The sequence below is a fragment of the Hemicordylus capensis genome, chromosome 1 (assembly GCF_027244095.1).
Source record: "Hemicordylus capensis ecotype Gifberg chromosome 1, rHemCap1.1.pri, whole genome shotgun sequence".
NCBI classification, from domain to species: Eukaryota; Metazoa; Chordata; class Lepidosauria; order Squamata; family Cordylidae; genus Hemicordylus; species Hemicordylus capensis.
The window spans coordinates 303,864,643-304,986,673 of NC_069657.1; the positions used below are offsets into that span (position 1 = coordinate 303,864,643).

At 43.6% G+C, this 1,122,031-nt stretch overlaps 6 protein-coding genes and 1 long non-coding RNA gene across 51 annotated transcripts; 4 read left to right on the plus strand and 3 right to left on the minus strand.

Annotated features, from left to right (window-relative positions):
* Window positions 1-10,714: 10,714 nt before the first annotated feature.
* COL19A1 (collagen type XIX alpha 1 chain) lies at window positions 10,715-414,751 on the plus strand. 14 transcript variants are annotated; one of them, XM_053286724.1, is made up of 51 exons: window positions 20,232-20,312; window positions 21,440-21,526; window positions 29,789-29,915; window positions 48,195-48,269; window positions 48,771-48,870; window positions 110,175-110,298; window positions 111,881-112,156; window positions 115,850-115,930; window positions 117,643-117,768; window positions 120,949-121,002; window positions 140,292-140,345; window positions 158,105-158,158; window positions 167,301-167,345; window positions 193,320-193,373; window positions 204,188-204,241; window positions 205,077-205,112; window positions 223,465-223,518; window positions 264,622-264,675; window positions 297,072-297,125; window positions 307,275-307,319; window positions 307,549-307,584; window positions 308,666-308,719; window positions 311,384-311,428; window positions 319,728-319,781; window positions 322,029-322,118; window positions 322,986-323,030; window positions 323,137-323,214; window positions 325,368-325,403; window positions 325,518-325,571; window positions 326,848-326,901; window positions 335,906-335,947; window positions 337,225-337,329; window positions 337,425-337,478; window positions 338,591-338,644; window positions 345,211-345,264; window positions 347,465-347,518; window positions 350,563-350,607; window positions 351,081-351,131; window positions 351,213-351,257; window positions 353,543-353,569; window positions 356,666-356,719; window positions 358,908-358,952; window positions 370,506-370,550; window positions 370,652-370,714; window positions 372,709-372,744; window positions 372,881-372,925; window positions 393,182-393,352; window positions 393,602-393,668; window positions 395,333-395,461; window positions 402,881-402,958; window positions 403,171-414,751. In XM_053286724.1, exons 3-51 carry the CDS (start codon window positions 29,825-29,827, stop codon window positions 403,284-403,286), a joined length of 3,357 nt encoding a protein of 1,118 aa, XP_053142699.1. In that variant the 5' UTR covers window positions 20,232-20,312; window positions 21,440-21,526; window positions 29,789-29,824; the 3' UTR covers window positions 403,287-414,751. The 14 variants fall into 14 exon arrangements, 13 of the variants coding, with proteins under 13 accessions (XP_053142702.1, XP_053142701.1, XP_053142699.1 ...); XM_053286725.1 differs by lacking the exon at window positions 20,232-20,312 and adding an exon at window positions 20,897-20,938; XM_053286727.1 differs by lacking the exons at window positions 20,232-20,312; window positions 21,440-21,526 and adding an exon at window positions 10,715-11,031.
* Window positions 414,752-416,682: 1,931 nt separating this feature from the next.
* Window positions 416,683-621,714, minus strand: COL9A1 (collagen type IX alpha 1 chain). 14 transcript variants are annotated; one of them, XM_053286750.1, is made up of 41 exons: window positions 621,679-621,705; window positions 620,413-620,447; window positions 618,406-618,551; window positions 618,113-618,326; window positions 533,470-533,543; window positions 531,630-531,707; window positions 530,027-530,159; window positions 521,646-522,042; window positions 509,491-509,574; window positions 508,813-508,833; window positions 505,745-505,819; window positions 503,875-503,910; window positions 503,685-503,747; window positions 494,992-495,045; window positions 494,712-494,747; window positions 489,243-489,266; window positions 488,851-488,904; window positions 485,960-486,013; window positions 484,707-484,739; window positions 484,556-484,612; window positions 483,628-483,681; window positions 483,180-483,233; window positions 482,184-482,237; window positions 477,018-477,071; window positions 474,990-475,043; window positions 474,481-474,534; window positions 470,229-470,282; window positions 468,056-468,109; window positions 465,642-465,686; window positions 463,213-463,266; window positions 463,061-463,114; window positions 450,763-450,816; window positions 449,921-449,992; window positions 440,627-440,662; window positions 440,492-440,536; window positions 439,450-439,482; window positions 435,286-435,432; window positions 433,227-433,281; window positions 431,195-431,383; window positions 426,369-426,446; window positions 416,683-417,689 (listed from the first exon to the last, which is right to left on the minus strand). In XM_053286750.1, the coding sequence occupies exons 4-41, from the start codon at window positions 618,265-618,267 to the stop codon at window positions 417,505-417,507; spliced, it is 2,907 nt and encodes a 968-aa protein (XP_053142725.1). In that variant the 5' UTR covers window positions 618,268-618,326; window positions 618,406-618,551; window positions 620,413-620,447; window positions 621,679-621,705; the 3' UTR covers window positions 416,683-417,504. The 14 variants fall into 14 exon arrangements, 12 of the variants coding, with proteins under 12 accessions (XP_053142725.1, XP_053142722.1, XP_053142724.1 ...); XM_053286747.1 differs by lacking the exon at window positions 618,406-618,551 and having other exon boundaries at window positions 621,451-621,714; XM_053286749.1 differs by lacking the exon at window positions 621,679-621,705 and having other exon boundaries at window positions 620,413-621,313.
* Window positions 619,629-718,148, plus strand: FAM135A (family with sequence similarity 135 member A). 10 transcript variants are annotated; one of them, XM_053286739.1, is made up of 22 exons: window positions 619,629-619,789; window positions 631,390-631,475; window positions 632,918-633,043; window positions 636,966-637,045; window positions 638,228-638,367; window positions 641,624-641,694; window positions 644,927-645,100; window positions 663,672-663,798; window positions 664,402-664,555; window positions 672,163-672,240; window positions 677,601-677,656; window positions 678,666-678,821; window positions 682,442-682,515; window positions 684,445-684,599; window positions 685,808-688,043; window positions 694,411-694,571; window positions 698,507-698,598; window positions 699,449-699,546; window positions 702,364-702,515; window positions 705,151-705,261; window positions 707,177-707,290; window positions 716,759-718,148. In XM_053286739.1, exons 3-22 carry the CDS (start codon window positions 632,967-632,969, stop codon window positions 716,962-716,964), a joined length of 4,512 nt encoding a protein of 1,503 aa, XP_053142714.1. In that variant the 5' UTR covers window positions 619,629-619,789; window positions 631,390-631,475; window positions 632,918-632,966; the 3' UTR covers window positions 716,965-718,148. The 10 variants fall into 10 exon arrangements, 9 of the variants coding, with proteins under 9 accessions (XP_053142714.1, XP_053142712.1, XP_053142715.1 ...); XR_008314078.1 differs by lacking the exon at window positions 619,629-619,789 and adding an exon at window positions 621,792-621,912 and having other exon boundaries at window positions 705,168-705,261; window positions 716,759-716,780; XM_053286737.1 differs by lacking the exon at window positions 619,629-619,789 and adding an exon at window positions 621,792-621,912.
* Window positions 712,801-741,668, minus strand: LOC128340913 (translation initiation factor IF-2-like). Of its 6 annotated transcripts, none has more exons than XR_008314082.1 (4): window positions 741,392-741,668; window positions 735,665-735,852; window positions 727,477-727,521; window positions 712,801-713,065 (listed from the first exon to the last, which is right to left on the minus strand). XR_008314082.1 is itself a non-coding variant. In XM_053286768.1 (3 exons), the coding sequence occupies exons 1-3, from the start codon at window positions 740,670-740,672 to the stop codon at window positions 712,981-712,983; spliced, it is 372 nt and encodes a 123-aa protein (XP_053142743.1). In that variant the 5' UTR covers window positions 740,673-740,791; the 3' UTR covers window positions 712,801-712,980. The 6 variants fall into 6 exon arrangements, 1 of the variants encoding a protein (XP_053142743.1); XR_008314083.1 differs by lacking the exon at window positions 741,392-741,668 and adding an exon at window positions 741,124-741,286; XR_008314085.1 differs by lacking the exon at window positions 741,392-741,668 and adding an exon at window positions 740,431-740,779.
* Window positions 739,456-909,158, plus strand: SMAP1 (small ArfGAP 1). Of its 5 annotated transcripts, none has more exons than XM_053286762.1 (12): window positions 739,456-739,606; window positions 745,588-745,740; window positions 839,954-840,087; window positions 842,029-842,114; window positions 847,193-847,268; window positions 850,344-850,421; window positions 852,309-852,389; window positions 881,306-881,390; window positions 888,870-889,000; window positions 902,818-902,983; window positions 905,032-905,360; window positions 908,166-909,158. In XM_053286762.1, the coding sequence occupies exons 1-12, from the start codon at window positions 739,489-739,491 to the stop codon at window positions 908,298-908,300; spliced, it is 1,572 nt and encodes a 523-aa protein (XP_053142737.1). In that variant the 5' UTR covers window positions 739,456-739,488; the 3' UTR covers window positions 908,301-909,158. The 5 variants fall into 5 exon arrangements, with proteins under 5 accessions (XP_053142737.1, XP_053142736.1, XP_053142738.1 ...); XM_053286761.1 differs by having other exon boundaries at window positions 739,493-739,630; XM_053286763.1 differs by lacking the exon at window positions 850,344-850,421 and having other exon boundaries at window positions 739,493-739,630.
* B3GAT2 (beta-1,3-glucuronyltransferase 2) lies at window positions 902,106-948,465 on the minus strand. Its single transcript, XM_053286766.1, has 4 exons — window positions 947,025-948,465; window positions 922,538-922,682; window positions 909,808-909,956; window positions 902,106-909,722 (listed from the first exon to the last, which is right to left on the minus strand). The coding sequence occupies exons 1-4, from the start codon at window positions 947,577-947,579 to the stop codon at window positions 909,636-909,638; spliced, it is 936 nt and encodes a 311-aa protein (XP_053142741.1). The 5' UTR covers window positions 947,580-948,465; the 3' UTR covers window positions 902,106-909,635.
* LOC128340914 (uncharacterized) lies at window positions 943,207-971,452 on the plus strand. The gene is made up of 2 exons (XR_008314086.1): window positions 943,207-943,406; window positions 970,986-971,452. It is a non-coding gene; the product is annotated as an uncharacterized LOC128340914 (long non-coding RNA).
* Window positions 971,453-1,122,031: the final 150,579 nt, after the last annotated feature.

Below are 1,122,031 nucleotides of genomic sequence, written 5' to 3' on the forward strand. Positions count from 1 at the left end.
GTAGGAGCATCTGCATAGGCTCCAACTGTCCCTATCTGTCAAGGGCAGTCCCTATTTTCTGGAATCAGTTTTTGGTAATTCACTGTCCCTGTTTTTGCGTCTTCTTCAGTTTTTTTCATGTAAGTTGCTAGAGTTGTCATTGTTTGAGATTCAGCTCCTTCCCCATAGTCTCTAGAAATTAAATCTCCAAGTGAGTGGGTGGATGCATCTGCCCACTAGAGTGGTCTAGTGCACCTTCATGCAAATGGGTGCACAGCACTAAGACACAATGTGGACACATCAGAGGTGGCGGTGGAGGCTCCTCCTACACCTTCCCCCCGCCCCCCCAAATGACAGTCCAGGCTGGTTGCAGCCTGGTTTGGGCCTCTGTGCATGCGCAGATTCTAATCTAAGGGCCTCTACATGTGTGAAGAGGCCTGAATCAGGCCGCAGCAGGCCCAGTCATTTAGGAGGCTGGCGGGTGTGTGTGTGTTTGTTGGTTGGGGGAGCCCCTGCCCCCAATGTGTCTGCTGCTACGGCCACTTCCACTGCTTCTGCAACCACCTCCACCATCCCTGGCACCTCCTTTTCAAGGCAAAATATTCCCTCCCCCCCGCCCCACTTTAGGCTAGGGAATCTCCTGTACTTGTAAAGGTGAATCCTAGCCAGATTTCCCTTTACTTCCTGAGCTAGCCTGTGCATCCCTTCAGACATCTCCTAAGTGAGAGGACCACCTTTTGACATTAACAACTAAAATTATTTTCTGTTTCCAAATCTTCTGAACAACCTCATAACAGTAGGTTATGTGTGCTGCTGGGAGTGAAAAAATATATTTCTGTCACAATTTTTCCTGCTTCTTTCTAAAATATGGAGCAAATTAAAGTGATATGTATGCTAGAGTAAATGATTTAATGAAAGTTGAGGGATTCCAACTTGAAAACTGTTCTCAGTACAATACAGCCCCTTCTAGAAATGTATGTCTTAGTTGCACTTCCTACAGTCTAATGTTGTGTATTTTAATCATGCGGAAAGTGGCTCAAACAATCACATTTACTGCAAAGGTGTCATGTAATATACGCGACTGTCACAGGATACTAGTATACACATTCCTGAGCTCCTCAAAATAGCCATACAAACAGCTTTACTTGTATCATTGAACTATCGTGGGTGTAGGCCAGTAGGTCAGTTTACAGCGCATGAACTCAGCAATGTCCTGATTTTCTTGCACGTGGAGATTTTAACTCCCTTGTAATTGAAGACCAAGGATACTACTGAAATTGGTTCTTCCATTCCAGACTGACATTGCCATATAATACAGTGTTAGATCCTGCCATCACTCTGGCCCTGTTCAAAGACAAGACCTTTCAAATATTAGAATGATGAATGGCAATTCAAAACATATATCCTACACATTACAAACTCGATTTCACTCTACCCAACCTGCAATGGTTGACTTGTATAATTAATGAATTGCGCAGATTGATGAGCGGGAAGTCTATATTTACTTAATTAGATGTAACAGGATTGTTAAGATATTGTAAAAACCAATAAAAAATTTACAAAGCAAAAGAATGATGAATGGCTCAGATACCAGTTAGCTTGGTTGGTGGTTCTTCTCAGAATGATAAAGGGTCAATTATAGCTTAATATAGAATGTAACTACTATTTTAGATTCCCCCTTTACTGAAAATTCAAAAAAAAATGTGTGGAACTTGGGTTTGTTACACAGGAGAGATGTGTTTGTAACATGATGAAAGCACTACAGCCCAGGCTATGGTCTGCAGTTATGTACTGGAACTTTAATGATTCCAGGCAACATCATGTTGAGGGTAAATGAGCCTTAATTTGCAGAAAGACATTGCGCTAGCACAAAACTCTTAATCACACTAGGTCTGTACCTTGTGCTTCAAACTAGTGTTGTGCTATGGCAGGCCTGCTTGCACTTACACAACAGTTGCACAGGTGTACCATGCCTCATTTGTTTTAATGAGGACATTTGTGCAAGAGGTATAGCACAATTCTACAAATCACATTTTTTTAGTACAAGTTAGCGGACTTTCTGAACTAGCTAGTCCAAATGTGCTCACTTCACAAGATATTAGTTGCCCTCATGTAAACAAAAAACCAAACTCCCTGCATTTGTTTAACCTAGCACATCAGAGAGAAAGGTTCTAGCCCAGCATGCTTCCTGTTGCAATAGTCTTCTGTTTGCAGATAGTTTCATACATACAGGAGTTCATACATACAGTAACAGAGGCGTATCTAGGGAACAGAGCACCTAGGGCAAGCACTGAAATTTCGCCCCTGTCCAAACATTTGACACCCATCTTTCAGATAACTTTACCATAATATCAGCTCAAAAATACAAGTCAAGCTCGTTAATCTTTTAATATTTCAAAAACTATTTAGCAGTGGACGTAGCCAGACCAAGAAATGCTCGAAAACTACAAATTTCAGTATGCTGGGGCTCATGAAATACCCAAATACTATGTGGAGGTGTACTTGGAAAACTAAACAGAAGTGCTTGTCTAATTCTCTACTATGCATTGTAGCATCACTATTAAATAAGTTTTAAAAATAAATGGAGAATTTACTTTCCCCAGATACTAGGGCCTTGCAGAGGCCATTTGAGCATGCGTGGTGGCCGTTTTGTTTTCGGTGGCCTTTTTTTTTTTTTCATTTTAAAAAATGGCGCCCCCTTCAAGTGGTGCCTGGGGCACATGCCCTGCCTGCCCTACCCTAGATACGCCCCTGACAGTACAGTTCAAAACTGGTATTCCACCACAGCAGTCTGACATGGTACAGTCTATCCTACCACCTCAGAACTCTACCACCTCATTCTGCGGCATATACAGCAGGCCAAAGTTATAGCTAGTATACATTATTCTGCATTCAGCAGCTGATTTTGCATAGTGCCCATAGCAGTTTCTTCTGTACAACAGACACGCTGTCTTGTTTGCTATAACCAGAACATGAAATTTTGTACTGAAGGGTTCTGCGCATGGCGTAAGCCTAACCTACGCCATTTTGCTTCTGTAACCATGCTTGCATGAAACTGTTAGAATAGTTTATTGCACCCAAAAGCAGGCTGTGGGGCTGAGTCTGAGCTATGTAGGTCACAAGAAGGGGATTTCTGTGCAAACCACAGGCGAACAGTTAGCTGCTGACAGGTGCTATTGCTTCAGCCAGAAAACTGCAAGGAGAGGAAAGAAAGGTTGGGGCCCTTGCAAAAGGGTGAATCTATGAAATGTATATGATAATGTATAGGAAAACAGAGCAAGCTTGAAACAGCCAATAAAGTCACTTTGCTGGGGGGGGAGGGGAATAGCCTTATATGGGAAGGGGGGGAATTGTGTGAGCTTGTTTACTCAGGGGTATAAGAGTGTACGTGACCCCTTTGTCGTCGCGCTACTCCCTGCCTGCATGCATAGAGTAAGCTGCCCTGTTGCTTTGCTCAGCTGAATAAAGGAACTGAAAAGGATCTCCCTCTTGTCTCCTGTTAATTGGCAAGTATCTTGCGGGGGGCAGGAGTTCTCCTTACCCAGACTAGCTGGGAAAAGGGACCCCAACAGTACACTATCAGAACTATTCTCTTTCTGGGATGAGTAGTGAAATGATATACAATACTGCAAGTTATGAGACTTTGGAATGCTCTCCCAGTGGCCATTCACTCCTCGGACTCCATCACAGATTTTAGAAAGCTTGTTAAATCTTGGCTTTTTATCCAGGCTTTTACATAATTGTTTTTATTGCTGCTTCTATGTGTTTTTACCTGTTGTATCATTTTTATGCTTGTATTTTATAGATTTTAAATTTGGTTTGTTTTTATATTTTTAGCTTAATACTTTTATTGTCATTTTATTATATTTTTTTAACTTTTGTAAACTGCCTTGCGATTGTTTTTAATGAAAGGCGGTATATAAATGCAACAAAAAATAAAATAAAATAATAATAAAATAAATAAAATAAATAAAATACTATAATAAAATAAAATAAAAATAAAATAAAAAAAATTCTGGTACCTGTGTGTAATTGCTTTCAAAATGTCATTATATTTCACACAAAATGAAGCCCTGAATACAATCAGTTGGGTTGAAACCTCATGTATTTAATCTTTAGGGGATTATATCAAGGATGGGCATACTTCAGGCTTGCAGGTTACTAGAACCCAAGATCCCTTAGGTGCAACATCCTGGCCAAGGGAACATAGACAAATTCTTATCTCACCCCATGAGCTAAACACTGGCATAACCTGCATATGCAAGTACAAATCTGTATCTGACTTACTATAAATGAACCAATTTACATACTATAAAATCAAACCAATTCCTAAAACTGGTCAGCAAGGCTGCACACAGTTCTGATCAGAGGTAACAAATGATTACTCATAGTTTATAGATGTAGAACATCAGGCTAGAGACAAGTGATTTTTTTCAAGTCTAACTTTGCAATAAAATTTAATTTTACTTGCGATTTGTGGTGTTTTGGTTTAATCTATCCATTAGTCCAGGGCAGCTTTGATTGGGGCTTTAGTTATTTGTATTCCAATCCTGGAGTAGAGGTAGGGCTAACAGCCAGCAACAAGATCACTAAAAAGGAGTCTGCACTTGCCTCTCTGTACATAATATCTATTTCGTCAAACTATTAATATTCCTGATTCCACTCCATTGCCTTGGCCTTGCATACCACAACTCTTCCCCTTGAATTCTGCAATGGTGACAAGAGTGGCTAACAACCCCTCCATAAACCAACCAACCAACAAAACTCCATTCTCAATAACAGAAAGCAACAGAGAGAGGAAAAGGCCTACAAGACACAGAGAGGACAAAAGGAAGACAAAGGGCAGAAACAAAGACACACCAGTCTTCTAACCAGTTATTTCTGTTTCTCCCTCACTTGGAATTCTGAGTTTTTCTTCATAGAGTTAACAGACTGTGTAACACAGGCTTTTTGTAGTAGCCTGCCTTTGAATGCAGCAGACATCTTCTCTACTGTATAGTTTCTTAGCTCTGCCTGAGTGGAGTGGCAGCCATTTTGAGAATTTCTTTTATTCAGTGGCACGGCATACTTTTCCAACAGTGACAGGGTCCTCTTCCAATTTAATGAGCTTCCGTCTTTGTTGTGAATTTGCTATTCATGACTCCCACTCTGCATTGGGACCTAGATGGGACCACTGGCTTGAAAGACTGGAAAATCTATTTCTTGTGATAAAAGAAAATGACCCCACCACCAAGTGGGCAATGCTGTTACATTTTGCAGGCAGTGAAGTTCACCAGATTTTCAAAACATTATCTGATACTGGAAATAGTGATGATTATGAAAAGGCAAAGCTAGCACACAACAAGTATTTTGAGTTCTGCAAAAACATAGACTGAGCAGTATATGTTCTGGCAAGCACATCAAAAGGAAGGAGAAAATACTGATGCATATCACACCTGTCTTTTTCAGATTACACAGTCCTGTGCATTCACAAACACAGACAATGAGATAAGGACACAGATAATACAAAGATGTTCTTTGGCCAAGCTTCGACCACAAATTCTACGTGATTCCCAAATGACCCTCACCAAAATACTGGACACTGCTTGAGCAAATGAAGTAGTGAACAACATGCCCAACTGATTGAGCAAGGCAGTCTTGCCCCACAAATGGAAACCGTACAAAAGCTTCAGAGACATCCCAGTTGCAAGCAGCCAATACTTTCTTGAGCTACATCCACCTTTAACCATGCAATATGTGTCTGAGCAAAAGGCCTAACGAATTTGTTACAACTGTGGTGGATATTATCCCCACAAGGATGTTTGCCTTGCCAGGGGCAGAACTTGCCATGGCTGTGAGCAAAAGAAGCACTATGCAAGAGTCTGCAGATCCTCACAGATTATCTCATGTCCTCGCCAACAGGGGCAGGCAAATGCTTTTCAGGCTGATCTTCCTAAGGAAGATAACTCATATATCTATATTGAGACCCATTTCAGACTGGCTTTCGGGCAAGTTATGTGGTGGAGACTGCGCTGACCGGCCTGACAGATGATCTCCAATTGGGGATCAACAGAGGGAGTGTGTTGGTCCTTTTGGATCTCTCTGTAACTTTCAATACTATCGACCATAGTATCCTTCTGGAGTGTCTGAGGGGGTTGAGGGTGGGAGGCACTGCTTTGCGGAGGTTCCGCTCCTACCTCTCAGGCAGATTCCAGATTGTGCCCCTTGGTTGCTATTCAAAATCTGAACTTTCATATGGTGTCCCCCAGGGCTCCATATTATCTCTGATGTTGTTTAACATCCATATGAAACTGCTGAGAGAGATCATCAGGGGATTTGGTGCAGGGTGCTTTCTGTATGCTGATAGCACCTAATCTATTTCTCCATGTCAACAACATCAGAAGAAGGCTTAACCACCCTAAATGCCTGCCTGGAGACAATAATGGGCTGGATAAAGGATAACAGAGGCTTAATGCAGATAAGATAGAGGTATTTATTGTGCCCCCCCCAGTCCCGCTATGCTGCCTCATTGTGGTGTGTGGCGGGGTGTTCCTGGGAGGGATGAGCAAAATACGCTGGGAAGTACACTCCCAGTAGGGTCACCCAAAGCACGAAGGTCATCCCAGCTGCCCAGCTAAAGCAATCAGGCACCTATATTGGGCAGCAGTGATATAGGAAGGTACTGGAGGTGAACAATCACTTCAGTGACAATAATAAAGGCATCATTTCATACTGTGCGGGAGAAGGCAATGGTAAACCACCCCTGTATTTTACCAAGAAAACCACATGGATAGACAAAATGGAATGATTGTCGATGTAGTGCCGGATGATGGGCCCCTCAGTTCGGATGGGATTCAACGTGCTACTGAGGAAGAGCTGAGGATCTCTCAGATTACCAATGGTGTTTATGATGCGGTTAGACTAAAGCTTTTTGGATGTTTAGCAGCTGATGTTGCCATACAGGAAAAGAAAATCCAAAGCTGCAAAGACAGAATTACAATGGGAACGTGGAATGTAAGAAGCATGAATATAGGAAAGCTCGAAACAGTGAAAGATGAAATGAATTGACTACAGACTGACATCTTCAGCATTAGTGAATTAAAATGGACTGGAATGGGACACTTTCAGTCAGAAAATCATACCGTTTACTACTCAGGACACGAAAAACAAAGAAGGAATGGCATTGCTTTCATAGTCAGGAAGGATATAGCAATGACAGTACTTGGGTACAATGAGGTCAGTGACCACTTAAAATATCAATTAGATTTTAACATGATAACCCTTTAACATGATAGTTCTTCAAGCCTATGCCCCAACAACTGATGCAGAAGAAGAGAAAGTTGATTAGTTTTATGCTCACGTTCAGTCTGAAACTGACAGAACATGCAAGCAAGATGTGATGCTGGTAGTTGGAGACTGGAATGCCAAAGTTGGAAAAAGTTAGGAGGAAAACACAGTCAGCCTATATGGCATAGGAAACAGAAGCAAAGCAGGAGAACGACTTATTAGTTTCTGCTGACTAAGCCAATGATCTCTTCATTGCTAACACATTCTTCAAACAACCTAAGCAGCGCCTATACACATGGACATCACCAGATGGAGTACACAGAAATCAAATTGATTACATTATTGGTGCAACAAGGTGGAAGAGCTCAGTTATGACAGCAAAGACATGGCCAAGGCCCGATTGCGGAACAGATCATGAACTGTTCATGTGCAAGTTCCAAATCAAGCTAAAGCGGAAAAACAAAGCTACCCAGCTTCCACAATACGATCTAGAGAATATACCTAACATTTTCAAGGAGAACATAAGGAACTGCGTTGAAGTTCTGAACCTCATTGATTGGGAACCAGAGGAACTGTGGAATGAAATCAAAGAAGTTGTTAAGGATGAAAGTGAAAAGAGACTGCCAAAGAACAAGAAACAGAAGAAAGCAAAATAGATGTCAGAACAGATGGTGGAAATTGCCCAGAAGAGGAGACAAGCCAAGGTCAAGAAAGATAAAGACCTCAGGAAGGAACTTAATAGGGAATTTCAGAAAGCTGTTAGAAGAGTCAAGGAGCAATACTACATCTGTAAAGACCTTGAGGATGGAAATAGACATAGAAAAACAAGGCAAGTTTTCAAAAAGATTTCTGAACTCAGAAGGAGGTTCCAACCTCGAATTGGTATGTTAAGGGATGCCAAAAAACAGATAGTAATTGACTCAGAGAAGATCAGAGATGGAAGGAGTATACTGAAAATCTGCACAGCAGGGACGTCAACATACAAAATACTCTAGAAGATATTCCCTGAGCCAGCGTGGTGTAGTGGTTAGAGTGCTGGACTAGGACCGGGGAGACCTGAGTTCAAATCCCCATTCAGCCATGATACTAGCTGTGTGATTCTGGGCCAGTCACTTCTCTCTCAGCCTAACCTACATCACAGGGTTGTTGTGAGGAGAAACTCAAGTGGAGGAAGAGCAGGATATAAATGTAAAATAATGATGATGATGATGATGATGATGTAGCCAAAAATTGGTGGGACCATAAAATTGAAAAAAATTGAAAAAAATGAAGATGTAAAAATATTATGGGACTTCCAACTACAAACAGACAAACATCTGCCACACAATATACCAGATATAACTGTAGTCGAGAAGAAAGAAAAACAAGTTAAAATAATCGACATAACAATACCAGGGGACAGCAGAATAGAAGATAAAGAAATAGAAAAAAATCACAAAATACAAAGATTTACAAATTGAAATGGAAAGGCTGTGGCAGAGAAAGACCAAAATAATCCCAGTGGTAATTGGTGCCCTGGGTGCAGTTCCAAAAGACCTTGAAGAGCACCTCAACACCATAGGGGCCACAGAAATCACCATCAGCCAATTACAAAAAGCACCTTTACTGGGAACAGCCTATATTCTGTGATGATATCTATAACAACAGCAACAACATTGACAATAAAATTCAGCCATCCCAGGTCCTTGGGAAGGACTCGATGTCTGGATAAAACAAACCAGTCAATAACACCTGTCTCACTGTGTAAATAAATAAATAAATAAATAATAATAATAATAATAATAATAATAGTAGTAGTAGTAGTAGTAGTAGTAGGAGTAGTAGTAGTAGTAGTAGTACGGGAAGATGAAGTTAGATCAGCACTCCGGTCATTACCAAGTTGGAAGGCTACAGGAATTGATGGAATAGCTACAGAAATATGGCAAGCAACAGAAGAAGAATCAGTCAAGGCTCTAACTAAACTATATCAGCAAATTTGGAGAATGACACAGTGGCCAACAGATTGGGTGGAATGTGGTGTTTCTGGTTAATCTATTCCTTGACCCAGGCCAGCTCTTGAATGGTGCTTCAGTTACTTTTTGGTACAGTCTGGAACTGGAGGCAGGGCTAACAAACAACCAGCAGCAAGAGCATAGAAAGCAGTCTGCACTTGCCTTTCTGTAAATAATATCTGTTTCATTAAACTATTAATATTCTTGATTCTACTCCACTGCGTGGTCTTTGTGTGCCACAGCCTTTTCCCCTCTGGATTCTACACTGTGTTAATCCAGAATGTTGCATTAGTGCTCCATTGGGAACAATGGCACTGCCTTAGTCTGCATGTCAGGAAACGTTTATGTAGAGAATAGAAGTAATCTCAATGAATGTCAATAGTTAAATGAGGCAATTTTCCACTGAGAATCAGGTTTAAAAGACCAAAATCATTCTAAAACGCACATATGGGAAAGGCATTTCCAAAAGTTCTTCTGTTGGGTGCCTATTCTCTCTCCTGCCCCCACTTCTTTTTCTACCAGTTGTTGGATAGTGGACATAACTGCTCCTAGCTCATGTACACTGTATTTTTCTGATGGGTTTCTGGCAGTTTCCCTCTCATGGTGAATAATGTTTCTTTCTTTCTTTCCAGTAAAGCAACCTAATGTGTCTGGATAGGTGAATAAATAACTTTTGTAGCCAAAGAAATGCATTTGAGTGTTGTATGTTAGATTCCAAACTTGCAGTAAAAGGCAGCAAATGGAAGCCAAAGCTAAAAGCTTGAGTGCAGCTTAACTGGTCTAAAATGTCACAATATTTAAAATGATGTGTATTTTATCTTTCTCCCTGTTATTTTTGAATCCAAAGTCATAAAGGGATTCTCAAGTATTCTAAATAAGAAATAACCAAACATTTTTCAACTTTCCTTTGGCTGCATGTGGAAATAATGACACACAGAATTTGTAGCTTTGTTTACTTATTCGAGTTGGATGTTGCGTGTTTGAAGGAACTTCTGGGGAAATAACTGGGTGGAAAAAATTAGTTTTACGTTTTCTTTTGAAAACTTCCTTCTGTAAAAATGCTGATCTTTTCCCAGAGGCTGTGTCTCCACTGTGTTGGGTTTTTTTAAATGTTGTCCGGTAGATAAATGCACATTGCATATAAAAAGGACACACAAAAATCAATGTAGATTATTACCTGCAAAATTACTCCAATGTAATTTGTTAACATTTGATAGCAATTGTTCTCAGATTGTAATTTGTTAATGTAATAAAAAGTACCCGATTTATGTTTTGTCTTTTACTTTTAGAGAGTAAATAAGCAAAAATTTCTTTATTAGTGAAACATGGAGTATTGAGCCATACCTAACTTTTTTGTGCTTGGTAAAACAAATCACATGTTGCTACTTATTAATGTTATGATTATCTGTGCTAGGCAAGAGAGAGATCTCATTTCATTGCCATTTGTAACTATTGTAGGAGGGGTCATCTATAATTTCCTGCAGTAAGTTTGTCATGTGCCTTTGTTGATGTTGAACATAGAAACAGTTGCTTAAAAGGTAGAAGTAATATAAGCAGCATCTGTGAGAATGCGGTCACATTCGACATTCCAGTTGGTCAAACCATACTAATCAAGGAGACTGGTCTGCTCTGGAAACTGTGGAAGAGCAATGTTAGAGACTGATGGATTTCTCACTTGGCAAAGCTGTATTCAACTTTATCCCACTTATGGAACATACTGAAATGAATGATGGAGAATGGCCATTGAAATTCACTGATACCTTCTGAGTGGCCACAGAGGGTCACATCATTGAATGTAAGTTCTCCCTGATTTTGTTTTAAATGACCACAAGCAGTCACAGGTGTCAGGCAGTTATAAGAAAGAACAACAGCTTAAGGGAATTGCTGCTTAACCCATTCTGCCTGTCTATTTTCCCACTCAGAAACAGCCTCCCCCGCACTTGATTTTATCCATGTTGGGGAAAGACATGTATTTTTCCCTCACAGAGGGAAAGGGTTGAGCACTACTTCCACCACCCTGCTGTTCCTCCTCTTTCTTAAAATCTTTTGAGACCACTTGTGGTTTACTTTCTGTGTGTCGGGACTGCTGGCTGCAGAGAATCTCAACTAGACATTTGGGGATCTGGGTGGGAAGACTGCTGCCTGGCCACCATCTCCTCTTGACAAACTGTGGGCCTCTTGGGCTGCAGCAGGCCAGCAGCCTCATTGTTAGGCCCATAGGTGTAACTGGGGGGGGCAGGGGGGGCACGTGCCCCGGGCACCATTGAGGTGGGGGTGCCATACCAGTCCCTGCCACTCCCACCCCATTGCCCACCTGCCCAGCCCCAGGGCCCCTCAGCCACTTGCCTCCAGCTCCGGCCTAGGATTGGCAAAGAGGCCTAGGATGGGCAAGGCCTGCAAACTGCAGAGCTCTTCTTCTCTCCCTGGCACCTCTCAGCTGATTGGTGGGTGGGCGGGGCTTCTGGAGAGGCCTCCGAGTAGGCCTCCCTGAAGCCTGAACTCGAGTAGGCCCCAAGCCAGGAAGGAAGGAAGGAAGGAGGAAGCAGGCAGAGTTCTCTGCAGCAGCAGCAGCAGCAGCAGCAGACCCTCTGCACAGACCAGACCATCCAGAACAGTTATTGCGAGGTAGGCTGTGAATTCCTTTTTGTGGTCCTCCCCACCCCTATAGGAATCTGCTTGCCATAGGGCTTTGATATGGGGGGCGGGGAGAGACTGAGAAGTCTCTGAATACCGTATTTTATGGACTATAAGACTCACTTTTTTCCTCGAAAAATATCCGCCAAAATTCAGGAGCGTCTTATATGTTTTAACAGTTTAATATGTTAAAACTCTGAAAAACTGGATTAAAATTCAGGTGCGTCTTATAGTCCGTAGCGTCTTATAGTCCGTAAAATACGGTATTTAATTTAAAACAGACTGGAAAATGTGCTGGCTTTAAAAACAAAAACTATCTTAAAAGGCCTATAAGTTTCAGGTCAGAAAATTACAAACACTTCTGGAACAAGTATATTTTATTTATTTTCATTCATAAATGCACTTATGTTCAAGTTGTTTTGCAACCCAGAAGGTCTGAGTGAGAACTGTGAAGCATGTGTTGTGATTTTATTTTATTTTATTTTTCTTGTGTGTGAACTGCTCCCCAATAACTTGCAGGGACTTCAGGGTAAATCTGGCCAACATGTGAATGCAGCACCTCTATTCCAGAGGAGATGTGTGTTCAAGGGCTTTAAAAGCCTGGTGTGAAACACCTCCTGGAATCAAACTTTACTGAATTTGTTCAGAATTCTGAGAAAACAAACATAGGCTCACCCTGCATGGTTGAAAGTCTCCTTTGCTAATCTGCAGCGAGGGGGCCATTTTAATAATTAGCGTTGCTAGTGTGTTCTAGGCATTAAAAGTAGCACAAATATATAGTACTCAATGTATATCACTATATACTGTGAAGTGTGCATGTGTGTATCCAGTGAAATGTATTTCCAGGCAGCATACTTATTTTGAAATATCAGACTTAAATCCTTGGGGGCCTGGGGTGTGTGGAGGCCCTGGACTTTGAGGGTCTGGGGGCCCATTTTGAAATCCTGTCTCTGGACCCATTCCAACCTTGCTATGCCCCTGGCGGAATAGTTACATATGTATTGATCACTACACATGGGTTTCTGCACAGCACCTGCACAGAAGAAACTTCCATGTAGAAAATGTAAACTGACCCTGAATTTTCCATCCATGACTGGGATATCTGAGAGTTAGAGTCAATAATAAAAGAACAGCACACTGCTTGTGACAGGAAGGGGCAAATTACAATGATTTCTAGGGGTGTGCACCGGACGGCGGACCTGCGGTTCGGCACTGGGGTGGGGGGTTCCATTAAGGGCGGGGGGGCTTTACTCACCCCTCCCGCGCTTTGCAAGTTTGGTGCCATAATTCATTTAAAAAATGCGCCGCAGAATCGCCCTCCACTCCTATGGCTCCGGACCGGGGCTCCTTCCTGTCTTCAAAATCGGGCGGCAGGATACTTCCCTGCCGCCCCCGAAGCCCCCTCAAGCCATTTTAGCCCTTTAAATCTCGCCCCGGACCGAGTCCTATGGCGCTCGGGTGGGCGGCGGGGAGATGTCCGTCCGCCCGCCCGCCCCCTTCCCTGCCTTCTGCGAAGTGCAGGGAGCCTTCTGCGTGCGCGTGCGCAGAAGACTCAAGTGCAGGGAGCCTTCTGCGCACGCAGTTCTGGCATCATCTGTCCAAAGTGCAAGATCCAGCAACTGAACAGCCATCGTTTCAAGTCCTCCCTCAGTTTGCAAAATATTGCTAATCATTCCACACAGTACTGCTTTCTGGGAAGGCATCTTTCTCATGCTTAACAAGAATACAGCTGATGTTAGAAGTTCCTTAGGAAAGTCTGTAGAAGGACAGGCTTCAAATGGAGCATATGCAGAACAAACAGGTATGAGAAACAGTCTCTGTGCAGTGATGACATCTAAAATCAATATCTTCAAGAACTGTAGCTGTACTGATTGGTCACCAACCACAGTCCTAATTCAGACAGCAAAATCTGCTACATATAAAAACTTGCAGACAAGGAAAGAAGCCCCTTCTTAAATTGCACTGGTCAATGACAAGCTCTGCTCAAGCCCCTATTAGCTGTCACTCATTATTTGGATGTACTTTTTTGTGAGGGCTTGTAAGGTGACTAGCCTTTCAGTTCCAAACACTGCTTCTATCCCATGCATTGTTTTGTTGGACCGATATAAAGATTACCTCTTTTGAGCTCGAATCATAGACTCTCATGATTTGGAAGGGAGCACAGAGATAATCAAATCCAACCCGGCCAGTTCAGGAATCTACAAGCCTGCAGTCCCTGTTATTCTCAGATGGCCTCCTGAGTAACAATCAGGTCTTGACTCTCCTTAGCTTCTGAGATCAGTTGGTTGCTTTGGCTTGTTGCCATCTGCTACCAATGCACAGAATGCCAGCCCAGAGATCGGGGGGGGGGGCAAATTTTGTGAACCGTTGTTCCATTTTACCATTCTGAAATGTTGGTGGTTATGCATACTTCACCTCACAGAGTGGGTGTGAGAATACATCGAGATAAGGATATTTCTTCTGTGTCCTTAACCACATAAAAACATACATAAGAAAGTAAACATTGGAAATTTTTTAGTGTTCTCTAATAATGAGGGTGGGCATTTTATAAGGTTGGTCTGTGGACCTCTAGAGGTGTTCCGGAACAGTCTAATTTGTCTAGTTTGATCTATGGGTCTGCATGCAGACATACACTGAAGTGCTTCACATGCTCCGTGTGAAGTGCCAGATGGGGTTCGGTTGGGAGAGTTTTCCCAAGCCTGTTTTCCCCTCAGACAAGCAGTTGCTCATTGCTGGGTTGACGGATCGGCCACCCAGATGAGCGGCTGCTCTGGTCGGGTGCTCCTGAGCTTGGCCACAGCTCCGTCAGGAGTTTCAGGGATTGGGGAAAGGGGAGCACCGCCATGCGGCATCCTGGCCCCCTGAACCCCAGGAAGGCATGTGGCGCCCTGGCTCCCTGAACCCCAGGAAGGTGCCGCGCGAGTGCACGGCACCTTCCTGGGGTCCCCTCTCCCTCTCACCCTGAGTCCACGCAATCCATAAAAAAGGGTTAATGGAGTGCTCGCTCTGTTAACCTCATTTAAGGGGAGGGGTTGTTAGGCAGGCTAGCCACCAGAGAACCGTTAGTCTGGTTTTGATCAATTTTGAGAATAGCTTCACTGTCAAACATAACTATTGTACAAGTGTATGTAATGGTATTATATGTATATTACTTGTCCCCTTCCTTGGCACTTTTCTCCACTGACTATGACACACGTTGTAACATGAGAAGATAAATTTCATTGTAACATGAAAACAGAAATTCCATTTATCCATCTTAACTATTAGCTGTTGATACACCTATCTTCCATACATTCCTCTAAACGTTTTTAAAAGCTAGCAAACCTAGGAACCATTGTCACATGCTGTGGCAGTGATTCCACATTATTGCATTGTTTGAAGGAGCACTTTCTTTTGTTTGTTCTGAATCTACTGCTAATCCATTTCATCAGGCCACCTCTAATTCTGATATTATGAGAAAAGGCAAGACACCACTCTGTAGCCACTCTCCATATCATTCACAGTTTTATACATCTCCTATTGTGTTGCAACATTCATTTTCTAATGGTGGATTTTAACTAATTTCAAGCTTGCTGAAAGGCTTTGATCCTTCTTTCAGATTTTAACTAATCCTGCCATTTTTGAGAAATTTCTCCCTTTGAAATTAGCTGTATTAGATTATTTCCAAGGCTTTTTTGGCTCACATATATGCTGAATTTGATAATACTGTGGTCTGTTTCCATTTCCAAGAGATTAGACAGCAGATCTTACATCATATTCTGGGCACTGCTTAAGAGTAAATCAATAATCAACTCCCCTTATGAGTTCCGTGATAAACTGTTCCATACACAATAATGTGTTCTATTTCAATTGGGCAGCAGGAGCTACCGGAGGCTTTCCATCTGTTGCACTACTATTTCCTATCATCCCACAATTTATTGTGGGTGGGGATGATGGGAGTTGTAGTCAGCTGGGGACTATGGGAGTTGTATTCAACAACGTCTGGGGATCCCTGTTAGAAGGAACACTGGTCCTGATCCAGATCCACCCGTGGCACAGTTGCTATTTGTCCTGGATACTGAAAGTGCCATTGGCACTGGAATTGGGAGCAGGGTTGCATTGCATATCCAGCATTTGACGGAGGGGATTCAGTAGATTGCTCAGGTCTGTGCTTTTCAAGAAAAAAACATTTCAAGCAGGAAAATATACAAAAATCAGCAAATAATATGAATAAAACAAGTTTGGCAAGAAGACAAAATAGGTGTAGATCAAAATAGGTTAGATCTAAAAGTGCCCTTCCACAAGTGGAAGGTACGTTCTACTCATGGAAGGGCTGTTTTATATCTTGCCTTAGAGCGCTACATGAGAAAAGTGAAACTAAATCCAGAGATAGTAGACGGCTTGTGCAACCTTGGGTGCAAGAATGAGAATGCTATGGAATCTACCTATTATACCACTGTATGAATTGTTATGCATCCTCTTACGGACCAGTGCTAGCAGCTGTTTTTCTTCTAGTTCTTTGGATCCAGCTCAGTATAATCTTGGCACAGAATTTGGGTTACTACTAGCAAGAGTAAGCAGGGGGGAAAGTTGCTAACATTTCTGATTTCTGCTACCCATCACATGTATACTCTTGCCCATTAACTGTCCCTGCAGTGTACAGTCCTCAAAAGTTACTAGTATAATAGAAATAGATGGACTTTGCTAGTCTGTAAGAACTAGAGTTCTTGAATTGAACTTGAGTTCTAGAATTTGCTAGAGGTAAAACAGAGTGATTTTGCAGATAGCAGGTTTTTGGAGTTTATATAGCAATAGCAATAGCAATAGCACTTACATTTATATACCGCTTTATAGCCGGAGCTCTCTAAGCGGTTTACAATGATTTAGCATATTGCCCCCAACATTCTGGGTACTCATTTTACCGACCTCGGAAGGATGGAAGGCTGAGTCAACCTTGAGCCCCTGGTCAGGATCGAACTTGTAACCTTCTGGTTACAGGGCGGCAGTTTTACCACTGCGCCACCAGCATTTATATAGCATTTAAAAATATATTGTGGCAAGAAGATGAATGGTGGTATTGGAAAGACTGGTACAAAAATGCAAATGACTCTTATTTATTTGTAGATATAGGACAAATATGACTCCTGGAGCTTTTACACACATGGCGTTTCACTTGCATCCCCTCCGGAATGGAGGCTGCGAGTTCACATATCAGCAAGTTTTAACCAGAATTCCCTGCAAGCTTTCAGGGACCAGTACACACCCATAAGAAAAGCCCTGCTGGATCAGGCCCAAGGCCCATCTAGTCCAGCATCCTGTTTCGCACAGTGGCCCACCAGATGCCGCTGGAAGCCACAGGCAAGAGGTATGTGCGTGCCCTCTCTCCTGCTGTTGCTCCTGACTCTGCTTTTCTCCGAATTACTGTTAACAATTACTGCACATTCTAGCTTGGCCTGAATTATGTCTGGGGTAAAAACATCCTCTATTTGCGGCAGCTATTTGTTGTTGTTGTTGTTCTTGTTGTTGTTGAAAAAATGAGCTTTCTGGAATGCCATGGGGCTTCTCCATTGATGTGTGGAATGGCCATTGCCAGTAATTTGGAGTTTTTCAAACCCACCGCCATCTGACCCGAAGTGGGCTCCTGACCCTTTGGGATCCACCACCATGTCAGCTAAGTCTTCTGGTCCGCCTTCACCATGCTACTTGTGCAGCACAATCCTGCCCATGCTTCCTTAGTGTGCCCAGGACTGCAGCCTCAGTCCCCTAGAACAGGGATCCTCAACGTTGGGGCCCCCAGATGTTAGTGGACTTCAACTCCCATAATCCCAAGCCCCAGTGGCCTTTGGTTGGGGATTATGGGAGCTGAAGTCCAATAACATCTGGGGGCCCAACGTTGAGGATCCCTGCCCTAGAAATCCAACTAGTCTGGCTTTGCAGGTTGACAGCTCTCAGGCTGTCCTACGGAGCAGCTGGTGCTCAAGGGCCACTTCAAATGAGAAAGCGGGGCGTAGAGCAAGTGGAAGAAAAAGTGACAAACCTGGACACCTGCCCCACGCAGCAAACACTCTCGCCAACTCCAGTGGGAGCGTGTGCTGGCAGGGGCGGGTGGGCTGGAACTGCTCCTGGCCAGGCTTCCTCCATGGGATGGGCATGCCTGATGTGGGGGGGGGGAGGCGCTTGGAAGCCCCTTCAGGCCATTCGCTCAGAGCCAAGTTATCTTAGTCCTTGTAGCACTCCCACACCGCCACCTCCCTACATGCAGCTGCTGAGGGAAACATCGCTCTGCCCCCTCCAGCTGACCTGCAGGGTTTGGGGCTGGTAAGGGACCGGGAGCTGTTTGGCTGCCCTCCCTCTCACCGCCTCCTGCTCCCCGCCCCCTGTGCCTGCCATTGGCTTTCTTGCTCTTGCTCCCACTCCCACCTGCCTGGCCTTGGGAAAGTGATGGCCTGAGGCAGACTATCTTGGCGAGTTGCCTGACTGGCCCTTCCCTTCCCCTCTCCTGGTTTCCAGGTGAGTCCACAGCCCTAAGAAACCTACGGGTCCACTGGGAAGCCTTTGCACAGATGTGCTGGCCCACAAGGGAGAGCTTGAGGAGCAACTCCTCACTGAAACTGAAATACACTTGAGGGGGGGAGAAAGATGGTTTGTGGATCGAAAACATGGTGTTAGGTTTGGCGGGGGGAGTGCAATAATGTTAGGGGAGACTCCTCAAATGCTTGTGGGGGGAATCTGAGCCCCTGGTTATTTTTCCTGGTCCAGGCTTTTTCACCCGCCCCTTCAGTTCCCCCGGCTGCAAAACCCAGCGGGCATTGCTGCTGCTGCTGCTGTATGCTGTTTCAAGCATACACCAACTGTCAAACCACCCAGAGATGTGAGTTTTGGGTGGTATAGAAATATGTTATAAAAATAATAAAAATTAAAACTGACCACGGGTGGGGGGAGGAGAAAGAAAAGGTCTTTCCCACCTCCTCCTCTTGTATGTGATTGGTTGGAGGGGGAAATGGAGCAAGCAGTGGGAATGCACAAGGAGAAAGATGGCAGGGAGTTTGGGGAGGAGCCCATGGCTATGTGAACTGTCCATCTAATTCCCCGAATTAAAACTGCCTTGAATCAGCTGCAAAGTACATTTGCTCCTTGGATACCCCGAGGCATAAAGCCATGTGTGAATAACTTCCTGGCAGTGGAAGGGAATAGATAGGAGCCAGGATGTATTTTTGTCCCTACTCTATTAATTATACTAGGTGCAATCTTGCCAGAGTTGAAGTCCTATTTATTTTAATGGAAGAGAATGAAGCATGTGCTTAACTCCCCCTTTGTGTTAATGATGTGGAAGTTTCGCATTTGGAATGTTTGGTCTCCAGTGAACCTGCAATTCAGAAGAGTTACCAAATAAGATCATAAAAGTTTTTAATAGCAAATGTATAGGGCAGTGGTTCCCAAACAGGGAGCCTCCAGATGTTGCTGAACTACAACTCCCATCAGTCCCAGCTACAATTTATTGTGTCTGGGGATGATGGGATCTGTAGTTCAGCAACATCTGAAGGCTCCCCATTTGGGAACCACTGGTATCGGACATTTACATCATCTCCATTTAAAGTGCTGTGCTTTATTTCCATAAAAGACAATTGCAATCCATTGTATTAATATCCCCAGCCACAGTGGCCATTAGCCAGGATGATGGGAGTTGTAGTCCAAAAACAGCTGGAGGACCAAGGTTGTGCAGCTGTGGTCTACCCTGGCTGGCAGTGGCTTTCTAGGGGTCTGAAAAAAGGTTGAAATAAGTTTTTTCCAATTCTCGCAGTAGGGCGCCTCGTGTGAGTGTAACTCTCCTGACATTCAGGGAAGGAACTTCTGACAATGAAGCACCACTGCAACAAAAGTTTAGACAGAACTTATTTTTATAGCATAAAATAATTACTTAGCAAATGTTTATATAGTTGTCAAGGTATGAGGGAGGGAATCCTTACTTTTATTATTTACTTAGGAACATAGGTAGCTGCCGTATACTGAGAGACCATAGGTCCATCTAGCTCAGTATTGTCTGCACAGACTGGCAGCGGCTTCTCCGAGGTTGCAGGCAGGAGTCTCTCTCAGCCCTATCTTGGAGAAGCCATGGAGGGAACCTGGAACCTTCTGCTCTTCCCAGAGTGGCTCCATCCCCTAAGGGGAATACCTTACAGTGCTCACACTTCAAGTCTCCCATTCATATGGAACCAGGGTGGACCCTGCTTAGCTAAGGGGACAAGTCATGCTTGCTACCACAAGACCAGACATATATTGGTATTGGTGTGATTGTATTTACCCAAGTAAAAGATGACTGTGAATTTAAGATGCCCCCCCCCAAATTACATTTTAAATATAGGTTATACTCTATTTACTTAAAAGGAAGAGGACTCTGAATTTAAGATGATCCCCTAATTTCTAACATCAAGGAACTTGGAAAAAGCCTTATCTTGGATTCAGGTAAATACAGTATATGTTTCTTCACAAAGGAAGATAAATAACAGTAACTTATAGACAGATCCCTGACCGGAGGAGCTTACTGTGCAAGGTACTTAACCAACAAAGATAGAACTGTTGCCATTTTTTTGTGGAGAAGGGTTGTTAGAAGAGCATCGGATATAGGATAGTGAAAGTGTTGGGGTGGAGAGAAAATATTACTTAAATGTGTTTAAATGCAGGGGTTCTCAAACTTGGCTCCCTAATTATTGTTGGACTACAGCTCCCATCATCCCTGGCCACAAAGCCTTTCCATTGTGTCTGGGGATGATGGGAGTTGTAGTCCATCAACATCTGGGGATGCAAGCTTGAGAACCCCTGCATTTAAATGACATGTGTTACTGCTCTCTCTTCCATCCTGCCCTCTCTCTCTTCCATCCTGCCCTCTTGTCTTTCCGAGTCTGTGCTTGCAGTCATTTTCTTTTTCTCGCTGTGCTTTTATCCTCTAGTTAAATGCTTAAAAGCAGAATCGGAAGCTGTCATGAGAACACTCTGAGGGCCCAAGCAAGCACAGTTTAGCATATTCAAGGGAGAATTAGCAGGAAGGCTGAGTGTCACACAGTTTTATCACAGACAGCTGATGTTGCAATGTAAGAACACCCTGGCTTTATATGATGGGTTTTAAAAAGGCAAACCAAATACCACACATCCCCTGTTCTCTGCAGCATTGGATGCCATAAATAGGTGCATTCCCATGGCTGGTGGGTTTTAAATTTATGATAAAGTATATAAAATTAATGAGATGTGGCTACACTTAATGTGCGGCCGGGGCGGGGGGGACTCTACTCCCCTGCTGTTGTGCTGGTATCATGTACAGTACTTCAGAGTCAGCGCGCTGAAACCAGACACCCTTTCATTCATGCAGTCAAACTCAGGCAGTCTTATCTGTGACACAGCTTTATACAATCCATACCTAACCCCTTTCATATTCTTGCCAGATTTGCAACCTATTAGTGGGGGCTTTCTGCAAAAAGAAGGGCTTGAGCTGGGGGCTGTCCTGTCTTACAGTTGTATTCTGTGCTCGCTGGGTGGGAGGGTCACACTGTGAGACTAATAAGGACAGAGCTGCATCCCCTTCTCCCACTCTTTAGAGACTCCAGCAACTCCTCAGCAACTACAGCAGCTTTGGGCAGGCATTGACTGTGCTTCTGAGGGAACTGAATAGATACAAATTGAAGGTAAGAGAGTGGCTTGTTTGCGGTCAGGTCTTTTACACCCAACATACGGCACGGAATTGGGTGCTGCTCTGCTAGGAGGTTTCCTCTGGTTTTGCCAGTGTTTACTGAACCCCTGTCATTTGTGTTCTATATTTATTGCATGTTGATCTATAGACTGCAAGGATTCTGTGCTTATTCTGTTGTACAGCTTGTGTAGCTATGTGATGGGAGGACAGGTACTGGTTTTGCAAATATGTTTGTTTTAAATAAACATGCTGTTCCTAGTGCGCAGAGAATAGTTCAAAAACCAGGGATCAAACATGTACAAACTGATAACAGTGCTAATAATGCCTGTCGAGATAGATAGATATTTTCAGAGTTAATATATAAAGGAAATACCCATGGGGTGTGTGTGTGTGTGTGTGTGTGTGTGTGTGTGTATGTTGCTCTCTTTGCCTAGGGGCCATTGCACTGAAATGTATGTGGGAACATGGATATGTGGTTTTAAAAAAAAAAGTCTTACTGGCATGCTGGGAAATCTAAAGGGTTGATGCTCCCATGAGGGATTACATTGTTTCTGCTTTTTGCTGGGTAAAACTCTTTCTCTTTCTCTTCCTTTCTCTCTCGGGAGTATTTTGTACTGTTGTATTACTGGAGTGCATATATTTTGGGCCAAGATAATGATTTCCCCTGCCTGCCAGGCACACACCTAAGTGAGCAGGATGGGAGAACATTACACTTTGTAAATGAATTTTTCCACACCCTGAATGATTATGCTGCTAGAATCCCCCTTTTTGTTTTAGTTGGAGTGGAAACAGTGTCTTTGCATATCTACACTATTTATGAATGCTTAAATATTTTGTTAAACCATGGTAATGCATAATTATGTTGAGATAGTGGGCATGTTCCAGCCAAAGTTAACCACTTTTAAGAGCCTCTAATTTGTATGGAAAAGATTTTAAACTCTTTTAAAAACTCTGTATGGAAATGATTTACAGCATGCTAAACTGCTGTATTAAAATAAATAGGACCTGAAGATGCTTATTTTTGGTTATACCACGAGTCTTTATTTTATTAGCTAAGTTTTTTAAAAAAAAATTTAAAAGGCATGATTAAGAGGCACTCGGTTTGTTACATGATGAAGTATCCTCAGTCTTCTGCTTTCCACCACATCTGATTACTTCCAAAAAGGTAACCCATATTGATGTACCTCTCTGCTGACAAAGTACATGGGCTCCAGTTCGGCTACTATGAGGTGTGGCAGAACGCAGAAGACCGAGTACCTACATGCTTCTGATAGTGTAGGCACCTCCCATAATGGGCAAACCCCTACCCCGATTTCATTTAATTAAAAAGTATATAAACTTTTGAAGGCAAGCGCAATCTCTCCCTTCTTTCTGTCTCTTTCTCCTTTCCCCCACAGTCTGCCTCAAGTTGAAATCCAGTCTGTGAACTGTGTGCTTTTGAGGGTGTGTGTGTGAAATGGTGTTCCCCTTCTCACCTTGCCTTCTTTCCTTAACCCTGAGGTATTTCCCCAAGAGTGCATTTTCTTAAGTTTTAGCCAAAGACATGCACTCACTGTTTCATGGACTATTTTTTTCAGTTACTTCCCACTGTATACCTAAAAACAAACCTGTGAATCACATGCTTTTGTGGGTTTCTCATTAAGTATCACCATTGCCTTGGTGTGTTTCTGGAATTTGCTATTAGCACATGCTTCACATTTGCTCCTGGATTTATAGTGGCACTGCATATACCACCCATACAAAAAAATCATGGCTTCTGATATGGTAAGTGTATGTTTGAAGCCACCCTGAATTTGGGCCATTTGCTCATTTTGTGACATTCAAATGGCCCTAGCCCTGGTGGTAAGGGCATTGGAGGATGTAGTTCCCAATGGAAAAGGTGTTGGATGTTAATCAGGATGTGGAAGGCTTAAAATAGAAATAGCAAGGTCCTATGCTCTTTGTGAGCAAGGGAGCAGCCATCGCAAGTGGAACAGCCTTAAGGCTCTGCCATGAGGTAGGTCAGTGAGGGTGGCTATCTTTTTACTGGACCTCCTCCTGCTCTTCTACCAACAAGCTGAAACATTTTCCTGACATGGAGAAGATTTTCCTGACATGGAGATAAATGGTGGGAAAAGTTTCTTTAGCTAGATATTTGCAGTGCCAATGCACAGTATACAGGAGTGGGATGGCAGCCTTACTTGCTGTTTGTTGAAGAGCCAGAGGCAATTGTACTGGGTTGGGCCAATCAGGCTATCAGTGTTTTTTTTAAAAAACGGTGCATATTACATCTACAAGACCTGGTTTGCATATGCAGCAAAATGAAATGGTAGAATCCAGAGATAATAGTGGATGGTACCACTCCAGACTGCTAGTGAAGGATGCCTTTTAAAAATCTTCCCTTAGTAAAAACTCCATGCAATAAAAAGTTAGCACATGAAAGAGACACTGATTCTAGCCCAGTCTGCTTCCAAAGATTTTGGTTTTCTACTTGCAGTGATATGTTGTTTTTACCTAGAAAAACATACAAAACTGTTATTTTCTCCATCCCACATTCAGTCTGAAGTAAAACTATCCATTTTGCTATCTTAAAACTATCCTCATAAACAAGGCTCAGTCAGTTCCATGAAGCTTACTCCCAGCAAAGTATGGTTGTCTGGGAGTACCCACTGCACTTACTTCCAAAAATATGAGGTACACTTTTGAGAATATAGTATTTGGGATGCCTCCCTATCCTAATTTGAGCTTCACGGGATACCTTTCGCATATGCTGTATCAAGTACTGTGCTTTTATGTCCATGTACACAATTCCAACTCTTACAGCTACCACACTGTTTGTAGACTGGGCCTAATGAAAACACCTGTGGTACATATATATTAAAGAAAAGTTTGTATCTGAAGTTCCCATATCTTTAGGTAATTCCTTTGTTTATCCCAGGGACAAGTGCTTCTGAGACTGTAGTACTACACACATGGGGTATGTGTGTGTGCTAGGCATCTCAAATCACTTTGGAGTGAGTAAGCTTCTTGTGAAGGCTGAGCAGGTAAGCATCCAGTGTATGTGCTTAGACGTGTGTGTGTGTGTGTGTGTGTGTGAGAGAGAGAGAGAGAGAGAGAGAGAGAGAGCTATTTCATTTTTTAAAAAGAATGAAAGAAAATCAGTAACAAAGCTTCCCCGCCCTCCCTTGGTACTGGCTGACATCATGGTTGCAGCAGAAAACCACCCTGAGCCATTTTGGAAGGGCGGTATACAAATCAAATAAATAAATAATAATAAATGAATAAAATGTGTCTGTGCTGCAGGAAGCTTCTGCATGAGTGCGGCACCCACGTGCACAGAAGTGAAAATATGTCCTTGAGGTCTGAGCCACTCTCAGGGACTTATTTTCAGTTGACACAGGACACTTCTGGAGTCCGCGCAAATTGTTGAAATTTGCTCCTCCATCTGCATCTGATGCTGTGCGGCTAGGCAAGCTTCCCACAGTGCAGACACATTTTCCTGGTATGTTTGTGGTGCCTTGCTCTGGTATGTCAGCTACTGACATTGGGCCAATTCAGATAGGTTGTTCAAGTGGCAATTACTAATTAATCCCCCAGCCGAAATCAACAGGAAAGCAGTAAAGTAAGCTGAACTTGCAGCAACACACTTTTATTTGTTGTTCTCAGAGCCTTTGCTGAATGAAACCTATTTGTGAGTAGGCCTTACGGAAGGATTCTATGTCCCAGTGCATTGCTATGTAATACAGTGCTATATTAAATGCTGTGCGGAACATCTGTGTTAATTCCATTTTCAAATTGTTTTAAAATTGTAAAATAAAATAATAATAATAATGCTAAAGAGCTCTAGTGAGGACAACCTGAGAGAGTGTGTGTGAGAGAGGCGGGGATTGGGGGAGAAGAGGAAGATGCAGGGCCAAACTACCTACATGTTACCTTAAACATGTAGCTGGCCTTAATTTTGCTTTACTAAATAGCAGCTGTGGGACAGGGCAGTCAGGATTGGGGCCATGGTGTTAGGGAAGAGGAGTTTTAACCCTTTGATGTCTCTGTGGTACTGATAGAGATTCTCGCCAATCGACAGTTGATATTTGTCCCAGGAGGAAAGCTCTTCTTGGCACCAAATGCAGCTGTTGGGGGGAGGGGTGCCATTCCTGACTAGGACTGTGTCAGGGGGAAAGGATTACAACCCTCCATGGTCCTGATCCCCATGGCACTTTTCCATGGCTACTATTTGGTAAAGGAAAGTTAAGCACATCAGGGCCAATGACACCTTTAATATAATGTGAAGTTTGGCCCTGAATGACTGACTCCCCTCCAGTAACATAGGGATCACCACACATTACAGATGCAGGTGATGGGTCTGTTATATGAGAGGCATGGGTGTGCGCATGGACTGCGTAAAATGGCTCACTCTTTCATTCGGCTGCCTTCTCGGCTGCTGGCCTCTTTATTGGCTTCATGGGTGCCTGCTTGTCCTCTCCATACAGTTGCAGAGCAGGTGAGACTTTTTTCCAATCCAGCTTTGGTCATGGGATGCCTGAGAGCTCTGAGGGGAAGGAAAAAATGCTGACGAGTCCTGGAGCCGGAGTTGGGCGACATGTAAACAGAATGCAGGAAATCAGCAGGCGCCATCTGCATGTAGAGCCTCAACTCACTAAGAGCAGAGCGGGTGTACTTCAAGGTTCAATAGAAGCTAGTCAGAGCATTGCCTCAAAACCTGTGTTCAGGGGCGGAACTCAGCCCTGGAACAAGGAAAATAACCCTAAAGAATAGGAGAGGCAACTCGTTTTTCAATCTGCCAGAACTCTATTTTTAACAGCTGGGTGACATGGAAACAGAAATTCAACAGGAGAGGTTCCCACCTCCCCTGGCATGGGGATGCAGTAATGAAAAAAGCATCTCCTACTTGACATGCAACTACTGAATATGTAGGAGTCCTGCCTGGAGAAACGTGACAGCCCTTTCAGAGGATACCTGTGTGCACTCAGTGTTACTTTGCTCTCACATGTGAGTAACCATAACTATGTGATTACTCCAAGTATTAGGTGGCAGGACTTCTGGGCTGCATGTTGCAACTCTCTGTCAGCTTTGAGTTCAAGCTCCTTTCATATTAGAAATGAAGCAAGTGGCAGTGTGCCAGTGCATTGTGACTTCTGCCCACACCTCTCTTAGGCGATATTTCTGATCAGATAATGACTTGAGCATACCTCCCTTTACCACCCATTTGCCTGTCGAAATGCATGATAGCCCTCTCTGTTTCAAGCCAGTCTAAATAATCTGCTCCTACAAGTGAATTTTCCAGGCAGGTGACACACTTTTGTTGCCATCTTCAAATCCAGTTACTTGCTGTGAACAAAGATGAAGCCACAAAGATTTGTCTCTCACTTTCTTCAGCTATCCAGAGGACGTTGCAGCCGCCCAGTAATGCATATCCACATGGAACTTGGTTTTGTCAGTGGGTTTAATAGGTCAATACCAACCCCCTCAGTGTCAGCACATGCTTGGCAGTTCTGAATGTTCACGCTTGCGGGAATGGGATGGCAGAGATTATCTGAAGCCATGCATGCACGAGGTGCAGTGTGAACTTCCCAATGTAAGATGACTTCAAAAAGACACTGCACAATGGGTGAAGGTTACAATGCAATTCCACTCTGATGGCTGTGTTATTCTTTATTTTTTAAAGATATTTATATCCCTCTTTTTTATTTTTAAAAAATATCCCAAGCATCAGATGTGATGGCCAGAAATTAAAGGTGGAAAACCAGCACAGAGAAGTAAGGTTTAGAGATTCACAGAGTTAAGGTTGAGGAGATTTTTCAAGGCTTTGAGGTGCCTTGCCTCATTAGGCCAAAACTCCAGAAGATTCATGATTGATCTCTTGACTCTTTTCCTCCCTAACTAATATGCAGCCATGAAGGATGCGACATTTTGCTGACAGCAGCAATGTCAGATGAGGTGATGTTTTATTCTTTGCTCCCCATGCTGTTTTCCCAGTCAGAATCACTCCCCTCAGCTGAATTTGTTCTCCATGGGGAAATACTGGCTTGTGGAGTTGATTGGGAGGTAAAAAGTGCATTTTGGGGAGAGCAAGATTTGTGGAGGGTGGTCTACAGGCTCTCTTCCAGCTCCAACCAGTTCTGGCACCCACAGACAGAAGTGAGCCCATAGGGAACTGCTGCTTTTATATATTTATTTATTATAACCAAGAAAAGCATTCTGAGTACGTGAAAAGTCCCGTCAAGTAACCACAGGGGTCCAGCAATGGAGGGGGCAAACTCTCTGACATGACCTAAGGGTTAAATGCTCCCCACTCACCCCACTATTGTCCTGGACAAATTGGCTGCTTCCAGTAGCCGTAAACAAAGTCAGAAGATTGATATGGTTCTCCTGATGTAATATGTAGTTTGGCCCTTTGCATCCCAATGAAGCCAGCTCCTAAGGCCAGTGTAGAAATGTAAAGTAGGATCTCCATCTAACACATACACTTAAGTTAAAATAGTGACAGATTTATTTCCTGAACTTAAAAAAAGAAAAGAAATTACACAAATCTAAATTCATTTTCAGGCATGATACTTAGGTTGCAACCCTAAACACACTTTCCTGGGAGTTAGCCTCACCAAACACGGTGGCTGACATCCAGAGTCACAGTTTGGGGGTGCAGCAGAGCTCTGCCCCTGTGCAGAAAGCTTGCTTTTAATTCCGACAGAGTTGCTGAGCAGCAAAGTGTGCATCAAGGGGGAGGAAGAGTGACGCGGCTCTCTCCTGCCTCTATAAGTGCGTTTTGCATTCCCAAAATATGTTCCTGAGGGCTGCACGGCACAACATATTTTTGGAAGGCAAAGAGCACTGGAGGCAGGGGACCGCAGTGAACCCCCCCCCCCCAACACACACGTGCACTCTCTCTTTAAGAAGACTCTGACTGAGTTAAGAGAAGCCTCTCTGCACACAGTCACAACTCTGCTACGTCCCCAGATTTGCTGCTCTGGATGTCAGCCAGTGAGACTTACTTTGGGGGAAACATGCATAGAATTGCAATGTTTCCATTTCTCAAATCAAATGTAATGCTTTGGCAAGAATATACATCCAGTTTAAAATGTCTGTCTTTCACCTTCTGTGCTTCATTGACAACATTCACTCATTTTACTATGTTTTGACTACGTCTTATTTTCCTATTCATATATTCATATAGTTACCTTAGAAGAGATCCTTGGTTTGCTCAGAGCACAAAGATATATTGTTGAATACATTCAGCACTTTTTTTCCTGCACTTCAAGATGGAACAGGCTGTCCCACCCATTTGCACATTTTGTGAGGCATACCAAGGTGTTCTTTTTGTTAATAAATACATTAAAAAGTCTAGATACAGAAATGATACATTTCTTGGTTTGATAGGGTGACTATTCCAGTCATTTTGTACACAATGATTGCATCTTTTCAAATCTCAAAGTATGAAAGGCAAAAAATAAAAATGTAAATCAGTTACTATGAATAAATTATAATTTAATGGCTTGTTGACTGATATATGTGACTAAGTGGGACTGAAAAACTATTACTCATCAGTCTAAAAAAAGTAGCAGAGAAATACTTTTCATTGCCTTCTTATATGTTTAAAATTAGCCCGTAAATGCTCCCCCACCCCAACCCTGGTGGCTTTTCCACACTGATAAATGATACACATTGTATGTGTGACTGATGACTCTCTCTCTTTCTCCTTCACAACCTCTTGTGATTTGGGAGGAGTGGGAGGTTCAGCTTAAGGATGGAAGAAGAAAAAACAAGTTCAGTTTTACTGCTAGCAGCCATAGGTCCTTGCAAAACAAGTTACCAAAACCTTACAAAATTAAAAAGAGAGTCAATACCTACCTTTTTAAAAACATTCATGACAGTCATTTGGTAACACAACACCTATATAAAATTACTTTCCTCTTCCAAACAGATAAAGTAAAATCTCAGTAAGATAGAAATTATATATATATATATATATATATATATATATATATATATATATATATATATAAAAACAAAATAATGTCTGAGGAAACTGTTCCGGTATGGACTACAAAAGGTGCTTCTAGGTAAATTACTCCTCCATCCTTCCCATTCTAAAAGTTACTGAGTTTGCAGTCCTATCCAGAGACAGTTACACCTAACCCTATTGATTTCCATGAATTTAGACATGCCATTATTAACAGGATAGAGCTGCATGTTTTTGAATGTCCAAAAGAAACCTCTTACCTGATGAAAGCATGTTTCTCACTGTGAATACTTCTCATTTCAGATTTCTGGCCATTTGTTCACATGTGTCCAAGAGGAGATGAAGGCAATTGGATCCTACATAATTTGGCTTTGGTTGGCAATCCTCCTTTCTCCTGTATCTCACGCAATGGCAGTCACTGACAAATCAGGTATTTCCTCCCCTGCTTCTTCTAGTCAGACACAGAATGTTTGTCAAGATGATATTGATGCTGTTGAACAAATAATACAATTATCTGGAAAGCACCTAGGCACAGAAGACTTGTCCAGATAGTCAAACAGTAATGCAGTTACAGAGCAAGTGTATTCTTTTAGTTCACATGGAATAATAATATCACAATGTAGAAATTACTTGTACTCTGAAATGTATGGAAATGGAGCTGTGGAAGCGAAAAGTTTCTAATCTGAGCAGTATTTAATTCAACTTACTATTAAAAGATGTTTCCACCCAAGGTAGCTGAGAGCAATATTTCCATTTCCTGTCCACACAGAAGAGTCTACATTTGGAACAAGCATCAAGTCATTTACAGTTATGTTGTGCTGCCACTGATACTTCCTCATTTTCTTAAGTTACATATTAAAAAAAAATCCAACCCTAGGTTTGGAAACGGAGCACAGTTATGAGTACAGTTGTATTTCATTGGCTCTGTATGCCTGGCACCACAATCCTAACAATACTCACGTGGAAGTAAGTACTATTGATTTTAATGGGACTTGCTTCGGAATAACTGCATAAGATTGCAGCCTTAAACTGAGATCATAAGCACACTTATTTGGAAGGAAGTTCAGTTGGGATGAATGGAACTGATAAGCAAGTGCTCCTAGAAGCATAGTTAGTACATCAGCCAAGCCATGATAAGTGGCTTGTGGTACCCTGTGAAGCACAAATTAAGGAAGAGAGGCATTTCTACCATTCTTGGAAGTAAGCCTCACTGAATTCAGTTGAGCTTACTCCCAGTCAAGTGAATAGACCGGGAGGAAGCCCCATTGAATTCTGTGAAACTTGCTTCCAAGAATATAAAAAAAAATTCTCCCTATTTTAATTTGGGCTTCATAGGATACTCTTTATATATGTTTTTATTACACAGTGCATGGGGTTTTTTTTGTTTGTTTGTTTTGCTAATCTGCTATGTTATCACACTTGCTCACACCTCTGTCCACTGTCCACATATGTATGTATCTATGCCTTTGCACTAACTTGGGGAAAATATACTCAAAACTGAGTTTGCAAGCATGAATAACAAATGGCCCACAGTTTTGACAGAGGCAAGACATCATTAGGGTACCCCAGAGGAGCAACAGGTTCAGGGGCAAGTCTTTGGAAAGTAAGAGACAATGTTTATTTTTGTAAAATGCAGAGGTACAATGTAAAATGTGCTAACTGGCAACCTCAGTACAATTGTGTATTTGCACAGGAAATGAAGGGAACTCCCAGGGAGCAATAAGGGGAGGGAGAGAGAGAGAGGGCTGGTTGAGATTACCTTTGCTCAGCACACACAATAAGGCAGGAGACACACTGAGAGCGTGCCCATCCTGACATCACAGCTATTCCCCTTAGGGGATAGGGCTGCTCTGGGAGGCATGCAGAAGGTTCCAAGTTCCCTCCCTGGCATATCCAAGATAGGGTTGAAAGAGGTTCCTGCTGGCAACTTTGGAGAAGCCACTGCCAGTCTGTAAAGACAATACTGAGCTAGATGGACCAAGGGCCGACTCAGTATATGGCAGCTTCCTATGATCCTAAAACCCTATTTAAATAGGAGCATGTAGAGCGAGCATTCAGATGAATACTCCTCTCAAGAGATTAAAGGATGTCCCAACAGTGTGTCAGGGCATCTTGCAGTGACATCGGAACAGGGCACATCCCAGTTCTTATCAGTTGTGCTGGACTATGTTCATCTGAACCAGCCCAGAGAGAGAATGAAGGTTCTAAGCACCTGGAACTTGGCGGCCACTGGAATGCAGACAGAAGGCGGTGGGCGGGGGGGGGGGAGAGGAGGAGGAGAATGAATAAAAAACTAATCCAGAGCAATGTTAACACCTGACCTCACTCTGCTGTTTTAGGTGTGATACCAAAATGGGTGACTCTAGAGGTGCACCTAGGTGATTTTGGAGCCTGGATCTAAAGGCCTTTGGAGTCCCCACCCCCCGCGCTGCAAATTAAGCATCATCATGCTTGGCCAGGTGACCACACCACTTGGGACAGACCAGAGAATTTGGGGGGCCCCAGGGGCTGTTGAGGTCCCAAAGTCCAGGGGTAAGAGCACATCTGGGTGACTCCAATTGGGGGAGATTCAGGGGTTTCAACCACAGAGGTTTTGCGAAAGTGACAGGCAAAGAGAAACAGCAAGATACTGGCTTGGCACCAAGCTCAAAGGGTTATTATGGTGCTCCATATGCCCACAGCTAACAAAAAGAACACTGGATTTTCCAAGGCAGTCAGGCTCAGGGGTTAGCCCACAGCAAGCCTGCACAGGGAAAGGCCTAACATCATAAGAACATAAGAAGAGCCCTGCTGGATCAGGCCCAAGGCCCATCTAGTACATCATCCTGTTTCACACAGTGGCCTACCAAATGCTGCTGGAAGCCACAGGCAGGAGTTGAGGGCATGCCCTCACTCCTGCTGTTACTTCCCTGCAACTGGTACTCAGAGGCATCCCACCTTTGAAGCTGGAGATGGCCCACAGCCCTCCGACTAGTAGCCATTGATAAACCTCTCCTCCATGAAGTTATCCAAACCCCTCTTAAAGCCATCCAGGTTGTTGGCTGACACCACATCTTGTGGCAGAGAATTCCACAAGTTGATTATGCGTTGTGTGAAAAAGTACTTCCTTTTGTTGGTCCTAGATTTCCTGGCAATCAATTTCATGGGATGACCCCTGGTTCTAGTGTTATGTGAGAGGGAGAAGAATTTCTCTCTATCCACTTTCTCCACACCATGCATGATTTTATAGATTTCTATCATGTCTCCCCTCAGTCATCTTTTTTCTCAACTAAAAAGCCCCAGGTGTTGTAGCTTTGCCTCATAAGAAAGGTGCTCTAGGCCCCTGATCATCTTGTTTGCCCTCTTCTGTACCTTCTCCAGTTCAACAATGTCCTTTTTAAGATGTGGTGGCCAGAATTGTATGCAGTACTCCAGGTGTGGCCGCACCATAGTTTTGTATAAGGGCATTATAATATTAGCTGTTTTATTTTCAGTCCCCTTCCTAATGATCCCTAGCATGGAATTGGCCGTTTTCACAGGTGCCGCACATTGAGTTGACACTTTCAACGAGCTGTCCACCACGACCCCAAGATCTTTCTCCTGGTCAGTCACCGACAGCTCAAATCCCATCAGCGTATACTTGAAGTTGGGGTTTTTCGTCCCAGTGTGCATCACTTTACACTTGCCAACACTGAACTGCATTTGCCACTTTGTCGCCCACTCCCCCAGTTTGGAGAGATCTTTTGGAGCTCCTCACAATCTGTTTTGGATTTTACTACCCGAAATAATTTGGTATCATCTGCAAATTTGGCCGCCTCGCTGCTTACCCCTGCTTCTAGATCATTTATGAATATATTAAAAAGCACCAGTCCCAGTACAGATCCTCGGGGAACCCCACTTCTTACTTCTCTCCATTGCGAAAACTCTCCATTTATACCTACCCTCTGTTTCCTGTCTTTCAACCAGTTAGCAATCCACACATGTACTTGTCCACTTATCCCATGACTGCTAAGTTTCCTCAGGAGTCTTTGATGAGGAACATTGTCAAAAGCTTTTTGGAAGTCCAGGTATACTATGTCAACTGGATCACTTTGATCCACACACTTGTTGACATTCTCAAAGAACTTTAAAAGGTTTGTGGGGCAAGATTTACCTTTGCAGAACCCATGCTGGTTCACTCCCAGCAGGGCCTGTTTTTCTATGTGCTTTACAATTTTATCCTTGAGGATGCCTTCCATCAATTTGCCTGGAATGTACATTAAGCTAACCAGCCTGTAGTTTCAGTGGTTCTCTTCCAAGGAAAAGGAGTTTTACTCCAAAGTTCTGGGTTTCTCAGGCAGTGAAATACAGGGAGTGATCTATAGCAAGCCCATGCAGAAAGCAACCCAAGGAACCTTAGTTCCAAGAATTTCCAGGGCAGTGTTGTGCAAGTCTCCCCACAGCAAGCTCAGACAAGGAACCCTCAAGAATGGTGATTTTCAGTCCCGCTTCATTGGTTCTGGACCCCGCAGTCCAGTGTTCCAACTTCTGGACTCAGCATTCAGGCTTCTGTCAGTAATTGGTGGCTTAAGCTGCCAGTTAAAGGCAGTCTGTGTCACTAATCTTCCAGGGGGGTGGGGTGAGAGCTTTTGCACTGCTGTTCAAGAGCACAGGCTATTTAACAACATCCTCCCCCCACCGACACACACACGCTTGCAAAGTTCTAAAGGTGGGAAAACTTAGAAATACAATGGAGACAGAGGAGAATGTTCCAGCACTGGATCTAGAGGAGATCGGCAACTAGAGTAGCCATTATTTAGATGGATTGCCAGAATAAAAGGACTCTCCTGTGCTGAATCTAAGTAACTGCCTGGATAACGTGTCCTGATTATACTATAGGGTGGGGCTCCTCAAGTTCCCAGGAATGATTGTTCAAGATCCCTGGTTAGCATTGCTTGGAACTCTGACTTCATTAGGAATACAAGGAATTCTTGACAGGTCTGTTACGTCTCCAGATGCAGCTTACACCAGTTCTTAGCCTTTTGGCTAAGGTTGTGTCGTGTAGCTTACACCTGTTCAGATTTGCATGATGCAGCAGTTTTGTCCCATCTAGGGGCTAGCTTTTCCCGCTTGGTATCAAATGCTCATCTATGTGTGGAGTTTAGCCTTGCTGAGGTCAAAGGGCCTAAGATGGGAGGGAAGCTGTCCCTCAACAGCTGCACTAGCTAGTCTTTCTCTGGACTAAAATACACCTGGCAATTAGTATCTGTAGTAACAGGTAACATGTGAGTCCTATGAAGACAAAGGGTATTTGAAAGAAATATATGGCTTGCCACACATGCTTTATACCTGGGATCCCTTAGCTGTTTTTTGTTTCCTTTCTGTTTGTTGCTGCGTTGTCAGTCTCTGTCTTTCGAGCGCATTGCCCTTCCACATCTTTCTCCAGCTTTGGGCCATCTGCTTCTCAGATCTGTCATGATAGCTGCCATCAACACAGAAATAAGCAGGATGTTTAAACATGTGCAACCAGACCCGAAACAAGCAGTTAAAAGTGCAAAAGGGGGTGGGGGTAGGGAGCAAGAAAGAAATGTGCAGCTTTAAAAGAACATTTGTACAGTTCAAAAATTCAGGTCATGCAAATGCTGCATTATGTTAAGATAATGTAAAACGTGACTGATAATGAGAAAAGTAAGAAGAGTAGTCTAGAATACAGACCCTGATCGATTGTGTCCATTTCTCCACCCCCTGCCAAAGACGCTTCCTGCAGACTCCACTCCTACTCATTGCAGTCTTCACCAATGAAACTGTGTTGTCAAATTCCTAGTTTTGTAGATTTTCCTCATTCTATGTAGGCTTCTAAATGTCATGGAATATGACTCTATGCAAAAACGTATGTGTGTGCATACAAGGAAAATGCACAGCTGTATGTTGTAAGTAGTGCACACTACACATATGAATTAATTCATCTATGTGCAGTTCTGAATTTTCCTTTTTAAAGGCCCTGGAAATGTCTCTTTAGTGACTGCAGAAATTATGACATTGGTGGTATTTCATCAAATATTGATCTAACACTATCTTGGGACTGGTCATAGATTGCATTCATAACTAAAGTTCTGAAGATTGTTTAGTTTGGTAATGCTCACTATGTGGCACTAAGAGAGCTGTTTTTGAACAATCCTACAGGCTGCACAGGCTGTTCTTTGGTTTGACATCAGACACTGTAGAAGAGCATCTTACTCATACACATGTGGAAGTAGTAGTAGTAGTAACTGACAATAATGAAATGAAGTTGATATATAGATACTACTGTTCACCTCATGCCCACATGGAGTAGATGGAAGCTATGCATTATTACATCTAAATATTATTAGATCAATTTTAGACCAACAAGACCCCAACGTTGAATAGGACTTCTAAGCAATCCTGCAATACCAATAATAAGTATCAAATGATAATGATTTTGCTGTAGCGTAGTAAGAGCTGTGGATAAGCAGACCTTGCATTACAGATTCTTTCCTAAATCCTTAAGGCAGCAAAAATTCCAGAAGACTTGCTGATCTCAGCTCCTGAGAGAAAGAAGGTAAACTACCCAGTGAACCTATAATATCCTTCCCTTGCCCTTTGAAGTGTGAAGTTTTACAGCTCTGGAAGACGCCTCTCCTTAGCTGGATGGTATAATATGTAGAGCTGAAAACATAACAGAATATTTTCTGTTAAGGATTCCAGATGGTCAGCACTACACATGTATATTTGACCATTAAAGTGACAAATGAAGAATGTCAACATTCACCAGAGTATGTTAACAATTTCTTTGTGAGTGATACTGGTGATAGTCAACATTCACCAGAAAAAATTATAAAAGCTGTATTGACATTCTCCTATTTCTATCCTCCTCAATAACACATGCTTTAGAATTTACATAAGTTTTAAAGCCAAACTGCAGAGGGTGCAGCTTTGAAAGGCCAAAAAAAAAAAAATTAAGTTCAGCATAAAAAAGTGAGAGATATCAACGTTATTTATGCCACAAGAAATAGCTGAGGTAGACGTATCAAAGCAGAGCCAAATCTCCAAGCACCTAGTTCTTTTAAAATTCTCCTCTGCTTCATTATTGCTGAATATCACCCCATTCTAGATTGTCTTTTTATGTTGCTTCTGTTTCTTCCCATCAAATGGTCCCTATATTCCTGTCTGTCTCTCTGCTTCTTCCCTGCCGCTTCCTCATTCCTTAAATGATTCTATTTTGCTGAGTTTGCTTCTCTGGGGGTCTAAAACGGTTTTGGATTGAGACCTTTACAGATTGCTCACAATAGTCTAACTGCATTGAAATTATTCTAGGAACACTTGGAATGTCACAGAAGGCTCCTAATTAACCTTGATTTCTAAAGTGTTATATACTGATATATGGATGCAATGAGAGAGAGAGAGAGAGAGAGAGAGAGAGAGCGCATATTGATTACATGTGTGGGTTATTATGAAGAAAAAAGTAAGGTTTACTTTCGGCTCAGTATCTTGAATAAGCCTGGGGAATGACTTCATTTAATTAGCTAATATGGTATTAATTAAGGAAATGGCAAGGCTGAAAAAAGATGTTGCAGAATGGCAAATTATGCTGGTTCTGCCTGCAGCAGCCTGCCTGAGCATATGCTGATAGCTCTTTGGTTCATACAGTACACAGCAATGCTCCCTTTCAGTTTTCACTTGTGCAGAACTGCTTGTAGAACAGCCATTGACTGGAGGGAAGTGATTACTTCTAAAAATAAAATATAACAAATCTAGGAGAGAGGATTGGGTTACAATGCTGAAGCTCATGGAGTTGTCAACAGCCATGTGTTAAAGCCTAAATAGACTAAAGATAACTTGTTTCTCCTAATTGTTTTATTCCCTGACTTTTCGGGGATTAAGCTTGTTTAAGAACGTATATTTCACAGTGCTGACAGGACCTTTTGTTTGACATGGTCATAAAGTGATAATTTATACATTTTAGTTTAACATGAATCATTCATTTGAGTTATTTCCTAGTGATTAGTGCTCTGCCTCCCAAATTCCTATTACAAGCATAATTCTATATATATATCAGCCCCAATCCAGTTACAGTTCATCTTGACTGAGCCTGCAATCCAATGCATGCTTTTTTGACAGCAAGGCTGCAACCTTGTGCACTCCTCCTTGGCAATAAGTCCCACTGAACTTAGCTGAACTTCCAAGTAAACATTAATTGGATCAGAATCCAAATATCTCATTGAAACCAATTGCTTTGAATATTTTATTCATTCATTCATTCATTGAATTTTTATACTGCCCTTCCAAAACGGCTCAGGGTGGTTTACTATTAAAAACAGAAATCATTAAAACCAATACCAATTAAAACAGAAATACAAATATGAACAACAATTTAAAAACATCTTAAAAAACAATTAAACAGTCAGAACAATTAAAACCCTGAAAACCAGGTTAGCATTAGAACAATTAAAACTAATTAAAAACCCTGAAAGGCCAGGCCGAACAGATGGGTTTTAAGGGCTCTCTTGAAGGTCGGTAAGGAATTAAGATTACAAATTTCTGCTTGGAGTGCATTCCACAGCCCGGGAGCAGCTACAGAGAAGGCCCGCCTCTGAGTCGCCACCAAACGAACCGGTGGTAACTGCAGACAGACCTCCTCAGATGACCTCAATGTGCAGTGGGGATCATGTAAAAGAAGGCACTCTCTAAAATATCTCAGACCCAAGCCATTCAGAGCTTTAAAGGTAATAACCAGCACTTTGTATTTTGCCTGGAAACATATCGGCAGCCAGTGTAACTGTTTCAAAACAGGAAAAATATGGTCTCTCCGGGTTGCCCCAGAGTCCAATCTGGCTGCCGCATTCTGAACTAAATGAAGTTTCTGGACTACGTACAAAGGCAGCCCCACGTAGAGCACATTGCAATAGTCAAGCTGGGAGGTTACCAGCTGATGTGCCACTGTTTTGAGCTCATCCTCTTCAAGGAATGGGTGCAGCTGTCGAATCAGCCGAAGCTGATAGAAAGCACTCCTGGCCATGGCCTCCACCTGAGATACCAGGGTGAGGCTGGGTCCAAGTTGTACTCCCAAGTTGGGCACCTGCTCCTTCTGGGGGAGTGTAATCCCATCAAGCACAGGAAGATCTAACTCACCCCTCAGATTCTGAGCCCCCACAATGAGCACCTCCATCTTGCTTGGATTCAGCTTCAATTTGTTATCACTCATCCAGCCCATTACTGCCTGTAGGTAGGCATTCAGAGAATGAGTGCCATTTCCTGAAGATGAAAAGGAGAAGGAGATTTGGGTGTCATCAGCATACTGATAACACCCTGCAACAAATCTCCTGATCACCTCACCCAGCGGTTTCATGGAGATGTTAAAAAGCATTGGTGACAGAATGGAGCCCTGAGGAACTCCATATAACAGCTCCTGTTTTGAGGAACAACTGTCCCCAAGCTCCACCATCTGGAATCTACCCAAGAGATAGGAACGGAACCACAGCAAGGCAGTGCCCCCTATCCCCAACTCCCCCAGGTGATCCAGAAGGATACCATGGTTGATGGTATCGAACGCTGCCGAGAGATCCAGAAGAACCAGCAGAATCACACTCCCTCTGTCAATTCCCCGGTAAAGGTCATCCATCAGGCCGACCAAAGCTGTCTCAACCCCATAGCCCACTCTAAAGCCTGTTTGAAATGGGTCTAGATAATCAGTTTTCTCCAAGACTGCCTGGAGCTGGTTGGCCACCACCCTCTCAATCACCTTGCCCAACCAAGGGAGTTTGGAGATTGGCCTGTAGCTGTTCATCGCTAAGGGGTCTAAGGAATTGCTAAGGAATAGCGATAAGTTGTGATAAACTTCATCTGGTTCATGGTCATGAATTCTGTTGTGCAATTGTATTCAGTCTGTACACGTTCAGAAGTTATCAAAACCGATAGAGAACATTTGTGACACATTTGACACACAGCATATTACTCATGGTGCAAATGTTAGGTCAGAATTTGGGGGGGATGAGTGTTGGTGCAAGGATCCCAAAAGTTTGTAAGAATGCTCTGTAATTCAATGGTCTTCAGCTGGTGGTTTGGGAGTTACAAGTGGGTCATGCCCTGAACTAAGATGGGTCTTATCAGTGACTCCATCATCACAATTTTCTTGTTGTCATTTAGGGTTATTTTTAAAAGAAACAGAAAAACAGAGCTACAGAAGCCCTATTCAGACATCATGTTGTACATGCACTCAGGTCCATATTATACATGTGTTTCAAGCCATATTCCACATTATATTTGATGCATGTACAATCTGTATATGCACACATGTATAGTTATCCATACCTTATGCATAGTTATTCATACATTATGCGCAACGCATGTCAATAGTTCACTTCCTATCTGTACACTGCATTTGAGGGGGTCTATACCCAAGTTTACTTTTGAAGTGAACACATGTTCAGTCATTCACACATAAAGAAGTACATGTGCACAGACATCTGTATGCACATACAACATAACGCCTGAATTGAGCTTGTGTGAATGACTTAACATTCATTCATTTTAAAAGTAAACATGGGTACAGGACTCCTCAGATGCATCATATTGATAGGAAGTGTACTGCTGTTTGTACATGGAACATAATATATGAATAACCATACATGCATGGAGATCTGTACATGCGTACACTGTACACAGATTTTATGTGTTTTCAACACAACATGTGAAAAGGACTAGAGAGAGAATAAAAGAGAAGACAGAGGACAAACGCAGAGGAAACCAGACACAAAGCTCTTTTACAGGTGCAATGTCTAGAATGAAAATGCTGCTTTCAGCTGCTTGAAAATATTATTTTCAAAATATCATTGGTTTAATCTCCAAACATCACATTCAAAAACACTTAAAATCGCACAAATTAGTACAATACCATATTGTATTAAATTTCCATGTAAAATTAAAATAGGTCTGCATTACTAAAACTGTACAATGAATAGTTCCTCCAGTGGAACTGTTTATGAATAAGTGTGGTTGCTACACACGGGGTATTACTCAGACACTGACTGTACACAAGTTGAACTCTGACCATTGTGTGTCATTTAAAAGTTGACTTTCAGTCACAGTTCACATTCTATTTATGGCTCAGTGTCATACAGCATTTAGTTTGCATAGATGTATAATATCACATGTGATATTGCTATTTTAAATATTTTGCTTTTCAGGTGAAATTAATAGAATGCCTGAATGTCAAAAATGGGTATATTTCCCTCCCATGCTATTGGCACATGGTTTCTCCCTCCCATTTTTATTGGCTATTGTGCCATGTTTTATACCATATTATCAATTGTAGGCCTATGTTGGCTATAATCATGGAATGCTGATTGTGGGACACACACACAGAAGGTTTAGAATTCTGGCTGAAAATAATCAAGATGGAGGTTGAAAGAAGGTAATGGTTCTATAATAATAGTCTATCCTTCTGAGTATTACTCAGTAACACACCCTGGTGTGGACCGTCTACACAAATTGAACTTTGCACATAGTGTGTCATTTAACATTTGCATACCCGGTGCCAAAACTTGCATTAGATCCAAGTTCTATTTATGGCTCACTGTTCTATATTACATGTAGTAAACTGTTCACATTTTTGTAGTCTTGCAGAATCTCTTCCAGGTCACTATCAACAAAGACTTTCAAATAGTAGTCCATGTTCTGCAGCAGTGTTGGGAGGCTGTCTTCTATTGGCTCTAATTCCCATTTGTACTATGATTGCTATGTTTTTTCTGGATTTCTAAATACCCACTGAGGGCTACTTGTTGAAGGCCAAGAGGCAGTAGAAAGAGGGAGAGAAAAAGGTCATTTGACAATGAATGTACTGATACAGAGATACAAAAAGAGTCTTGTGCCACCTTAAAAGAGTAAGTCGTTTATTGTAGCAAAATATAAACATGTTAGTAGTCTGTAAAGTGCCACAAACCTCTTCATTGTATTTTCTGCAATAGGTGAATACAAATATCCCTCTGGAAACAGATAAAAGTAATGGAACATCATCTTTCTTTAATTGAAAGTCCTTTTAAAAAACTGTGAGCTCAGGAAGGCAAATATTTTTATGCTTATGTTGTGTTTGGTTTTGGAAAATATTTCTACCAAAAAGAAAAATCCTTTCTGTAAATGGAAGCAGAGAAGTTGTTGCACAATAAACTGAACAGATGGTGGCCTTGTAACGTGTGAATTGGTTACAAAATTACAGTCCATCCATGACAATGAAATAATAGAAATAATCTATTAATTCTGGATCTTCATTTGGGGAAAACTGCCTTTTGTGTGAAAGATGTTCTCTATTATTATGTGAAAACAATGAGAAAAAACAGTATTTCTTTTCACCCTGTGAATCTCATAATCAATATATAGGATGTAAATTGGTTTATTACATATACTAATAGTGAACTTAGGTATCAGTCTGGAAATTACATAGGGCCATCCAAAAAAAGGTAATGATTTCTGCTTACTCAGGGGATTCCGTAGGTACACAGAACAATATCTATTTGTAAGTTAAAAAGAAAAACAATATTTAAAATCTCCCAGAATCACCCCGTGAGGACCTTACAGGCTGCCCATTTGTTTCTAGGGGCCATGTTGCTATCACCCAATCACAGATATGCTAACAGTTTGGACTTTTCTACTGATATTTATGGGCAGCTCAGGGTGGAACTGGGTTTACAGAAAGCAGACCGGCTGATTGAGTCTTTAGTCCATATCAGCCATAGATTTAACTGAGAGTTCATACAGCCTGTCTAACTTCTGGTTTCTTTAAATCCTCCACCCATCCCACCCCATCACTGGGGCAGAAGCAAAACTTCTAATAAATACCCATGAAAAAAATCTGATTTTAATGTAGCTGTGATAGGGAACTATTGGCATGCTCCCTACAAAGAAAAGGTAGCACCAAAGACTGGGGCTGTCCAAGATATTGTAGTGTCTGAAAGCAAGGCACCAGATTCTCACAAACAACCCCTGGAAGCTTTGGAAGTTGCGGTGGGGCTGGGCAGGAAGGAGGGAAGATTACCAACAGCCTCCTTTCCTCTCCTTGTACTACAGCAAGCTTTGCAAGGAGTGTGAGGAGAGGCACTCCTTGCAAAGCTTAAAAGGGCCAGATCGGTCCCAAAGAGCTGTGCCAATGGTGGTAGGGGGCATCTTGTCATTCTGCTGGCATCCCAATATTCTGACACCTGAGGCAGTCACCTCCCCTCCGCTCATGAAAAGACCACCCTGCCAAAGATAGAAGTTCCCCCTCTCTAGTCCATGAGATGAATGTTAGTATTTCTTGTCTCTGTGTCTCCAGCATTCTGTAAGGTCCTGCAGTCTTGAAGGTGTCAGTGGGGAGGGAGAGAAAGAAAGTTGAGGATGGGAAGAGAGAGGGGGAACTGCCTATTCAAGCCCCTAACAGCTTGTAGTAAGTATTCAGGAGAGGAGGATTATGGGTTGTGTGGGATGCATGCAATGAGGTTTAAAAAACAAACAAACCGCTGCCCCCTCCTGCACTACAGAATTTCAACAGGGAGGAAAGGAAAAACATACTTTCCCTTCAACCCCCTGTCCAGGACCTCCCCACCCACCAATAACAAACAGATCTTGGGTTAGAAGCCAGCCCCAAATCTGAACCTTTAATGCTACATAGGGAAGCCCTCGAGGGATTAAGGAATGAGAAAAGGTGCTCCTTTCCCTTCCCTTTGAGTGAGGCCTGAACATCACTACAAGGCACCTATTGCAGGCAGGGCAGGGGTGTAACTATAATTGAGCGAACGAGTTCGAAGAACCCAGGCCCTTCAGTTCTTGAGGGCCCCCCAGCTCCACCTCTCCCTATTTTCTTCATTATCTCCCTCATTCTGAGGGGGGGGGCAGGGAGAGGGTGAACATGGCCCCCCTCTCTTCTAGCTATGCCCCTGAGGCAGGGTGAAGAATCTTATGGATACATTGCAACATTTTGCTGTAGGTCTCCCTTATGCATTACTTTAGTCCCAAGTGTGGGCAGCTTTCTAAAGGAAGAGATAGTTCTGGTGTAAATTGATAATTCTTAGATATGTTTCATCTTTGATTAAACACTTACTGCTTTCAGATAGAACTGGCTTCATTAATCACCTCATAAGAAAAGAATGCTTTATTTAAATGAGTTCTTTTCAGCATAAAATTGCTGGGGGTTTTCCAAGTTAGCAGTGTATATTATATTAATGTTGAAGTTGGGATACTTGTATGTATTTGTAGAGGTAAGTATACAGCTTACATGTTTGCAGCGATTGGTAGTGAACTGGAAACATTTCCAATATTGACATTTTCTGTGTTACTTTTTCTTCTCTGTGGTCTTGGAACTCCTTCAATATGTTTCCCGGCTGGTGCTCTGCAATGCCTTCTCCCTTTTCACCTTATGACGCACTGGAAAGCCCCTGTTGGTTTGTTTTGACCATCTTTCTTAGGGACTTTACATTTTAAATTCAAGACAGATTCCATCTGAAATTAAATGACCCAGCCAGCACTTGACTCAAATGGCTCACACATGGTTACTCCTTTAAGCAATATTTTGGTACCAAAAATTGCCGCCTGTATGTAATTTCAGCCTGTAAGGCTTGGCTCATGGACATACTAGCCGTGGAATCCTATGCTGAATTAAATGATTAGAAGTCTATTCACATGCTACTGAGCCACTTCTTTTGGTCATAAGAGCATGTGACAGCTATATGATTTGTGAGTGCTTAGCTCTTGATGCTACGTTGGAAACCACTGCAGCTGAACCACATATGGCTCTTACAAATTCCATATGTGATTCAACAACTCCTCTATGGGGAAAAAAAGAAACACTTCTTCATGTGGCCCTAGCAAAACCTATGAGCTACCTGTAAGGCTCTAACTAGGTCATCATCAAAATTTGGGTAGGTCCTCCAATCCTGGAACCCCAGCCTGGACTTTGTAATTGTACTCCAAATAGATAAATATTGGAGTTAAAGTCTTGAAGGTTAATTAGTGCACTATTCAGAAATGAAAATAAAGTTTATTTGGGTAGAATTTTGCTAATTAGATTCAGTGGCTTGAGCCTTAATATCAAGATTAACCTTCTGCAGATGTGCCAGGGTTTTTTTCCTCTGTGAGAGGAAAAGGGGGGGCAAATCTCCCTCTGCAGACACTTGTACCTCCTGAAGTTATGCCTTCCTATTCATTTTTGTTTGTTTGTTTATATAGTTATATCCTGCTCTTCCTCCAAGGAGCCCAGAATGGTGTACATTGTTATGTTATCCCTAGAACAACCTTGTGAAGTAGGTTAGGCTAAAAGATAAGTGAGTGCCTCAGAGTCATCCCAGGGAGTTTCATGGCCGAACAGAGATTTGAATTCAAGCCTTCTCAGGCATAGTCTAACATTCAGGGGAGATAGATTTAGGACACAGGCTACTGCAGAGGGAAGTGAAGATAGCCAAAAAAATGCCCTTCCCTTCTTGCACAACAGAAATACTGGCACATCCACGGAAGGTTATTCGGGATGTCAGTTATTCAATCCTTCCATATAAATTTAGTGTAGCATGAGTTTAGATTAACTGTTAAATAAAGTCAGTTCAGACTGCATTCTGAATGAATGTAATTAAGAAATGTTGGAATACTTTGCTTAAGAAAAATGTTAACATACTTTTAAAAATCCCTGTAGTAGAGCTGCTTTCTTGTGGACATTTTAGGAAAAGAACATTTATCTCATTATTTAACATTGTTCAGAAAGTGCATTGTGACAAAAAGGACTGTCTTCTGAGTAAATAACATCTGGCTGTTAACCTTGTAATCCAATTATATGCTTTCATTCTTGCTTTGCTGTCATTCATGCTTTGTTGTTGAAAACTTTAATCTAACCCCCCACCCACATTTTACAGCTTACAGAAAGAAAAATGCACAAAAACATATAATACTGTGTGGTGTTTTATATATAAACAGTTTTGAGATTGTATTCTAAATCATTATACCGTGAATGGAGCATAAAGTTAATATGTGCTTACACTAACCACAAATAATTGAAATACATAATATATCAACTCTTTATTGCAACATTAGGAATATATATTGAATATTATCATTTAATAAAAGGTTTAGTGAAATTGTTATCTTTAATGTAAAGGAAAATGAGAAACTTTGATGTTTTAATGAATATCTCAAAGGTTCTCAAAGACTTTGGTTCAAATACCACCATAGCTTTGGACTCACTTAAAAGCTATTCACACGAGCAGCCCAACCCCGGTTAGGGTAGTCTAGCCTGGGTTGGGCTGCTCGTGTGGAGTGCCAGGATCACTCCTGATCCCAGTGCTTCTGCTCCCGCTAGCCCAACTTCTTGACCCGGCCCTTAACTGGTGTTAGAGGACGTGAGCATGCCCTCAACCTCAGATCCAGGGGTGTGTGTGTGCTAGTGCTGCATGCAGCCCGAGTGTATACAGAGTTGAGTGCTTAGCGCACCTGATGCATGGAGGAAACCCCCAGTGCACCACACTGCTTGAGTGGTGCATTTTGGGATTCCTGGAGACCAGTGGTGATGTGCAGAGAACTGGAAAAGCTGGTTCGGCTCAAATCCAAACCAAGTTTGAGACGACCCGGCTCGGTTCAGTTACATGCACACTTGAACTGGATCCAGTTCAGGTTAGTGGTGTGCACGGACCGGTCTGGGGCCATACAAAAGGCCTCCGGACTGGTCCAGAATTCTGGCAAGGGGGGGTGTGTCTTTAAGGAGGGGCGGTAGTACTTACCCCCACACACACACACCGCTCTTCCCCCTCCGGCGCTGGCGCTCTTTCTACTTTAACTCTTTGAAGACAACGATGGGGGCAGGGGCGGCAGGGAGGAACTCTGCCACCCCAAGAATGTTTTTGGAAAGTCCAGTGCCGGAGGGGGAAGAGCGGTGGGGCAGGGGTAAAGTACTACCGCCCCCCCTTAAAGACACACTCCCCCCAGTGCCGGGCCACGCCTCCGTGGTTCCATGCATATCCCTAGTTCAGGTTTGAACCAAGCCATTTTGAAAGGCTGTGAGGCTTACTGGTAAAAGGGAATCTAGTAAGGATTCCCCTTTACCAATAAAGGGCAGGGGAGCTTCTGTAAAAGTAAGTAGGCGGGAGGAGAGTAAAAATGTACCTTTAGAAGTGTCACCGCTGCTGCTGGCACCAGAGGCCACAGTGGAGAGGCTGGTGGGGGCAGTGGGGGGAGAGGGGGGTACAAAAAGATGACTGACAACAGATAATTAGAGCAAACCAATTTTTTGTTGAACATTTCAGCTTACTCCATCAGCAACAGTTGGATTTTTTTAAAAGGTTGTATGAGCACACGCAGGTCAGAAGGTGGCAGTTAAAAATGTAGTGTTAGCAAAGTTCAAGAAAAGATTGATGGACAGATGTTGCAGATGAATCTAAGGTGGTTTTATGTATTATCTTCCAAGTTCAATCCCTGAGGTGTGAGGGTCTTGCATTTACATATCCAAGAGTTTTGTCATTTGTCCAGCACTTCACAATGTTTATGTTGCTCCATAGGAAATATATCCAATAATTGGTAAGACTATGGTGGCCCAGGTTGAAAAGTGTGTGTGTACATACACATGATATACATATTCATAATGAAAGAGAGGGAGAGGTATTAAATCTAGTATGTATGTATGTATGTATACTGCATTTCATCCTAAGGCCCCAGGATGGTTACAACATGATAACAAACAATAATAAAATTTCAATTAAAACAACTTGAAAATAAAACACAACTGTATCCTTAAAAAGAGAGGTGTGAGCCACTTATTAGCCAATAGCCTGGATAAAAAGAGCAGTCTTCAATTTCCTTCAAAAGTCTGGGCGAGAAGAGCCATGTGGATCTCAACCACGAGTGAGTTTCACATGCTAGAGGCAATCACTGAGAAGGCCCTGTCTCGTGTGCTTGACAAGTAAGCCACAGTAGGTGTTGACACATGGAGCAGAGCCCTCCTAGCCTACCCCCGCATCTACCTAGTCAGGTGGGTAGATTAACTCATATGAAATCCTACTTGCAATCTGTTTTATCACCACATTGCTCTTTCTTTAGATGAGGCCTCCGTTCCATTCTTGTAAAATGTGAATTATCATGATCCATTTCACAGGATCTTTGTGCATGAAAAAGTGCTATGTAAATAATATATAGCTATTTATATGTGACATATACATACACTCCAGTGTAAATTCCCACACTGGCTTCCTGATAGCTCCTGGATCCAGCACAGACTCCTTGTTTTCAAAATTTCCATGGCCTTGCTACTCATTCCTCTTTTCTCTCCATGATACATCCCAACCTGTGCTCCTTCAGCTCACACCTTGATGGTGCTGCCTTTCTCTCTCAAAATCCTTCCTCTTCACTTTTTCTGTGAAAACCTTCACATTTCTATGAAATCTTTGGCACAATCCTTTAATCTTTCCCCCCTGCTGAAACTAAACCTAAGTTTAGTTAGGTTTACAGAATTCCTATTTCCCCCTTTATATCTTCAATACCATTTGCCTACCCTGTGCCAAACTTTAGGTTGCAAGTTTCTTGATACATAGAGTTATCTTGTTGTTACTCTGTAAAGCACTATGAACATAGATGATACAGTACTACCTAATTATCAATAACAATGCTACATTTGTACATTTAGTCATTTAAAAAATAATTCTAAACTTAGTTGTATTGTAGTGAACAATGCTGCCATTTGTTTGTTTTTCTAAAAGTTTAGGCATTTTGTTTTTGTTTTTTGTTTTTGTAGCTACTGCATGCCCGGTATTGAAAACAGAAGGACATCCGTTTAGCCGTATCTACAAAGAAAACTTTGAAGTTTCAGGTGGGTTGCCCTTGCAGGGAGAGAATCCAAAATTATTTCAACACAAAATAGAGATTTTAAAAATTACATGTGCCTTGAATTTTTAGAAATGTTTTTTTGATTAAAGTGGAGTATCTTACTCTCAAGAGTTATAGCTAAAACACTTATATTCATCTTTGTTTTATTTTTCCATTCATGCTTGTTATAATTAGCATGGAATTAGCATTCATTTCTGGAGAGTGACATTTTTATCCTTATTTATTCAGATGTCAAGAAGGAAACAGTAAGTGCTATCTTCAGAGGTTGCAAAGTCAAGTGCTTGGGGAATTTCATGCTAACACTTTCTAAAGAGAAAATGAGACCTGGACATTTCTGTGACCAAAATCGTAGGATTTGAAATGGCCTGTCAGCAGTTAGTATAGAAAAACCAACCACCATATGGCACAAATCAATAATTTCTCTCAACCTTGTTGAATTGCATTAAATGAACAATAAATGATCTCACTCTATCATGTTTTGTAGGTTTTGATTTAGCAGAAAGCTTTTATTTGAGGCAGACTTCATGTGGAGTTGGAAACCCCTGCTTTAAGTTGGGGAATGCACCTCTTATCAGAGATTCTCAGTAAGTAATACAACACATTATCTTTGAATAACCATTTAGTATCCCTGAATGTTGTTTTGGTATTTTTCTTGGGTTCTCTCTAATACACATTCTTTACTCTTTTTTCTATTGGTCTCTTCATTCCACATACAGTATTTCTGGCTTGAATTTCCACTCTTTGTTTTCCACGATGTCTGGTTGTCTCTTCTGCAGATTTTACTTTAAACTTCAGCTTTAAATGACAGCTTCTATGGGAACCAGCTTCAGATCTTATTCCATTCAACCTACTGAAACTAAAAGCAAATTGTGATTGAAATAAAATGGCATTATTAACTACTTGGAATATTCCAAAATTAGATTCCTTTTTAAAAACAATCCTGGTAGAACTCTAATACAAAGATTAGAATGACTACTCAAAGGCAGAGAGATACTTATATATGGTAAAAGAGAATGGAGACTTAGAGTAGAAAAAGTAATGAACTGGTTTTTTGAAAAAAATATTCTTGCCTTGTACTGCTAAAGTTTTAGAAACATCTGTTTTAGTCCCCTTCTCCCCCAGTGAATGAAGGCATTAATGGTATACAGCCGTAGCCTCACTCCAGATGGGTGCAAATGCACACATCCAAATGCTTTGAAGATTTTCTTATTCAGAAGATGCCCCCCACCGCCAGAATACCTAAAGTGTCCTTTACCAGCCCTGAAAACAAAAATGTTGTTTGGTACAAGTACAATTTAACTGGCGCTGGTCTGCATGGAGCTCCCCGCCACCCTGCCTTTCTCTTCATGCTTCTCTTATGCCAAATTCATAAACCACATTTGGAACTCTGATGGGGGTAGTGTTGGAACAGGAAATTCTGCCAAACATGCAAATGTGCACACATAATGTGTGTTCATTGCATCTTTTTGGAATGATGCCATCATAACTGAATAGGGCTAGATTACAAAGAAAGAAGTCTAGGAATTCTAATGATTCCCATCAGAACACTTCTACTTTGGTTGCCCAGGTACCGTCCATTCGGTTCATCTTCCTTTTATACATTGTCTGTGTCAGATCATGAAGTTTTAGACATGGCAATGTAGCCAGAGGTAACATGACTTGTATGTTTGTCTCTTTGCTTCGTATATGTAAATAGACGCTGGGTATACTGTGAGTAGCAGAACATTGGTCTCGCCACTACAGGAAACGAAAGGGTATCTGATTAAGCTGACTAGAAAGTGTCAAGTAGCTTGACAAGTATCCCCTTACATTTCACTCATTCAGCCATAGCATGAGTGATTGTGAACTATGCTGTGCCTCTTCCCTTGTGTGATGCTATTTTACTTTTCAATGGGACTTGTGGCAGCTATTATGTATTTGTAAATATTTCCTCAAAGTCAATATGAGGAAGCAGATTTTTAATGAATGTATGGACATAGACTTTGGTCAGGTTTTTCTGCTTCTGTGTTTTCCTTTTGGGGCTTTTATTGAGATTTGAGGTTTTACCCTATGGTAAGTGGTTGTCTGCATACAGTTTCCTTATTATATTGTCTAAAAAAGAGCTTGATTGCACAGGCATGGTGATGGTGTGACATACCTATGAGTAGGAACAATTAATGTCATGACAGTCAGTCAGTCAGTCTTTATTACTGTCTTTGACCAATACCACTACACCTAAAGCAATTATATAATTTAAACACAGCCATACTAATAACATATGTTTTTAACATACCAATAACAATGTTTCAAATTTTTTTATTACTGTTTAGATTTTTTAATTGCCGTAATTTCTGAATGTGTTAGATGTTTTAATTATTGTTTTAATAGCTGGTCTTGTTTGTCTTTGTTTTTGTGAACCGCCTGGTGCCTCTGGATTCAGGCGATATATAAATCAAATAAATAAATAAAATATCTGGACAGTGGTTCTAACCATTAGCAAGCAGAATACATTGAACGCATACTGCAGAATTACAAAATTTCACAACTGAGTGTGTGATTGTCAAATTAGTATCTGATAGCATATATTTGACATAAAATCCTTCTGATCGTCCTGTGAAATATTGTAAAACAGGATTGATTAATATTTGCCTAAAGGCTAAATAAAAAGCACACCACAAAAGCACATGTGCAACCAACTCGATCTCATCTGAGTTACCGGGGCACTCTCTCTACTCAGTCAGAATTCTACTATATCTGGCAGCTAATAATTCCAAGGGAAGGGCTATCATCCACACCCTCAGGAAAGACCATCTATATTTAGGGAGGGAAAGGAGGAACAGATAATCTGCTGGGCGAATTCTCAATGCACCACTAAGTAGGTGGAATGTACTGGAGCGTTAGTCCCGGTCTGGACAATTCAGAGGAGCTGTGCCGCCACCGTGCCATGCCTCTAACAAGTGCCCTCTGGCCACCCCATTAGGGTCTTTTTAAAGGTAGGCAGGGGTCCCCCCTTTGCCAGTTCTGAACTGGTTCATTATTATTGGTGCAATGGAAACAAAGTTCCCAAGGCAGCCAACACATTTTTATTTTAAAAACCAAGTACAAATTAAAACACTAAAAAATATGCAACAACATCATAATGAAAGCAGCAGAAACACAGCAGAACATCAAAGCAACAATGATAGCAGTATACCAATAAGCATCATTGACACTAAACACATCATTTCGGCTTGCCTTTTTAATTCTTCCCTGAATCAGAATACTAACAGGAGATCAGGATCATATTATGATATGTGGGGGTGGGGTGGGGGGTAAACCCTTTTTCCTTCATGCCATGATCCCAACACCACTGTCCCTCACAAGCTCCTAAAAGGCCCAGGTGGGAAGCTTTCATAGGCATCAATGGAATCCCTCCCAGGGCCTATAGGAACTGTTTTTGTGGGGACGATGGCATGAGGGGAACTAGTAAAATACTTCTCCCTGTGCATCATGGTCCTAATATTGATTGGTCCTCTTTGCCACTGCTATTTTGATTTGAAAAAAGAGAAAAGACCAAATGATGTGTTTAGCATCACAGATGATTTTATCATAAACGCTGATGGCCAGATAGCATGAAATGTCTACGGTCTTTGTTAGGCACCTAAAAAAACTTCAGGGGAAAAGTGATGAAGACTTCTTTAGGGAGGATGTTTCATAATCTTAGTGCCACTGTTGAGAAGACCCAGCCATCAGGCTACTTCAAGGGCATATGGGGCAGAGCAAAGAAGACAAAGAAGCCTTTAATGTGCTGATTGTTTTGTAGAGGAGAAGGTCATTAAATTGTGTCTTTGAAATCACGTTTGGTGTGTAGAGCAGATAGGATAATGATTTCAGTGGTTTAATCTGGCAGATAGGAGAGACTTATTGAGAAGATCTGGGAGGTATAGCTTATAAGCTATTTAAAAATTCAATGGACAGGATCTAACTTTGTTTCATAAAAATATTAATTAAAATATTGTTTTCCATTATAATGTTTAATAATGTTTTGAAATATCTATTTTTAGATGGATTATTTCTGTAAAACAGATTAAAATTCTCCTTCTTGGAGAATTAATTAATTCCTGTCTTTTAATTTTTTATCTTTTGCAGTTATACAATAGCTCACAAGTCTTGTCTTAAGTGACTCTTGAGAAGCCATTTTCATGGGTTCTGCGCTCAGTACTGTGGTTCTTAGTTCTTGTACTGAACAGATCAACTGCCCATTAATCTCAGTTCATAAAAATACTTAATAGGTCCACCTTAATTTTCAGTGGGAATTTTTTCCTACATTTCAGGATTCATTGTGTTGCCAACTTGTACTCATACAATGCCTACTCATACAATATCTATTTGAAAAAAGAAAGAAAGAAAAGAATCAGTGCTCTAGCTGTTATAGTTTTCCTTAAAAGGTACTTTAAATTTAGCTGAAAACTGCAATCCTGGAAAGAGATTGAAAATGCACCTCATTGGCTGATGCAATTATGACATCACTTTCCTTGATGTCAACTACGGGGCGGCAGGGTAGGATTCTTTCAACTTTGCTAACAAATAATGAGGAGGTTGCTGCAGATCTGATTTGGGTGTGATACTGCTGAGGCAGGGCAAGTGAAGAACTCTCTATTTCTCTGATACTGCAGGCCTTTGGTATATCAGTAGTTAGCAAAGTTGGAATAATTTCCCACCTTCCACCCCCACCCCCCCATGTAGTTTACTGACCTTAATAATTTTGGGGCCTGTTTGTTCAGTTGGCAGCAAATTTGGAAGAAAAAAAGCAAAGCCAAGCCATACAGCAGAATAAACTGCAGTATCTTTGCCCCAGAGAAGCCCAGGAAAGTGATGTCATAATAGCACCAGCCAATGAGGTGTGATTTCAGTCTCCACTGTTGCTAGGCTAACTTTGAAGTATATTTTCTTGGAAACCATAAAAGTTAAACAAAAGTTCTTGTTTTTCTACCAACTGATTATGTGACTGGATGCAGTGATGGGAATGGTACAGAATGTAGCATGCCTAACAAATTTCATAATATTGCCTTCTTCAGTGACACTAAAAATGAAGGTGCCAATAACTATATTAAGAGTATTAAATATTAAAATAATAACAATCTCACATTCAAGACAAACAAATTACATGAAATGTATAAACAAACTATGTATTGCAAGCACTATCTCAAAAACAGAGAAGGAATCAATAGAATTCTGAATAAGGACAATTATAAGGACACTTCTGTATAAAGATTTTATTTATTTATTTATTTATTTATTTATTTATTTATTTATTTATTTGTTGTTCAATTTTTATACCGCCTTCTATAATGCATTTAAAACCTTAAAATCAGTGAAACAGTAAAAACCATAAAACACACACACACACACACACACACACGCACGCACACACAAACCCCAACTATTAAAAAAACAAACAGAAACAGGAAAGCTGAGAAATCTGGCAGCCCCTAAGGGGTAAAAGCCTGAACAAATAGAAGGGTCTTTAGTTTTTTTAAAATTTAAAAAAACAAAACAAAACAGCCACAGATGTCAAGGAGTGGACATTCACTGGGAGAGCATTCATTGTTTTAAATTGTTTTAATGTTTTAACTTTGTTTTGAATTGGTGTTGTTTTATCGTAAACCACCCCGAGAGGTGGGTTTTGGATGGAATACAAATATGAGAAATAATTAACTAATAGTGTAACGCCCCACATGTGACAATAGCAACTGTATTTGCAGAATTCCTCATGTTTGTGCCAGAGCACTCTTGCACAACTATGCACACGTCCGATTACAAGGTGGATGGACCATTGCACAGTATGTCAGCCACTGAGGCTTTTCTCACAAGCAGCCAAGACCAGGCTAGGGCAGCTAAGCCTGGGCTTGGTTGCCTGTGGCAAGCCCGACTAAGGAGCCCGCCTCTTAGAGTTGAGGAAGCATGTGCCAACAGGATGGTTGTCTGCAGGCGAGATAAGCTTTCCAGGGTTTCCTCCCCACCCACCCGGCTGCACGATCATGAGAAAGGCCCCATTGTCTTTCATGGCAGTACCATAGCATTGATGTGGACCAGAGTATGACACTTTTCCTTTAACCACATGATTTTCCCTGAACTTCCTTAAACTGATTAGTTTGGCAGGTGAATACTGGATGTATATGAAGCTTTCTACCAGAGCTGTTATTTTGAAACAACATGCTCTAACTGAACTGCTACAACAAGGCAATAGAATAAGATCTTCTCTAAGTAAAAAGGAATGTCCCCCCCTCTTTTCCCCCCCAGCAAAAATGTACTTTTATCACTGTTCTTCCCCCTATACATATAATGAAGTGGTAGAAGAGCAAGCAATGGGTTTTGTTTTTTTTTAAATTAGTGACAGTCTCATTTTAGCTTGTGGCAATATAGTAAGGTCTGCCATTGTATGGCTTCTGTCTTTGCAGACAGTTACCTGCGACTTTTATCATGTTCAATTAGATATTTTCTTTATAATAGAATTTGCAAAATGAGAACTATAAACCTCTCCATACCACCACAACCCCTTTCAAGAATAAAGAATTCATTGCTTTGGTAAAATCACTATGATGTAACAAACAAGATTATTCTAGTTTTCCCCTGAAGAGACTGAATCATTTGTCCTTGAAGAAGAGTCATGACTTGAAACATGTTGGGCCTTAATAGATTGCTATTTGTGGAAATGTGAGGTCTCCCATCTCTTTTTGTTTTATCCCCTTCAAGTCAGCAAAGAAAAAAAACCAATGCCAGATTGGCCTTGTAGCTCAGCAGGGGCTTACAAGACGTGGTAGAGACAGCGTGGTAGTGACCCACCATGGTTGAACTGCTTTCATAGTATCCCTATGAACTGAAATAGTATCCTTTTGAACTGAAAAAATATTGGCTGGCATCCAGACTAGTGTCGCACTAGCATAACAAGAGAAGTTGTATACACTTAAAAGGTTTACAGAAATGGTGGTACTCTGTGATGTTGTGTAACCACTGGTGGAATACCTTCTCCAGGACAGGTTGCACTACAAAGTTGTGCAACCTAATGTCAACCAATCAATGAGGCGGGTCTCACGATCAGTGAGACCTGCCTCCAGAGGGTTTGCGGGGAGAGCAGGCTAAGCCAGCTCTCCCCGCAGACGATCATTGAGTCCTGCCTGGGCAGCCGGATCGGCCACCCATACAACTGCCAGATTTGTCACGGAGCCGGCAGGGGCTGCAGGGATCGGGGGCCACACGGCCCCTGGAAGTTCCAGCATGTTAGAGAGACCCCTGAGCTGGGAGGCTGCTTTTTAGCCTCCTGGTCGGGGGTCTCCTCGTGAGTTGCCATGGTGCGGAGCGGTGCCATGGCAACACATGATCGTAGTGCCCAGGCTAGCAGAGTGCTCGCTCCATTAACCTGGGCTTAGGGGAGGGCTCTGTAAGCGGGTAACCCGCTTGAGAGATTCTTAGTCCGTTTTTGGCGACCTTGAGAATCGCCTCAATATCTTTATTATAGTCTTTGACCAGCATAAGGCAAACAGAAAACTGTCATCAAAAGTGAAAAATTAAAACTATAAAACTATAGTTTAAAAACTCAGTGCCTATGAGGGCTGTGAAGACAGTGACTATAACATACTAAAATCATAGTGCTATAAAACTAAATACTATTAAAATTATGAAATTGGATAAAAATTTAAAAATTTAAAATGTGATAAGCATTTTAAAACATAGAAGCTATATTATTAAAAACAGCCCATGTCTATGAAGACAGTTTGTATGTGATATCATAAAAGCCAGAGTATTGCTGTAAAGTAAGATCTATTATAAAAACTATTAAATTAGTTAAGATTAGGATTAAATTTTAAGTTAGAATTAAGATAAGAATTGTAGGACTGGGAGCAGGAGATGAGAGGCATCAGTACAGGCATGAGCTGTGTCAGGCCTGATTAACTATTGTCGGCAGTCAGGTCCCTGTGAATTTTGCACGCTGCCCTGCGGAACTTGACAACGTTCTGTGTTATGAGGGGATTGCAGTCAGTAGTAATGAGACAGAATTGGCCTGTGTGGCCTGGCAACCTGGTAAGTAGTGGGAGGATGATGGTATTGCTGATGTCTCTATTAAAAAGGCATCAAAAGAGGATGTGCTTAGAAGTTGCCCAGCGTCACAGGGGCACAAGTGTTCAGGAAGGGGATCTTTCTACATCTTCTGTCTAACACGGCCAAAGGGAGGGCACTGCAATGGGCCAGGATGAAAGCTCTTCTGTGGTTAGGGACCTCCAGCTACATAAGATATGCAGTGGGTGACACTATGTACCCAGAGGTGTTCTTACCCCAGAACCTTGGGGCCCCAGTCTGTGGCCTCCCAGGTCTGGGGGGCCTCCAAATGGTGGTGGGGGCCTCCTGCCACCACCCTGCACCTGTCCCGCCGCTGCCCTGTCACGCCGAATCTCCAATTATTTTTTCATAATTTCAGCCCTCATGTGAGCAGCTGAGGGGTAGCGGCTGGGGGTGTGTGTGAGGTGCCTACACAGTTGAAATAGATTGTCACAAGCCCATGACATCATGGGCTTGCGACAGTCTATTTAAACTTCATAGGCATGTTGGAGTACCTCGCAGTTCTCAAGAACCACTGGGTTGGACGGACATGCCCAGCAGTTTCTCCATCCACCACCACCATGGGGTGGGAAAGACCTGCTTGGCTCACTCCATGGCCGCCGCCCCTCGGCCGCGCACATGGCAGTTGAAATTATGGGGGGAAATGGAGGTTTGGCGTGGCATGGCTGCGGCGTGGTGGCAGGAGGCTTCCAAAAGAGGTTCTGGTGGGCCTCGCAGTGGGAGGGGGGCCTTGTGGTGGGAGCGGTCCAGGCACCAAAATTGCCTAGATGCTGCACTGCATGTACCTTACGCTTTCAGTGATGAGGGGGTTTGGGACCCTGCCTATGCCAGTTTGGCACTGTGTGTCCATTATATGCTGTTTAGGAAGTGTCCTGGCCTGCCCGCATCCCAGGGAAAGTATGTGGGGCAGGGAGAACCCGAGTTATGATAGTTTTGCCAACAAAGTTCACTTCCATGTGGATTGGTATTCTTTCTCCAATGTTAGGAGGCTAGGCCCATTGGGAAGGAGGGTAGTCTTGGCCAGAAATTGAATATTGACAGCCATACTTTGGCCTCCAATTTCACTAGGTCTGCCTCCAGTCGTAGAATGACATTGGAGACACAGCAGTGTACCTAGAATTCTGCTCTTAGGAATTTAGACTAGACAGGCTCCAGAGGGGTGATGGAGAAGGGGACCAGTTGGCCTCCATAGAGGAGCTGTGCCAGAAACGTGGCCTCAAATAGTTTAAGGGCTGCAGGTATGTAGTAGCCTCCTTCTGATTTTAGGATGGCCACAGTGCTCTTCTGGGCATTTTCGGCAGCATAGCTGCCATGGGCCTTCCTAGTGCCAAATGCATGAAAGACCACCCCTAGGTACTTAAAGCATGAGACCTGCTTGATTGTATTCCTGTTTATGCACTAGGAGAGTGTGTCTTTGGTCTCTTGGCAAAGGCCATGATTTTGGTTTTGTGGTAGTTTATTTCCAACCAGGCCTCCTTTCAGTAAAATGCAAGGCCTCACTACAGCTCTTCTAAGTCCTATGGGGGTCCAGGAGACAATTGCCTCATTGTCTGTGTAAAGCAGAATGGAGATGTGTTCCTCAGCCAATTTTTGGTGTGTGTGTGTGTGTGTGTGTGTGTGTGTGTGTGTGTGTGTGTGTGTGAAAGTCCAGATTATTTATGTAACCCACCATGGTGTGTATATAGAAGTTGAAGAGGAGTGGGGGCAAGTATGCAGCCTTGTTTGATGCCCTTACAGGTATGGACGGTGCTTAACAGATGACTTTGGGGATTGCACCTGACTTTAACCCTGGCTTTGGGAATTGCACCTGACAGAGACATCATAAATACCTTCATCCTCCCACTACTTACAAGGTTGCCAGACTACACAGGCCAATAGAGGGTAAGAATGAGAACAGGTAAGAATGAGAGCACTGTGTTCTAAGTGGAATATTTCTCAATTAGATTGTCGTAAATCTGTCAGGCTAGCCAGACGAAGCATAACAGAGGCAGAAGCAGAACTGCGAAGTCTAACAGGAATAAATTATCCAAACCAAGACCAGTCCAGGTCAATCCAATAAATCCAAACAGAGACCAAAGTGAAATGCATGGGCAAGGTCAACACAGTCCAGGGTCCAAACACAGTCAAGGTAATATACAAATACAGCCGATTAGCTCACAGGAAATTGATGTTGCTATCAGCAGGGTAGCTATGTTACAGGCTTCTTAAATAGGCTGACCCCTGGTGCTGTTAATCAAGAGTTGCTGAATCAGCAGCTTTGCCTGTTGTACTACGCATGCGGCTCCTTAACTCTTGCTGTCTCTTGGACCGGCGCCTCTCCACAGCTGAGACCTGTCGCGCCTCCTCCACAAGAGCTGCCTCACCCGGTTCTAACACATCTTCGATTCCCTGTGTGTTGGACCCACTCTCCTTTGCAACTTCTGATCCTTGCCCACCCTCCTCTGCTGTCAGCTCTGTCTCCGCCTCCAACTCCTCCTCGGAGTCTTCCAGCATGCCCATGACACAGATGTTGAAGAACTAGGCACCAGTGTTCCCTCTAACAGGGATTCCCAGATGTTGTTGACTACAACTCTCATAATCCCTAGCCAAAGGCCATTGCAGCTGGGGATGCTGGGAATTGTAGTGAACAACATCTGGGAATCTCTGTTAGAGGGAACAGTGCTAGGCACTGGTCAATGGTGGGTCGTTCCTCCCTGAAACCAGCCTGCTCCTCTGCAAGAAGGTTTTCTTGATCCAGACAGTCTCTTAAATTTCCAATATAGGTGTCTGGTGGAGAGCTTGCTTATAGTACTGAACAGGCTGATGGGTATATACCATATTTTCACACCAAGAACCCACCCATGGCAAGTGTCCTCACCTGTTTAGAGCCCACAGTTTTAAGTGGCTCTATTTAAAAATAAATTAGAAACCACACACCCAGCTGCTCTCCACACCCTTGCTGCCTCCTCTAAATAATGTTTCAGTACCTTCTATTTCTGTACCTTTTACATGCTCACTGTAAGGAGACTGGCCTGTCAGGCAAACTCCGCCACCCACCCCCACTACTTAGTATCCAACACCAAAAGGCAAGCAGAACTCCCTGTCAGGCAAACTCCACCATCACCCCCCACCCCATGCTCAGTATTCAGCACTGTCGTAAATCTTTTAGCTCAGCCAACCCAGCAGGATTTACAACCCCCTTCAGCACTCCCCCTGTGAGTTAACAGAAAGTAGCAGCAAAGCTGCACGAAGGAAAACAAAAAGGCTCACAAAGAAAATAGTAAATGAATCAAGTCCCCTGAACTGAACTAGGTACCCCCCTCTAACAATAACTGAGTAATAACTGAAAACAAAACAAAAGAGCAAGCAATGAAAAAGAACAAAGGATACCAGAGCAAGGAATTAACAAAACAAGAACACAGAGTAGGAAAGAACAGAACAAGGGCAAACTGGAACTCGGAAAAATTGAGAATTCAAAATAGACCACGGTCCACAGTCAGCGAAAGTTACTAACAGCATCAGTGGAAATCACAGACTGCTTGATATATGGCTCAAGAGAACCAGCAGCCAATCAGGCTTCCCTGAGTCAACACTTCTGCTTCCTCTCTTGTAATCTCCTGTACCTGCGTGTCTCCCACTGAGCTTTCCTCTTGAGACGTCTTCTCAAGACAGGTGAAATCCCAGCCTCCTCCTGATCAGCCTGCTCCTGATCAGGATTCATGTCTGACAGCTGTTCCGATTCCTCAGCTCCAGAGTCTGGTCTCCCTGCCAAATCCTGTTGCTGTGCCTCTGAGCCCTCACTAGCAGGCAAATCCTCCCGTTCCTCCTCTGACTCAGAAGTCAGAAGTCTGAGCCATGACAAGCACTACGGGTAATATCCAACACTTGCCAGGGCCAGGTGGCATCCATCCAAGAGTCCTTAAAGAACTCAAATGTGAAATTGTGGACCTCCTGCAAAAATGTATAACTTATCCCTACAATCAGGCTCTGTACTGGATGACTGGAAAGTAGCCAATGTAACACTGATTTTCAAAAAGCGATCCAAGGGCAATCCAGGAAATTACAGTCTGGTTAGCTTAATGTCTGTTCCAGGCATATTGATGGAAAGCATTCTCAAGGATAAAATTGTAAAGCACATAGAAGAACAGGCCCTGCTGGGGTAGGTTGGGGGGACTAGTATGGCTTCTGCAAAGGTAAATCTTGCCTCACCAATCTTTTGGAGTTCTTTGAGAGTGTCAACAGGTGTGTGTATAAAGGTGAGCTTGTTGACATAGTATATCTGGACTTCCAAAAGGCTTTTGACAGAGTTCCTCATCAAAGACTCATGAGAAAACTTAGCAGTCATGGGATAGGGGGACAAGTAATTTGTGATTGGTAAATGTTTGAAGGCTAGGAAACAGAGAGTAGGTATAAATGAAGAATTTTCACAATGGAGGGAAGTAAGAAGTGTCATGGGCATGCTATCGGACTCTGAGGATGAGGAGGAGACAGGCAGTGTGACAGTGGAGGACGGAGTGCAGCAACCTCAAAGGCAAGAAGTTGCAGAGGCAAGCAGAACCTACACACAGGATGTTGAAAAAGAAACAGACCCTAGTACGACAGCTCCTGTGGCGGCGGTGCAGCCGATCTCAGCTGTAGAAAGGCATCAGTCAAAGAGACATGAGGAGATAAGAAGACGCACATGCAGAACAGCTCGACTAACAAGAAGAGCTGCTGAGTCAGGGACACATGATTGAAAACACATGGCTTCAGCATATTTAAGGCAGCTTCACAGAGCCCCTGGTGGTGCAGTGGTAAAACTGCCGCCCTGTAACCAGAAGGTTACAAGTTCGATCCTGACCAGGGGCTCAAGGTTGATTCAGCCTTCCATCCTTCTGAGGTCGGTAAAATGAGTACCCAGAATGTTGGGGGCAATCTATATATATAATTCTCCTGGGTGTGCCCAGGAGAAATGCGTCCCGGCAGCCCAGCTGATTGGCTGGACTGCAGGGGGCGCCTGATTGGCTGGCAGCACACCCAGGAGAACGGCAGTGGCGGCCATGGCCGGGGAGCCAGGCGGGCCCGGGCGCGGAGGCGAGGCGGCGGGCCTGGCTGGGCCCGGCCGCAGCAGCACTCTCGGGCCCAGTGGCGGCGGCGGCGCTCTCGGGCCCGGCCGCGGAGGTAAGGCGGCGGGCCCGGCCGCAGCGCAGGCGGTGGTGGGCCCGGCCGCACTAGAGGCACAGATGCTCTGTGCCCGGGCCCACTAGTATGCTAAAATCATTGTAAACTGCTTAGAGAGCTTCGGCTATAGAGCGGTATATAAATGTAAGTGCTATTGCTATTCACCTCAGCTGCATTGCTTGTAGCAACATTCTGCTTTGGTGAGCTACCCAGCTGTGTTCCTGCTTGTTTTTGCTGTGCTTTGACTCCGGACCATTTGGACTCTGTTTGTGGAATTGGACTTGGTTTGACTGACTGGATATTGTAATGACTTAAACTGGCTTTGGTTTGGAAATTGCTTACTGCTTGGCTCTGACATTCTCCTTTTGACCCTTTGCCTACTTCACATTCCATCTGCTGATATATAGCTCTAGATTAGCCTGACAGGCTTACGACACATGGATCTGTACTCGGATCGGTGCTCTTTAATTTATTCATAAATGTTCTAGAAGTCAAGGTAAGCAGAGAGGTGGCCAAATTTGCAGATGACACCAAACTATTTAGGGTAGTGAAATCCAAAACAGATTGTGTGGAGCTCCAAAAGGATTTCTATTTTCTCCAAACTGGGGGAGTGGGCGATAAAATGGCAAATGCGGTTCAGTGTTGGCAAGTGTAAAGTGATGCATATTGGGACCAAAAAAAACCCAAATTCATATATAGCTGATGGGATCTGAGCTGTTGGTGACTGACCAGGAGCAGGATCTTGGGGTCATGGTGGACATACATTGAAAGTGACAACTCAATATGAGAAAGGCCAATTCCATGCTAGAGATTATTAGGAAGGGGATTGAACATTCAATTTCTAATATTATAATGCCCTTATACAGAACTATGATGCAGCCACGCTTGGAGTACTGCATACAATTCTAGTCACCATACTTAAAGAATGACAGTGTAGAACTGGAAAAGGTGCAGAAGAGGGCAACCAAAATGATCAGGGGCTTAGAGCACCTTCCTTATGAGGCAAGGCTACAACACCTGGGGCTTTTTAGTTTAGAAAAAAGACAACTGCAGGGAGACATGATAGAGGTCTATAAAATCATGCATGGTGTGGAGAAAGTGGATAGAGAGAAATTCTTCTCCCTCTCACATAACACTAGAACCAGGGGTTATCCCATGAAATTGATTGTCAAGAAATTTAGGACCAACAAAAGGAAGTACTTTTTCACACAACGCATAATCAACTTGTGGAATTCCCTGTCACAAGATGTGGTGACAGCCAACAACCTGGATGGGTTTAAGAGGGGTTTGGATAACTTCATGGAGGAGAGGTCTTTCAATGGCTACTACTCTGAGGGCTATAGGCCATCTCCAGCAGGATGCCTCTGAGTACAAGTTGCAGGAGAGTAACAGCAGGAGTGAGGGCATGCTCTCAGCTTCTGCCTGTGGACCTCCCAGCGGTATTTGGTGGGTCACTGTGTGAAACAGGATGCTGGACTGGATGGGCCTTGGGCCTGATCCAGCAGGGCTGTTCTTATGTTCTAAGAGGTGACCGAACTTCCAAGTGCTAGCTGGATACTAAATGAGGAGCACTGCTGTGCACCTGTGCCCAGATTAGGCATTGGGCACAGGTGCACCTCTCATTTAGTATTCAGCAAGGCGCAAGGAGGTCTGGTCATCTCTTAGTGTTGGATACAAAATAGTGGGGGTCAGGAGTGGCACTGGAGTGTGGCTACACAGCCTGTACCCTTTCAAATTCCCACACCCTCATTTTCTTTTGGTAAAAAACTTTACAACCTGTGGTTCTTGGTGCAAAAATATGATAGTTTGCTGGGTCATCCCTCCTAACATTTTGGAAGATGGGCATAATGACTTCTAGCCCCTAGGGTTGTATCCCCTAGAGATAAGGCCGTGCTTGTCAAACAGTGAGGCCAGAATGAGCCCCAATGCAGAGTTGTTTTTTATTAGCTGGGGGGGATGGGGATTACTTTGTCACCAAGGGCCTTCCCAGATCTTAGTTGAGAGATCAGATCCATTACCTCTACTGAACTTACTGGCGGCCAGGCAGGCAGGCAGACCCTCTATGTCTTGTCAGGGGTATCTGAGGTCCCCTAATTCGTCTCTGTACAATTCACAGAAGTGCCTTTCCCAGACCTCTGGTGGAATACAGCTGTACGGATGTGTCAGATCATAGCTGGGGTGACTCACAGTGACATGCCAGAATAAGGAAGAGTAATTGGTTCTTACTGCTTGGATGAGACATGACCAGGGATCTTTCATGGCATCTCTTTTCTTGTGTTTGAGTAATTGTTTGTATTGCCTCTTTTAGCCTATTGTCAGATGTTCCTTTGTGCAATGTCCTGGTGGTACATCCTTGCACTAGTGCAACAACATTAAGCTAGTGTGATTCTAGTCTGGATGTAGGCCATTGATTTCTTTCTTCACGTGCTCCATTTTGACAGAAGAATTTTTGTACATACCGTATCACTTGGACAAGTCAGTGGTGACAGGCCAATGAAAAGAGGTGAAAAGAAATTGTCGTAGTCAAATTTTTAAGAATCAGGAGTCTATATCAGATTGCTAATGGAGAACAACATATTTATGTGGATTTTGAATCAAGTGACTTGTTTAAGTTAAGTGGTTTGTTATTATTTTTATAAATGGTTGTTTTGATTTTGATGTTGCTAAGTGTTTATTACTTCTGTTACAACGGCAAATGCTAACCCACAAAACATAGGCCAGCTTTACGTATAACAGCGGCAAGTAAGTATGGAAGAGGCATCAGTTCTCCTGCTTCTGCCACCATTTCTATAATGTCTGAACCCACCAGTGTCAGGTGGAGAATGCAGTAACCCACCTCAGTAAGACTTTGTGAATCCAACTTCAAATGTCTGGTTCTGAATGTCAGGTTGAGGAGGGTTACCGACATCCTCCACCCGACATTGGTGGGTTCAGACATCACAGAAGCAGCGGGAGTAGTGGGAGCACACACTCAGCAGGAATCAGCAGTATTCTCCTACTTACCTGCCACCATTACATGTGAAGCTGCTCATAATCTGAAGCTGAATACAGTATTTTTATTTACTTGAACCAATACAGAAGTCTTGTTTTTGTTCCCTTCCTCTCAACAAGAGCCTGCAGCAGAACAGAGAAATATAAAGATTTCTAACAAATCTACCTACCTTCTAGGGATGTGCCCAAATTGTTTCAGCGAGGCAGGGAGTGGTACCTGTAAGCATGAGTAAAGCCAGTCCTTACCTGTTCCTCCACCACCCCACTGCATTTCCTGGTGCAGTGCTGCGCTGCTCAGAAGTCCACACATAGCTGCATCCATGTGCATCCCACCACCATGTGCCGGCTGCTGGGTGCAGTGCCACAACCGCACGCAGATTTCTGAGCATCTCAGTGTCACACCAGGAAATGTGGCGGGGCGGCAGAGGAGTAGGTAAGGAACAGCTTTACTCAGGCTTAAAGATGCCGCTCCCTGTCCCGCCAGAATGATTTGGCAGGCCCTACTGGATCCACCGAATCAATTCATGCACATCCCTACTACTTTCCCCTACAGAAAACACTCTCCTTTTTTAAAATGAGGAGCTGTATAAATTTTCCTCCAACAAAATAATGGATGATAATTTACATTTACAAGAATGTTTATGGTGCATAGACTGCTTAGCATATGTATTACATGCAGAGAGCTAATTCTGTATGGTTGTAGTTCTTATATGAGTTGAAATGAAAACTGTGGCTAGAATCTAGACAGTTACTTTAGGGCTCACCTGTGTTTAAAGGATTCCTAGTTATATTTTTCTTGAAATATAGACCCTCAGTGCCATATCAAAAACTACTTTTCAAACTATCCTGTTTCAAAAACAGTTTGCCATGCGGAGTGGAAGAACAGCTGCTTGAGAAGCACAAATTTAGATCTTGCTGTGTTTCTTGGTTTGTGAACTGTAGCTTCAGAAATGTATATTTTGCATTCCTCCTTTCCATGAGAAAGTGGACATAAGCACAAGCTGCAGGAGTCCTCTAAGCCCCATGTGCTTTTGCTGAGGTAGTTGTGAATATGACATGGCCTAGAGGTCACATTGAGTTGAAATGGATCCATGTAAAACTCAGATTAATTTCAGACATCCTCCAGTTATTCCAATTTAAATCCATCCTGAATCAAGTGCAAGGAATATTATCTGTGCATCTCTAACTGTAACTCATGGCAGACTCTTTGTATTTGGAAAGGAGTGATAGACTTATCAAGACTGCCCAACCTATTTTAACAATAGAGTTATGGAAGGGGGAACCCCAAATGTTTCAAGTTATTTTCACAGAAACCCTTGAACCAATCTGTCTGCAATTTGGCAGGTTTCACTCCCTTCCCATCCCTGCAATCCTTGTCCCATTTTGCCAAGAAATGAAAAAGTTATAGGCATTTAAGCATTTCTTGTTATGGCTTGGAGTATCATTTTAACACTATATTCACACCCCTCCCCAGTTATGGCAAAGCATCAATTAAACAAATTTAAATAAGGAGGAAATCATGATATATACTATATTTGTGGGGCTTACTGCCATAAACATTTGTATAGGACTGCAGCCAAGTCATTAAGGGAGAAATTTCTGGGAGCAAACCTTTCCAGGAACTGATTAATTAACAAACAGCAACCATGGCATAGAAGCAGGAGATACTAAAAACCACACCAAACATTTGCTTCTTTTGTTTGTTTCTTCTTTGAAGCTGCAGCTCATCTAATCAGCACAGTTGTGTTAAACTACCCTCTGTCCCCATTCCAAGCTCCAGAGGGATCAGAGAAGGCTTGGTAGAAGAGGGGAATACTGTGGAAGCCGTGGTGTAGCCAGGGTCCAGGCGGCCTGGGTCAAAATCCATAACACCCCTCCCCGCCACTCACTACTCTTCCTCCTTTGCTCACTGCTCGCAGTTTTGTTGTTTTCCTGCCACGCCACACTGCCTTGTTTTCCTGTCTCTGCTTAGCATCTTATGCGGCTGGCCCCCACTGCGGCCCACTCTTCAGCTGTTCAAAGCACACATGTGGTGTGGGGGTCAGCACAGCAAAAACTTACTGAGCCTTTCAATTGGGGTCTTGTCTGCTGACCCCTCAAATTACTCTCCATGTGCGCATTTGTTAGCTGGTGTGGAGTTGGGGTGAGCAGGGTGGCCACAAAGGAGGTGAGCACTGTAAAGGGCAGGGGTGATGGCAAGGATGGCTCTCTGTGGCCCTGGGTGGCCCATGTTCAATGCAGGCAACTACCCAATTGTGGTGATGCCCCTGGATGGAAGTCTGACATTGTGGAAGTGTGTGACAATATAATTTGGGTTTTTTTAAGCCAGACTCTGCCTTTTTAGCCTGCTTTCCTTAAGGAAAGTAAGCTCATGAGATCACCCAGCTCTCTGTGTGTGTGTGTGTGTGTGTATATGCCCGTCTCCCTATAAACTTTGCAATGCATGGACTGATTTGAAGCAATTTTGGTACTGTTGTAGGGATACATAGGGACACCTCAGTGGCATAGTTTGTAATGTTGTTGTCCATCCCAAATCAAGATGGAGGACATGTAACCATTTGAGGTGCAAGTGGGCTAACTTGTGGACCGCCTAACCTATCTGAATCAAATTTGGTACAGTTGTAGTGAGCGACACATAGGGGCACCTCAGCGGCATAGTTTGTGATGATGTCATCCACCCCAATTCAAGATGGCGGATGCATGAACATTTGAGGTGCAAGCTGGATGTGATCTGGACAAAATTTGGTACAGTTGTAGTGAGTGTCACATAGGGACACCTCAGTGATGTAGTTTGTGATGATGTCATCTACTCCAATTAAAGGTGGTGGGTGTGTGAATGTTTGAGGATGAAGTTGGTAATTATCAATTAAGATTATAGTAAAAGGAAAGTACACAGATTAGTTCTTACCAGAACTTCCTGTCTAGTTTTCTTTCTGTACATGCCACAATAACATTGTGGGGTGACTTGTGGGGTGATGTAAACAGTAGGAGGGAGAGGGGAGGGACGGACAACCAACTGGCAACACTCTGTCCTCTAGCGTAGATGGAATATAGATGTTTGAGTATATAAATACCCTGCTATAACTGCTGTATCTTTAAGTGCCATTTCTCTTCCACATACAGTTCAATGCAGAAATCCACAGAAGTATATCTGCCTGGAAGTACCCATGTGTGTCTTTACCAAATGAAACAACAAACTGCATATTTTCCTAAAGAGGTTCAGAAGCAGAATATGAATTTATAAGAAGTTGTTTTTGTTTTAGTTTTATCAAATGTAACTTAACAGGGGTGTGAAAGTTGGCACTTTTTGTAGCAAAGTCAATCAACCACTTAACTTATGCTAAGCACCGTGCTAGACATTAAGGCTTGGTCAATTAGTAAAGCTTCTAGGCTGCCCCCTTAACACTGCTCTGTGGTTCACTCTTTGCAAGTTTTATCATTCTGCCACAAAGTATTTTTCACGGTTGAAGGAGATAAAATTTATGAACACCTCTTTAGAAGCAAGTTTCTTTAATTTTGTATAATCAAAATTGGTTCGTGCTCTCCATTTTCCCGCTTAGGATGTCTGGGCTCCAAAATGGCTCAGGGCGTGGCACTTTCTGAATCCTGTCCTCTGGTGAATGTTTGCCACATCACAAAATCCTTTTGCAGTTCAGAGTGAGTTAACATAGATCAGCATGAATGAAAGCCTCTCCTCTGCAGAGATGGAAGACTAGAATAGAATGAGCAATATATATATTGAATCAAGAGAGTGTTGATGGGATGTGTGCAGAAGGATTTGTACCATTTTTGTTTGCTCTCATTCAGTTCAGCTTGTAATCACAGTTGTCAGTCTATCTCACCTTTTTGAATTCTTGATTGATTTAATTTTTTTAACATTTCAAATAAATAAGTCATTGGAATGAATATAGGCTTCTTCTCACAGAGAAATGTAGAAGGCACTGTGCATCTGGATAAGCAATTTCTGCCTTCATCTTACCTCTTTTAGATGGCCGCTCTCTACTGCCTTCTGAATTTTTTATAGGCTCAGCATACTGAAATTGCTTTGGTTAAGAATTTAGAGCACTCAGCATATGATCTGACTTTTTTTATTGGAACTATTAGTCTTAGGGGCTACTCATCATGCCAGGGTTATGGAATACAGGGCTTTTTACAAATGAAAATATCACATATTTGTAAACTCCAGTAGTCACTAATCACTAGGGAAAGATCCTGCCCCCTTGGGTAAATCTCATACCTGTGTCCTTTATGTCCTCATGTTGCTTTTAGCACAGATTTTGAGAAAAATATCTTTTCAAAATTGTTGTTTTCAAATTTGTTTAGGGGAGGGGTTGTAGCAGTGGCAGCTGGTGAGGTCTGCACAGGTGGGCTATGAGAGGTAGCTTTAAAAATTTATTACTGGCGGTACCACCAGCACCTGCAAGCCACCACAAGCAGCAGCACCTTACATGTCATCCTGTGCAGCAGCTGCCATGACTCTGGCACTCAGCTGGCCTCTGCACATGCGTGGAGTCCATTTGCATGGTCAGCATGGTGTTGCTGACCACGCGTGTGACCTCCACACACACAAAGGCCAAATGAGTGTTGAAGATGAAGCAGCCAGCAAGCAAGGCACTGATGCTTGCAGCAGTTGATTCCAAGATGCCGGTGGTACCGCCGGTAATCACTTTTTAAAGGTACCTCTCACAGCCCCACCAGTGCAGCCCTCACTAGCTGCTATTGGGCTGTAGCTTGATTATAGAGTATATTCTTTACATCCAGAAGATCTGTTTCAATCCCTGGCATCTCCAGGGTGTTTTCCGGACTACGATATTTACAGCACTTAAAGTGTTGCAAAGTGCAGCGGAATTAGGCAGGAGTTTGAAACCGCAAGTGCAGTGGCTTTGATGCAGTTTTCTATGCAATGTAACAGGGTTTGGGCCATATGGATTGCCCGCCGCTGGAACGGATTTTCCAGGAAGGAAGTGTCCATATCCACCTGGATCCCATTCACTGCCCCCCCTCCTCCTGCATTTCCAGCCAATAGGGCCGGTGTGGGGGACCACTGACGTGATGAACTCTTTTTAAAAAAACACACACATTTCTTGGTGCTTTTGTGCAAAGGTGCAACAAGTTTCTCTTTTGCACAAGCAGAAGCACCAAACATGTGGGGCGTGAGACCAATGGGATCAAAAGCCAAGGACAAAAGTGGAAATAAAATGGAGAGGAAATATATTAGATATATATTTTTAAAATGAAAAAAAAGACTTTATGTATCAAATTGCAGAGACAAATGTGACCGAAACCTAGGGCTGAAGGAAGAAATAAAAAACCAAGAGGCGACAATATATTAAGAAAAATATATTGTGTGGCTTTACATATCAACAGATCCTCGATCTGCTGAATGAGCCAGCAAATCTACAGCGTGAATGTGTCAAACAAAAAAAGGCTTAAATTAAAACATGAGCAGTGGAAATCAAAAACCAAAAATGAGATGAGAAATGAGTTGCACCCTTGCACCATTGTGGGTTGCACCCTTGCAAAAGAACTCGTGTAAACATGATTTCAGGAATGGGCGGAAAGGGACTGTACAGAATCCAAGTGAACTGTCCAGACCACACCGCTTCAATGCATCAAACACGGGGCAAGCCTCCATACAGCAGGAAAACAAAGCACTTTCCTGCAACAGCTTTACAATGTTATAGGGCCAAAACACATCAATAAAACCCAAATAAAAACATTGGAAATATGGACAGCACCCTGGTGACAGCACAGTGATCGTGATGTCAAAACATGAGAACTGTGGAGGGGCGCTTAATGGACATGTTGCGAAACTGTTGCAGCATGTATTCTGGAAAACACCCAGACAAGGCTGGAAAGAACACTGCCTGAAAACCTGGAGAGTTTCAGGCAGGGGTCAGTGTACTGTCTTCCCTGTATTGTCAGTATAGACAATACAGGACTCCATCAAGGGTCAGACCAGGGGCGTAGCAAGGTTGGAGTGGGCCCAGAGACAAGATTTTAAAATGCCCCCCCCCGCAAAGTCCAGGGCCTCCGCACACCCCAGGCCCCCAAGGATTTAAGTCTGATATTCCAAAATAAGTATGCTGCCTGCAAATACATTTCACTGAATACACACACACACACGTCACAATATATAGTGATATACATTGAGTACTATACATTTGTATTACTTTTAATGCCTAGAACACACTAGAAAGATGAATTATTAAAATGGGCCCCTCGCTGCAGATTAGCAAAGGAGACTTTCAACCATGCAGGGTGAGCGTGTTTGTTTTCTCAGAATTCTGAACAAATTCAGTCAAGTTTGATTGCAGGAGGTTTTTCACAGGAGGCTTTTAAAGCCCTTTAAGACACATCTCCTCTGGAATGGAGGTGCTGCATTCACATGTTGGCCAGATTTACCCTGAAGTCCCTGCAAGTTATTGGGGAGCAGTTCACACACAAGAAAAATAAAATAAAAGCACCACACATGCTTCACAGTTCTCACTCAGACCTTCTGGGTTGCAAAACAACTTGAACATAAGTGCATTTCTAAATGAATGAATGAATAAATAAAATTAATAAAATACTGTTCCAGAAGTTTTTGTAATTTTTGCCATGAAACAAGCCACTTATAGGACTTTTTAGATAGTTTTTAAAAGTCAGCAAATTTTCCAAGCTGTTTCAAAATAAATATTCAGAGACTTCTCGGCCCCTCCCACCCCCCGCCCATCCAAGCCCTATGGCAAGCAGATTCCTATATATGGGGCGGGGGGCGGGAAAGGTAACCACAAAAAGGAGTTCACACTCTACCTGGCAGCAAGGGGTCTTCTGCTGCAGAGAACACTCTGGCTGCCTCCTCCTTCCTGGCTTGCTTGGGCCCTACTCAAGTTCAGGCTTCACTGCGGCCTACACGGAGGCCTCCGTGGAAGCCCCGCCCACCCGCCGATCAGCTGAGAGGCGGGAGAAAAGGAGCTCTTGGCAGCTTGTCTGCTGCTTCGATTGCGGGCCAGCAGAACAAGCAGGAGAGACAGCGAAGAGGGCAAGTGGCTGAGAGGCTATGGGGCTGGGCAGGGGGCAATGGGGAGTCACATGAGGTGCCTCTGGGGTGCCCCTCCAGGCAGTGGGGCCCCCAGACAACTGTCTCCCCTTGCCCTATCATTGTTACGCGCCTGGGTCAGACATAGAATAAAGCATTTTCATATGGTCTAGTACTGCCATTCCTCAGATTTTAGCCATTCTTCAGAGTCTCTGAAAGTAAAGTCACTGGCTGACATCCTGACTAATGAATCATTTGTAGAAGGACGTTTCGTTACAGCAAAGCTGTTGCACTAGCAACTTGCTCTCACTCTGGAGCTTGTGTTCCAGACTAGTGTTGCACAGCCATAAGCATGCTCGCACTTTGCATAACCTGTGGCATGCCTCATATATTTTAAAAGGAACTCTAACGCAAGAATGCAATTCCACAAATCCCCATTTTCTAGTGAAATTATCTATGTGATCTTGTGCTAACACAACTTTGTTGAGCAAGCACTTTGTTACTGTGAGGGGACCATGGGGGATGGCACAAGAGTGGTGGCGACTGTGGCAAGAATGCCTGAGGAGCCCTACCCCTTTAATACAGTGCTGGGGCAGGGAGACTCTCAGGTTGGGGGGAATCTGCACACCCACCCCATCCGATTCTCTCAGCTGGCCTGCGAGGAGGTTGAGAGCTTGTCCTTAGAAGATGAGATCTCGCAAAGTGTCAGCGAGCTCTCATGAGATCGCAGAACCAACTCCCAAGGTTGGTTGAGATCTCGCAAGACTTGTTGGGAATGTTGGGGCTTATTTAAAGAAGTGCTGGCCAATGATGAAGGGCCAGTACACAAGGAGGGCTCAAGCTGTCAAGAGCTCTGGGATACGTGAGGGGAGGAAAGAGTGGCAGCAATCCCAATAGGGCTATGAAGTAAACAGGCCATGGGCCTTCTTTTACCTCTCTCTCTCCAAGTATTCTGCAGCCTGCCTCTATAGGAGCCACCCACTGTGGTGGTTCTTTGCAGGGGATGGTGGATCTCCTCTCTCTGAGGAAGGAGATCCACGGTTACTCAGGATGTTAGTCACTGTATGTGCATGTGAATAAGTTCTATTATATGTTCTTATGTTTTAAAAAGAAAAACTGCTATGTTCTAGTTTACTAACACACTACTTCAGAACTAGTGAAAGACAGGCATTGCAGAGGAAATCAATACGACATGTGTAAGTGGAGAAGTACCTTCTTCATGGTATGATGGTGGAGTATTTCAGACGAGCTGTGATTCTTGATCTGATAATAGGGCATTACAAGCACAAAAGAATATCCCTATTTTCACCTGAGTTGCCAGAAGCAGTTTATAACTGTTGTTCAATCAATCAATCAATAAATTTTATTACAGCCATAGGCCATACAGAGAACATACAGGAAAGATTAAAACAAGATTAAAAATATAATGTGCCACAGTAATATAATACATAATAAACAAGATAAAACAGTAAGCTCCAATGAATTAGACCTTAGACAAGATCTTAATCTGATAGGGACATAAAAGAATTTCATCACCACCTTAGTAACCTCATTATTTTGATCCTCAGGACAGAAATTCAAATAAAAGGGGCCAGCTCTTCCTGGAAATTGCTCTAACAGAGGCAATATGAGTTCTTTCCTAGTATCATAGTAAAGAGAGCAATATAACTACACATGCGAAACCATTTCAGGGAGGCCTGCACCACAAAGGCATAAGCCAAAGTCTGGCAATCCCTTATCAAATCTTTTTTCCAAAAGGGCTGAGGGCAAAACATTCATACAGGCCCTAGTAAATGCTATCCTAAACTTTAAAAAGTGTAGGGAAGCTAGATATTCAGCACCTCTGTTCCCCAAAGGGGGCATAATACCAAAGAATAGAGGAGAGCACGTCCTATTTCCCCTAGTAACAAGATTCTGATGCTCAGTGTCATGAAGACGTTGTGTGAGTATATCCTTCACCTTCTCAGTTCCCATGAGTAGAATTTCAGAAGGAGATAGATGCATTTGCAGTATTTTATCGTTGACAGATGACAGCCAAGGGCTAGGAAAAGAGTCCCTCCATAAATACCAGAAATAGGAGGGCTCCTGAATTTCCAAGCAAAGTTTGATCCATCTGATAAAAGTAAGCTCCCATGCTTTAAAGAAAATAGTAAGGGATCCAGATCCCAAACATAACGCTGAAGAAGGTACACTTCTAGGTACCCCCCAAATAGCCCTAAGGAATATTGATTGAATCCTTTCCATCTCAGATGTTACTCCCTGAATCCAAAGTGGGACCCCATAAAATAAATGAGCTACAATCTTTGCTTGAAAAACCTGGAGAGCCATAGGTATATATTGGCCTCCTTTAGAGTAGTAATATAGTAAGAGAGCATTTAGAGTTTTACGTGCGATGGAGATAGAATACAATCTTTGAAATTTCCAGTTAAGATTATATTGGAAATGTATACCAAGATATTTAAATTTATAAACCTGCTCGATATTTTCCTTATTTACCACCCACTTATAAAGTTTCCTAGCTTTTGTGAAAACCAGGACCTTAGATTTATCATAGTTAATAGATAAGTTATTGTCATTACAGTAACGGGCAAAGGCTCCCAGCAATCTAAGGAGACCAAGACGGGTCTGGGACAATACCACTGCATCATCCACATATAGGAACACTGGCACACGAATGTCGGCCAGTTTCGGGGCATGTGAATCCACCATTGCTAAATACTGCGCTAAATCATTAATAAAAAGATTAAACAATGAAGGGGCCAAAACACAACCCTGCCTGACCCCACGAGTGGCAGGGATTAAATCAGTTAGAGCCCCATTAGGAGCATATCTGACTCGGATGGAAGAATTGACATGGAGCTGCATAATCAGGAACAACAATCTTTTGTCCATCGAGGATTTCCCAAGTTTGGACCACAATAATTCCCTAGGAATAAGATCAAATGCAGCTTTTAAATCCATAAAAGCAGCAAAAAGTCTACCTTTGGGAGCACTAGAGTATTTACATGCTAGATGGTTCAGAATCATACAGTGGTCAAGTGTGGAACGACCTACTCTAAAGCCTGCCTGCTTGGTCCCTAGGATCTGCTGATCGGAAATCCACGTTTCAAGTTTGGATAACAAATAAAGGGCATATACTTTGCCCACCACCGAAAGCAGGTTAATGGGGCTATAGTTAGATGGGTCAAGATGGGAACCCCGTTTGAAAACCGGGACCACTATTGCTATTCTTCATTTTGCAGGGAAGATACCTGTACTGTTTATCAAAGTTAACAGATTAGCTAAGACTGGGGCCTGCCAATCCACGTTGGCTATCAAAACCTCTGGAAGAATAAAATCAGGACCAGGAGCTTTACCAGTTTTGAGACAACTAAGTAAATCAGCTATTTCGCCAGACAGAACCGGAGGCCATAGAGGTAACACCTCAAATGAAGGTGGCACAGAGAGTTGCGTGGGTTGAGCATCATTATAGAGAGCATAAAAGTGGGATTTCCTCGTTCTAGCTGGAATCCTGCATAACATATTAGAATGATTTGCCACCAAAACGATTTTCCAAAAAGCACGACTGTATTTTTGGTTCAAAGCCAGTATTAACTTGTCCCAGGTGTTTTTTAACGCCTGAGTCTTGGCAAATCTAAGGCTCCTTTTGTAGACCTTATTTATCAGAAAATATGCTGGTGGAAGGTTGTGATCTAAACTCAATTGATAATCTCTATATATGCCTTTCAACTGATCATGCAGCCTCCTGCAACGCAAGTCGAACCAGTTATTAGATCGTTTCCCATTATACCCACAAAGAGAGTGTGGATAACTAAAGTGCAAAATCTTTTGAGACAACACACCTTCTAGGTCCTCATATGCAGTAATTGCTTGTGGACCCGGTTGATCTAAGATAATTAAGTTATACAAATTACTATAACTGTTGTTGTTTTTGAAATGTATAAGATTTTTCTTTTTTTAACAAACATGAAAAGTTGACAATATCATAGTATCTTGAATTTATAGAAATTAAACTAATGGAGCTGTATATGATGAGATAAAAAGCACTCCTGTTTAACCTTGTAAATATAGCCCCTTCCCTCATGATGCCACAGAGTGGGGGTGTGCACAAAACTAGTTTGCTCGGTTCGGTTTGAGTCAACCCCTGCTGGCTCGGCTCAAATTTGAGCTGGTTTGGGGGTTCTAAAGCATTTTTTTTTTTAAGATTAACCCTCATCACCAGGTCTGGCGGCCGGGGGGGGGGGGCGTTGGTGGTGCTGCAGCGGCTGCAGGGTGTGTGTGTCTCCGCCATTTCACTCTCCCCCTGCTGGCCTCCCCCCAGTCTTCTCAGGGCCATTTCAGCCCTTTCTCCAGTGGCAGCAGCCATTTTGGAGGCTGCCACACATGCGCCCTGGCCATTTGCATGGCCTGACCTTGAGGCGAAAAGGGTCCGATTTGATGGCAAACAGGCTTGACCTTGAGTGAGTTCGCACATCCCTACCACAGAGAAATAATTTTGGGCCCAGGCGTTAGTTGTAAGGTATATGGGGAAGAGAAGTGAAACTGAGAAGCTAAAAGAGTTGAGACAATACATTGTACATGCATACAGGCATCTGTACATATGCATATGTGTGTGTGTGTGCGTGGCTGTACATGCGTTCATATTAAAAATGAACCTAGGTACAGGCCCCTTCAAAAGCAGGGTACAGACAGGAAATGTACTATTATGTTATGCTGAATATAATGTGTGAATAACCATACAATGTTGAATGCATACAATAAATTCAGTTGCATACAATGAACGCAGACTGGACATGTGTGGAACATAATGTGCAAGGAAAACATTCTGATCTGATATAGCAGGTATCTTGGCCTGAGCAGACAGAGGCTGACCTGGAAGAGCACGGCTGTTGTATTCTATAGTGATTTTGCCTCCTAACCTCAGGCAGCACTGATTCTAGGATGGTCCTTTCATGAAGTGAGGTTTGAGGTGGTCATCTCATCTCTGGTGGTGGTTTATTGAGGCACCAGCAGGGCATCAAGATGTCGTCCCCCCCCCCCACCGCCTCATTGCTGCAATTCGAGCAGCTCTTCAGTACAGATCTAACCTTGCAAGCTTTGTAAGGAGTAGCTTTCCTTATGCTCCTTGCAAAGCTAGGAAAGAAAAGGAGGAAAGAAAAGGTGGCTGCTGGTGGCAACCCGCCTTTCTCTCCACCCCATTTTCAAAGCTTGCAAAGTCAGTTTTGAAAGGAGGCTGGCCTTCACCACAGCCATTAAACAAGGCAGCAGTTGGTGCCTCAGTACCTTGGGCTGCCTGAGTAACCACAGGCATATCCGTTGTGCAAATGCATATCCACATTTAATCTAGTTGCTAAAAATTTGAGCCTTTCCCATTCCACTTCTCCAGCGGTACTGCCAGATGGAAACAGCTCACCATTCACCTGCAGACAAAGTGCAGACAAAGAGGAGTATGCTTCCCTACACGGCTGCTTCTCCAGGGAAGAAAATCATTGAATACAACCCCTGGTTGGGGCAGCAACAGCACTAGAGCACAGGAAACCCATCCCCTTATCAGCCATCCAGGAGGACACTCTTATACATGTTTTGGCCTATAATGATGGGCCATGCATGACTGGAGCCTGTTATACAGGTTCATCCAGTGAGAATTGGTTGCAGCTGGCCAGGATGAGTGTGTGGTTCAAGCAGGTATCACAAGGAGATAGGGGCAGATAGCAAGAAGGGAACATAGGAACATAGGAAACTGCCATATACTGAGTCAGACCATAGGTCCATCTAGCTCAGTATTGTCTTCACAGACTGGCAGTGGCTTCTCCAAGGTTGCAGGCAGGAATCTCTCTCAGCCCTATCTTGGCTAAGCCAGGGAGGGAACTTGGAACCTTCTGCTCATCCCAAAGCAGCTCCATCCCCTGAGGGGAATGTCTTACAGTGCTCACACTTCTAGTCTCCCTTTCATATGCAACCAGGGTGGACCCTGCTTAGCTAAGGGGACAAGTCATGCTTGCTACCAGAAGGAACTTAAGGCAAGAACTGAGTAACATGGCTGGGAGAACACAGAAAGAATTGTGGCACCGGCAACAGCTGGCCTCAACTGTGGCACATAAAAAGGGTTCAGGAAGGCCTCCACTCTCTTCCTGGTGCTATTCAGACTCATCTCCCATAGCCAGGGGCGTAGCAGGGTTGGAGTGGGCCCAGAGACAAGATTTTAAAATGGGCTCCCCCCTCACTGAAGCTCTGCTCATGAAGTAAAGAAATCTTAAATGAGGCTGAATAGTGGTAACAAAAAGCATAGTAAGATATATATAGGGAGAGGGAGAGATGTGTGTGTGTGTGTGTGTGTGTGTGTGTGTCTGTCTGTCTGTCTATCAACCTATGTGCCACAATAGAACATCATTCTAAGTTATTTTTAAAAAGGTTTTGTAAATTGTGGACAATGCAAGTCATTTAATGGTACTAGAGTAAGACATGCTGTTCTGGTTGCTCCTGGTCTTAACATTCACATCAATTTTGGAGGATTTATGCAACTGAAGGAAGCCCTGGTGGGTGCACAGCTGGGGGAGTCAGTCATGTGACTTGCCTCTGGGGGCCCCCCCAAGGCAGTGAGCCCCCAGACAACTGTCACCCCTTGCCCTGTTATAGTTATGCCCCTGCCCACAGCTGTGAGCCCTCCTGTCTCCTCCTCTTGAAGAGATCCCTCTTCCTCACAAGGAGATCCCTCTGGACCAGTCTGTGGGCTACAAGCTTAACACTCTGCCACTGCAGCATCTGAACTCTGGTTCAACAATGACGATGTTCCTTGGGATCTGATAAAGACAATGGAGATTTCCCTGTGAGGGCTAGGCCTGGGATTTCCAGAATATAGTCTTCCATGGGTATAGCCTTTTCCCGGTGTTGTCTAGAGCTGTGTGAGGGATAGGACTGAGTAGATGAGAGATCTCTCATTCTGGACAGGAGGTTCTGCTGGTCACAGACTCCTCCTCTGAAGAGTCCTGAGTCCCAGTTGAAGCAGTCTCTGACAGTCACAGGTTTGTTTTTTTAAAATGTAAATGGCAGCCACATGGGGTACTGATCCAGACCATGGTGGGGAGGAGGATAACCCCCATTAGGACTGTTTGTTTGGCACAGAAGGAAAGGTTCCATTGGCACCTGTGGGAGCAGGGGTGTGTCTTTACCGGTGTTCAAAGGTGTCCAGTGTCTTGCCCCCTTCTCCCTCCCCATTGTTTGTTGTCATGTCTTGCCTCCTGCCCCACCACCCCTTGCCCCCACCATTTGCCTCCTGCCCGGCTGCTCCTCACTGCCACTGTTCCTCACTCCTCCCACTTGACAGCCAGTTTTTGCAGTGGTGTTGGGGTGTTGGGGTGTTCCATGGCTTCACTTCAAAGTGGAGAGAAGCCATAGAACTCCTCAGCACTGTGTGAGCTAGTGAAAAAATGGAAGGCATGTAAGCGCCCTGATGCCTAATCTGGGGGCATGCATGCCCTACATCATGTAGCTGGTTGCATAGCGGTAAATGGCTTCTCTCTTGTTCAAATGAGAAGCCATAGAACATCCTCCCACCACTGTGTGAACTAGCTAACAAGCAGTGGGGGCAAGGACAGTGGGGGCAAGGAGTGCAAGGGGCAGGAGGCAAGCAGCAGCAGGAGGAGCAGCAGTGATGATGGTGGCGGCATAGATTAAACAAAAAATTCTGGCACCAGAGGTGCAGTGAGAGAAAAAATTAAAGGCAGGGGGGCTGTTAATCACACAACCCTGCTGACCTTGCTGCGCCCCTGCAGTCACAGGGGAGATCTGAATTGGGACTGTGGCGGGGCAGAAGATTAACTTCCCTACTGTGGTCCCGATCCAGATCAAGCGTCATGGAACTGCTATTTAAACACACACACACAGGCCCCAATCAAGCCATCTGTTCAGTTCAGTTGTTTATTTACGGTCGTTGACCAAAAGTAAAGCCGGAAATTACAAAGGTTGCAATAGAAAAAACCAAATATCAGACAAACAAACAATATCACAATAGCTGTTAGACAAACCTTCATCTCAGCAATCTCATGAAGATCAAGCCATCTGTTTATCATATACTTTGGCCACTACCTGAATTAGAAACTCCTATTGTGCTGCCCTCCCTAAAACATTTGGTACTAAAGTTGGTGCTGTTTTGAACAAGCCCTAGTTCTCATATAATGTGTATGTGGAGGCCCTGGATTCTCTCACACACACACACACGGGATTTTTTGCATGTCTGACAACACTGACTTCAGCTGCAATCCAGAGAACCATGAAGGTAGTTCTGTGTGTGCGATGAGGCTTTTGACTCACATTTTCTGAACAGAAGCTCCCTGACCTACTTGATGAACCACTTTGGAAACTTGGGAGTCTCAAAAGCAGTTTGCTAATGCATGAGGGGTAGTGCTGCACTGCTACTGAGTGTTTATGCACTTATGTGCTAGCCCTTCTGTGTGTTGATGAGCTCATGTCTCTCGGGAGATTTGTCATGGAGTCTAGAGGGGTCTTCTAGCTTCTGGTGATTGACCAGCATAATTATGTTAGTTATGAAAGGATCTGTAGGTAAGATATACTCCAAATTAATGGCACACTTCTCTGTTCATGAATCTGGTGCGGTTTACCTCTGCTGTTGTGACTCTGGATACTGATTTCAGGAAAGGAAGGTCAGGATTCTTTACAGTCTTACATTCTTAAATGATCTGAATGTTTAAGTGAAATTAAAAGCACTGATTCAGTTGAAATACTTATTAATAGTCCACATCTCTCACTGGATTTAAAATAAAATGCTTCAGGCGGCTCATACTAAACGATGGTATACAGACAGCTGTACTGGGTCAAACCAATGGCTCAAATAGCTAAAAATTATTTACTGGATTGCAGACAGAATAATAAATTCTTTAGAACAGATTCCACTAGTTTGCTATATCAGGGTCATGGTTAGGATGGACACTCTGAGTTCATAGCTCATACCTAATCATTGGATGCAGACAGAGGCCTAGAGATATTTGGAAAGATCCAAGATCAGTTGATAAGTATGCGCATATTAACTCTGAACAATTCTTCCACCAAGACCTCTTTATTACGCAAAAGATAAAATACCATCCACCAGATGTTACAATTTAAAACAAAACCAGTTTCAGTGTTAAGACACCACCCTCAGTTGCTTACACAAACTAAATATCTCAGCAGTGCTTAAATTCCTTTCTCATGAGGTAAACAGTAGATGGGGAGAAAGGAAGGGTGGGAGGACAACCTAACATTTGCAACAATTAACACGCAAACAATTAACACAGCTTCTACTAATCCAAAACTAATGAATTTCATAGCTGAAATGATTTCCTCCTTAACATTAATATCTAACAACAATTATATAAGAAGTGTGAGTTTAAAGATTGTGTTTTTTGTAAAAGGAGACGGGTATAATTTAAAGGGGGTAATTTATAAGATAGTATGTTTGGAATGTTACTTTTTCTATAAAGGGGAAATGGGGAGACCATTAAGAGGTAGATATAGTGAGCATTTGTTGGATATGCAATATAATGGAAGCTTTACTAAGCTGTGGTCTATACATATGTAGGAGGGGCATGCTAGTTGAGTGGTGGGAACTAATAACTGTATTGACGGTGGAAAGAAATTTGCAGAAGCATAAAATGAAGGAGGCAATGTATATAGAGAAAATGAAACCAGATATTAATGCTAAGGACGAAGAGTCCTCAAGGCTCCTGAAACAACCAACTGACCTCGTTCATGAGGGACAGCTTGGTCAAAAGCAGAGGTGAGAAGGTTGGAGGGGTTAGTTGACAGAGGTTAATCCATGAGGGTGCTTCCTCCATGGAACCAGCTTCCTATGTTAGTGAGGAAGACTGGGCAGATCAGGCTAGTCTAGAAAGCCAATCTGGGGAGTGGGACAAAGAACTGAACACAGCCTGGCATGGTGGCCTGTGAACAGTAAACAGTCCAGGCAGCTGGTGATTCCAAAATAAATGGTACTCAAAGAACACATTGGATCATGAAACTGGGGCTTGTTATACCCAAAACATGCCCTAGCAGAACATTCCAATTGACCCTTTTTGTTGAATAGGTATGTTGGGTGGAGCTGGCAAGGATTCCATTGTTGCAGATCACTCATACTGAGTGTAACAATGTGGGAATTGACATGGCACGCCAAGGCTGTTTGGCAAGAAAATAGAGTGAATAGATGTGAGAAGAGGAAATCTGCATGGATGGAGAGTCCAATAATCCAATCAGTACTTTTAATGGGTGAGGTCATTATCGCGTACTGAACCTCTTTTGTGATGGAGGAGATTTACCTCCATGAGCCTTATCTGCGTTCTTCCTGCTGAATTAGTTGGCACATTAGCTTACTGCTATCCTTTGGGAAAGGAGGGGCGGAGCCGATGCAGGTTCACTCCAAGTGCAGAGTGGCCTTGTCTGGAAATTAACTTCTGGGGTCTACTTAGGGTTTCCTAGATGGGGGGGGCGTGCATCTGCTCCCCTTTCCAATTTGCTTGTAAGGAACCAAATCAAGGGGCGACTGGCCAACTCTCAACTAAGTAACCTATCCCCATGTACCACAAAGGGAGAGCTCACAATGCTTTGAGGCTCCTGAGCATGTCAAGATTGAGATCTCCAAGCCTGGAGACCCAAACACAAACTAGGAGGCTCCTGGTTGCTGGCAGGAAAGCATTGCTGTTAACACTGGGTACAAATCTCTGCTCAAATATGAAGAATCTTGGGTGACCATGGGCCAGTCTGACCTACTTCACGAGGCTGTGAGGATAAAATTTTGAATTGTGGGGAGACCTAAGTATGCTGCACAAGCTTCTCAGAGGAAGTGCAAAATTATTTTGTAATTAAATAAATGTAGTTCATTTCATTAAATAATTAATGGAATACTTCCAGTGTGAGTGCAATCCCAATTGGTGTAAGAGTTTTGTAGGCTTCATGTCTGAATATTATCTTTCAAGTAACCAGCGTTCAAGAGTGGAGTTTGGAAGTCTATAACAATCTTCCTGAAGTTCCGTCAGTATATTCTTGCTACAGGCTTCAAGGAACAAAACTGCTCCGTGCTGTTCCATTGCCCTATCATGCTCATCACAAGACTAGATTTGAGTGACGAAGCTTTCAAAGCAGTTTTCTAGGTCACATAGAAAGCATTTAATCAATTCCAGCCACTCTCTGAAGGATAACGGCATGCATGGTATCTGATTTCCCTAATTGTATTTCACTGGGACAGTGGGTGGGGGAGTTTCCAGATTTGGGAATCATATGAAGTATTTTTTCAAAGTTCTTTCAATTTGGAGTTTTGCCTACAAGCTAAAATCCATTAGCACCACTGCAGAAGAGTTTTTAACCTCTTTGAGTCCCAGAGGCTATGGAGCTGAAGCTTATCACGTTAGTGAGGCTTAAAATGTGGAGCTCAGCTCAGTTACAGATTCTGAAGGCTAAACCAGTAAGGCTCATAACTCCCATTATTTTTGGTATATCACTCTGTTCATGCAGAACTGGGAGTTGCAAATCATCTGAAAACTGCATTTGGGGCTTCACTGAGTTTATAAGCAAAGACAGTACTGCTTCTTGACTCTGTTAACAGCTCTTACTCACTTTATTTATTTATTGTTAAATTTTTATACCACCTTTCATTAAAATAATTTCAAGGCAGTTTACACAATATTTAAAACAATATAAGAGTATAAAACAGCCACACAATAAAAATATTAAATTGGAATATAAAAATACAAATCTAATTAAAAGTTTTAAAAACATATGCAATAGGACCATAAAATACAGAAGTTTTCCCAGACAGCAGGCTTTACCGAGGGTTTACTGAGAAGCTTTACCGCAAGTTTGAAGTTGCCCCAAAAAACCAAAGCAAAAAGTGGATTTTTTTGAAACTATGGATATAAATTGGGCTGCACTAACACCAAATAAAAAACCCAAATTGTGTGTGAAGTGCTCCCTGATAGCCTGCAGGGACTTTGGGGTAAATTTGGTCGTTATGTGAACACACACCTCCATTCCAGAGGAGATGCGAAATAACAGCTAGATGTGAAAAACTTCCAGAGCACCAGCAACAATAAAAACACTTGTATAAAAGACTGGGTAAAAAGCCAAGATTTCACAAAACTGGGATGTGAAGTTGACAGAGAGTTTCTTGCATACAGTTACCTGGAATGTACATTTGGAATGTTGGCTGTCCAGTGTTCCAAATCACAGGAAGACACTCTGCCCATCTTCAGCACTTGCCTCTGTGGACAAGCACTAATCATAGGGACATTAAGAGGCATGGCCATGTAATACTTTGGCACTGTGCAGAGTGTTGCTAGCTATGCACGCCTGTTCCTTCTGTAACTGGGTACACAGAACATTTTTTGTTGTTTCTTAGCAGAGTGGTCTAGAAGCTTACTTCAAAAAAAAGAAAGAAAGCTGTAAGTTTAGGGAGGGTCTGAAAGAATTGGAGGGGGACAGATCTCCACAGGCTCCCCTGTGGCTACCACCCTTCGTACAATAGAGCAGTACGTTTATGTATCATGAGATGAAGAATACATACGACAACATGCTTATTTGGAAGCATAGATTTAGAAAGTATGTGTCTTTAAGGGAGTGCTTTTGGACTTTGCTAGATAGCAGGAGCTTGTTTTGAATCCATCCCTGTTTCTGAACCTCAAATATACAGGTGCCTTTAAACACTGAATAGAGCCTATCCACTGCCAGTATCAGTATGCACCTCATTACTGTACCCCCATGTAGCCTGGCAAGTGTGGATATAGATTCCTTTTAAAGTTTATAGAGTTAAATAGTACCATTCCTGCTAGTAATAGTGCTGCATAGAATTACATTCTTACAAGTGGGAACCTGCAACAAAATGTTGCAGTATGTCCCTGGTGTCCATGTGTTACTTGAGACTGTGCCTGTGTTCTAATATGGACTTTTCAGCAAGGTCTGAAATATAGTAATAACAGCAGGTTGGGTTGGGTAATATCGAGTAGTAATGTAGAGTATCTATGTTTTTAATTATTATAGCAATGGTTTATATGTATAGTTAATGTGAACCGCGCAGATAGGTAGGCGGGAAGTCAATATTTACTTAATTAAATAAATGAATGTAATTTGAATGTAAAGCTATTGTAAAAGCCAATAAAAATTTAAAATGCAAGAGAGACTGTGCCTGTGTGTGGTGAAAAAAAAATCAAAAGTTAGCAACAAAGTTGAGTCCCTGCTCTAACTTCAATCATATGCAAATTTTAATTTTTCTATTTTCATGTTTTTTAATGGGAGGTGTTAGGAATAAACCCCTCCCCCTTTCTCCTCTTTACAATCCTTTACAATTAAATTCAATGTTGCTAAATGTTGTTATATTTGTGGTGTTATTCGGAATGAAGTTGTTAATTCTAAATGATTTTATTATTGTAATTCTAGCCATTGGTTGTACTAGCTCACCCCCAAATCTATATATATAATTCTCTTATGGCCAACCCAAAAGAGAACTGCGTCCAGATGCGTCCAGAGCGTCTGGATGCCTGGAACCATTGCATGGGGAGGGAGCGGCTGCAAGGGAGAAAGGCAGAAATCAGCAGAATTGGGGGGCGGAGGATGGAGGAAGAAAAAAGGAAAGGCAGATTGGAAAGGAGAAACCAGACACAGAGAGCAGCGAAATGATGGAGAGAGAGAAATGATGGAGAGAGAGAGGGAGGGGTAGTTTGTTCAGGAGGTTGAGGCCTGTGGGAGCCCGCGAGAGAAGCTGTTGCTGTTTTGAGGAGAGAGGGAAAGCGGCCGAGAGAAAACTTGGGGCGGGCGGTTAGGAGGCAGTGGTGGAGGCACCAGCAGTCCAGGCCGCGGCAAGGAGGGAAGGAGGAAGAAAGGAGGACAGGCAGAGTGGGGGGGGGGGGAAGGAGGAAGAAAGGAGGACAGCCGGGGGGGAGAGAGAGGAAGAAAGGAGGACAGCCAGAGTCGGGCGAGTGGTGGTGGGGGAGGGAGAGAGTGAGAGAGTGGTGGGGAGAGAGTGAGAGAGTGGGGGAGCGCAAGCGAGAGAGCGAGCGAGAGAGTGGGGGAAGAGTGAGAGAGTGGTGGGGGGAGAGCACGAGTGAGAGAGCGAGTGAGAGTGGTGGGGAGAGGGGGGATGCCACAGGCTCAGAGCACTGCTGCACAGATGCTCTGTGCGGGGTCAGCAAAACCCCAAAAAGTAACTACTGCACAGATGCTCTGGGAGGGTTCAGCTAGTAGATCACTAATTCACAGCACCAAAAAAGGTCCTCTTGAGTTTTGTTCCAAAATGCTTGGTCGTCAGAGTATAAAAAACCCCTCTTAGAATTAGTACTTTGAACAGTTCTACCCACAAGAACAGTATCATGGATTAAACAGTTTCACCGATCTTCATGTCACTGTTTCTGGGGATTGAGACCACCCTGATTCTTATCATAGACCATCCACCACATTGAAAGCCCAGATAGAGTGTGCTAGAGATTCCCAAGTCTGAGAATCTCTGAGCTGAAATAACTGTTTTGGGGTCCCTCGATCTCCCATCACAATTTCAGTCTAGCTGTCCAGAATTCCCCTTGCCACATGGATCTCCAGCTTCATTTTTCCAGCCCAGGCAAGCTTCAAGTAGGGATGTGCACAAGCCGGTTCTGTACCTCCTTTGGGAACCATTAAACTGGTTCAGGGGCCCACAGCTGAACCAGTTCATCAGGGCAGGGAGCAGTTCCCTTAAAAAGCAGAGAAGCAGGTCCTCCTTACCTGCTCTGCTGCTGCCCTGCTGCTTTGTTCCCTGCAGCCTGTGTGTGGTGTCGGCATCCAAATGGCCACTGCATATTGTGGTTATCTGAACCGCCACATGAATCTGGGGGGTTGTTAGGAATTTCCCTCAAAACTTGCCCACCAGCACCTGGGAGGGCAGTGCTTCATAACAATGAGAGATTGACTGTGTCAAACTCCTTCCCCTTCAGAAACAGAACAGGGTTACCTGACTAATGCCACTAGGGATAGTATGCCACTAGGGATGTGCATGAGCCATTCATGCACCTGCCATCAGGGTGGGGAGTGGTTCCCTTAAAATACAGGTAAGGAGCATGCCGATGTCATGTGGAGGCTGCAGGGAACAGTGCCTCAGCCCTGTGCGGCCGTTTGGAGCCCCACGGGCACTACCGGTGGAAAAGTGGCACAGCCGGGACAAGCAGGTAAGGAACTCCTTACTTGCTTTTTAAAGGAATTGCTCCCCACCCCACTGAGCCAGTTTGAACAACGGTGCCAAACCAGTCCACCACTTCCCAGAGAACGCACTAAACCAGCTCGTGCACATCCTTAGTAGCCTCAGAGGTCTTTCACATAATCAAAAACTGTGTTCTACCCTGGTTTGGGAGCTCTGTGTGCTCCCAATTTTTGGTTGTGTGGAAGCAAGGTAAGAGGAAAACCTGGGTAGAAGTGATTGTTTGAAAGTGAGGTAGGGGGAAAAGCTAACCAAGTTTCCCCCCCTACCTTGCTTCCACATAATCACTTCTACCCGGAATTTCCTCTTACCTTGCTTCTAAATAACAAAAAACTGGGAGCACACACAGCTCCCAAACCTAGGTAGAACCCAGGTTTTTTAATATTATTATTGTGTGAATGACCTCACAGAGTTTCAGCATTTAAGCATTTTCTTCTGTGAAGACTATTTGACAACTTTCTCCATCAGAAGCAGAAGAACTTGTGACAGTCTTGAGGGGGTATTCTTCAAGCTGAGAAAGAATACCACTCTCTTTGCTCAGGGCCTCCTTTCCCCCCCTCACCATAGAGTTTCATTAGCTCTGCCCATTTGTTAACTTCATTCTATGTATGGACATTCAGCCCCATCGACCAATATTGGGGCAGTTGTGGATATTTTTGCCCCCCTTAGGTTTTTTCTTCAGATTTTTTTGATCACTATCAGCAGGTCACCCCACATCTGCCAGTAACTTTCACTTGTTTGGGTCTCCATCCTTAAGGATCCTAAACTTCAGCACTTTTGGAAATAATCAGCTGGTTCTCATGACAAACCAAAGGACATTTGTCCGATCCAAGTTTGAGAGCTGTGTGTGCTCCCATTTTGTGATCGTGTGCAGGCCTGTAGCCAGCCTCAAAATTTGGGTGGCGGGATTGCAGAAGTCAAGGGAGGCCGATTATAAAATGTTCAGTGAAAACAGTTTTTAGGAGGAAAGAGATTTTTTTTTTTTCATTTGGCAGGTACACACCATGCCACCAGCTGGCTATGGGCCTGATCGTGTGTTCATAAAAACCAAGGTAGGTGGTGAGGGAAGTGATCATCTGCGAGGTTCCTGCTGGGTAGGAGAGCTTCATCCTACCAGCAGCTGTACTCAGCTGCTTAATGAGGTAGGAGGAAAAGCCCTCTTACCCAGTAGAAGCCTCACAGGTGATCATTTCCCTCTCCTCCTCCCTTGCTAGTTTTTATGAGCACACAATCAAAAAATGGGAGCATGCACAGCTCCCAAACTTGGGTAGGACGCTTGTCCTGCCCGAATAACAATTGTGTGAACTAGCCTAGTATATAGATTTGTGCTGTCACCCAATTAAAGAAGTATTAGTATATTATAATTGTAAGAGTTTCAGTAAATTCATTGATCCATTAAGCAATTAAATTTGCTTAGGATTAAGAACAATAGTTTTAAACCAAATAATATTTCTATTTGTTTTTAGATGCTGCATGTATGTGTTTGCAGGCATCCTTTTAGAAAAGGCATTCCCTCCAGTGGGAAAGAGAAAGGTGAATGCCTTCAAGACACAGCTTGCCATCTTAAAGTTTTATAAGTACTTGTATTCTGACTTTGAATGTGCTGCCCAATTGATTGGGGTACCTTGTTAGTGAAACTTTTTTTTAAAAAATCAATTAAATTAATTGAATAATTGATTAAAAGTTGCAGCCCTAAACATTATAATTAGAACGCAACATACTGAGCCCTTTCTCAGGATCAGTGAGAAAGGGCTCGAGGGAGAGTGGGGAGGAAGGCTGCTAGCACTTACCTCCCCAGAGACTGAGGCTATTCTCACGACCAGCAAAAATTGGGCTAGGAGAGCCTAGCCCGATTTTTTCTGGTCGTGTAAACCACCGGGCGAGCCTGGTGGTTTACAAGCAGCTAACCCACTTGCAAAGCCCTCCTCTTAGCCCAGGTTAGCGGAGCGAGTGGTCCGCTAACCGGGGTTTCCGGATCATGTGTTACCATGGCGCAGCTCCGTGCCATGGCAACTCACGAGAAGACCCCTCCAACCGGGAGGCTAGAAAGCAGCATCCTGGCTCAGGGGTCTCTCCAGCATGCTGGAACTCCTGGGGGCTGTGCGGCCCCCAAACTCCCAAGCCCCCACCGGCTCCGTGATGGAGCTGGCAGTTGTGTGGGCCGCTGACCCAGCCGCTCGGGAGGGCTTAATGATCGTCTGTGGGGAGAGCGGGCTTAGCCCGCTCTCCCCGCAAACCCTCTGGAGGTGGGTCTCACCAATCGTGAGATCTGCCTCAATATTTCTCTGTCTTTGATGGGTAGGCAGCCAGACAATTGCTGGCTGCACCCAGCAGTGTGGAGGGTCGGGGGCTGTGAAGCGTCGCTCCACCATAAACTCCCATAATGTATTGTGCAAGTGCACAATGCATTGTGGGGATTTCTCCAATGCCGGCCAGGAGCCGGCTGCAAGCATCCAGGGCTGGCAAACAAGCAGAAGAACAGGGCTAAGGGTATGCTTGCTCTCTTAAATTCATTTTGGAGGTGGGCTCCAGAGGTGGGTTTGTGCTGTTTTTTTACTAATCACCTTAAATGGCCTGGGGTTTGTGTACCTTAGGGAACATTTTCTCTCAGATGAACTTCCTTCAATGAGAGAGAGAGAGAGAGAGAGAGAGAGAGAGAGAGAGAGAGACTGTTCACAACTTTTACCTCAAATTGTTCAGTGTCTTCAACTTGTAGATGGTGGTGATGCAGATATAGGATGCTCTCCCTATAGAAGCCTGCCTTCTTACAAACCACCATTTAATTTTGGGAGTGTGGTATCCCAAAATTAAGCATTTAGTGGCACCTAAGTATAGGATTTGTTGCTTTTTAAATGCTGGATTTTTATTCATAAACTGAATATTTGATTTTTAAGATGGCTCAGTGGGGTATGATGTGTTTTTATATGTTGTACATTGCTTTGAGAACTTTGTTGTGGTGTAGCAGTTGTTCCATTGTGACTAAATTAAGTTTTAAAAATGGACCAAGTTGTATGGTATAATAGTTTCTTACAGATTTATCCTTATTTGGGGTAGCAGACAGCATGTCCTTCATCTTATTTGAATGAGCATGCAAATATCCTGTGTTGGCATAGACTTGCTGCTGGATTTTGTTAGTTGTTCTTTTGTTGTTCTTCCCCAAGACACTTGTTTGTTGTCTGAAAAATTTTCGACATTGTAAATTCTATGTCTAATGTGTTGCTATTGACAATGACAGCAAGAAGGATTAGTCTTTGGGGCCCTATCAGCTTTGTTTTTCCATGAATAACCTACCCCTGTTTGTTGAATCCTCTCGGCAAACACAAAAGGCTAAGATTTCAGAGTCTTGGTTTAAGGTGGCATTAAATACATCATCACCCACCATAAAACAGAGGTTGTTCACGCCAACCTCACGACCACTGATCATCAAATTATTTGTAATGTGACAGGTGATGGTAGGTGTCAGCTGGAAGAAGAAATGTCTTGCCATAAATGCCAAACATCTCTCACTTCACTCTCAGGAAATGTAACTTGGATCATCTTTCTCTTCCTGGAAGACATTCAGCAAACTAGAGGCCCCATTGATACTTGTAAATACGGAAGTTAATCACAAATTCTAATTTGGTCTCATTCAGTGTGGAAGAATTAGTGTTCATAAGATTTAAAAATAGCAGCTTTTTCCCATCAGTGCTTTTTAAAGCAAAACCAAAAAGGTAAATAAAGATTGCCTTACTAAATTTGATATGGGTACCTCTTACTACTGCTTCTCAAAAATAGCACTGCAACTGAGTCTGCCTATAGTTCAATGATTACTATGTCCAGTTTATTGATAGCTAGGTATGAAAGTACTGTATACTCCAGAAAGTGGGAAGAACTCTGCTAGAAGTGGGAGGTCCAATAAATTCTTCACCTGCCTTGCTGACACTTCATCTTTCAGGAGGTAGAAGAAAGAACAAGCAAGTCAGCTATCCTGGACTTACCAACCAACAAGGAACAACTGGTTGATGAAGTCAAAATGGGAGGGGGTTGGAAACACTGGGGAAAAGTGACCACACCATCATGGAATTCAGGGGAGGGAAAGCTGCAGGAAGACAGATGTGTACCCTCAGTTTCAGAAAAGCTGGTTTTAATGAGCTCAGAGAAAAATTAGGTAGAAATCCATCGCTAGAAATCCTAAAGGAGAAAAGGGTCCAAGAAGAATGGGAAATTCTGAAAAGCAAGGTCCTGAAGGCACAATCACAAATAATTCCCATGAGAATGAAAAATCTGCAGGTGCCACAAAGCTGTGGAAGGGTTAGTTAACACTTTAATAATAATAATAATAATAATAATAACACTTACATTTATATACCGCTCTATAGCCGGAGCTCTCTAAGCGGTTTACAATGATTTAGCATATTGCCCCCAACATTCTGGGTACTCATTTTACCGACCTCGGAAGGATGGAAGGCTGAGTCAACCTTGAGCCCCTGGTCAGGATCGAACTTGTAACCTTCTGGTTACAGGGCGGCAGTTTTACCACTGCGCCACCAGGGGCTCTTTAGAAGATAGAATCAAGATTCAAACTCATCTGGACAAGCTTGAACACTGGGTCAAAGCCGGCAAGATGCAGCCCAACAGAGACAATGTTGTGCATCTGATTTTTCTTGTCCAAATGCAGAACAAGTACAGGATGGGGGAGACCTGGACCGCAACCTGAACATGAGCTAGCAGTGTAATATAGCTGCTAAAAAAGCTAATGCAATCTTAGGCAGCATTAACAGAGGCATAGTGTCCAGTTCACAATACTTCTACTCTGTTCTGTGCTGGTTAGGCCTCACTTGGAATACTGGCTGACATCCAGAGCAGTGGTCCATGGGCACTCCTAACATCTGCTGACACACAGCATAGACCCCACATTGGTGCTCTACTGCGTGTGGGCACTTATGCACTGTTGTGCAAGAGTGCACCTACTTTTCAGAGCGCGTTCATATTCTGGAAGTATTCTGTTAGAGCAGAAGCACATTACCAAAAGGAGCTTGGTGTTTTTAGCCCAGAGAAAATATGACTAAGGGAAGATATGACAGGCTCCTTCAAATACCTGAAGGGTTGTCCCTTCATAGAAGAAAGAGTGGACTGCCTTTTTCCTGAGGGCAGAACTAGAACCAACTGACTGAAATTACAAGAAAGCAGATTTAGGCTAGACAGGAGCTGTTTGACAGTGGAGCTGTCCGCCTCATGCAGTGGTGGGCCCTTCTTTGCTAGTGGCTTTGAAACAGAGGCCAGATGGCCATCTGTCAGGAATGCTGAAGCAGTTTCCTGTACTGAACTGGGGACTGAAGACCTTCAAGTTGCCTTCCAAACTTAAAATTCAATGATAAGACAGAGTCATAGGGCTGGCAAGGATCGCAGAAGTCACCATGGCTTAATACAGTGACCCACATGATGCACAGTGTTAGTCCTCCATAATGGTGTGTCCCAGGGCTGCTGCAGACTCCTAAGCAGCCGACAGTGTTCTAAATGAACAGTTGCAAAAGCAGTGCTACCACCATTTCCCTCATTTGTGACAACGGAGACAGTGGCAATAGCGCTGCTTGTACAACTGCTCATTCAGAGCACAGTCTGGGCTGCATAGGAGTTCAGAGCAGTCCTGGGGCACAGCGTTAAGGAGGCATAATACTGTATATCATGTGGGCCACTGCTCTGAAGCAGGAATCTCTAAGGTTCAGCCACATAATTCAGGCTGCAGTGTGTGTGATAGGCCATTCTCACTTGGGCATGGGAGTAGATGCTCTTTTTACAACCTAAATGTGAACCAGTTGAACTCATCCACTCATTGCTATATTTCTAAAAAGGAATATTTTGTAGTGTTGCATATCAATCCCCACCCTCACTTACCTTCCTTTCTTTAGCTCTTGTTGCTTCTGATGAATAAGTGTGGATCAGTGGTCAGACTAAGATCAGGGAGACCTGAATTTAAATCCTCTCTTAGTTATGAAGTTTACTGAGTGACCTTAGGCCAGTCACTATCTCTCAACCTAAACTACCTCATAGGGTGCTTGTGAGCATAAAATAAGGGAGGAGAACCATGTGTACCATCCTGAGCTCCTTGGTGGAAGAACACGATTGATTGATTGATTGATTGATTAAGTGCTGTCAAGTTGGTGTTGACTCTTAGTGACCACATCGATAGATTCTCTCCAGGATGATCTGTCTTCAATTTGGCCTTTAAAGTCTCTCAGTGGTGCATTCATTGCTGTTTTAATCAAGTCCATCCACCTTGCTGCTGGTTGTCCTCTTCTTCTCTTTCCTTCAACGTTTCCTAGCATTATGGACTTCTCAAGGGAGCTGGGTTTTCACACACTGTGTCCAAAGTATGATAGTTTGAGTCTGGTCATTTGCGCCTTGAGTGAAAATTCTGGATTGATTTGTTCTATGATCGTCGACGCAATTAAAGGCTTTTCTGTAGTCAATAAAGCAATACAAATCTAATAAATAAATGATGCTCTGATTTATACTGTATGCAACTGAGAATAAGATCTTCACCATGCTGCAACTTATCTTAATTTTAGAGAATTGTTTTAGAGAACCTGTAACTTCTGTTCCGTGTTCTTTTTTGGAACCTTGGTGTAACCTTTGACCTTTCATTTCATTTCATTGCTTCCTGCTTGAGAGTACTATAAAGACCAGCTCCAAAGTTCCCACTGGCAACCTCTATAATGAAAGTGTGGTTCTCTAAAGCTTAAGGCAAAGAAGCAGCTCCCTTATTGATATCTGTAACAAAACTCTGATTTTCTTGGCACTGAGCACAGAATGACAAATCTAATAATATACCACACAGAAATGTGCTCAAATCGGCTCTTTTAAGCTTCAGTGACATTGCGGTGCATGCTCAGCACCTACCTTATATTTTGAAGTTGAGTACATATTTGTTCTAAAGGAAAGTGGTTACTCTAAACTCTTTAGGGAAGGTGATCCCTTAGAAAAATATGCTATCTTCATCCTGTTCTTTCAGAGTCTCAAAGCTTAGAAGTGTCATGAAGGGTAGGGTAGATAATAAATTCACGGAGGACACATTAGCCATCATAATAAAGAATGGAACTTCTGTGTTCAGGGACAGCATACCTCTGATTACTTTTATTGTTTATCACAATTTTGCTTTGCTTGCAAAGTCATCAAGGGCATCTGTTGCAAACAGAGCACTGCCCTCAGTGGTCATCCAGATATTCTGGTATACCGTAAACTGACAAACAACAATATCTGGTGGAAAGCATGGCCCTATTCAGACATGAAACTAAAAGACACTGTACTTGCATTCAGCGTCTAAAATGGGGCTGGAAGTCCCCCGCCCCCCACTGTCCAGCCCTGCCACTCACATCTGCAGCTTACTGCTCATGATTACAGTGGCAGTTGTCTTACAAGTTGAAAATCGTAGCCATGATGGAGGGTGCTTCTGCGATTGGAAGGCTGGGGTGCCCCATCTCCTGATCATGAAAGTCTCTGCCATCACGGATACTGCATTCACCTCTTCAGATGAATGCTGCTGTAACTGTGATTGGTGGGCTGAGGGGGTGAGTGATGGGCCCGGGGCTGGACTTCCGACCCTGTTTTAGATACTACATGAATATAGTGTCTTTAGTTTAGTGTCTGAATAGGGCTCATATCAAAATGGATTCCTGTGCAGAGTTCCCCCTAAGCATCACAATGGCAATATGAGATCCAGGTGCAATACTTCCCTTCCAAACATGATTACTTGGAAGTATGTATTCCATTGAAGTTTAATAGTAGTAAGTATAGTTAGCTCATGGCCTAAAGTACTATACAAAATGCTTTTAAAAAAGAAAAAGGATGATACACAAACTCGATTTTTATTTTTAAACTTTACCCCCACAAGCAGGGGCACACCAAGATGACTTGGGTGCCCAAACCAGCCGGATCCCCCAGCCTCGAGCCCCTCCCCCCCACGTGCAAGGGCTCTGAAACCTCCTTTGGGTTTCGTCCCACCAAACCTCTGTTTTTTTAAAAAACTCAACCCTTACCATGGCTGAGAGGTGCCTGCGGGAGGGAGCAGAGCAGTCCTCCTCCCCCACCGATGGAGAGACCGGAGGGATGCTGACCATGTCCATTCAGGCCAGTGTCTTTAACAAAGGGTGAGGTTTAGAGATCGTAGCAAGCTTTGGGGAGGGGGGAGAAGGGAGAAGGACTGCTCCGCTCCCCACCCAGGCACCCCTCGGCTGCAGTAAGGGGGAAAAGGTATTTTAAAAATCAGGAGGTTTGGCAGGGCGGGTGTGGGGTGGCTGCCGAGGCCCCCCACCCCCGAACCTTGGAGGACCAGAGTGGGTCCCCTAGGTCCGGGGGTTTGTGTGCCTCTACCCACAAGTCTAAACCTTTACTTTGCCCCTTTCACAAACTCATCGGAACATAGGGAGCTGCCATATACTGAGTCAGACCATTGGTCTATCTAGCTCAATATTGTCTTCACAGACTGGCAGCGGCTTCTCTTATTTTTCTTCTTCACCATTCTCTCCCTCTTTCACCCTCACTGCTTATTTTTGTTGCCCAGCTTTATTTATTTAAGATACTTTTATTTCCCTTTCAGGTAAACCTCACAGAGCAGAGTACATTAAACAAAATTATTAAAACAAACTTCAATAAAAAGCCAGAGTGGAAAGATAAGTAAATATTAAAAATGCACAAAAATGCTTAGGGAAGTAGAAAGGCCATCACCTTGCGCCAGAAACAAAGCAGAGTTGACCCCAGGCAAGCCTCCTGGTGAAGAGCATTCCATGGACACGGCCCATAACAGAGAAGGCCCCATCTCAGATTACTACACACCTCACCTCAAGTGACGGGGGGGGGGGCTACAGGAAGGCCTCCAATGAGGCTCTTAGAACTCAGGCAGGTTTGTGTGGGAACAGGCAGTCCTTGAGGTATCCTGATCTCAAAAGATATAGGGTGTAAAGGGCAGAACCAGGATCCTGGGCCTGGAAATGGTCTTGAAGCCGGTGTAGTCAGGCCTGACCTAAAGCCCCCTATTGCCAATGGTGGCACAGTGCGCCACAGCCCTCGACCCCCTTTCTTTCTGATTGCCACCTGATTGCCACCACCATGCACCCCACTAACCCGTGGCCTGCTGGTTCCCTTAGTCTCCTCCAACCCCACCCTGGCCATGCCCCTACTCCTTTTCTCACCCCACAGCAAGAGCTGCCACTCTTGTTTTCAAAAGACAGATGTGGGAGAATGGAGGAAGAGGAGGTGGTTGTGGCAGCAGCTGGTGTGTGTACCACCCCTGGGTGAAATGTGGAGTGGTGGCAGTCCAGTGGGATGTGTCCAGCAGGCATCCTACCACCTTCACCAATGTGCTGCATGTGGTGGCTGCCTCACCCAGACTTATTAGTAGAGGGACCATTCATATAATTCTTTTAGAACCAACCTGATGTTTTCTGTACAACATCCCACTTCGTACTCTTGATGCTTTATTTTGTACTAACTGAAGTCTCCAAACTGTCTTCAAGGGCAGCCCCATATACACCACATTGCAGTAGTCAAATGGGTTGTTTGTTGGCTCTGCTTTTACTTGCTGGCTCTGCTTTTATAACAATGGTAGGGGTGATCATGGACACTGTTGCCTTGGTTCCCGTTGCTCATGCTTGCTGAACTGAGGTTTTCTAGAAAGGCAGCTGTTTTGTTTTCTTGTGTGAATCAGACTGCGCTAAGGAGGTAATTTGCTTTAATAGTTATTTTAGCACAAAAAGGAAATATTTTCCATCTCTTTAGAAAATCTGGGGTTGGGGAAAACTGTTCCTCCTGTCCTTATGTTCATGGCCAAATCCATGGGCTGGCCCACCAAATCAACAGACCTGAAAGCATACATTGATCTTTTGATTTATCACATTAAAAAAAGCAATTACAAAAGAGCAACAGCAAAAAAAAATTCTATTCGCTGCTAATTACTTAATTGAAGGGCAGACCAGTATAAAATTCTGTTTAATATCTGAGAGTATTATGCCAACATGTGGCATAGCTGCTGTATGCCAAAGACCTAATCAGTGTAGGTGAACTGTTTGGTCTCTAAGGAGAGAGTGTGTGCCAAGGTTTTGTAAATTTTCAGCCAAGGCAAAGGTAAATTTTCAGCCAATTAATTGGTGTCCAGTTAAGCAAAAGCCATTTATTATTGTCTCGGCAGAGATGCTTTGTATTTCATCCTCCCAGCCAGATGGTGACTGCTAGAGCAACAGCATCTAGGGCATGGGTAACTGGGAAATTGGCATGCTTCAGAATGATTAGCTCATTTGTTTCATTAAATCTTAGTCCAAGGAGAGGATTGAAGGCTACTGTGCCATGCCTCTATACCCAAAGACCTCAATAAACCATCTCATACTGTGCTTTCTAGGACTGTGCCAAAAGCAGCTCAAATTACACGATGAGAAAGGTATTTGCAGGACAGGGAATACACTTAACTAAGAAGTCATGTAATTTTTCATTACTGCTGTGAGCATCCATGAGCTTGTGGAGAGACAGGATACAAATGAAACAAATAAATCCAACAAAAATGAAATTAATGCATCCAGACCGCTCTAGTCAGTGATCAGTGCCATGCCATACAGAGGAGTATTGAAAATTCTTCAGGTTCCCATCAGTGTAACCTAATGCAAAACCTACCCCAAAGAAACATTCCACAGCATCCAAGCCTAATTCACCTCCTCCAAATGGTCCTCTGAGTAGGAGTGTGCATGGTTTTGGTCCGGCATAATAGAACAGACCGCCGGACTGGTCCGGAGGTCCAGCTGGGCGGGGGACTGTGACTTTAAGCGGGGTGGTGGTGGTACTTACCCCCACCCCCAATGCTCTTCCCCCTCTGGTGCTGGTCCTTGGAAAAATCTTCTTGGGGCGGCAGAGCTCCTCTCTGCCGCCCCTGCCCCCATCGTTGTTCGTCAAGCCTTAACAGAAACGAGCACTAGTGGCATGCATGTGCCCTGCGCGGTGCGCGTTCATCTCACGCACGCCGCGCAGGGCACATGCACACTGCTAGCGCTCGTTTCTGTTAAGGCTTGATGAACAACGATGGGGGCAGGGGCGGCAGAGAGGAGCTCTGCCGCCCCAAGAAGATTTTTCCAAGGACCAGCACCGGAGGGGGAAGAGCGGTGGGGGGGGTAAGTACCACCCCCCGCTTAAAGTCACAATCCCCCCCTGCCAGACCGGGGGGGACTCCGAGCCATGCACACCCCTACCTTTGAGACCTGCCTTTGAGACCTGGTCCTTTGAAACCTGCCTGGTCTCAAAGAACCAGGGAGAACAGAGGCGTAACTAGGGAGAACGGTGCCCGGGGCAAGCACTGAAATGGCACCCCCCCACCGCACCCCACCACACCCCCCCAACATACTACATTATACTTAGGTTTTTCCTCACAAGCGCCCGCCGCCGCCGCCAAGCCAGGCCACTGACTGGCCGCCAGGCACCAGCAAAGCAATGGGGGGGCGCAGGGGGCGCGGAAGGGACCGCTCGTGGGGAAGGGGGCACCGACGTGCTCCCTTGACTGCTGCAGTGCTGCTGCACTGAGCAGGAAACATTTGTATTAACAAAAAATTAAAAAAAATTAAAAAAATAATTTGGTCATGGCGGCGCCCCCCACGTGACCAGAAAAGATGGCGCCCGGGGCACGTGCCCCCCCGCCCCCCCTATAGTTACGCCTCTGAGGGAGAAAGAAACTCAACTCAGAGTATGCATCCTGAAGACATGCCTCCTCAGTGACCAATCACTTTAGGCCTTTTCCTTCCAGCCAAGCACAAACTTCCATGATGGAATTGGGGGAGGGGCCTTCAGCAGATGAATACACTTTGCCCATCTCCTAAGCCCATATCAATGACTTTGTGGGAGGTAGGGAACAAGTTCAGACACCTTACGGTGGTCTTTCTTAAGACATAGAAGTCTTAGGAGCTTGCAAACAGGAAATACAGTAGCTAACAGGAATAAGGGAGTTTTGCATGGGAGCTGATGAAGAGAGAAGAGAAAAGGTGCTTTTATAGGCTGCTGTGGGAAATTGCTGGTGTATTGAGGCTTTTTCTGTGAGATAGTGCTATTCCTGGGCTGTTTCAGTTTCTGCTTGGAGAGAGGTTGTGAAGCTTGCTGCAAAGGTGAGTTCCTAGGGAGTAAAAGCACATCCCTTAGCATGGTGAGGTTCAGTGTAGGCCGGATATTTCTTAAGATACACACAAAAGTCTGGGAATTTGTGATTAGGAGATTAACAGCAATAAGGGGTGTTTGCTGTGGAGCTGAGCAGGGGAGGAATACTAAACATTCTGGAGCTTCAAACAACTTGGACATTGAGACAAGTGTTGTGGTGACCTGTAGGGAATGTGATATGTCTGTTTTCTACTTGAAGAGAACATGAATTATAATTGCACAAGATGCAAGCCCGTCATCCTGAGGAAGAAAAGGTGGAGGGTTAGGAAGAGAGAATGAAGAGGTTTGAGGCACATCTTTCTACCCTAAAACTTGTCAAGGAAAGTAAGGAGTTTTTCTTCTTCTTCTTGTAGAAGGTAATGGTGTACCAGGACCATAAGGTCCCACAAACGCCACCTACTGGAAGTCCAAAAAAGAGCACAAATGTCCAGAAAAAGAGATGGTTTTACAAATATCCAAGTAAGGAGTTCCTTGATAGGATAGAAGAAGCTCTTCAGGAATGACCACAGAAGTAGGAGGCTTCCACAGAGGATGAAGTAGTTCCACTGAAAGAGGTGAGTACATGGACCACAGGATACACAGGAGCATGAGAATCAGGAAACATCCATTGCCACTGATGCTGAACAACTGGTACAAGGTTGCCTATGGTACATACAGCCTATGGAGGAAGATCTGCTGCTACCTGGACAAGGATTGCCACCCTAGGCTGCCCAGAAGAGGGAGGAAGACACTTAACCCTCCATGATGGGGAGCAACCTAACTACTACCCTGATGAGATGTATGGAGTTGGTGGTTTACTCCGTACTGAGAGGGACAGAGCCACATACGTGCACCTGACAGATCAAGGGAGTTGTGCTTTCTTCCTTGTGTGTACACAGAGAGATTGCTGACACTCATGAAACTCAACCACCATAACATCTTGCTGATCATTTGGGGATGAATGATGCTGCTGGAAGAAACCTTTAACAAACCTATGAGCACTGTGAGGTACTTTATAGGAAAATGAAGGTATTAGGAGCACAAGTGGTGTGTTTATCAAAGTCAAAATGCTTGAGAAGAATGCAGCCACTTACTTAAGAAAGTAAGTGGCTATGAAGATGGTGTCGCTGAGAAAGGTTTGGATTCTTGGACCACAGCCTATGCTGACTATATGAAGAACTCCTGGAATTAGAATGGGTGCACTTCACCAAGAGTGGTAATAATGTATGGGCCTTGCAAACCTTCTCAGAAAGGCTTTTAAACTAAACCCAGTTGGAGAAGATGGCAAAAAGCCAGTACTAAGTATAAAACCAGGTACTAGGGAGGAGGAAAAGAACACGTGTCAAAGGTGGAAGCAAAATGGGGGAGGGGCACTCAGTAATTTGCAAGTTGTAATATAGCAAGGAAGCCAGAAAACAAGATGAAATTCTCAACAAGCTGAACATGAACCAGCAATGTGATGCAGCTGCTAAAAAAGTGAATGCAGCCTTAGATTGTATTAACAGAGGCATAGTGTCCAGATTACAAGAAGTACCTGATCCACTGTATTCTGCTTTGGTCAAAGCTCACTTGGAATACTATGTCCCATTCTGAGCCTTGCATTTTAAGAAAGACATTTAAAAACTGAGAGGGGTTGAGGAGAGCAACAAAGATGGCGAGAGGTCTGGAAACCAGGCCTTATGAGGAATGACTGAAGGAGCCTGGAGGAGAGAAAATGAAGCAGGGCTATGACAGTTTTCTTCAAATATCTGAAGGTCCATCACATAAGAAGAGGAATGGACTTGTTCTGTATTGCTCTTAAGAACAGGACTGGAACCAGGGGGTTGAAAGAAATTTCTGACAACTTTTAGAAGATCTTTAAAGACACATTTATTCACACAAGCTTTTTAACTAGACTTGTGGTTTCAAATCGCTTTCAAGTTTTAATTTCTGTTTCAATTTGTTTTATGTTGCTGCAAACTGCCCAGAGACAGAGGTCTGGGCTGGTGTACAGATATAATAAATAAACAAAACAACGAAGCAGATTTAGGCCAAAAAGCAGGAAGAATTTCCTAACAAGTTGCTGTTTGACAGTGGAAACATCTGCCTCGTGTAGGGGGTTTCTCTTTCTCTAGAGGTTTTCAAATCAAGGCTGGCTGGCCATCTGTCAGGGATGCTGTAGCAGTTTCCTGCACTGAGCATGGGGTTGGACTGGAAGACCTCCAGGTAGGGGCGGAGCCACCATTGGGCGAACGAGTTCAAAGAACCTGGGCCGCCACCGATCAGGGGCCGTGAGCGCGGTCCCAGACACACACACCCCACTTCTGATGTCAGATGCGGGGGTGATATTTTGGTCCCAAATGGGGCCCCGTGGCCCCATTTGGAGCTGAAATCGGCCCATGCTGCATTGGCAGTATGGCCGGAGTGACTCTTCCTGCCTTAAAGGCAGGGAGAGCCGCTCCTGGTCTTGCTGCCAACGCAGTGGGGCCAATTGATCTCCCACCCAAATGGGGCCGCATGGCCCCATTTAGGAGAGAGATCGGCCCATGCTGCATTAGCAGTGCGGCCGGAACAGCTCTCCCTGCCTTTAAGGCAGGGAGAGTTGCTCCGGCCCGTGCTGCCCAATGCAGCACGGGCCAATCTCCCTTCCAAACAGGGCCACGCAGCCCTGTTTGGGAGGCAGACCACGTCCCCTGCATCTGATGTCAGATCCAGGGGCGTGGCTAGCCAAGCCCTGTGTCTGATGTCAGATGCAGGGGGCGGGGCTAGGGGGCCGCAGCGGCAGCTGCACACGGGCCGCAGCCAGCCTCCCTACGTTCCTGCCTCCAGGCTCCCTTCCAACTCTAAAATTCTGTGGCTGGAATCCTGATTAACAAAGTGGCAGTGTTCCTCATGGAGCGCTGGCATTTCTGTGCAGCAGACTAGCAGCACTTTGCTAGCCATGCAGTGGGGTGATTTTTACCAATCTACCCCATCTCTGGAAGTTTTCCCTGTGAAGCGGGTCCCTGAGGGCAGCATGACCCAGAGGGGCCCACTTCCAGGTTTCAGGAAGCACTTCCAAGGATATAGGAGAGTGGCAAAAGTCCCCCTCCCCCCCACACACATGTACTGGTCTTGTGGTAGCAAGCATGACGTCCTCTTAGCTAAGCAGGTCCAGCCCTGGTTGCATTCAAATGGGGGACTAGAAGTGTGAGCACTGCAAGATATTCCCCTCAGGGGATGGAGCCGCTCTGGGAAGAACAGAAGGTTCCAAGTTCCCTCCTTGGCTTCTCCTAGGGCTGAGAGAGAGATTCCTGCCTGCAACCTTGGAGAAGCCGCTGCCAGTCTGTGAAGACACTACTGAGCTAGATAGACCAATGGTCTGATTCAGTATATGGCAGCTTCCTAGGTTCCTATGACTGCACAATTTTTTAAGGTGGCAACAGTAGCAGCAAGTGCAAAGTGTGAAACATTCATTATTTAGGATGTCAGCTTATGATTCTGTGATTCTGTGTGGACAATCTGAGCTAGGTGCTTCCCAACTGGAACATCAGGGTAGCTGTGGTGGCAGCACTCACTGGAGCTGAATTTAGGAAGCCCCAATGTAGTGCATCTGTTTGAATGACAAGCTTCCTGACTTGAGCAAAGGGGCAGCTGCAGCCGTCCCCAGAGCCAGCTCCATGGTAGTATGGGTCAAGGCTAATGAGGGAAGGTAACGGCACAGTGGGGAAGTAACTTGCCTAAGGAGCAAGAGGTTGCCCGTTCGAATCCCCGCTGCTATGTTTCCCAGACTATGGGGAACACCTATATCAGGCAGCAGCGATATAGGAAGATGCTGAAAGGCATCATCTCATACAGCCCAGGAGATGGCAATGGTAAACCCCTCCTGTACTCTGCCAAAGAAAAGGAGTCAACACCGACTCAATGGCACACTTTACTTTACAAAAGAAAACCACTCCTCTTTACCCTGCTCCCTTTGTCCCTCTGCATTTTTTTTCTAGGCAGCTCCCCACTTTTTTGCATGTTATACATAGGAAAAAAGTGTTTGATTTTATGTTTTATTGGAATTTGGGTTTTTTTGGAGCAAATCTACTTATTAAAATCTACTTGAATTCAATGGTCTTCTTACAAAGAAGAATGCACTTGTCATGCTGGGCTGTTCAGATGATCAGTTAAAGTGAAAACTATGGAAAATTACTTCTGTGCTTCCTTGTCTTTTTGTGGATATTTGCTGATATTCACTGAGCTGCGTGAGAATGAGATCTTTACTGCAACATAACTCCTAAAGCTTGTTGTTCACCTTTATTCATGTGAATGTATCCCTTGATAGATGATTGTTGGTTGCTAGGAAATGTGAAAAGAGTGATTAGAGGTAACCCTATGGGTGTTTATTGTTGGCTTGTTTTATAAATAACTTGTTGGAAAGTGTGCCTGTCTATCTTGAATGAAAAGGTACATTTCTTTTCAAATTGCATTCAAAGATCATTTGGGGTGAAATTCATCCCTAGGCAGAAGGCCAGCTAATGGCCTATATATCAAATAGCGCTTAAGCAGTGCGTAGCTCTTGTGCTATTGCACTAGACTGAACATTAACGTCTGCTCATAAATGTGCTGCGCATGTGGGCAGTTTGCCCAAATATTTGCCCAGTGAAAGATAAGAGCCCCTCTCTGCAGAGCGTGGTGTAGAAGCAACAGACAGGAACTGCTGCCAGCAGACATGACTGAGTATGTAAGCTTCCTGCTCTTGGCCTTCAGTGAACATTTCACAAGCCCTCCTCTCAACTGCAAGAGTGGGGGAAAGCAGCACCATATATCATTTTGGCACCTCTGGAATAGGCCTTGCTTCGTGCAAATAGCCCTGGGTACATTCAGAACCATCAGGTCATTAGAGAGTGCTGAGGAGTGGAGCTCTCCTTGCAAGGGGCTACCCAGTACCACAAGGCTGTAGCCCTCTTCAGGTGTTCATTTGGCTGTTCAAGGAAGGTTGTGTCCACTGGCCCCCTCACATTTTCATATTGCCCAAGGACTCACCTTGACTCCTGTGCATGGGAACTGAGACCCTAGTCTATTTCCCAGGGTGCATATCGCACATATAAGGAGCCTGTGTGCACTCCAGGGTATGCATAGGAGCTGTGTGCAAATATGACCCTTGAATGAGTGGGACCAGCAGGTGCACAGCCCTCTTCTTCTCATTCTTTTCCCATGTGAACTGCTTTGAGTACTTTTTTCATTGAAAAGTGGTATGTGAATAATAATAATAACAACCCCCATCACCCTGCCTCATGTGTTCATTTGTATCCAAATGAATATCCAGACAAGACTCATAGGAAGGCAAGCAGGGAATTGGAAGATATGGATAGCAGAGTGGCTGGGAGTTCCTTGTTTGAGAGGGTGAGGGTGTATTTAAACATGTCATTTTACTAACAGCTCCCTTGTCCTGATTTGGAAGGAAATAATGAATGGGATTCCTGGAACATTGGTAGCAATGAAACAAGAACATACTGCTACAATGAGCGGAGGGCGACAAGTTTCTCACTCTTGTCATTGGAAGTGCTTTGTGAACACACTTCTGCTTCAGATACCACCATAAGTTTTCATAGGCAATTCTGCTTTCACATAGTGAGGCTTCTGAGGTCCTCCAAAAGCAGCACAACAAAGCACAAGGAGCTGTGGTCAGGGAAGAAAGGGCTAGCTCCAGTGTCTTAATGTGTGCCTGTGGGGCTCTATGAGCTGTGAAGCAATTTGTGGTAAAGCCATTGGACTATTTGGGGGGAAACAAAGCAGGGCAATACCACCAACTGAATATTGAATTTATAGTTTGGTGCAGGGTGGGGAATGGTGTTGTGGTCCCTTCCCATGTTTCAATTTTTGCTTCATGGGCAGTCGGAATGTTCAAAAGAGAAACTGCTAAGAGAGCAAAAGCAAAATACTATTGCTAATTATTTGCAAGGACTTCTTTGATCAAATAGATACAGTAGGTGTTGTAGTGTGCCACTTATTCTGCTGGCACTGTTCTGTCAGTAGATGAAGAGAAATGAGAAGCACCAAATACAGATGCAAATGAAGAGACAAAAGTCCCATGGTGCTGTAAACTTGTTTATTTAAGCCCAACATGTATCTCCCGAAGCCTTCTTCAGGGGCAAACTAGGACACAAAGTGTCTTACAAAGTGTCCTACAGAAGGTCCTAGTTTGACCCTGAAGAAGGCTTTGGCCGATACATGTTGGGCTTAAATAAACAAGTTTACAGCACCATGGGACTTTTGTCTCTTCATCTGCAACTGTTCTGTCAGTGCCTGGGGGGGTGCTGAATCAAAGCTGTCCATTCTGCACTTCTCACCCCAACAGGTGATTCTTTAGAAGCTGAATGTGCTGTTTGGCAGGTATATAGACAGATCAGTACTCACAGACACATGTGTTTGAGACATTATTGTGTTACAGCATCTATTTCAAGTGAAGAACTAGTGTTGCTGACCAGCAGAGCCAGCTGTCCCTATCTCCAAGGACTGAGTGGTGAGGCGGTCCGAGGAAGTAGGGACAGGCGGCAGTCGGGGAGAAGTGAAGGAAGGACCACCAATGGGCGGGGACTTGGCTCCAGCTTGGCTGCGGAGCCGACAGAGGATGGGCGGAGCCCTGAAAGGGCCGAAGGGGTGGCACGCATGGATAACATCAGCAACGTGTCTCCCAAAGGGAGGGAGCCTGAGCGGGAGGAGAGGGAGAGGCACTGGCAGCAGCTCTAAAGGATAAACAATTACAGGGAATAAAGGGGGGCTTTGGCCCCATAATTGGGGGTGGGCGATGCATAGCCTGTGAAGAGGACCATAAGGAGCCTGTCAGGGATGAGAGGCTGGCTGGTGGCGAGTGCCAGGGGCCCCCAGAGAGGAGCAGACACAAGGAACAAGCAGCCTGGGATGAAAGAGGCACAGGGTGACGCTCAACCTGCCCCCCCATCTGAGGCCAGACCCATTAAGCCTAACCAGGCTGGGTAAAGTAGACAAAGGGATTTGTAGCCGGACAGGGACGTGTAGCCAGACAGTTGCTTTCATGAAGTACTTTCTCTGCTTTGATGAAATTTTTTATATATATATTTCAAAAGTGTGTCTATGACTTGTCTTTTTTTAAAAAAATCTATGAGTATTATATTATAACTTACTTTGCTTTACATTAAACCTGGAAAAGAATATTTGCCGATGTATTAATCAAAACTGAAGATAATATTCTGGAGAATTATTCTATCCATTCTATTACATGAAATGGAGTATTCTGTCAAGTCCCTTTATTTTTGCTAAAGATCTAAACAAAAGTCTGAAATACTGACAGTTGGTTAAATAAAGGCATTGGCCAACATCCTGCTTAATGGTGTGCTTGTGCAAGGATGCTGCACTAATGCAAAGCTGTTGCACCAGAAGCAACCAGTGAGGATGTTTTTTAAAAAGTCATTACTGGCGAGACTGTCGGCACCTGCAAGCCACTGGGCACTTGCAGGTGTGGCAGCTGCCATGGCTACAGCACTCACCTAGCCTCTGCGCATATGTGTTGCAACACCATGCTGCCCATGCAAATGGCCGCTGTGCATACACAGAGGCCAGGTGAGTGCTGTAGCTGGGGCAGCTGCCATGTGGGATGCCAGGTGGGGTGCTGCTGTTCCCTGCGGCTTGCAAGTGCTAGAAGTATTGCTGATCATGACTTGTAAATCTTTAAATACCTCTCATCACCACCACCACCCCAGCACCTCCCTAACTGGCCACCTCTGTGTTGCACTAGCTACTTGTGCTAAGTCTGGAGCTTGTATCCCAGATGAGTGTTGTGCTGCAGAAATATTTTTGTGACTGCACAACAAGGTGTGCAACCTATGGCACTATCACTGGAGTTCAGAGGAAGGCAGCCAAGAGGAGAAAAAAAAAGCTCCTTTTATTGTGTTACAGGAAGAGACAAGTTCAACAAGAGGTACAGGCAGGAGGCAGGAAAGGACTGCCTCTAATTAGGATCACTATTAGCAAATGCTTGTGCTACCTACTGGCTGGACGTATTACAATAAGTATAATATTATTATTATTTATTATTTTAACAGCACATCTAAACAATCAGAAAATTTTAGGTCTGTTACTCATCTTGAAATCTCAAGGGTTTCTGGATAATTCAACCAGAACAAGTAGTGAGCTGAGTACTGGTATCATTATCATTTTTGGTGGCTGGCCCGGTACAGTCTCTAAAGAGGAATTTGGGGTTGCAGGTACTGTTTCCACATCAGAAGGTTGTTCTTTCTCAGGTATGACAAGAAGATTTCTGTGATTTCTGTTAAGTGTTCTACTATATTCTGTTAAGCATTCCACTAATTAAAGGCTCTTTTCATTGAGTTGGTCTATTCTTTTTCCAATAATCACAAGATGAGACTTTGGTCTTGAAGTCATTTCCAATATTGGGCCACCATACCATCTGCCTGTCACGCTCGTGGCATTTGGGTAAGCCCTGATGGCCTTGGTGAATAAGGTCTAGGATTTCTTTCCTCATCATTTGTGGCACTACAAAATGATTCTCTTTTGTTATTAATCCATCTGATTCACTAAGTTGGCCATGTTCTCAAAGGTATTGCTTAGATAGCTCTGAAGTGTTATTGATAAATTCAGGCCACCCATTACTGATATAGTATAGGACTTCTTGAAGTTCTGGATCATGTTGAGTAGCTGTTCTGATCTGAAGAAGCTGCTTGTCAGATGTTTCTGTGAAGGTGTGTACTGCATCAATATAAGCTTGTACTTCCTCTTCTAGGTCATAGAAGTCGTCCTGCTGTATGGAACTATGTGAGAAGGTGTCTGCAAATACCAGCTTTTTCTCTAGAACTTATTCAGCTATTGTGTTGAACCTGATCATTCTTTTCAAAAGTTGTTGACATTGTAGTGGTGCTTTCCCCTTTATTAGGGTCACCAAAGGTTTGTGGTCAGTGAGCAGTCTGAAGGATGGTAGACCACACAATTATCTGTAGGTTTTGTGTTCCCAAACACTGGCTAAGCATTCTTTCTCTATTTTTGCATAATGCTTATCTGTTTCTGTAAGGGTCCTAGAGCAGAATGTAATTGGCATCCACTCCGACCCGTGTAATTGGAGTGGAACACCATCTAGTCCATAACTGCTTGCATCAGCACTAACCATTGGCCTGTTAGCATCATAGGGGTGCAAAACTGGGGCATTTGAGATCATGTCCTTTATTTTTGTAAAGGCGGCTTCTTGATCTGGCCCCCAGCTCCAGGATGTATTGAATCACAGTAGCAGGCTGTGTCATTGTGGAGAAATCCTGCAAGTATTGATTGAAATAATTCACCATTCCTATAAAGCATCTCAATTCAGTGATGTTTGTAGGTGCTTTTAGGTTTCTAATGGCTTTTTATTTCTCAGGGCATGACCTTGTTCTGTAATCACTTGTCCTAAGAACTCTATTTCAGATTGGCGGAAAATTCATTTTTCGTTGTTTAGTTTAAGACCAGATTCCTGGAATAGATTTATGACGAGGGTTAGAGTTCTATCATGCTCTTCTAGTGATGTGCCATGTACTAAAATGTCAACCATGAAAACGATGATCCCCTTTATGTCCCTAAGGTGTTCTGTCATCTTCTCAGGATCATTCCCAGTTCTATCTCAATGAGTTCTGTCATTCTTCTCAGAAGATCTTGAGAGCACTGGGATAACAGAAATATCAACACCTGAATCTATTTTGAAATTCACAGGCTTGCCATTAATCATTAAATCAATCCTCCATGCGGGTTCAGAGTCTTTGAAAAAAGCAGAGCCTAAGAAAAATTGGTCCTCCACTTCTGTGGTAACTTCTTGTACCATCCATGTACATGTCATACATGCAATTGCAAAGTGTCCTATTTTAAAACATTTATTGCACGGAGCTCCTCTAGCTTGACAACTACCTCTAGTGTTATGCATCCTCAGAGTTGCCAGAACCTAAGGGGTATACTTGTGGGTCAAATGGTCCTTAAGCCTGAATTTGGCTTTTTAAAAGCCAAATCTGGCCACCTAGCCTCCTGTACATGCTGACTGGGACTGTATGCCTTTTTGCTGTGGGGTGCTTTTGAAATGGCTGGGCTGCTTGACTTGGGGTTTCTACAGACTTAAATTTTGCGTTCCCACAGGAGCTGCTCTTGCTGCTGTTAGTCCTTTGTGGAGAAAAGGCTATTTCATCCAAACTAGTTTCAGATTCCCTGATTGCCTTGCCATTTCAATGGCTATATGAAGAGTTAGATTTTCTGTGAGTTGCATTTACTCTGATAGTCCTTTATCTAGAATCCCAAAAACAAGCCTGTCTCTGAGATGTTCTTCCTTCCTGTCTGTAAAATCACTGTGCTCAGCAAGCTCATACAGCCCTCTAACAAATGATTCAACGTTTTCTCCAGGCTGCTGTTTCCTTTGATAGAAGCAAGCCCTTTCATAGAACACATTCCCTTTTGTAATGAAATGGGCATCAAATTAGGCATAACAGTCTTAGTCATTCTTATGACCCTCATCAGCAAAAGTAAAGGATTTATAAATGGTGGGTTTTTGTTTTTTGTTGTTGTTGTTTTTGCTTCCTTTCCCATATCATAAAGAAAGGAACTTGCTTGTGCAGTGTCTTCTTCTTTGTGGAGCTTTGTGGCTACTCTGAAGCAGGTAAACCTTTATTTCCATTCTGGCCAGGCACCAGGATTGTCAAAGCTGAAGGCTTCTGGTGTAGAGAAATAAGCCATTTCCTAAGTTTGTGGATTTAAAACTCAGACTTCTGACTGTGTCATGGGAGTTCAGAGGAAGGCAGTCATTAGAAAACAAGACTTCTTTTATTGTGTTACAGGAAAAGGCACAGGTAGGAAGCAGGAAAGGACTCTGCCTATAATTAGGATCATTATTAGCAAATGCTAGTGCCACCTACTGGCTGGATATATTACAATAACATTTCCACAAAGGCACATCTAAAGTTTTGCAAGGACATTTTATGCAATAGCACAGTCCCCAAAATCTCCATGATTTAATGCAGCTATGTGATCTTCTTACAATAGCACAGTGTTAGGATAATGGCCATCACATTTGCATCATTTAGTCTTAATTTGCACCACATGACTGTGAACCATTTCATTTTTCTTGGTGTAAATGTTAGCTTTCATGGTAGCAGAACATGAGTGTGTGGGTGTAATTTTACCAGTCCGGTCCTGGAAATTTCATGAATACTTCACTGGCTTCAGGAAATGGTGCAGTCTCTTCAAGAGAGTACAGTTGGAAGAAAATACATGAGGCCAAAATTGGGTGCCCTGCATTTTAACATATGTTTGTTTTCATCCTGTACATCAATTAGCAGTGTCAAGCTCATTAAAGCATTCCCCCCTTCATTTAGGCAAGTGTTTCCAAATGGGCTTCCAGAGGAATATTCCTTAACAGCCACATTCCGTGTTAGAAGAAACAGCAAAAGAGAACGATGGTATTTACTGCAAATTTTAGATCAACAGAACATGCCACAGGTTAGAACTAATTGTCTTTCCCCATTGATTTTCTTTTTGTTTACTTGTTTCCCTCCACCTCTGGTGGGGATGATATTTTGCTGTCTTGAAACAGTGATTTTTATAATTTATATTTATATTTTATATTTTAATATTTTGTATTTTATAGGGGGGCATGAAGTCCGGTTCTGGAGTGTGTGCTCCCAGTGGGCATGTCATGCAAACTCACCAAAGTCCAGCTCCCAAAGCATTTGCCTACATTCTCTGCCCAGCTTCAAATGTCAGCCAAATGTCAGGTGGAAGGCATTTCACCTGACATTTAGTGGGAACCAGACTCTGGTGAGTTTGCATGACATACCTAATGCAAGTACACAAGTCGACTTTTGCACCAATTGTGTGAACCCTCCACTAATTTGTAACATTTAAAAAGCACTAGAGTGGTAGATGTGTAAGCTACTTCACATGACTGCTGTGAGTTTAAAACATGATTCTGAGTAGGTACATACGAATTGGCTTGAGCTGGTCCAACATTGAACCGGCCCAGGTCGAGACAAACCACCTGAACCAGCTCGGGGTTGATTCGGGGGCAAACCAGCAAAAAACCCCTACATATATATATTTTAAAACTTACGAACTTGGCAGCCCCGGGGGTTACTGCTGTGGCCACTGGGGCTCTAGCAGTCCCCCCCCCTCCTGACAGCCTCCCCTGACAACTCCAAAGGGTTGGTTTGACCTGTTTGGGGCTGTTTTGGCCCTCTCACAACAGCCATTTTGGAGGCTGCCACACATATGCCCTGGCCATTTGTGTGGCCGGGTTGTGATGGTCAGAGCAAATGGCCAGAGCGCATGTTTAGTGGCCCCCCAAATGGCTGCTGTGCACACTCAAAGGGCTGAAATGCCTCCAGAATGGGCTGAAAGAGTCCTTTGGAGACCAGTGGGAGGCCAGAGACACCCCCCCCCCACACACACACGGCCTCCCAAATCACCACCACAGACATTGAAAGGGCCGAAACTGCCCTCAAATGGGCTGAACCAGCCCTTTAGAGAGGGGGAGGCTGGTGGGGGGAGGGGAACCGCCGGAGACCCTGCCCACCAACACAGGGGCCCTGCTTGCCATGCACACAAGTGGACTGGACCTGGTTCAGCTTGAGTTTGGTTCGATTCAAGCCAAACTGGGTGTTCCAGTTTTGTGCACATTTTGAACTCTGAGCCCCTTGGAGATAGTGGGATACAGATGTAACAAGTGAAAATTAAACCAGACAATAGGGGTATATAATATGTAATGATAAAACTGAGTGGATACTGTTTAACGCCAGTGGGTTGGATCCAAAGAAACCTTTATGCAGGCAGAAGGCATTTCCACACCACATCCGGTGTAATTCTAGAGGGTCCCACAGCCCTCAGTAGTAGCTTTTCAGGGGTCCTAATGGGAAGGAGGCAATGGGGGAGCCCTGATATGCAAGGGGAACTCTGCTTCCATTCTCTGGATCCTGCCCAATGTGCTGGGATGCTGGTTTGTTGTTGATTCTGTTCTCTTCTTAGCTATACTGTACTGCATTTTGTGTTGTTTGAAAGTGTCTAATTCTCAAACTTTCCCCCCCAGGTTTACATCACAGTTGATGGTTCAAAAAAAGTTGTAGAATATGTTGCACAATCTACCCAAGGGACTTCATTGCACTACACTTTTAAAAGCCGTGAAATCCATACTGTGTTTGACCGGCAATGGCATAAGCTTGGCATCAGTGTTCAGTCAAGAATAATTTCTCTGTATGTGGACTGCCGCTTAATTGAACAACGGCATACTAATGAAAAAGCCACTACTAACCTGCAAGGAAAGATTCTTATTGCTACTCATTCTTTAGATGGCAAGCCTATAGATGTAAGTGGCATTGACTATGGAAGCATATTTTGATAATGTGGGGATTTATATGTTTAGATATATTTGTGTCTACAAAGCAAATGTTTGCAAAGCAACGTATTATTTCCTGGTGTACAGGGTCCTTTAGAAGTAATTCTTGATGCTTAAGAGACCAAAGAGACTGTAGAATTTAATGCCTCAGGTACCATGCAAGCATGGAGCAAAGCACACCTCAATCTAGAGTGCCCTTTGACCTACCAGTCCATATAAAGGCAGAGATGGAGTTACGAGCACATGGCCCAAATCATTCTGAAACACTGGCTAGGAACAACAAACTGAGTCATACAAATGCTATTACACAACCCAGAATGCAACATTTAAAACTAGGGCTGCAATTTAATGGGTTATTTGATTTATAACTTTTTTGATTGATAAAAAAGGCACGCCCTATTAATTGGGCAACATTTTTTTAAAAAGTGAATTATTTTAATATGTATTTATAAAATCTTTAGATGATTGGCACAATATTAGAAGAGGCACTGCCCCTTTACTCTCACAGAGAAGGGAATGACGCTTCCATGATGGTGCCTGCTGCAATATATATCTTTATGTTTGTATATGAGTATGCCTTTTTTAGCCAAAGTATTGTTTCAGTCATATGCAAATATATGCCGATTTCATTAAAAAAAATTCACTGATTAAATCTAGCTTGATGATAACTAAGATTTCTTTATTATTTTCATACTTAAAGTACTATATTTGTATTTACGGAATATCTCAGATATTTGCAAAGAGGTTTTAGCAATTCTCTTCTAAACTAGATCTTAAATTCTACTTTCTTCTATAAATGAAAGCAAGGTGAACTCCTGGTTTTCATTTTTCTTAATTTCTTCATTCTTGTCTAGAAAAAGAAACAGATAGGTATGGTTAATGTGTCATAAAATATTTCTGTTCAGATACCCTTTAGGGTAACATTAATTTCTCCCCATATATAAAAGATATGTCCACAGGGAGTATAAATGCAGGAAACTTGTATTAGGGCATTTTCCCTCCTCACAGTAAGCATGCATTTAAGCCTCGCTATATGTGCACAAATGTCAATGTAGAATAGAAAGTGTTTGAACTGGACTTTCTAGCGAATGTAGGTTTGACGCTTGCATCCACTGTAGGATACACAAAAAGCTTTTGGTGTCAGTCGTGTAAGTCTCCTCAGAGTGAGATGGGGTGTGTGTGTTTTCTCTTAGTAAACAAACAGCTGCAAGCACTTGAAGCAGTTGCTTCATAAATATGATGGGTGTTTGGGCACTTTCTGTTTAATACCACACATTCTGGATCATATACTCATTTCCTATCTTGTGCAGTCTCTCTGCATTTGAACAGATTTCAGTCAAGGTACTTCATAGAAGGAAAAATATAGTAATGACTGCCTTATGCTCCTATACAAGTGATTCTCCCCTAAATTTCTCATTTTCTCCTGTTGTCATTCCCACCCACTACTTGTGGCTATTTTTATTTCTTTATTCCCTTTTCTCCTTCAGTCCTTTTTCTTTGTCCACAACTCATCACTGATTCCATCTGGTTCCTTTTTCTTGAGAACATAAATGTCTCACGAAACAATGTTCTCTTCTGCAGCATGCACATTCTTGCGTAATATGCCACTGGTGCTTTTTTTAAAAAAGTGGGGGGAACTCTCACCAAATATTTTTTTGTAAGAGAATAAAAGCAGCTAATTCATAATTCAGTAATTTCCCAGTAAATTAGCCTCAACGTACAACATTTCTCTGCCATGTGCTGTACAGATTATTCAGTACAAGAGTGAAGCAAATATCTGTTTATATATTTTCATAAAGAATGCATAAAATATTCTACTCTTTCCATTTCTAAGCCAAAGCTCCTATTTGGGGGAATAGAAATTCCCCTATCCCTGTATAATATTCATCTTTTTAAAATCCAGTTTGCTGCCATTGTTTCTCCATTGGCTCCATCACTGTGAATTTTTCTCATTACTGCTTCTTTCTTTTCCTGGACCAGCTGCATGTATGATCCTAACTACCTGGAGATCATGCAGTGATCAAAATGATATCACGATGTAGTCATCAGATTTGGGTATATGATGGCGTCACTGAAAGCAAAATGAAATAAATCGGTTACATATGAGAGCCATGCTTCCTAAATCAATCACATAGGATGGTGATTCCATTCAACTGGAGATTATGGAGTGAATAGCAGAACATCACAGCTATGTAGTGATCAGATTTGCCTATATGGTTGTTGGAGATGCAGCTCCAGATGGCATCGACCTTTTGCACCAGTAACCCTAATGACAACTAGGGGTATTGGGAGTAGAGATAGATAGGGTCTGTTTATATCTATTTCCTGTTTATCTCTGCCTCTGTGGCCCCTCTATTGATATAAGGTACTCAGGAACTTGATGGGAGTGACTTCCTCCTCCTCCTCCCAGAATGCTTCTAGCTCTCTCTCTCTCTCTCTCTCTCTCTCTGAGTACCATGCTTCTATAGCTCTTTCTCTCTGACCAACATGTACCCAGAAGTTAAATATAGGTCTTTTCCTGTCATCATGTACTTCTGAATAAAGTAGATTAGTTTAACCTCACATGAATCTCCGTGCTTATTATTTACAAGCTGTTGTCTCTGAGACTCTGTTAACTTCTGTTGTCATGGGAGTGAGCTTGTTCCTGAAATACTCTGCTATATAAGTAATTACACCCCCCCCCACAACAATGGGTGACTCACTGAAAGCAAATAATGAAGCCAAGAGATTCACCCTATTTACATGTTATGTTCAACAGTTGTACAACAAATATAGTGTAAACAGGTACAGTTATTCATACATTATGTTTAACACAAGAACAGAAGTGTACTTCCTATTTGTACCATACATTTGAGGGACTTGTACCCAGGCTCACTTTTAAAATGAGCACAAGTACACCCATTCATACAAAAATATGTACAAGTGTACAGACCTATGCTTATACAAGTGTACATTATGTTGTACAATACATTTTTCTCTCTATCCTCATTAAGGCTAGAGAGAGAATCATAAATGGAAAGGCAAACATTTTGCAAGCAGAAAAAGGAAGTTAACTGTAGTATCTCAATATTTATTTATTTTATGTATTTATGTATTTATTTATTTATCAAATTTGTACACCTTCCCAAACCTTCATCTCTGGGCAGTTAACAAAAGCATAAAACAAGTTAAAATATATACAAAAACTTAAAACGATTTAACAATTTAAAAATCACCTAAAAACCTTAAAAATTTTTTTATCTGCTGCAGCAAATAAATCCAAATATTTAATCATCATCATCATCATCATCATCATTAATAAATAAAGAGAATAACCACATTAAAAGGTGCCTCTTTGCCAAGTTAGCAGGGGTGACTTATAAAGTGCTATAAGTGCTGTTTGGCTCAAAATACTTGTGAAACTTGAATTGTCAGATTAGAATCTGGGGGCTGCTTCAGTATTCAGTATAATGTATGCCAATTTGGTTTTTAAAAAAATGTCAGATTGCAATGCACCTTTCAAGTTTGTGGCTGCAATCCAACACACAGGCATATGTAAACCCATTCATTTCAATGAGCTTCAGTGGTTTAACTCTGTGCTGGATTGTGGCTATAGAGTTTACACACATGTCAAAATCTGTTGCTGTATAACTTCTGATAAAGATTCCTGTGTTTACTAAACAGATTGAACTTCGGCGCATGATATTATATTGCAGTCCAAAAATTGCTGCTCAGGAGATTTGTTGTGAATTATCGGAAAACATGGTAAGATATGGAAATAAGAATGCAAGTAATCCCCACCCACCCAGTAGTGAATTCCTAAGGGATGAGGGTGGGGGTTAAAGGAAGGAAGGGCACAGTCAGAGTAGTAGTAAGGGTGGGAAAATAGCATGGCTTTAATAGTGCAGGGGCAAGTGGGGTGGGTGAGAAACTTACTTAGGAGGGGATTTCACAATGTACCTGTATGTTACTTATATGATTTTAGTGTGGGTAGCCTTTGGTTGTGAACACTAAAGTGCATTTGTTTTGTACTTACAGTATATATTTAAAGTATATATCCTATATTTCCTATATATATATCCTATATTTATTATTTCCTATATATATATATCCTATATTTAAAGATATTAATGACTACTTTAAAATGACAACAATAATGATCATACATTTTTATACCATAAACAATGTAAGTAAGTATGGTATCAATGGAATGGTTTGTCCTTCAGAATGGACCCATCTATTGGATTAGATTTCATGCTGGAAGGCATGAGATGAAAATTGGAACAACCAGATTTCAGCCTGAAAAGAAATCATTAAAGGGATTTGCTCCAAAAAGGGAATGAGATCTTTTTGTCAGTTATTGCAGTAACATGTCTACTTCATACTATTTTGTGTCATCACTGAACTTGATTAGTGCAATTGTTGATGAATATTGGTGTGTGTGTGTGTGTGTGTGTGTGTGTGTGTATTAAGACAATTATGGTGAGAGCGATACTTGGACACAAATGAAATCTTGAAGCTATGACCCCATGAGGGTCCATAATTAATGGATCCATAGCTCAGTGCTGAGGGCCCATAACTCAGTGGAAAGGTTCAATCTGAAGCACCTCTGGGTGTGGCTGGGAAACACCTTTCTGAAACCCTGGAGAACTGCTGCCTGTCACTGCAGACTGCACTGAGCTTGATGGGCCATTAGTCTGACTCGGTATAAGGCAGCTTCCTATTTACATGTGAAAGATTTCAAGGGCAAAATTCTTGATTATGAGCCTAGTGCTCTCTCCACCCCCATATTAGTTTTCATTCTCCTTTTCTCTTTCTATCTTTTTTCCTGTTGTTTCTGCATTTTGAGCATGGTTAATGAAGGTGCAGGTTTGGCCTCTGACCGAGGAGTTATAAACATGAAATTGAATCATATTTAAAGCTGAATTTGTTTTAAGAGCCCCTAACACTATTTCATTAAAACGTTGGTATGATGGTTTACTTACATCTTTGAAATTAGACTTGCCACATGAACAACAGATCATAGCACACAGTTGGGAAAGTGGAACAACAATGTGTTTAAGATAGTGATACAACACAGTTTTCCAGCATGAAAAGGCAAAATATATGTATAGATTATCAGAGAGTATTGGAGTGTGTGAGAAAAAGATCGGTTGTTGGACAAGATTGGACATTTTCCTTTCCAGGCATGTCTCTACACTACAATATCTCTCGGTCACCATCTCCTTTAAATAAAGGTGGATTGTGAAAAAGATTTAATCTCTAACATTGTTTTATGTATAAACAAATCACTCTTGCCCTGATTTTGAGTTCAGTTCACTATTTTCATAATGGTTGCATCAACACAGAGTCATTTTAATTTAAAATTTCCCCCACAAAGTGTAATCTCCACAGATGTGGAAAGCACGGCAGGAAATATATTTTGATCCTTGTTGATGAAGTAGACTTAAAGCAGAATATTATATTTATAATTTCAGTGTCCTTTGGAAGAAAACTTGAAAACTACTGCAGCATCACCATCAACTGTTCATGTTGGTGAAATACATGCACTTCCAATAATGGAAAAAAAACCTGAAGGAAAATGTTTTTGCTATTCAAACAAAGTATGAGACTCTTTTTTAAATCATGCATTATTTGATCAATATAAAGTTTGTGCATTTGTTGTTTTGCTTGGACTTTTGTTTATCAGCTATATGAATATGCCAAGTGGCAAAGAGTGCTTTTGCTCCCCATATCTCAACTAAGATTAATTTTGGAGGGAGTTATGTTATATAGACTACACATTTAGACATGCTGAATGAACAGTCATAAACTTTAGTTATATAGGGCCATGAACGACACTGCAAAGGTTGTGGCAGTTGTGTTAAAGATGGCATACTCAATTCAGATTCATAGCCTCAGTGAAACAAATGTTACGGTAAAATCTCACAGGGTTATGTTATCAACCATCTGACTAGCATGGATGACACTGATTGTTCAGTGTTAAAACAGATCAGCGGAATCTACAGGACAGACAAATACTATAATAAAGGGTGATTTCAAGTTGACTGGATAAATGTCACTTCAAGGTATGCTGCAGAGATGAAATTTCCTAACAGTATGAATGATTGCTTCCTGGAGCAGATAGTTGGAGACCCCACACAGTCTTTGTGTGGCAGTCCTTGACTTGTTCCTAAGTGGAGCACAGGAGGAACTAAAGAAAATATAGCTGGGCCAGTGAGGAAGAAATTCTGCTGACACCCTGAATAACATTGCATTTGCATAATAAGCAAAGTTGTGCTAGCACAAGAAGATCATGTAGCTGTGCGAAGGAACAGGGATTCTCAAAATTGCACATGGATTTTCAAAGTTCCCTTTGAAATATATATATGAGGCATGCCACTGGTTGTGCACCTTTTGCAGAAATGCAGACATGCTTGTGCTAGTTCCACATTTGTCTGGACTGGAAGCTCCAGGCCTAGTGCGAGAAGCTAGTACAAATGTCAGAATGTTGGCCACTGTCAGAGTCCACAAGCGAGGGGAATTTATAGCAATCTTCCATTTAAAAGGGGAATGAGACAAAAATGAGTGAACTAAGCACAAATAACCAGTGTAGGTACATTAGAAGCAAGAAAGCCATTCATGCCTGTGTGTGCACCACTAAGAGGAAGGACTTGTGAATGACGGACATGCTGCATAGAAACAGAGTTCATGGCATCACTCTTCACAAAGAGGATATCAGTCAGAGACCCTTGAACCAGCCTGTTGGGTGATTATTTTGCATAAACTATTGCCAATGAAAAGTAATATAATTTGCATGTAACTTGCACAACCTTGGCAGATGTCATACTGCAGCAGAAGTTTTGCAGTTAGAATACATCTTCTTAACTAATTCTTAGAATATTCTTATTTTGTAATTGACACTCTGAAATGTGCAAAATATGAGTCAACTAGTTAATCCAACTGTTGGATTTTTCAGCTAATTTTCTGTTTGTAATTTGACAGACGTGAAACAATTTCTTTTTTAAAAATATGAAAGTTGGAATGTTTAGGGTTCCAAAAGTAATTTGCGGACCGTACAAGTGCTCTGTGTGTGTGTGTGTGTGTGTGTGTGTTTGTGTGTGTACACGCACACATCCAGCAGTAATAATGTATCAGCTCAATTTATTGCAGCAACCAAAAATGCAAGCAGGATAATAGGCAATATTAGAAAGGCACTTGGAAAATATTACAAAAATAGTGATGCTCTGGTTATCAGTGGCTGACATCCTCACTAAAAGTGCAGAGGTGCTGTGTGAATAACACCTCTGCAGAGTTTAGTAACTCAATGTCCCACTGCACATATGGAGGGATGGGCAATTTATACCAGCTTATCCTTCTCCCAGAAGCACTGGCATAGCCAGGGGAACAAAGCCCATTCACACCCACCCCCCTGGCCCTGACGGGGGCATGCTGCATGCACGCACCAGTGATACCCCTTGCATGTTACTTCACATGCAATGGGGTGTGATCAGAGCCCCAGATGGCTCGTGCAAGCCTTCTGGTGCGCATTTTCAGCCGGCATTTGCTGGCTGGTACATCCCCCCCCACCTTTTTCTCTCTCTCCTGTGAGGGAGAGAAAGGAAAACAGATGCACCCAGCCTGCAAACGCCAGCTGGGAAATGTGTACTGACTGGGGGGAGGGAGTGGCAGAAGCCAAGGCAGGCAGCTCTCAAGAGCTGGCCAGCCTGAATCTTTGAACTAGCCTGCTCTATTATAGCTCTGCCCAGAAGCACTCTTTAATGTGCAAAAATCTATCCCTGAGGGCTGTGTGATCTTCAGGGCATATTTATGGGTGTAAAGAAGTGCTTCTGGGGGAAGGAGAGATCGGTGAAATGTGCCCCCCATTTGTGCAGCAGACTCTGGATTACTACTGGAGGTGCACCTGCAGCACCTCTGCACCATTACTAAGGATGTTGTGCAATCATTATTTCATTCAGATCTGTCCTCCTTCTCAGCCACTTTCTGGCAGAGCAAGCCAAAAGTGGGGAAGGTAACGGATTGTATTTGGGTAACCTGTGATCTTTCAGCACAGAGAGAGCCTCCTGAATAGCTCAGTACCCAAGAACCTGTGTAGAGAATAAAACTGATATCTCCTGCATTGGGAAGAAAACTTTTGTTGGTTTTGTGACATCAGCAGCCATTACAAGAATCCCAGCCTTTACACCTCACTACATTGCACAACAAGCAATCAGTATCCTTAAGGGAAAGCCATCTAATGGTGCAGCAGGGAAATGCTTGAGTAACAAGGAGAAGGTTGCCAGCTCGAATCTCTGCTGGTACCATATTGGATAGCAGCGATATAGGAAGATGCTGAAAGGCATCATCTCATACTGCGCAGGAGGAGGCAATGGTAAACCCCTCTTGTATTCTGCCAAAAGAAAACCACAGGGCTCTGTGGGTGCCAGGAGTTGAAATTGACTCGATGGCACACTTTGCCTTTACCTTTACCCTTAAGGGAAGGGGCAAAAAAGGTATGAGAAAACAATGGGGATTGTTGTCACAACTGCTGATGTCACAAAGGCACTGCCTTCCCCCTCCATAAGATAGCCATAGGGATGGGCTACAGCTGAGTAGGACTGAAGGGAAGAGGACTGAAAAGGGGAGTTTTGTGTTTCTGTAAACATCCTCAAGAATAACTGCCAAAATTAGGCTGTGTTTAGATACTATGTGTTTAGCCCACAGGACGGTTTTGCTTATAATTCTTTTTTTTTTTAATTAAAGCAAGATTTGAGCACAGAAAATTCTGACTTTATTTTAAACAGGGAGAAGCAGGTTTTCCAGGAGCAGCTGGTTTGCCAGGCCAGAAGGGAGAAAAGGTAAGCCCAATCCTATTTCAAGTTCCACTGCCAACTTTCATACATGTATTTTATGTTGCCCTTTGGTTCTCCATTTGTAATTCATGTTGAAGGAACTGAAGGAGAAACATCCTTTTGCTTATCCTGAACCTTTTAAAAAGCTGTTGTTTCATATGTACTATTTATAAATGGTCTAAGTGTTTTCTCTATAGCATTTTATATGTGAAGTGTTATGCACCTATAAAACTCTAAAGAGCCTGGGACCTAGATACCTGCAGGATGGCCTTCTCCCAAATGAAACTGCCTGTTGAGATCATTAGTGGATGTCCTAATTTCAGAAATTGGGTGGGACATGCCTTTTTTGTGGTGATGCTGTCCTGACTGCAAATGTCTCCACACTTCCCCCCCCCTGGAATCAACTTTAATTTCTTGTAGGCTCCTGCTGAAAACTGCTTTTTATAGTAAGGTTCTTGGTTAGTTTTAATTATGAGGCTTTTGGATGCCTTAGTGCTACCATGTGGATTTGTATCTGTATTTTTAGTGCCATCTTAATGCACCAATTTTTCACTTCTGTAAGCTGCTTTGAGCAATTGTGAGAAAAAGGCAGGTTAAATTTTTCCCCAAGTAAAAATAAATTTTGAAACAATTGGCTATGAAGCAAACAAGTGTGTTTAATGTTTCATGTTAAGGGAGATGGTCCCCAATTTCTATTATTCCAAATTGTATATACTAGTTAGACAGTGTTGCTCTATTTGGTTGGTGAAAATACACTTCATATTTGAAATAATGTTAGAATAATAATAATTCATTGCTATGAATTAGGATTTGGGAGCTTAAAGGAACTCCTTTTGTCTCAACCTGTCCATTCTCTGCGGTCATCAGAGGGCCTTACCTGGATGCCCTGCTCAGATGGAGCAGTTGGTGAAAGAAGAAAAAGTCATTTCAGTTGTGGTATCCCAACTGCGAACTGTCTCCCTCTTGAGAGGCTTGCTTGGTCTACAGTAATGTCCATTTGGTGCCAGCCAAATATGGTGTACCTATACCTAGCAAGGCAGCAGATAGAGCAAGAGCATGAAAAAGGAGCTGTTGAACCAGCTAAGGCCAGCTGCACATTGAGGAGTTAGCCAGGAGCCCCACTCCTTCCTAAAAAGCTCCGGTTTGCCCTTAAACCTGACTCTGGATAGTTTTTTCCTGACTGATGCTTTATTACAGGCCCAGAGTCAGACATTAATTTTTTAAAATTAGTTCCTGATTAACTAATTTATGTCTGGTATTTTTCCCACTTTCCCCCATCTTGTCACAACTTTCTTTTTTTGATCAATGTCAGATCAAAAAGGGTTTGATAGGGTGAGCTGTTGTTCCAACCTTGTGCTGTTTGACTATTTCAGCATTTGGGCCTGACTGAGTTTCAGTGTGGAGAGTGAAGGGTGAGATAGGAGATTTGGTCTGACTGCATCTTAATGATGGGTTTAATCTGTAAAGCCTCGTTAGGGGTCTGCTCCACACTGTCAGACCAGAGTGGGGCAGAGATAGGGCATGGTCAAGGTCTAGCTCAAGAGGAGGGCAATCAGAGTCCATGAGGGCATGGGTCATTAAGCTGAACTCCACAAGAGGCAGGTCAGGGTTAGAGGGGCCAGAGGTAGGGAGGGGCATGGCTGAGATTATGTAAGAATCAAGATCTGAGGAAGCGATCAGTGGTGCTCTTGGACCAGACTTCTGGGCAGAGGTCCAGTTTCCTTCAGGCCTGGGGTGGGGGAGGGGGGCTCCAAATGCTGAGCAGCCTGCTAATTCAAGTGGCAGGATTGTCCATGCAAAATGTGCGTGCTCTCTCTCTCTCTGCAAGTCAGTATCCTATTCAGAATCTCTTCTAAAAATACAAGCAAAAATGTTTCCAGCTTTCCCTGGGTATGTTCTGGTGTAAAAAATAGTGCATTGCAGTTTATCTGGCAGCAGAAAGGATGGGTCCCCCAAAAGGCCTTTAGGTCTAGGCTGCAAAATTACCTAGGTGCACCTCTGGCAGCAATACTGTGGTGAAAGGGCCAGAGGCAGGCACAAGGTCAAGTCAAGTAGGGGTCATAATCCAAGGAAAGCAGATACAAAAGCAGAGTACTTTACCTACAAGAAGAGTTGCTCAGGTTGAAGAATAAGCTCAAGCCATTGCTGTATAGTGCTTGGAGAACAAAGATTGGCCCTTAAGGTCAGCTGACAATGTTAACACTGGCTGGCACTACAGCCTTGATGGCAGCCTTGAATCACAGAGCTTAATCTGTCTGGTGGTGGGGGTTGTAAAGTGCTGGAGCGACCCCTCTGACCCTGTCCTTTGTTACCAGCTGTTTAATAAAATTGTGGTCTCTTTAAATTCAATTGTTGTTGCCATTATGGTCATTATGAAAAACTCTAATCTCAACCTCTAGTGATGGGGATTAAACAAAAAATGTAGCAAAGTGTGGGGTGCTTTACTTTTGCTGCTCTAGAAGTTTAAAACTGCCTTGAAGTCTTTATGAAGGCCCCCTTGGTCTAGAACTGTAGTGATTTGGACAGATGCCTCTGAGATTTGGTAGTCCAGGCTTAGTTGCCTAATGTGACTGCAGCAGAAAGGGTTCAAGCAGGCATTCTGGGACTCATCTTCCGAATTAGCAGTCAGGGTGAAGTTTCTCTGTAAAAAAGCACTCTGGGAAGCTACAGGCTTATATCTGTGCATCAGTGTTATTCTGCTAGTGGTGTTGGGGCACTGACTCATTCAGGATTTGCCTCAATCCTGTGGCTGGCATCCTGATTATAAACATGTGAATGCTATGTGCCTGCAGGGGAGGGGTGAATTTTGATGACGTCCTCATCCCCCGGAAGCATTCTGTGCCATCTGAAAATAGATCCTTGGTGGTTGTGCAGCTGCATTAAGCTGGAACTCAGCAGTTGCACCAGCAATTCTCACGTAGCACCCATGCTTTTAGTCAAGATGTCAGCCTATGTGTCTTTCCAGCTTCCTTCTGTATTCTGTTCTGCAAAGTATCCTTCCAACTCCTTAGGGCTATTCTCATGATCGATGGAAACCGGGCTTAGGGAGCCCAGCCCAGTTTCCATCAATTGTGAGAACCACCAGGCTCGTGGGCAAGCCCGGTGGTTCAATGGCAGCTAGCCCACATAAATACCCAACCACCTAAATGAGGTTAATGAAGCAAGCGCTCCGTTAACCTTGTTTTTGTAATCATGTGTCAGCCACACTCGGAGCCGGCAGGGGCTACGGAGATCAGGGGTGTCGCAGCAACACATGAGCAAAGAAATGAGGTTAACGGAGTGCTCGCTCCATTAAACTCATTTAAGGGGAGGGTGTTCTAGGAGGGCTAGCTGCCTTGGGAGCACCAGGCTTGCCCGCGAGCCTGGTGATTCCCACGATTGACGGAAAGTGGGCTAATAGGCTCCCTTAGCCAGCTTTCTGTTGATCGTGGGAATAGCCTTACTGATCGTGTGGAAAGCTTCATAGTGGTAGATTTCCTGAGCCCTCTTCCCAAGTTTGATCTCACTTCTTGCCTCCTTTGCCCCTATTTCCAGCTTTCCATCTCCAAGCAGGTTCTGATCCTGTCCTGAAGTTGGTCTTCTACTCCTGGTACTAAGGCCATCCTGATCCTGATTCCTCTAAACTTCATTGTTTTGGGGGGGGGGGGGGTTGTATCAGCTTTCCCTGTTCTTTTTAAAGTTCTGCCTCTTTTTAGCATTCCTGCATTTCTCATTCTCCCTCATATTCATGGGTTACAATAATATTCACTCAGCCTCTATCTTGCGAACTAAAAAAAAAAGCAATGTGCTTTTGATTTTCTGTGATGACAGCTTCTTTAATCCTGGGAAGAGTTCCACATATACTCTATACACCAAAATTCATTGTTTTGGGGGATCATATTGGTGGCCCATTATAATTTCATCATTTATTAAGCTTCTCTTTCTTCTTCATTTCCAGTTCATAATTTCTAAGCACATTTATTAATGGTATCAAAAGCAGATGACTATGTACAATAATTACATCTCATCTTATTTCTGGTACTTCCATATATGGCCTTCATTTGTGTTAATGATGTCTCATAATTTTGCTAGCATATTCCAGCTGTGCATTGGATTTCATCAACATCCTCCAATCTCTTCCAATGACCAAAGCTACAAATGAAAATCACTTTTACAGAGCTGATCTTTTTGATGTATCAACTGCATATCAGTGTGCAGCCTGAAAAATTGACTTTCCATATAGCCCTTTGTGTATTGTTTTAGCTGATTCCTATCTATCCATCTACAATACACCCCATGATTTCCAATTTAAGTAGTAATCTCCCATATGGCAATGTATCAGATGCTTTGCTGAAATCCAAACAGACCAAACTGACTTTATTTCCCTTGTCCAGAAAACCAATTATCTTTTCCAGATTATTTTGACATATTCTACCTTTCATGGACCTATGCTGTGTTCCTTCTTGTTTGACCCTTTCTTCCTGTCTTATATCATCCATTCCTCCACTGTTTCCTCTGGGACTTTAGTTGCATTGATCTGAACAAGTAAAACAAAGCAAAACAGTACAGTTAAAACTCTGGCACCTTGTTGCCAAACATATTTACTTGGAATGGAGTCTCATTGCTTTGAATGCAATACATGCTTATAGAATTGCAGCCATATTGCATGGGGAAAGACTGAGGCCTGCTCCACTTGTGCAGCAGAATGAGGTGGTAGACTGCTGGGATGATACAAAGGAGTTCACCCAGGCTGCATCTGGGGATCACATGTAAGAATATTCCCCATGTTAAAAACTCCTTGCAAACAGAAAGAGAGCACAGCACACGCAAAACCTAGGAGAGAACTTTTCTTCCTGATGCATCAGCTTCCTGCTGACAGTAGATTTATTACAAAAGAGAACATTCAAAAGTTGTGTTCTCCAACTGTAGTCTGAAGTGATGCAATTAATTCTACCACCTCAGAACTCCACCACCTTATTCACACGTAATTACCTGAATGTGTAGATCAGGCCTAAGACTGAAGGTCAAACTAGATGTGATGAGGCAGCCATGTTGTTTATTAACATGCCTCTCCTAATCAGATATAAAGTGGGGAGTGAAAGCCTGGTGAGTAGGTAAAGAGCATCTTTCCTTCCCCACCATACCTTCTTGTCATTTCAAGCTCTTTCCTCCCAGCTTGACCCCAGAAGTCAGCTTGGCTGGAGAGAAAAGTTATTGAAGTAGTAGAGCATGAGGTAAGGAGAGGGAAGAGGAAGCAGAGGCTGAGTTACAATAGAACAAGGGGGGGGGACATTGTCCCAGGGCCACCCGAGAAAGGGGGTGCTGGCTGTGTTTCAGCTTATTCTTTGCTTCCCACCTCCCACCTCCTTGGCATACTGGCGCACTGGGCTGCTGATACCAGGACTCATCTTGGCTTTAAGCTTTCAAGGAGGGGAGGAAGGAGGAGTGTCAGGCAGCATCCCCTCCCCTTTCTCTCCTCATGACTGGCTAGCTGGATGTTCAGGCTCAACCCACCCTTCCCTTAGTCTGACTGCAGGCTCAGCATCCAGGGGAAAGTTTCTGAGCACCAATCAGCATTTTCCAGACTGCTAAGCCTCTTAGCCAGATTGAAGGATACTGGAGTGAGCCTGAACACCTAACAACCCAGTCATGAGGAGGGAGGGAAAGGCCAGGGTCAGGTTGAGGGAGGAGTAGGCTGAGAATGAGCACCTAATCAGCTATTCACAAGGAGAAGAGGAGGGCTGGGCCGGCCTGGGCCGGCCCAGCCCAGCCCAGAGGTATGCTGTGGAGTCCTGGTCACAAGACTCCAGAACATGGGAGGAATCCATGGGATATAGATGTGAGGCACTCCAGCCTAACTTTTTGGGCTAAGGTGGGGAATCAGCGAATCTAGAGGGAGCAGTTCATTACAGTGTTCAATTTGTGCAAAGTTTTGGTCTAGAAATAAATGACAGAGATTGGGATAAAGTGACAGATTTATTAAGGGTAATGAGGTACAGGAATGCAGAAAGACTGATTAATCAAAGTAAGCAATACAATATTAACTAATAAGACTAATAAGACTAATTTGAATCTCATGAAGAGGCGTTTTAGCTTGAGGTCTGAATTAAAATCAACTCAAGGCTGACCGGAGAAAAGGTCTTAGAGAGCAGCTTTAGACTTTAAAAAGAGTAAAGAAGAAGTTTGAAACATAGGCTGGTTAGTATACCAGAATCCTTCTAGTGGGGTGTCTGTCATCCCTGATGCTCAGTGGGTGCTTAGGGATGTCTCCGCAGGAAGAAACAGGAACGCAGTGCGTGCCACTCATGGGCCAGGAAGCCAGAAAAAGTCTAAAGGTGGTCTGGTCTCAAAATGCCAGCTGAAAATGGGTCCAAACTGGAGGCTGGAAGTGGAATGGGCACCAAAGCCAAGGCAGAGGCTGATGGAATGGCTGATATCAAGACTCAAATGCCAAGACCATACATACAGGAGGTGGTTCTAGGGAAGAAGCACGCTGCTTAATGGGATTTGGCATACAAATAGGCAGAAACCTGCTCTCAGACCATATACGGACCACACTTCTTTCCTGATGAGGGTGACATCTGGGATGAACAAAATAATACATGTTATCTTGTTCAGTCCTGGGTGGGTGTGTTCTAGATGCATAATGAAGGTGATGGTTTGAGCAAATTGTATGGGCTAGGGTAAATGAACAGACTTAAAATTCATCTGTTCACAGGGAAGATCCTCCAGGTAGAAGATAAGAATTTATTTAGATTCTAGGTTGGACTCACAGTCACACCCCACCTGGTAGGGGCGAGGGACCTATTAGGATGGTCTGCCCGAGAAGGTTATTGGATCCCATAGGATTTCAAGAAGTCTTGGAGGGATTTAGTGTTGGCTCTGCCAGTGATCCTGTTGATGCTTTGGTGGGAACCTAGAACAGCAAACTCACCGTAGACATGGCAGTAGACATGATAGCTCCTAAGGATCCTCTCTGACCCGCTTCAAAACTGGCCCCTTGGTATACAGAAGAACTATGGGGGCTGAAGTGGCAAGGTAGACGACTGGAGTGCAAATGGAGAAAGATTTGGCTTGAATCCAACAGATTGCAACATAGAGCTCATTTGAAGACCTATGCTCAGGCGATATGTGAGACAAAGGAGTGATTCTTTTCTACCTGTATTGTTTCCGCAAGTTCATGTCCGGTGGAGTTGTTCAGGGTTCTGAGAGGGTTAGTATGTGCCCCTCCTCCCTTGAATCAGAATCTGGAACCATCAATTACCCGCTGTGATGTGTTTAATGATTTATTTGTGGGGGAAATATCTCGTATTCGGGCCAACTTAGATTCCATCTCCACAATTACTTCAGTGTCTGATGTGGAGCTGTCTAGCGACTCCTCTTATGTGGTTAGGTTGGATCAGTTCCAGTTTGTGACTCCTGAGAATGTGGACAAGCTGATTGGAACGGTGTGGCCTACCACCTGTTCTCTTGACCCTTGCCCAACATGGCTTATACTTTCTGGCAGAGGGGTTGATCTATAATCTGGTAGAGATTATAAATGTGTCTCTGAGGGAAGGTAGGATGCCTCCGTGTCTTAAGGAGGTGATTATTAGATCCCTTCTGAAGAAGCCTACCTTGGATCCCTCAGAGCTGAGTAACTACAGGCCTGTCTCCAACCTTCCATGGCTGGGCAAAGTAATTGAGAGGGTGGTGGCCTCCCAGCTCCAGACAGTCTTGGAGGAAACTGATTATCTTGACCCATTTCAAACTGGCTTTTGGGCTGGCTATGGGGTGGAGACTGCCTTGGTCGGCCTGATGGATGATCTCCAGTTGGGAATTGGCAATGGAAGTATGACTCTGTTGGTCCTTTTGTACCTCTCTACGGCTTTAGATACTATCGACCATAGTATCCTTCTGGAACGTCTGAGGGTGTTGGGGGGTGGGAGGCACTGCTTTGCAGTGGTTCTGCTCCTACCTCTTGGGCAGGTTCCAGATAGTGTCCCTTGGAGACTGTTCTTCAAAATCTGAACTTTCATATGGTGTCCCTCAGGGCTCCGTATTGTCTCCGGTGTTGTTTAACATCTACATGAAACTGCTGGGAGAGATCATCAGGAGATTTGGTGCTATCAGTATGCTGATGACATCCAAATCTATTTCTCCTTGTCAGCATCATCAGGAGAGAGCATAACCTCCCTAAATGCCTGCCTGGAATCAGTGATGGGCTGGATGAAGGATAACAAATTGAGACTGAATCCAGATAAGATGGAGGTACTCATTGTATGGGGTTGAAACTCAAGAGACAATTTTGATCTGCCTGTTCTGGATGGAGTCACACTTCCCCAGAAGGAACAGGTACACAGTCTAGGGGTGCTTCTGGATCCAAGCCTCTCCCTGGTGTCCCAGGTTGAGGCAGTGGCCAGAGGTGCCTTCTATCAGCTTCGACTGATATGCCAGCTGCGTCCTTTTCTTGAGATAGATGACCTCAAAACAGTGGTACATCTGCTGGTAACCTCCAGACTGGATTATTGCAATGTGCTCTATGTGAGGCTGCCCTTGTATGTAGTCCGGAAACTATAGTTGGTCCAGAATGCGGCAGCCAGATTGGTCGCTGGGTCATCTAGGAGGGACCATATTACTTCCATATTTAAGGAGCTGCACTAGCTGCCGATAAGTTTCCGGGCAAAATGCAAGGTGTTGGTTATAACCTGTAAATCCCTAAAGAGCTTAGGCCCTGGGTATTTAAGAGAATGTCTTCTTCGTCATGAACCCCACCACCCACTGAGATCATCAGGAGAGGTCCGTTTGCATTTGCCACAGGCTCATCTGGTGGCTACTCAGGGACGGGCCTTCTCTGTTGCTGCCCTGAGGCTTTGGAATGTGCTCCCTAGTGAAATAAGAGCCTCCCCATCTCTGACAGTTTTTTTTAAAAGTCTTTAAAGATGCATCTGTTCACCTAGGCTAGTAATTAATATTGTTTTAATTTTTTTTAGAATATTGTTTTAAAAAATTTAAATTGTTGTGTTTTAAATTTCTTCTTTGTGTTTTTAACTAATGTTTTACTTTCTGTTTTTATCTTGTTATAAACTGCCCAGAGACGTGAGTTTTGGGCGGTATAAAAATATGTTAAATAATTAAAAATAATAATGCGCATGACCTGTTCCTGCCAACCCACGTCAGCCCATTAGCGCTGGTGACTGCAGGGTGGGAAAGCTTAATCTGTGATTCTGCAGAGGCAATTAACATTGCTAATTCCAAGAATGGAGGTTTAAACTATTCCTTAGGAAATAGTTATCTTAACTCACGTCTGCTCAAGAGCTGGTCTTGTGGTAGCAAGCATGACTTGTCCCCAGAGCTAAGCAGGGTCTGCTCTGGTTGCATATGAATGGGAGACTTGATCTGTGAGCACTGCAAGATATTCCCCTCAGGGGATGAAGCTGCTCTGGGAAGAGCAGAAGGTTTCAAGTTTGCTCCCTGGCTTCTCCAAGATAGGGCTGAGAGAGATTCCTGCCTGCAACCTTGGAGAAGCCGCTGCCAGTCTGTGAAGACAATACTGAGCTAGATAGACCAATGGTCTGACTCAGTATATGGCAGTTTCCTATGTTCCTATGTTCCTGTGCTCAGCCAGGTAACCTCTTTTGTGTATTTACACAAAGAGGAGCTATGAGGAGCACCGTCCAGCTGTGCCTTTGTACTTTTGACCTGGAGATTGCTACCTCTTGCTGCTTGTGCCAAGCAACTGACTCTAGAGTTTGCCATATATGGGCAGTTGAAGGGAAGTCAACTGCCCATAAGTCCCATAAGTCCCAACCAAGATGGAGTTCATTAAGATTGTCAACAAGTGTGTGGATAAGGGTGATCCAGTTAACATAGTATACCTGGACTTCCAAAAAGCTTTTGACAAAGTTCCTCATCAAAGACTCCTGAGGAAACTTAGCGGTCATGGGATAAGGGGGCAAGTACATGTGTGAATTGCTAACTGGTTGAAAGACAGGAAACAGAGGGTAGGTATAAATGAAGAGTTTTCACAATGGAGGGAAGTAAGAAGTGGGGTCCCCCAGGGATCTGTTCTGGGACAGGTGCTTTTTAATTTATTCATAAATGATCTAGAAGTAAGGGTAAGCAGCAAGGTGACCAAATTTGCAGATGATACCAAATTCTTTTGGGTAATGAAATCCAAAACAGATTGTAAGGAGCTTCAAAAGGATCTCTCCAAACTGGGGGAGTGGGCGACAAAATGGCAAATGTGCTTCAATGTTGGCAAGTGTAAAGTGATGTACATTGGGACAAAAAAACCCAACTTCAAGTATACACTGATGGGATCTGAACTGTCGGTGACTTACCAGGATTGGTATCTTGGGGTTGTGGTGGACAGCTCGTTGAAAGTGTCAACTCAGTGTGCGGCAGCTGTGAAAAAGGCCAATTCCATGTTAGGGATCATTAGGAAGGGGACTGAAAATAAAACAGCTAATATTATAATGCCCTTATACAAAACTATGGTGCGGCCACACCTGGAGTACTGTGTACAATTCTGGTCACCACATCTAAAGAAGGACATTGTAGAACTGGAAAAGGTGCAGAAGAGAGCAACCAAGATGATCAGGGGCCTAGAGCACTTTTCTTATGAGGCAAGGCTACAATACCTGGGGCTATTTAGTTTCGAAAAAAGACAACTGCGGGGAGACATGCTAGAGGTCCATAAAATCATGCATGGTGTGGAGAAAGTGGATAGAGAGAAATTCTTCTCTCTCTCCCATAACACTAGAACCAGGGGTCATCCCATGAAATTGATTGCCGGTAAATTTAGGACCAGCAAATGGAAGTATTTTTTCACACAATGCATAATCAACTTGTGGAATTCTTTTCCACAAGATGTGGTCATAGCCAACAACCTGGATGGCTTTAAGAGGGGCTTGGATAATTTCATGGAGGAGAGGTCTATCAATGGCTACTAGTTGGAGGGCCACCTCCAGCCTCAAAGGCAGGATGCTTCTGAGTACCAGTTGCAGGGTAGTAACAGCAGGAGAGAGGGCATGCTCTCAGCTCCTGCCTGTGGGCCTCCCAGCAGCATCTGGTGAGCCACTGTGTGAAACAGGATGCTGGAGTATATGGGCCTTGGGCCTGATCCAGCAGGACTGTTCTTATGTTCTTATGGAGTCTGCAATACAGCCGATCCAAAATACATAAAGGGGTGCTTCTTGTAGCCCCCAAACAGGCTGTTCTTTTATCAGTACACACATACTTTGTTGCCTAAAGTCACATTCCATGACATTTAGAAGTCTAAATGGAGTGGGCAAAAATCCTCAGAACTAAGAATTTGACAGCTCTGTTGCAGAAGAGCATTATATTCCTCTGTGAGGAGTGTGTATGCTTAATTAGGGTCTGGGTTCTAGAAGAGCCTGCACTTTACTTTTCTCATTGTTATCAGTCACTTTTTACATTATACAACTTTTGCACACCTTGAATTTTTGAACAGTACATATCTTATTTTGTGTCTGGTTACACACAAAAAACCAACCCTGCTTTTTCTTACATTGAAGTGCTTTTTTGCTTAGGAAATAAACACTTGAAGCAGCCTTCAAAATGGTCATCCAACTTGAGCAGCACAGTGTTCTTAAGTGAATTTATGAAAGAGTAGATGCAGCATTGTGTCATTCGAGATGACCCAGTTGATGTGCCCTATCCTTTGTTTTTACTCATGACTGTATGTATGGACTGACGACATTAAAATAATGTCATGGGGACAACAAGGCAGAAATCAACATGAAAAGAACTTTAGCAGAGAGGGTCTTGTGCAGAATATCATAATCAGGTACTTCACCATACCAGCTCAATGACGGGTATATAGGTTTTGTGTATAGAACATTATGCCACTTCTTTGGGGACTTTGGTAGTAGTTCTCCATATGTTCATGAAACTCAGAGATACAAACATCATGGCCTTTGTAGACTGCCTGCATTTGCTATACAAATGTTAAAAGAACAACAAAAGTTAAACAGAACAAATGTTCTGTATCTGTACAGCTTCTTTTGTAGCCTTGAGGTCATTTTGATGGAAGGACTTTAGACAAACATTTTTAAAATAATGTATATGTGGATTATGTTATGAGACTTTCTGAGGGGACCAGTTTCCTTGATACAAGATGATAAATTGGCTGACCAGTTATGGCAACATCTGAAAAGGCAAGCTTTTTAAGCCATATGTAGACCCATAAATTAAGAGATTTACTTGAATTCAAAAAACTGAAAGATGTGCTTTTTACTCATTATTTCTAAAATGATGAAAAATGTCTATCTGCCATTCAAGACATATTGATAACCAAGGGAACATAATTTTCTGTTCACTATACCCAAAGACCACTGATCATCCTGTGCATGTAGATGTGAATATGTTATTTCCCTATCCATATACAACATCCATCAAGTCATCAACTTGGATTACTTACATATAAACATGCATAGAACTGGGCAGCTAAGTCTCTATTTGGACTCGGTTAGGATGCTGTCATGATCTGGAAATATTTCTTATATTGTTTTTAAAAGGATCAGTATGACTCATGGCTCTTTAGTTGCTTTCTCTTGAAAAACCTAGGATAAACAGGAAGACTAGCTTACATGCACACATTCCTCCCTGAGAAGAGAGAAGCGTTATTACTCTAGCAAGAATGGATAATATCTGAGTAAGCACAGGACATAAGTAAACATTATGGCCAGCTACTTCCTGATGTCTAAAATAGTTGGCTAATTTCAAGGCATGCTACAAGACTTCTGTATCGCACTGTGTAGAATGAGTGTCATTTTGTTAGATGGTCCTAGTGTAAGCTTCTGGATTTAGAAGAATTTAGGTTTGGGTGTGCTTTATAAGAGGTATAGTGCCTAGTTTATACATAGTGTTGTCCTTGTCCAGATTTAATACAATTCACTGTCTTAACTCAGGATTCTGTCAATGAGTGTTCCTTGGAATATGTAGGTTTGGAAGCACAGGCTTATTACTCTGGGATTTAGGTATCCCTTTTTCATTGTGCCTAAAGGTACTCTGGGGATTGTGCTCAGTGCTGCTGAAAAGAAACTTTTATGTATAAAGAATAATGACTGTGACTGATGATCTATACAACATACTAGGACGATGGAAGCCCCCGAGCTCTGAGAGGAGGCTGTTTGTGTCTAGCATTGGGAAATAAAAAGGGAAATAAAAGCTCTTAAGACCTGATATTTGCCCTCCTCGGCTCTCCGGAGAAGCAAAGCATACACAAATCATCAGTTCAATGTTGCGGGGAAATCCTCTGGAACCTTGCCCTCCTATTTAATTCAGCCCCTTGAGTTCATCCTTCCATCAGATTTGACAGAGAATGGGGTGTCTTACTGAACTAAAGAAGATTAGACAAGGTTCATGCAATAAAGCTTGTTGTCTGACAAAATTGAATCAAATTCAACAGGGGTGTATGGTCAAATAAGCTTTTTATTCATGATGATCATGAAGGCACAGTTCAAGTCAAAATGTCTGACAAGCACTGCACCCCAAAGGTACGCAGTGGCTAGTTTATATAGATTTTAAAAAGCAAGCAAATCAGTAAATCCTTTAATACATGTCTTTTTAATTAAACAATGTTTTCATGTGGTGCCAATTAGCCTTGGACATGAGTTACTATTTGGCCTTTCTGCCCTCCCTACACTTTATCGGTTTCTTCTGGTGCTAGCTATGTTTTTTTCCCTTGCCGAGTGGGGAATTTGTCTCATGACCTTGGCTACATACATTGTCTCCTGTCAGGCTCTGGTATTTGTTACCTTTTGGCCGATGAGCCTCACATCCTTCACTCGAACAATTTTTGTTCAGGCCTACTGGCCCTATATTCTCTTCAGGAGCCTGAACCAAACTTTTATACACTTTATTTGTGAGCCTGAATTAAACATTTCTTTATCATCAAAACATACAAATCAAAATCAAAGCATACAAATAACCATCAGTTACACCTTTGGAAGAGGTGGTTTGCAATTAAAGAGGGATTCTTTAGAAGGATATCAAGGTTTTGCTTCTATTTTTCAAATACTCATTAAATGTGAAGAACTGGAATTGTTTCCCCCCAGCTTTTTATCTTCTAAAATTTAAGTCTCAGGTTATTACGCAGGCTTTAATTCTGCAGTCCTATAGCTATGAGAGCCTTGATTTTATGGTTGAAGATGTACAACAGTTTACACTGTTGCCTGGAGAAATACTCAATAGTGCAAGCTATCTGTTCTGGCCCTGCCGATTGCTAGTTGTATGTATTATGCTGTTAGTTAGCTACTTAGTTAGTTGTAGTCATCTGGATGTGCATGACAGTAACCCAGATGAGAATGTGTATCCTTATCTGCATAAAAGGACTCCTCCAGTCATGGGGCCTGAACAAGCCTTGTGATGTGGATGGTAGCTGTGGTGTTTTTTTTGTTAATCCATTCCTTGATTACCCCTACTAACTGGGCAAAGGGGCACCTTTTAAATGTGGTGATTCTCTTTATTTAGCAGAGGAGGAGTATGGTCCTATCCACCCCCAGCACAGTGCTTCCAGTGACTATTGCTGGTGTCTATCTTATGTTTCTTTTTAGATTGTGAGCCCTTTGGGGACAGAGAGCCATCTTATTGATTGATTGATTGATTGATTGATTGATTGATTGATTCTCTATGTAAACCGCTTTGGAAACTTTTGTTGAAAAGCAGTATATAAATGTTTGTTTGTTGTTGTTGTTAATCCAGGCCAGCTTTTGCATGGGGCATTAGTTACTAGGGATGCGCACAGACCAGTCCAGAGGCCATTCTAAAGGCCTCCAGACCGGTTTGGACATGGGGTTGGTTCAGAAGTTTGGCGCCAGGGGGGGGGCCTTTAAGGGTGTGGGAGGGTGTACTTACCCCTCCCGCCACTTTCCACCCACCACCTGTTTTGTAAAGCATTTGGGGTGGCAGGGTACCTCCCTGCTGCCCCTTCCCCCATTCCTCACCAAAAGGCTTCAGAAAGCCTGACTGTGCGTGCGCACGTCGCACGCGCACATCACACCTGCACATCACGCGTGTGTGCACACGTCTGACCTACATACACACGTACGCAATGCACAGACGCGACATGCGCATGCGCAGTCAGGCTTTCTGAAGTCTTTTGGTGAGGAACGGGGGAAGAGGTGGCAGGGAGGTACCCTGCTGCCCAAAATGCTTTACAAAACAGGCGCGCCAGTGGGGGGAAAGTGGCAGGAGGGGTAAGTACATCCTCCCCCACCCTTAAAGAGCCCCCCTCCCCAGTACTGGACTGTGGAGGTGCGGCTCAGTGCACACCTTATTAGTTACTTGTATTTGGGATTCAGTCCTGGGGTAGAGGCAGGGCTAACAGCCGACACTGAAAAGCAGTCTGCACTTGCCTCTCTATACATGTTATGTACTACATAAGATCTATTTCATTTAAACCATTAATATTCCTGATTCCACTCCACTGCCTTGTATACCACAACTCTTTCCTTTGGATTTGCATGCCATTTTACACGCCATTCTACCGTGGCATGCAACTAGCTGTGCACTGCACCCATTCCTCATTTGTTAGGCACGTGTGTGGATCTTCCTTGCTCCTTTGATTATTATAAATTCTTATGTCATGATTGTGGTAGCAGTCAATCAAATGAATACTATGTTCATTTTCCATGTTTTTAATGCTTTTAGTTTTAGTAATACTGTAATCATTAATGCTATCATTAGTCTTTATCCCTGTGGCAGGGTAGTAGGGAGCAACCTATTCAGCACCAGCAGACATCCTGAACACAAGGAATGCACTCAAGCTGGCCACAGCTGCTGGCATGCATATTTAATGCACGCAAAGGGTCATGAAACTTTCTGCAGTTTCTAAGTGTGCAAAGTAGAGGAGAGGGGTGTGGGATAAAAAAGACCGAATAAGCTGTAAAAGCTCTTGAAGAAGTTTAACTATTTATCATACACTGTTACATGGTTTATGGGAAATGTAATAAAATATCAACTAAAGAGGGAGGGAAAATAAAAGAAAATGTTCAGGCAGGATATACAACCCATACAACACATAAAGTGCCCCATGGGCCAAATATTGCCTGTTGCAAACATAGATTAGCTACCTGTCAATTGAATAGCTTGCTGGATTGTCCCCTCTACCTATTAAAGTCACAGTTGCATGGCATAGGCATAACTTCATAATCTAATTTGCTGTAGTGTATAGTTATCTTAAAGGCTTAAGGAGGAGAGCTGATTCACTATTGTTATGAAGCAGCTGTGTATATTTAGCAAGGATTCGAGTTAGTAAGTTAGACATACTTAGGATTTGTTTTTTAATATGAGTAGCAGACATTGAACAGCATGAATTCAGAGTATGCAGCATGTAAAAATACACCGCTGGAGACGACAAAATGGTTTGGAGCTTTCTTAAAATAGTTGGAAGTATTTTGCACAGGAGGCAAAATATGATGTAATGCTCCTTCTGTGGGCAGTTGCAGAAGGTGATATGAGTCATTTCTGCTCACAACCATCTCCATCTCTTAAATGCTGGTAGCCACTTGCTAATAACATACTCAGGTTTTCATCCTGCTTCTGGTGACTGAACCAACTTAACATGCCTGTATTCAAGACCATTTCAATGGGAAACACTAAACATCATTACTTCAATTCACTGGGTTTGAATTTCTGGATGGAGTGCAGCTGCTCATCCATGTGGAGCCCATTTTACTTGATTTGCTCATCCCCCTGCTCACATGCTATTAAATAAGTGTTGCCAGCTGGATTTTCCAGGTGCAGCCATTTGCATTTCTGCGAATGAATGCTGTGATTTGACGGAGACAGGTATAAAAGCTGCAGGATATAGCTAGCAGAAGCAATTTTGTGTGTATAAAGGAGTAGTGACTTGCAGAAATATCTTATTTTTAGAAAATGATGACTTAAAAACCTGAACTTTGTCCTTCAGCTAATTACTTCCCATCATTTAAACTGCTTCTGTTGCTAGTATGAGAAACCATGTTGCCCTGAGACCACTCTTAAAGACAACAATTTCCTTCAGACAACCAACTAGTTTTTTTTTCATTTTACTTAACTCTCCTAACATTACATCTTTGGGGGAATGTGGGATCAATATTTCTATTTTTCTTATCCATGACAACACTTGCCTAAGGAGAGTTGGAGCAATGTAACTTTTTAGCAGGTATAAGCAGTATTCACTGATAAAAGTGTCCTTAAAGAATCATGGAATTTGAGGGCTATCTGTGTGTGTTGGGATGACCTGGATGTTCAAAAGAAGCGGATGTTTGAGAAATAGAAGTCATTTTTCTGAGATTTCACTTCAAGTTTAACAGCAGATCATGCTGCAGTTGTGATTCATGAATTCTCATTAAATGGCTGAAGGAGGGAATCAAATTAATTAATACTCAAATGTAATTAATACTCTTGAAATCCCATTTTTCCTTTAAGCACTCAAATCTAATTCAGTATTCTGAAATTCCACTTTACCCAAACATTCTTAGCAGATCAAATCCTATGTTAGAAGAACGCAATATGTTATGCCCTTCCTAATTATGTCAAACAATGTAGAGAAGAGATATCAAGAAAGAAGTGCTTGCAGAATCAAATTAGTTTCCTAATGCTAGCTGTTGTATTCTATCTAGCAAGCTATGTTTTGTTAATTAGATGTTTGTCCCTGTGAGAATCCTGTAGACAGAGTGTGTGTGTGTGTAGGGAGGGGTGAAGTTCTTTGAACTTCAAAGATGGAGAAAAAGTTTCTGAATAAAGCTTAGCTAAACAAACATAAGATTGCTTTGTGTTTAAGAAGGAAGCTGCTATAAAACACTAGCAAAATGAGTTCATTTATTTATGCACTAGAAAGCAAAGCATATATGTTTAATCATTATTATTCTGTACTGGAGTATTGTTTTGCTGTTTTGTTTTGATCTTCAGATCTTTAATGTTTTATTAACTGACATGTATTGTTCATTGGTTGTAGACCAGATCCTCTGGCTGAATAATTCCTGAATTTTATAGAGCTTTGACTATCTGCATACAGTTGAAGTTCCTTCAGAATCCTAGACATGTATAATCTGAAATTGTGAATGGGTTTTTACACTCTTCTCTTCCAAGTTACCATGAGCAGAAGGCTTGCTGGTTTACATGTGGGCCTCATTTTCAATGACAAAAGTGACATATGATAAGCTCATATAGTTGGATGATTATTCATACACAATTAGAAATAGGGATCAGGACTGCGAGTTTTACATGCTATTTCAGTGGCAATATTTTGCGATGTTGTACTGGCATGAAATGCTTTTAAAATTGGATAAATAATAGCCTCTAGTATTCAACACTGAGCAGCATGCTGCAGAGATTGTAAAATAACACTGAAACTCCTGGACTCTGTAAATAAAAAATTACAGGTAGAAAATATTGATTAATGCCTCCTCTCCTTTCCTCCAGTATGCCCTAGTCAATGATATTTGATACTGACATTTGTATGTGGGCTGCCAAGTGATAATGAATTCTGTGTTGTGCTATATTAAATAGTGAATTTCAAATGTTTCATTATCATTTGGCATGAAAACCAGTTTAGACTTTCAATGTCAAGCTTGAATGTGTTCTTAAATTCACAGTCCTGCCATCCTGTAGAATCGGGATGTGCACAAAGATTTTCGGTGCTGACGGGGGGGGGTAGCACTTTAAGGGTGGGGGAGGGTGTACTCACCCCTCCCGCCGCATTTCCCCCACCAGCGTGCTGTCATTTTGAAGCCCCTCGGGGCGGCAGCATTCCTCCCTTCTGCCCCGTTTCCCCTGTCGGCCGGAAGTGGCCAGAAGTCGCGAGCGTGCACGCACTCGTCGTGCGCGCGTGCGCACCCTTCCACCATGTGCGCACGCACGCACAACGGGCGCATGCGCGCTTGCGACTTCTGGCCACTTCCGGCCACTTCTGGCTGACGGGGGAAACAGGGCGGCAGGGAGGAACGCTGCCGCCCTGAGGGGCTTCAAAATGACAGCGCGCCGGTGGGGGAAATGCGGCGGGAGGGGTGGGCACACCCTCCCCTGCCCTTAAAGTGCTACCCCCGTTGGCGTTTCGGCGCCAAAACTGCCCCAGTGCCGAAACATTTTGGAGGCCTTCATAATGGCCTCCGAAACGTTTCGGGCACAAGCCTACTGTAGAATACTTTCTCCATGTGCTCAGTTCGTCTTTCTCCCTTTCTGGTTATAGTACTGTTATGTTGTTTGTGTTTTAGCAGAAATTTTAGGATAAAAGCCTGACAGAAAGTAGAACCAAACCTTTGGAGGCTAAATGATTTATTAAATGACTTATGAATTTACAAATGTATATACAATTTATTTTACAGGGTGAAGAAGGGGCTAAAGGAGAAGATGGCATCCCTGGTTTTCCTGGACAGAAGGTAAAAATTCTACTAGTCTTATGAACTGGAGTGATATAATTCAGTTGGTATCCTTAAACAGTACAGGTCAATGGAGAACATCTGGAAAAAGGAGAATCTTTGACATCTTCATCTTTAAAACGAAGAAAAGAAAAAATTAAGTATATTAACCAATGTTGATGTCTGTGTCTATTTTTCAAACATTTAAATATTCAGCATTTGTTAAAGTTAATCTGTTTAAGTTTGAGAAGGTATTCAAGCCATTTGTACTGTTAATTAGCGATGTATGAATCTATTTGGGCACAAATCAATTTGTACCCAAATCTAGCTGATTCGGGTGATTTGGAGACAGAACAAATCACTTCTGTAGTCTGTTGGCTAGATTTGGGTCCAAATTGCATCGCGCCTGATTTGAATCGATTTGAGATTTGGATACCTCTTATTAAACCCCCCAGATTCCCAGCATTCATTTTTTTTAAAAAGCTAAGCTCTAGCCCTTGTAGAAATGGAATTATGGAGCAAAATGTGTGGTCACTATTTTTCAAGTGTTTGGATTCTTTGGTGTACAATAACTTTTCTTCAATGAATCCCTGAGGATTCATTACACACCTTCATTTCTTTTATTCATTTTGACTGTCTTTGGACAGTGCCAATTGTCAACTGCCATGTGCCATCTACACCCCCCTCCCACCCACAAGGCAATGGAGTATTACTCAGTTTATGTTACAGGAATTTTTTCAAGTGTTTAGACTCTTTGGTGTCTAATAACCTTTCCTCATAATGAATCCCTATTAGGATTCATTACACACCAGAATCTAAACACCTCAAAAATTCCTAAAATATAAATGGAGTACCCAAAGGCTTGCAGGTTGTGGGGCAGTTGGCATATAGGATGCCACTAATTCCCCACCCACAAAGCAGTGGGCTCAAAATGAAAAGAAGAAGTGAAGAAATGACACCAAAAAATCTAAACACTTCAAAAAATCCTTTAAAAAATAAACTGAGTACTCCAGTGTGTGTGTATGTGTAGCTGACACATGGCAGTTGAGAGTTAGCACTGTCCAATCATAGGGATTCATTATGAGGAGAAGTTACTATTCACCAAAGAATCCAAAATTTGAAAAATAGTGTCCGCACATTTTGCTCCATAACTCTGCTTCTACAGGGGCTAGAGCTTAGCTTAAAAAAGAAGAAGAAATAAATCTGGGGATTCATGTTAGGGTTAGGATGGACGACTTCGAATCCGCATTGTTTCCTATGGTAGAAATATACAAAATCAGTAAAAACTAACAGAAAATAATTAAATATCAACTAAGTGCACCACTGCCTTGAAATCTGGGTGGTAGGTGGCACCAATGAAGACCTACCCACCACCCATATTTGGTGCCCCTAGAACCTTTATAAGTGGTCCAATCGATCCGAATTCAAATCAAATCCAAATCAAATCTGAGGTGATTTGGGGGGACAAATTCAGACACAAAACAAATCAAGGGTGATTTGATTCGGGAATAAACAGAATTGAAAAAAATGATTCATGCACATCCCTACTGTTAATACTTCCCCTTCACCTCTGTGTGTGCTGAGATCAGGAGAGAGTCTTGGGCTCTCTTTGTGCTGAGATCAGGAGATCTTTGGTTCATGGACTCTTAAACTGCTTCTCATGTACAGAATATAACTGTACTTGGATAGTCTATGTTCAGATGAATATCAGATTTTCCAGTGTTGGCATTATGTTCTACATGTACTCTGTGTATGTGTGTGGAGTACTGCAAATCCTCAATCTGTTTTCAGTCTCACCGTGCAAAGAGGTGAGTCAGGAAGCAGTTCGTAGTAGAATGAGAGTGATCCTCAGAATTTGATATCTTATTGGCTTTTATTAACTGGAAAGATTATTTGTGAGTTTTGAACGCTGCATTTAATAACTTGCTTTACATAGCTCAGTTGGATTTCCTGTTTGTTTGTTATGAAATTGAGCATTCCATTAGACTAAGGAGGCTGGTGCACAACTTCTGAGGAAACTGAAGGGATTTCTTTTTTGAATATCATTTTAAACATCCGTCGCAACTTTGTATGGAATTAAATTAGGTTTTTCTCCCCCCCCCCCAATATTAAAGAAGCCATCTGTATTTGACTTAGCCAGCAATTTAAAGGGGGTTTAGAAGGAGCCAAGTCCTTCTCAGCTGGTGAAATATTTATAGGTAAATTAATTACACCTTGAATTTCTCAGCCCTTTGCCAGTTGTGGCATGCTTTAAATAGTGATCCAGTTCGGGGACACTATGACTCTGGAGGATGGTGTTGGAATGAAAAGCCTTTCCCCTCTCCTACTGAATCAGAATCATCTTTTTTACAGTCTCTGGCTGGTGGGGGGCGGGGACAACAAAGGCACTGCTCATGCTACTAAATTCTTCCTAAACATTGCTGTAACACTAATCTCCACTTTTTGCTGTTGCCACCAGCTTATGTAGGTTGTGCACTGAAGCACGGACGTCCTTGCCAAACTGTGTTTGCATAGTTATGATTTTGTAGGCCACTACCATATCTCAGGCTTGACATCAGATCTCATGTCCTCATGGTGCGAACATTATGTCACCTATAAAGCCCTTAATGACTTGGTTTCAGCGTATTTAAGAGAGTACCTTCTTTGTCATGAACCCCACTGCTTACTGAGATCACATGGAGTGTTTTGGTTATAGCTGCCACTAGCTTGTTTGGTGGTGATGTGGGACCAGGCCTTCTCTGTGGCTGCCCCAGGGCTTTGGAATGTGCTACCTGTCAATATAAGAGCTTCTTCATCTTTGACTGCCTTAAAAAAAAAATCACTCAAGACACATCTGTTTTCTCAGGCCTTTTGCTAAAACTATTTTTAAAAATTGTTGCTAAAACTATTTCTAAAATTTTATTATTTTAAAATTGTTATAATTATATGAACAGGCCTGCTGGATCAGGCCCAAGGCCCCATCCAGTCCAGCACCCTGTAAAACACTCTGGCCCACCAGATGCTTCTGAGAAGCCCATAGATAAGAGGTGAGGGCATGCCCTCTCTCTTGCTCCTGCTCCCCTGCAACTGGTATTTAGAGGCATCTTGCCTTTGAGACTGGAGGTGGCCTGCAACCACCAGACTAGTAGTCATTGATGGACCTGGCCTCCATGAATTTTTATAAGCCTCTTTTAAAGCCATCCAAGCTAGTGGCCATCACCATATCCTGCGGCAGAGATCCCATGGTTCTAGTGCTGTGAGAGAGGGAGAAAAATTTATCTCTGTCCACTCTCTCTACTCCACTCTCTATAATTTTATACACCTCAATCATGTCTCCCTGTAGTTGCCTCTTTTCCAAACAAAAAAACCCCCAGATGGAATAGGCTTGCCTCATAAGGAAGGTGCTCCAGGCCCCTGATCATCTTGGACCATGGTCCGCAAACCAGTTTGCTCAAATTGACTGGCTGGTCCAGTCTGCCTGACTGAACTGGTTTGAGCGCCTGTCAAGGGGAATCCAGTGAGGATCCCCCTTGCTTCCAAAGGTTAAGGTAATAAAAGGTGGGGCGGAAGTGGGGAGAGAGAGATGCCTTTAAAACTGAAAGAGAAGGAGCTTAGTGGCAGGCCTGTGCCATGTTCCCCCCCACCCTGGTCCCCATCTCAGTGATGGCGGCGACATGCCAATGGCCTCTGCACATGCTTTTACTCCTCAAGACGTAGCAATTTCCCCACAGATCTGATTAACAAAACTTGACACACTTGTTCAGCAGGCCATTCTGAGCGTAAAGATGCCCCTTCTAGCATGAATAGTGCAATCAGAAAGCTTTAGGAAGCCACAGAAGATTGGGCAGCATGGTGGTGGCTGGGGGTAAATAACATGATGGGATGCTGTTCTACCTCCCATGCCTGTGTAATAAGATTCAGTTTGGTGAATTAACCAAGACACTGGGTAGTATTCAAGGCAAGTTAGTCATAACTAATTATATGGAAATCAATGAGAAAAGTTAATTATAACTGACTCAACACCCATTGATTAATTTAATTAATTTATTTTATTTATTTTTACATTTATATCCTGCTCTTCCTCCAAGGAGCCCAGAGCGGTGTACATGGTTATGTTTATCCTCACAACAACCCTGTGAGGTAGGTTAGATACATGACTGAGAGATACATGAGAGATACACGACTGGCCCAAAGTCACCCAGTGAGTTTGATGGTTGAATGGGAATTCAAACTTGGGTCTTCCTGGTCCTAGTCCAACACTCTAACCACTATGCTCTGCTGGCTCAATGGGAATTAGTCATGACTACTTTTCTTTGGATTCAACCCACTGAATTTGTTCAGGAGTAAAGAGCTCATGGTTACTGGTGGGGGGAGAGATTACTGAGAGGAGATCTGGTCTTGTGGTAGCAAGCATGACTTGTCCCGTTAGTTAAGCAGGGTCTGCCCTGGTTGCATATGAAAGGGAGACTAGAAGTGTGAGCATTGTAAGATATTCCCCTCAGGGGATGGAGCTGCTCTGGGAAGAGCAGAAGGTTCCAAGTTCCCTCCCTGGCTTCTCCAAGATTGGGCTGAGAGAGATTCCTGCCTGCAACCTTGGAGAAGCTGCTGCCTGTCTGTGTAGGCAACAGTGAGCTAGATGACCCAATGGTCTGACTCAGTATATGGTAGCTTCCTATGTTCCTACATATAGGTCACTTTCTTATGCAGTGGGAACTGCATAAGCTGATTTTTAACATTCTAAGACATGCTTTCCAACTGTTCTTATTTATCACCCTGTTTTTAGCCTACTTTCTAGTAGGTTTATAAGATCACCCAGCATTCTGTGTGTGTGTCCATGTGTGTGTTCGTCTGTGTGCCCTCCCCCATCAACTTTGCAATGCCTGGACCAATATGAACCAAATCAGGTATAGTTGTAGGGACACATAGGGATACTTCAATGGCTTTGTTTGTGATGATGTCATCCACCCCAATCCAAGATGGCGGGTGTGTAAACCTTTGAGGTGCAAATGGGCTAACTTGTGAACCAGCTAACCAATTTGAACCAAATTTGCTAGAACTTTAGGGACACATAGGGATGCCCTAATGGCATGGTATGTGAAGATGTCATCCACTCCAGTTCAAGATGATGGCTGCATGAATATCTGAGGCGCAAGCAGGCCAATTAGTGGACTGTTTAACTGATTTGAACCAAATTAGCTACTGTTGCAGTGTGTAGCACACAGGGACACCTCAATGGCATAGTTTGTGATGATGTTATCCACCCTGATTCAAGATGGTAGAACCATAAACTTCTGAGGTGCAAGTGAGCTAACTTGTGAACCGCTTAACTGATTTGAATCAAATTTGCTACAGCTGTAGGGACACATAGGGACACCTCAACGGTGAAGATTGTGATGATGACATCTAGCCCAGTTCAAGATGGCTGACATGTAAATTTTTGAGGTGCAAGTTCACTGACTTGTGGACAGTCTAACCAATTTGAACCAAATTTGCTACAGCTGAATGGACACATAGGGATGCCTCAATGGTGTAGTTTGTGATGCCACCCACCCTGATCCAAGATGGCAGGTGCATAAACGTTTGAGGTGCAAGTGCACTAATTTATGGAGTATCTAACCGATTTGAACCAAATTTGGAACAGCTGTAATGAGTGATCCACAGGGAGACCTCAGTGGTGTAGTTTGTAAAGATGACATCCACCCCAATCCAAGATGGTGTGCACATGAACATTTGAGGCACAAGAGATGTAACTTGTGGACCTTGATTTGCACCAAATTTAGTCCAGATGCAGAGATAGTGAAAGGAAAGTAGGCTGATTAGTTCTTACTAGCATAATTTGTCTGGTATCTGAATCTGGTAAATTGCTCTCTGAATTTTGCCTTTAAGGAGACGTTTGGTCTTTGAAAATTAACTCTCCTACTTGGATCCTGATTTATCGCTCCATTCATGTTAGCTCCTTCGACACAAGTTGCATGAGCAAAAGCACAGCTTTCTTTATATTTGTGGAAGGAGTTCTCGTAAGAGAGACAGGAAGCTGGGATCCAAACCTCTGAATGAGAAGCAGACCTATCTTGTCTTGATTGCACAGACATGTAAATGAACAGACAAGAAGGCCAGTGCACTGCTTCCCTGCCCCCCCCCCAACAAATGCTTACTTGCATTAAGGATGTGCACGGACTTGGTCCAGGTGGATTCGGCAGCAGGGGGTTACCTTTAAGGGAGTGGGGAGGGTGCTCACCCCCCGCTGGATGTTCCCTGATGGCACTGTCATGAAAAACACTGGTGCGGGATGGCAGCATACCTTCTTGCCGCCCTGGTCAGTGTCAGACCGGAAGTGGCTGGTGCTCATACACACGTCACAGAATTATGTTCCTGAGGACACTCAGGGACATATTTTTGTAAGGCAAAGAGCACTTCTAAGACAGGGGAGTACAGTGAAAATCATTCCTCCCCCTGAGAGCATATTCTGCTGCTTGAGAAAACTCCGGCCAAGTTGAGAGCAGCATCTCTGCGCGGATTGCTACTCACACTGACTGGAATCTAATCTTAATTCCAGTTTGAAATTCTAGTTCTATTTTATAGAACAGCTATCCATGCTAGAGTTGTCTAACTTGGTTTATCTGACATAGTAATTCATTTTGCAATATGCATCATTATAATTGTACAGGAGAACCTCGTTACTCGCGAGGTTCCTTTCCTCACTTACTACCAGGAGTAACAGAACCGTGAGTAATGAAGTATTACAGCTATGGGAAAGGGGGAAGGTTATGTTCCAGGGTGGAGGGAAAACAGCAAAAAATGGCAAAAATCAGCAAAAAAGCCCCCCAAAAACCCTTATAGTGCCTTGTTCTGTGGGGGTCTGCATATGTCCAGGAATCTCTCCATGTGCCCAGGAATGCCCCCCAAAGGATGAAATACCCCCAAAACTGTGGAAAAGGTACTCCCCCAGCCACAAAATGGTCCCTTTTGACAAAATGGCGGGCAGAAGTGACCTCGGCAGTCACTTCTGACCCTCTATGAACTACAGATACATGGGTTTTAATCCTTTCATATTGACTGATACTGGAAATGTTTGTCAGACACCCCATGGATATACAAAACTGCAAATAACGGTTCTGCGAATAATGAGGTTTTTCTGTATCTAGAATTTTGCACTCGGTTTCCTGGGACTGTGGTGCTTGTTGTAGTTCTTAGTGAACGGCTTAGGCCCTGGGTTTTTAAGAGAGCACCTTCTTCGCTATGAGCTCCACCGCACATTGAGGTCACTTGAGGAAGTCCGTCTCCAGTTGCCGCCAACCCGTTTGGTAGCTACACAGAGATTGGCCTTCTCGGTCACTGCCCTGAGATTGCGGAATGCGCTCCCTGATGGAATATGAGCCTCCCCATCTCTGGCAATTTTTTAAAAAACACCTGGAAACCCAGCTCTTCACCCAAGCTTTCTCGGCTTTTAAAAACTAGTTTTTTAAATGATGATTTAATTGTTAATTATTGTTCTATGCTGTTTTATAATTTCTGTTTTAATTAATTGATTTTAATGGTGTTTTAATGTAAACTACCCTGAGCCTTTTGGAAGGGTGGTATAAATTTTTTAATAATACATCCATAGCATGCATACATACTCTCCTGATACTGTCTTTCAGTGTCTCAAAGGAAATGATTACGTCTCAATGATTAGATCATATTCAATGTAAAGACTGTCTGCTTTGCCTGAAAATGGTGGGCCCTCTGTATTTCATAATAAGTGAGAGGCAAATTGTCTTCCTATTAACTCAATGAATGATACAATCTGGAATTGGTGCAGTAAAAGCATCAAGCCAATTGATGTAAAAGGGGAAAGTGGTGGGGAAGGGAACCTGAATTAAATATGCAAGGCATAAATAACTTGTATAATAGAGTGCATTGAGTAAGAAGATTAGTCAAAATAAGTATTAAAAAACAATAGAAGTAGAAAATTAACTACCGTCTGAGGCCGTATCTAATGTGATGCTGCAGGAAACTAAAGGATTAACAAGCTTACTTATCTGATCTTTAGATCTGCCTTTTTAAGTTCTGCCATGTGAAGGAGGTTAAAAAACATCAACCCCAATTAGACAGCTGGTTTGGTTGTCACTGGGAAAGACTTGTGTTGAAACAAAGGGAAAATAGAATTAATATTTCAAATTCATTTTATGCACATAGCTTCTTAGTATACAAAGTGTATGACAACCTTTCTCTTTGAACTTCAGAATAACTCTGTTATGGTTCATTATTAGTCTTGATTTTCCATGTGCAATAGGGAATACACAAACGTGATTTAGTGAAAGCTACTCAGTGTGTCACCTAAGTTGTGGTGTGACTACTCAGTGTGTCACCTAAGCTGTGATCTGGAATTTTAGCCTCCTGATCTTCTTGGGTTCTTTGTCCTATGCCCACAAATCAGGCTATGTCACAGTTTTGCAGACTTTTGGTTGTCGTGTAGGGAGAGGAGAGCTGGTCTTACGGTAGCAAGCATGACTTGTCCCCTTAAGCTAAGCAGGGTCCACCCTGGTTGCATATGAAGGGGAGACTAGAAGTGTGAGCACTGTAAGATATTCCCCTCAGGGGATGGAGCTGCTCTGGGAAGAGCAGAAGGTTTCAAGTTCGCTCCCTGGCTTCTCCAAGATAGGGCTGAGAGAGATTCCTGCCTGCAACCTTGGAGAAGCCGCTGCCAGTCTGTGAAGACAATACTGAGCTAGATAGACCAATGGTCTGACTCAGTATATGGCAGCTTCCTATGTTCCTATGTTCCTGTGTCAGTGTTGATAGAATACTGACATCCTTCATATCTTGCATTTGGTTTCTTTGAGATCCTGACATCCACCATTCATCTCTTATACCTCTAGCCCACCTTGTATTATTCTTTTCTGATTGCCTTGGAACATCGATAGTTGCAATATTAAATTTACTATTAAGTTAAATGTAATATGAAATTTCAGTGATGTATACATTTGGAAGAAAGAAAGAATGGTTTTAGGAGAAAAACACTGATTCTTCTCCATGGCATTTTCCAGATCACACACTGCAACATACTCGCAATGTATCCACTAAGTGCTCCTCCGAGTTGCCTGTGTTTCCACATCAGTGTTGCTGCGTTGTCAGCAGGGTTTTGTTTATATTTCCCGTCCCTTGATTTGAATTTTAATGATGTGTTTTTGCCCTAGAACATTGTAAATGCGCTACAGGAAAGTAGCTGCATTTTCCTGTGGTAGGGAGCCTTGCAACAGAGTTTATGCATTGTAGCATGTTGCAATATGGACAGTTCTCCCCGCACAGGCCTGTACTTTCTTCCTCCTCCCCCTTGCCACGGGGAGAGAAACAGGCAGGGAGAAACCTCAGCTTTCCCCTCCTTTCCTCCCCACAGATCCCAAACCACATACCTACCCACCCCTCTTCCTTCCAATATAACTTGAGTTTGTCAACACAGAAGGGGAGGGGAGAGCAGCTGAACAGATTTCTGAATCCAACCCTTTCTCATGCACTTTTTATTGAAGAGGAAACTAAATCATGTCCTTCTGTGCAAATCCCACTTGCTCAGGGGTGTATCTAGGGGTAGGGCAGGCAGGGCACGTGCCCCGGGTGCCACTTAAAGGGGGCGCACCATTTTTTAAAATTAAATTTTTAAAAATAAAATGGCCACCAAAAAAAAAATGACCACCATACATGCTCAAATGGCCTCTCTGAGGCCTTAGGCCATGGCCATTTTGTTTTTGGTGGCCATTTAAAATATATATATATATTTTTAAAAATGGCCACCGCACATGTTCAAATGGTCCCTGTGAGGCCCTAGACCTCGCCAGGCCTCAAAGAGGCCATTTGAGCATGCCTGGCAGCCTCCAAAATGGCCATCACACTGATCTTTGCAGGCCCAAAGAGCTCCAAAAATCAGCCTGGGACCTTTTCAGACCCCCCCATAGCCTTTAGGAAGCCCCCCAAAGGGGCTACAGGTAATTTTTTTTATTTAACATAATATGTCACTGTACACATATTCAGTTTGGCACTATTTACAGAGAATCAGAGCTTGTGAATACTGAGCTGAAGCTTATGAGCTAGGATTGTATTCATTTGCTCTTACTTTGCTTTTTGTGATAAGTGAGTTAAATGTGATGTCTTAATAATATGGCTATTAATGGTGAGTTTGTCTTTGAATCAGTGTGAAATCCTTAGTATTTAGGCCCACTGGGAGTTTCTTGCTCTCTTTCTCTCATTTTAACTGTCTTTCTGAAATACTAGAATATATTCCAAGCAGTGACACAGTTTACTCTGCATATCCTTTAATGATTTTCAGAGTATCTGGGAAAAGTCTAGTTCTCCATTGATTTTTAAAACTTGTGTAATAGTGATGCTACAATGCATAGTAGAGAATTAGACAGGCACTTCTGTTTAGTTTTCCAAGTACACCTCCACATAGTATTTGGGTATTTCATGAGCCCCATCATACTGAAATTTGTAGTTTTCCAGCATTTTTTGGTCTGGCTACTTCCACTGCTAAATAGTTTTTGAAATATTAAAAGATTAATGAGCTTGACTTGTATTTTTCAGCTGATATTATGGCAAAGTTATCTGAAAGATGGGTGTCAGATGTTTGGACAGGGGGCGCAATTTCAGTGTTTGCCCTAGGCGCTATTTTCCCTAGATACGCCTCTGGAGAAACCTCCGATCTTCATTTGGAAGCTGTGTGCACTTCCCTTTACTGACCACTTGTCTATTAAAACCAAGGTTGGAAGCGCCAATTGTGCCTGTGTGATAAGGAAATCTGAAAGATGGGTGTCGGATGTCTGGACGGGGGCGCAATTTCAGTGCTTGCCCTAGGTGCTATTTCCCCTAGATACGCCTCTGCACTTGCTTACTACAAGCCAAAGGGCATGGAGAGAGAGCAGTCACTTACTTAAAAGGAAGCCGATTGAACTGAATCATGATTCATTTACTTCTGTGCAATCCCACAGCTCTCCCTGGAGGAGCACTCCCCTACCCTCCACCTCTTCCCTCCTATTTATTTATTTATCTGGAGGCACGCTGACGCCATCCTCCCTCCTCTGGAGAAGGCCCGGCAGGAGGGAAGCAGCGTGGGTGATCATGGAGAGGAGAAAGTTACCCCACCACGAGGTTCTGCCTGGGGCACTAAATGAGGAGGCGTGGCGGAGGCTGCTGCTGCTATGGTTGCCCTCAGCAGCCCCGGTGAGAGAGCTGAGGAGCTACTGGCCACCGTCGCCATAGAAGAGAGTGCCCACCCGGGTGCACCAGTTCCTCTCTTTCTCACTCACCACAAGATTCCCTTTCACTCCCCCATTTACAAAATATTTTTCTAAATATATATATATTCCTGGGGTCCCTTGCGCAAGGATGCAGTGACGAATGGTCTTGTATTGGAATGGTACTTCCCCCTGCTGGCGGATTAGTGCAACGCAGCCGAAATTTTTTTATCTATCTCTACCTTATTTATTTATTTATTTATTTATTTATTTAAAGGGTTGTCACGTCAAACACACTACACAACTCCATTGGCTCAAACGGAGCAAGAGGAGCAGATAAATGTGTGTTAATAAGAATATGGACACTTCTGTCTGGAAAATACATTGCAGAGGATGGAAAATATGAATGGCCACCAGTTTGCAAAAAAGCATTAAACAATCTTTTACTCCTGTTTTGAACCGTTGCACTATTCCATCACAGTTTGCAACACATTAAGTGTTGCAAATCTCATAGTCCAGAAAACACCCATGGGAACCAGACTGCATCAATCAGGCTAGAAGGATTGCTAGGAGTATAGTCGCTGAACTACCAACAGCTTCAATATATACAAGATACTTCTTTTCATTTTGGTTCAGTGATTTAGGGACTTAGTGACTGAGGTTGCTCTTCATAATATGTCAGGGTGGATGTAAGTAAATGAAAAGAGGAAGCCAATGGAAGTCTTTTTCATTCACTGTCTGACATCCAGACTAAAGAAGCACTGGTGCTATGGGAGGAGGAATGCTGTGGCATTGGTGCTTCTGGATCCAGACTAATGCTCCACTAGTGCTTGAATGGGATCAGAGGGTGAATTTTGACAACTACTCTTTTCCCTGGAAGTCCTCTGTGCCACATGAAAGTATATCCCTGAGAGCAGTGTAACCTTCGGGGATATATTTTGGGTGGTTTAGAGTGCTTCCAGGGGAAAGGGATGGTCATTGAGATTTGCCGCCACCACCACCCTGCTGCATGAGCAGCAGAGCAGAGGTAGGTGCTTCAGAAACACTGGTGCTTCTCCCATAGCACTAGTGTTTTATTAGTCTGGATGTCAGCTACTGTCTACAATCTTGTCCAGCTGCCATATTTTTGACTATTTTTATGATGTGTTCAGAAAGCAGCTTTTTAATCTCTAAGAAGCATTTGTAGCCTTCTAATATTCTGTGGAGTTATCCGCTGGGAGTTATCCTCTAATATTCTGTGGAGTTATCCGCTGGGCCATATTATTTTCTCCATATTAGGTAGGCAGGTGTTCATTGGGGAGGATTGTGATGCACAGATTCATGGACAGAATTCCATGTAATATTATTTTTCAGTTCAAGAACCTTAGCTTTCACAAATTCAGCAGGCTGCAACTTCTGCTGCTTGTAAACCCAATCAGAAAGTGCATTTCCATAACTTCCTGTGTTCACTGTAGTCTCTTGGAATCCCTCTGCACCCTGTTGGGTGTGCTAAAATGGAAATCTAAATAAACAGCATTGACATATCCCCCACTGGGGAAGCTGTTACAATCTGGGTTATGACAGGTTCCTAAATATCTGCAGTAATTTATCAGCTTCCAACATTAGTGTAATACTCTATGCAATGTTGTGACCAATCATGTTGCACAGCAATTTTTCTCACTGATTTGCTGGTGCAACGAGTCCTAGGATTTTAGAGCTATAGAATAAAATACTTAGTGGCTGACATCCAAACTAAGTTACTCAATGGAAGTCCTGTTGAAATTAAGCAGTCCTTCAGAATATCTCCTACATAGTCCAATTAAGTAACTTAGTCTGGATGCCATCCATTGTGTGTAAATATATGTGATTTTATCCTGTGAAATTCAAAACTGCATGCTTATAATCAAGGAGTACTCTAATACCCATGATATGAAATGCACTTTTTATTTCAATATCATCAGGCCTTTTTAAAAGTGGAGAGCTAAACGAGGTAGGAAACGATCCACCACTGTAGAGTCCAGTGTGAATTTGGTGAATTTGGCATTATGCAATGCTAAAGATAAGACTGAGCACAATAAATAATGGCAACAGCATAGTAGCCCTTTGTCTTCTAAGTGGTAATGTGTACCCAAGATCTTCTTTGGTAACTGGACCAAGAATATAATTGTGCCTGTGAGCTATTTTTATTTCAGGAATTTCTTGTGTAGGCAACAAAATGAGACCACAGGAATTCTCTCAAAATGTGGACAATGACAGTGTCTTTTTAATGGTGCTTTACAGAATCAGAGGGTATAATGCTAGTAATACTATCAATGCCATTTTTGTTAAATCAAGTGATAAGAAATAGAATCCTCTCCCATAAGGAGGTTTTAAAATAAATCAAGTTCTAAAATATGGTCATTGTGTGCACACATGTATGCATATGCATACCCCTTATAAACAGGGAGCCCTGCTTTCCCCTTGGCCTAGTTGCTTCCAGATTCCTCAATTGAACTAGCAGTTCACTTCTCTGATGATTTGACATTTGGAATGTGGAAAGCATATTCATGGCAGTTCAGAAGCATCCACACCTTGGAATTATGGACATACACATATATTATCTCCTAGTCATCAAAACGTACAGGAAGAGTGCACCCCTTTCCCCTGATAAGACAGCATCTGTTGCTGAATATCTGTCTTTGAAATAGCAGGGATTGTGTGGGGAAAGGGTTTTATTTTGAAGGACCTCTGCACACAAAGGCACATTAACCCCGCATAGGCTCCCAATGTCAAGAGGTAGCAGGTGTTTTCCCCCCACTGCAATGTTGTTTCCAACTTAATGCAGTACTTTTCTTTAACCCTGAACTCGTAAACCATGCACATGTATGGGAGAAGGTAAAGAGTTGCATACATGAACACTGTTCGGTTGGAGGTTAAGCCTCCCACTGCTGACCATTTCTCAACTATATCCCAGAGTGCAACCTGTTTACTTGGTCCAATAGCACTCAGAGGGAACTACTGGGAATTGAATCAGCCCTTTCTATGTAGCCCTATATAGTTTTATTTCTCGGTTTGACCCTAAAGTGTGATGGAACCTGGGAATTGCAATACAGATGGATAGAGGAAATGGCTGAAAAGATGTTGAGGACATTGCACTTGCAAACATCTCAACCTCTGTTCCAGTAGGATGACTGAAAGGAAAAGGTTATTTGCTGTTACATAACATCATAAATGCATGAAGGACAGGTCTATCAGTGGGTAATAGTCTGGTGGCTATAAGCCACCTCCAGCCTCGGAGGCAAGATGCCTCTAACTACCAGATGCCTCTGAGAAGATGGTGCTGTTATAATAAATTCTTGGAGGACAGGTCTATCATATGACTAGCTAACAGTCCGGTGGCTATAGGCCACTTCCAGCCTCAGAGGCAAGATGCCTCTAAATACCAGATGCCTCTGAGAAGCCTACTGGCAAGAGGCGAGGGCATGCCCTCTCTCCTGCTGTGGCTCACCTTCAATTGGTATTTAGAGGCATCGTGCCTCTGAAGCTGGAGGTAGCCTATAGCCACCAGACTAGTAGCCATTGATAGACAAATTCATGGAGGACAGGTCTAAGCCCCTTTTAAAGCCCTACAAGCTAGTGCCCATTACCACATCGCATGGTAGAGAATTCCATAGATTAATTATGCGCTGTATGAAAACGTACTTCCTTCTGTTGGTCCTAAAACTCTGACCTTCAGTTTCATGGGATGACCCCTGGTTCTAGTGTTGTGAGAGACAGAGAACAGTTTCTCTCTGTCCACTCTATGTACTCCATGCATACTTTTATACACCTCTATCATGCCCCCCGCAAGTCACCTCTTTTCCAAACAAAAGTCATGCAGTGTCAATAAGTCTTTGCTAAATTAGCTACAGTTACATATCTTATATAGTGTATATATGAAGCTTTATGTTTGCTTGAACATATGACTTGGCACAGAATGTATGAAGTACATGAGAATATGTCTATATTGAATGATATAGTTGTAATCAGTGTTTGACATCCTAACTAATATTGTGTGTGTGTGCAGCAAAAGCATGGTGTGGGTGGGACATGGAGAGCTACAACTTTACACCTCTGCTGAGGGGCTTATGACTTACTGTGCCACTTCAGCAGCATGGGCAGGATGCTGATTTTTTTTACTGATTTCCCCTTCCCCCAGAATCAGTGCACAAATGTGTGCCTGAGGTTCATACAACCCTTAGGGACATAACTGTGCATTGCTCAGAGCACTTTCAGGGAAGGGGAGGTTGGCGATAACACGTATGACTGCCCATGCTGCTGAAGCGGGATTGCACAATGGCAGCTGTGCATTCTGTGGCTGCATCTGTGCAGCACTAATTAAGATATCAGCTGGTAGAACATTCAATGTGCTTAAATTTAAGCATATGGCTGTATCCCTTGCTCAATAACACTTCAACTCTGCACAACAATTTTTTCATTCCTGGTCTAATTTCAGTAAAGTCAACTGAGACACACAGAATGTTGTGCTCTGCATATGAAGAAATATTTTATGATGATATTATGGTTAGATTAACAACAAATAAGCAAGATGGTGTGAATGAGACTTGAAGAGCTACAATCTTCCACATGAGTGGAGGGGCTTCTCATTCCCACTGCAGCACTTTAGATCCCACAAAAACCTAGGGGACTCTTTTGAATGGCAGCACAAATTATTGCAGTGAGAACTGGAAATCCAAAGAGCCCTCAGTGCACACATGGAAGTGCTCTGGAACACACATCAGGGGTGTAGCTATAAAGGAGCTCCTGAGGGGCCCCCAAGCTCCACCCCTCCCTATTTTCTTCATTATCTCCCTCACTCAGAGGGGCCACTGAGGAGAGGGGAGAACACGGGCCCCCTCTCCCCCTGTTACACCCCTGGCACACATGATTGGACTCTTTGGATCCTCAACAATATCTCTTAGGCTATACATCTTTTGACAGCTACATTTTAAGAGAGCAGCCATGTTTTGGAAATTGGTTTTGCCCAAGATTGTAATATCCCTGGAAAACCTTTTCTGCTGTACTGTTAAAGATGATAGAAATATACAGCTGACTAGGCTTTATTTTCTAAATTGCTTGACCATGAGAAGTTATTTGTCTCTTAGAATATTTTGCAAAACAAAAGAAGTGACAAGCAGACTTGCTGATAAGTAATTTCATGCTTTCCTATTTGCATGCCTTTATAGTTTGTGGATTTCTTGGATGTTTGCTCCAAAAAAAGTTTAAAGAATTACAAAGCTAAATTTTGAAGCAAATAAATGTGAAAATCCAGGAATAACATTGTGACATTTTTGAGTACTGTTTTTTCGTTGGTGGTCTCGGTGTATGTAATTTAGCTTAAAAGTCTTACAAGTTGTTCCAGCAAGCAGACGGGCACTCAGTTGACAAAGGAAAAGTTCTGAAAAAGCCTGTGACCACAAGGGGCTCTTTCAGACTTAATATGCAGATAAACCCAGTCTTACCACAGAGTGTACACTGGAGTCAAACCTTGTTGTCTGTGCAATCTATATGTGTGCCTTTTAAAAGTGGTTTTGCATTTATATGTAAAACTTTAGATATACTTCTTAAAAAGTAATCCATGTATTGGCCACAGAGGGACACTGATCTTGAATAAAGAAGAATATTCTCTTGTGAAATTCCTTTGCATTGAGGGGCTATCATGTCTACCTCTGGATGTCACTGTGAAATGCATCAAAGCAATTTTACAAGTTCAATCTGGTTTGAATTACATTCTTCCAACATCTTGGTTCTAGTCTAGGATTAGGCATCCTTGGCTCTCCAGCTGCTGTTAAACTACAAATCCCATCATTCCCAGCCACAATTTATTGTGGAGAGTTCTGGAGAGTTGAAGTTCAACAACAGCTGGAGAGTCAAGGTAGCCTACCCCTGATGGTAGCATCCTGCACTGCTGGTTGAATTTAGAATGCTAGTTGCATTTGCGTTGTTTAATCTTCTCTTACAGTTCTTTCAAATAATGCCCAAATGTTTCAGAGGCATTTTACCCGGGAGCACTATCCTAATATCCTTTATTGTGTGTATATATTAACAAACATTGCACAGTTTTTTAATATGAACATGTAGGCTAGAAAGACTTAAATCCTTAGGATGCTTCCAAGCTGCCGTATTATGTCAAGTATTCTGGACATCATGGCTATGCAGGTTTTTGGGGCCCCTTGTTAAGGCCTTTTTGTGATACTTTAGGGTGGTATTAAATTAGGGCTGTGATACTTGTAACTGATTGTCACTATCTTTTGAAAACCTGCATCTGTTCTTCATCATTCTTTGTGAAGTGTGGTCAAGTATATCAAACATGGTGAACTCCATAGGAAACTTCATGACCTAAACACAGGAATCACATTATATACTATGCATTAGACAATGATATTCTTCTCACCTCCATGCAATTTCTTTAACTCTCGGCATGATGATTTGCTTAGAAAAAAAAAATGTCCTACCCAAATAAGGAAGATGTGATACAGTGGAGCTTCTTTTTACAGTGGTTATTATTTCTTCATAATTTCACTTAAAATAATTGGGGGGGGGGGGGGGCGGGTGCTAATGAATGGCAGATAATCACCCATTACATTTTTTTTCCAGGGAGAAGATGGCCTAATAGGTGCTCCTGGTGTTCCTGGTGGCTTCGGTGAAAAGGTAGAGCCAATTTATGTTCCTGTAGTATGTTTCTGTTTGTAAATTTTCTTGTTTCTCCTTTCCCTTTCCTTTGTGTTCTCATGTAGTGTCATCTGTGGGTGCAGAAACGCACTGCCACATCCCACTAGCTGTTAAACTCTCTGGGTGATCCTGTCTATGTCTCCATCTTTCAACCTAACTCACAGAGGAGTTGTTAGGATAGAAAGAAACAAATCCTTTGGGGAAAGGAACCATCTTTTTATTCTGCATAAAACACTGTGCACACAGATGGCAATAAACAAATTAAATAATAGGTTCCTTCATGGAAGAGTAAAAAATGATAAAGCAGGTTTATAAACTCCAGCTGTGATCCACAGCTTGATGGCTAGAAAGAAAATGTGCCATTGAGGCCATGGAGCCCATTGTTTGATGCTAAGGGATAAAACAATACACTTCTTGCTTTGAAGGAACACCAAAAAATGACAATGTATTGGACACAGACAAAAAATTGATGTAAATCAAAAAGACCCATCTCTGGGAAAGCAAGACATCTCTACTTGCTCTGATATGATACTCATAGCACTGTGCAAATGGATTCTTGCTTTCTCAGAGATCTAACACTGGGAAAGTTAAAATGCATATGTCTGAATATTAAGGTGAATGTCTAAGAAGTCAAGTTCGAGCAAGATGAACTCAAAGCAAGTCAGCTTCAATCTGTGGTTTCAAGCAGAGTTTTAAGAGGCAATATCAGAATGCATCTTATGCAGGTCACAAAAGGGGAAGAATGATGATCTACTACATCAGAGACTGGTGAAGTTGACTCTGTCAATGTGCTGACTAATATTAAGTTACTGCACAATCATTATAATGCACTCAGATATGCATTATAGCAGATATGCACAAAATGTACTAAGCATCAGGATAACCCAAATTCTGATCCATCAAAAATATGAATACCACAACCCATATATGTTATGAAAATCAAGCATATTTGCACTATAGTCTCTTACTTGATATAAGTGTAATCCTAGTAATAAGGAGGATCAATGAATAATGTAGGGCAGACCCTGAAGGCCTCTTGCTTAGTCACCGGAAATATTACTGCCCCCTCTTGCTTCCGAATTTTCATTGCCCACATACTGTATATTAAAGCTTACCTTCACAAGGCTTACCTCTTATGTTCAAGAGAAAGTTAGAAACATGCTCTTGAATTTAACATAGACCAGGTGATACCTTTGGTCCATCTAGCACAATATTGTCTGCTCTGTCTGACAACAAGTTTCTAGGGTCTTGGGCAAGATCTTTCCCTGCATCTTCTACTGACCCTTTCTTTGTACTGAAGATGCCAGGATTGGACCTGGGACCTTCTGCATTTATTATTTATTTATTTATTAGATTTATATACCGCCCTTCCAAGATGGCTCAGGGCAGTTCACAGCATGATAAAAACAATTAAAACAAATTAACAATGAAAATCAAACTATTAAAACACAATAAAACCAATAAAACAGCTAAAAGACCTGAAAATCAGGGCAACAATTTAAAACAATTTAAAACAGTTAATCGTTTAAAAGGCCAAATAGGTAGGTTTTAAGGGCTCTCCTGAAAGACAGCAATGATCTCAAATTATGAATTTCTGCCAGAAGTGCATTCCATAGCCCAGGAGCAGCTACAGAGAAGGCCCGCCTCTGCATTGCCACCAGATGAACTGGTGGCAACTGGAGACAGACCTCCTCAGATGATCTTAACATCCAGTGGGGATCATGTAAAAGAAGGTGCTCTATTAGATAACTCGGACCTAAGCCGTTCAGGGCTTTAAAGGTAATAACCAGCACTTTGTATTTTCCTCGGAAACATATTGGCAGCCGATGTAGCTGTTTCAAAACAGGCATAATATGGTCTCTCCAGGTTGCCCCAGAGACCAATCTGGCTGTCACATTCTGAACTAACTGAAGTTTCCGGACTATGTACAAGGGTAGCCCCACATAGAGCACATTGCAATAGTCAAGCTGGGAGGTTACCAGTTGATGGACTACTGTTTTGAGGTCATCCTCTTCAAGTAATGGGCGCAGCTGTCAAATCAGCCGAAGTTGATAGAAAGCACTCCTGGCCATGCCCTCCACCTGAGATACCAGGGTGAGGCCTGGGTCCAGGAGTACTCCCAAGCGGCGCACCTGCTCCTTCTGGGGGAGTGTAACCCCATCCAGCACAGGAAGATTCTGAGCCCCCACAATGATCACCTCTGTCTTGCTTGGATTCAGCTTCAATTTGTTATCCCTCATCCAGCTCATTACTGCTTGTAAGCAGGCATTTAGAGAATGAGTGCCATTTCCTGAAGATGAAAAGGAGAAGTAGATTTGGGTGTCATCAGCATACTGATAACACCCAGCACCAAATCTCCTGATGCCCTCACCCAGCGGTTTCATGTAGATATTAAAAAGCATTGGTGACAGAATGGAGCCCTGGGGGACTCCATATAGCAGCTCCCATTCTGAGGAGCAACTGTCACCATACTCCACCATCTGGAATGTACCCGAGAGATAGGAGCGGAACCACTGCAAAGCAGTGCCCCCTATCCCCAAATTCCCCAGGCGATCCAGAAGGATACCATGGTCGATGGTATCGAACGCTGCCGAGAGATCCAGAAGAACCAGCAGAGTCACACTCCCTCTGTCGATTCCCCAGTAAAGGTCATCTATCAGGCCGACCAAGGCTGTCTCAATCCCATAGCCAGCCCTAAAGCCAGTTTGAAATGGATCTAGATAATCAGTTTCCTCCAAGACTGCCTGGAGCTGGTTGGCCACCGCCTTCTCAATCACCTTGCCCAACCAAGGGAGATTGGAGATTGGCCTGTAACTGTCCATCACTAAGGGATCCAGAGAAGGCTTCTTTAAGAGTGGTCTAATCGATGCCTCCTTCAAACAAGGGGGCACCCTACCCTCCCTCAGTGATGCGTTTATGATATTAACTCAGCCATCTCCAACAATCTCCTTGCTAGATAGAAGCAGCCAAGTCGGGCAAGGATCCAGAGAACAGGTGGTAGGCCTCACCACCCCAAGCAACTTGTTCACATCCTCAGGAGTCACAGATTGAAACTGATCCAATCTAATACTGCAAGAGGGATTGCTTGTCACCTCCTCCATAGATCCTGCAAAAACAGTGGAGTCCAAGTCAGCCCGAATACAGGAGATCTTGTTTGCAAAAAACCCATTAAAGGCATCACAGCAGAATGACCCCGGGGACTGATCTGAAGTAGAAGGAGCAGAAATCAAACTCCTCACAACCCAGGATAGCTCCGCTGAGCACGAACCTGCAGCCGCAATGCGCGCAGACCAAAAGTTCTTTTTTGCCGCACGCACCGCAACTGCATAACTCTTCAAATGGGTCACATGCTGTATCCTGTCAGATTCGAACAGAGTTCACCTGCACTTGCACTCTAGTCGCCTACCCAACCGCTTCAGCTCCCGCAACTCCTCAGTATACCAAGGGGCAATTTCTGCAGCAGGTCGGAAGGGACGCTTAGGAGCAATCATGTCTACTGCCCTGATGAGTTCCCTATTCCAGGTTCTCACCAGGGCATCGACAGAATCACCGGCCGCACCAACGTCAAAATCCTCCAAAGCCTTTTGAAATCCCACTGGGTTCAGCAGCCTTTTTGGGCAGACCATCCTAATAAGTCCACCACCCCTGCAGGGGTGGATTGCAGCTGTGAGACCAACCTTAACCAGGTAGTGGTCCATCCATAACAATGGGGAAACGACAGGATCCCCCACCCATGGAAAACCCCGCTGATCCGAACAAAAGACCAAATCAAGTGTGTGGCCGGCAACGTGAGTTGGTTCAGAAACTAATTGGGATAGGCCCATAGTTGCCATGGCCGCTATGAACTCCTGAGCCGCACCAGACAAGCCAGTCCCAAAGTGGATATTAAAGTCCCGCAGCACTGAAAGTCTAGGAGACCCCAACACCAACTCTGCAACCAGCTCTGTCAGCTCATTGAGGGAGTTGGTTGGGCAGCGGGTTGGATGGTACACCTACAGAATCCCCAATCTATCCCTACTTCCCAGCCACAAAAATATGCACTCGATATAAGTCTCACAGGGGCCCTGGTAAGGGAAATGGTATTCTTATGGACCACAGCCACTCCACCCCCCCCCCATCCTCTAGCCTGCTCCACGACAGAATAACCTGTTGGGAGAAGCTGAGCCCATACAAGACCACTCGCCTCCCTCAACCAGGTCTCAGTTATACATGCCAGGTCATCTCCCTCATCCATGATCAGATCGTGGACAATTTCGGTCTTATTCTGAACTAACCTGGCATTACAGAGGAGCAAGACCAGACTCTGTGGGTCGTTGGGGCTTCTCCCTGAGGCCTGAGAGTTGACAGAGCAGTTGGAAGTGGAAACAGTTACTAAATTACTAATTTCTCTTCCCCTGTAACAGCCAGCTGCTCTGCCAGCGCCAATTCTTCTATTCCCCACCACAACAGTAATAGCTGCCCCAGAAATTCTGGGCATACTCCCAGCACCATCCCCCTCAAGAGAGCCCAAACACATATTTGAAAGAGGCCTGGCACAAGCCAACCCCCTAGCCCTCAGTCCCACCCTCGAAGACCCATCCCCCTTTGGCGGCTGGCTTCAGCGTCCACCTACAGGCGGGCCGATGGCTGCACCTTTGGTGAGCCTCCCTGCTTTTAAGCCAATAAGCCCTGAAAGCCACACCTCTCACGTGTAGCTCCCAGAACAAGCAGCAGGTGGTTCTCCTCAACAGTCTGGGGGCTGGCAACCAGCCATCTAGAACTTGGCAGCAGACAAGCAGGCTGCTCCCCATCTTGGCAGGAAGCTCCACAGGAGGCAAAGGGACCAGTTGGTAAGTCCCTGCAGGCAGATGGAATGGCCTTGCAGCTACTTGTCCCTGCAGGCAGATGGAATGGTCTTACAGCTCCTTGTCAAATCCCAGTTCTTGTTTCAAAGTCACCTTTCTTCTGCATGTATTCTACCACTGAACTATGGCCCATCCTTTCCCCCACTTTTAAAATAAAATATCACATGAGACGTTCCGTGCACATCAGAGGGAAAGAGATGAATGAAAATTGCCCCTCCCCTACTGCATGTGCAATGCATTTGTTGCACCAGTACTCTGTTAATCTGGATAGCAGCCTATATGCTTTTTCTGCAATTACATGGAATCATGGAATACACACACAGGCTTGATTATTTATATTTTTATTATTTATTTATTTATCATATTTATATGCCGCCTGATATGTGTATCTCTAGGCAGTGTACACAAGGGTGTAGCTATAATTGAGTGGATGGGTTCAAATAACCCAGGCCCTCCAGCTCCTGAGAGGCCCCCAACTCCACCCCTTACTATTTTCTTCATTATCTCCCTCACTCTGAAGGGCCTCCGGGGAGAGGGGTGAACACAGGCCCCCTCTCTCCTAGTGAGACTCCTGGGAGTACATAATCCAAAACATGACAAATATACAACAGAATAAAAACAATTAAAAGAGTGGAATAGCCTGAGAAAATAGGTGCATCTTAAGGGTCTTTTAAAAAGCAATCAGAGATCCAGAAGATCTTATTTGACAGGGTTTGTATTCCAAAGCCCTCGGGCAGCCACAGAGAAGGCCTGTTCATGAGTCGCCACCAAACGGGTCAGTGCATCTGTAACCGGACCTTCCTAGATGATCTCAATAAGCGGCAGCGTTCATGACAAAGGAGGCCAGAACCACCAGGACCATTGAGTTATGCACCCTTGATATAGTCCCATTTAACTTGTGGATGTAGGGTATGTTGAGTAAGCACTCTGAACACTTAGAAACCATTCATTTGGAGGTTCTGCTAGACTATCTAACATGGAAAAATATTATTAAACTTTCCTCTCAATATTTTGAGGAAAGATGAAGTGTTTTCTCATGTCTAACAAAAACTTTTATAATATATACTGTATGGATATGACGAATATTTATATATCACTTTTCAACAAAAAATTCCCAGTTTACATAGATAGAAATAAATGCATATATAAATGGCTCCCTTTCCCCAAAAGGCTCACAGTCTAAAAAAGAAACATAAGATAGACACCAGCAGCAGCCACTGGAGGGATGTTGTTCTGGGGTTGGATAGGGCCAGTTGCTCCCCTCTTTTAAAAGGTTACTTTTAAAATACCACTTTTAAAAGGTTCCTCTTTGTTCAGTTAGCAGGGGACCGATATATGTATGCATTCTTGTTTCAAAGTAAGTGTGTGTGTTTGCGTGCATCTTTGTTGCTTTCATAAAAGCATCTGCATTTATCCTCTGTCTTTTTTGAACTATCAGTGCATTGTTTTACAGGAAATAGAGCTTGGGTGGCCTCTTTGCCCATTTTCAAGCACAAGGGGAATAAAATGCCTGCTTCTCAGCGACTCTATTGCTAATTAAAAAGGGCTGCTGGTAGAAACAGTAGTCAATGGTTTATTTGCCATGAATACTCTAACAGTGATTTCAGCTGTTAATTTGAGATGTTTCTCTGCTTAATATTATTGTGACTTTTGGAAATACACCAAAAAGTACTATAGCCAATGAGCAGTGAGCTACTGAGACGCCAAAGACCATTAAACAAGGCATTGTCTCTCTGAATCTAAAATGTGTACACTCATTTTAAAAGTGTGACTGTATGCAGATCTCATTTCGGTTTGTTACATGCAAAGTTAGTCCAAGCTGTTCAAATAGAATATGCTGTCTTCTGAAGATTGTCTCCTGAAGATACCTGAATGTTTTCTTTGAAATGGCAGGTTTTTCTTTTCAAAGTTTTATGCTTAAAGGAGGCAGCCTTTGGTTGCATTTTCAATTGGTTTGTTTTGTGTTGTTTTAGAATGTTAATAATTATATCAGTAATAAAGGCACCAAAAACACTAGAAATAAATGCCTTCCAAACCTTCTTTTTGTGTATACTTATGAGCCCTACCCAGTGGCGTAACTAGGGAAAACGGCACCCAGGGCAAGCACTGAAATTGTGCCCCCCTGCCACACCCCCAACTACATCTGACTGACACACATGTTTCAGAAAACTTTCATTTTAAAAATTTTAAAAATTACAAAAATTACCAATATCATACATGTGGTCAAGCTCCTATCTACCACTTCAGATTTATTTTTTAAAACTATCCAAATTGTGGGGCTATCATTAATTTGTTTGGATAGCTCAGGTTAAAATGCTGGAAAATGACAAATTTCAGTATGCTGGGCTCATGAAATACCCAAATATTATGCGGAGTTGTACTTGGAAAAACTAAAAGAAGTGCCTGTCTAATTCTCTGCTATGCATTGTAGCATCACGATTACATAAGTTTTAAAAATAAATGGAGAATTTGACTTTTCCCAGATACTCTGAAAATAATTAAAGGATATGCAGAGTAAACTGTGTCACTGCTTGGAATATATTCTAGTATTTCAGAAAGACAGTAAAAATGAGAGAAAGAGCAAGAAACTCCCAGTGGGCCTCAATACTAAGGATTTCACATTGATTCAAAGACAAACTGACCATTAATAGCCATATTATTAAGACATCACATTTAACTCACTTATCACAAGAAGCAAAGTAAGAGCAAATGGATACAATCTTAGCTCATAAACTTCAGCTCAATATTCACAAGCCCTTATTCTCTGTACATAGTGCCAATCTGAATATGTGTACAGTGACATATTATATTAATTTAAAAAAAATACCTGTAGCCCCTTTGGGGGACATCTTAAAGGCTGTGGGGGGGGGTCTGCAAAGTTTCCCCCTCCTCCCACTGGCCTCTAGGGCCTCACAGGCACCATTTGAGCATGTGCAGTGGTCATTTTTTAAAATATTTTTTTTTTAAAAAATGGCCGCTGAAAACAAAATGGCCACTGTGCATGCTCAAATGGCCTCTGCGAGGCGTGGCATGCCCTAGGGCCTCACAGAGGCCATTTGAGCATGCCCAGTGGCCATTTTGGTTTTGGTGGCCATTTTAAAAAATTATTTAATTTTAAGAAATTGCGCCCCCCCCTTCAAGTGGCGCCCGGGGCACGTGCCCCCCCTGCCCCCCATAGATACGCCCCTGGCCCTACCTTTATTGTTATTGTGGGTCAAGATACATATTCAGTGTCTGACATCCTACCTAGTGAAATGCTTGTGGAAGAACATTGGGCTAACACAAAGCTGTTGTGCTAGCTCCTTATGTTAAGTCTGGAGCTTGCATTCCAGACTAGTGTTGCACAACTGCAAGCAACAGTTACACTATCTGTGCACCTCATTTGTTCTAAAAGGAACTTTTGTACAAGAGCACTATAGCTCAAGAGCACAATTTCACAAATCCCCATGTTTTTAGAGCAATTATGTAATTTTTTTTTGGGGGGGGGGGTACTTGCACAACTTTATTGCACAAGTTTTTGTTAGGATAACAGCCAGTGATTTTAAATGGAAACGTTAAAACAGTTTGTGCAAATGATAGGTAGCCCAGTTCTGCAAAATGGTCTTCTCCAGCAATTTAGTCGCAGTCTTTGTCTTACATGACTTATTTGCACAGATGCTAGTGTTTAGGTCTGGAAGTTTTACATAGCAAATGGTAATGCCTAAGAAAGCGAAAGTGAGAGACTGGTAGTTTTTGTATTCATTCATTTAAGCCAAATGGTGGAAGCTTCTTGTTTCTAACAGAGCTTATAGGTAGTAGCTAAAGGGTACATGGAGATTTAGTGGGGGGCAGGGGAATGAATAAAGTGGTATAAATTATGTGAATGAGTCTTTTAGTTGACACTTTTTATGAAGATGGATTTTAAATATCATACTTGGAGAACTGAATAGTTATGAAATTAATGAGAAAATGGAATTTGTAGAAGTTGGGAAACTAACATAAATATGTAATAAATCATGTACATAAAGAACAAAAAATATCTACATGTAGGAAATTTCCCATGAAGCAGATTACTTAATTTTAGCAAGATATTTCAAACTTTCTATTTTAGTATTAAATCTTACAGGATAGAATATATAGCATGCAAAGTATGTAAGTGTGATGTGGGGTTTGTTCTGGTATGAAAGCATAAAGCAAAAACATAAACATGTGAAGGAGCATGCTTTGCTTTAGTATGTTGTAATTGTTTTTTGAAATCCTTTATGCTATTGACTTTTTTCAATTTCTCTCAAATACAGGGCGAACATGGCTTTAAGGGGGATAAAGGTGAAGCAGGTGAAAAGGTAAATAATATTGAATTTTGAAAGCTGATTTTGTTTGATGGTGTTAAATGCTAGTCTAATAACTCCCAACTTCACAAGAGAGCCAGCCCTCATTATTTCATATACAAAACTTCTGCTTTTTGAAAAGATAGCAACAGAGAATTTCACTGCAAAGCATGTGGTGTTCAGGATAGTCAAAAATGTGAGAATTACAGTTTTTATTGGATTTATGTACACTGATAATATTTCATCTTAAGTCTAGCTGGGGGGTGGGGGGAGAGATACTGACAACCAGTATTAGAGGATGTGGACTTTGCTGTATATTTGCAAACAGGGTTGCCAACTGACCGTATTATATTTATTTTATTTATTTATAAAGAAATTTATATCCTCCTGCCCTTCAACAAGGGTGTCCAAGACACGCACAAGAATGAAATGCAGATACAGTATATATTTTAACTGGCCCAGCTGATTTTCAAAGTTTAGAGCCAGATGTCAGATTGAGGGGTCCAAAAGAGGAGGCCAATTTTTCTCTTTGTGTCTGCTCCCACCACCTCTATTTGCACAGTACAGAAACCAAAACTATATAAAGATTTACTCTTGTTAATGGCTTCATCTCATGAATGATCACACTGTCAAATAAGTGAACAATATCTGGACTAGTGCTCAATTGGTGTAAGCTCTTTCATTCACAGAAGGAGTTTCCACCACCAGTATTGTGCTTGACAAAATATCTGGAAACTGCCCATTGGGTAGAGTTGAGAGCACAGGCTGCTGGTGAAACATCACGGCCCGAGCCAGAATCGCAGCCTCATCCTGGCAAATGCATGAATTATGCCTATGGGTGATTTGGATGATTAGGCCAATTGCTCATGAAATATTTGGTTTATTGAGCCATTGGCACATGGGCCAATGCTGTGGAAGCAATTGCAGCTGCAATCATCAGGAGACAGATTCCCATTACCAGTTGAGATGCTTGTTGGGTCCCACTCCCATGTGATATCTTGTTTCAAAAGGGGCCTATGTTTCAAAAGGGGCCTATGACACCAGTTGGCACCCATGATCAGCTGCAGTTGAATTTGTGCCCCTGTATTGGGCTACAAGCTTGCTAGCAGCAACTTCATGCACTCCTGCAGATGAACATGTGATGCTTGTGGAGTGACTCTTTACTCTCTTTACAGGAGTAACATGCCAAATTATTATGCTCAGCAGAAATAGCTAGGAGAGGGAGTGATTTTGGTGTAAGACATGGGAGTCAGACAGTTTTTTAAAATAAAATTACAAGTTTTATTTTAAAGACCTTTTGATGACCAAAAAACAGCTGTGTTGGCTTTGATTGATGTGGTTAATGAATTGTGCGAAGCAGTTATGGCAATGAAAGGGCTGGTAGCATAACAGTCCAAGATCTATTTCAATTGTTTCACATTTACTGTAGATATGACAGTTCAAGCCAATCTGAACTATTGAAGACTGACTTGTACTGACATATTGACATGCATCATTAGAATCAGGGAGTTGGCTACTATGCTTACCAGAGTGCAAACTGTAGCTTATGCAAAATGTACTTTTGCTGATATTCTATGTTATTGGGATCAGCATGTGCAATTGTCTAATGTTTTGCAGTTACTGGTCTAAAGTCAAAATAATTGCCTTTAGGACCCTTAATTAGTATACTTGCAGATTTAAGGCTTCTCACTGACAGTCTGTTTGCCTTTCTCATACTTTCTTGTTCATTGACTATAGGGAGGACTTAGTTTAGATTTGTATCATCTAAGAACACATCATTTTAAGCATTAGTGCCCCTGCCCCTCCCCCAGTAAAATAATATATATGGGAAGATGATCTGTATCAGGACACTGGTGGAACAGGCAGTTTTCACATATATGGAATACAGCATACAATAGATCAGAATCTGTTTATTTAGGAATACAAATAATGCAATAGAAAAGGAAAATTAAGAGACAACATCTGTTTTGGTGATAGTTGTAAGATGAGTGAAAGCTCTGTTTCTGGAAAACATACTTTTATTTTTAAATAATACTGTGTTAAACATATTTTTATTGTCAAATAATTCTCTGTTATCCTTTTAATAATTTTAAGTACTTCCTCAGCAGCTGTGCCAGAATGTCCCTATGTCTTACAACTGTATTTTATTTGAACTTTGGGTCATGACTTCAGCTGCTCCTGCCACTCTGGCTGCACTATTTATGTTCAGTTTTCCTTCACTCTAAGGCAGACTTTGAAAAATGTGCAACCACTAATACTAATAGTTTTCTGGTTTCAGAAACAAAATCAACACGTCTCTTGTGTTTTGTCCAAAGCATTGTAAAAAATCATTGACTGGCGTTAGCATTCAGTGCTTCTTATAATGTTTGGCTCTGTCAAAGATTGCCCCTGACAGATGGAACAAAGCTGAAAGCAGAATTGGCTGAAGTGTATCTGGATGTGAAAAGAAATCAACAAACGAAAATAGGTGACAAACCTGATCACCTGAGGGAGTTTGAACATCCCCTTAACACTTCCAAGTTCGGACTAAAAATCTCATGCTCTGTATGTTTCTTTGCAGTACCAAACTCCTATAGATTGCTCCTGCTCCAAAGCAGGGTTTGCTTGTAGAGAGATTGTGTAGAAGGGTATGCCCTAAGTGCAGCTAATGATACCACACTATGTATGGGGGTCTTTCCAGGTTAATATTAATAGTTAATATTTCTTAAGGATCTACAATCCAATGTTGGAGCATTGCAAATGAGTTTGCAGAACCATATATAGCATTTGAGAGAGCATTTGAAGGTATTTTTAAAATGATAGCTTTAAAGAGGTAAAAGCATCAGTAGATATAGGCAACTTGGAAACATAACCAAAAGAGAAGTATAATTCTTATTTTTCTACTCTGGTTCTGTGTTGTTGGTAGTTTGCTGAGCCAGTACTAAGATTTGGAAAGTCTTAGAAAATCAGCTGCCATCACATTTCAGTATGAAATATGTGAGTGACAGCCTTTCCTCAGGATGGATGATGCCAGCCCCCGCCAACCCACCCATAGCAAAAGCCCTCCCCCCCCAGAATGTTTTAGGAAGCAGAATATTATTTGGGGATTCCTGACAATTACGTTTTGGGGTCTCATTTGCAAATTTGGAACTAGCTGATAGGAGTTAGCTTTGACCCTAATTCTGGATATTTAGGCCTGGTTCACACATACAGTTTAATTGCAGTTAAAGCTACCAGAGTTTATAACTGTAGTATGCCCGAATGCACAAAACTGTGGTTAAGCCTCAAAAGTAAACTCCAGTTTGCCCCGACAAACTCCAATTGAGATCTGAGGTTTTCCCCAAGGTTCGCTGCCGATAACTACAGTTTTGCCACCGATGCATTATGCCCCCAAACAGACTCATTCCTAACCTCAGTTAAGTACCCATTTCCATTCATAGAGGTAGTGGCGCAGACCCACCTGAGGACATGGCCGCTCCATGCTTTTGGCACTTGTTGCTGGCAGCCGCTCGGAAAACCAGCTGCACACCTATGGAGTTGCCAGGCTACAGGGAATTCAGCACACCCCATCCTGGACCCGCCATCCCGTCAAGCCACTTGGGCGCAGTCATGGGTGTCCACAAGCACAAACACCCCAATTTGAAGCACTAGTAGGGGAACGAGGGGGAAGCCTAGAGACAGACCCAAGCAGGGAAATTCTATTGTTCACAAAGAAAGGGTGGGATGTTTGCTCCTTAAGTCTTACTCTTGAGAAGAACCATCTGTTGGGCACTAATTGAAAATTTACATGATGCTATTTGTGTTGTACAAGCGGGTGCTCTCATTGCATGCTGCAACTTTAGCCCATAACCCCATGGACCACTCTCTCATGAGAGTGGCAGACTAAGGGGAGTGAAGGAGGATGCTCCATGTGGGAAAGCTGCAGGGACTGGCACTTGGGCAAGTGCTGTCCTGGTCTTGGTGACCGCCGCCAAACTGCTGTCAAACCCTGCACCCAGCCAACCCACCCACTAATGTGGAGATGTGTACTCCTACCTGTGGCCCTCAATGTGCAACGTAACTGTCCCAAGGTGGCTGGAAATTGGGGCGCTCTACTCCCAGGAAGCTCCACACCTCTAGAACTACATTCGCCACAATGCCGGCCCTGGCCCAGGAATTTCAAATGACTGGAAGGGTCCGCTCCACTGACCACACAGTCCTTCCGATTAGTTTTTGTGGGGGTGCTATGGGCAGGCTCTGAAAGGCAGACCCCCCCCCGAAGGGATTCCAGAGCAGCCAAATTCTTTTTTTCATACTTAAAGGGTGTGGAAGGGAGCCCCAGTCCCTTCCCTGTTGCGGGTTAGATGCCCCTGGAGGCTAGCTTATGAGCTGGACAAGTCACTGAGGACTATCGTGGGTCAGCTAAGATCCTTTTTCAAGGAAACCATCATCCAGGGTCCAGTGACCAGGCATGAAAGTGATGGGGAAACCCTCGGACAGCTCATGAGATGGACCATCAGAGTGGAGAACAGTATTGCCTGGAAACAGCAGAACTGATAGCGTGAGGATGGTTTCTGGCTTGCTGCAGATACTGCTATCCCAAGGAACACATTCCTAGTCTTGGGTACCATGGGCAAGTTGCTGTGATACCATGCCCCTTTCCTGCCTGCATGTCCATGTGCACAGGTGCACCCTTTTCAGCACCCTGGAAGGGAATCCCTGCTCTCCAGGGGTTGTCCAGAGAGCAGGGGAGTTCCCCTCTTCTGTCCATTGCTGCGCCTGCAGACCTGCATACGGCCTAACAGCTGACACAGTGATGCTCTGCCCGCAGTCTGGCTGGGATCGGACTGGGAGACTGAGCGGCAGAGAAGGGCTCCCCTCTCCCTCTACTCCAGTTAGGCTAATGGCGGTTCGTTGTATGTCTGCGGCATGTAAGGAGTTTGTAGTTTTAACTCTGGTTAGTGTTAACTGCTGTTAATGTGTATGTCTGAAGCTGGCCTTAGTCTGTTAACTAAATATCTAGAGTGCTAAAGGCAAATGGTGGAGGAAAGGAATAATAATCAGGTCACTGGTGGTCCTTCAAAATTGTGAATTAGCTGGATGTGGTCAGAAATGCCTTGTGTTTTAAGAGACTGGCTGACAATTGATGCACAACTGCACTGACAACATTGCCCATCACCCAGCACTGCTGCACATGTGACAGGCAGCCCTGGCAATGTCTCTCATATGAGCAGTTGCACAGCCACCTAAAACTGCATCCCTGCAGTGGCACCACACTACTTCCATTGTTTCTGATGGTGTTGCATTGTGCATTATGTCAGCCACTGTTTATTAATTAAAATATCTATATCTCAACTTCCTGTTCCACAGAGTGAGATACCTTCCTTGCAGGAGCTCACAACAATTAAAGTTGAAACAACTATTTATACAATTTTAAAACGGCATCCGCAACAAAAAGAGAACATTCACTGTGAATTGCTCTCTGGGCCACTGCTGTGTACTGGATGGTGACTTGGGGTCAGTTGCTAGAAAGACACTGTATCAAAATGTATCCAAAAGGGGGGGTTCTCTATCGCAATTGAGTATACTGTGATATAGGTTTACAATGGAAGATGCAAAGCAGTGCAATAGTAATGTTAACAGTCTGTGATAAAAAATTGATCCCCACCCCCAGAGCGTTGCAGTCACAGTGTCTTTGCTTTTGTTGTCAGAGCAAATGGTGAAAACCTGTCACTATGCATTTTCTGTATTAGTCTCCAGATGAATTTGCTGAAGCACGTTCTAATCTTCCCTCTTTTAACATATAGACTAATTCTAAATGGTGACAAAATAATGAAGACAGATGAAATAGATAGAAACAAGGGGGAAATTCCTTTTCCTGTAGTTATGGAATAGGGCTTACAATTGAAACCTGGGATTCCTGAGTGTCAATACAGACTCACCAATCCCCCTACATAAAAATTTGTGGAAAAAATATTTTGAATTTGTGGCGACATTCATACCTTTAAAACTATTATGACTTTCACATCTTTTTTACCATTGGTGGATATCAAATAATTATTTATTGTAAAAAGCAATAATTATTTCTGCATTTAATTGCATTTCCCCCCACAAAACCAGTCCATTCTCTTTAATCAGTGGATGTTCCATGCTACTCTTGAAAATTGTATTTGTTGCATTAGATAAGCATAATCGAATGCACTCTAATGTGGAATAACTTAATTTGCATTGGCCAGTAGCCTAAACACTACTACTTGGACATACAAAGGTTGTATTTAATTGAGTTTAATGACTGAGTTTGACTGAGTGTTAAAACAGTAAAATAACTGTTTAACAACTGTTGTAAAAACTGAAATGAACAGATGGGGCAAAGTTTGGGTTGCTAGTGTTTCAGGCTCTCAGTTCCCTCTATGGCTAAGTGGTGAAAGTCAATTTCTGTGGAGGTAATGAATATTGAGGCCAGTTGAGCTGTCCTAGGTATCAGTGTCTAGCCTCCCCACCATTTGTTGAAGGTTAAATTGGTATTTTTAGCCAGCGATGGGTTTTTGCATGCTGAGATCTATAATGCTATGTTTTCATCATTGTGCTCATTGCCACATATGTAACATTTGGGTTGATATCATTCAGGAATGAAACCGTTTTTTCTTATTTAAGTACATTGAGGCATATCCTATTGACTTCACAGAGCAGATCACAAAAACTATTGCATTCTAGGAGATTGACTGGAAGATATACTTATTTGCTGTCAATCAAGTTGTGCAGACAAATCAACATTACTATTATTTTCATAGAACTTGAATGGCATAGTGCAATGTTCCAACTGTTGTAATATACAACAATCTAATGTGCAGCTTGCAGAGCACTTGCTTTTCTCCATCTTTGCAGTATCAGGCGATATTGGCATGTAATAGGGTAAACCGGAGATGGAAAGGAGGACCTGCCCTATTTCATTTGCCCCCCTAAATTCAGATGCAAAGGGAAAGAGGAGGAAGATACATTATTAACACAAGGCAAGTTGGGACTGTGGATAGAATGGGAAAACCATCCTGGATGTGATCCCACACACTGCAATTTCTGTATGCAATTTTCCTATTACCATCTGCTTTGTTTGAACAGATGTCTGAGGCTGGTTATTAATGTGAGTTAACATCTGTGTGGAACATCTCTCAGAGTAAGGTTATTGTGAATGGCCATGTGGTGACAGCTCTTTTTAAAATATCAGTTTGTCCCCCATCTTTTCTGAGTAATAGCTCTCATTTTTGCAATATTCAGAAGTAGTCTTCTTGAAGGTATTATTCTGTTGGATGTCTATCTTGGCAACAAGACGGCTTGAAGCATTGATGCTTACTTTTAACTTTGCCCTGGGTGTTGCCTGTAATTGAATTAGGTGGAGGGAATCTTATTGTTAACAGCTACTTTACATGGTGAAATGAGTAAACATCATTATTACAGAGATGGCTCACTAACTCCCACAAGCTTGGTGTTCTATCCAGTATCTTTTATGTTTTGTTATTTAGAGGTTTGTCCCAGTGGGGATCCTGTAGAGAGTGTGCAGGATGGAGTCGGAAAGGAGAAGGAGAAAATGGAGTTGTTTATGAATAAACTCTTAGTTAAATAAGTTGATATGTCAGCGATGCAATGCACATTTTAACTCCAAACTCTCAACAAAAAGACCTTTTATTGCACAAAGAAAAACTAGAAGTTGGTAAACATAAAACCATAAGAGGTTTCAATGTTACACACCATCCTCAGTTAAGTAAAAACAAATGCGCACAGATGAAAACCGCAGTTCCCCAGCTTTTAAATTCCTTAGAACTAATTACACACACAGTTCCTTAGCTGGAGGAGAGATGATGAGCAGGGAAAGAACACCTGATTTGGCTAAATCTTCTTTATATCTATCTTTCAATGACCTGCCAGATTCCCCAATATAGAATGAAGTGCAACCTAAGCATTGAATTTTATATATTGTACCTTTCTTTCCACACTTTCCTTCCCCCATTCACAAATTTCACAATCTTGTGCATCACATCTCCTAGCATACAATCTAGCAGATATGAGGCATTGTGCAAAGAGAACGAAACCCTGGTCATTGCATATGAGGATTAAGCATGAAGGCCAAGTGGTGCCCACTAAAATATCTTTTTGGGGGATTGAAAGGAACCTACAAAGAAAGAAAATCAAGGAAGCATTATTTATCGAGAAATTGAGACCTGACATTAATACTTGGGAGGCACTGGCTGATGCCATGAAGTTTATTAGCCTCTGAAAAGAATCAGGTGTTCCCCCTTCTCTTCCCCTGCCCCCCCCATTATTTCTCTGCCCCCCAGGGCATTGTGTGTGATCATGTCTAAGGAATTTAACAGCTGGGGAAACAAGGTTTTCATCTGTGCTCATTTGTTTTTACTTAACTGAGGATGGTGTGTCAAACCAAAATGTCTAATGGTTTTATCTTTACCAATGTTTAGTTTTTCTTTGTGCAATAGAAGGTCTTTTTGTTGAGACTCTTAGTTAAATCTATGTAAGATTATTTTGTGTTTGTGAGGGAAGCAGCTATAAAACACTTGGTGATGTCCTTCTCCCCTGTTCATCCAGTGATTCCTACTCACCTCTATTTATTTCCTACACAAGCCTAATATTTAGTGGTTCTGGTTGCCTTCACCCATACATCCACCTTCATCCTGTCCTAAATCATTAAAGATAAAGCAGGCAGCAGCAGGAATCTCCTACTGCCAAGTTGCACCTGTTGTCACGACATTTTGGTATTTGTCTCCTTTCATCAATGAGCAGCAATGTCAATAACAAATGATCTTGGCCAACAATGTCAATGGTAAACTTGAAAGTGGAGAATAGAAATCATAAGTACCCCAAATAACAATAACTATAGTTTTACAAGCAGGCACTTCTGCATACCACTTCTCAGGAGCACAGGAATACCCTGCAAAAGCAGCAGGCCCATTGTCTTTCACAAAATTGCAACAGGGAGAATGAAGCAAAGCAAAGATGTTGGAGGGAATGGTTATGGAAATGGAATTAGTCAGGGTTCATGTGTGTAGACTCCTTTCTGTCATTCTCTGAAGGCAAAGAGTCAGCCATCACCAATGCTGCTATATTAGATATCCAGTAAAGCAGGATAATTCTTACACTGACAGTGGCATGTAACTTTACTATGGTCATTAGCCATCGCAGACATGTTTCCCACAGCCAAGCCAGTGTCATATCAATTTTTTTGGTGGTAAACCTGTAAAATGAAGAAAAGTGTGTCTCTGTGTGTCATGCCATGCAAGCCATAACCAGAAGTGTATCCCAAGGAAGTATACATCACGTGTCTTTCAAATGTTTGGAGATTATGTCTCTCTTTTACAGTTTACATATTACTGTAACCAATAGCAATGTAAGATCAGTGTAGCTGTGACAACATGATTGCTCTGTGAAGTGGATGTTTTAAGTGCAGTAGTAAAATTTTGCAAAGGTAGGAGCATTGCTATAGTGCAATGCATGCACGAAGGGTTTTTCTGCACAAGAAGGCTCTAAAAGAGATGAAATAGTAGAATATTCTTGTTAACCAAAAGTTAGAGTAGCATTCAGGAGGAGTCTGGCAGCACATACAAATTACTATTTGTATATAATCAATACATTTCTTCAAAATGAGAGTACAATTATTAACTTGCACCACTTCATTTTTGTTCTGAGAATGATAAAAAGTTGAGTTTTTATCAGCTTGCAGGAATTGATTTCAGCTACAGTAGCAAATATCCAGACTCAAATAGTCTATTGGAGGGGGTGGGATGGAATCCAACCTGTATAAAATCAATGATATCTTTCTAGTAAAGAACTTGGCCTCTAGTGTGCCTGTTTTAAAGTGGACTATTGATTTTTTTCAGTGTTTAATAATGGTATGTGTAACATCATAAGAACATAAAAGTTGAAACAAAATATAAAAGGAAAAACTGCATTAACTCCTTGCTTTCAGGGCACACTGGATGTGAATATGTTGTGTGTTTTGTTAGAGGAAGGAAAGAAGGCATTTGTCTTAAATGAAAAGGTAAAAATTTAAAATAATGATTTGATTTCTAGTTGAGAAAATAGACGTATGTATCACAATTTCCTTCATGCTTACTTGGAAGCAAATCCTCCTGTGTTCAATGGGCTCACTCCCAAGTACGTGTGTCTAGGATTCTAGCCTTAGAAACGTATCAGCTAGATATTTAACTAAAAGTGTGCCGTCAAGTCGATTTCGACTCCTGGTGCCCATAGAGCCCTGTGGTTTTCTTTGGTAGAATACAGGAGGGGTTTGCCATTGCCTTCTGGCATGCAGTTTGAGATGATGCCTTTCAGCATCTTCCTATATCGCTGCTGCCCAATATAGGTGTTTCCCATAGTCTGGGGAAACATACCAGCAGGGATTTGTACCAGCAACCTTCTGCTTGTTAGTTAAGTATTTCCCCGCTGCGCCACTTAAGGTGGTAGATATTTAACTACAAGAACTGATCCCCCCCCCACACACACCACAAAAGAAGATAGTAAAACCTAAGCAGGTAATATATAAATCTTTACATCCTAACAGATGTTAGGAACAACACTGCATCCTTGCTGCCTAGACAATCAGTTTTCTTACTAGGCTGAAGGCAATGTTTTCTTTCATCTCCTTTCCAATAGATCTCTTGTTGAAGTTTTCAGTTTCAGAGATTACTGATGCATTCAGCCTATTTTTTAATCTGTGCATACACTTTTATAGAGCTCTACAACCATTTAAACCAAAATGAATGGTTTGGTTTTCTAATGAACTCATTGGTAGATTGCTGCAGTTATGAGTATTTGAAACAAATCAGAAGTGAGATTTGCTATGACCCTCTCAGATTTCCTTACACAATGACTAGTTTCACACATTGCTAGTTAGCTCAGATTGCTAGTTAGCTCACACATCACATAAAGGCCTGCTCACAAATCACATTGCTAGTTAGCTCACACATCACATAAAGGCCTGCTCTAGGCCATGCAAAAGCAGTTGACCTTTGACAAATGTAAGCCAACAGGTACACCCAACATGGGTGATGTGTGGATCTTTACCTTATTTTAATGACTAATGTTTTGTTCCTTTTCATCAAGAAGCAATGTCTTTCAAATATAATAAACACAACCCAGGAAACCCCCATTAAAGATTATTGTCAGCCAGTGTGGTGTCATGGCTAATATACTAAACTGAGACTGAAGTTCAAACCCCGATTCTACCATGAAGCTCACTGGATAACATTGGGCCAGTCACTATCTCCTAGGATAGTCTAACCCACAGGTTTAGTGTTAGTATAAAAGGGTAGCAAGGGAGAGCCATGCATGCAGCCATGAATTTTTTGGAGGAAGTGCAGGATAACATGTAATAAATAAAACCATTGAAAATATTAACGGAGACTCACAGTGGTAGAACAGTGTTTTTGGCAATTATATTAGGGAGGAGGAGATTGTGAAACTACACATGATTTACCTGCATGCTCACCAGTCCATCACACACCTGACATTGTTGTAATCTTGCACAGCATCTGCTGCTCTCTAAATAACAATAGTAACTGTCTGCCAAAGCCACAGAAAATGTTGATGTCTTTAAAATGCATCCTGTGAAAGTATGCCATTTGTCAAATGCTGACAGAAGAGACTGTTTCTGTACTTGCCTTTAAAAAGAAAAGGGAATGGGTTGGTTTCTCTTTTTGTAAGGTGCTCCAAATTCTTCTGCTACAGAAATATCAGATTGGAAATTGAACTTCAAATATGATTAAAAATTGACCTAATTTCCTGAACATTAAGGGCACCTTCACCTTTTCTTCTCTTGTTTTCTTTGGTTGATATCCACTAAGGCTGATTCTATCAAATCATTCTGGTGATCCATGGGCCCTCCAGAATCTAAATTCTGCACAGAGACCCAACCTTATGTTGGTATCAATGTTAAAGAAAAGTAAAGTGGAAAAGGAGGAAGGATTGAGAGGTTAAGTCAGATATGCAGACTTAAGCTAGATGATGCAAGGGAAGATACATACAACTCAATTTTTCTTTTGTTATCCTAGTTTCATTTTGAAGTGCGGTGTTCCCCACCCACCCCCATCTTACTATGAGAGGCAATGGCACATGCTTTCAGTAATTCTGGAAGCAGTCTGGTTCAGTCAACATGAATGCAACAAGGGAATGCCTACAAGCTGGATAGCCTTCATACCAGACCTCTGTCTGCAACCAGAACAAAGGCCTAAAGCCCTGTGCCTTCAGCTCACTGTTCCAATTTGCTAAATTCAAACATCTGGAAGGGAAATGACTGAGCATTACTGTTATCTGGATCCAATTTATATAGTGTTGTAAACTGGTACCCATCAAAATACAAGGATAATTATAGAATTTAGACCTAGAAGTGTCCTTAATTGCCATGTTGTCTATCCACTGGTCCTGAATGAGAACTAAAGCAGGTGCTTATCTAACTGTCTTTAAAATCTTCCACTTATATGGAGACTCAGGGTGTCCTTTCACACCTGATGCATAGAGTTAACAGACTGTGTAAAACAGGCTTTTTGTAGTACCTTGCTTTTGCGTGTAGCAGCCATCTTCTCTACTGTATAGTCCCTTAGCTCTGCCTGAAGGAGAGGAGTGGCAGTCATTTTGAGAGCTGCTTTTATTTAGTGGCACAGCATACTTTCCCATCAATGACTGGTTCCTCTTCCTGTTTTATGAGTGTCTGCCTTTGTTGTTATCAATACAGGAGAACCCTGTTATATGCAGGGGTTCCATTCTATGTGGGGTGGAGATAGTGAATCTGTGAATAACAGGGCATTAAAGTGAATGAAAATTGGGGGGTTAGGTTCCTGCACTGCCCCAAATCATCCCCCAAATGGCCCAAATAAAGTGTCCTACCATGCTCCATGCTGCAAGGAGTCTGAAGATGCACCCTAAGAGTAGAAAATCAGCTGAAAATAGCTTTTTGCCCCCTTTTCTGAAGAAATGAGCCATAAAATGGCCCATGCAGTTGAAATTGCATTTCCGGCCACCCCCCGGTTTGCCGATACATGGGTTTAACCTTTTTTTGCTGCCCTCCGCATATACTGAGGTCAGGTGTCCATTACCCAACCATGGATACGCCAAGCTGCGGGTGCTGGACCCGTGATTAATGAGGTTCTCTTGTATGCTTCCTGCTTTTCCTGAATTTGCTGTTCATGACTCCCACACTACATTGGGACCTAGATGGGACCAATGACTTGAAAGACTGGAAAATCTATTTCTTGTGATAAAGGAAAATGACCCCACCACCCAAGCAGGCAATGCTGTTACATTTTGCAGGCAGTTAAATTCACCAGATTTTCAAAACATTACCTGATCCTGAAGATGATGATGAAGAAAAAGCAAAGCTAGCACTCACCAAGTATTTTGAGTTCTGCAGAAACATAGACTTTGAGCAGTACATGTTCTGGCAAGCACATCAGAAGGAAGGAGAAAATACTGATGCGTATCACACCTGTCTTCATCATCTTGCACTGTCCTGTGCATTCACAAACACACACAATGAGATAAGGACACAGATAATATAAGCTTGATCCTCAAGCTTTGGCAACAAATTCTGCATGAACCCCAGATGACCCGCACCATAAAATTGGACACTGCTCAAGCAAATGAAGTATCTGAACCAACATGCCCCTCTGTTCAAGGCAGCCATGCCCCACATATGGAAATGGTACAAAAGCTTCAGAGAAACCCCAGTTGCAAGCAGCTAACACTTTCCTGAGCTACCCATCCATCTTGGACCAAGAAGCGTGTGCCTGAGCAGATGGCCCAACAATGTTCTTACTACTGTGGTTGATCTTACCCCACAAAGATGTTTGCCCTGCCAGGGGCACAGCTTGCCATGCCTTTGGGAAAAAGAACCACTATGCAAGAGTATGCAGGTCCTAACAGATTACCTCGTGTCCTCACAGGCAGGGTCATGGGCACATAAATGCTTTTATTATTTATTTGATTGATTGATTGATTTCTATACCACCCTTCCAAAAATGGCTCAGGGAGGTTTACACAGAGAAATAACAAACAAATAAGATGGAACCCTGACCCCAAAGTTCTCACAATCTAAAAAGAAACATAAGATATACACCAGCAACAGTCACTGGAGGGATGCTGTGCTGGGGGTGGATAGGGCCAGTTACTCTCCCCCTGCTAAATAAAGAGAATCGCCATGTTAAAAGGTGCCTCTTTGCCAAGTTAGCAGGAGTTAACTTTTCAGGCTGATCTTCCAGAGGAAGGTAACTTATACATTTATACTGTCTGTTCTCCAGCCCCACCTGCTTCTGGCCATAAGGGTCATCACTATGTTTTAATAGAAGGAGACAAGTTTGTGTTTTAATTGATACAGGTGTAACTATAAATGTGATGACCCAGTGTGGGCCATCATAAATTGATGGAAATCATTATCAAGGATAAAATTATAAAGCACATAGAAGAACAGGCCCTGCCAGGGAAGAACCAGCATGGCTTTTGCAAAGGTAAATCTTGCCTCACTAACCTTTTGGAGTTATTTGAGAGTGTCAATAGGTGTGTGGATAAAGGTGATCCAGTTGACAGAGTATACCAAAAAGCTTTCGACAAAGTTCCTCATCAAATACTCTTGAGAAAACTTAGCAGTCATGGGATAAGGGAGCAAGTACATGGTAGATTGGTAACTGGTTGAAGGACAGGAAACAGAGGGTAGGTATAAATGGAGAATTTTCACAGTGGAGGGAATTGGGGTCCCCCAGGGATCTGTACTGGGACCAGTTTTTTTCCCCTCATTTATTCATAAATGATCTAGAAGTTGGGGTAAGCAGTGAAGTGGCCAAATTTGCAGATGACACCAAGCTATTTAGTGTAGTGAAATCCAAAAGAGATTGTGAGGGGCTCCAAAAGGATCTGTCCAAACTGGGGGAGTGGGTGACACATAATGGCAAATGCAGTTCAGTGTTAGCAAGTGTAAGGTTTTGCATATTGGGGCAAAAAAACCCAGCTTATATGCTGCTGGGATCTGAGCTGTCAGTGACTGACTTAGGAGATGGATCTTGGGGTTGTGGTGGACAGCTCATTGAAAGTGTCAACTCAATGTGCAGCAGCTGTGAAAAAGGCCAATTCTATGCTAGGGATCATTAGGAAGGGGACTGAAAATAAAACAGCTAATATTATAATGCTCTTATACAAAACTATGGTGCAGCCACACCTGGTGTACTGCATACAATTCTGGTCACAACACCTAAAGAAGGACATTGTAGAACTGGAAAAGTTGCAGAAGAGGGCAATCAAGATGATCAGGGGCCTAGAGCACCTTCCTTATGAGGCAAGGCTACAACACCTGGGACTTTTTAGTTTAGAAAAAAGACAACTGCAGGGAGACATGATAGAGGTCTGTAAAATCATGCATGGAGTGGAGAAAGTGGATAGAGAGAATTTTTTCTCCCTCTCACATAACACTATAACAAGGAGTTATCCCATGAAATTGATTGCCAAGAAACTAGGACCAGCAAAAGGAAGTACTTTTTCACACAGTGCATGATTAATCTATGGAATTCTCTGCCATGGGATGTGGTGATGGCCACTAGCTTGCATCACTTTAAAAGAGGCTTAGACAAATTCATGGAGGACAGGTCTATAAATGGCTACTAGTCTGGTGGCTATAGGCCACCTCCAGCTTCAGAGGCAAGATGCTTCTGAATACCATTTGCAGGGGAGTAACAGCAGGAGAGAGGGCATACCCTTAGCTCCTGCCTGTGGGCTTCTAATGGCATCTGGTGGACCACTGGGCAAAACAGGATGTTGGATTAGTTGGGCTTTGGGCCTCATCCAGCATTGGTGGTGTTATTTGACTATGATGCACTTCCTCAGAAATTGCTGCTGTTGCACTCAACCATGAAAATGTACCCCTATGCAACTCCAGTTCCATTGCCTCTGGGTGGCATGTTCCATGCACATTTGATCTTCCAGGACACATCTGTTATACATCCCATGTATGTTACGCTTAGTGGTGTTAGCTTGATCACAAATGACATGGCCAACGTCTTGGGACTCATCACAATGCTCCAGACTATACTCCCTGATTCACTTTCTTTAAACCTCCACCAGTATGAGCACATGTTTCAAGGTATCGGAAAGTTGAAAAGGAAGCAAATAAAACTTCACATTGATGAAACTGTTCAACCAGTTGCCCTGCCACTCAGACATATTCCTTTCCATTAGGAAAATGGTTGAAGAAGAGTTGAGACACGTAGAGGAACTTGGTATCATTGAGTGCTTGGATGGCCCTACCCCACGGGTCTCCCCCATAGTTGTTGCCCCCAAACTGAAACAGCTGGGCCAAATCAGGATATGTGTGGATATGCACCTCCCCAATCTAGCTATCAAGTACAAGAGACACATTACTCCCACTGTGGATGACATCACTGCTGATCTTAATGGAACCAATTATTTGGTCATTGATGGTAAATAAATGAGTTAATGGAACCAAGTTTTTCTCCAAGCTTGATCTTACTGCAGGTTACCATCAACCTGAAATCCACCCCAATTCCAGATATACCATGACATTTTCAACTCATGTGGGCTTTCACCACTACAAATGCCTCAGGTTTGGTATTTGTTCTTCTGCTGAAATATTTCAGAATACCATTCGTATTCTAGCTGGACTCCCAGGTGTGCTCAATGTCAGTGATGATGTTTTGGTGTTTGGCACCACAGAAGAGGTGCATGACTCTCATCTTACTGTAATCTTACAGTGACTGTAGGAGGAGAATCTGACTCTTAACCAGAGCAAATGTGATTTTTTTTTAAAAAAAACCCACTTTGGAGTGCTTTGGATATTCTGTATGTTTTCAAAAGACTGTATCTTTGCTGATCCCCAAAAAGTAATGGCAATACACAATGCTGATGAACCCACTACTCCCACTGAAATTTATAGCCTTTGGGGCCTTTCAATTTATTGTGGCAGATTCATTCTGCGGCTTGCCACATTTTCCTAGCCTCTCAGGGATCTTAACCATAAAAATCAACCATGGGAATGGCTGGCTGAACATCAAACTGCTTTCACAGAGCTCAAGAATGCCTTTGCAAGTGATTTTATCATGTCATACTTTGACCCCAACAAATGGACTGAACTTTTGGTGGACACTAGCCCTGATGGCCTGGGTGCAGTCCTCACACAAGTAGATCAACATGGCCATATTTCTACCATAGTGTGTGCGAGTAAAGCTCATTCACTCACAGAACAACCGAATTCTCAAGCAGGAGCCACTTGCAATTGTCTGGGCATGTTCTCATTTTCACTTCTACATTTATGGCTGTGCCTTCACAATCATAACTGATCACAAGCCTCTGGAACCTCTGGAAAATTGATTGCCAAGAAATTAGGACCAACAAAGGGAAGTACTTTTTCACACAGTGCATGATTAATCTATGGAATTCTCTGCCATGGATGTGGTGAGTGATGGCCACTAGCTTGGATCGCTTGCAGCGTTGATTTTTGTGATCTCCCCAATGGTGGGCATCTGTTGGTTATCACTGATAATTATAGCCATTTTCCAGAGGTGGAAATGCTTACCAGCACTCTAGCTAATACTGCAAACCCCCAATTGGATAAGATTTTCTCTTCCTATGGCATACCAGCTGTTTTCAAAAGTGACAATGGACTGCCTTTTCAGAGCTCCCAGTTTGCTCCATTTGCAGGCTATCTAGGCTTCAAACATCGAAAAATTCACACTGTACTGGCCACAGGCCAACGGTGAAGTTGAGAGGTTCACAAGGACCTCAAGAAAGTGATCTAGATTGCCACAGCAGAGGGTGCCAATCTGAAACAAGAATTATTTCATTTCCTCCACAGCTACAGGTCCACTCCCCACTGCTCTGCTGGTGTAGCACCAGCTACCATTATGTTTGGCAGACAGGTTCAGGCAAAACTGACTCGACACTCCATGGCACTTTTCAAATTAGACCCTGCAACGGGGTCACGTCTGATCTCAGAAGTGTCCTTTCACACTTCCTGCATTGTGACACCGCAGTCCCTACACAGACAGCAGAGTGCCATTCACATTGCCAATACCTTGTCTTGAATTAAATCACTGCGATATAGAGCTAGGACATTGTATATCTGGTGTAAGGAAGTTGCTGTTTTTTCGGGTTGTTAGTTGCTGCTTTTTACGTTTTCAATGTGACTTGCCTGAATGGAGGCATTTTGCTGCTGTTGAGCAGCTAGTCTGGAAAGCGCCATTATCGGGACACTGTTTTACATCAATGTGATAAACATGCAAAGAGAATGATGAAACAGTACACTGATCAATGCAGGTGAGCCACTGTACTACCATTGAAAGTTGGTGACATGGTTCTAATGAAAATCATTCAGCCTTGGAACAAACTGTCACTGCCCTTTTATCCTGCAGCATATCAAATAGTGCAGATAAAAGGTAACATGATTACAGCCCAGCAGGGTAATCATAAAGTCACAAGAAATGTATTTCACTTCAAACCAGTGCAGAGCACACACCAGGCTTCACTCTCACATGACAATGACTCCATGCCCAGTGACAATGTCATCCCATCCAGCTCTCCTGATCCACCAGTGTCTGCAGCCCTATGTGATCCTAAGCTGTGCTATTCACGTTACCCAAAAAGGATCAATTGTTGAGCTCCAAACCATTTACAGGACTATACTACATAGCAGTAGCTGGTCACGAATCTGTGGACCAACTTTTGATCCGTGCTCTTGTTTTATGTGTATAATTTTATGTTGCAAATTTTGTTAGTATTTTGACGTGACTATTATTTTATTTGGGGGTGGCGGAGGAGGGATGTGGTGTTTTTGGTTAATCTATTCCTTGATCCAGGCCAGCTTTTGAATGGTGCTTTAGTTACTTTTATTTCATCCCTGGAGTAGAGGCAGGAGTAACAAACAAACAGCAGCAAGAGTACTGAAGGCAGACTGCACTTGCCTCTCTGTAAATAATATTTGTTTGTTTTATTTTAATATATTAGTACCTATTTATATAATAATATATCATAATATCTATTTCAATAAACCATTAATATTCCTGGTTCTACTCCACTGCTTTGTCCTTGCATACCACAATTCTTTCGTCTGAATTCTACAGAAGCATGTTACCATTTGCTGGACCTTTCATGGGTCTATTGAACTTGCCTTCTCTTTGCACCAATTTGCCAACTGGGCCTGATTTATTAATGTATTGAGAATATTTATATCCAACCTTTCTAGTTCAAAATTTTATCACTCATTTAACATCTCTGAGGGATAATTTGCATAACTCTTGCTTTTTCTTTTCAACCACTGCAGCTCCCTGCTCAAAGCAAACAAGTTATTTGCCTTGAGAAGAGCTTGCGGCTTTGTAAAGCATGGCAAACCAACTTAATGAGGGTTGAGCAGCATTATATAAAATTATAGCTTCAGTTCATGGTGAATATGTCAGATGATCCATTCAACATGGCCACATCAGCAAAAAAAAAAAAAAAGGCCATTTCTGTGAGTCAGCTGATTGTTACCACCAGCCATTATTTCAAATGTTTGATAACAGTATTGGAATGTAATGGTAAAGGATAAAAAGGCACACTGCTCTTTGAAGTATTAACTGTGGTATGGAGAAGGTGAAGAACAGGCTGGTTTTGTTTGCGGAGTTAAGGAAGCCATGAAGACTTCAAGGGAAGAATGCATTGCATTCACTGGGCTTCTAAAGATTGCTTCCTTATTCTTTGTTCTTTGCTTTTTCTTTCTCCCTTCTTGTCCCATGTGAATCTTTCTCTTTCTCTTTCCTCTAGCACACTGGTATCACTTCCCTGTGAGTTCCTAAGTGGCAGGCCTTTCCCTCAGCATCAGAGCTAAGGGGAAATCCCAAAATAACTGTGATTCCACAACATTTCTGAAACATGACTTTGAATGCTTCAGAGCTAGACAAAGAGCTGCTAGTAACATTTAATAAACTTCCAGCTCACACAAAATGGAGCTTATTATAGTGGTTGGTGCAAAATCTGAAGGAAAATTGCCCAGCCATCTAGGCAAAGCAACATATTACACAGAGAAGTGGGATGGTAACAGATCCACCTGCATTTCTGCAGAGATTTAAAAAAAAACCAAACACCTGTGGTGCTGCGAAGGTGGGTCTGTTCTGCTCCTACCAACTCCTGTGCAATTGCAAGTTGCAATGATACTTCCTTTTGGAATAATGGAAGTATTGTCATAATCTGTGAATGTGCAGTAGTAGAAGCAGGACAAATTTGCCCCTGCAGCAGCATGGGTATGTTTTGGGGTTTCTTTAAATCCCCACTGCAGTGCTGGTGGTCTGTTACTGTCCTAATTTCTTTATGTCTTGGTATGTAAGTCAGGTTTTCCCAGTATTGAGAATTCATAGAATAGATTGTAAGGTATTCATGCATTCCAATACTACTAGCTGGGCCGGGCACAGAGCATCTGCATCTCTGCCACCCGGCCCGCTTCTCCCGGCCTGCTTCTCCCCCCCCCACCGGCTTGCGTTTTCGGGCTGGCAGGCCAGCCGGAAAGCCGGCCTGCTTCCTCCTGCCCACCCACCAATTTCCAGCAGCCAGCCAGCCGCCTGCTCCCAGCCCACCCACCCGACGTTGCCTTTTTCTCCTTACTCTGCTGCTTTCTGGCCAGCTGGCCACTTCACTCCCCCCACATGCCGCTTTCTGGCTTATTCTCTCCCCACCCACCCACCTGGCCAACTGGGCTTTCTGCTTTCCGGCCGGCCGCTTCTCACCCGCCTGCCCAGCTGGTGGCCCCTCAATCTCCCACCAGCCACCCCTGCCTTCTCCACCTGCCAGTGGCTTTGTTTTCCCAGCCAGCCAGCCATTGGCCAGCCTCCACTAACTCCTGGCCTGCTGGTTGGCTGCTGCCATTTTCTCCCCCCTCCCGTCCCCATCACTATTCAGTAGCTCTCCAAACTCTCACAAGAGCTGCCATACATGGAATTAGCTATGGGTATGTTTAAGAGTATTAATTATATAGATATTGGTAGACTGTATCTTGGTTTATCCCTCCTAATTGGGCAAAGAGGAAAAAAAGTTGACTCTCATAATTAGCAGGGGGGCCTTGACTATCCCCATTCAAGCCATCATTGCATCCTTACCAGTAGATGTTGCTCATTTCGTGTATGTGTATGTTTTAGATTAGTCCCTTTAGGATAGGAAATCATCTTTTCATTTCTTTGCTATGTAAACTTGTTTGAGAATGTGGTATTGTTGAAAAGGTGTATAAAATATTCTAAATAAATAAATATCCTGGCTGATGCAACTGGGATCCGGTAGGCTGTACTATGGTACAGACCAAGTGCAATTCCACTGAAACACACATATGATGAATCTTTATATACCACTTTTCAACAAAAGTTCCCAAAGCAGTTTGCATAGATATAAACAAATAAACAAAATGTCTCCCTGTCCTCAAAGGGTTCACAATCTAAAAAAGAAACGTAAGACAGACACCAGCAACAGCCACTGGAGGGGTGCTGTGCTGGGGTTGGTAAGGGCCAGTTTCTCTCCCCCTGGTAAATAAAGAGAATTGCCACTTTTAAAAAGTGCCTTTTTGCTCAGGTAGCAGGCCACTATATAGTTTGATGGCTCTCTGATGACTAAAATGCTTTTAGGATTCTAAATAGAGGAGTTCTCCTGTCTCTTGGGTTTATTTACACAGTCCTGAAAAAACCACAGGGAATAATGTTGAAGTTGTTATCTTGAGATGATAGCCTTTGGAGCCATTCACATGACCTACCGGGTGGGCAGAGGGAAGGCTTTCTAAACCTTGCCTTTCCCTCTAGACGATAGTTAGTTACTCAGTGGGAGAGCGAAGTACACTCCCACACAATCAGCTCTGCTCTGTGCAACGTGGAGCAGGGCAGATTGATATGAGGTCAGACTTGTCCCAGCCTCCGTGAATCTCACAATGCAGTGTGCAACAAGTGTGATGTATTGGGGGATTCCCCCAGGAGACAGGTGATCTAGGTGCCTGACTTGTTCTGCTGAGGCTAAACATAGCTCCAGTGAACACATGAGCAAGTTAGCTCAGGTTAAGGGAGCGCTCACTCCCTTAACCTCAGCTAACACCCAAGCTTGAAAGCAGGGCTAGGCAGCGTTGCCCCGCCAGGATCGGGCCCAGTTCCAGCAGTTCTCATGTGCAGCCTAACCCGGGCTGGGCGTCCCTAGCTGGGTCAGTCTGCATGTAAGAACAGTCTCTTTCTCTACAAGAATGAAGGATTTCAAGATGGTTTCCAGCCACAACTCCTTGTTTGACTGCCTTGAGTCTCTCATGAAATATTTGTTTTCCTATGAAAGCCCCACAGAGACAACATCAGCATGGTGAGCCAAGAGCCCTTAAATCTTTCCACATCAAGCTCTCTGATTTGAACTCATTACAGAATGAGGATAGCCCTTGTATAATGTCAACAAATCAAATACTGAAGAACATTGAAGGGCTGTGGACTCACAGCAAGACTGAGTGTAAACAAGCCCCTCCCCCTCCTGCTAGTTCTCTATCCTTTTAGGTGCTCAGAATGGCTTCTCTGGTGGTGTTGTGATGCATTTGCCTCATAGTTCTGCTCTTTCAAATAAGTTAAGCAGAAGTGCCTCCCCATGTGTGTGCGCGCACGCACACACACACTCTCACACAGAATTTACCACCAAGATTAAATGATGATTATTAATATTTCTTCATATTAAGATAATATGAAAGAAACATAGAATATCGGTTTGAATTATTTGTTTTGGGGTTGGTTGGTTTGGTCATCTGTAAAAGACGATGGGTGGCTTCACGCACAATGCAGCAAGTAAGATTTTTGTGAACTGCTAGTTCCTGGAGTCCATATGCAAGCCTGACTTCCAGTGTTGGGAAGGCTATGCCGACATCAGACATGTCATCTGATCCCATCAGTGTCGGCATATTCTATCCTATTTGTGATTCCAAACCCAACGCCTGTAACAAACTTAAAATCTAGGTTATAGATGCGGTGTTCCAGTCCACAAGTTGGGTTGAATATTCCAACATTGGTGGGTTTAGATGACATGCCCAGTGTTGGCATAAGCCCTCTGACACCAGAAATCAGGCTTGCACATGTGGTTCGCAGGAACCTTATTTGCCATATTATGTGTGAAGCCACCCAATTATTATCCTTGATGAAGAATTCCATGATTGTCTGTAATGTATGATACCATTTAACATGCATCTCTGTGATTCTTAGTTTATTTGTCTTCAGGAAGCTTTAATAAATTCATTTTTCAAAACTTAACATTTTATTGCTAGATCAAACATCTATACTGTTATCACTGGAGGAAGCTTTGAATCAGGATTGTGTATCACAAATTATTTTACTTGACTGCTTTGTAGGAAACAGAATTAAATAGATGAAATAACGAATAGGCTCAGCTCTGTCAACTGCCTGTCAGACAAGTTTCGGCGGAGAGCTGTTTTTGTTCTCTAGTAGATATGAAAGGTTAGTTTTTAGTACACCGTGTTCCCCTTTCTTTGCAGGAATGACATTTACTCTCACTACCTAGCAGACCTAAATTTTTAGCTCCATGTCTGCCCTTAATTTGACCTACATAGAGCAAGCCATATATTATTGTGTATAGAAAGCACCACTTCTGGAATGCCAGTGGCATTACAAGGACCACCTGTATATAAGTCAAATTGCCACTTCAAATGTGGCTTGGTAGAAAGTAAACTCTCAGTAATTGCTAGAGGCTTCTCATTTACACACGACAATGTCCACAATGAAGAACGGGAATAATCAACAACATGGCTATTAATAATGCATAATGTTCTCCTTGGGCATATGTTTTTACATAGCTGAGGAAACATCAGTTTTTCCCCAAACCATTATAAAATAGTGAAGGCTTAAGAACATGCCAGGGCTGATGTGCACTTGGTTGGTTAGCTAGCTGTATTCCTGCTATTGATGAAGGGGTTGTTTGTAATCTAAAGATACGGACTCACATGATGCGCAGGGCAATGCTGGTGTTCCTGATTGGCTGGCACTGTTGGATTGTTGTAGTTTTTAAGGGAGGTGCAAATAATTTCACTGCAGGGGCTTAGTCACAACATGGCAATAACTGCTTTAAAATATCAAGGGGTCAAGCCAGCCCCAACAGTGTTGCACAAAAGCACAGTTGCACAGCTACTTAAAACAACATGCCCACACTTGTGCAGCCCACACTTGTGCAGCTTTAATGGAAACAATGTAAGTAGTGCTGTGCAAGTGCGGACATACTTTAAGTACTTGTGTAACACCACAGGGGCTGGCTTTCCTCTGCACAGCAACGCCAGCCAATCAAGAACACCAGCACTGACTTGCACATCATGTGAGCTGATAATCTCAGAGTCTAATTTACAGTTACATGCAAACGTGTGCAATGAAGGCTGACAGTCCATTTCTTTGCTGCAAAGCAATTTGGAGAGGGGGCCATTTGAAATGGAGAAGCAGAAGGAAGGATGGGCTTCGTGTGCACACCACTAGTTCTCTGAAAATCCCACTCACAATTTCCAGTCACTGCTCAGAAGAACTCTGAACCTGGAACGGGTAAAGGATAATTAGGGAGCAGAAGCTTAATTAATAATCACACAATTAATTAATTAAGAAGCTTAATTAATAATCACACAATTAATAAATGCATGCTTCAGCTGCTTCTTAGCCTCTTCACAATACTTCAAAGAATTTCCATTCAAATACTATAGTGCAAAAAGGAGTCCACAGACCACAGAGTTTTGTGGTCTTTGTTTTTCAGAGAGGTGCAAATAATTTCACTGCGGGGGTGGGGGGTTAGCCATAATATGGGAATGACCTCTTTTAAGAAACCAAGGCAGATTTGTATTTCCATGGCGGGAGAAAGGATGATTTCAAATAATGAATTAAAATGGAACTGAAATTGTTCACAAAATGGTAGATTTTCAGAGCAATTGGAAACAGAACCAAATAGGGTGATTCCCGTTCTGTTTTTCCATTCAGGGGTGAAACTTCAGTTGAATGGGGGGAGGGCACAAATGTCCCTAGGCCCCTGAGGGAGGTGGTCTGACTGGTTGGGTCACAGGTTACTCTTTCATGCCTCTCTCAAAAAGAAAATGGTGGTGGTGGTGGTGAGGTTTCACCTTTTGTCTCAGGGGCTGCTCCAGCCTTGCTATGCCTCTGTTTCCATTTGTTCCTTAGGAACCCAATGCTGAAAAAATGGGTATGAATGAAGTTTGTTTTCCGAAGCTCATTTGTTACCTATTCATTCTCAGGGGAGTTGAATTTAAAAAATATTTCTTTTTCTGTTATTTGCCACTGTCTGTTTCAGTGACAGCAAGAGCTGAAATATACAGCTGCTTCACGATGTGCATCATCTTGAATATTCAAAGCTGCCCCAGGATGTAACTTCATCCCCAGGCATTTTGGGTTAATATTTCTTTTTCATTACAATGGCTTTTTTTAACCCACACTGTAGCAGATGGCACTGTGTTATAGGTATTCAAGATGGTGCCATGAGGAGATGACTGTGCACTATAGCTCATGCCACCACTGACACAAGTGAGAGTGAAATTAAAATGAATTAGGCTTCCTAAATGAACTGAGACCCTCCAAATTGGTCTCCAAGGGTTGGCACAGTGCAAAGCAAGACATAGAAGCTCTGAAAACAAATGGTGCTCCAAATTGATTTATAAACACTCTTAATAATATGAGCAGAAACTGCTGGGGTAACGAGGTCATGAAGGAGGCGAACAATTACATATAAATATATATGTAAATATATAAATGATAGAAAAGCAAGGATGTATGTCAGCTATAATTCTTTTGCTCCTGAAATTTTATCTATCCACAGCTGTGAAACTACCACCCACCAAGCAAATTTGGGTGTACATGTGGTGTCACTGGATGTTGACCACAGTAGTTTATCTGTGCAAGTACAGATTATACTGGAAATGGATGTTAATATTTTAGATGTTTTCATATATTTTTTCTCCATTTAGATGTGTTTCCCCAGAAAGTTAAAACAAATGCTGGTTTTTCCTAGGGTGAAAATGGAGACAAAGGAGAACAAGGAACAGATGGCATACCTGGAAGAGATGTGAGTTGATTATTAGTTGTCTGTTCTCTGATGTATAATGTAACTACTACTTGTGTTATAAAACAGGTGATGATACTTGGGAGTGCTAGTTGTAAACTGCAATCCAGTACTTGCACAGCTTGATCAGTATCTTGGGGAAGTGCCAGGAAAGATGCAATACTTCATTGGCTCTTTGACCATGGCGGCATCTTCTCCAGAAAGAAACACATTATCCTTAACCTGGATTCTGTTAGGTTCTCAAGCCCAAATCCTAGACAAAGACACAACATATCTCCCCCATATGTGCTAGAATTTCCTACCTTCCTTCCTGTTGATATCCCACCAAATAAAAGATATTTGTAGCAGCTTAAAGACAGAATGCTTTTATTTAGATAGATTAGAAAGAAAGGTGGATAAATCTGGTTGAAAGCTAAGCGATATAGTTTATCAAGGCACCTTTGGCAGCTTAAAAAGGTGTAAAGAGAAAACAATTATAAGCAGTCATGGAGAGTTATTTTTCTCCATGACTGCTTATTGTCGTGTCTTCTCTTTACTCATTTTTAGTCTGTCCTAGGTGCCTTGGTAAGCTTAGGTTTCATTCAGATTTATTTGGATTATTACAGTCTTACAGTTATGACAATGTATTAATATACATTAATAAGCACTGTTTTTTTAAAAAAATGTTGAGCTTCTGGTAAAGATATAAATACTGATTCATGCTTTACCAAAAGGACAAATTAGAGGTAAGATCCATATTAAACTGTAAATAATTATACCATGAGATAGCGGAGTAAAACTTGGGCAGCTGATGTGAAAAAACTGAACTTTTTGAGACTAGTGAAGGGAGCCATGAAAGATGATAACTGAAGCAGCAACTTTTATATTTGAGATGGAAAACATGGTTCCTGATGGTTTGGCACATCAAAGAATATGATGGAAGCAGAAGTTTCTGTTTAAAATTGTAGGTTCTCATGCTGCATTTCATATTTGGGCTCTGAGTACAAAACAGAAGTGTGCTCCCTTGAGTTGAGAAGAGTGCACACAAATAAAAACAATGTATTTCTTTCTAAACTCCATGGCAGCAGAAGCCTACTGCTGTCCTGTGTTTTAAATAGCCATGTATTTAAATATTCCTATCTTTATACATGTGCATCCTTCTCAAATGATGCACTAGGTGTGCATTTTGTACTCACATATCTGCCCAAGCACAAAATATAAAACCACCTTAAATGTTACTATTTCACTTAGTCTTCAAGCACCTGCTGGGCACACAAAAAAGAGTTCCGTGGATGAGCTGCGTTGTTCTAAGAGCTTTTCTGACACAAAAAACCCCTCAGTTATTTTATGATGTGAGGCATTATCAAGTCTGAAATCCCAACTAGGGCAAAGATGCCTGGAATTTAAGGGGAATGTGATCATGTCCATTAACATCTGTCTCCGACCTACTTTTAACATTAGTTTTTTTGTTTTTTTTACACATCCAATGCTAGTTTCATGACTCTGGGCTGATCTTAGAAAGTCTCTACACAAGGAGATGGACTGCCTGGGATAGCAGCCTTGTTAATTTTTTTCTTTTATCACATCAAGAATGGTCTCCCCCGCCCGCTTCTATTCTTTAAAATGCTATCCCTTCATTCCTATACAAGTATATTAAGATGGTTGTTCAATTTATAGTGAAAGGTGGGAGATATGCTCATTTCTTGGAGAAAATAGTGCAAAGGCTAACTGGGGCATAAAGGAGGTCTAAGAAAAGTGCCTTTTAAAGAGGTGCTTTAGCACTAAGTGAGGAAAGACTGCAACAGCAACAAAGGTAAAGCCAAGCGGGAAATGACAATCTTTCTGCACAGAAAAATATAATCTGCTGAGTTAAGAACATCAATGCAACCAGGATGTACACTTGAACTGAGAGCATACCTAGCCATTTCCCCATTCCTTTCTATTTACATCTAAGTATATAGCCCACTGTTCCGCCATACATCTCTCAAAGTGTATTACCAAAAAAAAAAAAAAATCCCCCAAAATATATAGAACATTATATGACAATTTTAAAAGGGGGAAAAAAGATTAAAACAACATCTAAGAAACTTACTTCAGTTTCCACCTTACACAAAGATCAACCCTCAAGAATTCAAAAGACCTTTGGGGTGAGAAACTGGTCTTGTTGCGACCATGAATTGTCCCCTTTGCTAAGCAGGGTTCACCTTGGTTTTCATTTGGATGGGTGACTACATGTGAGCTGTACAATTCAGTATAATACAGTACAAGTGGTGCCACCACTTGGAAATACCTCAATTGAATGGTATTGTAGCAAGACTGATACAATACAGTGGTACACAATTCAAGTGCCACCTGTGGAAAAACACTTCTTTGTAGTGGCAGGTAGCAGAAAAGTGTCTCTCTACAAATCTAGCTGTTAGCTCACACAAATGCTATGTAAGAAGCAACCTTATGGTTTCAACTGTGATTGCTATTGATTACATTGATTTTATTAGAAATGGTTAAGAAACAAATTGATATTTCTCAGCATTAGCAATGGGACTGATAAGAGTCTGGCACACACATACCTCCAAAGTACTATAGAATGTCATTGATCAGAATACTCTCTTGAGTCACAATTCAGTTTGTATCAATATGGATAGTTTCAAGTTCTTAAGGTATCTTGCAGGAGCAGATTCAAAAGTATTAATATTGCAAATTTGCCCTCAGTTCAGATGGGATGCAAATATAATTTGCAGATATGAGTGTATCTGTTGCCATAGCATGTGCACACATGCACACACAAACACAAGCTTTGTAATTTAGACTTCATCTAGACCAGCAGAACTGCCACATGAGCTCCAAAGCTTGCGCTTAGTAGGTCGACCTCCATTTTGGGGAAGTGAGGCTGTCACATAGGCAGAGGCTTGTGCTTTGAGTTTTGAGCCTGGGAAAAGCAGAGACTACACACAGCACTACTGCCAGCCTGGCAAGTAAGGGGCAGTCGGAGATTCCAATGGATCATACCTGGCAGTGCTGACTCGCCCATTCCGTTTCTCTGACCCCCAATAAGAAGTTAATAATATACCTACTAATAATATACCTCTCCTTTCTCTCAGAACAAACCCAAACCACCTTGCTGCTACCCAGTTATTGTATTACAGTATACTCTTTTATACTCTTTTGCTGCTGGAAGCAGTATGGGCTGGATGAGGGAAAATAAACTGAAGCTGAATCCAGATAAGACAGAGGTACTAGATCTGCCTGTTCTAGATGGGGTCATACTTCCCCAAAAGGAACAGGTTCGCAGTCTGGGAGTACTTCTGGATTCACACCTCTTCCTGGTTTCTCAGGTTGAGGCGGTGGCCAGGGGTGCTTTCTGTCAGCTCCAGCTGATACGCCAGCTGCGCCTGTTTCTCGAGATCAACCACCTCAAAACAGTGGTACATTTGTTGGTAACCTCCAGACTTGACTATTGTAATGCGCTCTACGTGGGGCTGCCTTTGTATGTAGTCTGGAAACTTCAGTTGGTTCAGAACGCGGCAGCCAGGTTGGTCTCTGGGTCATCTCAGAGAGACCATGTTACTCCTTTACTGATGGAACATAGGAACATAGGAAACTGCCATATACTGAGTCAGACCATTGGTCTATCTAGCTCAGTATTGTCTTCACAGACTGGCAGCAGCTTCTCCAAGGTTGCAGGCAGTAATCACTCTCAGCCCTATCTTGGAGAAGCCAGGGAGGGAACTTGAAACCTTCTGCTCTTCCCAGAGCGGATTCATCCCCTGAGGGGAATATCTTGCAGAGTTCCACTGGCTGCAAATAGGTTTCTGGACAAAATACAAAGTGCTAGTATAACTTACAAAGCCCTAAATGGCTTAGCCCCTGGGTATTTAAGAGAGCATCTTCTTAATTACAAACCCCAACGCCCATTGAGGTCATCTGAGGAGGTCCGTCTCCAGTTACCACCAACTCGTTTGGTGGCTACACAGAGACGGGCCTTCTCAGTCGCTGCCCCAAGATTGTGGAATGCGCTCCCTGCTGAGATACGATCCTCCCCATCTCTGGCAATTTTCAAAAAACACCTGAAAACCCATCTTTTCACCCAAGCTTTCTCAGTTTCCTAATATTTTGGGGTTTTAATTTCTGGTTATTTTTAAATTGTTAAATTGTTTTTAAGTTTTTGTATATGTTTTTAACTGGTTTTATGTTATTGTAAACCACCCAGAGATAAAAGTTTGGGGCGGTATAAAAATTTGATTGATAAATAAATAAATAAATAATCTTCTTTCTTTTGAAAAGTTCTGGCCTCTCAACTCTTTGCCACTCTGGGTACTCTATGGTGAGATTTCACTATTTGAACCTGATCACTCTTGCTGGTTTGGTGCCCTATCCAACCTTAGCACAGTACCTCCAGTGACTGTTGCTGGTGTCTACCTTATGTTTCTTTTTAGTTTGTGAGCCCTTTGGGGACAGGGATCCATCTTATTTATTTATTATTTCCCTGTGTAAACTGCCCTGAGCCATTTTTGGAAGGGTGGTATAGAAATCAATCAATCAATCAATCAAATTAATAAATCTGGGCCTGCTTTGCTGGATGGATACAACCGATTGAAGTTGACTGCAGAAGCGAAGAGTTCTCCTAGCAGCTGAGTGATTCCCCACAAATCAGTTTTGGTATCCCACCCCCAGACATGCAACTACGTGCACATGTAACAGGCATGGACCCAAGCAAGCATGGTAACATATCAGGATCAGTTGCTTCCATTTTTCAGGGCTTTCAGGGGGCCTATGCAGGCTCCTTTCCTCCTGTGGGGGAAAAATAGTATTATTAATATCAGGGATTTCTATAAATGGCTTGAGAGATAATGCTTTGATGCACTATTAAAAAAAACTTCCCTGTTTCTGTTAAATATAGGAATAGTTATTTTCAAAAGCATACATTAAAATGTTTATTTTTAAAAACCTAGAAAAATGGTAACATTAATTAGATGTCACCTGAACAAGTTAAAAAAAATGGGAGCAGCAACACAAGTGGTATTCATAATAAATATTTATGAAGTTGGTTTAATTTAAAATGATAGCTCCTGACTGATGTGGCATGTGTCTCCAGTGTACTGAATGATAAAGTGGAAAGATGCGCATGGGGAGTGAACAGACAGACTCTTATAAACAAACCTAGTTCCAAATGAAACTAACTAAATTATACAGCAAATGCAATCCATCTGAGACCAGAGTAAACTTCTGAGGATGAACTCTCATTATGCCTGGATGATGACCCCAGATTAATTCTTTCATGTAGCATGGATGAAAAGTTTCTACAGTCACAAAGCATGATGGGCAGCAGAAGATGATAGTCAAAGCAAGATCTTGATTATAGCCTGAAATCCATGAGTACGCCCAAAATGCATATAATTTATAGATTTGGAAACCTGCTGAATCTGATTTGACAATTTGGGACAGCACAGATGCATTCTTAGCTATTTTATAATCAAACTAGTGTAGCGTAGGAGGCTTAGTAGTTCTGAGATTATGCAGATTTGATGAGCACACGTTGTTTACAAACTGGAGCCAATATAACGCTTTCTGATTGCTTGGTCATGTGCTTCAACCTATATTTATATACAGAAAGGGCTTGGAGGAAACCAACAAAAAGCAAGTGTGTGTAGCTAGAGTTGATCAGGAATGAAGGCCTTGCAGTTCTATCCAAGTGGAGTATGGAAATGGAACACAGTTTGTACTTTTTCTCATCTGAAGAGTGTCTGCAAACTACCATGTAGCCTCCACCCTGCTTCCTAGAGTTGAACCAGACTCTGTTCTGAAGAGAAGAATTCACAAGTAGCCATTGGCGGATTAATGGAGAGGCAGTAGAGGCGACTGCCTATGGCGGCAAAATTCCCCCAGCGTCCAATTTTTTTCATTGAAAAAAACTTTTAAAAATGTTTAAAACTGCCACCACGTGTGTGCAGAAAGGCCCAAAACAGGGCAACTGCAGTCATTTGGGAGGTGGGCAGGCTTGGGTTAGGAGGGGTATCGCCGCTCTCTCCATGCTGCGTGCCCACAAATCTGTCTTGCCTACCCCAGCCTGCCGCCATAATTTGGGAGGAGGGCTGGCGGGTACGAGGGAGCTCTCGCCCTGTGCTTTTGCATGGCAGTTTTAAACACTTAAAAATTGATATAAACTCTTCTCTCCTTCCTCCCTTGCTGGTGGGGCAGCAAATCTTTGGCTGCTGCTGCTATACTTCATGGTGGTATTTAGAGAGCTGAGCAAGAAGGTTCTTACCCCAGTGTCTACACACAGATGAAAAACTGAGCTGAAGGGAGGGGGCTGAAAAACCACTTCTTTTTACCTAGAATTCTAGATGTTTCTGTGCTGAATAGAAGCAAAAAGGACCAGGAACATACTTGTTTTCATAAATACAAAACATCTTCTGCCTTTCATCTGAATTTGCTTGGTTTAAGGGTATGTAGTGATAACAGAAAGAATAGATTCGAGTGCTAACAAAAGGTAATGGTTTAGAAAATGCACTGTTTATTATATCTACTTAAGACATTTATAACTTGCCTCTCCATAGTCTGAGTTAGTATGGAACAATGTTTAAAACAATAACATTCCAAAACAAGAAAATGCAATAAAACGTAAACATAAGGACAGTTCACATTATCAAAATTAAAGTAGGAGAAGCCTCCTACCCTAATTTGGTAGCTGTGCAGACTCCCATTTGCCAATCACCTTGTATTCTATCTAGTAATATTTTACGCTTTGTTAATTTGTTACATTTTGTTTGGGAAATTTGTCCCGGGGGGATCCTGGAGAGAATATGGGAGGTGGTGTCAGAAAGAGAAGGGAAGGAGAAGGAGAAAATGGAGATGTTTCTGAATAAAGTCTTAGTTAGAACAGCATAAGACTACTTCATATTTACAAGGGAAGCAGTCCTAAAACACACTGGTCCATTAAAACCAAGACTCCCTCCTACCCAGTATCTATTCTTAGATGCTGAAAGAGATAGGAGGAAAAGTCCTCTGACCTAGCTGCTGCTCCTTATCACACAGGCACAATTGGCGCTTCCAACCTTGGTTTTAATAGACAAGTGGTCAGTAAAGGGAAGTGCACACAGCTTCCAAATGAAGATCGGAGGTTTCTCCAGAGGCGTATCTAGGGAAAATAGCGCCTAGGGCAAACACTGAAATTGCGCCCCCTGTCCAAACATCTGACACCCATCTTTCAGATAACTTTGCCATAATATCAACTGAAAAATACAAGTCAAGCTCATTAATCTTTTAATATTTCAAAAACTATTTAGCAGTGGAAGTAGCCAGACCAAAAAATGCTGGAAAACTACAAATTTCAGTATGATGGGGCTCCTGAAATACCCAAATACTATGTGGAGGTGTACTTGGAAAACTAAACAGAAGTGCCTGTCTAATTCTCTACTATGCATTGTAGCATCACTATTACATAAGTTTTAAAATTAAATGGAGAACTAGACTTTTCCCAGATACTCTGAAAATCATTAAAGGATATGCAGAGTAAACTGTGTCACTGCTTGGAATATATTCTAGTATTTCAGAAAGACAGTTAAAATGAGAGAGAGCAAGAAACTCCCAGTGGGCCTTAATACTAAGGATTTCACACTGATTCAAAGACAAACTCACCATTAATAGCCATATTATTAAGACATCACATTTAACTCACTTATCACAAGAGCAAAGTAAGAGCAAATGAATACAATCCTAGCTCATAAGCTTCAGCTCAGTATTCACAAGCCCTGATTCTTTGTACATAGTGCCAATCTGAATATGTGTACAGTGTCTTAGATTATATTAATTTTTTTAAAAAAAAATACCTGTAGCCCCTTCAGGGGGCTTTCTAAAGGCCCCAGGGGGGTCTGCAAAGGTTCCCCCTCCCTCCGCTGGCCTCTAGGGCCTTGCAGGGACCATTTGAGCATGTGTTGTGGCTATTTTTACAAATAATCTTTTTTTAAAAAAAAAAGGTAGCTGAAAACACAATGGCCACCGCGCATGCTCAAATGGCCACTGCAAGGCCTTGCATGGCCCAGGGCCTCACAGAGGCCATTTGAGCATGCATGGTGGCCATTTTGTTTTCAGTAGCCTTTTTTAAAAAATCTTTTAATTTTACAAAATGACGCCCCACCTTCAAGTGGCGCCCAGGGAACGTGCCCTGCCTGCCCCACCCTACATATGCCCCTGGGTTTCTCCTACCCTGGTTATGATCATGTGAACTGTCCCATTATGTTTTATATTATATGCTCTCTATGTAATCTCATGAGATTTGAAATGGAGACGTATGATAGTTACCTTAGAAGGGGGAAGGCTTCATAGAGTTCTAAAATTATCTTAATGAATAGCTGGAATGATTCCAGCATTTTGTGAGGCACAATGTTTGCTTGTCATTACTGATAAGGACAGACCTCTCATTTGGAAGGCATCCTGTTTGAAAAATTTCTCCACTTTCATGCTTTTGGGGAATCTAAATCTGGAAGTATACACATGTAGATTCAAATGAGGGAAAATTCTAGAGTTTAGCGACAGAAGCAGCCAAATATTAGAGTTCTGGCCCTGCTGGCTGGTTCAGATAATGCACCAGAGACTGGTTCTTGGTTCTTAATCCTAACCACCACAATTGCACCAGAAGCTCCTGGCTCTTTCTTTGAAAGTTGCTTGGCAGAGGCCCTCACATTTTTGGCTGGTTGGCAAGAAGGCCACACGGATTATTTTGTTCAAGTGCCCTTATCAGTATTTCTCTCCCTTTGTGGGTTGAAGAACATACCATACTCCCACACAAGAGAGGAAAGACCCCTTCTTCTCTCCAGTCCAGTCTCTGAAGGCCTTGAACATGATCTCTGATGTTAAGCAGATTACTTTTATCTCAGACTGCAAAGCTCAGGGTGATTCTTTCAGCAAGGAACTGCACTAAGAGGCAATGGCAGTGCCCTGCCTTCCCATCCACGAACTTCATCTGCCCCGAAGCTGCAGACTGGTTTTATTATTGCTGCTATGCCTTAGCATTATCCCTGCTGCTATGAAAATGAGTGGGACTCATGATCAACAGTATTGTATCTTGCCATTTCAGAGGCACAGCGTGGTGATGTATTGCCCTAAATGCAGATTGCAAGATAGGCTATGGTCCCCACTACCGTTGCAGAGCCTCATACTAGGCCCAGTGTCCATCAGGCTTCAAATAGCTAAAGCTCCTGCACTGCTGTATTACCAGCAGTGATATCCTTGACATCAAGGGAGCTTATCCACTTGGAGTTCTTGCCGCAGAGGAGAATGAGCTGTCAATTTTGACTCAGCGTTGAAGGAGTCTTCCAACTTTGCTAAGAAAGAACTGCCACAGTAGGCCACCAAAAATCCACCCACCCTGACCAGAAGATCTTCTCTTTTATTTTAAGCAGCTGCTGAGGTTGTTAAGCTCATGAGGCTTCTTCCATAGAGTCAGACTCCATATACCAGATTATTGACTCCTCTGCTGCCACTGTATGAAAGGGCTCCTAGGAAATGCCAGCTCAGTTCAAGCGACTTCTAAGCAACAGCAGGCAATGGGCTTTAAAGTAAAGTGGCCTTAGTTTTCAGCATCGTTCAGCCTCTCATTCTACAAACAAAGCACCGGTAGCACTAAAGCAATGGTTTGATATTCTGAACATTCAGCAAATATTACTATTCATTTTTATTGCTTCAAAAATAACATCAATAAGCTATAGGGGGAAAAATCTTCCCCCATCCTTTCTTTTTCTCCTTTGCTTGGTCTGCCCCTTTTTGATCGAGCAAAGACTACTTTAGATTTCACCCTTATATTTTTGGCAAGCATAATAAAGGCCAAATCAAAGCTAAATCAGAAGTATTTACAACATCCACCATTTAATCCAAAGTGGATACTTAAATGCTCATATAGCTCTAAATGATTTTTCTTCCAGATGGTGAATTAATGTAATTTTTGCAGGAAGTGAAGTTGCACAAATATGAGTATTTTGAACACTTGCTGATTTAATGTTTCTGTGCCCACCAAAGCACAGATGTTGCTTATCATTTTAGTGCCAGATTTTTCTGTCTTTCCTGTTATGGAAAACCAAGTATTAGGAAAACCTGAAGGTGCAGGAAGGAGGATTTGTAGTTATAAATTCTGATTCTTATATATAATAACACATACAGCTTTTAATGGTGCCATTTACCTAAGCTGATACCACAGTGGAGATATATTTATTTGTTATTTACTACTTATTCTAAAATATATACCCAGCCAGACTAGATAATCTAGACACAGTGTCCTGTGTCTTGTTGCATGTATTAATTTGCCAAAAACTATTTTTGTCATTGTTATATCACTCCTTTAATATACAAATTGCTTTACAACTCTTGATGACTGTCACCTGTTCACTAATTATGAAAATGCTAACTCAGTAAGTGTGGTCTTGAATCTCACTCAAATTCTGTTGATTCCAGAAACTTCATCTCTTCTCTAAATCTCTGACAATGTGTTGTATGCCTGCAAAGGGCAGTGGTCTTTTTTCAGGCAAAGAGTTAAAGTATATTTATAGGAGGGAATGAGCTAACCACAATTTCTCTCCATGTGTTTGCTTGATAAAAGAGAGAGTAATCCAGAGGGGAAATTATGCAAGTGAAAGGGGTGAGTTAGTATTTTAGAGTTGCAAAATTCCCAGATGTGTTCAATAATTTATGGCAGGTAATTCATACAACCTGCTATAGCTATTCTCTGATGCTTCACTACTCTAGTTGCAATTTTAAAGAAGCCTCAAGGCTTTATTTTGGTGGTGCATACATTAATGCACTGCTAATTTAATGGCATGTTTATTGTGCCTATTTTGCTTTTCCCACAGGGTTTAAAGGGTGATGCCGGTGATCCCGGAATGACTGGTCCAAAGGGAGAAAAGGTATTTGTGTCTGGATACATAAACAATTGAATCTAAATAATTTGTCAGAAAATCCAAGCAAGGCTTTTTAAATGAGAAAAATGATCCAAAAATCTTTTCAGACTCATCCCTTTTCATAAAGGTGACATATGCATAATTGCACAGTTCAAGGTCTCAATGTAATCACTCATGGATCACTGAGAGACTATTGAAAAACAAACTAGCCTGCTATGGTTGCTTAGTAGTACCTTAGTAGTACCTTAGTAGATCTTCTTACATGAAGATCACACTCTCCCAGCACTCAAAACACAATTTGCTTTGCTTGAAAAGTGTAATTGTCTTGTCTTTCCCCAGCTTGCCTCCTTCTGCAAACAATCAAGTAAATACCTTGTAATGCTGGGTGATGTGTGTGATAAGTCAGTCAAGTATGTCTATCCCACCCTTACCAACAGCATTTAGAAATATTGTAATTCTTTAGTAATTGTCTTACTTTACACTGTACATATTGCTAGGCATTTTCATCTCCAGTGGTCTCTAATTGAGAATAGGTCACACCAAGATTGAGTCTTGTATTCATTTCTGTTCTATATAGTAATGCCACATGAAACACCTGATGCATTGCTTGGTCTTTTGCTTTTGTTTTATATTTCAACAAAATCCATTTATTTCTTCGCCTTTCGTGTGTGTGTGTGTGTGTGTGTGTGTGTGTGATCACTTTACACATCCGTGTATACCACTCTGAGCTCATTAAAGGAAGAGCAAGGTAAAAATGTAATCAGATTAAAAAAGAACATACATAGTTTCCTTGCTGACTTGAAAAATAATTCAGATGTTCTGTTTCTTCCTAATTTTATAGGGAGAAATGGGGCCTCCAGGACCAGCTGCCCTTAGTGTAAGTATATTAAGTAACAAATAAGCAAAGAAGTCTCTCAGGATTTATTTTTAAATGTGTTGATTGTTTCTACTAGATAATGTGCTTAATCTTACAGTTCTTAGCGGATAATTAATTAGATAGCTAAATGAGCAAAATGCATACCCGGCAAAATGTACCACTATTATTTTATTTTCTGTCTTACATATCTGGCAATGATTGGAGTGGGACAATTTTGGTAGTGATTTTTGGATTTCAGCGTCAGCCATGAAGATATGTTTTATTTTGTACAATGCTTCATTAAAGATAATTAATGGTGATGTTACTGAGCCTCATAATTACAAAGATCAGAATACAAATTTGACATGCTTCTAATGTATATTCCAATTCTTCCTATATTCCAGACTAGGTCCAACTCCCTCCACCCTTTCACATGGCTCTTTTCCATCTTGGAGGACAATGTTTTCTGAAGAAGAACTATGGAGGGAATAATTTCTCCTCCCACTTTCATCTACTTCCTTGGCTCTGGCTGTTGCTGTGGTGGCAGTGATCATCTCCCCTGTTTCCTCTCTCTTTCTCAAAACTGCCCCCTTTCCCTTTCCCTTTCCCTCCCGCTTTCCTCCCCTGGTGCTTGAAATGCTACCACCAGAAAGGCTGGGAAATGTAGTTTTCCCAAAGCACCCAATGCTGCCATAATAGCATTCCAAGTGCCAGGGAGGGAAAGAGTGGGACAGGGAGGGGTGGGGAGAGAGAAACCTCCCGCCCATTTTCTGTCATTTAAGTCTAGAATCAGCTGAGTCCAGAACTAACATCCCCCAACTAAAGAGGTATTAGAGCTGATGGGGGGGGGTTAGGAAGATGGGGACCAGCAATTATGAGAATATTTAGAAATTGTTTGGGTGGGGGTGGCATAGCTTCTCAAATATTGTTCATAATTATCAGTCTAAATCTGAATTGAGCCCAGTGGGTTCCCCCCACTTTACTAATTATGGAAAGCATAATATGCAAATGCAATAATGTAGCGTAGTACCATAAAATAGTACTACTATTTTATTATGTTTTTATAGCAACAGTTGTGTGCTAGTTGTAAAGAATGCAGGAGTATCCTGGCCCCTGCACAGGGCTTTCAGCCTAACACTCTGATCCGATCTGGGCTTCTGTCTCTGCTCATAACATCACCCTACTGTCAGGGTGTGTCACATAATTAGCAAACAAGTTGTTCTGGTAAGAACTAATCTGCCTACTTTCCTTTCAGTGTTATCTTAATTGATAATTACCACCCTCACATTAGTCCACTTCAGCCTTAAACGTTCATATGTCTGTCATCTTGAATTGGGGTATATAACATCATCACAAACTACTCCATTGAGGCATCCCTATGTGTCCTTATAACTTTAGCAAACTTGGTTCAAATTGGTTAGGCGGTTCACAAGTTAGCCCACTTGTGCCTCAAATGTTTGTGCATCTGCCATCTTGAATCGGCGTGGATGACATTGTAACAAACTACGCCGTTGAGGTTTCCCTATGTGTCCCTACAACTATATCCAATTTGATTTATATTGGTCTAAGCATTGCAAAGTTGATGGGTGGTGACACACGGATACATAGAAAGAATGCCGGCTGATCTTATAAGCTTGCTTTCCTTAAGGAAAGTAGGCTAAAAAAGGAAGCCAGGATTTCTAGATTAGGCCCACTATGTATTTAAGAAAAATATGGTTTGTGACTATATATTTAAATGAAAGGAAGAGCACCAAGTACAAATTTCAGTGGAATTCCAATAAAAATATTTAGAATTGGGATAAAGATGATGGAGAATATACCGTATTTTACGGACTATAAGACGCTACGGACTATAAGACGCACCTTAATTTTAATCCAGTTTTTCAGAGTTTTAACATATTAAACTGTTAAAACATATAAGACGCTCCTGAATTTTGGCGGATATCTTTCGAGGAAAAAAGTGAGTCTTATAGTCCATAAAATACAGTATACATTTTTAATATAAAAATAATTGGACTGAAAAAAATTACATTAGGTATAAAGTTTTATTTTGGTGTTTTATTAAAAATTTTAACTTCATGTATGGATTTTTAATCTCCTGAGTTGTGGAAGCTTATTATTTTCCCCAGCCTTAAAATTATTTATTTGATTAATGGGAGCACATACACTGGAGGTATATATTATGTAGTGTTTTGAAGTCCTGATATCCTTAATGCGTGTCACTTAGACCATCCACGGATTGAACACCAGGGATGACAGCATTATCTTCACAGTTTTGTCAAGGTGCTGAATTAAGGCGAAAGGAGTCAGGGACTTTTCTCTGAAATGACACAGTTGGCTAAGCTCCTCTCTCCTTTCTGGCATCCAGAGCTTAAGACTGTGCATGCCATGTCAGAAGAGTGACAGGTGAAGGAAGGTAGTATAGTGATCTCTCTTGTAAAGTATATGAAAACTATTCCTCTTGACACTTGATCCACGGCTTTTAGTTCCCCAGGAAAATGAGCGTCCGTCTCTACGTTCCTGTGGGCCTATCCCTTTGGCGAGTTATAAAATACTCATCCAGATGGCACCAAATGTTTACACAGAAGCCAAGGGTTAAGTCAGTCACAAGCAGAAGCACCTAAGATTTGCTTACTAAACAGATACTTGGAATGCTGGCTTCTTACTCCTTGGGGCCTAGTCAAATGAGGCATCAGATAACAGGTTCAGGGCAAAGCAAACAGAATGAGGAAGCTGATCTCTCAGGCCTAGACAAGTTCTCTAGTCACTTTCGGAAACAAATTCAGTAAACAAGTGACATACCAATAATACACTATGCAACTCTAAGATGTTGCAGACCATAACTATAGATGGGGATATCATAACTATATCAGGATTATATAAGTCTTCAAGAAATGTAAAAACATAGTATGTATTGAAAAGGGTTATGCTTGAATCATGATTTGCTGTAGAGACTAACTGAAAAAACTGTACATCACACTATGACGTGATAAAATCTGTTGTGTAATACATATTACACTTTTTGAAGTCTGAGCAGGGGGAATAACTTGATAGGACTGCAGTCCTAATGAACAGCTAATTACACTTATTTGGAAACAAACACCAGTGTAATGAGTGGGACTTAACTTCTGTAAATGGGTTAGAAATCAAGTGAAAGGACACTAGGGATGTGCATGAAATGTGATTTGGTGTCCAAATTGCAGCAAAATCCCTTTAAAACTGAGAGGTTCCACAGTCCCTTTAACATGGAGGAGAGCAGGCCCATACCTGCTCCTCCTCCACTCACTGCCACTTCCGTTATCGCGGTGCTCCCCCCAGCTATGATCACATGGTCAACCATGCACATAGCTGCCGCACATGTGCAGAGGCCATGTGCATGCTGGCATCATGCAGGGGCAGCTGGGAGACGCCCTGCTGGTGTGCGATAGTAGGTGGGGGAAGTGCTGCAATAACGGAAGTGGCGGCGAGTGGAGGAGGAGCAGGCATGGGCCTGCTCTCCTCTGTGCTAAAGGGGCTGTGGAAGCCCTCAGTTTTAAAGGAATTGTGCTGCGATTCAGATGCTGAATCACATTTCAAGCACATCCCTAAAGGACACACAATTCTCTAAAAGACTTTTTTATATCAGGCCTTAAAGAGAAAGAACAAACCCATTAATATGAACATAGTTCTTTCTTTTTAAAAGGTAAGAAAAATATGCAGTAAGGTTGCTTTACAGTCCACAATTATGCATACTTAATCTCAATAGTCAGTTTCAAGTGTGGGTTTGACAGCAGCCTATGTTTTAGGAGCCAACTTGCTAATACATTATTATTTGGTAAGTAAAATTAAACTGGGTTCCCCCCCCAAAATATGTGTTAGCAGAAAATTAATTATTAAACACATTTTATTTAATAAGATATTCAAGTTCATTGCCATTTCCACTACAGAAATGATCACAGATAATATTTAACGTTCTCAACAGAAAGGTGCTCTTAGATTTTAGATCTTGAATCATTTTATTTGCATGCAGTGGGAGTATCCTGTCAAGGTAAACCTGGTTAGAGAATCAGAAATCCTGCTGTCATTTTGGGCTATTTTTATCTCCTCTGTACAGCAGGGCAGGAAAGCTCCAAAGATTTATGTTTTCCAGCCTCTGAGAAGATTTATGCTTTGTAAAAACCTGCAGCCTGTGCAATTGACACCAAAGAGATGTATGTATTTTTCATTAAGAAAAATGTGAGAATAGTTCCCTTTCCTTTCTACTACTAATGTGCTTCAGTGTAAAATAGCTTCTCAAAAGATGCCCCCACACCATTTAAATTATGTATGTGGGATTGTTTTATTTACTAAATTATCATCCCTTAACAATGCCAGTCTTTTAAATGTTGAACAGAAACACCTGTATTTTTAAAGTGAAATTGTCCCCCCTTGAGAATAAAACATATGTCATCACAACCAACAGGTGTAGGAATTAACACACAAGTAGCTAAATGAAAATACTTGAATGTATAACTTTAATTTGTCGTGTTGTGGTTATCTTCCTCCTTAAATACACAATCCCCCTGTTCCTTGGGTTGTCTTAAGATATCATCAAACCAGATCACATGATATAGCTCCCACAAGTAGAAAACTATGGAGGGGGAATCAGGCTAGGTCAGAAACATTCTCCCTGATGTTACTTGCAGTGAGGTTTTTAGTTTAGTTTTTGTTTTATAGAGGGGGGACATTCAAAAATAGCATTCTTCCCCCCACCTGCAGTCTGACATGGTGAGGGCAAAGCATGGGGACTTGTCCAGTGAGGATAAGAGCATGGCTATATCTGCTACCTCAGGGTAGAGCCTGATGACTAGTCATGTATCTCTCAGCCTAACCTTCACAGGGTTGTTGTGAGGATAAAAATAACCATGTACACTGCTCTGAGCTCCTCGGAGGAAGAGCGGGATATAAATGTAATAAATGTAATTAATTAATTAATAAATGAATGAATGAATGAATGAATGAATGAATGGACATGGTTTGGGGAAGCAAACAGTAATAGCTCTCAAGTCAAGCAGCAAATTGCCTGCCACCTTGATTGCCCCCAGACCCTAAAGAAGACAGGACACATGTAAATGGGTTAAACTACTGAACAAATTTGGGGGAGAAATGCAGTGAGATAAACCCAAACTAGAGTGCAGGCTACTCCAACCCCTAACAGGGGCCTACAGCCTCCTATTGAGCACTGTCAGCCCCTGCATACTGTTGGGTAAAGCAACCGGGCCAGGAGGAGACCAGCAGCTTCAGCTGCCTAGCCTACTCCCCGCCACACAGTTTACTGTGCCGAGGAGGTGGCTGCCCAGGTCATACCCGACTCAAGCCACACAGCTCTGAATGGATGAGCCAAATGTCCATCTGAAAGTAGTCCATTCCCAACTTGCCCAGGCCGTGAAACTCTCAGGGGCTGTTCTATGGAACTACCTTTCACCCAACAAAAGTGCCTCCGGTTGAACACTGATATTCCTTACCTGACCCTGCCCGCACTCACCAGACAGTGTGACTGCCTATATACCAAAAGAAATTTTAAGAAATTTCCCATTTTCATTTAAGTAAGGAGTAGGTGGAAAAAACCTCCAACCAACACCAATCAGGTTGAAAGCAAAACATTCCTCCTCGGCCCAAGAGCAACCAGCTGTTCTCTCACTGAATACATGGGAGGGTGGGTGGGAGCTGCAATCTGGTCGAGTTGTAAGTGGGTGGGGAGGAGATGCACTATACTAATGAGCAGCGCTGCTGTCCTCCCTGAATGGCTGGCAGACCCAAGGCTGCACGAGGCAAGGTGGATGGACAAACATCTGTCCTGCCTCCTTTTGAGCCGGGCACAAACCCCAACCTGCCCAACAGCTGGCCATTGGGCAGAACAGCATTTTGGCGCATCAACCTGAGATTTTATTTCTTCTCCTGAAGACTCTGAGGAAAAGACTTAAAACTCTGAAATTTCATGTCAGATCCTTCCTGACACCTGCCAACTTTATTTGCATATGTGCAGACCTTTCTTCAGAACTGTTTGACTTGGGCCCAGTGAGGCCAGAAGCAAATGGTGCAGTCAGAGGAGACAGATTGTACCAAATGGGCAGAGGCAGATGATATGGCCTAAGATGGGTTTGTAATCAGGTTTTGGCACAGGCAAACAAGGATCCAAAAGATAGAGTTAACAGGTTTTTGTAGCATGTGCAGAGGGATTATTCAGAAGAACACCCCTCACATGTGATTAAAGGATGTGCCTAGATTGCATTGGCATGTCTTTTAGTGATGTCGGGGCAGGCACATTCCCACCACGATCTTGATGTGATCATATGTAGGGGCCTTTGTTCATCTGAACCAGCCCAAGAAGAGAGCACATCTCAAGATGCTTATAAATATTTATGGAGGTTTTATTTGTTTGTTTGTTTCTGATATTTATATAATGCCTGATATGTGTCTCTCTAGGTGGTGTACACAATTTAAAACAACAAATATAAAACTAAGTAAAAACAATTAAAACAATTTCACTGAATAAAAAAGTTAAAACAATTTCATGGGAGAAAAACAAAAAGTTTAAAATTAATTTCAGTTAAAAGCCTGAGAGAACAGGTGTGTCTTGGGGGGGGGGGGTCTTCCTAAAAGCAAAAATAGATGGAAATGCTCTTATTTTGACAGGGAGCATATTCCAAAGCCCCGGGGCAGCCGCAGAGAAGGCCCGGTCCTGAGTCGCCAAATGAACTGCTCTGAAGCTGCTCTGACTGTAAAGCTGTACTCAGCAACTGTAACGAGACCTCTCCAGTTGATCTCAGTAGGTGACAGGGTTCATGACAAAGAAGGCATTCTCTTATGTACCTGGAACAAGGCCATCAAGGGCTTTATAGGTAATAACCAAAACTTTGTATTTCGCTTTGAAACATATTGGCAGCCAGTACAATTCTTTTAAAATTGGTTTGTTAAGGTCCTCTCAGATAATATGGACAAGTCTGGCTGTCACATTCTGTACCAATGTTAGTTTCCAGACAATTTTCTTAGAAGCCCAGTGCAACTTGGCCAAAAATGCCTTCTTCAGGGACAACTATTTTACTTTAAAACTTTACAAGAGAGTTCTGATTTTAAAAAATACTGTTTACTAGCTTGAATCCAACTTGAGTTGGATTTTTGGCCTTTACTCTAGTGTGACCCAAAACCATAATCCAAAGCAGGGCTATGCTTGGTTTCCAGTGCCTCCAGTGAGTTCTGTGGCCAGAATGGAAGCTATAGAAGTCTTTAGAGAGTGTGACTGGGGAAAGGAATGGAACACTTCATTCCTCCCATTCCCTCTACATCAAATCTGACAGGACTTTAACTAGCAAAAAGTGACAGGGAAGCATGGCCACATCTCATAAAATCTATCAGAGCAGCTTCATGATTGTCAAAGACTAGAATTATCCAACCTGCCATGACTTTGTGAAGCCTGAAAGTATTTGGTGGGCTTAATCTATCAAATAAATGGGGCCCCTGTGTTACCATGGATATGATATTTGAGATCTAAAGTATCTAGATTCTAATCAGCTTTGACAGATACTACAGCTCTGTCCATTTCTTGAAGAGAAAGACATCAAAAGACCGGTTCTGGTAACCTCCAGGTTGGACTGCTGCAATGTGCTCAATGTAGGACTGCCTTTGTATGTAGTCTGAAAACCTCAGTTAGTCCAAAATGTGGCAGCCTGATTGGTCTCTGGGGTAGTACGGAGAGATCATATTATGCCTGCTCTTTAAAAGCTGCACTGGCTACCAGTATGTTTACAGGCAAAATATAAATCACATTTATTACCTTTAAAGTCCTGATCAGCTTAGACCTGGGTTACCTTAGAGAGCGCCTGTCTCTGCAAGATCCTCACAGCTAATTAAGATCATCAGGAGAGGTCTGTCTTAAGGTGCCACCAGTTCATCTGGTGGTAACTTGGGATCGGGCCTTCTAAGTAGCTGCCCCTAGGTTGTGGAACATGCTCCCTGTGAGTATTAGAGGGTAGAGCTGTTTAGGAAACCAGTTTTGCTGGTTTGGTTTGAATCTGGAACAGATTTGAACTGACTCAGCCCAGTTTGGCATCAGGCTCAGACGAACCGGGTCAGGTCTGGTTCGGCCATCGAACCTTTCCAAACTGGTTCACGGGCCGGTTCGGGGGTATACTTGTCGAGGGGAATCCAGAGAGGGTTCCCTTTTACAAGTTCAGAGGGACTCACTAACATAAGGCGGTGGGGGGAGCAAAAGAGTCTTTACTACCTTTTAACTTCTGGTGGTGGAGAGTCTCCGGAGGTGGCGGAGAGACTCCAGATTTGGAGGCAGCGGTGCGGACTTCTCTGGTGATCTGGTTTTGGTCATAAAAATGGCCTCTGCACATGTGCAAAGGCTTGAACCAAGCTGCAGCTGTCCCGGGCTGTAATTTGGGAGGACAGCGGTGGGATTGGAGGAGCTCCCATCATCTCTGGAGACTCTCTGCCATCTCTGGAGACCTCTGCCACTGCCTGGAATTAAAAGGTAATAAAGACTCTTCCCACCACCACCCGCATAAGTCCTGCTATGCTGCCTCATTGTGGTGGTGGGTGTTCCTGGGAGGGATGAGCAAAGTACACCAGGAGGTATACTCACAGTGGGGTCACCCAAAGTACAAAGATTATCCCAGCTGCCCAGCTAAAGTAAGCAGGCACCTATATTGGGCAGCAGCGATATAGGAGGGTGCTGGAGGCAGATGATCACTTCAGTGACAACGACAAAGGCATCATTTCATACTGCACAGGAAAAGGCAATAGTAAACCACTCCTGTATTTTACCAAGAAAACCACATGGATAGACAAGATAGAATGATTGTCGATGTAGTGCTGCATGATGGGCCCCTCAGGTTGGATGGCAGTCAACATGCTATTGAGGAAGAACTGAGGATCTCTCAGAGTACCGATGGTGTTTATGACATGGTTAGATTAAAGCTTTTTGGACATCTAGCGGCTGATGTGGCCATGTGGAAAAGAAATCTGAAGCTACAAAGACAGAATTATAGTGGGAACATGGGATGTAAGAAGCATGAATATGGGAAAGCGTGACACAGTGAAAGATGAAATGAATCAACTACAGATAGATATCTTGGGCATCAGTGAATTAAAATGGACTGGAATATGACACACCCAGTCAGAAAATCATACCGTTTACTACTCAGGACACGAAAACAAAAGAAGGAACGGTGTTGCTTTCATAGTCAGGAATGATATTGCAATGACAGTACTTGGGTACGATACAGTCAGTGACTGAATAATATGTGGTCAGTGAACCTCATTGATTGGGAACCAGAGGAACTGTGGAATAAAATCAAAGAAGCTGTTAAGGATGAATGTGAAAAGAGACTGCCAAAGACCAAGAAACAGAAGAAAGCAAAATGGATGTCAGAACAGACTATGGAAATTGCCAAGAAGAAGAGAGAAGCCAAAATCAAGAAAGATAAAGACCTCCGGAAGGAACTTAATAGGGAATTTCAGAAAGAAGAGACAAGGAGAAGTATTACAATGACATCTGTAAAGACCTTGAGGATGGAAATAGACACGGAAAAACAAGCGAAGTTTTCCAAAAGATCTCTGAACTCAGAAGGAGGTACAGATAGTAACTGACTCAGAGAAGATCAAACTGAGATGGAAGGAGTATACTGCAAATCTGTACAGCAGGGACGTCAACATCCAAGATACTCTAGAAGATATTCCCTACTTGCAAGAACCTCTAGTACGGGAATATGAAGTTAGATCAGCACTCTAGTCATTACCAAGCCGGAAGGCTACAGGAATTGATGGAATAGCTACAGAAATATGGCAAGCAACAGAAGAATCAGTCAAGGAAATATGACCAAACTATGCCAGCAAATTTGGAGAATGACACAGTGGCCAACAGATTGGAGGAGGACAGTCTACATACCCATACCAAAGAATGGAGACTTAACAGATTACACAAATCATTGCACAATATTCTTAATTTCACATGCTAGCAAAAGAATGCTCAGGATCATCCAACACAGATTAGAGCCCTACGTGGAAAGGGAAATGCTGGATGTTCGAGATGGTTTCAGAAGAGGAACAAGAGAAATCATTGCTGATGCATGCTGGATAATTAAGAAAGCCAAAGAATACCAGAAAGAAGTCAATATGTGCTTTATTGACTACAGAAAAGCCTTCAGTTGTGTCGACCATGTAAAGTTGTGGAATATCCTTAGGAAAATGGGCATCCCAGAACATGTCATTGTTCTCATGCGAAACCTATACACAGGACAGGAAGCCACAGTCCAGATGGAACATGGTGAAACAGACTGGCTCCAGATCAGCAAAGGAGTAAGATGAGGCTGTATACTTTCTCCTTCTTTATTCAATTTATATGCTGAACATATACTGAGAGAAGCTGGATTGGAAGAAGATGAGCGTGGTTTTAAAGTTGGAGGCAGAAACATCAATAACCTGCGCTACGCTGATGACACCACTCTGATAGCTGAGAATGCGATGATCTGTAAGCTCTAGTAATGAAAGTCAAGGATAACGGTGAGAAAATGCGACTATGACTAAACTAATGACAACGGGCATAGCAACCAGCCTCAGCATTGATAATGAAGACACTGAAGTAGTGGATAGCTTGTGCCTTTTAGGATCGACCATCATCAGTAAAGGATCCAGCAGTCAAGAAATATGCCGCAGGCTAACACTTGGTAAGATTGCAATGAAGGCCTTGGAAAGGGTATTTAGATGCTGTGATATGTTTATACGTACAAAGATGAGAATTGTTCGGACAGTGGTTTTCCCCGTGACACTCTATGGATGTGAAAGCTGGACTTTGAAGAAGCAAGATAGAAAAAGTATTGATGCTTTTGAACTTTGTTGCTGGAGAAGACCTTTGAGGATACTATGGACAGTCAGGATAACAAACCAATGGATCATAGAACAAGTCAAACCAGAATTTTCCCTTGAGGCATAAATGACCAGGCTCAAACTATCATACTTTGGACACATTATGCAAAGACCAAGCTCCCTTAAGGAATCCATAATGCTAGGAAAAGTTGAAAGAAAGAGAAGAAGAGGACAACCAGCAGAAAGGTGGATGGACTCGATTACGACAACAATCAATGCACCACTGAGAGACCTTAAAGGCCAAGTTGATAGAGAGAATCTATCAATGTGGTCGCTAAGAGTTGACACTGACTTGATGCAACTTAATCAATCAATCAAAGACTCTTTTGCTCTCCCCCCCCCCCGCCACTATGTTAGGGAATCCCCCTATACTTGTAAAGGGGAATCCTCACTGGATTCCCCTTTACAAGTATATTCCTGAACCGACCCACAAACCAGTTTTGAGAACTAGGGCCAGTACAGTTCAAACTCAGACCGGCTGGCCCCTTTGCTGGGCCAATATGGTTCAAACTCAGACTGGCTCAATTTCAAATCAAACCAGTTCGCACATCTATTAGATGGTTGCCATCCCTGGAGGTTTCAAGAGAGCCATAAAGACCCACCTCTTCAGCCTGGCTTTTAATAATGTTAAATGGTTCTAATGGTTTAAAATGAGGTTTATGTTAATATTTTAAATGGTTTTATTTCTGCCCTGAGTTATTTGTGAATGAGTGGTACATAAATGAAATAAAGAATAATAAATAAATAAATAACCCTGTTTTGAACATGAGACTCTCTGAATGGTCAAGGGCAATGTTTCGGATTATGTCTTAGATTAACCTACCTTGCAGGACTGTTGTGAGTATAAAGATGAGGGTTTTTAAAAAAGAAAATTACTTTGTATACTGAATAAAGGAAAGAGATATAACAATTTTGTTATATTAATGCTTACTGCTTCTGTTATGTAGAATAATCAAAATGTATATTGGCTTGACCTAATCCTTTATCCCTCTAAAATATATTATACAATATATATCATACGTTAAAGTTGTCCGTTTCGCCTGTAGAAATGTGATAATAGCAGCAGCAATGGTTTAGAAATGTCTTTTTGACCACAGCTTCTTAACATTTCACATAAATGAAAAAAAAAGAAAAGAAATACTTTTTGATGAATTAATAAAATAGGAGGAATATTCCCAGGTCATTTGAGTTTGGGAGGAAGAATTATTTTTAAAAGGGGAGTGCAGGAACTCCCTGTAATGATTTATTTTAATATAAAACAATTCACATTATTAATTTAATCAAGCAATACCATTACTTTGAGACATATAATCTGGCAATTTTAGTATCTTTCATATTCTTCTCAAATTTTATCACTTTCACTGCTGAACATGATTTTTATTCATGTTCTGAAACATGGTGATATATTTTTAAATGACTGAGCACAATTTGGAGAAAGTTCATTGCATGTAAATCCCTCTGAAATCAGTGAGCCTTAAGTTGGTCATGAATAAAGCTGCCATTCTTTGTTCATTTGCTTAGGAATGTGTCTCACTGAACTCCCTTGGCTTTCCTTCTGGGTTCCTCTGGACAACATTGGGCTGCATGTCCCCTTCTGTTGCTTTCAATGGGATTTAGTCATGACACATGTGTGAGCTTGAGGGCCAGACTTCACCTTACAGTGGATAAGATAACAGCAGTGCCTCTCTGTCTTCTTATTTATGTCTCTCCCAAATACTACACAAGTTTGTTTTTCCTACCAGGGCAAATATTAGCGTTCAGGGCAGTGGGGTGATTTTTATCAGAAAAATGGCATAGCGGGAAGTTTACCCTCTGCCACTTGCCTACCAGTCCATGATCTTAAAGCAGGTTGTGGCGGGATAGTTTTTTACTAGCATTTGTCACCCTGCCTCAGGCGCACAGAGGTCTTGAGCCACCGACTGACAGCAATTCATTCATGCATCTCTCTTGCTTGTAATATCTAGTTTGGCCCCAAGTAGAGGACCCGAGCTACAGCGTTAGGAACTGCCTAGGCCAGGGTTTCTCGGACTTTTTAATACTGTGACACCCCCCCCCCAATTAGATATAAAGTTATGTGAAATTCCCCCGCCCCATGATTAAAGTTACTGATCTGATTAACTAGAGATAAATAAGGCACATTTGCATTTTCAATGAGAAGGATGAGCTTGCTTGCTCCTGCTTTGTTTTTCAAACCTGGGCTTTATCCTAATCTAATTTGGGGCACAGTGTTTGTTTTCAGTCATGGTTTGCTCTTTATAGTTGCAACTTCTGAAAACTCTGATTCACACAGTATGGTGTCGTGAAGGGAATGAGTATTTTTATAGCTTTCTCACTTAATGCTTTGTACTCAGTTTGCACACTAATCCAAAACTTGGGAAGAAACATTGTTGGGAACTTAACATGGTACCAAAAGAGCTGCTCTGGTGTCTCTGAGGTGCAGGGAGGTGGACAAGGAGACAGGTTCCAACAACCACCCGGCTCCTCCATCACTCACAGAGCCAAGGGCCTGCACAGTAGCAATGCGTGTTTGGTTAACTGCTTGAAAGAGAGCCCCTCACTAGCTCTCAGTTTTGATTGGTGGAGGAGCCTGGTGATTTTCAGCTGCTGTCTCCCTCCAATTGCCCCTGACCATCCTCATACTTGGAGATATCAGGTAAGGCCTCTGCCTCCTGAAAACTCTACCCTGACTCAATTTAATGTTGCTTGTAACCCCCACACACAAACATGGTGGTCCCGCCTACAGTATGAGATCCCCTGACCTAGGTTAAGCTGGGAGCCTTCGGTTCTGTGAGCAGCTGCCCCATGTGGCAAACCACCAGAACAGCAGCAGCTTTACTAGAATAAAGGGTTATGAGGCTCTAGACTGGCTCCACCCAGCCAGGCTGGCTATTGGTTCATTCTGAAACAGCAAGGACTATAAAAGACTTTCTGTTTGGCACAGAGTTGTCTGAGAAATGAGGTTGCCTTGGCTCTGATCTGTTACTGTCTTTGATTCCTAGCTTGACTCCTCAGCTCTTATTCTGGCTTTGGTCCTAATGCTTGGCTTAGAGTCTTGGGCTCTGAGTTTTGGCTTGCCCTCAGCTTTTGACTCCCAACTCTCCTATGGTTTCTGAAAACGAATGCTCTCAGTGAAAGGGCAACTGCTTTGCATGCAGTAAGATCCCAGGTTCAGTCCTTGGTTTCCTATCCACAAATGCCTGTGGCCCATCTCTGATCTACAGTAAAGAAAGACAGAATTAAATAAGCAAGATTCATATTCTGTATAAATAACTCAGTCTAGTCTCTCTGACATGTACATAAGGGTTTGTTTCTGCAATGACTGCCCTACTTGTTTCAGTTTTGGGAAATGGTGCACATGTTCAATTCCTAACATTGAAGTAAATGAGATAGCCCCTTCTCTTGTGAAGCTCCCCTGGAGCCACACAAAGTTTTTGATCTCATTTATAGTATGTGAGGGGTGGATTTTTAGTTGGAAGTAGAAATCTAGGAATTTGAAATATTGGGATAATCAATTTTGCCAGGCATAGCCTTGTTAGTTTCTATGATGAATAAACTAAACTTCACTTCTTGCTTTCATGTGTGAGAAATTTGAGTGTAGTACACATTGATGATTTTGTTTTAAAAAATTGTTTGGTGATTTAGCTGTAAAGATGACAGATCAGCTCTGTTGTTATGAATACAATGATCACCTTGTCATGTTTTTTGTTATAATGACTTTGTGAGTATATGTCAGCTAGGCTGTGAAGCTATTTTAGTGGGAACAAATGCTAGTCTTCATGCATCCTGTGCACAAGATGTTCTGCCATTTGTCTGACCTTCACTAAAATGTGAAGACCAAATAGTTAGACCCTCTTAATCAAACAAGACCATGAGCATAATCTCATTTCCTCCAGAGTCATATCACTGACCTAAAATCAATGTAAAACCATGTTACAAGAAGCACCTGATCAGCACTTGTTTCTTTTAATGTGAATCTATAGCAGCTATTGGAGAGGTGATCCACATCAGGACCATGGAGGGGGCAGAGGATCAAGTCCCCTCCTCTCCATACTGTGGTGGGAATTGGACTAGTCCCACTCATAGCTACCACAGACACTGAAAAAAACTAAAGCACTGAAGGCAAATCATGAGCTCCTTGTAATGTGTAGTTTGACTTTAAGGATACTGGTTTGATATTAGCTCTATAACAGGTGAACTGGAAGGGCCTATGTTTATTTGAATGAGAGATCAACATTGCCCATCTACGTATCATAAGAACATACGAATGGCCCTGCTGGATTAGGCCCAAGGCCCATCCAATCCAGCATCCTGTTTTACACAGTGGCCCACCAGATGCCTCTGGGAAGCCCACAGGCAAGAGGTGAGTTCATGCCCTATCTCTTGCTGTTGCTCCCCTGCAAATGGTGTTTGAAGGCATCTTGCCTCTGAGATTGGAGGTGGCCCATAACCACCAGATTAGTAGCCATTGATAGGCCTGTCTGTGAATTTGTCTAATCCCCTTTTAAAGCCATCCAAGCCAATGGCCATCACCACATCCCATGGGAGAGAATTCCATAGATTAATTACACATTGTGTGAAAAAGTACTTCCTTTTGTCAGTCCTAAAATTCCTTGTCTTCAGTTTCATGGGATGACTCCTGGTTTTAGTGTTGTGAGAGAGGAAGAAAATGTCTCTCTGTCCACTCTCTGTACTCCATGCATAATTGTATACTCTTCTATCATGTCTCCCCATAGTCACCTCTTTTCCAAACTAAAAAGCTCCAGATGCTGGAGCCTTGCCTCATAAGGAAGGTGCTCCAGGCCCCTGATCATCTTGGTTTCCCTCTCCTGCACCTTTTCCAGTTCTACAGTGTCCTATTTAAGATACGGTGACCAGAACTTCACACAGTACTCCAAATGTGGCCTCACCATAGATATGTATAAGGGCATTATAATATTAGCATTTTTATTTTCAATCCCCTTGATAATGATGCCTAGCATGGAATTTGCCTTTTTCACAGCTGCCATGCACTGAGTTGACACTTTTGATGCGCTAGCTGTCCACCACGACCCCAAGATACCTCTCCTGGTCAGGCTCTGACAGCTCAGACCTCAACAGTGTATATGTGAAAATGAGGGCGGGGGGGGTTGCCCTAAATATGCATCACTTTACACTTGCTTACATTGAACTGCATTTGCCATTTTGTCAACTACTCACCCAGTTTGGAGATATCTTTTTGGAGCTCCTCACAATCTGTTTTGGATTTCACTATCCTAATTTGGCTACTTCACTGCTTCTAGATCATATATTTGAGCCATTTTTGGAAGGGTGGTATTTAAATCAAATAAATAAATAAATATGAACATGTTGACGATCACTGGTCCCAGGACAGATCCTTGGGGACCCCATTTCTTACTTTCCTCCATTGTGAAAACTGTCCATTTATTCCTACCCTCTGTTTCCTGTCCTTCAACCAGTAACCAATCCACAAATGAACTTGGTCCCTTATCAAGGGATCTTATCTCTTATCAAGAGCCTTTGGTGGGGAACTTTGTCAAATGCTTTTTAGAAGTCCAAGTATACTATGTCAACCAGATCACCTTTGTCCACATGCCTATTGACACTCTCAAAGAACTCTAAGAGGTTAGTGTGGCAAGACTTGCCCTTACAGAAGCCATGCTGGTTCTCCTTCAGCAAAGCCTGTTCGTCTATATGTTTACCAATGTTGTCCTTAAGTATGATTTCCATCAATTTACCAGGCACATAAGTTAAGTTAACTGGCCTGTAGATTCTCAGATGCCCCCAGGATCTCTTTTTGAAAGTCAGAGTTACATTAGCTACTTTCCAGTCCTTGGGTCCAGAGCTTGATTGTAGGGACAGGTTACTTATTTTTGCTAGGAGATCAGTAAAATCACATGTGAGTTCCTTCAGAACTCTTGGGTGGATGCTGTCTGGTTCTGGTGATTTGTTAATTTTTAGTTTTAGAAGAATAGGGAAGGAGTAATAGAAAGTACACAAACTGCTTCGGATCTCACTATGCAAAATGCTATTTGGGGGAAGAAATAGTGTCCAAATAGGCCTAGAAGCTGTGCTTTGCCTATTCAACTGCTGAGCCCTACCTCAGGGCCCCTTTGTATGTCACATTTTCTGGTATTATGTTGATGTTGGCAATAGAATGTAAAACAATGTGGGAATATCTCTATCTAGTGGAACAAGTGCTTAGGAAACTATCAATTTCCACCATGTGAGGAACTCAAAGACCCATTGAGCCCTTCTCATGTTGCGCTTCACATGCATTTGTAGCATAGATTTAGCATTGTTTTGAGTTTGGCCATCTTAATAACTGAATAGATCTAAGACTAAAGAGCCACCTAATGGGATCAGGGATTTGACAAAAACACTATAAATGATCCCTAATGGGCCTCCCCTTCCAAATGTGCCACCCATCAACATTTTAGAGGAGATAAAAAGCCTTTTTCAGACTTCACTGTGAAGAGGGGATGAGGAATGGGATCTCAGTAGAAAGTCCTATCCTTGATCAGTGTTCCCTCTAACAGAGATTCCCAGATCTTGATGACTTCAACTGATTTGATGTTAATTAATTTGATGTTTTAAATGATTTTTATTGTAAACTGCCCAGAGACGCAAGTTTGGGGCAATATAGAAATATTTTAAATAAATAAATACAACTCCCAGAATCCCCAGCTGCAATGGCTTTTGCTTGGGGCTTATAGTCAACAACATCTGAGAATCCCTGTTAGGGGGAACACTGTCCCTGATGTATATGTGTTCAGTGTACTACTGTCCCTGATGTATATGTGTTCAGTGTACTATCCGCAAAGACCTGATGTGTACACAAACTGTACACATAAAAACTCTCTACATAAGAGCATTTCTTGGTCTAAGTAGACAAAGACTTGTACAACTTTGAACATCCCCTCAGCTACGTAACCTCCTTACATATGTGCATCTTTATTTGTTGCACTAGTGCATCGTTGATCTAGATGTCAGCCACTATTATAAAGACACCATAGATATCCTAGTGATTTTTCATTCAAAGGAAACCAAGCCTGTAATGTCCTGACCTATCCCCACTTCTGGAAGTGGAGAGTGCATAACAGTATCTATGCCCAAAAGGTAATATGTGAAGTGATCCTCAAATATTTTAGTAAAAAATGCCGTTCAGTAGTAAAATAAGATAATTTGCTTTTTTAAAAACGTGTGCAGGGTTGTAACAAAAATGTTTCCTTGTTCAGGAAACACTGAATAAGAACTGCAGTTTTGACCCAGCAGCCTCCCAGATTTATACACTAGCGTGTGTCTGTTTGCCTTTCTACAAATATTCCAACTGTATCCATCAGTAGATATGGACCGATCAGTGGATACTGGGCATAGAGAGGTAGAGATTAAACTAAATGTTACTGGAGGCTTGTTCACTAGCTCTTGAGTAGTACAAGGCAACCACACCTCAGCAATACTCATGCGAAATTTTTTATATTTACAGGCTCTGTCAGAAATAGAAGGTCCTCAAGGCCCACCTGGGAAAGAAGGCCAGAGGGTGAGTAACTACATGAACTACTGGCATGTGCTAGCTTGCCTCAACATGCTGTTTCTGAACATGAACTAAGAAACTTTGACAAACTGCAGCTGAGCGACAAGGCAGATTTTATTTTGCTGAGCTTTTGTAATAGTGAACTCATTGCAGAAGCTTGTTTAGGATCATTTTGTTTTCATAACAATATTTGTGATAGACAATAATGGCTAGTTTACTGTGCACATTTTAAGTTTTGTGGCACGTCAGAATTGGGGGGTTCATACTTTCCCCTTATAAAAAGGCAAAAGCCATCTCAAAGAGAAAATGACGAGCCAAATGTTCATTACACTGCTATTTTAAAGGGGATTGTGCTGAATATTCATGATTTTGTTGCATATTTCTAAGGCCCAATTTATGTGTTAGTTACCTGGTGTGATTATCACCAAAGAATCTCTCACTTGACCAGGGGCATATCTAGGGTAGGGCAGGCAGGGCACGTGCCCTGGGCGCCACTTGAAGGGGGGCGCAAATCCTTAAAATTATTTTTTAAAAAAAGAATGGCCACCAAAACCAAAATGGCCACTGCATATGCTCAAATGGCCTCTGTGAGGCCCTAGGCCATGCCAGGCCTTGCAGAGGCCATTTGAGCATGTGCGGTGGCCATTTTGTTTTCAGCGGCCATTTGAAAAAAACCACAATTATTTTTAAAAATGGTCACTGCACATGCTCAAATGGTCTCTGCGAGGCCCTAGAGGCCAGCGGTGGGAGGGGTAACCTTTGCAAAAAAAACAACACCCCACAGCCTATAGGAAGTGCCCTGAGGGGGCTACAGGTTAAAAAAATTAATTTAATATAATATAAGTCACTGTACACATATTCAGTTTGGCACTATGTATAGAGAATCAGGGCTTGTGAATACTGAGCCGAAGCTTATGAGCTAGGATTGTATTCATTTGCTCTTTCTTTGCTTTTTTATGATAAGTGAGTTAAATGTGGTGTCTTAATAATATGGCTATTAATTGTGAGTTTGTCTTTGAATCAGTGTGAAATCCTTAGTATTAAGGCCCACTGGGAGTTTCTTGCTCTCTTTCTCTCATTTTAACTGTCTTTCTGAAATACTAGAATATATTCCAAGCAGTGACACAGTTTACTCTGAATATCCTTTAATTATTGTCAGAGTATCTGGGAAAAGTCAAATTCTCCATTTATTTTTAATACTTATGTAATAGTGATGCTACAATGCATAGTAGGGATTTAGACAGGCACTTCTGTTTAGTTTTCCAAGTACACCTCCACATAGTATTTGGGTATTTCATGAGCCCCAGCATACTGAAATTTGTAATTTTCCAGCATTTTTTGGTCTGGTTACGTCCACTGCTAAATAGTTTTTGAAATTTTACAAGATTAACGAGCTTGACTTATATTTTTCAGCTGATATTATAGTAAAGTTATCTGAAAGACGGGTGTCAGATGTTTGGACGGGGGCGCAATTTCAGTGCTTGCCCTCGGTGCTATTTTCCCTAGATATGCCTCTGCACTTGACTGGGACTCATATTGCAGGAGCACAATTCACACATTGAGTACAATTGATGTATAGTGTATGCACGCACAGACCTGTGGTGCATCTCCTGCTGTTAAACCTCTTTCTCTATCCATCTATGTTGCAGGGAATGATGCAAAGTTATCCACTATCTTTCCCGTGCCATTCCTTTATGTTCAATGCTCATACAATCTGTGTATAGTGCACACAAATCTTTTAACAGAGTTATTCACATGTGACATTCAGCGCATGTACAGTAATACACTTCCTATCTGTACCCTACATTTGAGGGGACCTGCACCCAGGTTGCTATTTAAAATTAATGCATGCACACTCATTCACACAAAAACATGTACATGTTTCCAGACATCTCGGGATGTGCATGAAATGTGATTTGGAGGCCATGTGATTTGGAGGCCATGATCATAGCTGGGGGGAGCACCACAATTACAGAAGTGGCGGTGAGAGGAGTATGTATGGACCTGCTCTCCTCTGTGTTAAAGTGGATGTATGATCCCTCTGTTTTAAAGGGATGTGGCACAATTCGGTTTCCGAATCACTTTTCGTGCACATCCCTAATCTGTACTTGTGTGCAATTTAATGTCTAAATAGGGCTATGGATGCTTCCCAAATACCGCTCCCTCTGTTGAGCCTACTATTGCTATTTCACATGGAATTTGCATTGTAAGTTGTACTTGCCTGTTACTGCTGCAATGTGGGCTTCTAAACATATGAATGTTTTAGTGGCAGCCACACCACAGTTAGTAATGTAAAACCTAAGTTGTAAGACCTAAGTTGTGCTGCATTCTTTTGGTGTGCTTGTTTCTGTTCAGTACAAGTATATTCTTCAGAAAGAATGGGGATAAGAGGTGAAGGAAGGAACAATCTGGAGCAGGAGAGAGAGAAGAAAGGCAGGAACCAAAGGTCTAAAAGGGACAAAATCCCTTGGAGTAGGGAAGAAAGGGGAAGACAGGCAAGAACACTGCTAGACATCTTGGAGAGGGCTTCAAGGTTGGTAATGATTGAACTCTTCCCTGTTATTTATTGAGGGGAGATGAAGACACACAAAAACAAAATGTTTCTCTTTCATGGGGTACCACCTTGAATCTTTCAAGTAGCGTATTGTTGCACCTCCTCATTAGGGGTGTGCACGGAACCACAGCCGGGAGGGACGGAAGCAGTGGGCTTGACACTTTAAGGGCGGGGGGAGGGTGCACTTACCCCTCCCACCACATTTCTCCCTCTGGCGTCGTTTATTTCCAAAAACCTTTGGGATGGCAGCGTACCTCCCTGCTGCCCCGTTGCCCTCATTGGCCGGAAGTACTGGACATGCATGCACCCATCTGCTATGCACGCACACACACGCAATGGGAGCATGCGTGCCCATACCGGCCACTTCCAGCTGATGAAGGCAACGGGGCGGCAGGGAGGTATGCTGCCGCCCCAAAGGTTTTTGGAAATAAACGATGCCAGAGGGAGAAATGTGGTGGGAGGGGTAAGTGCACCCTTCCCCTGCCCTTAAAGTGCCAAGCCCGGGGCCTTTGAACTGGCCCCGGCATTCCAACCGGTTTGGAAGTCTCTAAAATGGCTTCTGAACCGGTTTTTGCACATCCCTTCTCCTCATAACATGATCTGTTTTGAATCCTTATAGGCTCACCTAAACTACAACTGTTTACATGTCCTTTCCTCTGTCTAGCTAATTTTGTGAACTGTAGTTCTAAGAGGAGGGCTAGGAATCTCTAGCAAAACATTCTCAGCAGTCTCATTAAAGTTAAGATTGTTGGGAGAAAGCTGTGACAGCCATACTGTATAGAACAAATATAAGTTCCCAGATTACTGGGGTGTAGCTATAGTTGTCATTTTTTAAAAAAATGAATAGAAATGATCCTGCTAGTTACAGACCTATAAGTCTTTTTAACGTAATTAGCCAATTATATGTGAAACATTTGTGATGGAAGCTCTGTGACTGGCTTGTTCAAGAGAACATACTTGAGGATGAGCAAACAGGCTTCTGGTCTGGAAGATCTACAATTGATCATTGTCTGGTATTACAGCATTTACCAGAGAAATATACATGGAGTTCCAATTCTTCATTATTTGCTGTGTTGGTGGATTTCAGAGTGGCCTTTGCCTCAATTTCAAGATTTTTCTTATGGGCTAAACTTATGAATTCAATGGTTGATAAATGTTTGCTGTTGCCTATATATAAATGTTATGAAAATTCGAGAGAGAGGCCACCTTCAGATATAATGTGAAACTGCGGGTCCAATGGACCTGCGGTTCCATTCCCCCTCCCTTCACTCTTGCGTCTACATTTGGATGAAATAGAGAGCTACCTCTCTGCAGTCTCACAAAGAGAGGGAACTGCTGAGGGGGGAGCAGGCTATGCAGGCCTCCTTCATGAAGATCAGTCCGCACAGCCAATAGGAGCCAGAGTGAGGAAGGAGCTTTCTCCCTCAACTCTGGTTTCAGAGGGGTGAAACTGTGGTGCCAGTGTTCGGATGTAATGCTGGCAAGAGTTGAAGGCAGAGTTGAAGGTGGCAAAACTGCACTCTGAACTGAAGGTACAGATAGGAGTTCGGGGAGGGAAACATCAGGTCCATTTTCTTGCATAACTCCGGTTGTCCACATTTTGATGTATGGCTACCGAAACCAGATGTGAAGGGATTTCTGGTTTTGTATTACTTGAGTATGTGGCCTTAGGGTTAGATGTAGCCGTGCCAACTCTTTAATCCAATTATGACTTTTACGGGGGTCAAACAAGGTTGTATATTGGCTCCTTTTTTGTTCAATATTTATATACATTCATTAACTGAATGTCTGCAGAAGTGTTACTAGTGTGGCTTTGAGATTGGAAGCTGGGCTACTTAGAACTGAACTAAAGTTTGACTAGTTATTCTGACTGCATGGCTGAGGCTAAATCTAGTTGTGATTGGGCTGATCTCTTTAATACAGTTCGATAATTACATGTCAAATTGGTGGAAGAGCATTATATGTAAGCTGATGACCTCTCACCTGAGCATTTATTATCCTCTGGATTTGATAAGGCCAAGGACATTATTAAATGGTGAATCTGGGACATGTAGTTTCAGAACGATTTAAGTTGAATGTCAAGTATATTAGTCCAGTCCCTGGCCATAGGACCTGTAGGAATTTCAGAGTGGATGAGGTTTCTCACTAGATCCTGTAAGGACATGCCTAAATGAAGTGAAAAAATCTGGGTAGACATCTGGCAATTGGTGTGAAAGTTTGCTACGATGCCTTTGGGTTTTGACCAACGGGTATTGGACCACACTGCAGTTTTTATTTTTTTATTTTTTATTTTATTTCCCATTAGGGTGATACCAAATATAATGTGTTCATTGAATTGCTTATAACATCTTCTATCAATAGGAATTAGTTTCATTCTTTTATCTGAATCTTTGGCTGAGTAATGCAATTTTCTTCTGTAAAACAGAGTTTTAAGTAATAAAGTATGTACTAAATATGATACAAGCTGTAAGTGGTTTGAGTGAACAAAATTCTTTAACCTGGTCAACAACACATGCCATGTCTCGAAAGCTGATGTTCCTCTCCAACAGGTTGGTTTTCTTCCAGTATTGCCATATCCAGTTACTTCCTATGATAGTGTCTACTCAGCTATGAAAAACTTCCAAAGCCTTCAGCAACCAGCGCTACCTGTTACCTGTGATGGAGTGTACCACATTGCAGCAGAAATACAGATACCCATTGGTGAATTTACCAACATTGTGCTGTTAATGAGTTCCTTCCACCTAACAAAGATACTTCTAGCATGCACAGGGAAGTATATTGAAAACAGTGGACTAGAAAGTATTTTTATTGAGATCTCTGTGTTTCGACCAAAAGTGGTTGAAAGTGTCCTAAGAGGAAGTAATTACGTACAATCAGTTGAGGTCATGTTTATGCTGGCTGAGGTTATAGAAAGTGGAAGGCATTCATCACTGAAGCTGAAAATATCTCTAGTGTGACTGATCAAGTATAGCATTTAGCTGGTAATGTGCGCAGCAGACAGAGAGAAGGCTCACAGTAACATTTTGGAGAACTCTGCAAAAAATCAGAAGACATGATCAGAGAACCTGACAAATTCATAGAAAAAAAGTTGAGCGGTCAGAGCAGTGCAGATATCTGGAGGGTTTCCTTTATCTAGTTTATCTCCTGAAGTGGCTTATCAGAACTGATAGAGGGGGAAACAGGGTGCTTCATCTAAAAACTGTGCAGCAGCTCCTACCACTTTTTCAGGTGTTTGACAGGATTAACTACTTGAGGTGGTGCTCTTTGTATCTTGAACAAATGAGAGGTCTAGAGACAAGGTAACCTCAAATTTATGAAAAATTCATGGCTGGCCATTTTGTGGTTCAGAGAACATTGGAAAAGTTCTCCAGAGAAGTAGTAGACTTGGCTCTTAAACAGACAATAAATAGATCTAAGAAGGCACCTGGTGGCATCATAGGCCAAACAAACAGGGAAGAGTTCATTACTGAGTAGGAACTGGTATATCATGATGTTCTTGCCATTCAGAATGTTTTCCGAGCTTTGCTGAACATCACACAAGTAGATTACAATCTTAGAATACACCATGAGCTGAATAGATCATTCAGAAATTAAATGGAGATGAATATCAAACAGCTGTTTGTGTATGTACAAGCCAGAGAGAACCCTTATTTCTGTGGAGGTGAAGTCAGGCTTCACAACCTACTTATTAATGAATGTGCTCCACCATCTGTATCCCAAAGACTGCTTGGATTTTGTATAGAAGGGGATGAAGAGTACAGAAAGTTTAGAGAGGAAAGATATCTGATATGATCAAAACCACTATCAGCTCCAATTAAGAAGCAGAAGCTCCCCAGTTTCAAAACTTTTGGATATTTCAACAAACATCCATATGAATCATCCCATGCTGGCTCATCAAATCACATCAAAAAACTAGCCCATGCTCAAAAGATCCTCGACATAACTAGAGAAAAAGAAGTGATGTCAGAAATATTACACTATGATCTAACTTTACTGCCTTCCCTGCTGGATCATTGTAGTGCTACTATCAAACCTGTCAAGTATGAACTTAGTTTAGAATTAATTAAGAAGCTTGAAAGCACCGAATTCAACTTTGATTAAAAACACACCCTGTCAACTTGTGTCGTTGTTGATGTGATGAATCTAATATGGAGAATCCCAACAAAAGACATTTTCAGATTTAGAGATGTGTTTGATGTAATACTTAGTCATGTAAAGTGTCTGCATATTCAGCCATGTCAACTACATGTTTGATAGTTACCTGACCATATAAGTTAAAAATGCAGAACAAGAGAGAAGAGCCACAGTAAAACCTCTGCCAGTGGCATAAATAACTCCAAGCACAAAACTTCCGGTACAGATGGATCGATTTTGGGCATCCATTGATAATAAGATTGCTACCAGAAGCTCTAAAACACTTTGTCCAGGAGCAGTCTGTAAACATGGCTAGTGAAATGTACTTGAGTGGCCTCCTCCACGAAAATGGACCTTCTCCAGCTCTGAAAGTCTATGGTGGACAGGCAAGCAATGTTGAAAATGACTTACAAGTGCCCATTGAAGAAGTGACCTACACTTGATTCCACACATCATTCACTCACTGAAGCATGGAATGAGATGTGTCGTTCTCCTGTCTAATGACAGTGATGTTCTAATACTGTCGATCCATTTCAAATTCTTTCATGAAAATGGACTTGTCAAGCTGTGGTTAAGAAAGTCCACTTCAGATGTCATCCCTATTCATACACTATCAAGAAAAATGGGCTTATCTCTGCGAAGTCATTCTTGCTTCTCACTTCCTCACAGGATCTGATTTTACAAGCAAAAGCAGTACAAAAGCAGCTTCTTTAAAAGCTAACCCAGAAAAGTATCTGCAGCATTTAGGTCAACTTCTTCCACCAAGCACTCATTCATTTCAGCAGGCTGAAGAATACCTGATTCATGTTCTTAAACGAGGAACAAAGTGCACAACATTTGACTGCTAAGGTTTGAAATAATGACCCAAGGAAAAGCACCAAACTTATTAAATATCCCATGTGCAAGTTCAGCATTATATGGACATCTAAGATGATCCTTTTACATCGTATTCACATGTGCATCAGTTCTCACTATGGCATCCTTTTTAGTTCCAAAGGAGTACGGATGGGTCATGAATGAAGAAGATTCTCTGATACCAGATCCCTGTGCTAATGAACTTCCAGACGATTTTCTCACAACTTGTGGATGTAAAAAGTGTGTTGGAGGATGGTGCCAATGTCATAGACAAGGCTTCAACTGTGTGTCTTTTTGTAAATGTGGAGCAGGTTGTCAAAACAGTAAAGAAACAGAGTTAATTTCAGTGACAAGTTAGTGAGATATCTTTATATAAAATTAAGTAAATTTTTTGAGAATTGATTAAAAAAATTGTTCTAGCACTTTTTAAAGTATACAAATATAACACAAACTACTAATTTTTGTATTAATAAATAGAATTTGAAAGAGATACTTTTGTATCAGGGTCCCCGACCCTGGCTTACTCACTCAATTCCAGTATAGAAAATCACATTACTCGGCCAAAGATTCAGATGAAAGAATGAAACTAGTTCCTGTTGATAGAAGATTTTATGAGGAATTCATTGTAACACTTTATATTTGGTATCACTTTTATGGGAAAAATTAAAACCGCAATATGGTTCAATATGCATTGGTCAAATCCAATATGGCATTGTAGCAAATTTTCTCACCAGTTGCCAGATGTCTATCCAATTTCCCCCCCTTCATTTAGGGAAAAATGAAGTCTTTACTTCATGTCCTTACAGGATCCAGGGAGAAACCTCATCCACTCTGAAATTCCTACAGGTCCTATGGTCAGGGACTGGACTATATACCGAACTCTTAGAAAATTCTTAAGATCTCTTCCAGCAGCTTACCTATTCTCTCTCACTTTATCAATGGGCCTTCTCTAGAGCCCATCTTAATACTCTCTCCTCGGCATTTTTAGGGTAGGTACTACAAAATCCCAGTGGTTATGGTCATGTGGCTCTGGTGACATTGAGACAATTCATGTCTTTTCACTATGCATATTCTATTCTGATTCTCCATTAAGGCAGTTTCAACTCTTATTAAAAAAATTTCCAGGCCATCCAGCTGAATTTTATGTCATGTATCTTTTAGCCAATAAATATCCCAATGTTACATATCAAGTAGCAAAATTTTGTTTCTTAGCCAGAAGGGCTTGCTAAGTATTAGTCTTGGAATTTTCAGAAGTAGTATGTATGTATTTGTTATTTTAGTATTTTTATTCTTGCTGTTGATTACCTTGCTTATATTGTAAATTGTATCTCTGCTTGTCTGGTCTATGACAGTAATAAAGTAAGTAATATAAGTTAGTGTAACTATGTCTAAATCCTTTGATACAGACTAGCTTCTTATGGTAAGTTTAGATTACACACACATACACAGCTGGGACCCTGAGGTTATTTCATAACCTATCTGGGAAAGCATATAATGAAGTTGCATAGAGATCTGGTTGGTTATAGTGTGCATTTTGCAGAATGCTGTAGACAGCTGAAGTACAATTTACAGGTTAATTCAGTGTTAGGATCCTAAATGAAAAGACGTTATTAATACTTTTAAAATTTAAGGAGGTTAAAAGGGTTGACGAAATGCAAACAGTAAAGGTATGCTGAACAAACATTTCTTTCAAAAAAATTGTTTCTACTAGATTACAGTTAAGACACATTCACTCAATTATTACTTTCCTGGTTGTGATCTGAGTAATTTTCTCTGTCACATTCTGCTCTGAGGTAAATGCATAGAATCAAAGGCAGTGGGAATGAGCAGTCAAACTTTATTTCACAGAAAACCTTTAGCTCTCCTCACAGTTTTGACCCTTTATTTTTAAGTAAAAGTATTTACAAAATAAAGAAATGTAAACCCGCAGGGATTTGCAAACAAGAACTGTGAAATTAAAATTGGCATAAAGGTGAAAGGAGTATTAGGTGACAAAACCCTTTGCCTTATCAATATATGAAATGACAATATAGGGAATGATTTAATATCATGCTGGGCAGCTTAAAAATGATAATGTCTGCTAGTCTCTGTAGTCATTGTAATGTATGAACAAATGTAAGGGATTTGTACAATTTGGCCTAACCTAAGATATTTATTTATTTAGTATTTCTATACTGCCTGATATAGAAATCTCCAAGCAGTGTACAAGTTAAAATATAAAAGAGCTAAAATTCATAAAACAGATAAAAACAAGAAGTAAAAACATATTAAAATTTACATTTCAGTTAAAAGCCTGGGAAAACAGGTACATCTTGAGGTTCTTCCTAAAAGCAAATAGAGGAAATGATCTTATTTCAGCAGGGAGCACATTCCAAAACCCCAGGGCAGCCACAGAGAAGGCCTGGTCCTGAGTCGCCACCAAACAAGTCTGTGGCAACCGTAACTGGACCTCTCCAGATAATCTTAATAGGCGACAGGGTTCACAATAGAGAAGGTGCTCTCTTAGATACCCTGGACCCAAGCTGTTGAGGGTTTTATAGGTAAAAACCAGCACTCTGTATTTCGTTCGGAAACATATCGGCAGCCAGTGCTGTTCTTTAAAAATCAGTGTTTTATGGTCCCTTCAGGTAAACCCAGAGACCAATCTGGCTGCCGCGTTCTGTACCAATTGTAGTTTCCTAACTACGTACAAAGGCAGCCCCACGTAGAGCGCATTACAGCAGTCAAGTCTAGAGCTTACCAGCATATGTACATTTTAAGAAAGAGCGTACCTTTGTTTCAGAGGTATTAATCTCTGAGGTGATTCAAGTTTGCATAAAAAGAGCCTATTCAAATGCTCCTCTTGCATTTAGAGGGAGGTTTTGATACGGAGGTACTTTCAAACATGTAATCTTCTGTATGCATTCTCAGGTGCATGAAAGGAATGTACCCTGTGAGTGCCTGGACATTTGCAGTGAAAGTGTACTTGAGAGCCATACACCAATTTTTAGGTTCCTGAATACTTAAAGCCTACATTTCTGTGCATTTGTCCTTGGTCCTGAAGAGTTGTTCTTGTTTAAGACATTCAGGGTATTCACATGACTGAAGGTGGGGCAGGGAGGAAGCCTGCAAAAAACCCAACTCCCCCTCAGGCGGTCATTGAACGTTGGTGGGAGCATGGACTGTGCTCCCACATGATCCATGCTTCTCCCAGCAGTGCAGATCTCCAGAGGCCAGGACAATGTGTCCTGGCTTTGGGAATACCATAATGCACCTCATGATGAGCACAATCCATTGGGGGATTCCCTCAGGAGACGGGCATCTCTGTGTCCACTCAGGCTGCAAGCAGCTCAAGTATTCACACAGACCCTGGCGCCGGGGTTAAGGGTGCACTTGTACCCTTAATCTTGGCTAAAGACCAGGGTAAAAAGCAGAGTTTGTAGGGAGGGCAGTGCCAGGAGCGGCTTCACTCCTGACACTGCACACGAGCAGCCTTAGCCTGGGCTAGGCTGCTCATGTGAATAGTCTTATTGTGTTGTACATTCATTAACTTGCTTGAAAGAGGCATTTTCTCAGTTTATCCAAATTGTAGTTGTTATGTTACAGTTACATTCACTTTCAGTTGCCTAAGCAGATGCCCTAACAATGGTGAAATTGTAAAAGCACCATCATAACACAAATAGCCTGAGACCACACGTAGCTAGTGTGAAGCCATTCAAACGCTCCATCTCTGAGGTGCTGCAGACCCCACAAGTGACTATATTACTGTGCATTCAAGATGGGGAGCTGCTTGCAGGCTGGATACTTCCCCCTGAAACTTGTCCTGCTATTATTATTACTGGTACCGCTACTATTCCCCATTTGTGTCCCTAATAATGAACAGTAAAATTTCTGCGAAGTTTCATGCCCCCCCCCGGCATCAACCTTTGAACTGGCCCCATGTTCGAACCTGTGTTCAAACCTGTTTGGAGGCCCGTAAAGGGGCCTCCAAACAGGTTTGTGCACATCCCTAATGCACAAAGTCCAGAATGGAAGGTTGGTCTACTTCTAGTACCCAGAATGTTGGGGGCAATATGCTAAATCATTGTAAACCGCTTAGAGAGCTCCGGCTATAGAGCGGTATATAAATGTAAGTGCTATTGCTATTGCTACTTGCTGATCCCAATTGGTAGACCAGCTTTCCTGGTTTTCCAGGGAGAGCAGGTCTACCAATTGGGTTCAGTGGGTAAACCAATCCTCCGCTCCAGACTTAGCACATCAGCCTGCCTCGGAGAGCTGGTCTACCTGCTGATCCCAATTGGTAGACCAGCTCTCTCTGGAAGGAAGTGCCATTTTGAGGCCCGTTTTTCCAGCAAAACAGGCATCAAAATGGCACTCTAATCACCCAAATAGATTTGGGCTGTATCGGGGTGATTTGTCAAGGTGGATGGCCAAGCAAACTACCGAATTCATACCTCATTATTATTTGGGTTATGAAAAGGCAGAGGGTGTTAAAGAAAACCAACTCAAATACTATACCAGATTATGAGGACATTTGTTTTCTTTAGTATCATACAGAAGTTTCTGATTAAAGCGCTGAAGAGAGTTGGTAGTTTTATTGCTCTTTGCAGTGCTCTCATTTTTATACCTTTGTGAAAGCATTTAATGTACATTGACAATTTCCCCGAGTGTTACAACATGACTGAAAAGATACTAAAAACAGAGGTCAAAATTTTGCCCTAGGTTTGGTAGCAGGCATCTTATACAAGGTCGCCTACAGTTTAAACTACCACACACCATAAACACACGCTCCCCTTCCTCCTGCCAAATAAGCTGACCTTGACCTAGAAACGACTGTTTGTTTTGCAGATAAATCTAGAATAGGGTTGTTGACTAAAGCGATTCCTGGATATATATATTTCCACTACTTTCCCCAATGTTTTTTCACTACATCAACCCATAAAAATTTCCAGGGTTGCTTCCAGTGGTCACCAGGAAGTTTTACGCACAGCAGTTTTACCACGAGGTTTTTACTTTTAGCTTCCATCTTCTCCAGAATGGAGGGTGGAGGAGAGCTGCTCTTGTGGTAGCAAGCATGACTTGTCCTCCATAGCTAAGCAGGGTCTGCCCTGGTTGCATCTGAATGGGAGACTTGATGTGTGAGCACTGCAAGATATTCCCCTCAGGGGATGAAGCCACTCTGGGAAGAGCAGAAGGTTTCAAGTTCCCTCCCTGGCTTCTTCAAGATAGGGCTGAGAGAGATTCCTGCCTGCAACCTTGGAGAAGCCGCTGCCAGTCTGTGAAGACAATACTGAGCTAGATAGACCAATGGTCTGACTCGGTATATGGCAGTTTCCTATGTTCCTAGGGTGTAAGGACACATATCAGCCAGATTTTCCCCGAAGGCCCTGTGAGTTATTGGGGAGCAGTCCACATGTGCAATTTGGGTTTTCCACTGCGCCCGAGTGTAGCCTGACTTATTGCCGGGTTAAAAACTCCACTATTTTCAGCGGTTTTTGGAGACAACTTTAAGTTCACAGTGGAGACTCCCAGTAAGCCCGTGGTAAAATCTGCTGTGTGTAAAACCTCCTGGAGGTTGATGCCAATTCCTGGAGACTCCACACTAATCCTGGCTGGTTGGCAGCCCTAAATTTGAAATGAGTGCTTACTTTGTAGAAGAAGATGTAACAAGTGTTTGATCTGTAGAAACATTGCATGTGGACCTTGTCCATTGCAAAAAAGATACTTCCTTATTAGAAAAGAAATAATGCTTTGTTTTTATAGAAGACTCAGGACGATGCATTGCTTAGTTTCAGATGGTCCATCTGAATTCTGTATCAGTTACTAGCAATTTGCTTTGTCAACCCACTACTAGAACAAATACACAGAAAAATGTGTTCCTCCATGTCCTGCTGGTAGCTTTGCAGGAGGCGCCACCAGACTTACTGCGTCCAACCAAACTGCGGCAGAAACGAGGGGAGCTGTGGCTAGACAAGGCAATCACAGAAGGGCCAGCACCAGTGGCTGCCTTCCCAGGGAGCTCAGAGTGCAGGAGGCCTCCAACAAGCAGCTGCCTGGGCTGGGCATGGAGGAGGTGCCTCCCGATTATGGTGGAGAGGCACCACAGGGAGAAGGGTGGAGCCAGGCGAGGAGCAAGGGAGCAGAGGAATTGAAGACAACGGTATGTAATCAGTGAAGAAAGGGGTTAATAAAGGATGGTGGGGGTCAGAAGAGCAGGGGCTGCTTGATTTGCCAACAGCTATTTAAGACGTGAGCTGCCTGTGATGAGGAGGCAAGTGGGGAAAGTGGAGGACTCAGTGGAAATGTGAGAGTCAGCCACCATGACCCCACACAGCCTGGAGGAGGAGGAGGAGGAGGAGGAAGTGGTTGATAGCGAGGCTCCTCCCCTCTGCACTCTGAGGGGTCGCAACAAGGGAGCAAGTTGTGCTGAAACCCCATCATGACACCCCTCCCCAAAGACTGGAGATGTGCAGTTCAATTTGTCCACAAATTGATTCAGGTTTAATTGGGGGGGGGGAGATTAGATGATTCTACCCCAAATTGAATCACCCTGAAAACAAAGGGCTAGATTTGGGGTAGAATAGTAAAAAAAACAAAAAACCATTTGACCCATATTGATTTGTGTGATTCAGTCACCATTTTGAGGCTCATTTTTCTGGGAAAACGGGGCTCAAAATGGTGCTTCTTTCCAGGGAGAGCTGGTCTACCAATTGAGATCACTTAGATAGACCAGCTCTCCAAAGCGGTTTGGTGCACAAGAGGGATGTGCACGGAACCGTGGCTGGGTGGTTCGAAGGTGGCGGGGGTGCTGCTTTAAAGGCAGGGGAGGGTGCACTTACTCCTCCCACTGCTTTTCCCCTGCTGGCACTCATTACTGGTAAAAACCTTCAGGGTGGCAGCGGACCTCCCATTCGACCCTTTCTAGGGATGTGCATGGAACCACGGAGGCATGGTCCGGCACTGGGGGAAGTGTCACTTTAAGGACGGGGGGGTAGTACTTACCCCTCCCGCAGCTCTTCCCCCTCCAGCGCTCGTCTTTAAACAAACGTTTTTGGGGTGGCAGGGTTCCTCCCTGCTGCCCTGGCCCCATCGTTGGCTGCAAAGCTCTAAAGTAAGTAGAAGCTGGCACTACGCATGCGCCAAGCGCAGCACGCACACACCCATTGTTGCCGCTGGTGCACGCGTGTGACATACACAGCGCGCGCTGGCAGCAACACCGGGTGTGCACGCACCATGCCAGGCGCATGCGTAGCACCAGCTTCTACTTACTTTAGAGCTTTGCAGCCAACGATGGGGGCAGGGGCGGCAGGGAGGAACCCTGCTGCCCCAAAAATGTTTGTTTAAAGACGAGTGCCATAGGGGGAAGAGCGGCGGGAGGGGTAAGTACTACCCCCCACCGCCCTTAAAGTGACACACACACCCCGCTGCCGGACCGCCAGACCGGCCAGATTCCGGACCAGTCCAGAGGCCTTTTCCGTGATTTATCAAGGTGGATGGCCAAGCAAACTACTTTCAGCAAGTCAGTTAGGGGGTCTGCGACATCGAATTGCAGACATTGATTTGTGCACACTCCTATCAAAAACTTTGTAGAAGAAAATCCTTTTGCATCACCTTTCTGAGTAGGAATTTGAACTAAGCATACATTCTCTTCAACCACTGACAAGATATTTTTATTACTATTCATTTTTAGATTACTTGTATTATTCCAGATCGTTTACAAGTTACCATAGAAACAAGTCCTTAAAGTTTCAAAGTGTAAGCATTACTGATTACAGAAGATTATATAGTTGTATATTGCTACAAATTGTGTAATGAAAAGTGTTGCCTCATTCCATTTTGCTTCTGAAATCTCACTCCCATGATTTCCTATCAAGTCCCCAGGTTAGCCTATGATATGATCTGAAGGATCTTTTTGCTATTATGCACCTTACACATTTTCTTCTAAGCTGAGTCACAAATAAAGAGCTTTTTAATCTCCTTCCATTCATGCAAAAAGATACTGAGGAGGTTCTACTATAATTCTCCTCTTGTGAACATCACCTGTTCGCTGAGATGCAGGAAATGGGGACCCCTGAAACACATAAGGAGAAAATGCTGACAAGATTGCTGTTACTGTTTATTCAGAGGGAGAAGGGGTTAAATGGATCCTAACCCTGTATCTTAGTCAAACTAGTTGAGTCAGGGGAGATCTATGATAGTCTCCAGATGTTTTCTTTTTTTCTTCAAAACAGCCACCAGGGAGGTGAATTGGATTAGGACCATGGCTCTAAGGAAGGGGGTGGTTTCCCATTCTAAATCCCACCCCAAGTATCTGTTTTGCCCCGCAGGGCAAATAGCTGCTTTAGGAAAGGGGCTAATATAGATTGGGAAAATGGTGTCGCAGAAAACATTTAAACTCTCCTGCCCAAGGGTCATGATCTCATTCCAATTTGCAGGTTCCCACAGCTGTTTTGAAAAGAAAAAAGAAACGATAAGGGGCCCTAGTTTGCATGTGGAGGGTTTGGCTAGCTGGCATGCTTCCATCTCCCCATCATATATTATCCATTATATGGATGGGAATAACTTTTGAATACGGCTCATGTCTTGTCTAGTTTGCATGTTAGCTCACATGGGAATCAGCCAGTGACCAGAGGCAGTCTTGCTGGCCCTTCAGCCATTGCTCAATGCAAACTATGAACTTTGAACTCATGTGTTCCTGACCAGAGATTGTGTTGGAGGGTGAAATTTACCCATGATGGGTTTTGTGATTAATTAGCAGAGCACTAAAGAAGCTAGCCACTCCAGTTACTAGAGAAGATACATGGAGATACTTGTAGAATCTAAATACTAAGTAGATTTATTGGTGAAGTACACTTTGGATAGGAAAGACCTAATCCTATCTATAGGCTACATAATGAATAGGTAGGGAGAGTGAGAGATGTTTCCATCTGCTCTCCAAGAGGAAAGGAAGGGATTCTGACTCATCACAGGAAATGTCTGAGAAGTCAAGGCAGGGGTCATAGAGTAGAGGTAAAGCAGGGACAAGTAAGGAAACCCTCACTAGCTACCTCTACTCTCAATGCCCCTAGTGAGCATCAGGATAGTTGGTGCAAAAGTTTGATACACTGGAACTCTTATCTTCAACAGATTGGGGCGGGGGGGGAGCTTTCCCCCTTTAAACGAAAAAATTACCTAGAGTGCATTTCTGTGGTAAACAAGAATATTTTCTGTATCTTTTTTCACTTTGCCATGCCATTTTTAGTAATTAGTCGTCTCCCTCACCCCACTACATTTTTAATGCTAATTTCTATAAAAATGAACATGAAGGCCATTTTCAATTGAGCAATTTCTTCCTTTGCATTTGTAGTGGAAACCACATTCCTTTTTATTTGAATTCCGTGTAATATAAATTGGTTACTGCAGTGGACCATCAAGCCACATTACAGCTGTTCTGTTTCATTTTGACACAGCTGAAGTAAAGTTCAGAATGTACAAACCCAAATCAGCCAGAAATGATTCAAAGCTTACCAGTACTTGACCACTGTAAGAGAAAGAAGCCAGTGAATAGGCCTCCCAATGCAAAGGAGGCGTCTCTAATCAAACATCCACCTGCTCCAGAAAGCCTGAGAATAAAATGTTTTTTAAAAGCACGACCATGTTTGTAACAAATGTTTGTCAGCATGAATCAAGTGCATATTTTTGTACCAATTAATCTCTTTCCTTTTTATTCTCCATTAAATTAAACACAAGAGATAATTGAGGTAGGCTATATAGTGATTCTGCCAACAGGCATGTTCTTCACAGCTCTCATTCTTTCATTCATTCATTCATTAATCAATCAATCAATCAATCAAATTTTTATACCACCTGATACGTATATCTCTAGGTGGTGTACAAAATTTAAAATATTTAAAAGTCACAAATTAAAATACAAGACAATAAAAACAATAGAATAAAATTATTAGGGTTATTATTATTATTATTATTATTATTATTAATAATAATAATTAAAATTAATTCTAATTAAAAGCCTGAGAGAACAGGAGGGTCTTGAGGTTCTTCCTGAAAACAAACAGAGAAGGAGATGCTCTTGTTTCAGCAGGAAGCTTATTCCAGAGCCCTGGGGCAGCCACAAAAAAAGCCTGGTCCTGGGTCGCCACCAAACAAGCCAGTAGCAACCGTAACCGGACTTCACCAGAAGATCATAGCAGGTGACAGGGATTATGACAAAAGAGGCACTCTCTCAAATAGCCTGGACCCAAACCATTAAGGGCTTTATAGATAATAACCAGCACTTTGTATTTCACTCAGAAACATATGTGCAGCCAGTGCAGTTCCCTCAAAATCATTGTTATGTGGTCTCTTCGTGTTGTCCCAGAGACTAATCTGGCTGCCGCATTCTGTACCAATTATAGTTTCCAGACTACATACAAAGGCAGCCCCACATAGAGCACATTACAGTGGTCAAGCCAGGCGGTTACCAGCATATGTACCACTGTTTTAAGGTCATTCACCTCTAGAAATGGACGTACCTGACATATCAACCAAAGCTGATAAAAAGCTTTGTTTTTGACCACCGCCTCCATCTGAGAAACCAGGAGAGCTTTGGGTCCAGGAGCACTCCCAAGCTACGTACCTGCTCTTTCAGGGGGAGTGTAACCCCATCCAGAACAGGCAGATCTAAACCATCTCACATGTCCTGTCGCCCCACAGTCCATACCTCCATCTTATTTTGATTCAACTTCAGTTTGTTATCCCTCATCCAGCCCATTACTACCTCCAGGCAGGCATTTAGGGAAGATATGCAATTTCCTGATGAGGTCGGCATGGAAAAGTAAATCTAGGTGCCATCATCATATTGATAACACCCAGCACCAAACCTCCTGATGATCTCTCCCAGCGGTTTCATGTAGATGTTAAAAAGCATTGGAGACAGTATGGAGCCCTGTGGGACGCCACACTTCAATTCTCGCTTAGTGAAACAGCAGTCTCCAAGCGACACCATCTGGAATCTGCCAGAGAGGTAGGAGCAGAACCACTGTAAGATAGTGTCAACCAATCCCACTTTCCACAGGCAGTCTAGAAGAATACCATGGCTGATGGTATCAAAAGCCGCCGAGAGACCCAAAAGGACCAGCAAAATCACACTCCCTCTGTCAATAGCCAGTTGGAGATCAGGCCGACCAAGGCCATCTCGACCCCATAGCCCACACAAAAGCCAGTTTGAAATGGGTCTCGATAATCTGCATCATCCAAAACTGCCTGGAGCTGAGAGGCCAACACCTGCTCAACCACCTTGCCCAACCATGGAAGATTAGAAACAGGTCTGTAATTAGCTAACTCTGAGGGATCCAGCGTAGCTTTCTTCAAGAGTGGTCTAATAATAGCCCCCTTAAGACAAGGAGGCATCCTGCCCTCTCTCAGAGAAGCATTAATAATATTAACCGACCCGCCCTGATAATATGATTATCCAATGCGAGTTTTGTTTCTGTTATGGGTCATTGACTGTAATAAAGATTCATTCAATGCGATAAGCCAAGTTGAACAGGTTGTAGGGCGCACAGTCCGAAGCAGTTTGTCCACTTCCTCAAGAGTCACAAACTGAAAGAGGAGTTGCTGGACACCTCCACAGTAAACTCTGCAGTAACTGTGAAATCCAGCTTGGCCCGAATCTGAGAGATTTTTTCCGCAAAAACGTTGTTAAAGATGTCACAGGAAGTGACTGATGGTTCCAAGTTTAAATTTAAGGGGGAGGGATTACATACTAACCCCCTCACAACCCTAGACAACTCATCTGGATGTGAATTTGTGGAAGCAATGCAGGCAGAATATAACTGCTTCTTTTCTGGCCATAATGCCAGAGCATAGGCCTTCAAATGTGCTCTGTGTTATATCAGCTAATGAAATACTATTTTACGAGACTCTGTTTTATGAGACTCTTTGGCACTCTGTAGGGAATGGGAGTCTGTAGGGAAAGCTGCCTTATTATTGCAACACACTTCCCGTGTTTCATGTCCCAGCTTGTCTGTATTTTATCTTTCCCCACTCCCCATGCTCCTTTTGTTGGATCTTGCAGCTATGCACAGGACTGACCAAACATATTTTTGGTTCCTCAGGCAGAACATCTAAATTAAAATTGCCCACTGACTCCCCGGTGGGGGGGGGGATATGTTGCTTTTTAATGACACGTTAGATCCATCAACTGAGATGACACTTGCTTTGCCTAGTGACAGGGGAAAGAGAAAGTAGCATTAATCAGGCTTTTGCATGATAGAGCATCCAAGTGAAGTACCTGTGTCATATATGAGGTTGTTTGTGTGCTGGAGGGCAGGTGTATGCTCACTCTTCTTCCATGTGAAATTGCTCAGTTGCTGGGTAAATGTGTGGATTGAGCCAAAGATGAGGTGACAGTTATTTTCTATGGGGAGGCTTGAAGGGGGATTCCAAGTTTTTGATGAGAGTCTGAGACCTGGTCTAGAAAATAGCCCATAGTGTGGTAAAAGTGTTCCTGGACTGTACCATTTCAGTAATTGGGAATATTTGCATAATCTGTAGATGTGCCACAGACACTGTGTCCAGTTATATTTCACTGAGTGCAGTCTGAGGATGTGGAGCAGATTCTTGGAAGCGTGAGGTCATCCACCTGCACTCTTGACTTTTGCTCGTCTTAGCTGGTAAAAGCTACCAGGTGGTTTCCTGTATAGGACACATTTGATCTGGAGATCTATGCATGTGCCGAGAAGATATACTTTATTTTGACTCTTAAACTCTTCCTCTCTCAGAAAAATGAAAGCCTGTGGTATTAGGCTAGGATAATTCAAGGATAGTCCAGACAAGTAAAAAAAGAAGATGGGATTCGTTATGCTTCTAATGTATCTTTATTTTTCAGTTAACAAAAATCAGAACTCAAACACTGATGTCAAGTTACATAGCTTTATTAGAGGTTTTCAGTTTCAAAAAGCAGTAGCAGTGCCAATAACAAAAAGACAAAAACTGAAAGATGTTAAGGATGCAAAATGCAAGCTGAAAATTACAAAGCTATTGCACTCGTTCTCTCTCACTCTCGCTCTTGCTCTCTCAAGAGAAACTTGCACAGTTGACTTTTCCATCCCAAATATATCCAAAACTATTTCAGGGTCCTCTCCAGATCTTTCCCTTCTGCCATGATACACTGTGAGGCCATTCCCATGATCCACGGAAAGCGAGCTAGGGGAGCTTAGCCCGCTTTCCACGGATCGTGGGAACCATCAGGCTCGCGGGCAAGCCCAGTGCTCCCAAGGTGGCTAGCTCACATAAAACACCCTCCCCTTAAATGAAGTTAATGGAGCGGGTGCTCCATTAACCTCATTTCGTTGCTCATGTGTCACCGCAGCGTGCAGCGACACATGAGTAGACCCCCGACTGGGAGGCTACTGCCATACGGGGCATCCTGGAACTTCTGGTGGTTGTGCGGCCTCTGAACCCCGCAGCCCCCGCGATGGAGCTGGCAGCTGTGTAGGCGGCCAATCCAGCCACCCAGCTACGAGCAGCTGTTTGTCTGCAGGGAGAGTGGGCTACATAAGAGCTCGTCCGCAGGGAGAGCTCTGCTCTGCAGGGAGAGCTCGTCTGCTCGTCTGCAGGGAGAGCAGGCTACACAGGAGCGGCTACACCCGCTCTCCCTGCAGACCCGGAAGAAGCTCTTCTCACGGATTGTGAGAAGAGTTTCTGTTTCAGGCCTTACTTAAAGGGCTTCACTCTCTCTTTCTGTCCTCCCAATTCAAAACAAAAGGCAGGTGTGGATGACCTCATTGTTTTGCCTAAGATGGCACAAGTGAAGACCGTGCACTGAGTGCAAAACAGCAAGTGCTCCTCTCAGCAAAACAAAGGCTCACATAAAGAATACACAAAATGCCTTTTCTCAGGGTTCACTTTTAACTTCTGGTAGTCATTTGAGAGCAAACCTACCAACACTTAATAAAACTGTCACAATATGTAACAATGGGGGACAACCAAGTGGACGGAGCAGTAATAAATGCCTTACTCCAAGAGGGAAGGATATATTTATTGAAGGAAACAATGGTGAGTTCGCTTCTCAGGAAGTCCTCCCTGGATCTCTCCATCTCAGACAATTAGTGTCTAGTTTCTAATCTCCCCCTTTGGGGCAAAGTGATTGAGTATGTGGTAACAGCTCAGCTTCAGAAGGTTCTGGAGGAAACCAATTATCTTGTCCTATTTGAATATAGCTTCTGTCCTGGTTTTGAGCACCTTGGTTGATGACCTATGTGTTTTTGCCAGATCTCTTAGTAACACTTGATACCATCAACCATGATATCCTTTTGGACTGCCTATCCAGATTAGGGCTGGGTGGCACTGAGTTGTGTTGGTTCCAGTGGTGCGGGTCCAGAAGTGTTTGTAGGAGACTACTGCTCAGCCTGTTGGTCTCTGGCCTTTAGAGTTTCACAGGGTTCAGTCTTCTCCCCCATGTTGTTTGACATCTACATGAACCTCCTGGGAGAGATCATTAGGAGATATGTGCTGTGGTGTCATTAAGGTGGATGATACCCAGCTCTGTCTCTCTGTGTCATCTGATCCTAGAGTGTTGGTGAACATTCTGAACTTGCTTTTGGAGGCAGTGATGGTGCAGGATGCGGACTAACAAACTAAAGCTTAATCTTGACAAGATGGTGAATGTTGGTGGTCAGTATAGGAGAGCTGATTAAAGCAGGGTTCACTCTGTTCTTGATGAGGTTGCATTTCCTCTGAAGGAGCAGGTATGCAGCTTGGGAGTAGCAATAGCAATAGCAATATCAATAGCACTTACATTTATATACCGCTCTATAGCCGGAGCTCTCTAAGCGGTTTACAATGATTTAGCATATTGCCCCCAACATTCTGGGTACTCATTTTACCGACCTCAGGAGGATGGAAGGCTGAGTCAACCTTGAGCCCCTGGTCAGGGGTACTCCTGGACCTGACCTTACTCCTGGAAAACCAGGTGGCTAGGAGTGTCTTTGCACAACTTCAGCTTGTGTGCCATTGTGTGCCCTTCCTTGAGAAAGCCAATCTGGCAATTGTCACCCATGCTTTGGTCATATCGCACTGGAGTATTCCAGCATGCTTTAAGCGGGTCTGAACTTGAAGAATTGAAAGATACAACTGGTTTAAATTGCTGAAGCCAGATTGTTGATGAGGGCCTTGCAATTGGAGCATGCTACTCCAATCTTTATTTATTTCTTTATTTGTTTATTAAAAGATTTAATATACCGCCCAACCAACATACTCAGGGTAGTGTACAAAGCAAGAACAGTATCCAAGACAAAACAACAACAACAACAACAACAACAACAACAACATTAAATTAAAGGGGAAATGCCTGGCGGAAAGGAAATGTCTTCAATAAGGATTTAAAGACTGAAAGGGAGGAGGGAGTTCTAGAGTAGGGGGCAGCAACAGAGAAAGCCCTTCCACAGGCCCTAGTACCTAGTACCTCTCTGAGACTAGGGGTGTGCACAGAACTGCAGAGCTGCAGTCCGGCACTGTGGGGTGGGTTCCTTTAAGGGCAGGGGAGGGTTTACCTACCCTCGTCAGGGAGACGTGAAGCTCGCGCGCGACGTGCGCATGCGCAAGAGGCTTGCCAGAGCCTTTTGCATTGAAGAGGGAGAAGGGGCAGCAGTGAGGTATCCTGCCGCCCCAATTACTACGAGAAATACAAGCGCTGGAGAGGGGAAAGCGGTGGGAGGGGTAAGTAAACCCTCCCCCACCCTTAAAGGAACCCCCATCATCCGAACCGGCCAGGTCTGGACAGTCTGGAGGCCTTTAGAATGGCCTCCGGACTGGTCCAGACCCATCCCTATCTGAGACCAGAGACTGAAAGAAGGGCAACCTGAGAATACCTCACAGGGCAGGACAGGACTGGCCAGGAGAGGCAGTCCTGAGGGTAAACAGGTGCTAAGCCCTGAGGGTTTTAAAGGTGAGAACCAGCACTTTGAATTGGAACCAGAAGCAGATAGGTAACCAGTGCAGCAACCTCAAAAGAGGTGTCACAATATAATATCTTCTAGCGCCCATAAGCAGGCGGGCCACTGCATTCTGGACCAACTGAAGTTTCTGGGTCATCTTCAAAGGCAACCCCAGGTAGTGCGCATTACAGTAATCCAAACAACGAGAGATGACAAGGACATAGTTACCACTGCCAGGGCCTGCCAGCTGAGATAGGGCCACAACTGGCAGACCAACCAAAGCTGGGCAGAGGCAGCTCTGGCCACAGCCTCCATCTGCTGCTCGAGCAGGAGCTACGAATCCAAGAGGACCCCCAGGTTGCGGACCACCTCCTCCAGGGGCAGGAGCAACCCCATCCAGAGAAAGACTCGGCAATTGGCCAGGTTGAGAAGTAAGCAAAAGCAACTCAGTCTTGGTGGGATTTAGTCTTAGCTTGTTTTGGCCCATCCAGATCCTAACAGCCTCCAGGCACTGGGCAAGCACAGAAACAGAATCTCTGGAGTAGCTTGGGGTGGCAATATACAACTGGGTATCATCGGCATATTGATGGACTCTCACCCCATACCGATGGATTATCTGTCCCAGCGGTTTCATGTAGATGTTAAAAAGAATGGGTACGAGAACCGAGCCCTGAGGGGACCCCATAGAGTGGCCACAGGGCAAAGCACTCGCTACCAATGCACATTGACTGAAAGCACCTGCTAAGGAAGGAACAGAACCACTACAAAACAGTGCCCCCAATACCCAACCCGCGCAGGTGCTCCAGAAGGATATCATGGCCGATGGTATCAAAAACCGCTGAGAGAACCAAGAGAAGGATGCTACCCTCATCAAGGTCACGATACAAGTCATCAGCCAGAGTGACCAGTGCCATTTCCGTGCTATGCTGTGGCCTGAAACCCAACTGGCAAAATCTAGGAAATCCTTGCATAAGGATTTTTATCTTGCATAAACAGATGGCTTCCCATCTGTTTCTGGGTCCAATTCAAAGTGCCGATAATTATCTTTAAAGCCCCTGTTGTCTGGGTCCCAGATACCTCAAGGACTTCAGCCACATGATTCTATCCACCCTTTGTGATCTGCTTGTCAGGTTCTGCTTCATGTACTACCATTTGTTGAGGTTCAACAGACATGCATGGAGTACAGGGCCTTCTCAGTGTTGACTCCCAGAATTTGGCTCTGCCTTCCACAGAACCTTCAGGATATTCCTTCTTCCCAGTCTTCAGGAGGGTCTTAAAGTTCCATTTGTTCCTCCAGGGCATTAGTGCTGTTCCTACTCTTTTTGATTGTTTTGTTATGTTTCCTCTATCTCTTTGATCTTCATTTTTTAAAAAAAAATCTTTTAAAATCTTAAAATGTTTTTAATTTGCTTTATTAGTTCCATGGGGCCAATTGGCAAAATGGAAGATATGAACTGAACAATAAACAAATAAACCCATTCTTCCACATGTTTCAGCCTCAAGATGAATTGCACCCCACCCCCAAGCTGCTAATAACTGTGGAGGAGAAAACTTATAGAGACAAAAATTATGCCCTATACATTTTCCTTGTGGCATCAATAGCAGCATCAGAGAGGGTGATTTAAGCTGGGTGATTTGTGTAGTAGGGGAGAAAGAGTTGGCCCCCCTTTCCTCATGTTGTCTCCTTGATCTGAATCAGAGGCTTCTGTGGTTGCTTTTACAAGAAAAAAATTACGTTGAGAGTTCCAGTCACAGAGCTGCAACATAACTTGTAGTTTGGCCCTGGTGCACAGATTGAGATGGGGGAAATAGGAACATCACATGTTTTGTTATGTTGGAGCTCTATTATTGGAGTTATCTCCCCATCCCCACTGAATCTCCCCTCAATTCCCATGTTCTGTCTCCAAATTGCCTGAATCAGCTAGATTCAGGTAAAAATTTATTTGTACCCAAATCGATTTGCACATCCCTACCAAAGACACATTTTGGAAAGGCAGGGCAGGACACGTAGGAGGTAGGAGGAGGGCAAGTTGGCAGCTGACACATACCTTGCTGCTGCTTTCTCCAAGTAAGGTGGCAAGTCCCTGAGGCTGCCAGAAGTGATAGGTCAGAAGGGGTGGCCAATATGTCGCTGCCACCAATCCATCATCAGAGGTGGCCACTCCACCCAGCCTCGTTAGCAGGCCAGCCATGTATCCAAATGAGGCTTTTTGTTGGAATCGGTAGCTGAGAGTGGATGAGTCTGAGAAATGTAGTGGAGAGAGAAATGGCACACTTTGGCTCTGAACTGATAAAGAGTAACAGTAGAATCAGATGTTGAGAAAAAAGAATGTGAAAATAAAGGTTTCAAAGGAAATACATGCCATTGTCTTCTTATGTTAAATTTGAGATAGTGATCCAAAATATATGCTGAAATTGCTATAATATAGTTGGAAGTGTCAACAGGAACACAGGAAAAGAAAGAGGGGATAGAGAGATAAAACTGGATGCCTTCAGCACAGCAATGATATTCTATACTAAAAGATAAAATGAAATTACCCAGAAGAATGGACAAAACAATGAAATGAAGTGGGCTAGAACTGTGCTTGAGGGAGCCTAGTAAAAAATGGAAAATGAAAAGAAAGACATTACTTGTGACATTATGATAAGAATGAGTGATATAGGAGTGAAATCAAGAAAAGATATGTGGGAAGGGAATTCTGGGATCAAGCAAGGTTTTTGCCAATTCCTTAGACAAGCACTCTCAGGTGGTTCCCTAGCTGAAATTGATAAAAAAGAAAAATAACAACTGTAATCATAGGCCTGCTACCACTACAGATGGGTGCTTCATAATGAATACTTCTGTCCTCTAGGCTGTTGGAGGTGCCTTCGTTTCTCACACAACATGAAAAATATCTATTTACCAGTACCATTCAACACAAAATAACATTTAAGTGCACTGATAGGTGGAAAGAATTCCAATCCTGAAGCAAATTAATGAAATTAATAAAAGAGTTTTGTTTTTAGAAAATCAGATCACTTTGAAATTAATAATATAGAAGGAAAGAATGCATTTCTACTTTCCCCCTTTAAAATCACACTTTCTTTACCCACAGTAATATGACATGACAAGGCATATACATTAGTTAGTTGCTCAGATCCTCGCCGTTCTTTTGTTAAAGTCATTTCAGAAGTGCAAGATGACTCTGACATCATGGCTTGTAATTTACTCCTGACTTGGAACAGCTTCAGCCAAACCATATGTTCTATGCAAGCATCAAAGTAACAATGGAGAGAAGAAATGGGGCTGAAGGGAAAGAGGTACTGGTCCCACATTTTTCCACATTTCAAATCCTTCTCACCTGGGTAACAAGATGCCTCCAAGCCCTAGGCCACTTAGAACTGGGCTAATCATGAATGACATCAGGACTCAGAACTGAGCAGCATCACCTTTGTTAGGTTGCTGCCTCAACAGCATCATGGGTTTACTATGCATGCAAGTAGCAAGCCAGGTTAATATTGTTAGATTTCCTTTTGGTGCATGTCACTCTAGAGGAATGACAGTCTATGTTATTAGATGAACTAGAAGCCATGTTGATCATGTATGCAGAGAACAACTAGTACACCCTGTGTAGAATCAATGTATATGGAATAGTTTAGTAGGGCTGTCTCAGTCTGAGCTCCTCTTTTGCCTTTGTCTTTCACCTTCTCCTTGCTGATCCTACCAGCAGCGGGGGAAATGCCCTCTCTGGGAAAGAGAGAAAGAGGCCTTTAATTCTCACACGAACCTGGCTGAAAATAATGGTATTTTTATCTAATGGGTTTAATGTCCAAAAATCATTAATCTGAATGACCTTCCCAACAAACTCTGATGAAACAGCATTTATTAGCACCCCTGCTAACTGAGCAAAGAGACACCTTTTTAAAGTGGTGATTCTCTTATATTTAGCAGGGGGAGAGCAACTGGCCCTATCCAACCCCAGCACAGCATCCTTCCAGTGGCTGTTGCTGGTGTTTACCTTATGTTTCTTTTTAGTTTGTGAGCCCTTTGGGGACAGGAGACCATCTTATTTATGTATTTTTCTATGTGAACAGCTTTGAGAATTTTGTTGAAGAGCAGTATATAAATATTTGTTGTCGTTGTCATTGTCGTATTATATGTGAGTTATCCATTTGCATGCTAGACAATAAAAATCATTTAACTTTCTTGGATATTATTTCATTTGAGTAATATTGCATGGAATCGTCTGATGTTCAGAACATTAGGTAACCAAAGCCCTGTTCAGGTGTTATTAAGCCATGGATGCTGTACCTAGGCACAGCAACAATGGGAGTGTGTCAGTAAACCCTGCCCCCACACCAGTATCCTCATAAACCACACATAGCAGCAGTCTACAGATCTGCAGAGACAAACCCTGTATTCAGGGAGAGAGCTTCCCTATGACTGAGAATGCTGGGATTGGGAAGGCAGATGCTTTATAACTTCTGAACAGGGCCAAACCTACTACATTTAAATTGAGATTCCCAGGAGGACAGGCAGACTAGACATACTCCACACACTTAATCTGTGTGTGATATATAGGATTAAACAAAGGAAATGCAGGTGGATGTGTATACTGCCTAGGAGTGGCTTTACAAGCTTTGCTAGCTGAGCGTGGATACTATAAGATGACAGTAGGCATGTCAGAGGCCAGGATCGTTATTACTACCAAATCCCAGAGAGCAAATAGAGATAATAAGCATAGACTGTCTCAAAAGTTGAGAGGAGATCAAGGAGAATAAAAATAGAAGAGAGCCCTTGTGACTTCAGAATATTTAAGATCGTTATACATTTTACATTATACAGCAGTCTCAGTAGAATATAAAAGTTGAAAATGAGACTGGGAAGTGTCAAAGCAAGCTAAGGTGTGAGAATAGATAAATGACTCAAATGGATCAAGATAAAAGAAATAAGAAGAAATAAGGTGATGGAGGGTAGAGGTCTGAATAATAGTCTCTTAAGCTATGAGGCTTGTTGTGTTAAGTAAGGATGAGCCTGAGCAGAAAAAGAGGAAGATAAACAGTGTGAATGAGAAAATAAAGAACAGAAAGAGCAAATGTTTACAAAAAAAAAAAAAAAAAGTGAGAGGGAATTGGACCAAAAAGGGAAGACAACAAGCATCAGAGGCAAAGGAGTAGGGGAAGAGTGTGTCAAGGAGGATTTATCCAAAATTCTACTAATACCTCAATTGGATCCAATCAAAATGGCAAAAAAAAAAAAAAAATCTTCAGCAAGCTTTTGAGTTCTGAAGAACTCTTTATCAGGCTGGATAAGCAAAGCCAAAAAGGAAGTGTAGTGCAATAGTCCTAAAAGTCTGCAATTTCTAGTGTTTAAGTCTTAAGGTGAAGTCCAATAAGAATGAAGTAATCTAGCAGTTACTCTATTCTGTGCCCTAGTACTAATTGAGTACTGAGGAAGATTTAATGAGACAGAAATAAAAGCAGAAGAGATATTACCAACAAGAAAAGGAGTAGACACATTAAGAAATAGCAGAATGTTAACGCAGTAAATGACAAAAATATTGGGAGATATTGAGAAAGGCAAAGGCGGATGACAAATAAAAGAAGCAAAGGTACCAACATGCTGAGGATGAGAAAACGGAAGACAAGTGGAGAAAAGAGCCCTATAAGCATAAGTCCATGGCAAATAAAACCAATAGATTTGTATTTGCACTGTCACTGACAACCTGTGATACAGTACCTGTGATGCAGGAATAAAAATAAAGCAAGAATGGGTATTTTAAAGGCATGGAGTATTATCCTAAACATGACTATGCAAAGGTCAGTAGGACCTATTTCCTATAAGTAGAGCCTATTTCCTATAAGTGAGCTTAAGATCACCAATCTTAATAGAGATTTTATTTTTCTTATTATTGCTGGCTTTAAATGAAAATAGTGATGCAACAGACATTGCATATGGTCACAGAATGGTACAGCTCCAACTTTTATGATGGTTTTGAAACGTTTAGCAGTAGATGATGTGAAATTACACTGTGGGAATCACAAGATGACAGCTGATCCATTACCCAATAACTTGTAGACTAAGGATCCACTTCCAGGAAGTGGTTGTTGAATGTAATGGGTTCTTCTAATCCACAAAGTTCCCTGCTCACTGAGCTTTCCCCACCAGCTTTTCAGCCTCCCAGCCTATCAAATCACATCACAATTCTAAAGTGTTTTTTGGTGTGGTGGTGGTTTTTTCAAAGCTCCCTGTGCTCCTTGGTATTTTCAGGTAATCTGTAGCTTTTCATGGATACTAGAGGATGAATTCAATGAATCTGTATTTTCCACTTTTCACTGCAAAGAAAGAGGGCAAGGTTCTTTCAGTTGGGGAATTCTGTGCATTCTTAATCACTTACTGTTACAAGTGTGTTGCCCATATGCAAAAATTTACCCTTTGAAAAACCAGCAGAAATATGGAAAGGAAACAGGAAGATATACATGCCATCTGGATGCAGATTTTGAATGTTATGGAATTTATTTTTAAAAGTTGCTCATTTCCTGGATAAGTTTGTGATTCATTGTTCCTGTAAGCTAATGATGGCTTTCAGGCACTTTCCAGTCCTTGTTCATCCATCTTGAATTGAAGTAGTGTGGGGGACTGAAAGAGAGATACATCTCCTTCCAGCAAGAAACTTCTGCTCCCTGTTATCTTTGCCCTTCCAAACACAGTTGCTTCTACCTAATGAGACATATGCTGTTTCCCAAATCATACTATTAATACTAGCTAGTGGGATGTTTCTTTCCCTGCTGCAAAATCTTGAGAGAATACAGAGAGAGAGAGAGAGAGAGAGAGAGAGAGAGAGAGAGAAGGACCAAGCAGTCTCCGAGGAGGAGGGGCTTTCAGGGATGTTGTTTTTAAAAAGACTTATATTCTGTTTGTATTAATATAATTAATTTGGGAGAGAAGCTCCTGACAATAAAACATAATTATAGCAATAAAAACAACAGCAAGAAATTTAAAAAATGATAATACAAATACGATAATATGACTGCAAAAAAGAGGAATAAAGCAGCCAAAAAGTCCTCTAACATCTTTGCAGCATAACAGGAATTCCACATTATACTCAGTCTCCCCCCAAAAAATCCTTAAAGAGGAGGCTGTATCAGATGATAAAATAAATCTAACTAGCTGACCTGGCACAGAGGACCTAGTTCTCCCTAGCTCTCACCTCCACCGCAGTTCGTCCTGCCCCAGTTCGTTCTCCCACAGCGGCCAGGCTTCTTCTTGTCCGCCGCCGCTTCTCCTCCCTGCCCAGCAGCCAGCCAGCCTGGTCTCTAGTTTGCCGCCACCATCACCATCTTACTTCCCTGCCTGCCTCCGCTGTCATTTCGCTGCCAGCCTCCACTGCTGTTTCCCTCTGCTTTGCCCAGCTGCCGCCGTTGCCACCATTTTCTTTCCAGCTGTCTGGCTGCCTTCTTTCCCCCACTGGCTGGCCTCTTCCCCCCACCCACTGGCTGCGCCACCATTCACCGGCGTTTGCTGCCACAGCCACTACCATTCTCCCCCCTCCCAGTTGTCCCGTTGCTATACCAAACTCTCGCGAGAGCTGCCACACATGAGATTAGTGTGGGTACGCCTAGTAGAAATATATATAAAGAATAAGATTATGCGGCCAGACAGGTTCCCTTGGGAAGGACATTTCATAGTGGCAGCACCACACCCCAAAGGCTCTGCTCTTTGTACCCATGTCAGCATCATTACAAGAAGGCGCACTTGGGCAATTTGGCTGCCCAGACCACCCAGCTGCAAGCCCCTCCCCCCACGAGGCCCCCGAAATCTCCTTTGTGGGAGCCATCGCCAAGCGGCCATGCCTGCAACGCACCTGCCCCGCAAAACCTCTGTGCTTTTGAGGGGGGAAATTATCATTACCACGTCCAAGGGGTGGTTGCAGGGAGGCGCAGAGAAGCAGTCCTTCTCCCCTTTCCCCCGGTGGAGGCCGGAGTGATGTTTGGCCAGCATTCAGGCCAGCATCTTTTTCAAATCTTTTTTCGAACTGCAAGGCGCAACTCCGCAGTTGAGAGATCGTCGCAAGCCCGTGATGTCACAAGCCTGTGTGTGTCTCTGTGTGCATGTGTGTAAAATATCAATTATAATCAAAGAGGTCAGGAAGTGGAAAAGATTGCCCGCTAGTGAGATAAGCTCCTTCCTGCAAGTTTTCCCACACACAAGAGTTTTGTGCTTTAACAAAAAAAAAAATAGCCTGCAGGGTGTGTTTTATTTGCTTTAGCTTGCTGGGAGTGGATTTACACAAAATACACTTGTGTATTTTGCAAACAATCTTTTAAAACATTGGAATGCATCATTCAAGTAATTGCTTGCAACACTCCAGTAGGGATGTGCACAAATTGTGATATGAAGCGTGATTCGCAACACATCCCCAGCACCTTTAAAATGGAGGAGAGCAAGTGCATACCTGCTCGTCCACCTGTTGCCACTACTTCCTGTATCAGCAGCTCTCACCCAACTATCATCACATCCTGGTGGCACTCTTCCCAGCTGCCCTTGCATGACAGCCAGTGTAGGCATTGCCTTCACACATGCACAGCAGCCATTTGCATAGTCAGCAACCATGCTGACCACACCAATGGCTGCCGCGCATGAGTGGAAGCTATGTGTGTGCTGAGTGTCACATGAGGGCAACAGGGGAGAGCGCCACCAGCACACGATGATAGCTGGGAGAGCGCTGCTGATACAGGAAGTGGTGGCAAGCAGCGGAAGAGAAGGTATGCACCTGCTGTTAAAGAAGCCAGGAATGTGTTGTGAATCTCGCTTCGAATCACGATTCATGCACATCCCTACATCCCAGCCCCACCATTTTCCAGTCAACTCTCAACCTAATCTACTTTTCTTGCTGTGAGAATACGACTGGGGACCATGTATGCCACCCTGAATTCCTTGGAAGAAGGGCAGGATAAAAATATATTTAAAACACTAAGTAAATAAAATTGCCACACCACCATATGCACACACCTGTGATAATACAGTTGGAGTCTGATCCACCTATTTGAATGGATAATAATGCACATAAATATATGATGCCCCAGTCCAATCCAACAGTTGGAGCACAGTCCTTTTAAAAAACTGAGGTGAGTTCTTAGGTATGTTCTAGGATGCAATCCAAGATACATTCTAGGATACGTTCTTTGGTATGTTCCAAAATAAGTTATGACTTAAGTTCCAAAGTAAGTTCTGAGATAAATTCTTAGGTATGTTCTGAGGTATATTCTGAGATAAGTTCTTAGGTGTGTTCCAAGGTAAATTCTTAGGTATATTCTGAGATTAGTTCCAAAGTAGATTATGAAACAGGTACCTTCTGAGAAATCTTCTGAGATAAGTTCCAAGGTACATTCTTAGGCATGTTCCAGGAATAAGTTCCAGGATAGATTCCAAGATACGTTCTTAGGTACGCTCTGAGATGAGATCCAAGGTAAGTTCTTAGGAAAATTCCGAGATAAGTTTCATGATCAGTTCCAAGATAAGTTCTTAGCTATGCTCCAAAATAAATTCCATAGTAAGCTCTCAGGTACATTACAAGATGAATTCTTAGCTGCATTCCAAAATATATTCTGAGATACATTCTTAGGTACATTCAGTGGTAAATTCTGAGATACCTTCTCAGATAAGTTCCAAGATATCTTCTGAGTTAAGTTCTGAGGTGCGTTTCATGATAAGTTCTGAGGCAGATTCTTTGTGAATTCTGAAATTAGTTCCAAGGTACATTCTGAGGAAAGTTCTGATATATAATCGGTGATAAGTTCCAAGGTACATTCTATGAAAAGTTCTGAAGTACTTTCTTAGGTACATTCTAAGATAAGGTATATTCCATGATAAGTTCCAAGGCATGTTCTGAGACATGTTGTATGATAAATTCCATGGTACATTCTGAGATACATCCTGTGATAAGTTCTGAGGTACATTCCAAGTTAATTTCTGAGGTGGTTTCTATGACAAATTCCAAGGTAAGTTCTCAGATATGTGTTATGATAATCTCTGAACTATGTTCACAGATAATTTCTGAGGTATGTTCTATAATAAGTAGTGCAATACTTCCTGAGGTATGTTCCAAATTCAGTTCTGAGATTCATTCTATGAAAGGTTCCAAGATAATGTGATACATTCTGAGTTAAGTTCTTAGGTTCATTTGATTATACATTCTGAGATATATACTATGATAAGTTCAGAGATCCATTCCCAGATAAGTTCTGAGAAATATTTTTTATTATTATTAAATGCTTTTATTAGTATTATAAGTAGAAACAGAAAGGTTACATCTCTGAGAGCTCAACAAAACCATACAAGTTTACATAAAAGATCTTGTCCATCAAAAAAACCCAAACATACATAAGAAGAACACAATGATATTAATTGTGTCTAAAAGATCTAAGACTAAGCATCAATAGCCATCAATAAAGAATCTTGAACTCCTCAAGGAAAAATCCCCCACCAGCTAATTGACCATCATACTGTCAAGCAGTCTAAGGAGGAGAGAACTGACCCAGCCATGACATACAAAATATAAGTAATGTAAATAATTCAATCACGGAACCAGACATCCTCAGTGCTTTGCACTATGGGCTCCCACTTCCCACAAGCTCAGAAGTGTTGTTAACTATCCATATTATTAATTCTCCAAGACGGGCCATGCGTGGGGATGTGGTAGAAAGGAGGCAATTGGCTGACAGAGTTTGCAAGCAGAAGCACCTGATTGGGCAGTGGGGATTCCATATGCAGACAGGGAGAAGGAACCTGTGAGAGCAGATGCACCATGGTTATTGGGCAGTGGGGATTCCATATGCAGATAGGGAGGAGGAGCCTGTGGCACTGTGGTGATTGGGCAGTGGGGATTCCCTATGCAGATAAGGAGGAGGAGCCTGTGATGGTTAAGGTCAGTTGGAATGCAACTGTTACTGGTCGGAAGATGTTCTTGATTGTAGAGGAGAGGAATCTTCATGTATAAAAGGATAGCAGGCAGGGGTCTGCAAAAAGACGGGTCGTGAGGGAGGAAGGAGCCCCTTCAGGAGAAGGAGGATACCATTGTGTGAATTAAATGAGGAAACAAGATGAACAAAATCTGTTAACTCAGGGAGGGAGGGAGAGAGAGAGAAACCATGAAGGGAGGGGGAAGAAAGAGTGGGGAAGAGCAAGTGGAGGAGAGAGAAAGAGAAAAAGAAGGGGGGGTAAGAGAGAAAGAAGGAAGGGTGAGGGACGGGCCTGAGCCTGTCAGCAGGCTGAGGGGAATGAGTGGCCATGGCTGCACTGGCAGCAAGAAAGGGTCCAGGCAACCACTGCTGCTGTTTGGGGCTACCGAGGCCATTGTCAGAGGGAGGGAGGCAGGCAAGGGATGGGACTGAGCCTGTCAGTGGCCTGAAGGAAACAAGTGGCCATGGTGGTGGTGGCAGCGAGGAAGGGCCCGGTCAACCACTGCTGCAGCTCCTGGAGGGAGGAGCAGGAGAGGGGTTCAGATGAGGGTGGGGAGGTCTCTGGGGATAGGGGGCTGCAGCTTGGCCAATAAGCCGCAGCAATGCTGCAGCCATGACCAAGAAGGATGTGGGCGATGGAAGCAATGGGATGGAGAAGGAGCAGGAGTGCAGCTCAGGTGAGGGTGGGGATATCTCTGAGGTGAGGGGAGCAATCAAGTACTAACACACAGATGCTCTAGAGTGTGCAAGAGTGAGACGGTAGTGGCAAGGAGGTGGGCAGATGGCGGGCAAAGCCCTACCAGCCAGGAGGAGGATGGCCTGGCCCTGGCCCACTCAATGGGGAGAGCTGCGGGGGGAGAGAGCTGCAGAGGGAGAGAGCTGCAGGGGAGAGTGAGCCAGCAAGCTGTGGGCGGGAGAGCGAGTGAGTGAGCTGCGGGGGGGAGAGAGCGAGCGAGCTGTGAGGGGGAGTGAGCGAGCGAGCTGCGGGGGGAGAGAGCAAGCGAGCTGTGGGCGGGAGAGTGAGCGAGTGAGCTGCGGGGGGAGAGCGAGTGAGCTGTGAGGGGGAGTGAGCGAGCGAGCTGCGGGGGGAGAGAGCGAGCGAGCTGCGGGGGGAGAGCGAGCAAGCTGCGGGGGGAGAGAGTGAGCAAGTAAGCTGCGGGGGGGAACGAGCGAGCTGTGGGGGGAGAGAGTGAGCGAGCTGTGGGGGAGAGTGAGTGAGCACACTGCAGGGGGGAGAGAGTGAGTGAGAGCACTGCGGGGGAATGCCACAGGCTCAGTGCACAACGGCACAGATGCTCTGTGCGGGGTTAGCTAGTTAATGATTAGTTTCTATATTCTATAAGAGAGAATATGAGTTCCCTCGCTCCAATTTTGTCCTTCATCTGATTTAAAACCTGTATAAATAGAAATAAGAAAACCTAAAATTTATTCAGAAACTTTCATTTGGTGAATTAATTGAATCTTATAATGTATATGTTTAGTAAAATGTGTTTTATAATGTATTATTTTCCAATACTAAATAAAAAGGAGATTTCTAAAAAGTCATAGATCTTGTATTCTTTTCTGTCCCAGCTTCATTAAATGATAAAAAAGAAGTTCCGTACAAAATAATAAATGGTATATGCCATCATATAATAATCTTATATATTTTTATATCCCATATTATGAATATAATATATAATCTCATATATTAAGCTGATGGACAGATAGAATCTAAAATGATCAAAAAGCATCCATGAATCTAGCAAAAACCAAAAATGAGTTCAGTGAATTTTAAAATCCTTGTTCTATCAAAACAAGGGTGTTACAGGCTTAAGACAAGAAGCTCTACAGCAGACTTCACCAGCAAAATGCTATAAAATTTAGTTACACCTATCTTCCCATTTGAATTTCAATAGTATAAATAACAGATGAAGGAATCTAAACGAAATTCATGAATTCAATCCTACTAATAACAACTCTAAAATAGATATGTAATTTTAAATGTATCTCAAATATATGTCTCAAATATGTAACTTTAAATATGCCTCAATGCACTTTATAATACCAATTAGAAAGATTCTATGATGTTCTGAGATAAGTTCTGAGGTATGATTCTATGATACGTTTTGAGGCCCATTCTGTAAGTTCCAAGGTAAGTGTTGAGGTCTGTTCTATGATACATTCCAAGATAATTTCTGAGGTACATTCCAAGATAGATACATTCAGTGATAAGTTTTAAAATACGTTCTAAGTTCTGAGATACATTCTGTTATAAGTTCTGAGATATGTTCTGCAGTGTATTCTTGATAAGTTCTATGATGCATTCTGAAGTACATTGCATAAGTTCAGAGATAATTTCCAAGGTAATTTCTATGATAAGTTCCAAGGTATGGCTCTGGAATGCTCTCCTGGTGGCTATTCGCTCCTCGGTCTCCATCACAGTTTTTAGAAAGCATGTTAAATCTTGACTTTTTACCCAGGCTTTTATATAATTGTCTCTACTGCTGCTTCTTTGTATTTTGTATGGTTATTTTATGCTTGTATTTTAAATCTTTTTAGTCAGATTTATGTTTTTATATTTTAGCTTAATATTTTAATTGTGTATTTTTATAGTCCTGTTTTAATTTTTCTGTGATAACTGCCTTGGGATTGATTTAATGAAAGGTGGTATATAAATTTAACAATTAAATAAACAAATAAAGGTATGTTCTACAATAATTTCAGAGGTATGTTCTATGTAAAGTTTTGAGAAACATTATATACATTCTGAAGTATGTTCTGAGGTAATTTCCAAGATACGTTCTATGATCAGTTCCAAGATACATTCCTGAGGCACATTCTGTGATAAGTTCCTAGGGAAGTCTTAAGACATGTTCTATGATCATTTCCAAGGTAAATTATTTGGTACTTTCTGAATTCTGAGCTACATTTCAAGATAAGTTCTGAGGTACATTCCAAAATAAGTTCTTTGGAATGTTCCAAGCTACATTCTGAGGTATATTCTGATATATGTTCTGAGGTACATTCCAAGATAATTTCTTAGGTATCTTGCAAGGCAAGTTTGTAGGTACGTTCAAAGATAAGTTCTGGGGCTTATAGTGAGATATGTTTTTAGGGAAATTCTTGGGTCCATTCTGAGATGAGTTCTGAAGTATATTCTAAGATAAGTATTTAAACTACACATCTGAGCTCTGTGTGAACCAATCCTTATGCTCTCTGGGTTGGACCCAAGGTTTTTTGCTCAGTTAACAGAAGGAGCTTCCATTCATTCAAGGAGAGCTGTGCTCACAGAATGAACCCTAGCTTAGTGGTAGAGCATCTTCTTTGCATCCAGATCCCAGGTTCACTTGCTAGAATTTTCAGGTAGGTCTGGGAAAGGCCTCAGTCTGAAATCCAGGTCAGCCGCTGCCAATTAGAGCAGATAATGCTGACCTAGATGAACCAGTAATCTGACTAAGCAGAAAGCAGGTTCATATGTCTGTATATTCTAAGGACTCCTTCCACTCCTAGAAGGATCCTTTATGTGAACTGAACTCTTTTCCCATTCTCATTGTGAACACTTTGCCCCATCAGATGAAAGTTATAATACATTCTTTTTTCATTATATTTTGGTAAGATTTGACTTTTATGAACTCTAAAAGAAAAGAGGCTGATTTTAACCTTTTAAAATCCATTGTAAAAAGGAGAAAAAATACTGGAAACAAGCCCTAGTGTCATAATACGCTGGTGTTTGAAGAAGCTTCTGGCTGCTTAGCCAGATTTGTTTAGGTGTGCTGTAAGCCTGAACATAATTATTTATAGACTTTTCCACATTAATATAAAAACAGGATATGAGAAAGTTGCATTGGTACATTTTAGCAAACACATGGCCGGTGGCTGACTGGCACAAAGGAAAAAGTGATTTTTGCATTCTGTTTACTATGCTGTCCACCCTAAGTCTGCAATGTTCTTCATAAAGAACATTTTAGAAAAAGTGAAAAATGTGGCTTGCCAGGCATTCTGTCATGTTTTGCTGTGGTAATTAGCATCTGATTCACTGTTGTACATGCCATTCAAAGCAGCTTCTTTTTTGATTTAACACTTCACTGTTAGTCTGTTTAGACTGTTCTGATTTGAAGTGTCACTCCAGTCTCGATGCACCCTTAAAAACATGCAGACAGAAACAGAAAAGTGTCTTTAAAGCAGTCAATGGTATTTGGTTATAATAAATAAGATGGACTATTTTAAAATGCAATCCATTTTAAAATGTAGAATGTTTCAGTTCATGTATATTTTATTTCCTGGCATAAAATGTTAGCATCTTAACTTTTGAGTTGGACTAGGGAAGCCTGAGTTTCAACCGCAAGCAGCCTGATACAAGGTCTCTTTCTGCATGTGGGAACTCTGATGTGTACATAGCACTCCATTGTCCACAAGGGCTTCCCCATTCACGTGATGGTGGAAATTATCTTTCTTTGCATGCATTTCAGCCACCACTGGAGCAGGTTAGACACATGTCACTTCGTGTGTGAATTGTAGTATATATAAATCTGGGGATTGGAGAGTCAAGTAACCACTAGATGACTTTGAGCGAGTCACACTTCAGATCCATATCCTTAACTTATAAAAAGGGGGTTTGCTTCAGAGGACTGTCATGAGGATGAATGAGGTCATTGTCGTAATGCACCTTGTTGTAATGCATCCCAAGAGTGCTATATACATTGATAATGCAAATAACTATGTATTGGTAATTAGCAAAAGAGCAGCTGCATCACAGCTGATTTTTAAGGTCAAGCTGATTTAGACACAGACATGATTTTAAAAACAGATTAGCTCTATTTCATCCTGCACCATAGAGTTAATCCATTTTTTACAATCATGTATATGTCAGCACAACTTGACCTTAAAAGTACAAGTCTACAGTACGTGTCTCTGGAAACAAATAAAAAACCATTAAGAGCTATCAAAGTTCAGTTAACAGATAGCATAATGAGCTAAGAGGTATAGCCATATGTGAAATGCATGAACTTAAAGAGATATCAGAAGACACATGGCTGCTAAAGAATTTTAAACTACTGATTTTCGATCTTGGATTCTCATGGAACTGCTTAGCTCTTGGAATCAAGGTTGAGCTGGCTGTGAATCTCAGCAGGTGACAGATTGCTTAAGTAAATGGAGATCAATAAGTAGGAAGCACATAATTCAGTTCTCTTCTGACACAGCTGAAAATCAGCCTAGAAAAAGGGGGCAGAACATTTGTAAATGTGTTATACACAGCCTATTTTATATGACTTAGGGTGACAACTATATTGCAGTTTTACATCTTAGACTGTGCCTGTACCATCTTTGCATGTTATTCAGCTGGGCTGAATGCATGGTATTCATCAAAATGCTTTTATCCTTGAAACATAGCTTATAAAACAATTACAAATTTAAATTATGGTGAAGCAAATATACTTTTTGGGCAGCCTCCCGACTAGTATTTCAGAGAGCAGAAGTTCTGCTTGCATAAGAATTTCTACCAATTTCCACTTCAGATAAGTGAGCTACTTCTCTGGGACAGCACAGTAGTTCATCCAGTGCCTGCCTGCCCGCCCCACATGCATGGCTAGAGGGGAAATGGCAAAGTGGCACTGTGCAACTGCTTCTCATCCATTACCAAAATGAAAGGAAAGAAGGGAGAAAGATTTGAAGGAACGAACGGATTGGGTGTGTGGTTTTAATGGTGCGGGGAGGAAAGAGAAGAACACCATTGGTGCTCCACTTCAGGCAGTGAAGTGTCATGAGATGGTGCTGGGTAGAACTAGGGTCTCCTCTTTCACTCTCAGTAGGAGGATGGGTGTATTCATAAGGGGATAAAGGAATTTTTAAAAGTAAGCATTATTTGTGTATGGAAGATAATTGGGAGCCAGTGTAATTACAGTGGAGGTAGGAGACTAACAAGGTGGTGGGAGATGTGGAGGAGGAAGTGGAGTTATAGTGGGGAGGTGGATGGATATTTAATCTTTTTTATTTTAGGTTGCAAAAAACCAACCCTAACTCTGGCCCTATTTGCAGAAAAAGCCATTCAAAAGAGGGTGGGGGTGGGGCCTTGGTTCAGGTAAGTGGGGCAGAACAGAACTGCATATTATAGCTCTCCATTTGCTCTGCCTAAGACAATGATCTGGCTTCAGCAACAATATAACCCTTTGTTAGCATTGCAGAAGCTAAAGTTGGAGCATAGGATTGGACTGTTAGAGCTGGGTGATTGTGTCAAATTCTGCAGTCTATTACGCTCTTTTAGAATTACTTTATTTTTTAAAAAAGTATATACTGCTTTTCAACACAAATGTTATCAAAGCAGCTTATATAGCAAAATAAAAGATAAGATGGCTCCCTGACCCAAAAAAGCTGACATTCTTAAACACACAGCAACAGCTACTAAAGAGATGCTGTGATGGACTGAATAGACACAGTTGCTCCCATTTGCTAAATATAAGAGTCATCACTTTAAAAAGGTGCCTCTTTGTCCACTTAGCAGTGGTAACTGCTTGGAAAAAAAGGGGACATTGCTTTGTGACTGAATATTTGAAGCTGCCTTAAACCAAATCAGACCCTTCATCCAGGCTTTAAGTCAAGGATCTTTTCCAACCATAACTAGAAATGCCAGGGATTGAACTTGGGACTTTCTGCACTCAAAGCAAGTGTACTACTATTGAGTTGTGGTGCAATTCAGTCTTGCTCTCTAATTTTCATTAATATGTTTTTTAAAAATTTGTTGTTTTCCAGGGACGAAGAGGCAAGCCAGGAGTACCTGGAAAGGCTGGGCCACCTGGGCCACCTGTGAGTAACCACCTGGGATAGCATGAAACTCATTTATGTCAAGAATGTGTAGCTGATTATCCTAGAGCAGCTTTAAGTGAACTCAGCAGATACTTATTTTCTCTGTAGTATCCAGTGCTAATGAATAAAAGGACAAGAAAGGGATCTACACAGACACACAGAGAGGTGTGGGGAGTGGGATTGGTAGGAAAGGACCATAACTTCTGAAACTCCAGTGGAAATGGAAGAAATTGGTTAGCATTTCAAAGAGCAAGCTATGTACATTATCTGATGGATATTGCTAATTCCATTTACCCAAACCAATGATGCAGTGTGTGTAAGATGGGATAATTTCTGTCTCAGAGGGGTAATTTCAAAGATGAAGGGCTGTACGATGAGCTTGCCAACTGTCTGAATGGTGGAGAGGATTATATCCAATGCTGGAAGGAGCATTCAAGTGTAGATCAAATGAGTTTGCTGAAGAATCAAAGAAGATTAAGAAATACATAAACTGTATGAAAGGAATTGTAATATGCATCACTAGAGGTTTTAATTCAAATCTAAGAATTTTGGGGTTGCCTTTCTCCTTCTTAGATATGCATGGTTTGGAATATAGCTGATTCTCAGGATTCCTCAGTGTGAAGTGGAGGCAGCCTCTGAAAAGATATAATTTTACATGAATCTTTTAATGGAAGCTTCTACTTTTTTGCCATACCCACCTTGGTTTTATGATTTCTGAAAGTACACAAACCACATCAAGGGTTACATAGGAACATAGGAAGCTGCCATATACTGAGTCAGACCATTGGTCTATCTAGCTCAGTATTGTCTTCACAGACTGGCAGCGGCTTCTCCAAGGTTGTGTAGGTTATGTACCTATGTTTTGAACAGGCTGATTTTGCATTCAGCAATTGCTTTTTTTTGTTTGTTTAAAGAACTTTTTGCTATTCTGTTGTGATTTTAAAACTAGGTTTTAATCTTCTTGTAGTTGTGATACCAAGTAATAGGGCCAAACTATATGTTTCATTAAGTGTGCCATTAGAGTGGACATGTTTGGTTGGTTTTTTCCTAAATAGGAACTGTGGGTGGTTCAGTAGAGATTGGGACTGTGTTGGGGGGAGGGGGCTTTATACCTCTGCTCCCCAGTATCCTGATACAGATCAGAACCCCATGGTTGCTCTTTGTCCAAGAGGAAAACTCTTAGTAGTGTCAACAGTTTTTTTACCTGGGGAAAATGCAGTACCAACAGCAGGAATGTACAGATGTGATATACACTGAGACCATGGTACAGGCAGAGATTTAAACCTCCTCCCTCAGTGCTCTGCTCCCAATCTGCAAGAATGGCTGGTCTGGGTCCTCTTTACTAAATAAAAAATAGACACTCTGGCCCCCATCTTGTTCTTAAAGTAACATCTAATTTGACCATGAGTGGCATGGAATTGGGCTTGGGACATAGTTACGTAGGAAGTTTCTGTATATTGAGTCAGAGTGTTTGTCCATTTAGCTCAGTATTGTTTACTCTGACTGGCAGTGGCTCTCTAAGATTTCAGGTAGGCATCTTCTCCCAGATGGGATAATTTCCTACCTGGAGATGCCAGGGACTGAAAACTAGAACCTTCTGATTGCAAAGCAGATACTCTGACCCTGAACTATGAACCCATCTGGGCTTGGAGTACACACACCCTCAGGCATGGATTCTCCAAGCACAATTCCACCTTCCCACCCCACTCCCCCCACCAACTGCCTAGACCTCAATGAAACAGCAAGCTGCCTATTTACATCCAACCTAACTGCTCTCTGTCACCAATTTCAGTGCATGGCATCAGGGTAATTTGCATGCATATCCCTCAGTCTTTGTAAAATTTTGAGGACAGGATTGTTTGAAGATGCCAGAGGTTGGTTTGGGGGGTTGTTTTCTTTTTAAGGCAGGTTTTTTTTGTGGGGGGGCATACCTTGGGTATCCCTCTCAAATGTAGGAATCCCTCCAGCCTTGTCCATTTCAGTGCATCCACACAGGAGTAGTGCCTGCAGGCTTGTAACATTCTACATTTCAGATTGTGTTGTATGCCTTTGCCAGCCTTTGCCCCATCGTAAATGATGGGCAGAAATCTATAATCCACAGTGTGTTTCCTGTGAGCTTCAAGAAACCTGGGCTAATGCATTTTTCTGAAGCAAGGATATTGCTGGACACAGTGAAACAAAAAACTACAGCTGTGAAGGGAAGGGTAAATAAATGGGCAGACACAGTGACTTCACTTAACTAAAGACAAAAAGAACAGACAACATAACAATACATCTCGGGAAAGGAAAACTAAGAGAGTGACCCAAGCTGTGCCCCCATTTATCATCTGTAAAAACAAGGAAGGGAATAATTCTACTTGACATAGATATACTGAGACTATTCTAGGAGTAAGTTAAAGGCAAAATCTTTGAAGATAACAATTCCACCAGAATGGGAAAGCATTGGCAGATTAGGGCACATTATAAAAACAGACATAAAAACATGAAATTGTGCTATGGAAATGTTCTGAGCTTGAGTTAGTGCCTTTTAAAGTAGTCACCTGGTACCAATCTATCTTACAGTGATTTTTGACCTCCTTTCATGTACAAAGTAACATCTCTTTCTTGTTTGCTGGCAAGGCTTTAAGTAGCACTATGTCTTCATCTAGCATTATATTTGTACCTTACTTTTTTTTACAATGCTAAAAAAAACTGTGACACCTGTGCAGCTGTCACAGAACTAAACATAGTATAATGCAATTGAGGCTGCAAGCATAGTGCTTTCTTTCTCTACTAACATTATTATTTCAGATGAGACACAAGGCTGCTTGCTGTAGGAAGAGAAGAGGGAAGGAGAAATAGGACCAATGGGCTAAGCATGGGACACGACCCACATACACACCCAGTACATGGTTGTGCTCTGTTGAGAGGGAAGTGGGAAAGAAGGATCCTCATAGGCTTATTGGCTGCTAGGATGAAGAACATTTTTTTAATTATTATTTTTTACATTTATATCCCTCTCTTTCTCCAAGGAGCCCAGAGCGGTGTACTACATACTTGAGTTTCTCTTTCACAACAACCCTGTGAAGTAGATTAGGCTGAGAGATGCGTGACTGGCCCAGAGTCACCCAGCAAGTCTCATGGCTGAATGGGGATTTGAACTCGGGTCTCCCCGGTCCTAGTCCGGCACTCTAGCCACTACACCACGCTGGCTCTCAGAGTAGTCTCATTGAAATTAAAAAGACAAGCTTGCTATTGTCAAACTTGTCCTTTTAATTTCAATGGGACTGCTTTGACTAATTTTCCTAATCATGGTGGCCATTGTTTGCATTTAACGTCTCTTTACATCTCCAAATGGTTGGATAAAGTCCAGTCAATACATCTGTTATCACAGTTTGCACTGATAGATTTGGAAGGTATGATTTGTGATGGAAGATATGTTAAGCATAATAGACACATATGAATAAGGGTGGGTAAGGGAGACATCACATGTTACATTAACTATGCATCTGTGGCAGGTATCATCTGATTATTTGGGCAGATTAAACTGCTACATGTGGACTATGTCCTTTTCCAAAGGCAATTACATATGGTCGCAACGTGAGGCAAAATGAGAGGAGATAAACTGACAGTATGAATTTGCCATGATAAAAAGTCACAGAGGAGAATTGCAGAATTGAGAATAAAAAGTAGATGAAACGATAAATTATACAGCTGAATTGTGCTCTACAAAGAGACCGAAGTATTGAAGAATAAGGATGGGAGTCATGAGACAGAAAGCAGCAAAACCTTGATCTTGTACTTCTAGAGTTGGAAATCAGCCAAGGGGTTGGAAACCCCCTCAGAAGCAAAAGCAAGCTATAAGCCCCATTCACATGTTATTGTTTGACACTCATATGAGTATACAGTGTTGGCAGGCACAGATCTGTACACAGGCACAGCCATTCACATATTGTGTTAAGTATAAGTATTACAGTGCACTTCAGTATCTGTACCATGAATCTGAGGGGCTGTACCCTCAGATACAGACCCTCATTTTCACTTTTAAAATGAATGAAGGTAGAGCCAATCACACAAAAATATGTATGCCTACACAGACATCTGTATACTGGTACAGCATAATGCCTGAATAGGGCTATAGACAACACAGGAATACCAATGAAAACAATTTCTGTGGGGCAAGTGACCACTCCCCCTCTTCACCCTGTAATGTTTAGAACAGGGGTGTCAAACTGCAGTTATTGACCTCCAACTTCTATCATCCCTGGCTACTAGCCACTGTGACTGGGGATGATGGGAGTTGTGGGCCAACAGCACTGGATGGCTGCAGTTTGACACCCCTCGTTTGGAAGCTCTGACACATACCATTCAACCATTGCCTGGAGATCCTCTGTGCCTCATTCCTGGTGACTGCTAGAGCAAGGATTCCCAACTTGTGGTACTGCAGATGTTGCTGAATCAAAACTCCCATCATTCCCAGCCACAATAAATAATAGCTGGAAATGATGGGAGTTGTAGTTCAGCAACATCTGCAGTACCACAGGTTGAGAACTCCTGTGCTAGAGGATACTGAGCTCCTCACAATGTGATAACCAAGCTCCTTCCAAGTATTCTAAATGTTGTGGTCTGTGGAGGGGCTGTGTTTGTTGGCATCTCCATGTCAATTGCAATTTGTCCTCCAGGCACATGACATGTCTTAACTGTATAATATGGGTACTTTGAATAGTAATTCATGTCAATGCATCAAATGTTTATAATCTGGAAAAGCGGAATTTAAAATATTGATTGATTTTTATACATTTATATACGGCACCTTCAACTGTTTTGACAGTTTTGCTTTGGCCATTGGCCGTAAATAAAGTATCTATTTATCCCAGGACAGTTTAGAAAATCGTGGGCTTCTCTAAACTTTGCCATATGCAAATGGTTAGTCATTTATTGTTTATAACTGTCCACCAGTCATTCTATTTGCAATAAAGACAGTTCTTGCTTGCATCTTAATTCATTTCACTTTCTCCTTTCAGCAGCTAATATTCATGATGGTGATTCTATAGGCTGCTGTCTTCATGTGAGCTAATCTGATTGCAGTAGTTATTGCGAATCCAATTTCAGGTTGGGTTAGCTGGCCTTCAAGACTTTCCCAACCCAGCACATCTATGAACCTGTGGTTCAAGTGCCTTCACAGTTTTCTGAATGCTTTTATCACGAAATTATTTTGAAATAAGAAGGGTTTTCCATTTTTAAATAAGAGGCACTACACCAGATTGTGAGCTATGCAGAAATGATAGCATCTCATTCCATGACTGAATATTGAACTACTAGAATAAGAATATTTTAAAATGAACTCAGTAATGTGCTTATACCTAAGTACTATGTATGAAAACTGAGAAACATAATATTTATTTTATCATATTTATATACCACCTGATCTATACATATGTAGGCATTATAGACAGTCCAAATTACAATTTAAAATAAAAATGTCTAAAGCGCTTTTCTGTAGGAAGCCCCAGCCAGGGCAGAAGGCCAAAGAAAACAGCCTTTAGTAGAATCTACTAGACATCAATTGAGTGTCCCTACTAAACTTGTTTTCTGTCACACAGCCATGTTCTTTGAAAGTGGCCCCTAGCAATTTCAGATGCTGGTCAACCTTGCTTTGCGGTGGGTTCAAACAGCACAGGGAGCCGCTTCTTTCTCCACTTATACTCCCTGGTCCTTAGTAAGCACCTAACTCTAGCACAAGTTCAGCCTAGATGCCAGGGGCGTATCTAGGGTAGGGCAGGCAGGGCACGTGCCCCGGGCGCCACTTGAAGGGGGCGCCATTTTTAAAAATTAATTTTTTTTTAAATGGCCACTGAAAACAAAATGGCCACTGTGCATGCTCAAATGGCCTCTGTGAGACCCTAGGCCATGCCATTTGAGCATGCATGGTAGCCATTTTGTTTTCAGCAGATATATATATATATATATATATATATATATATATATATATATATGACCACCGCACATGCTCAAATGGTCCCTGCAAAGCCCTAGAGGCCAGCGAGGGGAGGGGGGACCATTGCAGACCCACCCCACAGCCTTTAGGAAGCCCCTGAAGGGGCTACAGATTTTTTTAATTTAATATAATATAAGTCACTGTACACATATTCAGTTTGGCACTATGTACAGAGAATCAGGGCTTGTGAACAATGAGCTGAAGCGTATGAGCTAGGATTGTATTCATTTGCTCTTACTTTGCTTCTTGTGATAAGTGAGTTAAATGTGATATCTTAATAATATGGCTATTAATGGTGAGTTTGTCTTTGAATCAGTGTGAAATCCTTAGTATTAAGGCCCACTGGGAGTTTCTTGCTCTCTTTCTCTCATTTTAACTGTCTTTCTGAAATACTAAAATATATTCCAAGCAGTGACACAGTTTACTCTGCATATCTTTTAATTATTTTCAGAGTATCTGGGAAAAGTTAAATTCTCCATTTATTTTTAAAACTTAAGTAATATTGATGCTACAATGCATAGTAGAGAATTAGACATTAGTTTTCCAAGTATATCTCCACATAGTATTTGGGTATTTCATACCCAAATTTCACCCCAGCAAACTGAAATTTGTAGTTTTCCAGCACTTTTTGGTCTGGCTACGTCCACAGGTAAATAGTTTTTGAAATGTTAAAAGATTAACAAGCTTGACTTGTATTTTTCAGCTGATATTATGGTAAAGTAATCTGAAAGATGGGTGTCGGATGTTTGGACAGGGGGCGCAATTTCAGTGCTTGCCCTAGGCACTATTTTCCCTAGATACGCCTTTGCTAGATGCACCTTGCACTAGAGAGTGGGCAGCCACTCTCCTCCACAGTCAAGGAAGCCCTTTCTCCTCTAGTCACTTTCCCTCACTTACTCCCTTGCAGTTTTAACCCTTTCCTCCCCCCTCCTTCCGTTTCATGCTTGGCCAGTTCTTTGGAGCTGGCCAGCCTTCTTCCTTTATCCAAACTCACTCTGATCTTTTTTCCTCAGCTCTCCTGCTTCTTTCCTGGTCCCCTGGACCAATCCTTCCCTCTCTCTCATCACCCAAATTTGCCTAGGTGCTCTCTCCTTTCTCTGAACGTAGTTGGGCTTGTATCTTGCTCACGCCCACCAGTTCTTTTGAGCTTACCCTTCCCTCCATCTTTACCCAAACTCACTTGAATCTGTCCTGTCCTCCTCTCTGCTCCTTCTTTGGACCTCTTCACTGACCCAGCATTCTCCCTATCCCCAGTCTACCGAGCTTGGTCTGAATGTGTCCTGTAGCTCTTCCTACTGAACGCATCCAGATCTCTTGTCTAGCTGTCCCCACAGTCTTTATGGATCTCTGAGGTGGTGTCTGTCCCTTATCTCCCCTTCCCCCACCCTGTGAGATAGTATACTTAGTATAACATGCCCCTTAAATAGCCCATGTAGGTAGGTAGGTAGACAGACAGACAGATAGACAGATAGATGGGATTCTTACATCTCTGGGTGTGACTTTCCTGAGATACTGACTGGTTTATTACTGCACCTGCAAGATCCCAAAGGGACTCAGCAGTGCCCCCTCATAACATGGGAATCAGAAGAATGCAGAAATTGTTGGTTACTGAGAAATCCAGGAGTATCAGCAGAATCCCCCTCCTCCTCCCAGTGAAGGCCATCCACCACAGTAACCAGGACAGCTTCCATCCAAAACCAGGCCAGGAACCAGACTGGAAGGAAACTAAGAAGTATCATCATGGTTGCTGAGAGCTAAAATACCACTTCAAATTATTATTTTAAAATTGATTAAACATTGCAGCCCTGGAACTTTTCAGTCAGCAATAAATTAAATTCATTTAAAACTTAATTTTAAAGGTGGTTACATATGTGGGATAGTGTATACATGTAAAACCAATCAAAAATCAAATTTCTAAGCATGATTATCTGATGTATGGTTTGTAAGAGTATTTTACAGTGAACTTTAGGGCATGTTGATTGATTCCCATTTCTACCTATCAGCCCAGGGCTTTGGCATATGTGAAATGAATGATTCCAGTGCCATTTCTGTGTTTATGAAAGATAATGTTATTTGAGGCACCATATGATTGGACTAGAGCAAACTGGTAGTTTAGTAAAGAGGACAGAAAACTTTGATTTATTCTGTAATGTCTAAGCATACGCCTATTCTCATTGGACCAATCCCAGATTCCACAGAAGTCATGAAGAATATTAATTGCTTCCGTTAACAGTCATGTTACTTCTCACAGATTACATTCTCTTTTACCTAAGGGTGTGTGTGTGTTTGTTTTAAAAACAGTAATTGTGAACAAGAATTGTTCTTCCCTTCTGATGCAAAATTCTTGGATTCTATTTCTTTCTTTCTTGTATGGTTTTAGAGCATTGTTCCATTATTTCTTTGCTGGAGATCTAATTGGTGTTCAGTTCACTGTGTGGTCATTCATGCTGAAAAATATACCCAAGAAGTTTGTTGGAAGTTTTTTTTAATATAGTACAGCAGCTCCCTCTAGCGTTTCTATATTTACATTCTCATAAATAGTACTGAAAAGTGTTCATGAAACCGTTCATCAGTGTTATTTAGAGCTTCAGAGTTGTCCCCACAAAATAAGTGACACAGAGTAAGTGAATGGATACCTTTATTGGAGCAATTAATTAGAAAATATTGCAGGCAAGCTTTGGAAAGGCACACTTTTCATTATATAGATGTTCAAATGTTGATATATGTTTAGACCGAGGTGCTGTTTAAATATTAGCATGAGAGCTGCTATTCCGAGCCTTGCCTAAAACGTAAAAGGCTGCCACCATATGGGTGGTGGGGCCAGTCATGTGAATCTGTACCATGCAAGGGTTGCTCAGTCAGAACTGGAGACAACGGACAAGTGTGAAGGACCTGCATCGTGAGTCTGGTGATCTTTCAAGGTGCAGAAGGCTAAAGCAAAAAACGTCACTTGGATTACAAAAAGCTTGGCCTCATTCAGGTTGCATAGACCTTTCCTGTTCAGTAGCTAAGTTTCCTGGAGAGTTATTCTGAGATGGTAGTGGGACAGCAGCACTTCGGTTCCTGATACCAGCAGGAAGTATCGATGCCACTTCCGCTACAACTCTGTTGCCTCTGGGTTGCTAGGTGCTATCTCTCAGGTGGCTAGATTTGGCCCAGGGAGCTCCAGTTGCTGGCCCGTACTTTTGGGAGCAGGTGGCATTTGAAATTCAAGTCAAAGTATAGTTATAACAAAGTAGAATGGCTACAGATCTGGAGCTTGATTTGTAAATTGCATGATAATGGAGAATAACTTTAGTTCAGAGAGGCTATTATTATCTAGTGGTCAGAGAATCTGGGGTGGTCCCAGGGGGGTAGCAAGGTTGGAGTGGGCCCAGAGACAAGATTTTAAAATGGGCCCCTCGCTGATATATACACACAAACACACTTCACAATATATAGTGCACTCACACTCACATCCCCATTATGAATATGGTGAATATCTAGTTCACAGGGGCAGATCCAGCAGGAAATTACAGGGGGTGCAACAAGAATCCCCCCCCCATAAAAGATTCCATCCCCATATAAATATTGGGGCTTGGATTTTCTCTCTTTTGCAAATGCACTATGCCAGGGGGTGTCAAACTAAAATTTGGTAGTGGGTCAGATTAGATGTTGATGCACCTCTGGTGAACCACACATAGCCTTGCTCCCACCTCATGCCAACAATCTTTCTCCTCCTCTCTGCTCTTTCTCTCATTCCTTTTACTTTTTTCTCTCCCTCCTCTTAAATGTACTGAATTCACTATTTTTTTACACTAAAATACATTCAGGGAAAGATTGATTTTTTTATGTTTAGAAGAAATTTGGAACATACCTGCTAATACCAATTTTTTGCATGGAAAATGCTATCACCCTCTCTCCCTTACAAAGGTGTTGTTAGGTACTTAAAAGATCCAGGGGGTGCAGCATGGGTGGGTGGGGAGTCATGTGGTGTGCCTCTGGGGGGGGGGCCTTGATGCAGTGGGGCCCCTGAGACAGTGGGGCCCCAAGACAACTGTCTCCCCTTGCCTAATGGTAGTTACACCCCTGGGTGGTCCACTCGGAACACTGTCCTCTCTCTTGCCAATATGTGGGGCTTTTTGTCATTTGCTTCACAATGGGTCCTGCTTTGGAATGAAGCTTTGCAGCTGTTAATAATTATCGCTGACAACCTAGTATCATTTTTATGGTTCATGGGCATATTGAAATGCATCACCATGGAATGCATTTTTAAAAACCTGATAGAATGTAATTACCTGTATTTTCACACATATACCCCAACCATGGGAATTGCCCACACCCAGGGGCATATCTAGGGTGAGGCAGGCAGGGCACATGCCCCAGGCTCCACATGAAGGGGGGTGACATTCTTTAAAATTAAAAATTTTTTAATGGCCACCGAAAACAAAATGGCCACCGTGCATGCTCAGATGGCCTCTGTGAGACCCTAGGCCATGCCAGGCCTCACAGAGGCCATTTGAGCATGTATGGTGGCCATTTTGTTTTCGGTGGCCATTTTTTTGGGAAAAATATTTTTTAATGGCCACCGCACATGCTCAGATGGTCCCTGAGAGGCCCGAGAGGCCAGCGGGGGGAGGGGAACCTTTGCAGACCCCCCACTACCTTTAGGAGGCCCCCGAAGGGGCTACAGGTAATTTTTTTAAAAATATATATATAATATGTCACTGTACACACATTCAGTTTGGCACTATGTACAGAGAATCAAGGCTTGTGAATATTGAGCTGAAGCGTATGAGCTAGGATTGTATTCATTTGCTCTTACTTTGCTTCTTGTGATGAGTGAGTTAAATGTGATATCTTAATAATATGGCTATTAATGGTGAGTTTGTCTTTGAATCAGTGTGAAATCCTTAGTATTAAGGCCCACTGGGAGTTTCTTGCTCTCTTTCTCTCATTTTAACTGTCTTTCTGAAATACTAGAATATATTCCAAGCAGTGACACAATTTACTCTGCATATCCTTTAATTATTTTCAGAGTATCTGGGAAAAGTCAAATTCTCCATTGATTTTTAAAACTTAAGTAATATTGATGCTACAATGCATAGTAGAGAATTAGACATTAGTTTTCCAAGTACACCTCCACATAGTATTTGGGTATTTCATGAGCCCCAGCATACTGAAATTTCCCAGCATTTTTTGATCTGGCTACGTCCACTGCTAAATAGTTATTGAAATATTAAAAGATTAATGAGCTTGACTTGTACTTTTGAGCTGATATTATGGTAAAGTAATCTGAAAGATGGGTGTCGGATGTTTGGACAGGGGGCACAATTTCAGTGCTTGCCCTAGGTGCTATTTTTCCGAGATACACCTCTGCCCACACCTGCAGTTCATTCTTGTTAAAAGTCAAATGGAAAGCCCACACCCAGTTGCTCCCCACACTGTCTCTTGCTACAGAGGTGATTGGAAACTCTGCAGAATGACAACTCCTGGGCTTTCCTTTTGAGCACTGGATACAAGAACGTAGGGGGAAAAGCATGGCCAGCATGGACCTGCTTGCCTGGAAGGAGAAACAAAGTGGCAGCAAGTGGGAGGAATGCTACCCCAGTGGTGGGGACAATGGAGAGAAACAGTGCACTGTGGGGGAGACAGGGAGAGAAACAGGATAGCAAGAAGATAAATGCAGGGGTGGGGGAGAAACAGGGTGGTGGGGAGACAAATGTGTTAATGTCTTGCTAGAAAGCCTGCCCTCCACTTCCATCTGCAAAAAATTGGATAACCCACAGGTTATATATGTGAAGAATGGTAATTGTAAGACATCTGCCATTGGGTTAATTTTCTGAATTCTTGCTTTATTTTCCCCAGCAAAATAGGGGGATGAGGGGAGATTAGGGCAGGCTAAGGCTTTCCCTTTTTAAACCAAACATACAAGAACTTAAAGAGGTATGCAGGGTAGGGATGTGCATAAAACCGGTTCTCCCGGTTCGGTTCGGATCCGAACCGGGTCCGAACCGGACCAGGGTGGTTCGGTTTTGGTTTTGCCGAACCACCCCCCCGGTTCGGTTCGGATCCGAACCGAACCGGTTCGGATCTCAAAAAATAGCTGGTTTGAAAGGGGACCTTGTGTTCTACCTGCCACCCAAATTTCAAGTCGATTGGACCTTCCTCTGATTTTTGGCGATTTTTTAAAGTTTTAGTGACTTTGGGGCAGTTCGGGGGCATAGCATGGGATCTGGGCAAAAGGAGTGGGGTGGGGTGGTAGTGCCTAATGGGTGCAGGCTACCACCCCAATTTCAGGGGGATTGGGCAAAGGGCTGATTTTTGGTAAATTTCTGAAAATTTCATGTCTTTGGGGCAGATTGGGGCATATTGGGGCAGAAAGTGGGGGCTGGGGCAGAATAGTGGGGTGTGGTGGTAGTGCCTAATGGGTGGAGGCTACCACCCCAATTTCAGGGGGTTTGGACAAAGGGGTGATTTTTTGAGAATTTTTGAAGTTTTAGTGACTTTGGGGCAGTTTGGGGGCAGAAAGTGGATCTGCCCCAAAGGAGTGGGGTGGGCTGGTAGATAGTGCCTAATGGGTGGAGGCTACCACCCATCCCCAATTTAAGAGTGATTGGGCAGAGGGGTGAATTATGGTGAATAGAAAAGGTGTGAATTCTCATTCTATCATAGCAAATGAGCTATTTTTCAATTAAACAACTCTCATGACCCCACTTTCACTTTTTCACACTTTCCTTTACTATGAATAATATGAGGAAGTAATCAATTTAGCACACTTCACCTTATGAAGACAAACCTCATACAAATAAATTCACCATAATTCACCCCTCTGCCCAATCACTCTTAAATTGGGGATGGGTGGTAGCCTCCACCCATTAGGCACTATCTACCAGCCCACCCCACTCCTTTGGGGCAGATCCACTTTCTGCCCCCAATCTGCCCCAAAGACACCCAAACTTCAAAAATTCTCAAAAAATCAGCCCTCTGCCCAATCCCTCTGAAATTGGGGTGGTAGCCTCCACCCATTAGGCACTACCACCCCACCCCACTATTTTGGGGCAGATCCACTTTCTGCCCCCAAACTGCCCCAAAGTCACTATAACTTCAAAAATCCTCAAAAAATCACCCCTTTGTCCAAACCCCCTGAAATTGGGGTGGTAGCCTCCACCCATTAGGCACTACCATCACACCCCACTATTCTGCCCCAGGCCCCACTTTCTGCCCCAATATGCCCCAATATGCCCCAAAGATATGAAATTTTCAGAAATTTACCAAAAATCAGCCCTTTGCCCAATCCCCCTGAAATTGGGGTGGTAGCCTGCACCCATTAGGCACTACCACCCCACCCCACTCCTTTTGCCCAGATCCCATGCTATGCCCCCGAACTGCCCCAAAGTCACTAAAACTTTAAAAATTCACCAAAAATCAGGATTTTGCCCAATCCCCCTGAAATTGGGGTGGTAGACTCTACCCATTGGGCACTACCACCCCACCCCAAAATTTTGCCCCTGGGCCCCTTTTTACCCCCCCGAATCGATTCGGATTCGGATTCAGATTAAATCCGAATCCGAACCAAATCAAGGGTGATTCGGGTGACCCAGATTCGGGCACAAAACAGAACAGGGGTGATTCGGTTCGGGTCCGAGCCAAATCACCCGAAATCCCAAATTGCACACCCCTACTAAGCACACACACAGAGAAGAAGCAGGAGGCGGAGTGTGGATTCTATGATAGCATATTAGAGTGGATTGATGGTGTCTCATTGAAAATCTCATTTGCTATCATAGAATCCACACTCAATACCTCAGAAACAAGAGAACCCTGTACCCATGGGGGTGCCCCTACCAGAGATCCCTGTACCCCATGGGTTAGAAACCCATGGGGGTGGTTGGCACCCTATGTGCACTACACCACCACTTGCTCTGGGCCACCCCAGCACCCCCATGTGCACTTATAGGGCTGCTGAAAGCTCCATTATAACTTATTATGAGGAAAAACCTTAAAGACGCGTAAACTTCAAAAATCACTTAAAAATCACCTCTTTGCCCAATTCCTTTCAAATAATTCTGATAGCTTCCTTGCCCACCCTAGGAACTACCACCCACCACACTGCACTCTACGACACCCCTTTCCCCCCGACGTGAAGCTATACATTTGCTGCAATCCTAATTATTCTCTATGAGGAATTCAAAAACACTTAACAATTCACCAATAATCAGAGGAGTGTCCAATTGCCTTGAGATTTTTTGGGTGGTAGGCACCCATGCCTGTCTACCACCCACCCTGCTTTTGTGCTCCTAGGTCCTCCACAACAGGGGATATGGACTGGTTCAGGTCCCATTATACTCAATGAGAAAAATAATTAAAAATATTTCAAATATTCATAAAAAATCATAGGGGTGTCTGATTGCTTCAGGGTTTGCATGGTTGTTGGCACCTATGAGTGCTCCACAATAAGAAATAATGGCCTGGTTCGGGTCCCATTATATCCTATGAGAGAAAAATAAAAATATTTTTCAAAAATTCATAAAAAATCGTACGAGTGTCCGATTGCTTTGGGGTTTGGGTGACAGGTACCCCTGGGTGCCAGCTACCATCTGACCAATTTTCAGCTTTCTGAACCGATCCGAACCGGTCCGAACCGGTTCTAAATGAACCACCCCCAGTTCGGTTCGGATTCGAACCGAACCAGGGGTGGTTCGGTTCGATCCGAACCTCCGAACCGGAACCGGTTCGGACCCGAACCGGTTCGGATCCGAACCGGTTCGCACATCCCTAATGCAGGGTTTCACCTTCACCAAGGAGGATTTCTAGCTCTAAGTCACACAATACCCTCCATGCTATGTATAGTCTGTATACAGTGTACAAATGATTCCTGATCTACTGTTGTTCATACTTTGCATGCAATGCCTGTACAGCAATACCTATGTTCTATATTAAGAAGGGGTTCAGTCATTGGATTGAGCCTTCACCCAGGTGAAGATGGTAGCCCACCTTCCTCTCCTTTCCCCACATTTTTAGTATGCAGCGGCCCACTGGAAGTTACTAATCCCACTTGTCAGAAGTTTCCTCCTAGTCAGTCCATTGGCCCATCTAGCCTATTACTGACTACTCTTTTATTTATTTATTTATTTATTTATTTATTTAAAATATTTATACCCCACCCCTCCAGTACACTACTCCTTGGGGCATCTCACAACAATAAAATTAACCAAATTAAGTAAACAAGTTTGTAGAGGATTTGACCCCGTCTTTGTCTTAGAGCCAGCCCACATGAGGGGAAGGAAAATGCTGAATCATACCATCTATGCTTTCACCCACAAACGCTGTTCCTTTAAACTTTTGTGTACTTAGCAATAGCAATAGCAATAGCACTTACATTTATATACCGCTTTATAGCCAGAGCTCTCTAAGCGGTTTACAATGATTTAGCATATTGCCCCCAACATTCTGGGTACTCATTTTACCGACCTCGGAAGGATGGAAGGCTGAGTCAACCTTGAGCCCCTGGTCAGGCTCAAACTTGTAACCTTCTGGTTACAGGGCGGCAGTTTTACCACTGCGCCACCAGGGGCTCTTAGTAGCTTATTCACCATCACCACCCAATTATTAACATAGTTTAAACACACACAGCCCTGGACTTGGGTGGAATTCCAGGGATATTCTCCTTCTCTTATTATTGGAGAAGTACAAAAACCTTCCACATGCAAGCTTACACATGGTGAGAAACCTTGGTAGCTGAACGATCAACTTGAGACATGTGTGCACCAGAGTAAACCCCTTTCCAGCCCCCCTTTCTTGAGTTAAAAATCCACTCAAAGAGGTTGGTTAAAACGTGCAAAGAACAAAAAGGGAAATAAACTTTATTCAAAATACTACAGACAGTTTCCATCTGAGACTTTCTCAGCTTTTAGTTACAGGTAAACATACTCAGCTGATTACAAGGTTCCTTCCAAAAAGCACTCCAGCTGATATTGGAGTGGCACAATTTAAAAAAACATGGTTACCCAGTTGCAAAGAATATGCACCTTTAAAATTTACATAGCCTCTTTCAATGCCCTAGCTGGATGGATGGGTGCAGGCTATTGCTTTTTTAGCTTAGTTACATTCTAGGTAAAACAACAATAGACCAGTTGCAGAGATATGCAAGCCACAAAAAGGAAAATACAAGTCTAACACAAACTGACTAACAAACTGTTCCCTAGGCTAAACTCCCAGAAGCCCTGGCTTCCTCCCCGCCTTGAACTTACCCCAAACCTGATGAGAGTCAAGCTTCCTGCAATCCTGTCTCTGTACATGCCCTTCCATGAGAGAATTCTCCAGGCTAGCTTTTGACCATGAGGCAGCAAAACTCCATTGCTCCTCACTAAGCCTTCTGCCTGTCCTCTCATGCCTCCAGCCTAGCTGCATATGAACAAAGAAACCCTTCTCTTCCTGCCTCATGGCCCTCTGACTGGCTGATCCCTGGAGATCACCAGCCTGTCAGTCAGGACAGGGTTCACTTCAGGTTCACTCTTTAGGTGAGGGAAGGGGTTGATCAGAGGCTGATCATTACAATGTTAAAAGTCCAGACTGAAACCACAATCAGAATTAAGTTTCAAATTAAAAGTTATTTTAAAAGCTGATTAGCAACAGCTCTGCAAGGTCTCAAGCAGGGGGTCTGTTCCAACCCTACTATCAGAGATCCTTTAACTGAATAACAGGGTCTGCTTTCATGCAAAGCAAGTGTTCGGTGGCTGAGCAATGGCCACTCCCCTTGATACATACAGTGCAGAACAAAGCTCATAATTTCAAAGCTGAGAACAATATATTTACCTCCCTAGAATATCAGCACAGGCTCTGCTGCAGTCATGGCTCTCATCACTTTACTTTCATTCTAATTTTCCCTTTAAAAGGGAGCATCTCATTATTATTATGCTGCACATACTGTTGCCATAATAGCTTCCTCAAGGAACATTTGAATAGAATATTTCCTTACAGCTCTTGCAATATAAAAATATCTTCATCATGATTTATTATCATTATGCATCTGTAAAATTTGCTTTAAAAATATATTTCTTACCTGTTTAAAACAAATGTATGTTTGAATCAGTCACTGAAATGTTTTTTTAAAAATTAGCCTCAATTCTTCTCTTTGATACACAGGAACATCAGAAACTGCCTTATACTGAGTCAGACTATTGGTCTATCTAGCTTGGTGCTGTCTACACAGACTTCTCCAAAGTTGCAGGCAGGAGTTTCTCTCAGGAGTTTCTTGGAGATGCCAGGGAGGGAACTTGGAACCTTCTGCATGCAAGCATATAGATACTCTTACCAGAGCAGCTCCATCCCCTAAGGGGAATAGCTTTGTGCTCACTTGTATCCTCCCATTCAAATGCAAACCAGGGCAGCCCCTGTTTAGCAAAGGGGACAATTCATAGTTGCTACCACAAGACAATTTACCATCTTTTTAAAAAGTTGTTGCCTTTTTTTTCTTGGTAAGGATATTCACTTACCTTGTGTATTAATCCTACACCATTCTGTCTATGTCCTGTGTTAATTCAGTATATTCATGTTGGTGCCCCAGACCAATTATCTTAAGTAATCAGCCATTTGCTTTGGAATCCACATTTCCAGTGCTTTTGAAAAGATTGTCATTCTATCAGAATTTTAAAAGTGAATAAATGTTATCAGATAATTATAGGAAACAAAAAAATCAAATATATGATTGACATCTGTTCATGGGGTATGAGCCTGCACCCCTTTTTAAATTGAAAATGCCAATTTTTAGAGTAAAACTATGTACCAGTATTTGGTCCGTGTGTGTGTGAGTGAGAGAGGTGGGGGGAGGAATTAATTAATTAATTAATTAATTAATATATACATTAGCTTGGCTCTGTTCTTGCAGGTGTCATGCTTCTGTGACTCTTAGCAGTTTCTCTGATGCAGTCGTCATATTCAACAAATCACACCAAAGATTGCCATGTTTTATAGCAGTGACGTAGGGAGGAGGGGGGAAATCAATTTACTGAAAGAGGCAAGGGTGGAAGTGATGACTCTGGAATATTTTCTGGATGGCTTGATAAATTGGGTGACTTGGAAATTTTATTTCTCTAGCCCAGTGAAAGCACTTCAAAAAATGTCTGCTACCATTATGTCAACAATATGTTTCATATACATTGTTTTGATGTAATATACAGTGTTGCGAGACCCATGGGTCTTTGCAATAACCTCATCATTGTTGAAAACGCAAATGTGGTGCCACACTTAAGGAAGCAAGTGTTACATTAGCCACAATGTTAAAAGGCACCCCAATTGTACCCTGGAAAAAAAAATCACCCATGCATTCTCATGTACACTTATCCCCATGCCTATCCTCAAGAAATTTTGGGAAATAACACACTGAACACTTTTCATAGGCTACATTCTGACTGCACTTCAGTTACCTTAATTATATTGTTCCATATGCACACCAAAAACAGAAACCAGGTTTCACTTACGGCACATAAGGCACAAATCTGCAAAGTGTTCAAAAGGGCAGAACTGCAGATTTGTCATTCAAGAAAGAGATCTTCCTTTGAACAACTGATAATGCTAGTGCTTGTTGGAATGGAGATGCTATTGAGCTGAATATCATCAACACATTGAAACAGAACAGATTGGAATAGTTCTATGTACATATCCTCAATGCACATGGACATGCATATCCTCAATGCACATCCTCATGCACATGCACATGTGGAACTTTCCTCATCAATAAAGTGAATAGGGAAGCATGCTTACCAAAAGAGCTTGGCATGCACACAGGAACACTAGTTCCTAGAGCTTTAGTATGAGGTTTCATAGTGTAGAACAGGGGTTCCCAACCTGTAGTACTCCAGATGCTGCTGAACTACAACTCCCATCATCAACTGTGGTGGGGATGATGGGAGTTGCAATTCAGCAACATCTGGAGTACCACGGGTTAGGTACACCTGGTGTAGTGTCTCTACATCAATGTGACACTGACATAAACTGTCAGTGTGTCGCATGATACATGAGACTCTTTTCCACAAAGCACTTCTTTGCAATGAGCTTTTCCATTTAGTTAAGAGTCTAGTGGGAGAAACATTTGACCCATCAAAACTTCACAAGAATGCTTGGCAAAGCCTCCTGTATAATCTGAATTGTTTCAATTTTGGATTTGATAACTATACACCTTTTTAAAGACGCTCTATCAACCTGGATAAACTTGCTTATATGCAACTTCTTTGTGCAGTGCCATGACAAAAATATGCAGGAATAGGCATGGCTGATCAGTTCCTTCTTGAAAATACAAATGAGTTTCTTTACTACTGGAAGAAAAAGGAGATAGGTGTAGATGCAAACATTAGTATAATCATACATTTAAGACCAAAAGGGATGATCTAACTATAATATTTATTTTCTTGCAAAATGCAAGCCTAAATTAAAGGATAGCTTTATTTCTCCATTACACTGCACTGCAGGAAAAAAAATCATAAAAATAAATCATGAAATTGTGCAAAACTAATAAAGGCAGACATTTATAATCTTTAGGTGTCAGAATATACATTCTTCCAACTCCTTAGGCTGCCATGAAATAACTGAAATGGCAAGTGAAATTTGATTTAATACTTGCCTACCAAAATTAAAACAGTAGGATAGATTATTATTATTATTATTATTACATCTTATATCCTGCTCTTCCTCCAAGGAGCCCAGTGCGGTGTACTACATACTTAAGTTTCTCCTCACAACAACCCTGTGAAGTAGGTTAGAGAGAAGTGACTGGCCCAGAGTCACCCAGCAAGTCTCATGGCTGAATGGGGATTTGAACTTGGGTCTCCCCGGTCCTAGTCCAGCACTCTAACCACTACACCATGCTGGCTTTATGCTACTTAGCCAAGAAATGGCCTTAGCCAAGAAATAAAAAGGGAGTGATGAGGCAGGAGATTTTTCTCACTATAGATACTGTGTACTATCAATTTATTTATTATTTTATTATTTATTTATTTAGCACATTTTTATACCGCCCTAACCCAAGGTCTCAGGGAGGTTCACAACAAACAAATACTAAAAACAATTTAAAACAAATAATAAACAATCAAAAGGTTAAAAAGTTAAAAAGCTAAAAGTTAAAAAGCTAAAAAGCTTGGGTAAAAAGATAAGTCTTTAGACCCCTTTTAAAAGCCACTAGAGATGGGGAGACTCTTATTCCCACGGGAAGTGCGTTCCAAAGTCTCGGGGCGACAACAGAGAAGGCCCGTCCCTTTGTAAGTGATCTGTGACCTGCACCAGCTATTCTTCCTAATCTGTGGCTAGGGTAGCTTTGTCTACTGCTCCTTGAAGGGGCCTTGCCAGTTCTACTGTCTTTTTTCATCAAGAGACGGCGGGGTGGGGGGAGGAAAATCTGTGCTTATTCAGTTCTGTTGATGGTAAAGAAATATTTGGGTTTTTCTGCATTTGTATCCTGCTCTCCCTCTGAGAAGCTCAGGGTGATGCTCATTATTATTTTCATTTTCACAACCACCCTCTCAACTAAGGTGAGGCCGAGAAGTAAGTGCCTGTCCCAGGGTCACCCAGTGAGCTTCATGGCCAATACCATTAGGATTTGAACCCAGATCTTCCTTGTCATAGTCTGACAGTCGAACCACTACACCACACTGGCTCTTACTGGCCTCTTGAACTGACTTGCATCACTAAGCTTTGCTGGCTAATTCATGGTTCTATGAATTGCTTCCGCTGATGTAATTTCATTTCGCTTTACTGCAACTTCATCTCATGCCTTTATGCCCTCATTCCAGAGGGAGCTCTCAAAGAACCCATTGTCCCTGAAGGATTTTGTCCCAGAGAAGACCTGTACCTCCATAAATTAGATTTCTTTTTAGGTTACTCCCCACACAACTCCTTGTAGATATTTATTATGTTTAAAGTACAGTACCTCAAGGCATATTAGCTAGAGGTTTCTAGCACATTTTATACTGTAGCATGTTCTTTCTTTATGCTAGAGAGAAAGATGGAGGATACTTGGTGTTTGCCTATTCAGTACACTCTTATGAAACAGATGGAGCTTGCTGGAAAAGTCTTTGGTGTCAAAATGCAAATCATGCTCCCTTGTCATTTCATATTTATCTCATTTGTAGCTTTGTTAAGACAATTCACAACATGGCTATATGGGAGCCAAACTATACAACCCTTAGGAAATGTGTCCTCAGGTCAGCCAGCTGACTGTAGCAAGCAAAACAAAATCACCAATTTAGTGTCATACTTTTCATACAATTGCTTCAAGTTACCATATTTCTCAGCCTTCTTCAAATTATAATTAATTTAACTGACTGGCTTGGTGTACAGTGCAAGCTAATGGTACTGGTTAGCTTGCACTGTACACTGCAGTACAATGGTAATGGTACTGGAGATGACTTGGTGTTGGATACTAGACGCTCTGTCACAGAAACCATATTTTTATTTTCAAGAGTGAGGCTGAAAGGGAAAGAGGTGCACATCTAGGTCCTTGCTTGCAAATCTGAAAAGTGGGAGAAACATTGGGAGAAATTTTTGTGTAAAATTCGAAGTCATTAGTCAGTACTTTGAAGGTGTATCGTCATGTTGTGATATTGCCTTGGTAGAGTGAATGTATCTCTTTTGATCACATCTTATTTCCTCATGTTTCTCATGCATTATGATACTTAATATTCTTCCCATAGAATGGGGATGGAGCTGCTCTGGGAAGAGCAGAAGGTTTCAAGTTCCCTCCCTGGCTTCTCCAAGATAGGGCTGAGAGAGATCCCTGCCTGCAACCTTGGAGAAGCTGCAGCCAGTCTGTGAAGACAATACTGAGCTAGATGGACCAATGGTCTGATTCAGTATATGGCAGCTTCCTATGTAACTGATTGTGGAAAGGTACTATGAAATGAAAATGGATATGTTTTCTAGTAGGAATACATGCTTTCAGTTGTATTCTCCGATCAGATAACTGGCTTTTCAAATCAATGCATGGTGGTTTATTACTCTTGAGAACTATTGTAGGCACAAAACAAACACATCATTGCATGATTGCTTCACAGAGTGACATTACTTGTCAGTCTCATTTCATGGGCTGATATTCTGACTAAACATGAGGCCACATGCCAGGAAGAAGCATCCCCTCAGTTGAAAGCTTCCTTAATTCCACAAGCACCTATTTTGTAAGGGGAGGGGGCAATTTTTCACTGATTTCTCCTTCCCCTGAATTGCCTTGCACCATCTGAAAAATACGTCCCTGAGGGTCATGCAGTCCTCAGGGACATATTTTCAGGTGGCATAGGGCACTTCCAGGGATAAAAGAGAAACTGTCTCCCCACTGCATTATAAGTGCTGCAGAGCCAAGGAAACTTCACACCAGGGATGTTTCTTCCTGGCACACAGCCACACACTTAGGAATTTAACGCAGAAATGAATTAGAGGCTAGAGGGACATAGAACTAGAACAGCTTGGTTGGAAGCTGATTCAGTCATGCATTGTTTTATTAAAATTCGAGTGAAATGTTCATCTGTGTGGATGGAAATCCATACACATATGGTAAAATCCCCTAGGGTGATCCAAAGTTCAGTATTTTATTTCTCCCCATATGCATGGATGGAAGCAAAAGGGTGTACCACCTTCCAGTTGTGGGCTATAAATCCTATAATCCCAATTCACAAATTGCCACGGATGATGGAACTTTTAGGCTAACATCTTTAGGAGGGCATCAATTTGAGACTTTTGCTTTAGACCCATAGAACTCACTGGGAAGGAAACCAGATCCTACTTGCCTAGCTCTATCCCTTTGTCAGTGTAGATCATGGATTCTCAATGTTGGATCTCCAGATGTTATAGGACTTCAGCTCCCATAATCCCCAGCTGCAGTGGCCTTTGGTTGGGGATTATGGGAGTTGAAGGCCAATAACATCTGGGTACCCAATGTTGAGAATCCCTGGTGTAGATAAATCTTGGGACTCTTTTCTTGCTGTGATACTAGAACATGGTGTATATAAAGTGACCCCTTGCCTAAATGTTACTTTGCCTAAAGGCAAAAACACAGTGAGCAGCATCCAGATACTCTCACAGTAAAATGTTGCCCCCATGTGCAACTATTTTTCCGAACCACCCCTTTTCTCTGATACCCCCTGAAAATATGTGTCTGTGGGCTGGGGGACCCTCAGGGACATACATCGGGGCAACAGAGGAAAGGAGGGGAAATCGGCTAAGCACTATGTTTTCTTGGATCGACTATGTGGTGCTTGTGATATAATACAACTTGAATAAGGTAAGTTAATTTGTAGTGGGGTTTATGTGTTGATATGGGAGAGGGTTGTTGTAGGTCACCCTTCATCTAATTTTCCTTCAGATTCTTCCAGCCCTTTGGTCCAGTGACCAACTATTTGACCTTGCAGATCATAATCTGCAGGTATAAACACTGTCCCTCTGTGTATATCTTTTTTTAAAATTTGTTGTTAAATTTGTATACCACCTTTCATTAAAACAACCCCAAAGTGGTTCACACAGGGAAAATTAAAACAAGACTATAAAAAATACACAATTAAAATATAAAGCTAGAATATAAAATCATAGATCTGACTAAAAAGATTTAAAATACAAGCACAATATAACCATCCAAAATACAAAGCAGCAGCAATAGAGACAAAAATATAAAAGTCTGGGTAAAGAGCCAAGATTTAACACACTTTCTAAAAACTGTGATGGAGACCGAGGAGCGAATAGCCACCAGGAGAGCATTCCAGAGTCTGGGACCTCCACAGAGAAGGCCCTGTCCCAAGTGCACGACAGCCTGGCCTCCCTCATTGTCGGCACCCGGAGCACAGCCTCCTCAGATGACCTCGTCAAGCGGGCAGCAACCCTTGGGAGCAGGTGGTCATTCAGGTATCCAGGGCCGAAACTGTTAAGACCTGGAAACAAACTGGCAGCCAGTGCACCTCTTTCAAAATGGGTGTGATGTGATCTCAGCAGGCAACTCCAGCTAAAATCCTAGCTGCTGCATTTTGCCCTAGCTGCAGTTTCTGAATATCCTTTAAGGGCAGCTCCACATAGATCACATTACAATAATCCACCAATGATGTGACTAAGGCGTGGGTAAGTGTGTCCAGATCTGCCTTCTCGAAAAAGGGACTTTTTAGCTGGTGCACTAGCTGAAGCTGTACAAAGCCACCCCTGGCCACCACCTTCACCTGAGCTTCCAAAGGACCAGCAATACCCCCAGGCTTCAAGGGGAGTGCAACCCCACCCAGAACTGGTAGAATCTCCTCATCCCAATTGGCTCTCCTACTGACCAACATTATCTCCATCTTGTCCAGATTCAGTCTCAGTATATTAGCCCACATCCAACCCATCACGGCCTCCAGCCCTCAATTCAGGACATCCACTGCCCCCCTAGGATCAGGTGACAAGGTGAGGTAGAGCTGAGTGTCATCTGCATATTGCTGACAATTCAGTCCAAGTCCCCGGTTGACCTCTCCCAGCGGTTTCTTGTAGATGTTAAAGAGCATGAGGGACAAAACTGAACCCTGTGGTACCTCATAGGCCAATGGCCATGGAGCTGAGCAGTTGTCTCTCAGCACCACCTTCTGGACCCTCCCCCCAAGGGCCAGAGCCACTCCAAAGCAGTACCTCTGATTCCCATACTTGAGAGGCAGTCCAGAAGGATACCATGGCTGACAGTATCGAATGCTGCTGAGAGGTCTAGCAGAACCCACAGGGACACACTCCGCCTGTCTAGTTCCTGGCGTAGATCATCCACTAGAGCAACCAAGGCAGTTTCAGTCCCATATCCAGGGCAGAAGCCAGATTGAAAAGGGTTTAAATAATCAGTATCATCCAAGACCCTCTGCAGCTGGGATGCCAGCACATGCTCTATCACTTTGCCCAAAAAGGGAAGGTTAGAGACAGGTCTATAGTTGTCCAGGTTGGCTGGATCAAAGGAGGGGTTTTTTTTAGTAATGGCATGATGGAATCCTGCTCTCGCTTAATGAAGCATTAATAATCACCTTCAACCATCTGCCTGTACCCTCCCTGGCAGCTTTTATTAGCCATGAAGGGCAAGAGTCAAGAACGCACAATGTAGCGCACATAGTACCCAGGATCTTGTCCACATCCTCAGGCTGCTCCAACTGAAAAGAATCCAACACAATAGGACCAGGTGGTACCTGAGGCATATCTGCCAGAACTGCCAGAACTCTGGAGTCCAAATCAGCACAGATGTGAGCAATTTTATCTGCAAAGTGGCGAGTAAACTGGTTACAACAGGCTGTAGATTAGGGGTGTGCAATTCGGGTTTTTGGGTGATTCGGCTCGGACCCGAGCTGAATCACCCCTGTTCTGTTTTGTGCCCGAATCTGGGTCACCCGAATCACTCTTGATTCGGTTCGGATTCGGATTTAATCCGAATCGATTCGGGGGTAAAAAGGGGCCCAGGGGCAAAATTTTGGGGTGGGGTGGTAGTGCCCAATGGGTAGAGTCTACCACCCCAATTTCAGGGGGATTGGGCAAAATCCTGATTTTTGGTGAATTTTTAAAGTTTTAGTGACTTTGGGGCAGTTTGGGGGCATAGCATGGGATTTGGGCAAAAGGAGTGGGGTGGGGTGGTAGTTCCTAATGGGTGCAGGCTACCACCCCAATTTCAGGGGGATTGGGTAAAGGGCTGATTTTTGGTAAATTTCTGAAATTTTCATGTCTTTGGAGCAGATTGGGGCATATTGGGGCAGAAAGTGGGGCCTGGGGCAGAATAGTGGGGTGGGGTGGTAGTGCCTCATGGGTTCAGGCTACCACCCCAATTTCAGGGGGTTTGGACAAAGGGGTGATTTTTTGAGAATTTTTGAAGTTTTGGTGACTTTGGGGCAGTTTGGGGGCAGAAAGTGGATCTGCCCCAAAATAGTGGGGTGGGGTGGTAGTGCCTCATGGGTGGAGGCTACCACCACAATTTCAGGGGGATTGGGCAGAGGGCTGATTTTTTGAGAATTTTTGAAGTTTGGGTGTCTTTGGGGCAGATTGGGGGCAGAAAGTGGATCTGCCCCAAAGGAGTGGGCTGGGCTGGTAGATAGTGCCTAATGGCTGGAGGCTACCACCCATGCCCAATTTAAGAGTGATTGGGCAGAGGGGGGAATTTTGGTGAATTTATTTGTATGAGGTTTGTCTTCATAAGGTGAAGTGTGCTAAATTGATTACTTCCTCATATTATTCATAGTAAAGGAAAGTGTGAAAAAGTGAAAGTGGGGTCATGAGAGTTGTTTAATTGAAAAAAATCTCATTTGCTATGATAGAATGAGAATTCACACCTCAGTTCTAAGGTGTGAATTCTCATTCTATCATAGCAAATGAGATTTTTTTCAATTAAACAGCTCTCATGACCCCACTTTCACTTTTTCACACTTTCCTTTACTATGAATAATATGAGGAAGTAATCAATTTAGCACACTTCACCTTATGAAGACAAACCTCATAAAAATAAATTCACCAAAATTCACCCCCTGCCCAATCACTCTTAAATTGGGCATGGGTGGTAGCCTCCACCCATTAGACACTATCTACCAGCCCACCCCACTATTTTGGGGCAGATCCACTTTCTGCCCCCAAACTGCCCCAAAGTCACTAAAACTTCAAAAATTCTCAAAAAATCACCCCTGTGTCCAAACCCCCTGAAATTGGGGTGGTAGCCTCCACCCATGAGGCACTACCACCCCACCCCACTATTCTGCCCCAGGCCCCACTTTTTGCCCCAATATGCCCCAATCTGCCCCAAAGACATGAAAATTTCAGAAATTTACCAAAAATCAGCCCTTTGCCCAATCCCCCTGAAATTGGGGTGGTAGCCTGCACCCATTAGGCACTACCACCCCACCCCATTCCTTTTGCCCAGATCCCATGCTATGCCCCCGAACTGCCCCAAAGTCACTAAAACTTTAAAAAAATCGCCAAAAATCAGCCATGAACCGAATCACCCGAATTTTTCGGGTCCGAAATTCAGGTGATTCGGCTCGTGCCCGAAAAATATCGGGGGACATCGGGGGTGATTCGGTTCGGCCCCGAATCACCCGAAATTGTTCATTTCGGGCACAGATCGTTCTGTGCCCGAAATTTTTTGCACATCCCTACTGTAGATGATTCCTCCTCCATTACTTGGAGGGGGATGTGTGGCCAATGTCTTTGCTACACAAAACAGCTCCGCTGGTCTGCACTGAGCAGATTCAGTAGAGGTGGAGAAAAGGTGTTTCTTCGCCGCCCCCACTGCCACGGAGTAGTCACTAAAATGGGCTCTAGCCTGTGTTCGGTCAGATTCGTCATAACTCTTCCTCCAGTGTTATTCCAGCCGTCGCCAAAGTTGTTTCATTGCCCTAAGCTCCAAGGAAAACCAAGGAGCAGAACGGACTCCTCCAAGCTGGAGAGGGTGTTTAGGAGCAACTGTGTCAACAGCTTGGACAGTCTTTCCGTTCCAGAGATTTACCAGGGCCTTGACAGAGTCACCAGCTCTGGACACTGTAAACTCCCAAGGCCTGCCTGGAAACCGAGTGGATCCATAAGCCTCTGGGGGCGGACCATTCTAATCGGTCCACCACCCCTGCAGAGTGTAGATGGCAGTCATATTAAACCCCACCAGGTGATTATCTGTCCATGACAAGGGAGTTAACTCCCCCACCTCAAGATCATTTATTCCCTGTTTGGCAAAAAGCAGATCCAGATTATGTCCTGCCATGAGGATAGGGCCAGATACCAGCTGAGATAGGCCCATGGTTGCCATGGAGACCATGAAATCCTGAGCCGCTCCTACTTGGGGGGCATCAGTATGGACATTGAAATTCCCCAAGACAATAAGTTTGGGGGAACCCAAAGCCACCTCCAAGATCACCTCCGCCAGCTCAGGTAGGGAGACTGAATTGCAGCAGGGTGATCAGTACACCAGCAGAATCCCAAACCTATCTCAGAGGCCCACGCTCAAGAACAAACACTCAAAATTTTGAGACTGCTTGACCGGGCACCTGGAAATGGGAAAGGTCTTACGACAGATGACTGCAATGCCCCCTCCTTGACCCTTCAGACGGGACTGCTGCAGTATCAGGAAACCCGGAGGACAGAGCTGAGAGAGACCAACCCCACCCAGCTCATCCAACCAGGTCTCCATCACACATACCAGGTCAGCATGCTCATCCACAATCAAATCATGGATAAGAGATGTTTTAACATTTACCGACCTGGCATTCAACAGCAGCATCCTAATCCTCCAGGGTGTGTTCTTAGAGCTCCCTGGGGCTAAAGGGTTGGGTGAAGAGCTGGGAAAAGGAACAGGCCTCAGTTGCCTGGCCCATTTCCCCCTGTAATGGCCTGCCCAGCTCTCACTGCCATATGTCCCTCTGCCCGCTACCTGTGATATTGCCACCCCAGACCATCCCCACTTTTCTGCTCTCCCAAACACATCTCCTCAGCCCAACCAACCACAGCTCCTCTGATTGATAAAGACCAGGTCCAAGACTCACTCAGTCATATTCTCTTGCTGGCTTCTTGATGGAAAAAAGGAAGGTCTTCTGAGGCCCCAGGCTGCTCACCCCAAGGCTGAGAGCCACCAGGACAAGAGCCCTTGTGCTCTCACCCTTCTGCTGGTACCAAGAGGCTCACGCCTCTGGCCCTGCCTGCTCTTTGTAGCAGCAGCAGGCCCAGTGATGGGCACACCTGGAGGAGGTGGGGCAGAGGAAAACACAGCAGTCAGTGCCCCACCCAGGCTGTCTCTCTTGCTTCCCACCAAAGCTGTCTCTCTTCCTATGAGTGTTGTGAGCATTAATGCAGTAGTGTTTGCAAAGGATGCTCTGGACTGAACACACTTATAAGAACTTGAAAATGTATCAGAGGTATTAACACTTGTGTCTGGGTCAAGGCCAATATAAATAGCAGATAATGGTGGTGGTGTTTTTCTGAACTGTTTTCTGTAGCAGCTGCTTTAAAATTGCTTTGCTGGCTCATTTGTTTCGCTTTGTTTCTCAGAAAATGTCTTTATATAGCTATAAATATTTATAATTTCATAATTCTGGGTCTGGATGGCTTCAGCTGTGATTAATCTTGTTTGGCAAGTCCTGATTAGACTGTCTCAAAGTGGGAAGCTTTCTTAGGATGGCTCCTTTGGGGTGCAGTGGAGGAGCTTTGCTGAGAATAGTTTAGGGTGACTTGAAACTCTATTCCGCCCCCCACCCCACCAAATCTGACAGTTCTCTGAACCTGAATCATCATCTTACAATATGATACATCAGATGAAAAAAAAAGGTTCTGAGACTAAATGTCCCAGTATTTTAATCGCTTTGCTTTTTAACTGAGTCTTTCAAGACAGCTTATAATCCAAAAACACATACTTTTTTTCTGTGTGGATGATGCACAACATCATCATTTCCCCCTGATCTGTTGTGGGGTTAACACATTAAAGGAAGGTGTCAATGCTTACTAGTACACATGTTTTGTCTGTATATCCTGGGATAGATGAACTGCTGGTCTGTAGGCTTGTGCCCGAAACGTTTCGGGTGTAGGGGCTGTTTCGGCGTTTCGGCGCCGGTGGGGGAGAGTGTACTCACCCCCCCGCCCCGTTCCCCCCATTGACCGGAAGTCGCGAGCGCGTGTGCGCCCGTCGTGCACGTGCGCGCTCGCGACTTCCAGCCACTTCCGGCCGACGGGGGAAACGGGGCGGCAGGGAGGAATGCTGCCGCCCCGAGGGGCTTTAAATTTGGAGAGCGCTGGCGGGGGAAACGCAGCGGGGGGGTGAGTACACTCTCCCCCACCCTTAAAGCTCTACCCCCGTCATGCCGAAGATTTTCTGTGCACATCCCTACTGGTCTGACAGTATGAAGCAGTTAACAGCTCATGAGGAAGGCCCATAGCTCAGTTGCAGAATGCATACATGCAAAAGGCTGCAGGTTTATATTTGGATTTTTATATTTATATCTCACCTTTCTTCTAGTGATGTGCATAACAGGTTCACTCATGAACCAGAGCACCACAAACTGGGATGGTTTAAGCAGTTCAATTGTGAACCGCTTTGAACCAGTTCATGCTGGTTCATTGAACCAACCAGCCCAGCTAATTGGTTTGACTGAATCAGTTCACTTTTGGTCCGGTTCATGCAGAATTCAAACTGAATTTGGGCCAAACTGTGTCAAATGGTCCGTGCACACCGCTACTTTCTTCTTTCATGAAACTCAAGGTGGTGTACATGGGGCTTCCAAGTGGCCAGCCATTCAAGTATTTACCAGACTTGGACGTGTGTAGCTTTAGCAAGGTGCCTGCATTGTGTGCCCTCAGATCATGCCTTGGAACCCAGTCGACTGGCCTCTCTAGTTAAAAAGGGGATTTTAAGTAGAGATGGACAAGTTCTCTCAAGCATGCCCCATACAACTCAGAACTGATGTGACTTCTCCCCTTGCCAACTTCCCAAATCAGAAGAACCTGGAACATTTTTCTGATCTAAAGCAGGGATTTGAAAAATGGCCTTTCAGATTCCCCATCCTCAAAGGCCCTGCTTCACCAGTTCCTCCCTCACTTCCAAAAAATATCTCTTTCCCTTTACTTATCAGTTGGGTGATGGGAGTGAGAAGGGGAAAGGTTTTTTCATCTCCTTCCTCCCCTTGTACTGCTGCTCCTGCTGCCAGTGGACCACTAAGTCTCATCAACAACAACAATGGATATTTATATACCACTTTTCAACAAATGTTCCCAAAGCAGCTTACAAAGAGAAATAAAAATAAATAAAGATGGATCCCTGTCCCCAAGGGGCTCACAATCTTAAAAAAAGAAATGTAAGACAGACACCAGCAACAGCCACTGGAGGGATGCTGTGCTGGGGCTGGATAGGCCCAGTTACTCTCCCCTGCTCAATAAAGAGAGTTGCCACTTTTAAAAGGCGCCTCTTTGCTCAATTAGCAGGGGCACCCACCCTTAGTGGTCTAGCAGCAGGAATAACAGCAGTGGGGCAAGGAGATGAAAGGGTTTTAACAGTTTTAAAGCCTCCCTCCTTTCCTTGAGTTACCACTACTGTTTCCACCACTACTGGATTGGTGAGTAAAAAGGGTGTGTGTGTGTCTGGGGAGCAGGTAGGGGATGGGGCCATAGCTCAGTGGGAGAGGATCTGCTTTGCATTCAGGAGCAACCAGGTTCAATCCCTGGCATCTCCAGGTAAAGTTGGGGGAGGGGGAACTCCTGCCTTTAAACCTTGGAGAGCTGTTGCCATTCAGTGTATGCAATAGTGAGCTAGATGGACCAAAGTTCTGACAAGGCAGCTTCTTGTGTTCCTGTGCTGAGGGCTTTGGGGGAATCTTTTGGGAAGGAGAAATCAGCGAATTTCTGGATTCAAGCTTGGGAAAGAACTTTGGGAGTTTCAGAAACTCTCATTTCATTTGAGGTAGATGTTTTATGAGCTGCTGAGGTTCTTTTCCAAACATGGAAAAGTTTGCCAGACTCTGAGGCTATTCTGACAATCAGGCAAAATTGGGCTAGGAGAGCCTAGCCCAATTTCACCTGACCGTGTGAACCACTGGGCTCTCGGGTGAGCCTGGTGGCTTCCAGGTGGTTAATTCACCTAACTACCCCTCCCCTTAAACCCGTTTTTCAAAATTGTGAGTAGCCACAGCTACTCATGAGTAGACCCCCAGCCAGGAAGCTTAAAAGCAGCCTCCCGGTTCAGGGATCTCTCCACTATGCCCTGCGTGCTCACGCAGGGCATACTGGAACTTCCAGCCCCCAATCCTCCCGGTCTCCGCCAGCTCCATCACGAAGCTGGCAGTCGTGTGGGTGGCCGCTGTGGCTGCCCAGAGCAGACTGTCTCCTCGCAACCCCCCTAGAGGCTCTTCTCACCGATCGTGAGACAAACCTCTCTCTAATCTTAAGAAGGAGAGCTGGGAAATATCTTTGCCTAAGACCTTGGACAGCCATTGCCAGTCAGCTGTACAGTACTGGGCTAGAAGGACTGCTGGTTTGACTCAGTAGAAGACAACTTCATCTACTAAAGGATGGTTTTGTGGTTTTGCATTACAGGGAGAGGGATGTTTGGAAATCTGAAATATAGGAGTTGTTGGAAGCTTGCCTCCTCTTTCTTGTTTTTCAATAAATAAAGGCATATTAGAGAAAGAAAAAGTACACAGAGTTGTCAGGCTTGACTAAGGCTTTAAAGTGTGTGTGTGTGTGTGTGTGTGTGTGTGTGTGTGTGTGTGTGTGTGTTGACATTGACACAAATTATTCAGACACAGTTTGATGCTAATTGAATTTTTTTTCACCTGAGCAGTGTTTCTAAGGATCAGGAAGATTTTTTTTTTTAAAAAAAATCTATTTGTGTTTATGTGCTTTCAGAAGTTACAATAAATGAATAATGCCTAGTAATCAATTTTCTGCACTTGGAAATATTTCATTACTTGGATTTCAATCGAAATGACAAATTTAGGTCTTGACATTTTTCCGAGTCTAGGGGCCTCCAGGTGTGCCAGGATTTCAAGATTTCTTTAAAGGGCCATATTATCAGGTATGAACGTTCTAATTTACATTAGAAAGAATGAAGGATATGGATGGTTTCATGACATCCTGTCTTACATTATGCTTGTATTTTGCATGTAGAGGGGTGGGCTGAGAAAGGAGAATAGCAAGAATGCTAATGAAACTGGATGACATCCCAAGTTTACTCAAGGAATTCCCATTAATTTAAAAGGACAAATTGGGTTTGCCTAGGATGCCAACCACTTTTCAGACATTTAATTCTCTGTTGTTGTTTACATATGCTGACCATACATTGAGGCAAGTTCCATAAAGCTCCTATAAACAAAATACTAATAGTGCTTGCTTGCTTCTTCTCTATCTAAAAGGCAGATTGTCTGCCATTACTTGAGGGCACTCTCTTTGAGGCACCTTTGATAAACTGGGGCTTCCCCAGAATGCAATTGAAAACAACTTCCTTTCTGTATGGAACTGTTTAGTAAATTATTCTCTGGTGTTTATGATGCTGTTAGAGTTCTAAAATTCAGAGTTGTCCTGATTGGGATAATTATTGGATTTTATGGTAATAATTTTGATGAGCCTTAATATTGTATTCATAAGGGTGTGATTTTTAGGGTAATGTAATATGTTTTATAATTGTTGTAAGCCTCCTGAAGCTTAATTGGAGGAAGGAACATAAAAACTGAAGCAAGAAACCAGTCAGTCTATTGTGTCTCATTCAGCACAGCCTCAAAATACATTTTGCTCAGTGCAGTTTCTTTCTGAGCCATTTTTAGAAGGGCGGTATAGAAATTGAAATAATAATAATAATAATAATAATAATAATAATAATAATAATATCTTTTATTCCGAGAACAAAATCAGTTAAACCATTTTATTATCCATATCTATAATATACGGTAGATTTTACTGTTTAGAGATCTTGTTCTTACTGAACTGTTATTTGAAGGGCTACTTACTGGTCAGATTCCTTAATCCATTCTGCATGAAAAACTTGTTTTATTGATGAATGTGATATGCTGTGTTAGTCAATTAACTTGTTTTATTGAGATTTTTCTTCCCCCTTATACATAGTTTGTTTCTCATAATAATTCTCGGTATATTTGGCATCAAGTTTTAATGGCCTTCTAATTCCACATTATATAAGATTAACTTAGTGGCAGGTGACATGAACCACAGTGGAAGTCCCCAGGGTTTGATGTGCATCTGTCTGTGAGATTCATGTTTCCCACTGCCACAAAGTTCTACAAATTCCTAAGTCATCTCATGTTTCCCATTTAATATCTCCTGGCAAAACTTGGGCCAGCTGTTTTGCCTTCCAGAAATTAATCATCTTTAAAATCCTCTTACAGTGCACCAACACACTCCTCCCGTCAGCTGTCCAGTGTGAAGCATTTAATGACTTATTCTCAAGTGAGCAACTTGCTAAAGAAGGAGAGCTAGGTTTAGTATTGAGGATGATGGAAGAGATGACTTGCCAATCTAAATTTCAGATTTCAATACTTAGACTCTCTGGAACCAGTTACAACAGGCCTGACGCAAGCCTTGAAAATGGATCAGTGACACTCAGTGAAATAATGTGTATTTAGGAGAAATAATTTGCCTTTTGGGAAGACTTGAAGATCTATTGAAGTACATAATGTACCTTTATATGCCTGACCTAAGTACCACCATTCTCCTACTGTTAGACTTCACAGTGGACGACTGCTTACTACACAGCTTAGGAATTGGCAGATTTCTTTATTTACAACACATAATATAAGTACATAACATATAAAAAGCTATGTGGCAAAAGGCATCTTGTAAAAGCCAAACCATGTTCACATTTTAAATGACAAAAACAGATGCTCTTCTGGGTGTAAAAAGAAAAAAATGCAGAACCAATATGTTTCAAGACAGATAACTCTTCATCAAGGAAGTAAAAGGGATATATATAAAATAATGTGAAGCAACATAAAATGCCATAAAATTCTGAATAAACTGTCAAAGATTAAAAAGTATAGAACAAAGGGAGAATGAATAGCAAATATAGAATATTATGGAAATATAAAAAGACTAAACTACAGACATTAAGAACTATAAATGCCTATTGTTTTCTGTCGTGTATATTATTGCTTGTAAGCCACCCTGAGTCCTATGGGAGTAGGGCGACATATAAATCTAAATAAATAAGTAAACTACCCTTAAACTCCAGGTTTAGGGCACCCAGCCAAATAATGGAGGCATGTTCTAGTGACACCAGTGTTTAAGGGTGCTGTGTTACATTCAGTACTTTTGCCAGTGTTTTGCTGTTTTCAGCACCAAAAAAGTGCCTATGTAAAACTTCATGGACTGGAAAGACCCCAAGTTATTTGTTGGGATTGCAGAACCACTGACTGATGCTACTACTTATGTAAAATTAATCCTCCCACACACACACACACACACACCATCTTGAATCCTTTGGATGCAAGGCTGACTTGTGTAGCTAATTCCTGGTTAGGGTGAACAAGCTGTGTCCATTTTAAAGTGCCAGTTCACATGGCCAAGGTGGCATATTGTATGTGTGCCTTTAGTTTTGTCCCTGTAGCACTCTTACAGGGATTCAAAGCACTTTTGTCTATGCCCACTTGCTTTATTTATGGTTTGAAGTTCACATCTTTACTCTTAGCTAGCCAATTGTGATTTTGAATAAGTTCACATTTAAAATGTTCTCTTGTGTATGCAAAGTCAGTTATATGGTTTAGATGCGGTCATTGAATTGGAACATTTCCATTAAAATACATTCCCATTTTCAAAATTTATATACATTCTGAAAATGCTATTTTTTGTTCCCTTTCTCTTTTCTGACTGCCTGATGTAGAGGAATATTTTTCCAATTGTGCTTTTAATGAGTGAATGAAATGTGCATATTGTTCTGAATAGTACACTTCGATGCAGCGCTGTGTGTTGGGCTTATAAAGAACTCAGAAGTGCTTGGAAGCATTATAAGAACTCGGAAATGCTTGGAAGCACTAAAAGATAGTAATTATGTTTAAGTCTTCCCAGCATGTTCATTTAAAAACAGAGGTACCAGTGTCCAGACAGAATACATCTCAATGTTCAAGTGAGGAACAACCCAAATATTAGAACCAATTTAAAGCTATTTCCGATTTTACGAAGGAACAACCCAAGGAACAACCCAAATATTACAACCAATTTAAAGCTATATCAGATTTTACAAAGAAGTGAGGAAAGAGTGGGCAATTCATACAACCACGGTCAATTCATATAAACTTCTTCCCCTGTTTCCACTGCAGTGTGGGAAGAAGGACTAGTGGATTGCCCCAGTAATGATCTACTACCTCCTCATACAGTTCAAAGGGGATCTCAGAGCAGAGTATTTCTGTTTGATATGATGACAGGCTAATCTGTGGAGACAAGTTCATGCCACAAGTCATAATTCAGAGACCCACCTTTGTACCATCCTGGCCGATAACATCAGCTGAGACTGCCTATTTGACCACAACATCCATTACTATAGTTAAACAGTAAGAGAGCCAGCGTGGTGTAGTGGTTAGAGTGCTGGACTAGGACCGGGGAGACCCGAGTTCAAATCGCCATTCAGCCATGAAACTAGCTGGGTGACTCTGGGCCAGTCACTTCTCTCTCAGCCTAACCTACTTCACAGGGTTGTTGTGAAAGAGAAACTCAAGTATGTAGCACACCGCTCTGGGCTCCTTGGAGGAAGAGTGGGATATAAATATTAATTATTATTATTATTAAAGAACATTACAAATACTTGGGCATACTCCAGGCTGATAACATCGCACACACTGAAGTTAAAAGAAAAATGGAAAGTGAATACATACGGAGAGTTAGAAAAATCCTCAAGTCCAAACTCAATGGTGGGAACACTATACAAGCCATAAACATCTGGGCTATACCTGTTATCAGATACACTGCAGGAATAATAGACTGGACCCAGGCAGAGCTAGAGACGCTAGATCGTAAGACCAGGAAAATCATGACCATCAATCATGCTCTGCACCCCCGCAGTGATGTCGATAGGCTATACCTCCCTCGCAGCTCAGGTGAAAGAGGAATGCTGCAAGTCCATCAAACAGTAGAGGAGGAGAAAAGAGGCCTTGAAGAATATATAAGGGACAGTGAAGAAGATGCACTTCAAATGGTCCATAATGTGAAACTATTCAACACTAATGAAACAAAGCAGGCCTACAAGAAAGAACAAGTCAAGAACCGAGCAGAAAAATGGAAAAATAAGCCCCTGCATGGTCAATATTTGCACAATATAAGTGGAAAATCAGACATCACCAAGACCTGGCAATGGCTTAAGAATGGCAACTTGAAGAAAGAAACAGAGGGTTTAATACTGGCTGCACAAGAACAGGCACTAAGAACAAATGCAATAAGAGCAAAAGTAGAAAAATCCACCACAAACAGCAAGTGCCGCCTTTGTAAAGAAGCAGATGAAACCGTGGACCACCTAATCAGCTGTTGTAAAAAGATCGCACAGACTGACTACAAACAAAGGCATTACAAGGTAGCAGGGATGATACACTGGAACATCTGCAAAAAATACAAGCTACCTGTAGCCAAACATTGGTGGGACCATCAAATTGAAAAAGTTGAAGAAAATGAAGATGTAAAAATATTATGGGACTTCCAACTACAAACAGACAAACATCTGCCACACAATACACCAGATATAACTGTAGTCGAGAAGAAAGAAAAACAAGTCAAAATAATCGACATAGCAATACCAGGGGATAGCAGAATAGAAGAAAAAGAAATAGAAAAAATCACCAAATACAAAGATCTACAAATTGAAATGGAAAGGCTGTGGCAGAAAAAGACCCAAATAATCCCAGTGGTCATTGGCGCCCTGGGTGCAGTTCCAGAAGACCTTGAAGAGCACCTCAGCACCATACGGGCCACAGAAATCACCATCAGCCAATTACAAAAAGCAGCTTTACTGGGAACAGCCTATATTCTGCGACGATATCTATAACAATTGACAATAAAATTCTGGCATCCCAGGTCCTTGGGAAGGACTCGATGTCTGGATAAAACAAACCAGTCAATAACACCTGTCTGACTGTGTAAACAAGAAATAATAATAATAATAATAATAATGTTACGTCTCACCATATTGTTGATGGGTCGCCCGGGTCAACAAGGACCGCGCCAGGTGCTGGAGTCCCTGGACATCTGGTGGCAAGTGGGCAACAGGACTCAGGATCTTCAGTTGAGCAACCAGGGCTGAAGACAGCAAAGTTACTGGAAGATACGTTGCTTAACCGAAAAAAATATATGAAAAATGCCAACAAAGAAATAATGATCTGCTATTACAAGTCTAGTCCAACTAGAAGAGGTTATTTAAAAAGAATGTACCAAATTTGGAAAGAGAAGCATCCAGATACAGAAATAGCAGAACAAAGGCTAGCAGACCAGAGAAGATTCATAATAAGAAATAAAGTATTCACAGGAGTTGAGCTGGAAGAACTGCAAAGAGCAACACAGGCTGAAGACATGGAAGAAGAATTACCACCAACTGAAGCAGTTACTCAGGTGCAGGTGGAGGAGGTGTTGGAAATAGAGGATGCCACTGTTGCTGAACTGTTTCAAAATCAAAACCAGGCAACCTCCCCTTTGCCTTCACCTCAAAAACCTAAATGCCGTTTAACAGAAAAGCAACAAGAACTAAAGAAAAAAATAACTGAGCACATGAACCAAACAACCACCAGGGTTCGACTTCCAGCTCTAAAAACAGTTGCCAAAAAACAACTTGCTCAGGTATTAAAAGATGTCAATGCTGTATAATTTGCAAGAAACAAACCAACTAATGTACAGTGCAGCAACAATAACACAAGAGCTCGGATATAAGATCAATGGATCTGTAAAAAATGAAAGTAGTACATCACCTAAATGGACGATTAGATTAGAAAATAAAATCTCCAGGCTTAGATCAGATGCTAGTAAATTGAAAGATATGAAAGACAAGAAGCTGAAGAATGAAAACACCAAACAGTATCTGATCCAAAAATACCACCTAGATTCAAGGAAAATTAGAGAAGTCCTGGAAATAATAAAGCAGCAAATAACAGCAGTGTCAAAGAAGATTAGCAGATATGAAGCCAGAACTACACAACACAGGCAGAATCTTCAATTCCAGTCAAATCAGAGACATTTCTACCAAAGCATAGAAGGAGAAACTGCAAGAAACCTAGAAACACCAAATAAAGAAGAAACAGTTCAATTCTGGGGGAATTTATGGGACAATCCAATAGATTATAATAAAGAAGCAGGCTGGATGAAAGACGTCAAAAAATGTAACCAACAAATCCAAGATCTAATAATAACACCAGATTTAATAAGTGAAAGAGCAAAGAAAATTAAAAATTGGACTGCTCCAGGCGACGATGAACTGCATGGCTTTTGGCTTAAACACCTAACAAGCCTTCATAAACAACTATCAAAACAGTTGAATCACATTTTGCAAGGAGGTGATATTGAACAATGGCTAACAACTGGGAAAACTCATCTCATCATGAAAGACCCAGCAAAAGGTGCAGTTCCAAGTAATTATAGACCAATAACCTGCCTGCCAACCATGTTCAAATTATTAACTGGAATAATAGCAGATGAAGTGATGCAACACTTATTAACTAACAAACAGCTTCCAGTTGAACAGAAAGGAAATTGCCCGAACACCAAAGGCACAAAAGACCAGCTGCTGATTGACAAAATGGTTTTAGAAAATTGCAAGAGAAGAAAAACAAATCTAAGTGTTGCATGGATTGACTACAAGAAAGCCTTCGATTCATTGCCTCACACATGGATGCTAAAATGTTTAGAAACAACTGGTGTCAGCAAAAACATTCAGATATTTATTTTAAAAAAGCAATGAGCATGTGGAGTACACAGTTAACAATCAATGGTGAGACACTTGGACAGGTTAGCATTAGAAGAGACATTTTCCAAGGGGACTCACTATCCCCTCTGTTGTTTGTAATCGCCATGACCCCACTTTCAAAACAAAACAGGCCTCGGATACCAAACATCTAAAACATCAAGTCAAATCAACCATCTGCTGTACATGGACGATCTGAAGTTGTATGGAAAGTCCCAGTCAGAAATCGAATCACTGCTAAACACTGTCCGTATATTCAGATATAGCAGTGGAGTTGGACTAGACAAGTGTGCTGCATTAATAATGAACAGAGGGAAAATAAGAAAAACAGAAGGAATAGAACTGCCCAATGGAAGCAAGATCAAGAAACTGGAAGAGAAAGAACCTTACAAATACTTGGGCATTCTCCAGGCTGATAACATCACACACACTGAAGTTAAAAGAAAAATTGGAAGTGAATACATCAGGAGAGTTAGAAAAATCCTCAAGTCCAAACTCAATGGCGGGAACACCATACAAGCCATAAACACCTGGGCTATACCTGTTATCAGATACACTGCAGGAATAATAGACTGGACCCAGGCAGAGCTAGAGACGCTAGATCGTAAGACCAGGAAAATCATGACCATCAATCATGCTCTGCACCCCCGCAGTGATGTCGATAGGCTATACCTCCCTCGCAGCTCAGGTGGAAGAGGAATGCTGCAAGTCCATCAAACAGTAGAGGAGGAGAAAAGAGGCCTTGAAGAATATATCAAGGACAGTGAAGAAGATGCACTTCAAATGGTCCATAATGCGAAATTATTCAACACCAATGAAACAAAGCAGGCCTACAAGAAAGAACAAGTCAAGAACCGAGCAGAAAAATGGAAAAATAAGCCCCTGCATGGTCAATATTTGCACAATATAAGTGGAAAATCAGACATCACCAAGACCTGGCAATGGCTTAAGAATGGCAACTTGAAGAAAGAAACAGAGGGTTTAATACTGGCTGCATAAGAACAGGCACTAAGAACAAATGCAATAAGAGCAAAAGTCAAAAAATCCACTACAAACAGCAAGTGCCGCCTTTGTAAAGAAGCAGATGAAACCGTGGACCACCTAATCAGCTGTTGTAAAAAGATCACACAGACTGACTACAAACAAGGCATGACAAAGTAGCAGGGATGATACACTGGAACATCTGCAAAAAATACAAGCTACCTGTAGCCAAACATTGGTGGGACCATCAAATTGAAAAAGTTGAAGAAAATGAAGATGTAAAAATATTATGGGACTTCCGACTACAAACAGACAAACATCTGCCACACAATACACCAGATATAACTGTAGTCGAGAAGAAAGAAAAACAAGTCAAAATAATCGACATAGCAATACCAGGGGATAGCAGAATAGAAGAAAAAGAAATAGAAAAAAAATCACCAAATACAAAGATCTACAAATTGAAATGGAAAGGCTGTGGCAGAAAAAGACCCAAATAATCCCAGTGGTCACTGGCGCCCTGGGTGCAGTTCCAAAAGACCTTGAAGAGCACCTCAGCACCATAGGGGCCACAGAAATCACCATCAGCCAATTACAAAAAGCAGCTTTACTGGGAACAGCCTATATTCTGCGACGATATCTATAACAACCACCACAACAACATTGACAATAAAATTCAGCCATCCCAGGTCCTTGGGAAGGACTTGATGTCTGGATAAAACAAACCAGTCAATAACATCTGTCTGACTGTGTAAACAAGAAATAATAATAATGTACAGAAGCATTCTCAGTGGCTACCCTACAACCACAGAACTCCCTTCTTTAGCAGCCCATCAAAATCTAATCTAGCTGTTTTCCAAAAGAACTGTAAAACCTTCCTCTTCAGACTGGAAGTTTAAATAGGTGTGGGCTAAGTTCTACTAAATGTAGCCTGTTCCCCACCCCCACCCCATTACACAGGCTTTTTAAAATTTTGTTATTGTATTTGTATTCTGCCTTCCTTCCATGGAACTCAGTGCAACATACATTGAATTTCCAGCCCTGCTTTGCTACAGCAAAGTTGCTATCTCATGTGCTGTCATACTATACTGAAAGCTTTTTTAAACTATTGTGCCCTGCCCTGGATTTTTTATCTTGGTAGGATAGTAACTAAACTAAATGCATTGTATTCCATGGCATGTGTGCATGAGTCATTCAGCCCTTAGCTAAGCCTCCATCCTTGATAAGAGCAACTTACTTCTAGTGGAATTTGACAAAGGAGGGCTAAGTCGGGATCAGAACGTCAAACATCTGTAACAATTTGAAATAGTCATCGATGTACTCTAGGCCTAAACCAGTGTTCTTCCTTGTAAGGCCCAGGAGCCAGTGGCAGTGCCCATCAATCTTAAGTGTGGCTCCCTGACTAATGGTTTATTATTGGGCCTGTCTGAAGCTTCACCCAAAGCTGAACACTCTGGCACCATGTGGAGGTAACCATTCCCACCGTGCAGTGCTGTGCCTTGCTCTGCACTGGGGCGGGGGCAAATACACACTTCTCTAAGGGAAAGGGAGTCCTTTGGGGCCCTGCACCATTTTGTAAGGCATGTACAGAGTGCTGGGAAGTCTAACCCTACCCAGTGCTTTGCTCCTGGTCTAGAGCTCTTAAGACAGGACTCATCTCTCCCAAAGAGGCACCTTTTAACATGGTGATTCTCTTTATTTAGCAGGGGGAAAGTAACTGGCCCTATCTACCCCCAGCACAGTACCTCCAGTGACTGTTGCTGGTTTCTATCTCATGTTTCTTATTAGATTGTGAGCACTTTGGGGACAGGGACCCATCTTATTTATGTATTATTTCTTTGTGTAAACCACTTTGAGCCATTTTTGGAAGGGCGGTATAGAAATTGAATGATTGATTGATTGCATTGAATTGAATTAAAGGGCCCTCCCAGCACTCAGAAAAGCAGTACTGTGTGGAGGTCAGCACAGTGGAAAATGGTCTCACAATGAAGGTTTGGTGTGTGTGTGTGGGGGGGGTGTTGGTCAAAGTGGCCCCCTCTTGAAAAATAGTGAGGATCACTGGCATAAATAATAGTATGTTGAACACATGTAGCACCTCCTATGTTCCAGGGCAAGCATTACACACAGAAGTGCCTTAGAGTTTTAATTATCACTACTTGAATTTTGTTGATATGATTTTGTGGCTTAATCTTGGAGAACATTAGATGGCCATATTGAGGAGAAGGATGCAGGGCAGTTGTGGGGTTTCTTCACCTGTCAGGGTAAAACACTGGAGACAACTTTGTATCATTTTCTTTTTCTCAAAAGAGTCATCAAGACGAACTGGGCTTAAAAGGCACAAAAGGTGAAAAGGTAAATCATGAGCTGCTTGTGGGGCAGGGGAGCAGGTATTTGTTAATGTGTGTGTTAGGACTTGGGTAATTAAGCATGACTTGCACTCATCAGCCTAGACTTTAAAAACAAAATAAGAAGGGAAATTAGCAAAGACAAAATATGCTGCCTGGAAGCAGCACTCTCAAGCCCATGGTTTTCAGTATCTGTTGGAGTTTTGGTCGGACTGATAGTGTATACTCTGTTTTAGGGAGAGGCTTCTGAAAAAGGAGAAAAGGGGGATCCAGTAAGTGGAACTCTGAACTGTAGTCTCTTTCTGCTGTATTTTCTTAACCTGCTGCATACTTTGGGTATTCATTTTCTGATGTGCTTTTAATTAGTTTAAAAATCTTTATATATAAAACATGAACATAACTGTTTCTATATGGAGTTTGATGTTTATTGCCACTGTGATAAAGAGGTTAAAGTTAGTCATTTGCAAGTAAAAAGATGATAGATCATGGTCTGGTTTGAATGATTTTTTTACTACATGTTGTCGGGGAGGCAGGATCATTCATGCTCAGTGGATGTACTTTTCCCACCTCTGGGTCTGCTGGATAACACTTGCATTGGGCCTCTGTGCATAAATTCCAATTGTGCAATCAAATTCAAGATTGTATCTACAGTAGGCTTTCAATGGATGGATGTAGGTTTGGACCTATATGCAGTGGATTTTACACTCCTAGCCTCTATGCAAATGTTACGTCCATGTGTAGACATCTGGCAGACTCCAGTGTCTGGCTTCATAATCTTGAGGTTTTATTTGGTCTTGAGTACTACTTGTACTGTTTTTCTCTATTAATAAGCAAGTCTTATTCTTTAATATCTGTCATACTGTGTTATAGTATTTATGATAGATATTGTTCCTATTATTACTATTCCTGCCACTAGCTGATGTCCCTGCCCTCTAGCTGCTGCCTCTAACTTTCTCAGCACGTTCTCTAACTACTGCACTGTTATTCACTATACTATTCCCACACTTGTGAGCCCTTCAGGTCCTGATCTGAGTAAACGTTCACAAAGTATTTTCTCATTGTTAACTTGAAGGACCTCATCAGTGGCCATGTTCTGCTCCCACTGAAATATTGCCAAAGGATCATACTGGCTATGACTCTAGAGAAATGCTTCACTGGCAAGTCTTTGGAATTAAGCTTTGCACTGGGTTTCACTCCCTTTTCAGGGTGAAATTGGTGCAAAAGGCTCGTGAGGAATTAAAATAACTTGTGAATTCTCACTAGTGCATCCTACGAGCACTTGTGCTATGTGCAATTTCCATCTATTATAATAGATAAAAGGCTAACTTACCTTTCTTGAAATCATTTGTTTAGGGCGAATCAGGAGAGACTGGTCCTTCTGGACCCATTGGAAGTCCAGGGCCACAGGTATGTAAACTACATATAATAAACTGTACAATACATGTATTGCATGTAAGCTTTGTGTGCTCTCTTCCAGAACAATAGCAGCATACTATTGGTTTCCAGACTACAATATGATACTCCTCAATGACTCACAAATGAAGTGCTTGCAGTAGCAAGCATTATGAGGATGTGGGAGGAACAAACACAGTGTTCCATGTGCTCGGTTTCATGTGTGTTGTGCAAAAGAGTGAGTGGGAACTTCTTGTGCAGAACTCTCTTTTCCTCCTGAAGCAATCTGTCACCATGGGAGCATTTTACAGCCCTCCATGACGTGTTTCTTCAGCAACAGAAGGCTTCAGGAGGATGGAAGAGCACTATGCAAGAAGTCCCCACTTGCTCTCCTGTACAGCAATGCATGTGGAATGTGGGCACATGGAGCAATGCATGCACCCCCCCGCCCCATCCCCATAATGCTTGCTACTGCAAGTGCTTTGTTGTTCTGTATGTGAGCCAAGGTTTTAGCATCTGTATGTTGTTAGCTCTGTTATCCTCAACTGAACCTTTGAAACGTGTCAGAAATATATGCAACTTCATAACAGTTCTTTCTGGATGTCCTGTTAACATCTTGAAATTGAACCTGGAAAGATGAAACTCTGTCAAAATCCTGACATCCTTGGTCTGCACAATTCCAGATATTAGGGATGTGCACAAAACCAGTATGCCTGGTTTGGTTCAAGTCCAAATCAGATTTGAACAGAACCGGACAAGTTTGGTTTTGCCCCCCAACACACACACACACCAGCCAATTCCGTCTTGGCCCCAATTCAGGCTTGTCTGGGGGTTCTAACATTTTTTTAAAAAGTTTTCTTAGAACTCACCGCCTCCGGGGGGGGCACTGCTGTGGCCATGGGGGAGTCTCTGGCAGTTCCTCCTCCCCCCAGTCTCAAAAAGGCTCCATTTGGATTGTTTTGTAGGGATGTGCCCGAATAGGCTTCGGCACTGGCGGGGGTACTACTTTAAGGGTGGGGGAGGGTGTACTCACCCCCCCCTCGCCGTGTTTCCCCCGCCAGCGCTCTCCAAATTTCAAGCCCCTTGGGGCGGCAGCGTTCCTCCCTGCCACCCCGTTCCCCCCGTCGGCCAGAAGTGGCTGGAAGTCGCGAGCGCGCGGGCGCCCGTTGTGCATGCGCGCGCACGGCAGGTGGGCGGGTGCTTATGCGCACGATGGGCGCACGCGCGACTTCCAGCCACTTCCGTCCGATGGGGGGAACGGGGCAGCAGGGAGAAACGCTGCCGCCCCGAGGGGCTTGAAATTTGGAGAGTGCCGGTGAGGGAAACACGGCGGGGGGGGTGGTGAGTACACCCTCCCCCACCCTTAAAGTAGTACCCCTGCCAGTGCCGAAGCACCGAATCCTGCCCCAGCGCCAAAACGTTTTGGAGGCCTTTACAATGGCCTCCGAAACATTTTGGGCACAAGTCTATTGTTTTGGGCCCATTTTTGGCCCATTCTTGGCCTCTTTGCACTGCTGGTGGCCAATTTGAAGGATGCTGCGCAGGCGCACTGGCTATCTGTGTGACCCTGGTCATGCAGGTGGCCACTACACATGCACGTTGGCCTCCAAAATGGCCAACAGAGCAAAGAGGCCCAGAACGGGCCCAAAACAGCCCAGAACGGCAAAAAACTGCCTGAACCAGGCCATTTTGAGACCTTGACGGGGAAGGGTGCAACCACTGGAGACTCCCCTCCCATGGCAGCACACCCCAGAAGTTTTGAGTTCTTTATAAAGGGGTTTTAAAAAAATGTTAGAACACTAGACCGGTCAGCAGGGGCAGTTCGGCTCAATCTTGAGCCAAACTGTGTCTGATTCGACTCGAGGGCAAGCCGGGGGTGAGCCTTCAAGCTGGCCCAGTTCAATGTCAAACCAACTCAAGGTCGAGCTGGTTCGCACATCCCTACCAGATACACAGTAGACTGTTAAACAGAAGCAGGAATTATACTCAAATACAATGACCAGAATCACTGCCTTTACCACTCAAACTCTGTTATGCTCCTTCTCCAAACTGAGAAACGGTCCTGCTATAACTAAAAGAAGCACTTCATTGTTTCTTTGACCTTTGTTATTTTATATATAGTGGACATGAAATAATCATGAAGACAAGCTCAGAGTTGCACAACTTCATACTATCCTTACGACTTTAAAACACTCATCTAGAGGGACTTTCCTGGTGTAAATCATTTTGTAGGTCATCGTTTCCCTCCATGCCCCTGAAATAGAAGTGATTATGAATGATTATTCAGATGCAGAGGGGCAGCCAGATTAGTAATACAGCCCTTTCCTCTTGCATGCAACACAGTTGTTTATGAAGAGCAGCTAATCTGCAGAGTGTTCAGAGTGGGTTTCCCCTGCATATAAAATCTCAACACATAATCTGATAATATAGCTTCCTGAAAATTGATTGTGATTGTGTAACATAGAAGTTGGCTAGGTCAGACCATTAGGGTTGAAGATATGGATACACACTTTAAGGGGCCCCTAAATTATTGGTACACTAAAGGAAATCTAAAATAAACGTGATTAGAAGTAAATTGACATTTTTCCTTCTTATTGCTGTTGTTCAGCTATACCCCCTTTAACACAGGCATCGTATAACCATTTATTTTTAACTTACATAGTTATAATTGTACTACAGGGACCTCCAGGACCAGTTGGCCCCAGTGGGCAACCCGGAGAAGTTGTAAGTATTCTCTTTTTTTATTGTACCCAGTAAAACTGACTGAAGGGAAATATTAGCTGATGACACAATATTATGAGAATTGTTGGCACACTTTTTTTTACAAGGAGTTTGAGGAGAGATGTGATACCCCCTGGGATTTGAAGCCAGAAATCCTGGCTTTGTTTCTTCTCCTCTGTGTAGTTTAATACACATTGTATTGCCTCTCTGTGTCTACCCTTTGCCGTCTACTCAAGCATGACAACCTTGCAAATCAGAATTCCACATCATATTCCATTGTGTCCTTACTCTTCCTGGGTATAAAAGTACCCTTATGCTGGATAATGAAAATAAACACCCCACTACAAATTATCATACAATAAGATAAAAGACCCTTAGATATTCAGTGGACATTCATAGCAGCAATATCTGCCCTCTGCTTATGCACATTCAGTTTGAAGGTCTGCATAGACTTTAAGCATGTTCACAGGTAAATGTGTAGGGCTCTCTCCATGTGATCGGGAACCCCCTCCCATGTATTAATTGAACATCTGAAAGGGCCTACAGGGTCATGCTCATTCCTTCAGTTCATTTTGAACAGAGTGAGAAATAAATCACTTACAGTTGTTTCCTCTGATTTTTCTTCTTCTTCAGTATAGATACATAAGTAGGAGAGACATGCATACTTTATTTATTATGAAGAGGGAATTTGTGTATTGAATACAGCTTTGCCTATTAAAATAAATTGAAACAGTGACCCAAACCTTTTCCCTCATCACTTTTATGTATTTGAAAGGAAAAGTCATGTTTGAAACACATGTGCCCCTTTCATTATTATCAAATACATGTTTCTTTTTTCTTTTTAACCTAAGTACAAAATGCCTTTGGAGAAGTTACCCTCAGTATGATATACTTCCAAACAGAACAGCTCAGAAACATCCACAGAACTAAGCTGCTTTTAGCGCATCTGCACTGCTGTCTTACATGGTCTGTAGGCTGCACTTGATCTTATTCCCCTATGAATAATATGAGCAAAAGAATCAACCTAAGGGCAAGGTGACCTCTTTTAAATGTCTGTGGAAACTCTGACAGAATACGGTACATTCTAAGAATAAGGTTTCTATCACTATGCCACTTCATTATTTAAACATGATTATTAAAAAGCCATATTTGTTTAAAATTATTGTTAGAATTGATATCAAAAATAATGTATAGAAATGAAGGGGTGAGTCTTGAATTATGAATACCTATTATTGCTCAGAGTTCTTGGTCGGAGGGTTAACTGCAGTACCTTTTCATACATAATTAGATCAGCAAATGACAGGGGCGTAGCTAGGGGAGAGGGGGCCCGTGTTTGCCCCTCTCCCCAGGGGTCTCGCAGAGGACAGCTGATCTAGGGAAGAGAGTTTTGTGGTAGCAAGCATGACTTGTCCCCTTAGCTAAGCAGTGTCCACCCTAGTTGCATTTGAAGGGAGACAACCTGTGAGCACTGTAAGATATTCCCGTCAGGGGATGGAGCCGCTCTGGGAAGAGCAGAAGGTTTCAAGTTCCCTCCCTGGCTTCTCCAAGATAGGCTGAGATTGATTCCTGCCTGCAACCTTGGAGAAGCCACTGCCAGTCTGTGTAGACAATACTGAGCTAGGTAGACCAACCGTCTGACTCAGTATATGGCAGCTTCCTATGTTCCTATGAAGAAAATAGGAAGGGGTGGAGCTGGGGGGTCCCTCAGAAGCTGGGAGACCTGGGTTCTTTGAACCCATCTGCTCAATTATAGCTACATCCCTAGCAAATACACTAACTTGACAAATACAATAGTGTTGTTTACTGTTTGGTTTCACAGTAAGCTTCTGTTTCAGCCTTGGACGTTTATCTAGGATTTCCAATAGTTTATTGTGACCTGTATTTCAACAGAATAATTAGAATGTACCTTTCTTGGTTGCTGCAGTCAAGGCCATCTCGGTGGGTTATCCCCCTCATGTGCTCCAGGGCAGGACTATGTTAATTAGCTGAAAGATAGAAGCCTCTAGAGCCTGAGGGGGATGACCCCACCCAGTTCTTACAGTCCTGCGTTGCTCCAGGCAGACGTTCTCTTCTCTCCGATCTTCCCTTGCTATTTCTTATACCTGATTTCCATTAAACCTTCTTGTTTATCCTTTACTCCACTTCGATCCCTCAATCCTCTCTCCTCTTCCTCTCTCCTACTTTCTCTAACTGTAGCGAGCATGCAGGAACGCCTGTAATCTCTCTGTTCCTGCAAGGAGAACGAGGAGTGTGTTCCCTAGGGACACAAGAGCGCCCGGATCTCCACCACCAGTCGCGTCCTTGCTGGCTTTCAGAGAGCCGTCCAGCAGGCCGAAGTCACAGCCAGTCTCCCGCCCTCGGGCCTCGAGCCTTGGCATAAGGCAACATGCAGGCCGCAGGATGAGGTCTCAGCCAGTCTCCTGCCCTTGGGCTGTGAGACTTGGCATGAGGCAACATACAGGGAGGAAAAACGGCAGACAGAGGCCTTAGAGCCCTTCTTCCTGCTGGAGAGCCGAATCAGAGCCTCAGCACAATTGAGGAAAGATGCTCCTCGGGCCATCTATATGGCATCCCTCGTTTCTGCGGAATTTTCCTCGCTTAGGGGCTGAGTCACAGCCTTATAACCATGTCCATGCCACTTCTGCTACTATTATATGTGTTTACGCTACACTTCATATGAGACACTAACAAATTTATTATATTTCAAAATCCTTATGACCAGAAAGACTGGTTACATTGGGGCAAGCGAGGATGCTTTCATCTGCAGAGCAGGATCAGCCCTGCTTGCATTTGAATGGGAGACCACAGGATTATTGATTATTTTATTATTTTTTGTTGCATTTCCATAACTTCCATCCATTTCCAAGGCTCTGGGTGGTGCACAACAAGGTCTGTGACTGTAGCTTCTGTAACAGCACAGGAACAGCCATGCTAGATCAGGCCCATGGCCCATCTAGTCCAGCTCCAATTCACTAAAGGACATAATTAATTTTTCGTTCAAATGAACTTCCAGGGAAACTAATATTCTCCCTCACAAGAGAGTTTTATCCGCGAATGATGCAACCTGTATTCTGAGGAGAATGACCTTTCAGGTGAGTGCCAATTATTCATTCTATGTCTCCAGACCAGTAGAACATAAAATTAACTTTCTGGGAGAGCCCTGGCCTCAAATAGATCCCAAAGTCCAGAAGGGAACAGGTCTCATCTTTACCACCTTGCAACCTCTTAAGAACATAAGAACAGCCCTGCTGGATCAGGCCTAAAGCCCAGCTAGTCCAGCATCCTGTTTCACACAGTGGCCCACCAGATGCCGCTGGAAGCCACAGGCAGGAGTAGGGGGCATGCCCTCTCTCCTGCTGTTGCCCCCCTGCAACTGGTTCTCAGGGGCTTCGGTAAGGTTCAAAATCCCTTTCATTTACACTACTGAGGTGGCTCTCTTATCACTAAGTACGCCCTCTTCCGATGAGGGAACTTACCTCAGGGAGGTGCTTATTTATATATCTTACTAAAGACAGGCATCTAGCTAGAGGTCACATGCCCTCTCATGAGACATAGGATCCTCTGCTGTACTTCTACTCTACCTTTAATGTCTCATTATTGGGGAACATGTTCATACTATCTTTGCTGCTCTCATGCATCTAATTTGAACCTTAATAAGGCCTACTACCACAGGCACTGATAGCCTTGCCTCTTCCCATTCTCCCATCCCAAGGCCCCACGCTAGCCTCTCATAGGTTGGCTGCATGGAGCCTAGAGTCATACCTCCTTAGGAGGCTGATTTTTTCACCCTCCTGGCTCTGGATTTCTGGGGTAGCATTGAGGCAGTTCAAAGAGACTACCTGGATAGATGCCACCTACGAATGAAGTCCCTAAGGATAGCTCCATCTGCCTCCGGCTAGCAGGGGAGGACGTTCACATGGACAGCCCTTCTGGCTCTGTTCACCCTTCCGGATGTCCCACAGTTAATAATATACAATGCGAACACTGCCAAATTAACAGTGACACAGAAGTGGACAGCCTCCTCCAACCATGGTAGAACTACAGGTCCACAGTCTCACCCAGGTTTCCCACCTGGGTCAAGTGCTGGCATGCAAGTGTAGCTGCCACTCCCAACAGAGGAAGGCCTCAGGCATGTCAACATCCCCGGTCACATGTGTGAGGACACACCCCTGAGAGTAGTATACCTCATTTCCAAACACAAAATTGGTGAAAGGGGAGATATATCGTACTACCCCTAAAACAAAATACACTTTTCCTCAGATCTCCACTCCCTGGCTCAACAATCCCATATGAGGTAGCAACCAAGAGGGCCATACTAATCTTTAGTGACATACCGCCTGCCCAGTACTGCATAGTCCACATGGGCTCTCACAAATTCTCCAGCACATCACATGGCAAACCTCAGTTTCAAATAAGGTCATGAGCCATTGTCCAGCCACTCGGCAACATGAGCCCTAGACCTTTGAGGTCTGCCTCCTATGTAGCGAGAGACGTGTAACCAGGTCCATTGCATGGCCTAGTAGTAACCAGGGCCACATTGGCCTCCCCATTCCCATCTTAAATACCCTCTCCAGGGTCATGTCACAGCCATGGTTCCTAGGGGAGCTCATTTCCAGCTTCCAATAGAAATATCAAGACTCCCTCCGGGCAGTAAGGATATGACCCATTGTTTTAATCTCTAGTGGGACCCCCATTACAGGTAGTGACATGGTAAGCACCAATCGTACAGTCGACTTATTCTATCTCGATCTAGCCTGTTGACAGTCTCTCTCCATACAAAACCATCTTAGCCATGAGATGATGGCACAGGGGCAGCACCTCGATCAATACCACTGTTTTTGTGAATACCACTATTCCCATCATGGGATATATTGCCACAGAATCATAACCTCTCACAGGCTTATAACCTCTGGACTCTCTCCAGTTATCTTAACATTCTCGCCTAGCTGTTCTTCTGGGGTGAAACTCCCTCCTCCCCTCACCCAGCCACACCCAACTAATCCTAGAGAATTGTTGTACTGCTTGCAGCCTAGCCTAAGGTAGGCAGAGTGTTGTCGTTCCTCATGGGTGCTACCTGCCGACCTCTCCCTCAGAACGTCAGCTGTGCACTTGTCCAGTTCCCTACCCGGGCATGAGATTTACCGGGCAGACGACCAGAGGTTAGCAGACTCCCTAATACAGTGGAATCCTCACTGTTGGCCTTACAGAGGAAGGATATTCCTCTGACTTTGATCTTTCTCTTGACGTCCTAAAGACCAAGGTCCATCTACATCCAAAACACTCTCAGGTGTAACGATGGCACAAATTGGACCTATATCAGCAGTTCAGTCTCATTCTGTAAAACGGACTCTCTGTCTGTTTCCTTCTACCAGGATCTATAGGCGAGGCAGTGCCTTCTCCAGCTATTGCCAGATGGATTAGCGCATGTATCGCTCCAGCGTACTAAACACAATACATTCGGCCTCCCATATATATCACGGCCCACTCAACAAGGGCGGCAGCAACCTCAGCAACCTTTTTTCAACCAATACACCAGTCCAGGAAACCTGTAGGGCTGCAACCTGGAATAATCCATCTACGTTCACTCAGCATTTTAAAGTGGACATTATGCCTCCACCTAGGCGGCTTTTGGTAGACGAGTTCTCTGAGGGTGCTTCTACAGGAGCGGCCAAGAGTGCATCCCTCCCTGGCGATGTACAGGCTTTGCTATGTCCCATCAAGATGGCCTTGATTGCAGCAACCAAGAATGGAGCATTGGTTCACTTACTGTGAAGGCTTCTTCTGGTTGCTGCGGTCAAGGCCATCTCGGCCCTCCCAGCTAGACGCTCTTGGGTTGCTCCTGGGGTGGGGGGTCGCTGTTTTGTTTTACTCATCTAGTACGAATGCTGGAATTAGATCACTCTTCCAGCTGGCAAGGGCTCTTCAGTATCGTTTGTCCACCCAACTCACCTGTCTATTCGAATTTACTATGATTTACTCCATGTTGCTTAATCTGTTGTTGGAAATATAGGTCAGTCTTTATTTTCTAACTTGGCCTGTAAGAACTAGGCGGTGTCATCTCCCTCAGGCTCCAGAGACTTCTATCTTTCAGCTAATTAAAATAGTCCTGCCCTGGAGCACGTGAGGGGGATAACCTATCGAGATGGCCTTGACTGCAGCAACCAGAAGAAGCCTTCATGGTAAGTGAACCAATGCTCCAGTCTCTGTTCTGTTGCTCAAATCTAATAGACCAGCATTCTTCATTGTAAGACTTGGGAGCCAGCAGTAGCTCCCATCAACCTTGTGATTCCATTTCCTGTGCTTCCCCCACAGAGCTCTTAAGAGAAGACTCCGTCTCTCTTAAAGGTCCCTTCCAGCACTGAGGACCATGCAGTCAGACTGTGTAGTGGTTAGCATGGTGCAAAATGGCTCTCACATTGAAGGGTTTTCCCCCAAAGTCGCCCCCACTTGAAAAATAGTGACGATCACTGTAACTTAGACCCTCCACACTGCTGCACCTTCATACCTGTTGTATTCAAGCCCAAGGACCCTGTTAATAAACATAGTGATGCTACATATTCCTAAAGTGGCTATCCATGGACATACTAAGCACGCTGATGTCTTGATTGAAAAATACTGTAAAAATGCAAATTGTTTCACATTGCCGGAATTCTTGCACATGGCAGAAGTATGCTATTTACATTTTCTTTGTATCTTTGATGGCTCTTATTTTCCATAGGGGAACTTTTGCTGAGGGTAATTGATATGTCATCACACTCTCCGCACAAGCATACAAACCCTTTCATGTTCCTTGTGGCCTTCATCTTGTATATCGGGAAGGTAGACATTGTCAGGAAACACTTCATCTACTCCATTTTTTTCATATCAATAAAACAGTAGGAAGCCCGAATAGAGGACATTCTGCTGCTGGATTTACCCCACCATTGATTTTAAGGTGGATAATTGAGTAGTATTTACTCATGCCACTGAACTCTCCTTACAACCAGGGTGATTTTTGTGGTTGTAGGAGAAATTCAACTCACATTCAGCCATTCTCAACATAATTATTAGTTCTGTTTCTGAAAAGCAGCCAGTATTCTCCACTCATGTGACATGCTTCATTTAAAAGAACAACCAAAAACATCATTCAAAATTGAAACATACAGGTGTTTCTCTTAAATGTGCATGCAGAGCACAGCACAGCAAATCAAAAAGAACAGCAGCTTCAATGTTCCTATTCATATGTAAATGTAGTCATTCTGTGTGATAAAAAGTATAACAGTTTCACTTTCTAAATAAAAGTAAAAGGGACGTGTCTTTCCATGTATTTTCCGAGCGAAAGAATTTGGTTTTTTCTCATGAATTCACTTATAATAGTTTACTTGAATGCACGAAATATTCTTTTCTGACAAGCTCTGCCATTTGCTGTGAAATAAACCTCAGGCACATAGAGTTGTACCACCTCCTTGAATACAATTAATTTTAACAGCCACAAGGCTTTGCAATTCTATGCTTTTCTTCATGAGAATTTATTCTAGAGTTGTCTCATCTATAGTGAATTTTAAACCTAACAGTGTAGAACTCTATTCAAAATGCCCCATCTGTTTAGGTGGAATCTAGCTTATTTTGTTTTTCATGCCCTTGCACTTGAGGAAATTGGTACAAAGACAGCAAGAACAAATAATAAAACTCATAGCCATCATGCTGAAGCTATTATCTCTCAGACAAAACTGCAAAAGTGGCCACACACACACACACACACACACACACACAAATATTAGCATTGCAATTATCTCAATTGCATTATTTGAACAATGTAAAACTAACTAGATTAGTTTTAAAAACTGATCTTTCATGCTTTGAGAGAAGACAGAGAAGAATGAACTGACAACAAGTAAATAATATATGCTTTCATAACATTTTAATAAACGAAAGTACATATTACCAATATGTAAAAGCACATATTATAATGGAGCCATGCAAATCCAGGATTCCAGCCCACCTCCCCCTGCAAAAGCGTAAAATTTTTTTTTATTAATTTCAAGATTTTAGATGGGCCTGTGCTTTTCTGGTTATAGATACCTTCAGTTTTTCTAAACCATCCATCAGCAGGAGGTTCTATCCTATGGAATGTAAGCAATTTTTAATACTGGGATGGATGTTTCACTTTTTACTGAGAATTACTGAACCTGCTATTGCAAGGTAAGAGTAACATCCATCATTGGCTTTTGCTAGTCAGAATTAAAGCTCTTCAACTGACTCAATGATATATAAATCCAAGGAAAGAGAAGACAAAAGTGATAATGTCTTTTTAATGAACTAGGGCTTATCGGGAGAACATGGAATACCTGGAAAACCAGGGATTAAAGGAGAAAAGGTATTGTGTTTTTAATTATAGATTAAGTAAATGCATATTATAGTTACAAATTCTCACAAATTAGGTGAAAGAGAAAGACTTACAAGGCTACTTTGAATCTAGCTGCCTCTGATGTATTTGTGTTTTATATCGTTCCCCTCTGAAACGTATGGCTTACTGCCAGGGGCGTATCTAGGTTAGCGCAGGCAGGGCACATGTCCCGGGCGCCACTTGAAGGGGGCGCCATTTCTTAAACTTAATTTTTTTTAAATGGCCGCTGAAAACAAAATGGCCATTGCGCATGCTCAAATGGCCCTAGGCCATGCCAGACTTATGAGCTAGGATTGTATTCAGTTGCTCTTACTTTGCTTCTTGTGATAAGTGAGTTAAATGTGATGTCTTAATAATATGGCTATTAATGGTGAGTTTGTCTTTCAATCAGTGTGAAATCCTTAGTATTAAGACCCACTGGGAGTCTCTTGCTCTCTTTCTCTCAATGTAACTGTCTTTCTGAAATACTAGAACATATTCCTAGCAGTGACACAGTTTACTCTGCATATCCTTTAATTATTTCCAGAGTATCTGGGAAAAGTCAAATTCTCCATTTATTTTTAAAACTTATGTAACAGTGATGCTACAATGCATAGTAGAGAATTAGACAGGCACTAGTTTTCCAAGTACACCTCCACATAGTATTTGGGTATTTCATGAGCCCCAGCAGACTGAAATTTGTAGTTTTCCAGCATTTTTTGGTCTGGCTACATCCACTGCTAAATAGTTTTTAAAATATTAAAAGATTAACGAGCTTGACTTGTATTTTTCAGCTGATATTATGGTAAAGCTATCTGAAAAGATGGGTGTCAGGTGTTTGAACAGGGGGCGCAATTTCAGTGCTTGCCCTAGGCGCTATTTTCCCTAGATACGCCTCTGCTTACTGCTGAACTCAGCCTTTTTATTTAGTGGTTTCTCAGACTTGGGCTACAGGTTCAGGCTGAATGACAGCTTTTTCTTCTTGGTCTAGGTAGAACTCATGGTTGGCATTCAGATTAAGTTACTCATGAGTAGTTCATTGCAATTAATTTATCCCATTAATTTTGATGGGACTACTCATGAGTCTGGCTGTTAGATACTATCTTCCACCAAAGGTTAAGAAAGAGCCCCTAGAGTTGGCACATGCCTGGTGGTCATGCAAGAGGAGTGCAAAAAATGTTTGTTCATTGTATGAAATTGCTTTCTGTTTGCTGAAGAGAATAATAATTCACAGTTTAGACCAATTTTCCTATTCCTGCAGGTTTGTCTGTGCAAACAATATGCATCTGTAGAATAAACTGAAATGAACATTTGATAAACAACAATTATCTCATTGATTTAGCACTGCATATGAACGATATAATAGTGCACAATATAAGAAAACTGAGGCTACCGGGAGTATATCCAGTACTGCACTGTTCTTTGTTGCATGACACATGGGCCCCTGGAGGCCTGCACAGACCCCAGTAGTGGCCCCTGGCCTACCCTGTTGGCCAAACCACTTGTGTTCTCTCTCTGTGCCACCACCACTGCACTGGCCCATACTCTCTCTGTTCTCCCTCTCCTCCTGTCCCCCTATGTGTTTTCTCTCTCCCCCATGCCACTATGCCACCACCGCACTGACCCCCCCCCCTTTCTCTCGCTTCCCTCCTTCCCTGAGGGGAGCAAGAGAGAGAGCGTGGGCAAGTGAGGTGGTGACAGCAGCCGCAAGAGAGAGCACGCAGGGAAGGAGGGGAGCAAGCACCCTCTCTCTCTCTCTCTCTCTCTCTTTCTCTCTCTTTCCCCTGCTGCCACACTACTGCTGTTGCCGCCGCACTGGCCAATGTGCTCTCTCCCCTTCTCCTCCTCCTCCCCTGCGTGCTTTCGGTCTCACACCCCTGGCCATTGCAGCCAGGGCCACTGCCACTTTCCTCCCCTCTCTGTGTGCAATAATCCCTCTCAGTGGCTTTTCTTTTGCAGCCCCTGCTGCAAAAACAGTGATGATTACTGCAGTACAGCATCAATTCTGAAGGAGTTGCTGCATTGGGGATATTTTTTTAAAATGAAAATTTTAAAAGTAGATTAATAATCAGTGTTGGGTGTGGAGGTAAAAAGTCTAGTGGGGCACTGACTGGGAGGCATGACTCCTAACAAGTGTGAATGCAAGACCAGAATAGTGAAGTTATAAAAATGTCTGTTAGGCACTTCTGATTGACTTATTTATATGAAATTAGCATTATTTTCATATATACTGCATAGGGTGACTCTGGTGGAATTGTAGGACCTCCAGGACCTCCAGGTTCTAAAGGTGACACGGGGTCTCCAGGATCAAGCCTTCCGGGAAAACCAGTAAGTGTCATAGATTTAGATCACATGAGTAACCATGAGATATCAAAACCAGCACCTGTCCCAGAGCAGGGCCTCCCACACATGAGCTTCCCAAGTATAAATTCCCAGGGCAGGGTCTAGAGGCATATGATATGACAACTGTGCTGAAGCTAAGCACGTCTGGATCTGATCAGTGCCTTGATGGGAGACAGTAACACTATGTATACTGCCTTTTCTGCAGAAGAAAAGTGAGATATAAAAGCAGTAAATTAGAAAAAACAACAACTTGCATAATTCAAAACCATCATGCCACATGCCCATAACAGCAGCAAAAAAAAAAGCCGAGGGGCTACTCTGCTCTCTGCCCCAAGAGCGGAGTAGGATGGCTTGAGCAGTCAGCATTTAACATTTTTTAACAAAGCAAAGGGACACCCTTTTAAGTGGTGATTCTCAAATTTTAGCAGGGAGAGCTTAAGTCTTAAGACTGTGAGCACTTTTTGTACAGGGGACCATCTTATTTATTCATTGTTTATTTTTCTGTGTAAACAACTTTGAGAATTTGTGTTGGTAAGCAGTATATAAATATTTGTAGTGGTAGGAGCAGGAGGAGCGGCAGCATGGGACTACTTCGGCTTTGTTTCTTCCAGTCTTTGTTAGATCATGCCTTTTATGGCTTATCCTTCTTCCCAATGCATACCCATAATCCTACAAGTATTATTTTTGAAACTAAACAAATGTGATTGTGGCAGGTTTAGTTTATGCAGTACTTTTTCCCCTTTTGGGTTTAGGAATTCTTAATAACAAGTGTAAAATTCACTGAAAAGGCGGGGGCGGGGGGACACAACCCTGGACATTTCCTTTCAAGGTCAAATTTTTATTGCATTTTAGGGACCAGCAGGCACTCCTGGAACAGCAGGTCCACGAGGGCCTAAGGTAGGGAATATATGTTGCAATTCTTATCTTTAAACAGCTTGAGTAATGTGGCTTGAGTAATGTATACTTTTAAAGATGCTTAAACAAAGATATGTTCCTTCATCAGGGTGAAAGAGGGCTACCTGGGGTACAAGGACCTCCTGGAGAAATGGGTCCAATAGGGATTGGAATCCAAGGTTCTCCTGTAAGTATAGAGACCAATTTGTATAACACTTGTGCCAGGCTTTAGTGAAAACTCTTTGAGAGCCATCTCTGGGGTGAGGTCAGAGGGCCCACCAGCAGGAGGAGGAGATGAGGGGAATCCTGCTGAGTCAGCACCTGACAACCACCAGCTTAGTGGGAAGGCTGGGAGGACGGAGATCCTAGCTGGGCCAAATAACCTCAGACGTCACACCCGGGACTTCTAGGTGGAGCCTGGCCCAAGTTCCTCCCCTCCATAGCTTAAGGAAGCTGGTAGATTAACCAGGGGATGAGGAGGAGGACCCAGGCTACCCACTTCAGCAGGAGATTGCCTGTTGGGGGCACAAAGATGGAAAGGAGTTGGGAAAGGGCTGGTGCCACTTCCTGTAGCTTGGGCTGAAGTTTAGATCAGTTTCACAGTTGAAATTTTGTTGTTGTTTTACAATGAACTCACTAGGAAAGCTACCCTCTCTTTGTCTCAGCCCTTCAGGTGCAACAGAGATGATAAACACAGACCGACCCTTACAGAATTGTAGTAAGGACTACAAGAATATATGAATGCTTTGAACACTCAAAAACTCTCATATAAATGCTAAATGTTGTTACTCCTCTCCACTCTCCCACTGTACTCTATAAAATTGGCTTGGAACATCCCCTTTACTACACACTTCTTCTGATGAATCATCAGAATAGGACCCACACCATCTGTTGGTAACTCTATGTGAACCCCTTATTGGAACTGGCTTTCAATAGCCAGAATTAACACATCACCTGGCAGTTTGTTTTTAACTTAAAATAGCTTACAGTATTTTATCTTTTAGCAAGATTTCACTTGTAATTCTATAATTAGTGGCCGACATGCTGCACAATACAATGCCACAATTCAGTTGTGAGAATAGTACAACACAAGTGCCCATGCACTGTTTTAAGACATTGAACAATTGCCCACCTCCAGTGTTTCCTCTATCAGGGATTCCCAGATGTTGTTGCCTATAACTCCCAGAATCCACAGCTGCAATAGCCTTTGCTTGGGGATTATGTAGTCAACAACATCTGGGAATCCCTGTTAGAGGGAACACTGCCCACCTCCACAACACCAACAGGATTGCCCTTCTCATCTTCAGTAGCATTGGCAGGTTGGAAGCACCAGTATTGGATTGTGCAGCATGTCAGTCACTATTTTGTTTTAAAATCTGGTTTCTTGCCCCAATTTTCAGGATAGAGCAAGGTCAACAAAAAATTAAAATAATTCTGTTCCTGCCGTGAGAAGACTACAGCTGTAGCTTGTGGAGTCTTGTGACCAGTATATGATAGCTGGGGAATGTTCTCCTTCCTACACACTTCAAGTAGAACAAGATCTACTGAGGATCTTTGATATTCCATTTCACTCTCCTCCACTGCATGGCTCCTGCCCTTCAACATTTCCTGTGTACTTAATATTATAAACAGGGGGGATGGTCAACAGTTTAACTGCAAAGTTTGGTTTTAAAGAGGGCCAACAAGAATTTTATTTTCAATCTATTTCATTCCACTTCTCGGAAGTCTTCATGAGATAAAAGAAAGGTATATACTCTAATGATCATAGTCATGAAATGAGCTATAAAGACAGTGTGCAGACTCAATAAGCTGAAAGCAGCTCAAACTGATTTTCTTCCAGTTTGTTCAGATTAGAAGTGCAGGGCACAGCTCTTCGAAAACATCAAAATATATTACTGTAAATTCAAATACAACTTTGGAAACAAATGGTTTGGGAACAAAAGTTTTATTTAAAAGTGCTATTTTATTGACATTTGAAAATGTTCAGTTGTATCTCTTCAGAATAATTGTGCCGATTTCTATTTTGTGGAACAAGATGGACCTTTTCTTTAAATTTAATGACAACAATAAACTTCATAACAATATAACTATGATGTTTTTCTAAATTAATCCAAAATTCATCCAGAAGATTTGGATTATTCATAGAACAATGGTGTAACTTTGGAAACAGATGCTGTGAGTGTTGAGGGTTGTTAGTTTTACCCCCAGTAGAGCGCTAGGGAAGAGAGCACACATTCCAGTTACAGAGTAGGTAACAGAGGATGGTTTAGTTGTTGCAGCTATTTAGAGAAAACACATATACAAGGAAAACTACCTTCTCTCTCTCTCTCTCTTTTACAGGGTCTTAAAGGGCCTCCTGGGGAACCAGGATTCCTGGTAAGATATATATTGGGAAGTATGGATGAATGCTGTTTATGTTTTTCATCTGCAGCTATTTCTTGATGCCTCAATGGGTGTTTTTTGTTTTGTTTTGTTTTGTTTTTTTGGTAGGGCCCAAGAGGACCTCCGGGATTGCCAGGGACTCCAGGAGCCCCAGGTGTTGATGTAAGTGCTCACTCTATAAATACTGTAGTGGCAAAACATGTTCTTTGTTGTATGAGAGGGGTTGTGGTGGTTTGTATTTTTTGGGTGGTGGTGGTGGTGTTTTTTTCTAGTTCTTGTTAATGTTTATTTAAAGCCTTTTCTATTTATCCCAGTGTTACCTTTCTTCACTGTCACCTTAATGAGGTCTCTGTATAAATAGGATCTGCATAAGTATGGATCTTCTGTATTAGAAGCATAGTATTTATTTGTTTGTTTATTCGTTTGACATTTATATCCACTCTTCCTCCAAGGAGCCCAGATAACAAATAATAAATTTGTTATTTATTAATAACAAATTCTGAAAGTCACTTGATTCCCTACTTAGAAAGTAGGGTTGGTTGCTTGCTTACTTAGTTACAGGATTGTTGTTATAGTATTGTTATATCCACTTCAGGCAATAAACATGGTTATGTTTATCCCCACAACAACCCTGTGAGGTAGGTTAGGCTGAGAGATACATGACTGGCCCAGAGTCACCCAGTGAGCTTCATAGCTGAGTGGGGATTTGAACTCAGGTCTCCCCAGTCCTAGTCCAACACTCTTAACTACTGCACCACACTGGCTGTTGTAGGTGTTGGGAGTCAGGGACAAAATCACTCTCAGTTTCTTTAAAGCTGAATAAAAAGTGTATTAATAACAAATTCTGGAAGTCACTTGATTCTCTGCTTAGAAAATAGGGTTGCTTCCTTGCTTAGTTACAGGATTGTTGTTACAGTATTGTTATGTCCCCTTCAGGCAAAACCAGCACCTTCATGACTTCTTGGCTCTTCAGCAGTTCCCTTTCCAAGCTCATATAACTGATTAACCTATCCTCCCCCTCCCGGTGCTCCCGCCCTGTCTTCAGAACCTGACCTGGTTCTCTTTACTTCCCAGCCTTCCAGCCAGGCTCTGTGACAGACACTTCCTCTCTGTCATCTGTTCCAACTGTCACTTTCCAGTGATTCCAGCTGCTCTAACTGCTTTTCTCCACCAGGGTTTTTCCCAAACTCAGCTTCAGGGCTTGTCTCTGCCAGCCATACTTTGGTGTGCGATTTATCCACCTTCATACCCAGACAGCTCTACACATTTTACTCTCCCCCCTCATTTCATCACACTGGTCAAAGGAAAGCATCTAAAATTCAGTATTCTTTCTTTCTTTCTTTCTTTCTTTCTTTCTTTCTTTCTTTCTTTCTTTCTTTCTTTCTTTCTCTCTTTCTTTCTTTCTTTCTCTCTTTCTTTCTTTCTTTCTTTTAAATAGGGCATTCCAGGACGTGATGGAAAGCCAGGACTTCCAGGACCTCCAGGTGACCCAGTATGTATATAGACCGAGCCTCTCCTTCTTTGCTGTTAGATGTGGCTACTACAAAATGGTATATTTGCCTAAAGACCACTGGCATTTGAAAGTTTAGATATTCACGTTGAATTTGAAAACTGCCTGTAAATAGATTCCCTGTTTCAGTTACTCTGGATTTTTACATCACAAACATAAGCATTGGTATGACTCATAAGTCAAGGGAGGAGAGCTGGTCTTGAATTGTCCTCTTTGCTAAGCAGGGTCCACCCTGGTTTTCATTTGAATGGGAGGCTACATGTGAGCATTGTAAGATAGTCCCCTTAGGGGATGGGGCTGCTCTGGGAAGAGCTCCTGCATGCTTACATGCAGAAGGCTCCAAGTTCCCTCCCTGGCATCTCCAAGACAGGACTGAGAGAGAAACTCTTGCCTGCAACCTTCAGAGAAGCTGCTGCCAGTTGGTGTAGACAGTTCTGAGCTAGATGGACCAATGATCTGACTTGGTATATGACAGCTTCCTATATTCCTAGTATAAGTTATTTTTTAATCAACCCCTTAGAGCAGAGGTGGCCTGTTCTAGGTGTTGTGGACTACAACTCCCATTACTCCCACTCTGATAAGGGGTTGGTGGAGGAGGTGCAACTCTTGGTTGTCACACTTTTCCTGACACAAATCAGTCCTGGGCTAGAGAACCACTATTTGCAGTACTCGAGTTTAGGAGATATCATGATGTTTTCCACTCAGACTGCAATGTAAATATTCACACAGATTTACAGTACACCCATACTTGGCTGAATGCAAGGCATGCCCATTTGCCTTCCTTAATTATTTTGAATGATCGGTGCATATTTGCTGTGGCTGGGGCTCATCCTGTCTCCTCTTTTGAAAGATGGACAGTCATAGTAGAAATGGGGATGGTCTAGCACAAGGACTCCACTTGTGCCTTTGCGTTGACATTGAGACTTGATATTCTAAGCCCTAGGTCCCTTTCACACATTACACAGAGCCAAACTTGAGTTTGTCACCAAATGTATACTCAGAAGGGAACTTCAGTCAATCAGAGCTCTCTAACCAGTGTACATGTATGACACATTTGTTTGCCACATTCATATGAGGTAATGCCGCAACATTTGGGACTTTTTAGTTTAGGGGGAAAGGCAGTTAAGGGGAGATATGATAGAGGTTTATTAAATAATGCATTGTGTGGAAACAAGCTTTTCCCCCTCTCTTACAACACTAGAACCGGGGTCATCCCATGGAACTAACTGGAACTGATTGCCAGGAAAATTAGGACTGATCAAAGGAAATATTTTTTCACACAGTGCATAATTAATCTATGCAGTTCTCTGCCATGGGATGTGGTGATGACCACTAGCATGAATGGCTTTATAAGGGACTTATTATTGTTGTTGTTATTATTATTACATTTATATCCCGCTCTTCCTCCAAGGAACCCAGAGCAGTGTACTACATACTTGAGTTTCTCCTCACAACAACCCTGTGAAGTACGTTAGGCTGAGAGAGAAGTGACTGGCCCAGAGTCACCCAGCTAGTTTCATGGCTGAATGGGGATTTGAACTCTGACTTGAACTTAGACTAGAGATGTGAACAAATCATTTTTTGCTATTTGATTCAACCTCAAATTCAATTGCAAAAACTTGAATCAATTCATCAAAACAGCTGGCCATTGCTGGCCAGTTCAACGAATTGAATAAAAAATGTGAAAAAATGTGTGTGGTTCGCCCATGGGGAACAATGGGGAACTCGAATCACCACATTGTTCCCCATGGGTAGGTCCTAGGGATACCAAAGTGGTTTGGGTGGTAGGGCATGATGGGTGCTACCTACTACCCAACCCACAAAAGAAATGGGCAAGCAGTAAAAAAAATTAAAAAAATTAAATCTTCTCCCCAAAACCCAAGGATCATATGGGAGTTTAGGTTAAAAATAATTTTGAAATTGTCCGCTTGCTCTTTTCTTTTGTGGGTTGGGTGGTAAGTAGCAAGCAGCACACAGTTAAGCCACTGGGGCTGTTGGTACAATTTTAAAATAATTAGAGAAGGAGATCAGCACAGCACTCCAGTTATTTATTTATTTTATTTATTATTAAAACTTTTATACTGCCCTTCCAAAAGGCTCAGGGCGGTTTACATTAAAACACCATTAAAATCAATTAATAATTAAAACAAAAAAATTATAAAACATAAAACAATGATTAACAATTAAAAACATCATAAAACAACAATTAAACAATCAGAACAATTTAAAAACAAGTTTTAAAAAGCTGAGAAAGCCTGGCTGAAGAGATGTGTTTTCAGGTGTTTTCTGAAAATTGCCAAAGATGGGGAGGATTGTATCTCAGCAGGGAGCGCATTCCACAGTCTCGGGGCAGCAGCCGAGAAGGTCTGTCTCTGTGTAGACACCAAATGAGTTGGTGGCAACTGGAGACGGACCTCCTCAAGTGACCTCAGCGGCCGGTGGGGCTCATAGCGAAGAAGACGCTCTCTTAAATACCCAGGGCCTAAGCCGTTTAGGGCTTTATAAGTTATAACTAGCACTTTGTATTTTGCCCGGAAACCTACTGGCAGCCAGTCTAACTCCATCAACAAAGGAGTAATGTGGTCTCTCCAAGATGACCCAGAGATCAACCTGGCTGCCGCATTCTGGACCAACTGAAGTTTCCGGACTGCGTACAAAGGCAGCCCCAAGTAGAACGCATTACAGAAGTCCAGTCTGGAGGTTACCAACAAATGTACCACTGTTTTGAGGTCACTGATCTCAAGAAACGGGCGCAGCTGTCGTATCAGCCGAAGCTGATAGAAGGCACCCCTGGCCACCGCCTCAACCTGAGAAACCAAGGAGAGACGTTGATCCAGAAGTACTCCCAGACTGCGAACCTGTTCCTTTTGGGGAAGTGTGACCCCGTCTAGAACAGGCAGATCAAAATCATCTCTAGAGTTCCGACCCCGCACAATAAGTACCTCCGTCTTATCTGGATTCAGCTTCAGTTTATTCTCCCTCATCCAGCCCATTACTGCTTCCAGGCAGGCATTTAGGGAGGATATGCCAACTCCCGAAGAAGTTGACATGGAGAAATAGATCTGGGTGTCATCAGCATACTGGTAACACCCAGCTCCAAATCCCCTGATGATCTCTCCCAGCGCTTTCATGTAGATGTTAAAAAGCATTGGAGAGAGTATGGAGCCTTGAGGAACACCATACTTAAGCTCAGATTTTGAAGAGCAGCAATCTCCAATCGACACCATCTGGAATCTGTCCGAGAGGTAGGAGCGGAAACACTGTAAAACAGTGCCTCCCACCCCCAACCCCCTCAGACGTTCCAGAAGGATACTATAGTCGATAGTATCGAAAGCCGCCAAGAGATCCAAGAGGACCAACAGAGTCACACTTCCTCTGTCCATTGCCAATCGGAGATCATCCATCAGGCCGACCAAGGTAGTCTCCACCCCATAGCCCGCCCGAAAACCAGTTTGAAATGGGTCTAGATAATCAGTTTCCTCCAAGACCGCCTGGAGCTGAGAGGCCACCACCCTCTCAATTACCTTGCCCAGCCATGGGAGATTGGAAAGTGGTCTATAATTGCTCAACTCTGAAGGATCTAACGCAGGCTTCTTTAGAAGAGGTCTAATAATTGCCTCATTAAGACAAGGAGGCATCCTGCCCTCCCTCAGAGAAGCATTTGTGATTTCTACCAGGCCGCCTACCACAGCCTCCGTGCTAGATAGAACAAGCCATGTTGGACAAGGATCAAGAGGACAAGTGGTAGGCCTCACCCCTCCAAGCAGCTTGTCCACATCATCAGGAGTCACAAACTGAAATTGATCCAGCCGAATCATATAAGAGGAGTTGTCGGACACCTCCAGTTCAGACATCAAATTAATTGTGGAGTCTCCATCTAGGTCGGCCCAAATCCGAGAGATTTTGTTTGCGAAAAATTCATTAAACACACCACAGCGGGTAACTGATGCCTCCAAATTCTGGTTCAAGAGAGAGGGAGCAGATACTAGTCCCCTGACAACCCTGAACAACTCTGCCGGACGTGAACTCGCAGAGGCAATACGGGCAGAAAAGAACCGCTTCTTTGCCGCACGTATCGCCTGAGCATAGATCTTTAAATGTGCTCCATGTCGTAATCTGTCGGATTCGAGTCGAGTTTTTCTCCACTTGCGCTCCAGTCACCTACCTTGCCGCTTCAGCCCCCGTAGATCTTCCGTATACCAAGCGGCCAATTTTGAAGTAGGTCGGAGGGGATGCTTAGGAGCAATCGTGTCTACTGCCCTGGTGAGCAAGTTGTTCCAGTTCTCAACCAGGGCTTCAACAGGATCACCAGCGGAGCCAACATTAAATCCCTCCAAGGCTTCTTGGAATCCTACTGAATCCAGTAACCTCTCCGGGCGGACCATTCTAATAGGCCCCCCGCCCCTGCGGAGATGGGAAGTGGTTGTAAGTCCAACCTTAGACAGATGGTGGTCCATCCATGACAACGGGGAGATCGTAGGAGTCCCCACCCACGGAGCACCACCCTGATCAGAATAAAAGACCAAATCAAGCGTGTGACCTGCAATATGCGTCGATCCAGAGACCGCTTGGGATAGGCCCATAGTCGTCATGGCTGCTATGAACTCCTGAGCTGCCCCAGACAAATTGGTCCCAAAATGAACATTGAAGTCCCCCAGCACCAAAAGTCTGGGAGACTCCAACGCAAGTTCCGAGACGAAGTCCGTGAGCTCAGTAAGGGATTCCGTTGGGCAGCGGGGCAATCGGTACACCAACAGAAGTCCCAATCTATCCCTGGTCCCCAAACTCAAGTACACACATTCGATATGGTCCGATACCCTAACAGGGACCCTGGTAAGGGAGATGTTATCCTTATAGACCACAGCCACTCCACCTCCCCACCCACGTCCCCTCACCTGCTCCTCTACAGCATATCCTGGCGGGAGAAGCTGGGAGCAAACTGGACCACTAGCCTCCCCCAACCAAGTCTCAGTAATACACATCAGGTCGGCCCCTTCATCCATGATCAAATCGTGGATGGGTTCTGATTTATTTTGGACCGACCTGGCATTGCAGAGGAGCAAGGTAAGGTTATGTGGGATGTTGGCAGTGCTCCCCGAGGTCAAAGAGCTGGCAGGACAGCTGGAAAGGGGGACAGCTATTAGATTTCTGACCACCCTTCCCCTGGAACAACCTGCTGACCTGCCAGCGTTTCTTCTTCTATTCCCCACCACCACAGGAATAGCTGCCCCACCTTCAACAAAGGCACTCCCTGACTCCCCATCTCCAGACACACCCGCACACATTACAGCTTCAACCCAACCTCAGCACAACCTAAAATTGATTAAACAAAAGCCTCCCTCTATACAAATGGTTGGACAAAGTGTCCAGCCCTCACCCTCGTTTCTCCCCCGAAGTGGCTCCCACAAAGGGGCAACTCCCTTTGGTGTCACCCCTTTGGTAGTGGGCCCGCCACCACTGGCAGTCTTCCTATATAGGCTGAGCAGTAGGCTCAGCAGGTGGAACCAGGAAAAACTGCCCACTCACCCTTACAGCCCCAGTCCTGCAAAGCCTCTCCACAGCAGTCCTGGGGGAGGCAGATGGTGACCAGGGAGGGCAGAAGAGAAGAGGCAGACAACCCAGTCTCACACCCTGGGAGAGATGGAATCCTCTTCTCGTCTTCTCCAACAGGCTTCTCCAACAGGCTTATTAAAGCCACAGGGGTTTCTAAACACCAACAATAAGAAAATAAAACGCAAGCAGCACTCATTTAAAGAAACTGGTGCTGCTGGTACAATTTTTTTTAAAAATAGAATTAAAAATAAAGCAGTTGGCACTGCAAATTAAATGGATTAAAAATATAGAGTAACAGATAAGCCCAGCAGGTGCTCTCGCGTGCTCTCCCCCCACCCGCCCCCCACTCACTGGGGCCTGGTAGGCCAGCATGCTCAGACACCACCACCACTCTGTTCTTAGTGCTGCTACAGTCTCTTTCTGATCTGTTTCTCCTGAGGCACAAAGGCAATGGCTCTCTCTGCCTCCAAGCAGCCTCTTAAATACATTTTGAAAATCCCTCCTTTAGCTTTCCCCCCTTGCTGCTCCCCCCTGCTCCAAGCAGCCTCTTAAATACATTTTGAAAATCCCTCCTTTAGCCTTCCCCTCTTGCTGCCCCCCCCAAGCCAATGGAGGTACAGTTGCCCATGCTAACACTTGATTTGAATGACAACAAGCCAACCAAGGAGCAAGGAGATCTTAAGCCACTCGGAAGCCAGTGCCAGAAAACCAATCAGCAAGAGAAAAACATGGAGACAAAATTGCGCCCATGATGTAAATCACTCGAATTGATTCACATTGAATCAGGCCCAATTTGATTTGAGGTCAAATATGCAAATCGCCCCCTATTTGGTGCAAATAGGATTGCACATCTCTGGCTTAGACAAATTCATGGAGGACCAGTCAATCACTGGCTATTCGTCTTAATGGTTATAGCCTTCTTCCAGGTTCAGTGGCAGGATGCCTCTGAATACCAGTTGCAGGGGAGCCTCCCTCTTCTGCTTGCAGGCTTCCCAGAGGCATCTGGTGGGCCACTATAGAAACTGGTCTACATAGAACTTGGGCCTAATCCAGCAAGGCTCTTCTTTTTTAAGTATATTGTAAAGTGTTTACAGCACTGACTCATGGTATCAGGCCCCTGGGTACTTTTTTGGGTTCTGGTATAGCTGAGACAGATTGTGTTTGGATATTGTAATTAGTTATATGCAATATGGTGGAGTTGAAAGCAACAGCGCTGCTTAATTTTTCTATGTCTGACTTTTTTTTTTTTTTTTTGCTGTGACTAAACTGTGATGTTATTTAACCTCTAATAGTATTTTTTTCTTATTCATGAGGCACAATCCATTCACACCTTGGACAGCACCCAAACAGAGGATTCCGATACCTGTTTCCCCCTAACACTTTTCCTAAGCATGGACAGGGGACATATGAACAAGCAGTGTGATGAGAAGTGAGAGGGCTATATGTGCCTTTCCCTGTCCACCTTTCCTCACCTTGATGTGGACAAATACTTTGTGTGTAGGGGTGTTCATGGAACTGCTCAAGGCAGTTTGGTTTGAGTCCTCACCAGACTAGAACCGAGCTGCCCAGTCCATGCACCGGTTCTGCCGATCTGACTGGTGGTTCAGTTTATGCCTAAATCCGAGGTCAAATTGAGTTGGACCAGTTAAACCCTCATTTCTAGAGCTTGTAAAGAGAAATTCGGTAAGGGTTTCTTGGGGGAAGCACTGGGAGGGCAGGTGGGGGCAGGCAGGATGTTACCTTACCTGCAGCTGACCTCCTCAGGGCTGTCAGTGGGCCTATGGCAGCCCCCCTAGGCCCCGCTGGTGCTCCTCCTATCGTCTCAGACTGGAGGCGGCCCATTTTGGGATGTCACTCTAATTTATTCATTTTATTTTATTTAGTACATTTATATACCGCCCCATACAAAAAAGTCCCTGGGTAGTTCACAATATAAAAGCATTAAAACATTAACATAATTAAAACAATTTAAAAGAAATAAAAACTAATGGCCTCTGCACTTGCATGGAGGCCCATATCAGGTCTACCGGCAGGGTCTAGAGGAGCTGCTGATGAGCCGCACCCCCCCCCCCATCATCTTGGGCTGGCAGGGGCCCACTTTTGGTCTCTGCACATGCATGGAGGTCACTCTAATGGCCTCTGCCAGCCTGAGATGATGGGGGAGTGCCGGCGGGACCTAGGGCAGCCGCAGCTAGCCTGGCACCACCCATGAGGAGCTGTGCTGCTGCCACGTCAGATAAGGTAAACTCCTGCCCACCCTCCACCCACCCTTTCAAAATCCTGTAGGGTTACCCGATGCTTGTAAAGGGGAATCCTTACCATATTCCCCTTTACTAGCACTAGAACCCTTTTTGGAGGGCCACTCCAGTTCGAGCTTGATCCAGTCAAATCGGGCCTGTTTGAATTTAATCCCAGTTCAAGTCGAACCGATTTGCACACTCCTACTTGTGTAGCATAATAGTGTTATGGCACTTCAAGTGTTAAAGTTTGAGTATGTGAAGCAAGATGGTTACATAAGGGAGGACTTGTCTCTCCTGGAAGTTTCTTCTTCAATTTTGTTTCTTCCAATATGGCTTCAGGTCTTCTTTTGCAAATAGAGCACCTTGTATAAGCTGAGGAGTCTGAATGGGTTTATAGAAACTGTGCAATGTCCTCCCAATGCTGTGTCCTCTTGTACTGTCTGTACACATGTTTGTATATAGGCAGGAAGAAGGGAAATCCTCTGTATGTCACACCCATGGTGGGAGTGGACTGTGCCTGTGGTTGATTTTAGTGAAGTCTTATTTGTGGAGTTATATCATTTCCACCATTTTGATATCATTTTTATCAGTGCATTGCAAGATAAATGTTAAAAGATGTTTGTTTTTTATACATTATATTTAAAATATACAGGCAAACCTCTTTACTCACAGATTCATTATCCGTGATTTCACGTATCTGTGGTCAGGAAAATGATACCTGACCTCAGCATACACAGAGGGAAGGGCAGAACACACTGACCTCATGTATTCACAGGTTGGGGGTGGTCAGAAATGACTGCAGAGGTCATTTTTGGGCACCATTTTAGGGATCAGAGTGACAAAATGGCTCCCATTTTTAAAAATGGGGAAAAACCAGCGATTTTTGGCCATTTAGGGGGCGCATCACAAAAGGGGGAGCAGCAGAGTGAAAATCAGCTGATTTTCAGCCTTTTGGGGGGAATTTTTGGCCACTTTGGAACTTAACCCCAGCAATCCCATAGGGATCAATGACCCAATATTCACAGTTTTCATATCCGCAGCACAACCGTGGAACAGAACCCCCGCGAATATCGAGGTCCACCTGTAATTTATAATCTTTTATACATACAGTATATATTTATAATGTTATACATGAAATAGGATATGCTTTAGGATTCAAGAGAATACCCTTATAACTCTCTGTTTGGTTGCAGGTTGCTCTTCCTCTTCTAGGAGACATGGGTGCTTTATTGAAGGTAACTACATTTTGTGAAAGGCTAGGTTTCCACTTCTCATAAATGAACCTTTTTAATGCTACATCTTCACAGGTTCTTTTTTGATGAATTAGATGCATTCTGTCAGCACGTTGATCTTGGCAGATCACATGTTGAAATTTTGACATGCACTGGTTCCCCGCCCACCTGCTGGCAGGTGGTAAAACCACACAAGGGCAATGGAAATTGCAGTATTAATGCAGATTCTGCTTTTACCCATAGGTCCTAATATTTTGTGGGTTTGCTCTGCACTTCCTCCCTAGCACTGAAACCACAAACCAAAGTGTGAAAAAGCTCCCCTATAGATGCACTGAGCTGCATTGACACTAGCAGACTGTCATGGACCTGCTTTATTGTTCATACATGTTTATTTCAATAAAAGTAGCTGTCATTGGAAGTTGGCACTGAAGGAACTCACACTGTTAACAAGGCAAGCTGATTTTTGCCTTAAAATGCAACTTACCTCTTGATCGTGAAAGCAGTACTGGTGGAAACCTGGAAAAGACCTCGCTGCATGTGGCTATACATGTTTACTCAGAACTAAACTTCATGTTTAAATGGGATCACTTATAGCCAAATGTGCACAGGAATGCAGCCATAGAAACCTAATGCTACTTAGTTAAAATATCTAATATGGTTTAGTGAGTTTGAGTTTAACTCTCTAGATATGTGATGGTTAGAGTCAGAAGTAGCTGAACTTCCTTCTGATATTTATATACCGCTCTTCAACAAAATTCTCAAAGCAGGTTACATAGAGCAATTAAAAAAATACATAAATAAGATGGCTCCCTGTCCCTAAAGGGCTCACAATCTAAAAAGAAACATAAGGCAGACACCAGCAACAGCTACAGGAGAGATGCTGTGCTGGGGTTGGATAGGGCCAGTTGCTCTACCCCGGCTAAATCTTAGAGGATCACCACTTTAAAAGGTGCCTCTTTGCTCAATTAGCAGCTGACATTATATTTCCACTTTATCACTATAGTTGCATTTTTCATGTGAAGTTCTGTTTATTTTTATTACTCTCTTTTATATCTCTTTTGGTAATAGTATTTTCATCCTATAATCATTAATGGATGGAGAGCTCCACTCTGATAAATTCAGTTACTGCACTAGTGGGCAGTTAATGGGTTAGCTGAATCCACTCACTCCTCACAATAACTAAAAGCATCATGCTCAGATCGTTGAGATTCAGAACACCAGCATTCTCAACTGACCTTTGTTGGTAGAATAATCACCATGGCTTTCTATATTTATAACAGAATGTTTGTGGCAACTGTCAGGCCGGGGTTCCAGGATTAACAGGTGTCAGAGGAGAAAAGGGAGTAGCAGGCTTATCTGGCAGGGATGGCCATGAAGTCAGAAAGGTATGGCTGCCATTGTGACTGTGTGTTGATACATGATGTATTATTACTCTTGCTAACATTTCCGCCCATCATTTTTCTTTGTTTCTCATCATTAGGGTGACCCTGGTCCAAGAGGCCCTGCAGGAATCCCAGGTAGAGAAGGGCCTAAGGTAAGTTCCTAAAATGAGAACTCTGTGGTTGAATTCAGACATCACATGGAACCACGGACTATTTTAACTGAGATTTATTTATAAAACCTAGATTGGTGCCACAGACAATCACCAAATCTTGGTTTGTTTCATCACATCATGACTTGCTTGGGCCCCACTCTTCTCGTTCCCTCCCATTAGCTAGGCTTGCCTCTCTATCTATCTGTCTAATTCTCGTAAACATACCCATTGCTAATCCCATGTGTGGCAGCTCTTGTGAGAGTTTGCAAGCAGCTGGCTGGAGGACAGCGATGGGGAGAAAATGGCAGCAGCAGCCTGCCAGCAGGGAGAAAAATAGCCCCCAGCCCAGCCCAGCCAAAAAGGAAAGTGCCGACCATGCCAGAACAGACCCGGGCTGAAGGGGGGGGGGATGACAGGGAGAACTAGGGGCGCAGATGGTCTGCGCCGGATCAGCTAGTATATACATTAGATCGCTGCAAGGGCAGAACTACTAAAACCTGTACTGAACCACAATTTTGGATTCAGACAAAACGGGGGATCATGGTTAAGGCAAATAACAACTTTAAACCTTGAGTTAATATTGTAGTTTGCCTAAAATAAACCATAGTTTGATGACTGCCACAGGTTCAGACATACAAACTAATCACAGAATAAATAAGCCATGGTTCTATGTGATGTCTGAACCCACCCAATATAGCTTTCAGACTGGAGTTCTAGTACTAATAAAATGTTGGAAATATATTTTTAAAATATATTTTTTCTTTACTTTTTTAAAGTGTGATTTCAAAAGCAAAATGGATAAGAAATTGAGTGACAAATCTGGAAGTCCCCAATTGAGACCTCACATTTGTTATGCACTCTTTGCTTGGTCTTAGGAAAGCTATTCTCTCTCAGCTTCAGCTTGCACCATCTCATCCACAGTATGGGGTACATAATAGTATCCTACCTTCCGGTTGGAATATTTGAATATTATTGTAATATTACTTGAGCCTTTGGTGCAAAACACCTTGATATGCTTGCATATTTAACGGTGATTTGTCTCATAAAGTTGTGTTATAAGCCAAAGGTTCTAGTAACCAATGTGATGACATTTAGATCTTCTTTATTCCTAGGGAAACAAAGGTGAACGTGGATTTCCTGGGCTTCCTGGAGAGAAAGGTGATGAGGTAAAAAGTACTTCTATTTCGGTAATGCTTGTGCTTCAGTATTTTGATGTGAATGAGTGTTCAGTGGGAAAACTAATTCCACTCATTTTCCAGACCTCCAAAATAACTTGTCAGCCAGGTGTCTCCCATTCTTTCTTTCTTCGTCACATGTTTTTGTGAACATTGTGAATAAGCACCTGAAAGTTTAAATACGAATAAATAGAGCTTGGCATAGCAGACTGGCTAGGAGTTGATTAAGGAACCTTCCAACTTCTAACAGTGGTTTGAAGAATTTTTTTTAAAAGGTTATTTCAGATAATGGCACTTGTTGACTATAGTAGAGCTTTTTGTGTCAGCTTATTTTTCAAAATTGCTATAGTATTGTACTGTACAGAAACATTACTGGAGGGAATCATTGTTAACTAAGCAACAGAAAGCAAATGTACAAAAAGGACATTTTAAATTGGCACCTGGAGTTCAGCACTTGTGCTGATGTTAGCTGTTTCTTGGCCAAATATATAACAAAATAGTTAGTGAAATTGACTGACATCGTGACTAACAAAGTGCTAGTGCTGCAGATAAGAACAGCCCGGCTGGATGAGGCCCAAGGCCCATCTAGTCCAGCATCCGGTTTCGCACAGTGGCCCACCAGATGCTGCTGGAAGCCACAGGCAGGAGTTGAGGGCATGCCCTCTCTCCTGCTGTTACTCCTCCGCAACTGATACCCAGAGGCACCCAGCCCCCGAGGCTGGAGGTGGCCTACAGCCCTCCGACTAGTAGCCATCAATAGACCTCTCCTCCATGAAGTTATCCAAACTCCTCTGGGTTTGATTAACTTAGCACCAGCACTCACGATGGAGAGGGGGATTTCAACGAACCACCCCTTCCCTTGAAAGCAATCTGTTCCACCCAAGAATTTGCTCCAGGAGTGTGTGTTCACAGCCTTCATCATATGTTTTTGTGTGGCACAGAGTGCTTCTGGGGGCTGGAGAGTTCATTGAAATCACCCCTCTAATGCTGCATTCATTGAAGCTATCTGTAGCACCAGCACTTCTCACATAACACATTCAGGATGCCAGCCACTGTAATGGAAGAGGAACAGATTGACCCCATATTTTTAATTTTTTTTAATTTAAAACATATTTAAATTTTTAAATTTTAATGTTTTAAAATGTGTTTTTATCTATGATTTTTATCTTTTTATTAATTTTAAATGTTATATTTTATGTTTTAATTCTGTACACTGCCTAGAGATTTTTATACTTGGCCATATATAAATTCAATAAATAAATAAATAGTATTAAAACATTTGTTTTCTAGCTCGGCAAGTTTTATCTGAGGGCCACTTCATATGTTATAGTGTTCCTAAAGAACATTTATGCAGGTGTGTGAGAAATGAAGTATGAGTATTTGTGAAATACACACATCAACCTAAATAATAATAATAATAATAAATTTAATAATAAATAAATAAAATAATTTTTTTTAAAGTATAAAATAAATAACCTGATGTAGTGGTTGCCCCCAGCTTTGGTATTTCCACCAAATATTCTATATGTATTCTGTACATGTTACTGTACATATTTTTTCATATATGCTGGTCATCTTCATTTAGGAAAACTTAATGTATTAAGCAGTCCTTAGAATCAGTTCTTTATTTACAGTTGCTTATCTCTTCTAAACATTATTGCTACAGAAGTCATGAAACATTAAATTACAATCTGTCATGTTGGCAAAGCTAGCAACCATGGGATTAATCTTAAGCACTTGCTCTCAGTTGTCCAGATCAATCTTTTTTCAAGATTTCAACAGAATATTATGAAATAAATGTGTCAAAATCAATTAAGTGGGCCTGACTGCTTGCTAGTTTTTCATACTTTTGTATAAACATGGGAGGGGGGCAGAATTGAACAGAGCTGTGTGGTACCATGTTTTATACAATGAAAAAGACTTCCAGCACAGTGGCCAACATTCAGACTAACAAAGTGTTCATGCTGTGAATACTGCACTGGTCCTAGTGGGGTGGGGTGATTTTTCTCAATCTCCTCTTCGCTCTGAAGCCCACTGTGACTCCTGAAAATGTATCCGTCAGAGCTGTACAGCACTCAGAGATGTATTTTTGGGAGTGACAGTTGTCATGATCCCTATGCCTAAGCCCCCTTCATCTAAAACAGACCCTGAGCCTGACCCTCCTCCAGCCAAGACAAATCCCGCACTTGATCCTGAGATGGACTTGGATGGCGCAGAAGAAGTTAGATGTGAGGTCCCCTTGCTATAAGACTTAGGGGACTCTGTATTCCTGGAACTTTTCAACCTGAGGATGCCACCTTGCCCTCTTCTTCTTCCTTTGATTTGGAAGAGGAAGCTGAAGCCGCACCAGCTCTATCACCAGTACCTCAGTTATGCTGCACCCAGAGACTGAGAAATACAGCGTGGGCATTTTAAGCTTTCCACAGTCCAGACCAGGGGGCGTAGTCAGGTTTCACTGCCCCTTGAAAAGGGCTTAGTCTGCTGCATGTCTCTGATGTAGCAACCTTGTTGTAACTGCTCCCAGTCTGACTCTTGTTGCTCATGCATAGACCTGATGTTCCAGCTTGACCTTGGCATGTGACCTGACCCAGCTTAATTACTCCTGTGTAGACCTGACCTCCTGGCTGAGACCTCGAACTGTGACTCAGCTTGACCTATGTTTTCTCCCTTATACAACTGATTTTCCAGCTTGTGGAAAAGTTTTGTTACCTTGACCTATGCCATTTCTCATTCCATGGGTAGGCGCTAGACCCTTTGGTGCTGCTCTCTGCCTGTCTGCTTTTCCTCCTGCTGCCACCTCTCACTTGAGAGGGAAAAGAGCCCATCCAGCTGCTTACTGGCACATGAGCCGGATGGGGAATGGCAGCAGGTGTGTTGGGAATTCTCTCTGGTAAGAGAAACCCTTTTTCATTATAGCAGAGTGCACAGAGGCACAACACAGCGGAATTTGGTTAGGCATGTGTGTATGCTGAGAGTAAAATAACTTGGAGCCAGTTCATAGTTTCAAATCAATATAAGGAGTATTTATTAGAGAACTCCATTCTAGATAGGAAAGTGAGGCGATGGGATCTCTAATCTATCTATCTATCTGGATGCAGATGGATTCTGCATCTCTGCACTCGTGGTGAAGGGAGAAAGGAGCTTGCATGTTGCAAGGGAGAAGGAAGGGAAGAAGAAAGGAGAGGAAGTATGAAGTGGCTGGAAGGAAGGAAGTCCCTAAGAATAGCAATCTACATATCAAGGAATAGTGTCCGAGCAGTAGAGAAGGAATGACCAATGTCTTGACCTCTCTAGCCCACTGACTCACTAGTTTGTCCTCCTTTGTCACTGAGACAAGAGACAGTGCATAGTCCTTCACTTCCCACATATACCCTGATGCCAAGCCAACCAGGCAGCATGTCAGCATCAAATGGCTGGCATCAGAGTGTGCATGCGCCTGCTGCCATTTCCCAGCCAGCTTGTGTGGTGGTAAGTGGGTGGGTGGGCTCTTTCCTCTCTTAACTTAAAGAGTCGCTTAGTGTTCCACAAGCTGGCATGAGAATGGTGGCAACAGCAGGAGGAGGAGGAGCGGCAAGGTAGGGAGGGGCACTGAGGGGGCTAGCATCTGCCTGTGGAATGAGAAATGGCAGCAGTGGGACTTTCTTCCTGGCAAGCATACCTAGGATTATAGCCTGACTTTATTATATAAATGTACATATAAAGAAGATCTAGTTCTGGTATCTATCTTTAAAATAAACTAGATTGGGGCACTGCATGTTGAGGACAAATATTGGGGTGCTGAAAGAAGCACAGCTTTGTTCTGCATGCCTGTTGGATCTTTTCTGTGCAGTAAATGTAGCAGCTGCTACAGAAATTCCAGAGACTTGACTTCAAGCAACTCTTAACAACGCCTTGCTGTTGAACATGGCAACTGAGCAAGGGGTAATAAAAAGTGCAGTTTGTAATTGGCACTTACTCTTTTAAGAGACTTGAGAGGAAGTTCATTCTGGGCAAAACTTTTTTATTAGTTCAGTAGGGTGCCATCCTGTCTTATTCAGTTACCAAGCAAAAGCAATACTGCTGCTCAGTTCATCAACTCCTTAGGCAATCCAGCACTTCTCAGCAGCGTTTGTATTTTAGCAGTAGCTCTAGGTTAATGAAGTATAACTGGATAAATTAATGTTCCTTTCAGGAAAGTACATTGTAGACAGGGTTCCATTAGTGAGTCTGAAAGAAACAAAGTTTCAGGAGAAACAAAGGGATTGTCTTTCAAACTAATGCCATAATGTCCCAGATTTCTCTGAACTTTAGATAAAGCTCAGTAGAGACCTTTTAAGATGGGAGAGTTAGCATAAAAAGTAGCATCTTCTGTAAACTGTAAAACTATCCCCACCTCATTTTTCTTGCATTTTCCTTAGTTTTTAGTTGCTGTTGCAGACATATTCTCCATGTATTCCCAAACCCATCACACCATTAATAATGTACATAGGTTTTATGCCGTGTTAACCATCATGGTTTTGCTAAGAATCATGGGAATTGTTTGTTGAGGGTGCTGAATACTCATTGTTAGAAATCCCAAGCTCTTTGATGAGGGTGCTGAGTACTCTCTACTAAAGATCCACAGCTTCTCCACATAGATTTTAAATTCCTACAATCGTCTAGGAAGAGGAAATTACTATTAAACTAGTTTGCCTGTCATATAGCCCCACCTGCTTTTGGAGAAGCATAGTATGGGTTGAATCAGAGAGTTTCCATTATTAATCTCTGTGATGATGCCAAACTTGTGCTATTTAAATATATACAAATGAATGTACTGTATTAAAAAAAATAGAGACAAAAATTAATTTCCAGAATGTAATTCATATTTTTGATTGCAATGTAAAAGAGAAGTCTATAATAACTAATTATGTATAGTAATACAAATATATACTGTATTACTTTTTCCTTAAAAAAATGTTTAAGTAAATATAAAGCAATGTCCTAGTTGGATACTATTTAGTTAACATAAGTTAATGATTTCCTATTATTCAAAAAAGCTGATAATCACTGAACAAATGTAATATAAGACAAGGCAAATGTATTGACAATTACTGGAAAGGTTGTCACAATAACAAGGAGAACATCATACACAAAATATCAAATCATTTGCCTCATGATAAAGGTAAATTTAACGCATGAGTCCTTGTAGTGAATTGGTGTGTGAAAATTTCCTTTCCTGATTCAGGTCAGTCAATGAATAAACTGGCTGAAGCAGTTTTAACCAGCTCTTAGCAGCCTTCTCAGTCAGCTAGTTCAGAAATGACTACTATCAACAATGAGTCATTTCCGCAGCATGCTCAGAGAAACTGCCTACAAATGATCAAAAATCCTTAACTTTCATAAGAACATAAGAACAGCCCTGTTGGATCAGGCCCAAGGAGCATCTAGTCCAGCATCCTGTTTTGCACAGTGGCCCACCAGATGCCACTGGAAGCCACAGGCAGGAGTTGAGGGCATGCCCTCTCTCCTGCTGTTACTCCCCTGCAACTGGTACTCAGAGGCATCCTGCCTTTCAAAACTCAGAAAGCTAAGAAAAAGATTCTGGTAAACCCAGAAGTTCTGGTAGGTTACTGCTGCCACCAGATCTCTCCTACTGGCTACTCTGAATAGGCATTGTAGTGATCAAAGATCCCCTGTCACCTTTTTCTCCTGGTTAACAAGCAATTATGAATCCATTTGTTCTCCCCGGCATCTGCCTGCACATGGAGTTAATTGTTAGTTTTGCCAAGCTCTCATTGAGATGTATTTTGGCCCCCTTTTCTACTGCTGGGTTAATAACCAACCCTGGGAGGCTTGTAAAAAGTAAACAGAGAGAAAAAAAGACTTTATTAAAATTACTACAGACTAGTTCCATCTGAGGCCTTTAGCTTTTTAGATACACTTAAAAATGTTTAACTTGGTTACAAGAATGCTTCAATACACCTTGCTGGTTCTAAGGTGGCACACTTTGAAATCTTAGTTACTTAGTTGCAAAGAACAGATATTTAGGAAAATGCAAAGCACACACACAAAGAAATATAAGTTCCTGATGTGAAGTATAACTAAACACTCTTTCCCTATGCTAAATTCCTGAAGCCAAAGACCCTGGCTTCCATTCCTTGAACTTGCCAAACTCCTGATAAGAATCAAGCCTCCCACAACCCTGTCTTACAAGGATCTACCATCATCCTGCTGCAGAAGAACTCCATTGCTGCACATCCTCCATGCTCCCAGCACAGACTTCTTTTCTTCTTCCCAGAATTCCCCTTGCAGCTCTCAGGCCCCACCGACCTGGTGGACTGATTGGTTGCCGTGGAGTTCACCATCATGTCAGTCAAAACAAGGGTTCACTTCCTGTTAACTCTTTAGAGGGTGGGGAGGCTTGTCACTACAGTCCCTATTTGAGAATCAAAACATGGGAGACCATAAACATCCAAATATAATCAATTTAGAGATGGAAGGGAAAACTGTGTGTGGTGGCATGAGGTGATGACTGTATTCCGTATAACAATAAAGTTGTCCATTCTACCCTTCCCACCCTTTTTAATTCTTCATTTCAGGGTCTTCAAGGTCTCCCAGGACTCCCTGGTGCAGCAGGGCCTACTGGATCTTCTGTAAGTATTTGAGGTCTTCTGTACCACTGAACCCACTGAGTGCAGCAGCTGCAAGTTACTGGAATGCAACTTTATATTTGCAATTCTTGTTGATGTTTTGAATAAGCAGAGGTGCACCTAGGTAATTTTGGAGCCTGGACCTAAAGGCCTTTGGAGCCCGCCCACCCAACCCCCATTGCAAGTTGAGCATCATTCCTCTATACACACTCACCATGACACTTTCAGTATTTTTAACTTGTGGGTACTTGAGAGCACAAACAGCAACTGAACTCACAAGAATGTAAGAATATAAAACAGGTATATTTATGCAAATATGAGTTAGCAGAAAAAATTCAACACTCAGCATATTCCCATCTCACACATTTCTTTCCCCACTCCCCCTTCTGTCTCTAAAGCAGAGGTTAGGTTCAGCGCCCAGCGCAGATCACAGTCACACTTGGCCACCTGGCACAGTGTGGGCCAGCAGCACAGCATGGCAACTACGTCACCCTGAACAGACTAAAGAGGATTTGGGGGCCCTGGACTTTGTGGAGTCCAGGGCCCTGAGGGTGTGGAGGCCCTGGACTTTGGCCTAGAGGTGGGGGATAAGAGTGCCCCTGTGAATAAGCCCCCCTCAAGCAGCAACAGTGCTTGGTGGAAAGCCGCCAGCGCCAGTATTCCCTGATTATGTAAATTAGGGCCAGACTGAAGCAAAAGTAAGTTTGCTTATTCAGTAAAAGCTCTTCTGTCCCAATCCAGATGAGAGAACCATGCAGAAACTTGTTTTGTAATAGATCAGGAACTATGGCATAAATCAGATGCACCTTCAGATTTAGATGTTGTCTGTTCACACTGCATTGCAATTTCCAGTGAAATGTGCACTCAAAGGGATGTTCCTATCCACATTTGTATCTGCAGCCCCACCCACATTCTGGTGCAGTTCATCAGGCATAAATAAATTGTTTTCATGCATGACTAGAGCTGAACTGATGCATTTCTTTCTGCATAAGGGCAGGTGAACTTATATGAATTTCTAGTTCCGTAGAGGTGATCAAATAACATCTGCACTTATTTTTGTCCCTATCCCACCCCCAGACATCTACTGCTTTTTTCTGATAAGTCAGAATTTTGTCTTCAGTTGGCTTAATGGGTGCTGTCCAACCAGAACTGACAGAAACTTGAAACACTTTTTGTACTGGGAAGTTAAATTTTAAGACATTATAAAGTATTGTTAATAAACATTCTTCTTTGCACATTAATGTGCCTTCCTTATAATATGACAGGGGAATCAGTGTGTTATTTAAGAAATACCTGGCCATAATATATATGCACCTTACTTCAGGGCAGCCTCATTAACTGTGTAGTAAGTGAATTGTGAATTGGAGCCAACTGATGAATAATTATTACATTTCTCCATCCACACTTACTAAGATGCCAAAAATAAACATCTAATAATTCTTCAATATGCTAAGAATTTTCACTGTTGAAGATGTTGCTGAGTGCAGCCCTCAGGGACATATTTCTGGAAGTGAAATGGGCTTTTGTAGGGAGGGGAAAGGAGTGAAAAATTGCTTTCCCTTCCCCCTCTCCAGATACTCAGCAGCAGAATAAAAATTTGCTGCAGCTGCTCTCCAGCCTCTCCACGAATGCACAGCCCTTCATCCAACCTCATACTGCTGTGGAATCTGTGGGCCAGTGCTCTTCATTGAGCAAAGTGTAATGAGCAACATTTGAAGACTTTAAGTACCTCCAGTGACTGTTGCTGGTGTCTTGTCTTGTGTGTGTTTGTTTTTTTTTTTAGATTGTGAGCCCTTTGGGGACAGGGATCCATCTTATTTATTTGTTATTTCTCTGTGTAAACCGCCCTGAGCCATTTTTGTAAGGGTGGTATAGAAATCGAATTGTTGTTGTTGTTAATAATAATAATAATAATAATATACGAAGAGCTGTAGTAGTAGACCGAGGGTGTCAATATAAGATCACTGAAAATAGCTTACTGAAGTAAGGAGGAAAATGCAACTGGAAATACAATTTTTGCCCATCATATTTTTGTTTTACATTTCAACTGCCATAGGCTTATCAGAAGGATCCAACAATTGTATCAGAAGTATAAAACTAGACAAGAAACTTAAAATGGCTTTTAAAAAACACAGCATTCAAAACCCGAGTTACCCATTTCTTGTGTTTAGTTTTTAATCTGAATCTGTCTTGTGTTTTGCAGGGGGCAACAGGAAGAACTGGACATCCAGGCTCTCCAGGAACAAAAGGCGAAAAGGTACTTTATTATTTCATACCCAGTACTATAGTTAAATTCACCTTAAGTGGCACAGCGGGGAAATGCTTGACTAACAAGCGGAAGGTCGCGGGTTCGAATCCCCGCTGGTACTATATCAGGCAGCAGCAATATAGGAAGATGGTGAAAGGCATAATCTCATACTGCTCGGGAGGTGGCAATGGTAATCCCCTCTTGTATTCTACCAAAGAAAACCACAGGGCACTGTGGGCGCCAGGAGCTGAAATCAACTTGATGGCACACCTTACATTTACTATAAACACCTACAATTATTTTTGTTTCAAAGGCTTTTCTTTCAAAGGCAGTTGAATCAAAAATTGTTAATTAATTGTAATATTAATTTAAAGTTAATATTAGTTTGATGCCAGCAAACTGGTAGCCATTGAAGCTGCCGCGGAATGGGTATAATACTCAAGAAGTGACCAGCGCCCACGAACATCCTTGCAGCAGCATCCTGGACAGGCTGAAACTTCTGAACAGTCTTCAATGGCAGCCCCACTTAGGTCAGGTCCAACTTCTCCAAATAGGGTCTCAGCTAGCATACCAGCCATAGCTGCTAAAAGGCACTCCTGCACATTGCCTCCACCTGAGATTCCAAGGACAGAGTCAGGTCCAGAAGCTCGGTAGATGATAGGTAGAGCTGAGTGTCATCTGCATATTGATGACAATGCAGTCCATACCCACGGATGACCTCTCCCAGTGGTTTCATGTAGATGTTAAACAGCATGGGAAACAGAATAGATACCTGTGGTATCCCATAGACCAAAGGCCAAGGGTTGAAGCAGGCATCCTGCAGCACCTCCTTCTGAGTACTATACAGAAGGGTCTAATGACTGCCTGCTTCAGCTGTTGGGGCGGGCACCACCTCCTGATTCAGGGAGGAATTCACCCCAACTGCTACACATGAACCCAATCCCTTCCTAGCAGCCTTCACCAACCATGAAGGGCAAGGGTTGAGCACACACGTGGTAGACCTTCAGCCTATCCACCTTCAGCAACCTGTCCACCTCCTCAGGCAACAAAGTCTGAAAACCATCCAATCTAATCTAACAAGACGTAAATGGTGTATTGGTAGCATCCAGTTGTGGTTCTGCAAAAACATTAGCGCCTAAGTCAGAACGGATATGAGTAATTTTATCCACAAAATGTAATGCAGGTTGATCACAGCAGGCTGCTGAGGGTTCCATTTGATGGTCTTTAGGACCCTCACATAGGAGGTCCGGAACCACTTAAAAAGGCTCTGCTGGATGAGCATTGTTAAGTGTACAACAATCTGTACAATTTAAGTGTAATTTAAGCTCACAACAATCTTAATATTAATGTGTTTTGAAAGTTTTTATGTTATCAACAAGTAACGGAACCCTTGTGTCATCCACAGTCCATTAGGGATGTGCATGGAACCCTTTATGGGCCTACGAACCGGTTTGAAGAACTGGCGGTTCCGCTAGTTTGACAGCGGGGTGTGTGTGTTTTGCTTTAAGAGCGGGGGAGGGTGCACTTACCCCTCCCGCCACTTCCCCCCACTGGCGTTGGTTTTTTGAATAGCCCATCAGGGCGGCAGCGTACCTCCCTGCAGCCCCACCCCCCAGTCCCCGTTTTCAGGATATGACCAGAAGTCTCCGACGCACCTGCACGCACCGACAGGCGTGTGCACGTCACATGTGCGCCAGTTCATGCGCCAGCACATGCCAGCGCGTCAAAGACTTCCGGGCATATCTGGGAAATGGGGGCAACGAGGCGGCAGGGAGGTATGCTGCCGCCCCGATGAGCTATTCAGAAAACAGACACTGGCAGGGGGAAAGTGGCGGGAGGGGTAAATGCACCCTCCCCCGCTCTTAAAGCAGCACCCTCACCCCCTTCGAGCCTCCCCACTGCGGTTCCGTGCACATCCCTACAATCCATCTGTGATTCTGAATCTTACATTCGGGAACTGGAGCCAAAGGCAACATAAATACCCAGCAATCTGTTCTATATAATAGATAAATTGCCATCAGTACAACCTGTTGCAGGAAAAGACAATGAAGCTTCTATTTTTGTTTGATTAATTGCAAAGATAATTTTGTCAGCATGAATTGATAGTGGTTGATTTCTCTTTTTAAAAAATTAAGATGTTATCTTCAGCCGAGTATTCCAGTCTTTTCCCATTCTTAATACTCTCCCTGTAATAACCCATCAGCCAAATTCCGTGTTCTTTTGTGGATCAGTTACTGATAATAACTTATAACACAAACAGGCTGTCACTGCAAACCCTGTCTCTTGGAACTGATGAAATGCTGCAGGGGGGAAAAACAGGAGGAATTTAGGTGGCTAGCTAAATTGACTCACTTGCTGGAACAGGACATGCTGCTTAGCCATTGCAGTGGATTGTACTGAAATGACACTGTAATGACATTAAAGTTTATATGAGGACTTGCATTTTAAGCTGTTTTCATTGAAAAGATATTAGCAAACAGAGAAACATGAGTGATCTTACACAGGATAGTTCAAAAGAATTTATTTTGTCAAGGAGAAGAGTGAGCGGCAGTTGTATATTGTTACTATCAATGGCACTAGCCTCATGGCTGAGTCACAAATCAGGAAATTTCTAGTTCATATCTTTCTGGTGCCCTGAACTCACAAAGGTCCTTAGGCAAGCCATTCTCTCTCTTAGTCTCAGCCCCCTACCCCTACCAACATCTGCAGTATGTGATGATAATACTGATCTATCTTACAGGTAGAGTTGTAAGTCTACAAAATATTAAATGCTTTGAATCTTCCACAGTTCTATATAAATGCTAAACATTATTATGGCTGTTTTAATTCAAAAATACCTGTTTATTCCACATAATTCTTTTAATGTGGAATAAACAGGTATTTACCACTGCATAGTGTCAGTTTTCTGAAATTTTAATTAAGTGGCCTTTATGCTAAAATAACTGCATCAAATTTCGTTGTCTTATGAAGTCTTTTGTGTGTTTTAAGCACTCTGGTTGCATTGTATTCCATGAAACAGACATGCTTAGTTTCTTATTCTTACTGTGGTACAGGGAGCCGAGGGACTTCCTGGGAAGCCGGGACCACCTGGACCACCCGTAAGTGAAATATCATATGACAATGCTGCCAGTGGCTGTGGCCTTAAATGTGCTTATTCAGAAGGATGCCCCACTGATTGCAGTGCAACTCACTTCCAGCTGAGGGTCAAATACATCATTAAATACATCATTGTCCAGTTTGGGAGTTATTTTTAAAACAGCAGTTGTGCAAGAGGCCCGATCTAGATCAGGACTATCATGCAGAAATTGTCAGTTTTAACCCTTCTGCTCTTATTTCCCACCTTCCCAAGTGGCTATAGGCCTCCAAAGGTGGCATTGAAGTAAAGTACTGAGTGTGCTTATGGGTGCAGCATCACTGATGTATTGTGGCTGGACCCTCTGCAGGTGAGAGTCTGCATTACTTAGGTACATCAGATAGAAATTCTTTTGCTCTAACCCCTATAAGAGATTAGACTTCACTGTTTGGAATGTTAGGTTTCCTAATTTATGTTATTTCTTCACTTTTTTTTCAGGGTGTGCCATACAATGAAAGAAATGGCATGAGCAGCTTATATAAACTACAGGTATTTAATACTCTGTTATCCAACATTCTGTGGCTGTAATCACTTCTCATGAATTCAAATGCAGTCTTTTTCTCACTTCAGGGAGGTGCCAACGCTGCCAATTATGCTGGTCCACCTGGGCCTCCTGTAAGTATTACAACATTATATTCTGCAGCATTAATCTGCATAGATATTAAAATAAATATCAGAATGTTCAGTTGCATATGCTTTATTTGTTTCTTGCTGACAAGCCTAACATTAGGAAAAATGGCAGTTAACCATTTTATATTCGATATGGGTTACATACACAAGTGATTCTATTTTTATTTGAACGTTAGCAAGAAATAGCAACAGTAGAGATATTCATTGTTTTCAGAAAATTCTCATTACCTTTTTAAATAAACCGCCCTGAGCCATTTTGGAAGGGTGGTATACAAATCAAATCAAACCAATCAATCAATAAATTGTTGACTTTGAGCTTCTAATTGTGGGAGGAAAAACAGGACAGAAATCTGATGAGTAAATAATTAAAGAATAAAGATTATAGTCATACTCTGCACAGAAGTAGGTGCTGTAAGCCTGTTAAAATCTATTGGCTTGAACCTTCCTAATTCTGTGCTAGACTGTGGCCTCTAGATTTATGAATCTGAGAAGGGTCCCTTTTTAGTTCCCACTGGGAAAATATCTTTTTAAAACCCATTTTTAATAGTAACAGTTGTGTTAGATGCAATAATCTTTGCATGTTAACTGAAAGATCCTTGTCATGTTCCAATTGGTATTCAATTAAGTTTAGCAAATGTTCATGCTCAGAGAAGACCCTCCCCTTTATCTGCCTATGGTATACCTCTGACTCAGGTACTCTGCTGCCCAACTTTATCCCTATGTATGACATGGACTGAGTGCCATAGAGTCTTTGGGTTTGATCCTAACTTACTGCTTCATGAATGGAAGCCCCTTTTATTCACATCAGGAGAATTGCACTCATGAAAGTACCCCTTCCAATCACAGAGTGGCAACTTAGGATCCAACGCAAGTTATAAGCTGGTTTTATAAAATGAAAAACAGCCTTTTACTTGATTTTCTCATAAAGAAGTATTATTCAATCACACTCAGTGGATGTTAGGGTGAGTTCTCCAGTTACTTTTCAAAGACAGTGATGTTCTCTGGAGTTAAATTTATGGAAGTGTGATAAGAAGCTACAATACCTGCATCTATTGTCGCTTTTCAGGGCTTTTTGGTGGTTGCACCCCATTTATGGAATAGCCTCCCTAGTGAGGTTCGCCTGGCTTCATCACTTTGTTCTTTTAGATGCCAGGTGAAGACCTTTCTTTTCACTCAGGCTTTTAAAAATTGAATTTTTGAATTGATTAAAAAAAAATTTTAAATGTTCATATTGTATTTTGTATGTTTTTGTTTTGTGTTGTTTGTTGTGTTCTGTGTGTTTTTATTGGATGTTTTTTAATGTATTGTGAGCCACCCAGAAAACAATTTGTTATGGGGCTGCTAACAAATAAAGTTTATTGTTGCGGGGGGGGGAGTCATTTGAACATCTTATAGTTTCTGTCAGTTTAGAGCAATTTACCATACTCTACTGCATATCCTTTTAAGAGATCTATGTAGTCTGTTCTATGGAGGTTATATGCCCAATCCAGTGAATCTCTGTGGGTTTGGGATTCCAGTTTTCACAGAAGCATCCCATCCTAATCCATTCACTTCACTGAAGGGCATGTGCAAAAAGAGAGGTCCTTATGGTGCTGCTCCCTCCACTGGTGAAGCCTGCATGTACAGTAGCTTCCATGCAAGGGAGAACTATCAAGTCAGGTACAGGGAATCCTCATTATCCATGGATTTGCATATCCACGGTTGGGGAAAAGGCACTCGACCTCGGCATATGGGGTGGGGGGACAACACATATTGACCTCACTTAACTGCAGGTCAGGGGTGGCCGGAAATGACCGCAGAGATCATTTCTGGCTGCCATTTTGTTTCTCGGAGCCTCAAAATGGCTCCATTTAAAACCAAAAACGTGATCCCACAGCCCCAATGCCTCAATATTTGCAGTTTCCGTATCCATGGTTGCAGCCGGGAATGGAACTCCTGTGAATATCGAGGTCCTCCTGTACATTTTGCCAAAGAACAGCCTTCTTTGGAAGCATTCATAACCTGAGACAAAGTTCTTTTTGACAACTGTGCTACCTAGGTGATTTGGTATTTAATTTACGTTCTGCAGTGGGAGAATCTGCTAAGATACCTTTCTGAATCATGTGAGGGCTCTGCCCAACATTTGAAGAAAGCCGGGAGTAATTATTGGACGTAATTCAGAATGTGCTGTCTTGTCCTTCAAACTATTTCTATTGTATAATGCAGGTGAAGTCCTAAAAACTTCTGCTTTTTGTTTTGTTCATATCTTTTGTGCAATCTTTTGTTTTCAGGGCCCAAAAGGTGACACTGGAGCAGTGGTATGTAGCCTATTTTAAAAGTATCTCAGAATTTGGGTAGCATGGGAAAGTGGCCTGTGCCAAATATTCTTTCAGCCTGCCTTATTTCAGAGTCATTTCCTAATTCATAAGGAAAATGTAATTTATAGAACCCTGGGATTCTGTTTCCTTTTGGTGCAATAAGAATGATAGAATTTTAGAGTTGAAAAAGACCTTGGTGATCTTCAAGTTCAGCCCCTGCTCAGAGCAGGAAAGTGCTTCATCCCTGACAGATGGCCATCTACTCTGTGCCTGAATGCCTCTAGAAAACATGAAGAACAGCTTGAATGTGCTTGCCCATTGTTTTACAGGGCAATGCTAACTGTGTTTCAAGAAGATTTGTCAGAGATGTGATGTGTGTAGGTTGTTCTTTTGGAGTGGGTTTGAGGGCTGGTGGGCAGATGGTGCCTTTTGTGGCATGTATTTCTCATTTTGATGAATACTGTTTATGTAACTTACATACATGTTAACTTTTTCATATGTATCCTAGAGATGTTAGTAATGAAAAGTATTTTCCCCAAAATAACTTAAGAACCACCATGATTTTAATGGATTCAAGAATTTAGCTTAATTGATTGTTTTTATGCTGTAAAAATGGAAAGGTTGTATGATGGGTAAACAGTCAGGATTATGTGCCAACCATATTCTGACTCAATAATAATAATAATAATAATAATCACCATCAGCCAATTACAAAAAGCAGCTTTACTGGCAACAGCGTATATTCTGCGACGATATCTATAACAACAGCAACAACATTGACAATAAAATTCTGGCATCCCAGGTCCTTGGGAAGGACTCGATGTCTGGATAAAACAAACCAGTCAATAACACCTGTCTGACTGTGTAAAATAATAACAATAATAATATTACGATTTTTATACCTCCCTTCCACAATGGCTCAGGGCAGTTTACAATTAAAACAGAAACCGTTAAAACCAATAACAATTAAAACAGAAATATAAATATAAACATCAATTAACAATTAAAACATCATAAAAAAATTAAACAATCAGTACAATTAAAACTCTGAAAACCAGGTTACAGTATTAAAACAATTAAAACTAATTAAAAACCCTGGAAGGCAAGGCCAAACAGATAGGTGTTAAGTGCTCTCCTGAAGGTCAACAAAGAGTTAAGATTGCGGATTTCTTCTGGGAGTTCATTCCACAGCCCGGGAGCAGCTACAGAGAAGGCCCACCTCTGAGTCACCACCAAATAAACTGGTGGTAACTGGAGATGGACCTCCTCAGATGACCTTAACTTGCTGTGGGGATCATGTAGAAGAAGGCGCTCTCTAAGATAACTTAGACTCAAGCTGTTCAGGGCTTTAAAGGTAATAACCAGCGCTTTGTATTTTGCTTGGAAACATATCGGCAGCCAGTGTAACTGTTTCAAAACAGGAAAAATATGGTCTCTCCTGGTTGCCCCAGAGACCAATCTGGCTGCCACATTCTGAACTAACTGAAGTTTCTGGACTACATACAAAGGCAGCCTCACGTAGAGCGCATTGCAATAATCAGGCCAGGAGGTTACCAGCTGATGCACCACTGTTTTGAGGTCATCCTCTTCAAGGAATGGGCGCAGCTGTCGAATCAGCCGAAGATGATAGAAAGCACTCCTGGCCATGGCCTCCACCTGAGATACCAGGGTGAGGCCTGGGTCCAGGAGTACTCCCAAGCTGCGCACCTGCTCCTTCTGGAGGAGTGTAACCCCATCCAGTACAGGAAGATCTAACATACCCCTCAGATTCTGAGCCCCCCACACTGAGCACCTCTGTCTTGCTTGGTTTCAGCTTCAATTTCTTATCCCTCATCCAGCCCATTACTGCCTGTAGGCAGGCATTTAGAAAATGAGTGTCATTTCCTGAAGATGAAAAGGAGAAGTAGATATGGGTGTCATCAGCATACTGATAACATCCAGCACCAAACCTCCTGATGACCTCACCCAGCAGTTTCATGTAGATATTAAAAAGCATTGGTAACAGAATGGAGCCCTGAGGGACTCCATATAACAGCTCCCGTTTTGAGGAGCAACTGTCACCAAGCTCCACCATCTGGAATCTACTCGAGAGATAGGAGTGGAATCACTGCAAGGCAGTGCCCCCTATCCGCAACTCCCCCACGCGATCCAGAAGGATACCATGGTCGATGGTATCAAACGCTGCCAAGAGATCCAGAAGAACCAGCAGAGTCACACTCCCTCTGTTGATACCCTGGTAAAGGTCATCCATCAGGCCGACCAAGGCTGTCTCAACCCCATAAACATCTCTAAAGCCAGTTTGAAATGGGTTTCCTCCAAGACTGCCTGGAGCTGATTGGCCACACTCCTCTCAATCAAGATAATATTTTCTTATCTTGATGATGAGTGGCAATAACTGGTATATAATGCATCCAACCCTGTGCAAGTCCCGTATGGAAATGTCTAAGCCTACATAATTCAATATGTTTTTCTTAGTGGGGTGCTAGGAGTAAATATTAAACTCGATTCTCCAACTGCCAGCATATTTCTTCAGAGGTCTAGTTCTTACTGACGTGATAAACATGTGTTAGGACTGTATAAGCACTTCAGACTGCTGGTGGACACTCTTAAAAATGTATGTTCCTCCAAAAAAATTATCATTTAAGGGAGAAGGCTAGGTTAGTACACTTCTCACTGATACCTACTTTTCTGTGTGGAAAGTTGTTGTGTTTTTTTTGGTCTGAGAGAATACTCAGTCATCTGAGGCCCATGGACAGTCTGAAGCCCAGACACAGATTTATAACCTCAGTTACAACTCGGCCTCTTGCACTGGGCTGAAATCAGGTAACAGCTGACCTTATTCAGGCATACTCATCAAAGGATTCATCCATCCCTGACTAGGATTTTTAATCAAAACTGAAATGTTTATGCAGAAAATAAGTACATTTGGATTCTGGGAACACTTTTTATTCTCAAGTCATTAAATCACTCAATGGGGCAAAAATTGTCATCTTTGAGTAAACAGTGTGTTTAGTAGCTTGTGAAATTCTCTCAGATTGAATGTTAAACTCTATTGAGAGTGTTGGATTTTTAAGCAATAACCTTTTTCTTTACAAGGGCGAACCAGGCCCAATGGGACTCCCAGGTCTAGAGGGATTTCCGGGTGAAAAGGTAGGATTTTAGCAATAACACCAACCTGTTTTCTTGCGTGTGTGTGTGTGTGTGTGTGTATGTATTTGCATATATTACTGATCAGCACTGGTCACTCTTTTGCAAATTTATATCATGTATTGGTAATGGCAACACAACATTTCCTGACTGGAATGGTATACCAGTGGCAAATGGTATACCAATGGCAAATAATTGGCAACACAACATTTCCTGACTGGAATGGTATACCAGTGGACAACACAGCTATTTATTGACATACCACTGTATAGGAAAACTGAATATTTTAATGAGCTTTGTGCTTGCATACACAGAAGTATTGTGTAGCTTTTATACACAGAGTATGTTATGTCTATTTGTACCTGGGAAATTTTCAGGACCAGAAAACAAAAAGAAAAATGGGAGTGGGGCAGAGAGGAGGGCTGAATCTTTGATGGTCAAATCAGGGCCAAATCAAATTAGCTCTGATTCAACTCAATTTGACCCGAAATAGATGTTGGTTTGATTCAGGTCAGGTTGACTCAAGACAAACGGAGTAGCATTACCCAGTGGTTGGAGGGCATGTAACCCTCAAAAGTGATGTTCCATCTTAGATGGTTGATCATTGTATTAATGCTGAATAACATAACACGCAGGGAGGTTTAACATCCAGGCTGTAAGGTCGATTATCATCAGAACTGACTGTAGAATAAAGATCTCTAAGTGCTCTTGTTGTTAATTATTTATATATAATGCTATCTACATACATGATCCTGTTGTACACTCAGTACTGAGGTAATGGACCAACATCCAAACTAACGTAGTATTCATCTATATTATTAATCCCCGTAGACGTGCCTCTGTGGGGATGCGTCCCGGCAACCCAGTGGATTGGCTGGGAAGCCGAGGCGCCGGATTGGCTGGGCGGTGGAGCTCACGCGCGGCAGGATTCATGAGACTGTTGAGCTGCTGCCCAGGGAAATGGCGGGCGGGTGGGTGGACGGCTGGCGGCGGGACCAGCCATGGCGGGCACTGCGCACTGCCAGTGTGAGGAAGCGGCAGCAGGAGCAAACGGGCCAGCAAGCTGGTCAGAAACCACAAGCGGGGAGGGGGGGAGAGAAGCGAGAGGGTGGGCGGTAGTTAGAGACACCTGGGGGAAGAGTTAGGGGGAAGGGGCTGAAGGGGGGTTAGCCAGGGAGAACTAGGGGCACAGATGCTATGTGCCCGGTCAACTAGTAGATGAGAATTTGTCATCATGCAAGCAAAGACGAGGTGATTTTTGTCAATTCCCCTTTTCCTCTGCAGTCTCTTGTTCCTCCCAAAAATCCCCAAGGACCCTATAACTCTCAGGAACATATTTTAGGGAGGCACAGGTGGCTGCAGAGGGAAGGGGGGGGTTGTCAAATATCTCCTCTTCCCCCTTGCATGATCAAAAATACTCTTATGCAAATGTAAAAGCTCTTTAGTGCTCTGTAATTAGTTTGGAAGTCAGCCACTGTGTGGAAGTCTGTATATAGCTATGTTTCTCCAGTAATAGCATCTCTGGGCAGTGGCAGAATAAACAGGTACATCATGCTTCAAACGCACACAAACACAACATTATACACATTTTTCACTATATGGAAATAATCTGAATAATATAAGAATAATATAAGATTAAAATGTTATGGAGAGGCAACCCTTAGTGGTAATTAGGGAGTTGCCCCATCCTGAGGACTGCTTTCTAGAGTATTTACTGGAAAAGAAACACATAAATAAGGCTCTATTTCCCATCTGAGGGGGTGGAATGATAAGAAATGGATAGTGTCTTGAGAAGAAAGGAAAAAGTGAAGTTCAGAGGATCAGGTATCCTGGTCACAGTTCAGAACAGTGCTAGATGTGTTTGTGCACATTGTTTTCAGTGGGCTTAGTAAGCCTAACACTGTTTTAGCTTGTGTGGCCTCTGCATTGAACCAATATGCAAATACATGGCACAGTGTGTCACTGGAATTATTTGGCCTCAAAAAACCTTTCCTCAGAAACAAAAAGGATAACATATGAATTGAATTAAAGCAAATGGAATATGGGAAACTCTAAACACTTTTGTCCTCCTGGTGATTTTTATTAGATTCCCTTGCTTCCTGTGTCTCTCAAACCCTTCCTGAGTTTTTTTTGCTCCCAAGAACATACTTTTTTGTAAGTATTATATTATAATACAATATTTCTTTCTTAGGGAGACCAGGGACCAGCCGGTCCTCCAGGAGTACCTGGGATACCTGTAAGTATGGCTCCTGAAGTTTTCCTGTTGAGAGAAATAATGTTCATATCAGCATAATATAATAATGTCAATTACAGCTGGGTTCTCACAACCTACCTGATGCCAGGAAAATGAGAGATTTATGAGTTGTGCATGTCCCAGTTTCCAATAATAAAACCCCAGAAATATTCACCCATGTTGAGTTGGCGCCATGCCAACCCAGCATTTAATGGAGATCAGTAATCTAGGATCTGATCCAGGATTGCTGGTCTCCATTAAATGTGGGTTAAATTACCAACCTGAGATTGGTGAAAATTTCTGGGTTCTTACAATTGGAAATTGGGAACATGCACAGCTTACGAATCTCCTGCTTCCTCAGCATCACATGGATCATGAAAACTCATACATTGTATAAATAGTGAAAAATACAGTTTTTTAAAAAGTAATTTTAATTGCAGTATAATATAGTAATGCTTATCACAACATAATAGTAACATTGGCTAGAAAAATGTCACAATACAAATGCATGCTGACAGTTGCCTAATCTTTGGGAAAGAATATAATTTGAGATTTGCAGCCAAATATTTGGATAGATATTCTGAATCCAGATGTGGTAGGTAATCCTTTCCACCCCTCAGAACCTGCTCCTCTTAACAGCACATAGCGGTTGCTGTCACTAGGCTCTGTGTGAGGATTTTGGACCCCTCTCACTCCCCAGTGCATCAGATATGTCTTCAGGTTCTATGTTTTCCTTCATTTGTACACACAAAAGTATTTAAATGAAATGTATTATCAAAGCAGTGGTTGGGATAGGGAATAGATGCATATACTAAAAAAAATAAATTACAGATTTAATTACTTCTTTTTTTCTCATGATGGAGAAAAAAAGTCCAGGGATTTTAGCAAAAGAGGACAGAACAGAAATCAATGGAAACTACATGAAATTCAGATGGAACAGAAATAGAGAAATCTGCCAATTCTTCTTTGCCTTGCCTCTGTCCCATTCTATCAGCTCCATTTTCATCAGCTGCCCTTCCTCCCAAGGTGCCTGTCTTGTCTTCTTGGTAGGGATGTACATGAACCGGTTCAGCTCTCCTGTTCCAGAGTACCAAACCAGTTCAGAGGTCCAACGTTCCGGCTGCTTCGGAGGTGGGGAGGTGTTACCTTTTAAGGTGCACGAACGGGTTCATGCACTCATGAGAAGTGGGAGGGGGTTACCCTTAAGGCGTAGGGAGGGTGCTTATCCCTGCCCTGCCTCATTTCCCCTGCTGCAAATCCACCTTGCCGCATTTCACGCATGCACACCGGCCACTTCCAGCATGACGCTGACCAGGGCAGCAAGGAGGTATGCTGCTGCCCCGCAACAGCTATTTTGGGAGAGCACCGGCGGTGGGAATGCAGTTGGGCAGAGGTGAGCACCCTCCCTATGCCTTAAAGGTAACCCCCTCCCACCTCTCAGGAGTTCATGAACCCATTTGTGCATATCCCTACTTCTTAGTCCTTCCAACACACCTTTCTTCTGTCTCTAGACCCAATATAAAATTTTGCATCTAACAAAGCAATATTCCACTCTTCTGAAGGCAACTGCACTAATTTTGAGTATTCTGGAACATTTTCCCCTCAGTAATTGGCAGAACTATATATTACACACACGGATAACAAAAGAACCCAACAGCTAGGGAAAAGCAGCTTTGGGAGTGGAATTGCGAGTGGAGAAATCGTGGGTGGTAGTGGTTCTTAACCCTTTCTCCACATGCCTCTTCTTTGTTCCTAAATGGAACCACACATGGCGGGGTGAGTGGTCTGAGAGACAAACACATGCCAGTGGTGGCCGGTAAGGGCGGTGGGCGGTGGCAAGAGGTACCTTTTAAAAGTCCTTACCAGCAATAGCACCAACACTTCGAAGACGTGGGGAACAGCACTCCACACACACTCCCAGCATCGCGTGTGGCAGAGGCCCAGCCTATGGCATTCACTGGGCCTTTTTACATGCACAGCAGACTTTTGTGTGGCCATCCACTAGAGGGTCAATGGCTTGGGGGCAATTTGGAGTTGAGAAGTGCAGTACATGGAAAGGCTTAAGCATCACCTTTAACTTCCACTTCTGAATTCCAAATCTCTCTCTTGAAACTGCTTTTTTCCTAGGAAAAGCAGCTGTCAGGTTTTTCAGATATGCATTTGTGTGCATAGTCTTATTAGGCCCTTATGGCAGTAACATTCTGTGACATTACAGCAACTTATTCAATGGCCAGTTAGAGCAGGGGTGGGGAACCTTGGCCCTCCAGCTGTTTTTGAACTACAACTCCCACCATCCCCAGCCACAATAAATTGTGGCTGGGGATGATGGGAGTTTTAGTTCAACAACAGCTGGAGGGCCAAGGTTCCCGACCCCTGAGTCAGAGCTCAGAACAAAGCAGATTTTCAACCACCATTACTCTGTGTTTCCAGACTTCTGCCCACCTAGCTAATACTTCCTGCAGCCACTTAGTTTCTCCTCCTCCTTTCTTCAGTGCTGTGCCTCCTTTCTAAGAATCCTACTTCCTTTGCCACTCCTTCCTTCTACCTTGTTTCCTTAGGTCTCTACTCCTTTAACACAACCCCTTCCTCACATCAGTTAAATCCAGGTAGCAATCTCAGCCCTCTTGTGACATCACAGAATGATGGCACATCATTGTGCCATTGTGCACATCATCCATGGCAACAGAATGATTCAAGAACACCTAAGTGCCAGCCAGTTTTGTGCTTGTTATATATTTTATGGGAGTGGCCTTTTTAATACAGTGACTGGAGAAACATGGAGTACGCTGCTGTTAAAAGTATAAGAATTTGAAATACTGCTGAGAGAAATCAGTTTGAAAGTATGGACTAATGTATTTTCAGAAGGCAGATCTTGTATATCCTTGAAAGGTAATAAACCTGAGTTGGTTTGGGGTTTTTTTTTTAATGTAAAGTATTTTGTAAAATGGCAATACAAGCTTATTTTTCCTGATGAAATTTGCTTTAAAAGCCCACCACGCTATTTATTGTCAAACGTACTTGATAAAAAAATAGCTGAAATACAGGTTAATTCTGTAAACATGTTGCAATGGTGCAAGGATGTTGAGCTAAGTTGGGAGCTTGCATTCCAGCCTAAGGTGCTGCTCCTATTGTGAAATATCTTCCATATACTGTATGTTGCAGGAAATGATGCAAAGCTATCCACTATTCAAGCAGACTGAGAGAATATGAATATGAAAAATATTTATATACCGCTTTGCTCAGTTAGCAAGAGATTGAGCAGCTTTGAGCATCTACTCAGTTGTGTGACCTTCTTGTGTGTGTGCGTCGTTGTTCATTGCACTAATGCAGCATTAGTCTGAATGTCAGCCATTATTGATTTTTACCATTTAAAATATTTATTTGGGAAAGTATGAACATTAGGTTAAGAACTACAGATTATGCTCATAAGCACCCATATCCTCCTCTTCCCCACCCCTCCTCCTCTTCCCTGCCTTAATTTTAACAAGGCAAAATGGACAATGTGATGTTATCATGTTGTCTTCCAACCCATACAAGCAGCAACCACTGACATGAAGAATGGAATTCACAATAACAAGTGTTTTGCCTTACTAAATACTGTGGGAAAGGAAAAAAGAGGAGACATGGAGCTGTTGGCTGACATTCAGACTAAAGTTACATGAATAATGTTTTGTGTGGACAATAGAGGAGGGGTGATTTTTGTTGACCCCACCCCTTCCCTCTGCAGCCCTCTATGTTTTCTGAAATTATGTCTGTATGGATTGTGGAAGACAAGTGCAGAAGGCTGTACAAAGAATTACAGAAGGCTGCAGGAAAGGGAGGTTGGTGAAAATCATCCCTTCCTCATTGCACACATGAAAAGTGATTCAGCGTATAGAGTGTTAGCCTGGATATTGGCCAGTGTTTCCCTTGATGGCCATGCAACAGCTAAAATATTTAATTCTAACCTGAGCCCTCCACACAGTATTTTCATTCACTGAAGGCAGCTAACCATTTTGTTGCAGATAAAAATAAATTTATTTATTTATTTACATACATACATACATACATACATACATACATACATACATACAGTACATGCAGCCTGACTCCAAAGGCTCTAGGCGGTTCACAAAAACAATAAGAACAAAATAAAACCAACTATGAAAACAGCAATTATCAGAGATTACCAGCAAGTGCTCCACAGTTCTGAAATCATTATCTTCAAGGAACAGATGCAGCTGTCATATCAACTCAAGTTGATAGAAAGCACTCCTGGCCATGGCCTCAGCCCGAGAATCCAGAGTGTGGCCTGGGTCCAGAAGCACTCTCAACCTATGTACCTGTTCCTTTGAGGGGAGTGCAACCCCATCCAGATCAGGGAAATCTATCCCATCCTTCAAAGTATGACCCCTTACCATAAGCACCTCCGTCATGCTTGGATTCAACTTCAATTTATTATCCCTCATCCAGTCCATTATGGCTTGTAGACAGGCATTTGGGGAGCTATGCCATTTCCTGATGACGATGTCATGAAGAAATACATTTGAGTGTCATCAGCATATTGATAACACCCTGCTCCAAATCTCTTGATGGTCTCACCCAGTGGTTTAATGTAGATGTTAAAAAGCATCAGAAACAGGATGGAGCCCAGAGGGACACCATACAGTACCTCTCATTTCAGAGAGCAACTATCTCCAAGCGACACCATCCAGAATTTACCGGAGAGATGGGAATGGAATCACTGCAGAGCAGTACCACCAATTCCCAGATCCCCAAGCGATCCAGAAGGATACCATGATTGAAAGTATCGAAAGCTGTAGAGAGGTCCAAACGAACCAATGGAGTCACACTCCCTCTGTCCATTCCTTGGTAGATATCATCCATCAGGCCAACCAAGGCTGTCTCCACCCCATAGCCCTCTCTAAAGCCAGTTTGAAATGGATCTAGATAATCAGTATCATCCAAGACTGCCTGGAATTGATCAGCCACCACCCTCTCAATTACCTTGCCCACCCAAGGGATTTTGGAGACTGGCCTATAATTATCCATCACTGAGGGCTCTATGGCAGGCTTCTTATGCAAAGGTCTCACAATTGCCTCCTTCAAACATGGAGGCATCCTGCCCTCCCTCAGTGAGGCATTTATGATGTCAACTAGGCCATCTCTAGCAACCACCCTGCCATGACAATATGAAAATAAAGTAACATTTTGATTTGTCTATTTTTAGATTTGCAGGAAATAGATCCAAGGCTTTTAAAAATTATAATTTCTGTTTTTAAAAATGGCATTAAAGGTTTATGATAATGAAGTAATTCTTTCACAGATTAATTTATTGCTATTAAATTGATCAGCTCCCATGTAGTTCAGGAACTCCTTTTTAATTTTATCAATAAATAATAATGATTTTTAAAAAGGAAATGAGTAGCAATAATATTTTCATTACCTATTTTAGGTACATAGGAAGCTGCCGTACACTGAGTCAGACCATTGGTCTATCTAGCTCAATATTGTCTACACAGACTGGCAGCAGCTTCTCCAAGGTTGCAGGCAGGAATTTCTCTCAGACCTATCTAGGAGAAGCCAGGGAGGGAACTTGGAACCTTCTGCTCTTCCCAGAGCGGCTCCATCCCCTGAGGGGAATATCTTACAGTGCTCACATGTGGTCTCCCATTCAAATGCAACCAGGGCAGAGCCTGCTTAGCTAGGGGGACAAGTCATGCTTGCCACCACAAGACCAGCTCTCTTCACTAGACCAGCCAGTCAGTTCACTGTCCAGTGAACAAACAAAAGGACTAAGTTGCTTAATTTTGGGAATGAATGAATGAATGAATGAATGAATACAACAAAGTAAAAATAGTGTAATGTATCTAATCTGTGTAACTAGATTAATGGTTTCCAGTCATGTTGATTTATAATTAAGATTTATCTACTGTCCCAAGCATTAAGAATCGGTAGTGAAGCAGATTGATCACAAGTGTTCATTCCCTATAGATTTCCCAGTGGATACTGTATGTCCAAGGTCCTGGTCCACATTTGACTGTATAACAAATGTATATTTATTTTATTTTATTTTATTTTATTTTATTTTATTTTATTTATTTCTATACTACCTTTCCAAAAATTGCTCAGGGCAGTTTACTTTAAACAAAACTAAAATCAACTAACCATTAAAATCAAAAACTGTAAAAACAACATAAAGCTATTATTAAAACAATTAAAACAGTTTTTAAAACCCTGGAAAACCAGGTTACAACATTAAAACCATTTACAACAATTAAAAAACCCTGGACAGCCAGACCAAACAGATCAGTCTTAAGGGCTCTCCTGAAGGCAATAATGAACTCAGATTACATTTATTCACATTTATGTATGCATACATGTATGTATTTGACAGTATGACAAATATTAGTCTCATCCACATTGTAAAACATTTTATTAAGGAATTCACATGAATACAAGATAGGTGCTTGCCCATTTTGTACTTTCTTCCTGACAACATAGGAAAATAGGAAGCTGCCATATACTGAGTCAGACCATTGGTCTATCTAGCTTAGTATTGTCTTCACAGACTGGCAGTGGCTTCTCCAAGATTGCAGGCAGGAATCTCTCTCAACATTCAGGGAAACCCACTCACATTTCTTAAAAGAGTGTGTGGTAGCCAAAAGAGTGTGGCAGGGAGTAAGCAAGCTGTTAGAGTGGCCTGATTTGGAAAAACAGACTTGGGAAGAACTAACCTCGGGTTTGAGCGATAGAACCTCCTTTCGAGGTCCCAGAAAGAAACCTTCAAGGAAACGGGATGGAACGGGTGCCCCCATACTAGGGAATTGGAACATTCCCCTTCTTGTAATCAGGTTAGTAAACTTGTATGTCATTTATGCAATGCTCGTGCATAGGAATAGGGAGGGAAGACGCGACCAAGAAGTTCACACAGATGAGACAGTAAATCTCTTCTGGAAAAGTTTGTATGGGTATGTGCAAAAAGACAAGAGTATCTCTTCTAAACAGCAATGGGACAAATTGTGGAAATGGATGTCGGACGTAACCCCCCCGATTACCTGATGTGCCTTGTAATCCCCCACCCCCGAGTTATAGTACTACCTGCATATACTTCATAACTTGTGTGTTTCCAAATCCTTGTGTGTAAATCTTTGTAGATATATCATGTACAAACAACCACTTTGTATATAATTGTGCTTTGGCAACGTACTGTATGCTTTGGTAGTTTGTTGGTTCAATAAAAAAATCTTGTCCTATAAAAAAAAAATTTAAAAAAATCTTGTCCTATCTAGGAGAAGCGAGGGAGGGAACTTGAAATCTTCTGCCCTTCCCAGAGCGACTCCACCCCCTGAAGAGAATATCTTACAGTGCTCACATGTTGTCTCCCTTCATATGCAACCTGGGCAGACCCTGCTTAGCTAGGGGGACAAGACATGCTTGCTACCACAAGACCAGCTCTCCTCTAACACTGTCATCTTGTTGCTTGGTGACATCAGCATTCATGTTGATAACCTCAGTAACTCCACTGCCTCCCACTTTGGCCTGTGACTTAAGACTCATTGTCCCACTCACTGTGGGCTGTTCTCTTATCTTAGCACTATTCACATTATATTCGATGTGCATACAATCTGTATACAGTGTGTGCATGTACAGATCTGCACACACATACAGTTAGTCACACATTTTGTACAACACATGTACAATACTAGACTTCCTATGTGTATCCTGCATTTGAAGGAACTTGTACCCAGGTTCGCTTTTAAAATGAATGTATGGTCAGACAAAAACATGTACATGTGTATTAACACCTGTACAAACAAGCAACATAATATTTGAACAGGGGCTCCTGTGGTCCGGAAGAACTGCTCACTGCCAAATCTCTTCATTCTGACCATCATCTTCTTGATTTCAGTATTGCAGTCTCTCCACCTTCTCCCCCACTATCTTGGCAGCTTGTTTCCCACTGTCTATTGACTAGAAATCATCCGTGTTCTGTCACTGCCTGCTCCCTAGCTTCTGCAGTGTCCACCTACAATTTAACCCTTTCTTCAATGCTTAACTTTGTCCCTCCACCCCACCCCCAGTTTCACCAAGCTGTTTGGCCCACTAATCCCCAGCCCTGGCCTAAACTACCCATTCATTTTCTCCATGCAAGCTCTCCATTTGCTGAGCAACTTTAGAGGAAAGCAAGACCTGGCTGACTTTGCCTCCTTTAAATTCTTGCTCTCCTCCTGCTCTGCTCAAGCTATCTTCTCCTGCTTTGAATCTAGGGATGGGCAAAACATTTGAATGAATCAAATTGAATTCTACTCGTATTCTAATCTATTCGACTCGAAACTGCTTGCACAGAATGGGGTTTGTTTGAATCAATTCACATTTTGCCATTTTGGAAGGGCAGTATAAAAATCAAATAAATAAATAAATAAAATGAGGCAAATTGGAATTGAATTCACATCGAATTCAAGCAAATTCTATTTGAGTTCAGGTGAATCCCCATCTATTCAAATGAATCCCATTCTGTGCAAGCACTTTTCCAGTCGAATAGATTCAGTTAATTTCCTCCATGCCTATGCTATGCAGTTGCATTCTTGTTTTTTCTTTGTTAAATAGCCTTTTTGAGGGGAGAGCAGTTTAGATTGGGACAGTGACAGGGAGGCTTTAGCCCTTGGTTCCTTCACAGTCCTCTCTGGAATGGGTATCTCTATGGCTGTTATTTAACCAGGAAGTAAAGAGGGTGGGGTGGGGATCACATATTTGATTGCTTCCCCACAGGGGCAGCTGGTGAATACAGCGCAAGGGGGGTGGCAAGATATACCTTTAAAAGTCTTAATGGGAGATACTGCCAGCACCTGGACGCCGTGAGGAGCAGCAGCGCCCTGCCTGGCATCTCGCACTGCGGCCATCTGGTGCAGCATGCTAGACAGGGCGCTGCTGCTCCCTGCACTGTACAGCTGCCGGCAGTATTGCCTGTTAAGACTTCTAAAGGTATCTCTCGCCATCCTTCCCAGCCACCACTGCTTCCCCATAACAGAAACTCCCTGCACATGGAAATGAACATATGGGGGAGAAAGAGTGTATCCTAGCCATTTGCCTGACGTGCTCCCTTTCCAGGTCCAGGGAGATATTGGTAGGAGTGACGTTATGGGATTTTGCTTTTGGCCTGACCACCGCACCTTTCCCCTTTTGTTTTAGCACTCCTACAAAGGTGCTTGTCATGGATTGACATGTGTCTTATTTATTTTTTATTAAATAAATACATCCATTTCATTTATTTATTATTTCTCTGTGCATATCGCTTTGGAAACTTTTGTTGAAAAGTAGTATATAAATATTTGTTGTTGTGTCTGAGAGGAAACAGTCCAGGAATGAAACAGTGTTTAACACTAAGGTGTTAAACCCAGGAAGCCAAAAGAGGGGAAAGAAGTATGGTAAATGCACTTTATTCCTTTGAGAGTCTGACAAAGGCTTCCTGACCCCATCAGCCAGGCCAAACACATGGTCACATCCAAAGAAATTCCTGAAGACTTCCCCAGACTCCACTTCCATTGCCCAAACTCTCCAGAGCGAATTTTCCCACTCTATGCATTCCTGCATGTATGCCTTAATGGCCCAGTTCCTCCTGGATCCACACTGATGCCACAGGAGTCTGCAGATCTCTGAAATTTCCCTCCAGGATATTCCTGACATCCCCACTAATCCCCATCTCCTGTATGGCTTTTGTCTTGCACTCTTGTGCATCTTTTTGATCTTTATCATGATCCACAGGACATTCATAATCCTGGGTTCTGCACCTACACTGGACCTTGCAGGTGGAATGCTCAAGTTCCTCATGGCGCTCATGAACCATCCCTCATGCTCAGAGCATCTGTTTATTTTGGTGGTTGGAGCGCATCCTTCCTTAGTTCCTTTCTGATTGCCTTAGCATTCATCTCATCAGACTCTGGTCCTCGTCAGATCTGGTTCTGTGGATAGAAACGTTAGAAAACTTTAGTGAGTTTGTTTGTTCTTTTGACTGTGACTGTTTTCAGACTATTTTCTCTGGGTTTTGGATGTTTGCTTAGTTTGTTTAGATTTGGACTGGTTTTTCGGCTTGATAGTAACAAAAAACAGCTCTGCTGGATCAGGCCCAAGCCTATCTAGACAAGCATCCTGTTTCACACAGTGGCCCACCAGATGCCATAGGGAGCCTACAGGCAGGAGCTGAGGGCATGCCCTCTCTCCTATTGTCACTCCCTTCCCCTGCAACTGGTATTCAAAGGCATCCTGCCTCTGAGGCTGGAGGTGGCCTATAGCCCTCAGAATAGTAGCCGATGATAGACCTCTCCTCCATGAAGTTATCCAAACCCCTCTTAAAGCCATCCAGGTTGTTGACTGTCACCACATCTTGTGGCAGAGAATTCCACGAGTTGTTTGTGTTGTGTGAAAAAGTATTTCTGTTTGTTGGTCCTAAATTTCTTGGCAGTCAATTTCATGGGATGACCCTGGTTCTAGTAGTGTGTGTGTGTGTGTGTGTGTGTGTGTGTGTGTGTGTGTGTGTGTGAGTGAGTGTGTGTGTGTGTGTGTGTGTGTGTGAGAGAGAGAGAGAGAGAGAGAGAGAGAGAGAGAGAGAGAGAAAGATTTCTCTCTATCTACTTTCTTCACACCATGCATGATTTTATAGACCTATCATATCCCCCTGGAGTTGTCTTTTTTCTAAACTAAAGAGCCCCAGGTGTTCTAGCCTTGCCTCATAAGAAAGGTGCTCTAGGCCACTGGTCATCTTGGTTGCCCTCTTCTGCACCTTTTCTAGTTCTACAATGTCATTTTTTAGATGCAGAGACAAGAATTGTGCACAGTACTCCAAGTGTGGCTGCACCATAGTTTTGTATAAGGGCAGTTTTATTTTCAATCCCCTACCTAATGATCCCTAGCATGGAATTGGCCCTTTTCACAGCTGCCGCACATTGAGTCGACACTTTCAACGAGCTGTCCACCACAACCTCAAGATCCCTCTCCTGGTCAGTCACTGACAGCTCAGATCCCATCAATGTATATGTGAAGATGGGGTTCTTCGTCCCAATGTGCATCACTTTACACTTGCCCCCACGCTAACAGTGGTATCCAAACATGTAAATTCCACAGCTGTATTCTGATGGGATGCAGCCCTAGTAGGACTGAACCATGTGCTTTTTCTTAATATTTGAATTGGCTCTTGGTTTTGGATACTCAGCTGTAAATTGGGTAATAACAGCAGGTCGATTCTTAGGTAAATAAATGTTATAGCCAAACTTTTGTAATGTTTTATTGAGCTTTGCCTGTTCAATGCCATCTGCAAATCTCAAATCTTTCCCAGGGCATTTAAAAAAATATCCTTCTTCACTTGGATAACTATAGGATATTTCTAATCAACTTCACTTTCAGATTATATGATGTCTTTTAATTGAGGATTAATTGTACCATTACCCTGACAACATAAACATAATCATTTGTAACTCAATAAAATAACTTTATGGTATCACTTGTATTTTAAGAAATTTTTCTATCTCCGCTCCCCATAAAAAAACTAATTTTAAAACTATATATATATTTAATCCATAGGGGAAAACCGGTGCTCCCGGGCCACCAGGGATTCCTGGAGAATCAGTAAGTGCATCTGTTGCATTTGAGCATTCACTTGCAGCTCTGGCATTCTGGTCATTTTCAATCTGCAGAAAGACTTTATGATTCTGTTTCCTTTTCATAAGGGTGAAAGAGGTTCTGTTGGAGACATTGGCTTCCCTGGACCAGGAGGTCCACCAGGAATACCAGTAAGTAATTAACCTGTGACTCCTCCTGCAATGCAATCTCTCTCTATGCTGCCTTCATTGATCTTAAGTCAGCACTTGATTCCATCTTATGTGTCAAACTATGGGAGAAGTTGGAAGCCTCCTTCATAGATTAGCGCTGGCTATGTCGTCTTTGCATCCTGCATGTAGACATCCTGCAAGGCCACCACATAAGAGCTGTCACAACTCAGAAAGGTGTCAAGCAAGGATGCATACAGGCCCCACTCCTCTAACATTTACATTAACAACATGGTGGGCCAACTCAGCAACCCGATTTCCATCCTCCAAAGCTCGCTGGGAGACACATTGCCATCCTGTTATATGTGGATGATAGGAACATAGAAAGCTGCCATATACTGAGTCAGACGATTGGTCTAGCTAGCTCAGTATTGTCTACAAAGACTGGCAGCGGTTTCTCCAAGGTTGCAGGCAGGAATCTCTCTCAGCCCTATCTTGGAAATGCCAGGGAGGGAACCTGAAACCTTCTGCCCTTCCCAGTGCAGCTCCATCCTCTCAGGGGAATATCTTACAGTGCTCACATGTGGTCTCCCATTCAAATACAACCAGGGCAGACCCTGCTTAGCTTGGGGGACAAGTCATGCTTGCTACCACAAGATGACCTTAGAAGAGTGCTGAGGGCCCTGACTTGTACTGTAAGGAGGACCGCATGGAGTTCAACTATCATAAAAGTAAAATGATGGTCTTCTCCAGGATGCCCAAAACCCACTCTTGGAGAATAGATGGGCATATGATTGAGCAGGTTTCACACTTCAAATACTTGGGGGTAATTTTTCACTCTGGTGGCTCTAGGAAAGCTCATGGGGAACATGTGGCTCTAAATGCTCAGAAGAGCTTCTCCTCCATTCTCAAATTCTTGTGGATGAGACGAAGCCATTATGTCCCCTCAGCTCTTGAACTGCTCATAGCCAAGCCACTAGCTCAGCACTTCTGTGGCACCCAACTGGGATCTACCCCAACTTTGCGTCTCTGGAACTTGTACAGGCAACACTCCAAGTACCAAGATGTGTCTCCAACACCACCTTATGCCTGGAGACAGGCCTGATCAAAGTAGAAGCTAGGGTGTGGGTGTCCATGCTCTGCTGCTGTCTCAGGCTATCCTTTTGTCCAGTTGGTCTCGCCCCCGCTAACCCTATGTAATGATTACCGATCTAGTTGGACTCAGTCAATTGAGACAAAAATAGCTACCCTGGGCCTCTCTCCTTCGACCTTGTTTAGCATGGGCCATGCCTAGGCGAAAGCGACCATCAAGCAGCACATTATAGACATTGAGCAACAAACCTATCTCAGCAGGGTCCCAAACTTTCATATTAGTGATGGGCTTAGATATTCTGCCTCTCCAGTGACATACCTTACTCAGTTGGAGGTTCCAAAGCACAGGAGGGCATTTACTTTGGCTTGCTGTCACACCCTCAATTCAGCAGTGCTAGACGGCTGTTATAGAAGGACTCCATTTGCAGGGCAACTATGCTCCCATGGTGCAGGGCAGATTGAAACTCCAAAGCATGTCCTCCTCCACTATCTGTTTTGCAGAAACTTGCACGGCTTCCTCATCCTTCCATTGCTATCAAGTATCCAGGACACTCAAGCCAATTCTATATCTCCCTTCTGCTTTCTGGCTTTAAGCCTGCCATCACATACAGCGAAATCTGCCATCACATATAGAATACTATTTACTGTATTTACCTTGTAGGGTTGTTTTAAAGATCCCATCAAGATAACACACGTTAAGCACTTTGTACACTCAAAAATATTATACAAATGCTATTTATTATTCCTGATCACCTTAGCTCGAATGTTGCCTAAAATTCTCCTGGGAGTTCATGTCTGTATATCTTCCATACCAAAGGCTTACTAAGGATCACCCAGGTACATTTCTTCTGCCGTAAGATATGTATTGCTTAGAATCCTAGAGACCAAAAATGTGTTTTAATAATTTGATCATTATTTTCCCCTAGGGCATAAATGGGAAGAATGGGTTGCCTGGTCCTCAGGTAGGAAAGCAATGGTTTATATATTTGGAGTTACATACAAAGTATACATGTTCTGCTTTGAGTCACAGTAGAAGATTAATGTATAAATTCTTTTAGCAAGGTACCTGTGTTCTTAAAAATATCCTTCTTTTTCCAGGGTTTGATAGGTAGACCAGGTGACAGAGGCCCCAAAGGAGAACGAGTAAGTTCATTTTTACATTAAGGTTTAGATACTGTTTACGTTTGTCGCAACATCTGTCTAGCATATCTCTAACCCTGGCCTATATAAGTTGTGATCCCAAAGCCAAATGTAGTCCTCCAGCTGCAGAGTATCGCCTACCAGGTGCTTGATAGACACCAGTGCCAGGCAAGAGCAACGAAAACAAGTCCTGGTGATCTGTCAGTGACAAACAAAGTTAGACTATGTTTCACTTGGTTGGTTGCACAGTGTACAGGCCTCCTCTAAATATTAGAGGCAAACAGTGCAAACTGCTTCCCACTGTAACATGTGGAAAACATGCACTAACATTAGTGATTATACCCAAAAGCAACAAAAAGCTGCTTCTTTTGTTTTTATTATTTGCATTTATGAACAGTTTGTGTGTAAATAGTAAAACAATGATAAATGTAAATTCAGTAATTCAAAAACCTTTGGTTTAAGATGAGAGTTGAGATGCTTTACATTTTCACTCATGCTCTAAAAAGAATGAAAACCACAAGTTAATAGGGGTGTGCAATCCGAATTAATCCGAACCCGAATCGATTTGGATCAAGAAAACAGGTCCCAGGGCCAAAAGAGTGGGGTGGGGTGGTAGTGCCTAATGGGTGAAGGCTACCACTGCTCCAGGCCACCCCTTTCCCCCCGACATGAAGCGATACACTCTCCATTATACCTCATGGGGGAAAACCTTAAAGATGCATAAACTTCAACTATTCACCAAAAATCAGCCCTTTGCCCAATCCCTCTGAAATTTGGGTGGTAGCCTCCACCCATTAGGCACTACCACGCCACCACACTCTTCCACCCCAGATCCCACTTTATGCCCCAAATTTGCCCCCAAACACTAAAACTTCAACAATTCACCAAAAATCAGCCCTTTGCCCAATCCCTCTGCAATTTGGGTGGTAGCCTCCTCCCATTAGGCACTACCACCTCACCCCACTCTTTTGGCCCTGGGACCCAAAATTCAAGTAGACGTCAGATAGGACCTTTTTGCATTGAAGTCAATGGGAGGCAAAAAGGCAGGAAATTCAAATAGACGTCATTGCTCAAAATGGAGGGAGCGGGGGAAGAAGCACTATCAGCCACAAAATGGAGGGCCGAAACAACAGATAATTTGGAGCTGAAACAGGGGTGATTCGTTTCAGTTCCAAAACATTTCGGGTGGCTAGGAGGGTGATTCATTTTGGGAACAAATCACCCAAAATCGGCTGTTTCGGGTACAGATCGTTCTGTACCCAAAACATTTCGCACTTCCCTACAAGTTAAGGTGCCCATCTTAACTTCCATGAAATATAAATATTTTGTACAGCCTGGTATATGATGATGGCTTTAGAAATGAGGCTCCATACACCCAGCACTTTGCTTTGATCACAGATGCATCAGGCAGCAATTCATCAGGGCCATCTCTAGGAAGTGATTAGAGAAACTGCGCCTGTTAAATGTCTGCCTGGACACATCTCTCCCCAATGACCAACAATCCCTCCCCAATGTCCACTGTACCAAATCCCTCCCCAATGTCCAGCCGAAAGATGAAGGTGAAGTGGGTGCATGGAGCCTCATTTCTAAAGAAGTCATCATATACCAAACTGTACAAAGTCTTTAAGGCATATATAAGTAAGTAAGGGAGGGAACACTTAAAAGTTAGCAATGATACTGTGATATCCTTGCAAACACATACACTGAAACAGACACACTGACATGTTGAATTTTTCACCTTGATCCTGTGTTGTTTCTAACATAATCTAGTTTAATTCTCACCGAGGTGGTCAACCTGTGGTTTAGCTGTACCACATACAGCAGGCTGGGACTCACATTTGAATGCTCTCCAGAGAAAACTAGATTTCAAGAAGCCGTGTCTTAACCTAGCCTTTTCCCTGATGTGTTAGATTTTCTGTGTGGAGTGAAAATGCTTTTGTATGGAGGAACATTGTCATGGGAGGTTCCACCTACTGTCTCAAGTTGCACAGCTCAGACACAAGCTTACCACTTCAGTGGTCTAGGCCTCTATTGTTATTGTGGCCACACGGCTTCAATGGCATATCTTTCAATGAAGGGAACTGAACAGCATGTGGAGATTTCCATGCGAACATCAGAATGGACATGGATTTCTGGATTAGGTTGAGCATGTGTACAACTTACCACATAACGTTGGGCTTAAAGGGGATGGTGGTGATAGTAGTAGCTAATAGGAACCCTGTAACCCTTTTCCTTAGTTTTGTTTTTTATATGTGTATTTGAGAATTCACAAATGATGCTAAAAGCTGGTCCACTAAAAGTATTATTTCCTAGAAGTTTTAGAAGTAGATGTAAAATTAGTATCTAATCCCCTTCTCTGAATGTTTTTAAGAAGGAACTAAAAATATACCTGTTTAGTCAGGCTTTTAGTTTTAACATTTTGGTTTTTAGGGTTTTTATTGTATTTTAAATTGTTTTAATTATGTTAATGTTTTAATTGCTTTTATATTGTGAACCACTCAGGGACCTTTTGTATTAGGGTAGTATATAAATGCAATAAATAAATAAATATGCCGTGGAAGTTAAGATGGGCACTTTAACTTGCAATTTCCATTCTCTTTAGAGCACAAGTGAAAATGTAAAGCATCTTAACTATCATCTTAAACCAAAGGTTTTTAGATTACTGAATTTCCAGGTGTTTTAAAAAACTGGATTAGACCCTATCGGGAAGAGCTAACCCAAACCTCAAGGTAGAACTTTGTGATGTTGAACATCAAAACTTTGTAAAACATTCAACTAAGATAAAGTCACATCCCCTCACCCCGGCCTGAAAAAATACAAGGACATGAAATTAATGGATCTAGTAATAGTGACCATGTGACCCCACCTCATGATTATTCGATAGTGAATAAGGACATAAGAAGCAGGTAATTTGTGTTCAATGTGTTTGAGGTAATTACTTATATAGAAGAGTATTTCAGGAACATGGGTGTAACTATGATCAGGCCAGGGGAGACAGTTGTCTGGGGGCCCCACTGCCTTGAGGGCCCCCCTAGAGACATGTCACATGACTTCCCCATTGCCTAGCCCCAAGGCCACTCACTCAGCCAGTCCCCCTTGCCCTGTTCACCCTAGCAATCTAAGCAGCCTGCAAGCTGCTGGAGCTCCTTCTCTCTCTGCCTCTCAGATGATCAGCTGGTGGACGAGGCTTCCAGAGAAGCCTCATGCAGGCCTCTCTGAAGCCTGAACTTGGAAGGAAGGAAGAAGGGAGGCAGAGTGGCCAGTGCTGGCTGCCCTTACCCACCCCAGTTCTCTGCAGACCCTCTGCCCAGCACAGACCAGACCAGCCTTTGCCAGTAATGGAGGTAGACTATGAATTCCTTTTTGTGGTTACCCTCACCCCCACCACCATATATAGGGATCTGCTTGCTTGCTGTAGGGCTTTGATAGGGGGTGGGGACTGAGAAGTCTCTGAATATTTAATTTGAAACAGATTGGAAAATTTGCTAGCTTTCTTTAAAAAAAAAAACTATCTAAAAATCCTGTAAGTGGCTTGTTTCATGGCAGAAAATTACAAAAACTTCTGGAACAATATATTTTTTTAATTCATTCATTCATTCATAAATGCACTTATGTTCAAGTTGTTTTGCAACCCAGAAGGTCTGAGTGAGAACTGTGAAGCATGTGTTGTGCTTTTATTTTTCTTTAGAAATGCCAAGCTGGTTGGACATGTCCAAAAACCTCACTCACACTATTTACACTGTATGTCATCAGTCAGAATGATTCTGTAATGATATGCAATGTTAAGGATGCCTTGCACATGCTGATTTGCCCTGCAGCCCCGCACCCCACTAGGGATGACCCTGCTTCTGAGCACCTGCAGAGAGTGGTTTTTATCTCAGTACAGTGAAAGACCACAACCAGCCCTACTTCCACATTGGGAAGCAGTGAGAATGACTTTTAGGACAGACTAGGGCGTAACTTCAGGAGCTCCTTGAGCTCCAGCATGTCTCATCTATCTTAAAATTTTACCAAGAAGAGGCAGATTCCTCTCCCCCCCCCCCCGCCCCGCACCTCTTTTTCTCCTGAGGAATGGTGCTGATTCTTGCTCTTTTCTCTATTTCTCCCCACCTATCTCCCTTGCTTCAGTGGGACTTACTGGTGTCATATAGGGAGCAAAATTTGCTGAGAGCACAAATTAGTTTGGTTTGGTTTACATCCCTGAGCATGTGCAATCCTATATGCACTTACCAGGGAAGAATCTCAGACAGTTGAATGCAATGGAGTTTATTTTTAAGTAGTCATGCTTTCCTTGCTAGTAAGTCCTTTAGGTTTCAATGAAATGTACTTCCAGCTAAATGTGGCTAGATTTGCTGCCTGAGGGTGCATTTCTCCACACACTTATCTGAGACTTTTACACACAGCAGGCTTTACTGCAAGTTTACTGGCAGGCTTTACTGTGAAATTGAAGTTGTCCCAAAGAACCAATGCAAAATAGTGTTGTTTTTTTACTCTGGATATAAATCAGGCTACACTGTAATGAGCAGTGAAAAGCCTGAATTGCGTGTGAACTGCTCCCCAATAACTCACAGGGACTTCAGAGTAAATCTGGCCAACATGTGATTACAGCACCTCCATTCCAGAGGAGATGTGTGTTAAAGGGCTTTAAAAGCCCTGTGTGAAAAACCTCCTGGAATCAAACTTTACTAAATTTGTTCAGAATTCTGAGAAAACATACATAACCTCACACTGCATGGTTAAAAGTCTCCTTTGATAATCTGCAGCGAGGGATCCATTTTAATAATTAGTGTTTCTTGTGTGTTTTAGGCATTAAAAGTAGCACAAATATATAGTATTCAATGTGTATCACTATATATTGTGAAGTGTGCATGTGTGTATTCGGTGAAATGTATTTCCAAGCAGCATACTTATTTTGAAATATCAGACTTAAATCCTTGGGGGCCTGGGGTGTGCGGAGGCCCTGGACTTTGAGTGGGGGCCATTTTAAAATCTCATCTCTGGCCCAATCCAACCTTGCTACGCCCCTGTTCAGGAGCTAACTCATTACAATGTTGTAATCCCATTACAACAGAAGTTTATAGGTTCTCAGGGGAAACAGCTTGTAAATGATAAGCATGGAGATTAATGTATGGTTATACTAATCTACTTTATTCAGAAGTACATGATGATAGAAAAGCTCTATATCAAACTACTGGCTACATGGTGGTCAGAGAGCAACCTATAGAAGCCTGGTGCTCAAGAGAGAGCAAGCTAGAAACATTCTGGGAAGGAGGAGGAGAAGGAAGAGGAAGTCATCATTTCCAGGAAGTTCCTGAGTACACTCTTATCAATTGAAGGGTCATAGAGGCAGAGATAAACAGGAAAGAGAAGGAGACCCTAACTGACTTTCTCAACTCCCAATGCCTATAGTGGTTGTTAGGGTTACTGGTACAAAAGGCCAATGCCATCTGGAGCTGGATCTCCAACAAACCTTAAATCTGTGCTTCATTTTTTTCTTTGAAACACACACACACACAAAAATAACAAATGCTTTAACAACTGTGTCCAAAACTACAGATTATCTTTCCAGAAATTTCCCATAAACCTCACAGTTCTGCTTGACCTTATTTTATTTATTTATTTATATCTGTGCAAACGGATTTGGAAACTTTAGTTGAAAAGCAGTATAAGCATATTTGTTGTATTGTATTTAATTTCCTTCAGGATGGTGTTATCAGCAAAATAGTGTAAAGGCTGTACTCATGTTACATAGCCATTCACACATACTACAGCCACATTCTCTCTCTCTCTCTCTCTCTCTCTCTCTCTCTCTCACACACACACACACACACACACACACACACACACCACCCCAAACACACACACACACACACTGCAGCCTAGAGTTGCCCAGAGGAACCCTTTGCAGCCTAGCCATATGGAGCACGTCTCCTTCCCCACGCCTCCAGGTTACACCTGGCTGCACAGAGCAGTGTGACAGTTTTGGCTGGAGGTTGAGACGAAATGCACATGGTTTTGAAGAACCAATGACCATGGAGTAACTGATGAGAGGGGTTGAACAGCACTTTTTCTAGACAAAGGAGCAGTATTAGAAGGTATAGCTGCAGTGGGGGAAGGAAGGAAGAGGACAGGGAAGGAAACTGAAGGGCTGTGCTCCCAAAGCTCAGACAGGAAAGGATCTGACTGGCATACTGGTTATGGACAATGCTGTGGGCACTGCAGCTTCAAAAGTCCTACTGCACAGACTCTTTTAGCAGTAAAGATGCATTTTTCAGCCTCTTAAAGCACAGCTTTGAGGATCAATTGTGAAATAACCATTGATTGCGTCCCAGAGGGATGTACAAAAGATATCTTTCTGGCATGCAGTCTAAAGGCTGAAACTCTGCAAATGGAATACAAAATCATTTAAATACCATTTTCTCAGTCTGAAAGAACATCGTCAACCCTTTAAAGCCTGGTTCAAAAGAGAAAAACTTTACTGCACAGTCTAAGCATTTTTTCAACGGAACTTCACCAAATTTGCAGGGGAAGTGTATCTTGTCACCTAGTGAATGTGTGCTGGTGGCCAGGCAGATTGGACAAATGGTTTTGATTTTATAAGCAATAGAATGTTCAGGCCTTATAATGGTGGCGTGTTGAAACTACTCTCCATCTTAACGATACTGCCACAACTGTGCCAGTATAATTAAAACATGAAAAATATTAAAAGAGAAAATATTAGAACACTAAAAACACAGCATCATAAATTATTAAAAGCATTAAGAAACAAGAAGTTTGTAAAGTGGCAAGTAAATGGGGAGAAATATGTGGTGCCATTAATGAGATAATCCTGCTCAGAGTTCCACACCACCTAATGTGTGCTAAGGACGCCACCTAGAGCAAAGAATTGCCAAACTGTACAGATGTACGCTCTGTACAGATCAGATGAATACGCAGAGGGCAAAGACTGGGACAGAGGGCACATTCCCCCCACTCCAACACACACACACACACACACACACACACACACACACACACACACACGTTGTCTGAATAGGGCTACTTGGAGATACATTTGTTAAAAGGTGCTTGTCCATGCATTTGACAAAGAACTACAGCCTTCACTGAGTAGGAAGAATTATAATTTGTCTCATGAAGAATAATATTTCCAGAATTTTCTCTGTAGCAAATTGTAGTCATAAGGGTGCACCATGGAAAGGAAAAACAATCTGACATTGCTGTGGAGGCTGCATAAATGAGCTATCATTTATGCAGCTGAAGGAGCTGAGTAGGCGATAAGACTAAGAGAGATATGAAAGCCATCTTCAAAAATATATGAAGACCTGTCACATAGATGAAAGAGTGGACTTGTTCTCTGTTGCTCCTGAGAGAACCAATGGCTTGAAATTACAAAGAAGCACATTTAGGCTAGACATTAGGAAGAATTTCCTAACTGGAGAGCTGTCCAAAAGTGGAACAGTCTACTCTGTGCAGTGGTGGGTTCTCCCTCTTTAGGAGTTTTCAAACGGAGACTGGATGGCCATCTGTCTGGGATGCCGCATTAATTGCTTGCACTGAGCAGGGGTTGGACTAGAAGACATTTAAGGTCCCTTCCCAACTCTAAAATTATATGATTCTATATATGTCTGTTGTTTACCAACACACAAACTAAAATCCATTGGAGAATCTGCATCCATGGGAATCTTAGTGTGTGTGTGTGTGTGTGTGTGTGTGTGTGTGTGTGTGTGTGTGTGTGTGTGAATATTTGCAAGCAGTGACTGCTAAAGGCTTGAACACTAAAACTCCTGGGTAGGAATTCCAGTGGTGAGGGACATGTGCACCCCACCCAGCAATTTCATTTCTTTCTCTCATTACTACCTCACCCAGCAAAAAAGAAAGAAAACCCAACCTAATATTATAGTTTGAATAAAGTATGCAGTCGATTTGTTTATCTATCTATTTATCTGTTTGATAAATTTCTATACCACCCAAATCTCACATCTCTCAGCAGTTTACAATTAAAATACAATAAAAACAAAATTAAAACATTAAAACTGTAAATATAATTAAAAGCCTGGGTGAACAGATGTGTCTTGACTGACCTTTTTAAAAGTTGTCAGAGATGTGGAGGCTCTTATTTCAACAGAGAGTGCATTCCAAAGCCTTGGGGCAGCAACGGAGAAGACCCGTCCCTGAGTAGCTGCCAGACGGGCCGATGGCAATTGTAGACAAACCTCTCTGGACAATCTTAATGGGAAGTGAGAATCATGGCAAAGAAGATGTTCTCTTAAATAACCAGGGCCTAAGCTGTTTAGGACTTTATAGGTTATAACCAGCACCTTGTATTTTGCCCAGAAACCTATTGGTTGCCCATGTAGTTCTTTCAATACAGGAGTAATATGGTCTCTCCAAGATGATGCAGAGGCCAACCTGGCTGCTGCATTCCGTACCAACTGAAGTTTCTGGCCTACATACACATAGAGCCCCTCATAGAGCGCATTACAGTTGTCAAGTCTGGAGGTTGCCAGCATATATATCGCAGTTCTGAGGAAGTTTATCTCAAGAAACGAATGTAGCTGTTGTATCAGCTAAAGCTGATAAAAAGCACCTCTGGCCAGTGCCTCAATTTGGGATACCAGGAAGAGGTTCAGATCCAGAAGCACCCCAAGACTGAATACGTCTTCCCTCCAGGGAAGGGTGACCTCATCCAGAACACGTAGATCAAAATCTTCTACTGAGTTCCGACCCTGCAAAATAAGTACCTCCATCTTATCTGGATTCAGCGTCAGTTTGTTATCTTTCATCTAGCCTTTCCACCATTACTGTCTTCAGGCAGGCATTTAGGGAGGTTATGCCTTCTTCTGATGACGATGTTGACATGGAGAAATAGATTTGGGTGTCAACAGCATACTGATGACACTCTGCACCAAATCTCCTGATGATCTCTCCCAGTGGTTTCATGTAGATGTTGAACAACTTCAGAGACAATATGGATCCCTGAAGAACAGATTTTGAAGAGCAACAGTCTCCAAGGGACACCATCTGGAATCTGCCCGAGAGGTAGGAGCAGAACCACTGTGAAACAGAGCCTCCTACCCCCAACCCCCTCAGATGTTCCAGAAGGATACTGTGGTTGATAGTATCGAAAGCCACCAAGAGATCTAAAAGAACCAACACCATCGCACTCCCTCAAGATTACCTGTTGGAGATCATCCATCAGGCCAACCAGGGCAGTTTCCATCCCATAGCCCACCTGAAAGGCAGTTTGAAATGGGTCTGAATAATCAGTTTCTTCCAAGTCTGCCTAGAGCTGGAAGGCCACTAACCTCTCAATTACCTTGCCAAGCCATGAAATGTTGGAGACAGGCCTGTATTTCTTAACGCCAAGGAATCCAATGCAGGCTTCTTCAAAAGAACTCTAATAATTGCATCCTTGCCTCCTATCTTATTTTGAGTGTGGGGATGCTTTCTTTTGGAAATAATTTAATCCCTACATACAGATCCCAAACTAATAAGTTATGTAAAATCAGTTAGTTTGCTAATTCTACTAAAACACCTAGGTCATTATCTACTGAACTCTTTCAGGATACACAGTAAAATTTGTCTCTGCTCAGTAGTATTTTATTCCTAGCACCAGCCTTCATGTGCTGTATTGCAAGCTACTTTTGAAGCTCCTCTGTGTTTAACCCTTGGTCAAAATTGTACCCTATTTGAGAAGGCAAAAATAAATAAAAATTTTAATCCACTGTTCTGTAACTCCATGTCCCAGGTCAGGATCAACCCTAATGAGGTCAAGTGCCCTGCAATGTTTAATCTGCCCCCCTATGTTTAATATTGTTTAAACTTGCAGGTTTTGCTAATACTTGTGTTTGTGTATCAATAACCCCTATTGTATTTCATTGGGGAAAGAAAGCACTATGTGTTTCTGGCACTATGTGTTTCTGGCACTTGGAGTCAAACAGACCCCACAAAATACTGTGGTAATACTATAATCTCTATTTGTGTCCATAGATGCTTACACTGGAACCTATTCCTTCCATGCCTTGTTGGAAAGGAACGTAGAGACTGAACACACACAAAATCTTTTCTAGATTTGTAACAGATCATGCTCAGTCTTTTCAATATCTCTACAAATGGTTTTGAGGGTAAATAGGACCCCAAAGATTAGCCAACCCCATTATGCAATTATAGATGTTTGTCTTCTAAAATAAGGGTAATCAAGAATGGGGTTTTAAAATTCTAATAAATCACAGTGATAAGCTGAACTGTATTGCTTTTAATTCTGCAAGCTTTCTTTTCACTATCATCATCATCATCTCTTAGCCACCCCATAACAAATTGTTCTCTGGGCAGCATACAATAAAAACCCATAACCCATTACATCATAACAACATATACAAAATACAATACAAAGCAGCTTAAAAATTCATTTAAAAATTAGTTAAAAATCAAAAGCAGTTGGCATATCAGCCGAAGCTGATAAAAGGCACTGGGAGCCACAGAGGCCACTTGAGCTTCTAATAACAGTGCTGGATCGATGAGCACCCCCAAACTGCGAACCTGGTCTTTTAGAGGGAGTTCAACCCCATCTAGAACAGGATGAACGTCATTCGCCCAGGCAGAGGAACCACCAACCAATAGTACCAGTCTTGTCTGGATTGAGTCTGAGCTTGTTCACCCTCATCCAGTCCATTACTGCATCCAAACACTGATTCAGGACAGTCACCGCTTCACCTGCGTCTGATGAAAAAGAGAGATAAAATTGAGTGTCATCTGCATATTAATGACACCTCAAGTCAAATCTCCTGATGACCTGTTTATTTATTTGCGTACATTCTTCCTCAATAGAATGTTTAAAATTCTGGTTGACAGTGTTCTGTGCACATTATAACACAATATCTAGGCAGTTGTGCAAGTGCACTCTTGTGCAACTACAAAAATTGTGCAAATGTGCTTGCACGGTAGTAGACCATTATTTCTAATAGCCATAGTATCATGCAACCTGTTTGCACAAAGAGAGCACATGTGCAACTACATGCATGCTGTATCACAATGTGCATGGAATGTTGTGCAGTATGTCAGCCTCTGTCTGCCTAAAGAGAGCTGCAATAAAGAGATAGAGATAAGTTTATTTGGTCATTGACCAGCAAACATTTACCAGTGTGTATTTTACAAATAATTTAACAAAACCTGGCCATAACAGAGATAATATCAGTGTCCACATTAGTTAAAAGATAATTTTAATAAAATTCATCAGACCAGCCAGGCAAATTATCTAACATAGGAGATATAAGTCTTAAACGGGGTTCACTATAAAAATCATAATAAAGAATAACATAGCAAGGTGGATTCTATAACCCCTTTGCCACATGGGCAAGTCGTAAAAATAGTGGAACTCCCTTAAACCTGCCATCCAATACTGCTGTAGGAAGAACATTTAAAAGCGCTAAAGTGAGAGCTCGTCTAAATTTAGGGTCAAGCACCACAACAAAGTACTTAGTAGGGATGTGCAAATCGATTCGGATACAAATAGATTTGTACCCGAATCTAGCTGATTCGGGTGATTCGGAGACAAAACGAATCACCCCTGTGGTCCATTGGCTAGATTCGGGTACAAATTGAATCGCGGCTGATTCTATCTGAATCGATTCAGGTTTCGGATCTGTCCTATTACTTTCCCCAGATTCCCAGCTTTCATTTTTTAAAAAAGCTAAGCTCTAGCCCTTATAGAAGTGGAGTTATGGAGCAAAAGGTGTGGTCACTATTTTTCAAGTGTTTGGATTCTTTGGTGTATAATAACTTTCACTCAATGAATCCTTATGAGGATTCATTACACACCTTCATTTCTTCTATTCATTTTTACTGTCTTTTAGACAGTGCCAATTGTCAACTGCCATGTGCCAACTACACCCCACTCCCACCCGCAAGGCAGTGAGGTACTACTCAGTTTAAGTTAAGTGCCTAATGGGTAGAGGCTACCACCCAAATCAGCCCTTTGTCCAATTCCTCTGCAATTTGGGTGGTAGCCTCCACCCATTAGGCACTTAACTTAAACTGAGTAGTACCTCACTGCCTTGTGGTTCAATTTTAACCAAAAGTGAAAAATACAGCACCAGTATAAGGATTCCAGCCTAATAAGCCCAATTTCTCTTCTGATGACAGCATTCAGAGCACAACATGGTGCCTGCAAAATGCATCTAATAAACTTAGTCTGGATAGCCTCCAGTAGGGCAGTATGTCAGCCTCTGTCTGCCTAAAGAGAGCTGCAATAAAGAGCTACACTGGCTACCAATAAATTTCTGGGCAAAATACTAGGTGCTGGTTATAACCTATAAAGCTCTAAACAGCTTAGGCCATGGGTATTTAAGAGAACATCTTCTTTGCCCTGTGCCCCACCGCCCATTGAAATTATTGAGATCAATTGAGACGTCGGAAAGGTTCATCTACACTTGTCACACTGGTGGCTACACAGGAGCGGGCCTTCTCTGTTGCTGCCCCCAGACTCTGGAATGCTCTCCCTGCTGAGATAAGAGCCTCCCCTTCTCTGACAACTTTTTAAAAGTGTCTAAAGACTTAGTTGTTTAATACAAGCTTTTTGACCTGGCTGTGGTTTTACATTGTTTTAAGGTTTCATTTTTAATTCATTTTATGTTGTAAATTGCCCAGAGATGGAAGTTTGGGGTAGTCTACAAATTTGAATAACAATAACAACAATAAAACAAAAATATCCCCATACATTGTTTCATATGCTTCATAGAACATGAGCACAATTTGTGCTTATATGACAAAGCCTTGATTTTTGCTTTTCAAATACTACTAGCCTATCTAATACTAGTAATTACCTAGCAATATCTACAATTCTAATATGTCCCTGTTGGTTCTCGGCTAATAATTTGTTAGTAATTTGGGACAGTTAATTGATTATTCAAAGGGTTAGATCGCTGGGGTTTTAGCTTTGTTGTCTGCATATTCAATAGTGACTCTAGTCAGGAATCCATGGTGAATTCAATTAGTCCAGGACTACATCACAAGTCATAGGGGTCTTTGAACTGAAGTGTTAATTATATCTAGTAGTAAATGTTGAGCCACTGGAAATCAAACAGATTTAGAGGCCAAATTATTTGATAGAAAGGTCTCTAACCTTTGCCTGTAATGCTTAGCTTTTTCCTCTGTCCTCTCTCCCCTTTCTTAACCTTGTGTGTAATTAATTGTTAAATATTTATCACAGTTTCAACCAAACGTATGTATCAAACCAATGTACAGCAGCAATTTTCAGGAGGGATAAGTTATTGTGCTTTGCTGCTGTTGTATTCCTTTTGTGTTTAGGTCTTCTGTTTCTGTGTCCTTTCCCATGTCCCTCTTTACTGCACACATTTAGATTATCTTGAAGGGCGAGGCAAGAACAGTTCAGGACCAACAGAGGCATCTCTGTTCACCAAAAATCCAACTGCATGTTCTCAGCTTTAGTTCATGCCTAAAAGTAAACATTATAGTCCATTTTTAAGATGTAATTATTTAGGAGCAAGCAGGCACAGCTAGGGAAATCATTACTGATTAAATACCAGATATTTGATTAATTTTGTCTCCAAGCAATGGAATCACTTCAAATTATTTCCTGTTTCTGCCACCAGGAGAACAAAACAATGTTTTCCTTTATCACCGAGGCTGAACAGAATCCCAAGTAATATTCTTTCTTCAGAATAGTACCACCTAAAGGAACAAAGTGGGAATTTTTATGTTTCTCATTGATGTTTACTATATCCTCTGTGCGGCTATCTCAAAACTGGTTCGTTAACTCTGTTCGTCCGACCTTTTATGGTCGGACTCTCCCTCTCTTGTTCTTATTTTCATTTTGAGTGGATGCCAAAATGAAAAAAAGAAATCAGTTACCATGTGATGACTGCCTGTCAACTCACCACAAAGTACATGAAGCAATATGGGGGAAAAACAGTCATCTGTAGCATTTACCATGTCAGCACTACCTTACATCCCCCCATTTATTTATGGGAAATGGTAAAATTTGCCTAAAATATGACCAATTAGGGTTGCCAGTTGACAAAAAATATTTTTTTAAGGCATGTGCCTGTTCCTGTAAAATGTGATTGATATGCAGAAATCTATGCCTGGCCATTAAACTACACTTAAAGGCATAGCTGCATAGCTACTGTGGCCGATTGAACAGTTGTCAATCCTAGGCCAGATGTTACAGGAGACTGTCTTTTCTATATAGTCACATGCATCCTGCAATAAGTTGACCACAACACAGGAAATGTTCATTCACTGTTCACCTGTTCAAGAAATGAGGCAAAAAAATTTGACAGGTTAAAATATATCTCAAAATTAAAGATCCACAAAAACATCATACCAAATGCAAATTTCTGCCGCTGAGGGGTGGGGGGAATCAAATGCATAAATCTAAGTTGGGGAATACCTGGCTGGGAAATAACACATTTGAAAAGAATCACAGAATTGCAGTCTGTCACAGAGTGAGCAATTCATTCATTCATTCATTCATTCATTCATTCAGTTTCTATACTGCCCTTCCAAAAATGGCTCAGGGCAGTTTACATTAAAACAATGTGATTCCGCTGTTTAAAAAAAGGCGTTTTAAAATCTGTTTTAAAATGTGATTTTAGAATCTGTTTAAAAATGTGATTTATTGAACCATAGTTCAATAAATGATGAAAATAGGCCAAATTCAGACATAACTCAAAAGTGGAGTTAAATGGGCAGGGGTTTCAGCTCCTTTACAGCCAAGTGCGTACAGCTGCAGTTTTGCAGCAAAAGCAACCTGTAGTTTGCGTCACCAAACTCCAGTTTGAACCTTAGGTTTTCAGTAAAGTTCACTGCCGAAACCTGAGGTTTGGCCACTGAAGCATTACATCCAAATAGAAACCTCCATAACCACAATTCCATTAAGTTTTTGGAACTGCAATCATAGAGGAGGTGCAGATTCGTCCAGGATTGTGCCCACTCCATGCCTGCTATGCTTCTCTTGAGGTGGCAACATAAGCAGGTCACCCCATTAGAGTGTAGGGACAGTAACATATGGCTCGGTGGATATACCCGGGGTCGATTTAATGTGCAGCCCTAATCAGGGATTTGTGAATGGCTAAGATCTATTTTTTGTACAATGATGTTGGGGAAGGGGAGCATAGTGCCTTCCCCTTGGGGGTACCTGCACAGTTCTTAGGCTTACTCATGAAAAGGGCCGGGGAGCAGTATCAGCATTGCTCCAGTGAAAGAAGTGATTCGACATCTGTGATGATGATGAATGCTGATACCCAGTGGACTGCTCACTCATGAGAGTGTAAGGCCATGGGGACACCCCTTCCCAACTCATGAGAAGAAACATCTGCGGGGAGAGGGATGTCGGGCAGAATCACTAATAATGTGTGACGACAATCCCCCTTCTCCCACAGACTGCTCTCTCATGAGAGTGTCAGACCATGGGGGCTGGATGGCAGATGCCACCCAGCTAGGTTGCTCTATATATGCAAGCTGTGGGGATGGGTACCCTGCCAACTGCTCTCCCTGTCTTGGTGGCTGCCACCAAGAGGCTGTCAAAGTGTGCCCTCTGCCAGTCCACCCATCCATTTGGACATGTGCACCCTTGCTTGTGCCCTGAAAGGGTGACCCTACTTCTGCGATTCCCTGTGGTGGCAGATCTGCTTATACCACAACGCCAGTCTGAACCCGGGAATTTTGAATGAGAGTAAAGATCAGTCCCCGTACCTGGTGTTTCCCATGTCCACACATGCAGCTAGGCTCTGACACAGTGGGCATCAAAATCTCTATTGGGACCGTACAAGGCTTCCGGGGAAGAGGGGGTAGCAGTGCAAATTTTTTACCATTAACCAGAGAGAGTGGGGGGGCCTGTGCAAGCAGGCCCCCTTTTTGTTGAGTCAGCTCATCTCATGAGTGTGTAGTCCAATGGAAGACCAAGGGTGTTTTGGCCTGAGGTCCTCCCCAGTAGACTAGCTCTTGGGAACAAGCTACCAGGGAAGCAGACTGCATGGACTGCTTAGCTGGAATGATGTCATGGCTCAGACCTCTGAGTCAGAAGAGTCAGAGGAGGAACGGGAGGACTCGGTTGGGAGTGCAGGCTCAGAGGCACAGCAGCAGGATTTGGCTGGGGAAACAGACTCTTGACCTGGGCTGGAATGGCAGCATACAGAGGAATCTCGACAGCTGGCAGACATGAGTGCTGTGGAGGCTGATCAGGAGGAAGCTGGAATTTCACCTGTGTTAAGAAGGCGTCTCAAGAGAAGGGCTCAGTGGGAGACACACAGGCGCAAGATATCACAGGAGAGGAAATAGACGTGCTGAGTCAGGAAAGCCTGATTGGCTGCCGGTTATCCTGAGCCCTATATTAAGCAGACTGTTATTGGCACAGATTGCTGTTAGCAACTTTTGCTTACCGAAGACTCTGTTCATATTTAGCATTCTTCAACATTTCGTGTTCTAGCCTGCCCTTGTTCTGTTCATTCCCTGCTCCTTGTTCTGTTCATTCTTTGCTCTGTTGTTTTTCCAGTTATTACTCAGTTATCATAGAGGGGGGTACCTAGTTTCGTTCAAGGGTCTTTATTTTGTTTGCTACTATTTTTCTTTGTGAGTCTTTTTTGCTTTCATTAGTGCAGCTTCGCTTCTACTCTTATTTCCAGACTTTCTGTTTAACTCACAGAAGTAGAGCTGAAGGGGTTGTAAATCCTGTTGGGTTAGCCAAGCCAACAGATTTCCGACAGATGAGCCCTCACAAGAGTGCAGGACAGTTTTGTTGGGGGGCTCTTAGGAGGGTGGCAATGCTATTGCTGTTGGAAGAAGCTCTGGCATGACATTTCATTTAAAGGAATTTAAATGCCTTTTCCATGTCGAGGGTAGGTGGCCCATTCTGAAAAGGCACTATCATGTTTGGGATGCCTCCTTGAAGATCATGACCAAAGGCTACCCCTCTGGTAACATGCTGACACCTTGCCCACAGTCTGGTGATGGCAGCACTACAGAGCTAGCTGGGGTCCTTGCAGATGTCCTTGGTGGACCAGGAAAAGGGAGGGGCTGCCCTGTCATGAAACCAGAAGTTGCTGGACCATGGTTGGATAAGTGTCTGCAATGTAATTCACGGTTTCAAATTGAAACTGCAGGTCTGGCAATCTCCAGTTTCGTGTTACTTGCAAATGGGGTCATAGTTTCACTTTATTCCATGCTAGTTAGAACTGTGTCCAGTTCTTGGTGCCACATTTCAAACATATGTAGACAAATTAGAACGGGTTCAGAGGAGAGCAATAAACATGGTCTGGGATAGGGATGTGCAAAACGTTTCAGGCACAGATCGATCTGTGCCCGAAATGAGCAATTTCGGGTGATTCGGGGCCGAACTGAATCACCCCCGATGCCCCCCGATATTTTTCGTGCCCAAGCCGAATCACCCCTGATTCGTGCCTGAAAAATTCGGGTGATTCGGGATGACGTCTCTTTGAATTTCCTGCCTTTTTGCCTCCATTGATTTGAATGCAAAAAGGTCTGATGTGACGTCAGCTTGAATTTCAGGTCCCTGGGGCAAAATAGTGGGGTGGGGTGGTAGTGCCTAATGGGTGGAGCTACCACCCCAATTGCAGGGGAATTGGGCAAAGGGCTGATTTTGGGGGAATTTTTGAAGTTTTAGTGTCTTTGGGGCAGATCAGGGGCATAGTGTGGGATCTGGGCAAAAAGAGTGGGGTGGGGTGGTAGTGCCTAATGGGAGGAGGCTACCACCCCAATTTCAGAGTGATTGGGCAGAGGGATGATTTTTGGGGAATTGTTGAAGTTTTCACGTCTTTAAGGTTTTTCTCCATAAAGAAGCATGGAGGTGTCAGCAAATGTATAGCTTCACGTCGGGGGCAAAGGGGTGGCCTAGAGCAGTGTGGGGTTGGTGGTAGTGCCAGGTAGGGGCAAGGAAGCTACCTGAATTTTTTCAAAGTATTTGGGCAGAGGGCTGATTTTTGGGGAATTGTTAAAATTTATGCGTCTTTAAGGTTTTTCCTCATAAGGTATAATAATGGAGCTTTCAGCAGCCCCATAAGTGCACTTGGGGGGTGCTGGGGTGGCCCAGAGTGAGTGGTGGTGTAGTGCACATAGGGTGCCAACCACCCCCATGGGTTTCTAACCCATGGAGTACAGGGTTCTGTTGTTTCTGAGGTATTCTGAGTGTGGATTCTATGATAGCAAATGAGATTTTCAATGAAACACCATGAATCCACTCGAATTTGGATTCATGGACTGAAGGTTCAGGGAGTTGGACTAGATAGTCTAAAAGGCCTCATCAGTTCTATTTTTAGCCTACTTTCCAGTAGGCTTATGAGATTACCCAGCATTCTGTGTGCGTGTCCGTGTGTGTGTCCATCCATGTGCCCCCCACCCCCACTATCAACTTCGCAACACCTGGACCAATATGAACCAAAACCAAATCGGGTACAGTTGTAGGGGCACATATGGACACCTCAACGGCATAGTTTGAGATGATGTCATCTACCCCAATCCAAGATGGCAGACATGTAAACTTTTGAGGCGCAAATGGGCTAACTTGTGAACCACCTATCCAATTTGAACCAAATTTCCTACAGCTGTAGAGACACATAGGGATGCCCAAACAGCATGGAGTGTGATGATGTCGTCTACTTCAGTTCAAGATGGCGGCCACATGAATATTTGAGGTGCAAGAAAGCTAATTTGTGGAGTGTCTAACCAATTTAAACCAAATTAGGTACAGTTGCAGTGAATGACACACACGGACACCTTGATGGCATAGATTGTGATGATGTCATCCACCCCGATCCAAGATGGCGGGTGCCTAAACCTTTGAGGTGCAAGTAGGCTAACTTGTGAACTGCTTAACCAATTTGAACCAAATTTGCTATAGATTTAGGTACACATAAGGATGCCCAAATGGCATGGTGTGTGATGATGTCATTCACTCCAATTCAAGATGGTGGCCTCATGAACATCTGAGGCACAAGTTGGCTAATTTGTGGACTTCCTAACCTATTTGAACCAGATTGGGTACAGTTGCAGTGAGTGACACACATGGACACCTCAGTGGCATAGCTTGTGATATCATCCATGCCGATTCAAGATGGCGGACACATAAACCTTTGAGGCGCAAGTGGGCTAACTTGTGAACTGCTTAACCTATTTGAACCATATTTGCTGCAGCTGTAGGGACACATAGGGACACCTCAACGGTGAAGATTGTGATGATGTCATCCACCTCATTTCAAGATGGTGGACATGTAAACTTTGGAGGTGCAAGTGCACTAACTTGTGGACAGTCTAACCAATTTGAACCAAATTTGCTACAGCTGAATGGACACATAGGAATGCCCCAATGGTGTAGTTTGTGATGATGTCATCCACCCCAATCCAAGATGGCGGATGCATAAACATTCGAGGCACAAGTGTACTAACTTGAGTACTAACCAATTTGAACCAAATTTGGAACAGCTGTGGTGAATGACACACAGGGGCATCTCAATGGCACTGTTTGTAATGACGACATCCACCCCAATCCAAGAGATCTAAGCTGTGGACCTCGATTTGCACCAAATTTAGTCCAGAAGTAGAGACAGTGAAAGGAAAGTAGGCTGATTAGTTCTTACTAGAACAACTAGTTCATGATTCCCAGCTATCTTTTTGTTTGAACAACCTGTACCTTCTACTCAGTTAAAAACAGAAGAGGTATTACTGATATGCATCACACTAACATTTGGAGATTCAAGTTTTGTATTGTGTTGCTTTGTAAAACCTTTGCAGGATTATTGTATGCTTATTGTATGCACTTCATATCAAGCCTTTCAGTATTATTGTTTTTCTCACTCTAAAAGTTTCCTGTGACCCTTTGTGACATCACTTCAGTAAACAGTGAAACTTTTAATTAGCCATAGCACTGTGGTTCCACCCCGCCCCCACTCCCAATCTCCCTCAGAAGACAGTTCAGTCTTGAAAACCAGTACCTGCTTGTCTGTCATCATCTCTTTGAATAATTTAATTCAGCTTCATGCATTCTAACATTTTCTTTTTTAAGGTCTCAGATGCTACAGCAAGTGAGAAAATAACAAGTACTGTTTTTGTTTGTATTCCACAAAAAATGCCACAGCCTGTCATCACCTATTTTATGTGATTCCTCCTCACATTGTCCTGCAGTTTAATGAAATAATTCTCAGTACCCCTAGTTTAGCTTGCAGCAGTCTGAAGACAAGAAAGGACCAAACTAAGTGAGATGACAAAACCTCTATTTATTTTGAATAGGGGGATCAGGGTATACCTGGAGATAGAGGCCCACAAGGTGAAAGAGGAAAACCTGGCTTTCCAGGAGAAAAGGGATCTACAGGACATATGGGACCCCCAGGGAACAAAGGCAACTCTGGATCACCAGGTCATCAGGGCCCTCCAGGAACACCAGGTGTCCCAGGCTTATCGGTAAGGTCACTGGCTCTTGAGAGAAGCCAAAGTGGGGTGGGGGCAAATTATCCACTCATGGTGAAATTATCCTAACTATACTACCATTGTCATTCTCCTCATACTGTATGACATTTGCAGATGTTTGTATTATTGCAAAGCTCTTCGGAGACAGAAACAGCAAAACAAAATTCAAAATTATCTGCTTTGATTATTTTGATGTCCAGGACATCTTCTCTTACCCCCCATTTTTAATTATTTCTTTATCAGGCTGACTCAGTTTCATTTGAAGAAATGAAAAAATATATCAGACAAGAGGTTCTTAGAGTTTTTGAAGGTGAGGAAAGCAAAACATTCCCCTCCCCCCCCCAGCTTTCATTTATTCTTTTTGTACCTGTTGTATGTACCATTTGAAAGACTTGTCACCAAGCTTACAGCAAGCTTCTGCACCTATACAAGTAATCTGAATAATGTTGTGACTGAACTTCCAGATCCTTTAATCTTCAGAATTGAACCAAGTTTACTTCCATTGAGATGAAGTTAGAGGTGTTTATTTTTAACTAGAGAATACATACATAGAACAAGAGCCTGTGATCCCTTCAGCCATCCTGTGGCTAACACACACACTAACAACAAGGAGGTTCATCTTCCCAGGCACCCCTGGGGGTAGAAGCCCCTCCTATAACTACTGACTTTTCAGTTCCCACAGTCCTGTTAAATAGACTTTACTACATATAAAAAGTGATCCTGGTCCTGATCCAACCTCCCCACGTACACATGGCTGCCATTAGCTTTTCAGAACATTTTGGGGAGATCCTGACCATGGAGCTGACTCATCATGTCTAGTTTTACTCTATGTTAATACAAACTAGTTCAGGGTGGCCCACCAGCTACATATTGTGCCCTGCCAGGGGACTTGAAAAGCCACGTGTTTCTGCACTCCCAGGGAGGTAGCTAAAAGAGAGAATTTCCTGAGCTCCTGCTAGGCTGCCACAAAGAACTGCTGGTCTGCACTAGGCTACAAATCATGCAGTCCTGGTGTGAATGTTCCCTTGGACAAATGACACAAATTTATGGGAGTCTTCTTGAGTGTATGTGGACTCTTGGGCTTCATTAGCTGACAAGGTTAACCCTTGTCCAAGACTGATGAGCTCAAGACTGCTCTGGAGCCAGTAAGAAAAGAGGGCCAACACCTGTGATTTTCCTAGTTCCTTTTCCTTAACCAAACTTGGCTCATGCGAACTATAAGTCATGCTAACTAGGGTCAGTTATGCTCTATTGAGAATCCTATAGGCACGGACACTAACCCCTCCATTTTGATGTTGGACCTCCAGATTTCTTTACATTACAGTTGCCTCAAAGGATGTTCCTTCCAAATTAAACACAACTATTTGTGCACTTGGATGCAACTGTCTTGAACTGGTAGAATGAAGGGAAAGGGGAAACATGGCTAGTTAGCAGTTGCTAGGTTTGTTCATGCTCAGTATAACTGAGACACTTGACGGTATGCAGGAACTATCTGGAGTTGTGATTTGTCATTTCTCATAGTATACTCTGGAAAGGGCCTTCATTATATTCCTCCCTCCCCTCTTGTTGTCTTGGGGACCACCCAAGAAGTCCACTGGATCAGAATGTTATATAGCATTTTCTAGTTAGAATGCATGGAGTCTCCCTGACATAACTGCAATATCTGGGTTGACCATCTTATATACTTAATTAAACCAAAAACCTACATCACCATCAAGTAAAAAACATGAAATGGACACAGAAGGAATGTTGGCACTGGTATGTTGCTTAGGCAAGAAGATTGTCACTGTTAACCTGGGTAAAGTTGAATGATGTCTAGTAATTGGAAAGATTGTAAATCTTAGCTAGATTTAACAAGATTAAGTTGAATAGTGATAACTTGTTAATGAAAGTACCACCAAGGCATATATTCATACTTTTTGTGTCTTCTTTTGTGTGTGTGTATGTGTGTGTGAATGTCTTTCATTAATGAAGAGAGAATGGCTCAGTTTGTATCTCAGCTCAAGTTGCCAGCCGCCATGCTAGCTTCCCAAACTCACAGAAAACCAGGCCTTCCAGGAAAAGATGGGTTACCTGGGCCACCTGGAGAACCTGGACCTCCAGGTAGGGCTTCCAAACACATACCTTCATATGTATTTTATTTTTAAAGTTTTGAGATACCTTGAGAATTGGAATGGAACTACATATGTAGGTTCCTAATAATTAACTTTTAATTCCATACTACTGTTTTCCAACTAGACCATATATTAACAATTAGTAGGTGTGTGGTTTTTGTATATTAAAAACTTCTAATCAATCTGTAATCATCCTAATAACTGATAACCTAAAATACTGATACACACCTTTCCTAAACCTGCTGTAGTGCAAATATAGTGCTCAGACTCAGCAGAGCTCTAGCAATAGAGTATCATATTACAATCAATTATTAAGACATATTGGAAAATAAATGTCTGGGGGAAAATATAAAATTGAAACATTATAATGCATTATTCTAGCTGTAATTCTAATTATATTCATTATAATTAGAACTGTATAATATCTAATATACTGTACTCACAATTTGCATAAGGCAGTTCATTGATTAATGAAAAATCTATGATTTTTAAAATTTTGTTCAGTACTATGCTTCATTCAGATACCAATGAATCTGACCTCCTCAGTGGCTTTGGCACAGGTCACACTGTCATTTTAGATTTGTAGGCAGAATAATTAGACTATAAGCTATACAAATAATATGGATGGTGAAGGATTATTGAGGTAATAAATAATGAATAATATGAAAATAGGTAGTTCTTAATTATTATCTTTTGTTAGTTTGGTCTGCTCTGGAGTCAGAGCAAGTCAGACTGGAATGAAGAGCGTGAAAACAAAGCTGAAGATATGCGGAACGCAAAGCTGTAAGGAGAAGAATAAAGGCTATAGAGACTGATAAGTGCAAATCCTTGACTGAAGGTTGAAAAGTGTGATGAGTTCAGAATGAGAAGACCCAGAATAAAGGATCAAGGAGAGCATTAAAGGGGACTAGAGTATTAATACGAGTGGCTTGCTCATCAGCTGAATATGCAAATTGTTGTAAATGGTCAACTTGAATGTCTCTGCCAGATTATTTGAAGAGGATGAACATGGTGGATAGTTTAAGATGTATTTGAGCCAAGTTATAATGTGAATTCTTTCCCATTGGTGCATTTGCCAAAGTAAAAGACTGGGAACTATGCTTCATGGGGAGGACAAAAGTAAAGAAGCTGCTTTTAGTGCTTTAGTTGTAAGGAAAGTAGTGCTGCATAACTGAACATAACATATTGACCCAACCTCAGTTTTATTATGTTGAAATAAAAAGAGAAGAAGATGGTCTGAATAGAGACCTTCCTGTACTTTATAAAATGTATTTTCACTTGTTTTTTCTCACATGGAACATATGTTTTGAAAATGTTACATAATATGTTGTTAGAAGTGGGCACACTTTTACAGTAAGTAGTAAACCAAGGCTGCAATCCCAAGCACATTTATTAGAGAGTTAATCTATTGACTTACTTCTGAATACATATGCTTAGGATTTTGCTCCATAGCTGCAGTTGAGGTCCCATTGATTCAGTGAAACTTATTTCCATCTTCCAAGAAAATATGCATAGGATCAGTCTGTAAGATCTGTTTCCTTAAAAAAATAAGTTGCCAGTCTACCTTCCTTCCCTTATTATCCATAGCTAGTCCAGTTTTTGTGTTCTCAATAGCCAAGAATAGTTCCAATCATTCCGTCACATTGGGGAAAGTTAACCTTTTCCATTTCCTTGTTTTGTTACGATTGCCACAGTCCACATCTTAGCGAATGAAGGTATTTTCATATCCTTCTAAACATAACAATGAGTTATGTGGCACCTTAAATGCTAACAAATTTATTGCGGCAGAAACTTTGGTGGGCCAGAGCCAAAGTGTGAAGTCGCAGCCCCTCTGACTTTAGAAATTAAGCCATGCATAAATGTGAAAGAGTTTTGAATGATGCTATATGTGATTGATGACAGAGCAAGCAGTAATGAAAATCAGCTTTTCTGGTTGTTGCATTGTATGCCAGGTTGCAAAAAAATCCCAAATTCCTTGTGTGTTTCAGTTCTGACCAAGCTTAAAACCCTCTTCAGACATTATTTTGTATGTGCGTTAAGCTGTCTGTGTACACACACATACATGTCATGGGATGGAGCCGCTCTGGGAAGAGCATCTAGGCTCCAAGTTCCCTCCCTGGCATCTCCAAGCTAGGGCTGAGAGAGACTCCTGCCTGCAACCTTGGAGAAGCCGCTGCCAGTCTGTGTAGACAATACTGAGCGAGATGGACCTATGATTTGATTCAGCATATGGCAGCTTCCTATGTCATACTGTGGCCACTGACTCAGTCACCCTAATGAAAGATATATCTAGGTCATTTCCTTTCTTTCTCCCCACGTCCCTAAACAGTAAGAAGCTCCAGGGGCAGTTTTTTACAGGATCCTTGTCTCAAGAGAGTACTGGAAGGAGTATATTTTTGTTTTGTAATGTGCATGTTTACAAATATATAACTTGAATGGAGGATGGCAGCCAGACACCTGAACACTCTGGGGAGTATCCCACAGTGGCATTTCTGATAGGAGAGTCACTGTTGCAGTTGCATTGATCCTCTAAGTTGCACTCCAGTAGCAGAAAAGACCCACCCAAATGCCATGTTGCATGAGGAGTTTCCCATATGCACATATACGGGCTTGTGCAAGAGGTTCTGCTAGTGCAAGAATCAGTCCGGAACAGAGCTTTATGTGCGCAACAGCCATGCACTACATCCTTAAGCTAGTGCCACAGCAGTTACACTGGCACAAGACTAGTCTGGATGCTCTCCTCTGAAAAGCAGCGTTTGTTCCTCAAAGCTCCCTTCTCCCAGATGCTGCTTGCTAACCAACTGCAAAATTTTAAGCACCTTTCTCTTGTACTGACCCGCGGCCCCACAAAACAAATGTTCCTTCCCTCGAGAAAAGGTTGTTTTTCATATCCGAAGAGTTCGGGATATGCAAAAGAGAGACATTCTGCCTACTTATACTTGTAAAGTATTGTGTCTGAAACTTTTGTGCAGCCTGAAAAAATGGCCCCATTTAGATCATGTGCTAAGGCACACAAATGGCTTGCCCCACTGCATCAAACATCATATAGAGCAGTTCAAAGCACCCTCCCTGCATTCATGTGATTGGCCCCAACTTATTCATGCTTAAGGAGAAAGACAAAAAATTACAGGAAATATTCCTCTCAAGTCGGAAAAAGTACAATTTATATGTGCCTTTGCTATTTAGTGGGCTGAACATTATTGCAGAACTGGTTTTCCTTATACAGTGGATAGTTTTGTAAACTGGCTAAAAGTAGCCCTATTCTGACATTATTTGTACATGTGTACAGTTGTTTGTACATGTGCACATGTTTTGTGTGAATGTGTGCATGTGCATTCATTTCAAAAGTAAACCTGGGTATAGCGCCCCCACCCATCAAGACAGAGTACAAACAGAAAGTTTACTACGGCAATATGTTAAATATGTGTGTGAATATGTATACAGAGCTGTACATGCATGCACTGTATACAGTTTGTATATACTTTGAACATAACTGATGAATAGGGCTACTGTGTTCATAGGGAGATTTCCAACACATGTTGCTATATGAGTGACTGGCTTTCAGAGAAACTGTATGGTTCTAGCTGGCTTTGCACTCTGAAAATTATAAATATAAAATATGCCTCAAAGATGTGTGCACCCATAGGAAAATTAGATAATTTTATTCAAGGGCTGTTAAGATACCTCAGACTAAGAAAGAGTTCTGAACATGGGATTTAGTAGAAAGCTACATTGATGTAAATGTGTCTGAGCAGGAGTGGATTAACATTTAGGCTAGATGGGGCATAGAACAGGATCCTGGACAAACTGGATCTCTGATTATAAAGAAAAATCTATGGTTTTTGTGAGTACCCATCTGTCTAGCAACCTATGCCAGGCTAAACCTCCTCACTGTTCAATACCTTCGTCCTATTGTAGGACAACAGGGATATGTTCCCAGTTGTGGCAAAATGTAATATGCTGGTAGTGTACTCAACAAGAAATGCTCTGAGATGGTTACCTATATTTTAGCAGATCTTAGGTGTGGAATTGGCAGTAGGTGCCTGCCTCCTTTTTGTGTCTGAATACAGGCAAAAGAGAGCGAGAGCCCTTTCTCATGATCCGTGAGAAAGGGCTTGAGATCGCCTGTGGGGGACGTAAGCTTTTGGAGGCCTCCTCCCTTGCCCCTTCAAGCCTTTTCTCACGAGAGAAAAAGCCATTTCTTCCTCGACAAGCTTACCTCCCCCGCAGAAGATCTCCGTCGCTGCAACTTGTTCTGCTCTGATATAAACCTTTGCATTTCTACCAGTTTCCATAATGAACTTAAAATCTTGCTCAGGTAGACTGTGAAATTAAACTCTAGAAGTTTAATCATTAGTAAAATATACCTCATGTCAAATCTACTGTATTATTGCTGGAGATCTGTTTTTGGCTTGTTCTTGAATGGAGTTCTTATACCATATTTAAACGTTTTCTTACTGTTTTGATTATGTAAAATAAAGCAGAAGTTTAGAAAGTCATTGGTGAAATGTGTTATTAGATGCTCATGATATTGTTACCCAACAGTGTACAAAATATTTGTATATGATTCAGATGTATTTAAGCATTGTTTACACTATTCATATCCATAAAATGTGAGTAGATAGACTCTTGTACTGTATTGTTAATTTTCTTGAATGTCAGTAATGTGCACGGCATTTCTCAGTCTCAGACAAGAAGGGCAATCCCTTCTTGTCTGCATTTTTATTATGTAAATGCAGTTATCAATAGGAATTCTGAAGATGATTTGCTATGGTTGAGCAAAGAGGCACTTTTAAAAGTGGTGATTCTCTGTATTTAGCAGGGGGAGAGCAACTGGCCCTATCCATCCCCAGCACAGCATCCCTCCAGTGGCTGTTGCTGGTGCCTATCTTGTGTTTCTTTCTTTTAGATTGTGAGCCCTTTGTGGACAGGGAGCCATCTTTATTTATATCTATGTAAACCGCTTTGGGAGCTTTTAGTTGAAAAGTGCTATATAAATATTCTGAAGGAACTACTTTATGGAAGATGCATATACAGATCCATCAGATATGTGGTTAGCTAGATTATCCTTTTTGTTAATGTTTGGCTTGATAACTGATTCTTGCTATAAGACTTAAGGACAACCATGATAGTATAGCAAATGAGAAATGCAATTGATGCCCTGATTATGGAGTACAAGTGCAGAAACAGTAGCAACTAAAACAAATTGCACACGTTTCTGACCAACATATTTATAAAATGAATCATGGTATTTGAAGGTCACGGAAATTTACAGTTCTCCCTAACTGAATGCAACTAACATATGAAGATAATGTGTTTTATTTCCTTTTTAATTTGCAAGCAATACCTTTCCAGTTTCAATGCCTGCTTTGTTTGTTGAGAAATGTCTGTTCTGACATGCCATGCATGCTCCCTTGTGTTCTACCAATCTGGGTTACATTTTTCTTCACTCTGACGGTAGAGTTTTTTGAGGCAAGGAATGTTGGAGTGTTGTGGTCAGTGAACAAAAAAGCATGCTTGTGCTTCAGGAGCAAAGATACTTGAGTAGATAACCCATATCATGGCCAACTTGTTCAGAAAAGCCCTATTTAGTATTATTTAACAGAGGCTAAGGCTAAGCCTACAGCCCATGGAAGTGGCCACCATCATGATGACAGCATTCGTCTTTTCAGACAAAAACTTGTAACTGTGAATCATGCGCCAGGTGGGACTTTGGGGTTGTATGCAAGTACAGCCTCAGTTAAATATGGTCTGAATAAGGGCTAAAGTGTGTGTGTGTCTTTTCACACCATTTCTATTCTTAAGCCTCAGAGGTATTCAAAGTAGATCTAAATTCTTCTTTTCTAGTTCCTGATTTGGAGATGGCATATAGAACAACTGCAAGATTATCCAGGGCCTTTACTACTGAAGTAGCATTAGTTAAAACATGAGTTAGTTGCTTCTGTCCAAAGGACAGCAAACCTAGGGGGAAAACGCCATACTTGGCATTGGAAACAAGCTGGTATACATCCATCCCAAGTGTTCTTTTTTGTCTGGAACACGTCAGGCATGGATCTTCTCCTGTCTGAAGCTGTTCTACATTGCCTTGCTGATAGTTATAATGTTCTGTGGGATTAAAATTGTGTCTAGTGACTTCAGAAACTGGTTATGGTGCCTGCTAAACTAACCGCTTACTCAGCTGCTCTTTTCCATGCTTGAGAAGATATATGAGGAGAAGATGCGAGTAGTCTGATACAGGCTGTAGGCAGTTCCCATGACTGTATGCTGCAGCCAGCCTCCTCCTTTCAAAATAATACTAGAGATCTTGCCCTTCAAAAGGATCTTCAAATCTTCTTTCAGCTACACAGATATTCAAAACCACAAACTATCTTCCCAGGGTGTGAATGATTATTGGAGAATTTAGATTGTTTTTTAAAAGTTGCTGTTCTATGAAACAGCAATGAGTAGATCCAAAAGGATCTCTGTAACAGAAATTTTAACTTTGAAATATCCAACTATTCTCAATTTTTTCCTTGTATGAATAAAAAAGAGACGTAACTGTCCACAAGGTAGCCCTTAATTTCACTAAAGTTGACAAAAAGGGGTATTTCTTTTTATTTTAATTTATTTCCATATTGTTTTGAAATGTTTGCATTCAACAACCTTCCCAAGTGAAGTCCATTTACACATTAAGCTCCAATGTTAATATCAAATTTTAGGGGTGAGCCACAGGAATTGATCTGTTTGTACTCTTCAGGATTACTGAATTGAGATGTAGCCCATGAGGGCCCTAGAACTGACCATGTCTACCACTATGAGTAAGACATATTTGCTAATAAAACCTTCCATTTACATAGTGATTTGCATGATGGATCTATGATTATCCCAGCTGGCACATTCTCTCCTCTCTTTTTATAAAAGTCTGAAACACTTTGGACAACGTAAAAATGCCCTCTGAGTTCATGATACAGTCATTCCTCACCAACCACGGGTTACCAGATATCTGCAACTGGGAAATTGTTGCAGGTCTCACCAATTGTTACCCAAGTATCCGCAGATTAGCAAGATTTTTTTGGCAGTTTTTTTTAGGGGGGGTCATGATTTTCAGTTTTAATCCTCAAATAAGAATTTCTAATCTACTGTAGTGATTGTCAGTACAAATCAGGCAGTGGTGATTCTAGAAAATTGTGTGGAGTACCTAGCAAACTGCACTTAGATTGCAGTCCCATTCACTTCTACTAGAAATATTCTGCCTGTTACCAGGAAAGTAAATAAAATGTTCTTTAAATTAACCACATCAGAAAGGATGATGGTCTTGATCAATATATGCTGAGAGGAGTTTTAAAAAGGACAAATGTGTCATTTCTGGGCACTCTTATTTCTGTCTTTCGTTTTCTTTTTTATTTTTGCTTATGCTTATCTTCTCTAGGCAACAGAGGACAGAAAGGTGAAAGAGGTGAGCCTGGAATTGGACTACCGGGTGAACCTGGCCCACCTGGCCCTTCAGGTAAACGACCAGTTCATACTTTCTTAACAAAATATCTGATTAGTTACAGCAGGGGGGAAATACTTCTTGGATAGGTCTCTGCATGTGAGTTGTCCTTAAGTGCATGAAAAATGCTTTTGATCCTGTTTGCTTTTGAAGTCACAGATGCTATATTATTGGTAGGAATTAACAGATTAATTGCAGGGTTTCTGTTTTTGTTTGAATTTCCTTAGTCAGTGCTATGCCTGGTCCACCTGGAACTCCAGGAGGACCTGGTCCACAGGGCCCACCTGGACCAACAGGAAGGTGCAACCCAGCAGACTGCTATTATCATCTCTCTCAAACTTAACCATGGACAGCTGGGAAATGAAAATCTTCTCTGGAGATGTTTTGATTCCAGATCTATCCCTTCTTCACTCTGCCCTGCCCTCCACCTAATTACAAATGTAAGCTTTAAAATATTTGGTGCATTCTTGTCCATATACACTACATCGTGTACAGACATTTTACAGAGCATCTCAGCTGAACCTCTTCTTTTCCAGAGTTAAGCCAATGCCGAAATGTTGTTTCCTTGAGTTCATTCCATATGTTTATAATTTTGGGCTTTTTGTTTAGAAAAATGCAGGGGAGTAACAGCAGGAGAAAGGACATGCCCTCAACTCCTGCCTGTAGGCTTCCAGTGGCATCTGGGGAGCCACTGTATGAAACAGGATGCTGGACTAGATGGGCCTTGGGCCTGATCCAGCAGGGCTGTTCTTATGTTCATATGTAATTTTTCTTGGATCATGATGGCCTGTTGATGTCTTAATGGCTTTTAAACCTACTATTTACAAAAGTGAAATGTACTAAATCACAGGTTTCCTGTTTTTACCTCCTACGTTATCATTGATAACATAGCTTTTTCATTAGGGCACCACGGGGATTTAAAACTCTACACATAACTTCAAAAATTGTGCTTACAAAACTGCAGCCAGGGTATTGAAGTGTTTATTAATCTATGCTTGGGTGACTTCCTAATCAAACAGATTGGCAACGACTAACTGGGCAAAAAGGCACCTTTTCTAGTAGTGGCTCTTTTTTTATTTAACCGCGGGAGAGCAACTGTCCCTGTTCAACCCAACATAGTGCCACTCCAATGGCTGTTGCTGCTGTCTCCCTTCTGTTTCTTCTTTGATTGTCAGGCCTTTGGGGACAAAAAAATGTTTTCTCGATCTTTTTCTCATTCCTTCTGCTATGTAAACCTCTCTCTGAACTTTTTCTTGAAAAACAGTGTATAATTATTCTTCAAAACAGCTGAGGTTTTCCATGCTCCCGCTGCCCTTGTGTGAGATTGCTGACTTTACATGAGCTTGTTCTTATGGCGCTGCTTTTCTGAACATGTTTTTCACACATGAAGATAAAAAGGACCTTTCAAGCTTTCCTTCAGTGAGTTGTGGCATGCGTGAAAATGGCTCATGCAGGCCAGAGTATGGAATGTATACTGCAGCCAACTTAGGGCTTACCCTCATATTATAGACCAATTTGAGAAAAAGCTATTTTAAGCTTCACATGTTGAAAGAGCCCTTACTTATCAGATGCTAACTTACTTCTCACAGGGATTAATGGTGATAGCATGCAGCTATCATATATATATCCACTTAAAGTTCTCTAGAATGTATGGGCTTGTGCTTAGGTTAGTAATGATTAGATTCTAATTTAATGAGCCAGGGGTTGTTGCTTTGTTGTAATATGCCAGAGCCTTTGTCTCAGGTAAAATTCTAACAAGAACCTATTCAGAAGTTGTAGGTAATTTTATGTTGAAGAGATGTGTGTACCTTGACAAGTACCAAATGGTCAGCATGTATTTCATTAACAGTGTCTGCCTTTACCTCTCTGCTCTCTCAAAGTTGAACAATGAAGTTCAGTTTCTGATAGCAGTCAAATATTAGCACTATTCAGTTTGCAAAATTCAGTGTCTCAGGCCAGTTACCATTTTGTTTCCCTTGAGGATAAAAAGAGATAACTTTAAATAGAAATCACTCTAGAATACAGTGGCCCTAACCTTACCTGTTCCTGGGGTGGATTTAGCTACATCAAAGCTGTATCAAGAAATGGAAGATGCCTGGGTGGGTACAGTAGTCCCTGGCAGCAGAAGTTATATGTCCTTCTTAATGGCACATTAGAGTTCCTCTAAATAGGAATCAGCCAAAGACCACTTCTTGTGTGCAAATTGATCCTATGACTAAAAATGTAATATTAGAAGAGTTTGTAGACGATGTTCCTCTATTCATAACCACACGTCTTAATTTTGAGTCAACACATAAATACTTCCTACAAACCCTTCCCACTAATGTTACAATTTTAAACATATACGAACAAATACAAGAAGAGACTTGCTGGATCATGCCCAAGGCCTATCTAGTCCAGAGTCATTTCCCACAGTGATTAACCAGTATGTCTCTGGGAGACCCAACAGCAGAAGAAGGAATACCCTCTTTCCTATCATTGCTCCCCTGTAACTAGCATACTTTTTCTGAATGACCATCAGGACTAGTAGTCACTGATAGGCTTGTCTTCCATGAATTTGTCTAATTCCCTTTTAAAGCCATTCAAGGTGGTGTCCTTCACTACATCCTGTGGCAACAAATTCCAGTCTCTGATTCCCTAGATGTAAACACTAGAGTGTCTTGTGGGTGCATTTCTAGAACTTGGGGTCAGAAAGAAATTCCTGAGGTGCCATGTCAGAATGATGCTGAAAACATAACAAAGAGACCTGTGGCAGCTTAAAGACTTGACAAATGTATTGTAACTTTCCAGAGCCAAAACCTACTTTGTCAGATGTATGAAGTAGTCACAAGTATATACTTTGAGTACAGAAAGAAAGAAAGAAAATCTCTTTTTTTACAAAGTAAGGCCAAAAGGTCAAGCACTGCAAAAGATAGCTGTAGGTGTGTCACAGTACCAGACAGGACACAAATAATATAGATTCCAACTAAATAAGTGTAAGATCCATGTAATTCATTCCTGATGAACAACCACTGATGATGAATAAGCATAACAAGGTCAATAGTGCAAATAAATACCTAAAGAGAGATAATTGCTTTGGGTAGTGCTAGCTGCTGTCAGGATTTGTTGATACCAAAGTCCACAGTGTCCAATTTATTAATGAATTCCAATTTGGCAGCTTCGTATTGGATTTTCCCTTTGGAATGTTGTTGGAATATGGCAGCTTTTAAGGTCTGCTCCAGAATGTTCTGGGTGATTAAAATGCTCCCCCCACCGACTGGTTTCTGGCTGTTACCATTTTGAATGTCTGATTTATCTCCATTTTTCCTCACACATATACAGAGTGACCCGTTTGTTTCTCCTACGTAAATGGTAGAACAGCATTGCTAAAAAATGATAGCACATATTCTCTAATCCCCAAACCCCTGCAGCCAAAGCTTCCCCCTGCAGCTTTGTTGGGGAGGGCCTGGGGACCTTCAGTAGGGAGGAGGGGTGAAGAAGAAGCCTTGTACTTGTGCCTGTTGTGCAAGTGCTACTTTAGAATGGATGGTACCTAATAAGGAAAATGGAGCAGCAACCAGAAGCAATGCACAAAGCCAGGATTTAATCCTGGTTCTGTGTTACATCTGAATCAGCCCAGTCAATCAGGCATCTACGGTCTCTCGGGTGCCAGTTCATGTATCTGATGAAGTAGGCTCTGGCTATAAGAGATTGTGCTACTATACATTGGCCACTCTTTAAGGTTTTAAAAGGTGTTTTGCTAATATCTGACAGCACTAAAAATCAAGCTTGCTCTTGGTTAGTAGATGCAGTCTCCAGGGTGAAAAGACTTGTTCTGCAATCCCAAAGTCTTTGTGAACAGCCTGGACTTTCTCTCCCCTGTCTTCCTCCACAGCAGTTGTGTGAGCCATTGTACATATATATATATATATTTAAAGCCTCATGCATTTATTCTCCATGGTTAAATTATGGAGCAAACTGATACTGGCTGCCATCCAGCTTAGCATTACATCTCTGTCATGCTGCACTGTAGGGCTGCTGCATCCTTCAAAAGCAGCATCAGGGCTGCACAAAACTGGTGGTTGCACAAGCAGCACTTCTGCAGATTTCTGCATTGTCCCAGCCACCCATTTTATGCAGCCCTGAATCAGACACAGCAGCCCTGCAGCACAGCTTTACAGATAAGTAGCTCTGTGCTGGATGTCAGACATTGTGCATGGAGAGAGAGAGAGAGAGAGAGAGAGAGAGAGAGAGAGAGAGAGAATATATGTAGAGAATGTGGGATGTGATCCATTCTCCCATGTCTATATCTGCACTAGAGAAGATTTCCTAGGGGGGATTCCCCCTCTGCCTGTTCTGTACAGGCTCTCATCCAGGTCCAAATTCTGGTGCTCACCGACATGCCTCTTATATATAGATCCCGACAGTCTGCTCTTCTTCCAGGCTGTTCATGCAGTCTGCTTATAGGGCTGATTCACACAATCACAGGTATGTCTGTTAACCATTAAATCCCAGATTCACACGCCATGCATGCTCCTACAGAACATATCATGAGAACCCAGACGTTTTTCCTGATCCTAGATCCATGCTGCAGCCAATCAACATTTATTTTATTTATTTATTGTTGCATTTATATACCGCCTTTCGTTAAAAGACATTTAACTGGGATTGGCACACCAAGTTCAGATCTAAGATTAATGAACTTGGTCAACTGTCGGGTTGGTGCAGTGCTATCCAGGAATCAGCAAAAAAAATTCTGATGCATGCTGCACAAATCTGGAATGTAACAGTTAATGGGCGTTGCTTTAATCATGTGAACCAGCCCCTATTCAGAGCAAGAGTTACTTACCTGCAAGTGTGATCTGAAATAAAAATGATTTGGGAGGATGGATTGTACTCCAGGTTTTTAGATATCTGTGTTTGCCCTTGTTTTTTAAAAGAACATTTTTTAGATTCAGGCAGCTGAAGTGTGGAAAGCTTGCCAAAAATGGTTCAATTCCCTGAAAATTAAATTTGGGCTGAATTGAGTCTTAAAATAAAGCAGTTGTACCAGTGATGTTTTGATGGAGTAACTGGATTTCTCATAACCAAGATATTAGCCCTCAGTACAGCTAAATGGATATAATGTCTGATGGGTATTTTTGCATTTAGGTTTTCAGTCATGTCTTATCTAAACTTCTTGAGTGATTCCAATTTTAATTGAAAAGATCCTCTTTATTTTTGATGTACAGTTTATCTTAGACTTTGCTGTAAGAATAACAAAAAAGTGTATTTTCTCTATATTCTGTATAAATGTTCTCATTTGGACAGCAAATGCAGAACAGTTGTTATGGTATATTACTTTGTGCTGTGTGTATATTTTGGGTTTTAGCTAGCCGAACTCAATTTTTGGTAAAGTACCTGGCAGTATTATATAACGGCTAATTTACTTGAATTTGTCGGAAAGTAAAACATTTATATATTTTGAGTGGGCAGGGAGAAGTTAAAACACATAGCTTTTTTTTTTTTTTTTGCTTGTGTCTTGGAAAAATCTTGTCAGTATTTGAAGTTTTCATTAATTTCTGTTGATGAAGATATAATTGGATTATTTTTATTGTCTTCCATGCTTTCCTTTAAAAAGGGATAGTGTCATTTTTGTGTATGAAAGAGTAGGTTTAGTTCTTGTTTCTTCACACAGTTTTTAAGAAGAAGAGTCTTTTATATGTCTAATACTATCAGGAATAATTCTGTAGATTTGCCACTTTAACTTAGGCCACATGATGTCTTGAAATATGCCCTCCTTTTTTCTCTTATGTGTGCCGAATAGCACACAGTTTTAACTTTTGGTTGTGATTTTAAGTTAAACTGTCCTTTTTGTTCTGTTTTGATTATTTTTTTCCTCTGCCATAGGAATGTCAACAAACTTAAAATAAAAAATGGAAAATGGAAAAAAAGGTCAAATTAACTATTCCGAAACTATTCAGCTAGAATGAAACGTATAATCAGTAATTAAAATAGAATGAAATTCAGTCCAGACTAATCCAGTCAATAGTCTTCGAGTGAAGAAATAAGTTTCTGCTTGTTAGTCTTGTCTATCAGTTAGGAAAATGAATGTTGCAGTTCAACCGGGAAACACTTCAAATTGTGCTTCTGGCGTCTTGCAAACACTGCTGCACAGATCATCATCAGCATGGCCATCTACCTGGACAGTGCAGAATTCCTGTTGTGATGGGGGAAGGTGTCTTAATGCGTACCCTAACTATTGATCATGAGTTTGCTGGAGAGCAGAGGCAACCATGGCATAAGAATGGATTGGTTCTGATGAGAGCCTGTAAATACTAACCAAGTTGGAAGAAGAGGAATCAGCAAACAGAGGGAGCATGTGCTCCCAATGGGCATGTCATGAAGCCAGTCATGACGTGTCATGAAGGCTATTTAGTTTAGAAAAAAGACGACTGCGGAGAGACATGATAGAGGTCTATAAAATCATGCACGGTGTGGAGAAAGAGAGAAATTCTTCTCCCTCTCACATAACACTAGAACCAGGGGTCATCTCATGAAATTGATTGCTAGGAAATTTAGGACCAGCAAATGGAGGTACTTTGTCACACAATGCATAATCAACTTCTAGAATTATCTGCCACAAGGTGTGGTGACAGCCAACAACCTGGATGGCTTTAAGAAGGGTTTGGATAACTTCATGGAGGAGAGGTCTATCAACGGCTACTAGTCGGAGGGCTGTGGGCCACCTCCAGCTTCAAAGGTGGGATGCCTCTGAGTACCAGTTGCAGGGGAATAACAGCAGGAGGGAGGGCATGCCCTCAACTCCTGCCTGTAGGCTACCAGTGGCATCTGGTGGGCCACTGTGTGAAACAGTTTGCTGGACTAGATGGGCCTTGGGCCTGATCCAGCAGGGCTGTTCTTATGTTCTTATGAAGCCACCCCAATCTATTTGCCAAGATTATTTGCCCAACATTATACTGACTTCCCAATATCTAGAAATCAAGTTGAGATCTTGGTAATTGGATTTATTGATTTCACATGACATACGCGATTGGAATGTGCACTCCCCATGCTCACTGGTTCCTCTCCTTCCGACTTGGTACATACTTACAGGCAACGTTCAGAATGTGCCCAATATCTCTCGGTCATGGCTCATGAGTAAAATCCTGAATAAGGATGTGCGAAACAATTCGGGAACAAAATGATTTTTACCTGAATCTGGCTGATTCGGGTGATTTGTAGACAAAACAAATCACCCCTGTACTCAATTGCCCAGATTCAGGTACAAAACAAATCACCACGATTCGGATCTGAAAAATTCGGAGATTCGGACCTCCATTTTGTGGCCCAAGTAGGTTGGGTGGTAGCCCAATGGGTGGAAGCTACCACCCAAATTTCAAAGAAATTAGGCAAAGGGGTGTTTTAAAAAGAATTTTTGAAGTTGGTATGTCTTTGGGGCAGATTCAGGTCAGAAAAGGGGTTTCGGGGACAGAAGAGTGGGTCAGGTGGTAGTGCCCCAATGCGTGTCTGCTACCATCCAGATTTCAAATAAATTGGTGAAAGGTGATTTTTAAAGAAGTTCTGAAGTTTATGCAATTTAAGCTTTCCCCCCCATAGGGAGAAATGGGGATTTCAGCAGCCTCATAACTCCACTTGGGGGGCACCAGGGTGGCCTAGAGCGAGTGGTGGTGTAGTGCACATACACCCTGAAATCCACAAGCCCATGGGGCACTGGGTTTTGTTGTTTCTGTGGTGTTCTGAGAGTAGATTCTCTGGTAGCAAATGAGAGTGGATTCAATGGCAAACATTGAATCCCCATTATTCCCTATGGGGAAAAGATTAAAGATGCTCAAACTTCAAAAATTCTTTAAAAATCACCCCTTTGCCCAATTTCTTTGAAATTTGAGTGGTAGCTTCCACCCATTGGGCACTACCACCCACTCCACGCTTTTGGCCCTGGGACCCTTTTTAAAATCCAAATTGATTCATATCCAAAAAATTTGGGTACAAATCGAATCTGGGGTGATTTGAGGGGGTCAGATTTGGACCCAAAAGAAATTGGGGGTGTTTCTATTTGGGTACAAATAGAAATAAAAAATCAATTCGTGCACACCCCTAGTCCTGATGACTGCAATCATGATTCCAGTGTGGGGTCAGTTTCCTCTATGCTATACTTTCTTGCACACAAAGTTATGTTATGTATGCAGAAGCTTCTCTCTGCTTACCAAACATGTTTTCTACACTGCCGACAATTACTAAGATCTAATACAAAATTGTGTGCATGTGAGACTTCACAGTCTGACAGCTCCTGTCCCACTGGACAATGGAGGAGTGTAGAAGCAGGCCCCAAACTAAACTCAGCCTGCTCTTGGCTCACAGGATCAGATGTGTGGCTGCAATCTAGAGTTAGAGCTTAGTTAATTGGTCAAGGCCACCGATGAAAATGGATGACATAGTTGTTTTCCTCCAAGCCCATTGATAAATGTGGGTGACCTGTTCTGCTAAGATTCCATATTGGTTTCTGCCTCTCACCTGTAGCTTTTTGTTCCTGTCCACTTTTACTTTTCGCTGGGATCTGCTTTTGGTAGTGCAGGCTAGTGCACTGGTACAATTGTTCTGCACAGTTACATAATCTTATCTCTAGAAAGCTTTTGAAGGTTTTTGCAGTAAAGTATTCTGGTTTCACTGTATATAATAATAGGTAGAATACTATAAGATGTGCTTCCTGTATTCCTTGAGTCAGATTATTTAACTATTACTGAAGTCTTGCCATCACAACATTACTAAAATTGCTTCTGATTTTTCTTAAATGATCACTGTGTAGATTGTTTAATTTGTCTTTTTAAAAAATCATGACGTTACTGTAGCTTAGTTAATGTTAAAATCTTGCAGAGTTCTTCAGGGTGTGTGCTATACCTCCTTAAGTCCACATGGTGGCATGTGGCACATTTTTGTTTGTGTGTATGATTTAATAGGGTTTGAATTCTACATATGTATATAAGACATGAAACAGTGCACTATATATAGAAATTAATCTTGTACCAAGTTTCCGTTTTTATCCTTAAAATGTTTGTCTTTTTTTCTTTTTGTCTTAAAACTACCATTTATTTTATCTTGTATGCATAGGGAACAATTCAGACAAAGTTACACTTTTAAAGGTCCCATTCTTTTCAGTAGGAGCACATGTGCAACTTTGCACACTTAGGAGGAGATAGGGATTCAATTAAACCCTTCTTCCCTTGTGTCCCGTAGCAGAACAGATTTAAGTCTTTCATTGGATTAGATGGGAATTGATGGTGCTTAACTTTGGTTGGATCATTCTCATTGACTGGGTTTATTTGGAACAGGAAACCATGATTCCCTGCTATAAGCAAACTTCAGAGAGCTATGCCCTCCTCCCCCCCCCATCAGACCTTTGATACATGAGGAGGAGTAAAAGCTTCTGCTTCCCATTTGAAATAAAGCACAGTTCTGCAATATATACACTTACAAACTATGAAGCCATGGTTTGATCCTGGTTTGTTTGACCTGACTGAGGTTTGAATAAGCCAAACTTGTATATAATGCAAAACTGTGGTTTGTTTCAAATCCAAAGCAGAAGTTTTCAGTCTCCTCCTCTCCTACATGGAAAAGGAGAGAGAAGGAGTAAAGCCCTGTTCAGCCATGCCAAAAAAGGTTGCTTCCATCATCAGAAGGCTGGGGCATCCCAGCCTTTCGATCATGAAAGTGAACACCATCATGCTTATGGTGTTTTGCCTCTTCAGACAAATGCCATAAGCTTGGAGAATGTGGTAGTGTGTGAGGCTTCTTGGTGCATTTGCTCCGGGGCAGGGTTTTCCAGCATGCTCTTGAGATGCCTTACGTGAATACAACATGGGCCATGTCTCAACAAGACTTATGTGGGGGATCATAAGGCTCACTCTCTTAGTGGGAAGCCATGGTTTCTCATTATGTTTGAACCTGGCCACTGTATTACGTTTGTTCCAGGGTAACTGTGACATGCTCACAGTTAATTTGTGATATGTAGATCATGTACTTCGTAGGCAGTGTAACAGAACCAAATCCCTCCCATGCACACAGCTTTGTGTACCATGGGGCGGGAATCCCCACAAAGATTCTATTGAGCCTTTCCTGCTTCCACCCCACATAGTGCCATGTATCTTTATGGGAGCAGTAAGTATATTTCAATTTTACCTAAATAAAAATGCTTTGTAAATGATGTGGAAACTGCAGCCTATTTATCTTTGATATTAACATTTTAATATCACTATTTTTGTATTAAAAGTGTATTTGGTTTCAGGGGTAATATCAGCCTGAGTATAGCAGGCTGTTAATTTTTATTTCTTTTTTCTTTGTCTTAAACCTTCCTTGGAATTTTATTATTGTATGCAAATGACAATTGTTGGATATAAATGATTGCCAGTAAAGCTAGTTTTCAACATATCTGATAACCATTAACAGACCTTCAGGTCATTATGATGATGGGCTGGGATTGTTCAGGTTAGTTGAAAAAGACTGAATGACATTTAAATTGCAAGGAAATATATTATATATAAATAGACCAAAGTATGCAACAGAAGTACAGAATATAAAGCCAACATTAGTACCACAATCCAATCCAGGCTTAAAAATGCTCAAGTTCCATTGATTTTGCCAGACTCAAGCACACTGGCTGACATACCACACAAGGAAATGTGGGCAGTTGGGGCACCACCGCTCTGTGGCATCTGTGTAAACACTGCCAACAGTGTTGCGCAACAGGGCAGTGCCGCTCCATCGAGAAGTTGTGCAAACGCAGTGGCACAACACCATTATCACATGGAGCAACTGTGTTTGCGCAACTTTACAATGGACCGGAACTGCCCAGTTGCGCAACACCATCAATGGTATTTGCCGAGACAGAGCAGGGCAGGTAGTGTTCCAACCACTTGCATTTCCCTGTGCATTAGATGAGCCACCTTTTTCTGGGTTGGATTGTGGCCCGAGTGTGTTGTTGTCTTTCAGATTTCACTTATGAAAAGTAAATGTGTGTTAAGTTATTTACTGAATTTTTCTTTGTAAATATTTTGTCATCTCATTTGTTTGCAAAAGTTGATGAGATAATATTTTATTGTCTTTGCTTTCTTAATAACATTTCTGGCAACTTACATCCAGACTACTGCTGCACTAGTGTAATGTAGCTAGCGCAAAAAAGTAGTGCAATGACAGGCAGAAAAGGAGCATCTGTTCCTGATTAGTTCTTGAGCTAGCAGATGTCAATATGTTGCACAGTGTGCTGCACAACAGGTTCCACAGCACATTGGGCAACCTTATATCTATCCTGGAGTGGAGCCTCCACAAGCAGCTGCATAACATCACAGAGTGGCACAGCTTCATGCAGTGCCGCAAACTGCTTAGGTGCCAGCAACGTTTTTCGTTGCATTAGCAAACACTATTTTGGATGTCAGTCAATCTTCACAATATCTATAATGTTCTTTTCTTCTTCTTCTTCTTTGCCACAAATTGAAAGCTCAGTTGTTTGCACATGCTAAGAAGATTTATCATCTACTTAGCTCCTTTGGGCTTAAATTAATTTTGTATTGCATTGAATTGAACATATGTTTCTTTACCATTCTAAATATGTAGTTATGTTTTCCTTGAACCCACATTATAAATTTGTGGATTGTTGAGAATTTTAACAAAAGTCTCTATCAGTTTTGCTCCTTTTTAAAATTTTCATTCTTTTACATTTGTCTCATGTGATTGGATTTGGTAAAACCGTTTTCATTCTATTGTCAGATTATTTTAACAATTGTTTATTTATATGCTGTTGCTATGGTTCAAATAAAGGTTAATTGATGGAAGCGATGACTTTTAAAAATTGCTGTTTCTTCTGTTTAACGTCTTGATTCTATGCATATTTACAGAGAAATAAAGATTTGTTTCAATAGCACTTGCAAGTAATTGTGGACAGGAGTCAGATATGGTCCACTATGGGTTTTTATTGTTTATGAGATGTAAGGTTGGTAGCAATTATGGTGGTCCACACAGCAGACACATTTTAATACAACTCCTTTGCCAGCAAATACTTATTTAATCAACAAACCACCTTCACTTGTGAATGGACCAGTCACATGAAATGCAAGTATTGAGATCTATCTCCATACTATCAGTCAGACCCCCCCCCCAGTTCTTTGTGTTTCTGAAATCATTAAGGTATTTTTGTTTATTTCTTATAACCCCTCAATGTGTCTGTACTGTTCTTTATCTGAAGTATATTCATAATAAAGCACGCATACACAGTAGAGAGAATGAGGAGCAAACCAAACTGATCATGCCCTCCCAGAGAGGCACTCCACCATGCCTACTGACCAGATTTCCTCACCATTGGCAAGTAGGGCATACTTCTATCGCTGCAGAGCACTTCTAGCACTAGACAGCCAAAGTCGTAGGAAAATAGGAAGCTGCCTTATACCAAGTCAGACCACTGGTCCATCTAGCTCCGTATTGCCTACACCGACTGGCAACAGCTTCTCTGAAGAGTCTCTCTCCTATCTTGGAGATGTCAGGGAGGGAACTTGGGAACTTCTGCATGCAAGCATGCAGATGCTCTTCCCAGAGCAGCCCCATCCCCTGAGGGGAATATCTATCTATCTATCTATCTATCTGTCTGTCTATCTGTCTGTCTGTCTGTCTGTCTACCACAAATTTTATACCATCTGATATATAAATCTCTAGATGGTGTACATATCCCAACATTAAAGTTACAGGTTAAAATACATAAAACACGATAAAAACAATATAAAACAAATTATGAAAACTATTAAAAGTCTAACTAAAAGCTTGCAAGAACAGGAAAGTCTTGAGGGTCTTCCTGAAAACAAACAGAGAAGGAGATGCTCTTATTTCAGCAGGAAGCATATCTTACAGTGCAAACCAGGGCAGACCCCATTTAGCAAAGGGGACAATTCATGCCTGTTACCACAGATTGGGTGGTAGTTTACTTAAGATTGGGGAGACCCCCAGTTCAAATCTCTGCTCAGCCACAAGGTTTACCATAAGCCAGTCACTCTCTCTCAGTCTACCTACCTTCATTGGATTGTTGTGAGAATAAAGGAGGGGAGAAACCATATGTGCCACTTTGAGGTCCTTGGGGGTCTCAAAGTAACAAGTAACTGAAAATAAGTAACTGAAATAGAGGATAGTGTTCCTTGAGCTGGCTGTTTGGATTTTGCAAAGGAGATTGCAAGAAAGATAGTACTGCTTTGGTGAGATTCTGGGGTTTTGTGGCATTGGAATGTCTGCCCTGTTTAAGGATTTCATCCAGGGTGAAATGTAAACTGCACCAGCTGTAGGTAGTATTCTCAGAGGTAAATTTACTAGTGAAATGCAACTAAGTAAACACAGCATTTATGATTAAATTCTTATTTTCAGAAAGTCCCACAATTATATTTCCTAAGATGCTAATCAAATAGAGAAGAATAGGAATGCCCCTTAAGTTGGTTCCCCTAAACAAGCCCCCACCCCGGAAAATACTAACAGCAACATAGAGAAAGTGGTAGTGGTGATGATTCAAATAAGGGCACTTTTATTTTTGTCTTGCAAGATGACAGATCAGAGAATATATATATAATTCATAAAACAAATGTACACAGAAGAGAGACGCTAATCCATACAAGGCATTTTTGTTTCATTGCAAAATGAAACTAACCCAAAATGTAACTGGGGGTCTTTCAGGGAAAGTAAGTCCAGAAAAGCTCTTTGTTTTATTTTTAGTTACTATTCATACAAACAATGAAAAGGGTTAAAAAAAATTATTTATTTCAACTTTTATACATCAGAGGTGTCACTTAAGATCTTTTAAAATAAATAAACACAGCTTCCAAAGATGAAAATGCCCCTGCCAGTGGCTTTTTGACCTCTTGGTTTGATTTCCACCATAGTGGGGCACGGTAGAGCTGACAACAGTGTCATAAGAAACAGGATTCAATATACACAGCAGCAGAAGAGTAAACCCTGCCCCCATGTGTAAGGGTTATTATTTCACATGACCGATTCCTAATAAACGGGCATTCATACACTTCTAGAGGTTTACAGCATGCAAAAACATTTCACATGATGTTATGTGGCAGCTGTGTCTGTACATTTGAATCACAGTGACAGCAAAAGCGGGACATTCCTGGTTGGCTAGCTTACAGCACCTATGCAACAGAAATCATAATTTATTTTACAAATGTGTCAGACAATAACAGCTACAAAGGTATCATGTCATTCGCTCAGATGCTGTATTACAGTACAAAAATTGAGAGGGAGAAAAGAGGATAAAGTTAGTCCCCTATCTTTAACAGGGGGTGTTCTTTTTTTGAACATGTTTAACCACAATAACAAAGAAAAGCCATCTGGTATTATTTTGTTAGCACCATTACTTGTAAAGTTTGGTTGCCAGGTACTCTTTGTACAAGCTGAAGAAGGGACAACCAGTGCATTTAAAGTCTGTCAAGCCTTTGATAGGATTCTCTGTGTTTTGCAGGCTGCTTTGCCTCTGTTGTTTACTTTCTGTTGTCAAATGTACGTGCAGATAGTACGGTACTGCCAGTCACCTGTACCACTATTGGTGGCTTTCATGGCCCTTTTACATTCTTGTCAACTCGTAGGCCAGCTTGCACAGTGCAGGCTGATGGCTCACAATAACCAGGGGGGCCGGGAGGACCAGGAGGGCCAGGAACGCCAGGTAGGCCAGCTGTTCCAGGTGGGCCTCGATCACCATCTCGTCCCTCTGTGCCATAGCTGGGCTTGCCTGGTTCTCCTGCAAAGACAGACACAATACATGGGTCATGAGATTTCTGGAGCTGCATATTAAATGGGCCTTCATAGTTGGGGTGGGTGGGCGGGCGGTATGAGTCCAACAACAGAGGAGACTCCATCTGAATTTCAAGTTTTCCCTTTTCTCCCATCAGCATACACTGAAGATAACTATCATGAACGTATGAAGCTGCCTTAGACTGAATTAGACTTTTGGCCCATTGAACCCTGTATTTATTTCCTCTGACTGGAATCAGCTCTTCTCCAGAGATTCCCAGAGGACATTAAACACAGTAAGACTGGTGCCTCTCTCTGGATTGGTAGGCAGAACATTAACCAAGAAGCGTCTCCAGGGGGAGGGACACCCCACCTTCCCAGACTGGCCCTGTCTGGTGATCAGAGCAACAGGGTTTTTCCCCCACAAAACGCAACATAGAGCTCCATTTTTCTTCTCCATTTTTTGTCTTTTCTTTTCTCTCTTCTATTTGCTTGTTTGCTTCCCCTCCCCTCCCAGCCCTTTCCTACACTTCCAGTCAAGGACGGGGCTCTCCACAGGGTGACTTTGGGGCCTGTGAGGAGGAGGAACCTTGGGCCTTGTGGGGCCATTTAGAGGCCTACAGTATGTGTGTGGAACTATCATTAGGCCCATTTCAGGCTGTGGCAAGGTCCCTGTTCAGCAGCTCAGGCAGCCCCTTACACCAGGCACAGCCAAGCACAGACTCTGCATCCTGTGGCCCTCAGAGGCCGGGTGTGGCTGCTTCCAGCAGACTATTGCACTTTCCCATGCTACAGAGAGCCTCCCTCCAGCAGTCTGCAGGGCAATCTGCCAGGGCTCCTGGCCTTTACTACTTCCCCTCTGCACACAGGGCAGGTAGAGGGCCGACCACTTTGACATGGAGAGCGAGAGGAATACCTTGAGTGAAAACATGTCCACTCAGCTCCTGCAAGGTGTGATGTCACACAAGGCTTCAGAAGGGGTGAGTACTATATCACCCCAGGTTTCCCCTATGCCTATTCCAGATTTCAGTGGGGGCCAGGCTCACCCACAGTTTACCCAGTGGGTGAAGACTGTTATTTCTAAAGAGATTAAGGGAGCCTTTTCTAACCATGAAAACCTTCTTCTAGCCTTCTTCTTACAGATGCTCTTGAGTCCCCCTCTAACCATAAGAATGGTAGAAAAGAAAATATGGTCTTAAGTCCAGGGACAGAGACAAACAGTGGTACAAAGCGGAGGTTCCGAATCCAGGGGTTTCTCCCAGTCATCTCAGAGCTCACCCTCCACGTCATCATCTCGCTCCCCTTCCCATTAACACAGGAGTAAAGACGAGGGTGAAAAGTCTGGACCTGCCCAAGCCACTAAAGTTAACATCCCTTCCACTGCAAAGTGCACTAGCACTGAGCATGAGCAGGTAGTGCTGCCCACTGAGTCAGATGCCTCCATTCCATCTGAGCCCAGAGAGGAAGGGGAGCTTTTTGAGGAGGACTGGATCACACAGGTAATCCTCCTGACAGAATTTTTCAGGCATTTCTATTCCCTATGCTGCTGGCCAAGGCATGCCACACTTTACAGATCTCAGAGGCTTTGTTGTCAGGAGACAAGGCCCCTGAGCAAGCCCCAAAAGGCGCCAAATCAGTTTCCCCCACTGCACCATTAATATTCCCCATTCCAGAATTTTTTGAACAGGTTCTCAAGTCGGAGTGCACCGATCCAGCAATGGCACAGCCAGTAAATCATTTGGCTAATAAACTTTATACCCTGCATTCCAACATGATGGAGCTCCTTAAGACTCCTGTGGATGCGGCAGTGGTGGCTCTAACGCCTGCCATTCTCCCAACAGATGGGGAGGGAGGCCCCAAGGACCCATGCATCAAGAGAGCAGAAGTAGCAATTTATGCTTCTTTGTGGCTTCAGCAGCTGCCATCAAAGCATCTGTTACCAAATCAGTTTTGCCTAGGGCAGTTTATCTCTAGGCTGAGGAAATAGCATCCAGTGATTCTACTCCCAAGATGGTCAAAGATGGGCTTAAGATGATCGCTCTTTCAGCTACCCTGTTAGCTGATTCCTCCTTGGTACAGTTTGGGTCATGCGCAATGGTGGCTAATACCATGGCTAGGCACGATTTATGGCTCTGTAGTTGGGAGGTGGACTCAGGTTGTCAGGCCAGATTAGCCATCTCTGCCTTTTCAGATTCTAAGCTTTTTGAGGAACCACTAGAAGCTGTCCTGGTAGACACAATGGACAAGAAGGAGGCTCTTCCCACTGGGAAGAAGGAGAATAGTAGGAGCAAGTCTTAGTAGTCCTTTCACCACTCAAAGCAGACATTTCAGAACCACTAAACGAGCAGATTCAAAACCCAGCGGTGTCGGTCCTAAACCTATTCTAAAAACACTTCTAAGTTTACTCTGATGCTTTCTCCTCCTTCTCTGCCAAGGGGACCAAGAAGCATTCCTCCACAACAACCAGAGGTCTCCAGTGCTCCCTGATGGTTGGGGGCCATCTCCTTCACTTTTCCTAGGCATGGAACCAAGTGACCTCAGACAAGTGGGTGCTGGAGACAGTCTCGCAAGGCTATGCTCTTGAGTTCAGGAACCTCCCCAAGAACAAGTGTCCTCTCAGAGGCCTCAGGTCCCTGGCAAAGCATCAAGCCTTCCTCTCAGCAATCCACCACCTCCTGAACATTTGAGCAATAGAGCCAGTCCCACTCATGCCATCTGCTCTGGAATTTATTCATTTTTTTTAACTTCCCAAGCAGAATGGTGTGACGGTCCACCCTAATTGAGGGTACCTCTACTGCCACCACTCAGATCTGATTAGGCAGGATTTAAGACCAACCCTCATTTCTCCCCACTTCTTGTTTGTGTAGCTGCATGGTCTCTCTCTTCAGCTAAGAGGAAACTAAAAGTACTTGATAAAACTAAGTAGCAGGATGTTATTATTTAACACAAATTCTTTAAGTGTGATTGTAGTGACCAGCCTCCCGTCCCTCTAAAGAGTTAACCGGAAGTGAACCCTTGTCTTGACTGACAGGCTGGTGAACTCCAGGGCTCAGCCAATCAGCACACCAGGTGGGTGGGACCTAGAAAGCTGTTGCCAGGAAGAAGGGAGTTCTTTGTTGTATAATCTAGGCTGGAAGTGCTGAGAAAGATATGTGGCCATGAAGGATGTCTGCAGGAGAATAACTGCAGATCCTCAAAAGACAGGAGGGCAGGAAGCTTGAATTCTCATCAGGTGTTTGGTGAGTTCAAGGTAAGGAGCTAGGGCTTATGGCTTCGGGAAGTTTAGCATAGGGAGAAGTTTGTTTAGTCAAGACTTTGTGTTAGGGATATTATATTTCTTTGGTTTGTGCGCTTTTGCATATTCCTGATACTCTTCTATTTTTGTTTACCTGTAACATAATTAAAATAAGAAACACTAGCCTATGCCCATCCTACCTAGGGCCTTGCAAAAGACTCTATAAACATTTAAGTGTGCATTAAGGCAACCTATTTTTGTAACCCTACTAAGTATTCTTAACTGTACCTAAAAGCTGAAAAAGCCTCAGACAGAAGCAGTCTGTAGTAATTGAATAAAACTGTGGAGTTTTTTTTGGTTCTTTTTTTTTTTTTACAAGCCTCTCCAAGTTGGTTTTTAACTCAGGAACATGGGGGGAGGGGATTTCTCTGGTGCAAACACATCTTGAAATGTTCAGCAACTATCGGTTTTCTCACCACATGTAGGCTTGCATGTGCACTGTCAAAAGCTTTTGGAAGTCCAAGTATACTATATCAACTGGATCACCTTTATCCACATGTCTGTTGACACTCTCAAAGAACTCCAAAAGGTTCGTGAGGCAAGATATGCCCTTGCAGAAGTCATGCTGGTTCTCCTTCAACAAAGCCTGTTCTTCTATATGTTTAACAATGTTGTCCTTAAGTATGCAACTTAATGACAAAAATGAAGGGGATATACCTGTCTCCATACCTTGGCGACATCCTGATCTGATCACTGTCCAGAGAGGAGGGGCTGAAGAATGTAGAGCTTACCTTGTGTGACCTGGAAAACCATGGGTTTGTAGTCAACAGGGACAAGAGTGCACTGGTTCTGACACAAAGGCTATAACACCTGGGAGTGATGCTAGACATGGTGGGATTCAGGATGTTTCTCACACAGGAGAGGCAAGACAAGACCCATCACCTGATACAGATGATCTAGGATAAGAGATTAGCAGACCTCATGCAGTTGACACAGCTACTGGGCATGATGGTGTCATCCCAGGTCCTGGTTCAATGGCTGCATTTTCCCCTACATTCCTTTCAAAGGCCCCTGCTGTCCTTTGTGGACCACATCACAGCCAGCTCACACTGCCAGATTCTGATTCTGCAGCAAATCCATTGGCTCCTCTGGTGGTGGCTGTCTCCCCAGCAGCTATGTGTGTGTGTGTGTGGGGGGGAGCTTAGCATATCCAGCCCCGGTTTGGGTTGGAAGCCAGCATAGGAGATCGGACAGGTCAAAAGACATGGTTCCCCCAGGAAGCAGCTCAAAGCATCAATCTCCTGGAGCTGAGGGCAATCAGGCTGGTACTTCGGGTGTTTCAGGATGCAGTGGTGGAGTGATATGTGTTCATTCATACAGACATGTCATCAAAAGCTTACGTAAACAAGCAAGGCAGCACAAGGTCCAGGGCTCTGCACAGAGAGGCATCTCTGGTGGGATCCAACAACAATGTAGCTGATTGTCTCAGTTGGACCTCAGTCTGGGAGTCAGAGTGGCAGATGAATCCCCTGATCTTTCAGCAGGTGGTGCATCAGTTCAGTCAACCAAGGTTCGATCTGTTTGCCACCAAAGACAACCCTTAAGTAGATCTGTTATTTTCCAGGGCCTTCAATGGGAGCACTGGGATTGGACACTCTGGCCTCCAAGACTCCTGTGTTCCTTCTCTCCAATTCCTCTTCTTTCCAGAGTGCTCTGGAAAGTCAAGAAGGTCATTCTGAAAGGCAGAGGTCATTCCGATTGCTCCTCACTGGCCAAGGAGACCTTGGTTTCCAGATCAGGTGCACACAAATGTCCACTTGGGATTGTTGGAGGCTTCCACTCAGGCCAGATCTCCTGCTTCAGTGGTGCATCCTCAACCAGAGACTTCCAACTGACACCCTGGCAGCTGAGTGGGGAGGGTCAGGTGGCCTGGGTATACAGGGGCATTTTTGAACACTCTTCTTGCCTCAAGTATGGCTTCTACCAGTAGGGTTTATGGGGGCACGCGGCAGGCCTTTCTAGCCTGGCAGTCTCTACAGGGTAGGTTGGGTCATGCCCCAAAGGTCAATGGCATCCTGGGTTTCCTCCAGGCTGGTTTGCATAAGGACTTGAGCACCAGCATGCTTTGGCGGCAGGTAGCAGCATGAACAGGGTTCTGGAGAGCTTGGTGGTGGCTTTGGTTTCCTTTCATCCCCATGTCCATCATTTCATAAAGGGGGCAACACTGCTGAATCCTCTGGTGGTTCATAGGTTCCCAACTTGGAATTTAAATTGGGCTTTGATGGCCCTTATCGTGGGCCCCTTTGAGTCTCTGGCTACATGCAAAGTGCATACACCAAAGCTCAAGACTGCTTTTCTGTTGGCCATTACTTCAGCCAGTAGGATGTCAGAACAGGAGGCACTTTTCTTCAATCCAGAGCACTATATCTTTCATGATAAGGTGGTGCTTAGACCCGACTGGTCCTTTATCCCTAAGGTTAACGCCTTGTTCCACAGGGTCCAGGAAATCTTGCTACCCTCCTCCTGTCCCAATCCATTGCACCCACGGGAAAAGAAGTGGCACATGCTAGACATCCCTGGTCAGGACTGTGTCACTGTGCAAGTTTTGTCTTTCCACAATAGCTCCTTGGGGAACAAGGTTTCTGCAACCACCATTTCCAGGATGGCTGTGGAAATGTATCTCACTAGTTTATGTGAGCCTTGGAAAACAGCCCCCTGCCCCTTGGGATCACAGCTCACTCCTTGTTGGGGGCAGCTACGTCCCTTGGCAGACATTTGTAAGGCTAGTACCTGGGCCTCAGTACATGCTCCTTAGGAACATAGGAAGCTGGCATATACTGAGTCAGCCCATTGGTCTATCTAGCTCAGTACTGTCTACACAGACTGGCAGCGGCTTCTCCAAGGTTGCAGGCAGGAATCTCTCTCAGCCCTATCTTGGAGAAGCCAGGGAGGGAACTTGAAACCTTCTGCTCTTCCCAGAGCGGCTCCATCCCCTGAAGGGAATATCATGTGCTCACATGTGGTCACCCATTCAAATGCAACCAGTGTGGACCCTGCTTAGCTAGGAGACAAGTCATGCTTGCTACCACAAAACCAGCTCTCTCTTTCTCCTTCTAAACATTACAAAATTGTTGCATATTCCTCCCCTGATGCTGCAGTGGAAAGGACAGTTCTATAGAGAGTTGCTTCTGGCTAAGATTTGGTTCCTCAAGCCCACCCAATTTCTGCACTGCTTTTCTACGTCCCTACTGTGTTCAATGCCCTCTGGTAGTCTCTGGAGAAAAGGTAATTCCTTACCACGAATTGTTATTCTCAGAGACTCCCAGAGGGCATCACACACACACACACACACACACACACACACACACACACACACACACCGCTCAACAGAGGAACAATGCAAGTGTGGTTGGGGGTGGTGAGGCTTCAGCCTCCGTCCCACATGTAGGGGAGGTAGTCAGGGCCTCCTGTGGGATCTCCTCCTCCCTTGCTGTGTTATTCTGTTTCTGCCCTCCGGGCGTCTCCAAGAATAGGAACTCATGGTAAGCAATTACCTTACTCCCCCCACCCCCGCCCGCCACAAGGCAGAGAGGTTTCCTAGCCCTAGGACTGCAGGTGCTGGGAATTGAATGGGGAACTGCATGTATGCAAAGTGGGTGCTCTCACCAGTGAGCTCCCTGAGTACAGTGTTTGTAGGATTTTTGAAACCTAGGAAGCTGCTTTATACTAAGTCAGAGCATTGAACCACCTAGCCCAGTACTGTCGATTCTTGATTAGCAGCAGCAACTAACTCTTGGGCAGAGGCCTTCTCAGACCTATCTGTAATCCCTTAATGACAGGTGCTAGCAACAGAACATGGGACCTTCTGTACACAACACATGTGCACCATCATTGAGCGGCAACCCATATTTCACTCCCACCCCAGTTCACTGTTATCAAGGTGGCACAGCTCTAACTAAAAACCATTGTATTCACTGTTCACATGAAAAACAATTTGCTGGTGAATTTGCAGAGGGGATGGAGGAGGAGCGGTATGTCTTATGGAGTTTGCTAGGAAATTGAACGCAACTCCTATAATTTGTATTACTTCAGTTAAAGTGTTGTCTGCTGTATTTGATAAGCCAAAAAAAATTAGGTGACTTTTATACCATTATACACAGAAATATTCTGGTGATGTTTAAATCTAGAACTCTGTAATTCACAGAAATCCAGTTTTTACAAACTACAGACTATGACTTTCAATACAGCAAATTATTTATACCACAATAGCCACTAGAGGGCACTCATGCTGCATTCATAAATAAGGACTTTGGGGAATTCTGCAGTGCTTCGTAATGGTACAGTATAATACAATGAGATAAATTTTGAAGTGCTGACAAAATCAGATTTAAAGGACTTGCAAATGCTCACACGTCATATATTCTGGGAACCCCACCTGCTGTTTTAATTGTGTTCTATCCAAGTCTCATACGTTTCTACTGTATCATGCAAATATGGCAGTATTAGGTCTGCTGAACATGTTTCTTTTCATTCTTTTGCATGATTCTGTGGCTGAAAACTGGCTTTTATTAATAAGTAAATCCTCAGTTGCTCACACAGTTTTGAATATAGAGAAGCCATCATTGCATGGTGTGAACAAAAAAAATGTTTGGATACCCTGGTGTGGGCTGCTAGCTATAATTTGGAAACCGAGTTGGCAGTCTTAAGAAGTACAGTGCCTGACATCCTGACTAAATTTACTCCAGGAAGTTCCATTGAAATGAAAAGGAGACATCTAATGTGTCCTTTTCACATCAATGGGACTTCCTGGAGTAAATTTAGTCAGGCTGTCAGGCACTGCCTCTAGCTTGTAGGCCAAAGAACTGCGAAAGGAGTGGGGGAAATTTCTTAGACTGAAAGATTCCTTCTCAGAGGTGGAAGGAACGGGATGGGGCGGGGGGGGAGGGATTGTCTATGCATTCAAATAATAAAGACTGTTTTAAAAATATAACTTTGAAAGCTTTGACTGACATACCACAGTCTTAGCCGGGCAGTAACACATTCCCCGCACTACCACATAGGTCGGGAACACAACGCTGATGCAGTTGCACAAGAGAGTTCTGGAGCCATGGACAAAAAACTGCAGGAATGCAGTTGTGCGACTGTGCCACCATTTCCAGGGGCTGTCCAGTCACGCACTGCATTCACGCAGGTTTTTTGGAAATTGTGTGAGAGCACACTCATGCAGCTATGTTGCCATTGTGTTTCTGACCCAGGAAGCAGTGTGGGCTGTGTGCTATGGTATGTAAACTATATGTTTGGTATGAACAACGTATTAATGCTCCCTAAGCAAACACCTATATTTTCCAAGGAGAGGTGTCCCCACACCCCCTGCAAAAGGGTAAATATAGTTTTCCATACACAATTGCATGAGCACACCTTGGAAATCATAAGACAATGTTCAGTATTTACCTGGTAGCCCTGTTGTTCCTGGTAAGCCTTTGGGCCCTCGGCCTGGGAATCCTCTCTCCCCCTTTTCACCAGTTTCACCTAAAACAGAGTAATTAAACCATCCGTAAAGAAGTGTTTTGTGCTCAGAGCAATTGAAAAATCACTGGGCAGGACTACAAAGTGGTGGAAGTAATTTCTCCATAGGATTGTGTGTACGGGAACATGATCACGAGAAGGAAGCTTAGTGTGATGCGACTTTAATTATGGCTCATTGGAAGCCATCTCCATGAGCACAGGTATACTCTTCCTAGTTTCTGCAATGGCAGAAATGTACGGTCTAGTTCACAATGAGTGGCACCCCAATTCTTTAGTGGTATGACACATCATCAATGGAAGCTCCTTCTATACAGGGAAGGAGAACTGTGCTTCTGCAAGGACCCCATCTGCTCGCACAAGGAGCCTTTGCATGAGCACAGCTTGCCTTCCGCTCAAGAAGCTTCCATCACTGGTGTGCTGCTCTGCCCAGGATTGGATGCCAGCCAATAATACCTCTCCCCATGTGCCTGATCAAATGAAGGAATTTAGCAGGGCAGATTTCCCCCTAAGATTTAAGGATAAGGGCTGACGTTCTCTGCAGCCAGCCCCTCTGGTGACAGAAGGGGGGCTGTGGGTCCACATGGAGCCTTCAGCACCCCTGTGCCGAAGGCTTTTTGCCCAGCGAACTGGATATGGAGGGAAAGGGGGAGTGGTTTTTGTGTCTCTTCCCTTCCTCCAAAAGCCCTTTCCACTTGTATAATTCTATTTCTGCACGCTGCGTGACCCTCAGGAACAGATCTGTACAAGTGGAAAGGGCTTTTGGAGGGAGGAAATAGGTACAAACATCACTTCTGTGCCCAGTCCACTGCACAAAAAGCCTTCCATGCAGGTCCTTGTGGACCCACAACCCTCCTTCTGCTGCAGGAGTGCAGAGACTATCAGCCAATAGAAGCCAAATAACTGAGGCAGCCCTATCTGTGAGCCAGTCTCAGCCTTTGCCTTCCTATGGCAGGGTTTTCTTTTCCATTAATTCCTCCCCCTTCTTTCTTTACTTCCTCCATCACATCACCTTGCAGAATAGATACTGGCCCACATTCAGTGCAGTGAAGCATGCGGGTGGGGGGGCCATTTGAGCTCCACTCACACAGCTCTGTGCATGTAAGCCCTGCCCATGCTCTTGCAGAACAGGGCAGTCTCACTCCAAATTACAGGAAAAAATGGGTGTCTCATGATGCAACTGTGTTTGTGCAACTGTAAATGTTCTACAGAAGCGCAGACAGGGCACACACACACACACACACAGAGGCACACAGACACACCAGCTGTGAATGTGGGCCAGTATGTCTCTCATGGCAGTAACAAAATCTGTTTGTTTGTTTTTTGCTTACTTTCTGCTGTGCATATTGTCTAGTAGCATTTGATAAGATAGCTCTGAAACAGCTGGATTTTCAGATCTCTTGCTCTGCGTCAGGCCTGCTCAACTTAGGCCCTGCAGCTGTTTTTGGCCTACAACTCCCATAATCCCCAGCCACAGTGTCCAATAGCCATGGATTGTGGGAGTTGTAGGCCAACATCTGCATGAGGGCCGAAGTTGAGCAGCCCTGCTCTACGTAATGCTGGCAGCTTGAGATGATTTATTCAACCAGTCAGAACTGAGTATCTTCTGTCTAGATTTGGGGCCTATTGTCACCTTGGTACATCAGTGGCAAATTAAACTGAGGCCTCTGTGCTCTTCTTCTCCAAGCCCCATTTCTCCACTGGACATTGGGGAAGTTGTTTTTTGTTGGATCTGCACACCTTTCCTGCAGTTGCCTTGCTTTCCGATCTCTGCTCACTTGGTTGGAATTTCCTCCCTCATGACCCAGTTTGGGGAATTTCCCCAAGTTGGCCCTCTCATCATAGTCTTCTTCAGTGCCAATGTTGCTGTATTGCCATGTTATCGTGCTTTGTGACACTGCACAGGCATAACTGCTGGCATGCCACATCCTAAGGTGTGCTGGTTCCGGATGCCGAAAGTTCTAATTGTTACATAATTCCTTACTTGTTCTTATTTTTTGTAGCTGGGAGGTGTGTACTTTAAGCTTTGCATTTTCCCTCCCTCGGCAAGTTAATTAGCTGCTTTTAGCATCCTTGTTCTTCTCCCCACTCTCATTCACTGCTCCACCGCCTTTAAATGTGGTGTACGTTCAAGGTGCTGATTACTGTGCATCATGAGTAATTAGCTTGTTAGGTTGTCAGAAAGCAGGTTATTTTAATCAAAGCTTTGTTAATTTCATTTCCTTTGTCCCTTTCCTGCTACCTCTGCTCTTGTCAACTAGTCTGAGGGCCAATTCACACCATTACTTTGCTCAGTCAGGTCTGTGTTCGTGGGAAACCCAAAGTCTGATGCCTTTGTTCCAGACACAGATCACTGTCTCACATGCCAGTGCTTCAAGCACTCTCCACAGCTGAGCTCTGACATGGCAAAAGGCCATTCAAATTAGGGGTTAATCATGACTACAGTCCTGTCGGAGCTCAAGAAAGGTAAGGAAGCTGGCCACACAGGAACACACACTCAACTCTGTTTTCTCCCTGCGACATGGTTTCCCCTAAAAAAAGAAGACTCTTAATCCACCTCACAAAACCACATTTCCCAAGTTTCCCTGAGGATAAGGAATAACTGTTAAACTGCTTAAGTCTATAGTCCCTGTTTGATCAAAGAGAGGATAGAAAAATTACTAGCTGATCCCGCACAGAGCATCTGTGCAGTTGTGCACTGAGCCTGTGGCTCCCCCCGCCCACAGCTCACGCGCTCGCTTATTTCTCCCCACCACTGCCTCCTCTTCCTGGTTGGCGGGGCTTTGCCCGCTGTCCACCCACCTCTTCTGGCCAGAGAGGCTTAGCCTGCCAGCCCTCCACCTCTGCATCCTGACTGCCGCCATTATTTCTGTCTGCTTCAATGCTTGAACTCTTGCACGCTCTAGAGCATCTGCGTGTTAGTACTTGATTGCTCCCCTCACCTCAGAGTTCTTCCCACCCTCACCTGAGCTGCACTCCTGCGCCTCCTCCATCCCGTTGCTTCCATCTCCCTCACCCTTCTTGGTCATGGCTGCAGCACTGCTGCCGCCTATTGGCCAAGCTGCAGCCCCCTATCCCCAGAGACTTCCCCACCCTCACCCGCGCTCTGCTCCTCCCCCCAGGAGCAGCAGCAGTGGTTGACTGGGCCATTCCTCTCTGCTGCCACCACCATGGCCGCTCGGTCCCCTCAGGCCGTTGACAGGCACAGGCCCGTCCCTTGCCTGCCTGCCTCCCTCAGACAATGACCTCAGTAGCCCCAAACAGCTGCAGTGGTTGACTAGGCCCTTCCTTGCTGCTAGTGCTGCCATGGCCACTCATTCCCCTCATGCTGCTGACAGGCTCAGGCCCATCCCTCGCCCTTCCTTCTTTTTCTCTTTCTCTCTCCTCCACTCGCTCTTCCCCACTCTTTCTTCCCCCTCCCTTCATGTTTTTTCCCCTCTCCCTCCCTCCCTCCCTCCCTCCCTGTGTTAACAGATTTTGATCATCTTGTTTCCTAATTTAATTCACACAATGGCATCCTCCTTCTCCTGAAGGGGCTCTTTCCTCCCTCATGATCCATCTTTTTGCAGACCCCTGTCTGCTATCGTGTGTGTGTGTGTGTGTGTGTGTGTGTGTGTGTGTGTGTGTGTATATATATCTCCTCTACAATCAAGAACATCTTCCGACCAGTAACAGTTGCATTCCAACTGATCTTAACCATCACAGGCTCCTCCTCCCTATCTGCATAGGGAATCCCCACTGCCCAATCACCACAGTGCCACAGGCTCCTCCTCCCTATCTGCATATGGAATCCCCACTGCCCAATCACCATGGTGCTGCTGCTCTCACAGGCTCCTTCTCCCTCAGAGGCGTAACTAGGTAAAACGGCGCCCGGGGCAAGCACTGAAATTGCGCCCCCCCATCGTGTCCCCCCCGCCGCCCCCCAACATACATCTGACTGACACACATGTGTTTTTTCCTCACAACAACCCTGTGAAGTTGGCCTGTATCTCAAACATCAGAATTATGATGCAATGATGATACATACTACATTAGGTTTTTCCTCACAACAACCCTGTGGAGTTGGCTTGTATCTCAAACATCAGAATTATGATGCAATGATGATGATTATGATTATGATGCCCTTCCCTCACGCCCTGGTTCTGTTCCTGACTTTCCCTTGTGAGTGACTGTATTTTAACAAACCGAAAACCAAGGACTCCAGAGTAATTCGAGGGACTAGGGTGATAGTGCTAAAGACTCCTTATTCATGCCATCCTTTTTAATCCACTTTTTGCCACTTTTTGAGCCACTTTTTGGCGCCCCCCATGTGACCCACCAGGGTGGCACCCGGGGCACGTGCCCCCCCGCCCCCCCTATAGTTACGCCCCTGTTCTCCCTATCTGCATATGGAATCCCCACTGCCCAATCAGGTGCTTCTGCTTGCAAACTTTGTCAGCCAATCGCCTTCTTTCTACTACGTCCCCACGCATAGCCTGTCTTGGAGAATTAATAATATAGATTCCTTCGCTTCCAAGCCAGGAAAACCAACAGATCTGCAGGTATTTGCATTAAATGAATGCTGGATCCAGTAATTTGCACATGATTCCACATATATGATTCCACATATGAAGACCCCACAGCACAGAGCCCTGACAATACATGTAAGCCTGACAACGTACACCTGATCCTAATCATGTGTCCTTGGAGTTTCGTCCCGTGGAACTTATTCCCAAGTCAACGTATAAAAAAAGAGGGCAGCCTGAACATCCTACCTTTGGGGCCTTTCAACCCAATATCACCAGGAGGGCCTTTAAGGCCAGGCAGCCCCCGAGATCCGAGTTGCCCTGGAAAGCCATTTTCTCCAGGAGATCCAGGGACACCAGGTGGGCCAGGGCGGCCCGGGAGGCCTGGAGCGCCAAATTCAGGCCTCCGAAGGCTAGCCGCCAGCTGAGCCAGTTGTTCTGTTCAATGAAAAGAATGAAAGGAGAGTAAACGACAAACTAGGGTCACTCTAAAATAATTTTTAAAATGGCAAAGCCATTCATTTGGGCTTCTTTTTACTCATCACCTTGTTTCTTATACACTCCAGTCTTTGCCAACACACCCACATGCAGCTCTGAGGGCTAGAAACCTTCTTTCTTTTTTTTAAGATGGAAGATTGGGTTCTTATTATTCCAATGAGAGACAGCGGCCTGCACCAAAGTTCCAGTCTGCATTCAAAGCTGGTGGCCTTGCATAATCTATTGTTCACAAGTTCCTTTCCTTTAGGACCATCCTATCTAGCTGATAAAAGCCGCCAGAAATATTTATCGTGGCAGTCTAGCCAAATCTGAAGTGGAAACTAATGTTGTAACCTGTCAGGCAGTTTAAGAACTAGTACTTGCACTGCGAAGGCCTCAGATTAAATCACAGAGCGCAATAAGAGCTCTTAAACTCCTGGATTACAACAGAGTAATGTCCCAGAGGATCTCCTCTGTAGCAGCCATCAGCAGGGGACGGAATCCACCCCTCACAAACAATTTCAGTCTCAAAATATACTAAAGCATAAAACAGAATAGAAATGGCTTGTAGGAAGCAGGTTAGCTTTTCACCAACATTTCTTTTATGTTATCCTTTAGTACATTTTGAAGCTCAGATTTATTGTCTGGGGGAAAATATTCTGTCCCTGATAGTGGCTGCTGCTGAGATCCTCTGTTGTAATTCAGACATTTAAGAGCTCTTGTTTAAGACATTTAAGAGCTCTTTATGTGATTTAATCCGAGGCCTGACATGTATTCATGTATTCTTGTGAACAGTGTGCCACCACTGTCAATGAATGCCCATGCTTTAAGGATTTTATTTATTGCTGCAACTTCATGACAAAGAGAATTACAATTCTCTTTGAACACAGGCACTTACAGCCTTATCCTAAACCATTATCAAAAGAAAATTATTTAGCCCCACAAAGCGGAACAACAGATAAAATTTAATGATTCAATAATATAATTACCGTTAACTACTTTTCTGTGAATTATATCAATAATTCTGCATTGGAAGCTGCCCCATCTAACAACTTCCATAGAGCATTCTTATGTATGGGGATCTGGCCCTATGCCATATGCAAGAGTGTGCAACTTTTCTTCTGAACTCCTCAAATACTGTTCAGTGGATGCATTGCCTCATGGGGCTGATACCAGAAACTGAGCACAAGCGTGCAATCAGAGAACAAATTATCACTCGCTTCCCAACTTAATGTAGATTCCTGTAAAACGGAACACTGGCCAACATGGTGCGCACCATCTCATTGATGCCGCACAGTGGGCAGGTCAGGCAGTTTGAACACTGTTGATGAGGGCGCACCGTTGCAAAGCCGCCACTGAGTGGTGGCAGAGCGGGGCAGCAGTGAGAGCTCTCCCGCCTCCCCAACGATATGAAATGAATGGCTGGCTGCTGAGCTGCTCTGGCTGAGGCAGGGGCAGGCTCGCTGGGAGGGACCGTGGTGCTGCCGCTGAAGAAGACTGAAAGCAAAGCACTGACTCACCTCACCAGTGAATGACAGATGGACCGAGGGAGGGAGGGAGGGAGGGGGAGAGAAGGCAGTGAAAGACTGCCTTCCTCAGCCCCGCCTTCCTCCAAATGAGGTAGATGGGCTGATTTTTTTAAAAAATTAAAAAACTTTTTTTTAAAGTGGTGAAATGTGGGAGAAATTGAGTCCCAAACAGGATAAGAATTTCTCCCCAGAAATGCGGGCCATCCCACACAGGGCAGGACAGTTGGCAACCCTACATTCAACCATTAAAAAAAAAGCATGCAGAATGCATTTACCTTGCATTACTCTCATGCAAACCTGTTTAATGTGTGCATCAGATGGCTCTCTACCCTGGAATAAAAAACAGCTATTAAAATAATTGGATCAACTCTTTGTCACATTTTGAGAATGCTGTAGAGGACACAGTGTGTGCTGCCCATGAATGGAATCCTACAGCTGCAAAGCGCATATGCACCCAACCTTGCAGGTCAGAGCAGCTCCAAGAATCAAAGAGGAAGAGGGAGCCAGGGCAGCTCAGGCATTCACAGGATGATCTGTAAAATCCTCAAGCATCTCCTCTGCATTTCTTAGACCTCTGCTTCAAAGCATATACAATGACTCAGCCCTCAGCATTTGAACTGGTGCATCAACATTAAGCCTTAGTATTTATTTTCTGATGCAAAAAGTCTTAAAATTCATCTAGTTCTATTATGCTGATGTGACTACTACTCTGCTTCACCCTATTAAAACATGGCCAAAATATTAGCAGTTGTGCATTACTGTAACATAGGAGCTCTGCCATCATATTAGCATTAGAGATGTGCAATTTGATTCAACCTCAAATAGATTCTGGCCAATTTGGGGGCGATTCAAAAATCTGACCTCAAATCAAATCACCCTCAAAATAAAGGGCCCAGTTTGGGGTTGAAGAGAATCTCCCCAGATTCAACCCAAATCGATTTGGGTGATTCAAGTGCCATTCTGAGGCCCTTTTATCTGGAGAGAGCTGGTTTACCAATCGGGGTTGGTGGGTAGACCAGCCCTCCACTCCAGACTTAGTACATCAGCCAAGGCAGGCAGACATGCTAAGTCCGGAGTGGAGGGCTGGTTACCCACCCATCCCATTTGGTAGGCCAGCTCTTCCCGGATAAACAGGCCTCAAAATGGTGCTTGAATCATCCAAATCAATTTGAGTGATTCGTGGGTGATTCGTCGAGACAGCCGACCAAGCCACCTATTTTCGACAAATACATTTGAGTTTTTGCAATTCGATTAAAGCTTGAATCGAATCACAAAATCTGATTTGTACACACCACTAATTAGCATCATCGGAACAAGAGGAAAACTTCAGCTGAATTTCATTAATGATTTCAATTGGTGAGACCAAATTGTCACATTTTCATCTTGTTGTGTGAACTGAAGGCATTAAGCCATTTGTACAATAGATATAATCACTGCTGCCATCTTGGATTCCTTTGAACATGTACTGCACAAAATCAGAGGGATCAAAAATGGTGGGGTTGGATTAACCAACAATGGATGCTGCCATCTTTGGTTCTTCTGAGTGTACCTAAGACATGTACCCAAAAGACTCCACAGTGGCAATGCCAATAGCTAGGCTGGCACCATGGTAATTAGTACGTGGACTCTTCTGAGCATCTACATTGTGTCATGTACTATGGCAAATTCAAGCCAGAAATAGCTATACTTCGTGTTTTGACTGAGCATCTACAGGCAGATAACAAGAATTTTGGTGTCGGGGACAAAAGCCATTGTATTTGTATAGGGATCGAAACAAAGCATTCCTTACCCAGTCTTACAAATTCCAAACATTCATAAATCATCATGCAGTCTATAGCTTATGAATTTGGCTCTAAATATCATCTGTAACTGTGTTTTTGGATTTGGTTTTATTTACAGTAGACTTTTTAAAAAATGGAAATAGGCATGCAGAACATATACACTCCAGCAACCAGCCCTATGGGAATTCACAGAATCACATAGGAAGATGACATTAGTCTTGATCATGATGCAGCCTTTTGCCCCGCTCACTTTGGTGCTTGCATTTCAAAGCTGCGCAGGGAGAAGGCTCATCAACAGCCCCCTACATGGACCACAGAAGGCCACTCGAGTTGTTGGAGGGCCTAATTCATGAACTCCACCACACTGAGGATTTGGGGCAAGGAGGGGAAGCAGAGATTCTAAGGCACGTTGGGCAGAATGGGATGTCTCAGGCCCACTTGCCTGTTGTAAGGTGCTCCTTTAGCTACTGGTGCCTCTTCAGTGAAGGACTCAGAATAAATAAGATGATGCTCTAATTAGATAAATATCGGTGCCACAGAAACGGTTACTTACAGCTGGGCCTTGGCTGCCAGGCAGACCTGTCGCACCTTGCTCGCCTTGCAAACCACGGGGCCCTGGTGGCCCACGTAATCCTTCTACACCAGGTAAGCCACGACTGCCTTCAGGCCCACGTGACCCAGATTCACCAGGATTCCCAACCTAAAAATGGCACACAGTGAGGACATTACCAACATGCTACTCTTCCACAATATTCCATGTACCTCACAGTACCAGCCTACAATATACAGTAGGCTTAGGTCCCCACATAATTTACCATGGAAAATCAGAATTATAATTTGACTTTTGCAGACATGAGTCTTGCGAATACGGAAGTTATATGTCTCTTTCGAACATGTTAACCATGACATCACGACATTCCAAATGGGTTCTGGCAACTTCTGCTGAAGAGAAAAGGAAGGACAGAATAATAACAATTTCAGAGCCTCGTGTGGGGCTGTCGATTTGGGGTTCTCTTTATTCTGGTAGGGGAGGCTGAGTATAGGAGGTCAATATTTATGTATTACAGAAAGCAAGTAGATAGGAAAGTGGCAGTTGCAGAGCAAGTGGCTTTTGCTCTCCCGCTTCCCCACAGGAACTTCCATAGTGATACATAACTTAAGCAGTACGAATCCCTGAAGCAATTCTAAACTTTTGCTTTAGCACAAATCCTATGAATATATTAAATATTTAAGAACAGCTTAACTACCATGAAGGCCATAAACTACAAGAGCTTTTAAATTTTTCAATTTTTTGTATTCTATAAATATAACTGCAGAGGAAATAAATATTAGATAAGCTCAAAATTGGTAATGCAAGTGTTTGCAAACTCTTTCCTTGAAACCACTGGGGGTGGCAGGGAGAGAATTAATCGCAACTATTTCTCTTCTCAGTGAAACACAAAACTATGAAGCCAGTCACAGCACTTTTTATCCCTGGAATAACAAAAAACTGATAAGGGTCCTGTAAAGCTCTGTTATTATGCAGGGAGAAAATTGGAAACTGAACAAGTTGACAATGAACCTTCATCTGCAAAGCTTCCTGGTATCAGATAGTCACACTTCTCCTCCTGGAACTGCATTTCCTGGACTGTTTGAGACCTTCTTAACTTGGTGGGCCAGCAGACTCCTTTTTTAGACTCTGTTCTGTGCTAGTTCATATTAGGGCAGGTGAGAACACTACAACCATGAAATTTTTGTGATTTTTTTTAAACTGAGCAACATTTATGTTCAAGTTCTACATAAACTGCCATCATGTAAAAGCTGTGGCTTTCAGAGTGGTCCACAGTTTCCCAGACTATGGGAAACACCTATATCAGGCAGCAGCGATATAGGAAGAAGCTGAAAGGCATTATCTCATGAGGCATGGAAGGAGGCAATGGTAAACCCCTCCTGTATTCTACCAAGAAAACCACATGGCTCTGTGGTCGCCAGGAGTTGACACCGACTCGACAGCACAATCTTTCCTTTTCCACAATTTGAGGTTGACCCTAAATCCATGGTTTTGCTCATTGGGGCAGCCAGAAGTATACAACAAATAGCTCTACTGGCTTACATATTGTGCGGCAAGCTGCATACCCAAGCAGGATATGAGCTCAATCCTTACAGGGCACTTAAGAGCCCGTTGCCGCTCCTCCTAGCACTCCTCACACAGGCACGGAAGGCTCTGACACAGAAGGCTCTAACGATGGGATATGCATCCCGCTTGGTGCACAGCTCACTACGTAGCATGTCAGCCACTAGGAGTAATCCAAACATACACAAGCCAAATCAACAGTTCCACTGATTTTAATCTAGTCCTAAAGCGTTGCCAATTATTTTTATCTGGGCAGTTTTTGAAATTTAGTGTATTTATGTGATTGGACTCTAGGATGTTTTAGCTACGGATTAGGATGGCAGAAAATGATGGTTGCTCTTGGTACATATAGAGACCAGGAATGGGAACCACAGGTAAGGCAAGGAAGATATGAAGGGCATGTATCACAGGATAGGGGTGTGCACAAAACTGGATTTGCTGGTTTGGCTTGAAGCTGAATCAGATTCAAGCCAATCCAATCCAGCTCAGGTTTGGCCCAGTCGAGCCAGACCTGGTTCAAGTTCAAACCAAGCCAGCTTGATTGGCTCGAATCTATACTGGTAAAGGGGAATCCAGTGAGGATTCCCCTTTACCAGTACAGGGGCAGGGGGCTTTGCTAAGTATAGAGGAAGCAGGAGGGGAATAAATAAGTAATAAATATGAGCTATGGCTACAGCAGCCACAGGGGGTAGCAGCGGCTCCCCCCACCCACACCAACCTCCTCCCTCCGACCTCTGTGAATACATGCATGCCATTTGCGTGTGCATACACAGATGCCATTCGCATGACCATACAGTTTGGCCTCTGCACAGTCTGACCACGCAAATGGCCTCTGCACATACACGTAGGTCAGTAATACGGCCCCCGTACATGCACAGTGGCCCAAACTGGGTCACCAGCAGCCTGGGCTACTCACAAGAAGGCCAGTGGGGGTGGAGTGAAACTGCCACCACCCCCACTGCCACCCCCATGGCTGCTGCAGCCACAGCCCATACTTGTAAGTACATATTTACTCCCATCCCATTCCCTCTATACTTAACAAAGCCCCGCCCCCCCGCCGCCGCCTATACTGGTAAAGTGGAATCCTCACTGGATTCCCCAAACCCGTTGAGCCGAGCCAGCTCAACATCAAGCCTGGTTTGAACTAAGCCCGGTCACACACCCCTATCACAGGAGGCAGATCACTGGAATATGTATGGCCCAACAACAAAGAGAACTGCATGTGCAGCCGATACACATGTAGATTACAATGTCCATCTAGTCCCTGTTGGCGTGTAAAGGCTTGTTGGTGGCTGATCTTCCTTTGGGCACAAAGCAAAGCAGAGATTCCAGGCAAGTGGACTGTAAGCAAAGGTGCATTCTCCATAAGGGTTTCATTAAGTGACAATCTCACAGTGCAAACCTATGCATGTCTACTCAGAACTAAACTCAACCAAGTGTGGTAGGACTTACTCCTAGATAAGTGGCTACAGAATTGCAGCCTCATGGAGGAATGAGCAATGCAAAATGCAGTTCCAAGCTGACCTCCTTATCCTGGCAGAGAGCCATTACTTCATTGGCATTCCAACTTGGCTCAGCAAGAGGTATGGCCTCGTTGGCTTTGCTTAGACAGCTACATGTGCCCTTTCCATGGGACAACAGTGGCTAACACTGGGTGAGTGCCATGAACAAGATGCACCTACACAAGAAGGTCACATAGCTGAGTGGATGCTCAAAAGGTGCTCAGTTTCTCTTGCTCTTGGTCTCCTTGTGCAAGCATTGTGCTTGCGCAGGAAGGGTAGTGGAGAGCTTTGCATCATTCCCTGCAACATATATGGACTGAGGAACAGGTGTCACAGCAGGAGGTGTGCCACAACTTACACAAGCATACCCTGTTGCACCAGTGTAACACTAGTCCGGCATGCCAGCTCCTGACTTAGCGGAACTAGCGAGTGCAGCATCCTTGCACAAGTGCAGGGCTAGTCTAGCCAAAATGTTGTGCGCGAAACTGGACACAGTCAAAATGGTTCTTGTTTTCTCTTACAATACAAGGGGATGGGATGCAACATGGGGATTCCCATTTTTAGTTTCCAATTTCATTTGGTGTAGCCACTCTAACCTTTGTTTTTCACAGGGACCTGCAGCTAAGCCCCCTTTTCCTTTCTAAACAAAGACATATTGCTAGTGCATGCTTCTGCATGCTTAACAACTATGAAGCTGCTTGGCATTTGTAAAGTTGAGATTCTAGGCCAACCAAATCCAGCCTCTGCTGTGTGACATACACAGAAGATGCACAGCTCTGTTCAAAAATTTAGTTCACGGGCCCTGCTCTGTTGGGAAGTCGCTCTTCCCTCCCCACACTGACGCATTAATTTACCTCCGCTCACACATACAGACGCCATCTCCACATAGCAGGGAGTCACATTTCTTACTCTGAGAGACCCTCCAGAAAGCCACAGCTTTAAAATCATGAATGATGGATCACATTAGCCTTAACTTCCTTGCTTGAGGAACTAAATATTTAAACTCCATTTGTGAAGCCAAACAACCACTCCCTTGTTTGAAATATTCCGCTGATTTATTATGCTTTTGATTTTCTGTAACAATGCAGTTCATCATACTTACAGATCCTTTAGGGCCTGGCAAACCCATGTCACCCTAACAAAACAAGATAAATTATGTCAGGGTGCTATATGCACGTGCAGTTTTAAATATAATGGGGCTTCATATCGTTTTCTAAATCTTTTCAAATTATAACACTATTAGGAGAAAGGAGACTTCTTGGCATACGTAAAGGTGATAAAAAAGAAAGCCCAACTAGTCATGCCCCCCCCCATGCCAAAGCACTCCATGGCCCCACCCTGCCTCCCGTCACCTACAGTACTGGTCTCTAGGAATGTGCACGAACAAGTTCGCTGTTCTATTCTTAGAATGCCGAACAGGTTCAGAATCCCCACTTTCAAACCGGTTCGAACGCAGGGGTGGGGGTTCTTTAAGGAAGGGGGAGGGTGTACCTCCCCCAACTGCCACGCTTCCTCCTCCGGCGCTCTGTGTAGAAATAGTCCCATGGGGCAGCAGTGTACCTCCTTGCTGCCCCATTGCTTCAGTGACTGGAAGTCACCGTAACTGCCATGCGAGCATGCACACATAGTGGGCGTGCAGGTACATGTCATGCATGCATGCGACATGTTCACGCATGGCACTTCCAGTGACTTCTGGTCACGGAGGCAACGGGGTGGCAAGGAGGTATGCTGCCGCTCTGTGGGACTATTTCTACACAGGGCGCCAGAGGGGGAAGTGTGGTGGCTGGGGAGTGCACCCGCCCATCCTTAAAGCCACCCCCGCCCCACCATCGGCTCGAATGGAGCCAGTTCCGTGCACATCCTCCTCCAGAGGCAACGACTGAACACAAGGCAAGTTTCTCCCCATGTACCCTGGCCAACCAATTCTCCCCAAACTCCCCCCACCTTCAGTGCTTGCCTCTGGAGACAAACAATGAGCACAGGCAGAGCCAAGGGCGTTGTTGTGGAGCACTCAATGCAAGGGAAATGGCTAACTAGCACACTCGCCTTTGCCCTTCTTGCACACTGGCCCTCCATGGGGCCATAACGTATAAAGCGGGCTCTCCTAAAGCTTTAAACTGGATGAAGTGAGCAGCCAAACTTACAAGGTCGCCTCTTCCTCCTGGCTCTCCTTCTCCACCAGCAGCACCCTGTATTGTAAAAAAGACATGTATCATATGTTTTCCAGAGTTTTGACAGTGTTGCTACATGAGAGATAATGTGGATATATGTGCACTCACTTGATCTCCTTTTGGCCCCGGTTCACCAACTGAACCCTATATGCCAATGAAAAACAATATTACTGGGGAAGCAATGAAAAACCAGAATGCAGAAACAGTGAAACAAGGCCTAAACAGTTAGATAGTGAGACCTGATGTTGCATTTAGAAAGCACACTGTACCAAAGTTGGAAAGGAAAGATGTCCATCCTCCACATTAAAATGTGTATTCTAAAATGTACTCTTAGGCATAAGCAAGTCTAGATGGATTCCCTTACCTAAATCAAGTGCATCAAAAGATGTGCAAGTTTTGACAATTACAGGAAGTTCCTCTGAAAGTAGTTGCCCTATTGACTTCAGTACAGGAGGTAGTTGACTTCAGTACAGTACAGGGGCAGCTGCCATTGGCCCAGGGCCCTCAAAAGGGCCCACTGCTGACCCCCAAGACTACCTCTGTGCCTTCTGTGTGGTGGCAGTGGAGCAAATCTCTCAGGGCCCACCCAGGCAGGAAGGCACCCATGGAAGGCAGTTTGCTGAGCACCCTGAAACCAGGAGCCTGTCTTGGGCAGGTTCACACCCAGGGCCCTTTGTGCATTTAGAGCTGTCCACAGTACTGAAGAGAAGTAAAAAGCCCTTGCAGGTGAGTGACCTTGGTATGCATTCTGCAACTGCTGCATCTGCAAGAAATCACTGGACTGGGCTGACACTGGCTTACTACTGCACAGCAAGTCATGCACACGAGAGGGATGCAAGCTCACTGGCTGCAAGGGACTCACCATTCTGTCCATTCTGCTAGTGAAAGTGGAAGAGGTTCCAGGCAAAAGATGTGTGGCAGTGGCATCACTGCTTCGCCCAACTCACAGCATTCCCAATAGGAGCTGGGCTCAGCAATGATGCCGCCCAATGACATGCACAGAGCCTCTTCCACCCTCACGAGAAGCACAGACAGAGTGGCGAGCCCCATGCAACCAGCCAGCTCACATCCCTCTTGGGTGCATGGCTCACTGCAAGGTACGTAAGCCATTATAATCAAAACATCTTCATCCAGGACTCTTTGCTTTTCTTGTTCTTTTGGTCAACTGTGATGTGACTGCAAACTGTTTTCCTACGAGAGGACATTAGCCAGAGCAGAGTGCAAAAATTAAAAACAAATTTTTAAACACTTTTTCAAATGAAAGAAATCAAAGCAAGGCATTGTTGTATTCCATCCAATATCTTTTGCTGTTTGTTTGTTTGTTTGTTTGGACATCCGTCCCAGAGGGATCCTGCAGAGAGAGTGTGGGAGGAGTCAGAAAGGAAAAGGAAAAGTAACAAAAATATAAATTGAATGTAGATCAGAAGTGGAGTGTGAAACAGCCAACATTTCAGCTGGGGGACTTGTTCAAGTACAGATGGCTTATAAAGTGAGAAAGGGATGTTCTCAATATTCTGGACCAAAACAAATAATTGAAATCCAAGGAGATTCTGTCATAATGGATGATGGAAAGAAATGGAACAGTTCCGAGACTTTCCAGCATGCATGCTATGAGAAAAGAGGGAAGGGAGTCTGGTCTCAAGAAAGGAACTGGAGAAGAATTTGATCTTGCCTCCAATTTGGACCTCGCAGAGGAAGCTGATGAAAGTGATAGGTAATCCTTGGTACCAGAAGACCAAACAGCTCCTGTGTCTGAGAACCCAGGACTTAGGAGAAGTGTGCATGACAGGACGACACCTAAAAGATTTCAAGATTTTGTCACTAGATTTTAAATCAATTCAATTTTTGGTTGTTTTAAAGGGGAGGGATGTGTGGCATTCTATCCAGTATCCTTTGCAATTTGTGCTTGTTTGGATATTTGTCCTGAGGGGAATCCTGTGGAGTTGGAGGAGGGGAGAGTCCAAAGGAAAAGGGAGAGGACAGAGAAGGAGAAAATGAAGTTGTTGAATAAACCTTTAATCTATGTAAGATTTCCTTGTGTGTATAAGGGAAGTAACTATAAAACAGGAAGCAATAACAATTTTTGTAATGGAAAAGTGCCCAAGTCTTGAAGAAATCCAGTGTTTCAGGGAGGAAACTTTGTGATAACTAGCAAGGTAGGCCTCTTAAGCTGCTGCTGCTGCTCCCTTTTCTGTTTACAATTAGGAGATAAACAGATGGTTTCAGTCTCATTGCTCACAGCACCAACACACAGCGTTCAGTTTAAGTGAAAGTGGCAGTCTAGGCAGCAGCAAAGGGAAAGGAAATGCCTCCAGGAAGCTGCCTTGCCCACATGCTGCGATCCCTTAGCTGAGAGGCTCATGTGGCTTGGCTGAGCTGCTGACTGGAACCCAGGCCTCTGGCAGAAGATCATAAATGGTTTATCTGCAAGTGGTTCACCTCCCACGCCTTTCAATGTAGTGTATTGGCAAAACTTTCTACTTGCATAAGACCCACTCCTACAACACAGACTAGGAAGTTTTCTCGTGATTTTTTTCAGCATAGGGAACAGACTTGCATTTAAATAGCACTACCATATATAAAAATAGTTTCCAATTAGAATTTCAATTAAGGTTGCAACCCTAATCACTTTTATGTAGACAGAAATCTTGTTAGAGATGTGTAACTTATTTCCTCTTGTAAACATAGGAACATAGGAAGCTGCCATTTACTGAGTCAGACTATTGGTCCATCTATCTCAGAATTGTCTACACAGACTGGGAGCAGCTTCTCCAAGGTTGCAGGCAGGAATCTCTCTCAGCCCTATCTTGAAGAAGCCAGGGAGGGAACTTGGAACCTTCTGCTCTTCCCAGAGCGGCTTCATCCCCTGAGGGGAATATCTTGCAGTGCTCAAACATCAAGTCTCCCACTCATATGCAACCAGGGCAGACCCTGCTTAGCTAAAGGGACAAGTCATGCTTGCTACCACAAGACCAGCCCTCTTCCATGCTTAAAAGCAGAACGTTATTATGAAATATATAGACATGTTTCTTATGGGAAGTTTTAATATGTGAGGAAAATTATTCACACACATCATTTCCCTTTCTTTGGCCACCCCAAAACATTTTCCTGATACAGCTGTTACTAGGGGGAACATAAAATATATATTGGACCAATTCTGACTTCTTTATATTGAGCGTTCTCTCCCTCTCCCTCTCTCAGTTTCAACTTCCTTATATTGAGCTCTCTCTCCCTTGCTCTCTCGCTCACCCTTCTTACTTCTCTTGGCTTTCATACACAGTAATGCACTTCCATCCGGAATGGCAAGAAGACAATGGGAAAATATGCTAAATCATTGTAAACCGCTTAGAGAGCTCTGGCTATAAAGCGGTATATAAATGTAAGTGCTATTGCTATTGCTATTGCTAAAATAACAACAGCAGCAAAATAAAATTTTAAAAGTCAGTGTGTTCTACTACCTATGGTTTCTGAAAGATACATTTTGTATTCCATTTAAAAATAAAGTAATCGTGACAATGCTTTGATATGAGCGCACTGCTCTTTAGCCAACAGCATATCTATATTGTAAGAATTAGAAAATGTTGACGCTGGAACTAATGCAACAGGACACTACTCAGAGACTTTCGGCTCACAATATTCTGCCACTGCTCCCATGGAGTCATGCTAGCTGCTGGTCTATTGCAGTGTTCTTCAGGGCTACTTCTTGGTGCATGGGGCAACAGTTGACTATGAGCATTTTTATGGTCCTTCTTGTGTACCTACAATACCAGGCATGGATGGCTCCCATGGATTTGGACTTGGCTTGTCCACATTTTCATTTCTGTGCACCTAGCAGCTTCTATTACATGTGGTTTGGTGTTAGAGCATGCAGCAAGGAATGAAGGAAATTTTGCTGGAAAAGGCAGGTATCTCCTCATCCATACACAAAGATTGCTAGGCAAGCATGCTGGTCTCAGTAGTCTGTCTTTCAGCAGATGGGCAATGGATGATTAAACCAACTTAAGCATGTAGTGTAGATTAACAACTGCTCTCAACATGCTACCTTTAGCAGATACAGCTGTTCGTTATATCCTACCTGCAGGTGATGTACTATCGATTACAGCCAGAATGACTCTAATGGAATGTGTAAACTGCTTGGGCTACGTGGGAGGCACTCTGGAGTAGCAACATCTGTGGCATCTGCTGCACTTTCAATCTCTAGAATCAATATAATGAGAAAAATCTAGGGCCCTTAAACTGGATTTGAGCCACATCATAGAAGTTCTCTCAGAATTAGAGAAGAAAGAGAGAAAGAAAGGATGTGCATGCCTCCATCTAAAGCAGGCGCACACACTGTTGGAAGTTGCAATGGTGGCCGGATTATTCCCAGCCAGAAAATAAAGAGTTAATCTCACCTTTAGAAGTGAAAGGATATAAGAACATAAGAAGAGCCCTGCTGGATCAAGCCCAAGGCCCATCTAGTCCAGCATCCTGTTTCACACAGTGGCCCACCAGATGCCGCTGGAAGCCACAGACAGGAGTTGAGGGCATGCCCTCTCTCCTGCTGTTACTCCCCTGCAACTGGTGCTACTCCCCTGCAACTGGTGTAGGGAGAGTCATATGTAAATGGATTCTCTACAGACCTGCTTTGTGTCATGTAGACACACAGTCACAGACCAAGAAAAAGTCTTGCAGGCACAGACATCTCTCTCCATCCAGACATGTAACGCAGCTAAGTTTTTGTCTCATTTTTAAGTAAAGCTTCTTACAGTTATAATTATGGTTCCGAGTGGTTTCTTCAGAACCCAGCACTGCTAACACACATACAGTATCACTCACCAAACTGACCACAGCACCCCCAGTCTCATAAGAAAGCTCACTAGGGCTTAGTTAGCCTCCTATTTTTGCTGGCTGACTGGGACTGCAAAACCAGGGTGATTGCCTAACACAACACAACACAGCAGGGCTGGTGTGGTGCATCCAGGTTAGTGGTAGATCACAGGCTACCTAGACTTGATGCAGAATGAGGTAAAACACTTGGCAAAACCTTCCAGACATTTCACAAAAGGCAAAGGCATGTCAGCATGAGTACCTCTGTAGCAATTCCCTCCTCCAGCAATTCCCTTCTGAACTAAAAACTGTTGGTGTCCATTTTAAGTGTCAAAGGAAATGGAAGAAATCTTTTCCAAAAATTTCTATCACTGCCTGACATACAGAGCAAGGCTGCATTGGTACAGTGAAAGAGCAGCCTAACAGAACTTCCCAACTAACTACACTGGTGCAGTTGGGAAGCAGCAATTTTTGATGCTCTCTGTTTCCCCAGGAGGTCCTCTGTGCCACCCAAAAAGTTGTCCCCAAGGGCTGTGCAACCCTCAAAGACATATTTTTGGGTGGCATGGATGGATTCCTGGGGAAAGGGAGTAGGGGTGTGCGTACAGGTTCAGTATCGAACAAGCTCAACATCAAACACGCCCAGTTTGAGGGCTCGACATTGAACTGGCCTTGAACCAAACCTGCCCGTTCGGCCCAATCTCAAGCCAAACAACCCCCAGTTCAGGTTCAGGGGTTAGATTAAAAGACTTTTTAAAAAAGACTTTTTTTAAAAAAAGTCCGAAAACCCACCACCTCACACTCTCCACAGCTGTAGGGTGGGGTGGGGGGGCAATCTCCAGAGGTTCCCCCTTCCCCCACCAGCCTTCAGTTTATAACAAATACGCCCAGTTCAGGCAGTTTTTGACCCATTCTGGGCCTGTCCTCCATGGCGGTGCATGCGTTGACACCATTTACAGCATCCCGTCACCACGATGTGGTGCTTTAAAGGAGCCAGCAGCACGGGCTGTCGCTTTCACGGAGCAGCTCTGCTTAGAAAAGCGCCGTGATGGGGACTTGAGGGAGGGGCAGGTAAGACCTGCCTGCCTCTTTTTAAAGGTACCCCTCCCCACCCCCTGGGATGCTGCCATATTATTTCATACACATCCCTAGTTCCCTCCCTTACCGCAGGGTGGGGGTGCTCCCTGCTGCTAGATTTGAGTGGCTCAAATCACTCAATAACTGTTACCTATGGGTAGACCCACTGGAGACAATGGGCTTACTCAAGTGTAAGGTTAACTGTGTGGCTTTTGCATCCACCCACCACCACCACCCCGTCCCAGACAGCAGCAGCCACCACTGGCTGCACTAGTCCAATTAGTTGAGAAGTTCTGTTCGCTGCTACTTCCTTGCCGCGCAGGTGCATACTTGCTCCATGTGTCAACCTCTGTCCCACCCAAAATTGCAGTGGGCAAGGAATTTCCATGTCAATTCATGAAATATCATCATCAGCACCTGAAATATACAGGACATGCCTGAAGTGAGCTGATTAATTAAGAAAGGCTGGAAATGCTCATATTGAGCACTTCTTGCTCTCAAGGAGGACACGGCAGGAGTTAAATCTGCCTCCAGTTTTGTGAGAGATCTCCATAACTCAGTGGTAGCTTTGCATGCAAAAGGCCCTAGTCTCAATTTCTAGCTAGCAATGAGAAAGACCCTGTCTGCAGGACCAGCATCAGGGGCTGGCATCACTGGGCAGCTGCCAAGGGTTCAAGGCCCTCAGAAAGGCCCACTGCTGAGTCCTGAGATCATCTATGTGCCTTCATTTGGTAATGGTGGAACATCACTCTCAGGGCCCACACATGTAGCCAGAGGACCCATGTAGGGCAGTTTGCCAAGGACTTTCTGAAACCTAAACTCGGCTCTGCCTGTCTGAAATACTAAAAAGTTTCTGCCAGTCACTAGAGACAATACTGAATCAGATGAACCAATGGCCTGACTATAAGGCAACTTTTATGTTCAAGAGTAATGGGTAAGGGCTGTGGCTCAGTGGAAAAGCACATGCTTCACATGCAGATCTCAGGTTCAGTCTCTAGGTAAGACTGCAAAAGAACCCTGACTGAAACCTTGGAGAGGTTTGTTTTCTTTTCTGATTGGGAGAGAAAATCCGTTTCTTCATTTCTCTGTTATGCAAACTGCTTTGTGAACCTTTTGAACTTTTCTGAAAAGCGGGACATAAATATTAATATTATTAAGAATAACAAGAATAATAACAAACAGTGCGTAAGTTGAAGTAGGCAAGCTATATCTTGCCATAAATATAAAGATCATATGGGAACTGCAGAAGCCATAATTTCAATGAAGAATCCTAGCCGGTACTAAAAAATGCCAAAGACGACCTATTATTTCTTTCCTCTTAGGAACAAATATTTCCCAAGTTCGTTCTTTGGAAGTGATTGTTCTGGGATTCTACAGCTCTCTGCCAACTCAGCTAAAGCTGTAATGATGAATGTTGCTTGTCAGAGCATCAAATATCCCCCAGCACAGGAAAGGCAAAGAATTTCAAGACAGCAACAGCTGAAGTTTAGAAGCCTTCCTAGTGAGAGAGGAAGAGGCGATTCTCACAAGCAGCACAGCCTGGGTTAGGCTGCTCTTGTGGAACACCAGGATCGCTCCCAATCCTGGTGCTCCCACCCCACCTAATCCTACTTTTTACCCCAGCCTTTAGCCAGGGTTAAGGGTGCCAATACACCCTTAACCCCGGCATCAGGGTCGTGTGTCTGCTTGGGCTACATACTGAGCCAGGCGGCCAGAGCACCCAGCTGAGGGAGGATCCTGGCATGGTGCATTGAGGGATGCTGGAGGAATTCCTCCTCTGGCTCCCTGCTGTGCCACTTGCCACAGCACCACTTGTGTGCCACAGCAGGCAGCAGAATGAACTGGGGAGGGAGACTGTGTGTGGAGAGGCAAGCAGGAGCCTGCCTCTTTGCCAGCCAGCCCCACCCCCCAGCCTGTAGCCCTCCTCCCCCCATAGCTGTTTACTTCCGAATCCCCGAATCCTCCGAAGCGGATTGGTCCGAATCTCCAAATTGGTCCGAATCCCCGAATCCTCCCTACCCCTGCAGCTGCTGTCTGGTCAGTTCTGTAGCCCTCCTCCCCCGCAGGAGCCTGCCTCTCTGCCAGCCCTCCCCACCCCTTAGCCTGTAGGGTTGTGTGCACAACCAGAATGTATCCTTGACTACTGGGTGAAGATCTTTTCTAAAGTTGCCAAGAACCACCACTGTGAATCTGAAAGCAGTCACCCTACATTATCTAGAAATACAATAAAATAAAAACGATACAAATTAGGTGGCTGTCTTGAAAAGGCTGCTTGTTTTCCTTTTTGGTAAAGTGAACTCCTTTAAAGAAAGGAAGAGAAAAAGGGGGTAGTATCCACTTTAAAATAACCTGGAAATTCTGAGATGTACTCCAAGTGGCAGCAATGCTCATGCAGTAGAATGGGGTCCAAATGATTCATACTAGATTGAAATCTGTCCCTGCAACCTCAGGCAGATATTTTTGAGTGGCACAGAGGGCTTCCTGGGGTTGGGGAGGTCATCAAAAATTGCCTCTTCCCTGGTATACCAGTGCAGTTAGTCTGGAAGTGCTGTTAGTCTGCTCCTTTCACTGCACTGGCATTTTCTTACTCTGAATATAAGCCACTTGCAATAACACCAGGAGCCTTTACACATAGGGCTTCTGCCCCAAATCTCCTTCAGAAGAGAGCGTGTGCACTCACAAACCAGCTAAACGTACCTTGAAGTCCCTTCGAGATTTTTGGACCCACTCCACACACAAACCGGACTTTGTGATGCAAATTCTAGCTTATCTCAACGTATGTCCGGGGTTTTTAAATGCTGGTTTTAAGCGACTTTTTCTGAAAACACCGGAGCAAATGGGAGAGGCATGACGTAGAATCATTAGCATGGTAAGAGGCACGCTCTCTTCAGAAATGCAGATCTATCTTTGCAAGGAGCTCTCCCGCCCCGCCCCCCCATTGTCTAGAAGGAAAACATTGACGCCTGCCATGTGGACTTGCTTCAAAAGAAAACTGAGAGCAGTGAGGAGGGGTTGCTTCCCTCAATGCCCTGAGTGTACTTCGAAGTGGCTTTGCTCAACGTTTACCCTGAAGCCAAGTGTGAATAACTCCCAGGAGGAATTGTTTTTGTGGGCAACAGCAAAGCAGATGTGGGAGTACAAAAACTTTAAAAACAACAACAACCTTGTTGGGTAAACACGACAAAGGCTTTCAGATTCCCTAGGAGAAAACTGGCTTACACTCTCCACAGGGCTAGGACAACAGAAGTAGCCCTGCATAGACACAAAAAGATTGGAACTAAAGTGTGCTTCAGTCTTCCTCCAAAGTCCCAGCAGAGGCGGTGTGAGAAAGAGTGCAATTTTGCTGCTTTCTCCTCCTTCTAGGCTGGGTTTCCATGTGCAGGAGCCTGTTCCTGTGAGTCACGCGGGATTCAAGAAGTTGGTGCGGAGCAAAAAGCTGAAAAATACTTGTCCACCATGAACAGATATATACCAAAGTAATCTGCATTAATTTCTGCTGGCAGATTATATGCTTACCCTGTCACCTTGAGCGCCTGGCAGTCCTGGAGGCCCAGGTAAACCTGGGAGGCCTATGTCACCCTCGGCACCCTGTGGAAAGTCAAGGATGACGGAAACTTAGGATTGTTTTTAGAGGGAGCAACATGGTGGGGCATGGCTCCCAATAAGGAGAACCAGCCTCCGATAACATATAATAAGCAATGGCGACTACACACTTTCCTTCTAAACTGTAGACTGTATTGTACTGCTACTAGCAGCTCACTATAAACTAGTGCAATAAAAATAACAACAATTTATAGACTTTTCATCTATCTGCTAAAATGTTTGTGACTTTAGGGGGGGAAGATCCAGTAATCCTTCACCCCTGTGGTGTGAGCATTCCTCTCTAACAGTGATCTCTTTCAGACCCCAAATATTCAGACTGCCCTTCAAGCAGACACCATGTACATGATGTTTGAATCATTTCAAAGAAGGCATTCATGCTCGCTCATTATTAATGCCAGGTAGCTGCTAGCAAAAATACTGGCCTCTCAGCATTCCTGCATCTTGGAAATAAATAGCACAACCAACAGCAGCAAACCTTTATCTTAATGCAGGACACAAGGAGTTACTTCCGTTTTCTCCCCTTGCAGTACTGCATACAAATTATATGCTCCTAATAGTGATTGTAATGGGATTCAAACAGCAAAATGTGATTTTAGTAGAGTCGCAGGCTGGGATAAGGAAAGCCAACAAGGAGCCTATTGAGGTTTCATTTTTGACATGTTGTATAAATGAATAGGTTGCTACAGAGTCTTATGGGAGTCATAAGCCCTTGGAAAAATAAACACACTTGATGGAAATAGACCTTGGCTGCTCACCATTTTACCAGGAAGACCGGGAGGACCAGCAGGACCTGGCTCACCTCTGCCACCCTTTTGGAAACAAGAGGAATGTTGTTCAAGCAAAGAAGCCATTTTCCAGAAAGCAGATGAACTACTATTTCTTTTTCTTGATATTTAGTTCGTGCTTTAGGAACAACTGATTTTAACAATCTCTTAATAGGGATGTGCACAGAATCGGGGGGTGGGGTGGGGGGTTGAAGGCAGGGGGGTACCTTTAAGGACTGGGGAGGGTGCACTCACACACACCCCTGCCACAGTTCCCCTGCCGGCGCTGCTGTTTAAAAGAGTCTGGTGAGTCGGCGGCATACCTCCCTGCCGCCCCCGTTCCCTCCTCAGACTGGAAGTGACTGGAAGTACCTGATGTGCATGTGTGTGCATGCCACACTTGCTTGTGTGCCTGGTATTTCTGGTCCGAGGAGGCAACCAGGGGGCAGGGAGGTATGCTGCCGTAGTTCCAGGCTCTTTTAAACTGCAGTGCTGGCGGGGGGGATGCAGTGGGGGTGAGGGTCAGTGCACCCACCCCAGTCCTTAAAAGTATCCCCCCCACCTTCAAACCAGTCATACCACCAGTCTTTCAAACTTTTTGGAGGCCTGTAAAAGGGCCTTTGAACAGGTTCGTGCACATCCCTATCTCTTAATAATGCAGAATCCCAAATTAGAGGAAGTAGCTTTAAATATAATTGGATATAGAACTTCCAATGAAAACTTCCATAGAAAGCACTCTTATAGCAATTATTTTTGCTATTGCTTTAGTAACATATTGTGTAACCAAAACTCAACCAATCAAAGGTCAACTCCCAGCTCTTTTCAGAGCCAAGTTTCATTTCAAGAAGATGATATCATGATAAATTCAAGAGTGCATCTGAACATGTACAAAGACAGGGGCATCTTCCCCACTACTAGATAACTGCAGGTGAGTCAGATGTATCTTCTGGGATTGTTATGCAGAACTCTGGTTTCCAAGCATGTCTTGAGCCTGAGCACCTTTGACTTTAGAATTCAGCAGCTGCACAAAATAACACTTTGGCTGTCACAAATAGCCCATCAGGGGAAAACAAAGCAGGGGGAAAGAGCACTCCAGATATTGATATTGTTGAACGAATAGCTCATGTGCACTCCACTTTAGAAGGTAGTATGTGTTTGAATTCAATTCCCATGTGGCAGAAGCCTCAGTTAACCAAATATTCCAGTGATCGCTTGGATAGAGGTGACTTCCTGAAACAGGAGATAGTGCTCCTAATCTGACCCTCTAGGTATTAGCCTCCTAGTATCCTTGCACAGAAGATGCATACACAATTGCTGTGATCTGCTTTGCTACTTTCTGAGTGACATTTCCTATGACCAACTTGGAGAATGAGGATGTGAGCTGGGGGCAGGGTTCTGCTGCAATGTGTAGAGCACCTTACTGTTAGGGGTGTGCACAGAACCGTCTGGCCTGGTTTGGTTCGAGAACTGTGCCAGTTCAGTCCAGCCCCCCGTCGAACACACACGCCCCGGTCTGGTCCCTGACCAGTCCACGAATGTGTTGTTGTTTGGTTTTTTAAATTAAATTTGATAATAAGTACCTTTAGCCCCTTCGGGGGGCTTGGTGAGGCCACGGGGGGAGGGTATTCCATGCAGGTTCCCTCTCCCCCTGCCGGCCTTCCTGATCACCGCTGCAGCCCACCATAGCCAGGTAACTTGAGAATTTTTGGCCCTTTCGGGCCTCCGTAAAAGTGCATGGGTGCCATTTTGGTGGCCGCTGCACATGCGCCAATGCCCTCTGTGAGGTGGCCTCACAGAGGGCATTGGCGCATGCACGGCGGCCTCCAAAATGGCACCCGAGTGCTCTTACGGAGGCCCGAAAAGGCCAAAAATTCTCAAGTTACCCGGCCACGGCGGGCCACAGCGGGGATCAGGTAGGCTAGCAGGGGGAGAGGGAACCCATGCAGACACATACACATGCCTCATCAAGCCCCCCAAAACGGCTAAAGGTACTTATTATCGAATTTAATTTTTAAATCAAAAAAATTTGCAGACCGGCCGGACTGGACCCGACGGCACAGTTCCGGTCTGACAGAACCGGGGGTGGTGGTGGTTCAGTTCAACTCCAAACCCCTGAACTGGACCACCGGACTGGTTCGCACATCCCTACTTACTGTGTGAATGGCAGCCATTGCATATCTTTCCTCCTCGACAGCTTTGCACAGCCACAGCAGCTCTGGCTGGCCTCCTTCCCTCTCAGCACACTCGATCGCCACCCCTCCACACCTAGCTCCACTCTGTTACTTCTGCAGCTGGTCAGGTGGGAACCTCCATCCTGGTTTCTCAAGTGTCCAGACCCAAAACTGCTGCATGCAACAGTTGTCTTGGCTGCAGTCGTGCCTGGCTGGTCACAGAGGGCTTCGCAGCATCATTAAAAGCCATCTCTCAGGGAGACAGAGAGTTTAATTGGCCCTGAGGATAGCAGGCCTGCACTGCTGAAGGGAGGAAGGTGGCGGTAATTGAGGAAGGATGGGCATCAGGTGACCTCTGAGCTCTTCAACTCATTCCCCTCTCCTACTGTAATGGCACAGCAGGGAAATGGCTTGACTAGCAAGCCAGAGGTTGCCAGTTCAAATCCCCGCTGGTATGTTTCCCAGGCTATGGGAAACACCAATATCGGGCAGCAGCGATATAGGAAGATGCTGAAAGGCATCATCTCATACTGCACGGGAGATGGCAATGGTAAACCCCTCCTGTATTCAACCAAAGACAACCATCGGGCTCTGTGGTTGCCTGGAGACAACACCGACTCGATGGCACAACTTTACTTCACTTTACTGTATCCCAGACCAGTGCAGCTAGTCATCCGCTGGTCATCCACACAGTCTGATCATTCAATCTGGTGGATGAGTAGTCTGAGTAGCTCAAATTAGGGCTGTGCACTTCTCGGCTGTGGGAGGGGGGGGGGCACCAAATTCAAACTTTGCCTAGGGCGCCAAAAACCCTAAGGCCAGCCCTGCTGGCAGCTCCGAATGGGGCAAGATTCAGGGTAACCTGCATGGCAAGTTGCATCCTAACGTTGACACCCTACAGTCAGCTGTACAACCTACAGTTGACATGTGGAGCAGCCCATATAAAGAGGCTATTTCAACTGGCTTCCATGTGGCAGTCACACAGACCACGAATCAAATAAATAGCATTTTGCTCTACTATACTTCAATGTACTCCAGTTATTTTTATTTAGATAAAAACCTTGACCATCAGTGTGCTTCTTCTGTGACCAAAGGACTCCATGATTCTCCACACTTCAGAAGGTCATAGAGAACTTTTGAGTGCAAAACATGCATACTCTCAACAGCCAACACAGATTTAGTAAACAATGAAACTTAAGTTTGTCTCTAAATTGTGTGAAATATTATTTGCATGGTGGCTTTAATAGCGATTTGGGGGAATTTGAAGAAAATAAAATACAACATGCAGCATATAACAAAACATTAATTCCAATATTGCATTATGCCTCAGGAAACTGAGCAAAGCGGCACCTTTTAATGTGGTGACTCTCTTCCATATAGCAGGGAGAGAGTAACTGTCCCTATTCAAATGCAGCACTGCATTTCCCCGGTGGCTGATGCTGGTGTTTACCTTGTGTTTTGTTTACGTCATGAGCCTTTTTGGGACAGGAAGCCACCTTATTTTTTAATATGTAAACCACTTAATTTAATTTATTTATTTAACACATTTTTATGCCGCCCCAAACGCAAGTTCTCTGGGCAGTTCACAACAAAAGTTCACTTTGTGAACTTTTTTGTTAAAAAGCAGTATAATAATAATATCACTTTTACATACAACGGCTTACATGATTGGTAGCCTTCCAGTGATGGGAGGAGGGATGCTGATCTGCAAAGACTGTACTGAAGGCTTTTTTGCACAATGAACTGGGCATGGAGGGGGAGCAATTTTTACATCCCCCGTCCTCCTATGAATATATATATATTGCTCTTCAACCCAAGTTATCAATGCGTTTTACATAGAAAAATAAATAATAAAGAATAAGATGGCCCCCTGTCCCCAAAGGGCTCACAATCTAAAAAGAAACATAAGGCAGATACCAGCAATAGCCACTGGTGGAATGCTTTGCTGAGGTTGGATAGGGCCAGTTGCTCTCCCCCTGCTAAATATAAGAGAATCACCACTTTCAAAAGTGTCTCTTGCTCAGTTAGCAGGGGTCCCTCCAAAAGCCTGTTCCCCTTGCACAAATATGTCCCCGAGGGCTGTGAGGCCCTCAGGAACATATTTATTCCAAGTGGAATCTATTTATTTGGAGGCACACAAAAATCCCCCTTCTGTTCCGTGCCCCATCCACTGCTCTCCTCCTTTTGCCAGAGGGCTCCAGATCATACAAGCCAGTTTATCAACAATTTGTATGGTTGGTTATATGGGATAAACATTGGATTAGCATAATAGTAAGAAAGTTTAATTCTAGTTTTTACTACATATCCTGTAAGGAAACTGTTAACAGAAAATGAAGAGAGAAAGTATTTGTGTGTACACACACACACACACTTTACACCACATCTCAGAATTGCATGAAATTACTTTCCAAGCAAGGCTTGGAAATTTACTGAAAAATAATTAGGTATCCTGGAGAGATCAAAGAACTCAGAGAAGTTTCCAGTTGTTGCTTTTAGAAAACTCTTATGTTCTTAGCATGAGAAAAGGCTTTTGGAATTATGCAAATGCTTTAAAAAACTTTCTGTGACCCAGAAAATTCATTAATCTTCTCCATAGCTACATTTAGCTACCCCTGTGACACAACTGTTACATATGCCTCTAGATTTTAGATTCAAATACAAATACTGAAATGAGAATGAGTTTGAAAATGGTTGTTTTGTGCATTCTCAGATGGACTATATCTGAAAAATGTGCAATTGAAGTGACCAGATTCATCAAAGAGAATTTGTGAACAAAAGATATGAACAAATAGAGATGTTTTAGCAGTATCAGTTTAGGGGGTATTAACACTGGGTAGCATCCAGACCAGTAGTCTAATGTTTTTCATCTCTGTGTGGAATGGTTTTGTTCTGGGCGGCAGTATCAAGGTAGTGTGTGCGCACCTGCATTCAAAGTGGGGCCTTCTTGATTCAACCTAAGAGGGATCTAAAATGTATTGAGCGGACATCCAGAAACTTGTGAGCGCACGCACATGAGCATACCTTAGAGGGAACAGTGATCCGGACTAAGTTAGACATGACTAAATCCCATTGAAATTAATCAGACAACTTATAACTTGTCTCACTGGATGACATCCAGACTAAATCACTAATGAGTTAATTGAAATTAATTAATTAATGTGTTAATTGAAATTAATTGTCCCGTTAATTGAAATTAATGGGACAAATGAGTCTTGACTTGTTTATCCCATTAATTTCATTGATACTTAGTCATGACTAATTTTATTTGGGGGCTATGTATTGTTCTTGAATATATTACTGGTGTTTCATCAACACTAAAATGAAGAGAAAAATCTCTTTCTTTAACATTATATGCATAGTGTGAATTTATTTCAGGTGCAACATCAAATTGTGGGTTGATGCATCTTTTGATTTGGATGGGAATAGGCATCCCCATCTAAGACTACTAACTGTTGCTCATGACTACTTGCAGGCAGCTAGAGCTAAATTTGGTTTTTGTTCAAGACCTACCCCAGATTCATGAAAGAAGGTTCAATTGCTGTGTTTGTCTTGGAGACTGTAAAGTCAACATAGAAATGACTTTGTTTTAGCATCTCATCTCTATGGGGAGTGAAATATCTTCCAAAGGAAAAATTCAAAAGTTACGACATCTGAAAAAGTGGAATTTTCTACATGGGGCCCAGTTCACACAAATGCCATCTCAGATTAAAAATTGACTATGTATTGATTTTATTGACCCACATGTTCCGCAGAGTTAATGCAGGTGGTTCCAAGTCACCCACCCACACTCCTTCTAAAAGACCACCAGCCAGGGGTATGGCTTTAATTGAGTGTATGGGTTCAAAGAACCCAGGGCCCCCCAGCTCCACCCCTCCCTATTTTCTTCATCATCTCCTTCACTCCTAGGGGCCTCAGGGGAGAGGGGCAAAGACAGGTCCCCCCTCCCCTAACTATGCCCTTGCCACCAGTGGTTGAAAATACTTAAAATTGTGTACCCACACTCCAAGAGCGCTACTTAGATTGTAGTACTCCTTCAGAGGGTGGGCACACTACTTTAAGCAGCATTCCTGCAGTGTGGAAGTAGCGCTCCCAGAGTGTGGGACACTACTTTGAGAATTTGTGGCAGTTCCTTAGGATCCTGCAGCAGCAACGGGCAGCTCAGAACAGCCCATGTTATACTGCGGGGGAAATGGGTCAGTATCTCAAAAAAACACCAAAACATTGGGCATTGCTTGATGAATCTGAGTCGGGTTCTGAGAAACTCTCAGGCTACAAGGGCATCATATACAGAAAGGCTTTCCTATTGTTGGGTATGGGAAGGTAGTGAACCACGAGCATAAGTTTTAGGCTGCTGGAGTCATGACAGTCAAAATACAGTGGCTTCTCCCCAGCTTTGTTCCTGGCATAGTTTGAGTGAGGTATGCGTTTACCTCCTCCCGCCCCTCTCCCCTCCGGGCACAGTTTCGCCTTAGAGCCTTCCTTCTCCTTACATCCCAACAAGATCTTTAACTTCAAACAAAACCACTCAATTCATCCATCTAGAGCAGGGATGTCAAACTGTGGCCCTTCTGCAGGTGTTGGCCTACAACTCCCATCATCCCTGGCTATTGGCCACTGTGGCTGGGGATTATGGGAGCTGTAGTCCAAAGACAGCTGGAGGGCCACAGTTTGGCATCCCTGATCTAGAGAATCCATGCAGCAAGGGCACTGAAAGGCAACTGCCACACAACAGTAGCTCTTCCTTCCTCTGGACTGGTCAAAGTCTAAATCAACGCTTTGTTCAAAAGCACTTAAGATCTCTTAATTCGAATAGTCCAGAGATGTGGCTTCTTTAGGGAGTGGGAGGGGCCATACCCCTGTGGATATACACTTGCTCCCTCAGTAGAACCCCAGGGCTCAGTTCTCTGCATCTATCCTTAAGGGGATAAGCAGCAGAGCACAGAAGGGCTCCTGCGTACATCTCAAGAGAGCAGCTGCCGGTTGTGACTGGCAGGGCTAGTGGAGATGGGCCACTGTGTCTGACTCAGTATAAGCCATCTCCTTATATCTGTACTTTATTTAACAAGCTGTATTATCACTGGTTACGTCTGACACTTTGAAGTTGAAAAACTGATACCATGGAACAATTTAGCATAAAGGCAAGTTTTAAAAGATTTCAGACACAGATGAAGTGTGATAATAATATAGGCCAATTTCCATAATGCACGTAAAGCAAAACTCAGTTAACTGCAAAAGGATTGTGAAAGACAGGAAGACAGGTTTTGACTCATAACATTAAAAGATGAGAATCCTATTTTTGGAAATGGAAACACATTGTTCCCCCACCCCCTTTTCCTATTAAAAACAGAAGGAAAAGTTCAAAATAACATAGCTTCCTGATGCTATAGTTACCTGCACAGGGCTGCTCTTGCTCCTCAACTAATGCAAGCTTATTGACATCCTATTGTCTGTGATGGCCTGGTGTCTGCTCTAGGGGCTCTTTGCTTAGCATGATTCTCATTCACTGTCCTCTTCTTTTTATGGCCCATGCCAGTTACAATGAGAGTACCTGGTCCCGTCGACATGGACAGGACTATGCCTAGCATCACCACTCCCACAACCTGCCCCGCCCCTCCACACCTGAGTCATTCAGGACTTTGCACTGTGGAACTGCATTCATACTGCTGCACTGACTTCAGACCTCCAGTGCCTGTTGCTGGTGTCTATCTTATGTTTCTTTTTTAGATTGTAAGCCCATTTGGGAACAGGGAGCCATTTTATTTCTGTCTGTCTGTCTATGTAAGTCGCTTTGGGAACTTTGGTTGAAAAATGGTATATAAATATTTGCCATATTCACCACCCTGATTTGTGATGCTGCACTTATTCAAAGGCTCTTGAGTCAGATATTGTTTTCCTTGCTTCATTATTATTACAAATGTGTCTAGATCATTTCTCATCAAAAAAGTCTCAAAACGATTTACACACACACACACACAAATAAGATGATTCCCTGTCCCTAAAGGGTTCACAATCTAAAAAGAAACATGAGCAACCACTGGAGGAATCCTGTGCTGGATTAGAATAGGGCCGGTTGCTCCCCACTGCTAAATATAAGAGAGTCACTAATTTAAAGGCCTCTTAAAAGCCAACAACCTTAAAAGCCTCTTTGCTCAGTTAGCCAGGGTGAGATCATGTGATCAAACTTTGCATATCATATCAATCAGACTGATAGTTCTACTCCTGTCAATCTTAATCTGGCTAAACCGGATTAAGTGAAAGTATAAGGCTTGAGGAGTTAGTGAATCATGTTAGCATGAACCAATTGCGATCAGGAATCCTGTACGAAGCATGAGTTCTATCGGTCAATTTGTTAAGGAAATACATGAAGTCTAAGACTGCAATATTATGCCGACTTACCTAGAAAAAGCCCCACTGAACATGGTAGGCATTTGCTTTTGTGTAAACATGGACTGGATTGCTTGACTGCAAAATTGGATTGCAATATTATGCACAGACAGTCCCTTGCTTGGGAGTATGTCACATTGAAATAATAGAACTTGCTTGCAAGAAAACATGGCTAAGACTAAGCTGTACATTTAAATGTAAGAAAACAAGCAGCATAAACTGGAGTTTACAAATTTTGGTTGTGTTTTCACTACATTTACATAAAATATGATGAGACAGAATAATAGAAAGTCTTGCACTTCAGAAAGCTTAGACAAAACAAGAGAAATATCTATTAGACGTCTTGCTGGTCTTTGGAACAACAGACCAGGGGGTGGAAACTCAGTGTTTAATCTGAATCCACGGTTTCAACTTGGCAATGGTGGTTGCTAGTAATTAACACAGCATGACAGCTCCGGTTTCTATGGACTGCTGATTTTATAAACCTTCACTTAGATTTTATGGGATTAAAAACATATTTCAGAAGATTATCTTGCATTATCCAGTTAGGAAACTACACTGCCTTTAATTAACCACAGAACTGCCCCAAAACGTACATACAGAGAAAGGCATTTGGGAAATAGTCAATTTCATTCAAATTAGTGCTGCTCAAAGCCACCAATGATCTGAAAATTTTGTGAATGAATTAGAGTGTACTAGAAGAAATAGTAAGCTAATAAGGGCACTCACACGACCTGCTCATGGGCGGGCAGGGGGAAGGCAGGGTCCAATTCACCTTTCCCCCAGATGATGATGTGCATTCTCTTTGGGCATGCTGCCACGCACCCACATGAGCCGTGCTGATCCGTGGAGCAGCACAGATCTCCAGAGGCCAGGATGCCACAATGCACCACGGATACACTTCCGGGTATCCCACAATGCACTGCACGAGGAGTGCAATGCATTGAGGCATACCCCCATGAGATGGGCACTCTAGGCACCCATCCCTGTTTGCACCCATCCCTGCAGCACAAGCTCATGCATGATCCCAGCAACTGGGTTAAGGGTGCACTCGCGCCCTTAACCTCAGCTAAAGGCCAGGTATAGAAGTTGGGTTTGGGTGAGCGGGAGCACTGAGATCCGCATGGATCCTGGTGCTCCACATGAGAAGCCTTAATGTGTCACTAGCAAGTGCTGAAAAGGGGAAGTGAGGAAGCAGTGGAAAGCCGTGGTAGTGATTTCTTTCCCAAACCCACTTCTGCATGGCTCACTCCATGAGGCATAGGGTGGCTTTCCAAGAAATGGCAGGCAGCAGCAACCAATGCTCGGTGCTGTTCTGCTAGAAAGGTGGAAGTGCCACAATATTGCTTCATTAGCAGGGGAAGCTGCTCCAGGAGGCAGAGTGAGCCTCAGGCAGCGGGTGTGCCTCTACCATGGGTGACAAGTATGGGCAGCCCACTTCACCCACGCCATGGGCATTACCCCACCCGCCTGCTACTGCCACAACATCTCACCTCCTCTGCTGTGGCCCCATCCTTTGGCATTCCCCACCACCACAGGTCCATCCACTCACCAATCCCAACCTTGCCTCACTGGTCTGGACACCGCCTTTCTTTCTCCTCTCCAATTGGCCAGCCTCATCTGGCAGGGCGTGCTGCTTCTTGGTGCTGTAGGTCAGCAGCGAGGCAGCACAGACTGAGCTTGGGTCCAACAGCAGCCTCTCCTCATGGCCCATGCTGCTGCTGCTGCGTCAGCACCAGCAGCTTGCTTGCTCTTGAGCTCTCTCTCTCTTTCTCGCCTGTGGACTCCCCAGAAGCATCTGGTGCACCACTGTGTGGAACAGGATGCTGGCTTAGATAGGCCTTGGGCCTGATCCAGCAAGGATGTTCTTATGAATTAGGCCACGAGTCACAAGACGCTAAAATAATGTATGTGTCTGTTACCCATTTATTTCTTTATCATAATGTTCCAAAAGGTATCTGGGTAATATCCACTCTAGTTAATCATGACTAAGAATCAATGGAATCAATGAGACAAGTTAGTTGTGACTAACTTGAATCCCATTAATTTCAGTGGCTGACATCCTCAATAACGCTGCACATGTGCAAAGAAAAAAAATAACTTACTAGTGTGTGTGTTTCTAAACTTCTAAAGCATGTATGCTTGCATGGGTGGAGGAGAAGGAGATGTGCACTGATCCCCTTCCCCTTAGAAGAATCCCGTGCAACCCAGCAGCAGGGCCCTACTACCGGGTGACAATGGAGTGTTTCCAAGGGATTAGTGGGAATTACCCCCTTCACCCATGACACATTCCTGCTTCAGAAACTAGTAGTGTATGCTTTTTGTTTTGCTGCATATGTGTGCACTGTAAGTGAGGGACATTGGCCAATGGGACTTGGGCATGACTAACCTAGTGTGGATGTGGCACAGGGCTTCTACAGTTGTAAACATAACTAGCCAACATGTGCTTAACTATTCTGTTTAACCCTCTACTTTTTTAAAAAAACTAAGTCTAAGAAACAATCATAAGAAAATGTGAACATTTGAAGTATAATTCTATATTATGTTGTTCTAAATTACTTACTGGTGTTTCCCACAGTTTTTGATGAAAGGAGAAGCCATTTAACCTCCTTTTTCCTTTCCTAGTAACTGGCCTTCATTTTGAGAAGAGCTGCCTACCCAGTGAGATGTGACAATGATATCACAATGATATACATCACTCACTCTGTTTAATGTAATGGCACATTTGACACTAGCTGATAGTGAGAGTACACAGTAGCTTTTTGTTCTCAGCCATATCAGGAGCTTTTGAGGGCCACATACAATGTCATTCTCTCAGCCTTCTGGAAGGTTGCAAAAAGTGATGGCAGACTGGGTGGCACCTGTAGGCTGGAAAGGATCCCAGTCTTGCTCCAACTTTCTCTAGGATTAGAGATGGAGATCCAAACACTCTCTTTGTGCCATTAAAAAGTATTTAACACTTCACCGGGTTAACTTGGGATCTTTGCCTGAAATTTGCTTCAAAAGCCATTATTTTCTGAAGAGAAGACTTAGTCAACACATCTGTTATCTCTTCTTTCCAGCATCATATCTCTCCTTTCCTAAAACCTCTCTGTTGAAGATATCTTTGAAATGTATAGTCAGGCATGCTGATAACATGAAATAGAATTGTTCCCCAAAGCAACTTCCTTCCCTTGATTAGTTCCTGGTTTCTTCTGAAACCTAATAAGGGCTATATACCGCCCCCCATCACTCTTTATCCTGCAGAATGCTCACTAATATTCATAGGAATGTAAATGCATCAGCAGCAGAAACACAAACTAGCTCGCCTGTAGCAATGCAGCTGAAATTCAGCCTGGACTCACACAAAAACTGGTGGATCCCACTGGCTCAGAACATTGTGTGAAAAGGCCTCCTTCAAACCCGCTATTGATTGTGAAAACTGTTTGATGTGACTCTGTGGGCTGCTGTTCAATTCTTCACAGAAGGCTCTAGCTGCAAATGATGAGATTGAGTTGGAATTTTTTACTCAGCACAGAATCTGAGGCTGAGGTTATTTGTACTATAAATTAACATGCACTGCAAATGTGTGTAATTAATTCAGAACTGGACAAAATTGCCATGGATGTTAGAGTTAACAAACAAGGAGCACAAATAGCTTCCCTACAGACATTATTTCCTCCACCACTGGCCTACGTCTAAAAATCCAGAGTCTAAAGGTTGATATGGCAACTGAGAGCAAAACAAGCACTTACCGGGGGGCCTCTGGGTCCAATTGGTCCTTCTACTCCCTGTGGGCCTTGGTCTCCCTGTTTTCATGATTACAAGAACAGAACATACTTGAAAACTGATTCTGCATAATCATTTAGTAAAATGTTAGTAAACTGGAGGATAGAAATGATCTTACAGGTTTACCCGAATTCCCCATCAAGCCAGGTATCCCAGGAGGACCCACGTTACCCTGTTGGACAGAAAGGAGGTTAGCCAAATCAAAGAAAGCCTATCTTGCAATCCCAGCAGAGTTGCAGGAACATGAAAAAGCAAAACATAAACTAAGAGGCATATATTATATGCTTTGTGTTCACTCTCTCCCTCTCTCTCCTCCATTTCCCGCCATCTAGCCAAACTCCTCTGTCTGGTCACATCTTGAGTGTCCTCACAAAACACTGAACCATTTCTGCTTCTTCCTTTGCCATCTCCTGACACTTCCTTCATCTACATTTGGCAACAGCAATCCTACCTACAAATTTACCTGTTTTGATCCTTTCTGCCCTTTCCCTCACTACATCCTTGTCCTTAGAAAAATGGTCATTTCTCTTTATCACATATGTCCCTAATTCATATATTCCTTTTCATTCCCGTCCTATGGGGAAACCCATAGGATAAAACTACAAGTTAAGAAACATTACCTCTATTTGCCCTTCTTTCCTCTAGAACAGAGATTCTCAACAATGGGTCCCCAGATGTTACTGGACTTCAAATCCCATAATCTCCAGTCCCAGTGGCCTTTGGTTGGGGATTATGGGAGCTGAAGTCCAATATCATCTGAGGACCCAGCGTTGAGAATCCCTGCATTGAGAATCCCTGATTGAACACAAATGCCCCATTCTTTTACATTTTCCTCATATGTTGTATATCATATGATAGAGTCCCCTATATCGTAAGCAAAACAATTAACACATCACCTTGTTCAAAATGTCTGTTTGACCCTTTCCTTTTGTCACCCTTTTTACTCAACACTAAAGGTCAAACTACAAGTTACAAGAAGCACAATTAGCACCCTCCCCCTCCTCCTCCTCCAGTGGCTGACATAATGCACAGCATTATGCTGCTGTATTGCTCTGTCCGAGGGCTGCTGTGGACTTGTAAGCAGCCTCAACACTGTTCAGAACCAGTCACTGCATATGCAACGCTGCCACAGTTTTCTCCATTCACCATAAGGGTGGGGGGGGGGAGATATGAGGTAGTGCTTCTTGCAGAACCATTAGTTCTAAAGAGCAGCAAGGCTGCGTACAAATCCTCAGCAGCCCTGAGGCAGAGTGATACAGCAGCGCAATGCTGTGCCTCATGTCAGCCTCTGTAAATAACAGCCAGATCCAGATTGGGACAATGGCCTGGGAGGATGGAGTTTGAACCCTCTGCCCCTGCCATAGTCTTGATCCATACTGGGACCACCTGCAGCTGCTGTTTCCCTCAGGCGGGGCAAGGGGGAGCTCCCATTAGTGCCAACAGGAGCTTTTCCTTCTCAAGGGAAATAGCAACCTCCAGGAGACTGATCTGGACCAGGGTCAAGGGGAAAATGTTCTTATGCCATAATCCCCATTTGGATCAGGGACTCTGTGGTTGTTATTTACACAATCATTTAACATACACAAAAGCACTAAACCCCTGTAGAATGTAGTCTGACCCTAAGTAGAGGTTTCTCAATTAGTCGCCCATCCTATACAACCACCCATTTCCCCCACCCCAGCCTACACAGCAGTGCCTCCCAATGTCTCCCTTTTGTGTTTGTCTGTACTGATGTCTTATTGGATCCCTATCGTCACATGATGGGCAGCTTAAGGCAGAGGTCAATTTGTGTCAGGCCAGAATTTAGGAAACTGTTTGAAAGGACCTACAGCAAAAGTATGTAGTACACCGCTCTGGGCTCCTTGGAGGGAGAGCGGGATATAAAATGTATGTATGTATGTATGTATAAATAAAAGGTTAGGGAAGCAATGTTTTTGTGCAATGAATTGAATCAGGACAACTTCAGGCAGCTCTACTGACATGTTGGCTGGTTCTGAAATCTGTACCAAAAAGAAGCAGAAGGGCAAGGCTAAGAACAGCTGAACAGGTTTCTGAGAGTTACAGCTATGATAACAACAGTTAGTACTCAGGGTGATCCCAGAAGTAGACCTATTAATGGGCCCAAGGAAGAGTAAGTGTGATGGAGTAGATAGTGGGCTGGCGTGGGTCCAAATCCTTGTGCAGCCATTAAACTCACCAGGCAAATATTTACTTAACCTACCTCACAGGATTGTTGTGAGGATAAAATGAGATCGCCTCATGGAAAGGAAAGGAAAGGTTGTGCTGTCAAGTCAGTATCGACTCCTGGCAACCACAGAACCATGTGGTTTTCTTCATAGAATACAGGAGGGGTTTACTATTGCCTTATCCCCGCGAAGTATGAGATGGTGCCTTTGCCATTGTCCCTGAAGTGAGCATCTGCTTCCAGCACCTTCCTATATTGCTGCTGCCCGATATAGCCCACCCTATGTTCCTTGCAGAAAGGGTGGAATATATTATCTATCTGTTGGTACTGGAGTCTTTCCCAAGTTGTCTAGAACATTTTACCTTTGAGCCAGCAACACCTTTTGCCCCTGGAGAGCCAGGAAAACCCTGGGGGGGGAAACACAGAGAAATGCATTGCTTGAAATGCTCTGGAAACCTGTAACTGGCAAATATTTCTTATTGTAAATGCTGTCAATGCTAATTTCATTCTATAACAATGGTTTCTCATACTTTTAAAAATATTTTTTTCTGATAATCCTTAGAAACACTTCTAAGTGTGGGACTCTAAAAAAAGACACAGCCTTATCATCCCACACTCACCAACAAAATGAAGGAAATCAGTCCCTCCTCTCAATAAATCCAAACAAAAAGACAGTACAAGATCACATTCTAAGTGAACACACACACCCTGATCCAACTGTAAAGGTAAGGTAAAGTTGTGCCATCGAGTCGGTGTCGACTCCTGGCGACCCCAGAGCCCTGTGGTTGTCTTTGGTAGAATACAGGAGGGGTTTACCATTGCCATCTTCTGCACAGTATGAGATGATGCCTTTCAGCATCTTCCTATATTGCTGCTGTCAAATATAGGTGTTTCCCATAGTCTGGGAAGCATACCAGCGGAGATTCGAACCAGCAACCTCTTGCTCCCTAGGCAAGTTATTTCCCTGCTGCGCCATTAGGTGGCTTAGGTTCCAACTGTAGCTGCATGTAATTATGCCTGATTGTAGCACTAGAAGATGGATGGAAGTTTACATTGAGATGCACACTGGCTGAAATCCTGAGCAGCCTGTTGGTATCACACCTGGAAACTGCACCAACATAATGGAAAGCTTCCCCACTATCGCTGTGGCTGTGCAGCATCAGGAGCCTAGTGAGGGGGGACAAATTTTGACAATTTGCTCTAATTCCGGATATGGCTCATGTCACCCAAAAACATGTCCCTGAGAGCTGCAGGACCCTCAGGGACACATTTCTGAGTGATACAGAGCTTTTCTGGAGTGACAGCAAATTGTCAAAATTCACTCCCCGTGCTGTGAAGACATGTTTTCCAGGCGTGCTATCGATTGGCTGCTCTGGAGGTCAGCCACAGAATACAAAGCCATCTTGGGCATGGTTTTAGGGCACATTGTACAGCTAATTTGCTGAAGCTAAGAAGGTCTAGGTCTGGTCAGTGCCTAAATGGGTAACCACTTCAGAACGCCACATATTTCTATGTATTTACTTATTTTATTCATTGCATTTTTATACCTCTCAAATTAATGACCTCTATCCACCTCAAATTCCATGATGGAAGAAAGGCAGGGCATAAATGAAATTAATAATGCAGTGGAGACAGCTGACATCCATGTTTGGATGTGCATGCAGACGCAAATGTCTGCCTTCACTGCACCACTTTTAAACTGATGTGCAGTGAACTGCCTTCACTGCACCACTTTTAAACTCCTAGAGTTGGGTAACTACACACAATTGGAGCTAGAATCAGGTATATGTGCCAGAAGAGGGAGTACAAAAAAAACCCAGATATCTGGACTTGCCATTTACGTTTTTCACCTGTTTTTTCAAACTAAGCTGACATCTACAAGAGTCCTGTTTTGATTGGTAGAAGATTCATATCATGGAAGTGATGGGGAGTTAATCGAGAGCAAGTCCAAGCAGATCAAGCACCACCATATAGTAAATGACCGAGATTGCTGTACACCGCCCAGAGCCTTTGGATGGGGCGGTTTATAAACGTAATGAATGGATGGATGGATGGATGAATACCTTAAAAGCTAAATAAAACAAATAATAGCCATTGCTTTTCTCTGGTTTTGCATTTAAGTGATCTTGAGTTTCGTATTTCAGACACTGGACTGGGAGAACTGGCAGTTCTTTGACTAATGGCATTTTATTTAAACGGTAATGTGCTATTTGTCAATAAATAGTCAATACTATTCTTTAGTGTGGAACCAGCTTTTTTTCTACCATGGATACATTTTTGTTTAGATCTTGGATTCTGATGTTCTTCATTTCAAGAGTATAGTGAGTCACATGTAGTTAAAATTAGAGATTAGGCTGCTGAGCATATGACAAGAGCCTTCTGGATCATTATTATATGTAGTAGTGGCTCATACAACTGATCTCTGCCACATCTCTGCCACTACAAGAATGTGAGAAAGCTCCAACAAAAAACTGTGGTATGGGCATGAATAGCTTCTTTGAACCACCACCGTAATATGTTGGAACTTACCCTTATCAGGCAATCAACATAACAAGATCATCCTCTTAGAATGTCATCATCCTGCCTATGCCCTGGTTTGTTTGTTTTTTTAAGATCCCCACTCTCCATGGCTTCTCCAGTCCCTCACAATTATGTACAAACTACCTGCTGTTACCAGAATGTAAGACTCGTAAGTACTAGGCTTCAGTTTGGCTTGGAAATTTAACTGATTTTTTAACATCTGAATTTTAGCATCTGAAATGCAAAAGATACTTACTGGCAGTCCTTGAACTCCTGCATCACCTGGAGGACCTGGTTTTCCTGGTTCACCCTGAAAGAAAAATGAAAACATTAGTTATGTACACTGATTTGATTCTTTCATAGCAAACCATCATATATATTTCTTAACAGACTATGAGAACACTCGCTACAAATTCAAGGCCATCCCTGTCAATAGGCAGCCATTTGGTACGGAACTTCACTTAGGGTCAGCGGTGTAGCTGGGGAGAGGGGGCCCGTGTTCACCCCTCTCCTGGCAGCCCCTCTGAGTGAGGGAGATAAACGGGAGAAAACAGGGAGGGGTGGATCTGGGGGGCCGGGTTCTTTGAACCCATCTGCTCAATTATAGCTACGCCTCTGCTTAGGGTGCATGATGTATGGATAATCCATTAGATTACAAAATAGGAGGACAATCCATTGAGTTCAAAAGCTGCCACAGCCCAGTTTTTGCTGACAGGGACTATAGAGTGAAGAAATCCCATGGAGAATCAACACCAAACTGCGCAGTCCACATAGGATGGGTGAGGTCTGCCTACTAGATTAGAAAAGCTGTAACGTCTATGGTAAACATAGGAAAAGGGCCAAAAAATGTTTGTTTTATAGCTGCTTCCCCCAAACACACAAATAGATTTAACTAAAGTTTTATTTAGCAACAGCTCCCTTTTCTCCTTCTCCTTCCCCTCCCTTTTCCTTTCTGACTCCACCTCCCCACCTCCACACACACACTACAGCATCTGCACAGGGACAAATATTCAAACAACAAAACACGAAAGATAGATAGATAGAATACAACCACCTTCAAATAACCCTTTGTGCAAATTACCCTATTTACAGGCATACAGGTACACAATCAAGACTAATAAAACTAGTGAGAACATCATGCAAGAATCATCTTGCTGGATTAGACAGTAAATCCTGCATTCTATCTGTAAGAATGGCAAGCCAGAACAGACCAGGGCCAGTTTTCAGGGAGTCAAGCTGCCCTCTATGGGCCTAAGTAGACCCCAAGGGAATTACTCTGCCACTGCCCCCGCCCCCGCCACTGCCGCCGCCACCACTGAGAGACTATGGGCACAGAGCTGGTCTCAGGGATCAGCAGTGGTTTCTTCTTTTGGCTCTGGGCTCTTGGCAGCTACCCAGTGACACAACCCCTGGCTCTGGCCCTGAACCAGATGCTTCTGTGAAGCTCACACGCTTCACAGATGCTTGTGAGAGTATTGACCACCTTGGGATATGCCAAAATCCCTTCCCACAACTTGTGCCAACTGTTTTGCACATTGCAAAGTTGGAGCTGGCAATTCAGTGAATCAGAGAGGCATGAAAGAGAGTGAAGTGTGCAGGGGCCTTACTGCCAGCAGCAATGGCACTTTGAGGAGTCCTTGCAGCTGGAGGCTGCCTGCCCTCCCCCCCCCACCCCCAGCAATCCATAGAGCAGGGGTAGACAACTTTGGCTCTCTGTGGCTGGGAATCCTAGTTCGACAACAGCTGGAGTGCCAAGAGTGAGGGAAGGAAGCATTGTCCTCGCTTTGATTGGCTTCATGATGACATTATATGATGATATAGCATCACCAAACACCACCTCTGCCTTGTAACCAGAATTCTGTTTCCAACAGTAATCAGAAGAATGCCTTTGCAAAGCTCACAAACAGGGCATGATGACTACAGGACTCCCCTGTTGTATGCCCCCAGCATCAGAGGTATGCTGCTTTTGGACATGGAGGTTTCATTTAGCTATCACAGCTGACAGGAGAGACTTCAGTTCACAGAGTGGAGTAAGTGGAAGGAGCTTTGGGTGGGTGGAGCTGAGGGAAGGTGTGGTGGGAGCGACTAGGCAGGGTGGGTGGTACTTGGAATCCACTCACTGTGTGAAAGCACTAGCTAGCTCAGTTTCCTTTGAATATAGGAAATATGTTGCAAACTGCCCAGAGACTTGCATTTTGTGTGGTAGATAAATGTGTTAGATAGATAGATAGATAGATAGATAGATAGATAGATAGATAGATAGGCTGCATTTCGCTATTATGACTAATCGTAATTTATAGACCTATTCTCTATGCATTTGTCTAACATAGACTTATTCTCCATGATTTCTTCCAATCCACACAATACAGATGTGGGTAGTTAATTTAGAAAATATAAATTGAACGGCATGCTGAATTAACTTTAAATACCTTTGATCCTGGCATGCCTGGGATCCCTTCACGGCCATCAACTCCTGGTAAGCCCTTGAGGGGAAAACAACATATTATGTAATCTCAATTGTGTAAATCACATTTAATAACAAGAAGAAGAAGAAGAAGAAGAAGAAGAAGAAGAAGAAGAAGAAGAAGAAGAAGAAGAAGAAGAAGAAGAAGAAATAATAATAATTCAGCCATCCCAGGTCCTTGGGAAGGACTCGATGTCTGGATAAAACAAACTGTCTGACTGTGTAAACAAGAAATATTTATTTATTTATTTATTTGATTTATATACCGCCCTTCCAAAATGGCTCAGGGCGGTTTACAAATTAAAACAAACCACTAAAACAATAAAAAGCTAAAACAAATTAAAAACAATATAACAACAATTAACAATTTAAAAACATTTAAAAACAACAATTAAACAATTACAGTGATTAAAAGCCCCAAAATCGGGTTAAAATATTAAAACAGATTTAAAAACCCTGGAAAGCCAGGCCAAACAAATATGTTTTAAGGGCTCTCCTGGAGGCTAATAGAGAATTCAAATTGCGGATTTCCGCAGGAAGCGCATTCCACAGTCCCAGAGCACCTATAGAGAAGGCCCGCCTCTGAGTCGCCACCAGACGAGCTGGTGGTAACTGGAGACGAACCTCCTCAGATGACCTTAAAGTGCGGTGGGGATCACACAGAAGGCGGCGCTCTCTAAGGTAACTCGGGCCTAAGCCATTCAGGGCTTTAAAGGTAATAAAGAGCATTTTGTATTTTGCCTGGAAACATATCGGCAGCCAGTGCAGTTGTTTCAAAATAGGCGCAATATGGTCTCTCCGGGTTACCCCAGAGACCAATCTGGCTGCCGCATTCTGAACTAATTGAAGTTTCCGAACTATGTACAAAGGCAGCCCCACGTAGAGCGCATTGCAATAGTCAAGCCGGGAGGTTACCAGCTGGTGCACCACTGTTTTGAGGTCCTCCTCCTCAAGGAATGGGCGCAGCTGTGGAATCAGCCCAAGCTGATAGAAAGCACTCCAGGCCATGGCCTCCACCCCAGAAACCAGGGTGAGGCCTGGGTCCTGGAGTACTCCCAAGCTGCGCACCTGCTCCTTCTGGGGGAGTGTAACCCCATCCAGCACAGGAAGATCTAACTCATTCCTCAGATTCTGAGCCCCCACAATGAGCACCTCCGTCTTGCTTGGATTCAGCTTCAATTTGTTCTCCCTCATCCAGCCCATTACTGCCTGTAGGCAGGCATTTAGAGAATGAGTGCCATTTCCTGAAGATGGAAGGGAGAAGTAGATTTGGGTGTCATCAGCATACTGCTAACACCCTGCAACAAATCTCCTGATGACCTCACCCAGCGGTTTCATGTAGATATTGAAAAGCATTGGTGACAGAATGGAGCCCTGAGGGACTCCATATAACAGCTCCTGCTTTGAGGAGCAACTGTCACCAAGCTCCACCATATGGGATCTACCCGAGAGATAGGAACGGAACCACTGCAGAGCAGTGCCCCCAATTCCCAACTCCCCCAGGCAACCCAGAAGGATACCATGGTCGATGGTATCGAACGCTGCCAAGAGATCCAAGAGGACCAACAGAGTCACACTACCTCTGTCGATTCCCTGGTAAAGGTTATCCATCAGGCCGACCAAGGCTGTCTCAACCCCATAGCCCATTCTAAAGCCAGTTTGAAATGGGTCTAGATAATCATTTTCCTCCAAAACTGCCTGGAGCTGCTTTGCCACCACCCTCTCAATTACCTTGCCCAGCCAGGGGAGATTGGAGATTGGCCTATAACTATCCATTGCAGAGGGATCCAGGGAAGGCTTCTTAAGAAGAGGTCTAACTATTGCCTCCTTCAGACAGGGAGGCACCCTACCATCCCTCAGCGATGCATTTATGATATTAACTAGGCCATCTCCAACAACCTCTCCACTAGACTGAAGCAGCCAGGTTGGGCAAGGATCCAGAGAACAAGCGGTAGGCCGTACCGCTCCAAGCAGCTTGTCTACATCATCAGGAGTCACAGATTGAAACTGATCCAATCTAATACTGCAAGAGGGATTGCGAGATACCTCCCTCACAGAGCCTGCAGAAATAGTGGAGTCCAAGTCAGCCCGAATACAGGAGATTTAATCCGCAAAGAACCCACTAAAGGCATCACAGCAGAGTATCTCCGGAAGCTGATTTGAGGCAGAAGGAGCAGAAATTATACTCCTCACCACCCGGGATAACGCTGCCGTACGTGAACTTGCAGATGCAATGCGCGCCTACCAAAAATGCATTTTTGCTGCGCTCACTGCCATTCCGTAGGTCTTCAAATTCTATGCTGTATCCTGTCAGATTCGAGCCGAGTTCTCCTCCACTTATTATTATTATATAATATTATTATTATTATATAATATAATAATAATAATAATAATAATACAATACACAATAATAATACAATACACAATAATAATACAATACACAATACACCAGATATAACTGTAGCTGAAACAAGTTAAAATAATCGACATAGCAATACCAGGGGATAGCAGAATAGAAGAAAAAGAAATGGAAAAAATCACAAAATACAAAGATCTACAAATTGAAATTGAAAGGCTGTGGCAGAAAAAAACCAAAATAATCCCAGTGGTAATTGGCACCCTGGGTGCAGTTCCAAAAGACCTTGAAGAGCCCCTCACACACCATAGAAATCAGCATCAGCCACAGAAATCAGCATCAGCCAATTAAAAAAAGCAGCTTTACTGGCAACAGCCTATATTCTGCGACGATATCTATAACAACAGGAACAACATTGACAATAAAATTCAGCCATCCCAGGTCCTTGTGAAGGACTCGATGTCTGGATAAGACAAACCAGTCAATAACACCTATCTGACTGTGTAAACAAGAAATAATAATTTTTAAAAAGTAGTACATCACATAAATGGAAGATTAGATTAGAAAATAAAATCTCCAGGCTTAGATCAGATGCTAGTAAATTGAAAGATATGAAAGACAAGAAGCTGAAGAATGAAAACACCAAACAGTATCTGATCCAAAAATACCACCTAGATTCAAAGAAAATTAGAGAAGTCCTGGAAATAACAAAGCAGCAAATAACAGCAGTGTCAAAGAAGATTAGCAGATATGAAGCCAGAACTACACAACACAGGCAGAATCTCCAATTCCAGTCAAATCAGAGACGTTTCCACCAAAGCATAGAAGGAGAAACTGCAAGAAATGTAGAAACACCAAATAAAGAAGAAACAGTGCAATTCTGGGGAAATTATGGGTCAATCCAATAGATTATCATAAAAAAGCAGGCTGGATGAAAGAGGTCAAAACATGTAACCAACAAATGCAAGACCTAATAATAACACCAGAATTAATAAGTGAAAGAGCAAAGAAAATTAAAAATTGGACTGCTCCAGGCAACGATGAACTGCATGGCTTTTGGCTTAAAACACCTAACAAGCCTTCATAAACAACTATCAAAACAGTTCAATCACATTTTGCAAGGAGGTGATATTGAACAATGGCTAACAACTGGGAAAACACAGCGTGGCCCGATGGGAGGGGGAGAAGCAGGCAGCCACGCTGTGTGTGGGTGGAAGTCGCTTGGGAGCCGGAAGTGAGAGTGCGCTGGGCGCATCAGCACGTTCTCTCTGGCGGAGCTCTTCGCATTGGCTGCTGGTGGCGGCTCAGGATGGGGGAGCCGCCGAGCGGAGAGGTGCCGGAGGCCGGCTCGGTGCTGTGCCGGCTTCTCATTGGGGTTTGTTTACCATTGCCATGATGCCATCGGGAGTTAACTTTAAAAACGTGAGTCCTCAGGATCTTTCCTTCTCAGAGCCCCGCGCGCGCCCACCCCGTCCTGGAGGCGGCATTAGAGGGACAAGGGGCGGCAGGGAGGTATCCTGCGGCCCCAATTATTACAGTAAATACGCGCGCTGGAGGGGGGAAAGCGGTGGGAGGGGTAAGTAAACCCTCCCCGCCCTTAAAGAAACCCACCCCACAGTGCCAGACCGCAGCTCTGCGGTTCCGTGCACACCCCTAACAAAAAGCAACTTTACTGGGAGCAGCCTATATTCTGCGACGATATCTATAACAACAGGAACAACATTGACAATAAAATTCAGCCATCCCAGGTCCTTGGGAAGGACTCAATGTCTGGATAAAACAAACCAGTCAATAACACCTGTCTGCGTAAATAAACAAATGAATGAATGAATGAATGAATGAATAATCACACTATACATACCGATTCTCCTTTAGGCCCAGGAAGGCCAGTAATTCCTCTAATACCTTGAGGACCCTAAAAAGTAAAGAAAACATGTTGAAGTGTTTCAGATGTCTTAATAGAGGCATGCATGAAAGAAGCAAAGCAAATGCCTGCTCCCAAATAACTTGAGCTAGTCTATCTGCACTATGTTATTCTATTGATTTGAGAGGGCAGGATCCAGCCTATGTTAGTCATGTCTTATCAGCACTAAAATCAATGAGACCAGTTAGTCATAACTCACTCAAGCCCTATTACTTCCAGTGGGACTAAGTCATGACTAACTGAGTCTGATCCTGCCCAGTGTTATTTCCCATAGTCTTCAGCACACATCGTAGACTCTATGATGTAAGCTGCAGTCCCTCTGCACCTTGACTTGGGAGTAAGCCCACTGAACATAGCTGGACATGTTTCAAAATAGGCATGCATAGGATTGGGCTGGCAGCCCGTGATATGAATGATGCAGGTATCAAAATTCAGTATGAACTCACTCTCTCTCCTTTGGGACCAGTCTCTCCCAGGGCACCTCTTTGCCCTTGATCGCCCTGCAAAGAAATAGATATGTTTGATCGACAACATCCAAATGTGGTCCCTGCATTCATTAAAGTCATGTCAGCAATTACTTAATCACCTCTTAGCAAACTGATTTTTCCAGCTGAGGTTTGTTACTTTTTAATGGCTGTCCTCCAGACTAACGAAGCACACACACTTCAAGGGACTGTAGGGGTGCAACAGAAGCCCTTGCACAACTTTCCCTTGCCCCCATGTGCCCACACTGTTGCACCAGAGCCCGTAGAGTTCAGAGCACTCCCTGCTGCTCGCAAGCTGGAAACACGTCACTGACGGTCAGCTCTTGCTCTGCTCTTGTGACACTGCGGAACATGTCAGTCCATGTGTGCTAGCTGTATTGGGAGTATCAAATTCTGCTTGGGAGAATAAAAACTGTCAATGTACAAGTGCTTCTGCCAGTGTTCCTGCTGTGCTTCTGCAAGCATCTGACAGGTGTCTCTCACTGATGAAATCTGACAAGGCAAGTCACAACATGTATGCCCCAACAGATCATCTCTACAGCACTGATTATACCTGGGCAGTGGGGAGTTTGCTGCAAGCATAGTTCCAGGAATCCTGGCCTTAGACTTCAACAGATGTGATCCACACATGGCTGACTCTTCATCAGTAACCATGATGGCTAGAGCAGTGGCTCACAATCAACACAGCACACAGCCCATGGAAAGGGGGGGCGGGGTGCTCATGCTGATTGTGTGTAAGTAAAAACTATGTTCTCAATTCTCCCAAGCTCAGAGAGTCTCCGTCACTACTAAGGACTGTGTCACTGTTGTAGCAATGAGCCTCCCATTGGGATAGCAGAAGGCTCATCGCTACAGTGATGACGCCATCAATGATGGACCTTCTCCAAGCTCAGGAGAAGTGAAAACCTGGTTTTGACTCACATGGAGCCAATGGTGTGCCCTGCGCTGTCTGTGAGTCACCGTCTCCTGAACATGTCATACGCTGAAGCCCATTTTCCTCCCACTCTAAAATTATACTTCACTCTTTATGTCTTCAAAAGTTTGACTTCTAAGTGTGTGCAAGAGTTAGTACCATCTACCCTTGGAAGAGCCCACCTCTCTGTATGTTTCGGTCTGAAACACTGATCTGTGCATGCCTACATATTGAAAGAAGGTAGCTCCAGAGTGGTGACATACAGAGATGCAAGAGGGTGACCCCTCTGAGACCAGGTCATTCTCTTGCATCCAGTAGCGGCCAGTGAGGGTGCCGGTGAGGGGCGGTGAGAGGCACCTTTAAGAGTAAATGAATTGGTGCTTACCTCCACTCTTGCCACACCTGAACACTGCTCAGAAAAGCAGTGTGCCGCCCAGCACCCCCTGAGGCGAGGGATCTCCTCCTCCACTCACTGGGCCGCGGGCAGGGGATCAGCTCCATAGAAGCCAGGTGAGTAGTGGAGGCGATCCCCCACCACAGGGGCTGCGGGGCAGCATGCTGCTTCTCCGAGCAGTGTTCAGGTGCAGCGAGAGCAGAGGTTAACACCAATTCTTTTACTTGTAAAGGTGCCTTTCGCCGCCCCTCCACCGGCACCCTCACCGGCCACTACTGCTTGCATCTCTGCATCAGGAGTCATTGAACAATCCAGTCACCGTGATGCAGAGCGGTATTGCTCATCTCCAACAGAGGCTGATAAGAGGCATAAACAATGCAGTGAATCATGCAAAGATACAACAGCAGCCTCTTCCACAGGTGGCTTCTTTGGGTTCACAGGAGTCTGTCATTCATTTAATTGATTTCTCATCACAAACTTGCCATTCTCTCACAGAGTACACTAATATGCCCTGATACACATTTTGTGAATTACTGGGCACAAGTCTTTTCAGAAAGAAAACTAAGCTAGGAACTCCTAAAAAATGGAGATCTGGGCAACTAGTCTTATGTGCTTATTGTGACTCCTACTCTGAAGTGAATGGCAATCTAAGAGACATTTGCTGACACACAGGGATACTTACAGGTGCCCCCGGAAGACCTCGAGGACCAGACTCTCCATCAAGACCCCGAGCACCCTACCATTAAAAGAAAAAGAAAAAGATTACAAAGGATGATTATTAGATCTAGAAAACATTCTGAGCATGGGTTTATCTGTCATTGGGAACAATGGGGCAGACAGCAGTCTTGCATATTTCAATATTTGGTGTGGCACTCTACACTTGGAAAAGACCAAGTGGAAAAGAGCTGGAAAAGATCCTGCGGATCATTTGCAATGTGGTTGCCACCAAGACACTAAACCTGCCATGCCACACTGATCACATGGACCACCTCATCATATGGATATTTGCCATGCCAGCAATCCTCCTGTAGTGGCTGATGACACTGGTACAGGAAATATTTCCATGAGCTAGAAAACTCATGCAACACGGAATTTTCAGAGATTACTGATGCAACACTGGAGCTAACTATGAGGGCACTGGCAGTCACACTCTTTGGGTGACAATGGATCAGGCCTTATCATGGGTAAGGTAATATTATTTATTTATTTATTTATTTATTTATTTAGCATATTTCTATACTGCCCAAAATGCAAGTTCTCTGGGCGGTTCACAAAACAACAAAAACAACCAATAAAAAGATTAACGTATTTCAACAACTAAAATTTAAAAAGTTAAAACTATTTAAACACAATTAAAACAATATCTAATTAAAAGCCTAGGTAAACAAACACGTCTTGACTGCCCTTTTAAAAGTTGTAAGAGATGGGGAGGCTCTTATTTCAGCAGGAAGTGTGTTCCAAAGCTTCGGGGCAGCAATGGAGAAGGCCCGTCCCCAAGTAGCCACCAGATGAGCTGGTGGCAACTGCAGACGAACCTCTCCAGATGATCTCAATGGGCAGTGGGGTTCATAACAAAGAAGACATTCTCTTAAATACCCAGGGCCCAAGCTGTTTAGGACTTTATAGGTTATAACCAACACCTTGTACTTTGCCCGGAAACTTATCAGCAGCCAGTATAGATCTTTTAAGATAGGAGTGATGTGGTATCTCCGAGATGACCCAGAGACCAACCTCGCTGCCACATTCTGGATTAACTGGAGTTTCCGGACTACGTACAAAGGCAGCCCACACAGAGCGCATTGCAGTAGTCAAGTCTGGAGGTGACCAGCAGATGTACTACTGTTCTGAGGTCATTTATCTCAAGAAATGGATGCAGCTGGCGTATCAGCCGAAGCTGATAAAAGGCGCCTCTGGCTACTACATCAACCTGGGACACCAGGGAGAGCTTTGTATCCAGAAGCACCCCCAGACTGCGTACCTGTTCCTTCTGGGGAAGTGTGACCCCATCCAGAACAGGCAGCTCAAAATCATCTTCCGAGTTCCAATCCCACACAATAAGTACCTCTGTCTTATCTGGATTTAGTCTCAAAAATACAATATTTACATTGTTTAAAAGTATGAACAAGCATTGCAAGCTACCATACAACATCAAAATACTGCTCACAGAATCAGACTATTTACTGGATTATAATGGGCAACCCACTATTGATCAATTCTTCTAGATATATTTTATTGCAGCCATTACTATCATTAACTAATGCCCTATGCCATCCACGCAACATATGAACATGTTGTTCTACAAAAATTATAGTGCATTGAACCAAAATATAACATCATTTGTGGAACTGTTGCAAGAATCTTTTCCGGATGAGTCAATTACAATGAAAAGAAATAGCAATGTTATCAAGAGAACATTTGAAGTAATCAAGAAGTTGTATCTCAGAGAAAAACCATATACACATTTAATCTGATGGCATCGCATGAGCAAATAGTAAGGGTAATGTAAATAGCAAGCCTGACGAGTCAAGAAAATCAATATGCTGGCTCTAAAAATAGAGTTTCTTTCTTAAGCAATAAAAGATTCAGAGAGCTGAAAATAAGCCCGTTGATGAACAGCTTTGAAAATCAGAAAGCTCATCAGGGGTGTAGCCACCATTGCACAGGGGGGTTCAAAGAACCTGTGCTGCCATGTCTCAGGGCCACACCTGGCACCTCAGCCACACAACGTGCGTCTGACATCAGATGCAGGGGGCGTGGCCATGTTTGCAAATGGAACAACATAAACACTAGTGAAACACTCATCTGGAATGCCCGCTCCAAACTTACTGCAAATGGCTAGCATAATGTCCTTGCTCAAATCCAGTGTTACTCAGGATGTCAGCCTTTGTTTACCAGAGCAGGTGGTTTCCTAGGCTGCATGATTGTATTTAATTGTGACATTTATATCATATGCACATATATGCAAGATCCATGATGTTATTTACATGTCACACAATCCAATCCAAGTTAAGCAATTTAAAAACCCATTGATTACTTGGGAAGAGTTAAGTGTATACTGTATTTTAGTCCCTTCCACTGAAATTAATGGTATTTAAAAGTGCTTATCATGGGCCGGATCATGCTCATGGTGACTTGAGAAGATATTCATATGGGCTATTCTACACTGAGCAGAGGATTGGGCTAGAAGACCTCCTAGGTCCCTTCCAACTTCTGTGATTCTATGAAACATGAGTAATGGACTAAGCACTGTCATATTTGATCTAATCAGACTGATTTCTCTGACGTTATTTTAGAAAAGAAGTGTAGTATCTCTTCAAACACTAGTAGGCAGAGTAACAGACATGAGAGAGGAGTCAGTAGGAGACGTCAATAACACTGTCATTCATCTCCAGGATGAACCTGCATCTAGAAATGAGGCTCAGGACAGCTGTGTACTCCATATATGCTACAAAATGTAGCATATAAAATGACTCTGTATAGTGAAGATATCCCCATAGAGAACCAACATCAAGCTACACAGCCAGCATAGGATAGCTTAGGGACTGTCTAATGGTTATAGAAAGAACACAGCGGTTGATAGGATGAAGAGAAATAACTCATTTGAACATTCAACCATTCTGTTTGCATTTATAAAGGCACAGCTGGGATCATTTAGTTCATCAATAATCATATGAGCCACCTGATCCAGTTGGGCACACGCATATACTCTGAGCCAGCGTGGTATAGTGGTTAGAGTGCTGGACTAGGACCAGGGAGACCCGAGTTCAAATCCCCATTCAGCCATGATACTAGCTGGGTGACTCTGGGCCAGTCACTTCTCTCTCAGCCTAACCTACGTCCACAGGGTTGTTGTGAGGAGAAACCGAAGTATGTAGTACACCGCTCTGGGCTCCTTGGAGGAAGAGCGGGATATAAAATGTAAATAATAATACATAATAATAATACATGGCAGGAAAGGAATCACGTAGGTAGGAGCTGCACGTGAGATTCCTGGCTTTATGCATGGAGCCACAATCAGATCAACAGTGCGAGTGCTAACCAGCTCTCTAGGAGAATGGTGAGCAGGAACCTGGATTGAGTCACCTGCCATTCCTGGACTCCCAAACAACAGATTAGTACTACTGCCCATTATCTGACTGGAGCAACATAAGCACAGCCAAACTGGTGTCCATGACCCTTCAAATGTCCAGTGACCATTCATGTAACCATTCAATGATGCTCATACCTTTCAGCAATGGCTGGTATGATCAGAACATCTAGGATTCAGGTTAGGGACATGTTTCATTAATCTGATGATACTCAGATTAATGTAATCTGACACACATGCAAAAATATAGAGCTAAGGGGGGAGGCCACATGGCTGACTTGCTGACTAATGAAGCACATGGATAAGGAGGGACTGCAAGGACACTACTGGGACGTGTGAATAACTTCCCCTCTGCACATGTGCACTGTTGTAAATGAAATGAAATGAAATGTCTCCATTCTGCCTGCACTCCAGAAGCACTCTGGAAGAGAGGAAACATGGCACTGAGGCTCAGTTATGTGTTTCTTCTCTTCCAGAGCACTTTGGGAGCGGGGGCAGGGTGGGGGCGTTTCACCTACTTGCACAACAGACTGGTGGGAGGTAAAGAATAAAGGCGCAAGATAAAGAGAGTGAAGGAAATACTTGGCAATGGCAAGCATACTACCTCTGGAGCTGGAGGGCAGGACTAACAGAACTGGGTGGGGCTATCCTCCCCAGGCTTATAAAGCCTTCCTAATTAACTTTAGTCCTGCCCTCTGGAGCAGGTGGGGAGGATAACCCATGTGAGATGTCCTCATCCAGCAACAGAGAACAGATCTACATGTCATCCTGACTAGAAACAGGGATGTGCATCTAATGTAAAATCCTAGAGAAACAAAGAGAGAGACGACACCAGCAAAACTGCCTATTATTTATTGTTCCTCAGTTTATCCATTCTTTGATAGTTCACTAGGCCTGTGTGCCACCAGAATTATCGGATCAATGCCAAGCCAACAATGATATGTAATATATATATATATATCAGAGAGGCCAATATGGCCTCCTCAACACTATCGGCATTGGGTCGGCATTGACCCGATATTTCATCAATAATCCTTATTAGAAGCTGACTTAGAGAGAAAGGTTCTCCAAGCCAGCTCCAGACCTGGCCTAGTGGATGCTTCTTGGGCGGGGGGCTACTTTGGCCCCTACCCCCTGATTTCAGGGGTACCGTGCTTAAAATCCAGGTCGGGAACCAGCTTGGAGAGACCAGATGCAGACCTGGAAATCAGGGGTGGGAGGACCAATATAACCTCCCAGAGAACATCCACTGGGCTAGTGGGTGCTTCCTGTGGGCTACTTTGTCCCCCAACTCCCACCCTGATTTTGACGGTACAGTGCTTAAAAACCAGGTTCTCTCAAAGTCAACTCCCAATCTGTTTTTTAATTACTAGACCTCTGAAATCAGGGGGTGGGGGGCCAAGACAGACCTCCAGGAAACACCCATTAGAGCAGTGGGTGCTTTCGGGGGGGATTAATTTTTGCCCCTGTCACACACACACCATTTTGGGGGTGCAGTCCTTAAAAACTAGCCCAGAGAGATGGCTTAGAGAGAAAGTTTATTATCAGAAGTAGAAGCATTTCCAAAAAGAAAGCAGGGATTTTAGTAGGAATTCTGACTATACTGCTGTCATATCAGAAATCCTGATAATGCCCAATGGTGGGCATATTGGTCCGATCTTTCTATCAAACTGATAAAACTGCACAGTCCTACAACTCACCTCATAAACAAATATCACAAAATGTTTAAAACTGATGAAGGTATCATTTGGTATTACTCACTTTATCACCTTTGGGTCCCAATATTCCAGTTATTCCTCTTAATCCTGGAGGTCCCTGGAATGCAAAACATGCTTGTAACCATTCAATTTGTGCATCTGACTTACCACATATATGTTAGTTTTCAGACCAAATATTTCCTTAGTTAATACATTCTTTTCTCTTTCTCTCTGGCTGTATCAGTTCTTTCCTCAGTTGTAAGAAATAACTGTCCCTCACTTTAAGGCACAGGGATTTTAAAAATAGCTACCGAAGATTTTATGGGCTACAACTGCACCAAGAACACAAACATAAAATTCAGAATAAAGAACACGACTGTGACTTACATGATCAAAAGCAGGGGTGGTCAACCTGAGGCTCTCAAGCGATTGCTGGATTACAACGCCATTCCTCCCCACCACAATTTACGCTTCAGAGCTTCAGGCTGGCCACCTCTGATTTAAAGGGTCCTTTCACACACAAAACCAAGCCCTGGTTTGGTGCCATGAGAACAAGTCTTGTGCTTGAACATTCCCTCCTCTCCCTCACATGCTGCATTTTGGTGAGGACAGGGCAAAGTATAGGAGATAGATTTGTATCTGTCCTCTTGCAGTCTCAATGCTGCCCCTTTAACCAGTGATCCTACAGGTTTGTTTCATCTGTGAAAGGCTTTTTCCAAGAGCAAAAGTCGACGTCTCAGAATGACTGGCAGCATGCTAGACTGTGGCCCACCTTAGCAAAAAAATAGATAAATGTCAAAATATGCAAAAAGAAAATCCCACTACAGTCAGCTGTCAGTAAGTCCCATTGAAAGTGGTGAGAGTTAAAGTAGTAACAACTAACTTATAATATGATTTCAGCAGGAAGCTTGTCATGACCCATTGTAGCTGGATCAGGACTTACTAGAGATGGATGGATGGATGGATATGTACAGACATTCCTTACACATTGTTAAGTATATAGTAAAGCAGATAGTAAAGAGAAAGCAATTGAAATATTAATTAAGAGGAAATACTTTACTGGAGGGCCTGAAGCTCCAACATCGCCTATTCCTCCTTGTTCACCTTCTTCTCCCTAAACAGACATCAAGCATAACAATTAGTTCATAAGGCATATAAACCTGTAAGAATAACATGTATTGTCTATTGGTGTGTATATCATCATCCTGAGTAAAGCCTTGTGGCATAGTTGTGGAAAACACGAGATTCTCTTCTACACACAAGTGTCGGAACAGCCTTATCTGCAGCAGACCTTATTTTCAAACAAAGCTGTTCAGGTTTGGGCAGGAAGCTGACCATGATTCATAGGGATGTCAGTTGTTGAGTGCTATGGGAATTGTGGAAGAAGAAGAATTCGAAGAGAAAACATATTATTCCGTGTTTAAAAGGTGTGACTATAACCATTATTGCGCTATCAATCACTGCCTTTCCAAATAATTTGAACCCAGTAAAATTCCATTTCCTTTTACCTTGTGGCCTTGTTTTCCTGGTTCACCATCATCCCCTCTCACTCCTTTGTGACCCTAAAACATAACAGAAAAACCCAGAGCATAATTATTTGAAAGTTCATTTGAAGAGCATACTTCTGTGATACAGAGGATGCCAACTAGCTTATTTTGTACCAGCAGGCCTGATGTGGCCACCTTTGTCTATTGTTTTGTTGGAAGGTTTGAACAAACATAATCATTTCACATACTAATGTGTGTCAGGTGAAGGAAGACTATTGTGAAAATATGCATTTACAACTTTGATAAATAATACCCTTTCAAGAACTTTTTTGTTTTCTGGAGATTTCTATATCAGGCGGTATAGAATAGAATAGAATAGAATAGAATAGAATAGAATAGAATAGAATAGAATAGAATAGAATAGAATAGAACTAGACAAGGAATTGCCAGGAATCAGAACCAAGATCTCAGCCTTATCAAAGGCTTAGTGCTCAAAATACTCATTCTACACAGGAAGATGCCTGACATTCTTAATCTTCCTATGAGCAGATATAATGAAATACAGGTAGACAAAGCCAGGTAGAAGAGAATTGCATTTTGACTTTTTCTCAGCTAAACAGCCACTGCTTAATTCAGGTACCACAAAAGGAAAGAAAACAGCACTTAAGTGAAGGAAATTCCCTTGGGGATTCACAAGCCAAAGGGCCAGAAAAGGTGAGTACACAAAGACCTCCAAGCCAAGAAGTTTCAGTTGTGCCGTAGGAAGAAGACATCTTTTCAACATTGTGCCTACTGTGCAAGAAGCCAGCTGTGGTTTCAACTCTGGTTCTAACCCTTTGGTGGGCTAAAAGATTCCAATCACTAGCTCGGTGCTCATGCCACTGCTGTAACCCCCACAACACATTCAGGATACATCCAACATGACAGCATGTGCACACCCATTCTTTACCTTCATGCCCATTAGCCCAGCATGCCCAGGTCGACCTGGAGGACAAGCGTTGGGACACTGAAAAAGAAGCCACAAACTAAGTTAATGAGGATAAGAAGCTTCAAAATAAAAACTGTCCCCCGCCCCCACCCAAAGAAGATAAATATCTTACCAGCGGATCTCCATCACGAAGCCCAACTGTTCCCTGAAGTGAATAGATGAATAGTAATTTTAGAAGGCATGGCATGACAGGAAAGAGAACATAAACATTGAATCAACATAGATCCCAAGCGTTCTCTTGTCACCACTCTTTCCCTGCTCAAAGAAACCATTTGTACTCTCAGCTGTTAATGGGAAGAGGAGTAAGACAGAAGTACTGTATAGCACTTTGTCTCCTTGAACTTCATTGTCTCCATCCTTAGCAGTTGTGATAGATGAATGGTTTGATGGATGGATCAAAAACTATCCAGACAGCACCATACACCCAGAAAGCCTAATTGTATAACCTTGCCACATATATGGACAGCCAAACAAGTGGGTTTCATATAGATGATCACCATATTAATACTGCAAGCAGAACTGTAAATATACTCCAGGAAACCTTTGGAGAAGACACAGTGAGGCTGTTTGCACAAGCAGTCAAGCCTAGGCTTGGCTGCCCGTGAGAACCACCAGGATCCACACAGATCCCAGTGGTGACAAACCCAGTGCTGAAGCCCGGTTCTTAGCCCAGGTTAAGGGCGCAAGCGTGCCCTTAACCCAACTGCCGGGATTGTGTGTCAGCACAGGCCTAGAGTGCCTGTCCCCTGGGGGAATGCCCCAATGCACCGCACTCAGCGCACGGTGCACTGTGGGATCCCCAGAGGCTGGGACAACATCCTGGCCTCAGAAACATCTGCCCTGCTCCACACTGCACGGAGCACAGCATGATCATATGGGGGAAAGGCAAGGTTTGCAAAGCCTCCCCCCCCCCCCCGGCCCACCCACCAGGTAGATAGTGTGAATGGCCCCAGTATATCCTCCAACACTGAGAACAAATCAGCACCTAGGGCAGTGGGCAGAACAGATGTTGAGAAAGTTGGGACCAAGCTCAACTAAGAATGCAGCTTACATGATTCTGGAAGTGCATTCTCTGTTTATACTGCCACACCTGGATCCTAGACTCCCTTGCTGCTTACAACATAATTGGCACCCATTTCAAAAACTGGTATCTTGACTCAATTTATTCAGAAAGTTTGAGGATTCAAAACTGCACCAGGGAAATTGGTACCACTGGAGAGTATGCCACCAATTAATCCTACTAAATCAGAGAAACATCCCTCCACACATAAAGACATTCAGAAGCGAAACTTCCTGCATATCTGACAGAACAGATATCATCAATTTCTCATTTTAATACATTCAGCACCCCCTCTCTTAACTTACCCTGGGACCTGGAGGGCCTGGTACTCCTGGAGGGCCTCTCCTTCCAGGATCTCCCTAAAGAGTTTAGAAGTGGGTTAGTTCCTATGCATTAGCTATTGTTACTCTCTTTCCATTTATATTCCACTCTTCCTCCAAGGAGTCCAGTGTGGTGTACATGGTTATGTTCATCCTCACAACAACCGTCTCAGGTTGAGATAGAAGAGACTGGCCTAAAGTCATCCAGTGGGTTTCATGGCTGAATGGGGATCAGAGGCGTATCTAGGGAAAATAGCGCCTAGGGCAAGCACTGAAATTGCGCCCCCTGTCCAAGCATCTGACACCCATCTTTCAGCTAACTTTACCATAATATCAGCTGAAAAATACAAGTCAGGCTCATTAATCTTTTCATATTTCAAAAACTATTTAGCAGTGGACTTAGTCAGATCAAAAAAATGCTGAAAAACTACAGATTTCAGTATGCTGGGGCTCATGAAATACCCAAATACTATGTGGAGGTGTACTTGGAAAACTAGAAGTGCCTGTCTAATTCTCTACTATGCATTGTAGCATCACTATTACATAAGTTTTAAAAATCAATGGAGAATTTGACTTTTCCTAGATACTCTGAAAATAATTAAAGGATATGCAGAGTAAACTGTGTCACTGTTTGGAATATATTCTAGTCTTTCAGAAAGTCGGTTAAAATGAGAGAAAGAGAGCAAGAAACTCCCAGTGGGCCTTAATATTAAGGATTTCACACTGATTCAAAGACAAACTCACCATTAATAGCCATATTAGCAAGACATCACATTTAACTCACTTATCACAAGAAGCAAAGTAAGAGCAAATGAATACAATCCTAGCTCATAAGCTTCAGCTCAGTATTCACAAGCCCTGATTCTCTGTACATAGTGCCAATCTGAATATGTGTACAGTGTCTTATATTATATTAATTTTTTAAAAAAAAATTAACCTGTAGCCCCTTTGGGGGGCTTCCTAAAGTCTGTGGGTTTTTTTTGCAAAGGTTCCCCCTCACCCCGCTGGCCTCTAGGGCCTCACAGGTACCATTTGAGCATGTGCGGTGGCCAATTTAAAAAATAATCTTTTTTAAAAAGCCACTGAAAACAAAATGGCCTCTGCAAGGCCTGGCATGACCTAGGGCCTCACAGAGGCCATTTGAGCATGCACGGTGGCCATTTTGTTTTCAACAGCCATTTTAAAAAAAAATTAATTTTACAAAATGGCGCCCCCTTCCAGTGGCGCCCGGGGCACGTGCCCTGCCTGCCCCACCCTAGATACGCCCCTGACGGGGATTTGAACTTGGGTCTCCCAGGTCCTAGTCAAACACGCTAACCATTACATCACACATATGCAATAGATATGTGTTCAGGCCTGTTATAAGCACAAGGAGGAAGGAACCACTGAGGAGTCCAATAATACTGTAGTAAAGTTCAAGAAAGTTATGGTTGCACAGAACATGACAATAACTAATTATATGAGGAGGAGAAGCAATAGTAATCCATATCCCATTGTTTGTTTGTTTCATTTCTTATATAAAAAGGCTGCCCAACTTCGGCCCTCCAGCTGCTTTTGGACCACAACTCCCATCATTCCATAGTCCTAAAACGTGAAAATGTTATGATTATGTAAATTATTTTTATTTTGTAAATATAATAATAATTGTCAAAAGTACTTAGATATTTTAATAGCCATTACAAGGCATGGAAATTATTCAAAATGGGCAGATTTCTGTATGAGGCAGTAGAAGTTGAGCTGATCTGTACTCCATTTACCTTCACTAACGCCCCCAATCACATATGCAGCTACTCAAGGAGGTTACTATTTCCAAAGCAACCATGTGGTTCAAACCCATCATGGGACTTCATTTGTATGTTCAGTTCCACCTGCGAGAATTCTAACCACCCTTTGGTTTGGGGGGATTGTACTGGCATGAGAGCCAGTGTGGTACAGTGGTTAGAGTGCTGGACTAGGACCGGGGAGACCCGTGTTCAAATCCCCCTTCAGCCATGAGACTTGCTGGGTGACTCTGGGCCAGTCACTTCTCTCTCAGCCTAACCTACTTCACAGGGTTGTTGTGAGGAGAAACTTAAGTATGCAGTACACTGCCCTGGGCTCCTTGGAGGAAGAGCGAGATATAAAATGTAGATGATAATAATATTTAAATCTTTCTGAATCACATTGGGAGCCACCCACACAAATTATCACCACATGGGACTTTCCCCACATAGTTTCGTTGTAAACAGACATCCATATAAATCACAGTGCTGTGAAAGAGGCCTTATACATGATTCAGATGTGTATTTATAAAAGTATCTCTCTGCTATGATAAATAGTTAGCATAGGACAATGTCCACAAGGAGATCGTTTCCAAAACAATTCCTGCATAAAATCTGAGGTGACGCCATCGCGCTATAAGGAGTGCACCAATTCTTTATGCACATTTCCGCCCTATCATTTCATAACTACATTTTAAAAGAAAAGAAAATAATATTGTGCAATGCCTGACATGTGTATGCCCCAGAAAACAACTCTTCACACCACTTATAAGAAATTCAACACGAGGGGTATTGGAATTATGAAGAACTTCATATGAAATTATACAGATTATATAAGAATATAAGAGCCTTGCTGAATCAGTCTAGTCCATCGTCCTGTTTTCTACAGTGGCCAACCAGATGCCTTTGGGAAATGCACATGTAGGATACGAAAACGACCGTCTTCCCCGATGATTACCCCCCACACCCAGCAACTGATATCCAGTGGTATATTGTCTCTAAATGTGGAGGTTCCATTTAGCCCTTCTTGAGACCCATTCATCCTAAATATGAATAAATGGCACAGAAAGAGACAAAGACAGATCAATGATTTACTGGAATATGTAAAGTACTCACAGAAGGCCCAACTCTTCCCACTTCTCCAGGAAGTCCTGCTATGCCAGGAGGCCCCTGCATTAGAAAAGACATGCTTTTATTTGAATCAACTCTTTACCAAATAGCCTAGTCCAGGGGTTCTTAAATGTGGATCCCAAGATGTTGTCAGGCTACAAATGGGCAATGGCCATTGTGGCTAGTGGTAGCCCAACAACGTCTGTCAACCCAGGTTTGAGAACTCCTGGCTTAGTCCAAAGGATAAATAGCTTCCTAAACAGAAGAGTTAGTCCAAGTAACAACTTGACCTACAGAGTTACATTTATTTATTTCATTTAACATATTTAGCATCTTCAGTAGTTTCACTGTGACTTCTTGTGCAATTATCTATTGGTAGTGGATGAAATTCTACTTACAGGAGATCCAGGAATCCCTTTGCCCTGCCAAAAACAATTTAAAAGTTTAGTAGACATTTGTAATTTTTAGACTCCATTACATGCTAACAATAGGAACATTTGAAATGATAGAACTCAAACATCAAGATGATTTTTTTCAGTCTGTGGAATAATAAAGCATTGTTTTCAGCTCTGGGTACTTCAGACAGCTAGCTATTTCAAGTAGTTTTAGCTGTATCTTTATAATGGATGTTGTATGTTATGGAGTAATCACTGTTTAAAGAACAGCTCAAGCCATTTCTTTCTTGCCTTAAAGCACAAATTAAGTAGCGTAACAATACTATCACCACAACAATCCGAGGAAAGTGAGGTTGCACAAGTTGTTAAAGGACGATGTGGTGAAGGAGAAGATAGTTCTGCAGAGACACACAGTTTGTAAAAGCCGGATAAAGGTGCACCCATCAACACACAGCACCTTCAAGCAACTAACTGTTGGAAGTGAAGGACTCTGAGCTGGCTCATGCCTCAGTGACAGAGGGGGACAGATTAGTGAGTCAGAGGGCTAGAGGGGTCAAGACAATGGTCATCCCTTCTCTATGGCTCTGACACTATCCCTTTGATATGTAGACTGCTACCCTCAGGGACTTCCTTCCTGTCTGCCTCCTCCTCTTCCCTTTATTCTCCCTTGCAACACACTTGCCCCTCTCTCCCTGCACCATATGTGCAGAGATGCAAAAACCATCCCTCTGCATCCAGCTAGCTAGCTAAATTAGAGATCCTATCTCTCCACTTTACTATCTAGAATGGAGTTCACCAATAAAGACTCTTTATATTGATTAGAAACTATGAACTGGCTCCAAGTTTCTTTTACTCTCAGCATACACGCATGCCTAGGCAGACTCTACTGTGTTTTGCCTATGTGCACTCTGCTGTAATAGTAGGGTATCTCTTACCAGAGAGAATTCCCAACACTAACAAGGCCACATGCCCCAGGAGGACCTACAGAAGCGCTCTTACCCCTGGACTTTGGAACCGAAGTCCAGGGCCTCCACACTCCCTGGGGGACCCCAAATCCTCTTTAGTTGGTCCTGGGTGGTGTGGTTGCCATGCTGCCGGCCTGCACTGTGCCGGGCGGCCAAGTGTGACTGTGACCTGTGCTGGGCACCGAGTGTGACCTCTGCTTTGGAGATGGGGTGGTGGGTGGGGAGTGGTAAAATAAATATATAGGATGGGAATGTGTTAAGTTATGTGTAGAAAGGTTTCTGCTAATGCATATTTGCATAATTATACCTGTTTTATATTCTTATATTCTTGTGAGTTAAGTTGCTGTTTGTGCCTTCAGGAACCCACATGTGAAAAATATGGTGTGTCATGGGGTGTGTGTGTGTGTGTGTGTGCATGCGCGCGTCTGTGTGTAGGGGGATGATGCTTAACTTGTAGTGGGGGTGGGGGGTGGAGTCCAAAGGCCTTTAGATTCAGGCTCCAAAATTACCTAGATGCACCTCTGAGGACTTCCAGCTGTTGAGGCCAGCCTGCTGGATCACCAGCTTGCCACTGCTGCTACTCACTGCTGCCTGGTAAGCCCACCAAGTGCCTTCCATGTGGGTGGACCTTGGCTTTCCACATGGCAGCAGGCAGCAGCATCAATAGCAATCCAGCAGGCCAGTGTCAGCAGCAGTGGTCTCTCCCCGGGCTGTAGGCCCTTGACATTTGCCTGAAGATGACACCAGGCCTGCCCTCACAAAATTCTGTGTCCCAAGCAGGGTAAAGTGGTGGTGGTGGTGAGCAGCAGCAGGCAGCATTGATAAATGATTGCAGTTGCTGGTGCCAGCAATGGTGGCACTCTTCTCATTGCCTCCACAGCTGGAGGTGCATGCACTGTTGGAATGGGTTTCCCCTCCCCCTCCCCACAATACCCAGCAACACTAAGAAGTTGGGTGTTGTTTATGGAGACAGACAGACAGACAGGTGGTAGATACAGTATAAGAGAGTGGTTTTACACATATTGCTCAATGAAGGAGGGAGAAATCAATCAAAAATATGACATTCTCTTCAGTCTATCATGGTACAGCTCAGAATCCTGCCATCTCACCCCACTGTCCCTATCCCTCACTACCATGTATTGATAGCCATTGCATGCACAGAATACACGCATGTATAAATTATATGTTTTGCAGGGATCTCCAATGTCATGAACAGAACATGTATACAGTTTCCCAAGAAGACAACTCTGATTCAGTCATAACCTTAGAAAGCCAAGTAAGTTTAACTTTTCTATAACAGCATCCACCTTCCCAGAAGGCCTCTGCATGGCTCTGCCCTATAGATGAATTTCCTTCCTCCACTTTGTTGCTTGAGATAAATAAAGTGTTTTGTTATGCTTCAGTTCCATTATCGGGGTACAGCCTGCAGCCTTACATCTGTGCCATGTAAGTCGCTATTAATTTCTGTCTGAACTCGAGAGATATCAATCACCACAAAAGTGTACTACGTGGCTTGCACTGTCATTAGCACAGCAGCATCCTATGCAAGCCAAGAGGAGCAAATTGGCTGTCTTTCCATTTGTGTTTTCACACACAGAGAGAGATGCACGGGAGGCAGATTTTAATCAGGTCCACAATGCAGAGTGAAAGGGTTAAACTCTTTCTTCCCCACACCAAGGTCCTGTTTCAGATCGCCCCAGCTCTAAAGTTAGTATTACAAAAATGCACACACAAAAAGGCAAAGTAATGACATCTTTAATGTCACTTCTAATATCACCCTCAGACCAAGCACCTTTTGGAGACAATTTTAGATCTGCCCTTTTAAACCAGAGTTCATATTTAGAACTACCTTAAAAATGAATATTTTCATATGGTCTATATATTTTAAACTAGTTCTTACTGTATAATCAATTTGCTTTCATGAATGTTGTTACCCTTCCTTAACCCCTGTGGGTAGGCTGGCTTATGAATTGATTTTTTAAAAAGAAGAATATAAAAGGTGTGCTTTCTGATGCTACAAGAAAAGCCTCCTTTTAGTGTACAAATAATGAACCACTACTAACACCTATCAAAACTTATTCACAGATGCCCCTTCCATTGCCAATATTCAAACTAGATGAATCAGTTAAAAGTTGGTAACGGACTGCATGAGGCCCAATAAACTGAAGCTCATAATGAAGCTACTGTGGATTAGTGGTTAGGATGAAGGAGTTCCGTCTGCTCTGGATAGTGTCACACTCTGCAATAAGGAGCAGTTTGCAGCCTGGGGGTGCTCCTAGGTCTAGTTCTGTCACTAAAGGCCCCCTTAGTAGCATGGAGTGGCTTCTACCATCTGTGGCTATTGCATCCACTGTGACTTTTCCTGGAGAAGAGAGAGTTCCCCCACAGTTATCTGTGCAGGATTTACTACTGTCATGTGTCATATATAAGGCTGCCTTTGGAGACCTTGGAAAAGAAAAGACTAATGGGAGACATGATCGAAGTGTATAAAATTATGCATGGAGTGAAGAGGGTAGACAGAGAGAAATTTTTCTCCCTCTCTCACAACACTAGAACCAGGGGTCACCACATGAAACTGAAGGTTGGGAAATTTAGGACCGACAAACAGGAGCACTTTTTCACACAGTGCATAATTAATCTATGGAATTCCATGCCATGGGATGTGGTGATGGCCATCAGCTTGGATGGCTTTAAAAGGGGCTTAGACAGATTCATGGAGAACAGATCTATAAATGGCTACTAGTCTGATGGCTGTGGGCCATCTCCAGCCTCAGAGGCACGATGCCTCTCAATACCAGTTGCAGGAGAGCAACAGCAGGAGAGAGGGCATGCACATACCTCTTGCTTGTGGGCTCCCCAGAGGCATCTGGTGGGCCACTGTGTGAAACAGAATGCTGGACTAGATGGGCCTTGTGCCTGATTCAGCAGGGCTGTTCTTATGTTCTTATGTAAACTGCAGTTAGTCCAAAATAACAGCTGTTAGAGCACTAACTGCAGCCACATATTGGGAACAGACCTCACAAGTGCTGAAAGAACTTGATTGGCTCCTGGACCATTTCTGAGCACAATCCAAAGTGTCAGTGCTCACCTTTAAAGCCCTGCATGGCTTGCAAAATGGATACGAAGAAAATATCTGTTCCCTATATCAGCTTGCCCATATGCTAAGATAGTCACTGTCAGTCCACTAACGAGGCCTAGTGAGGTGGTCGCCTCATGCTACCGATTGCCAGAGGCAGTGGATTGCCTGCTGGTTGCCTCCACCAGCCTCTGGTGCTTCCTGGAGTCCCACCCATATCTTATGTGGCAGTGGCATGCCAGCTTTTCTCCTCCTCCTTTGCTTCCACCTTTGGCATTTTCAAAAGCCAAAGGAAAAGGAGGAGGAGAGTAGACTGCTGGACTAGAGTAGCATACTGCACACTGGCAAGTAAAGCAAGGCGGGGGGTGGGGAGGAGTCCAGCTAGATTAGGGGAGGGGGGGATAATCCCCATCAGGGTGGGTGGTACAAGAAGGAGCCCTGTCAAGGCAGAGTGGGAAAGCAGCCCTGTAGGAGTGAGTGAGAGGGAAGAATAGGGGGGAGTGAAGGGCTAAGTAGGGGGGAAGTGGCATGCTCTGTGCATTGTAAGGGAATTGGGGGAGAAGAAGGGCCACGGTGGAGGAGAAAATACAGCGCACTTCACATGCTGCCAGGAGGTGGGAGTGGATAATTGGGGCAGCTGGCAGGTCACCACAGTGCCTCAGGCCAACCCTTCCCTAGGTGCACTTGTTTGATGTGTGGCAGGTGAGGGCCTTTTCTATGGTGGTGCCCCCTTTATAGACTCCCTCTCCAGAGAAGCTCACCTAGCATCTAAGCTCTTATCTTTTCCGCAAGACTTTTCTTTTTTACTCAGTGGGGGTAGTGGGGAGGTGTTACCCATTTTCTTTTTCAACTACTGCCTTTCATGCTGTGTTGAATCCCCCTCCCGGAGAGTCTCCTGACATTCAAGAGCAGCTTTTCGGTGAGCAGGAAGAGCAGGAAGCCTGTGGGCTTCCAGCGGCATCTGGTGGGCCACTGTGTGAAACAGGATGCTGGACTAGATGGGCCGTGGGCCTGATCTAGCAGGGCTCTTCTTATGTTCAGGAGTGGGATGGGGGTTAGAAAAAAACCTTTGTGTGTGTAGAGTTCCACCAGTGCCTCTTTGGATCCCAGCCAGAACATCTCCTATTAAGTCTGCATAAGAAATCTCTTCCTGCTGCTAAATACTCAAGACTTGCTTTCAAAGGCCAGTTCTGAAGGTTGAGTTAGAAAGGCTAAGAGGACTGTAAGATATTAGATCTGTTCCCTACTGATTTCGAGATTGCAGTCCGACATTTTGTGCTATTCTGTTTTTTTAGACTGACTGGAAACTCCCTCCGGGTTTCTGAAGGAAGAGGGTTTTTCCTCTGCCTCCCCCTTTACGAACTGTTCAAGCAAAAAGCAATTCATGGTATTGATTTTTAAATAGATACCATATAAAAATCTATTACTTACAGGAAGTCCACGGCCTCCAGGCAATCCAGGTTCACCCTGGAAAAAATTAATTATATATTATTTTTAAGGGACAGTGGGGAAACAGTCAGTGAACAAGAAAGCCTTTTGCGGGGGGCGGGGAGGGCAGAGAGTAGCCATGATGGATTTTAGTAAGTATTACATTCTGCAATACAACTCTGAATCTTCAGTTAGTAAAACCCTCTTGGGGGCTTCTCATTCCATAAAGAAGCCCTGAGGTTAAGGAACTAAAAAGAAATAAAGTATTGGCTTTTAATCTTACCTTTTGTCCTTTTGGACCAGTTGGACCTACAGACCCGTCAGGGCCTGTCAATCCCTTGGGAAACAAGATACAAATATTTAGTTCACGAATAATTATTTTCTTCTTCACTGAGAAAAACTGTTTTTAAAATGCTAGAATGTACAAAATAAGATCATTGGTTGAGTGTCAGAAGACAGATAAAACACAACTATATTTTTTTATATTTAGAGGAGGACATGAAAAGGGTCCAAGGATACTATGAAAATAGTGGGCATCATGTAAATTGGTTAGTTATAACGAAGTATCATTGAAATCAATGAGACAAGTTAGTCATTATTAACTTAAATTCCATTAATTTCAGTGGGACTGGATCATAACTAACATAGAGCTGGTTCAGAATCACATGGAGCCAAGTTTTATTGTAAACTAAATTTCATTTTACAAACCAGAAGTCGTCCCACAGATTACCATGAAAACGTGGTCTGCTTTTCTGTATCTTGATTTCTTTGAGTCCTACCCCTTCTTTTGACCTTCTGTGAAGTGTTTGGATTTTGTCCCAGCCTGCTTTGCCCTCCCCTGCTGCTGGCAAGATGTCACCAAATCAGCTATTTGCTTATCAATGGTCCAGTTAGAAAGGGGGTGCGGAGTAGGGTTGCCAACATTCTGGGACACAATAAACGACACAAGTCAGGGGGGCATCTTGGGGCAGGGCCATCTCAGGAGCGGGGCCATCATTTCTGCAGGCACTCTCCCTACTTCCTCTCTGAGCTCCAGGCCCCCCTAGCTGCCACTGCCACAGCCTCCTCCCCCACTAGCTGCCACTGCCACAGTCTTCTCCTCAGCCTTGAGCAGGCGGGCCTTGGCCTCGGAGCCCTTGCTGGCCATGCTGCTCAGAGGGCGGCCACCACTGGGGAACTGGGAGCTCTTGGGGGGGGCGGCGGCAGAGAGGCCGGGCAGCAGCACCGCTTCCAGGAGAGGGGAGCCCATGCATGCTTGCCGCCAGTCTTCTCCACCTGTTGGTGAAGTGCTTCCCCTGGCAACAAGCAGCAGGAGAGGGCAGTGGGAACACCAGTGCTACCTCCGGCCTCACAGCAGCTCCAGCCACCCCATGGCTCACCCTGCAGCTTCCCTGGCAGCATACACAATGGCAGTGTGCACAAAATACGGGGGAAATGGCATCCCAGATGGGACAACCACTTCCCCCCAGAAACATGGGACATCCCAGCAAATCCAGGGCTGTTGGCAACGCTAGTGTAAAGTTCAAGCACAAGCTCCTTTGGGAACACAGGAGCTACTAGCTATCCCCTCTTCCTTCCGCCAGCATTGAGGTAGCGCAGTTATTAACCATTTCCTACCCACGCCAAGACTAGCAGAAATCAATGCTGATGCATACTGAGGAAGCTGAGAGACATTAGAGACTAGAAGCAAGACAGGGGAGTTAGGGATGTGCAAGCAGGTTTGGATCCAAACCAGCTCGAAGTCGAACTGGTTTGGTTTGAAGGCTCAGGGTTGAGCCAAACCACACCCGGTTCAGCTCGACCCCGGACTGAAAATCCCCCTGGGCTGTTTGGGAGGTTCACAAGCATTTTATTGGTTAATTTAAAAAAAAAAATTAAAAAACTTATCCCGGGGGGGGTGTTTCTCCGAGGTGGTGGAGAGGTCTGCGTTCCCCTTCCCCCAACTGGCCTTTCCTTGCTAAAAAAAACGGCCCCATTTGGCCAATCTTCAGCCCATTCAGGCCTTTCCCCTGGCACAGTTGCCATTTTGGAGCCCATTGCGCAGGCATGGCAGTCCAAGCAGGTTGAAGATCCGCCAAATGGGGCTGTTTTCAAATGAGGGAAGGCTGGCAGTGTGGGAGGGGAGCCTCCACAGACTACCCCTGCCATCTCAGAGAATCCCCGGGAGGGGGTAAGTTTTTTAAAAAAATTTAAATTAACCAATAACATGTTTGTGAATACCCCGGTCTGGACCGGACCGGGGGGGAGGGGGTTTCAGGGGGTGCCAGACCAAACTGGCCCAGTTTGGGTCCAGTTCAGACCCGAACCAGACCAGAGCAGCCAGTTCTGCACACACCCAATCAGTGATCTGGGTTTAGGTGGGAAGGAGTAGGCAAAAGAGAGTGTTTGTTTGTTTGTTTGTTGAATTTGTACACCGCCCCAAACTTTCATCTCTGGGTTATTTTAGAAGGCAGGCAACCTGACAGAAATTGTATACCTGAACTAAGGAGGGATAGACTAACAGGTCATACAAACAAGGGAGAAACCAAGGGGTGAAAGGGGGAACCAAGGACAAATTCCTGCAGGTGCCGCATTTGGGGTGTGTGTGGAAGAAATACTGTGTGGTTTTAGAGCTGTGTGAGAGAGAAAAGGCATATTTTGGAGAGCAGACCTTGTGGCCTGTAGCCACATGGAACTCATGAAGGCCCATTCATAATGTTCCTTTGGACATTTCCTAGCTTGCATGTGACTGAAGCCATGGGGTCATCCAAAAGGTCTGTGGAGCCTTCTCTCTGCAAAAACCTCACATAGGTCTCCCTTTGTAAAGACACCACTGGGCTAGCTGGCAAAAAACCAAAAACCAAAGAAAACAAGGAGCTTTTTAGCTTTGCTCTTGTTAGTAAATAATAGAATACAAGACACAAGGGAGATAAAGATCATGTTGAGAAATGGATTTCAGCACATCCTGCACTGTCTTGAATGTTGCTGTGGCAATGGGCGCCTACTGGACTTCAGTTCTTTTGAGGTGCAAGTTGTGAGTAGCAGGAGGGCAGAGAAAGTTGACAACGGGTTTGACAGTTGTGGGGTTGGGTCCCTTTCCATGGGGAGACGGACTGAGAGTGGTGGCAAGTTTAAAATGCAGGAAACTCCTAACACAAATCATCAAAATACCCGAACCCTCTTAAGACGTTATCCCCGGCAGCAGCGCTCACACTTACACCGCTGAAAGCAAGAAGGAGCTGGCCTGAGAGCTGGCCTTGTGGTAGCAAGCATGACTTGTCCCCTTAGCTAAGCAGGGTCTGCCCTGGTTGAATATGAATGGGAGGCTTGATGTGTAAGCACTGTAAGATATTCCCTTCAGGGGATGGAGCCGCTCTGGGAAGAGCAGAAGGTTTCAAGTTCCCTCCCTGGCATTTCCAAGCTAGGGCTGAGAGACTCCTGCCTACAACCTTGGAGAAGCTGCTGCCCATCTGTGAAGACAATACTGAGCTAGATGGACCTAAGGTCTGACTCAGTATATGGCAGCTTCCTATGTTCCTATGTAAGTCCTTCCCCGGTACTGTCACTTACTCCCTCCAGCTGGCCGCTCATGGTTATGGCTCAATTTTTGTTAAGGGAAAAGTTGTAACCATGATGGCCGGCACTCCTGTGAACAGCAACCAGGAACACCCAAGGTTGCCGCTCACGGAAGACCAGCCATCATGGTTATGGCACTTCCACTTTCACACAGAGCCATAACCATGAGCAGCCAGCTGGAAGAGTGAATGACAGTGCTTGAATGGGACTTCCTTCTGCTTTCGGTGGTATAAGTGTGACTGCTGCTGCTGGGGATAACGTCTGAAGATGGCTTTGGTTAATGAGTCTTCTGTGATGTTTCACTTCAGGGTGAAAATAAGAATGGATGCATTTGACTCATCTTCATGTGTTTGTGTGTGCTTGTTGAGCAGAGGCGTTCAATTGTTTTGGCTAAGAGCCTCTGAATTTAAAAGAAGTGGTGAATCATTTCAGCGACTGTTTCTTGGCAAAGAATTTAGAAATGACCTAAGCAGTTGCTAGGCAGACTAGGGGAGGTTTCGAGTTGGCACAAGTGGGAGATGCTTGCAGACCACATTTCATTACTGCTCTGGGCTACCATCTCTGTGAGTGGCAGTCCTTGGAGAGAAGAGTCAAAGAAACAAGCTACAGTTTAATCTGAGGGTGGGTTCAGACATATGAAGAAACTAAGTTAAGCTTAACCTAGGCAGAGAAGCCAGCTTCAAACCTAGGGTTCAGATCTTGGTTATACTGTCATAAATAAACTGTGGTTAGTGCCATGTCATAGGTTCAGATGATAAAAGCATACTAAATTACTTAAAATAATCCAAGGTTCTGTGTGACATCTGAACCAGCCCTTAGTCTGAACGTTGCTCATTATAAAGATTCAAATTTGTCTGAAACTTGCATTGTTGAATGTTTAGCTTTTATGTTGCATCTCTTTTTACCACAGACTCAGGCCACAATCCAACACCAAGGCAGGCATACTTAAGCACATTGAAATTAATGGGCTTAAGTCACTATTCTGTGTTGGATTCTGTCTTCAGTCACTATTTAGAATTCACAGCAACTCATGAAAACATTCATAAAATAATACATTGTGGTGTCATTTATTAGATTTGGATGACTTCCAAATTACATATGCTGAAGCAGTTCCATTTATTTCATCTTAGTTATTCTGGAGTAATTGGTTTGAAGATGATTGCAGAAAGAACCATGATTTAAAAATTAATTTTGTTTAATATTTGTCCACAGTGGGTGAATCCAAACAGAGGATGAGGCATTAATCTAAGCAACAAAGCAACTGAAGTGTACAAGACTATACAGTTATTGCAGCCCAAAACATTTCAAGTCAATCAAATAATGAACTAAAACTTCAGTTTTTCTACAAAAGCTATAGGGGTGGGACAAAAAAAAATCTATATATTTAATTCTCTAAGGCATACCTGTGGCTAATCCCATGCATGGCAGCTCTCATGAGAGTTCGGAGAGCTGCCAGATAGGCTAGCCACGGGATGGGTGGGAGGGGAAAAAATGGTGGCAGCGGCCAACTGAAGGGTGGGGGGGGGTACCAAGAAAACGGTGGAAGTGACGGGCAGAAGGAGGCATTGGGACAGACAGGGATGGGGGAAGGAGGAGGCTGCAACAGGCAGGCGGGGGGGGAACGAGGTGGCTGTGGGAAGAATGAGGTAGCAATGGGCGAGTGGGGGAAGGAGGCAGCAATGGGTGGGTGGGGGAAGAAGGAGGCGGCAATGGGTGGGTGACAAAATGGCGACAGCAGGGGGGGCCATGGTGATAGGCAACAAACTAGAGTTGTAGGTGCTCTGCACCCAGCCCAGCTAGTTGTAATTATTCTCATAGCCTCTGGTATTTTCATAGCTTCTTCCCCTCCCCGACCTGTACCATTTAAATATTGAAGAGGGTGTGCTTCTGTGAATATCCTCTCTCCATGGAGATTAATGCTCTGGAAAGAGCATTAATTTCAATTGAGAGAGCATGTAAAAACTCTATCTGCATCAGAGCATGCTCAAGTCTCTGGATCAGGTCAAATTTATTTGTGTTTATCTATCTATCATATTGGTAGCTGTTACAGACACCCCAGTCCTCTCTTCCTTTCTCTCTGTGTTAAACCTTTCTCTTGCTTCAGATTCAGTCACAGGCTTGGTATTTCAACTGCGGGGAAGAAGAGATAACACTGGCCAAGGATATTGTGAACTGCAACTCTGTTGGGAGACCCTCAGTGACCTTACTGATTGTTATTGTTAGTTATGGTATAGAAAGCCAGATCAGCAGACCCCAGAGGCCCTGGTTAGCTACATCTGTAAATTAGAGCCACAGCGGTTGTTCACACAACTGTTTCTGGGGAGGGGAGGGTGGGCAAGAATGGAGGCATGTTCAAACTTACGTTCCCCCCAGACAATTATCCATCTGCTGTGCGGTGCGGGTCATATGCCCACACAATCGGCACTGCTCTGAGCAGTGCAGAGTAGCTTAGGTCATTCTCGACTTCGGTAAGAGTAGCTTAGGCCACTGCTTAGGTCATTTCTACATTCTTTGCCAAGAAACAAAGTTGCTGAAATGATTCACGACTTCTCTTAAATTCAGAGGCTCTTAGCCAAAACAACTGAACACCTCTGCTCAGGGACGTAGCTATAATTGAACGAAAGGGTTCAAAGAACACGGGCCCCAAGCTCCTGAGGGCCCTCCAGCTCCATCCCTCCCTATTTTCTTCATTGTCTCCCTCACTCTGGGGGGCTGCCCAAGAGAGGGATGAACATGGGCCCCCTCTCTCCTAGCTACGCCCCTGCCTCTGCTCAACATGCACACACAAACAAATGAAGTTGGGTCAAATGCATCCATTCATATTTTTACCCTGAAGTGAAACATCACAGAAAGCTCATCAACCAAAGCCCTCTTCAGGAAAATAAAGCCCAGCCTCGAGATATCCCGTAATGCACTGAGCAAGGAGCGTGGTGCGCTTCACAAGAGCAGCCCCTCAAGCATGGGTAGGGCTGCTCGTGTGAACAGTCTCATTGTCTGAGTTAGGAGATACAGGTGAAACTCGGAAAATTAGAATATCGTGCAAAAGTCCATTAATTTCAGTAATGCAAATTAAAAGGTGAAACTGATATATGAGACAGACGCATTACATGCAAAGCGAGATAAGTCAAGCCTTAATTTGTTATCATTGTGATGATCATGGCGTACAGCTCATGAAAACCCCAAATCCACAATCTCAGAAAATTAGAATATTACATGGAACCAAGAAGACAAGGATTGTAGAATAGAACAATATCGGACCTCTGAAAAGTATACAGTGTACTGTGCTTGATTGGTCAGCAAACTCGCCTGACCTGACCCCATAGAGAATCTATGGGGCATTGCCAAGAGAAGGATGAGAGACATGAGACCAAACAATGCAGAATTGCTGAAGGCCGCTAATGAAGCATCCTGGTCTTCCATAATACCTCATCAGTGCCACAGGCTGATAGCATCCATGCCACGCCGCATTGAGGCAGTAATTGCTGCAAAAGGGGCCCAAACCAAGTACTGAATACATATGCATGCTTATACTTTTCAGAGGTCCGATATTGTTCTATTCTTCAATCCTTGTCTTCTTGGTTCCATGTAATATTCTAATTTTCTGAGATTGTGGATTTGGGGTTTTCATGAGCTGTACGCCATGATCATCACAATGATAACAAATTAAGGCTTGACTTATCTCGCTTTGCATGTAATGCGTCTGTCTCATATATCAGTTTCACCTTTTAATTTGCATTACTGAAATTAATGGACTTTTGCACGATATTCTAATTTTCCGAGTTTCACCTGTAACTTTGTGTACACTGCATTGTTATGTATATTGCTATATCAGCATGGGTGCCTGGCTCCCCTGCTCCTACATGGGAAATAATGTAGCAATGGCCCTATCCTTTCCCCCCTTCCCTCCCAAATCCATCACTTTGAAGTGCCAATAAGAGACATGATGGCCAAACAGCCAGGAAGAAAAGCAGTAGCTGTTCGACAGGTAATCCTTAGCAATCAAGGCCAAAGACGGGAGCAAGAGGGGGAATTGCCAGAACTCATCAGAAACCTCTTGGAGTGAGACATGGGTACAAGTGATAAGGACCATAATGTGGAGCCAGCCATGATGACAGGGCCAGAGGGTGAGGACAGAACAACATTTTCTGAGGCCAGAGCCTCGGAGATGGCATGATTGCACTCCAATGATGGTTGTAAAGGGGGATATTGAAGACCATCAACGACCCAGAAGGGTATAAGACTTGGAGGTTCAGTCCAGAAGACCAGAGGGCATGTCCAGGAAGATGCGCCTTCACCCTCTCCAATGCTTCAGCATTCCTCGCTCCCCAACTCCATGCACTCCATCTCACTGAACCCCAGCATCTCGACTCGAAGGAAGCCATGAACTGGTCATTCACTGGTTTCCCTGCTCCTTGGTCATGAACTCTCCCCTATTCTCCCCTCTTTCCCCCTCTCCCTCTCCCCTCCTTATTAGAGAGAACTGCTTTTGCATGTAAGTTAGAAATATCAGTTTTCATCTGCCAGGATCCAGTTGTCTGTTTAAATCTATTTCCTTGAGTAAAAACCACAAGAGATGCCCTTGATCTGATTCTTTGCATCTTGTCACAAATGCACTGGCCACGACTCCCTTAACAGGGCAGACCACCCATGCTGGGTACAGCAGCCCTGAACTCCTGAGTGGGTTGAAGAACCCCTAATAATTCCTAAATTGGTAAAGTTCCCCAAGTCCCTTGGGCTGGGCAGACCACCCCTGTTGGGTGCAGCACCCCAGGGCCTATTGAGCAGGGAATAAAGTCCAATAGTTCACAACACAGTTCACCTTCAGAACATTCCTGTCATCTTGCTTTCTGGGACAAAATGTTGTGAGGTGGTAACACAAAAATCTGGCATTTGGGCCTCTTGGTGCAGTGCTTCCCCTGCTTACCCTATGACTCATCTCCTAGGAAACCTATGCTCGCTGCTTCTAGACTGCCTGGGAGGGAGAGAACAGTGCCATGCACTGACGTAATCAAACCAAACTTTGGGTCCCTGCCATGCAACATGGACCAGCTTCACTTACCTTCTTCCTTCCTACTGGCCTCTCCTATCTTGCAGTTTCCTTTCCTACTGCTCTGTACTGCCCCAAACAGGGAGGACAACCCCAGCACACAGTACCTTCACTGTCTGCATACAAGAAAGTCTGGATGGAATGAGTCTCTCCAGGGAATGTAGCTCATCATCAGTTCATATACACCCAGTTTTCCTAGAGGTATTCAGCTGCTGCTTGGCATTACATAAGAAGAAGCTTTTCACTCTATGGAAATATCCTATTCAGAATTGTATTCTAGTGCCTGGGTTGCAACCACACCAGAGGTATTCAGTGTAGCAATATCTTATGAACAGCAGGTGTGGCTGGTGTCAAAGCAGTAAAATTCTACTCACATCAGCTCCCGGTACTCCTGGCAATCCGGGGACACCTGGTTTACCTGGTTCACCATCTGGACCCTGCAGGAATGAATGGCACACATATTAATTAAGACAGGGGATTTCAGCAAAGCTAGCAATATTCTCATCATCCAAGATTTATTTCAATCCTGTGAGCAAAACATGAAAAGCACTATCAATCGCTTACCGGAGGGCCAGTGGGGCCATTAGGACCTCTGTCTCCCTAGTGGAAAAGAAAAAGGAAAGGGTAAAGCAAGCATTTCAGGTCCTGTAGTCACATTTATAATTATTCACTCTGATATTATCAGGAGCAACCCCAATGGCCTCTTGTTCCATGAAGGCTTATATTTTCACTTGCCACACTAGCTGAGGCCACCGTGGCAGGAGAATGCCAAGTCCCAGCCCTGGAGCAGTAGAAATGGAAGGGGTCCTCCCAACAGTTGCAGGATAGCAATCCCCACCTCTTCTGTTGAAAGGAAGGCTTGGGGCTGTTTGGCACCTTGGTCACCCTGGCGCCAAACAAGACTCGTGCCATGTTTTCCTGCCCTTGAGTAAAGGAGGGAGGTGTGGGGGCCGTGTCTGGCTGCTACTCAGTTCAAGGGCCCAAAGCACCTTGCCTGAACAGCAGCCAAACAAAAGTTTATTTCCAGCCTGAGAGGGGAAAGGAAGCAGAGGTGAAACTGCATGGGCTGTCACTGGGCACCTTGCCAGCAAGGAAACAGAAGATGACCACATCTGGGCTTAGCAATAAAGTCCAAACAAAAAGAACCTCCAGGGTTTGTTTTGTGTGTGTGTTTACACATACAAACATACATAAAACCATAAAACAAACTTTGTGTTCACTGAATAATGCTTTGAGTGAGCCACAAGGGAGCAGCATTTTTCATCACTCCTCCCTTTCTTCTGATCCCTCGGTTCCTCCCATAAATATGTCCTTGAGCATACTGCACAACTATAGTCCACAGGGACATGTGTTTGGGTGGCACAGAGGGAAGAGGAAATAGGCAAAAATTGTCCCTTCCCCATTGTGCATATGAAACGTTAGTCAGCATGTGCAACATTAATCTGGATGTCAGTCAGGGTTTGTACTAAATTAATAATCACATATTATCCTGGCTACTTGTTATAACAACTGAGATTTGGTGAGTGTGTGGGCACAAGAAGCAGGGCTTTTTTAGTTGTGGTGCAAATGCCCTAGCATGCCTTCCCTAGGGAGGCACATGTAGCCTCATCACTACATGCCTTCCATTGCTAGGTAAAGACTTGGGTCTATAAAATAGCTTTTGGGGAATGACAGCTGGTTTCTATTATTTCATCTTACTATTACATTGTTACCTCTCTTCTCTTAGCCACTTTGCGTTCCTTTCAAAGTGGAAGAACAGCAGGACAGAGATTATCAATTAATAAATACGTATCTAGCAATCCCATTTAATTGCTTTTCAAAATATTTTTATTTTATATATGAACAATAGAAAACATCACAACTATAAAGAACCGCCCAGAGATGAAAGTTTGGGGCGGTATAAAAATTTGAGAGAGAGAGAGAGAGAGCGCACAGCAAAACACATTTCAGACTTACTCCTTTCCTCAAGTAATAGTAATAACATAAACAACACACAACCAATATTCTACCTCCCACAAGGGAACACTCAACAGATAAATGAAAATAGTGAAATATGGCCTTATATTATTGCTAAATGTATCATTCTGGACCATTTCAAAATTTTACCCATTCCAATACAAACGGACCCATTTACTTGCTGTTGCAGATTGTAAATCAACTCTTTAACAAAATGAGTGCAATCTCATTTAATAAGGGTGATACAGAAAATAAAATTTAGTGCACACCACTAGCCCTGGTGATACGTGACTTGGAATGCACTTCTAAGATTCTTGGCACAGAATATCAGTAAATAATTCCAACCGCCAGTTAATAGGGTATCATGGAGGGCTGCCAACCTCAAGTGTCACACGTTAAATATACTCAGAGGGACAGCAATGCTATTGTATATCACAGTGAGCAAGAATTCCTCAATGTATACACCAAAAGCACTTACGTCTATGCCATCAATGCCAGGAACTCCTGGGGGGCCTGGGGGGCCTGGAGGGCCTTGTGGACCTGGGGGGCCTCTCTGGCAAGAAATTGCAAAAAAAAAACCACTTAGTGAAGGAGACAGCTTTGGAAATCATGCTACAAAAGGAGGAGAAGTTGGGAACCACCACCTAAGATAAGCCATGGGAAACTGGAAACCATCTTTAGCCAGAGTTCAGCTTCTCTCTGCTCTGATGCACCAGACAACTGTAATTGTTCATGGAAACAAACACCTTCCTTGATGAGGACTCTTTAAACTCCACCCCCACTTCTGACCATCTTTTCACATGAAGTTGTGAATCGACCAAAGAGGCACCTTTTTAAAGGGGCTATGCTCTTTATTTAGCAGGGTGAGAGCTACTTTGGGAACTTTTTGTTGAAAAGCAGTAGATAAATATTTATCGTCATCACATGATTGCAAGTCAAATGCAATTGCATGCGACATTCTGTAAAATGCAATGATAATCTGGGATTTTGATATTAAAAGGTGCTATTTTGCCTGTCACTGTGGCAAATAGTATGTGTACAGGGGGGAAATCCCACCCATTGCAGGAATCCTTAGTAGGATGCAAAATAAAGACCTTGTGTGGCAACAAACTCCAGGACATGGGGAAGATTAATATGCTTTAAATTTTCTCATGAAAGGAAAGGACTTTCCTTAAGTGGTCCAGTGACAAAATTCAAGAAAAACACCTTTGGGATCAATTTGCTTCCCTTAGGAACTCAATCTGTGAGTGAAAGTAAGGCGAGCTCTGTAAATAAGTACTAATCATTATGTTTTGCCTAACTGAGCTTAGCTTTGCCTAAAAAAAACAAAAACCACAATTCCTAAATATCCAGATATGTCTTCTGAGAGACTTCTGTAACAAAGCAGCGTTTAAAAATACACCCAAGAGGTCCTTCAATACAATGGTTGGGTCTGTAAGGTTTTCTTCTAAAAATAAGCTCTGCTTTCTTTTCTTTTTCCTCTTTCTTTTTCCTTTCATTTCTTAGACCTCAAGTTCTACAACGTACTCTGCTGTTTTTCTCTCTATGACTAAATTCCAACTGCCAGGCAAGGTTAACTTCACAATAGGTGCTTTGTGAAGTAAGCCTCTACCAGGCCCCTTTCTCTACCCTCACACTTCTTGCAAAAAAAGGTGAGCTACTGACACTGAACTGAGAGACTTTTTTCAGGGACAGCTGTTCACAGAAGCAGCCCTTACCCGGGCTTGGGCAACCCTGGGTAAGGCTGCTCATGTGAAGCACCAGGGTTGGGGCTGATCCTGGCTCTCTGCCTCCCTGGGTAGCCTGGGTTTTTTTTTTACTCGGCCTTTTACTTGGGTAAAAGGACATGAGTGTACCGGAACAGGTACAGGGTTGTGTGTCTGCCTGGGTTGCAGGCAACCCAAGCAAACACAGAGCCAGGTGCCTAGAGCTCCCAGCTTGAAGGGGAATCCCTCAATGCACCATGCTCCTTACATGCTCCTTGCATGGTGCATTAAGGGATATCTGGAGGCCGGGCGTCATGGCCTCTGCTGCACGGATCATGTGATTATGCATGCCATGTGCCAAACATCAGATATGTGATCTTCTGCAGGGAGGGGAGGTAGGTTTAACATGTGAATGACTTCTTAGTCTCCTTTCTCACATTCAGGCTGTGAGAAGAACTCTAGTTATAACTTTTGTGTCTCCCACACTCTTGACCAGCATTCTAAAAGAGCTGTTTTTCTTCAGACAGATTATAGAAGAAGTAGCTGTCTTAGCCTGAAGTATAAGCTATTGCATGGCATAATACATCGGTTTGTCTCTTAGGCACTACAGTATCTTTACAACTACACAGACTAGTGAGTGTCTAAAACCGAGAAACCTAGCATTTATACAGGACTCTGTGCTATGAACTATTGTCTGAGAATTTTCCCTGTTTTAACTGCCTGGTAGATTTTTCAAATGGAAAAGTGGAGTATAAATGTTTATTTTATATTTTTATTATTTCTTGTTTACACAGTCAGACAGGTGTTATTGACTGGTTTGTTTTATCCAGACATCGAGTCCTTCCCAAGGACCTGGGATGCCAGAATTTTATTGTCAATGTTGTTGCTGTTATAGATATCGTTGCAGAATATAGGCTGTTCCCAGTAAAGCTGCTTTTTGTAATTGGCTGATGGTGATTTCTGTGGCCCCTATGGTGTTGAGGTGCTCTTCAAGGTATTTTGGAACTGCACCCAGGGTGCCAATGACCACTGGGATGATGATGATGATGATGATGATGATGATGATGATGATGATGATGATGATTATGCTATGTACCACTGTTTGTTAATTAATCCAGAATAACCATCAACTCCTAGTTCTAGAAACATAATCACTAGCATGTATTAGACTCTTCACTACATGTATAAACATGGATGAGAAGCCCTACTTTTACCAAGCTTGAATGACGACTCTGAGTGTGGCTATAACAAGGTTGTTTAAAGAAGTTAAGGGGGAACTGTTGCATATTTAGTCATGTTAGGTGCATGTCTACAATGCAACTTGCTCTGAATTGAATGGAAATATTTTACTGGACACACACACAAAAAGCATTCTATTCAGGGATGCATGCCCTTTATGGGGAGAGGCAGAATTCAGCCATTTGATATGCAAAACCATTGTATAGGCCAGAGATCTAATCATTACTGAAATCTGATCACATAATAGTTGTCCTCCCATACTCCATGCCCTACCTCACTGCATCCAGTGCACACACACACACTGCAGAACAGTCTCCACCAGGATAAAGGAAACAAAAACTGCTTTACAACATCAAACTAAACATCCATCTAGTTAAACACTGAATCTCCAACAGGGGCCAGCTATCTGCCTCAGGGAAACTCCTAAGCAAGACTCTTAAAATATATTTTCTGACACATGTTGCAACCATTATATACATTAGAGTGCTCTAGACTGCCAGCCCAGATGGAAAGAAAACAGCAGAGAAGTCAGAGAAGAGCCAAAAGCATAGTGAAACAAGTTCCCCTCTGTGCTAAGCAAGCATCCTGCCTTGAAACTTACCTTGGTGGCTGTCTGGCTTATCTGAAAAGAACAAGAAAAAGTCAGGCAAAACTTACTTGAGACAGGCAAAGGCAAATGACTTGCAGGAAAACCCCTAGGAGGCAGGAAAACCTCTTGCCTGGCACTGAGCTAGCCATGGACACTCCTCCAATTGCTGCAGATGAAGTTTAGATATTTAAAAAATTGCCCCCAGAAAGACTCCTGCAGAAGCCCTATAAAGACACAGCCTGCAATAGGCACAGTTCCTTCTGCTAATGAATAGCCGTGGAGGAGGGTAACGGAGACTGGAGGAAGCCTGATGGCTAGAAAGGAGGGATTGAATGACACCAGCTCTTTAACCCTTTGTCTTGCAGCTAGTACCATGCACCACCACATAAACATTTGCCTTGATCTATGCTATGCCCTGAATTATTAAGCAAAGAAAGACCCCATACTTCCTGACTCACATGCTTCCGCTTTCAAAACCTTTGAATGTTTCCACTTTCAAAACTTTTTGAACGAAACCCGTTAAAACATTTTGATTATCCACCCCAAACAGGACTGCCAACTCTGACTGAAGATATCCTTTGAGGTGAAGATTGATGCTGATTCTGGGAATTCTAGATCAGTCCTGGTAGACTGCCAACTCTAACCTGAGGTGTAATATAACTAAGCATAGATCTTTAGCTATTTTCTTACCGAACTCCGGGCTGTAAGTTCACTGCAAGTTTCTCTTTGGGGTCGTAGAGGGTCACAATGAATCAACATCCACTGGATCTCGAACTAGGGGCAGAGACAAAAAGAAGCTCATTTTATTGGCAAAGGATTAGTTTTGAGATGTGATTTAGCAACAGATCTATTCTAAATAGCTACCCATGCCATCTTTGAAAGAGGTAGGTGATTCATTTCAAGCCTGTCCTCTCTTTGTTGATATGTAATGTAGGAATTTATTAGAGCAATAGATTTAACATAACAACATGGATAACAGTACTCCCTTATCTCATTGATCTTCACTAGCTTGAGAGATAGATAATAATTGTTCCCATTTTATAGATGAGGTACTGGGGAAGGCAGAAAGTGGTTACCAAAGGCCACATGATGAGTCCATGAATGAACTGGAAATTGTGCCCAGTTCTATGCACTCTAAGGACAAACTCTGGATCACATCTACTAAAACAAGAAGTAAAAATAAACATACTTTTAAAAGTTGACACCGAATGGCCATTAGAATGCATTGATCCCATTTTCTTCCAAATACCCATAGGACTACACTAAGTTTCTAAATGATCATTAAAATACATGTATCAATCCAAGGGGAAATAGTTATGCAGTTGTCTTTAGAGAGTGCCTCCAAATGACCAAACAAAAAAATATTGCTTATACAGTAGCAGCTACTCTTCTTGGATATATCAGCATGCAGGGAAGTGTGAATCAACTAATGGATAAAATATAGTGAGGTCACTCACACAATCAAAAACTGTGTTCTACCTGGGTTTGGGAGATATGTGTGCTCCCAATTTGCAGTTGTGTGGAAGCAAGGTAAGTGACTGTGATTGTGTGGAAGCAAGGTCGGAGGAAAAGCTACCCTCCGACCTTGCTTCCACACAATCATTCTACCCAGGTTTTCCTCCTACCTTGCTCCCACACAACCAAACATTGGGAGCACACACAGCTCCCAAACAGTTTTTGATTGTGTGAATGACCGCTATAAGGAAAGTATCTCCTTTGAAGAAATCCTAAGAGAAACCTGCTCTGTGTGAACTGTGGCCCCACAGCTAATTCTTAAGCATGAAGTCCCTAACTTGTTTCACCTCTGTTTCTGTGAGGGACAACCTGGAGGTGTCAAGACCTTTATAGGTAAATCCATTTACTAATCTGTTGTTTTTGTTGATGATGATGATGATGATGATGATGATGATGAAAATACAGCCAGTGCTTGAATTATGGGGGGAAAGGCAATGGGGCCCTTAATAAAATCCAAAAGTCTCATCCCTGATTCCATCCACTAATAGCCAGCTGAGGTTGTCCAAAAAGGTAAAGGGGCCAGGTCTCCTCTTTCTGTAATTGGAGCTCTGTAATTGGCTAATTTCCTGTATGTATGTACAATGTATTTACTTCTGAATGGACTCATCCAGAATGCTTGGCATTGCTTTTCTTTGGAGAACTGAGGTTTGAACCCAGATATCAATTTAGCACTGTATGAATAGGCCTCTACTGGTTCTCAGCAAATTCAAGATAGATTCTTTTTTAAAATGAAGACACATTAGATCCTTTTCTTCCAGAAAATGTAATGAAGGGTGAGTGTGTTTGTGTGTGAGGGGTCACTGGAGTGCAAGAATGGAATGTCAAAGTAAAATTATGCAGACCTGGCTCCTGTACACAGTAGAAATGTTCTGAGATATACCTCTGTGAGATTTCACATGCTCTTAAAACATTTTTGTAACACCCCTATGAAATGGAAATAACATGCTTCTTTCTTTCTGTGTGATGTTTACAAATGCTATATTTAGATAAACAAAAAAGAAGCTTTACATATACCTCACTGAAAACTTCAGGATAAATAGCAGTACAAAAGAACTTTGGAGTATGTCCAACTACTAATGAAATTTTGTTTATGGTACATCAGATGCATTGTTTTATCTGTTTGAGAAGTGATTCCAATGCAAGTCCATATTATTTATTTTAGAGGATGGGTTCATTTCTGTTGCTAAAACACTCTAGGTCTAATGCCTTCCAATGGCCACTTGGAAACTCAATGCATTCTTACGGCCAGTGGAAGGAACCAATACATTCCAATGGCTATTCTTTGTAATTTATTCTAGCATGTCCCATTAAAAATACTGTTACATGTTCCCCCTTCCTCAAGTAGTGAGAATTCCCAAGTAGATTTGTTTTCCATTGGAGGAGATATCACTGGAGACTTATGGTGCTTTTGAAATATACTGTACAAGCAGAGCATCAGGTAAAGACAATCAACATAAGTTCTCCTATAAGGCAGCAGGTTCACTACTAGACATTTGATCCCCAGAGGCCTTGCACCCCGCAAGTTGGCTTCCAGCCTTCTCCCCCCACCCCACCACCACCACACATACACAAACACCTTACATCAGCCCCAACCTTTAGTTTGGCAGTCAATTCTTCCAAGCTCTGGTGGCTTTCTACATTCCAGATATTCCAGAAACAACACTGTATATCTCCCATCAGTTCCCATTGAGAAAAATAATCTGGCCATTAAGGAACAGTAGTAATCCCCCCTACAAAAGATATTTGACCTTCAACCATAACAACACTGTTGAAACTAAGGTTCTCAGCCATTCCTAATATGAGGAAGGGCTGAGAACCATCAATTTAGTTTTCTTAAGTTTGAGGGAGACAAAATATTAGCCTTCCACAACCATGTTCTCCTTCTGTTTTGATTCATGTTCTTCCAACATATGATAATTCTTCAACATGTGGTAATTCTTTGGTTATATTCCCCAAATCAGTTTTACTGTATAACATTTTTAAAGTTCATTTCTTTTTCGCGTATCCTTCAAGTCATAAAATTGCCATCTCTACTCCTGCTAATGGCTAGCCTAACACCCATCCCAACATATTTGAGTCATTGCGTGGCCCATTGTTTAAGTTCCTTTAACAGTGCTTGTCATTGCCCCAATCTTGAGTGACAGCCAGGACTCGATTCCAAGGGGGAAGAGCCAGGCAAATCCCCATCTCCAGCTGCAAAGTTTCAGACCTCAAGCCCCAACAGTGAGTATTAACTGGGCAATGAAAAGTCCTGAGAACTTGAAACTGGGTGGCCAGAGATGGTACCCTGCGGAGCTGAACTCACCTGAGGAGTCAGACCAAAATGTACCAGAAACATCTCATCCTTCTGTGCCCACTTGAGAATACATCAGGTGAGAGGGGGCTGAGAGAAAGAGAACTGCTTAGCTCCAGGCCTGAGAACTTCCCCTTTAAGGATCCACACTCTGCATTATGTGGTGCACATATCTGCAAGATGTGGTGACAGCCTTCAACCTGGATCGCTTCAAGAGAGGCTCAGACAAATTCATGGAGGACAGGTCTATCAATGGCTACTAGTCTCCAGCCTCAGAGGCAAGATGCCTCTAAATACCAATTACAGGGGAGCAACAGCAGTAGAGAAGGCATGCCCTCACCTCTTCCCTGTGGGCTTCTCAGAGGCATCTAGTGAGCCACTGTGGGAAACTGGATGCTAGACTAAATAGACCTGATCTAGCAGGGCTGTTCTTCTATTCTTAATAGGGGGTGACTCCTGAAGGAGACAGTTAAGGCCAGGTGACTAGGGATGTGTGAGCCAGTTCGAGGTCAAGCCCGCTTGACCTCAAACCAGCTTGGTTCAAAGGCTCAACCTCCAGCTGAACCAGCCAGGCCCGGCTCAAGGGGGAGCGGGGCAGTTAAAAAAATTACAGACTTACCACTGCCGAGGGCTTTGGTGGCCTCGGGGGTGCTGTAGCAGCTGGGGGGGGGTCTCCAGAGGCTCTCCTCCCTCCACCAGCCTCCCCCTGGTCTCCCATGAACCATTTCAGCCCTCTGTGCATGGATGGTGGCCATTTGGGGGGCACCATGCATGCGCACTGGCCATTTGTGTGATCTGGGTCACGCAAATGGCCAGTGTGCATGCATGGTGACCCCTAAAATGGCCACTTTGTGCACACAGAGGGCTGAAACAGCCTGGGGGAGACTGGTGGGGGGAGCCTCCAGACACCTCTGAGGCTGCTGCAGCACACACACACCCAAGGTTGCCAAGGCCCTCGGTGGTCGTAAGTCTGTCACACTTTTAACACTTTTACTGTCCCCCGCCCCCCCCTTGAGCTGGGGCTGAACCGTTTCGGATTCGAACAAGTTCATTTTCAAACCAACCACGTCTGGCTCGACTGAGCACAGAACCAAATCAGACCCAGTTCAGCTTCAGTCTGGTACTATTCAGGCTGAACCAGGTTTTCCGGTTTTTGCAAATCCCTACAAGTGACATAAAAAGGCTCAGCTGGAGCTGAAACTAAGTTGGATCAATTGGCTCACTCGGAACTCTCCAAGGTTCTGCAGAATGACTTTTCTTGCCCTGCCTTGTCTTGCAGGTCCTCCATAGGAGACAGGATAGTACTGTCAGATTCAGTTCAATGCCATTTGCACAACCTATGAGGTTTTCAAGACTGAAATCTTATGAGATTTCATGCAAAGTTTCCTTTATTTTGAAACATGGCATTGCTTGTCTGGTATATCTCACAAAATTCTTCTTTATGCTTTCATTTTCCTCTCCATATTCTGAAATCCCCAAGTTTCCATAATTTAGACTATATTTGCTGTCCCAAGACTATTTTCCCTCTTACATTCTGATTACACATTACACATGAAGAATCTCATTGCAAATTACTTGGAAATGCCATTGAGGTGAGGACACATTTGGATTTAACTCTATTTGGATCAGGGTATTTGTCATGTCCAATTGTTTATCTTATATCATTGAATCTAATATGAAATTCTCCTGTTCATTTTCAGAAATCTTGAACTATCAAACAAATGCAGGTCCTTGCCTGTATTATACAATTATGGTTGTATGATATAAGCAATTTAACATGGATTAGTTTATGATGCCTAGGATATGCTTAAATATAATATATTTTTAATAATCATCTGTGAAACAAGCACCTTCACAACTCAGATTAATTTCAAAAATTACCCATGTCTTTGATGAGTTTCTTCACACAATATGATGGGTCAGTGCAAACCCTCACCTATGGCTAAAGGGTCAAATAAAACTGCACTTCCTCTCCACAGCCCTTCCCCTCTCACACATGAATTACGCCTCCATCCCCCGCACTTGCTTTAAGCATGGTTAACGACCAGAGTTCCCTCCTAAATGGAGTCTGAAAACTAGCTTGAAAGCCTGGTTTCCAATCCTCATTAAAAACAAGCAAGCTCTGTTTAGCATGAATCATTGATATTGAACTGAACCAGGATTCATGGTTCAGTTCAATAGCAATGTACATTTTAACCATGGTTATGACAGATGGGGGAATTAATAATACGAGGTACGGATTGTGCAGAAGTTTGTCTCTCACGCATTATAAGAAACAAGAACAAATATGTGCACCAGACAAGTATGCACCTGCTTCCCCTGCTCCCCCTCCCCCCCAAAAGAATAGATATTCTAATTTCAAATATTTCCTACCCTTAGTTGAATTTCCTGTTCAGAGAATCAGCTTCATGACAGTTTAGTTCCATTACGGTCAGCTGAAGTATGAGTTAAATCAAAGTGCAATAACAATAGAGCCATTTTCATCTGCAGACAGCCAACAGGAATATTAATGGACAGAGCAATGGAGCTTAGACCACAGGGGCCACCCCATCCTTATAATTTGCTACAGAAGCAAATTTATCCTGCTATATCAAAAGTGAAACTCAGTTGAGCCAGGAACATCCAGCTCTTTTTCCACTTGTCATTAGACAACAGCCCTCTTCAGAGGTGTTTTTAAAAGAACAGTAGCCTCGTGTCCCTTTTAAAAGATGGGGTACTCATGTCCCCAAAGTGGGTCCGGAAGCCCTGCCCTCTGGCATATCATACCCATACCTCCCACAAAATTACCCACAGTATGGCGTTCATCTGAAGAGCTGAATGCCAAAAGTGTGATCCTGGGAGCTTAGGATGCTGATCACAGAAGTGGCGGCCATCATGCTTATGGCATTTGCCTCTTCAGATGAACACTGTAACTATGAGCAGCATGGGAGAGGAAGTGACTAACACACCGGGGGTGGGACTTCTGGATCTGCTTTGGACAGGGTGTACATGAGTATGCCATCCTTTCTTTCAAATATGTCTGAAAAGGGCTAAAGCAGCTTTAATTCCAAATAGCAGCCAGGACTCTCTACCCCATCTCTGTGTCTTCCCTGCCTCACCCTTTAATCATCAAAGCTGAGTCTTGTATGAACCACAAAAAGTAGGCTATTCAAAACACATTGGTAAGAACTGCTTTCCTGCGCTACCTGATTAAGAGTTCTGCTATGAGAACAAACAGAGACTAGCCCTACTACATTCAACTGAGACCATTTGGCTGGTTCTAAATCACACAAAGGAACCCTCCAAACATTCAGCACTACCTTTTTCAGGAAAGCACAGAACCTGTGAGCACATCAGCACAGGAGGCAGCATGAGCCAGCACACTCCCATTCCTCTTTTCTGCACACTCAGTGAATGTGCAAGGGTGCATTCTGACTAGAGCTATAGTGTCCACTGACACTCATCAGCAGGGGCAGCTCTCATAAAAACATAAGAGCCCTGCTAGATCAGGCCCGAGGCCCATCTAGTCCAGCATCCGGTTTCACACAGTGGCCCACCAGATGCCTCTGAGAAGCCCACAGGCAGGAGTTGAAGGTATGCCCTCTCTCTTGCTGTTGCTCCCCTGCAACTGGTACTCAGAGGCATCCTGCCTCTGAATACCAATGAGGCTGTGTGAGGCAACAGCCTCAGGTGGTGAGTGCACCACTGGATGGCAAGTACAGAGGCCTAGCCCTTCTTCTCATCATGGGCATCACCCCACCTACTTGTTGATGCCACCCCATCTCCTCTCCACTGCCACCTGCTTTGATCCTCCATCCCCCCTCACCAACCGTGTCCCCACCTCACCAGCCACACCCCTCAAGCCAGAGGCCAGCACTGATCCTGACCCTCTTCCCCTCTCTTCCCCTTGCTGCCTTTACCTTCTGGGACATGTTCTGTCCTCCAACCAGTTACAACAATTACACACACACACACACACACACACACACACTTCCCTTTTTCCCAACTCCTGAAATGAGGCAGACAATTTTGGTCCTAGAATGGAGAGACAGTGGAAGAGAAAGACAGAGAGAGCTGGTGCTGGTGCAGCAGTGGTGGTGAGAGAGATGGGCTGGTGAAGCAGGACATGTGCTGCATGCTGCAGGAATCAGCAGTGCTGGATGGAGAACAGAGTGCACCCTGGAAGGCGAGACGGCAAGGGAAAGAGGGGCACCAGCTTCTGACCTGAGCAGGCAGGGGCAGTGAGGGGGCCGTGGGGGGGGGGCATCATAGCCAGACTCACCCAAGGGGTGGGACTAGTAGTGGGGCAGAGCAGCACATTGCAGTTCTCTTCCAGCAATGACAGGCAACAGACCACCTCACCAGCTCACTGTTCCACCTTCAGAACAAGAATATGGAATGGAACAGAAGGCAACAGGGACACTTAAGGAACTCTCCTTACTCTACCCCATGCAGCTAATTCATCTCTGTGTCCTCCCGTGAACCAATACAATCTTCTTTTCAATGTGAAGTTGTTCAGAGCAGCTAAACCTTCTTAAACATCTATTGACCTGGAGAAGGATGTCTGACTGTTTTAGTCAATCAAAGTGACATCCTTAATCAAAGCAGCATGCCTTTCCTACTTTCAATAACAGGGCTAAAGCTTTGGCCAGCTTACCCAATATAACAACTTTAGATGAACAAAATATAGGACACATTTGCACGTAATGTGAAACTGGAGATTGCCGAACCCACGGTTAATTTTTCTAACCATGAATCGCATCATAGACGTTTGTCCAGCGGCAGCCCAGCAACCTCCATTTACAGGGCAAGGGAGCCCCTTCCTCTTCCTGCTCCACCAAGGCCACATCCCAGCAATCTCTGTAGTGCTCACGTTTCTGGCAGTGGAGGAATGTGAAGGGGCTCTCTCTCTCTCTCTCTCTCTCTCTCTCTCTCTCTCTCTCTATATATATATATATATAGTTACTCAGGGAAGAGAAGGGAACATTATGACTTCCTAGGAGGTGATATGTAAACAAGGAAGGGCAAAGGATCCTGAGGTCTGTCTCGCTGTGACCAAGCATGCTCTTGTGATGGCTCACCCCAGCGAAGCAGTCCATGGAGACCAAACCACACTCCTGCCCCTTTGGCAGTTTGCCACCTGGGGATAAGTCGTCTCATGAGAGGGTCAGTCTACTGGGGAGGGCCTTAGGCTCAAAAACCTTTGGTCTTCCATCAAACTGCACTCATGAGTTGAGCCATCCAAAAAGGGGGGGCCTGCTTGTGTGGGGCCCCCGTTCTCCCTGGTTAATGATAGAACTTTTGCACAGTGACCCCCTCCTCTCTAGGGAAGACTTTGATGCACCCAAAGGAAAGTTTCTAACACTCCATATGTCTGGGGCATTGCCAGGTAGGCAGACTGGAGAAACACCGGGATTGCGGACAGATCTTTATGTAAATTTCCCTTGTTCGGACCGACATTGTGGCAGATGCAGATCTGCCATCATGGTGAATCGCGGGAGAGGTGAGCTCCAGTTGTCTGTGACCCCAGAGGAGTGGGAGCGCCATTCCGAGCAAAATTAAAGATTGATATTTCCAAATAGGTGGACGGGCTGGCAGAGGGCCCACTTTGACTGCTTTTTCGTGGCAGTCACCAAGACAGGGAAAGCTGCTGAAAGCAAACCCATCCCCGTGGCTTGCTTGTGAGGAGCAACCAGGCTGGGCAGCATCTGCCATCCAGCCCACATGCATGTCTGCATGGCCTGACACTCTCATGAGAGAACAGTCCATGGGAGAAGGGCTTTCGTCACACATTATTAATTATTCTACTCAACCCCCCTGTCCTTCCTGGACGGTTCTTCTAATGAGTTGTGAAGGGGTATCCCCATGGCCTTCCATTCTCACGAGAGAGGAGTCTGCTCAGGAGCAGCATCTCGTCATCACAGATGTAGAATAGCTCCTTTCACTGAAGGCAATGCTGATCCTGCTGCCCAGCCCACTTATGAGTAAGTCTAGGGACCGCACACGTTAGACCAAGGGGAAAGGGCTGGGCCCTCCCTGCCCCAACATCATTGTACAAAAAAACAGACCTGAGCCATTCAGGAATTCCCGGGTGGAGCTGCCTTTTAAGCTCGACCCCAAGTATCACTGCCCTGCCATATGTTATCATCCCAGCCATCTAATGCTTATTAATGTTATCAGTCCCAGTGGCCCCTGTTTATGTTGCCACCATGAGTGCATGTGCTTGTGAACACACATCTTTATCGCTTGATTTTCGATAATCTACTTGCCATCCCGCCCCCTTTCTCTTCTGATTGCCAGGAGGGGGGCACAAGGGACAGAGTGGGAAGAGGGCATGCCCCCCTGTGACTTCCGTGTTTGACAGGCAACTGCTTTATTAGATCAGAGACAGGGAGGTGGGGCAAGTGCTCGGAGAGGTGGCCAGCAAAAACCACTGCAGGCATGGAGTGGGCACAATCCCGGACAGATCTGGGCCCTCCTCTCTATGGTTACGGTTCTAGAAACAGCACAAAACTGCGCTTATGGCAGCGTCCATGTTTGAATGCAACTCTGCCACCACAAAACCTCAGGTTGGAGCAGTGACACTCACTACAAACCGAAGGTTCGAACTGGGGTTTGGCGAGGGTGCTTTTGCCACGAAACTGCGGTTTCACGCACTCAGAAGTACACTAATTCCAACCTCTCTCCCATTTAACTGTGGTTTTGTGTTACATGTGAATGCGGCCTTATAGTTCCTGCGACCTAGTTACAGGAAGTGCATGTAACTGTATTTGCTCACATCCATGTTTTTTTACTCTTGTCTCTTCCTCTCCACTTTCAATTTTCTTCCCCGTTGTTTTAGATTCTAAGTGCACTGAAGCAGTGACCTGTCTATTTTTTGCTTATGAAACTCTGTAAAGTGCCATGTGATTCTGTAGAAGGAGGCAAACTCTCAGCTGACTTAAATAGCAATAACACTTAGCACTTACATTTATATACCACTTTATAGCCGGAGCTCTCTAAGCGGTTTACAATGATTTAGCATATTGCCCCCAACATTCTGGGTACTCATTTTACCGACCTCGGAAGGATGGAAGGCTGAGTCAACCTTGAGCCCCTGGTCAGGATCGAACTTGTAATCACTTGTGAATAGTGAATAGGACTATAGATTTGAGAGGGACAGGTAATTTAAGTCATAGGCCCCAATCCAGTTATCAGCCTCTAAATATTTCAAAGGTAGGTACTTCACCCACAACCCAAACATAGTTAAGCATACTTGCGCTCATTGATACAAAGATACAAAGTTATGATCATGCAAGGGTTTTGCATTAGCCCAAGAGTAGGCAGCCTTGGCTCTCCAGCTGTTACTGAACTACAACTCCCATCATCCCAGCTGCAATGTATTGTGGTTGATGAGAGCGTGGGAGTTGTAGTTCAGCAATAGCTGGAGAGCCAAGGATGCCTATCCCTGCACTAGCCCATTGGGATTCTTGACCCCAATTCCATGTCAAATACTGCTTTTTGAAACTAAATGGAGTTCAGTCAAGGGAACAAATCACACAAATATATGTCACATGTAGTTTGGCCCTGATGGACCCTTCTATCCCCCCTGTAGGATCTTTTTGTACTTCTCAGGAAAGAGGATGAGAGTTGAACAACCACAGAATGAGAACAGCCTGTTTACAAGGACGAGAAAATTTCAAATGCAGTTAATCCAAATTAACTACATTACAAATTTAGTAACATGGGGTAAACTGGAGCTGAATGATTAAATCAAAGGGTCTTACAGAACCAGCCTCAGCCTGCCACACACATATTCTTTAATCCCTCTCTTCTACTTCTCTGAGGAAAAGCTCTATTACATTATTGGAAATCAAGTGCAGCAAGATGACTCATTATCTTAGAGGGAGAAAAACCTTCACAAATGCATCCAAGCCTGCATGGAGATGTGGCAGGTACAAATTATTTTCTATCCATCATACACTGAAGGTACTTCACACTTTCTGTTCATACTTCACACCAATCACAATTCATCTCTGGAAATAAATAAGCTGTGACACAGTGTCACAGCTAGGGTTCCTGAAATCTAACTTTCTTGGCAGAGGAGCACAGAAGAATTTTCTGTTCAAAAATTACCGTGAACAGAATCACACAGTGGCAAATTTTCTCAAGACAAAGGAGTTACATTTGAGCTGTGATGTCACAACCAAGGTGTCTGGACTATAAATGAAGATTCCAAATCTCTTGCTCCGCCAAAGCATATACTCCAAAGTGAAGCAGTGAACTTCACTCTTGTGAAGGTTTCATTTTATATAAACAAGGTGTTGTATCCAAAGAAAATTAGTCATGCCTAAACACCACTAAAATCAATTAGACAAGTTAGTTGTAACTAATGTACGTCTCATTTATTTCAATGGGGCTTTGTCGCCACTTACTTTCTTTGGATACATCCCAAGAAAGTGATTTCTTGATTTAAACTGTAAGCATTCTGGATAGAGGTGTGTGTGCCTTTTATATCAGGGTAGTATTGTTTCCGCTTTGAGGCTTTGGAATGAAGTAGACTACAGCTCTACACACGCACACAGGCATGCATGCATGCATGCATGCATGCATATATACAGCTTTCAGTGTCCAACCTACGTAAATTAGGAGGAGCTTTTATGACATTACGAGCACAATTAATTTTAGTAAGCTACAGTTCCATAGATGGTCATGTTAAATAGTAATTTATAAAGGTCTGATACATAAATCTTCAGCAGGACATGGAAATCCAGCTTCCGTTTTAGTCTCACCTATTAAACAATATCTTGTTTTCAGAGCTGTTTCCCCCTAGTGTCTAAATGTTCTTGTAAGGTTCAGTACAAGCGCCTTTCCAGATATTTGTCTATAGTGAGATGTTGATGCTTAAGGCTTGTTAAGAGATAAGCATTGCTTCCCTACAATGTCAAAGCCACAAAACTATTTCCCACTGCTCCCTTTGGAACAAAATATATTTTGATGCATTTGCTACTCTACCTCCACAAAAACATCAAAGAAAATGAAATCTCAAGGACTGTAAAAAGAAACATTTAAAACTTACCGGAACTGAAATCTGAGGATTATTTTTCAGTTTTCCCAGCACAGTAAAGCCATCAACATTGATTTTTCCCCTTGGCTCTATGGTTAAGGTTTGGATCATAATGCAGTCAATATAAAGGGTGACAGCACTCTTCTCTATACCAATCATAACCTTGTGCCACTGAGAATCAAACAGATGTGGTAAATCCAAAAATGTCACTGTCTGGAGAGTTCCATCAGTTCTTTTATAGGAGTATTCAAGAGACATGGCTTGTCCATTAAGCTTCAGTCCAACTTGTTCTTTTCCAGAAGAGTCCAGAACCTGCCATATGCTCCAGTATTTCTGAAGAGTATTTCCAGTCATCCGAAAAGTAGTTAGAATAGAATACTCATCAGGTAGTCCATTTGGATATAAAGACCTGAATAGGGTGAAAATAAAGCAAGCTCGATGATGTTGCTTGGTTAGCTGATTTGATTGGGCATTTGGATTAATTGTCACTTCAGAGAGAGAGAGAGAGAGAGAGAGAGAGTCTACCACCTCAGGGCACCATCAGGCCACTAGTAGTTTTGACCCAGTGTGAGTCACTAGTTCAAATATCCTATTGGCCAAATGCATTATGACTCAACAATGCTGGCTCAAGTATGTGACAACTCAAGACAAAGCTGATATTTCAGCCAATAAGAAAACAGTGCTATTTAAACCAATATAATCCTCCAACAGTGGGGGGTTTTTAAAAGCAAATTTGCTTTTTAAAATTATTATGTTTTTTGACATTTTGTATTTTACATACATCTCCCCGCCCCCGGGCCTGACCTTCCCACCCTTCTAGCCAACCTTTGCACGCTGCGCTGGCTGCAGGGGAGGTGGGAAAAGAAAGGAGAAATAGAGGGAAAGAGGGAGAGGCCACATCTATTGGTGCAATGGTGTGTATTTCCTTCTCTTCTCTGACAGTGTTAAGACCAATAATAAGCCTGTTTAGGCAGCTGTGTTCACATGTACATCTGTCATGTGTTCTATGTATCTGCCGCCTATAAGGTCATGTTCTGAATTCTATAATTATTCGACTGGTTTTAAGGTATCATTTCTCCTGACTAGATCTAAGATGTGTTTTTTCAATCTGCCCATGACTGGAATCTGCACTTAGGACACTCTCCACTGTTTGAAAATCTTGCCATATTTTCTGTCAGTATAGTGGGCAGCATCCAAACTAAGTTAGTTATAACTAAGTCCTATTGAAATTAATGGAGTTTAAGTTAGTTATAAGAACTAACATGTCTCATTGATTTCCATGGTGCTCAGCAGCTTAAGTGGTGCAGCGGGGAAAGGCTTGACTAACAAGCAGAAGGTTGCCGGTTCGAATCCCCACTGGTACTATATCGGGCAGCAGCAATATAGAAAGGTGCTGAAAGGCATCATTTCATACTGCACGGGAAGAGGCAATGGTAATTCCCTCCTGTATTCTACCAAAGAAAACCACAGGCCTCTGTGGGGGCCAGGAGTCAAAATTGACTTGATGGCACATTTTACCTTTAGCATTAGCCTGGTTGTTGCCCAGTATCTTCCTCAATGTGGAAAATCCTCAATGTGGAAATTTTTGTCTTTGTTCTTCCGTACTCACCATTGAATACTTTTTAAAAAATAATTATCCATATGCTTTACAGGCATCTCCCTCTGGTTCCTATTCGGTTTCTTTGCCCCTACTTATCCTCTCTTGAAAAGCTTTAATTGGACTTGATATGAGTTTTAATTGGACTTGATATGAGTTTCTGGTGCTATGCAAAAGGTTTAATTGACAAGGTTGAGACACAACACCAAAAATATAGTAATGAAGTTAATAAAAAATGATGGTGTTCTTTTTATTTTACAGATCTGATGGACCTATCAAAGCCATCATAACATGTTGGTGTTGCAAAGCTATTAAGGCCCGTTAATGACATGGAAGCCATTCCCATGATCAGAAGAAAGTGGGCTAAGGGAACCTAGCCCGCTTTCTACTGACCATCGTGATCATCATGGCTCACCTGGTGGTTACAAGGTGGCTAGCCCACCTAATTCCCCCTCCCCTTAAATCAGGTTAATAGAGTAAGTGCTCCGTTAACTTCCTTTTTTTGCTCGTGTGCCACCGCAGTGCGCAGTGACACACGAGTAGACCCCCAACCCGGAGGTTGCAACCAGCCTCCCAGCCTTAGGGGTCTCTCCAGAATGCCCCACGTACTCGTGGGGGGCATCCTGGAACTTCCCCGCAGCCTCCACCAGCTCCGTGACGGAGCCGGCAGTCATGTGGGTGGTCGATCCGGCCCAGGGTTTGGAGGTTGCTCATCTGCGGGGAGAGCGGGCTAAGCCTGATCGTGAGGACTGATCGTGAGAAGAGCTTCATGGTGAAAATGTTACGTGGGTTGTGGCATTGATGTATTGGGCCACATATTTTAGCAATTACGTTTACATCCCATCCTTCCTTCCAGGAATTCAGACGGTCTACATCCTCACATGCCTTGTGGGCAGGCAAGTTTAGGGCTAGGCACTTTGTAAACCTCATGACTGAATAGGGATCTGAACCAGGATCTTTGCAGATCAAGCCCACAATTCTAACCATTATTCTAACACCGTGGCCAGTAATCACATGATAGGATAGGCAACCTGAGCCCCAATAACAAAACAATACTAAATAATAACAATTCACTATGAACACAACTCTTCTCATACCAGATCTGTTCAGCCCACATTCTAACAACATCTGTCCGTTTGTGTGGGTCAGACCTCTTCACACAACCCTTTCAGAACACGGCAGGAGCAGGAAAATGCTCCCCGGTGCCGATTCCTAGCTGTGTGAATTCGTGATAAGGTGGTCAAGGGCAAGCTCATGGCATGTACAGGATTCAATACAAACTGGCTTCTGGTGCAGCATTACTGTGGTTTTTTTAGTGTTTGCCATACTATGCCACAAGCCAATAGAGGCTGAATCTTGCTCATGCCGATGAAATGCATGTGACTACCACATTACAAGTTGGCATGGCTGAAGGTTAGTTTTTGCAACTTCCACATAATGCAATGACTGTGTGAAGCGGTCCCTTAGTTTCACTGCTCAAGAAATTACACTTCATCTTGTGATTTCTTCAGTGCGACAGCATTCATGTTATGCTAGCTCCTGCTGAAGAATGTGCACATGTCAAAGAACTCACTTTGAGAAGAGGGAGAATTACTGAAACAAAACAGATAATCTCCTGGTTTTTATTCTTACATTTGTTTCCAAGGTTTCCTTGGAGATATGCAAATGAGAATCACCAAAGAGTAATTGAAATTTGCTTCATCTCATAAAGGAACCTTGCCAAATAATACAGCACTTGCATATTAGAATGTTTCAGCTTATTCCTGAAGCTGAAATTAAAGACTCATAATTTTTTCTGCACTAGAATGTTTCTAATATGTCATTTCAAAGTAAGCTATAAGAGGAGAAATATGATTCATTAGACCTGGTGAGGCATGAGGATAGTGTAGAAGATCTCTCTCCCAGACTTAGAATCCTCATAGGTCATTTTCGTATTTTCCTCAGATTACCTGAGCAATCTCTAGCTTTCTCCATCCCAGCCAGGGACCACAGTACCCATTATTCCTTGCAACTCAGTGTTACTGAAAATCCAATGCTTCCTAATTTTAGACAGGTGATAGTAATAATGGTTTCAGTATTGCTTGGAAGGCAACAGAGAAAGGCAAGTCTGGCCAGAGGTAAAAGGGAAATTCCACAACATTTTCCCCACACATACAGTGCTGCTTCATATGTAATGTGGCACCACAGTTAAGTCTGCTCCCACACAAATTCCCTGAGGCTCAGCAGCACATACTCTTCCTCCCATGCTTTCAAAAGCATTTTTTTTCTGATTTGGGTTAAAATAAACCAAGTTGTCAGTTGTGACATCCAGATCAAACAATCTTGGTTTAGTCTCACCTATTTACTTGAAATAAACTGCAATCTGTAACTCACTTCAAACCTTGGATACTGATCACTGTTTATTTCAAGCAAGTAGGTTAGAAATAGGATGGCATGGAGTGCTTTGATCCATAGAGTGACCGAGAGTCGGACACGACTGAACGGATCGAGAGAAAGGTTAGAATAAACCAAGATTGGTTGGTTCAGATGTCACAGCTGATCTTGGTTTATTCTGACCTAAAGCAGATGTAGACACTCACATGGGAGGCAGGAGCATGTGCTCTCAAGCTTCAAGGACATTGCCTGAGATCAAGTTTAATGGTAGTTCTGCATTACCTCTGAAGCAGCCCATACACATTTAAAATCCAAAGCCAATAGTTTCTCAGTGTCTGTCCAGACATTGGGGGGTAGGGGTGGGGGTAATGGCAGCTGACAATGGGGACCACCATGTTTTTGTGGTACCTGCTATTTCACTTTCCTGCAAAGCTCCAGACACAGCATTGGCCCAGAACATTGTGGGGAAATAAAACGGCAGCAACTACAACAACATGGCAACCCCTACTGGTAGGTGCCATTTTCTTCTTCTCAGTATTCTGGACTGAAGCTGAATCCAGAGCATTGTGGGTAAATAAAATGGCAGCCATCAGAAGGCAGGTACACAGAGGACCTCTACTGACCACCACTGGCAACCAGAATGAAAACAAGTCAAGAAGAGGAAAACAAATCTGAATGGTTGAATGTTTAAAAATCAATGATGAGTAACCAAACCAAATCAAAATGTTACAAATGAGTACTGAACCAAAACCAATCTTTTAATAATGAAAATGAATTGGGTAACAAAACAACTGGTTTTCTTGCACGCCCCTGAAATAAAATACATAAAGGAACACATGAAAAGGAACAAAAGAAGGACCACTAGCAGAACCACAGAAACAAAGTATGGCATTGACAGACACAGCTCCTGAGAGAGATCCTACTGGGACCACTTCACTATGACTATAGCTTCCTATTTAATGTGTTTTATACAAAGGCTTTTACACCTACTTTTCTCAATGGCACCCTTGAGCTTAGAATATAGTGCATGCAATCTATCTAGCTGCTCTTTGCAATTCCTCTAATGCTGAATGAGGGAAAATTACATTATAATATGAAAGTAATTTCAACAGTGAGCACAGTACTTTAAAAAAATGCACTGAAGGGGCATGATCCCTGCTCAGAACACGAAAAACAGGACTCAAATGGAGCTGACAGTGCATGTTGCTAGGACATGCAAAACCAACCCTTTGAAAGATCACCTGAATGCCTCTTTCAGCACTAGCTTTAGTGAACAGCACTGCTGGAACTCCTTACAGCCACCAGATGGCACTAGGTTCAATCACTGCTTTAACGTGCTACACACTTCAGGAAAGACAGTGAGTTCTTTCAACCATACCCAGACAAATTACAGGAAAGCTAGCACATTTCCTGCATAATAGCTGGCTGCTGTTGTGTCCTAGACTAATATTAAAAATAATTACATGCTTCATATATGAATAAACGATAGTGTAGGGTGGTGAGGTATAACGGCTTTATTAACAGGAGCCTGGAATGGCTGTATTACTGACAAATCGGGTTAAGCAAGTTGCATAAAATATGCTCCAGTCTCATCTGAGGGGAACTGTGCAATTCACTGATGGAGAGAACACCCACCTTTAATTTGTGCCGCCGGAATTGATGCCTGTGAACATAATCCATGGTGCCTGCCTAAATTACAGCTCCAGTTTGTCTCTTCAGCTCTCACAGTATTCTAATTTTGACACAAATGTTTTAGAATTTTAAAGGGTTCTACATTGTAGGGTGCAAATCTATCCTGCCATCATATGGGCTGGTTCTCATGACCAGAAGCTGGAGAGGAGGAGTCATAGGAATATAGATACCTAGGAAGCTGCCATATACTGAGTCAGACCATAGATCCATCTAACTCATTATTGTCTACACAGACTGGCAGCAGCTTCTCCAAGGTTGCAGGCAGGAATCTCTCTCAGCCCTATCTTGGAGAAGCCAGGGTGGGAACTTGGAACCTTCTGCTCTTCCCAGAGCGGCTCCATCCCCTAAGGGGAATATCTTACAGTGTTCACACATGTAGTCTCCCATTCATATGCAACCAGGGCAGACCCTGCTTAGCTAAGGGGACAAGTCATGCTTGCTACCACAAGACCAGCTCTCTTCTCCAGACCAGCTCTCCCCTCCCATGTGTGCTCCCGAGAAATGGCCACATGTCGGCAAAAATCAAGGTTGTAGGGTTGCGGGGAAAGGATCGTGTACTAGCCGCGATCTGGGCAGGACAGCAGCAGCAGGTGTAGCCAGCACTGTATTGAAGGTGGAGAAAAAGCATGTCCTGTCCTGCCCTCCTCAAATTGTGACTAGCACACAATCACTTCCCCCTCCTCCTCCCTTATTTCCTGACATAGATCATTTCTTACCATTTCTCTGGAACGCTCGTGGGGCTTGGAGCCGAGCTGAAAGCTCCTCTTGCTTAGCCCTTGGTCGGGAGAACCAGCCCTATAATATGTCTCACGTTACGTCAATGATTTTTTTTTTTAAAAAAAGATAGAAAAACAAATACAAATATTCTCAGTTGAAAGTCTGTTCAGTGAAGCTGATTGAAGGCAATGAAAAAACAGTGTTGGGTCTCTCATACATTTGGGAGTATCATATATATACCCCTTGTCCCATTCACAAAATCCATTTGCACTGGGGACTTGTGGAGTTGTTAGGAGATTGTGCAATACCAGAACAGAAATTAAGAACTCAGTCTCGGGTGGGGTGTGTGTGTTGGGAGTTGAATAGGTGGAAGTATGTAGCCAGTGTTTTTATTTTTTTAAAAAAAATTAATAGTTGAGAAGAAGCTGCAGGCAGTGCTTTAGGCAGGGACACTGTGGGTCATCTGCTATCTGTACAAACATAAGATACTCCACCCAAAGGTTAGTACCTGTTTTATGAAATCCTAAAGAATGGTGAACACATCCATGTATTTTACTCAGCATCTCAGCATCTAATAAATCATTGCTCAATTATTTGAAGATGCATGTGTGAACTTCCTCACTGAGAAGCATCATGCTGCAAATGATGTCTCCGTTGGCCAACATCCTGACTAATGAAGCACTGGTACCATTGGAGAAGCTCCTGTCCAGTACCTGTTCTTCAGAGTTCCAGACTCCTGCTGCACTGGTGTGAGTGTGTATGGAGCAGAATTCCAACAACTTCCCCTTTCTCAGAAGCCCCCTGTGCCACCCAGAAACATGTCCCTGAGGGCTGCACAGAACACTTTCTGGGGAAGAGAAGGTTGGCTAAATTTGCCCCCACTGCTGAGCCAACAGTGGAGCTGAGTTAGCTGAATGTTTCAGAGGCACCAGTTCTTCTCCTATTGCACCACTGCTTCATTAGTCAAGATGTAAGTCAATGAGCCTCTTCTCATGATTACTGAGAATGGACTCTGGAGCAGGCTGCAGGGGGAGTGGGTTAAACTTACCCTCCCCACAGATGATCCATCTGGCAGTGCGGGATGTGCTCCCCACATGCCCAGATGAGTCCCTGTGCACCAAGGCAGCGGGGAGGGGAGGGGGCCGGGATGTGTCGTCGCGGCCCCTGGAAATACCATGATGCACCATGCAAGTGCACAGTGTATCATGAGGATTCCCCCCTCCTCTCTCTGGACTCCCTGCAATGTGGCAGCTGCCACACAATCCAAAAAATGAGGTTAAGGGAGCACTCACTCCTTTAACCCCATTTTAAAGGATGGTTATTTAGGTGGATTTGCCGCCAAGCAATTCGCTAATCTCCTTTTGGTGATCGTGAGCTGCCGTGCTGCAGCTCTGCGGCACATTGACTTGCAAGAAGACCCCTGCTAGGAGGTTAAAACAAGCCTCTCGGTCCCGAGGGTCTCCCCAGGATGTCCCGCTCACTCACATGGGACATCCTGGGACTTCCGTGGGCCAGGTGGCCCCTGATCCCCACAAGCCCTACTGGCTCTGTGACGGAGCTGGTAATCGTGTGGGTGGCCGATCCAGCCACACAGGGTTCCACGGGTGTGGGGAGAGCGGGTTGGCCCACTCTCCCCACCTAACCCCATCCGGCTCTCCACACTGTTCATGTGGAGACCCACTTTGAATTCTAATATGAATGCAGGATCATGCTGAAAGAACAGACAGAAGACTAATTAGGAAACAGAACAGTATGGGAAACAGATTACACTTTGTTATGTATTCATAACCTATTTTTTAAACTGCATGGAAAACAGCTGGTGCACACATACCCTTGGTCGCATCACCTAGAAGCCAGAAGATAAGACCTTTGCAGTGGGGAACAGCTTAACTTGAAACAGAGTTGCCCAGAAAAGGGTTTCTCCTTTTCTGGAAAAGCTAGAAGTTGCCCAGACAAGAATTAATTTAAACATAGAGTTGCAACGACAATAAACAAAAGCAACTGCATGTGTTACCTCGTTGGAATCCTGAAGTCTACATTTGTGCCTAATTTGTAAGCCACTTGTAAATCTGTAGAACCCACCACTCGCTGAATGATGCCTCTGGAAGCAGCTTTATCAAGCTGGAACTGTGAAATCAGATCATATCCTAGACAAACAAATATGCACATTTGGACATTTTAGATTGAGAAAGCATGTTGTGGGATAGCACAACTTGAGGTCTTGTTCTTGAATTGATCCCTGCTGCTGATTTAGCTCATTTTGCTGCTATTTTTGCACAACTGTATTGTTTTATCATCAGGGGCGTATCTAGGGTAGGGCAGGCAGGGCACGTGCCCCGGGTGACACTTGAAAGGGGGCACCATTTATTTTTTTTAAAAAAAATTTTAATGGCTACCAAAAACAAAATGGCCACCGTGCATGCTCAAATGGCCTCTCTGAAGCCCTAGGCAATGCCAAGCCTCATAGAGACCATTTGAGCATGGCAGGGGCCATTTTGTTTTCAGTGGCCATTTTTAAATACAAAATTTACTTTTAAAAATGGCCACCGCACATGCTCAAATGGTCCCTGCAAGGCCCTAGGGGCCAGTGGGGGGAGGGGGAACCTTTGCAGACCCCCCCCCAAGCCCTTAGGAAGCCCCCAAAAGGGGCTACAGGTACATTTTTTAATTTAATATAAGTCACTGTCCACATATTCAGTTTGGCACTATGTACAGAGAATCAGGGCTTGTGAATACTGAGCTGAAGCTTATGAGCTAGGATTGTATTCATTTGCTATTACTTTGCTTCTTGTGATAAGTGAGTTAAACATGATGTCTTAATAATATGGCTATTAATGGTGAGTTTGTCTTTGAATCAGTGTGAAATCCTTAGTATTAAGGCCCACTGGGAGTTTCTTGCTCTCTTTCTCTCATTTTAACTGTCTTTCTGAAAGACTAGAATATATTCCAAGCAGTGACACAGTTTACTCTGCATATCCTTTAATGATTTTCAGAGTATCTGGGAAAAGTCAAATTCTCCATTTATTTTTAAAACTTATGTAATAGTGATGCTACAATGCATAGTAGAGAATTAGACAAGCACTTCTGTTTAGTTTTCCAAGTACACCTCCAAATAGTAAATGGGTATTTCATGAGCCCCAGCAGACTGAAATTTGTAGTTTCCCAGCATTTTTTGGTCTGGCTACGTCCACTGCTAAACAGTTTTTGAAAGAGTAAAAGATTAATAAGCTTGATTTGTGTTTTTGAGCTGATATTATGGTAAAGTTATCTGAAAGATGGGTGTCAGATGTTTGGACAAGGGGCGCAATTTCAGTGCTTGCCCTAGGTGCTATTTTCCCTAGATACGCCTCTGTTTATCGTGTTAGGTTTATAACCTTGTTTGTTTTTTAATAATGCTATCAGCCTTTTCGGAAATCATGATTGAGAAATGGGATACAAATAGCTTAACAAATGAACAAATGACCTAAAGAGCAGTTCCCCCCACCCCTCTGCCAGCAAAATGAGATTTCTACATGCCTGGTAGAAGCAGTAGTAAGCAAGGAGATAGCTCATTAAAAAGATACTGTAAAATAGTCAATTTAAAAGAAGAGTCTATATAGCAACTGGTATGTACTTGCCTGGCAGATCATCTTGGCCAATCCTAGTTAGTGGGCAGAGGTCCGTCTTCATGTTGGAACTGAACGTTACTGGAAACCCTGCAAGGAAAATTGAACAAAGTTGTCCCTGTCCATTGTGTTGTTTGATGCTCTGTGGTCTTTTGAGCCATTTCCTCAGAGGTTAGCATGATAGGAATGAACAGGACTTACTTACAAATAAACATATTTAAGATCGGGTGGTTGGTGGGTGGGGGGGAAGGTCCAGGAGCACAGATGAATTAAAGTCACAACAGAAAAAGGGGCCAAATTCTGGTGCAACTGAAGTCCATAACCTAAGACAGGTAATACTCTGCTACCTCATCTACATAGTTCAGAAGATGGTGGCTATGGTGTTAGATTTCTAATGAAATGTTTGGGTTTTTAAAAAAAAGAAGAAGGCAGTCATAGATTTCTGTTCTCTAACTTCCCTGCAGTTTCTCAAGGTAGTTGCCTTCCTCAGCCCAGGCTTGTAATATAACAAGTTCTACAGTGCAGAGCTTCTGGTGGTTTGGACAATGTTTTTAAAAATTCCAATGACTTGGTTGACAAAGTCAACACCTTCACTTTATGTAAAGCAAAGAAGCACCCACTCTGCTCCAGCGTAACCAGCAGTTGGGAATCCAAGCTCTTGACTTCTTTCCCTTCCCCCTTGATATTTCAGATGTTCACACTCCTTCCTCTCCCATGTTTGATCACCAAGCCCTGTAAGGTGAGGGCCAGTGGGGGTTGCGAACAAGAGCATAAAAGAAAGTCTCTTGCAAGAACAAATAGTCATTCACTGTTTGAAACACTCGCTCTCTCTAAAGCACCTTTGAGAGAGCTGTGGTAGAGGGAGGAATCCCAGTGCATTCATGTACAACCCGAACACCTCTTTCAAGAACCAAAAAGGAAAATTAAACATTGGCTTAACTTAGCTGAAGTATGCCACGTTTCAAGCTGAGGTGGAAAATGTCACTAAGTCTGGAAGACAGACTTATGCAGTTTGAAAGGAGACACCTTCCCAACCTACAGAGAGTCTCTTGTCTAGTTCAAGGACTGATATCTAAATGTAGACTTCCATCTCCCATGCCTGAGGTTGCAATCCTATATGCACACTTACTGGGCAATACGCCCACTGCACTAAAAGGGACTTTCCCCCTAAATAAACATGCATGGAATTGCATTGCAAATAATGGAATGTACCAAACATATTCCTTTGCTACCCCAGAAACCAAGCCTGCTATATTTCTAGGGATCTGACTTTTTAAATGGCAACTGAGCATTAGTGTCCTTGTTCACCCTAGCTCCCTACAGAAAGTTGATGCTATGCTGGTCCTGTAGAACAGGAGTTCCAGCATGTGGAAACTGATGGCCAGCATCAAATCAGTGAACTTAAGCACACATGGGTTTGAGGCTGATATATCTTATTTGCTCAACTTCTGTTAAGTGCAAGATGTATATGTTTTTCAGACCACACACAACTCGTCCTCAAGTGGTTATGTGTAACTCAAACACCTGTGCATTCATTGCCTGGAGAAATTACCAAAAAAACCCCACATACCCACTACATCTATTTCTCAAAGTCTAACTCCAGTTCACTTACCATGGCATTTATTTGCTCAGTGGAGTGTAACATTTAACAGGTAGGCTTAAAATGCCAGCCATTAAAAAACATCTTTCCAAAATTCCTGGTTCTTTCTCAATCTCATACCCTCATTTTTCATGCCTATGCAATAACCTAAAGCGATGGCTAACTACTTTACACTCTTACATCTAGCTAAGTTAAGGCAGAAGCATTTTGACTGCCAACATCTGCCAAAAGTGTAATAAAGAAAACTCTTACTTGTCTGCTGTTGAGTAACAGCTGATCCCAGAAAGCCCAGAAAACAGCACATACAAAAGAAAATGGGATAGTGCCTGTAGGTAAAGAAAGACAGCATAAACAGGAATGCACACTGCCTAGTAATGTCATCCACTTTCATCTCCTCGTCATGCAGATTAAACCCATAAATACATGATTTACAGCTTTGCTAGTAGTTGGCAAGCAAAGCACTTTCAAGTTTCCAGTTTGTATCATTTTCCCCAGTGCAACAAAAAGGGATCGGAGTAGTTGTCTCAGACTGTGACCAAAATGAGGCCGAAGGCTCAGCTGGCAAAGAGAGGGTTAAAGGCAATCCACTGAACTTTCCCCCCTTGCTGCTCTCATTCAGAAAGACACCCAATTGCTTACCAGCTGCTCTTCATTTTCCCACCCTATCTTGGCTTTAGGTAGGTAGATGACTGGATTCAATGCTCTGCCTTTGGTCCCATCAAAGGAAAAGGAAAGGTGTCCCTGCTGGAGTCAACCCTCTCTGCCCCTTGCACAGCGTCTGTGGGGACTGACGCTTGAGGGCTGTTTTAATAATCCGGATGCAAAGTGGAGGTAGGCACTGGACAAGCTTACGTGTGCTAGAGGGATGTGAGGGAGGAATTTAGCTGGGATATAAAAAGGAGGGGGGAGAAAAGGAGGGATGTGGACATAAGAAGAACTCAAATAACGTTGCCCAGTAAGCGAGATGGCAGGAAAGCAGAGCGGGGGGGGGCAGGGTTACAGCCTGGAAGTGACCCAGGAAGATTATGTATATTTTGGCAATTCGACTAATCTGGATAAGTTCAAACACTCCAAATGTTTGGTGGGTGGGGGGATGTTCCTTTCTCACTAACTTCTAACTTCCTAATGAGGCAGTCTCAGCTGCAGAGAACTTTTGCTGAACAGAAGCAGACAGTTTATGAAGGGTTCACAGCTTAAATATGAATCCTGACACACACACCCCCAAAACCGCCAACAACCCCCAGATTACCTAGTTCAATGGATTATCATTTCTCTGCCCCAGCAAGTTAGACAATCTATTACTGGAAACACTTTAGAATAGATAAATTTTAAGCACACATTTCTCTTTAAAGCTCAAGAGCCTACTATGGTCAGGCAGACAAAGACCCAGATGTGCCACTGAGAGAAGTAAGTCAGATAAATGTTATTCACGTACAGCAGATGGAGGCCTGAGGGTGAGATGAGATGGTGTTTGCCTAAAGCTGCCTAGTGTCCACACAGCTGAAAAGGGTTTTTTATTTATTTATTTATTTATTTATTTATTTATTTATTTATATACTGTTTTTCATTAAAATAATCTCAGTTTACAATATAATTAAAACAAAACAATGCATAATTAAAATACAAAGTACAGATGATCTCAAAAATTAGAATACATCATACAAAAGTATATAAGAACAGAAGTACATAAGAACAGCCCTGCTGGATCAGGCCCAAGGCCCATCTAGTCCAGCATCCTGTTTCACACAGTGGCCCACCAGATGCCACTGGAAGCCTACAGGCTGAAGTTGAGGGCATGCCCTCCCTCCTGCTGTTATTCCCCTGCAACTGTTACTCAGAGGCATCCCACCTTTGAAGCTGGAGGTGGCCCACAGCCCTCCGACTAGTAGCCGTTGATAGACCTCTCCTCCATGAAGTTATCCAAACCCCTCTTAAAGCCATCCAGGTTGTTGGCTGTCATCTTGTAGCAGAGAATTCCACAAGTTGATTATGCATTGTATGAAAAAGTACTTCCGTTTGTTGGTCCTAAATTTCCTGGCAATCAATTTCATTGGATGACCTCTGGTTCTAATGTTTTGTGAGAGGGAGAAAAAAATTCTCTCTATGCACTTTCCCCCTAAAAAGTGTCAAGGAGACTGAGCAGCAGATTTCAGCCAGGAAAGCATTCCAAAGCCTGGGGGCAATGACTAAGAAGGCCCTGTCCCGTGTGTTCGACAACAAAGCCTCTCTCACCATTGCCATGCAGAGCAGAGCCCCCTCTGATGATCTGGCCAAGTGGGCAGAAACCCTTGGGAGCAGGCAGTCCTTCAGATATCTAGAGCCCAAACCATTAAGGGCTTTAGAGGTCAAAACCAGTATATGAACACATGAAGCTGCCTTGTGCTGGTCAAGCAATTGGTCCATCCTGCCATGTACTTACTGTAACTGGTAATTGCTCACCAGGGTCTGCTGGAGAGAGATCTTTCTCATTGCTGCTGCCTGAGATGCTTTACCTGGAGATGCCTTCAAGAGGAGAGCAACCAAGGTGGCGAAGGGTCTGGAGTCCAAGTCCTATGAGGAATGGTCGAGGAAGCTGGGTATGTTTAGCATGGAGAACAGAAGGAGAAGGGGAGATATGATAGCTGTCTTCAAATGTCCGAAGGGCTGTCACATAGAAGAAGGAGAGGGCTTGTTTTCTGTGGTTCCTGAGGGCAGGACTAGAACCAATGGGTTGAAATCACAAGGAAGCAGATTTAGGCTAGACATTAGGAAGAATTTCCTAGGTAAGAGCTGTTCAACAGTGGAATAGTCTGCCTTGTGCAAGAGTGTGCTCAGGGGTGCTTTAGCAGTTCCCTGCACTGAGCAGGGGTGAAGGCCTCCAAGGTCCCTTCCAGCTCTAACATTCTGTGGTTCTCTGATTCCACCTCTGAATTCCACCTCCAGCAAGCAACACATGGGCTCTGCCACTGAGCTACGGCTCTCCCCAAACAAGATCTGAACCAGGACCTGTCCCATAGCCAATACACCACACCACATCTCACATACAAGACTTTGGTATGGAAAGGGCCTATAGTGCAGGAGCTGTCCAACTGTCCTGAGAGAAGATGGTAGGGGGAAGTGCCCTGAGCTCATGTTTGGTAGCAGGAGACTCCAATGCAAGATTACACCTTTTTTGAGGGCAATGGTTTTCAAACTTTTCTCATGATCCAGTTGAAGACAATCACTTGTCCCTGTGACAAAGAAGGATAATTGATTATCAGAAGAGTTTTCATGGAACCAAAATAGGGCAATACATGCTAGAGTTTATTGACTGTGTTCCACAGCTTGTGTCTCCACATCAGTGAGTGGGGAAACATTCTCATTAGTTGACTGGCTGCACTGAAACTGCTACGTTGCGCATGCAGCGTGTAAGCTTAAATGTAGCAATCTTACAAGAAACAAGCTATTAATCCTGTATCTGCTTGACTATAATGTTGCTTTAAAATGGTGTGGACAATATTTTGAGAGTTCATCCAAAAAAAACCCCCCAAAAACCCTTTCTGCGACCTAGTAGCAGGTCACAAGCCATACTCTGAAAACCACAGCTCTAGCGGGGAAGTCGAACTGTGTATGGAATAGGATCCGGCATTCCTTGGTACAATGGATGCTGGTGTGCTTTGGCTCTGCAACGTGACTGGTAGAGCCTCATGTTCCCAGGTGATTATGAAAGTTGTACAGATTTTCAGGATGTACACGTCCACACAGGGTGGCTGTCTCCCTGATAAGGAGACAGGAAACACTTCTGCTGGCCCTCCCTGAGAGTCAAAAAGGCAAAAAAACGATGTGTTCATATGAAACAAGCTATTTTATAGCTGCTTTCCTCATATACAACAGGAAATCTTATGTAGATTAACTAAAGGTTTATTCAGCAACAACTCCATTTTCTCCTTCTCCCCCCTTTCCATTTTTGACTCCACCCCCACCCCCACTTTCTCTACATGATCCCCACTGGGACAAATTCTACATGTGTATATGCATGTATGTGTTTATACTGATATCTACCCTCAGGGTAGATTTATTTGATCTGGATTGTGTATTTGATCCAAGATCGCAATAAACTGAACTGAACTTTAGTTATTTTAATTTGAACTTTTCTATGGTTTAAATTGTTGTTTTTTAAAATTGTTTTGTATTAATGTTCTAAACCACCTAGAGACTTCAGTAGTGGGCGGTATACAAATATGCTAAATAATAAATATATAAATACCCAAAGCACGTTTTTCCCAGTGACCATTGGGATATTCTACTGGAGTCAAGGGGGTGGTAAAAATCTGTGATTTATCAGATACAACATAAGCCATACAGTGCGATTACAGTTTCAATGTGTTTGTCCATACCTGACCACCAAAAACTTTCTCTAATTCACCTTTTAGTCAAGATCATGCCCAGGTGACCTTCATGGGTAATTTTGATCACTTTTGCTTGTAAAGAGGTTTGGCACCACCAAACAATCAGTCCTCAGCACCAGCGCATTGAGAAGAGAAAGCTCGCTCGCTACAGAATGTATGGTTGAAGATACTCAGGTACCTTGTTTATGCACGGACATCCATTAGTTATATAAGGTTTAAGTTCAGTAACCACTTGATCAGCACTGAAGGCCACTTTCCATTCAGAAGATGTAATCGCTCCAACAGTGGATGAAGCTATTTGCACAATTACTACTCCTTCATCCTCGTCTTCTGGGATCTCCTCTTGGCCTGGAAGTGTAAGTTGAGATAAACAATCTGCTGTTGTATTCCGAAAACCTGGAAGATATTCCACCTGGAAATCAAAATCCATACGTCTGGTGATCCATTTGACTGTTCTTGGGGTTGCTTGACTTGATCCCTGAGTAATAAATAAAGCAGACAGGAGTTTATGGTCTGACCATAAAGTGAATTTTCTGCACTGTGAGTAAGCCCTGAAGTGCATTACTGCCCAAAAACATGATAGAGCTTCTTTTTCAATGACAGAATATATCTTCTCTAGTGCCATAAGCACTCTGGAAGCAAAGGCAATTGTAACTTCCCTGTCCCCTTTTGCTGGGTCAAGACACACCCAAACCATATTCGGAAGCATCAGTGGTTACAATAGTGTGCTTGTTGATGTCAAAAGAAGTGAGAGCAGGGCTTTCAGCAATGGACAATTTGATAGTCTGAAAACTAGCCTGTCAACATGCATCCCAGTTAAATGCTACATTATTTTTAAAAAGAAGACACAATGGAACAACTTTGGAGGCAAATTATCTAATACACAGTCTTAAGAAAGAGCAAAGTGCATGCTTGTTCTGTGGCTCTGGTGCTTCCTAAACAGCTTTCACCAAGTCTATTTTGGGATGTATGGCACTCAGATATTGTGCATCACAAGTATGTCACTGAATGTGTGCAAAATTGACATTTCTCTGCAGAGATAGTAAGTCCATGATGTTGTAGTTTTCGTAAGACCTCTGTCAATTTAGCATCATACTCCTCAATGATTTTGCCATACACTAAAATGTCATCCTAAAAGTAAGTGATGCCATCCATAGTCCCCAAAATGGCATGCAAATGGCATGCAAATTGAAATACCGAAGCTGTAGAGGCTAATTCAAAGGGCAGTCTTTTGTACTGAAAAAGACCTGCTGGGGTAATGAAGGCCTTGTATTTGCGAAAACATTTGAGCAGAGGCATTTGGTGATAAGCTGAAGACAAGTCCAAAGTTGTGAACACTGAAGCCTCTCTCAGTATTGGATAATGGATGACAATCAACTACCATGGTGGAGTTCATATCTCTTGTACATTTGAAGTGTACCACACAAGAACAATGGGAGAAACTCATTCAGATTAATCAACAGGTTCTGTGATGTCAGCACACTGAAGTCTTGAGCTCCTCTCTAAGTGGTTGGCGCAGTGCTATGGGTATATTCCTCATTTTGTGTTGTACAGGTATTGCATTTGCCTTCATCTGAATTTTATGTTTGAAATGTATGGTAGCGTCAGGAATATCAGCAAAAACATCCAAGAAATCAGCTATCATATCGGTGTATGGATGTTCCATCGACTGTAATGAGGTTCCATGCTATTTGGGTCTAACATGATCCGTAGATCTTTCTGATGTCCCCAGCCCAATAGTGAGACTCTTTTTTTGTGACACATACATTTTCCCTTCTGCAGTACATCCTTTGTATTCCAAGTTGGCAGTGAAATATCAGTTTATGGCAATATGGGAACCTCCATATCCCTACGGGTGGATGTTTGAAAGCTTCAAGTGTAGATCTGATGTGATGAGGAGTCTCTTGTAAATCAGATGGGAAATTATAGTGTACGGAGAACCAGAATGAGCCAACATCCTCACTTCATGGCCATTAAGTTTAACGTGACAATGTGAAGAAGCTGGTTCTGACTCTGTCACACTTTAAACCCTGCCAGGAAGCAGTTCAGCTGCCTCATCCTTATCATATGGTGAATCAGTAATGGAGTATACAGCATACTTGCAAACTTTAGCAAAGTGCCCCCCCCCCGCCCCTGCTTTTTTTCACACCTGTTGCAAGTGACCTTCCATGCAGGACAGTAAGGAAAATTGGCTTTATGGGCAGAGTCTCTTATGTTCTTAAATCAGTAAGAACATAAGAACCCTGCTGGATCCAGTCCTGCTGGATCAGGCCCAAGGCCCATCTAGTCCAGCATCCTGTTTCGCACAGTGGACCACCAGATGCCACTGGAAGCCTACAGGCAGAAGTTGAGGGCATGCCCTCCCTCCTGCTGTTATTCCCCTGCAACTGGTACTCTCAGAGGCATCCTGCCTTTGAAGCTGGAGGTGACCTATAGCTCTCCAACCAGTAGCCGATGATAGACCTCTCCTCCATGAAGTTGTCCAAACCCCTCTTAAAGACATCCAGGCTCTTGGCTGTCACCATATCTCATGGCAGAGAATTCCACAAGTTGATAATGCATTGTGTGAAAAGTACTTCCGTTTGTTGGACCTAGATTTCCCAGCAATCAATTTCATGGGATGACCTCTGGTTCTAGTGTTATGGGAGAGGGAGAAGAATTTCTCTCTGTCCACTTTCTCCACACCATGCATGATTTTATAGACCTCTATCATGTCTCCACGCAGTCGTCTTTTTTCTAAAATAAACAGCCCCAGGTGTTGTAGACTTGCCTCATAAGAAAGGTGCTCTAGGCCCCTGATCATCTTGGTTGCCCTCTTCTGCACCTTCTCCAGTTCTACAATGTCCTTTTTTTGATGTGGTGACCAGAATTGTATGCAGTACTCCAGGTGTGGCCACACCATAGTTTTGTATAAGGGCATTATAATATTAGCAGTTTTATTTTCAATCCCCTTTCTAATGATCCCTAGCATGGAATTGGCCTTTTTCACAACTGCCACACATTGAGTCGACACTTTCAACGAACTGTCCACCACGACCCCAAGATCCCTCTCCTGGTCAGTCACCGACAGCTCAGATCCCATCAGCATATACTTGAAGATGGGGTTCTTCGTCCCAATGTGCATCACTTTACACTTGCCAACACTGAACCACATTTGCCCATTCACCCAGTTTGGAGAGATCCTTTTGGAGCTACTCAATCCGTTTTGGATTTCACTACCCGAAAGAGTTTGGTATCCCCTGCAAATTTGGCCACTTCACTGCTTACCCCTACTTCTAGATCATTTGTGAATAAATGAAAGCAGTACCGATCCCTGGGGGACCCCACTTCTTACTTCCCTCCATTGTGAAAACTCTTCATTTATACCTACCCTCTGTTTCCTGTCTTTCAACCAGTTAGCAATCCACACATGTATTTGTCCCCTTATCCCATGACCACTAAGTTTCCTCAGGAGTCTTTCCATCAATTTGCCTGGAATGGACATTAAGCTAACCAGCCTGTAATTTCCCATATCGCCCCTGGATCCCTTTTTGAAAATCGGTGTTACATTTGCTACTCTCCAGTCCTCCGGTACAGAGCCCGATTGCAGGGATAAGTTATATATTTTAGCAAGGAGGTCGGCCATTTCACATTTGAGTTCTTTGAGGACTCTTGGATGGATGCCATCTGGCCCTGGCGATTTGTTAGTTTTCAGTTTCAAGTAGCATTAGTAGCTCCTCCTTTCTTGTGCTGCCAATTTGGGGGGCAGTGCCATATGAGAAGATTGAGTTTGGAAGAATTTAGACTGAACAGTCTGGATATTAGGAGGTGAGTTTTGGAGTTGAAGAGCATTTTCCACCCTCCTAGCCACCTCTACAACTTTACTCAGGGTAAGTTTCCTTTCCAATAGCAGTTTTTAATGCAGTTTGGAGCAGTTCAGTTTCATAACAATCTGATCCCTGATCAATTTATCAGTAAAGTTGGTTACACTTAACCAGTTTGTGTACACTTAAGGCACGCAATGCTGTGATATACTGATCAATAGCTTCACCAGGCATTTGGGATCTAGAATAGAACTTGTAACATTCAGCAGTCACATTCAAAGTCGGTTTGAAATGATCATCTAAGGCTTGAAGAGCAGCTTCATGGAATCCCCTTCCAAGTTGTCAGGAAAGGGCAAATGATTATATATTCTCTGTCCTTCAGGGCCCAGGCAGTGAAGCAATATAGCTTGCTGCTTTGCTGGAATAAAATCAGGGCTCTGTATAAAGAGAAGGTAATTGCAGAAATAGGACCTCCATTGTTTTGAGGGAAGAGCAGGTTCTCCTGGGGTGGACAAGAAAAAAGGTGGGATCTGAGTCATCTTGCCGTGGGCATGCAGTGAGCAGAGTCCAGGATAGATAAGGGGAAAGTACCTTCAGGGGTTGTGCAGGAAGCTGGAGAAACAATCAGCAGCAGCAGTAGAAAAAACACAGTTCAGGAATGGAGGCCCAGTGATGCAATAAAATGAGGTTGCAGGGACATTCACAAGCTTTGCAGACTCACATGCTTAGCTGGTTCAAAATCTCGTCACCAAATGTTGTATAGCTGCTTTCCTCATATACACAAAGAATTCTTACGTAAATTAACTTAAGGTTTATTCAGCAACAACTCTATTTTCCTTTTTCTCCTTTTCGACTCCACCCCTGACACTCTCTACAGGATCCCCACTGGGACAAACTTCTCAACAACACAACATAAAGTCCCCTCTGTCTTATGGCAGGAGGCTTCCAGGAAAAGCATCAGGTGGTGATGAGGTTGCACAAACCAAAGAGCTTTAGAAAGACCTGGCTGTAAGAGCCTTCAAAGTATTCAGCAGAGAAGGGTCCCTCTGTTCATGTTCAGACATATTACAATAAAATGTGGCTGGAGCAAACTGTGTCCTGATTCTCATGCTCTGTTTGAAATGTAAAATATCAAATAGGCACTGTCACTTTACTTGGAAGGATTGCTTTGGGGGAAGGCTATATATACATTAACTTTTTCCATTAGAATAGTGTCAGCGCCTGAGAAAAATCTCATGCCAGGCTCACTTGGAGCAAGTTATTAGTCTTGGCTGGATAGAACTGTTGTTAATTTTACCTTGGGCAGGATCCAGATTAAGTTAGTAATAGCTGAGTCCAACTGAAGTTTTGAGTTTTCAAATTAGACTGTATTTCCGCATGGATTTCAATGGTGCATAGTCAAAACTACTTTAGTTGCATCATAGGAACATAGGAAGCTGCTTTCTACCGAGTCAGACCATTGGTCCGTCTAGGTCAGTATTGTCTACCCAGACTGGAAGCAGCTTCTCCAAAGCTACAAGCAGGAGTCCCTCTCAGCCGTATCTTGGAGATGCCAGGGAAGGAACCTGGAACCTTCTACATGCAAGCATGCAGATGCTCTGTGGCCCCATACCATTAATAGCTTATAATTCTCATGTGTAATCTTCTATTCAAATGCGAACCAGGCCGGACCCTGCTTAGCATGCTTGCTACCACAAGATCAGCTCTCTCCTCCCCCCCGCCACACCATGCTCCTTGTCTGCAACTACATTGCAAAAGGATTTCTGTACTTTGTATGAACATGTTGATAAAACTGGATGTAAGAAAACCACCTTAAGTAGCACAGCGGGGAAAGGCTTGACTAACAAGCAGAAGGTTGCTGGTTTGAATCCCTGCTGCTACTATATTGGGCAGAAGCGATGTAGGAAGATGCTGAAAGGCATCATCTCATACTGCGCGGGAGGAGGCAATAGTAAACCCCTTCTATATGCTACCAAAGAAAACCACAGGGCTCTGTGGGCGCCAGGAGTCGAAATCGACTTGACGGCACATTTTACCTTTATTTATAAGAAATGCCATCCTGGGTGAAAACAGTATAGGAAGCTGCCTTTTTAATACTGATTCAGCCCATTGGTCCATTCTGTCTAATGGTAGCTCTCCGGGGTTTCTCCCGGCCCTCCCTGGAAATGCCAAGGGGGAAACCATGGACCTTCTGCATTCAGCACATGTTCTCCACTGCTCAGCTGCAGCCCCATCCCCTGGATGTGATCCCATCAGTGGCCCATCACACTTAGTATCCTAACAGATGCCAATATAACATGATTCTAGAGGAGGCCAGTGAGGTGACCCATGCTTTGTGTCACTCTCACCTCCCAACAGTGAGATTTTAGATTTTTTACTGTACAGCACCTAACACAATGTTGGTGCTAGACAAACAGTAGAAATTGTTATTGCTAGAACTGTAGCATCCAAGGACAAAACCACTGGAGTGGAAACACAGCAGGCTCAGAGATGATGGGACAAATTGAATTGTCAAATCAAATTGAATAGTCACATGATGGGCAAGAAACCGAACAGTCTAATTTAATAGTCACATCTTTATAGCTGAGTCTATAGAAACTGAATCTGCAAAAGTGATGTGAGCAGATGTGCATCAGGCAGGCTCAATATCACTTCCTTCCAAACTAGGAGAATTAGTCGGGGCCATTACTTGGGCTGCACAGCTAATGCCTGCTTTCCCAATCCATTCAATTAGTCAGACATTGCCCCACACTCTTGTGTGTTGATCCCAGATCATTCCTAAGAAACTACTCACACAGGGGACCCAGTATGGTTTTTTATAGCATGGAGGTTCAAGACAGTCAGGGTGTAATTAATGTTATGTAACCATATATCAAGCAGTGGTCTTTTTTGGACAACCTTGTTCTGAAAGAAATCAGATCACCAGAGAGAGAGAGAGAGAGAGAGAGAGAGATCTGTCTTCATTATTTTCTTGTTACCTGCCCTGGAACTCTGCCAACACAACATTCTTAACTTCCCCTTTGTGAGCTGCATGTGCTCTTAAAACCTTTTTAAAAAATTAAGAAATCAATCCGTTGCTGATGAAAGTATAAGTTGAAACATTTAATGAAAATTAGTTAAAAGCCTCATGGGAAAGGGAAAGAAAGGCAGCTGGATGTGTAGCAAGCATCCCACTGAGATTGTGGGCAGAGGAGAAGGGCAAGAATATTCCTCTTGCCCTGCTGCTCCCTGCCCAGTCATCAACTCCAGTGGTGACTGAGCAAACCACTCTACCTCTTACTCAGCTCATGAGGAGGAGGAGGAGGAGGAGGAGGAGGAGGAGGAGGAGAGCGTGTCAGCCACTTAGGACAGCTAATGCACTCTCTCCTCCTTTTGCAAGCTGGAGAGGGGAGGAAAAGGAGACAGGGGACAACAAATCAGAAGAACCATAGCAAATCTATTTCCCCAGATCTGCAGTCTGAGGTGATGAACTTAGTCTGCTTCATGGTAGGGCAGATTATGGGAACTGGGGAAAACACTGGATGACATCCCCACTAAGAAAGTGTCAGTGCAGTGAGACGACCAGAATAACAGCACTTCCAGACTAATCACACCAGTACACATGGGGGGAAGATACTTGACAACTTCCCATTCCCCAGGAAGCCCTCTCTGCCAGCCAAAAATATGTCCTTAAGGGCTGTGCCACTCACAAGGACATATTTCTGAGTGGCACAGAGAGCCTCCTGGGGAAAGGGTGGTAATCAATTGTCACCCTCCCATGTGAGCGCCAGTACAGTTGGTCAGGAAGAGCTGCTATTCTGATGCTCTCGCTGCACCAGTCTTCCTTAGTTACAATGTCAGGCACTAGTTTTTAGGAAGTTAGAGGGGAGGATAAACAGAATGGTCTGTTTTTGTTTGGTTCTTCTCTCTCCTACAGCACTTCTTATTAGACACACATCCGTCTTCATTTTTCTGAGGCTTTTTTTTTTAATCCTTTGAGTTTGAGGTCCATTTATTGATTTAAAATATTTATACCCTGCCCCTCCAGTACACGAGGCAGCTCACAACATTAATACAATAGATACAATGTAAAATTAAAAAAAAATAAAGTTTAAAAAGTTGAAAGACCAGGCTAAAACCACATTTAAAATTCCATTTTTGTAAAGTTTCAAATTAAAAGTTATTAATAAAAAGCTAAAAACTGAGAACTATAAAAAGAACCTACCCGATATAAGCAGCAGATAAAATGTTTAAAAGCCTCTTTTAAAAGCAGTGTTTTTAATTGTTTTTAAAAAACACATTGAGGGAGGGAGCATGGCGAAGCTCTTTGGAGAGGGTGTTCCAAAGCTGAGGGACTACAATCAGATCTCTGTTAGTTGCAGGGCCTGAGATGATGAGTGGGGGGCCTGGCAGCTTCATATGGGCAAATACAGTCTGACAGCAACCCTGGTCCCAGGCTATGTAGAACTTTAAAGGTCAAGACCAGCACCTTGAATCTAGCCCAGAAATGGACCAGTAACCAATGAAGCAGCCACAGGATGGGTGTGACACTCCTGGAGCAACTTGTGCCCATGAGCATCCTTGCAGCAGTGTTCTGGACCAGGTGAAGCTTCAAGGGCATCCTGACGCAGAGTTTATTTCAGTAATTGCTCTCATCCCACCTGCAGAACAACACAATTTACTTAGAAATGGCTGAGACCTGCAGAGCATGCATTTAAGGAGGCATGAGCTACAATTCCATGAACACTCACCTAGGAGTAAAGGTAAAGTAAAATGTGCCGTTGAGTTGATTTTGACTCCTGGCGCACACAGAGCCCTGTGGTCATCTTTGGTAGAATACAGGAAGGTTTGACCATTGCCATCTCCCGCGCAGTGTGAGATGATGCCTTTCAGCATCTTCCTATATCGCTACTGCCCGATATAGGTGTTTCCCATAGTCTGGGAAACAAACCAGCAGGGATTTGAACCGGCAATCTCTGGCTTGCTAGTCAAGTCATTTCCCCACCTCCCTGAATTCAGTAGCACTAATCTCTGAGTAAATATGCATATGATTGGACAGTAGATTAGATGAAGCCTACTCTACTTCAAAAGAAGAGGGCAGCAAATGGGTCTAATGAAATTAAAAATTATAGTCAACCGTGATCTCAGCCAACTGTACTGAAAAGACAGTCCATTCATAAATATTCATAGAGTGATAGAACCAGACATTTACTTTTCAGTACTCTTTGGTCTCTACAATGAACTCCAACACACACCTTCTCCCTCTCTTGCTCTCTCCAAATATAATAGTTCTCTGAGTCTGACTTCAGCTCAGATGGGCTCCCCCACTACTTACTCTGAAGCTAGCCACAGCAAGCAACACTCTGCAGTCAGCTGCTAGATCCTAGAGAGCACAAACCGATTACACATCTCTTTTTACAATCAGTCAATCATCCTTGACTACGATTGATTGTTATTTTTATGTTTTGCTTAATTATCCCTTTTCGGGCTCAGCCCCATGTGGCTAATCTTTGGAAAGGGGATGTCTAGCCCCTGCTGCTCCCACCATTCCAAGGCCCGTGCACTCACATCCTTTTCTTAGGACAAAACTAGACATTTTTTAATGCATGTCATTTGCCCTTTCATGCTCACCCCCCACCCCCAAAATAGCCTCACAGGGGCCGCTGATCTGGACCAGGACGACAGTTTTGGGGAAAGGCATTTGCTGTTCCTCCCTCACTGCAGTACCAATGGAAATCATGCCCTGCCAACAAAGCTCACGTTTGCCCCAAGAGTCACACTGCAATTGGTTCCCTCACATGCAAGATTTCCCGTTTCATTTAAGTGGAGGGGACAGCTCTTTGGAGGCATTCCTTGGTTTGTGCCAACTCTGTTTTAATTTCTTAGGAGATCAAGAAGTATATTATTCATTTCTGTAAAAGGTGTCAGCCACTGGCAGCTTGTGTGCTGAAAATAGTTTCCTGAGAGGATACCATCTGGTTTTCCAGCTGCTGCCCCCTATCTCTCACTTCCTACCCTCCACACTTCTTGAAATAGCTTGGAAGAAGGAAGAGGTGGTGCAATGGAGAAGGAACTCTCCTCTCCCTGTTGCACCCTGGAGGTGTATCACAAGCCATCTCTGTCCAAGGTATACACACTTCTTCCCCTGTTCCATTATGAGCTCTGCAGGTTATGCAAGTTTCTGTGGTGTTTATTAAAATCTACCAAATCTATTTGACCAGAGACCACAGCAGGGTAGAAAAAATGAATTTGTGTATTTCAGGCAACTATGGCTCTATCAAACTTCAAGGTCCAAAAAACAAACACTGTGGTACCCCTCAACTGCCTCTTCCTTTCTGCCTTCCCTTTGAAAGAGGTGGAGGGAGACAGACAAGAAGGGAGACTGAGAATGGGGCATGCCAGGCAGAAGAGATCATTTGCTGTTATTATTGCTAGGGAGTCTGCTGCCTGTCCAAGGAGAAATGTTTAGAACATAATCAATGCAACACTAAGGTCAAATCTGGACATAACACAAAACCGGAGTTAAACGGGGCAGAGTTGGAATTCTGTTACAACCAAATTCGTGCAACCTCGACCTGCACTTTGCTTCACCAAACTCCAGTTTGAACTTTTGGTTTGCAGTAAGGTTCACTGCCAAGACCAGAGGTACGGCCGCCAAAGTGTTACATCCTAATGCAGATGGCACCATAACCACGGTTCCGAGCAGTTTTTGAAACTGTAATAATAGATAGCAAGGCGGGTCTCACGATCCGTGAGACCCACTTTTTCAGAAACTGCGGGGAGGGCTAAGCCCACTCTCCCCGCAGATGAGCAGGCAGGGAGCCCTTGGAGGCCGGATCGGCCGCCCACACAGTTGCTGGCTCCGTGACAGAGCCGGCAGGGGGTGAGGAAGCGGGGGCTGCGCAACCCCCGCAAGCCCCAGTATGCCCTGCACGAGCACACAGGGCATACTGGGGAGACCCCTGGAACCGTGAGGCGGCTTTTCGCCTCCCAGCCAGGGGTCTACTCGTGAGTAGGCGCTGTGCGAAGGCGCGCCGCAGCTACTTACGATTGTAAAAAACAGGTTTACAGAGTGCTCGCTCCGCAAACCTGCTTTTTACCAGGGGTTCCAGAGTGGGTTAGCCGCTCCAGAACCACCAGGCTCGGCTGTGAGCCCAGTGGTTCTGACGATCAGCAAAAATTGGACTAGCGGAGGCTAGCCCGATTTTTGCTGATCGTCAGAATAGCCCCAGCAGCTGGGCCAGGCGCAGAGCATCTGCGCCTCTAGTTTGGCCCAGCCATTTTCTCCTGTCCACTGCCACGTCATTTTCTCTCCACCCACCCACCGGTGCTTTCCCTCCCACCCACCAGAGGCCTCTGCCCAGCTAGCCCGTGGCAGCAGCCTCCTGCCAAATGTGGCTTTGCCCACTGTGCGGCTCCACTGGCCGGCTGCCTCCTCCTGCTGGCACAACATTACCCGCCAGCGTGGCTCCACTGGCTGGCCACCTCCTCCCACCGGCATGGCTTCGCCTCCTTGTCCTGCCTGTGTGGCTCCACCGGCGGGCCACCTCTGCCAGCCACCATGGCTGTTTACTTCCCCGTCCCCGTGGCTATCCGGCAGAGATAACTTTCTTGCGAAGGCTGCCACGTGTGTGATTAGCCACGGGTGTGTCTTAGAAAATTAAATATGTAGATGGTGGTGCAGACCTGCCCGGGATTGTGCCTGCTCCATGCCTGCAATGCTTCTTGCTGGCTGCCTCTCTGAGCACCAGCCCTGCCCCTATCGTCAGCTATCCAGCAATGTAGTAGTCCGGCAACAGGAAGGCCGCCATGTCCCATCCCAAGCTTGTCAGCCTGTCAAATGGCAAAGATACAGAGGGGAATTCCCCCTTCCCATTCTGTCCCTTGCTCCCCTCTCCTGACAAGCAGGAGGAAATGGGGACGGGATGGCAGGGTGTACATTAAAGTGCTTGGTTCCCTGAGAATAAAGTGACAATGATGTGTGTTCACAAGCACAAACACTCTAGGTCGCAACATAAGCAGGGCACCCCATTACAGTGCCAGGATGGGAACATTTGGTGGGGGTGGTTTCTGGGATCAGATTTGATTGGCAGCCCCAACTAATTCTTGAACAGCCAATTTCTATCCACCCCACCCACCCACCCACACAAATAAGTTGGGGAAGTGGGGTCCAGCCCCTTCCCCTTTAGGGACGTTTGTGCTTCCTAGGCTTTCTCATGAGAAGGGCCAGGCAGCAGGAACAGTAGGGATATGCACGAACTGTTTCACAGGCCATGTTGGAGGCCTGTGAACCAGTTCGCTGGTCCGGCAGTCTGACGAACCGTCGGCAGGCGGGGTGGGTTGTACTCACCCCTCCCGCCGCTTTTACCCCTCCGGCGCTGTAGTTTTCAGCAAAATCTTTGGGGCAGCAGCGGTTCTCCCTGCCAACCCTGCCCCCTTGTTGGTGCCCAAATGCAGAAGTAACACGTGCATGTGACAGCGGGTGCATGTGCTTGTTACTTCTGCATTTGGGCACCAAAAAGGGGGCAGGGGCAGCAGGGAGGACCGCTGCTGCCATGAAGATTTTGCCAAAAACTACAGCGCCAGAGGGAAGAAAGCGACAGGAGGGGTGAGTACAACCCCCCTGCCCGGCATCGGACTGCGCCTCCGTGGTCCATGCACATCACTAAGGAACAGCATTGCCAACACTGAGAAGGGAGATTCTTCATATGTGATGGTGATCCTGGGTGGACCATTCACTCATGAGAGTGTAAAGCCATGGAGACACCCCTCTATTTTCCAACATAGGACATTCCTTTTGATGGCAGTGCATGCTATCAAGTAATTTCGCTTTTGGAAACACAGATATTAATTGGGAGTGGGATATATTTCCTTCTTTTCAATATGTTACACTACTTGAATAATTTTTGTGCTCTCTTTGTCTATACATAGTTATGCATACAGAGAAACAGAAGGGAGTATTTGTGTTCAAATGGGAAAAGAAAATGTGCTAATGAGGTTTTAAAAATCACTGATCCTTGTGACATATATAGGTCTGACTTTTTTATACTTGTGGGCCCTGATCCAACTAAATTTCATAATGTTTAAGCCCCACTGAAATAAATGTGATAAGCTATTGCACCCAATTTTTACCCCATTGATTTAAATAAGCAAAATTTAAAAATAAGATTGTAACGAAGATACAACTAAAATATTAAGCTAAAAATACAAAACAAATCTGATTAAAAAATTTAAAACACAAGCATAAAAGCAATACAAAGTACAAAGAGCAGCAGCAGAGACAATCAACCTATGTTATGTGGGACTTTGTAAGTCAAAACTAGCACTTTGGATATTGTCCAGAAATCTATAGAAGGTATGTGAAGATGCTGAAATAGGAGTATATTGTGCTCCTGGTGACCCATCCACACCAGATGGTATTCTTCTACTACACTGTGTGCCAGCTGAAACTTCTGAACAAGGGCAGCTCCCTATGCAGTGCTTTGCCATAGTATAACCTTGAAGTTGCAAAACAAATCATGATGAAATTGAATTCTGAAGTAATACTATGAAATGTAGTACAGCAATTTAGTGGGTAAACCAAAAAGACACAGACAAAAAGAAGCAGAAGAAACATAACTATATCAGTAATCATCATTAAATAGCACACAGATAGCATATTGGATACCAGATAGTACTTCTGTAGACAGAATAAATTATCTCAATTCAAGGAAAGGACAGGCAATTTTTGGCCATCTCCCCCCTGCCTCTACTGCTTTCTCTACCCCCCCAAACAACATTGACATCTCACAGGGTTAAAGGACCCTCAGGAGAAGATTTTCTGGAGGCACAGGGGGCTTCAGAGGGAAAGGAGAAACAGCAAAAATTGCCAGTCTCCGTCTTGTGATAATGGAATTTTTTTTCATTTGCAAAAGTACTAGTTGGGATCCAATCCAATGTGCCTTCTAAATGTACATAGGAACAGTCTACAGAAAGCATTTCACAAAGTAATTGAAAATAAGAAAAAGGCAAGAAACATTCCTGCATAATTGACTTCTGTTGTATTCGAAACACAATAATGTCAATGCAAAGTAACTCTAAAAAGAATTTACTGAAATGCAGGAAGAAAGGATGGACACATTCTCACAACTAGAATGTGTTCTCCCAACCATAAAAATTCTAGTTAGTGATCCCGGTTAAATGTTGATTAATCACAATGATTTAACCAAGATTGCCCAGAAATTCTGGGTTCTTATGACACACTCTGTGGGCTGGCCAATCGTGGTTAACTCTTTAACTGCAATCATTCAAGTTGTGAGAATGTGGCCAGTGGTATGATTTATATGTCCCCTTATACAAAACTTAGCACGTACCCAAGGCTGCAGGGAGGAGAGTTGGTCTTGTGGTAGTGAGCATGAATTGTCCCCTTTGCTAAGCATGCTCTGCCCTGGTTTGCATTTGAATGGGAAATTATATGTGAGCACTGTAAGATATTCCCCTTAGGGGATGGGGCTGCCCTGGAAAGAGCACCTGCATGCTTGCATGCAGAATGTCCCAGATTCCCTCCCTGGCATCTCCTAGATAGGGCTGAGAGAAACTCCTTGGAGAAGCTATCGCCGGTCTGTGTAGGCAATACTAATCTAGATGGACCAATGGTCTGACTCAGTATAAGGCAGCTTCCTATGTTCCTGAAAACACAAGATGAGTCCCCATATGGTGTCTTTAGAACCATTGCACATAACACATAAACAAGTGTATGTAAACTTGCTCTTTGTGCAAGTATCCAGGGCCCTGGACAGGAATGGAGTACTACATTCTAATACATGAGATGTGGAAGAGCCTTCCATTCAAGAGAACAGCCAAGCATATCACAGTGTACTTGGCACAGAACACACCCAACTGAGGGGTGGGGAGGGGAGATGGAGAAAGGGCTTTATAGGCACCATATGTGGATCCACTCCTACATTTATAGATCTGCGAACTGCACACATGCTAGGGGCTAGATTGTGACTTTTAAATTCAATTATTTAGTTAAGCCAAGCCAAGTTAAATGTTACAGCTAATCTTTCTTGATGCTCTCATCCTCCTAGCCATGTAAGCAATCTGGTCTTTAAAGCAGAAGATGTAAAAACAACTTGGAGAGAGGGAGAGTGTGTGTGTGTAAAGCTGCTTGGGCCCCACTCTCACTCACTGACATGAAACTCCCGGACTAAATGACGAAGGATAGAAACATACCATTTCACTGGTAGATTCCAGGTCTTACCCAGACTATCAGAAAAATCAAAAATCCCAGAAAAATTGATTAATTTGCCAGACCCCCCCCCCCCAAAAAAAACCCCACCCAAAAAACCTCTCTCATTGGAAAAGCATGGGGAAATGGTACCTTTTGACAAACTTTGGCATTTTCCTTCGGTACTTTTTGTGACAGAAAGTCCAGCGTTTCACTGAATTATGAAGCAATGAACAAGCTATATTTTTTTCATTTCACTGCATATCAATTCATGTCAGATTTCCATGAAAATCATTTTAAAAACTGAAAAACACAAGAAAGCTTAAGTGCTGTAGATACATTTTTGAAACACATACACCCTTCTATATATCAACTAGCAATGAGTGAAGGAAGAGTGCATGGCCATTTTGTGCTGCAGGAGGAACGCCCGCAAACTGCAAGCCCATTTTACGAGAGGGGAGGGTTGTGTCATGGTCAACATCATTTGAGCTTTTTTTAACTATTGCCTTATCTTATTTATTTATTATTTCTCTATGTAAACTGCCCTGAGCAATTTTTGGAAGGGCGGTATAGAAATCGAATTTATTATTTCTTGTTTACACAGTCAGACAAGTGTTATTGACTGGTTTGTTTTATCCAGACATCGAGTCCTTCCCAAGGACCTGGGATGCCAGACTTTTATTGTCAATTGTTATAGATATCGTCGCAGAACTGTTCCCAGTAAAGCTGTTCCCAGTAAAGCTGCTTTTTGTAATTGGCTGATGGTGATTTCTGTGGCCCCTATGGTGTTGAGGTGCTCTTCAAGGTCTTTTGGAACTGCACCCAGGGCGCCAATTACCACTGGGATTATTTTGGTCTTCTTCTGCCACAGCCTTTCAATTTCAATTTGTAGATCTTTGTATTTGGTGATTTTTTCTATTTCTTTTTCTTCTATTCTGCTATCCCCTGGTATTGCTATGTCGATTATTTTGACTTGTTTTTCTTTCTTCTCGACTACAGTTATATCTGGTGTATTGTGTGGCAGATGTTTGTCTGTTTGTAGTCGGAAGTCCCATAATATTTTTACATCTTCATTTTCTACCACTTTTTCAATTTTATGGTCCCACCAATTTTTGGCTGCAGGTAGCTTGTATTTTTTGCAGATGTTCCAGTGTATCATCCCTGCTACCTTGTCATGCCTTTTTTGTAGTCAGTCTGTGCGATCTTTTTACAACAGCTGATTAGGTGGTCCACGGTTTCATCTGCTTCTTTACAAAGGCGGCACTTGCTGTTTGTGGTGGATTTTTCTACTTTTGCTCTTATTGCATTTGTTCTTAGTGCCTGTTCTTGTGCAGCCAGTATTAAACCCTTTGTTTGTTTCTTCAAGTTGCCATTCTTAAGCCATTGCCAGGTCTTGGTGATATCTGATTTTCCACTTATATTGTGCATATATTGACCATGCAGTGGCTTATTTTTTCATTTTTCAGCTCGGTTCTTGACTTGTTCTTTCTTGTAGGCCTGCTTTCTTTCATTGGTGTTGAATAGTTTCGCATTATTGACCATTTGAAGTGCATCTTCTTCACTGTCCTTGATATATTCTTCAGGGCCTCTTTTCTCCTCCTCTACTGTTTGATGGACTTGCAGCATTCCTCTTCCACCTGAGCTGTGAGGGAGGTATAGCCTATCAACATCACTGCGGGGGTGCAAAGCATGATTGATGGTCATGATTTTCCTGGTCTTACGATCTAGCGTCTCTAGCTCTGCCTGGGTCCAGTCTATTATTCCTGCAGTGTATCTGATAACAGGTATAGCCCAGGTGTTTATGGCTTGTATGGTGTTCCCGCCATTGAGTTTGGACTTGAGGATTTTTCTAACTCTCCTGATGTATTCACTTCCAATTTTCCTTTTAACTTCATTGTGTGTGATGTTATCAGCCTGGAGAATGCCCAAGAATTTTAAGGTTCTTTCTCTTCCAGGTTCTTGATCTTGCTTCCATTGGGCAGTTCTATCCCTTCTGTTTTTGTTATTTTCCCTCTGTTCATTATTAATGCAGCACACTTGTCTAGTCCAAACTCCATTGCTATATCGCTACTGAATATACGGACAGTGTTTAGCAGTGATTCAATTTCTTACTGGGACTTTCCATACAACTTCAGATCGTCCATGTACAGCAGATGGTTGATTTTACTGGATGTTTTAGATGTTTGGTATCCGAGGCCTGTTTTGTTTAGTATTTGTGAAAGTGGGGTCATGGCGATTACAAACAACAGAGGGGATAGTGAGTCCCCTTGGAAAATGTCTCTTCTAATGCTAACCTGTCCAAGTGTCTCGCCATTGATTGTTAACTGTGTACTCCACATGCTCATTGCTTTTTTTATAAATATCTGAATGTTTTTGCTGACACCAGTTGTTTCTAAACATTTTAAATCTTCCATTTAGGTGATGTACTGCTTTCTTTTTTGACAGGTCCACTGATCTTATATCCGAGCTCTTGTGTTGTTATTGTTGCTGCACTGTACATTAGTTTGTTTGTTTCTTGCAAATTATTGGTTGTTATTTCTGCAAGTGCAGCATTGACATCTTTTAATGCCTGAGCAAGTTGGTTTTTGGCAACTGTTTTTAGAGCTGGATGTCGAACCCTGGTGGTTGTTTGGTTCATGTGCTCAGATATTTTTTGCTTTAGTTCTTGTTGCTTTTCTGTTAAATCGCATTTGGGTTTTTGAGGTGAAGGCAAAGGGGAGGTTGCCTGGTTTTGATTTTGAAACAGTTCAGCAACAGTAGCATCCTCCATTTCCAACACCTCCTCCACCTGCGCCTGAGCAACTGCTTCAATTGGTGATAATTCTTCTTCCATATCTTGAGCCTGTGTTATTATTAATAATTTATTATTATTATTATTATTATTATTATTATTATTATTAATTTATTTATTTATAGAGAGAGAGAGAGAGTGTGTGTGTGTGTGTGTGTGTGTGTGTGTGTGTGTACCTGCATGTATTATTTGTTTATACTGAAATGTATAGTCCATTCTTCAGTTTAAAAATTCTCAAAGTAGGAGAGCAAGCATAAAGATTAAAAATACTATTTAAAACAACAATTAGAATATCAAATTTAAATCAGAAATTTTCTCAACTAGTTGGGAAAAAATAGAAAAAGTAGTTCTAAGCAGAAGTAATGGAGCTCACATTCAGCTTCTTTTAGCATGAAGATTCTTACCAAGGACCTTCTCCCTTTTGCTGTGAATTTGTTTGTATTGAAGTGCCAACACATGGATTACAAATACTTTGAGTGGACATCATTTTAAACCAACATGAGTGGGTGGGCAATAAATACCCTCATTTGGGGTCCTCCAGGAGTCCACCAACACTGGGCTTATCAGGGTCATAACTATATGGGGTCCACCAGCACTGCCCTTATCAGGGGCATAACTATAATAGGGTAAGGGGAGACCATTGTCTCGGGGGGCCCTGCCTCGGGGGACCCCCCTGAGACATGTCTCCCCCACCCAATGCCCGCCCGAGCTTCCTTGAATATTTTTTTTAAAAAAAATAGAGGAAGGCAGTGATGGGGGTATTTTAAAATTTTGTCTCTGGGCACATTTTAAAATTTCATCTCTTGTTACGCCCCTGGCCCTTATGTGTAAGCAAACCAAATTTGGTTTGTATCTGACTTATTATAAAATAATAAATAAAATAAGTGCTCCAGGAGGAGACCCAGATTCAGGAGTTCCCACAAGCTGCAAGCCAGCTTTTTAAAGGAAGAGTGATGTGTTCCCATCCAGAACTGGCATTTCCGCTACTCTTTTGGTCCTAGGACCACACACCATGAGCAAATCCACCTTAGCTTAATTGTTTCAATATATTCACCCTCATTAACAAGATTAGGTAGTAATGCAAAGATGAAACAGCCACACCTGGTTCAGGTGGAAAAGAGAAACAGAGATGGGTATCATCAGTATACTGATGACAAACTACTGCAGACTTCCAAACAACCTCTCCCAGCAGTTTCATATAGAAGAAAAGCCACAGTGGCATTATTAGGAGAACACACTCTCTTTACACCCTCACACCCATGCTTACATTAACTGTGCCCTTCTTAGCCTCCCTTGCAAGGGTGTTGTGAGATACTTAAAAGGTTTTGGGGTCTGGGACCACAGCCTTCCTTTTGATAATTAAACTCAATCATAGCCCCACCCCCAAGAATAATTACTTATATGCTTTTAAAAGTCTCTAATGTAACTTATAATACAGCATCTATGAAGGTGGGAGCAGCAGAGTGATCTACGTGGGCCTAGATGCTCTCTCCCATGCTCTGTGCAGGTGCCTCAACTGTAGCACTTCCTTTCTGGAAAACATCTTGGCGGCTGTTGCAAGCCAGTATAGCAAACCTTTTTCTTTGCTTGTCAGATGTTCTTACCCTATTCAATTGAGCATGCTTAGTAATATGATTAAAGGAAGCAGCTTTCTTTTTTCTTGCCGACAACCCCTGTCAGATTTTACTACCATCTTCAAAATGGGAACATAACAAATCCAAATTCTACAGAAAAGCATCAGATGTTGTTGCTTATGTTATTTTGCACCCAAATAACTCAGAAATACAAAGAGGGAAAGACTAAAATAGTGTTTAGTAAGGCAAATTTGAAGTGCTATGAAATGCCTGGAGAGCTGGCAAGAAAAGAGCATGCTTAGTCTCTCCATTTGTAGCCAGTGCCCTTACCATGACAGTGTAATGAAACATTACGATCCAGTCCATCAGGAAACAATACCCATCAGAAAAACTTAACTCAGTACTGAAACCTAAGAGGTAATGAGAAATTATGTTCTTGTTCATTACAATAGATTACTGGGTAAAGAAATCTAGTGGGTAAGAGAAATTACATTCTCGTCCATCAGAAAACATAACTGGGTAATGAAATCTAACAGATTAGGGGAAAAATGCATTACACCAGCCCTTGGCTGATGAGACTTGGGGCTCTAAGCAATTCATTGACGGTCCAGGCCCCTTGGGTCACCTCCTGATGACACCCTGCTGCATTGTCTTATCTCATCCTGTCTTGTTTGTGAGTCCAAAGTGTGCCCATTGTTTTTATGTTCTGTGTTTGCCTGTTCATGGGAATGGTAGAGAGGGTAGGTACAATGGATTCCTTCATTATTCTGTTGCTTTGTATATATCTTTTCAGAAGGCAAACCCCTAGCCCCCCCAAAACCCTTAAATTTCATAGAAGAAAAAATGCAGGAGAAAGGGATAAAAAAGAAATCCCTGTGATAACCCACAAGAGACTTGTTTGTTTTGTAATTACAGTTTTTGAGGGGTTATTTGTTCGCAGTGGATATTCCCTTAACCTTTGCATAATCTCATTGGACAAATGCCCAAAATGGAAATTAATGCAGCAACCTCAACACCCAGTATTTTTTTTCCAACAATGCAGAGAGTAAGAAAGCACTTGTAACTATACAGAAGTGTCTTTCAGAGCCAAAGGTTCATTCAAATATTGTCAATACTGGAAAAAAGTATGGCAGAGAACTTGTCTGTGTAAAAATGCAAAAATACTGGTGTGCTTTGTCATGTTGTTAAGAGTTGCAAAAGGATTTCCAATTAAGGAATTAAGCAATGGAAGATTATATATTATGCTTTTATTTATCCAGGCCTCTCCTATCAAGAAAATAATTGCATTACATTAAGTTATTGTTATTTTAGAGTTGGGTGCATCATTCTTGACTAGACAAGAATAACACAAGGGTGTTCAGCATTCTGAAAGCGTCATCAATCAGGATTTAATTGCTGTACAGATGGAGCTGAATTTATGGTGACAATGAGAGCATCCAGTAGGTGGCGAATGAAAAAGAGTTCATAAGTGGTTTGCCCCAGGTCTTATTGTTCTTAATTAAAAGAAGACAGAGAGCCTGGATTCCAATTAGGGCACAGCAGCTAATGGAAGTATTGTTTATTCCTTCTTCCTGAACCGTGTGTGTGTGTGTGTGTGTGTGTGTGTGTGTATACATACACATACCCACAGTACAAAAAGATTACTTACAATAGAGAGTTAGAAAAAAACCAAATTTCAGTTGAATGTTTCAGTTTACACCTTCATCAGCATCAGATGGATTTAAAAAACAACAACATACAGTTCACAAGGTGGCAGTTAAGCATGCTGTGTTAGCAGAGTTCCAGAGCTGGTGGCAGGAAAATAATAATGGACAGAGATGTTGCATATGGATTTTATGTGTTAGCCTCCAGTCCATGAGCTGTGAGGGTCTTGAGAGAGAGAGAGAGAGAGAGAGAGAGAGAGTGTGTGTGTGTGTGTGTATGTATACATATATACACACATACATATATATATACATATATATATACACACACACACACACACACACACACACTGGACAGAATATATATAATTTGTCCAGAGTCTCACGATGTCTCGATAGGAAATATTTTCATACTAGGCGAGCCCGCACAGAGCATCTGCATGTGTTTTGGGGCCGGCAGTTACCTCTTCCCCCCACCTTCTGCCCCAGTCTCCGCTTCCTGACCATGGCTGGCCTGTGCCGGGCTCAGACACCTCTCCTCCCTACTTCCACTTCTGCCCCCGCTTTCTTCTCCCCCTCCCAGGTCTTGCCTCCGCCACCAGGCTGGGCCCGCCGCTGCCTCTGGACTCCGCGGCCGGGCCGGGCCCACCACCACATCTGGAGCCTGCTGCCGCTTCTGGCCTCCATGGCCAGGCCCGCCACCACGGCACCAATCCTCAATGAGTGCTCCTCAGCCAATCAGGCGCCTCCGTTGCCCAGCCAATGAGCTGGGTGCCGGGACGCACATTCCAAGGCACACCCAGGAGAATTAAATATATAGATCAGTGAGACTATGGTTGGCATGGGGGAAATGCTTGACTAACAAACAGAAGGTTGCCAGTTCGAATCCCGCCGGTATGTTTCTCAGACTATGGGAAACACCTATATTGGGCAGCAGCAATATAGGAAGATGCTGAAAGGCATCATCTCATACTGCGTGGGAGAAGGCAATGGTCAACCCCTCCTGTATCCTACCAAAAGAAAACCACAGGGCTCTGTGGGTGCCAGGAGTCGAAACCAACTTGATGGCACACTTTACCTTTATGGCTGACTGAGTTGAAATGTCTGGCTGCAGGATGTTCCCATTTCTTTGTTTAAATGGTGGATTTGTGGTTCCTGAAACACATCCTCAAGTCTGTGGATGTTTTGCCTACATATTACATTTGGCATTGTATAAATTGTATGTTTTGCCTACATATTACATTTGGCATTGTATAAATTGTATGTTTTGCCTACATATTACATTTGGCATTGTATAAATTGTTTGCATTGTATAAATCTCTCTCTCTCTCTCTCTCTCTCTCTCTCTCTCTCTCTCTCTCTCTCTCTCCGCACACATAGAAACATACACACAAATATGCTCTACAACAAATATCACTTACAAACCAAAAACCCTGGTGCACTTATTTTTACATGGCTTAAATGGAAAATATCCTGCAAGTGAATAGATTAACAATATTAACCCAAGTATTTTAGATCTAAGCCCATGGTATGTGTATTGTTGCTGTGCTGATTCTTCTTCTTTTTATTTAACTTTTAATTCTTATTGAGATGAAAAAGTTGGCTAACGGAGCCATGCCCAGTACTGCAAGTCTTGTATCAAGGACCCGGAAAGACAGCCAAGGATCTCCCTTCCTCTCTCTGGAAGATCAAGCAAGGGCACTGCAGTTTACACACTACACAACCTTCTGAAGGCAGACAGCCAGGAGATGCACTGCAAAACCTACGGAAGCTGGAACTGCTGATGCAGGTAGTCAATCCCTTCATGCTCTCAACTTTATCATTCTCACTAGTTGATTCTATAGTCTCTTGATACAGACACCAACACACCCTTGTTTCAACAACCTTTGTTCATATAAAATTGCCTGGTGCATCTGGTAACTTCTTGAGACTGCTTAATAGTCTGATCTCTTGCCATAACTTTCCAGAGTGGGGTGGGGCCTCACTTTGAAGGGGATCTGGTTCAACCTCAGCTCCACAAGCTATCAAAGACAGCAGAAGAGTGAACACCACTCCAGAACAATAGACGGCATCTGTCACCAGCTCACAGCTCTGAGTAACTTCTCAACTCAAAGTAACTTCTCATTACTCCAAATTATTTCTGCAACCACACTACTGACATTGGATCATATCACTACTGGTGGGTGAGGGGGTCAGTGGGTTTATGTAGATGTGCAAATCTTTGATGAGAGTTTAAATTAATTATTGACATTTCTAAGGAGGAGAATCCAGACCAACTACAAAAACCAACCTGAAACCCACTGACCCCGCCCCCCGCATTTGATGTCAGATGCAGGGGCTAGCCATGCCCCTGCATCTGATGTCAGACGCGGGGGCATGGTCTGTCTCCCAAACGGAGCCTTGAGGCTCTGTTCGGGAGTTGGAGTTCAACTCCTGAAGGGGCCGCACGGCCCCCGCTTGGAAGCTAAGCAAGCACCCCCGCATCTGACGTCAGGCGCAGGGTGTGTGTCAGGGCCGCAAGGCGTGGCCCTTGATTGGGTGCGGCCTGGGTTCTTTGAACCTGTTGGCCCAGTGGTGGCTCCACCCCGTGGAATGTTGCTGACCGGGGCTGCAAGGAGGTATGCAGCCGTCCCATGCCAGCATTTTTGGGACAGCACGGGCAGGGAAAATGTGGTGGGGCAGGGATGAGCAACCTCCCTGCTCTTTAAAGTTAACCCCCCCACCACCGCCAGCCTCCAAACCTGCTTGAACACCAGACCTCTGAACCACTTTGGCACTCCGGAATAGGAGTGCCGAACCAGTTCGCACACATCCCTAGGGGGGAGAGCTGTGATAACGGAAGTGGCGGCTAGTGGAGGAAGGACAGGTATGGACCTGCTCTCCTCTGTGTTAAAGGGGTTGTGGAAGCTCTTGGTTTTAAAGGGATTGTGCTGCAATTCAGACACCAAATCGCATTTCAGCATATCCCTAGTTACTTCCATGGAAATATGCTTAAGACTGAAGCTTCAAGTAATCCTCTCTAATCCTCCTCACTCAATGCTTCAAATATAGTTGAGTTTGAGTTTCAAATATAGGTACTAGTGGCTCTGATTTTTCCCCAGCTATTGTCTTTTCCCAAAATCCTTAGGAAAAGATCTTGCAGTCAGTCCTGGTGTTCTGAGTGCTCTTCCTGGCCTTGTGTCTGTTACGACTGATAATTATTATCAAAGTTCAATTTGTTTGTAGAATCAAAAGCAAATAAAGTATTCAGCTGTTCAAATTTCTTTGAATCATCTCTTTATATTTCAAGTTGCAGCTAAGCTAGCATGATGGTTGTTAACACTAGGGATACCTGTCTTTGTTGTGATTTACAGCCTCAGATATTTGAGTGCTAGGTTTCATAGAAATCACAGATGAGACACAGCTTCCTCTATTCCAGTCCAAAAACACATCAAATATAAATCACGATGCTTTCAAATGGATTGAATATATGAATTCTCACTGCTTTCAGAAAAAAGAAACTACACCCTGAAGATATTCCAGAATTCATGATTCAAATGTCTGGTCCCTTTGATAAATCTTGAGCAGCATCCAGATTAGTTATATCTTCAGAGTCATGACTAAGCACCATGGAAACAAATGAGGCAAGTTAATCATGACTAACTTAAGTCCCACTAATTTCCATGGGACTTAATCATGACTGTGTGGATTGGATGCTGCCCCTTAATTGTAGACTTAATCTGCATGTGGAATTGCTGGTTAATAAGAAAAAATGGTCTGGTCTGCTCTAGTGCCTAACAGCAACTTGAGCTCTATGGATCAATAAATGAGGCCTTTTGCAGCACAGAGAAAACATTATCATCTATGACTGTTGCAGATCAAGCTTCTGTTAAGCTGGAGAAGGGGGTGGGGAGGGGAGGGGTGGGGCGGGGCGGGGCGGGGGAGTTGACAACCCCTGCTTGTTTCCCCCTTCCTCTTGGTTTGCTGGTGCGTCTTATGCACAGCTCAGATACTAAAATGCTTTAAACTAGCTTAACTTGCGCAGAGCATCTGCGCACTAGTACTTGAATGCTCCCTCACCCCCTGCCACAGCCCCCCTCACCTGAGAGATCCCTCCACCGTCAAGTGAGCCACACTCCTACTCCTCCATGTAGTTGCTTCCATCCCACTCACCCCTCTTGGTCACCCCTCCATCCCTTTACTCCACCCCTCCTGGTCATGGCTGCAGCATTGCTGGCACCTATTGGGCAAGCTGCACAGGAGCAGCAGCGGCTGCCCTTCCCCTTCCCTGCTGCTGCCACTGCCATGGCTGCCCATTCCCTTGAGGCCGCTGACAGGCCCAGAACCATGCCTTGCCTGCCTGCCTCTCTCCGCCAATAGCCTCAGTAGCCCCAAACAGCAGCAGTGGTTGATTGGGCTCTTCCTTGCTGCCGCTGCCATGGCTGTTCATTCCCCTCAGGCCGCTGACAGGCTTGGGCCAGTCCCTCGCCCTTCTCTCTCTCTCTCTCCCTTCCTGAGTTAAGAGATCTTCTCCATCTTGTTTCCTCATCTAATTTACTCATTTATTATTTATTTATCGAATGAAAATAAATATATAAATATATATCTCCTAGTATAAAAATCTCAAGGCAGTGTACAGAATTAAAAAATATATAATGTAAAACATTAAGATTCATAAAAAGATCAAGTTAATACATAAAAACACATTAAAATTTAAAAGTTAGTTTACACAATGGCAACCTCCTACTCTTGGAGGGGCTCATTCCTCCCTCACAACCCCTCTTTTCACAGACCCCTACCCACTATCCAGATATAGATATAGATATAGATATATTCCTCTCCTCTACAATCAAGAACATCTTTCGACCAGTAGGGATGTGTATGGGTCCGGACCAGCCTGGACCGGCACCGAGGGGGGTCTACCTTTAAGGGCGGGGGGGGTAGAACTTACCCCTCCCGCCGCTCTTCCCCCTCCGGCGCTGCGTTTAAAATTGAAGTTTTCGGGGCGGCAGCATTCCTCCCTGCCGCCCCTGCCCCCGTCGTTGCCCGGAAGAAGCTGTAATAGAAGCACGCATGCGTGCGTCGCAGTGCGCGTGCGCCTGTCGCTGCCGTGTGCACGCGCGCCGCACACGTCACACACATGCTGCGTGTGACATATGTGGTCCCCGCCCGCGCGCCAGCGACAAACACACACACCGGCAACAAGCGCGCGTGCGCCGCAATGCGCGCATGCGTGCTTCTATTACAGCTTCTTCCAGGCAACGACAGGGGCAGGGGCGGCAGGGAGGAACGCTGCCGCCCCGAAAACTTCAATTTTAAACGCAGCGCCGGAGGGGGAAGAGTGGCGGGAGGGGTAAGTTCTACCCCCCCCCCGCCCTTAAAGGTAGACCCCCCCCTCGGTGCCGGACCGCCGGACCAGTCCATTTCCGAACTGGTTCGGAGGCCTCCAACATGGCCTCCAAACCGGTTCGTGCACATCCCTACCGACCAGTAACAGTTGCATTCCAACTGACCTTAACCATCACAGGCTCTTCCTCCCTATCTGCATATGGAATCCCCACTGCCCAATCACCACAGTGCCACAGGCTCCTCCTCCCTATCTGCTTATGCAATCCCCACAACCCAATCACCATGGTGCTTCTGCTCTCACAGGCTCCTCCTCCCTATCTGCATATGGAATCCCCACTGCCCAGTCAGGTGCTTCTGCACTCGATCTCTCGCAAGAGCTGCCATGCACGGGATTAGCCAAGGGTACGCCTTAGAGAATTATAGAGAGAGATACATGAAAGTACTGTTTGAACCATGTGTAGAGGGCTAGTTCTGTCGAAGCAGGTTGTGATTAGGTGGAGGGAAAATATGCACACCCACACAATTAAATTGCCAGTCAGAGTATTGTCCAGACTAACCCAATGTCCCTTAACAAGTTAAACCTGCATACCTAACATGGATAAAAGGCAGATTGCCTTGCAGGTGTTTCAGGGCATCTTGACTAAGAACAAGTTTTTGAACATCAGTCTCAATAAAAACTAAATAACAATCCTGACGGACATATGAAGTTAATATATCAGGAAGTGATGAATCAAAGAATACCACAGATTATGGGATTATGAAAACACAATTATACAATTAGGAATAATGGGACAAAAGAATGTAAAGACATAAAAGACTTAGAAGAGCACATGATGCTCAAGCGTTTAAAGTCGGCTGTTGTTTCAGAGAAGACATGAGGCTATTGAGAAGTACCCAAGGTAATGCTTCAGAAATTAACACTGGCTGGTCTGGAGGACAACAGATTGGCTGGGAAGAGCAGAATGCACCAACATGAACAGGCTAGCCCAGTGGTTTTTTGTGCCCTAAGCAAAATTTGACTTTGGCACACACACCCCAGCCAGGAAGTGCAGAGCCCTGGCTTTAACTTGAGCCACGCAGGCTGCTCATTTGCTGGCTTTATGTATTTATTTATGTATTTATTTTTATTTAGTACATTTATATACTGCCCCGTACAGATCTGCGAACGACCAACCCACACTGATTTGGAGATACAATGGGAGAGGGAAGAGAGTTGTGGGGTTCGGAGCCCACCTGACACCTGACCTTCCTTTATTGCCACCGCCTCTCTCCCCTCAGCAGTGCAGGGGTCTTCATGATCAATCAACTTCTCTGTCTCCCTTAAAAGCAGCTTTTAACAGTCCTGCAAGGAGCTTCCCTCCATGACCAATCAGGCCCAAACGTAACCAAGCCAACCATTGCAGCCCCACTTTCTTTCTGTTTTGGGTCTGGGCACTTGAGAATCCAGGATGGAAGCTCCTGCCTGAGCAGCTGCAGCAGTGATAGAGGAGAGAGAGCTGGCGAGGACAGAGTGTGCTGAAGAGGGGGAAGGAGGAGGTAAGCAAACCAGAGACCAGCTAGGAGGCAGGCCCTACTCACCTGACTTTCACCCAGGGATCTGCAGCACCCACCAAAATTGGTGCCCTAGATGATCATCTAGGTCTGCCTAGTGGACACACCAGAACTGGGACCCCTCTTTTCAGTGACACAATCATGTATCCACCTCCCCTCCCCCCCCAGCTGGTTCTTAGATGTTCTCTCATTGGCTCCAAAGTACTCACATCAGATCTCCAGAAAGAACCATCCTTGCACCCCAACTGGGCTGTCCTTAGAGAGCCCTAGCGGGGCCCGGGGCAAATCAGCCAGTGCAGGGGCCCCTTCCAGTTAATTCTAATGGGTGTTAAAAGAGCAAGGCCCAGGGTAGTCGCCCTTCTTGCCATGCTGTAAGGACAGCCCTGCACCCCCCAAAGTGCCTTCAGCTAACTCATAGCTCTCTTACTCTGCTCCTTCTGGTTCTGGCTCTCTGTATCTGTTCTAAGCTGCTTCGTTTGTTTCTTCACACACATACATATACCTTACATTAACCCCTTACCTGGAGGTCGGTTCAAGTGTCACCTTCCCACAAATTCTGATGTCTTTTCCCATCCCAAACATTTTAGAGATATCTCTTTACTCTAAGACCATTTCCTAACAATTTACTTCCATAAAGAAACATTTATTCACCATTAAGGGTCACAAATATTCTTTTGACAGATCTTAGACTCTGATTGTGCACAGCTTTAAGACAAACCTGTAAGAATGGGTGCTTTGAATATTACATTAATAAATCATAAAGCAGATATGTAAATGAATAAAAATAACATTTTTGATACACGCTGCAGCATTCTAGGGAAAGAAGGGGGGGAAATCAACACATTATAAACAGTCAAAGGTCCTAACTAACCCCAAACCATTTTTTCTCTTCTCCCAGTTTATCCTTCTAAACACTAGCAGCCCTACAACTTGTACTTTTCTTTTTCTTTGATTTGTTTGAGGTAGTCATTGCAAACAGAAATTGTTTTTATTGAACTAGAACTAAATCAGGTATAAATGGAAATCCAGGGTTGGATCTCAGAAACTTTTCTACTTCTCTGACCAGGTCCAGGCTGTGGAGAGACTGGCCAATAAGCAAAACTCAGAATAGAAATGCTCCTATTTCTGACAAAGTAAAATTGTTAAAACAAGGAATCAGGATTTTGGAGTGCATTCTTAAACTTACAGTGGTGAAATGCATTTCTATTTTGTTTTGTTTTAAATCACAAGTAATTTATCAGATGGGGTGTTATCTTTGGAAAAAATTGACTCTCTTTGATGCTCTCCTTTATTTGTAAATCAAAATGAGTCTAATCTCATTCTCTGCTGGTGTAGCAGGTCACCCATCGGGGTTATCCCCACCCACATGCTCCAGAAAGCAGGACCATGCAAATAAAGGAAACCTTTAAGAGACCCTTAGTGAGCAGTTCCTCCCAGTTCATTGCTCTGCCTTCGCTCCAGATAGCCACTATTTTGCTTCTTGCTCTCTCTGGCCTATCTTATCTTTGGCCTATCTCCTTTCTCACCATTCTGCTCCACTCCACTGTTAGTCTTTTTCTTGCATCTCTGCTTGGTCCTTTCCCCTCCATCTTTTTCTCTGCATTTAAAATAATAATTATTATTTTTTTCCCCGTTTGTGTCCTCTCCTCTTGTTTCACTCCTCTCTGTCTCCTGCCCTCATGGCTGTCGAGCAGAGGAAGGTAAATGTGCTGGTGTTTAGGGCCAAACAACCGCAGCCCCTTCAGTTCTTGCCAAAACTCAAGGAACAGGGCTTGCAGGCCTCCCCTGAGGGAGATGCTAGAGGGAGCTTCACAAGCACCTTCTGGCCTGAGCGACACTCCTCTTCTACTGCCAAGCCAGTGGAAGGTGATAGCAACAGGCGTGGCTCCCGCCACTGGTGATGGGTGGCAGCAAAACGGAGGAAGAAAGCATAAGTGCACTCAAAGCAAAAGAAGCATCCGTTGTCTCCAGAGGGGACTGAGTGCTCCGGATCAACCAAATGCCTGCAGTTATCGGAGGCACACTCACCACCACCTCTGATACTATCACTAGGGTGGTAGCACTCTCTTCCATTCTCCCTGCTCCCACCATTAGTGCAGCAGCACCCACCACTGCTACAGGAGCCTGTGGAGTGTTCACTGCCATCGCACTCACAGTTGCCCCCACCCCAGACATTGCTCTCCTGGTACAGCTTCAGGACACAGAATTGACTGACATGTGGAGGGAAGGCATGAAAGCGGGGAGGACACTGAAGGATGGGACTCCCGTGGAAGTACCAGTGTGACCTCTCCCGCCCCCCGCCCCTGGAAGGGTCAGAACTCAATCCAGAGGTGCCTTCCCTCCCTCCCTTCTACTTCCCCCACCCCCACAGAGCCCAACCAGCCAGGGCCCACTAACCCATCAGAGTGGCAAGAGTGGATTAAACATATAGTCCAACAGTCTATTAGGTCACTAAAAGCTCATCATAAACACAAAAGATATAGGAGCAGCTCCTCCTCTTCCTGCTCTTCCCCAGAACCTAAGAAGTCAGAGAGGAAAAATAACACCAGGAAAAAGTCCTCCCCCCTCACTGTTCTTCCAAGGCATGGGGCGGAGGGGGTGAGTCCCCTAACATTTTTACTCCAGCCAGGCCCCCAGAGCCCAGCAGCAGCAGATTATATGCCTGACATGTCTGCTTCTAAGGAGGGGGAACTCTCAGAAGATGCCTCAGTTTCCATCTCCAACCAACACCTGTTCCTACAGGAGGACTTTCAACACCTTATTGCAAAGCCATTGCTGCCTTAGGGCTTAAGAAGTACAGCCTGACCTTTGGGAACCACACTCTAAGGGTTCCCTTATCCTCCCGAAACCTAAGATTCTGCAGACCAAGGTGTCTATTCAAATCCCCATTCAGCCATAAAAAAAACCAACTGGGTGACTCTGGGCCAGTCACTTCTCTCTCAGCCTAACCTACTTCACAGGGTTGTTGTGAAAGAGAAACTCAAGTATGTAGTACACCGCTCTGGGCTCCTTGGAGGAAGAGCGGGATATAAAATGTAATAATAATAATAATATGCCTGAGGGCTTCCTCTCCACCCTTAAACAGGAATGGAGCAAGTGTTCTGTCAGTAAATGACAGAATACCATAGCAAACAAAATTTACCATTTTGAGGACAGGGTGCTAGACCTGCTCAAGATACCGCTCATAGACGCCCCAGTTGTGGCCCAATTTAGTGGAGCCATGGTCCCTAAGGATGGAGAGTCCACCCTAAAGGAACCCACGGATAAGAAAGCTGAGGCAGCCATTTGCAGGGCCTATAAGGCCATTTCCCTGGCAATTAGGACAGACACCAAAGCCTCGCTTGTATCTAGAGCATCTATCCTCTGGATTGATGAACTTTCACATTACCTTCCTTGTGACCCAAACAGACTGGCAAAAATTGTTAAGCCTCCAAAGGGCTGTGGCCTTCACAGCTGATGCAACTCTTGACAGTGTTAAGTTCTATGCCAAGACTGTAAGTTCAAACATCATGGCCAGAAGAAGTATCTGGCTTAGACATTGGCATATGGACAACACATCAAAATCCAATCTCACCTCCATTCCTTATTTGGGATCCAAGCTTTTGGGGGATAAGCACTCATAGACATAATTGTAGAGTCAAAGGACAAAAGGAAAGCATTTCCCTCCTCCTTTAAAAGGGAGGGAAAGAGTGCTTCTCGAAAATTCAGCCAGACCTACAAGGTATTCTGCCCCTTCTTCTATTCCAGGGAAGCCCCTAGAGCCAGCAGGCAATACTGGAACAGGTCACATGGCCAGGACAGGCAAACCTTTCAGCCCCAGTCTGGGTCCAGTTTTTCTACGCTGGCCAAGGCTGCCAGAGAGCAGTCCTGACATTCAGACCCCAAACATGGGTGGACGTATTATGGACTTATGACATGCTTGGGACTCTTCCACATCAGATCAATGAGTCCTATTAATAATCTCAAAGGGGTACAGGTTGGAACTCCTATGCCCTCCAAGAAACAAGTTTCCCCAAGGTCCTACAACCTGCTAAAACATCTGGGCCTTCTTCAGGTCATACAGCACCTTCTTCAAATAGAGACCATAGAGGTGATGCCCACTGTCAAAAGGGGAAAGAGAGTGTACTCCATTCCCTTTACCATCCCCCCAAAAGATGGATCCCTTCAGGTGGTATTAGACCTGAGGCTTGTCAACAAGTTTGTAGTAAGAAAAAGGTTTCATATGGAGACACTATGGTCGATTACTGAGGACCTTCAGAGAAGAGACTATTTACTTTCCATCTACCTGAAAGATGCGTACTGCACATTCCAATCCATGCACAGAGCTGGTATCTACTGTGCTTCTGCTACCAAAATCAACACTTTCAGTACAGGGCCATACCATTCAGCCTATCCTCGGTGCTCAGAGTGTTCACAAAGGTCCTGATACCCATCATTGCCCACCTGCACCTACAAGGAGTCCACCTTTATTGTTAATTGGACAATCTACTTATACAGGCCCAGTCCTGCCGGGGAGCTATACAGGATCTGTATACCTGTATTCAGGACCTATAAGATAGAGAACACTATCTTGCCTCAGGGACCACAGGCTCCTAGGGGTCAACGAAGAAGAGTCACTTCCACCCTTCTCAGCAATTATTGCACCTGAGGGTGGTCATGGATACATCAAAGGATTGTTTGCCCCTGCCTCCCGAATGGATGCAGGTCCCAATAAACCTGACACAAGAGGTCGTACAGCTGTCATAAACGTGTCCCACTAATCTGGAACTATAAATATCAGCCGCCAGAGAGTGAAACAGACAGGGGCGGAGGTCAAACAACAAAGCTAGGCAGGAAGCAGTTTCTTCAAACCATAGTCCAGTCTGGGTCGTAATATCACCAGTCAGTTGAACAGAGTCCAAATCATAATCCACAAACAGAGTCCAAAATGGTCCGAGGTCAAAACACAGGCACGGCAAACAGGAACACAGCCAAGTATCTCAGTAAGAACAACATTGACACCAGCACAGCGGCTGTGGCAAAGCTAGCTAATATAGGCTGAAACCATGTGCTGTTAATCATGGATCCCTGACTCAGCAGCCTTGCTTGTTAGTCTAGCCATTCTGCGCATGCGGTCCTTTATCTCCTGCTGTCTCTTTGAACAACACTTCTCTGCTGCTGAGTGAAGATGCTCTATCTTCTTATTTAAATTTTAAAGACTTTATTAGAACAAAATTTTACAATGCAGAGCAAAATTGATCCAAACACAAACAGCAAATATCATATAAATGAACAAACCCCAATTCAACAGGCCATAGTGGATGCTCTATTAACATCATGACCACCTTCGCTGCTATACACTTTCCCACTGGTTCCCCTTCTGACCAGTTGCCTCCGGAAGTTGCGAATGACAAGGGCAGAAATTATGTTGATTGCACCGTTTTGGCCCAGGAGGCCCTGGTTCTTGGATATCATAGAACTGGCAGTGGAAGGTCCACTGTTCCTTCCACTGCGGAATGCTCTCCTGTCACAAGGACCAATCTTCCACCCGAACCCAGCATGGCTAAAGTTGGCTGCATGGAAGCTGAGAGGGACTGCCTAAGTAGCTAAGGCCTGTCTCCTGCTGTCATCGATAATATTCTCACCTCATGGAAGCCGTCTACCAACCATATTTATCAATTCACGTGGAGAAGTTTCCTGAGATGGGCGTCTGGACACTCATTGCAGGTCAAGCAATCCAAGCTTAAAGAGTTCCTATCTTTTCTTCAGGAGGGCCTATCTATGGGTTTGAAAGCTAACACCTTGAGGAGCCAAGCATCATGTCTTACACAGATGTTGTTCCCACATGGTCAAAGTGAGGTGCTAAGGCATCCATTGTTGCAGAAATTCCTTAGGGGCACTACGTATTTATCCCCTCCAGTGTGCCATCGATTTCCGACTTAGGACTTACATACTGTACTCAATGTATTACCTCAGTAGCCGTTTGAACTGCTACGTAATGTGCCCTTCTGAATCCTTTCTCTTAAGGTGGCCTTTCTGATCGCAATCACATCCGCTTAGTGCATATCCAAACTCCAGGCTCTTTCTGTTAGATAACTTGTGCATATCTCTTTAGTTAGCAGGGGGAAAGTAACTGGCCCTATCCACCCACAGAACAGTACCTCCAGTAACTGTTGCTGGTGTCTATCTTGAGTTTGTTTTTAAGTTGTGAGCACTTTGGGGACAGGGATCCATCTCACTCATTTGTTATTTCTTTGTGTAAAATGCCCTGAGCCATTTTTGGAAGGGTGGTACAGAAATTGAATAAATAAATAAATAATAAATAAATAAATAATAAAAGACCATTAGACACATTCCTGACCTGCTTGTCCCCAAAGAGAACTCTGCCTTTTATCGATTGGAGGATATCTACCTACCTATTCTGCCTTCTCCCCAGTCATGTGAAAGAATGACTATCGCATAAACTTGGTGTGCAGAGGGCCTTGCATTTAACCTAGATTCATTTCACAAGTCTGAAATGACATATCACAAGTCTGAAATGGCATTTCACCTAAAGATTCATTTCACAAGTCTGATTCTTTGTCTCCTTCCAACCAACCACCATAGGTCACAAGGTATCTGTGGCCACCATAGGTTGATGGGTTAAGGCCTGTATTTTCTTAGCATATGAAATCCAATGCTTACCTCTGCCAAAACGGGTCATGGCTTATTCCACAAGGTTGGTGGCTGCCCCAGCAGCTTTCTCCACCAACACACCCCTGGACGAGATTTGCAGGGCAGCTACATGGTAGTCTCCCTCCACGTTCTCGAGACATTATAAATTGGGTGTGCACACCTCTGCTAGGGTGGCATTTGGACAGAGGGTACTCCAGCAAGTGCTGCCCAGGCAGTACACCTAGGTGAGGGGGTTATTCCTGCCTGAGGCTGTGCTGTGGTATTTACCCACGAGTGACCTCCTACACCTGCACAGGAAGGAACATGGTACTCACCATGAGGGTTTCTTCTTGCTAGTGTAACAGAGGTTACCCATGCCCATCCATGGTTTTCTTTTCGTGGGTCTACTACTTGGGCTTCTTTCACCTGTGCTTCCTCTAAATGTGTCACTTTGCTCTACATGTCTCTATACTTGGTTCTTCTGCTGCCATATTTGGGTGCCATCCCCCCCCCTGCCCCCCAGTATATACACATTATGTTGCTCTACTTCTGTGGCTGTTTTTTGGTTTCAGCTTTTCAATGGAACTGGAAGGAACCGCCCACTAAGGGCTTCTTAAAGGTTTCCTTCATTTGCATGGTCCTGCCTTCTGGAGCATGTGGGTGTGATAATCCCAATGGGTGACCTCTGTTTTACACCAGAAAGAAGAAACCCTCATGGTGGGTACCAATGCTCCTTTTTCTCATCACACTGCTAGGCAGTAAAATATGTATCAGAAAGAAGATGTATAAGTTTTGTAGATATCAGAAACAAGGGTCTGTACCAGGAAATAACAGATCTACTCTTTAATCCCTTATTAGTAGTCCTGTGTGAATATCAAGTATTGGATTTGGAATTCGAATTTGGAGCATACATGCTTTGAATGCATGTCAGGTACCCTCTTGCAATTTAGATTTGATGATTCAGATCCTAATATTTGTTCATAGAATATAATGGGGAGAATCACTGAACTGCATATAATGTCTTCATTTCTTCACAGGAGGAGATTAAAAGAACAGGGATAGTAGCAACTTAAGTGAGCATAGAGTTTGAAATTTTTCAAATATAGGGTTCCTTAAAAATAAATTTTAAAATTGTAGAGGGGAAAAACCACCTTATAATAATTTTTGTTATTCAACAGTGGGATGAAAACAACAGGGAATTGGTACCCTCTTTTGAGGGCATGATGCCAACTACATTTCAAGGAAATAGCTGCAGGGTTTTTCTGTTAAGACTAACAAGCTAAGCTAAAATACACAGTAAACACAGATATCTCTCTTTCTGTCCAATACCTTCTGATTGCTACTGGCTCTATTAAGAGACACAGAAACTCACAGATGGCACTTTGCCTGAGCAAGCAGAGCTTGATATGTTATTTCTACATCTCTTCTCAAAGCACTATGATTGGAAGGTAGCAGAGAGGCTGAACAAAGTCATTGACCAGCTTGAGGTGTCAATTTTAAAGGACTGTTTCTCCCCCAGCATTTTGCATACATGGAAAATCACCTCATTTCCTCTCTTTTGTCAGTTTCAACAAGCAATTGCCATTTGAAAACAACAGGGGAAAGGCCTCCAAAGGGCCAGATTTGTTTGCATATCTCTAAATAGATTTGAAGGGATTCAGAGGTCTAGCGACTCCATTCAGATTTAACTGTTTGATGCCTTATTTGACCCAAATCACAGCCAAATCGAATAGGAATCCAAGGCTTCACACAGCCCTACTTATTTGTTTAATATTATGTGTGGGGGAAACAACACACTAGATTAGAGTTGTGTAGGATTTACAACAATTTATTCATTAGAATTGTGTGGGATTTAAATCACCACTGAAAATGGCATAGACATAATAAGATAGATGGAAGAAGGGCAAAGGGAATTAGGGAAGAGCAGAATAGGCAAATCACAATGTATCCTGTTTTGAGTAATGTAGTTACTGGGACTAGGGAGAAATAAAAATTTGAACTGGCCAGTAATTCTTAGTATACTTGTTTCTCCCTCCCTCTCAGTTAATTGATCTTACTTTAAAATAAACCATTTACAGCAAATGGCTGCTTAGGGGGCACTTTGGGGACTGATTTAGGTGGTTTGGTTGCTCCCCATCCCCAAATTGTATGGTTGGTCTGCCGGCTCACACATCTACCTTTCTTCAAACATAAAGACTCCGTTTGCTTAACTGTTCTTCTAATTAACCAGATTCAACTCATTTGTTCTCCCTTACAATATGCCAGAGCAAACAGCCATACAGGCTTTGTTTGACAGAGCAAATATATTGTTTTAACTAAAATTCTCTGAGGAAAAATTTGGACAGAACTAAACAGATGTTTTCTCATTTCAGTATGCAGGGTGTATATAGCTTCTATGAAAGTATCTAGGTTTGTTTATTTGAACAATTATAGACAATAAGGGATTGGAAATCCAGAATAGTTACACAAAAGCCATGGAAACAGAATATATACATTCCTATTTTAACCTTTTAGTTGACAGTCTCTAAAGGTTTCCATGCCTTGCCATAAATTGAGCTACAATACAATCTTCATCTATGGCAGACCAACTGTTCATCTTGATGTTACCCTAGGTGCAAATGAGAGGGGTGTGTGTGTGTGTGTGTGTGTGCGCGCGTGCATTATTCCCCACCATAGTGCGTAAATAGAACTATGTGCTGTTATATACAGATTTGTATTGCTTTTGTCAAAATTCCTTTGACTTGGTTGTAAAATTCCATGTTGCCTAGTAACTGGCTCTACACCAAGAGGAAATGAGATGGACACTTAATATCTATCATGTCACATCTCTGATTAAACTGCTATGTCTCATCCCATTGAACAGGTATACACATATTTCCTAAAATACTTCCTGATAATTGATAGTTTCTATCTGATCTGAATGACTTAGATCATATAACATTCTGATGACTAATATGAAATGTAACTGTCATGCTTGAGTGGTTTCCAAACCATGAGGTCATTAGTGATACCTCTGAATTATCTATAAATTCTCCATAAATATTCTTGATGGCAGCACCATCATTACAGACTGCTATGGCAGGATCCAATATACTATACAAGCTGATTGACATCCTTACTGTAATGTTTAGTAATACAGAATCAAATAGAGCACAATGCTGTGGGGGTGGGGGAGATATTTTTGCCATCCCCTTAATAACTTTTAATTTGAAACTGTTTTTTTTAAAAAGTAATTTTAAATGTGGTTTTAGTTTTATTTTACGTTGTATCTATTTTATTAATGTTGTGAGCAGCTTCAAGCAGGAGGGGCAGGATATAAATATTTTAAATAAATAAATAAATAAATAAAATTCCAGCAACACCTGAAAATGGAAACCACCTGGATCAGGAGACTGATATTTTATTTAATGTGTTATATGGACTTCTATATCACGCTGGGTGTTATAAGATGGTTTTTCTTATTTTGACCTGTCCTGGAAATAAAGCTGTTACAGCTCTTGAAAGCAACTCAGTAACATATCTGTCAGTTTTCAAAAACCTGAACTTGCTCACTGAACCTAGATGTGGAATCTTTTGCAGCTAATAAAAAGTATGTATAACTGATGTACAATATAAATCCTTTCATGCCAATGCAGGGTTAGAATTCATTGTTCTCAGTCTTCATCGGACCATAATTCTACAATTTCTTGAAGTGTAATCAATAAATGCTATTTAATTCTAACAGGCTAGCTTCCCTCACAAAGCTCCTTTAATGTTCTTGCTTAATCTAATGAATTGCTGTATAGCCAAATAATAATAAGGCAATGGTTCCTGGAAGAGTTATTTTGTCTAGGTGGAAGGCCATACCCTCTATTCATGTCAGACCCAAAGTACTCCAGGCTTGTAAATTCTCTCAGCCATGTCATGCTGCAGGAAATAAATAATTTAGCAAGTAGCTCCATCTGCATGCAAGCAATGACCTAACAGTGTGGGAGAGATTATTAGACCTGTTCATACAACCATCAAAATCAAGGTAGGAGGCATTATACCCTGGTTTGCATGATTGTGTGAACTCACTAAAATACCTCCAACTCAGGTTGCTCAAAGCAAGGTAGCTCAGCTTTTGTACCCCGCTCTTAACCAAGACAGGAGAAGAGGATAGCCCTCCTATCTTCCTTTTCTTGGTTGTGTAGATCCACTTACCTTTCTAATGCAACTACTGGGACTTAACAGGCCTGGAAACAATAGAGAGCTGAGGCTACAAGTTCTTCCTTCACGGATGTGCAAGTCTACAAAATACACTCTATTATTCTGACTCTGGAGCTGCTTAAGCATGGCTGGGTCCACCTCCTGCACCTTTGTAGCTAATCAGAGAGCAGCTGCTGACTTATGAGGCTCTCCAATCTACTGGTAGCACAAAGCATGCTGGGAAAGCTTGCTAAGCCTTTGGAGGTCTTTTCATGCTTGCAGTTCCTGGTTTCAGCAATGGAGGCTGAGCCTGGCTTAATCATGTGTTTCCTAGGTTTGCTGACTGAAACAGAGGTTCTGTTTGTGTGCTGCTAGTGGGGTAGGAACTCTCTAACCCCCCAACCCACCCCAAAATGATCATGTGGACAGGGCTACTGGGTCACAGTGACAACATTCAGAACCAGGTTAGTCCCTTGCACAAACCACAGCAGAGTCCTATGGCATGTTAAAGACTCGCACATTTATTATAGAGTAAGCTTTTATGGACTAGAGCCCACTTCATCAGGTGTGTGAAGTGTGTATGTGTGTGTACACACACACACACGGCTACAAAGGGGGAAAGCGGAGGTAGTGATGTGATAAGGGAGTAATAAGTCACTTATCACTCAGGCTAACTTAACTCACAGGGTTGTTGTGAGGATAAACATAAACATGTACACTACTCTGGGCTCCTTGGAGTGATTGATTACTAATATTCCCAACTAGCCAAATTTTAGCGATGGGGTTATTGAGTGCTGACCAGCTGCTTGCCCACTGTCCAGAAAATGAAGCACATGTTCCAGAAATCATGTTAACAGTTTGAGTTACATTTAGGATAGATTAGAAGAGCTAATATTAAAAAAGGCTAAACATATTAAAGAATTCCATAGGCATCTCAGAACTCCTGCCGAATCAGTCTGCAAATCAGTCTCAACAACACAAAGGATAGAATCCAAAACAGGAGACCTGATTTAAAATAATAATAATTTTGTTTTTAAACTATAGCTAATGCCCAAAGCTAGGGGGAAAGTTCAAAAATGAGATGGAAATTTCGAAAAGTGGAAAAGTTGCCCATCGTCCTCTCGCCCTCCTCCTCAGGGCGGTGCCGCCTCCTCCCTCCACCTCGCCGTCCTCCCCCTTGAGGAGGTGGGGCTTCGCCCACCACCCATCCTCCTCCTGCCGTCCTCTCGCCCTTGTCATAAATCTGTCAGGCTAGCCAGACGGAGTGTAAAACAAGCAGGCAGAAGTATAACAGCAAAGTCTTACAGAAAGAAATTCTCCAAACCAGGGCCAGTCTGAGTCAATCCAATAAATCCAACAGAGTCCAAAGCGAAAACCACAGGCAAGGTCAACACAATCCAGGGTCCAAACACGGTCAAGACAATACACGGACACAGCTGATTAGCTCACAGAAAATTGACGTTGCTAGCAGCAGGGTAGCTGTGGTACAGTCATCTTAAATAGGCTGACTCCAGGTGTTGTTAATCAAGAGTTCCTGAATCAGCAGCTTTGCCTGTTGTTCTACGCATGCGGCTTCTTAACTCTTGCTGTCTCTTGGACTGATGCCTCTCCACAGCTGAGACTGGTCGCGCCTCCTCCACAAGAGCTACCTCACCCGGCTCTAGCTCATGTTCGGCTTCCCATGTGTTGGACCAACTCTCCTTTGCAACTTCTGGTCCTTGCCCTCCCTCCTCTGCTGTCAGCTCTGTTCCCTCCTCCAACTTCTCCTCAGAGTCTTCCAGCATGCCCATGACAGCTCTCCTCCTCAGGGCGGCACCGCTGCCTGCTTCCACCTCACCATCCTCCTCCTCAGGGCAACGGGGCTTCACCCACCACATGTCCTCTTCCCACCGCCCATTCTCTTCCTCCAACCGGTTCCTGGCGCACACCGCCCCAACCGGCTCCTGGCGCGTGTTCCTCCCTCCCACCCTTACACGTGGCGCCCCCTCTGGGCCCGCCATTGGTCGTGGCTACAGGGGGGGCGGAGCTTGCCACATCCCTACACATCCCCTCTACAGGAATTAATTATATAGATAATAATAAAGAGCAAACTCTGATCAGGAAAAAAACAACTGTCTGTATTATTGTGGTTTTTCCCATTAGAAAACAGGCTATCTATGGTATCTAATTTGCCTAATTGACCTGCACCCATCTAAACTCATCTATCTGACCTATAGCCAGCTGAATTTCCCTTTTCTTGCAAAGAGCTTTTCCTGCATAAAGCTAGCAAAGCAATTTTTGAAATAATTTGTCAGCAGTAGGCCTGTATAAACAGACTTAAACCAAAGTCTTCATATATGGATTCTTGATTAAAAGCATAGCAACCCACTTTTGTTATATGTGGCCCCAACCCCACACATTCAGCCAATGTGTGGGAAAGAAGAAGCAGGCCAGTTGACCATGTCCCCACAGTGTCATGGTGGCTAGTCACACAACCCTCCAGTGCCCATACATGCCGCATTCATCTGCCTGGGTGAGTGCTGAATGTGCAGAGAAAGTCTCTGCACACTTAGTGCTGGCCTTTGCAGCCAAGCGCTGAACTTGCAGACATCACAGGGGCATGGATAGCCAGCACATCAGCCTGGGGGGTTATGGTTAGCCAATGCACTTCCATCCCTCCTCACACATTGGCTCTCCATACAGATAACTTGTCTGCATAGGGCTACAGTGGTGTATTCAGTGCACGGTAAATTTAAAGAAGGCCATGTCTGAGTCTAAGTAATGGTCAAGAATAAAATAGTGGGTCAACAAGTGACAAATCATAAAGGGGCTGATGCTGACAGACTAGTGTATTTCTCTCACAGATGTTCTTTTCTTAAATATAGTCTGAATAAAAAGTTGGGGGGGAGGAACCTGGTTGCTTAAGAAGTCTGCCACCTCTGCTAAAGGCAGGAGTGTAGTTGTACTTTTAATTATAACAAATTAAAATACATGAAATTTAGATTTATATCCCTAACTTAGAGTGACTGGGTGCTCCTGAACACACCAGTGGCTGACATCCAGACTAACAAAGCACAGATGCTTCTGAAAAGTTCAGTGAACTCAGATCTACAGCTGGCTCAGCAGTGGGGGGCAAATGACCCAGCCATGCAGGGCCCATTGCACATGTGCGGTGGCCTCCAAAATGGCCACCATGATGGGGGCAAGATCTGGAAAGGGCCAAAGATTGCCCAAACCAGGTGCATTTATCCATAAGGAAGGCTGGGGGGGGGAGTGGGGGACATACACACACACCCCCCCCCGCAGCCTCAGAGAAGCCCCCTGGAGGGGGTAAGTACAAAAAAATAGCATAAAAATATATTTTTAAAAAAATATTCTCAATTCAGTCCAATGTCGAGCCAAACCAGGAGGGTTCAGCTCAACATAGAGCCATCAAACCAAACCGGTTCGACTTCAAACAAGTTCAGAATCGAACATGTTCACACATCTCTAGTGACAAAGAGGGCTTCTATGGGAAAGGAAGGTTGTTGAAATTCCTTCCTCCTACACACACTAGTACCACTGCAGCATTAGTCTGGAACTCTTCAGAAGCACTGATTCTACACCAGTGCTTCTCTCACTGCACTGGTGCTTCATTAGTTAGGATGTCAGCACTACTTCTCATCCTAATTCCCTTTTGTACAATGAGAATAAGGATTTTTTCCTTCACTTAATTACTGTAAGAAGAACTGTTCATAGTAAGAGAGTTGTCAAATGAATAAATAATAATACTAACAATAATAATCACATATGAATAAGCTATAAATAGAAACAAATTCTAGTTATTGTCATGCAAATAACAACATCTATATATGGTGGCTCACACACACACCCCGCCGCCCACTGCCCAGCAACCAAGCACTGAGAGTAACATGCTAAATAGTGACACAACACACAACTTATTCTTATGATGCAAGTTCAGAGTATGCATGATAAATCAAACAATACAGTATATAATTACAGACTTAATCATCCTGTAAAAATTGCCTCATACGTTTTAGCATTTTAACCACCCATCATTAAGCAATAGCTGGCAAGACAAGATCAGACACAGAGAAAACAAGTTTCCAAATTATTATATTTCTGCCTTGTGGAAAATCTGCTTAATATTTAATCCTAAAATCATTTACTTGGAAGTAAGTCCATTTATTTCAGTGGAATTTGTTTCCATGTGAATGTGCTTAGGAGGATTGCCAGTTCCCCATATGACATTTTGCTGCCTGAAGCACAGCACTAAACACCTCCCCTTTCCCTTCTTCCTATTAAAATCACACCCCAGTTTTTTCCTTCTGTCAAATTTCTTTTCCATCCTATTAGGAATTGAAAGAAGAAGATGAAGAAAAGCAGCACGGTGCCATTTCTCTTTCCTTTTTCTGTCGGCCATATATCACAATGGTGTTGGGTTGGTGCCCCTGTGAAATGGCTCACAATCTGCTAAAGAAGCTTTCATCACCCTGCTATATGCTAGGGCCAGCACTGAAAATCACTACTTTTATAACAAAAAATATTAGTCTGAGAGCACACCTTATAAGAAAGGGTGGGGGGCGGCATATATCTACAGCCATGCTGTGGCCTTCTCTAGGACAGTTTGACATTTAAAGGTGTTACTCTAGTCTAATCACATGGCAATCAACAACTGGATTCTTGTGATTATGATGTGAGGAATATAGACTAAGGGAACATCCTGTATTTTTCCAAGTATAACATTTGTGTCCCCACCCCCCAGGTTTTCCCTTTTCCTGATAGTCCACACAAACAAACCTTAGAAATTATTTATACACATGTAATGATTATTTCTATTATATACATACAACTATAACTAAACTTAAGAGTGTGTGTGTGTGTGTATGGAATAGTGTTTTCCTCCCCTGTTTATCCCACCTCCCTTTTCTTTCCTGTCCTCTGTTGTCTCCCTTGTGCAATGGGCCAGTTAAGATGATACATCCAACTGGTCCACCATATGGTGTGGGACATGAGTATGTACATCCCACTCTCCCTTCCAGCATGCCATCTACATAACATAATTGCCTGGAGGTGGTTTGTCCAAACCACCCCTCAGATGCGATTTAAATACTACTTTAATGTAACAGCTAGATCATGTGCATGGACAGTTAAGAGAAACTGCTCGCTGCCACCATGCCATGATGAAGCTTTGGGACAGCGTGCTGGGAGATGGAGCAGGACATATGCACTCCCAGACCTCATCGTTTGGGCTGGTCAGACCTATCATCTGAACTAACCCAAGAGCTAGATTGTAAAAAAAAAAAAACACCCTGCGCCATGGTAAGGAACTTGTCCTTTGTAAGGCTCCACACACATGAATGTCACTATATAAATAAATAATATTAACATACTTACATATATTATAAAAGACAGCTGCATTCTCCAAACATAGACACATTTCTGTCTGCCCATGGACATCCTCCCTCCCTTCAAATTTAGGATTACAATTCAGTATAGAAGTTTATGGAGCTAGGGTCATGTCCACATGCCAAGCTCCTGTTGGCCATGTGTACCTGGTGTGCAGAGCCTTCACATGTACCAGAGCCTCCACATGTCTATGCAATCTCTATCTTGCAAAAATATCATGTACTAGTAAATCCAGCTTGCATTCTGAAGGCATGCTGTTCCCTGCCACTGGACATTCCCTTTTGGTTGAAGTGTGAAGAGCCAGTGGACCTCTAAAAGGTCAACACGCTCCCCCAACCCTATGTGTGACTTGGCTCAGTCTGTGTGATAATGCTGCCCTACATTATGAGGCAAACTCATTTATGAGGGAATGTATGAGGTACAAACTATTATGAGTTTTGTCTATGTAGTTAGTATGAAAATATCTTAACCTTTTTGGACTTTACTTCATGTCTGACATTTGAAATCTAATTTACATGAGCATGCTATCTTTGTGACTTATTTGAGTCGATTTTATGTTTATTTTTAGATTTAACTCACCACCAGAATATGGCACAAAGGACTGTTAGTCCTGCCTTTTCTGCTTGAAATCTTCATAAGACCTTCATGAATAAGGCTCTGCCCATTTGATCACTCACACCAGTGTTCTGAAGGTAGTATACACCAAGGCCTGGTAATGGTACATTGTTTGCAGAGGCATAACTAGGGAAAATGGCGCCCGGGGCAAGCACTGAAATGGCGCCCCCCCTGCACCCCCCCCCACCGCCCCCCCAACATACTACATTATACTTAGGTTTTTCCTCACAAGCGCCCGCCGCCAAGCCAGGCCACTGACTGGCCGCCAGGCGCCAGCAAAGCAATGGGGGGGGGCGCAGGCGGCGTGGAAGGGACCGCTCGTGGGGAAGGGGGCACCGACGCGCTCCCTTGACTGCTGCAGCGCTGCTGCACTGAGCAGAAAACATTTGTATTAACAAAAATTTTTTTAAAAAAATTTATAAATTTGGTCATGGCGGCGCCCCCCCACGTGACCAGAAAAGATGGCACCTGGGGCACGTGCCCCCCCTGCCCCCCCCTAGTTACGCCTCTGATTGTTTGGACAGCATACCTTCCAACATTTCACTGATGAAAATAGGAAATGCCTGTGAATGTTTAGGGGGCATGGCCAAGTAAACTGGGAGATGTGGTGTACAATTCTGACTACAAGTATGCCACAAATCGAAAGCACACCACCTATGGAGAAGCAGTTAAGAACATGCATGGAAAGCACATCATTTCAGATTATCAAGGCAAATGAACCAGGCCCATACCCGTCAACACTTCAAAGATGAAAACAGGGATATGATTGTAACATCCAATTCTCATACCAAGGATTTACATGCATGTGCACTAGAGACGTGGTGCATCCATTTAATTTCTAGAGATTCTGGGTAGGGAGCTGTATCTTGAAGAATAAGAACTCTAGCAACTCACACGTCAAAAATAATTGAACATGGCACCCCAAGAGGCAAACATTGGGACAAAAATGTAGGGACAGATTCCAGAAAACAAGGAGTGTCCCTGGTAAATAGGAGCAGTTGATGTCCATGGGATAGGCAACAAAATGTTGATCAATTTAAAAGAAGGCCCTTATATATGCATACTATTTGTAAATCCACTTCTGTTGAATACAGGTGACCCTCGTTATTTATGGGGGTTCCATTCTTGCCTATAGATGGAAATACAGAAACTGCAAATAATGAAACTTTACCCTTAAGGTAATCCAGGGGTCCTTAAGCTTTAAAAAAGGGCCAAAAAGGCAGAAATAAAGGGAATAAAGCACAGTAGTATGCTCTCCAGGCCTCCAGTGCTCCAGAAAGCCCCCCCCCCAAAAAAACCTGGAAAATCTTCCAGATTTTTGTGAAATTTTGCCAAAAACCTCAGGGCTAATTTTTTTTAAAGAGTCACAAAATGGCTCCATGCTGCATAATGGCAGCCACAAATGACATCGGAAGTCATTTCCAGCCACCCAGGAACTGTAGATAACCGGATTTTGCCTATTTTTAAAACCATGACTAAAGAAACTGGGTAACTGTGGGACCAACCACAGATATGCAAAAAGGCAATCCATGAGACTGTGGATAACGAGGGCATTATTGTGATTATCACTTTTATTTATTATTTATTTATTATTAAGTACTTTGTTTAATTATTAATATATTATTCTTTAGTATTGTGATATTGTTTAATAATGTTTATCATTATTGTTTAATATTTAAACAAAAATAATAAATCATATAATTATATTACTTTTTCTCTGGTCATTTTTCTGCATGAGGCAGCTCAAGGCTCCAGCAGGTGACTGATAAACAGTGTTTTATCTTGAGGACTATTAGAGTGGCCCAGCTAAGTTATACTGATACAACTGGCTAACATAATACACAGTTTTTATAGAGGTTTAGTGGCAAATAGGGAAGAACTGCAAAACAGTTAGTGATATTTTCAACATTTATGCCAGCGGAGCTTGATTATCAAGCTACCAGACTGCAGTCCTGCAAAGGCTGTAATTCAACAAATCTGTAGAAATCTCATTTCAGTTAATGAGACTCACTCACACACACACACACACAATTGCAGCCAGAGCAAATTAAGCTATTGTTGCTGCTGAGGTCCTACAAACCAGTTAGTAAAAATGAGTATACGATTCATGGATAGGGTGGGGTTCAATCATTCATTTTATTTATACCGTAGAAAGTCGGGAAGTGGGTTCTTCCTTTTTAAAAAATAACTCTACCGCGGCAATTTAGAAATTATTAAAGTTTACCAGCTAAGTGGACCTACCAAAAAAACTCAATAATTATTACTCTGATGTAACCATTCTTACTAAGAGACTGTAACTGGATTCATTAGAATTCCTGCCCCATTTACTATAGGGATTATTGCTGACATGTTTAGCAAGCTTTTTGAGAGAGAGAAAATATTTTTGCTAGGACAAAAAAAACCCCTAATAGCTGAAGACTTCTGTTTTCCCATTCAAACCATTACTGACCTACTTCTGCTGTACTCTCTTGAGCAAAACTTATGAAAAAAATGTGCAGTGTCAGTAACACAGTGAGAATTTTCTAAATTAAAGGTACTGATTGTATCTAAGCCATACAAAAATAGAAGGAGTTCAGAGGTGAGTGACAAAAGTGCTTGTAGGCATGGGAAGACATCCTGGTGAAGAAAGACTGTTATGTTCAGAAAGGAGAGGCAGAATGCTGTGCAACAGTCAGAATCTATCTATATATAAAAGATTTAGGTGGTTCGTGGCAAATGGTGTGTGGCAAGCCCCGCCCACACAATGCTTTACCAACTGGAGGTAACAGATCAGGAGCACCGTGGTGATTTGGCAGTGGGAATTCCATATGCAGATAAGGAAGAGGACCCTGTGATGGCTAAGGTCAGTTGGAATGGAACTGTTATTGGTGGGAAGATTGCAGAGGAGAGAAGAATCTATATATACTAGCTTAACCCATGGAGAGCATCTGCACGGTAGTACTAGATTGCTCCCCTCATCCCCTGCCACAGCCCCCCTCTCCTCAGAGATCTCTCCACCCTCACCTGAGCCACACTAGTGCTCCTCCTCCATCTGGTTGCTTCCATGCCCCTCACCCCCCTTGGTCACTCCTCCATCCCTTTACTCAATCCCCCTCACCCCTCTTGGTCACGGCTGCAGTGTTGCTGGCATTTATCAGCCAAGCTGCAGCCCCCTATTCCCAGAGACCTCCGCACCCTCACCTGAGCCCCATGTTTCTGCTCCTCCCCACAGGAGCAGCGGCAGCAGTGGTTGACTGGGCCCTTCCTCACTGCTGCCACCACCACCATGGCCACTCGTTCAGCTCAGGCCGCTGACAGGCCTAGGCCCGTCCCTTGCCTGCCTGCCTGCCTCCGCCAATGGCCTCAGTAGCCCCAAACAGAAGGACTGGGCCCTTCCTTGCTGCCAATAGGCGCTGCCACATCCGCTCATTCCCCTCAGGCCACTGACAGGCTCAGGCCTGTCACTCACCCTTCCTTCTTTTGCTCTTCTCCTCCCTTATTTATTTATCAAATTTATACCTCGCCCAAACCTGTGTCTCTGGGCAACCAACAACAATTAAAACACATATAAAAGTTAAAACAAATCAACATAAAACACATATAAAGTTAAAATACAATAATTTTAAAACCATATAATTAAACAGTATTTTTAATTAAAAACCTGAGAAAGCTTGGGTAAAAAAAAAAAAGTGTTTTCAATTTTTTAAAAAAAGAAAGCCAGAGATGGGGAGGATCGTATCTCAGCAGGGAGCGCATTCCACAATCTCGGGGCAGCAGCCGAGAAGGCCCGTCTCTGTGTGACCACCAAAGGAGTTGGCGGTAACTGGAGACAGACCTCCTCAGACTACCTCAATGGGTGGTGGGGATCATAGGGAAGAAGACACTCTCTTAAATACCCAGGACCGAAGCCATTTAGGGCTTTATAAGTTATAACTAGCACTTTGTATTTTGCCCTATCAGCAGCCAGTGTAATTCCATCAGAAAAGGAGTAACATGGTCTCTCCGAGATGACCCGGAGACCAACCTAGCTGCCACATTCTGAACCAACTGAAGTTTCCGGACTACGTACAAAGGCAGCCCCATGTAGAGCGCATTACAAAAGTCAAGTCTGGAGGTTACCAACAAAAGTACCACTGTTTTGAGGTCATTGATCTTGAGAAACGGGTGTAGCTGGCATATCAGCCAAAGCTGATAGAAAGCACCCCTGGCCACTGCCTCAACCTGAGAAACCAAGGAGAGGTGTGGATCCAGGAGTACTCCCAGACTGAGGACCTGTTCCTTCTGGGGAAGTGTGACCCAATCCAGAACAGGTAAATCAAAATCATCTCTGGAGTTCTGACCCCGCACAATAAATACTTCTGTCTTATCTGGATTCAGCTTCAGTTTATTCTCCCTCATCCAGCCCATTACTGCTTCGAGGCAGGCATTTATGGAGGATATGCCAGCTCCTGAAGAAGTTGACACGGAGAAGTAGATCTGGGTGTCATCAGTGTACTGATAACACCCAGCTCCAAATCCCCTGATGATCTCTCCCAGCGGTTTCATGTAGATGTTTAAAAGCATTGGAGAGAGTATGGAACCTTGAGGGACACCATACTTAAGCTTAGATTTTGAAGAGCAACAATCTCCAATCGACACCATCTGGAACCTGTCCAAGAGGTAGGAGCCGAACCACTGTAAAACAGTGCCTCCCACTCCCAACCCCCTCAGATGTTCCAGAAGGATACCATGGTCGATAGTATCGAAAGCCGCTGAGAGGTCCAAAAGGACCAACAGAGTCACACTTCCTCTGTCAATTGCTAATTGGAGATCATCCATCAGGCCGACCAAGGCAGTCTTCACCCCATAGCCCGCCCAAAAACCGGTTTGAAATGGGTCTAGATAATCAGTTTCCTCCAAGATCGCCTGGAGCTGAGAGGCCACCACCCTCTCAATTACCTTGCCCAGCCACGGGAGGTTGGAGACAGGCCTATAATTGCTCAACTCTGAGGGACCTAATGCAGGCTTCTTTAGAAAACGTCTGATAATTGCCTCCTTTAGACAAGGAGGCATCCTGCCCCCCACTCAGATAAGCATTTATGATTTCTACTAGGCTGCCTACAAAAGCCTCCCTGCTAGATAGAATAAACCATGTTGGACAATGGTCAAGAGAGCAAGTGGTAGGCTTCACCGATCCAAGCAGCTTGTCCACATCATCAGGAATCACAAACTGAAATTGATCTAGTCGAATCGCATAAGAGTTGTTGGACACCTCCAGTTCAGACATCAAATTAATTGTGGAGTCTCCATCTAGGTCGGCCCTAATCCAAGAGATTTTGTCTGCGAAAAATTCATTAAACACATCACAGTGGGTGACTGATGCTTCCAAATTCTGGTTCAAGGGAGAGGGGGCAGATACAAGCCCCCTCACCAACCTGAACAACTCCGCCGGACGTGAACTCGCAGAAGCAATACGGGCAGAAAAGAATTGCTTCTCTGCTGTACGTATTGCCTGAGCATAGATCTTTAAATGTGCTCTATGTTGTAATCTGTCAGATTCGAGTTGAGTCTTTCTCCACTTGCACTACAGTCGCCTACCTTGCCGCTTCAGCCCCCGTAGATCTTCCGTATACCAAGGGGCCAAATTTGAAGCAGGTCGGAGAGAACGCTTAGGAGCAATCGTGTCTACTGCCCTGGTGAGCAAGTTGTTCCAATTCTCAACCAGGGCGTCAACAGGATCACTGGCAAAACCAACATTAAATCCTTCCAAGTCTTCTTGGAATCCTACTGGATCCAATAACCTCTTCGGGCGGACCATTCAAATAGGCCCCTCGCGTCTGTGGAGGTGGGAAGTGGTTGTAATCCCAACCTTAACCAGATGGTGGTCTGTCCATGACAATAGGGAAATCACAGGAGTCCCCACCCATGGAACACCACCCTGATCAGAGTAAAAGACCAGATCAAGCATGTGACCTGCAATGTGCGTTGATCCAGAGACCACTTGGGATAGGCCCATAGTTGTCATGGCCACTATGAACTCTTGAGCTGCCTCGGACAAATTGGTCCCAAAATGAACACTGAAGTCCCCCAGCACTAAAAGTCTGGGAGACTCCAACGCGAGTTCTGCGACCAAGTCCGTGAGCTCAGTAAGGGACTCAGTTGGGCAGCAGGGCGATCGGTACACCAACAGAAGTCCCAATCTATCCCTGGTCCTCAAACTTAAGTACACACATTCAATATGGTCCGATACCCTAACCAGGACCCTGGTAAGGGAAATGTCATCCTTATGGACTACAGCCACTCCACCTCCCCACCCACGTCCCCTCACCTGCTCCTCTACAGAATATCCTGGAGGGAGAAGCTGGGACCAAACTGGACCACTAGCTTCCCCCATCCAAGTCTCAGTAATACATACGAGGTCGGCCCCTTCATCCATAATCAAATCTCGGATGGGTTTATTTTGGACCAACCCGGCATTTCAGAGGAGCAATGTGAGGCTACGCGGGTTGTTGGCAATGCTCCCCGAGGTCAAAGAGCTGGCAGGACAGCTGGAAGGGGAGACAGCTATTAAATTTCTGACTACCCTTCCCCTGGAACAGCCTGCTGACCTGCTGTTACTTCTTCTATTCCCCACCACCACCGGAATAGCTGCCCCACATTCAATGGAGGCACCCCGTCTCCCCATCCCCAGGCAGACCCAAACACATTACCTAATCTCAGTAACAAAGCTGACACACTTACTGCTGCAACTCCTCAAACAGCCAAGCTGAATAGAGTGCAGCCCAACCCTCAGCCCTACACCGAAGGCCAGCACCAAAGGCCGGCCCCCTTTGGTGGCTGGCTTCGGCAGCCACCTGCAGGCTGGCCGCACTACCGGCTGTGCTGCCTACTGCAGCCCTTCCCTTAAATAGCCCCCCAGAGTCGTTCCTCTCACAAAAGACCCTAGATAGAGCTGATGTGATCAGTTAGTGCCTGCAGGTGGTAAGCATTGGCACTTGAGGGAAGGAAGGATCCCAGTTAGGCAGCAGGACTGTGCGGGGCTGAGTTGGTCCATCCAGCAGACGAAGGATGAGGAGGGGCAACTCCACGGCTTCCAGCTGTCCAACAAAGGAGGTTTGATAGTAAAAAGCCACAGCTCACCTCCTCCTTTCTCTTTTCTCTATTTCTCCCTTTCTCTCTCCTCCACTCGCTCTTCCTCCCTGTCTTTCTTCCCCTCCCTTCTTTTTCCTTTCTCTCCCTCTTCCTTTATGAGTTAACAGAACTTGTTCATCTTGTTTCCTCATCTAATTCTCACAACGGCAGTCTCCTTCTCCTGCAGGGGCTCTTTCCTCCCTCACGACCCCTCTCTTTGCAGACCCCTGCCCATTATCCTTTATATATATAGATCCCTCTCCTCTACAATCAAGAACATCTTCCGACCAGTAACAGTTGCATTCCATCTGACTTTAACCATCACAGGCTTCTCCTCCCTAACTGTATATGGAATCTCCACTGCCCAATCACCATGGTGCTTCTGCTCGCGAACTCTGGCAAGAGCTGCCACATATAGGATTATCCATGGGTATGCCTTAGAGAATTATATAGAGAGAGATAAAAGGATAGTGGGCAGGTGTATGCAAAGAGATGGTTTGTGAGAGATAAAAAAGCCCCTTCAGGAGAAGGAGGCTGCCACTATGTGAATTAGATGAGGAAACAAGATGAACAAGGTCTGTTAATTCAGGAAGGAAGAGAGAGAGGGAGAGGAATAAAGAAGGGAGTGGAAGAAAGACAGAGGGGAAGAATGAGTGGAGGAGAGAGAAAAAAAGAAGGGATGGGAAGAGAGAAAGAAGGAAGGGCGAGGGACGGAACTGGACCTCTCAGCGGCCTGAGGGGAATGAGTGGCTATGGCGGCAGCGGCAGCAGCGAGGAAGGGCCTGGTGAACTGCTGCTGTTACTTCTACAGGGAGGAGCAGGAGCAGGGCTCGGGTGAGTAGGTCTCTGGGGTTAGGGGATTGCGGCTTCGCCAATCAGCACTGGCAATACTGCAGCCCCGACCAAGAGGGGTGAGGGGAATGGAATAATGAGATGAAGGAGCAACCAAGAGGGGGAAGGAGATGAGCGTGATGGAAGCAATGGGATAGAGGAGGAGCAGGAGTGCAGGTCAGGTGAGGGTGGAGAGAAATCTGGGGTGAGGGGAGCAATCAAGTACTAGCACACAGATCTTATATGTATAGTTATTGTGAACCGTGCAGATAAGTGAGCTGGAAGTCAATATATTTATCTATGTGTAGAGTTAGGAAATGAATGTAATTTAATGTTAAAGTTATTGTAAAATCTAATAAAAATTTAGAAAGCAAAAAAAAAAGTAATAGCACGCAGATGCTCTGTGTGGGTTAAACTCGTGAATTAATGGTAAGCTAGTGAATTAATTGGAAATTGGTTAAGCTAGTGAATTAATTGGAAAGGTAAAAATTAAGATTTGCCTATTGAGCTTTCAGTCTAATGTATTTCTTCCTTTTCTTTCCCACTTTTTCCTGGAGTTCCTCAGGGATCTTTCTTCCATCATCTTCTCTTTCCTCTTTGTCGTCTTCCTTTTGGTCCTATGGCTAACTATTGTTCAACTTTCATTTTTGCTTCTGTGGCTCTACTTTTCTTCTGAGCTATCTTTGTCTTCCTTAATTCCTGTTTGTCTTGATGATCTTTTTTATTAGATACTTCTTATTAACTTAAGCTTATCTTATCCAAAAGCAAGCTTTTGGACTGTCATTTATAATAGAGGTGTAAAATAAATTGTTTTCACTTAGTTATTACATTTATTTGCATTATTAAAATTGCATTTGTTTAATTATTCATTAATTAAAATTATTCATTTATTTTTGTTATACTCAGTTGTTTTTTGTTTTCCATTATTTCCCCATTGCTGTCAATGGGAGATGCAGCTACTCTTCTGATGCCTGTAACTCCTGTGCTTTATATTCAATTGGCATGAACCTTTCAGATATTTTATTACCCCTCCCACAAAACAGATCTGTCAGTTTGCAGACAGATAAGAAAACGGTCCCCATTTTATATTAGGAGTCATTTCGTTGTGCTTTTGCCATTTTAGATTTTAAGCCTGTCGGTATAATGATGCTAGGTAAATCTGATGCTAGGTAGTGATGCTAGGTAATGACAAAGGTTCAACAAATATGAGAATGCTGTGATTCAAATTTTGCTCTGAGACTAGGCTGATTTGCAGTGATTTTTAGAGTTCAATAGTCAGTGCACTAAAGAGAAGTGAAGGCTGCCTTGTTATTAAAGTGTGCTGAGGAACAAACTGCTCCAACTGTCTCACTAGAAAATTATTAACACTCTTTTGCTTTTATAAATTACTCTTTCAGTGTGATGGACAGCTGTCAGACTGAGCTGCAGCAGTAGAAATAGCAACTTGCACCACTACAACTGAAGCACAATCCCATGCCTGGAGCAAGACACTTATGTTCCCATGAAGCAACAGGAATGTTAATTGCTTACGGTTAAAGTATATTAAATCCTGATGCATTTGTCAGTGGGCAGTTACCCTGAAACAAAGGTTTCAGAAGATGTGAACTGCTCTAGGCATCTTAAGATGTTAGCATTCCAAGAAGAAGTAGGGCAGCAGCAGACGGATGGTACAGGTGTGGCAACTTGTGATAGGAGTATGGTATTGCCATGGACATGTTATGGCAATCAAATTATTATTACCTTGCTTTGTAGGCTCTCATCTTCCCATGTTTCTTTCTCCCTTTCATATGATACTTTATTTATTAAATGATGCATTATTGGGGAGTGGGGGGGGGGGAGAGAGAGCAAGAGAGCTCCAACTGAAAGTTGGTGGAGTGCTGAGAGAAGACTGCCAGTTAAAGAAGTGGACTCTTCAATGAACTTGTCTTGTGTTCTGTGGAAGATGCTGAGGGATGATTCTCAGGAAGGACTTGTTTTGATCTGTCAGGACCTGGAAGTGATCTATCCATAGCTTTCTTTCAGAAGCTGCCAGTGAGAAGCTGACACTGAGTGTTAGCGGGTATAGCCAGAGATGCTGTAAGGCAGCGGTTCTTAACCTTGGGTCCCCAGATGCTGTGGGAGTACAGCTCCCATCATCCCCAACAGCAATGGCCAAAGACTGGAGATGGTTGGAACTGTGTCCAACAACATCTAGGAGGCCAAGGTTGAGAACCTATGCTGTAAGGTCTTCTTGTAGTCTCGTGTGCCACTGATCCTGGAATGTGACTGGTCTGGAACAGCAAGTGGAGATAATCTCACTTCTTCTGGCTGAGCAGGCTCTGTCTGGCAACTTCTGTGAGGAAGCTGTGCTTGGCTCACTTCCAGATAGTGAAGGGCCAAAACACGGTATCCCTGGGAATCTCCCCTCAGCATCATCCACAGAACAGAGAGACTAGGCCTTCAGGGAGTCCACTTTTTGACTGGCTCTCAGGGGTGCCTGACAGTCTCCGTACTAGCAGCTTTCTCTGGACTGACATTCCAAAGAGTTATATAAGTTTAATAAAACTTGGCTGTGATTCATTAAAATTTGCATTTCAAGGTAGAAGATACATCTTTTTCTTTTTCTTCTTCATTTAGGGAAAATATGCTTTTAGCTTATCCCACCAACTTAATTTGAGTGAAGTTGTCAAATTTGAGTGGAGCTAAAAGCCTTTCGAGAGACTTGCTGTCACATTATTTTTGACTGAAGATAAAAGTTGAATGCATTCTGGGCAGGTAATGGAATCCAGGAAATCTGGAAGTTTTCTGTTACCTCTTCACATGCACCAGCCATTCATCTTAGAAATAATATTTGCCTAACACAAGCAGGAATTCCAAGTTCTGATGTTGTTTTCCTGGCCAATACTATTCATGCACATTATGGAGTAGAATCAGAAACAGCAAGTTACATAGACTTCTGAGAATGTACCATGTTTAATGACAGAGAGTAATTTCATTATCATATCTGGATTTTTAGTGATAATTTCATTATCATATCTGGATAACTAGATTTTATGACTTGTGCATGTGAAGTGCCAGGATTGAAGCCAATCCCGATGTTAGGTTTTAACTTATATAAGATAACAATGGGATTTTACTATTAACCTGGAGAAATGGTTTTGCATGTAATAACCTGGGTAACCACACACATAAATATAATATGGCATTTTCTTTATGTTATGAAATGTGAAAAACACAATATGTGGAATGTGAAAAACACAATAAAATATGGTACAAGTAGCAGTAGGAGAGAGGGCATGCCCTCAGCTCTTGCCTGTGGACTTCTCAGAGGCATCTGGTGGGCCAGTGTATGAAATAGGATGCTGGACTAGATGGGCCTTGGGCCTGATCTAGCAGCCCTGTTCTTATGTGCATTCTCACTCTGGAATATGGAATATGTCTCTGCCTGAATAAAAATTACACTCTGGGCTGACAATGACCAACCCACTTCCCCACTGAAGTCTGACTTGGTTTACAAATATATTAGATATGAGATATGAAGCTTGTCTCAATCTGTGTTACAGTTTAGACTTTTCTAGTGTTTCAGATATCTTCACAAAAGATGTTTTCAGCTGGCATTCCATCTGGCAGCATTCAGAAAATGCACAGATACATGCTGGGGCAAAACGCCCCTCAAGTGGACCTTTACCCTAGATAGTTTTTGCTCCACTGAGGTCTTTGTCTTTGAATTATTCTGAAGGAATAGTTGGTGGCATCATGCTTCTTCTTATGCAACTCTCTCTCTCTCTCTCTCTCTCTCTCTCTCTCTCTGTGCTATTTTTGCAGCCAAGAGATTATATTTTCATATTAAATTGACACTGAGATAGTTCTAAAATATAGCAATATATTGGTATTTATCACGTTATTTACATCTAGATAATCTAGTAAGCTCTGTTTCTCATTGATGCAGGACAACCCTCTTATTAAACAGTTCTCAAGCTCTTAATAATGCTCTGTTAGACAATTTTGGATTTTGTTGCATGTGAGTTTGTTTAGTTGTAATCCCACTGCTCTTCTGAATTGTCATTACCATTTATGTGTGGTCTGTTCCCCAGAAGTCTCTCTCTGTCTGTCTAAATAGCCCATGGTATACTATGAGGCTAAATCAGGCCTAGAAAATCATTATTATTAACTAAGCTGTTATGGTTCTGTTCTATGAATCTCTGAATTAGCACATATTGAGGTCGTGCACATGACCTCTTTTCTTAGAGCCAGGGAGAAGGCAGGATTGCTCCTGCCCTCCCCCACACAATTGCGGCTGTCGCCCCACTCGCCACGCTGTGCTCACAGATGAGTGCTGCTGCGGTGAGCAGCACAGCAACAGAGAGGCTGTGGGAAGGATGCCTGGCCTGCAGAAAGCCCACAATGCACCACGCTGCTTGCACAGTGCATTGAAGTCATTCTAGAGGCTGGGGCACTCCTTGACAGTATCTGGCCACCTGGCAGGGTAGTTCACAGTATCAAATGGAGTTGCAGAAACAAGATACGGCTCGGACACCGTTCTTCGTTATCGGGCTTGGCTGCAAGCTGTCGACACAGAGGTTGACAAACATTGAATAGAAAGCTGGTGACGTAATTTATAGTACAAGCCCAGAGCTCCCAGCTGGCAGGAATTCAAGGCTTATCAGCCCTCTGCAAGAGGCATTTACTCCTCCTGATAGTTTCAAGCTGAGTTCTCCGCCTTGTGATCCGCCTCTGTTGTGGAGTCAGTGGAGGTTGCTTGCATAGCTCCTCTTCTGATTGGTCCGTCACGGTTTCTGCTGTCTCAGGTTGTTGTGCCTGCTCTGAATCATCTGCCTCAGCCGTTTCTTGGAAACTGACAGCCGGGCTCTGCCCCTCAGACACCCCGGCATCGGCTGAAAAGTTGACAGCTTCCCCTTCCTCCTCGCTGTCTGAGATTGAGGGTGTGACAGACCCGGTCTCTGTGGTAGCTCAGGCTTCCAGCAGCCTGAACAGGGCTGCAGGCAGTCTGTGCTTCCACACGACTGGGGACTGAAGTAAGAGGGCATGCACGGGCCCTTACCTCAGTAAAAGCCCAAGGGAAATTTCCGGGCTACCCAGTGGGGTAGCATCAGGATCAGCCTCAATCCTGGTGCTTCACATGCGCAAGTCATAAAAACATAAGTACAGCCTTGCTCAATTAGGCCCAAGGGCTATCTAGTCCAGCATCCTATTTCACACAATGGCCCACCAGATGCCTCTGAGAAGCCCACAGACAAGAGGTGAGGGCATACCCTCTCTCTTGCTATTGCTCCTCGACAGGGCTGCTCGTGTGAACAGCCATATTGATTAATTGATTGATTGATTTGCAAAATTTGATATACCGCCCACTCCGAAGACTCTGGGTGGTATAGTGAATAATATTGTGTAGTGAATAATGAAAAATTCTATTTTAAAAAACCAAAAAGCCACATTGCTCACTTAGCATAATCATTTTAAGCTTATGCACAAATGATCTCCATAACCAGTTAGCCATCTTTTTTTTTTAAAGAAAAGAATGGAACTTAAAGAGAAATTGCTTGATTTAGTGAAAACATGACTGTCTTTGCAAAGTTGACCTATGCAGACTTTCCAGATAACATATTCCTATCACATCTTATCTCTTACAACGCTGACTTCTGCATGATATGTTCATACTATTCTGTGTGCAGCAACTACTGGCCCCAAATAGGGACAAATATTCCTGTCCATTAAACACACAACTGCATGCAATAGATTCAGTGAGTCCCAAATGAGCATTGTGATGTGGATACACATCTGCATGACTGTGCTTCTGCGGACTTCTGAAGAAAAAATCCAGATATGATAATATTATTATCATGATTCATATTTTATTCATTATTTTTAAATAATAATAAATTTAAATAAATTTTATTAATTATTTTATATGTATGAAGATGTGTCCTATTATGTCAAAATTTCAGAACTGGGTCACATTTCAATCAGGATTAAGTACTTTATTTCAGCCAGAAACATATACTGGATTCTACCTTTTATTCTAGGATAGCTGTAGTTGCGCTTGTAATCCTGCACAAATGAGTGTATTTAATGCACATGTGCCAATGTGGCTAAGAATGTCTTATAAATCAGCTGTCTTTTTCTTCTACTTATCTCAGTGCGGAAAATGAGGTTGGAACTTAATCAGCACCGTCATGTAGGATAGGTTAATTGGATCCCTATTACAGCTTCACTGAGTAACATCTAATTGAGGAAGCAACTAACTAAAGTTGTGTAAAGGAAGTACATTTATGATAATTTATTAATAATTATAATAATAATTGTTGTTGTTTACACAGACAGGTGTTATTGACTGGTTTGTTTTATCCAGACATCGAGTCCTTCCCAGGGACCTGGGGTGGCTGAATTTTATTATTGCTGTTATTATTATAGATATCATTGCGGAATATAGGCTATTATTACTGTTTACTGTTTGTTTGTTTATTTCGGCCCAAGGCCAGCATATATAGGCTATTATTATTATTTATTCAAAGATGAACTACCTATTCTCCTGAAAGATATAGCCATTATTGCACTTACTTCCCATTAGCTCTCTTGCTGTACTTATTACACCTCCTATCTAATATGCTAATTTTGTTACTAAGCCTGTGAGGATAATTATACTTACAAAGAAGTAAGTCCCATTAAACACAGTGGGACCTATTTCTAAATCAACATGTTTGAAATTGGGCTTAAAGAGTGTTTGTGCTTTGTTCAGGCTACAAGTTAAAACAACACAGAAATAAACCAATGCCTTATTTAGTTTCTCCCTTGTGTGATAAACTGATGGCCTTTATTGTTATAAAGTTGTATCAGAATTAGTTTAGGGATGGTTCTTGACCTCTTCCATTGGCACTGCTCCACTGTACTGCCTTCATGATCTATACCATCATACTAAGAGCCTGTGACTCACCTCCATAACAATGAGCCCTTTCTTAGTAATGTTCAGAATGTAAGTTGACATGAAAAAGGGGTCTTTTTTAGGTTTCTTCACCACCAACCTTCAGACCAAAGGAACCAAGAGACAAACCCCAAAGATGCTAAAGAAAAATGTTTTCTGTATTTGCAGAAGTAATTCAAAGTAAAGGAAATAAGAATATTGAGGGGTTGAATCACAGCCACACTTATTAAAACCTTAAGAACAGTACTATTGAAAAGGGACATTGCTGCCCTGAGACTCTAGAATTCACTCCATGCTGACATGAGAGCCTCCCCATCTCTGACAACTTTTAAAAAATCCTTAAAGACTTACATTTTCACCCAAGCTTTTAAATGTAATTGTGGCCTTAAATTGTTGTAAGGTTTTTATTTTTGTGTTCTAACTTTTTACATTGTTGTGAACAACCCAGAGACAGACATTTGGGGTGGCATACAAATTTGATAAACAAACAAACAATTGTCAGTGAAGTCTCCCCCACAGTGACATTTTCCTAATGGGAACATTGTATAGTGCAAACAAATACTTGGTGGGGTTCCCCACCCCCCTCATAATCCTGTGGCAATGAAAGATATGTTGACAAATGTTTTACAGCATGTGATAGTATCAATGCAATCTATGCCATAGGCAGTCCTTGTAAAAAGTTATAGAGAGAGACAGTCAAATCGAGATCAAAACCATTGTTTGATATGTTGGCTTGTTCTAACTCTAGTTAGATAACAAACCACAATTCTTTGAGTCACTGGAGTTCATTCAGAGGTTTGCCTTACTCGAGTACACCATCCAAAGCAGGAACAGAAGTTACGCCCCGCCTCCACTGCCTATGATTAATCCCCCTCACTCCTTCTGTGGTGCTCATGCTTAGATGCTTACAGCCTTCTGAAGTGGTGAAGGCTGTAAGCATGATGACAGGTGCTCCTCCAATCTCTCGTGCTTATTGAAACTCAGCAGTGGTGGAGCGGCTGACATTCTGAATATTACTACGGCTACTACAAATACTACTCTTCAACTAAAGTTATCTAAGTGGTTTACATAGAAAAAATAAATAAATAAGATGGTCCCTTGTCCCCAAAAGGCTCACAATCTAAAAAGAAATATAAGGCAGTTACCAGCAACAGCCACTGAAGGGATGCTATGCTGGGGTTGGATAGGGCCAGTTGCTCTCCGCCTGCTAAATATAAGAGAATCATCATTTTAAAAGGTGTCTCTTTGCTCAGTTAGCTGGGTATGCTTCTGCATTATTATGTGTTTGGAGCAGAACTGAGACCAGTTCAAAAGGGAAAGTGAGCATGGAACAGCAAAAAGTGGAGGGAGGGGGGAGAAGGCACAAGTATAGTTCTTAGCTTTCCAAGCATTTATTCATTCATTTATTTTCACATATACATTCCACTCTTCCTCCAAGGAGCCCAGAAACATAGTTAAGTTTCTTCTCACAACAACCCTGTGAGGTAGGTTAGGCTTTCCCATCTCCCTGCCAGTGTTCTTCCTAAACAGTGTTTAGGAAGAGAGCTGGTCTTGTGGTAGCAAGCATGACTTGTCCCCTTAAGCTAAGCAGGATCTGCCCCCTGGTTGCTTATGAAAGGGAGACTAGAAGTGTGAACACTGTAAGATATTCCCCTTTAGGGGATGGAGCCGTTCTGGGAAGAGCAACTAGGCTCCAGGTTCCTTCTCTGGCATCTCCAAGATAGGGCTGAGAGAGATTCCTGCCTGCAGCCTTGGAGAAGCCACTGCCAATCTGTGTAGACAATACTGAGCGAGATGGACCTATGGTCTGACTCAGTATATGGCAGCTTCCTATGTTCCTACTCATTAGCACAAAATCTATTTCATCCAGACTAGAGCCAGATTAAAAAAAACACACACCACAGATATTTTATCTCCATAAGATGCTATCACATCTGCATAATGCTTCTGGTGGTTTATTGATTGATTGATTGATTGGATTTATATACTGCCCTTCCAAAATGGCTCAGGGCAGTTTACAACAGGATAAAAACAATTAAAACCAGTTAACAATTAAAATCAAACTATAAAAACAGAATAAAACCAATTTAAAAACATTAAAACAACTAAAACCCCTGGAAAACCAGGGGAACCATTTAAAACCATTTAAAACAGTTTACAGTAGTTTTAAAACCCTGGAAGGCCAGGCCAAACAGATAGGATTTAAGGGGTCTCCTGAAAGACAGTAATGGACTGAAATTACAGATTTCTGCCAGGAGTGCATTCCACAGCCTAGGAGCAGCTACAAGAAGGCCCACCTGTGAGTCGCCACGAGACAAACCAGTGGTAACTGGAGATGGACCTCCTCAGATGACCTTAACGTGTGGTGGGGATCATGCAGAAGAAGGTGCTCTCTAAGATAACTCGGACCTAAGCCACTCAGGGCTTTAAAATATGCACTCAATATAAGTCAACTGTCTCACAAGGGCCGTGGTAAGGGAAATTGTATTCTTATGGACCACAGCCACTCCACCCACCCACACCACCCACTTCCCCTAGCCTGCTCCATGACAGAGTAACCTGGTGGGAGAAGTTGAGCCCACACTGGACCACTCGCCACCCCCAACCAGTTCTCAGTTATACATGCCAGGTCAGCAACCCCATCCACGATCAAATTGTAGACAATTTTGGTCTTATTCTGAACTGACCTGGCATTGAGGAGCAAGGCCAGATTCTGTGGGTCGTTGGAGCTGCTCCCCAAGGCCTGAGAGTTGACAAAGCAGTTGGAAATGGAAACAGTTACTAAATTACTGATTTCCCTTCCCCTGTAACGGCCACCTGCTTTGCCAGCGCCAATCCTTCTATTCCCCACCACTACAGTAATAGCTGCCCCAGAACTGCTGGGTGCACCCCCAGCACCATCCCACTCAAACACATACCTGCAAAAAGACCTGGCACAACCCAAACCCCAGCCCTCAGCCCCATCCTCGAAGGCCCAGCCCCTAACCCTTTTACACACCGAGAGATCTTGAGCCAAACAGCCTGACCCTCATCCTCATTATCCCCCAAGGTGGCTCCCCCAAGGTGGCAACTCCACCAGTGGTGGGCCCGCCACCACAGCCAGTGTTCCTATAAAGCCGAAAGCTCAGCAGGTGACCCGAGGAACTGCTGAGTCACTCAGGAGCTGGTCCCAATCCTGCACACACTCCCCACAGATGTTAACCCAAGGCTGCAGCCCCACAGGGGAAGCAGGCAACAGCAGAAGGAGCCCACAACACTCACCTGGTCTCTCAACCCAGGCAGCACTGGGTGGGAAGCAGATGGACTCTCCCTCTCCTCTGCTAGGCTTGTGAATGAGATGTAGATATGTGGTTGTGTGCAGTGGTGGACTGGGTCTAAAAATATTGGTTGCCAGGAGACAAAGGGGGCCCACCCACAACTATAAGGCTATCATTTACTTTTTATAAGAAATAAAATTTTCAAAAATACATAAGTGGAAAGAAGGTACAATTAAAATTTTTGCAAAATAAATGTATATTTTTTAGTAATTACGGTGTACGTATATTGTACATATTACTGGCAGTATACAGTACAGAGTGTTATAATTGAATTTTTAAAATTTTAAATAAATGGTGGATATTTTTAAATAGTTTGCTTGTACTGAACATTTTACATATTAACAGGTAGTTCAAAAACACATTTCATGCAGTCCACTATATTAAGAGCAATCGAGTTTGAGTTCGAGTGAGTTCACTAGATGATTGTGCGAATCTGTCAATAATTGCTTCTGCATCCAATTCATCTAACAATTCCTTTTCAATGGATAGCAACATGAATGATTCCAAGTTCTCCTCAGACATTGAATTTCTTAGCCTTGTCTTTATTATCTTTAGCTTTGAAAATGTCCTCTCACTGGACTTGAGTAATTGATAGTGTGCAGATGACTTTATAAAGTTCATAAAGGTTATCATATGCCTTGTAATGAAGTCTGTTGGATGCCAGAATTTTTAGTACACATGTTGGGCAAGTGCTACAAATTTTACACTTGTTGCAACTGGAATCCATATTTATGTTTTGAATTATTATTATAGCAAGGGTAAATTTTATAGTTAATCTTTCATGAAGAGAGGTGTGCGGGAAGTCCATTTTCATTTATTCTGTTCGTTATGAATGATAATAATATTATTGTTAAAATCAATAAAAATTGAATTTGGGGGGGGGGAGGAATCCATATTCTCGCCATCATGAAGCAATAGCTTTAATACATCAAAGTTCAAAGCAAAAGAAAACAATTCCAATATTACTTCATCTTTGCTGATTTGTGGAGACAGCTTAATAATACCTTCCAATGCTTCATCTTCAAGGCCCTTCTCTACAATAGTTTTAAACTTTGCTGGGTCCAAGCATGATAAATCTTTATACAACTTTTTGTGTTGTACAAAGCGTGAATCTAGTGACTGGACAATGTGGTCCATTATTAGGTTAAACACATTTACTCAAAAATCAGCTAGAGAATCTCAGGAATTTCCTTCATCGTCGATAAGCTCATCTGCCATTCTTTTCTTCTTCCTCTGCCTCTTAACTGGCAATGCTGTTTCCAAAGAGTCAATTCTCTGACAGCCAGAGAAGGGGCAAGTCTGGAAGAGATACATCAGGCAAGTTCTGGAGGGAAAGAGGGAGTTCTGAGAAATCCCTGCTTGGGTGCAGTCGTATTCTGCTCTGATCTACTGAGAACAATTTTAACAATCACAGTAATTTTAACACTCCACAGTAAATGATAGCTTATAGTTGTGGGTGGGCCCCCTTTGTCTCCACAGTATATTAGGGCCACAGTAGATAAAAAAATATTAATTAAACACATAGCTTTTATAATACACATAAAACACAGCAAGCACGAGGTGAAGAGCTGACAAAGCACACTCAAACTGAGGAGGCCGACACAATGAAAAATATTTGTTCTCTGTGCAATGTGGGCATGGGCAATAGCTCGCAGGCCGAGGGTGTAGGGGCTAAACAGTGACTTGCAGAGGATCTGCTTGAGAGCCAGCTGCATGGTGTCGCTCAGTGGCATCAGGCCCATGATGGCTAGCGGGGTGGCGGCTGCAGTGGCAGCAACTGCCACAGGAGGCGGCAGAGGTGCGCGGGGGCCACAGCGGGCATGCTGCCGGAGGCTCACCAGCACCCGCTGCCCTCCGCCAGGCGCCCCCGGCTGGCTGGGCGTAATATTCTTAAATATAAAGTATCCTCGAAAAATGATTTTATTTAATTTTTTTTATTAAAATAGTAATACGACGTAAATTTTAGTTGCATACAGTAATAATATTGGAACTTCTATTATATTTTCAAACTACTAAAAGGTCATAAACATTTTTAACATATTGTCTAATGTTTAAGGGGGCCCACTTCATCAGGGGCCCACCTGCCATCGGGCAAGCTGACACCCTGGCCAGTCCGCCACTGGTTGTGTGTTGTCGCTAGTGTTATAGAGTCTTCTAATCTCCTGATAATTGCTTGTATATTTTGCCTAGGAATTGAATAAATCAGGTTGCAGACTCCCTTGCTGGAAACATATGAGAAGATTCCACAGGAAGAATAGAGGTTGATGGACATAACACTACTGGAAACTTGAGCTCAGGGCCCAGATCTCTCTCCTCCAGATCTAACAATACTGGTATTTATTTTTATTTATTTGAAACATTTGATATACTGCCCGCTCCAAAGACTCTGGGCGGTGTACAAAAACATGCAAAACAAGGCATTAAAATTACATTCTAAATAAAACTAAAGTAAATAACGGGGGGGGGGATAGATAAACTACAGGGTAAAAGCCTGGCGAAAAAGAAAAGAAAAGAGGTATTATCTGCTCCAATCTCTATTTTAAACTATGGTTGCTTCTTTTCACACACCTACTGAGAGGGAGTCTACAAATACCAGTGGAGAGAGCGTTTGATTTGGATTTGAGAGGCTAGGCTCAAATCCCAGCTAAGCCTAGAGCCTTCTTTCCAGATATGGAAATAACACATTACACTGGTGTGGGGTGGGGGCAGGGGGAGGTATGGTCAATGTTGTATCAGAAAGGTCTCAGAAAGGTGCAGGTCTCCACACACAACTAGTGGACAGCCTTTGACAATTCTACTATCTCTTATCTAAGCATCAGTCTACTGAAAAACATTATTTCCAAATCCCCACCCCTCTACACACACACACACACACACACACACACACACACACACACACAATGGAATGGAATAAATTATAAGGTTTAGTTTTTAAATACAAATATATATTTTAACTATAGAGATTTATTCCAGAAAGTATAGTAATGAGCTGGTTCAGGTGATACTTTGTCTGCTGGCCAAAGTACGTAGTAAGGATGTGTATGTGCTGTGAGCACATGTGTACTTGTCCCCTCCCCTTCCTTTCACGTGGGATGGTTCATCCGAACAGCTCTTCTACATGCTACAAATACTAGTTTAAACCATGCAATAAGAAAAGACACCCTGGTATGTTGGGAAGGGGAACAGACAAGTGCACTCATGGTGTGTGCACATCCTTATTGCATGTGCTGAGGTTGACAGATGAAGTATAAACTGAACTGGCCCTCAGTCAGTTGTAAGAAAAGCAACGGAATACTGTAACACCTTGAAATCTATCAAATGTATTGTTCTCTTGCAGGCTAAAGTCTTGTTTGTGAGATACATATATAGTGATCTAGAATCATGGTAGGTATATATAAATGAGTGCAAATCAAAAACAAAATATTTGAGTGGCTAAAAGGCAAACATGATAAGGAATATCATTAGGTTCAAGGTGCAGATGAAATCTAGATTCATTCAGAATAAGCAGTATTATGCCACTGCATTAAATATAGGTAAAGGTAAAGTGTGCCATCAAATTAAATGATTGAGAACTCAGTAAAGGACAAGTTAAGCAAGAAATCAATTAGTAGCAACCCTTTGTGCTAAAAATAACCAATATTTGACTTATTACCAAATCCTGAAACTAGGTTAGTTTTCTTTTAAATTAGAAATTAAAAGTCCAATCCAATGAACCATATTAGCAAATAGGTATTTAGGATTAGGACAAATCTGTAACACACCATTATTTCTTGTTCTGTTTATTATTTTACCACTTGTGAAGTTTTTTTTTTAAATGGTCAAAACATGCACTGGGCTGCTGCAGTTCTAAAATCCCTTAAAACAACGGTAAGCAACTTGCTCATCATCTGCATATTACTATTATATATGTAGGCTTAATTAGACTTTAAGGAAAGCATATGGCAGCTTCCAATCTGTGCCTCCCCCTCACATCACCCTAACAATGAGGGCTCTGCAAGAAGACCTCTGGACAGCCTGGCCAAAAAGAAAAACAGCAGAGAGCAGAACATAGCCCCTTAAGGATTTTGTTAGATTTACTGGACCGCTTCTCTCTGTTAAGCCATTAACAGTATGGAATACAGTGCCAGGAAATGTATAGATTTCAGAATAGCAGAGAAGATGTAGAGGCAACAGTGGCTCAAACACTGGCCTTCAATGTGAAGAACTCTGATACAAATTCCTGTGTGGTAGTAAAATTCACTGAATGGCAAATTACTATTCCAGTCTTTCTTACCTCACAGAGCTGTTACAAGCCTACTGATGCCCCCATCATGGCTTCCTTATTTTGACTGGAAAAGATTAAACAGTCCTAAAATCAGGAGGTCAAACCAGTAAAAACCTGGATTCAGTTCTGGTTCAGGTTCATCAGTATTTTTCAACCAGTTTTGAACCAGTTTAGATCAGCTCATGCAGAATGACAAACTGTCTTGCTTGCAGTATAATTCTATGAATGTAATAGAATTATATCTATTTAACTTGAGAAAAATGGCTGATATCCTCACTAATGGTGCATGCATTCAGCAAAAAATCCCACCCATGTGTGTACTGCTAGCAGCCCTACTTACAAAACACAGATGGAGGGGTGATTTTTGCTGATCCCCCTCCGCTAGAAGCACCCCATGCAACCCAGTAGTAAGTCCCCGAGGGTCATGTGCAGTGTCCTCTCTAATTTTTTTTCCATCTATGTGCGGAATTAGATTTGTTCTGGGTGGCATTATCAAGGCAGTATGTGCGCACATGCATTCAGGGTGGGGCCTTCCTGATTCAACCTGAGCAGTATCTAAAATTAACTGAGTGGAAATCAAAAAATGTGTGAATGCGTGCACATGCGCACACCTTAGAGGGATCACTGGTCACGTGACCTACTTCCAGGTCACATGGAGGGGGAAACAGCAAAACTCACCCTTCTACACCTGTATAAACACTTGGCAAGAGAAATTGCTAACAGTGCGCACACAGGTTTTTTTCACTGCATATGCACACCGTTAGTAAGGATGTCAGTGGCTGTTAATTCTTGTAGGACTGTTTATTTTTAAAGGGTTTTATAAACACAATGTCTAAAAGCATAAAAGGAAAATAAAACATTAACTAAAAGCAGAGTACTTGATTACTGAACCACTTAAGCCTCATTCAGACAATTTTAAAGCAGGGTGGTGTTCTCGAATGCACCATCCAACATGGGAATAAAAGTCCTGCCTTGCTGGCAAGCCTATCATTCTCCTTACTCCACCTCCTGCCCCATTCATGCTTGCAGCCTTTGTCTGAAGTGGCAAAAGCTGTAAAGTCTTTGGATCACGAAAGCACCCACCATCACATTTAGAGCTTTTGCTACTTCAGGTAAAGGAAGGGAATGATGGACTCACCAATGGGGAGGGACTTCCGTTCCCTTTTTGGATGGTGTACTCAAGTACAGCATCCTATTTTAAAAACATATGAATGAGGCTTTTGTCTGAACCAGTTACTACTTTTTGTTTCTTCAGGGTTCAGTTCCAGTTCAGGTTTAAGGCAACCAATAGTTGCTAGGACACATTCAACAGGGAAAGACCCTCCATACCCTGCTAGTGAGTATGCAATGGCACTTGACTGGCCCTTCTCTCCAACATCCACTGAAAATATGTTCTCTAAGAACTGATTTATTTTTTAATTTATACCCATAATTTATACCCATAATTTCTCCATTCCCTTCCCTATGCCCTGCCCCTCTCCCCAACCCAGAAAATGTTTCTCCCCCACCTCCCTCATGCAGGCAGACTTCAGGCTTTGAGAGGGGACTTTGTGCACACAGTTTGAATGAACTCTTGGGGGAGGGAAGGAGGGTGTCTATGCCCATGATAGGTCCCAGACAGCCACAGCTGCTTGGAAAACTACACAATTACTCCAGGCCATCTTTTTTCCAAAACAGCTCCTTCCCCCACTGTACCGCAATCTACCTTTACCATTGAGACTGTAGCAACCTGCTTAAAGATGTGGGACTTGGACAAGTGGGCAGTTTAGAGGATATAACATACAGCTGCCACTGCCCAGTGAACAACCACCCACAGCTGGCAACTCTTGCAAGTCTAGCTTGCTCCAAAATTCTTATTTAGCCTATTTTTACCGCACCCCTCCCCCAAGGAGCTCAGGGCAACATATTCGGGGTTATCTCATTTTATCCTCCTAACAACACTGAGAGGTAGTTTAAGCCCAGTAGTTTAAGCCCAGTGACTTCCCCAAGACCACTCCGTGACTTCATGGCTGTAGGGCATTGTATCAGCCCTTGTTAAAGTGGCTCTGAACAGCTTCCCTTACCAGCCTGGCATTTGTCCTGAATTCAACACCAGACCAGATTCTTCTTCAACTATGCAGCAAAGTGCAGAAACTTTGGGGATAAGACACTGTTTAAAGGAAGGCACCATGGAGCAATATCCAGACTAAATTAGGCATGACTAAGTTTCATTGAAATTAATGGAACATAAGTTAATTATAACTAGCTTGCCTCATTTATTTCAATGGTGCTCATTAATAACTAACAGTCTGAATCCTGCCGATGGTGTGCCATTGTTGCTTACATGCCAGTACGCCACCTTATGTTAAGGATTTTGTCTTCATTATGGCAGCCTTTGTGACAGATGTAATTATGTAAAGCCCTTATGACATAGCCTCTCTTCTTGCATTTTTCTAAAAGATTACTGAGCTTGGAGAGGTCAGAGTTATCAACATTAAAAAGCCTGAATACGAAGTATCTCGACACACTGCTGAGATCCCATTTCCTTGTGTTCTTATTTTGTCCACACCCCTTCTTATCAGAAAGCCTTCACAAACCTTTTAAAATATGATTTTAAGTCCATAACATATCAAGATTAGCAGAGGGCATGACTTTTCCGCACTAAAATAAACCTTAATTGTTTTTGAAACATTATGTAAAATAATACAAAGGAGTGCTGAACAAGCTATTCTAATTGTTTGACAGATATCAAAGTAAGATTATAACTAAGCCACAGACTTTGGCATCTTCTGGCTTCCTCTCCTGAAGAATGATAGGCAGAGGAGGAAGAGGTGGTAGAGGGTCCTCCTGTGAGCGCCTAAAGATGGGGTTCTGCTTTCTCCAGCACCTGTCTCCTGTGGTGGGGAGAGGCAGGTGGGAAAGGGGGTTGATGAAACATATCCTGTTGAGGATTCAATAGGATGGTTCACTTCTTCAGCCATCTCCTGTGCAGGACATGGACTGGGAAGGAGCCTAGCACTCTGGTATGCTTCAGAAAATTCTGCAGTTAGTATTTTACAAAGTTTAGATTCCTAGCTGAGGAATTTCTGAATGGATACAATAATTATGCAAGCTAGATACTCTATTAAAGAAAAGCCCAGAACAAAGGAGTCAGTATAAAATTAATGTGTCTTGCTTTGTGCCCTGAAGGTCATTAGACTCTAGCTCTGATGCCCTGCCAAGTAAAGTGAATTCCAGAGGTAGGGGGCCTTAATAGAGAAAGCTCTTGACACAATTCAGGCTATGTTCTGCATATGTTCAGTCAGGAGCAAGAGCCTCTCAGCTGAATTCAAAATTGTGTCAGGGCAAATCTTTCTATCAGTAAGTGTTGCAGCCTTTCCCCAATTAAAATCTAGCATTTTTATTTTAAGGGATAATCAGTTACTAAATCAGACCCATTTAAATTAATGAGTGATATTACTGAATCAGTTGTAAATCTACATAAAATATAAGCACAATTGCAGGGATCCAGATAGCTCCTTTAGCTGTGCCCAAGGCCTTGGGCATGTCCAGTGGAATTTTCTCCTCCCTTTGAAATGGAAAATGTCACACCATATCCCAAACTTGGTCTGTATCTCCCCACGCCCGCCAGGTCAAAAGCGCTTTATTCTGTGGCATGGGGAGATTGCTGTTTGAAGAAACACAACTCCAGAGTTCTTTCCAGTGCACAGAACTAGTCATGCAGTTCTTAGGATCCATATCAAGAAACATATATACTAAAGCCCACACTATAATTATGGCATTCAAATATTTTATATAAATATGGAAGGCTCAGTTTAAAAACATGTTTTAAGCTGAGCCTTAAACAGTTTAAAACATGCACACATACAAACTGGGGATCCAAATGTGACAAGCCAAGGTACAAAATGCCATATTCTTAATGGAAATGAAGAACCATGTTTACCACATCATTGATTGATTAGGTGCATATATGGCTAAGGACGTACGTGGCAAGCCCAGCCCACACAATGCATTACCAATCGGAGGTAACAGAGCAGAAGCACAGTGGTGATTGGGCAGTGGGGGTTCCATATGGAGATAGATGTGCTTGATTGTAGGAGAGAAAATAATCTCTATAGATAGAAGGATAGTGGGCAGGGGTCTGTGAAGAAAGGGTTTGTGAGGGAATTAAGAGCACTTTCAGGAGGAGACTGACACTGTGCGAATAAGATGAGGAAACAAGTTGAACAAGATCTGTTAACTCAGAGAGAGAGAGAGAGAGAGAGAGAGAGAGAGAAGAGGGGAAGGGAGGGGAAGGGGAAGAAAGACAGAGAGGAAGAGCAAGCAGCAAGGAAGGGCCTAGTCAACCACAGCTGCTGTTTGGGGCTATTGAGGCCATTGGCAGAGGGAGGCAGGCAGGTGAGGGGCAGATTTGGGCCTGAGGGGAACAAGCAGCCATGGAGGTGGCTGCAGTGAGGAGGGGCTCAATCAACCGCCGCTGCTGCTGCTCCTGCAGGGAGGAGCAGAAGCAAGGTGAGGGTGGGGAAGTCTCTGGGGTTAGGGTGCTACAGCTTGGCCAATCGGCACTGGCAACACCACAGCCCCGAACAAGAGGGGTGAGGGGGATGGAAGTAACAGGATGGAAGTTGGGGGGTACAGGAGCACGGCTCAGGTGAAGAGTCGCTGAGGTGAGGGGGCTGTGGCAGTGGGTGGGGGAGCAATTAAGTACTAGCACACAGACTATCTGTGTGGGTTAAGCTAGTAGCCTAAGAATGAGACAGGCCACTTAGTATCAATCCATGATCAAGGGTAGATATTCTTTATGGACTGAGCGTACACAGAGCAAACAGTGTTAATGTTTGATCTATGACCTGTGAGAAGGCCCTTTCCCATACTCATTACTGCAATGGATGGTTAAAGACAGTTTCTTATGCAGGGAGTCCTGGTTCAAGCTCTGAATCACCTGAGGTTATCAAGCAGGCGTGCAAACATAAAGTCAGCGAGCTGATTCAAGCTCCCGAAGGGAATTCCAAGTTTCTATTGTTTGCAATCCTTTCTCATCCCTTTGTGACAACATCTAATGCATGTGTCACTATGTTTACATTGCTTCTTCTTCCTCAGAATTCAAAAGCTGTGTGTGTGGAATTAGTCCAGTGTTTAGTCTGTTGCAGTCAGCTGGCCACACTGCATGGCCCAATTGCATTAAATATGAATTGCTGGGAAAGTGAAAGCCTTATCTGTTGTTGCCAGTGACCCTAGTGAGGAAACTAGTGAGGGAGAGGAGAGATGCAGAGGGAAGCAGACAGATAAGTAGACTCCAGGTAGAAAAGGGGGGAAGTGAGTGGTATGGGGTGAAAAGAGACCTGTGGCCAGAGAGAAGGGGGAATAATTAAATAGAAACTAGGGTACAAAGAAAGTGTGCTAGAGACACACAGAGATAAATGGGGTGGGTGCAGAAAAAATTGTCAGGTGAGATAACAAAAAAATTGATGGGAAAGCAGAGACCATGTACTGGGGGTGGGGGGATAGTGTGCTATGGCGTTCAGAATAGGAGGAAGAGTTTAAAAAAGCCACTATGGACCAGATAAAATGGATTTAAAATGTTGGCTGACATCCACACTAACACTGTGCTGGTTCAACAGTGCTGACATGTACACTAATCCTGTCTGTTGCATGAAGCGGGAGAGGGAATTCTCATCAATCTCCCCTTCCCTCTGAAGTCCATTGTTCCTCCTAAAATATGTCCCTCAGAGCTGCAGGACTCTCAGGGACATATTTTCAGGAAGCACAGTGGGCTGTGGAGGGAAAGAGAAATTGGTGAAAATTGTCCCAATTCCAGGACAGCATTAGTCTGTATGTCAGCATTGTTGCACCAGCACAGTGCTCATGTGGTTGTCAGCCACTGAGCTAAAACTGTAACAAAATATCTTCCCTCTATACAGAGAAGCAGCTCCAGAGTTAATAACAATGTAAAAGTGGTCCTTCGAGTGATTTGAGTTGTGCGGAATCACATAAGCACATACTAAGGTCTCACATGATCATCTGGGGATAATCTGGGGGAGGGAAGAATCTCTACCCTGATTCCCACAGGCAAGCAGAGCCTCTGTTTGGCTCTGGAAACTCACCACTCATATAAATGCAGTAGCCATGGGCTCCATTTTTGGAAAAGAGAGCTGAGTTATCCAGAATTGAGGGTAATAGCCCAGAATGCACTGCATTCACAGTACAGAAACAACCCTCAGTGCACCAGCAGCTCTCCTCTGACTGGTCCCTCTAGTCACAGAACCTTCTGACAAACATAGCTGCCGGCTACCAGGGACTGCTTAAAACAGGGATTTTAACACACAACTGGCAGACCAAGGTAGGGCAGCTGCTATTTTAGTCCTACCTTGGTAAATATCAAGGTAAAGAAGTCTGACTACCTACATTTGAACAGGCTGGGTAGGTAGGAGTCTGATGGGCTCTCACATGAAGAAGAGCTGAGTTTACTATCTCCTACTTTCTACTTCTTGGTCATGTGAAAGACCTTTCTACCTTTTTATTCTTGCTCATTCATGTAAATACCCAATGCTGATGTGCATTTATAACTGAGTACACATTACAGTCTGTCCACCTCTAGTCCCAGCTATCTTATACAGAGTTAAATATGCCTAAGCTGGTTGAAACCAATATGCTTAGGAATGCCTAACACTATATAAGACCGGGCTGCAAACTGCTTGAATGAAATGATATTTACTAATCTGAGTTCATTTGGGCTAGTTGCACAGTAGATATTGAGTCACATTCAAAGATTCTTCTTGCTCCCTTTTTAAACATGATAAAGATCATATTGTTTAACTCAGTCAACCCAACACCTAAGTGACCCATTTTAAGAAGTCTTTAAATACATTGGCACAGCTTTATGTTATGCCTACATTGTCCCTGCTAGAGAGCTTTGGTACACCACCTCCTTTGGAAAGGAAAGATAGAAGGCAAAACAATATTGTAGCATGAGAGAGTAGTTCACATAGTAACTTGACCTACTTCACATTCTCTCTGTGAGCTGTTCTTTGTATTGTAATACTGGAGGCTAACACAAATTACTCCCTTCCTTTCCACTATCCTATTTTTCTTTTTTTAATGTCAAATGTGGATAGTTGCATTTTGGAAGTCTTGTTGAGAAGGGGCACAAGTCCCCCCCACTTTTGATTTTAACTGTAGAATTTTTTAACCCACCATTGATTTTAACTGTAGAATTTGACTTTTTAAAGTGATCAGTGGAGAAATACAACTGTAATGTATATTAATATTGCCATAGGAAACACTCTCTTCTGTTTTGATAATTAAAAAAACTAATATATGGCATATTATAGGGCCTTTTGAGCATACCTGCTGGATCAGGCCCAAGGCCCATCTAGTTCAGCATCCTGTTTCACACAGTGGTGCACCAGATGCCACTGGAAGCCTACAGGCAGGAGTTGAGGGCATGCCCTTTCTCCTGCTGTTACTCCCCTGCAACTGGAACTCAGAGGCATCCTGCCTTTGATGGTGGAGGTGGCCTTTAGCCCCCAACTAGAAGTATTATCTATTAATGTGTTATTTTATCTCTAAAGTAGATTCCAGGTCGAAATATCTGATTTTGAAATAGTGGCAGTTTGAAAACTAAACAAAACACTAAAACCCATCTTGCTCTGTTCCTCCACTACACCATACACTCTTTCTCACTGTTCAACATGTCCTTTCCCCCACTTTTCCTAACGAAAAGATTTTTCTTTCTTTTCTTTAGCAAAGAGAGAATAAAAAACAACCTCAAATACTGAAAAGAGTCATTCTGAATGTGTGTTTTAACACTAAAACAGACACATATTCTTTTTATTTTTATTTATTTATTTTATTTTTACATTTATATCCCGCTCTTCCTCCAAGGAGCCCAGAGCGGTGTGCTACATACTTGAGTTTCTCCTCACAACAACCCTGTGAAGTAGGTTAGGCTGAGAGAGAAGTGACTGGCCCAGAGTCACTCAGCTAGTATCATGGCTGAATGGGGATTTGAACTTGGGTCTCCCCAGTCCTAGTTCCTCACTTTAACCACTATACCACACTGGCTTTAAGATTCTGGGGGGGAAATCTATTTCCTAGGTTCTCTCCTTTAAATGTTCAGGGGCATTGCAGAGGGCAGGGGCAAGGTTCCCAACATGGCTTACAGGCTCACTATTGGATAGGCAGAAAAGAGCAATGTTATCAACACAGGTCAAAGACAGACACTGTGGATACAGCAGTGAATAAAGAGATGAAACAGAAATATTTGAATGAGAAAAGGGCCTCAACTTTAACAACTATTAAACAGGATTTGCAACAAACATCTCCTGTCTAACAAACTTGCAGTTAAGTTATACCCTGTGTAGAGGATCACAGAGATATAGGGGCTATTCTTACGATCACAAAAATCGGGCTAGGAAAATCCTAACCCGATTTTTGTGATTGTAAGAACCACGGGGCTCGCAGCCGAGCCCGGTGGTTCTGGAGCGGCTAACCCGCTCCTGCCCCTTAGCCTGGGTTAGCGGGGTGAGCACATTGTCTGAGAAAAGACACAAACAAAACTGCTCTCCTGGCCAGCTGCTCTGTAGTGGTTGGGCAAGAGCATTATGAGGATGTTTTTAAACAAAGGGATTTGTGCCTTTGGTGTGCATGCAAACCCTCAGTTTATTAAAGCAACAGTCAGTTGGACAGAAATAAGCACATGTGCTCTGTACCTGTGAACTATTTTAGCATGCCTTCCCTCCCCACTTTTTAATCTCAAGTGCACAAAAGAAAAACAGATGAATAATTCTTTTGCAAGTTGTAGTGGATTAACACCTTTGTCTTAGAGCAAGCCCTTGTGAGGGGAAGAAAAATGCTGAATCATTTCCTCTATGCTTTCTGAGCAAGGCTTTTCCTTAAACTTTCCTGTACTTCTGGTAGTTTCAAAAAAATGGCTGCCACCACCATCCCTCTTTATCTCGGAGTTTTGACCCTCCCTGGGCTTGGAGTGGAAATCCCAGAGAAACTCTCCTTTTGCTATGGAAAAAATACTCAAAAATCCTCCATTTTCAAGCCTACACGTGGTGAGAAAACTGGTAGATTGCCGAACATCTGAGACATGTTAATACCAGAGAAATCCCCTTGCAGCCCCCCCTTTTCCTGAGTCAAAATCCCAGACTGGTAAAATGTAAAGGGGGGGGGAGGAAAAAACCTTTATTCAAATACTACAGACGGCTTCAGTTAGAGGCTCTCTCAGCTTTTAGTTACAGGTAAATATAATCAGTGGTTACAAGAATACTTCAAAAAGCACCTCAGTTGCAAGGAACATGGGTGTAGGAAAAGTACCTTTAAAAGCTTAGAGAGTCTTTTGCAATGCCCTGGCTGGATGAGTGAAGGCTAGCGTTTCTTAGCTTAGTTACTTTACAGGTATACAATCCTAGAACAGTTTCAGGGATATGCAAAGGACGCAAAAGAAGACAAAAGTCTAACGCCAAGTCTAACTAAATGAATTTTTCCCTAGACTACTTCCCGAAGCCAAAAACCCTGGCTTCCTTTTCTTCTTGAACTCACCAAACCATGGTAGAGGATTCATGTTTTCTTCCCTCCTGGCTTCCCCAGACTTGCAGAGAAATTTTCCTGCAGTCAGACCTCATGGCCACATTTCCCTTGCTCTTCCAGGCAGCTCTGTCTAACAAAGAAACCAGTCTTCCTCTACAATGGCTCTCTAGGTCCCACCAACCTGTTATGCTGGTTGGCTGATTCCTGGAGCCTGTCAGTCAGGACAGGGTTCACTTCCAGTTAACTCTTTAGTGGGGAGGGCTGGCTGGTCACTACACATGTGTATCCTTACTTATATAAACATTATCTCTCTCTTAATCCGATTAATTGGTATCCAGTATTCTATTATATAGGCCAGTTTTTAATCTATATACATGCAAACTAATACGTGCTGAAACAATTTAGGAAGAATTGTAAGAATAAGTGCTGATCTGGAGTCTTCACTAACATTGGTTTTATTAAGATGTGAAGAAAAATGGTAACACAAACTAATGAAATTACTCCGTCTGAATATATTAAATCAGTATAGGCAAGAGAAAATGAAAATGTCCTGAAGATACTGAGTACATGAGAAAGAAATTGCAAAATGAGATTCCACTGTGATATGATAATCATTAATATATCCAGAGAAAAGTCATTCCAAAGAAAAATATTCAGCAGATAGCAGAAATAATGCTACTCGAGGGATAATGATAAACTGCACAACACAAACAAGCTTCACATCTCATGTGATGCCAAAAAGCAATTGCGATTTTCCCAACTCAAATATGAATATAGAGAAAACTTTCACTATATAGCAGTAGGCAGGTTAAACCTGGAACAACAACAATTATTATTATTATTATTACATTTATATCCCACTCTTCCTCCAAGGAGCCCAGAGCGGTGTACTACATACTTGAGTTTCTCTTTCACAACAACCCTGTGAAGTAGGTTAGGCTGAGAGAGAAGTGACTGGCCCAGAGTCACCCAGCTAGTTTCATGGCTGAATGAGGATTTGAACTCGAGCACTCTAACCACTACACCACACTGGCTCTGTGCACTCCAGGGTAATTCTGGTTCTGGTTTGTGCCATCGAGTCGGTGTCACCTCTTGATGACCACAGCCATGTAGTCTTCTTGGTAGAAGACAGGAGGGGTTTACCATTGCCACCTCCTGTGCAGTATGAGATAATGCCTTTCAGCACCTTCCTATATCGCTGCTGCCCGATACTGTCAAATGTGAAATTGCCGACCTCCTTGCTAAAATATTTAACTTATCCCTGAAATCGGGCTCTGTACCAGAGGACTGGAGAGTAGCAAATGTAACACCGATTTTCAAAAAGGGATCCAGGGCCGATCCGGGAAATTACAGGCCGGTTAGCCTAACGTCCGTTCCAGGCAAATTGATGGAAAGCATCCTCAAGGATAAAATTGTAAAGCACCTAGAACAGGCCCTGCTGGGAGGAAACCAGCATGGCTTCCACAAAGGTAAATCTTGCCTCACCAACCTTTTGGACTTCTTTGAGAGTGTCAACGAGTGTGTGGAACAAGGTGATCCAGTTGACATAGTCTACCTGGACTTCCAAAAAGCTTTTGACAAAGTTCCTCATCAAAGACTCCTGAGGAAACTTAGCAGTCATGGGCAGAGGCGTAACTAGGGAAAACGGCACCTGGGGCAAGCACTGAAATTGCACCACCCCCCTGCCGCCCCCCCAACATACATGGCCGCTTTCTCGCCATCCTCCCTCAAGTTTCTGTCGATCATCTTACTCCTTTCCACCGCTGCCTTGTCCTCTGCGCTCAGGGTGCAGCCTATCCTGGGGGCTTTTGATGATGGATGGAGTTTGTTTTTTTAATATCAGAACTGTAGAGAGGAGGACTGTGCTTATCGTTTCCTCAAAATATTTCACTACAGTTGTTAAAAGAGTGTGTGTATGGGGACTGGGGGGAGGATAACCCACCCCACCAAAAAGGAGGGAAGCGTGTGTATGCGTTAAAAATGCCTAGTTGTCAGCAGTCAAGGGCTTGGGGGGGTGGTAAATATGCCCCTCTCCAGATACACTAAGGCAAGCTAGTCCTCAAAAAGAGATAAGCGCTCGCTCGCCCTGAGCGCTGAAATACAAGATTTGGTTAGAGATTGGTTTCAGTACCATCAGTTAAATGAGATATATAAGAAAGACTTTAACGTTGGATTTGAGGATCAGAGTTCAAATTTTGAGAAGGAATTATGTCAAAATGATGAAAAATTAGTTTCTAAAATGTATAAACTGTTACTTCTGGAGGAGACAAGAGAGGAAGTGGTTAAAACGACTATGATAAAGTGGGCTCAAGATGTGGGGCGTAATATAGAAATGGCAGCCTGGGAAAAGTTATGGAAAAATGATTTAAAATTCACTGCATGTTATGCTATAAAAGAAAACTATTATAAAATGATGTATAGATGGTGTCTGACACCAAAAAAATTGGCATTAATGTATAAAAATGTTTCAAACAAATGTTGGAAGTGTGGACATTCTGAAGGCACCTTTTTTCATATGTGGTGGACCTGTGGGAAGGCTAAAGCCTATTGGGATATGATTTATAATGAATTAAAGAAAATATTTAAAATGACATTTCCTAAGAAGCCAGAATCCTTCCTGCTGGGAATAACACAAGGTGTAATCTCTACAACTAATTTAACATTTTTTATGTATGCTTCTACGGCGGCCAGAATTATATATGCACAGAAATGGAAGAGTAATGAACTGCCTTCAAAAGAAGACTGGCTGATAAAAATTTTGGAATATGCGGAGATGGCAAAACTTACAGCACTAACAAGAGACCAAAACTTGGAATGTTTTAAAGAAGACTGGAAACCTTTCTTGTTGTATCTAAAGAATTACTTTCCTACTATGGACTTTACAGCAGGGTTTGAAATTTAGCAAAAAACTGCAGGTTGGGTAGATTAGCTATGTTTGTAAGGGTTTGAATTTATGTTTTGATGATTCACAAAGAGATGTGTGTGGGAAGTCCACCTTTTTGTGTGTATTTGCAATGAATGACTGTTAAAATTAATAAAAATTGAATTTGGAGGAAAAGAAAAAAGAAGAAAAGAAAGAAAAGAAAGAAAGGAATTGCCCAATAAAATTGTTTAACTCTATTTTCATGTATTTAACTGTAATTTAAGATTGGTTTGAGTTCAATAGATTGGGCAGCTGAGCTAGCCTACAATATAAATCAGGGACAGTAACATATGATCAGTGTTCTTTTAGAAAAGCTCCTTCCTAAAAGCTTTTCATTCAGAAAATCTCCTCTCCTTCCTTGGAATGACTTTTGGATAGGTCCCTGCCAGACCTGTGTCTACACCATCACATGAATGGATAGTTTGGTTGCAACTGCTACCAAGCTTTTGTGAAACCCTGCGCCCTGCCAGCCCATGTGGGGATGTGCACCCTTTCCTGCAGTCCTGAGTGGCAAGTCCACTGTCCCAGGGCCTCTGAAAACCAGGAATCTCCTCTCCCAGGAATCCCTCTGCCAGGAGATCTGCATATGGCACAACACCAGGCTGAGCCCTGGAACTTTGAAAGGGTTTAAAGGTCCATGCTGGACCCCTGTGTCTACACTGTCCATGTAAATGGTTAGGGGTTTTTTGCAGTGTGTGTGTGCACACACTCTGGGAATGGTTTAAAGGGCAGCCCACAGCAGGGATTCCTAAGAAGCCAAATTCTATTCTCACACGAAGGTTGGGAAAGGGGGCCCCAGCCTTTTCCGCTATTGGAGAATTCTTGCTCCCCAGGCTTACTCATGATCAAGGCCAGTCACTGGTCAAAATCCTTCTTCAAAGATACAGCCACCCAACCAGGAGCACACTACGCAGCCATGAGAGTGCCAGGCCATGGGGTGCTCCCACATAACTCATGAGAAGGACCATCAGAGGGGAGGAGAGAGAATTACCAAGCAAATTCAGTCATGATGCCTGATGGCAAAACATCCCCTTCTCCCTTGGACACCTCCCTCATGAGAGTCTGAGGCCATGGAGACTCTAAATAGAGCCATGTGGAGGGAAACTTGGGAAGAGGTACCCTGGAGACTGTCACAAGCTTGTCCATCTGAGGCTTGGTCCAAGGTCACTGTCAGAGAAGCAGGTAGCTCAGGGACCCTCCTGTCTCTGAAACAAAGAACAAAAGAAACAAATCACTTATCAAGTATCAAGTTCACTCTGTCTCCCCCACACATAGGTCACTCACCAGATTCCAAGAGTCCTGAGCACATGGCCCACAACACCACCAAGGGAGATCTCAAGACAAGGTGAAGCAGCCCAATGTCTGGCTCAGGAACCAGGTCTCAAGGGTCCAAACAAGGAGTTGGGAAATCCAAGCAGCCAAAGGCTGGCCTGCAACAAGCCCAAGCAACACATTGCTTTCCAGCAGCTTGGATGTTGTCTGCTGGCTAATTTATGGTGCCTGGCTAATTGCTCTCCTCCCCTAGCCAGCTGTTGGAAATTCAGCATTTATCTTGTCAGTTAAAAAGACACTGACTTTGCCTCATTGGTTGTAGCTGCTGCCGGCATTTGGCACGCCTTCGCTCTTGAGGGGTAAGTGGTTGTTCCTCTTCCAGCTCAGAGTCTGACTTAAAAAAAAACCCCAAAAACCCCCCATCTCTTCTGCTTCCAACAGCCCCTCTGGAGCTGAAGCTTCATCTTGGCCTGTCTTAGCTGCCTCCTGCACCCTGAACTCTCCCCTTCGGGTGTCTCCTCCTCTGCTGGAGGATTGTCAACTTTTCCCTCCTCTTCACTCTCCATGGGCAAGGGCATGGCAGAGACTGCCTTTCTCATCTTTGAGATTTGGTCCAAGCTGTTGTAGAAACACACCCCCTACCAGCCCATCCACCCATGCCAATGTGTGCCTTGCCAGTGCTCTGGAACTGCCACCCCACTGTCCTGGGGTGGCCAGAGAACAGGGGCTCCCCTCTCCCGCAATTTCCCAGCCCACAGATCTGCATATGGCATGACGCCGGACCAGGACCTTGGATTCTGAATAGGTTTTTAAGTTTGTCCAAGTGTGTCTCCCCTCACCCCATACTCTGCACACACCATGGCAAATGGAGCATCTAGATGTCCTTTGGATGCATGAAAGTCTCCACAAGGAATGAGGGTAGGGGAGTTTAGGGGGATCTGTTCTATTTTTTACCATCGAGAGTTGGAGGCCCCACACAAGCGGAGCCCCTTTGGGAGCGTTGGTTCAACTCATGAGCTCGCAGTCTAAGGGTGTGGCACTACCCCAGGTTGGGCACAGTCTTCAATGTTTCAATGTCCCCCCCCCCCTTTAATTAAAGCAGAATTTTTAAAAACAACCCACGCCCAATAATTGATATTTATGTGGGACTATCAGGGTGCATCAGTGCCATCACTGATACTTTCCCCCCCATGGTGATGCTTTTCCCATAGTCTGGCGGTGGAGCTTGCTGGGATCTGCCTCGGAGGCTGAGCAGAAGGGAGGGGCTCCCCTCTCCTGCAACTGGAATTTGACAGGCCATGGTTTGGCAAACATCTGCGACACAATTTGGAGTTACAATTTGAAACCTCAGCTACGTTTACTTCCAGTTTGGCATTATGTGTGAATTTGGCCTAAGGTAAATGAAGTCTACTTTCAATTATACAATTTTTCATTCACTAGATGAGCCGACCCAGAAGCCATTATTAGATTGAAGTTTGTAACAGGATTGACTTTCAGGTGCCTTCCTGTGAATAAGAAGTATAATATCATAAGCCAACTGTGTTGTTCAAGCATTGTGAATTAACTGTACACTGGCCTTGCAGCTTATGAAATCTGTGCCATAAATTGCAATCACAGTTGATGATATTCTAAAGGTGGAATATTTATTGTAATGTTAGAAAGCAACTACGGTCATGGTAACTTCTAAATTATGGGCTAATACAATGAGGATAAAGAACTTCAAAGATACCTAACATAAAATCAGAATATAAGTGGTTAGGTATGTTAAAGATGCACCCGCAGCATACATCCTAGGATAAACGAAGCTGAGTATGAACAAGGATTATAAATTTGTCCATAAACCCACACCAGGGAGGATTTTAATTGACATAAATTATAATTCCAGGCATATACCAAAAGAAAGGGGAGGAAAACCAACCTCTAATAGACAACTCAAACAATGGAAATAAATAATGCTACTCTCAATTTTAAAGCTAAGAACAATTTGGAGGATAGATTTTTATGCATAATTGTTTTTACCAGAAGAGGCTGCTGTGGTTGACCTGTTCTGTGATCTACAAAAAACAAAACACAAAACATTACAAGACTCACCCTTTGAAAGAAGCTTTGTTGAAAAGTGTTGGTTTTGATAAACTGGGGTGTTTTGTTGTTGTAGTAGGAAAAAAAGGTGCAGTGATTATTGGATCACAGAACCCAGCACCCGTTTATTCCCCTTGGAAGAATTACTTTTTACAGCACCCCCAAAAGCAAAAGGCCCCAGATTAACAGACCCAAGTTTGTTCTTTGTAGCCCCCCCAAAAGCAAAGGGGTCCCAGATTCACAAACAGCAGCACCCAATTACTCGGAGGTTGCCTCCTTTTTTGTCCCAGGAAGAACAAGAACACATGGCAAGGAGAACATCAGCTTGATGTGCTACTTGCCATGATGTTCTTGGCCCCATATATTGGCCAGGAAAGGAGCAGCTGCAGGGAGCCTGCTCCTCCTCCTCAACCCGCAAAACAACTCTCCCTCAACTGCTAGTTGCCTCAGGATGACAGCAGCAAAAGGAAGCACCCTCTGGGCCCTACTATCTGGCCGCTTGTGTTGTGTGTACGTGCATGCATATTTGTTTTCAATTATTCTTCCTGCTATACATTGTAAGTAGATCTGAGCACCATTCAGTCAAAAGCCAGGATATACATCCTTTAAGTTAATAAACATAAACATGTTGTTTGATTAACTGCTCTTTGTGGACAAAGCAGCATACAAAAATTAAAAATAAATAAATAAATAAATAAATAAAATAACAAATTTAAGTGCAAAAAGCACCCAGACACCACCACCGTTGAACTTTTTATATAGCAAAAAAAGTGCAAAGGGATTACAGGGTCACAGACCCCAACAACCCATATTGTTTGTTTGATGAACTGCTTTTGTAGCCCGTAGGCCCCCCCCCCCCCAAATCAGAGACCACAGATTCAGGCCCCCAGTTTGTTCTCTTTGCTAAAGTATTTTTGTAGCCCACCAAAAAGCAGAGGTGCAAGATTCAGACCACAGCACCCCACTTTGTCCCCTTGCCTTTTTACTGCCCAAAGGAAAGTGTAGAGACCCCATATTCACAGACTCCGGCTTATTCCCTTGATGAACTGCTTTTGAAGCCCATCAAAAAGCAGAAGAGCCCAAACCCTAGCACTACACTTAGTGCCCTGTGATGAATTGCTTTCGTAGCGCCATACGAGATTTTTTTTTTTTTTTTTTAGGAAAGAGACTCGCTCCATAACCATTGCCAAACACCAGCCCGCGCACCGGCTATATTTGGCACAGCGCACGTGGTTGGTTCCTGGTTGCATGATCATCTCGCACTCGCGAGACATCCGGGCTCTGAGCGGATTCTTTTCCTCCTCCTCCTGACCCCCTCCTCTCCCAGTCGCGTCACGGCAGCGCGGGAAGGAGACGCAGGAACTGCGCTGTTGCCTCTCTGGGTGGGAGGAGGTGGAGGGAGGAGGAGGAGCGAGCTGTCGCCGGCCGGGAAGAGCCCGGGTGAGTCCCCCTTTAATTCCCCCCAAGTCGCGTCACGGCAGCGCGGGAAAGAAACGGGGGACCGCGCTAATGAAAGGGACGACGGGGGCTGGGGGGAAGGGAGAGAAACCAGGGGAGGAGCAAGCAACACAACAGCCGGCGGCTACTGGCGGCCCGGAAGACCGGACGCTGCCGCGCTGGGCATCGCCGCTCTCCCACAGACCTTTCTTTCTCTCCCTCTCTCCCCTTGTCGCCTCGCCTTAATTCCAGATGCGGGGGGGCGGCGAAGGCGAAGGCGAAGTCCTTCATAGTTCTGATTCAGGGCCATGAATAACTTGAAGAACAGCTCCCATCTGTAAAGATATATGGTGACCTAGAACATTATGCTCTGTCAGCAGGCTCCATCCGTGTCTTGGGTACTCTGGAATACTGCTACTGTGTGTATGGTTCAGCACGTGTAGGCATCTGCGAAGTCACAGGCTTGATGCTTAGTGCAGCGGATTCCGTAGTGGATGTGGCTTGGTGTCTCTTGAAAGCTAAATAATTCTCGCCATTTTTATACCCAGTAAAACGTTTTGTAAAGAGGGATCTGTATGGTGATTGTGTTTCCTTATTCTAGACATATTTTGTGTACGTGTGTCCCTTGCCGCCTCTGCTTCACTCTAGTACAGAAGACTGTTTGCCTATTTGTTTCTGTTTGTTGTTTTTTACTACTACTTAACTTAGTGGTCCAGAGGCACACACTGCCTTACCTAACGACTCCAGACATCTGGGGTACACTTGCTGGATGTTTGTAGTTATCGTGGCTTTAGTGAATTCTGTAGCACACTGTTGCTTAAGTATTTGTGAGACACTGTCATTAGGATGGGTTGAGGAGGTGAAGGAAGTGCAGGCATTTTGTAGGGGCCCTTGGAAGTACAGTGCATATCTGTAGGGATTTTGTCAGCGAAAGCCTGCCTACCCGGTCAGGAAACTGAGTGGAAGAGAACAGGTTCTGCCACCACCTGAGTGATGTAGGGAAACCCATTACTTCCCACCTGTAGCTCCTTCACCTCCCAACCATCACTGAGGTCGTTGCAATGGTTTTATCGCCAACCATCCAGGATCTCTGGGTCCAGCAAAGGAAGTAAGGATTTATCTTCCAGGCCAAAAACCATATTTGGGATCATGGAAGGCCTCCCCACCCCATCATGCTCTTGGGCACGTCTGGAAGGCAGGAGCAAATATTAAGATTTACTTATTAATTTATTTGAAATTGCTGTTCTTTTCCCTGAAACCTGGGGAAATGAGATGTAAGAGAGGACAACTCTCTTCTGATGTGGTAACTGCGTCACATAGTTGGGGATGGTGGGCAGTATTTGCTCCTACCTCAGTGATGTCCCCAAAAGTGCAGCACTCTGCTTTTTACCAAAAGGTATGAGTGGTAGCCATTCACACTTCCAGAGGTGTGCTTAGGAGCACCACTGTGTGTGTGTGTGTGTGTGTGTGTGTGTGTGTGTGAGATATCAACCTGTTCTTTTGGAATGCTGGGAGACTGGTATGGAATGCTGGGAATTAGCATATATTGACCTGCATTGTATCCCCAGCCCCCAAGAGCCATTGTGGAGTAGGAGCCCTGTTCAGGCTTATGGGGACATGTGTATCTCTTTCTTATCCTTCCTTCTGAAACATCCTTATATAGTTCAGGGACTGCAGCTTTTAACTTTGTGGCATGTATTCCCCTCTTCAGGAGAGTTTCTAAAAAATTTTTGCTGGCCTGTTTCTTTCCCTCCCCTACCTCCCTTCATATTCCTGTTTTGTTTTTATTTTCAGTGGAAAGTCGTAACATTTCATTTTTATTGCTGTCAACTATAAACTTAATTGATCAATACAGCATTCCCAGCTTCTGGTTTCTTTACAGTTGTGCCGTCGAGTCGGTGTCAACTCCTGGCAACCACAGAGCCATGTGGTTTTCTTCGGTAGAATACAGGAGGGGTTTACCATTGCCATCTCCCACACAGTATGAGATGATGCCTTTCATCATTTTCCTGTGTTGCTGCTGCCCGATATAGGTGTTCCCCATAGTCTGGGAAACATACAAGCGGGGATTCGAACCTGCAACCTTTTGCTTCTAGGCAAGTTTCTTTAGACCCTTCTGTTTTCTCCCCCGCCCCAGCAGGAATGAGGGCTGCTCATAAGAAATCAAAGGCTTTTAATTTAGTTGTGATTGAGCAGCAACAGCGTGTCCCCTTCCTGAAGAAAAGGTACTGAGGAGGACTGGAATTCTCCCTCTTCAGATAACTAGATGAATTTAGCATTTTCTTATCTCTATGCCCTGAGTATATTGAAAGCTTCTGAAAGGTCCTGAAGGAAACACAAGCCTGAAATTCTGAATCACAAATCTTGAAATCCCAAAGGGCTGTTTCGTTCTAATCTTCCTTCTATTTTCAAATGTGTCTATTTCTCCCGATACCTAGGGAGCATTCCAGATATGTCAAAACCACTACCTTAATTTTTGGGTTGCCCTGTTTGGTCTCCAAACTGGTAGTCATTTGTTCATCTGACTTTGCTATTGGAGGAAAGTCAGCCCCAAAGGGGAATATCTTACTGAGTTCACATGTAGTCTCCCATTCAAATGGTACCTTTTGCCTTGGTTCATAGATCTGTGAGTATTCTACTGCTGGTGGATTTTTCCTCCTTTCTCAACCCTTCCACCAAACAATGTTCAGTCAACGGGTGGAGGTGGGGGTGGAAGGCAGGTTGCCTGAAAATAGGAACCTGCCTCCTACTGAGTCAGATGACTGGTCCATCTAGCTCAGTATTATCTACAGGCTGGCAGCTGTTTCTCCAAGGTTATAGGCAGGAGTCTCTTTCAGCCCTATTTTGGAGATGCCGGGGGGAACTGGGAACTTGCTTCTCTTCCCAGAGCAGCTCCATCCCCGAAGGGGAATATCTTACAGTGCGCACATGTTGTCTCCCATTCAAACACAAACCAGGGCAGATTCTACTTAGCAAAGGGGACAGCTCATACTTGCCACCACAGCTCTCCTCCATGAACAGTGGTCTGTTGGTGTGGATAGGAAGGTTTCATAAAAAGAGCAGCAGCTGCTCCAGTCTTACTGCTGAGAGCCACCTTGGTGTTAAAGTGTTGGACTAGTACTGGCGAGACCCAAGTTAAAATCCTTATTCAGGCATGAAACGCATTGGGTGACTCCGAGCCAGTCACTTATCTCTCAGTCTAACCTCCCTCACAGGGTTATTGTGGGGATAAACATAACCATGTACGCTGCTTTGGACTCCTTGGAGGAACAGCAGGATATAAATGTATAAATACTGCTGCACATGCAGATCTCTGGATAGGGCAAATCAGCACGACTGCAGCATATGCGAAACTTTGAACTTCTGCATCAGTCAAATCTTTGACTATCCACAGCAGCCTCCTGTGTCTCTGCATGGAAATTGCTCCTTGCTACAGCAGGGCTTTGAAATTTGGGTTGGCGTTGCTTCTTAGGAACATAGGAAGCTGCCATATAGTGAATCGGACCATTGGTCCATCTAGATTAGTATTGTCTACACAGACTGGCGGCGGCTTCTCCAATGTTGCAGGCAGGAATCTCTCTCAGCCCTATCTTGGAGAAGCCAGGGAGGGAACTTGGAACCTTCCGCTTTTCCCAGAGTGGCTTCATCTCCTTAGGGGAATATCTTGCAGTGTTCACACATCAAGTCTCCCATTCATATGCAACCAGGGCACACCCTGCTTAGCTAAGGTGCAAGTCATGCTTGCTACCACAAGAGCAGCTCTCCTGGTCACATTTGAGTCACATCTTTTCTTATTCCTTGATTTGTCATTCTAATTGCCTAGCATTTTGTGGCAGTATGTTGCATCGAGGGAGGTTCTCTATACCTTCACATATTTAGGTGCTGGACCATAAATGTGGTATGGCTCTTTGGCACAGATCAAGAAATGAGCAGAAGCAAAGTACATTGCCAAAGTTACAACAATCAGTCATCAGATCAGAGAATTCTGAAATGGATATTGTGAAGACTTCAGAATTGTACTGATTTTCTTTAAAATAGGTTAGAATATCTTATTGTGTTAGTCTTTATTAGTTTAAGTAGTAGAGCTGGAACTCGGTTTCTGAAGTTTTATCTTTTTGTTTAAGGTATGCTTCTAAATCCAGTTAAGGGATTTGTGTTGCACTAAGATACTTCATCAGCATCAAAATATAATGGCTGACCAACAGATATTTCTCATGAGTAATCCTGTTGAAATGGGACAAATTGCTCATGAGTAACTTATCCCATTAATTTTTGTGATATTACTGAATTTAGTCTGGATGTCAGCCAGTGGGTTTAGTGTCCATTTGCAAAATTGCTGTCAAAGGCACTTTTAAAGAAGCAGCTAAGGGCCCCCGGAAACAGGCTCCAAGTGTTGTCAAATCCTACACACTACCCACTTCTCCCTCCATCTATCCTGTCTTGTTCTAATTTTCTTTTCTGTGCCAGATGCATCCCTAACATCAAAACTTGATCAGCTATTTCAGTTCACTGGGAACATGGAGCAGATTTTCCTATGGTGTCACATGGGGGCATTTGCTACTTGGAAGCAACTCAGTTACCCAAGTGTTGTGCCCTCTGTTATTGGTTCTTCTGCTCTGATGTTGCTCCCTGTTAGATCATAGAGACTTTTACAAGCCTTGAGACAAAAGGGAAACATCTGAGTCTACATTCAGTGGTTAATCACAGGAGTTCAGCTAGACTAAAGAGTACAGTACTTGAGTATACTTAGCCCAGTAGCTTTGGGGAAAGGCCTTCTGAGTTGAACAATCTTGGAGCCATTGCTAAAAAGGAGGCTGCTGCTTAGAAAACAGAATAGGAAATGCACTATCAAGCTCACAACATCTGTAGTTCCTAGTGGTGCAGTGGTTGCTACTGACTTGTTCTCCAATGGTTTCTGCAACACATAAATAACATTACCCTTCTTTTTCTGCCATATCTAGCCTCTAAAGTATTTCTAACCAGCTTAACCCATGGAGAGCACCTGTGCGCTAGTACTTGATTGCTCCCCATATCCCCTGCCACAGGCCCCCTCACCTGAGCCGCACTCCTGCTCCTTCTCCTCCACCCGGTTGCTTCTACCCCCCTCATACCTCTTGGCCACTCCTCCACCCCCCTCAACCCTCTTGGTTGATGCACCAGCAATCAGGGAGGGAAAGCACCAGACAGGGAGGGAAAGCACCAGCCCAGCCAGCCAGCAAGGAAAAGTGCCACCTGCGGTTGGGGAGGGAAAGCTCTGGACAGGCTGACCGGTGAGGGAAAGCAGACTGGGAGGGGTAGAACGGACTGGAGCTGAAATGGGGGATGGAATGAAGAAGGGGAAGAGAGACAGAGAAAACTAGGGGCGCAGATGCTCTGCTCCAGATCAGCTAGTAGTAGATTATTACATCTGACATTTATGGTGCTATTATTTGTAATATAAGGCATGATAACTTTATGAGCACTACCGTACACTTCTCCTAGTCCTACATCTCTCTTCAGAAGCATGTCATTAAAGAAAAGTTTTATTATGAAAAGTTTGAAAAGCGCCACCATCAAAAAGAGTAACTGGAGGTTCTCATGATAAACTTTCATTCAAATGGATTATTTTAATACAAGAATAAGATGCAATTGAAGTGTAGTGGTTAGAGTGCTGGACTAGGACCGGGGAGACCCGAGTTCAAATCCCCATTCAGCCAGAAAACTAGCTGGGTGATTCTGGGCCAGTCACTTCTCTCTCAGCCTAGCCTACTTTACGGGGTTGTTGTGAAAGAGAAACTCAAGTATGTAGTACACCGCTCTGGGCTCCTTGGAGGAAGAGCGGGATATAAATGTAAAAATAATAATAAAAAAATAATAATAAACCAGAACTTCAAGTGTTGTAGTCTTAGATATCTGACATGGATGGTTTGCGGGTTTGCTGTCATGGTGCCACCAGGATCGGGCCCAATCCCAGTGGTTCACACACGTGTGCAAAGCTGGGCTGGGCTCCCTTAGCCCAGTTTTGCATTCGTGTGTGAATGGCCTTTCTGTGTTAGAGTGTAAGGATGCTCTGAGAAAATGGTACTTTTCCTGGTGTATGGTTGGGAACTGGACAGCCCACCCAGGACTATGAAAAAAAGCAACCTTCTTCTAGAATTCTGTGAGTAGTCTTTTTAGGCACTTACATCTTCATAATTGTTGCCCCTCTCCAGTGAGGGAGAATAAAAATAAAATGTATTTCTCTCACTAGTACCCTCTCTTCCTCTTTGCCCTCTTTCTCCTCTTCCATCAGTGACTGGGGGACTTAAAGGGTTGGCTTGTGGATTACAATTGATCAGAGCACACTTTGTTTTCAGGCTAAATGCAAAAGACAGGTACAGAAAGAATACTTGTGAGAAACAGATTATACTGCAGCTTTTGAATAGGAGTGCATAGGAAATGTGTCTTATGAGAAGATTTGTTTTCTGTAACTGGAGGTATAGTGTAGTGCTCTTGGATCAGGAAGTCTTTGAAAAATGACATTTCTGGATGTCTTTATTACAACTTGTTTTCTGCTGAGCTGTGCACTTTTTAAATATATAACAAGGGGAATGAACTTCCTTCCACTGTAGAATATTATGCTATATGTAACAATGTCCAGTGCAAATATAACACTGAAGCATGGCTAGTGCTAACCATTTGATTTAATTCTGATTAAGATCTTAAACGTACAGTGAAGTGATAGTTTACTTTGCCAAGCAGTGACATTGGATATAAGGAGATGCCGGCAATAACTATTTATCACTATTTGTCACTATTTGTCACCTTGCAACAGGGCTCAACAGTTCCTAGGGGCCAGCACACCATGGTGTCTGGGAATGTAAGCATGGTGTGAGTCAGACAATGGAGCAAGGTGACCAGGAGCAGTGAGCAAGCAGAACAGGAGCAGGTTGCTTCCCCATTCTCCTGATCACGTTGGTCCATCACCTGCCTGAGCCAGATGCAACCAGAGGAACAACACAACCCCACCTTGCTTGCTCACTTCTCCTAGTCGCATCTGTTTGGCTTAGGAGGGCGATGGAAAGACATGATCAGGAGGTGTGAAATATCAAGGTGGGGAGTATGCCTGCTCCCTTGTGAAGCAGAGGGTGATACTGGGGGTGAGTGCCAATGTCTCTCCATGGAGCAGGGAAAGGAGAGCTGGTCTTGTGGTAGCAAGCATGACTTGTCCCCTTAGCTAAGCAGCGTCTAGCACTGTAAGATATTCCCCTCAGGGGATGGAGCTGCTCTGGGAAGAGCAGAAGGTTTCAAGTTCCCTCCCTGGCTTCTGCAGGATAGGACTGAGAGAGATTCCTGTCTGCAACCTTGGAGAAGCCGCTGCCAGTCTGTGAAGACAAGACTGAGTTGGATAGACCAATGGTTTGACTTGGTAAATGTCAGCTTCCTATGTTCCTATGAGCAGTGGACAGTCTGGCTCCTAAATCTTTGGGCTGATTCCTAGAGCCAGAGAGAACTGGTTGAGGACTGCCTTGCAAAATGAGAAGCTCAAGTGATGGAGACACTGTCTTATAGCACAGTCCTAGGCATAGGGCTTTTCTCAGAAGTAAGCTCCACTGTTCAGTGGTCTTACTCCCTAGCAAGTGTGATGAGGATTGCATCCTTAATCATGTTTTGTTCAGTGCAATAATGCAAACCATGGATTGGACATTGAGTCAACACTTTCAACAAGCTGTCCACCACGACCCCAAGATCCCTCTCCTGGTCAATCACTGACAGCGCAGATCCCATCAGCGTATACTTGAAGTTGGGGTTTTTCATCCCAATATGCATCACTTTACACTTGCCAACATTGAACTGCATTTGCCATTTTGTCACCCATTCACCCAGTTTAGAGAGATCCTTTTGGAGCTCCTCACAATCAGTTTTGTATTTCACTACCTGAAAGAGTTCAGTGGTATCTGCAAATCTGGCCACCTTGCTGCTTACCCCTGCTTCTAGATCATTTATGAATAAATTAAAAAGCACTGGTCCCAGTACTGATCCCTGGGGGACCTCACTTCTTACTTTCCTCCATTGTGAAAACTCTCAGTTTATCCCTACCCTCTGTTTCCTGTCCTTTAACCAGTTAGCAATCCACACATGTACTTGTCCCTCTTTCCCATGACTGCTAAGTTTTCTTAGGAGTCTTTGGTGAGCAACTTTGTTAAAAGCTTTTTGGAAGTCCAGGTATACTATGTCAACTGGATCACCTTGATCCACATATTTGTTGACACTCTCAAAGAACTCCAAAAGGTTGGTGAGGCAAGATTTACCTTTGCAGAAGCCATGCTGGTTCTCTCCCAGCAGGGCCTGTTTTTCTATGTGTTTTACAATTTACAACTACCTATCCTTATTTCGTTTTACATTCATAGGTTGTGGATGGTCTGCCTGGTTTTGCAGTCACAGGTACTTTCATAGATTCTACATCTATTAACATAGTGCAGCTAGCTTTGACAGCTCTCTGCAGACTCTCCCTGCTCTTCATGATAATTTGGTTATAAAATGGTGTTATAAATTCAGTATATGCACTGAAAGAGAGGATAGAAATATTCTTCATATAAATAATGTTCCTTTGCCACTTTTGACGTGCTTTGACTGGTTCCCAAAACATTTCTCTCTAAGATCACTAGTGATTTCTGAACTGAGAGGTTTCTCTTGCAAATGAAAAATGTGGCCTTCCTTAGGGAATCTGCACAATAGAACATAGCTATGTGGGATTTACTATTTACATGCTGTAACAGAGACTTGCTTTATCACTGAGATAACAAAGGCCTGCCTGAAACAGTTCAATAGTTACAAGGAGCTATCTTTTAGCTGTGACCTGTTCTTTAGCCTTTAACACGTAAACCAGATAAATGTATGTATTTAGAATCAAAACACACATTTATGGGAAAGGGTACTAAAGAGAGACTCTTCCAACCAGAAATGCTTCTCTTATTGCCAAAAACAGTTGTGGAGGGGAGCAATCTTAGTTGGGGTCATGGCACACTAGGGGTGTGTGTGAGTGTGTGTGTGTGAGAGAGAGACAGACAGACAGACAGACAGACAGACACCTTCATGCTGCTGAAAATCCGCCCCTCACTAGATCTCTTCCTGTGGGTTGGGGGGAAGGGGGAACATGTTGCATTCCAAATATAACAAGCTGATTTGTTGGGTCATTGCATTGTTTGACCCATCCATATAAAAACTATTATAAATAAAATGTAAATTTAAAACATAGGCACGTGTTGAATCTTTTGATCAGACTGTAAAAAACCATTCCACACAAAAAGACTTGGTGATATTTGTTTTCATTTACAAGCTTTGATTCATGTTTTATTTGAAAATTGTTGAGAATTAACTGTTACACTGAATTTTTTTTTACCTAAATAACATCTTATTCAGATGTTATTCTTAATAACACCTGGAAAATGCAAGCCCTGATCTGCCTATTTAGTTTGCTAGTATTTAGAAGTATGATAATTTGTTTTCTTTCTCTTGCAGAGTGAACACTATGCTTTTGACTGCAGAAATAGGGAACTGGAAGACTGCTTATTAACTGTATTAAAATGGATTATTTATTACTGGAGGTAATAAGGAAACTTGTTCTTTTAATAGTTTAGGTTCCAAATCTGTAACATTCCTGTGTAACCCCAGTTGCATCAATGAGGGTGCAGTTTTAACAACCATTATAAAGGACCAGCTCATGATCTGCACTTCATGGCAGGTTGGTTTCAGCTGGTGGTTCCTGGGGACTTGTGGGGGATACTAGGCAGTGCAGGTGATGGCTAGTGCCACAGGTAGTGAGAGGTGGAGCCAGGACTAGGCAGGTGCCTTTTCAATAACTGGCAAAGTGTAGATTTGTAGCTAATGAGTGGGATCAAAACACACACACGCACACACACGCACTCCCCTACTCCTGTACAAGCCACAAGTAAAGCACAGACCAGCTACAAAAAGCTGCTTCTGTGGAGAGTAAATGCATTCTGAAGTCACCAGGACAGCTTTGTCTTCCTGATTATTTCAAAAATGAATACTACTAATAATACATAACAAGAAAAAAGCACTCTGAACCAGAGTGGTACGGTAGTTAGTGTGCTAGACTAGACTGGGGAAATTGGTTGGTTTATAGGGCGGTCCTAGGACCATCCACTTTGCAAAACAAAAGTGAGCATGCTTATTGGCTCTTGCCTTTTTGATATTAATAGTTCAAAAGATCTGGGACTTTTCATTTGTTCTTTGAGGTCAGTGCTACCATCGCCTACCTCCCAACTCTTAAAGAACAGCAGGTTGCAGGCAGCAGGGAACAACAGAGGGAGACTTTAGGCACCCAAATTGCAGGTAGAGACAACATGGCTGACTGAAAAATTATAGTGAGTGCTGCCCACTTTGCCCATAGATAAGATCTGCCCCTGTGTCACGTGTTCATTAGGGAGCAGGAGTTAGTTCTTTATACAGCATTGTGATTCAACTTGTTTCTAAAGCACAGTCATTGTAAAAGAAGGAAAGACAGTATCGGCAACTATTCTTTCTGTGCAGTTAAGACACTGAGTTAAAGTTCACATGTTCTTGTCACTGAAGAGAAAAGTAAATAAAACAGACTTGTTTATCCCTTCATTACAAAATCTGTATAAGGGGTACTGTGCTGAGTCCTACAAGAATGAATGTCATACAGCCCGGTCTAAACATGTCTCCATTGGGTATTCCCAGTGAGTTTAATCAGGCTTACTTCCTAGCAGATGCATGTAGGATTGACTTAGGCACACAGTTTGGTTTTCTTCTGTTCCTCCATACTATATATCAGGATTTGATAAGGCCTATGTATCATATATGTTGTTGATCAGTATGAAGATGAGGATGATACTTAAGCATTCATTTCCATCTGCTTAGGGAGGGCAGATGGTGAAATATAACATTTGCTGATTATGAACTTAGAGCTGAGAAATAAGAAAACTTTTGATGGCTCTTAATAGGTGTGGGTTGTTGGGATTAAGTGGTCTTTTCTCAGATGTCCTGTGTTCTTTCTCTACAGTAAATAAAGGTGCTGATAACCGTTCTTCAGCTGCTGCATCTACATAAAAATGAGTGAAATACAGGCAATGGTAGAATTCTCTGTGGAGCTCCATAAATTTTATAATGTGGATTTGTTTCAAAGAGGGTAGGTATATTCCCCCCCTGCAAATAAAGGGGCTGTTATGTGGTGGTGGTGGTGGTGGTGGTGGTACTGCTGAAATATTTCTTTGAGTAAGATTAATCAGGGACTGCAAGCTCTGAGAGAGGAGTCCATTCTCATATAGTGAGAACATGAAAGGTGAAAAAAGTATTATAGGAAATATTCTGCTCTGAGATACAGGAAGATGGTGGATGTTCTGAGACATGGAAATGGTTGAAAAGCTTCAGTCATTATCACTCACTAGTGTTTTTAAGCCCGTTATAATAACGAGCTCTAGGGGGTGTGTGCTAGTTTGCTCCTCTTCCCTTCTCCTTCCAGTTGCTACTTCCTTCCTCCCAGTTGCTAGGACGGAGTCCCGTCGCCCGAGACCCTCAACAACAGCCGCAGGAGCAGCAGCCAGATAGGCGGCTGCAAGTTGGTTTTGGGATGGAGGGGCTTTTCTTCGGCCGGGCTGCACACCCGGTGGCAGCCGCTTCTCGTCGGCCATCCCACCCGCCCGGCGGCGGCCGCTTCTCCTCGGCCTGCCTGCGCGCCCGGCGGCGGCCGCTTCTCCTCGGCCTGCCTGCGCGCCCGGCGGCGGCCGCTTCTCCTCGGCTGGCTCGCTTCTCCTCGGCCGGCTTCTCCTCGGCCTTGCCAACATGGCCGCCCATGTCTGGGCGGCCGTATCTTTTTTGGCGGTTCTGAGCATGCGTTCCGCGCATGCTCAGAACCGCCGAAAAAGACACGGGCAGCACGGCCGCACACTCAGGGTCTTTATTATAGAGGATTACTTTCAGTATAAGAACAAATTCCTGACTGGGGCTAGTTAATCTGTATCAATTAATTAATTTGATGTCCCATCAGAATGTCTCTTTGGCAGACATTAGCCAGGTGTGAATTCCTGACATATACAGGAAGGGGCAGGCATGGGTTTCTGGTTCCCAAGAAATGGAACCCTTTAGAGAGAGAGATTGACGCTAGTCAGGGTTTAAACAAGGCTTTTGGAGCATTGGAAAAAGTGGTTTAACCAAATTTTGGGCAAGCAGGTCTGATCTCCACAACTGTCACTTGTCACCCTATAAGAGGCAATACTTGCTGTATTGGGTGATGGGAGTATTACTTGAGTTGAATCCTATGAATTTGTATCTTAATGACTCTATTCCATACCTTGACCATTGAAACTCTTTCATCTGTAAGTAAAGTTGTGCCATCGTGTTGGTGTCAACTCCTGGCGACCACAGAACCGTGTGTTTTTTCTTTGGTAGAATACAGGAGGGGTTTACCATAGGATTGCCATATTCTGGCTTTCCAAATCCGGGTGCCTAAATTGCATATTATGTAAATTGGCTTGAAAATAATTTTTGAGCAGAATAGTGACTGCAAGTTTTGCTCCATAACTCCATTAGTACAAGGGCTAGAGCTTGGCTTTTTATTTTATTTTAATTTTTTTTAATGAAAGCTGAAATCCAGACGGATCTGGGTGAGCTAGGGTGAGATGCTCAAAATCCAGGTGAAACCTGGAAATTCAGGGGGCATGGAAACTCTAGTTTACCATTACCATTTCCCACACAGTATGAGATGATGTCTTTCAGCATCTTCCTATATTGCTGCTGCCCGATATAGGTGTTTCCCAAACTTAGCAGTGGGGATTCCAACCAGCAACCTCATTAAAACACCACCACCAGATTGGGGTATTCCTTCTGTTGAACTGCATGGTGCTCATTCTATGATTACAGGTGATTAGTGTGGATACTGAAAACTATATTTTCTCATGTGAGAGATCTTATTTAATAAATGCAAGTTACTAGGGCCATGCAATCATATCCACTAGGTCAGTGGGTGCTTCCGAGGTGGGGTGGGGGGTACTATATATTTATTTCTCATAGGCATACCTGTCGCTAATCCCATGTGTCAGCTTCCGCGAGAGTTTTCGAGCAGCTGCCGGACTAGTGACGGAGAGAAAATGGCCGCCAGGAAGAGAAAGATGAGGTGGCGGTGGGCCCGGCCGCCGGGATGACGAGGAGCTGGCAGGCTGCCTGGGAGCAGTTGGCGGGCAGGAAGAGGGGACAGGCTGGCTTGAAATCTAGCCAGAAACCACGGCCAGGCAGGGGGAGGGGGGAGAAGTGGGCCAGGCGGGCCGTCAGAGGCACAGATGCTCTGTGCCCGGCCCAGCTAGTTTAAACTATTTCTAGAGCTGGCTTGGATAGACTTTCTCTTCCAGTTGGCTTCCAATAAAGATTATCAGTAAAATATCTGGTCAGTGCTGAACCAATACTGATAGTTTTGGGGAGGCTATATTAGAATCCCATCCGTGTGTGTGTATAAATATATTCATTCTCTCTCACTCTCACTCTCACTCTCACACACAAACAATATTCTTATTGGATTGGCATTGATCAGATTGCTTCTGGTGGTGCACAGACCTACAAGCTATCCTGTATTGTTTGGAAAAACCATCTAATATCTTCATAATTTGCAAATTCATGTTTTATAATTACAGTTGTTTTTTTTAAACTACACTCGAAATGGCATCAAAAATGAGGGGGAAACCCCATCTTAAATCTTGTTTGTATTGTGGAATATGGAGATTTTGAATGCTATTCTTGATACAGACATCAATTGAACACTTTTGATGCTCACTATTTTTGTTTCTAGAAGGAAAGTCATAGTGATTTTTAGTTTGAAATGTAGTATCAGCTACCTTTGAGTAGAAACGGGAAGGAAAAGTCTTATATAACTTTTATGTTGACACAAGGAGTATGGAGCTAATGTGTCTGGATTCAGCATATCCCTTTTTAAAAACTAAGAGGCAAAGTCTTATTCTGGGATTAGAACTTTAGTTTATTCAACTATCATTTAGTAAATTATATTGTTTAAAACCTGCATCCCCAGCAGCTCTTAGAATATGTCCAAGTATAGTTTCCTTGTATGGTTTTGGCCAGATTTACTATACCTTGTTATAGTTAGACTATTATTTCAGTGGCCAGGAATGGAATGTTAACTTGTTTGCATACTTTGTCCTGAGTTGACCATTGTGGGATTATCATATTAGGATTAGCAGATAAATGTTTATGTATTGAACTATATTATGGCCTGAAGTAGAAATCTTCATTGCCTATCAGAGAGCCACCTGCCTTTGTATTGTTTATGTAGTGATACTTGGATTAAGATGATCACATGAAATCTGAGTTTTTCCAGAATTAAGGATTAATAGTGACAGGAAAAATAAAAAATAAATGAAGCATATCTTTTTTTTTTCATAACTGTTCTTTACTTTCAATGCTTGTAAACCCTCTGAACTAATTCTGTAAAAGAGCAGGATTTAGTTGACTCCATAACTTCTTTGGTAGAAACAAACATAAAGAAATTATTAGCAATAGTAAGTGGATTGCATTTGGGTTCATGTGCTCTCCAATGGAACAAAGATGATAATTCATCAGGCAGAATTTGGCTGCCCCTAATTTTCTCCAGTATGAATCAATAAAAACTATAGAATTTTATGGAAGGGTAAATAAGGTTTATCATATTCATGGGCAGAATGTACAGTTTCAGAACCCTGTTCTTCAGTAGGGTCCCTTAGGTTCCTGTCCCTGTTTCTATGGAACAAAAGGGTGCCCTGCAACAGAATCCCACTGTGATTAAGAGACCTAGACTCAACTAGTGTTTGACATTATGACACTTGTAATATATTGTATTATATCTTATACTGTGTTTGTTTCTTGGACTCCTCTGGCTAATCAGTATTGATGTGTTTTAATTGGTTCTAAATGTTTGGCTCTTCGATTTTGTAGTAGTTTTAATGGTATGGTTTTTATGTCTCTGAATGCTATCTTGAAGGCTGTGTTTGGAAAGATGGGGTAGAAATACTTTAAATAGATCATGTTAATATTTTAGAATAATATAATTTGAAACAATGTTGTCTGCTCAGTTTCTACCAGATTCGTGCATCTATGAAAATTCCTCCAAGAATTCCACACAAAATTGAAGCAAGCTTATTACGTGCAACCAGTAAGTGTGAACATGTTTAATCTTTCTGGATTTTAACAAGTGTTTAAAATGGTCTCTGAAAATCCAGTGGACTCTTATGAAAAATTAGAAAATAGCATCAAAGAGTTCACTTAATCTCCCTGGTCCTTCTGCATTTTTCTTTTTATTAGCCTGCAGCTTATTGACTACTAACATTAGCAGTTTTAAGTCTTGTATGGAAATGTACACTAGAAGTAAATGTTGCCAGTTCCTTTGAAAGGAATTAGGAAAGCTATTGGTATAGGGTTACTCCTTATTTTCTCAAGAGATTTTAAAGTAGAATACACATTCAGAGTTGGAATACATAGTATCAGGATGACAAAATGTATTACAGGCTTGTACCGGTAGTAGGCTTGTGTAAATGTATTAGCCTAAATGTATTAGGCTTGTGTAGTTAGACAATATCAGATGCTCCAATACACGTTCTCCCCACTGCGCTGCACGCAGCAAGTACTACCTGGTGGTGATTTCACCAGGTGTAATGTCTGCATTTGTGTGGTACAAGGGGAGCAATGTGTACTGGAGCATCTGATACTCCCCGACTGAACAGGCCAATTGCAAATACAGGAAAACCTCATTAATCATGGACTCAATATCCACAGTTTCACTTATCTGTGGTTGGGTAATTGACACCCAACCTTGGTATAAGTGTGTGGGGTGGGTGGGTGGCTAAAAGGGTTATTAACCTTGTGTATCCGCAGGTTGGGGGTGGTCGGAAATGACCTCAGAGGTCATTTTCAGTCACCTTGTTGAGATCAGGAGCCTCAAGAAGAGAAAGAAAACCCACCACACACAATTTTTGGCCAATCTTTTAGTATTTGGGGGCACTGCTGGTGACCTGTTAAGCATAGTAGGCCACTCTCCCCTGCATTTAAAGGGCCATTCTACCCTCTCTCTTTTTTTGGCCATTTCCCGATCTCCAGGAACCTAAGCCCCACATTTGCATTGGCCCAATGCCTCTGTATTCGCAATTTCCATATCTGCGGTTGCAGCAGAGAATGGAATTCCCGCAAATACGGAGGTTCTCCTGTAACTAGTTGTTAAAAGCAGTCCTAAAATATAAAAGGATCAGTTGTTACTTTGTAAGTAAAGCCAGAATTGTCATATATTGAATTGTCTGCTTGGAAATCCTTCATTGTCTCTGATCCATATTTTTATTTTCAGGTGCTGATCTTGCCTTTCCAGCGTCAGTCCATGACAATGTAGTCTGCAGTAAAACATTTCAGATTCTTTACAAAAACGAAGAGGTGTCTGTGAATGATGCTATGATCTTCAAAGTTAAGATGTTGTTAGATGAAAGGAAGGTAATCTTCTGTTTGCTTATGCTAAGTGTTAACATACCTTAAAGACTTATGGAGTGGTCCTGTAGTCCTCCTGTGTGAGAGCATAACCTAGTGACAGTCCTATGCTCAATTTGCAGCAGAATCAGCAGCACAATAGATGCAGAAATGAGAGGTAACATAGTAACACCAACAGCATTGCTAGAAACCTTTTTCTGCAGCAGTTGCACAGCACTGCTAGAAACCGTGCCACTGTCTGTGAATTGCAAGCTTGAACAGCATCCACACTCTGCTTTACCCATGTAAGGAGGGCACTGGTCAACACATAGCAAAAACAGGAATGCAATGTTTTGCAAAGGAGAGGGATGAGGGCTACATCAATAATGGAAGATCACAGGACACAGCACTGCTAGCTGGTTGCTAACTCAGTAAGAAAAGGCAGTATGAAACTGGAGATTGAGGTTCAGGTTCCACCCTGGAGACAATGCAAATATGGTCTTCTCAGGGCAAAGTTCACAGCAGTAATTTTGAGTGGTATGGGGTGATGAAACAGAAATATAACTCCTCAGTCTGCAGAGCAAAACCTGAACCATGTAGCCATAAGAGCAGATAGAAGAGGGTCCATGGTGAGGTCTTTGTAGTCACCAAGGGGCTCAAGTACTGAAGGGGCCTGTACAACACAGTACTGAAGGGACCCTACACAGAACTATAGGTAGTAGGAAGGCTGAGGCACATAGAGAGGTCTCATGTTCGATCCCAGGCTACCATCCCCCAGGCAAAAGGACTGGAATAAAACTCATGTGCCTGAGAGTGCAATGTGATTGCCAGTTGGAGCAACCAGCACATGCACCAGTAGCCTATTTAACACAGCTCTCTGACAAACAGGTCAGCTCCTCCATGGCAGTCCAGCTGCTTGTTTTACTAAGTGTGGTGTAGGGAAGTAATTGAGCTGCTAGGACCCTTGCACTTGCTAGTGCTCCAGTGAAAAAGCCATGTATCAGTGTCAAGTCTGCAGCCCTGCTGAGATACTATGGTAGAGAACTTGCTCCCTCCCCCTTCCAGTGTGTGCTTCTAGTGTGCGCGCTGCATCATGAAGATAGCGGAGGTGAGTGTCAAGGGGGGTGGGGTGGGGCAGAATGCTAAGCATTATGAGAATTAAGTAGTAAGAACATAAGAACAGCCCTGCTGGAGCCCAAGGCCCATCTAGTCCAGCATCCTGCTTCACACAGTGGCCCACCAGATGCCGCTGGAAGCCTACAGGCAGGAGCTGAGGGCATGCCTTCTCTCCTGCTGTTACTCCCCTGCAGCTGGTACTCAGAGACATCCTGCCTTTGAGGCTGGAGGTGGCCTATAGTCCTCCGACTAGTAGCCGATGATAGACCTCTCCTCCATGAAGTTATTCAAACCCCTCTTGAAGCCTTCCAGGTTGTTGGCTGTCACCACATCTTGTGGCAGAGAATTCCACAAGTTGTTCATGCGTTGTGTGAAAAAGTACTTCCTAGATTTCCTGGCAGTCAACTTCATGGGATGACCCCTGGTTCTAATGTTACGTGAGAGGGAGAAGAATTTCTTTCTGTCCACTTTCTCCACACCATGCATGATTTTATAGCCCTCTATCATATCTCCCCGTAGTCGTCATTTTTTCTAAACTAAATAGCCTCAGGTGTTGTAGCCTTGCCGCATAAGAAAGGTGCTCTAGGCCCTAGGAGATTACTAGTAGAGTAATCTCTGACAGCTGTTTAGAGGAATGGGCTTTGCCAGCTGCCTTGTTCATGCAGAGCTCTGTGCCTCCGAAAGCTACATGGCAGAAGAACAAAAGGTGTATTTGTCCCCATTGCTGCATTTCCTTGCTGGATAGCAATGCACCAATTCCATTTACATCTGTATTTCCCTCTGAAAGACACAGGAGCCTGTTAGAATTAAAACTCCACAGAGGGACCACTGGCTTCTCATTGGCTACTCTTGTTGCTGCAAGCATTGCTTCTGGTCTTCATGGGATGGTTGTGGGGACCATCCTTACCCTTGTGCATGCTGAATGCCTGCCTGTGGGGACGAGAGGGCAGGTGATAAAGGGCAGCTGCTGTAACAGATGGGTCTGGTGACTAGCTGCTCATTAGGCACTGCTAATTGCATAAGTAAGAGAGAGTCCTATCACTAGGTGCACTACCATTCCTCATGTTTGTGCCAGCTCTCCACTTTAATTTGCGGGACCTATATTTGGGGGTTTGCTTTTGCAGGGAGATACGGTGATCAAGACAATGCTTGCCCATCTGCTGTAGGGAGTTGCTGTTGAATTCATTTGGTAGCTTCATGTTTACTGACTAATAACCCTCAAGGAAGAATGATTCATGAGTGTTGGAAGGTGGGGCGAGGGTGGGGCATCATTTGGGGCTATTCACTTATTTGATGACGAGTGTTACCTTTAATAACCTCTTTATGGGTATAACTTTATGCTGCTGCTTGAAACAGCTTGAAGTTGCTAAAATCCCAAAAGGTATATACCTTGGAGATCAGCTTTTCAGCATGAAACCTGCTGCATATTTAAATAATATTACCTTTTCTAAGTTTAGGCGGTAGCTATCTTTAGCTTGATTAAACATGCTCCCTACCACAGTGCTTTATGGGAGGTTCAGCGGGGTTCCGTACACATCCCGACTTTGTCCTTTGGGTCTGGTGATATTGAGACTACTGAACATGTTATCTTATTTTGTGACCTCTACAAGAATGATTGTTCAACTCGTATTTTCTTATCTTGTGGTGTTTCCTGGTCACTCAGGTGAATTTCTTTTTAAAATTTTATTGTCAAATTTTAATTACAAATACCCTAATTCAGTGGCTAAATTTTGCTGTATTTTATGTAAACTACGTGCTGTTGTGTATGATAATGCTTCTGTTCAGTGACTGAAATAAAACTGACTGACTGACGGCTGCTGCTGAGACTGACCCCTGAATGAGCATAGGGTCCAGCTAACTTTACCTCCTCCCACATCTGTTTTTCCTTTTTCCCTGGTAGTGGTCTGCTGTCAGCATCTACTGCTAATAAAGAGGTGAAACTAAATCAGTGTGGATTCTCTAAACATCTTTAGGCCTTGGCCACCACAAGGGAAGTTAGTAATCATCCTAGCCTCGACCAGAGGGCATATCAGATAGAATTGCACCGTAATACCATAGTTTTCATTACTATAAACTTGTTACATTATTTGTCAAACCATCTGTTTTTATTGGGAAAAGTGGGGTATAAAATTCTGAATTTTATTTCTTTTTGCAAAACTTTTTTTAGATTGAAGAGTCTCTTAATGAAATGAATTTCCTGCTCTCTTTAGATCTACATTTTACAGATACAGATTATTCGTAAGTTTTGAACTTATTTATGTTACTACTAAATATTGTAGTTCTTGCTATAGCTGCCTTAAATCAGAATGGCTTTTATCCTGTCTGCTTCATTGTATGAAGAGTGCTGGGGCAAACATGGAGTTCCTTGTTTCTTTCAGTGTTGGGGGCAAGTAATGGAAAAGCTTTTATGTTTTAGATCCATGCATGTGCTAGAATTTCTGCATGCATAATGACCTCTAGATATGGATAATAATAGTATGTGGTACATAGTTAAAAACCAAAAACCTCATACATGCTAATTGTAATAGTAAAATAATATAACAGTTCAGTTCTTTTATTATTATCATTACATTTTATATCCCGCTCTTCCTCCAAGGAGCCCAGAGCAGTGTACTACATACTTAAGTTTCTCCTCACAACAACCCAGTGAAATAGGTTAGGTTGAGAGAGAAGTACTGGACCAGAGTCACCCAGCTAGTATCATGGCTGAATGAGGATTTGAACTCGGGTCTCCCCGGTCTTAGTCCAGCACTCTAGCCCCTACACCATGCTGGCTCTATTGCTATCATTGATCAAATTTACAATCCAGATCAAATAAAAGGAATCTTAAAGGTAAATGTCAATACAACTGTATATACAGATTGAGTATCCCTTATCCGGATATCCGGAATGCTCAAAAATCCGGACACCATGCCGTAACAAAAAGCCTCTGCTCGCTCACTCGCAGATTCCCAATTTTGCTGCTTTTAAACATGCAGTAAAAACTTGCTTTTTTTCAGAAGGCTGTTAGTGACAGGGGTTTTGTCTAATTCTCTCTAGTTGTGGCTCTGTTTTTATTGTGCATTTTTAAAATGTTTTTGATGTTCTCACTTTGGCGCTAGAGGGGAAAGGGAAAGCCCCTCTCCTCCACTCCCTGCTCAGCTTGGCGTCTGCTCTGTTGGCATCTGTTTTGGCGCTCTGGATCCCATGCCCAAGATATCTCATTATGCAAATATTCCCAAATCCGGAAAAATCCAAAATCCGGAACACTTCTGGTCCCAAGCAGTCCAGATAAGGGATACTCAACCTGTATGTATATGTACATGTGGAATCTATTACATAAAAATTGAGATAAAATAGTATAGGGTAAAACAAAACTAAAAAGAAAAGGGAGAAAGTGGGGGGTGGGGACCAAGGAAAATTGACCCTTTCTGATACACCATGTGCAGATCTTAATTGCAGCCATACAAAATTTGCCTACCATGTGTGAGGCATCGGTGTATTTATCAGAAAGAAATAAGTCCTATATAAAATTCATCTGAATTATCAGGGCACCTAAGAATGAGAGGAACAATATATTTGGCTTCACACATGCGTATTTGTACATGTTTGGAGACTTCTGTGCACTTGTTTATGCACAGGCACTTGCATGCATGGGCACCATGTGTGGACATACTTGCAAGCGTGTACCTACACTCTGGACACTATTGCACCTGTGCGGTTGTACAAGACACCAGGATACTGTGCTTGCACACAGACGCATACACTCTGCCTGCACACTTTCAGCCATGCCTCATAAGCAGAGACGCTCTGTACCCCCATGCACAAACATGCTCTGCACACACGCTCGTGTACATAAATACATCATCAAAATCTTGCACACTTCAGCATGTATACATTATATTGTATCTTAATTTTCTGTGGAGTGCTGCTCCATTGCTGGAAGCTCCTTCCTGGCAATAGGAGACTTGTGCTTGTGGAAGAACCCTTTCTGCTTTCGGATGGGCCCCTTGCATAAGCACAAGTCTCCCATGAGTAGATGTAGCTTCCAGCAGTGAAGCAGTGCTCTACTGAAGGTCAGGATACAACTTTGATTTTACTGTGAATGGTTTCCACCCCCCTAAATTTCAGAATTCAGTGTGTTGCCTACTTACTCATACAATACCAATATAAAAAAATCAGTGCTGTACCTGTTATAGTTTTCCTTAAGTATTTTAAAGTTAGCTTAAAACTTGCAATCTTGGAAAGAAACTGGAAACACAGCTCATTGGCTGATGCAATTATGACATCACTTTCTGGATTTCTCTGGGGCAAAGATACTGCAGCTTATTCTGCTGGCTGCCTTTGCTCCCTCTTTTTCCTCTCCTAAATTTGCTGCCAACTAACAGGCCCCAAAATTATTAAGGTGAGCAGACTACATGGTGTGGGGAAGGTGGGGGATTCTTCAGACTTTGCTCTCAACTACTGAGGAGATTGCAGCTCTGATTTAGATGGTATGCTTCTTGGAAGGAGGGAACTGAAGAACTCTCTCTCTGATTCTGCAGGCCTTTGGTGTATGAGACAGCTGTAGCTCTGATTTGGGGGAGATCCTGGAGTGGGGTGAGGAACCGTTTCTCTACCAACTTCTCTAGTGATCCTGGGAGTGAGGCTGGAGTGTGGGGGAGCAGAAGGCAAACATGTAAGCTGTATTTCCTGAGTCTCTCCAATGTTAACCCCTGCTAACTTGGCAAAGAGGCCCCTTTTAACGTGGTGATTCTCTTTATTTAGCAGGGGGAGAGTAACTGGCCCTATCCACCCCCAGCACAGTACCTCCAGTGACTGTTGCTGGTATCTATCTTATGTTTCTTGTTAGATTGTGAGCCCATTGGGGACAGGGTTCCATCTTATTTGTTTGTTTTCTCACTGTGTAAACCGCCCTGAGCCATTTTTGGAAGGGCAGTATAGAAATCGGATGATGATGATGTTCCTTAATAGTGAAGACATGGAGCTTAGAGGGCCAAGAAGATGAAGATTGGAGCAGAGCAGGAGGGGACTGGCTAAGAAGTGTGGGGAGAGTAAAGTGCCTTTTACCTGTGATGTCATAATCGCATCCATCAGTGCGCTGTCTTTTCAGTCTCTACTATTGCTAGGCCAACTTCAAACTGTTTTTTTTTTGTTGTTTTTTTGGAAAACTAATAGTTACAACAATGATTCTTGTTTCTCTATCAGTTGATTTTTACTGAATGCTGTTATGGAACTGATACAGAAATTTGAGAGGAAAATATCCCATTGCACATGTGAATGACTTCTGTGGGGAGAACTCCACTAGTACATTATACTTCTGCATGCAGAATAAATAGCTCGATCCAGATAAATGTGTGTGAGAGAAACAGGAAACTGTGTAGTACAATGGATCTGAAATGTTTACCAAGTATTGGTTTGTGTTTTTGAATTCATATTTGTAGTATTGTTTTTCAAAATGGCAATTGTGATGATATTCTTGTTCTTCTAGGCCAGAGGACTTGAGCACATTGCAGCTAATTAGCAGCCGAACACTAAAGTTGCACTTTACCCTACACCAAGGCCTTCATCACTATGTCAATGTCATGTTTGATTACTTTCACCTCTCTGTCGTCTCTGTTATAGTCCATGCCTCTTTAGTTGCTCTTCACCAGCCATTGATAAGGTAATATAAAGATTAATGTCTTCAATATCATTTAATAAGTTGTTCATGATTGTCACTCACTTGTTGGTTTGATCATTAATGCAATAGGAATTCATTTGAAATAATGTTTATTTAGATGGCATTCTATAGCTCTTATCCACAAATGGCCACTCTTGCATAACCCCTGAGGATTGTAAATTTCAGTTGGATTTAATTGAAATATATTCCTACAGTAAATTGAAAGCAGCTTAGGTGAATTTCTGTTTCAGTTTTCTTTTCCTGGAACAAAAGAAGATAACTTAAAGAAACTACTGAACAATAAACCACCTCTGTCCCAGTTCTAAGCAGGTAATGGTGATAAAGATGATTATATATATATATATATATATATATATATATATATATATATATATCGCACACAAACACACACTATGGACATTCACTAGTTCACAGTGTTCTTTGTGGTGTCTATATCTTTTGGTGCAAGAGTTTGATGGCTATAGAAGTTATATAGAATTCAGTATAATATATATAGTGATTTCTTTCAGAATATCTTCACAGTCTGCCTACTGCCAGCTATGATATATGGTGGCCTCAGGAAAAGTATTCTGAATTTCCTTCCACCTGTTTCAGCAAATGCACAATGACAGTGTGTGCTGCCATAGGCTGTACTTGGCTGTTGGTGCCCCATTGTTAACCCACATCTTGGAATGGCAGAGTACCAAAAAGCTTATTTCAGGACCTGTTAGCACAAACATAAGCAACTAGAAGCAAGCATAGGCCCGTTTTACCTTGGCTACTCACATGTTAAAATGGACCATGAGAAAAAGGCCCTCAGATAGATAGTGAGGTCATTCACACAATTGAAAACTGTTCTACCCAGGTTTGGAAGTTGTGTGTGCTCACAATTTTCAGTTGTGTGAAAGCAAAGTAGGAGGAAAACCTGGGTAGAAGTGATTGTGTGGAAGCGAGGTAGGAGGAAAGACTACCCAGGTTTCCCTCTCCTTACTTCCACACAACCAAAAATTGTGAGCACACACAACTCCCAAACCCAGGTGGAACACAGTTTTTGATTGTGTGAATGACCTCAGTGTCTCTGAAGGCTGCTGTTGCATTTTCTGCTACTGGATGAGGACATCTCATGTGGGTTATCCATCCCATGTGCTCCAGACTATGCAAGATAGCTAGCAAGGCTTTAAAAGCCTGGGAAAGATAACCCCACCCAGTTTCTTTAGTTCTGCGTCCAGCTCCAGAGACAGCCGTTTCTCTGTTGCTGGCATCCAGGGGCGTCTCCTTGAGTGGGTTATGATTCTCCATGTGACCCCAAGGCAGGACTATGCAAATTAGAGTCTTTAAAAGGTGGAGAAACATGACACCACCCAGTTCTTTTAGTCCTGCTTGGCTCCAAGGCAGTTCTCCTTAGCTTTTGCTCCGATCATGTTTCACTTTCATTTCTGGCTCATACTTGTTCATAGGTTCTCTTTGCTTGCTGTCTGATTGTTTGTCCTTCCTTTCTGTAAAAAAGAAAACAAACAGCTGGTGGGCGGCGCTCTGGGGTTTTTGCCCACTCAATCGGGCGTTTGGGGCACAACAAAGGAAGGGGGCTTGGAGTAGAGCACGCACCTCACCAAACAGCTTTTGGGCAGCGCTTTGAGGCTCCCGCGCGCTCAGTTGGGTGCTTTTCGTGGCAGGGGGGGTGAACTGACCTCCAATCTTGTTCCTGGCCACCGCCAGCTTACTTAGCGCTGTGGCTTCTGCCCGCTCCCCGAAGCCTTGTGGAGCATGTGGCTGCTGATACCTGCCCCCAGCAAGTGATGGTGGCCTCCACCAGTGGTCTGCAGGGCACAGCCCCAGAAAAACGCAGGGTAAAAGAGTAACTGTCCCTCTGAAATCTCAGGTCACGATTCACCAGACCCCAGGGGGCCCACACCCAGGACTCCTGTCCAACCTACAGGTGGGAACCCTCAACTCCCCCCAAACAAAACTGTGGCTTCATTAACAGCGCACCACGTGCTAGATGACCTGAACACGGTGGCAGCCTGGCTCAGCAGGAAGGAAATTCTCCCAGGAGAATGGAGGCTGAACCCGAACACCTTCAGAGTCATATCGGACCACTTCGGCCACCCGTCTGTGGTTCTGTTCGCAACTCCAGGGAACACTCAGGTACCACGGTTCTTCAACTGGTCCCCCTCCCTGCAAGCGGAATCGGCAGGTGCCCTCTCATCTCCATGGCCGGAGGATCTCCTGCACGCTTTCCCATAGACGCCGCTCCTCACTCAGCTTCTACGACAGGTGAAACTCCTCAAGGCCCAAGTCATACTAGTAGCTCCATTTGGGCCTTGAAGACCCTGGTCTTCAGAAATACAAAACTTGGCAACAGGAGATCACCTGATAATTGCAGGCATGGCGGACCTACCCCAGCAGGGCCCAGTGCACCATCCAGATCCAGGCTGGTTACAGCTAGCCGCTTGGAGACTGAACGGTGCTTCTTGAAAAAGCATGGCTGTTCTTCAAAGGTGCTTGACACAATGCCGGCCTTTACACGCCCTTCCACTAACGGAATCTATCAATACACTTGGGCGTTTCTCCAGTGGCCTGCAAGACTTGGAGTTCCAAAAAGGGCAGCTACCATGAAGCATTTACTGCAATTTCTTCAAGACCAAGGGCTCGCCACAAACACACTAAAATGACATGCCACTGCCCTGGTACATCTTATTTCTGGGGGATCAAGGCACTCCAAGCTAAGAGACCTGCATTTGAGATGCCTCCTCAAAGGTACAACCCTAATAGCTCCAGCATTGGTGCACCATTTCCCTACATGGAACTAAAGACACTACAGACCCCTCCCTTTGAGGCAATGAAATCATCCCCTTATGCCTCTTAGCTCTAAAGCTTGCCATCACAGCATGGAGGGTTTTTGAGCTCTGAACTCTTTCAGTTCACAAAAACCTCTGCATTTTTTTCAGAGAACTCAGTGAAGCTCATCCCCGACCCCTTCTTTCAACCCAAGGTGTCCTTGCCTTTTCATATGTCCCAGGATGTGGTATTACCATCCTTTTGCCCAAAACCGATTCATCCAGCAGAAAATATTTGGCACAAGCTGGATGTCCGTACGTGCCTGAAGACCTACATGAAGTGCACAAAGTCCATCCAGACTATGGAGTCATTGTTTATTTCCTTTTTGCCTTGAAACATGAATCAGTCTATGACCTCCACCACCATAGCTTGGTGGCTCAAAGTGTGCATAACCCTAGCATATGAATCTCAGAATCTTAGGGCTACCACTAAAGTTTTTGCTCATTCGACCAGGGCGGCCACCACCTTGGCAGCATTTTTCTTCCAATGCCCCAGCCCCAAACATTTGCAGCGCAGCTACCTGGGGTGCCCATCAACTTTTTGTGAGGAGCTCCAAAAGGATCTCTGCAGACTGGGGGAGTGGGCGACAAAATGGCAAATGCGGTTCAATGTTGGCAAGTGCAAGATGATGTACATTGGGACGAAAACCCCAACTTCAAGTATACGCTGATGGGATCTGACCTGTTGGTGACTGACCAGGAGAGGGATCTTGGGGTCGTGGTGGACAGCTCGTTGAAAGTGCTGACTCAGTGTGCAGCAGCTGTGGAAAAGGCCAATTCTATGCTACGGATAATTAGAAAGGGGATTGAAAATAAAACTGCTAATATTATAAATGCCCTTATACAAAACTATGGTGCGGCCACACTTGGAGTACTGCGTACATTTTTGGTCACCACATCTTAAAAAGGACTTTGTAGAACTGGAAAAGGTACAGAAGAGGGCAACCAAGATGATCAAGGGCCTAGAGCACCTTTCTTATGAGGCAAGACTACAACACCTGGGGCTTTTTAGTTTAGAAAAAAGACAACTGCGGGGAGACATGATAGAGGTCTATAAAATCATGCGTTATGTGGAGAAAGTGGATAGAGAGAAATTCTTCTCCCTCTCACACAACACTAGAACCAGGGGTCACTCCATGAAATTGATTGCCAGGAGGTCTAGGACCAACAAACGGAAGTACTGTTTCTCACAACGCGTGATCCACTTGTGGAACTCTCTGCCACAGGATGTGTTGACAGCCAACAACCTGGATGGCTTTAAGAGGGGTTTGGACAACTTCATGGAGGAGAGGTCTATCAATGGCTACCAGTCGGAGGGCTGTGGGCCACCTCCAGCCTCAAAGGCAGGATGTCTCTGAGTACCAGTTGCAGGGGAGTAACAGCAGGAGAGAGGGCACGCCCTCAACTCCTGCCTGTGGCTTCTAGCGGCATTTGGTGGGCCACTGTGTGAAACAGGATGTTGGACCACATGGGCCTTGGGCCTGATCCAGCAGGGCTGTTCTTATGTACCAGGCACTACAAAGTGGATACCTTTGCCTCTGCTCAAGCAGCATCGGGGAGGCGGGTGCTCCAACAGGTCCTTCCTTTGAAGTAGGTGTGGATGCTCCCCCCCCCCCCATTTGGGCCAAGGGCTGTGGTATGTCCCCACTCAAGGAGATGCCCTTGGGTGGCGGCAGCAGAGAATGAAGCATTTATTCACTTACCGTGAAGCCACCTTCTTGCTGCTGCATTCAAGGGCATCTCGACCCACACTTCTTAGCACCCTTGTGTGCCTACTCAATAGGGACCATCTCTTGGGGCAGGGAAGTATCTCTAAATTATTTGCCTAAAAACAACGCAGACTCTAGTATAATCCACCTTTTTGGTGGACACAATCAGGTTTTTTTTACAAACTGTTGGAGGTTCGGTGGGGTTCTTTGCTCCTAGCCCAGTGGTGTTTTTTTATAGTTACTTTCACTTTGTGTTTTTCTTCTTCAGAGTACTCTTGGATTTCTTGTCCTAAAAGTACTGGGTAGGATCATGTTCCTCCACCTTTTAAAGACTCTAATTTGCATAGTCCTGCCTTAAGGGTCACATGGAGAATCATAACCCACTCAAGGAGATGCTCTTGGATGCAGCAGCAAGAAGAAGCCTTCACAGTAAGTAAACCAATGCTCCATTCTCTCTCCTTTTCAGAAGCCGTGCCCTTCATATATCTTTTTGACTGATTCTCCGTCTGTTACTTCCATTTCTTCACTATTACACTCTCATATTTTAAAATACATAATTACCTCATACTTCTAATCTTTCTCTCTCTGGAGTCAGACTCTCAACCATGCAGCGACCAGGGCCTAAGATCCTCAGTGTGCTAGTCCTTAAGTGGACGTTTAGTGTTCAGTTTCAACTGTACATACACTCTAGCAATGTTTCGAGCATCATTAGGCCCTCACTGTTGCCTGCTTTCACAACAACGGGGAATCCCAAGGAAGATACTTCAGGTCTCCCACCGGTAGGCCATGAGACTAAAGGCAGTCGATTACTGAGGCAATGATACTCTTTGATTTGGCCTAGGGCTCTGTCAGTAGTGGCAGCCGCAGCTTTGGGAAAACCCCCGGCAGTGCCGTATTGTGCAATTGTGGCAGGGCTATTCTCTCTGGTGCTGACTTCAGCTGTCCTGGTGGGACAAAACGCTGAGGCCTGACATGCCTATTTCAGTTCTGGCCTCCACGCGCAGGAAAGCAGAACAGTCATGGCACAGGGGGAAGGCGTGGCTTCAAACGGGCTCTCAGGGCCTTGCTGCAAGGCCATCTGCACTGAGAGGAGCACAAGAGCATGGGAATCCAGAGCAGCAAAGAAAGCAGGCAGGGTTCCATCCAACTCTAATGGGGCACTTGTTTTTTCAAAAAATAGGACCAGAGATCATGATTTTCTTTTCCCTGAATTCTTCAGCGATACAGTCTTAAAGGAGTGGGCGAACCCAGTGTCTACCAGAAAGGCTAACAAATTTTATAACTTTCCCCAGGAGGCCTAAAACCTTCTCAGGGTTCCTCCCACTGATGCGCCAGTGGTGGCTCTCTTATCTGGGGCAGTGCTACCAAAAGATTGAGACAACTCCCTCAGAGATTATCAGATAAAAGGATCGAGGCATCACTCAGGAGAGCACTCTCTGTATATCCAATCATCCACAGTGGCCTCAATCATTGCCATAGCCTCTCTCCTCTGGGTAGATGATTTTATCCAGAACCCTAGGACCCTGTTCATTTAAAACAAACCCTTTTAAAGATCCAAATTGTGTGAGCCTTTATGGCTAATGCCACCATAGATGCAGTCTGTTTTGCAACTCAGTCCATGGCATCCACAGTTGTGGCCAGATACAGCGTATGGCTAAAAAATTGTCAGGTGGATACCACTCCTTACTCTAATCTATCATCAGTTCTTTTTTAGGGTTCCAAGTTATTTGGGTATGAGGCATTGAAATATATGCTCATTGAAACCCAGGATATAAAAGAGGCTCTCCCCAACATTTGCAGAGAGGACCGCAGACAAAATTAAAAGTCCTTTTACTCCTTTCACCCCTTCAGGTCACAATTCAGGCCAAGGGAAAAGGACAATCAGTCACAGCACCCCTATTGGAACATTCAATTCAAACAATAAATAAGCAGGCCAGCAGCATCAGGGCTTCACAGCCCAGTCCAAAACAACCAGGTAACAGCCCTGACTCGGTGCCTCGTCAGATGTGGGAGCCGCTTAGCACAGTGTTTTCATGCTTGGGAGCTCTACACCACCAAGTAGGTGCTGCATTTACTACGATTTGGTTACAGAACAGAATTGACCTCCAATTCTCCAAACAGGTGCTTGATCACTCCTGTCTCATACTCACCTACCAAACATGCAGGTCTCTTACAGGCCATCAACCACCTGGTGGAGATAGGGGCCATAGAGCCAGTTCCCTCATCTCAACAAGGACGTGGGGTTTATTCTATTCTGTTTACAGTACCAAAGAAGGATGGCTCCCCAAGAGCTGTCTTAGATCTAAAATGCCTGAACAAATTTGTAAGATGCAGAAAATTCAAAATGGAGGCCTTGTGGTCAATTGCAGAGTCATTTCATCACCTAGATTACTTGACATCAATAGAACTGACAGGCATACTGACACGTGCCTATCCATCCAGACAGTTGGCAATTGCTACGATTCAAGTATGCAGGCAATCATTATCAATACAGGGTACTCCCTTATAGCCTATCCTTGGCACCCAGAATCTTCACGAAGCTAATGGGGCCATTAATAGCACATCTCAGACTTCAGGTGTAGGTGTAGATCTTTGTGTAGTTGAACAATCTGCTGATCAGATTACTGGACATGACATCTGCTCACACAGACACAGAAGAGGCCCTTCGGGGGTTGACCGATCATGGTTTTCTTGTGTAAAATAAAATAAAAACCCAAGAGCCACCTATGTCCAACACAAAGGCTGCACACCTGGGGGTTCTGATAGGCTAATATTACTTCAGGGTCATATTCAGAAACTTCTGTTTATCATTCAGTCGATACGTCCAAATAAAAGGGTTCCACTGCTGACACTTGCACGCCTACTTGGCCTAATGGTGGTGATGTTAGATTCTATAGAGTGGACCAGATTTCACATATGTCCCCTGCAGTGGTTTTTACTGCCTTATCAGAAGGTGATAGCGCAGATGAAAGTGCTAGTGCCTCCTGATGTCCTACAGTTTGTGGAATGGTGGACACCACCAGGCCGTCTTGCCAAGGTAAAACAGTTCTTAGATCCACCCCTTATCATCTTGGCAGCCGATGCCAGCCTCTTGGGGTGGGAAGCTTACTGTCTTCAACTTACGGCCCAGAAGAAATGGGCCCCAGAGGAAAGGAGGCACAGCATAAACTGGTTGGAACTGAGAGCCATATGCCTAGCATTGCTAGCCTTCCAACATCTTCTGAGACACAAACATGCTGGTTTGCATAGACAAGATCACTGAAAAATCACTATCAACATGTCAGTCTGGTTGTGGGGCGGGGCAGAGAGAAAATCCCAGTCCTTGCATCAAGAGATGGTTCTGCTACTCCAACGAGCAGAGAAGCATCTGGCATCACTTTGGATTCATTTGAGTGGAGTACAAAACATCCGAGCAAACTGGCTCAGCTGAATGGAGGTGCACCCACCGGAATGGAGCCTCAATCATCACTTATTTGATCTGATCACTGCGCACTTCGGTGCTCCATAGTTAGACCTGTTCTCACCACACCACACAATGCAAAGCTGCCAAGATTCTTCACCAGATTCCATTGCAAAGGCACAGAAACAGTCGACACTCTGTCAACAATATGGCCACAGGAACTTCTGTATGCTTTTCCTGCTCAGCCAACTTCTTTGCAAGATGTGTCTTTACAAGGCTGAAGTAATTCTGATAGCGCCATTCTGTCTGAGATGACATTAGTTTCCCAAAATTATCCATCTTGCCATCTTGGATCCATGGTTCCTCCCAGTATCACCAGACCTACTAAAGCAGGATCCTGTATGCCATCATAACCCGGTGTGGTTGAAGTTAGCTGCTTGGAGACTGCGAAGAACATTCTGAGTCAGTAAGGATAATCTGGATAGTGATCTGTTGCATTCATAAAGAATGGGTTCTGCGCCTGTGCAGGGACCTCGCAGACCAATTGACTAGCTCCTCGTACCGCCACCAACTGCCCTGTAGGTGATCGTGCTTCCATTAAACAAGGCAGTTGGGGCGTGTCTTCCTCTGTTTCTTTTAGACTGCCATTGCATATAGACCTCGGATCACTTAGCTCCTCGGAAATTATTCTTGATACTACGGCAAAAGACTTGGAATGGGTTCGGAACAATGTACTGGTACTCGATTTTGGACTGTTTTATAGGACACGTATTTGGTTTTCCCTAAATAATAGCCTTCGGGCTTAGGATTAGCCGTGAGGCTGATCGGACTATGGCGTCAAAGCCGGCGGTTAAAATGACATTGAAAAGGTGTACTAACTGCCGGGCGAAGTTACCTTCTACCGATACTCATGACGCCTGCTTGCTATGCCTGGGAGAGCAGCACAACCCGGCGAACTGCAAAATCTGCTGCTCTTTTTCTAAACAGACTCTTAAGAATTGGGCACTGAGATTGCGGGTGGCGCTTTATGAGGATGCGCTTCGACCCCCAACGCCGAGACCTTCAGCATTGATGTCGAGTGAGACCAGTGTCTTTGGCATCGATTCCTCTGTTAGTGGACTCTGCAAGTGCGCAGTCTAAAGTCACTATGGAGCAGGAGTTTAAACAGCCTGAAGCTGTGAGGAAGAAGTGGCATAAGCACAAGAAGGCTTGTTACTCCTCCAAGGATGAGGAGGGTAATTCCTCACCACTTAGAAAAAAGACTCCAAAAAAACTCGTATTCACAGTAGAACACCTTCACCTACAGATTTGCAAGCTGAAGATTGGGACACTACTTTACAGATAACCCCATCACCTTGGGTGCTGCATAGCTCCCCATCGTCGGACAGTTCACCCTCGGCATTGAGATTGGCGTCGGCATTGGAGCGACATCAAAATCAGTTGCGGCGGCATCAGCATCAAGGGCTGTACCGAGCTCGGTATCAGTGGAAGCGCCTGGATCGATATCGATGGAGCCAGTAATGCTGACATCAGCTTCGGAGTCGACGCAGAGATCAGTGCCCATGGAGGGACTGAATGCTCCGTGTGTGTCGATATCAACACCTACAACATTAAGGGAAGTACATCCCACGGTGCAGCATCGAGCAGCGAAGGACTTGACTCCTGCACGGACACCCATTCAGTCTCCAGCAGAAACGGCTCTGAATACTTATCGGCCAGAGGAGTTTATGGACCTTGGAGAAGGGGTGTTAGAGGAGGAGATGGCTCTACCTAAGGCTAGGACTTCTCTGATGGCTCTGTTGGAGTCTAGTGAGGGCACACCATCAGGGTAGACCTTCCATGGTTTCGCTGGTGTAGAGACGTTGGAACAGTTAGCTACTGCTGAGGTAGCCAAAACTCCTCCTTTGTCACCAGTGAGGGTGCCGCTGCGGCCACAAGAGTCAAATCGCCTCGTGTCCGCTTCAGCGAGCCCAATTAGACTTTAGTGGCCCCGACAACTGAGCGTCACATTCTTACTAGACCCATGCCTATATTAGCGCGCCCGACTTATGCGGCTGCAGCCACCTCGATGGACGTTGGGCGCATCACACATACTTGTGGATTCAGGCATAGCTCTGACATAATCTATCCGCCAGACTATGCAGAATATAAAGTCTGGAAGGCACAGCAGGAACTTCGTCGTTCCCATTCGATTCCACCACTACCGAGGGCGCAGGAGCGGTTTGTAGAGCCACAAAAGCCAACCAACATTTCTAAACCGACAAGCCGGCCAAAGGCTGTTTTGCAAGACCAGCAGAAGGCTTTCCCTTCAATCTCTACCGGCCTTTCCCCTAGGGGTAGTGTTGCTTCTGCGCATGACACTTTGAGCAGTAGGGGTAGTGACACGGATACTTCTTATGTGTCTGACACTGAGGGGGGTGAACTGCCTGAGCCTAATGAGCCTGATCCCCCTGCAGAGGTAGCGCCGAAAACTTCCATTTCTCCCACAGAGGAGTTGAAGGCGTATCACGCTCAAATACGGGAAATGGCGGAGGCCTTGGGCCATGAGGTTAAATTGCCTGAATTGGACCTGAAGGATCCCGTATACAATATGATGGTGAAAGCAAAGCTTACCCACCTAGTATCTCTCCCAATGATACCAGCTATATCTAAAGCGGCTCAGTCCATGTGGGAGGTGTTGCAGACATCTACGGCCACTTCGAGAAAGTTGTAAGGTTTATTTTGGATACAAGAGGAGAGGAGCACCTACCTTGTGAGGCATCCAGATCAGAACTCGATAGTAGTTGAGTGTGCATCTACGAAGAGTGGGCAGCGGCATGCTACTCCCGCCAACAAAGAGGGAAGAAAGCTTGATGTTTTAGGGCCAAGAGTGTATTCCACTTCTAGTTTCACTGTCAAGATAGCAAATTACTCTGCCTGTATGACGCGTTATGCACACCATCTCTGGGACGTATTCTTCCAGGACTCGTCGTCAATGTCCCCTGAAGACTTGCAGAGGGCGTTAGCACAGACCTATGAAAAAGCGACTGTGGTGACTAGGCACTTGCTTAGTACCTTTAAACATCTGGCTGAGACTGAGTCACGTGCCATGGCCACGGCTATTACTTTGCGACGTCATGCGTGGCTCAGATCAACAAATTTACAACCGGAAATGAAGGATAAGATAGAGCACTTACCTTTTGATGGGAAAGGACTGTTTGCGGAATCAACTGATGGCACGATGGAATCATGGAAGAAGGTGAAGTTCACAGCTAAGTCCTTTATGGCGGCTACAACTTCGACAGGACAGCAATCTCGTGGACGCTACCATGGGAGACAGCAAAACCGTTATTCTTTTAGACAGGAGAGGAAGGAGTACAGGAAACAGAATAGACCTTACCAAAGAAATAAGCCCTATTTTCAGAAATCAAAGGGCCAGAAACAGGCAATTGTGCAAGTGCAGTGGATGGACAGAATGAGGGGTTTTTACTCCAGATATTTTCAAATTTCCAAGGGGGTGGGTGGATTTGGGCAATAATGGACTTGAGAGATCTTAATTGCTTTATAGATACAAGTAAATTCAGAATGATAATTCTACAGGGAATTTTACAATTCCTGGCGAAGGAAGAGTGGGCTGTCACTCTGGATTTGAAGGACGCTTTCGTGTGGGGATCCGCAAAGGGCACCAGAAATACCTTCGCTTCACAGTAGGTGATATAGCATACCAGTATATGGTTTTGCCGTTCGGCCTCTCAACAGCCCCACGTGTATTTACAAAGGTGATGGCAGTTGTAGCATTCTTAAGAACAAAGGGTGTGGTGATATATTCATATTTGGATGACTGGCTCATTGTGAACAGCGACAGAGAAAAGTTACTTTCTCAGATCCAGCTTGTCCTACAGCTCCTGGGCACATTAGGAATCAATGTGAATTGGGAAAAAATCAAACTTGATCCCTCAAAGGTAGGTGGATTACATAGGAGCGGTGCTGAATATGGAGGAAAAGAAGGCGTATTTGCCAGAGTCCAGATACCAACAAATCAGAGACCTAGTACTCTTGTTCAAAAGAATGCCGCAACAACTGGCGGAAACCATTCAGAAGATGCTGGGGTTGATGACATCCTGCAACACAACCGTGGCCTACACCCGTCTTCGCATGCACGACCTCCAGTTGGGGTACCTACAGAGTTTTCGCCCAAACCTGGACAATCAGAGGAAGTTGCTGCTGATTCCTGGTCATGTGTTAGAGTCACTTCGGTGGTGGACCCAGCGCAACAGTCTACGTGTGGGGATCGCGTTCCAACCCAGAGCGCCAATGCATTGGGTGACAACGGATGCCTTCCTTTGGGGTTGGGGAGCGCATTGTGGCCATCATCAAGTCCAGGGTCAGTGGACTCAGGAACATAAACGTAGACATATAAATTACCTGGAACTCCTAGCTGTGTTCTTAGTGTTGAAGGCCTTCAGACCCCAGTTGACAGGGGGTGTGGTACAAGTAAATTTGGACAATACTACCGCCATTGCTTATTTAAACAAGCAAGGGGGCAGGGTGTCCCAGTCCATGTGTCAGCTGAGCAAGCGGATATGGGTCTGGAGCATTGCACAGGATATATTCCCCACGGCATTACATATCAGAGGGAAGGACAATGTCCAGGCGGACAAGCTGAGCCGGAAATTGCAATGGAACCAGCATCACAAGTGGGAGATAAACGAAGTTTATCTTTGACCAGTTTTCAAAAAAATGGGGGAGGCCAGAGATAGACTTGTTTGTGACTGCTGTGAACAGAAAATGTCGGAGGTTTTGTTTGCGTGCAGGACATGGCGAGAACTCTCTGAGCAATGCGTTCCAGCATCTATGGACCAAGGGTCCCTTTTATGTTTCCTCCACAACCACTGATATCCCAGGTACTGTCGCAGATACTCCGAGATGGAACGAGGGGGATTCTACTAACCCCATGGTGGCCCAGGCAACCATGGTTTGCACTCTTGCTAAGGCTATCCCGCGGGCGATATCATCGGTTTCCAGAATACCCGGACTTGTTAAGCCGGGCCCAAGGACTGATACTGCTCCTGCAATTAGACACTCTGAAGTTGGCGGCTTGGCAAATAGGTTAATACATAAAATACTACTTAATAGTAAGAGAGTTTCGACCAGACGTAATTATACAAGTAAGTGGCAGAGATACAAGATCTATGCAAGATGGCAGGGGTTCTTCCCAAGGAAGGCGACGATCAAACAAATCCTACTCTATATGCCAACATTAAAGATGTCTGGTTTGGCGAACACCTCTCTCCGTGTGCACTTAGCGGTGATATCGGCAGAGCATAAAGGCTGGGATGGGACAACAGTTTTTTCACATCCCGAAAGTAAGACATTCATGAAAGGACTGAATAATCTGTACCTGCCGTTGAGGCGGCCCATGCAGCAGTGGGATCTGACGTTAGTTTTAAATGCGCTGACAGAACAGCCATTCGAACTGCTGGCAGCGGCCACATTAAGAGTTTTGACGTTAAAGACTGTGTTCTTAATTGCAGTGACGTCAGCACGTAGGGTAGGCGAGATGGCAGCGACGTGTGCTGACCGCCCTTATACCCTGATTTACCCACAAAAGGTCATAATGCGCTTAGACCCAAGATTTAGACCCAAGGTGGTCACTGAGTTTCATATAAATGAGGATATTGTGCTTCCTGCGTTCTTCCAGGGTTCTCAGTCACAGTTGGAAAAAAGAATGCACTCACTGGATGTGAGGAGGGCATTGCTACACTATCTTCAAGCTACCAAATCAATAAGGAAGACAAACAAGCTGTTTGTGCTTTATCAGGGGAAAGCTAAGGGCACCTCGGTCACGCGTCAACAACTTTCCCAATGGATAACACGAGCAATAAGGCTGGCATACAACTCTCAAGGGGTAGAGCCCCCAAGATCTATAAGAGCACATTCCACGAGGGCCTGTGCAACATTGGCTGCAAATTTGGCGGGGGTGCCAATGCCAGATGTCTGTAAAGCGGCTACTTGGAAGACATGCCATCCATTTGTAAAGCACTACGCTCCGGACATTCGGCAATCAAAAGATGCGGAGTTTGGCTGAAGTGTTCTTAAGAGAGTCCTGCCTTGATGACCTGCCGTCGGAGGGAGAAGCTGGCTAGTCACCCATTCTTTATGAATGCAATGGATCACTATCCAGATAAACAGGTTGCTCACCTGTAACAGATGATCTGGAGGTGATCCATTGTATTCATAATACCCTCCCAGCTTCCCCACGGAATCAAGGCAAAGGGATGGAAAATAGCAAAAGAGATCGTCCGTACGGAAACCATCACTGGCGGTTGACAGAAACTGAGAAAGACACGCCCCAACTGCCTTGTTTAACAGAAGCACGATCACGTTCAGGGCAGTTGGTGGCAGTACGAGGAGCTAGTCAATCGGTCCTTGAGGTCCCTGCGCAGGCGCAGAACCAATTCTTTATGAATACAACGGATCACCTCCAGATCATCTGTTACAGGTGAGCAACCTGTTTTTCTGTGAAGGTAATGGACACTATGTTGGCATCAAGGAAGGCATCCACTAACCACATCTACCAGTTCACTTGGCAGTCCTTCCTACAGGACGAGCTAGAGAAAGGCTTGAAGGCAAACTCCTTGAAAAGACAGTCAGCTGCCGTAGCAGGTCTCCTTGTTCCAAACAGTCAACAAGGTTATATTTGGAGGCCAGAACCAAACCACCGCCATGTGGGCTGGAGGGAGTGCCATGCACTTGGACTGTGATGGGAACTTTGAGGAGCAACAGTTGTGGCTGCCGGACCAATAAGAACCTTAATCTACTTTTAAAGGTGCCCTCTCGCCTCTGCCACTAGCTGTCCTTTAGAAGATTTTTCAAGGATTCCCCCACCTCTTTGCTTGTAAAGGGGAATCCTCACTGGATCCTCCTCTGCAAACATAACTCCTCAAACCACCAAACCAATTCAGACAGATGGCCAGTTTGATTGAACTAGTTCACAGACCAGCTGTTCGGTTCAAATTCGAACTGAACCACAAATTTTGGTAAGTGTGCACCCCTAATAAGCACTGGAACCTTTAACCCTCTGTAGACATTCTTTTAAAAAGAGGTTTTATACTTGTGTACAGCATCCTGAGGGCACTCGGGCAAGCCCTGCACTGGCACACTTAGAAGCCTCACTCCTGTGCTGAACATGCTTACAGCATTTTTCTGCAGAGAATTCTAGCTGTGATCAGAAGGCTGGGGCGTCCCAACCTTCTAATCATGAAAACAATCTCTTAACATGTATAGTTTTTGCCTCTGCAAATAAATGCTGTAAGCATGTTCAGCACAAGCGTGAGGCTTCTGAACGTCTTGGTGCCAAAGCAGGGCTTTCTGGTGTGCTCTCAGGATGTTATACACAGATACAGTGTCCATTTTTAGCCTACTTTCCTTAAGGATGTGCAAAACCTGTTCAAATTGAACTGGGTTTGATTTGAACCAGCCTGGTTTGAGCTCAAACCAGACTTGTCCTCCAAAGGTACACCTCAGCAGCATAGTTTGCAATATCATCCACCCCAATTCAAGATGGCAGACACATGAACATTTGAGGCACAAGTGAGCTTACTTGTGGACCATGTAACCAATTTGGACCAAATTTGCTACAGCTGTGAAGACAGATAGTGATAGTTCAAGGATGTAATTTTTTTTTTATGAGGTCATCCACCCCAATTCAAGATGGCAGACATATGATCATTTGAGGTGCAAATGGGAACTGATTTGGACCAAGTTTGGTACAGTTGTAGAGACACCTCAAAGGCATAGTTTGTGATTATGTCATCCACCCCAATTCAAGATGGCGGACCTGTGAATGTTTGAGATGCAAGTGGGCTAACTTGTGAAATGCCTAACCAATTTTTATCAAATTTAGTACAGCTGTAGTAGGGATAGTGAAAGGAAAGAAGACAGATTAGTTTTTACCAGAACAACTTGTTAAACATAATATTAATACTAAGGCATCTGAATCAGGATCATAAAGTAATAGTCTGTGTGCTGTCTTATGCATTTGTTCTTGTTGCATCTTCTATTTGTGCAGAATAATTGCTCATGTTTATGGGATCAGTATAGGTTTCTGGCCTTTATGAATTGAGAAAGGGGGCTGAGAGATTGAGGGAGGTATAATGCACTGCACGCTTCCTGATCTGTGCTCATTAGCACTTGACACAAAGTTAGAGGACAAAAGCAAATATAGCTTCATTATTCTTGTGAAGAGTCTAGGCTCTCCACCAGAATTTAGAACAGGCTTGATGTCTATATTATTTATTGCTTTTTCTAGTTGTATATTTATAAATGAATGGGATGTTATAAAGAGCAAAACAAGATCAGTTAAGAGCATCATTCTATTATTGCAGAAGTGTGTGTGTTTTAATATTGTTGTACCATCCACTCGTCCTTGGCAAGACTGATAGTTCTCTTGTCCTCCAAGATGTCATAGCAACTGCAAGACATTTACAGAGTCCAGCTATTTATGCTTGGTGTTGCTTATTTAGATAGGAAATGCAGTAGCACAACAAAGGTTGAAAGGGAGTCGAGTAATGCATTCTGTGTTAGATGTCGAAAATTGAAGCTAATTTTCTTGCCTTAAGAATATGGGCCCTCTTCCTTGTGAAATTGATATAATGTACTGTAACATGCAACATGTTGCCTGTAGTAAAAGGTTACCTATAAAATAAACAAAATTACGGAGACTTATGTTTATGTAGCTCTTCACAAAGGTAGAAACTATCAGTTTCTCTGACCTTAGAAGATGACTTGTGTGCTTCCTCTTGCAATGCAGCCATGTATGTCACAGACTAGTAGGAGAAAGGGTCGGCTCACTCACTAGCGGTGGATTACTGGAAGGAGAAGAATCCTCTTATCCACATTTGGAAGCTAGGAGGATTAGCTGCTGGCTATGGTTAGTGGTAAATGGAGAAGACCTGATGCCTCTTGTGGATGGTGTTAGTGCTTTTGCTGTCCATTTGCCATTGCTGTCTTTGGCTAAGGTCTTTCATCTGTTGCAATATTTCTGTCATGGTGGCAGTAATATCTTCCTCTGCCTTTTGATTTCTCTCTTAGGAAGTCAACATAACTCAGTTGAAGGGTGCTACTTGCTAAAGGTGGTGGAAAGGGAACAAATAATGGTAATGGTATTCTTCCCTGATCATTCTTTGCATATACAGTGCACTTCTCTTACACCGAATGTGTTGTTCCAAACTCATTCTTGCCTGATAGAAAAGGTCTTGAGTAGAAGGATTATAGGCTTTGTGCCTATTTATTTATTTACATTACATTACATTACATTACATTACATTACAATCCCATGCAGACAACCAAATGTGTGGTTACTTCCAGTTAAGATGGTGAATTAAATGTCCAAGAGGGAGATGGTACAGCTGCAGCCTTTGCAGTCTCTCTGTCCAGATCCCTTTCAGACACTACGATGCTGCTCCATTGGCCAAACCCAGAACTAATGATACATTTGCCTGGCTGTGTGCAATTGTTACATCCATAGCTATCCTTGGTTATTGCAGTATTGGTAGTTTTAGCCATCCTAACAGTTTTGTCCAGCCTAAGCAGCTAACCTTAGTAAGCATGTGTGGTATAAATGGAGTGCACTGTACCCTTGCTGTGACTCTAGTTGGTTGTCTTCAGGTGGTCTAAAGGTTGCCTAAATCCTATATTTTTGTCCTAACAAAATACAACTGAGGTCTAATGTGTTTGACCTGAAGGCAAAGGGAAGGAGGAAGATACTTCTAGTCTGCTAATGAAAACATGTTTACATGTCTTTGCTTTCTTTTCAAGCCCTGGAAATCCTTTCTACGTACTGCATTATTTTAAAACTGTAAATTTATATGTGTAAATTTAGATTCTTAATCCCATGTAAGAAGATGCATAGTTTATTTTAGCCAAGTAAAAAATTAGTTTTAGATGTAGATAGTTATTTCACTGTGATTTTTTTTTAAAAATTGTCACTTTTCCAGAAGTAATTACCCTGAATAAAACTTGTAATCTATAAAGTACAGCTAATAGCTAAAGAGATATTTTAGGGGTATCTCGGGGCTAGGGCATGCCCAGTAAAGTTTTATAATTTTTTCTTTTGACAGGAAATGTTCTCTCTCCATGCCATATCACAAAATGCTTCTGAAAACCTCTCTCAGTTTAAAACATGGTTTGCCATCTGGTATTTGGGAGCAAGGGAGTACTCTGAGAAACACTAGCCCAAAGTTCTCTTTGGTGCCTTGAACTAGTTGCATGGTGATTTGGCTTATGGCCTTTGTTACCAGATTGACTTTTATTAAAGAATGTTTAGCATAAGGTTTACAAAAGCAACAGTGAATAGAATTTCCCGATAAAACAGGCCGCGTACTAACGAATGTGTGGTTGCAATGACAGAGAGAATGTAGCACTGTACGCAAGTTCCTACGGGTTTGGGGTAATTCACCTGAAACTATCCAAGAACAGAGGTCTGTACACTGCTTAACTAGCCTGGGAGGTACACTGGCATGTATCCCTGGTTTTAGCAGACATGAAATAAATATTTTGGGATGATTATTTCTCTCCCCTGTGTGCCTCTAATTCACCTTGTATTATTTCTACTCTGAAGCTGCAATTTTGCTTTTGTTTTTTGTTAGCTTTCCTCGCCCATTGAAGAATACTTGGCTGAACAGGAATGCACCAACACAGAACAGGGACTCTGTGATTCCTTCTCTTGAAAGTGTCGTCTTTGGCAACAATTACACCAAACAATTATCAGCTGATGTAAGATGCTAACTTCTGTGGGTTTGTGTGTGTGCACATGTGGATTTTTTTTTAAAGGCCTGACAGGAATAAATATTTGACTGATATATTTAACACAAGTTATTTATATTGAATGGAGTCACATAAAACAAATGCATTTGTCAAATAACTGGAATGTTGGAAGGTAATAACTTGAAGTGCTGCCCACTCTTTTTGTGATACTACATATTGGATATAGCTTTACCACACAGTGTTAACTTCATTGAGGAATTTTCCTATGCATTTATACTTGAAAGTAAGTCCTGCTGAGTTCAGTGAGTCTTGCTATTAGTAGGCTAGGGTAGAATGACATCCTTAGTTCAGGAACCAGAGAGTTTTCCACGTGTATATCAGGGTGGCTGATTTTTTTTTTTCTTCCAGCGGCAGTGCCTCAGTCGTCGTCATTGCTGCTCTAAGTACCTGACCTTCAGTGGTACTCTTCAACAGAAAAGGGTTACCCCCAGAAAGAGAGAGCAGAAACCCCTGTATGTGTGCAGGACCTGGAGCTTTGCATCCTGGCCTTGCTATTGGAGTGTTTGTGGTGTTGCTGGATTAAAACTAATACTTGTACAAATCCATTTTTAGGGCTGCAGTTTTATAATAGCAGAGCCTTTCTTGAATCATGCTTATAATCTCCACCACACTCTTTGTGCCAGTTTGCTGCTTGCGTTCAAGGGATTACACAGCTATTTCACCACTTTATCAAAGGAGCTGCCTTCCTGTCTGAAATTAGATGCAGGTATGTGAAGTAAAATACTTCTTGTTCCCACATCTCTTGGCAAGAACTTCTGTCCTTTTGTATCTCTAAAGCATGTCTTATATCTTTTCTAACTCTTTAAATTAATTTTTCTGTATTATACCATTTGTTTTTAGAGCTGGAATGCAGATGTCTCTATGAAATTTAAATAGTATAAAATGCTGCCTTCTAGTTTTAATAACATGTGCTGACTGGCTGTTATTTTTGTCTTGTACCTCTTAATTTTAGGATTTGCCTCTCTTAATTTTTTTTTTTAAAGGTAGACCACAGTCTAGAATACAGCATGTGTCCTGGATGTATCTAGAAGTATCTGTGCTGAATGGCAGGGTTACATGTCTGTCATATCTAGCACTCTACGAGCATCACACTCCTTCCCATCTTTTGCCATTTTCTTGGAATTCCACCCACTCCCCATCATGTGTGCCACATCTCACACTGATGCTGACAATCCTTCAACCTCAGGGGCAACTTTCCCAGTGGCTCTGGAAGCTGCAACAGTGAGGGGTTGGGGAAAATGGCTTCTGCACTTTAAAAACATTTATCAATACTGGTTTGAAAGTATTGAGGTGAATCTTAAATGTAAGTCATACAAGACAAAAAATACTTTTTAGGTTGTCCTGTACATGTTTAAAAGCTGATAGACCTTTGTTTACTAATACTAGACTAGCATATTTATCAAAGGTTATAGTGGGGGAAGGACTGCGATTTGGTACAAAGTCCTCATATGAGTTACAAAGGAGTGTATGGATTTTTGACTTATTAGTTTATGTCTAAGTACTCCAACAAACTTGTTGATGAGCTGGGCTGTAAATCTACTAGATGTCTTTTTATAGCATGTTAGCATAACAGCTTATGCAACTATATTTTTTAAAATGGGTTTTGAGAGGACTTGAGGTAAATTATGAAGAGCCTCTCTCCAGAGAAGTTTAAACTATTTTGACCTTATCTATATTGCATTCACATACACTTCCCCCCAACCCCATTAGTTTTTCATTCAGCATATCCCTGCCTACCTGTCATGTCTTCTTCCCAGATCCCCTGACAGGCTGCTTTTAACCTGAAGGAAGTTTGGTGGTAACAAAGCAGGTTCAGTATCACAGAACAGAAAAGCAAGTCCCAAGTGTGACCATAACATTTTGTCTGTCCACAGGACAACTTTAGATTGTGATCTATATATTGAAAATACAGTATACAAAGTCACCACATTTTGTAGTTCCACATCTTAAAATAATTAATGTTATAGTGCACACTTAGTTCAAATAATAATAATCAAAAGTTTATACATTCTTCACTAAGTAGCTAAACCCTCCTAAGTAACACACCTTGCTATAGATATGAGTGTGACTGACTTCATTGTCTGAGGATTTAAGGTGTTAGCAAGTCATATCATTTATCCCTGATCAATAAAATATTTTCTACTATATATCTAATCAAACTTACATATGTGAAATCCTAATACAAAATGGGACTGAAATCACTGGAAGCTAGGAGTGACAAAAATGACAGTGTCTGAATCTTTTAATCACTGATAGCACTATCCTTTTTAAGAGTATAGGATAATTACAGTTCTGTCTAGGATTTAGAGATATGTGCAGAAATCCAAAGATGCTGTCAAAATATATGGGAGTCAGACACACTTGGGGCTTTTATTAGTGTGTTAAGCACTAATAGCCAATAAGGCAAGGCAGTGTTCCTTTTTAAATGAAGCTTGATGTAGTTCTATGTGCAATTTCATATTCATGGAAGTTGTTCCTTTGGATCATATCCATGCAAAAACTTGTGGGGAGGGGGGAACACTCTAAATTAATGTAGTAAATAAAACAAGGGAGAAACTATGTATATGGTGTTTATTTGTAGTTATTTCAGTCCAGATTACCACAAGAATAGCAGAAGGCTATACCAGTGCTGTTGCACACTTCAGTATCCAGTGCTTGGTATACAACCCTAGAAGATGCTTGTTGTATAGGATCTGTGTGGATTAATGCACCCTACTTAAAACACGTGATGATACCAGACTATGGGATATGGACTCTTGCTCTTACATAGCAAGCCAAACTTGAAAGAGTTGGGGTTCTGCATGTGAATTGTGTTGACTTGATTCCGGTTTCTAGAATGTCCACCATTTTTCTTCTAGCGTTGAAGCCCATTCCTGCCAACCAAACCCTAAATTTCACTTAAGCTGTGAAATGTGTGCTGTTACTTTTGAGTAGAAGTGAAGTTTACATAATACTATGTCAGTCACACAATTGTGATTGCAGTAGTCTGACCTTATTAATTAATAAGTGGATTTCTTAAATGTTCCAAATGTATTACTTATATAAATTACTCTAGATTAGAAAGTATTCTTCTATATGGGGAGCATCTCACAAAAAACATACTCAAATGAGGCTACTCTAACCTATGTGAGAATTTGATCAGGCTCATATGTTAGCAAATTGCTAACCTGTTTTGAAAAGGGGAACTTCAATACAAAAAAGAGATTACATATTCTGAAAACATACTCTTGTTTCCAATATATTATGCTTCTATTGCTGACAGTTTCTGTATTTTTATTTGCATTTTTTTAAAATCCAGTTATTGAATATTTTAATTTGGCCTATGTATGTGACGAAAGTGTGTTTAATACCTTGGTGTTATGTGCTTATTTCTTACACAAAACTGTTTCTAAAAGTACTGACTGCAATTTAGTCAATGTTGCGTGTGTGTAAGCCTGAATGAAGGCCTACTTACGGGCAGCTAAATGCCAAGATTGCAGCAACTGGGTTGTATCTTGACTTTTGCACAAGCTTCTGACCACTTGCGTGGGGACTCCTCCACTCTTTCTCCTACCCCCAGAGCAGCTCCCTGCATCCCCGACAAACCTCCACAAATGAGCAGCAGCTGCCAATGATTCCCCTCCCTTCCCTGCTCTCAAAGCAAGGAAAGGTGGTATGGAGTGGCCCAGTTTGGTCTCCTCTATGCTGAGATATGCTGGGATTCTTCAGCTAAGCCAAAAGGGCATACTTAGCTCCCCTATTTTAGGAGGGAGAAAGGGGGTGGGCCTTAGTGGCTGCTGCTCATCCAAGGTGTGCAGTGCACTTTGGCAGAGCAGCAACTGGGCAGACATGCTCCACACTTTTCTTCCCTAATTTCTTTATCCAAAATGAAGCAGAAGAAGAAGAGGTGGGATGTTTTTGTAGTATCTCTTTTCTCTCTTGCACCCATTCTCATACTGCTGACTATAAATAGTAGCTCAGAAACCTTGCACTCATGAGACATCTGGGTTGTGTGCCCAGGCTGGCTAGCTGTTTCTCCTTCTCATGCTACATGACACCATTCAGTTGGGAAGCAGATGTGGAGAAGCCACATTGCTTCTCAGTAGGAGGAGGAATGGAAGTGCAAGCATCATTTTTTTACTTCAGTGTGGTTCAGTCCTGTGGAAGACAACTTCTGCCATAAGAAATGATTCCTCTATACAGCATCCTTTCCTCTTGAACTATCTACTTGCCCCAAAGTGTCCACTAAATGCACTGTGGTAATGGCAACTTATCATTGCAAAGGAATGTCATTCTTTCCCTGCATCGGTAATTGGCTTCTTGTGTCTACTTTCCATCCTAGCTTCAGTTCCTTCAGGACCTTGCCTAAATCAACATCTAAAAATCCAGGTTAATTGATTGGCATGAATGAGAGTTATCAGGGCTGTTTTATACCTTCGTCAAGCTAGAGCCTATCTACCCATTGCGACTGCACTGATGTTGTAATTTGGTTAGCCTCAAACTACAACTTGTTGGGACCACACAAGGTCCCAGATAGAATTGGTAGCATCTAGGCTGAGTTAATCATGACTAGATCCTATTGAATTTAATTAGCTGAAATTAATCATGACTACCTTATCTCATTTATTTCAATGGTGCTTAGCTATTACTAATTGCTCCTGGATGCTGCCCAGTGACTTTCAGTCTACATGACTGCATTGTTCTCCTCTCTTCCTGCCTGAAAAATCACACCTTACCAAAGATAGTTGCTCCGTGTGTCCAAGGATTCATACACAGACTTGCATCCTAAACACATCATCCTGGGGTTGCCAGTCCCTTACATTGTTTGGCTTCATGGAGAACTTGAAGGGTAGAATACCTTTTGCTCTTCCTGTCCTCTAGTTGATGGTCACTACAGACACTTCTTGCAGGCTCTGATGCCCACTGCAGGAAGGACCAGAAGTGCAGTCTGGGACCAATGGGACTGGAATTTACACATCTTGAGTTTCTGGCAGCCCACAAGGTTCTGTGAGCATTTTGCCCCTTCATCTGGAGCAAGATAGTTCAGATTGTCCATTGCTATGTTGCCACAAATGTTTGCATCAGTCTTCTGGGAGACTCAGCTTCCTTGTGCTTTGCACTTTGCATCTGGGAATGGTATAATGTCTGCTGTCTATGTGGCAGGAAAAAAACATTTTAGCAGAGCCCCTCACCAGGAATAGGAGCCTCAGCATTTCCCATGCATGGTTCCTTTCAAACTGATACCTAGCTTTCAGTTGCCTTCAGTGTAGCAACTGTTGGATCAGTCTCATTGCTTTGTTAGCAGATGTGAAGTGCATCTACTTCTGCAGCAGAACAGGCAGGGATGCCTTTCTCTGTTCTTAGACTCTGGAGACTTTGGCACTTGTTCTCACCCTTCCTTCTCCTGTGAGTGTTCAAGAAAATTTTAGTTGACAGAGTTATTTGCATCTTGGTCGCCCATGGTGACCTAAACATCCATGATTCAGCGTGTTTCTTCTCTTGGAACTGGTCCCTGTCTCCTCTCTCAGGACTGGAGGAGCCTGATATACTGGAAGATTACTCTTAAGACACGTGCTCCATCACCTCCATGCCATCCTCTTGGAAACAAAGAAACTGTCCATTAGAAAATCCTTAGGTGGCTTATTTATTTGACACCTGGACAAGAGCATAGAGTAGATCCTCACTAAACCCCAGTTCTTTTTTGTGCTTCCATATCTTCACATTTTATGAAAGTTAGGATTAGTGATGTCTTCCCTGTTAATTCACCTTACGGCAGTCTCCACAGTTCATCCACAGCTGGATAGCTGCTCACTCTTTTCAATCCTACTAGTTAAATGCTGCTTTGAGGGGCTGCACAACTTAATCCCTGCCATCTCCATCAGTGGATGATCATTGAGCTTGTCATTACTACTTGTCGATTGATGATGCAGCCCTTTGAACACTTGAATCTTGTGACCTATGGTGGCCTCCTTCGTAGCCACTTTTGCTGGTGGGGTGGGTGAGTTCGGTGATCCGGACACACATCCACCCTAATTCACCATTTTCCATTGAGAAGAGGTGGTCCTAAAACTAGATATCTCATTCCAGTGGAATGTGTTCTCAGTCTTCCATCTTGGCCTGGACCATCACATTGCTGGTATTGGTTCCCAGTCTCTCTACTGACACCAAATTATGCTTCACTTGTTGCGTATTTGTGGAGTTTCGCTTTCTACATCCATGGTTATTTTATACCAGTACTCATACTTTTTATCTGAATCCACATCAAGGCCAAAGTTGCCTTCCCAGAGCTTACTCTGGATTTCTTCCTTTGTCAAGGTAGCCTATTGGCTTGCGTTGCAACTTCCGCAAGCAACGAGCAATATCCATTATGTTAACCACAGAGATTTCCCTTCCAAACCTTTGCAGGGTGGCCTCCAGGTCCTTGCCCTCTGCGTTTTTATTAAGCACTACGCTCTGGATGTTGGGTGAAGATCTGATGCTGCCTTCAGTAAGGTAGTGCTACATTCTTTGTTTAGCTGAGGACACCTTCATCCTCCATCCAGATCAGTCTCCCATATATGCATCTACACAAATATCCTAGAGAAAAACAGGTTCCTTACCTGCAACTGATGTTCTTGGAGTGGCCGTCTGTGTAACTAAACAATCCTTCCCTGCTGTGGTAGTGGTCTGCACAGAACAGAGAGAAAATGTGTAGGACATTCTCACTCTATTCTGATGGGTGGGTTCTCATACCAAAACTCTATGGATAAAATTCTAGAAACTTGAAAATGAAGCTCTGTGCAGGAACAAATCTGACACGTAACACCTGAGGAGCAGACACTTCCTGTCTATGTCCTCCCAGAGGCTTACTCGTGCCACCAGGGAGATCTAGGAGCTGCTGAATACCCAAAAGTCAGAGTGTATGGAAGCTGCCCCCCCAGGCAAATACCTGGTACCTATTTGCTAAGTAGTGCATTTCTTCCAGGGAGTGGCAAGGAGCCATTTCTCCATTATGGCTATCACGTAATCTAGGAGTAGCAGTTGGAACACCTGAGTGACATACTACACTTTTTATTTTTTCATATACCTTTTACATACCTTTTTATGTTTCTGTGATGCTTGTTATAGTTGTATATCACCGTGTGGTTTTCTGATGAAAACCGTTATAGGGATGTAATGTGCCTCTGGCTGCACCGATTGCCACTGTTACAGTAACCTGTTCTTCTCAAGAGCTCTCTCCCCCCCCCCCGAGAGTTTTTTTCAGGGAGCACAGGAGGCTGTTGTGGGGAGGAGGAAGCAGTAAGTCCCCTTGCACAAGCTTCCTTCTACTAGTGATGTGCATGGAACCGGTTCGTAGGTGCTTTATTGGCCTTCCAGCTGGTTTGAAAGACCAGTGGTTTGGCCAGTTCAAAGGTGGGGGGGATCCCTTTAAGGATGGGGGAGGGCGCTCTTACCACTCCCACCGCATTTCTCCCGCCGGCACTGCCTTTTAAAATAGTCTGATGGGGCGGCAGCGTATCTCCTTGGGCCAGAAGTGACTGGAAGTTGCTGCTGCGTGTGGAGGTACTGGGGCGGCAAGAAGGTATGCTGCCACCCCACCGGACCATTTTAAAAGGCAGCACCAGTAGGGGAAATGCAGCAGGAGGGGTATAAAAGCACCCTCCCCCATCCTTAAAGAGATCCTCCCCCACCTTTGAACCAGCAGGTGCCGGTTCCATGCACACCACTACCTTCTACGTGTACAAGTCAAGAGACAACCCACTGAAAACACTCTTTGGAATGAATTGTACCATAATACTATAATTGTTGTGCAACTTATTACAAACTATCTAGCATTTATCTTTTGATTGAAAATAGCTTTCAAAACCTTGAGATTCAAATGGGATTTGTGGGGGACATCCCAAACCCTGTTTAAATTTCAAAAAACAAAAATGATTCTGTTCCTTTCTTGTATCACTGTTTTCTCTTTTGGCTTCCATTTACTTATTCTTCTGATGTACATTTTTATTTCAAAATTGGTTTTAAAAAATACTGAATTTTGAATTTTGTGCAGTTATATGTCTTATACTGCTATTTTTATTTTTATTTTTTAATAATAGAAATTGTTAGCATTTGGGCAATGTTGATTTAACCAAAAAAATCCAAACAGGCATTGACAATCTAATAACAGCCATAATGTACATCATCAATAACTCCTTTTCTATAACTTTACTAAATTCTGTTCTTTAATTCTTATCTAACTACTAAGTGAGTAATAAAATTTCATACTAATTTTAAGGTTAATAGTAATAATAATAATAATAGATGGAAAAAGGAGCATAGTAACTTAGTCGTGTGTACAATCCTTATAACTAGCCAAGTCCAGCATGCAGGTCCTTTATGAACGCCTTCTCAGAAGAAAATACCTACGATTCCAGGGAGACGCCTATCTAGGTATGTCTTTTTTTAAAAAGAGGGTTATATCTATAACCCGTTAGGTTTTATTATAGTATATTGTTTGTAAAGGGTATAATTTATTTCATGTTAAAACAGGAACAAAGAGCCTAAAGCTGCCAATCAGCTCTAATATAAAGGGCTCAAAATTGTAATGAAGACATTGTCCTAGTTCAGACATAATGCTACACCATGGTTTAGCACTGTGAAAATGAGCCTTCACAAGTTGTCCATTATATCCAAACTTGGAACAAGCTATGGTTTCCCAACTGTGGCTAGTGAAAATAAGCCAGGATCAAAATGTGGTTTGATAATTAACCGCAGTGTCTCAGATTTGGACCCAAAGGAGAACTGTTTTTTTCCCCAAAGCAGATGCTTTTAATTTCCATCTCTCGTGTTGAGGAGGAGAGGGAAGTGTGTGTGCCCATGGCTTGTGTTCACAGCACTAAACTATGGTTTAGTGTTATGTCTGAACCTGGCCATTAAATGAAGGCTTAGAGTAGTTCATCTAGATGAGCTTATTCCATCAGTAAAATGAGCTTATTCCATCAGTAGTTGAGTTAGCCCCCCCCCCCCCCCGCGCGCTTCATGTGCTGATAAACCAAAAATGACAGCAAAGCATGATGGTAGTTGTAGGGTAAAATAACAGCAGAAATGTAAAAGTTAATATATTTTTTCTGTTTGTAAAAAAAAGTTCTCTTGGAGCCCTATTCCCCTCCCCTCCCCTCCCAGGCAATTATTGATAAGAACTCATGTCACTATTACTAATACAAAAATTTATATTCCCCTTTTCACCATAAGTTCTCATAGGAGTTTATATGGAAAATAAATAAATAAAATGGTTCCGTGTCCCAAAGAGCTCACAATCGAAAACAAAATGTACAGTAGACACCAGCAACAACCACTGGAGGGATGCTGTGCTGGGGTTGGATATCTTTTCAAGCCAACACTAGCTTCCCTGAGAATTATGAACTCCTTTATTAGCTAGAAGAAGTATTAGATTAATGTTAATGGCATAAGAGAAACACACAGTTTCCATAAAATGATGTTGTGTTTGAGTAGTCCAGCAGCCTGACCATGAATATTAGGGCATCATTCCTCCTGGAGCAAGTGAAAGGATTGCCATAGAGCTGTGTTATCAGCCAGAATATGTTGCTGATGTACTTCCTGTTATCCTGCAGAGCCCCCTCCCTTCAACCTAAGCCACTAGTCAGGCATGTAGTTGATCTTGGAGCAAATGCTGGGCCATGCCCTAGATATGGCAATACATTGACTGCATGGGAAAACAGAAAGTACAATAACTGTCCATTCCAAGTAATAACTGCAGCAGTATGTGCACACCCATACATGCACACCAAGAAGGGGAAGGAAGGAGGGCTCTATTAGGCCCATTGGCATTCTTTGCACATGCAGCTGACTTAATACCAGCGTAGCGTAGATTATGCCCACAATGTGTGTGTACATTCAGAAGAAACCAAAGTTTCTTTAAGAAATCCATAGTGTTAATCTAATAATATGTAATTATTTTTTGATATAATGGGAAATGGTTGTCTGTGTCTGGTATATTGCATTTTTATTGTATAACTCTTTGACCAACTCATTTTGTGACTTGGGTGTGAAATCGGTTGCCCATTGCATGTTGACATACAGATAAATTACTATTGAAAAGCTAGGTTGCTTTTGAAGGAATCTTTGACATGTTAGTGTTATACACATGGTTTGACATTTTTTAAAATCAAAACTGGGAATGTTTTATAATAATTAGAATAACTTTATATATAAATATTATATATCTTATCTGTATTATCTTCTATATAATTTATATTAGAATATTACAGTATATAATTTATAAGAACTTATATAAGTTCTTTACAAGTGTGATATCTAGAAATATCTTGTTCTCTATTCTTAGAATTTAAAATTGAGTGGGATGGGCAGCCTGAGATTAGATGAGACAACCTCAGTCTAGCTGCCTGTAGGTTTTCCATAACCCTTAATACCTTATACCATTCTTCTGAGTTTAGCTGCTGCTCTAGTCTAATGAATTACTTTAGTTTGAAGGTGGGTGGGTGGGGGAAGAGGAGAGTATGAATGTAGGAGAGTGTACATATGGAGGGCACACAAGGCAGTGTGTGGTCCTTCATTATGGCTAGAATAATTGACAACATGGCACCAAGCTGGATGGTAAGTTCATCATCTCTGTGTTAGAATTAAATTCAAAAATCCTCTCTTTAAAAGTCAATTTCAAATAAATGTCAAAGGTTTCCAAAAGGACATGCTTACATTTATTAGTGCCCTGAACATGTATCTTGGAAAGATTTGTATCATAGTACATTAATCAAATGTAAGTCTTATGTTAGCCTTGCTGATGCAAACATAAAGTAGCCTGTTACCCTAAATTCTGTGCTAGTTTCACAACAGCAAATGGGGTTCATACTTGATTTGAGGATATGAAATTTACATTGGGTGAGTTCAGGCATCCCGCTGAACCACAATTAACTCTTGGTTCCATATGATATCTCTGAACCTCAGAAATATTTGCGATATTGGGAAGAACTCAATTTCCAGTTGTGATAAGAAACAAAACCAAGATCAGTTATGATGTCCAAACCAACTGCTTGTTCTATCAAAGTGTTTTAAACAAACTGATTTGAAACTCTCATCAAACCTTTAGTTTAGATCACAGTATTTTTCAAGAACTTTGGTTAGAGTCAACCAAGATTGGTTGTGATTTCCAAACCAAACAATTTTGGTTTGTTTGTAACCACAGTCAGAAGTAGAATGCTTGCAGCTTGTGTTGGGGGAGCATGCAGTTCCAGTGCTTGAAGATGTTGCATGGAAGAAAGGTTTATCTTTCTGCATGATGTCATAATCCACCTGCTAACTCATAGTATAATCTGATAGTTCAGCAGAGAGAAAACCAAGAGGCCAGTATTCAAAGAATTGTGATACTCCTGCTGAGAATTGAAGGAGACTTTAGGCAAACTAGATGCGATGTTACATAAGAACAGCCCTGCTGGATCAGGACCAAGCCCTATCTAGTCCAGCACAGTGGCCCACCAGATGCCTCTGAGAAGCCATTTAAACCTGTATGGTTAAACACCCATACCCAAATGAGTGAGTGACCTCACATCTAGTTTTGCTTTTAGTTATGTGTGTTCACAAATAGTTTTGATATGGTTTGGCAATCAGCTATTCAAAGGTGGGTGAAGTCCAATATCACTGAGTGCATGTACAGTGCACTCATGTATGCCCATTGAGCCTAAGTAGCTATCTGGACCCTGGCCAGAATGATTAATTGGAGCACTTTGGGATAATTTAAGGTGAATGTTATTACTCTGGTCACACTGAAATCTCACTTCAGGCTCCCAGGATGTGAATTTTCACAATACCAAGCCACTTAAAGTACACAAGTAACTGTGCTTCTTGGACCAACTCTTCATTTTTTTAAATGCAGAATTAAAACCTTGGAGGAATAACTATTGTTACAGTTCTGTTGTATCATTAATTTTCCCTTCAAATTCTTCAGATTTTCAATTTTTGAATTTACTAGTCAAACTTGAAACCTTATAAATTATTTCAGAAAAACATATGCTTCATTAATATTCTAAACTTGTATCCCACAAAAGGGATACAACAAAAAACGAGGATACAACTAAGGGATAACTGTTTTAACTATCAGTTGTCATCCTTAAGATGTATATTTGGTACATATATTTTGGTATCTTAATTTTGGGTAGAAGAAAATGCACAAATGCATTGAGATAGTTAAATCTGAAAAAGTGGAGCAAAAATGGCACCAACTATACTTACTTGGTGCTAAATGAAGAATTAACAGCAAAGAGAAACCTTTGTACACTAGAACAAGCCTTAAATTGGTTAGGGTGATGCTTTCTTAAAGGATGTATCAGTGCTATTCATTCAAGGTTAAAAGATATCTGAATGTGAGGACACTTAGCCAGAAGAAAATGATGAGGTTAAAAGTTGTAATTACTGTACAACAAATAAACTAATACTATACCTATGTAACTAATCACATATTTAAATTGACACAGAATACTTTCATGTGTATTTGGATGTGACTGCTGTTAGAAAAAAATTAAATTCATTTTCTCTGTACACATAGGCACTCTGTTCTTGTGACATTCTGTTGCCATTAGGATTACTGGCTAACAACCTGACTAATGAAATGCTGGTGCAACCATGTTGTGTTTCATGCTAAGAATCTAAGACGAAGAAGAAATGATTTTTCCCATTCCCGGGCAGCTGCCTGCACCACCTGAAAATATGTCCCCGAGCCTCCAGGTGGCACAGGCAGCTGTAGAAGGAAGAGGAGACCAGTCTTGCTTAACCTGGATCAGGACTGCACAACTTCGGCCCCCCCAGCTGTTGTTGGGCTACCACTCAGTCCCATCATCCCCTGTAACTGTGGACAGTAGTTGGGATGATGGGATTGAATTGTAGTCCAACAATAGCTGGCGGGTCAAAGTTGTGCAGCCCTGGCCTGGATTGTTAGTCTGGAACACAACACTGTTGTACCAGTGCCTCGTTAGTTGCGATGTCAGGCACTGGCTTTTTTCGTAGCCCTTCCTTAATCACTTATTTCAGCAAAACAGCACAGTGCATAAACGAACTGAACTTTTATTCACATGTTCATATTAATATTGAAACACACAAGCATAAATTAAACTAGCTCCAACTTGCCATGCAGCAACTTTCTGGGGAAACATAATTCAAAAGGAGAGCCAGCGTGGTGTGGTGGTTAGAGTGCTGGACTAGGACCGGGGAGACCTGAGTTCAAATCCCCATTCAGCCATGAGACTTGCTGGGTGACTCTGGGCCAGTCACTTCTCTCTCAGCCTAACCTACTTCACAGGGTTGTTGTGAGGAGAAACTCAAGTATGTAGTACACCGCTCTGGGCTCCTTGGAGAAAGAGCAGAGTAGGATAGAAAATGTAAAATAAATAAATAAAATTGGAATTGTAAACTTCAGTGTCAAAATGTGGCAGCAGATAAGTAGGATAAGAAGAGACTAATGGAGGCATTATTTCCGCACAGTAAACTTAAAGTGGATTATTATACCATTTTTAATTGTAAGGAATATCGCAAGACTGATTTTCATATGCTTTGTACCATATATTGGTAACAAACAATATACGGTATACAGGTTCAAAAACAGCCTGCAAATGAAAAGAGAGACTACATGCTCTCAAAAACAGGTGGTTAAATTTACTGGATTTTATTTTTACAGTACTGTTTAAGAAACAGTGGGAACCCCCAAAGTATTTGGAATTGGATTATATTCTAATGTAGTTCTAGAATTTTAGACATATTCATTTTACATACACTCGTCTTTTCAGAGAACATAGATGTAGATGTAGAAGCACGGATGTTGGAACTCAGTGAAGAAATAAAGGTATTTTTATTCAAATCTGTGTAAATAGTATTGCTTTCTTCCAATATTCCCTTCCACTCTTTCCCCCCAGATATTGCTTTTAGTAGCAGAATTTTCTTTGTGTATAATTGGTTTTTTGGTTGTATCATTTTATAAACCTGTAAATAGAGATAATCTGGTAGATATTATACATTTGGACTTCCAAAAAGCTTTTGAAAAGATCCCTCCCCAAAAGACTTCTGAATAAGCTTGGGAATTATGCGGTAAGAGAACAGGTCATCTTACAGCCTGCAAACTGGCTGTAAGGAAGCAGAGGGTAAGCATAAATTGATAGTTCTCACAATGGAGGGGATTGGGAAGTGGGGTTCCAGAAGGATCCAAATTGGGAACTGTTCTATTTTATAAATGATCTGGAGTTGAGGTGAGCAGAAAGAGAGCCAAGTTTGCAGGTGATACCAAATTATGCTGGATAGTAAAAATCCAAGCGGACTGAAGCTTTTCACAGCCCATGGAATTTGCCATCATAAGATGTGATATTGACCATCTTTAAAAAGGATTAGCCAGATTCATGGAGACTATGGTAATGCAATGGAATGTTCAGAGGTAGTATACCGGTGAATACTAGTTGCCGGGTAGCAAACAATGGCAGTGAACTGTTACTTCCAGGTCCTCCTTGTAGGCTGCCTGGACACAACTGACTGTCCACTACTGAAAAGTAGATATTGAACTGGAAGGACCCTTGGTCTCATTCAGCAGGTGATTCTTAGGTTGACTTATGAATATACTGGAATTCAAGTTAAAGAGCAATTTAAGATTATTTTATAATTGCAAATTGTTTTTAATCAGTTATGTTACTTGAACACTATTGCATATAAGTCTAGTATGAGAAGTTTGTGTTTTTAGATCTTTTGTGTATATATTTTTTTAAACACTTGTGTTCAGCTACCTGAAATAAACTTCTCTGTGGCTTTCTTAAAGTCCTAGAAATGCTATTTCTAGAAATATGGCATATGTTTTCCTGTTGATGCAGAAAATGGAAAATCCTGATGAACTGGCCGAACTTATAAATATGAATCTTGCACAGCTTTGTTCACTCCTGATGGCTTTATGGGGACAGTTTCTTGAGGCCATTAACTTCCAAGAGGATGTCACTGCATTACTAGCACAAGAACATCATACAATGCGTGTATGTATTCAACCTGCTGTGATACAACTTTTAAGAATATATAATGCTCGATTCTAAAATTAAATGGTAGATTAGCTCATAAAACTAGTTATTTGTTGACAAAACTATATTTTAAGAAGTTTAAAGAATTTAACACTGATGGGTTTAACCACTGGGTAAAGCTAAGCTTTTAAAAACTAAGCTTTTAATTTTGTATCTAATTCTTGTTGAGTGTGAAGGCTAGATAAATTCTGTAACTGAAATACAGATTAATCTATAGTTAGGTTTTTTATCTAGCTAGTACCTTGGCTGTCCAGTGACGTTTAGTCTCTACATTGATACCCTTGAGACAAACCCCAATAGCTCCTAAGTATTTTTAGCTGACTGAGTATCTCTTGGCAGTTAGTTGCCACATACCCTGTTGAGAAGCTGTGTCCAATTAACCTAAATTGCTGTGTTAGAGAAAGAGTAGAAGGGAAGTGTGTTAGTGTTACAGTGTGCTAATAAGATAACAGGAAAGTGAGATTGCTGCAAGTTTAGCTGTGGCGATTGGGGACCAGGGGAATAATGTCAGAAGCTGCATGCACACACACTCTCAAGCTAATGAAACAGATAAAAGTACTGGACAGTGGCGGAGCGATCTAGTGTGTTGCAGGAGTTGTATGAATGAATATCTGCCTTCTGATCACAAATCGTGGATGTGTGCTTGGTGCAGTAAACTACTGATCCTCAAGGGAACAAGGCCATTTTCCCCAAGACTAAAATAATTAACCTGTTGACCGGGCCAACCTCTGTTAGTTGGGCAAAGAAGCATCTTTCAGATAATGTATTTAAAATATTTAGAAGGGGGAGAGCCTGTTCATTCCAGCAGTGTCCTTTCCAGTGGCTGTTGCTGCTGGTATCATCTTCCTCCCCACCACCCTTTGTTTTTTTTTTTAAGATAGTGAATCATTTTAGAACATGGAACTATTTTTTTCCATTTCTCTGCTATGTAGATTGGTGTGTGAATAGTTTGTTGAAAAGCGGTATATAAACATATTTTAATCTAAACTGGTAAAGCTGAGTGCCAATGGGGTATTTTCCTAACTCTCATGTTTCTGTACCAGTCCCATAACTGCATTCAGTCACATAACCAGTAGTAGTGAAACAAGCATCATTTGTTGTAACTTCTATAGTTTTCAAGAAAATACACTTTACAGTTAGCCTAGCAACAGTGAAGGCTGAAAACACAGCTCATTGGCTGATGTGATTATGACATTACTTTCTGGTCTTCTCTGGGGTAGAAAAACTGCAGCTTATAATGCTGGCTGGCTTCACTCTGCTTTATTCTTCTAAATCTGCTGCCAACAGGCCTCAAAATTAAGGTGAGCAAAATACATGGGGTGGAATCTTTCAACTTTGCTATTGAGGAGGTGGTAGCTCTGATTTCGGTGGGATTCTGCTGGGGCTGAGGAGCTTTCTCTTTCTCTGATACAGCAGGCCTTTGGTGTATGAGGCAGTGGAAGCTCTGATGTGAGGGGACTGAGTAACTCTTTCTCTACTACGATCTTTCGTGATCCTGGGAGTGGGGTAGGAGTGTAGGGGGAGCAGAAGGTGTATCGAGGAAGGGCACTCTGCAGTTAACAGTAAAGCAAGAAACAAACTGCAGTTAATGGTGGTAGAAAGAAAAAGGCACTCTGCACGTGTGGTGGCACCACTGTTAGTTATTCTTGGGTTCCTCATGACATCTTCATCTTCATGGCCCTCCCAGCTTAGGGTAATTTCTCTTAAGAGCATGGGAGATACCCAGGAAACACAGCTTCCTTGGTCTTTCAGTGTAACCAAGTAAACACCCCCTTGCACAGATGCTGTCTGTTGCTTGCCTTCTCCTCCATCAGTACTCCGCACACTTCAGCCCTACACCCCAGATCTCTAGAGATGGTGCTAGAGAGAGAATTCCTCAGCTCCCCTCCAGTATCCTGCCAAATCAGAGCTATCACTGCCAAGTACATCAAAGGCCTGCAATATCTAAGAGGGTTCCTCATTCCCCCTGCCCCCTTATCTCACCCAATCAAAGCTGCAACCTTCTAATTAGTTGGTAGCAAAGTTGGGTGGATTCCCCACCTCCCCCCATCTAGTTTTTCACCTTAATAATTTTGTGACCTGTTAGTTGGCAGCAAAGACGGCGGCAGAGAGAACTCAGCAGAATAAACTGCAGCATCTTTGCCACAGAGAAGACCAGGAAAGTGAAGTCATCACATCAGCCAATGGGGGGTGCATTTTCAGTCTCTTTCCAGGACTGCAGTTTTCAGCTAACTTTAAAGTACCTTTTAAAGGGAAAGTATAACAGCTGGAGCATGGATTCTTTTTTCTGTAGGTATTATTCTGAAATTTAGGGGAAATCCCTATTCACTCTTAAGATCAGTAGGTACTGCTTTTTCCTATGTCACTATGGGCAAAAAGGAACGACATAGGCAGGGCCGGTGGTATAGTTACTTCCACTAGAATTATAGTGGATCCTGGGAGAGCAATGTTGATGTAAGCAGACACATCAAGTGAATCCTCTGTACTTGACTGTTGGAATGGCATGGGAGGAAGCCATGAAGCAATAGCTCCCACATGGTTGCCAGCAAGTATTAATCAATCCAGACACACAGATACCTAGATAAGACCTTCAGGAGCATTGTAGAAAATCCTATTAACATGCTGACAGCTCTGGTACCGTTGTGTAGAACAGGGGGCTCTGGGCAGGAGGACATCCTATTGAGGAAGTTGGAAATTCTCTCTTTAGAAGAAACTTGCTCTTGGGTATTGGGGTGCCTGTCTGCATAGAGGGAAGGGTATGCGGGCATTGTAGACACAGATATCTTGGTTTGTGATAGGTGTGTTAATAGCATGGTGACTTACTCATCTGAGGCACTGGTTGCAGACATCACAAGACCTCTCAATAACCTGTTAGTATGCTGAAGGAATCGGTGGTCAAATTTAGGCTGCTTGGGTAGAAGACGAATGCCATTCAATAGGACAAAGCAGTGTGAACCTTCTGAGTCTAAGGCAGTTGCCCCTTTAAATATACCTACATTTAACATCTGAAGAAAGGAGGCATAACCTAAAGCACAGTGAAATTTTGTTTAGTTTAATCCTTTCCCCTTATTAAACACCCACCTGTCCAAATTGAGAGAAAACTGATTTATTGTATGATTTAACTCGCTATTCTGTGACCAGTGGTGGGGTGTGTGTGTGTGTGTCTTTGTCTTTCCAAATAGATTGTATCCTAAGTGCTAATTGCACAAGCAGAAGTTCCACTTGCCCTAGGGAGAACAGCAGTTCTCCAATCAATCCCTTGCTAATTTCCTCCCTCCCTGCTGCAGCCTTCCCAGCCCCATGCCATTCTTTTCTGGAAGGTTCTCTCGCACCAGCCCTCATAAACAGATTTTCAGGGAACATGCAGGGAAGGGGAAATTGGTGAAAATTGCCCTTTACTTGAATTACTTCCTCCTTTTGTAATCAGAATTTCTTCCTGTTGTGTTAGGAACATGTGGGATAGAACTCATTGCTTACTGAACAGTCATCATTATTGTGGTATAGGTATGCTGTCTGTCTCTTTGTGGAAAGGATCACTGTAACTCTCCTTTTTTTATTATTATCTTGGAACACTTTAGGTGCGCAGATTTTCTGAAGCGTTCTTTTGTCTTGAACATCCAAGGGAAGCAGCCCTTGCATATCAAGAACTGCAGTAAGTAACTTTAAACAGAAATATTACAACAGAATTCATTAAGTAGCAATAAATTTAAAACTAAGTCAGAGACTTTAACATACAAATATGTTAAATAAATAAAATGAATAAATAAGTTGCCTAACTTCATTACAGAACCAAATAAAAATCAGTGTTGAATGTAGTGAGTCTGTGTGTTTATGCAGAATCTCTTCCAATATTAATAATATCTTTATTGTGTCTGTGCAATAAATGCATCAGGCATTCCCATTTAGAGGCTAGTGATACCTTCTAAGATAAATAAGTACTCCAACCTCTAATTGGATAACTGAGGCAAATTACTCTTAACCTAGTGATGCCTACTTTTGTCCTGAGTCCATGGACAAGCATTTCAGCAAAATGGAATGGTGTGGTTCTGCCCTGCAACTGTAGGATCATTTAAAATCCTTATAAGAACAGCCCTGCTAGATCAGGCCCAAGGCCCATCTAGTCCAGCATCCTGTTTTGCACAGTAGCCCACCAGATGCCGCTGGAAGCCACAGGCAGGAGTTGAGGGCATGCCCTCTCTTCTGCTTTTCCTCCCCTGCAACTGGTAGTCAGAGGCATCCTGCCTTTGAGGCTGAAGGTGGCCTATAGCCCTCCGACTAGTAGCCGTTGATAGACCTCTTCTCCATGAAGTTATCCAGGCCCTTCTTAAAGCCTTCTTAAATATAGGAGAGACCCTGGAAAATCGTTGCTCTTGGAATACATGGATGATATTCCAACACAAATAATGAATACAAGAAATGAACTGGTGCCGTGGCTAGAGTGTTGGACTAGGACTGGGGAGACCCGAGTTCAATCCCCATTCAGCCATGAAACTAGCTGGCTAACTCTGAGCCAGTCACTTCTCTCTCAGCCCAACCTACTTCACAGGGTTGTTGTGAGGAGAAACCTAAGTATGTAGTACACCGCTCTGGTCTCCTTGAAGGAAGCACGGCATATAAAATGTAAAAAAATAAATTAAATAAGTATACAGTGTTCTATATTGCACTGATTTGTTGGTGCTTTGTCTCCAGTGGCAACTAGTGTACTCATTTGGAAAGAATTGGAAAGATGCTCTGGCCGTATTATTATTATTATTATTATTATTATTATTATTATTATTATTATTATTATTATTATTATTATTAAGCAGCTGCCTGCTCTCTGTCAGGAGGTCTGCCTTATATTGTGAGAGCATTGTTCTCTGTATACTTATGGTAGTACACACCACCACCACTCCCCGCCACCAAAAGTTACATCTGTATCTGTTTGTTTCTCCACTCATGTGAGTTGCCAGAAGGTAATCTAGACCAGGGATTCTCTGCGTTGGGTCCCCAGATGTTATTGGACTTCAACTACCATAATCCCCAGCCCCAGTGGCCTTTGGTTGTGGATTATAGGAGCTGGAGTCCAATAACATCTGGTGACCCAACATTGACAATCCTCGATCTAGACAGTGACCAGACAAACTGCTTAGTTCTACAGGTGGAATTACACTGGGGATCTTCAGTCCACATTATTGAATGGCTGATACCTTTGTACCCCCTTTGTTTTCAGTGATTTCTCCTTTGTCCCCATGGATCCTAGTCTCAGTTTCTCAGCCTTTACCTACTTCCTCCTATACAGTCCTTCACTTGTTCATAGATTTCTCTGTTTTTACGATTAGGACAGTGCATTTCTGGAACTGTACCAAATGGTTATTACTTCTGATAGTGATGAATATAGCTTTTATGAAATCAGATGTGATGTAGTTACATTAATATAACTTACATAATTTTCATTAACACACTGAATTTGCAGAATATTAACTTTTGACTAGTGTCCCTGAATAAAGGTACATGGATAAAATTAAAATGTATTGCCAGTTATGGTTTGTTGTACAGGATTACTTTTTGCAGCAAAATAACAAAAGATGGTATCTTTCAGTGCTCAGAGTTACCTTCAGATGTGTACTGCAATAAAAAGCACCTCCTTCTGCAGTTCTCTCCCACCTCTGCCTATTGAATGCAGTGAACTCGATGGGGATCTGAACTCTTTGCCTATAATCTTTGAAGATCGGTATTTAGATTCCATCACTAGAGGTAAATCAAGGCTCATTAAATTTTACCTTAGCAAATTGAAATAACAATTTAGAAATGTTCTGTCTTTTAAGTTTCTTATAAGATAATTAAGATTGAAGAGACTTTGCACATTACAACCAGCAATGGCTGGAATCTAAAGGCATGGAGGCTTTCCTAAATTTATTTTCTTACCACAACTCCTTATGCTGTATTGGGGGTCTTTCCCAAATGTGCCTTGAGATTTGGCAGCAACTGGTTCGGTGGTATATAGTATTATAATTAGAAGAGAGACCCCAACAAACGCTGCTATGTATATGAAAGCTTCCTACATGGCCCATCATTAATTTTAAATTCTGTTTTCTTGAAAGCTCAAGTCAGTGTACAAAGATAAAAGTAGAATCAAATGTGTTTTTAAAAAATATGACCAATCAATGAACATCTCAACCAGAGAGATTATAAATTAAATCACATAAAAACACTGGATCACATCCTAACCAGCACAGCAATGGTGTAACAGGAGAAGCTTCTAAAAGGTACAGCTAGCTCAACTGTACTACTGGCTCAGTGGTGTGGGCAAATTTCAGTAACCTCCTCTTCCTCAGAAAGCAGTCTGTGACACTCGAAAATATGTCCCTGAAGGCTGTCTAACCCTTGGGCATATTTTCGGGTGACACAGAGGGATTCCAGGGAAAAGGGAGGTAACTAAAATCCGTGCACATGCACACTAGCACTGGTGCAGCATTAGTCTGAAACTCTTAGAACCAGTGTGCTACTTTGGTGCTTCTCCCATTGTACTGGTGCTTTGTTACTCAGGATGTCAGCCACTATCAGGAAGTGTGTGCTAAAATTAAAAAGACGTTCATGTAGCAGCAAAGATGGCCAGAGAGGGAGTCTGAAAAATTTCTGAGAGGAGGATGTGCCACAGTTAGGAGCCACTGGAAAAATATTCCCTGTGTCACTGCCAAGCATGTTTCTGAGGGATGGGAGACCCAGGTGACTATCTCAAAGCCCAGGCAAAATCATATGGAAGGAGGAGGTGGTCTTTAAGAATAGGGTCTCGCCTATTAATTAATATGCATAAATCCATACATCCTGCTTTATCGGTGAAAGAAAGACAGCTCAGTGAACCTTAGAATTAATATTTTGATTCTATAAAAGTGTAAAGTAGTCACAGGTGCTAGTTTTTATTAGCATTATCTTGTTGATGTTTTCTTTTACTCTTTTAAAAGATACAGATGTACCCTGGTTGGCAGCTCATCAGAAGTCTGACTCGAAGAAACTTGAGAAAGCAGATGCTGAAGAAAGTGTTATGGCCAGTGTCTCTAGCCCAGAACTGAAAAATAAACCTTCAGTTGCCACCCATACTTGGCAACCGGAAACTGAAAAGCAGCTCACAAAATCTTCAAAAGGAAAATGTGAAGATGCAAACAAATCCAAAGTTAAGGTTACCAAATTGATGAAAACAATGAAACCTGAAAATCCCAAAAAAATAGTAAAGCAGAACTCTAAGGACTCCGTAGTCTTGGTAGGCTATAAGTGCTTGAAAAGTGCAGCACCAGAGGACATCTCTAAATGCTTTGAAGGCATGCCTTTGGGTAACCAGAAAGAAGGGCTGGATTCAGCAGCTGGTGGGCATACTTGTGACACAAAGAACATCTTGCGACAAATGAGTCAGAAAGAGCTTAGAAATTTACCATCGAGGACTGCCAAACTGGATGCGGGTGAGGAAAGCCCATGTAGTTCTGTCATCTCTCATTGTGCACATTCAGTCATTTTTGGTAAACCTGATATTCCCAAAGCAGACATTGGGGGTATTTATGGGGATAGCAGCTTGACACCAAGAAATATTATTGAAGGTCACAATTCATCAGGAGTTACAAAAATAGAGGTAAAACCATATTGTAGGAATACTTATCGGGGGGAGAAAGTGTTTGTCCGTATTGGATCACAGGCAGAAGTTTCACAAGCTGGAGCGCATGGTGAGAACTTACAGGAGCCCACCTTTGAAAGTTCAGAACCTGAGAAGAGACCTAAATCTGATGAAGAGGAGCTGCTGCTTGAAAAGGAAGGAATAGACTTCCGACCTGCCGAGGACGCCTTGACAAGGGTCAAAACCAACCAGTGTGTTCTAAGTGGAGATGTACTTAAGCTGCCTGATGTTAGTGTGACTTATGCATCATCTAGGTTTTCAGATTCTGGTGTAGAAAGTGAACCAAGTTCTTTTGCAATGCTCACAAATGCAGACGTGGCTTTTGAACTTGCTCAAGGGCAAAGCATGTGCAACAGTGAAAGACTACTTCCTCAGCATTTGCTAAAACCAGATTGCAATATTAAAAGTCCAATAGAAGGTCACTGTACTGAGAGTACAAGTGCTGTTAGTGAAATACAGTCCTCCCTAACATCAATAAATTCTCTGCCTTCTGATGATGATTTGTCCCCTGATGAAAACTCAAATATATCTGTTGGACCTGAATGCCAATTAAGTGACAGCAAAACTGTATTAGACCTGGGAGCAATTAATTTGATAAAATTTGAGGACACTGAAGAACCAAATATTTTGCCACATGAGTGTTTAGTGTGTTCTGGACAGTCAGACAATGAAACTACACTTCTGCCTTCCTCACCCACCAGTATAAAAGGTCCTTTACCATTTGTTTCAGATGAAGATACATCTATTGATGCAAACACTTGCAGCCCACAATCAAATATTGATACAATTTGTAAAGATTCCCAAAGACTAGAGAAAGACTTGCATGCTATCAAAAAAGCAGATGAAATACCTTCAGGAGTTGTTTTTCTAGGGGAGTCCTGTGTTGTTTCAGGTTCAGTGTCCAGTCATGCTGAGGACGGTGTGAAGACATCAAGTGAAGAAAATCTTAGTGAAATTTTAGAGCGAAAACAAATTTCTGATATATTGTCAACTGCAAAAAATGAAAATCCCACAAGCCTGAACATGCTCTCCTCAGAGGGAAGTGCTGATATGCTGAAGCAAGGGCTTGTAGAAAACTACTTTAGCTATCAAAGTAGTGCTGTTCTTCCCAATATATATTCTGCTGACAAAACTAATCCTGTTAGCCCTCAAAGGGGATCAGTTTGTTCCTTTCCACCAGAGGAGGAAGATGAGCAAGATGAAGACATGGTTCAAAATGGTTATTTTGAGGAAGCGAGTGATAATTTATATGAAGCTACAAATAATTCTGAGGAGAATCTTGAGCTAACAAATGAGATAACATTAAGAACTGAAAGATTGAATAGTGAACTTTTCAGGGATGCAGCAAATATAGTTCCATTGTGTACTCCAAGTGGTTTGACATTTTCTTCTACATTGAGAGGATACCCATGCAGTGTGCTGTGGTCTTCAAAGGAAAGACCTAGTATGGTTCTCAAGCATCCTAGCAGTGTGTCTTCCAGTACAGTTTCATCCGGTCCCTGGTATGAGTGCTCCTCCAAACCTCAAATACGAGCGTAAGTGATATGATTTAAAACAATTATTTAAAACCCACTTTGAAGAGAAAATTATATAAATTGCATACACTTTTCACTTGCATTTGATTTTGAGTCAAAGAAGCATGAGTTTATGTAGTTCTCTGTCTTGTTTGCTATTTTTTTTCCACTTTGCTATTTCAGGTTATTTCCTCAAGGTATGCAGAAGTTCTGATGCTTCAGCGCATAAGAACTATGACTGATCTACTGGGCGGGGGTGTGTGTGTGGAAAGAGAGAATTTTAAAAACAGTTTAACAGCTCAGTGGGAAGGGTAGGAGTGCAGTTAGAATGAAAATGCCACATTAGGGATTTCTTAGACCAAGGGTTCTCAACATTGGGTCTCCAGATGTTATTGGACTTCAACTCCCATAATCCCCTACCCCAGTGGCCTTTGGTTGCAGATTATGGGAGTTGAAGTCCAATAACTTCTGGGGACCCAAGGTTGAGAATCCCTGTCTTAGATCATATCCTAGATATTTTCTCTCAGGCTCTTAAAAAATGTCTCACTTTTTTTGAGTTCCTGTTTTCTTTTCCCAAAGGGGTCTTGAAATAGTTCCTTTGGCATAAGTTCATTGCCAGTTTTTATTTTAGCAGAGGAGTCTCTAGAAGTGACCTCCAATGCGCGGCTTCTAGGCTCTTCACACCTACACTGAAAGAGGTGGATCCCAGCTATAGTCACTCTTTCTAATAGGTGGGAAATTGGCCTGGGTGGGAAGAGTCATGCGTAACCTATGTTGAAACTATAACAAGTATTTTTTTAAATCAAATCAAATTTTAAACTAAAGTATCAAGAATTAGTTAATGTTTGGATCATACTGTGAAAGCTTTATGATTTCATCTTCTGTTTGGAGAGATGGTTGAGAGCTTTAGGGTGGGGGTGGAGCTAAGATCCCGGTCTTTTCAATATGGTGTCTATTTGTATGTTGAAAGGTTGGCAGCTATTGCTTTTGAGCTTGAACTATATTCCTATTAAAAATTAATAAGTGAGCTATGAATTGCAGGATGGTATGTAAACTTCATTCTCTCACAGATGGGTTATCTTCACCCACATGACTCCAAGGCAGGACTATGCAAATTGGTTAGAGTAAGTTCAGGAGGAGAAAACCCCAGTTCTTTTGTCCTGCAAGGCTCCAGACAGCTACTCAGAGCTACAGCTCTGCTGCTTTTATTTTCGTTTTCCATTCAGCTCCTCTTTGTTGTTTTCCTGCCTTTTCCCCTCCACCTAGCTGGGCTGCAGAATTGGATGGCAAGACCCCCCCAGAGTACTGCACGTACATGTACTGAGGGGGTCTTTTTTCGGCTGGCCCTCATACTCTGCTGCTGCCCGCGACCCCTCCAAAGAGCCTCAGTTGCGGGCATGCTCGCTGCGCCCCATGGAACTCCCAGAGCAGCGGAACGCCACCTGTCAGCTGTTTGGTAGCGTTCCAGCACAGGCAGGGCCTCAGCCTACAAGCGGGGAAGCGGGCAGGGCAGAGCTCCCGCCTCCGTGTTCCCCAGCGCTCTCCTGCCACCTGTGCACCCAGGGCCCCCTATAGGCCAGAAAAACCTGGGCTTGCCAGCACTGGCATCTGTGCAACAAAAAATGTCCAAGAAGGCCTCAACAAAAGCGGCAGGAGCAGCAGAGGGCATGGTGTTGGACCCCGCACCCACTAGGGCACAGCCAGTCCAGCGCATAGTCACTAGGAGTGCATCCTCGACCCAGAAGGAGGTGGTGAGCGTGGCCCAGACAGGGCCCTGTATGTCTTCTGACCCGGGGTCCCCTTGGGGTCATCTAGCCCAACCCCAAATAGCCCACCTCCCAGAACTGTAACCGAATTGCCCTCTGATATGCCTACTTCCTGGGGTCTGTGGGTGGAGAATCTTCTATCCAGTGCTTTTGAGCAATATGATGCCTTACAAGCAAAAAAGCGTAAGCATTCTAGGCGAGCCTCCCCGGCCTCCTCCGGTGCTGAATCTCTCCTTCCGAAACCCAGGCTCCTAGGAAGGCAAAGGAAAAGAGAAAGAATACTAAAAAATCCAAAAAGTCCAGGTCCATATCCAGACAGCGGGATATTAGCGCCCACTCCTCTGATATCTCTGATCAGGGGTCCACTGTGTTGGGGACACCCTTACTCCAACATTAAACCCAGAATACCAACCCAGAATTACATGGAATTCAGGCCTGTGTTTTCCCTCCAGAGTGCAAAACCAGGTGTAGTTCACAACAACTGTCCCCGAGCTCAACCCCCTCAGGGACACAGGGAACCTAGCTAGCAGAGCCCCGCAAGGCATGGCTCAGCTTCAAACCCTTACTTCCCTTGGGGACCCTCCCCACCCACCTGGCATTATAGACCAGGAAGATTCAGACCATCATAGGTCTGAGAGGCAGCTCTCTCAGTGCTCAGGCACTTTCAGTTTCGTTTTCTCTGTTGCTGTGTTTGTTTGCCTTTTTCTTACTTATCTGTCCGTGCTAATCCTAATTATTTTATGCAAGGACTCCCCAGAGTACTACAGGTGCTGATGGAGTCTAAAACTAGCTGGCCTGCCTGCTCCTCCTCTGCCGCCAGCGACACTGCCCTGAGCTGTGTTGGCGGCGAGTTTTTACTCCAGCCAGAGGTCTCTGGAGCACATGGACACTGCTGATCAGCTGTGCGGGGGGCGTCCTGCAGCAGCAGGGAGCACAGCCGATGGGCAGGAAGCAGTCTGAGCAGCGCCTCCAATACCGCTCTCCCCTGACCCCACCTTGCTGGCCAGAATTTGATTTTGAGTACCCACAACCCCCGCTTGCCCAGGCAGGCATGCGGGGTGTGTGGAAGGCCAAGCAGACTCCTCCCCTGTCAGTAATGGTGGTCTCAGGCTCTATGGCCCTTAAGAAGGCACCAACAACTGAATCTGGGGCGACAGCTGAGAACGTGCAGTACCCGCAATCCCCACTCACCTGGGCGGCCAAATCAGGGTGTGCGGAAGGCCAAGCAGATTTCTCCCCTGCCGGCAATGGCGGCCTCGGGTTCTAAGGCCCAAAGAAGGCGCCAGCAGCCAGATCACGGGCAGCTATGGCGGGCATGTGACCAGGAGTCCAGCCTCGATGGCACCAGAGGAACTGGTGAGCTCGGCCCATGCTGGGTCTTTTTTCAATAGTCTGACCTCCCAACTGTACCGGGACCGAAGACATACTCTGGAGTCGGGTATGAATGGTGCTGAAATCCAACTTAGCACCTCTCATGGACCTGTCCAGATTTCTGGGTCTTATGGTGGCAAGCCTACAGTCCGTGCCCTGGGGGCGTTTCCATCTGAGGCCTCTGCAGTGGTTCCTCCTTCCCTTTCAGACGGGCATAGCAATTAAGTCCAACGGACAGGTTGCTATGCCCCCAAAAGTTCGACGCTCCCTAAGATAGTGGCTCATGCCCCACCACCACATCTTTGGGGGGGGGGAAGGAGTTCCTCAATCCCCCCCAAATCATCATGACCACCGACGCCAGCAAGAGGGGAGCACGCTGTTAGCACCGGTCAGTCCAGGGCAGGTGGTTGGCGGAGGAACGCCAACACAGCATAAACTGGCTAGAACTCAGGGCCATCCGCCTAGCCCTACGGGAATTCGTGACCTCTCTGCTACATCGCCACATACTTATCTACACGGACAACACCACAGCGAAGGCTCACATAAATTGTCAAGAGGGTACCAGGTCCAGGCCCCTCCAGGCGGCAACAACAATACTGTTCCTCTGGGCAGAACACTGTGTGGAACCCTTGATGGCTCACCTTCTCCAGGGCAACCTGAATACAATAGCGGACTGGTTGAGCCGCTCAGACCTCCTTCCAGGGGAATGGCGCCCAAACCCGAAAACCTTCTCCTCACTGTGAAGCACTTTGGCCTACCAGTGGTGGACCTGTTTGCGACCCAGCGAACACGCAGCTGCCACGCTTCTTCATGAGATTTCCCTGCCGACAAGTGGGAGCAGTGGATGCCCTCTTGGCGCCATGGCCCCTGAGTCGCCTCTACGCATTTCCTCCCACCCTCCTCCTGGCAAGGGTCCTGCGCAGAGTCAAGCTCCTTCAAACCGAGCTCATCCTGGTGGCCCCGTATTGGCCACGGAGGCCATGGTTCGCAGAGATCTACAACTTCACCTCGGAACCCCACTTGCCGCCCCCCATCACGCCAGATCTCCTGCAACAAGTCCCGGTCTCTCATCCTGAACCAGGCTGGTTAAAGCTAGCTGCCTGGAAACTGAACAGTGCCTCCTGAAGCACCATGGATACTCGACACCGTCTTGAACACCGTGCTAGCCTCCAGATGTCCTTCCGCTAACCAAATATATCAGTCTATGTGGAGGGCCTTCCTATACTAATCAGACCACCACGAGATGCCAAGAGGGTCCACCTCCATGTCTCACTTGCTACAATTCCTACAGGATGGTTTGGACAAGGGTCTCTCAACGATCACTCTGAAATGCCAAGCCTTCTCCCTCGTGGGTCTCATTGCGGGTACCTTTAAGAGATCTGGCCGTCGCCACCCACACCTCAGATGTTTCCTGCAGGGTGCTACTCTCCTGTCATCGCTGGTGGTCCACCATTTCCCCACCTGGAAGCTGCATACTGTTCTCCAGGCCCTTCAGCCCGCCCCCACTTAGAGCCATTGTCTTCTATTCCCCTGCGGATACTATCACTCAAACTTGGATTCCTAGTGGCCATCACCTCTGCATGCAGGGTGTCTGAGCTCAGGGCTCTGTCTGTACACAAAAACCTCGATATCTTCTCGGAAGACTCGGTTAAGCTAATCCAGACCCTTTTCCATCCCAAGGTAGCATTCCCCTTTTCACATGTCCCAGGATGGCATGCTACTTTCCTTTTGCCTGCACCCGGTTCACCCAATGGAAGAGGCATGGCATAAGCTCGACGTCTGCAGATGTCTCAAAATCTACATCAGGTGGACCAAGCACATTAGAACCTCTGAGTCCCTCTTTGTTTCCTTTCTCCTCAGATCCATGAGTCGGCCAGTGACACCCACCACCATAGCTAGGTGGCTTAAGGCTTGTATATCTCTGGTGTATCAATCACAAGGCCTTAGGGCTCCAACTACAGTTCTCGCCCATTCCTCTAGGTCAGTGGCCACGTCAGCGGCTTTTCCCACTACCGCTCCCATCCAGGACATCTGCCGAGCGGCAACCTGGTGAGCTCCCTCTACCGTTGCCAGACACAGTAAACTCGATATGTTTGCATCTGCACAGGCAGCATTCGGGAGGAGAGTCCTCCAGCAGGTGCTCCCTGCATGGTAGTAGCTGGCACCCTCCCTCTTGGGACCCAGAGCTTTGGTATGTCCCATCTGTGAGACGCCCTTGGACCCAGAGCAGCAGAGAACGGAGCATTGGTTACTCACTGTGAAGGCTCCTTCTTGCTGCGGGGTCCAAGGGTGTCTTGACCCACTCTTCATGCCAGCTCCTACCGTCCACAAATCCATTAGTGTAAATTTTCTGCCAAGTGATTACTGTAACGTTGGCCTAATTAGTTTTTGGCCGTGTTTGTTTGACTTGTTTTTTGCACATAGTTTACCAGGGGCTTGCTTTGCATCGTTGTGCGTGTCGCTTCTGGTACTAAAAGAACTGGGGAGGGGCTTCCTGCTCCCGAACTTAAACTCTAACTAATTTGCATAGTCCTACCTTGGAGTCATGTGGGTGAAGATAACCCTTCTGTGAGACGCTCTTGGACCCCGCAGCAAGAAGGAGCCTTCACGGTGAGTAACCAATGCTCCATTTTAACAAAGTGAAGTAGCCTATTGAAGGCTCAGTTCTATAGGTTGTTGTACAAAGTATCTGACACAAAATAGCGCAATGCCAATATAACCTGACCTGCAGTTCTGCAAACCCAAGATGATTGTGCAGATGTAACAGGGCAGTTTGCAGTACACTGCAGGTATCAGTTGTTGTTGCTAAACATGACAGAGTGGTATTGTCCAGTACTGCTACCTGGAATAGAAATAGTGGCTGGCAGATCCAAAACTAAGATTGAAGATGGGTGAAGATTATTTTCTGTGCCATCTTAAAGGCACTGGTGCAAATGTACATATATGATATTTAGTAGGAATAGGTTATAGGGCATTGCAACTGACTTTGCAGCATAGCAGAATTGCCTTGTAAAAGCCACAATTGTATCTATAAGTGCAAGCTACTTGTAGCTATATGTGTTCCTTGGGTTGGGTGTGTTTGTCTTTTTGTAATCTACTGAGCGTTTATGCTTATGACTTTCAAATCTTAGATCCAGTTTTCAGTGGTCCTTGGTCTGAACAAATATAACTGAAGAATTTTATTTAATATACCGCTTAGTTTCATATGCAGCATTTCCCAAGCTGAGTGAAGTAAAACACTTTTGTTTCAGATTCCTCCAGGCTAAAGAGGAAGTGAAGCAACTTCAGCTCCCTGGATTTCTGTATTGTGATGTTCCCAGACTGGCATCTTCAGTACCTTATTTCAGCACAGAAGAGGAGGAAGGTTCAGAAGATGGAATACATCTCGTAGTCTGTGTGCATGGCCTAGATGGTATGCTGTGGCAGCTGATAATGGATTAGAAATCAGTTGAGATTCTAGAGCAAGTCTTGGTTTAGATGAGAGTTCTGCACTAAACCATACTGAAAAAATAGATTCATTCAAGTGTATTAAGAGCCTCCCTTCATGCTGTTATTCAGTAAGAACCTTTTTAGATTACCATTTTTATTTAACTTTTGCTAATTCAGAAATTGCTTACATTTGGTATATAACACTTAGCTTAAATGAAATGCCAATTGCCATTTTTTTAAGTTGGGTAAATCCAAGCTTAAATGTAAAACAGCAAAGAAATGACAACTCTTGTAGTCTCAGGATGCATGGTAAATAATACAGCGTTGTTTGTCCAATGGCCCACATGTTCTGCAGCAGTAAAAGTAGAGCAGCTGTTGTAGAGCTCAGAGAGAGGCTTGCCACACAGCAAAGCGTGTGGGGAGCAATTTTCACTTTCTCTCTCTCCCGCTCCCTCTCCCAAGTGCTATTTGGTTTCCAGAACTCAGAAGATTCTGCTCTCAGTGAGTGCAGAGCTTTTGCTCCGCTCTCCTAATGCTGTGGAACATGTGGACCACTGTCATATCCAACCATTTGAGAGAGCCATTGCCACAAGATAATTCATGTCTAGGATGATTATATGATTAGGAGCAATGAGAATTTCTGTTTGATAATGTGGATATTTTTATGTATCTTTATACCAGAGGCCATGACATAGTTTCAAGTTGAGTATCCCTTATCTAGACATCCGAAATCCGGAATGTTCCAAAATCCGGACACCACACTGAAACAAAAACCAAAATGCCTCTGCCCAATTTTGCTGCTTTTAAACATGCAGTCAAAATTTACTTATTTCAGAAGGTTGTTAGTGATGGGTCTGTCTGTCTGTCTGTCTCTGTCTGTCTGTATGTATTTGTTTGTTTCGGCCCAAGGCCAGCATAAATACAAAAAGAAACAACAGCAGCAGTAAATACATAAAATACATAACACATTAATACCTTCAAATACCGTATACATGGCTAATTTCATTCAAATAAAACCGGTTAATCTGAAGTGCACAGCCCAGCATCTTGTGCCTCAATCACTCTAAACCGAATCTTGCTTGCTATAAAGAGAAATTTTGGTACCCTCCTGTAAGCATACTCGTGACCTAGCAGTAAGCAGGAAAAGGACCTTGTCCCCATCAGAAGGGCAGTTAGAATTGTAATGAGTTAGTAGTGGGGAGAGAAGCTTTCCCCTTGGGTTTGTCTGTAATACTCTCTAGTTACGGCTCTGTTTTTATTGTGAAGCTTTTGAGTGTTTTTGATGTTCTCCCTTTGGCACTAGAGGGAAAAGGGAAAGCCCCCTCTTCTCCACTCCCTACTCAGTTTGGCTCCTGCTGTCTTAGCGTCAGCTTTGGTGCTCTGTTGGTGCCTGCTCTTTTTGGTAAAGGTACAGTACAGGGTAATGTTGAAAATGTCAAAAAGGCCTGTAGTTATCGTACATTCAATGCTTATTTTTTTTTTATACTTTAAATTATCTAGACCCATTTCAAACTGGTTTTCAGGCGGGCTATGGGGTGGAGACTGCCTTGGTCAGCCTGATGGTTGATCTCCAATTGGCAATTGACAGAGGAAGTGTGACTCTCTTGGTCCTTTTGGATCTGTCGGCAGCTTTCGATACTCTTGACTATAGTATCCTTCTGGAACGTCTGAGGGGGTTGGGGGTGGGAGGCACTGTTTTACAGTGGTTCCGCCCCTACCTCTCGAATAGATTCCAAATGGTGTCAATTGGAGACTGTTGCTCTTCAAAATCTGAGCGTAAGTATGGTGTCCCTCAAGGCTCCATACTCTCTCCAATGCTTTTAAACATCTACATGAAACCGCTGGGAGAGATCATCAGGGGATTTGGAGCTGGATGTTACCAATACGCTGATGACACCCAGATCTACTTGTCCATGTCAACTTCTTCAGGAGCTGGCATATCCTCCCTAAATGCCTGCCTGGAAGCAGTAATGAGCTAGATGAGGGAGAATAAACTGAAGCTGAATCCAGATAAGACCAAGGTACTTATTGTGCAAGGTCAGAACTCTAGAGACAATTTTGATCTACATGTTCTAGATGCGGTCACACTTCCCCAAAAGGAACAGGTCCGCAGTCTGGGAGTACTTCTGGATTCACACCTCTCCCTGGTTTCTCAGGTTGAGGCGGTGGCCAGGGGTGCTTTCTATCAGCTCCGGCTGATACGCCAGCTGCGCCTGTTTCTCGAGATTAATGACCTCAAAACTGTGATACATCTGTTCGTAACATCCAGACTGGACTTTTGTAATGCGCTCTACGTGGGGCTGCTTTTGTATGTAGTCCAGAAACTTCAGTTGGTTTAGAACGCGGCAGCCAGGTTGGTCTCTGGGTCATCTCGGAGAGACCATGTTACTCCTTTACTGATGGAGTAACACTGGCTGCCTATAGGTTCCTGGACAAAATGCAAAGTGCTAGTTATAACTTAGAAAGCCCTAAACGGCTTAGGCCCTGGGTATATAAGAGAGCGTCTTCTTCATTATGAGCTCCACTGCCTGTTGAGGTCATCTGAGGAGGTCCATCTCCAGTTACCGCCAACTCGTTTGGTGGCTACACAGAGACGGGCCTTCTCAGTTGCTGCCCCGAGATTGTGGAATGCGCTCCCTGCTGAGATACAATCCTCCCCATCTCTGGCAATTTTAAGAAAACACCTGAAAACCCATCTTTTCACCCAAGCTTTCTCAGCTTCCTAAATTTCCTAAAATATCTGTTTTATTTTAAAATTCAAAACCTGATTGGGGGTTTTTTAATCACTGTAATTGTTTAATGGTTGTTTTAAAATGTTTTAAAATTGTTAATTGTTATATTGTGTTTTAATTTGTTTTAGCTCTTTACTCCTTTTAGTGGCTTGTTTTAATTGTAAACTGCCCTGAGCCATTTTGGAAGGGCGGTATATAAATCAAATAAATAAATAAATATCATCATCATCATCATAAATAATAAAACCTAAAAAATAAAATACAGTAACCTTTCGTGTTTAGAGTTGGATCCCATGCCCAAGATATGTCATTATGCAAATATTCCAAAATCCAGAACACTTCTGGTCCTAAGCAGTCTGGATAAGGGATACTCAACCTCTATTGAGTTAGAACAATCTCTTCAATTTGTCAGGGTCTAACACTAATTTTTCTTGCTTCCGATTTTGTTTTTCTGTTTTCAGTATTGGATTAGATTTTTTTTTGCTTTCTAATAGACAAAAAGATAGGTAACAGAAAGTTAAGGTAAGATAGGTTTTCCTTAGAAAAGCTTTATTATTATTATTATTATTATTATTATTAATTTTAAAATGTTTTGCGTGGAAAACTCTTTTTGGCAGATATGTAGTTTATTGGCTGAGATCTAGCACAGCCTACTGGTAGTATGGCAGGAAGACACAGCTGTGCTATGCTTTCTTCATTTCACTTAGGCTGCACAGCAGAGGAGAGTGAATTTAAAAGCTTTGCACTACCTCCAGAGGTGCCCTGTGTCACCCCCAAAAATGTCCCTGAAGGCCGCACAACTCTCAAGGACATGGTTTTTAAGGTGAATCTGAAACAAAATGTCACAAATCAGCATTTGTACGACGTTAGGTATAACTGCTCTTAAGATTCGTGGCTGATATGATGTGCCGTGGTACAGTGCCACTGCACACCGAATCAGTGCTGCTGTAGACTTGTGGGTCAGCCCCAACACTGCAGAGAATGAGCAGTTGCTTCCATGGTTGCGAATGGAAGTAGCTGTGGTGGCACTGATTGCACAACCATTTGTTCTCTTCAGCATCAGAGCTGCTTTACAAGTCCACAGCAGCCTTGACACAGTGCACAGTGGCATTGTACCACTGTACATCATGTCAGCCAGTATATTTTCTGAAAGCCTTTTTCACACCTCTTTATCTCTTGATTTTAGGTAATAGTGCAGACTTAAGATTAGTAAAGACATACATTGAACTTGGCCTTCCTGGAAGTCGTATCGATTTTCTGATGTCTGAACGAAATCAGGTATTTTCAAGTTCTGGGGTGGTGGTGGTGGCGGCAGCAGCAGCAAATAAATAATGTGTGCACGTGCACACACTATGGGCATTTCATATAGACAATTTTATATCATTACTAATCCTGTGGTAGGTTGGAGTGCTAAACCTGCAACTACAGATAGTAAAAGTATATTATTGCAATAGTGTATTCATGCAGGATCTTATTATAGGACTTTTAACTCAGGGTGTAATATCTGGGGAAGATGGATCCTTTGATAAATTGTGGACTGATATTTAACGTGAATCAACAGTACATCATATATTGTCCTCACAGTTACATTTATTTAAGCCTTTTACCCTACTTTTCTGAGCCAAAAGCAGTTTACTGTAAACAATACAGTATAATGCTGGTGAAGCAAATTTGGCATGTCTGGTGTCAATCTGTAAGATAGTGCAGTTTTTCACAACGTATAAAGGTATAATTTAGAAATAGGCCCCCCCCCTTTTTTAACCCCCATTCCAAAAAATAGAAAGGCAGCTTAGTGATGAAGGTGAGAAGCACTGGAGATGAACAAACAGAATAAAAACCCTTTCATTTGCAATATTGTTATTGTGAAGCCCCAAGGGGCTACTGTTGGCAGGGGTAGGGAAGCAAATTATTACCATCTTCGACTTCAAGCTCATATTTCTGGCAGCCAAATAGCATTTTTAGAGAAAGGGGAGATCAGTGAAAATTGTTCTCCTCTCCTCTTCCACAGCTGCTCAGCAATGCTCTGGTTGAGGTGAGACTGCAACCCCTGTTCCTTGTAACATTGCAGAACATGAGTTTCTACTTATTGCAAAACAACTTTATTTAGTTGTTTCTCTCTCACACACAGAATGATACATTTGCTGATTTTGACTCAATGACGGATCGCCTTTTGGATGAAATAATACAATATATTCAAATTTACAACCTAACAATTTCAAAAATCAGGTATTTGTTCTATTAAGTATCTATAGAAAAAGCAGTATGTTATAGACTGTTAGGACTGGGTCCTACAAATCACGAGCAGAAAGAAGCTCTTGCCAAGGGATTTCCTTGCCCTCTCCTCCCCATAGGACTCCTCTGCAGTCCCTAAAAATCTCAAGTGGAGGGTTAGGGGCCTCTAGAAGAGGATGGGGCTGTGGGAAGAGGGAGTCGCCAAAACAGGGTTTGGGCATCTTGAAGCTCATGGAAAGTGACTTGCCCACTTTCAGTGACTCCTCCTACAGCCCCATCCCATGCTCTTCTGAAGAGTGCCCAAACCTCAGGATAGGCTTTTTAAGGGCGTAGGAGGTTGCTGGGGGGAGGAGGGGGCAGTTTAGTTCCTTGTGTCAAATTATAGGATAATTTGCATGAGCTTCATTCCACTTGTGTTTTGTTGGATTCAACCCATTGCCTTGGACTTTCTGATTTCTAAGCACAAACCTAGAAGGAACTCTATATTATCTGCTATTCTAAGAGAGCTGGTTTACAGGTTATAATGATTTTGTGTATGGGTGTAAAAAACAATCTGTGTATGCTATGTTATGTATGCAGATCATGCACATTTCTATTTTGCACATTGAGAAGTTGTGACATCTGCATGCTGGCATTTGCGTATGGACCCTGTTCAGATGATATTCAAACTGGATACAATATGCCCAGGTACAAGACAAATGGGAGCACTTTTGCTAGCCTCACACCATCACACTCCTTAGCTCCACCCCTGATTCTGTTTGGGTCTACAGGCCTGCACAACATGAGGCTGGATCTGGCCCACAGGGACTCTTTTGATGACCCACTGCAACAGCTGAGCCATGAAGAACTCTAGGATTGCAAACTGAAAGCAACAGTGATCTAGGGAGAGGAGAGGACTTGGCATTGTTTGGGGCTGGCATATACTCCAGGTGCCCCCCTAACTGAGCAGGGACAGGGCCTATTTTATGGACGCTATCCTTAATTAAAACTGTGGGTCCCTTGACAGGGAAAAGATCCATAAGTAACTAACCATTGCTTTCATTAATATGTTTAATAATGCGCTGAAAACTGACTTGGCCCTGCATGGCAAATCGTGGTTGCTTTTGGCCCACCAGGGCATTTGAGTTGTGCACCCCTGGTCTACAGCAATACATTATGTATGTATTGCTGTAGTCTTTCCAAAGAAGGGGGAAACTCACCGGGGAAAACTCACTCTTTTATATTTGCCTGCACAAATATATCATGGATGGGGCTAGCTGAGATGTTCCCATTTGCTTTGTACCTGAGTACAGTGTTACTCAGTTGGAATAATGTCCAAACAAGGCTTCAGTAAATAGGCTTGTGACTCTCACACAGTGTACACAGTAGGGATGTGCTTGAACCGCGGTTTGAAGCTTATGCTTCAATGGCGCTAACATGCGTGGGTGTCATGTGCATGCTTACAATGCATGGGGCATTTTGGAACCAGCACCACCCCAGCAGGAAGCTGGAAGGGGCAGCAGAGAGCAGGTAAGCATGTGCTCTTCTTTTCCTTAAAGTCCCTTTTTAATTTCTGGGAAAGTGCTCGGACCATGCTTCAAATCGTGGTTCGGGCACATTGCTAGTACATTAGTACATAGGTTTTTCACAGCATCTGCAATTGCTCTAGGAGTTCATAACTAAAACTAAATGTATATTGACAATAAAGCAAGATTTAGAAGGAATTCCAGGTAATAGTTGCTAAACTAATAATCTATATATATAATACTCCTGGGTGTGCCTTGGAATGTGTGTCCCAGCGCCCAGCTGATTGGCTGGGCGGTGGATGGGCCTGATTGGCTGAGGTGCACCCAGAAGGATTGGTTGCTGCGGCAGTGGCAGGCCTGGCTGCAGAGGCCAGAGGCAGCGGAGGCGAGGCCGGGGGGCGGGGGGGGAGAAGTGGTGGTGGGGAGGAGAGGGGGCTGGGCCTGGAAGTGGAGACTGGGGCAGAAGGTGGCGGGGGGGAAGAGGTAACCGCCAGCCCCAAAGAGCGCACAGATGCTCTGTGCGGTGTCGGCTAGTGACTCCTAATACATCAAAAGCAAGAAACTGGTTTCTGTGGCAGTGGGAAGTTTGGATAGCAATACTGGAGAATCCAATTTACTGTTTTAGAGTAGTGCATTTGAAGAGCTGTCAAATAGAAACGATAATTATGAGGTCGTGAATTGACAATACAGCCTCAAGTACCATAATGCCATTACCATTCTATGGACAGGTCTCTAAGTCATGATCACTAAATGAAACTGCAGTGCTAAGAAGTGTACATCTCTGAACAGTGAATGCTGGGACAGGAGGCCATTTCTTTGTTCTGTACAACTTGGTGCTTTAGTAGCTTTAGTTTCAGCCAGATAAGCTAGTACTTATGTATGCACGTACCAACACCACCTCTGTGTATAACTGGCGGTGCAGAAGAGGAGTAGAGGAAAGAGCGGATAAGCGGCATACTGTAGAATGCTCTGAAAGCAGCAAAGTGATGCAGGCACGTTAGCGTTCACAACTCACATAGATGGGGGCAAAACATCCAGCAAATACATGATTTGTTGTCCTGCCTGATGGTGGATGCCCATAAGCCTTAGGCTTGCAGTAGCCATCTTAAATGCTTTGAAGGTCCCTCTCTATTGCCCTTTTCCTGATCCAGGTATAGGCATTTGGAGAAAATGTATGCTTTTACTACTATTTCTAGTGTTTATTTTGCAAAGCTAAGATAATGTAGTAGTCTTCACTTGCAAATTTTTCAGCAGTATTTTTCTAAAATGTCACTCACTAGTTTTTCTTTTTTCCTGTTTTCTTCAGTTTTATTGGGCATTCATTGGGTAACTTAATAATCCGTTCAGTGCTCACAAGACCTAGGTTTAAATATTATCTCAACAAACTTTACACCTTCTTATCTCTGTCTGGACCACATCTTGGTACGCTGTACAACAGTAGTGCTCTTGTTAATACAGGTAAAAATTACTTTTGATGTTCATATTGAAAGTTCAAGCAACATTTGTGTGTTATAAATTTAACTGAGTGTGTGGCCTTGCCACTCTCATGCAGATGACTGAGGAAGCCCATGTGCCATGGAGCTATTGCACATGTGTGCATATTTGGGGGGGGGATAATGATGTGCAGATAATCTTCCAAGACTCCTTAAAATTTGATCTTTTTAATGCTTAGTTTTTAATGCTTAGTAGACTAATTAAGTCTACAGAATGTAATAGATTTTTACTAGAAACGGACACAGATGTTTTCAGAAATTAACTATCTTAAATGGTATTTTCTGGTCTGGAGAACTATAGTGTTCTGATACACTTACCAAAACTACCTCACATACCGTAGTTAAAATGCCGATTATTACCCTCTCTCCAAGAAGACAATCAAGACCAGTTGGTAGAAATTTTATTTCTGGACTGGAGGCAGAACTAAAGAATGATAGATGAGCTGTTTTTCTGAAGGCCTATCCTTGTGGAGAGGGTAGGTTACCCATCTTGTTCTCTGGTCTAAAACATGGGTCTTCCTCAGATATATATGTATTTATATACTTGTGTATATGTTCAGCCTTAAAAAAAACTATCCCTATATTAAAAATAAATTATAATGCATATAATGGCGCGCCTGCGCAGTTGGGAAGCGACACCGGGCCAGAAGGCAGGCTCGGCGTCGCTCTGATTGAACTCCTCCTCCACGCTCTGATTGAACTCCTCCTCAGCGGGTGATCCACCGCCGCTCGGGCCACGCTACAGCGGCCCATCGCCACAGCCAGCCACCGCCGCACTCGGCGGGTGGCCCGCCGCACGCCCGGCCCCGCCGCCACTCGGGGCAATCCGGGGGGGCGGGCGGGGGGCACTTTTTGGCACCCCCCACATGGCCCGCCGGGGTGGCACCCGGGGCACCTGCCCCCCCTATAGTTACGCCACTGAATGCATTCTCATTTCTCCAAATGATCAGATATTTGCATTATCTGTTTAAAACCCTGTACTGCTATCCAGATGAACAAAGGGCAGGTTCTACATGAGAAGCACTGGTGTGGCTGCAAAGTTCCTGACTAATGCAGCATGGGTTCTTGCACTTGATGTGGGGGAGAATTTCAATGACCTCCTATTCCTCTAGAAGCGCTCTTTGCTACCTGAAAATAGGTCCTTGAAGGCTGTGTGACCTCATGGGCAAATGCCAGTTCTGCTTTAATTGAAATGGTCAGCTGGCACTTCGTTATTCTGTATGTTGGCCACTGAAATCTCTCTTTTAATATTTAATACTTCTCATGATTACCTTATATTTTTAATAATATGATATTTTGATATTGGTGACTTGCAGTCTAAAAATGACCATACAATTTTTAATCATATGCCTAAAAATAGAGGTCCTAAGTGCAGTATGACAAGTACTGGTATTGCTTTGGGGCATCTGGAATTTTAAAATATGTCTTAATTTTAACTGAGAGATGTACTAAAATTTCTAGCTTGTTTTTCCACCAACAGACCTTGAAAGCAGCTTACAGTTAAAACAAAATCTAATAATAAAACATTAGATGATTAACAATAGTAATGCAATAATAATAGCAGAGAAGCAAGATACAACTTGGATAAGGCCAAATGCCTGCCAAAATAAAAAGGTCTTGGTGGCCAGGTAAAAAGCCTGAAGCAAAGGGGCCATGTGAGCCTCCAGAGGGAGGGATTTACATAGCCTAGATGCTGCTACTAAAAAGGCCTTCCCCCGTCCCATGTCACCACCACCTGCACATCTGAAGCTGGTGGGACATGGAGCAAAGTCTCTGCTGAAATGGTAATTAGCTGACATGGTTAATATGGGAGGTGGTGGTGTTAAGATACCCTGGGCCCAAACAATATAACAAAGGTCAAACAGGTGAGTAATATGATCCCTGTACTGAATAGCCAACAGTAATCTGGTTGCAGCATTCTGGACCAGCTGCAATTTCAAAACATTTCTCAGACAGCCTTATATACAGTAGGGATGTGCCTGAACCGCAGTTCAAGCATTTTTAAGGAAATTCGAAAGGGAGCTTTAAGGAAAAGGAGAGCAGGTTCTTACCTGCTTTCCGCTGCCCCATTCAGCTTCCTGCTGGGGAAGCATCCCAATAACCCCCCATGTGACACCAGCTCACACATGGCATCTGTGCATGTGTGGGCGCCATCTGCGTGGTCAGCAACAGCAAGAACGTTTGCAAGGTGGGTCAGCTGCACTCTTTCTTCGAGAAAGCAAAATTGGCCACTGATAACCATGCTTTGGTCACATCCTGGCTTGATTACTTTAATGTGCACATCCCTAATATAGAGCACATAAAAGTAATCAAGCCAGGATGTGACCATAGCATGGGCAACAGTGGCCAATTCTGGTTTCTCCAAGAAAAAGAGCTGCCCCTTACTTTGCTGAACCAGCCCTGGTTCAGTCCAATCATGGACCGAACCACCCCCAGTTCAGTCCACAACCGAACCTCTGAAACAAGGTGAACCAGTTCAGAAACAAACTGTTTGTGCACACCCCTAGGAATCCATTACCAGTGACATCTCATTACGTCTTGAGTAATTATTTTTAAGGTTCTGCTGTATATACTCACATGTACTGTATATAAAAATATAGGTCTCTGGTTTATGCAGAAGTGGAAAAAGTCAGGGTCTTTACTGCAGTTGACTTGTCGAGATCATTCAGACCCCCGGCAAACCTTCTTGTACAAACTAAGTAGAAAGGCAGGTAAGCTATATATCAAAATCTTCAAGAATATTCTGTTGCTTTTAATGACTCTGATGCTTTCATTTGTATTAATACTTGGCATCGGTATAGCACTTTCACATGAGTGACAAAGTGAAAGTGCATCACATAAATTATCTTATTACAAGATAATAATGCCATACAGGATTGTTTTGTAAGGATTCCACCAACCTTATTTGGTAAGTATTATCCCCACATTGCAGGTGGGAGGTTCAGAGAGAGTGACTTGCCCAAGGCCACCTAATGAGTTCAAGATGAAGGCAAGATTCGAACTGCAGAGGTCCTGATCCACTCAAGTGCTATGATTTCCCTGTGTGTGTGTGCGTGCACCTGTTCTCTTTCGTGTGTGTGTCTCTGTCTCTCTCTTTCGTGTGTGTGTGTGCACATAATATATTATGTCTAATATATTACACACATACCGAGTCATCCTTAGCCAACCACGGTTTTCGGTTGAGTATGCGCAACTGGGATTTTGCACTGGATCTCGTGGAATGCGAGCTGAGTATCTGAGTTATTGTGCGAGTTTGCTTGCGAGAGGCACAAAATTGGGGAGAGAGACAGAGGAGAGAAGTGCTCCTGCTGCTGTTTCTCTCCTCCACACTTTGGAGCTGGGGCGGAGGCATTTCTTCTCCCCCACCCACCCCGACACCAATAAGCAGAGACACCGGGAGAGTGCCCAGAAGCAGAAGTGAGAGAGAGGAGAAGAGAGGCTGCCCCGTGCAGAGCGCCCGTGCCCCGCCCTCCCAGCTGCGGTGCTTAGTTTTCTGTCCCCTGTATGTGCCCAGGCAGCAACATTCCTCTCCACTTGCTTTTTCCTTTTCACTGCCTCCTGCCATTGCTGTTCTCAAGATGGAGTGGGTGGAGGGCTACTGTAATTATTGCACTGTAATTCCTGGTGACTTTGAGTTAAATTTTTAGTAATTTTCAACCTTTTAAAAGTGATTTTTCCGCCAACCATTCACAACTACAGTTCCCCCAACTCCCTTATTCCCATTGAGTTAAATTGCTCACCAACCACAATTTTGCCAACCACAAGGCTTTTCCGGAGCGCAATGCTCATGGTTGTCAAGGGGTGACTGTATCTATATAGATATGAATTTCCCATTATGTCATGGAACAACTTGGCTAGTTTATGAAATCAAAAGTTCTTTTATCTTTCCAGTTAGTGGTTTTCCAGTTAGTGGTTTTATTTCTAGCACGTTGTTGAATCTATTTTTTTGAGGTTTTCTATTAATCAGGCAATGTATGATACTAAAAGCATAAACAGTAAATTATAATAGAACAATATTAGTCTTTCCTTTTTATGGCATTGACATAGCATACATGTTATGTATGTAACCTTTATACAGTTACATAATGTGTTTTCTGTTATACTCCAGAACCAGTGTGTCATGTTGATAGCTTTTTCTGCTCTTAGAGGGCAGGCAGCTCCCCACACCAAGGGATGTTCTGAAGCAACATCCTGTGAAGTGCAAGGGGCTGTTTCTGAATGGATCTTGCACATGCAGAAGCACCTTCTGCTCAGGCAAAGGAATGGGGATGAGTCCCAGGTTAAATCCCTAATAGAATAGCTTTCCATTTAGTTCATGTTTTTGCCCTATTCCCATTAATACAGTTCCTTCTAGGATATCTAATTCCACCAGAAGTAATTAAGTTCTCTTCCTTTCTTTCTGAGTACTAAATCCCAGAAGATTCACAGAATTAGTTTAAAGTGTTTTAATAATAATAGCACTCCAGATTAATTTTTGAAAGAAACTGCTTCTTCTCCAACATAGTCCAACATTCAGTCTTACGTCTCTACTCCCCATTGCAAATATCCTGATCAAGCAATCTCCATTAGGTATGCAAAATATGTGGTTTTTTAAAATTATTTTTTATTAATTTTGCTTTTCCACAGGTCTTCAGTATTTCAGAAACGTAGTGTTGGTGGGATCTCTGCAAGATCGTTACGTCCCTTATCATTCTGCCCGCATTGAGATGTGTAAAACAGCTTTGAAGGATAAACAGACAGGTAATAGCCAAAACGTAGACATCGGAAACAGAAAATCTATAGAAGACGTTTTGGGGCATGCAACCTATTAATGTAAAAATATTGGTTTAGGATATCATTCTGGGGGAGTAGTCTGTGACTGTTACTAAAATTCAAAAATATAAAACCAACTCATATGTATAACCCATGTAGATAAATATTTCCATAAAGAAGAAATGAAAATTAATTTGGTGCCATCCATGCACATGGTGCTTTACCAGGTCCCAGTTCAGGGACTTTGTTTGTTGATGCAAGGGTGGCAACAGAGGAAGGAAAGGAGAATGGAGGAAGGGGAAGAATATTTAATTATTTAATCAACTTTGTTGCACTAGAGGATCTGGAGCGAGATCCGTCGATACCCATAAGAATGGGTTCTGCGCCTGCACAGGAGTCACGCGGTAGCCATGCCTGAGCTTGTCGAAGTGCCGAAGCCACGCCCCCACGCTACAGCATTCTATATAAGGCGTGCCTTTGGCGCGAAGTCCCTCAGTTCTTTTCCGACTGCCTTTGCGTTTGGACCGCGGGTCTGCCGCCTCAGTTGTTGGAAAGTTGCTCTCTTCTCAAGAGTTCATCCTTTATTGACTGATTTCTCGGATTTGACCTACGGAGGGGGCAATAGCCCCGGTGTCGTGGGCAGACAGGCGAGACGGATTCTACTCCCGTTACTTCCAAATTCCCAAACAGGATGGGGGCATCCGACCCATCATGGATCTCGTCGCCTGAACAAATTCATTTGCGTCCTAAAATTCCGTATGATGGTGTTACAGCACATCCTACCTCTCCTCCAAGGAGAACAATGGCTTGCAACGCTGGACCTCAAGGACGCTTATTTTCATATAAGTATTCGGCCTTGTCATCGAAAGTATCTACGCTTCACCGTCAGGCGGGAAGTGTACCTGTACAATGTATTGCCCTTCAGACTGTCTACCGCACCAAGGGTTTTTCCGAAATGCATGGCTGTGGTGATTGCTCACCTGCATACCAAAGGGGTCACTATTTATCCATACCTAGATGATAAATCTTGGCTTCTAACAGCAAAGACCAAAGAAGAGTTACTTTTGCATATCCATTATGTAATAGATCTTCTCCACGACCTAGGCATTCAAATCAATTGGAAAAAGTCACATCTGCAACCAGTTCCGGTGATCTCCTATATTGGGGCGATTCTGGACACCAGGGTACAGAGAGCGTTCTTACCAGAGGACAGATTCGTGTGCATTCGAGACCTAGTGCTCCTATTCCAACGACAACCCACCCAACCAGCTCGTTCCATCCAACGCCTGTTGGGACTGATGGCTTCGTGCAATGCGGTGATACACTTTGCACGCCTAAAGATGTGGAAGCTCCAGCTATGGTTCCTCTCTGTTTTTCACCCAGGGAGGCACAGCCAGGAAAAACGCTTGCTGATCCCTCCATAGGTGCTTCATTCCCTATCCTCGTGGACTCGTCGGGACAACCTCCTAAGTGGAGTCCCCTTTCAGACTCCTCCGCCCGCTGTCTGGTTGACCACGGACGCGTCCCTACAAGGTTGGGGGGCTCACTGCAAGGGCCACAAGATCCAGGGCAAGTGGTCCCCTCAACGGGCCCTACTGCATATAAACTTCTTGGAGCTTCTGACTGCTTTTCTGGCACTACAAGCTTTTCTACCAATCTTACAGGGCCAAGTTGTTCAGCTCCAACTCGACAACATGACTGCCCAAGCCTACATCAACCGACAGGGCGGGACGGTGTCTCTCAGCTTGTGTGCCCTCAGTGTCCAGTTATGGCACTGGTGCATCCAACACCATGTTTGCCCAGTAGCGGTTCACAACAAAGGGCTGGCGAACACGTTAGCAGACAACCTCAGTCGAATCTTCCTGAGGGATCACCAGCACGAGTGGGAGCTGCAGTCGGGGGTCCTGACCCCACTTTTCAACCAAGGGATGTTCCCCACCGCAGATCTCTTTGCTTGCTCCACGAATGCAAAGTGTTCCCGCTACTGTTCGAGAGCGGGCCACGATGCTCGCTCTCTGGGAGATGCTTTTCAACTGGACTGGTCCAGGGAAACCCCGTACATGTTCCCCCCGCTCCCTCTGATACAGAGGGTGGTGGCACGCCTCCTCTCACAACCAACCAGCGGGATTTTAATTACACTATGGTGGCCAAGGCAGGCCTGGTTTCCACAGCTACGCAGACTGTCCAGCAACTGTTACCATCGCCTGCCTCAACGTCTAGATCTCTTGACCCAGGACGGGGGCCAGATCCTACACCCAGACGTGCACACTCTGTGTCTGACCGCCTGGAGGATACTTTGCTGAAGCATATCTTGCTTAACCAACGCAAAGCGTCCACACGTAAAAATTACCAAAGCAAATGGCGCCGTTTTAAACTATATGCCCGGTCGAAGGGTTTCCTACCCAAGCAAGCTTCGGTGCGTGAAGTCTTGTGTTATTTGACAACACTAAAGTCACAAAGTCTCGCCAACGTCTCCATTAAAGTTCATCTGGCTGCCCTATCGGCACAACACCCGGGCAGTGACGGAAAGACTTTGTTCTCCCATCCGTTGAGTAAGGCCTTTTTGAGAGGTCTTTCGCATGTATACCCGCCGATTAGGCCTCCAGTTGAACCTTGGAGCCTGTCTCTGGTTCTTTCTTCCCTTTCCCAACCGCCTTTCGAGCCCATGGCCACGTCATCGTTGAAACTAGTCTCCTGGAAAACTGCTTTCTTGATAGCTATTACTACAGCTAGACGTGTCAGTGAGCTCACAGCTCTCAGGATTGACTCGCCTTACACTATCTTTTATCCTGACAAGGTCCGGATGCGCCTGGATCCTTCTTTTTTGCCTAAGGTGGTGTCGTCCTTCCACCTTAACCAAGATATCATCCTGCCTAGGTTTTTCAGGCATCCTTCGACTGATTTGGAAAGGTCGATGCATGCTATGGACATACGACATGCTCTGTTATTCTATATATCCCGGACGCAAGATTTTAGGGATTCCAAGCGCCTCTTTGTATCTTACCAGGGCCCCTCCAAAGGGTCTCCAATCTCCAGACAACGTTCATCAAGATGGTTAGTGCAGGTGATATTGTTCACGTACAAACTACAGAACAACATGCCTCCTGAAGCTGTACGGGCCCATTCTACCAGGTCCCATGCTTCATCGGCTGCACATCTGACTGGGGTGACCTTTGGGGACATCTGCAAGGCAGCCACGTGGTCCTCTGAGTCCCCCTTTATTAAACACTATGCCATAGATGTACATTCTGCTGCAGAGGCTACCTTCGGGGAAAAGCGTTTTTAAAAGGGTGTTGCCATAGCTACTACTGCTCCCCTCCTCCTTGTGGAGCTTGCTAAACACCCATTCTTACGGGTATCAACGGTTCTCGCTCCAGATAAACAGGTTGCTTACCTGTAACTGATGATCTGGTAGAGATCCGTCGATATCCATAAGACCCTCCCGTCCTCCCCTCTGCAGTAGTACAGACTTTTATGTGCGTTTAGATGTGCAGCCCTTTGCATGAGACTTTTTGATGTTTACCTTGGATGAACTCACCTGATTCATCTGGATGGTCGTCCTCCAAGGTGGTCGTCCAAGAACTGAGGGACTTCGCGCCAAAGGCACGCCTTATATAGAACGCTGTAGCGTGGGGGCGTGGCTTCAGCGCTTCGACAAGCTCAGGCATGGCTACCGCGTGACTCCTGCGCAGGCGCAGAACCCATTCTTATGGATATCGACGGATCTCTACCAGATCATCAGTTAGAGGTAAGCAACATGTTTTTTAGTTGCACTAGAGGTTTAGGTTTTAGGTTTAGTTGCACTAGAGCATGGGAATTAGGAGGTTGTGCCAAAAACTTAATGGAAAGATGGGATTTGAAGGAAGTAAATAAAAGGATATTAAGCCGATATTGTGGGAATGAATTCCAGCCATAAGTGGGAGAAAGCATGTGATAAAACTGGAGGAGTGAAGGTAAGACACAGGAGGGAAATGACATAGGATATCTGGGGGTGGGAAGCAAGGCCATAGAAATGTTTGAAAGTAAGAAGCTTGTACTGGATTCAGGATAAGGCAGGAAACCTGTGAAGGGATTTGAAGGGCATGACATTTTTAGTGCCATGAGAGATGCTAATAATTTTGGTAGCAGAGTGCTGGTTGGAGCTGAAGGGATCAAGATGAGCTAATGGGAAACTGGAGAGAAGGAGGTTTTAGTAGTCAAGGCAAGAGATGGAGTGTGAACTAAATTTTTTGCTGAGGGGCCAGAGAAGTTAACAGAGAATAGTAACACAGCGGAGCAGAATCTCACAGAATGGACTTTAATGGTAGAAGAGCAGTTAGATGGGGAGGACAATATATTGATTACATCTTACTACACAATTATACTGTTGATAGAATCTCCAAACAGGAGGTTCATTAGGAGAGTTAACATCCCCCAAAGCCATATCTTTTCCCAGTGGTATTTGAATAGAACTACAGCATTTCTCTTGACATTCTCAACTCTGTAAAGACTTGCATTTATGTCATCATTAGCATCACCCTCTGAATGTTGCTACATAGGTTATCCACTGATGGAAATTTGGCACTCCTCCAATATTTGGCAATGGGAATATCTCCTAAATCTCATATAGCACTAATAGTATTACTCCATTAAAGAGCTCACCATTAGGTAGTGTTACAATATTTTTGTCCTTCTACTTCACATAAGACCAAAACATTGCAACACTACCTAATGGTTAGCTCCTTAATGGAGTAATACCACTAATGCTATATGAGATTTAGGAGACATCCCCATTGCCCCATTGGAGGAATGTCATATTTCCATCCAAGCCTGTTCTAAAGATTTACATTTCCCAAGGCACAACAAAAATGTTCTTCCATTGGTTGAGGTGATTATGGCATTCCACTGTTCAACCTGCCTACAATGCCTAGGAGGAATGGTTGAACTTGTGCGTGACTTGTTTTGTGCTGGCTCCTAAAAATGTCTGAAAAGGATTTATTTTTTTTCTGAAAGGAAATTCAGGAAATCTACCATTTGTTGATTCCTGCATGTTTCTTCACTGGCAGTGAAAATTTCATAGGAGTGGAGATGAGGGGAGTACAGTTAACAAGTTTAATATTAGACTGGTTCTATAACTAAAAAGAAAATCTCTGAAATCACCCTCATATATAGCATGCCAGTATTAGGGGGAAATAGTTTTGTTTTTTCTCTACCCTTAAAAAAAAAAAAAGTGGGGGAGTGATTGTGTGGAGAAGTGAGGGTGTACAGTGCCTGTTTCCTTTCTGTGTCTGTGTCTGTGTCTTTTTTGCCGTAGAAACAGCTGAGAGGAATTTCTGTCAGGGCTAGTGAAATCTGCCCCCAAGGGATAAATGCGTAAGATTTGTGTTCTCAGATACAGTTTTTTGCAACCAGCTCTCATAGTGTTGTGCATTTTTGTTTTGTTTTATTAGACTTATATCCCAATTTTTATGACAGGCTCAAAGCAGCTTACACCATTTTTAAAAATTAAAAAGCCTCCAAAGGGGATCACGATCTTTTTTTATTTAAGAGAAAAAAATGTGCGGGGGGGGGGAGGAGTTGTCAGAGGGGGTGGTCCAGAAGGTACTTTGTCCTCCTCAGACCCATGGAGGGTCCTTACTGCTCTCCTTCACCCTCTGCTACAGACTGATAGTTATGACAGTAGAGGAGGACTTGGATCTTCACAGCGGTGAGGGGCTAGGTGACAGTTGGTCTTCCTCAGGCCAGTGGAGGGGCTTTGTTGTTTGCTTCACCCTCTTCTGCAGCCTGATGGTAACAAGAAGATGGTAAAATAACAGTATGCCATCATTGGTGCAAGATCTTGTAGTTTTCTTTTATTGCTACATTTGCTGAAATTGCAGTATCATTGATACATATCTTCTTTATGGGACTGGCACTTTCAGTTCCTTTCCCATAAATTGTATTTTTAACAGATAAATTATTTAGTAGTAGAAGTATATATAGTTTAGCCAGATGTTCCTTTTGCTGTTGTCAAAGTTTTCCGTGTGTTTTCAAAGAGAATCAATAGGCAAACAAACAATTTTTGCCCTTTGAATTCTTTGTACCAGATTCTGTATTTGAAAGTACAGGAACCATTTTGGAGGTTGCTCTGGCATTTGGTCCCTGAGTTCCCCAAATTTCATCAAACCTTTTCTCTTTAAATAAATCACAACCTCTAAACTATTGGCATCTGTCCAGTCTCACTACACAGAAATTTGACTTTTCTTGCTACACAGAAATCCTTATGGAAAAGTATTGAGGAGATGGGGGATGCACAAGAGATTAAAAATACTTCATAATTTATCTCAAACTGTTGGGATAAATTATGACTATCAGTCTTTACTTAATTGAGAAGAGTACAAGCCTTTCTTCTTTTGCTTATCCCCCCCCCCCCAGCCAATCCAATATTTTAACAAGATATTAATTTCCATTTGCTCAACTCTCTAACAAGAATCAATTCCAAAGGACAATTAAATTATGTGGCTTGGTAACTGTGGAGAAATGAGTATTTGTAGTTGTATTTAAAGTTCTGGTTTGTATATGTATAAAGACCTGATGGGTATTGTGTGGTCACAAAAAAGTGAACAAAATATAAGGTGTGGGTTCAGGGCTTTTTAGTAGTGCAGCCCCTGCATTGCCCAGGAAACCCTGTATGGAATGCTGGGGGAAGGAGTTGACCGTTAACAGGCTTTTTCAGGAGTGGGTTAGTGAGGTTTTGTGAAAAGAAGTCAATAGAAGACAGTGTCGTCCTCTGACAGAAAAGAGCTGTTTTTGAGTTAAGCTCTTGTTAGAGAGAAACAGATTTTAGCCTAGCTCAGGAGGAGTGGGGTGCACTGTTCCCTCTAAGGCATGCACGCACGTGTTCACACATTTTCTGATATCCGCTCAGTTAATTTTAGATCCCACTCAGATTGAATCAGGAAGGCCCCACTCTGAATGTATGTACACGCACACTGCCTTGATACTGCTGCTCAGAAAAAAAACTCATTCCACACACAGATGAAAAAAATTAGAGAGAACACTGGTGGGGTGGCTAGTTCCTCTTTGGTTGACTCTGAAACAAAAAAGTGGGTTAAGAACTGAAGGCCTTTAAGCTCACAGGCACACAGGGATATTGTGAGGAGTGTAAATGTGCCTTAGCACTTCAGGGAAAGTGTGAGAAGAAGGGATTTTGATCTGTTAATTTGAAGTAAAGAAAGAGCTTAAACTAACAGCAGAAAAAAATAAAGTGAATAGCGTCTGTTAAAGCCATTATCTGAAACACTGACACATAATTCAGTAACACTCAAGTGTATTATCTATAAGAAATCATTAAGAAATACTGTAACCACCAAGCATACCAGCCACTATAAAGTGTTCAGATACCAAACAAATTTAGAATGAATACTCTGAAACCTTGAATCACACTTGTAAATAAAAACTTTAGTTTTGTCATTTTTATATAAAGTGTGAAGGTCTCTTTTCCGTCAGCACCTACATGCTGACAGAAGTCCTCTGCATAAATTACCCAAAACAATACCTGGTGAACCTGTGTGGTGGCAGTGGAAACAGAATTACAAGACAAGCATTATATAAATTATACTAGCTTAATCTGCGCAGAGCATCTGTGCGCTAGTACTTGATTGCTCCCCTCACCCCCGCCACAGCACTCTCACCTCAGACATCTCTCCACCTCACTTGAGCCACGATCCTGCAGTTCTCCATCCTGTTGCTTCCTTACCCCTCTTGGTCATGGTTTTTGTGTTGCTGGCACCAATTGGCCAAACCGCAGCCTCCAGAGACCTCCCCACCCTCATCCAAGCCCTGCTTCTGCTCCTCCCCGCAAGAGGAGCAGCAGCAGTTGACTGGGCCCTTCCTTGATGCCACCACTGCCATGTCTGCTTATTCCCCTCAGGCCACTGACAGGCTCTTTCTTTTTCTCTGTTTCTTTCTCCTCTACTCGCTCCCCCCCCCTTCTTTCTTCCCCTCCCTTCTTTTTTCTTTCTTTCTCTCCCTTCCTGAGTTAACAAATCTTGTTCCCTCATCTAATTCTCAACAGTGGCAGCCTCCTTCTCCTGAAGGGGCTCTTTCTTCCCTCATGACCCCACTTTTTGTAGTCAAGCACATCTTCTGACCAGTAACTGACCTTAACCATCACAAGCTCTTCCTCCCTATCTGCATATGGAATCCCCACTGCCCAATCACCACAGTGATTCTGTTCTGTTACCTCTGATTGGTAAAACACTGTGTGGTCGGGGCTTGCCACGTACTTCCTTAGTATATTATAGAGATTATTCTCTATGGTGTGAGGGGAGACTTAAAGGCTTTAAAGTCATAGGGGATTCATGAAACCACATTTTACAGGTTATATTTGGGAGGGCTAACTACCTTTCTTTCCTGTTGCAATACTGTTTCTGTCCTTCACTGTTTATAGTTCTGGACAAATACAGTACAGTGTATTTTATGATACATTGTACTGTATTCAGAAACAGAAATTTTGATAAAACACACATCTTAATTTCCACTATTCTACCTAACTATGAGACTTCTAATTTGGCCCATTCCAACTTCTGATATTTCACTTTGGCAATAAGAGGATCAGTATTTAGGAGCAGTAGTGTTCAGCCTTTCAGACATAAGACCCACTACTAGCCACATTTTAATATGAAAGAAATAAAACTTTTCCATATAGCCTTTTAATGAGCTATAGGAGACTGTTTTGTCAACAAGATGTTCTCATGGCTTGCTTATGGCTGCTTTTGTTATGCTATCAATTATGCTCTATAGTTGGAGCGTTCCTGATGCCTTGTCAAACTTGCAAGTTGCCACTTGTCTAATCTGTGGCAGTTAAATATTGCTTCTTTTTACACATATTTAGAACTATGGTAATTAAGCAAAAGGCTGCTTTAGCTGCTAGTGCCAACCAACCATTGTATCCTCATTCTTAGTTCTAAAAGGTTCTTCTTTGCACTGACTCATTCACTCACTCACACTAAATACGCTTCTTATTCCTTTCCTTCTATTCCTTGCCCTCTCCTAATCTCATCGCCTATGTTTCAACTAAACCTTTCTGTTTAGTTCTGTGTCTTGGAAACAAGGTGTTTCATACATATGCTTATATAGAGTTGCCTCATTCCATCTGAACCTGCTTACGACTATTTCTGTGGTTGGGGGCAGTATATGACAGGGTTTTTCTGATGGTAGTACCTACACCATAGAATTATCTCAGAAAGGTCCAGTTTTGCTGCTCACAATCTGTGGCAGCCAAAACTTGATTAAACTGTTTGGATGATTTATCTGCCGATTTGCTGTTTATTCTATTTTGGTTGTATTATGTACTTATGGATTGTTTTAAGCTGATGTTTTAAAATGACTTTTAGCCTCTTTAAGGGTTATTTGATGGAATGGCGGAATATAAATGTATTAAATAATAATTCTAAAATCCAATTTAAAAATATGGCTTCCTTTTCTAATATACAGGTCCAATATATGCGGAAATGATCCAGAATCTGCTTCTGCCTGTTCTTCAAAACAAGGAATGCAATCTGGTTCGTTACAATGTGCACTGTGCTCTACCAAACACAGCTGATTCTCTCATTGGAAGAGCTGCACACATTGCTGTTCTGGATTCGGACATATTTTTAGAAAAGTTCTTTCTGGTTGCTGCCCTGAAATATTTCCAATAGGAATAAAAACATGACAGACTTGGCTATTACCTCATTAACAATGACTCAAATAATGTGTGATATTAAACTGTAGCTGCCGCTGTATTTTAAGAGATATTTATACTTTTTTATATGGAAGATAGTTTATCATCCATGTGAAGAGCTTTTTTAACATCAACTTTACTTTCTAGGTAATGTGGCTGTGCAATATATTTTTTTATGTTCGTTTTTACTTTTTTCTATTTTTCTTATTTTGGGTACCTAATTATTTCAGAACTGAGTTTTAAGCACAGTATGTACAATTGGTGAGTTTATTGGCTCTTAGGCTGCAAAAGGTCAATGTTATATGGCTATGTTTGTATGAGTCTTTGGATGCCAAAACAAATCTGATTTTTTTTTTTAAAGAAGGTATTAAATTTGATCTTAGTATTGTAGAAAGCTGAACTGGAAAAGACTATTTGGCTGCTAAACTGACTACGATAACTGTAGGTCTGTTCACGACCACTGTTGAGTCGCCTGTTTGCTGTATCACTACATTCTAGCTGTTTTCTACAAATCATTAATGAACATGCTATGCCTGTGGAAGCTACATTTTTCTACTGATCTCAAAAGCATGTTGGTTTACATTTTCACCTTTATTACTGGAACATTAGTTTTCATAAGCAAGCAGCAATTAAGGATTTTTGAATGTTGAAATGTCAGCTGCCTTCAAACGTAGTTTTGCAAAGTTTAATAAAATTGCTCTTACTGTCAGTTCTTCAGTGAACCTTTTACATGGGACTTCCTTGTATATACATTTTAAAAAGTAAAGATTATAAATTTCTGCAATACTTTTATGAATATAGATTTTTAAATATTAAGTTTTATTGACAACAAATTATTGTAGATATATATCAATTGCATCTTGAAATGGAACAAAATGATAAACTTTAGTGATACTGATAAATGTTTTTAATATACAGGAATGTTAAAGGTCTGTTGGATTTTTATTGGTGCTGAACAGCATTGAGTTAAATATTCTTCATCCACTTTTTACCTGTTTCAAACAGTAATGCACTTAAAGGTGAAAAAGTCTTGTGCATTTACTAATTGTAATGAACAGATTTTCTGAAAATACAAATTTGTTGTATGTCTAGTGCATGTTTATTTCTAGTATGGTGTTATTGCATCTGGTGTTAATAAACTGAACAAACTTCTAACAGACACTCAGAGAAAGCAATGTTTTGCTGTTTTAAAAGTCCTGAGGAATGTGTATACTAGGCAAGTTCGCAGTGCAAATGTTGCTTACAGTCTCTTTATTTGAGACACTTTTTAATTTCACTCAACCCAGTTGTTCTGGAATGGATCTGTTAAATCTTGTTTAAGAGTAATACATTAGCTTCAGCTGCCGAACCTGAAGGAGATTCAGGGAAGTAATACTCCATATACAAAGAAGAGGTAGAGCTCTTAAAAACTGTGCACGTAAGTGTTGAAAAACTGGTGATAGACCTTATTAATAAGCTATTTCACATGGTAGCAACAGCTCATAATCAATTTCTAGACTATTAAAGAACTTAACAGTCTCCTTTCTCTCTCAGCTGCTTCAAAACTGCCGTTCCTCTTATTGGATGCCAGATCAAATTCTAGCTCTGTCATTGGTTTACTAGGATCTTGTAACTACTTAAATGATTACACTTGTATTGTTCTTTGTGGCTCAAAAGTTTTCAAAACTTGTAGACAATTGGTTGTTCTAATGCAAAATGTTCTGTGTTTCTAATTCTCTGGACTGACTGACTTGCAGCATTTTAATGAATTCTATAAGGGATGTTTTAAAAGAAATTGCTGCTTATTTGTTTCACTGTTGCACCAACAGCCTGATCCTACACACATTCCTCAGAAGTATATCCCATTGAGTTACTCTTGAGTTAGCATACATTGGATTGCAGTCTTGTGGTAGCAAGCATGATTTGTCCCCTTAGCAAAGCATATAAATGGGAGACTTGATGTGTGAGCACTGTAAGAGATTCCCTTTAGGGGATGGAGCCTCTCTGGGAAGAGCAGAAGGTTCCAAGTTCCCCCCCTGGCTTCTCCAAGATAGGGCTGGGAGAGATTCATGCCTGCAACCTTGGAGAAGCCACAGCCAGTCTGTGTAGACAGTACTGAGCTAGATGGACCAATGGTCTGACTCAGTATATGGCAGCTTCCTGTGTTCCTATCTGGGTTTGAAGTATTGCTCCCTCGCTGCAGCTCCCTGTACCCCATCCACCCTGTTCCTGAGGATTCTCTGATGCTTGGGGGTGGGGACTGCTGAGAGGTGGTGGTGTAAGAAAGCTTGCTAGTGTACATGCCATTGTATGAGTCAGTGTAAAACTCAGTACCTCTGCCAAATAAAGTTCGCAAATGTCTGCCTTAATGACATCACTACAAAACTCTACATGCCTTGAAACATACTATTACAAGGTTTAGTACTTTTTCGCCTTGTTTCTGTGTGCTATGCTGTGGATCCTCCAGGGAATTCTTATTTAACTGAACAGAGAATCTCATGCTCAGTGTTACACATATTATATTGTAGAGACCTGGTATAAAGATAAATATTCATTTTAAAAATATCCAAAATTGCCTTACTTCTAGGGTGCTCCTATGATGTGTATAGAATAATATGCTGAGATAATGGTGAATTATAACAGGCATGTTATAATTTTTAAATCTTAGCTTCTTTGATGTGGTCTCTGTCTTTTTACACATATGGGCTATGCGCCTGCACAGAGACCTTGTCAGAATCTAACAAGCGCAATTCTCTTACTTTGGGCAGGAACCCCACCCCCAGCAGCTATATACAGCTGCGCCACTCCTCATCCCCTCAGTCTTTCATCATCCGCACTTCAGTGCACATCATGGAGTCTACAGCTCAATGGCAAGTAGAATTCTTATTCCCTTGCTGGTTTCTCTTTGCTTCCTTTCCTTCTTGTTTTATTTAATTTATATTCTTCGAGTAGTGAGCTTTTTTTCTTTGGCGTTTTTGTTTTTCTCAGCTTTTCCTTCAGGCTCCGATCCTGGCCGGGACAGAGTATGGTGGCCGACCGGCCTTTGGTGTGCATACCAGGCACTACCAACTTCAAGAGATGTGTCCGGTGAGGATCCAAAATCCCTTCCCCTGATACTCTTGAGTGTCTCTTGTGTTTGGGGAAAGCCCACATAGTCAAGACCTGTCTACATTGTCAGAAATTCACAAAACAGGCTCTGAAAAATAGGTCTTCTCGCTTGAGCGAAGCCCTGTGGGAACTGGCTCTCCGGTCTTTGGAAGCCTTGTCTTTGAAAAGCGCAGCAAAAATGGCTTCGTCAGTGACATCGGATTGCCTGGCACCCACTGAGGTGGAGACCAAGAATGTAAGCTCAGTACCGGTATCAATGCCTTCCGTGGTACCTCCTTCGATGACTGTAATTGATCTTGTGGCAACAGAGGGCTCTCCGCGTAGTCATATGGTCATGTTACCAAAGTCAGCTCCGACTTTGGCGGCTCTGGTACTCAAAAAGAAAAATGTCTAAGGTGTGTCGTGAACTGCCAGTGGGGAAACACCTTCCCCCAATACCCAAGAAGAGATCGGCCTCGTCCGCTCCTCCTCCTGAGCTTCCGGAAGTGAAGAAGGCTAAAGGGGATCAGGATCATGCGGTGCCAGGGTCAATGGTCACGGTTCGACCGCGTTCTCCAGAAGAGGACTGGCTAAATTTAGTGCCTGCTAGGGTTCGTTCCAGCCAGGAGCGTTCAGTCACATCTGAGGGGCAGGGCTACATGTTGTCAAATAGAGGGGCCTATTCCCCTGATTGTCATTCACCCATTCGGGAGCGCCTGGACTATGTTCCCGTTTGAGATCATGTCGATCGCTGGGGATTGGAAGAATGCCCCGCCGATGAAGACATTGGGACCACCATGGGTCTGCCTACTCAGATCAGTTCCGAGGAACAGAACACCCATCTCCCTTGATTGCAGTAGGGCCAGTCTATAACACTTGGCACCGGGACGCGAGCTCCTACACTCGGTACCCTGGAGACTATCGAGCAGAGTACTCAGACTATGGCAGGCCTCAATATGGCTCCCATCACATGGAGGTTCCCTCGTATGGACCCTATGGTTCAGCAAGAAGTTGGTGGGAGCCCCTGTTGCACTCTGAAGGGAGGCTGCACTCCCACTCCCTGTTATGCCGGAAAGCCGGACTCTTGCCTGGCGTGCAAGTCCAATTAATACACCGAGAAAGTGGAGGTCTAAACCAAAAACCAGTTTATTCTGCAGAGGTGGTACTTTGGGAATAATTTCACAAAGCAAAAGCACACCCCTCCTTCCTCAGAGGGATTTTTTATACATTCTTTAAATGATTAAGCATTTTACACATGACAAGCTTTCCCCGCCTCCTCTCTCTCCCTCCCAACCATTACTTAATGCTCCCTAAATATTTGTGTTAATATCAGCACGTTTTAAAGGGGTGGTTAATGCAATCATTTTAACTGGCATAGGGTCGTGTAGCAATGTCTAACTGCCTACTTCCTCTTTTTCCAGACACTGCATCACCCCTCATGTCCGTTATAGCTATTCTTATGACCTCCTGTTAGCCTTTCTGATCAAAGCCCTTAGCTGTCAACTTTTAAACTGCAAAGAATCAAGTGGGGGGTGAGAAGCTTGTTTGCACACAAAATGGAGTCAGACACAAAATGGAGTTAGTCTGGCCTCCTCATATCATCCCCACATCGTTCTCCATGGGATCGGAGGGTGGAACATGATCTACGCCTGGCGGGGCCAGTGTTGCAACAAGCTGCAACCCTGTCGCTGGCGTTGCCAGCTGCTGGGCCAGCCTTGGTACCGGATGAAGCTCCAATCAAGGCGGTCTCCCCAGAGGCTTCGACTCCAATTGCTCAGGACTCTTTTGCTCCCCCAGAGTCCAATGAGGAGAGTGATAACAGCTCCCAAGGGTCAGACTGCGTTTCTCACGGGTCGTCCCCATTTGATATCCCATCAGAATACCTCTAGCTTTATTCAGCTTACGTGGTCCATATGCCTTAAGCTCTAGGCGTCAATCTTGGTACCCAGCAGAAGGGAGAGCTGGATCCATTGTTCAGCTTAATTGACTTGGAGGCCAAGGTACCGCCTGCTCTACCTCTTAACTCAGCATTACCTGGGGTTCTTAAGGGTCACTGGCAGAATCCAGCTACCCTCTCCCAACCTAACAGGCGTCTGGGACATTCCTACTGGGTGCAGGTGCAGGATAACACAGCATTCCTAAAGAGCACTGCAAGATATTCCCCTCAGGGGATGAAGCCGCTCTGGGAAGAGCAGAAGGTTTCAAGTTCCCTCCCTGGCTTCTCCGAGAGAGAGTCCTGCCTGCAACCTTGGAGAAGCCGCTGCCAGTCTGTGAAGACAATACTGAGCTAGATAGACCAATGGTCTGACTCAGTATATGGCAGTTTCCTATGTTCCTAACCATTCTGTACCCAACTCTTATCATGCTGGAAGCGTTATTGCAGAGGACCAGAGGTCCTGGCCAGTTGGCTCCTAGTGATAAAGAGGGCCGGAAATTCAACTTCTTCGGGAGGAGACTTTACTCAGCTTCTGCCCTCCACCTCCTTGTGGCTAACTATCAAGCTTATAACGCATGCTATAATCTCTCCTTGTGAGAGAAAGTGAGCCCATTTCTAGACCTCCTGCCACAGGACAAGAGGGATCCTGCAAAGGCCTTCTTCCAGGAAGCTGTTCAAGTGGCCAAACAAGAACTATACTCCACTAGACATTCAACAGAGTGTGCCACTAAAGTGATGGCCACATCCATGGCCCTTCGGCATGCTTGGCTGCGGTTGTCTGGTCTAAACTATGAGGCCCGTGCCAGAGTGGAGGACTTGTCCTTTGAGGGCTCCAGTCTGTTTGAGGAGCAGACCAATGACACTTTGCAAAAAGTGCAAAAGTTGAGAAGCACAGCTCGTTCGATGTCCTACACGCCTTCAAACTCTAAGCCACAGAAGGCCAAATGATCGCCTCAGAGAGTGCTGACTTAACATGGTTCCCTTTCGGGGTATTCCTTTCAGAACAAGTTCCAGCTCCCATACAGGCAGGGCTCTCAGCCTAGCCAGCAGCATGCCCAGAAACCGCATCTGAAACCATACCCGAAGAAGCAGTGACTCTGGGCGCTTCCAGACCTGCCTGGCTCCATTTTTTGAAAACTGGGACAAGGTAACTACAGACCAGTGGGTCCTTACGATAGTGTGTCTGGGGTACGCCCTGGAGTTTCTCGGTACGCTACCCGTGTCCAGGGTGGTGATTACCCCGTACACTCAGGAGTTGGACCAGGAGGTTGCCAAGCTCCTGTCAAAGGATGTGATCGAGGAAGTCACCAATCTGGACAGCCTGGGGTTTTATTCCAGGTACTTTATTGTACCAAAGCCGGACAGCAGCAGGCAGCCGATCCTAGACCTCAGGGCCCTGAACAAACATCTCACGTACAGAAAGTTTCGTATGTTGTCCATGCCCACTATTCTGACTCTCCTAGAACGAGGCATGTGGATGGTATCTCTAGATTTAAAGGACACATATTATCACATCTCAATTTGCCTGAAACATCGGCACTTCCTGCACTTTCAGATAAAAGGGGCTGCCTACCAGTTCAAGGCCCTGCCGTTTGGCCTTACGATAGCATCAAGGGTATTTACAAAATGTCTGGCCCCAGTGGTGGCATTCCTACAAGAGATGGGATTGCAGGTGCTGCCTTCCTTAGACTATTGGCTCATCCTGGCGAGCACCAGTCCTGAGGGCACTGGATACCCCCTCCCGAGGTATGAATGGCAGCAGGATGGTGAATCGAATTCAGCCATCTGGAGGTCGGCACTTCCTTCCAATCTCCCAGTCCTGTTTGGTGGTCACTGCAGATACATCGGAGCATGGCTGGGGAGCTCATCTGCGAGGGCTTTGCCTGAGCGGTCATTGGACCCCAGGGGAAAGGTCACACCATATCAATTACTTAGAGCTGTTGGCAATTTTCAACGCACTCAAGGGGTTTCTACTGGTGCTCAGGGTTCAGGCTGTGACGATACAGACGGACAGCATGACGGCAAAGGCCTACGTCAATCGACAGGGTGGCACGTCTTCCAGGAGGCTCCTGTTTCTGGCTCTTGACTTCTGGCACTGGTGTGTGGCTCATGCAGTGTTGCCCCACGTTGTTCACATACAAGGCTCCCTGAATGTTCAGGCAGACACCCTGAGCAGGATGACAGTGGTTTCCCACAAGTGGGAATTGGAACAGGGGAGTTATCAAGGACATATTTGTCAAGTGGGGAGTCCCGACACTGGACCCTTTTGCTTCCTGGGACAATGCACAATGTGCCAGATACTGCTCCAGGGGATAGAAAAGCAAAAGGTCTCTAGGGAATGCCTTCGTCCTGTCCTGGACGGGCCCTCTACTATATGTGTTTCCCCCGCTGTCCTTCTTACCAAGGTCCTGCACAAACTAAAGGGGGATCAGGCCAGGGCGATCCTGATTGCCCCGTGGTGGCCCAGGAGGCCTTGGTTTCCATTCCTGAGGCACTTGGCTGTGTACTGGATATGTCTACCAGTGCTGCCTCACCTACTGTCCCAAGAGAGGGGAAGAGTTCTCCGTCTGAACACTCGGACCATCCACCTGACAGCTTGGAGGGTCCTGCCAGATTCCCCTTAAGGCTGAGGGAGTTTCTGGTGGCCTCTCATAAACAGTCCACTAGGAAGGCGTATGATCATAAATGGGCTCGTTTCTGTTAATTTTCATCTTCACATGGGTTTGATGCCTATAGCCTGTCTGTGCAGGATATATGCAATTTTCTGTTGGCTCTTAAGGAGTCAGGGTTGAAACTCTCCTCACTTAAAGTGTATTTGGCTGCTGTGGTGGCGCGTTCCCCTACAAGCCTGGCTTCCTAATTTAAGGACCCAGTGGTGAAGAGTTTTCTGAAAGGCCTATCACAAATGTTTCCAGGTGATCCCGTAATGGCGCCAGCCTGGGATCTCTCTGTGGTGTTGGCGGGCTTGCTGAGGCCACCCTTCGAGCCATTGGCATCCATTGATCCATGGCTCCTGACCTGGAAGGTTGTCTTTTTGGTGGTTGTGACCTCCGCCAGGAGGATGAGTGAGTTGAGGGCACTGAGGGTTGACCAACTGTACCTTCAGTTCCACAAGGACAAGGTGGTCCTCAGGCCTGATATACAGTTTTTGCCCAAGGTGGTGTCCATGTTTCACCATTCATCACCTCTCACCTTAACAGTATTTTTTCCAAATCCTCCTTCAGATGTGGAAAGGAGGTTGCACCATCTGGACGTCCACAGAGCTTTGTCATTCTATGTCCAGAGGTCGGCAGAGTGGAGGGAGACTCCCTCTTTCTTTGTCCTTTATGATGGTCCACGTAAGGGTATCCAGGTGTTGGCCTAGTCCTTATCCCGTTGGATAGTTTCCACAATTGAACTCTGTTATCAGTTAGCTCATAAGCAGTTGCCTACTACTGTTAAAGCACACTCAAGTCGGTCTGTAGTGATCTCTGTGGCCTTCAACCGGGCTGTCCCGTTGGACACTATCTGTCAGGCTTCTACTTGGGCTTTGGCCCATTCGTTTATTCAGCATTATGCTGTTGATGTTAGAGCTCGAAATGATGCTGTTTTGGGCAGGACTGTCCTGCAGTCGATTTTCAGTTAATGTGATGGTTCTGTAATAAAGAAATTTCTTGGCAGACTACAGGTGTTTCTGTGTCTTCCCTCCTCCTTGGGTGCTAGCTTGTTATGCGCCCATATGTGTAAAAGACAGAGACCACGTCAAAGAACTACAGGTTACTCACTTGTAATGTTGGTTCTTCTAGTGGTCATCTGTCCTTTTACATGCCCTCGCCTCCTCCCTGCGGGGTTCACTGAAGCTGGACTTCGTGACTGAGGGGATGAGGAGTGGCACAGCTGCATATAGTGGCTGGAGGTGGGGTTCCCACCCAAAGCAGGAGAATTGAGCTTGTTAGATTCCGATGAGGTCTCTGCGCAGGTGCATAGCCCATATGTGTAAAAGGACAGATGAACACTAGAAGAACCAACGTTACAGGTGAGTAACCTGTAGTTTTCTTCCTAAATGTGGTAAATCAATATATCACCATATAACCAATTTACTCTGACAACAGTGCCTTGTATTGGCACAGGAAGGCTGAAGGAGAGATTGTGCTTACTTCAAATTTCTGTTCGCATTACCAATTCAATTTAATGGCACAAGAGATACTGTTAGTGTGCCTGGCTGGGGAAGATGGATTTACTTGGGTACAAAGATCACTACTGTATAATTGGATTGATTCTTGTACATTTTTTAATTGCCGCATCTCATCTCTATATGGATCCAGTGTTCTGTCAGCTTGTTTTGTAATGATTGCTTTGGAGTTTTGCAGACTAGCTGTTATCATTCCATCCAGTGCAGAGCTGGAGCTGGATTGAGGCCAAAGTAAAATGAGTTTATTGCTTAAGAGTAGTTTAATTTCACTTAAAAGGCCCATTCAATTTTATTCTCTGCATTGTAATTTTAGAAGGGTTTTTCTGTTGCAATTTTACTCCATTCACTGAGTCACTTGAGGCTCATTTCTCTTCAGTGATTGTTACAGAGAGTCTTAGTTTCATTGCTACACTAGCTTTTAAAAACTTTTTTGTTGCTAATTCTCCCAGATAACCTGTTTTGAACAAAAAAAGGAAGAAATCTATGGCTCCCTACTTGACACTTTCTCCCATAATTTTCTGGGATTTGGTAGTACAGTATTCCAGCTACTGGACATTACTTCTTGCTTATTACTCTTGTTTACATTTGATCTCTCTTATCTTTCAGACTGATACTTGTCTCTTAAGAATCCACTACCTTTTTTTTTTTTAAACTCTTATACTTAATTGGCTTCTGTAATCTTTAGAACATAAGAACAGCCCTGCTGGAGCCCAAGGCCCATCTAGTCCAGCATCCTGTTTCACACAGTGGCCCACCAGATGCCCCTGAGAAGCCCGCAGGCAGGAGTAGAGGGCATGCCCTCTCTCCTGCTGTTACTCCCCTGCAACTGGAACTCAGGGGCATCCTGCCTTTGAGGCTAGAGGTGGTCTATAGCCCTCCAACTAGTAGCCGATGTTAGACCTCTTCTCCAGATCTATCTATCCAGATGTGTTCCTTATTACTTTTGGCCATCATGTTTGTTATGCTGCTAAAATGCCATAGAGTTTAAGTTGGAAGCGACCTTGGGCTTCTAATCCAATCCCCTGCTCATTTCAGGAAACTGCTGCAGTATCCCTGACAGATGACCATGCAGCCTCTGCTTGAAAACTGTCACACACAGCTCTTACAGTTAGGAAATTATCCCTTGTAATTTCAACACACTGGTTCTAGTACTGCCCTCAGGGGAAATATAAGTCCACTCTCTCCAATATATAGAGCTTCAGAAATGTGGAGATAGCTATCCTAACTGTCCCATTGTCTTTCTCTCCCATCCCCTTTCAGGCCAAGCATATCTCCTTCAACTATTACACATAGAACTTAGTTTTAAAAGGCCATACCATCTTCTTTGCTCTTCTATGAATCCATTCCAGTTCATTAGTGTCCTTTAAAAAAATATTTTTAAGATGCTTTTATTAGTAATATAAGTAAAAACAGATATGTTATATCTCTGAAATTTCAACAAAAATACAAGTTTACAAACAAGATCTTATTCATCCAAGAAAAAACCTGTTCATAAGAAAGATACAAAAGTAGTGATAGTTTATATAAGGAGTAAAAGATATGTAATTAACTAGCCACACAAAATCTAAATCTAGGTATCCATGTAGAATTTTGGGCCTCCTGGGGAACCAGCTGTACAAAGAGAGGAGAACCAACCCTTCCACATAGGTAAACACCCATTGTGATCTGCAGTAAAAAAAAAAAAAAAACCTATCACAAACATTAAACTATATTTTTTATTCTTTAGAGAGAATATAAATTTCCCCACTGCCAATTCATCTTTCATCTGATTGAAGTCATATGTGAATGGAAAGAAAAGTTTAAAAAGAGAGAGAGAAGGAAGGGGGGGGGAATCTTAAAGCTATTCAGAAACTTTCAAAATCCCAAGTCTAATGAATCTGATGAAAAAAGGTAAATTTTAAAGGTTTTACCATGCTAAATAATTTTCTAAATAAACTGAGAGATATTAAAAGGTCAAGGATCTTTTTCGTCCCAGCTTCTCTCTGAACAGCAAATAAAGGTTCCATACAGAGTAATGAATGATTTATGCAGTGAATATAAGTTCCTTTAATTATGTTGTTCGTTGAGTTGATGGGCGAATGGAATCCTAAGTAATTGAAAAAGAATCTGAAAGTCAGGGGGGGGGGACGACCCAGAGATGTTCAATATCACTAGAAATCCTTATTCTGATAAGACAAGGACATTGAAAAGCTCCTGTTAAAAGCTATAAATTCACATACATCTATCTCAATGCTCTAAGTAGCAGATGGAGAAATTCATAAATTCAATGCTGTTTGTAAAAGCTCTAAAATAGGTATGTAGTGTTCATAGTTCCATCAGAGTAAAACATAAAGTGAAACATAAGCTGGATAGAATAAGTATCCAACTCTGTGCCATAACGATACCGCAAAAATCTTAAGCAGATCACATTAATAATTTCATATTGGCTCTCCTCTCCATAACCAATCTCAGTGGGAGGTCCAAAAATAATAGGAACACAACAAAAGAAACAACAATGAAAAGAATCATATTGAAATCTATAAGCTCAGAAGGTATTATCTATAGGAATGTCACTAAAAACAAACAAAGGAAATAACTACAGAAATGAGTATCTGACAATAATTTTTTTAAAAAGAAAATGGATTTTGAACCTCCCATCCAAATCTCTAGTTAGGCTTAGGAAAGAAAAGAGTTGCTTGTTAAGAGGAAGAGACTGATCAGCAAAGACCTGAAGCTTAAATATTGTAAATGTAAAAGCCATTCTCATTGAATTCTCATCCCATGCAGCTGAAGTGCAAAACGCTGGGGTACATTTTGGGGGATGCAAAGCCTATACAAAAGGGACGGGCTCCACTTGAACCAAAATGGAATCAGATTGCTGGTGCTAAAAATCAAAAAGGTTGCAGAGCAGTTTTTAAAATGATGCCTGGGGATTGCCGGCGGGAACATGGTGGCATCTGCTTTGGCTGGCAAAATCCCTTAAGGTGTGAGGGTGAACATGCTTAGGATAAACCAGAAGGGGACACAGTAGAGCCAGGAGCAAAAGGAAACACAAGACAGCTTGCCAAATAGGTCAAATGATGGTAAGGGGGATAGTACACATCAACACCAAGTGAGGGAGCTGGCATATAGGTGTCTGTATACTAATTCCAGAAGCCTCCGAGTCAAGATGGGTGAGCTGGAGTACTTGGTTACTAATGAAAAAAACCTGGTGGAATGGTGAGAACCAGTGGGACACAATTATTCCTGAATATAAACTCTATAGAATGGACAGGGAGGGGAGGGTTGGGGGAGGAGTGGCACTGTATATCAAAGAAGGGATAGATTCCAATACGCTAGAAAATCTAGGTGGACCAGAGTCCTCCACAGAATCATTATGGGTAACATTATGAGGACTGAAAGGAAATGTGTTACTTAGGGATGTGCTATCGCTCTCCAGATCCAAGCAGTGAGAGTAACCTGCAGTTGGAGAAACAAATGAGAGGTGTCAGAGAGAGACAGGGCAGTAATAATGGGTGACTTCAACTACCCACACATAGACTAGGTAAACTCACATTCAGGTAATCAGAGAGTCCACATTTCTAGATGTGCTAAATGACTGTGCCTTAGAACAGTTAGTTACGGAACCAACCAGAGAAATGGCGACTTTGGATTTTATCCTGTGTGGTGCCCAGGACCTGGTGCTAGATGGCAGAGTTGCAGAACCATTGGGTTGCAGTGACCATAGTGTGATCCAATTCAGCATATGTGAGTAGAGAATTGTCAAGGAAGTCCAACACAGATGCGTTGGACTTCAGAAGAGGAAACCTCTCAAAAATGAGGGGACTGTTAAGAAGGAAGTTATTTATTTATTTGATTTCTATACCGCCCTTCCAAAAATGGCTCAGGGTGGTTTACACAGAGAAATAACAAACAAATAAGATGGATCCCAAAGGGCTCACAATCTAAAAAGAAAAATAAGATAGACACCAGCAACAAAAGCTGAAAGTGAAAGTCAGGAAGGGTCAAATCATTCCATAAAGAATTGAACTTATTTAAAACCACAGTACAAGAAGCACAGAATGTATACCAAGATGGAGGAAAGGTAACACCAAGTTCAGGAGGATGCCAGCATGGCTAACAGGTAGAGTCAGGGAAGCTATAAAAAGGAAGAAGACTTCCTTCAGAAAGTGGAAGTTGTCCCCAGACCCCGGCCCCAAAAGACACAGAGACATAAAATTGGGTAAAGGGCCACAACTTTATTAAACTCTGAGGCATAGTGGACTGTAACAAGGTGGATTAATCACCCCCAACCAACAGTGTGGTCCTAACAAGGCCGGGTTAGGACTCCGTCGTCCTTCCCCGCACCTGCTAGGGCGACACACCCTGGCTCAGGAAACAGGCAGGTAAAATCTGTCTGCTTCCTTCAAAGCCAACCCCTTTATGAAGATACTTCTAGGGCTTTACCCACCCCGGATTACTCAGCCCAAGGGCTGGCAAAGTCCTAAAGCCGATTTCATGGCCCATCATTCTCCCTGGAGAAACCACAAGGGAGCAATTGACCAATCCACCTTCAAAACTATCCAAAGGTGATCACCGATGTTATATCCCTGAAATTAATACCCAGCCCACACTGTTCCCGCCACACAGGGAGGTTAGCCTAGCTTGACTTCCCTGCCTCATACCTCTCCAAAAATCCAACAAGCCCCCTCCAAATGTTTTGGATATACAAATCACAACCCGTTTCAGACAAATGAACCCCATCCGGGCAAAAAGGTTTGGGGGAACAGGCAGAAAGCCCAGGTTGAGGCAACACCACCCCCACCCCGTCCACTGCCACCAATCCACCAATTGCAGCAGAGGTCTTGTGTCGGGCTCTTTCAATGCCCCAAACACTCCACACACCCCTCCATACCCTGTGTTGCAGAGGATGCAAATGCCAGGAAGCCAGCCCTTCAAGACCGAAAAATCGGAGGAGGCTTGCTGAATAAGCAAGAGCCCGGTCCGCTTGCCGAGATCATTTTCACCTAAATGGATAACAATTACATCGGGGCTAGGGAACCTAGCTATATGATCCCAAATGGCAGGGAGCAACTGGCTCCATACCATACCCCTCATACCCAACCAATAAACTGATGTGTGTTTCCCCAAGCCAAGCTGGGTGCCCCACTGCGAGGTGCTGGCTCTCTTAAACGCCCAAAAGACCAACGAATGGCTGCAAACAAGGACCCGCACTGGAGCCACTGCCCCACCAGCACCTGCCAAGAAAACAAAATGTAAACGATGGCAATTACCATTTTGCAACTAGTGCACATAGAGCCTCATCGCAGTGGATTTCCACCGCCCAATCTGCTGAAACACATCCTCCTGCATCCCCTGTGTGTAGCTGTGGTGGTGGCCCCAATCTGGCAGGAATGTAGAGTGAGCCCCCCCCCCCCCCGCCCCGGTCAGGACTCCCGCCATTGCCAAGGCCTTCCAGATAACCACCAGGAACTGATACTGGGTCAGGGGGTCCTTAGCTCTCATGCATAAAAAGGCATCCACCTATGACGGGTCCCAGCCTCACATAGAGCCTCAGGGCCGCCACCGGGTAAAGCATAGGATCGCTGGCTGCAGTCAGCCGGACGACCTGGCCCCTACCCCTCTGGTCTGTCTTGGAACAGTGTAGCAAAAGCTGCGCTTCCCCAACCACCAATGACAAATCAGCAAGCTGTAAGCAGTGGTCTCTAGGGGAATGCCATGGCAGAAGCTCTGATGGCTGAAAGGCCCCCCAAAATGCAACCAACACGGCTGCTCGAAAAAGGAGAACCTCCCATGGTGACCTGCAACAGCTCTGCAAGTGCCTGACCAGTATCGCCACCAAATCAAGGGTGACTGGCAGCCTACTGTCCCTAGCTAGAGGGAGTCCCCTGGACCAACTCTCCAACATCCTCCTCACCCTGAGGTCACGAGAACGATCCAGCACCCCCTTGGCTTTCGCCTTGAAGGACAACGCTGCCATATAGCCACCTAATGTGGATACAGCACGTCCCACCCTATGCAAATGGACCAAAAACTGCAATAAATGGACTACCGGCACAGGCCAATCTTCTTCTAAGCTCTCCAATTTCTGGAAGCTAGAGAAGGACCCTATCCTAGCGCATAACTCCCCCTAGTGCCAGGCGCCAATGAAGCGGTTATGGCCCGCTGGGCCTCTACCTGCCAAGATGCCACAGAAAGGCAGGCATGGGATCCGGGTGCAGTGCTGACTCGGGCACTAACTCCCTGAACCTGTCCACCTGAAAGCAAGACAGGGCATCAGCAATGTCATTCCGTATCCCAGGAATGTGGCACGCCAAAAACAAGATGTTGGCCCTAAGGCACTGCAGTACAAAAACCCTCATTAACTCCATAACTCTCCAAGAGCAGGAGGTTTGAGAGTTGACTACCTGGACCACCGCATGGTTATCACACCAGAACCGGACCGTAGAGTTAGCGAACTCCTCGGTCCAGAGGTGCACCGCCACCACAATGGGGAAAAACTCTAGGAAGGTCAAGTCCCTCATGACCCCTCGCTGCGCCCAATCAGTGGGCCAGCGTGCCGCGCACCAATGACCCTTAAAGTACACCTGAAACCGACACCACCCATGGCGTCTGGGTGCACCTGCAGGTCGGCCTCAAGGAGCAGCTCGCTGTTAAATCCCAACAGAAAGGATTCCCAGACAGCCAGGTCTGCCCTAACAACCTCTGTGATGCGTACCCTGTGGTGAGGAGCATGGAGTCCTAACATAAGGTCACAGATGCGTCTCAAGAAGGCCCTTCCGGGCGCTACAACCCTACAAGTGAAGTTGAGGTGCCCCGCCACCACCTGAAGCGCCCTCTACGTGGCCTTGCGGCCACGCTCAAAAACTCTAACTAGGTCCAGCAGGACCCCCAACTTTGCCTGCAGCAAGCTAGAGCAACCAGTCAGGGTATAAAGTTCAATTCCCAAAAAGGAAAGCCGCATGATCAGCCCCTCAGTTTTCCCTTTGGCCAAGGGAACACTTAGGTCCCGGGCCAACTCCATAAAGCAACGCAGCAGGTGTTGGCATTCCAGAGAATTGCCCCTTCCTGCAAAAAGAAAATTATTGAAATAATGAGCTGTGAATACTAAGCCCATCCTCCGCCTCACTGCCCATTCCAAAAAGGTGCTAAATTTATTTATTATTTATTTATTTGATTTATATACCGCCCTTCCAAAAAATGGCTCAGGGCGGTTTACAGTTAAAACAAACTTGTAAAACAATGAAAAGCTAAAACAAATTAAAAACAATAACACAACAATTAGCAATTTAAAAACATTTTAAAACAAGAATTAAACATTGTCCCCAGACCCCAGCTCAAGAAGACACGTAGACTTAATATGGATGAAAAGGGCCACAACTTTATTAACTATTACACAGGCATGGCAGACTGGAACACCAGGTGATTAATCACCCTTAGAGTACAGTGTGGGCCAATAGAAGCAGGTCAGAACTCTGAAGTCCTACCCATCACCCTACTGGGCGACACACCCTGGCTCGGGAATGGGCAGGTACGCCCCACTCAATTCCTTCAAAGCCAACTCCCCCTTCTGTAAGAGAGGATCTGGATACTTCTAGGCATTCGTCCACCCCGGACCGCACAGCCCAAAGGTTGGATAAGTCCTGAAGCAGGTTTCATGGCAATCATTTTCCCCGTGCTGCACAGGTCACAAAGGAGCGATTAACCAATCACCCTTTTACATATCCAAGGGTGCTCACCAATATTCTAACCCTCAAATTGCCACCCCGCCCGCACTGTTACTGCCATTGTGGCCGACCTAACTCTAACTACGCACCCAGAACACAGAACGGAGTAGGCGAAAAAAACCCCAACAGTGGCCAATGCGTTGGGAGCAAAAAATTGGCCTCAAAGGCTTCACATGAAAGGCCTCAAAGGCTTCACATGAAATAGAGCAGCTCATTGGCAGTGCATGGTTGAAATAAAACTGGCCTGCATAGACAAAGCCCAAGAAATCAAAATCCAAAGGATCGACAGGGAGCAGGCGGAAGGCAGACTCGATATCACATTTTGCCAATAATGCCCCAACCCCGTGGTTCCTAACCAACCGGACCGCTGCATCAAAAGAAGTGTAGCACACTGAGCAGAGCGCATCCGGGATTCCGTCATTGACGAATGAACCCCTGGGATGTGACAAATGGTGAATCAAACAGAACTCCTCTGGCACCTTCTTGGGCACCACACCCAGGGGAGAAATCCACAACTCCAAGAAAGGGGGGCAGTCAAACGGCCCCATCACTCTACCGGTCTCTACCTCCTTATTAATCTTTTTAAAGACCACAGCCTCCATCTCCAGAATGGATTTAAGGTTGCAGGACATAACCGGTACTTGGCGTGACCCGGAGGGAATCCGGAAACCTTCCCTAAAACCCGAAATTAAATAAAGAGCAGCCTCCCTATCCAGATAATCCAACAACATGTGCTCCAGGACCTCAAGCCTGATTGGGCTGGGGCCCTTTTCCCGTAGGGGGTGGGGGAGGACGCCCTTTTTTACTGCCGTTTCCCCTGAACTTTGATCCCGCCCCCTGGCCTTGGCCCTGGGGCAGGCGGAGCTTGGGTGTTTTGCACCACAAAGCCCACATGTGTGTCTGAAGGGGAACGCTGGCCTGGAGCAACAGCCCCCATTATCATACTCCCAGCAGACCAAGTGGGGTTGAACCCACTGCTGGCCCGCCGCCATAGTCGGTGAAGCCGCGTGCGGCCTAGAGAGCAAGTGTCCACAGTCTGATCGATTGCCATCAACGGGATGGGAAGGCGACGTAATCACTAGCCCCAGCTCTTGTAAAGGCGTGTCCCATGGAAGGGTGAGGTCTAGCACTGCACGCATTCAGAAACTATCATCATACCTAATCCATGCCAAGCCGGCAAAATCTGAGACAGCCCGGTGGATAATGTCCATATATTTTAGAAGAGCAGGCCCTCTGGCAGGCTAAGCCTGCAGTAGCACCCCCATATAGATTGTGAAACCAGAAAGCCAGTTATTCCAAGTCTTCTTGACTGGCTTACGCTTTGTGGCCTCATGCTCCTTGCATGACTCACCTTCTTTGTGTTTCACCTCTGGCTCCCTGAAAAACAAACTGAATATATCCACATACTCGCCCTTTAGAATCTTTTCCCTGGTGGCCGGGAGCAAGTGGTCCCCTAAGGGCAACCCCATTGCACCGTAGGGGGCATGTTGCGGTGAAGGCAAAATCCCCATGGGGTAAAATCCTGAACTGCCAGCCGCACCTGCGGTTGCTGCTTGTAAGGCACCCGAGCCGGCAACAGGGGAACCCAAGGGGAATCTATTACCTAACCAAACTTGCTCAGCAACCCCATGGGGGCCTGCCAAGCCGCCCGGAACCTCTAATGTGATACCTGAACCCCATGCCTGTGTGTACGGAGTCCAGAACGAGGCGGGACCCCATCCCCCCATGGCTGGTATTGGCCAGGGCAAAGAAGACCACTGGCCGGTATTGCCGGGCGGTGTAGGTGCGGCCGGCTCACCTGGGGCTACTGGCACTGATGAATCCGAAGGCGGAGGCACTGATGGATCTGAAGGCACTGGCAACACTAGAGCCGCAGGCAAAGGGACCATTGGGACCGGAGCACTGGGAACCACCGTTCTAGGGTCCTCTGGATCTGCAGGAACAACAGGGCCAGATGGGCCCTCACCTTTCTCCAGTGCTTCCAACCTGTCGGAAATAGATTTTAATAACGGAGACCTGGCAACCCCACGTGTGCGCCGAGCAACCTTCCTAGGGGCCCCAGACGGGTCGGCAACCTGGTCGGAGGGTGTGGCCTTGGCCTTTCCCAAAGTCTCCATTCGGCTAATTAAACCACAAATAAGGGCCATTTCTTCATCCTCCTCGTCCGATGGGGGGGGGGAAGGCTGCTTGGGCTGCTGGACAGGCCGCCCCCTAGTCTTTTCTTTAGTTTTTCTGGGCATCTGACTCAGGAAAATAACCCTGAAATAAAGAGAAAATACCCTACAGGGCAGAGGCCCAGCAACAAGCAAAGGGGCCTCCTGATATGGAATCCCAAACCACTCTCAATAATGCAAACGGCTTCCAGCCACTAGGGGGCCGATGGCCAATCTGCTGAGCAGGCCCGACTGGGCTGACCTATCCCCAAAGGTGAAAGGGGGGGCCCTCGTGGCACATGCCGCCAACCAGGCTCACCCAGCTGCAAACCCAATTCTCCCGCCCAGCTGCCAGTACCCCCAATGCCCCTACTGGGGCCGAACCCCTGACCGAAGCCTGAAAACGCCGCTGTGACCTCCGCTCGGCCGCCAAATAAAGGGGCGAAGCCCACAGAGGTCCTGCTGCAGCCAGTGCTGCCAAAAGCCAAGGCCCCACCGCTGTTGCCGTCTCCGTCACCCTAAAGGCTGGCCCAACGATCGCCACTGCCGCAAGATGCTCACCGCCCACCCAGGCCTCGCTGTAATGTAGGAGCTTCGTCAGGAAGCTCCTACACCAACGGATGCTGAGCCCAGACTGAGAGCCCGGGGCGAGGACCAAACAGCAAACGGTCCCAAGCCCCGCCCCCAGTCTACCCCCAGGCCAATCAGAACACTTTTTGGGCCTTGTGCAGAGCAAGGCTGGGACAAACTCCCTCCCCTCTGCACAAGGCCAAGGGGAGGGGCATTCCGCCCAAATAAAGAGGACAGGAAGGAACATAAACTGGCAAAAGAAATGCAAGGACACAATAAGAGATGCAAAGAGAGGAGCATTAGAAGTGTCAATGGCTAGAAGTGTTTCAATAACAAAAACTTTTTCAAATATATCAGAAGTAGAAAACCTGCCAGGGAGGCAGTTGGACCCTTAGATGATTAGGGTGTGAAAGGGATTATTAAGGAGGATAAGAAGATTTTAGAGAAGCTGAATGAGTTATTTGCATTTGTCTTCATGGCAGAAGATACTAACCATATACCCTCTCCAGAATTGACCAGTGAAGTGGCCAAATTTGCAGATGACACTAAACTACTTAGGGTATTGAAATCCACAACGGATTGTGAGGAACTCCAAAAAGATCTCTCCAAAGTGGGGGACTGGGTGACAAAATGGCAAATGCAGTTCAGTGTAAGCAAGTGTAAAGTGATGCACATTGGGGCAAAAAACACCAACTTTTCATATACGCTGATGTGATATGAGCTGTCGGTGACTGACCAGGAGAGAGATCTTGGGGTCCTGGTGCACAGCTCATTGAAAGTGTCTTCTCAGTGCATGGCAGCTGTGAAAAAAGCTAATTCCATGCTAAGAACCATTAAGTGGGGGATTGAAAATAAAAATGCTAATATTATAATGCCCTTATAAAAATCTGTGGTGCGGCCACATCTAGAGTACTGCATACAGCTTTGGTCACCGTTTCTTAAGAAGAATATTGTAGAACTGGAAAAGGTGAAGAAGAGGGCAACCAAAATGATCAGGGGCCTGGAGCACCTGCCTTATGAGGCTAGGCTACAGCATCTGGGGCTCTTTACCTTGGAAAAGAGGTGACTAAGGGGAGACATGATCAAAGTGTATAAAATTATGCATGGAGTGAAGAGGGAGTAGACCGAGAGAAATTTTTCTCCCCTCTCTCTCTCTCACAGCACTAGAACCAGAGGTCACCCCATGAAACTGAAGGTTCAGAAATTTAGGACCAACAAGTGGAAGTACTTTTTCACACAGCACATAATTAATCTATGGAATTCCTTACCATGGGATGTGGTGATGGCCACCAGCTTGGATGGCTTTGGCTTAGAAAGATTCATGGAGAACAGGTCTATCAATGGCTACTAGTCTGGTGGCTGTGGGCCATCTCCAGCCTCAGAGGCATGATGCCTCTCAATACCAGTTGCAGGGGAGCAACAGCAAGAGAGAGGGCATGCACATACCTCTTGCCTGTGGGCTCCCCAGAAGCATCTGGTGGGCCACTGTGTGAAACAGGATGCTGGACTAGATGGGCCTTGTGCCTGATCCAGCAGGGCTGTTCTTATGTTCTTAAAGTCCCACAGTGAGTTTCATGACTGAATGGGGAACACAAGTCCCCCAGTCCTAGTCTTGACACTCTAATCACTACACCACAGTTTCTCAACTGTGTGCATAGGACACAGGAGAAATGTGATGCAGGAAAAAAGGAGATTTATGTTTAGCCGTGAAGCAAACTACACTTGATCTTAGCCATAAGGCCGAGCAGCAAACTAGTGGGGAGGAGAGTGTTGGATACCTTTTAAGAGAGCATGAAAGGGTTTCATTATCAAATGTGGGGAGGCTGTGGGCCTGAACCCTGGATCTTTTAAGTACTTAAAAGCAACACCTTTGTATGGGAGAGAGGAAGAGTGGTAGGATTTTCCATGCAAAATCTGGTATTGGCAAGTATGTTCAGAATTTCTGTAGAAAATAAAAGATCAATCTTCCCTTGAGTGCATTTTAGTCTAAAAAGTAGTGAGTCCAGCTAATTTAAGTGGGGACGGGGGAGAAAGGAATGAAAGAGCAGAGAAGAGGAGAAAGACAGAAGGTAGTGTGAGGCTGGGCTCTAGGCTTTGTGTGGTTCACCAGAAATGCATCAGAATCTAATCTGGCCCACCACCAAATTTGAGTTCGTCACCCCCTGGCATAGAGCGAAAATCCAAGCCCCAAAATTTTTTATGGGGGGGTCTTTTATAGGGGGGAATTCCTGTTACACCCCCTTTGATTTCCTGGTGGATTTGCCCCTGGCTGTTCCCCAATAGCTTTGCTAAACTCACAGACAATCATTTGCATAACTGTGGACTATATAAGCATTATCACTATACTGTGTCTGCCTTAAGCACACAGAGGCTTTGTTCTCAGGAAGGTCCCAAGTCTTGATGTGCATGCAGCTTGGAATTCAATAGCTAACCCTGAAAAAGAACCCATCGAATAAAAGAAATAGGGAATTTTTCTTTATGTAACTGCAATTCAGTTGTATTGCCAACAAGGCATTAGTAGGATTAGTAGGAAATCATTGCAAATATAAGGAGGAGGAGCTTGGATTTCAGACTGGTGAGAGTTTTACAGGGTTAGGGAGCTACATTTGGAGTCTGCTCTGGACATGCTGTTTTCTTGCCAGCTCTCCAGGGATAATTTGCAGAGCACTTCAAATTTCCCGTAATAGGCATCATTATATTTCTTCCTTCAATGCATTTCAGAATTGTTTGGGTTCAGATTAACATATGCAATAAAATCGGATGCAGTTCTGAGAAAGTGGGATTTGTTTGCTTCCTGTTTTGAAGAAAGAAAGAAAAAGAAAAATTCACTGGCGTTGTGGGCAAAAAACAGGAAGCAGCTTCATTCGATTATACTGAGCATGCACCAATATGTTTGAGCATGCTCAGTAGCACAGAAAAGGAAATTTCACGAGCAAGTTGCAGGCCGAAGAGCGCAATGATTTTGAGCCTTCTTCTCCAGCCGGGTCGCTGTTTGGTCCTCTCAGCGGTCCCTGCCAGTAAGTGGATGCTGGTGGCTGAAGGCAAGATTGCTGCTAGCAGTGTGAATGTTCCGCTTCGGGCTTGTCCTGTTCCCACTCCTAAGCGGGTCTGCTGAAGTGGGGAAGTGTGCCTAGCCGACCGCCTGGCGATTTTGTTGGGGAGCTCGCGGTGAAACGGGACGAAGCGAGAATCGGTTTTGATAGCATAGTTCCACAGAACAGCTAAGCTGGGGAAGCGAGCGAGGGAGGGGGAGGACGATGCCAACAAGGGTGATTCCTAGCGTGGGTTGGGGGCTGTTGTTCTCCTACCCTGTCAAACACCTTCCCCCCTGATGTCACGATTTAAGGGTGAAATTGTAGCTGGCCCCCTCCTGGCCCCGCTCTGCGGTTCAGGGCTCTTCCAGTAGGGGTGAGCTGCGACCTTGCCTAAAGTCACCGCCTTTCAAAGCTTTCTGAGGCTTTGCCGGTGACCTGATGGGAGGAAAGGTGGCAACTCAAAACTGTTCATATCTGTGAGAGTATTAACATGAACATCTTCATTTTATCTGTGTTTCTAAACAGTAGTTTATTTTTCTCTATGTACCACCCTTTGTACTTCTGGGGGGCCCTGGTAGTGAACAACAAACTAATTAAAACAAAAAGCTTAATTAGAAATACAACTAAACTTGAACAAACAAAACTATTATATAGTAAAAAAATATAAACTAGAAGACCCGGTGCAGATTCAGAACATCTGCCCCTCCCCGCCTCTCTGACGCCCACCCGGCCTGCTCTCCCCCACCCGTTTCTGACCGGCTTTCAAACCGGCCTGTCCCCCCCCCCTTCTGCCACCACCTCCTCACCCTGGTGGCCAGGCCTGCTGCTGCCTCCTCGCTGCTGCTGCCTCCCCACCAGGGCCAGGCCCGCCACCGCCACCTCCCCACCGCGACCGAGCCACTGCCACCTCCCCGCCGCCACTGCCGGCCCCACTGCTGCTGGGCTTGTCACCGCCGCCGCTGCCATCTCCCCGCCCAGCTGAGCCCACCGCCGCTGCCTGCCCAACTTGACTGGGCCCATGGCCACCTCTCCTGCTTCTCGCTGCCATGAGTCCAGCAAACAGCAGCCAACCAGCGGCCAGCCAATCAGGTGCCTTGCCACATGGCTGGTGGCTGGCTAAGAGAATTTCTGCGCTCTCTTCCCTCGGGCATCTCTGATGCCTGCCCAGCCTGCTCCCCCCCCCCCCGTTTCTGGCCAGCTTTCAAGCCGGCCCGGCCCCTCCTCTTCTGCCGCCGCCTCCTCACCCTGGCGGCCTGGCCCACTGCTTCCTCCTCGCTGCTGCCTCCCCACTGTGGCCAGGCCTGCCGCCACCACCTCGCCACCGCAGCCGGGCCCACCATCTCCCCGCCGGTCCCGCTGCCTCTCTGCTGCGGCCAGGGCCGCCGCCGTCTCCACGTTTCCGCAGCCGGGCCTGCCACCTCAGCCACCATCTCCCCACCGCCGCAGCTGGGCTTGCTGCCGCCGCCTCCCCAACTTGGCTGGGCCCATCGCTGCCTCACCTGCTTTTCCTTACTGCCATGAGTCTGGCAAACAGCCGCCAACCAGCACACAGCCAATCAGGTGCCTCCCTCGCCAGCACTCATAGTCCAGCCACATCCCTATGCATGGCTGGTGGCTGGCTAAGAGAATCAAGTATAACTAGTAGACCCAGCGCAGATCATCTGCGCCCTCTTTCCCCAGGCGTCTGTGACGCCTGCCCGGCCCACCTGGTTTCTGGCCGGCTTTCAAGCCGGACCGGCCTCTCCCTTTCTGTCGCTGCCTCCTCACCCTGGCTGCCAGGCCTGCTTCTGCCTCCTCGCTGCTGCCTTCCCACCACAACCAGGCCTGCCGCCACCACCTCCCCGCCATGGTTGGGTCCACTGCCGTCTCCCCACCGCGGCCGGGCCTGCCACCATCTCCACAACTTGGCCGGGCCCGTCGCCGCCTCGCCTGCTTCTCCTCACTGCCATGAGTCCGGCGAACAGCACCCAACCTGCGACCAGCCAATTAGGTGCCTTGCCACATCCCTACGCATAGCTGGTGGCTGGCTGAGAATTTCTGCGACCTCTTCCCCTGGGCATATCTGATGCCCGCCCGGCCCGCACCCCCCCCCCCCCGGTTTCTGGCCAGCTTTCAAGCCAACCTGTCCGCCGCCTCCTCACCCTGGCGGCTGGGCCCACTGTTTTCTCCTCGCTGCTGCTGCCTACCTACTGCGACTGGGCCCGCCGCCACCACCTCCCCGCCACAGTTGGGCCTGCTGCTGCCATCTCCCCACTGCGGCCGGGCCGCCGCCACCTCCCCACTGCCGCTGCCAGGCGCGCCACCGCCGCCATCTCTCCGCCGTGGCCAGGCCCACCGCCGCCGCCTGCCCAACTTGGCTGGTCCTGTCACCGCATCATTGCTTCTCCTTGTTGCCATGAGTCTGGTGAACAGCAGCCAGCCGGCGCCCTTGCCACATCCCTACGCATGGCTGATGGCTGGCTAAGAGAATTTCTGCGCCCTTTTCCCACCGGCATCTCTGATGCCCGCCCAGCCAGTTCCCCCCCTCCCCGGTTTCTGGCCAGCTTTCAAGATGGCCCGGCCCCTCCCCTTCTGCTGCTGCCTCCTCACCCTGGCGGCCAGGCCCACTGCTGCCTCCCCACTGCGGCCAGGCCCGCCACGGCCAGGCCCGCCGCTGCTGCCTGCCCGCCGCCGCCTTCCTGCTGGTGCCGGGCCTGCCGCCCCCTCACCCCCACTTGGCCGGGCCTGTCACTGTCTCGCCTGCTTTTCCTCGCTGCCATGAGTCCAGTGAACAGCAGCCAACCGGCGCCCAGGCAATCAGGTGCCTCCCTCGCTGGCACGCATAGCCTTGCCACATCCCTACCCATGGCTGGTGGCTGGCTAAGAGAATTAAGTATAACTAGCCAACCTGCACAGAGCATCTGTGCTCTCTTTGGGGCCGGCTGTATCCCCCTCCCTCCCTTCTGCTCCACACTTTTGTCCCTCTTCCCCTCCCTCCCGCCCCACTCTCTCGCCCCTTCTCCTCCCTCCCCACTCTCTCTTGCGCACCCTCCCCCTCCCACTCTCTCTTGTCCTCCCTCCCTCTCCCACTCCTCTCTCTCATTCTCCTGCCCCAGTCTCTCCTGCCTTCCCCCTGCTCCTTTCTCCTGCCCTCTCCTCTCCCCCCTGCCCCACTCTCTCTTGCCCTCCCTCCCCTCCCCTGCTCCTCTCTCCTGCCCTCCCCCTCCCCCCACTCTCTTGCCCTCCCTCCCCCTCCCTCTTGCCCTCCTCCCCTGCTTCCTCCTTCTTGCCCTCCCCCACCCCCGCCCCACTCTCTCTTGCCCTCCCCCTGCCCCTCCCGCCTCTCTCTTGCCCTCCCCTCCCCCCTCCTCCTGCATTTCATTTTACAGTACTTATTGGGCGGCCGCCGCCGCTCCTCTGCCCAGGCAGCGAACACGGAAGTCCCGCCACTCAGTTCCTTCCCACCCCAGCATCTGCGTCTGGCGTTGGGCGTCTGGCCTCGGTGGCCGGTTCCGCCACCGCCTGGCCATGAGCCTCCTCTGCAGCCGGGCCCAGCGCCTCTGCAGCCTGGCCCGCCGCCGGGCCAAGTGCTGCCTTTGCGGCCGGGCCTGCCAGGCCCATTGCCGCCGCTTACTAGCCTCTGCGGCCGGCCTCTTTGAGGCAAGCTACCTTACTCCCACCCTCTTGCCCAGGCTGCCGGGCCGAGTCCCGCTGCCTCACCTCCGCGGCCGGGCCAGGCCTGCAGCCACCATCGCCACCCACCGCCTGGCCAACCGCTGGTCAAATTCTCCTGGGTGCGCTGCGCCAGCCAATCGGTCGCCATATATATAGATGATGATGACAACCTACAGGGTTTTTCTTTGCTTGCACATTTTGCAGCTGAAAAATTCTTCTAAAGAAGTTCAAAACAGCTGCTACTTTTAAGCAACCCGTTTGCTTATTCTCAAAACTTACATTTCACTTGTTTTCATATTTGAACCAAGCATTTAACAGCAACTCAGTACAACAACAATGTTAATAAAATAGCAGCTGCAACTTCTTGGGCTTTGATGACTGCTTTATTTTGTATTATGTGAAGAATTACATAAGTTGATCTTTCCCTATTTGACTTTCTTTCGTTGTTTACTTAAAGTCACATAATGTAAATTAGTTACTATGTTTACACATGTTAACCACACTTTTGTATAACCAGTTTAGTCACAAAGGAGAGGAGAGCTGTGAACACTGTAAGATATTCCCCTCAGGGGATGAAGCTCCTCTGGGAAGAGCAGAAGGTTTCAAGTTCCCTCCCTGGCTTCTCCAAGATAGGACAAGATTTTGATAGGACAGGATTTTTTATTGAACCAACAAACTACCAAAGCATACAGTACGTTGGGCTGAGAGAGATTCCTGCCTGCAACCTTGGAGAAGCCGCTGCCAGTCTGTGAAGACAATACTGAGCTAGATAGACCAATGGTCTGTCTCAGTAGATGGCAGTTTCCTATGTTCCTATATAAAGTTGTAAAGCAAGTTACATGTTTCCACTCTTCAAGGGCATGAGTAGGACTAGAGATGTGAAGATGCAGGTTGATGGATAGTACCACTACTCCTGTGTATACCAGACTGTGTATAGTACCGCTATTACAACAAATATTTATCTACTGCTTTTCAACAAAAGTTCTCAAAGCGGTTTACAGAAATAAGATGGATCCCTGTCCCCAAAAGGGCTCACAAGCTAAAATGAAACCCAAAGTAGACACCAGCAACAGCCACTGGAGGGATGCTATTCTGGGAATGGTTACTTTCCTTCTGCTAATTTACTGCCTCACTGTTAAATGCCCCCCACCCCCCTGCCAAACATAAAAGACTCTACTTTGCAAGGTGCTTCTTTGCTCAGTACCAAGGAATAGTTGTTTCATTACTCCATGCTAAAAAGGTTGGGGGTTGGTCCCAAGACTCAATTCCTCATTTAAAAGTTCTTGACTAGTACAATTGGGAAAGAGCCCTGCCTGAGACCTTGGAGAGCTGCTGCTGGTTGGAGAAAACATTCCTGAACTATGTGGCTTGTATTTTGGAGGGAGAGGGAGAACTTTGACTATGGAGGATTTTCTTTCTGAATGCTATGTCTACACAGACTTGTAGCCAGCCTCAAAAATTTGGGGGTAGGATTTCAGGTCAGGGGAGGCAGGTTATAAAATGTTCAGTGAAAACAGTCAGTGAGGCTGGGGAAGAAAGAGAATGTTTTGGTGTGGCAGGTCCACATCATGCCACCAGCTGGCTACGAGCCTGTGTCTACACAATGTAGACCAACCAGACATCCACAGATCTGCTTGCCCGTAGCTAGTGCCCCCAACCCTTTTGTGGACAGGACACCTAGCACCACACAGATCTCCTCCCCAGAGTTCTCATTTCCAATGTCGGTTTTGAGAAGGTACGGAAAAATATCAGGGATCCCTTTGAGTAGTACCACAGGGTTCCAACTGTTTCTTGCGCTCTTAATATCCCAGTGCAAATGAGAGAAAATCTGGCTCTCTCCTAGGCCCTCTGCTATGTGCCAGAAGGGATTTGGGGGAGGAGAGGGGGGTTGGTGGTGAGCACAAATAATGGTTGGCTAGTAAATTAATCTTAATTTGTGGACCCCTGAGACCGACTTGCTCATGGTTACACACTAATAATCTTTTTCAAAGATGTACAACATATGGCATCATTTTAGGCTCCAGGCTGCGCTGTTCATTTTTGTATTTGTCCAGATTTGACTCGTGTCGCTTTTCTGTAGGAGACAGTGAGACAGATGTGCAGCCCCATTATGTGCAAGAGTAGACATCTTTTAAACGTTGGACCTACAAATGAAATAATCATACTGGGTGCTAAATCTCTCAAGTTTGTAATGGTCCTGCCTCAAAATCTTCACTTTGTTATTGTTGTTCTCTTATGCTTTTAAGCACACTGTATTAGGAATGCACACCTATGAAAATTCTTCTGAGTAACCTATTTTTATATAACAGGGTCAGCTTTGCTATGCAGCTCTTTGAGAAGTGCTAACTTTAGCACAAAAGGAAATGCTGAACCTAACAAGCAACCACTTAAGAAACCAAAATTGCCAGTAGGTCGTTTTGATGAGTCAGAAGAAAACAGTGCAGAGAAGGAACCACTAGAAAGTAAGTTGTTTCTCTGTATATATGTATAAAATATAATTATGAAATTTGAAGACTAACACAAAGACAGATCCATTCCTGGGAGATGCCATTACTCCCATGAGTCAAATAGCCTCGGCACTTTACCTAATGTACGAAGACTGCTAGTGGATACATTTGGACCTTATTACAGTTGTTTGCAGTGGTTATTATTATCCACATTATTCAGGATCAGCAAACATTTTTAAATATACAGCATCCTTTCCTTTATATATGAAATGTATCCTTTGTATATTAAATATATAGCGTCCTTTCCTTTTCTATATCTAAAAGGTTTAAGCTTTAGGACAAGTCATTGTGCACTTGTATAGTGTGGGTATTACATTCAGTAGGCTCCTGATTGACATCCTTTGTTGGAATTTCAATGTTTTAAGAGTGATAGTTAAAAACATAATTTCTCCTGTTGAAATATGTTGATTTTTAAAAATAATTTGGATGTTTTCCTCTATTACACCGCTTATTTGCCCCCTACTCTGCTCTACGCTGTCATGTCCTTTCACATCTGTCCATCTATTGAAGCAAACTAAGTTCCTCCTTATCTCATAAAACCTTTACATTCTTTGAACTTAAAAGGTTGCTTGAGATTTTGTGTCACTTTGGTCATAATAAAGGTATTCCTAGAATGGTGGCTTCAGCACCCTGAAGCTTCACTCCATTGATCTTTCAGTTTCTAAATATGGTTTAGTTATTAGATGTTATGAACATATGAACATCTTGTATCTTGGGAAGGTAACCATTTACAGCATACATAAGCATTACCTGGGCTGCTTTGTTTCCAAACAAGACTTAAAAAAACTACTGAAGGTACCTTGAACTAAATTACGTAAACTGTTTTGTCCCCACCCCCACTATAGTTTGAATGTCATGGAGGCATGGAGGTAACACTGTGTGATGGATGGTTGAGCAGAACTGCCTACGTATTAGTATTTTGCTATATCTTCTTCTTAGAATTTCCGGATGACGTCAATCCTGTTACAAAAGAGAGAGGTGGACCCAAAGGCCCTGAACCAACTCGTTATGGAGATTGGGAACGGAAAGGACGCTGTATAGACTTTTAAGTGGTTCCATATTGTTAACATGTCTGCTTATACTTGCATACAAATATCAATGAAGAAATATCACCCAGATGATGCAAACTTCCCTTCTGCATTTATGTGCCAGAGAACATTAAGTTTCTAGTATTTATTTAATGAATTGGATACATTCCCTGAATAAATAATACTTTTAAGTCCTGGTAGGAGTGTGTTTGTGGCTTCTTTAATTTGATGGTGATGTGAATCTAATGACTGGTAGAATCTGATTAAGACTTCAGTCCTTAATAGACATTTGAGAATAAGTCCTGTTGAGCTCAGTGGGATTTAACTTACAAGGAAGGTTTCTGATTTCATGTGACTAAAATTTTTTCATCAGCACACAGTTACTTGAAGGAAAATTGATGCTCGTTGCAGATGGATGAGTGGGAACCTATTCAGTTGTTTGTACTCTCATGCGTCCAGGTTTCTGTTCAGAGTGTTGTTAAGCATGTAACTTTTTTCAATTCTGTGCAAAATACAGTGTAGACATGTGATGGATGAAATGGCAACTTTAGTGCACATCTGACAGTAAAGCATATTGAAGTTGCCACAGTATTTAGGCCAATTTTTGGTTGTTTGACATACAGAGTGTTCAGTGGGAATGTAATGTGCAATTGTAGTCCCTTAGGAATAATAGGAGGGCTGTTATCTGCTACCTACCGTATTTCTGACACGTTTCTTTTTAGAATTTAAATGTTTAACCACTAGCTTGTTGTTATTCTCCTATCCCTAATGTATTTCATCAGCGTTCCTCAGTGCTGAATAAATTGCTTATTCTCTCCTTTGGAAGTGTTGATCTGGATTATGCTGTTATTGAAAATAGCAGAATACCAGGGGAACAACTGAGCAGTGATTTATGTTCAGATGAAGAAAAAATATCAAATCACACATCTTTTTGAAGATTTGTATTCCATAGGACGTGGGGATGGGGGGTGGGGGTATTAATTCATGGAGGATGGAAACATTTATATAAACAACTTCACCAAAATTGTGTGGGAGTGTTAGTTCCTATTTTTGGCAAGTTCTATTCTCCCACTGGCTCCCCCCCGCCCCGCAATTTCCCCTTTTCCCTTTAGCCTTGTAACCTGTCTGATTTGAAGTTGAGTGAAAAATCTCTGAACAGCAATGTTCTGGGAGGTCATCTCCACCACCAATCCATTTTTTGTTGTTTTTCGTTTTAGATTTTTCCATTACTACCTGTAAATGTACCAAGTGTCACCTTCATATCTTCATAACTTTATTGGAATTTAGATATATGCTCATTTATCATCATGTATCCATAACAAGCAGCAATTGATTTGATATGATTCACATTTTTGTGTTGAAAATTCTGCATATTTTTCATCGGCGATTAAACTGAAACAAACTAATGGCCATCATTTCCTTATCGCTTTAGGAAACAAGTTAATTGGGCACAAAGCAGAAGAAAGAGAATCTTGTTTCTGCTATGGTCACAAAGTACAGAGTGAAATGTAATAATACTAAGCAAGCTATCTTGTACTTCAGTAATCTTCTGCAGTTCCTAAAACACTTAAGTGAATGTGCCATTTGAGCAAGAAATGAATTTTTGACCATTAAGTACTGCCTTCTGAAGACCATATTATGCTGCAAATAGAATTCCTTACTGTCTTAATGCCAAACTCTAGCAAATAATGTGTGACACAACATACTGAATTTAGTACATTTTAGTCTTTATTTGCAATGTTAATACATTTTTATGATTATAAAAAGTTTCAACACTTACAGATTTCAGAGTAGGTTAATGAGGCTTAACAGTAGTTATTAAACAGTAGTTAAACCTATATCCATTGTTGCTTGGTGTTGACTAGAGCTTGGCCTGAGAAATCTGAAATTTATTACTTTTCTAATAATAAAACTTGTTCATGCAAGTGCTATCAGTCTAGCAATCCAAACAACTTATATTTTCTTCCAAAGTACAATATTTCAGATATTATTGACATATGAAGTTTCAGTTTGGTTTCTACTACTATTCATTTGACTCACACTATAAAAGCTACCTTCTGTATTGTCAGTAACCAACTTGGTTGCTTGCAGGAACATTAGATAAATTAAAAAATTAGGAGAACATGATAGCTAAACCTCTAGAGTTGAGAAATGTTCTAGTGCCACTGCTAATCTGGCTCTTGATTGTGTACAAACAGTGCTTTTTACTGAGTGAGTCTGTTTGATTCATTGTGTTGGCTATTTAGTTTTTCTTAGTCTTTTTTCTTTAGGCTATGATTTGATTTTTGTGAAGTTGATCTTTCTCAAAAATGACATGTTTAATAACTTCTGCAAAAATAATCCTTTTTATGTAAGTAAGCCCAGACACAATGGGTGAATTCAGACAGCCAACTTCTTCTTTCCTTCTATTAATGGTGATGGTGGTGGTGATGATGATGATTTGTTTATGTATTTAAATATGTGGTAAAAGTTAGGGGCTTTACCAAGTGATATAGTTCCCCAATTTCCCATGGGGTTCTGTATCTGTGACCTATAGGCTGGTGTTACTGAATGTAGATTTTTGTAGAAGATACTGTCCTAAGTAACAGTTTCATAATTAGAGTTGTATTTTAACTGCTTGTATTCCCTGCCTTTTTGCCATGCTTTTCAGACTGATTCAATATCAAATTATGTTTCTTTGAAATATTCAGATACTTGAAATTTTTTTGAGGTGTATTTTTTAAAACCATTTGATTGCGTTTTTGTTTACCAAGATATCATACTGTGATGTCTCTAATTGTATTGTGTGATGAGGGCAGTGGGTGTAATTTTGTACCTAAAATTAATCTGTCTCTTAATTTGCACACTGAATCTTCTTGAAGGGTTTTCTGCCTCCACTTTCTTTTCCATTGTGGGAGTGGTACATATGTGTGCACAATGAAAATGCCAAAAAGAGAGAGCAAATTTCACTTGGGTAAAGGAAAACTTTCCCACATAGTATGCTGGTCATCTGTATTCACCCAATGTTAATTAATATATGAAGCTGCATACTGTGTTAGAGAATTGTCTACACTGACTGACAGCAGCTCTCCATGTTTCAAGCAAGGGGCTTTCGTAACCTCTCCTGGAGATGCCTGGGATTGAACCTGGGACTTCCTGCATGCAAAGCCTTTGCTCTGCCACTGAGCCTCTCTAAAACCTGTTGACATGGCAAGATTTCATTAGTTCTTCGCATCATAAACACACTGGAAAAAACCAGCTCTTTAAAAAAAAATTCTTGATGCTGTCAGAGAACTTCTTTATGACATCATTCTGAATTTATCTTTGTGACATCATCATCCTGAATAAAACTGTCTTGATGTTGACTCCTAGTCTGGGTCATGTCTGCTAGCTGGAGCCTATGGGAGTTCAGGAGGGACTCATTGATGGCAGATGTTTAGTGCCATGACTCATATCCAAGAGGACAACTGGATAAGGTAGGAGGATTCCATATGGTTAGACATTGTGAATCAGTGGGTGATTTGAAGTACAGTGATATTTCTGTACAGGAAAATGGAGGACCTTATGGGTTTCCAAAGAAGCTGGTGAATCATGGGCAAGCATTTTAAAATTCTTGAAGAAAATGGCATGCTAAATAGGCTGAAGGAAACTTACAGTACCCCAACTGTTCTAACCAAGAATTAAAAATGACATTACTAGAGGGGAAAAGGCGCCACTGAGAGAGATGACATCCCAGTTTCAGGACCAGCTGGCACAGCAGAAAATAGGAGCGAACAACAAGGGAAAGGTCTACTTGCACATCCCCCATCATCTTATCCACGGGCAGGCTATAATCATCAGCCCAGAAACAGACTATCATTGTTCACACTTCATTGGGAGCATTCAGATTTTCTTGAAGGAATGGAGGATTATGCCAAGAAGTAGACCAATTTACACAATATATGCTTTCAGGGATGTATGGTTGCTGATGGATTATGATTGAGCTGAAGTGGTCACATTAAGGGCAAAATAACCTGCACATATATATGGCTTTTGCATTCACTTTTTCCAGTGCTGAGCTATTTCCCCTTCCTTCTTCCAAGGCATTAACTTGTTCCAATTCAGTGTCCACTTTTTGCAGGAAGTGGGGCTTATGTGCATAAATACCTTCTACTTTTCTCCTCTCTGAAAATGTGGGTGTCCATTCTTCTACTGAAGCAACCTTAACAGATAACAATTGCCTCTGGTGCCATCTGGCTTTTGTCCAGTGTTTTGGATGCATTCACATGTTGAAGCACAGGAAGAAAACAGAATTCTTGTTCTGTAGCTACTGGGAGGGAAAAAATGCACAAATTATTTGTGCAAAATGAACAGAACTTGCTATTAATAAAACAAGGGGAAGTAATTTGCAGAACAACTCTGACTATAGATGACACACACACACACACACACACACACACACACACACACACACACACACACACCCAAATGCCAGTTACATACTGGTGTGAATAATTTTTTTCAAATTTAGTAAAATAATTGAATTCTACAGATAACCCATTAAGTACTTTAGGTAAGTAAGGAACCTATTTACATCATCAAATGTAGGTCCCAGTTCTTGTTAAAGGTTATATGGTGTGAGAGGACATAGGTGTCCTGCATTCATGTCATACTGTGTTGATTACATACACACTTGAGCCTTGTGTGAATTGGGTACAACTGTGTATAAACACCAGGAAAAGCCTTCTGAATCTCCTGTAATGGTCTAATAATACTGTTAGATTATATCTGACATCTTTTAAGACCCTATTCTGGATGTCTCTGCCTTCAGAGGTTAGATGGGTGGTGACAAGATAGGGCTTTCTCTGTAGGGTGGCACTTTAGTTGTAGAATAGCCTCGTCAGGGCACTCATGTTACCTAGTAGTATAAAAAGATAAATTAAGTTTAAAATGCTTTTATTCTCCTGAGTATTTAATTGATGATTTATTTATTTTTAAAGCAACCACACACATGCTTACTGTTTTACCACTGTTCTGCTTTGTTAGGGATCTTCGTTTTAGAAATTGAATTTCAGTGTATTTTGTCTTTTTTCATAATTGTATTCACTGTTAGATTCCTTGAGAGTTTATTTTGAAAGGTAAATGCTCTCAATAAATATTTTATATTTCTCGTGCTTCAAAGAATATACTAATGCAGTTTGACAAGATCTATGAGATAACTGAGATAAGTACAAGTACTAGAAGAGAATCCACATTAGTGGGTTTTTTCACAGCAAAAAAAGAAAATTAAAAATTAAACCTCTCTTTTTTGTGTGACAGAGTAATTTTATTTATGCTTTCAGGTTCCAGCAAATGTTTAGCTCAAGCATTGTATACAAAGGATCAGGATATGGTTCTTCCATTCCTATTACTTTGCCTTATTAATGTGGCTCCCCCCCACCCACAGGCCCAGTTCAGACATTATATGGAGCCAGGATTTAATCCTGATTTTGCACAACATAATTAGCCTCGGGATGCAAACATTTCCCAGCTTCAGGTCCTACATTTATTGGAAGCTTTGGCTAAAATAAGCGAGGGTAATCTGACTCAGACATCGCAACAGAGCCTGACCCATTCTAAGCCAGGATCAGAAGTAGAATCTTTCCCTCCCCCATGCACAAGCAAGACAAGAGAGCACACATACGCAAGGCTAGGAGACATCACATGAGACCAGAGTTCAGTCCTTGCTCTTTTGAGTTTTGAACAAGGCTGATATCATAACCCATATGTTAATTATAATGTTTATTCATTATAAAAATTCATGTCACAATTCAGTTTCTAAGTCTCCATAGCACATTTTATATTTTTGCTATGGGTGTTCAAAGTCTTGTTACCTGTGAATCTAAGCATTTCATGTTGATCTATATGTATTGATCTTAGGGTATATAGCTAATGGAGAACTGAGCTCTTGCTACACCATTTTGGTGGTAGCTGAAGAGAGCAAGAGTCCCCTCCATCTTGTATTCCTGAATGTATGTCAGTGGGAAAGAATTTGCTTAATATGCTTTGGTTCTCATACTAAGCAGACCTTGTAACTTGCAACATAATATGTATTCTCTATGCCTTGCTTTGTTCTGGCCTACTGGTCAGGAGAGGTGATGATGCTGGTATCTGAACTCCCTCCTAGAGGCTGCATAAGCACTCCTTTAACAATGCTAGTATTGTAAGCCTGTTGGCCTAATATGGAGTTGTACTGCTGGACTACCTGGCTGGCTTGTTGTGAATGATGATGTATTCAGATGTATCAATTGTTGTCTAAAAGCTTTGGACGGACACCATCTTGGGCCCGTCTTGTCTTTGGGAGCTATCCCCTAGACGGCCACTTTGTTAACTCTGCAGAATTCAATAAAGCTTCTTTGAACTATAAAGTTTTCTCCTCCTTGGTACGTACAAAATTGGCTATCGTCTACCAAGTACTGTAGATAGTAACCCGTAGGTTAACATTCTCCTTCCTTAACTGTAGATATGGGTTGTGGAAATTAAATTTATTGGCAAGATTGCTGTTTCAGTGTAATCATTATGGTAACTCAAATCTCATTTGAAAGGTTTTTATCATTTAAGTAATTAATAACTAAAAAGCCTGATACACTTCAGGTGATGAGCAATTCTTCATTTTGCTTAAAACACAGTTTTGGTTAGGCTGTATATCACAGTTACCTTGCTTAACAGAATATAAAGTGAGAGGGAGGCTTAGTCTTTGCCCTTTAGAAAAGGATGATAGAATAGGTACTAGATGTACATTGTATGAATGTAGATTGCTTGCATTTTGCAGAGCTGGGAAGTGTGAGGTTCTGTGACTTCAGCTCTCTAGTTGTGGGGGCAAAGTTCTATTATGTTCTCTCAGAGTAAATGAAACTGGGAAACATACAGTAAAAGCACAAAAAGGAAATCCTTTGAGGCCTCTATTTGTGAATGATAAAAGAGTTTTCTAGGAAGACAACAACTGGGCTATTTAAACAGGTTCCTCCCTTCGCAGCCTCCATTAATAGCCCTCTGCTGTGTAGCAGAGGGAGTGGGAGAGAGAATGAGGCCCTCTCCATTAGTTTGCTTGCTGACCCCACTGCCATCTAACTTCTCCCCTCTTGGATTCCATCAATGACCAGCCACTCTGAATGGGATTAAGGGAGAAACAGACTTTGGCTGACTTCCACACTAAATTAATCCTCCTATTGTTCCCCTTGTCCTTCTCTTTGCTTATTGGTTTGAAACTACCATTTAAACCTTTTGGGATATGATATACTTCCCACAGTATATTAGCTGTTTCTCTCCCACTCCCCATATTTTGGTGCCAGTGGCTGACAAGGCTAAGTTATTCCTGAGTAGTTTTAGTGAAATTAAGTAGTCCTTTAGACTTGGCTCCTGTGTAATACTAATTGGTAAGTCCGGATGTCTGCCAGTATTTGGAATCCCCAGGGTGGTGATTGGCACAAAAGGTTTAAATCCACATATTATATAATTTAACTTTTATTAATTGTCAGATCTGCCTTTCACTCACTGTTTAAGAACTACCCTTCACTCACATTTGCTGTTCTCCCTCGGAGATGAATTTGTACAGTGGAGCCAAAACCGAACTATCAAAGCATGTTAGTGATGGATGGTGATCTGGTTCGAGGTACAGTACTGTGGTAATGAAGTTGACCTTGGGAATCTGAGCTTGTGTTTGTTCTTGTGTGATTATATTTGAAGACGCAGTGACTGTTTTCACATATACATGAAAACTACATTGATCTACTTAGCCTTTCTACAAATTGTCAAAAGCTTTTCTAAAAATATGTCCAAATCCAGAGCAGCAATGTGGCAATGCTTTTCTGATGACAGAAAAACTCAGTGCAGCAAACCCAGACAGTATAGTATAGTGGTTAGAGTGCTGGACTAAGGACCTGTGTTCACATCCTCACTCAGCCAAGAAGCTTGCTCTTCAGGCAGGGGCTGCGGTGTCACTACACAGGAAGTATGGGAGCACACTCAGCAGATCTGTAGTGACACTGCTGTAGGGTTTAATCTGGAAAGTGCCTAGGTGATCTTGCATCAGTCGCTGTCCTAATCTATTCCACAGGGTTATTGTGATAATAAAATGGGGGAGAGAAGACCATGTTTGCTACCCTCAGCACCTTGGGGAAGGGTAGAATAAAAATGTGATACATGGATAACAAAATGAAAATTTCCCACTCTTCTTTAATGCCATGAAGTAGATGTTTGGGGAGAATTGTGCCAGCTCTGTAGAACTCGGTTGCTTGAGGCAGAGACAGCCTCAGGTTTCAGATACACAATTTGAGCCCTCATCAACTTGAACATTCTACCCTCTTGACCCCTCCCTTGGACAGAACCTGCTGCAAATACAGTGCCTTACAGTGCCATCTGGTGATTTGTAATATTGCTTTATGCTCAAATATACTGGCTGAGATTTACAAAAATCTACCCCAAAGTACATCTAAGACACTAACCATAGACATGAACATTATAAAATATGCATCATGCCCAGGCTTGGCAGCTATGAGCGCTCCTGTTTTGTATTGTGTGTGACTAAAAACCTAGGTAGGAGGTGGGGAAAGTGATTCTGTACCAATTTCATGCTGTGTAGGAGGGCTTTTCCTCCACCTCATTAAATGGCTAAGTACAGCTTCTAGGTAGGATGGAGCCATCCTACCCAGTGCCAACATGGCAGATGATCACTTTCCCCCGCCTCCTACCTACACTTTAACTCCCATGTGATTGCAAAAACGGGGAGTGTGCACAGCCCCAGAATCTGGATAGGAAGCTGGTCCTACTGAATTACTGATTGTGTGAACTAGCCTATTGTATTCTATATGATACTAGTGCAATCCTGAAAAGGCGGGTAAGTGTGGCGGGGGGAGAGTCTCTGAGCTTTAGCTAGTCTAGAATGATGCACAACAATGTTTATGAGAGCAAGTTTCTCTGTGAGGGTGACACCTATTCTATAGCAGCAGCTTCACCAGTTGCCAGTTTGCTTCTGGGCCAAATGTGCTTCTGGGTCAAAGTGCTGGTGTTAAACTTTAAAGGCCTTTATGGCCTGGACCCAGGGTACCTGGAGGATTGCCTATGCCCATATGAACATGCCTGAGGCTGGAGATCTTCTCAAGCACTGCCTTTGTCTTCAGTCTGTACGGTGGCATCTAGAAACAGGGCTTTTTTGGTTGTGGCACCATGACTATGGAACACTCTCCTTGGGGAGATTGTCAGGCTGTGCCCCTGGCTGTTTTAAGAAGAAAGTTGAAGATCCTACTTTTTAGAGAAGCCTTTGGCCAGTAGCTGATCTGTTTCAATATTCATTGCCTGGCTTTTAATTTTAATGTTTTGACCACTGCCATTTTTAGAAACTGTGACTGATGTACTATTGCGTTAAATTAGCTTTTATTTTTATGTATGGAAAACTCTCTGTAAGCCACCTTGTGAAGTATGGCACTAGAAAGATGGAGTATACATGAATTAAAACAATCATTAGTAAGCACCACTGAAATTAATTAGACAAGATTAGTCATTACTAACTTGTGTTCCATTTATTTCAATGGGACCTAGTCATGACTAACTTAGTCTGAATGCTGCCCCTCTTAATATTGGAAATACAGTCTCCATATTTAGTTGATTTTAGCTTAGCAAACACAATGCTGCTCAAACTGACTTAATGGGGCCAATTTTCCAAGGTCTTCATAAGTAAAAAGTATCCAAAGATTATTCAGAGTAGATGTTTATAGAGTACTGTTTATATAAGGCAAAATTCCAAACTTCTTTGAATTGGAAAGTGTTTACTCCATAGCTTTTGGAACTTCGGGCTGCAAGCTATTCCAGGAGGTTTTTTCCTAATATCTCCCCACCCTGGCCCCCAATATTTTTCAGATCATTAAGCCATTAAAATCTCCAGGATTGCTTTGAGTAGTGACTTGTAGATTGATGCTGATTCTTGGAGACTCCAGGCCATTCCTAAAATGTTGACAAGCCTAATGAAAGTACATAAGAGTACAGGCCCTAAGCAGTATCTGTCTACAAAAGCAACACCACCATCCCTGCAGTCCAAGTTCAAATAAATTGAAACAGCGTGATTCCCCCCTGGGAAAAAAATGTGCTAGTAGCAGAAATGGAGGCGTGACTGTACAATAGTGTAAAATAGTGTTACACCGTGGTGCAGAGTAAGTGTTCTGACCAATCCAAACAATATATTTTAAATCACTTACTTATGGCAAATTGAAGGTCATTTACCGATTATTATTTCCAGAGCCAGTTTTAGGTTCATGGGGAGCCTCAGCCAAGTGCTTTGGTGGTGGGTCTTTCAGGTTCTAGTGAGGGCTTACTATAAGGGCAGGGCCAGCAGTGACCAGTGGTGTTTACTTCTGGGTAAACAAGGATAGGATTGCACTCTTAAATTTTGTTGTAGTTGGGACTGAGGACTAAGGGGTTAAACAAAAGGCTGTTGCTGTAGCTGCTAGTGCAACTATCCCTTGGGCCGCCATCTGTTTGCATAGTGACTCCTAGAAGCTTTCTGCCTTCAAGCCTCTCCAAACTGTTTTATGGACTTTGACTGAACAGCAGTGTAGTAATATTATTAATAATACTTCCTTGCACCAACTCATTCACTCACTGTTGTGTTTGTATGTGCCCCAATTCTTATCCTTTCACCACTGCCCTAACCCTCCTCCAGACTCAGAGCCTATGCTTCATATCAGCCACCTGTTCAATTCCGCATCTTGGAAACAGTTCAATGTGGTATGTCTCATCTTAGTCAAAGATATAGAAGGTGTTTCATATGTATGCGTCTATAGAACATTCATCTTCCATATGCACCTGCTTGCGTGCTTAATTTATTTCTGTAAATTGAGTGTATCCTCTTGGATACACTCCATAGAATCACAGAAGGTACTTCCTTCCGTTACTCGGGTGCATTATCTCAACGTTGTGCCTCACATGTTACGCAGCACAATATGGATGGTGCCAATTCACAGTAGGCTCCTAGCAAAGCGCCGACAGTCTTGCAATTATCCAAGAGTGCAGATTCTTCAAGTAGTGCACCCAGACTCTAGAAATGCTACTTAGGTTGGAAACACATCACCTGACCATCAGCAATGTGTTTCCAGTTTAAGTAGCACTTCTGAAATGTGAGTGTGCTATTTGAAGTACATTCTTCTCACTCTTGCACAAAAGCACAAGATCAGCACTCCAATATGAGCCCACAGCATTGTGTGTGCATTGGCACCACCCACACTATGTTGCGCAACATGTGGGTCATATTTTCCCCCTCCTCCTACCCTCATTCCCCAAAACCTATACTTCAAATTAGCTTTTTTATTTAGTTATATGTGTCTTGGATACAATTTTCTAACTATTCTGGAATACTATATATAAAATGTTTCTTATCTATACATTACCACTTCCTTTTCAAAATACAGGACCAATATATGCTGAAAGGAACCAGAATCTGCTTCTGCCTGTTCTTCAAAACAAGGAATGCTGTTTTTGTTAGAGGTTGTTGATTTTTACCCACAATAGGTAAAACAGCAGAGCACTAAGGAATGAGCACACACTCCAGTTACAGAGTAGGTAGCAGAGGATGGTTTGGATATTGCAGCTATTTAGAGAAAACACATGGAGATCCTTGTGTGACTAAACATTTATTGGTTAAATACACTTAGATAGGAAAGACCTATATCTAATCTAAAGGACTACATAGTGGATAGGTAAAGAGAGAGAGAGAGATGTTTCCATCTGCTCTCTAGGAGGAAAGGAAGGATTATGACTCAGCCCAGGAAGTGCTGCGGAGTCAGTTCAGGGGTCATAGAGTAGGGACAGATAGGGAGACCCTGACTCACTGTCTCTACTCCCAATGCCCCTAGTGGTCATTAGGACAGTTGGTGCAAAAGGTCAATGCACTGGAAGTTCATCTCCAACAGTTTTGGATTGTTACCATATCATTAATGCATTGCCACACACAGCTTCTCTCATTGAAAGAGCTACAGACATTGTTGCTCTGGAGTTGGGTGTACTTTTAGAAAAGGTTTTGCTGCTCTAAAATAGAGCCAGTAGGAAAAAATGTTGTAATAGACTTGGCTTGGCCACTTCCCCCTTCCCACTGAAGGTCCCCTGCATCGCATCCCATGCTGTTCTGGAGGGACCCCTAACCTTCAGGAACCGATGGACTGCCAAAGCGGACTTGAATGCTTCCATAGTGAAAAGGTGTATTAGAAAATTTTAAATAATGCATTAATAGAAGGTCAGTGTGGTGTGATACATTTTCTTGAACTTTTTGGTACTGGAACCAATTTATTGGCTGCTAAAATAACTACTCTATCTGTGGTTCATTGTGTAGTTAAACACTGCAGTTTTATCTTTGCTAGAAATGGAAATATTTTAAGTTATTGTTATTGACTGTTCTATAATATTGTTTGCTATCTGTGTTGAGAAGTTTATACCTGAAAGGTGGAATATACATTTTTTAAAAATTAAATACCAATTTCTGTAATACCTTTTATGAATATAGATGTTTTTAAGTGTAACATTTCCATGGCAACACATTATTGTAAATAAAAGTAATTTGCATCTTAAAACTGAACAAAATGGTAAACGTTAAAGATACCATTTTAAGATCCAGTTGCGCCAGGGCCTGGGAGATGGGAAGAGAGCTCTGTTGGGCAGGGCCCTGAGTGTTTGCCTCTGCACCACCCCTTCCAAGTAACTGCCATTTAAGATCCAGCTGCGCCAGGGGCACGAGCCGAAAGGCAAGAGCACAAGAGCTCTCGGCCTTGTGGCTCTCAGCCAAGTGGGGAACAACCAGTGGGCTACAGTAGCCAGAAGGCTGAAGATTCACAGCACATTTGGTGGACTACTGAGCAGGATCATTGATGGCAACAGCCCTCCCCATGCCTTCCTAGAGATTTAACAGCTGCATAAAATCTACCAGATTACCTAGAGCATTGCCTCAGTTTTAATAGGAGGGAGCTTTTATATTTTGTTGTTACCAGGGTGGTGGTCTTCACAATATGTGTTTGGGAGGGTGTGTTACTTTGGAGGAGGCCCTTCCGATTGAGATAGTCCTTGGCAGAGGGCGATATGGCAGTGGGAGTAGGACGTGCCAGGTGAGAGGAAGGCGCATTGGCTATATTAGAGCAATCACGTCCTCTGGTCCTTCTCCCATCCAAGGAGACCCCAGTAACTTTCCCAGCACCCAACCTTGCCTAAAGCTAGTGCTATTAAATGCCAGGTCCATAAATGCAAAAACCACAGCCATCCAGGAGATTATTCTGGATTAGCACACAGACTTTGCATAAATTATGGAGACGTGGTTGGATGAGAGGGAAGATGTAAATCTTTCCCAGTTGTGCCCACCAAGTTTCTGGGTGCAGCATCAATCAAGGCAGGGTGGGCCCCCACAAGGCAGGTGGGGTTGCCCTGGTTCATCGGGAGACCATCCTCCTCACCAGATGCACTGTCTGCCTTTCTGACCAGTTTGAGTGCCTGCATGTAGCGATTGGATCGCGAGACAAAGTTGAGATTCTGTTGGTATATCACCCACCCTGCTGTCTCCCTGCCTGAGTTGCTTGAGGTGGTCTCGGATGTAGCGTTGAGGACCTCACAGCTCTTGGTCTTGGGGGACTTTAAAGTGCAGGCCAAGGCCGCCTTGTCTGGTGCAGCTCGAGACTTCATATCCTCCATGATGACCATGGGCTTGTCTCATCTGATTTCTGATCCCAGACATGTGGCAGGCCATACACTTGATTTGGTTTTTGGGTCAATGATGGATAGTGATGTTCCATGGATAGTCCAGGAGGCCTCAATACTGTTACCATGGATGGATCACTATCTGGTGAAGACTGAACTAAGAGTGGACCCACAAGACCTCTGCAAGGGTGGGAGACCAGTTAGGATGGTCCGCCCCGGAGGCTTATGGATCCTGATAGATTCCTGACAGATCTGGGGGAGTTTCCTGCTGAGAGAGTGGGCGATCCTGTTGATGTCTCCTGTTGGGGTCTCCCTTTGGTATGCAGAAATGGGTCAGGCGATTGACGCAATTGCGCCTAGGCATCCTCTCCTGACCCTCCAAGCCCAAGCAACTCCCTGGTATACAGGTGAGTTGAGGACAATGAAGCAGGCCAGTAGATGGCTTGAGCGTTCTTGGCAGAAAACTCAGAATGAATGTGACCTAACACAGGCTAGAGCCCATATTAGGGCCTCCTCTGTGGTGGCGAAGAAATCCTACTTTTCTATCACCATCAATGTCATCCAGCAGAGCTTTTTTGAGTGATTTGGGGTCTCCTAGGTAAGGACCCCAAAGACCATCAAACAGAACCCTTGGCAGCCTGCTGTGACCAATTTGCTTTACATTTTGCAGATAAAATCAGTCATATCCGTTCTGACTTGAATTCTAAGATTTTTGTGGCACTGGAACTGGATGTTGCCAATGCACCGTCTTGCATTGTTATATTGGATGGTTTTCAGACTGTGTTGCCTGAGGAGGTGGAAAAGCTGCTTGGAAGGCTGAGGCCTACCACATGTGTTCTTGACCCTTGCCGTTCATGGTTGGTGAAGGCTTCTAGGGAGGGACTGGGTCCATGAGTGGTGGGAGTGGTGAATGCCTCTCTAGAGCAGGGGGTGCCCCCCCTTGCCTAAAGCTGGAAGTCATTAGGCCCCTCCTTAAAAAGCCCTCATTGGACCCAGATGACTTAAATAACTTTTGACCAGTTTCAAACCTCCTCTTCTTGGGCAAGGTTTTGGAGAGCGTGGTCAGCTCCAGGCAGTCCTGGAGAAATCTGATTAGTTAGATCCTTTCCAGTCTGGCTTCTGACCTGGGTATGGGACTGAAACTGACTTTGTCCTTGGAGGCACAGGTGGCTGTGGTGTGCAGAAGCACCTTTTATCAACTACGGCTGGTACGCCAGCTGCGACCCTACTTGGAGAAGGTGGACCTGACCTCAGTCACTCATGCGTTCGTAACATCCAGATTGGACTACTGCAATGCACTCTATGTGGAGCTGCCTTTGAAGACTGTTCGGAAGCTTCAGCTGGTCCAGAAGGCTGCTACAAGGATGCTCGTGGGTGCAAGTCGTTCCATGAGTATCACACCCATCCTGCGGCAGGTTCATTTGTTACCAGTCCGCTTCTGGGCTAGATTCAAGGTGTTGGTCTTGACCTTTAAAGCTCTACGTGGCTTGGGGCTAGGGTACTTGTTGGACTGCATTTGCCCATATGAATCTGCCAGGGCCCTCCATTCATCATCACAGGCCCCGCCACTAACAGATATCCAGTTGGCGGGGACTAGAGACAGGGCCTTTTCGGTTGTGGCCCCTCAGCTTTGGAACGCCCTCCCTGAAGAGCTTCACCATGCTCCCTCCCTTAGTGTGTTGAAAAAACAACTAAAAACACAGCTTTTAAAGGACGCTTTTTAATGCTGCATCCATCGTTGGTTATATCCGGTAGGTTCTTTAGTTCTTAATTTTTATAATTCTCAGTTTTTAGCTTTTAAAATAACTTTTAATTTGAACTTAATACTGATGGTGGTTTTTAACCTAACTTTTTAATTTCTTTACTCAATTTGTTTAATTTTATTACTTTTATTGTATACTGTATCTATTATATTGTTTTGAGCCACCCTGAGCAGTAGTGTACTAGAGGGGCGGGATATAAATATTTTAAATAAATAAATAATAAATACCAATAAGATGTTTTTAATATATATAAATATTAAATATGTTTATGGTTATATTGTATTATTAGGAGGTATTCTTTCCTTTTTGTGTTACATTCTAAAATGTTGAAAACAAATAAAATTGTTCATGTTCTCCTGGGATTTCAGTAAATATGCTTCTCCCCAGAATGCATAGAGACATTCATAGGGAAAAATGGAATTTCCAGTGGAGCTGGTCAGGACACACCCAGATGCCACTGGGTGTGTCAAACTATTTCCAGGGCCATTGTCCAGTAACCTCTATCCCACCTTCCTCCTCCACAATTTTCAGCTGTAAGAAATCCCAGGGTCCAGTATCAAGAATTAAAGTGTTTCTGGGCTTTAGCTTACTTTCCCTCAGGAAATTAAGCTAATGAGACCACCCGGCATTGTGTGTGTGTGTGTGTGTGTGTGTGTGTCCCCTACCCACCCACCATCAACTTTGCAATGCCTGGACCAATATGACCAAATGGTACAGTTGTAGAGACACCTCAACAGCAAAGTTTGTTATGATGTGATCCACCCCAATTCAAGATGGTGGACACAAAAATGTTTTAGGCACAAGTAGGCTAACTTGTGGACCATCTAACTGATTTGAACCAAATTTGCTACAGCTGTAGGGATACATAAGGATACCTCAATGGTGCAGATGGTGGTGATGTGATGGTGGGCATGTAAACATTTGATGTGCAAGTGGGCTAACTTGTGGACCATCTAACCGATTTGAACCAAATTTGGTGCAGTTGTAGTGAGTGACACAAAGGGACACCTCAACAGCATAAGTTGTGATGAGGTCATCCACCCCAATTTGATATGGTGGCCATGTTAACATTTGAGGCACAATTTGAACCATATTTGGTACAGTTGTAGGGACACCTCAATGGCATAGTTTGTGATGATGTCATCCACCCAATTCAAGATGGTGGATGTATGAACGTTTGAGGTGCAAGTGGGTTAATTTTTGAACTGTGTAACCAATTTGGACAAAGTTTAGTCCAGTTGCAGGGATAGTGAAAGGAAAATAGGTAGATTAGACCAGAACTACTTATTTTAAAGCTATGAATGTAATCTGCATATATCAGGGCCAAACTACACATGGATTCCCCCACCCACATGGCTGCCATTTGTCCCAGGAGGGCAGGTACCAGTGAAATCTATGGCAAATAGCAGCCATGGAGAGGCAATCCATATTGGGACTGCAACAGGGACATGGTTAAATCCCTCCCCATACCATAATCCTGCTGCTGATCATGCCCGCCCACCCACCCACCCATCCCTCTGGTAGCAGCTGTTTTGGAAAAGGATGTTATCTGGCCAGTAATGTGCTTTACGTAAGGGTTAACATCCAGGCTAATGGAGTGCTGGTGCTATAGGGGAGAGGCAAATTTGCAGATCTCTCATTTCCTCTGAAGCCCACGGTTCCTCCAAAATGGATGTCCCTGAGGGTCACACAGCCATCAGGAACACATTTTCAGGGGGCACAGTGGACTTGAAGAAAGGGGAGATAGTCTGGATTTTACCCAGAGTGCTTCCTCTTGTTGGAGATCCAGCTTCAGATGGCATCGACCTTTTGTACCAGTAACCACTAGGGGCATTGGGAGCAGAGATAGATAGATAGGGTCTCCTTCTCTTTCATATTTATCTCTGCCTCTATGACCCCTCTATGGATAGAATGTACTCAGGAAATTCCTGGGAGTGACTTCCTTCTTCTCCTTCCTCCCAGAATGCTTCTAGCTCTCTCTCTCTGAGCACCATGCTTCTATAGGTCTCATGTACCTATGCAGGACCAACATGTAGCCAGTCGTTATATAGATATTTTCCTATCATCATATATTTCTGAATAAAGTAGATTAGTTTAACCTTACATGAATCTCCATGTTTATCATTTACAAGCTATTGCCCCTGCGTCCCTGTTAACTTCTGCTGTAATGGGAGTGAGCTAGCTCCTGAAATACTCTGCTGTATAAGTAATTACTCCCAGCACCTCTTTGGGTGAGGGATTTTTTTTTAAAACCAATCATGGGGCAATGTAGCCTGCAGTGTGGCTATTATGTTCTCTAGTGTGGATTGAACTGTGGGCAGCCTATGAAATGTTGAAGGCCCAGAAATAATGAAATACTTTTTTATTAGATTTAGAAACTACCTGATAGGAAACATCTCTAGGCAGTTTGCGCAAGGTAAAAATAACATCTCTCATTGTCTGGAGAGGAAACTTCTAGGCTCATATTGAATGCCAAATGGTAGGAACTCCTATCTTTATTGCTACTCTGGGGGATGAGGAAAGGACACGTGGCTAAAACTCGCTGTCCCACACTATATGAAGAGGTTTCAGGAAAGGAAAAAATATACCTTTTCCCTCTTCCACTCCAGAAACCTTCTCTGCCCTGTTCTATAGCACTAAAGGGTTTAGGTTTGGAGCTGGCAGCCAGCCCAGAATTTAGGCCATTTATTTTATTTTTATTTAGTATATTTATATTTATATCTCATTCTTTCTAACAGGCTCAGAGGGGCTTACAGCATTCTTAAAAACCATAATCCTGTCCCAAAAGGGCTCACAATCTTTTTTTTTAAAGGGGAAAAAGCACAAGAAGTTGTCATTGGGAAGGATCCAGCAGGTTATCAGGCTGATGGAGAGGCCTTGCTGCTTTGCCTCACCCTCTGCTGCAGCCTGATAGTAATGGTAGTAATACATCACAGGCAGAGGAATTTCTGGAGAGTGGGAAAGGGGAAAGCTGTCAGTTTTCTTTTCCCTCCTTTGAAGCCACCTTTTCTCTGTCACCATCCCATGAGTCCTGAAGAGGAATACTTTATGCACCCTTGCTCTGGGCCACCCCAGCCCGCCCCCGCCCCCCCAGTGCAGTTATGGGCTGCTGAAACCTCCATTCTTCCCTATGGAGAAAAACCTTAAAGTCACTTGTGGGGTGCTGGGGTGGCCCAGAGAGAGTGGTGGTGTAGTGCACAGAGGGTGCAAACCACCCCCATGGGTTGCTAACCCATGGGGTACTGGGTTTTGTTGTTTCTGAGGTGTTCTGAGTGTAGATTCTTTGGTAGCATATAATATTTTCAGTGACAAACCATGAATCCACTCTCATTTGCTAACCTTAAAGACACATAAACTTCAAAAATCACTTTAAAATCAGCCCTTTGCCCAATTCCTTCCAAATAATTCTGATAGCTTCCTGGGCCCCCCTTGGGCACTACCACCCACCACACTCTGCTCTAGGCCACCCCTTTGCCCCCCGATGTGAAGCTATGCATTTGCTGACACCTCCATGCTTCTTTATGGAGAAAAACCTGAAAGACGTGTAAACTTCAAAAATCTCTTAAAAATCAGCCCTTCATCCAATTCCTTTCAAATAATTCTGATAGCTTCCTTGCTCACCTTGGGAACTACCACCCACCACATTCCACTCTAGGACACCCCTTTCCCCCCGGACGTGAAGCTATACATTTGCTGCAATCCTCATTATTCCCTATGAGGAATTAAAAAATACTTTTAGAATTCACCAATAATCGGAGGAGTGTCCAATTGCCTTGGGGTTTTGTGGGTGGTAGGCACTCCTGGGTGCCTACCACCCACACCACTTTTGTGTCCCTAGGTGATCCACAATAGGAGATAATGGGCTGGTTTGGGTCCCATTATACTCTATGAGAAAAATAATTAAAAACATTTCAAATATTGATAAAAAATCGTAGGGGTGTCCGATTGCTTCGGGGTTAGTTGTTGGCACCCATGGGTGCTCCACAATAGGGAATAATGGGCTGGTTCTAGTCCCATTATGCCCTATGAGACAGAGAGAGAAAATAAAATTCAAAAATTTATTTTAAAATGTATGAGTGTCCGATTACTTTGGGGTTTGGGTGGTAGGTACCCATGGGTGCTGTTGGAGATGCCCCCCATTGGGGACACCCCCCCAACATTAGACCCAGAGATACCAACCCAGAATTATATGGAATTCAGGCCTGTGTCTGACTCCATTTTATAAGAGTTCAATTAAATGCCTGAACTCAAGGTGAACTGACACCCAGGTCTCTTGCCTGCCTCATGTACTGCTCTGTGAAAGAGGAGGCAATCCAGCATTGTATTGTGAAATGGGCACTCACAGAAACACAAGGGCTAGGCCTGAGCTAATCAATATGCTAAAATGTAACTCACTATCAGATAATGTCTGTGGAAGAGGCCAGGGGCTGATCTTCCCTTTCCTGTTGCAAGAAGTCTATGTTAATCTTTGTCAATGATTGCTCTGCTATGCCCAAAGGGGATTACTCAGTTGCTGTCTATAGAAATTCCACCCTAGGAGAACACCTGTAGATTTACTAACACCTTTTACTAACACCTTCTGGGACCAGGCCCAAATCTGGGGACAAGAGAAGAGGCCCATTTGCAGCTCAGAGAGGCAGATTTGCTTTGGGCAATGTCCCCTCCTCAAGATAGCAGCTAACAGAAGATGGGATTAAGATCTCCCTGGACTGCCTGAATAATTAAAAAGACATTATCCAGAAGGTAACAGCAAGTTGTCACCTTTTGGGACCCAGGAAAGATGATGGGAGATCAAAGGAAGATACAACTATAAAGAATAGCTTACTGGACAGAGAACGGGCAGTCTTGTGCCTACAAGCAATCTTGTGCCTACAAGCAAGATCTGCTCATGAGCAATCCAAGGGTTTGCTGCCCAAGCCGCGGGGCTAGAGGCAGGAACTCTTGCCATGGGAGAAGGGACTGTTTGTGACTTCTGCTGCCAAGTGAGAAGTCAAGACTTCCCCAGCCATGGTGCTCTGACTCTCAGCTGTGGTCTGAGCAAACTGCATGCTTGATCTAAAAGCTTCTGTCTCCAGCCAAAAGCTTCTCTCCTTCAGCCGAAAGCTCCACCATTCTCAAGCCTCTGATCCGGGTAATATGCTGCCTCCACAAGCCTTGGATCCCTCCATCCTTCCCCCTTCTCCTTTCCCCTCGTCCCTCTACTAATCCCTGATCTCCCCAACTCATGCCAGCCCTCAGCCTTCCTTACCTCCCCCCCCCTTCCATCTATATCTGAATTGTATTAGGCTCTAGGAAGATTTAATACACACACATATGTTAGTTAGGAACACTAGGTGAATATTGTTGCTGGCTAGGGTTGAAATACTGTTAGTAATATTGATAGAATGTTCTGCTTTCTGCTCAGCTAGATTGATGTTGTTATTCCTTTATACTCAATAAAGCCCATTGAATCATTTAGGATTGGTTTGATCTCCTTTCTTCCTTGCGCCCAGATCCTACATGGTCACTATATAAAAGAACTTGGTCACTTGGTGACACTTATGAGACAGGCCTAATTTTGTATGTTAGCTAATGAGCATATTTAGTATACAAATCAGGCCTGGACCACAACAGTGCCAGCTACCACCCCACCCACTTTTGGAGGTTTGAACCAGTTCTAATCGAACCACCTCCAGTTTGGTTCAAATTCGAACCTGCAGCTCAAACCTGATGGCTGGTTTGGTTCGAATTTGAACCATCGAACCACCTTGGTTCGAATTCAAACTGTTTGAGTTCGAACCGGTTTGCTCATCCCTACAAGGCGGTGTATGCGCGTACATGCATTCAGAGTGGGGCCTTCCTGATTCAACCTGAATGGGATCTAAAATTAACTGAGTGGACATCAGAAAATGTGTGAGCACACACACATGTGCACGCCTTAGAGGGAACAGTGTCCCCCACCCATCTGCCTTTTGTTTTTTTCACAGTATTTTGCAGGATGGTTATTATTATATTTTTACCTTCGGATCATGTCAGCTTCAAAAGCTCATCTTCAAAATGTCTGAACTACCTGAGTCCATGTTAATTTTAAATAGATTTCCACAAGGATCAGTTATAGGTATCATATGTGTGTGTGTTTCTATAGACCTCACACTGCAAATTTGTCAACAATATGAGAAAGCTGAGTGCTTCTTTTGTCTGGCTTTTAGAACGAATTACAATGTAATAGGATAGAACAGTCCTCTGAAACCTTGCTGCATGTGGGATGCTGTTGCTCTTCCCACTCCCTCCCTCCCTCCCTCTCTTTCTCTCTCTTTATTTTTAATGTACCCTGTCTTTTCATTTCACTTATACACGACGTCAAGGTCATAGTGAGGTTAAGTTCAGCTCAGGACTACTGCAGATTGTGTTCATATCAAAAAGGGGCCAGAAGCATGAGGTGAAGTAATGCAGCAGAAAATGCATGATCTCTCTGTTATGCTTATCAAATACTAATTGGTCATGCTTCAGTAGTGTAGGTAGCACCACACATTTGCTTTGTACGCTCTGTCATGTCCAAAAGGTTAATATTCGAAGACTACTTAAAGGGATTAACATATCAGTGTCATGTCTTTAAAAGCTGTGGTCTAAAGAACACATTACTTAACTTTTCGCAAAACACCAGGAAAACATTGGATTGGAAAGCAGCTCACAGAAAATGAAATAAAAAATCAGTTCAAAACCATCCAGTCTGTGTATCTGTAGGTAAACCAGTGAGATCTGTATATTCTAAGAACATTCCCAGCTTATAATTTTTCATGCAATACACTGCAGTTCATGTTGCCAGTTTTTTTCTTAAGATAGTGCTTACATTGCTAAAATATCACATTGTCCAAGTACTCAAACTGCCTATCTTATACTGTGAAAAACAGTACTCTCCACCTTCCCCTTAGCATATTTATTATAGTTCGAAAAGCCCTATGGGCCTTACTAGCTTGTGCTGTTCGCTCTGGTAAACTGTGGACATGATCCTTGTTGTGCTCGCAGTGTATTCACACACTGGGTTATGCGCCTGCGCAGGAGACCTTTCGGGAAGATTCCAAAGCTTTGCGTGGTGCTCCTGACTCTGCCCACGGTGTGCATGCATCTGTCAGTATAGGCGGTCAGAATGACGTCCTCCTCAGTTCCTTTCCGACCGCCGACTGGTACAGACGCCTTGGAAGGTTCTTCTGCTTTGGCTGGGGCTTGCCGCTCCAGCCTTTCTTCTAAAAATTGTGAGAGAAACTTTTTTAGACTATTGTTTGTTGTTGTTCCTGACAAACAAAAAGAAAAACATGTTCAAGAGGTGTGGAAAATGTAGCACCGCTTTCCCCTCTTCAGACTGTCATTCACTCTGTCTCCTTTGCCTTGGCGAGACACACAATACCAATAATTGCACTATTTGTCTGGAGCTTTTGATGCAAACTTGTAAAATCTGACTTTTGAGGTTAAAGGATGCTCTTATAACTTGGTGCTAAAACCACAGGCGCTGATGTCGGCTTCCTCGATGCCGCCTACGGGCGAGCCCTCAGTATTGAAGGATTTTACTCCAGTTCGGAAGCCCTTGAAACATCCTGTAAAGTCAGTGTCAACACTGAAGGTAACGACACCGAACTTGCATACTTTGGCGCCCAAACTGTTATCTAAGGATGAGCCAGCCGCTTCTAAGCCTTCTTCCCTGCTTTTGAAAGGGGTCATGTTGGGAAAGGCAAACTCAGACACTAAACGCCACTCTACATCATCATCGCTATCTGCCCCTAAAAAGATAAAGTTGGGCTCGACATCTAAAGCACCTGGATCGGTGCCACCCTCAATGTCGAAACCTTCCAAGTCTGATAAGCATTCAAAATCGAAACCCCCAAAAGCTCTTCCGACGTTGACTCAACCCACTAAAGTACCAATATCGAAGGATTTGTTGTCAAGAAACATGGTACTACTGGTGTCAAAGTTCATGATCCCGAAGCTAAAAATTGTGTCGATACAGAAGGCCGACGTGTTAATGCTTGATTCTTTAACAACAAGCCATTTCTTGAAGGTCACGTCGGAAGCTCCACCATGTAATATTTTGGCACTGTTGTCGAAAGCTAGTGTAGCTCTAAGGCAGGGGGCTTACCCTTTCTCCCCCCCTCCCCGCTATTGAACATCATCACCCCGGATAAAGCAAATGATGTCACTGAGGTACCTACAACTCAATCCCTCTCTCTACTATCACATAGACATTTGTTGGAAGACAAGAGACGGAACTTGATCAAATGGAAGACGTAAAAGCCTTGAAGCGCGCATTCGTACAGCCCTTCGACACACTGGCACCTGCAAGGTGGAGGTGATTATTATTTTTGAGGTCAGCCTCTACTCCTCGGCCACCCTTTGTGTGCTATGCACGCATGGATCACTACGGGCAACCCCTTCGTATGGTACATTGTTCTAAACGCTCTAGAGATGAAGGCGTCTTCCTGCATCCAATTGATCCACTCCGTCAGAGGACCGTGACGCACACTGTCACTTCTGCCATGTGCTTTGACGCTCATGACTCAGGCCACAATGTCGACCCAAACTGACTCAACATTGCCACCGGCACCGACTACTCCAACTCCCCCACTACCAGTAGTGCCACCTCTACTGGCACGTTTGGTCTCTCCTCAAGTCCCTCAATCCCCCAAGCAGCACCCCATCTAAGGCCTCTTCAAGGATGGCATTGCCGGTGCCAGAGAATCCGACACTGGACTCAGATACAGACTCTCAAGGCACTGAAGTCCCGTCTGAGACATCTTCAGATGATGATGTCCTGAGGAAGGCTTCAGATTTCCCCAAGGAGGAACACAAGAATTATCATCTCTTGATCTCTGACATGGCTAAAACGTTGGGCCTCAGCCTCAAACAAGTGGCTGAGAATATAGAAGGCCCTGACTACAAATTCCTTCAAAAGGTGAAACCTTGTCTATCTACAGCCCTACCCATGCTCCCTACCCTTCTACATGCCTCCAAGCAAGCTTGGAAGAAGCCCTCCACTATGGGCCCCACTTTGAGGTGCCTTGAGACATGTACAAGGTACAAGAGGAGGGCTGTGAATACCTCTTCAAACACCCACAACCTAACTCTTTGGTTGTGAATTACACTTCCTCTTCCCGCTCGGGGAGACAACAGGCGGCATTGGTTGATAAGGAAGACTGCAAGCTAGATGCCATGGGTTGCAGACTCTATTTGACGAATACATTAGCCATGTGTATTGCCAGTTATAGTGCCTGCATGTCACACTACCAACATTCACTCTGGGAACAATGGGCTGATACACAACCAGAAAATATGCAGCCTAGAGCCAAAGAGCTGCAGGAAAAGTCTGCTGTTATCACCAGGTAACTGGGGTTCTATTCCCATTATTTCCAAGTGTCGAAACAAGATGGGAGCACTCACCCCATCCTCAACCTGCAGAACCTAAACAAATTTGTCCAAATGACCATATTTCACATGATCACTATTGCATCCATTATACAACTCCTGGTTGGGGACAGGTGGTTTGTGGCCATGGACCTGAAAGAGGCCTACTTTCATGTACAGATTCAACCAGAGTACAGGAAGTACCTCTGCTTCACTGTCGGTCCCCAGGTCTGCCAATACTGGGTCCTTCCCTTCTCCACCACCCCACAGGTGTTTACCAAGGTGATGGTAGTTATTATAGCCCATCTCCGATGCCTTGTTCTCGAACTATACCCGTACTTGGACGATTGGCTTTTGACAGCCCAATGCAAGGAGAAGTTAGAATGAGACCTTCAATCCCTTCTGACTATGCTGCGAGACCTGGGGATCTGGATAAATTACCCAAAAAAATCCAAAATGATGCCTTCAAAGGTCATCCTGTTCATTGGAGCCTAGTTGGATGCCACCCTACAGAGAGTTTTCCTGCTGGAAGACCGCATTCTCAAGCTACTATACTGTATCTGTCAAGGTCTGGCCAGCTGCTAGGGAAGTTCACGAAGCAAGCGGAGCTGCTGAAATCGGATACGGCTTGGCTGAACGCTGTCGGCAAGGAATGTTGACGAACGTTGATTCTCAGCAATGAGTAGGAGACTGGAGATGTGATTTATAGAGCAAGCCGAGAGCTCCCAGCTGGTAGGAATTCACGGCTTGTCAGCCCTCAGCAAAAGGCGTTTCCTCCTCCTAACAGCCTCTAATTGCGTTTTACGTCTCGTGATCCTGCGCTGTTGTGGAGTCATTGGTGTTTCATTGCATAGCTCTTCTTCGCATTGGTCCCCCACGCCTTCTGCTGACTCAGGTTGCCATGCCTGCTCTAAATCATTAGTTGGATCTACCACAGCCGTTTCATGAACGCTGACAGCTGGGCTCTGCCCCCAGACACTCCTGAATCGGCTGGAAAGTTGACAGCTTCCCCTTCCTCCTCGCTGTCAGAGCTCGAGGGCGTGGCAGTATCTGCCTCACCATTTTGTCCCCCATGAGGACAGCACACCAAATCCAGGTCCTTTTAGGTCTGATGGCCTCCTGTACCAGTGCCACCGTCCATGCCAAGCTACACATGAGACCACCCTAGCTCTGGTTCTTGAGGAATCTCAGCCTGTTTCATGACTTCCCCATGCGAGTCATGCAATTGCCTCAGATTGTCTGGAGCTCCCTCCTCTGTTGGTCCCCCAGGGATAACCTGGTCGTGGGCGTGCCTTTTCAACCACATTACCCACAAGTCATCGTGACCTCAGATGCCTGTAATGACAGATGGGCAGCTCATTGTATGACCTTCAAAGTAAATGGGACATGGACTCTGACACAAAAGCGTCTACACATCAATATGCTAGAACTTTTGGCATGTTTCATAGGCCTGAAGGCCTTCAGGCCTCTTCCGCAGGGCTCGGTGGTACAGCATGTCACGGACACAACTGCCATTGCTTATGTGAACAATCAAGGGGGCATAATATCCCACTCCCTGTGCAACCTGTCCTTACTACTCTGGGACTGGTGTACAGACCACGACATTCACCCTGTAGCCATTCACATAAGGGGTGTGGAGAACATAGAAGCTGACTCCCGCAGTCGTGTGGCTCACCACTCAGATGCTCACAAATGGAGCATACACATGTTATATCTATGCGCAATTTTTCACACACGGGTTTTTCCCCAGGTGGATCTTTTCGCGACGGCAGACAACGCACAATGCAAACACATTTGTTCTCGGGCAGTGATAGGGCCAAATTCTAGGGGGGACGCTTTTCTGGTGCCATGGATCGAGACCTTATATTATCTGTTCCCACCTCTACTGTTGATTTTGAGGGTTCTCAACAAGGTGATGCACCAAAGAACAGACTGCATTCTAATTGCTTTGGATTAGCTGAGACAAGCATGGTAGCCCATGCTGTTGCAATTTGCGAAAGGTAGATCTCGACCACTGCCAGACTTGCCAGACTGGTTGTCCATGCATCAGGGATGAGTTCTACACCCTGATGTCAAAATGTTGAAACTCACAGCATGGCGGATCATGCTGCAGAGCCATGCGACCTACTGTTAGAGGAGATCCTTTTCAACGAAAAGAAGCCTTCTACATGAAAGACTTACGCAGTGAAATGGCAATGTTTCTCTACGTAAGTTGCTTCCCACACCTTTGACCCATCCAAGGCCGCAGTCTTACAAGTACTTCGATACCTCTTGGACCTCAAATTGACAGGCCTTTCTACTGCCTTCATCAGAATCCATCTGGTGGCCATCTCTAGCTGCCACACAGGTGTCAATAATATGACCATATTTCCTCACCCCCTTTCCAAGAAATTTCTAAAGGGAATGGAGAACTTGTACCCACGGACCCTTGCCCCTCAGTGGTTTCTTTCTCTGGTTCTGGCAAGTCTCATGGTTCCCCCTTTGAACCCATAGCTACTGTCTCTTTACGCTTCCTGTCACTGAAGACAGTATTCCTCGTCACGATAACCTCTGCCAAATGAGTCAGTGAACTCTGTGTTCTTCTATCTGATTCCTTCATGTCTGTTTTCACAAAGACAAGGTGGTCATGCACTGAGATCTTTCTTTTATTCTGAAAGTAAACTCCAATTTCCACATCAACCAGAATGTAATTCTACCGGCATTCTTCCGCAACCCTCAATCTGACATAGAGTGCTCTCTCCATACTCTGGATGTCCGCAGGGCGTTTGCCTTTTACCTTGACAGAACCTGTCTGTTCCGTAAGGATGAAAGACTTTTTGTGTGCTATAGGGAAGACAAAAAGGGCATGCGGATCATGCACTGCTTGTCCCAGTGGGTCATCCAAGCTATAGTGAAGGCCTATAAGGCCCAGGGTAAGGACCCTCCTCAAGGTGTGGAGGCCCATTCCACTAGAGCAGTGGCCTCATCTGCTGCCAATCTGTCAGGTGTCTCCATGACTGAGATATGGAGAGCAGCCACCTGGTCTTCAGGTCACCCCTTCATTAATCATTACGCGCTAGACCGGTCCTGTAAGGATGCACATTTTGGGAGGAGTGTTCTAAAGTGAGCTCTTCTAGACACGAGGTAAGTCCAAGTAACCCACCTCCTGGAGGAGCTTGCTAATCGTCCAGTGTGTGAATACACTGGGATCACGACAAAGATAAACAGGTTGCTTACCTGTAACTGATGATCCTTGAGTGATCCTAGCTATTCACACATCCCACCCGGCCTCCCCTCTTCCTTGGAGGTCGTGCTCTGGGCACAGTTATGTCTTACTTACCTGTTCTCTCACTTGTCTCTCCAATTCTGCTCATGATGGTCGCTGCTATCTGGCGATCATCCAGGAACTGAGGAGGACAGCGCTCTGGCCACCTATACTGATGGATGCATGTGCGCCGTGGGAAGAGTCAGGAGTGCCATGCGAAGCTTTGGAATCTCCCCAAAAGGTCTCCTGTGCAGGCTCATAACCCAGTGTGTGAATATCTAGGATCACTCAAGGATCATCAGTTACAGGTAAGCAACCTGTTTTTTGGAAACATGCCAGGGAGCCAAATCTTCCTCCCTGGCTAAATGTTATTTGACTGTTACCTATTTAAAATCTTGCCCATAAATGAATGTGTGTGTGTGTGTGTGTATGTTTTGCGTAGTTGCCTGTTGACTGCTGAACAGTCAAGTGTTGCTATTCTTCATAGCATAATGGCCATTGGACAAGATTCGCTAGAAGCATAAGAGAATTTATCTTCTCAACAGCAGATGAGAGGCTACAGGAAATTCAGGAACAAGTCCATGGGAGGCACTAAAATAATGAAGCTATCTAAGACTTCAGTTAAGTACCACTCGAAGACAATGTCTGTGCAGTGAGAATTTTGAATAATCAAAGACTCTGATGCGTTCTCTGGCACAGACCACTGCAAGAGTCTCTTATATGTGTCTCAGAAGTGCATACATGGGAGATGCAAGTATTATTCCACAATGATTGCTACACAGTGGCAATGTGACTTACAATAGGGTCACCATGCATTCTTAGAGGAGATTGTCTCTCATTGCCTGGAAACTATTAACAGATTTTCAGCCACCCTGACCTAATTCATATCCAATTCAACAACAGGATTGCTGCTGTTTTAATGAGAGAGAGCGCCAGCCTTTGAGTGGGTCAGTGGGGTGCCTTTTTGTTATCCATTTGATGCTTTTTCACATGGCCATATCAATGTATGTGTTGTGAAAAATTTGGGGCAGAGGACTACTTTGCAGCTGCATTGTTTAAGGGAAATTGTATGTAAAAGAGGTACTCTTTTCACCCAGCACCTCTTTGCAAGTTCTAAAACTGCCTTTTAGGAGAAAGGCATAAGAAAGCAACAGAAATCAGTGATGGCCATGGTAGTAGTATGACCAACACCATCCCACACTTGTTTACTTCGGTGGAGCAGTCTCAACATGTGAAAAACAACTCCTAGAGCAGAGATCCTCAACGTTGGGCCCCCAGACGTTCTTGGACCAACTCCCATAATCCCCAACCAAAGGCCACAGGGCCTGGGGATTATGGGAGTTGAAGACCAAGAACATCTGGGGGCCCAATGTTGAGGATCCCTGTCCTAGAGAACCCCAATTGATGGGGTCAGTGTTGGAAATTCTCTGTGGTGAGAGAATCCCTTTTTCATTATAGCAGAGTGCACAGAGGCACAACACAGCGGAATTTAGTTAGGCATGCGTGTATGCTGAGAGTAAAGTAACTTGGAACCAATTCATAGTTTCAAATCAATATATAAGGCATTTATTAAGGAACTCCATTCTAGATAGGAAAGTGAGGAGTTAGGATCTCTAATCTATCTATCTAGCTGGATGCAGATGGATTCTGCATCTTCTCTGCACACATGGTGCAGGGAGAGGGGCTTGCCATGTTGCAAGGTAGAAGGACAGGTAGGGAAGAGAAGGAGGAAAGAAGTTAATCCCTAAGAGTAGCAATCTACATATCCAAAAGGATAGTGTCAGAGCAGTAGAGAAGGGATGACCAATGTCTTGACCCTCTAGCCCTCTGACTCACTAGTCTGTCCTCCACTGTCTGAGACAAGAGACAGCGCAAAGTCCTTTAACTTCCAACAGTCGGGAGGAAATGCAGGCAGGAAGTTTGTATTTATGCAATGTTCTCTTCCTCCCTAGTAGCATCTAATCTAGTTGCAGCTCCCAGGGAAACCTGTTTAGACTCACATTCCTGCTATTTCACCTGGAGCTTTTACATACATGACTTTTACTTCGAATCTACTTTGGAATGGAGTGTGCCATTCCACATATTAGCTGCATTTACTTTGGCGTCTCTGCAGGCTATCAGGAACCAGTGCAGGCAGGATTTTGTTTCCCCCCGAATCATGGCTGAACATTTTGGCTTAGCCCGAATTATGTCTGGCTTTAAAAAATCCTCTGTTCTGCGGCTTTTTTTTAAAAAACAAAACAAAAAAAATCTGATGCTTCTATTATGCCCCATAGTTTCTCTGTGTTTCTCTGTGGAGGGGGCATTGCCGGTAATTTGCACTTGCTTTCTTTGTGTCTTTCCTCTTTTTTGGCATTGGCAGGTTGCTCCCTTTGAGCACCGCCGTTGGGAGACTAAACCTGAGGGGAGACTGTTACTCATCCTCCACTGTTTCTGTCTTCACCTCACGTTCTGTGGTTGTGGCTGAAGGACCCCCTCAAGCCCAGGCTATGACTTGCCTCCCGAGTTGCCTGAGCGGCAGAGTCCCTGCGCCTTCCTCTGCACTTTGCTCAAATCCTCCTGCCAGCAGTAGCGGCACCTCACCACAATGCCCTCCACCTTCCACCTGACTGAGTCACACCCAGCACCTCAGCACTACTTAGAGGCAAGATAATGAAATAGCCAGATCGACTTTCTTCCATAACGTTTGAGAGGGTAAAATGAACAAAGGGAGGAAATGGGTGTTGTGAACGGCAGGGGTGGTAAGAGAGAAAGAAAGGGGTTTCAGTAGTGAATGCGGCCCAGGATAACCCATTATGAGTTCGAGCAGCAGTGGTACCAGTACGTGGGGCTCTCGGAGGAGGACCTCAAGCAGCTGCTTGCCTTAAGTGGTCCAATTGCAGTGGACTACTAGAGTGACATCATATTCATACCCAAAATGTGGAGCATGTTGTAGATAGTCTAAGGAATGAGAACATTGAAGTCAGCCTTGTGAAACACAGAGAATATAATGAAGAGACTGTTTTTAAATGTCTGCTGGGTGGACTTTCGTAACACCAAGTGCCACCAAAGTAGAGTTTGACAGCTCAGTATGTATTATTTGAGTGATTTTCAATTGCAAGCGCTGGGGTGGGGGGAGGGGTTGTGGCAGATTGATGCAAGTCTATGTAGGGAGTCCAGTAGGGGAGGAGGAGGGAGGGAGAAATTCCAGAGTTAGATGCAAGCAAATGCAAAATGTGAGTCTTCCTATGCTTTCAAGTTTGGTCACCATAGGAACACAGCTTACATATACAGATATTTGGAGGCTTAACAATGGAGTCTGCAGGTTAGATGTAACCTGAGCCCCTTGTGTTTCAGCTGATTTTTCTTCATCACAGAGAGAATGCAATGATTTCTCAAGGGCAAGTTTATTATAAAGACCAGCAAAGATCTGGGTCAGATTCGTCAGGTTGGGGTTAAGCGTACTGTTTTTTTGACTTGTCAATTTTGTGGAAATCCGGCTGTCTGTCAAACTAAACTAAACTAAACTAAAATAATAATAATAATGAAGGGAGGCCTCTCACGCTTCCTCTTGGGATGTGATTGGTTGGAGGAAAAAACCGGAGCAAGCAGTGGGAACGCACATAGGAGAATGATCGCAAGGAGTGCAGGGAGGGAGCCCATGGCTATGTGAACTGTCCATCTAATTCCCCGAATTAAACTGCCTTGAATCTACAGTGAAGTAGATTCACTCCTCGGATACCCCATGGCATAAAGCCATGTGTGAATAACTCCCAGGAAGTTTTTCACATGGTGCTTTTGAAGCCCTTTATCTTGCATCTTCTCTGGAATGGAACGAGTGCATTCTCATATCAGCAAGATTTACCCTAAAGTCCCTGCAAGTTATCTGGGAGCAGTTCATGCACAATTTGGGTTGTTCACTGTGCATTAGAGTGTAACCCAATTTATATCCAGGGTAAAAAAAAATATTTATTTGTTGAATTTATATATCGCCCAATATAGAAATCTCTAGGCAGTGTACAGAATTTTTCTGAATTTACATAATATAAATTTAAAACATTTAAAATTCATAAAAGATAAAAATCATAATGGATAAAAACACATTAAAATCCACTATTTGTGTTGGGTTTTTGGGACTACTTTGAGTTCACAGTAAAGCCTCCCAGTAAACTCGCACTAAAACCTACTGGGCATAAAAGCTCCAGGCATTCTACAGAAACATTCAAATCTTGAGCTAGAAGTGTGCTTGAAAACTATTATTCTTGAGCTGCAACAAAGCAGGAGATGTGTGGCTGCCATAAAAGTGTCAGCTCTATATATCCTCCTTGTCTCTCCCTTAGTAAGGGCATGATGTAATATAGCTCTGCTCCTCCCTCCCTCTCTCCTACTCCACTTTATTGCCTGTTACTTTCAGGTGTGGAAAAACTCACAATACGGTGACATTATATTACTAAATTTCATTAGCACAAGAGAGAAAAGGGAGATGCAGCCACCAACTATCCAACAGCAGCACATCAGTGGCCTCTGACAAATGTCCTGGTTTCAGCCTTCCTGGGATTACAAGAATAGGGAGATGGTGTTGGACCACAGCACTTGGTTAGTGGGCTGCTGTATTCAGCTTGGTGACTATGTTTGCCTATGCTTAACAAACTGTGCAGGCCTGTTCCAAGTTGCTTCCACATTAGGGCCCTTTAGTGAAGCTGAGGCTGCTTTACAATTGGCTGGAAGTAATTATAACTCTGGTTCCACATCACAGCAGCTATAGTGCTTTATCCCAGTTACTATCCAGCAAAGCTGTCTCCACAGCAAAAGGATACGTTTACTCCACCAGTCAAACCAAAACATTGGCTCCCTATTATTTTATCACCACACTTTCACATTGGAGGGAGTGCCTCTTACTCTCCTTTCCTCCAAAATCTATCATCCACCATCCAAGGTTTGCATGCTTCATTGGGATGAAGTGTGCAGTGATAACTGTTGGGGGGGGGGGAGAATTTGCTCCATCAATCATAACAAAGAGAAGAAGCAGAGGAGGCTCCTATCCTATTCCCAATCTGCTCTGCTGGTGCCATAATCCCCACTGTCTTCTTTCAGTAGCAGGTGGGTACGTTAGGTGGAGAGCCTATGTATTACCTGGAAGTAAGCCCACTGAACACAATGAGATTTGCTTCCCAATAAATGGTATGGACTGTGCTAGAAGCCCCATCACTGCTGTGGCAGCCATCTTTGCCTACTCCCCCCCACATACACACTTAATTTCTCCCCCTCCCCACAAGGATCACCTTCTGAGCCACATCTCCATTTATGGAAGATGCCTCCACCAAGTTTGGGGGAATTCCTCATTTTCTCCGCACCCAACTACACTGTTCCCAAGAATCCTCAGACCTCCAGGAGCAGGTTTTGAGGTGTTTCGAAGAACTGCTGTGGTAAAAAGGGGGCAGAGAAAATTGCTTGTGAAAAATCTTGGCTCTAACTCTCTTTCTATAGAACGACTAAGAATTCAGTTTCTCAAAGTGCCTGGGTTGTGACTATCCTTTCTAATGTTTTTAGCCTGCATTGTATATTACATACATCTCTGACAGCAGCACAATAGTATGTGTGAGAGAAATTGCTGAATTGTAGTTATGCCATTTAGATTAATGGTTTAGTAGGTCATGTCACAACAAGAATTGTATAGTCGATTGCATTTGGTTATAGTTCATCATTTATCAGGCAAATAACAAGGGCCTGGTTAACACTGGGCTATTATGAGGAGTGCTGCATTAACAATAAAATGTGGGGGGGGGAGGCTTCTCATCTAGACGATGGTGACATTTAAAGCATTTATGTGTCAATCAAGAGATAAAATGTTGGAACAAAACACTTTCTACTTCTGTGGTGTTTTTACCTCCAAAATATGTGACTGGACTAATTGTCTAATGTAATCTCTACACTGTAATCAAGCCTGTTTGTCTAAATTGAGAGACTGCATATATTGAAAATAGTCACTAACATCATAGTGCTACAATATGCATAACTCTGTTCCCAGATAGAGGAACTTCTTGTAGAAAACAAGGCTGACTTGACAGGCTGTGCTGCCTGTCAGCTGCAATCTTACCACAAAAAGCTTTCTAAAGTTTATCATGCACACAAGATGGCTAAATATGTCATTTATCAAGCAGTACCCTATGAGAGCAGACAGCCATGAGCAAGGTGTTTTCAACCATCACTGATCACAGACTGAGGCTGTTCTCAGGTGCAGCAAAGACTGGGCTAAGAAAGCCAAGCCTGGTCTTAGGAACATAGGAAGCTGCCATATACTGAGTCAGACCATAGGTTCATTTAGCTCAGTATTGTCTACCCAGACTGGCAGCGGCTTCTCCAAAGTTGCAGGCAGGAATTTCAGCCCATCGGACGTACCCCCCCCCATTACCTGATGTGCCTTGAAATCCCCCACCCCCAAGTTATAGTACTACCTGCATATACTTCATAACCTTGTGGGTTTCCAAATCCTTGTGTGTAAATCTTTGTAGATATATCATGTACAAGCAACCACTTTGTATATAATTGTGCTTTGGCAACGTACTGTATGCTTTGGTAGTTTGTTGGTTCAATAAAAAAATCTTGTCCTATTAAAAAAAAATAAGAATCTTGTCCTATCTTAGAGATACCAGGGAGAGAACTTGAGACCTTCTGCTCTTCCCAGAGAGGCTCCATCCCCTGAGGGAAATATCTTACAGTGCTCACACATCAAGTCTCCCATTCATATGCAACCAGGGCAGACCCTGCTTAGCTAAGGGGACAAATCATGCTTGCTACCACAAGACCAGCTCTCCTCTCTTGGCTGCATGTGATAATTGCAGGGATTGCATCCAATCCCAGCAGCGCTTGGGTGGCAAGCCCGCCTAGGGAACCCACCTCCTACGCAAGGTTAATTTATTTTATTTTATTTTATTTAGCCTATTTCTATACCACCCAGGTTTACAACAAAGTAAAAACAGAAAAAGTAAAACAAAAGAACAATAAAAAAGTTAAAACATTACAACAATTTAAAATTTTAAAAATAATATTTTTAAACAGTATTAAAACAATATTTAATTAAAAGCCTGGGTGAACAGATGCATCTTTAAAGACATAAAAAGCTGTCAGAGATGGGGAGCAGGGGCGTATCTAGGGTAGGGCAGGCAGGGCACATGCCCCAGGCTCCACTTGAAGGGCAACATTTTTTAAAATTAAATTTTTTAAAAATGGCCACCAAAAACAAAATGGCCACTGTGCATGCTCAAATGGCCTCTGTGAGGCCCTAGGCCATGCCAGGCCTCGCAGAGGCCATTTGAGCATGTGTGGTGACCATTTTGTTTTCAGTGGCCATTTTAAAAAGAACCATCATTTTTTAAAATGGCCACTGCACATGCTCAAATGGTCCCTGCGAAGCCCTAGAGGCCAGCGGGGGGGAGGGGGAACCCTTGCTGACCCCCCACGGCCTTTAGGAAGCCCCCCAAAGGGGCTACAGGTAAATATATATATTTTTAAAATTTAATATATGTCACTGTACACATATTCAGATTGGCACTATGTACAGAGAATATGGGCTTGTGAATACTGAGCTGAAGCCTATGAGCTAGGTTTATATTCATTTGCTCTTAGCTTCTTGTGATAAGTGAGTTAAATGTGATGTCTTAATAATATGGCTATTAATGGTGAATTTGTCTTTAAATCAGTGTGAAATCCTTAGTATTAAGGCCCACTGGGAGTTTCTTGCTCTCTTTCTCTCATTTTAACTGTCTTCCTGAAATACTAGAATATATTCCAAGCAGTGACACAGTTTACTCTGCATATCCTTTAATTATTTTCAGAGTATCTGGGAAAAGTCAAATTCTCCATTTATTTTTAACACTTATGAAATAGTGATGCTATAATGCATAGTAGAGAATTAGACAGGCACTTCTGTTTAGTTTTCCAAGTACACCTCCACATAGTATTTCAGTAGTTCATGAGGCCCAGCATACTGAAATTTGTAGTTTTGCAGCATTTTTTGGTCTGACTACGTCCACTGCTAAATAGTTTTTGAAATATTAAAAGATTAACGAGCTTGACTTGTTTTTTTCCAGCTGATATTATGGTAAAGTTAGCTGAAAGATGGGTGTCAGATGTTTGGACAGGGGGCTCAGTTTCAGTGCTTGCCCTAGGCGCTATTTTCCCTAGATACGCCTCTGATGGGGAGGCTCTTATTTCAGCAGGGAGCGCATTCCAAAGTCTTGGAGCAGCAGCAGAGAAGGTCCGTCTCCGAGTAGCCACCAGATGAGTGGGTGCAATGCAGATGGACCTCTCCTGATCTCAGTGGGTGGCGGGGTTCATGACGAAGAATATGTTCTCTTAAATACCCAGGGCCCAAGCTGTTTAGGGCCTTATAGGTTATAACCAGCACTTTGTATTTTGCCTGGAAACATATCGGCAGCCAGTGTAGCTCTTTCAATAGGGGAGTAATATGTTCTCTCCGAGATGACCCAGAGACAAACCTGGCTGCCATATTCTGGACCAACTGTACTTTCAAGACTACATACAAGGGCAGCCCCACATAGAGCACATTGCAGTAATCCAGTCTGGAGGTTACCAGCAGATGTACTACTGTTCTGAGGTAGTTTATCTCAAGAAACAGACACAGCCGGCGTATCAGCCATAGCTGATAGAAGGCACTTCTGGCCACTGCCTCAACCTGGGACACAGGGAGAGGCTTGGATCCAGCAGCACCCCCAGACTGCATACCTGTTCCTTCCGGGCACTCCCTTAGCCCCATTTTCCAGATCATGTGCAGCACCAGCTGCTTTCATTTGATGCTGCAGCACTGACAGGCATCTGCCTGTTGCTGGGGGCATCCCCACAATGCAATGCACATTCACCTGGTGCATTGTGGGAGTTGGGGGGGCTAGGACAATGCGTCCCGACCCCAGCACCTCCGCACTGCTGGGGGAAGCAGCAGAGCATCTGGGCGTGTGGGATTGCGCACCCTGATCCTCCCAAACATGGCAGCCAGGTCATGTGTGGGGAAGGTGAGCTTCTGCTGCCTTCCCCACTGCCCTTCCTGCAGCCCTCTCACACGATTGTTAGAAAAGATTCACTGAGAACTTTACTATAACACTATTCTTGATAATTCCAGGGAGCAAAAATATGGTAACATTCTCACCACGGGGCAGATGCTACAAACTGGATGATGACACCCCCACATGGCTATACTGTTATCAAAATAAATTACAAACTTAATAAATTTTTGTCTGCAGCCATCCCTACATTTGTGCCATATGTGGCTAGTGATAAAAAATGCCATTAAATTTGTATAGCATACCTAAGAATTCACCTCTGTCCCTACTTTTCATCACAACCTTTAAGACCAAGAATATTTTCTTATCATATATGTGTCAAGTCAGGAATGCAACAAGCAGAAGTATTCTCGGGTGGGTGCCCACCGGTGGGTGCCCACCCTGTAACTTTTATTCCCCTGGTAGTTATTCAAACATGGCTTCAAGCTGCAGGGTAAATGTTGAGCGAAGCTACTTCAAATTACACTTGTGGCACTGAGGGAAGCAGCTCCTTCCCTCTGCTCTCAGTTTCTTTTTTGGTGCAGGTTCACATTGCATGCCTTTGTATTTTCCTTCTAGCCAATGGAGGGGCGGGGGGAGAAATATTTCTAAAGCCTATATCTGCATCCCTAAAAGAGTGTATCTCTTATGAAGCTAGTGATTCTACGTCAGTGCCTCTCTCTATTTGCTCGGGCGTTTTCAGAAAAAGTCTCTTAAAACTAGCATTTAAAAAACCCAGAAATACATCAAGATGAGCTAGAATTTGGAAGACAAAGTCCGATTTGTGTGTGGAGTGCTTCCAAGGATCTCAAATGGACTTAGGGGTAAGTTTGGCTGGTGTGTGAATGCACACACTCTCTTCTGGAGGAGATTCAGGGTAACAGCCCTGTCTGTAAAGCCTCTTGGAGACTCACCAAAGCTTGAGCCATGTGCATTTTCTGGAAACTGCCAAGATTTTGATCCAAACTGGTTTTTGGTGACCAGGAACATGAAAGAGTTGAGAGGGATGTGGCAGATTAATTATTATACAGTTGCCTATCCTGAGCCCTGATTTCAAAGAATATACTTTCAATTATACTTTGCCCCCGTCCCATTATTTTGCAGCCACATAACAGCTTTGCACAGCACATTTGTACTGCAGCTGGTTATGGTACGCACTGCTGATACAATGGTGCCTGCCCCTGCTACTTCCCCATTGTGATGTCTTAGGCCAGGTCATAATGCTTGTGCATTATGAATCACAAATCATACTCATAATGCTGCAGAGATACAGTTGCTATCATCCCATTTCTTGTCAGGTACTTTGACAGCACAGCAGATTATAGGATCATGTTGCGGAATATGCTTTGTTCCCAATGCACAGGACTTTATAATTACAAGTTATTTGTTCTTGCATAGCAAACAAGCAGGAACTCAAAGTGTCAGTTTTCTGTTACAAGTGAATACAGACTGAAGTTAATGTTAACCTCCAGGTGCAGGTAAGGCAGGTACACAAAATTTCCTACCATTTCATGGTTAGATCTTCTCTAGCAATAAACTAAGAAGAAGAAGAAGCAAGTTATACAAAGATGACTTGCAAGAAATATGTTGTCCAGACAGTATTTCATTTTTAATTTGAAGCACAATGCCTGCCTGGAAGCCATGCCCCCTGATGTGGAATTCCTGATTTCAGCTGTGTCTTTCCACTTACCTGCTGGTGAGGCAAAGGAATTTTGAATATGTTCAGAGATACTATTTTATGGATTTTTCTTTGATTATTCTTTCTTTATTCTTGTTAAACAAATTATCATGGAAATTGCTGGAAGTTGTTAAAGACTATTAAAACTTTAACACCCATAATCAATGGCTGTATTAGCCCATCAAGGATAAAAGCAAAAGTTTGTCAGTACTTGGCTTTTAGGGCCCATATACATCATACCAGTAGTGGCTGGTGGGCATTGGAGCAGGAGGGAGCAGGGGAGAACCTGGTCACCAAGGGGCAAAAGTAGAAAACAAAGTTTTTGTGGGGTGTGGGAGGGAAGAGGCAGAAAGCAAAAAAAAGCAGGGGAAAAGGCAGAAAGCCGAAAGGAAGGGCAAAAGGCAGAAAGAGGGAGAAAGCAGGGATTGCATCCCCCACTCCCACCAAACAAACTAGTAAAAGATGAGACTTAACAGCAGCCAGAGAATCCTCCAAAGCAGGGAGGGAGTTTCCTCCAGCCCCTCCTACCCTGCCTGCAACTTCCTTTTTTGGTTTTACTGGCTGGAACAGCTGCTACTCAAGTTTCTCCAACCAATCTGATTTCTAGGGGGCCCCCAGGAAGAAGGAGAAAATGTATTTAAAATATACTACCTGAAGCAACAGGAAGTGCATTTTAAACCATTATTTTAGTTCTTCCTAGGAGCAGTGCCAGGAGTAACCTCCTAGGAATCAGATTGGCTGAAGCAGCTTGAGTAGCAGCTGTTCTAGCCAAAAAGACCAAAACAAGAAGTTACAGGCAGGGGATATGGGGCTGGAAGAAGCTCCCTGCTCTGAAAGTCTCCCTGGAAGTTTCTCACACGGGACTTTTAAAGCCTTTTAACTTGCATCTCTTCCAGAATGGAGGGGGTGCGTTCACCTATTGGCCAGATTTACCACAAGCTCCCTATGAGTTATCGGGGAGCAGTTTACACACAATTTGGGTTTACCTCAGCACGTTAGACACAATTTGGGTTTACCTCAGCACGTTAGAGTGTAGCCCGATTTGTATCCGGGCTAAAAAAATCCAATATTTGTGTTGGTTTGGGGGGACAACTTTGAGTTTACAGTAAAGCCTCCCAGTAAATTTGTGGTAAAGCCTGCTGTGTGTAAAAGTTCTTGGCTGCTGGCAAGTCTGATCCTTTATTGGCTTGTTTGTTTCCTGGGGGGGGGGGCATTGCCCCCCTGCCTTTACTGACCAGCCGCCACTTCATAGTACAAAAAATACTTGTTTGCAGCATGTCTGAGGAAAAAGCAAGACTGTGTATGTTTGTTGTGCTATGTTATTCTCCACAAAATTCAGCAGTACTAGACATCGTTATCAGGGCAAGGTTCAGGAACATTTGAAGCTTCAAGGGCTCTTCTGGTCAAGCAGGGCCAGTAGTGCCTCCAAGTCATATGGAGAGAAAAATAGAATATGAAGAGGAGAGGCAGTAGATGAGCCGTGATACTGAGCAGATTTCTGAGAACGAAGGACTAGTGGGAGAAATAAGCTAAAGCAAATATTCCATTAGGTATAACCGTATGGAAACCACTACATGGGATGATGGGGAAAGAGAAGGAAAATTAACATTTTTGTAAAGTTAAGGAGAATAACAACAAAACTACATACACCCATGACTAGGATAGTGGGAGCAGAAGGGGTAAAGAAAAGCAGGTTTCAGAAAAGAGAGAGAAGTAAAGGCTGATGATACATTTTTGTGACATTTTTTGTGTTTTGATATATTATTGTGTGGGAAAGCAAATAAGATTTCCTCGGGAAATGTCAAAGCTAAATAAAGAATAAACTGTCTGCCTCAGAAGACTCTGAAAATGCTGAGAGGCTGATGAGATTTGCCAGAACATTGAACATCAGGCTGATTATACCCATCATAACAATGGATTATTAAATCTCAAGGCAAAGAAATTACACACTGCTGTCTATAGATACATTATATTTTGAAGTGTGTGAAAATAATCTTAGTGTCAAACCCCCTCCCACCCAAATTATCATCGCTATAGTAATTGACTTTGGATAGGACTTGAGGGATAAATATGGATCTCTGCTGTATGTTGCCATGTGGTTAAAAAAACAACAATAACCCATACTCTACTGTATCTATGCCTGTGAATCTAGGATGTTTTGTGGCTGTGTGGTATTAAATCATAGACTGGGAATGGGCAGCCTAGGACGGGGTGGAGGTGTAATGCAGATATTATTCACAACCAGACTTCTGCTGAAAGGTTTATGAGCTTTTGTTCTGAGTGACGTAAACTGCTTTGAGAACTTTTTGTTGTTGTTGAAAAGTGGTATATAAATAATAGTAGCTTGACATTTTGGAAATAATATTCTTATGAGACTTCTGGACATGGTCACACATATACCCAGACCCACTGCACCTTACCTCCACTCCTCTAAGTATGCTTTGAATTGCAGCATCCAAGGACTCCTCAGCTCAGGAGAATATGGGGACAGCCCTTCCATGAGGCAGGATGAGGTGGCTGCCCTAGATGCAAGTGAGAAGAGGGGTGCAAGGGGTTGCAAGTACTGGGCCCCCACCAATATGGGTGCCACCTCACTGTCCACAGCTATCACCCTTCTTTGCTCCACTGGGCCACACTGCTAATTTTTGCCCTCCTTGCCCCACTGGAGTACACCTCTCCTTTCCCCCAGGAATGCCCCAGGCATGACTACCTGGCTTAGTCTGAGAGTACTTACCTGTCACGACTACTGCCTTGGCTTCATGACTTGAGAATGTGGAGCAGCCACCCTCACATGGAGGAGGGTGGAAAAGCAATGACAATTTAGGGAGAGGACTTGGCATTTGTTTGTGGCTGGCGTGCACTCCAGGGGCCCCACTGATTGAGCAGGGACAGATCCTATTTTCTGGTCACTATCCTTGGTTAAAACTATGGGTCCATTGACAGGTGGAATAGATCCACAAGTAACTAATAGTATCTTTAATTTTAATGTAATAATGTGGGAAGAATTGATCTCGGGCCCTGCATGCCGAGTTGTGGATGGTTCTGGCCCACCAGGGCATTTTGAGTTATGCAGCCCCAATCTACAGAGTCCTTTTAGCAAGATATGCAGGAAGCACTGAAACTGCATTGATGCAACCATCTGCCCTGCATAATGGCATGGTAAAGCAGTCAGAGTTCTTCCAGGACTTGTGAATTAAGGTCTATCTCTCCCTTCTGGGCAGAGCCTCAGGGACTCCAGCATACCTAGGTCAGAGCTTTGGCCCCCATCCAGCCAAGTCCACTCAGCAGCATCTTTCCTAACAGTTGCAATTGGTGCTGCAGCTAGAAGAGAAGGAACATTCCTAGATCTACTTCCCATCTGGACAAAACTCTAGAGATACTACTACTGCCATCACACTTGGGACTGAGCCCTTTTTCTCTTCTTCTTCCCCCACCCTCTTGTAAATGGATTTTATGTTTACAATGTCACTTGGATTTAATGTTACCTCTTTTATTCCCCAAACAATTAATGTTTTAGATTGTGAGCCCCTTGGGGACAGGAGTATTCATACTTAGGAAAAAAACCACAGTAAGCTGCTCTGAGACCATGGGTTGGGGCCAGAGTTACAATCAAATCAAAATGGAAAGTTGCCCTGCTAAAGGAATTGTGTGAATTGGCCATGATACATTAATTAGGGGTGGGTTTAGGAAACTGGCAAAGGACTGAGAGCAAACTTGTGAATGAGAAATGAGAGCCAAGTGGAAGCTGTGATTTATAAACAAAGCTAGCAGCTAGCTCTTTTGCTGGCCTGGGTGGATGCATGAAGAGGATCAGATGACCAAGGAAGCATCAAATCAGTGATTACATCAGTGTTTACTGAGGATGGTTGGCATTGCTAAAGTCCAAAACAAGGACTTGAGTGGACAAAGGCCCAGTCTGCTGCCCATCTAAGAGCTAGCACTGCTCTTGTTACGAGGTTGTTGATTTTTACCCACAATAGGTAAAACAGCAGAGCACTAAGGAATGAGCACATTTTCCAGTTACAGAGTAGGTAGCAGAGGATGGTTTGGATGTTGCAGCTATTTAGAGAAAACACATGGAGATCCTTGTATGACTAAACACTAAATATTTATTGGTTAAATACACTTAGATAGGAAAGACCTATATCTAATCTAAATGACTACATAATGGATAGGTAAGGAGAGAGAGAGAGAGAGATGTTTCCATCTGCTCTCTAGGAAGAAAGGAAGGATTGTGACTCAGCACAGGAAGTGCTGCAGAGTCAGTTCAGGGGTCATAGAGTAGGGACAGATAGGGAGACCCTTACTCACTGTCTCTACTCCCAATGCCCCTAGTGGTCATTAGGACAGTTGGTGCAAATGGTCAATGCACTGGAAGTTCATCTCCAACAGCTCTGTCAACTGTGCCCAAACAATGATAGATATTTGCTTTTGAATGTAGACTAACTTAAACTGTAGGTGTTTACTTAAGTTGTTAGTTTACACTTTATATATTTCAGTTCAATAGCATATTTTGATTAAATTAAAAGGCTTGCCAATTGTGATGTGAAAACTCCTGTGGATAATTATGTGTGCAACATTTCAAATAGAAAAATCCCTAGATTGGAGAAAAATGGTATGTGAATCAACTTGAATTTGCATTGCTCCTCCTGCACTATTCCATTTTAAGATAGTTAGAAGTTACAGATTTGGGGTTATGACATGCCTAGCTTCTCCACACCACTCGCTCTTTTTTGCTTTGCTTACTTCCAGACTGATGAAGAGTTCTGGAGAACTCAAATGTTTGCTGCATACAATTTTTTTTTTTTTTTGGTCATTTTGATTGATGTTAGTAAAGGTATTGCCAGGCAGACTGAGGCTTTTGGAATAGAGAAGCCTAGATGACAGCTGTTGTGGTTTCTTAGACAGGGTGATAGATTTATCTGGGATGTCTAGATTCTATTTAAGTTCTATAGTGGGCTCAATGCAATTGATCCATATTGCTTCTGTGTTGGTTTTTGTGTGATTCTGGACAAGGATATTTCCATGGCTCATACCTTTCTCAGGTTACTTAATGTTTGTGATTACTCTTTTACCTGCTACAAAGAACAGAGTCTGCTGCATTCTTTGCTGAAACTTTATCTACCAAGTCCCTTGCTTTCCTTAGAAGACTGTAAGTTGGCAACCTTGAACTCTGATTCCAGTCAGGGGGTGAATGAGAGATTTATATTTCTTTGGGGACCAGCTTAAAAATGTCCCCTCATCACAAGAGAGCCCTTTCAGTCACTGATGATGAGGAAGGAAAATGTCTTACAAAGATTCCTTATAGTCAAGCAGGCAGGTCAGTTTCTGACCCCAGCACAGTGCAAAAGAAATGGAAGGAGGTCTTTTTCTAAAAAAAACCCCTACAATATAAGCATTGACATTTGTAATTAATTTAGTTCACCCATTTGCTATCACAGGGAAAGATAGTGTATAGCAGGAGTTCTGTTTATTAAGCTCATTAATACCAAAAATTTATTGCACTGTATATCATTATATTCTAAATATAATAGTAGATAAAATTTAATTAGCTTGTGTTAATAAGATAGTCTTTGGAGTCACTCCTGATTTTATAATCTATTAAAAAGAATCCTTAGCTCCTAAAGGAAGCAGGTTAATGACAACACACACACAGAAAACAGAAATGCAAGTTCTAATCTCCTTGACAGAACCAAGTTTTACCTGCTTTTAATTATTGTGATATTAAGACTGTTACATAATTTCTTTAGATTCTTAGGGCTGTTTTTTCTCATATTCTCATAGTGAAGGAACCAGTGTGTGACTCATCCATCTGCCTCTAAGCCTTTTTAATATACAAATAAATCCACAGGAAGTTAGAAATATTGCTGTCCATGGGCGGAGGGGAAGGCACCCACAACGATAGCACCAATTAAGAAAACTCCGTTTTAAAATAATAGATAGGAAAGCAGTTCAGGATGCAACCATGATAATTTTCCTGAGAATTATTTATCCTAAGTAAGTAAATCAGCCACCTGATCCTACATGTATCTAAGTCTCACCAAATGTAGTGATATTTACTTCTAGGCAAGTCTGCATAGAATAAATGCAGGCTTAGAGACTGTCTTCTCATATCCAGTGTTCCATTTTGACACACATGATTTAAGATTGACTAAAAGCTCCATCTTCTTAATGATATTACTAATGAACCAGATTTAGTTTAGTAGGGTGGGGCACAGGATGGGCAAGATGGGCAGAGGACCAAAGAATCCATGTCCTCAGAGTGTGGAGAGACAAAAATAGTAGCTTTCTTCCCAACCTGCTTTGCTCCCAGATTTTCAATGGTAATCTGAAAAATACAATTTGTGGTGATGGATGGGATGAGTGAGGAGCAAAGGGACTAATGTCCTCAGGCAGAGGGAACAGGACATTTTCTTTTTTGGGGGGAGGGGTGTCTTTACTGAGGATTAATGAGGGCGTTTACATTATACCTTTAAAATGCCCTATAAATATTTAGTAAAAATCACTAGATTCAGCACAGCAGCATTGTGCAAAGCTCTTACATGACACAAATGAGGTCTGCAAATGAGTCATACAACATCACAGAGGCTTTGAACATCGGATATATTGTAGCAATTCTAATGAAAGAATACCACACTCCCCTGCAAACATTTTCCCCTCTTCCTTTCAAGAATATGTGTGTATGCTTCTGAGATGTACAGCATCAATTTCTTCATACTTTCTATTCCTGTAATGGTTTAAAATCACAGTCAGATGACCTGCACTATACTTCATAGAATACCTTTTATATAGTATATATTCATGTGCTACTAATAGGTATTGCATTTAAGCAATTTATGACTTGCACTATTGTTCATTATTGTGTTACTCTCCCATCTACATGCTTGACAGATACTATTGGCATTCTTAAATTTACAATATACATAGTCGGGGTGGTGGGGGGAAGAGGCTGATTTAACTGTAGATTTATGATGGGTTGTTCACAAGCCAGAATGTGAATTGATTTATCACTTTTACAGAACATTGGACATCTGTTTGAGATATTTACATATTCCATACTTGATTCCAGAATGTATTGAATGACTATAGCCATCTAACTTCATTGGAAGCTGCAAGAGTACACAGCACATAAGCTGTCAGAGAAAATGCTTCACTATATTAGCAGTGATGTACAAACTCTGCCACAGAAAAGGAAAGGAAACTGGAGTATACACGTCCCATTGAAATTGGTGTTAGTCTGGGTGCTGCCCAAGACTAACAATCCATGAGAAGAGCTTGTGGGTGGTCTGCGGGGAAGGAGAGTTGAATGTAACTTCTCTGCAGAGGATCAGATTGTAGTCTCTGGGAAGGCAGATCACCTGCCCAGACAAGCAGCAGCTTCTGTGGCAGCTCCCAGGGTCAGGGTGCCGGGACGTGCTGCCATGTATTGCCACACACACACACACACACACACACACACACACACACACCGAGCCCCAATAATGCACCGTGAAGCATTACTGGGATCCCCCTCCCTGCTGAGTGTACCAGCTGCAGCTGACACACCATTTAAAAAATGAGGTTAAGGGAGTGTTTTTTCCCTTAACCTCATTTAACTCAATTGGCAGGTTTGCTGCCGTGTATTGTGTGAATAGCCGCATTGTGTATTGTTTTCAATGCTCTTTCTGTTTGCAGTGCTGGAGATGGATTATGTTGTGAGCCAAACCTGATTTACACTCTGCATATGCTCTGGAACTAGCATAGGAAATTAGACGTGTTTCACCACTGTCACAAAGTGACCAGTTCTTTATACGGTGACCGTGTATGTTCTGGGCTCGAAGGTCGAAAGAAGACCAAATACTCTCACATAATTCAATGGGCTTTATTGAGTATAAAAGATTGTCAGAGCCACGGCATCAATTTAATTGAGCAAGAAACAAAACTATCAATCATAGCTACTAGTAATAACAAAGCATGTTCCTAACTATCATATGTGTGGAGATGCATGACATCTCAGTAATTACTTCTAATGAGCAAGAGATAGAGAAACTGGAAAAGTGGGAGGGAGTTGCTTGGAAGGGGGAATGGCAGAGCGTTTAGTGAGGGGCAGGGAAGTTGGAGGCAAAGGCTGGTTCTTTGAAGAGGCATATTACCGGATCTCGGCATGGCCAAATGGATGCGAGGCTAGTGTCTGTTGCTGGAGAGCGTTGCAGGCAAAGCTTCAGATGAAAAGCTAGTGCTGGGGTTCACTGACAGAGATAGCCCCTGATTCCTCGCCCCATGGCAAGAATCACCAAGCAGTTTCTTGTCTGCAAACCAAGAACCTCCGCTAGCTATGCAGCTAGACAGCAGGCACTTGGGGTATGCACATGAGCAAGTCTTGCTTGTTAGGCAAAGATTGCTGAAGCTATGGCCAGAGAGCTGGGTTCTTATAGTTGTTGATATCATTTGATTTCAACGTAGAGTTTTCTCAAGATATCAGCATCCTTCCTGAATCTCAGAGTGTTAATCACTTATGACAGTGTCTTTGTCTGGGGAAATTGAGGGCCATCTCCTGTATATCCCCAGTTTCTGTTGTCAGGAAGGAGCTGTCCTGTTGACATCCCCAAAACAAATCTGCATCTCTGAGCTTTTCAGATGGGTATTCTCTCTTGTCCACAGACTTTCTGGATCCTTGCCTCAAAGAATGTTAAAAGTCAAAGGTGTGAAGAAGGAAGAGCCTAAGCTATGTGTGTGAGACAGCAATTAAATCTACCCAGTCTGTAAATCTAAAACATTCCAAAGTAACAGCAAGATGATATATATGTGAGACTAGTAATCCATGCATCTAATTCCACATTGTAAATATCGAAATCACCAGAGAACAAAAGCACGAACAGTTGGGCTTGTTCCTTACAGAAATGACCAGGTTGCACAGAGCTCTGCTCTGATTTGACTATTGTAAACATTCTGCTAGACGAAATGTGTGCCTCTTCAGGCTGTAAAACACTGAACAGAGGATCAGCCATTCTTTCCTGTCTCATATGACAGTTTAGTTTATTCAGAGTTCAGGCATTAATTGATTTCTTAAGAAAGTAGAATCAGACACAGGCCTTGATTTCACATAATTTTGGATTTGTATCTCCAGGCCCAGTGTGGTAGCCAGGGTGGCCACAACAATGCCACCCCTGTTATCTGGTTTCATGATAATGTGGCCAGGAGATACTCTGCTGCTCCTCATCAGAGCTAGGGGTAGGTTTCAATGTATTGAACTGGGAAATATGTTTCAGACTGATAATGGAATTTCCCTTCTTACCCCCTGCCCCAACTGGACAGAGTCTATTCCTTTCCCACCTTGTAACTGGGGATGACATTTAGAACACAGGAACAGCCCTGCTGAATCAAGCCAAAGGCCTAGGAAGTCTTACATCCTGTGTCATACAGTGGCCCACCAATGCCTCTGAGAAGCCCAAAGGCAGGAGCTGAGGGCATGCCCTCTCTCCTCCTGTTACTCCCCTGCAACTGGTAGAGGCATTGTGCCTATAAGCCTGGAGGTGGCTGAGAAGGAAACACTGGGGTGATTCTCATGATCAACAAAAATCGGGCTAGGAGAGCCTAGCCTGATTTTTGTTGGTCGTAAGAACCACCAGGCTCGCAGCCGAGCCCGGTGGTTCTTGAGCAGGTAACTCACTCAAGAACCCCATTTTAAAAAGCAGGTTTGTGGAGCGAGCACTCCAGCAAATCTGCTTTTTAGGCTCGTGAATAGCCGTGGCGCGGCTTTGCGCCGCGCCTACTCATGAGCAGACCCCTGGCTGGGAGGCAAAAAGCCGCCTCCCAGCTCCAGGGGTCTCCCCAATATGCCCTGCGCACTCACGCAGGGCATACTGGGGCTTGCGGGGGCCACACAGCCTCCGCTCTCACCACCCCCTGCCGGCTCTGTCACGGAGCGGGACATCGTGTGGGCAGCCAATCCGGCCGCCCAGGGCTCCCTGCCCGCTTGTCTGCGGGGAAAGCGGGCTTAGCCCGCTCTCCCCGCAGTTTTTACAAAAGCGGGTCTCACGGATCGTGAGACCCGCCTCAGAATCTGTTGGCTCTCAGTTGTGGGCAAGACCTTCTCTTTTTTCATTGGACTATACAGAACAGCTTTCAATTGCGAAGGAAGATTACTTGAGGAAAACAACGTAGCATATTGCCCCCAGCACTGTGAAACTGTGTAACATTCTTCATAGACTGAGACGTCTAGCACTGTAGTCACTTCCGTTAGGAGCCTGTGCTCATGCAGACATTCACATGTTCCAGATACAATTCACCCTGGAATGAAGTAAGTTTTTATCCTAATAATGCAGTGCAGGAGAGCTAAGGCAGCAATCTTAAATGCACTGACTAGAGCAGTGTTTCTCAACCACCGGTCCCTGGACCGCTGCCGGTCCCCGAAGGGTTGAGTGCCGGTCCCTGACTGGGAGTCAACCCCCCCCCCCAACTGAAATCAAGGCACTCACTTCCTCAGTTTTGCACATGGCACGGAAGAGGAAGAGTATCACGGAGGCATGGGACCCTTCTTGTGCCTTGCCTCCACATGCTGCTGAGATCTTCCTACAGCTATCTTATTCCCTATCTTTACAGCTTCAAACTGTATGCGGTGCGGGGGCATGGAGGAAAAAGTATGGCAGTGGGCGCCACTTGAAGGGCTGCTGGTTCTTGCATGCTCATTGTTTGCAGCCAGAGGTTGGTTGATTGAAACCGAGCTGCCTGTTGTAGTCGAGGCGCCTTGAGAGGGAACGCTGTTTCCCTCTTGCATCAGTGGGGTTTGCTTGTATGTTGTTTTCATTGGCCCCATGTAGCTTTTGAATTTTTCTAATGGCCCAACATCCCCTCTCCATTGAGTAATCACAAGCACCTCCACTCCAGACATACTGGAGACAAATTTGTTCACCCAGGCTTTTAGATTCAGGGGTTCTCAACCTTGGGAACCCAGACGTTGGTGGACTTCTACTCCCATAATCCCCAGCCATAATGGCCAAATGCCATTGTTGGGGATTATGGGAGTTTAACTGAGGGGCCCAAGGTTAAGAACCCCTAATATTCCATGTTTGCAAAAGATTCCAAATTTAATTATTTTAATGCTTATATTATTTTCATTCTAAACTGCCCAGAGATGCAAGTTTTGGGCAGTATAGAAGTCTGATAGATAGATAGATAGACAGACAGACTTGAAACCCCTTTACTAACTGCTGGTCCGGGAAACTGCGCATGAAGAATGTAGCGGTCCTTGAAACTCTGCACGAAGAATTTAGCGGTCCTTGACTCCAAAAAGTTTGAGAAACACTGGACTAGAGCATAAACCCTACTGAGCACCGTGGGACTTACTTCTGAGTAAACATCCATAAGATTGTGCTGGGTCCCTATTAACCTAAAATATACTTGCCTGCAGCTTTCCGGAAGGTTAGCAGCAATTATCTTGGAAGGGCTCCCAGGCACACCCACCCCCTGTCCCTTAAACTGAACCCCCAAAAGCTCAGTGGCTGGCAAACCCACCAGGGTGCTATTCCAGTAGGGTTGCCATATTCAAGCTTCCCAAATCTGGGTGGCCTAATTAGCATACTATGCAGATTAGCATATTATGCAACTCATGTGGAAACTAATGTGCATGTATTTATTTATTTATTTGACAGATTTGTACACTTTCCCTTCCTCTGCGCTCCCATGTGATTGGCTTGAGAAAAATCCAGGCAATCCACACAGTGCATTTGAAATCTGTGTAAATCTGGGTGGAATTTAGCAGCCAGGTGGAGGAGCCAAAATCTGGGGGCTACCCTAAATTCTGGGGGACATGGCAACCCTATATTCCAGGAAATCCTCAGGATCCCCTTTTCTAGGGCTCTGAATGGAGAAAGCATTTGTCTAGCTGTTAAATGCCATGTGGGTGTTTCTATGTCCCTGGCATGAGAGGATAGCAATCATTAGCAGGAGTTTAGCAGGCCCAATCTGTTCCAGTCGCACCTGTGCTTTTAATCCTTTTGTATGTGGATATTTTACTTTTGTTGACTGAGTCGCCACCACTAATTTTAAAGCTCTTGCCATGGGGTGGGTGAGGTCAGTAGGTGAATTATCACATCGCTTGTAAGAGAGCAGGAGAGCTGTGGTAGCAAGCATGAATTGACCCCTTTGCTAAGCAGGGTCTGCCCCAGTTGCATTTGAATAGGAGACTACATGTGTGAACGTTGTAAGACATTCCCCTCGGGATGGGGCCGCCCTAGGAAGAGAACTTGCATGTAGAAGGTTCCAAGTTCCCTGCGGGGCATCTCCAAGATAGGGCTGAGAGAGATTCCTGCCTGTAACCTTGGAGGAGCCGCTGCCAGTCTGTGGAGACAATACTGAGCTAGATAGACCAATGGTCTGACTCAGTATATGGCAGTTAACTATGTTTTTCCCGAACAGCTTTTAAGAAGGCACCTGTTTAATCCCTAGACGTATTTAGCAGTTATACTGGTTCCAAAAGGACTTTCTTCAAAGTCAAGGGTACGAATAGGTGGAATATATTATCTGTAAATCCACCCTTCAGAACTACTTTGTCCTGCAGGAAGAGGAGGAGGAGGAGGGGAAAGAAAGGAAGGCCCGTCACTTTAGTGAGCAAGGAAGGAAGAAAACCTTGGCGGGGGGAGGAGTCTAGGAAGGCGGATGCTGCTGTATGCTAACCGTAGTAGTTCCGGTTACGAAAGTCGATGCTGCTGCCGCCGCTTTTCTGACCTGGCTTCCCGGCAGCCGCTGGTTGGCTGAGCTGGCACGCGCTCCTCGCAGCGTGACGGGAAGAGGAGGAGGAGAAGGAGGAAGCCTTGCTGTTGCCGATAACCGGCACTGGCTGCTGGAGTTCTTCCTTCGGCTCCGAGGGCTGCGCCCGCCCGACTGCTTTTCTCGCTGATTGCCTTCGTCCGCGCGGGCGTTTGAGCGCTTGTTTCGCGCCGCCTTCTGTCTCCCTCTCCTTCTCCTTCTCCTCCTCCCCGCTCCTCTCTCTTTCCCTCCCTTCCTTCCTTCCTCCCCCTCCCCTCTCCCCTCCCTCCCTTGCCCTTCTTCGCCATGTCCACTCGCTCGTGCCGGGAAAAGGCGCAGAAGCAGAACGAGCAGCACCAGGCCATTCTGGCCAAGCTCTTGCGGGAGGACGACAACAAGTATTGTGCGGACTGCGAGGCCAAAGGTACGCGGGGACGGGCGAGCCCGAGGTGGTAGCCGCCGGGGGCGTGGGGGGTGGGAGGGGACGCGAATGCGCGCACAGGTGAACGGTGGCCGAGCCGGCAGCAGCTGTGTGGCCTTGTTCCGGGGGTGGGAGTGAACTTGGGAAGGGAAGGGGGCTAGGACAGTCGCACCCTTCCCGGCCCTGGCTTCCTGAAAGCCTGTGTTAGTGGCCAGCTCTGGGGTGTCCGCTTACCGCCGCCGCCGCTTCCTGAAACCGATCCCACCCCCGCGCGCTTCTGCCTTAATGGTTGCCAGGAGGAGCTTTTGAGGTGTGGTGGGCCATGTCTGTGCCTTCTAAGAACAAGGCTTCGCTGGAGCCCGAGTTGTGCCAAGGCAAAGGCCCAGAGCGCTTTTTCCTCCCACCGCCTCCCTGTTCCAGGACGCAGCCCCGAGTCAGGGATGACGTAGGTCTGGCTCGAAAGAGGCACACACAGGTACCCAGGGAGCCGCCTTCGACTGAGTCAGACCCTTGGCCTACTACATGATTTAGCTCGCTTGTATCGACTCTGACTGGCAGTGGCTCTCCGGAGTTCTTGCTGATAGGTGTATTTGCCGGCTGTAGAGAGGCGTGAACCTGGGACCTTCTGCATGTAAAGCAGATGCTCTACCATGAGCTACTTCAAGTGTGCCCAGGGGCTTGGACATACCTGGTAGGATTTTAGAAGTTTTTACTTTGGACAGTAGCTCCTCATGCATATCAGAAAATGCTTTTGAAACGCCTTTGGTTCAAGAAAGGCTTGTTTTGTGGCATGTGGTAGGAACAGTGACTGTCCGAGATGCCTATAGCCATCTCTCTGGGCACAGAGAATGTGTATGGTTCTTTGGATGTTGGCCATGATTTAGAATAATGTTTAGGAGATAAACCTATAATGTTGAGAGCCCCTGATGAAGAGCCTGTGGTTTAGTGATTTGGGATTATAAAGGTTCCACACACACAACTCCTTATGCTTAGAGTTCCAACTATAGCAATATTACCTTGAGATGAGGTCTATTGACATGACACCTCAGCATTGACACTTGCAAGTAAGTCCCGTCAATTGTGACTGAACTGAATAACTACAAGCCCCAGTGCTTACTAGAACTGGGTGAAGGGCTTTGAGGTTGGTGGCTTCTCGGCCACTTTAGAAATTAAACATTGCATTAAAGGTTCTGCAGAGAAAACATTAAGCATCTCCTTTTTCTTGAATAAGGAGCACACCTGTGCATCTTTTGGGCAAATGGGGAGCAGAAATTGAAATATCATAACTAGGGAAGCAGGGTAAAAATGCTTGAGGTAGAGACAATTTAGGGTTGTGTATTCTGGGGATTTCAGAAGTGACCAAGAGAATGCAGAGGAGAGTAATTCTTGCAATATCCATAATTAGAATATTGTGCTGTAGAAGTATATGGGACACAGTGGAATTTGAGGGAGCATTATGCCTGTATATATCAACTGAATCATTTTTTAAAAACTTGTGATAAAAAGGTGGTAGATCTTGTGTGTGTGTGTGTTTGTGTTTGTGTTTAGTCAATGGCTATTTAAAATGGGTTGTCTCTTTTTCATATCAAGATAATTAGAAATGAGCAGTTTTGTCCAAGGTGCTTTTTAATAATTACAGTAGTAATGCTCCTGGATCTTAGCAGCTTTAAATACCATGAGATCTTTTTGAAAGATGGAGAAGAGGCATTGTGCTCCAGTAGTTTTATTCCTGTTGGATGGCTGGTTCAAGAAGATGGTGTTGCTCCTAGCATTTGGAGATCTTTCAGGTGATATTTCTTCAGGTGATATTTCTAACATCTATATCATGGCTGCACAACTTTGGCCTTCCAACTGTTTGGCCCTCCCATCACCCCCTAAAAGCATTAAAATTGCTACTTTAGAGTACTTCTATGTGTATGGCATTAGTTGCAACCATGCCTGAAGAAAGCCAAACTGACTGCTCTTATCTGCACTGACAACATCCTGATTAGACTACTGCAATGTGTTGTATGTAGGGCTGTCTTTGAAGACTTTACCTATATGGAAACTAGTTCGAAATATGGCAACTAGATTGATTGGGACTTATCAAATGGAACATCTCATCAGTTCTTAACTTCACTGGCTGTCAATCCATTTAACATAGAGACACAGGAAGCTGCCTTATACCAAGTCAGACCATTGGTCTATCTAGCTCAGTATTGGCTACACTGATTGGTAGATGCTTTCCCAAGGTTTCAGGCAGGATTCTTTCCTGGCCCTACCTAGAGATGCCAAAGATTGAACCCTGGACCTTCTGCATACAAGACAAATACTCTGCCACTGAGCTACAGCCCCGTCCTCAGCACAGTTCACATTTGTGACTTTTAATGCCCTATATGGCTTAGAACCAGGGTATCTGAAGGATCACCTGCTCCCGAATAAATTGCCTAAATGCCCAGATAGTCTCCTGGGGCACTTTTCCAGTTGTCCCTGCCTTCATAGGGTTGGTATATGGTCACTGGTGACTGAAGAAAGGACTTTCTTACTTGTGGCCAGTGGTCCCTCTAATCTGTGCAGAATGAGTTTTGTCATGTGTGTGCAGATGCATTCAGAGTGGGGCCTTCCTGATTCAATCTGAGCGGGATCTAAAATTAACTGACTGGACCTCAGAAAATTTGTGAGCACACACACATGCGCACGCCTAAGAGGGAACAGTGCTTATGGCACCCTGTCTGGAATGCTCTTCCCAGGAAGACTGTCCTGGCATCAAATCTCATGTCTTTCCAGTGCCAGGTAAAGCACTGTTGGGTTAGTTTATCCTGCTAATTTGCTGTGGTGCTCTGCCATTTTTTGAGTTTAATTTTTGTATTGCTTTTATTTTTAAATATACTGTAGATTGTAAGCCAACCTTGAAGTTGTTAAACTGAATAGCAGGATATTAAATATTTTAAGATAAACAATGTTAGTAATTACTCCAATCATGAATGGTTGATGGTACACCTTTCTTTATAATTTATTGTTTTAAAATCACTCCAGAATAAAAGTCAGAGTTGAACATAGAGTATAATTGCCAGGGAGGGATGGTATACAGACTTCTAACTATGAGTCTGAGCACACATCCTTGTATGAATTAGATCTTGTGTTACATTATTTCAAAGTCAAGGAAACAAGCTTTGTGGTTGTATGTAATGTTTGACCTAGAACTTCCTTGATGTTTCATTGTGTTGCCCTTCATCATAGGAGGCAAGGGATAGAAGTGAGTCATATTTCAGTGGGCTGATGTTTGTTCTGCCTGAGCGATGCATCAGGAAGTTGTCTCCTTAACAGTGTTGAATGTTGGAACACTGAGAGGGGGGGAAGGGAATCCTGATTTCAAAAGTCAGAATAGGTTAGTAGACTTGGGGCCCAGAAACACTGAATGTTGCAGTGACTCACTTGATTAGTAAATAATTGGAAGTCCTCTGACTTTGGCTTTCCAAATCCAACATATTTTCCCCATGTATTTTTTCAGATGTTGTGAAAGGTTCACCAACAGAAAATGATGCGGAACTGTGTCTCTACAGTTCGCAGAGAATCAGTCAAATTTTAAAATGGGCCTTTCTCTACTGTGGAAAAAAAAATTCACTGTATTACTAAATATAGAGCAGCATTTATAGTTGGAATCTTGGGGGACAAACTAATAGATCCAGCAGTAATCTCTGCTAACTGTGTATAGGCACCTAAGTGGTGACTGTTTTACATTTAGCAGGGAGAGAACAGCTGCCCTTACCAGTCCAGCAAAACATCCTTCCCAGTGGCTGCTGCTGGTGTCTCCCTTGTTTTTCTCCTTAGACTGTTAATCTTTTTGGGACAGGGAACCAACCTTCTTCTGCTACACACGTTGCTTTGAAAACTGCCCTTTGCTGGAAAGTATTATATAGGGTTTTTACAATAATAGTAATCTAGACCAGGGATAGCCCCCTAATGGCACAGTGGGAAATGGCTTGACTAGCAAGGCAGAGGTTGCTGGTTCGAATCCCTGCTAGTATGTTTCCCAGACTATGGGAAGCACCTATATCAGGCAGCAGCGATATAGGAAGATGCTGAAAGGCATCATCTCATACTGTGCAGGAGGAGGCAGTGGTAAACAGTTGACACCAACTCGACGGCACACTTTACTTTATAGATCAGTTGCCTTCAGCCATTCAAGAACTGAGACACATGTATTACCCTAACCTGTAAAATGGAATCCACTTTTAACTTTATTCTCCATCCTTTTCTCTCAGTTTTCCTGCTGCTTCTCCTCTTAAAACTAAAAACAGCAAAGAGAAACAAGCGCAGCACCACCCACTTTAGGTTGAAACATGAGTCATTACAAATCATGACCCACCAGTGATCACTGCATGGTAATCTCAATTTAACTGGACCATAGGTTGGTAACATTTCACTGTAATCCCATTTTATTTCGTCCAAGATGTCTTTTCTTGGATAACATCAGGACAATAAAAATACTAAGCTCGGTTTGTACACTGACTTATATGATATTAATATACCACAGAACAGTTCAGTGTGTTGTGTTTTAAAATTGTGATCTATGAGTCTATGTATAAGTACTTGTTTTGCTGTCAGGCTATGTTGTGTGGGTTTGGGGTGTTGTATCAAACTTCTCTGATCAATTACTTCAAAATAATTACCAGTTCTGTATTTACCTCTTTGAATCTTATTTCACCCATAAGCATGCACTGGAAAGAATTCATTTTTAACACCCCCAATCTAGGAGTATTAGTGTTAATGTTGTTTTGAGCATGTGTTGTGGTAGAGGGCTGTGAATTATCCAGGCCAGTTCAGAAGGAGAATGGAGTGATCATAGTTTATACTAAGTACTTGTCATGATTGTATGTAAGCATCTTGAATGTTGAGAATGTGCAGGGATTTTTTCGATCTGGACCCAGTATTGATTCCTCACCTAGACAGAATGCATACCCAGTTCATAAGTTGGAAGCAGATAATTGGCAGTTAAATGGTTAGATATGTTAAGCTCTCTTAGGAGTGGATAATATCTATAATTGATTTGTGCAGTACATCAGGCCTCAACAGGTCGTCTTTGGCTCTAGGAGGCAGACTGCCCTGTGCTTCGAGCGGTGGTTGTGGTGGGGACTCACTGCTTGACACCAGCAATGCCTTTTGCTTCATGGGACGGGGGATTGGCAGACTTGACACCAGCAATGCCCTCTGTTCTATGGGGGACAGACTCGCTGCTTGCCCCTAGTAGTACCTTCTGCTCCAATGGGGGGAGAGTGAGCGACCTGATTTGCTTGCCCCTGTGTTGTTTGCTCCCTCCTCTTCCTCTTGGTCTTGACATCTGTCTGTCTCAGGCAGATGAACACAGCCAGGAGGAGGAGGAGGGAGGAAGCAAGCAACTCCCTCTTCTTCCTGGTTGCGTATGTCTGGCTCAGGCAGGCAACAGACTGACACATTCAGGAGGAGAAGGGAACAGTTTCCCTCTTGCTCACTGCTTTTGCCTGGATCAGATGTCATGCTTAAATTTCTAAGCACCATGATGAGCTGGGACTTGAGAATTTTCAAGCCCTGCTGTACATACCGTAGTGAGGTTCAACTGTTTACAAACCTGCCAGGAGCCTCACCAGTTCATGCCCATCTATCCCCAAATGGAATCCTTCAGGGCTGACTAGCACATTTTTTTTTGAATGGCAAGGTTTTTGATTGATTGCATGGGATTCTATCATCAAAACACCATAATTTCCAGGAAAATTAGTCTGCTTAATTAAAATTAGTCTGCCTAAGCTTAATGGGAGTGGGGAGAGAACTTATTATGGCCATTGACCAGTACAGAATGAAAGAGAAAGCAAAACGAACCCTGAGCACCTGAAGATTGAGTGATATTAAAAACGTGGCCATGTTACCAGTAAACCCGCCGACCAGAGTTGCTGTATTGGCTGGAAGGAAAGGGAGGGAGAAGCAAGCTCAAAAGCCCAGAGAGCTACTTCATATAACCCTGAATGCTGCCTAATGCCCATCTCTGTGCTACAGCAAAGTTGTTTCTGGGTTACAAAAGATAACAGATTGTCATATGTAATTCTGGTCCAGTAACTCAGTCTAAAATTTTAGTAGGTTGATTAGATTGGTTTTCTTCAATATTATTGTTATTGTTATTGTTATTACATTTATATCCCACTCTTCCTCCAAGGAGCCCAGAGTGGTGTACTACATACTTGAGTTTCTCTTTCGCAACAACCCTGTGAAGTAGGTTAGGCTGAGAGAGAAGTGACTGGCCCCAGAGTCACCCAGCTAGTTTCATGGCTGAATGGGGATTTGAACTCGAGTCTCCCCGGTCCTAGTCCAGCACTCTAACCACTACACCACGCTGGCTCTCTCAATATCTAAATTCTTGATTGGCCGCCTGTGGAGTGTCTCACAGTAACTACTGATGCTTCTGCTATAATTGGCACAGGATGCAAGAGCTAGTAGTTTACAGTAAAAAACAACCACCACCACTTCTTGGAATCATAGTAAACATAGTCATTCCAGGGCTAACCTCTTTATGAATTTTAATATTGTCAAGCTGAAATGCTGTGTACACTTGGGAGTTAACACAAAGTGGTCGTTGCTTCTGAATAAACAGTTGTTGTTTGCTTAAATTTAAAATTTACCAAAAATCAAATGGTTATGCTGCTATGGAAATCTGCCATCTGGTTTTTGAAGTTGTTTCTTCTGGTGGGCTAGATAGAAAAATGCAGTGGAGTAACATTACCGCCTTCTTGGATGTGCATTTATTGAAAGGATAAGTTAGAAATCGGAGGTTATAAGGTTTGCTTATAAAGAGGAAGCAAAATTAGTCTTGTTTTATAGAAAGTGTGAGTGTGAGAGAGAGAGATTTAAAAGATGATCAGGATAATGATCTGAGAAGAACCTCAAAACTAGTATGCAGCTACCGTGTATAGATAGGGAAATTAACATGAATTGACAGGTCAGGGGAATAAAGAGATCTGTTTTATTTTAATAATTATAACAAAGTGTGCATATTTAATTAGCACACAAAGAAAGAAAAATTCATGTGCTAGAGAGGCAGAATATTTCAAAATGCCTTTGAAAAGAAGTGCTGAGGGGAATTGGTATAAGAACTCTCATATGTAGTGCCTCACCAGAATTTATTTTATTATTTATTTATTTTAGTATATTTATATACCGCCCCATACAAAAAAGTCCCTGGGTGGTTCACAATTCCACAGCTCTTGATCTTCAGAGCCTTCCGGTAAACTGATGGAAATAACTGGAACATGTGTAGTAAATTATGTGAGATGTACAACTAGTTAGCATGAGAGAACCACAAAACTCAGAAGGAAGGTTTTCTGTACCATACATCATCAATTTACTGGGGGGCGAGGACAAATCATGGTATGATTTGTGCATTGGTTTATACAAATCATGGTATGATTTGTCCATTGATTGTTAACCTTGTGTTGCAAGCTCCTAGGGATGGGGATGTGCTTTTCTATCTTTCTTTTGTTACTTTATAAAATGACATGTACACTGATAGCATTATGAAAATAAATAGATGTTATATTTATTGCCGGAGCAGAGTTATGCACTCGGAACATGGCTCTCTTCACATCATGAGCACCATGCACAGTCTCTTCTCCATCCTCTCTGCTGTTTTCCTCACCCCACCCAATTTCTCTTTACCAGTGGGTGACTGAATATGTCAGCAGTTCCAGGTGAGGCCACTGTGGTCCCTGCTGTTTGTTTCAGGGGTAGTAGTTGTTGATAATAATAATAATAATAATAATAATAATAATAATAATAATAATAATAATAGGAAATCAAGGATGCCACTGTTGCTGAACTGTTTCAAAATCAAAACCAGGCAACCGCCCCTTTGCCTTCACCTCAAAAACCCAAATGCTGTTTAACAGAAAAGCAACAAGAACTAAAGCAAAAAATAACTGAGCACATGAACCAAACTACCACCAGGGTTCGACTTCCAGCTCTAAAAACAGTTGCCAAAAAACAACTTGCTCAGGCATTAAAAGATGTTAATGCTGCACTTGCAGAAATAACAACCAATAATTTACAAGAAACAAACCAACTAATGTACAGTGCAGCAACAATAACAACACAAGAGCTCGGATATAAGACCAGTGGACCTGTCAAAAAACAAAGCAGTACATCACCTAAATGGAAGATTAGATTAGAAAATAAAATCTCCAGGCTTAGATCAGATGCTAGTAAATTGAAAGATATGAAAGACAAGAAGCTGAAGAATGAAAACACCAAACAGTATCTGATCCAAAAATACCACCTAGATTCAAGGAAAATTAGAGAAGTCCTGGAAATAATAAAGCAGCAAATAAGAGCAGTGTCAAAAAAGATTAGCAGATATGAAGCCAGAACTACACAACACAGGCAGAATCTCCAATTCCAGTCGAATCAGAGACGTTTCTATCAAAGCATAGAAGGAGAAACTGCAAGAAACGTAGAAACACCAAATAAAGAAGAAACAGTGCAATTCTGGGGGAAATTATGGGACAATCCAATTATAATCTATTGGATTGTCCCATAATTTCCCCCAGAATTGCACTGTTTCTTCTTTCTTTCTTTTTTATTATAAAAAAGCAGGCTGGATGAAAGAGGTCAAAACATGTAACCAACAAATGCAAGATCTAATAATAACACCAGAATTAATAAGTGAAAGAGCAAAGAAAATTAAAAATTGGACTGCTCCAGGCAATGATGAACTGCATGGCTTTTGGCTTAAACACCTAACAAGCCTTCATAAACAACTATCAAAACAGTTCAATCACATTTTGCAAGGAGGTGATATTGAACAATGGCTAACAACTGGGAAAACTCATCTCATAATGAAAGACCCAGCAAAAGGTGCAGTTCCAAGTAATTATAGACCGATAACCTACCTGCCAACCATGTTCAAATTATTAACTGGAATAATAGCAGATGAAGTGATGCAACACGTATTAACTAACAAACAGCTTCCAGTTGAAGAGAAAGGAAATTGCCCAAACACCAGAGGCACAAAAGACCAACTGCTGATTGACAAAATGATTTTAGAAAATTGCAAGAGAAGAAAAACCAATCTAAGTGTTGCATGGATTGACGACAAGAAAGCCTTTGATTCATTGCCTCACACATGGATACTAAAATGTTTAGAAACAACTGGTGTCAGCAAAAACATTCAGATATTTATTAAAAAAAGCCATGAGCATGTGGAGTACACAGTTAACAATCAATGGTGAGACACTTGGACAGGTTAGCATTAGAAGAGGCATTTTCCAAGGGGACTCACTATCCCCTCTGTTGTTTGTAATCGCCATGACCCCGCTTTCACAAATACTAAACAAAACAGGCCTCGGATACCAAACATCTAAAACATGAAGTAAAATCAACTATCTGCTGTACATGGATGATCTGAAGTTGTATGGAAAGTCCCAGTCAGAAATTGAATCACTACTAAACACTGTCCGTATATTCAGTAGCAATATAGCAATGGAGTTTGGACTAGACAAGTGTGCTGCATTAATAATGAAGAGAGGGAAAATAACAAAAACAGAAGGAATAGAACTGCCCAATGGAAGCAAGATCAAGAACCTGGAAGGCATTCTCCAGGCTGATAACATTGCACACACTGAAGTTAAAAGAAAAATTGGAAGTGAATACATCAGGAGAGTTAGAAAAATCCTCAAGTCCAAACTCAATGGCGGGAACACCATACAAGCCATAAACACCTGGGCTATACCTGTTATCAGATACACTGCAGGAATAATAGACTGGACCCAGGCAGAGCTAGAGACGCTAGATCGTAAGAACAGGAAAATCATGACCATCAATCATGCTCTGCACCCCCGCAGTGATGTCGATAGGCTATACCTCCCTTGCAGCTCAGGTGGAAGAGGAATGCTGCAAGTCCATCAAACAGTAGAGGAGGAGAAAAGAGGCCTTGAAGAATATATCAGGGACAGTGAAGAAGATGCACTTCAAATGGTCAATAATGTGAAACTATTCAACACCAGTTAAACAAAGCAGGCCTACAAGAAAGAACAAGTCAAGAACCAAGCAGAAAAATGGAGAAATAAGCCCCTGCATGGTCAATATTTGCACAATATAAGTGGAAAATCAGACATCACCAAGACCTGGCAATGGCTTAAGAATGTTTACTTGAAGAAACAGGGGGTTCAATACTGGTTGCGCAAGAACAGGCACTAAGAACAAATGCAATAAGAGCAAAAGTCGAAAAATCCACCACAAACAGCAAGTGCCGCCTTTGTAAAGAAGCAGATGAAACCGTGGACCACCTAATCAGCTGTTGTAAAAAGATTGCACAGACTGACTACAAACAAAGGCATGACAAGGTAGCAGGGATGATACACTGGAACATCTGCAAAAAATACAAGCTACCTGTAGCCAAACATTGGTGGGACCATAAAATTGAAAAAGTTGAAGAAAATGAAGACGTAAAAATATTATGGGACTTCCGACTACAAACAGACAAACATCTGAAACACAACACTCCAGATATAACTGTAGTCGAGAAGAAAGAAAAACAAGTCAAAATAATCGACATAGCAATACCAGGGGATAGCAGAATAGAAGAAAAAGAAATAGAAAAAATCACCAAATACAAAGATCTACAAATTGAAATGGAAAGGCTGTGGCAGAAAAAGACCAAAATAATCCCAGTGGTCATTGGCGCCCTGGGTGCAGTTCCAAAAGACCTTGAAGAGCACCGCAACAGCATAGGGGCCACAGAAATCACCATCAGCCAATTACAAAAAGGAGCTTTACTGGGAACAGCCTATATTCTGCGATGATATTTATAACAATTGACAATAAAAGTCTGGCATCCCAGGTCCTTGGGAAGGACTCGATGTCTGGATAAAACAAACCAGTCAATAACACCTGTCTGACTGTAAAATAATCATCATAATAATAAATAAATAAATGTTTTTGAGATCTTTTGCTTCTGAGAAAGAAGTGGGGGGTTGAGTTGCAGAGGGAAGCACAGTCTATTCTCCCCACTCTGAAACTACATCATGGAATAGGCTTGATTGCACTCATTTGCCAGCCTAAGCGCAGGACAAATTCTCCTGCTTGGCATGGAGGTAGAGGCTGGCTGTGTCCCTGAAGTGCATGCCAACTTGTCTTGGATTCCAGAAAACCTTTTCCTGTATCAGTACTTGCTAAATGCTGATCAAGCTATCCCTGGGTGGACAACAGGTAGCACCTGCGTGCTATCTCAAAGATTCTTTAACTTTTTGTAGGATGGTTGGGATTTGTTTGATGCACATGCTATTTTTATGAAAAGAAAGTGGTAGAGACCTTTATCTACCCTGTCCACTGCCTTCTCTGGGATCTGTGCTCAGTATGACCCAGTTGGCAAATGTGTGTGAATATGATGATATGTTCCATGCTAAATGTTGATTTGCTGGCTCAATGAGTCTTTGAATTGGACAAGAAGACTGAAATCCTAAACACTTTCTAGGGAGTAAGCTTCATTGAATATTGCGGGACTTCTGCTTAAACATACTTATGCTATTGCTGTGATTTAAAATATTAAATCTCCCATAGAGTGGTGGCAATTGTAACTTAAAGATGTGTGTAAGGAAATAGAGACTTATAGCTGCTGACAACTTCAGTTGTTGCTTCAGAAACCCTCCGCCGCCTTCACTTGCCATCTGATGTTAACAAAACCAGGAAGATGGGATTTTTGACAATTACTGCTGTTGTGGAAGATCACAATGCATATCTGGTAGACATTTTGAGCTTAAGTATAGAAATGTCACTCTGCCTTTTTACCCATTGTTTACAATGTTTCCCCCCAAACCCATTTATATAAATATCATCTGCCAACAGATACTTACACTTCATGTCTCTGAAGTGCTTTCTAGTCAATAAAAGCTTCTACCACAATAAATCTTTCTGTCTTTATGGTGCCACAAGACTTGTTCATTTTGTCCAGTGCAAGGGAGAGATTGTGTGACTTAGTGGTATTTGTCTTGACTGCATGACAGCAACGAGCTACTTATAAGTAGTTAATAGGGTCAGAATGTTAATGATAGTTCAGAGCAATAGCAGTGCAATACGAGGCAACTGTTATGCTTTATGGAAATGTGGAAAATATTTCCGCTTTATATTCTGGAATAAATGATTTCCATTGAAATACAGAACACTGGAACCTTTTTTGTTAGTGGAGTGCATCATATGTAAACTGCTGTCTCTAGTTTTTAGGTATTAAGGCTGCCCCAACAAATGTATTTGGTTTTTTTGCCCACTCTTCCATTCTTTGTTACAAATAACCACTGTGTAACTGGACTCACTCCTTGGCTCACTTGAAGAGCTTGTTCAGTGTCATCTTAACTCAGTCTCACAGCAGTCACATGTAACACTGAAACCAGATAGAAAGGGGTGTAGGAAATCGATGCACGTGAGAGGGCCAGTGGAGGCAAAATGCATGTGATCCTTTCAGTTTTTCACAGATCCTTAATCCTTTCAGTTTTAGAACTGAACTAGGCCACCTTATTATGGCATAGCTAACTGGCTGTGTAAATTATATATGGTTGCCTGTGAATTGAGGAAGTGGTTAAAAAGTTCTCAGCTATGGTCTAGAATGTAGAATACAAATTAAAAAGGAAGTTCACACCTGGGTTTTTTCAGGATTTTCAGTGCAGAAACTCAGTATGGTGAAGCTTAAATCCTGGGAGTTTTCAAGTGATTTTGTGGTCTGGGACTGGGAGCTGCTGTTCTGAAAGCAAAATGAAACCTTGCTGTCTGAATAGACTCTGAGATCATGGCCTTAATCTTAGAAGAGTTGCAGTGTAACACTCAAAGAAGTCTCTACTTTGGTGCAGGTTCGAAGGCAGGGTTTCTTCCACTGCCATTTTTTTTTTTACAGTAAACAAAACCCATTTTACTAATGTAACAATCAATGCAGCAATATTAAACTGCTAATGGAAGAATGTCATGTATATACTCCTAACAGGGTAATGAGGCACTTTTCAAGTTGTGGTTCTCTTATATTAAGCTGGAGAAGAGAAATTGTTCCTGTTCATCCCTGCACAGTGTCTGTCTGCTGTCTCCTTTCTGTCTTTTTTGTTTTTAGATTGTGAGTCCCTTTGGGATATGAAACCATTATTTCAGGGGTGTCAAACTCAATTGGGTGGGGGCCTGGATTTGATTCCAACACACCTCCGGGTGTCTGCATGTAGTATACCAACAAAAAATGACCATGCTATGTGTTCTTATTTATTAAGCATATTTATTAAATTATATTGTTAATAGTAGTAATAAAATAATGGTCAAATAAAACGTCACATGCTATAAATTAAAGAATAAAAGCTTTATCACAGATAAAATAATAAATTAAAACAAAATAACTTCAGCAATTTCAATAAGAGTTTATAAAAGTTAATAGTAACATACTGATTGTAAAATTTCTCTCAGATAAAATAACATAAATTAACAATTAAAATGAAATTTTAAAAGAAATTTATCAAAACATAATTAACTGTTGCTACTGCCTCCTGATGCCTGCCACCTCTTTGCTTGGGCAGCAAGTGACTAGGTTGTGGCAACCTTTATTACTGCATTGAGGTGTGTGTCAGTCAGTTGAGAGTGTAATTGGGACTTGATGTTCATAATGTAATACAGCTGCTCACAAACATACATTGCCCCAAACATGGACAGAATTCCAGCAGCAAGAGATTGCGGCCTGGGGTAATTTGGTCCTTCATATTGATAAAATGCTCTGACATCAGCACCGGAAAACTTGCTTTTCAGAGCATTATTACACTGCAGGTCAATTAATTCCATCTGAAGGTCCTCTTGAGATGTCATGCATGTTGACATTAAATGGGTAACAAAACACTGCAAAGTCTTTTTCAATACTTTTGAAGTTGGAAAACCTCTCTTGAAATTCAGTTCTCAATTTGGAAATTTTACTGCTGTATTTTGTGAATGCTGCAGGAGACAATGCTGTTTCTGTGTGTTTTGATTTCATGGTTGGAATGTGTGCCAAGTTAGTCTGCCAGTTTTCCCACAGCTGAAGCTTGACCACAAAAGCAAGGATGCTTTCAGGCAGTTTAGGTGCTGCTGCTCTCTGCCACTTTTATGAGACTGTGGGGTTGTGCTCCCAGGCCCTTGAAGCAAGCACGGAGGCCGCCATTTTGGAGTCCACCACATGATGCAGACCAGCCAATCCGATTTCAGGAGTGGCATTTTAAGAAGCCAGCTCCATAGCACTTACTCTTAGCTGCTTGGACTAAGCAGACAGCTATCTTCAGCTGTGAAGAGACTGGGCTGTGGCAGTGATTCAACAGTGAAGGCTATTCCTTTTTGACTGCTGTGGTGACTCCACTTCTCCTTGGTTCCAAGGAGGCTGCCACTTTAGTTGTGGGCTATTGCCTGTACAGTTTGGTGGTTCACTCTTTTGTCCCACTCTTTTGTCACTTTTGTGCTCTTTTTCTTATACTTCAATAGCTTCCATCCCCCCCATTTGAATTGAATATAAATTGAATTGAATAAATACATTTGGTAAAAACCATTAAATTTCAGTTCTGTGGCTTTCTGCTTTCATTGGTTCACTGCCCTGTAATTTGGTTACTCCCTTGCTCTTCCTTCACAGATCTATTAGTTTGCCTAGTCCTTTCAGATGGTCAGTTATAATTGTTATTTACTGTTACTGTTCTTTTATTGTTCCTATACAAGCACTTATACTTTAATCTGGTTTCTCTTGTCCCTTTAAGAATTGTACTAGCCGACCCCGCACAGAGTATCTGTGCGCTCTTTGGGGCTGGCGGTTACTTCTCCCCCTCTCTTCTGCCCCAGTCTCTGCTTCCGGGCCCAGCCACCTCTCCTCCCCACTGCCACTTCTGCCCCCCGCCACTTTATTTCCCCGCTCCTGGGCCTTGCCTCCATGGCCGGGCGCGCCACCTCTGGCCATCACGGCTTGACCGCCGCCACAGCAACCAATCCTCCTGGGTGCGCCTCAGCCAATCTGGCTCATCTGCCGCCCAGCCAATCAGGTGGGTTCTGGGACGCACATTCCAAGGCACACCCAGGAGAATTAATATAATAGATAATTCACTTTTGTACTGTTGCTTTCTACTTTTCTCTGGTTCATTTCTTGCTTTCGCAGTTAAAGAAGTTACAAATAGTTGAGCACTTTTGTGCTCCTTCCAAATGATTCATTTTCCCTTTAAAATTTTATGAGTAATTGATTTTAGTTGTTTTCTACTTTGAGCGGTTGCATAAGCGGCCGGCTCTCTTACCTCTTGTTCAGTCGCTGGGGCAAAGGCAGCAGGATGAGCACTGCACATAAACAGGCTACACCTAAGGAGATGGTTGTGGCAGCTTAAGTATATTGCCGGGTTAACACCCCCCCTTTCCCCCTCCACCTTCTCTACTCTTACGGAATTTCTGGCTAGTACAGAATATTTCTCCATATAGATTTTTAAGGTCATTTTTCTTTCTTATAAAGAAAAGTTTTACAGTCTTTCCTTAAAAGTAGTACTTTGGGAGTATTTTGGGGGGTAGTGGAAACTCATAATCCTGCTCTGACTGAACAGTACTGTTTTGTCAGTGGCAGCCCTACCTTTAGGTTGTAGTGGCTACTTGTTTGTTCTTCCATCTTGTATACCTTTAACAGCTGCATGAAGAGCAGCCATTCAACAAGCACATCTTTCTTCTGCATAGCTCTCTGCTGGCTTCACCTCATTTTGCACCCAGAGATGCAGGAAAACTCTCAGTATCTTTTCCCAATTATCAAGCTATTATCCTGTCTTTCTTTATATTCTTTCCCCTGCTCAGCAGCACCTTCCCCAGCATTCTGGGGCTTCAAAATGCTTCAAAATTGGGCAAGTTGTATAACTCTAAGCCTTAGAATTCCCCAGCTTTGTATGTTTGGGTGTTACTTGCTGTTGCCTTAAAGTACCAAGTTTTTAAAAATGCACCAAAAAAAACACCCCTATCATCACAGGTCTTGAGGTAATTGCTTAGCTCTCAGCATCAGTGTTTTTTCTTCATAAATAGTAAGTATTACTTGGTTGCTTTGAGCTAGTTTATGCTAGTATTCTTGTCTGAGTTGTTCCAGAAGCCCTGATCTGTAGCAATTAACTGCACTTCATTTAAGCTTGGGTCCCAGTACAGATCACTTCTTACTTCCATTTAACGGAAGGATGTCCATTGTTTCTACTCTCTGTTTTCGTTCTTTGTTTAGTTGCCAATTTCTGTGCCAAGAGGTAAGTGAATGGCCAGAGTCGCTTGGTGAATGTTATGGATGAATGGGCACTGGCACTTAGGTCTCATCAGGCCTGGTCTGACACAGACCATTATATCACACTGTTCCCATTCTATAATTGTTAAATTTACTCAAAGAAACTTGTTACATCCATGAACCTTGAAAGTCCATATATATTGTGTCAACCAGATTACTTTTATTTATTATTTCATTCAAAATATTTATACCCCACCCCTCCAGTATGCTACTGCTTGGGGGGGCGGCTCACAACAGGAGAGTGGAGACAATGTAAAATAAAGGTGATAAAATTAACCCAATTAAGTAAATGGGTGGGCAGTCAGGCTAAAACCATAATCAGAATTAAGTTTAAATGAATTCTTAAATTACAGTTATTTTAAAAAGTTATTTCTGCACAGTTATTTAAAAAGCTAACAAGTTGTTCTAGTAAGGATTAATTGGCCTACTTTCTTTTCACTGTCTCTACATCTGGATTAAATTGACAAGTTAGATCTCTTGCACCATAAATGTTCATGTGTCCGCTATCTTGATCAGGGTGGATGTCGTGATAATAATGTACATGCCTGTTGTTGTATTCAGTGTACACATAGGGTGGGTGAGGTGAGACTTCCACTAGTAGTAGCCATGCTGGTTTTTCTTTCTTTCAGCAAGGCTCTTTTCTAAGTATCAACAATTTGTCTTTAAGTATGCTTGCCATCAAATACCCAGCAGTCCAGTTAATGCTAACCAGCCTCCAATTTTTCTGAATCTCCCCAATCCCTAACCCTGCTTGAGAATCATAGTACATTAGTTACTTTTCAGTCCTCCAGTTCAGAGCTGACTGTCGGGATAAGTTCCACATTTTCGCTACGGGAGCAGTAATGGCTTTAATATTCAGCAGTGGGTTTCCATGGGAAAGGTGGGATCAATGCAATTTAGTTTTAAGATCAACACTGGTTGCCATCTAAACATTTCATAACATACCCAGCTTTTATTGCTGGGAGACCAGCATTTTACATTTGAATTCCTTGAACTCTTTTTGGTAAATACCGGCTGGCTGTTGACAAATTAGTTAATACGATTGTTTAATGGCATTATTTCTGACTATTTTGGTTCTTATTAAACTGGCCAGTTTTTTCTGGATCTTGTCCTGAAAATGATTATTTTCCCCTGAGTAGGAGGTCCTCAGATAGGGTGATGTACTGCACATGCTCGAGACAGAACTGGAATCACATGGTTTTGATTGAAGGCGTTGGTTACCTTCCAGCCCCAGTTCCAGTTCTGTCTCGCTCGAGACAGGATTGCTTGGAGAGAGGTCCTGTCTTTTTAGGTATTTTAGCATTCTTTCCCTCTAATTCTTGTTTTTTCCATTGCTGCTCCTGTTTCCCTCTCCCTTCCCCCTTGGTTAGTGTGCAAGGGTGGGAGGGAGCAGTCCCTGATCCAGCTTCTTTCTCAAAAAACTTCCAAATTACCTTTTTCAGTTCTAATTGCATTTGGCTCCAAATTCCTTTTACTTTTGTTTGTTTCCCCCCCAAATACCCTTTGATCATGCAAGCGACTCATTCCGAGGAGCTGATGCAAGGCTCTCTCTCGGAGAGTACGCATGTGCCGCAGGACCTGGGCAGATCAACGCTTTCGGCGGCTCCCTCAGTAGCCCCGCCAGCGTCTTTTGCGGCGGACATTCCTCCCGCCCTTTCTGGCACTTTGTCTCCGCCACCACGCCCAGCTTCTGAATGGCCTGGGGCTGAAACCTCTCTGATCCCCGCTGGGCAATGCGATGCCAAAGCTCTTAAAAAGACCAAACACTTGGCTGGCCAGTCTGTACCGCTAAAGAAAAAGAAGAAACAACGCAAGGACTCCTGAAAGGAATTGCTCCACCAGGAGGGGCGTAAACGCCTGAGCGAGCGGCTGCTCATACAGGCAGTTTGCCACCGCTCTAAACAAAAGACAAACAAAAATGGCGCGAAGCCGAAGGAGCGGAGCAAAGGGCACAGCAAGTTGGCGGTTACAGAGCTTGGAGTCTGGAGCCCGGTGGGCAACCTGCCGGCTCCAGTGCCTATCTCAGGACATGTTCTTGCGGTTGAGGGGGAACCGGCTGGTCCGCGCTGTCCCCCCCGCCTCCCGATTTTGCCCACGCCGTCTCTCCCACCGATCAGCCGATCACAGCCCAAACCGTGAGTAGTGAACCTTTTTCTCCCAGAGCCACTCAATGGCTCCGGGATTTCTTTATCGGAGAGTTTGGTGTGGGGGCAGCGGCGGCTCCGCATACCGCCCAAGGGGAACGTTCGGCCGTAATTAACTTTGAGTCACCTGCGGCTCTGCTTGTTGGGCAACAGGGTCACCCCCTCCTAGTTGCCTCTGGCCCACCTACGGCCCCTCCCACGGCCCAGGGAGAATGTTCTAGCCTAATTGCTGTCCCTCAGGAACGGGGTATCGCCACCAACCAGGACCAAAGCACGGTTCCTCCTGGTTTGTTTCTGAGAAACAGGGAGCATAAGAGAACCAGGCGGCAGGGCGCTGATCACCTCTCCTCCTCTTCACCCGATTCCAGCCCATGACGTCAGGCTAGTCCCCTGGGAGAACGGGGATTTTTTCTACCCAGGCCACCTAGGCGTAGAACCACTACCAAACGAAGGAGGTATTCCTCCTCCTCCTCCGCTTCTCCTGATAGAACGAGGCCTCCTCTCAGGCTGGTCCCCCCTGTTCGCTCCATCCCTACTCCCCCCCCTCCTGTACAACCCACGCTTCCCCTTCCCTCGCTCCCCCCCCCATCCAAACCAGCTAAGCCAGTGGCCCCCCATTCCTCTTCTGGGGAGGGATCTTCAAGCTCAGACTCTATCCTCCCTGTGGATCCCATAGAGTCAGATAAAGAGGAAGGGGAACTTTCCGATGAGGAAATTGTCCTTCCCATCTCTAATTCCACAAGATTGTTCACATCTTGTTCACATAAGAGCCCCTGGTGGCGCAGTGGTAAAACTGCCGCCCTGTAACCAGAAGGTTACAAGTTCGATCCTGACCAGGGGCTCAAGGTTGACTCAGCCTTCCATCCTTCCGAGGTCGGTAAAATGAGTACCCAGAATGTTGGGGGCAATATGCTAAATCATTGTAAACCGCTTAGAGAGCTCTGGCTATAAAGCGGTATATAAATGTAAGTGCTATTGCTATTGCTATTGCTATCTTCTGATTTTGATATCTTGCTAGCTAAAGCCAAACGAACGATTAACGCAGTGTCGCCAATGGAGAGCACTACTACACCTGACAATACCACTCTGGATCAGCAGGTTCCCCCCCCCCCCCCCCGCAGAACCGGTTAATCCGGAGGTACCTTTTCCTCCTCTGTTCCACAAAGTTATGTCCTCTGAGTGGCAGCGTCCTACTTCCTCCAGAACCATAGGTAGTCTTCCAAAGAAACACTACCTACTCCCAACTGAAATATCTTCTCTTCTAGCAAACCCTTAAGGTTGACCCCACAGTGGTTCAAATGGTGTCAGGGGCAGTGGTGCATTCCGAGCAACAGGAACAGCTCAAATCGCAGGAAGACAGGCGATGCGATGTTCTTCTGAAGAAGGCCCACGAAGCATCCGCCTCCACCATAAAGATGGCCACTACTAACTCCATCTTTGCACGAGCTACGGTTCTCTGGGCTAAGGAGTTAGTCCAACTAGTTCCCCCGGAACTTCCACAGTTACGCCAGGGCATTAATAAAATTGGCAAGGCAGCGGCCCTGCAGGCCGACTCGAGTTTGGACATTATCCAGCAAGCACCTAGGGCTGTGTCAGCGGGTGTAGCGGTACGCAGGACCCTTTGGTTGAAACCATGGAATGTGGATGCCAAGTCTAAACTGGCTTTGACAGCTGCCCCCTACTCTGGCACCTCGCTCTTCGGCGCAGCATTGGACCCTATCCTAGTAGATACTAAGGATAAGAAAAGAGTCAGAGGGACTTTAGACCCTCCTTTCGGGGGGGCCACAGCTCCTTTCGTCCCTTCAGACAACACTCCTATCAGCCTGCCCACCTCAATCAAAGCAGGGACTTCCGCCCCAATTTCTACCGAGGCTCCAATCGACCACAGTGGAGGCAGCGCTCCAGAGGCCAGGCCCGCACCGCATCTACCCGCCCATTCTCCAATTTCCGTCAGCGCAAACAATGACTACATCCCAGTGGGGGGAAGACTGTCCCACTTGATTCTGACCTGGCAGTCCACTGCCACGGACAGATGGGTCGTAGAAACCATATCCAAGGGATATTCCATAGAACTGGTTTCTCTTCCACCACCCCGCTTCATCCCCACACCAAGATCTTCCAACCCACTGAAACATCATCAGATGCAGCGGGCAGTGACTCATCTACTCCAAATCAAGGCTATAGAACCGGTACCTTTTCCCCAGAGGTTTCAGGGCGTGTATTCCATCCTCTTCCTAGTACCAAAAAAGGACGGATCCTGGAGGGCGGTACTGGATCTCAAGTCGTTCAACCACTTCGTACGCAAGAAGAAGTTTCGTATGGAATTCCTCCGTACCATCAAGGAGGCTGTGAGGCAGGGGGACTTTCTGGCTTCAGTGGATCTCTCGGAAGCTTATCTACACGTACCTATCGCACCATCCAATCGGCGCTTCCTTCGCTTCTCCTACAATGGCGATCACTTCCAGTACCGGGCCTTACCATTCGATCTGGCGTCTGCCCCGAGGGTCTTCACGAAGCTAATGATTTCCCTTGTCTCCTTCCTCCGACTTCAGGGGGTGGGGCTCCACCCATACTTGGACGACATACTTATCAGAGCGCCCTCCAGAGGTCGGGCCATCAAGGACGTCCACACCACTTTGCAAGCCCTAAGAGACCACGGCTTCGTGGTCAACGTACAGAAGAGTCACCTGAGCCCCTCTCAGGAGTTGGTACATCTGGGCGCATTGTTCAACACCGCTCAAAACACAGTATCTCTACTGGCGGAGCGCAGGGACCGCAATGTCAAGCAACTCCGTCTTCTTCTCCTCAAGCCCTGGGAGGATGTGATGAAGTTGGCCCAAGCCCTGGGTTCGATGATAGCCTGCCTGGACTGCACTCCCTGGGCCCGCTGGCACTCCCGGCCATTACAATGGCTGCTCCTTCCATGGCAGGACCACATCATGGTGGCCCAGACTCAGCGAATTGCCATCCCCCCAGCAGTCAAGTCTTCAATTCGCTGGTGGTTGTCTCCTGCCCTCCGCCACGGACTTCGGCTGACGGAACCCCACCGGGTGCTGGTCACAACGGACGCCAGCCTTCTCGGTTGGGGAGCACATTGCTTACTCCCCCAGGGGGAGTGACTGCACATTCCATCAGAAGCACCGCAGCGTCCACCACTTTCGCAGCCCACGTTCCTCTGACAGAGATATGCAGGGCGGCTACCTGGTCGTCAGTTACGCCATTCATAAAACACTATAAGATCCCTGATTTCTCTCAGGATCAAGCGGCTTTCGGCTGCACCATTCTCCAGCAAGTTGTCTGAACACATCCTTCCCGTCCCAGGTCCTGAGGGGGCTGCTTTGGCATGTCCCTATCTGAGGACCTCCTACTCAGGGGAAAAAGAGACATTGGTCTTACCATGAAGGTTCTTTTCCCCTGAAGTAGGAGGTCCTCAGCCCCGCCCGGATGTGCTGTTTGATTAAGGTCCGTCCGATTGTTACGGGGTGGGCCTACCTGGGGGTTTGTTTATCTGGGGTTGCTCTCAGGGTTATATAGTTTTTTAGCTTATCCCTGTTTCAATCCCTGTATCGTCTCTTCCACCTTCCACTTTGTGCGTTGACTTTTCCTTGTTTGAACTCTCTCTTGTTGCTATGTTTGTTCTTAAGCTCTCTCCAGTTTTCGCCTTCATACCACGCTCCTCATCCCTGGAACTGGGGCTGGAAGGTAACCACGCCTTCAATCAAAACCATGTGATTCCAGTTCTGTCTCGAGCATGTGCAGTACATCACCCTATCTGAGGACCTCCTACTTCAGGGAAAAAGAACCTTCACGGTAAGACCAATGTCTCTATTCCAGAGATTTATTGGTTAGTATCCTCCACTTTGAAGTCAGAGACATAAGCTTATTTGGCTTCTTTGCTATCTCTACCCAACAATCCCTGCAGTCCCTAACAATACAAGGGCCAACCACACTTGAATTAAGTAGTTTACTAGATGAGCATCTGTGTGGCAGTACACTCCCCCCAGCTTCTGCCCACCTTCTGGCCCATTACCCTCTGATTTCTTGCCGCCGCAAATATTTATGCCCCGCTGGCCCCACTCTCCTCTTTGGCCCCGCCGGCCCCACTCTCCTCTTTGGCCCCACAGCCCCCCGCCGGCCCCACTCTCCTCCTTGGGGCCCCCCTGCCGGCCCCACTCTCCTCCTTGGGCCCCCCCCCGCCGGCCCCACTCTCTTCTCTCCCCGGCCTCCTCTGCTTTCTTGCCGCCAGCATTTTTTATCTCTCACCTGCACCGCTCTCAAAGCGGCCATACTTCCCATCAGGCGGCTTGAGGGCGGATGCCTGGTGTCTCGCTGCCTTTGATGCCATTCCCTCCCAGGGCAATGGGTCTAGTTTCCTCCTTTCTTTCTCCTTTCCCCTGACTCTGCCGATTCCCCTTCAATTCTCCTTCTTCGTCCTCTCTCCTGCCTGCCTCCCTGGCTTCCGTTTCCTCCCAAGGCAATAATTGGAACTCTCGCAGGACCTTGAAGAGTTCCAGCAGGCATCCAGACACATCCCCATGCAGTTTGCTACTCAATTGGCCGTAATAGAATTAAATATATAGATTATTCACTATTGGCTAGGAATTATATTGCAGGGGAAGTCTTCTTCCCCTATTTTTGCTTGAATTTGATGGTGCCCTTCCAATTCATTATTTGGCTTAGCCATTTTTTCTTCATGTGCTATCTCCTACCGGTGGTTAGCTATTTGGGGCTATTCCGACTTGTGAGTTCTCGTTCACTCTGTTTCTCTGGTGTTGATTTCCCTTCTGTGATTCTTATATCAGTTGCTAGTCTTTGGCATCTTTCGGGTTTAAGTTTAAGGTTGAGACTAAATGTTTCAGGTTTGGTTGGTTGCGCATTTAGTTAATCAGCTTATCCTTCACTAAAATTGCCCCTCCCCTTTTGATTGCCCATTTATCCAGTTAAGTAGCACACTACCACCTGGGGGGGGTTGTTAGTTCATGGCAGTTGATTTCTGGCATTTCAATAGCCTAATCTACACATAATTAATTTTGGGACTTTTCATGGATTTGGGGTAATTAGGTTGATAGTGCTTGCTTTTTTTGGCTATCGGACAGGTTCACAGATAACTAACTGTAAGGAGCATTGTGATTTCTTGTTCAGTCTGATTCTCAGGTGTCTGAGCACCCCCTGCCCCCCAGCTTTGCAGCGTTTTTCGATGGTGGGTTATGAATTACTAATTTCTTTGATTTTCCATTTTCAGTGGTAGTCTTCTTCAGTCAGTCTCTGATCAGTCATCAAGTTTGAGACCAGGCATAAGACCAGCCCAACCTCCCTAGTGTAGCTGGAGTAGACTGATGGGACGTTTTGGAATTGTTAGAAGTCTCTTCACGTCACTGTTCCCTCTAAGATGTGCACACGCTCACAAGTTTTTGGATTTCCGCTCAGTTCAATTTAGATCCCGCTCAAGTTGAATTAGGAAGGCCCCATTTCCCCTTGTGCTGGAGCTCATCAGCAATGGAATTAGTCCCTGAGCATGTTCGAGACAGGGCAGAAATACTTGTAAGCCGTTCCTCTCACCAGGTGTCACCATCCCCAGTTCCGGTCCTGTCTGCTTGAGACTCGCACGCTAAAAATTTTGCTCTGCTAGGATTTACAATTGGTTAGAGTTTTTTCCGATCTTTGCGCTCTCTTTCTGCTTTAGAGTGTGCAAGGGCGGGAAGGGAGTTTGCCTTAGGTCCTTTTTTTGTTACTTTACTCAATATTTACAAACAGTTTTTTCTTTAAAAATTCGGCTAATTGGCTTGCTTTACTTTCGATTTTATTGTTTCTGTTTTGGCTTCTGCCATCTGCTGGCACTTGTTCTCCATTATAGAGCATGCCTATGCTGAAGAATTGTTGGGAGGGTCCCTCTCCTAAGGATCTCTCACACCCAATCAGGCTCTGCTAGTTTTGCCAGCTCAGATGGCATCTTTGGCACCTAACATGTCTGTAGCCGTTCCCACACCGACAGAGGCTTTTTTGCTGGCTACCCTCCTTTCTCCACACAAGGCTTCAAGGAAAACTAGGCACATTAAGGAGGGCAATGAAAGCAAAACAAAAAAGGCAAAGAAGCTTCTGGCTTCCATACGCCTGAGTGAATGGCTACTTATTAAGGCATTATGTAAACGCTCTAAACCGCGCACTAAGGAGCAGAGGGCAAAAGAGGGGAAGGACGACCATTGCCCAGTACCATTGGCATCCAAGAGCTTTTCCCTGTGGTTGTTGTTGAGGGGGAACTGGTTGGTCCACACAGTCCCCCTGCACACCACCCAAGCGACCTAGTGGAAGGCGTGACTCCAGGAGTGTCGCCAACATATCCAGTTCTCCAAGGGGACACTTTGCAGGAGGGCACTTCTCCATCAGAGCCTCAGCTGGCTGGTGAGCCACCAGGTACTGTAGCAATGTTCCCCCTTGCCCTATACCGGCACCTCCTCTTTTCCCGCCCGATTTAGCTGACTGGCTTAAGGAGGCTTTTTTTAAAAAAAACACCAGGGAATGCCTGCCACTCCTTCCACAGCCTTATCTACTAGTGCAGCCCGCCCCCCGCTCCAACGGCTCCGACTTTACTTGCCAGACCAAATCGCCCTAATAAGCACCTCTCCTCAACTTCTCCAGACTTGAGCCCTAGGAGGGAGCAAATCCCCATTTTGGAGAGAGGGTGCTTTGCACCTAGACTACTCAGGCGTAGGCACAAAAGATGCCACCTGTCGTCGTCTTCGAGGCAGGAGGCTGAGTCCATGGGTTACTCCTGTTCAGTCTAGCGTCAGTCCCCTGGGTGTTCACAAAGATAATGACGGCCCTCACTGCTCACCTCCACCTGCAGGTGGTGTGTATTTACTCATACTGGACAACCTTCTCATCAGGGCTCCCTCCTTCCAGGTAGCCTGACAACACGTTCAACTCACTCTGGAATGCCTCGACAACCACGGGTTCATCATGAATCCAGACAAAAGTCACCTGCAGCCCTTGCAGTCACTCCAGCATCTCTGTGCGGTATTCCATACAGTTTCGGTCGAGATCGCGCTTCCACCCAAAAGGAGGGCAAAGATTGTATCTACCATCACACCCCTGCCACATTGGGGACTTGATGCTGCTAGCTCAGATCCTGGGTCTAATGATCGCAACCATGGAATGCACCCCTTGGGCCAGGTGGCATTCCCGTCCACTTCAGTGGCTTCTCCTCCCCTCCCAGGCATCATGGTGGTGGCCCACCAACCTGTACTCCTCTCGGGACCAGTCTGGAAGTCCGTCTTTTGGTGGCTTTCCCCAGCCCTAGAAAAGGGCTTACCTTTCATTGAGCTTCGAAGGATTGTGATCACTACAGATGCCAGCCTCGGGATGGGGAGCGATCTGCACTGGCCAACCAGCACAGGGCCTGTGGTCCGTATCGGAAATGAAATGAAACATCAACTGGCTATTGCTGAGGGCAGCCAGGCTAGCCCTGCTTCACCAAGGCAGTGATCTGGGGTAGGCATGTTCTCATCCGGATTGTCTTGTCCGGACGGACAATACCACCACCAAATCTCACATAAGCCGTCAAGGGGGCACCTGTTCCAGGGCCTTGATGAGGGAGACTGATTGCCTCTTCAGTTGGGCAGAGAGTCGCCTCCTGTCCATTACTGCAGAACACCTCAGCGGTGTGGACAACCTACAAGAGATTGGCTAAGCCATCAGTCGGTGTACTCATCAGAATGGAAGGTTCATCCTCGGACCTTACATCAAGTTACGGACCTTCTAGGCACACTGCTAGTGGACCTTTTTGCTTCCCTTCTCAACGCATGGGTACCACGCTTCATCTCAAGGTTCTGGACACAGCAAGTGGAAGGCACAGATGCCCTAGTCTCACCCTGGCCCCCGGGTCTGCTCTATGCATTTCCTCCAATTCCAGTTATCCTGAAGGTCATCAAAAACCTACACCTCAAAAGAGCAGAAATAAATCCTGATTGCCCCACGCAGGCCTTGGCGGGCTTGGTTCACGGATCTAGCAATTGGTACAGCCTCTGTGGTGTCTCCCAACTCACCCAGACCTCCTCTCACAGGGGCCCATATTGCATCCAGATCCCACGTGGCTCCAACTCTGTGCTTGGAAGTTGAGCGCGAAAAATTGAACAAGAAAGGTTATTCACAACAGGTTCTCGACGCCACCATTGCTTCGCGCTGCCCAGCTACCCAACGTATTTACCAGACCACTTGGGTGGCCTTTTCCAGATGGGCTTGCAGAAATCATGTCAGTCCGGTCTCGGCAGGTGTCTCTGAAGTCTTAGCATTCCTTCAATTGGGCCTGGACTTAAGTCTTAAATCATCTACCTTGAGAAGACAAGCCTCAGCTTTGGCTTCTGCCTTAGATATTTCTGACCCTGGTACCCAATCCCTACACCCTCATACATCTCGTTTCCTCAGGGGAGTGACTAATTTGGCTCCTCCTCAGATTCATCATTTTCCCTCATGGAACCTCAATAAAGTCTTAAATGCCCTCACATCTCCACCATTCGAACCCCTGAGCTCTGTACCATTAAGAATTTTTGTGTACAAGACCCTTTTCCTGGTGGCTGTCACCTCTGCTCACAGGGTCTTAGAACTGGGGGCTCTCTTAGTCCGAAAAGAGTTGTGCCTTTTTCAACCGGATGCAGCTATACTAAGATTGGACCCAATGTTCTTACCCAAGATCAACACGGTCTTTCACCATTCTCAGGCGGTCATCCTGCCCTCTTTCTGTCCTAATCCTTCCCACCACAAGGAAAAGCAATGGCACAAGCTGGACGTGCACCGTGCCTTACATGCTTACATTCATCACACTAAGGCTTCTAGGTTGTCGGATGCACTATTCATTTCCTTTCACCCTCATAACTTGTGCCAGAAGGTCCCTAAATCCATGTTGGCATCTTGGATCAAAGCTTGCATTAGGCTCACCTACAAGTCACAGGGAACGGCTCCGCCGGTGGGAATCACAACTCATTCCACCTGCAGCACAGTGGCGTCCACAGCCTTCTCCACTCAGGCCCCCTTGGCCAACATCTGCAGGGCAGCTATGTGGCCGTCAGCCACACCTTTCATACACCATTACAAGATCGACTCCTTTGCATAATCTCAAGTGGCCTTTGGCCGTGGAGTACTGCAACAAGTTGTCTAAACATCTTCCCACCCTCTTCTTCGGGAGTACTGCTTGTGCATGTCCCAATGCTGATGAGCTGCAGCACAGAGGGAAAAGAAATATTGGTCTTACCTGTGAAGGATTCTTTTCCCCTGTAGCTGGAGCTCATCAGACCTGCCTGGATGCTTTATCTGGGAGTCGCTTCATCACTTTTTTGGAAATAATTGGGAATGGGTTTACATACCATTTTTGGGTGGAGGCATCTCCCTGGGTTCTTAGACTTAGTCTTTTACCTTCCCTCTGGTTTTCTCTTGGTTACCTTCTGAACTGTTTTCTTATCTACCTAGCTGACACTGTCGCTCCTGAGTTTTTAAATATTCTTTAGCAATAATGGCTTGGACGACACTCTGCGCTAGAGTCCCGGAACTGGGGATGGTGTCACCTAGTGAGAGGGATAGCTTACAAGTATTTCTGGCCTGTCTTGAGCATGCTCAATTATTAATCCCATTGCTGATGAACTCCAGCTACATGGAAAAAGGACCCTTCATGGGTAAGACCAGTGTTCCTTTCTGAATGCAGGTGTACACACACTGCCTTCATACTGCCACCCAGAACAAAACTCATTCTGCACAGAGATGAAAAAAATTAGGACCTCTGCTTCACATCCATCTTCAATGGGCATATTGGCAATACATGAGGTCTCTCACCTGTTGGGGATACACCTGGGTGGGAATGATATCAGGCTTCTATGTGAAAAGCCTTAATTTTGCAAGCGATCCTATTATTCCACACCCTGATATCAGTTATGTCTACCATAAATGCCAAATCTTGCAACCATTCTCGATCCTGTAGCTCTGGCATAGTCTTTCCTTTTTGATCCATAAGCAACTGCTTCTCATAGCACAATTCATAGAAATGTTTGAGTACAACTCCCCAACTTAACCAATGAACATCAGTGTGATATGGCAACCCTATTTCTTCCTCAGAGTATTGTTCACAAAGGGTTAACTTCCTCCAGTTGCTCCCAGTAGACAGGAATTCTGTCCCCTTCCCCCAATTTGCCCTGGGAACCAGGTCCTCAGTTCCTTTCTGTTTTTGCTCCTGGTAGGATGTATCTGCTGGGACCCTGCCCCATTACTAAACTCTCCCAATCCCCCTTCTTCAACTTAAAAGGTTATTGGCCTTTTTATATGTATGCAGGGGGCATCTAGTTTTCTCAGTGAGTTACTTTTTAATGACTGTTTCCATAATCTGATTGTGCAGTCTCTCATTTATGCCTGTAGCTATAATAGATTAGCATCAGCAAATATATTTTCTACTAGATTAATATCCCTTTTTCAGAAAAATAAGTAGCTCCTATTTTTAGCCTGCTTTCCAGTAAGCTTATGAGATCACCCAGCTTTCTGTGTGTGTCCGTCCGTCCCCCCTCCCCCCGCCATCAACTTCGCAATGCCTGGACCAGTAAGAACCAAATTGGGTTCAGTTACAAGGACATCTCAAGGATATATTTGTGATGTCATCCACCCTGATCAAAAAATGGTGGATGTGTGAATTTTTGAGGTGCAAATGGGCTAACTTGTGATTTGCTTAATGGATTTGAGCCAAATTTGCTACAGTTGTAGGGACACACAAGGATGCCCTAATGGTGTGGTGTGTGATGACATCATCTACACCAGGGATCCTCAGCATTGGGCCCCCAGATGTTCTTGGACTTCAACTCCCATAATCCTCAGGCCCAGTGGCCTTTGGCTGGGGATTATGGGAGTTGAAGTCCAAGAACATCGCGGGGCCCAATGTTGAGGATCCCTGATCTACACCACTTCAAAGTGGTGGCTGTGTGAACATCTGAGGCGCAAGCGGGCTAATTTGTGGACTGCCTAAACCTGGTACAGTTGCAGTGAGTGACACACAGGGACACTTCAATGGCATAGTTTGTGATGATATGACCCCAATTTTGTGACCCCAACTTTGGAGGTGCAAGTGGGCTAACTTGTGAACCACTTAACCAATTTGAACCAAATTTGCTGCAACTGTAGGGACACATAGGTTAGGGACACCTCAGTGGCGTAGATTGGTGATGTCATCCAACCCAATTCAAGATGGCAGACAAGTAAACATTTGAAGCACAAGTGCACTAACTTGTGGACAGTCTAACCGATTTGAACCAAATTTGCTACAGCTGTATGGACACATAGGGATGCCCTAATGGTGTAATTTTTGATGTCATCTATCCTGATCCAAGATGGTGGATGTGTGAACTTTTGAGGTGCAAGAGATCTAACTTGTGGACCTCGATTTGAACCAAATTTAGTCCAGTTGCAGAGACAGTGAAAGGAAAGTAGGCTGATTAGTTCTTTCTAGAACAACTGTACTTGTTGCCATGTTTGTGGCTTATTGTCTGCTTAGTCTGTGTTTTAAATTCACATTGTTGTAGGAAATTATTACCTGTCAAACAAGGCAAGAAAATTCAGGTAAGCTGCTGGCAAACATACAGGAAGTAAGTGTTAGTGAGCATGCATGCCAGGTACTTCCTTTTACTTCCAGCCAAGGAGGAGGTATGCTGGGAGGTATGCTGGGACCTTCCAGGGAGATACACTGCCTCCCTGACAGACTTTTTAAATGGGACACCGGCGGGGAAAATGCGGGCGGGGGTGGTGGTGTCATAGCTCCAGAAAGTCTTGGAGGAAACTGATTATCTAGACCCATTTCAAATGGGTTTGGGGGCAGGCTATGGGGTGGAGACTGCCTTGGATGGCGTCGTGGATGATCTCCAATGGGGAATTGACTGAGCAAGTGTGACTCTGTCGTTCCTTGTGATGGATTTCAATGTGCTGCTACCACTTTTGCCATGGCTGGTCTCTAAGTTTAACTGCTGACACTAAGTAGATTTTAGGCTTGCTGTGGCTGAGTCTACTACAACAGCTTTCCAAACCTCTGTTGCATCAAAACATTGGTGGAGTGTTAAGGGCTTTGGGCATGGGGTTGGAAAAAACCAGAAGCTATACTTTTTCTTTCAAGATGAACAAGTAATTTTTCCATGGTATAGGGAGATCATCCTCAATGTAACGGGTCTATCAGTGGCTGCATGCTTCGAGACAGGACCAGTCAAATTTCAGGCAGGCTAGTAGCTGGTTTAGGTAGCTAGCTGTCACGCAATTCCCAGTTCTGGTCCTGTCTCACTCTGTTAGACAGTCTTGGTTTGAGCTCTTGTTCTACTTGCTATTTTCCGGATAATTCATGCTAGTTCTTTCCTTTATTGTTCTAATTGGAATTTACTAAAGTTATTTTTAATTTACTTTATAGTGAGGTAATTTTTTTAAAAAAAATCTTTTATTTACTTGGAAATTGGCTCTTTTGATCATAATCAGGCACACCTCCCACTTAGGCAACATGCTGAAAGGTTCCCTTTCTGAGGGATCTTTTTCAGAATCAAGAGGTAGAGACCCCAAGAGGGTGATCTCCTCAGTCCCCAAGAGATCCTGAACGGTTTCTCCTCAGCGTGATTGTGCGCCTGTCACACTGACTGAACAGGCCGGGGCTTCTAAAAATGTGATTAACACCGTTTTTTTTCTGCCAAGCTGCACCAAAACCAAACATAATAACCAAGATAAACAAGTAATTCTACTTTGAAATTAGTTCACTTTAAATTAATAGTTCCTTTAAAAGTTTAGTACAAAACCAGCGATCAAAAGAGCATAAGAAATAAACAAAAAGGTGGTCAGAACGCATCCAACTGACCTGACTCTCACTGTGCCCTGACTTAGAGTCCTTTGCAATCACTTCAGCTTTTTCAGCAACCCTTGCTTTCCCCTTGTTCAGCCTCAGGCCCTGTTCTGAGGTTCAGCCCAGACTGTTTCTTCTTGCTTGTGAGTAGTTTTAGCTCTCCAGAGAGTATCCACTCTCCTCCAGTGACTTCACAGCTTTTTGTAGCCCCAGTTCTGATTCTCCCTCAGATCGTAGAAGCAATTCTTCAGTTCTGTACTTCTTGAGTTCCTTTCCCAGCTTTCTTCTGGAGTCTCAGCTTATACTTTAAACTCCAAACTGTGTCGTTATTCTTCTGAATCTGAACTCTTCCAGCTCTCCAACTTGTAACTTCAATTTATACTCTTTGACTTCTTTTTCAACACTGAAATTCTGCTGAAGGCAGCCTCCTATAAATACACAAGCTTTGCTCCTATATATTTTAAAATACCCAATCATATAACTCATTTTTCCTCCATTTTTCATACCATGACCAATCAAATCAAATCAAACCTCCATTTCCTTCCAAAATCAAACTTCAAACTAGTACCCTTAATCACCCTCAAAAATGAAACTGCTGAACAGGAGACATGATCTTCTGATCCTGTACAACTTTCTTAATACTCTGAATAGCAATGCCATATACAATATCAAGTCTTATTTACAAAAAGAAGAGGTTTAGGCCTCATTCCTCCACAGTCCTCTTGGATCTCTCTGTGACTGTCAGTACTATCAACCATAGAATCTTTCTGGAATGTCTGAGGCGGTTGAGAGTGGGAGGCACTGCATTGCGGTGGTTTCGCTCCTACCTCTAGGGCAGATTCCAGATGGTGTTGCTTGGAGACTGTTGCTCTTCAAAACGTGAACTTTTATATGGCATCCCCCAAGGCTCCATACTGTCTCCAATGCTCTTTAACATGTATGTGAAACCACTGGGAGAGATCATCAGGAGATTTGGTGCAGGGTGTTTTCAGTATGCTGATGACACCCAAATCTATTTCTCCATGTCAACATCAGGAGAAGGCATAACCTCCCTAAATGCCTGCCTGGAGGCAGTGATGGGCTGGATGAGAGATAATAAACTTGAGACTGAATCCAGATAAGACCAAGATACTTATTATGTGGGGTTGGAACTCAGGAGGCTATTTTGTTTTGCTGGTTCTGGATAGGGTCATACCAGAAGGGTTTGGAAGTGCTTCTGGATCCACACTTCTCCCTGGTGTTTCAGGTTGAGATGGTGGCCAGAGGTGCTTTCTATTCACTTCGGTTGATATGATGGCTACATCCGTTTCTTGAGATAAACAACCTCAGAACAGTAGTACATCTGCTGGTAACTTCCAGTATTGACTATTGCAGTGTTCTCTATGTGGGGTTGCCTTCGTACATAGTCCAGAAACTGCAGTTGGTACAGAATGCGGCAGCCAGGTTAGTCTCCAGGTCATCTTGAGGAGACCATATTACTCTTGTACTGAAAGAACTACAGTGGTCCCTCGACTTACGTAAATAATCCATTCCGAACGCACGTTCGGAGGTTGAAATTTTCGTAAGTCGAGGAGCGCACCACGGAAGTCTCAAAACACTCGTAATTCAAGGAAGCCGCATCTAAACATTCGTAGGTCGAGTAAGCTGATTCTAAACCGGCAACTACTTCCGGTCTTTTTTGTCGCTCGTAACTCGAAAAAAACGTAAGTTGAGTAGTTCGTAGGTCGAGGGATTACTGTATACTGGCTACCAATAAGTTTCCAGGCAAAATACAAGGTGCTAGTATAACCTATAAAACCTTAAATCTAAACAGCTTAGGCCCTGGGTATTTAACAGAACATCTTCTTCACCATGAACCCCATCGCCCATTGATATCCAGAGAAGTTTGTCTGCAGTTGCCACCAGCTTGTCTGGTGGATATACAGAGATGGGCACTTCTCTGTTGCTGCCCCAAGACTCTGGAATGTGCTTCCTGCTGAAATAAGAACTTCCTAATCTCTGGCAACGTTTAAGAAGTCTTTAAAGATGTATTTTTTCACCCAAGCATTTTAACTAGACGTGTGGTTTTAAATCATTTTAAGGTTTTGTCTGTTTCAATTTGTTTTATGTTGTTGTAAACCACCCAGAGATGGAAGTTTGGGGTGGTGTACAAATATAAAAAATAAAATAAATACTATATGTCTTAGAGGCATTTAAAAATAAGCCCTGGTCAAAGTTTTGTGGCACAATATTTCATTTTACTTGAGTTTCTCTCTCTCCTTATAGCTTATATAGAGGTCTCTGAAATCATGCATGGTATGGAGAAAGTGGATGGAGAGAAATTCTTCTCCCTCTCACATAACACTAGAACCAGCGGTCATCCCATGAAATTGATTGCCAGGAAATCTAGGACCAAAAAACATAAGTACTTTTTCACACAACACATCATCAATTTGTAGAATTCTCTGCCACAAGATGTGGTAACAGCCAACAACCTGGATGGCTTTAAGAGGAGTTTGGATAACTTCATGGAGGGAGAGGTCTTATCAACGGCTACTAGTCAGAGGGCTATAGGCCACCTCCAGCCTCAGAGGCAGGATGCCTCTGAGAGTACCAGTTGCAGGGGAGTAACAGCAGGAGAGAGGGCATGCCCTCAACTCCTGCCTGTGGCTTCCAGTGGCATCTGGTGGGCCACTGTGTGAAACAGGATGTTGGACTAGATGGGCCTTGGGCCTGATCCAGCAGGGCTATACTTATGTTCTTGTAGTGAAATGTGTATCAACAGCAAGTATTGGCTGACATTCAGGCCAAAGTAGCAAGCATTGAATAACGTTTTGTGTGTGCAATGGGGGAGGGACAATTTTTGCCAGGCACCGCCCCCCCTTTCATGCTCTAGCCCTCTTGTGCATCCTGAAATATTTCCCTGAAGACGCCACAATCCACAGGGACATATTTTTTGGAAGGGAGAATAGCCCCTTCCCAGTTTGTTCAAAATGTTGTCCGTCATGTGCAGTGTTAATCTGGATATCAGCCATTGCCTTTTAATAATAATTAACAGTAACTATATCTGGGAACTCTGTGTGTGTGTGTGTGTGTGTGTGTGTGTGTGTGTGTGTGTGTATAATATAATATCTGCTTATATTAATATAACTGAGTGGCTTTATGGCTGCAGAAATCTGTGGATTTCTTGAGGTTTTGCTTCTGATTATGTCATGTTTTTAAGTTTATAAATGCTATGCCATTATAACAGTCATTTGGAATAAATTGTAGGGTACTACTAGACCTTTCATGTTATTTAAATAACGTCTGACAATGTAACTACCAGTGTGCCAGGGAAGAGAGCTGGTCTTGTGGTAGCAAGCATGACTTGTTCCCTTAAGCTAAGCAGGATCCACCCTGGTTGTATACGAAAGGGAGACTAGAAGTGTGAGCACTGTTAGATATTCTCCTTAGGGGATGGAGCCACTCTGGGAAGAGCATCTAGGCTCCAAGTTCCTTCCCTGGCATCTCCAAGATATGGCTGAGAGAGATTCCTGCCTGCAACTTTGGAGAAGCCGCTGCCAGTCTGTGTAGACAATACTGAGCGAGATGGACCTGCGGTCTGACTCAGTATATGGCAGCTTCCTATGTTCCTATGTTTTGGAGAGGAGAGCTGGTCTTGTGGTAGCAAGCATGACTTGTCCCCTTAGCTAAGCAGGGTCTGCCCTGGTTGCATATGAATGGGAGACTTGATGTGTGAGCACTGCAAGATATTCCCCTCAGGGGATGAAGCTGCTCTTGGAAGAGCAGAAGGTTTCAAGTTCCCTCCCTGGCTTCTCCAAGATAGGGCTGAGAGAGATTCCTGCCTGCAACCTTGGAGAAGCCACTGCCAGTCTGAAGACAATACTGAGCTAGATAGACCAATGGCCTGACTCAGTATATGGCCGTTTTCTATGTTCCTATGTGCCTATTGCATTTGATTCTGTGAAGATTCTCTGTGCAGTCAGGCAACTAAGCATGCCTCTGTAAGGACAGCAGCTCTCAAAACCTTGGCTACAAGCAAGTCTCTCTTCTTCCTTTGGGACTATAATTCTGTTCTTAGCCAACTGAAAATAAAAAACCAAAATTAACGCATAACTGAGTCAAGCCCCAACAAGGATGCAGTTTAGATAACCAATAATGTTGTTCCATAGAAATGTGATGCGTCTGTGCATCTCCAAGAGGGATTTTTTAAATCTACAAAACTATGTAATGGTCACTGCTGTCAGCAAGAAAGTAAAATTTAAGTCTGCATATGTTTTTCAAAAACCCTTCAGTGAGAAGCATCTGTGGCTTGTAAAATGCAGGTGTGAATAGAATATGTATGCTCAAATTGTCTATGCCACTAGATGGAGCCATTAATCCAAATGAGTGAAACTTGTTAGTGAGCATCTAGTTACTGTGTTTGCTACAGTGATCTGAATGAGAGTCAAGGCTTGGGGGAATGAATGGAACTCCCTGGATAGGCTAATGCCAAGCACGTTTTATTAACTGCTGTGTTCATTGGAAGAGTTAGTAATCTACATGAAACCACTGGGAGAGATCATCAGGGGATTTGGAGCTGGGTGTTACCAGTATGCTGATGACACCCAGATCTACTTCTCCGTGTCAACTTCTTCAAGAGATGGCATAACTTCTCTAAATGCTTGCCTGGAAGCAGTAATGGGCTGGATGAGGGAGAATAAACTGAGACTGAATCCAGATAAGTCGGAGGTACTCATTGTGCGGGGTCAGAACTCTAGAGATGATTTTGATCTGCCTGTTCTAGATGGGGTCACGCTTCCCCAAAAGGATCAGGTTCACAGTCTGGGAGTACTTCTGGATCCACACCTCTCCCTAGTATCTCAGGTTGAGGCAGTGGCCAGAGGGGCTTTCTGTCAGCTCCAGCTGATATGCCAGCTGCTTCTGTTGCTTGAGATGAACGACCTCAAAACAGTGGTACATCTGTTGGTAACCTCCAGACTTGACTTCTGTAATGTGCTCTACGTGGGGCTGCCTTTGTACGTAGTCCGGAAGCTTCAGTTGGTACAGAACGTGGTGGCCAGGTTGGTCTCTGGGTCATCTCGGAGAGACCACGTCACTCCTTTGTTGATAGAGTTACACTGGCTGCCAATAGGTTTCTGGGCAAAATATGAAGTGCTAGTCATAACTTATAAAGCCCTAAATGGCTTAAGCCCTGGGTATCTGAGAGTGTCTTCTACATTATGAGCCCCACCGCCCATTGAGGTCATCTGGAGAGATCAGTCTCCAGTTGCCGCCAGCTCAGCTAGTGGCCACACGGGGACGGGCTTTCTTAGTTGCTGCCCGGAGACTGTGGAATACGCTCCCTACTGAGATACGATCCTCCCCACCTCTTCACCCAAGCGTTTTCAGTTATTTAAAATTTTAAGGTTTTAATTTGTGGATGATTTTTAGATAGTTAAATTGTTTTAAGTTTTTGTATATGTTTTAACTTGTTTTATGCTATTGTTAACCGCTCAGAGACGAAAGTTTGGGGTGGTGTACAAATGTGATAAACAATTTTTTAAAAAAATAAATAAGCAGTATGTAATGTCAAAGATGGCTTGGCTATTATTCCAACTGTTTTTAAATGGCTGATATATGCACATATATGGGCAAAAATAACATGCAGTCTGGAAAACCATTTTTACTACTTAGTCTATGTATGCTAGCCTGTTTTTTAAAAATATGATTTCTTCAGAAGTGGATGTTACAGTTAATTCCCACGAGTGTTTCTCTACCTTTCCTCAAAACTTCTGCATACAGATAGTACTTCAAACATCTGTGTGTCATTTTTTGCAGCAATTATCTGTGCAATTATGGAGAACACATCAGCTAAGAGTAAAGTAGAGGCAAGGCTCATGAGTTTGATAAAAAACAAAAAAAAAAAAAACCTGCAGCAAGCCATCTGTCCATGTTTTTAAAAAGACACACAGCTGGAGAACATAACAAAAGCTATCCTCATTTCTTCTAAAACTGACAGTCTTGCTCTCATACACACCTGATTTTATGATGCCCTCAAGGCAGCTTCTACTTCATATACAGGATCTATTTTATCAGGTGGCACCAGTAATTGTTCTGATCCAGCAAAGGCCAATCTAGGTACAGAAATCAGTTTCTCTCCCCCACCCCCTTGGCATAAAACCTTCTCTCAGAAAATTTTATTATGCATGTTTCCTGATGCCATACATAGATTGTGAGCTGATCTGGCATGTTATTTGATCAATATATGTTTAGTAAAAACCAAACCAAAACCCCACCATATTAATTCCCCATCTTGTATCTCAAAGTTTTTGAAATAGCCAAGTAATTCAGGGCTTGACAAATCCCGGGTACCAGAGAGCCATGGTGCCTAGAAATTTAACTGTGACACCTAGATTTGGATAGTCAGAGATAGAGATTTAATAAAACTATTTGTCTCAGGCAACTGTGTCCCTTTCCTAAGCATGTTATTTGTAGAGAGAAGCCCATTTGCCCTCTTCCTCCACAGTGTCAGTTACTAAATCTAATGCTGTCCAGTATACATTGTCTGGCTCCTAAATTCTTGGACTAGCTCCTTGATCTAAATAAAATTTCACCTGGCTGAAGTGGTGGAATTGAAATATTTGATGGGGGTGGGTGGTGGGGGATAGAATCAGTAGACTTGATGTCCTTTAACTTCAATGCCTTATGTGGGGATTTTTAAATCAAATGTATATACTTTCACACTTCCTAAGGATTATCATCTGAAAAATGTTAATTATAACTTATTGTCAAATTTGCCTAATATTGCACTGGTATCCATTCATTGTTCATCAATGAAATCATAATGGCTTATTAAACAATAGATGATACCCAGATCAGCACTGCATGCATCAGTGCAATTTGCATACTACCACTGTGCTGTTGCGTGAGTGTGAGTGTGATTTTCACCAATCTCCCCTTCCTTCTGAAGCTCACCACATTAGGGATGTTCACGGACTGCGGAGGCACGGTCTGATGCCAAGTGTGTGTGTGTTGCTTTAAGGGCAGGGGGGTTGTACTTACCCCTCCCACCGCTTTCTCCCTCTGGCGCTCCATTTTCAAGCAAAATCTTTGGGGTGGCAGCTCCTGCCCCCTTGTTGCCTGCTAAAAGCGGAAATAACTTCTGTGCATGTGCCTGCCGCCGCACTCATCACAGTGATATGCATGACGTGTGCGTGGCGGCGGGCGCATGCACGGAAGTTATTTCCGCTTTTAGCAGGCAACAAGGGGGCAGGGGCTGCCACGCCAAAGATTTTGCTTGAAAATGGAGTGCCAGAGGGGGAGAAGCGGTGGGAGGGGTAAGTACAACCCCCACCCACCCCCGCTCTTAAAGCAACAAACCCCCGCGTTGGACTGCTGGACCAGCAAACCGGTTGCAGGCCTCTAACATGGCCTGCGGACCGGTTTGTGCACATCCCTACATCACATATCTCCAAAATAGGTCCCCAAGGTTATAGGTACCATTGGGGACCAGTGTTCTCTCTAATTTGTTTCATCTGTGTGCGGAATGAGTTTAGTTTAGAAGAAAAATTTCATTAATGCTGTGGGGGGAGATTTGTTCTCAAAATTTATCTTTATTGCTAGATAAACAGATTTGTTAGTCCCTAATTGTTCTAGTTAGTTTTTGAGCAGCATAGTTCATTATTCACTCACCCATGCAATGGAACTCAGACTTTGAAATACTTTTAAGCAGGATGCATTCTAATTGGAGTGAAACATTTTGTATTTCTTTCTGTTTTGAGGCAATTGTATTGACTGATGTCCTGATTTAAATTACTCAATAGTACTACTCAGGAGCTACTCTAAAGGACTACAAAATTCAATAGGACTTTCTCAAGTAAATTTAGTCAGGATGCCAGCCATTGTAAATGGAAGTCTGTTTTAAAGCTTTTAGAATGAAAAGCACATTCTAACCCATGTAGACTCTTTATTCAAATTAGAGACTGGTAGTACAAAAGTATCACTTGTGAACACATCCAGTGTGTCATCTTCTGTCACGATCAGTGTTTCCTCTTAAGCCGTGCGCGCGCTCACATGTTTTTTGATGTCTGCTCATTCAATTTTAGATCCCGCTCAGGTTGAATCAGGAAGGCCCCATTGAGTGCATGTGTGCACACACTGCCTTGATATTGCTGCCCAGAACAAAACTCATTCCACACACAGATGAAAAAAATTAGAGAGAACACTGGTCATGATGAAGTAAAATTGCAAATGCTGAGTTACTTGAGATACACTTTATTCAGCAGATTTCTTGTGTTCATTATTTGTGTCTTTGGAAAGCTGATTATTGCAGCTTCCTCTGATCTATAAAAACGTATAGGAAGTTATTAAGAAGACAAACCTTATTTTGATGAAGCTTTTAGAGTACAGAATACATGTTAGAATTCTGATTTAAAAATTGCCACACATGTTATGTTTTCTAGTGTTAATCCTCCTTCTCCTCCTCCAAATTGTCTTAAGCCACTGCAGATGTAACACGATGTATCTCTTAACTATCACTAAATGATTGGTGACAGGCATTGGCATTGCATGCTTCCTTTCCCAACCCTCCCATTCTGCATGAATACCTCATACCCTTCTCCTGTTAATGGTGTCTTACATAAGCAGTGTCTTTAACCTCGGTTAATAGTAGTTCACCATAGTTTTGCCATTCACATTTCTAGCAAAGGGCACGTGCCCCAAAGGTTTGGATGGATGCCTAGGCCCTCTTGCCTGCCTGTCCCCCACACCCATCTCCAGTAGCCTTATTTGAATGAAGGAGCAGGTGGGGGGCCCAGCAGACACTTCATCACTGCCTCCCCACCCCATGCACTTATAATTGTAAATTGGAGGGACAGAGCAAGCCATCTCCCCATTTCCTCCTCAGTTCTCTGCTCCTCTACTTTCCATTTGCGTGCGGGGGAAGCAGTTGCACTGAGGGTCAGTTCTTTTGATTCTTCCTCATTCCCAGCAGAAATGCAGCACCTGGGCTCAGTGCAGGGAGCAGTGGGTGGCCCTCATGCCCAGCCCCCCCCGAAATCTTTCTCTCATTGTTCTTCCCCCTCTCTGCGATCTTTAACATATGCACAGAGTATAATGCTTATTTAAATCCAACAATCTAACCACTACACTGCACTGAATTCTTTCTTGCTTTTTCATTTGTTGGGGGAAATACAAATAAAAAATATTTGTTTATAAGCTAGCTAGTTTCTACAGCCATTCTATTCTTTTGCTGAATAATAGCGTGGGGTCAGGGAGATCCTTCTGGCTCACTCCTATAACTCACCCCCCTGCAGTTCTCAGTGCTTCAGGTCTAGCACAGAAAGAGAGGGACGATGAGGAACAGATTGATTAAGGTAAGAGGAATGGTAGCAAAACTAAAATTCTGTTGTCCTCTATTTCATGGAACATTGTATACAGTGGTCCCTCTAACTTTTTCATCTCTGTGCAGAATGAGGTTTTTTTCTGGGCGGCAGTATCAAAGCAGTGTGCATGCACATGCATTCAGAATGGGGCCTTCCTGATTCAGCCTGAGTGGGATCCAAAATTAACTGAGCAGACATAAAAAAATATGTGAGCACTCGCCTTAGAGGGAACACTGATCTCATCCAAACTGTAATGATTTGAAAGAATTCAGAATTTCTATCTCACTTTCCCCCCATCTTAAAACGTGCACATCTACAAATGCTCTCAAATATTGGAGGTATTTGTGTATTTCAAGGAACTCAAGGTGTTGGAGATGGGGATAGCTCACTTTCCCCCTTCACAATAGCCCTATAAATTTATTTGTGTGTGTGTGTGTGTGTGTGTGTGTGTGTGTGAGAGAGAGAGAGAGCACCTTGTGTGTGTGTCTCTCTCTCTCTCAATTTGTTATGGGGCGGCTTACAAAGTTTATTATTGTTATTTATTGTCTTCAATCATGAAGCCTGGAAACAAAGTTGTGATTTATTTACCTGACATAAGATGTCTTTAAAAACCATGTCTGAGTTTGGATTATTTTTAATCTTAATTTCTCATTAGGTCCACGATGGGCTTCCTGGAACACAGGTGTTTTTATTTGTATCAGATGTGCTGGAATACATCGAAATCTGGGAGTTCACATATCAAGGGTCAAGTCTGTCAACTTGGACCAATGGACACCAGAACAAATACAGGTAAAAAGAAAACTGAAAAAATACAAATAAGTATCAAAAGCTTACTTGGTAAAATGTATCACTGTTTATCTTAAACTAGTCCCTTGCGTATTGAAAGGAGACAAGTACATATTTCACATGTGGTGGATGTTTTGTAGCCAGAAACTACTAGTGGGGGAATTAATATTTCTCTAGAAAGGATATTAATGTTGGATCCTTTAGCATCCTTGTTGACTTGCACAAAGAATGTTTCAATGAGGTAGTGAGAGATCATAACATATATATAATTGTAGCTGCAAGAGTTTGTTGTGCACAACAATACTGGTGGGTGATGTTAACGCATTTAATTTCTGAATGGAAAAGGAAGCTATATGATTATGTTGTGGACGTCCAAATTATGTAAAAGTCAAAAAATGAAGAAAATAGTGTAATAAACTTAGATTTTGATCACACTGAATATTGGAAAGGTAGAGCATGTTCATTTTCTAATCTAAGACCAATTTAGTTTATTATGACTGTGTACTGATTTTAGTGATCACATATCTAGCATTTGTTCCTATCTGGCTTTATTTAAAACATTAAAAGTATACCTCAGTCCTGTTAGAAGTGTTTCATTTTTATTGTGGAAGCACCCTTTCAACTTATCCTCAATCTGCTGGGGTGTGTGTATATCAAATCTAAGATAGTTTTCTGCATACCAACAAAAGAGAACAAAGTGGGAAGGAGATGGCAATGAACTTGCTGTCCTTAAGTTTTAAATTTTCCAGTTTGTAATCTCGCCTATCACTTATGATGCTATTTTGGCAAGATTTTGCTAGGTATAACAAGAAACTAGCAAGATTTATCAGTGGTTTTCAAAGTTTTTGGAACTTTTGTCCTGTAGAAAGCAATGCCTGTGGGTATTGGTGTTTTTATAGAATATAAAATTATGAGAAGATATCAAGTAAAGCTATAACAGAATATTGTGATATGAATGCAGTGGTGGAGGCAGGGTGGAGGCAGGGGAGAATGACTGGTGACAACAAATGCAATAACTTTTAAAACACACGTTACCTCTGACCATATTTACTTACAGATAAGTCCCTATGAAGTGGTGCTAATGAAGGAGTGGGCAGCTCAGCCACCTCTGGTAGTGCCTAAAATTGATCTAACGGGTGTGCTAGCTGGTTGGGAGAAGCGCTAGATCTGGAAGTAGAACCAGATGGACTTGCTCATGGGGCCAGGTGGTTGGGGGAACAGGCAGGGACAGGACTGGCCAGGCAAAGGGGGTATAAGAAACTCAGGTGGATGGAGGAGGTGGCAGGCTAGGCCATGGCCAGAGCTGTGCAGGGTCAAAGGGAAGGAGAACAGGCCTGAGCCATGCAGAGCAAGATAGCTCAAGGCTAAGGGAATACCCCACCTCTAGACACTGAGCAGGAGAGCCCCACTAATATTAGTTCTGATATACAGCTTTTCAGTGAAAAGGTCCTCGGAGTACTCTACACAGAATAATAATAGAGGTAAAACTATGGAGTGTGAGGCAGGGTAATATGGCTTTGAAATTTGTTTAGCTAAAAGTGCTAATCCAGTCCACTGTTAGTTCATTCATTCATTCTATAACTGTAACAAGCAAGCAGCACAAGCATGTCGTACACTAGCTCAAAGCTTCGTCTTGTTCTGTTTCCTAGAATAAAGTTACTTTTTTTGTTCTTGTCTAGTCTTGCCCCACACCCACACAAACCAGCATTTTAAAAGGGGATAATTTTTCTTTTTGTCCTAAGGTGGATAGATGGTGGCTGTGGGTTAAGAATTAAAGAGAAGTCCTTTCTAAGAAAAAGAGATTCCTAGAGTCCATCAGTCACAAGTCCCATTGATTTCAATGGTGGTTGCTTTCAAGCAAGAATGCTTAACACTACAGCTGTTGGTTATTAAACTAGAAAATTTTGATTCAAGAATTAAAGCTTTCCTCCTCATTTCTTCTAGTGCATGCAGGAAATGGGAAATACCAAGGCAAGACTACTTTATGAAGCTAATCTACCAGAGAACTTCCGAAGACCTCAAACAGATCAGTATCCTTTATGGGACTAGTGTGGTGTTGTATTGTGTTATGCAAAGTATTTGATTTTAAAATGGATTACACACTGCACAGTGACTAAATGGCTAAGTTGTAAAGAATTTTTAAAAATCTGCTTTTAAAAGATCTGGACAGTTGATTTTTAATGAATTGTGAACTATTTAAAAATACATTAAGAGGTAAATTTGTTAAATCATACTGAATTTGAGAGAAATAGTGTGATAAGAGTTCTGTCAAGTAAACTTATTAGCTTCTAGTATTGAGAGAAGCTGTAAGAAAGAAGCATTTGCAGGTAACCCCTTCCACTTCTCTCCGTGAGGGCAATCTCTTACTTCTCTTCCATTCCTGTCAGTTTAATGTAAATGGTTAGCACTTTGTGAAAGGACAACCCAATTTCTGTGGTGTATCTGGTCCTGTGTTGGTATTGAATAAATAGAATAAGAAAATCTGAACCTAGTATACTAATACAGTGTTACAACTAGTGATGGTGGCAAATTTTGGAAAGGGGAGGTTGAAGGCTAACTCACCAGGTTTGGCAATCCTCAAACTATTACAAGTGTAGCTAAATCTCCATCAAGATTTCAGCTTGGCTCCTAATGGTTGGTATCAACTCTCTCCTGCACAATTCATCTTCTCTCTCTTGAGATTCCTGAACACACCAAAGCAGGGGGAGGAGGTGGAAGCATGGGAAAAGACAAAATGGCCAAAGCCAAGGATTTTGTCCTAAGTTCCTGACTTCCTGCAGTGAAAGCTTCTGAGTATGCTTGAAGTCTCCATTGCTAGCTGGAACTCTGAACTATCAAATCTCTCTATTTCGGTCAGTGACCAGCATAAGGTTAAAACATATGTGGAAGAAAAAATAGTCAAATTTCTACTACAAACAATAAAACCAAATAAACTAAAAAGTCCTCCTGAACATAGATCAAGGTTCTGAAAGTGGACCTACCAGAACTACTAAGAATACGTAACTTAGGATAAAAGGAGATAGCAGTATTTCATACTTATGAGATTATTACATACAGATCAAAATTTAAACAATTGCCTTCCTGACTCCTGAATCTGAAAGGGGTTAAACAGTTCAAGAGCTTGGGAAAATTTAGTTGTTAGATTTGCTGTTAATATACAAATGATCCCAATACCTGCATGCCCACCTACAGTTCTCCCCTCTATAGCTGTGAAAGTTGCTCTGGCCTTAAATCCATCACCTATTTTCCCATTATTAAGTTCTTACGCAAACGGAGAGCTGCGCTACAAAATTTAGCCACCTGTCTGGTGATGCTGGAATTACTTCCAGCAGCCTGCCAATCATCTGAGGAGAGTCAAGACCTGGGCATTTAGCCATCAAAGGGTAAATGAGATCCCAACACAGGTCTCTATAGAACAAACATTCCAACAGCACATGGGTGACTGTTTCCACTTGACCCTCCCCACATGGGCAGAGCCTCTCCCCATTGAGAGTCCCTCTGTATCTGCCCTCTAAGAGGGCTGAAGGCAGGGCATTGCATCTTGCCAGGGTAAAAACTCTTCTTAGTGGGGGCACCTCCAAGATCGTGAGAGAGGATGCTGGGGCCAAACTATACTTGACTGATTCCTGGCTCTGAAAGTCAGGTGCCCTCACTATATCTGTTTGTCTCTCGATATCCTCTATTCTCTGTTTAATGAGCTTCCTAGCTGTCTCCAAACTTTGCATAAGCAAAGCAGACTGATCGAGGCCCAAGGCTGTCATCTTTTGGTTCAGGGCACACTTCTAGGCAGACTGATAGGAATCCTCTAATACTAAGCGGCTCAGCCCTGTGTCTGAGGAAAAATAACCCTCAGCCAATAAAGCAGCACAATTTGCCAGCATCTGGCCTCAACTCTGAGACCCACCTCCAATCTGAGCCTCATATTAGAGGTACACTTGGGTGTCTGGAATATTGCTCTAAAGAATTTAGACTGCACCACTTCTAGCTGGGATAGATCTGGATAAGGACCCAATTGGACACCATACAGTAGCTGTGCCAATGATTTTGCATGAAAAAGTATTAAGGCCACTAGAATGAAATGCCCTCCCCTGGTTCTATAGAACCACAAAATAGCTCGAGCACTGTTTTGGGCAGTCTGGGCCACATAAGAAGCATGGGCATGTCTTGATCCCGATGAATACACAGCTACCCCCAAGTATACAAAATTTTGGACTTGCTCTATCCTTTGTCCATCAATTTTCCATATCCGTCTCTTAGGTCTCCTAGCAAAGGAGAGCACCTTCGTTTTCTGATAATTAATACACAGCTGTTCTCTCTTAAAATAAACAGCCAGTGCCCCCAAGGCCCTCCTTAGACCAACCGGGGTTCTAGCCAAAATGGCTGTGTCATCCGCATACAGCAATACCAGGATACTTCCAGCTAGCTTAGGAGGATGGAAATCACTGCTATCAAGATGGATCACCATATCATTGACAAAAAGGTTAAACAGCAAGGGCATCAGCACACATCCTTGTCGGACAGCTCTGGTTAATCCTCCCTGTGGATGTATTTATATGTGCTTTCCTGTCAAAAAGATGTCCAAGGCAACTAACAATAATAATTAAAACATTACCAAACTATAAAATAATCACAAATACTAATAATGTAGCGGGCAAAACAGAAAAATCAAAAGATAATCACATTAGCAGTATAAATGCCTGGTGAAAGAGGGATGTCTTCTCAGCAGTTAAGGGCCAATGCAGGTGGGGAAGAGGACGGGCTTTGCTCAAAAAGCAGTTCCAAAACCTTGGCACTGCCGACAGAAAAGGCTCATATCCCAGCAGATGCAGCTCTGATATTGGTGGAGCAGAGAGAGGAGCCCCTGTTATCTTAATGAGTGATCAGGTTTGTATGAGAGAAGATGATCCTTAAGGTATTATGTTGCAAGCTGTTTAAGGCTCTAAACATCATTGCCAGAACTATGTAGGGAAATCTGTTTTATCAAGAGAGTTGTATGCTCCTGATAAGTGGCTTTTGATTAAGAAGTTTCTGAACACTTTTCAAAGGCAGGACCATGTAGCATGAGTTGTAGTAGTTGAGCTGGGATATAACTAAGGCACATGACACCATGACCCAATCTGCTTATTTCAGGGAAGGGATACAGCTGGCTTAAAGACATTCCTGATCACATTCACCAACTGGGCATTCAGTTACTAACCCATCCAAGAGCCTGAATTCCTAAGTACAGACCAGCAGTGGAGCACCTTTGCCTTGTAAGGATTTCACTTCTGTTTGTCTCTATGCAGTCCATTAGTGACTTGAGGCAAATCAACTGTTTCTTACCTAGTTTTCCCCAGAGTGCCTTGCACTCTTAAAATAAACGTGAGAATATATTAAGAATATATTAAGAATATATAATAACCAAATAAACATATACTAGCTGGGCTGGGTGCAGAGCACCTGTGCCTCCAGCCAACCCGCTCCTTCTCCCCGCCCCCGCCATCGGTGCTTTCTGGCTATGCTCTCATGTGGAGCCAGATGTTTGATTTGCAATTAACAAAATTTCAAACTTTCTTTCTGAAAGAGAATACATAATCTGAATAAATATATATGAAAAGGAACTACTACATAAATATAATCTACCAGTGTCATCCCATGTATAATCTACCAATGTCATCCCACAATACAGACAAGTGTAAAGCATGCATATTTATAACTTTTGGATTTTTGACACAACTTCATTCAGAAATGCCCACTCTTCCTCTTTCCACAGGCTCATAACAAAATGGTAAAAAATATAATACACATAATATTAAAAGACAGGCATTAACACATCCATGTATATTGTAATTATGATTTTTTTTAAAAAAAAATACAGCATACTAGCTGTTCCATATTTATATAGATCTGTCAAATACCCCCATAATAGCTCTCTAAGAATACAGGCAATATGAATTTGCTTGCTATAGATTTAGATATCTTGCCAGCATGGCCATTTGCTTTTGTCTTCTAGTTTCAGTGGAGTGGTCCCACCCTAGTAAGAGAAGGTTTGACTATTAAAGGTGGTATAAATCCTAAAGCATCACTACGAAGAATGCCAAGAAGCTGTCCCAGGACAACCCTTAATACCATGTTATCCAAAAACAATGGACAGAGACATGAATTACAAAGCAACCCCACCCCACCATATCTTCATTAAGTCCAAAGGGGGCCCATGTTTTTAGAGTATACTTCCATAAAAGTTCCTTTCTCAATAGCCAGTTTTCAAGGATCTGGATTGAGGTTTATCGGGATCCTTAAGAAATTTAACCCTTTCAGTACACCAGAACTGTATATCCTCTGGTCTATGATCATCATGTTCCCAAAAATGTTTTGTTAGTGGTGCCTGTATGATCTTCCTCCTAATACAACTTTTGTGCTCGATAATTCTTGTTTTAATGGGTCTGCTACTTTTGCCCACATATTGTAATGAGCATGGGCATTTGATTACATAAATAGATAACAATTTGTAATCGGGCGGCTAACAAATAAAGTTGTGGTGTTGTTGTTGTCCCCCGGGTCAGCCAAGGCTGACTGCATCCCATAACCATGCCTGAAGCCTGATTAAACTGGGTATAGAAAATCTGTACCATCCAGGAAAATGAAGAATTGAGATGCCACCCCAACTCAAGCACTTTATTCCTCTTAGTTCATTCCTCCCGACTCACTGATGGCAGAATAAACTATGCACCGCAGCCATGTTATGCAGCATAGGTATTATTGTAGTGTGTTACTGTAAAAAAATATTTACCACCTCTACCCAATTCCATTCTTAACTTTAAAAAGTTGGGAAAATATTTAAACTCTTATTTTCTGCATGTCTGTACTTAAGAGTACAATTATGTTTTTCCCAATTGATTTTGCGATATAGTTGAACATCATTTTGTGCTAGAATGATGCGGGTATTAAAAGGTGCCTTTGTGAAATCAAGCATTGAATGGGGACCTTCCAAAAATACTAATTAAAACTGAACGTGTGCACAAATACCTACAGCACTTCCATTCTGGTTTTAAAGCTCTTCTGTTCTGTGCTGTAAACTCTCCTTTAGTTTGCTCTAGTTTCTGCCTTTTCCTTAAGTTATCTATTTCAGAGCTGTGGAATTTTTCATCCGGGATAAATATGAGAAAAAGAAATACTATGACAAGAATGCAGTTAATGTCACCAGTGTAAGTAAGCAATAACTATTCTCTTCTGAATTTGTGTTTAACACATTTGTGTGGAAACTTGGTTATGTGTACAAAATGGTGCAAGTACCTCTGATGAAATACTATATAGGAATGCTATGCACTCCAATAGTACAGGACTGACCATATCTCAATAGAAAAAACAATTGTAGTACAGAGGTATAGAAAAACGACCTTCATTATCACTAATAATAAAACTGTTTGTTAATTACCTATATGGAAGATAAAGTGTCTAGACTGTTAACCGAGGTTATAATCAAGTGAGAACTTTCAGTTGTAGATTCCTGCAAGGACTTGTTTTGTTTCTGCAATCTCAAACAGCAAATACTGAATCTGAGGCAGGAATTGCTGGGATCCAGGCCTGGAGGTGGATGAAGCTGGTAACCTTAATTCAAAACAGAAATCCAGTTATATCTGTTCAGATACTACCAAGAGGTAGATAGGAGTTGAAGTGAAGCAGGGCAGCGTGTAAAAAGTGGTGAGTGGCGTTAGGATAGGAGTTCAGAAGCGTCAAAAGCAGGACTTCCATTGCTGAAGACAAAGAAAAGGGCAAGTACTCACAAGAACTTTGTATAGCAGGGTATCTGCTAGGGAGAGGAAATACAAACTTGCTTTCTAGCAATCTGTTGCCAAAGGATCTGTGGCTTCAAAATGAGTTATGGAATACTTGAGACTCATGGACCAAAGATTTATCTAGCCCAGCATTCTGTCTTCCAACTAGCCATCACATTGTAAATGGGAGGATGTAGACTGTTTTCAACATGTGGCTTCTGTTTTTGTGTGTGTGTCATGGCTATTGATTTATCCTCCATGAATTTGTCTAGTCCTTTTGAAAGCCATTTGACCAAGTGAGCATAACTATTTCTCATGACAATTTCATAAGCTAATCTTAAATTATCTTGCATTTAATGTTTGACCATCTTTTACTCCCAAAGCTTGTTGGAAAAGATAACATGCGAATGAAATAAATTTTACCACCTATTTGAATCAGGTGCCATTGCTTCTACTCAAGAACACTGCTTCCCTGATTGTACAATGAAAAGACCTCTGCCAACTTATAGGTCAGCTTTCTAAATGAAGGCTTACCTGGTAGATTGGTCTTTTGCCGCTTTAATTATCAAACACTATAATAATCAAAGAGCAACCATTTGAGAGTAGGAATTGAATTGCATTTACTGAAAAATCAAGAGACTTCAAATGTTAGATAAGTTCTGCCAGCAGAATTCATGTCAGCATATCTGGCTTTGAGGCACTTATTTATGTTAAGAGCTAGCCATTGTGAGACAAATCTGAAGGGCCATAGTTCCATGGCCGAGCACTTGCTTTGCATGCAAAGGGTCCCAGGTTCCTTTTAACTGGTATCTCCACTTAAAAGGATCTCTCATAGGGCTGACAACAGCCTCTGACTCTGGAGAACCACTACCAACATTCTGCCTCAGTACAATACAGCTTCTTATGTTTCTGTATACAGCATCACTAGAAGCAGGGGACCTCCTCAGTACTACTGTAGTTGCTCAGAACTGCATCATGCTTTACTTTTTTCTGATGATGTGTTCACTCTCTCTCTGTTGGGAAAAGTGTCTCTCTCATAATTTAGGAATGCATATATTCACTGCAGAGGTATGGTTTGGGGAGCCACGACAGTGTCAGCTTTCCATTCCATGTAGCTTTAGCAAAAACACTTGCACTGTACCTCCCTCTTTCCACTAGAGCAGAATGTTACAGCTGGCAAACGATAAAGTGGTGTTGACCAATAAGGGGGAAACTTAAGTGTAAGAGCAATTATGTTTCACATCTTAGTTTCACATCCCATGCACTGTGTCTGTTTGATGTAGTTGCAGTCTGTGGGGCAGGCACAGTAGGTGGGAATTGTAGTGTAGTTAGGAGAGAGAGAACAGGAAGCAGTGGCTCAACCCTACCTAATTTCTGGTTCAGATCGGAGATCGAGTACATGGTTTTGCAGTTTCAGGGCTTGTAAATTCTTCCAGGAACTCAAAAGCTTATTGCTACTCACAAGTAACAAAGGCTTTATCCAGCCTTCTGATGACTGTACATTAGGAGCGGATAGAAATTTTTGAAATGCTTCTAAATAAATCTCATTTTCATGTGATAATTGCATCTGCTCATATACAAACTGAATAATACTGTGGATAAAGCTGAAAATACCCTGCTGATTGCCGTTGTAAGCAGAGTTGTTCAAAAAGGCTATATAAACTGCATTATAATTTGCCTGGCGGTTTATGGCTAGAAGACTATTCCTTATTAACTAATACTTTTTTCCTTGCTCTTTCCAAATGGAGAGTTTTATTTGAAAGTTAGACATTTAATTAGAGTTCTGAGTTATTTTGCTTCGTTCTTAAAATAAATATTCTGTTAGACTGAGCAAGAACAAAGGCGCCTTTGCCTCTTTCCCTGTCCCTATGGGACATTGTTCTTTATGAGCTTCAGGACATTAATATTTCAACAATCACACTGGATAAAACTGAACAATGGTTGAAACTTAATTATTTTCCCATGCTTGTGATGTGATCTTATCCACGTTTATTCCTTATTTTATATTCCAGTGAATTCATCCATAAATCATTCACTATTGCCTAATAATGTGTTTTTCTCCTTTAGAAATGGCTCAAGTAAAAATCAAAAAGATTAAGGGGGCAACTGACAATATGTACTACTCTTCAGTGGGTTAATTTTTACAACTATCAGTAAAATATCTAGGTTGAATTGAGGTTTCTTGAACCTCATTTCAAGAAGGAAATCCTTCTTGAATCTCAGTTCAAGAAGGATTTCCTCAATTCAACCTAGTTATTTTACTGCTTGCTGCAAAAATTAACCCACTGTGATATTATTTATGATATGGTTGTAACGTTAATCTAAACATGTAGCTTTCAACATACATGGTTTGTTTTGCTTGCTTCATGTCTGTTCTGTCCTTTCTACATTTCACCTGTATCTTCTGAGATCAATGGGAGCAGTAAAATAACCTTATGGCTGTCCCGTAGTCTGTTAATTAGATCTGCCTTGGTGCCTTTCTCATCTTTTATCTGCTTTGTACAGATGTCTTCCTCTGACGCTGCTCAGCCTTTGGCATCCTCTCCTTCTCTGCAAGCTGCTTCTGAGAAAAGCAAAATGGAGGTATCCCCTCTTCCTAGTGTTGTCTCAGCTACCTTAAGTGGCACCACGGGGAAATGCTTGACTAACAAGCACAAGGTTGCCGGTTCAAATCTCCACTGGTGCTATATCGGGCAGCAGCGATATAGGAAGATGCTGAAAGGCATCATCTCATACTGCGTGAGAGGAGGCAATGGTAAACCCTTCCTGTATTCTACCAAAGAAAACCACAGGGCTCTGTGGGTGCCAGGAGTCAAAGTTGACTTGACGGCACACTTTACCTTTACCTTTAGAGGTAAATTCTTTCTACATTTGATTTGATTGATAATGTGGAGTAACGTCTCTGACAGCACATGATTTATTCACAGGAGGATTATTAGCATTTCTCAGCTTAAAACACAAGCATTATTGTAACACTAATCCTGACTTCAGCTGAAGACAAACACTTCACTGAACCCAACTTTCATAGTCTAGCTTGGGATGGTGGTTCCAATAATCAAATTATTTTCACTGCTTTTTTACAATAATACAAGGTTCAGGTGGTACTCATCCCTGGGGAAAAGCCATGATTCTCATTCTTTGTTCCTGTTCAAAGAAGAGCATGGTTTCTAATAACAGTATCTTGGATTTCCCCAAACTGCATCAGACTTCTCACTTGTGTAGATAGTGGTGTTCTGACGAGGATTAGCAAGTTCTTGGCACTAGTTTTGAAGATGAATGACTCTAAAGCACTAGCACACATGAATTTTTTGCAGTAGTCTGAACACTGACTTGCCAATCCGAGTCCTACATACTTTGAAATAAGTCTCTTTCATTTCAATGGTGCTTATTTCCAAGTGACACTCTAGTGGGATCTTTGTCTTAATATTCTCTCCAGCGTTATGAAACTACCCCCCTGCAAATCATGGCTTGAGAACTGGGAGTCAGCCTTAAGAAGATATCCTCCCACTTGCCCTTGACCATGTTCTCATGTTGCATCTACACCATAGGGATGTGCACGGAACCAGGCGTGGGTGACTCGAGGGGGTGGGGTGGGGTAATCACTTTAAGGGCAGGGGAGGGTGCACTTACCCCTTACCCCACTTCCCCCCCCCACCAGCGCTTGGTGTCCATTAAAACCTTCAGGACAGCAGTGTACCTCCCTGCTGCCCCTTCCCCCTCTGTGCCCAGAAGTACCAGGTGTGCGTGCGGACCCGTCTGACGTGCATGTGCACGCTCTGTACTTCTGGCCAAAGAGGGAGAAGGGGCGTCAGGGAGGTACACTGCCGCCCTGAAGGCTTTTAGGGACACTGAGTGCCGGCGGAGGGAGGTGTAAGTGCACTCTCCCTCGTCCTTAAAGTGACCCCCCCCCAGTGTTTGAACCTGTCTGGAGGCCATAAAAGGGCCTCCAAACAGGTCCGTGCACATCCCTTGACCATGCTAGACAGAGTTTACAAATGGGAGTTTGAAGTGAGATTGCAAACCCAAGTTAAGAAGACAGCTCATTAGCACTCAGTGGTTAGCATCACTGCAGATATAACACTACATCAGCTAACCAAATTTAGGAGTGGGGTGCTTTAATTAATTAATTTATCATATTTATATACTGCCTGATATCTTCATCTCTAGACAGTGTACAAAGTTTAAAACACCACAAATGCAATTTTGCAGCCACCCTGTCTTATTTTGAGGAAACTATCCCGGTAAAGATGCTACGATTTATCAGACATTTGAAGGACTGCAAGATAGAAAATATATGCCATATTGTTCAGCCTAAAGATGACAACTATCTGATCTAAATCTGTAGTGTCAACATAGTCAGTGAGACCAGTTTGTCTCTTTGAAATATTAATGCAAGTGATCTTGAATGACATTGAACTATTAACATTGTAAATGTTCATAATAGCTGTTAACAAAACTTCCTTCCCACAGAAGGAAAAAGAAAAAAAGAAAGAAGAGAAGAAGAAAGACAGAGAACCAGATAAACCTTTTAAATGCTTGGGAGTTGAAAAAGTAAGATCAGTTTTTCTCTTAACTATTTTAATAGTGTACTTCCATTTGTACTATAAAGTGTGTGTGATTTCATATGCATTAAATAAGAGTAATTTGAATAATTTTAAAGCTTAAATTGTTACTACTTGCAGCATGAATTGCATGAACATCTCAGCTGGATTAATGAGAGACTTATGACAGTTGCTATCAGAAGAGCATCCAGAAGAGAGGAGACACTTCCACTTTTCATTCTCTGATTGCCTTGGGTCTCTTCTTCCAGCTGCCGTTTTGTGTGCTAATAATATCTGACACAGGTTATCTAGAATGGTACAGTGCTGTGCCTTTTTAATAAGAGGGATCTTGGCTTGCGTAACATGACAATATAGTAAGCTCCAAATCTGTTTTAAATCATGTCCTGCATGACCAACTGTTGCCAATTGTTGTTTTAATGCTTTGCTGCAGAGCGCTGAATTATTCTGAAGCAGTTATTGCTTTGACCTTGTACTAAGAAATATACTAGGTATTAGCAAAGGGATGAAAGCTGCCCTACTTTGTGACCTATGCTTGAGTGCTGGTTTGATCAAAGTAACATATTCAAGTTACAGGAATACAGTGGGGTCTAAGACACTTGTCTTAAAAGGTCATGTTCTTTAAGTGTGGTTCTTTGTTTTGCTACATTGGTGCTAGTGATGAATAGAAAGCAACTTTTGGCCCAGAAGGGAACCAATAGAATTAACATGTTCCATCTTACCTTAAATTGTTTGATAAGAGAACTTCTTTTTAAAGGGGCATTTTGTTTTTCTTGAGCTGTGAAAAAGTGTACGCTTTGTTAATGAAAATAACCCAGTAGCATGAATTCCAAAAGGAAGTTGGCTATCTCATCATTTGTAATATTCATATCCAAGACCCAACCTTAACATTGCTTGTCAACTGTGCCATCAACAATTAGGTCAATTATTTGAAATAGTATTGAAAATTAGACTAATTTTAAAAATTAAACAGTATTTAGAAAAGACTAATTTTGACCTCTGTTTCTCATCTTTGGTGACAGCATATGGCTCCTGTCAATGCCAGGTCTTGCTTCCTGGCCCTTGGTTCACATACAGTATGCACTCCTGTTTCAAGATCCTGTACCCAGTTTTTTTTTAAATCTTAGACCTTCCACTTCTTCCATAGCTGCTGCAGTTATTGAACAGTGTTAGATTTCGCACTGAATCAGGGAAAGCAGCTGCATGAGTGACTCATGTATATGCTTTTGATGCTTCTAGTGCAGATGTACACAATATAAGGACTGCAGGCCTGTTGTGGCCTCCTGGAGGAATCTGAAATACCTATTGGTTGTGACTCTTTCCCACATCTTTGTGGGAACTTTTAGGCTTACCCAGGTGGCACACTGAAAGGGGGATGGGGGTGGAAATCTAAACCCAGGGGGAAAGGAGCAATGCAGACATAGCTTGCATCTGTGTCTGCATCGCTGTTTTTCTCTCCCTTGGGTTCAGAGGGGAATGGAGGAGTTGGCCCCAGTCTTCCCAGCCTTTTGTAGCCAGCTAGCCAGGCTACATGGTCTACCTGTGTTGCGCTAATGTGAATTGCTGAAACAGTGAAAGCCGCCTGTCATGGTGTGTTGCTGCAAGGAGTAGAGAACAGAAGTGAAGCAAAGATCGAGACTGCAGGAAGAGGGGAAGAGGGTGTAGAGAGTTGTGGAGGAAGGAGAAGGCGAAAGGGGCATAACAGAGATGAGGGGCCGGACTTCTGGTGGTTCAGAGTGATGAGTCTGTATCTGACGTGGGTGAAGAAAGAAAGGTAGTCAGAGTTGATGCAGAGAGATCTGTGAGGTGGAGAAAGAAGAAAATGGGTAACAGATGGGGGTGCAGCCCTGTGGTAGTTCAGTGGGAGAAAAGAGGGCATGCTATGAAGTGCTATGAAGTGGAACAAATTTACTATAGAGTGGAGAGAGGAGCAGGGAGGATTGTTCTGCTATTCCTGTAAACCACCCGGAGCAGTATTGTACTGGAGGCCGGATATAAAATTAATAATGAATTTTGGAGAGAATTAGCGGTACAGAGAGAAAGAAGGCTGCTTTGTCCTTGAGACTGGCCGAGGCAATGGACTAGTAGGGGCCACCTCTGCCACTCCTTCTCCCACTCTTCTGTTTAAGAGGAAGAGTGGGGAATGGAGGGGAGGGTAGAGCGAGAGCATATTGCTATCTTTTCCACGCTCCCCTCTTTGCTGAGTTTCCTCTTAGGAGCCCAAGAGGAGGAGCTTGGCTGCTGGGGGACGGGGGGGGGGGGGCGACAGCCAAGCCTGAATTACAGGCTAGTATGGGAATTTGTGCCTCTCCTTTACATGTGAATGAAGTTGATAACTTTTAACACTCATTTTTTTAAACTTGTCTTCTAAATGGGACCCACACAAAACATTGTATCTCTCCAGCCTGAATGCCCACCTCCCAGGAATAGTAAACTGACAGCTCAAGCAGGTCAGTTCCCGCACTGTTTCTCTCCTGCAACTGACACATTTAACATTCTATGGCTCCTGAGGCCACTGAGCATGCTCAGTCCTTGTCATTATATACGATATTCTGTATATGGTGTATATATACCATAATACTATAGATGGATTTTATCAGTGTTTTATTGCAATGAAACTTTTTATTCTTAGGGAGAATACCCAGCGTTTTTGTCCTGTTTGTTTGTTTTATCATATTTTTATACTGCCTGATATGTACATCTCTAGGCAGTGTGAAGTTGTGTCACTGAGTCAGTGTCGACTCCTGGCGACCACAGAGCCATGCAGTTTTCTTTGGTAAAATACAGGAGGGGTTTACCGTTGCCATCTCCTGCGCAGTAGGAGACGATGCCTTTCAGCTTCTTCCTATATCACTGCTGCCCGATATAAGTGTTTCCCGTAGTCTGGGAAACAAACCAGCAGGGATTCAAACCAGTAACCTCTTGCTCTCTAGGCAACTTACTTCCCCCTGCCCCATTAGGTGGCTGCTAGGTGGCGTAAAGGTAAAGTGTGCACTCGCATCGGTGTCAGCTCCTGACGACCACAGAGCCCTATTGTTTTTCTTTGGCAGAATACAGGAGGAGTTTACAATTGCCGTTTCCTGTGCAGTATGAGATGATGCCTTTCAGCATCTTCCTATATTGCTGCTGCCCGATATAGGTGCTTCATACAAGATTTAAAATATTAAAAAAATCAACACTGATCAAAATACACATGACAGAATAAAAACAACTAGCTTAACCCATTTGGTTAAGCCATTTTTGGAAGGGTGGTATATAAATCGAATAAATAAATAAAACCGCACAGACCATCTGCACACTAGTACTTGATTCCTCCCCTCACCCCCTGCCACAGCCCCCCTCACCTAGGAGTTCTCTCCATCCTCACCTGAGCCGCACTCCTGCACCTTCTCCATCTGGTTGCTTCCATCCCCCTTGCCCCTCTTGGTCACGGCTGCAGTGTTGTGGCACCTATTGGCCAAGCAGCCCCCTATCCCCAGAGACCTCCCCACCCTCACCCAAGCCCCGCTTCTGCTCCTCCCCACAGGAGGAGCAGCAGCAGTGGTTAACCAGGCCCTTCCTCTCTGCCGCCACCACCATAACCGCTCGTTCCCCTCAAGCCATTGACAGGCGGGCCCATCGCTTGATTGCCTGCCTCCCTGCAGCAGTGGTTGACTGGACCCTTCCTTGCTGCTGCCATAGCCACTCGTTCCCCTCAGGCTGCTGACACGCTTGGGCCCATCCTGCGCTCTTCTTTCTTTCTTCCCCTCCCTTCTTTCTCGCTCCTCCACTTGCTCTTCCCCTGTCTTTCTTCCCCTTTCTCTTCCTGAGTTAACTGATCTTGTTTCCTCATCTAATCCACACAACGGCAGCCTCCTTCTCCTTACGGGGATCTTTCCTCCCTCATGACCTCTCTCTTTGCAGACCCCTGCCCTCCCCCCTCCCTCCCTATCTATATACTTTCTCTCTCTCTCTCTCTCTCTCTCTCTCTCTCTCTCTCTCTCTCTCTTCTCTCCTCTACAATTAACATCTTCTGATCAGTAACAGTTGCATTCCAACTGACCTTAACCATCAAAGGATCCTCCCCACTATCTGCATATGGAATCCACACTGCCCAATCACCATGGTGGCTCTGCTCTCGCAGGCTCCTCTTGCCTATCTGTATATGGAATCCCCACTGCCCAGTCACTACGGCGCTTGTGCTTGCAAGCTCTTGCAAGAGCTGTCACACATGGGATTAGCCACGGGTACGCCTTAGATAATTATTTATATAACAGAATCGATTGAAGAGAATGCTATCGATATAGCTATCAATATAGCTATCGATTAGATCAGATTGATAGTATAAAACAGTTATTAAAACAAATTATTAAAATTAATTCTAATTAAAAGCTTGCAAGAACAGGAGAGTCTTGAGGGTCTTCCTGAAAACAGAGAAGATGCTTTTATTTTCAGCAAGGAACATATTACAAAGCCCTGGGGCAGCCACAGAGAAGGCCCAGTCCTGAGTCGCCACCAGATGAGCTGGTGGCAACCGTAACCAGATCGTAAGGTGGCAGGGTTCATGACAAAGGAGGTGCTCTCTTAAATAGCCTGGACTCAAACTGTTAAGGGCTTGTATAATGCATGAGGCCAGATAAACATTATCATTTTAACATTAGCATGTTCTGGATCTCTTTGAGTGACAGTTCTTGTTCATGCAGTAATTATGAATACTAAAAGATTAAATGACAGCTTAAAGGAAAATGAAATTAACTTTCATGACCAGTAATCATGACTTTGTATATTGGCTTCTGGTAATGAGGGTTAAAACGAGTTACAAGCTTTTAATAATATGAATTGCAAATCTTCATTCTCATATCAATAAATAATTGTCAGCAGTTATGAGAACTGCATATCTTTAGAGAGAATAGCAGCAATCTTCTCTACCCATAGTTTTAGTATATAAGGAAATAGAAAACAGGAAACTGGAAATTGGAAAAGCTCTTATTACATAAACATATTTTCATTTAGGTAGTATTTAGTATATTCTAATATTTTGTTTTTCATGAAGATAATGCAAAGGAATCTGCACATTCCATAAAATATGCCTGACAGGCCACATGCTAGCCCGTAAGACATTTGAGGCAAACCAGTGTAAAGCCAAGAATTGTAGATTTGATGCTTCTAGCTCTCATGCTTCCAAAGATATTTGGAACTCTTTCTTCCCTGTATCGCTTGTTTTTCATCTATATATCGATTATTTTAACTCAAATTTTGAATGAGTGAAACTTGACAATTCACTGCAGTCAATGAATTAACTATAATGGTGACTATTTGGGGCACTCTAGCCAAGATTTTTACTCAAGGATTGAAGCTGGTTTGTCAATCTTGGTTTCTTCTAACTATAGTTGGATATTATGTCTGAACCTGGAATCCTGGTTTGTTTGACTCTTACTCCACGGAACCACCACTCAGATGGTAGTGCAGAGTAGCCATGAAAGGCAACCTTTCTAGGCGGTGAGCATGGCTTGTTTGTGCCAGCTCAGAACATACAATCTTGGTTAATCTACTTAGCAACTCCTTAGATCACTTCTCCATTCTTTGTCTAGTAATACAGTTGCTGGAATTATTGACCCTTTTAAATGCAGAATTTTTTAGCCAAGGTAATTAAAGACCTCTGTCGGATAAGCACATGCAAACATATGCAGATAGATCAAGCACATCCCATTTGATTTTTACCCTGAAGCAAAACATCACAGAAAAGTGTTGAAGGTGGAGAGAAGGGGTCAGTTAAGGAATTTTAAATGTGCGTTTTTTTGTCCAAAACATTTATCACCAGTTAAATCACATCACTCTAAATGTATAGGTAAAGTGTGCTGTCAAGTCGGTGTTAACTCCTGGTGCCCACACAGCCCTGTGGTTTTCTTTGGTAGAATACAGAAGGGGTTTACCATTGCCTCCTCCCACGCAGAATGAGATGGTGCCTTTCAGCATCTTCCTATATCACTGCTGCCTGATATAGTACTAGTGGGGATTCAAACCGGCAGCCTACTGCTTGTTAGTCAAGCAATTCCCCACTGCACCACTTAATGTGTAGTTGCCTCAAATGTTCTCATTGCTGCAAAATACATGTATGCTCTGGTGAGTTGCATCTTGAAAATAAGTGTTAGTGATTTCTTGGTGGGTGGGGAGTGGCAGTTGTGTTTGTAACAGCAGCTTTAAAATATATTTTGTGTGAAATGGGTTACACTTTGGAGAGGGTACGAAATCATTAACTGTGCTTAGTAAGTGACTGTAGATGTGGGAGGGGACGACGAAGCTGTTCATCTCGTTTGAAGTGTGCCAGAAGCTGCCAGAGAGCTCTGAAGAAATTCATGCTGAGCTTATGTGCCCCCTTCCAAATCAAGACCAGTGGTTGGGCAACAGCTGAGGGAGCAAAGCCTTGTTAAGCTCTAGGGCAGAGCAAAGCAGCCTGGAATGCATCCGAAAGTAAAGAGAAGGGACAGGACATGAACAAACCAGGATATGGTGGAACAAACCTAGATTGGATGATCATCTGTGGTGCCACCCTAGTTTTCTTTAAGAAACCATTTGGGATGTGCACGAACTGCGGTTTGAAGCACATTTTGGGAGCAGGACCTGGGAACTTTAAGGAAGAGAACTGCTGGTCCTTACCTGCTCTCCACCACCCCATACAGCTTCCTGTTGGGGCGCCACAGATCTCAAGGAGCCCCACATGGCATCAGCATGCACATGATGTTCGTAAATGCATGGGCACCATATGCATGGTCAGCATGGTGTTGCTGACCATACAAATGGTGCCCATGCATGCACAGACACCATGAATGCTGATGCCATGTGGGGCTTCTTGCGACTTGCGTTGCCCCAGCAGGAAGCTGTATGGGGTGGCAGAGAGCAGGTAAGGACCTGCTCTCATCTTTCTTTAAAGCTCCCAGGCTCCGCTCCCAAAATGTGTTTGAACCGTGGTTCGTGCACATTCCTAGGAACCAAAGTTAACTTTAACAAAATTGAAGCATTGCTGATTCTGGCAGCACCTATCCTAGCCCTGACCCAATGAAGTCAAACGCAAAACCCTTGAAGGTCATGTTGTTGTTGAAGAAGACTTCTTAGTTCTTTGATTCCTCTAGAAAATGTGGTCATTTTAGCTGGGGCACTTATATAGTTTGCAACCCATAACTTGGATGGGGCTGTTGAATAAAAAAGTGCAAGCATTCTTTTGTTCCAGGCAGCCTCTCTCTCCCCTCTCCTTTCCCTTCCACTCTCTCCTCCTGGAACTCGGGCTTCTGCTCAGAAATGGCTAAGTGAACAAGTGCATGAACAAACACTTGCTGCTAGGAAGGAAGTTGACTTTTCATTCATTAATTAATTGATTAATTAATTCAGTTTCTATACCGCCCTTCCAAAAATGGCTCAGGGCAGTTTACACAGAGAAATATAGTTAAATAAGATGGCTCCCTGTCCCCAAAGGGTTCACAATCTAAAAAGAAACAGACAGATACCAGCAACAGTCACTGGAAGTATTGTGCTGGGAGTGGATAGGGCCAGTTACTTTTGGTTTTGGATCAAACCGCTGCATCATGTTTCAATTGTCTGTATTGTTTCAGTCAGCAGACAGACTCTACCTGTCTAAAAAATGTTTATTTAAAGTAAAATAGGGCTGTAGCTCAGTGGTAGAGCATCTACTTTGCATTCAGAAGGTCCCAGGTTCAGCCCCTGGCATCTCCAGGTAGGACCAGGAAAGAATCCTGCCTGAAACCTTGGAGAACTGTTGCCAGTCAGTGTAGATGGTATTGAGCAAGATGGCACCAATGGTCTGCAAATCCTGAACGGATGTAAAAGCTACCTAGGAAAAAGTGATGCACCCACTCTGAATTACATGCATTCTTAATGAAGCCAGAGTTCCTGATATAGCAGAAAGTCTTAAAAGACAAAGAGTGCTCCTAAGAAGCAGGGGACACACATCCCAGAGTCTAGTCCAAAATCAATTATACAGACTTTGGTCACCACATCTAAAAAAGGACATTGTAGAACTGGAAAAGCTGCAGAAGAGGGCAACCAAGATGATCAGGGGCCTAGAGCACCTTTCTTATGAGGCAAGGCTACAACACCTGGGGCTCTTTAGTTTAGAAAAAAAGACACCTGTGGGGAGACATGATAGAGGTCTATAAAATCATGCATGGAGTGGAGAAAGTGGATAGAGGGAAATTCTTCTCTCTCTCATATAACACTAGAACCAGGAGTCATCCCATGAAATTGATTGCCAGGAAATCTAGTACCAACAAACGGTGGTACTTTTTTCACACAATACATAATCAACTTGTGGAATGCTCTGCCACAAGATGTGGTGACAGCCAAGAGCCTGGATGGCTTTAAGAGGGGTTTGGATAACTTCATAGAGGAGAGGACTATCATCAGCCACTAGTTGAAGGGCTATAGGCCACCTTCAGCCTCAAAGGCAGGATGCCTCTGTGTAGCAGTTGCAGGGGAGTAACAGCATGAGAGCGGGCATGCCCTCAACTCCTGCCTGTAGGCTTCCAGTGGCATCTGGTGGGCCACTGTGTGAAACAGGATGCTGGACTAGGTGGTCCTTGGGCCTGATCCAGCAGGGCTTTTCTTATGTTCGGACTTGGTACAATAGCATATGCCCCCTTGTACTGCTCAGAGATCTCCCCAGCTGAGCACCTGCCTGTATGTTCAAATCCTTTCCCCTAAAATGAATCACTGAATTGCTGAGTTCCTAAGGTGGAACATTACTGTGGAATTCAGGACAGCTGAGTCGAAATCAGTATCCTTCAGCATTCCTTATGTGGGGAAACTAGCCCAGAGCAGCCCTGGACATTCTTGGAACAAAGAGTGCTTCAGTTCTTCTCTGCGTGTGCCTGCCACGAGCTAATCCGTGTGTTTGATTGCCTGAGAGTCCTTTGGACTTTGGAGTGAAATCCTTGAGCCACTGAAGGTGGGCTGTTCACTATGTGGGCTTGTGGTGGGCTAATCCTTGTGCTTGTCTATCTGGGAAACTCACTGCTCCCTTTTGTTTGGTGTGGGCACACCATGGACCTTGGAATTTGGTGCCTAGCTGGCACCTTCCTTCCTCTCCTTGCCTGCTGCTTTGGCAAAACCTTTGCCGCTGGCAGCTCTGAATCTTCCCAGTTTCATACACAAAACAGCAGTTTGAGGACAGATATCAAAGCTCTTGTTGATTACCTTTTCTCAGTCTTTCTCCCCTGCTTCTCCCACTCTTTCCATCTGCATGCCAGGGCCTGCTGCCCAGCTACTATTTCCTTTACCCCCTTGCTCCCTCTCCCTCCTTAATTGCCCTAGGAACGCCTTCACTCTCTATGCAACTGTGGTTGTAACGAGGTTGCCAAATACTAGAGTGTACATGATGCCACTGCTTTTCACAAATACATTTTATCTCTTGTTTTCAAAAGCCTTACTTTAAAATATGTTGCTCCTCTGAGGCACCCTAGCTTTTTCTTGCCTTTGTCTAGACTATAGTCTGTTTGTTCACATTTACAAGTTTTGAGTAAATTTCCCTGAGTTAGTTCAAAAACAGATACATACATGTAGCATGTACATCTTACAGCAAGTGTGGTAATATTTTCTTTCTGTCTACTGGGGGTCTAAAAACATTTGCTCTTGTAACCACCTTCTCAGCTTCTATAGGTGAGAGCTAGCTCTTAGTTCTGCATAATGCTATCAGTTGGTTCAACAGGAGAATCCTCCTTGTCTGTTGCTTCCAAACACCCTTCAGCATTTAATTGCAAGGTGCTATCAAGGTTTGTTTGGCTCTGTTGCAGTTTTTAAAATGGCATTCATTAGAATATTTCCCCCAGTTGTTTGTGTTGTGAGATTCATAGACTTCTTGCTTAGCTTATTCTAATCTTTAACACAGTCTAGTATATATGGTATTTTCTAAAGAATTTTCTGTTCAACATTTGTAAAAAACTTTCCTGAGAATGACATTTTGTTATCTAGAGTGTTTTGTGAAATCATTAATTCCCATGTTGAACACCAGAAAACAAATAATTACTCAAGTCTGCTTGACAATCTTATATCGATCAACTGCCTGTTTTTGTGATAGCCTAGAGAGAAGCCACTAAGGAGGAAAGAAAATTGAATGCTTTCTATTTTCTTCAAATAAGTTCTAGAAGAAACTGATATAAAACTACCAAATGTGGATGGGGTTAAATGGGATAGAGGTGGTAGATGAGCAACATAGATAAATAAGTAGAGGATTGTTTAGCCTATAATCATGCGAAATTGACTTGTTTGTCCAAAAAATGGTCAGTCTACTAGATATCTAGAATGTTAAAAACTTGCTTGTTTCATCTCATTTAGTGGAGATGGCCTCAACATGTCTATTTACTCTGGGGCAGCTATTCCAGTGGTTGTGGGGAATAGGCGTAATGTTGGCAGGCAGGGTGGATTTGATTTAAATCACGATTTAAATCACTAGTCAATAAGACTAGATTTAAATAATAGTTTTTTACATAAGGACTCATTCTTGCTGATATAATCTTAATATTTACAAGCAGATGAAGGTTTCATTTTTGCTCCTCTTCTAGATAGAAAAATGTCCAAAATAATCTTACCAAAACATCTGGGAGAGCATGACATTGTGAATGGATTAATGTAATTCATTTACCAAAATATTTAAACATTGCATAAATATAGCTTCATGCTACATAATTAAAAACTAATCCTTATTTCTTGATGAATAACCTTTGGACTATAATGTAGCTTAAATACGAAACTATCTTTAGATAGATTACCCCTCAAAAAGCATTTTATTTAAAAAGTCTGATTTAAATAAAAAAATCTGATTTAAAATTTTAAAAATATGATTTAAATATTTAAAAAAATCATTGATTTTATCCACCCTGTTGGCAGGTCAGCAGGCCGTTACAGGGGAAGGGAAATCAGAAATTTAATAGCTATCTCCCCTTCCGGCTGTCCTGCCAGGTCTTTGACCTCGGGGAGCAGTGCCAACTACCCACAGAGCCTCACCTTGTTCCTTTGTAATGCCAGGTTGGTCCAGAATAAACCAGAAATAATCCATGATTTGATTATGGATGAAGGGGTCAACTTGGTGTGTATCACAGAGATTTGGCTGCGGGAGGCTGGTGGCCCAGTCTGGTCACAGCTTCTCCCTTCAGGTTAATCTCTAGAGGAACAGGTGAGGGGACATGGATGGGGAGGTGGAGTGAGTGGCCTATAAGAAGAAGATCCCCCTTATCAGGATCCCTGTTGAAGTATCTTACCATATTGAACGTATGTACTTAAGTTTGGGGACCAGGGATAGATTGGGACTTCTGTTGGTGTACTGATAACCCCCGTTGCCCAACAGAGTCTCTAACTGAGCTCATGGACTTGGTCAGAGGGTTGGCATTGGAGTCTCCCAGACTTGTGGTGGTGGTGGGTGACTTTCATTTTGGAGCCAATTTGTCCAGAGCACCTCATCAGTTCATAGTGGCCATGACCACTATGGGCCTATCCCAAGTGGTCTCAGGACCAATGCATGTTGCAGGTCACACGTTTGATTTTGTCTTTTACTCTGATCAGGGTGGTGTTCCATGGGTAGAGACTCCTGTGATTACCCCATTGTCATGGATGGACACCATCTGGTTAAGGTTGGACTCACAATCACGTCCCACCACAGCAGGGCTGAGGGCCCTATTAGGATGGTCCACCCAAAAAGGTTATTAGATCCAATAGGATTCCAAAAAGCCTTGGAAGGATTTAGTATTGGCTCTGCTGGTGATCCTGTTGATGCCCTGCTGGAGAATTGGAATAGCCAATTCACCAGGCAGTAGATTTGATCACTCGTAAGGGTCCTTTCCGACCTGGTTCGAAACTGGCCCCTTGGTATACGGAAGCTCTATGGGAGATTAAGCGGCAAGGTAGACAAAAAGCACAAGTGGAGAAAGACTTGGCTTTAATCTGACAGATTAAGACAGAGTGCCTTTAAAGACCTATGCTCTGACAATACGTGCAGTAAAGAAGCAATTCTTTTCTGCCCATATTGTGTCTACAAGCTCACGTCCAGCAGAGTTGTTCAGGGTTGTGAGGGGTCTAGTACATTCCCCTCCTCTCTGAATTGGCATTTGGAACTATCAGTTACCTGCTGTGTTGAGTTCTTTGTGAACAAAATCTCTTGTATTCAGGTCGATTTAGACTCGGATTACACAATTATTGCAGTGTCTGAATCGGAGGTATCCAGAAACTCTTCTTATGTGGTTAGGCTGGATCAGTTCTATTTTGTGATTCCTGATGATGTGGACAAGCTGCCTAGAGTGGTGCGGTCCATGACCTGTTCTCTTGACCCTTGTCCAACTATCTGTCAGAGAGATTGTTGTAGAAGGCCTGATAGAAATTATAAATGCTTCTCTGAGGGAGGGCAGGATGCTGGGAGACATCATCAGGAGATTTGGTGCAGGGAGTTTTCTGTATGCTGATGACACCCAAACTATTTCTCCATGTTGTCGTCATCAGGAGATGGGTGGGAGAGTTGGCACTGGTGGGAGCTTTGTGGTATATTGCTCTAATCTAAACTGCAACAAGAAGTGAGAATATAGGGGAAAGTGCTACAAACAGGGAAACTAAGAGGAACACAGATAGGACTAGAAAGCATAGAGTTCATCAAGACTTGGACTGGATCAGGGGCGTAACAAGGCTGGAGTGGGCCTAGAGACAAAATTTTAAAACGGGCCCCTTGCTGATACACACACTTCACAATATATAGTCATGTGACTTGCCTCTGGGGGGCCCCTCAAGATGTGGGGGCCCCCAGGCAGCTGCCTCCCCTTGCCTAATAGTAGTTATGCCCCTGGACTGGATGGTGGACCAGATCAGATAAACTAGGGATGCACCACTCTAATAGTTCTAAGGGCCACTTTATGCTTGCATTAAGTTGAGGGTCATACTTATTTATTTGATTGATTGATTGTTGATATATGATTGCATTAACCATAGAAAAGCATTTTTGTCACACCTTTAAGCCAAGTGCAGACTCGACCAGCTTCTACAACTGTTTACTTGAAAGTAAAATCAATTTAGCTCAGTGAAAACTTTGTTCAAGAAAGTGTACATGGGTTTGCATCCATCATGAGACTGAGGTAGGGCTTTCTGCATAAAATTCTGCAGCTTATATGTTACAAAGTCAGGATCAAAAATCCTCTTCTGAGACTTAATTTAAAAAAAATAAAAAATAGGGAGATGGCACTATTGTTTGGAATGTATATAAAACATATACACCAGACTTTTAGAATCTGGATATTTCTAGAATGGAAACTGGAGCTTACAGAAAATGATTGAATGACAAGCCAGCTAGAATCCCCTAGTTGAAGGACAAGTACAATTAAGATTAGCAAAATACAAAAATACTAATAAGAGGTAGAATCGTAGATCACTTGGCACACTGGAGAGAAACACCCATTGAGACATATATGAAAACATGAGCTCTAGTGCAGTAATCATTATGTTAACCTGAAGTTTGCATTAATACTATACCAATATATTTTGTTAGCAAAAAGTACTAAAGTGTTTCAGACAAGGATCCTTCAGCAGGAATAATTGCTTTTTAATGCATACTTATTGAACTAAGTAATATGAAAAGGTCCTAGAAGTTAAAAAAACAAATCTGTAGGACTGTTGCAAATCTATATAAAATTGCTAACATTACTTTCTTGCCTCAAGGGAGTTCTGAAATGTTAGGCAATTATTTTAAAACATTATTGCCATCGAGGTAATAAAGAGGGACTGAATTCAATTCGTTTATATAAAACAGTTAGTACCTAATGAGAGCAAAATAAGCTTTTGTTCAGTAATTATGGAAACTTTGCAAGCCTTGCGTAAATGCAAAATACTATTAATGTAATCAGAATATCTCAAAACATTTGGATTTCAGACTCTTCTAGAGGTATGACAAGTAGTATGGTGTTTTCATTAGAGGCAACATTTTAAAACTTGGATCAGAATCTGTGAAAGAGTATCTATACCTTCTTGAATTGGGTAAACTACTCTCACTTGATGTTGACAAAGGCATTCTATTTCTAAAACAGAATTAAGTTAACCTTGAAGAGTTGTTCATAACTTTTTGAGAGTGGATTTGTAGTTGAATCCGATCTATGATATGATATGATAAGCTGACCTCTTATGCTTCTTTGAAGCTAGTTTAAGATGCATTTGATTTTTGTATGAACATGAGTTGCAAAGTTGATGAAACACAATTCCTCCATATCTTTAACATAATATGCGATTTCTTTTAATTATTGAGCTAAGCTGAAGGAAACAAGAAGATAAATGGTAGGACACTTGGCAATTATTGGACTAAGAGGCTGAGGACTAACTAAACAATAACTGAAATCCTGGTTAGAAAAGAAATGTATAGCATTCTGTTGCCTTTCAGATTTTGAGTACTTGCACTAGCAGCATGCTGCATCTTGTTCAGACAAGTGGGAAGAGGTGAAAGTAAGATTTTGAAGTTCTCTGTATCTTCCTGGTCCTTGGGTTGCTTTAGATCGGTGACTAAGAGAGGGGTTATTCGTCAACTCTTCCACCCCCAAATACTTGTTCTGGCATCTCTGACCATACCACATTACTTACCTTCCTTTTTCTACCTTTTAGCTAAATAAACAGCCATAATGCAGAAATCTAAGTTGACCAATCTAAGTCATTATACATCCTGGGCAAAAAAGTGTCCAAATGGCTCAGGAACTGAGGAAACTGCCTCCAGCTGGGGAAACTGCCTCCAGCTGGATCACATTGCTCATTACGTTTGAAGGGCAGATGCTTCCTCAACCTTCCAGGGAAGCCCTGCTGTAGAGGAGATATGTAGGCACCTGGGCATCTCTGAATACCTTTGCTAGGCATTATTTATTTATTTGTTTGTTTGATTTTTAGACCACCCTTACAAAATAGCTCAGAGTGGTTCACAAACATCAAAGACCCTTTAAAACAATTTAAGAGCACTGGAAGGCCAGGCTGAACAGGTAGGTTTTTAGGGCTCTCCTAAATTCCAATAAAGAATTCAAATTACGGATGTCTGCATAAAAAAATTATAAAATTGATATGTTCTTTTCTGCAGATGCAGGCTTTGGGGGGAGAATCTTAATTTTTATTTAACATATTTGTATACTGCCCACTACCAAAGTCTCACAACAATAAAATAAACCAAGACATTTAAAAACAATTAAAACATATAAAAAGTTCAGATTAAAATAGCTGCCCATAAAAACTACTAGATGGCTAAAAAGCTTGTCTGAAGAGATTTGTCTTCAGTTTTTTCCTAAAAGCCAACAAGGATGGAGCAGCTCTAATCTCAACCGGAAGTGCATTCCACAGCTCTGAGGCAACTACAGAGAACGCTCACCTTTGAGTCATCGCCAGACGAGCCAGCAGCACCCTCAAAAGAACCTCCCTTGAAGATCTTAATAGGTGGTGGGGTTCATAACGAAGAATGTATTCTCTTAAATACCCTGGGCCCAAGCTGTTAAGGGCTTCATAGGTAGTAACTTGCACTTTTGCCCGAAAACCTATTGGCAACCTGTGTATTTTTTTTAAAAACTGGAGTAATATGGTCTCTTCAGGATGTCCCGAAGACCAATCTGGCAGCGGCATTCTGCACTAATTGTTGTTTCTGGACCACATACAAAGGCAGCCCCACATAGAGTGCATTGCAGTAGTCAAACCTTGAGGTTACTAGCATGTGCACCACTGTCTTAGGGTCACTCACTTCTAGGAAAGGGTGCAGTTGGTGAAGCAGCCAAAGCTGATTGTAGAGGATTTAACTCAGCCTTTGTCTTAGAGCCAGCCCATGTTGAGGGGAAGAAAAATTCAGAATCATCCCCTCTATGCTTTCACCCACAAAGGCTGTTCCTTTAAACCTTCCTGTACTTAGTAGCTTATTCGCTGTCACCCACCCCACCCCAGTTATTACAGAGTTTAACCACCACCACCCCATGGATTTGGGTGGAATTCCAGGGAGACTTTCTATTGAAGTACAAAAAGCTTCCATTTGCAGGCTCACACATGGTGAGAAACCATGGTAGCTGAATGATCAAATTGAGGTGTGTTTGCACCAGAGTAAACGCCTTTCCAGCCCCACTTTCCTGAGTTAAAAATCCACTCAGAGGCTGGTTAAAATTGCAAAGAACAAAAAAGAAAAATAAACTTTATTCAAAATACTACCAACTGTTTCCGTCTGAGGCTTTCCCAGCTTTTAGTTACAGGTAAAAGGATCACTCAGTAGCTGCCAGAATACTTAAAAAAAAACACACACCCTCAGATGATATTGGGGCAGCACACTTTAAAAATCATGGTTACTCAGTTGCAAAGTACACAGATGTAATAAAATAACAAAAAGCACCTTTAAGAGTTTACAAAGACTTGTAGCGCCCTGTTGGAATGGCGCAGGCGCAGTGTTTCTTAGCTTAGTTGCATTACAGATAAAACACCATAGAACAGTTGTAAAGATATGCAAAAGGCACACACAAGCAAAAATAAATTTCTGATGCAAACTGACTAGCAAACAGTTCCCTAGACTAAATTTCCAGAAGTCTGAAGCCCTGGCTTCCTTCCCCCTTGAACTCACCCCAAACTCTAGGAGAGAATTCAAGTTTCCTGTGATCCTGACTCTCAAGGATCTGCAGATGTCCTTCCATGAGAGAATTCTCCAGGCTAGCTGTTGACCATGACGCAGCAAAATTCCACTGCTCCTCACTAAACCTTCCTGCAATCCTCTCTCACCTTTCGCCTAGCTGCTTCTCCACAAAGACATGCTTCTCTTCCTGCCTCATGACCCTCTAGGTCCCACCCCATCATGTGCTGAGTGACTGATCCCTAGCCTGTCAGTCAGGACAGGGTACACTTCTGGTTCACTCTTTACAGGAAAGGAAAGGCTGTTACTGCCTGATCGTTAAAATAGTAGAAAGCTCTCCTGGCCATTGCCTCTACCTGAAGTATCCGAGAGAGGGTTGGGTCCAGAAGTACTCCCATACCGTGAACCTGTTCCTTCCAGGGGAGTGTAATCCCATCCAGAACAGGCAGATCTACCCCGTTTCCCAAACTGCGACTTCCTACAATGAGCACCTCTGTCTTGTTTGGATTCAGTTTCAGTTTGTTATCCCTCATCCAGCCCATTACTACTTCAAGGCAAGCATTTAGGGAAGTTATGCCATTGCCTGATAAAGTTGACATGGAGAAATCCTGAGAGACACTATACAAAAGTGCTCACTTCGTAGAGCAGCCATCTCCAAGTAACACCTTCTGGAATCTGCCCGAAAGGTATGAGCAGAACCACTGCAAAGCAATGCCCCCTATGCCGCCCCCCCCCCCCATGATCTAGAAGGATACCATGGTCAATAGTATCGAAAGCTGATGAGAGATCCAAAAGGATCAACGGAGTCACACTCCCTCTGTAAATTCCCCTTTGCAGATCATCCATTAGTCCAGCTAAGGCAGTCTCCACCCCAAAGCCTGCCCGAAAACTAGTTTGAAGTGGGATGCTGAGAAGCCACCACCTTCTCAATCACCGTAGCCAAGCATGGGAGATTGGAGACAGGCCTATAATTGCCTATTTCTGAGGGATCAAGCTTTCTTGTAGGAAGTGTTCACTTTTTGCTTCTGCACTTGTTTGGAAGCCCATCAGTTTCATCCTCAGGAGCTGCAGGAGAGTGGGAAAACTTCTGTGACTTCTGGAAGGTATCCCACCCATTACAGTATTCTTTCAGGATGTTGAAATCTCATCATCTTCTACCAGGGTTTTTTAAAGGCTTCTGTCTTGAAAATATATATGAGATAGGAAATTCTGGGAGGGGTGTGTGTGTGTATGTGCGCGCGCACCCTCCCTCTCCTTCCAACGTTCGGATTTATTGTTATAAGTTGCCAATGTTAGATGTATTTGTACTGCATGTGTGTTACATATGAACCAAGAGGTTACTGCTTCTCTTCCTTAGTCCAGTCTGGAAGGCTGGGGTAGCCCCTCCTGTTGAAGAAGCCGAAATTTGATGCTAGACTGTGCCTACTATTTCAGGAGGAGGTGCTATCCTGATGCGTTGGAGTGCCCTGTGACAGAAAAAAGGATTTCACAGAATTTTTCCTTTTTAGCCTATTTTTCCAGTAGGCTTATGAGATCACCCAGCATACTATGTGTGTGTGTATGTGGTGTTCTCCCCTCCCCTCAATCAACTTTGCAACACCTGGACCAATATGAACTAAATTGGGTACAGTTGTAGGGATACCTCAGTGGCATAGTTTGTGATAATGTCACCCACCCTGATCCATGATGGTGGATGCATAAACTTTTGAGGCACAAGTGGGCTAACTTGTGGACTGTCTAACTGATTTGAACCAAATTAGGTACAGTTGTAGTGAGTGACACACAGGGACACCTCAGTGTAGTTTGTGATGATGTCATCCATCCTGATTCAAGATGGCGGAACCATAAACCTTTGAGGTACAAGTGAATTAACTTGTGAACCGCTTAACCGATTTGAACCAAATTTTCTACAGCAGTAGGGACACATAGGGACACCTCAATGGCGAAGTTTGTGATGATACTTCATCACAAGGGGTACTTGAGGGACCGCCTGCTCCCAAGGGTTGCTGCCCACTTGACAAGGTCATCTAAGGGGAGGAGAGCTGGTATTGTGGTAGCAAGCATGACTTGTCCCCTTAGCTAAGCAGGGTCTGCCCTGGTTGCATATGAAAGGGAGACTAGAAGTGTGAGCACTGAAAGATATTCCCCTCAGGGGATGGAGCCGCTCTGGGAAGAGCAGAATGTTTCAAAGTTCCCTCCCTGGCTTCTCCAAGATAGGGCTGAGAGAGAGTCCTGCCTGCAACCTTGGAGAAGTCACTGCCAGTCTGTGAAGACAATACTGAGCTAGATAGACCAATAGTCTGACTCAGTATATGGCAGCTTCCTATGTTCCTGTGTTCCTAAGGGGGTTCTGCTCTGGGTGCCGACAATGAAGGAGGATCGGCTGTTGTGCACTCGGGACAGGGCCTTCCCTGTTGCTTCCCCCAGACGTTGGAATGCTCTCCCGGTGGCCATTTGCTCCTCGGACTCCATCACAGTTTTTAGAAAGCTTCTTAAATCTTGGCTTTTTATCCAGGCTTTTACATGACTGTTTCTATTGCTGCTTCTATGTGTTTTTATCCATTTATAGTTTTTATGCATGTATTTTATAGTTTTTAAATTAGATTTGTTTTATATTTTTAGCTTAATTGTTTTTACTGTCATTTTATTGTATGTTTTTTAACTTTTGTAAACAGCCTTGGGGTTGTTTTTAACGAAAGGCGGTATATAAATCCAACAATAAATAAAATAAATAAAAATGATGTTATCCACCCCAGTTCAAGATGGCAGACACGTAAACTTTGGAGGCGCAAATGCACTAACTTGAGAGCTGCCTAACCGATTAGAACCAAATTTGGAACAGCCGTAGTGAGTGACACACAGGGACACCTCAATGGTGCTGTTTGTAATGATGACGACCACCCCGATCCAAGATGGTGGATACATGAACATTTGAGGCGCAAGATATCTAACTTGTAGACCTCAATCTGCAACAGATTTAGTCCAGTTGTAGAAACAGTGAAATGAAGGTAGGCTGATTCATTCTTACTAGAACAACTTGTTTCTTTTTGGTCTGGCTTTCAACTTCTCATTGATTTCATCTACTATGGAATAACATGCTGCATCATTTACTCCTCTGGTTTCTGCCTAAGCTAGTGAGCTATTGATTTTGGTAGCTAAACTTACTCAAGTTTAAAATGTTGTTGAATGAATTTTCTTCAGAAATTTGGGAAGCAGATCACCCCTTGTGGTGATTGTTCAGAGGACATTATTCAAGCTCTTTATAGAGACTCGTGCTACAGATCGTGAATACTGCCTGCTTCTTAAGCACAATATTTTCACATTTCAAGTATACCTCAACTTTTAATTTTTTTTCTCTATGAAGACTGTCTTGGATCAATGAAGAACTCTTATGAGCAACTTTAAATATCACTTGTATTGACAGCAAGGACATGCTCAACTGTGAAGAGGTGAAATTTGCTTTGACAGTGATCACAAACTGCTTCTCCAAAGATTTAAAATAAAGCAGCCTTTTATTTTGTTAGACTCTGCCTTTGAAAAACTCTTACTGACCAGATCCATAATTATTTCATTTTACAGATTCCATTGTCAGTTCCATATCCTGGAATAATCACATTCCAATAAATTCGGTCTCAGAGTTGCATACACAAATGTAGTAGTTCGCAATATGTTGCTTCCTGGTTTGTTTATTTGGGTTCAATTAACTAAAGAGTTTTTTCCGGTTTAATTAGAATGAGGTGATGTTGTTGTTGTTGATACTATTAAGTTGAATTTGATTCTTGTTTATAAATGTAGCAGTAGATTATGATGCAACTTATAAAAAGCCTTTTTAAATTAGTAAAGCAGTCATTGAGACATTGTTTTAGTTTTTTTAATGTATTGTGCATGTGTGTACACACACACCCTATAGAACTGGTATTTGACCTTCAACCCAAAAATTATATTGTAAATATAGCTATAAATTTTCATTAGGTTCATTCAATTCAACAAACCATGCATTATGACCCTGGCCCAAATAAGCTGTGAGACTGTGCACTCTCTTCTTACCTTGCACACCCAGGAATCTTTCTTTGATAAACCACAATAGTTTAACTATGGTTTAGAAAATAAGGTATGCAACTGGGATTAAATTGGTTTCATATATTGGCTTGTAATCCATGGCTCTTGGTTCCAGATAATGTGCAGAGCTATGAAAACAAAGTTTGTTGTATATCAGCTCTGTGCCAGAGTGGGAGAGGGGGGAGGAAGAGGGAGTACATGGGCTCAGAGGCTTTTTCAGCTGCATTCCCTATCTCACAAATATGAGTGGTTGGTTCCTGTGTAGCCAAACAGCAATTGTGAAGTTTGGTGTTCAAGAGTGCATTACAGTGTATCTTGAATTTTTCCTGACTCCCTTGAAAAATATGTGGGGGGTTAAATGACAGCTAAACATGAAATATGGGATTTTCTTTCAGATATCTTCATGTTTAAGGGAGATCATTAGAAGCAAACAGTGCTGGACAGGCAAGAAAGTAGATTTAAATTTCATTTGGTCAAAGTGCACTTTCCAAAAAATTAACATTTTGATAAACAGTGTTCTTGGTAGTGGTCCTATTGTCCTCCACACTAAAGATGTCTGTGCCTGCGTAGACAGACCCCGGGGAACCTTCTAGAGCTGTTAGAACCTTGAGCAGTGGCTCCACCCCCACAATGACATATCCTCTCCTCAGACATCCCTCCCTCAGTCTTCTTCCGACTGCCGCAACAGGGACATCGGAGGACCTTCTGCCTTGATTTTTTCATTCTGAGGCCTGAGCTGTGTTTAAAAGAAAAAGAGTCCCTCCAAGTTAGTATTGTTTTTCCCCTTGTTTCATCTTAGTTTGTTTACATTTATTTTCACTTCTATCATGTTATACTCCTTGCTATTACATTTTGCGTGTTTATTTGCTTTGGTGCCCCCGTGCCCTTTTATTTTTCTCAGGCACTTCAGGCGTGTTATGGCTTCTAAGCCACGCATCAAACTTTGTGTCTCTTGTTTGGCCAAACTCCCTGCCTCTGACAGCCACGATGCCTGCCTGGCTTGTTTGGGGGAGACTCATCAAACAGACATCTTCACCTTCTACAAGGCCTTTACTAGACAGGCCAGGAAAAATAGGGCTTCACACCTCAGAGTGCTCCTGTGGGAAAGGGCTCTCTCTGCTACAACAGCCCTGCAACCTCCCACCTTGGAGTCATCCTGTCAGCACCTTACTAGCATCCACTGGAGAACTCCCTCCCCACACCGGAGACGCCTCTATGTTACTGGTCAGCCCCGGAAAGGGCCTGCTGCCCATGAAGTAGGAGAGAGACTCGCACACAAACCTGAAGCTAATGTTGGGTTCAAAGGCACCCAAGCGACTGGCAGTGAAGGAGGGGGTGAGCTCAAAGAAGTGCCACAAAACAAAGCACTTGGAGCCGCCCAAACTAGCAACTGTTTCTGTGATTACCTCCCCACTATTTGAGGAGTCAGATTTGGAGGAGGAGTATCGCGATCCTGACTATAGCTCAGAGGGAGGTAGCTTAGGCTGGGATCCTGATGAGTACAGCTTCAGTACTGAGTCAGAGCACTCAGATCAGTACCGAGATTGGGAACTGCGGTCTAGGAGGAAGCACCCTTACAAACTCTGGCAGAGGGAAGAGTATTGCTAGTCCTCTTATTGGCAGCAACCTTACTCTCTACAGTATCTGCCACAGACCTCCCTTCCAGCATATATTTATGGAGCTGAGAGCACCATTGGGCTACCAAAAGGAGATGCTGCTGGAGCTCAGAGGGGGAAAGATGGGAATGTAATTATGGTTCCTCAAGGAAGCCTGAGTCTCATTCACATTCTAGGTCCCACTTATCCAGATCTCTACTCCAAAATACAACACCCCAAAAATGAGTAAAGAGGAGAAAGCAGTTCCTATCATCCAGAACCTGAAGGCACCGCAGCAGCCAGCCAAGCCAGCTACGGTTACCAGAGCAACTCCACCTATACATGAGACAGCCCCTGATTCTGAATCAGATGTAGATGCTACCTCATCCACTAATAAAGATCCTGTTGGGCAACCAGTCTTGCATTCACCAGAGGATCCACCAGATGGAGACAGGCAAGCTCCTGAGGATTGTAGACCTTACTCAGAGCAGGTGCAGCATATGGTGTCTGCCCTAGGCCTGGAAACCCAGCAGCTGAAACATGAAACGGCTGACCTGGTTTTTGGCCTGGTCAGGCCTTCCTCTCTCACTACCACTTCTGCCTACAGTCACGGAGGTAGTCAATGCAACGTGGTCCAAACCAGCATACATTCAACCGACATTTAAAAAGCTGGATAATCTGTATAGAGTCCATCAGGTTGATGCACCATACTTATTTTTACATCCTAAGCTGAACTTTATTGTGGTGGAGCCATCCCAGCAAGGTGTTAAGCAGAAGCTGCTAATAGCTCCTTCTGACCCTGATGGGAAAGCTTGATTCCTTCAGGAGGCATGTTTATGCCACGGCAAGCCTCCAACTCCACATAGCAAATTACCAATGATGTATGGCAGGCTATACAAATTTTCATTCTTGAGAAACTCGAGCCGTTTGTCCAGCAGCTCTCTCCTGACTGGAAGGAAGCTACCATGACCTTTTTGAATGAAGGTCCCAGCAATTACATTTGGCAAGACATGAAGCGGACTGTTGCTCCCGGACCATGGCTGCAGCTATAGCTCTCCGACAACATGCTTGGCTTAAATCCACCTCTCTTGGCCCCGAGGCCAAACTCCGAATCGAGGACCTTCCATTTGATTGTGAAAATCATTTTGGGAAGGAAACAGACGACAGCCTGGAAAGGATCCATAAACTCAAGACAACAGCTACATCTATGGGGATTCAATCTTTCTCACAGCACCCAAATAAACAGCGCACTTGGACTCCATAGGCAAGTCAAAGATCCAATTTCCAGCCTTTCCATCAACAAGAACCACCAAGATGTACTAGCCATATAGATCCTTTCATGAGCCATCTACTCCTGTTAGCAAGAATACCCAAAGGATGAAGTCATCCTACTCTAAGAGGGCCAGATGCTCGGTTTCTGTTAAAAAGTTTAAAGGTTTCTTTGTTTATACCCACCAGCCCCTAGGCTAGCTCCACCTTGGGACTTAAAGTTAGTTTTATCCTCACTTATGCACAGGCCGTTTGAGCCCATGGCTTCATGCTCCTTGAAGTTGTTAACCATTAAGATATCCTTTCTCCCGCCAATTATGTCAGCTTGATGCATATCAGAATTGCAAGCCCTATGAGCTGACCCCCCGTTCATCCCCTTCCAACAGGAAAAGGTGCTGCTATGGCTAGATACCTACTGAAAGTTTTCTTTCAATACCACATTTCCCAGGACATCTGCCTCCCAGAGTTCTTTCCTTCACCTTCCTCAGAACGACGACATTCCGGGCACACTCATTCTTTGCCCTCTCATTCTCCATCACACAAGTTCCTTTAGACAATCACACTCTTTATTCATCCACAATGTGGGTCCTAACAAAGAGAAGTAAGTCTTTCTTCAGAGCGGTTATCTGTGTAGATCACAGATGCAATCCGTCAGGCATATGTTATGGCAAAGAAAATGCCATCGCCCTCTATCAGAGCACATTCAACGAGAGCCATAGCTACTTTTACAGCTTACCTCCACGGGATTCACCTGGACGCCATCTGTAGAGCAGTGACCTGGAAAGGTTTGTTGTCCTTTGTCCGCCACTATGCCCTGGATACCAGATCCAGAGGGCGCACTCAGTTTGGGACAGCAGTCCTAGAATCTGTCGTTCAGTAGATGCCCACTACGCCCACCATCCTGGTGAGTAGCTTGCTAATCTCCTTAGTGTGGAGGATAATAGGACCACTACTAAGAAAGTTAGGTTGCTTACCTGTCACAGTAGTTTTTGTAGTGGTCCACTGTCCTTCACACATCCCTCTCTCCCCGCTGTAACGGTTACTTACCTGTATTTTGTTGATTGTGGCGGTCAGGGACTGAGGGAGGTATGTCTGAGGAGACGATATGTCATTATGGGAGTGGGGTCACTGCTCAAGGTTCTAACAGCTCTAGAAGGTTCCCCGGGGTCTGTCTATGCAGGTGCAGGCATCCTTTGTGTGAAGGACAATGGACCACCACAAGAACTACTGTTACAGGTAAGCAACCTGACTTTCCTTCTAACAGGGATTCCCAGATAATGTTGACTACAACTCCCAGAATCCCCAGCTACACTGGCCTTTGCTTGTGGATTCTGGAAGTTGTGGTCAATAACATCTGGGAATCCCTGTTAGAGGGAACATTGCTGATAAATGAATCTCTGCCTTGCGTTCATTTCAGAGTTGCAAGCATAGTTACAAATGTCTCTGCATTGCTTCACACATCAGTGTAACTTTAGTCTTCTTTTTCATCACATAAGGTGTGTTAATGTTCTCCATGCAAATGCTTTTTGTTAATGTATGACACAGTTGTAATGAGGTCACTAAACTGGTAAAAATAATCCTACCGTTTACATTTAAGGTATTGCCTTCATCTCTGTCTCCAGTTTAAGCCATCATTGGCAAGCAGATTTGCTTCTAAAACTTAAGGAATGTTTGTAGGTTGGATGTGCTTTTATCACTTCATCTCTTTATATAGGAGTGTTCTATGTTGTAGTATACTGTACATTAGCTTATGGTCTCTTAACCAAATGGTTATGTTTGTATGCCATTCACAGAGAGGTTTCTAGCAGCGTATACTGCTTTCTTAGAATATAAGAAAAGCCTTGCTGGATCAGGACCAAGTCCCCCTATCTGGTCCAGCATCCTGTTTCCCACAGTGGCCTCAAGCCTACAATGAAGGCGTGCCTCCTCTCACACTGCAGTATTCAGAGGCATACTGCCCCTGAATCTGAAAGTGGCACATAGCCATCAAGGCTAGTAGCTGTTAATACACTTGTTCCCCATGAGCTTGTCTAACCCCTGGAGCTGGAAGCAATTTCAGTTAGGATCTCAATCTACTTTATATGACATGATGACAATAATGTGCTATTCACAGTGGACAGAGATCTGAAAAAGTGACAGCTGAAACATAGTTTTGAGCTGTTCAACTCCTTGGACAGCAGTTTGCCAAAGTGGCCTGATAGTTCAGGGATGGAATCTGGAATTGATATTTGGCTTGATATGAAGTGGATTAGGAAGCAACTATCGTGGGTTTAGGCTTTTCCTGTGGCATTTCTGTATTGTCTTCAAACATACTGCTCTGAGTTTGAGGATTTGCAGGTATGGGTGGGGACAGGTGTGTTGGGGAGACAACTTGGGTGTGCACATAATTTTATGCTTATATAACTTCATGTGCTGCCTTTAGTTTACTGCTAACAAATTTAAATTAGAAGGAAAGTTGCAATTTGGTTATCTCACTTTGAATCTTCTAAAAAAGCCCTCTTTAAGCTGCCCAACTATGTAAAATGGCAAAACAAATGCAGCTCTTGTGGCGATATCTGATTAAATTATATTGAGAATCTGTATAAATTATGAGCACCTAAGCTGCTGGAGCTTCTGCTAATGAAGACTTGGTTTATTTGAATGAGACATCTGTTCTACATTATTCTATAGAAATTACATTTATAAAATTTCTGTGATATAAAATGTTTAGTACATTATAAATGGATGAATATTAATTCACAGTTGACTGAGTTTTGCATTTGTTAGAATACAAATAGCATGTGTGCTGATCTTATTAGTGGAAAAGCATTTAAACTCTAATTATTTCTGAACTGACAGTAGCTGTGAACCATGAATCAGAGCCAAATATCTTTGGTGTAACCAAATAAAATGGTAAATGTTGCCCTTCCAGTTCTAGAAAGGTATTTGACATTAACATGTTCTGTGGGATCTTCTTCATGGAAAGGACTTGCTGTAGGAGAATTTATTTGTGGTGGCCTTCTGAAGAAGATGGAATTTGCATATATATGGGTTTCAGCACTTGGAATCTGTCTTGCCTCCTCCTTATGCTTTACTGAGACGCAGGGCAGACATAATGCTATCTAACTGCCAAACTACTTGGTAACAGAGGGCTGCCTTGTGGGTCCACACATTCCTCCTCTTGTTGTCCTTTCTAGCCAACACCCCTTCCTCTCTTAGTTTTGATGGTAACTATTGTTAGTGTTAAATCTGCACCAGTGTTTTCATTAACTATAGTGAACAGCAAACCACAATTGGAAAACCTGGGCAAAGCGGGTTTATAAACTGCTTACAAAATTATGCTTACAAAAATGTCAGTGCAGATGAAACCCTAGCAATAGTTTTCTTCAAAACTGAAACAGATTGCTGTCCATGAAAGAGGATGAGAAGCTCATTAGCACATCCATAATTATGCGTTATATCTGCGTCTTTATTTGGCTGCTGGAAGTTTTTGCATTCTCTGTATCAAATAATTGTTTGGTCTTTTCCCACTTTGTATCCCCTTCAAGATTTTCTGTGGCACAACTAGCTTTGGCACTTAGGTAGTGGGCAGGGACCATAATCAAGGGGCAAGTGTAGTCAGATTCCCACATACTACCATGGGGATCCCCCTAGTGTGACAACTATACTTCCCTCCTCAATGGATCATTACAGCTGGCAATCACAGAAGTGCCCACCATTACTGTTGTATTTCCTGCTGCAGACAAATGCCACTGTAACAGTGAGCTGTGAGGTGAGCGATGTGCTGGGGCAGGATTTCTGGTAGTGCAGGGCTATATTTCCATCGTGTCTGAATAGGGCTATAACCACTTGATGTTGCAATCGCATGTGGTGAACATGCATGTGTGAACAGCCTGTAGTAGTTCTCTGTTTCAGCAGGATTGCAACTGACATGGAGCATAATATTGCTTCATTGTGCCTTGCATGGTATGCCGCTTTTAGTAAATGCCATTTGATACCCATGTTGGGGCTGTAGATATCTGAGGGATTGTGCAAGGTAAAACCTGTGTGTTTGGTTAATCTTGTGTGTTGAATGCCTGGGTAAGTAACTGTTTAAAACAATATATCACTTTTAAAATAGAAATTTAAAATACTGTTTGGTAAAACCATGGTGCCTGAGCCAGGCATTAGATAGACATGACCAGGAGGAGAATGAGCAAGTAAGGTGAGGTGGGTTGCTTCCTCCTCTTCCTGGTCATGGCTTTCTTGCTCAGGCAGGTAATGGACCAACACAGCCAGGAGGAAGAGTGAGCAAGCAAGGCAGGGGTGGGTTTGTTCCCACCTCCACCTGGGCGTGTCTGTTTGGCTTGGGCAGGCAATGGACTGGAGTGATCAGGAAGAGGAAACAACCTGGCCCTGCTTTGTTTGCTCGCTCCTCTTGGTCACACTGGTCCATCACCTGCCTGAACCAGACGGACGTGACCAGGAGTGATGTAAAAAAGGTCTGGTGTAAAACATGAAAGCTGGTGTAATGTAGTGGCTAAGTTTATAAGTTGTGGGCCAGGGGGTCCCAAGTTCAAAATTTCACTGTAGCCATTTGCTTGCTAGGTGACTTTAGGCAAGTGGCCTTTATCCTGAGGCTGAGAGAGTATTGTTCTAAGAAAACCTGTGAGAACGTATGTGAAACACTCAGAATACTTTTACAGTAATCCCTCGACCTACGAACTACTCAACTTGCGTTTTTTCCGAGTTACGAGCGACAAAAAAGACCGGAAGTAGTTGCCGGTTTAGAATCAGCTTACTTGACCTACGAATGTTTAGATGCGGCTTCCTCGAATTACGAGTGTTTTGAGACTTCCGTGGTGCGCTCCTCGACTTACGAAAATTTCGACCTCCGAATGTGCGTTCGGAATGGATTATTTACGTAAGTTGAGGGACCACTGTATATGAATACTGTGTTGCATTTATAACACTTGCTCACACACACTGATTCAAAAAAGGCTGTTTTGCCATCCTCCTCCCCAGTCTGCCTGATGGGCTCACAAAAACAGAAGGAAGCTTATGGAAGGGACTTTCCTGCTGTCTCGCCATTGCAACTCTTTGTGCCCTCCAAAAAGCTACTTCTGAGACTTGGGGGACCTTGGAAAGAGGGTGGCATGTGGCGTGGCTGGCTGGAAGGGGAGCAGAGAATCTGCTAAATGAAGAAGCAGCTTTTATGAAGGAGCACAGAGGGCTGGTGTGGGGAGGAGGGGCAGAAAAGTCCTGCCTTCCAGTCATGGTAGTGTGGATACAGCTTCGTAAGAAATAAAATCTCCAAGTTAAAAGTGAGGCTGAATAAGATCACACATTTGTGGTGTATTTAACTTTTTTATTCTGGGGATATTAAGACAAATTTTTCTTTAAAACGGTTTTTGGTTTTCTTGTCTTTAAAAAAAAAAAATAAAGCCTCAGAAGAAAGAGGATCAGCAATTGGAACTTAAAGCAAGTCCTAAGAAAGCACAAGAATCCACTGTCGATCTTTTAGGACTTGGTAAGTAGTTTTTGCTTATATAAAAGTGACTGCAACAAGAGTTGTGCTGCAATAAATGAAATGGCTTGATGTTCCATTTGCTGGCAGATATTATTGGTTAAACTCTAAAACAGTGGTGTTAGTAGACTGCTGATTTACTTAGGGTGGCGGAGGGGGGGATGGAAGTGGGCCAGTGCCTGTCAGTGCTGTCTTTACTAAACTGCAAATAATGAGTTCCTTAGGGAAGGGAAAGTATCAAAGTGATCTTCAAAGCATTTGTGGAATGTGACACTTGCACTTTTAAAAAGTGTGTGTATGTTAAAGTTAGGCTTGCCTTGCTATATTTCTCTGAGATAAAGATCTCATTCACATCAGTGTGATCATTGTGCAGTTTCTGTTGAACACTGCTCCCCTCCGCTCAGATTCTACCCCCAAATCCAAAGAACCATGTAATGAGGGCTTGTGTGAGTTAATGTAAATTGTGAACCAGCAGATCTTGGTGATTCGCTGTAACCAATGTGTTTCAGATTCAGGGACAATTCTGGAGGAATTATGGTATTCTCAACAAAGTATTGTGGACTTTTGCCATTTGCCAACTAATTTGCCACTATATATTGCATTTGGTGTTTTCCCCAGCTCAGCATCACTTTTTTCATCACTACCACAGATGGATCATTGAACTAGATTCCATCATAATAAGTATATAAAAATTAGAGGTGATGGAAGTTGAGGAATGAGCTCACGTTGTACTGAATTCCATGTACAGCTTTGATTAATCTCTCCTGTCCTAAGGAGAGTAGGGAAGGGTATCCAGAGCTCTTGCCAGGTTGAGATTTCTCAACTACAAGTAACTTAGTAACATGCCATTGAATGAGGTATACATTATGTGAGCTGTTCATAGTGGGTGGGATTATGTGAGCTGTTCGTAGTGGTGCAGCGGCACATCATTGGTGGAAATTCCTCATGCAAGGACTCCTTCCGCAATTCTGCAGTTATGGAATGAACTTCTGCTGATAGTACGCCACTGTGCCCAAAGTCTGGATGCAACTCACTGTATTCTTGAGCATCCTATAATACAACAGGGAGTATACTTATGCCATAATACTTTTAAATCTCAAAGCAGCATCTGTTATAAAGACATTTAATATGTAGCAGGCAATAAAGCTCCTTTTCAACTGCCAAAATATAGTATCCTTATTCCAGTCGCTTGTATCTAGCTAAGGACTTTAGCTAAAGAAAACGTTTTTTGAAAAGAGTGCTAGGTTTTATATTTTTCCTTGACCTGACCTTGAAAGTTCTGTCCTAAATATATCCTTTTTGCCACAGAAATTTTGTCTTAGCTACTGACTAGGATAACTTCTAGTGTGACTGTGAACTTTACAATGAATTTGGCAGTGTAAAGAATTGTTTCCAAATCCGTTCATACAAACCAGTCTTGGAACTTTTAGCAGCAACTTCATTTTAACAGATTAAAAAGCAAACCTAGTGAAAAGAGTATTTAAGCTATAAAACCATGTAGTGTACTTCAGGCCTCTGCATTTTTCTTCATAGAAAACATCTAGGTTTGCTTAAAACAGAAAAAACCCATCCAAAGAATGGTGACTGAAACAGCATTTCCCAACAGACTGATCCTGAGGGTCTGGGGACATGCAGAAATAGCATGATGCAAGATGCTGCCAATAGAAGGGGAAGTTAATAGAAACCACCAGCACCCCTTTTATGAATGGAAGTGACATTTCACTTCATTTCCCATACATTGAATTGGACTTTTTTTGGTAATGTGTTGAATCCTGATTTCTTAAATTCTCCATTGATGATATATAATACAATACCAAGAGAGAGTCTAACTTCCTAGTTTCCCCACCTCAACAGTTTTGACAAATGAGCCATCCTCTCCCTTAGAGCAGGCAGATAGAGTTCATGGTGGCCAGACTTTTGTTTTGGGTTCCAGAATCAAAAGGAAACTACTTGTGGTGTAATGTTTGCCTCCTGGAAGTTGAATCAATCAATCAGTCAATCAATCTCTCACTCACACTCTCACCTCTGCCTTATAGAGTCAAACTGTTAGTCCATCTAGCTCAATATTGTTTTCACTGACTATTGGTGGCTCTCCAGGGTTTCGGATGGGGTAATTCCCAGCCTTACCTGGTGATGCCAGGATTTGAACCTAGGCTCTTCTGCCTGTATCCAGAGAGATGGCTCATCCCAAAGTTATTTTATGTTCCTAGAACAGGTTATGAAATAGGACAAGTATATACTCGGCTAAATAAGAATTCTGTGTATTGCCTGCTAGTTTTCTACCTCTGCCCCTTAGCTATGGCAGTTCTAAAATATAAACCATTCTGAGGGAGGAGGCTTTTTCTGTTGGGGATCGCTAGTTAAGAAGACAAAGTAGAATATTCGGTTCCATAAAATAAGAATCGAGAAACGAAAACACATATTTAAAGGTTATTCTGGAACTAACTGTATACATTGGTTTGGCATCAAAAGAGTGGGGGCTTGGCTTATCTTGTACATTTTCCTGCTTGAAGTAGACAACTTGTGGTCACATGTCCTGTCACTGAGAAACCAAGCTCAGTAGGCAGCTCTTAGGAAAACCCTATTGCTTTAGTTTCCTCCTGAGGCAATATCAGGAAGGTAGTACTGAATAAAGAAGAATGACTGCTATTATGGGGGTTATGCTTGAAATATTACAAACACAAATTTTATAATTTTATCTTTTGTACAATTGTTGTGCATTCATTTTCACCCCTGAACATCTCTGAATTTCATGTTATAGGGAGGTGCTAATCTTTATGGGTTAATAGGTATATAAATTGTGGCACAGTTACAGTTGCTATGGGAACCACAACTTTGATTGCCTGACTTTAGTGCAGAATCCCTAGTGTAGTATTGCAATAGTGCTTTTGCATTTACTTTCATAACAAGAGAAGAATGAAGTTAGCAAAAGCATGAACAAATACCCTTGTGACTTGGAATGTGCTGTTCATTTGCCACTGAAGGACTTATTATTCATAGAAAATATAAAGGCTTTTATTTTGTACATGTAAAAAACTTGAATGAAATAATGTTCATGTGAATCCTCAAAATGGACTCTAATCATTTCTTTCTCTGAAAATCTATATATTCTATTTTACTCCCAACTTTAAATACATAGAAGTACTGTACTTTCAAATTTAAATATTAGAAAAATCAGACTAGAGTTCAAAAACAAGTGCAAAATTTGAGAGCTGGTCTTGTGTTAGCAAGCATGAATCCCTTTGTTAAGCAGAGTCTGCCCTGGTTTGCATTTGAATAGGATGCTACATGTGTGAGCACTGTATAATATTCCCCTCGGGATGGGGCCGCTCTGGGTAAAGCATCTGGATACTTGTATTATTTATTTATTAATTATTAGAAAATTTATACCGCCCTTCCAAAAGGCTCAGGGCAGTTTACATTAAAACACCATTAAAATCAATTAACAATTAAAACAGAAATTGTAAAACTGCATAAAATAATTAACAATTAAAACATCATAAAACACCAATTAAATAGCCAATTTAAAAACAAATTTTAAAAAGCTGAGAAAGCTTGGTTGAAGAGATGTGTTTTCAGAAGTTTCTTAAAAATTGCCAGAGATGGGGAGGCTCGTATCTTAGTAGGGAGTGCATTCCACAAACTTGGGGCAGCAGCTGAGAAGGCCCGTCTGTGTAGCCACCAAACGAGTTGGTGGCAGCTGGAGACTGACCTCCAGAAGGTATGTAGAAGGTTCCAAGTTCCCTCCCTGGCATCTCCAAGATAGGGCTGAGAGATTCCTGCCTGCAACCTTGGAGAAGCCGATGCCCGTCTGTGTAGACAATACTGAGCTAGATGGACCCAATGGTCTGACTCGGTATATGGCAGCTTCCTATGTTCCCATATAATGTATGCCATATTTAATTTTGTCCTGCAAGTTTTTCAAGCCTGCAAATAATGCAAAAGCGGTAGATCTTAAGAACATCCATATTGCAGAACTCCAATTTCTAGTCTAAGATTTGGCATCATTTGTCCCATAAACTTGGATTGTAATGCTTCAAAGATACCAGTGCATGTATATGACAGACATGTACTCCTGTGGATTAGGATGGCAACATATGAAGAGATCAGCATGATTGGCAAATGGGAGTAAAGGGAAACTCTTAAAACATAATGGTGGTTTTACCTCAGAACTTCCTTGTAGTCCAATTTCTCAACTTGATGTAGAATTTAAGAACGAATTTATCCTCTTATAAAATTCAGGAACGGGCACATATATTTTCTTCTTAATGTTTTCATTACCTTTTGCAATGAAATTTTCTTCATTTACATCTAACCTTTCCTACTCATTCCAAGTTAATCATTCCTTACTGGAGATGGAAGATGAACATCTGGAAAAAGTTTTCACTGCTGATCTCCCAGGCTAAGGGAGGATATGGAAAAAAGAGAGCAGGCAAGACTGCTTGATTCCCTCCTTGTCAAGAATAGTGGTTTTTCAAAGAGACTGAAAACTAGGGTGGGAGAAAACGATGCAAAAGGATCAAATTCTCCCATCTGTCAAACTGAAGGCTTGTTGGGACTTGGCCTTCCCAGGTATTGAGCTGTTGGAGAATAGGTCCCATGACTATTAGAGATTTACCCATAGCTCACAGAGGGAGAGAGGAAGCGGAAAACTTGCCCTATATTATGAATGCTACAGCTATTTATCTTGATCCACCCATCTTTCTCTGCAAAGCAGTTGCCTAGTGTTACTTTTTGAAAAAGTTGAATCTTGGGGTAAATGAGAATAAATGTTGCTGTGCCTGGAAATTACACTAGTTCAATTCCTTTTCCTCCACCACACACACTGTTGTTAGGGCTACATCCTTCTGGTCTTGGAAGCTAGTTGGCTCCTTATTGCTTGCTTATTACGTTCTGATGGATGCCAGTATGTCCCAGTGAATCAAATTCTTCAGTGTGTCCTCTAAATCTGAAGAAGAGAATCTATGGAAGGCTCCTTTTCTTCCTTTTTCTCCCATTATAAGCAATCTTGAGAAAATGGATTCTAGTGGTAGAAAATCAGCCCTCTGCCAAGCCGTTAAGAGTTTTTGATCTTTTTTGTTGTTGTTCCAAAAGAAGGCTAAATGATTCTTGTAACCTTAGACTCTGGTTACTTGAGCTTTCTCGCTGCAGCAATGGAGATTCAAGATGGAGACTATGAAATCAAAGCCCTAGCCTCTAATTGGGAAGACTTTCGAATTTCCATTTACTTAGCCAAAACAGATTGCTACTACAACTGAGACCAATTGCAGGAAATACGATGAATGTTTCAATAGCTAGTATTTTTCTGGTCACCTGTCTGTCAGCAAATCTTTGGATCTGTTTGATAAAACTGATGTTGAATAAATTGAGAGTGCACTTATCAATTGCCAGAAATATGCACTATTGAATCATTCATCTTATTTTTGTGACAGAAGTAGCTTTTTTAGTGGTGGAGATGCTTTATTAATTTGTATATTAAGAGAGCCAGCGTGGTGTAGTGGTTAGAGTGCTGGACTAGGACCAGGAAGACCCGAGTTCAAATCCCCATTCAACCATGAAACTAGCTGGGTGACTCTGGGCCAGTCACTTCTCTCTCAGCCTAACCTACTTCACAGGGTTGTTGTGAAAAAGAAACTCAAGTTAGTAGTACACCGCTCTGGGCTCCTTGGAGGAAGAGCAGGATATAAATGTTAATCATCATCATCATCATCATTATCATCAACTACAAACAGACAAACATCTGCTACACAGTACACTAGATATAACTGTAGTCGAGAAGAAAGAAAAACAAGTTAAAATAATCAACATAGCAATACCAGGGGATAGCAGAATAGAAGAAAAAGAAATAGAAAAAATCACCAAATACAAAAATCTACAAATAGAAATTGAAAGGCTGTGGCAGAAAAAGACCAAAATAATCCCAGTGGTAATTGCTGCCCTGGGTGCAGTTCCAAAAGACCTTGAAGAGCACCTCAACACCATAGGGGACACAGAAATCACCATCAGCTAATTACAAAAAGCAGCTTTACTGGGAACAGCCTTATATTTTGCGACGGTATCTATAATAACCAACAGTATTGATGATAAAATTCAGCCATCCCAGGTCCTTGGGAAGGACTCGATGTCTGGATAAAACAAACCAGTCAATAACACCTGTCTGACTGTGTAAACAAGAAATAATAATAATAATAATATTGCCTACTCCAAATGGAACTCTATTAGGTGTTCAGTTTTTTAAAATTCTCCAAAAAGCCAAACCGAACTGTTACAATAATTCAGTCCTTTTTTTCCTGGAAGTTAAAGTATTGGTTTATTTGTATAAGTGTCTCTGAAGAGCATAGCTTGAAACTACTAGTTACTAACTTCAAACTGATCTCATATTTCTCCCTAAAATACAGACAGCAAAAAAAGCAAAAGCTCAGAAAAAAGCAGTCCACAGGTGAAAGAAAAAACAGAAACTGCATTTTTAAAATAGTTTTAAACATGAAGTTACGATATTTAAAAATTCATGCCTACATGACATAAGTGAGGAAAGTGTGGTTTAGGACGGGTTTCCTAAGGGAGGATATATGGGATTTAAGTTTTATACTTGCAGGAGTTATTAATCACCAACAATTGGAAAGGAGAGCTGCTTTAGAACTTCTTTGGTGATAAGTTTTAATGATTAATGATTGGAATGGTTGTAAGTTGTTAACTTAGTTTGTTAAGAATGTACAGCCTATGTATATGACAATAATCTCTTCCAAACCTATGTTTATATCTAATGTTTGCAAAGTTTGCTTCCAGAAAGTGTAGGCTACCTATGAATAGCATTCTGTTCCAAAAGTGATAATGATGGCAGGGGCGTAACTACCATTAGGCAAGGGGAGGCAGTCGTCTTGGGGCCCCACTGCCTTGAGGGGCCCCCCCGAGGCACATCACATGACTCCCCACCCGCCCATGTTGCACCCCCTATGAATTATGTTGAGTCTCTTGGAGATCGGAAGGAGCAGAGAGTAAAAAAACTAGATTCAATGTGAACTAGATATTCACCGTATTCATAATGGGGATGTGAGTGTGAGTGCACGATATATTGTGAAGTGTGTTTGTGTATATCAGCGAGGGGCCCGTTTTAAAATCTTGTCTCTGGGCCCCCTCCAACCTTGCTACGCCCCTGAATGATGGTAACTGTTCAGCAAAGCTGTGGAAGTCTTGTACAAATGTATAATTCTGCTAAACCAGCTTAGATACCATTAAGTTAGCCTTAGGTTGTGTTTTAATATGTTCAAATCTTGCTAATTGCATTGGCATGTTCTAGCTTTTAAATTACAGGATGCTGACAGAATAGTAGAGGAGCCAGGATGCAGCGTTATGAATACTTGGAGATTTCTGCAAACGTAGAATGCCTTTAAGCAGTGGCAGTGTAATTGGCTTGCTGTGTACATCTCTGCCATTATCAAAATCTGGTTTAATGCTTTTCATTGTAAAACATTCTCATTTAAGATGGTCCTGCTGATTCCTCTGTTACGAATGGAAGCATCACAACTTCTGCCACAGCGTTGAATGATGACCTGGATATATTTGGCCCAATGATCTCTAATCCTTTGCCAGCCACTTCTATACCTCCTTCTCAGGTAAGCAGCAAAAATAAGTATTTAGCATGCTAACCCTTCTTGAAACTGGGAGGTTTAAATACTATACATTTGAAATCAAAAGCATACCTGATAATAGAAGGATAAGCTGCCTCAGCTGTCCCACCAACTTCCATTTAAACCTTTTTACTAGAGTGACTGGTAGGCAATCATAATTACAGTGCTTAATAGAAAGTAATCTATGATAAGCCTTTGTAGTTAATAACATATGTTCAGAGTTAGCATTAAGTACGTGCAAATGTGTAAATTTGACTAAAATTTGGAGGACACCTGCTCCCAAGCATTATGGAGGGGCAAGTTTATTGGAACAAAACTTCAGGAATGTTTATCCTTGACCTCCCTGCTTTTGTTTTTTGAACTGTTCCAAAAGGAGCATGTGCCAATGACACTGGATGGAATGACTAATTAGAAAAGTAAACATAAGGGGGAAAGATCTGAATCGGCAGTAGCAGAGAAATTAGAAGCTGTCAACTCAACCCCCAGTCAAAGGAGGGACAAGCTGCCTCAAGGGGCGGCTTGCCCATGAGGCAAGGTGAGGTGACAGGTAGTGCCTGTGCCATGGGGAAGTGAGTGTGGGCATTCCACCCCACCCCCACAGACATCACCCTACCTGCCACTGCTGCTCTTCCTTTCTGTCCTCCCCACTCCTTGTGTACTGGCCTGGCTCGGATGCTGACACAAGCCCCACCTTCCTCACTGGTGCCAATTCTTATCTGCCTTACTTTCTGGGCATGCCTGAATTCTAAATTGTAAGTCGGCAGTGGAGGTCATGGCAACAGAGGCAAAGATGGAGCTTCTAGCATGGAGTGGTGGCCTCCATTGCTGCTGCTTTGCTAACTGGATTGCTTCCCCCCTCTCTCTCCCCCACCCCATGCCCCATGCCCACCTTCTTTCAATAGATTATTGAACTGTGCTTGGCTCCTGAAATGGAGCAAAGTACACAAGTTTGGTGAAAGATATGGGGGGAAGAGCATGAGAGAAAAAGCCATCCAGCCAGCAAAGTAGCAGCAACAAGCAGAGGCCACCACTCCATGATAGAAGCTCTGTCCTTGTCTCCATCACCACTGCCTCCACTGCTGAGATGGGGAAGGGTGGCACAGGCAAGGGAGATGGGCTGGCCCTTCCTCTGACACTGGCAGAGGGTGGGGACAGCAGTTTCATGGAATCACCTTGAGCAATTAAACCTCCTTCTCCATGTTTCCTGTGGCTAAACATATGCATTCCATATTAGGTGTAGCTTCAATGATTCAGCTAGGGAATATTGTCCTATTAATGTGAGTTATCAGTTTTGTCTTTTGTCTTATTTTGTTGTAAACCTCTTAACTTTGAACTTCAGACATCGCAGAACCAAGTTTATGGAAGTGTAGCAAGTGCCATAACATCATCTATGTGGAGAAGGAAGCTAGTGTTAGTATTTCAGGTTGCTTTCTTTTTAAAGGAGATTAGATACATCTTCTCTATACAGGTGAAACTCGAAAAATTAGAATATCGTGCAAAAGTTCTTTAATTTCAGTAATGCAAATTAAAAGGTGAAACTGATGAGAGACGCATTACATGCAAAGCGAGATAAGTCAAGCCTTAATTTGTTATAATTGTGATGATCATGGCGTACAGCTCATGAGAACCCCAAATCCACAATCCCAGAAAATTAGAATATTGTGAAAAGGTTCAACAGTCTAGGCTCCAGGTGTCCCACTTCAATCAGCTAATCAATCCATAACACCTGCAAAGGGTTCCTGAGCCTTTAAATGGTCTCTCAGTCTGGTTCATTAGGAATCACAATCATGGAAAAGACTGCTGACTTGACAGTTGTGCAGAAAACCATCATTGACATCCTCCATAAGGAGGGAAAGCCTCAAAAGGTAATTGCAAAAGAAGCTGGATGTTCCCAAAGTGCTGTATCAAAGCACATTAATAGAAAGTTATGTGGAAGGGGAAAGTGTGGAAGAAAAAGGTGCACAAGCAGCAGGGATGACCGCAGCCTGGAGAGGATTGTCAGGAAAAGGCAATTCAGAAGTGTTGGGGACTTTCACGAGGAGTGGACTGAGGCTGGAGTTAGTGCATCAAGAGCCACCACACACAGACTGATCCTGGACATGGGCTTCAAATGTCGTATTCCTCTTGTCAAGCCGCTCCTGAACAACAAACAACGTCAGAAGCGTCTTACCTGGGCTCAAGAAAAAAAGAACTGGTCTGTTGCTCAGTGGTCCAAAGTCCTCTTTTCTGATGAGAGCAACTTTTGCATCTCATTTGGAAACCAAGGACCCAGAGTCTGGAGGAAGAATGGAGAGGTACACAATGCAAGATGCTTGAAGTCCAGTGTGAAGTTTCCACAGTCTGTGTTGATTTGGGGAGCCATGTCATCTGCTGGTGTTGGTCCACTGTACTTCATTAAGTCCAGGGTCAACGCAGCCGTCTATCAGGAGATTTGGGAGCACTTCATGCTTCCTTCCGCAGACGAGCTGTATGGGGATGCTGACTTCATTTTCCAGCAGGACTTGGCACCTGCCCACACTGCCAAAAGTACCAAAACCTGGTTCAATGACCATGGGATTACTGTGCTTGATTGGCCAGCAAACTTGCCTGACCTGAACCCCATAGAGAATCTATGGGGCATTGCCAAGAGAAGGATGAGAGACATGAGACCAAACAATGCAGAAGAGCTGAAGGCCGCTATTGAAGCATCCTGGTCTTCCATAACACCTCAGCAGTGCCACAGGCTGATAGCACCCATGCCACGCCGCATTGAGGCAGTAATTGCTGCAAAAGGGGCCCAAACCAAGTACTGAATACATATGCATGCTTATACTTTTCAGAGGTCCAATATTGTTCTATTTACAATCCTTGTTTTATTGGTTTCATGTAATATTCTAATTTTCTGGGATTGTGGATTTGGGGTTCTCATGAGCTGTACGCCATGATCATCACAATTATAACAAATTAAGGCTTGACTTCTCGCTTTGCATGTAATGCATCTATCTCATATATCAGTTTCACCTTTTAATTTGCATTACTGAAATTAATGGACTTTTGCATGATATTCTAATTTTTCGAGTTTCACCTGTATATAATTTGCTAAGATGAACCCATGGCTAATCCCATGTGTGGCAGCTCTCGTGAAGGTTTGCGAGTGAGGGGAGGGGGAGAGGCAGGTGAGTGGCCAGCGAGAGCAAGTGCTGGCTGCTGGCCAGGCAGCAAGAGCAATCACCAGCCGGCCTGAAAACCAAGAGCCGGATGGGTGGGGAGAGCAAGCGAGAACAAACTGGGGCAGGGGGGGCAAGAACGAAGGGGTCCAGAAGGAGGAACAGCTGAAGGGATGGGGTGGAGAGAAAGGGAGAACTAGGGGTGCCGATGCTCTGTGCCAAGTCAACTAGTTTCTAGGTAATAGGTTTGTTTATGGCTATTAACGATTACAGCCATAACTACAGCTCCCTTGATGGATAGTCTGCTTTGACTATCAGAGGCTGTGGAACAAACATGGTGTTTCGGTGGTTTTCCAGTGGTGCTCTACAGTAGTTCTAGCCAGCCAGCTTGCCATGTCTGTGAACTTCCCTGAGAGCTCTGGCAAGCATTGTCTAAGGCAGAATGCTGAGTTGGGGCAAGCTAGATGGGTTGGTAATGCTGTGTGTGGGTTTTTGGTCCTGTGTATGGGTTTTTAAAATGTCAATAGCTGTGGGGCCACCTACTGTGGTGAGGGTAAAGGATTAAAACACTCAATTCCACATTCCCAATTCAGAGTGGGGGGCCCTGTATCTGTAACTTAGATTATTATTTTTTTTTAAAAAAATCATATCACACGCTTGATCTGGTCTTTCACTCGGAACAGGGTGGTTTTCTGTGGGTGGGGACTGCGGTGACTTCCCCATTGTTATGGATGGACCACCATCTGGTTAAGGTTGGATATGCAGCTGGCATATCCGCCGGAGCTGATAGAAAGCACCCCTGGCCACCACCTCAACCTGAGAAACCAGGGAGAGGTGTGAATCCAGAAGTACTCCCAGACTGCGGACCTGTTCCTTTTGGAGAAGTGTGACCCCATCTAGATACAGACAGATCAAAATCGTCTCTAGAGTTCTCCAAGGATACCAGAACCCAAGGGGTATACTCGTGGGTCAAATCGACCGTAACCCAGAATTTGGCTTATTTTAAGCCAAATCAGACACCCGCACAATAAGTACCTCAGTCTTATCTGGATTCAGCTTCAGTTTATTCTCCCTCATCCAGCCCATTACTGCTTCCAGGCAGGCATTTAGTGAGGATATGCCAGCTCCTGAAGAAGTTGACATGGAGAAGTAGATCTGGGTGTCATCAGCATACTGGTAACACCCAGCTCCAAATCCCCTGATGATCTCTCCCAGCAGTTTCATGTAGATGTTAAAAAGCATTGGAGAAAGTATGGAGCCTTAAGGGACGCCATACCTAACCTCAGATCTTGAGGAGCAACAGTCTCCAATTGACACCATCTGGAATCTGTCCGAGAGGTAGGAGTGGAACCACTGTAAAACTGTGCCTCCCACCCCCAACACCCTCAGACATTCTAGACGGATACTATAACTGATAGTATCGAAAGCCGCTGAGAGATCCAAAAGGACCAACAGAGTCATACTTCCTCCGTCAATTGCCAATTGGAGATCATCCATCAGGCTAACCAAGCAGTCTCCACCCCATAGCCTGCCTGAAAACCAGTTTGAAATGGGTCTAGATAATCAGTTTCCTCCAAGACTGCCTGGACCTAGGAGGCCACCACCCTCTCAATTACCTTGCCCAGCCATGGGAGGTTGGAAACAGGCCTATAATTGCTCAACTCCGAGGGATCTAATGCAGGCTTCTTTAGAAGAGGTCTAATGATTGTCTCCTTAAGACAAGGAGGCATCCTGCCCTCCCTCAGAGAAGCATTTATGATTTCCACCAGGCTGTCTACAACAACGTCTCTACTAGATCGAACAAGCCATGTTGGACAAGGGTCAAGAGGGCAAGTGGTAGGCCTCATCACTCCTAGCAGCTTGTCCACATCCTCAGGAGCCACAAACTGAAACCGATCCAGTCGAATCACATAAGAGGAGTTGTTGGGCACCTCCAGCTCAGATACCAAATTAATTGTGGAGTCTCCATCTAGGTCGGTCTGAATCCGAGAGATTTTATCTGCGAAAAATTCTTTAAACACATCACAGCGGGTAACTGATGACTCCAAATTCTGGTTCAAGGGAGGGGGGGCAGATACTTGTCCCCTCACAACCCTGAACAACTCCGCTGGACGTGAACTTGCAGAGGTAATATGGGCAGAAAAGAACTGCCTCTTTGCCACATGTATTGCCTGAGCATAGATCTTTAGATGTACTCTATGTTGCAATCCATCAGATTCGAGTCTTCCTCCACTTGCGCTCTAGTCACCTACCTTGCTGCTTCAGTCCCCGTGGGTCTTCTGTATACCAGGGGCCAAATCTGAAGCGGGTCGAAGGGGACGCTTGGGAGCAATCGTGTCTACTGCCCTGGTGAGCAAGTTGTTCCAATTCTCAACCAGGGTATCAACAGGATCACCGGCAAAGCCAACACTGAATCCCTCCAAGGCTTCTTGGAATCTTACTGGATCCAATAACCAGAATCTTACTGGATCCAATAATCTTCGGGCGGACCATTCTAATGGGCCCCTCGCCCCTGCGGAGGTGGGAAGTGGTTGTAAGTCCAACCTTAACCAGATGGTGGTCCGTCCATGACAATGGGGAAATCACAGGAAATCACAGGTGGAAATTCTCCCACCCTGATCAGAGTAAAAGATCAAATCAAGCGTGTGATCTGCAATATGTGTTGGTCCAGAGACCACTTGGGATAGGCCCATAGTTGTCATGGCTGCTATGAACTACTGAGCTACCCCAGACAAATTGGTCCCGAAATGAACATTGAAGTCCCCCAGCACCAAAAGTCTGGGAGAATCCAACACGAGTTCCACGACCAATGCAGCAACCAGACTGGTTTCTGGGAGAACTCAAAGGGACTGTATAACACTGATTTTAAAAAGAATTGCATTGGCTGCCAACATGTTTATGAGTGAAATTAAAAAAAAGGGCTGGCTATTACCTAAAAGCCCTCAACAGCTTGAATCCAGGATACTTAAGAGAGTGTCTTTGTTATGAACCCTGCAACATATTGAGATCATCTGGAGAGGTCCAGTTACGGTTGCCACTGGCTCGTTTGGTGGCGACTCGCAACCAGGCTTCTCTGTGGCTGCCCTGGAGCTTTGGAATATGCTCCCTGTCAAAATAAGAGCATCTCCATCTCTGTTTGCTTTTAGGAAGAGTCTCAAGGCACATCTGTTTTCACAGGCTTTTAATGGAAATTAATTGTAAACTGTTTAATTGTGTTTATCCCATGACATTTTAAACTTTTTTATCCTGTGAAATCATTTTGTTTGCTCTGTAATAAATAAATAAAGGTGCATAGTTAAAAATAAATAAATAAATAAATGCTTCTTGTTAGGGTGCAGCACAATCCCAGTGGGATGTAACATCCATGCTGTCATTCCTCCCTTCCCAGGTAGGGGTGGGTGTGGGTGCGCACATGCAGCCCTGCATTAAGGCATTTCATGGAATGAGACATTTGCCCATGTTGTATCTCAGCCCAGCATGCCCCTTCCATTCATTCAAGGGACAACTCAGAAATCATGTTCTTTGACCCGGTGGATGGGGATATGGATGGCAAGGATTATGCCTGCAGACTACCTAGTCTGTTCAGTTTTTTGAAATGTCATCAGCTCCAATATCCATTCTGTTACAACTATTTTGTTGGTTGTCCTCTTCATTTTGATATACTTTCAGAATGCTTCCTTTTAGCATTTTCCATAAAACTCCTTTTTCTTGCTTTTCCCCATTTCAGTTGCCCACACCTTATACTTGGGGCTCTGCAAAAGGACTTGCAAATGGCAAATGTTTTAGTCTGGTGACAGCCTCCCCCTTTATCCAATACCTGGAGAAGGACAGAGTCTTCCCCTAATGTTATGCCAAGCAGAGAGCTATAGAAAGTAGTGAGATGTCTTGGTGCTTTCCATGCATCTCTGAAGTCAGTGCATGTTTAGGGAGACCTCACCCTTATGTAGGCTCAGAGCTGGGGTGCAGAGCAAAGACTTGTTTCCAGTCATCCTGGGCCTTAGAGATGCACTCAGCTCTTGGAGCTCATAGCAAGACAGAGTTCATAATGACCACAAATCTTGGCTGCCTTTACCTTTGCTATGTGCTTAATTTGGACTTTATTCCTTACGGAATATAGTACACATTATCATTATTATCCTATTACTTTTCAGTAGAAAGTTCTTAAGAGTAGTATACACAGAAAAAAAGCAAGAAGAAGATAGTTCTGTCCCCAAAGGACTTGGAATCTAAAAAGAAATGCAAGGTAGACACCTGCAACAGCCGCTGGAGGGATGCTATGCTGGGACTGAATAGGGTCAGTTGCTCTCCCCTGCTAAGAGAATATCACTTTGAAAGGTGCCTCTTTCTCCAGTTAAATGTATGCAAAGTGTTCTTAGAGCATGTCCAGCATTTTGGACTAAATTATTTAAGTACAGGTTGTTAGTGCAGCCAAGCAATGGAAGTGCTGATAGACATGTTTGGATTTTTACTTTTATCCCATCTATCTTCTTAAGGAGACCAGAATGGCAGGCCTAGTTCTCCACCCCTGCTGCCTTATTATCGTCATCATCATCCAGTGAGATTGACTGGTGATTGATTGACTGTTCCAAGGTCATCCACTGAGTTTCATGGCTGAGTGTGGATTTGAACCTGGGTAGTCTTGGTCCTAGTCTGACACATGGTTATTTAGTTGCATTTCTTTTCAAAGTTTACCATTCTTGTAGGTATATTATGATTTATGGAAGAGAGGTTTTTCTTTCATGCTCTGTTGACTTCATAAAACATGTAAGAAGGATTTCTAGCTTCTAAGGGTGCAGTTCCTCCTGACACAGACTACTGAACCATTCAACTTGTGATCTTGTGCACTGTCACTGTGCATGAGGCAACACATAATTGATCTGTGTGGGGTTCTGCTTTCAAAACACATTTGAAGCCTTTCAAACATGAATCCCAGGCTTCAAAAACTGCTTTAGATCTTTTTCATAAATCTCGTTCTTTATGAGCAACAAGCTAGTAGTATACAAAAGTAAAAGAAAATCCTGTACCCACTTCAATTAATATGCCCCAAAGCCACTTATCCCTGATAAGTAATTCTGATTAATATTTCTTGTCCTGATATTTGCTGATGGAACTGCCTCGCGAGTGATTGGTCAGCACCCCCAGTTTGGGTGAATGTGGGGAATTTAGCCCAAAAGAGGAGACAGTTCCAAGCAGTCTTAATTTGTGCAAGCGTATGAATTCAAGAACATTGGCTTGAGAGGTTTTAATTAAATCAAAAGTGCGTTTAAGGAAAGAAAAATAATAAATGCTCTGTTGATTTCATAAAACATGTAAGAAGGATTTCTAGCTTCTAAGGGTGCAGTTCCTTACTAAATTACTAGGTGGTTCTAACGTAAAAGCAATACAAATGCTATTGTAAGGCACATGTTAGCCTGAATTTCCAAATTACGTGTAAATTCCCAGGCAGGCTAGAGAGAGTTACTTTAAGAAAGAATGGGTAAGGTTTCAGAAATAAGAGAAAGGGGAAAGGTTCAGCCCTGAAGGAGCCGAGAAAGAAGCTATATAATCTGTCCTCACGAAGATCTGACTCAGGCAGCTGGAAACTAGTGTCCTCGTCCAGAGAGGTGAGTGGGGAGCAGGAGAGTTAAAGGAGTTTAGTGGGCTTCCTCACAAGATTTCCAGCTTGAGGCCAGCTAGATAGATCAGCAGGGGGACTAATCTAAAACCAGGCACAATGAGCTGAGCCTTGGTGTGAGGGCAATGAATTGGCAGGTAGTGATTCCAGCTTGGGTGGCCCCAATGGAGAGGGGAATACTTGCAGCAGTGGAGTCCCGAGTGTAAAGCACAAGGGAGCACACTGGGTCATGGACTTAGGGATATTTATATCCCAAAATGTGCCTCGGGGACACCTTTCTGTTGTCATGCTTTGCTGTCTAAAGCTGTTAGGGTAGACTTGCCCCAGAATGCTATTTTACTGATCATCCTTTCTGGGTGAGACAGTGTGTGAATTGTCTGTTGTATGCAAGGCGGAGTGTAATGAAAACCAGAGTGTGCAGGTGCATCAAAAGAGTATCCTGTGCTGGGACTGACTCACCCAGTAATTCTATCAAAAGTTTCGATGGGCACCCTGCTGAAAGTTATGTCACTGGCTCCTCCCTATTGTGATGGAGGCTGCAGCAGCACTTGTCTTTATCTGCTTTCCCTTAGTGGCCTAACTGCTTCATTTGCAACAGGTGTTATATCTCTTGCGAGAGGATGGGGGAGTCTTAGAGTTCATTCCAAGTCTAAAATGACCCTGGATGCCAGACAACTCACAATAGATAGTTCTGGAGTCTGCTTAGCTGGTGCCCCCTCATAGAAAGAGGGAGTGTGAAACTAATCCCCTTTCCAGTTTGTATTGCTGGTGTTTAAATCTAGGGGCATCCAGTCCACTGCCAATTAAGTGACTTAAGAACATAGGAACAGCCCTGCTAGATCAGGCCCAAGGCCCATCTAGTCCAGCATCCCGTTTCGCACAGTGGCCCACCAGATGCTGCTGGAAGCCACAGGCAGGAGTTGAGAGCACGCGCTCTCTCCTGCTATTACTCCCCCGCAACTGGTACCCAGAGGCACCCCGCCTCCGAGGCTGGAGGTGGTCTACAGCCTTCCGACTAGTAGCTGTCAATAGACCTCTCCTCCATGAAGTTATCCAAACCCCTCTGAAAGCCACCCAGGTTGTTGGCAGTCACCACATCTCATGGCAGAGAATTCCACAAGTTGATTATGTGTTGTGTGAAAAAGTACTTCCATTTGTTGGTCCTAGATTGCCTGGCAATCAATTTCATGGGATGACCCCTGGTTCTAGTGTATGGGAGAGGGAGAAGAATTTCTCTCTATCCACTTTCTCCACACCATGCATGATTTTATAGACCTCTATCATGTCTCCCCACAGTCATCTTTTTCCTAAACTAAATAGCCCCAGGTGTTGTAGCCTAGCCTCATAAGAAAGGTGCTCTAGGCCCTTGATCATCTTGGTTGCCCTCTTCTGCACCTTTTCCAGTTCAACAATGTCCTTTTTAAGATGTGGTGACCAAAATTGTACCAATATTAGCAGTTTTATTTTCAATCCCCTTCCTAATGATCCCTAGCATGGAATTGGCCTTTTTTTACAGCTGGCGCACATTGAGTCGACACTTTCAGCGAGCTGTCCACCACGACCCCAAGATCCCTCTCCTGGTCAGTCACCAACAGCTCAGATACCATCAGCATATACTTGAAGTTGGGGTTCTTCATCCCAGTGTGCATCAATTTACACTTGCCAACATTGAACCGCATTTGCCACTTTGTCGCCCACTCACCCAGTTTGGAGAGATCCTTTTGGAGCTCTTCACAATCAGTTATGGATTTCACTACCCGAAAGAGTTTGGTATCATCTGCAAATTTGGCCACCTCGCTGCTTACCCCTGCTTCTAGATCATTTATGAGTAAAATTAAAAAGCACTGGTCCCAGTACAGATCCCTGGGAGACCCCACTTCTTACTTCCCTCCATTGTGAAAACTCTCCATTTATACCTACCCTCTGTTTCCTGTCTTTCAACCAGTTAGCAATCCACACATGTACTTGTCCCCTTATCCCATGACTGCTAAGTTTCCTCAGGAGTCGTTGACGAGGAACTTTGTCAAAAGCTTTTTGGAAGTCCAGGTATACTATGTCAACTGGATCACCTTGATCCACACATTTGTTGACACTCTCAAAGAAGTCCAAAAGGTTGGTCAGGCAAGATTTACCTTTGCAGAACCCATGCTGGTTCACTCCCAGCAGGGACTGTTCTTCTAGGTGCTTTACAATTTTATCCTTGAGGATGTTTTCCATCATTTTGCCTGGAACGGATGTTCAGCTAACCGGCCTGTAATTTCCCGGATCACCCCTGGATCCCTTCTTGAAAATCGGTGTTACATTTGCTATTCTCCAGTCCTCTGGTACAGAACCTGATTGCAGGGATAAGTTATATATTTTAGCAAGGAGATCAACAATTTCACACTTGAGTACTTTGAGGACTGTTGGGTAGATGCCATCCGGCCCTGGTGATTTGTTAGTTTTCAGTTCTTCCAGACAGTTAAGAACATCATCTCTCGTCACTTCTATCTGGCTCAGTTCTTTAGCCGCCATCCCTGAAAAACCTGGTTCAGGAACAGGTATATGCTCAGTATCCTCTGCCGTGAAGATGGACGCAAAGAACTCATTTAGCTTCTCTGCAACCTGCATATCCTCCTTAATAATCCCTTTCACTCCATCATTGTCTAATGGCCCAACCGCCTCCCTGGCAGGTTTCCTGCTTCTGATGTATTTAAAGAAGTTTTTGTTATTCCCCTTGATGCTTTTAGCTAAATGTTCCTCAAACTCTCTTTTCAGCTCCCTTATTGTTGCCTTGCATTTCTTTTTCTAGAGTTTGTGTTCTTTTCTGTTCTCTTCATTTGGACAGGCTTTCCAATTTCGGAAGGAAGTCTTCTTCCCTTTTATGGCTTCCTTGGCAGTACCCAGTAGCCATGCTGGCATCTTCCTGGACTTAGTGGTACCTTTCCTCTTTTTGGGTATACAATCTAACTGGGCTTCTAGTATTGTGGTTTTGAGTAAACTCCATGCACTCTGGAGCGAAGTGACTCTCCTGATTTCCCCTTTCAGCTTCCTTTTCACCATACTCCTCATTTTAGAGAAGTTTCCTCTTCTGAAATTCAAAATGTCTGTTAGACTTCCTTGGTGATTCTCTCCCCACATGTATGCTGACACTATGGTCACTGTTCCCTAAAGGGTCGATGACACTGACATCCCGCACCAGATCCTGGGTGCCACTCAGAATTAAGTCCAAGGTTGCCTTCTCTCTGGTTGGTTCCAAGACCAACTGTCCTAGGGCACAGTCATTTAGTGTATCTAGAAATTTGACCTCTTTGTCATGACCTGTGAATTTACCCAGTCTTTGTGTGGGTAATTGAAGTCACCCATGATTACAGCCCTGCCTCTCCTTGACGCCTCCCTGATTTCCTGCTGCAGCTCCCTATGTATCATAACTTGTCCCCATGTATCATAAACTGAGAACTCACATTGCAGTGCAGCTCCTGAGCATAGCAAAAGTACAATCTCCAAGCCTGGAGATGCAGCTGTAACAGGGAGGCTTCTGGGAGCCGAGCAGGATAAGCTCAGCTGGTAACAAATTATCTTACAAACTTTGTATTGGTTTACTTGAGAGAAATTATAAACTAGCCACAGATGAGTTTTACGTGATGTTTTGGAGTATATTTTTCCATAGAAAAATATCCAACTACTTCTGTCATCTTAGTCACTGAAGTATGTTCAGATTCATTAAAACAGGAAACACACTCCTTAGTAAAAGAAATGCAGACAGTAAAAATGCTAGAATGAGCTTCTTGGTGGAATATTTTGAGAAATACTTCAAATTTTCCTTCATGCCCCCTGTACGCTTACAACTTACAGGTTTCTTTAAATTTTGGTGCATCTTTTTCTATGAGATGGAGAACTGATGCAGAAAATGTATATACCTGTTCTAAAAAACAGAGACATAAAAGCTAAGCTAGATGATATTTTATTACACATGGCAGAATTATTTCGCCCTTTAAACCTTGTGTTAGAGAAGCTTTGTAGGCCAGCAATAAATGGAATTATCTGTCATTTGTCTTGCTTTTGAGATTAAGCAAATTGTGTGTTGTATCTTCTGTGGAAAATTTTCACTTCACTTATCTGGAAAGCTTGTAGTGCAAGGAGAGTACTTGCAACATTACAGGAAGATAGGAAAGGAATTAAAGGAAATAAAGTAACCAAGAATCTGAGGTGAGAATGGAGAAGATAAACAAGTGTTCAAGTACATGGTATACGTGCATCCCATGTAGAATACGTTCTGGAAGGTGCCATCTTGATGAAATGTGTTTGTAACCTTTATCTAAAAGCATAACAGACAAAATAGAGAATGAAATGTTGCAGTTCTGTGTTTATTTGGTAAATGCTGGCAGATTGTGAAAATAAGTTGGTATGTTACATACAGTAAGTCAGCTACAATCCTGCATACAAGTACTCTGTAGTAATAGTGGAAAAGGGCACATTTATAAGACACCATCCTGCAGTATCCTGAGAAGTTCTGAGTTTGATTTCTATCAAAGGGTAGCTCCACAGCTTACGCAGCAAACTTAGTTCCTTTGGTGTAACATGGCTGTATGCAGAGGAAATGGGAAGACATATCCATGTATACATGTCTGAAAACCCTGGACCAGTCAAGATTCTTAAAGGCATGTGGCTGGCTTCCATATTTTATATGCTTACTGAAGGAAACATTAGTGTACAGGTAGCAGACACATTTCCTCCATGAAGTGTGGTGCTGCCCTAATTTTGCTTCACACTGCATAAGCTTCTTGATGAATCTTCATACCCTGTGTAATTGTGATTTAAACAACCTATAGAGGAAACATGTATAAAGTATTAAAGTTCCTAGTTTTTTGTCTTAGTAACATTAAAACTTTGTCCTTACAGTGCTTTCAGATGTTTGGCACCAGTAATTGGCAAGTTCGGTACTAATCTCATAACTAAATTGCTTTTTGCTCAGCTTAGGAATGAAAAGGCGCACACCACTTCAGCTAACACTTCCACTAGTAATTTCTTTCAGTAGTGTCCTTTTGACCTTTATTTCCCAGAGCGCTTCCACTAACCCTGCAGCTGCCACTTTATCCGCTGCATCTGGAGATCTTGATCTGTTCACTGAACAAACAAAATTGGAAGAGTCAGCAAAGAAACAGCTCTCCAAAGACTCCATATTGTCGCTGTATGGCACAGGGACCATGCCGCAGCAAAATCCTCCAGGTAATTGGTTTTCCAGTTTGCTTTTCAAACCTACAATAGGTAGGTTGGGGGTGGGGCAGTTCTCTGAAAAGTATATACAACACAAGCTTTCTTTCCCCATTGTGCAGTGGAAAAACTAAAATCTAAGAAGTCTAAAGAACAAAATTATTCAAGATTGAGAATGATCCTGGAGTGCTACAGCTGTTCACACAACTGTTAGTTAAATCTTTTATTCCTAGGTGCAAACATTTCTTCAAATCTTAGAAGCCATTGTGGCATAAGGCAAAGTCCTGAACAGGCTAGTAAGATGAGATTTCCTGTTCTCTTTTGTTGTTTTCCCCCTTTCCATCCTGCTGCCTTGCTTTCAGGTAGAGATGCCAGGAATCAGGCTTAACTGAAAATGATGGCCTCTGACTGGGGAGACCTTCCTCCCCTGTGTAGCTGCTGGTTATTCATTCATTGATAAGAGAAAAGGACTCTGCATATGGTTGCTACCCTTCTGGTTGTTACTGCCATCTTCCAGACCTGTGTTCCACTACTGAAGGAGCTTCTGGAGCAGAGTTCTAGGGAGCCCTGGCATGAGTTTAAGCTCTGTAGAGCCACTGACGAGAGAGAAGGGAAGAATATAAAGAGGGAAAGTGAAGTTAAAATATTTTTGAAAATGTGGGAAGGAATGGAAAATATAAAAAAGAAGGTGTGAGGGGGATTTAGGATATGTTAAAGCTGTGGAGAAAGTAAAGGGCCAAGAGGAAGAGGATTGTGCGCAAAAAGGATACTAGAAAGCAATGGAAATGCTGAGAGGAGAATTTGGTATGAAAGGGGGGAAATGAAAAAAATAAGACAACTAGAGAGAAGGGTGAACATTGAAGAATTTGCCTTCATATTTCTATTTGGGAGTGAGAGAGAGAGAGAGAGCACTAGTGAAACTCCTAATCTCATTCTTTCATAAAAATAAATTTCTGGGCTCTATGCATGGTGCTGATATTAACCTTTTAAATTTCTAAACTATTTGGGACCAGTTTACTTAAAGGACAGCCTTCTCCCATATGAGCTTATGAGTTTTAAGATCTACCACAGAAGCTCTGCTCTCTGGCCTGCCATGGACAGAATTTTGATTGGTGGATATCAGGCACGGGGCCTTTTTCAGTGACGGCACTTATTTGTGGAATTCCTGAACCAGGGAGATCTAACTGGCCCCCTCTCTGGCTGCTTTTAGAGATCAAGCAAAGGCTTTTTTGTTTGCTTTGTTCCAGGAAGCATTTTGTTCTATAGTATAATGTTGTTCACTGCTGTGTTTATTGCTACCTATTTGGGTTGTTTTAATATTTAAGCCACTTTGTTGACTAGAAACAGCACATAAATAATGTGGTTGGTTATGATGCAGGGGGAAAACATTTCTATATTGAAAAGAATTATTTTTGGAGGGGGGGGGATGGAGGGGAAGGCAACATTCTAAAGGCTAAACCAGAAGCCAAAATAAGTTACATAACTCACAAATGGCCTGCCTGAGACTAAGCCAAGTGGCTTGCAGTCATTTTTCTGTCACTTTCCCAGCCCTTGATTTCTTTCTAGCAGCTGCTAGAGAGGATAAAGCTTGGATAAATAGGATAAAGCTGGAGCAGGGAGAAAGATTAAGAGGCAGCAGTGAAGGCAGTGGCCAGTCCTGTGTCTCCACACTGGGAGTGTTGTGGGGCTAAGGAGAGCCTGCTTCCTATCCTCTTCAGCAACATAGTGGCCAGTCACCTGTGGCTAGACCTCTGGAATTTGCACCCCTACACTTCTGGTATAAAAGAATTCCTCCTCTTAAGAATGTGGAGCTTGTCGCTAATAAATAAAAATCCGAGTGGATCTTGAGTGTAATTCAGCAACACAGCCACTTTGCTTCCTCCTCTCTTGCTTAGCATTTTTTTGACAAATGTAACTGAAGTTCTGTGTAGAAAAGCATGCTTTTGCAAAAGCATTCTTGCAGTTTAAATTTAGAATTTTAGAATTTAAGTCTTTAGAATGTAAGTCTTTGTTACTACAATGAAAGGTGTTCTCCTTTTCCTCTTCCCTTCTACACAATTTAGGTGTATTCATGGGCCAGCAACCTATGCCCTTCCCTGCACAATCATCAAGTCATTTTCAAGGCTTTCCTGCCATGGGAGTGCCTGTGCCTGCAGCCCCTGGAATGATGGGAAACATGATGGGACAGTCGGTGCCTGTTATAGGACAGAATGCAGGCATGATGGTGGGCATAGGCATGCCGAATGGCTTTTCTGTCCCAGCACAGTCTGCTGGTTTAGGACTTCCTCAAAATGTTGTTGGACCCCAAGGAACTATGGTTGGGCAGATAGCCCCAGCACAAAATAAATATGGTATGCAGCCAACTCAGCCAACTCAATGGAACCTTTCTCAGGTGGGAGTCTTTCTTCTTGTTGTTGTTCATGGGAGGGCAGGAACTTGGTGAATTAGCGTTGAATTTCACATACTAGGAAGGGGTTATTTCAGGAAGTCTGTAGCCTCTGCCAGATTTGTGATTATCTTGGATGATTGTATCAGAGCAGACATTGGTTTAGTTAAGTGATGCATTTAAGCTATAAAAAGTAAACTAGATCAAAAAAAACCAAAAGGTCCTACTTTTGGCTTTAGTTTAACAATCGGAGGGCGGGACACTAAGAGTTTTCTAGGTAAGCAGATAAAAATCCAAAAGAATGTGTAATTAACATTTTGATCTTGTTTTCAAAACTTAATTTTGCAATACTTGCTCATATAGAGTGAAGTCTTAGTTGTAAATTAGTCGTGCCACTAGCATTTCAAGTAAACTGAGCTGTAAACTTGCATTATTTGTATCTGTTTAAGCCTAAAGTCCTCATGATCCATATCATGAGCTTCCAACAAATTATTTCTGATTTAAAGATCCCTGTAAGCTTAAGAATCAGGACAACTATTCAATAGGGCCTGTACTAAGTTGCCAGAGCAGCATGGTTGTCTCTTAGGGCTGGATCCCACACTGCTTCAGTAACATCTATAGGAAACAATCCTATGGCTTGGGGCTGGTGACATTGACAAGAGAGGGAGGCCTATTGCACAATCTGCCTGCTTGCTCCCTACAGTGTGGTATGGGTTTCTGCCAAGGGAGCAGTAACTACATGGCTGCAGTAACGTAAGAAGAGCATACAGCCATAACTAGTGACAGAGCACACAGATGACAAGCAGAAGGTTCCAGGTTCAATCTTCAGGTAGGACTGGATGAAACCTTGGAGAGTCACTGTCAGTCAGTGTAGACAATACTGTGCTTAATGGGCCAGGATCTGACTCAATATAAGGCAGCTTCCTACGAACAGGCCCATGGTAACTCTTTGATAACCACTGGCTTACAAAAGAATATAATTACCTAGGATGGCACACAAGTCCTCAAATGTATGGGCTGGTGAGCTGATCAGTAGCTTGAATTGAATCAAGAATTAGCAGGTGTGGAAAGCAGCTAGAGCAAAGGTGCTTAGCACGTAGCTTGGAACTCTAATGTGGCCTGTGAAATCATCTTATTCTGCCCGTTTCTGGCTGTGGCCCCTCGCTGCAGCTATAAACCCCTTTGCAGACAATGTGATGTGACTGTCCACTTCCTAAACCAGCATATGCACTTCTGCATCAGTCACTCCCAGCTGTGCGTTACTGAAGGAAAGTACAAGCATGTCCCATAAAACCTTTAGAGCACAAAGAGGCTCTAGTCTAGTGGAAACTTGGAGGGGAGAATGGGATAAGGACTTAGCTATCATTAAATAATTTTTCCAAAGGGTAGTTCAATTATCAATATGATGCTGCTGTAGAAGGCTTTCAGGAAAGGAAACAGTTTAACGGTCCTAACATGGCATGACACAAGAATGGCTTTAACAACCTTAGTTCCTAATAATTTAGAATGTTTCTTAGTCTGTTATGCATCAAATGACATTTACAAGGTAATGCATCGTTGTCTTGAATGATATATAAAATATTAGCAAATCTCCGCCCCACCACCCCAGTACTTTTTTCTAAATGGTCTAGGAATGATGGAATAAAATCACCTAGACTTTAGCACATTTCCTACAACCACAATCTATAGTAATTACTTATTGCAAAATGGCATTTTTAGTTGCTTTTTGAAAAAAAAGCATTTAAAATTATGAGATTTGAGAACTAGAGCCATAAGTGGCCTAACAGCTCTGTTTAATGTGAAGCAGAATAAAAAGCAGTAACTTGTGGGTGCCCCAATCTCTAAAACGGGAATGCAAATTTTACATTGTAATAAAGGGTCATTCCATATGTTTCCAGAGCAGTGTGAGCACAGTTTCCACGTGGCTGGATCCCATCCTCTGTGGTAATGTTTGTAGGAAGCAATTACTTGGGCAAGGTAATTCCTATGCCAACATAACTGCTGTTAGCATAGGAAGTTGCAACATCAATCACCCAACCGCTAGATTGCTTACTGTGGGTGTTACCAAAGGGACATGGCACCCAGCCACATGGAAATGGCTCCACTCTGGTAACCTATCTATTGGCCCTTTATACAGCTTGATACGGCTTCTTGGCAGAAAAGCTTCTTGCATAAAGCAGAAAACTTTTAACATCTGAAAATATCTTCATTACTATAAATATCAATTCAAACTGTTATTTGCCCTACACTTCGGATTGCTACATTCTCTACCATTTGAAGCTAAAATATTCAAGACGACTCTGCAATGAGGAGACAAAACAGACTACAGGATTTTAGTATTCTCAAGCTAATGTCTTCAAGCTTTTAGGTTCTGTGTTTGCTTGCACACAGACAGTATTAAGGAGTTCAAGATTTAGAATAGATATGAAAACTTTGGGGTGTTTCAATCATTTATGCTAGTTGCAAAACCATATATTTCTAACTTAGTTGTGTTGCTTTGAGAAACCAGAAGTTTATTTAAAAGTATTGGTCAGTCAAGCTGGAATCTATATTTTAAAAAGGAAATATTTCTGGGAGCACAATTCATTATTTGAAAGGAACCTATTTCTGTGATCAGAATAATAGGTATTATGAACATATATGTCCTTTACTGAGACAGAATTTGGTATAGTGGGCTGGTTTCTTTTAAATTAAACTTGGGTCTTATTTACTATTTGAATTTTAGTATGGAATTTGTGTATATGAACATCTGTATGACTTGATGGCACACTTTACCTTTACACTGACTAGAATTCTGTATGCACTTCACAGATGAATCAGCAAATGGCTGGAATGAATCTGAGTAGTTCCAGCAATATGATGGGCTTTGGCCAGCCCCCCAATACAGTGGCAGGATGGACTGGAAGTTCCTCGGGCCAGACTCTCAGCACACAACTCTGGAAATGAAAATTGCAATAGAAGCTTCATCCAGATTAGAGACCTGACATTCCGTGCACACAAACATTTAATTTCCTGGGTCTGTCCATGTACATATATCTTTCCCTCCTTTCTCCTTCTTCAACCTCACAGAATTGTTTATATTAAGAAGTAATCTTAACTGACCGTGTTGTGGTCTGTATTGACTTAAATTTTGATGTAGTGAAAAGCAGGTTGAGAACACCTATCATCGGCAGCTCTCTCATTTTACAGTACACTTGATTTCATGAATCATATCTTTCAGAAGAGCTACATGACCAACTACATACTCAAATTATTTTATCAGTAATAGATCAAACGTTTGCATATAAGGGAAATAGTTATCATGTTAGTACTATCTCTAATATGTAAAGCCCTCTCCGCCAACTACCCAGGAATCCCGTAGAAGGTACTGTATGAACAAATGTTAATCATATAAAATAAGAGTGTATATGTATTACTGAAGAATGTTTTTCCTTGTGTAACTGATTTTGTTTCATCATTCTTCTCACTGTAATATTACTATGATGTGCTGAACAGGGACAATAGATAGTGAAAGAGAGATAAACCTGGATGTCACTGTGGCTCCATCAGTTTTCTTTAAATTAGAAGTTAGCGAACTATTTGAGTTTCTTGTTTCAAAATAGGCAATCTGACTACATATGTATGTACAGAGGACTAATTTAAAAATATATATTACACAACATACATACAGGGTAACTCACTCAATTGTCTATTTTTTGTCTTTACAGCTGTATCCAGGTTTATGCCAGTAATTGTGTTTACATTTTATGGTGCCTCGTATTGATAAGCTGTTGCTTCCCTATATTAAAGAAAGAAATCCATAGACCATTGTGTGACTGTTTCATTCTATAACATCTTGTCTACTGTTTTTCAAAACAAAGCTGTTTAATTCTGGGGCAAATAAACATTGAGCATAAATAATCTGGCAACTGGCATTATGGATGGAAAAATGAATTGAAATTTTACATTGATTTTGATCAGTTGCTTTTTAAATGTTCCACTGCATGTAACTGGGTGTCTTCCATTAAAAAAACAACAACCTAAAATTGAAATAGTTTCTTAAAATTACTAAAGCAAGATTGGAGAGATACATGCAAAACAAGTGAAGACAAATTACGTACATCTTGAGCCATCTGACTTGAGTTTATCAGACAGATTGTTTGCACAGAAGTCTTTCATTAGACCAGTAAAGGATGTTGTTGCACAGCAGCAAACTGTACGGTGTTTGAATGTTTAACTGAGTTTGGTAGGCATAACTGTGACATCCATTAATTTTGATGTGTCCCATTTTATGCTTACAGGTCATACCTCAATTTTGATAGCATCCAGGTGATACTTTGGCTCATTAGCTAGGTTTACCTTTTCTGTTCGAGTGTGCCATACAAGAACCTAAAAAATTGGGAGAAAAATAGTTCTGGTTATAACTATAAGACAAGTGATTAGAGTAAAAGAGAGTAAACTATAAAATGAATACCTTTGTGCAGTTGTTGGCTTTTGGCTCCAGTTCTTCCACTGTGGTTATCTGTTTCAGAAAATCAGATTCCTGCATCCCAGGCTGTGATCCACGACGTTTGAATACTGCTTTAGGGTTGGACAAAATCACCTGAAGGCTCACAGCAAACCCTTTAGAAAGCAAATTTTGTTAAACAATTAAACCAAAGTTACAAACATTTCATCTCTTTCAGTTAGCTTTAGAAATCTTTTTTTCACTAACTTGCATTTTGTAAACAAAACCCTAAATGTTTAGCATCGTAAAGCAGTTAATACAGTTTCACTTGTGTGGTTGCCTCATAACTTATGCAACTTATTTTTCATGCTACAAGCCATTTTGTCTTTCTTTCAAAAATTAGTTGCTATGTTCCTCCTCATCTCTGAATTCCTTATACATTTTGATATAATGTAAATGGTGGAATTTGATGAACAGCCTGCCTCCTGGGAAATGGTGAAATTTAAAAGGAATATGGACCATTTTTTCCTTCCCCAGTCATCACCTTTGTAATTAACTCAAAATTAAAGTCTGAAGTGAATGTAATTGCTGACTAGAGGGCAAAATAAACTCAACTTAATGAATTCTGTATGCAAACTAGTTTTTCATTGATATTATAAATGATTCTCTATTTCCATTTCACGATAAGAGTAATGTAGAATTTATATTTGATCACAGCACTTGTTTTAAAAAGGCTCTGAAGACAATTCTTACTGAGTGGACTTATTAATGTGGATACCCCCTAACTGTGTGTGTCAAGACTCACGTTACATGTGGAATGGGTTCTAGGATATGGACAAAACTGGCTAAATGTTGCACAGATTACTTCTCTCCCTCTCAGGAAATCAGCCCACTTGTTGCAAGAGATGCCACTGAAGTACAATATGACATGAAATGTTTAGCACTGGATGATTTCAGTGGCTTTTTAATCAATTTGCTAGAACATAGTGAGAGGTGGAACAAGGTTTGTGAAAATATTCTACAAGTATTACATACACTAGAAACCTCTTTCTTAGCATGTTTAGCTGTAATCCTTTCGGCTGACCTATTGCCAGTTCCTAAGTTTGTCTTAAAACATCAGGATATATAGAAACTCACTATCTTTTGGACTCAGGTTTTCTCTTGCTTGTGTCTTAAGAATGCCTAAAATATTTCTAATTCCTTATGCTGCTTATGAGTTTAAGGGAGATTAAATTTAGCCATCACGTTTCTGAGTATTTTGGTTACCTCCTGTAATTGCATTTTTTGTTTTACATTATACAATTTGTGCCACAATATTCTACATTATGCAAGCAGGCTTATGGGACAAAAAAAAATTAATGTGACAAAATGTTTCTAAAAAGTGGGGGTTGGGGGACACAAGCATCATTTTTATTTTGAGGCAGGGCTCAGGTTAGGACCTGTTTCTGGTGCTACCATCTACAGCTCAGTTGTGATACAGAACATAAGGTCATGTTCCCTCATTAATAACCAGCCTGAGCCCATCTGTAAAGCTGAGATGCTGCCAGGGGGAGAACTTGCATCCTAGGAGAGGTGAGTTACAGATTCTCAGAAGTTAAGATTATGCACCAAAGGTCTGGATGCTACTCAGAATAAGTGTGCATAACCAGCAGAAGCTCTTTCTATGAATGGGAGGACCCCTGTGTGAGCTCAGCTTTCTTTCAATTCTGCTTCCAGTCTGGATGCTGTGCTTTAAAGGCAATCCTGAAGCATTCATTGGGACTTGCTTTCAAGTGAGTGTGTTGAAATGACTGGAGTGCCATTTCCCCATTGATCTATAGTTACCCTGGAGCCAAATCAGTTAAACTACTTGTTAGTTCTACCAGGACCACCTTGAACTGAGCAATTTGAAAATTCAGACTCTGTACTGAATGGCTCTGAAAGTGGTCAGAGTGCCTGTCTGAAATATAAGTTGGTCTTCAATAAAACTCTGCAGTGCTGAAAGCAGCACATTTTATTAGGTTTACCTACTGATCCTGTTTAGTGGCAGAGGCTTCGCAACTAAAGTATGACTTCAAAATAAGGTGCAGGTGAACATTTCCCTCCTGGTGGAAGGGGTGGCAAAAATTGAGCTCAAGTTATATTTCAATTCTGTCTAAAACTTCAGAGCACAGCACTTTCTAATCTTGCTTAGGAAAAATAAATCACTTTGGCTCAGAGCTAAGGGATTCTATAAGATTACATCTTCAAGATACTGCCACAAAGGCATACTATGCAAGCTACTTTAAGCAGCTAACATGTGGTCTACGTTTCTGTTAGATATTTACTTCTAGACACTTCACTGACCGATAATCTCCAGTTGACTGAATATACAGCTAATATCCTTGAATAATAATTTTAAGGAAGGGCAATTGTGATGTCCAACCAAAACCAAAGCAGAACAACTTTGGTTACTGGAAGGTAAATATAACTCCTTAAAACTGGTTTGAAATTATAGCTGTCAACTTATCTAGAACATCTGTGGCTGTAGTGAACCAAACAAGCCTTTCTTGAGGGAAAATTTAGCAGCAAAACGGGAACGGCTTGCTGGCTATAGAAATGAATGGGTTGAAGTGTAGCTCAGAAAAGAAAAAGTTTTCTAGTAGCCTGCTGCATCCATCTGATTAATAATCTTCAAGATCCTGCAGCACTTTTCTTTTGTCACTTCCACTGTCAGAGAATGCTGTTCCATTACAAACAAAGAAGTTGCCAGAAGGGGTAATGGGTGTGGTCCATAGAGACCACTCTTATCTCAGCTTTTTAGATAAAGCTGCAGATGGGATACAATTGAGAAATTCAGACTTATTGCAGAAGCCAAGGTTCACATGGCCTCCCAGGAGCGCTCACTCCCCCTTCCCATCCCCATGCCTACTTCCTTTGCAGGTGTTATGGCCCAGGCCACTCATATTGGACCAGAACTCATAGCCCAGCAGGTCAGGCTGAGGCCTGTGTGTCTTTGCCAGCAATTCCATTGAGAGAAACACTGTTCCAAGGCCCCACTCAACTCTGAGTGAAATGATTAACTCCTAGAAGACAAGTTGGAAGTTAATCCCTTCCTCTGACAGAATGCTTATGTTGATGTCACCTATATTGTTTTGCCTTAGTCAAATGCATTGATTAACTAGCCTCAAGCATGTACCCCTAGGCTGTTATTTTAAACATTCTTTTTCTTAGAATCACACACTAAGTAGATGTACACAAGAAGTAATTTAATTGCTGTCTCACACATAGAGCTTAGCTTCTTCCTTCTTAGACAACTCCTTTTGACTTTAACACTCTTTGGAGCAAGAAGCACTAGGAGCCTGCCTCTTAGGCAAAGACAGACCAACAACTTAAGAAATGCAGATGTTTCGAGAACAAGAGGAGCAAACTGCTTCCTGACAACAAAAAGACAGTATGCAGAGGATGCTGCTCTGAACTGTCTAACAAATAAACTGTTTTGTCATGAGAGGGAAATGTTATAAGAGCGACTGACACTTTGGAGATCCAGAACTGAGATTGCTATCTTGAAAGAACTCCTACTGCAGGTCTATGGGAGCCAGCTGCTATAAAAAGGGGTCTCTGGCCATGGCAAATCAACAAGCTTTGCCCACCAGCAGATCTTTGCTCAAGAGTGATCCCAGGGTTCGCTGCTCAAGCTGTGGGGCTAGAGCAGGAATTCTCTCCATAGATAGGAACCGTCAGTGACTTCCGCTGTGCATGAAAAGTCAAGACTACCCAGCCATGGTGCTCTCTATCTCTGCTTTAATCTGAGCATTTACCACCAGCCTGCCTGACTGCTTGAAGCCTGCATCGTTTCCAAGCTCCAGCAACAAACAAGTCCTTCGTGAACCTGGTGAGATGCCTATTCAACACACAGCGCAGCCTGATCCCCCCTCCTCTCTTGCCTATGAATCACTGCCATCCCTCTCCTAAGCCCTCCCTCCTTTCTCTGCTTCTCTCTAAATGTTTTATTAGGATTTGTTAGATAGCTGTAATTACTGACTGCACATACATGTGTTAGCTAGGCACATTGCACTATTTATTTATTTATATTTTTATACTGCCCTTCCAAAATGGCTCAGGGTGGTTTACAGCATGATAAAAACAATTAAAACAAGTTAATTAAAATTAAACTATTAAAATACAATAAAACCAATTAAACAGCTAAAACCCCTGGAAATCAAGGCAACAATTTAAAACAGTCAATCATTTAAAACCCTGGAAGGCCAGGTCAAACAGGTAGGTTTTAAGGGCTCTCCTGAAGGACAGCAATGATCTCAAATTACGAATTTCTGCCGGGACTGCATTCCACAGCCCAGGAGCAGCTACAGAGAAAGCCCGCCTCTGCGTCACCACCAGACGAATCGGTGGCAACAGTACCTCCAGTGACTGTTGCTGGTGTCTATCTTATGTTTCTTTTTAGATTGTGAGCCATTTGGGGACAGGTATCCATCTTATTTATTTATTATTTCTTTGTGTAAACTGCCCTGAGCCATATTTGGAAAGGTGGTATAGAAATCAAATAAATAAAACTGGAGATGGACCTCTTCAGATGACCTTAACGTGCTGTGGGGATCATGTAAAAGAAGGCGCTCTCTAAGATAACTCGGACCTAAGCTGTTCAGGGCTTTAAAGGAAATAACCAGCACTTTGTATTTTGCCTGGAAGCATATCGGTAGCCAGTGTAACTGTTTCAAAACAGGAATAATCTGGTCTCTCTGGGTTGCCCCAGAGACCAATCTGGCTGCCGCATTCCAAACTAACTGAAGTTTCCGGACTACATACAAAGGCAGCCCCATGTAGAGTGCATTGCAGTAGTCGAGTGGGGAGGTTAACAGCTGATGCACTACTGTTTTGAGGTCATCTTCTTCAAGGAATGGGCGCAGCTGTCGAATCAACCGAAGCTGATAGAAAGAACTCCACCTGAGATACCAGGGTGAGGCCTGGGTCCAGGAGTACTCCCAAGCTGTGCACCTGCTCCTGAGGGAGTGTAACCCCATCCAGCACAGGAAGATCTAACTCAGCCCTCAGATTCTGAGCTCCCACAATGAGCACCTCTCTCTTGCTTGGATTCAGCTTCAATTTGTTCTCCTTCATCCAGCCCATTACTGCCTGTAGGCAGGCATTTAAAGAATGAGTGCCATTTCCTGAAGATGAAAAGGAGAAGTAGATTTGGGTGTCATCAGCATACTGATAACACCCAGCACCAAATCTCCTGATGACCCAGCAGTTTCATGTAGATATTAAAAAGCATTAGTGACAGAATGGAGTCCTGGGGGACTCCATATAACAGTTCCCATTTTGAGGAGCAACTGTCACCAAGCTCCACCATCTGGAATCTACCCGAGAGATAGGAGCGGAACCACTGCATCTTGAATCGGAAACATGTTTTTAATTTGGATGACCTGTTTGAATTTTATCCTGATGAGCAACTTGCTATAATAAAGCCCACTGAAGTTTCTGAGTGTGTCTCCTCCTATCTCTGCTTGCGTGCCCAGATCCTACATGGTCACCATCTCCAAGAACCAATTCAATTTATGTATGATGTGACTTTCCCTCTTTCCCTCTGAGCATATACAGAGTGTGAAACCAGGTGTAGTTCACAACACAGGGTAGGCTCTGCCAAGACATCCCCATGTCTGAATCCACCATTCTTGACATAGCCCAATCTGCTTGCTTCAGAGATATCAGAGATCTGAACTTGAGTTAGTTTGGGATCTTGGACTCCCCAGAGCAAGTAGTTTAGGATATGCCAAGATTAGTTGTGATTTCTGAACCCACCAATTTCACCATATGCTACCCTATTTTAAAAAGTAGGTATGCAGGCAGCAATGAGAGGGGAAGTATGCACTCCTAGGGCTGAGGGAGGCTGCCTGAATCTTGGGTTACACATTGCTTGAACCCACCTGTGTTTGTTGGAGCACATGGAATCAGATGCAGTAAGGCAGGGGTGGGATTATATGGCTCCCCACCCCCATATAAATAAAATATTTGGGGGAGAAGAGCTGAGGACTATTGAACAAGGCAATATCCTAGAAAGTGAACCTTCAAAATAGGAGCAATAGCCCAAGCTGATGAGGAACTACGGTGGGGATAAGAGGCTGTATCCCTGGAATGAACCAACCCTGAATTGGGTGAGGAGCATCTGGTGAGAAGCTGGCATAGTGGAAACTGTTTTGTGGTGGTAGTAGTTGGGGGTGGGGGGTTGTCAGACTAGATGCACAGTTATCTAACTACATTACAGAAATATGCTTAATCCCAGAAATGCCACCTCTTTCACTAAAAACAGCCTATGAGCACACTAGCACAGCATATTACTTTTATGTAATGTTTCAAACATCTTTTTCATTTAGAAAAGCAGAATTTGAAGTCTGCTAGCTGTTCACAGATTCGGCATGTTGTTAAATGTGATTACATAATTTAAGGCAGCCTCATACGCCGGCCACATTTGGAGTACTGCGTAGAGTTCTGATCACCATATCTGAAGGAGGACATTGTAGAACTAGAAAAGGTGCAGAAGAGGGCAACCAAGATTATCAGGACCCTAGAGCACCTTCCTCGCGAGTCAGGGCTACAGCACCTGGGGCTCCTTGGTTTAGAAAAAACGACGACTGCGGGGAGACATGATGGAGGTCTATAACATCATGCATGGTGTGGAGAAAGTTGACAGACATTTTTCTCCCTCTCGCATAACACTAGAACCAGGGGCCATCTCATGAAAGTGATTGCTAAGAAGTTTCGTACCGACAAAACAACATACCTTTTCAAACAATGCATAATTAACTATGGAATCTTCTACCACAAGATGTGGTAACAGCGAATTGCCTGGATGGCTTTAAGAGGGGTTTAGGTAAATTAATGGAGGACAGGTCTATCAGTGGCTACTAGTCTGAGGGCTATAAAGCACCTCCAGCCTCAGAGGCAGGATGCCTCTAAATATCAGTTGCAGTGGAGTAGCAGTAAGAGAGAGCGCATGCCCTCAGCTCTTGCCTATGGCTTCCCAGTGGCATCTGGTGGGCCACTGTGTGAAATAGGATGCTGGACTAGATGGGCCTTGGGCCTGATCCAGCAGGGCTGTTATGTACAGGTGAAACTTGGAAAATTAGAATATCGTGCAAAAGTCCATTAATTTCAGTAATGCAAATTAAAAGGTGAAACTGATATATGAGACAGACGCATTACATGCAAAGCGAGATAACTCAAGCCTTAATTTGTTATAATTGTGATGATCATGGCGTACAGCTCATGAAAACCCCAAATCCACAATCTCAGAAAATTAGAATATTACATGGAACCAAGAAGACAAGGATTGAAGAATAGAACAATATCGGACCTCTGAAAAGTATAAGCATGCATATGTATTCAGTACTTGGTTTGGGCCCCTTTTGCAGCAATTACTGCCTCAATGCGGCGTGGCATGGATGCTATCAGCCTGTGGCACTGATGAGATATTATGGAAGACCAGGATGCTTCATTAGCGGCCTTCAGCAATTCTGCATTCTTTGGTCTCATGTCTCTCATCCTTCTCTTGGCAATGCCCCATAGATTCTCTATGGGGTCAGGTCAGGCGAGTTTGCTGGCCAATCAAGCACAGTACACTGTATACTTTTCAGAGGTCTGATATTGTTCTATTCTTCAATCCTTGTCTTCTTGGTTCCATGTAATATTCTAATTTTCTGAGATTGTGGATTTGGGGTTTTCATGAGCTGTATGCCATGATCATCACAATTATAACAAATTAAGGCTTGAGTTATCTCGCTTTGCATGTAATGCGTCTGTCTCATATATCAGTTCACCTTTTAATTTGCATTACTGAAATTAATGGACTTTTGCACGATATTCTAATTTTCTGAGTTTCACCTGTATAAAAGTTGAACTCTCTTCCTTTTGGGCTACAAGTGAGTGGCATAGGCGTATATGTATATGCAGACAGGCTTGTAAGTTTTGCAAGACTAATTTAAGGATTTCCTGCTCTGCAGTACGTTTATTTAAAATGAAATCTAAACTGTTAAAGTAATACACACTCATTTATCTATCCTGTTTTGAAGTGAAACATTTTTTTAATGAAATCAAGCTAAAAGGTATTGGATGGAGGAGAAGACAGCACCTACCATGTCAGTTTCCAAAACAAATGGCTAGTAGAAAGTTAGATTATTATTTCTGTATTCCATACTCATTTTTCCCTTTGATCAAACTGTAGAGTAGTTAAGCCACCGATTATAGATACTACTTCTGAGGCATCTTGTGAAGAAGATGTTTGCAATGCAGACAAAGTAGCAGAAGGTTCCCTGTACGCTCCCCTGTATCTGTGATTTTCTGTAGCTTTTGGTCTGAAAATAAACACTGCATTAAACTGTATTAGCTAAAATATGTCACTGTTTCTGAGTTCACAACAGGAGAAATTGGGCAAGCAGGCACCAGTTGAGGAGAACTGCATTTGGTGGGTTGCTGACATAGCAGTTTGTACAGCGATGGATGAGATTGCCTTTGGCACTGCAGTGCTAGTGTGGAGTCCACACGCCAGCCATGGTGCATCAAGTGCTTCTGTGCTGGTCTGTCCCTCTGGTCTCTCTTCACTACAGCTGTGCCATGTTCACCACTTATTCAGCTCTGACAGGGGAAAGCATGACTAGGCAGTGTCAGCGATGCTCCTGAGATTATACAAGGACTATTTGATCTACACCCAGATTGTTAGCAGCACCGGCATTTGCCTGATGCTTTTTAGAACCAGAAATGCACAGCATACATTGCTGCTTTAGCAACCATATACAAATTGCTGGGTGCACGCTGGGCCAAAATATGGGGGAATGGGGAGGGAGTGGCTTGGACTTCAAACCCATTACAATAAGGAAACCCGAGCCAACTGGAAGCAGAAGCAGCAACTTTCTGGGCAGTGGATGAGTCAGGCTCCCCTCTGCAATGAGAAGTGGGAAGGCAGAGAGAACCTCACATGCGTGTGCTAGAATTGATCGTTTTGAGAGCAAGTATACCTCCCTATCGGGGACACTGTCACAAAATTAAAAGTCTCAAACAAAGTTCCTAATGGCCACACCTTGTTGGCTTCTCCTGCCTGCTGAACTGGTTGCCCTAGTCAAGGTGGGACATCAGTGGCAGTCACAAGCCTCTAGTGGTGTCTCTTCCAGGGACTTCTGGCACTAGACATAAAGGAGATGGATTCTTAGAACAATTTGCTTTGGGCTTGGATTTCCTGTGCATTTGCTTTTTTCTTGCATCAACACCACACATTGGATTAATGAGGCTGACTCACATGATGGATGAGTGGGGTTGTAGTCTTCAGCAGGCCATTATTTTAGAATAAAACATTCACAAGTGGGGGGGGGGCTTTTTTCTTTTCAGCACATTGGTATATCAGAACAGCAGGTAAAATGGATCTAAGGCGGCAGAAAGTTGGCTTTTGTATCTGGCCAAAGGCAGGAGGAAGACGGGTAAATGAAGGCGCACAGCAAACAAGCTCTGTTCACATGAAACAGCTGCAATATCGGAACCCTGCTTAACAGGAGACTTTTGTCCACTGTTCTGTAGTGATATCAACTGAAATGCTATTTGTTTGGCCCTTCAATCTGGGAGAGTTTTAAGCACAGTAGCTCAGGCGTTAAGCAAATTCTCAGCAGTGCGGCATGTCAACACCGGAGGCCTGATGCATGTTAAGTTCACATTAATTCAAGATGAGTGCATGATTAGGCATCTAGAGAGACAAGCCTTTTGTTTTGTGTTGCTGAATTAACTGACTCTGGCCACTGAATTATAGCCATTTCTGTCTGGCCTCTGAATGCCCATGAGGAACCACATCCACAGCACATCATCAATGAGACTCTATGGATTTGAATGCTGGGATTAATCTTCCAGATGTGCAGCTGCCCTTTATTCTCCATCAAGCTGTTACCTTGAGAGTCCAAATAACTTCCAAGTCTGAGCATCTTTAAACTGTCTGCATTTACAAAACCTCTTTAGACCATGAAATATCAGCATACTTTAAGCCAAGTGTCCTCAAACTCCGTCATAATATTTGAAGCAGCTTCAAACCTTAAATTACTATACAGAAGGAACTGTATATGTAATTAATGTGAACCCTGAAGAATAGATTTTAATGTGCAACAATCCTATAAAGTGGAGATTTTGCTACATGTGCAGTCGGTATATATGTGATGAGAAGCTATAAGCAATCACAGCTGCTCAACATGCATACACAGAAACCTCTGTGAAGGACTGCTGCATGTCCACAACCTACATTCATTCTGGTTTTATCTTAGCTCCCACACGGAATCCAAATGAAAGTGGATTTGCACAACTGTATTTACAAGGTTAACTTATCATTGTACCATTGTGTGAAATGTACCAGCACACACCCAAAACTAAATTGATAATAATGAATTCAGGCAGTCCCTCAATCTAGAAAGGAGGGAAATGGATAGACGTAAACTGGCTTTGGTTCAGAGAACTTCTGACTGCCCCACAACACCTAACTCCCACTTGGGGAATTATACAATATTTAAGCAGAAGAAAATGACATCTGCTAGCACAAAAAGAAAAACAGGTCATGCGATATGTGCCATCTACGTTCTCTTTCTCTTCTCTACTACACACAATGGCAAACAGCCTTCTCTGAAATATAGACACTTACATCTGAGCAGAAATATAGCTGCCAATACATCCAAAGCAATTCAGCCAGCACTTGAGATGCACAGAGTACTCGCAGAAGACCGGCCAAGCATACAGGCCAACAGCTAGACAGAGCTCTGCAGTCATTAAATATACAGCTGAAGATTGAGGAGATTAATTTCTGGAGCTTTTTTTGCCTTCCCCATTAGCGGCAATGGTGGTTGCTGAATTCTCCCTTAAGCAGGGCTTTTCAAACTGTCTATAAACTACCCCAGCCTTCATTTCACATAAACCAACAGAAAGTTATTTATTTTGTGATGAAGTAGCATTTTGAACTATCTTACAGGGCTTGTTTTCCTTTGCAGTGTGCTGTTCATGGAATGATACTACCTGTCTGCAGTAATTAACGTAGGTGCAGAGAAGGGATTCAGTCAAGCATTCCAACAAAAATGCCATATAAAATTCAAATAAATGGGAGAGTTTTGTTATTAAGAGTTTTAATAGGAGGGTCAGCATGATGTAGTAGTTAACAATCAGTATTGAGTCATTCACTCTCTCTACCTCCCCTATCCTACAAGGGTTGTTGTAAGGATAAAGTGGGTAGGATGGAACCCACCTTTCCTCTTAAGAATGGAAGGTGGTGTACATGATTCCTCACCACCATCCCATTTTATCCTCACAACAATCCTGTGAAGTAAGTGAGGCAGAAAGAGTGAATGACCCAAGGTTACATAGGAACATAGGAAGCTGCCATATACTGAGTCAAACCATTGGTCTATCTAGCTCAGTATTGTCTTCACAGACTGGCAGCAGCTTCTCCAAGGTTGCAGGCAGAAATCTCTCTCAGCCCTATCTTGGAGATTCCAGGGAGGGAACTTAGAACCTTCTGCTCTTCCCAGAGCGGTTCCATCCCGAGGGGAATCTCTTACAGTGCCCACACATCAAGTCTCCCATTCATATGTAACCAGGGCAGACCCTGCTTAGCTAAGGGGACAAGTCATGCTTGCTACCACAAGACCAGCTCTCCTCTCTAAGCTCTAAGGTTACCTAATGAACTTCATGACCAAGTGGGGATTTGAACCGGGGAATGAATGAAATAAATAAGTACACACTTGTTTAAAAGGGAATTGACTAGATAAGGGATGGAGAAGATTGAAGGATAAATGATATGTTCATGCAGGAAGTTTTGTAACTTTTAGCACTGGCTAATTTCCAACAATATTGCCAACTTTCAAGACTGTATAAATTCTATGAATACAATATTACTTTAAGATGCTCAGTAAGGAAGTCTAACATCCCTCACTTGCCAGCTGTCAATCACATGCCATGAAATGCCCTGCCATTCATCATTGCGTTCTGTTCTTGGTTACTATGGAAACTGAAATGCACAGCCCTTATAATCATGCCCTCCAACCTTTGTTCCCATCATCCTGCATATATCCAGTCTCCCGTATTCAGTTTGATCACTCCCCTTTTCTTCTGTGTACAATCTGTTCACATCTCTTCCCTCTATGTAAACCACTTCGGGAACTTTTGTTGAAAAGCAGTATATAAATATTTGTAGTAGTAGTTTGTAGTAATTGATCTATCGATCTCCCCAATGGAATCCAGGCTCACTCTTCTCCTGCGATTTCATATGAATTCATACTTAAAGCTATGCTGGGGTATGTATTACTTGCTAACTACAGATTAGGTTTTCATAGGTTATGTTGATTAATCCTGATTTTTAATTCACACCAAACCCTTCCTAATACACACAGGGTGGTCTATGAAAGGGAATCTTTGCAAAGTAATGTGCTGTCATCAAGATTGTCCTCTGCTGGCCAGATGTCATGATGATTGCATTAAAAAAAAAAAACACCCCAAAAAACCTTGCGTTGTTAGGGCCTATCTTTAAGTCTTGAGAACCACAAGCCTTTTTTGGGGGGGGGGGGTTAACGTAGAATTCTCACAACGATCCTAGTGAATCTGGTAATGCTTTTGTATGCCCCAGAGCAAGACAGGAGTTTTGCATGCCTGTGTATACTATGCCTCCAAACATCTATAATTGGTTTGTTCATTAGGACAAACAGGCCATGTAAGGTCCAACATGCTTGGAAACAGAATATCATCTAACTGAGCTTCTAAATCTACTCACCTGCCATATCGATGGCAAAAGGTCTATCTGCCCGCCAGCCAGTGTACCAGCCAACAACCTTGCCCTTCTCCACAATAGGGCGCTCGTAGCGTCGTCCGCCCACCAGCCCCACAGGCCAGACAGACACTTTGCGGGTTGTGCGCATCTGCAAGAAGGAGGCAGAGAATTACTTTCAAGCTAGTTCCCTCACCCACAGGCATTGTTCTGGGCTGATGAAAGCAGTCAAGACTGCTTACACCTGTTCAAAACCTCTCCTCCTTGATCCCGTCTTTAGAGAACTTTTTTCAGTTTTTATTATAATTTATACATATATGATTCTTCACATTTTCAAAATACTTCTGAAACAGGTTCAATATAAAAACAAATATACAACCACCTTGAGAGAAAAAGAGCACAATTTAATGACTATCTTATGATAAAGATAATTATACATACTAGCTCGGGTGGGCGCAGCACATCTGTGCCTCTAGCCGCCCTGCCTCCGCCTCCCCCCCGCCTCCACTGCCATTTCCCCCGTCACCATTGTTTTCTCTTTCCCTCCCTCCCGCCCTCTTCCTTCCCCGCCTTCTTCCCCAGCGGCCATCACCGCCATTTTTCCCGCCCATCCTCCCGCCTATCCCCCGCTGTTTTGCCCACCCACACGGTGCATGTCCCGCCACCGTTTTGTCCTCCCGCTTGTCCTGCTGCTCTCCTAACCATCCCATGGCTAGCCTATCCGGCAGCTCTCTGAACTCTCACAAGAGCTGCCACGCATGGGATTAGCCATGGGTATGCCTTAGAGAATTAAATAGATAGATTAATATGTTTATTTTGTTTCCCAATAAAAGATTGCCATTGTTTAAAATATAGTGGCTGACATGGTGTTGCTGATCACACAAATGGTCCCTGCAGATGTGCAGATGCCATATGTGCACTGGTGCCACACATGGGTTCTTGGGGGCAGCACCATTGCAGAAGGACGCTGCATGTGGCAGCAGAGAGCAGGTAAGGACCTGCTCGTCTTTTAAAAAAAAAACCTAGTTGCCGTTCCCCTTCCTGTGGCACTGAACCAATTTGGATCTTGTCCAAACTGGTTTGGTGCAGAACCAGTGCACATCTCGGTCTGTGTACATTCCTATTAAATACCATTGGAATCATAGTGATACAGACCTAAGATTTGGCAGAAAAGTTTTCAGACGTTTATGCTTTTAGAAAGCAATGTTAGGCACCCCAAAAAACCAATGTGGTGGCTAAAAATCCAATATGGTGGCTAAATATAGAAAGCCAGGTCCAACTCAGGACCAAGCTTTCTCTGCGGCTGCCCCAAGACTTTGGAATATGCTCCCTGTGATAATCTGTGATTTTTAATATTAAAATATAATCTGTGATTTTTAATATTAAAATTTGTACACTGCCTAGAGATGTACATATCAGGCGGTATAAAAATATGATATAAAGAATAAATATAAACATGGTGGTGCAATAAAAAATGCTAGATGTCATCAGAATCATTGAAACATTGATGCAGACCTGAGATTCACAGAGGTGCTGTCAGATGTTGTTCTAGAAGTAGCCTTAGGCACCCCAAAAATCCAATATGGTGAATAAAATTCCAATATGGTGGAAACACAGAAATAATGGGTCATGATCTTAAAATTCTTCAGCATCATTTGAATAGTGATTTAAAATGGAAACATGTCATAAAAATTCTACGGAATGTATTTTATTGTATGGAATTATTATGTAATTTATTGTATGGAATTGAGTAGCAGTATTTGTAACAAGACACATTTCTTCAGAAATTGAGCCAAAACAATCTTATTCATAATTAACAATGCTCTCATTACTATACTGCTCTATTGAGTGTTTATAAGAACAGCCCTGCTGGATCAGGTCCAAGGCCTATCCAGCCCAGCATCCTTGTGAGCCACTGTGTGAAATAGATGCCTCTGAGAAGCCTACAGGCAAGAGCCTAAGGCATGCTCTCTCTCTTGCTGTTGCTCTCCTGCAACTGCTATTGAGAGGCATCTTGCCTTCAAGGCTGGAGGTAGCTTATAGTCCTCAGACTAGTCTAGGATAGACCTGTCCTCCATGAATTTGTCTAAGCCCCTTTTAAAGCCTTTAAACTAGTGGTCAACACCACATTCCATGGCAGATAATTCCAGGGATTAATTATACACTGTATGAAAAAGTACTTCCTTTTGGTAGTCCTAAATTTCCTGGCAATCAGTTTCATGGGATCGAATAAAAATAAATAAATAAATTGAATGAATGAATGAATAAATAAATCAAATAAACAAATAAATCGAATAAATCATGGGATGACCCCTGGTCCTAGTGTTGTGTGGAGGGGTGGGGGGAGATTTTCTTTCTAACCATTCTCTTTACTCCTTGCCCAAGATGCTGTAGCCTTGCTTCATAAGGAAGGCACTCCAGGCCCCTGATAATCTTGGTTGCCTTCTTCTGAACCTTCTCTAGTTCTACAGTGTCCTCCTTAAGACATGATAACCAAAGCTGTACACAATACTTCAAATGTAGCCACACCAACAGGGGCGGATTAACCTCTTTGCCACCTATAGGCAAAGAGGATTTTGCCACTGAGGGGATGGGGGGCATGCAAAATCCCCCCCTTTTCACTCTGAATATCTCTGCTGTGGTGGGGTGGGGCACGGTGTCGGTGGCTGCCTTCAGGGAGGGTGGGGGGCGAGGAGGGAAGCGTGCCCCCTTTTCTTTACCTTTTAAAATGCCAGCAATGCCCCAGCTCCTAGATCATTTATGAATAAATTATGAGTGAAACTATTCAAATACAACAAACTACTTAAAGTGGCAAAGCTAACAATGGATTAATGAAATAAAACAAAGACAAATGATAACTTTCTAACACAAGCCTGTACAGCTATACAATGAGGTACAGCAGGGGCCACTTTTGAAGCATGTACACCTTCCTTTGCAGTCAGCTTTGTAGTCTATGTCTGTGAGCTCTGTTCCCCTCCATGGTGTCTCTCATCTGTGGTAGCTGGGCCATTTGATGCCACGAATGGTATGGAGGTTCTGACCTCACCGGCCACCACCTTGTCTCTAAGTGCACCATCTCGCTCGTCCCTACAGGGAATGAATGACAGCCATTTAGTTATAGGAGGGAAAGTGAAAAGGCTACCACTGGGTGGGGCAAAGCTGCCTCTTGTGATCCCAGTAATTAAGAATCCAATCTGTGCTACCCTAGCCTGAGTTCTCTTACTTAGTCATGCTATACCACAATAGAATGTTGATAAATGGCTTTGATTTTGTATAGCTGTAGATATGGATACAGAAGATCAGCTAGGGTTAAACCTACAATGCTTGTCTATCCATAGCCATACATGAACACCTATAAAAAGGTATACAGGCGGGTTTCAGCTGAGATTTCTATCGGAACGCAAAGGAAAGGCAACAGTAAGTTTTTCAGTTTCCTGGAAGCACACATGCCTGTCATGAGCATTATGTCATAAAGGTTAATTATGATTAACAAATTTTTGCCTCAGAGTGTGCTTCCCCCTTTACGTTAGGTGATTAAAAAAAAAAGACTGAGTTTATAGTACAGAATTCCATTTGCATTGAAATTTGAAATGTAGGCCTTGTATGCCTTGGAACTACTGTTGCCATCAGGGCATCATAAAAGATTACAGCATCATTTAAGCTAGCCTCTTGTACTCAATAAAATGCAAGAATCCAAGCATTCAAGCAAACCTCTCTCATATATTATTTAGCTTTCCTCTTCAACTAATTAAGTACAGTTGCCCTGATACAGCTTTACAAAATAAAGTAAAAAATGAAAATATAAGAACCTAAGAATGACCCTGCTGGATCAGACGAAAGGCCCATCTAGTCCAGCATCCTGTTTCTCATAGCCAACCAGATGCCTGGCAAGCCCACAAGCAGGAGATGAAGGCACGTCACCTCTCCTTCCATTGCTCCCCTACAACGGGCATTCAGAGGCACACTGCCCCTGAACTCGGAGGTGGCACACAGCCATCTAGACTAGTAACCATTGATACGACCTGTACTCCACAAACTTGTCCAATCTCCTTTACTAGTCATCTAGTGGCCATCACCACATCTTGCGGAAGATGTTAACCATCCATTGCGTGAAAGAGTACTTCCTTTTGGAGATCCCGATTCTCCTGCCAATTGGTTTCATTAGATGACTCCTTATGCTATTATTATGGAAAGGGAGGGGAAAAAATATTTATTCACTCTTTCTATACCTTAGTTGCCCTTCTCTCCCCTTCCCCCCCCCAACAAAAAAAGCTTCTCATCTCTTCAGATGTTAATTTTAAACATTTATGTATATCAGAACAACTTAGGCCGCCTAGTGCTGCTATAGGCATCTGAAGCATTCTCTACTCCCAAAAGTACTTTACCTGCATGGGTGCTGTTATCTCTGCAGTGCCTCCCATGCTGGTCTGGGAATGAGTAGAACTTTCTGCTTCCATATCTCATCCTTATGGCATGTTTATACATGAACACAAGCAATACTTGCCTTCTTGGGAGGTCTGTCACTTGCATGGTATGTAAACATAGCGTTCCCATGAAAGACTTGGGTAGAAATCTTTCATGTAGCCAGACTGGCATGGGGAGCAATTCTGGAGGCAATAGCGCCTGTAATGAGGAAGGGGTCCAAATGGACACAGTATCTCTTTTGTTTCCTATACTTTTAAATTCTTGCAGAAAAGTAAGCAGATTAAAAAATATATATAACACCTCAGGATCACTTCTTCACTTAATTCATTTAATTGTAATCTGTACAATTACAAAATAAAAAAATATTTTTAACCTTTCTGGTCTTGTGGATGTGGTATAACCTTACAAACTAATTCACAAAAATTTCTAGCCCACACAACTTCTTCACAAAACATTTTATGAAAAGCTCATCATTTCACTTTTGTTTCCTTTGTCTTGGTACTATGCAAGCCCAACTGGCTTCCGAGGACATGAATATCTCCAGTAAATTCTACTACTTCAAAAATTATTTCCCCGGCCCATAGGTTTCACTAAAAAGCCCTAGAACAATAAATGATAGTCCACTGTACCATTCGCACCCCCATCTGTCGACTGCTTGCAAAGGCTTGTCACTCCAGCCCTGTGGGAGCTGATATTATACACTCTGCCACTGATCCAGAGAATCACAAGTGCAACAGAAGGCTGTGCGCCTCCTGCCATGCTCCCAGTTCTCTAACAGAGCTATTGGGGCTGGAGAGCAGAAGGACATCTCAGTTGTCATCAACTCTCAAGTGGGCCCATGGAGAAAGGGCACTAAGGCTTGGAGGGAGAAAGAAGCAAAGCGGACACTTCACTTTCTCTTCACTACTCCCACACTAGAATATGATCATCATGCAAGAGGCTTCATTCATAAGTTGCTCACACTACCCATCTCCTAAGGGGATTGCCAAAATTCTGCCCCCCCCTCCCCACTAGAGGGCATCTTAATGGAAAAATCTCATTTGTGCATGCAGATCTCAGCTGCAGAATTGGGATGTCTGTTTTTATTTGTTGTTGGTTTACAGAGAGGGTGGTCATTTTTTTGCTGTTAAAGCCTCAGTTTAAGAGAAAACTATGTGGAGTCAATTGGGGTTAATTGTAGATTATGAACACTGAGGAGGATATTAAACAAGAATGTTTTAATACTGTTGAATTTTTACTACTTAAAATTACTGGTTTTGCTATTAAAACTTTGTTTTCTTCATTTTTATGATTGTATTAAATTATGCTAGTTATAATGGGTTTTTAACATGGTTTTGATATGATCCGATGACTACTGTATAAACAAACTTGTGCATTCATTTTTTTCATTACTGGTAAACAGGGTGGATTTGATTTAAATCAAACTGATTTAAATCATGATTTAAATCATGATTTAAATCACTAGCAGGGTGGATAAAAATAAAAAAAATCCGATTTAAATCAAAAAAATCTGATTTTTTTGATTTAAATCAGATTTTTTTTATTTAAATCGGATTTTTTTGATTTTTATCCACCCTGCTAGTGATTTAAATCATGATTTAAATCAGTTTGATTTAAATCAAATCCACCCTGCTGGTAAAGCTTGAATACTTCCACTTCTAAGTACCGTGATGCACCCAACGATGAAGATTAAAAATTCTGCCGACGAACATTGCGACGTGCACCAGGTTAGCTACAATAACATCCCTAAATTGGTCAGATGCATCTTGCTATTAGGGAAATCCCAGTACTGCAATTTCCCACAATGTATTATCAAGTATGCAAGATTGCATGGATGATATGTTGAGTATTCAGAGCCCATCTGCAGAATACTGTATTTAAAATTTGCGAAGGAGAATACCAATAGGAGTTCGTAGTAACATGCTACAGAACTGAAAACCAGAACCTTAGAGAAACAGAGAGAAGTTGCAAGCCATTCTAAAAGGGTTTCAAGAACACTGTAAACATTTGCATAAAGAACACTGCCATATAGGATTCACAGTGATTTACCCCCACCCCCCAAAAAACGGTGAGGTCATTCACACCATCAAAAACTGTGTTCTACCCAGGATTGGGAGCTGTGTGTGCTCCCAGTTTTCGGTTGTGTGGAAGCAAGGTAGAAGGAAAACATGGGTAACTTTTCCTCCTACTTTGCTTCCATACAACCAAAGACTGGGAGCACGCACAGATCCCAAACCCGGGTAGAATACAGTTTTTGATGGTGTGAATGACATCTCTTAATTTAGCTCTTTTAAAAAAGATGCTGTCTGAAGCAAACAACAGGATGAATGGATGCATACAAAATGTAGGAAAATCATGAAGTGCAAATGTTATAAGAAACACAACTAAAGGCTGTGACTTCAGTCAAAATTTCTTCACTAAGCCAGTTCAAATGATACAGCCCATCCAATGCATGATTACAACAAAGGGTGAGCATGTCTCCCCTGTGTATTCCTATGAGAAACTGAATGTCCCCCACACCACCCCTAATTATGTGGCTCTCTGTACTGAAACTGCATTATTAGGGATGGTTCAGACATCCTGCCTCCCACATGGAACAGTGCACCAGAGGTGGGTGGAATGTGATTGCTTTAGTGAGTTGTTTGCTGATAAAAATCCCTCAGATTCAAGCTGAACTGGATTCCACAATTACTGCAGAGTTTATTATGGAGGTGTCTAGCTAATCCTCTTGCATGGTTAGGTTCGATCAGTGCTGATGACACCCAGATCCATTTCTCCATATCAACTTTGTCAGGAGATGGCTTAACCTCTCTAAATGCTTGCTTGGTATTAGTAATGGGCTAGATGAGGAAGAACAAACTGTAGTTGAATCTAAAACAAGATGGAGGTACTTGTGGGAGGCCAGAATTTAGGAAGTGGTTTAGATCTGCCTGTACTGGATCACAAACAGATCCAGGGATGTGCAGAATGGTTCACAATTGGAACGTTGCAACCGTGAACCAGGCCGTTTCGCGTGTTCCAAGCTAAGAACAGAATGCCCTTTGGAATGACCCTATTCAAGTTGGCACACTAAAAATGTTCCAAAGGCCATTATGAACTCCAAAATGCCATGCTTCTCACCTCTGTGCACATGCAGCAGCAATTTGCATGGCCAGTACCACCATGTAAATGGTTGCGTGCACAGAAGCATGCCATTTTGGAAGCCAAAATGATGCATGGAACATTCAAACTCAGAATGGACAAAACGAGCCATCATTTGCATTCCATTCTGAGCTCAGAACAGAAAGCAAATGCTGTTCCGTGCACATTCGTATTACACTCCCCCTGAAAGATGAGGTATGTCACTTGGGAGTACTTCTGGACCCAAAACTCTCCTTGATATCTCAGGCTGAGGCAGTGGCCATGAGTGCTTTTTATCAGCTTTGGCCGATACACCAGCTACATTCTTTTCTTGAGATAAATTACCTTAAAACAGTGGTGCATATGCTGGCAACATCCAGGCTTGACTACTACAATGCACTCTATGTTGGGCTGCCTTTGTACATAGTTTGGAAACTGCAACTGGTGCAGAATGTGGCAGCCAGGCTGGTCTACGGAGCTACCCATAGAGACCACATTACTCTTATTTTAAAAGAACTACAATAGCTGCCAATTAGTTTCCAGGCAAAATACAAAATCCTGTTTATTACCTATAAAACCCTGAATGGCTTGGGCCCAGGGTATTTAAAAGAGCACCCTTTTCGTGAACCCCACTGCCTATCATCATTGGGGGAGGTCTAGTTGTGGTTGCCACTAGCTCACTTGGGCAACATACTGGGCCTTCTCTATGGTTGCCCTGAGGCTCTGGTACACACTCCCAAATGAAATCAGAATCTCCCCATCTCTGGTTGTTTTTAAATGACTTTTGAAAACATACCTGTCTTATCAGGCTTTTAGTTTATGATGTTTTAAAGTTTTATTTATGGTAATTGTAATGTTTTATGTGATCTTTAGGTTTTAGTTGCCGTCTGTTTAAACTGTAAGCCATCCTGAGATTTCATACATCGGTATATAAATACAACAAACAAAGAAACAAAAGAAAATGTGTGCACCCTCCCTTCCAATCATGCAGTGAGAAGACCAGAGGGACAGCAAATCATAATATAGTCCATTAGCTTGGCAGATTTATTCTATGTACAAGATGGTTCTAACCTTTTGGCTATACACTGGCTGTTCACTCCAGTATCTTTAATGCTTTTGTTGACAATAGTATCCACAAAGAGAGGATGACAAGGGACTACTGGACAGATTTCGTTTGGAAGGGCAAGTGTTAAGAGAGCAATTAAGACTCATTATTTACTCTTTGGGATCTCAGAACTCCTTTGTCAGCAATATTCATTCAAGCTTCAATAAACACATTTCATACAAAAGCTACTGAAGTTCTGAGGTTCTTTCCAGACTCTTGGGTCTGGTGAGCTACCTTCTGGTTCTATACTAACCCTGACTTAAGATGTGGAAAAAAAGGAATATAATTGGCTATAGAGTGGGGATGCAGGAGACAAAATGGTCCTCTGGAGGAATAGAAAAATTAGGGCCTGATCTATCCTTGACACACTGTCCAACACATGAGAGTCTTCTACCACCAACTCCTTCTCCCCATCAGCTGCCCTCTTGTAAGCAGAGTGGCATTCATGGGATAGCAGCATACATCTAACAGGGAAAATCAGGATCTAAGTGGATGGGGCCCCTACTTTATACCTGGAACCTAACAACGTTCCTTGAGGCTCTCATACACATTTGTAGGATTATTTCTATGTAACGTATGCAGAATTAAATGTAGAATTGTACAATTGGCAGTCATGAGAGGCTAGCTTCAGTATTATGATGTTATATCCAACTTCAAGCAGAGAGTGAAGAAAATATAGTACTGAATGACCTCAGGTTGCTCAAAGAAACAAAATACGGTAGGCTGCAGGAAGAGAGAACAAAAACAGAGGTTGTAAAAGGACTTCAGGCAGAAAATTCAGGAAAGACGTTCAGATAACGGTGATAGCATTTGATATAACCTTTGCTGAATTGGAAGTTAACTTTGATATTCCACATAATTACAACAAAAATGATTTTTTTTAAAAAAAAGTGATAGCCTTTGGAACTTCCACTAGTTTGTTCTGAAAATGAATATTTTCTAAGGAAAGTGACCCGATTCTTAAAGGGTAAAGGAAGTGGGAATAATGGAATGAGAATTGCTGCCCTTTATAGAACTATCTCTAGTTCAATGGCCCAAAGAAGAAGTCTTTTTCAAAAAGTGGCCAGATCATTTTTTTTTTTTATCACTCAAGAAATGTATATAAAATTGTATTGTAGAGCTGGCTGGGTTCGAGATAACCCTGCTATTTTGTTGTTTCTTTTATTCTAGTGAATCTCTCTGTAGTATGCTGCTAACACATTGCCCCACCCATTCCTGTCATGGACATCTCTTCCCCTGCCCCCCACTTTATCTTTTTCCAACATTACAGATTCTTACAATTATTTCAGTGTAGAGTCTCCATACTACTCCTGCAGTAATGGAAGTCAGTGCTGTGCGCAGTACACAGCTCATGCTCAGATAGCAAAGCACGGCTAATTAGGAAAAACTGTAGAGAGGCCATACTGGATGCCAATGTGGCTTCATAACAGAGGGGTGCTAACTGAACACTGAAGCCTTTTAAATTTTAATTTCCAGTAGGAGCATGACTGAGTGCTGGCCCACATGATCAGCTGAAATGGACATTACTGGCCCTTACTGCCTGGACCCATGTATTATGCATAGTTACTTGGTGGGGGAAGTTCAACAAATGGGATTAAGAAAGAGCCAAAATCTTAAAGATGGTGCAGGATTAACAGCTGGGTCGCCGGGTTTTTTTAGAATGGCGAATGTACATCTTGGTTGGGTCAATTCTGAATGTGACTTTAGTGCTAGGGTAAGTGTAAGGTAAAGTGTGCCGTCAAGTCAATTTCGACTCCTGACGCCCACAGAGCCCTGTGGTTTTCTTTGGTAGAATACATGAGGGGTTTACCATTGCCTCCTCCCACGCCGCAGTATGAAATGATGCCTTTCAGCATCTTTCTATATCGCTGCTGTCCAATATAGTAGCAGTGGGGATTCGAACCAGCAACCTTCTGCTTGTTAGTGAAGCATTTCCCTACTGCGCCACTTAAGGTGACCCAGTAGTGGAGTTTAATTCCTTCCCCGCTGAAATTACCCCCTGAAGCTATTGCACATGGGGTAACATGGGCACCAAGCCCTAATTGGGCAGTGATTAATCAAGTTAAACTGGGATTAATCAAGACAAGGCCTAAAAATGAGCCTGAAAGACATGTGGTTCATGAGGGAGAGATGATGGCAAAGCACCAGCCGAGTTCACAGAACGGCCCTGGCACAAGATTCCCTGGAGCTGGAACTTTCAAAAGCAAGGAACATGCCAGTAGCCAAGTAACACTCAAAAATGTTACCATGCAAGGAATAGAAGCTGCAGCACAACTGCTAGTTCTGAGGCTAAGAGCAGCACTAACAACTTGCGTGTTGCATCACAAGGGTGCAAGTTGTCCCCTTGCATTGGTGCTATGATTTGATTGTAGCCGCTCACCTGTGCTGCTTTCCCACTGAGCTTGAAAGATCACAGAATTAAATCATTACCAAAATAGTGAGATGTAACTTGGACACCTTTTTTCAAAGCAACAGATCAGTGCAGAGGACTCCAGTATTCCTATCAATCAGACAGGACCTTATGAGCAGCTCACCCCTCAGTTATGTTCTTCATGTCTTCAGCTAAATCAGGGATGCACAACTCCTGCAGATATTGGACTACAACTACCATCATCCCTGACCACTGGCCACCACGGCTGGGGATGATGCAAGTTATAATCCAACAACAGCTGAGACTTTTACACACAGGCTTTACTGCGAGTTTACTGGGAAGCTTTAGTGTGAACTCAAAGTTGTCCCCAAAAATCCGACACAAAGTGGATTTTTTTAACCCCAGATATAAATTGGGCTACACTGACGCGCTGTGAAAAACCCAAATTGTGTGTGAAGTGCTCCCCGATAGCTCGCAGAGGCTTTGATGTAAATCTGGCAGATATGTGAACTCTCTCCATTCCGGAGGAGATGCAAGTTAAAGGGCTTTAAAAACCCCATGTGAAAAACTTCCTGGAGGGCCGAAGTTGTGCAGGCCTGTGCTAGAACAGTATCAGTACTGCTTCCCACAACTCCCTTAAACATCTCTGCATCTCACACAGGGTGGAAATTTCCCTCATACTTTATTTTTCTGTGGAAAAATGTGTATTTCTACATGAAAAACATCTGAGATATTGTGAGGGGAAATTCATATGGTAGAGGTGCTTTGTTTTTTTACTAAAAAACCAAAACATGCCAAATAATCTATTTAAGGCATCAGGAAATTTTTTATAGTCTTTTTAAAAGAAATAAATTAATGCATATGGAGGAGGAAATTTGCATGGGGAATTTTTCCAGATAACCTACATCATCGAGGTCAGGACATCTATCTGCTATGCCCAATAGAACAGGGACCAGTTCTTAGGAAGCAGATATCAGGAGCCAAGAATGAGACAGGCTTCCTGGTTGTTCTCTATAGAATCGTTTCCTTGTGAGAGACGAACTGCATTTTCTTATCGCTTGTAACTTTACCCCTATGGGGAGAAAAGTAGATTGGGGTGGAGGCTGAGCCCAAAAACGGCTTGAAGGGAAAAGATCAAACAGGCCCTCTTGCCAGTCCTCTGTTCAAGACGACAGCCTCCTATGGCTGATTTTCATTAAAACACCAAAAAGAGTTCAAACCAACTATGTATGTGTAACATGTAGTTTAGCCTTCAGCATCAACTAAGAGATTATGACTGGAAAACTACCATTCACCATAGGAGGGCAGTACCTGGATACCCTGAGCAACATCTAAGGTAACAAACATCCATCCATCCAAGGTAACAAACCCAAATGAATACCTAACAAGTTTTAGATATACAGTACAATTAACATGTTCTCAGTGTTTCCTTAAAGTAGCATATGGTTTGTTTGCTTTTTAAATAAAGTGTTAGTGTAATTTTTTATTTTTTTAAAAAAATTGTTTTGCCCTCTCTGGTTTCAAAAAGAAATCCAACTCCTTGAGCAACTGTTTACAGATGGAAAGACTGAGACAGAGCACCCAAATTGGCTGCAAAGATCACCATAGCAACCATTCAACAGCAGCTCAGAAACTGATTACTAGTAGAGGGGGCGGGCGTTGTAGGGGAGGGCAGGGAAATGTGACCATATTAATTGTGGAAGAAATAGCTGTGTCCTGAAGAGCTCACTGTCTCCCTGACTTACCCAATACACTTCTAGTGACCATGTGAATTAGAGGCACATTTGAAAAACCCTCAGTAGCTTTAGAAGCATGAGTTGATAAACTGAAGTCAATTCTGAAGAATTAAAACAAAACAAAACAAAAACAAAGCTAAAGCAGGATCTTTCCCGCTTCCTTCATAACAATATTTACTAGCCGACCCACACAGAGTATCTGTGCGCTCTTTGGGGCCAGCTGTTCTCCCCTCCCTCCCACCCCACTCTCTTGCCCGTCCTCCCTCTCTCCTCTCTCTTGTCCTCCCTCCCCCCCCATCCAACAACATGGCTGAGCGCGCCGCCGCCGCCGCCTGGCCGGGTCCACAGCCAGCCCACCACTTGCCTCCTGGGTGCGCCTCAGCCAATCAGGTGCTTCCACCGCCCAGCCAATCAGCTGGGCGCCAGGATGCACATTCTAAGACACACCCAGGAGAATTAATAATATAGATCCTAATGTGCAACCTATGCATTATTTCTCCTACACTTAATGTGCACCCTAGGTTGCTATGAATCAACTACTTCTGATAGGAAAATACATAATATTGCAAATTGCACCAGTAACTGAGCAAAGAGGCACCTTTTTATAGTGGTGGTTTTCTTTATTGAGCAGGGGGAGAGCAACTTGCCCTATCCAACCTCAGTGGCGGTTACTAGTGTCTGTCTTATATTTACTTTTAGATTGTGAGCCCTTTGGGAACAACGATCCATTACACACGCACACACAAAAGCTTTTTTGTAAACTGCTTGTTGAAAAGCAGTATACAAATACTTGTAGTATTTATTTATTTATTTATTGTTAAATTTATACACCGCTTTTCATTAAAACAACCCCAAGGCGGTTTACAAAAAAATTAATACAATTAAAATATAAGCTAAAATATAAAAACTCAAATCTGACTAAAAAGGTTTAAAATGCAAGCATAAAATAACCATACAAAATACAAAGAAGCAGCAGTAAAGACAATCATATAATAGCCTAGGTAAAAAACCAAGATTTAAAATGCTTTCTAAAAACTGTGATGGATACTGAGGAGCGAATAGACACCAGAAAAGCGTTCCAGAGTGTGGGGGCAGCAACAGAGAAGGCCCTGTTCCACATGCATGACAGTCAAGCCTCCATCATTGTTGGGACCCGGAGCAGAGCCCCCTCAGATGGCCTCGTCAAGTGAGGAGCAACCCTTGGAAGCAGGCAGTCCCTCAAGTAGCCATATCCCAAACCATTAACAGCTTTAAAGGTCAAAACCAGCACCTTGAATTGGACTGGAAACAAACTGGTAGCCAGTGCAGCTCTTTCAAAATGGGTGTGATGTGATCCCAGCGGGCAGCTCCAGATAAAACCCTAGCTGCCGTGTTTTGCACTAGCTGCAGTTTCCGAATATTCTTCAAGGGCAGCCCCACACTGAGCGCATTACAGTAATCCAGCTGTGACATGACTAAGGCGTGGGTAACTGTGACCAGATCTGCCTTCTCGAGAAAGGGACTTAGCTGGTGCACTAGCCAAAGCCGTGCAAAGACACCTCGGCCACTACCTCTACCTGAGCTTCCAAAAGCAGATCCAGCAATACCCCCAAGCTGCGTACTTGCTCCTTCCAGAACCGCTAGAATTAGTAGCAGTTGTATAGATGTAGTAGCAGAGAGATAAAATTGATCCAGGGAGCTTTTGGTACTCTGAGAGAAGACAGCTGTAACTTCAAATAAGAGCAGATTTTCAAATATGGGGGTGAGTTTTGCTCCGCCCGCCCGCTTTCCTTCTTAATTGGTCTCAGGGCCGATGCACATTGCTGGTCACACGCTTGATTTGGTCTTTCACTCTGATCAGGGTGGTGTTCCGTGGGTGGGGAATCCTGTGATTTCCTCATTGTCATAGACGGACCACCATCTGGTTAAGGTTGGACTCACAATCACTTCCCACCTTAGCAAGGTAGAGGGACCTATTAGGATGGTCCACCCGAGAAGGTTATTGGATCCAGTGGGATTTCAAGAAGCCTTGGAGGGATTTAATGTCGGCTCTGCCGGTGATCCTGTTGATGCCCTGGTAGGAACCTGGAATAGCAAACTCACCGGGGCAGTAGACATGATCGCTCCTAAGTGTCCTCTCCGACCCGCTTCAAAACTGGCCCCTTGGTATACAGAAGAACTATGGGGGCTGAAGCGGCGAGGTAGACAATTGGAGCACAAGTGGAGAAAGACTCGGCTTGAATCCGACAGATTGCAACATAGAGCTCCAAATGAGCTTTATGACCTATGCTCAGGCGATACATGCAGCAAAGAAGCGATTCTTTTCTGCCCATATTGCATCCGCAAGTTCATGTCCGGTGGAGTTGTCCAGGGTTGTGAGAGGGCTAGTATGTGCCCCTCCTCCCTTGAATCAGAATCTGGAACCATCGATTACCCACTGTGATGTGTTTAATGAATTCTTTGTGGGGAAAATCTCTCGTATTCAGGCCGACTTTAGACTCCATCTCCACAATTACTTCAGTGTCTGATGTGGAGGTGTCCAGTGACTCCTCTTGTGTGGTTTGGTTGGATCAGTTCCAGTTTGTGACTCCCAAGAATGTGGACAAGCTGACTGGAACAGTGCGGCCTACCACCTGTTCTCTAAGGATGTGCACGGAACCATGGAGGCGTGGTCCAGCACTGGGGGGAGTGTGGCTTTAAGGGTGGGGGGGGAGTACTTACCCCCCCACACACCACTCTTCCCCCTCCGGCGCTGGACTTTGCTAAAATGTTTTTGGGGAGCCAGAGTTCCTCCCTGCCGCCCCTGCCCCCATCGTTGTCTCCCGATTTTACAAGTAGTAAAAGCTGGCGGCGCGTGCCCGCTGCCACCGGCGGTGCACGCGCCGCATATGTCACAATGACGTATGCGGTGTGCGTGTGCCGGCAACGAGCACACGCACGCCGCAATGAGTGCATGCGTGGTGCCAGCTTTTACTACTTGTAAAATCGGGAGACAACGACGGGGGCAGGGGCGGCAGGGAGGAACTCTGCCACCCCAAAAACGTTTTAGAAAAGTCCAGCACCGGAGGGGGAAGAGCAGCGGGGGGTGGGTGGGTTAAGTACTACCCCTCTGCCCTTAAAGCCACACTCCTCCCCCCACCGAACCGGCCGAATTCCAGACCAGTCCAGAGGCCTCTTGCATGGCCCCGGATTGGTCCGTGTACACCCCTACTGTTCTCTTGACCCTTGCCCAACATGGCTTATACTATCTGGCAGGGGGATTGTTGTAGAAGGCCTGGTAGAGTTTATAAATGCGTCTCTGAGGGAAGGTAGGATGCCTCCCAGTCTTAAGGAGGCAATTATTAGACCACTTCTGAAGAAGCCTATCTTGGATCCCTCAGAGCTGAGTAACTACAGGCCTGTCTCCAACCTTCCGTGGCTGGGCAAGGTAATTGAGAGGGTGGTGGCCTCCCAGCTCCAGACAGTCTTGGAGGAAACTGATTATCTAGACCCATTTCAAACTGGCTACGGGGTAGAGCCAACCTGATGGTCGGCCTGATGGATGATCTCCAATTGGGAATTGACAGAGGAAGTGTGACCCTGTTGGTCCTTTTAGACCTTTCAGTGGCTTTCAATACTATCAACCATAGTATCCTTCTGGAGCGTCTGAGGGGGTTGGGAGTGAGAGGCACTGCTCTGCAGTGGTTCCGCTCCTACCTCTCGGGCAGGTTCTACATGGTGTCCCTTGGAGACTATTGTTCTTCAAAATCTGAACTTCGGTATGGTGTCCCTCAGGGCTCTGTATTGTCTCCGATGTTGTTTAACATCTACATGAAACTGCTGGGATCGGTAATGGGCTGGATGAGGGATAACAAACTGAGACTAAATCCAGATAAGATGGAGGGACTCATTGTGCAGGGTCAAAATTTGGGAGACGATTTTGATCTGCCTGTTCTGGATGGGGTCACACTTCTCCAGAAGGAATAGATAAGCAGTCTGGGGGTGCTTCTGGATCCATGTCTCTCCCTGGTGTCCCAGGTTGAGGCAGTGGCCAGAGGTGCCTTCTATCAGCTTCAGCTGATACGCCAGCTGTGTCCGTTTCTTGAGACAGATGACCTCAAAACAGTGGTACTTCTGCTGGTAACCTCCAGACTGGATTACTGCAATGCGCTCTATGTGAGGCTGCCCTTGTACATAGTCCGGAAACTACAGTTGGTTCAGAATGTGGCAGCCAGGTTGGTCTCTGGGTCATCTAGGAGAGACCATATTACTCCTGTATTGAAGGAGTTACACTGGCTGCCGATATGTTTCCGGGCAAAATACAAGGTGTTAGTTATAACCTATAAAGCCCTAAACAGCTCGGGCCCTGGGTATTTAAGAGAACGTCTTCTTCGTTATGAACCCCACCGCTCATTGAGATCATCAGGAGAGGTCCATCTGCATTTGCCACTGGCTCGTCTGGTGGCTACTCAGGGACGGGCCTTCTCCGTTGCTGCCCCGAGGCTTTGGAATGCGCTCCCTAGTGAAATAAGAGCCTATCTCTGACAATTTTTAAAAAGTCTTTAAAGACACATCTGTTTACCCAGGCTTTTAACTGATACTGTTTTGATTGTTTTTAATGTTGTTTTAGAACATTGTTTTTAAAAAATTAAATTGTTATGCTTTAAATCTCTTGTTTTTTCTTTTTAACTAATGTTTTATCTTGTTGTAAACCACCCAGAGACATAAGTTTTGGGCGGCATAAAAATATGTTAGATAGATAGATAGATAGATAGATAGATAGATAGATAGATAGATAGATGTCTATCCTGAGGATTCCAAGCGTCTCCCCTCTCCTCTGTTTTGAGCAGGCTCTTCACTTTATTTGGTTTTTTTGCAAGCACCTGACAGGTGTACTTGCCCCAAAAGATTGGTTTTAAAAAGTGAATGAAGTTCCAGTGTATGGAACATTTACTTAAATGGAATAGAAGTGACTTCCTTACTGACTCAAAGATCAGCTATCAGTGCTTTGCAGAGCCGGCTCTGAGAAGAAGGGAAAAGTGCTTCCAAAGCAGAATTGCTGCTGAAATAATAATGCACATCTGTCTTCAGTATGGGTGTCCAGGGGCAAGCTGTACCGACTCCAATAACAACTTGGCTTTATGAAAATATGTTACAGTACCTCTTACATTAAAAGCAAGTTTCCAGCCCTCATGGTTGAAAACAAGTTTGAAAATAAAATCTGAGGGTAAAGGGAGCCTTTCGACAGACCTTGCAGTGGTCAGAGAGCAGCTGGAAGAAATCATACAAAGCCTTGAACCAAAGACACTAATAATTATTAATAATGTAAATTGAACTAGATTGTGCAAATCAGTGCTGTCACAGCAATGCTGACATTATGGGAGGAATGGCAACAGGCAGTTAGTGACATTCAAAAGCTTGACCTCTGACTCCCCCCCCAATTTTAGCCAAGTCATGGTCCCCCATAGCCTTCTAAACAGCCAGACTCCTCTCTGAACATTTGAGCACTACTGAACAGTACTGAATTATTATTTATTTTCACTTAATGGAAATGAATGGTGTAATCAAAACTGAAAGCATGCATGTGACAAGGTTCTACCTACAGAAAACTTGTAACCTGAGTACAAAATGCTCAACATCTACTTAGTTTTGTACTATATTTAGCAGCAGTAATGGACAAGGTACAGATTTGGAGAATTATGTTACCTGTGCAGCTTGAATTCCATAGCAAATTTTTGTACAAAGCTAAAAAGAGGGCAGAAATGTACTAAAAAAAGAGCAGAAATTGAGTGTGGGTTTTGTTTTTTTAACTCTTCTACACATGTTATGAGCATATAACCTGCACACTTGAAAACGGTTCTTAAATCAGAGCTCCTTTTAGCAGAGGGAATCAGCAGCAGTCAAAATTGCTACTGGGTAGCTGTGAAAAAAAGCACTAAGCATCAATTTTCTCTCACATACCATTAATCCAGTTTCACCAGAGAAATTGTGGCTGGATTTCCTGCCACAAGGGATGTATTTAGAGGTTAGCCACTTTTCACATAAGGGGAAAGCAGTACAGCTTTTGTAAATTAATCCAGATTTGGAGGCAGAGGAGGGGAAATCTAACAGAGCGCCAAGTCAAAAAATGTTATTTTCCTAGTTTTCAGTAACAAACACAAATTCTGATCAATCATTGATTGAAAACAGAATAGCACCTCTCTATTTGCTTCTATCAGGCAGGAACACAGTGTTTCCACCATATTCTCAAATAATTCAAAAAGGTGTTTTTTTTAAAGCACCAGATCAATATAGGGAAAAGTCATCTGTATTCTTACACATAATAATCCAACAAAACCTACCGAAACTTTCTCAGAAACAAAACATCAGTGGTAGAGGAAAAGCTGAGAACAAGTTGCCTCAGAGTTGGAGTTGTTCAACCTTCCTTGTAACATGAAAAATCTGGGTTCCCAATGTGTGCATTTTGATGGGAATAGGAGCCTGTTCATAGAAACATAGGAAGCTGCCATATACTGAGTCAGACCATTGGTCTATCTAGCTCAGTATTGCCTACACAGACTGGCAGCGGCTTCTCCAAGGTTGCAGGCAGGAGTCTCTCTCAGCCCTATCTTGGAGATGCCAGAGAGGGAACTTGGATCCTTCTGCTCTTCCCAGAGTGGCTCCATCCCCTGAGGGGAATATCTTACAGTGCTCACACATCAAGTCTCCCATTCACATGCAAACAGGGCAGACCCTGCTGAGCTAAGGGGACAAGTCATGCTTGCTACCACAAGACCAGCTCTCCTCTCCTAAAGGATGTTTGTTCAAAGCAAACATCTCTTTTCCAGCACAGAAGTGTGTGCGCACACAAACGCACACATGATGAATGCAGTGGTCATGACAGCAAAGAGAAGCAACTCAATGCCAATTGCTTCTCTGACTTTTCAAGTTCAGCCCTGCACATGTAAATGAAAACCAGCATACTGAAGAGGGTCCCATTTATATCTTTATTACTAATAAAAGCCAGACTAATGAAGAGAAAGAGAATGAGGTCATTCACACAATCAGAACTGTTCTACCGCCGTTTGGGAGCTGTGTGTCCAACCAATTTTCAGTTGTGTGGAAACAAGGTAGGAGGAAAACCTGGGACGTAGTGATTGTGTGGAAACAAGCTTCTTCTCCTACCTTGCTTCCACACAAACGAAAATTGGGAGCACACACAGCTCCCAAACCCAGGTAGAACACAGTTTCCAGTTGTGTGAATTACCTCAAAGGGTTAACAAGCAAGGCACTCAGTTCTGATGTGAGGGCATCTGCATGTCTGCAGTAACTCAGCAGTGGCCTCAACTGGCATATTCTGACTCTGTGCTGGTCCTTGCTGCAGTTCATTTCCCCTCTCCTGACTAATTAGTTATTTCATTTATGTGAGTAATTTAGGCTTGAAAGGAATGGAGGTCTGTCTCAACAGTCTTTTTCTTTTCTCTTCTCTTTTTTGCCTCAGCACCGCTTCAGGCAATGGGGCAGGATTTCAGGCAACCCTCTCCCATTGGAAAGAAACCTCCATTGGCTTTCAGTTCAAAGAGAGAGAGAGAGAGAGAGAGCGAGCACGTGAGAGCAAGTGCAGCTAAAATAATTACAGCCAAGAAGATGAATGCTTGAGCCTTCTCAGCATTAAAGAGCTATGCACAGTCCCCCTCTCCACCCGCCCACTGCCACAGTTTAGTAGGGAATAAACCAGAGCCACAAAACAACTAAAATCCCTTCTTTTCAGTCATTTTCAATCACCGTTTCACTGTAAGAGGCTGCTACAGAAGAAAAGGAAGTGAGGCTCGTCTTCTGATGAATGGTGGTGGGAAACAGGCTAACACTTGCCAACAGCTTATTGAAAGAGACCCAAACAAATTTTAAAGCTAAACACACGTCAGCAGGGTTGAGCAGCCTTTCTGAAATGACTCTCTTTGGGGACTCGATGTGCTCTGCATCTTTCCGCAGTGCCTTAGCTTTAATCTATTGATTCTTAATGCACCTGGCCTAGTTGCAGAAGAGAGGGATCTGTTGTATGCAGCAACACAAATGCCTGCCCCTATCTGGGGTCACCAAAGCAAAAATGTTAGCTCCATTGAGTTCTGTAGAGCGGGAGTTTTCCAATGGATGGGGAAGAGGATTATATTCTACTGAAATGTAAGTGTTCTGGAAGAAAGCGAAATTCTATATAACAGAGGCTGTCTCTTCAGATACATGGCAATGATAGCTGGCGAGACTTCCTGTTCTGAATGAGTTATGCCGATTTCATTCTCTCTGCATGTCTTACCTGCTACACATTTTCTCCTTCCCCTCACTAAAGTTACACTTTTACCCATCAGATCTTTCTTGCACTGTTTATGGTTCCCCCTTAAAAATGCTTCTTCCTGCCAGTGGGCAAGTCAAACAGAAAACTAATCTAATCTCCCCGTGTTCCCTACCAACCCCTTCCCAACATTTCCCATTTCAAAAGAGAGGGAGGGGGAGAGAGATGCTTTCAACCAAGAACCCAGAAGAATAAGTGTTTTCTTCCTCACATGTCAGAGATGCATGACAGAGTGTTTAGTCACTATATAAATGCTTCCTCCGCTGCCTTTTAGAAGATAGACAGACAAGTTCCAAAGGGCGAGCAATTATGAGAGAAAGAATGTATTGTAGAGGAACTGAGAGTAAGGAAAATGACAAAAAGGTTTGCAAAAATTTGTGATGAGAGATGCCTAGCAACAAAAGAAAGAAAGAAAGAAAGAAAGAAAGAAAGAAAGAAAGAAAGAAAGAAAGAAAGAACAGCAAACAGCTGAGCGACTAAAGACAGCGGAATCTCTTTGATCCCAATAGTTTATTGTGAAAGCATTTTGTAAGCTGCTATGGGCTCATGAAGCGGGATATACATTTTTAAAAATAAAGCAACACTGAACTTGCAATGTTATCCCCCAGGCGGCTTTACAGGCAGGGCTGTTACCCCAAATCCAGAGAGTGTGTGTGTTCACACACCAGCCAAACATACCCCGAAGTCCCTTCGAGATCCTTGGACCCAACTCCACACACAAATTGGGCTTTGCCTCGCAAATTCTAGCTTATCTCGAGTTATTTCCGTGTTTTTAAAATGCTGGTTTTAAGTGACTTTTTCTGAGCACGCTGGAGGTATAGGGAGAGGACCTGACACAGAATCATTAACATGATAAGAGGGATACACTCTTTTAGGAATGCAGGTATAGGCTTTAGAAATATCTTCCCCCACACTGGCTAGAAGGAAAACACAAAGGCATATGATGTGAACCCACACCAAAATAAAACCCAAGAGCAGAAGGGAGGGGCTGCTTCCCTCAATGCTGAGAGTGTAACTCAAAGTGGCTTCACTCAACATTTACCCCACAGCATGAAGCCACGTGTGAATAACTCCCAGGCTGCAGAAAGTGTGTGCATGTCAAAAAGACAAAGGGTTGCTGCTAAAAAAAAGGCAGACAGAACTGTGAAAGGCAGCACGGCAGGCCTGCTAATGAGCCCTATTGAGGCAGTTGTGTCAGTGGAGGTGGCAGAAGAGCTGCCCTCAGTGGCCCACTGGCTACCTCACTGGTTCCACTGGCAAACAGGCAAGCAGCCTCCCCAACCTGTAGTAGAGTCCCTGCTGCCACACCTCCTCCTTCCACTCCCCCTGCCTTTCAAAAAGGAAGGACATGGGACAGAAGGAAGCACTGATTCTTTCTACTGGGTGTCCTGCCCTCTGCCTTTCCAAAAGGCAGAGGGGGGAGGGGCTGTGGAAGGAGGAACAAGCGAAGCAGCAACTGCTGCCAGAGGCACTCTTACCCTTGGACTTTGGGCCCAAAGTCCAGGACCTCCACACCCCCTGGGGGCCCCCCAATCCTTTTTAGTCTGTCCCAGGTGGTGTAGTTGCATTAAAAATGTTAAAAAAATACTGTGTGGGGGTGGGGAGGAGCCTCCAAAAGCCTTTAGGTCCAGGCGGCAAAATTACCAAGGTGCACCTCTGGCAGCAGTTCTACTACTACCACCACCTCAGGAGTTAGGCGAGTGGGAGTAGAGAAGTTGGCTGTTGATAGGAAGATCGGATTAGGGTGGGTGGGGGAATCAATTTGGGCAGGCAGAAGTCAGGTCAGGGTGGATGAAAGGGGCGATCAGTGCGTGGGGCCTCTTGGCACACAGCGCACGCCACACACCATGCAGGATGGAGGACCTTTCGACATTCCACCCCAGGCGTCAGCAGGTGTGGCCCTTCCACGAGGTGAGGCAAGGCAGTCACCTCAGGTGGCAGGTTATTGGAGTGCCAGCAAAATGCACACAAGGGGGCAACATTTGCCACCCTCCCTCAGGCACACTGAGGTCTTGAGCCACCACTGGGCACCAGGGAAGGTTAGGCCAGGCCTGCAAGGCAGCTTGGTGGCAGCAACAACTGTTTCTTGGTATTGCATCCTAGCACAAGGCCTTAGTTAGGATCGTTCGGCCTAAATCTAGGAATAGTTCAACACATGGCTTTTGGATGGAGGAAAGGCATATAGATGGTAAAGGTCAAGTTGTGCCGTTGAGTCGATTTCGACTTCTGGCGCCCACAGAGCCCTGTGGTTGTCTTTGGTAGAATACAGGAGGGGTTTACCATTGCCTTCTCCTGCACAGTAAGAGATGATGCCTTTCAGCATCTTCCTCTATCACTGCTGCCCGATATAGGTGTTTCCCATAGGCTGGGAAACATACCAGCAGGGATTTGAACCAGCAATCTCTGGCTTGCTAGTCAAGTTACATCCCTTCTAAACAGTGCTGGAACTCAAGCCTAACTGGGAGTCAGTTTGACTGGGAGCTTTCCCAGACCTGCAACTCTTAAGTGTGGGGGAGGTGTCATCATCACCATTACATGAGGGAATGTTGTTCTGTAGGTGATTAAGGAGATTTCCCTCAGCATCTGAAGAAAAATCCAGAAATGTACCCATTTAATCAGGGTTTATAGTTTTGAAGTTTTAGAGTTTTTATCTATATTTTAGATTGTTTTAATCATTGTGCTTTTAAAATTGGAAACCATCAGAGTTTTGCATATGGCGGGGTACAAAAATGTGTCAAACAAAGATTTCTTCACATATCCGCTGACATTAGAAACAAGTTTTGGAGTCACAGCTAAACCTTGCATGCAGCAATGCCTACACACAGAAAGGTATTACGGTATACGGTATACATGCAATACTGAAGGAAGCCCTCAAGGGACCCGGGACCGACGACGCTGGTGGAAACGATGCTCTCTGGGGCCCGAGAGCTTTCAAGGGGCGACAAGGGAGAGGGATCTTGAAGGGTAGGAAGCAGTGGACGCGAGCAGGGTACGGGTACCTAAGCTGGAGGGGGGCTGCAAAGGCAGAGGGGAGATGAGGGCAGAAAGAAGCCTTTGGTCTGCGAGAAGCGCGCGTCGTCGAACTAGATGGGAGGGGAATTACTTGCAGTTTGTCCGGACTTGGTTCTGGGCGCTCCTGATGGGCATGCAGTGCCGAAACAGGGGCGAGGGGGCGGGAATTGGCGGGAGCGAAACAAGATGAGAACGTGGCACGGATGCAGCGAAGCACCACCGCGACACAGGAGTATTTAAGACCGAGGCACGCTTCAGTTTGCTACACGGACTGAACAACCCGGCGCTGAGACTTGGGAGTAAACGTGCCGGCCTTTTCAAGGAGTCCACGGCTTTAAGCTAATGCGGATGCTGCTCAGGACGCGGCGACGCTCCATGCAACGGAGCGCCAAAGTGCCCTGGCAAAGTTGCCGTTGCCCGCCCGCGCCCCCGCCAACTACCTCTTGGAAGAGCTCCAGACTGTAAGTGTTGTCGTCGTCGGCGAAAAACAGCACGCCAGGCTGCGGGGGGGATAAGTACTGGTGGCGCTGGCGGATCCAGGCGAGGCCGGCGTTGCGTTGCTCCGTGGCCCTGGGCAAGCCGGGCCGCTTGTACCTGCGCGGCGTGAGCACGTGCAAGTGAGTGCAGGGCGGGCCGCCGCCGGCCCCTCGGTTGAGTCCAGCCACGAAGCGGCTGACCAGGTCGGTGCGCACAGCCGCGTCCTCCACCAGGATCCAGTGCAAGCGCGCCACCTGCCGGAAAGTGTTGGCCAGCCGCGTGAGCTCGGCTTTCTGCACCGGCCGGCTGTAGGTCGGCGTGATGGCATAGATAATGGGCAGCTGGTGCTGCTGCTCGGCCTCTGGCCGCCGGGGCGCCCCCTCGTGCTGCTGGGGCCGCCGAGCGAGAACGGACGCCGGAGAGGGTGCCCGGTTGTTGCCGTCCGTGTCCAGCATGATGATCACCAGCAGGACCCAAGGCAGCAGCACCAAGAAGCGGCTCAGGAGCAGCGACTTCATGCTGGGGGCCCCGTTGCCGAAGCCGCGCCCGCCCCCAGCTTCGCCGGCCGGGGCGCCGCTGCTGCAGCCCTCGCAGCAGCGGCAGTGGCAGCGGGGTCTGCTGCGGCTGCTGCTACCGCCGCCGGCGCCGCCTCCGCCGCGGAGATTCAGCTTGCGCTCTCCTCGCCATGGCGCGGGCGGCAGGGCGCAAGGAGGGACGCCCGGCTTCCTAGTGCTGGGGTAGTCGGCGCAGCGCAGCCGGAGCGGCACCAGGCGAGGAGGGGAAGGGATCGTCTGCCTTGGCGCCCACACGCCTGGAGAGGTTGGTGCCGAAGGAGGGAGATCGGCTGGCTGCCTCGGGGGCCAAGGCGGGGAGGAGGCCACAATCTTTGAGCCTTGCGCCTGAGCAGAGCGGGGAGGCCACCGACCCCCCGAGGGTGGGGGAAGAGCGCCGGTGACTGGAGAGGGGCGGCCGGCTGACGGGCCGATGCCGGAGAGGAGCCGTAGACAGTGCAAGCAGGAGCCCTCCCCACACTCCCAACTCTCAGTTCTCTCTTCTCCGGACCAAGGAGCACAGCAGGGGCTGGGTTGTTGCGATCAGCTCAGAGGCCCCTTCCAAAAAAGAAAAAGAATGATGCCGGACTGCCCAGTGCTGCTGCTGCTGCTTTCCTCCTTTCTTCCTTCTCTTCCACCATCGCCTCTCTTTTATCCCTCTTCGCCCCTGAAGCGGAGGGGCGGGGGTCCCTGAACTCTTCCAGGTCCTCCTCCCGAGTCCTGTGTTGGAGAGGGACGGCTTGGTAGCTGCTCGAGTGTCTTGGGGGGCGCGATCGGGCGGCCGGGCTTTGGGGAGGGGTAGAAGGCGCTAGCAGGGGGAGGCTGCTTCTTCGTGGCGGGCTGCTTCCCTGGGCGCTTGTGGTGGTGTGTGCGTGTTGGGGAGGAGAGGGAGGGATCCCCTCAGGGCTGGTGCGGCGCAGGGGTGGGGGGTGGGGAGCTGATGCCTCCCTCTCCCTCGCTGGTCCTCTCTCTTTTTGGAGTCGCTGTACAGAGAGGCTTTGCTCGCGCTGCTCTTGTTGGGTCTTTCTTTACACTGCAGGGTCTCTTTGGAGAATAGGTAGGCAGGGAAGAGACTCACGTGCTTAAAACTCCCGAGACCCGGAGGGGTGGGGGAGAAAGACGAGGAGGAGGAGGGGAAGGCGTTGGGGTGCGGAGATTAGTCGCTCCGTGAAAAAAAGAAAATGCCATTATTTATGATCAGCCTGCCAGCCAGAGAGATTTCAGCGCTTGGGCATTGTGCTGCAAGAACGGGGCTGAACAGAGCAAACGCCCCAGCGAAAAGGCGAATGGGCTGAGGATTTCTCACTGTACTTAGTCCGGGCGCCCTCCAAGAGCCAGCCCGGTTAAACCAGAAAGATGGCAAGCCTGTCTTGGGTTGGTGCGTAGGTGAGATGCGGGCAGTGCCTCTGATGGTGCCAGCATCAGAATCGACAGAGCAGCCTGTTCAGCCCTATTGTTCAGCGACTATGGAAGACCCAGCCTTGCACTGATGGCTCCGGGGGAAGACAACATAAGGAATCACCATACCCCTGTCACAATCTGCCTCTGATTGGTACTGGCTTCCTGAAACATCCCTCATGCACCTGGGCGACAACATGCCAAGCCCTATAACTACAGTAGAATAATACCAGGCTCTGCAAAAAGCGCTGCAAGTCACACTGTTCCACTGCTGTTGGAATGACTGGCTGGCCAGGGTGATACTGATCGAAACAAACTGCTGAGTTGTGCTCACAGCAGAGCCAAGTTCCAAATTTTAGAAGCAAGTATGTAAGTGAAAGTTTCATTTCCTTAAGTGCAGACTCAGACTTCTGCCCCTCAGCCAACACATGCACACACTTCTGTGTTATATACAGAGCTGGGACTTGGTGCATCTCCATTACAAGTAGATGCTGGAGCTCCCACACTTCTCCATAGGGAAGATTAGTGAGTTCCCACTTTGGTTGTTACAGGAGGATGGAACAACCAAAAGTCAGATGGACACATGGCTCAGGATTCTTGTCCCTATATTTCAGTGCAACATGCAAAGTCATACCTGGAAATGTGTGGCAAAAGCTAATCCAACTTAGAGGATCTTAAATTATAAATAAATCGCATCATTGCCAGACACTGGAAAAACAGAAATGAAATTGCTCTGGACATAGTTTTCAAATGCAATGTGATCCTAAGTATGTTTATTCAAAATAAGCCCTACTGGAGCCTTCAGTAAACTTCAGTTGAAGTTACAGTGCAGACTACAATCTCAAGCACACTTACTAGAGTAAGTGCCATTAATTTTTGTCCTGAGGAAATATGTTTAGGATTGCTTTGTTAGGCTGCAATCCAATGCACACTGACTTGGGAGTAAGTCCCTTTGAATCCAAGTAAGTAAACAGACAGGATAAAGGTACATACAATGCTTTCCTTTATGGAATAGTGGAATAGGTTGTTTTGCATTTTGAAATAGGACAAAGGTGATTATTTCACTGCAAAACAGAAATATATAATATTAAAAACAGGACAACCCAAGAAAATTCTGTTGCTTAGTTCATTCTTTTCCACTGTGATTGCTAACTGAAATGCTCGATCTCTTTAAATCCTTGTTTTCAAGAACAGAAGGATGCATGCTTACCTGGGAGAAAGCTCCATGTTGCACAGCGGGACTTGCTTCTGAGTAAACATGCATGGGATTGTGCTGATATTAAGCAGAGCAAAAAATTCTCTAACAGATAGACAAATGTTGTTTGCATTGTGTTGGTTTTTACAAAGTAATGACTCTGTTGTCAAAGGCTATGATCCTGCACAGAGGTTGCTTAGATCCCATATAAGTCCACTGGATAGATATTAGCTGCCCAACTGTGTAGCACTGCAACCAAAGGCAATAGATCTTTTGCAACCAGCCCCCATATGGACAAAACCATCCATTTCCTACAAGTCACCTATCTAGGGCACATATGTCTACTTGCTATCCAGAGGGGACATATTAACCTCTGAAGGCTCAGATGCAGAAAAGACCTTAGGATGATGTAATGCAAACCAAAATCTGTGTGAAACCAGAGTGACAAATGGCCATGCGCTGAACATCTAAATGAGGAAACAGCTGTGCAATGGAGAGATAATTAGAGTTAGTGTGTTTGGTAGAGAAATTGAAGGCTTGTTATGTGATTAATGAAATAAAAGGAGGGATGCAGCAAATATAGATAGTTTAATACATTCAAATCGGAGCATCTCAGACATGAAATTACAGTGGCCCATTTTGTGCCAATGCAGTTTATCTAAAGACCAATAACCAAAATAGAATCTTTCTCAGTGGTTGAACATTGTTACTCTCATTTACTGTACAATGAATTTTTTAACCAATAGTACTTGCCTGTATAATTTAGCATATGAATTAAAGATGCAATCAATAAAGCTCAGAGCCCCTTGCCCATTACAAAGGCAGGGTCACAGAGGTGAATTAATTCAAGGCCTGCAACCTCCAATATACCATATTACCATAATACATGCAAAGGCCAGAATGGGCAAGAGAAAAACCAAAAGTGCCAACCAAAGCTGAGCAATAATGAATGAACCAAAAGCATGTGTGATATTTAGGGTAGTCATCTTTTCAGCTGCTCCTGCTCCTGTGCTTTTTGCAGCAGCCTGACATGCAGAAATGGTGAAGATTTTGCTGGCACAGAGATAAAGGGAGAAGCAAAACTTACCTGCTTCCTTTCTGCATGTCAGGCTGCTGCTAAAAGCACAGGAGCAGGGCTGCTGAGAGATACAACTTGGCAACTCTAGTGATATTCAGCATTAACTCCACACAAATGCCTTTTCAGACCCTTCTGAAATCCTTGGGCATGTATGTGAGGTTTTGGTCTGGGAAAGAGTTGTCTGAATCCAGGGCTTCCACCTGGGTTGGGGGGGGATCTCCAGCTGTTGCCCGGCTACCACTCCCATCATCCACCGTGACTGACAATAATGGGAGCACCATCGGCGGGGGGTGGGTGGGTAAAGTTGGGAACCCCTGTTTTAGACAACTCTTTCCCCAGACAAAAACCCTACATATATGCACAGAGGTGCACCTAGGTAATTTTGGAGCCTGGACCTAAAAGCCTTTGGAGCCCCCCCACCCGGCCCCACTGCAAGTTAAGCATCATCCCCTTCCACACACACACTGTGACACAGTATTTTTTACACATGGTTTTTGAGGGCACAAACAGTGACTGAACTCACAAGAATGTAAGAATAGAAAACAGGTATATTTATGCAAATATGCATTAGCAGAAACATTTCAACATGGAACTTAGCATATTCTTACCCCACATATTCTTTCCCCACTCCCCGCTCTGTCTCTAAAGCAGAGGTCACGCTTGGCTGGTCCGCACAGGTCACAGTCACGTTTGGCCACCTGGTGACCACATCACCTGGGACAGACTAAAGAGGATTTAGGGGCCCTCAGGGCTGGGGAGGCCCTGGACCTCCACCCCAGAGTTCAGGGGTAAGAGCCCCTCTGTTTATGGACAGGGACTTCAGCATTTCTCTCTGTGTGATAAGATAGATAGATTACACAAACTGATCGCATTCTGACTTCAGCTTGTGTAATCTCTTTATCGATCATATTCATATACCACGTGATATGTGTATCCCTAGGTGGTGTACATAATTTAAAATACAAGTCTAAAACAGGATGAAACAATTAAAAAAACCAAAACATTCAGTTTGAAATTAATTAATTAAAAGCCTGAGAAAACAGGTGTCGTAAGGGTCATTTTAAAAGCAATCAGTGATGGAGAAGCTCTTGTTTTGACAAGGAGTGCATTTCAGAGCCCCAGGACAGCCACAGAGAAGGTCTGGTCCCAAGCAGCCACCAAACAAGCCAGTGGCAACCATAGCCAGACTTCCCCAGGTAATCTTAATAGGTGGGTGAGTTCTTGACAAAGGAGGCACTTGCTTAAGTACCCTGAACCCAGGCCATTAAGGGCCTTATAGGTAATAACCAGCACTGTATTTTGCTCAGAAACATGTTGGTAAACAGTGCAGTTCTTTAAAAACCAGTGTTATGTGCTCTCTTCAGGTTATCCCAGAGACCAGTCTGGCTGCCACATTCACACCAATTGTAGTTTCTAGACTCCATGCAAAGGCAGCCCCACATAGAGTGTATTACAGTAGTCAAGCCTGGAGGTTAGAGTATATGTACCACTTTTAAGGTCAGTTACCTCCAGAAATTGGCATAGCTGACATATCGGGCAAAGTTGATAAATGGCGCCCATGGCCACTGCCTCAACCTAAAAAACCAGAGAGAGTTTTGGGTTCTGAAGCATGCCCAAGCTACATACTTGCTCTTTCTGGGGGAGTGTAACCCCATTCATAACAGGCAGATCTCAACAATCTCTTGAGTCTTGACCCCCAATAATCAGTACTTCTATCTTATTTGGATTTAACTTTAGTTTGTTATCCCTCATCCAGCCCATTAGCACCTCCAGGCAGGCATTTAAGAAAGTTATTTCTTGACGAAGTTGATATGGAGAAATAGATTTGGGTGTCATCAGCATATTGATAACACCCTACTGATTATCTCTCCCAGCAGTTTCATGTAGATGTTAAAAGGTATTGGAGTCAATATGGAGCCTTGTGGAACTCCATACATTAATTCATGAGCAACAGTCTCCAAGCAACACCATCTGGAATTTACCAGAGAGATAGGAACAGAACTACTGTAAAACAATGCCACCCAATCTCCACTCCCTCAGACAACCCAGAAGAATACCATGGTCAATAGTGTCAAAAGCCGCTGAGATATCCAAAAGGATCCAGTTGCAGACATCTGAAAAGATTTAGCCGTTTGGTGGTCTAAAATTAGTCTTCTACCTGTATGACTGATTTATGGTACCCAGTATTCAGTATCAACTCCTCTGGCTACTTGATTTCTTGTAACTATTTTCAATGTCTTATACAGTCGTGTTCTACATTATTTTTATGGGTTAGCATGTCCAGATGTTTTGCAAGATGAACTGAAACAAATTTAAATAAATACACTCTTGAAGTACGTGCTTGGTTTATGTAACGTGCTGTTGTAGTTTTCATGTACCCCAATGCCATTTCCCTGCATTTCCCTGTTGTTACAGTTAGTGTGCGGTAATTGTCACATGGGGCAATTGCCTTTCATGGAATATGTTATGTTATGAAACACCTGCTCCATTTACCTTACAGGGCTACATGTCAATGACCACTTGCTGCAGGATTGATTGATTGATTGATTAACTTCTAAAGTTAGAGTTTAAAAGTGGCAATTATGTGCTTTTAGTGCTTTGTGATTCCAAAGGCTGAAAATGTACAAGCAGTGTACACGTTTGTGTGTGCACATGTGTGTATGTGCATGGTTTTGATGCATTTACCCCAAGGTAGTTGTGCAGTCAGTGGGACCACTGTGGAACAAATACATTGTGGATTGCAACCAATGCATGACCCCCCACATACTTTAAAATAACATGAGCCATATGTAACAGGCAGTCTGCTCCTGGGCAGCACTACTCTGAGGTAGCAGTTCACTGGGTCACATTCCATGGGGTGGCTGCATTCTCTACAAAGGGAGCACTCAGGGTAATGGCACTGAAATAGATTTTAAAATATATATATATTAGTTATGTTAGAAGCTATGCACCACATCCTTATATGGGCACATGTATAGCTGCTGGGAGTGACCTAATGGCACAGTGGGGAAGTAACTTGCCTAGGGAGCAAGAGGTTGCTGTCTGAATCCCCGGTGGTGTGTTTCCCAGACTATGGGAAGCACCTATATCAGGCAGCAGCGATATAGGAAGATGCTGAAAGGCATCATCTCATACTGCATGGGAGGAGGCAATGGTAAACCCCTCCTGTATTCTACCAAACCGCAGGGCTCTCTGGTCACCAGGAGTCGACACCACAACTTTAGCTTTATAGCTGCTGGGAACAATGATGCACTTGTATTTATTCACATATATTCTTGCTTTTACTCTGTTTGGTACTTTATCTTTTAAAAATGGTTAGCCACACTGAAGGTCAAACTGCATGTAACATTAAGCATGTGTTTGGAGCTGGTATGCCATGGAGGGACCAATCTGAAATGAGTATGGTGAGAGGGTGAGACTTTTTAAAACATCTTTGCCCCTGCCATGGTCTCAGTCCAGGTCAGCCTCTCGTTAGTGTATTTGTCCAGACCTTGGGAGGGGTCTATGTTTCAGTCAATAAGAAAACGTGAGATTGTGAAAGCTTGAAAGAAAAATAACTTGGTGAAACTTCACAAAAAAGTTACCAAGGTGCAATTATTTATCCAATTCTTTTTAATTATTAGAGTTGCAGGACATGTCAAAGGTGAGGAAGGGGAGTGTATAATTTATGGACCTCACTGCAGTGAGATTCTATTACTGTATTGTTTTAAAAAATGATGAAGTTCACAAAAGATAGGACTATCAGCAGCTAAAATATTCTACCACTTCACACTCTTCACATTTGTTACAGCTGCCAAGGCAATCAAACGTCTTAGCTTCCACCTCATTGGGGTCCTGCTGGAAATACCATCATGGAGGAAACAGACTATAGGTCTGATCTGCTAAAGGTGTTCTTAAGAGAAAAGAAGGGCCTGACTGCGTTGACTCAACTTTTATATCGCACGCATCTTGAAAACCTTGGTATTACCAATATTATACAGGGGTTAGGCTTTACCGTCAGAAGGTTTTTCTCAAAGGAAATGTTTGGGTTTTTTTCTATTAGACTTCTGCTTCCTGAACCATCAGGATGCATCAATGTCAAATGTACTAGTTTACTCTGCCATTATGGCAGAAATGGCCTTCAGCCATCTTGGAAATTCCCCAAACCTGAAGATGCTCTTTGCAGAGCCAAACTGCTCTCTGCATGTTAGATTAGCCAGCAGGGTATCCAATTTACTGTTTGTCCCTACAACACTCGGAAGATGTAGCGTGGGAAGGCAATCGTGTTCTCATGGCCACATGACCTTCCTACACTTCTGGGGTCCTGTGGGAGTTCTGTTTCCATTCCACGCCCTTAAACCTCTCATTCAAGCTGAGCAGTCATCCACAATTTTACTCCATCAACACTACGAGGCTTCCAGGTTATTCTGCCCCTTAGAAAAGAAAAGGAAAATGAGAAAAACCAAGTAATTAAAGCTCTCTCCTCAACAGAAAAAGAAATGGACATTAGAACAATTCAGAGAGGCTATTAAAGGGGTAAATCGGGGGCTTTTCAGCACAAGGGAAGCAGCTGAAGCTGCCAAGCAGATATGTTCCCTGTTAAAGGCACAGGCACCCTGAGAAGTCTGCCCACACTAAACAAGACAGTGGTGCTGATTTTAGGAACAGAAACAGAAGCAGCCTCAGGGAAACACAGAACAAGAATTTGTTGGAGATGTCACGTAACACTTTATACAAAGTGAGTGAAGAGTAGAGTAAATGTCTCACCTGGAAGTATCCCTTGCCTGTGGCAACCATAACTATTACCCACAATTTGCACTAGAGATAAGCAACTGGCAGCCTGAGGGTCTCCCCCCCCCCAAATTTCAAGGATTCCCTTCTTAGGGAGCTTGCATGGTTTCTTCTGTGCAACCTCAAGCACTGTCAAAGAGCTCTTTAACCTCTTCCTTGTTGCGATGAGCCACAGATGATGGACCAGGGCTCTTCCTCTTATTTACCATCTTTAGGCACAGACCAGAGTTCTGTATCCCTCCTCCCCTTTCTCCACCCCAATGTGAAGCTATGAGCAGAGGCTCTGAGCAGTAGTGGCACAAAATATTTGGCCTCCCACCCGTGCCACACCAGCTACAACCCCATCTTACCAGCTCCACCCCCTGCACTGGTGCCTGCTGTCACTATCCCTCTTTCCTCCTATCTCCCCTTGTCCCCCTGCCCCCCCACACTCTGCTTGCCTGCCTACCACCACTGTTCCTGTATCAAAGTCTGTCATTGACCCCTATTGGGGAAATTGCTACAGATGGGATATGCGGAGGGGCTTGTTATAGGGCCTGATTGCAAAGAGTTTGGATGCAAAGACTTCGGGCGATTTCTCAAGGATGTGGCTTGCCACAGTTTGTGCATCTCCTCTGCCTCCAAAAAAGTGAGGGAAGGGTGCAGAGGATAGCAGGCTTGGGGTGGGGGGTGGGTTGACAAAAGTAGTTTAACTAATCCATATTTCATTGTTAACCCACTTTTCCAGGTTTGTTTCCTCCATTTCCTGTTCTGGGAGTTCCTGGTGGTGGGTGGGCACTCAGAGTATGCAGTGGGAGGAGGTAGGTAAGGGATAAGAGGAGGGAAGAAGTACAGCTGGCTCCTGCCCAGGAGACGGGGCTACTGAAGTAAGCAGAGCATGCTCCAGAAGGGAGATTAGCGGCGGTAGTGGAGAGGAAGAGGGTTGGTAGCACCTGAGGCTGCTGCCTCAGTTTGCCTCATGAGAGAACTGCCTCTGGCTCTGAGAGAAGCAGCTGAAGTGAATAAAGAAAGGATTTTGCCATCTCTTTGTTGCTGAGCACACTGGAGTGGAGGGGGGTTAATGTCTCCTTTGTCTGTAACGCCTCCTTTGTCTGTATCACAGCGTGACAGTTAAGAGTGAGATAATCACCCTGTTCATACATATGAACAATGTACGGTCTATACATATATACATGTTTTTTGTATGAATGACTGTACACACATCCAGTTGGAAAGTGAACATGTACACTGTGTACAGACTGTGCATCTGTTGAACATAATATGTGAATAAAGCTAGTGAGGGGAGCCAATGTTGCTTCTGGCTCTTCAGCTTTTACTGAGCTGAAAATATGACCTATGCTATCTGTCGAGCAAAGTTAAAGGTTGCTGAGCAAACCTGCACATGCTGAACTGGTGTACAAGAACAGGACGCATGTGGATTTCCACCATGCCAAAAAACCACTACTTAGAAAGAACACAGTTATTGGATTGGATCAAATACTTTTTCACTTTCCTCACGTTTCTGAGGATTAGGATTCCCACCTTCTCCTCCACCTCCAGCCTGATATTGTCTATCTGAAATTACAGTTATAGATAACAGCACTGGAGAGAAGCTATTAAAATTGATTGTTCTGTGGGAGAAAACTATTTCACTCCTTCAGGAAACAGAAGCCGTTGGAGAAACATATAAATGTGCCATTATTTTCACTGGTGGATAAAACAGCAAGGAAAACCTGTGTCTGTTTCAGGTGGGTATGGCTGAATATATTAAATTATTGACTTGGAAATTGTTTGAGGGTTATGTTATTATCTTCAGTAGCCTACTAAAAAATAGGAAGACAAACCTAGTTCAGGGCCAATTCACACAAACATATAAAAATATGCTTTCAGCTCAAGAGAAGACATTTTCCATCACAGCAAGTTGAATATGCATATGTTAACTAGGCCCCACAGATGGCTTAGCCCATCCAGACCACATGCTGATTCATGGACTTCCAAACACAGAAGGGTCCCTAGTCCTGACATGTTGAATGAGTCCAAAAGTGGCATAACACATTTTCTCTAATCCACAGTGATAGGAAAACTAAATTATGTTGAAAACTGAGCAGTCAATCAATTTAAAAAGCTTTTGATCAACTATAAAGATGCCCTGATTATTTGGGCAACAGATTCGCCCCCCCCCAGCAAATATTTGCTGACATACTGTGCTAGGAGCTGGCGCACCCGTGGCAATGGTGTTGAGCACCGGGGCAGTTCTGCTCTGGCAGAAAGTTATGCAAATCCAGTTGCATGACACCCATTACTTCCAATGGGCACCCCAGAGCAGAGTTTAGACCATTGTGGAACTGTCCTGATGCACAACACTGTCGATGGTGTTTACACTAACACAGCTGGGCAAGCAGTGCTCCTACAGCCCACGATGCCGTGTGCTGCACGCTTTCAGCACAAGACATAAAAACTGCAGGGAAGCAAGAAGCACCTTCAACCACACACAGAAAGGAATGTGTCTTCTAAGTCCAGTCATAGAACTGGAGGAATCCCTGTAGGCCATCTAGCCCACCCCCCTGCTCAGTGTAGGAAACCCAGAGCTCAAACATCCCCGACAGGTGGCTAGGGATGTGCAAACAGGTTCGATGTCAAACTGGTTCGGTTTGACTGTTTGGGGTTGAACCGAACCACCCCCTGTTTAGTCTGACCCTGTACCGAACCCCAACCCCCCACCCACAGGCCAGTTTGGGGGCTTTGCTAGCTTAAAAAAAAATTAATTCCCCCCCAACTTACCCCCTCCGTGGGAGTTGTCTGAGGCAGCGTGTGTGTGTGTGTGTGTGTGTGTGTGTGTGTGTGTGTGTGTGTGTGTCCGTGGAGGCTCCCCCTTCCCCTGCCAGCCTCCCTTAGTCAAGAAATCAGCTGTTCGGCCATTCTTCGGACGGTTTTCGCCCTCCCCCCCCGGCACAGTGGCCATTTTGGAGGCATCCACACCTGCACAATGGGCCTCTGCGTGGCCTGCCAGGCCATGCAGAGGCCCATGGTTCAGGCGCGGCAGCCTCCAAAATGGCCACTGCATGAGGGGGAAAGGCCAAAAACAAGGCCAAAAACAGCCAATTTTTAAAAACTAAGAGAGGCTGGCAGGGCGGGGGGGACCTCAACAGACCCCACCACCGCCTCGGACAATGCCCTCAGAGGGGGTAAGTTTGTGGGGGGGGGATCTATTTTTTTAAGCTTGCAAATCTTCCCGGACCGAACTGGGGGGGAGGGGTGTTCGAGGGGCTGCCAGACCAAACTGGCTCAGTCCAGTTCAGATTCTAACCGGACTGGACCAACCAGTTCCATGTACACCCCTATAGATGGCTGTCCAGCTTCTGCCTGAAGACCTCTAGTGAGGGAGAGCTCACCATCCCCAAAATAATTCCATTGTCATGCTGCTCTTGCCATTAAGAAGTTTCTCCTACCATTCAGCTGAGATCTTCCCTCTTGTAACTTAAGCCCACTAGATCTAGTCCTGTCCTTGGGAGTATTAGAGAACACTCCTTGCTTTCTTCTGTGTAGCAGCCCTTCAGGTACTTAGTTAATCAGGTGGCAACCCCATTGGAAAAAAACATGATGACTTTTTAATAAATTTGCTGTGTGAAATATGTATTTTAATCACAGAGAGACAGATAGGGATGTGCACAAGCCATTTGTGCAGCCGCCAGTGGGGCGGGAAGTAGTTCCCTTTAAAAGCAGCTAAGGAGCTCCTTACCTGCTCGCCCCTCCCCCCCTTTTCCAGTAGTGGCACCTGCTCTCCTGAAGGCAGTGCGTGGCTGTGGCGCTGTTCCCTGTGGCCTCCATGTGGCATCAGCTCACAGAGGCTGCAGGGAACTGGGGCTACAGGGAACTGGGTAAGCAGCAGGGCGGGGGGCAGCAGGTAAGGAGCTCATTACCTACTTTTTAAGAGAACTGTGCCCCATCAATCCGGTTTGGATGCCGGCACCCAAGCTAGTTCGGCACTTCCCAGAAGAGGTGCCGAACGGGCTCACGCACATTCCTGCAGACAGACAGAGGAGGCATTTTTAAAGCTGCAAATTTAACTCCATAGAAGTATTTTCTGGATTCTGGAAGGATGCAGTTAATTTAAAAACAACAACCCAAAACCCACAGTGGATTACATTTGGTGCAGCCGGTCACGCATCTAAGAGGGATGCAGGTTCGCTGGTTCCATACCACTTACTGGCTTGTGTGGCCTAACAACAGCAGGGAAGGCTTTGTGCAGGCAACACTGTGCCTCACCACTACAGTGCCCTACTCCCATTACCCCCATGGCAGTAGGGTGCTGCATAGCATCGCTTGCATGGAGTCTCTCCCACCATTGTTAGGAGCATGCACAGACTGATAAGTGGCACAGAACCAGCAAGCCCGCACCCCTCTTGGATGTGTGCATCTGGTTGTGCCAAATGCAGGGGTGTAGCTAGGGGAGAGGGGGCCTGTGTTCAACCCTCTCTCTGGCGGCCCCTTGGAGTGAGGGATATAATGAAGAAGATAGGGAGGGGTGGAGTTGGGGGGCCCTCAGGAGCTGGGGGTCTGGGTTCTTTCAGCCCATCCACTCAATTACAGCTATACCCCTGGCCGAATGTAAGTCAGTATAAATGTATTGTTGATTACCGTTACAGAAATATAATGGGCCAGATGCTTGAAAGCATCTGAAGAAGTCAGAAGCTGAAACATCTTGCCTATTATATTTCTGTTTTGGTAATCAATAATAAATTGTGTGTATATGCACACATCCCATGTATGCACAGGCTCGCAGCAAATTTCCAGTCAAGAAATTGAGCTTAGCATAAGTTAAAGCATTGACTGCATGCTTGATACCTACCTATTTGGCAGCAGCTATATGGAATGGCCCCCAGGTCTGCAATTTCCATTTGGTTTCAGTCCTCGTTTCTCTTCTGCCCTTTTCTCCCTGCCCCCAGCTTGGTCTCCTCACCTTCCCATTTGCTGGTCTCTCGAGTTCCCTTCCTACAGCTTCATTTAGTGCAGCAGCTCCAAACACCCCAGAGCATCTAGATTTTACATTCTACACACATGATCCCATCCTAAATGGTGTTGCATTGTGCCCTGGAATGTCTAACGATGACAGATCCTCTTGCTCGGTGCTACTGAACTCTGAGAAAGGCCCCCCACCCCTGTGGCCTCAGGATCAAGACCCTCTTCCCCATCCCATTTTATTGGCTGTAAGGCAGCTTGTTAAGCATACATAACAAGCCAGTGCCCTCTTTGCTGAAGGAGACTGACCCTCTGAGAGGCTGCCATGAACTTCCTGCTGCTCAGGGAAACAGGAGCAAAACAACAGCTTTCCTGCTTCCTAACACTTGCTTTATTTTTCTTCTCTAGCCTCCATTCTATCATTACTTAAAATGGACTTTCATTCAGCAATATAATGAACAATGTAAAATGCACAGACAAAGTTTGCCCTGTAAATTCATAAAAAATAATTACTACAGCAGATGGGCCAGTACAGCACTGTGGTTAGTTGGTGTTTAGTATTCTTTTGTGGCAGTTTTCTCACTTTCTGTAAGCAGCCCACAGTGAGCTAACTGCTGTTGCTGTTGCTGTCACACTTCTTAACATTCACCATGTGGACCCCAAGCAAATCATCTCTTGGAATCGTATCATCTCCTAGTGACTCACATGTGACTTTGCCATTGTCCTGAAAGGAAAGTCTAACATTCAGGCCATTTAGCATTCATGATCGACACTCCCCAGCTCAGAATATCCGTATAAGGTTAAGCGGCAGCAAAATCCATCACAAAATCCAATCATCTCAACTGGAGAGACATATTTTGGAGGGGGCAATATAAAGTTGTGAGGTGATGAGTATTCCGTGAAAAGGGTTAAACACTCTTCAGTTGCCATCACCATTACAGACATGTAGTTGCAGATGGCAATCTTTGAGCAGAACTGTATGTTTTCTGTTGAATCCATATGACAATGCTAATTGAAAGCAAACATGCAGGTTGGAGTCACATTAATTTGGTGGGTGGTGGGAAACAGAGTCAGAACCTTGTCCAAGATGTCTCACAATTGAAAAATATCCCATCCAGTCTAGGATTGTCTTCTCCAACTGGCAGTAGCCTTCAATAATCTCAGGCAGAGACCTTTCTCAATGCTGCAATCTTTGTGTGAACTAGATTGAGCCGGAGACCTTCTGCATGAAAAGCCAAGTGCTATAATGCCTGTACCCACCAAATGTCTTAATGCCCACACTGGAGTAACTGCCATGGTTTATTCCAGTCCACGTTTGAGCGTGTCAAACATTTGTCTCACAGTATCTCTACGGCATTTAAACCCCAAGTGCAAAATCTGAAAGACAAACTCCTAAGAGAACAGAACTTTGTTAAAAAATGATCAGATACTTCAGGAAGACTTGGCTTCATGGGATCACAGCATGAAAAAACAAAACAAAACCTGAAGGTAATGATATCATTCAGATGAGATGGTTCAAAGATTTATATTTATTTATCCATAATTCTATGCCTAATATGTGACACATGAGAAATCTAGCATTGTTAACTGTTTCACTTTTTCACAGGTAGTCTTTGTGTGGAATTATAAGCCATCTAACACCAGTCACCATGACTACTATGTCCCCAGGCAACTATAATAATGACTACATATTTCTACAACCTATGAACACTACATCTAAAAATCAGTTGCATTTCTAGCAGAATATCCCAAGGCTAAAGTTTTCTTATACGTATTGTTTTACGAGGGTGCTCCTAGAACCATTGTGGTATACAAAGCATGACATTTTGTATTCAGATGTCCTGAGTAAATTGAAGTGCCAGTTCGTTGCTTGAATTATTCACATTGTGGGCAATCTCAATTCTCAAATGTGCAAAAGCAGGGAGAAGTTGCCACCCTTTTCAAGGTGGTTGATGTTGGGGAATACTGACATGAAGGAACTGACATTCCAGGTGAAGTGAGCATGGTTACTGTGATGCATGAGACAGAAAAACAGGTTGCTTACCTGTAACTAATGATCCTTGAGTGATCTGGTGGTATTCACACAACTGAGCAATGTACATGCGCAGCAGCCACCATCAGTAGGACTTTCAAAGCTCTGTGTGACTCTCTCCATCTCGCGCTCGTGCGCTTCTGCTAGGAGAGGTGGTTAGAGCATTGTTGGATTCAGTTCCTGGACAACTGCCACAGTCTAAGCAATCATCCTATATGGAACTATAAAAGGTAAATGAGAGACTATTAAAATATTGGATACATTTTTAGTGAAGAGCCACCCCTCCCCTAAAGAGTGAACCGGAAGTAAACCTTGTCCTGACTGACTGGCTGGGGAACTCCAGGGCTCAGCCAATCAGCACACTAGATGGGTGGGACCTAGAGAAAGGAGAGTTTCTTTGTTAGAAGAAGCAGGCTAGGAGTGATAGTAGGACATGTGGCCCTGGAGTATGGCTGCAGAAGGATAACTGCAGTTCTTGGAAAATAGCACTGCAGGGGCTTGAATTCTCATCCAGGATTTGGTGAGTTCAAGACAAAGGAAGCCAGGGCTTTGGCTTCGGGAAGTTTAGTCTAGGGAAAGTTTTTTTAGTCAGATTTTGCATTAGACATTCTGTTTCTTTTGTGTGCACTTTGTATATCCCTGATACTGGTCTATTATTGTTTATCTGCAATGTAATTAGGCTAAGAAACACTAACCTACACCTATCCAGCCAGGGCGTTGCAAAAGACTTTGTATGTTTTAATTGTGCTTTTGTATTTTCCTATATACCTTTTCCTTGCGACTGGGTAACCACGATTTTTAAAGAGTGCTGCCCCAACTTCACCTGGGATGCTTTTTAAAGTATTCTTGTAACTTATTGAGTATTTTTACCTGTAACTAAAAGCTGAGAAAGCCACAGACGGAAGCAGTCTGCAGCATTTGAATACACTTGTTTTTCTTTTTGTTCTTTTCTTTTACAAGCCTCTTCAAGTGGATTTTTAACTCAGAAGAATGGGGAGCTGAAAGGGGGCTTTCATTTCTCTGGTGCAAAAACATCTCAGGGGCTGAGCAGCAGCTAGTAGTTTTCTCACCATGCGTAGGCTTGCATGTGGAAGGGTTTTTTTTGTACTTTTCCAGTAGCAAAAGAGAGTTTTCCCTGGGGTTTCCACCCAAGCCCAGAGGGTGTGTGTGTGTGTGTGTGTGTGTGTGTGTGTGTGTGTGTGTGTGTGAAGCTCTGTCAATAAATGGGTGGTGGTGGTGGCAGCCTTTAGAACCTTCCAAAAATAAAGAAGAGTAGCCTTTGCCAGAAAGCTCTGCAGGGATGAGTCAGCATTTACTTCCCTCAAGTGAGCTTGCTCTGAGACAAACACTATAATACACTACAACATTATTAACCATCTTTTGTTCCACCTGTAATGAGGAGGATGGGTGGGTTGTGTGAATACCCCCAGATCACTCAAGGATTACTAGTTACAGGTAAGTAACCTGTTTGTTCTTGATGTGATCCTGGTTGTATTCACACAACTGGGCAATTAGCAAGCTTCCCGTATAGGTGCAGGGTACAGGATTTAGATTATCTCTACATCTCCCATCATTGCATAATCTGCTTCAGTACGCCTCTGCCCAAATAAGCATCTGTTGTAGATCTCAGGTCTAAGGCATAGTGCTTGATGAAGTGATGATCAGAAGACCAAGTCGCTGCTCTTCAAATATCTTCTATAGACACTCCTGATAGACTGGCTGCTGAACAGCCCACCGCACGTGTAGAATGTGTTTTAAAGTCCGCCGGTGGCTGTGTTCCCTGACACTTGTATGTTTCTGTTATGGCTGAAACTATCCATCGGGGCAGTCTCTGTTGGGTTATTTTTTCTCCTTTCTTATCCTACATGTACAAGATGTATAGGCTATTGTCTTTGCCTTTGTACTGTGTACTTTGTATTGCCTTTGTACTTTCTAAGAAGAAGGCCAGTGCTTGCCTCAAATCTTAGGTGTGTAGTTTATGTACTATACATGAGTTACTGCAGCAGATGCCAGTAGGAAGGAATTAGTGTTAGTGTAGGTCTCAAATCTTTTCCATTTTGCAGCATACACTTTCCTTATCAATGGTTTCTTTTCATTGAACAGAATTATCCTAATAATTCTGTACTTGCAGGATCCCCATGATCCTCCATGCCATTAGTTTTAGTCTTGTCATGCCTGGAAGTAGAATCTTGCTTCCATCCATGGACAGAAGATCTACATGCAGTGGCAACATTTGCATTTTCCCCTTGGAAAGCTGTAGAAGTGTTGGGTACCATATTTGTCTCTGCCATTTTGGCGTGATTAGGATGTATGGGTGTGCATGAACCAAAAATTGCAGTTTGTCTTGAATTCAAATTGAATTCGAGCTGAACCGTCTGCTACCAAGCTGGTTCAATCGAACCGACCAGCTGGACTGGTCCATTTGACTGAACCAGTTTGGCAGATCGGCAGCTAATAATTGTAAAGGGGAATCCAGTGGGGGAGGGGAAAGAGATAGTTAAATGGTCTTCTTACCCACTAAGTGCGCTGCTGGAACCTCCACTGCAACCGTTCACTCCCCCAGTGAAGCCCATAGCCCAAGCGTGAGCAATTCTCCCTCCTTCACAAAGCTGCCCACATGGCAGCAGCTCAGTTCCAGCCTCTGCGCATTCTAGTAGGCGTTCCAGCAAACTAATTGCATCCTGTTATGGGTGTGCACGAATGGTTTGGTGCATGAATGGAGGCTGGAACCAAGCTGCTGTCATGGAGGATCATGTGCACTTGGCTGCGCCGGGGTGGGGGGGTGGGGAGCGGCAGCATGGTTGGCAAGTAAGAAGACCATTTATCTACTTCTCTCATTGCCCCCCTGCCACCCATTTGGTGCCAAAACAGAACTCTAGATGGCACTGAACCGGAACTCTAGATGGTGCCCCTAGTTCGGTCTGCAATCAAGCCACCGAACCGGCCCACTTCAAGGCGAACCAGTTTGGCACCGAACTGTTCGTGCGTACTCCTATCAGGATGCAATTTGTTTGGTGGTACATTTTCCTGTTCACGACTGGTGATGAGGGGAATTGGAGGATATATGTATTTGAACGCCTCGTTCCATGTTATCATAAACACATCCTCTAGGGATCTCTTCCTACACCTGCCCATGTGCAGTACTGTTTGCATTTTTTGTTCTCTGGCAATGTGAATAAGTCTATCTCTGGAGTACCCTATGTGTCGAATATTTCCTGAAAGTATTTGGGATGGATACTCCATTAGTATGTGTTGGATTGGGCTGTATCTCTGCTGATGAAATCAGCCTCTATGCTCTCCGTCCACTTAAAATGCAATGCAATGGGGTGAACATTGTGGTCTTTGCACAAGTTCTAAAACTGTATTGTGGGATTGCACATGACAATGTGCCCCCTTGGTGGTTTACATAAACTATCGTGGTGGTGGTGGTGTCCATCACCACCTGGACAGCTTTCCACTGTGCCAGAGGACTGAATGCCTTGAGAGCCAGGAAGGAAGCTAGAAGTTCTAATATGTTGAGATGCAGTCATTGTTGACTTTTTGTTCATTTGTCACTCACCTTGGTGGGTCTGGCAATGTGCTCCCCAGCCCCTTTGTGAGGAATCTGAGGTCACAATCATGTCCAAAAATCTGGGCTAAATTGGCATGCCTGTGGTCAAATTCAAGTTGTCTTTCTACCTCAGAAGGGAGTGATTCACCTTTTCCGGGATAGACAAGGTCTGTGATTGATCTGTTGTCAGAAAATGGAATGTCCTTAAAAACCAAAGCTTTCACATTCTTAATGTTGCATTTGAGATAGCTGCTGTGAAGGAGGCTATCCCGCCTAGTAAAATCTGGATCTGCTTCGCAGTTTGATGGGAACACTGGAGTGCCAAGTCCACATGCAGCTTTATCTTGGAGACTCTCTCTGCCAGTAGGAAAGCTCTCTGTCGATTCACATATAGAACTGAACCTATGAAAAGTATGGTTTTTGTGGGTTGCATTTTGGAATTTTTAGAGTTGATCCTTATGCCCAAGTTGTCCTGTAGTGTTAGGATTTCTTATAAGTCTTGTTGTAGCTGAATGTGCCATCAGCAATCAACCATCTAGTATTGGAAAGAGGTTCATGCCCTGTCCTCACAAGTAGGCAACTATGACAGCCATACATTTGGTGAATATCCATGATGCAGTAGAAATGCCAAAAGGCAGTACCTTGTACTGGCATACACAGTTCCCCACAGTGAACCTCAGATATTGTCTGTGATCTGGACATATATGGAAATACGTGTCTTTCAAGTCTATGGCCGCAAACCACTGGTCTCCTATCAAAAATGGCAGTATGGCTTGTATTGATATAATTTGGATGAAGTTATTTGGATGAGGTCTTTCAAAGCTCTTAGGTCCAGGACTGACCGGATACCTCCATCCTTTTTTTATATCTGAAAGTATCTGGAATAGAATCTCCCTATCCGTTGATGTGGGAGAACTATTTCTATCGCCTCCTTCTCTAAGAGTGTCGCTATTTCCTCTAATACGTTTGGAGTTGGTCGGGTATATTTGATACACTGAAAGATCGGTCTTCTGTGGAATTCTACTCCATAGCTGTTCTTGACAATTGAAAGTAACCACTTATTTGATGTTATCTGTTCCCAGATTAGGAACATAGGAAACTGCCATATACTGAGTCAGACCATTGGTCTATCTAGCTCAGTTTTGTCTTCACAGACTGACAGTGGCTTCTCCAAGGTTGCAGGCAGGAGTCCCTCTCAGCCCTATCTTGGAGATGCCAGGGAGGGAACTTGAAACCTTCTGCTCTTCCCAGAATGGCTCCACCCCCTGAGGGGAATATCTTACAGTACTCACAAATCAAGTATCCCATTCATATGCAACCAGGGCAGACCCTGCTTAGCTAAGGGGACAAGTTATGCTTGCTACTACAAGGAAGGCAAGGATGGGAAGAGAGCTGGTTTTGTGGTAGCAAGCATGACTTGTCCCCTTAAGCTAAGCAGGATCCACCCTGGTTGCATACGAAAGGGAGACTAGAAGTGTGAGCACTGTAAGATATTCCCCTTAGGGGATGGAGCCACTCTGGGAAGAGCATCTAGGCTCCAAGTTCCTTCCCTGGCATCTCCAAGATAGGGCTGAGAGAGATTCCTGCCTGCAACCTTGGAGAAGCCGCTGCCAGTCTGTGTAGACAATACTGAGCGAGATGGACCAATGGTCTGATTCAGTATATGGCAGCTTCCTATGTTCCTTCCTATGTTCCTAAGACCAGCTCTCCTCTCCATTGAATAATGCTTTGTTAAAAGTGGAATCTGGGATACGGGTACTTGTTGGCGATGAGTTGAGATATCAAAGACTTTGTTTAGTGTTGTTGCCTTGTTTCCGAAAGGATATATTTTGCTTCATTTTAGGCACATATGGCCTTCCCTGGTTTCTTCCTGATTTTCTATACTCTCTTTTATCTTGACTTTTATACTCTTGTCTGTATCTCCCGTAGGGTTGGTTTGAAGAGTAGGGTTGTTTATTTTTTTGCTGAATAACTTTGATGAGTTGTGAGAACTGCAAAGGTTTTTGCTGTCAGTTTTGACTTTTTCAATTTCTTGAACGTCTCATCAGTTTCCTTACTAAATAGGCCCTCTCTCTCAAATGGAAGATCTTCTATTTTTTCTCAAGTCATATATTGCAATGCAGAGGAGTGGAGCCAAGCATGTCTATGCAATGCTATTGCTCCTGCCAGATTTTTGGACTCGTAGTCCATCAAATGTCTAACTGTGCTGATTTGTTGTCTCGTAATGTCTGCTGATCTGAGTTGTAATTCTTTGATCTTACTCGCAAGGTTTTCTGGATCTCTTTTTGCAGTCTCCTGAAGTTGCTCCCACAGAGCATGCTGATAGCTAGACATGGATGCCATATAATTGGCTATACACACATATAGAGTAGAAGTGGAGTGGACTCTACACCCTATTCTGTCTAATTTCCACCCCACTCTGACAATAGGGGCTGCATGCTTTCTGTTGGACCTAGAGAAAGAGGCACAGTCTACTACTAGAGAATTTAGATTAGGATGTTTTAACAGGTAAGGCAATTCTCTTCCTGTTCTTTGTACATATTCTCCAACCTCCTTGAAGTTGGTGTAGTGCTAGACAGTTTCTACCATGCTTGTTTAGAAGCTTGCAACAATACAGGAAGCATATGTAGAGCTGCAGGCTGTGAGGCCTTTGTTGTCTGTAGGAAATTAAATATTGGAACCTGCACATCTTTCTTAACTTGATTCAGTTCCGAACCTAGTTTATTTGCCATATCAATTATAAGGGAGTGGAAGATCCTGCTGTCTTCCTTAGGGGAATCTGACAATTTCTTTAGAACTTCATCATCTGGAGAAGATTCTGAAGGAACTTCTGTAGTTGCAGATTCTCCCTCTGAGTCTAGAGGAATCACTTCTTCATCCTATGATTCTGTGCTCCTATTATCTAGCTATTCTTCCTCTGGTTCCCCAAGAAGGTAATGTACTGGGGAAGTTAAAACTGACGTGACTGTAGTTGTCATCTGCGTTTATGTTGCCATTACTCATTCAGTTTCACCCACTGGGGCTGACCTCCCTAAATCTGCTGTCTCCTGTGTGGGGGGGGGGTGCTTGGTCTTGATTGAGGTTGTGGAACTGGATCAGTGGCCATACAATAAGTAATGGTATGAATCACTGTATGAGGTGGTATTCATTTGACCTTTAGTAGGCAGCGGAATAAAAGACCAACATCATCAGGTTGCTCTTCAGTATATTTCACAAGACGCAAATGTGGTTCATACCTTTTGTTGTGAGGATAATAGTCATGAGAATAGGCATGAGCTGGAGAATATTGTATACAGGTTCTTATAAGAAATTTCCTGATGACTTCTAGGCTGAAAGTTATTCTTATTACCACAGTATATCTGCCAAGGGGTATGCTTAGTGGGACTACGTTGGTAGCAATGTACTCTCCACTGCTCTTGCTTCCAGTCATATGCCTTTCCACAGCCATCTCCTAAAAGGGATATGTGTGGGACAGGGGATATTGAAGGAGTTTTGGGGATCTCAAGCATATCTTCCTCATACTCCAGTCCCCTACAAATGTCAGTGAAGAGAGCTGTGCATACTCCCTTCTCTATGTTGAAAGAAGGGCTAACAAAGTGTACTGCTGTGGTCTCTTTCCAAATATTGGAAAGTCTTTGCTGATTGCTAGAGTCTCTAATGTCAGTAGTCCTGACTGAGAGGACAATGAAGTTGATTTTGTAGTTATTAGGATCAATGTGGGAATTATCAAAGTTGTGGTTGAGGTTGATGCCAATGGCAAGGCTGCGGTTGATGTCAATGTAGAACTCAAAGTTGTAGGAGGATCTTTCTGACTCTTTTGCACTTGGTGGGTCAATGTTGATGTAGATATTGAGTTTGATGCTGATGTAGTTCATTTTGATGTAGACTTTCTTGATGACAAAGTCATACATTGATGTTTCTTTTTCTTTGGCTTAACTGAGTTGTCCTCACCATGAGTTCTCTTTTTCAACTTTTTCTTCACATCCTCCAATGGTTCTTTTGGTGTGAACAGGAGCAATTCCGATATTGAAGTACTCATTGTCAAGACTGATTGTGCAGTCACCATTAGTGCCTCCGCAGTTGGACTGCGTGAAGATAGCAAATGTGGGGCAGGTATCAAAGCTAATGTGGTCATCGAGGTTGAAGGGCACAATGCTAGGTTATACAAACCATCCTTTAGTTGCAAATTCTGATTTTTGCGGGTTTGTTCTGAAAATGAAAGGCAGATTTTGCACACTCTTGTCTTGTTCCTCACTGAGACACAAAAGACAGAACTCTAATCAGTCTGAGGCAATTTAGCCTTACATTTCCCACAATGCTTAAAAATTTTCTTGACAGTCATGCAAGAATGAAATTGGCTCTGGTATCAGAGCAAGCAGTGAAGTAAAATGTTTTCTTTCACTTTTACACAGGTCCTTGACCAAAAAACCCTTCAAGAACCAGAGCCTTTTCCTCTCCATGCTGCTGTGGCGGTGGTTGGAAAGGAACTGAATCCAACGATGCTCCAAACATCTCACCTAATGGAAGTGCACCAGAATGGGATGGAGCGAGAGCATCATGAGGAGCTTTGAAAGTCCTACCGATGGCAGCTGCTGTGCATGCACTTTGCCCAGTTGTGTGAATACAACCAGGATCATGTCAAGGATCAATATTTACATTACACTACATGTCATCACTGAAGGAATTCTGAGAATTGTAGTGATGGGATACTGGAAAATCTCTCAAAGATTCCTAGCCATTCCTTACAGAACTACGATTCCCAAAGTTCCCTAGGAAGAAGGATGACTAGTTTACATTTCTTTTATAGATATGTTCTAATTTAATCTCCTCTTCTGTAAAGTGTGAGACAAATAAAATGATGCTCCATCCTTAATTATTTAAGGGAGAAAATTAATGCAAGCTACATACCACGTGATATTTTCATAAATACCATGCTGCCTTGAATTCACATTTTGTTTATAAGAATGTGGCCAAGCTAGGCAAATTTTTCTAAATTACTATATGCACATCTTTATCAAGCCATGTCCATGGCAAATTTTGCATAATTGGTCTGTGCTGTTTTCTGCTTCCTCTTCAAGCCATTTGGTTACTAATAAGCTTGCTATTCATACTGGTGGAAGTTTTGTTTTATAATCAGAGTTGGATAGCACCTTGTAGGCCACTGATTCAGCCTCCTGCTTAATTCAGGAAACACAGAGTTAGAGCATCCCCAAGAAATGGCTGTCCAGCAAGAGGAGTCTACCACTCCCTAAGGAATTGACTCTGTTGTCAAACTGCTCTTATTGTTTAGACATGTCTGCTAACATTCAACCAAAATCCACCCTCTGGCCATTTAAGCCCTATAGAACTAGTCTTTTCATCTGGGGCAGCAAAGAACAAGTCTTTGTCCTCTTCTTTGTAACAGCCTTTTGGGTATTTGAAAAGTGTTAACATGTTCTCTTCTCCAGGCTAAACACGCCCAGTTCCTTCAACGCTTCCTCACGGAGCTTGTTTTCAGACTTCCTGTCCATCTTCATTGCCTTCCTTTGAGCCTGTTCTAATTTGTCCACATCCTTTTTTAAGGGTGGCACCCAGGACTGGACACAAAATTTGTTGGAGATGGACTTCCAGTGCATCGACCTTTTGCACCAACTATTTTAATGATCACTAGGGGCACTGGGAGTAGAGATAGTGAGTAAGGGTCTCCCTGACTGTTCTGCCTGTCCCTAATCTATGACCCTTGGTCTGACTTTTCCGCACTTCCTGTGCTGAGTCACAATCCTTCCTTTCCTCCTAGAAAGCAGATTGAAACATCTCTCTCTTACCTATCCATTATGTAGCCCTTTAGATTAGGTTTAGGTCTTTCCTATCCAGGTATATTTAACCAATAAATTTTTAGTTCTACAGGATCTCCATGTGTTTTCTCTAAATAGCTGCAACAACTAAACCATCCTCTGCTACCTACTCTGTAACTGAAGTGTGTGCTCATTCCTTAGTGCTCTGCTATTTTTACCTATTGAGGGTAAAAAAATTAACAACCTCTAACAAAATTCCAGATGAGGTCTGACTAGTACAGAATAAAATGGAACTATTACTTCTCTTTACTTGGAAACCAAGGTTCTATTAACACAGTTTAAACCCACATTGGCCTGTTTTGCAGCTTCATCAAGCTGCTGAGTCATATTCAGCTTGTGTTTGACTACAATCTTGAGATCCTTTTTACACATACTACTGCCAAGGCAGATATCCCACCTCCCATACTTCTGCATTCTATTTTATTTTATTTGCCTAAGTGCAGAATGTTGCATTTTTCTCTGCTGAATTTCATTTTGTTCGCATCAGTCTAGTTTTCCATTTGATCAAGAGCATTTTGAATTTCATTCCTGAGGTGTTAGCAGTCCCTCCCAGTTTTGTGTCATCTTCAAACTTGATAAAGATTTGCTCTATCCCTTTAACTGGCAAAAACGTTTTAGAGTGCCACTCTCAGGACAGAGCCCTGCAGCACCACATTCAAAACCTTCTTCCAGTATGATGAGGAACTGGGCATGGTTGACAACTGAAATTGAGCCTAGTGTGCAAAGGGCTCCTTGTGCCTCTTTTTTGCTCCCCAACTCCCTGTCCGAGACCTCTTGCTCAAGCAGAGAAATGTATATGTTGATGAGCAGCTTTCCATGCCCCACCTCAGCCCAAATAGGCTGCCTACCTGGTACCTGCCATCACACCATCCCTTCCTTCGCTCGCCCCTTCCTTCCCAGTAGGCAGAGGCAGCTTGCTGCCTGTCACTGCTGAAGCGACTTGCAATGTTCCACTCCACTCACCCTGGCTGGGCCTGTCCTCTGGGCAAGGCCAGCACCAATGATGCCCCACTACTACCCCCACGTTGGCCCTGCCCCCCAGTCACCTGACTCCCCAGCCCAGCCCCTGGGCCAAAGCCCAGCACTGATCACCAGCCATTTGCCCCTCATTGGCCTCTTCTGTGGCTGCAGTGCTCTGTTCTCCAGGTGGCATTGCTGCTTGATGTAGCAGGCATCAGATGTCCCTCTTCGCCAGCCCGTCTCTCTCTTGCTGCCACCTCTGTGCTGGATCTCTCTCTGCCCTCCAGCACCAAAATTGTCTGCTTCGTCTCCTCCCGAAATGGAAGAGATAAAGCAGGCAAAGTTGGGTTGGGGGTAGGGAGAGAGAAGGAGAGACAGTGCAGCGGTGGCACTGAGAGTCAGATTGACTGTGGAGGCAGATGCCCACTGCCAGCAAGAGAGAAATGGGTGGCGATCAGTGCTGCACATCTGGCCTAAGGAGCAGAGTGGGGAGTTGGGTGGCTGGGGGGATGAGGTCAGTGTAGTGGTGGGAAGGGCCAGCAAGGGGAAAATGCACAGAGAGGGAGGCAGCTGCAGCACAGAGGAGGTGGGGGTGGCAGCAGCTATGGTGGGGTGACAAGTATGAAGGGGCAGGGGGCTTGCACTCCCCGCCCCATGGCCCCATGGTGTACTTGCTGCCTGAGGATATCACTAGGCTGTTTCACCGCCTGAGGTTGAGGCTGTCTCACTAGGCCACAAGGGGTTGCTGCCGCTGCTGGTGGAAGTCTTCCTTTCCTTGAAGTGTCTGCTACCTGCACTTCAGTCTCCTGCTCTTCCTTTTAAAATATATGCTGGAGCAAAAGTGTATTCAGGCAGTAGAGAGCTGGCCTGGAGTGTTGCTGCAGTCTACTGGCCTCCTTACGGGAGTGACAGTGAGCAGGAGGGGCTACAATGGGCAAGCAGGTACAGGCACCCCCTCCCTGCTGGACCCTTGCTGCATCCAGGCTGAGTACAAGAAGTTCTGCTGTCCCCCGTCCCGGTAACTGGCCCTAGTTCTTGATGAGTATAGATTTCTAAGCAGTAGCAATTCCACCTGACAATAGCTTAATCTAGCCCTCGTTTGAGCAGTTCACTAACCAAAATATCATGAGAAATTTTGTCAGTGCTTTGCTGACATCAAGAAAAAATACATCCCAGGGAAACAGGACCCATGGACATATATTCCTATTCACTCTGATAGCCTTATGTGGTGATATTCGGATTTTTAAACAAGTGGCTGACATGCAGACTAACCTTCCGTGGATGTGCCAGGTTTTTCTGTTGTACGAGAGGGGAGGGGTGATTTTTGGCAATCTACTGTTCCCCTTTCAGCTTTCCCCTTTCAGCTTTCCTCTTGAAACAAAGTCCCTGAGAATTGGGGGGGGGGCCCTCAGGGAGATAGTTTTGGGAGGCACAAGTGATTGCAGAGAGAAGGGGGGAAATTTGAAAATTGCCCTCCTCACCCTTTGTGCTATGGAAAAACCTGGTTTGTCCACAGAAGGTTAGTCTGTTGTTGGTCATTATCTTATCTTGCCCTGCAAGCCATTTGGATACAAACGGACACTGTTTTTGCATCTCTAACAAAATTTATGCCCTCTAAATGAAAATTCCAGTGCATAGCACAGAGCTTCTTAAAGGCGATCCTGCCTTTACTGTGTGCAGTTGCTGGCATTTTAAAGTCCTAGGATTGGGATACTGCTGTATAAATAAAATCAATGCGCTCCATATATTTGATCAGTTATGACACTGGAGTAGGACATACTGTGCTGCCTTGAGAAAATGGAAGGCAAGCAGTTACACCTGTCACAACTTTTCACAAAGAATGCACAGTTGCACAATTCTTCAGCTCAGGCAATTTAACACAGTTTTAGCTGCTTGTCATAACTTTTCCCTAAGTATGAATGAAATGCCACATCATTCTCAAATGGTATAATTTAACATGCTGCGTGTGGCGGGACTGTATTAATCTTTGATTAGGTATTTGTTGTTGGTATTTTATTTATATAGCATCAAACGATATATTGCACTGGAGTCCAGATAGAAATAATTCCCTGGGTGTGTAATCTTCTGCACCAGTTTGATGAACTTATGACGATGACAAATATTTATATTTCACTTTTCAACAAAAGTTCCCAAATATCTCTATATATAAAAGTCTAAGGATGTACATGGCAAGTCCCGCCCACACAGTGCTTTACCAATCTGAGGTAACAGAGCATAAGCACTGTGGTGATTGGGCACTGGGGATTCCATATGCAGATAGGGAGGAGGAGCCTGTGATGGTTAAGGTCAGTTAGAAAGCAACTGTTACTGGTCGGAAGATGTTCTTGATTATAGAGGAGAGAAAGAATCTCTACATATGAAAGGACAGTGGGCAGGGGTCTGCGAAGAGAGGGGTCATGAGGGAGGAAAGAGCCCCTTCAGGAGAAGGAGGCTGCCGTTGAGTGAATTAGATGAGGAAACAAGATGAACAAGATCTGCTAACTCAGGGAGGGAGGGAGAGAGAAGGGAGGGAGGGGGAGAAAGGCAGAGGGGAAGAGCGAGCAGTGGAGAGAGAAGGAGAGAAAAAGAAGGGAAGAGAGAAAGAAGGAAGGACGAGGGATGGGCCTGGACCTGTCAGCAGCCTGAGGGGAGCAAGCGGCCATGGTGGCAGCGAGGAAGGGACCAGTCAACCGCCACTGCTGCCACTGCTTGGGGCTACCGAGGCCATTGGTAAAGGGAAGCAGGCAGGTGAGGGATGGGCCTGAGCCTTTCAGCATCCTGAGGGGAATGAGTGGCCATGGAGGTGGCAGCGAGGAAGGTCCTGGTCAACTGCTGTTGCTGCTCCTGTGGGGAAGAGCAGGAGCGGGGCTCAGGTGAGGGTGGGAAGGTCTCTGGGGTTAGGGGTCTGTGGCTTGGTCAATCGGTGCTGGCAGCACTGCAGCCGTGACCGAGAGGGGTGAGGAGGATGGAAGCAATGGGGTGGAGGAGAAGCAGGATTGTGGCTCAGGTGAGGGTGGAGAGGAGAGCTGGTCTGGAGAGGAGAGCTGGTCTTGTGGTAGCAAGCATGATTTGTCCCCATAGCTAAGCAGGGTCTGCCCTGGTTGCATATGAATGGGAGACTTGATCTGTGAGCACTGCAAGATATTCCCCTCAGGGGATGGAGCCATTCTGGGAAGAGCAGAAGGTTTCAAGTTCGCTCCCTGGCTTCTCCAAGATAGGGCTGAGAGAGATTCCTGCCTGCAACCTTGGAGAAGCCACTGCCAGCCTGTGAAGACAATAATGAGCTAGATAGACCAATGGTCTGACTCAGTATATGGCAGTTTCCTATGTTCCTATCTCTGAGGTGAGGGGGCTGTGGTGGGGGGGCAAGGGGAGCAATCAAGTTCTAGCACACAGATGCTCTGCACAGAGGTGCTCTAACCCCCAGGCCTTGGGGACCCGGTCTGGTCCTCAAAGGTCTGGGGGGGGGCTCCAAATGGCCAGGGATGGGGCCCTCAGGGGGCCACCCCAGGCTTGCGGTGATCTCTCAACTGCGCAGGAGTACCTCACAGTTGGAAGAAGATGATGGCCTGAATGGACGGGCCCAGCATCATTCTGGCACCTGCCCCCACCAGGGGAGGGGGGAAGAGGGGAGAAGGACTGCTCCACTCCCCCCCCCGCAGCCTCCCCTCAGCCACGTTAATTATTTAAAAAAACAACAGCGGAGGTCTGGCAATGGGCCCCCAAAAGGAAGTCCTCGTACAGGGGGCTTCAGGAGGCTACGCACACGGGGGGCTCATGCGGGGGGAGGGGCTCTCACAGCTGGGTGGTCCGGGCACCCAAATTACCTTGGTGCGCCCTTGGCTCTGTGTGGGTAAAGCAAGGAAATAAATAAATAAACACAATGGCTCCCTGTCCCCAAAGGGCTCACAATCTAGAAAAGGAACATAAGATAGACACCAGCAACAGCCATTGGAGGGATGCTGTGCTGGGGCTGGATAGGGCCAGTTGCTCTCCCTCTGCTAAATAAAGAGAATCACCACTTTCAAAAGGTGTATCTATCTTTGCTTAGTTAGCAGAGGAAGCTGCCTTATGCTGAGTCAGACTATCTGGCTGAGTCAGACCATCTAGCTCAGTGCTGTCTATGCTGACTGGCAACAGGTCCCCAGGGTTTCAGACAGGAGTCTTTCTCAGCCTTATTGTTATTCCCAAGAGGCTAATCCCTATGACCCCAAAGGCTTACCTCAGAAGGGGCAAGTGAGAAATGAACACTGGAGGCTCAGTTTTTATCTGCTTCACTCTTTATGTAACTTTTCAACATTGAAAGGCATGTCAGGTAATAATAATCCAGGCAAAAATTGCAACAGAAGCCACAAAGAGCAGCCACATGATTATAACAAATGTTGCAACAGGGTTGTACACCAACTCTCACTCTTACTCCATGCTCATATATTTCACAGTCTATATACTTATCTACCTAATTCTGGTGAGAGTCTTAACCTTGCAAAATAGGTGGTGTTCAGGAGTGACAGGACAAGGAGATGTACACAGGTCCTGGGGTAAGCATTGGTGAGTCTTTCCTTCCTTTCAGCATGGGCGATTAGTTTTTATAATTGTAATTTATAATTATATAATTTATAATTATAATTTGTGTATTTATTTGTTATTTCTCTGTGTAAACCGCCCTGAGCCATTTTTGGAAGGGCGGAATAGAAATCTAATGAATGAATGAATGAATGAATGAATGAATGAATGAATAATGGTTCTGGTAGAATCATCTTTCCAGCTTCAGGCCTTCTCCTCCCTACATAAACAGATCGGTGGAAAGCACCTTCCAAACTCGCATGGGAAACCCCTTGAAGTCCAGCCATTGGCTACTGATCAAGGTCAAGCCCAGTTATTGTCTGGATGTCCTTTCTAGATCTGACATGGTCCATCTACTACTGTATGATGTCCCACTCTGCACATGATCCTTGGTCCTCTGCTCATGGCACCCTCCTTTTGCACCCAGCACTTCTTCAGCTGTTCCATCTCTATTGACTTCTTAACTGACTCTTTCCATACTCAACCATCACGCAGATGTTTCCTTTCCATGATTTATCAGACCTGTGTTGCCAGATCTTGAGCTAGCAATTGTAACTTATCAAGAAACAAAATTCATGTTCAAAACAACTTAGGCAATGCTTAGGGCACAGCATAGTCCAGGGGCGTAGCAAGGTTGGAGGGGGCCCAGAGACAAGATTTTAAAATGGGCCCCTCCTGATATACACACACAAACACACTTCACAATATATTGTGCACTCACACTCACATCCCCATTATGAATACGGTGAATATCTAGTTCACATTGAATCTAGTTTTTTTTTACCCTCTGCTCCTACTGATCTCCAAGAGACTCAACATAATTAATAGGTGGTGCAACATGGGCGGGTGGGGAGTCATGTGATGTACCTCTGGGGGGGCCCTCGAGGCTGTGGGGCCCCAAGACGACTGCCTCCCCTTGCCTAATGGCAGTTACGCCCCTGGCATGGTCACTTCAATTCAAGTCTTAATCATTACAGCTCTCACTTAGCACTAGTTTGGCCATCTCAAGTATTCCTGCCCTGACTATAATCTGAGTGCAGCCATTTTGTATTCTTAACCCAAGTGAAGCCATTTTATTGATTGTGGCTTCCCGGTACAACACTGTCTCAAGATGCCAAAGATTGAACCTGGGACTTCCTGCACGGCAGATGCACTGCCACGGAGCTACAGTGATTGATCATGATTTATTTTGACAGTTTCCAAGGATGATGGATGTTGTTGCTAGTTCCATGCTGATATGAAATGAATGTTAAGACTTCAGTCTCTGTCCCTATATTGAGCAATGCTTTGAGGATGCTACATATAACTGGCAAGATTGCTCAAGAAGTCTCAATTTTCAGTATGGCTCCTATTCAGTTTTTAACAAAAAATATTGAATACTACCTGCTGATATATAACTGCTGCTCTCTAAAGAGAGCTTTCATTGGAGAGAGATGAATCTATAATAGAGTGATTAAGCACTGCTGGATTACTGTTTGTGCACCTTGCCTGAAATTCCCATATCAATGAGATTGTAGAATGCTGAGGTGGCAGAACAGGCTGCATCATTTCAGACAGCAGGTGGGAGGTCACATTCTAAAAACTCCCCTGTGTTAAAAAAAAATACCCTCCAAAGAGAAAACCAGCACAGCAGGCAAAGTACTATTCTAGATTGTTTCTTTGCTTTCTGTTTCCAAGGAATTTCATACATGGGGCAGCCTTCAAAAGTGGTATCGTCCACCTATAGTCTGAAGTGGTACAATCCATTCAGCACCTTCATTCTGCTATATGTGTAGACCCAGCCTCAACAGTCCTTTAAACAACTTCTCCCTCTTTTAACACTGAGAAATTCCAGGTTCTTCAGAACCATTTAGATTGTAGGACACCGAGGGAAATTGGTTGGTAGAGAATGCTGAAGTCTCTGGCAGTGATTGGCTGAGCTTCCTTATGGAGCAGTGCCATTGGCTGGCTGACTCGGATCCTTGAGAGGGGCAGGCAGAAGGACCTAGGAAAGGAGGCACTGAAAAAGCAGAAGGTTTCAGAAAGGAGGAAACAGGGAGGCTGAGAAGGCCACAGACTAGTTAGGAGTGGGTGAAGCTGTTTGATCATCTTGGGCAAAGTCAGTGGCTGACATCCTGACTAATGAAGTACTTGCATAATGAGCAAAGTGGTGGTAGTGCAAGGAGATCACATAACTGTGCTAAAAAACCTCAGGGATTTTCACAATTGCGCAAGCACATGCATGTTTGCAGTAGTGCAGCACTAGTCTGGGATGCAGGCTGCAGACTTAGCACAAGCAGTGGTTGCAAAAGTTTTGTGCAAGCATGATGTTCCTCTGCAAGCACTTTGTTAGGATGTCAGCCACTTTGTGTCTCAAAGAAACAACAACACTGCCACCCCCATACAATAACATGCAGAGAGAGGGTTTTCCTGATAACAGCTCTTTTTCTCTATTTCATACCAGTGAATTCTGCAAAGGAAAAGGGTTGTCCAAGGCCTCTGCTCCAGAAAGTATCTTTATATGGTCCCCAACAAATCCACTGTACATGGTACCTCTCTGACCTCTTAGGGGTTGTACCTGTAGGGTTATATTTTGTTCTGTGTATATACTACAGCTCTTAACCCTGGCATATTCCCAGATGTTCAGCTATGTCTCATCCCTTCACAGCTTATCTAAACGCTTCTTAAAGCCATAATTAATATTAGCTGGCCTGGGTGCAGAGCATCTGCACCTCTAGTTCTCCCTCATTCTCAGCCCCCCTCATTCGTTCTCAGCCCTCCCCCTCCTCTTCCCTCTTCCCCCCTCCAATGTTTTTTCTCTCTGGCCGGCTGCCTGGCCAGCCACTGCTTTCTCCCTCCCCACTTCTCCCCCCTGGCCACCGCTGCTTTCACTTTCTCTCCCCCATGGCCACTGCTGACGCTTTCTTTCCCTGCCTGCCTGCCTGCTTGTTCGCTGGCCTGTCCATTGGCCAGCTGTCACTTTACTCTTTCCCTCCCTTCACTTTCCCTCCCCTCGAACTCTCGCAAGAGCTGCCACACATGGGATTAGTCACAGGTACGTCATAGACAATTATATAGATAGATAGATAGATTAGGCTATACCAGCCCTGACAACCAAAGGAAGAGGGGCCTAGGGAAGGCAGAGATTAGAGCAGGCAGTGGTCCAGAGGAAGGGCAGGAAGACAAGAAAGCTAGAGAGAGGAGTCAGAGGGAGAATAAATGGAAGAGAGAACAGGCAGAGAGGAGGTGCACACAGTGGAAGCCATGAGTGAGGCAAGGAACACTGCAGCATCTTTGGATGTAGGCCTCTAATATCAATAATCGAAGACCCCATTTTCTCTCTTGGAATGCCAACGAATATGCAGCATTTTCAGGTAACAGGCCTGTCCATAAATCCATCAGCCTCCTCTTTTTGTCTGTATCACTAGTTCCTTGGGCTGTGATATAAACCATCAGGCACTATTTATGAAGCAATTTATAGTTAAGTAATTTAAATTTCACAGCTTTGGCGGCCATAAAGTGAGAATTTCACTCACTGTAGCAGGCCCAGTGGGACTGTGAAGTGCTCTCACCGTTTCAAGGGAAGATTTGGATTTTGATCTCAAGAAATTGTCTCCAGAACTTAGGGAGAATCCCTTTCTGCATTTTCCATTAGTCCTAAGAATATCTATTAAAACTCCTTTTGCCAGTTTTCTAAGGTTTCTATTTCCTAGCAGAGGACTGAATTGCCCTTCATTCAAATTCCCCTCTGAGCCTTTGAGCGATCAAGATGGGCTTTCAAGGGGTTGGTCCTTTCAGTGTACTGATTCAAGGGCCTTTTTCAAATGTTTCAATTTTCCCTTCAAGCTTAACTCCCAGCGGGACAGGATTCTGCTTACTTCTAATGGCATGCAGAAGAGAGTTCAAAAACATCTCTCTCTTTTTAGCAGCATCCTATATTCATTCTTCTTCATATCATGCAGGGAATTTACTTTTGAGTTTACTACTTTGCACCTCTAAAGGCAGTTGTTTGGTAGGAAAAATAGGAGGGAAGCCCATGCTAGGTCATCCCTTGCTTCTGTTTATGCTTGCCCAACATTTACTGACAGTGACCGTGGTGTGGACAGCCAGTGTAGTGTAGTGGGCTGGAACTGTAGTGTAGTGTTGGGCTAGAACTGTGGAGAACCAGGTTCAAATCCCTGCTCAGTCATAAAGATCTCTAGGTGACCTTGGGCCAGTCACTGACTCTCAGGCTTACCTACCTCCCAGGCTAAAATGGGGAAGGTGAGCTTCCTGGAGGGAGCATAGGATAGAAATATGAATACGACGGGTATTTATATACCGCTTTTCAAAGAAAGTTCCCATAGTGGGGTTACATACAGAAATTAATTAATTAAAAATGTCATTAAAGATTGGCTGACATTATGTGCAAGGCTCCATCAGCCTAGGAATGGAGTGTTTGTGCAGTTGCACACTCTTGTGCAACACTCCACAAATGCAGTTGTGCAATAAAAGACTGTTGGTTCCAATCACCCTCTATGGCACAATTGTATTTGCACAAAAGTGCTCTTGAGCAACAGTGCCAACTCTCTGCTCCTGGAATGACAGAGATTTGCAGAGTATGAGAGCCACTATTGGTTGCATCAGAAACACCCGTTCTGGCTTAGATCCAGGGCATGTGTACATTACAGACTTAAATTGTGTCAACAGGCCCAGATCAGTTACCCCTCTCCCTAGATATGTGTGGTGATGAGTGAGAGAGTGCCTTCCTTCCTCCATTCACCCAGTGTGTCTGTCCCATGTCAGGGATATAGAATATATCTTAAGTTCACTTGAACAGTCCCTTTCTTGGCTTGCTGGTGCTGGGCTTCCTTGCCCGGAGGGAAGCAGGCAGGAGAATGGTGCCCGTGGCAGTCTGGCCTGAGGCTGGTAGTCTGGAAAGGTGAGAAACAAATCAGGAAGGAGGAAGGCCAAGCAGCAGCCCTCCACCCACCTATTCCTGGTTAAAAGAAAAGAGGTGGGTAGAAGGAGGGCTGCTGCTGCTCTCCCTCCCTCCTTCCTAGCAGGAAGGGCAGATCCATGCATTTCTGTCAGGAATTCAGGCACACAGAGCTTCCCCCATTTTATGGTCACAATGACTCTGTAGTAAGATAGGTTTCTCTGGTAGATAGCGACTGGCCAAGGTCATCACAGCGAATTTCATGAGTGAGCAGAGATTTGAATTCAGGTCTTGAATCCAGATTCCATAATTGACAGTAATTCACTCCTGAATTTCATGCTAGATATTTCCCTTCAAATGGACAAATGCTGAGCTGGGTGGCCCTTTCATGAGGCAAAGTGAAATAGTCACCTCAGGCGAGGAATTACTGGAGCATCAGCAGAGCAGAGTGATGTCCCTCACTGTTGCTGTTGGAGCTGCTCTTTGGGACCAATATGACCCTTGCAAGCTCTTTGATGAGCACGTCTCCTCATACGCCTTGCAAAGCATGCAAGAAGTACAAGGAGGAAAGAGGATGCTGCTGGCAACCTTTTCCCCGCCCCCCCCCCCCGCCTTCTCTACCACTTCCAAGGCTCATGAAGGTCAGTTTGGAAAGGAAGCTGGACCCCACCAGAGTTGTGGGGCAAGGCAACAATTGGCGCTCCGCCTCAGGTGCCACAATACCTTGGGCACCTTCAGAAAGCCCCTTCTCATGCATGGAGGGTACAGACTGCTCTTTCCAAGCATTCTGAGTCAACATTTGTAACAAGCAGAAACACAAAGCAAAATACACTATAAATGCCTCAAGAGAGTATAGTTAAACAATAAGTTGTGATTCCAAGGAGCAAACCTTAGAGGCGTATAAGCCAATTAACGTATTTATAATCAACCCTACTGGAATGTATTTGTCTCTTCTTACTCTCAAGTAGCTATTTGGAACGATAGAAGGAGTTCTGTTTTTGTGCTAAGGGCCTACTTCTGTTCTCAGTTCCAGCCCACAGATTCCTCTCAAGAACAAAAAGGAAATTGTATCCTTTGTTTTTAATGAGCTCCCCCCACTCTCCATGCCAAGGGGTTGGCACTCTAATTTGCCTTCAACACCTCACACATTCACGCAATGCTGAAAGTGTTCTCTTCCCTAATTAACAACTTGAGTTTATAATTAACTGTACCGTACTACTTCTTTTTCAGTGTTATTCTACTGTGGACACACAATTGTGTTTCCACTCCAGTCATGTGGGCTCACTCCTGGACCCAGATAACTGGCATTTTCTGAGTAGCAGCCTGATCTGCCACTGTTGCCAAAAACATTGTGCAACTACTCTTCTCTCAGGAGGGAGGGACTCTTTCACCTCATCTGATGTGTAGATGCCAGCCTCTTCTTTGTGGGAACCAGCTGGAAGTTGCTGAAGAGAGATTACTTCCAGTCTACATCCTTGAGAGCCAATTTAAAACTCAATACAAAACTGAACCAGCCCCTTTATGAGCTTGGGCCTTTTGGAGTATATGTGTGTTTGATGGTCTGGCCTGCATCCTCAGCATTTTCATGTGCTCAGTTCCGATGGTCATGATCCAGCAGACCAGCAAGAGAGCTGGGACAGTGTGGTATAATAGACAGATGCCCTGTTCTCACAACATATCCATGACTGCATGCAGAGGGGCAACATAGGAACATAGGAAGCTGCCATATACTGAGTCAGACCATTGGTCTATCTAGCTCAGTGTTGTCTTCACAGACTGGCAGCAGCTTCTCCAAGGTTGCAGGCAGGAATCTCGCTCAGCCCTATCTTGGAGAAGCCAGGGTGGGAACTTGGAACCTTCTGCTCTTCCCAGAGCGGCTCCATCCTCTGAGGGAAATATCTTACAGTGCTAAAATTTCAAGTCTCCCATTCATATGCAACCAGGGCATACCCTGCTTAGCTAAGGGGACAAGTCATGCTTGCTACCACAAGACCAGCTCTCCTCCACAATTTACATGCCTGAAGATTAATGTATCCACGTGGTGTATGGATGTATACAGCATGCCTATGCCTACACCTATCTCACCCTACAGTAGGGAACCCTGCTGTTCTGGGTTCTAGATTGAGTGGAGATGGCCTGATGCACTTATGGTTAAACATGCATACTCATTGTGCAGCCAGTCAATAGGATGGCCACAGACTGAGATAGGGCCTGCCACCATGATCCTGCTCCTCGCTGTATGCATGTTAACTCACCCTGGATATATCATGAGAACCAGGAGAGACTGCTGGACTTTAACTGGAGGGACCTGTGGTTTAATCTTTGCTTGGCCAGGAAAATTACTGGGATTGGTGGCCTTTGCAGATCAACGTCTCTGAGTCTAACATAATCCACAGAGTTCTTATGAGAATAATATGATGGAACCATGCAGCCTTGGAAGGAGGGTCAGATATAAATGTTATTGATGAAAACACTGGGGGTCAGAAGGTTTTGGTTGGATGCCTATGCTTATTTGTGGATCACAGGGACATAGTTCAAATCCCCATTCAGCCATGATACTTGCTGGGTGACTCTGGGCCAGTCACTTCTCTCTCAGCCTAACCTACTTCACAGGGTTGTTGTGAAAGAGAAACTCAAGTATGTAATACACCGCTCTGGGCTCCTTGGAGGAAGAGCGGGATATAAATGTAATAATAATAACAACAACAACAACAACAACAACAACCCCCAGTGAGGCACTACCTTGGCGTGGTTGTGGGGCTTGTGTGCTCTGAGGAAGGTGAGAGCTATGCCAGAGGTCCAACCATACTGGACAGGTCTCACCAGAGGAGCCAGGCAAAGAGTGCCTCTCCCATCAACAATATGGTGAGACGTAACTTTAATAAATCTATACCGGATCGGTTGTCGCCCGGGCCAACAAGGACCGCGCCAGGTGCTATAGTCCCTGGACATCTGGTGGCAAGTGGGGAACAGGACTCGGGATCTTCAGTTGAGCAACCAGGGCTGGAGACTGCAAAGTTACTGGAAGAAACGTCGCTTAACCGAAAAAAAATATACAAAAAATGCCAACAAGGAAATAATGATCTGCTATTACAAGTCTAGTCCAACTAGAAGAGGTTATTTTAAAAGAATGTACCAAATTTGGAAAGAGAAGCATCCAGATACAGAAATAACAGAACAAAGGCTAGCAGACCAGAGAAGATTCATAATAAGAAATAAAGTATTCATAGAAGTTGAGCTGGAAGAACTGCAAAGAGCAACACAGGCTCAAGATATGGAAGAAGAATTACCACCAACTGAAGAAGTTGCTCAGGCGCAGGTGGAGGAGGTGTTGGAAATAGAGGATGCCACTGTTGCTGAACTGTTTCAAAATCAAAACCAGGCAACCACCCCTTTGCCTTCACCTAAAAAACCCCGAATGCCGTTTAACAGAAAAGCAACAAGAACTAAAGCAAAAAATAACTGAGCACATGAACCAAACAACCACCAGGGTTCGACTTCCAGTGCTAAAAACAGTTGCCAAAAAACTAATTTTGTTTTAACTTTTTTTAACTAATGGGCAACCTTAGAAGCACTAGGAAATTTCCAGTGCCAATCCTGGAATATCAACTAGGTGGCTAATCTCAAATTTTAAGGACGAATCACAGCTAGAGATGGCTTAATTCTCCCATATTTAAACTGGCATAGACACAGCAATATCTCCACTGAAATGAAGGACATCCCCATTTAAAAGCAGCATGTCAGTAAGAGGAAAGTCGGGCCCAGCATCTCCACTTTAACACAAAGGAGAGTCTCCCCATGGGAATGAACTTCTGCCCTCAGTAAATAAAAGAAAAAGACAGAAATAAATCCTTTCAGCAAAGCACGGAAAACCAGGACAGTTACCTCAATGGGCTCGGAATGCTAGAGAGCTTTTAACGGCAGCCAAAGAAATACAAGGATAGTGAACAAGAGAGAGGTGGGTGCTGCTTGAGGTAGAAGAGTGCCTCTCACGCAACTCTTTCTCCATGAAATATCTGTGAACAAAAGACAGACAAACAAGGTATAACAAACTGATTGTTTTCTACTGTAAGGAAATTGAGGGCACAGCTCTTGTTTACAGGGAGGGAGGATTTCTGGATCCTGGCCCCTCTGTGGCTCCTGGCTCATTTGGCCCCCTCTTTGTCAGCCTTTCAGCAAACAGATCAGATCCTTCTTATCAATCCAGTTAAATGCTGTTTAACCACAGCAGGTTGACCACGGTTGCCTGGAAATTCCAGATTCTTACCTCATGCTCAGTGGGAGCACATGGAGCTCAACAACCACTGCAAACTCTTTAACTGCGCTCCCTGTGGTCGTGAGAATGTGGCCTTAATGATGGGATTCACATAGCATGTCGTTCTTCTGTTTGCAAAGCCCAGTAAAGATTTGCATTTATTGTTAAGCTTTGAAGAAATATGCTTCATGCATTTATACATTTGCTTTTAACACTAATTTAGCAAAGGTTGCTTAATAAGTGCAGATATTAACAGTAGGACTGTTATGTTTATCAGCTGATCAGTCAGATTTTTAAAAAAATATTTTATTGAAAAAATACATATACAACAAACATCAATCAGTCTAGAAATAAAGTAAAATCAGTTGGAATAAGTACAAAGTTCTTAGGAATTGTTGAAGTGCAGTTGGAATAATTGTTTTCAAAGCCTTTTGATCAACTACAAAGATGTCCTGATTAAACAAACAGCTATTTTAAAAAACACATTATTAATACAAGTACTTACTTTAAAACTGCAGGTGGCAAGCACAGGCTGACGTGATGTGCAGTCTACCAGAGCTGGAATGCTCCATGTTGGGGCTGCAGTGGACCCGGAAGGCAGTCCCGATATGGGAGAGAATGGGTGGTGGTGGTGGTGGTGGTGGTGCAATCAGCATTACCTCTATTTCTTCCATTTCCCAAACGGGAGAAATAGCAGTAACACAGTTTGTGTGACCACTGGTTCTTTCCAGCATCAAGGCTGTCTTCCAGTTCTTCTGCTGCCATGATGTGGAGTGTTCCAGCTCAATTAAACTGCACATCATGTCAGCCATTATCCTGAAAGAGGCATTTCATCTGCTCTCTCAGCACAGGGCCAGATGCTTCTTATCATATAATGCCTGCTAAGACATGCCCATGCATCTTCAAAATGCAAATGAAACATTTCTTTTGCTTCAGGACCATTGTTTATTCATATGCAAGTTAATTCATTGTCTAAAGTTCACATGACCAATTGACTATTTCTTTAATCCTATGACAGCAACTAAAAAATATATCCTGGCTTTCTTGACTGTATTTTTGTCATGGGTTAAGTATCTGGGGAAAGTTACTGATGAACTGAAGGATTGGGCCAACTACTGCGTACTTAAACATCCTTACCTGGAAGTCATATTGAAATAAAAGGGACTTTTGAGTAAATGTGGTTAGGACTGGGCTGTAAATCCCTTCCTCTGCATTTTTGAAAGTTGGCAGGTCCATCTTTTCACACCTAAATTGTGCTTTGATCTGCAAATGATATAAAATGGCCTTTTTGGAAGAGTTAAGGCTCTGAATTTACAATGACGGTGCTAATTAGATGCACCTGCCTTTGAGAAATTATGACTGGTTTCAAATTCTGAACATCACATCCCACATATCCTTATTATCCTAATTTGTTTACAGAGACCTATCTGGACAGAAACTGAATCTGGGGGAGAGAAGCATTTTCTAATTTGAAGACTTCATTTTATATGTTATATGTTAGCTTTTTTAAAAAAGGTCCATGACTGTTAAGTAGCTATGCTTTAGTGTACCTGTGGCAGCATCCCCACTGCTCTTGAGGGGCATCTAGCTTCCACATGTGGGGGGCTTAGACCCCCTTTATACATATCTGTACCATCCGGTTTCCCTCCACAGTTGCTCCCACACTGATCCAAATACATGTCAAGACTTTCATGCACAGGGGTTTTTCCCCTGACAGTGTATTTATATAACACACAAGCAACATTCTTAAAGAAAGTTTGCAAGTTATATAAACATTGCATCAGGCAGAACTACATGGGTAGATCTCTCCTCTGACATGGAGGTGGCAAAGTGTGTCACTACAGCTACATGTAAAAGAGCATGGCATTTATGGACATAAGCAGAAGATTGCCACACCATGAATTTTTTAAAAATAAAAAAACCAGTACCCTAAATCCCAAAATACTTCCTTGGTGGCTTTTTGTCATGGTGTGAAGAAGACCACTCTCTTTTGGCAGACTTTTCCTTCATTCCTTCCTTTATTCAATTTCTATACCGCCCTTCCAAAAATGGTTCAGGGCGGTTTACACAGAGAAATAATAAATACATAAGATGGATAATAATGGATGAATAATAAATACATAAGATACATTTGACTTATAATGTCTGTCTTTCTTTGCTAGTGGCATGTTAAATTGATTTATCTGGATTGTATGTCTTTAAAATGTTTTTGTTATTGTGTACACACACACACACACACACACACACACACACACACACACACACACACACAGCTTTCTTTTTGTGAGTCTCCTTGAGCAGTATTGTGAAAAGGTGGGATAGAAAAACCATCTAAATGAATAACATTGCTTCCACCCAATCCCCAGGTAGCAGAGGATTATTTGGAACACAGAAGTAGGCATATTTGGGAATGGGTGGAAATCCCCCTGAGCCCTGCCAGATGGCGGTTTTACTTTGGAAGGGCAGGTGTGCATTCACATATCATCCAGCTTTATGTCAAAGTCTCTGTGAGCTATCGGGGAGCACTCCGAGTCCATAGACGATTCAGAATTTTCATTGTGCATTGGAGCTTAACCCAGTTTATGTCCAGGGCAAAACATTCTACTTTTTGCACCTTGTTTTGGGGCAAATTCAAAATATCTGACGTGCCCCATAACTTGCAGGACTTCAGCCCTCTTAATCCCACAGTAAAGTCTGGAAAGCCCCCTGAAAGAACCATTACTTGATATATTGTCAGGGACAGTGATGGGTGAATTCCCTTTGGCTCAGTTCAGAATTAGCTTGATACTTATAAGCTTTGACAATGAGCATTTTGGGGGAAAAATTCATCTGTCTTCTGAGAATTCTCTCCCGGCTCATAATATCGGTGCATTGCGCTGATAGTGTCACATGTATGTGCATTATCGTACTGCCTCCTGGAAATTGTAGTTTGGTTTTACTCCAGAGAACAGTACAATAATGCACCCACTGTGTAACACAGCCATGGCAGAGAACTGTCTGGAAATTCAACTGCTCCCCACACAAACATACCCAGCATTGTAGATCTGGACAGTGGAAGCAACCACATAAAACAATTGCAAGAAACAATAAAGAGAACCAAGTGACCCCCAAAGAGAAGGTAACATTCAGCAAACAGAAGGCTGCTTGGTCTGGTAGTCTGGTAAAATAGTTCACAGCAACCAATCATTGAGAGCTAGTGGTTCACACTGAGGATCTTCTGCACTTGCACCTCCTGCAGAGCAGCTGTCTTTGGGCATCCGATGTGCTGAGCACTGACGACACGATGTATTGAATCTTGCGTAATGTTTTGAGCTGGAGAACCTTTGTGGGAAATGGCACTTGAGTCATAAAATAGGTGAGCACTATGACTGAGTGGGACAAATGTATACACCAAACCAAGTAATTACAACAACATTAGCAACAAGCTAAGCGACACCGTTAGCCTGGGGAAGCTTGAATCAGAGAACACCTACATTCTGAAAGAGTGATAGTTTACATAGCACTGTCTAATTGGAAACATGGAGATGTGGAACAAACATGTTTTGAATGAAATTGTAGAATACGAGAAATCCAAAATGGTAATATAGACCTTGCTGTATATAAGCCATATAAGCCTCTATTGTAGGGGAAGGATAGCAGTTCAGTCCTCACCAGGGGCGTAACTACCATTAGGCAAGGGGAGGCAGTTGTCTTGGGGCCCCACTGCCTCGAGGGGCCCCCCAGAAGCACATCACATGACTCCCCACCCGCCCATGTTGCACCCCCTATGAATTATGTTGAGTCTCTTGGAGATCGGCAGGAGCAGAGAGTAAAAAAAACTAGATTCAATGTGTACTAGATTTTCACCGTATTCATAATGGGGATGTGAGTGTGAGTGCACGATATATTGTGAAGTGTGTTTGTGTGTGTATATCAGCGAGGGGCCCATTTTAAAATCTTGTCTCTGGGCCCTCTCCAACCTTGCTACACCCCTGGTCCTCACATAGCAAAGCAAAACCAGTTTGGTGAGAAAGCAGCAAAGCAAGAGGTCTTGAGACAGTTCCTTAGGACTGAAGAACGACACGGATTTATTTAAAGAAAAATGTTACAAATGAATGTGAAAAAGCCTGCAGCTTAATTTCAGCTGTAGCTCAGGACTGAAGAGAGAGAGCAAAAACAAACAGCCAGCTCTGGAGAGACAAAATGGAGACTACTCTGGAAGAACAAAGAGGGGATGATAACACTTTTATCCATGACCCTAACCCCTCAGTGGTCACTATGAAACATTGCAGCTGAGAGCTGATGCTGCCAGGGTCCTAGCTCCAACATATATTACACCCTTTTGAACACTGCTGGATTGGTATCCTATATATATATATATATATATATATATATATATATATATATATATATATATATATATATATATATAAATAAATAAAGGATCAATGTATCCTTAGGGTGTATCTACACTACAAAAGAAAAGTATACCTGAGTTAAACTGTTATGGCTTTCCCCAAAGATTTCTGGGAATTTTAGTTGATAAGGGTAGTGACAATTGTGTTGGAGGACCCAAGCCTCCCTTACAGAACTCCATTCTCAGTGTTCCCTGTGGAGAGGGAATGACTATTAAATCAGGAAATATCCTTAATCTCTTAACACTGGCTGATATCCAGACCTGTGCAACAAGTTGCCAACATGCAAGAAGGTGGCGTAGCAGCTGTACAAAGTCATGGGGCTGCTTTGTTATGCGATCTCTTGTGCTCTTGTATGTGCAACAAGGATAGTGGAATAGGATGTGGGTGTTTCACAGCAAGAGGTACAGTTGCTCACCTTGCTGCATAAGCACACCCTATTGCACAAGCTCACAAGTACACTAGTCCAGAAGGCAAACTTTACCAACTATGTCATGCTACCTCCAGGAAAGTACTCCAACCTCCTCTTTAAAATATTGGCTGAACATTCTGAGCAGCTTCCCGGGACTGTTGTTAGCACCACAGCAGGGATGTACAAACAGTTTTGATGTTGAATGTTTGACAGTCTGGGGTTGAACCAAACCATCCCCTTTTAAGTCCGACCCTGGACCGAACCCCCTGGCTGAACCCGGGGAGGTGGGGTTCGATGGGGGGCAAAACTGAACTAACCCTGTCCTAGTCACCTAAAACACGGCAGCTGCTGCATGCTCCTAAAATAAGTGTTCACACAATTGTGCAAGAGCATTCTTGCACAACCACATCTGCATAATTCCAGCATTGTGCAAGAGTGTTTTTGCACAATTGTGTGAACACCTTTCTTAAGAGCACACAGCAACTCCCACAGTGCTAGCAACAGCCATGGGAAGCTGCACAGAATGTCAGTCAGTCATTGTGTGATACCTCCTGTGACTAATACCACATTTCAATCTCATACATATACAGTGAATTTAATCAGGTGGCAAAGTCAATAAACTTCCTAAGATTTTTTTTAAAAAGCCTACTGTGTTTTAAAGCTAATAAAGTCAACTGCTGAGACCATCATAATTTTTTTAAGCAGCAGGTATGAAGAATTTTCGTCTTGCCTAGAAGATTAATTGCTACTTTCAAAGTAAATCGCTGGAAACTTTAGTGTTTCAGCTGGAACGGCAAGAGGTTTTGATCCTGGAAATGCAAACACATGTGTTTCTTACAGCTGGACTGTGTGTTGTCAATACTCTCTGTAATCTTCCACTAATGTAAAAGGCCATGTGGATAAACTGCTACCTGGATGAGAAGAAGTGGGAGGTTAGTTCTGTACGTACTAACCAGAATAAAGTACCTTTGTATCCATTTCCAGCGTGTTTCCTTAGCCATTTGTCTTCTTTCCCCACCATCCTTGTGATGAAGGGCTAGAGCACCATCTAGTGAGAAGGAGATGACTCCTGTGCAGGCGTATGATTTGGAGCTTTTGCAGCAGAGCATATGAAATAGAGGGTTTGGTTTTTTTAAAAGAAAGTTGTGGGGCTTTATATTCAGCCTTGAAACTCTGGCCATGGGCAACAAGGAAGACTGAGAAGAGTCATGTTTGCCTTGTATAATATTTTAGCTGTGTCATCTGTATACAACTCATCCACAACAGATGAATGGGGGCATTTTAGTTGGTGGAAAATCAGATATCAGTCAGCAAATATCTATTGATTCCCCATCACAGTGATAACTATAGTATAGCGCTAGCACCCACTGAGCTGGAAAGCAGACTGCCATTAGCTGTGCTTCTGGCTGTAAGGAGCAGGGTCAAAAGTGGGATGAGACACATATTAAGCTCTTGCAAAGCCAAGTCCTAACTATACCACATGCAGTTTTCAGAAGGTGGGTACAGAACTGAATGATGCCCTTGCATATGAGCACAAAGGAAAGTCTGAGGACAGAGGGGCAGCAAAAGCAGTGCAGGGGGCATAGTGCATGGTGCAAAACCAGCAATAGGAGCACCAGTCTCTTGTGTTCTTAATTCCACTTTCCCCTCACTAACTGTATGGGAATTTCCCTTACTTGCTCTATGGGGCTACCATTATTGTTAGAAGCAAGGCCATTCAATCTCCTTAAGGGTGCTTCTCCACAGGTGTTTTGATTTTTTTTAAAGGTGGTACTTAATTGCATTCATTGGTGGTTCCCCCCCCCCACTTTCCCTGCATTCATTGAGTGCCACCAACAGGCAGTAGTGGTGCCAGAAAATAATGTGAGAGGGGACACTGAAGGGGCAAAGTGCATTTATGGGTGGTTGAACTGTGTCTCACATATCAGATTTGTGAAACAGAAATGGGGGGACAGGTGGGGAGAAAACTTGTCTGGTGGTGGTGGTGGTGGTGGTGTTTCCCCCCTTGCCACCCTCTGGAGTAATCCTTGCCAACAGGCACAAACCATCAGATATCTGAACTTCTACTACTACTACTTTTTAGTAGTATTTACATTGTGCAGTGAGGGTTGAATCACATGTTGTTCTGACCCCATGTGATTATTTGGAGGCAGGACATTATGCTGGGTGGGGTAGGAGGTGAGCGGCATGTACATACATGCACTTCATCATGCCTTTGGGTGGGCTGGTCAGGCTGTACTGTCCAAACTATCCCTGTGGTTTTTTTTTAATTATTGGGGAGAATAGGGATTTCTAAAAAAATAATTCTCAGCACCCTCACCAAACTTCCATTTCCCTCATTCTTTGAGTGATACAAAAACAGATATACATTTGCAGTGAAAATAAATAGTATTTTTGTCAATAGCACTGTGAGGTAAAGTGTGCCATCAAGTCGATGTCGATTCCCGGCAACCACAGAGCCCTGTGGTTGCTTTGGTAGAATACAGGAAGGATTTACTATTGCCTCCTCCCGCGCAGTATGAGATGATGCCTTTCAGCATCTTCCTATATCGCTGCTCCTCGATATTGTACCAGCAGGAATTTGGACCGGCAACCTTCTGCTTGTTAGTCAAGCATTTCCCTGCTGCGCCACTTAATTTGGCTGTACCATTGTGAAATTTAGTAAAATGTATAGCATATCAGATACAGTATATGCATTGGTGGCATGAGAAGGGGAAAAAGCAATTATACTAAGTGTTGGTTTTGTGATTTTTTTTAAAAATTGAGGTAGGGTTGTCAGTATCATATTAAAAATAACTGGTTTGTAAGCTCCCTGATGAAGCCACCTAATGGTGCAGTGGGAAATGACTTGACTAGCAAGCCAGAGGTTACAGGTTCGAATCTCTGCTGGTATGTTTCCCAGACTATGGGAAACACCTATATTAGGCAGCAGCAATATAGGAAAATGCTGAAAGACATCATCTCATACTGAGTGGGAGGAGGCAATGGTAAACCTCTCCTGTATTCTACCAAAAGACAACCAAGTTAACCCCTGCTAACTTGGCAAAGAGGCACCTTTTAATGTGGTGATTTTCTTTTATTTAGCAGAGGGAGAGTAACTGGCCCTATCCACCTCCAGCACAGTACCTCCAGTGACTGTTGCTGGTGTCTATCTTGTGTTTCTTTTTAGATTGTGAGCCTTTTGGGGACAGGGATCCATCTTATTTATTTGTAATTTCTCTGTGTAAACTGCCCTGAGCCATTTTTGGAAGGGTGGTATAGAAATTGAATAACAGAGATAATATCAGTGTCCACATTAGTTAAAAGATAATTTAAATAAAATTCATCAGACCGACGAGGCAAATTATCTAACATAGGAGATATAAGTCTTAAACGGGATCCACTATTAAAATCACAATAAAGAATGGCATGCGAGATGGATTCTATAACCCCTTTGCCACATGGGCAAAGTCGTAAAAATAGTGGAACTCCCTTAAACCTGCCATCCAATATTGCTGTAGGAAGAACATTTAAATGCGCTAAAGTGAGGGCTCGTCTAAATTTAGGGACAAGCACCACATCAAAGTACTTAGCTGGTTTAAGATTAATAGCTTGACTCCCTAAGTATAAACCCTGCTTGATCCATACACTTTCTTGTTGAACTTCTATATCCAGGACACGTTGCTTAACTAACTTCCTGTCTTGCTCAATTCCTACAGTATGCAAATCCTCTATGGAGAGGCCAAAAAAGGAAAATTTACTCCACACAGCTCGTTTCCAGCTTGAATTAAAACCATCATTCATAGCCAAAGAGGCTAGCAGAATATATAAATACTTATAGCAAAAATTAACACATTTTAGAAAATGTGTTGCTCAGTTATTCAGGGATGCCTTTTTACTTTAGTCAGTTAAAAGGGATTTAAATCAATTAATTGAACCAATCAAACAATTAAAGGTTGCAACTCTAACACTGACTATTTTGTACAAGATGTGTGTGCATCTTATTTTAATTCGATTAATAACAAGATGTTGGAGATCTCTTTCCATTTTCTTTAAAAATAACAGCAACAACGAACACAGCCATGCCCCCAACCCCACAACTGGATTAGGGTGCCAGTGCAAGGGAGGGGGAAAGTTAACCCTTTCCCCACACTGTTTTCCAATCTAAATTGCTCTTTTAATACTACTATTTGAACTGCTGGGGAAAATATATTTCCGAAAAAGCCAGGAGATCCAGTCACAGATCTTCTGCATATCATCAACTTTGGCCCTAAGCCCTACTGAATTTACTTCTGAGTAAACACGCACAGGATAATGCTGCATAGTTAGTAGTTAGCAGTATTATCCCTAGAGCTCTATCTTTGCAGCAATATACACTTTTGTAGTAGTTAAGATGGAAAACACACACACACACACACACACACACACACACACACACACACCCCATTGCATTAGTAAGCTTAAGAGCCTAGCAGCACTATAAGCATAAATACTCTGGAGATTGTTTTTACTTCTGTGCATATTGCTACCTCAAGTGATGATAAGACTTTTACAGTAAACTCATTCAGCAGTGTATCATTTACCATCATGGCCTATCTTAAGTATTCCTCTTGCTATAAAGATTCTCACTGCACCATTATTACCTGTAATCATTAGGAGGGGGGACTGAGGAGAGGAGAGGAGAGCTGGTCTTATGGTAGCAAGCATGACTTGTCCCCATAGCTAAGCAGGGTCTGTCCTGGTTGCTTTTGAATAAGAACATAAGAACATAAGAACAGCCCTGCTGGATCAGGCCCAAGGCCCATCGAGTCCAGCATCCTGTTTCGCACAGTGGCCCACCAGATGCCGCTGGAAGCCTCAGACAGGGGTTGAGGGCGTGCCCTCTCTCCTGCCATTACTCCCCCGCAACTGGTACTCAGAGGCACCCCGCCCCCAAGGCTGGAGGTGGCCCACAGCCCTCCGACTAGTAGCCATTGATAGACCTCTCCTCCATGAAGTCATCCAAACCCCTCTTAAAGCCATCCAGGTTGTCGGCTGTCACCACATCCTGTGGCAGAGAGTTCCACAAGTGGATCACGCGTTGTGAGAAACAGTACTTCCGTTTGTTGGTCCTAGACCTCCTGGCAATCAATTTCATGGAGTGACCCCTGGTTCTAGTGTTGTGTGAGAGGGAAAAGAATCTCTCTCTCTCTCCACTTTCTCCACACCATGCATGATTTTATAGACCTCTATCATGTCTCCCCGCAGTCGTCTTTTTTCTAAACTAAAAAGCCCCAGGTGTTGTAGTCTTGCCTCATAAGAAAGGTGCTCTAGGCCCCTGATCATCTTGGTTGCCCTCTTGGGAGACTTGATGTGTGAGCACTGCAAGATATTCCCCTCAGGAGATGAAGCCTCTCTGGGAAGAGCAGAAGGTTTCAAGTTCCCTCCCTGGCTTCTCCAAGATAGGGCTGAGAGAGATTCCTGCCTGCAACCTTGGAGAAGCCTCTGCCAGTCTGTGAAGACAACACTGGCCTACATAGACCAATGGTCTGACTCAGTATATGGCAGTTTCCCATGTTCCCCTGAAATAAAACTGCTAATATCATAATGCCCTTATACAAATCTATGGTGAGGCTGCATTTGGAGTACTGCATAAAGTTCTTCTGGTCACCGTTTCTTAAGAAGGACATTGTAGAACTGGAAAAGGTGCAGAAGAGGACAACAAAGATGATCAAGGGCCTGGAACACCTTCCTTATGAGGCAAGGCTACAACATCTGGGGCTTTTTAGTTTGGAAAAGAGGAGACTACGGGGAGACATGAAAGAGGTGTATAATCAGAGGCGTAACTATAGGGGGGGCAGGGGGGCACGTGCCCCGGGCGCAATCTTTTCTGGTCACGTGGGGGGCGCCGCCATGACCAAATCTTTAAAAAAATTTTTAAATTTTTTGTTAATACAAATGTTTCCTGCTCAGTGCAGCAGTGCTGCAGCAGTCAAGGAAGCACATCGGTGCCCCCTTCCCCACGAGCGGTCCCTTCCGCGTCACCTGCACTCCCCCCATTGCTTTGCTGGCGCCTGGTGGCCAGTCAGTGGCCTGGCTTGGCGGCGGCGGCGGGCGCTTGTGAGGAAAAACCTAAGTATAATGTAGTATGTTGGGGTGGGGGTGGGGGGGCACCATTTCAGTGCTTGCCCCGGGTGCCCTTTTCCCTAGTTATGCCTCTGTGTATAATATTATGTATGGAGTACAAAGAGTGGACATAGAGAAATCTTGCAACACTAGAAACAGGAGTCAGCCCATGAAACTAAAGGCCAGGAAATTTAGGACCAACAAAAGCAAACACTTTTTCACTCAGCACATAATTAATCTATGGCATTTTCTGCCATGGGATCTGGTGATGGCCACTAGCTTGGATGGCTTTAAAAGGGGCCTAGACAAATTCATGGAGGACAGGTCTATCAATGGCTATTAGTCTGGTGACTATAGGCCACCTCCAGCCTCAGAAGCAAAATGCCTCTAAATACCAGTTGCATTGGAGCAACATCAAGAGAGAGGGCATGCCCTCACTTCTTGCCTGTGGGCTTCTCAGAGGCATCTGATGGGCCACTGTGTGAAACAGGATGCTGGACTAGATAGGCCTTGGGCCTGATCCAGCAGGGCTCTTCTTACGTTCTTAAATGGCCTGATGCTTTTTCTCAGAAGAGTGTTTGATGCACATTTTTCATGACTGTTAATTTTATTTGAATAGCTATTGCATTAGTTCCTTATGGGCATACAGAGGTCATCTTTTTTTGGTTGGGACACATCTGATTCCTATTTTTAACTAACTCCCTTCTATTATTTAGATGACTTGTTTGCAGGGGTGTATCACAAAGTTGCTGCTAGGAATTTATCTGTATTTATACTGTCTCTCTTGAATACAGTTTATTAAAATGCTTCTGTTATTGGATTAAGTAGTGAATACAATACAAATGTTCAGCAGAAACAATGATGCTTGAATGTATAATATTATTATGTATACAATCTTGTGGATAGACAATTCTAATTAATAATTATATATTATTGCACTTATGGTAAGAGGTCTCTGACATTGATTGATTGAGCTATTGGGATGTTATAGAATATCTGTGGACATTCCAACTGCTCTGGGACAATATTTCAGCAACAAAACTTCCAATATTCAGCTTCTTTAAGGAATACTTGTCATATGTTTGGAATTAAAAGCTGTGGAAGGAGGAGCTGTGTAGGAAAGGCTAAGGGCTGGAAAGTTAACTGGGAAGAGGTTCCAGAAGATAATGGATTTCAGGTGCCAAAAACCCAGAGGAAGATAGCTCAGTGGCTGAAGGAAAGGGGCACAACTGAGTGAAAGTCATGAACCTGAGGGAAGAGCAGGTGACAGAGAAAGAGGGAGATCTTGGGGACCCTGCCTAAGAAATCAAATGGCATAAGGTTGTCACATCTGGACCCTAAGAAATCTCCTGTGCCTTGAAGAGGTGTATAGAAGAAAGATGTCTGCCTCCTGTTGATTCTATAGTCATCAAAGCATGGGAAACCTAAGGGAGCAGTAAAGGCAAAAAGAAAAAAAAAAGTGGGATGGGATGTGCTGCTGAATTTCACATATTGATTCAAACTAACCAGCCAGTTCTTTGGATGCAGGTTTCTAATCAAGCAATAATAACCTAATCTGGCAAGAGAGCTCTGCCAATGCAGACAGGTTTTCCCCTTGCACAAGTGCAAAAGAGGGTTGGGGAGAGAAGTGATGAGGCTCTGCATCTGGACCCCTAAAGGTATATGTGTGGATGGATGGTGCTCTTGCGTACCAGATTATCAACATTGTCAACTTTGGCTTGAGTCAAATGTTACCAGACTGATAAGAGTTTCCCAGAACCATATTAGGTATCACCCTTGCCAGTGCCAGTATCACCCACATGACTATTCTATCCTCCCAGTGTGGCCAGAGCAGTCTGGTGACATTCATTCTGCTTTGGTCATGGATGAATAAGGCTTCCATGGTGCTGATCATTTTAGTGGGGGTGCTGGTAGAAGAACAAGTCCAACTGCAGACTCAGACCTGCTGCTCTGCTTCAATGTCTCTGGATAAGGATGCAACATTTAATTTTATGTAGGGTTAATATTCAGTTGGATAGAAGATTTGATCTATTTTGTTGCTGTTGCTGGTGTGAAATCATGATACTTTAAGCAAAAAAGACAGCTACTTGCCCAAATGAGCATATCTTACCATCCAAATAATATGTTATATTATTTGTATCTAGCAATCTCCTCTAAAAGCTTGTTTGATACACTGTGTTTATATGCTGTATGGGAGGAATTTCTACCTCCTGCTTCTTCCCATTAGTGCTGAGCAGATTTTTGTAATGTTTGGCATAGCTTGAGAAATGTGATTGCCTGCGATCAGCTTCTGCCAATGTTGCCAAACTATCTTCAGACAGGGAGCAGTCAAGAACACTTACAGGAGAATACCCAAACCAATAGCTGTGAAGAAGGGCACTCTTCCATGCCCAAACCTAAGCAAACCTCTCATTCCAGAGAATTCTATATTCCCTGTGAGGCTATAACATTCCAATGGGGCTATAAAATCCCAAGGGAGGTTTAATTTGGGAGGAAAATGCAAACTAACCCAAGCATTCCCCACTGTGCTACACAGTGATTGATCCTTGAGTTACCTCTGACTGCTCTCTCACTAATGAGAGCTTCCTTCCTAGGGGAAATAGCAGCCATGGGGCCTCCAGTCTGGTCTGGGACCATGGCAGAGGGAAAGGGTGAAAATTTCCCTCCATCCCTGCTGTCGTTCCATTCTGAAATGGGCCCTCCGAGGGGGATTTTTAAGAACAGACCAAAAAAAGCAAATCCAGGCACACAAGGGCCAAACTATGAGTTTAATGTCACGTGTTGCTTTGCATTTGCAATGTGCAATGGGCTGTCATATCAGCATGCAAAAATAAGAAATCATGGCGTAACAGCACTGTTTAGCCTGAACAAGTCTGGCTGGGAGGAGAGTGTGGGTTGCAGCAGTACAGCTTCCCCTCCCCCATTCCAACACTTGCCATTCTAAGAGCTGCCAAATACCATGAAACTCAGCCCAAGAATTAAAGTTCCAGAGTAGTAAATAAGAATGGACTGAGGACCATTAAACTTCATGCAAGTGCCATGTGAAAAAATATACATGACATTCAGGTCCAATGTCCATTGAGGAAAAGACGTCATTTTAAAGACTTTGTCAGCCATTTCCCTGTCTTAATGTAATAAAGATTTCCCCTTTGGCTCTTTCTAACCTTCAAAAAAAATTTAAGTAGTGTATCTCTTCTCTTTTCTAGGATGCTTAATAATCATTCATGCTTCATTCCCTAGGAAGCAAGTGAAAGTTTTTCTTCTTCCTCCTTTTCACAGCAGGACCAACTTAATTAAGAACGCTTTGTTCTGCATAAAATATATGAGGTTGCTGGGACGGTGCCTTATGAATTGGTGAGCACCCAGCAACTATATGTAGCAGTTTCTTCAGGCCTTTAAAGTTGTGTGTAGGACAGACAAGAAGTGTTGACAAAAATCTGAAGCTAAGCATTATCAGAATACGCACATGATTACGACAAAACTAGCAGCGCGTGAGCCATTGATCTGAAAGCACTGGTTTGTATAGAATAAAATGGCTTTGTCAAAAATCAATAGTGTAACTGCAATTACCGCAGGCATTACTTCAAAGATATTAAGAGTCATAAATCAAGCACATCAGCTGGGGAATAATGGTGGCAGGATGTACAAACAAGAAGCAATGTTATTATCGTCTTCAGCAAAGTAGGTGTCTGTGGTTATTTCCTAATAAAATGCTGTGCTTCCCCCCAGTACACACATTTTTCAACTTGCAAATATAATCTCTATGAACTGAATTTCAGATATTAATGGCTGCAGACTGGCACACAGTTAGCTCACTGAAACCCCAGTGAAATCCACGAGATTTCAGCAACCTGAGCAAGCACAGGATTACAGCCCCCACCTCCTGGTTATTCAGATTCAGACATGTCTTTCCTGTAGACTCAGATCAAAGGAACTCTATGGGATGGATCACAGATACATGTTTGTCAGCTAATGACCTCAGTACCAAGGGCCAGCTTGCTTGTGTGAATGACCCACTGCAAAATCAAACACCAGAGGCAGAATGCTCTTGCCACCCCAAAGTCACCACAAACACAATGCTTTTCAGTGGAGTTGGTTCACATTTACATCAATGGCTGATTAATCAAGTGATGAGAAATTAAGTGTTGTAGGGAGCACAGGCAAGGACAATAATGTTATCTTAAAGTAAAGTATGCTGTCGAGTCAGTGTCGACTCTTCTTCTTCTTCTTCTTCTTCTTCTTCTTCTTCTTCTTCTTCTTCTTCTTCTTCTCAATCACATTTTACTCTAAACTATTAAGAACTATCCTTTGCATCCCTCATCATACAGGGATGACTTCTAGTGTCCCCCCAAATGCCAACTCATACGTTCTTATTTGCTGATGGGAAAGAAGGCACTCCTGGCGGCGGAGGGGAGAAAGCATTTCCCAAAGGTTATGTAATTCCCATCTTGCAGCCAGCACACCTCTGTCTTTTGTAGGCGTTCCAAATATTGGTTATCTCTCTCCTTCCAAGCTCTGCAGAGCTCACTTTATCCTGTTATATAAAGCCAAGCAAGCATTACTCAGGAAACAAAGTTGCTGAGGCTGGAAGTGAACTCATTTGACTTTTTCCATAGGCACCACACACTTTTGCAGATTGTTCTTCCTGATTATACTCTTTGGCACACAACTGCTCTGTGCTCAGCTTCAGAAATAAAAATATATGCAATGAAGGGATGCACATGAAATAGATTCCTTAGTAAAACAGCAACACCTGTCTATGTGTACAAATGGAGCCATTCCAGTCAGCTAATGCTTAGGTATTCTTTGGTCATAGAAAGGAACCCTGTGGAACAGCAGATATCCTAAGCAAGAACGTGGATTCTCTTTTTTGCCCTTCCTCCCAGCCCCTCAGCAAAGCATGGGGGGGGGGAGATTCTGAGGTGTGAAAACCATTTATTTCTCTGGGACTAACTTCTGAGTAAAAATGTATAGTACTGGGACCAAGGACCCCATGCTAGGAAGTTATGAAGACAGAACCTCAAGGAAATCCTAAAAACCAATTCCCACCCAGCACCAAGAAACCATCATTCTGGTGTAGACAGCTTTTGAACATGGAGGTTCTGCATCATTGCCAAACTGCCAGTGAATATAGAAGCCATATTTGGCCATACACATTGCTCATATTTAAGAAATGAAGCCTCCATATTCACAGGCAGTTTGGCTCTCATGTAGAACCTCCATGTTCAAAGGCAGTCTACATCCCAATAATAATTTGTTGGCACTGGGTGGGAATGGTTTCTGGATTTCCTTGCTGCACTTCTTTGGAGCTTTCTGGAATCATGTAGCTGAGCACTGTGAGAAAGAGGATTCTGGGCTGGAGTACACAGGCCTTTTCCAGCAGCATTTTGATAACTGAACCTGCAATTTACAGGACATGCACAGCTAGAAGGAAGCAAATTCTATTAAACTCAGTGGGACTTGCTTCCAAATAATGAGGGAACAGTTAAACAATCCCTGGGAAATGGTGTTGGGGGAAAGGAGAATAATGGAAAGGTCCTTTTAAAGATGTGAGTGGAAACCCAGCACACAGCAGACTGTTCTCAAAGAACTTGACATTAGCCACAGCATTCCAGAGGGCATAAGATCTGTTAGTAACAAACATGCCAAGAATCCCTTCTCTCTGTAGAAAATACAGCAAGAAAGAGAAAGCGACTGACATAAGGAGGAACATTACTCAAAGCTATTCTACTGAAATTAAAAGTACACTAGCTGACCCCACACAAAGCATCTGTGCAGTTGTGCACTGAGCCTGTGGCATCCCCCCGCAGCTCGCTCACTCGCTCACCCCCTGCAGCTCGCTCACTCGCTCTCCCCCCACAGCTCGCTCGCTCTCCCCCCCGCAGCTCGCTCGCTCTCCCCCCCGCAGCTCGCTCGCTTGCTCTCCTCCCTGCAGCTCGCTCGCTCTCCCCTGGAGTCTCCCCCCGCAGCTCACTCGCTCACTCTCCCCCGTACAGCTCATTTGCTCACCCTCCCCCTGCAGCTCACTTGCTCACCCTCCCACTGCAGCTCACTCACTCTCTCTCATCCCACAGCTCGCTCACACACTCTCCCCTGCAGCTCTCTCACTTGCTTTCCCCTGCAGCTTGCTCGCTTGCTCTCCCCGCTGCAGCCCGCTCGCTCGCTCCCCCGCATCTCACTTGCTCGGTCTCCCCGCCGCAGCCCGCTCGCTCGCTCGCTCTCCCACCTGCAGCTCGCTCGCTCGCTCTCCCCCTGCAGCTTGCTTGCTCGCTCCCCCCACAGTCTCCTCCTGCAGCTCTCTTGCTTGCTCGCTCTCCCCCTGCAGCTTGCTCGCTCGTTCCCCCCCACAGCTCACTTGCTCTACCCCTGCAGTCTCCCCCCGCAGCTCTCTCTCTCTCCCCCCACAGCTCACTTGCTCAATCACCTGCCGCAGCTCGCTCGCTCTCCAACCACAGCTTGCTTGCTCACCCCCCGCAGCTTGCTTGCTGGCTCTCCCCCCACAGCTCACAGCTACCCCACAGCTCACAGGCTCTCCCCCCCACAGCTCTCCCCCCACAGCCACAGAGGATCTCTCTCTCTCTCCCCCCCACAGCTCGCTTACTCGCTCTCCCCCCACAGCTCGCTCGCTCTCCCCTGCAGCTCTCTCCCCCCCCCCACAGCTCTCTCGCTTGCTCTCCCTCCGCAGCTCGCTCACTCTCCTCCCGCAGCTCGCTTGCTCTCCCCCGCATCTCACTCACTTGCTCTCCCCCGCAGCTCGCTTGCTCACTCTCCCCCCTGCAGCTCGCTCGCTCGCTCGCTCTCTGTATGCAGATAAGGAGGAGGAGACTCGTTGGAAGATGTTCTTGAGAGGAATATATCTATCTATCTATCTATCTATCTGCATAGGGAATCCCCATTGCCCAATCACCACAGTGCCACAGGCTCCTCTTCCCTATCTGCATATGAATCCCCACTGCCCAATCACCATGGTGCTTCTGCTCTCACAGGCTCCTTCTCCCTATCTGCATATGGAATCCCCACTGCCCAATCAGGTGCTTCTGCTTGCAAACTCTGTCAGCCAATTGCCTCCTTTCTACCACATCCCCACGCATGGTCCATCTTGGAGAATTAATAATAGAGATGATGTTAAGGAATGCCTAATGTCCTTTGAATTTCAATGAGACTACTTTGAGTAAGCCATTATCCTATGAGCCATTAACCATTAAGTTGGGGACCTAGGCTTAAAGGGGAGAGATCTACTCTGTCTATGCTCAGAGGCTACATCACTTGTGTAGAACATTTTAAATGTATAGTACTACTTTCTAGACAGAAGGGAAAGACGCTAAAAAGTACCATTAAAGCACGTCATAACTTCATTAAAAGAGGAAGAAGAGGCAATGCCAGAAGAGCTCATGTCCGCTTCTCAGAGCTCTACTGTAGCCAGAGAACAAGCCCTGGAGAGGTACAGGAAGGGCTACGGCTCAAGGCCCGTGACTGTGCGTCCTGAGTGAAAGAAGGAGAAAAAGAAGTAGACATGGGGGCTCATTAGGTTTCTATCCCTTAAAAGAGTTGGGGTTTCAAGAAGTGGCTTTTGTTCTTTAGGGGGCCATATAGCAGAGTAGGAGTCACTACATATAGTAAAAAGGTGCAAGTCAGAGGGTTAAGGCCTACCATTTCAGCCAGACTGGCTTAAGGCCTAACACTATTTCAGGAGACAGCACTGCTGATAATACCATCCTGAAGCAAATTAAATCAAGCAGGAGAACTGTGAGGTTTGTAGGAAATTTCTGGGAAGAGAATCAGTAGAGGCTAAAGCAGTTGTTGTTGTTAATTATCTCTGTTAATTTTGTGTGTGTGTGTGTGTGTGTGTGTGTCGAAAGAAAAAGAAAATAAACAAGTTGTTCTAGTAAGAACTAATCTGCCTACTTTCCTTTCATTATCTCTAGGACTAATCTGAATTTGGTTCAAATCTAGGTCCACAAGTTAGATCTCTTGCACCTCAAATGTTCATGTATCCTCCATCTTGGATCTGGGTGGATGACATCATTACAAACTACATCATTGAGCTGTCTCTGTGTGTCACTCACTACAACTGTACCATATTTGGTTTAAATCGTTTAGACAGTCCTCAAGTTAGTGCACTAACTCCTCAAAAGTTCACACATCCGCCATCTTGGATCAGGGTGGATGACATCATCAAAAACTATGTGGCATCCCTATGTGTCCATACAGCTGTAGCAAAATTGGTTCAAATCAGATAGGTGGTTCACAAGTTAGCCAATTTGCACCTCAAGGGTTTATGCGTCTGCCATCTTGAATCGGGATGGATGACATAATGCCGTTGAGGTGTCCCTATGTGTTCCTAAAATTGTACCCAATTTGGTTCATATTGGTCCAGGCGTTGCGAAGTTGATTGGGGGTGGGGAACAAACACACGGACACATGGAATGCTGGGTGATCTCATAAGCCTACTGGAAAGTAGGCTGAAAATTAAGTACAGATTTAAAGTAAACACAAATTACCTGCTTTTTGTTGTGTCCTTATTCACTGCTGAATGATCATGAGGTGGGATCACACTTCCACTATTACTGAATCGACCCTTGCTAACTTGGCAAAGAAGCACCTTTTAATGTGGTGGTAGGGATGTGCACAAAACCAGTTCGCCTGGTTCGGTTCAGATCCGAACCGGGTCCAAACCGGACCGGAATGGTTTGGTTTTGGTTTTGTCCGAACCACCCCCGGTCTGGTTCGGATCTGAACTGGTTTGGATCCAAACTGAACGGGTTTGGATCTCAAAAAATAGCTAGTTTTAAAGGGGACCTTGTGTTCTACCTGCCACCCAAATTTCAAGTCGTTTGGACCTTCCTCTGATTTTTTACAATTTTTTTTTAAAAAAATTCAATTTTTGCCCATAACTCCCTATGTGGAGCACTTAGGGGCAAAAAGCTGGGGTGGGTGGTAGCCACCCATGGGTGTCCTCCACCCCAACAATCCCAAGGCAATTGGTTGCTCCTAGTATTATTGGTGAATTTTTTTGGGGGGAAATTTCCCATTGGCTAGAATGGGGGTTTTGGGCTGCCACAGACCCGCCTCTGTGGGGCGGCAGCACCCCCAAAGTGGGTCCGGGGCCATGGCAAAAATGGCCTCAGTCCCTCCCATCAATCCCCGGAGAGATAGGAGTGATGGTTTTCTTTATTAAGATTTTCTAAGGCATTGAATAATATCTAATTGTAAGCATAGAATGTGTGTCAGTGGGTAAAAGGTAAAGCCACATAGAGAGACAGTTATTTAATGCCTAGGAAAACCTAATAAAAAAACCATCACTCCTGTCTCTCCGGGGATTGCCGGGAGGGACTGAGGCCATTTCTGCCATGGCCCCCCAGACCCACTGGGGGTGCTGCCACCCCATGGAGGCGGGTCCGGGGCTGCCCCCCCCAAAACCCCAATCTAGCCAATGGGATATTTTCTCTTCATTTCAAGAAATCCACCAACAATGCTAGTGGCAACCCAACAATTGCCACCCCAGCTTTTTTGGCCCTCTCTCTGGGCGCCCTAACATGTAACACCCAGTCAGTCCACCTTAATGCCTACCTACTACCACCACCACTCCTATCCAAGCAAGTAAGAGGAGGACACTCAGAGAGACAACACCCACTCTCTGATCTAACAAAAAGGCCACTGCTGTTGCTGCCTGCCAGCAGCTGCAGTGGAGCAGCACACTAAGCACAACAGCACACACACAGAGAAGAAGCAGGAGGTGGAGCAGCAGAGCAGCAGACCTGCTGCTCTGCATGATGGGTGATGTGATGCCCAAAGAAACCACCGCCTCACTCAGTGCCTGCCACTGACTAGGCCCGACAGACAGAAGCCAGCCAACCTGCTCTGCTCTGCTCTGATGCTCCCCATGGATGATGCACACACACCCTACATCTGCATCCAAATTACCAGACCAAGTGCGCAGAGTCAGCACAGGCCAGCAGCCACCAGCCCAGCAACAACAACAACAACTACTGCTACCACCACAACCAGTGTTGCTGCTACACTAACATTCTCAGTCCAGTCACGCACGCCACAGCCTGAGCCTAGCACACAGCCAACAGCTGCTGCCAGTCAGTGCCTAGCAAGCCAAGCCAACATGAGGAGAGAGCTAAGTAGACGGCGCACGCACACCAACCCATCACGATGCAACTGCAAGGGGAGAGGGCACAATTACAGGCAGGAGGAGGAGGTGGCGAGGCAATCCTAGCACAGATTTGACAGTTTAAAATCCACCAGGACATCTTCTTCTTTCTACCACCAGCTGTAGTGTCTAGTTAGTGAGTGCTGTGCAGATGAGCTGAGCTGAGCTGAGCTGAGTGTGAGGATGATAGTATATAGTTCAGTTTCAGCAGACTGAGCATTGAGCATGGGCAATGGCATTGGGAAGCAACACAACACAACACTCACCTGCTGCTGCTGGTTAGAAGTTGCCTAGTCTTCTCGTCTTTTCACCTCTTCTTCGTGTGTGTGTGTGTAGTGAGTGCATGCCTTTTGCCTTACTTGAAAGAAATGCTTCTCTGGTCCACCACCACATATTTGCTCTAGGACACAGAGAGGCCCAAGGCAGGTGGTGGCACCAGTGTGAGTGCATGTGTGCTGGTGGTGTTTGCCACCACAGGTGTTTTGTGTGTGTATGTGTGCACTGCTAGCTAGGAGGGGGGAGGGAGGGAGGGAGGGAAGGGGGGGAGGAAAGAGGAGGGGGAGAGGGATGTAGCAGAGGGGATTGAAGGGGGAGGAGGGTCCGGCTCAGAGTTGGTCAGCCACATATTATGCACACACGTGATCAAGTGTGTGCTTCGGTGGGAGAGACCAGATTCTCATCATCTGCCAGACCGGGGTTTGGGGGCAGGTGAGGTGGTGGTGGGCTGGAAGGGAGGATGGAGGATGGTGAAGAGGAAGGGCGGAGGATGAGGGGAAGGATGGAGGGAGGCATGGGGGGGAGGGAGTCGGGGGGGAGGAAAAAAAAACATGTAGACAGACACACAGCAGACACAGAAGACAGCACACTACACAGAATGCATCCACACACACAGACAGTGCTAGGCATCCATTCACACAGACAGACAGACACACAACAGGAAGAGACAGACTGAGCCTGCAACACACACACACACACACACACACACACACACACACACACACACACCCAATTCCCCCCCTGCATAGTTATCAATCAATATGTTGTGTTGGCAGCCAGTTCATTGCTATTCTGATGGGTTTTTTTTGGGTTTTTTTGCCATCAGCCAACATCAACAGTGACCACAATCAAGATGAACATAAGATGATAATAATTCATTCGTTTCATTATAAAATATCATCAAATTATTTTCTCCATGTAAACCAAGCCCCCCACACATGATTCCTGGTAACATTTTCAATAGAATCAATTCATTTAGCATCATCATTTTGTTCTCCCTTTGTTACCTTTTTTTTCTCTTTTGCATAATTTTGAGGGTTGATTTTAACATGGGGTTTTAAAGAAAAAATTATTTACATGTTTATTTACATACAAGTATTTACATATTTACACTGCATTTTAGAACGTATACCCGCTGCTGCCTCTAAGTCTAGTACTATTTGGGCTGTGCTACTTTGGGTGTGTGTGCCGTGCCCACGCCAGGTCCCCAAATGCTGACAGGTGGAGAGATAAGGGCCTGTGCTGCTGGTCAGCATTGGGTTTCTTTTTAGGTGGGTGTGGGCATTGTAAAAGTTTGGCCAGTCGCAGCACTACAACAACTACTACTAACCACTGCATCTGTGTGTGGGCACTACACGCTGTGACTGGCTGGCACGGCTCAGCATCTGGCACGTCAGCTCAGCTAGAGGTGGAAGGGGGGAGGGGAGGGAGAAGCACAGAGGTCGAGCCAGGCAGGTGACCAACCATGGGGCATTGGGCAACCCATGGTAATCACTCACCCGGCTCAAAATCCAGCTTGGGGTAGCCCAGCAGGGGGAGATTCACCTTAAGGAAGACCAGCTGCTCCACCAGACCAGGGTCCAAGCGTGAGCGAGCGGGTGTCACCACGTCCCCGGCACGTGAAAACACCCGCTCGCTCTGGACACTGGTTGGGGGGCAGGAGAGGAGGCACACAGCCACCACCGCCAGGTCCGGCCAGACTTGGCGGCAGCTCGCCCAGAACTGTGTGCAGTCTACGCTGTCTTCCTCCACAGGCTCCTCCAAGTACTGCGCAACGCATTGCTCAGCACTGGAGGGGGGCCTGGCAGGTCGAGCCTCCCACATACCAGGCATGGCGCCATAGCACAACCGCTGAAACCACTGGGAAGATTTCGAGTCGGGAGAAAATGGCTGCTGCGATGGCGCTGCCTGGGATGTCGCGCTGCTGGACTGGGAAGAGGGAGGGGAAGGGGAAGCTGATGCCGGCTGGCCGCCCATGCTGCTGCTGGGTGCGGGTTGGGCCGCTGGGGCTGCGCCCGCACCACTACCAACATCCTGGTCTCTGCGGGCCCTAGCGGCCTCCTCCTCCCTAACCTTCTTGACCAGGATGTCCCTCCACCCGGGCAAGTCACCGGCACTCACGGCATTGCCCTTGATGGCTGGGTTACAGAGAAAAGTGAGGACATACTCCTCCCTGTCTCCCAGCGCACCAACGAGCCACCTGTCAACCCCAGACTTCAGCCTCCCAGCCAGAGCACGACCCTCTGGCGTGGTCAGAGAAATGTGGAGTTCGCCCAGCAGCTTATCCAGACCCATAGCTGTGGGCAGTGCCTGGCTCAAGGGTGTGGTGTTGCCACACAAGCCCTTCATGGCAAGCTGGAAGGGCTCGAGTGACGACACCGCCTCGGACATCTGCTTCCACTCTGCGTTCGAGAGGTCGCAGACGTCCAAGGACTCGTCCCTCGCCAGGGCGACAAGGGCTCTCTCCTGCTCCAACAGGCACTGGAACAGGAGGAAGGTGGAGTTCCACCGTGTCTCAACATCCGTAGGGATGAGATGGCGAGGAAGCCCAAGGTCATCCTGCTTGTGGCGAAGCAGTCTCCTGGACTTCTTGCTGCGGTGGAAGTGGGTGGCCAGCTTGCGAGACTTCTCCACAAGCGTGGCCGTGGCAGCAGCAGCACCTAGGAGGGGGCGGCCCTTCTCCTGGGACACCTTCAGCTTCTTAAGGCCGAGGGCGTCCCTGACGGTCAGATGGAGCGTGTGTGCCATACACCGTATGTTCACACAGTCCATGACCGACTCGACAGTGGCGGTAACATTTGATCCATTGTCGGTGACAATGAATCCCCTAGAGAGGTGTGGAAACCCGCCAATCCACTCCTCTATCTGGTGGTCGAGTACGGCCGCCACCTCCTCCTTGGTGTGCCTCGTGTCCATTGTCTCCATGTGCAGGACGGCCCATCTGTGCCGTAGTGCATCGGGAGCCGTGCAGGAACCGGAAGCATCACCCAAGGAGGTCCCCTCACTCTCTGGTCCCCACCAGTGGGCAGTGAGGGCCAGGAAAGCAGCGTGCATCCCACTGACCCTGCTCCATAGGTCAGTCGTGAAATGCACACTGGTGCCGGCTGGAGCTGCACGCAGCTCGGCTGACACGAGCTCCCTGCACTTGCGGTACAGGGAGGGGACCACGTTCCGGCTGAGCGTGGTCCTTGAGGGGATGACATATTTGGGCACCAGGTATTGGAGAATCCGGCGGAAGCCGTTGTTCTCGACCATCTGAAAAGGTTGGTAATCGGTGGAAATCATCTCCCCTATGAGGCGGGTGAGGTGATGATGGTCCACGCGAACAATACGCTGACTGCCCGACAACTGCGTCCACTGCTGGACTGGCAGTGTACCCGGCCTTTTGGCTGGAACACTGCCGCTGCCCGCCCTAGTGGCAGATGCACAAGGCGCACTAGCACTGCCAGCCTGTCCCCTGAGACCTGGGTGGTGACGCTCTATGTGTCTCCACATAGGCGTCGTACCCAGGTGTGCAGGGTCCTTTCCACAGCTGACCTGCATCCTGCAGTGGACACAGCAGGTGTGGAATGGGGCATCTTGAGGGACCTCAAAATGCGCCCATACACCACTGCCCTTGTCCTCCTGCACCCTGGGCGCCGTCCTAGGCCGTTTCTCGCAGGGTGGCTGCAGTCCTGGGGGGGGGGGGCGGCCGCCGCTGCCTGCCCACTGTTGCCACTCAACCCGCCCCTTCCGCCCTCCACACCAGAGGAAGGGCCCGGCTCCACTGGCATCGGAGAGGCAGGCCTCTCCTCCACCACCTCGCCAGACCGCTCCCCACCAGAGTGTCAGGCTTCATGAGGGGGGGCCCCACTGAGCAGCGAAAGGGCTGGGGGAAGGGGCCTCAGAGGGAAGGAGAACCTGGCTGCACGGTCCTCACCGCCCTCTTCCTGCTCTTCCACACCCTCAGTCTCCTCCACCACAACAACAGGTGGTACCTCAGCAGCACCTGGTGCCGCCGCCGAGGAGGGACCCGCCATAGCCCTAACGCCTCTGCCGCAATTGCTGGCAGCAGGCGGCATGGGGAAATTAATCCTGGCACCAAACTTGGAGCCGGGGCGAAGATTTGCCCAATGGGGAGGAGCGGGGTGTCGTCAGGCTCCCCGCATCCTCTCCCTCTCCGTGCCGCAGGCGCACCCCGCACCTGGCCTCTCCCACGTCCTCTGCCTTGCAACCTAGCGCGGCCTGGCCAGAACACAGTGCTCGCGTTGCTCAGACATTCTAGTTGTTATCTAGGAGGAGGGAGGGAGACTTTAAGAGTAAGGCCAGAAAGGGGCAAAAAAAAATTTGGAGGGGGTTGGAAGGGGCCAAATAAACCCAATTGATTGGGAGCCGGCGGGGGGGAAGTCTGTTTTGAAAAAGTAAGCCAATTAGGGGGGAAAGGAAGACTTTTTGATATGGGGGGGGGGAAGCCAATTGAAGTGAGGGGGAGGGTGACCTTTTAGAATTTGGGTGTCAAGCCAATTGGGGAGATGGGGCTGGGAGTTTTTTTTTAAATTGGGGATTAAAGGGTGGACCCCTGGTGTGGGTGGCACGGGCAGTTGGGTGGAGTAGTTGTGGTGTGGGTGGCAGGTCTTTTTATTATTTTGGGGGAGAATGGATGGGGGGAGGGCACAGCACCTACCGTGGGAGGGGGGAGGGATGCAGTCAAAGCTTGGGAACCTGCAGATCAAAGGAGGAAACCCTTATTTAGTGAATTGAAACACAGTGTGGTATGGTTCTGGGGGTGGTTTTCAAGTAATGCTGTGGGGGAGCACCATGAACCTCAATGCAGCCTATTTAGTGACTTTGAATTTCACACGACCCAAACCAGAACCCAGTCGCACTTTCACAGAATGCCATGTGGCAAGCAAGCAGGGCATCAAACACTTGGCAGCATGGAACACCATCATCGTATATCTTTCAAAGATTACTAGAATGGCCCCAGGAAGGAATTAGGAAACCCTTCTTTGGCAAACTGATGATGATTGATGAACAGAGCCAGCCTATCTGGAACTTTCACTGACACAGAACCCAAATTGCACTTCCCAAAACCCAATTGCACTTTCACAGAGAGAGAGAACCCACCCCACCCACGCACTCTGTCTGCTGCCCAAGGCAAGAGCAAGCAGGGCATCAAACACTTGGCAGCATGGAAGGAACGTCATCATCTATCTTCCAAACATAATGACCTGGTGGCTGGGGATGGTGTGGTGGTGTGTTGGGGAACCTGTTAAAAAACCACCTCTCCTGCATGCAATGCGACAACACACAGCAGCAATTTCTTCATCAAGCAAGACACAAGTCACAACAGTACATATCCAATGGTCCCTCCCCACACACACACAACCCAAATGCATTTCAAAATAGGGGTGTCCCTATTTAAAACCGCCAACTAGGGAGAGAAAGGGGGCAACAAAAGGTGCACAATTGCACACGCACTAACCCCTCTTCTTCCGGTCCTTCTCCTGCTGGTCACGGATGCGCTGCCGCCAGCCAGCCACCCCTGGGCTGGGACACAACAGGGCAGCCGCACGAGGCACAGGCAGCCGGGGTAGGTCAACGATGGAGGGGCAGAAGTGAGGAGACAGACAACACTATTTGTGTCGCTCAACTCACCCCCAAGCAGAGACAAATGAAATGAACAAACAACTTTCAAAAGGAAAAAAAAACCTGATGGCAGGGACCTCCAGGTGAGGTCGGAGGTAGGCTACTGTGTGGCTGCAGCCGTGGGAGGAAGAAGTGAAGGGATGAGGAGAGAGAGAGAGAGAGAGAAGAGAGAGGAGGAGCAGCACGGGGCGGGGGGAGCTGTAATGTAGCAGCAGGGAGGGGGGAATTGGGTGTGGGGGGGAGGACAGCAGCAGCAGCAGTCCCAAGAGGAGGGACCAGAGGGTGTTGGGGGGGTGGAGTGTGTTGGAAGGGGTCTGGGGTATGTAACAGGGATTCAGGGGGGCAAGAGGAGGAGAGACCAGAGGGTGTTTTGGGCGTGGAGTGTGTTGCAAGGGGTCTGGGGTATGTAACAGGGAGTCAGGGGCAAGAAGAGGGGAAGTCCAGAGGGTGTTTTGGGCATGGAGTGTGTTGCAAGGGGTCTGGGGTATGTAACAGGGAGTCAGGGGCAAGAAGAGGAGAAGTCCAGAGGGTGTTTTGGGCGTGGAGTGTGTTGCAAGGGGTCTAGGGTATGTAACAGGGAGTCAGGGGCAAGAAGAGGGGATGTCCAGAGGGTGTTTTGGGCATGGAGTGTGTTGCAAGGGGTCTGGGGTATGTAACAGGGAGTCAGGGGCAAGAAGAGGGGAAGTCCAGAGGGTGTTTTGGGCATGGAGTGTGTTGCAAGGGGTCTGGGGTATGTAACAGGGAGTCAGGGGCAAGAAGAGGGGAAGTCCAGACAGTGTTTGGGGGGGGTGGAGTGTGTTGCAAGGGGTCTGGGGTATGTAGCAGGGAGTCAGGGGAAAGAAGAGGGGAAGTCCAGAGGGTGTGTTTCGGGGGGGTTAGTGTGTCAAGGGGGCAGAATCTGGATGGGAGGGGGCATGGCAGGAGTGGAGGTGGTGGTGGGGGGGAGTGAGTTTCTGGATGGGAGGGAGGGAAGCTAGGAGCAGGGCCACACAGAGAGGAACAATCAATGAATCAAACCAATGGCAATCAATATGCAAAGTCAAAAAAAGAAAACCTTGGACCAAACTGGGCAGAAAGTCTCGGGGGGGGGGGGAGGAACCAACAGCAACCAGCAGGGAGGAAGGGAGTGGGACACACACAGCAAAACCAGAACCAAAAGAAGCTAATTTCACAACAAAATCCAAAGGAAGGCAGGACTCAACAGGCAGCAGCACCAGCGAGGATGGGAGAACAATCTGGATGGGAGGGAGGGGGAAGCTAGGAGCAGGGCCACACAGAGGGGAACAAATTAATTAGAATCCAATGAATCAATTGCAACAATAATATAAATTAAATCCTCAGTCTGAACAAAAAGAAACAGAACTCAGGTGGCCAGCAACAACACAGGCAATGGCAGAAATTATTAATTAACAATCAAACCAACCAAAGAAAGCAGCAAATATATAAATTAACACAGAAGCAATAAACAATCAAATTGAATGAAAATCAAAAAGTGGAACAAAAACAAGACAGGCAAGGCACAAAACAGCAATAAATGAAAGCAATGCAGATGGGTGGGGGTGGGGGAGGGGAAGCCAAAACTTTTAGAGGAAAGAGAGAGAGAGAGAGAGAGAGAGAGAGAGAGAGAGAGAGAGAGAGAGAGAGAGAGAGACAGGGTAAAGGGAGGGAGGGGAAAGGAGGAGAGAACAGAAGAAAAAACAACAGGAAAAGTTGAGGGAAAAGTAAGGTAACTTTGGACAGACAGACAGACAGACACAGAGGGCAGATGGACAAAAGAAGGTGGCACACAACAACACACAGAGAGAGCAGAGACACACACTAATATAGGACACAGTCAGGGACTCACAGACACCAGCAGCAAAAGAGCAAGGGTCTCAGATGATGATCCCACAACTGCAGCCAAAGAGAAGTTTCTAGGCAAGAGGCTTGGGTTTATATAGGTTTGAAATTCCCTCCTTTGGGAGCCCCCACCTTTGCACTCCCCCCACGGCCAACAGGATGCCAGCTCTCAACAGTACAACAGCCAAGCAGCCTACCAGACCAAAGGACTCATTCTGGCCAATCAAAGGATCAATAGCACAGCCAATGCAATGCCTGAAAATAGCCTCACAAAATGGATGCCAGGAGCAAAAGTTTCAGGAATGAGCCACAAAATGGAGGACACACTTCTAACTTTAAAGAGACACTGAAAATAGTCAATTGAAGCCTCTGGCACATCTGAACCGGTTTGGATTTCCTGAACCAGTTCGGATCCGAACCGGCTCGGATTTGGTCCGGATTTGGTCCGAAAGGGCCCGATTCGGTCCGGATTCGAACCTCCGAATCTGAGCCGGTTCGGAACGAACCGGTTCGGATCCAAACTGAAACGCACATCCCTATGTGGTGGTTCTCTTTATTTAGCAGGGGGAGAGTAACTGGCCCTCTCCACCCCCAGCACAGTACCTCCATTGACTGTTGCTGGTATCTATCTTATGTTTCTTTTTAGATTGTGAGCCCTTTGGGGACAGGGAGCCATCTTATTTATTATTTCTCTGTGTAAACCGCCCTGAGCCATTTTTGGAAGGGCAGTATAGAAATTGAATTAGTAATAGTAACAACAACAAATTTTATTTAATTTTGATTTTTTTTTGGGGGGTGACTTTATCTTAGGTGAAGGTGTTACAAAGTTTTTGTTGTTCAACACCAGGAAGTTCTACCTTTTGGTTTAAGCTCACATGACTGTATTATTTGGTAGGTAATTTATAGAATTTGAATCAATCCAGAACTTTGACAGCTTTACAGTTTAGATCCTGATCGGGCTGTGTGCAGAGTTGCCAAGTTTGCAGACTTAAAATATCCCTTAATAACAATGTGTTGTCGAAAAAAGAAAAACAAGATCTGTGCTACAAAGTGGGAGTGGTATTCTGAGAGTGTGAAGATCAATTATGTGCCCGGCCCAGTTACTGAGACCTATAATTCCATTAGTCTGGAGAAGCACGGGTAGTAACTTCTGTCTAACCAGGCTTAAGATACTACAGTACCCTCCAAAGAATACTGATCAAAATAATCAGTTTTTCAATAGAAACGAAAATATATCTTCCAATTGCAGAGGGAATACTCTACCAAAGAACCTTTCCTTATGTCACAATTCAGTTAATATAATTAAGATGCAGGAGTTGTTGCAGCATTCTAACATTACAAGCCCTGAATATTCTCTTGGTGATAAAATCTAAATTGTCTGCCCTATCAGCTTCAAAGTCTGCAGGCATCAACTAGGGGACAGCACGCCACCCATTCAGATCTGGTGTAGAAAGTGGCTAAGATGTAACAGTTAAAAAACTGACCCTTAAACTCCAGAAAACAAGTTTTGGCTACCAGGGCTATTCATTGGATGCTTTTATCCCAATGAATCTGTAGCATCCCCTTGGTGCTGCTTCTACCATGGCCATCTCCGGTGTAGTTCATTACATTCTCAGAGCTGGGAGGGCCTCTTCTGCAGGAAGCAGAGCCCATGGGGCTGAGGATTCATGCAGGGACTTTGGGAAAGCACATGGGGACACCTGGGAAATGTAAGCTCCATACACCCACACTTTGCCTAGGTCTTTCAGTTGGACATTGGGCTGGGGAGGGATGCATCCAGGCAGACATTTAATAGGTGCAGTTTCCCTAATCGCTTCCTAGAGATGCCCCTGATGAATTTCTGCCTGATGCATCTCTGATGAAGGCAAAGTGTGGATGCATGGAGCCTCATTTCTGAAGCCATCATCATATACCAGACTGCACAAAGTCTTTACAGCTTATATGGCACGGAAGGTAAGATGGGCACCTTAACTTGTAATTTCAATTTTTTTTAAGAGCAGAAGTGAAAATGTAAAGCATCTTATCTTAAACTGAAGGTTGTTGGATTACTGAATTATGGAATATTATGTTGATGTAATAATAGCATTAAAGCCCATGTGCCCAATTGTATGGCGAGTTTGTCGGCAAACTAATGAGGAAAGGGTCATGGGCCGCCATCGTGCCCATGTAATCAAAATGCAGAACAAACTAACTATTAGGATTTGGGCCCAGTTTATACATTCAGTGGAATCAAGTGGTAAAGTTTTTATCTAGACTGTACCAATTCAGGCTGAGTAGGTTTATTAAGCAAGCTCTAACCTTCTCTGCCCATACCGTAGATAGCATGTCAGGGAGAAGGGTTCAGCCTCGCCTCACCTTCCTGATAGGGTTGCCAACTCCGCCTGAAGCTTTTGTTGGATAATTTCCCACAAACACCACCACCACATTTTTCACCATGCCAAGCCATTAAAGTCTCCATGATTGTTTTCAAGAGTGACCTGGAGACCGATGCCAATTCCTGGTGACTCCAGGCCAATCCTGACACGCTATTTTACACTCCAGTGACTATTGCTGCTGTCTCCCTGCTATTTCTTTTTAGATTGTTAACCCATTTGGGACAAGGAACCATTCTCGTCTTCCTTTTGCAATGTAAACCACTTGGTGAGCTTTTCTGTTGAAAAGCAGTGTGGTGGTGGTGGCTGCTGCTGATTTTGACGCAGCTCCCAGCTGAGCTCTGAGTTGATACCATTCAGGGAAAGTGTTATCACGGGATTCTGCTGAGTGAACAGCCTAGATTCCCCAGAGCTCAACCAAAGCACCTGTTTTAAGTCTCTGTACTCACTTCTGTATTTTGTGAAATAATACTAAAAAAGGAAAGCATCTCAGAGCATTTTCAGTACTATACTACCCTTGATAGATTTCCATGTACCTTCTCTTCTAAAATAGCCTTCCAGAGCAAAGGGTTTGTGTAATTTGACTGGACAATTTGTTCTCCTGCAGAACTCTTCTGACATATACAAAACGTTTTCTTAACATTTTCCTTAGATCTGGGCTGCTGCAATTGAAACCTTGGATCTTATGCTTTCCTCCATGACTTTCAAAAACAATTGCTAGCCCTGTTCTTCATGGCATAGTTCAAGAACTGCTATCATGACCCACATTCATCTTCTTCTAACTGAACATATGCCATTGAGTCAGTCTCTGCATCAGCTGGGTTAAAGAACTAGCAACAAGGCTCTTGAGTGGTGTGAATAATAGACAAAATATCTTGCCAGAACTTTTTTTTTTAAAAGAATCTACTGATGCCCACATTGTTTCGGGGAACAATTTAAGGTGTTGACTTAGACCAGTGGTTCCCAATCAGGGTTTCTCCAGATGTTGCTGAACTACAACTCCCAGCATCCCCAATCACAATACATTATAGCTGGGGATGCTGGGAGTTGTAGTTCAGCAACGTCTGGAGGAACCCTGGTTGGGATCCACTGACTTAGACTATAAAGCCCTCAATAACTTGGGACCTGGGTCACTGGGACCCGGGTACCTAATAACTTCCAGTGCTGATATAAACCTGCTCAGTTATTAAGATCTGCCTCAGAAGTCCTGTCCCTCTGAGGTGAGGTAAGCAGCTTCAGGACAAGGTCTTTTCACTTGTGGTGCCACCACTGTGGAAGGCCCTGCTACTCCCAGATCCAGTTCCATTTGCTTGATATCCTTTATGATGGTTTTTAGATGCCAGTTTAAAATGCTATTTATTCGGGCTTTTAAGGGCATTTACAGCCTCTTAAGTATAGCTTTTGTTTCTGGTTCTTTATGCTGTGGAGGTTACCACCTCAGTTGGCCCTCTACATAAACAACTCACTGTCACCAAGTGGAATTCTTTTGACTGGTTCTACCATCCAGTCACAGGAACCTCTCTCCTTCAGATTTACAACAAGGTAGATTTGTAAGGCAATTGAGGCAACGAGGCACATTGGGGTGGGAAAAATAACAGGCATAATAGAGAAACCGTTCAAAAAACAAGCAACAACAAGAAAGAGTTGACTTGGCTCAAAATCTTCTTAGTTCCAAAACAGTGCAGTAATATTAAGTAAAAATGGGGGGGGGGGATTCAATTAAGCAAAAGTACAAGAAAAGCATTGAATAACCAAGTCCAATAGCCTATGTAAACTAGCCCCAGCAACAGTCTCAAAGCCGTGCAAAGGATAGCTTCTCCCCACGCCTTCCTCTTTGCCTTGTCGGAAACCTGGCACTATGACCACCTAGGAGTTTCTGCCTCTCTGATGCTGCAGTGATTCCAGCTCAATAATTTCAAGCTCTCTGCCTCTGACTGCCCTAGTCAACTTTCTCCTGCCATCTGCTTGTCTCGTCACTATTCCAGCTCTGCTCTTATCTCTGAGATGTCTCTTTGAGTCTTACTCCTACTCAGCTCTCACTCCAACTTTAACTAACTTTCTGCTGCAGGCAAGCCTCCTTTTATTCTCTCTTTCCCCTCCAATATTTATAAACAAACCAATACATTCAAACCTAACTTTCCTCCATTTTATAAATCCTACCCAATCAAATCAACATAGGAACATAGAAAGCTGCCATATACTGAGGCTGTACACATGATCAATGTGTGGAGCCGAGGAGGGTTCAGCAGAGAGAGTGAGCATAGCCTGCTCTCCCCGCACATGAGCAGAGAACGTCCCCGTGCAAACGGATCAGCTGCACATATGACTGCAGGCTCTGTCATGGAGCTGGTAGGGGTGATGGGGATCTGGAGCTACGTGGTCCCCAGAAGTCCCAGGATGCCCTGTGTGAGTGCGCGGGGCATTCTGGGGAGACCCCCGAGGCTGGGACTACTCAGGGGCCTACTCATGTGTCACCACAGCGTGGAGCTGTGGCACAGCGGTACACGATCAGTAAAACAGGGTTAGTGGAGGGGTTCTTAGGTGGGCTAGCCACCGTTGAACCACCTGGCTCAACTACGAGCCTGGTGGTTCTCACGATGGGGGAAAAGAGGGTTGGGCTCCCTTAACTGGGCTGGGCTCACTGACTGGCAGCGGCTTCTCCAAGGTTGCAGGCAGGAATCTCTCTCAGCCCTATCTTGGAGAAGCCAGAGAGGGAACTTGGAGCAGAACCTTCTGCTCTTCCCAGAGCGGCTCCATCCCCTGAAGGGAACATCTTACAGTGCTCACATGTGGTCTCCCATTCAAATTTAACCAGGGTGGACCCTGCTTAGCTAGGGGGATGTGTCATGCTTGTTACCACAATACAAGCTCTGCTTAATTTCCTGAACTTTCTCTTCCCTCCAAAATGTAACCAGCAAAACCCTTTCCCCTCCCAAATCAAACAATAGAACAGGAGCTATGAACGTTTGTCACCTGCACAGCTTCTTTATACTTAGAACATTGGGAGTAAACAATTACATACAAAAATTTGAAAAACACAAAGAGGAGGTTCAGGCCTCATTCCTTCATATGTGCATTTTAAAGCTGCTGTTTGTCTGTTCATTGCTTTCTTCTAAACTCTTCCCAGATTGCCCACATTCTTCAAATATAGTGGCTGAAAAATACACCAGTGTTCCCATTAAGACCCAGCCAAAGCAAAGCAGACCCAAGAGTGGTGCTGTTATCTTCTGCAAAGCAAAGCAGATTGGTGCTGTTATCTTCTGAATCCTGAATGCAGCATTTCTGCTACTGCATTCCAAGGTGGCACTCCCCCCCCCACCTTTTTTGGCAACTGCTTCACATTGCTGACTCAAGCTTGCTCCCTGATGGATTGAGTCAAGGTTGCTGACTCTGGATCCTTCTCGGCAGTGCTATTGCCTAGTGAGTTATCCCCAATTACCCAGCTGTTGCGTTGCTGTGATGCTGATGTCAAGATCTCATCTATCACAGTGAGGATTTTGTAGCAGTGTGCGGAGTGTGGACTTGCGGTGTTGCTGTGCTTCCCTGTCAGTGCCAGCCTTTCATATTTCTCTGTTATCTTGTGCCTGGCTTACTTATGTTTGAAAGAGATGACTCAGGATCATCACAGCCAGAACGCTAAAGGGGATACATGTGGACATACAAAGCTGCTTCCGACTGACTCAGAGAGTTGGTTCATCCGGCTCAGTACTGGCAACAGCTCTCCAAGGTCCCAGGCAAAGCTCTTTCCTCCTGCTGAGATCAGGATCATCCTGCTGGGAGCTTTTAACTGGGGATTGTACCTGGGGGCCTTCTATATACAAAACATACTCTCTGCCACTGAGCTATGGTTGAGCTCACAGGTTATTTGTTCCCTGGTTCTTCATGGAGGCCAGGTGAGCCCATATGGACCTCATAAGGGTGGCAACAGGATCATTCTCATGGCACTTAATATCTTAGGCTTTTTTGAGCTGCCCCACCTATATCCTGATGCTTCAATGTTTTAAGTGCATTGTTTTCAGACTCAGGACCTACACATGATTGAAAAGGACGAAGACTGGCTGTGTGGCTACCTGCTTGCATGTGTGTGTGTGATTTTTAAGTTCATAAGAACTTCAAGATTGTGTTCTGGGATCTGACCAAAGGTCTATCTAATTCAGCCTGCTGTTCTAGCCAACCAGATGCCTCTGGAAACTCACAAGCAGAGGCGTATCTAGGGAAAATAGCGCCTAGGGCAAGCACTGAAATTGTGCCCCCGTCCAAATATCTGACACCCACCTTTCAGATAACTTTACCATAGTATCAGTTCAAAAATACAAGTCAAGCTCATTAATCTTTTAATATTTCAAAAACTATTTAGCAGTGGATGTAGCCAGACCAAAAATGATGGAAAACAACAAATTTCAGTATGCTGGGGCTCATGAAATACCCAAATACTATGTGGAGGTGTACTTGGAAAACTCAACAGAAGTGCCTGTCTATTTCTCTACTATGCATTGTCTGATTCTCTGTACATAGTGCCAAACTGAGTATGTGTACAGTGACATATTATATTAGTGTTTTTTAAAAATATACCTGTAGCCCCTTTGGGGGGCTTCCTAAAGGCTTGGGGGGGGGTCTGCAAAGGTTCCCCCTCCCCCCGCTGGCCTCTTAATTCACCACTGCAGCCCATCATGGGCTGATTTTCAGGCCTATTGGGGCCTGCAAAGAGCGGTGTGGTGGCCATTTTGGAGGCTGCCACACATGCTCAAATGGCATCTGTGAGGCCTGGCAAGGCCTAGGGCCTCGCAGGGACCATTTAAGCATGTGTGGTGGCCATTTTTAAAAATATTTTTTTAAATGGCCACCAAAAACAAAATGGCCACTGTGCATGCTCAAATAGCCTCTATGAGGCCTGGCATGGCCTAGGGCCTTGCAGACGCCATTTGAGCATACATGGTGGCCATTTTGTTTTTGCTGGCCATTAATTTTTTTTTTCATTTTCAAAAATGGCGCCCCCTTCAAGTGGCGCCCGGGGCACATGCCCTACCTGCCCTACCCTAGATACACCCCTGCTCACAAGTGATCATCATACTGTTTCCAGCATTTGGTATCCACATTTTCCAGGGATACTTTGAATGCTTCTGGCTGTCTGCAGCATTGAAAACTGGGAATGTGGAAATCTGCTGCACTGATGTGTTTGCACGACACTTATCAAGTCATCTGCCTTTGGGCCAGTTTGGATGAGCACCACCCAGTACACGTGATACGGTCGGAGACACGTTAAGTTAATGCTACTCCTGACCTCACAGGAGGACAGCCCAACGCACTCTTGGGGCATCTCTTAATTGCATGAGGGGGGCATTTATCTGAATCAGCCCTCTACATGCACTTCCAAGCCCTGTGTAAACAGCCCTGTGTAAACAGCACTTGTAGAGGGATGATTCAGATCAACACTCCCCCTCACATGATTAAGGAATATGAATACGACCAATATTTCAAAAAGTTTCCAAAGATATAGATAAAATTTCTCTCTGTCCCCAAATGGCTCACAATCTTAAAAAGAAAATATAAAATGGATACCAGCAACAGCCAGTGGAGGGATGCTGTGCTGGGGATGGATAGGGCCAGTTACTAAATAAAGAGAATCACCACTTTCAAAAGGTGTCTCTTTGCTCAGTTAGCAGGGGATGCCACAAGAGCACGCCGGGACGTCCTTCTGTGACATCAGGGTGGGCACATTTTCGATGCATTCCTGATCTTATCAGTGCTTGTCCGAACCAGCTCCATATGTCTGGAATAGTTGTTATATTAGGATTGTTAATACCTTACCGCTTTCAGAAGCCAGCTGCATATGAAACAGGGAACTCCAGGGAAGGGATGGAAAAGAGCCTCCATTGATTGTTTAGACATATTTTAACCTGCCTTTTGATGAAATAGTCCCAAGGCAGTGAACAATATAATCAAAATAACAAGAATAAATTCAACAAAATAATGCAATAAGCAGTAAGTAAAGACAATGAGCTATTTCAAACAGGAGCAGCAAGCGGTAATTACAGCTCAAGGTTGGCATATCCAACACTCAAAAGCTAATCAAAATAACAAGATTTTCAGGCTCCGTTGAAACAGACCATCCTCCTAGATATGGTAGATTTCTTGTGGGAAAAGATTCCACAATCTGGAACTATAGCAAAAAGCCCTTTCAGCAATCACCACTAAGAGGCTCTGGCAATAAATTAGTGCAACTAGACCTTATTGTATGTGAAGGTACATATGGGAGAAGGCTCTCCTTTGACTATTGCAGACCCAGGCTGTAAAGAGATTTAAAGGTAAGTTTGAGTACCTTGAATTCAGCTCAGAAACAAACTGAGTTCACACTTTCTACCTGCTTGCATGTAGAAACTAATGGAGTTCACAGAGAATTGATGACATATGTTCTCCAAAGCCAGCATCAGGAATTAGCCTGTACGAGCTGTTGAATAGTTTTCAAGGGCAGTCCCACATTATAGTAGACAAAGGGGATGATACTGGGGCATACACCATAGTTTTTTCAGGAAGGGGTGCCATTGATATATCAGTCAATGCAATATGTGCCTGACCTGAGGAGGAAGCCTGGATTCAGAAGCACTCCCAAACTGCAAACTTGTTCATTCTGTGGGAGTGTGACCCCTACTTAGAATTGGCATTTCCATCATATTACCAGAAGTGTCTGGCCTGGCTGTAAGCCACTGTATTTTATCTGGACTGAGATCCAGTTTTTTCACCCTCACCCTCATCTAGCCCATTTCCAATCACATTCACTTATTCAGGGATGAAACTGACAATTAGTAGTAGTAGTAATATATGTGGATCACATGGTAAGGAGCAATAGAGCTTGGAGTCATCAGCGTTCTGATGGCAACCCAACTCTAAAACTCCAGTTTGGGAGGCCCTCCCCTGACAGTTTTGTATAGATTTTTAAGAGCATGGTGGACAAAATAGACCATTATGGGAACTCACAATTGAACTCTCACCAGGAAGAACACAAGCCCTCTAACACCATCTTTTGAAACCTCCCAATGAGGTAGTAGAACCAAACCCCTGATTAACTGTTGGAATTGCAATTGGATTATTTCCAGCCAGAAAGTAAAGAGTTAATGTTACTTTTAACTCCTGATGTGAGGGGGAATTGATATGTTAATCAGTTCTTGCATACCAGGCATACAAATTGACTCCAGTCTGCATCTGAATGCATGTAACTCAGCTTTCTCATCCAGCATGGTCCATCTATTTTGTCTCATTCTATGTATGCTTAAATTAAAGTTTCTTACATTTATGACTTATGTCTCGGTTTGGCTACTTCAGAACCAACTCTGCTAACAAAACAATGTCTCCAGCCTCACAAGCCAGTCCAAAAAGATATCAGGTTTGATGATATCAAAAGTTGCTGAGAGATCTAGCAAAATCAACAGGGTTACAGTACCATGATCGATTTCTCTGTGAGGCTGGTCAACCAGGGAGACTGCAGCAATGCTGAAAACAATTCTGAAGCTAGATTGAAATGGATCCAGATCATTTGTTTCATCCAGGAGCCACTTGCCCATTTTAGCGAAACATGGGAGGTTTGACACAGGTCAATAATTCCCTAGCTCTCGAGGGTTGGAGGACAGTTTATCTTAAAAGAAGTCTCATTGCTGTCTCTTTCAAACATGATGCCATGTTGTATTCACAACACCCAATAAGAAGTCCATTCACTTTTCTTGACTAGCTAAAACAAGCCAAGATGGACAAGAGTTGAATGGACATCTTGTGGCACAAACAGATCTAGGTATCCTGTCCATATCCTAGAGTATCAACCACTGAAACTCATCCAACAGCATCTGACCAAAGGAGGATTGAAACACCTTCACTCTTTACTCTGTTTCAGCGGGAGTCAAGGTCAGAGTGGATGTGGACTATTTTATCTGCAAAGTAATTGCTACTAAAACACAATGATAAACAGCTATGATCTTTCTGGATGCAGAGAAAGCATTTGACAATGTCTCCTGGCAGTTTATGTGGAGGCTACTGGATGTAATGGGAGTTGGTAATAATTTTATTAGGGCCATTAAGACAATATATTCGGAACAATATGCTAAAATTATTATAAATGGGAAATTATCAGATAACTGTAAAATACAAAAAGGAACAGACAAGGTTGTCCACTTTCCCCATTACTTTTTATATTCGTTCTGGAAGTGCTTTGTAGAAATGTTAGGGAAGATGAACAAATACAAGGCCTGAAAGTAGGGAAACAGGAGTATAAACTTAGAGCCTTTGCGGATGATGTGGTGTTTTTTCTAGAAAATCCATTAGAGAAGATCGGAAGGCTCTTGGAAAAAACAGAAGAATTTGGCTAATTGGCTGGGTTTTATATAAATAAGAGTAAAATGAAGATGGACAAAAAATATGGACCAGAAATCCAATGACAGACTTTATGAAATAAGCGTATTGAAAGTGGAGAAGAAAATTAAATACTTGGGTGTTTGGTTGACAAACAAAAATTCTTTGTTGTTTTCAAATAATTATATAAAAATATGGAATACAGTAAAAATTGATTTGCAAAGATGGACTAGAATGAACTTATCTTTAATGGGAAGAATTTCAGTTGTGAAGATGAATGTTCTACCTAAAATGTTGTTTATTTTCCAGACTATTCCTATAATTAATACGTTAACCTGTTTCAAGCAATGGCAAAAGGACATAACCAAATTTGTTTGGCAAGGAAAAAGGCCAAGAATTAAATTCAAAAATTTAATTGATGCTAAAGAAAGAGGTGGTCTTACCCTGCCAGATTTAAGGTTGTATTTTGATGCTGCTTGTTTGACATGGTTAAAAGAATGGTTAACATTAAGAAATCCCAGAATACTTGATCTGGAAGGATTTGATAGAAGGTTTGGATGGCATTCATATCTGTGGTACGATAAAAGTAAAGTGCACAAAGACTTTCTTAATCACTATGTAAGAAGGAGTCTAATGGGAGTGTGGGTAAAATACAAAAAATGGCTGGAATCTAAAACTCCATTATGGGTATCCCCGATTGAAGCTTTGGCACGTAAAGAGATAAATATGCAATCCGAATGGGGTACCTATAGGGACTTGTTATGTTTTCAAGAGAGGGGCTGTAAATTAAAAAACCTAATCGAAGTACAAAATTTGTTTAGTAACTGGTTTCAGTATCATCAGCTAAACAAAATTTACAAGAAGGATCTTAAAGTTGGATTTGAGGATCAAATGTCGAGATTCGAGAAGGAATTGTGTGAAAATGATGAAAAATTAGTCTCTAAGATGTATAAGTTGTTGCTTTTGGAGGAGACAAGAGATGAAGTGGTTAAAACGACTATGATAAAATGGGCTCAAGATGTGGGTCATAATATAGATATGGCAGCTTGGGAAAAATATGGAAAACTGATTTAAAGATCACTGCATGTTATACTTTAAAAGAAAATTATTATAAGATGATGTACAGGTGGTATTTGACACCAAAAAAATTAGCATTAATGTATAAAAATGTTCCAAACAAATGTTGGAAATGTGGACATTGTGAAGGAACCTTTTCCCATATGTGGTGGTTATGCGGGAAGGCTAAGGCCTTTTGGGATATGATATATAATGAGTTGAAGAAAATTTTTTAAATGACATGTCCTAAGAGGCCAGAATCCTTCCTGCTGGAAATAATGCAAGGAGAGTTCTCCAGAAGAAATTTAACATTTTTTTAATGTATGCAACCACGGTGGCTAGAATAGTATATGTGCAGACATGGAAAGATAATAAAATGCACTCAAAAGAAGATTGGTTGATAAAAATTTTGGAATACGCCGAGATGGCAAAACTTACAGCACTCATAAGGGATGAAAACTTGGAATGTTTCAAGGAAGATTGGGAGCCATTCTTATTTTACTTAAAGAACTATTTTTCCAATATGGACCTTTCAGCAGGGTTTGAAATTTAGTGACAACAGTGGGTTGGGTAAGGTAAAATTGAATTTGCAATGTGGAGTATGTGTGTTTTGAATTATTATAGCAATGGTAGATTTGTATAGTGAATATGAACTGTGCAGATTGGTAAGCGGAAAGTCAACATTTACTTAATTAAATGTAATTGGATTTTTAAGATATTGTAAAAACCAATAAAATTTTAAAATGCAAAGTAATTGCTACTGAGGTTCCAAAGTTTTCATCAAAATTAAGTAAAACTCTTTTTAGCTATCTATTTTTAGGGACTGTTGAAGGCCTTCAAGAAATGCTATAGCTAAAATTCTATATAGAACATATTTGAAAAATGCTTTTTAAAAATACATTTTAAAAATTGAATTTCTGGTCTACAGTGAAGCATTTGCAGAGTGGGGTTCTAGCTTTCAGTAGAGATTTCAAAGGAAACCCTGGAAATACCAGCAGTACTACTAGTAATTATTTCTTGAATCAAGAAGCATTTCTAACATCAAGTCACAGTATGACATCACAATAAATCATGAGACCTTATCTGTCTGTGGGTCTTTCTAGATGGCAGTAAATTGTGGGACATGGAAAGCTTTTGTGCAAGTTCCTCCAAGCACAGTCTTATTCCCCATACAGTAAGCTGCCACACTACTTTCTAGCATGGTAGTGTCCTCTGTACACACACAGAACAGGTACCTCGTATAATTTTTGTAGCACTAGCAGATGGCCAGCTCTTGCATTCTGAGAAGAGTCCTCCCCCCTGCCCCGCTCCCATAGTCTTCTCTTTTCTCTCATTTTATGCCACTTACTCTCTCTTACCTATTGTGCAAATATTACACAAACAATATGAGCAAATATGTACATCATGAAGCATATTGTAAATAGCTGTGTTTGTTTATAGTGACCTTGATTTAATTAAAAAAAGAAAAGTTCCCTGAGAGTGATCCAGGGAAGTGCTTCCCTTGATCATAATCATAATCTTTATTGTAGTCAGTGACCAATCTTAAATCCCCTTGAACATGTCTGTCCCAGAACCACTTCTACCAATAGTACATGCTAGTACAAGAATCAGCCTCATGTTCCCAGGATCTCATTCCCTGAAACGTGCAAGCAGATAGGTATCTTTGACAGAGGCGTAACTAGGGAAAATGGCGCCCGGGGCAAGCACTGAAATGGCGCCCCCCGCGCCCCCCCACACCACAACATACTACATTATACTTAGGTTTTTCCTCACAAGCGCCCGCCGCCGCCGCCAAGCCAGGCCACTGACTGGCCGCCAGGCGCCAGCAAAGCAATGGGGGGGCGCGGGGGGCGCGGAAAGGACCGCTCGTGGGGGATGGGCTGCCGACGCGCTCCCTTGACTGCTGCAGCACTGCTGCACTGAGCAGGAAACATTTGTATTAACAAAAAATTTAAAAAAAATTAAAAAAAATTTTGGTCATGTCGGCGCCCCCCATGTGACCAGAAAAGATGGCGCCCGGGGCACGTGCCCCCTCTGCCCCCCCTATAGTTACGCCTCTGATCTTTGAGAACCAAAGAAATGAGCTTTTTCCTTTGTGGGTCATTTTATTTCACAAGATCAGGAACTCTTGCTAATTTTATAACAGCGAGCTTCATGTTCTCTTAGTGACACTGAATACACACAGAGCAGGGGAAAGAAGCACATCATATAATGGATGGGCCAGATGACACATTACTGAGAAATGTTAGACTGAAAAATGATTTCAGTAGATGATGATTACCATAGTAATTCCAAAGGGCAGGAGAGATATACCAGCTCAGCAACGTCAACATCAACCTAAGCTGAATCAATAAAATATATCACATTATATCTCCTTAAAAAATATGATGGGTTATCCAAAGAGTGTTCACTTGAGTCACTTTTGGAGTATTGTTTCTACTCAATTCTTCTTTTTGATGGAAAAAGCAGATCTGTGAAAAATGGAAAATGATCACAGTGGTTTTTTGATGACTGCCACACGAACTTCAAATGTTGACATTCTGGATGCTAACATTTGAAATCCACCTATATGATACAGCTGCAAAGATAAATGTAATATTTGGCTGTATTAGGCAGAGCATTTCTACTATAGATAGGCAAGGAGTAATTGTAATGGGTAGTGGCTGAGGTAGTGCAACATAGTACATTTTGCCTGAAAAATGGTGTATGCCTTTCTGCATTGCCATATTTAAGGGACATTATTAATGTATAGACCTCAGTTTATGAAGAAATGTTACCAGGCATTCTCACAGTTCTCATATTGGTGAGCTGTGTTGGTTAATAAGACGTTTGAGTGTGAAAATTATTTACTGTGGGCATGATCCATCTTCCTGCATGTCCATTCCCATAGGACTCAATTGAATCCTTTTCCATTGTGGCACTTTGCTGGGAACACATCATGTTGAGCATGTGGCAACACACCCAACTGTGCCTCCAGCCATCTCGTTCCTTTCCAGGACCACATAAGGACAGGTCTCGTTCACTGTAGTTGATATCCATAGTAGTAGTCGTCATTGTAGTAGTAGTTATTTTATTACTTATAGATGGCTATGAAAGCATTCTTCCCTGCAATTTCAGGTCATTCAAAATTTTCAGCATTCACTACTGAAACACATTTCAATTACTCATGTGTTTCCTAAAGAGGATGTCTTGGATAATTTCCAATGAATCATAAAGCTAAGGTCATCATCCAATGATGATAATCATTTGTAAAAATAAATATTATGAAGTAAGAGTTGCCTGCATTATGCCCCTCAGTGGATTTCCTAACAACTCAATTGATTCTTTGGGGCATCAGAATGAATCAAAAAGCTGCTGGCTTGAGTGCTGTTAATTGATCAAAATGTAAAGCTAATTGCTCCATTTCTTCTTTCACGGCAGACATGCTTTAATAAATTATTACTTCAGCCAACACAATATTGCTAATTATTGACTCCAGAAACATTAGCTAGAAGGAGCAGGAATGACCTTCCATCAGGAGCCATTAGAATCATGCCGGCTTTTTTCAAGACTCATCCTAGGAGGATGGTACTCAGAAAACTACTATTAAATGTGTCAGTGGTATTTTGTGAGCTGCTGAGCTGATTTTAAGTGCTATATTCCAAGGTGAACAATTGGGGAACTTTTCTCCCATGGGGACAGATCAGAATTTACTTTTCCTCCAATCTGGCCCATGCTATGGAGGGAAGCAAGAACACACCTTTCCTCCCCAGCGGCCAGCCAGCATATCTGCCTTGCCTTTGTCATCTCAGTACATCCAAAATGGTCAGTGGTGTGGTTGATTATGGAATTTTTTCCCAGGGAACTGACCACATGATTTTGGCCTATTGCACTGGCTTTTATATATGCAGATTTTACATATGCAGGATTTATTGGAATATGATGTCCCCACGTAGGTGTGCAGGGACTTAAGCAGAGGCAGGGCAGATGTAGATGAACAGGGAGGGTGGACACACACTCTCTCCCCTTAAATTGAGAGCTGGATTGTGAGGGAATAATTGTCCCATCCAGCCCATGCTAATTTATCCTAAACAGAGTTGGAGGATCACCAAATCAGGATAGGGAGAACCATGTGTGCTTCTGATCTGTGGTCTTGTATTCCCAAGATCAAAGTAAGTGGGGAGACTGATCATGTGGCGGTGGGAGCTGGGTAGGCGGGGCATGGCCAACCCACATTCTGTCCCCAGAATTTTATCGAGGATGGGCAAAATACCCAGCTCCCCAGATTATCCCCAGATTATAGGAACCGCTGTATCATCTTCTTGTAATCCTTATAACAACCCTGTAAGGAAAGCAAGCAGGGCAAGCCAAAGATTCCAGGGGGCCTTCAGCAAGATGTCGTGCATCAGTCCTCAGCCCTGAGCAGTAGCACAGAGTCTGACCTTAAAGAGTGGGGAGCAGTTGGGCTGCAGCCCTGACATCAGGCTGGAGACTGGGCCTGCTGGCTGGGAGACCCTATAACTGGCACACAGAGAGGCTAGGCTGCCCAGTGAATCAGCATCTTCTGCATAATGCTCCCTAAACTTGCACAACAATGCTGGCTATGGGCCAGGAGGGACATCATGAAGCAGAAGAATATAGGAAGCTGACTTATACCACTGGTCCATCTAGCTCAGTATTGTCTACACTGACTGGCAGCAGCTTCTCCAAGGTTCCAGGCACGAGTCTCTCTCAGCCCTACCTGGAGATGCCAGGGAGGGAAACTGGGGCCTTCTGCATGCAGTCAAGCAGATGCTCTTCCACCGAGCTTCAGCCCCATCCCCTAAGGGGAATATCTTACAGTGTTCACATGCAGAGAAGCTCTAGATTCCAGGCACGTGCACTACTTCCAGTCACTTCCTGTCTGAGGAGTGGACAGGGCAGCAGGGAGGTACGCTGCCACCCTGCTGGACCATTTTTTACGTGAGTGCCGGTGGGGGAAACGCGGTGTGTGTGTGTGGGGGGGGGTAAGTGCACCCTCCCCGACCTTAAAGTTATCCCCCTTGCCTTCAAACCCTCCAAACCGCCCAGTGTTCGAACCTGTTCGGAGGCCCGTAAAAGGGCCTCCGAACAGGTTCGTGTACATCCCTAGTGGTGGCACAGCAGCAAAGCCTCTGCTCCTTAGAGCCATCAGTCTCATCTCCAAAAGTGGTGGCCCACAGAGCAAAGAATCTAACAGTGTGAGGGAATTCATATGTTTGCAAGCACTCCCATATATAGGCAAGGGTGTATCTAGGGTAGGGCAGGCAGGGCATGTGCCCCGGGCTTCATTTGAAGGGGGCACCATTTTTTTAAATTAATTGTTTTTTAAAAATGGCCACCAAAAAAAATTGGCATGCTCCAATGGCCACTGTGAGGCCCCAGGCCATGCCAGGCCTCCCACAGGCCATTTGAGCATGCGCAGTGGCCACTTGGTTTTCAGTGGCCATTAAAAAAAATTTAATTTTAAAAAATGGCCATCACACATGCTCAAATGGTCCCTGCGAGGCCCTAGAGGCCAGTGGGGGGAGAGGGAACCTTTTCAAAGCCCCCCCCCATGGCCTTTAAGAAGCCCCCGAAGGGGCTACAGGTACTTTTTTTAAAAAAAATAATATAATATAAGTCACTGTACACATATTTAGTTTGGCACTATGTACAGAGAATCAGGGCTTGTGAATACTGAGCTGAAGCTTATGAGCTAGGATTGTATTCATTTGCTCTTACTTTGCTTCTTGTGATAAGTGAGTTAAATGTGATGTCTTAATAATATGGCTGTTAATGGTGAGTTTGTCTTTGAATAAGTGTGAAATCCTTAGTATTAAGGCCCACTGGGAGTTTCTTGCTCTATTTCTCTCATTTTAACTGTCTTTCTGAAATACTAAAATACTAGTGGGCCCGGGCACAGAGCATCTGTGCCTCTAGTTGGGCTCTGTCCGGGCACACCACCACTGCCTGTGGCTCTGGCCGGGCCTGCCACCACCTCGCCCGGCTTCCCCTGCTGCCTCCTCCAGCCGGGCCCGCCGCCTCCTCCCGCTTCCCCTGGGCTCCGGCTTCCCCCAGGCCCGCCTCCTCCTCCCGACTTCCCCTGCCACCTCCTCCTGGCTGGGCCCGCCGCCTCCTCCCGGCCAGGCCCGCCGCCTCCCCCCGGCTTCCCCCGCTGCCTCCTCCAGCCGGGCCCGCCACCTCCTCCCGCTTCCCCCGGGCTCCGGCTTCCCCCGGGCCCGCCGCCTCCTCCCGGCCAGGCCCGCCACCTCTTTCCAGCCAGGCCCGCCGCCTCCTCCCAGCTTCCCCCGCCGCCTCCTCCCAGCCGGGCCCGCCTCCTCCTCCTCCCAGCTTCCCCCACTGCCTCGTCCCGGCCGAGCCCGCCGCCTCCTCCGGCCGGGCCCGCCGCCGCCCGTGGCTCCAGCCACCTCCTCGCCTCGCCCGGCCAGGCCCGGCGTCTCGGCTCCTCGGCCTGTCCCCGTCGCTGCCAGGCCGGGCCCACCAGCGGCCATGGCCACCACAGCCGCTGTTTTCCTGGGTGTGCCGCCAGGACCAATCAGGCGCCCCTGCAGCCCAGCCAATCAGCTGGGCTGCCAGGACGCATTTTTCCTGGGCACACTCAGGAGAATTATATATATAGATATTCCAAGCAGTGAGACAGTTTACTCTGCATATCCTTTAATTATTTTCATAGTATCTGGGAAAAGTCAAATTCTCCATTAATTTTTAAAACCTATGTAATAGTGATGCTACAACACATAGTAGAGAATTAGGCAGGCACTTCTGTGTTCCAAGTACACCTCTACATAGTATTTGGGCATTTCATTAGCCCGAGCATACTGAAACTTGTAGTTTTCCAGCATTTTTTGGTCTGGCTATGTCCACTGCTAAATATTTTTTGAAATATTAAAAGATTAATGAGCTTGACTTGTATTTTTCAGCTGATATTATGGTAAAGTTATCTGAAAGATGTGTGTCAGATGTTTGGACAGGGGGTGCAATTTCAGTGCTTGCCCTAGGCGCTATTTTCTCTAGATACACCTCTGTATATAGGTAGGCCCCCATGGCATTTTAAAGCCATTTCAAAACACCTCAACAGCTCAGAGTTAAAAGCACTTGCTTATTTTTGTGGCCATGTTGGTTGTGGTCTGTTACTGTAACAGAGAATGGAAAAGAGAGTTTTAAAGGTGGCTTTTCCTTCTAGCAATGTGTGGTAGCTTTTATTAAATCATAAGTTAGCTTACATTTTACTGAACTCTGTCCAACCCTGCTCCCCTTTCATATTGATTCCACATGAAGATCTGAAAAGGGTTAATGTGATTCAAAAGTGTATTACCACAGTCAAGTCCCTTAGGAAGGAAACTAGTACTTCCCAATTTGCCAAGCATCCAAATACATCCAGAAATTAAATAGAAAAACAATGTGTTGCAGGATTTGAACAGAAAACCCATGTGCCACAGAATAAAAACAAAATAATAAAATCCTTATTTATATACTACTACTGATAGACCAACTACATCCTACATATATAACCAAATGGAAATTAGAACATCCCAAACCAGAGATCTGGAAATTCTCACCCTCCAAGGAGATTTGCAAGTAGAACCTGTCTCTACAGACTTTTAGAAAAGTGTATAAAACTTGCCTTTTTTAGAAAAGCTTTTGATGACCTGCTATAAAGAATATTTTTCATTTTGGATTCACTGTTTTAAACTGTTATTATGGGATTTATTTTTATGATTGGGCTGTATTTTAGAATTAGTTGTTGGCACCTTGGTGCCATTTGGAGAGTGATAGGTGATAAATAAGCTGGCAAACGCTTTGATAGATCTTGCCTTTTTGAATTATGTGTCCCTTCACCTGAGCATAACTCTTCCCTATAACAAAGTCTGGTTACTTTTTCTTCCACTGCTTCAGATGCAGTGGAAATACATTGTTTGCAATGCCTCTCCTTCTACTGGGGAAGTAAGCCTGTTTTCAAAAGAAAAAAGAGAGATGAAACTTTGCTGAATGCTAATGTTGTTTCTTCATATCAGTGCCAATTTGGTTGTGACAAATAGATGCCCTCCAAGCTTTCTGTTTTGATGACATCCTCAGTGAAGTCATTATCCGCACCTGTAATGAGCTGCAAACAGGTAACAGTCATGCACTTCCACGGTGCTGAAGTAGGAGCCCTGGTCTTTCTACCACAGCACCCTGATGCCCTCAGTAAGAGCACCAAGTCTCCCTCCTCTGTTCAGTGGCACTGATGGCAAAAGCTGGTAGTCTCAGAGATCTGTCACAGAAACTGTCTGCCACTGAGTTCACTAGGGCCTGGGTAAGAATTGCAATGCCAGTGAATATCAACTGGCTGTACATACTGTATGAATCTGAATCTGAATCAATAATGTCTCTTCCAACTGGCAGTCTCTTTCCAAGGTTGGAAGTAGCTTCCCAAGGGCGTTCCTATTCCTACTACTTTATTTATATGTATGTACGTATGTATTTATTTATTAAGTGTGGTCAAGGCGGTGTCGACTCTTAGCGACCACATAGATAGATTGTCTCTAGGATGATCTGTCTTCAACTTGGCCTTTAAGGTATCTCAGTGGTGCATTCATTGCTGTTGTAATCGAGTCCACCCACCTTGCTGCTGGTCGTCCTTTTCTTCTCTTTCCTTCAACTTTCCCCAACAGTATGGACTTCTCAAGGGAGCTGGGTTTTCACATAATGTGTCCAAAGTATGATAGTTTGAGCCTGAAAATGAGTGAAAATTCTGGATTGGTTTGTTCTATGATCCATTGGTTTGTTTCCATGGTATCCTCAAAAGTCTTATCCAGCGCCAAAGTTCAAAAGCGTCAATACTTTTTCTATCTTGCTTCTTCAAAGTCCAGCTTTCGAATCCACAGAGTGTCATGGGAAAAACCATTGTCCGAACGATTCTAATCTACTTCAGATCCCCTTTTATGTGGATCTAATTTATACTTAGTTCTCACTGTGGAAGAAACACTGCCTTCACGCTATGTTTTGATAATACAAGTAATTGCTTTTATTGATCGCCAAATTGATACAAAGACAGTTTCAGCTGAAAATGGGTCAGAGAGAGCCCAAGCAGGTTACAAACCTAATCAGACCCCAAAGACCTCTTGCAAAGTACAGAACACAGTCTTATCTGATCAAAAGAGGAGGTTACATCATTTGTCTCAAGTTGCTTAAACATTTCAATCAGTTAGCTGGACAGTAACACGTGTATATTAAAACAAGGAAGTTACATTAACAGATCATTGCAATTCTGCATGACAGAATGCTCCAGACATGGTTTTGTAAGGTGCAGCTGCCATCACTGTCTGCTAAAGCATTATTCAAATCTCCAGGCACCTTTCCCCTGAAATCTATTTCAAGCCAAACCCCATGTTTGCCATTTCCTGCCTGCAGTGCTAAGCTAGCGGTCCTGTTTTCTCCTTTCAGAACATTTCTGCTCAAACAGCAATCGCATCAAATCAACAAGATGGCTTCAGTTTGGTTAAGCAAGCGAAACAACTTCCACACTACTACTTCTAAGTTCAGTCTCCATGTTCAGAGACTGAACAGTCAGCGACTGAACATGCAACCTTTTGCATGCCGAGTGTGTGGTACCTAATCTAGGCAGGGATTCACACACTGAAGCCTGCATTCACATGTGCATCTCCCTGCCTACACTGGGGCTAATGTGTAAGAATTACATTGAGGAAACTTTCTATTAACAGTGCTTAAAACTAAAGCATAGTCAAATCTATCCAATAACAATGATTTAGAGTTGAATGTTAAGTTCCATGTATTGTCCTGAAATTATAATAATGGGAGGTTAGAGAGCTCCCCCCTTTCCCAGAGTGCATAAAATAGTAGAATTTAATGGCAAAGTCATTTGAATTACAGAATTGTAGCTCATCAGATTCTGGGGGACGGGGTGCCCTAGTACACGGTGAATGCCTAACCCACCATCCTAATGATGGCGCTTACTGCATCTGTCAGGGGCTGGCAAGAAAGCAATCATATATCCCTGCTAATTGAGCAAGAGGCATCTTTTACCATGGTGGCTCTCTTTTATTTAGGAGGAGGACAGTCCCTATTCAGCCCAGCATAGCATATTTCCAGTGGCTGCTGCTGGTGTCTCATTGGTTTTTATTTTTTAAGATTTGAGACAGCTAGGGAATCCACTTCTCACTCCTTTTGCTATGTAAATGACTTTGAGAACCTTTTTATAAAGATAATGGTAATAACCACAATTTATTTATTTATTTAATCCTATTTCTATGCCACCTTCTATGTATCTCTAGGCAAACATAATATAAAATAAAAACAATACAAACAATTTCACAGAACGAAAACAGTTAAACAGTTTAACATTAATTTTAGTTAAAAGCCTAGGGAAACAGATGCATCTTGAGGGTCTTTTAAAAATAAATCTGAGATGGAGAAGCTCTTATTTTGACAGGGATTACAATTAAAATTATAATACTGGTTGACATCCTTACTAATGCTGTGCTGGCATTATGGGGTAGGGGACCATTTTTGCCAATCCCCTCTTGTCTCTGAAGCTCACTGTGTCTTCCCAAAATATATCCCTAACATATTTTCAGGTGGCATAGCGGGCTTCGGAGGGAAAGTGATATCAGCGAAAATCACCCCTCTCCCATAGCACCAGCACAGCATTGGTCTGGATGTCAGTTGTCATTGTCGTTATCATCATTATCATCCCCCCACATTTTTTGCAGTGTTTTGAGGATGGTGATGATCTTCCTGTGCAAATCCTTAAATATCATGCCTGGACTCCAGAAATGTTATTTAGATTGAAAACGTATTGCTGACAGTCAATGTGGCAACACTGGTACAGCTTGGTCCTTAGAAAGGAGACACCCAGGCGACTGAGCCCTTGTCCTCAGCTCCTGAAAAGACCAAAAGCCTGAGACAACATTTGATTAATCTTAGGTAATTTAGGTATCATTTACCATCATGGCCTATCTTAAGTATTCCTCTTGCTATAAAGATTCTCACTGCACCATTTTTACCTGTAATCATTAGGAGGGGGACTGAGGAGAGGAGAGCTGGTCTTGTGGTAGCAAGCATGACTTGTCACCTTAGCTAGGCCGGGTCTGCCCTGGTTACATATGAATGGGAGACTAGAAGTGTGAGCACTGTAAGATATTCCCTTCAGGGGATGCAGCTGCTCTGGGAAGAGCAGAAGGTTTGAAGTTCCCTCTCTGGTTCAAGATAGAACTGAGAGAGATTCCTGCCTGCAACCTTGGAGAAGTCACTGCCAGTCTGTGAAGACAATACTGAGCTAGATAGACCAATGGTCTGACTCAGTATATGGCAGTTTCCTATGTTCTTATGAAAAGGATCCCTTCACATAGAAAAGCAGGTGCCAGGGTTATAGCCTAGTTTTCTCTTGACTTACTTCTGAGGGGAGGATGATTTATTTTTAATGTAGGGGAGCCTTCAATCATTTCCCCACACCTGCAGACTAAAGTAATACATTACAAGAGCAGTTTTCCCATGCAATCTGCTGTTTGTGTAGATTAGCTCCGAGACTCTGTGATTTTGTATTAGGACGTGGAAAATGACAGCTATTTATCTTGCTTTACCATCTACATACAGCTGCTTCCTCATAATGTAGATGTTGTTTCATTCTGCGACTATAGCTTTTTAGGGGCACAGACATACAACTACTTAGCATCAGGCCAGAGTTTCTTATTACATAGCTCACTGAGAATGTATTGCTCCATTAACGCTCTGTTTGCAATGTCTGTCATAATTGCTACAATGCCAGAATCTGCATGAACTTTGCATACTAACATTAGGTGATTCACTGGTCTTTATTGATGCTGCAGAAGATTTTGAATTTCCATTTTCTCATTACTTTTTCAAATTAACGTTTGGCTATGACAACGAGTGGGATGGATGGCTCAGAGTAATAACTTTGCGGGAAAGGGAACTTTGCCAGTGAGGCGAGGGGGTTCACAAATGTGACTGATTAAGAAAAGATTGTGCTGCTTGTAGATGTATCATTATCACTTGGCAGTCCAAGCAAAAGTCACAATCTTGTCACCTGTGCTTTCCATTGACTGCTGAGGAGAATTACATTTCTGCTCATCCATTCAAAAATTAAGAGTACAAGGCTGTAGTACACAAACTGTTTCCTTACAGCCCAGTTCTACAGAGAGGCAGAGTTACAATGGTATCTCATTGAGCTTGCACTGAAATAACTACGTTTCTGTCCTGTGCTTGACTGGTGAGGTAGGCACATTCTGCCTGTCAATGTCCTCCTATTGCAAATGACACTGGGCCTGAAGGCCCTAATGCTTTCCAGTGTGGTTAAAATTTATTTATTTATTCATTTATTGAATTTATATACGGCCCAATATTGAAAATGCCTTTTATGTACTGCTTAAAATATTTCTCACATTAGGATCCCTACCTAAGTTGCTCAGGACACAAGCCATGAGGTAAGCCAGGCTGAGAGCCCAAGGCCATTCAGCGAACATGGTGGGTGGACCCAGGCTTCCCAAGGCCAAGCTGTACATTCTAGCCATTACATCCTACTGGTTATACCCAGCTCTGCCCTCCATAATACCTCCATCTCAGTCTCTCCCTCTGCCCAATACTGTCCCATCCTGTCTCTTTGCATGCTGATTGGGTGATGGCTGTTGCCAGCACAGCAATGTCAGCCCAGGCTTCCCTGCAGGAGCAACTTCGTGAGTCAACTTACAAGGCCAGCCCAAGACCACATGGCATTTTGTAAGAGCCGCAGTTGTTATGTTATGCCTGAACCTAGTTTGCTTAGTAAACAAGCCATAAACTCTGAAAGTCTTCTTCTTCTTCTTCTTCTTCTTCTTCTTCTTCTTCTTCTTCTTCTTCTTCTTCTTCTTCTTCTTCTTCCATCATCATCATCAATCATCATCATCATCATTTCTATACCGCCCCATCCAAAGGCTGTGGATGGTGTACAACATGTTGGTGCAAAGGTTGGTGTAGGCCTGGGGAAATCCAGGTTCAAATTCCCACTCAGCCATGATACCCACTGAAGCCATTCATACAATCAAAAACTAGGGATGTGCATGAATCAATTTTTTTGTTTTGATTTGTACCCGAATTGAATCACCCCTGATTTGTTTTGGGTCTGAATCTGCCCCCCACCCACCAATCATCCCAGATTCGATTTTTATCTAAATTTTCTGAATCTGAATCAATTTGGGCAAAAAAGGGGGGGGATCCCGGGGCAAAAGAGTGGAGTGGGTGGTAATGCCCAATGGGTGCTTGCTACCATCCAGATTTCAAAGAAATTGGTGAAATGGGTGATTGTTAAAGAATTTCTGAAGTTTGCACATCTTTAAGCTTTATCCCATAGGGAATAATGGGGATTTCAGCAGCCCATAACTCCACTTGGGGGGCACCAGGGTGGCCCAGAGTGAGTGGTGGTATAGTGCACATAAGGTGCCAACTACCCCCAAACCCACAAGCCCAAGGGGCACTGAGTTTTGTTGTTTCTGAGGTGTTCTTAGAGTAGATTATCTGGAGAGTAGAATCCATTGAATCTACTCTCATTTCTTACCAGAGGAAGGAAAATTTGAAAACCAATTTGAAAACCTGGGTAGCAAAGAGCTGTTATGAGGATAAATGTATGGATGTCACCCTGGACTCATTGGTGGAATATAATGCAATAAAATAAGCTAACTTTAGTTGTTGATCACACTGAAAATTAGAAAAAATGTATTTTCTGCAATATAGACAGATAATTTAAGGGTTTTAAAAAAACAGATTCATAACATATTTGTAAGAATTAAGGGCACAACATAAACTAGGAGTGCTATAGCTTAATGAAGGATCTCTAACATTGTCATACAAAATCTCCAAGACTGTATGTTGATCCTGTCTATTACATTTGTATTTCACTTTTCTCTCAAGAAGTTCATGGGGTTATTCCATGCTAACCTGGCAACATGCCTGGGTGGGGGTGGGGGTGGGTTAGACTGAGTGAGTGACTTTTTCTCCAAAGAGTTCTGGGTTCCATACATGGGTTGTGTGAAGCATTGACGTCCAGTAAAAAGGATTTAGTTAAACATGGTTTATGTTTTCATCTCTTGCTTAGGGGTTTTGTGGAAGTTTAGCATGGCAAATTAGCATGCTATCAAGTGCCTGCATCCTAGTTGTGGTCTCTAGGGGGCATGGCCAGATTTGATTGACAGAAGGAGTTCCATGGGTTTCAGAACTTCATGGTTCCATGGGTTTCAGAACTGTTTCAAGAAGAGGAGAAGTCAGTTTGGAGTTAAGTGACAGTGGCAAAGAAGTAACATACAGGTTGGAAACAAGATGTGGAAAGACTGGCAAGGAATATAGTTGGTTAAAATAAAAACAGAAAGGCAGAAGAAGAAGGAATGGTGGACTGAAGTTAAGGAAAGAAGTGGATGGAAGGAAGGTTAGGAAGAAAAAGTGGGGAGTTTTCTATCTCCAACTTCAGAACAGCTTCTAAAGTCAAAGCTAGCCACTGTTATCTGTCAGAGCCATAATGAAAGTCCAGCATTATCAGAGGCTGAGGAATCCTGTAAGCACTTATCTTTTAAGCCTGTATTTATTTAAAAGGATCACCTTTTGGAGAAATAATAAATTCTTCTTACCTTCTTAGTGGATGAACTCTCTATTGATGTAACTCCCCCACTTACAGCATTTACCACTTACCAAGGACAGAAAATATTGACTATTGAGGAGAGAAATATTATTATAGTGAAGGTGTGTAGTGAATAAATGATGGCAGTGGATTAAGGAAGAAGAAAGACAGGTTTGGAGGCCAGGGTGTAGAATGGCAGAAGCGTCACAGGGTGAATGGTCCCATTTTCTCCTCACAAGTCTATGAAGTAGGTTAGGTTGAGTAATTCTGACTTACTAAAATCATTAAATGAATGTTATGGCTGATGCGGGATTGCAACCCATCTCCTCAATACTTACATGCACACTGGCACTATGGATTTACTTAAAATTTAGCAGTACATATAGTTATTTGTGCCACTCCAGCTGAAGCACAATCTTCCCCCTAAGGAATAAGAGAGTCAGTTTTCCTGGAAACCCTTCTCGCATTATGCTTTGCAAAGTGTGGCAAATGGGGTCAGAAGATATCCCCCTCCCCACAATCCGCTACTGACTATTTGCCCAGGTTGTTGATTCAAGTCTGACATGTCAGTGATCCTGTTCTACACACCACCTCTTTCCCCACCTGTTGTCATCTCTGAGAGTTTTCTAACTGTAGCTCTGAAACTGCATTCTCAATCCTCACCAAGTTAACCAGGCCTGCTTTATGAGGAACCCCGCCCCCAATCACCTTTTCTGGAAGGTGGGTATTAGGCATTAGAGGTATACCAAGATACTCTATCAGGAGCCTTTTCAGACAGCAGGCTTTATTGCGAGATCAAAGTTGCCCCAAAAACCCAACATAAAAAGTGGATTTTTAAACCCCGGATATAAATCAGGCTACACTCTTAAGGCACAATGAAAAACCTGAGTCTTGTGTGAAGTGCTCCCTGAAAGGTCACAGGGACTTCAGAGTATATCTGGCCAATATGTGAATGCACACTCTCCATTCCGGAGGAGATGCAAGTTAAAAGCCCTATGTGAAAAAGCTCCAGACCAACTTATTCTTACTTTTTTTTAAATACAAGAAACTCTTCAAACCCCAAAACATTTCAGCACAAAAAATATGTGTCAACAACAGGAGCCTTGGGATTGAAATAGCTTAAATCATATTTTGCTCTGCCCAAACTATTTCAAATATGTTTCTTTTTCCAGCTAAACTATTTCCCTTCTACTCATTCCCATCTTACTTTCCTCACATACCAGCTCAGCTTTCTATTCTGTCTTTTTCTAACTCCCGAACTCTAACAGAAAATTCCTAACTGACTCACCTTTAGATTCCATAAGGGGTCTCCCACACTGTGTGCAGGTCCAACACCAACCACTGTCAATCAAATTTCAGAAACACGTCACTGTCAGAGTTCAACATTCCAAATGATTTCCTGTGTGCACTCTCTCTCTCTCTCTCTCTCTCTCACACACACACACACACCCCTCTATCCCCAAGATCATTGCGTTGCAAACTAGGCCAAAATCTTCCTATTACTCTGCTCTGACTAGAGCAGCACTCTGGATATTGTGCAGCACAGTGTGTGCCATGCGATAGCAGGGCAAGATGCATTGTTGCGTCAAAGGAAGCTGCTCTCTGCTCTTTACTAGGGCCAGTTCAAGCCTGAGCCTTAGCTGTCTGGCACAAGCTGGTCCAGTCCTAGGGCTCTTCTGCCAGATTCAGTGCAACAGCTGATCCATTTTGGGCTGTTGAACAATACAAAATTAGAAGATGAGCTTGACATTTCACAAATCATTTTGTGCAGAGTTTGATAATGCTGTATTCCAGGGACACTATACCAAGGTTCTAATAGCAAATCTGTCCCCAAAGAAGGGTGCATTTTCTCTCTCACTTGTTTTTTATACCTCCCTCTTTGCTTCTGTTTCTGTGCTCATTCTGCTCCTCCCCATCTTGCTCCCTGCATTTATGGGTCCCTACCCCTCAGCACCTTTATCTGATTTGTGGATTTGTTCTATTGCACAGTTTATTTTGTCTAGACAACCAAGGATGTAAATTGGGGTGTGGGTGTGCAGGAAAATAATCTTTTTCACCTATAGATACCCTCTGCTCTTGACAACAAGAGTCTATGGGGGTGGGTGGATAAACCTACCCCTTACTTCACCCTCAAACCTCAGAAGTCCAGGCATCCAGATAGTAACATGTGTGTGCTTCTTCTCATTAGCACCTGGGAATGTTCCGGGGTGCAGAGATGAAAGCCATAGGCCTGAAGGAAAGCAAGCAGCCTGCACGTAGCCTCTCCTCAGCTTAGCACAAGCCTTGAGAATTTCTTTGGAAGGCTCAGATCAACTGAACACTAAGGATGTGCCTGGACCGGTTTGGCACCTCCTTAGGGAAGTGCTGAACCAGTTCAGGCACTGGCATTTGGTGGAATGGGGGTCGGTTCCTTTAAAAAGCAGGTATGCATGACCTTACCTATTCCTCTGCCACCTCACCACTTTCCCAGGCGCAGCGCTCACTGTTCATAAGGCTGCGCATGGCTGCAGTGCTGCTCCCAGCAGCTCATGTGCAGTGGCTGTGTGTGTGCCGGTGCTGCATGCAGGCTGCTGGGAGCAGCACTACATCTGCACAGCGAACGCCTTCTGAACAGCGAACGCCATGTCTGGGAAAGTGGTGGAGCAGCAGAGGAGTAGATAAGGTTGTGCTTACCTGCTTTTAAAACGAACTGACCCCCACCCTGCCCACAGCTGCATGAGACACACTCAGCCAGCCTAGGACTCTGAAGCAATCACCAAGAGTTTGGCTGGACTCAACCAACCTTTGAGTTCATCCTGTCCATTTGGGTGAATGTTTGGAGGAGGACGGTGCAGATATTTGACATTACGTGGATCAGTTTTGACTGATGCCTGATCCAGTGATTATGTTACTGTGAACACAGCAGCTTTCGTGTACTCACAGAGCTTCTCTGTCTCAAAGGGTTTCTCCATTTACCCAACATAGTACCACACACATCCTATTGGACATGAAAAACTGCCCCCTTCATTAGAGTAAATGGGGCAAATTCAGGACTATTAAATAATGCAGAGCATTAATTTCTTGAGTAACTCTTATTTGGGAGCGAGCCCATTGAAGCCAGAGGGTATTATTGGGCACACAAATATTAGGCACAATAAAAAGAGAGACAGAAACCCTATTCAGACATTGCATGTGCATGCAGGTATCTGTACACATATACCTGGGTTGCACCAAACATGCATTCATTTTAAAAATGAACCTGGGTACAAACTCCCTCAAATGCACGGTACATATAGGCAATATAATATCGATGTGCATTGAACATAATGTGTGAATGTGTGTACAGATCTGTACATGCATACACTATGCACAGATTGTACATGTATTGAATATAATATGTGAATAGGGCTATGGAGGAAGAGAAGTTATTTTTTTTAAAAATCCATTAAAAAACACACATCCTATATACATGCAATTTAAATTAGGATTAATTAAGAGATTCTGTTTGCTAGAAGAAAAATGAATCTATTACTCTGTTGTGCACCACTAAGAAGGAAAAAAAAATCCTTTGATATTTTAAAAGTAGATTGAAAAGTTGTTGCTTAAAAGGCATTTCTTGCTGCACAAAACAGCACTAAAAGCTGCCAAGAGCTGAGAATCAGAGGCTCAAGAAAATGCTCCCTTATAGTCCTGAGATTCTTGGCTAGTCTATCCTCTTTGGAAATTTGTCTTGTGCAGAAAAAGTTATTTATTACACAGTCAGAAACAAGCAGATCAAGAGTCTCAACAGGAGATCTTTAAGAAACCCCAAAGATCCCTTGAACAATTGGCAAGGTGAAATGCCAGTGGAAATTGATAGCATTCCCAATATTAAGATGCCTTCAGTGGTGGCAGAAAGTCCTATTATTATAAATACAAACAAGAAATACAGGGTTTAATTCAAAGTGTCCTCCTCAAAGCATCATTGAGCTTCTAAATTAGTTTTACTGAAATGTGCTCGGGATGATGCCAGCAAAAGCAAATCTTGTGTCAGGAATAATATTTTGTGCAGAAGCTTTTAAATATTTTATCATTGACTGCTCAGGAAAACAGTCATGTGGCAAGAGCAAAGGAGGACTAACATAAATGAAACAGGAAGGCTTGAAAAAATGGAGGTATGACACAAGCATCATCTTTGGTTTCAAAAGCTAAGTATAGCTGACGGGGATTAAAATATCTCCGAACCAAATATATTATAATGATGAGCATGATCCAATCAAAGCTAAGAATTTGTAAGCCCTGTTGATCCCACCGGGAGACTTTTAAGCACATACTTAACTTTCCAATTGAAATAAGATAGATTTAAAAGTGTTTCCTCTGGTGCCCAGAATAAGCAGCAACAGGGTATCTTAAATTCCATCACAGCTGCATTGCCCAAATTCTCCACTATTTTATTTATTATTTATTTATTTTATTTATTAAAACATTTTCATAGTGCCCCAAACTTATGTCTCTGGGAGGTTTACAACAAAATAAAACATTCGTTAAGACAAAAATGGGGGGGTGGGGGTGGGGAACACACACATTACAACAATTTAAAATTTTAAAATAATATTTTAAAACAGCATTAAAACCAATTAAAACTATTGCTTGATTTTCATATTTGAAAGCACATAGATCACATATTGGCTACTACTGTCATGCTGAGAGTTTAGCCATCTTGCTCACTATGAATGAGCTAATGGGGGACCAGATTGTTAATCACTGATGTATTCCTAATAGCTGGGAATCTCTCCTAGCTTTTGGAATGTGATACCCACCTGTGCAGGGGAATGTCAACCCCTCAGAGCTAAGGGGAGAGGCAACAACCATTTAAAACTGGTTCAGGTTTGATTTGAGATGGGGAAACAGACAGGGCAAACTGAGGAAGGGAGCTGTGTGTTAGCTGAAGGTGAAGCGCCCTTAGAAATAGAAGTTTATCTCTGAGAAACTGATGTAGGATTAATGGATTTAGCAGCTGCTTATTTATTTGTTTCCAATATGTTTTATTTGTTTAGTTGTAAATAAAGCAAATATTATGAAGACATCATAAATCTGCAGTGCTCTCTCATACAAGAAAGAGTAAATCTTGTAGCACCACTCTTAGCATTTGGGGAAGTGGAAAACACTTAACAAGATCCTTATACAATCTTTCTAAACAGAAGGAGCCAGAAAATACACAGGAAGGGAAGTTAATTACTACAACCACAAAACTAGAGCTTTACTATAACTAATAGATTTCAAAATCATTTTGACTCCAGCTACACTGAGGAGATGGATGGACACTGCTGTCCTATGTTTTCTTTGCATATCCTCAGTGACATGTATTTGGGGTGGGGCTGTGGAGGCGGGAAATGACATACTGTACTATCATAGGAACAAAAGAGCAGCCCTGCCGGATCAGGCCCAAGGCCCATCTAGTCCAGCATCCTGTTTCACACAGTGGCCCTCCAGATGCTGCTGGGAGGCCCACAGCCAGGAGTTGAGGGCATGCCCTCTCTCCTGCTGTTACTCCCCTGCAACTGGTATTCAGCTAGAGGTGGCCTATAGTCCTCCTCATATTAGAAGGTTCCCTGTGTCCAACTCCACTTAATTGGCTACTGCTTGTGGAAGGAGAGTAATGCTGATGATGCCACATTATGCTTTTTGTTCAACTGCATGTTTTCAGGGTCATGCAGGGGTCACCTAGGTCAGTGATGACTCCTGATGCTCTCTCTGAAACATGGTGTTTGGACCTTAGAATATATTCTAATGTCCTATATCTCCAAGTTAAACAAAAATTATCTTTCCTCATTGAGGTAAGTGTCTCTGCTTTGGAAATAGTTTGTTAATGGGTACCTAAGAGAGTGTCTTCTTCACTACGAGCCCCACCGCCCACTGAGGTCATCTGAGGAGGTCCGTCTCCAGTTACCGCCAACTCGTTTGGGGGCTACACAGAGACGGGCCTTCTCAGTCGCTGCCCCGAGATTGTGGAATGCGCTCCCTGCTGAGATACGATCCTCCCCATCTCTGGCAATTTTTAAAAAACACCTGAAAACCCATCTTTTCACACAAGCTTTCCCAGCTTCCAAAATTTTGTAGGTTTTAATCTCTGGTTTATTTTTAAATTGTTAAATTGTTTTAAGTTTTTGTAAATGTTTTTAACTTGTTTTATGCTATTGTAAACCTCCCAGAGATGAAAGTTTGGGCCGGTGTACAAATTTGATAAATACAAACAAACAAGCACATTTTACTTACTTTGCTGAGTGCTACATTTGATTGAATTGGTCTCCTTTTGAGGAGAACATTTTCATTTAGAGGATCCTATCATCCTGTCAACATATTTTGTTGTAATTGGTGTGTGGAATTTAACAAGTATGGGGCCTGACAAGACCCTTAGCATATCCAAGTAGGATAACAGGAGTGAATGGTAGAATGCAGGCTGTTATATGTTTAATATATCTTATAATTTCCTTCCAAAATGTTTAATTTGAGGGCAATTCTAATATAATACCCAACTGTCTTGAGTACTTTACTGTGGTATTAAAAATGGATTAAAAAATAAATAAAATGGCATTTTAAATGCTTCCATGGTTTTCTCTAGTTCCCTGTGAACTAGAAAATTGGTTTTTTTTAAAGGCAAAATTGCCAGATATCAGCCTCTGTGCCATATGTTGCTTGCATAGCCAGCCTGATTATAATGACTGCAGGCAGTATCAGGCCAAATTATGTATCACAAGTTCTCAATACATGTTTGCCTGGTAATATTTCCTCTCTGCAGTAAGTCTTACTGATTTTGATAGAGTTAAAAGTTCTCTTCTCCACCCTAGTCCTGTCACTAAATGACAGAAGTGAGCCTGTGGGAAACTCTTTCTTTATACATATTGATTGATAATAAAAAAAGCACTCTATGTGAAAGCCGAGTGTATGTAATGTATTTTTCCTTCAAGTAATCATGGGGGTCCAGCAAGATGGAATAGATGGGGGAGGGCTAGCTATTTGTCCTTTTTCATTCTTTCTCCCCTTCTGGTGTTGCTGATTTTGGTGCTGGTACATTTGTCAGCAAGAGGGGATGTTTAACCCTTTCTTGACTTGCTACTTGTCTTTTGCCACATTTCCCATGGCTGCTACCCCATTTTCTCCAGTTGAGCTCTGAGATCAGAAATAAATACAGCTGGAGATAAATGGTCAAGGGGGAGGCAGACTGTGAATGAAAAGTGATGGGCAAGAGAAATGTTTAGATGGACTTCCTATCCATCTGCAAAAGCTTCTCCTGGGCGCTTTCCAGATTAAGCCCTGCAATGGGGTCACGGCGGATCTCGGAAGTGTGCTTCGACACTTCCTTTGTTGTGGCACTGCAGTCCCTACGTGGACAGCAGGGTGCTGTTCACATTTCCCATGCCTTGTTTCGAATTTAATCGCTGCGATATAGTGCTATGATGTCGTGTATCTGGCATAAAAAGGTTGCTGTTTTTTCGGGTTGTTAATTGCCATGAGACTGCTCCCCCTGCTGTTTATGTTTCAAATGCGATTTGCCTGATCGGAAGCATTTTGCTGCTTTTGAGGAGCTAATCTAGAAAGTGCCCTGAAACTAGAGTTACCTGGCACTCATGATAGGCTGGAATCCAAAGAACTAGTATTTGGGCATGACCAGCAGACTAGGGGCATAACAAGGCTGGAGTGGGCCCAGAGACAAAATTTTAAAATGGGCCCCTCGCTGATACAAACACACACACACTTCACAATATATAGTCATGTGACTTGCCTCTGGGGGGGGCCTCGAGGCGTGGGGGCCCCCAGGCAGCCGCCTCCCCTTGCCTAATAGTAGTTACGGCCCTGCAGCAGACCCTTCTTATTTCAAACTTACCACCCTTCCAAGAGAGGGCTGCCATGCAGCATGGGAGGCTGCTGTTCAAGAAACACAATCTCTCTTGGGCATGTGGAGCTAGTCATGCAGTTCTTTGGATCCACCCACTGATGGTAGCAAATATAACTTGAAAAATTATATCTCGGTCAAATATGTTCTGAATATTTCTTTCATAAAAGGTGAATATTTTTATCCTGAGGTTTTGTATAACTTGTGTAAATGAAAGCAAGCAAACTAAGAAGAGAATAGATTATTTTTTAAAGAAAGGGGTTAAAATCCAACATGCAAACCAGCCAACCAAATGGCATTTTAGACAATTGGAAGGGACCCAGGTATGCAACATGATTCTTGTGACATTATTTCCATCTTCTCCCTGTGTTTCCCCCTGCCAACATTCATTTTGTGATATGCCATATTCAGATCCACAAGAAGTTTGCAATTGATTCTTTGATAACTAGGTACTGAATTATAATCTAAAATTAGACTACAAGAAGGGCCTGTGGCTTCCTTTGATCAGTAAAGAGTCTGGCTCCCTTTGGATAGTGCATAAACAATGATGATCAATAAACAGTATTAATAATTCATGCATAATGAGGCCGCATTGATTGAGCAGAGGATACTATGATGCATATGTCTGAGCAGCTGTGTTCATACTTCATTATTAAAGAGGCATTTAGCTATGTGCAGATGTGTTGCTTCTTTTGGCTGTTGAAAGAAGAAGGGCTTGCTTGGATGAGTGGAGAAAAAGAGGTATTCTGGACATAGCATAACAGATTGTCAAGATATGTCTTCTGAATTCGAGTACTGGAGCCCTGAAATTCAGATGGGTCAAGGATGCACTCTTTATTGGTCCTTGCTCCCCAATTCCCCAAGCAGTGAGACGTTCCAGAAGCAGTCCTACTAAAGTGTTGTTTCTTTGGGGTGAAAGAGTAGCGGAGACTTTGCATACTTGTGCAATATTCGCTTTATATTCAAATATACAGGAGGGCACACCTTCAGGACCAAAGATCCTCCAAAAAGCAATCTAGGCATCCTCTAAGACTTTGTCTCCAATTCAGCTGCTTCTAGCATGGAACATTCAGCTGCCCCACTGCATCTTCTGACTCTCAAACAGCAAACTCCAAAACTATTTAGCTGCTCCCCCACCAATCTGCCAAACATTCCTGTTAGACCCCATCAAATTTTGCAGTTGAATTGCCATGCAGGAGACATTCACAGTCACTCACTCTACTGAAGATTACAGATCTTTGGTGAAATTCTGGTCTTTAATCAAGAGACCCTTTAAGGCAAAACCAATGTGATAGATCAGTTTACAGTAATCAGACAGCAAACTCCCAATGGTATTCTTACTGAAAGTGCCTTTATGGGGCAACCTGATTTCATGCTGCCTGTACAGCTGCAAGGATAGCCGTATGTTTTGCTAGCATCATTTATTATTGTTGTTTAGGATTGTGCATTTTGGTTTTTTTTCTGTTTTGTTTTTGGCCCGAATCTGAAACACCCCCGTTTTGTTCTTTGTTCGAAATCAGCCAATCCGAAACACCCCAATTTTGTTCTTTGTTCGAAATTGCAAAATCCGAATCCGAAACGTTTTGGATTTTGAAAAATGGCCCTGGGGAAAAACTAGTTGGTGGGGGTGGTAGTGCCCAATGGGTGGAAACTACCACCCAAATTTCAGAGGAATTGGGCAAAGGGCTGGTTTTTGGTGAATTTTTGAAGTATAGGATTTTTCCTATAGGGAAGAATGGAGGAAAAAAGCAAAAGTATAGCTTCATGTTGGGGGGAAAGGGATGGCCCAGAGAGGAGTAGGATGGGTGGTAGTGCCCAGTGGGGGCAAGGAAGCTGCCAGAATTATTTCAAAGGAATTGGGCAGAGGGCTGATTTTTAAAGATGTAATGGAGTTTGCACGTCTGTAAAGTTCTTCCCCATAGGGAATGATGGACCTCCATAATTCCTGCCCCATAACTGCACTTGGAGGGCACCAGGGTGGCCCAGAGCGAATGGTGGTGTAGAGCACATAGGGTGCCAACCACCCCCATGGGTTGCTAACCCATGGGGTATTGGGTTCTGTTGTTTCTGAGATGTTTGAGTGTAGATTCAGATTCTCTGGTAGCATATGAGAGTGGATTCATGGTTTGTCATTGAAAATCTCATATGCTACCAGATAATCTATACTCAGAACACCTCAGAAACAACAGAACCCAGCAACCCATGGGTTAGCAACCCATGGGGATGGTTGGCAACCTGTGTGCACTACACCACCACTCGCTCTGGGCCACCCCGGTGCCCTCCATGTGGAGTTATGGGTCTGCTGAAACCTCCATTATTCCCTAGGGGGGGAAACTTAAAGAAGCGTAAACGTCCTACAGTTCCTAAGAAATCAGTCCTTTGCCCTATTCCTTTGGAATAGGGCAAGTGGCAGGCACCCCTTGGGGCACTGCCACCCAATCCACTGTTTTGCCCCTCAGGCCCCCTTTCTGCCCCAAATCTGCCCCAAAGACATGTCAACTTCAGAAATTCTTTAAAAACCAGCCCTTTTCCCAATTCCTTTGGAATCTGGGTGGCAGCAGGCACCCATTGGGGCACTACTACCTGAACCACTCTTCTGACCCCAAAGCCCCCTTTCTGCCCCCAATCCACCCCAAATAACATCAACATCACACATCAACAACAGCAGAGCTTTGGAAAAAATCAGGCAGATTTCCAAAGGTCATGCACATCCACATCCCCCCTGCCTGAAATGCAATTGATCTACACACAACAGTGTGAAACAACAACAATGAAATGCACACTGCCCCACTAGCCAATGAGGGTAAAATTTACCCTTAAATTTGCTTAAAAGGAACAAGGAGGCAATTGCCAGCGGATCAGCCCATGCTTTCACTGGCCAGTCTGCGGGCTGGAAGTGCTGGAAATTCAAACAGATGTCAAAACTCAAAATGGAGACTGAAGGAGAAAGACTTTTTGTGATTGCAAAATGGAGTTCCAAAACAGCCGAAACAACAAAACATTTTGTATCCGAAACAGGGACGTTTTGTTTTGGCTACAAAATTTTCTGTTTTGAGCAATGGGTGTTTTGTTTTGGCTACAAAACAGCCGAAACGGCCTGTTTTGTGCACAAAACGTTTTGTATCCGAAACGAAATGCACATCCCTATTGTTGTTGTTATTGTTGTGGTTGTCTTCTGTCTGAAGGCACCCAAGGAAACATATCCTATTTACATTCACAGTTTAAAATAAAAACACTAAAACTCAACTTGATCTATGCTAGGCACAGGAACAGAGTCAGTTAGGGGTGCCTCTCTATAGAGCATATGCTTTGCATGGAGAAGGACCACCCAGGTCCAGTCCTAAGTCTCTCCAGTGAAGAGGATTGCTGGTAGTGGTCAGAAGCGGCAGGACAGGCCAGTGGCTTTCGAGGAGCCCATCCCTCACCGGTGGCCAGGTGAGTGGCAGAGCCGATCTGCCACCGCAGGGAGTGCCAGGCAGCGCGCTGCTGTTTGGAGTAGTTTGCAGCTGCAGCCGGAGCAGAGGCAAACGCCTATTAAACACCTATGGTATACCATAGGAGGTAAACCATGGGAGGTAAACTGTATGGTATATCATAGGAGGTAAACACCTGTGTTTTAAACTTTTCATTTTTGTTTTAACTAATGTTTTACTTTCTGTTTTTATTTTTGTTATAAACCGCCCAGAGATGTAAGTTTTGGGCAGTATTAAAATATGTTAATAAATAAAAAATAAAAATAAATAATTTGTGCTTAAAGGTGCCTCTCACCATCCCGTCCGCCCCCCCCCCCCGGCAGTGCCTGCTCTGGCTGCTCTTAGTAGTAGGGCTGGGATTAACCTCTTCTAGGGTCCCTCCAGACTTCGGTATCATGCAAGTTCCAATCATGAGTTTACTCAGTCTCCACACACTCCCTCAGGCGTCCATCTTCCTTCCCACTGCAAATGCATGCGCTGTTCATCTCTTGCTTTCCAGGAGAACAGCCTCCCCCCACCCTCCATTCATCAGAAAAGTAGTAATCACTTCTTCTTGGAAAGAAAGAGGTGGCCAGCAGGTGGAGCTGCAAAAATTGTGCAAGGACCCTGCTATGCATCTGAATAGCGTGTGAATTCACACTGGGAAGGAATGTAGGAGCTCAAGGAAGTGTGTGAAGGCTTAGTAAACTTGTGCTTGGAACTTGCATGAAAGCTTCTCTCACAGCTGGTAGGATTACTAATGACTTTGGAGAGTTACTACTGTACCCCACCATTATTGCCCGCATTATTGTTAGTTTATGGTGTGGATTAACAATAGAATTTGGCAACTAAAGGGTGTAGTGAATTGATCTCCCCTCCCCCTTTTTAATTCCTAGTGGAGCATGCTCAGAAGACTGGAATCTTCTGGAGGTTCCAGTCCACCATGAAGCAGAGAGCTCCTGAGGGAGAAAAGGACATTCTGGAAACTGTCTGTTTTAGGAACTTACTTCTTTATTGCAGTTCCTCTTCAAACCAGTTGTGTACCAGTTTAAGACTCTGGACAAGCCCAATCAGCTCGTTGCACATCTATTTTTCTTCATTTCAGCTGTACACCCACAAGACCTCTTTTTGGAGTGGCATGAACTGTGCAAAAGTGCTTTTGGGACAAATTTCATAAAAGAAATAGACTGGGATTTCATGTTTGTTTTGGTTTTCTTTACCAAGCCGCATGCTACTTTGTGAAATATAAGTTATCATAAAATAGCATTATGATATAATTGTATGTATTTTTTTACGATTTGTACCATTTTGTAAACAAGTATTTGAAGTTTATCTTATGTATGCTTAACAAATAAACTTTAAATGCTTATAAATCCTTGAATTTGGCATTAGAATTTGTCTTTATTGTGGTCATTAGTGGAAATACACTGTCTCAGAACATATAGAGACTTGAACCCCTCCCACCCCACCCCCTGTTTCTTAACAAGAGGGGTTACAAATACCACTAGCTGCCAAGTGTACACTTATCAAGTACAGAGAAATCAAGTCATGTGCATGGATGTCTGAACCACTCCTTAGTCTGCAATCTGAATTCAGTGGGACTTATCTCTGAGTAAACATAGATAGGATCAGGCTGCAATCCTAAACACTCTTTCTGGGAAGTACTATTGAACTTAGTGGGACTAACTTCTGAGTAAACAGGCTGCTAGAAATGGAGATCATTTTATTAAACTGCTGAATAATTCCTCAAAATTGCCTATTCATGTCTTCAACATTTACTTCTATGGGAGGAGAGCTGGTCTTTTGTATTAATGGAACTGCTCCCAGGGAAACTGGAAGATACCCCAGATTACATTTTTAGCTTGGGTGTGGGAATTAACCAGCAGGCATTATGCTGATCGCACCTTGAAAAGGTGGACAATAGAGACATAGGACAGGACAAAACATTGTCCGTTTCAATGTGCTGGGTGTGCTTCTTCTTTGAACAAAGGCTGAGAAAGGTCTAAAAGACCTATGTCGGGTGAAATGCATCAAGGTTTATCTGGTGTCCTTTTAGAATACTTGGGAGTGACTAAAATGCAAACAAGCTAGCTTCCCATGCCCTGAGCCAACCATTAACTTGCTCGTTAGCTGAGAGATGGCCTGCTACCTTATCACACCTTCCTGAGGAGGTGAAATCATGACCAGATCCATTGTGCCAACATAGGGAGAATACTTGGCTAATACTTGAAAATAATAATGCAGATTCACTCATGTCTATTCTGACATTCTTCGCCTGAAAGCAACCAGGGAGGCCAGCACAGGGAGATTCTCTTGCAGTCCCGAAGTTAGACTTGACCTAAGTGCTATCATCGCAAGTGATGAGCCAAGTGACATGCCACATGAGTTAGCTCCTGCAAATAAAAAATGGAGATCTCACGGTCTCATGGGATCTGAGCAGCGGCATGTGGGAACTACCAGCTGGTAGTCCCAAACTAGGCATAAGGGTGCTCCTGGGAGCCCCCCAAAAGGCTCTCTTGGTAACATGTGGTAAAGGTAAAATGTGCTGTAAAGTTGATGTTGGCTCCTAGCACCCACAGAGCCCTGTGGTTTTCTTTGGTAGAAAAGAGGAGGGGTTTACCATTGCTTCTTCCCGCGCAGTATGAGATGATGCCTTTCTGCATCTTCCTATATCACTGCTGCCTGAAATAGGTGTTTCCGATAGTCTGGGAAACTTACCAACGGGGATTTGAACTGGCAACCTTTTGTTTGTTAGTCAAGCATGTGGTAGCAAGCATGAATTGCCCCCACTCTGCCCTGGTTGCATTTGAATGGGAGACTACATGTGAGCACTGTAAGATATTCTCCTTAGCAGATGGGGCTGTTCTGGGAAGAGCGCCTGCCTGCTTGCATGCAGAAGGTTCCAAGCATAGGCGTAACTATAGGGGGGGCAGGGGGGGGCACGTGCCCTGGGTGCCACTTGGCAGGGGGCACCAAAAAGTGCCCCCGCCGATTTGCCGGAAAAAAATTTTTTTTGGTGTTTTTTTTTTTTTTTTTGCAGAGCAGTCCCTCTCCCCCGGTCCCGGCACGCCCCCCCCATTGGCATTGCTCATCCAGCACTGGGCGCCGTGGCGTCTTCGTAGTCCAAGTCTCTGACTCTCACTCCCCGGCGCGCTCCGCCGCCCCGCCACCAGTCGTGCATGTGTCGAGAGGAGGACACGCACCAGAGCAAACTTCCTGAACAACTCCCTCTTCTGAACAACTTCCTGAACGCCCGAACCAGTTCCCCTTTTTGCTCATTCAAGTCCTTCCTCCCCTATAATCTAACCACGTTTTAACTGAAAAGGTTCAGGGAGGGGGAGATGGGGGGATGTGGAACCTTGGGTTCCACATCCCCCCATCTCTCCCTTCCTGGACTTTTTCACTATGTAATGCAAGCTAATTTAATTATATGTCATCATCAAAATGGATTAGCTGTTTCAGCCCATCAGGAAAGTCAAAACCTCCACCGATTTAATTAACCAGACTGAAAATCAGATGAACAGAGAATGTTATAATGAAAGGTGGTATATAAATTTAACAATAAGTAAAACTATCATTAGGAGCAATTAGCGATTACTTAAACATTGGTGCTGCCAAGCAATTTGTAAATAAAACTTGAAGCCCTTTGAAAATAAGCTGGAATTAATTGTAGGTTGGGCAGGGGGTGAAAGTATATACTTCTAAACATTTATTGTTAAATTTATATACCACCTTTCATTAAAAACAACCCCAAAGTGGTTTGGTTTTAGTCATGGATTTTAATTTTAATTGCTCTTTTTGTCAATGTGATGAAGATTAGTTAAATCTGAGTGGTCTTAGGCAACCAATGTTGCATCTGAAATGCCATTTCATTTTTTATTGTCATAAATACTCTCCAACCAATTTAAATAGCAAAGGTGTATATTATCACTTTATTCAATTGCAGGGAATCTCAAAAAAGCAGGATTTGCAACTAAGGCAGTGCATATCTTCTCTAAAATGGCCCTTTTATAGTTTTTCTAACTTTGAAATCGTAACATAAAACAAAGCATAAATGCATAAATGCTTCCCCCTCCATTTGAAACCTTTTCTGGTGTAAATAGCGCGCAGTTTTGGAAAAGGGGAGTCTTTCTTTAAAAGCGGGAGAATAAGGAGTCTTTAGCACTATCACCCTAGTCCCTCGAATTACTTTGGAGTCCTTGGTTTTTGTTTTGTTAAAATACAGTCACTCACAAGGGAAAGTCAGGAACAGAACCAGGGCGTGAGGGAGGGGCATCATAATCATAATAATCATCATTGAATCATAATTCTGATGTTTGAGATACAAGCCAACTTCACAGGGTTGTTGTGAGGAAAAACCTAAGTATAATGTAGTATGTATCATCATTGCATCATAATTCTGAGGTTTGAGATACAAGCCAACTTCACAGGGTTGTTGTGAGGAGAAACCTAAGTATGTAGTGCATTTTGAAATTTTTGGTAATTTTTGTAATTTTTTAAATTTTTAAAATAAAAGTTTTCAGAAACATGTGTGTCAGTCAGATGTATGTTGGGGGGGGGGGGCGGCGGGGGGGACGTGGCGGGGGGGCGCAATTTCAGTGCTTGCCCCGGGCGCCGTTCTCCCTAGTTACGCCTCTGGTTCCAAGTTCCCTCCCTGGCATCTCCAAGATAGGGCTGAGAGAGATTCCTGCCTGCAACCTTGGAGAAGCCGCTGCCAGTCTGTGTAGGCAATACTGAGCTAGATAGACCAATGGTCTGACTCAGTATATGGCAGCTTTCTATGTTCCTATCTTTTGTTGCAGATCTGCCCCTCTCCCAACTCATTGAGGGCTGAACTCTAGTTAGGGGAGACATTTCTGCTTTAAAGTTAAAGTTGTGTTGTCGAGTCGATATCGACTCCTGGTGACCACAGAGCCCTGAGGTTGTCTTTGGTAGAATACAGGAGGGGTTTACCATTGCCTTCTCCTGCACAGTATGAGATGATGCCTTTCAGCATCTTCCTATATTGCTGCTGCCCGATATAGGTGTTTCCCATAGTCTTGGAAACATATCAGCAGGGATTCGAACTGGCAACCTCTGGCTTGCCAGTTAAGTCATTTCCCTGCTGTGCCATTAGGTGGCTATTTCTGCTTTAGGAGAGGAAAACTATACTGAAGTGACCGTATTGCTGAAGCTCTTAATTTAATATGTCCCTTTTCAAAATGTCCTGCAATGATTAAAAGAGAAGGGAAACGATGGATTTGCTAGCACCAGGGGATAATAGGAATATACTATAGACATAATAGATCTTCCATTATTTAAAACCTTGCTGCTTTAAGCAATGTGTATGAAAATAAATATATCATAGATCACACTCTGGCAACAAAATGATATTCCTATAAATCTGGAGCTGCAAAGCCATCATGGAATGTATAGTGCCGTAGACTTGAAATTCCTTTCCCATGAGTATTATTTTTTCATATAAAATGTATGTGCCAATAAATTCATGTAAAGGATTACTGTTCACACACACACACACACACACACACACACACACACACACACTAGCTCAATTAAAGGTTGGTATATAATTATATCTTGAGAATTATGTTTAAAATACATAAATGAAAAAGTCATATACCATATAGACTGTCAGGACTATAGACAAGAAAGCAGTTTAATAAAATTATTATCATTTGGTTTGCAAGTGGAATAATGTATTTGCACAATGTGATTGTATAAGACTTACAGTTTTGTAGCCAATTAAATCTTCCAGATACATATTTGGATAAATCAACTATACCATTAATTTACTGAATCTGGCTGTCCTGCAACCAGATATGGGATTGGAATGGATGAACCCATTCAATAGTTGAATTATATAGGTAAAGGTCTACTCAGGGATACTTCTCTGCTAGATATTTCAACTGGTTTGAAACCGGGTTTGAAATCACACAACAGGGGTTTGACCTCTGCATGAACTAATTATTAGGAGATCAGGGTTGTGTGATTTCTTCCCCTCTGCAAAACGAGTTAAGAACCATGCAAACTGGACTTCTACACAATTGGGCACTCATATTCACACAGCTATCTGTGCACAGGGAGACCCTGAGGCTCAGGGATATAATGGCAACTCATTACATCTTGATGTTAACATCAGAACTACACCAGAATATGGTGGTCTCTGTGATACATGGTATTGCCAAAACCAACATTTATCTCCAGGTGTCAACCTTTGTGTGGGTCTCCCTGTGCCATGACAGGTACACACCTTAAGGGCGGGCAATGCAATAGTCATGGGAGACCCTCTCAATCCTAAACATATTCTCTCAGAAGTAAATCTCATGGAGTTCAATAGCATGTACACCTTATGCTTAGGACTGTCAATGTAGCCTTACTCAAAGGTTAACAGTTAAGCAATCAAACTTAGTAGTATGCAACCAAACCAGAGCAATCAAATTTTGGTCCTTGCTGTCTTGAACTGAAGCTCTGCACATGACCTGGAATACTGCAAAATTAGTTTTCCAAGTACCACCTTGAAAAAATAAGCTGGGCTGCTTTAAGTCAAAGGGAAAAGCACATTCAAGAGTGGAAATTCTATTGAGTTTAGTGAGACTCGGGCATACATACTTAACTTGTTCTGAATTGCATCTTCGTGATTTAAACAATTGCTTAGTGTGTGTCTTAAATCAGATTTGTATAATAATCTATAGATTTGGGGACAAAGCAAATGGTTTTTTAAATTTAGTCATACTCAAAATATGATAAATTTTAAGCCTGGATCCTACAGTAAAGTTGTGGGAAATATGGCTATTCAGTATTTGCCAGGGTAGAAAATGGGAGTCTAATGGAGTGTGTTATTGTCTCTGGGCAATATGGAAACAGTAATGAGTACAGGATTGTTTCATCTGAAACAATCATTTCCTTGCTCTGAAGGTTTTGAGTGGAGACCCGGCACCATTCTAACTGATGATAAGCACAATTTTGGATCCGTAAGAGGAGAAGTTACAATTGATGTTAGTGGAATTTAGATAAGCATCAGTGGATGAGTGGCATAAAGAAGAGTGGAAGCACTCCCTACTGTGGTATATCAGCAGCACACACAAGCATTTCTTTACAATTCTATTCTATCTGTGTATTCTTAATATTGGCACATAAAATAAACCAGGCCTTCACTCATTCAAGGGAAAGATATATAAGTATCCACATGGGTTCCTTCTCGACTGAAACTGTGAGTGTGGAAACCATGAATAAAAAAACCTTACCCCTATGGGAATTCAGGAATTGGGTTCCTTAAGCTTAAAAAAGGACAAAAGATAAAAATAAAAATGCAGCAATAAGAGGAATAAAGCACAATACCTTGCTCTCCAGCTATCCAGCAAGACCCACCCAAACACCAAATCCTCCAAATTTTCACGAGGTTTTGTTAACATTCACAGCCACAAAATGGCTCCACAATGCAAAATGTAGGTCAGAGATGACATCGGAAGTAATTTCCAGATGCTCTGTAGAAAAACTCAGATGAACAATTAACGCTCAGCAAATAGAGCAATGCCCCTCCTTTAAATATTTGGGTGTCTCATTTCAAAAATCTTTATCTTGGTTAGTCCATCTTAATGCAGCTCTATTAACTGCACGATGTGGAGATAATTTGAAAATTATTCTTCTCCAGGGTGGGTCAGTTAGTAGATCCTGCACTCAAAATACTTCAGGGCAAAGTAATTCCACAGCTTTTGTATGGGGCAGAGATTTGGGGGTGGAACGTTAAAGTTTTTAGGATTTGCTACAGGCATTGTCACAGTTCTTTATTTAGGATATGCTTCTCTATTTGAATGTATCTATGTACTGGCTTGGGGATGGAGTCAGTTTATTTGTCTGCTCCTCACTTGTTGCCTTGAATTCAAACTGAGAGGTTCTCCCTCTCACTGCTAAAAGACTGATAATCTGTTCATGGTTTGCTTAGCCTATGTTTTAGTTAGTAATAAATACCAAGCTCTTATTTCTCAGTTAAAGTTGGCTTCCATTCAATTACTTATAGAAGATAAGTAATCACTCTGCAACATTGGGACATGGGCACAGATGTGAAGGAATAAGTTGTGAGATAACAAAGAGTTTGTAGGTAAGAAAGCTAGACAAGATGACTACTTTTGCATCTGTGAGGAAGCATCCTATTGTTGAATTGCTCATTGAAACAAACTACAGAAAATGGTTGTTCAGAGTTAAGTTGTTGCTGAATACTCTTGGGCTATATTATGTTCTGAAGGCACAAAGACCAATAGAAAATGAAGAGAAACAGCTGGGTGGTGCACAGCAAGTCAAAAATAAAAACAAACACCATTTAAAACAAATGGCTTAAAACAATATAAAAACAAATTTTAACAAGTTCAGAACCATTTAAAACAAATTAAAAATATTTAAGAACAATTTGAAAACCTTGGAAGGCCAGGCCGAACAAATAAGTTTTTTGGGTTCTCTTGAAGGCCAACAACGAGCCCAAACTTTGGATATCTGCCAGGAGTGCATTCCATAGGCCAGGAGCAGCTACAGAGAAGGCCCGCTTCTAAGTTGCCACCAGTTATCCCATTGGTAACCAGACATGGACCTCTCCATTCAGGGCTTTAAGGGTGATAACCAGCACTTTGTATTTTGTCCAGAAACATATTGGCTGCCAGTGCAACTCTTTGAGGACAGGCATAATATGGTCTCTCCGGGTTACCCCAGAGACCAGTCTGGATGCCACATTTTGAACTAACTGCAATTTCCAAACTACATACTGTACAAAGGCAGCCCCCACAGTTAAAAATCAAGCCTACAACGTGGCTGATGGAAACACCTTGCATTTAAGGAGTGCATATCCTGCTAAAAAGCAAGGAATTATTCTCAACAGAGAAAAGGGAATAAGACTAAGTTCCAGAGAAATTGATTTTCTTTTTTGCATTTTAAATTTTATTGGCTTTTACAGTATCTTTACATTCAAGAGAAATGGTTTTTCTAACAAACAAACTTGCCTATGCAAAAGTGAAAGCAGAGTTGATGCAAGTCAAAGTAGAAACAAAATATATTTGGATAGTGGAGCCACTTCACATTTTTTTTGATAATTTGCAACATTTCTCTGAGATAAGCATGGAACATCTTCAGGTGCTATCTCCTCCTGGAGGTTAGCTATCATTAAGGCTATTCTGACTTTGGATGCTGCTCTAAAATGTTGTAAGGATGTGCATCCAAACCATTCCCGCAAATTTATAACCAGGATGTTCTTCGTTTTCCAACACATCTTCTTCCTTTAATCTTTCCCTGCATGGTTAACTGCAGTAAGGAGTATTCCCCCGCTCAAATAATATGGCCAAGATATTCAAGTTGTCTTCTCTTAATAATGTTAATTAGCTCTTTCTCTTTTGCCATTCTTCTCAAAAAGTCCTATATACCTTGCTAATAGGCAGCATATTTTTGCAGGAGGAAAAGGGACAGTTTATCTGGTGTAATCTTGGTAAATGTAAAGTGTGTCATTGAGTACAGATAGTGAATGAAGTGTGTATTCCAGGGGCATACTATGTTCCGTTTGCAAAACAGCTTAATGAGTGTAAAAAGAGCTACAAGGCGAGGATGTAGAGTTCTTTTCAGAAGGGACCATTGCTTTATTTTCAAAGGAGATGAAAAAAGGGCCACTTTTTCATCTTTTTATCACTTTTGTGATAAAGAACCAAAAACAACCAAAAACCCATGTGAATGCAAACAATATTATATAGATAGATAGCATAATAAACTAAATATATAATGATGTATTTTTCAAATATAATAAATTATGATTCATATATCCAAATGCTTAAAACCCAAAAATGTGCCAAAAGTCATATAAACATTCTTATACAATATCCACTATGTAGATGAAATAGCAATTGCTTATCACAGAGGAATCTAGTCTCCTAGAGCCTGCAAATGTCCATCCTCCTCTATGTGATGAGGTATGAGTATTTTCAACTTCATCTGAAGCTCTTGGAGATGATTCATAAGTAGTCCTTACTCATAAGTCCTTAAAAACTGTCCAGATTCCAGTAGTTTTCACAATAGCTTCTTCATGAAGGACTAAAAAGTAGAAATACAACATCATAGATTCTACAGTAAACAATGTAACAAATGTTTTAAACTAATGTGATAAAACATTTCTCATACCTTATATACTTCATGGTAACACTTTACCTGTGGTATGTTACCTGAAAGAGAGCTATATGTGTGTGATGAACCACCCTTAAGGCTTCAATTTGCGCAATCATGCATCATAAAACTCCTGTGTAGAATAAACCTTAATTAGCCAAGTCACTTTACTCATGAGGAGACCACAAATAAGACATCAAGCTTATTCAGGATTGGAGCAAAGATCAACTACTCACATAAGAAAGGAAACAGAAGAGAGAAAAGACAAAATAATCATCCCATTCCAACCCGGGCTCAGTAACAACCAGTCTCAAAAGCAATCAACAACATATAAATTCTTTTAACCCATGCAAACAAATGGAAAATGGTTAATTATTTCACAAAATCATTACACTCATGAGAAAAGACAGTAAAACCCCATATTAAAGGAAACATGCCAGGTCCAGATGCGAATTTAGACCTCCTTTCCCTACTGATCTAAACCTATAAATGAACTCAGCCTCCTTATGCATAAGAATTCGCCGTACATCATCTCTCCTAACAATGTTGGATTTGTATTTAAATAAAATACAGACCCAGAAATCATTTTCAGAATGTTGCTTGTCAATAAAATGAGGAGTTAAAGGAGCCTCCATATTGCAGTTTCATATTCTCAAGATGTGCTCAGAAATTCTCGTGCGAAGAGGACGTGTACTCATTCCAATATATATCATAGAACAAGTGCAACTGATCATATAAACCATGTTCCTTGTGCTACAGTTTCCAAAGCAATCCAGGGATATAGTTCTATTCAGGGGCATAGCTAGGTGAGAGGGGCCCCCCCAGAGTGAGGGAGATAATGAAGAAATTAGGGAGGGATGTAGCTGGAGGGCCTCAGGAGCAGGGGGCCCGTGTTCTTTGAACCCTTTTGCTCAATTGTAGCTACACCCCTGGTTCTATTAATAGTTGGAATGAAAACTAGTCTATCATTCAAAATCACATTGCAGGTCCTACAGTGACCACATGGATACATTCCCCTTACATCTTCTTTATGATGTTATGTTCTGTCAATATCAGCTCTCACCAAAATATTGCCTAAATTTCTAGCATTGCGAAAAGCCACAATAGGTAATTTATTGCAACCAGGAATATCACTGACTAAATGCCAGTGTCGTCTAACTAAATTTTTAATTTGGTAGCTTAAGGCTGAAAATTCTAGGGACCAGGTCAATCGCTGCGTAGTAGGTTTTTTAGATGGCATAAGTAGGGCAGATCTTTCCATAGACCTAGCTCTAGTAATAGCGCTGCACAGAACTGCCTGAGGATAACCTCTGTCCTTAAATTGAGCTAACATTATTTTAGCTTCCCTCTCAAATTCTATGGGGTCAGGGGCAATACGTTTAATTCTTAATAACTGACTATAGGGAATGCTATCTTTCATTTGTTTAGGATGCCATTTTTTGGTTTTAAGCATTTGGATATATGGATCATAATCTATTATATTTGAAAAATGCATCATATATTTAGTTTATTATGCTTTGAGGTTTCATGTATATCTATATCTATCTATCTATCTATCTATCTATTGATAGCCAGCGTGGTGTAGTGGTTAGAGTGCTGGACTAGGACCGGGGAGACCAGAGTTCAAATCCCCATTCAGCCATGAGACTTGCTGGGTGACTCTGGGCCAGTCACTTCTCTCTCAGCCTAACCTACTTCACAAGGTTGTTGTGAGGAGAAACTCAAGTATGTAGTACACCACTCTGGGCTCCTTGGAGGAAGAGCGAGATATAAATGTAATATAAATAAATAAATAAATAAAAATAATATATCTTTTGCATTCACTTTTTTTTTTGTTTTGTTATTTTTGGTTCTTTATTTTCAAGGGAGGAAAACTTCTGATGAAAGGCATGTTGAAAGATGATCAACTGTATGAAATAGATTGCAAAATAGAACATGCTAATGTTGTGAGTGTGAACACAAAGATTGCATGAGTTTATGGCAGTGCTGAATTGGGCATCCAAGCAATGAATGCATTTCAAAATTAGTAGAACAATTGGCAAGAAACCTACAAATTAAACTATGTAAATCTGAAGTCAAATGCATTGAATGTGTTCAAGGGGCACATATTCATCCACCACAGAAAGGCAATCCAGTGAGGTTTTGGATTTGATTCACAGTGATATTGACACTATCAAGAGGGGAATCAGTGGGCAGATATACCATCCCATATTCTGCAAATGTACCCTCTGCCTTCACTAGAGGAATGTAAATCTTGGGGTAAGGGAAACATACGTGACTGGCTCCTTGAACGGAACTCCAGACCAGACGCTGGTTTGGTCCTACATTCAAAGTTCTCCCTATAGTATCCAGGAAAAAACAGATCCATTTTGCAGTACCTACTCAATCTCACCAGCACACTACCAAGGAAGGCATTTACCAGTTTACTCTTTGAAAACACACCTTGGGGTATATCTTGAGGGTAGATGTCACAAAGTTCCTGTGGAACAGCCCTTCTGCCCCTGTGGCCAGGGGCAAGTGGAGGACATTAAACATTACGTCCTACACAGCTCTTGTTATGGAACAATGAGAGAGAAAAACACTGGGTCTAATCATTGAAAAATTGATGGGTTCTGAAACAGAATGTGTTAATTACTTGCTGGCAGATGTGTTTCTTTATGTTAGTTATCAAACAGACATTTTTGCTTTATTGTCTTAATTAGGAAGAGAACTGTATCTGCTAGTCCTGCTACACATCTGTCTAAGTTCCAGTTCTAGGAGTAGTTCTCTTATTTGAGTTGTACCCATCAGAGTTGTAACTACAGTTAGGTATTTTGAATTATATCTCTTTTTTATTTTCATGCATGCTGTTTAGTTAGTTATTATAACCCCTGCCAACTTGGCAAAGAGGCACCTTTTAACGTGGTGATTCTCTTTATTTAGCAGGGGGAGAGTAACTGGCCCTATTCACCCCCAGCACAGTACCTCCATTGACTGTTGCTGGTGTCTATCTGATGTTTCTTTTTTAGATTGTGAGCCCTTTGGGGACAGGGATCCATCTTATTTATGTATTATTTCTCTGTGTAAACCGCCCCGAGCCATATTTGGAAAGGCGGTATAGAAATAGAATAAATAATTATTATTATTATGTTTTTTAGAGTCTTATTATGTCTTATCTATTTTTCTTTAAGCTAATGGAGCTATTCACATGACCTACCACGTGGGCGGGCAGCACAAACCTGACCTTCCCCCTAGATGATCAGAAAGAGTGTACTGGGAGTGGACTGTGCTTCCAGACAATCGAGCTCTGGAGAGCTGGGACGTGCCAAGCACGACGCAGTGGGGGATTCCTTCAGGAGATGAGCACTCTTGGTGCACATCTCTGTGACTGCGTGGGCTGCAAGCACCCCACGTGGTCACATGACTGCAGAGCCTGGGTAAAGGGAGTACTGAGTGCCGGGCGGTGGCGAAGGGGAAATGTTGGGGGCCGGGCAGCAGTGGTGGGGCATTGGAGCTCTGGGGAGGCCCCTCAGAGCATTTGGAGGCCCCCAAGGAGGCATGAGGCCATGGACCCCCGCCTTGTGGTCCACACCTAAATGCACCACTGACCACGGATACACTAAATTGCAATCTGCAAGTCTGCAGATAATGAGGGCCTCCTGTATATCTATTTGGATAAGGCAGACAAACGGATGGATGGACAGATAGAAAGAAGGCAAACAGTTTTGTTTAAAGTATGTAGATGAAGACTGTAAACGTAATGGAGAGTTCTTCCATGATCAGGAAGTTTTGGTGCTGGAGCCTCCCAATCACGGAAGTGCCCTCCATCCTACCTGCAGCCTTAGAGAAGCCGCAGCCAGTCTGTGTAGAACCCAAAGGGCTCACAATCTAAAAAGAAACGTAAGACAGACACCAGCAACAGTCACTGGAGGTTCTGTGCTGGGGGTGGATAGGGCCAGTTACTCTCCCCCTGCTAAATAAAGAGAATCACCACGTTAAAAGGTGCCTCTTTGCCAAGTTAGCAGGGGTCATTAGACTATACTTACTTATTAGACTATACTTACTTATTTTATTTATTTATTTATTTATTTGTTTATTTATTTATTATTTACTTACTACTTATTTGTTTGTTTGTATATTATATTTGTACACTACCTTAGAGAAGCCCAGTGGAGTATTGGGGGGAAACGGCGCCCAGGGCTGGCCGGCCCTGAAATGGCGCCCCCCCCGCTGCCCCCTCGGCCCCCACATACCTGGCGGTGGCAATTCAGCAGCGATTCGGCAGCGATTTGGCGGCGTGCGTGTGGCGGCATTGGCGATGGCCTGTAGCGGGCCGAGTGGCGGCACGGCAGGTCGCCCGCGGCATTGGCGATGGCCTGTAGCAGGCCGAGTGGCGGAACGGCGGGTCGCCCGCAGCGTTGGCATGGCCTGTAGTGGGCCGAGCAGCAGCGCGGCGGATCACCCGCCGAGGACTACTGCAGAGTGGCACCGAGCCTGCCTGCTGGCCCGGCACCACTCTGCAGTAGTCCTCGGCGGGTGACCCGCCGCGCCACTGCTCGGCCCGCTACAGTCTGGCCATCGCCAACGCCGCCGCACGCCCACCGCCACACTCGGCGGGTGATCCAGGGGGGTGCAGGGGGAAGCCACTTTTTGGCACCCCCCACATGACCCGCCGGGGTGGCGCCCGGGGCACGTGCCCCCCCTGCCCCCCTATAGTTACGCCCCTGGAGAAGCCGCTGCCAGTCTGTGTAGACCAGGGCTGCTCAACTTTGGCCCTCCTGCAGATGTTGGCCTACAATCCCCATAATCCCTGTCTATTGGCCACTGTGGCTGGGGATTATGGGAATTGTAGTTCATAAACAGCTGGGGGGCCTAAGCTGAGCAGGCCTGGTGTAGACAATACTGAGTTAGATGGACCAATGTTCTGACTCTGTATAAGGCAGCTTCCTATGTTCCTATGTCACCAAGTGAGCCTGCCCAAGGGCCCCCTCTTAGAGCTGGCTCCTCTTCAAATGAAGGCTGTAAGCACTGGCTGTAAGACCCACCCGGCAGGGGAAAGTGATTGATGCATCAGGCAGGACTTCTGACTCTTTTCCAAAGAAAAAGCATAAAGAAATCAAGTCAGCCCCCTTTCCGAGGCTGTACTTGAGTACAGCTTCAGTCTAAAAACATCTGAATGAGGCTACTCTTTGAGCCAAGCAAAGGAGCCAGAAGCAGAATAACTGTCACAAGCCATTTTTTAATCTCTTACTAAGAAATCCTGTTGGCAAAGGATTTGTGGTTCATTTGGTGTTGTCCTAAAAGGTTTTCCAAAAAGGGCATTTCAGCAGGTGTTGCTTTTCTCAATTCTGCATGTCAAGCTGTGCTTGACAAAGTTCCCTCTTACTCACAAGTATTAATGGTAGAAGAACCCCATCTTCCTTTGCACTGATCAACTTTGCCCTGAAATTCAGAATCCCTACCTTCCTTATAAATGGGTCTTATGAATGCTTTCAAATTTACAACAGAGAACTTGATGAGCTAGAATGCAGCCTTTCTTCTTCACAAAGCAAAAAAGAAAAGAAAAGAAAATGCTTGCTTGCTGCTTCCCTAACACTTAGAAAAATCATCCATGTTCTCTTTTGCAAGAGGCTTTCCAATGTTCGATGCTTATGTGAGGGAGGAAGGGAAAGGGAGTGGTGGGAGTTCTAAATAAGATTTAAATGGATTTACTTTCCCATGCCTGTTTCTTCATGTGAATATAGGACAATATTCTATATCCTATAGAACAAATTGTCCTATAGGAGCCAGCATGGAGTAGTGGTTAGAGTGCCAGACTAGGACCGGGGAGACCCGAGTTCAAATCCTCATTCAGCCATGAAACTAGCTGGGTGACTCTGGGCCTGTCACTTCTCTCTCAGCCTAACCTACTTCACAGGGTTGTTGTGAAAGAGAAACTCAAGTATGTAGCACACCGCTCTGGGCTCCTTGGAGAAAGAGCGGGATATAAATGTAAAAATAAAAATAAATAAATAAATAAATAAATAAATAAATAAAAATAAATATATCCTCAAACAATGAAATTGGTCAAGGTAAATTGGAAGGCTTTGGCTTGGAGAGCTGCAGTAAGTCAAAACAGACAACCTTGGCCTAAATAGCTCAGTGCTTTCTAATGGTCTGATTCAGTAGTTGGAAGTATGATGTTCATAATATCATTTTATCTTAAAACCCAGTTTTCCTGAAGTACCTGTACTTAACTCTGAGGACTTCCAATGCAATTGTCACCTCAAAGATCTCACAAGGCAAGTTGGTATCTCTTGGCCTCAATGACTCCTCAATCAAAGAAAATGATAATACCAGTGGCCTATTGAAGGGGTTCTTGTAAGGACCAGGGTGGCCCAAGTATTGTGGTGCCTGTGGCAAGGTGGGGGTCAGCCCCCTTTCAAAACCAACTCTTGCAAGCTTTGAAAGTGGTAGTTGGGGGCAGGGAGGAGGGAGGTTGCCGGCAACCTCTTATCTCCTTGTGCTTCTTGCAAGGAGTATGAGGCGAGGCACTCCTTGAAAAGCTTGGAAGGCTCAGACTGGTCCCAAAGAGCTGCTCAAATAGCAACAGCAGAGGTCACCTTACCACCCTGCTGCTGCCATTTGTGGTGCATGCCTCACCTTGTCTCATCAGAAGGCAGCCCTGGCTAATGACTACTGTGAGAATATATATGGTGGTCACTCAAAAAGCTTTACAGAAATGCTTAGTAGTGGTATGCCTCTGTGCAACTTGGATCATTCTTGTCAACAAGGGCACATCCCCACAGTTCCAATATTTTGATCAGAGCAGTTTCTGTAGCCTACAGTACCTTAAAGGGGAAAGTCTACATTGCAAAAATACTAAAAGGTGTGTGTGTGTGGCGGGGGGAAGATGTGCCAAGGATTTGACCACATTGATACCAGAACCCAGGAAAGCTAGGAGGATGCTCAGATGTTTCCAGAAAGATGGCTGAACTTCTGTGCAGGTTAATGAAGTCAGGCATAATTCCTTAGAGTAAGAAACTGAGGATGAGCTATGTTTTCTGCCCTGTTTAAGATTTAATCACCTGATGCAGTTGCTGTCGAGCATCTCAACAAGAGCAGCACATTTGCTACCATGCTGGATTTGTTTTTATTTGCATTTTTGACACACAACCATTCCAGGCTCATGCATATTTTAATAACCATTGATGTACGCTTGGCTTAAAGGGAAGCAAGGAATTAAATCAAGATGTTTCCATATTGTCTGGCAAGCCATTTGGGGAGACAGTTTTCCCCTAGCCTCAGCCTCATTTTAGTGAGGTTTTCCTCAATCTTTATGTACGTTAGCTGCCTGTCATGCTTTTGCTGGTAATTATTCTTCATAGCAAAGTGGTCGAGACCCCCATCTGCCATTGATTTGTGTGCAAGGGATTTCCACAGATAATGCAGAGCACATTACCACATTGGCCATTAAGGCTGGAAGCAGGCAGTAATTTTCCAGAGAGTTGAAAGTGTTTTGAGAGAAGATTCCCTTCCCATGGTAGACACGCTTAGCTGATAGTGATTCAGTGAGGATTTGAACTGATAAGGCCTCTCTGAACCAAAAGAATTTAGGGCCTATTTAATTATGTGCCCCTTGCTTTGAAAAGCAGTAAGTAGGTGATGGCTTGTGAGATGTTTTGCTAGGTGAACCCATTTAAGTGGGAGAGAGGTACTCCTTCGCATAACGTTTTGCACTGAGAAGCAGTGGTGGAGGGAGGAGGTGCCACAGCCAGTATTATGCAAGAGCATGGTTTCAGGGCACTGACTTGACAGTTCTGACGGCTGATGTCAGTAGCCTGTGCTTGTGCTGGGGTGACTGTCCAATCACAAACTGTTCATTTACATAAGGTTGGCTGCAGCACCCCCTGCCTACACTGCCTCCCAGATCCTAAAGGTAAAGGCAAAAACTCCCCTCCCCATCAGTCTCAACACAGTGGCTGACACATGGAGAAAGGCTGCACTGGTGCAGTGAGAGAGCAGCATAACAGAACTTAACAACCAACGGCACTGGTTCAGCCGGGAAACGGCAATTTTTTATCCCTCCTCTTTCCCAGGAAGCCCTCTGTGTCACCCAAAAAATGCCCCCAAGGGCTGTGCAATCCGGTCCGGTTTGGTACTGGGGGGTTCGTGGACATTTTTTTTTAAAAAAATATTTTTTTAACTTACCCGCTTTGGGGGAGTTGTTGGAGGAGGCGGGAATATTGATGTCCCTGCTGTACAGATTTTCAGTATACTCCTTCCATCTCTGTTTGATCTTCTCTGAATCAGTTACTATCTGTCCTTTGGCATCCCTTAACATACCAATTTGAGGTTGGAACCTCCCTCTGAGTTCAGAGATCTTTTGAAAAACTTCCCTTGTTTTTCTGTGTCTATTTCCATCCTCAAGGTCCTTACAAATGTCATTGTAGTACTGCTCCTTGTCTCTTCTAACAGCTTTCTGAAATTCCCTATTAAGTTCTTTCCTGAGGTCTTTATCTTTCTTGAACTTGGCTTCTCTCCTCTTCTTGGCCATTTCCACCATCTGTTCAGACATCCATTTTGCTTTCTTCTGTTTCTTGGTCTTTGGCAGCATCTTTTCACATTCGTCATGTTTCATTCATTCATTCATTCATTCATTTCATTCATTCATGTTTACATTGATTATATTCCACAGTTCCTCTGGTTCCCTATCAATGAGGTTCAAAACTTCAAAGCGGTTTCTGATGTTCTCCTTGAAAATGGAGGGTACATTCTCAAGATCATATCGTGGGAAATGGATAGCTTTGTTTTTCCGCTTTAGCTTGACTTGGAACTTGCACATGAGCAGTTCATGATCTGTTCCACAATCGGCCCACAGCCATGTCTTTGCTGTCATAACTGAGCTCTTCTACCTCATTGCACCAATAATGTAATCAGTTTGATTTCTATGTACTCCATCTGGTGATGTCCATGTGTATAGGTGCCGCTTTGGTTGTTTGAGGAATGTGTTAGCAATGAAGAGATCATTGGCTTGGCAGAAACTAAGAAGTCGTTCTCCTGCTTTGTTTCTGTTTCCTAGGCCATATAGGCCGACTGTGTTTTCCTCCTAACCTTTTCCAACTTTGGCATTCCAGTCTCCAACCACCAGCATCACATCTTTCTTGCATGTTCTATCAATTTCAGACTGAACTTGAGCATAAATCTCATAAACTTCCTCTTCTTCTGCATCAGTCCTTGGGGCATAGACTTGAAGAACTGTCATGTTAAAGGGTTGTCCACAAAATCTAATTGCTATTAGTCGGTCACTGACCACATTGTATCCAAGTACTGTCATTGCTCTATCTATAGGCGAAACTAATGGTGGCAGCCAGGGCACGTGCCCTAGGCACCACTGGGGGGGCGCCAGTGCCATGCTGCCTCCCACCCCCTCCCCAATTCACAGATTTTTTTAAAAAAAAAATTAAATTACCTGTAGCCCCTTTGGGGGGCCTCCTAACGGCTACGGGGAGGGGGGTCTGCAAAGGTTCCCCCTCCCCCTGCTGGCCTCTTAGATCACTGCCGGAGCCTTTTTAGGCCTGTTTGGGCCTACAAAGATCAGTGTGGTAGCCATTTTGGAGGTCGCCGCACATGCCAAAAAGGCCTCTGCAAGGCCTTGCAAGGCATAGGACCTCGCAGGGACCATTTGAGTATGTGCAATGGGCATTTAAAAATTTTTTTAAAGGCTGCTGAAAACAAAAATGGCCACCGCACATGCTCAAATGGTCTCTACAAGACCCAAGTCTAGATTTTTCCCTCATCTAGGGAGTCAGAAGAATGCAAAGTTGTTGGCAAGGGACCCGAGCATTTAAAAAACAGATATAAATGGCACAAAAGTAAGTGGACAAAACATCCCTTAAAAAGACAATGTTGGTTTAATACCTTGTAAGCTGGCAAAACTGAAGGGCGGGGGGGGAAGGCAAGGAATAAAATAGAAATATTCACTCACATGCTATTTAATTCTAGGGATGTGCAGTTCGGTCCGGATCCGGACCGGTTCGTCCCGAACCGGTCTGGATCCGGCGGCTCGATCCCGGACCGAATCGGGCCCTTCTGGGACCGAGCCGGACCGAATTCGAGCCGGTTCGGTACCGAACTGGCTCGGGTTTCCCGAACCGGTCCGGGAGTGGAATTGAGTCTCTGGAGTGTCTCTGAGCCTTGAAAGTTAACTTTAAAGTGTGTCCTCCATTTTGTGTCTCCTTCCCGAAACTTTTGCTCCTCCTTGCATCCATTTTGTGATGCTATTTCCAGGCATTGTATTGGCTGCGCTATTGATCCTTGATTGGCCAGAATGAGTCCTTTGGTCTGGTAGGCTGCTTGGCTGTTGCACTGTTGAGAGCTGGCACCCTGTTGGCCGTGGGGGGAGTGCAAAGGTGGGGGCTCCCAAAGGAGGGAATTTCAAACCTATATAAACCCAAGCCTCTTCTCTGGAAACTTCTCTTGGCTGCAGTTGTGGGATCATCTCTGAGACCTGCTTGCCCTTTGCTGGCTGCTCTGGTGTCTCTGTGAGTCCTGACTGTGTCCTGTGTCTCTCTGTGTGTGCTCTGTCTAATCCTTTGTCCACCTGCCCTTTGTGACTCTCTGTGTGTCTCCTCTCTCTGTCTGTCTCTTGTCTGTATACTGTGTGTTACTTCACTTTACTTTCTTCTTAATTTCCCCCAATTTTCCCTGTTCCTTGTCTGTCTGCTTTTCTCCCCCCCTCCCCCCCTTTCCCTTCTCATCCTTTGGGCCTACCCTCCCCCACTCCCACCCACTGCATCCTCATTGCTTTAAAAGTTCTTCCATTAATTATTGCTCTTTGTCCTGCCTTGTTTTTGTTCAACTTTTTGATTTTCACATTGCATTCCATTGGTTTCATTTATATATTGCTTGCTGGTTTTGCTTAAATTGTACCATTTTGTTTGTTTCTGCTGCTGCCCTGTGAGTTGGTTCCCTGAATTCCTCCCCCCCACCCCCAGAGGATTCTGTTGCTGTTTCTTGTTGTCCCATATAATCAGTTTTGGTTCCCTGCTCCCAACTTGCCCCTCCAAGTCCAAACCACACCCCACCCCAAGCCCACCCCATCCAGCCTTCTCCCAAATTTGCTGCTGCCAAACAGAGTCCAGTTTTCTTTGCTTGCAGTTCCACTTATTCATTTGCTATTATTAATTTGCAGCAATTGTGCTTTCATTGTCTCTGTTCACTTAGTGGGCCCCCTCAGAGTCTGTGTGTTTGGTTCCCCCTCCCACCCACGAGTTTCTTCTTCTTGGTGGTTTTTGGTTTAGAAAAAAAGAGTCTTTCTTTTCATTGTTTTTTTTTTTAAACTTCTGGCTTGTGTTCTCTTGATATATATTTTGCTCCCCTCCTCCTCCTCATCCCCCTGCCTGCCCCCCCACCCTCCCTCCTCCCAGACCCTAGCCCAGGCCCAGCTCCTCCCCCCACCACCCCATCCAGCCTTCGCTGCTGCTACCCAGAGTCCAGTTTTCTTTGCTTGCAGTCCCACTTATTTATTTGCTATTATTAATTTGCACCAATTGTGGTTTCATTGTCTCTGTTCACTTAGTGGCCCCCCTCAGAGTCTGTGTTTGGTTCCCCCTCCCCACACCCCCACACCCAAGTTTTTTCTGCTGGTTAGAGTCTTTCTCTTTCTTTTCATTGTTTTTTTTTTTTAACTTCTGGCTTGTGTTCGCTTGATATATATTGCTTTATATATTTTGCTCCCCTCCTCCTCCTCCTCCCCCCTGCCTGCCCCCCCCTCCCTCCTCCCAGACCCTAGCCCAGGCCCAGCTCCTCCCCCAACCACCCCATCCAGCCTAATCGCTGCTGCTGCCCGAGTTGTTCCAGTTTCTCCTTTGCTGTTTGTTGTTGCCCCCTCCCCTTCCCCCCAACACCCCCCTGCCACACACTAGCCCCCAACCACACACACCCTCTCTGCTCCCCCCACCCCAACCCTTTTTTCTCCTTGCCCCTGACTCTCTCCACTTACCCCAGGCCCCCTGCCACACACTAGCCCCCAACCACACACACCCTCTCTGCTCCCCCCACCCCACCTCTTTTTCTCCTTGCCCCTGACTCTCTCCACTTACCCCAGGCCCCCTGCCACACACTAGCCCCAACCACACACACCCTCTCTGCTCCCCCCACCCCACCTCTTTTTCTCCTTGCCCCTGACTCTCTCCACTTACCCCAGGCCCCCTACCACACACTAGCCCCCAACCACACACACCCTCTCTGCTCCCCCCACCCCACCTCTTTTTCTCCTTGCCCCTGACTCTCTCCACTTACCCCAGGCCCCCTACCACACACTAGCCCCCAACCACACACACTCTCTCTGATCCCCCCACCCCAACCCTTTTTTCTCCTTGCCCCTGACTCTCTCCACTTACCCCAGGCCCCTGCCACACACTAGCCCCCAACCACACACACCCTCTCTGCTCCCCCCACCCCACCTATTTTTCTCCTTGCCCCTGACTCTCTCCACTTACCCCAGGCCCCCTGCCACACACTAGCCCCAACCACACACACCCTCTCTGCTCCCCCCACCCCACCTCTTTTTCTCCTTGCCCCTGACTCTCTCCACTTACCCCAGGCCCCTTACCACACACTAGCCCCCAACCACACACACCCTCTCTGCTCCCCCCACCCCACCTCTTTTTCTCCTTGCCCCTGACTCTCTCCACTTACCCCAGGCCCCCTACCACACACTAGCCCCCAACCACACACACTCTCTCTGATCCCCCCACCCCAACCCTTTTTTCTCCTTGCCCCTGACTCTCTCCACTTACCCCAGGCCCCTGCCACACACTAGCCCCCAACCACACACACCCTCTCTGCTCCCCCCACCCCACCTCTTTTCCTCCTTGCCCCCGACTCTCTCCACTTACCCCAGGCCCCCTGCTACACACTCGCCCCCAACCACACACACCCTCTCTGCTCCCCCCACCTCCTTGGACCGCTGCTACTGCTGTGTCCTCCCCCCACACCTGAATCCCCCCTCCCTGCTGCGCTGCGCTTCTCCTCTCTCCTCTTTCTCTCTATCCTCTCTCTTTCTCCTCTCTCTCTCTTTCTTTTCTCTCTCTCTCCTCTCTTTCTCTTTGTCCCTGCCCCCCCTCTCTTTTCTCTCTCTCTTAGTCTTTTCTCTCTCTGCTCCCCTTCACTTTCCACCTCCTCTCCCACAGCTGCAGCCACACACAGTAGCCTACCCACCTGGCGGCTGCCATCGGTTTTTTTTTCTTTTGATAGTTTTTGGTTGATTTTGTCTCTGCTTGGGGGTGAGTTGAGCGACACAAATAGTGTTGTCTCCTCACTTCTGCCCCTCCATCGTTGTTGAACTACCCCGGTTGCCTGTGTGCCTCGTGCGGCCGCCCTGCTGTGTCTCAGCCCAGGGTGGCTGGCTGGCGGCGGCGAATCCGTGACCAGCAGTGAGCGGCAGGAGAAGGACCGGAAGAAGAGGGGTTAGTGCGTGTGCGATTGTGCACCTTTTGTTGCCCCTTTCTCTCCCTAGCTGGCGGTTTTAAATAGGGACACCCCTATTCTGAAATGCATTTGGGTGTGGGGAGGAGGGAGGGAACCTTGGAGAGGAGATGTACTGTTGTAACTTGTGTCTTCATGCCCAATAAAGAAATTGCTGCTGTGTGTTGCGTTGCATTGCATGCGTCTTGCAGTTGGTTTTTGAACAGGTGCCTTCCAGAGTGCTTCCTTGCCTCTGGGGCAGTCTGAGTGGGGTCCTGGGTTCTGATGCTGCCACTACATGCTGGGCCCATGCCATGCCAGAGTGCTTCCTTGCCTCTGGGGCAGTCTGAGTGGGGTCCTGGGTTCTGATGCTGCCACTACATGCTGGGCCAATGCCACGCCAGAGTGCTTCCTTGCCTCTGGGGCAGTCTGAGTGGGGTCCTGGGCTCTGATGCTGCCACTACATGCTGGGCCAATACACACATATGATGATGATCATGATGTTCAATCCATGAGGCTGCCATCAAGTGTTTGCTGCTGCTTGCTTGCCAAGGCATTGGCTGGGCAGAATCACAGAGTGGGTGGGTTCAACCTGTGTGTAGGTGTGACTGGGTTCTGGTTTGGGTTGTGTGCAATTTAGAGTCACTAAATAGGCTGCATTGAGTTTGATGCTCCCCCCACAGGAGCATTACTTGAGAACCACCCCCCAGAACCCACACTTTGTGTTCCAGTTCACTAAATAAGGGTTTCCTCCTTTGATCTGCAGGTTCCCAAGCATTGACTGCGTCCCTCCCCCACCCCCGGTAGGTGCTGTGCCCTCCCCCCATCCATCCCCCCCCCCAAAGTTAAAAACTTGCCACCCACACCACAACTACTCCACCCAACTGCCCGTGCCACCCTCCCACACCGGGGTTCCACCCTTTAACCCCCTATTTTTCTAAAAAAACCCTCCCAGACCCATCTCCCCAATTGGCTTGGTGGTTGACTCCCAAATTCTAAAAGGATACCCTCCCCCTCACTTTGATTGGCTTCCCCCCCCCATATCAAAAAGTCTTCCTTTCCCCCCAATTGGCTTCCTTTTTTGAAAACAAACTTCCCCCCCGCCACCTCCAAATCAGCTGCCTTTTTTTTGGCCCCTAAGCCCCTCCAAATTATTTTTTTGACCCTGTCTGGCCTTCCTCCTAAAGTCTCCCTCCTTCTGACCTAGCAGCATGTCTGAGCGCCGTGTGGCGGGCAGGGCTCGCTCAAGGCTGGCAGGCAGAGGTGGGAGAGGCCAGGTGCGGGGTGCGCCTGCGGCATGGGGAGGGAGAGGACGCGGGGAGCCTGAGGACACCCCAGTTCTCCCCATTGGAGAATTCTTTGCTCCGGCCCCATCTTTGGTGCGCAGGATTCAGTTCCCCACGCCTGCTGCCGCCAATCGCGGCAGAGGCAGAGGCACCGTTAGGGCTGTGGCGGGTCCCTCCTTGCCGGCGGCACCAGGTGCTGCTGAGCTACCGCCAGTTGTTGAGGTGGAGGAGACTGTGGAGTTGGAAGAGCAGGTAGAGGGCGGTGAGGACTGTGCGGCTGGCAGCGATGCAGCCAGGTTCTCCCTCCCTCTGGGGCCCCTTCCCCCTATCCTTTCGCCGCTCAGTGGCGCCCCCCCTTGTGAAGCCCGACACTCTGGTGGGGAGCGGTCTGGCGAGGTGGTGGAGGAGAGGCCTGCCTCTCCGATGCCAGTTGAGCCGGGCCCTTCCTCCGCTGTGGAGGGCGGAAGGGGCGGGTTGGGTGGCAGCAGTGGGCAGGCAGCGGCGGCCGCCCCCCCCCCAGGACTGCAGCCACCCTGCGAGAAACGGCCTAGGATGGCGCCCAGGGCGCAGGAGGACAAGGGCAGTGGTGCATGGGTGCATTTTGAGGTCCCTCAAGATGACCCATTCCACGCCCGCTGTGTCCACTGCAGGATGCTTGTCAGCCGTGGAAGGGACCCTGCGCACCTGGGTACGACGCCTATGTGGAGACACCTAGAGCGTCACCACCCAGGTCTCAGGGGACAGGCTGGCAGCGCTAGTGCGCCTTGTGCATCTGCCACTAGGGCGGGCAGCGGCAGTGTGCCAGCCAGCAGGCAGGCTACACTGCCTGTCCAGCGGTGGACGCCGTCCTCGGGCAGCCAGCGTATTGTTCGCGTGGACCATCATCACCTCACCCGCCTCATAGGGGAGATTATTTCCACCGATGACCAGCCGTTTCAGGTGGTCGAGAACAATGGCTTCCGCCGGATTCTCCAATACCTGGCTCCCGAATACGTCATCCCCTCAAGGACCACGTTCAGCCGGAACGTGGTCCCCTCCCTGTACTGCCGGTGCAGGGAGCTCGTGTCGACCGAGCTGCGTGCAGCTCCGGCCGGGACAAGCGTGCATTTCACGACTGACCTCTGGACCAGTGTCAGTGGGATGCACGCTTCTTTCCTGGCCCTCACTGCCCACTGGTGGGGACCGGAGAGTGAGGGGACCTCCGCGGGCGATGCTTCCGGGTCCGGCGCGGCTCCCGCTGCACTACGGCACAGGTGGGCCGTCCTGCACGTGGAGACGATGGACACGAGGCACACCGCGGAGGAGGTGGCGGCCGTACTCGACCGCCAGATAGAGGAGTGGATTGGCAGGTGTCCACACCTCTCCCGCGGCTTCATTGTCACCGACAATGGAGCCAACGTTACCGCCGCTGTCGAGACAGTCATGGACTGTGTGAACATACGGTGTATGGCACACACGCTCCATCTGACCGTCAGGGACGCCCTTGGCCTTAAGGAGCTGAAGGCGTCCCAGGAGAAGGGGGCCCGCCCCATCCCAGCTGCTGTTGCTGCCACGGCCACGCTTGTGGATAAGTCCCGCAAGCTGGCCGCCCACTTCCACCGCAGCGAGAAGTCCAGGAGACTGCTTCGCCAGAAGCAGGATGACCTTGGCCTTCCTCGCCATCTCATCCCTATGGATGTGGAGACGCGGTGGAACTCCACCTTCCTCCTGTTCCAGCGCCTGTTGGAGCAGGAGAGAGCCCTTGTCGCCCTGGCGAGGGACGAGTCCTTGGATGTCTGCGACTTCTCGAACGCAGAGTGGAAGCAGATGTCCGAGGCGGTGTCGGCACTCGAGCCCTTCCAGCTTGCCACGAAGGGCTTGTGTGGCGACACCACTCCCTTGAGCCAGGCGCTGCCCACAGCTGTTGGTCTCGAGAAGCCGATGGGTGGACTCCATATCTCTCTGACCACGCCAGAGGGTCGTGCTCTGGCTGGGAGGCTGAGGTCTGGGGTTGACAAGCGGCTCGTTGATGTGCTGGGAGACAGGGAGGAGTATGTCCTCACTTGTCTCTGTCACCCAGCCCTCAAGGGCAATGCCGTGAGTGCCGACGAATTGCCCAGGTGGAAGGGCATCCTGGTCAAGAAGGTTAGGGAGGAGGAGGCCGCTAGGGCCCGCAGAGACCAGGATGTTGGTAGTGGTGCGGGGGCAGCCCCAGCGGCCCAACCCGCACCCAGCAGCAGCATGGGCGGCCAGCCGGCGTCAGCTTCCCCTTCCCCTCCCTCTTCCCAGTCCAGCAGCGCGGCATCCCAGGCGGCGCCATCGCAGCAGCCACTTGCTACCGACTCGAGATCCGCCCAGTGGTTTCAGCGGTTCTGCTATGGCGCCATGCCTGGTATGCGGGAGGCTCGACCTGCCAGGCCCCCCTCCAGTGCTGAGCAATGCGTTGCGCAGTACTTGGAGGAGCCTGTGGAGGGAGACGGCGTGGACTGCGCACAGTTCTGGGCGAGCTGCCGCCAAGTCTGGCCGGACCTGGCGGTGGTGGCTGTGCGCCTCCTCTCCTTCCCCCCAACCAGTGTCCAGAGCGAGCGGGTGTTTTCACGTGCCGGGGACGTGGTGACACCCTCTCGCTCCCGCTTGGACCCTGGTCTGGTGGAGCAGCTGGTCTTCCTTAAGGTGAACCTCCCCCTGTTGGGCTACCCCAAGCTGGAGTTTGAGCCGGGCGAGTGATTACCGTGGGTTGCCCCATGGTTGGTCACCTGCCTGGCTCGACCTCTGTGCTTATCCCTACCCTCCCCCCTTCCACCTCTAGCTGAGCTGACGTGACAGATGCTGAGCCGTGCCAGTCAGTCGCAGCGTGTAGTGTGCCCACACAGAGATGCAGTGGTAGTAGTAGTTGTAGTGCTGCGACTGGCCAGATGTTTACAATGCCCACGCCCACCTAAAAAGAAACCCAATGCTGACCAGCACAGGCCCTTTATCTATCCACCTGTCAGCATTTGGGGACCTGGCGTGGGCACGGCACACCCCCCCAAAGTAGCACAGCCCACGGAGTACTAGACTTAGCGGCAGCGGCGGGTATACGTTCTAAAATGCAGTGTAGATATGTAAATACTGTATGTAAATAAACATGTAAATAATTTTTTCTTTAAAAACCCCATGTCAAAATCAAGCCTCAAAATTATGCAAAAGAAAGAAAAAAAGGTGACAAAGGGAGAACAAAATGATGAATGCCAAATGAATTGATTTTATTGAAAATGTTACCAGAAATCATGTGTGGGGGGCTTGGTTTACATGGAGAAAATGATTGGGTGATTTTTTCAAATGAAACGAATGAATTATTATCATCTTATGTTCATCTTGATTGTGGTCACTGTTGATGTTGGCTGATGGCAATAAACCCAAAACCATCAGAATAGCAATGAACTGGCTGCCAACACAACATATTGATTGATAACTGTGCAGGGGGGGAATTGGGTCTGTGTGTGTGTGTGTGTGGTGCAGGCTCAGTCTGTCTCTTCCTGTTGTGTGTCTGTCTGTCTGTCTGTGTAAATGGATGCCTAGCACTGTCTCTGTGTGTGGATGCTTTCTGTGTGTGGTGTGGTGTGTGTCTGTCTACATGTTTTTTTTCCTCCCCCCCATGCCTCCCTCCATCCTTCCCCTCTCATCCTCTCCCCTTCCTCTTCACCACCTTCCATCCTCCCTCCCTTCCAGCCCACCACCGCCTCACCTGCCCCCAACCCCGGTCTGGCAGATGATGAGAGTCTGGTCTCTCCCACTGAAGCACACACGTGAGCACGTGTGTGCACAAATATGTGGCTGACCAACTCTGAGCCGGACCCTCCCCCCTTCAATCCCCTCTACATCCCTCTCCCCCTCCCCTTTCCTCCCCCCTGCCCCCCTGCCTCCCTCCCTCCCTCCCTCCCCCCTCCTAGCTAGCAGCGCACACATACACACACAAAACACCTGTGGTGGCAAACACCACCAGCACACATGCACTCACACTGGTGCCACCACCTCTGCCTTGGGCCTCTGTGTCCTTGAGCAGATATGTGGTGGTGGACCAGAGAAGCATTTCTTTCCAGCAAGGCAAAAGGCATGCACTCACTGCACACACACACACACACACACACACACACACACACACACACACGAAGAGGTGAAAAGACGAGAAGAGGCAACTTCTAGAACCAGCAGCAGCAGGTGAGTGTCGTGTAATTGTGTTGCTTCCCAAGGCCACTGCCCATGCTCAATGCTCAGTCTGCTGAAACTAAAGAACTAGCTACAATCACCCTTCCTCACACGCAGCTCAGCTCAGCTCAGCTGCACAGCACACTGACTAACTAGACACTACAGCTGGTGGTAGAAAAAACAGAAGTCTAGATTCTAGAAGATGTCCTGGTGGATTTTAAACTTTCAAATCTGTGCTAGGATTGCCTCGCCTCCTCCTCCTCCTCCTGCCTGTAATTGTGCCCTCTCCCCTTGCAGTTGCACCGTCGTGATGGGTTGGTGATGTGCGTGCGCCGTCTACTTAGCTCTCTCCTCCTCATGTTGGCTGGGCTTGCCAGGCACTGGCTGGCAGCAGCTGTTGGCTGTGTGCTAGGCTCAGGCTGTGGCACGCGTGACTGGACTGGGAATGTTATTGTAGCGGCAACAGTGGTTGTGGTGGTAGCAGTAGTAGCTGTTGCTGTTGCTGGGCTGGTGGCTGCTGGCCTGTGCTGACTCTGCGCACTTGGTCTGGTCTGGTAATTTGGATGCAGATGTAGGGTGTGTGTGCATCATCCATGGGGAGCATCAGAGCAGAGCAGAGCAGGTTGGCTGGCTTCTGTCTGTCGGGCCTAGTCAGTGGCAGGCACTGAGTGAGGCGGTGGTTTCTTTGGGCATCACATCACCCATCATGCAGAGCGGCAGGTCTGCTGCTCCGCCTCCTGCTTCTTCTCTGTGTGTGCTGCTCTTGTGCTTAGTGTGCTGCTCTGCTACTGCTGCTGTGCTGGCTGGCAGCACAGCAGTGGCCTTTTTGTTAGATCAGAGAGTGGGTGTTGTCTCTCTGAGTGTCCTCCTCTTACTTGCTTGGATAGGAGTGGTGGTAGTAGGTAGGCATTAAGATGGACTGACTAGGTGTTACGTGTTAGGGCGCCCAGAGAGAGGCGCCAAAAAGATGGGGTGGCAATTGTTGGGTTGCTCCTAGTATTATTGGTGAATTTTTGAAGAATTTTTTTTTTCCATTGGCTAGAATGGGGGTTTGGGGCTGCCCCAGACCCGCCTCTGTGGGGTGGCAGCACCGCCAAAGTGGGTCCGGGGCCATGGCAAAAATGCCCTCAGTCCCTCCCAGCAATCCCCGTAGAGATAGGAGTGATGGTTCTGTTGTTTTTCTGAGGTGTTCTGAGTGAGTGTGGATTCTGTGATAGCAAATGAGAGTGGATTCATGGTGTCTCATTGGAAATCTCATTAGCTATCATAGAATCTACACTCAGAACACCTCAGAAAAACAACAGAACCGAACCATCACTCCTATCTCTACGGGGATTGCTGGGAGGGACTGAGGGCATTTTTGCCATGGCCCCGGACCCACTTTGGGGGTGCTGCCACCCCACAGAGGTGGGTCTGGGGCAGCCCTAAACCCCCATTCTAGCCAATGGAAAAAAAATTTTCTTCAAAAATTCACCAATAATACTAGGAGCCACCAATTGCCTTGGGATTTTTGGGGTGGAGGACACCCATTGGTGGCTACCACCCACCCCAGCTTTTTTGCCCCTAAGGGCTCCACATTGTGAGTTATGGGCAAAAATTATTTTTTTAAAAAAATTGTGAAAAATCAGAGGAAGGTCCAATCGACTTGAAATTTGGGTGGCAGGTAGAACACAATGTCCCCTTCAAAACCAGCCACTTTTTGTGATCCGAACCGGTTCGGTTCGGATCCGAACCGGTTCGAAACCGAACCAGACCGGGGGGGTGGTCCGGCAAAACCAAAACCGAACCTCCCCGGTCCGGTCCGGTCCGGACCCGGTTCGGACCCGAACAGAACTGGGAGAACCGGTTTTATGCACATCCCTATTTAATTCTCTATACAGAGCTCTATCTTTATCTGAATATTTGTCAAGCAATCTGATTATAAGGTTTGTGGGATTTCAAACTTGGAAAGTGCCTGCCTTTTAACTTGTGTGGTGCTTTAAAAAACAAAACAAAACTGAATATCACACTGATTTGCCATTCTGTGGCTAGTTGCAACTTCCCCCTTCTTCCTGATCAGGCTGCTGGATCCAAGCCTATTGTAAGCTGCTGGATAATTTCAGATTTTTTGGGGCCCCTAGGATTTCCCATTGCAACCATCTGCCTTTAAGGCAAAAGCTGTTTGGACAGAAAAAAAACCCTTCCCTGAATTTCTTGGAGGCAGCAACTTGTAGTGAGGTGTGCTGAGGTGGCAGAGCATTTGCTAAAGAAAACTTTCACTGCTTAGCTCTATGGAGGCATGCCCAGCACATGGATGTGCTGCGTTTCCTTGGGAAGGCGACTGGCAAATATGTGCCACATGTGTGGTTGTGTGTGTGTGTATGCTTGTGTGTGTTGCTTACAACCTGTTTCTCCTGAAAGTGTCTGAACTTGTATTTTTGAGCTGATATTATGTTAAAGTTATCTGAAAGATGGGTGTCAGATGTTTGGACAGGGTCACAATTTCAGTGTTTGCCCTAGGCACTATTTTCCCTAGATATGCCTCTGGTTATATCCTTCCTGACTACGAAAGCAACATTGTTCCTTCTTTGTTTTTCATGTCCTGAGTAGTAAACGGTATGGTTTTCTGACTGAAAGTGTCCCATTCCAGTCCATTTTAATTCACTGATGCCCAAGATGTCAATCTGTAGTGGAATCATTTCAATCGTAAATCTGCCCAGTGTGTAATTCTAAAAACATTCCAAATTATCAGCAAGAGGATATATGCGTGAGACTAGTAATCAATGCATCTGATTAAAATAGTGCTGGTTATATCAACATTGCAAATATCTTTTCAGAGGAAATGCAGGATTATCCACTGGTGGTGGGAGCAAGGGACAGAATGGGAAAAGGAAACGGCCCTGTGTGGCCAGGATAGGAAGGCTTGCCAGCCTTTGATATGCAGCTTGTGCCTGGGCAAGCTTTCAGCTATACTCTCCCCCCCCCTCCCGCCGCAACTATCAGCTGTTTGGCATGTGGGCAGAGCTTCCAGAGGCCTTTCTGCCAGCGTCCCTGAAGATCTCCAGTGTGGGCTGATAGGGTGCCTACAGGAAGCAGAGGAGAAAGAAGGCATAGTGGACAGCTCTGGCTGCACACCAGAGCACTATGCACAGCCTCTGCCCGGCCCTGCCCTGCCCTCTCCTGCCCTAAGCCTGTGCTTTCCGTCTCTTCAGAGCCAGCAATGGAAGGTGTGGGATTTCCTTTTTTGTGGTTATTTCTCCCCTTTGTTATTTACGGAATGGCTTGCTATAGGGCTTTGATATTGGGCACAGATGTAGGGCAATGTTGGAGGGCTCTGTATTTAATTTGAAGTTGATTGGGAAACATAATGATTTTTAATAACTTCTTGAATTTTGTATAAAAACCCATTTTAAAAAGTCCTATAAGTGGCTTGTTTCATGGCAGAAAATTACTAACACCTCTGAAACTGAAGCTTTCCCTTGGACCATCATTCTACCCTCATATGGAGGAATATGCCCTTTGCCTTCATAAAAGACGGTAAAGCACCCCCTTTTGCCCCACTCCATTTTGAAATGGTTTGGCATAAGGCTTTGATATTGAGCATAGATGTGAGGTGGGGTGGGAGAGCTCTGTTTATTTAATATGAACCAGATTGGTCAATGCATTGATTTTTAATATTTTCATTCCTACTTCTGTAAAGCTGTCAGAAAGAGCTATCTCTATCTATAGAATACTTCAAACCTACTGAAAGTGGATCTCTCTCTCTCTCTCTCTCTCTCACACACACACACACACACACACTTGCAAATGCACTATGTGTTGTGTTTTTAACTTTTCTCCTTACAAATGCACTATATGTCCAAGCTGGTTGGACATGTCCAAAGAAACTCACTCACCCACACTATTTACATTACTAGCCGACCTGCACAGAGCATCTGTGCGCTATTTGGGGCCGGCTGTTCCTCCCTCCCTCCTGCCCCACACTCTTGTCCCCTCACCTCCCTCCTGCCCCACTCCCACTCCCCCTCCCACCTCTTGCCCCCTCCCCCCTGCCCCACTCTCTCTTGCCCCCTCCCACCCAACTCTCTCTCCCTCCCACCCCTCTCTCTCATCTCACCCTCCTTCCCCCCTCCTGCCACTCTCTCTCTTTCCCACTCACCCCCTTTCCAGTCTCTCCGCTGCTTCCCTGTCACTTTCTTGTCTCACTGGCCGGCGGGCGCACTGCTGCCTCCCGCCCCCACCTGCCAGACTGGGCTTTGCCACCTCCCCTTTACCTGGGACCGCCTGGCCTGCTGTTCCACCGCCAACGCCTTCCGCACCCGGCAGCCAGACTGGGCTTTGCCGCCACCACTGCTGCCTTGCCCTTACCTGGGATGGCCAGGCCAGGCCAGGGCATCCCGCTGCCGCCTCCTGTTTGGTGTCCCGCTGCCGCCACCATCCTCCGCCATTTTTTTTGCCCTGAACTCTCTTGACCCAATGCCAGGAACTCTCACTAGAGTTCCGCTGCCAAATCCTGGGCACACATGCCAGCTAATAGAATTAAATATATAGATATGTCACCAGTCAGTGTGATTCTTTAATCATATGAATTGATGGGCAAATAGAGAGAAGGAGCTTATATTTTCCCTCTAATTTACTGCTCAAAACCACCCTCTCCAAATAGTCTTTTCACTTGTCAATTTGTGTGTGTTGAAGGGAGGAAGATCTAGAGGTTTCACATTCTACCCATTTTTTTGGCTTCCTGCAGATAAAAAAGCAGCTGGGGGGGTGGTGATTTTGAGCTGAAAAGCTACTGGAGAGAAAGGGCTAAGCCGCCTCTCTCTGCCTGCCATTCCTCTGCACCGAGTCACAGCTGCCCAGGCTGATAGTGTTTATTAGAATCACAGCTGGGGAGGGAAAAATAGAATTCTGAGTAATGTGTAGTTTCAATCAAGCTCTGAGTGGTTCTTTCTCCCTTTCTCTTCATTCCAAACCTCAGAATTGACTTCAAACTGTTCCTCTGCTCCCTCCCACTAGATGGAGAGTGTCACCTTTCCAATTCCTAAGGTATTTCATTCCAAAAGCTGAAAAGAGATTCCAAGTTTCTGGAAGAGCTAGCTTCTTCTACTGATGATGAAACATCATCTGATAATCCTGGATTATTAAATACTCTGGTTATCTCAGCGACAGTCTTCTCCTATGCCTTGATCTTCCTCATGCCTTGTTCCGAATTTCATCTATAGTTGAGGTCAGATGTATGGGGGCAAAAAGCAAGGCCTTCTCAGTGGTGCCCATGCTCTCAACCTCTTTCCCCAATAAGGCAATGTTTAAAAAGGTAAAGTGTGCCATTGAGTCGGTGTCGACTCCTGGCGACCACAGAGCCCTGTGGTTGTCTTTGGTAGAATACAGGAGGGGTTTACCATTGTCTCCTCCCATGCAGTATGATATGATGCCTTTCTGCATCTTCCTATATTGCTGCTGCCCAATATAGGTGTTTCCCATAGTCCGTGAAACATACCAGCGGATATTTGAACCAGCAACCTCTGGCTTGCTAGTCAAGTCATTTCCCCGCTGCACTATTAGGTGGCTAAGGCAATTTTTAGGAACATGTAAAGTTGTAGCAAGAGTTTGGGGAACAAGGTTGTGTGAAGATGATCTTCAGCGGCCCTCCTAAGGATGCTCTTATTTCTGGGGTGTAGCATGTAGTGACCGGAGACCTTTTCCATTGAAAAATGTCTGTTGGAATTCTTTCCCAAAAGAGGCTCACATAGTGCCTGCCTATGCTGTTATCTTTTTGGCAGCAGGCATTTTAAAAAAATGGGTGGGAGGAGAATTTCTCCTTTTCAGGGTTTTAGTTTTTAGCTGGTTGGCTTAATTGCTGTGTTTGTTTTGTAATTATGATTCTTTGTATAACTTGTATAGTTGTGGCTCACAACTATAGAATTGTGAGCCACCTTGGAAATTTTTTATTTGAAAGGTGGTGGCCCACAAGCTGCACAGCGGTAGGTGGGCTGAAAAAGTGCTTTGAGTTCTCAGAGAGCCTTCAGCGTTCCAGTAGCAAAAGCTTTTTGCAGAGCTGAGCATGCGTGGAGTGGGAGTGATCTTTGCATCCCTGCAAAAGATCTTTCTGCTTGCAGAATATGTCCCTGAGGCTAGAGGTGCACCTAGGTGATTTTGGAGCCTGGACTTAAAGGCCTTTGGAGCCCTCCCCGCTGCCCTGCTGCAACTTAAGCATCATCCCCCTGTGCGCACACAATGTGACACATGCAGCATTTTTAACACGTGGGTTCTTGAGGGCACAAACAGCAACTGAACTCATAAGAAAGTCAGAATATAAAAGAGGTATATTTATGCAACTATGCATTAGCAGAAACATTTCAACATACAACTTAACATATTCCCATTCCATGTATTCAGTGATGCGACAACCACACCACCCAGGACAGACTAAAGAGGATTTGGGGGTCCCTGGGGAGTGTGGAGGCCCTGGACTTTGGCCGGCAAGTCCAGGGGTAAGAGCATCTCTGCCTGAGGCACACAGTTATGCTGACATTTAAGCTCCTGGTCTGTTGCAATAGCACTTTGGATGAATTCAGAAAACCAGGCCCCACCCCTGCCTCTTTTCTGCCCTCCACAGCTGTGATGTGCCATAGCTGTGGCAGAGTTGGTATGGGGGCCATCACAGGTACAACAGCACCTCTGGTCACAGCTATGCTGGCGAAGGCATTTGGATCAGATCCCATTTCTGGCACACAGCTAGCTATAGGGAGGACGAATGGCAATAATATGTCTCTAATCAGTAGTCACTTGGGATAACTTGTCTTGCCTCATGTACCTCATTTTTAAATGGCAGGTTCGTTGGGAAAAATAACATATCTTATCTAAGCTGGGAGAGGGAATAGCCTGGCTGTGTAAACACAGTGCTATACAAATGTTTTATGAAACAGATCATTGACTGATTGATTGATTAAGTGCTGTCACGTCGGCACATACCAAATGCAAAATAAGTTTGAATGATACAAGTTGTGCTGTTCTTATCTGGTCTTAGTTGTTTCCAACACAATGAAGAGAGCACACATTTTGTATATATTGGACCCTTGCCATTGTCATTGCAGCATGGTGAGACAGAGCCACCATGTGGAGAGCCAGCGTGGTGTAGTGGTTAGAGTGCTGGACTAGGACCGGGGAGACTTGAGTTCAAATCTCCATTCAGCCATAATACTAGCTGGGTGACTCTGGGCCAGTCACTTCTCTCTCAGCCTAGCCTACTTCACAGGGTTGTTGTGAAAGAGAAACTCAAGTATGTAGTACACCGCTCTGGGCTCCTTGGAGGAAGAGTGGGATATAAATGTAATAATAATAATAACAACAACGATAATAATTATAATAATTGCAGGATGCTGCTAATCTGTGATTTCCCACACAGACACACACCCTGTTAAACTGCCACCTGGGAGTTATTTGCACATGGCTTCATGCTGCAGGGTAAATGTTGAGTGAAGTCACTTCGAATTACACTCAAATTACACTTCGAATTACACTTGCGACAGTGAGGGAAGCAGCCTCTCCCCTCTGCTCTCAGTTTTCCTTTTTGCAAGTTCACATGGCATGCCTCCATGTTTTCCTTCTAGCCAATGCAGGGGGAGAGAGAGAGAGAGAGACTACTACAGAGCTATATCTGCATTTCTGAAGAGAGTACCCCTCTTATCATGCTAATGATGTGCCTCTCAGTGCCTCTCCCTATTTGCTCCAGCATTTTCAGAAGAAGTAGCTTAAAACCAACATTTTAAAAACCATACCTCCAAGATAATCCAAAATTTGCAAGACAAAGCCCGGTTTGTGTGTGGAGTGCTTCCAAGGATCTCGAAGGGACTTCAGGGTCACTTTGGCTGGTGTGTGAACACATACACTCTCTTCTGGATGAGATTCGGGGTAGAAGCCCTGTCTGTAAAGCTTCCTGGAGGGCTAAGCTAGACATTATAATGGTGAAACAATATGCTGCAACAGGTGGCATCTCTTCTTTGTATATTCTTGGTAGGGTGGGTATAGTAGGACACTGACAAATTGATTCTTGTTGCAGAGTGTGTTCTGCCTGCCTGGATTACAGAGCAAACATCAGTGAAAGTTTTTAAAGATAACTTTACTTAGGAGACAAAGGCACTAAGAGGTCAGGACTGAACTTGCTGACTCATACACAAAAGAAGAGGAACAGGGTTCGTCATGAACCCCACCGCCTATTGAGATCATCAGGAGAGGTCCATCTGCAGTTGCCACCAGCTTGTCTGGTGGCTACTCCAGGACGGGCCTTCTCCGTCACTGTCCCAATGCTTTGGAATGTGCTCCCTAGTGAAATAAGAGCCTCCCCATCTCTGACATTTTTTAAAAAAAATCTTTAAAGACACATTTGTTCACCCAGGCTTTTAATTAAATACCATTTGAAAAGTTTTAACATTGTTTTTAAAATATTGTTTTAAGGTTTTACATTGTAATGTTTCTACTTTTTGCTGTCATTTATTTTAACCAATGTTTTAATTTCTTTGTTTTCATTTATCTGTTTTAACTAATGTTTTAACTTTTCTGTTTTTGTTGTAAACTGCCCAGAGATGTAAGTTTTGGGCAGTATTAAAATATGCTAGCTAAACAAACAAACAAACAAACAAATAAATAAATAACACAAACAAACAAGAACAGGAAGGAAAATAGAAACTCCTAGCTAGCTCAACCAATCCAGAGGAAACTATTAGTGCCTGCTCTGGCTTTGTAATCAATCAATCAGTCAGTGAATCAATCATCTTTATTACGGTCCAAGACCAGCATAGTATATTGCTTTGTAGTAGATTGCATGCAAACTATACAGCAAGCTAAGGTGCAGCTGTTGCATATCCCAGCCATTCTTTCTCTTCTTCCTGGTTCCTTCTCCCTTTCTAAGAGGACCCCCTAGAGTCAAACTTCTAAAAGCAGACTGGAGTCCTCTCATTAATACTGTTTTCAACTAGCAGCCAGCCACAATTTGGGAGGAGGCTGGTGTGGATTAGGATCATAGCAGGGGCGTAGCAAGGTTGGAGGGGGCCCAGAGACAAGATTTTAAAATGGGCCCCTCGCTGATATACACAAACACACTTCACAATATATAGTGCACTCACATCCCAATTATGAATACAGTGAATATCTAGTTCACATTGAATCTAGTTTTTTTACTCTCTGCTCCTGCCGATCTCCAAGAGACTCAACATAATTCATAGGGTGTGCAACATGGGGGGGTGGGGAGTCATGTGATGTGCCTCTGGGGGGCCCCTAGAGGCAGTGGGGCCCCAAGACGACTGCCTCCCCTTGCCTAATGGTAGTTACGCCCCTGGATCATAGTATAGCAGGGGGAGGGTTTTAAATCTTTTGCTCTGTGCCATTTCCTTAATGAAACTGCCGCCCACCACAAACTATTGTTTGTTCAGTTTGTAAACACACAGGCACAACCTACAAACCCAGCTACCCAGCTTTTCCTCCTACCTTCCTTCCATACAACCAAAAATTGGGAGCACACACAGCTCCCAAACCTGGGTAGAACACAGTTTTTGATTATGTGAATGACCTCAATGTCATTTCACTTTGCCTCTCCCTGTCCCCACATCATTAGCTGGCAGGAGGCAACATGGTGGGAGGTGGATGGAAATGCACAGTGCAATAATATCACATCACACTTTGTCTTAGATATTCCAAAAAAGAATGGCAGCAGCTCTATGTCTCCTAATATCTGGTAGGGCCCTAAGGTGATGGATCAGGGCTAGCATCAGAGGTCAGCATTGTAGGGCAGTTGCTAAGGGTCAAGAACCCTCACAAGAGCATACTGCCAACCCTGAGACAACACCTGTGGCAACAGCCTTTATGTGGTGGTGGTGGTGGTGGTGGTGGTGGAGCAACTCTTTTGGTGGAGAGAGTTGCTCCATTGTCACCTCCTCTCTCCCAATCCATCTGTCAAGGTCAGCCCCACTATGAGCCTTGGGGGAGCACCCAAGTAGGAGGGACCCTATGGAGGGGAGTTTGCTGAGGGTCACCTAAAACCTGGAGTCTGCCTTGAGTTGACTCACTATAAAAGCAGACAGAAATGAAATATTTGGCACTACAGTAGCAATAAATTAATGAGATGATGGAGAGAATACGGGTGTAGACAGTGGAGTCTTATTAGAGCAATGTAGCTTACATAAGTCAGTAGTATACAAAAGGCACATCAGGAGGAAAAAGTGGTGTCAGATTTAGAATCCACAGGAAACTGAATGTTGAAGAAATGTACCTGCTGGCAAATGTTGTAGGGGATGATGATTAGAAAAGGACAAAGAGATATGGGAGAGAGAGGAGAGTAAAATATGAATTATCTATTACGATCCACATTGCTGGAAGCAGACACAATAAGAGTGATGAATTTGCTAAGACAGCTAGTGCATTAGCCCAGTTTCTGAGTAATGGCTAAACCCAGGAATTGGAAATACCAAGGTGCAGCATTTACAGATACAATAGTTTAGATAAAGTGGGAGGCTGGGGGGACATTAATGGCGAGAGGTGGCATTTTGCTTCACGGAAGTCTTTCTTCCAGAAGTGATATTGGGGGTTGGTTAATTCAGAGGTTTCTCTTTGACTGAAATTACAGTGAAGACACAGATAATCGGTAAGCTGCCTTTTGTTTCCTTGTACCTCCAATTCTGTGTGTGATGTTTACGGCCCTCCTGCCTCTTCCTTCTCTCTTGAATTAAAGTATCAAAAAAGCTAAAGGAAGAATGGTTTTGGAGGCTTATCCTAGTGATCTGTTCTAAGGACACTACTGCCACATTTTGACCTTTGTGGTCTGTGTTGGATAGGCAGATGGACACACACACACACACACTTAGGATTTTGACTATCCCACACTGACTGGCTGCCTAGAGTATCAGCAGATGAAAGCTCAATATGCTCTGGGGGAAAGGGGCTATAGTTACTGCTGAGGGACTTGGGGGGTTCTTTGAAGGAAAATGGAAGGAGCAAGGTTTTTCAAAAGAAATCTCGGAATCTGGGTCTCCTCTGAGAGCAGTTTTACCAACTCAGTCCTGAAAACCTGGTCAGGCGGATGGAATCTCCAGGCCCTAGTGACTGCTCCAGCCAGCAAGTGAGAGCAGCTCACTGTCTGAGTCTTTGAACTGCAGTCTCTCAGAAAAAGAGAGCTTTTGAGCCAGCAAACAGCTGACAGCAGCCATCTATCTTCTCTGCAGGAGAAAGTGTGAGCAGATCAGCTGAAAGGACAGCATTAAATCAGCCCAGCCATGCATGCCCACCCCCACTTGTGAAGCAAAGCAAGCCTCCCACCAACTGCCACATTCGGAAAGGTCTCAAAACACTTCTTGGAAAGACAGATGAACAAATACGAACCTGCCTTTCGGTTCTGGAACTTGGAAGAGCAACCTTATGGAGACCCTGGTTTTGGCATTTTGCAGATCCAACTTGTCCCTGTCAGCTCCATCTGGGTGCAAGCATGGATGGCCTTGGAGCTCTCCTGCTAACTGCACAAAGAGGCGCCTTTAAAAAGTGGTGATTCTTTTTATTGAGCAGGGGGAGAGCAACTGGTCCTATCAAACCCCAGCATAGCATCCTTCCAGGGGCTGTTGCTGGTGGTGTCTATCTTATGTTTCTTTTTAGATTGTGAGCCCTTTGGGGACAGGATTCTTTCTTTCGCTCTCTCGCGCTCTCTCACTCTCTTTCTTTCCATTTCTTTTTGTAAACTGCTTTGTGAACTTCTGTTGAAAAGCGGTATATAAATAATCATAGTAGTAGTAGTAGTAGTAGTAGTAGTAGTAGTAGTATCAGCATCTGTATCTGTGTTACATCTGGAGTTTCCAGAGAACCTATGACTCTTGGCTTATGCCAGTAAAAGTCTCCAAAGAGAGACTACCCAGCGCACAGGATAGAATTGCCAGCTCTTGTGGGCTGTTGTGGAGAAGTTCTGCATCTATTTGTATGGAACCAAATTTGTGGTGCAGACAGATAATATTCCTCTTGACTATATCCTAACATCAGCCAAATTTGTTTGTACTGAACCTTATTGATTAATATGCACTATTTCACTTGTTATTTCACCATTCAGTGAAAACAATGGAGTCAAGCCAAAATAGACATGCTGTGGGAGATTCATGATTTGATCACCCATCCGTTGTTTTTCTTTAAAACAAGAACATTGTGTGTGTGTGTGTGTGTGTGTGTGTGTGTAGGGAGGGGTTTCCTTTAAATTCTCTGTTGTATCATTCTTTTAAGCCTGTCTCAACCCTTAATTGTACTTCTGATGACATACACATTTATTTCAATCTAATTAATTCATCAGTTCTTAAAAAGATGTGTGTATTGTGTCACCTATCCCCATGAGCAGTAGGCAATGTAACCTAGCACTTCTATAACTACAGCCAAAACTGCTCCAACTATTGCAATAGGTGTGTTAATGTTAACTGGCAGGAGAGAACCACATGTTCCTCGATGTGAAAGCTCTGTTCCTATAATTATTTTCATTATATTATTACTTAGTGCATTTATATATGGCCAAAACCAAGTGTCTCATGGCAGTTTACAATTGGCTAAAACGTCTCTATACATTAAAATCAACAGTTAAAACAGGCAAATTTAAACTTAAAATCATATTTAAAACCAGCTAAATGCCTGACTGAATAGGTGTGTCTCCAAATCGCTTCTGGAGGCCATCAGAGATGGTGCAGCTGACTTGGACAGGGAGTGTGTTCCACAGCCCTTGGGCAACTGTAGAAAAGGCTCGCTGCTGAGTCACCACCAGATGAGCCACCAGATGAACCTCCTCTAATGATCTTAGTTGGCTGTGGGGTTCATGATGAAGAAGGCATGGAGCCGGGTCTCACGATCCGTGAGACCCGGTTTCTTCGGGTGAGCGGGGAGAGCGGGCTAAGGGGGGAGAGCAGAGAGGGAGCCATGGGCGGGCGAATTGGCTGCCCACATGATTGCTGGCTCCGAGATGGAGCCAGCGGGGGCTGGGGAGCTTGGGGGCCGCGCGGCCCACGCAAGCCCCAGTATGCCCTGCGTGAGTATGCAGGGCATACTGGGGAGACCCCCGAGCCAGGAGGTGGCTTTTCACCTCCCGGCCGGGGGTCTACTCATGAGTAGGTGCAGCGCGAAGGTGCGCTGTGGCTACTCATGATTGTAAAAAGCAGGTTTGCGGAGCGCTCGCTCTGCAAACCAGCTTTTTACCAGGGGTTCCAGAGCGAGTTACCCGCTCTAGAACCACCGGGCTCGCAGCCAAGCCTGGTGGTTCTGACAATTAACAAAAATTGGGCAAGGCTCTCCTAGCCTGATTTTTGTTAATTGTGAGAATAGCCCCATTCTCTTAAATACCCTGGGTCCAAGCCATTAAGGGTTTTATACCTGGATGCAGTACCCAGGTACAAGAGTTTGCCAGCTAGCCCTACCCCTATGCTCTCTATAGCCATGTCACTCACTGCCCCCAAGTGCAGCAACTGTCTGCAGTGACAAAGTCTTCACCCAGAGAGATTATCCCCATGATCTGGAATGCTAGGCAGGCAGAATTCCAGGTTATGGGGAGACTTTCCTTGGGTATAGGATTTTCAGCTGCAGACAAACACTGTACTCACGGAGAGCAGAGGGAGCTGGGTAACTAGCTAGTTGTAGAATCTAGAGGAAAGACTTGTGGTATGTAAGGACAAGGCAGTGAAGTAGAATCAGGGATAGTAATGGTTTATTGAAACAGATATTATTTACAGAGAGGCAAGTGCAGTCTGCTTTCAGTGCTCTTGCTGCTGGCTATTTGTTAGCCCCACCTCTACTCCAGGACTGAAATAAAAGTAACTAAAGCACCATTCAAAAACTGGCCTGGATCAAGGAATAGATTAACCAAAAACACTACATCCCTCCCCCCACCCCAACCAATACAAGACTAGTCCCATCGAAATATGAACAAAATTCGGAACATAAAACTATACACATAAAACAAGAACACAGATCAAAAGTTGGTCCACAGATTCCTGCAAATAGCTTGGAGCTCAACGATTGCTCCTTTGCAGGTAACGTGAATGGCACTGCTCAGGACATTATTTACAGAGAGGCAAGTGCAGACTCCTTTCAGTGCTCTTGCTGCTGGCTGTTTGCAGGCCCCTCCTCTACTCCAGGACTGGAATAGAAGTAACTAATGCACCATTCATAAGCTGGCCTGGCTCAAAGAATGGGTTAGCCAAAAACACCACACTAGCATGCTCAAGTTAGCCCCGTACTTGCTACATAAGTTCTAAACAGAACTTTACTATTGGAAGCAATGTGAGTAGCCACTATGTATTTATTGTTTCTGAGAAAGAGCAAACAAAAGAAACAAATGAACCCAAAATGTTGAATACTTTGACAGCTGAAACAAACTCTCTGATTTGATTGTCTGAGAAAAACGATCAGTGAGACCCGGTTTAGGGCGTTGAGTGGGCAGGGAGCCCTGGGCGGCTGAATCGGCTGGCCACATGATGGCCAGCTCTGAGACGGAGCTGGCAGGGGCGGGGGAGCTCGGGGGCTGCACGGCCCCCAGAAGCCCCAGTATGCCCTGCGCGAGCACCCAGGGCATACTGGGGAGACCACCGAGCCGGGAGGCTGCTTTTAAGCCTCCCAGCCAGGGGTCTAACCACAAGTAGCTGCGGCACGGAGCCGCACCGCGGCTACTCACAAGCAGATAGCCCAGGTTTGTGAAGCACTCGCTCCGCAAACCTGGGCTAAGGGGCAGGCTACAGGAGCGGGTTAAGCCACTCCAGAACCACCGGGCTTGGCTGCAAGTCTGGTGGTTCTTACGATCACAAAAATCGGGCTAGGATTTTCCTAGCCCGATTTTTGTGATCGTAAGAATAGCCCCAAAGACTTTCTTCTAAATGGCTGCAAAGTCATTCCACTAATAAACAGACTGATTCCCCCAACCAAATTATATCATGGAAAAGGAAAATGTCGAAAAAATGTGTAAACAAGAATAATCAATGGATTTCTTTTTTAAATGGCTGACAAACTCTATGCATTTCCACATCTAGTTTTAGGATCAAGTTCTGAGAAATACAAAAAGAATGACAAGAAATCTGTAAGCTCAGGATTAAGTTTAAGTCCCCAATGTGACATATTTTCCTTCCATGCCTGTTGATTTTTTAGCTTAATATAATCCCAGCTGCTTACCATGTTGAATAATAATAATAATAATAAAAAGACCTGTCTCCTTCAAAATGTAGAGTTATTATGCTACCAGTGGGACAGAGGGCTCTTGCGGTCCTGTGAAAGGAAACAAAATTGTTTCATCTTCAGGAGCCTGAGCATTTCCCTGCTAGCAATAGGGAGCCTGTATAAAGCTGTAATTTGCAATCTGAATCTAATTTCAAACTTCATCTCACCAAAAATGAAAATTAATGTAAGACGGGACTCACCCCTCACGAAGTACATTCCTTCTCAAATGTGTTTCCTTCTGAGTTCACTTGTAATTTAATTTTTTAAACAAATAAAAATTGAAATGGATGGCTGTTTTAAAGGTTATCGTGTAATTTCTTTGTGTACCTTATTTTAGAAAATTACATTTTTAAGATTAAAATCAACAGTGCATAATGTGAGAAAAAACTTGTCAAATTAGTAGTAGAATTCACAATTTACAATTTTAAACTGTGCACTATAATTGAACTAATAAAGATTTTTTTAAAAGGTTAGTGGTAGAATTGGACACTTTTCAAATCACTTGCATTCAGAAGAAAACTGCTACTAGGACATATTTGTCAGAATGTATACATGAATGGGAATTAGAAAATGTGACCCCCAAAATGCACATTGGATCTGATGGATGACGGTAGTTGGCTATATATTGTCCTTCATTATCTAAGAACTTCATAGTGTTTAATATATTTTTCTCATCAGATTTCAGGTACAGGATAGGTTCACACAACTGACGCCTAGCCAAGAACTGGGGAAAATGTCACTGAAAATGTCAGTAGAGGAGAATGCAGTGCATGCTGCTGGTGGGTGTGACATCTGACCCCCTCCCCCCAAACAACAACAACAACAACAACAACAACAACAACAACAAAACAAACCCTGCTGTCTGCTGCACTTCTCCTAGGATTCTTCTGCCAAACTCCATACTTTGGGGATTTCTGCCAAACTCCATACTTTGGGGATTTCAGGATATGCAGGGCAGGTACCAGACTTGGGCAGAGTCAGACATCACACCTATTGAGAGCACACGCTCTTGCCTCCCAACGTTTTACTGACATTTCCCCCATTTACAGATTGGGCAGCAGTCCTGTGAACCTGCCCATAGTCACAAGTGTTGCAAAAATCAAGGGAGTTCTCCTTGACTCTTCCTTGGGAAATTCTACCACAAAACCAGTTTTCAAATTGTATCCATCCAGAGCTTCCTTTGCTATCGCCAAATATAATTTGACCCTGCTATATATAGCCATCAGCTCTACCTGTTATTAACGCAGGTCTTGAGTGGCCTGGCCTGACAGAGGACTTATTCATGAAGAATACTAGGTTAGGAACATAGGAAGCTGCCTATGTTCTACTCAGTCAGACTCTTGGTCCATCTAGCTCAGTATTGTCTACACAGACTGGAAGCAGCTTCTCCAAGGTTGCAGGCAGGAATCTCTCTCAGCCCTATCTTGAAGCCAGGGAGAGAACCTGAAACCTTCTGCTCTTCCCAGAGCGGCTCCATCCCCTGAGGGGAATATCTTAAAGTGTACACACTTCTAGTCTCCCATTCATATGCAACCAGGGTAGACCCTGCTTAGTTAAGGGGACAAGCCATACTTGCTACCACAAGTCCAGCTCTCCTCTCTTCCTAGAAAGGCCTCATCTGAGGGGAATATCTTACAGGGCTCACAGGTAGTCTCCCATTCAAATGCAAACTGAGTGGACCCTGCTTAGCAAAGGGGAAAATTCATGTTTGCTACAAGACTAGCCGTCCTCCAGCAACTGATTTATTTGGATTCCCCCCACCTTCTAAATATTGTGTGTGTGTGTGTGTGTGTGTACACACACATACATACTTATTATTCATAAATAATGCCATAAATCTTGAGTTAACAGGGGACCTGGTTTGACAGTGAAAGAATACCACAGCTGGCTGGGCAAGAAGGGCTGTGATTTACCCCCTTCTAACTAGCTTCTGGGTACAGATTTGCTGTTCTGAAAACAACCACCCACACCATATTGAGTTGGTTCATATGGAATGCCATACTATCATTTGGTGATATGTAAATAAGCCCCCTCCTCCCCTTGCATGTGTCAACCCCATCCTCCACTTTTGCTTTAGCAATCTATCATAGCTTGCCATTACAACAACAACAACAACAACAACAACAACAACATCAAAGTCGGGCAAACTGTGCTTCATGCAAACTGTAGATTGCTCACAGACTGGATTTTTAAAATTGTGGTTTGAATTGGGTATGCAATCCTCATTTGCAAATGAACTATGGCTTGTCTGCCTCATATGTAAATGAGGAGGACAACTGGTTGCACATGGGGAAGAGGGAGGGAGCATGTGAATACAGTGTTTGTTCACATAGTGCCAAACCATAATTACATGTCATGCCTGGTGTCAGCATATGGCACTTCTAGGATGCCATGGAAGACTGGCCACCGCTAATGCCTGCCTTGGAACTCCCTGGAAAGGACTGGGCCCAGTCCACAAATGACTAACTTTTTGAGTGTCCAAGGGCATTAAAATGGTCACTGTGCAAATTGTTTCAGACCATTCTAGTAGTTACACTAACTCTAACCTGGAAAGTAATGTACAAGGTATTGGCCGACATATGGAGCAAGGATCCACTGGTGCAGTGTGAGAGCAATCTAACAGAACATCTCAACAACACTGGTGCAGTAGGGAAGCAACAATTTTTGACACCCTCCTCTGATCCAGCAAGCCCTTTTTGTGTCACCCAAAAATATGTCCCAAAGAGTTGTGCAGCCTTCAGGGACATATTTTTGGGTAGCACAGAGGGCTTCCTGGGAGGGCATCAAAAATTATCACTTCCCCAATGCACTTAAGTTCTTTGGGAAGTTCTGTTACACTGGTTTCTTACTGCGCTGGCGCATCGTTGCTCTGTAGGTCAGCCATTATTTAATTATTTTACTCAGTGTAGCTACATAGAGGAAAAGAGGCCATGAGAGTGTGAGTTGGTGCAATAGGATGGGCAGAATGATTGACTTGGACCAGGAAACCTGGAATCCAGTCCCTGATAAACCATGAAAATCTCCAGGTTGCCTTGTGGAAATTGCTGTATCACAGCTTAACTTCACAGGGTTATTGTGAGAATAAAATGGCTGTCCTGAACTCCGAAAAGGAAGGCTGGGATACAGATATGATCAATACAATCCTCTTGCAGCTGTGAACAGTGCATGGAACGAGAGGCATTTTCCATCAGGCTTCCAGGATGTTGATTCTAACTTTCAGATGTCCTTTGGAGAATGCGTGTTAGCAAAGCAGATCAACAACAACCAATATTTATATATTGCTTTTCAACAAAAGTTTCCAAAGCGGATTACAGAAAGGAATAATAAATAAATAGATCTGAGACGTTCTTGAACTTTTGTTTATTCACCAGATTCACACAGACAATTATATGGTAGATTAGCCAGCCTCATGTATTTTCATGAAGAACTTCTTCCCTGCTAACCAGACACTCTGTTTTGTTCATCAGTAAGAGAAAAGACTAAAGATGACAACTGCTATACTGTTTTGTTCAGGCACATGTATTACTGTTCAAATAGATGCTCGTTGGCAATTGAGAGCTCTCCTGAGGACTCTTGACATCAATATCATTGTTCCTGTAAGCGTGTAAATTTCCCTATACATATGGCTTATGCTATTGCAGTATTAACTTTGTCAAGGCAGAGAGATTAGTTAACAGAAGTGCATACACCTTATTTATTTATTTATTTATTTATTTTTACGGGTTGTTTCTTGCCCCTGGGGGGCAGCAGACTATTACTGTTCAGGAGACCTCCATGCTGATAAGAAGAGAAATGATACCTTTAGTTGTGTGTGTGTGTGTGTGTGTGTGTGTGTGTGTGTGTGTGTGTGTGTGTGTAGAGGCAAGTTGCTCAGAATTTGCCAGCTGTATCCTTCATATTCCTGTCAATATTCCCAAAAGAAACTAAGGGCCAGCAAAAATGTCCCTCCCAAATGTATGCTGGCTTTGCAGCTGCAATAGATCTAGAGTGCAGTATTTCTTTTCTTGGTGGCATGTGCAAGAGTCCAAATTAATAAGCAAGACAGACATGATGTTCTGATTCCCCACCCCCATCCCTTGTATCTAAACATAAAAGTGATCCTGCATCAAAATCCAGTCTACAGATTATGACCCCACAATCAGCTTCTTGGTTACTTTCATTCTGCAACCAAAGCCAGTTTGGGACAAGGAATAGAGAATAATCAGCAGCCTCCAGCGATATAGTTCTGGCTGGAATGTGCCTCCAGACTGCAGGTAGGGGGGCCACATGTTCTATAAGAAACTCACTGCACACAGGAAACTAGTACATCAGAGTGAGTGTTCAAGCCTAACATTCTCCCTGACTTGCTAGCTTCCTATTTAAGAGAGCGCCTTTTTCTACATAGTCCCCACTGCCTTTTAAGAGCTGGTCTTATGGTAGCAAGCATGAATTGTCCCCTTTGCTAAGCAGGGTTCACCCTGGTTTGCATTGGAATGGGATATAACATGTGTTCAGAGGCTCCGGGGCGGGGGGCATCTGCCCCACCACTGCCCCACTGTACCAAAACTCTGTTTTTTAAAATTTCAGCCGCTGCACAGCCGAGGGGGTGGCTGCCAGGGTGTGTGTGTGTATGCTGAGCAATCCTCCCCCCCCCGGCGGTGGTGGCTGGAGCGACTGCTCGGCCTGTCCTTTCGGCCTGGAGGCTCTTGCTAACTGTGAGGCATGCCTGCACAGTTAAGAGAGATCATCGCAAGCCCATTGATATTTTAATGGCTTGTTTTGTTTTGTAAAGCACCTAGAGGGGGAAAATAGGCAGTATTAAATGCAATTAATATTAGCAACAGCAGTGGTAATAATAATATGTGTAAAGTCTTATTTTTATATATGAAAGAGCATTCAAACTCAGTGCCATGTCTGAGGTACAACATGGTATAGCTCAGCAACAGCTGGATGTATCTTTTTTCTATTAGGTGCTGGATCTGAGAGGCTGTTGAAGTCATCTCTCTCTCTCCAGCATATACTTCCTGTGTGATCTTGGGCAACTTCCTCTCCTTCAGCCCCAGCTCCCCATCTGCAGAATGGAAATAACAACCAACTAGCTGACTGGGCGCATAGCATCTGTGCCCCTAGTTCTCCCTGACTGTCCCCCCCCTTCATCCCTTCTCCCTAATTCTTCCCCCAGGCGCCATTGATGCCCACCAGGCCCGCTTCTCCCCCCCGCTCGCTCCCCGCTCGTGGTTTCTGGCTGGCTTGCCAGTCCATTCACTCCTGCTACCACCTCCTCCTCTTCCTGGTGGCCTAGCCGCTTCCTGACCCTAGTGGCCGCGCAGGGCCCGCCACTGGTCCCACTGGCCCACCGCCATTTTCCCTGGCAGCAGCTCAACGGCCTCCTGAGTCTTGCTGTGTGTGAGCCTCCACTTCCCAGCCAATCCACTGCCTCCGCCATCCAGCCAATCAGCTGAGTGCCTGGATGCATCCCCACACATCCAGGACAGGCACGTCTACAAGAATTAATAATAATGATCTTCCTCACAAAGGTTTTGTCATACTCTGCATTTTTTAAAATGCCAAAGAGCAGCAGTAGTCAAGTTAGTGATTGTTAAGAGAAGCAAGGGGAGTCTCTGTGATGCAAAATTATTTTATTTCTGCAGTGAGCACTGATTATGGCAGAATGCCCTTGGCTTTGCCTAAAATGGAAGGAACATTTTTACCCCACACTTTGTATTAATCTTATTATTCATATGACTTTGCTCACTAAAATGCAGTCAGGACCAGATTTAACTATGAAGGAACATGACACTGCCCATTCTGGACAACAGATTCCAGAAGGGGAGCTTTTTTTCCTGTCTCCTTTATCTATATTGGTGTATCGTAAAACAAAAACAAAGAATTCAGTGAAGAGCAGAGGATGTTGAGTATAAAAAAGTCTAAGGCCAAAGCTCTAAATGGTATTTATGTTAAAATATAATCTTCATACTTAACAGGTCTGTGTCTGTCTGGAGTCCCAGATATGCTAGATGGAATGCCAGCAACATTTGCCCTGCTTTTTACCAATTGTGTTTCTACAAAATCAGTGTGCTCTGTGTGCAGTGGAATTGCAAATGCATGCACTGGCAGACTCATCTTCTCTGTCAAATTAACTTTGATCGTTCATGATAGGTGAGAAGGAAACAGCTTACTGTGGCTTAGAGACCCTAGCCTGAAGCAATAGGTCAGTGAAATAGGGGGAATACACTTTCTTTAAGCCTACCTACCACTGAGTACATCAAATATGGAAAATAGTGGCTAACAATGAACAATTCTTTAGGTCAGGCTCCACTAACCATTTACTCTGGAGCAAGGCGAGTTTGATATTGCCTCAATAGGAGAAAGAAATGGGGTTGTGGATAAAAGTGCAAGAGTATGGTCACAACTTCTGTTTTCTTTTGGGTAGGTAGCTGGGAATAGATTTTGATTTAAAAAAAAACAACTCCCCCTGGGATTTGTGAAACAATCTGTGACCTTTCTTCAGCATTTCAAAATTCTGGCTAAATTCAGGAGTATCAATTCTCCATAAACCACCTTGACCCGGGGAATGCTTACTAGCAGAACTTTCAATTAAGAAAGAGAAGTTCTAGTATGCACTACATTTTTATATTATATTTACACAAATTTTAATATTACCAGGATAGGCTCCTTTTTTTTTGAGATACTGAAGTTAGGGTAGCTTAGAATTTACTAAACAAAAGACCACTCATGGTGAAAGTCTAAGATGAGCTTTAATATTTTCATTTTCATCCCTTATTTCAGTGTGACTAGGAAGCTATTCACACGTGCACCGAAAACCGGGCTAAGGAAGTGGAGGCGTGGCAGCAAATCCGCTTAGGGGAACCTGCCTCTTAGCCCAGGTTTGGGGTGCAAGAGCACCCCAAAGTGAGCTAAATGCTTGTGTGTTGGTGCCACGTGGCTTCATGCGGGTTCTCAGCGGTTGTTGAGAGGCTCCCCATAATGCACAGCGCACTTGCGCAGTGCATTATGGAAGCGCCAGGGGCCTCCCGGCCCCCAACCTCCCTGCTCCCTCCCTGCAACTGGCAGCAGCTGGCAATTGTCTTCCCAGCAACAGGGACAGGATCGTCTGCAGGGTAGGTAAGCTTTTCATGGCTTCCTCCCTTCGCCCTGTCTGAGCCCGTTCTCTAATCACGGAAATGTGCTCTGAGTGTAGAAAAGGGATGCTCAGAGAGAAGGCATGGGAGCCAACTCAGGGTACAAGGAAATCCCCTTTTTATTTGAGGTTTAGATTATTCCTTCCACAGGCGTTGAGTTTGCAGAGCGTTTGCTTGCTCAGCCTATCCTGTTAAGTGCTCTCCTCCCTTGTCTCCAAGAAAGATGGGTGGGAAAATAGTGATCACCCTCTCCTGGATGTGTTAAGGAGATCTATCTGCCTTTTCAAGGAAGGGACCCCCTTGTTCTGGGCATTTGGGTCTTTCCGTGGCCAAGGAGGAAACGGCATTGTGAACTTGACTTTCTTTCTCTCCTCTCCAACCCCACTCTCCCCATCACTCTACTGAGTCCCCTCCCCGGACCCAGTTCAGTCCATAGCCCTGCAGTGCCCATATGTGATGTCATATCTGAACACCAAGGCCATGGTCATAGTCCAGGCCATAGTCTAGTCAGTCTTGAAGGAAACTGATTATCTAGACCCATTTCAAACTGATTTTGGGGGTGAGCTATGAGGTAGAGACCAGTGTTCCCTCTAACAGGGATTCCCAGATGTTGTTGACTACCACTTCCAGAATCCCCAGCTGCAATGGCTATTGACTGGGGATTTTGGAATTGTAGCCAACAACATCTGGGCATCCCTGTTAGAGGGAACACTGGTGGAGACTGCCTTGGTCAGCCTGATGGATGATTGACAGAGGAAGTATGACTCTGTGGGTCCTTTTGGATCTCTTGGCGGCTTTCAATGCTATCGGCCATAGTATCCTTCTGGAATGTCTGAAAGTGTTGAGGGGTGAGAGGCACTGCTTTGCAGTGGCTCCGCTCCTACCTCTTGGGCAGATTCCAGATGGTGTTGCTTGGAGACTGTTCTTCAAAACATGAACCTTTATATGGTGTCCTGCAGGGCTCCATACGTTCTCCAGTGCTCTATATGAAACCGCTGGGAGAGATCATTAGGTTTGATGCAGGATGTTATCAGTATGCTGATGGCACCCAAATCTATTTCTCCATGTCAACATCAGGAGAAGGCATAACCTCCCTAAATGCCTGCCTGGAGGCCGTGATGGGCTGGATGAGAGATAATTAAACTTGAGACTGAATCCAGATAAGACCAAGATACTTAGTATGTGGGGTTGGAACTCAGGAGGCTATTTTGTTTTGCTGGCTCTGGAAAAGGTCATACCAGAAGGAGCAGATATGCTGTTTGGAAGTGCTTCTGGATCCAAAGCTCTCCCTGGTGTCTCAAGTTGAGGCAGTGGCCAGAGGTGATATGCCAGCTACATCCAGCTACATCCAGGTGATATGCCAGCTACATCCATCTACCCCTGCTAACTTGGCAAAGAGACACCTTTTAACGTGGTGATTCTCTTTATTTAGCGGGGGAGAGTAACTGGCCCTGTCCACCCCCAGCACATACCTCCAGTGACTGTTGCTGGTGTATATCTTATGTTTCTTTTTAGATTGTGAGCCCTTCGGGGACAGGGTTCCATCTTATTTGTTCGTTATTTCTTTGTGTAAACCGCCCTGAGCCATTCTGGAAGGGCGGTATAGAAATCGAATGAATGAATGAATGAATGAATGAATTTCTTGAGATAAATGACCTCAGAACAGTGGTACACATGCTTGTAATTTCCAGACTTGACTAGTGCAATGTGCTCTGTGTGGGGCTGCCTTTGTATGTAGGCTGGAAACTTCAGAATGGAGAAGAGAGCTAGTCCTGTGGTAGAAAGCATGAATTGTCCTTTTTGCTAAGCAGGGTCCACCCTGGTTGCATATGAATGGGAGACTAAACGTGTGAGCACTGTAAGATATTCCCCTTAGGGGATGGAGCTGCTCTGGGAAGAGCATCTAGGTTCCTAGTTCCCTCCCTGGCTTTTCCAAGATAGGGCTGAGAGAGATTCCTGCCTGCAATCTTGGAGAAGCTGCTGCCAGTCTGTAGACAATACTGAGCAAGATGGACCAATGGTCTGACTCAGTATATGGCAGCTTCCTATGTTCCTATGAATAAGGCAGCCAGGTTGGTCTCTGGATCATCTTAGAGAGACCATGTTACTCCCATATTAAAAGAAGTATACTGGCTATCAATAGGTTTCAAAACAAAATACAAGTTGCTGGTTATAACCTATAAAGCCCTAAACAGCTTAGGCCCAGGGTATTTAAGAGAACATCTTTTTCACTGTGAGCCCCATCTCCCATTGAAATCATCTAGAGCATTTCATCTGCAATTGCCACAGGTCATCTGGTAGATACATAGGGATGGGCCTTCTCCGTTGCTGCCTAACGTTTCTGGAATGCACTCCTTGCTCAAATAAGAGCCTCCCATCTCTGCATCTCTGACAACTTTCACCCAAGCTTTTTAACTGGACCTGTGGTTTGAAGGTTTTAATTTCTGCTTTAAATTGTTTTATGTTGCTATAAACCTCCCAGATACGGAAGTTTGGGGTGGTGTACAAATATGATATACAAACAAACAAATAAGTAGTAAGTAAGTAAGTAAGTATAGTCGAATTGGATGAGTTATGTCTATGGCATGGACCAGGAGAGGGGGCAGGCTCACTTGGTGACATAGGAACATAGGAAGCTGCCTTATACAGAATCAGAACATTGGCCCATCTAACTCAATATTTTCTACACAGACTGGTAGTGGCTTCTCTAAGGCTGCAGGTAGGATTCTCTCTCAACCCTATTTTGGAGATGCCATGGTGGGAACTTGGAACCTTCTGTGTGCAAGGTGCAGATGCTCTTCCCAGAGTGACCCCATACCCTAAGGGGAATATCTTACAGTGCTCACACATGTAGTATCCCATTCAAATGCAAACCAGGGTAGAACCTGTGTAGCATAGGGGGCAATTCATGCTTGCTACCACAAGACCAGCTCTCCTCCGTGGTGCGGGAGGAGACATCATACTGCATACATACAGTTATGCATGAGAACCAAAATAGCTCAGAAACAAACATATATGCCATTAACTTTCAGTTCCATAGGGATGTGCGGACCGGTCCGGTGGTCCAGAGGTACGGTTCGGGGGTTCGGGATCGAATTGAGCCCCCCTCCCCTCGGTTCCGTCCAGACCAGAACCGAACCTCCTGAGAGTTCACAGATTTTTTTTAAAAAAAAAAACATTAAATGACTATAAAAGTACCTTTAGCCCCTTCGGGGGGCTTCTTATATGCTGCAGGGGTGAGTGGGTGTGTCTGTGAGGGTTCCCCTACACCCCGCCAGCCTCTGAAATCACTGCCATGGCCCGGTAATCTGATCATTTTTGCCCCATTCAGACCTCTGTAGTAATTGGCATGGCCCACGGCCTCACAGAGGTCATTTGTGCATGCACGGTGACCATTTTGGGGAAACAAACTGGCCGTCGTGCATGCGCAAATGACCTCTGTGAGGCCATAGGCCATGCCAGGCCCCAAAGAGGTTATTTACACATGCAGAGCAGCGGCCAAAATGGCCACCGCCGCTTACTACAGAGGCCCGAACGGGTGAAAAATGATCAGATTCCTGGGCCATGGTGGTGATTTCAGAGGCCAGTAGGGTGTAGGGGAACTCTTGCGGGGCCCCCCCCATGGCGTACAGGAAGCCCCCCAAAGGGGCTAAAGGTAATTTTATATTTATTTAATTTTTCAAAATCTGCGAACTGTCCGGACCCGGACGGGACTAGACCAGGGCGGGGGAGTTCGATGAGGGCTGGACCGGACTTGGCCGGTCTGGTTCGAGTCCAGTCTGGACTCAAACCGAACCGGGCCAGCTGGTTCCGTGCATACCCCTACAGTTCCATCCATTAAAATTGGACTCCAGACAACTAATTGCATGCGGTTTGACTAGACTAATCTACCAGTTAAAACGTTCAGCTTCTTTATGACTAGGAGATGTGGTGCTTCTCTTTCTACTAGGGGTGTGCAATTTGGATTTTCTGTGTTTTGATTTGTAACCGAATCAAAACAGCCCTGATTCGATTTGGATCCGAATCTGACCCATCCGAATCACCCCAAATTTGATTCGGATCCGAATCGCGGCCGATCCGAATCAAATCGATTCGGGTTTTGGATCTGTCCTATTTATTTCCCCAGATGCCCAGCTTTCATTATTTAAAAAATCTAAGCTCTAGCCCTTATAGAGGTGGAGTTATGGAGCAAAATGTGTGGTCACTATTTTTTAAGTGTTCGGATTCTTTGGTGTATAATAACTTTCACTCAATGAATCCTTATGAGGATTCATTACACACCTTCATTTCTTCTATTCATTTTGACTGTCTTTTAGACAGTGCCAATTGTCAACTGCCATGTGCCAACTACACCCCACTCCCACCCAGGGGTGTATCGAGGGGTAGGGCAGGCAGGGCACGTGCCCTGGGCACCACTTGAAGGGGAGTGCCATTTTGTAAAATTAATTAAAAAAAAAAAAAAGGCTGTCAAAAACAAAATGGCCACCGTGCATGCTCAGGTCATGCCAGGCCTTGCAGAGGCCATTTGAGCATGCACGGTGGCCATTTTGTTTTCAGTGGCCATTAAAAAAAAATTTTTTTTAAATGGCCACTGCACATGCTCAAATGGTCCCTGCGAGGCCCTAGAGGCCAGTGGGGGGAGGAGGAACCTTTGCAACCCCCCCAGCCTTTAGGAAGCCCCCCCAAAGGGGCTACAGGTAAAAAATAATAATATATAATATAAGTCACTGTACACATATTCAGATTGGCACTATGTACAGAGAATCAGGGCTTGTGAATACTGAGCTGATGCTTATGAGCTAGGATTGTATTCATTTGCTCTTACTTTGCTTCTTGTGATAAGTGAGTTAAATGTGATGTCTTGCTAATATGGCTATTAATGGTGAATTTGTCTTTGAATCAGTGTGTAATCCTTAATGTTAAGGCCCACTGGGAGTTTCTTGCTCCCTTTCTCTCATTTTACTGTCTTTCTGAAAGACTAGAATATATTCCAAACAGTGAAACAGTTTACTCTGCATATCCTTTAATTATTTACAGAGTATCTGGGAAAAGTCAAATTCTCCATTTATTTTTAAAACCTATGTAATGGTGATGCTACAATACATAGTAGAGAATTAGACAGGCACTTCTGTTTAGTTTTCCAAGTACACCTCCACATAGTATTTGGGTATTTCATGAGCCCCAGCATACTGAAATTTGTAGTTTTCCAGCATTTTTTGGTCTGGCTAAGTCCACTGCTAAAATAGTTTTTGAAAGATTAAAAGATTAACGAGCCTGACTTGTATTTTTCAGTTGATATTATGTTAAAGTTATCTGAAAGATGGGTGTCAGATGCTTGGACAATGGTTGGTGAAATTGATGCTTGGCGCAATTTCAGTGTTTGCCCTAGGCGCTATTTTCCCTAGATACGCCTCTGCTCCCACCCACAAGGCAGTGAGGTACTACTCAGTTTAAGTTAAGCGCCTAATGGGTGGAGGCTACCACCCAAATTGCAGAGGAATTGGACAAAGGGCTGATTTTTGGTGAATAGTTGAAGGTTTAGTGTCTTTGAGGCAGATTTGGGGCATAAAGTGGGATCTGGGGTGGAAGAGTGTGGTGATGTGGTAGTGCCTAATGGGTGGAGGCTACCACCCAAATTGCAGAGGGATTGGGCAAAGGGCTGGTTTTTGGTGAATAGTTGAAGTTTACTCATCTTTAATGTTTTTCCCTATATGGTATAATGGAGGTTTCAGCAGCCCCATAAGTGCACTTGGAGGGCACTGGGGTGGTCCAGAGTGAGTGGTGGTGTAGTGCACATAGGGTGCCAGCCACTCCCATGGGGTTGCTAACCCATGGGATACAGGGTTCTGTTGTTTCTGAGGTGGCCTGAGTGTAGATTCTATGGTAGCAAATGAGAGTGGATTCATGGTTTGTATTGAAAATCTCATTTGCTACCAGAGAATCTCCACTCAGAACACCTCAGAAACAACAGAACCCTGAACTCCATGGGCTAGAAACCCATGGGGGTGGCTGGCACCCTCTGTTCACTACACCACCACTCACACTGGGCCACCCCAGCACCCCCCAAGTGCAGTTATGGGGCTGCTGAAACCTACATGATTTCCTATGGAAAACTTCAACAATTCACCAAAAACCAGCCCTTTGCCCAATCCCTCTGCAATTTGGGTGGTAGCCTCTACCCATTAGGCACTTAACTTAAACTGAGTAGTACCTCACTGCCTTGCGGGTGGGAGTGGGGTGTAGTTGGCACATGGCAGTTGACAATTGGCACTGTCTAAAAGACAGTCAAAATGAATAGAAGAAATGAAGGTGTGTAATGAATCCTCATAAGGATTCATTGAGTGAATACACCAAAGAATCCGAACACTTAAAAAATAGTGACCACACATTTTGCTCCATAACTCCACTTCTATAAGGGCTAGAGCTTAACTTTTTTAAAAAAATGAAATCTGGGCATCTTGGAAAATTAATAGGACAGATCCGAAACCCAAATTGATTCAAATCGAATCAGCCGCGATTCGATTTGTACCCGAATCTAGCCAATGGACCACAGAGGTGATTCATTTTGTCTCCAAATCACCCGAATCAGCTAGATTCGGGTACAAATCGATTTGTATCCGAATCGATTCGCACATCCCTACTTTCTACCAATGGCATCCTCACTTGCATCTGACTCACAAGGCCCTTCTCCGAACATGCCATTTGTTCTCCCACTCCCAGAGCATGCCTCGCAGGCTGTTTTGTACCTCTTTGAGAGGCAATCCCAGGAGGGCTTAGGATGAGACAGGCGGGCCATGTGCGAAACTGGAGGAAACAATTTCACTTTTGCACCAGGGATCTGTATGAGTAGTAGAGAGCCTGTATAATCTCCTCAGGGTTTCGAGCAGTCCTGGGCCAGTAAGCAGGAGTGGCCCTTGATCCTTCACTAATCCAACATTTCCTGCATTAGGCCTTTCTAGTGATTTGTAAGCAATAGTCACATTATTAGAAGGAATCTGGTATGTGTTGCTGTTCTCACAGATTCAATAGTCTGGCAATGAGGATAGTATCTGTTTTTTGCGGAGACATCCTGAAACTGTGAGAACTATCTTTTGAGACCAGACTTCTTTTATTTTCTCTCTCAGATAAAATAAAAGTAGGCCTATCGATCTGGCACTGGCCTGATTATTGAACGTCAGCAATAGGTTCTAATAATAGTATTCTAACAAAATACAAAGAAAGGTTGGCATGTGTTTGGGTGCTTGTTGGCATGCAGGCGGAGACAGGACAATGTGATTGCTAAATCAATCTCAGGAGTCGAGAGTCAACAGTGATAGGCATCTTCCCCAGGGTACAATTGGAAAACAACAAGATCATTCAAAAATACAAATTGCTGCTCAATTACAAGTGACAGATTTCAGCTTGGGAAGAATTTGTGACTCATTTTGGAGAAGCAAGATAGAACAAGGCAAAAAGGTTGTGCATTCCGTAATAAAGGAACAGTGAGCAAAGCCACTGCTTGCTGTTAGCAAAATCTAGATCTGATGTGATAAAGTGTATGTTGTGGCATGGGCTGTCCATGGAAGCTCATGCCACAATAAATGTGCTTGTCTTCAAAGTGCCCCAAGACATTGTGGTTTCTTGCTGTCAGAGACAAACACAGCGACTTTCCTAGAATTTGTTGTTAGAGATTTATAAGTAAAAGAAAATACATTTCCAAGCAATGTTGCTGTAAGACCAAATTTTCTTCATGCAGCTACCTATTTGCTTACCTCTCTTTATATGAAACCACTGACACCACATAGGGAAAGGACTCTTGGGTTGTCTTGTCTGTCTCCCTGTTGAATTTGGCTAATTCTGAGGGCCATTGCATATTACGAAATTCCTAGCTTTTATTTTTAGATTATCACCTCTGCAATGATCTCTCCCACTCCCCTCGTCCTCTCTCTCTCTTACTATCTTTCATCTCCCTTTCTCCTCCCTTGTCCTTGCTGCACATGTCCCTCTCTCTTGCTTGCGCATTCGCTCTTTTCTCTTCCCTCCTACCGTACACATAGATGGCTGGTGGTAAAGTGTCATGGCCTCCAGCTCAATATTAGCTAAGATTTTGCAAGTATGTGTGCGTGTGTAAATATATGTATATACACACACTTCAGCCACCTAATGGCACAGCGGGGAAATAACTTGACTAGCAAGCCAGAGGTTGCTGGTTCAAATCCCTGCTGGTACGTTCCCCAGACTATGAGAAACACCTATATCAGGCAGCAGCAATATAGGAAGATGCTGAAAGGCATCATCTCATACTGTGTGGGAGATGGCAATGGTAAACCCCTTCTGTATTCTACCAAAGACAACCATAGGGCTCTGTGGGCGCCAGCAGTCAACACCAACTCGATGGCACACTTTACTTACACACACACACTACACTATATACAAATAGTATGCAAATTCTCACTCAGGGGGAAATTTGCTGGAGAATACAGCCCTAATATTTATTTCTGCTTTTATTCCTATTCCCAGGAATGTGTTTATGTACTATTTATGTAAATAAACCATGCATTATTTTTTTATGTTCGCCTCTTGTCCTTCCTTTGGGAAGTTCAGAGCAACTTAGGTGAAGTTTCCGGGCACTGATCAGACTGAGACCTGCTTAGCTTTTTAAGGTGACAAGTTCATAGGCTCCAACTGTCCCTGTTGACTAGAGACAGTCCTTATTGTCTGAAATCAGTCACTGGTAAATCACTGTTCCAACATTTGCCTGTTGGGGATGCCTTGTTTAATTTTTTTCACGTGGGTTTCTAGGGTTGTCATTCGTCAGGATTCAGCTCCCTCCCCTGGAAATCAAATCTCCAAGAGGGTGGGTAGCCTCATGCCTCTAGCACCCCTGTGTGTAAATGGATGCACAACACTAAGGTGCTATGCTATGCAATGCAAAGCAAAGTATATAGCTGGTGGAATCCAGTCAGAGGAATGTGTAACCCACCCACTATTACACATTGGTGAAGACTGGATCATTCATTCATTCATTCATTCATTCATTGATTTCGATTATGGAGTACTCCTCAGTATGCAAAATTGGTTGTTAAAAATGTACCCCTGTTTTCATCTGCAAAATGTTGGAAGGCATGGCTTGGCTTGTCTGCTTTGGTAATCTGGAATAATGTTCCATTTATGGCATGCTTGTAGTCAGAATTGTAGGCAGGGGTGTAGCTATAATTGGGTGGATAGGTTCAAAGAACACAGGGCCCCAAGCTCCTCAGGGTCCACCAGCTCCCTCCCTCCCTATTTTGTTCATTATCTCCCTCACTCCGAGGGGACACTGGGGAGAGGGGTAAACATGGGCCCCCTCTCCCCAAACTATGCCCCTGGTTGTAGGCCCCATTTTCTAGGTTGCTATACATTCACAGGCACGTCCCTATTTTCATTGGTGAAATGCTGGAAGGTATGCAAGTTTAGAATTTGAATATTAAGGCCTAAGAGTTCTAGAACAGGAATGTGACAGAATCAATGAATTATGCCTACCAGGAAAGACTTTGAACTCCATCATGCTCATGAAAATGACATGCAAATTAAGAAATGAAATTATTCAAATTTTCTGCATCTGTTACTTGCCCTTGATACTGAACAAGTTGCTAACCACCTAGATTTATGTAAAAGCAAGTTTAAGAAATTGTCCTGTTACTGGCTCCAAAAAAGGCTTCCTTGGTCAGATACAAATTGCTGCGGCTGGAAAGATATATCCCTAGGAAGCATCTTCTAAGATGTGTGACTTTTAAAATGGCAGCTCTTCCATTTAGCAGGGGGAGAGCAGCTGTCTCTATGCAGCTGAGCTTAGCATCTCTCCAATGGTTGTTGCTGGTGTTTCCTGTGGTGTGGTGTTTTTTGTTTTTTTGTTTTTTTAAAAAGATTGTGAGGTTTTTTTGGGATAGGGAACCATCTTCTATTTGCTCTTGCTATGTTCTCGATCACTTTGAGAACATTTTTGTTCATAAATGGTACATGATAATAATAGTGATGCTGTTGCTGCTGCTAATGGCTGACATTCCCTGCAGAGCTGAGACAGTGGAAGAAGCACTGCAGAGATGCAGAGAGTTTGGAAACCAACTATGCTTCTTTCTTCTTCCACAGCCCAGCAGCAGGGAGGGCAATTTTCACTGCTCTTTCCTCCTTTTTATAGGACTATTCACTGGAAGGAATATGTCTCTGACAGTTGTGCAAGCCTCAGGGACATATTCCTGCAAGTGAATAGTCCCTTAGGAGGGAAGAGAGAGCAGCAAAAATGGCCATCACCACCACCTCCCTCCCTCCTCCCCCTCTCTCTCACTCACACACACACTTATGCACATCAAATGCTGTTAATCTGTCTGGGTGTTATCCCCAAGCTACTGCTTAATCGCCTACTATATCAGTAGATAGTTTAACTGTACAAGAGTGTCCTTATGAGTCTAGCTTATCCTGCTCTTTTCTGAAATCATTCTGGCAACCCAGCACCAAGAACTGAACAGAGCCTTCCAGGTACAGTCAGAACAGATCTAGAGAGCAGAATTGTCACCACTTTGCTCCTCAATGTGATACTTTCATAGTGTTTTGTTGCTATTTTCTTTGCTCACTGTACATCCTCGTCAGTGTAACATGCCCCCTACATCCAAAAACTCTCCATTCCTCCCCACAAAGTCTCGATTATCAAGGTGAGTCTGTGTTCTTTGATCTTATTAATAATCCAGGCATGCAGCCTGTTGGTTTTATGCTTGTCCTGCCCACAAATTAAGAGCATCCCAATAAGTGAATCCAGCAGATGGCAGCAAGCAGGTCTTTGCATCTGATGTTTGCAGCTTCATCCATTAGGAATGGTAGAGCAGGATCTTGATTCTAAAGTTGCTTAATGCCTTCGCTTCGATAGTAATTTCTACAAGGAAGGAAAAGTCTACCCATTTGCAATTTCGGTGAATAGGAGCTGCAAAGTAGGAACCCAGCTCCTAAGGTTGTTTTAGGTCTTCCTACTACTAGTGATTTCAGCAAGAAAGGAAGAATCCACCAATTTGTTATTTCCACCAATAGGAATTGCAGAGCTGGATTCCATGTACAGTGTTTAGTAATCCTATTTCAAGAATTTCAAGCTCAATACAGCTATAAAAGTTCAGCTTGTAATAAAATCAGATAGCAGCCCTACCATTTGACAGCTCCATAACACAACGTGTGATTCCCAGTCTTCACACTGCTTTTGCCAAGATCCACATCTCTCTGCTTCCTCTACCATGGTTGCTCAGGAGTGGTAGGGGAATAGCCAAAAATACCACAAATCCAATTTGTTAAAAATTACGTTCACAATTAGACATATAATAAAGCTCCACCCAATATTCATGTTGGATCCCTTTTCAGCAATGAATCCTTGGTTCTCTTACAGTGATGCTGCAGTACCTGTTTCCACCATTAGATGGCTGCAACTTACATTTTTGAAAAGTCTTAACATTATGGATTTCCTCCACAGAAAGCACTTCCAAATTCCATATAGAAAACAAAATGTCCAATGTGCATACAGATAATCACACAATCTATTTTGGTTAACTCGTGCAGGGAAACTGTAGTTAATCTTGGCAAAATGTAGACATATGCAGTTGCTCAGGGTCGTCATCCTTTTTAAAAAAACCTGGATAAACAAGAATCCTTTGGATTTTTTGAAACCAAGGTGAACATATGGAATTGAGGTGGGAATCATTAGTATGGAGAAATACCCAGGTTTTTTACATTTTATTTTAATAAATAAGATAGTTTTGCTTCTAAAATTGTATCTGGATTTCAGAAGGCTAGGAATGACAGGGCTAGTGCTCCTTTACTTTGGCCTCTTGTTCACTATAATAATAATAATAATAATAATAATAATAATAATAATAATAATAATAATAATGTCACAAGTAGGGCTGTGCAAAGCATTCCCGCTTGGATTCAAGATATTCAGATATTCAGATGCCACTTTGGCAATTTGGGGATCCTCCAATTTGATTCAGGGCTTTGAGGGGAGGTTCCTGCTTCCATTTGCTGAATTTGTAAACAAAACCTTTATTTTGGAACAGAAGCTGAAATGTACTGAAATGAGAGACATATAGGAGGGCTATCCAAGTCAAAATGCTGGTGAGCCACACAGGATGATGGTTATATTAACAGTGGTCTCTATGGTGGTTGAGAATAACAAGAAATGATTAAGTAATGCCTGGTTGAGAAGCAAATCAAGTCTGAGGTGGGTTGAATGCATGGACAGGCAGATTGAGGGTCACGGGCAAAGGAGGGCAAAAGGGATTCCACAGGAAGGGATGACAGCAGAGGCGTATCTATGGTAAGGCAGGCAGGACACGTGCCCCGGGTGCCACTTGAAGGGAGGCGCCATTTTTTAAAAAATTAAAATTAAAAAATGGCCACCAAAAACAAAATGGCCACCACGCATGCTCAAATGGCCTCTGTGAGGCCCTAGGCCATGCCAGGCCTTGCAGAGGCCATTTGAGCATGCACGGTGGCCAGCAGCTTTTAAAAAAAAATTTAAATGGCCACTGCACATGCTCAAATGGTCCCTGCGAGGCCCTAGAGGTCAGTGAGAGGAGGGGGAACCTTTGCAGACCCCCCCCCACGACCTTTAGGAAGCCCCCTGAAGGGGCTACAGGTAATTTATATATATATATATATATATATATATATATATATATATATATATGTCACTGTACACATATTTAGTTTGGCACTATGTACAGAGAATCAGGGCTTGTGAATACTAAGCTGAAGCTTATCAGCTAGGATTGTATTCATTTTCACTTACTTTGATTCTTGTGATAAGTGAGTTAAATGTGATGTCTTAATAATATGGCTATTAATGGTGAGTTTGTCTTTGAATCAGTGTGAAATCCTTAGTATTAAGGCCCACTGGGTGTTTCTTGCTCTCTTTCTCTCATTTTACTGTCTTTCTGAAATACTAGAATATATTCCAAGCAGTGAGTGACACAGTTGCCTCTGCATATCCTTTAATTATTTTCAGAGTATCTGGGAAAAGTCAAATTTTAAAACTCATGTAATAGTGATGCTACAATGCATAGTAGAGAATTAGACAGGCACTTCTGTTTAGTTTTCCAAGTACACCTCCACATAGTATTTGGGTATTTCATGAGCCCCAGCATACTGAAATTTGTTGTTTTCCAGCATTTTTTGGTCTGGCTACATCCACTGCTAAATAGTTTTTGAAATATTAAAAGATTAACGAGCTTGACTTGTATTTTTGAGCTGATATTATGTTAAAGTTATCTGAAAGATGGGTGTCAGATGTTTGTACAGGGGGCGCAATTTCAGTGCTTGCCCTAGGCGCTGTTTTCCCTAGATACTCCGTCACAACAGTAAATTAGATACAGAGACAAGCCAGGTTGCCAACCCTCCAGGACTGGCAGGGAGTCTTTAGGCATCAGTCTCCAGGGGACTATTGTCAGCAATCCTGGAGATTTTAATGGCATGGAAAATATTGGAAAATATATTGGGGGAGTGGAATTCCAGGAATAGCTTCAATCAGGAAAAGTTGGCAACTCATAATGGAATAATGTAACCATTAAAATGAATTTGAATGAATGAGACACAACTATGGAGATGTCATGAATAAGGGATATAAAGTCAAGGAGGAGAGAGGATATGAAGTGCTCCATGTAAGCATCTCCCACAGCATTTTCAGAGAGGATGGTGTGTGTGTGTGTGTGTGTGTGTGTGTGTGTGTGTGAGAGAGAGAGAGAGAGAGAGAGAGAGAGAGAGAGAGAGAGAGAGATGAACACATTTTTAAAAAGGTGTTCCTTTTAAAATACATTTTAAAAATTAAATAAGAACATGTATTAGAAATGGCTTACTGTGGTTTGATGCCCATTTCATTTTATTTCACTGATTGATTTATGGCTGACATTCTGACTAAATTACACAACAGAAGTCCCATTGAAATTAAAAGGACGTGTTAATCATGACTAGCTTATCCTATTAATTCCAATGGGACTTCCATTGTAATTTATTCAAGATCTCAGCTACTATTTATATCCAGTCTCTCAGGTTAAAAATCTTTTCAGACTGTCTTACAAAAATTAAAACAATGCATAAAACAATCTCAGTAGCAAATCAATAAAACAATAAAAGCCATTTAAAACAGAATGAAACCCAAAAGGTCTGGATGAATACAAAGGTCATCACTTGATGTGGAAAAGAAAAAAAGATTTGGTACTCAGCAAGCCTCTTTTGCGGCCATTCCCAGATGGCAGGCTTCATTGCAGGATTACACGACTAATCATTAGTTGCATAGAAACTGCATAGAAGCCACAGCTTCAAGCTGAAATAATAGCAATTCTGGGAGCTACTTAGATGTGGCATCCCTCTATTCCTTTCAAATTTTTAGCATGGACAGGTCTGTCAATGGCTGCTAGTCTGGTGGTTGTGGGCCATCTTCAGCCTCAGAGGCACAATGCATCTCAATACCAGTTGCAGGGGAGCAACAGCAGGAGAAAGGGCATGCCTTCAACTCCTGTCTGTGGCTTCCAGTGGCATCTGGTGGGCCACTGTGCGAAACAGGTTGCTGGACTGGATGGGCCTTGGGCCTGATCCAGCAGGGCTGTTCTTATGTTCTTACGTTCTTATTCATACTGCTTGCTCCTAGGTCTTTCTCAGGTCCCTTCTGGCCAATGGCTTTCTAGAGTAGGCGGGATGCCGCACCTCCCTCCCCTACCATGCATGTCTGGTGTGTGCTTCTAAAAACTTTCATTTAAATAAATTACAAACATTTTAAGTTTTTTTTTAAAAAAAAATTGCGGGGGTCTTCCGCAAGACTGCCAACTTGCAACACCACCGCCGGCATAGGAAACACCCCCCGCCTCATTTTAACAAGTGCCTGTGTTAAAAATTGCGTTCTTCTCCTAGGTCTTTTGGCTCTGAAATTTGCATTGGAGTCTATAGATCCTTCTAAATTTCTCTTTTATGTATTTTAATTTATTTTTTCTGATCTCAACTTCCACAAGACCACCAATTTGACAAACCAATAACATCATCTGCTCCCTCTTCTGGCAGTAGGTGTTCCACAAGATCACTTAGCAAAAATAATAATAATAATAATAATCAACATCAACATCATCATCATCATCAGGCTTAGATCAGATGCAAATAAACTGAAAGATATGAAAGACAAGAAGCTGAAGAATTAAAACACCAAACAGTATCTGATCAAAAAAATACCACCTAGATTCAAGGAAAATTAGAGAAGTCCTGGAAATAATAAAGCAGCAAATAACAGCAGTGTCAAAGAAATTAGCAGATATGAAGCCAGAATTACACAACACAGGCAGAATCTCCAATTCCAGTCGAATTAGAGATGTTTCTACCAAAGCATAGAAGGAGAAACTGCAAGAAACCTATAAACACCAAATCAAGAAGAAACAGTGCAATTCTGGGGGAAATTATGGGACACTCAAATAGATTATAATAAAAAAGCAGGCTGGATGAAAGAGGTCAAAAAATGTAACCAACAAATGCAAGCTCTAATAATAACACCAGAATTAATAAGTGAAAGAGCAAAGAAAATTAAAAATTGGACTGCTCCAGGCGATGATGAACTGCATGGCTTTTGGCTGAAACACCTAACAAGCCTTCATAAACAACTATCAAAACAGTTGAATCACATTTCGCAAGGAGGTGATATTGAAAAATGGCTAACAACTGGGAAAACTAATCTCATCATGAAAGACCCAGCAAAAGGTGCAGTTCCAAGTAATTCTAGACTGATAACCTGTCTGCCAACCATGTTCAAATTATTAACTGGAATAATAGCAGATGAAGTGATGCAACACTTATTAACTAACAAACAGCTTCCAGTTGAACAGAAAGGAAATTGCCCGAACACCAGAGACACAAAAGACCAGCTGCTGATTGAAAAAATGATTTTAGAAAATTGCAAGAGAAGAAAAACCAATCTAAGTGTTGCATGGATTGACTACAGGAAAGCCTTCGATTCATTGCCTCACACATGGATACTAAAATGATTAGAAACAACTGGTGTCAGCAAAAACATTCAGATATTTATATAAAAAAGCAATGAGCATGTGGAGTACACAGTTAACTATCAATGGCGAGACACTTGGACAGGTTAGCATTAGAAGAGGCATTTTCCAAGGGGACTCACTATCCCCTCTGTTGTTTGTAATCGCCATGACCCCACTTTCACTAATACTCAACAAAACAAGCCTCGGAAACCAAACATCTAAAACATCAAGTCAAATCAACCATCTGCTGTACATGGACGATCTGAAGTTGTATGGAAAGTCCCAGTCAGAAATCGATTCACTGCTAAACACTGTAGCGATATAGCAATGGAGTTTGGACTAGACAAGTGTGCTGCATTAATAATGAACAGAAGGAAAATAAGAAAAACAGAAGGAATAGAACTGCCCAATGGAAGCAAGATCAAGAACCTGGAAGAGAAAGAACTTTACAAATACTTGGGCATTCTCCAGGCTGATAACATCGCACACACTGAAGTTAAAAGAAAAATGGGAAGTGAATACATCAGGAGAGTTAGAAAATCCTCAAGTCCAAACTCAATGGCGGGAACACCATACAAGCCATAAACACCTGGGCTATACCTGTTATCAGATACACTGCAGGAATAATAGACTGGACCCAGGCAGAGCTAGAGATGCTAGATCGTAAGACCAGGAAAATCATGACCATCAATCATGCTCTACACCCCCGCAGTGATGTCGATAGGCTATACCTCCCTCGCAGCTCAGGTGGAAGAGGAACGCTGCAAGTCCATCAAACAGTAGAGGAGGAGAAAAGAGGCCTTGAAGAATATATCAAGGACAGTAAAGAAGATGCACTTCAAATGGTCAATAATGTGAAACTATTCAACACCAATGAAACAAAGCAGACCTACAAAAAAGAACAAGTCAAGAACCAAGCAGAAAAATGGAAAAATAAGCCACTGCATGGTCAATATTTGCACAATATAAGTGGAAAATCAAACATCACCAAGACCTGGCAATGGCTTAAGAATGGCAACTTGAAGAAAGAAACAGAGGGTTTAATACTGGCTGCACAAAAACAGGCACTAGGAACAAATGCAATAAGAGCAAAAGTCGAAAAATCCACCACAAACAGCAAGTGCCGCCTTTGTAAAGAAGCAGATGAAACA

What these genes read in the sequence shown, in the direction of transcription:
- B3GAT2 (XM_053286766.1), bottom strand. Translation starts at nt 947,579, where the DNA reads ATGAAGTCGCTGCTCCTGAGCCGCTTCTTGGTGCTGCTGCCTTGGGTC. An exon ending in TTTTGCCATCGATATGGCAG is followed by an intron (nt 909,957 to 922,537) that starts GTGAGTAGATTT and finishes TGCTTTCTAAAG; the next exon opens with GGTTTGCTGTGAGCCTTCAG. An exon ending in AAGCCAACAACTGCACAAAG is followed by an intron (nt 909,723 to 909,807) that starts GTATTCATTTTA and finishes CCAATTTTTTAG; the next exon opens with GTTCTTGTATGGCACACTCG.
- COL19A1 (XM_053286720.1), top strand. Translation starts at nt 25,913, where the DNA reads ATGGCTCACTCTTTCATTCGGCTGCCTTCTCGGCTGCTGGCCTCTTTA. An exon ending in AAGGAGAAAAGGGGGATCCA is followed by an intron (nt 307,585 to 308,665) that starts GTAAGTGGAACT and finishes TCATTTGTTTAG; the next exon opens with GGCGAATCAGGAGAGACTGG. An exon ending in CTGGTCCACCTGGGCCTCCT is followed by an intron (nt 351,258 to 353,542) that starts GTAAGTATTACA and finishes TTTTGTTTTCAG; the next exon opens with GGCCCAAAAGGTGACACTGG.
- LOC128340913 (XM_053286768.1), bottom strand. Translation starts at nt 740,672, where the DNA reads ATGGCAGCGAGAAGCAGGAGAGGTGGCCATGGGCCCAGTCAAGTTGGG. An exon ending in CAGCAGGCCTGGCCACCAGG is followed by an intron (nt 727,522 to 740,430) that starts GTGAGGAGGTGG and finishes ATTTTTTTAAAG; the next exon opens with GACACTAATGAACTGGAATG. An exon ending in ATAGAAGAGCAAAGAAGATG is followed by an intron (nt 713,066 to 727,476) that starts GTATGGCCTTTT and finishes TGTTACCATCAG; the next exon opens with GCTGCAGAAGAGGGTGAAGC.
- FAM135A (XM_053286739.1), top strand. Translation starts at nt 632,967, where the DNA reads ATGAGTGAAATACAGGCAATGGTAGAATTCTCTGTGGAGCTCCATAAA. An exon ending in CTGTCTGAAATTAGATGCAG is followed by an intron (nt 664,556 to 672,162) that starts GTATGTGAAGTA and finishes CCTTATAACTAG; the next exon opens with CCAAGTCCAGCATGCAGGTC. An exon ending in CTGTGTGCATGGCCTAGATG is followed by an intron (nt 694,572 to 698,506) that starts GTATGCTGTGGC and finishes TCTTGATTTTAG; the next exon opens with GTAATAGTGCAGACTTAAGA.
- COL9A1 (XM_053286747.1), bottom strand. Translation starts at nt 618,267, where the DNA reads ATGGACAAGCTTGTGACAGTCTCCAGGGTACCTCTTCCCAAGTTTCCC. An exon ending in CTGGTCCAAAAGGACAAAAG is followed by an intron (nt 494,748 to 494,991) that starts GTAAGATTAAAA and finishes AATTTTTTCCAG; the next exon opens with GGTGAACCTGGATTGCCTGG. An exon ending in CGGGGCCAAAAGGAGATCAA is followed by an intron (nt 440,537 to 440,626) that starts GTGAGTGCACAT and finishes TTTACAATACAG; the next exon opens with GGTGCTGCTGGTGGAGAAGG.
- SMAP1 (XM_053286762.1), top strand. Translation starts at nt 739,489, where the DNA reads ATGCTCAGTAGCACAGAAAAGGAAATTTCACGAGCAAGTTGCAGGCCG. An exon ending in GGACACCAGAACAAATACAG is followed by an intron (nt 840,088 to 842,028) that starts GTAAAAAGAAAA and finishes CATTTCTTCTAG; the next exon opens with TGCATGCAGGAAATGGGAAA. An exon ending in CGAAGACCTCAAACAGATCA is followed by an intron (nt 842,115 to 847,192) that starts GTATCCTTTATG and finishes TATCTATTTCAG; the next exon opens with AGCTGTGGAATTTTTCATCC.